This window comes from Macaca nemestrina, chromosome 3 (assembly GCF_043159975.1).
Source record: "Macaca nemestrina isolate mMacNem1 chromosome 3, mMacNem.hap1, whole genome shotgun sequence".
In the NCBI taxonomy this organism is placed as follows: domain Eukaryota; kingdom Metazoa; phylum Chordata; class Mammalia; order Primates; family Cercopithecidae; genus Macaca; species Macaca nemestrina.
The window spans coordinates 144,087,807-145,102,988 of NC_092127.1; the positions used below are offsets into that span (position 1 = coordinate 144,087,807).

Genomic DNA, 1,015,182 nt, shown 5'->3' on the forward strand with positions numbered 1-1,015,182 from the left:
AGGCAGAGGTTGCGGTGAGCTAAGATGGTGCCATTGCACTCCAGCCTGGGCAACAAGAGTGAAACTCCATCTCAAAAACAAAAACAAACAAAAAAACCCTCTTGAGTCCAGTGTGGACCCAAACTGAATCTATTTTGCTTCTCTTCTTGGTCTTGGTCTTTGCTAATGAGTGGTGTACTTCTTTCTGTTGACTACTCTGACCTTTATGCCGTGCTGACCGGTTTCCTGGTGCCCCACCTTTTTTCTGTCTAGAGTTGAATCCCCTTCTTCCCAGCATGTTTCATAGCCAGTGTGGAGAAGTGTATGCTATCTCACTGTTGTCTTTAAGCCTTGAGAGAGTGAATAAATAAAAATAAAAGTACACGTTATCTCTGCTGTTCAAATATCTGTCACCTGTTAGAACTACACCTTGCTGATGGATGGGGTGTTTACAGCTATGAACTTTGTCCTCACTTCCTTCATTCGTCAATCCTCCATCATCCGAGGGGAGTAATGTCACCCCCCAGTCTTGGAGTGAAGCCAGGGTACACAGGAATGTCGTTCTGCTGGACTGCTCACGTGCATTGGAGGGTGACAGCTGGATCCCAGACAGCTGTTGTGTGACTAGCTGAAGTGGGATAATCATGAGCTGGGAGGAAAGAGGAAATGCTTTCAGGATTCACTGAAGCGCAACTTTAAGAAACACAGAAAAACTGGAGCCAATTAGGAAACTCAGGCTGACAAGCAGCTATCAGGAACCAACTTTTTAAACAAAAGCATCAGGCTAACTAAGAAACAGTCACAAACAGCAAAATATCTTTCAGATGGACGTGGCCAGTGGTAATTAAAGCACATTTCCTGCATGCTCAGTTTAGCAAGGACTGCCGAACCATTGAGGATATTTTTGGTTACATGCTCATCCAGATTTCAATGCCTTCTATTTGAAGAGGGATGATCAGATGTCTTTCCCCTAATCTATCTGTTTTGCAGGGCATACAGAAGTAGGGCCTTCCAGCCATTCTTCATGCAGATAAAAAGACTTTAGCAGCTAGAAGAGAAAGAAACACAGCACATGAGGTTAGTAAGCCAGATAGTTGGGTCAAATAGTGAATGATCTGACAGACTGACACTGAGAGGTTCAGTATGTTGTGGCAATGAGTCAGAGTTGGATTCAAATCCCAACTCTGCAACAATGTGAGGATTTGCCTCCTGGTAAAATGGAGGGAAAGTACCTCTCATGGCTATCTAAACATTACAAGAAATAATACATAGTGTGCTTATAATAGATACTTTAAAAACCAATTAGTTCCCTACTTTCTTTTTCCTGTGCTAAGGGACAACAGTCACATACAGAAGTGAGACTTCAGTTTTGCCCTTAGCTATGCCATCTATGACTTTCTCATGTTCAGTTTCCTTTCTGATTAAAGAAATGAACATGATGTTTTCATAACCTAATTTTGGTATTTCATTTGTAAGTTAACTAGTAAATAAGGCAATTACTTTACCATCTATTTCCCTCTGTAAGGACATAAACTTGCATAATGCTCTCACTTATGGTATACAGTTTTCTTTTTAAAGTAAGCGCCAAGTCTAATTTTCCAGCTTGATGTCAGAAAGGGGGAAGGACAATGAACAGGTAAGGTGCTGAGGGTTTCCCCAACCAGAGCAGCCTTACTTTGAAATATTTCATGTATTGGCCTTCCCATAAGGATTTTCTACACATAAAGGATCCCATAGCTGAATAATTAAGTTCGAAGTCATTCTTCTATAATATTTATGTTCAGGAGAAAACTTGGATAAAAAATCATTAATTTTACACCTTGGGTCAATTAACATGGCCACCCCTCTCATTTAGTCTATGCAGGGCCAGAAATTGATACATAGTGTGGAAACAGTTCTCTGTCCCTACCAGAAACATTTATGCAGTGAACTAGCCCCTGAAATGACTCAGGAGATAGGGAACATTTCAAGGATACTGAGTTGGGGGTTCCCAAGACAACGCTCAGGTTTGATGATTCCCTACAAGGACTCACAGGACTCAACCTATAGTGATCCTCGTAGTCATGACTTACTACAGCTAAAAGATACTAAGCATAATCGACACAGGAAAAAGATTCAAGTGGCAAAGTCTGCAGGAAACCAGGAGCAGGCTTTCAAGAGTCTTCTTCCAGAGGAGTCACATAGGATGGGCTTAATTCTCCCAGTTGCGACAGCACGTGGGAAATGTTAGCCCAGAACAAATACCTGTTCCCAACTCTGTGTTAATTGGATTTGTGCTATCACAGGGTATGTTCTCAGGGAATTTTCCCCACACATATTCAAGTAAGCTTTGACTTTATGTGTTCGATATTCATATAACTTGTACTTTTACAGATTCTATACTGATTTTCACAAATTTCCTTTCCTTGGTGGATTTCAGTGTTTCATCCATGATTGGACTGAATTAAGCCATCATGTGATGTCTCTAACCTTCTTCTAGAAGAGAAGACTCAGGTTCTAAAGAGGCAGAGGGGTGTGTGAAGAAGGAACTGGCTGGCATTAGGGTCTGAGCTGAGGAAGATCTTCCTTCAGCTCTTCCTGTGTTCTCTCTCGACCCCCTTGTTTTAGCAAATGGGGCTGCCTTTCAGGGTGAGTATGATGGGCTATTGCCCAAACTCACCCTCCACGCTACCTCTCAGAAGTCCTCACTCCCCCCCTAAGGGGGAGGGGTTGGAATGGCATGGCAGGCAGAGCAGTGCCTCCCTAGACACCTTTATATAAGATGTTAAGAGCTATTAAAATGTCATTTAAACTCTGAAGAAGAAACAAGAACAAGAAAAGCATATACTTAGTTTTGGGGAATGGATAATATAAAGAATAAACTACCAAATGTCCATTCCACTCAAGTTTCTCTATCAATGCCAGTGGTATTAACGGTGCAAAGTTCAATTTTGAGAGGAAAACAACTGAAGTTCAGAAATAGAGAAGGGAATTGTAAATTGTATGCAACTCTCCTTGGTCCTCATGAATTATATTCTCCTGCTTGCAAACAGCATGGAGTACCCACAGGAGAGCTGGGTTTTTGTTTTCTGGTTTTTAGAGACAGACAAAGAGGACAGATATGAAAAGTCTTTACAGACGGGCAAATGTTGTTTTCATTTTCAAAAAGGAGAGAATGTAGTTATAGCAGACAAAAGACTTCTTGAAATTCATTCTGAGCAAGATCCTATAGAAGACAACAATAGAAAATTGCGATATTCTACTGCACGCCAAGCATTGTTCCCCGTGCTTTACAGATCTTAGCATTTCACACCCACAATGGCCTTCTGAGGTAGATATGTCTGAGGTTCTCACTGTGCAATTTCCTTACTTAGGGTCTCACCTTCTCCAAATGGGCTAAAGATTTCCCCTCAAAAATCACATCCCTCTGCTAGAAAATAATTCTGATTATTACAACTCTTTTCCACCACATATCATAAAGGATAGGGGTGGGGTGGAGGGAAATGTACTTCTTCTCTATTAAAAATTATTATTAAAATCCTATTCTGTGTTCTGAATGTGCTTCCTTTCTCTGGTCCAGACAGCGTGAAATTTGTAGGAGAATCACCAAAGGACCAAATCAAGGTTCCCTGAGTGCAGTTATTGAGTCAGCTGGTCTCTCTGCTGCCCCTATCATCCGTGAGACTGGAAAAGTGAGCCTGGCCTCTTCCATTCCCAAAAATTGATAGACAGCCTTTCTCCAAACTTCATCCAGGGTTGAGAAGGGTGTCCTCATCTTTGAAAATGTTGAGTGTGTAAGGTGCTTGAGCTGGGATTAGGGAGAGACTGTATAAACCTTTGTTTATTCTGAATATCAGCCTATTTCATACCATTCGTCCAAGTCCATGTAATTCCTGGTTCAAGTATTTATTCTTTCACGTAATTTGCCTGTTCTTACGTAAACCAAGATTGATGGAGAGAGCTACATCTGTTTCTCAGATACAGTCCTCTTATTCCCATGGTCATTTGCAGTTCTGAGATCCTAATTCTATTCTCTTAGCTTTATGCTATTTCCTGGAACTCTGGGGTTACATCTGACTAGGGACAATACAGTCCTGTCCTGCTTTACTACGAACTTCTTCCTTGCTGATCAAATTTTCTCTAGAACAGTAATTCTCTCTATGGTTTCCTTCACCATCCGGAACTTGATACAGACAACAGACTAGGTTAAAACATTTTTTCTTTCTTTTGTTTTTCCAGCTGAATGGGATTTTCAAAAACTATACATATGCTCAAATTTTAACTTTATTGTAATCAGTTTGAGTGCGTTGTTTGTTGTTTGTTTTATGGTTTTTATGTATAAATATGAAAGAGCAAGAGAATAGGGGAAAGGAAGTGAGAAAGGTATTTCATTGCTTTTGTTTGGTTGAAAATGATGCTAATTTTAGTGGTTATTATATATGAGTATTACAAAAAAGACTGCCTAAAAAGGCATGCTGAAAAATCTGAACTCAGTTTTTTAGCTCCTTTAAGGACAGAATAAGGTAATGGTTGAGAGCATAAGCTCCAGAGTTTGATAAGCCTGGTTTTCAGTGCTGGCTTCTATACTCACCCACGCTATGACTTAGTGACTTTAGTCTTTCTCACACACAACTTATTAAAATATCTCATTGTGAGGTGGAAATTATATAATTCATAAAACATAGTAAACACCTTAAAAATGGTAGTTGTTATTTTAGTAGGAACTAGATAAATCCTTGCATTATTTTGGGGCTAGCCTCATGAATAACAAGAGTAGGCTTTGTGGTCTAATTTGAGTTACGCCCTCATGATCCGCTTGCTCATCCTCCCACTGGCCTTCAGGAAGTAAGGCTCTTGAATCTAGTCTATTAAATAAGCTGGATTCAATAGGGTGCAAGCAAAAAATCAACTTTTTTCCTCTTGCCACTGTCTCTTCAAACCTACACCCTCAACTTGTTCTTTCTCTACCTCTCAGTGAATATTGGACAGAACTCATAGTTCACATGATTACTACTAAGTAATAAGGCACTAATAAATAAGTAAAAACCTAACGCTATCCAAAACTCACAGAAGTCTAAACTTATTCAGTTTAAATCTCCCTCACACCAGCTCAGGTCTCCTTTAGGTTTCAAAGCTGTGGAGGTGGAGAATGGCTGCTGGCTGCTGCTTTATTTCCTTTCTTTGTTCTTCATTAAAGCCTGTCTGCAAGAAGGAAAGATTGAACCAGTGTTAGCTCCCAACATCTCAATTCAAATGTTATTAAATTAGCTCTCAACTCCTGACTTCCCCATGGCAGCCTCAGTGGGCATCACTGATTCCCTCTAGCTACGAGTACAGTTGTGCCCATTTTGGCAAGGAGAGAAAGAGTAGGGACCTCAGCCTCATCAGTCTGACTCACCTCTGCCCAGGGCCTCAGCCAGGCTGGTATTTGGGGGTAGCCATGGCAATGGGCTAAGTTGGCTTGTTGTGGCTAGGTGTCACAGACAGGACAGGTTACATAAATTGTGGAGTCATTTGCAAAATGAAAATGCAGGATCCTTTTTCAAATATTATTGGGAATATTAAGACAGCAACAGGAGAGCATTAAGCCAAGCTCCAGACAGGTCACCTGCCTCTGAACTGTACCCATAGTTAGAGAGAATCATCTCTAATCATTAAACAAATCCAGGAGAACATGTGACAGGAAATCAAGTGAAGAATTAGGGTTCTGTTTCCAGGGAGGAGTGGAGACTAAGAACAAAGTCCAGAGCTGGAACAATAAAAGGAGGTGATTCAAGAAGAGGCTGAAGGATTCCCAGAAAGAGACCTGAGGGCGTTGGCTGGTTCATAAAGCCACTAACTTGTGATGTTATCTACACCAGTGTGCAGGATGCCTGGGCGAGGCACCTGCACAAAGCTCTGAAAGCTCCCAGTGCACAGAGTGAGGGACAGCCTTCCTCTAGACCTGGCCCAGGGGCCCTGCCTCTATTTCCCTGTGAGCACAGGGTCTCCGATCAGGGTCCCTCATCAAAGCCCCAGCAAATTTTCTTGTGGGAGAAGACAGTGTTCAATGGTGAAAGCCTGATGAAGCAGTACAGAAAGAAAGGTTCCAGATGTACCTACTCCTTAAGAATAGTCAGCAGATCATAATGCATTGAACTTCAGACTTTCAAAGCAAGTCAGCATCCATTGTTTCACAGACATAATATCTGTGCCCATAGAATCACAAGGCTGAGTTTCATTGAAAACACATCTGGTAGATGAGCACATCAGAGCCCTCTTTCTGAGAGACAAAATGTGAGAAGACTGGCCATTGGCCACCACAACCTCCTTGAGCCTTGAATCAGCTCTGGACCCCACTCTGCCCTGCGGGCACCTGGCAGTTGTCTCACCACTGACATTCAGCTTCACCACAGCTTGGTTTTCCTCTCCTTGATGTTATTTCTCAGCGAGGAAAAGAAAGTGCAAGGAAGGCGATGGACATTAATCTGCAAGATTAGTGAGAATCTTCTCTCAAAAGTGGATGTTAGCTATTTCATAGAAGTGAAAATGCCTTCTTAAATACTAACACATACTTCCTAAATACATACACATAATGCTGTGTGTGAGTTGCTTTGATCTGCAATGTCCTGCCATGTCACTGTGGCTCCGATTACTTCAAAAGGGTCAACTGATGTGAAAAAAAATCAGTGGCTTCTCTACAATGTAATCCAAATACTTGTCACTTATCATAATTTTTTTTTTTTTTTTTTTAAGACAGAGCCTCACTCTGTCACCTAGACTGGAGGGCAGTGGTACAATCTCAGCTCACTGCAACCTCCATCTCCTGGGTTTTCAAGCAATTCTCTCACCTTAGCCTCCTGAGTAGCTGGAATTACAGGTGTGCACCACCACATCCTGCTAATTTTTGTATTTTTTGTAGAGACAGGGTTTCACCATATTGGCCAGGCTGGTCTCGAACTCCTGACGTCAAGTGATTCACCCACCTCAGCCTCCCAAAGTGCTGGGATTACAGACATAAGCCACTGTACCTGGCCTGTAACTCCTTTTTCTGTTTTTTGTTTTGTTTTGTTTTTTAATTTCTCCTAGGGAACAGCCAAGATGGCCAAACAGAAATAGCTCCATTCTGTGGCTCCCACCAAGAAGGATGAAAAGGGTGAGTGAATTTTGCATCTTCAGTTGAGGTACCAAGGTTCTCTCATGGGGACTGATTGGGCAGATGGCATGATTCACAGAGAGTGAGGAAAAGTAGGGTGGAGCAATGGCCCACCCAGGAGCTGCATGGGGCAAAGGGAGCTCCCTCCCTCAGCCAAGGGAGGTGGTGAGGGATTATGCCACCCCTCCCTGAAAACCATGATTTCCCATGGATCCTTGCAACCCACAGAGTAGGATGTCTCCTCATGAGCCCACACCACCAGGGCCTTGATTCCCAAGCACAGAGCTATGCAGACTCACAGCAGCTGCTCAGGTGGGCAGAAGCTCAGTAGGCACTGAGACAGGAGTTTTTGCATACTCAGACTCTGGGATTTCTGGTGACACAGGAGGTCCGTCCACTCCTGTGGGAAGGGGACTGAAGCCAGGGAGCCAAGTTGCCTCGCTGAGCGGGCCCCACTGCCAAAGAATCCCATAAGCTAAACCCACTGGCTTGGAATCTCCTCTGGCCAGCGCAGCAGGCTGGAGACTGTCTAATAAGACCGAATTCGAGGGGAGGGCCCGCTGCCATCATTGAACTCTGCACCCAAAAACAACAGAATATACATTCTTTTCAGTGTCACATGGTACTTGCTCTATAATTGATCACATAATTGGAAATAAATCGCTCCTCACCAAATGCAGAAGAACTGAAATCATAACAAACAATCTCTCAGACCACAGCACAATCAAATTAGAACTCAAGATTAAGAAACGCACTCAAAGCCACACAGCTACATGGAAATTGAACAATCTGCTCCTGAATGACTCATGGGTAAATAAAAAAAAATGTTGGCAGAAACCAAGTTCCTTGAAACCAATGAGAACAAAAAGACCATGTACCAGAATCTCTGGGGCACAGCTACAGCAGTGTTAAGAGGGAAATTTATAGCGCTAAATGCCCACATCAAAAAGCTAGAAAAATCTCAAGCTAACAACCTAACATCTCAATTAAAAGAACTGGAGAACCAAGAGCAAACAAACCACAAACCTAGCAGAAGACAAGAAATAACCAAGCTCAGGGCAGAACTGAAGGAGACAGAGACATGAAAAACCCTTCAAAAACAATCAATGAATCCAGGAGTGGGGTTTTTGAAAACATTAATAAAATAGACTACAAGCTAGACTAATAAAAAGGAAAAGAAAAAGGAATCAAATAGACACAATAAAAAATGATAAAAAGGATATCACCACTGACCCCATAAAAATACAGACACCCAGCAGAGAATACTATAAACAGCTCTATACAAATAAAGTAGAAAGTCTAGAAGAAATTGATCAATTCCTGGACACATATACCCTCCCAAGACAGAACCTCAAAGAAGCTGAATCCCTGAAGAGACAAATAACACGTTCTAAAATTGAGGCAGTAATAAATAGTCTACCAACCAATAAAAGCCCAGGACCAGATGAATTTATAGCTGAATTCTACCAGAAGTACAAAGAGGAGCTGATATCCTTTCTTCTGAAACTATTCTAAACAATTGAAAAGAAGGGACTCTTCCCTAACTCATTATATGAGGCCAGCATCATCCTGATACCAAAACCTGGCAGAGCTACAACAAAAAAAGAAAACTTCAAGCCAATATCCCTGATCAACATCAATGCAAAAATTCCCCCCAAAATACTGGCAAACTGAATATAGCAGCATGTCAAAAAGCTTATCTGCCACAATCAAGTTGGCTTCATCCCTGGGATGCAAGGCTACTTCAACATATGCAAATCAATAAACATAATTCATCACATAAACAAATCTAAAGACAAAAACCACATGATTATCTCAACAGATGCAAAAAAAAGATCTTCAATAAAATTCAACAACCCTTCATGTTAAAAACTCTCAACAAACCAGGCATTGAAGGAACATACCTCAAAATAATAAGAGTCATTTATAACAAACCCACAGCCAATATTATACTGAATGGGCAAAAGCTGAAAACATTCTCACTGGAAACCTGTAAATGACAAGGATGCCCTCTCTTACCACTCCTATTCAACACAGTATTGGAAGTTCTGGCCAGGGCAATCAGGCAAGAGAAAGAAATAAAGCGTATTTGAATAGGAAGAGAGGAAATCAAATTATCTTTGTTTGCAGATGACATGATCCTATACTAGAAAACCCCATTGTCTCAGCCCAAAAGCTTCTTATGCTGATAAGCAACTTCACCAAAGTCTCAGGATACAAAATCAATGTGCAAAAGTCACAAGCATTCCTATACACCAACAACAGGCAAGCAGAGAGCCAAATCATGAATAAACTCGCATTCACAATTGCTACAAATAGAATAAAATACCTAGGATACAGCTAACAAGTGAAGTGAAGTTACTCTTCAAGAAAAACTAAAAACCACCGCTCAAATAAATCAGAGAGGACACAAACAAATGGAAATACATTCCATGCTCATGGATAGGAAGAATCAATATCATGGAAATGGCCATACTGCTCAAATTAATTTATAGATCCAATGATATTCCTATTAAACTAGCATTGGCATTCTTCACAGAATTAGAAGAAATTATTTAAAATTCATATGGAAACAATAAAGAACTTGTGTAGCCAAGACCTTCCTAAGCATAAAGAACATAAGCATAAAGAACAAAGCTGGAGGCATCATGATACTGGACTTCAAACTATGCTACAAGGCTTCAGTAACCAAAACAGCATGGTACTGGTACAAATACAGACACATAGACCAACGGAACAGAATAGAGAACTCATAAATAAGACTACACATCTACAACCATCTGATCTTTGACAAACCTGACAAAAGCAAGCAATGGGGAAAGGATTCCCTATTTAATAAATGGTGCTGGGAAAACTGGCTAGCCATATGCAGAAAATTAAAACTGGACCCCTTCCTTACACCTTACACAAAAATTAGCTCAAAATGAATTAAGACTTAAATTTAAAACCCAAAATGATTAAAAAAAAAATCCTAGAAGAAAATCTAGACAATACCCTTCAGGACATAGGCACTGGCAAAGATTTCATGACGAAATCCCCAAAAGCAATTGCAACAAAAGCAAAAATTGACAAATGGGATCCAATTAAACTAAAGAGTTTCTGCACAGTAAAAGAAACTATCATCAGAGCAAACAGGTAACCTACAGAAAGGGAGAAAATTTTTGCAATATATCCATCTGACGAAGGTCTAATATCCAGAATCTACAAGGAACTTAAACAAATTTACAAGAAAAAAACAAATGACCCCATTAAAAAGTGGGCAAAGGACACGAACAGACACTTCTCAAAAGAAGACATTCATGTGGTCAACAAACATTTGAAAAAAAAAGCTCAACATCACTGATAATTAGAGAAATGCAAATCAAAACCACAATGAGATACCATCTCACATCTGTCAGAATGGTGTTTATTAAAAAGTCAAGAAATGACAGATGCTGGCAAAGTTGTGGAGAAATAGGAATGCTTTTACACTGTTGGTGGGAATATAAACTAGTTCAACCATTGTGGAAGACAGCATGGTGGGTACTGAAAGATTTAGAACCAGAAATACCATTTGACTCAGCAATTCTATTACTGGGTATATACCCAAAGGAATATAAATCATTCTATTACAAAGATACGTATGTTCATTGCAGCACTATTCACAATAGCAAGGACATGGAATCAACTAAAATGCTCATCAGTGATAGACTGAATGAAGAAAATGTGATACATATATACCATGGAATACTATGCAGCCATCAAAAGGAACAAGATCATGTTTTTTGCAGGGACATGGATGGTGCTGGAAGCCATTATTCTCAGCAAACTAATGCAGAAACAGAAAACCAAACATCACATGTTCTCACTTACAAGTGGAAGCTGAACAATGAGAACATATGGACATAGACAGGGGAACAATACACACTGGGGCCTGTCAGGGGGTGGGGTAGGGGGAGGAAGAGCATGAGGAAAGATAGTTAATGCATGCTGGGCTTAGGTAATGGGTTGATAGGTGCAGCAAACCACCATGGCACATATTTACGTATGTAACAAAGCTGCACATCCTGTACGTGTACCCGAAACTTAAAATTAAAATTAAAACTAAAAAGAAATTTCTCCTGGGCTGACACCTTTAAGTCTAATATTGTTTATTTATGTAATTGTTCTCAATATAGATATTTAATAATTTAAAAATTGTGCTTAAATGCTATGTTGTCATTAATACGTTTTAAAATCTATTAAAGGGAGACAAAATTATGCCAATATTGTAAAAAGAAAATGCTTTGTGCATGAGTACTTATAATGTGTATTATATAATTTTAGTGTTAAATAATATAATACAATGAAAATGATATAATTTATATAGCATGTTACACACACATGCACACACACACACACACACACACACACAAACACATAATGTTTAAAGAACAAGAAAAAGAAGATTGAGAGAAAATCCACCAAAAAAAATATAGTAATTCTCTGGGTAATCGAATTGGATATGGTTTTTATTTTCTTCTTTACATTTTTCTCCGTTTTTCAAACGTTTTATATTGATAAAACATTGCATATCATCAGAGGAGACAAATCATTATTTTTAAATGTCCCTTGGGAGCCAATAACACATGTTTGTTTAAACATTTCCAGGCTTTAAAAAACCCTCCTTTAATATAGCCATGACATTTTCTTGCAATATTCATGTTCACACAACTTCTTTCCCCTCTAGACTTTATTATCTTAACATCTGTGATTTACTTGTTTTTATATTCCTACCTACTCAGCTATTTATTATACATAGTAAATGCTCAGTAAACGTTTGTAGGATAAGATAATACACATTTATGAGTAAATGCAACTAGGCCATTTTTAAATTCAGACTTAGTTAAATAACTCTACTTTTGTTGTCTTTTCCCAAACTTATTGGTTCATTTTCCTTACTAATTTTAAGTAAAATTTAAACTCTTTCCAAAACGTTTAATTTTATTTTCATAAAAACAAAACCCTTTTCTTTTTGTAATCATTTCTTCTTTGGTTTCCCCACTATTCTATTAAATTACATAGTTATAATAATGAGTTCAAATGGCACGAACAGGCTAAGTTTCAAAACAGCAGACTATTGGGGAGCATACGCCTCAATGGTGGAAGAAGTGAGGGAGTGAACTAGAAAGTGGCACAAGGGCAGTAATTGTCCAACATCCAAGGGACATTTCTGTGGGTTTTTTTGTTTGTTTGTTTTTGTTTTTTTTTTTTAATTGGATCAAGTAAGCAAAGCGGAGTTCAGTTAAGAGAGCTCTGACTTGCTTGCATCAGGCCACCTGCTTTGCCTACAGGATTCTTTTGAGAGCATGAGCACCCTGTGCATTATGAGCATTTGCTCCTGATTTTCGGAAGCAAAATGAAATGGCTGAAAAACAAGAAACAGAAGAAACTAAACTAAACAGAAGAAATAAGAGCTCAAATTGTGTGTGTATGTGTGTGTGTGTGTGTGTGTGTGTGTGTGTGTGTGTGTGTGTGTTTCTGGCAACTGAAAGAGTTAAATTTTAGAAAAACAAATCAATTAGATGTAAGAGGGAAAAAAACTTCTAGTCACTTTGTTACAAAAATATCCCACATTCTGGGAAACTGGCCCAAAACCTAGGAAGATTTGGATTTCATATTAGACAAGCAGCATCAGCCACAGAAGAACTTTCTAGTAAAAAAGTGTGCATAGAAAAAAGGTTGGAATTAGTTGAAAGAGAAAAATTGAAAATAAACAGGGAAGGCCGGGCATGGTGGCTCAATGCCTGTAATCCCAGTACTTTCGGAGGCCAAAGCAGGTGGATCACCTGAGGTCAGGGGTTCGAGATCAGCTTGACCAACATGATGAAACCCCATCTCTACTAAAAATACAAAAATTGGCTGAACATGGTGATGTGTGTCTGTAATCCCAGTTACTCAGGAGGCTAAGGCAGGAGAATCACTTGAACCCAGGAGGCGGAGCTTGCAGTGACCCGAGATCGCGCCATTGAACTCCAGCCTAGGTGACAGAGCGAGACTCTGTCTCAAAAAAGAAAAGAAACAGGGAGGTCAGAAATCATAACTCCAGTTTGGTTTATGCCTATATTGCCATCTTAAATATAGTGTTTGCATGCTTAGGTTTAAATGGTTTGATAGATATTTCCCCCAAAAAGTAACAGTTTAGTTACAACTTTGATTAAGAGCTTAAGCCTTGTCGTTTGAATTCTGTAACCATCCTAGTACTCCTAGAATATGTGCCCCATCAACACTTCAGAATTTAATTTTGATGAGTAAATAAAACTAAACCTAGGTATAAACCTAGGTACAGAGCAACCATAAACATCGCAATTACACACACATATACATACAAAAATTCATAGATTAAAATTGTTGATCCATTCCTTCACTTGAGTTGAGGATAATCTCAGGGAAAGTGTCTTCTTCATTTAACATTGAGCTGAATTTGTTTATTTTTCCTTTGCTGTACCTCGCATTTTCCTTGATTATATATTATTAAGTTATATTATTAGAAATTGTTTAGAGTATTGAAGAAGTGTTTTGAAAGACAAATTATTTTCTAATGAAATCAGCACTATTTCTTGCAGCAAATTACTGGATATTACAGATGTGACTCATGAAATACCTGTCAACAGATGAGGAAAGAAATCTAATTGTGTAAAGGGTGGAAGGTACATATATCTTGTTTTGTAAAAAGAGACTACAGAATGTTCAGAAGAAGTTTTAAGACCTCTACATAAACCAAGGTGCTATTTTAGTAATGATACATACATAAAATAATTTCAAATCAATCACTAAATCATATACAAACATATTTGGACAACTCATCTGACCTATACTTGTTTTAAAGAAAAATGTACAATATAGTCATAGTTGTTTCCATGCCTAGAAAAATGTGGAAAAATTCAAATGTAAATATTTGATAGATTTACTTTGCTGATACGATGTTTGTTCTACAAAGAAATGGGACAATAATAAACATTGCTAGGAGTAAGGTATGGTTGAAATTTGTTTTAATATTTACTCTTAACCCTTTTTCTGTCCTTTCCTTATTGTGTTCTATCTTTTTTTCTTTCTTTACTTTTTCTTTCATCACAATGCAAACTCTATAAAAGCAGACACTTATCCTCAGAAACTGTGCTTTCTTTTATACTTTACCTGGAAGTAATAATGCCATTTAAACATGTAATCAACTTTTTTCCTTATCCAAAAATATCCATCCTTACACCAAAAGCACAATAATAAAAGAAAAATATAGATACATTGGTGGTTATCATCAAAATTAAAAACTATTGTAAAACAAAGGACACAGTCAAGAGAGTGAAAGACAACCTATAAAATGAGACTAAGGTTTTTTCAAATTATGTATTTGATAAGGGACTCATATCCAGAATATACAAAGAACTGGTACAACTCAATAACAAAAAGACAAACAACCCCATTTGAAAATGGACGAAGGATTTGGATACACATTTCCCCAAAGAAGATACACAAAGGACCAGTAAGCATATAAAAAGATGTTCAGCATCATTAGCCATCAGGGAAATATAAATCAAAATCATAATGAGACACCACTTCATACCCACTAGGATAGCTATAATCAAAAAGTCAGATAACAACATGTATTGGTAAGCCTATGGAAAATTGGAGCTCTCATATACTGTTGGTAGGAATATAATATGAATAGCCACTTTGGAAAACAATATGGCAGTTCTCAAATGGTTAAACATATAGAGTTATACAATCCAGCAATTCCACTCTATATAACTAATATACAGCAATAACTATATATTAGTTATATACCCCAAATAAATGAAAACACAGGTTCACAAGACAACTTGTACATGAAGGTTTATAGCAGCACTATTCACAATAGTCAAAAAGTGGAAACAACCAAAATGCCCACCAGTTGATGACTGGATAACCAACTGTGGTAGATCCACACAATGGAATATTATTTGACAATAAAAAAGGATTAAAACACTGATAACATGCTGCAACTTGGATGAACCTTGAAAACATTATACTAAGTGAAAGAAGCCAGACACAAAGGACCACGCATTGTACGATTCCATTTATGTGGAATGTCAAAAATAGGCAAATCTATAGAGTCAGAAAGTAGGTTTCTGGTTAGTGGGTTTCCTATGGCTAGATGGAGAATGGAGAAATTGGAGGTGACAGTTAAATAAGCTTAAAAAAATACCTCCTTTTTCTAGAAACAGATAAAGGATATTGCTACAATATCTCTTGTAGCAAGATATTGGTAAGCCTGCAATTTGTTGCAAACTCAATGTCATGAGTTCTTACACATTTGTGTACTGACCTGTCCCTGGTAGTGCAGAAGCTCTGAATGTAGCCTCAGAAGCACTAGGTTTTGTGTCTTGTATTCCTCTTACTAGATGACCTTGAGAAATTCACTTAACTTTTTCAAGTCTTATTAGACAGAGATCATAATAACTAACTCACAGACACATTGTGACTAAATGATATGACATCGGTCAGAAGGCTTATCAACTATAAACTACTATACAAATGTAAGTGGTTGCTATTGTCAGTTCTATAGACTCAAGGCCTTGAGAAGTCAGGCCCAAAGGGACCCGACTCAAATCACTCAATTATACCAAATACAGGAGCCAAAATATTTTTTTCCATAAGTTATTGGGGTACAGGTGATATTTGCTTGCATGATTAAATTCTTTTTTTTTTTTTTTGAGACGGAGTCTCACTCTGTCACCCAGCCTGGAGTGCAGTGGCCAGATCTCAGCTCACTGCAAGCTCCGCTTCCCGGGTTTACGCCATTCTCCTGCCTCAGCCTCCCGAGCAGCTGGGACTACAGGTGCCCGCCACCATGCCCAGCTAGTTTTTTGTATTTTTTTAGTAGAGACGGGGTTTCACCGGGTTAGCCAGGATGGACTCAATCTCCTGACTTCGTGATCCGCCCGTCTTGGCCTCCCAAAGCATGATTAAATTCTTTAGTGGTGATTTGTGAGATTTTGGTGCACCCATCACCCGAGCCAAAATCTTAATCTACAGTGAGAGATCACACTGCCAAGCAGATCGAATCATGCCAGTCTGTCTACTCATTTCCTTCCAAGGAAAGAAATCTATTTGAGAAACCCAGTCGCCATCAGAAGGTTGCTTAGAGAGTGTAAAAACAGGGCCAAGGAGTTGGATTATCCTGGGAGCATTATGAAGATAAAGCAAACTAATTGACCACTTTCCTCCCCTGTGGCGATAGATCTGTCAAACAGACCAAACGCCCTTCTTTCTTTAATGCAGTAGGCTGCTCACAAATCCACCCTTATACCTCTATTTCTCCAGGTAATACTCCTCCCACTCTGATTATTTTTAACTACCTCCACTTCAGCACTCTTCATTTCACACATTGTTATAACAAGCCAATTCCCAATTTCCAACTCCTTTTGTATTTATTGCATTTTGCGGTAGACTGCTTTCCTGGTGACAATTGGTAACATAGAATTCCTCACAGTCTCTATAGAAACTTTGATCTAAGCATTTCCCAGAGAAAGCTAATCTCACTATATGGTGTGGCTTCTTTTCTGATCCAGTTGTCTTGTCTTCTTCCAAACAACTTATCTCCAACCTGAAAAGTACTCTATAAGTGTGCATTATTATGATCACTGTTAGTTATGCAGGTCAGTACCTTAATGTTTGGTTACCATGGCATGATTAGAACCTTCTGGTAAAACACAGTCCTCAATGTCTCTAGCTTTTCTGCCTTCCTGGCAAACACGCACTACCATTTTCAAAAATCAGCTTTGCTTAGAAAAAAAAAATGTCTATGGTTATAAAAAACATTCAAGTCATTGGATCATTCTTAGTCTCACTGAAAGTTCTCTACTATTCTAAAATTAAAATGTAGTTATTAACAGATTTACTGAGTGTGTCCAGAAATATAGATATTATTATGCATCTCACATGGCATAGTGGAGAGAAGGTGGATTTCAGAGTCAGAGAGTTAGTTTTATATTCTGACACAGCCTCTTAATGAGTAATGTGTCTTGGTCCAGTTACTTAACCACTCTGAACTTCACTTTATTTATCCATTACAAATATCTCATTGAGGGTATCCTGCAACAGTGAAAAATAAAGTAAGATAGTAAGTAAAGTAATTGGTATGTTGTAAGTACAACATAAAAGATAGCTGTTATTATTGGGGACTTTGCATTCTTTAAAGAGGCCTCTATCTTTGTGACTTTAAAATCAGTGTTGGTCTTGGCTTGCTAGGTAACCTTCAGAAAGCCTGGGTCTTTCTGTTCATTATTTGAAAAGTAAAGGGAAAATGACATTTTTCATGTTTAAAAGTAATAACAGTGTGGTTACATAAGTTTTCCTCAGCCCACTGAATTTTTTTCTTATATATTTCAAAAAAGTGTCTCAGTGCATTATAGAACCCAAGTAAGGTTTATAGGGCAGACGCTTAAGAAATGACCTTCTATGTCGAGAAACACAAACAGTATCTGTATGAATTTTCTCATCTGATCTCACCTACTATTTCAGGAGAGAGAGCAGGAGAAAGAGAGTAGCTCACAGCGTTACAGGCCTCTGACTTCAAAGCTTCTTAGTTTTAAAACTGCTGTTTGACTTGGAAAAACCATGGTCGGATGCTTAGGCTTTTAAAAAATCAAACACCATTTAAAAGTCCTGCTAACTACATTCCCTGGGTTTTATAACCTGATTCTTTTCCAGAAAGGAAAGAATGGTCTGTGAAAGGAATACTATGTAATGAAGCATTTTTAGTGAGTCAAATTTTTTACTTTCTAAAAGTGCTCTGAGTGTTGATGACACTAGTGCAACTCTTCCACTGAATAAAACAGATGCAGAAAACAGAAAAATCTAAGAGGAGAGGCCTGGTGCAGAATACCAAATATAAGACAGTCCTAAATGAAGCAAAGGGAATTTTTCAAATTTCTTCTTTTTAAGATGATGTTCTCTGGGTTCTTTATGTTCCTGGGCTGGCCTTTTAGGTCTCTTGAGCCTGTCCTACCCCTGCCATAGCATCTCAGTCACTCAAAGGAAAATTGCCTCCTTATTTTCCATTGACCCCTTGGATTAGTCTGCTAAGGCTGCCATAACAAAATATTATAGCCTGGGTGGCTTAAACCACAGAAATTTATTTTCTCACAGTTGTTGAAGCTAGAAACCCATGATCAGGGTGTCAGTATGGTCAAGTTCTAGTGAGGGCATTATAGATGTCCTTGCTTATCTATGTCAACCGTCTCACTGTGTGGTTTCGTGACCTCTTTGTGCACACAGAGAGAATGGAAGCAAGCTCTCTCTGACGTCTCTTCTTATAAGGGCACAAATCTCATCAAGAGGACCCCACCCTCATGATTTCCTCATAACCTATTACCTCCCAAAAGGTTCCACCTCCAAATATCATCATGTTGGAGGTTAGAGCTTTTTGTTGTTGTTGTTGTTGTTGTTGTTGTTGTTTGTTTTTTTGAGACGGAGTCTCGCTCTGTCGCCCAGGCTGGAGTGCAGTGACACCATCTCGGCTCACTGCAAGCTCCGCCTCCCAGGTTCACGCCATTCTCCTTCCTCAGCTTCCCCAGTAGCTGGGACTACAGGCGCCTGCCACCATGCCTGGCTAATTTTTTGTATTTTTAGTAGAGATGGGGTTTCACTGTGTTAGCCAGGATGATCTCAATCTCCTGACCTCGTGATCCGCCCAACTCTGCCTCCCAAAGTGCTGGGATTACAGGCGTGAGCCACCGCGCCCAGCAGAGGTTAGAGCTTTAACATGGGAATTTGGGGTGGAAAATAATTCAGTCTACAGCACTCCTCTGAACCTCTCCCTACCATATCACTTTACTGAAATTTAATGACTTCATGGTTTATTCTGCCTTATAGTGTGACAGTCACCAGATAAAGTGAACTGATACACTTACGGGAGTTAAGTAGAAAAGCTAAACCCCACACCAGGTTTAAATTCTGAATACAAAAGGGTCAGTGGCTTATTGTTCAAAAGGTTTTACATAATAACTTTACTTTAATGAATTTGCCAATGTTCAGAGACCGGTCTTCAGTCTTCTAGACTCAGAAATCAGATTTTTGTAGATCCAGCTTTCAAAATCCAACCTCTAATGAGAAAATTCACATTTCCATAGCTCACAAAACTTTTGTACAAATAATGCCAATATATTTGTAGACAATGATAAATAAAAGCTCTCACACACACCAGAATATTCACATTGACACAGACTCCAAATTCTAATGTGTTTTTCTTGGAAAGTCAACTTATAACCAGAAAGCTGCTTGCTAAACAAGAATTCAGAGGACAAGAGATTATCTGCATAATTAAAATGTCTAGTATCATGAGGCTAAGCAAGCCTGATCTATCCACGCTCCCTGTAGAAATATCCTTAACCCTAAAGGATCATGAGAAACAGTCGATTGGCAGGACCTTCTCTTCCTGAAATATGCCCAGATTGGGCCTCCCAAGTCACTCTGATTGGCCACACTTCTGTTGCTAAATTATATCATAGATGATGAAATTCTCCAGTCTTGCTCAGGCCTGGGAGCCACTGCACCTTCTTTGTAAGGATATTATAATGTGAGAGTTCAGGACAAGGGCTTGAGAGCTAGACGATCTCAGTTCTGCCACTTTCTGGCCATGTGACCCTGAGGACTTCATTGAAAATGTCCAAAAATCAGTTTCCTCCATTGCAATATTAAGAAAATAACCTCATTTAATTTGCAAAATTGTTGTAAGGATTATGTATGTAATAATTTTCACAAATTAGCCTTAGCAAATACTAAAAGAATCTTACCTATTATTTAGCGGGAATTTACAACTCTGTTTAAATTCATTATCTGATTTTGTAGTGTGACTCCCAGGGCACAATCTCATTTGTCTTATTTCCAGCTTCCTTGCAGCTATGGTTTATCTCATATTTGCTCCTGGAACCTATCTATCATACTGATTATAGAGACATGTGAATAACTCTTTCTAGAGTACACACTGACTTTTCTGTCCAGTGACAGAGGGCTGCAGGAGAAACCATTACTTACTACTTGTCTAGGACAGGAGTGGAGAGTTCAGGCCACAAAGAGAGAGCATCACTGTGGAAAGTTTGTGATAGTGTTGAAAGGAGGCAGCAGAAGATACTATAGAGGTAAAAGGCAGAAGTAAACTGCTTATGTTCTCATGGGTTTGCCAAAACCCGTGATTACCTCTTTCCTTTATTGTATGCTTTCTTTATTGCAAAATATACTATATCTATCCAAAAGTATGTATCCTGGCTTTGTTCATAATTGTTTCCTTGCTTTTGTTTATATTTTTGCTACCTTAATATAGGTCCCTAGCTATTTTAGTCTGTTTCTGAACTTTACATAAATGTAATCACACATTATTTTGTGATTCCACTTCACTCACTTGGAGCCCGAAGAAGGCAGCATGATACAGAGTAGAAACAGCTGCAAAGTGTGACCACCGGGCCTTGGGAAGCCCATGGACTGCCCTGCACCAGCATGTTGTCCTGTTGTTCTGACCAGGAACCGAAGCAGCTCAGAATGCTGGACTTCAAAGAGCCTTGTTCCTGCAGTCAGGGATTAGAAATCCTAAGCAATGACCCGTTAGGGGACATAGGACCAAGAAAATGTCAGTAGTTTTCACAGGGTGAATAACTTGCCTGCTTTGTCTTAAGTTTTTAACTTTCATCCATGATATTGGATGTAGTTATAGTTCATTCATTTTCATTACAACGTGGTATCTCATTCTATGAATATAACAGATAATTTATCTATTCTACTTTTTATAGAAATTATTTTGATTCTCCAGTTTCTTTACAGATCATATAAATGTTTCTCCTTTTACTAATGATTTTCATGGAGAGGAACAATTCTAAGTCTTAAATCAATTTTTGAGGCCTTATTTTGGCAAGGGTCTCTATATATTATTTTATATATATAAGAATAATTAAGATTATTAACATAATTTTTAAAAAGTATTGAGGTTCTAGTTTTATCTATTTTGAAGAATGCTTCTTTAAACATGCTTGTACATGTCTGGGGTGAATCTATAACAAAAGAATCAAATGGACATTCTAAAATTTTAAAATGTAATATATGAAAGTAAGAATGCAACAGATTGATTTAAACAGTCGATAGGACACAATTTCCATTAACTGAAAGACAGATCAATGCAAAGGACTCAAACTAAAGTATAAAGAGAAAAAGAACTGGTGGGATTTTAAAAAAAAAATGCAGAAAATCTCCAATGTTGAATTATTCGGCCTGACCTAGTCCCAGCCAGTCAAAGTGCTAATATTCCCTTAGTCACAGGATTGAATCAAGTGTTGGCATGCAGTTTGTTTTGGTGCAAGCAGAGTTAATTTTGGAGCTTAGTTTTGAACCACTGGGATGTGATGCTCTCTTTTCCATTGAACTTGAACCTGAAATTTCAGTGTTAACCTGGAACTTCTGGGCAAGTGTCTAGTTAGGGTCAAGAGAGAAGAGTAACTAAGTCCTGATAAGATCATTTGAGACCCTGGAGAGAGCTACAACAATCCTATCCTTGACTGTTCTATTATGTGAGCAAATGTTTCTACTCTTGTTTTAGATCTGTTAGAGTTGGTTTTGGACTTTGTTTTGTTTTTCTCGCCTTCAACAAGAGCTTTAACTATAAATACTTCTTTACTCTTGTGCATTCCCCAAATGCCCTCTTGCATGCCATCCAAAAGGAAAGGTAGATCTCATAGTATGGAGAACTTTAGACCAACTCCCTGGCCTATCTCCTAAATATGATCTTGAATCTGGCCCTTTCCCAGTAAAGCTACAGCATTGCTCTAGAAGGCTGACTGACAGCACAAGGGACAGCTGTGTAGAAATCTTCTTCCTCATTGGCTCCCCAGTGACCTATATTCATCTAGCAAGCCTTGCATTCCTCTGTCCCTTGCTCATTTTTTAGACCCTAAGTTTAACATATTGTTTTAATTAACATTTTAGGAGCTAAACTCAGAGAACGGTGATTATGTCTGAGTGGGAGGGTTCGTGATTACTCTCTGAATGGTATCATATTCAAAGTAAGTAAAGAAATGCTTGTGAATTTCAATTGCTTTTCCTTTTCAGTCGGAAGATAAACCTAACATTCAAAATTGTCATCAGACAGAGAAGAAAGCCTGCTTGCTTACATCTCTGTAAACTGACTTCTTGGAGTCTCACAGCCCTCTCCTATTGAGTTCTCTTTCCATTCCTATCTCCTTTTCAGTTGTAATACCCTAGGTCGTCCCAGACTCTGGGCTCTGAACTCTAGGCAAGGCACTATTTATTGACTGGATGATTATTTGACACATAGAAACTGCCCTCATTTGAAACCAGATTGAAAAATGTCGTTTTCTTTAAGTTTTATATTATCCTTTATTCCCTCTTTTTCATGGGGATAATATTTTTTAAAAACTCCTGGATCAAGCTTTGGTTCCAATATTTCTTTTTATTCTTTGTTCTGCTTTGCTCTTTATATCCCCTCCCCCTCAACCCACACACACATAAAATTAACTAAGTCAGAGCTTACAAACTGGCAGGCTGTAAAGCTGGCCGACAGATATGTTTCATTTCACCTTAATATACTTTAAAATTTTGTCTTTGTTATATGCAGTTAATACCAGGAGATACCACATAACAATGATCACTTCAGGATTTTCTTTAAATATCAGACTATCTGGCACCCTGAGCCCAAATTCCTTTATGGCAACAATTAGATGGAGCTAAATAGTGACAGCACCTTTTATCTTTCAACTGGTACACTTCACTCATTTACCCACTTCACTCTTCCATTTGGGGCACGAAGAAGGCAGCATGATGCAGAGTAGAAACAGCTGCAAAGTGTGACCACTGGGCCTTGGGCAACCCACGGACTGCCCTGCACCAGCATGTTGTCCTGTTGTGCTGACCAGGGACAGAAGCAGCTCAGAAAGCTGGACTTCAAAGAGCCTTGTTCTTGCAGTCAGGGATTAGAAACCCTAAGCAGTGATCATAGTGGACATAGGACCAGGGAAATGTCTGTAGTTACCACAGGGTGAATAAATGGTAGCCAAGATCAGAAACTCCCAGTGCCTCAGCATTGCAGAAAAATGGAATAAGGGAAAAAAAATTATGTTACCTTACCAAAATTTAAAAAGTTATTTCTTCTATATATCTGAATGTGCAGACTGAGGTTCATGCTCTCCATATTACTGATTGAGACCTCATATTAAAACACTTTCTTCCCTGCATATAACTATTGATCACATCATTTTCTCTTTTTCTTATTTTTTTTTAAATTATAGGTTCATGCGCATGTTGGTTACACGAGTATATTGCATAATGATGGGGTTTGGACTTCGAGTGAACCTATCACCCAAGTAGTGAACATAGCACCCAAAAGGTAGACTTTTAACCTCGCCCCCTTCTTACCCTCCCACTTTTGGAGTCCTCAGTGTCTATTGTTGCCATCTTAATGTCCAAGAGTACCCATTGTTTAGCTCCCACTTTTAAGGCAGAACGCGTGATATTTTATTTTCTGTTTCTGAGTTATTTCACTTAAGATAATGGTCTCCACCTACATCCATGTTACTGTAAAAGACATGATTTCATTCTTTTTTATGGTTGTGTGGTAGTCCATGGTATATATTAATACCACATTTTCTTTTAAACATTAAACATCACGTTTTTTAAAAAACTAAACACCACATTTTCTTTACCCAGTCTACTCTTGATTGACGCTTAGGTTGATTCCATGACTTTGCTATTGTGAATAGGGCTGCAATAAACATAAAAGTGCAAGCTGTCTTTTTGATTAAATGGTTTCTTTTCCTTTGGGTAGATATCCAATAGAGGGATTGCTGGGCTGAATGGTAGTTCTGCTTTTAGTTCTTTGAGAAATCTCCAGACTGTTTACCACACGGAACTAATTTGCATTCCTACCAACAGTGTATAAGCTTTCCCTTTTCTCTGCAACCTTGCCATCATCTGTTGTTTTTTTTTTTACTTTTTAATAATAGCCATTCTGATTGGTGTGAGATAATATCTCACTGTGGTTTTAATTTGCATTTCTCTGATGATTAGTGACATTGAGTATTTTTTCATATGTTTGTTGGCTGCATGTATCTCCTCTTTGTTTTTAATTTAACCTTTAAGTTCCAGGGTACATGTGCAGGTTTGTTGTATAGGTAAACTTGTGTCATGGAGGTTTGTTGTACAGATTATTTTGTCACCAAGTATTAAGCCTAGTCCAGTTAGTTAGTTTTTCTGATACTCTTACTACTCCAACCCTCCACCCTCCTATAGGCCCCAGTGTGTGTTGTTCCCCTTTATGTGTCCACATGTTCTCATCATTTAGCTCCCACTTATAAGTGAAAACATACGTGATATGGTTTGGCTCTGTGTCCCAACCCAAATCTCACTTTGAATTGTAATAATCCCTACATGCCAAGGGCATGTAATTGGATCACGGGGGCAGTTTCCCCCCTTAGGCTGTTCTCATGATAATCAATGAGTCTCATGAGATCTGATGGTTTTATAAGCATCTGGCATTCCCGCTGCTTGCACTCATTCTCTCTCTTGCTGCCCTTTGAAGAGGTGCCTTCTGCCATGATTGTAAGTTTCCTGAGCCCTCCCAAACCACGCAGAACTATGAGTCAATTAAACGTCTTTTCTTTATAAATTACCCAGTCTCGGGTATTTCTTTATAGCAGCATGAGAATGGACTAATACAATGCGATATTTGGTTTTCTGTTCCCGCATTAGTTTGCTAAGGATAATGGCCTCCAGCTCCATCCCTGTTCCTACAAAGGACATGATCTTAATCTTGTTCTTTTTTATGGTACCATATTATTCCATTTTGTATACGTACCACATTTTCCTTTTCTAGTCTACCATCGATGGGCAGTAAGATTGATACCATATCTTTGCTATTGTGAATAGTGCTGCAGTGAACATATATGTGCATGCGTCTTTATAACAGAACAATTTATATTCCTTTGGGTACATTCCCAGTGATGGGATTGCTGGGTCAAATGGCAGTTCTGTTTTAGGTCTTTGAGGAATTGCCATTGTCTTCCACAATGGTTGAATGGATTTACACTCCCAACAACAATGTATAAGCAAGCATTCCTTTTTCTCTGCAACCTCGCCAGCATGTTTGTTGTTGTTGTTGTTGTTTGCTTTTACATAGTAACCATTCTGACTGGTGTGAGATGGTACCTCATTGTGATTTTGATTTGCATTTCTCTAACAATCAGCAATGTTGAGCATTTTTTCATATGCTTGTGGCCATCTGTATGTCTTCTTTTGAAAAGTATCTGTTCATGTCCTTTGCCCACTTTCTAATTGGGTTGTGTTTTTCTCATAAATTGAAGTTCTTTAAATGCTTAAATTTAAATGCTGGATAGTAGACCTTTGTCAGATGGGTAGATCGCAAAAATTTTCTGCAGTTCTATAGATTGTTTATTGATAGTTCTTTGGCTGTGTGGAAGCTTTATAATTAATTAAGTCATATTTGTCTGTTTTTGTTTTTGTTGCATTTGCTTTTAAGATCTTAAGTCATAAATTCTTTGTGGAGGCCAATGTCCAGAGGAGTTTTTCCTCTGCTTTTTCTAGGGTTTTTATAGTTTCAGTCTTCCATTTAAGTCTTAAGCTATCTTGAGCTAATTCTTGTACATGCTAAGAGATAGGGTCCAGTCTCATTCTTCTGCATATGGTTAGCCAGTATTCCCAGCACCATTTACTGAATAGGATGTCCTTTACCCATAGTTTATTTTTGTTGACTTTGTCAAATATCAGTTGTTTGTAGATGTGTGGCTTTATTTCTGAGTTCTCCATTCTGTTTCATTGATCTATATGTCTGTTTTTATACCAGCACCATGCTGTTTTGGTTACTATAGACTTGTAGTATAGTTTGAAGTTGGATAATGTAATGCCTTTGGCTTTGTGCTTTTTGCTTAAGATTTCATTGACTAGTTGGGCTCCTTTTAGGTTCATATGAATTTTAAATGTTTTTTCTTATTCTGTAAAACATTATGTTGGTAATTTGATAGGAATAGCATTGAATCTATAGATGGCTTTGCAGAGTATGGTCATTTTAATGATATTGATTCTTTCGATCCATGACCACAGAATGTTTCTCCATTAGTTTGTTCATCTATTATTTCTTTCATCAGTGTTTTGTAGATCTCCTTACAGAGATCTTTCACCTTCTTGGTTAAATGTATTGCTTGGCATTTTGTGTGTGTGTGTGTGTGGCTATTGTAAATAGGATTAGTTCCTGATTTGTTTCTCAGCTTGACCATTATTGGTATATAGAAATGTTACTGATTTTTGTGTGTTGACTTTGTATCCTGAAACTTTCCTGAAGTCATTTATCAGGTCTGGGAGTCTTTTGGAGGAATATTTATAGTTTTCTAGGTATAGGATTATATCATCAGTGAAGACAGATAATTTGATTTCGTCTTTTCCTATTTGGATGTCTTTTATTTCTTTCTTGTGCCTGATTGCTCTGGCTAGCATTTTCAGTACTATGTTGAATAGAAGTGGTAACAGTGCACATCACTATCTTTTTCCAGTTCTTAGGGGGATGCTCTCAACTTTTGCTCATTCAGGATGACGTTGCCTATGAGTCTGTCATACATAGCTCTTATTATTTTGAGGTTTGTTCCTTCAAGGCCTGGTTTGCTGAAGCTTTTTATCAACTTTTATTGTAAATTCAGGGAGTACATATGCAGGTTTGTTACCTGGGTGTATTGTATGATGCTGAGGTTTGGGATACGAATGATCCTGTCACCCAGGTACTGAGCATAGTACAACAACAGTTAGTTTTTCAACTGTTGCCCCCTCCCCATTTTCCCCCCCACCAAGTAGTCCCCAGTGTCTATGGCTGCCATCTTTATGTCCATGAGTACCCAATATTTAGGTCTTACTTATAAGTGAGAACAAGTGGTATTTGGTTTTCTGTTTCTGCATTAATTTGCTTAGGATAATGGCCTCCAGCTGCATTCATGTTGCTGCAGAGGATATGATTTCATTTTGTTGAAAATTTTTATCATGAAGGGATGTTGGATTTTAACAAGTGCTTTTTCTGCCTCTATTGAGATGATCATACGGTTTTTGTTTTTAATTCTGTTTATATGGTGAATCACATTTATTGATTTGCATTTGTTCAACCATCCTTGCATCTCAGGAATAAAACCCACTTGATCGTGATGAATTATCCCTTTGATGTGCTGCCGAATTTGTTTTGCTAGTATTTTGTTGAGGATTTTTGCATCTATATTCATCAGGAATATTGGCCTGTAGTTTTCTTTTGTTGTTGTGTCCTTGCCAGATTTTGGTATCAGTATGATACTGGTTTTGTAGAATGAGTTAGAAAGGAAGCCCTCCTCTTTGATTTTTTTGGAATGGCTTCTGTAAGACTGGTACCAGCTCTTTTTTGTACATCTGGTGGAATGTGGCTGCAAATCCATCTGATGCAGGGCTTTTTGTAGTTTTTTTGGTGGGCAGATTTTTTCATTACTGATTCAATTCCATAACTTGTTATTGATCTGCTCTAGGTTTCAATTTCTTTCTACTTCAATCTTGGGAGGTTGTGTATTTCCAGGAACTTATCCATTTTCTCTAGATTTTCTCATTTGTATGCATAGAGATGTTCATAACAGTCTCTGAGGATTTTTTGTATTTCTGTGGTATCAGTCCTAATGTCACCTCATTATACTTTGTCATTTCTGATTATGCTTATTTGAATCTTCTCTCTTTTTTCTGATTAATCTAGCTGGTGATCTACTCATTTTGTTTATTCTTTCAAAAACCAACTTTTCATTTTGTGTGGGTTTTTCGGTCTCGATTTCATTTGGTTCTGCTCTGGCCTTTTTTATTTCTTTTCTTCTGCTAGCTTTGGGTTTGGATTGTTCTTATTTTTCTAGTTCCTTTAGGTGTGACATTAGGTTGTTAATTTGAGATTTTTCTATCTTTTTTAGATAGGCTTTAGCATTATAAACTTCCTTTTTAGTATGGCTTTTGCTGTATCCCAGAGGTTTTGGTATATTGTGTCTCTATTCACATTAGTTTCATTTTTGTTGACTTCTGCCTTAATTTTGTTGTTTATCCAAAAGTCATTCAGGAGCAATTCCAAGTACTTGTGTAGTTTTGAGAGTTCTCTTTCTATTGATTTCTAATTGTATTCTACTGTGGTCTGAGAAAATGCCTGATATGATTTTGATTTTTTAAATTTATTAAGACTTGCTTTATGACTGAGCATGTAGTTAATTTTAGAGAATGTCCCATGCACAGATGAGAAAAAAAATGTATAAGCTGTGGTTGTTGGGTGGTGTATTCTGTATATGTCTATTAGGACTACTCGTTCAAAAGTTCAATTTAAGTACAGAGTTTCTTTGTTAGTTTTCTGCCTTGATGATCTATCTAGTGCTATCAGTGGGGTGTTGACATCTCCCACTATTATTGTGTGTCTGTCTATCTCTTTTCTGAAGTCTAGCAGTATTTGTTTTATGAATCTGGGTGCTCCAATGTTGGGTGCATATATATTGAGGATAGTAAAATCCCATTGAATTGAACCCTTTGTCATTATATAATGGCCTTCTTCTTTTTACCGTTGTTGCTTTAGAGTATGTTTTATCTGATACAAGAATAGCAACCTCTGCTCTTTTTTGTCTTTGTTTGCATGATAGATATTTCTCCATCCCTTTATTTTGAGACCATGGGTGTTATTACACATGCAGATGTGTCTCTTGAAGGCAGCAAAAGGTTGGACCTTGTTGTTGTTGTTGTTGTTGTTTTATCCCACTTGCCACTCTATGTCTTTTCAGCATTTAGCCCACTTATGTTCAAGGTTAATATTGATATGTGAGGTTTTGTTCCTGTCATATTTTTGTTACCTAGTTTCTTCATAGTCTGAATTGTATAATTGCTTTATAGGATCTGTAAGCTTTGTACTTATGTGTGCTTTTATGATACCAAGTATAGTTCTTTTGTTTCCATGTTTTGAACTTCTTTGAGCATCTCTTGTAGGCCCATTCTGGTGGTGATTGATTCCCTTAGCATTTGTTTGCCTGAGAAGGACTTTATTTCTCCTTCATTTATAAAGCTTAGTGTGGCAGGATATGAAATTCTTGGCTGGCATTTTTTTTTCTTTAAAAAGGCTAAAATTAGGCCCCCAATCTCTTCTGGTTTGTAAAGTTTCTGCTGAGAATTCTATTGTCAGTCTGATGGAATTTCCTTTACAAGTAATATGATCCTTTTCTTTATCAGCCTTTAAGATTTTTTCTTTTGCATTGATCTTGGACAGTCAGATGACTATAACTTGGAAATGGTTGTCTTTTATAGTATCTTGCAAGTATTTTCTGAATTTCTCATATCTGAATGTTGATCAATCTAGCAAGATCAGGGATGTTTTCCTGAAGTATTCCTTTGATTATGTAATCTAAGTTTCTTACATTTTCATCTTCTCTCTCAAAAATGCCGATAATGTGTAGGTTTGGTCACTTTACATAATCCCCTATTTCTTGAGAGCTTTGTTCATTTTTTCAATCTTTTTGTTTTTGTTTTTGTCTGATGGGGTTAATACAAAAGACTGGTCTTCAAGCTCTTAAATTCTTTCTTCTAGTCTTTATCTAGTCTATTGTTTAAAGCCTCCAATTGTATTTTGAAATTCCTGTAGTGAATTTTTCAATTCCAGATGGTCTATTTCATTTTTTCTTAATACAGCTATCTCATCTTTCATATCCTGAGTCATTTTTCTGTTTCTTTTGTGTATGTTGAATTTCAACTTTCTCTTGGATCTCATTCCGTTACTTTGAAATCCATATTTTGAATTCTTTGTCATTCTAGACTTTTCAATTTAATTAACATCCATTGCTAGAGAGATAGTGCAATCCTAGGTGTCGAAATACTCTGGCTTCTTGTATTGTCAGAGTTCTTGCACTGATTCTTTCTCATCTGAGGGAGCTGCTCCTTCTTATTTTTGAATTTGCAATCATTTGGATGAGACTTCTAAATATTTTTATTCTTTTTTTCCTTGAGGGTATGACTGTGGAGTATGTTGTGTATGATTATTTGACTTTGTTTCCGGGTGCTTTCAGAGGCCTAAGGTTCTGTTTGGGTTCCTTGGTTGTGGATAGCTTCTGTGTGCTTTCTCAGATGCTGTTTGTTGAAGTTACATATTGTATGAGCTTACACACTATCTCCCGCACGGCTGAGGGTGTAGAGGACTCAAGAAGCTTATCTCTGGACTAGCACTAAGCCCTGCTGACAGCAGGATCTTTGGTAGTGCAGTTCAGGCTTACTGAACTGAAGCAATATCCATGGCCCGCAGCCACACTGGTGGTGCTTAAGAGTAAAAGCCAGCTTATCCTCAGGGGGGCTGATGAAGATTGAAAACAGCTTCGCTGATCCATCTTGAATTAATTTTTGTATAAGGTGTAAGGAAAGGATCGAGTTTCAGCTTTCTACATATGGCTATCCAGTTTTCCCAGCACCATTTATTAAATAGGAAATCCTTTCCCCATTTCTTGTTTTTGTCAGGTTTGTCAAAGATCAGATGGTTGTAGATGTGTGGTATTATTTCTGAGGGCTCTGTTCTGTTCCATTGGTCTATATCTCTGTTTTGGTACCAGTACCATGCTGTTTTGGTTACTGTAGCCTTGTAGTATAGTTTGAAATCAGGTAGCATGAACACTTAAATGTTAGACCGAACACCACAAAAACTCTAGAAGAAAACCTAGGCAATACCATTCAGGACATAGACATGGGCAAGGACTTCATGACTAAAACACCAAAAGCAATGGCAACAAAAGCCAAAATTGACAAATGGGATCTATTAAACTAAAGAGCTTCTGCACAGTAAAAGAAACTACCATCAGAGTGAACAGGCAACCTACAGAATGGGAGAAAATTTTTACAATCTACCCATCTGACAAAGGGCTAATATCCAGAATCTACAAAGAACTTAAACAAATTTACAAGAAAAAAATCAAACAGCCCATCAAAAAGTGGGCAAAGGGTATGAACACACACTTCTCAAAAGAAGACATTTCTGCAGCCAACAGACACATGAAAAAATGCTCATCATCACCGGCCATCAGAGAAATGCAAATCAAAACCACAATGAGATACTATCTCACACCAGTTAGAATGGCGATCATTAAAGAGTCAGGAAACAACAGGTGTTGCAGAGGATGTGAAGAAATAGGAACACTTTTACACTGTTGGTGGGGCTGTAAACTAGTTCAACCATTGTGGAAAACAGTGTGATAATTCCTCAAGGATCTAGAACTAGAAATACCATTTGACCCGGCCATCCCATTACTGGGTAGATACCCAAAGGATTATAAATCATGCTGCTGTAAAGACACATGAACACGTATGTTTACTGAGGCAGTATTCATAATAGCGAAGACTTGGAATCAACCCAAATGTCCATTAATGATAGACTGGATTAAGAAAATGTGGCACATATACACTATGGAATACTATGCAGCCGTAAAAAAAGATGAGTTCATGTCCTTTGTAGGGACATGGATGTAGCTGGAAACCATCATTCTGAGCAAACTATTGCAAGAACAGAAAACCAAACACTGCATGTTCTCACTCATAGGTGGGAACTGAACAATGAGAACACTTGGACACAGGGTGGGGAACACCACACACTGGGGTCTGTCGTGGGATGGGGGGAAGGGGGAGGAATAGGATTAGGAGAAATACCTAACGTAAATGATGAGTTAATGGGTGCAGCACACCAACATGGCACATGTATACATATGTAACAAACCTGCACGTTGTGCACGTGTACCCTAGAACTTAAAGTGTAATAAAAAGTAAATTAATAAATAAAAAAGAAAACACCTTGTCTGATGCAGGGTAGTGGGGTAGGAAAAGATTGTGTTGAGGTGTGCTAAGGTCTTGGAGAAAGGAGCAGGAGGGATTCACCAACTCCTCATCCAGAGCAGGCAGGAGTGCAACCCACTTCCCTATCATACCCCTGTTGCAGGACTTATGAACTTGAATTCATAAAGACTGTGACCTTTGATTCCTGACTACAGTGTGGCTGCAGGAAACAGATATGCCCCTCTGATGGCTACCACCAAAATGAATTGAAGAGGCTTTGCCCCTTCCACCAGTCCAGAGTAGGCAGCTTTGTAATTTTTCTGTCCTTCTTTGCCAAGACATTGCCACTCTGCATAGGGAGGAGTAGCTGGGTCCAGTCCTTTGGCATCCAAGTGGCATAGGGTCAATTTCAGTGAGGTGTGGAGCTGGCATGAAAAGCACAAAAAATACTTTCTCCACATGTCCACACACTCACCCCCAGTGAGAAGAGCCACTGCTGTGTCTGCAACAGAGGATGGGACTGGGGCGGTGGATAGGAGATGACCCTCTCTCCACTTCCATTTCCGGACATCAGTGCTGTGCCCTTCAGTGATTGCCATCACACCCCTGTCTCCTTTCTCCCAAGGGAGGTCCTGGTGGGCTGCACTCCCTCCTCCCTTAGGGGGGCCCATGCGGACCATTAGATTTCCAGGAATTCTGCAGCTTCCTGGGGACCCACTGTCCCCTGTGCTTGCCGAAGTCCAAGCAGGTTGTTAGGTATGGTGGTGTGGTGACTCAATGGCAGAGAATCCCTGGCCAGGGCAGTGGCCCACTATGGGTGCACAACCAGTATGGCACCTGCTGTCTCAGTTCAGGTATGAGAGAGTGTGGGCACACCTGCACAAACTGGCCACCCAGGTCTCTGTCCCTGGAAAGTTCCCAAATTGCCACTAACAGCATTGCTCAGGGTCACCAGGGGAGAGGGGCTCCCCAACAGTTGGTGGTCAGCAGATGGTCAGAGGAGTGAGGGGAGCAGAGAAGCACTCCCACCTACTCTTTCCGCAGGACTCCACGTTCCACAGGGGCTGATCTCTGCCATATTCTTGCTGCTTTCCTTTTCTGCAGTCCAGCTTCCTCCTTTGCGCTCTCTGACAGGTTCTGGCTTTCTTCCCTCAGTTTTCCACCTGAAACTTGTCCATTCACCAGTAACTTTGATCTTCTTTCCGAGTAGAACTGGCATCTGATGTCGCTAAGTCAGCCATCTTGAAAAAAACATTATTTTCTTTGATAGTTTTTACCCCATACATTTTGTATAATCTCCTGACATTTGATTATCAGAAAGAGTATTTTTCAAAGTACATGGTCCATAAACTTAAGAGTTACCTGAATAAATTGTTATTCTGGTTATCATTACTGTTTAACAAACCAGACCAAAACTCAGTGGCTTAAAACAAGAGTCATTCATTCATCAATTTGGGAAGGGATTGGGAAGCTTGGCTTATCTCTGCTCCACAGATTCAGCAGGTGCTGCTTGAAGGTGATTAATATCCAGGGGCTGGAATCCTCAGAAGGCCCACTCTCTCACTCATGTGTCTTGGGCTTGTTGCTGGGTTTGAGCTGGCTGGTTGGCTGGAACCTACATAGGGCCTCACCATATGGCTGCTTGGCTTCCTTATAGCACTGTGGCTTGGTTCCAACAATAAGTATCCCAAGAGGCAAGAGGTGGAAGCTACTGTTGAAATTCTAGGCCCAGAAACCTGCACAGCATCCCTTCTACTGTATGCTCTTGGTTAAGCAGTGACTTTATCCAGAGTCAAGGAGAGGAGACAGAATCCAGCTCTCCATACAAGGAGCATCAACAAATTTGGGGACCAGGTTTTAAAACTGATACACTTATTTAAAATGCAAATACTTGAGTTTTACGTTAGACCTATTAATCTCTTTTTCTGAGGCTTGAGGCTGGAAATGTAGTTTTCATAAATAATCTCAAATTTTTCTTAGACCAAAATTTGATTTACATATCATCTTAGAACCTCCTATTTAACATAAAAGTTTCATCTTCCCTACATTACTTTAGCAAAGAGTGTTTTGTGATATCCCACAATCACCATGTTCTGTTTGAGGGGAGGAGATAGTGCCAAGTAGTTCATTCTGAACTTGAATTCCTCCCACACTACATACAGAGCAGAGCACAGGAGAATGTGGAAGGCACTCAGCAAGTGAAGGGTTAATAATTCTGAAGTCATCATGATATGCATCCAGTAAGCAGCTGCATTCTGATTTAAAAGAAAAAGCTTCAGCTGATGTTAATCTGCAGTACCCCTCACTTTTGAGATGCGTTTCCTTTCCATATAAATGTTACAGAGGGGGAATTATTTCAGTAGGGGTGTATGTTAGTGGGGTTCCCTTGAGAAGCAGATCCTGAAATAAGAACTGAATACACATAGTTTATTTGGGAGATCAAGGGATAGATGAGATGGAGAAAATAAGGCAGTCAATACAGGCACGTTATTAAGCCAGCTATCTTCAGTGGGCAACTGGAGTTTAATCCAACTGGGAAGTTCTAGGAAAAGGAATAAAACACACATATCTAAGTTATCCTGCTAAGGGGAAGCAGAGCTGGGATATTCACATTCCTACCCTCTTAAGTAATCTGTAATGATGCTCCTAGGGGGTAGGTAATTCCTAGGTATTTCAATAGGCAAAGTGGATTCCAGCAGCCCAAGAGCAGTATGGGCCATAGGAAACCCAGCTGGTGTGCATGGAAATGGTTAGAGATCTAAGAGGATATAAGCAGAACACACCCATAAAATGTCAGAGGATCTCACATCAGCGTTCTGGCTTCACTGAAACAAGTCAGACCAAGGACTCTGACGTATCAGATGTTCTAACTGGTTCTTTAACCTGCTCAACATCACAAAGCTGAGTAAATGCTAGAACTGGCATATAAACCTAGGCCAGTCTGCTTCTAAATGCTTTTAACTGTCATTACCCTCAAAAGAGTAAAGCTCTGCTTTGATTGCTCTCTGTTGTGTTATTTTAGATTATACATGGAACTCCTTACTTTTCTTGGAGGTAAATAATCTGCCTAACTGAGAAACTTGTGCTATTTCATTTTTCCTAAAGAAGCAACTACTTATCAATGAAAGAATTAGCTTTTGGAGCATTTGTGACACTGTTTCCTGATGTGTACTTTCCGACATGAGCTGGCCAGATCCAGAGGAGCTCATGCCATGGTACAGCAGAAAATGCACAAAAGCTGTACGGATATCTTTCACTCCGTTAAGACCCTGGACTACTTTAATGTCATCTCTCCCAATTTATTGTGTGGTATTTTCTTTTACAAGCAGAGGAAAACATCTGGGCTATTTCTCTCAGCTGCTTTTGCTCTTTTAGGCAGTGTTTGGGATTATTGTTTGGAAGGCTATGTTCTAAATTGCCAGTGATAACACATGTGCTGGCTTTGTGTTTCCTAATGTTCTTTCCCGTTGTTCCACCACGTATCTAAGCCAGCCCCTGTGCTGCCCAGATGAGCCTTCAGGTACTATTTTCACATGAATTCTCTTCAGAAGGCAAGCAAATTGCAAGACAACTAATGAGTTTTAATGACAATGCTTCTGCCTAGAGTGAAAAACAATTATGTAATCATTATTCACTCAGGAGGTGGCATGGGAGGAGGTCCCAATTATTTCAGTTACATTTCTTTGGTTCATAAATTTATCCAGCTTACTAAGTATGTATCATTTTCTTCCCCAACAAGAACCTGTTTTCTTTCTAGACCATTTCTGTTTAAGGAAGGTAAAGCCGTGGTATTAAGATTCATATTTGTGAAGAGCCCACGAACAAAATGACACCTAACGAGGTGGAATTGTATTTCTCCTTATGGCATTTTTTACACTAGAGACACTTCACACAGGCTTCTTATGAATGTGTCTGTTTATCTGTTCTTCCCTTGCTCTGCCACAGTTTGCCTTGGCCTTTGGATTTCAGCCCGTTAAGTTGATACAAGCTGTCAATAAGTCAAAGATAGACTATGTTTTCACGAAAGTAGATAATGATATTAAATTTTATTACTCTCAATAGAGAATGCTAGCTAGAAGCTTACTGGCCAAATTTACTGTATAGATATAGATATCTGGATATAGACAGATTTAAAGATACATAAAATCAAAATTTCTAGAAATCTTTATACCTGTCCATATGTATATGTGTACACCATAATCAGAGTGCAATATATAGATATGTTTGGTGTTATTCTAACAAAAATCTGAGTTATCTATATAAATATATATAATAAATCTATATTATGTAATATATTGTTAATATAGGCATTTAATTAAAATAATTGCACTTTGTCCCTCACAAAAATTTAAATGAGTACATTTTTTAAATAGTATATTTTATATAACAGTGTAGATTTCCTATTTCTTTCAAAAGCTAAAGATTAAGCAACACTGGGCCCTCATTCCTACATAGCAATGATATGCTAGAGTTACTAACATTGGCTCCTTTAGATTGGGAGAGTACTCTCTAGATTGCCATTGACCTCATTACTCTCTGTTGTCTACCCTAACACTAAGGCCCAATGTTAGTTACCACTGGGCTTGCAATAGTACTCAACTACATTCATGTGTTTGCATGAGTGGCCTAGCCTCTGAATGATTGGAAATTCTGGTTCTATATATACTGAAAGTTACAGGACAGAGTATATGTTTGTCTATCCTTGTTCATCCAGTACCAATCATATAGTAAGTGCTTAATGAATAAGAGTTAAATGAATGAAGGGAAGGATAAATTGAGTCTTTAGCTAGAACAGATACTTGGTTATAAAAATTATATTTCTTCCACCATGGTAGAATTTTATGTACCAATTGCCAGTAATTTTGCTTACTCTTCAACCACTGCCTTGGCTCTGGACCAAAGTTACCAGCAGCAGGCTGAGGGGTTACAGGATGGAGTGAACAAAGTGGCAGCGGGCTGAGTTTATTGAGAGAGACTCCCAGAACTGTCCCCCCTTCCACATCACACATTACATTAGTAATGAGGGAAAAGTGACCTTCTGTACCTTGTTTAAAAACTGCAACCACTTGAGATTTGAGCAAGTGATTGGTGAGGCTCCAGATGCCAGGAAGCCCAGATTTCTCCCCCAGTCTCTCTCATGAAACCCTTATGCTATTAGCACTGCTCAACTAATAAAGAATATTGGATTTAATTTAATGTTTGGAAAGAAATCTCACTAAAAGAGATTCGTTCACTTGTTTACTGTCTGTTTTCTGCACTAGAAAATGTTTCCTTACAGCAGAACCCTTGTCTCAGTTTGTCAGTGTGTTCCCAGTATGCGGCATCCAGGAAGTTCTCAATAAATACCTGTTGGAAGGGATGAATAAAGAAAAACTGTTTGAAAGCAGAAAAGAACAAAGAGTTTGATCATTTTAGAAGCAAGACTAAAAGAAGCAAGAAAGGAAGGAGCTAAGAAGAAGAGTCCAAAATAGTAGAAAGAACAAAGACAGGAGTCAGGGGCTGTCCTTCTCCACCAGTCCTGCTCAACCACCCCCACTCTGTTATCTCTCCGCCCATGCAGCAGAGCATTTTAAAGGTAAAAGGATGAGGGGCAGGGATCAACCGCTATTGTTCACTTCAGCCCACCTTTATGCTGGGTTCCCAGCCTGCTTATTCTCTGTGAGAAGCCTGGAGGATGCAGCTACCTGGCCAGCCACAGTGTCCTGCCTGGAACATGTCAGGTTGCGTAAGCCCCTGAGAGGACCAGCATGTTAGCCACAATGTTTGCACTGGCACCTCTTCCTCCTCCTGCCAGGGCCACATATTCCTGGCCTTTGTCTCCCACTCAGGAGCCTGAGTCTCAGGCTTAAAAGGCTATGGAAGGGCAACATGTATTCCCAACAATGAACTGTGAGGTCACCTTACCCATAGTCCTGGCCTGTATTTACTGAGGGCTAACAAGCTGAGTTCTTCACATGCCTTACTCGACTTAAGCCTCACCACCCCTCCAGGAGGTAGCGACTATGGTTATCCACGTTTCTCAGATTACCAAACTGAAGCTGAGAGAATTAAATACTCTGCTCAACATCACAAAGTCGAGTAAATGCTAGAATTGGCATATAAACCTAGGCCAGTCGGCTTCTAAATGCTTTTAAGTGCCATTACCTTCAAAAGAGTAAAACTCCACTTTGACCTTTCTTCTTGTCTTTGGTACCTTGCTCTCAGGTTAGCCGAGTAGCTGATTTCCTTTTCTTCCATTATTGGTGTGGTGGATAGATATCTAAGTACTGTATATTCATCTAATTTTCTCTGCTTAGTCATCATGATTTCTAAAGAAATGTAGCGATCTTTGCAGATCTGTTTAACTTTTTCCATGGGGGTAATTGTAAGGGTTATTTTTTAGTTGTCTGCTTTTTCAGGGCTCCCTCCTCACCTGCTTTAGCCCCAGAAACCATTCACATACCCTTTAAAGCAGAGAAGTGGCATCTACCTGCCCACACTTTCTGGGCCGTGCTGCCCTCTAGTGGCTAAAGTAAATACGGCTTCAGCTCAAGCCTCGTTTACATCTTCTTCAGGGCCCGGAAGCTACACGTTCTTAAAAGGCTCCCCGATATCCACATTTAAGGCCAGGCCAAATCAACATTCAGTCACAGTGGATTCTTTAAAATATTTTGCTTGCCTTTATTGAATGGCACAGGAACAACCATGGTCTATCAGTCCCTAGTAATCCAGGACCGGGATATGGATTCAAAATGACTGTACAAGACATTTCCAAATGAAACATGCTTCATTTCCTGGGCCTCAGGTTCCAAATCATTTATTATTGTTTCTTTTTCCTTTGATCAGAAACTAAGAGAAAGCCCTAATGTGCATAGAGAAGACAGCAGTGGTAATTAATGTGTGCTCTACGAGCAGTGCCTTCCTTTTACATGTCACAGAGGGAGCATAAATCAGATGGCACTGCTGTTTTTACAATGAAATGGAATGTGGAATGCAGTCTCCTTCTTAGGAATTCTGACATTTTCTTCTAAATTTAAGGAAGAAGTAGGGATTTTGCAGGAAGACTGGAGAAGCTGGTAATAACTCTCTAAATTGCCAAATGTTATAAGTAGGTACAGGTGAAAGTTGTAAGTCTAGCTAAGATCTGTTTGTTTGTTTGTTGTGGCTGGTTTTAGAGCTTGTGGATCAGAAAACAAAAACTTGGAAGCTCTGTCTACATAAATCTACAAGATTGACCATACTGACTAAATTAACCAATGATTCCGTTGTTCTTCATTGAGTCCACCAGTTGTTTTGATGATTTGTAGACATGGCACAACTAGCCCAATGAATCAGGCCAGACCACAAAGTTTGCAGAATCTAAGCTTGCAAGAATTCGGACTTGGACTCAGTTCTAGGTTGCTTTCACTTCAGTTTTATTACCAAAGCAGCAAACAACAGTGCACAAGTTACAGAGGACATGAAGGATACAAACGCTAGATGTTGTTTGCTGATGCCTCACATATTCATCCCCAAGTCACATCCAAATCAGCCCACGTGGGTGATCTATCTCCCAGGAGAATGGAGCCACCCTCAGGTCTCATGGGGAGATCTGCATGTCAGCCAGAAATCCTGGACTTCAAGTAGAAAGCAGTAGCTGGGAATTTGGGGTTGTTTCTCTCGAAGAGGGTATAAATGCATTCCATATAAAGAATATTTATGCAAAGGAAGATGTGAATGGATGGGGGATGGTCCAAGAAGTACAAGGTTTCTGATATCTTCTCTACTAAAAGATCCCTGAACCTATAGATGGATGCAGTTTTTGTTTTTTTGTTTGTTAGTTTGTTTGCAGCTCAAATTGGTCGTATGACATAGTTCTAGCCAATGAGAGACAGAAATCTCTAGTGAAGGCAACCTTTCCCAAGTAAGAAGACAAGGTCTCTTTGGTAAAACTGGACAGACTTCAACTTCTTGCACACACTTGGAACACAGACGGGAGGTGTGGAAGTGCTGCCGCCATTCTGTGACTATAAAGCAAGAGGCATGGAAATAATGGCCTGAGTGTTAAAGATGGCGGAGTGGGTCACAATGGCACTGCTGAGCCACCACACATGTTTTACACTGGCCACTCAGCCCTGAATATTTTTGTGAGACAAGCGACAGGGTTTGGTTCTGTGTCCCCACCCAAATCTCATCTCGAATTGTAACCCCTGTGACATGGGAGGGGCTTGAATCATGGGGACGGACTTCCCCCTTGATATTCTTGTGATAGTGAATTCCCATGAGATCTCGCTGTTTGAAAGTGTGTGGTACTTCCCCCCTTCGCTCGCTCTCTCTTGCTCTGCCATGGCAAGATGTACTTGCTTCCCCTTTGCCTTCTGCTGCGAATGTAAGTTTCCTGAGGCCTCCTAGCCATGCTTCCTGTACAGCTCGCAGAACTGTTCAGTCAATTAAACCTCTTTTCTTCATAAATTACCCAGTCTTGGGCAGTTCTTTATAACAGTGTGAGAACGAACTAATACAACAAGTAAATCCTAATGTTGAATCTACTGTTGTAGAGTCTTCTGTTATTTATAACTGAATATATTCCTAACAGATTGTCTGAGCTTAGGCTGCTATAACAAAATACCAGATTGGATGGCTTAAACAACAGAAATGTATTTCTCACATTTCTGCAGGCTGGAAGTCCAAGATCAAGGTACGAGCATATTCTGTTCCTGGTGAGGGCTCTCTTCCTGGCTTGAAGACAGCTGCTTCCTCACTGTGTGCTCATATGGCCTTTCCTCAGTGTGGGCTTGTGGAGAAGGAGCTCTCCCCCTTTCCTCTTCTTCTTAGGTCACTAATCCCATCATGAAGATCCCACCCTAATGACATCATCTAAACCTAATTCCCTCCAAAAAGCCCCATCTCGTAATAACATCACGGTGGGAGCAACATAAGGATTTGGGGGAATACAAACTTTCAGCTGATGATGCAGATACATCTACGAATTAACATGTAAGTTTTATATGTTTACCAATATTCTCCTAACTTCCCTGTGTTTCTACTTAACATATGCAAAGCTACCTAATCCTTCCCAATATGCAGAGCAAACACATTGGTAAAGCTATTCTTGGGGCCAAGAATCAAAGGTTAGCATTTGACGCATTTGAAAATTTTGTAAAATTTCTCTTCCTAGTCTAGGCCCACTTAAAGAGATAGAAAACAGTTTGATAAAAAGCTTCATTTCATTATTGGATTTATAAAATTTAACTTTGTATACGTGTTGGATTCAGATTGTGAATAATCAAAAACTATATTTAGCAATTTTAGAGATGTTATCAGTTTTAAAAGGATACACATGACATAGACATTTAAATGCACTACATTCATTTTAGTGTCCAGACTATTTCTAGCTCCACTTGTTCCTAAAGACATAGACTCATCTGAGGAATCATGAGGAGGAACAGCGCAGGTTGTGAATAGTCATAAAATCATGAGTCTGCGGCTGGCCTTTAGGAACCCACCTACAACTGTGAATTAATATACATTTTTAAAAGAATGCATTGGCCGGGCGCGGTGGCTCAAGCCTGTAATCCCAGCACTTTGGGAGGCCGAGACGGGCGGATCACAAGGTCAGGAGATCGAGACCATCCTGGCTAACCCGGTGAAACCCCGTCTCTACTAAAAAAAATACAAAAAAACTATCCGGGCGAGGTGGCGGGCGCCTGTAGTCCCAGCTACTCCGGAGGCTGAGGCAGGAGAATGGCGTGAACCCGGGAGGCGGAGCTTGCAGTGAGCTGAAATCCGGCCACTGCACTCCAGCCTGGGTGACAGAGCGAGACTCCGTCTCAAAAAAAAAAAAAAAAAAAAAAAAAGAATGCATTGGGTTAGTACACTTTAAAAAGAAATTTGGCAACAAAAATACAACATGTCTTTGTGTTAATTCAGCAGAAAAGTATCTGGATATCATTGAAAGAGAGCCATTAGCTGCATATGGGACACATAAATGTATACATAATAGTGATTCATAATTGCAATTATAAGTCATAACTATGACTTACATTATTATGTGTTTTTATTCTGTTGCATGAGTACTTCCATTAAGAAATCAAAGCAAAGAAACCAGTGAGAACATTTTAAAACATTTCACTGGGCGCCTGAATTTTTTTCATTCGTAACACTTACGAGGAGCACTAACGATGGAATACATTTTAAAATTTCCCCTTCGTATCCACAAATCACTCAGCATTATATAAGAATCCTCTAGGTTTGAAACCTATGGCTTTATGTCCCACAGAAGGTTATTTTTTTTCCCTTAGTCAGTAAGCTAATCCCTTTCTGTTGCGCCAGCTGGGGTCCTGGTGGGGATTAGAACAGAGTGTAAGGTAATGATTGGTTGGTGAAGGGGGAATAGGTCTAGCTTCAGTGTCAGAAATTATGTCCAGGCAGGGAGATGGCTGTTTTGAGATGAACAACACTTAGACATCTTTTCTCTTTTTTTTTTTTTTTCAAAAAAAAAAGAGAGAGAAAACAATTTTTATCATAACATGTTTGGGAAGTAGTTAAATCGAAATATGCCACATATAGGTGTCCCAAGTCCCACCCCCTTACAGCCAATAAACAATGCAAAGTTTTGGACAATAACAGTGAGCCACTGGGGTTTATAGTCAGAGTTAAGCGACCTGAGAATTCATGTCCTCTCCTATGTAGATTCCTACACCTGTCTTTTGCCCCAGCACCAACTCTGAAGCATTACAGAGATTGTGTGGATTTCCTGTTGATGTCTGAAGGCTATCCTTGCAATCTAGATCACATCAGGTCCTCTAAGATTACTCTGGATATATGTAGAGCTCAGTGCCGAAAGGAATAAAAACTTTGGGAACCCTTAGGACAGGTAAATAAGCTAGCTCTGAGTAGACATCATAAGATGATTAAAAATGCCTGGCCTCATCCTTTTCCCAAGTTCCCTCTCTCCTGTAACCCCTCTCACTCTCACACGTATCCCTGAGGGGCCAGAAATAATGTAGGCTCTAAAAAGACTTCTCTGATAGGATTTCAGGATTAAATAGTGGCTTACTTTGCTTATCCAGACTATAGTGTCTCTCTTGTAAGTGGTTTAAGGTTGTTCACATAGAAATTAATAATCGGAGCTGGAAAAAAAAGGGAAGGAAGGGGTGGAGGAGAGAGGAAAGAAGAGGGGAGAGAAAAACAAGAAAGGAAAGAAAGATGGAAAGAAGGGCGAAGGGAATGGGAGGAAAGGAAAGGAGGGGGCACAGCCAACTATTTAACTCCAAGTGACTTGCTGCATTTCATGATGGAAGGTTTCAATTTTGCTGACTTATTTCTTGTTGAGAAGACATGTTTGTTAATCCCACAGTTTACATATGCCATGAGTCTTTGAGTCTCTACTTTTATTTAAGAAAACTTTGGCATGGGTCACCCTGGATTTCTGTCTTAGAGTCACAGATCTCATTCTAAGGCTTGGCTTTGAGATAGAGGAGCTGTTGCAGGCCTATTCATCACTTGTAAGTTTGAAAGCTGTGGGCTCTTCCTGACTTTTGCTCTGAGAAGTTTATCACTTCAAACCCTCGAAATTGTGACCTCCTTCATTGGCACTTTGCCTGATTGTTCTCTGAGCTTTATCAGATAGTAAAATGCCAAATAACGTGTTCTACCTTTCTAGAAAATATCAGTAAATGGCATGACTAGTGGCCAATAGACATGAAAAAATGCTCAACATCACTAATCATCAGAGAAATGCAAATCAAAACCACAATGAGATACCATGTCATACCAGTCATGATGGCTATTATTAAAAAGTCAAAAATAACAGGTGTTAATAAGGTTGTGGAGAAAAGGGAATGCTTATACCCTGCTGGGGGATTGCAAATTAGATCAGCCTCTGGGAAAAACAGTCTGAAGATTTCTCAAAGAACTAAAAATAGAATTACTCTTTGACTCAGCAATCCCATTACTGCATATACGCCCAAGGAAAATAAATCATTCTACCAAAAAGATACCTGCTCTCACATTTTATTGCAGCACTATCACAGTAGCAAAGACGTGGAATCCACCCAGGTGCCCATCCGTAGTGGATTGGATAAAGAAAATGTGGTACATATACACGACGGAATACTATGCAGCTGTAAAAATAGAATGAAATTCTGTCCCCTGTTTCCCTGTTTTTGCAGCAACATGGATGTAGCAGGAGGCCATTATCCTAAGCAAATTAATGCAGAAACAGAAAACCAAATACCACATGTTCTTCATTGTAAGTGGAAGTTAAACACTGGGCACACACAGACATAAAGATGGGAACAGTAGACACTGTGGACCCCACAACAGGAGAAGCAGGGAGGGAGGCACGGGGTGGAAAAATATAACACCTATTGGGTACTGTATTCACTATTTGGATGATGAGTTCAACTGAAGCTCAAACCTCAGCATCATGCAATACATCCATATAACAAACCTGTACATGTACCCCCTGAATCTAAAATTTAAAAAAAAGAAAATGGCATGATCTACAAAATACAACCTGATCTGGTAAGATCAGCCTCTATAACTGTTTATTACATGGTTATATTGAAACTTCATTACAAATAAGAAATATATTTTAAAGTATTCTATGTTTCTAAAAGAACTTCAGTTATACAACTGAGAGTAAACATAAATATGTGAAATGCATTTTTCTATGTATATGTTTATTTCAATTAAAAGATTTTAAAGAAATATATGAAATAAAGTTGTGTCTATTTGAGTTCATTTCTGTTAAAAATATTATCCTTGTCTATTCAAATCTTTACTAATTAAATCAAGTTCTATGGGTTCACATACTCCTGGTGTATAGTTTAAAAGTATTTTCTTCACTTGCAATGGGGATGACCATTATGGGGAAGTATTGGGATTACAATTTGTATTCTGTGCTTGTAAAACACATTGTACTGAAAACTCTAGAGAATCAAATCCATAATTTATTCTCACAACAGGTAGCACCTGCTAAATGGAAGCACCACAGTTCCCATTCATGGCTCCTTCCTGGGTTTTGCCACAGACAATGACCTAGGAAACTAAGGAATCTTGATTTGTAGCATATAAACATATGATTTAATCATAATAAAGAAAGGAACTTTTACCTACATGTAAAAGTCAGAAATAGTTATAGGGTTTCCCAAAGACATTTTCCATGAAGCTATATATTCATGAGTCCCAAAGCATTGATTCAACTATGAATCCTGTGCCTTATTTCCTCTTCACTCTTACCTAAATGGCATGTGTGTGTTTGTACCTGAGTAAGTCTGTTGATATTTATTTATATGCAGGCGAAACAGAACTGCTGAAAAAATGCATTTGAAATGTGTATTTAAGCAATCATTAACCAGCAGTTACTCAATCATACCAAGTTAATCTGTCCATGGACTAGGTAATATTTCTCAAAGCATATTCCACCCCTCCCCAGATCTACTAACTGAGAATATCTGTCATTGAAGTCTGGGCAACTGTATTTAAAAACAAGTTTCCCAAGTGATTCTTATCCATGCTACAGTTTAAAGAATGAATACGCTAGATCATTCATTCGTTTGTTCATTCAACAAATATTCACTGAGCTCCTGTTAAGAACTGAAGGAAACAAAAATTAACAAGACAATTACAGTTCCTGTTTTCATGAAACTTCCAATCCAGCATTTGCTGAACGGGCTTGCACAGAAATCCGCGCCCTGCAAGACCTTAACAGTTGTTACAACATGTTGAGCAGAATTTTCTGCTAACTAGATCCAAACCAGGAACAATCTGCATTCTGAAGAGTAAAGAGAATTGTTGCAACTGGAGACCAGATGCTCACTATCTCTCAGGCTTAGTAAGTGGCAGCTAAACTACCTCCAATAACTGCCATCATCACACAAGCCTAACCCCATCTTTTATGCATAAAGAATAAGGACGGAGATGGGGGAAGACAAAAAAAAAAAAAAAACATAAATTCAAGAGTTTGGGGCCTGAAGTGGATAGGACCATGGCTCTACCTTCTGCCTGTGAAGAGAGAAGTTGCTTCCCCACTCCGAATATCAAGTAAAAAAAGTGCTAGTAGAAATTTCCTTAGAAATTGGCAGCGACTTTAAGAAAGGGCAGTGGATATCTAATTCCCTAGTTAAATGCTTACTCATGCAGTGGACTTGCTATTCTACCATCTGTGGCTATCTAGGTTGAGTTGAGAAGAATCAGAAAGACAAGGCAAGGTGGCAAGGCTTGGCAGTGGAACAACATAGGCTCCCATGGAAGACTGCTGGATTTGAGCCATGGTACCAGTACTGCAACTAAGAGGGCAGCCAGCTAGTGAGGGGTCCTCAGAAGCAAGAGGACCATGCCAGTGGGAACTGAGAAGCGTTGGAAGAGGCCAATCCAGGAGATCATCAGGACATTATGTAGTGAAGATCCACCTCCCACGGAATGTAAGCAAGGGTCCTCTGAGAGAGTTGGCATTTCCATGTCGGTCATGTCAAATCACACATAGGGCTCCACAGCTAACTAGTTTTCCAAAAACAGTCATGACGTAGAATAGTATATTAACATGCATGCCCATCTATTTTTTAAAAAGGACATCTACTCTTTCTAACCGTTAATTCTTTCCTATCCCAACACGAATAAAAGAGAACCCAGAAGAAGGAGGAGAGAAAAGGTGAAGGATCAGACCAAGACCAAGTTCCCTCCCGACTGTGGATGCCTGTGCTGGGGAAGAGAACGGCCTACAGTACTACATAGGAATGGAGACTGATGCTGTTAACTGGACTATTTCACTACAATGACCAGAAAGCTATGAGATCCAGTCATATCATTATGACACCAAGTGTGCAGTTGAAGGCAATAACGGAAAAAAAAAAATAAGTATTTCATGTTTATACCACATCAAGTCCAGACCATTAAATAAACCACATATATGGGTGTTCTGGGTGGTGCAGTGGAGTGTTCTCTCATAAAATAAGATTAGGAGGCCCGGCGTTGTGGCTCACACCTGTAATCCCAGCACTTTGGGAGGCTGAGGTGGGCAGATCACGAGGTCAGGAGACCGAGAGTATCCTGGCTAACATGGTGAAACCCCGTCACTACTAAAAATACAAAAAATTAGCCGGGCGTGGTGGCGGGCGCCTGTAGTCCCAGCTACTCAGGAGGCTGAGGCAGGAGAATGGCGTGAACCCGGGAGGCGGAGCTTGCAGTGAGCCGAGATCGTGCCACTGTACTCCAGCCTGGGCGACAGAGTGAGACTCCTCCGTCTCTAAATAAATAAATAAATAAACAAACAAACAAATAATAAGATTAAGAAACAATGTAACCTATAGTCCCTGCCACCACTACCACCATCATGTTGAATGGCAATGACAATCAGTATACTAAACACTCTGGGAAGTTCTGCAGGAAAGACTAACTGTATTCAACCCAGGATTCTTCTATCTTCTTTATCCACTCTGTGTGTGTGTGTGTGTGTGTGTGTGTGTGTGTGTGTGTGTGTGTCCTATTATATCTTTTGGAATGCTAATGTTCTGTGAAGGACAGGTTGGTAAACAAACGCAGGGATAAACACAAACAATAGTTTGTGTTGTGTAGTATAGGATGCAATATTTTGAGATGATAGATCAAAGAGACTACTTGTTGTATTCTAATCTTAATATCTTGTTATGATTAATATTTATCATCATGGTTAATAAAAGTAACTTTGAATGTATTATTTATTTTTAAAAATAATCTTTATTGGTGCTACATTCCTTCTGGAGATCTTCCTAAGCATTTTACGTGCATTATTATATTTAATCTTCCCAAGAATCCTATGCAGTAGATACTATTTATATTCCTAGGTTACAGCTGAGAAAAATGGAAGCCAAGGCATAGCTGGTAGAAAGCCTTAAACTTATATCTGTCAGATCCAAGCCTTCTATGGACCACTAGGATATACTGCTCTATATGCATATCTTTCTCTGCACTCTTATGGGAAATTATTCACACTATGATTCTAATATAACTCACAACCACAGTGAATAACCAGTCATAGCTGTGAACCTTATGGCAATTAAAATGATCCTGACTCTTCTAACCAGCATTTTCAGATTAAACAACAATGTAAGGATCTAGGTAGTAAGCGTAACAATGATTTGAAATCGATATGAACTACAAGAGAAAGGCCAAAAGAAGGTTGAGCAGCTGTATGCTTTGGAAATGTTAAGGTTCCTCTGGGTGGCATAGTATATGAGTCTCTAAGTGTACTGAGCGGGTGGGTGGGTACAGGGAGAATATTTATCTTCAGTATACCCTGAGTATGAGAAAATTGGTTGCAGATGGCTCACAGCTGTAAGGAATACCTTTGTTTCATTTGAAACCTGTTATAAATCTGTTCCTTAAACTACCTGCTCCAATGACTTTTAATTTAGAGGATGTTGGGTAAGTCCCTGTATATGACCCTCATATATCATCATAAAAGTGGTGGGGTGGTTTGGGCTGGAAACCCCTGCGAGAGTCCCTAGATTTATCGAAGGGCTGGGTTACCACAGGCACTTTGGGGAGTTTGAGTAAAGGCTTTTATTGATTATCAACATTATAAAGAAGAAATCAATTTTTACAAAGAGTGTGTTTGAAGAAGAAAATCCCCTTTGGCTAGAAATTTTTATGTTAGAATTATTCTTTTCCTTTCTGAGAGCATTTTGAAAAGTGGCAATATTATTCCATAAGTTAAAGAAGTTTGGGCTGCAATGGAAAAGATACAGGTTTTGTGAGTAAGCAGTGAAACTTGCTTTCCTCCAGAAAGGCAACTAAGGTTGAATCAATGTCCAGTGGTACATTTTTATTGGCTCATAGTCAAATGAGTTATTTGGTTTCATAGAGTCCAAATTAATGAGTCTTATCTTTGGAAACTAAAAACATTTTCTGTTTCATACAGCAAGTTTTCATTAAATTCTGTAAAGTAGCTTTTAAAAAAATAACTTTTTTTGAATGTTAGGAGTTACTATAATTTTCATATTACTAGTGTTTCCTTTTTTCTTCCTGAAATTTCAAGGGTCTTTTTATGCTAACTCTTTGAAAGGCTAGAGTTTTGTATGTAGCATATTTTTCTGATTCCTTGAAAGTCATGAAAAGACCTCAGTCCATGGATGTGTACTCTCTACAGCAGCTCCCACTCCCCCCATCACAGCCAACAGATCAGTTTTCTCAGAGAACTTTCTTTGAAGTCAACGGGCATTGTACCTCCCTGAGAGGTGGGTCAAAATATAGATCTGGATCTATAAAAACCCCACGAACCATTTACAACTTTTCCTATCACACGTAATCCTTTCAAAGGAAAGGCAAAACTCAGCTGTAGTCACCAAGGAGTAGAATGAAGGAGGCTACACAAGTAAACCAAGAATACCACGACTTCCCTAAATCTTCGCATACACCCTGTGAAGATTTTATCCAACATTCATATGCATCAAATTGGTAACAACATTTTAAGGAGAGAGGATAGAGTTTGGAATAAAATGTAGAAGTTGGGAGCAACAACAAACACCTTCATTTGCAATACAAAGCTTTGCCAGAAGAAAAAATCTATATTTATTCCTGACTCCACTGGATGTGTGTTTTATGAAGGATCCTTCGATTTAGTCCCTACAGAAATATCCTCTAAAGACAATAAAAAATGCTGATTTTGCCAAATAATTGTTTTTCCTAATAGTTTAAATTTTATTTCCATTTTATAGCATGATCTTTCAATTTATGATCATAATTGGCTATTTTTGTGATAAAAATGGGTTTCCAGGCATAAAATCTTTTATTACTGTGCCATAAGAAATAAGAGTCTTACTTATGATGGCCTAACTTGTAATTGATATATAGAAACTATTTAGTCATATTTTGGGGAAACGTATTATCATTCATCAATTCAAGGTATTAATGTATGTCTTTATTTTTTCTATTACCATTACTTGTTTTTTTAATTGGCTACCATGTTGCAGGAAAGACGACCCACCAAAATGTATTAGAACTATACTTTTCAAATTGTAATGTGTCTATAAATCACCTAGGGATCATATTAAAATGCAGATTCTGACTCAGTAGGTTTGAATAGAGCTGAGATTCTGCATTTCTAACACACACACACAAAACATGATGCTGATGTTGCCAGGTATTAGAATTCCTGGTACTTGAATTGGGAAGAAAAAAAACAAAGAAAGGTCCTAAATAAATGAGAAGGTACAGCATAAAACTAAACACTCTGGCATCTATGTAGCCATCTAGAAATGTCTTAAAAGAAAATGGATTTTAAAGTATAGTTAGAGCCATAATGATAATACACATAGTTAAGGAGTGTGCAAGAAATTATAACAAAAGAGCACCAGATTGGAAGTCAAGATAGCCTGGTTCTAACTTTAGCTCTGTCACTAATTATGTGGACATAGGCAATTCAACTACCTGGTCTGAATTTTGGTTTCCTTATCTCTCTAATGATGTAGACATGTCCCCAGCTAATTATAACACCAGAAACAACATGATTAGTGTGTTCATGAAAGTATAAAGTGCTACAATCAAGAAAGACAAATTGCCATTCTCATATGCCACTATGGGGGATATTTTCTGGAAGGCAGATTAACAATCCCTATCATTCAACAATAATTCACCTTTAAACATTAATCCTAAAATATAATCAGAAATGCACACAAAGAGAGGGCATCATAGCTTCATTTGTCATAATAAAAATTCAGAAAGAAATCTAAATTTCCAAAAGTATAATGAAACTATTACATTCATTATGGTTCATCCACATGATGAAATGCTATACTGCCATTAAAAAGTTTTAAGTTTTTTTGTGATAAAACTTTATGTAATAGATATGTGGGAAAATTCTGGAAAAAATAGAACAGATCGAAATGAGATTTTGTCTATCTTCATCAAATTTTTTAATGAATAATAAGTTTTATCATCATAAATAAGTTTTTTAAAAAATTAATTCTAACTGGAGAATTTGAAAAAGCTTTGTAGATGATTTGTCATTTGCTCTAGTCCTTGCAAAGTTGGATGAAATAATTTCTAAGGTCTTTCTAGCTCCAGAATGCAATTACTCTATACACTTTTCACTAACAAAGCAAACCAAAGAATTGAAACTACTATCCTGATAATTATTTAAAAATTGAATAGAGTTTTTCTTTGTATTAAGTCTTCAGTGAGTGAACAATGTCCTTATGAGGCTTATGTAATACTCACTGTTTTCACTCACTGAACATTCTATATATTGATCCTTTGGGATTTAAATTTTACAATCTTGTGTGTTTTCCAGAAGTGTGTCAGTTTTTATCGTTTCTCGATCCTGTAATCATATAAGTGATTAGTAAAACTAATATGAATTTAAATATTGTCAAAAAGCAGAACAAATCTCTACTGTTAAAATTTCTGTCTCACCACAAAATGCTGGCAGTGGGGTACAGGATAAAAACTAGCCTTACAGACTGACAGTGATATGCGTATCAGGCTTTATTTATGTAGTAATCTATGAAGGCATGTTTTGGTGAAATGTTTGACTGACAATGTAGCTGGAACTGCAATTAATGGAATTGTTATAAACCAATAAATATTTTCTCAAAAATCAATTTCTCAAATATTTTCTCAAAAATAAATCAAATTCCTTATATTTAGAACAAAATCCTAAGACGACTTCTGACTTAAAATATATATGAATCTATGTTAACTCTCTTTCTTTGACCTGAAACTGTCAGTGAACAGTATAAGGTCTTCAGTAACCATTAGTTTTGGGATGAATGAAATTACAGTTGTCCACTACCCCCAAAGTTAGGCATGCACTCAACATCTGCTTGGACCACACTGGTAAGGCTTCCAGGACCTCTAGAATGTGGGTGAGTAAATGGAGAAATCCCAAATAAAGTGATGTGGCTAAAAAGTGTTTTAAATGTGCTTGTTTAATGTTTGGCTATTTCTTATTTTTTCTCTTTGATAGAAAAAGGTTAGCTAAGTGGAAAGTTGTTGGGTGTGTAAACCCAGGACCTGTTTTTAAAAAGTTAGAAAATTCATATAACAATTGACACCTGCTTGACTTCCATGATGTTAAAAAATTAGACTTCAGTTTTCACTTTTCAGCCATTTCGGTCCTTACAAAGAATTCAATGGGAAGACTTTTTTCTACTCTCACCACATCACTGTGGGTAATGAAAGGGTGCACCGCCTGTCTGTGACCTGCCCTCTATGTGGCAATATGACTTAGAACATCATTTTGCAACTTCCTTCCAAATGACCTCATATTTATGATTTTTTTACAGTGATGACTTCACTGTTTTCATAAAAATGGTACACATTCAATATTTTAAAAAGTTAAGCAATAGGCCGGGTGTGGTGGTTCACGTCTGTAATGCCAACATTTTGGAGGCCAAGGTGGGAGGATCACCTGAGGTCAGGAGTTCGAGATCAGCCTGGCCAACATGGTGAAATCCCATCTCTATTAAAAAAAAAAAAAAAATTAGCCGGGCATGGTGGCACATGCCTGTAATCCCACCTACTTGGGAGGCTGAGGCAGGAGAATTACTTGAACCTGGAAGGTGGAGGTTGCTGTGAGCTGAGACCACACCATCGCACTCCAGCCTGGGAAACAAAAATGAAACTCCATCTCAAAAAAAAAAGTTAAGCAATAAAGAAAAATACAAAAAGAAAACCACACATGATCCCAAATGTTACCACCTAAAAATAGTTGATTAGATATGTCTATTTTGATATATCTATTTTGTTATATCTATATTTGATATATCTATATATAGCTAATATTTGATGAGATACATATCTAATATTTGATTAGAAATATATTAGAAAATATTTCAATATTAAATATTAAGGTAAATATTATAAAGAAATTTCTAATATTTTCCAGATCTCATTCTCTAGATGTATAAAATAAGTGGAGAGAGAAGGAGAATGAAAGGTCATACTGTAAATTTGAATGAATTTAAACTTAGGGTTGCCTTTAGGATAAATCTTGATTTTATTCTTTTAATCTAAGTCCTATTTCCAAATTGCCCTGAATACTGGTGTAGCCTTACCTCCCACTAGCCTCTCCCAAATCCTTCCGTCTTAGACAAAGCATTTAGCATGTTGTATTAAACAACGCCCAAGATTTTCTTATCTTTACTCTTACTGATTCTTTCCCCGGCTGGCTGGCACAGCCCATCCAAAGCAGACACGCTCTCCTCCTCTGGGCTCAAAAAGCGCCTCATGACCCACACTTTCTTTTGGAATTTGCTCTGTCTTCTCTTAGTGTTTGTTGTCTTCTTGTGACATAGTGCCGTTATTAGATTATAATTTTTTTCCAGAACAAGAATTGTGTTTTCTTCTCTTATGGGGGTTGAGGGACATTTGGGACTGTCCACACAGTGCTGAGGACAGTGTAGATAAGTGCTTAATCAATAATTCCCAGATAAGGACTCATTGGTAATTCCCAGATCCCACAGATAAAAAAAAAAAAAAAAGAAAAATCTGCATTTTGCAATAATTGGGTAGTTTTGATTTGCTGCCTACTTGCTTTGCAAAAGACAGATGAGGTGTCTGGAAGTGTCACAGAAATGGTGGGGCTTCATTGGAGGATTTATTAATGTCAACTTGGGGACATACGTTAAAAAAGCACCTCAGGAGAAAGGCTAGGAGCTTAGTGGGAGGAACAGCAGAAATGTGCCTGACAACAGCGCCACCAAAGCACATCCCGGAATCGTTTCGTACAAACTCAGATTAAATGAGGGTAAATAAATATGTGTGACATTTACAGGGAAGCTAATGCATTTGTACCCCTTGAATTAAGAAAGGATGAAGAACAAAACATTGAAAAGATGAGAAACAGACTGAGGAGAAAACTGCCTGTTGAGAGAAAAAAATAATTAGAAGTTCCTCAGGGGGAAATGCAGGAAAGGTAGGAGAACTGAGTGCGAGCTACAGTCAGGCAAGGCAGTGTAGTTCTTTGTCTAATTGAGTGTCATAAACCCACTAAAAAATCCTGCTTATGTGAAAAAGAGCAAAACCTTGGAATGAGTAAAATCCATAATTGAGACCATATGCTTCCCTGTTTTTCAGGCTTTTCAGGGACTGAATAGTGAATATACCACACAGAGAATCTTAGGATCTCGTTTGCATTGGTCAATAATATAAAGCAGTTCTACTTTCTCTATATATGAAGAAATTTCTGTTAAAAGTGGAAAAGAAAAAAATCAGGATGATTTCTGAACCTTGACTTCTAGCTAATGCCTTTTTAAATTTACACACACACACACACACACGATTAAGCTGATCTCTCAGAGGTGCAAGTAGATTCTGAAATGAGAAGATGTGTGGATACCTCAGAAGTATTACCCAAGTCCATGCCACTTTGAACCAAGGGCTCTGCCACCTCCCTTTAAGACAACTCCCACGAAAATGTTTTCCTCCGGTTCTACTTTGGGTAGAGAATGGCGATCATACTATCACAACTCCTACAATCTCAGGGATCTACTTTGTCCACATATGTGGTCATCTCCCCTCTGCAGCAAATCCGTTTCCTAGCCAGAAACTGAGAAGAAATAGGTAAGAAGAACAAGTCACAGGCTTTGGAGTTAGACAGTCTCAATTTGGGGTCTTAACTTTATGATCTACAGGAATTATTTCCCTCTGAACCTCAGTTGCCTGGTGAAAAAAACGGAAACACTAATTCCTGCCTGCAAAAATTGCTGTTACACTAAATGGCACAAACATAAGAGTTAAGTTTTGTGCTTCTCTGACAATTCCATTGACACAGAGGAGCAAAGAAAATCAAAGTAGCGATGTCTATACTGTGTGATGTTCTCCCATATCCATTAATGAATAGAAAGCAAGTGATTCAAACAAATCTTTCCACAATCTTGACCTAGAACTAAGAAACACCAGGCAAGCTAGGTTGGCAACTTGATGAGATAGAAATGTGGGTGGTGGTATTTAGTCATGTGATTGCCAAAGCCAGAAATGCTGCCTGAAAAAGAAAAGAGGGAAAGACTGAAGAAGAAAGTTATTTAGTCCATTTTTGCACTGCTATAAACAACTGCCCAAGACAGGATAATTTACAAAGGAAAGAGGTTTAATTGACTCATGGTGCTGCATAGCTGGGGAGGCTTACAATCATGGTGGAAGGTGAAGCAGGCACATCTTACATGGCAGCAGGTGGGAGCGAGAGGGAGCAAGAGGGAGCAAGAGAGAGAGTGCGGGCAAGAGAGCGAGAGAGAACAAGAGAGCGCGAGTATGTGAAGGAGGAACTGTTAAACACTTAAAAAACCATCAGATCTCATGAGAACTCACTATCACGAGAACAGCATGGGGGAAACTGCCTCCATGATCCAATCGCCTCCCTCCCTCGACACATGGGGACTACAGGACCCCCCCACCGCGCCCCCCGCTTGATATGTGAGCATTACAATTCAAGATGAGATTTGGCTGGAGACACAGTCAACCAATATCAAAGAAAGAAGGAGAGAATTCCTTACCTGGGTTGCTGATAGCTGGCCAGTATCTAGGTCCTGTTCATGATATTTACCTAACTTCTTGGGTTTGTATCCATGAGTTAATTCAATGGACTTACACTGAATTTCTTTGATGCATGAAATGGTTGGAAATGGATTTTTGTCACTTGACAATCATAAGAGATTTAACTAAAATCGTATCTTAATGCCTGTAGGCCAGCAGCTAACACAGTAATATACTCTTTTGGTAGCCACTTTATATGCTTCAAGTATGAAGTCCTTGGACACCTTGAAGGAGATTCTTAGGAAGTCCTAAAAAAGAACTAAAACCTCCATTTTACTACATCTAATAATCTGATTTTAAAATGGGTATTTTTAAATGCCTAATTTTTACTGGTATAAGCTGGGTCTCCCAAAGCAATTGATGGAGATATATTTTTCAAGTGGTAAATAAATACAATAAAATCAGGCCAGGCATAGTGGCTCATGTATGTAATCCCAGAACTTTGGGAGGCCAATGTAGGCAGATCGCTTGAGCCCAGAAGCTCAAGACCACTCTGGGCAACATGGTGAAACCCCATTTCTACAAAAAGAAAAAAAACACACAAAAATTAACGGGGCATGGTGGTGCAAGCCTGTACTTACAGCTACTCAGGAGGCTAACATGGGTGGATTGAATGAGCCTGGGAGGTTGAGGCTGCAGTGAACCATGACGGCACCACTACACTCCAGCCTGGATGACAGAGCAAGATGCTGTGTCTAAATAAATAAATAAATCCTTTTTTTCTTTTAATTTTTCATGGGTACACAGTAGATATACATATTTATGGAGTACATGAGATGTTTCGATACAAGCATGCGATGCACAATAATCACATGAGGGTACATGGAGTATCCATCACCTCAAGCACTTATCCTTTGTGTTACAAACAATCCAATTATACTCTTTCCATAATGTTTAAATTTACAATTAAATTATTATTGACTATAGTCACCCTGTTGTGCTATCAAATATTAGTTTTTATTTATTCTTTCTAATTATTTTTTGTACTCATTAACCATCTCCACTTCCTCCCAACCTCCCAATTAACATTCCTAGCCTCTGGTAACCATCCTTTTACTCTCTATCTCCATGCATTCAATTGTTTAAAATTTTTGCACCCACAAATAAGTGAAAACATGCAAAGTTTGTCTTTCTGTGCCTGGCTTATTTCACTGAACACAATGATCTCCAGTTCCATACATGTTGTTGCACGTGACAAGATCTCATCGTTTTTATGGTTGAATGGTATTCCATTGTGTGTATGTACTACATTATGTTTATCTGTTTGTCTGTTGGTGAACACTTGAGTTGGTTCCAAATCTTGGATATTGTGAATAGTGCTGCAATAAATATGGGAGTGCAGATACCACTTTGGTACACTGATTTCCTTTATTTGGGGTATCTACCTGGAAGTGGGATTGCTGAATAGTATGATAGCTCTATTTTTCATTTTTTGAGGAACCTCCAAACTGATCTCCATAGTGGTTGTACTAATTTACATTCCCACCAACAGTGTGCAAGGGTTCCCTTTTCTCCACATCCTCGCCAGCATTTTTTATTGACTGTCTTTTAGATAAAAGCCCTTCTAACTGGAGTGAGATAATATCTCATGGTAGTTTTGAATTTGCATTTCTCTGATGATCAGTAATGTTGAGCTCCTTTTCATATACCTGTTGGCCATTTGTATGTCTTCTTTTGGAAAATATCTATTCATATCTTTTGCCCGTTTTAAAATCAGATTATTAAATATCTGTCTATATAGTTGTTCGAGCTCTTTATATATTCTGGTTATTAATCCCTTGTGAGATGGGTAGTTTGCAAATGTTTTCTCCCATTCGGTGGGTCATCTCTTCCTTTTGTTGATTGTCTCCTTTGCTGTGCAGAAGCTTTTTAATTTGATGTGATACCACTTGTCTATTTTTGCTTTGGTCACCCGTGCTTGTGAAGTATTCAAGAAATCTTTGCCCAGTCCAATGTTCTGTAGTTTCCTCAGTGTTTCCTTAATATAGTTTCATAGTCTGAGGTCTTCAATTTAAGCCCTTAATCCATTTTGATCTGATTTTTCTACATGGCAAAAGATAGGGGTCTAGTTTCATTCTTCTGCATATGGATATCTAGTTTTCCCAGCACCATTTGTTGAAGAGACTATGTTTTCTCCAACGTATGTTCTTGGAACCTTCGTCAAAAATGAGTTCACTCTAGATGTATGGATTTATCTCTGGGATCTCCATTCTGTTCCACTGATCTATGTGTCTGTCTTTATGCTGGTACCATGCTGTTTTGGTTACAATAGCTCTGTATTGTAATTTAAAGTCAGGTAATGTGGGCTGGGCATGGTGGCTCATGCCTGTAATACCAGCACTTTGGGAGGCTGAAGTGGGTGGATCACGAGATCAGGAGTTCGAGACTAGCCTGGCCAACATGGTGAAACCCCATCTCTACTAAAATTACAAAAATTAGCCAGGCATGGTAGTGGGCACCTGTAATCCCAGCTACTTGGGAGGCTGAGGCAGGAGAATTGCTTGAACCTGGGAGGCAGAGGTTGCAGTGAGCTGAGACCATGTCATTGCACTTCAGCCTGGGTGACAAAGAGAGACTCTGTCTCAAAAAAAAAAGAAAAGAAAAAAAAAGAAAAAGAAAAAGAAAAAGTCAAGTAGTGTGATTTCTCCATTTCTCCTGTTTGTTCTTTATGCTCAGGATAGCTCTGACTATTCTAGGTCTTTTGTGGTTCCATATAAATTTTAGGTTTTTTTTTTTTTTTTTTTTCTATTTCTGTGAAGAATGTCATTAGCATTTTGACAGGGATTCCATTGAATCTGTACATTGCTTTGGGTAGTATGAACATTTTCACAATATTGATTTTCCATTCTATAAACACAAAATATCTTTCCATATTTTTGGTGTCCTTTTCATTTCTTTCACCAATGTTTCACAGTTTTCATTGCAGAAATCTTTCACTTCTTTGGTTAATTCCTAGGTATTTAATTTTATTTGTAGTTACTGTAAATGGAATTACTTTCTTGATTTCTTTTTCAAATGGTTTGCTGTTACCACACAAGAATGCTACTGATTTTAGTATGTTGATTTTGTATCCCAGAACTTTACTGAATTTATCAGTTCTAATAGTTTTATTGGTAGAGTCTTTAGGTTTTTCCAAATATAAAATCATGTCATCTGCAAACAAGGATAATTTGACTTCTTCCTTCCAGTTTGGATGCCCTTTGTTTCTTTCTTCTGTATGATTTCTCTAGCTAGGATTTCCAGTATTGTGTTAAAAAAACACAGTACTGATGAAAGCAAGCATCCTTGTTATGTTCCAGATTTTAGAGGAAAGCTTTCAGATTTCCCCCATTCAGTATGATACTAGCTATGGGTCTATCATATATGGTTTTTATTATGTTGAGATATATTCCTTCTATATGCAATTTTTTTGAGAATTTTTATCATGAAAGAATGTTGAATTTTATCAAATGCCTTTTCAGCATCAACTAAAATGATCATATGGTTTATGTCATTCATTCTGTTGACATGCTGTATCACATTAATTGATTAGCATATGTTGAACCATCCTTGCACCCCTGGGATTAATCCCACTTCATTATGATGAATGATCTTTTTAATGTGTTACCAAATTTGGTTTGCTAGTACTTCGTTGAGTATTTTTGCGTCAATATTCTTCAGGGATATTGGCCTGTAGTTTTCTTTTTCTGAAGTTTCTTTCTTTTTTTTTTTTTTTGTATCAGGGTAATACTACCCTCATAGTATGAGTTTTGAAGTATTACCCCCTCCTCTATTTTTTTAATAGTTTCAGTATAATTGGTATTAATTCTTCTTTAAATGTGTGGCAGAATTCAGCAGTGATGCCGTCAGATCCTTGGCCTTCCTTAGCTGCTAGACTTTTTAATACAGCTTCCATTTCATTATCTGTTATTGGTCTGTTCAGGTATTGGATTGCATCATGGTTCAACATTGGTCGGTTATATGTATCTAGGAATTCATCTATTTCTTCTAGATTTTCCAATTTATTGGCATATAGTTGCTTATAGTAGCCACTAATGATCCTTTGAATTTCTGTGGTATCAGTTGTAATGTCTCCTTTTTCATCTCTAATTTTATTTGTTTGGGTTTTCTCTCTTTTTCTCTTTGTTAGTCTGGCTAAAGGCTTGTCAATTTTGTTTACCTTTTTAAGAAACCTTTTCATTTTGTTGATTTTTGTACTGTTTTCTTCATTTCAAATTCATTTAATTCTACTCTAATCTTTATTATTTCTTTTACTCTACTAATTTTTGTTTTGGTTTGCACTTGCTTTTCCAGTTCTTTAAGACACATTGATAAGCTATTTATTCAAAGTTTTTCTTCTTTTTTGATGTAGGTGCTTATAGCTATAAACTTCTTAGTATTGCCTTCATTGTTTGGGTATGTTATGTTTCCATTATTATTTGTTTCAAGAAATTTTTCAATTTCCTTTATAGTTTGTTCATTGACCTACTGATCATTCAGGTGCACATTGTTTAATTTCCATGTGTTTGTATAATTTCCAAAATTCCTCTGTTATTGACTTCTAGTTTTGTTCCACTGTGGTCAGAGAAGATGTTTGATATTATTTTAATTTTTTTGAATGTTTTAAAATTGTTTTGTGACCTAAAATATGGTGTATCCTTGAGAATGCTTCACGTGCTGAGAAAAAGAATGCATTTTCTGCAGCCATTGGATGAAATGTTCTGTAACATTTATGAGGTCAACAGTACAGATTAAGTCTGATTTTTTTTGTTGATTTTCTATCTGAAAGATATTTCCAGTGCTAAAAGTGGGGTCTTGAAGTCTTCAGCTATTATTGTATTGGGACTTATCTGTTTAGCTCTAAATATATTTCCCTTTTATATCCCAGCGTGCCAGTATTGGGTGCATATATATTTACAATTGTTCTGTCATCTTTCCAAATTGACCCCTTTATCATGATACGATAACCTCTTTGTCTCTTCTCGTAGTTGTTATCTCGAAATCTCTTTTATCTAATGTGAGTATAGTGACTCCTATTCTTTTTTGGTTTCCATTGACATAGAGTATCCTTTTACATCCCTTTATTTTCATTCTATGCATGTCTTTGTAGGTGAAGTGTGTTTCTTATAGGCAACAGATCACTGGGTCTTGTTTATTTATCCATTTAATCACTTTATTGTAATTTTATTGAAGAATTTAGTCAATTTACATTCAATGTTATTATTGATAAGTACAGACTTACTCCTGCCATTTTGTTTTTAGTTTTCTGGTTATTCTGTGGTATTCTTTTCCTTCCCTCCTATCTTTCTTTTAGTGAAGGTGATTTTCTCTGGTGGTATGATTTAATTTCTTGCTTTTTACTTTTTGTGTATTTGTTGTATGTTTTCTGATTTGAGGTTACTATGAGGCTTGCAAATATTATCTTATAGCTCATTATCTGAAATCGAAGAAAACACCAAATAAACAAGCAAAGAGTAAACTAATAAAAACTGTACATGTTAACCTCATCCCCCTACTTTTGTACTTGTTGTTTCTATTTATTTCTTAATATATTGACTATGTCTTGAAAAGTTGTACTTATTATTTCTGATTGGTTCATTGTTTAGTTGTTTAGCCTATTTACGATAAAGGGTAGTTTATACAGCACAGTTACAGTGTTACAATATTCTGTGTTTTTGTGGGCACATACTACTACCAGTGAGTTTTGCACTTCCAGATGCTTTCTTGTTGTTCATTAACATCCTTTTCTTTTTGATTGAAGTACTCACTTTAGAGCGTATTGCAAGATAGGCCTGGCATTGATTAAATCCCTCAACTTTTGTTTGTTTGGAAAGTCTTTATTTCTCCTTCAGGTTTGAAGGATATTTTTCACTAGATTTTTCACTAGATACACTGTTCTAGGGTAAGTTTTTTTTCTTCAGCACTTTAAATATGTCATGCCACCCTCTTCTGGCCTGTAGGGTTTCCAGTGAAAAGTCTCCTGCCTTTTGTATTGGAGCTCCATTGTATGTTATTTATTTTCTCTTGCTACTTTTAGGTTCCTTTCTTTACCTTTGACCTTTGGGAGTTTGATTATTAAATGACTTGAAATAGTCTTCTTTGGGTTAAATCTGCTTGGTGTTCTATAACCTTCTTGTACTTCAATATTGATATCTTTCTCTAGGTTTGGGAAGTTCTCTGTTATTATCAATTGAATAAACTTTCTACCCCTATATCTTTCTCTACCTCCTCTTTAAGGCTAGTAACTCTTAGACTTGCCCTTTTGAGGCTGTTTTCTAGATCTTGTAGGCATGCTACATTCTTTTCTATTCTTTTTTTTTTTATTGTCTCCTCTGACCATGTATTTTCAAATAGTTTATCTTCAATCTCACTAATCCTTTCTTGTGCTTTTCAATCCTACTATTAGGAGACTCTGATGCATTCTTCAGTATGTTCACTCCATTTTTCAAATCCAGAATTTCTGCTTGATTCTTTTTAATTATTTCAATCTCCTTGTTAAATTTACCTGATAGAATTCTGAATTCCTTCTCTATGTTATCTTGAATTTCTTTGAGTTTCCTCAAAGCAGGTGTTTTGAATTCTCTGTCTGAAATCTCATATATCTCTGTTTCTCCTGTATTGATCTCTTGTGCCTTATTTAGTTCATTTGGTGAGGTCATGTTTTCCTGGATGTTATTAAATGCTTGTAGATGTTCCTCAGTGTCTGCACATTGCAAAGTTAGGAATTTATTGCAGTCTTCACAGTCTGGGCTTGTTTGTACCCATCTTTCTTGGGAAGGCTTTCCAGGTATTCAAAGAGTTGTGGGTGTTGTGATATAACCTGTATCTGCATTAGAGGAACTCCAAGACTAGTAATGCTGTGGTTCCTGCAGACTTATATAGGTGACATCTTGGTGGTCTTGGATAAGATAAAAGAGAATTCTTTGGTTTACCAGGAGAGACTCTTGTTCTCTTCCCTTAATTTCTTGCAAACAAGCAGAGTCTCTCTGTGCTGAGTCACCTGGAGCTGGGACTAGGGGGACACAAGCACTCCTGTGTCCACCACCACTGGGACTGCACTGAGTCAGACCCGAAGCCAGCACAGCACCAGGTCTCACCCAAGGCCCAGTGTAACCACTAATTGGCTACCACCTACGTTCGCTTAAACCCTTGGGTTCTATAATCAGTGGATGGCTAAGCCAGCCAGGCCGTGTTCTTCCCTTCAGAATGGCAAGATTCCCCAAGCCCGGGGCAGGTCCAAAGATGCCATGTAGGAGCCAGAGACTGGAGTTAAAAACCCTAGGAATCTACCTGGTGCTCTATTCTATTGCAGTGAAACTGATACTGAAGCCATGAGACAAGGTCCTTCCCACTCGTCCCTCCCTTTTTCATAGGCAGAGGAGTCCCCCATCATGGCCATAACCACCACCGCAGACCCAGAGCGGGTACTGCCAGGCTACTGCTGATGTTCCCTTATGCCCCAGGGGCTCTTTAGGCAGCTTGTGGCGAATGCTGCCAGGCCTGGGACTCATCCTTCAGGATAGCGGGCATTCTTTGGGCCCAGGGAAGGTCCAGAAATGCTGTCCAATATCCAAGGCCTGGAATGAGGGACCCCAAGAGCCCATTTGGTGCCCTACCCCATTGTGGCTGAGCTGGTACCTGGAGCCAGCACATCTCAGAGTGCCAACCAAGGCCCATTGCATATTACCTTGGGATTGGTGATGTTTTTTTCAGGGCCCGGGGGCTCTTCAGTCAGCAGGTGATGAACACCACCAGGACTGGAGCCCTTCTTTCAAGGCAGCAGGTTCTTTTCTGGCCCAGGGTGTTCTAGATATGTTACTTCAGAGCTAGGACGTGGGGTGGGGTCCTCAAAACTCTTCCTAGTGCCCTATCCTGCTGCGGCTGATCTTGTATCCAAGAAGCAAGACAAAGTCCTCTTTCCTCTTCCCTCTCCGCTCCTCTCCTCAAACAGAAGGAAGGAATTACTTTTGTTACTGTGAGCTGCACTGCCCATGGTTGAGGGAAGGTGACACAAGCACTTCCTTAGCCACCCCAGTTGCTGTCCACATCCACTGTCTTTGAGCCCAGTACAGCACTAGGACTTGCCTAGGAATTGCAGTCCTTGTAGCCATTTAGGACTGGGTTTATTTAGGACCCCAGAGCATGTTAGCCCACTCTGGAAAGGCTTGCTGGAACTCAAGTTCTGACCACTGGGATGGGCAACTTCCCTCTGGCTAGGGCTGGTCTAAGTGCTCCCTCTGTGGATGGGTGTTGGTTGAGTTTACTGCAGTTTTGTTTTCCACTGTGACAGGGTAGCACTGAGTTCAATGCAGGGTCCTACAGTCACTGTGCCCTCGCTTCCTCAAGCACACAGATTCACCATGACATGCAGCCACTGCCAGGGGATGGGAAAGGAACGGCACTGGTGATTAAAGACTGCTTTTCCCACCCCCTTCACTGCCTCTTTCAGTGATAAGAAGTTAAAATTGGGTACTGTGATTGCTCACCTGGTTTTTTGGTTCTTATGAAGGTGTGTCTTTTTGTGCTGGTAGTTATTCAATTAGTATTCCAGTTGTGAGGGACTAGCGATGATGGCTTCTATTCAGCCATCTGCCTATTCTGTTTCTCTGGAGAACCTAAATAATACAAATGTGCACTTTTCCCAACTTAATTTTACAAATTCATTTTACGCTTATGTAGTGGACAAGGTGAATGTATAAAAAGATGATCAAGACTCTTCCCTCGACAAAGTCATAGTGTCTCTAATAGAAGAGGTAAGACAAGTATGCAAACATAATAATCTGAGCTGAGTTCTGAGATAGGAATTTAAGAGGAAAAAACATGAGAAGCAAAGCTGAAGTCAGAATACCCTGTTCCCTCTATCAGAAACTCTCTCTTCCATTCCCCTTCCTAGCCTAACAAGCTCATACTTTCAGAGTTGGCTCACGTGTCTCCTCCTCCAAAAAATATTTCATGGTTAATTTGCCCTGCCCAAGTACAGTTGAAGTGCTCAGCCCTGTGCTTCTCCCCATCACAGCATTTATCCATCAAATTACCATGACGATTTATTTGAGTCCCCCATTAGACCAACACTTCTTAACATATTAATATGGATCAAATAATTCTCAAATGCATCACAAATTTGTTACTAATAGTCATTGAAATACCAACCTTTTCTCTTTTTTATTGCCTTTCAGAGACTACTCAAGGTATACCTGATATCTTCACTAGTCACTTGCATTAAGCTATATTTACTCAGCTGGGAGAGATAAGGTGCTGATGTGAGAATTTAGGCCATAGCTCTAAACTTCTAATTCCCCATTTGCACTTGTACAATAGTCCTGATGTTTCTAAACTTGTGTCACATAATCTGTTTGGCTTCAGTGATGCTGTGGCATCTATATCATTACAGGCAAGACACTTACAGTGGGCTAGAAAATAGATGCACTCATCCTAGAATTTGGAGAGTTTTATCCAAAATATTTAAAAACCTGTAGGGTATGAGCAGTGACCAGACAGGACACATGCTCTGGTAGTGCTGGAGCATAGTCCTGAACCTCTTCCTTACATCTCCACACCCCTGCCAAGTGATAACCTTTATTAGAATGTGCAGAGGTCTGGAAGATCTCAGCAGAGAAACCAGGCTAGCCAGGGATATAGGGTGCATTTAAGGGTTCAGAGAAGTTATTGTTTGCCAACTGGTACAGAAGTATTTCAAGACATTTAACAACTGGACAGGCTGTACTGTTGTGTACCCAGCAAATATCAACATTATCAGCTGGAAAGAGAACTGGAGCAATTAATGTTGAAAAAAGGAAACAGATTTCAGGTGTGCTGAGACCCTGGCGAGGATTTCCAGATAGTATTCCATGACAAGATGTATCCCATAAGATATTTCTAGATGATCCAAAAGAATATGTTTCTATGGTTAAGTAAGATTGAGAAATACTGTAACATGAACATTATACTCCTCTTATGTTCCACATTAGTAATTATAATTATACATCAGTGGATAATTATAATTATACATTAGTGAATAATAAGACTTAGAGTGAAGAACTCTCCAACTTTGCTTAGCCCAAGCATATAATAAATGTATTTCCCCTAGGTAATCACTTTCATGAAATTATTAATCTTTTATATGGCACTAATGTTCTTTGCAATGATGTTTAGAAAATTTCACCAAAATTATCCTCTCCACATTTAGATACAGTTGAACCTTGGAAATCTCTGGGGTTAGGGACACTGACCACACGCACAATAAAAAATCTGTGTATATCACTTGAACCCGGGAGGCAGAGGCTGCAGTGAGCTGAGATCGCGCCACTGCACTCCAGCCTGGGTGACAGACCGAGACTCCGTCTCAAAAAAAAGAAAAACAATACTGTATCTTTTGGCTCTCCAAAAACTTAACTACTAATAGCCTACTGCTGACAAAAAGCCTTACATAACATACACAACCAATTTACATATATTTCACATGTTATATTTTATAACACCATATTATGCATTGTATTCTTAAAGTAAGCTAGGGAAAATAAAGTGTTATTTAAAAAGTCATACAGAGGAGAAAATACCCTTACGATACTGTACTGTGTCTATTGATATGGGAAGTTTAAGTCATGTCTGAAAGTTTAATCATGTCTGAAATGGCAGGCAACTGCAGCTGCAGTCCTCAATCTACAGTACATATCAAGCAATTCAACTTTCTCTTGCAATGCTATGACTTTTCTCTGCTTCTTGGGAGCACTTCCAGCATCACTAGCGGCAGTTCATATGGGTCTCATGGTGTTATTCAATGTTTATGATATTGCATTAAACACAGTGAAAAATACGCAAGAACCTTCAGAAATCATTTTTTACTGTGATATGCAATTTACTGAAGAGATGTGCTGCTCACTCAGAGATAATTAGCATCACATGATGTTGTAAGCAGATACTCATAACACTTAAGCTCACTGCAATAGCAACAGGAGGTGGCTAGGAAATTATTACAGCGGTACAGTGTATACTACAGTAACTTTTATGCAGTTATTATTTCATAGTGCATTTTAACTTTTGTTTGCATTTCTCTCAACTGAAAATGGTTCCATGTATGGTTCATGTTTGTGTGCATACGTTTTGATAAATTTTAACTTTTTATAAGAGATTCATGTGTATTTTATGGTAGTAAATCACAAAAGAAGACTATAGCTATATATATATTTCATGCATTCATAACATATCTTTTTCTTAATGTTTTCAATATTTCCATATTACGTGGTTTGCAAGTTTTTTCAAATTCTCACAAATCTCCAAAAATTTTCTCAATATATTTCTTGAAAAAATTCATATATAGATAGACCTGTGCAGTTCAAACCTGTGTCGTTCAAGGGTCAGCTGTACATCCAGGTTTGTGAGTTCTGACAGACAGCTCACCACTGATGCGTGCAAAGGCCAAATTTGTCCTGCTGTCATCATTTCCAGGAGTTTTGTTTAATGCTTCATTCCACAGGCTCGGGGTCTTGGCCACTTACTTGCTTGATAGCAAAACCCAGGAAAGTCCTTAAACACTAACCTCTAGTGGTCAGGGGTTGGCACTTTGTATTGTGGCCCAGAAGGCAAATATCTTTGGTTTCGTGAACTGCGTTAGCTCTGTCGCGATTTCTCAACTCTGCTCTTATAGTGTTGTAGTGTGAAACCAGCTATAGGCACTATGTTACTAAATGAGCACAGATGTCTTCCAATAAGACTTTATTTAGAAAAATAGGCAAAGGATAGGATTTATCCTGTGGCTGTAGTCCACCAAGCCCTCCCTGATCTAAGCTAAAAAAAATCAGCAGCCTCTTCCCTTTCTTTTCTTTTTTTTTTTTTTTTTTTTTTTTTTTTTGTCACTCACTCTGTTGCAGTGGCATGATCTCAGCTCACTGCAACCTCAGCCTCCCGGGTTCAAGTGATTCTCCTGCCTCAGCCTCCCAAGTAGTTGGGATTACAGGTGCCCACCACCAAATCCAGCTAATTATTTTTATGTGTGTATTTTTAGTAGAGACGGGGTTTCACCATGTTGGCCAGGCTGGTCTCAAACCCCTGACCTCAGGTGATCTGCCCACCTCAGCTTCCCAAAGTGCTAGCATTACAGGCATGAGCCACCATGCCAGGCCCCTCAGTCTCCTTTCTTTTAGCCTCAGAATGATCTTTGCTCTCCTTATTTGTGTCCTGTGAAAGAAACTTGACCTCAGAGGTAAATTAACTGAGACTGATAAATTAACAGTGATACATTAACCAAACAGGGCTTTGTCACTGTTGAATCTATTTTAACAAACGGAGGTGGGGTCTAGAGGGCAAGAAAATGTCAAATGGCCACATAAAGCATGCACCAGGGAGTACAAGTAGGAAAGACCTTTCACTGAGCTCCCTGAGATATTTAAAATTAGCCTCACTTCAGCTATTTCCACGAATCATTTGGGGACTAAAAGCCTAATGACAATTCTTTGGCTGAGAATCAAGTAGCTGTCACTTCAGGGATTCTGCTGTTTGCTACTATTTTTGTTTCATAAGCAGAACCTTATACTTGGGCCTAGATTTGAGGCAAGACCATCAGTGATTCATGGTTTGGAGACCGGAAGGCCGCCATCTCCAGGTTGGCCTGCATTTGGGGTTCTTTGGCAGGAGTATTGTAGATGTTTTCAATTAGGTGAAAAACAAAACCTCTAGAGAGTATGGCTTTAACCCAAATAAAACCACCCCTTGAATATAATTTCTCTCTTCCTCCCTTTCTCTTTCTTTGTGTGTATGTGTGTGTGGGTGTGTATGTGTGCACAAAATGGTTGAGACAGCTGCATTACACAGGTGGTATCCTAGGCAGTAAATAATACAACTTTTATAGATGGCTTGAGACACACAGTCTCAAAACAATTAATTTTACCACTACACATTTGACCTAAGAGCACTTTTTATCACAGCAGGAATTCCTTATCAAATTCTCAGGTGCAGGTGCCCCATAAACACTTTGGAGGCATATGGACCTTGTGGCTGAGATGGCTATTAACTACAGAAAACAGTAAGAGGTGGCCTGGGAAGAAAGAAAAATATAAAATACCAACCCCGGCTCAAAAAAGTAAACCCAAATATTCAACTTTGCCCTTTCTGTGAAGTTTGGGTATTTCTCACCCACCGTAGTGCCAGGAAACCTTGGGAATTTAAAAGTCAGCCAGCATGTGGAAGGTTTTGCTTCACTGTCATAAAGCATGCATATTCATATAGTTGCAAATAACTTATTTAAATTTAGGGGAAAAATGGCAAAAAATAGCAAATGGAGAACAAGGAAGTCATACTGTTTGTAAATCGAGGCTATGGAATGCTTGCTAAAAACTAATCAATGAGAATATTTCTTAGAAAAATACTCATAGGACTGGAAATATACATGTGTACAAATATATTTAAATTTATCCTTAGAGGATATATTTAGAGAAAGATATCCATCTGTCTCTGATACTATCAGTGTTATTTATTTATAAACTATCTTCAGTTATAATTCTAGTCCAATTTTCTGCACTTGATTAGCTAAGCAAAGATTTGCTCTACTAAGATATGCAACCTGCAAATTAGAAACGCTTCCAGAATTTATATTTCAGGTACCAAATCTGGGATTTGTTTGCTTTTGTTTGTTTATTTTTCCTTTAAATAGCTGTAGGGGCATGAGATTTTTGTTTAAAAAACAAAAAACAAGGGGGTAGGGGAAACTATTACAATTATTTTTGAGACCCATCGAAAATCTTGACATTGTTCCAAGTTCAACAAAGATTTTATAGGCTACAATCCCCAAATGAGAGTTCCATAAACAGATCCATAGAGTTAAAGCAAAAGTTCAGAAGAGCATTCATTTACTGGCCATCCATGAGCCTCTCCTGAGACGGAGGTCCTTATGGTCTGGGAAAGAGGAGGAGAGTAAGTAAGATGGGGAAAAGTATTAAGTGAGAAAAACCTGACAATTACTCTTCTGAATCTGAGCCCATATGTGAGTTTCCTGTAGAATAATAAATTTTTAGATTGAAAAATTCCTTTTTTGCTTAAAAATGGTAAGGAGATTATATTATACTTCTCTACATCTCCTACTTAAGATTTCTATTTCATTACATCTTTTATATCCACCATATCATTATAAACAAAATTGTTTGAATTTCTTCCTGAGCAAAGCATCCTGATTTTTGATGACTGAGGTCTTGATCTCAGGGGAAAAGTTAAGTAATTAACGTGAGACACATAACATCAACACATAACTAATTAGAAGGGAAAAAATTCCCAAAGGAAGCCTTTAACCTACGTCTCTTTCTAGGAAAAGTTTATTCTTTCTTTAAAGTCTAAAATGCATATTTCAAGTACTAGTTCATTATTTTTCTCAAAACTGTGAAATGTTTAGAACCACACAATGCTCCCAATGATTCCTTTTCAGAGAGCATAGCATGATAGATTTTCTCTTTTAAAGAATAACCAATAATAAAATTAAAATGACAAAATATTTTTCTTTGCATGTAATTTTAATCGGGCTTCTTCCTTTTATCCACAAATAATGGGGAATATATATGTGTGTGTGTGTGTGTGTGTGTGTGTACACACATATCCAAGAAGACCATAAATATGAGAATCTTCTAATTTATTAAATCAAAAGCCAAAAATGTGTATGTCTTCCATGTGCGTAGAGTTAGCTGAACATCCAAGATACACAGATTTCAGCTTGATTCTACAGATGTTAGTGGGAGAAATAAACCACTCTTGATTGAACTATAAAGTCATAAAATCACCCCATAAATTTTTAATTAAAAAAAATTAAAAAGAATGTAACTACAATTCTGTTTCATTATACTTGAAAAACTGGGAAATAGGAGTAGATTAAGGATCCATCCTGAATCAGGAGGTACATCCTTTTAACATTGCTTCCCTCCATATACCTGAGGAAGCCACAGAGTCTTTTCTTCTCTCATCTGCCCCCTACTATCTTTATTTGTTCAAAGAATTTACCCAGGTTTTCCTTTGTTTCTGCTCTCAACTTCTCAACTTCACATTCAGTAACAGGAGGTTGGTAGTTAGAAATTAGTAATGGTGGAGATATTTACACCATGGAAATTGGCAAGTGCTACACATCAGGGCTTTTTCCTTCCTGGAGTCTAGCCCATTGTTAATCACATACCAACACACCACTGCCTTGGACATATCTCTCTACTCTGTCTTCATTTTCCTTCTGTATCAAATACTATCCTCATATAACCACACACTTAAAATGCTGTGATAAACTAATTTGCTAAATTATTAGCGGGGAAAGAGGTGTTTAATGTACTACCTCTATCAGGCATGTATTGAACATTATCCAATGATAATAACCCAAAACAAAAAAATTTCTATCAATTAAAGTCTAGGCATTGATGAAAGATAGTGTGTTTGTCCAGGAAGAGCTTCTTAGCACCCTTCATGTCATACCATAAAGGCAGCTAATGACTCTGCTTAAAATCAGTATTGACAATGGATGTTAAAAGCAGGACTGGAAAAAACAACTACCTGACTAGATAGCTCACTATTGATTGGAGTGCATTGATAACTTTGTCATGAGAGAAGGAAGAAGCTAATTTTCAAAAAACTAAGTATCTAGTTATCAAAGGGAGAAAGGTGAGGAAAAGTAAGGATGTGTTGTCATTGTTGCCCATTTATAATCAATAGTGGTTTCTTTCTTTTAAAAATGCATTTATTGTAACACTAGATGATTATTACCATATTTCATCAAATCTAAGATACCACTGAATACACTGTATGCCACAAAGAAGGGAGGCAAAATTGTTACCAATTAAACTATCACTCAAAGTTTTCTTCTCACTAAGAATTATTTATATTTTTTGAAGATTCTTCTAGATTTATTTAGACAGATTTTCTCATATGTTACTCCTGTGCATACCTATGTATGGTAAGTGAGAGTGACGCTGCATTTCTTAAAGGAGAAAATCACTAGCCCCAGCAATTTCCTCCAACCTGCTGTCACTCTGGCTGCAGGTGATGATGCACCTGCTCAGGCTGTCTGAGAGTCTGCCTCAGCTGACCATGTCCCAGTTTCAGAGACACATTTGGCAGAGGTGAGCAGAAGCTATGGAACACATCTTAGAATCACGAAATATGATAATTAGTCTCAGATTTAGACTGGAGCTCTGGGGTCCAGGCCTAGAGTGGATGATCCCTCGGTAGGGCTTTTGGCCTGTCTTTAGATTCAACTAAAGCTAACTGTACACTAGAATCACTTGGGGAGTTTTTTAAAAATTACCCCCACCCCAATTAAAATAGAATTTCTGAATTTAACAAAAACTTTCCAGGTAGTTATAATAGACAGTTGTATTTCAGAAGTACTGAACTACATCTTCCAAACATCCATCCTTTACATTTTCTCCTTCCAAACTTTATAACACACAGTGTACAAAAAAGGTAATGCTCTTGGCATTATCTAAATTATCTAAAGTTAACCTGTCAAGAAGTTGTTAGCACAGAAATAAATTACAGTTGTTTTTTAAACAGTTTTTTCCTTACATTAAAAATCCCATGCTATAGTTCATGTAGTTTTGGTTCTTACTGATTGTTTTTTCCTTCATGATTGCAGATCTACTTCTGTAATTTTCTGAAACAAATTAATGTCATTATCATTTAAGTGCTATTCTCTTCAAGTTTATTTTAAATCTTTGAAAAATATGTAAATATCACATATTGATGGAAATTTGTAATTTTTCTATGAAGATAACCTTGGATTTAAAAGTTAATGGAATATAAATATCATACAAATGTTCCATCCTGAGACCAAATTTCATCCTAGTGTACAAAAATTCGACACAGTTAATTAGAGACAGCAGCTTTAGTCAGAATTTCTTTTTCCCTAGCAGGGACATAGGTCTTATTAGCCCCATAAAGAACACGGTGTCTAACAGACTGGCAAGTTGGATAAAGAGTCAAGACTCATCAGTGTCCTGTATTCAGGAGACCCATCTCACATGCAGAGACACACATAGGCTCAAAATAAAGGGATGGAAGAAGATCTACCAAGCAAATGGAAAGGAAAAAAAAAAAAAAAAACAAACCAGGGTTGCAATCCTAATCTCTGACAAAACAGACTTTAAACCAACAAAGATCAAAAGAGACAAAGAAGGCCATTACATAATGGTAAAGGGACCAATTCAACAAGAAGAGCTAACTATCCTAAATATGTATGCACCCAATACAGGAGCACCCAAATTCATAAAGCAAGTTCTTAGAGACCTACAAAGAGACTTAGACTCCCACACAATAATAATGGAAGACTTTAACACCCAACTGTCAATATTAGACAGATCAACGAGACAGAGGTTAACAAGGATATTCAGGACTTGAACTCAGCTCTGCACCAAGCAGACCTAATAGACATCTACAGAACTCTCCACCCCAAATCAACAGAATATACATTCTTCTCAGCACCACATCACACTTATTCCAAAACTGACCACATAGTTGGAAGTAAAGCACTCCTCACCAAATGTGAAAGAACAGAAATCACAACAAACTGTCTCTCAGACCACAGTGCAATCAAATTAGAACTCAGGATTAAGAAACTCACTCAAAACCATACAACCACATGGAAACTGAACAACCTGCTCCTGAATGATTACTGGGTAAATAACGAAATGAAGGCCGAAATAAAGATGTTCTTTGAAACCAGTGAGAACAAAGAAACAACATACCAGAATCTCTGGGACACATTTAAAGCAGTGTGTAGAGGGAAATTTATAGCACTAAATGCCTACAATAGAAAGCATGAAAGATCTAAAATTGACACCCTAATATCACAATTAAAAGAATTAGAGAAGCAAGAGCAAACAAATTCAAAAGCTAGCAGAAGGCAAGAAATAACTAAGATCAGAGCAGAACTGGAGAAGATAGAGACATAAAAACCCTTCAAAAAATCAATGAATCCAGGAGGTGGTTTTTTGAAAAGATCAACAAAATTGATAGACCGCTAGCAAGACTAATAAAGAAGATAGAATAATCAAATAGATGCAATAAATTGATAAAGGGGATAATACCACCGATCCCACAGAAATACAGACTACCATCAGAGAATACTATAAACACCTATAAGCAAATAAACTAGAAAATCTAGAAGAAATGGATAAATTCCTAGACACCTACATCCTCCGAAGAGTAAACCAGGAAGAAGTTGAATCGCTGAATAGACCAATAACAGGCTCTGAAATTGAGGCAATAATTAATAGCCTACCAAGGAAAAAAAGTCTCGGACTGGATGGATTCACAGGTGAATTCTACCGGAGGTACAAAGAGGAGCTGATATCATTCCTTCTGAAACTATTCCAATCAATAGAAAAAGTGGGAATCCTCCCTAACTCATTTTATGAGGCCAGCATCATCCTGACACCAAAGCCTGGCAGAGACACAAAAAAAGAGAATTTTAGACCAATATCCCTGATGAACATCGATGCAAAAATCCTCAATAAAATACTGGCCAAACGGATCCAGCAGCACATCAAAAAGCTTATCCACCATGATCAATTGGGCTTCATCCCTGGGATGAACATACACATACACAAATCATATACAAATACACAAATCAATAAACGTAATCCATCACATAAACACAACCAAAGACAAAAACCACATGATTATCTCAATATATGCAGAAAAGGCCTTCGACAAAATTCAACAGCCCTTCATGCTAAAAACTCTCAATAAACTAGCTATTGATGGAACATATCTCAAAATAATAAGAGCTATTTATGACAAATCCACAGCCAATATCATACTGAATGGGCAAAAACTGGAACTATTTCCTTTGAAAATTGGCATAAGACAGGGATGCTCTCTCTCACCACTCTTATTAAACATAGTGTTGGAAGTTGGCCAGGGCAATCAGGCAAGAGAAAGAAATAAAGGGTATTCAATTAGGAAAAGAGGAAGTCAAATTGTCCCTGTTTGCAGATTACAATGATTGTATATTTAGAAAACTCCATTGTCTCAGCCCAAAAACTCCTTAAGCTGATAAGCAACTTCAGCAAAGTCTCAGAATACAAAATCAATGTGCAAAAATCACAAGCATTCCTATACACCAATAACAGACAAACAGAGAGCCAAATCATAGGTGAACTCCCATTCACAGTTGCTACAAAGAGAATAAAATACCCTAGGAATCCAACTTACAAGGGAAGTGAAGGACCTCTTCAAAGAGAACTACAAAACACTGCTCAATGAAATAAAAGAGGACACAAACAAATGGAAGAACATTCCATGCTCATGGATAGGAAGAATCAGTATTGTGAAAATGGCCATACTGCCCAAGGTAATTTATAGATTCAATGCCATCCCAATCAAGCTACCAGAATTGGAGAAAACTACTTTAAAGTTCATATGGAACCAAAAAAGGACCCACATTGCCAAAACAATCCTAAGCAAAAAGAACAAAGCTGGAGGCATTATGCTACCTGACTTCAAACTATACTACAAGGTGGCAGTAACCAAAACAGCATGGTACTGGTACCAAAACAGAGACACAGACCAATGGAACAGAACAGGGGCCTCAGAAATAACACCACACATCTACAACCATCTGATCTTTGACAAACCTGACAAAAACAAGAAATGGGGAAAGGATTCCCTGTTTAATAAATGGTGCTGGGAAAACTGACTAGCCATATGTAGAAAGCTGAAACTGGATCCCTTCCTTACACCTTGCACAAAAATTAAATCAAGATGGATTAAAGACTTAAATGTTAGACCTAAAACCATAAATACCCTAGAAGAAAACCTAGGCAATACCATTCAGGACATAAGCATGGGCAAGGACTTCATGACTAAAACACCAAAAGCAATGGCAACAAAAGCCAAAATTGACAAATGGGATCGAATTAAACTAAAGAGCTTCTGCACAGCAAAAGAAACTACCATCAGAGTGAACAGGCAACCTACAGAATGGGAGAAAATTTTCTGCAATCTAGTCATCTGACAAAGCACTAATATCCAGAACCTACAAAGAACTGAAACAAATTTACAAGAAAAAAACAAACAACCCCATCAAAAAGTGGGCAAAGGATAACATCAGACATTTCGCAAAAGAAGACATTCATACAGCCAACAGACACATGAAAAACTGCTCATCCTCACTGGTCATCAGAGAAATGCAAATCAAAACCACAATGAGATACCATCTCATGCCAGTTAGAATGGTGATCACTAAAAAGTTAGGAAACAACAGATGCTGGAGAGGATGTGGAGAAATAGGAATGCTTTTACACTGTTGGTGGGAGTGTATACTAGTTCAACCATTGTGGAAGACAGTGTGGCAATTCCTCAAGGATCTAGAGCTAGAAATACCATTTGACCCAGTGATCCCATTACTGGGTATATACCCAAAGGGTTATAAATCATGCTACTATAAAGACACATATAGCACACATATGTTTATTGTGGCACTATTCACAATAGCAAAGACTGGGAACCAACCCAAATGTCCATCCAACCCAAATGGCAGACTGGATTAAGAAAATGTGGCATATATACACCATGGAATACTATGCAGCCATAAAAAGGATGAGTTCATGTCCTTTGCAGGGACATGGATGAAGCTGGAAACCGTCATTCTGAGCAAACTATTGCAAGGACAGAAAACCAAACGCTGCATGTTCTCACTCAGGTGGGAACTGAACAATGAGATCACTTGGACACAGGGCAGGGAACACCACACATGGGGACCTGTCGTGGGGTCGGGGGCAAGGGGAGGGATAGCATTAGGAGAAATATGAGTTAGTGGGTGCAGCAAACCAACATGGCACATGTATACCTATGTAACAAATCTGCACATTGTGTACATGTACCCTAGACCTTAAAGTATAATAAAAATAAAATTAAAAAGAAAAAAGATATGGTATCTAAATTAGCCCCCGTAAAGACCGTGAACCAGTTTTCCCAAAAATTGATTTTCCTCTTCATTTCCCTGCTCCTTTCTAACAAAATCCCAATTGATGTTCAAGTATCCTCCCCACTTCTAGTCCCGGAAGGAGACTCTGATTATTCCCAGCCAATTAATGTATGTGGTTCTCCTGGCTACAATTAGTATTCTAGAGATGGAGGTGGGGGCCTAAATAGACTAAAGGAAAAAACACTTATATGCCATCTGGTGTTTGTTTGTTTGTTTGTTGTTTTTGAGACAAGGTGTTGTTCTGTCGCCCAGGTTGGAGTGCAGTGGTGCAATCACGGCTCACTGCAGCCTCAGTCTCCTGGGCTCAAGCAATCCTCCCACCTCAGCCTCCGAGTAGCTAGGAGACCACAGAAGCACGTCACCATGCCTGACTAATTTTGTTTTTGTTTGTTTTGTAGAGATGGGGTTTTGCCATGTTGCCCAGGCTGTTCTTGAGCTCCTGGGCTCAAGCGATCCATCTGCCTCGGTCTCCCAAAGTGCTGGAATTTCAAGTGTGAGCCACTGCACCTGAATAATATGCCATTTTTGAAAGTATGGTTTCTCTTCCTTCTCTCCCGCTGGGTGTGACAAGAATGCATGTAGCCCTTTGGCCACCATCTGAGATCAGGAGGGGAACTAATATAAAAAAGTGAAATCAACACTAAGCAGACACAACAAAGAGACAGAATGAACATGGGACCTTGACAGCATGGTTGGCTTCAGGTTAAGACAGTTAATAAATTCCTGTTCAAGCTAGTTTGAGTCTGATTTGCTGTCACTTACAGCTGAAGTATCAGATTACACCTCCTTCTCTGTGCATCATTCAAGTATCTGAGTTCTAGCTTTGTTGGAATGCTGGTGGGCGAGGGTAGGGATAGAATAAAACTTTTGCTGACAACTGCCTACCTGATATTTAGGAAGCTGAATGGCTTAGTGGGAGGGCAACAAGATTGGGGAAGGAGCAGAGACAGTATCTACAGAAGGAAGGCTTGGTGGGCCCTGCTTCCTCCACTTACTGACTGTGTGATCTTAGGCAAATCAATTTAGCAGTCAGAGCCCTTGGTTCCTCATTTGGAGTATAAGGCTGTCATGACATGTATACACAAAACCAGGAATTAACAAATAGTTTTTGTAAAGGACCAGATAAATATTTTAGGCTTGGCAGACTATACCATCTCTGTAGCAACTACTCATCTTTGCCATTATCATAGACTTCATGCGTGTGGCTGTGTTCCCCTAACACCTTATTTACAAAAACAAGCAGCAGGCTGGACTTGGCGTGTGAGCTATAGTTTGTATGACCTTGTCTTAAACCACCAGGTAGGTGGAACAACCAGATATCACATACTTCCTGATGTGATGCAATAGAAACCACACAGTACCACCTATGAAGTATTTGTGCACCCATCCACCCTCCAAGAAAGTTGAACTTAATGTAATTAAAACTGAGGTCCAGTTTATAGGAGATAGAAAAACACACATCACATGATGCAATGAGAAAATACACAAATCCAGAATGTGGGACATTCAAGATGGTCTAGGAACTGCTCTAGATTTAAAGTGAGTTTTTGTTTTTTCAAGAGATTCTCACTTTGTCACGCATGCTGGAGTGCACTGGCATGATCATAGCTCACTGCAGCCTTGATTCTGGGCTCAGAATCTCTCTCCTATCTCATCATCCATAGTAGCTGGGAGTATAGACTCACCACCACACCCAGCTAATTTTTCTTTGTTTTCTTTAATAGGTATGGGGTCTCCCTGTGTTGCCCAGGCTGGTCTTGAGCTCCTGGCCTCAAGCAATCCACTGGCTTCAGCCTCCCTTCAGAGCAGCTAGGATTACAGGTGTGAGCTACTGCATCCAGCTGAAGTGATTCAAATACATTCAAACATAATGTGTGGACTTTGAATGCTAAGTCAACTAATTATTAAAAAAAAAAATTCTTTAGATAATGAGAAAAATTTAAAAATGCTCTTGGTATTAGATTGATACCAAGGTATTATTAACTGTGTTAGGTATAATTCACTGGAATGATGTAAGAAAATATCTAAATTTTTTAGGGCACATCCCTAATTATGTATGAGTGAAATGACATGAGGTTTAATTTTTTTAAAACACTTCACCAAAAAAAAAAAATTAAGACAATGAAGCATGTATGGCATAGTATTATTTTCCACATCTGAGAAAATCTATCTCTGCAGTTCCTTTCCTTGAGTCAGCTTTTTCTTAAGAGAGAGCTAAAGTTATTTTGACACACAGTTAAAATACAGTACAGTTAAAATGCAAATAACCACAGTTGATTGGGGAAATTAGAACGAGGTTTTGATCGGATGATTTCTTGGAAACTGGCCTTAAAATGTTACCTGTTTTTATTTTAAGGAGTTGTTTTTACTTTGCATCCATGTAGATATTCATAACTAAACAGAAGATCACCCAAGTAGAAATAAGCCCATCAATGGTTTCATGATGGCCAAGTAGGCTGTAACAAAATAATTTGACGAGTAATTTATTTCTTAATTCAAGGAATCATATGTGTTTGACCTGGACACATTAGACTTTTCCCAAATCTACTCAACACGAAACCAAAGTCAGAGACTCATGGAAACAGAAAGGTGTCAATTAGAGGATAGATATGTTAGTGAGGCAAAAAAAAAAAAAGGTCCTCAATAGAAATATATTAGCATGAATGTGCTCTTCTTCCCTTAGCCCTCCTCCTTTTCTTCTGTCTGGTGAGCTTTCTTTGTGTCTTAACTCCCATATGATAAGTCTGGCAAGATGAAACCTAAGGACATCTTATGATCAGGGTTTCCCCAAACACGGAAGGCAAGAAGAATACTAACACAGATCCCAAAAGAAAGCAGGCATGAGGAAGATAGTGCAAATTTCTCTCATGCCCCTTTCATAAGAATAGCAGCATCTGGTGGACATAGCAAATATAAGCAAAAGAAATCAGGGAGTCCCCAACTTACAACTACCTTGGCTGACACCTAAGGACAGACAGGAAAAACACGTCCTTATGAGTCTCAAACAAGTCAACACACTTCTCTATACCAAATTGCCAGATTTTAGTAAAGAGAGTGCATCAGTCTTGAGTATTCTAAATCTATGCTATGGCCAAGTATTCAGTGACTGGCAGTTCCAAGCCACTCCCCATCCATGAAACAATTGATGCAAACTTGAGGGAGCATTGAGATCCAGTTTCTCTTCTCCATAGTTCCCCTTACACAGGGTAGTATTTAGAAGGTTAGATAGCTCTCACATTCCTCAGTAAGAAGTCTGCTCCTCCTTGAAATATTTGCTATATGTTATCATCCACATTTGACTTTGTATACAACTATCTCATTGGTAAAACTCTCCCAATCCAAGCAGCCACTCTCCTCACTGCAAAATATACTCACATACCTTTGGTTCCAGCCTCTTACAGGCTGTAGTGCAAAACTGATCATTCTGGAGGAATTGCCTTATGAATCTTATCAAATTGTGAATTAATAGGTAAATCTTCAGACTTCATACTAGTTCAGTAGACATTTATAAATGACATATGTTTATAAAATTTCAGGCATTGTAGAAGCTCTCACTACTCAAGTCACTCACAGAAAAAAGTCCCAATCACACAGTGCCATCATGGGAGAGGAACGCTGATATTGGGGCAGCAGAGGAGAAAATGACTGATTCCACCTCCAAACCAGAGGAAGTGAGGCTAGAGGAAAGCTTCACAGATGCTAGCCAGAAAAGAAAAAAGGCATTTCCTATCAAAGAACATTATAATAGGTCAGTGCAAACATAATTGTGGTTTTTGCCATTGAAAGTAATGGCAGAAACAGCAATTATGTATGCACCAATCTAAGAAGTAAGCGGGGTCATAATAGTACCCAAGACCTGTCTGGGGAATGTTAATCTCAAGTGTCAGAGGAGAAACAGGCAAAGCAAGATTAAGCCAAAAATGTGAAAGACTCTTAATTCTCTATTAAGAAATTTGGACTTTATTCTCTAGACAATGAGTAGTCTTCAAAGGTTTTAGAGCAAGAATGAGAGAAGCAGATGCCCATATTTCAAGGACCTTCCCTATATTTATTGTTAATTCCCTTAACAATAAAACTCATTCATGCAGTGTTCTGGGAAGGTATCTTTTATTGCCCCACTTTTCCAATTTTGGATACTTTCATCATTTCCCCTAGGTAGAATAACTCTCCCCACCTTCCCACTTTTCCAAAATCCACCCATCCATCAAAACCCATGTCAGGTCTTCTTTATCCAAAGAGCCTGTGCAAACCTTCTCCATCTCACCCCAGAGGGACAGAGGAGACATCCAGGACTACAAGCTCTGAACTAGGAGTCAGCAGTTCTTTCACTCACTGGCTGTGACTTGGAGGTATCCCCTAGCCATCCTGGCCCTCTGGGCCAAAGTTTGTGAATTGATTGGGGTGTAGAAGGAGGCAGGGATGCAGGAAAACTTAGGTAATTCTGTAAGTTCACATCATGTGCTACCAATCTTCCCTTCCTCTAAATTCATAGAACATGTTGCCTACTTCAGCCATTTTTCTCTTAACCTTGGGTCCTATGATTTACATATTCATCATTTTCAGCACACAGAAGACAATAACTGTCACTGATTGGGTGACTGATCTGTCTCTGTCTCCTAGGACAACCCCTTTCAAGTGATTTCTTGTATTAATTCTTCTTTTTATTAGCAGCTTATTGTGTCATTTCAAATTGTGGAGCTTTCCTCAGAAGAAATCGTTTCACTAAACAGCTTATTTGACTATTTTAAAGTCAAAGGAAGGAATATTTTTAAGAGAACAGAGAATTGCAGGGTTGGGGAACTGAGCCACGTGTGGACCTAGCCTGGCTATGGTCTTTAGCCTTTGGTAACTAAGCCTGGAGCTGCAGTCCACTTTTTAGTGAACTATAGGGACGTGCATAAAAATGGGAGCACAAGCAGCAACTGATCCTGGCCAGAGTGCCCTGGGGCTACTTTTGCTTTCAGTTCAGAGGTCCATGTATCTGTGTAAAAACAAACATATTAAAACCTAAAGACTTGGCTGGGTGCAGTGGCTCACGCTTGTAATCCCAGCACTTCGGGAGGCTGAGGTAGGCGGATCACGAGGTCAGGAGTTCAAGACCAGCCTGGCCAACGTGGTGAAACACTGGATACAAAAAATTAGCCAGACGTGGTGGCACACACCTGTAATCCCAGCTACTCGGGAGGCTGAGACAGGAGAATCATTTGAACCCAGGAGGCAGAGGTTGCAGTGAGCCGAGCCAAGTGTACTCCAGCCTGGGCAACAGGGCAAGACTCTATCTCAAAGAAAAAAAAAAAAAAAACACCCAAAGACTCATGGGTCATTAGTGAGCTTGTTTAACAGATCAAGTGACAGCTCCTCATGACTCTTGATTCATCCTGAAAATGTCTAGAACTTTGTGTTAAATTCCTACCACATCACTATGCTTACTGAATATGTCCACAAAAAAAAAATTCAATTTTATCCAATGAATGATTATTATATGACTCCAATATGCCAAAGACTATTAGGTACAAGATACATTTAAAATATTTTCATTTATGAGCTTTTATTGTACTATGCACTAGGGTTTATACTAAGCATTTTACCTATACTATATAATTGTTATAATGTTTCTCTAGTGACTGATTATCTTCATTTGTCAGGGAAAAAAACAACGCAAGGGGAAGGGACTTTTTCAGGGCCACATAGATATTAAAGAGCAGGATTCTTACCTAGATCTGACTCTAAGTGTGTACTCCTAACTTCTTTGTCATCCTCTCTCCACTCCTCAGGATACTCGTGTCTAGTAAACTGTTAAGGAATCTGAAATTTGGATTCAGGGTCCTGAAGGCTGAGTTTAGATGTAGGCAACTACAACAGTGGAAGAACAACCAAAGAAAAGAAAGAAGAACACAAAAGCAGGGACATGGATGAGTTCATAGAGCATGGGTTCTATGCTAATGAAGCCCGAAGTGGTGAGCTCACCAGATTCTAGTTCCTTCTTATGAGCCTCGTCAGAACCAGGGATGGGTCCCACTGCTCAGCCACAGTGGTTTGCATTTGGCACCAGTGTCAAACAGGGTCTAGGCAGGTTCTCAGACTATTTGCAAAGCTGCTTTTTCTGGGTTGGCTCCAGGCATCAGAATTGAGGCCGAGTTTGGGGATACGGGGTAGCACATTGTCCAAAGTGAGGCCCTTCTCCACACGTCTTTTTGAGGAAATGTATTGACATGTTATATTCTTAAGTCAACAATGAAAAGGCATTACAGAAGGAAAAGTAAGACCTGTGAGCAAAGGGACTCAAAGGGTGGTACCGTTTTACCTACATTCTCTCTCTAACCAACAGGCTCACTCTTCCTCACAATAGCCCTCAAGGCATCTGGGGCTGTGGGCTCTGCCAAGCTTGGCTCCCACATGTTCTGCCTGCCAGCTTCCTGGCATGTTCCCCCTTTATCTCCTGACTGAGAAAAATACGTTTGGATCTAGCCTACAGCCACAGTCCTGACTTGCCTTTGAAACTGCCTTCTTCGCTGTTCGTAACGCAGCTGACTCTGGCCCGCTATCTCTGCCCATGAATGAATCCTTCTCTCTCAGTCCTGCTCATTTGCCTGAAAGTGTCTGCAATAGCTTTTCCAGGAAAGCTCAGGTTCTTCACCTATTCTAAGTAAGCATTTACTTCTAATTTAGCTAAGAACTGGGTTGACCTCAGGAAAAGCAAGGTGGCTGCAGCATATACAGTGAAGGCAAGATGACCCATTGGATGACACCACAGAGCTCCAGGAGAGAAATGGTGAGGGCTGAACTAGCATAGGGCCCAGGGCATGGAAGACAATAAGAAATATCACGGAGAACAAATTAACCTTAGCCACTCTACTACTCCATACGATTGAATGTGGATTAATTGAGCTAATACAGGCAACACAACTAGAATAGTGCCTGTTACATAAAAGGGAGATAATAAATGTTAGGTATTATTTTCATTCATCATATGTACTGGAGTTTGCCTTTGTGGCTGAATAATGCTCTCTATTATTGGCATTCATTATTCAGGCAGGGAATTATGTCTTCATCTCCGTAAGAAGCATAAAGCAATTTGCTGTAAAATGTTACCACCGCAGTTACTGCCCCTACTTAATATTGTACCTACCGTGGACCACAAAATTAATTTATATTCAGGTACCGATTAGAGAGACAATTTGCTATATTGCAGTAGAATTTGTAAAACCAAATTTGTTCAGAGTGAGCACAGGGTGGTTCATTTTGGAACTAACTTCCCACATTCTTGGCTTAAAGAAGTTACTCTAACCCGTATCTCTAGTCACCTGTGGCCAATTATTCAGCACTAGTTCCATGTTGTAACACGTCACTTAATCACTGCAGCCCACTCCAGATTGATCTCTCTCTCCATCTTCAGGAGTTTTTGTCATTTCCTCAGGCAGGTGACAGGATTTTCTACACTTCCTAAAGAGGTAAAAAGGAGCTCTATGTGGCTCTGCCATGCAATGCCTGACTTCCAATAACCTTTTGTTATCATTAAGAAAAACGAAAACTGTGGCCTTGGTCCAGGAATAGGGCAAGGATTTTTTCCTGCATGTCTTGAGGCCCTCAGGTCTGTTTCAGTCAATATTTACTTGTCAGCTCAAAACATGATGATATTGAGCTCAGAGGAATTAAATCGATCTATTTTTCTTCTACCTTGTTGGACCTTTTGTTAGCTATAGCTTTTTGTGAGCTGAATACTTTTAAATGACATGCACAGCAGAAACCCTTTATACTACAGGACAAAGGGACTGGATTCACACTTACCTTAGGAGCTCAACAATTGTGATTCATTAGGCTATTATAATGCAACTATAGATTATAATATATAGTTGCAGAGACTCTGGAAACATTATTAGACTTACAGGGTATTGAACCTAAATAATCAATAGCTGTTATGAGAAGATTCTTCAGTATCTGAGAAAATAATGTTTTAAAAGGCATTTAGCCAACCGTAATACTATGTAACCAAACAATTTTTATTGATTTTGCTCCTGGGATTTCTTCTCCTTTCTTTATTGGCATGCCATATGTTTGACAGCAGTTTGTTCCCTCAGTAGTGTATTATATCTTATAGGCATGAATAGGATTCTTTTTTGAATGTATATGGTAACTTCAGTTGTGTTGGGGCTTTATCTTCACTTGTCCTCTCTTCCTTGGGGTTCTGCATGAATTTTCCAGCTCACACTTGTTTTCTACCCATTTTCCCTTGGCTTCTTACTACACTCACATAGTGGATAGTGGAGGAACAGAACAAAACAAAATTCACTCCTTCCAGATTCTCCCCACTTAATGTTCTAATGAGAAGAAGATCCCATCCTACCAGTAAACAAAGCTACATGAAACCAGAAACAGACTTTCCTGTAAAATCTCAGCAGAAATATTCAGGGAAATTAGTATAGTGAAAAATCATTTCTAATAAGTACATATGTAACAAAAACAACACAGACCTTTCTGGGGTGGGGGGGTGGAGACTATCAACTACATCAATGGTAGTAGCCCTTTCTAATTGTAAAAGTGGTCTACTTTTATAAAACAGAATCATACACATAAAACATATTCCACTTTCATCTTCTTAAGACAATCAGCAAAAATAATTCACAGTAGGGTTCTCAAAATGGTTTTCCCTTGGTATATTTTAAATGATTATTTTACAAGAATGTAAGTTATACACAATTTGAGAAACACATACCATTTGCTAAGATAAGACTCACTCTATTGCAGTATAAGATAAGATATGAACCCAATCTGGAACAAAGAAACCTGTACAACTACTAAAGCAGTAGAGACAAGTCAGGCAGTCAGCAGGTAAGTGCTGAGTGCCTGCTCTGTGCCGGACACCTCTGTGTTATGGATACAGAATAAATACAAGAAGGAGAAGACAATGTTACCGACCTTGAGTTTAGCTCGGTGGCTACTTTACCAACAGAACATTTAATTTCTCAGTTTTGGGTTGTTTTACAGTGTTTAATTTTTCTTCCAAGAACCAATGGTAGATATTTTTGTTTAATTAAATGGGTCTACCATTAAAATTTTGTTTTGTCTTAGTTTTGAATAAAACCAGAATAAAAAGAATAGCCAGGCATGGTGGCATGGACCTGTAATCCCAGCTACTTGAGAGGCTGAGGTGGGAAGATTGCTTGAGCCCAGTGTTTGAGACTAGCCTGGACAACATAGTGAGACCCTACCTCATAAAAATTTTTCAAAAATTAATAAGATAATATATCCTAAACGTAAACTCAACCCTCCATTTCCATTAAGGCGGGAAATACTTATAATTTTTTAAATGACATTCTTCTTGGTTTCTCTTCAGAGTTTTATTTAAAAAAAACAAAAAAACAAAAAAAAAACCTCTCAGCTCCAAGTCTTTTCCAGAATATGCTATTATTTTATCTCTGAAGAAAGAAACAGGACATAAGACATTAAAGTGAGGCAAGTTAAGTGGCAAGAAGGCCCTTGTTAGAAATAATATTATGGTGTTAGTGTCAGGAAACTACTAAACAAACACTAGATGAAAAGTCCTCCGCCAGGGGTTTGGCTGAGACAGACAAGAAAGTATAAGTATCTTAGACCACAATCAGGGCTCCAGCTCTCCCGGAACCAATTGGAGCGCTAACTCTGCCATGCTTTGTGAAGTCAGCTCCAAGTTGCCTTTCTCGGTTCCTGCTCCCAGGAATAATGGCATGGAGGGATACATTAAAAAGGCTATGTGTGTGCCTATGCATTCGGGCCACACTTAGACAAGGTATAGTCTCCTAAATAGAAGTCCCAGAACCACTTGTTCTGTATTATTGCACCACATACAGAACTTACCTGTTCAGCTAAATAAAGGAAACAATTTAAAAATACATGTTAACTAAACTGTCATTGCCATTTAAAACTTCATCTTTTTTCTAAGTGTACATTAGATTATTCTTTTTCCTATTGAAAAACTCTTGTTCCAAACATCATGCTCTCAGGGAAGCACTACATAGCTCTCTAGGGGAACACGGTGTAGAGTCATTATTGTTAAGGCTGCCATAGAGCAACGTTAGATTATGTTGTATACTCAGTTGGCTAAGAGGGGCTAGAAGGCTGTTTCCACTTTGGTTGTTGAGTAGATTAAACCTAGAAGAATGTGATACAAGCTGGGGGCCCCCTGCACTCCATGCAGGCCAGATCTCATTTCTGTGGTGCGGAGACATTTGGCAAGGCTTACAGCTGGAACAAGTGCTTCTTAATCCCCAGTGTGGGGGCTACAGGTGTTCCAACCTGAGCAGCCTTCTGGGTAGCCAGAGCTTGGTGGGTCTGATCCCAAGAAGGTCATATCTGAAAATCAAATGAATCTTTGCTTTGGGTCTGGCAGCTACAATGGTCATGGGGCTGCACATCTAGCATGTAATGCCTCTTAATGGAGTTACAAGTGGAATGTGTCTGTAACACAGTTATAAATTGGTGTGTTTTTATTGAGCCAGATCCATAGTCTCTGAAGGCAGTAACAGTTCTCTCATAGACCTTCGGAGGATAAGAATCTGGAATCTGGCCTGGGATTTAACCTTTGCAGAGCATAAGTGTTTGGTTCCTTACAGAATGTTGCAGTGGGACTTCTAAAATCCTTCATTCCCACATTTGGGGAATGGTGTTAACTTGCCCTTAGGTAGCAGCAGCAGGACAAGCTCAGATCACACTGATTCCTTGAGGAGCTAACTATGTCAATGAACCATGGAGAAGGCTCAGTTGCAAACGATAGATGGAGAAGATGGTGTAGAGTCAGGGAATTGCACTAATGCCTGTTGCTCACAGCGACTGGAAAGTTTAAAGTTCCCTGAATATCTCTAACACAGGCATTTGCTGGCATCTGTGGCATGACTGTGTCCCTGAATGTCAGCGTATCTGCATATATATCTGTGCAGCTTTTAATTCAGAACTATAAAAGAGGCTCAAGCTGTAGCCATAGAAACAACATACCCAACAACAAAGAACCACACATAACTTTAAATAATTTTCACATTTATCATTCTCCCATCACCCTGTGTTTTTGTCTATTATGCAGAATTTACAGAATACTCTTTGAATTATAGTTATTGTATATGTACCCTCATATGTTCTGGGCTTAAAGTCCCTTGGAGAAAGAAGCCATATTCCAATCATCTTTGTAGCAAACATGGAACAATGAGAAGGACACGGCCTTTGGAATCAAACTGACTGGGATTTGAATGCCAGCTCTTCCTAGGTTGGTTACCTTGTGCAATGTAATTAGCTTCACTAAGCCTCAGTTTACTTATGTATAAAATAGGAATAACATCATCATCATAATGTTCTTAGTTTTTTCTTTACATTCTGCCCCAAAGTGTCTACTATAGTGCTTCACATGCATGTGGGAGACATTGGGAATATTTTAATTGAATTCTTGAAAAATAAGTAATAACATTTTCAAAGAAATGGAAAATGTCTTACTTAATAATCCTATACATGAATGAGTGAGAGGGAGAGAGAACTAAAGGAACTCAATGAACGGAAGAGCACACCGGTGTCAGATTCCAGGATAAAATCAAGCCTCCTGAATCTTAGTGAGCTCTTCAAGGTCATCTGAGGCCTTCTGCAAATGTTTAATTTCACAGTGAGCAGTGGTCCATCAGGAAAACAGAACAGAACTAGCAGGCGGCAGGTCTTCTGGGAATCCTATCAGAGAGAATGCACTTCCTGGATGCTCCACACATCAGCTTTGCAGCCTCAGTCAAAGGCATTAGGAGAACAGAGACAGACCCAGGAATGCCTAAAAGGAACATTTTATTAGCTAAGGGGACAATATCCACATACTCGCTTTGCCACTGCAGGCAAAGGGAAGTGGGTTAAGATGAGCAAGAAGAAATTATAGTACAGATAATTTTCCATCTGTACCTAGTCCTCCACTCATTGGTCTTCCATTTCCATACCACACTGGAAAACCAATAGAACAACAAATGCTTTCAGACTAGTACCACAAATGATATTACTACAGAACTACTGAGGGGGCTACAGCCAAAGGGTTCACCAACAGGGACTTCTGGTTCGGGCAACAGATTATAACAGGAGGAGCTCCAGCCCGGGAGCAATGAGCCCCACTGCTCCCTTGCTGTCTTCCTGTCCAGCTAGATTAACCCATCTGGGAGCTCCCACATGTGACGAAGAGTCTATCCCAGTGGTTCTCAGCCCGTTTGAAATCTAATATATAATACTTTCAGTAGCCAGTGTTCAGGCAGGAGAGTTCGTGGACACACTGATTCAGACAGTGCTAGCATTCTGGCCTTGTGTATTACCTTCACTGCCCTCGGTGGCCTCTGGTCCTAAAGTTTCAAATTATTGGACTAGCTGATTTCTTTTTCTTTTTTTTTTTTGAGACGGAGTCTTGCTCTGTCACCCAGGCCGGATCTCAGCTCACTGCAAGCTCCTCCTCTCAGGTTCACGCCATTCTCCTGCCTCAGCCTCCCGAGTAGCTGGGACTATAGGCACCCGCCACCTCGCCCGGCTAGTTTTTTGTATTTTTTAGTGGAGACGGGTTTTCACCGTGTTAGCCAGGATGGTCTCGATCTCCTGACCTCGTGATCCACCCGTCTCGGCCTCCCAAAGTGCTGGGATTACAGGCTTGAGCCACTGCGCCCGGCCTGATTTCTTTACATGTATTAAAATATATCCATTATGGAAAAGGTAATGAAGAAATTTGTCTAGATAAATAAACATACAGATGAGAGTCACTATCAACTAAAGATCAAACAGATAGTCTGATTAAACATCTCTGAAGTGAGACATTGGTTTTCAATGAGAAAATATGTTTTCATTCACCAAATTCACTGGCATGACATACAATTTAGGACACATCTGTTAAACAAAGAGTGGGACTGTGGAGACCACATGTGTGTAAAGTTGAACATGCAGGGTTGGTGGCCACTTCCAGGGTTTTGCAGGTTTCTTTTCGGATATGTGCCACCTTCTCCCTTGCTAAGCTTGACCTTCTTCTTTTAACACCACTGCAATGAGTGGGCATATTAATCCTGGAGAACCTGGTAAATGCACTTTTGGAGTCAAGTACAGGAACCCTTAATATCGCTGTATCTCTCTAAGGACATCTTGTCCTCTCATTGCCTGCTTCTCCAGATTGGTAAAAGAGAAAAGACGACATGTTGGAAGTTTACCATAATTTATGTTAAATAAATTACTTGTAAAACAAACGGAACATCCAATCAATTTAGGCTCAAAAAACTTAACTCAGAGAGCGAGACATTGGAAATCAAAGAATCAGATGCCCCGTGTCACAGAAAAAGCCTGCTACAGCAGAAGCACCACAATGTCCATGTGTCGTATAGTGTCGAGAAGATGGGGCAAGCACAGATAAACTACGGTCCCAGGGCTGTGTTTTCACTTCCTCCATCTTGACTGTTTTGCTATTTATTTATTTATTTATTTATTTATAGATGCAATACAGTTGGGATAAAACTAGCAACACACTTATGTGTGTCAGGTTGTTCTTTTTCTTTTTAAGGGAAGCACAAGGAAGGAAATACTAACAGACAAGTGAGGCCCAGGCTGGGTTTGCCCTACTTAGTACCTTTGCCTCACAGCTTTCAGACACATAAGAGACAGCACAGTCTCCAATTGTCTGTCTTTGTCTTTAGTTCTACACAGGAGAGAGGAGGAAGACAGCAGAAATTAGCCTGAGAGAGAAGGCAAATAAATGAAGGAGAAATAAAAGGTGTTTATTCTAGGGAGGAAGAGCCCACAGTTGAGTGAATATGCAAAGCAGAAGGAGGGGAGAGAGGACACAAAGAGAAAGGAGATGCCAGGAGTTAAAATTCAGATGCCAAAGGCCCCCAGCAGATGACACAGGATAGCGATGCAGGGGTCAGAGAGGAAGTGGTAAGGACTGCAGGAAACTGGAGAACACATGCCCAACGTCCATTTATCAAGAGAGATTGTGGGCTTGGGGTTGCTAGATCTTCTGATTTTTCTTAAAATTAGTTTGAAATCCAAACTTTTATGTGAATCTTTCCAGTTTGTAAATATTAGCAAAACATTGTTCATCATCATTAAAAAAAAAAAAAATCTGCAGAGCAGAGTTGGCCCAGGGGCCACCAGTGTGTAACTCTGTGGTAAGCCAAGAAAGGGTGAAGGAAGGGGAAGACACCTGTCAGATGGCAATGGATTGATTTGAATTTCACAAAGCAGAAAGGTGGCTTAAGAACAAGAATAAAGAGAGACAGTTGATTAAAGAAAAAGAAAGAAAAAAAAAGAAGAAAGAGAGGCCAAGCAGGACAAAAGATACTCAGAGTGCTGCGGTGGTGGCTGGGACGTGAGTGTTGGAGTCTGGCAATGCTATTTTGAATGCCAGTTTTTGCTGCATGCTACTTGACCTCTGTGGGCTTCCACTTTCTGGTCTGAGAGCAGGGGAATGATGCTTCCTTGCATGGCTGGTTAGATGATTAGACGAGATATGCTATATGGGCATGTCTGGCACATACTCGATGCTGCATAGATGTTGGGCTATGTTTCATTTTTTCCCTTGGTAGATGGGATAGCTGGGTCCCAAGAGGACCAAATTCTTACACTCTGGAAAGCCATTTAGTAGACCTCAAGCATTTTGAGGGATTACAAATCTCTTTACGATCTCTAGGAAACATGTGGACTTTCTCCTCAGAAGTATAGACATAGCAAAACACATGCACAGGCACACACACATACACACAGAGTTTACATACCATTTCAGAAGGCCACAGGTCCTCTGAAACCCAGCCGTGAACTCCAGGTCAGGATCGGTGGTTTACAGGAATTCCGCTCCAGCACACTAGAAAAGAGTAAGCACGCGGCAATCAATCTCTCGTGTTCATGTCAACAGATCCTGACCCAGATTATGGGATTAAAATCTGAGGCATGTGTGAGCATATGTGTTCTATGTGCCTTGCTCTTGCAGGCTGACTTGTCCCAGCCCCCGCATCCTAGGAAGGAAATTGTGCGTACCTCCTGCTTAAATGATCCCCATCTGATTGAAATGTTTCCGGAAGACAGAAGACCATAGGCTGCAGAGATGGAATTGAGTAGGAGGCAAACTGCATTTGTCACTAAGTGACAGCGATCTGAGGAATGCTTCCCTACGTGACTTGTGAGTGATGGAGACAAGAGGGGTTACTGGGTCCATGGGTGGGCACGCTATGATATTTGGAATATCGTGCAGGAATAAACCAGGAAACTGAGGCATTAATGGAGACCAGGTTTCCCTGAGGAGGAGACCACCTCTCCCTGAAGGCCATGCCCTCTATGTACTAACAAAACACTACCAGGTAACAGGTAAGAAAGCAGGACCACGACATCCACTCGCCTTGCCCAGAGAATGATTTAACCTTTGTGAAGTAATTTTCTGAGACTTCAGATATCCCACCTAAACACATTCCTTACCTCACAGAAATTGCTATACTTAATACAGAAATGGTTTTAACATATAATTGCTTTTTCTTCTGTATTTACCTAAAACTCAAGACTAAGGCTTTCTACTTTCTACACGTTCCATATACATATGAAAAGTCTACGATTGTATAGTTCTTAGATGTTGTCAGTTGAAGAGAAGCAAGGCCATGAATCACAAGGAGGAAAGATACTGTGAAAATGGAAGTGGGGTGGGTCTAGGGAGATCCCAGGCTGACGGAAGGACTGGCCTTCTCTGCTGGATGTTTGGGTGAGGTGGAGAGGGGACATCTCCCCAGAACCTCCAGAGCCCTTCAGTACCCTCCAGACAGGGCTGATGTGGGGAACGGTGTTTCTACTTCACTGCCTAACGATGAAAGAAGGCAGCACTTGAGACCTGTGGGAAATGAGGGCAACCTTTTGGGAAAGTTCAGTCCTGGAGGGATTTCTAGGTTTTCAGTTCAGGGGTTATCATCTTTAGAGGTGTTAACTTTAGAAAATTGAAATCAATGGCCCTGTTTCTTATTCATTGTCAAAAACTAAAATTTCATGTGAGATATTTTTCCGGTTTGACAATCTATTGCTCCCTTTACCACTGTAAAGAAAGAGGAGGAAAAGTAATATGTGTAAGCAGGGGTTCCATATTCTTCTTAAGTAGATCAGATTTGGACTGCGTCTTTGGCCTCTTTATGGGAAACCTGTGTTTTGTGGATCTCGTGGCCTCACCTGCATTCAGGATCTGCCTTGTGTGTATGAGGAACACCAAAGGAAGTGGCGACCTACAAAACACAGCCAGCAGGGAGGAAGTAGAAGTGGACGCTTTAAACGGGAGCTGAGTTAGACGAATCTTCAATTTGACCAGACTTCTTAATTGGGCTCAAAAAACTAGAAATTGTCAGTGAGAGGGATGAGGAGGATTCAAGGTCTAAAAAACTATGTTCCTTTACAAAAATAAAAATATAAAATTTTTGCTGCTCTGCATTTTATGGACTGCCATGACTATGAAACAGCACAAGTCCAGGTACGGTGGGTCACACCTATAATCCTAGCACTTGGGAGGCCAAGGTGGGCAGTTTGTCTGAGCCCAGGAGTTTGAGACCAACCTGGATAACATGGCAAAAACCTGTCTTTACGAAAAATACAAAAAAATTAGCTGTACATGGTGGCATACACCTGTAGTCCCAGCTGCTCTGGAGGCTGAGGTGGGAGGATCGCTTGTGCCTGAGGAGGTTGAGGCTGCAGTGAGCTGAGATCACACCACTGCACTCCAGCCTGGGTGATAGAGTGAGACCCCTCCTTAAAAAAAAAAAAAAAGAAAAGAAAAGAAAGAGAGAAAGAAAAGAAAGGGAAAAAGAAAGAAAGAAGGAAACAAAGGAAAGAAAGAGAAAAAGAAAAACAGCACAGCAGTCACACACACTTTAGTGTAAGAAAAGAGGCAAATAATAAAGGAAAATAATACTTCTTTTGTTCTATACGTGTTATTATGCCAATTTGCACATTTTCCAGATAAGGAAACTGAGACTAACAAATTACCCAAAGTCACACAGAAGTGAACAAAGAACAATTGAAAAGTAATGTATGCCCTTTGCCTACAAAAAAAGAGGACAGAAATAATAAACAGTAATTCTGCTGGCTTGGCAATTTTGCTCAGGGATAAATTCCTACTTTACAGAGTCCAAGTTTCTCTTCACGAAGTTAATACATGATTTCTCACGTGCTCTCGGGACTTCCTTTCACATCTCCCACAAGGTGGCAGCATTTCTCCAATGATATAGATGATCAACTAAGGCTACAGGGATTGGACAATAGAGCCAGGAGCAGAAATCAGGAGAGTAATTAATATAGAACTTATAAATACAGAAAAGGTTACAAAATTGTGATAAACTTATTAAATAAAGACTTTTAAACCTAGTAATTACTTTGAAGTTTAGTATCTTCCAGCCTCCCTACCATTTAGAAAAAAATTTATATTAAATTCTTTTAGAGCTATCCTTGTTTCCACCACTTGATGGCAATAAAGACCCCTTAAATAGCGAATGTTCATTTTCTTTTTGGAAAGTTGGAAGGTCTGTTTGAAAAATTCAGCAGTCTAGTCCTTTATCCATACTTTCCAGTTTCATCCTGTTCAAGATGCTGTGTGTTCTTCTGGAAGCAGAATGCCCCAACCATTCCCTGGGTCCATTGCCTTCGCAGGAATTCACAGAATGATACTTTCTCCTTGGTTGTTCTAATACATTTAGTAATTTTCTACCTCCAATCCCCACCCTTCCACAATAAACTAAACCTTCTTGGATTTTTTCTTAAAATAACTCTGAACTACCAATTCATTGCTTTTTGGCTCTATCCCATCCACACAGGTAACTCCTATGATCTTTCTCTATAGTCCACCGCAGGGCTTGAGACACTGATACTTTGTAAACTACAGCGCCAGCTGGGCGCGATGGCTCATGCCTGTAATCCCAGCACTTCAGGAGGCCGAGGCAGGCAGATCACCTAAGGCCAGGAGGTCGAGACCTGACCTACATGGCAAAACCCCGTATCTACTAAAAATACAAAAATTAGCTGGGCATGGTGGTGGGCACCTGTAATCCCAACTACCTGGGAGGCTGAGGCAGGAGAATCACTTGAATCCAGGAGGCGAAGGTTGCAGTGAGCTGAGATCATGCCATTGCTCTCCAGCCTGGGCAACAGAGCAAGACTCTGTCTCAAAAATAAATAAATAAAATACAACTCCAAATTGATTGTCTCTAGGGGTGCAAGCAGCACCCAAACGATTCCTTGAAGATGAGACTGTGTCTTGGCACTCTGCATGACACCAGCTTTTAGACTGCAGCTAAGAACCTAGCACGAAGCCATAACTAGATGTGAGTTTATTGAATAAATGCGTCATTGTGAAATTATTATTTAATCCTTAGCATCAGTGATGTTGATGGTAAATTTCCTGAGAAAAGGGACACTTTCAGTACCTCTGCTTAGAAATGGGCTTACCACTGCCCTGGTGATCTGTGAAGATGATGATAGGAGGGGTGAGTCAGCATCATATTGGAGAAAGGGAGAATTTGTAAGGGATGGGGAGTCAATGACACAACCCTTGGTGTGCTTTTAGAGTAGTGGTGATGGACTGCACCAAACCACGCTTACTCTCTAGGCTGGTATACCTCCTCCAGGATCAATAGTAGCCTTGAATGCAATGTCAAGGCTGCTGTGGATTTTTTTTTCCTGAGTTAACTTATACATCAAGATGCTATTGTTTTGGCCTTTTTAGCAATAATTTTTTGGTTATTGTTGGAAAGTAACAATAAAGATGCTTCAGGAAGGCCACTCAGGCAGTGAAGGAAAGGAAAGGATAGAGGCTGGGGCCCCTGAGGTGTGAATGGGGAAAGCCGAAGAGCTGGTTCCTTTATAGCTGCTTAAGTACTTAAAGTTTACTGAAGAAAGGGATGGAGGATGGATGGATGGATGGATGGATGGATGGATGGATGGATGGATTGGAGTTGTCCTAAAAATTGAAGTAGTCTTCATTAAATCATTTCGATATCTACTTATTTGGGGGGATTTTCTGTGACAGTAATTCAGGATGCTCTATTTATTTTGTCTGCTGTGTTACTGTGCAGATTGTATCTTTGTGCCGAGTGAAGCAATTTGACTTTTTGGCATTCACATCATACGCGCTTGGTGTTTGTAGACAGTTATCATATCATTAGTCATTGCCTAGTTAATTCTGCTTTCCTGTTTCCACATAAATGAATCCCTCCCACTCCCTCAGTCATGTCTGTCCTTACTCTCTGATCTTCTTCCAGTATTTCTATCTCCTACAGGCCCCTAAGCATCTCACTGACAACTTAGTGTTTCAGGTAAAATACCAGAGTTACCCAGAAGAAAAAAAATATGTGCTGTGTGGATTCAGGGAAGAGTTAACACTTTTCATATAGTTCCAAAATCAGAATCAGAAACAAAGAAATTTCATAACTGGCTCCCGTATTTGTATAAGATGTTCAAACTGTTTTCTAAGTATTTGACTATTTGCTAGTTACATCCATAACAGAAATTTTGGAAGTATGCCTCTACAATATATTACAGTTCATTTAATGCCTTTGTCCCCTGTAATACTGAAACAGGGACCATAACTTTTTGTAAAAGGAGTTGGAGCAAGATCCAAGGAGACAGGAGGAAATGAGATGGCGATCACAGGAAGAGGCCTTAAGCTTGGACAGGAAGAGACTGCCCTCTGAGAGCCCTGGAAAATAGTCACAGTGGGGGCGGACAGAGACAAGGTGGAAAGAAGGGCAGGGAGTAAATGGAGGCAGATGGAAGATGAGTTGATTTACCATTGTTGACGTCAATTTTCTTCATGAATAAGGAAGCGAGATTGTTGGCTGAGAGTGAGTAGCAATGAGGTTGGGAAGAGTTGAAGAAAGTGAATGCTGGAACAGCCATGGGCAGAGGGAAGAATTTAAGACCTAACTGAAACTGGAAGCCCTCCCTTTGGAGTGGATTAAATCTGAAATTCTAGTGTTTTTTGGGTTTTTTTTTCCAGCATGCCGACTATATTATCAATATGTATTCATTCTGTTAAATATTCTTGGTCATCCTCTCTTCTCCATCCTACTACTCTCTTGTTATAGATTTCATTATTTTTTGTCTGCACCTGATTTGTCATTACCTCCAGTCTCACCTTGCCAGTCTTTCTTCCTCTAGCTACTGGAGTGACAATTTTCACGAACAAATATTGCAGCCAACGCCATCATCCACCAGTTAAACCCAGCTGAGCACAGACACATGAACAAGCCTAGTATAGACCAGGAGATGAGGCTGGAGAAGCCGCAGAGTTAGTTTACAGGGCCTTAGATTTCACTGGGAGTGAGAAGAACTGACCAGGTGAGTTCATCCCAAAGTACTAACTCACAGGTCCATGAGCTAAACTATTAAGTTTTGAGGCTGAGACTATATTGAGGGAGGTGAAGCACCTAGGGTGCAAAATTCAAGGAGGCCTCATTTGCACTTCCATGGCATAAGAGTAAATGTCTCTTTAAATTGTATGCCCCTGTTGCCACACTCACCTCACTGGCCTCACCCTACTCACTTACCACTTGCATGGCCCTGTGAAGTTGGTTCCACAACCATGGATGACTGATACAAGGATTTTTTTGACCTGGCTCCAGAAAAGCTTATTCTGGTCAATCATGGCATATGGACTATGGCCACTACTCCCTTTCTCCCTTTAATGTCCCTGTTATATCCAATAACATATTAATCTGTATTCCCAGTAAGAGCTGATGGCCCACAACCCCATAGTTTTCCAGCAAATTAAGAAATGTGCTGATACAAAATGTTCTGCTCAGACTAGGTCAGTGATGGTTTGCTAGGTCAACCTCAGATTTTGAATCAGAAAAGGTGGGAAAAAAATCTTCCAGAGAACTAAAGTGATAACCCATTGGTCCTCTCATGAGATACCTATAGCACCTAGACCCTGAATCACCATCCAGAAAAGCCTCCATGAAGTATCAGTGTACCATAGATTTTTTCCATAAGATTTCCATGGGATTCCTGTCTCTCTTGAGACAGCCTGTTGAAGGAGTTTTTCCTGGGTACCACAAAAGTCGATCACTTTAGCTCTTTAGCCTTTTTCTTCCTATTCACCGTATTATTCCAGTAAAATTGCACCTATCCCTCTAAGCACACATCATATTCCACACCCTTGCTTGGCTCGTTCTTTTGCTAGAAAACCTGTCTCTTTCTTTCTCCTCTTTCTCTTCCTTTCTTTTTCTTTCTCTTTCTCTTCTTTCTCTTTCTTTCTCTCTTCCTTCATTCCTTTTTCTTTCCTTCCTTTTCTTTCTTCTTTTCTTTTCTCTTTTTTCTTTTCTTTTCCTTTCTTTTCTTTTTCTTTCAAGACAGGGTTTTGCTTTGCCACCCAGGCTGGAGTACAGTGGTGTAATAATAGCTAACTGCCTCCTGGGCTGAAGAGATTCCCCTGCTCCCTCAGATTCCCGAGTAGCTGGGACCACAGTTGCATGCCCCTACACCTGCCTAATTTTTGTATTTTTTTTTAAGAGACAGAGTCTTGTCATATTGCCCAGGCTAGTCTTCAGCTCCTGGCTCAATCAATCTTTCCACCTTAGCCTCTCAAAGTGCTGAGATTACAGGCATGCACCACGACACCCAGCTAAGGCTCTCTTTTTCATGTCCCCAGTAAAGGACACTGATATGGTGCTTTCACCAGATCTCTTTAAGCATATCATGTATTCATCCTCCACCTTCTTCATGCCTTGCTGCTAATGCCTCCTCACATCCTATACCTAAGACCTTCAGAGCATTGCTCTGGAGATGCTCTGCCCCTCATATGCCTGGGCGTTTTGTATTCCAGTCCTCCTCCATCAGGGTAGCTCATAACCATGAACAGACTGGTGTGGGAGTACAAAAGTTCAGCTCCTTTGCTTCAAAGGGAACAAACTCTGAGGTGTAAATTATGCTACAGATTTCCCCAGGGGATCAGGCTGAGTCTGGGACTTCATCTGAAATTGTACCCTGATAGAGTTTGGGTCTGTGTCCCCACTGAAATCTCATGTCAAATTGTAATCCCCAGTGTTGGAGGTGGGGCCTGGTGAGAAGCGATTGGCTCATGGGGGTGGATTTCCCTTGGGTGATGTTCTTGTGATAGTGAGTGAGTTATCATGAGATCAGTTGTTTAAAAGTGTCTAGCAATTCCGTGCGCTCTCTCTCTCTTCCTCCTGCTCTAGCCATGTAAGACGTGCCTGCTTCCCCTTTGCATTCTGCCACAATTGAAAGTTTCCTGAGGCCTCCCTAGCCATGCTTCCTGTGCAGCCTGCAGAACTGTCAGTGAATTAAACCTTTTTTCTTTATAAATTACCCAATTCCAGGTATTTCTTTATAGCAGTGTGAAAACAGACTAACACACCCTTACTTGGCTTCTTCACATCCTTATAAGATATCCTTAACTATTTTACTAGTTTCTCCAGGGAGCATTTTTCTACCACTTATCCCCCTTAAAAACTCTTACTATGCTTCTAAGTTATGCTTAATTATCACTTTTGTGAAATATCCCTGACCACCTAGGGAGAGAGAATTAATCACTCCTTCCTCTGTGCAACTACAGACTCTTACAGCTACTTCAATGATTGCATTTAAACAGATCGACATTTATAATTGAGCTGTCTCTCTCACTGGTCAGAGAGTACTTTGAAAGTAGGGGCATGGTTATGCAACTATTCACTGGAATATCTTCTGTAATCATTAGGGATGCAGGACATAATTGCTGATTAGAAAATATTTACATTGACTTGAAATCTGCTTCCTTGTAATTTTCACATATTGGCCTCAATTGTTCCATTTTACACAGTAGAGTAAGCCTAAATAAGAAAATGATTAATTTTCCAACATCCTTCCTTCAGACTTAACAACTCTGGAGCCAGGAAGAGGCTTTCATATGGCTTTAGTTCCTCCAATTCACCACCCTTATCACTGTCTTCTTTGTGCTCTTGAGTTTGTCAATGTTCCCTTTAAAGCTTGTTATTCATAACTGAAAACAATAGGATGACAAAACAATGGGATTACATAAAAGAGATACGGTTTAGCAGCCCAGTTCACCTCTATTCTTCCTCAATCTGGATAAGGAGTTTTTCTTAATGAGACTAAGATCGTTCCTAAAAACACCTGTGTGGTATCACACTCTGGGTCCACATGAAGAGAAGGGTCAGTTAAAATCACTAGGTTTCTTTACGTGAACTTTTGTAAGAAATGTTTTTTCCTGGCCAGGTACAGTGGCTCATGCCTGTAATCCCAGCACTTTGGGAAGCCAAGACTGACCAATCACCTGACATCAGGAGTTCGAGACCAGCCTGGACAACATAGCAAAACCCCATCTCTACAAAAAAATGCAAAAATTAGCCAGGGATGGTGGTGCACACCTGTAGTCCCAGCTACTCCAGAGGTTGAGGTGGGAGGATCACTTGAACCTGGAAGGCAGAGGCTACAGTGAGCTGAGATCGCGCCACTGCACTCCAGCCTGGGTGACAGAGCGAGACTCTGTCTCAAAAAAAAAAAAAAAAAAGAAATGTTTTCTCCCCACTGAATTTACAAGATTGAGTTTTGAACCTAAGTGCAAAGTTTTAACTTCAGTCTGCCAAGCTTTATCTGGTTTGATTTAATTCATTATTGCATCAGAATATTTTTTGAATATTGATGCCACATCAGTTTTTTGGCCTCGCCAGTCTTCATCCTGGTCAATAACAGGAGTGAGAGCAAGACCAGGCCAGAGCCAGAACACTGCCACACCATTACAGACCTGTATGGAACTGGGTACTGACTCTGTGGGAGCTGTTGCTCAGCAAGCTCTGAATTCTCCTAACTGTGCTCTCATACCGTCCGAATTTGTTTGTCAATAGGATGATACAAATAATTATTATTAAAAATTGTGAAAATCAAGTTTTACTATGTCTTTGGAATCTTCCTAATCTATGGAGCAGACTTACATAGCAATTAAGAGGATAGCTTAAGAGTCTGGCAGACGGATTCATCTGAGTTCTGCCGCTTACCAGCTTTGTGAACTTAAGCTCATTTTAATATCCCTAAGCTACAGTTACTGTACTCTTTAAATAATAATAGTTCCCATTTCACGGGATAGTTGTAAGTAAATGAGGTTATTTATTATATATCAAGAGTTCAACAGAGAACCTAACATGTAATAGTAACATTTTCTCTTATTATTCCAAACTAATGGGAATGTTGGAAAGAGAGTAGCTGATTTAGAGGAGACCAGAGGCCTCATGAAGAAGGAAACATACGAGCAGAGAGATGAAGAAGAGGGAATGAGCCACAGAGCTGCCTTGGACAGATGTTCTAGGCCAAGGGAATGGCAAGGGCAAGGTCGAGCATGTGCACGATATAGCAAGGGGAGTGTGGCTACACCTGAATTATCACAAAGCAGGATCACAGGGGATGAGGCTGGAGAGGCAGCAGGGTTGGATCTTACAGAGCCTTGGGCTTTACTTGGAGAAACCATTATAGAAATATGAGTAATGGGATGAGTGACACAAGTGGACTTGTGTTCTGAACAGCTGTCCTAGCTGACATGTGACAACTAGACCATAAGGAAGGCAAGGCTTTAGAAGACTGTTGCGATAATCCAGCAGAAGATGACAGTGTCTTTACATGGAAGTGGCGAGAAGCGTCAGTTTCTAGATACATTTGAAGGTCTCTAGGACTATTGATATGCAGTGAAAGAAAGAGAAACCAAGGATGAGACCATGTAATTTGTCCTAAGCAACCAGAAGACTGAATTTGTGTTTACTGAGATAGAAAGCCAGGAAGAGGCACAGCTTTGGGAGGTGTATCAATCAGGATAAGAGGATACACTAGGTTATGCTGTGGTAACAAACAACTCCTAAGTCTCAATGGCTTAACCCCCAAAAATCTCCTTCTCGCTCATAGGACATTTCCATTGCCAGTTGGCTGGGGCCTCCACTCAGAGGATTCACTTAGGAACCTATGAGGTCTGAGGCTTCACTTTGACACTGGTTGCTTCACCACCACAGCAGCGAGAAGAAGCATAGAGAATTGCACTCTGGTTCCCAAAGTGCCTGATGGGGAGTGAAGTTCCTTCCACTCACATTTCATCAAACAAAGCAATCACAGAGCACTGCCTAACTTCAAAGGGGATGAAAGGAAGCACAACCTACTGCATATCTGGACATAAGAAAGTTGGAACTATTTGATGAATAGCACCGGTGACTGCCACCGATTAGAAAACCAGGAGTTTTCTTTCTGTGTTTTGGATGTGGCCATTCCTGTGGGGGTGTAGTGTACTAGTCTGAAGTTCAGGGGAGGACAAGAAGTGCATCCAGGCTTGTGGAAACTGGAGTGTATATATTCTGGGGGGAAATTCCTTTAAGATAAGGAATGCCAGACCCTATAAAAACTAAATACAGAGTCTTAGGAGAGCACATGCAAATGAAAAATAAAATACTTAGAAACATACCTAACCAAGGAGGTAAAAGACCTACACAAAGAAAACTACAAAACACTGCTGAAGGAAATCATAGATGACACAAATGAATGGAAAACATCCCACGCTCATTGATGGCTAGAATCAATATTGTGAAAATGACCATATTGCCAAAAGCAATCTACAAATCAATGCAATTCCCATCAAAATACCATCATCATTCTCCACAGAACTAGAAAAAAAAATCCTAAAATTCATCTGGAACCAAAAAAGAGGCCTCATAGCCAAAGCAAGACAAAACAAAAAGAAGAAATCTGGAGGCATCACATTACTGAACTTCAAACTATACTATAAGGCCATAGTCACAAAAACAGCATAGTACTGGCATAAAAACAGGCACATAGACCAATGGGTTCCATTGGCCAAATACCTACAAATACTTATAGCCAACTGGTCTTTGACAAAACAAACAAAAACATAAAGTGGGGAAAAGACACCCTATTCAACAAATAGTGCTGGGATAATTGGCAAGTCACAAGTAGAAGAATAAAACTGGATCCTCATCTCTCACCTTATAAAAAAATCAACTCAAGGTGGATCAAAGACTTAAATCTAAGACCTGAAACCATAAAAATTCTAGAAGACAACTTCAAAAAAACCCTTCTAGACATTGGCTTAGGCAAAGACTTCATGACCAAGAACTCAAAAGCAAGTGCAACAAAAACAAAGATAAGTAGATGGGACTTAATTAAACTAAAAAGCTTCACACAGAAAAAGAAATAACCAGCGAACTCAACCAAATCAACAAGGAAAAAAAAAAACAAAACAAATAATCCCATCATGCAGTGGACACAGGGCATGATAGATTCTCAAAGAATCTTTTGATAAATTCTCAAAAGAAGATATACAAATGGCCAACAAACATATGAAAAAATGCTCAACATCACTAATGATCAGGGAAACAAAAAACAAAACCACAATATGATACCACCTTACTCCTGCAAGAATAGCATAATTAAAAAATAAAAAATAATTTATGTTGGTGAGGATGTGGTGAAAAGAGAACAGTTTTACGCTGCTGGTGGGAATGTAAACTAGTACAACCACTATGGAAAATAGTGTGGAGATTTCTTAAGGAATTAAAAGTAGATCTACCATCTGATCCAGTAATCCATTCCTGGGTATCTACTCAGAGGAAAAGAAATCATTATATGAAAAAGACACTTGCATACACATTTGTAGCAGCACAATTTACGATTGCAAAAATATGGAACAAGCCCAAATGCCCATCAATCAATGAGTGGATAAAGAAAATATGGTATAAATATACCATAGAATACTACTCAGCCATAAAAATGAATTAAATAATGGCATTCACAGCAACCTGGATGGAATTGGAGACCATTATTCTAAGAGAAGTAACTCAGGAATGGAAAATCAACATCATAGGTTCTCACTTACAAGTGGGAGCTAAGCTATGAGGACGCAAAGGCATAAGAATGATATAACCGACTTTGGAGACTCAGCGAGGGGGAAGGATGGCTGGGAGGCGAAAGATAAAACACTACACATTGGATACAGTGTACACTGCTTAGGTAATGGGTGCACCAAAATATCAGAAATCACCACTAAAGAACTTACCCATATAATTAAACACCACCTGTTGCCCCAAAACCGACTGAAATTATAAAAAAGAAGAGGTTGTGCAAATAAGAGGCCCTAAAGTTTAAGCTCCATACATTTAAAGGTGAATTCACCTCTTGGTGAGAAGGCCTAGTGCTGTAAATGGAAGTCACCAGGAAGTGGAGGATTTTAAAGCCATAGGAATGAAAGAAGTCATCTATAAAGTGGATATAAATAAAAGAGTCCCTGAATCCTGGGAGAATCCTATGTTTCAAGATTTAGGTGTAATCAGAAATGGAGATTGAGAAATGACCGGTGAGATATACTTGATAAAATAATTTCACTTTCTCTTTACATTTACCTCATGCTTGCTGTCCCATAGGCTGCTATTTATTTTTATTCCACCTTTTAATCTACTGCAGGATGGAGAGTCTCTGATCATTTGACTTTCAACATCTGTGTTTAAAAACTGGGAGTAGCATCAAACTAATTCAGTTCATAGTGAAATTCAGCATTAAATCAGCAGTATAAGGAGAAAAAACTGTCTCCAGGTCAAGAGATTAAATCTTCACTTCTAGCCCTGTCACCAGTTTTTTAAATCACTTGTTCAAGGTCACATAAATTCTCAAGACCTTTTTGTATGCATCAACAAAATGAAGAAATATATTATTTTCTCTAGAGTCCTTTCTGACTCTGCCATTTGGCCTAGGCATTCCATCTTGAGATGGGCTGGGCCTCAGGACTAGATCACATCAGTTTCCAGGATATGTGTTTAATTGCATTCATTGATTTAAGTATACATTTCAAATTCCCTATTTGCTTTACATTGATTAAGATGTGATACAATTGAAGGTAATGAAAAAATGAAATATGAAACCTTCAAAGGATATTTGGCAATAAAATGGAATGACTGTAGTTGAGGAGCTCAAGGTCAAGTGTGGGAAGTATTGTTTAATCCCCTTACACATCTCCCCTTTATTAAAGGGATTTAATTAATCCAAGATTTTAGGTAATGAATAATTTAATCATAAAGAAACAAACTGTATTAGTTTTTTAGGGCTGCTGTAACAAAGTACCACAAAGGAAGTGGCTTAAACAACAGAAATGGCCCGTCTCCCAGTTCCGGTGCCAGCCGTCCCAGAAGGTGTCTGCAGGGCCGTGCTCCCTCTGAAGGGGCTGGGGAATTATCTGTTCGAGCCCCTCTTCTAATTTTTGGTAGTTCCTTGGCTTGTGGCAGCATAGGACCAGTCTTCACACGGCTTCTCCCTGTGTCCATGTTTATGTCTAAATATTCCCCTTTGTTAAGGTCACCAGTTACATGGTTTTAATACCCACACTAAAAATCCTCATTTTAATTTCATTACCTCTGTAAAGACCCCACCTCCAAGTGAGGTCACATTCAGAGGTGCGGGGGTTAGGACTCCCACATACCTCTTTTGTGAGGACGCAATTGGACCCACAGCACTGCAGGCTGAGAAAACGACATTCCAAGCTGAAGGCCTCAGAAGCAAAGTTTCCCTCTGACCTCCCGACCTCTTATCTCTCAACTTCCAGCCTCCCACCAAGGCAAGCATAGAAACCAGAACCCTTTTCCCCAAAGCTAGCCATAAAACCTAAACATACTACTCTAACCTTCCCCTTGCCTTTCTGTGCAAGAGCTGACCATAAAGACATCCAGACCCTCATTTCAGAGACCCCACACCTGAGAGGAAGAAACGCTGCACAGAAAGGCGAGAAGAACCTAAACAGACGGGCTTTGCTGGCTTCCCGGCCAGTCTATTAGATCGTTCCCTTTCGTCCAATCGCATTTCTACACCACTCTCCCTGCTTCATCAAGCTGAAGCGTAAAATCAGAAGCTTCCCCTGTACCTTTGGGTCTTCATTCTGAAGGCTCCTGTGTCATGTGAAACTATAATCAGGTAAATTTGCTATGCTTTTCCCTTGTTAACCTGTCTTTGTTATGGGGGTGACAGTTGTGGCCCTTGTGGTGAGGAGGGAAGAGATCACCTGCTTTCTGCCCTACAACACAAACCTACCTATGATGGCTGCTGCCCAGCCTCAATTCCTCTTCGTCCACAAGAGTGCCCACATGGTCCTTCACCTGGGGCTTTTATCTCTACTGTCTTAACATTTTGCAAATCCATTTCCTCCTCTTCATCCTCCCTGCTTTAGCTCAGAGCCTCCTAGTTCATTGTCTGGTCTAAGACAAGACTCTCCTATCCAGTCCCTCTAATTTATTCAATGACCCTCCTTCCCCAACTACCATTCAACCTCCACTGGGCAGCCAGTGCTATCTTGCTAAAATGGACCTCTGACTTTGCCACTTCACTGCAAAAAACCCTTGGGTGGTTTTACATTGATCTTTAAAATAAAGTGCAGTTCCTCAGCATCGAGTCAAAATCTGGCTCCTAAACACCTCTTAAGCCTCAACTTTACCCTGTTTTCAGCCATCAAAAACACGAGGTAATTCTTTAAATAGAGCATTTCGGTAGTGTCCTTTTGCAGGGCTGCTGCTAGCATATCAAAAGCCTTTGTGCCAATTAGGAAAAGGAGCCTCCTCAGGGAGGATGAATTACAATCAAGTACCCTTCCCTCTGGTGGAGGCTGCCTCAGGGCAGGCTCAGTACACAGCTGGAGGACTGGAGGACTGGTTGGATTTCAGTCCCTAGTCAGCCTCCTCCACCTTGTGCAGGATAAACCAACATGCCAACATGTGGCTGCCTGGCCCTGTACTCACATGCAGAAGGAGTTCCCCAGGAAAACATTTGCGAAGTCTCAGGTTTGCATCCACCATGAGAAATCCCTGACCTTCTAAGCCGAGGAAGCTAAGATTAGAGGATTCAACAACAGCATGAAGGAGAGATTGATTCTGAACACCTGCTGCACCGCAAGGGCAATTTCCTCAGGAGAAGGTGAGCTCCTTCAACACAGGAGCTGGGTGTTCATCACATCTCAATAGCTCTGACGCGATGCGTCGTATGTATATATAGGTACTCAGGAAATCTCAAATGCATTCCATTTTTCCTTGACAATTAGAGAATCTGTGAATTCAAAGGTGCTAGAGTAGCTGAAAACACTAAGAATTGCTTAGGAGAGTGAAACTGAGCAGAATCCCAGGCAGGCTGGCCTACTTTGTAGGGAATCTGCTTAGTACAGGAGAGTAGTTCCAGATTGTGGTTCTAGTCCCGGGCCAGTCACCAACCAGCTCAACGGCTAAGTGAGTCAATCACTTGGTAATACCTTTAAACCTCTCAGAGTTTAGGGCTTTACAAGGTCCTTCCATATACACTTCTCCCCTTGCTGCCTGAATTTTTAATTTCACTCTATCATATGCTCTGAAACTCTAGCAGCTAGAAAGCTGACAGGAAAGGATTCTCAATCACATTACAGTATGAATTAGATGAACAATTTTAAACCACCAACTTTTTCAAATTCCTTGCTAAGATGGGTAGACCATGAGGAAACAGACGTCTTGATTTGAAGAGAAGACTGACAGGAAGTTTCAAAACAGAGCATGTTAGGAAGTAGGATGAGAACTGGGAACTTACCAGCCTCATTGGAAATGGTGTCGTCAGTTATTGGCAGGGCTGAGTTTTCTCTCTTTATCCCCCAATCCTCTGCAGATGTGGATAGGTACATGCCCACTGACCTCCCGGGGCCCAGACCCAGGAAGCAAGGATAATAGATAGGACTCTTCGTTAAGGCAAAGAAAAGAGAGGCTCTCTAGATATCGTATCACTTGGTAGTCATGCTGTAAAGGGTAGCCAATCAGCATTAGAACTCTCCTCCTTCATTCCTTTCACCTCTTGTAGAACCATAGTACTGCTAGTTCCATTGAGTAGAAAAAGAACCTGGAAATTGAAGGTCCACAGCCTACACCTGGGCCTGCAGGAAAGCAGAGTAAAGACCTCTTCAGGCTCATTCAAGATTGACAGTAAACCTTTAGAGAAAAACCAAAGAATTGCCTTCACCGTACTGTGAACTCTCTGAACACAAGTTCTACTAGTAAGAATATTTTGGTAATAGACCTGCACTCTCACCTTCCTATAAAATTTAGTAATAGACCTGCACTCTCATCTGCTCTTATAAAATGTAAGAGCAGAGCTAAGGGATCACATTTATTCCACTATAAACCTGGGCCATTGTAGGCTGGATTAATCTTTAAGCCAAATTTTGTAAAAATATCCTAAAGGAAAGAGCATTTTACAATTCTGGAGCCTTTTGGGGGAGGTACTAAGAACCTCCTAGGTTATTCTTTGTTCTAAGTCTGAACTGGTTGAGAAAGCAAGCACTCCATCTAGTTCCTCTTTGCCCTTCACAAAGGCCTTGCTAATTTTTGAATAGATAGAAAGGGGTTGGTGATACCTAGTTTCCAGAATTTTATGAAATTGATTTTATTGAGTCAGTTCAGTGAGTTACTGTAATTGAAAATAATCCCCCTAATTATCTAGTTCAGTTCATTTACCTAATATATATTTTATTAGCAAATAATTTGTGATCTCCCAAGAGAACATATTTCCTAGCTTCATTGTTTTCTTATTAGATTTTACATGAGTTCAAATGTTTCAGATGCTTGAATACTGCTGTCATACCTCCTCTTAAACTCTCCCTTGTCAAAAGCCATTTAATTTGTTATTTATATCTCCTCAACATTTTTCCTCCTCTTACTAGTTTTTGTCTTTTTCCTTTGATCATTCCTCTTTTGCAGAAGAGGCCTACCTGGAGTAGGATTCAGAGAGTATTTATAGCCCAAGGAAAGAAGGTACTCGCCCACTTGGGACTGATATATGCCCTGGTTTCTTTCATTGCAGGACTTTCCCTAACATGTATGTCAAATTATTCAGCTTACCCTGGCTGGACAGCCTTCAAGGAGGTCCCCCCTCTGGCCTAAGAAGTGAAAGTTGACAAAATGCAGAAGTTGGCTCTGACCATCACTTCTCTAAGTCTTGGTCCTTCGAGCCAAGTAGTGACTCATTTGCAAATGACTAGGTGTGACCAGGCAAGTTATGTGTTATTTTATCTGTGTCAACAAGCACAATTACAACAGCTGCTATGACAAAGATATAGTCTACACAACAAAGCTATTTTTGCAGTCTTTACAGACTATGCTTTCTTAATCTAGCACCTTTGAAATCATACAACGGACCTTTCACAAAGGTTATTTTCTAATTCCTGGCCTGGGTAACAATCACTCTTTACCATGAAGAACTACATAGAGTTGTGTGACTGCCTGCAACTGGAGGGGTAGGGGTGAGTGAAGCCTTTATCACTCCATTGTGTCCTACCGAGTAGCAATTAGCCTCTTATCCCTTCCCTCTTCAAGTACAATTAAAGCACAAAAGAGTCAGACAGGAAGAGGTTGGAGGCACACATGTAGGATGCTGCATTTACTTGCTAATTTACCTTTTAATCCAGCAAACTGAGAAAGTGCTTTCCCAAACCACAGACCCCTGAAGCCCATTCCATCTCAATTAGTCCGGACCCATTACTCACAGATGAGGACCCAGAAGTTCAGAAAGGTGGGAAGGCTTCCACAAAATTCTAGAAACCTGGGGAGAGTGAGGTTTAGCACTTCGTTCTCACATTCTTAGACAAGAGTTCTCACAGGGAGGGACTTCGGATTTATCCCATGACTCTAAACCATGTTGGTTCTAGTTTTTTTTTTTTTAATGATGGCTTTTTATATTATTGTTAGAGATGGATTTATTGTCTTGATTATTGGTACTAAATATAAACACAGAAGAGTGTAACAATCTAGTTAATACTCATAATTTTTTAAAAACCCTCAGTGGCTTGGATTTCCTTTGTTGATTTCTGGGAATAGTGCCACCCATGGCAATGGATTGGAATCACTTAAATTTATACTCATTTTCAAAATCTAGATGTTTCAGGGGCACATTTGAGATTTGTTACAACATATAAAGTGAAATTTGTGAATCTCCAATGATAACCAGATTAATAACTGCCTTGCTTATGCATTGAACACATATTTACTGAGCATACATTAACTCCTCACCACAGCTCACCTGCACTTAGGACTCCTAATTACACTGCAGAAAATTTAATAATGTCAGTCCTCCAACTGCCTTATCTCAACCAAGTTGACAGCACATTCTGCTAAACTTATTTTCCCACAATGATTCATCTGGAGAAAGGTGATTTTTGCTCACTTTCATTTTCTCCAAGCAGTGTGGGTGGAGAGAAAGCAAGCAAACTTTGTTTCATTGTAGAAAACCCACTGGTTTGACACCCATCAAGGAGTAGATAATTTTCCTTTTTATTCTCAGAATTATCAGTTTCTTTCTTTTCTTTTCTTTTTTTTTTTTGAGACAAGGTCACACTCTGTCACCCTAGCTGGAGGGCAGTGGTGCAATCTTGGCTCACTGCAACCTCCTCTTCCCAGGTCAAGCACTTCCCTGCCTCAGCCTCCCAAGTAGCTGGGATTACAGGCACACGCCACCACACCTGGCTAATTTTTTTTTTTTTTTTTTGTATGTTTAGTAGAGACGGTGTTTCTCCATGTTGGCCAAACTGATCTCAAACTCCTGACCTCAAGTGATCTGCCCACCTTGGCCTCCCAAAGTGCTGGGATTATAGGCATGAACCACTGTGCCCAGCCCCTTCTTCCTCTTTAATTTTCTAAAGTATAAGCTACTATAACCTAGAAATCCTAAATTGGGTGATGTGCACATTTTAAGTATTCTAATAGTTAAGATTATTCCAAAACAGCTTCTTCATACTGTCCAGAATGTGATTATACATATTTGGATGTTTAATCTCCTGTTAGTAGAATCTTAGAGAAGTAAAGCAGGGTTTCAGGTTTGCAGGGCAGAGTTTAAGCTTGCTGAAGGCTGCTAGCACTATAAAGAAAATTGGCTACTTGGGAATTTCCTCATTGCATGAAGTTTAAAAATGCATCCTTTAAGAGGAATTGATTCTTAGTACAACAAAGGCAGTAGTCTATTTTGCATGGGATCAGCCTTGTTTGCAATTTTGAATGACAGGTCCACAAACTGAAAGGTTTGGTTAATAAACCGTGAACCCCAACATCTCTTTATTAGCACTGAGTAGAGTCAAGTGATCTCAATTACATGGAACAGAGAATTGAGGCAATTATCCAATCATTCAAACCCAGGAAAAAAAAAAAGTCTTTGGCTTGAATTATACAGAAAGTGCCCCAATTTCCTATTAAAACTTTAGAAGCCCAACTCTGACAAAAGTCTTTCCTTTTAAAATGTCTTAGGGGTAAAGCTAACAGAGTCGCCATCAGAGTATTGAGTTTTATATGTTGTTAGTAGTTTCCAGGTCACTAACCACATTTTTTTTTCCCCCAGGAAATGAATTCAGGAATTTCTTTGAACACTTAGCTCCATTGGAACATTAGTCTAAGCTTCTTTTTTATTCCCAGACAAGCATTCTTTATCGGAATAGTAAGACACCTTTGGAACAGGGGCAGGTATTGTTTTTTGTTCGGACTAAGGGGTAAATAAATGGCACCAAAGGAAGGTAGAGGATGTTAACAATCTACGGCTCAAAATTCTTACATAGTTTAGCAACTAAAATTCTAATGGTGGGTTATGTTTTCTTGGGATTCTACACACAGGTGGCATGTGGACAGCAGTTGGAAAGTACAAAAAGAAGTTAAAAGTATGCTAGGAAGAAAAGTAAATGAGGAAATGATAGAGGTGCCAGAGCCAGGTGAAGTGAAGAGGTAAAGCAAAAACCCTTCAAAGATAAAGATCATCAGATTTCAATTCTCTTGTCTTTGTTAGATGAAGGGTAGGCCACTCCTGTGTCCTCAAAATGAAGGGACATTTCATAGAAGGTGCACTCTCCTGGTACCTTCCTAAGCCCAACCAGTTCTGAACCTTGCCCCCCACCTTCCCGGCAGTCCCAGCTCCAAGCCTGCAGCTTTGAAATGCAGGCCTTTGGAATGTACGGCAGGCCTGGACAGAACACATCCTGAATCGTAGTCTACCGACTGGCATTGCCTGATGCTGTTTATGCTTGTATTTACCCAGGCTTCCATCCAGCCACATAAATTATAAACTCATCTATACACCCACTGGGGAATCCAATGCACGCACGGCACAAAAGAGAGAATATGAAATATTTCCACAGGTAAATAAATACAAGATTTAAAGCTCTGGCTTACGTAGATATTAAAATGAGTATGAGGATGTAACTCTTTCTGTAAAAACTTCTTGTTTAAATAGCCCTAGAATCACTTTTTTTAGGCCTAATACCACTTTAGGAAATTTATTTCAGCTGCTACATTTAGCTATCTAATACCATAACAGAGCTCTCATAGCATTTTTCCAAACTATCTTTGCAATGCTTAAAAGAAACACTTAGATCAGGGGTCAGTAAAGTTTCCATCAAGTCCCATAAAGTAAATATTTGAGGCTTTATGGGTCATACAGTCTGTTACAAGTATAAGACGCTGCAGCTGTAGCAGAGAACAGCCACAAGAAAATATATAAATAAACATGTGGCCATGTTCCAATAGAACTTTACTTAAGGACACTGAAATTTGAATTTCAGATAATTTTCACATCATGAAATCTTCTTTTGATTTTTTTTTCTACCATTGTTACCCTGTGGGCCATACAAAACAAGCAGCTGGCTAGATCTGGCCATCAGCCCATAGTTTGCTGACCCCTGGTGTAGATGGTTGAAAGATCAACCTTGTTGCTGTCACAGTAAGCAAAGTGGTAGAGGGATCAGGGAAAGGCAGTGCAAGGAGAAAGGAGGCAATATTGTGAAGTTGCATTCATCATGGTTTTTCTGTATCTTATGATGTTCTGGTATCTTATAAATTTTACTGACAGGGAAGAGACTCCCAGGACTAGCTAATTCTTAGAGACAGCAAAGGACTTGGCCCTGAGCATACCCAACTATTGTCAAGAACATAGCCCCAACCTTCCCCTTTATCTAACTCTCACACACCAAGCCAATACAGAAATTGCTCTAACTCACCCGAGGGTCCAGGTACCAGGCAAATGGAGACCACCCCTCCAGCCCAGAGGCTGCTGGAATTATTCAGACTTGCCAATCTGAAACTGTTGACCTTGCTCTGCCTTGCCTCCCTGCAGAAACCTCAAAGCCTATGCTTTCTTCTTGCTCCTGCTTCTGCCCCCAGCCGACACCAGTGCTTCCCCTGTGGCCCTGCATGGCATGGCATGTGCCCTTTTCTCTCGGGAAATTGAGTAATATAAAGATTTCATTGTCACTGGCCTCTCTGTATCATCACTTAGCTACTCCCATAAATTAAAATCTCAACAGGTATCAAGAGGCAGAAGTGCCTTCCTACTCTCAGCGGGACCCCAGGACCAGCAGCATCAGCATCCCAAAGCCACAGAATCTGCATCTGCATGGGAAAAAGATCCCCGGGTTATTTGCAAGGATATTGAAGTTTGAGATGCTGTGGTGGTGTGGTTTAAAGCTTCGGGTCTGCAATTAGAAGGCCCATTTCATGTATTTGTGCCTCCCATTAGCTATGTGGCCTTGTACAGTTATTATTATTTCCACCCCTAATAAGTAGAGATGAATCTATGCTAAACACTTAGAAAATGCCTGGCAAATACTACTATCATTCTTTTTTAAAAAATAAATGCCCATGCACAAACTGTTGAGGCAACTTCCTCCGATACATTCTTAGCCAGTCTCTTGAACTGATCCACTGCGATTATAGCCCATGCCCACCCCCAACAATTCCACCCATAAAAGAAAAGAAAGACGCCACAACTCCTGGCCGCAGAGTGTAAAATATATTGATGGTTGTAAAGGGACAACTTGGGGATATTTTAGGTCTGCTGAGATGATGCACAGCATACATACATGCTCTAGTTTTTGGAACCATGTCATTAAGTTTTCAAATACATCTGTTTTGAACATGGTATTTTTTTCTTCATTAGCATGAATTACTACTCTACAGTTTCTTCTAGAGTAAATAAATATAATGGCTGTTTGCAGAGCAACTACAGACTTACTTAGATGTTTAACAAGGTGAACAATTTCACAATTAGATCAACCATTAACAGCAAGGTGTTTTTCATCTGTTTTGTTTACTGCTACAGCAGGGGGGATGGTAACTTTTCCAATTTATTCTTTGTTGACATCTTTAGTTACCAACAGACTCCCAAAAATAATGAAAAGTCGGTTAAAAAAATTAAATTGTAATTATGCCATGGGCTTTCCCAAGATCCTTAAAGTCAGCTCATTTAAATTTACAAGAGAAAAAAAAAGGCATCATGGAAAACTAAGTAACAAAAAACTACTGAAAAATACATCTGTAGAACACAGTGGTCAGTTGTAAACAGCTCAGAAGGGAAAAAAAAAAAAAAAAAAAAAAAAAAAGTCCTTCTAGTATGTTAAGCAGTCCAATGACAAACTCTGCTTTTTTTTTTCTTTCTTTCTAGTGGCTATTTTCCTACCACAGTGTTGAGCTTCATTATTATATTAAATAACTTATATGGGTAAAAAGGAGTTTGCTAACCAGCAGCCAACTCAAAACCTTGTAGGAGGAGGGAGGAGAAAAATTTACAACACAGCACACACTAAGGGGAAACCAAGTCCGCAGTCAGCTTCCAACCAGTCTTACCCCTCTCTGGCAATACTGATTGAGCTGAGGTTTGGGATCTAAACGGCGGGGGGGGGGGGGGGATGGGCGCGGGTTTAGATCCCCTCCCTCCACTCCCTTCTTCATTTAAGTTAACAAAAGAAACACGGGCTTCCTCAGAGCCAGCACTCAGCTGGGCAAGTCCCATTAGCAGCAAATGTTCAACCAAATAAAAAAGAACACACACACACACAAAAGAAAACTCCATCCAGGTGCAGAGCTGTGATTCACATGGAAATTCCAGGAGATGAATCATGTGCAGAGCTGGGATTTTTAGAGGATTCTTTCTCAAGTGTCTTCAGTGAACATTTCAGTCTCACAAAATCGGAGTCTGTCAGCTGCAGGAAATAAGTTCTCCATCTGGTCTTGAGTGAGCTTGCATGCTTTGCTGACCGGGGTGCTCCAATGACTGCAGGGTCTTCATGAGTGTTCTGAGTACGAGATGCCAGAAAACAAAGGCCAGCCCCTCCATGATCTGCAGGAAGCAGCAGCAGCAGCAGCAGCAGCAGCAGGCAGGCAGCTCCCACGTGTTAAACTCTGCCTAAGAGGCTCGACCTGAGTAGTAAAAACAACACAACCTAAGACAGAATGTAACAGACTACTTGAACTAAGATGAAAATGCCTTGTGTAATACTAATTTATTTATCCTGTGTTTTAAGTTTGATTTTACAAAGTTAAACCAGGAAAAAAAAAATTCAAGCTTTTAAGTTATATTGGCTCTCTGGGAAAACTGCTAGTCACTTAAAAAAAACAAACATTTATTAATGGAGATGGCAAAAGCTTAAACAGATAAGTCTGTATCTTGAGTAGGTTTATATTATAACAAAAACAAAAAAAAAACCAAAGATCATTAATAATAAAGAGCTTTTAGGTATAGGTTATCATAGGTGGGTTTACTTGGTAGATATAAGCATCTTCACAACACATTCCATGAACATTGGGAGAGTTTAAACAATAGTTGACAATAAGGGTGTCTGCCATCAGAGGTGTATTTGTCATTGCCACTGATGAATCTACATGTCTGCAATGAATGGGTCTACGACCGCCAAGAAAAGCATCTACGTAAAAATATCTTACTGCCTTCAAAGCTAATGTACAAAAGTTTTCAGGTAGGTACAATGATTCCAGAATATAGTCAGCCCACTCTATCTGTGGGTTTTGCACCTGTGGATTCAATCAACAGCAGATCAAAAATATTTGAAACAAAAAATATGTCTGTAAGGAATATATACAGACTCTTTTTCTTGCCATCATTCCCTAGGTAATATGGTATAACAACTATGTATATAGCATTTACATTATATTAGACACTGAAATTAATCTAGAGATGATTTATGGTATGACTACACAGCATTTACATTATATTAGGTATTATAAGTAATCTAGAGATGACTTAAAGTATAAGAGAGGATGTATGTGGTTATATTCAAGTATTATCTATTGATTATTTTGAGTTTACCCTAAGAGGTTATGTTTTCTTGAATCAGTAAGATTGATGGCCACAAGAAAAGAATATTTCTTCAAACAACAGCAACAGAAAGTTCCATTTCATTATACCAGGGACTGGAGCATCCTCAGATTTTGGTATCTGCAGGAGGTCCTGGAACCAATCCCCCATAAATACCAAGGGATGATTATGCTTAATCTTAGTATCCACTTAATGTATGTATTTTGTAAGTTATAATAGCCTGTTTTATTTTGTTTTAACTTCTTCGTGGTTGCTATGCTTTGGCCAACACCTGTGATAACCCAGTACCATTCAATGACACTACAGGAGCATGGGCTGAGGAATAATAGAGAGCAAGACTCCGTGTCCAGAGCTGGGGGAGACATTAGGGGAAGACCTTGTGCCTGCCCTCAAGGGGCTTACACAGCAATAGGGAAAAGAACCACAAACACTACACAAAACTGCATGGCTGGTAATGAGAGAGAAAGACTACCTCCTGACTGTATGAGTTCTGGAGAAAGTCTTTCTAGGGAAAAACCGGCCAGGGACGGGGGAGGCATTGGAGCTGGGCCATGAGAACAGACAGGACATGGAAAAGGCAGAGTGCATGGCTTGAACACCAACACAGATGGGAGTTGTTCTTCAAAGCTCCTTAAAAAACAATTTTAATGTAGAAACTGTCTTTTATACCAACTTTCATTTCAACCAATTGATATGGGAGTGCTGGGAGGGGAAGGGCACAGTCCCTTTAAATAATACAGAATGGGAGAAGGGAAGTGCTGGGTAGAGAAAGGCGGGTCCCTGGCTAGGGCTCCACCCCCAAGGACCTAGGTGAGAACAGACATTTCCTGCCCAAATGTTGCATTTCCCAAGACCACCCTGGCCCACCATGCCCCCATCCTGGGCCTATAAAAACCTGAGACCCCACCAGGCAGACACACAAGTAGCTGGACGTGGTGAGGAACACATCTGCTACAGAAGACACAATTGGCTCGTCATCGAGAGGACACTGAGGGAAGCACACTGGTAGAAGGGCACACCGACGGACGCCAGCACACCGGACTGACTGGCGGGATGAGGCGGAGTTTGGCAGGGGCCGTCTGAGGAGAGGTTGGTCATCGAGAGGACACTGAGGGAAGCACGCTGGCAGATGGGCACACCGACAGACGCCAGCACACCGGAAGGCCACTGACTGGCGGGAAGAGGCGGAGTTTGGCAGGGGCAGTTGGAGAAGAGCCCGGGCCACTGAGTGGCCCCACTCCAGTGTAAAAACATCTCCCTTTGGGCTCGCCCATCGGCGGAGAGCTACTTCCACTCAATAACACTTTGCACTCATTTTCCAAGCCTATGCTTCCAGTACACCGAGGCAAGAGCCCTGGGATACAGAAAGCCCTCTGTCCTTGCCAAAAGGTAGAGGGTCTAATTGAGCTGGTTAACGCAAGCCACCTATAGATGGCAAAATAAGGGAGCACCCTCTAGAGGTCTGAGCAGCAGGGCACTGAAGAATCGAGCCACACCATATCCCCATTGCATGCCCTGGGAGAGGCACAAGGGAACCTTTCCCGTTTCACAATCAAATGTTAGATGTCATATGTTACGTGAACAGTACAGACGTGGGAAGACATTATACAATTCAATCTTTAGCTTTTAATGTCCAACCTCTGACTTATGAACCTTTCCAATCTAACCACTAGTTAATAGGAATATGTCATAAAATAATAAGAACTAGAAAATAATTTTGTAGGTAGGTCTGGATTAATTTAAAATGTCTGGAGACCATAGGTAATGCAGATACCAGATATCAGTCATGTGTAGCCAATCTGCTTACAAATTTTTTTTAAAATCTACAAGAAAAGTAACAAAAGCTAAGCTTTACCCAGGGATCCCACCAAACTTACTGTTTTTAAAAATACAGAAAGGAGGGATTAAAAAGGAGACATATGGAAGGCAAAATGTATCAAAAAAGGATAACTAAAAGGAGTGATTCTCAAATCTTTTATCCAGCAAGATATGCACTCTGAGGCCCATGTTTTGCACATGAATAATATTAAATAGCACAGTGAAATATTTTAATACAAACACAGATTAATACAAAATTTTAATTGAAATATGCCACTGCCAGGCACAAAATTATATATATATATATATATATATATATATATATATATATATATATATATATGTATAATTAGTCAATGCATTTTAGTTCTATACATATATATATAGGCATCAGCCCAACAAGCCTGTTATATCCCATAGCTTTAGGCATTGGCCAAACCTTTATGTTTGAGTCTGGGGATACAAGAATCATCTCCAATCCTTCACCAATTACTATGATATCCTAAGGATAAGAATTCCAATGCCCATACCTTATCCCTCATTCCTCATCACTGGGAAGTACAAAGAAGGCCTAAGTTTTCGTTTGAAACAAACACAACCACCCAAAACCAAGTATATCTTAGATATCCTGGTTCATAAAATCTAGCCTAATATCAAGTATAATGAAGGCTCTCAAATGATTCTGGGACCACAAAAAGAAGAGAAAATGTGCTTGTAAACCCTAGTACAAAAAGGTATACATTCTGAGTTTCTCAGTAGGACTATAATGATAACAATTTTGATTATATTACACCCTGGGCTGCTTGTGCCTATTAAAGTATCTCAAATGCTTAAAATACAAATTTAACCCTAGTTTTGTTCAAGAATACTCATAGAATAGCAAAAGTTGTAAATCTGAAAAATCTCCAGATTATGTTTAAAGTCCCAACTCTCTCAAACAAAGAGAGGACTGAGATCCACTTGGAAAGTGGCAAACGCAACTTTATAAAGCCTACTGGTACTTCTTTTTTTATCTCAGGTTAAATAAAATTTTACTGTTATAAGAACTATTCAGAAATGAAGTCTGAACTGATATTTTAGACAAAGTCAATGCATTTTTTTTTTAACCATACTTTGGTTCAGCTCCTCATTCTATTAAATAATGGGAGAGAAAAAGAACAGTCTCTGTGTATCTGCCAGTATAAAAAAAAATGAAAGGCAATAAAGCAGAATGATGGTAGTGAGAATTCTGAGCCACAAAGATTTGGTGTACAAGAGATAAGGTGCAGAGGACTTGGAACAGATAGACAGCAGCTCCCTACAAAACGCATGTGGGTTTCTTCAAGTAAAGCCAATTTCCTTCAGACTTGTGCAGCAATGAGAAGAATGAGACCCACCTTAAAGACTTCCACCTGTCTTTCTCTATATGATTTTCAGGTCCTTCACTCTCATAAGAAGCCAAGTAGAGAGCTACAATCAAACAAAAGAAAGTGCATTAACATCAAAGCCTTCTCCTGATATATTATCTACTACCATCCATCCCTTGTTCAACCTGAGCCAAACTCCATAGCAAGATACTCTTCAAAATATCAAGTCATGACCAAGAAGCTTCACTGTTTCATGAAGAAAACAGATTATCACTTTGCCTCTGACTGACCATCTCAATGAAAACCCAAGGGCTTCTAAGCCAAAAATGCACCTAATTACCTAAGTATATATAAGGCAAAAAAAGCTAATAAAATGTAAGCCATATGACGCTGTCATACACTTAAGACTTACTGTTCTTTACAAAGAAAGGGCTGAGGGTTCTTTCCTGGTAGACTGAGTTGTTTTTTCCTTTTCTCTTTTTTTTAAAACCCTTTACTAGGTAAAAAGCCAGGTTTTCTAGGCCAATTTTCCATCCTCCTAATATTTTTCTTTCTTTTCAAATCAGAAAGACTCTTCATTTAAAAATTCAACTTTGTTATTAATCCTCTTTATAGAGATTAAAAACAATCAAATCTCCCCTGGCATAGGTGATATTAATTCAAAATGTTCTCCTGGTTGGGCGTGGTGGCATAATCTCAGCACTTTGAGAGGCTGTGGGCAGATTGCGTGAGCCCAGTAGTTGGAGACCAGCCTGGGCAACACGATGAAACTCTGTCTCTACAAGAAAAAAAAAAAAGAAAAGAAAAAAAAATTAATCGGGCACAGTGGTGCACACCTATACTCCCAGCTATCTGGAAGGCTAAGGTGGGAGGATTGCTTGAGCCCAGGAGGTTGAGGCTGCAGTGAGCTGTGATTGTGCCACTGCGCTCCAGCCTAGGTGACAGAGTGAGTCGCTGTCTCAAAAAAAAAAAAAAGTCATTATTGTAAATACTATCAATCTACTATGAGAAATTGTTAATAGGTGCTATTAATTCCTGTAATATTAGGATATATCAAATCAATAAAATAAATCTCTAAATATTTTATGAGCTCACTTCTGATGATTTTGTTCTGTGTCTAATCACTTGTTCTGCTTCAAATTCCCTAGTGTTTTAACAGGTTAAAATGTTCCAGTACTTTTTTAAACAGCAGGGGGTAGCAATTTACTGTTTTTGTTTTTATTCTCCAAATTACATGGACTATCAACATGCCACAAAACACCTTTTGTCTATTCAAATAAGTTCAAACAAGAAAAAAAAATTCTTCAGTAACCCCATTTGTGCCCATAGCTTTGCAAATCTGGTATTATAAAGAATACTTAAACACAGAAACATACTGTTTGTAGGTGAATATTAAGTGCAAATATTTTAGGGACAAATCATACATTTTCTGTGAAACAGAAAACTCTTAACATGGAACAGATCAGAGGACAGGCCTCACTACTATATGAGTAACCAAGCATTTCTATACCAATATCCTAAACAAAGGATTTGGGGATGCTGGTGGTAGCTCCCACTGAATGGCCTTACCATCTTCACTGAAGACTGGTACTGTGATCAGATACTGCAAGATCTTCCGGTCCCTCTCAAATGGACACTCCACTTGTTTCCATGTCATAAATTCACTCACTTGTTTGGCCAGTTCCCAAAATTTCTGGAAGATAAGTTAAAAAAGGATATAAAGGTGATCATAAAAAAATAATTAAGAGGTTGGGAGAGGCAATTCCATTCGAAATGATTCCTTCTTATTTTATTAAAGAGACAGGGTTTCACTCTGTCACCAAAGCTGGAGTGCTGTGGTACAATCATATAGCTCACTGCAACCTCAAACTTCTGGGATCAAGCAATCCTTCAGCCTCAGCCTCCCAAGTAGCAGGGACTACAGGTGCGAACCACCATGACTAGCTAATATTTTAATTTTTTGTAGAGACAGGGTCTCACTGCTGCCCAGGCTGGTTTCAAACTCCTAGCCTCAAGCATTCCTCCCACCTTGGCCTCATAATGGACTGGTATTACAGGCATGAGCTACTGCAGCTACTTTCTGGTCTTTGCTCTTCTGAATTATATAGTTTTCTTAATTTAATAAAACTCTATTTGTGAGGTATAAACATTTTCTCAAGCTTCCTCAAATAGTAATAATCATCATCATAATGGCTCAGTTACTCTCTTCTACTTGGTATTGTTAATTTCTTAAACAAAATAATCTGGAAAGAGATAATTTGTTCTGAAACTGCAGAATTGGCTTTGGCTGCGTGGCCTGGAATGCAGCGCTGGAGAAGCTGCCCCTCTCCTTGTGCTCGGATTTTTGTATCCTACTTTATCACACTCACCTCAAAATTGACATGGCCGTTGGGAAGGCGGTTGGCACAACCCTCATTGAGGAAATAAATATCTTTGATTAAGAGACTGAAGAATGGTATCACAATCTAGAGGAAACAAAAGATTCTGATTTGTCTGGGCAAACAAATATTTAGTCTCTCATAAAAATACACGAGATTAATGAACAACATTAACTTTTGATTATATGAAAGGCCACAAAGAATTAAGGTACAGTGTTTTGTTTCTTACACAACAGTAATTTCTTCCTTTACATAATTTTGCTTACAATACAACTGCTATTTATAACCAAAGCACAGCAAGGACAAGTAGCATTGGGAAGTGAATAGGTTAGTACTTTTATTACAATTTTTCCTATTTTTCTCATTACAGTAGTATGCAATAAAATCTGAAAACTCTAGCTATTAAGAAAGAAAAAATACCTAAAAGAACTCTTGCCTTTCATTTAGCAACCCCTTAGCAAAATGTTAATAGAATACCTATCACTGCAGGCACCATTTTTTTTTTAGAGACAGGTCTTGCTCTGTCACCCTGGCTAGAGTATGGTGGTGCAATCATGGCTTACTGCAGCCTTGAACTCCTAGGCTCAAGCAATCCTCTAGCCTTAGCCTCCTACGTACCTGGGACTACAGGCGCGTGCCACCACATCCAGCTAATTTTTTAAAAATTTTGTGTAGAGACGGAGTCTCACTATGTTGCCCAGGTTAGTCTTGAACTCATGGGGGTCAAGCAATCCTCTTATCTCAGCCTCCCAAAGTGCCCACATTACAGTCATGAGCCACCAAGCCCAGCCATGTACTAAGAGTTTAAGATGCATGACCCATCTCCCTGCTAGAAGCTGTACTGCTTATTATTTAGATGTCTACATTTAAGACAGATGTCTACATTTAACTTTTTCTTTTAGATAAACATTTCTTCTTGAAGACATTCCTCAAGATAATGTGAGAGCTCAAGGTTTTAGAATAGTTGCTACAAACTTTCTATTGTAAACCTGGCCTGTGTATGACGAACAAGTTAGCACCTGCTCATGGGAAATCACCTAAGAAGTACCTTGCACAATATGTTTTGAGACAAATGTGCCCCAGGTGAAGGAGGAAATATGAATGTATAAATTAAAATTAATAGTTGTTTAAAAACAATAAACCTTTAAAAATACTTTCCCATCTGAATCCTTTGGCTTGATGAGGTGGTATTTAATTAATTAGCCTAAAGCAATAATCTCTCAGTAAGTACCCCAAATCATACTAAACCCACAAGAAACAGAGAAAAAGGCTCACATACAGCAATTTCCATTTTCTCTCAAATGTCAACATATTTTTAAAGATTCTAAATTTCCTACAATGTAAAAAAATCCATTAAACACCGATTGTGGGTCTATCTTATTTGCCCAAGATCAGATCTTTGAAGTTTCCTAAGCTTATGACTCAGGTGGTACTTCTATATTGAGTGAACAGGAAAACATACTTTTGGGCTCCCACACAAAAATATTAAGTATCAATTCCCTTCTAAGGAAAAATTCAGATTTTCACCAAAGTCATTTAAAAAACAAGTTTTGATTATTTTTGTTTCATTGATTTCTGAAAATAACCAAAATGAATCTTCCATTTTCACATCTTTGGACATCTCACCTAAGTATACTTTTAATCATTTGTTATTATCTCTGAAAGTCTCTAAAGCCAAATTAGTAAAGATCTCATTACCTTTCCTTCTAATATGATTGGCTATTTTCCATTATGTTAGAACTAAACAACATAGTAACAATACTAAAAGTACAACTGAACCTTGCTTCTTTGAAAGACTATTTGTGAATGGGAATGCTGGACTTCGGATGCTGCCAGACAACAGTAAAAAATTTGGCTTCAGAATTTACTGGTGGTATAAGCTAGGAGTTGGCAAACTGTGGCCCTCAGGCCTCTTTTTTATGGCCTAGGAGCCACACATTTTACATTTGTAAGTAGCTAAAAAAATCAAAATAATAATATTTCAAGATGCATGAAAATTATATGAAATTCAAATGACAGTGGCCATAGAGCTTTAATGGAAGAGAACCATATTCATTCATCTTCATATTGTCTATGTCTGCTTCTGTGCTACTGTGTCCAAGGTGAATATGCGCTTAGAGGATAATAAGGATACATCATCATAAGACAGCCCCAGGGAAATAAGAACAAAATTATAATCAAGATGTAATATTTGTATACTGTAGCAGCTTTTAAACAAGAACTGTATTTTTATGCTCTATTCTTTGGTGCTGAGCTGTGAGATTCATGAGGTGTTGATCATTGACTGTTTCTTATTGATATTTAAACTTCTCGTAAATTCACACCAAGTGCCTATAGCTGGAATAGAAATTCTAGGTGGCAGAGGCTATACCTTACATGATTTTTGCATTCAGGGGTGCCTGCAAGATGCTCCACTACTGACTATCCCAATCACTCTTTCATAAAAATAAAAATATAACTAATCTTACTTACGACACTTTACTGCTCTGTTCCTTATGCCTGTAAGAAAGAATTCTCGCAGGCTTCAACTTTTCATTTATTCATGGATAATTCCCTTCAGATCTGTAGCCCCTATACAAATCTAATACAGTGAAAATCAGATTATAAGGACTTCCATGAGCTAAGTGAATGTACACATTATTAATAGGACAAAGCAAAAGTTTATTTTCCTCAAGGTCTTGTCAATGATGTTTTAGCAGGAGAACTTCTCAAGTAATAGTATTTTTGAATTTCCTTTCAAAATATTCTTAGTTCAGAAACCCAGCAACTACACCATAAGGGTTTTGCCAGTTCCACACCTAGAAATGAATGCTGATAAATAGGACCAAGTAAGTTCACAGGAGCAGAATTGGAATGGCAAGAGGATTTAAAGCCACGTAATCACATGAGGAATGGTTAAAAACCTGGAGACACAGGTACCTACAGAAAAAAAAAAAAAACAGCTATTTAAAGAATACTTAAGGGCTGCTGTGTGGAAAACACATTTGGTTTGTTCTATATTAGGTACCTAGAGATGTGCCACTCTGCCCACACAAACTTGAGATTTAAAAGGACATAAAAGATTCACCATATTGGTCAGGCTGATCTCGAACTCCTGACCTCAGGTGATCCACCTGCCTCAGCCTCCCAAAGTGCTGGGATTATAGGCGTGGGCCACCACGCCTGGCCAAAAATACCAATTTTCTTGAATAAAAGGTGGATTTAACTAGAAATGCTTTCACTCTCAGCCTTTGAGACCAACTGTAAAAAGAGACGGCAGTTTTTAAAATGGCTGTGAGTTTTTTTTAATTTTACTTTAAGTTCTGGGATACATGTGCACAATGTGCAGGTTTGTTACATAGGTACACATGTGTCATGGTGGTTTGCTGCACCCATCAACCTGTCATCTAGGTTTTAAGTCCCGCATTTATTAGGTATTTGTCCTAATGCTCTCCTTCCCCTTGCCCCCCAGCCCCCTTCGGGCCCCAGTTATGTGTTGTCCCCTCCCTGTGTCCATGTGTTCTCATTGTTCAACTCCCGCTTATGAGTGAGAACATGCAGTGTTTGGTTTTCCGTTCCTGTGTTGGTTTGCTGAGGATGATGGCCTCCAGCTTCATCTGTGTCCCCACAAAGGACATGATCTCATTCATTTTTATGGCTGCATAGTATTCCATGGTGTATATGTACCACATTTTCTTTATCCAGTCTATCATTGATGGGCATTTGGGTTGGTTCCATGTCTTTGTTATTGTAAATACTGCTGCAATTAACATACGTGAACATGTGTCTTTATAGCAGAATGATTTATATTCCTTTGGGTATATACCCAGTAATGGGGTTGCTGGGTCAAATGGTATCTCTGTATCCTTGAGGAACTGCCACACTGTCTTCCACAATTATGTAAATTATGTTGAACTAATTTACATTCCCACCAACAGTGTAAAAGTGTTCGTATTTCTCCACAGCTTCAGCAGCATCTATTGTTTCTTGACTTTTTAATAATTGAATGGCTGTGCTTTCATTTGTTTAATGAACTACAGAGTACAATTTATATGTTCACATAGAACCTGTTTAAAACAAAACAAAACTAAAGCAGACAAAATGTATTAAATGATGTAAAGGGTAAGTACTTGGGACTTTTTGTAGAAAAAAACTTAGAATTCCACAACTGAGAAATTTTGGAGGGATTGCACTTCAGAATTTCTTTGGCCAACGCTGTAGCTCCCTACTCACAGATATGATTCCACAGACTTCTGGGGCAGAGCCCACCAAGCCCTCACTGAAGCCCATGCAGAGAGAACCTTGCCTGCCCTGCAACACAGAGAAGGTGAATGAGGCCACGTACAGCCCCTTCAGTGGGCTTACTCTTCAGTGTGCTGCAATTCTCCCACATGTGCTCATTGTTTGAAGCTTAAAAGACTTCATATTAGATTCTTTTCTCAATCTAATCACAAGTGTACTGGGATGGAGCAAGTAAAACTTAAAAAACCCTGTCAGGTTGCAGTAAGACTGTCATCTCTGCTTCATACCCCCTCCGATGTTATAAGTTTCTTTATTTAAAGAAAAAATTTGAAGGATTTACAATATCCCTCAAACATTGTTAGAACTGATATTTCAGATCTGATTGAGAACCAACTTAGCATTTACTAAAGGTGGGGTTGTGTGTTTATTTTTATTTTAGATCATTGAGGCTGAAGCTTTTTCAAGGGACGTGATTGGGAAGCTGTGAAAGGTTTTTTACCTCATTTTCTTTTATTTGTGGAAGATATAGTTTAAGTTAAAAGATGGATGGAATTGAAACCGAAAATAACCTCTATCAGGCAACCTTCATTAACCCAGTTACCATAACTAAGCATTCACTTCTCAAATAACATGACTGCCAAATGTTGAAACAGCTTACCCTTCCTCTGTAAAGAAATATGACACCAAAACGTGCCAAGGAAGGACCCTCAGAATCAAGAATATGGTAGAAGAAGGATGGTACTAATTTGTTTAAGAGTAGGGTAGAGTGAGAAAGGACCATTAATTTCTCAGACATTACCCCTGTACTTTTTCTGCTACCCCCATAATCCAATTAGTAACAGCACGCCTAATGCTACAGCAACTAACCTACTTTCTGAAAATAAATGACTTAACCATGGGAGGTAAGCTAATTCTTCTAAGAGAAAAGGTTACATTAAGTCAGCTACCTTGTGCAGAGCTTAAATGTCTATTTTCCATTAAACTAAATTACTCTTTAATGCTATTAGTCATCTTAACATATGACTTAATGTATTGCTTGAAACACAATTAAGAGGCACTACAGAGTAATTACGTAAGTAATGTAATAATAACACAGCAATATCCAGTCTAACAAACTTTCTGGTAGCACTCACCGTCTCTGTGTGGCAAGTGGTATCATTTCTAGAGTACATGTCTCTCTTAAATCTCAACAAGTAAAAAAGCTTCAGTGTAGTAGTTCACATAGCATTTCAGTATAAAACACAGCAAGTCTGCCGTAAGAAAGACTTTAAGCACATACCTTTTCTCTACTACTATGAGCAGTTAAAGACCTTTGTGCTGCTCCACGAAGAGCTGTTCGATAATTATAGAAATTGCTTGAAGGGTCCATCTGATGCTATAGATAAAAGACAGAAGAATATTAACTCTTTATTTATTGTAAACTTCTGTAGGAAGTTTATGAGATCACACATTTAGTTACATATGAAATTCAAAATTAGTTAGGAAACTCAGCAGGAATATGATTTATCCTTCTCATACACACAAATGCACATGACACACATTGCACAAGTGTTTTCTTTCCTGAAGTTTGGTGTAATTATGTGAGCTGATGTCAGCTTCAATAATGTTAAACCTAAACTACATTCTTTCTAGGCTAATTGTTGAGCTTAGACGTAAAACTAATAAGAGTCAAACACCAGCATTAGAAAAATTTCCTGTTTGCTTCTGAAGGTCAATGGGCCCACTGATGCTTAGCCATGTATAGTGATCCAACACACTTTGTAGTGACAAATCATGCACAAATAATTGAAGCATATCATTTGCAAGAAGGAAAAGAGATGTATTGGGTTGTATGAATAGATCATAAAATAATAGGTATAATGATAATTTCCAATTTGGGAGAAAACTTGGGAAAGAATGCTTTCTTCTTATCTCCAAAGATGGTAATTCAAAGCACTGGCACACCAAGGTAGTGCTCAGATGAATATGATTCAAATACACATACTCTGGCACACGATTTTTTTTTCTTTCTTTTTTTTTTTTTTTTTTTGAGATAGGGTCTCACTTTGCCACCCAGGCTGTAATGTAGTGGTGTGATCTTGGCTCACGACAGCTCCCACCTTCCAGGCTCAATCAATCCTCCTGCCTCAGCCCTGCAAGTAGCTGGGACTATAGGCACGTGCCACCACACCCGGCTAATTTTTTGTATTTTTCATAGAGGTGGGGTTTCGCCACGTTGCCCAGGCTGGTCTTGAACTCCTGGGCTCAGTTGATCCTCCTGCCTCAGCCTCCCAAAGTGCTAGGATTACAGACATGAGCCACTGCGCCTGGCCACAATTCTTACTATCCTCAGAATTGTATGGGAAGGGCTTTTTCACAGATCAGCTAAATTGCTGAAAGGATGAATAAATGTTACTCTGGGGATGGGGAACACTTCCCCTGAGACACTGAAGATAAATGAAGCTAATAGGCTCACAGTGAAGTAAAACTCTCAACTGCTCAGGACCGAAATTCCATTCTGGCATATAAGGTGATATGACTGACAGCTCACTATTTCCCCAGTCAATTAACCCCAGAATGGACATCTCTACCTATAAAACAACCAGTACATAACCTGATTTATTTTCCTCTCCAATTCTACCCACTTTCCTTTCCCGGGGTCTGTAAAGATGGATGGGCTTTTTCCTCTGTCATAGTCTGAAGGAGAGGCAAGACCACATAAAGGAATTCCACTTTCCAGGTGTCAAGTGTTACTTAACAGCAAAACATCGGCTTCACATACCTCAAGAATGTCAAATTTTGCAGTCTTCACTTTGGCCCAAGTTTTTTTTAGTCGAGAGACTGGGCTCATATTCATACCAGCTTCCCATTTGAAATGGAGGGGAAGAAAAAAGGAAAATTGAAAGAAATAAGAAAAACCATAAACATATACTTCTAAAAAGCATTCATTACTAAGTGAGAATTCTAAAATTAGTAAGTAACAAACTTCAATTGTACTTTTTTTTTTTTTTTTTTTTGCAAATTCTGAGTCGAGAAACAGCATAAATGCTACCATTGACTCTGTGCAGAGGTGAACACATTTTCTCTATAAAGGGAAAGAGAGTAAGCATTTTAGGCCATATAGTCTGTGTCATCACTACAAGACACTATCACTGTCGTGCAAAAATAGCCATCATCCAGTTATGTAGATAACTACATATACAAATGGTTATGGTTGTATTCCAGTAAAACTTTGTTTATGTGCACTGAAATCTGAATTTATATTACAGTCACATGTCAGAAATGTTAATATTATTATTTTCATTTTTTTCAATCATTTAAAAAGATAAAAACCATTCTTAGCTCGCTGGTCATAAAGAAACCAGTGGTGGGCCATATTTGACCCACGGGTCATAGTTTGCTGACCCTTGACCTAGAAACTAATGTGTCAACCATGCTTTGTGTGTATTATCTCATATATCCCCTCAACATTCTTAAAAAATATGCTACAGTTCCAAGGAGTAAGACATTTTCCCAAGGATATCCAGTTAACAAGTAACAGAGATGGAAGCTTACACGGAGCTAACACCATAACCCACACTCACTCCAACAAGCCAGGCTGCCTCTCCTGAAGGATACTTTACGTACTATAACTATTCAGAAAAATATTACAGTGGCTGTTATACAGAAAAGGAACCCATGCTAGCCTAAATGAGTACATGTATTAACTCCATGCCACCAACATTCATATTTTAAGGACAAGAAGTGGGAGATGGCTTCTTAATTGAGGTACAATTTACATACAAAAACTACACAGACCTTAAACACATAATTAGATGAATTTTGACTAATGTGTAAGTGCATGTATTACCACTCCAATCAAGATAAAGTAGCACATTTCATGATCCCAGCAAGCTCTTGGGCCTCTTCTGGTCACCTTTGGACCCTCTTCTGGTCACCTCCCCACCACCACAGAAATCACAACACTGGCTACCTAAAACCACAGATTCGTTTTGTCTGTCCTAGAACTTCGTATCAATGAAATCATATGGTATCTACTCTTGTCTCTGGCTTATTTTGTACAACATAATGACTCTAAAATTAATCCATGTTACTTATACGTATCAACTGTTCATTTTTATTGCCGAACAGTATTTCATTGTATTAATATGCCACAATTTATTTAGCCATTCATTTGTAAACGGGCATTTGGATTGTTTCCAGTCTTGGGCAATTATGAATAAAGCTGCGTTCTTTTACAAATCTTCCTGTGGACATGTGTTTGCATTTCCATGGAGTAAATACATAGGTGTGTGCAATCTCTGCATTGCAGGGTATAAATATGTTTAACCTTATAAGAAACTGCTGAACAGTTTTCCAAAGTAGTAGTACCATTTTATACTCCTGCCAATAATGTATAATAAGAGCACCACTTGTTCCACATCTTCAACACTATTTGGTGTAACCAGTTTTTAAAATTCCAGTCATCCTAGTGCATGCAATGGTATTAATATTTTGCTGCAATTTAATTTGTATTTCTCTGATGACTAATGATGTGGAACACCATTCCAGATACTCGTTAGCCATTAATATACAGTATCTTCTTGCATGACATATCTGTTTCAGTCTTTTGGCCTTTTTTTCACTGGGTTATTTGTCTTTTTATTGATTTGCAGGGTTCTTTATAGATTCTGGATACAAGTTATTTGTCAGCTCTATGTATTACAAACATTTTCTCTGATGCTATGGCTTGCCTTGACATTTTCTTACTAGTAGAAGAGGGAAATTAAGTAATCTATTATCTAGACTGTGAGCCTTTCAGTCCCTGATTCAGATAATCTTTCTGTTTGCTATTTTCATGGAGTTAGTCAGATAAATAATAAGCTGAGACTTGGCCAGTATTTTTCTGGGGGGAGAGAAAGAAGAAATGGTATGTAAACAAAATGGAAAAATAAATTGGTGGAAGGGAGAATTTATTAGATTAAGATTCTTGAATTAAATTTGGTAGATTCTCTAGCTTTATTTATTTATTTATTTATTTATTTATTTTTATTTATTTTTTTTGAGACGGAGTCTGGCTCTGTCGCCCGGGCTGGAGTGCAGTGGCCAGATCTCAGCTCACTGCAAGCTCCGCCCCCCGGGTTTACGCCATTCTCCTGCCTCAGCCTCCCAAGTAGCTGGGACTACAGGCGCCCGCCGCCTCGCCCGGCTAGTTTTTTTTTTTTGTATTTTTTAGTAGAGACGGGGTTTCACCGTGTTCGCCAGGATGGTCTCGATCTCCTGACCTAGTGATCCGCCCGTCTCGGCCTCCCAAAGTGCTGGGATTACAGGCTTGAGCCACCGCGCCCGGCCGATTCTCTAGCTTTAAACTGATCCTTCAAAAAGACCTCAACTCTCTTTTTTTTTTTTTTTTTTTTTAAGACGGAGTCTTGCTCTGGCGCCAGGCTAGAATGCAGTGGCATGATTTCAGCTCACTGCAACCTCCGACTCCCTGGTTCAAGCGATTCTCCTGCCTCAGCCTCCTGAGTAGCCGGAACTACAGGCATGCACCACCATGGCCAGCTAATTTTTGTATTTTTAGTAGATAACAGGGTTTCACCATGTTGGCCAGGGTGGTCTCGATCTCCTGACTTCATGATCCGCCCGCCTTGGCCTCCCAAAGTATTGGGATTATAGCCATGAGCCACTGTGCCCGGCCTATTCTTTTATTGAAATGTTTATTGAGCACCTACAATTTGAAAGATGGCCATATAATTGATCATACAAACTAGGACACTTTTTAATGAAAGAATTATTATCAAAAGCTATTATCAATAATTAAGGCAAGACAACAGGTATAAATTGGAACAACTAAGACATATTGTTACCACACATATTTATAGAATGAAAGGAAAGAAACACGGTCTCTGATGTTAAAACCTCCATAATATAGAGGGGTGAGTTTGTATACTAGAGTAATAAGGTCTGCGGGTGATAAGTACTAGAAACCTGAACGGTTAGAAAATGTGCCAGTTTCTTAGGCCACCCTCTTGTCCAAGGAATCAGATAATTGAGTCTTGGATCATTATTTCTACAATACTTGATATGCAAGCTGCCAAAATGCTTTTTAAAACTCTTTATTTAGACAAGTATCTTAACTACAAGTCTTTGTAGATGAATATTTAGCTAAGGTTAACTTAAAACATTCCAAGAATTCTTGCATACTTAAGAAAGATTACACACCTACTCGCACCCATTTGCCTATTTAAAGCATCTTGGACATTCTCAAGTAACTCAGGATTTAAAAATACAGTCTATACTAACAAACCATACTATTTGCAAATTTTCTGTGGGTCACTTTATAGGATTCGTAAAGATAAAGGACATGTATCCTCCACAAAATACTCACAGATTATCGCCATCAAGGAGTTGAAGTTGCCAATGTTAAAACACTCCCGAGCTACGTCAATGAAATACTCAATCATTCTTGCTCGGTGTTTTTTCTTAACAGGCTATATAGTAAAAGACAATGGAGGGCAGTTATCCAGTATAAAGGCCCAACAGTTCTAAAATAAGTAGGAAAAAATAATATTGAGAGCTAGGAGACAGAAAATTCATTTCCTCACCATACAGATTTCTGTAGCAACCAAGTAGCTGAGGCGATTAAACCATTCCACGTAAGCTTCTAAGTTTCGTGTTTTCTTCCGTTCACTGTAGCAACTCTTTAGAGAAAACAAAGTAAGTGGATGAGTTAGAGGAAAAAAAGAACGTATTGGACTCTCATTTTGTGAAATACGAGCCTTTATTCTCAGTTTATGGATTAGGCAAGCTTTTTAGAACAACAGAAAGAGAGAGAAAGACAATCACTGGCATTCTTGATTATCCTTACAGAAATATCGAAGTCCTTTAGGATAGTCCAGTGAAACACCTGAGGTCTAGAAATGTACTCTGATGCATTTATAAAAGTGTCCTTAGGTCGGGCGCAGTGGCTCTCGCCTGTAATCCCAACACTTTGGGAGGCTGAGGCGGGTGGATCACCAGAGGTCAGGAGTTCGAGATCAGCCTGGTTAATATGGTGAAACCCCATCTCTCCTAAAATACAAAAAATTAGCTGGGCATGGTGGCGCATGCCTGTAATCCCAGCTACTTGGGAGGCTGAAGCAGGAGAATCGCTTGAACCCGGGAGGTGGAGGTTGTAGTGAACTGGGATCACGCCATTGCACTCCAGCCTGGGTGGCAGAGTGAGATTCAGCCTCCAAAAAAGGGTCCCTAACCCCTCTTCCCGAGAAACTAAGTTAGTCTGGATTGTATCTTCAGAAACACGATTCAGAGGAAGAGTTCTGGCTGCATTCCAAAACAATCCTGACTCAGTTAATGGAGTGCAAATACCAACTGCTATAATCGATACAGCAAAAAGTGGCTGCCAGTACAGAGGAGTAGAAATTTTTCTCTTAAAATGAAGCATAGGACAACATTTTACAACATAATGTTGCAACAAACTAAATGTCTTTCAAGTAGATAAACAGAAGTCTACACCATCATGGTCTTCAGTAGGGTGAGTAACACATTGTTCAAAGGCAAAAAAGTTCATCTCATCTTGAAGTTCAAGGCCAGCTTGAAGAGGCTAATTACACCCCTCTTTCCTTCCTTCCAAAAGAAACAAACAAACAAAAAGTCCACTAGCCTTCTATGGCAAAACAAATTCTTCACTTCCTGTATTAGGAGACACTATTCTAAGTCCGGAAAACAGCTGTTGCCCCTACTCCCAGAAGGGGGGCTTTCATCAGCGGGTGTTGTAGTCTTTGCCTAACAATTCAAAATGCTTCCACGTCACTGGAAGAAAAAAATTTCTTATATGTGTACACTGATTTGACAGTCCACGCCCAGCATTCATTTCTTTAATAGTGGGCTGCACCTAGGCAATAAACCTCTCATGAGAGATTCACCTTAAAACAAGAGGCAAAGCGGTCAAGCCCTTTACTCAGCAAGCTGGATGTGCATCCTGTCTTTCCTGCCCCTGCTATTGTTGAATTATGGGCAGAACCTTCTCAGCAGATTCTTAATCTGCTAAAACCATTATGCTTTCCTCTCCTATTTTCATCACCACAAATGCCTGCATCTACTTGCTGTAAAGGTCCTACTAAATTTCCCAATAAGGAGGAAGAAGAGGCTACAAGTTAGTGATGGGGCAAAATTGTAAAGGAGCTTGGAGACCTCGCTCAAGAAAACTGCAATGAATCAGACATGGCTGATGGAAAAAAAAAAAATTCTGATTTTAAAATCTAAAACCGAATATAGGTCTAACTTCTGTCCCTTATACCCACTATCACAGACTGAGAAATCCCATTTCTGGTTTCAGCGTTGACCTTTGGGTAGACTGATTACCTTGTCATTATCCAAAGGGCCCTTCTGCACGAACGCCTGAACAAATTCTTCCGGCCCAATATAATTGAGCCTCTCCTGAAACACAAACCCAGAAGGTCAACAGTATTAAAGAAAGTGAAAAGAAATGGACTGTCAACTCCCTCTATGACTTTTGGCACCACCTCCCATTTCTTAATGAAGATTATAAAATAAGCCTTTAACCCGAAATACTTTCATCATCAAGGTCTGTGCAGAGGCAATTTTCTGCTTGCGTCAATATTCCACAAGATAGCGAAAGGCTGAGCAGGTTTTGGAAAAACTGATTAGAGGCAGAAGGTGAAGAAGGTCAATAAACTCTTTGCTCTTCAGCCTTGTTTAGTATTTATTTACAAGCGAATCCCCAGAATATCAGAAGCATTCATACTCAAATCCATAAACACGGTATGTTTCAGCTGTCTCAGATGATTTCCCACTTGGATTATTCTAACCTCTCCTGTGACATTACTGTTGACAAACATATTGTCTGGTTGCCAAAGCAAAGCAAATCCGTGGTTGTAAAGGGCAAAGATGATAACAGCCTTACCAGCTCTATATGAGTCAGCTGCTGGGCCAACGTGTAAGGGTCATTGCAGACAGTAATGATATCCCTTTGTATGGACTGTGGCTTGGTCTTGAGAACTGTGAGTCGATCTGTGGATGTGGAGCTGATTTTTGCCAGGACTTCTTCGTACTGGCTGAGTGCAGCAAGTTTGCGGATCAGACACTGCATCATCTGCTGGACATTCTTTCTGTATGTCTGCTAGGGAATAAGCGAAGAATTACATCCGTGCTCTGCATGTCTGGTTTTGCCACTGTGCAAACTCAGAGACTATGTCCTCAAATGATTTTACCTGGACACTGGAGAATCAACTTGGTTAAGGGAAGTTACAGGAAGATTTGGCTAGCTCTAACAGTTTGAGACACATGCATGAGGCATTTTCAAACCTGTAAGATTTAGTTCTTCTTTGGGGTTGCAACTGAGAGTACAATTCAGGTTGGGCCATGAAAACACTACAGTGACAATCTAGATTACCTTTTGAGGGAATCCAGTATAATGAGTACTAAGTATAACTGACTGTCCTCTGTTCCAGCAAAGAAATATACAGTTTACTGCTGGTGGGTTGAAATACATTGATCGCAAGTCAATGCATCCTTTTCCTAACACTTTTTCTTTAGGGCCACCCTCTTGATTTCTCTAGTCCTATCATTCTCAATCGCATCAGTCTGGCTACCTAGCAGAAATATACCATTACTTCCCACTCACCCCCTCGAACCACCTTCTTTTTGTTTTTGTTTTGTTTTGTTTTGTTTGAGACGAGTCTTGCTCTGTTGCCTGGGCTGGAGTGCAGTGACAGGATCTTGGCTCACTCACTACAACCTCCGCCTCCCAGGTTCAAGTGATTCACCTGCCTTAGCCTCCCGAGTAGTTGGGATTACAGGCATGCACCACCACGCCTGGCTAATTTTTGTATTTTTGTAGAGACAGGGTTTCACTATATTAGCCAGGCTGGTCTTGAACTCCTGACCTTGTGATCTGCCTGCCTCGGCCTCCCAAAGTGTGGGGATTACAGGTGTAAGCCACCACGTCCAGCCTACCACCTTCTTGACTTACACATAAAATGTGGATGACCATGAGGAAGCAGCAGATATTCATTTCTGGCATCTGACCTCCACTGGGCTCATATTCATTTCTTTTGTACTCATGACTCACTATTAATGTTCACAACCGAACTCTTCCACGTGGCAATTATCCCTGCAACACTACTCCCAGGTGCCACTTTGTTTGCTACTTCATTATGCTGCAGCCTCATGCATAAGATAAACTGGTTTAAAAAAGCACTGCATGTAGTTTAGATAACTGTCAACCTCCTGATTTTAAAACATTTGTTAAATCAAGAAATGACTTCACAATCCATCAATCCCAGGGCACAGCTATGATACAAGTTGCAGAGTCCATTTAGTCTTCCTTTTCTAGCCAAAAATTTCCAAAACAATATTCTTCCAGGTAAATTATGATGCCTGTATCAGAGAAAGGCACACAGGCTGATTCAATGCTAACACGGTCCTTAGGTTAAATCTCGAAAAGAGGATGGCCCCAGTAAACCTACAGATATAGAAAGGCCTAGGTTTATGGCTCCATTGCCTTTTAAAAAAATACCACAATATCATTTGCTGAGATTAATTATCTGAAAATTAAATGGCATTTACCTACAAGTATAAGAGCCACAGTTTTTTTTTTAATAGAAGCAATTTTGTTTATTACAGTATATTACAAAAACCCAAACGAAGAGATACTTGCTTATGAGGAGAATAACAACATATTTGGAAATGGTTAATTCTTGCATAGTCAAGGTGTAAAAAGCATACACAGCCTTCTTTTCCTTTTCTTCTCTATTTGTTAGTGTATATTCTGCTGAGTAATTTAAACTGGTCCATTAGATGACCTCTATTTTTCTCTACAGTCATGGATCACCCTGAAATCACTAATGAAACACCTATGTACTTAACAATTGAACCGTCAAAAATCCCACCTTCCATACAGCATTTAGGTTATCAGTTTAGCAAATGCTATTTGGTAGTATGTTTGTCACTCAAGAGAAATGTCTCTTTTTTGGAATTCAAAGCTGTTCAAGGATGAGTTGAGGGTTATTTCAAATCTCTCATTCCTATTTCCCCCTTCTCTTTTACTTTTATAAACTTGAGTTACATTAAAAATCTATGTCCAGGCATGGTGGCTCACATCTGTAATCCCAGAACTTTGGGAGGATGAGGCAGGAGGATCCCTTGAGCCCAGGAGATCGAGACAACATAGTGAGACCCTGTCTCCACAAAAACTTATTTATATGTTGACTGAGACAGAATCTCACTCTGTTGCCCAGGCTGGAGTGCAGTGGTGCAATCTCAACTCACTGCAACCTCCACCTCCCAGGTTCAAGCAATTCTCGTGCCTCAGCCTCCTGAGTAGCTGAGATTACAAGTGTGTGCCACCACACCCAGCTAATTTTTTGTTGTTGTTTTGTTTTGTTTTTGTTGTTGTATCAGTAGAGATGCGGTTTCGCCATGTTAGCAAGGATGGTCCCGAACTCCTGACCTCAAGTGATCTGCCCACCTCGGCTTCCCAAGATGCTGGTATTATTAAGCATGAGCCACCATGCTTGGCCTCTACAAAAATTTAAAAATTAGCTGGGCACCTGCAGTCCCAGTAACTTGGGGGAAACTGAGGTGGGAGGATTGCTTGAGCCACGGAGGTTGATGCTATGGTGAGCTCCGATGGTGCCATAGCACTCCAGACTGGGTAAGAAAGCGAGAACCTGTCTCAACAAACAAAGCAAGCAAACAAACAAAATCTATCAACTTCAACTGTTTTATTCAGTCCTTTGTCCCAAATGTCATAACAAATGACTACATGAGAGTTAGATACTACTTCTAATAATTATGCAAATATTTCCCAGTGTATTACTCAAACTGGTTTCTGAACACCTTCTTGGAGATACCTTAGTTATAGCATATACTATCTGGGGTAGAATCCCTTCTCAGCCTTTTGGCTAGAACAAGTGCAGAGTAGAAAATACGTGTTACAAAGTTGAAGTTTCACAGTAAAGCCTGTTTACAAGAGCAACTCACAACTATATGTTACTACTTTACTAAACAGAGCTTGATATGAAGAAGGGACTTAATCTTCTTTGCTAAGTCTTTCTCAGAAAATGCTGAGTTTTCGGTATAAACAAATTTAACTTGTTTGTGTCCAATAGAATAGTTATTAAAAAGAAAAAGAAACATGGCCCAATCACATACCGGACTACTGTGTAGCAGCTGAAAGAAGATACAGCTACCTGCACTGACATGGAAAGGTTTCCAAGACATAAGAGAGAAAACAAGCAGGGTGAAAAATACTAGGTAAACACACATGGGAACAAAAGCCATACACACTACTTTCTATGAAGACCTGTATACGTAGGAGCAGCTCTGGAAGGATACACACAAAATTGACAACAGCTGTTACCTTTAAGAGAGAAGTTGGATTGATGGAAGTTTTTTGGCCTCTTTTGCTTTGTATGAATTTTCGAACAAAATCCAAGTGAATATATTCCTATATTACTTGACATGTTAAAAATAAAATGTTTTAAAGCTTTCCCACAGAATGGGATTTCTTGGATAACACAGGCATGAGACATGCACAAGAAAGTTATTTTCACTTAAAAAAACCCAACAACTCTAGGCCAGGCGCGGTGGCTCAAGCCTGTAATCCCAGCACTGGGAGGCCGAGACGGGCGGATCACGAGGTCAAGAGATCGAGACCATCCTGGCTAACACGGTGAAACCCCGTCTCTACTAAAAAATACAAAAAACTAGCTGGGCGAGGTGGCGGGGGACTGTAGTCTCAGCTACACGGGAGGCTGAGGCAGGAGAATGGCGAGAACCTGGGAGGCGGAACTTGCAGTGAGCTGAGATCCGGCCACTGCACTCCAGCCCGGGCGACAGAGCAAGACTCCGTCTCAAAAAAAAAAAAAAAAAAAGCCAACAACTCACTTTAAAATATTCATTATTCTGTGCCTCAGCTGCTATTCCATGCATGCTATCATTCCTACATCATGCACCTTTTCCTCACCCCTTCCCGGGATCCACACAGAAAACACTTTAGCTAGAAATTATTACTTCTCTTCAGGGTACCACACAATTGTACCAGCTGGGAAGCAATGAGCAGAACAAACTGCTGAATGGGGGCAGCCTGGGTTCCACCCCAGAGATTACGATCGACTTGGTCTGCAGTGCATTTGGGTCACAAGATCTAGATGCGTCTCAGCTGATCCTTGTATAAGCCAAGTGTGAGAAGCAATACTTTACTGGCATATCTGCTGAAAGATTTTCATTCCGCAATTTTTTTTTTTTTTTTTTGAGGTGGGGAGTTTCACTCTTGTTGCCCAGGCTGGAGTGCAACGGTGCGATCTTGGCTCACTGCAATCTCTGCCTCCCGGGTTCAAGAGATTCTCCTGCCTCAGCTTCCCGAGTAGCTGGAATTATAGGCATGCGCCACCCCGCCTGGCTAATTTTGTATTTTTAGTAGAAATGGGGGTTCCTCCATGGTGGTCAGGCTGGTCTCAAACTCCCAACCTCAGTAATCTGCCTTCTTCAGCCTCCCAAAGTGCTGGGATTACAGGCGTGAGCCACCGCACCCAGCCTATTCTGCAATTTTAAAAAAATTTATTGGGGGAAGAGGCAGAGGAATGTACAGTCAGGTTGTTAGCAAAAAACTGCCTCAAAATATCATGGAAAAATGTACGTAATAGAGTATGGGAGAAAGCTATTCAACAACTAGTGTGTGAGCATGGGAGACAGTGTATGCACGCCACCTCTTTTAAAAGTTTCCTGCTGCCATTTGATTCCATTTGAGAAATCAAGCTTTGTGTTGTTAAGCACGGTTCCTCACTGAGTCATGAATTACTAAATATGTACTTATTCTTTTTTATAACTTCAAATGCCAGTGACAGTAATTACCTGGCAAATAAAGATAGAAGTTCTTATTATAAAGACCAGCCCCTTAAGGAAGAGAAAATTGCATTCTATCCACCACAGTCATTTGTCATGTAATTCAATCATTAGTTTCATTTCATGTTTCTTGCAGGCAAGTCCTAATAAACCACTTCATTTTGGGCAAATCCCCAGGGGAGAAACATATTAAGCCAAATTATGTAGAACTGTCCTGGCAGATTCAGAAGAACCTGACTAAATTATATATAGGGCACACCTGGATTCACTGACTGCCAAAAGGAAAAAAAAAAAAGTCCCAGGCAAGAAGCAACAAATCCCAACCCAGGCTCATATTCCTTCCAGTAGAGGGAAATAATTTTTCCCTATTCCAGTAATTCATTTGTTCATTCATTCATTCATTGACTCATTCATTCAAACACTACTGAGAGAATACTAAGTGCCAGGTACTGAGCTAGGAGTTAAGGAGGCCAAGGTGAACAAAGAGGGCACAGCATGGGGTCTAGAGAGGAAATCAAGCAACAAAAATGCAAGCACAGTCATCCCTCAGTATCCTCGGGAGATTGGTTCCAGGACTTCCCTGCAGATGCTCTCACATCTCTGCTATAAGATGGTATAGTATTTTCATACATCTGCACATCCTCCTGTATACTTTAAATCATCTCTACATTACTTATAATACCTAATGCAACATAAATGCTATGTACATCACTGTGATACTGTATTGTTTAGGGAATAATGACAGGGAAAAAAGGGCTATGTATGTTCGGTACACACTTAATACTTTTTGAATATTTTCAATCTGAGGTTGGTTGAACCCATGGATGCAGATCCCACAAATACAGAGAGGGGGCCAGCTATACTGACTCATCACAGAGTGCTAGGAACCACTATGAAGGGAAGAGCAGTGAAAGCCAATAATGGGAGAGGGAATGATCATAGTTGGGGTGCTGAAGGAAGGTCTCTCTGAGGGGAGACACCTAAGCACATGACTGATAAGGAGCCTGATAGCCAAAGAACTGGAGGAAGGACATCGGTCATACAGTTTCAGACCTGAAAGGGCATTAACACAAGGCAGTTACTTCTATGATTTATAGAGACGAGGAAGGAGCAAGGATTTAGAGGACTAGCCAAAACACACTCAGATAAACCAGCTGGCAAGTGTGGATTTGAATTCTGAATACTGAATAGAATACGGAATACTGAATAGAAGCAACTAAAGAAACAGGTTCCCTGTGAAACCCAACCTGATCAAGGCAGGTGACATCTCTCCACTCAACCCTTAGTTTAACCAGTTCCTCAGTTAGAACTGGCTTGTCTTCTTATCTCCTCTTTTCATGCTCAAAACCATCTGAACTTCACAAGGTTTCTATCAAGATTGTTATTAACACAGGAGTGTTGAAAAGAAGCCAGGGTCACAAGGCTGTTTGGCCCTTCTCTCTGTTCTACCCAGCTCTCGAATAGCTTGATTCTGTTAAACAAAAAGACCAATTTTCATCTGGTAAACACAGATAGAAATGATTTCCCCTTTGACTCCCGCAATAAGAAGGACCATCCATTTGGTATTTTCAAAACACCAACATTTTATCTTAAAATAAAAAGATTTTTAAGGTGTTTCTTTTGGAAAGAACTAAGTTATAAAGGCAATAGAGGGAAGATAAGATGATTGACATATAATGTTAAGTAGCTAAAGACAACCTAACTGAAATGAAAACTGTCTGACTTAGGTCTCAGCCTTCACACAAGAAAAAGCCCTTATGATGTCACTAATCTTTTGAGCAGCTTCAGATACATAAACCAAGGTCACTGAGCCAGCACTGACCCTGCCGAGGAACTCCCAGGCTAACCCTTCTAATATAAGATTTGCTACAAAACTGCACCATGATGCTTAATTTTTGCCTTTGTAAGCAAGGGACCTATCAATTCATACCTGGCTGGAACCTGTAATAGGCAAACTGGCAAAATGATTATAACCATCATAACTTGCACAATGACTCAGGAAATGACTCATTCAGCCCGGCAGAAATAATGGCTGTCTCGAGCACTTGGGTTCATAACAACATAATGTCAAAAAGTAACAGTAAAATGGTTAATTCCATTTTCATGAGAACATAATACAGGAAAGCCCATACACATTTTTCAAGAGCTAGCCTTATATAATTTTAGTCTGATTTTGTAAAATGGGGAGAAATTGTATTAAAATGTTTATATCTATTAAGATGCCATTTATTATTATCTAACTAGCTGTGTCAAACCTTTTTGGAAGGAAAAAAGGTATAAGTAAAATTAAAACACACTTGCAACATAAATCCTGTGCATGAGTTGACATGAACATAGCCCCAAAGTTATTCAGATGAAAGTTTTTAAGTTTTTCACTTAATTTCCTCAAGAATACACTTCCCCTTTTCTCACAAAAATTACAGCTGGGCACAGTGGCTCACACCTTTAATTCCAGCACTTTGGGAGGCCAAGGCCAGTGGATTGCTTGAGACCACAGGTTCAAGACCAGCCTGAGCAACACAGTGAGGCTTTGTCTCTACAAAAATTAGAAAAAACTAGCCAGGCACAGTCGTATGCACCTGTAGTCCCAGCTACTAGGGAAGCTGAGGTGGGAGGATTGATTAAGCCGGAGAAGTCAGGGCTGCAGTGAGTCATGATGGTGACACTATACTCTAGCCGCCTGTAATTCCAGCACTTTGGGGAGGCCAAGGCCAGTGGATTGCTTGAGCCTGAAAGTTCGAGACCAGCCTGGGCAACATAGTGAGGCTTTGTCTCTACAAAAAAATAGAAAAAATTAGCCAGGCACAGTTGTATGCACCTGTAGTCCCAGCTACTAGGGAAGCTGAGGTGGGAGGACTGATTAAGCCGGAGAAGTCAAGGCTGCAGTGAGCCATGATCACAACACTATACTCTAGCGTGAGGAACAGAGCAAGACTCTGTCTCAGAAAAAAAGGATAGGGTATCAAGTTATACGCTGCAGCATACTACTGAAAGAGTTCTCAAGGAAGGTTATTCATAATGGAAAATGCATTTTAAGATGAATGAAATGCACCATCATTGCCAAATGCTTCACCTACTTTTTCCAGGTGAAAGTGTATCTGTGCCTAAACGACTTGTTCCCAGAAGTTGACCTGCAACATGGAAACTACAAGGACATCCTTGCCCAGCAAGTCTCAACACAGAATACCAGCCCTCCAGACGTGCTTCCAAAAGGATAACCTTGAATTTGCACAGCTAGTAGTTAGTGCTTATCAAAGGCTCAACTGAGGGAAGTGATATTTAGGAAAGACTATCTAAGAGACTTCCTTTTAATCTCCACCTATACTAGATTCTATCCTTAAATCAACTTCTGAGCGCTGGAAGACTTGCCTCATTTCCTCAGTCTTCTCCTCCCCCAAGAATTACCTTTGCTCATTCACACATGAATCTATGAATTCAGTTTCTGTCCAGGAAGGTGTTGTAAACACCATAAAGAACAGTTTCTAGGATCTCATTCTATGACCCTATACAAAGTTCTTCAGAAGAAAGTTTTTAAATTTTTCATTTAATTCCCTCAATAATCACTATACTTCCCCTTTTCTGACAGTGAGTATCACATGACCAGCTGTATTTCCCTTTTACCTGGAACTTAAACTCGTACCACAGCAGTCCTGTCCTCCTCTACTCATTCTCAACAGAAGCATATTTGTTTGCTTCCTGCCACAGCCCAGAATGTCTATTTCTATTTATGATTTATTAATCTACCATTTATCATTGGTTAATAATTAATGTTATTTACTATGTATCCACCAGTGTTTATATCTATTAACATGCCATTTATTATCTAACTAGCTGTGTTAAACCTTTTTGGAAGGAAAAAAGGTAAAAGTAAAGTAAAATTAAAACACACTTGCAACATAAATCCTGTGCACGAGTTGACATGGACATAGCCCCAAATTAATCACATAACACTCTAGATCATATCCCTTTGAAGTGGGATGTTATAATCATTCTCACTTGACATACTAAACAGACCAATATGTGATATGGAGGGCTTGCCCAAAGGCAAAACAGAGAGGAAGCAGTGGAGATTAGGATGCATAATTCAGCACCATTTCCCACCCAGGCTCTGCCTGGGAATTCCAGTGGCCGTGCTAAATTCAGGTTACCAACCTCTTCGCCACTGGCTATCCGGTGAGCCAGATCTTTTAAGTTTCTCATCATTCTTTCATCCCGAAAATCATAGGGAAATGTTTCCGTCCATTCCGTGAGGAGTTGAAGGATTTTGGGTGCAATTTTTCTCATCTGGTTCTAGGGAAAAAAAGCAAATCTAATTCAGTGATATTTATTACTATGGACTACATCAAATAAATAGTTACAAACAGTGTCATTGAGAAACTTCTAGTGCAAAGTCTTTAGGGATGAAGAAGAAGCTCCAGCCCCTCTCCCTCCATGTCAATGCCAAGTGCCACCAACTTAAGGCAGGACCTAGGGATCCTCAATTGCATTTAATTAATTTACTTTTTTCAATTTTTACATTTTTAATGTCTTTGATTTTTGAGACAAGAGTCTCACTCTGTCCCCCAGGCTGGAGTGCAGTGGTGCGATCTCAGCTCCCTGCAACCTGCCTCCCAGGTTCAAGCGATTATCCTGCCTCAGTCTCCGGAGTAGCCGGGATTACAGGCGTGTGCCACCACAGCCAGCTAATTTTTGTATTTTTAGTACAGACGGGGTTTCACATGTTGGCCAGGCTGGTCTCAAAACTCCTGACATCAGGTGATCTGCCCACCCTGGCCTCCCAAAGTGCTGGGATTACAGGTGTGACCCACCTGCACCCAGGCTGCATTTGATTTATTCTGTATTCTTTATTCTTTATACCATTCACAATTCCCCTTGCATAGCCGCAATGCCATTTATGCACTTCAGCCTGGGGATAAGCCCCGGTTACTTAACGAACCAACTTCACAAAAATCTAAGCCATAGAGTCAGCATTCCTAATAAAACAAACTGTAATATTATAATATTAAAAATGTACCATTACCTTATCACTATCAGGATCACTTAGTCTCTGGTGCTCAACACATAAGTGGCAAACTTTGGCCATTAGCTCATAAGGATGCATAAATAACCGAGAACTGAGTAGGAAGGTAAATATGTATGTTCTCTGCAGCAAAAGAAAAAAGTCATCATTGTTACATTCTCTCTAAAATTAATATCTTGCCTTTATACTATACATCTTATTTCATTAAGTTCTCCTGATCAAGTTAATATGCTGCAGTTTCAAAAGTAATGCCTACTAGTAGTAAAACGGTGTAAGATTAATTTCTCCTTTACCTTCTGATGTATGTTTTCCCTTAAACCATACTAAAAATAACAGAAGTACAGGATAAGTTTGGCTCCTGGAATTATTCAGAGCACATTTTCACATCCATCCTCAGGGAGCCAGGATACCAAGACACATAACTCACTTTAGTAAAGAAGAATGAAATGCAGCCCAGAGAGATAAATCTTACTCGAATATACTACCCATACAAAACATGGTTGTGTGTCCAAATACTCTGTAACTCAACGGAAACCAAACAATAAATAACAACAAAAAAACCTACCTACCCAATGCACATAACACTCAAGAATTCTCCAGGGTGTCTAGCACGTCACACTAAAGTGTCTGTGTCAGAACATTCAAAGGCAGGCTTTCAAGTAACCTATTTATTTGCTTAAAGGCAAAGCAATTTAATAAAGCACAATATAACACTATATACTTTTCTTTAACCACATTGTCTCCCAAGAAGCCAGTAATGAAGTAGTGCTTATTTGTTATAACAATTTCAGACTCCCATTGAAAAGACAAATTCCATGGGATTTTTCTTTTTTCCTTAGGCGCCTTTACTAGCTCATAAACACTTACAGGGCTGAACAAGGGATTCCTTTTACTTCTGATTACAAGTTTTCCCTGTGTGGCAACATATCTGAAAATGCCATGTAACAAAATACACAGAGAGATAACTCAGTAAGAAACACTATGGTGAATTACTGTGGCAAGCACGAACTATCCTTTGCACCCCAACGTTATCATTAAATTTATAAAGACAAATGAATGCAGTCTCTAGATATTTTCATGAGATCTTTATCAATAACCAGCTGCTCAGCAAATCTCCTACTACTAAGCTCAATTCCATAGAGGTAGCTGTAGCACAGGGAAGGGGAAAAAGTCATTTGTCCCAGAAAGAAAACCTGTGTTTGACTGCTGATGCTGGGAGTGAGACCATGAGCAAATACTCAACACTCTGAATTAGTTTTCTCCTCTCTTCCCTCTTGGAATTACTGTAAAGACTAAGAAAACATATAACAAATTCCCAAGATTAGAAAGTGCTAGCTATATAAGTGTAGGTTACCAAGGTAAAACAAAGCAACCATGTCATCTGATGTTGAATCTATAAAGAATTACATCTTGAGCATAAATCTTGTTTTCTCTTCCATATACCTTCCTTGGTTACATTCACTTTTCTTAGCATAGTGCTGGTCTTGGAAACAAAAAAGGCATTACATATTCTGGGAGCATCCAAAGTTCTCTGACATTTCTATTTAAGGACTAAGCTATATGCATGAATCAACTCTACAGATACTTCATTTAGATGGTATCAGACTGTCTACAATGTAGTAACTAACCTGAAAAGAAATTGATATGCACAGTACACCAAAATCTGATCCTTATCCAGGCTCAACTTGATTTCAATGCACTTGATAATCAATATGCAATTTCTTATTAGAAAAATTCTCAGCAACCTAGAGATAATTATGTATTATCTATGGTCCCTGCCTACTGTACTGTAATTTCTACTCGTTGCCAAGGATGTGTTTCAGAGAAACATGAATACCTACATCTGGATAGTAATCCACATTAGGTACTAAGTGCTGGATGAGTGCTTCCAGGGATCCGGAGAGGAGGTTGTTGTCATGGTAATACAACCCTCCACAGCTGTCCTCTGCAGACTGATAGAGGTTTCGATTGTAACCACTGCTGTCAAACATTGCTGAAAAGGGAGGAGTCTGAGGCATACTTTCCTAAAAGGAATAAAAAAGAAGAAAACATAATGTCAGCAATATGCAGTATGAAAATAAAGGTAAGCTTTAATAGGCACCAAGATTTAACAGTAATGAGAGAATAGGCAATTAAAATAGTAGTTCAGCTTCTGACACAATATCAGAGCCCATCAAGAATCAAATTGCTCTCTGAGTACCACATGTAAGCATACTTTTGAGTACCACTCCCATTCAATCAAATATCACACAACGCTTAGACCAAGGGGCCCACTCTGGACTTAAACTCAAGTCTCTGGCTGTCATATTTAGATGTCACTCCTTCAGATCAGATTGTGAAAGGGGCAAGGGAACTGAACTTCGATTGCTTTATCGCATGGAGTCAACAATTTTCCTAAGGTGGAAATGTGTACACCTTAAAATTTGGTTGGGAAAAGTTACCTAACACTGAAGATCTATCTGAAGGACCTGAAGACAACCAAAATCGAAGCTGAAAACACGAAATTGCAAAGTAGGCCTAGAATTAAAGTACACTGTGTGCGTGTTTATATATGCATACGTGTACACACAAGATTTCATGTAGACTCCTCAGTTTTCACTGAAAGATCAGATGCTGTTGACTTTCTCCCCTTTGTGTTAAATTCTCCTGGGGCTGTGGGGTGGTATCTTGTAAAGCCTCAGTTCTCAATAAACATGCAGGCTGAGAAGGCACCTGATTTGGGAACAAGGAGCACTGTGACAGTCCTGAGATAAGTTGCTCCTCTCCATCTGTGTACTTTGCAATTCACAAAGGCCTTGTCAGAGGGTGCTCTGCAGACGGCAGAGGCTATTAAGTTATTACTTGAATTCCTAGGGATGGCCCCCGGCCCTGAGAACAGACTCCCAGTCTCTGGCACCACGTCTGCACAATGGAGGCATTGAAGAGCTGCAGAGACTGGGGGATTCAGAAGGCAAACAATGAGGGGGAGCCATACTCCAAGTCATGGACTGACGGGGACAGGGCGTGTGGAGGCAGCAGGAGGACACAACCTGGACTAATCTTTCTTTTCAAGATGCCAAAAGATATTTGCATCTCAATGTGGGAGGGGCGTGGAGCCCTGTCTGAGAAGTCACATCCATCACTCCTTGAGCATCTGTTCCAGCTACAGCTGATGGGTATACAGAGCATCACAACCTGTGCACGTGCCTCAGCAGGGGGCGGCCAGGGGTGGGGCATTAAGAGAAAACATCCATCATCAAAGCCAACCTGGCCGGTGAAAACAGAATTAGAGAAAAGAAACATCAAGAGAAATAAACAGGAAATAAAAACCAACTTCATTTCTGGGTACTTTGTCCCCTCCACAAACCAGTGCTGAGGGACAATTTAAAGGGATCCATGAAAAAGCCACAAATGGGAAGAAGGTGTTGACTGAGAACCACTCTATCCACAGGGATTTGTGACTACCGGGGTCATTGGCTCCATGGCTCTCCTTTAGGTAGCACATAGTCATAACAGCCAAAGGGTCAGGCACTATGGGATACAACATTAACACAAATAGTCTGCACACACCCTTAGTTGGCAAGACCTCACCTGTAGGAACTGCAGTTAAATAAATAAATCATTCAATGTTAACATTTTATAAGGCAATAGACAAGGTACATTTCTTTCCTCTTCAAATTGCCAGGTTTCTATGAGTACAACTCCTGTGCAATATGATCATTGCAAACTGGCCATCCTTGGTGGGAAGAAAAAGAGCCAGTCTGTCCTTGCCCTGAGAAACTCATAATGTCCTCAAACTAGGAGGCAGGGACCTGAGATTAGAGGCACCTAAAAGCTCCCTCAGATAACTGAGAGAGAACTCTTTGTCTGGATTTGGTTGCCTCTGGCTTAAAAAAGCTTTAAATGGTTATAACCACAGTGTCCTTCACATACAGCATGAGGAACGTCATGCCCTTGGAATCGGGATTTTTTTCTTTCAGGAACCACACAGTTTCCTTCATTGGAGCACTTACTCATTGCTAGTACACCCATTCTAACAAAGCACTTTTGGGAGATGGTTGGCCAGGATTTGGAAATTCCAAAAAATCAGAAAATCATATTCAAAGGAACCACAGAAATCACCTGGCCCAGGATCTGGAAAACATTTCATTTCACTTTCCAACTGCTATCAATTCAAGTGGTTGTCTAAAGGCCTGAGGATGAGCAAGGAGGATATGCAAGCTGTAACTCAGTGGGAGAATGCAGGTTCTAAGTGATTAGCAATGACTGTCAGACAGTCATGGAAGGAGACGCAGCCCATGTGCCATCACAATCTAGTCCAATCTCCTCTTCTTATAAATGTGCACACTGAGACCCAAGGGGGTAAGGTGACCAGGCTAAAATGACCCAGTAATGAGGCCACAGCACATTGCTGCACTCCTGCTGGATGGAACTCCCCCGCATCAAGTACTCTCTGGCCATGGGCTAATTAGCAGTAAGCAAAATGGTCATGGGCCACTCAGATTTTGTTTTCAAGGAATCAGCACCAAAAGCCACCAAGTATTTGCACTTCTTAATTATTTACTCCTGCAGAGTAGACAAGAGCTCGGATCTGGACAAAGATTCAGATTTAATGAAGCCCTAATTCTGGCACTTAATGGCTGTGAAATCTTCAAACCCTCAACACCACCAGGTATGTTTTCCATCTGTTATTTCCAATTTTGCTTATCCCTTCCAAAATCCTAAATAATAACAAAACTACTTATCTTCTTTAGCGCAAGGTTCTTCTTAGAGCATTATGATTAGAGCAATGACAAAAGACTGTGTATTGTTTTTTGGAACTATATCACTCGTAGTATTTCTTTGAAGAGGTGCAAAGTATCAATACTTAGAAAACTCCCTCCAACAAGGGACCAAAAGAAAATAATGCAAATAGCGATAGAAACCAAACTGAGGTAAATGAATAAGGGTTATGGCTTACTGTACTTAAAAATCAACTGTAAGAAGAGAGTTATGTCACAGGCTATTTTCTGCCTTCTAACAAGCCCAAAGTTATGCTGCTAATTAGGTGATTTCATTTTCCCATGAAACCACCTTGATTGCTGACCTTGCACATAGCAATAACCAACTCCTGAGATTCAAGTCACTTCAGTCCCTTATTTATTATGCACAATAGTCTTATTTTTCTACCTCCCCATATACTCCAGACAGAACCTTTTCAATTCCTTAATCCCTTCTTCCTTCGTTAGTCATAATTCTTCTCACTATGGGATACTGTGTGCTGGAGAATGTCTTCACATGTCACAGCCCTTTACTCTCTGAAGCCCCCCTCCAGGTCTCTCTCACGACATCCGTGATGCAGAAGGCTCTGAGAATTTCAATGGCTCCATTTGCGTAATTGTTTACTGACTACAAATGCCTTCCTGGATTCTACAACCACCTCATCTGGCAGGCATCCTCATCTTTTTTTGACTACATAAGCAGCTGAGGTTCAGAAAAACTGTAATAACTAGCTTGGGGTTAGACATGGAGTAAGGGACAAGTAGGGTTTCAGAGTTAGGTCTTCAGATTCCAGGTTCAAAATTTATTACACTACATCACGATATGCTGCAAATGGTCTTCTTTGAACTTCTGATGTTTAATCATTAAACGAAAATCCTGTCAGTCTGTCTCAAATAGTAGGCTATTAGGATAATTCACACGTTTTACATGTTCTACATAAATCCGTGCTCCAAAGAAGTATTAGTACCATTAATTACTCTTACTAAAAAGTTCAACTGTCAACAGCAGTATTTAAGCTACTGGCTTTTGCCATCAAAGCATGGTCTCATCAAGACACAGAGATTCCAGAGATTCTAGTGTGGACTTTAAAAAACATTAAAATATCCTCAAAACTGGGATGTATGTAAACAGTTGAATGGTAAGAAAACATGTTTACTTAACAGTCTTTTTAAGTGATATATGCAATGACAGAGCATCTAACAATGGATAGCCTCTTAGACTCAATGAAATATAGTAATATTTGCTCATGTGTATTTTATAGATTTCCAGCAAAAAAAAATTTAATGAAAGAAATGACCAAGAGAAAAATTATGGCTCACAGTATTCATCACACATTGCTGGACAATGTCTAACAAGTGGCCAGTCTAGCTGTTTTTGGAAGGATCAACTGCCTGTGTAATAGACACGCTTGATAATCACAAGGAAAAATCAGCAGAATGGTACAGAAAGCACTGTTTGTGGAACAGAATTCTAAATAGCTAAGAAGACAAACATAGTAGTCTGTTTTCTCTAAAGTATCTTCCCTCTTGTTAACCACACACCAGGAGCCACTGTTTGTTCTGTATTCCTCGGGTCTTTTGTTTTAACTGCTTCGGTTCTGGAATTGAAAAGTGAGGACCAAAAGACTAAATATTGGTTTAGCTCTTGTTAAGGAAATAAATCCAATATTCAAAGCACTGGGCATGAGAATCCAGACAAGTATTTATCCCTGGGCACTATTAACTCTAAGAATCACTTCCTAACGATTTCTCCAGGGGAAGAAAGGCTCAGGGTAAGGTTGCTCATAACCCGTAACTTCTATTTATTTCATTCAGTCAGTGCAGTTCTCATGCCTTCCTTACTGGCAGCAAATCTTTTCCTTTCAGCTTCCACAACTAAAATTTTCTGTCTCTGAGATCCTATAAACTCTCAACTTACTCCTCTCTCCACTTTGCAACACAGCCTCAAAACTAGCCTCTCCACTGTCTGCCATCTGTCGTTAGTACAAATTTTGCCTAACTCAATATACCTATCAATGGGGACCAGCTAACGAAAAATTTTGTTTAGGAAAAACTGACTCTTCTCCAAAATTAGAATATGTGGATGGAACAGCAAGTTAAATACTGGCATTAATTTACCATAAAGTCGAACTTCAAAGTAGCTAATTCCTTCAGAAAAAAGAGATTTGTATGAGACATAAGAAAAAGCTGCTGACTTTGTTCAAATCCTACCAATAATACATAAAGCAGAGAGCAGGTTCATCTCAAAAGCTATTCTCACCTTATGAAGTTGCATTTGTAAGTCAGTTCTTTACAGCTCAGAATATATTCAATTCAGTCAGTGGCTCTTAACTTTTTAGGGAGATCACAAATCTCTCCCCATCACCACCCCCAGAGATATTTACACACCAGTTTTCATATACTTTCAGGGAATTTACAGACCCCAGATTTAGAAGTCCATGTACAGAACCTAGATATTACTTCTCTACGCCAAGGAAGGAGAACATGGTGGCTCTGACAGTAACCTTGGTCTAACACTTTCAAGACTGGCTCCTTAGAAATCAAGAAATTCTTAGGCCAGGCGTGGTGACTCACACCTGTAATCTCAGCACTTTGGGAGGCTGAGGTGGGCGGATTACCTGAGATCAGGAGTTTGAGACCAGCCATGGAGAAACCCCATCTGACCAACATGGAGAAACCCCATCTCTACTAAAAATACAAAATTAGCTGGGCATGGTGGTGCATGCCTGTAATCCCAGCTACTCGGAAGGCTGAGGCAGGAGAATCGCTTGAACCTGGGAGACAGAGGTTGTCGTGAGCCAAGATAGTGCCATTGCACTCTAGCCTGGGCAAAAAAAGCAAAACTCTGTCTCAAAAAAAAAAAAAAAAAGAAAAGAAAAGAAAAGAAAAAAGAAAAAGAAATCAAGGAATTCTTGTATTTTCAGGTAGTACCAATCAAACTGAGTTAAAAGAATAAAATAATCATAATTATTTTGGCTTGGGTACAGCTATTGAAATGGGCTTTTTCTTTTCTGCATAAATTGAGGCAGTACTTTAGGATGTGAGGAGATGCAGGGAGATAATGGGAAATAGATTCTGGTTTTAAAACAATGAACCAGGGGAAAAGAAAGTGTAGAGCCATCAAAATTAGCATATAGATTACAGGTTATGCTGGAAAATCTTCCAACAGGAAGTCAAGATATACCCAGCCCAGGTATACAAGATGAATGTTCTTTCTTAAAATTAATTTGGGAAGTTGAAAAGTTAGTTGACAGACAAGACATCTTACAGAGGCAGCTAATTTGGTCACAAAGATAGATCATGTTCTTCCAAGGACCCTGAAAAAGTTCAGCCTGACATTGATCCAGCAGCAAGGAAGCAAGCTCTGGGTGATTTACGATATGAATGGATTTGAAAGGCATGCCTAATGGTTTCAAACCCACTAAAGCGCCAGATGAAAAGCTGCCTTTTTCTAAACAGCAGACTGTGTTTGAATTAGTGACTGCTTTCGCACAATGTTATTTATGATGAAGCAGGTGCACCAGGATAGGGTGGTTTCAGGTGACAATTCAAATTGGAAAAGAGGTTGAGGAAAAGATGGGTATGGGAACTAAATCAAAAGCTATCCCTCAATGTCTGCAATAGGTGCTTTGTAAATCTCTACCAGAATGTCGAGTCAGCATTTCCTCTACACTTGAAATGAGACAGAAAATGTAAGAGTCAGAGAAAAAAAGGTTTATTTTTTTGATCCCTATTTCATCATACATAGAGTGCTTCAGTGAAATACCTAATAAATCCAATGCCTTGATGTTGACCATAATATTTTAGCTTCTGTTCAAATATTGGGCATGTGTTCCAATTAAAGAAAAAGAAAAAACACTTAAGTAGACGAAGGCCTCCGTATCACAGCTGAACTTTGAAAGCATATTTGTTTAGTGGGGAGAGGTTTAATTTAATATCCTGGAATTACTGGTTCCTGAATTCCCATCTAGATGCCAGAAAAACTTTGCCCTTTGGTGAGATTCATCTTCAACAATTTGTTTCTTCCTTTTCTCCCTTGAAGTTGCATAGATCTGAATTAAGAGTTCACATATTTCAGCTTTACTCCAGCTGTTATCTCAAGTACTTGCAGCCTGCCTCCTTTTGCCCTGCTAGAATACCAAGATTGACTGCACCTTCATAGGGTGTATCTAACTATGGATTTGAGCCAGGGTGAAAGGTAAAAGTCAAGTTTCTGACACTATCTAAAACATGACTTAAGTTTGAAAATGTCTAGATTGCCAGGTGCGGTGGCTCACACCTGTAATCCCAGCACTTTGGGAGGCCGAGGCGGGCAGATCACAAGGTCAGCAGATCGAGACCATCCTGGCTAACCCGGTGAAACCTCATCTCTACTAAAAATACAAAAAATTAGTTGGGCATGGTGGCGGGCGCCTGTAGTCCCAGCTACTGGGGAGGCTGAGGCAGGAGAATGGCGTGAACCCAGGAGGCAGAGGTTGTAGTGAGGCAAGAACGTGCCACTGCACTCCAGCCTGGGCAACAGAGCGAGACTCTATGTTAAAAAAAAAAAAAGAAAAAAAAGAAAGAAAATTTCTAGATTATCTTCTCATTTCTGTCCTCATTCAGAGGAAGTCCTAAATCAGAGATTTCTAACAGCATCTCTGGAAACTGCAGAAATGCTACACCTCTGCTTACCTCCTTTACAAAAAAAAAAAAAAAAAAAAGGTATCATATTGAGAGGGTAAACAACACAGAGAAGACAACTCAGAGTCAACTCACATCTTTGGTATGTGAACAGACAGAAACTCCAAGACTCCAAGATAAGTACCTTCTTTGAAAGTAAGTCCCACAGGCTTAGTAGATTTCACAGTTAAGGGAGAAAAAGAAAAAAAAATCAGTATTTTTGAGGAAGGAAGATCCTATTTCTCTCTGCAATGAAACAGTGATATTATTTCCTGATTTATCGGCATCCATACAAAAAGTGAATTTGCATTCTGTTTGATTTGTCTTAGATGCTACTTAAAGATTTCCTTACTAATTCCTAATTGATGGAGGAAGGGGATTCTGACTCAAATAGTTTACTATCTTTGGTTTCCTCGGAAGAAAAACAAAGCTAAGATTTGTCATCTTTTGTCTTGGGGATATGTTGTTAGCAGTTTATTAAAACACAAATGACATTTCAGCACATAACCTGGAGAGTCAATTAAAGCTCTTCTATGAAGTAAATCTTTACTACGTGGGAACTGAACCCAGGACATATTGAATGTAAAGAATGTAATGCATACACTCTTTATGCATTAACTTTTTATCATCTACATCTTCCATGCAGTTCCTAAACTGGACAGTAGATGGCTCCTCGTTCCTTGTCTTTCAAAGGGTTGGCACTTTGTAGCAGTAACAGTGCTGATTTAGAAAAGCAAAAGGATAACTAGAGTTATGGGGAAAATATATTGAGAAACTGGTATTTGTGATCTTGGCATATTATTGAACTATACAGCTCATACTGTACAGGTGAAGACATACTGGCTAATGTTATTTGGTCATAATGCCTTACATTGTAGGTGCTCAACTACAATGAGAATTAAATATTTCCTTTTCCTAGAAGAATAAAAATGATCTTCTGGATAATCAAAATCACCATTACCTAATTGAGTGCTGTCAAAAAGAACTTTCTGGGATACTGAAAATGTTTTTCTTTTGCACAATGCAATAGAGTAGCCACTAGCCACAAGTGACTACTTAGCACTTAAAACGTGGCTTATTGCGACTGAAAAACTAAATTTTAAATTTTGTTTAATTTTAATAAACTTAAGTTTAAATATTCCCATATGACTAGTGGCTACCATACTGAACAGCACAGATATGAGTAGCTGAATCATCATTTATACATGGTAGATCTCAACACAAATAAAGTAATATCATATGGAGAACATTCTTTAATAAAAGGTTTTATTTTTCTATACCTAATTCATCTCAAGAAAATGATCTGATACCTAATGGGGATGTTTATTAAAAAGTAGAGTTTTCTATTTATATTTTAGTATGTAATAGGTTACTGGGATAATTTTCCAGCTGTGAATTTTTGAAAAACTGTATTCATCCCTCCCCATTTTTCTCTTTTAGAGCAATAGAAAGATGTTGGTACTCCAGGCGAATTTGTACTTTCTCTGGGTTAAACTAATTTTCTAAGCAGGGTTTCCTAATAAAATTTGAATCAACTGAATTATTTCCAGACACAGGCATACCCTGAAATGAAATAATAAATATAAACCTAAGAAAAAATGGTTGTTCAAAACAAATTTAAAAATTTAATGGATAGTAATATTGATTTAATAGGCCAAAAAAAATCTGACACCAACCTTTTTAATAATCATTTTTAATATTCATACCTAGAGAAGAACAGAAGCAAAAAGCAGTTTAATATTAAACTTCTACATAAATTAATCAATAAAAAGAAATTTCACTCTCCTCTCTTCATTTCCACATACCTAGAAAGTAGGTGAACATCTAACTGCAAATCACTTCACCCTTCATTAGTCCACCCCTAAGACAGGGTGTAAATGCATGAAGCAGTAGTACAACAAAATAAAGCAGTTATGACAGACCTAAAGAAACTCATAAATCACTCCATTCAACTCCGCACAGTCGTTTTACAGAAACTGCAGGCATAGAGAAAAAATAAATCACTGATTAGGGCTCCAGATCCGCCAGAACCCAAGTCTCCTTATTTCCAAAGCAGAAATATGTCCGCAGCACTAGGCTACAACATCTGTCACTTTAGGATAAGCAAAGGTTGCATGGGTCTTTTTTGTAGTTTTAACTGGAGAACCAAAAAGGACAACTATAGGTCTGAAAAAGTGAGGGGAGTGGGCTGGCAATACCCAAATTCAACTACTACTAATACAAATCCCATAAATCTTAAACAGCATTTTCAGTGCAATTGGCCTCTTTAAGAAGTCACAAAATGTTTTCACAGCTTTTTCATTTATTATGTGTGGCGTCAGAATCAAGATTCCTAATCCCTGCTTCAAGGATTCTAGATTCTTCTCCCAAGCAAAGGAAAAGACACTCCTTTCACCCATCTCCTTTCCAAGGAGGTGCTCTCCTGGGGCCATCCCAATGTTCCTCCCAAGTCCAATTCTTCCAGGTACTCTGTGGATATTGACAAAGCTGATCCCAACACTCTTGAGTCATACTAGGGATCCCAGTTTCTCCCCTTCAATTTTCTTACCATGTCTTTTTCCCTCAGAAAGGTGTATTGAATTGTTTTTATTTGGTCTACTGTACTCTATTAACTAGTAGTTAATTTTAGGGTCTAAGAATAAAATGTTATATAAGAAGTGTTATTAAAATATTTTGATTAATACATATAAATACATATGTGTCTATATATACATTATGTGTATACACACACGTATAAAAAATCCATTAATGCTAAGCTGTAGCGGGTTAGCGGGAGACAATATATGTGAATGTTTTCTGGTGATTCCCAGGTATTAGATGTGGTAGTATCAGATAAAATATCCAATGGAGCACATAAAATGAAGCAAGACTGAAAATGCACCATAGGAGAAATAAATTCTAAGAATGTAACACTTTCTTAGACAACTGGAAAGTGCAAAGCCAGTATACTTAGTAGTCAGAAATGTTGCCACCTCCAAGAAAACAAAGGATTGACCCGACATGCAGTGGAAGAATGCCAAGAAACTTGTTAATCAGTGGCTGATCTCATCTTCACCAGAAAATCTGCTTGAAAGGCATAATATAACGTTGTTTGTAAACCCTGATGTCTGTCAAAAGTGCCCTAAGGTCCTCCTCTCTAGCTCCACCACTGCCCCTCACTTAAAAAAATAAAATTACCTTTAATGATAGGGTTTAACAAGCTGCCATTCTTCTTTTTTCTGTTATGAAAAACTCAACAGCAAAGAATTTTTATTTTTATTTCTTTTTATAAAAGAAATCAACTCTACTTTTGTTCTAAATCTCATGGGACCAGTTATTTTCACCCAAATCGCCAACCAGGTACACACGCTGCTTAACTGTTAACCTCCTTGTTTCTTAGAAGAGGCTTATTGCCATGGTCCAACTATGTTTTAAATTAAGGCACAGCCGTCACATGCCAAGCTCTAGCTACTGTTTTCAGGAGGAAAGGGCAATTATTCACCCCATCTGAGTGTGACTGTGCCAGACATCATTCAAAAGTGCACCACCCTGATCCCTAGACTCTTCCCCTTTATGCACCCAGTTCAGAGACCCTCCCCTCGGCCATTAGACCATCTGAGCTAAATATAGATCTACACACACCAGCAGTTCCTGATCGTCGTCACATGGTGCTGCTGACGAAGGACTCCTTGGAGACGCGTTCGGTCCAAACACATACACAAATTTGTGTGCATATTCATCGATATACACCATATCCACCGAATTCATCAGGGAGGATGGACACATACATCTACATTCCGAAGAGAAAATCGCAGTCTAGACAATCTCCTTGTGTTATGTGCCACACTTGTGCCACCCTCGGCAGTGTCAGAGGACTAAGCTACGTTGCTTTTTCCTGAACTGCGCCGATTTGGTTGGGGCAAGACAGCAAGCCGTATTGAAATGGTACGTCCATACACACACACAATGGCGCGCGCACCCCAGCCCCCGTCTCGCCCTTCTCCCTGGTGCAGCACTGAAGTTGTTTTTCACAGCTCCCTTAGAAAGAGCCTCCCTCAAGCTGATCGCCCGCGAGGCTCCCAGATACCTCTAGCTCACCTTAGATTCCCCAGGCAGGTGACCCGAGGCTATTCAACTGAGCTCTGGCAAAAGCAATACGACTCAGTGTCTCCCAAGTTTGCCAGGTGAACACCGAAGGATGACAGAACATCACCTTGTCGGTGAGGAGTATGTGACTTCTGTTCCCTTGTCCCTTCCTACGAGTCAGACTTTAGATTACATGGCACTGACAACAAAAATCAACAGCTCCCCCTACACACACACACACACACACACACACACACACACACACACACACACACAAAACTAGTTAAGAAGTGGAAGAATCAACCTAGGTATGCACACGAAGGAAAGAAGGGATGAAAAAAATGATGGACGCGACTACAACTCAAGACAAATCCTCAAAAACCACCGATCTCGAGACAGAAGGCCTGGCTGCAGGATCAGGGAGAAAGAGGGAAGGCACAACCCAACCCAAGCCCGTCCCTACCCGGGTTCCAGTGGCTCGGCCACGCACCTGTTGGGGCCGCGGCAGTCCCAGGTGCTCGCAGCAGCCGGGCAGGGGCCCTCCCCCGGTCCCGGGCTGTAACCCGGCTCTTGGTGCCCGCGTTCGCGCTCACTCGCCTCGGGATCTCCCACCGCCTCAGAGCGCACCCAGCCGGTGCAGTCTCTGAGCCCTGCTCGCTCCCCGCGCGGCCCCGGGATCTCCAGGGAGAGCGCAGCGCTCAGCAGGGTCCCGAGTTCCCGCTACCGGGCTGTGGTCCCCCCGCCGGGAGAAAAACCCAGCCAGGGAACAACCTACCTGCAGGTGGACTCTTGAGTCCTCCGCCTCCCGGCTGCGTGCCGCGCGCCCACAAATGCGACCAAAGGACAGGGAGCGAAAGCGCGCGGGAAGAAGAAAAACAAAATCTGCCTAACCAGTCGGGTTCCTTGTTTATACTGAAACTACGGCAGCGGCCGCCGCGCACGCCCCCTTTGCTCGAGCTCCGGTCTCCTGCTGCCAGCCCCGCCCCCCCCCGCCAGCCCCGCCCCACCCCGGCAGGCGCGGGCCAATCACCGCACAACTCACCGCCCACGCCGCCGCAGCCGCCGACCCGGCAGGCGAGTCCCAGTGAGCCTTAGACTCCCGCAGCGCGTGGACCTGGGTGCCCTCCCACTCGGCAGAGGGCCGCGGAGCCCAGCGCAGCGGTGTTTAACAGAGCTGGTCGGGCTGGCTCCGACTGTGAGCGTTTCCTCTTGAGTGCACCCGCCCCGGGCTGTTGTGCAGTTGTGAGTGTGTGTGTGTTCATTCACCTGTATACTATCTGTAAATACCGGCCCGACTCGTTACACAGTATCTATTAACATAATCGTGAGCTAAAGGTTACTGTCCATGTAACTTTCAGAAGAGAGCGGAGAGGAACCACAGAACATTTGCTCAGCAAATATCACGTAGATCCTGGTGCTAAGCACTGTGCAAAACGCTGGGGGCACACTGTTGGCAAAGTAGGCTGGTCCCTGCCATTGTGAAGCTTACATGGTCTAGTGGAGGACATACATTCAGCAAATAACCACCCAAACAAAATGTAGAATTACAGCTCCTAGAAGTTCCACGGAGAGGAACCTGTTCCGTGAAACATGATTCCGGAGGCAAAGCAGGGAGGCTAGTCCTCAGTGAGGGCTGTGTCGTCATGGTAACCACATACTCCATCACGGGATATTTGATAACTATTTCAGAAAAAAAGTAAAAACCTCAGTACTTCACTTTGTACACATAAAAGGAGGCCAGAGGGAAGTAATGATGGAAACAAGGGAAGAGAGAGACCTATGGAAAGAAAAAAAATTACAGAATTAGGAGACTTACCAACTGTATGTCTTGAGTAAGTGATACAGCTTTACCGAGTTCCGGTTTTCTCATATATAAAACAACACTATTCATACCTGTCCTATACTACTATAATTAAGATTACTGAGGGGGAGGAATCCTTTTCCCTCCTGCTCCATGGGCCCCTCCCCCTCTCCTTCCTGGGGTGGAGTCTCACTTTGACACTCACTTTGTCCGTTCTTAGGAGATTCCTCCTTCATTTTCTTCACTTATGCCTCCGTTTACTTTTCTTCCTCTTTATCATACTCCTTCCCTCCTTTCTGTAAATAGGACTCCCCTGATTCAGTAATTCACTCTAACCTAGCTAAGCCTTTGACTTAACCATAGCTTCTCTGCAGTTTAAATGAGAAGCCATAAGGCCAACGGAGTTTGGTGGGCCAGCCATGCAGAGTGAAACACAGAGGCTGGGTGGCCCTGCCTTGCTGTTGTGGTTGTGCTGGTTGGTTGATTTTTCAAGCTCAGTTTTGCCATCTGGTTCTGTAGCAAATGAGCCATATGACATTGGGCCAGTCACTTACACTCTTGACATCACTGGTCCTGTAGCAAGAAATTAAGAGTTCCGGGGGATTGCTGGCAAGATGGCTGAATAGGAACAGCTGTGGTCTGCAGCTCCCAGCGAGATCGAGGCAGAAGACAGGTGATTTCTGCATTTCCAACTGAGGTACCCAGTTCATCTCATTGGGACTGGTTGGACAGTGGCTGCAGCCCACGGAGGGTGAGCCGAAGCACAGAGGGGCATCACCTCACCTAGGAAACGCAAGGAGTCAGGGAGTTTTCTCCTCTACCCAAGGGAAACCATGAGAGACTGAGCCTGAGGAACTCCGGCACAGATACTGTGCTTGTCCCCCAATTTTCGCAACCCACAAACCAGGAGATTCCCTCCAGTGCCTACCCCACCAGGGCCCTGGGTTTCAAGCACAAAACTGGGCAGTTATTTGGGCAGACACTGAACTAGCTACAGGAGTTCTTTTTTTTCCATACCCCAGTGGCCCCTGGAATGCCAGTGAGACAGAACCGTTCACTCCCCCTGGAAAGGGGTGCTGAAGCCAGGTAGCCAGGTGGTCTGGCTCGGTGGGTCCCACCCCCATGGAGGCCAGCAAACTAAAATTCACTGGCTTGAAATTCTCACTGCCAGCACAGCAGCAGTCTGAGATCAACCCGGGACACTCGAGCTTGGTGTGGGGAGAGGCGTCTGCCATTGCTAAGGCTAGAGTAGGCAGTTTTATGCTCGTAGTGTAAACAAAGCTGCTGGGAAGTTCGAACTGGGCAGAACCCACTGCAGCTCAGTAAGGCTGCTGTGGCCAGACTGCCGGGTTTCCCTTCTCTGGGCAGGGCATCTCTGAAAAAAAGGCAGCAGCCCCAGTCATGGACGTATAGAGAAAACGCCCATCTCCCTGGGACAGAACACCTGGGGAAAGGGGCGGTTGGGGGCGCAGCGTCAGTAGACTTAAACGTCTGCCTGACAGCTCTGAAGAGCAGCGGACCTCCCAGCACAGTGTTCCAGCTCTGCTAAGGGTCAGACTGCTTCCTCAAGTGGGTCCCTGACCCCCATGTATCCTGACTGGGAGATACCTCCCAGTAGGGGCTGACAGACACCTCCTACAGGAGAGCTCTGGCTGGCATCTGGCAGGTGCCCCTCTGGGACAAAGCTTCCAGAGGAAAGATCAGGCAGCAATCTTTGCTGTTCTGCAGCCTCTGCTGGTGATACCCAAGCAAACAGGGTCGGGAGTGGACCTCCAGCAAACTCCAGCAGACCGACAGCAGAGGGGCATGTCAGAAGGAAAACTAAAAAACAGAAATAGCATGTCCACTGAAAGACCCCATCCGAACGTCACCAACATCAAGGACCAAAGGTAGGTATATCCACAAAGATTGGGAGAAACCAGCGCAAAAAGGCTGAAAATTCCAAAAACCAGAACACCTCTTTTCCTCCAAAGGATCACAACTCATCACCAGCAAGGGAACAAAACTGGACGGAGAATGAGTTTGACGAATTGACAGAAGTAAGCTTCAGAAGGTGGGTAATAACAAACTCCTCCAAGCTAAAGGAGCATCGTCTGACCCAATGCAAGGAAGCCAAGAACCTTGAGAAAAGGTTAGATGAATTGCTAACTAGAATAACCCGTGTAGAGAAAAACATAAACGATGTGACGGAGCTGAAAAACATAGCATGAGAACTTTGTGAAGCATACACAAGTATCAATAGCCAAATCCATCAAGTGGAAGAAAGGATATCAGAGACTGAAGGTCAACTTAATTAAATAGAGGGAAGACACAATTAGAGAAAAAAGAATAAAAAGGAATGAACAAAGCCTCCAAGAAACGTGGGACTATGTGAGAAGACCAAATCTACGTTTGACTGGTGTACCTGTAAGTGACAAGGAGAATGGAACCAAGTTGGAAAACACTATTCAGGATATTATCTAGGAGACTTGCCCAACCTAGCAAGATAGGCCAACACTCAAATTCAGGAAATACAGAGAACACCACAAAGATACTCCTCGAGAAGAGCAACCCCAAGACACATAATCAACAGATTCACCAAGGTTGAAATGAAAGAAAAAAATGTTAAGGGCAGCCAGAGAGAAAGTTGGGTTACCCACAAAGGGAAGCCCATCAGACTAACAGCAGATCTCTGTGCAGAAACGCTACAAGCCAGAAGAGAGTGGGGACCAATATTCAACATTCATAAAGAAAAGAATTTTCAACCCAGAATTTCACATCCAGCCAAACTAAGCTTCACAAGCGAAGGAGAAATAAAATCCGCTACAGACAAGCAAATGCTGAGAGATTTTGTCACTACCAGGCCTGCCTCACAAGAGCTCCTGAAGGAAGCACTAAATATGGAAAGGAACAACCAGTACCAGCCACTGCAAAAACATACCAAATTGTAAAGACCATCAACACTATGAAGAAACTGCATCAACTAACGGGCAAAACAACCAGCTAGCATCATAACGATAGGATCAAATTCACAAATAACAATATTAACCTTAAATGGTAAACAGGCTAAATTCCCTTATTAAAAGACACAGACTGGCAAATTGGAAAAAGAGTCAAGACCCATCAGGGTACTGTATTCAGGAGACCCATCTCACGTGCAAAGATACACATAGGCTCAAAATAAAGGGATGGAGGAATATTTACCAAGCAAATGGAAAACAAAACAAAAAGAAACAGTAGAAGTTGCAATCCTAGTCTCTCATAAAGCAGACTTCATACCAACAAAGATCAAAAGAGACAAAGAAGGACATAGCATAATGGTAAACGGATCAATGCAGGGAGATGAGCTAACTATCCTAAACATATATGCACCCAATATAGGAGCACCCAGATTCATAAAACAAGTTCTTTAGACTCCCGCACAATAATAGTGGGAGACTTTAACACCCCACTGTCAATATTAGACAGATCAACGAAGGGTTTTTCATGTCTCTATCTTCTTCAGTTTTGCTCTGATCTTAGTTATTTCTTGTTTTCTGCTAGCTTTTGAATTTGTTTGCTCTTGCTTCTCTAGTTCTTTTAATAGTGATGTTAGGGTGTCAATTTTAGCTCTTTCCCACTTTCTCCTGTGGGCATTTAGTGCTATAAATTTCCCTCTAAACACTGCATTAGCTGTGTCCCAGAAATTCTGGTATGTTGTGTCTTTATTCTCCTTGGTTTCAAATAGCTTATTTATTTCTGCCGTAATTTTATTATTTACCCAGTAGTCATTCAGGAACAGGTTGTTCAGTTTCCATGTAGTTGTGTGGTTTTGAGTGAGTTTCTTAATCCTGAATTTTAATTTGATTGCACTGTGGTCTGAGAGACTATTATGATTTCCATTCTTTTGCATTTGCTGAGGAGTGTTTTACTTCCAATTATGTGGTCAATTTGAGAATAAGTGTGATGAGGTGCTGAGAAGAATGCATATTCTGTTGCTTTCGGGTGGAGAGTTCTGTAGAATCTATTAGGTCTGCTTGGTCCAAGCTGAGTTCAAGTCCTGAACGTCCTTGTTAATTTTCTGTCTTGTTGATCTTTCTAATATTGACAGTGGGGAAAATCCTCAATAAAATACTGGCAAACCAAATCCAGCAGCACATCAAAAAGCTTATCCACCACGATCAAGTTGGCTTCATACCTGGGATGCAAGGCTGGTTCAACATATGCAAATTAATAAACATAATCCAGCATATAAATAGAACCAATGACAAAAACCAAATTATTATCTCAATAGATGCAGAAAAGGCCTTTGACAAAATTCAATACCCCTTCACGCTAAAAACTCTCAATAAACTAGGTATTGATGGAAGGTATCTCATAATAAAAGAGCTGTTTATGACAAACCCACACCCAGTATCATACTGAATGGGCAAAAACTGGAACATTCCCTTGGAAAACCGGCACAAGACAAGGATGCCCTCTCTCACCACTCTTATTCAACATAGTATTGACAGTTCTGGCCAGGGCAATCAGGCAAGAGAAAGAAATAAAGGGTATTCAGATAGGAAGAGAGGAATCAAATTGTCTCTGTTCACAGATGACATGATTGTATATCTAGAAAACCCCATCATCTCAGCCCAAAATCTCCTTAAGCTGATAAGCAACTTCAGCAAAGTCTCAGGATACAAAATCAATGTGCAAAAATCACAAGCATTCCTATACACTAATAACAGATAAACAAAGAGCCAAATCATGAGTGAACTCCCATTCACAATTGCTACTAAGAGGATAAAATACCTAGGAATACAACTTACAAGGGATGTAAAGGACCTCTTCAAGGAGAACTACAAACCACTGCTCAAGGAAATAAGAGAGGACACAAACAAATGGAAAAATATTCCATGCTTATGGACAGGAAGAATCAGTATTGTGAAAATGGCCACACTGCCCAAATCAATTTATGGATTCAATACTATTCCCATCAAACTACCATTGACTTTCTTCACAGAATTGGAAAAACCTACTTTAATCTTCATATGGAACCAAAAAGAGCCCACATAGCCAAGACAATCCTGGGCAAGAAGAACAAAGCTGGAGGCATTACGCTACCTAACTTCAAACTATACTACAAGGCTACAGTAACCAAAACAGCATGGTACTGGTACCAAAACAGATATATAGACCAATGGAACAGAACGGAGGCCTCAGAAATAACCCTACACCTCTAACACCATCTGATCTTTGACAAATGTGACACAAACAAGCAATGGGGAAAAGATTTCCTATTTAATAAATGGTGTTGAGAAAACTGCCTAGTCATATGCAGAAAACTGAAACTGGACCCCTTCCTTACACCTTATACAAAAATCAACTCAAGATGCATCAAAGACTTAAACATAAGACCTACGACCATAAAAATCCTGGAAGAAAACCTGGGCAATACTGTTCGGGACATAGGCATGGACAAAGACTTCATGTCTAAAACACCAAAAGCAATGGCAACAAAAGCCAAATTGACAAATGGGATCTAATTAAACTAAAGAGCTTCTGCACAGCAAAAGAAACTGTCATCAGAGTGAACAGGAAACCTACAGAATGGGAGAAAAATTTTGCAATCTATCCATCTGACAAAGGGCTAATATCCAGAATCTACAAAGAACTTAAACAAATTTACAAGAAAAAAAAACAAACAACCTCATCAAAAAGTGGGCAAAGAATATGAACAGACATGTCTCAAAAGAAGACATTTATGCAGCCAACAGACATATGAAAAAATGCTCCTCATCACTGGTCATTAGAGAAATGCAAATCAAAACCACAATGAGATACCATCTCATGCCAGTTAGGAGGGCGATTATTAAAACGTCAGGAAACAACAGATGCTGGAGAGGATGTGGAGAAATAGGAACACTTTTACACTGTTAGTGGGAGCATAAATTAGCTCCACCATTGTGGAAGACAGTATGGCAATTCCTCAAGGATCTAATACTATTTGGCCCAGCAATCCCATTACTGGGTATATATCCAACAGATTATAAATCATTCTACTATAAAGACACATACATATATATGTGTATTGTGGCACCATTCACAATAGCAAAGACTTGGAGCCAACCCAAATGCCCGTCAATGTTAGACTGGATAAAGAAAATGTGGCACATATACACCATGGAATACTATGCAGCCATAAAGAAGGATGAGTTCTTGTCCTTTGCAAGGACATGGATAAAGCTGGAAACCATCATTCTCAGCAAACTAACACAGGAACAGAAAACCAAACACTGCATTTTCTCACTCATAAGTAGGAGTGAGAAACAATGAGAACTCATGGACATAGGGAGGGGAACATCACACACTGGGGCCTGTTGTGGGGTGGGGGGCTGGGGAGGGATACCATTAGGAGAAATACCTAATGTAGATGACCGGTTAATGTGTGCAGCAAACCACCATGGCACGTGTATACCTATGTAAGAAAACTGCACGTTCTGTACATGTAACCCAGAACTTGAAGTAAAATAATAAAGAAAAAGAAATTAAGAGTTAGAAAAAATTAGGATTTCTTAATGAGAATATCTGACATATCCTTTGTAACCTCTGGATATGCACACCAGACCAGAAGATTTGGCCAGTTTTACTTTCTAAAGTATCCCCCAACCAAGAAGTTTGTTTATTTTAGATTCTTAAGATGTAAAATGGATACCATGATAATATTAATGCAATGCTTTCTAAACAGCATTCCCACCCCCTATTCTGGCAGATCTCTCTGGGTTCCTTCTAGCTTTCTACATGCCAAGTATTAAATAAGGAGACGGTTCTGGAGCCAGGTATCCTGAACCGTAATCCTATCTCTCTCACAGAGCCACCTATAAAGCCTTAGAAAAGGCACTGATGGACTCTGGAGCAGCTTACTCATCTGAAAAATAGCATTATAGTTAATTAAAGTAACTTTTTCATAGGATGTTGAGAAGACTAAAAGAGATCATACAGGAAATGAGTTTGAAATAATGTCCCTCAGAGAAGCCTTCCCTGACCTCCCTATTTAAAATTGCAGTCACCTCCGACTCCATGTAACCCTTCCCTGCTTTCTTGTTGTTGTTTCTTCCATAGGACGTATTGCCACTTAACATACTATATATTTTACTCATTATTGCTTCTCCCCTCTCACTAGAATATAAATTCCATAACAGCAGGGAATGTTGCTGTTGTCATTGTAGTTGTTGTTTTCCTGCTGTATTTCCAATGTCTAGAACAATGTCTGACATATAAGAAGCAGTTAGTAAATATATCTTGGTTGAATAAATGAATGAATGCTTAGCATGTAAGTACTCAATAACTAATTGCTGTTATTATCATGTCTGAATTGTTTTCTATCATGAAAAAAATTTCCTTTCTCTACTCCTCAGTTTCTTTCTGATCTTTTTACTCTATTGGCTCAACTCCTATCTGTAAATGTCAGTAAGCTCAATAATGCCAATCAAACTGATGCAAATCTGCTAAGTAGTATCTCACTCCAGTATTAAAAAACAGCCACCTGTATTTAAAGTTTCTGCTATATGGCAGGCTCTGTGCTAAGCATTACTTTTTTAGTTTCCAGTCCTCTTGCAGCTCAAATGCATAAAATTAGAGCAATCATCATGACGATCCATGTCCAGCCCTCTTTCTTTTATTTTAGTTCCTTTCATTCCCCATCTAAAATTCCAGTTTTTACCACACAGCATTTAGTGTGAACTTTTCAATCCACCTCTCATGAACAATGATGGTATTATCTTATGTGAGTACACATGAGTGTATTTACATAAATGTTATTGTGCAATCAGTCTCATTCTGTTTCTCATTTTCCCCGCAACTTAGACTTTTGATCATCTATCTGTGTTGATATATGTTTGTGTTGCTCACTCTGTTTATCCACTGTTGAGTGTTTCACCATATCTGCATAACTCTGTTAATAGCTCCCTGCTAGCAGGGAGCTATTTTTTATTCGTATTATCATCAATCCTCACCCAAACTCTGAGAGATAAGTACTATTATTTCCATTTCTGAGATGAAGAAATGAGGCTTGGGAAGGTAACTCACCGGCCAAGGACACTCAGCTGGAGAAGCCATGAATTAAACCTGTATATCTCTGTTTAATCCTCCTGCCTTCCCAGTTCATAAAATTCACTCAATGACTGTGGGACTTATGAAATAATGTTTAAAACTACTAGATATGTATATTTAAATTAAACTAGAAGCCAGTTTTTTTGAAAAGCAATGTTATTTGTCTCAAAGATACAAGTTTAGTTTTCTTCATAGACACGAGTTTAATACTATTATTTGTGGTTTATAGTTTCTTTAAAACACATGAAGCTTCCATGAAAATCTCACAATGCGTGTTTGTCTTCAGATGTTTAAAATGTATCATTTTAAAGAAGAATGAGGCACCAGAACACTAGATAGGATTAAAAAGGAAATGATATAAGGGAATGGATTATGGCTTCAATGTACGAAAAACATTAAACATGTCTAAAGCAGAATGGTATCCTTTTTCAGCATTAAATTCCCATTCTGTGCATCTTAAAGGGCCTTGTGAAATGGCCATGTAACTCCCCAAAACACTCCCACATTTTCTCTTTCATTTATATTCTCTATGTCACTCTGGACTATGGAGATGAGCAGTTCAAGGATATGTAATCTTAACCTCAGATTGTAAATGGAAGGAAAAAACGGGATTGATAACACCGCCTATCAACAGTCAATCTGGACCCCAGCCTAGGCCTTCTCGCTTTTGAAGCTAAAAACACAAACCTTTTTTTGATAAGTCTGATGTACATGGCCTCTCTTGTATGATGACAAAAGATTATGGGGTCTTAGGCCAATTAGACCAACCCAATTAGACCAACCCAGCTCCACACTTTAGAGCAAATCCCTTATTTTCCCCTTGCTATTTAAGTATGCTTTTCCTTGACTTCCCTTTCCTCATCCTCTGAGGGCCTACAGCAAAAAGAGAAGGAGTCTGCTTGGTGTGCTTTGGTTTCATGCTCTCTTCCTGCCATTAGCCTGAGTGAAAGGAAGGCTGTCCATGAGTCAGACTTTTTGTTTCTTTCTGAATAAGTTGGTTTTACAATGAAGTAAGAACAGGTTTTTCTAAGTCAGATTCTGGTAGCCTTTAATGTTAAGTCTGATTATTTTACTAGAAGATCTTTTTGGTTTTGACTAATTGCCAATCTATGGCTAGCACATTGAGTAGGAAGGGACAAAGGAGAAAATGAGTAATGGAATAATAAAATTAATAGGAGACCATATTGGAACTTCAGAGTAATTTTATAAAGTGTGTGTATATGTTTAGCATCAACCTCTGTACATACATAGCCCTGAAATCTGATGGGATGAATGACCACAGTAGGACACAAAGACTTCAGTATTCAAGATCCTGAGTCCCTGTCTAGTGCCATCAATCCCTACATAACTATAAAATGAATTCTGACACTTAGAAGGAATTTGTGTGATGAAACAAATGACTGGGTCAGCCTTCGAATGGTAATTTCAATAATAATTTCCAACACTTGTTATAGTTTACAGTGTTCTTTCACATCCATTATCTCATTTAGGGAGAACATGGGGTCTGTGAGGGTCATTCAATTCTGACAGTGGTCATTATAGAAGACATATACTTTCCTCTTCTGGGATCACTAAAAATACTATAGATAACCGTCCATTTAAACTTGCTAAGAAGATACTCCTAAACAGAAGAGAACTGGCTAAAAAAGATAACTTCAGGAGGTCTAGTGAACATATCCGAGTGATTCTTCATCACTGTCACGTTTTATCTCCCAGATCCTAAAGTTGTAGGAAAGAATGTGACAACCGCATGGGAAATCCCACAACAGATAGTAGGTTTTCAAGTCTCCTAAGAAGATGTAAAAAAATACTCTATCTCCATTTATAGACAAGAACTATTGAAAGGCAACTTTACTGTTTTTTCTTAGATAAGCATTATTATTTTACTCATTTGCCAGTACTTACTTACTCTTACAAAGTAATTATTTGCAACACCCTCAGAAAGAATATTGGTAATGAGAATTAATATAACTTGGCCTGATCACAAGGTCATGAGACAGTCATCCTCTTCACTGATTATATAATACATTAGTAACTTACCTTCCCTGTACTGACAAAGAAACATTTAATAATCTTTTTTTAATTTTTTTTTATTTTTGAGACGGAATCTCACTCTGTAGCCCAGGCTGGAGTGCAGTGGCGCCATCTCCGCTCACTGCAAGCTCCACCTCCCGGGTTCACGCCATTCTCCTGCCTCAGCCTCCTGAGTAGCTGGGACTACAGGCGCCCGCCACCACGCCCAGCTAATTTTTTTTTTTTTTTTTGTATTTTTAGTAGAGACGGGGTTTCACCATGTTAGCCAGGATGGTCTCGATCTCCTGACCTCGTGATCCACCCGCCTTGGCCTCCCAAAGTGCCGGGATTACAAACGTGAGCCACCATGCCCGGCCAAGATTTCATAATCTTAAACATGCATCATTTTGATTAGACATTTTACTGTTTTGGGTAGAAATTCAAATATGTTTAACATAAATATATTTAGATAAATATTATTCATCAAAAAAGTCTTTATAGTAAATATACATATATTTCTCTATGTGTAATTTCTCTCTCTAGCAGTTTTTGGTTTCTTCTGAATGAGTTGGTCTTATAATGAATTAAGAACAGGTTTTCCTAAGTCAGATTCTTATAGCCTTTAATGTTAACTATGGTTATTTTGCTAGAAGATCCCCTTGGTTTTTTTTTTTTTTTTTTTTTTTTTTTTTTTTTTGAGACGGAGTCTTGCTCTGTCGCCCAGGCTGGGGTGCAGTGGCCGGATCTCAGCTCACTGCAAGCTCCACCTCCCGGGTTTACGCCATTCTCCTGCCTCAGCCTCCTGAGTAGCTGGGACTACAGGCGCCCGCCACCTCGCCCGGCTAGTTTTTTGTATTTTTTAGTAGAGATGGGGTTTCACCGTGTTAGCCAGGATGGTCTCGATCTCCTGACCTCGTGATCCACCCGTCTCGGCCTCCCAAAGTGCTGGGATTACAGGCTTGAGCCACCGCGCCCGGCCGATCCCCTTGGTTTAGACTAATCTTCTAGCACATTGAGTAGGAAGGGACAAGGGAGAAAATGAGTAATACAATAATAAAATTTTAGAGCTGGGGAAAGTATTAATGATCATCTCTTTTAATCTTTACCTATCCCTGTGCCACCAACCAAGTCATTTTTGAACAAGGAAACTGAGTCTCAGAGAGATTAAATGATCTCTCCTAGGCCAACAAGATAATAGCAAAGTTATGCTAGTCAAAGAGCACAGATAATCCCAGGACTTCAAATCCTACATGATTTTACTTCCTAATAATTCCTGCAGGGTAGAGTTATAGAGCTACTTTGACATTATAGAAGTTTAATTTGTTTTCAAATATTGATGACAAATATTCTCTATTAAATATATCTTGATAAAATAAGTTCTCTAGATATTACATTTTATTATTTTTCTAAATGATGCTAATGCCATTTATTATCTTATTTAATATTCAAGGTAGTAAAATAGTAAGCTCTTCAGTGGCTTTATCATTAAAGTAACCACATTAAAGTAACTATTAATTACACTTCATAAAGTAAATTCAAGAAATTATGTCAATCAAAAAAGCTTGTCTAATTAGCATTTACTATTGTCACCAGGAAAACATGTACCTAAGATATTTTCTATTTTGTATAATAAAATAATTTTCACAAGACTATTAGAGCATTTCCCTGAAGTCTTCAGATGATCTCTAAATGATTCTGTGAAGTTTAAATTTGTAAAATATCTAAACATTCATTTTGACACACAGATGATTTCAGTAATAAAGCCAGAATTTCTGTGCAATATATTTAGATATTGTTGTGGAAAAGCATAATGGTGAATCTATTTTCTACACAAAAATAAAAGGAAGCATCATGTAATTTAATTGTATTTAACTAGACAGAGAGGGTGGCTATCTCTGGGAATAGGAATGGAACTTCAATTTACTTGTAGTAGTTGATTTTTTTCCTAAAGAACAACTTAAAGCTGATATGACAAAATGTTCATTATTATCATTTGTGCATCACAGGTAGATGGGTGTTTATACTTTTTTATTGTGTATGTTTCTTCAAAAAAAATTAAAGAATTTTATAATTAAAATTGGATATTTTCATGTACCTATACTACATAACCTTAAACTTCTATATTTAAAGCTTACATTTTAAGGCAATACATACTAATAATGTTATTGCTTTGCCTTTTTCCGCTCATTGATTAATCACATTTATAAAGTATAACTGTCAATCAATAGTCCAGAGAATTTTATTTGGCTTCACTGTACAAAATTATACCCTATGTGATATAAAGTGTGTTAAAGAATGTTATGCATCTCACACAGCCTATCAAATTAGCCCCCTTTTGTTTTTTGATGTGATTGTGGGTGTCTCTTCTGAAACAGTGATGTACATTGTGACACATAGTTAACACACAAATGAGCTTTGATTCGTGACTGAAGCCTGCTTTAAAGTCAAATCTCCCACAGGCTAACACCATTAGCCTGTGATTAATGTTTCCAGGGCCTGGAATTAACCAGTGATAATTTTAGAATCTACAATTATCCACGTAATTGTCTCCAATTAGCTGTCTCTGAAGAGTGGTCAAGAACTAAAGTGAAATGGAGGTTGAATGTAAGGATATGTCTTCTTATTAGAGGGATGATCCATTTACTTCAGGTCTGTCATGACAGTCAAGGAGTGTGTTTGGAGATGTATTTGGGAGAGGAGATGGGGTGGAAGAATATGACTGTGGCTTGAAGTGGAGTTTGGAAAGTATTGAAGAGATGAGGCATTTTCTGACCTAGACTATTGCTCAATAATTTAAAATAGATTATCTCCTAAGTATGTAAGGAAAGAAGTCTAAGAAAGACTAAGGCATGAATTTAACACCTCTCACAGCAAGAAATTCATAGCCAAGGGCAAAATAAAATCTCTTAGTCTGGATAAAATTCCATAGATAAACACAACATGTGTCTTTAGTCTGTTTGTTGTTTTTTTAAGAACTCACAACAAACTCTTGAATGCCCTGACTTCTTAAGTTAAAAAGTAAAACACCAGCTGTTTACAAAAGGCAGTCATGAACCCAAATTTCTAAATTAAAAAATACTGAGGAGTTTTATTTTTCTCCAAAATAATTGAACTAAGACATACTTTTGAAAGCATCATTAAATAGATACAATTTTGGTTAGTCCTGTTCTTGCTCTTGCATTAAGGCTAATGGCAGATATATTGCCATCTTTTGATTCAGAACACAGCAACAACAACAAAATGAACATGAGTTTTGTCCTGTGTTTTTCCACTGGTGAGAAAAAAATAAGCACATATCCTGCCAGAACAAACCCTTCAAAGCTTATCACAATGACAAACCTGAGGCACATCTCACTTGACAAGGTACCTAGTAGACTTCATACATGAATACAGGAGTTTTGGGATCCTTTTTCAATTCCTTTTTCCTTCCTTCCTTCCATCCTTGGTCTTTTAAGAACTGCAAACTACATAGTGGTAGAAATTTTTCACTTCAAATTTAACAGTAACAACCCATGCTTCAAGGAGGGAATGTTTGAACCTGTTAAACAACTCTTTTAGGAAGAAACAACCAGTATACTGAAATGAGTCATTTGCACAAAGGCTAGCAGAACTCATTCCAGAGCAAACAGAAGGAGGGAGGAAATGCAAAACAGGACAACCTGTTGAGAGCAAACAGTGGAAGGGACTCATTGTCTCACCTGGGGAGCAAGAGCCCTTGGCGGATATTTCAAAGAGAAATTTCAGTGTAGGAACAAATACAGGAACCTGTCATACTGGCTTTGCTGTGGGAGAAGCTAACATTTCAGATTCTTGGTGTTCTCAACTGTAAAATGAAGGGATTAGGCTGGCTCCATGTGGATACCTTAGCAGCCAAGAGGCTTGCAGAGGTCCAGAAGTGACAGACTTGACTTAACCACACTGATATTAGGGATTACGGTCATATCTTTTCTCTGAAGCTCAATTTCTGCATTATGCTAATCTTTATGATGCCCAAAAGATCCCGTGGGGATCTGCTTTGACTTTTCCCTAAGGCTCCAGCCTGTACTAAAGGCAGTGGCTGCAGTTAAATGGATCATGGCATAGTAATACCTCCACTCTGGGGTCTGATTTAAACAGACTTGAGATTCATCTTCAATGATGGAATTCTACTTCTGGAGTAATAATTTATCGGCAGGGGCATTGGTGGTTTGCTGCACCTATCAACCCATCATCTACATTAGGTACTTCTCCTAATGCTATCCCTTCCCTAGCCCCCCACCCCACGACAGGCCCTGGTGTGTGATGTTCCCTTCCCTGGGTCCATGTGTTCTCATTGTTCAACTCCCATTTATGAGCGAGAACATGCGATGTTTGGTTTTCTGTTCTTGTGTTAGTTTGCTGAGAATGATGGTTAACAGCTTCATCCATGTCCCTGCAAAGGACATGAACTCATCCTTTTTTATGGCTGCATAGTATTCCATGGTGTATATGTGCCACATTTTCTTTATCCAGTCTAACATTGACGGGCATTTGGGTTGGTTCCAAGTCTTTGCTATTGTGAACAGTGCTGCAATAAATATACATATGCATGTGTCTTTATAGTAGAATGATTTATAATCCTTTGGGTATATACCCAGTAATGGGATTGCTGGGTTAAATGTTATTTCTGGTGCTAGATCCTTGAGGAATTGCCACACTGTCTTCCACAATGGTTGAACTAATTTACACTCCCACCAACAGTGTAAAAACGTTCCTATTTCTCCACATCCTCTCCAGCATCCGTGGTTTCCTGACTTTTTAATGATCATCCTTCTAACTGGCGTGAAATGGAATCTCACTGTGGTTTTGATTTGCATTTCTCTAAATGGTATTGGGAAAACTGGCTGGCCATATGCAGAAAACTGAAACTGGACCCCCTTCCTTACACCTTATATAAAAATTAACTCAAGATGGATTAAAGACTTAAGCATAAGACCTAAAACCATAAAAACCCTACAAGAAAACCTAGGCAATACAATTCAGGACATAGGCATGGGCAAAGGCTTCATGACTAAAACACCAAAAGCAATGGCAACAAAAGCCAAAATTGACAAATGGGATCTAATTAAACTAAAGAGCTTCTGCACAGCAAAAGAAATTATCATCAGAGTGAACAGAGAACCATAGAATAGGAGAAGAATTTTGCAATCTATGCATCTGACAAAGGGCTAATATCCAGAATCTACAAAGAACTTAAAACAAATTTACAAGAAAAAAACAAAAAACCCCATCAAAAAGTGGGTGAAAGATATGAACAGACACTTCTCAAAAGAAGGCATTTATGCAGCCAACAAACAAGAAAAAAAGCTCCTCGTCACTGGTCATTAGAGAAATGCAAATCAAAGCCACAAAGTCATAGAATATAAATTATAATAGGATAATTAGAATAAAAAGTACATGCTAACAAAAATTTTGTCTAAACCCTAATGCCCACAACAATACATGATATCTAGTAGGTGCTCAATATCTATTGAATAAATAAATGAGACAAAATATGTTGCATTTTTAAATCTTCTACCTATCTCCCCCAAACTCCCTTTCCAGAATTATTCCCTTTCTTTCTTCCTTTCTCTCTTCCTTTCCTTTTCTCTCTCCTTCCTTCCTTCCTTTGTCCTTCCTCTCTCCTTCCTTCCTTCCTTCCTTCCTTCCTTCCTTCCTTCCTTCCTTCCTTCCTCCCTCCCTCCCTCTCTTCCTTCCTTCCTTCCTTCCTTCCTTCCTTCCTTCCTTCCTTCCTTCCTTCCTTCCTTCCTTCCTTGTTGAGACAGGGTTTCACTCTGTTCACAAGACTGACCTCCCTGGGCTCAGGGGATCCTCTCACCTCAGCCTCCTGAGTATCTGGGACTACAGGCATGTGCCACCACACCCAGCTAATTTTTGTATTTTTTGGTATAGACAGGATTTGGCCATGTTACCCAGGCTGGTCTCAAGCTCCTGTGCTCACAGGATCTGCCTGCCTCGGCCTACAAAAGTGCTGGGACTACGGCCATGAGTCACCACACGTGACTTTATTTCCCTGTTTTTCAACTAACCTATCCATAAAGAAAATTGAGTTATAGACCCCATGGGCCATGGAACACCCATAAGTTTCAGGCTAGGGGTATTCTGGGCTAGTCTGTGCTTACTGGCTCAAAGAGAAATTTTGAAAGCCCTTTGCCTTGTTCTGTGCCCATTTATTGGCTTCTAAAGATGTTATGTGCCCTTCTCTGCTACCTAAGAAGAGATATATCTCACTGTTTTAAGCCTTCAGCCTCATGATGACCTGCCTCTAAAAGTGGGTTTTAGAGTGACTCATTTTAAAAAGACACAGAGGTGAGGTCTAACAAACTCATAATTTATATTAGGAAATATCTCACCACCCCCAAGCCAGGTCCCCCTTATGGTTTTCTCATTTTTGATCATGTTATTTTTATTCTCCTGGCCACACAGGCTTGAAACTTCAGAGTCAGCTTGACCTCCTCTGTCAAGCTTCTTACCTACATCCAGCCAGTGGCTATATCCTCTTATTTCGTACCCTGAAAAGTCTCCCTACTTTCTTTTGCGATTTCTGGTCCCATTGCATTTGGAGATTAGAGAAACGACCACCTACTTGATTACCACATCCCACCACACACACAGACTCACATATAATATACTGCTCTACTAGACTACCACTGATATGGGCTATGTCAAGAACATGAATTGCTCATTTGCTCCCAAACTGACAGGGGTTTGCTATATTTAAGAAATCAAGATTCTTAACCAAACTTTCCAATCTTATCACTTATTTACACTTTCTTTTCTTTCTTTTTCTTTCTTTTTTTTTTTTTTGAGATGGTGTTTCGCTCCTGTTGCCCAGGCTGGAGTGCAATGGCGCAATCTCAGCTCGTTGTAACCTCCACCTCCTGGGTTCAAGTGATTCTCCTGCCTCAGCCTCCCAAGTAGCTGGGATTACAGGCATGTGCCACCATGCCTAGCTAATTGTTTTGTATTTAGTAGAGATGGGGTTTCACCATGTCGGCCAGGCTGGTCTTGAACTCCTGACCTCAGGTGATCTACCCGCCTTGACCTCCCAAAGTGCTGGGATTACAGGTGTGAGCCACCATGCCTGGCCTCTCTTATTTACACTTCTATATACACAGCAACTCAATTGAGTGGGCTGAGTGTCTTTAGGGGAATAATAATCCTAAGTTTTCCCATGTCTATGACTTTCTTCATACTATTCCACTTACCTGGAATGAACTTGCATAGTCCCAAAATAGATTAGTAATAACTATTTCTGCCTACATTTTAGAAACCCTTTGAAAAATCCTAATTTTAAGTTCCTAGAGGGAAAATTTAATACCTGGCACAGCCTTAATAAAAAAATCATAATGACCATGATACTGATGGTTTAACACTAATAAACACGTAGTTTTGAACACTAGTTAAGTTCCGTTGTAGCTTTTAGGATTCAAAGCCACAGCGCCCGATGCCAAGTTGATACTTAATGATTGCTTCAAGTGACTGGGGGATCCAGCATTGGCAATCACTTTGAACATCAGGGGTTTTTCCTGTGTAAGCAGGAATTATTTATAGCCATACAAATTAAATTTCAGGGAAGGTAGGGTGGGTAGGGAATGACTAACATTTACTGAGCACTGTATATACACACACACACACTATATATATACATACACATATACATATGTATATACATATACATATGTATATACATATACATATATACATACATATACATATATACATACATATACACATACACATATACATATACATATACACATATACACATACATATACATATACACATATACATATGTATATACATATACATATACACATATACATATGCATATACATATGCATATACATATGCATATACATATGCATACACATATGCATACACATATGTATATGCATATGTATATGCATATACATGTGTACAACATACATATGTGTATATACATATACATATGTACACATACATGTGTGTATGCACATATGTACACATACATATACACACACACACACATATATATATATATGCACCAGGGATTGTGGTAAGTACTTTCCACATATATTTATGTCATCTGCATAACAATCCCTATTCAGCACGTAGTATTATCTCTATCTTCACGGAAGAGAAACCTGAAGCTCAGAAAAAGTGTTTATAAATTGCTTAAGAACAAATACCTAATAAATTACAAAGCCAAGATTTGGACCCAGCTGGGCCTGATTCCAAAGATTATGTTCTTTGTATGACAAGGAGGACACAGTCTGTGGAGCAGACACATAAATAATTAGGTGAATTTGCATTGTAATAAGTGCTGTAACTGAAGTAAATCCAAAGCAAATGGGCTTTCCATTACCTCAGTGCTTATCTTACAGTTTAGGGTGGAGGCAAAGCTGCATAATGATCAAGATCACCCACAATGGAAACAGGAAGAACTTGGTTCAAATCCTAGCTCAGTGTGAACTTGAACAAGTGGTTCAATCATTCCGAGCTTCAGTTTTCTCATTCATAAGATCAAAATAATCAAGCTTATTTTAAAAATAAAATTAAATCATGCATATAATGTCATTAGCACATTATCTGGAATGTAGAACTCACTCAAGAAACTGTAGTTAATTAAATATAATTATCATCACTATTTAGTAGCCTCTTTCATCTTTAATACCTCGGCCTTTTCCAAACTCCTTTAAAAAGTGTGACTATATTTGCTTATCTATATGTGTGATTTCATTTTGTGTTGTTGAAGAACCATTTGAAAATTGCAGACACCCATAAAATACTTTAGTGTGAATCTTTTAAAAATAAGGACATTCTTGGCTGGGCACGGTGGCTCACGCCTATAATCCCAGCACTTTGGGAGGCTGAGGCGGGTGGATCATGAGGTCAGGAATTTGAGACCAGACTGGCCAACATGGTGAAACCCCATGTCTACTAAAAATACAAAAGTTAGCTGGGTGTGGTGGCGGGCACCTGTAATCCCAGCTATTCGGACGGCTGGGGCAGGAGAATTGCTTGAACCCAGGAGGCGGAGGTTGCAGTGAGCCAAGATTGTGCCACTGCACTCCAGCCTGGTTGACAGAGTAAGACTCCATCTTGAAAAAAATAAATAAATAAGGACATTATTGTGCATAGATAATGATATAATTGTCACCTAAAGAAAAGCAACAATATCCCCTAATATCCCTAATATGATCTAATTTCTAGCACATATTTAAATTTCCTAAATTGTCCCCAAGGACATTTTGAACCAGGATATACTCAAGGTTCATGTGTTATATTTGGTTGGTGTTTCTTCATTCTCTTTTAATTTTTTATCAGTTCTTACCTCACTTCCAACCTTTTCTTGCTTTTCTTGACATTGTCTTTTTTGAAGAAGCCAGGCCATGTGGCTTAGTACCAGTTTCTGAACTTGTTTGATATTTTTCCTCAAAGTGTCATTTAACTTGTTCTTCTATCCTCTATGTTATTTATAGGATGGAATGCAGGTCTTTTGCCTCTATTGCTTTTAAGTGAAACATGTGGCAAGAATGTTTCCAAGTCAATGCTACGTAGTTCATATTACTTCACATCAAAATTTCCATGACCACTTCCTCTTCAAAATATTGTGTGGTTTCCTAGCTATGTCTGAGGTCTAGCTAGACTAGTGGTTTCAACTCTGGCTTCACTTAGAAATCATTGGGGAGTTTTAAAAAAAAATTTAGTCCTGAGTTATACCCCTAGAAATTCTTGACTTGGACAAAGGGATTGGTAATTTTGTAAAGCTCCCCAGGTGATTTTCATGTGTGAACTGGGGTAAAAAGAAACTGGTTTAGAATATAAGTGCTGAATGGCAAGGGGTACACCTTTCTTATTTACTACTACATATTCTCAGAGCTGAGCAGATGGCCTGGCTCATAATCACTACTCAATATTACATGCTGAATTAATTATTAATTAATTAACATTCAGCATACAGGCAACCTCATCTTCTTCCTTTCATACTCTGACTTTTCTTTTTTTTTACTACATGGCATACTATGAAGCCAACAGGTTAATTTTATAGCATCTTTAGAGAAATCACAACAGGCCACTACTTTGCAAATTTCTGAAAACTACATATCAATGGGAAAAGAATCATTTTCAAACTTCTGAGAAAGGAAAAATGAGCAAACAATCATTTAGCTATAGTGTTACATTAGTTATGCTGCAGACAATTCACTCTCTGTTTTTCTTTTCACATTACCAGTTCTTCCAGTTCTTATTTTAATGACTGGTAGAATGATTCCAAAATTACTTAAGGTGAAAGAAAGATCAGGAATTTGTCTTAGTTGTAACTGTTGTTTTAAAGATACTGAGCACATTTTAACCATGTGGAGGAATGCTATTGAAAGAGAAGGATTTGGGGTATAGTTATGCTTCTATTTGTTTGAATTCGACTTTGGCCAAATCCTAAGAACAGAATGAAAAACGGTGTATGATTCATACGTGATTGCTACAATTCTACACCTGTAGCTTCAAATAAAAAGGAGTCAAGAATGACTACCTTCAAAAAAAAAAAAAAAAAAAGAGAACCATAGCAAATTTAGGAAATGATGAATATACACTTATTTACTGTAATGTTACTATGTGAAAATCGTTAATAATCCAATAGAAAATCAGAAAAAGACACAAACATACAGTTTGTATCTGAAAAGGCTTTTATACTGATAAAAAAATGGTCACTCTCACTCATAATAGCAAAATTGTAAATTAAAACTAATTCTGAGATCTTTTCCTCTAACTCGTAAGAAAATCTACCGTAGTGGAGGAATACAAATGCATATGTTTTCATCAAATAATACCAACTAAAGAAAATTATCGTATAGATACCTTCCACTCATTATGTGAAATAACACATAAAGAACATTACTCATTCCATTGTGAGAAAAGATTAGAAGCAACTAAATATCCATCATTAGTGAATTGGATGAATAAATTGTATTTATTTAATAAATAAAATGTAATAACAGAATCAAACACTCTGCAGTATAATAGGAAACCACAGGGACACTACGTATTGCTATGGAATGCTGATATATTGTTTAGTGAAAAAATATATAGAATCATCATGTAGAGTATCTTACAATATATCTAAAAGGAGGAGACCAGGTATGATGATTCACATCTGTAATCCCAACATTTTGGGAGGCTGAAGCAGGAGGATCACTTGAGACCAGGAGTTAGAGAACAGCCTGGGCAACATAGTGAGAAAAAAATGCTTTAAAAAATTAACTAGATGTGGTGGTGCATGCTTGTAGTCCCAGCTACTCAGGAGGCTAAGGTGGGAGAATCACTTGAGCCCAGGTCTTACTCTGGGAGGCAGAACAAGACACTGTTTTTGTTTTTTTGTTTGTTTGTTTCTTTGTTTTTTAAAAGGAAACAAGAAGGAATATATATTTGTACTGTAATATTTTATACATGAAAAATTGGGCGTCAGATAAATAAGGAACTGGTAAGTAGTTAGCTATTTAGGGGAGGGGATGGGAACTTGGTGGGTGTAAGACAGTGGGTGGGAGAAAGAGGAAGGAAACTTTTCACAAGACACTTTGTCATATTTTATTGTGTTTGAACTGCATAAATATAGCACATATTCAAAAATCTAAAGATTTTGGAAAATCCCTATCAAAACTCCTGAGAAATGTACGTTTTTGAGTAGAAAGTATCCCAGACAGTCTTATATCCCTTATTCTTGTTGTGGAGTTTCAGAATCAATTCTATTACTTACCAGTTTCGCTAAAAATGAAACTGAAACTCTCCTTACTTCTCATACACTCAGTTCTAAAAATGGACTCAGGGAAAAACTCAGAAAAAAAACCTTCTCATGATAATTTCCAATGTTGATTTTTGTTGCTCTACAGAATTCCAAAGTTTTAGATTACACTTAAACATGCACTATTTAAAGTTCAAACAGACCACTGTTGAAAGATATCCAAACCAAGGCATGTGCTTATGTAACACTGAAGTAATGGTATCAAAGTAAAATTAATCTTTTTCTCCCATCAAGCTCTCCACGGAATCCAAGAGAGGGGAATGCTGTCTCACACAATAATAGAGAAAATTTCATCTAAGAAAAGAAGGAATTATTTTTCCACAGGCAAATCAATAAGAGAAAAAGTAACTGTGGTTTACTCATTTACCTCTTAGCATCTACTGCTTTGGGTTTTTGTTTATCTTTGTGCACGTATTCTATTACAAAAAAGTATGGGACTGTTATCATTAGCACTTTGTCCAATGCAATGCATACAATAGATGCACCATAAAAGCCTGACCTAGCACGGTAAAATATATGGGTTCTAGGGTCTCTGTGACCTTGCCAAATCAAACATTCTTTCTGTGGCTTAGCTCTCAATTTCTTTATCTGGAGGTGTAGTGCCTAACTTGGAGTACCTCACAATGTTGATATAGTGGCCAAATAACACATAAATATAAAAGACTTTGGAAAGTATAAATGAAAGTAGTACTACTGTTACTGCAATTATGACACAGATATAAACAGATAGGGCAGAGGGGGAAAAAAGTTGATTCCAGAACACGCTTCATGGAGTCTCACTCCTATAGAAGAGCAAAAGGAAACCTAGGTAGGTTAAGTAACTTGCTGAAAATCAAGTAGCCAGTCAGAAGTAGAAGTGAAGACAAATTCTCATTCACATGTTTTGACTGAATGACTCATTTTTCTACTACTTTACTTCTATTACTTGGCCTTGAGAGCTCATGGAAAATGTGAAGGAGAGGCATCACCTGGTTACTCCAGTCATAGGAAGGCTGGAGAAACATTAAAGAAGTGTTCAGAGAAAGCACAAAAGGATAGGAGAGAGGTGATCAAGTCCTGGTTGCGATGGTTATAAGTAGAAGTATAAGGGTGGAGGGATGTTACGGAAAACTTTTACTAAGCATTTCTGACCTACCAAGGTCTTTATGGCTTTATCTCATGTAACCATCAAAACAATCTAGTCAATGTAATCTCCATTTTCTGATTGTGGAAGTGAGACAAGAAGCAGCTACTAGGTAGCTGAGCTGTGATGGATCTGGCACTGCGTAACTCTGTTCAGGCCTTCCAATTGCTATTCCTCATTCCACAATTACTGATAAAGATTGTAGAGGATGTCGGCCCAGTGGGAGAGTATTAGAGACTTTTTTAAGGGAATATATGCTCAAAACTTACACATCATTTATCGTCACTAAATATTTCCTTTCTAAATTTGTAGAGTAAAATATTAGTAAAAATCTCAAGATGGATTCACGTTGGGTGTTTTCTTCTTGAAAGATAAAAGACCTTTTTTAAGATTAACATTTTTAGGATCCTCCAACCAGAAGGACCAGAACAGGTGGTTTGAGTCAGTGAATAAGTGCTATCACCTAGGGTTCTTTAAATGAAATTAGCCTGGGATATTTTATTTCTCTATATCAAGTAAGTAACTGAGTAATAATAATATCCAACTCATACACAGAGCATTCTAAGTACCACGTGCTATTCTGAGAAGTTGCACATTCATTTAACCCTCATAACTGCACGAGGTGAGTTCTCTTATTTTTATTATTCTGCAAATGAAGAAACTGAGACACAGGGAGGTTAAGGAACATGTCCAAGATCAAACAGCTAAAAAGTAGTGGAGCTCGGATTCAAACGCAGGTAGCTTGTTTAGCACTACTCAGTGTTGCACATTGTGTATCACTTTGTATATTTCCTCACCTAGGATTTAATTTAAAAAGCGATTTTTCTGTCTAAAGTAAAGCTTTCAAATTCTGAAGTTAGACAGACAAGGGTTCACTTATTAATTAAGTCATTCTAATATTGATTCATTCAGTATATATTATAATCCTACTACATAACAGGCTAAGTAATAGCAAAAGTAGACATAGTTTCTGCTGTCTTAAAATTTAAAGTCTAACAAGGAAATACACTTAAATCAAATAATTGCAAATAAAATAAAATTACAAACATAAGAAAAATGAAGGAAAGATTCAAAATGTTATGATAAGATTAAAAAAAAACACGTAAGAGGTATATGTCCTAGTTAAGGGTGGTGGTTCTGAGGAAATGACCTTTGAACTAGAAGTACTAATTTAGGGTTCTTTGTTTTGTTTTTGTTTTATATTTTTGTTTTGAGACAGGGTCTTGCTCAGTAGCCCAGGCTGAAGTGCAGTGGTACAATCGTGGCTCACTGCAACCTCTGCCTCCTGGGTTCAAGCGATTCTTATGCCTCAGCCTCCTGAGTAGCTGGGATTACAGGCACTTACCATCACACCCAGCTAATTTTTGTAGTTTTTAGTAGAGATGGGGTTTCACAATGTTGGCCAGGCTGGTCTTGAACTCCTGGCCTCAGGTGATCTGCCCACCTCAGCCTCCCAAAGTGCTGGGATTACAGGTGTGGGCCACCACTCCCGGCCTTAAGGTTCTTGAGTTAACATTACTAAACTTTAATATCCACCTAGGAAATAAGGGTAATGGATTGTCCTAAAGTCTTAGTAACATAATAAATGCAAAGAGGTTATCCCAGCACTTTGTAAGTACTTAATAAATGACAGTCATTGGCTTTGTGATATTATTTTTCTCTTTGCCTCTTGACAGGTATCCCATTAGAGAACAGGAAACAAGAAATATGAAAATTGAGCATGATAGCCATCATAACATTAGAAAGGATGGGGGCAGGAAGAAAATATTTTTAAAATACTATGGATTTTAATTTGTAAAAAATAGAGTGATTCCAATGAATTTTAAATTTTTAATAGAGTTAGTAAAATAAGCAGTAACCGAGTGGGAAAATAAATGCACATGGGAAATTTAATTATTCGTTAATGTTTTTCTGGCATTTCCAGAATTTTGCCATGATATTGATTGTGTCTACAGAGTGCATGTTTTTCTGTGTTTTTAAGTATATCATTCAGTGTTATTCCTGGATTGACTGATTAATATGCTCTGACTTTTACTCACAGCTTAATATTCCAGCACATAGGAGAAAAGGTTAGGTCGTCTGTAGTTGGTGTAAAGGCCAGTGGAGGTGGGCATTGAGAAGCTATAGCTCTAAGTAAGAAAGATATTTCAGAGCTAATATGTGGATGGTAGAGAGTTTCCAACCTGATTGTTTTCTGCTTCAGCTTAGCGAGAACAAGATGGAAAGCCTTTTATGTCTTCATAAAAGCTTATTGACTCTTTCCTGAAATGTGAGGTATCTCTGGAAGAATTTCCCTGGGGATAGGTTAAGTCCTGCTACACTTTTTTCCCAGAAATTTGCTTATGCTCCCTTGGGGAGAGCACTTCAAAGGTACAGAGGACACTTCAAAAGGCCCGGAGCCTCATCCATGACTGGTGTAAACTGATTGAGGTATGTGCCCTGCAAATTCCATGAGTACACAAGCAGGCCAGCAGGTAGGCAGGATGCTCCTGGGGAGAGGGCTGTGCTGATGTGGACCTGAGCACATTCTTATCCAGAATCCCAACTCCACCCCTCTTGATCTGGGGGAGGAGAGAGGAACTGTGGACAGGAAGGGCAGTAGAGAGTGGGGGCATAGGAATCTGTCCAGGCCACATCTGGACTTTAGCTATTACCCGCTATTTCACCCAGCTAATTTTGTCCCCACGGAGACAATCACTGCAGCAGCATCTTTCAGGAGTCTGGTTGACTCTGTCCTTGATTCTTGTACTCTCGAGCACCATCAGCTCTGGAGTTTCCATCAGGAAAATATTTGCTTTTCTTTGGTCAGTCTAAAGCTAACTAACAAATATGACTCACATCCTCTCTGTTATTCCTTCTGGGTTAAATTCTGAAATATGGAAGGGAGCTATGTTACAATGAAAATGTGACATTAAGTAATGACAGCCTTAAAAAATCACCATTAACTATGAATGGAATTGCCATGTTCTCTCTAAATGCAAGGGTGTTTTTCTCATCATCAAGGATGAGCACTAAAGATGTCTCACGTTTCCAGAGTGATTCTGAGGGGCTGACTTTTCATTTAAAATGTAAGTTTCGTAACTATGATCACATTTTTCCCCATGTAATTAGACAATTGCATCTGACTACTGACTAATGACAACAGTATTTTTACTCCCTCCTCTTCCAAGCACACCCACAGACCCACAGATTCCAACTTAAGGATAGTTCAACTTCAAAGTTTTCAAATTTACAATGGGTTAGTCAGAAAGTACCAATGTATTTTCTATTTATGACATTTTTTACTTATGATGGGTTAATCGAGATGTAACTCCATCATAAGCTCCTGAGGAGGTTCTCCCTGGAGGGTTAAGGTGGAGAGTATAAAGATCAGTAAAATAAAAAAGACAGGAATAGAACTTTCCAGGCAAAAGGAGGTAATAAATAGAATCACCATGGCAAATCCGGAACAACTAAGAGATGCTTTTAAAGGCAAGAGTGCCTTCTCCAAAAGCTCATTCTTCAAGTCCCCTCCCCATGCAAGCAAAGACAGGCAGGCGCTGTGAAAGTTACACGGGTGAGATACTACTTCATTCAAATTCTTCATCTTCAAACTGCACAGCAAAGAGGATGTCTTTCCCCGCTTAGAATTTCAAAAATGTATTTTAAAAATGTATTTCCTGTGTACAGTTAGTCACTGCATTATTGACCACACCTAGCACATAGTAGGTAGGTAAAGGGTTGTTGGATGACATATATAACTCATGGAACACCCTATGCGTTGCTAATTCCTGCTGCCATCTCAGAAAAGAGCTTGAATTTTTTGTGGGTGTCAAGCAACAAAAGCCCCCTTGTCCCCCAGCTCTTATGTTTAAGGTCTCCACAAATAGGAAATACCTTCTTGTTTATTCCTTGACCTGTGTGTGACTGCTGTGTCTGAAGTTTAGCTCCAGAAATAAAAGAAAAAAAAAATCCCCAAACAGTTCTTTTAAAAGACCCTCCCTCAATGCTGTTTGCTGCCACCGTTTTTTTTTTCCTTGGCTTCCTTCTTTCAGCATGACATCCTCTCAAACGCTACCTGACAGACTGCTGCAATCACCCTGTGAATGTAAGTAATTTCCTTATTGACAGCCTCCCATTCTCTCTGACATCTGCCAGCACTCCCTGACACTTGAATAAGCATTAAGACATTAACAGTCTGGCACAGGTTTAAGGGCTGGAATAGTAATGCTTGGCAGGCCTGCCGCACAAAGCCACATGCAAAGACCCCCACTCATTCAACTCTGCCGTCCTTCTGGTTGGAAAATGTGGCAGAGCCCACAGTAAATGCCGATTATTCGCTTGACTGCTCTGGCATTTCGGTGTCTCCTTAGACAGGCCAGATCGTACATTAAAGGAAAAGAAAGGGAAAACACGAAAACGCCTGCCTGTGAGGCAGTGTGAGAAGTGAATGCTAATAAAAAGGCAGGTCTTTGCTCCGTGAGATGAGTTAATATTTTATTTATCTTATTTTAGTTATGGATTTATTTTGTGAGATGGAGTCTTGCTCTGTCATCCAGGCTGGGGTGCAGTGATGCATCTTGACTCACTGCAACCTCCACCTCCAGGGTTCAAGCGATTTTCCTGCCTCAGCCTCCTGAGTAGCTGGGATTACAGGCGCCTGCCACCGCATCTGGCTAATTTTTATATTATTAGTAGAGATGGGGTTTCACCATGTTGGTCAGGCTGGCCTTGAACTCCTGACCTCAAGCACTCTGCCTGCCTTGGCCTCCCAAAGTGCTAGGATTACAGGCATGGGCCACTGTGCTCGGCCAATATGTTAAAGGGATTGACTTCGAATAGAAGCAATGTTAAACTCCCCTAACATTACAGAACAATTTACATCATACTTTCTTCTGAGAATATCAGATTCTTTCCAGATACTGGCTGGCAAATGCCATCTTTGTGCCATGAATTTCTGAAAGCCAATTTGTGGATCCATACCCAGAAAATTATTAGGAAAGAACACCATAGTAGTCTTTGTTGCTAGAATCTGTTCACTGAGCAATGGCAAAGCTATTAACATGCTTGATATTAACCTGCAAAGTGAGTCAGAGAGCTGCTTCCATTCTGTTTTAAGTAGAGCTTGTTTTGGATCAGAAACCTGTAATCTACACAGGTAATGCTGAAGTTAACATCGAAACAAGAGGGACAGAACTGTTCCTGTGAATGCTACACTTTTTCTTGAGTGAAAAATGAGTCAATATGACTGCACTTGGGAAACAAAAGAAGAATTAAAATAGGTCTAACAGAAGGTCAAGGTAGTCTGATGAAAGGGGTCAGGAAGATGTTTCCCTTGGGCATATTCTATGGCTCATGAATCTCCTGACATCTTCTGGGGCTAAAAGTCCCCATCTTTCTCATTCTTCCATTTGGGCACTGTTAGGACTGGGGGGTGTCACAGAGAATGGTTGCTAGTTGCACAGTGATTCCTTCTGCAGATTGTCTTCATTTCCTTATTGATTGGTTTGAACCTGGGGTCATTATCGCTGCTTTGCAAATGAAGAAGAGAAAGAAGCTCAAAAAGGAAAAGAAACTTTCCCCAAATCGAACAGGTAGTAAGTGGCAAAGGCCTAAAATGAACCTGGGTCTTGACTCCTGGGTTGGTATGTTTCAATCACGTTAACTCCCAGCCCTTAATATTCCTTAATATTCACCAAGGCAGCTTGGTGAATATTACCAGAGATAGGACATAGCAAATCTGGAAGGACAGTGACTACCAGTCCAGGGCCAAAAGAGCTGTCTATGACCGTGATTATGCTGACTGATAAGTGTCTGAGCAGAAACAGCAAAATCTGTTCTAATCCACCCAAAGAGGCTGCTGAGATGGGCAGGGCAGCCGCCTTCAGACTGACCTCATTCCTTCATAAGCACGCAGGAGAATCAGGGCCAGCCAAGTGGTGGGTATGGGAGGTGTTTGAGGATGGGTGGCCAGGGAGAGTTAGAGTTTTTAAACTAAATTAAGTGCCTCTTCTGGGTTTGCTCCGAACCTTGAATGTTTTAAGAGTATGGGCTTTGGAGGCAGGGGGATCTGAGTTCTGCACCTCACTAGCTGCTTAGACTGGGCTAAGTTTAGTTAACTAAATCTCATTTTCTTCATTTGTAAAATAGTAATGACAACCATATCTTCCTCATAGGCTTGTTGTGAGGACAAACTGAGATGAGGTTTGTGAAGCGTAAAGCACAGAAAATGCTCAACGTCTCTCTCTGGATGTCCAGCAGTTACTTCAAATGCATCCCCCAAGGCAGTTCATCTTCCATGTAACCATAATAATCACAATAAAAAGCCACTGGGAGCTGTCTGTGTTCTGTGCTTTACACCTATTATCTTATTTAATCCTGCCGTGGAATTATTTTTCACTTTTACAGATGGGGTAACTGAAGCTCAGAGAGATTAACCAACCTGCCCAAAGTTTCACAGCTGTTAAATGTCAGACCAGACTTGGAAGCTAGGGTCATCTGATGCCAAAGCCCACTCTGGGCTAAACCACCTTGCCCTTACCAGAGATGAGGCTGCAACCCACAGGAACTTTGATTTTCTTTTTTCCCTTGGTTTCACATTCACACAATGAGGAATTCATCCCCTGCTGTTTTATCTCATGGGGATCTTTTACATCTTGTCCAACCTTTGCATTCACTCTGTTTACCCCACTTTAGGACCAGTTTTGCATCTGCTGGACACCATGAACTGCTTCTGCATGGCATGAACTGCTTTCTGAATGCCTCTTCTTCCACCCAAGTCCCTTTCTAGTTCACCCCCACCTACCATAGTACTGCTCGATTAATCCCCTAAAGCCTAGCTTTCATCATGTCCCTGCAGAAAACCTTCGATGACTTCCCACTGTCTGCAGGAAAAAAAAAAAAAATGATACTAGTTAGCCTGGCAATCAAAGTCTGGTTCCTCCATAAATGCACAATTTAGCTATTCATTACTTCTCCTATATACTCAGTAGAATGCAGATGCCATGACTACAGAAATGTGTACCCTTTCTTCACTGCGACATCCCCAACACCTAGAATAAGACCCTGTTTATACTAAGCGCTCATTAAATATTTGCTGAAGTATGAACTGAACGATTTTTCGCAGCCAAAATGATTGTATTTTCTTCCCACCGTGTTTTACTGTAAAGACACTGAAAGACATGAAACCTGCTTTCTTTTTTTTTGAAGCTGCTGATATATTTTTTTTAGAAATGAAGAAAAGCCAAAACAAGATTTTAAAAATTTGATATATTTTCAAAGATAACATTTATCAAATTAATGCTTTTAGTGTCTACAAAACACAATGTCACATAATTGCGCTGTTCAAAGATAATTACAGGGTCTATAAAAATATTCATTCCTAGTCAGCACGGGCAGCGTGATCCAGTACTGGAACAGTTTAAAATAGGGTGACAGAGGGCGCCTTTAGTATTGCCAGTGTATGCATTCCTGAATCAGGGTATAAACTCTTCTGCGGGCCCTCCTGAATGTGGCCTGGAACTAATGGCTCTGTGGCCCCACCACTTGTCCTCACGCCCTATCTTCATGCAGTCCTCTCCTTCCTTTCCATCTGCCCACCTTCATACTCCATCTATCCTTCAAAGACAACTAAATATCTCTTTCCCATCTTTTTCTAGGGCTCCTTCACCAGCAAAATTCACTTATTCTTCTGACTTTCCCATAGCAATTCAATTGTAGGTTCATATGTGTTTATGATTTATTCTTCTAGTTAAATATATTTTCACTAGGTTCATGGGAACAGAGCCCATCATCTATTTCTGGTGTGTCTTTGTGCCCACTCTCTGCCCACTGCTTTGTATCACGCCATGTCCACAGATGCTCAATATATATTTTTGAATAAATAAATGAATGTGGCAATGTAGGTAAAAATAACAGATGGCTGAAGTCTCGGCATTAGGCATTTGGCTGACTTTACCAGTTGGTGGAGGGAGTAGGGGAGAAGGGAACTGTGTCTGACAGAGAGTTAGCAAATGAAAGGCAGCAAATCGTGAAAAGCGGCATGGCCTATTGATTAAGGATCAGTCTTGAGGCCGACTGCTTGGGTTCAGATACTAGCTCTGTCTCTCATTTGTTGTATAAGCTTTAGATAACGGATGATATTTTTATCTACCTAATAGGTTTTGTTGTGAAGATCGGATGAGCTTATAAATGTTAAGTGGTGATTCTCATTGTGGTAGATTGCAATATTGTTTCAAATATTTTGCTACCTTTCATGTTACACACACACACACACACACACACACAGACACACATCTGTCTTAGCTGCTGTTCTGGCTGCTATTTCCAGAACAGCAAATTTCCATAGACTGGATGGCTTAAAAAACAAACATTTATTTTGTAAACTTCTGGAAGCTGGAAGTCTGAGATCATGATGCCAGCATACTTGGGTTCTGGCAAGGGCCCTCTTCTGTCCCTTGGGTCTCTTGGGTCTCTTTAATAAGAACACTAATCCCATTCATGAAGCCCCCACCCCCATGACCTGATCAACTCCCAAAGGTCCCACCTTCTAATACTATCACATTAGGGATTAGGATTTTAACACATGAATTCTGGGGGAACAGAAATACTTAGTCTGCTAGTCTGCTACATTATTCCTGGTTACTGTCATGTGACTTGCTGTGTTCCTTTCATTGACATCGGGCTTGGCCATGTGACTTGCCGTGATCAGTGGCATTTCAGTGGAAATGACATATGTCCTGACCGAGCAAAGGCTTTCTGGGCCATTGCGCCCTTTTCTCTCTGCCACAAGAATGACATATCTCAAATAGGATCTTCTCATTCACCCTGATCCTGCATTGAAGAAGCCATTTGGAGGAGTCTTACCCATCACGACCACCTACAACCTCTGTTACTGTAAACCACTAAGATTTGGGGGTTACTGCTGTAACACAGCCTGGCGAAAGCTGACTAATAGCCCAGTGTAAAGAAGTACTCAATCCCTATAAAGCCCTTAGAACAGCGCCTGGAACATAATAAGGGCTCAACAATGATTATCATAGTCAATGCACTGACTTTTGACACACTTCCCAATTTGCACTTGCTGGTCTAAAATTAAAAGCCTCATCCTTGGAGTCTTCCAAATATTCTGTCACAGACAATCATCTGACTAAGAGTTGGAAGGCGTGGGTTCCGGTTCTGACTCTGCCCTGTGACGGTGCTCACGGGACATGTTCTTTCTGTTTCCTCACAGATAATTGTCAAAGTTCCTTCTAGTTCAGAGAAGTTTCTGAGTCTGCAGACAAGCAGCTGTTGGAACCATCTACATCAGTAAACAAGTGTTAGCTCTACCAGTCGCAAAGCTGGGCGATTTGTGCACCTTGGCTTCTCCGTCCTTTTCTCCCTTCAGAGGTTTATGTTAGGCGTTAGCCATTGCCAGTTTTCAAAGAAATGGCATTTTTACAGGCTCCTGCGGCAAGCCAATGTTTTTTTTTTTTTTCCATTAAGTTGGGGCACAAAACTCTTAGCCAGAGGAAAAAGTGGTTCCCTAAAAAAGGGAAATACATGCTTTACAGAGGTTATGAAAAAATCTTTGGCTAACCAAGTATTCTCTAGCATAAAAGTACCAAAAAAAAAAAAAAAAAAAAAAAAACCAGGGTACAATCAGAGAAGAAAACAAGGCTGCCATAATGAGCAGAGCTCCAGCCTGAGAACCAAAGCCTTGGTTCCCAGCCTGTTTCTGCAGTTAGTCGGCCAGGTGACCTTGGGTAATCACTCATTTCTTTCTATATGTAATAATAAAGGATCTCCAGATTCCTGTCTAGCACTAGCTAATATTTCATCACTATGACTCCATCAGAGTTAATTGACAGGGTTGTTTTTTACAGGCTTTAAGTGGCAGTTCTCTTAATTTGCAGAGTAGGGGAAATATAATAAAGAGGGAAATGTTTACAGAGGAAGCCCAGCCCACACTAATCTTCTGAATTGGTAATAAATTTTGATCCTAAAGGAGGAATAAAAGAAAGAACTAGATTTATAATCATTTAACAAACAAGCATTATATATGATTTATCAGAAGAACAGGTAGTCTAGTATCTTTTCCTGCCTATCCTCGGGGGATTTTCTGTTTCAACTAAGGAGAGCTGATCTCTGCCATATTTCTCCCAGTTCTGTTGCAAAGTATCCAAGAGATCAGCCAGAGGTCTGTAAAATAGAGTGTGGGTACCAAAGTTTGCCCATGGATTGATGTATTATTGGTTTCAAAAACCAGGTCCTCCTCCCATCCCAGCACCTTGGGATGGGAGGTGCCTGCTGTTCCCAAGTCTCTGGCTTCAGCAGAATAGAAAAGGAATCCAGCTTCCAGGCCCCTCCTTTTCCTAGATTCCCACCATCATCCTTCCTCAGCCTGGCCCACTCTTGCATACGAGCAGAGATGGCTCCAAGATTAGCTTTGGTAAATATATGATCTAAATAAGAACATAAGCTTCAAGACAAGTTCCTAGGGAGCGCCTACTCCACTTTAAGAACATATTATCTTTACCACATAGAGATTTTATGATGGTCAGAACTTGTGAAAGCCCACCCCCAGCCTCAGAAGGGCATGCCAGAAGAATGGGTCATGAAGGGGCCCTGTTCGAATCTCTCTGTGGGAGGGTCTATTGTGTGGGGCACAGTTGATTCATAGTCTTCAGCTGTTGTACCTTGGATTGACTGCAGCGTTCACTTCCAGGTCACACTTCCCCAGGCTGCCCCAGTCATGACTGACTACAGTGGTGGGTGCTAGAGCTGGGCCATTCCTGCCTAAAGGGGGATTCCTCAAATGGGCACCTTTGGTTCAGGGACTCTCCATCAGGCTGGCCACAGCTCTCAGAACTGCACTGTGGTCTGAAGCACTTCCTACTCAACCCTTTCTTCTGTTTCTTCGTTCATAGGTCTCAGAGCTGCATCATGGGCTGCAGGCTTCCTCCACTTCCTCCAGCTCCCTCCACTTTGTCCTTTATCTTTCAGAGGCTCTTCTCTTAGTAAAACACTTGCACATCTAATTCCAGTTGGCATCTGTCTCTTAGAGAAGCAGGGTATGATGCTTTTAAGTCTGTATGCCTGGCCCATTGTATTAGCCAGGGTTCAGAGAAACAGAAGCAGTATGATCTATCTATATACCTAGATGTAACCTATAGATATATAGATATATCTATTTGTATAGATATGTAGATATATCCTATCGGTCTACAGGATATACACATAGACATACATATAGACACACACACTCACAGAGTAAGGAACAATAAGGAATTGGTTCATGCAATTATGGAAGCTGAAAACTCCCTAGATCTGCATTCAGTAAGCTGGAGACCCAGGAGGGCCAATGTGTAGTTCCAGTCCAAAAGTCACCAGGCTCAAGACCCAAAAGGAGCTTGTGTTTCAGTCCAGTTCTGAAAGTCAGAAGAGACTAATGTTCCAGCTCAAGGCAGTCAGGCGAGAGGAGTTCCCTCCCACTCCTGAGAGGGTCAGCCTTTTTGTCCTAGTTAGGCCTTCAACTGATTAAATGAGGCCCACCCACATCACGGAGGGCAATCTGATTCCCTCAGTCTATCAATCAGATCAAATGGTAATCTCATCCCCAAACCCTCACAGACACATCCAGAATAATGTTTGGCCAGATATCTGGGAAACCCATGCCCCATTTAAGGTAATGCAGAAAATTAATCATCACACTCACATAGTGCAACCGTTAATCAGTTAAATCACTTTTGCTGAAGTCATGCGTACCCATCAAGTTCTCATACTGCAAGATGCATTTATGTTTATCTCTCTCTCTAAAATGTCTATGAATGCCTCGAAGGTGGGAATCATGTCTTACTCATTTTTAGATCCTAAATTCATAGAAGTTCAATAACTTATATTTACTGAGATCCTACTATGTGCCATGCACAAGGTGCTAGGGATATAGCAATAAATGAAACAGGCTAGGTCCTTGTCCTCAGAGACCTTACGTTTAGGTAACAGAGATAAACAAAAATAAAACAATCAGACATACAATATAATGGACTGGTGATAAGTGTGACAAGAGGAGAATAAAGCCTCACAGGGGGATAGAGAAGAATAGAGAAGTATCATTTTACATAGGTATTCAGAGAAGGCTTGAATGAATAACTGAATAGATGACAGAAATTATGAACGAAGGTATCAGCAAAGTTGTTCAAGTGTGTTGGGGTAAGTGGAATTCGGAGGCGCACAGAACAGAAGAAAGGCCTTCTCCCCACACCAGAGAATCAGCTCCACTAAATTGTTACTTCTCCCAGCTGTGGCTTTACAGTGTTCTTTTTTTGCCTTTCTTACTTCTATTTTCACAACTTTTTTTTTTCTTTTTAATGGAGTGGGCAGAGTGGCTTTTTAAAGGGACTTCCTTACTGAAGTAAGTTTTAAGTCAATGTTATTGCTACACTGACCTTCTTCAACATGAGGGCTTAGGGCCAGTTTCCACTTCTGAAGATATTCCTCTAAAAGTAGTACTCTGGAGACACTTCAGTAAATGAAGATAGACTTGGCAAAGAAATTCCAAGCCTACAGGCAGATAATTAAGAGAGATTTTCAAAGCCGAGGGGGAAATCAAAGACCATTATGTATGTATGGTTTGCACTAAACCACTTTTATTACAAATTGAGCTCCATACAGCTGTGCAGCAATTGAAGAGGAGACTATATAGCCAGTGAAGGAATGACAGCCATGTGGATGGTGACTTTCTAGTAGCCTACAGAAGCCACACATAAGTTAGGTTTCATGGCTTGTCATGAGTAATTTCAAAAACCAAAGTAGGTGATGTTATTACAGGTCTAAGAAGAAAATGATGATGTAGCAAATGAGGGGGAAAAAAATCAAAATGTCCCATTCCCTTTTAGACCTCCCTACTCAATTCCTTACTCTCAACAGGGATGTGGTAAAACGAATAAGATTTTGTGTAGAGCCATCTGAAGTGTTTGAGAGGTTTAGTGGAAGAGTCTGGGCTTTGGAACCAGGCGATAGAAATACAATTTATTTCATCCACTTATGAGCCGTGTAGTCCCAGGCCAGTTATTGCGTCTCTCAAGCTCCACTTCTCTTGTCTGTAAACTACCTGCTGGAGTTGTTGTGATGATCACATGAGACAGGGCCAGAAAAGTGCCTGGCACATGATAGGTGCTCAATGAACAATTTGTTTCCTTGGGAAGCAAGTTACTTAAGAAACTCAAATGGGCATTTGTCACAGTTTCTCATCAAGAACAGGGGTTACAAAATCAACTGTCTCTGGTAAGTCTACAGTAGAATTTGGGGTTTGCATTGGGAGGAAACAACTGTGGTAAACCTCTACCCAAAGAGGGCAGCTAAGGATTTATGCCTGATAAAAGGGGGTCCCATCTCTCCTTTGAAAGGTGGCTACTAGAAGCCTTGCCTCATATAGAGGGGACAGTTGTTGCTAGCTCCTCTCTGGGGATAGTACAGACCCCATACTGGGAGATTTTTTTTAAAAAAGAATCTCCAAAGCCATATTTCTATGTGAAATTTCCAGGTCACATACAATGGTTCCTAATTCAATTAATAAAAAACATGTAACTGGGCATGGTGGCTCTCTCCTGTAATTCCAGTGCTTTGGGAGGCTAAAGTGGGATAATCAATTGAGGCCAGGAGTTCAAGACCACCCTGGGCAACATAGCAAGACCCTATCTGTAAAAAGAAAAAAAAATAGCTGGGTGTGGTTGTGCATGCCCGTGGTCCCAGCTGCTGGCGAGGCTGAGATAGGAGGATCACTTGTGCCCAGGAAGTTGAGCTGTGATCACACCACTACACTCCAGCCCGGGTGACAGAATGAAACCCTGTCTCAAAAAAAAGAAAAAAAGAAAAAAACCAAAAACAGGTAGACCATGAAAAGTATCCCTGCAGGCATGATGTGGCCTGTGGGCTGCCAGTTTGCAACTTCTGGAAAAGGAACATTTCATGATTACATTTCCATTCCTTGTATAATAAAATATTTTAGTTTAAAAATAATTCTTCAAATAATTCCACCAAGTGCAAAGAAGCCAACATACGAATAAATTTCTTCTTGTATATTTCTATTTCTAGGACATCAAGGACCCAAAATAAACTTTCAAACCTTCGAAGGAGTTTGTTGGTATTTATTCCTCAGGGGTCAGCTGATTGCTGACGGGCAGACAGTTCAATAGTAATGCATAGGAAAAGACAAATTGATCCCCACTGATAAAGCTGTTTTCTAGGTATGTGTTCATAAAACATGACATTCCCCCTGCTACCCCGTATTCTATTGGTAGCACAGAGGGGTCAAAGAATTAATGAATAGTCCACGAGATTGTTTCCTTCAGATTTTAAGAGAGAAGGCAGAAAGACCTTAGAAGAAATTATTTCATGTTTAGAAAAATCTTCCTGTTGGCTCCAGATTAGCTTCACAATGACAAAGAGTGCTCCAGAGAAGAGCTGATTGGAAACTATCAGTGGCTGAAAAGTATTAAGCCACCAGTATTTTAATTAACTTGTTCCACTCCATTTCTGAACTTACCACAGAGGAAGAAAAGAAATTGTATTTCAACACAAAAAGTCACAGTAAATGTTAAGCTCCATGTTTGATTGACAGTCACCCACACACCCGCATACACTAAAACTAGCAGCTATAAATTTGGAGCATTTGTAAGACCCAGGGGATTTCTAGAGTGTGTGACAATCCAGATATATGTGCCTCGTTTACCCACAGAAGCGGTCTCCTGCGGGGGAAATGTACTGTGACATCCATTTTGATAGGTAACAGGCACATTAAGATGGAATTAGCTCAGCTGGAATATGACTGTGATAGCAGGAATAGAGAAACACTGGACCAGAAAAACTACAGGGCATCCTTAGGGAACATGCTCAGTTCCCTTAACAACATGTACAGTCATTTGTTCAGAATTGACTGGGGGGAGTTGAAATGATCAATACCTCTTCCCAAGGTATCCGTGTATTCTGCAGACGTATCTTCAGCAAATGATTGCTCAAAATATAACTGTGCGAACAGTATTGGGCAAGTATTGGATCTGAAGTCTGATTCACTTCATAAATTTGGAAACTTAGTGACATGCAACGCAAGCTAATTCAGTATTCTTCTGCTTATTTTTCCATATATCCAATACTGAAGAGTAAAGTCTGTAAAGAGGGGCCTAAAGATGATGTTTATACCTATTCTAGGCATGATAGGATTTCTTCCCCTCTTAAAATATTAGGCTAGGAACCAACAATAAGGATATATGGAAAAGAACAAAAACTTTTTCTACCCAAATGATGTTTCAGGAATATGCTGGAATTTTTCAAATTCTCACTTATTACTGGCAAAAGGCATAGTTTGGAAGTTACAAAAGTCAGAACCTGAGACACATAAACGATCAAAAGGTGTTATTGGTAAAGTATATTGAGACCACTGAGAGGCAGGCACTAAAATAAAATAGCACTCCTGTGAAGCGGCGTACAAATAGAATTTCTATTTAAAAAACAAATCCTCAGTAACTTCCCTTGTTTGCCAGACTTTTTCTTTCTCACGACTCCCTGTCTCTCATGTTATAATGTCCTCAATAATTAAAGCATTTGACCTCAGGAATCTACCCATTTGGAGGGTGAGTATATTTCCATTATTGTATTGAATAAACTTTAGTTTGAGAAAGGCTTTCTGGGAAAGATGAGTCAAATTTAAGTAAGTATAAATTGGCCACCATGTTTCTTGGGATTTTAATGTTCCCAAGATATTGAATAATCTCAGTTGGGTCAACACTGCAATTGACTTGAATGGCAGAACTCCAGGGGAAGTTGCTATGCTGGATTTGGCACTTAATGATGCTGCAGTTGTGTTTTCCCTTGAGAGGGTGCCCCATTATGGAAATGGAATCTCCAGAGTGGGATTTAAGTAGGGGTAGTCAAGACATCACTTTGCAATGTCAGTGAAGATCTGATTGGCCATTTGGGTGGAAGACAGGACACAAACTCTAGCTGGGATAGTGGTAACATTGATTTCAGTGCAGATTACTGCATTCTGCTCAAATTCCTGCTGTCATTCCAATTAAAATCAATAGTCTTCTTTCTTACCAATTCCCTCAAATGTGTAGGTTGCTGCAACCTGCCAAGAATGTATTAGATTTCCTTAATAAAGATAGATACATCACAGCAGTGGGTTAAGTGATACGGCTAACAGTTAATCCTTGCTTCATTAAGCCAAACCAAATAATTCTCATTTAAATGAAGAAACCCATCCTGCTTCCCAGTAACTATTTGGTATTGAAGCAGCAATGAGAGCTCAGGCCATGTAAACTTCACTTCTCTTTAGGGACTCCTAGGGCATTTCCACTAGTACCCCATGGAGAATGATAAACATTCAAAACAAAATGATACTTGTCCAAGGAAATGCATAAAATAGGCTTTGTGAAACCTCTTCCTAGAGTTTGTGTTTTTTAAAAAAATGTGTGTGTTCACTCTCTTGTTCAGTCATGAAAATATGAGAATCCTCCATGGGCCTCTCAGACATTAGTATGAATTAGAAAATCCTACCAAATAATCTCCACAAATCATCTCACGCAAAGTGCCTGGGCTTTACAGACTAAGTGCACGTTATACATATAAATCATTATCACTTTGGGGTTGATTAGAAAAGGGCAGGTATTTTGCAATCCTGGCAGTGCGTGTATGCCTGTAGCAGCTGATTAGCTATTTCAAATTAATAGCTTGAAATTAAAACAAGCCTGGGGTTAGAATAAAGGGAAATGGTTTTTCTATGTAAGGAAAGCTTCAGTCTCTTCAGAAAGCCCCCCTTCCCCCTCCCCCTTTCCCTTCCTCTTATTATGCAGCCTCCGAATGAGGTCTGTCAGCTGGAGGAATTATATGTGTATGACTTAGCATGTGAGTTTCCAGATCTCACAGGCAGGAGAAATGATGGGAATAACTGGAAACGACCAAGATGTCAATAAAATGTATTTTTCTCTAGTCATCTCACAAAAAGGCCTTCAAAGTTTCTCAGGGGGAGTTTTCCTGCTGTGAGACAGGCTGAACCCTCCCTCTGCCATAGCTCAGGAGATGCAGTTGGCCTCCCCCCAGCATGCCCGCTACACAACACAGGTGTCCCCCATTCAGGGAGAAACCAAAGAGAAAGAAAAAGCTGAACAGAGAAAAAGAGATAAAACAAATACTGTGTTTCCAGGGCAGCTGGGGGCACAGGAACAGGGAGATTGGGTAATGCGATTGAGGTTTATAGGTAGAAAAAGGAACTGGATTTTAATGAAAAAATTTTTTTAAATTTGCTCTTTTGCCATTTTGCCTTCTTAGTATACTTGGCCTGGATTTTGTTTTGGAAAGTATTAGAAATCAAACTTGCACTATCTTACTTTGTCTTCTAAAGTTAAGCAAGAGAGAAAAGAAGAAAAACAATGTGGATCTTTGAAAGACCCTTTTCTAGGCAATAGAAAATATACTTTGATATTCTTGCTGCCTCTCCAAAAAGTCTGGGAGCCTGAAGTTTGTCTAAACTTGGGATTTCTTAACTAAGCTGGGCAAGGCTTTTATTTCCCCAACTATTGACTTCATTTCCCTGATGATTCCCCTTATGTTTCCATATTTTATTTGATAATGATAAGCTGTCTTCTACGCAATTTTAATTTTATTTTAAAAGAAAGATGATAATGCCATTTTGTAGGCAAAACTAATTTTTTTCATGAAATTACCCACTAAGAATGCATAGTAACATACTCCTCAGTCTTAAAGATTGCTACCATTGCAACATATTGAGTAAAAAGAGGGAAAAAAGGAAATGCTTTGACATCAAACATCTGTTTTCAAACTCCAGCTCTGCCACACACTAGCCATGTGGCATTGGGCAAGTAACTTAGCTTTTGTGAACATCTGCTTTTTCCTCTCTAAAAGGTAAGGTTAATAAAAAAATACTTGGCAGCATTTTGTGAGGATTACTTTAGATAACAAACACCCATCATGGCAGATATTATGTATCCATTTCCTCCATTCTCTGCCTCCCAATTTGAAAATGCTTTCTGGCGATTCAGTTTGATTGGTATCCTTAAAACACCTCCTCAGTCCAGTCAGCTCTGTGGTAGGCATTAGGAGAAATGACAAGAAAGCAAAAAACAAAAAAAACAAAAAAAAAAAACCCTAGGTCTCAAAAGAACAGTCCTTTGTTCGAGCAGATGAGATGTATGAATAAAATGCAACTGGGAAGCAAGCAGAGCACATATAGACAAGTTATTAGATGTTATGGTATAAACAGCAGATGCCAAGAAAGATTATGGGAATGAGATGGGTTTTATTTAGGCTTTTTTGATACACAGAATTTTAATTGGCATAAGCAAAACAGATCACTTTAAAAACAAATAAACTCAGGAGACTTCTTTAATGGAAAGAATATAGGTTAAGATTTGAAGGTAGAAATGAACAGAGCATATACCTTCAAGAAACTGACCAACTTGGAACAGAGAGCTTCACTGGGGGAAATGGCTCAAAAAGAGTATATTGGCACCAATCAACAAAGAGCCTTGAATATTATCCTAACTAATAACACCTGATCTATGAGCCCTCCAGAAAAAGAATGAAAGCAGAATTTTGGAAAGGTTATTGCTATCTAGGATGGACTGGAGACAAAGTTTGGGGCCAGAAACTGCTAGGGTCATGTGCGTGGAGGTGAGTTAAGCTGTTTTGTGCTACTTGGATGCTTCCTTCTAGAGTGTGTGTTCCAATTCCTAGGCTCATTGTTTCACCAACTTTTCTAGATAGATGGTTCCATCCACGTTCACTCAACTCAGGAGAGACTGGCTTATAAAAGCTTATTTAATAATATAGAAAATTATACATAGTTATTAAGGGGAATGGGGGGTATATACGTTAGGCAATTTAGCCTATCTAGTTTCTGTAACAAGAACCCCTTCTGGAAAATTAAACCAGTATCAGAAAGTTCATTAGTCAATCAAGTTTATTGGCCATTCATCAATTTATCAAATATTAACTAAGCATCTACTAAGCGACAAACAGCATGGGGGCACTGGGACCTGCAAGTGGCTTAGTGAGGCTGAAGGGGGAAGGAGTGGCATTAGGGAGTGAGCAGATGGGAGGGCAGGAGCCAGGACACAGACGGCCATGTATTTGCTGGTGAGGGAACTTGGACATGTTTCTCTTACTGGCAAACCAGTGAAACGTCTTGGTACATTTAGAAAAATAAAAATTATTTTAACTTTTTTTTTTTTTTTTTGAGACAAGGTCTCACTCTGTCATTCAAGCAACTTTCCCACCTCAGCCCCCTGAGTAGCTGGAACTACAGGCGTCCGCCACAACACATGGCTAATTTTTGTATTTTTTGGTAGAGACGGGGTTTCACCATGTTGGCCAGGCTGGTCGTGAATTCCTGACCTCAAGTGATCCGCCCATCTTGGCCTCCCAAAATGCTGGGATTACAGGCTTGAGCCACCGTGCCTGGCCTATTTTTTTTTTTTTTTTTTTTTTTGAGACAGAGTCTCGCTCTGTCGCCCAGGCTGGAGTGCAGTGGCGCGATCTCGGCTCACTGCAAGCTCCGCCTCCCGGGTTCACGCCATTCTCCTGCCTCAGCCTCCCGAGTAGCTGGGACTACAGGCGCCCACAACCGCGCCCGGCTAGTTTTTTGTATTTTTAGTAGAGACGGGGTTTCACCGTGGTCTCGATCTCCTGACCTTGTGATCCGCCCGCCTCGGCCTCCCAAGCCTGGCCTATTTTAACTTCTAAATACGTTACTATTTAATTTGATACAGCATTGACTAACACAGAATACATGTGTTTGCCCCAATAAAGCTACCAGTCTGAAATAAAAATATATAGAAAACACATGAAAGTCAGATGTAACAACCTCTAGGAAGCTAAGTTTTGGTTACAAAAAATGAACTAAAGGCTGATATCACTAATATCCATAAGAGTCATCTATATACATTTAAAAAACTGGATTGTTATGTTTTCAAGTTAGGAAATAAATTAATTTCAAAATAGTGGGAAAAAAAGAATGAAATCAAATAAAATCATTATTGGGAAAACCATCATAAAATTGAGCAAGCATATCTACTAGAGAGGCTCTAAAATATATACATTCCAAATTAAGCCTCATTACAAATGTGCAATTTAATTTTTTGATAGCTAATGCATTTACATGGCTCAAAATCAAAACAACATGAAAAGTGTAAAGAGTGAAGCAAAGCTCCTACTCCTGTCCCCAGCCCTTTTGATACCATTTTGTTAATTATTGCTGTACTATTCTGATCTTTGTGTATACCCCAAATATGTCTTTGGTAAATATGAAATTTAATTTGGAATTTAAAAAAGAGAAGGAAGCAAATCAACATTCACTGGGCAACCACTACTTGCCAGACACTGTAGGTGTTTTCCCATAAGTTAGGTTACTGATTCCTCACAGCAGCTCTGTAAAGTTGGTCTACCACAAGATGAAATGTCATGGCAGATGGGCGAAAAACCCACCTCTTTGCATCCTGTGTTAGCAGTAGAGCAGTAGTACTTTCTCTAAATTTTCCTGCCTCTAGAGTCACATTGGACATACCTTTTGATTTCTGTATTTTAACTAATTGCACCACTTTCACAGGAGCTTTAAAATACCCACCTTTCAGGGCTGTTTTGAGGATTGAGTTGCTAAGTACATGGCATATAGTAAGAGTTCTATAAATGGAAGCTGTCATTATTATAATGCCTCTGGGAGAACTTTGTATGTCAGGCTAAGCTCATTCGATATGTATTGATTTCTGTTTAACTCATGGGGATGACCCCCTTTTTTTGATTTAGTCTATACTGACGCCAACTTTATTCTTGGGTGAGTAACAACCATATAGATATAAATAAATCTAGGTATTAGGTGACTAGATCCTCTCTTAGACAGCCAAGTTCAAGGCCTAGGAATAAAAATGACCACATTCGCCCTATCTCAAGGGTCAGCTTCTATAAAGGGCCATATAGAAATATTTGAGGCTTTGTGGGTCTTTGTCAAAACTACCGAACCCTGTATTGTAGTGCCAAGCAGCCATATAAATGAATGAGTGTGGCCATGTTTCAACACAATTTTATTATGGACACTGACATTTGAATTTCATATAACTTACATGTGTCTGATATGGTTTGGATGTCTGTCCTTTCCAAATCTCATGCTAACATGTGATCCTTAGTGTTGAAGGTGGGGCCCAATAGGAGGTGTTTGGGTCATGGGGTGGATCCCTCATGAATGGCTTGCTGCTGACCTCATGATAGCGAGTTCTTGTGAGATCTGACTGTTTAAAAATGTGTGGCACCTCCCTCCGTTCTCTCTTGCTCCCATCCTCACCATGTGACATGCTGGCTCCCCTTCACCTTCTGCACTGATTGGAAGCCTCCTGAGGCCTCACCAGAAGCAGATGCCAGCACTATGCTTCATATACATACAGCCTGTAGAACTGTGAGTGAATGAAACCTCTTTTCTTTATAATTACTCAGTCTCAGGTATTATTTTACAGCAAATACAAAATGGACTAATACAGTGCCACAAAATATTATTATTCTTTTGATTTTTTCCCCAATCATATATAAATATAAAAATCATTCTTAGCTCATGGGCCATGCAAAAGAAGGTGGTGGGCTGGATTTGACCTCTGGGGCATAGTTTGCCAATTCCTACTCTAAATGATAATTTGATAATCTGGTAAATCAACTCACTCCTTCCCCCCACACCCCAACCCCCCAATTATCATGAGCAAGCAGAGAGGGAAAACTAAAGGTCCATTTGGAAGGAATATTCCTGCTTAACCAGGGAGCTACAATGTTCTTTCTCTTAAATGCAGCTTAGAGTTTTGTAAATATGAGTTAATGATTCATACAAATTTGAGTTGCATTGATATCAACTAAATGATCTTGGTGCTGAAAAGAATAGTGGGAAATATTTCTAGCTGCTACGAAATCAAGCAACGTTGGAATCTGAAAGCATGTAATAATTTCATTTGAAAACCAAACTTCAGAATAAGTTAAAGTATTCTTGCTATTGGTGTCCCTTACAGGCAGGGAGTTTCGTGCCGTTGAACACACAGGGGAATCCTCGATGCTGCAGGGAGCTCAGGAACACCTTGGTTTGGCCTCCTTGGGGGCTCTGCATTGGCTGAGAGCCTAGAGGTCAGACTTGTTGGGGACACAGACAGCCACTGCCACCTCAATGGAATGCTGGGCCGCATGCAGCCCCTGTCTGCTCCTAAATCTTCAGCAGTGTCATCTTCATGCCCTGCCTCCAACCTTCATCTCTCCTGTCCCCACTACCAGGATTTCCTTAAAAGCACAGGCCTCAAGAAACAAAGGTCAGTAAGGCAAATTGCCTGTGGAAAACTTTTGCTTTCTTTAAACATCCCTCTCCCGAGACAAAGGAGCCCCCAAACCTTGCTAATTGTTTGGAAATGGTTAGGGAAAAATACCTTAATAATTCCATAGATTATCCTGCAACACAAGCGTCTCTTTATCATCTGGGAAGCCAGCCATTCTAAAGGGGCAAATGGCTCCAGTTCACTCAGGAAAATTCCATCTGTTTCTGTGGGGTTTTCAGAGTTATGGAGTCTTTGACACAAGACCTGGAATGCTAGATTGATAAGGGAATATTTTTAGAATTTATTTTAGAATCTTTAATGTTAGTACAGAAACTAGCCTTTTACAGTGCTCAAAAAATGTCTAAATGTTGGAATTTTGCTGAATAAGTATTTGGGGTTAAAGAATTACAATTGGCAAGCCATGAGTGGGAAGTAGGGAATGAACAAAAGCACAAAGAAGTGAAGGCATGAGATATTTTAAGCTCCAGAAGAGCAAAAACCCATCTATCTTATTCCCCATGATATTCTTCACCACCAGCCCTTGGAAGAGTACCTGGTTCAGAGAATGTTTGTTTAGTGAATGCATGTAGAGAGGAATAAGAATAGAAAACAAGGCCTCCCAGTCAGGTCTCAGCAGAAAACGGAATTTCCTCCCCGATAATTCAAAAGAAGGGACTTTAATGAAAGGATGACTTAAAGAGGTAGGATAGGGTTAAGGGAAGAAATAAGACATGTTGAAGCACCCAGACATCAGCGACAGGCGGCTAATATCACCGCTAAGGCTGAAAGGGCAGGAGCAGCTCCTTGGCAAAAAAAGACGCAGCTAGTGCTAGAGAAGTGCTCTGAAATACAGCATGAGGAAGAGAGACCCTGGCATCTCTTCTCTTGCACTTCACTCTCCTGCCAGTGCCTCCCAGTGACCAAATCCACCTAGAACCCAGAGAGCCCAGGAGCAGGGCAGAGAAGATTGGAGGATGGATCTGAGAAGGGGAGCAAAGAAAATCACTAGCACATGGGGTGAACTGGAATAGAAAGCTGGTTTTAAAAATCGCTATGCCAACACGAGGTTGAATAGCAGTGGTGAGAGAGGGCATCCCTATCTTGTGCCAGTTTTCAAAGGGAATGCTTCCAGTTTTTGCCCATTCAGTATGATATTGGCTGTGGGTTTGTCATAAATAGCTCTTATTTTGAGATACGTCCCATCAATACCTAATTTATTGAGAGTTTTTAGCACGAAGGGTTGTTGAATTTTGTCAAAGGCCTTTTCTGCATCTATTGAGATAATCATGTGGTTTTTGTCTTTGGTTCTGTGTATATGCTGGATTACATTTATTGATTTGCATATGTTGAACCAGCCTTGCATCCCAGGGATGAGGCCCACTTGGTCATGGTGGATAAGCTTTTTGACATGCTGCTGGATTCGGTTTGCCAGTATTTTATTGAGGATTTTTGCATCAATGTTCATCAGGGATATTGGTCTAAAATTCTTTTTGTGTTGTATCTCTGCCAGGCTTTGGTATCAGGAGGATACTGGCCTCATAAAATGAGGATTCTCTCTTTTTCTATTGATTGGGATAGTTTCAGAAGGAATGATGCCAGCTCCTCCTTGTACTTCTGGTAGAATTCGGCTGTGAATCCATCTGGTCCTGGACTTTTTTTGGTTGGTAGGCTATTAATTATTGCCTCAATTTCAGAGCCTGTTATTGGTCTATTCAGGGATTCAACCTCTTCCAGGAGGGTGCATGTGTCCAGGAATTTATCCATTTCTTCTAGATTTTCTAGTTTATTTGCATAGAGGTGTTTATAGGAAGTTCTTGCCAGGGCAATCAGGCAGGAGAAAGAAATAAAGGGTATTCAATTAGGAAAAGAGGAAGTCAAATTGTCCCTGTTTGCAGATGACATGATTGTATATTTAGAAAACCCCATCATCTCAGCCTAAAATCTCCTTAAGGTGACAAGCAACTTCAGCAAAGTCTCAGGATACAAAATCAATGTGCAAAATTCACAAGCATTCTTATACACCAATAACAGACAAACAGAGAGCCAAATCATGAGTGAACTCTCATTCACAATTGCTTCAAAGAAAATAAAATACCTAGGAATCCAACTTACAAGGGATATGAAGGACCTCTTCAAGGAGAACTACAAACCACTACTCAACGAAATAAAAGAGGACACAAACAAATGGAAGAACATACGATGCTCATGGATAGGAAGAATCAATATCATGAAAATGGCCATACTGCCTAAGGTAATTTATAGATTCAACGCCATCCCCATTAAGCTACCAATGACTTTCTTCACAGAATTGGAAAAAACTACTTTAAAGTTCATATGGAACCAAAAAGGAGCCTGCATTGCCAAGATTATCCTAAGCCAAAAGAACAAAGCTAGAGGCATCACGCTACCTGGCTTCAAACTATACTTCAAGGCTACAGTAACCAAAACAGCATGGTACTGGTACCAAAACAGAGATATAGACCAATGGAACAGAACAGAACCCTCAGAAATAATACCACACATCTACAACCATCTAATCTTTGACAAACCTGACAAAAACAAGAAATGAGGAAAGGATTCCCTATAATAAATGGTGCTGGGAAAACTGACTAGCTGTATGTAGAAAGCTGAAACTGGATCCCTTCCTTACACCTTACATAAAAATTAATTCAAGATGGATTAGAGACTTAAATGTTAGACCTGAAACCATAAAACCCTAGAAGAAAATCTAGGCAATACCATTCAGGACATAGGGATGGGCAAGGACTTCATGTCTAAAACACCAAAAGCAACGGCAACAAAAGCCAAAATTGACAAATGGGATCTAACTAAACTAAAGACTTCTGCACAGCAAAAGAAACTACCATCAGAGTAAACAGGCACCCTATAGAATGGGAGAACATTTTTGCAATCTACTCATCTGACAAAGGGCTAATATCCGGAATCTACAAAGAACTCAATCAAATTTACAAGAAGAAAACAAACAACCCCATCAAAAAGTGGGCAAAGAATATGAACAGACACTTCTCAAAAGAAGACATTTATGCAGCCAACAGACACATGAAAAACAGCTCATCATTACTGGCTATCAGAGAAATGCAAATCAAAACCACAATGAGATACCATCTCACACCAGTTAGAATGGTGATCATTAAAAAGTCAGGAAACAACAGGTGCTGGAGAGGATGTGGAGAAATAGGAATGCTTTTACACTGTTGGTGGGACTGTAAATTACTTCAACCAATGTGGAAGACAGTGTGGTGATTCCTCAAGGATCTAGAACTAGAAATACCATTTGACCCAGCCATCCCATTACTGGGTATATACCCAAAGGATTATAAATCATGCTGCTATAAAGACACATGCACACATATGTTTATTGTGGCACTATTCACAATAGCAAAGACTGGGAATCAACCCAAATGTCCATCAATGATAGACTGGATTAAGAAAATATGGCACAGAAAAAATACACCATGGAATACTATGCAGTCATAAAAAATGATGAGTTCATGTCCTTCATAGGGACATGGATGAAGCTGGAAACCATCATTCTCAGTAAACTATCACAAGGACAAAAAAAAAACAAACACTGCATGTTCTCATTCACAGGTGGGAATTGAACAATGAGAACACTTGGACACAGGAAGAGGAACATCACACTGGGGTGGAGGGATAGCATTAGGAGATATACCTAATGTAAATGATGAGTAAATGGGTGCAGCACACCAACGTGGCACATGTATACATATGTAACAAACCTGCACGTTGTGCACATGTACCCTAGAACTTAAAGTATAATAATAAAAATAAAATAAAATAAAACAAAATTTATCATATAAAAAAATCCCTATGCTTTCGTTCATTGCCTACTCCCGAAAGATATGCTCTGGCCCACTCATCTCTTTTTAATTGCATTGATAAGCTATTAGGTCTCAGTAGCTATTAGCTATTGGAAGTTTTAGATGAGGAAGTGGCAAAATATAAAGCTTTGGAAAGCTTTGCCTATGTTCACATTCCAGCTCTGCCACTCCTTAACTGTAAACACAGGCTAGTGATAGAGAGTTTCACTGACTATTTCAGCAGTAATGATCTAATGGTGGCTGCCTGTCCCTAGTCTCAATTTTCTTTTCTGTAAAATGAGGGAAGTTATGGTAGCTACCTCATAGCATTGTTATACCAATCAAATAAGATAATCTAAGTAAAGTGCTTAGGTCTGATAGTGTTTCTGTTTTTAAAGCTTGTCTTAAATAAAGATTTAAGTAAATTTGTCTTATATTACATAATTTACTATCAAATCAATGTTACAGTAAGGTTTTAGTGAATCTGGCAATCATAAAGGCTACAGTCTTCTCATGAGAACACGGCCATACAATTTCACTCTGTTTTGGTCTACCTAGGCTAAGTAGTTCCCTTTCTTAGGCATTGATTTCTTTCTCCTTTAAGTAATACTAGAATATCATAGAAGCTTTAGGTAACACTGATGAAGTCCACCTACATGCGATCTCAACATACAGCTGTGATTTAGTTACCAGCGCATTTCTGAAAATTGCTTCTTTAGCATTTCAGCATGTTATTTGAAAGAACAACTGAAGTAGAAAGAAAATCAAGCAACAACAGGAGGGCCTCGTTTTTAAATTCATTACTTTGCAAGCTGAAAAACTTGCTTAGATCAGTTGGGGTTTCAAATGTAAAAATTGGCTTCTGATACAAAAGCCAGTAGCTACAGTTTAAAAGTCTGAAGCACATTTTCCCCACTCACTTCCTTATTTTTCCAACAAGAGTTTCACATGCCTTTTTAATAGGTGAGATGTGCAGCCCATGGAATGCAGATTATTCCTGTTTACATCATTATTAAAATTTAAACAGACATACACTTTATGGAAAAACTGGCCCTAATCATGATTTTATGCCCCTCCCCCATTTCTAATTTTTAAACAAAATTAGTATATGAGACACATTATTCTGACTGAGTTCTTGTTAAGTATTTGTTGAAAATTTCTACAATTTTAAATGCATTTACAACTCTGACAAGCCAATTTAACTTGAGAGGCTAAGTAACAAGAAGATATCAAAGTTTAAAATATTCTTTTGATACCTGAGCTTTGTGGCTATTTCAATATGTAAGTGAGCCTTCAGGATGGTTCTTAAAGGTAAGTTATTATCATAATGTATGCTTTATCTAGTAAATACTTCTCTAGCGACTTAGTTTTTTTTTTAATGTAACTAAAAAATAGCATCTTTTGGGTTATGAAAGTCCTTAAACAGTGATTTTCAAGAACTTCTGTCATTGCTTAATAATATTCAAAACCTATAGACAAACTTCAGAATTACATGTTAAAAATTGTACAGGTTGAGTATCCCTTATCTGAAACGCTTCAGAAAAGAAACGTTTCAGATTTTTGAATTTTTTCAGGTTTTGGAATATTTGCATATACATAATGAGGTATCTCAAGGATGGGACCCCATTCTATAACAAACACAAAATTTACTGATGTCTTATATATGCCTCATACACATAGTCTGAAGGTAATTTTATACAACTTTTTAAACAATTTTGTGCATGAAACTGTTTTGACGTTGTTTGCACTGGGACTCATCATATGAGATCAGGCATAGAATTTTCCACTTGTAGCATTATGTTGGCACTCAAAAAGTTCTGGATTTGGGAGCATTTTGGATTTGAATTTTCAGATTAGGATGTTCGACCTGTATATGCAACCTGTATATAATCACAACTATGCTTTTTCTAAAAAGCAGCAAAACCCATTGCAAAGAAAGATGAAAGGAAATTCACCAAACTCTGAATAATAGTTATATATGATAGACAGGAATAAAACAAAGGTTTTAAAACAATGCTAATCTCTCTTAAGAAATTCCTGATCCATTTTTTTTATACCTCTCTTTCAGAATATGGTGTCAGAGGTTGTAAGGAAGAGCAGGTTGTAATACTGGCTCTATCACTTACTGTGTGACCCTGAACTAGTACAAAAGTCTCCTTGTGCTCTGGTTCCATTATCTGTAGAAAAGACATAATAATAATACTTTGCAGAGTTGTTGTGAGATTAAATGAACTAATGCACGCAAATTACTTAGAACAGTGGCAGGAACTCACTTGAAATAAGTGAGAGCTATTATTTTGTTATTTGTAATGAATCTGCTTACAATTCCAACTCTACCAGTGGAATGTGACCTCTTGAGGGTAGTGATCACCTGTTTACGTATCTTCTGTAGCCCTGGACCCTAAGACCATGTCTAGCAAATAATAAATGCTCAATAAAGAGTTATGACTACATCAATGAATGAATTCCCCTTGGCAAAGTGATAGAGCGTTTCACTGACTATTTCATCAGTAAAGATCTAATGGTGGCTGCCTGCCCCTAGTCTCTGACCCTTCTTTCTCTTAGCGTTCACCATACTTAGCTTCTGCTCCGAAAGTGTTCCAAGCCTATCTGCACTGCTCCAGGCCACTAGCAAATGGTTCAACTGATGACGACACATCTATAGACGAACAAAGAGCACTTAAGAGGAAGAGTGTTATGCTAAAATATATCAACCTATAGTGTTAGAAACTTGAATCACCTTCCAGATTCTCGTATGGATAATGAACACTAAATCACATCAGTTCGATAGAGTCAAAAGGTACTTCATCCATGTGTAAAAATCAAGGTTTATAAGGCAGTCAGTATTTTTCTTTGGTACCACTCTCCCCTTCAACAGCTGCAGCCCAAAGCTATTGGGCAAAGCTGAACTTGCCTCAAAAAATCTTCTAGGAAGCCTAGAAGTCTACATAAATGGCTGGACTACACCTTCATAGAGAATGAGTTTGCTCTTCTGAATTTTCTTCAAACTTCATTTTTCCTTGCTTTTTAAAACAGATAGCATTTTGTAAAACTGTAATATGCTGAAGATCTATTCAGAATTTCTTGTGATGAAACAAAAATTGTCATATTCAATTAATATAAGGTAATAGCTAATACTTGTCTCTCCTTACAAGGTTAGTCAATAATAGAAAACTATCTCTTCAGTTTCCTCTGTGCGTGTTTCCACTCCAATTCTTCCTCTCTTGCTTATGCAGAGGCTGTCCTTAAAATATACTAAACACACACACCTACACCCACACACGCACAAGCCACACCTATATTTTTACTAGTTTGAGTAAAGAAAATGTGTATTATCATATCCCTTTTCTAAGATTTGGCACCCAGAGGAGTGAATAAATCACCTTGGCAAAGTACCTTACAAATCTTCAAAGGGCTGTACCCTAGCATCCCTAACTGCCCTTTATTAACCCATTATGGGTTATTACTTCATTAAATGAAACTATTAAAATACCCAGGGGATGAGGTGGAAGAAATGGGTTGGATGGAATTAGTAAGTACCAAGTAAATATGGTGTAATGGAGGGAATTCAGTACAGCAGAAAAGGGTGAGTGACTAGCTCACACTGACTAGTATTTATATAATGTCCAATAATTTACAAAGTGCTCTTACATAAAGGAGGAGAACCAAAAGACACAGTGGAGGAGAGGGTAGTCAATTAGACTAGGTACGGAGGCTTCACTACACGTATTTTCTTCAGACCTTAAAATTACCTTATTTTAAGTTCCATGGAGATAATGGAATCCATGGGGACTACAGGGATATGTACATATGCTTTTAATTATTTTGAAATGCAAAATAGGTGGGTCAAAATCTGGCTTAAAGTTTTGTAAGCTTTTACACCATAACTCCTGTTATTTGAATGGACAAAAAAGTTCATTCTGAAAATTTTACCTTTTATTTTTTTATTTTTTTATTTTTTAAGAGATGGAGATAGGGTCTCACTCTGTCATCCAAGCTGGAGTGCAGTGAAATAACCACAGCTCATTACAGCCTCAAACTCCTGGATTCAAGTGATCCTCCCACCTCAGCCTCCCAAGTAGCTGAGACTACAGGTACAAACACCATGTTCCGCTCTGATAATTCTAAACCTTGATATATAAAGTAGAGTCAGGAAATGGGTTTCTAAGAGCTTTCATTCATCTGATTTCCCAGTACCATGAACATGGCAAATTCAGATTATCACAGCAGAATTGTAGCACAAGAGCAAGAATGACCAGAGGCCCTCCAAAGCCTGGGGTTGCCCAAGAAGAAATTCCTATTTCTGAGCAGTTATTCTGAGGCAGGCTCTAATTCAATCAACTGGATGAAGAAGCAGAGCAGTAGTTCCACCCAGAAGACCCAAGAATCTTTAACTTCATGACAGCTTCTCTTTCAAACCACAAACCAGAACACGGCCCAAATCCCATAAGGTGCAGTCTCCCTGCTCTGAGGTACGGCATTATTCTGTATGAAACTTTAGAAGAAGGAAAGTGTGAAAGTCTGAGTCTAGCCTACCCCCATCCCAGGAGGCCATTATGGGTCATTTTACTGCAGTTTCTCTTTGCTTTGTTTTTTCCAACGATGCATTTAGCTACAGCATGTAGAGAGAAACCCTATTCAAGAGAGTGGGGTCATTATCCACACACAAAAGGCCATTTAGAGAAAGAACAGTGCAGTCAGTTCAAGCTATGGCTGCCAGAGTCCAGACCTATTGGAAAAAAAGGTTAGCTGTTTAAGTGGGAATGTGAAACAAAATGTAATAATTAGGGCTAACTAGGCACCCTCCCCTCTGCCGAGAAAGCTGTCTGGGATCATAAACTAATTCCCTGAAAGTTCTAAGCTTAGGCGAAAGCAAGTCATCAACACTAAGTGACAGTTCAGTTGTTAACCTTTACCCTAGAGGCTAGGTTTTTTTTCTTTCTTTTTTTTCTTTTTGGTATGTTTTTAATAGACGTCACTTTTATAAGCTTGAGCTATTCTGTTTCTAGTTACCACTATTGACAGTTTCAGATCACTGTTGTGTGTGTGTGATTGTGTGTTAAAAAAAACATGAAAAAATATAAATTCTAAAATTAACAGCGGTTATCTTTAGTGATGAAATATACAAAATAATTGGGAATTAATTTTTCTCCCTTCAACCTTGTACTTCCTAATGGCTCTTTAATTAACATGTAATGTAAACGGGAGGAAAAAAGACACATATATCTCAGGCAAAATATTCTACCATGTTTCACTTAAATGAGAAAAAAACAATTAGAGTTTTGACAAGAATAATCATGCACAGAAAGGAGGTATAAGCCTCTGAGAAGAGGCAGTGTCATGAAGGTATGAGAACTGATATGAATTTTAACCAGCCTTCGCCCTCTTTTCTTCAGCCATTTAGTGGCATCTGCATAAAAGTAATTTCAGACTAACAGATATTTCATAGTTGTCAGTAAGACAGCAAGTTCTCAGCATTTAGGATGCTCAGAAGTGCAGTGTTCTGGTTAATAAAGCAATGCTAGGATGAGCACATGCTAGTCATTTAATAGACATTTCCTGTTGGATTGATTGGTTGGAATATTATGGTTATAAGAGAGTAACCATGTATACGGGGCATAGATAACCAATATTCAATAAATAAAATGTGAACTAAAATGCTTTTGAAAATTTAATGTGTCATGATTCAGAAGGTTCTTTCAGTTTTGCACAGCCTTGACTAATCATGTTGAATATCAAAGTACAAATTCACAAGGAGTTCCCTTTGCTAGATTACATGACAAATCTGCTTTTTATATGATATTTCTAAAGTGACCTGTAGATAAAATGGAGATAGAAATTAATTGCTTGGGAAATAGAGATTAAGCATTTCACTTACACCTTTATCGACTTTCATTACCATTTGCCTTCATTTTATTGCTCTCATAACAAAGTATTTACTGAGTGCAGGACATTTAATCCAAAAAGCATGATGACTGTGTTCACATCGCTTCATTACAAATGTAAGAATTATGTGTGGTAGGGGTATTTCCTTTAAATCTCATGAGACTTTTAAAATTTTTGTGTCATAAAGTTTTGCCTAGGTGGTAGAAGGAACAAGGGAGACTCTTTACAGATATAATTGCCTTTTGCCTTGTGGGAGAAGAGTAAATGTGAATGAACAGGCATGGGCAGATCGAGAGTTGAGAAAAGGATAACTATATAATTCATTCAACAAATATGTCTGAATGCCCACTATATGCCAGGCACTCTTGTAGGTGTTTGCAATACATAGATTTTACTAGGGGAGAAAGACAATAAACAATAAGCATTGTCAATATACAAATAATTTTACAGGATGATAACAGTTATCAAAAAACACAGCAAGGTCCAGGGGATTAGGAGAGAGGGTTGCTTCTAAAATTTTAAGTAGCATGATTAGTAGACTTAATTGAGGAAAGTATTGAGCAAAACCTTGAAGGAGATGAAAGGTTCAGCCCAATGGATAGGGGAAGGGAGGGAGTCATTCCAGGCTACAAATAAGAGATAATAGAAAGGGGGAAACTATTGGCTGAGGTAAATAAAAACAGCAGAGTATGGGAAGAAGACAGGGAGAGTCATTTACAGCCAGAAGGTAGCCAGGAAATTCTTAATATAATGGAACTTTAAAATGCTTGGCTTTAGAAATTGTGATTGGCTAGAATAGTAAAAAATAATCTCTTTGCCCAAAATGTGATTAGCATATGGGACATGGGCCCTACAAAATAAAGAGATAAATGTGGACAACTTTTATACACCTGTACCTCTAGTTAGGGACTAACAAATTGAATGTATTCATTCTTTTATCATGTGTGTTCTGAGCACCACATATACCGGACACTGTGTTAAGGACTGTGATGTGGTGCTGAGCAAAAGAGACATGATTCTCCCATTCATAGCAGAGACCTACTTCAATTAAGTGATGTATTTATCTTATTACAACGGCTGTGGAAAATTACGTAGAAGTAGGAAAGCATATTACTAAGTTACCTGACCTACTTTGGGAGTCAGGAAAAGCTTCCATTAGAAAGTGATATTTGAGCAGAGATTTGTGGGATGAGTTAGCATTAACTAGGAAAAGAGAAAGATACATCTAGATCGAGATGGAAGGAAGCATGGAATATTTGAAGAATTGAAAGGTCAGTGGCTCTGGGAGAGAAGAATGGCTCAATCCATCAGGAGCTAGTGGAAAACAGAGGGCACACTCAAATGGGGCAACTGAGGACAGTTTAATAAAGGGGCTCTGTATAATGATGTCTGAATGGTTAAGGGAAAGGAACAAGGAATGAACAGTACTCTAGGATGAGCAAGAATGGAAAGCTACTTCTATGCCTAGGCATCAAAATGGAAGGCGGGAGCATTTATCAGAGAAAATGGTAATAGGAAAGAGACATCACATGGTAGCTGTGACCTTCCATAAACAGGTGCAGCCAAAATATAAGGAGGCTTTTTCCAAAATGTAAATTGTCTCTTACATAAACATTATTTCTTAAGTAAATACTGTCAAGCTGCCAGTCATTTACAAACAAAAATAAAGGGAAATGTGAATACTAATCAAAAGTACTTAATGAAATTATATAAAAAGGAAGAAAGATAATGAAAAATTAAAAATCAATTTAAAGAATTAGAAATTTGAATATTTCCAGCTTTTTGACTAGAAACAAACTTGGTTTTGGGCATAGTGAGTATTTGAGAAAATCAGCTATAACACTGTCACAGGATCTTTGGGGTGTCACTTTTCTGGCTGGAAACCTCTGTGGCTCGTGGTGCCTTTGCCCAAGTTTTGCTTGGGCCTGCTGAGCTCATTCCGCCCACTCAGCCTACAGGAACTGTGCTTGGCTAGCACTACTGGCCTGGATCCCATGCCTGTCAAGGGCAAGCCAGGCACAGGGCAGCAAGGGTTGTGTGAGTGAGTGAGCATGTGGTCCAGCTACTGCGCACATTCAGGGTTGCTGACTGCGGTGAGGTGGGCAGCTCCAGATGCTGGCAGGGGTGCTGGCTCCCTGTGAGGCTGTGGCTGGACCAGGCATACGGCAAGCATCTTCCATGGCTGGCACTGGAGAATGCAGTGTCCTCCAGAAGCTTGGAGATGCCAGGAACCACAGAGCCCCAAAGAAGGTGCCACAGCTCTGGCTCAGGGAGCTTTTAGATCTGGGCTCTCTGAAGGGCCACAACAATTCTCTCCTTCTCTCTTCTCTCCTCTAATCACCTGCAACATGGTGAGCAAGGGAATAGTTTCAGCCTTGTTTGTGTTACAGCTTTCAGCCCCACCATTCCGTAGTTCCTGAGTTCCTGTTCTCTGTCCAGGAAGAATGAGGAACACAGACAACTGGAGGGTGGGCAAGGTGCAGAGGTGTTTTCTTGAGAGACAGAACAGCTCAGAGGAGACCCACAGTGGGTAGCTCCTCTCTGCAGGCAGGGCCTCCTGACCAGTGTTCAGCTCTCAGCAGAGAGGAGATCAGCAATGGGTAGCTCCTCTCTGCAGGCAGGTTGTCCCATCATCTGCCTAAGTCTGGCTGAGTCCGGGGTTTTTATGGGCTTCATAAGGGAAGAAGTATGTGCTGATCGGGTAGCCATGAGAGGGTCAGGGAAAAAGCACTGTAATTTCTCACTCTGGTCCATGGAACTGGCAGCCTGGCCCCCAGGCCTCAAGCCATCCCTGGCCCGAAGGTGGGGTTTCACCAGGGATCTGCCCCTTTCCACCCAAGAGCCTGTCTGCCTCCTGCTGCCATTAACCTGCCATCCATAGTGCCCATAGCATCCAGGCTGTTTGTGTGCAGAGGTGCCTTCAGTTCTGTGCAAAATCACCCCCTCAGCTTCCCTCCTGTACTCATCAGCATCCAATGTCCAGAGGGGACCAAGGCAGCAGGGGGCTGGCATGTCAGCGCTGCCTCAAGTGTGTGCACACCCAGCCAGATTGTGACAATACCTGGGCTTGGCCACAACTTTGCTCTGAAATCAGAGCTGGTGCCAGGAGCAGGGAGAGGTGAGACAGCAGGAGCAGGCACTTCTAAGCTTATAGTGGAAGGGGGCCCTGGGCTTCTGAGAGCGCAGAGATGCCTGAGACTGAAGCCTGGCTGGGTGGCTGCAGCTGTATCCAGGAGGGCAGGGCTCCCACCCCTCCAACTTGGAAGGGGTTGGGGCTTCTGCCTATTCAGGCTCCTGCTAGCTCTATGGAGCCTGCAGCCCCAGCCATGCCTGTCTTACTGCAGCTGGCATCATGGCAGTGGCTGCTCCAGACAGGCCACCACTGCCATCAACACCACACAGTAGCTGTGACCTTCTGTAAAGAGATGCAGTCAAGCTGAGGCTAGACAGCAGGGGGAGATGCAGGGGAATAAACACCATACTGCGATCTTCAGCCACCTTCCCATCTCCCACTGTTCTTTAATCAAACTAGCTGGAAGTCAGAGAGTGAGGGAGCTCTTTGATGCAGCCTAGAAGGATCAGCTCCCAGGGCACAGAGCAAGGTGAAGAAGTATAAAGTGGACCTAGAGGGGTAAATGGAAAATATCCTGCAGAGTATGAAGCAGATCATACCATCTTATTGGGCAATTGAAGGATTCAGGTATTCATTTTTCTGAAAGTGATAGGCAGTGAGGGAATAATGTGATCAGATTTGCCATTCATGAAGGAAGGCCATTCTTGCATATGAGCAGACTGGAGCCACTCATGAAGGATACAGGAAGCTCAGATAGAAGTATAGTGATTGGACCCAGTGAGAGAAGGTGATAGAATCAACTAATCTGGTGGTTGTGGAAGGTGAGGAGACAAAGAGTTTGCACTGGTTTGCAAATTGGAAGTGTGAAAGAGGGTATGAGAAGTGTCAGAGAATTATAGATTTACATTTGTGTAAGTAGATGGATGATGGTGCCATTCCCTGAAGAAAGACCAGGTTTGGGAGTTGGAAGAAGAGATCATAAACTTGGTTTTGGTCATAGTGAGTCCTTAAGAAAACCAGCTATAAATCAAATTGGCCACCTACACTTAAGTAGGTATTTAATAGCCTACCTTTTATTGCACCCCAACAAGGCTCTGTATTAGGCATCTTATCTTCAATCTTCAAAATACAGAGGCAGGCATTATTTTTCCCATTTTATGGATGAGAAAACTGAATCTCAGGGATATTAAATTCCTTGCTTAAGTTAATTACTGAAATCCAGATATTTTAACTCCTGCTGGAGTTCTTTCTCCTTCATCCTGCTATTTCTGCAAGTAATGGATGTATTCGAGAATCCTGTAGAAGGGGTTGAGAAAAAGTTAAAGGATTTCTGTTATGAGGTTTTGTTTCATATTGGGGAGAATACAGGCTTTATGTCATTGAATTCTAAAGTAGGCTCATGTGAATTTCAATTAATCAATCAATCAAATCAGTACTCACTGAGCATTTATTATATGCTTATCACTTTGTTGGCTGTTATAAAGAGATTATGAGTAAGATAAGATGATTCTTGATTCAATGGCTTAAAATTTAGTTGGGGAAGCAAACATACACAGGAAATACTCTTAGATGTGATAACATTATGTGTTGATATAACAAAAAGACATACAGTAGGACTGACAGCTTGAGAAAGGATAGTATATATTATGATCAAGTCTTATTTAGGGGAGACTTCCATTGTATATACAAAAGGAAACTGATAAAGGAGAGAATACTACGTGTTGATGGTCTAAGAAACAACATCCAGCAATTGAATGTTGGTGTGCATATTCAATGTCTCTTTCCCAGGAAATTCCTTAAAATGCGCAATTAGTTACAGTTAGCTAAATGAAGTGTGCATCAAATGATCTGAGAGTTGAGGTTTCTGGGAACCTATTTAATTTAACATTAGTTTTGAAATTCCTGCAACCAAGAATGCTTTGCTTTTTTGATCAACAAAAGACAACAACCTGTTCATATCTTTGTTGAAGGAAAAGCTGAAACTGCAAATGTGTTTAAATCTCATACGATCTAAATCTTTATCCTAATAACGAAAAATGTCATCAACAAAGCTTGGTCTAAGATCTTTGAGGCTCCATAAAGATTATTCTATATTAGAAACCCACCTCAAATTTATTTCCAAAAGGAAAGGTAAGATGTCTCTTGAATAATAGCATCCATAAAGTAAGAAATTTTCTTAGTAGTACATATTATAATATGTGACATTTGTTTAGTACCTTATGGTTTGCAAAGTACTTAATATGCTTCATCTTATTTGACAACTAAGCAAAGCTGAATTTTCACCAGAATGTTATAGTGGATAATATACTTCCCCAGAGAGGAAAAATAACGTGTTGATTTTAAACATATTTATAAACAAATAATCAGTCTTAGGTACTTAGGCAGTAAGAGGGAGGCCATGGTTGTCCTATTGAATAAATGTGTAGTTATGTAGAAATGATGACAGTGATAAGAATAACACAGATTGAGCCTTTCCTATTCATCTGGTACTAGTTCGTGTACTTACATGCATCAACCTGCTTAATACTACAAAAATCCCATGAAGAAGATAAAATTATTTCCATGTTATTGATAAGGAAACTTAGGCACAAATGTCTAAATTGCCCAAGGTCACACAACTAGTAAATGACAGACCCGGGCTTTGAACCCAAGAAGTTTGGCTTCAGAGCTCTCACAGTTAATTGCTACTCTTTCCAAAATGTAAATTGTTTCTTATATAAACATTGTTTCTTAAGTAAAAATTGTAAGGGTCCTAATACTTTACAAACAAAAATAAAGAGAAATGTAAACACTGATCAAAACTACTTAATACAAATCACATAGAAGGAAGAAAGAATAAAATATTAAAAATCAGTTTAAAGATTGAGCAATTGAAATATTTCTAGCTTTTTGACTAGTCTCCCAAAAAAGAAAGATTAAAAAGGTAGAGACTAATTTATTGTGTAAGCCTAACTCAATGTTATCATAATTATAAAAATTTTTAAATAAATCCTAAAAATATTTCCTGCTTTACTTAGAGAGGAAACTAGTTCTTCTAATATAGAATAATTCAATTTCCTAAGCAAGAAAGAGAGGGTCTAGAGACAAATAGAATATTCTAAATTCTCAGGCACCTCACTGAGGATCCTAAACTTATTTACCCATTCCTCACACTAGGTGTGAGAGGAGCAAGGGGAGAGCAGCGGCAGAATAGGTTCTTTGAACTCTGCTCTCTTTGAAATGAGGATACCTCATACCCAGATGTCCCCAGCTTTGGAGAATTCTTTCATAACAAGAAGGAACATTGTCCCTTGAGGCTTGAAGGTACCAGTATTTTGGAGTGGAAAATGGTCAACCTCCATCAGCTCTGATAAAATCTAAAAAGGAGCTCTTAGGACTTCTTTGCTTTTGAGGTTAGATGGAAGAGACTTTTCTCCAACGTTCCCCTCAAGAAGTTAGACTATGGAATTTTTTCCTAAAGTCTCTTTATGCAGTCAAAGAGAGGTGGGTGTAGATCTGTTATCAGTACCTCTTGTCTGCTGCTCAGAGTTAGAAAGTCACAGGGGAGGTGATGCTCAGGTGTTAGGACTGTGGGTGTTTAGCTTTCTTATTCCTAACCTAGAAAGTCACCTACCATTTCCTATCACAAAGAAAACAAAAATGTATGTTTCTCATCGTGATGACAAAATTTAACTTTCCAAACTCATTTGAAGAATTATTTTATCTTGCGCTGGACTTATTCAAAATTCAGTTTAGATAAAAAGACTCCTAAATACGTGGAACTTTTTTTTCTCATTGAGGAACTTCACTAATATGGGGGACAAGATCTTATAATCATAGTGATCATAATAAATAAAAACCATTGTGCATAAATATTTTATGGATTTTACTACAGTCTTTTCCTAGTCCCAATAAAATAAAGAATATTAAAAATAAGCACGTTTTGCTTTTTTTTTTTTTTTTTTTTTTTTTTTTTGATCACCTGCCTGGAGTGCAGTGGTGCAATCTCAACTCACTGCACCCTCTGCCTCCCAGGCTCAAGTGATCCTCCCACCACCTCAGCCTCCTCCATAGCTGGGACTACAGGCACACGCCACCATGCCTAGCTAATTTTTGTATTTTTTTGGTAAAGATGGGGTTTTAACATGTTGCCCAGGCTGGTGGCCTGTCAAGTGATCTGCCCACCTTGGCCTCCTAAAGTGCTGGGGTTACAGGTGTGAGCCTGGCCAGCATGCTAAATTTTCTGACCTTGTAATTCATTCCTGACTGTAAGACTTAAAGTAGTGTTTTTCAAATTGTGATTTGCAATACAGAGGGTAAAGAAATCAATAGGTGGGCCTCACCAAATGCCAGTTAAACACAACAAAGTAAAAATGAAATAGAATGGACAAGAATAGAAATATTAGAGTATTTCATACACAGTAAAAATATTATGATTTTATTAAACTTTGTTAAAATTATTCATGTATGTATGTGTACTGGGATACAACTATAATTCTTCTTTTTGAGATGGAGTTTCACTCTTGTCATCCAGGCTGGTGTGCAAAGGTGCAATCTCAGCTCACTGCAACCTCTGCCTCCTGGGTTCAAGCAATTCTCTTGCCTCAGCCTCCTGAGTAGCTGGGATTACAGGCGCCCACCACCATGCCCAGGTAATTTTTGTATTTTTAATAGAGACAGGGTTTCACCATGTTGGCCAGGCTGGTCTCGAACTCCTAACCTCAGGTGATTTGCTGGCCTCGGTCTCCCAAAGTGCTGGGATTACAGGCATGAGCCACCATGCCCAGCCAAAATGTATTCATTTTTTATAACAGTAAAAACAAATTGAAATCCACTGACCTAGAAAAATTCCTGGACAAGTGCATCAGCCTATTCGTGATTATTTTTCCTTCACATATCCAAAATGTTACTGTCAAGCATCACTAATAAATTTTGATGTAGTCACCTAATGGAATATTATATAGCAGTGAATATAAATAAATTACAGCTGATGCAACAATATAGGCGAATAGTAGGCACATAATATTGGAATGAAAAACCAACATACAGAAAAATGCATACAACAAGATACCATTTCTATGCCACTCAAAAAACAAGCAAAACTTAGTTTTTTTTTTCCATTTTTTAGAGATAGGGTCTCATTCTGTTGCCCAGGCTGAAGGGCACTTGCATGATCATAGCTCACTATAATGTCAAACTCCTGGGCTCAAGGGATCTTCCCACCTCAACCTCCCAAGTAGCTAGGACTACACATGTGTGCCACTAGGCCCAGCTAATTTTCAATTTTTTTTTTTTTTTTTTTTGTAGAGACTGGATCTAGCTGGTCTCAAATTCCTTGCCTCAAGTGATTCTACTGCCTCAACCTCCTAAAGTGCCAGGATTACAAGTGTGAGCCACTACCCTAGCCAAAATTTAAAATTACGTTGACTAGTAATACATGCTTATATGATAAACTATTAAAATTTAGTTATTTTAAGGGTAGTTACCTCTGTGTGGAGACTGGGGAGAAAGTGGAGGAGATTAGGGAAGAACACGCAAGAAGTTTCTATAGCGTTGTTAGTATTCTAGTTCTTAAGCTAGGGGTTGGATTTTATTATGTTTCAAAGCCTAAATATATTCTTAATTTTGTGTTATATTGTTTTGCTTGTGTCCAACAATAAGAACTGAACTTGTTGACATTTATAAGGAAATAAATCTAATTTTTTTCTTAAAATCTTGTCTTTGATAGAAGGCTGGTAACTCACCTTGTCCCTAAAACACACCACATTTCCCTATGGTGGAGCAGTCCATAATAAATATTCCAGACAACTAAGCTCATCTAAAAATAGGAATGGCTTTCAACTAACTTCCTGGAAATGACAGAATAAATAAAGAGCATGTTCTCAAAATTGCAGACCCCCCCACTGTATCTTTGCATAATGTTCTTCTTTTCCTTGCCTCAGTTTCTCCAGCTGCAAGGAAAAATTATATGTAACTCTGGATTCTTGCTCTCTCTCTATCCTGTTCAAATCTTCAAAAAACAAGATTAAGCACTTCTATAGCAGTGCTTCACAAACTTGCTATTTGATGGACATACCACTAAAAAGACTCTTGAATGGCTGCTAAAATACCTAGTTCCAATCCAAACCCCCAGTTCATTTAATAGTTCAGCTCTTTTGCTATAAAGGAGCAAAGTGATTCTTGAATGGGAAGAAAAGCAGCTGCCCGCAGTTTCCTGCCCTCAGAGAATTATTTTTTTTTTAATGTTAAGTGCTCACTCAGCAGTCAGAGAGTCTTATGTACATGAAACCTCACTTCCTCAATGTAAATACACACAGTCCTCAAATCAAACACTCTGTGTTCCAAATTTATTGGAGAGTTATTTGTTTGGGATGCAAATTATCTTTTCAAAAGAAGATGACATTAGAAATGATGGAACAGGTCTCTAAAGGAGAAAGCACTGATAGTTGCCCTGGTCCTTCTTGCCTCCAAGGCCTCAGCAGCGTGAAAGGATTTGGTAGGGGAAGACCAAGGGGCAGGAATCTACAGTCAGCAGAAATGTCCCACAAAGGGAAGCGATTAAATGCAAGGTTGGGGAGTGTCCCTCCGGGGATACTGCTCAGTGGCACTCAGTCCTGGGCAGCCGATGGTGAGAGTGGGGAGGATATGAAAAGGAGGGACTTCCACTGCAGGATGCCAGTGTCAAGGGAGACTTTCAAAGGCAGGCAGACCAGATGGGACTTCAGTAGGTATCTGCAGGACCCGTTTATAAGTACTGAAGAAAAAGCAACCTCCAGAGGTGATGGAAATTAAAAAGTACGTTCAATGCTTTGTCTACTAAACTGCTCAAGGCTCCCAGAGAGGGAAAACTACTATGTCTGGCTGACATGAGATTATTATTATTATTATTATTATTATTATTATTATTATTTTGCTCCTCTTTAATAAGGGGGTAAAAATCTCTGGTGCCTACAGCTACAACATCTCCAATTCTAGTGGTCAGACAGCCCAAGGCCACAGCCCTAACCTAAAGGCAATGCACGCATGGTCGTAGTAGAGAAACAAGAGTGATCCTGACACGGGAGTACCATGGAGAGGACCTGCAGGTCATGGGAAGATTCTGTATAAATGTTAAATACTATTATTCATTGTCACCAACATGGAATTCTCTCTAGCATAAAAAAAGGTCCATTCAGTTGACAGGGCTGACGAAGCATATTTAAGATGATGAGCACCAGTCCTGTGACTGAGTAAGGATGCCAGGAGATCCTGGGCATTTGTGGAAGCAGCTATATCCCTAAGAGCTTGCCAATTCCACTTTTGGTGAAAAGGTCCAGGTAAATTTACAAGGACAACTGAATAAATGTTAACATGCTTTTTATATTTTCTTGTAACAATTCAGTGTAAAAATGTGCATACTCTACAATTTTCAAAGTTGTCATCTGAAAATTCTAAGATTTTGATGATAAAGCAAGAATGGGAAGAACTAAGATAAAATTTAGGTCTACCTCAACACAATCATGCAAATTAGTAAAGACACTAAGACGAGGGCCTGAAAAGTATTAGACTACATCATTAAAAATATGTTATTGTAAAAATATGTGTTTACAAATTCATTCTTGTCTTCAGCCTTGGGACAATTCTCTAGGCTCTTATTTTGAACTACTAGCCAAGTCATTCTCTTCTCTCTTCTCGCCTTGCCTCACTTCGCCTCTTTTCTCTTCTATTTCATATAATAATTATTGAGAATTCAGGTAGTGTTTGGGATTATGTAAAGTAATGAACAGCAACAGCAAGAGCTATAATCATTTTCTTAAATAAAAAAAAAGGTAGGCCAGAATTTTGCTGATGCATCCTCAACATGATCTGAAAGCCAAAGGTAAGAGTGAAAATTGGCTGGGCACGGTGGCTCACGCCTGTAATCCCACCACTTTGGGAGGCCAAGGCGGGTGGATCACCTGAGGTCAGCAGTTCAAGACCAGCCTGGGCAACATGGCAAAACTCCATCTTTACTAAAAATACAAAAATTAGCCGGGCATGGTAGTGTGCACGTGTAATCCCAACTAGTCAGGGGGCTGAGGCAGGAGAATTGCTTGAACCTGGGAGGTGGACGCTGCAGTGAGCTTAGATTGTGCCACTGTACTCCAGCAAAGTGAGACTCTACAAAGTGAGACTCTGTCTCAAAAAAAAAAAAAAAAAAAAAAGAAAAAGAAAAAAGACTGAAAATTGTCACTGGATCATAAGTTCCAAACAACAAATCTAGGTGATTCTTTACAAGGTTGACATTGAGTTGGTGATTAATAGAAGGAAAGTTTTAGAGGGAAAAAGAAATAGTGTACGAATTAGTATGTCTAAGAGTAAAGACATTATTAGCCTACACTCCAGAAAGTCAATCCTTTAATTAAATGAAGACTATACTATCCTTTGAAACGTACTAACATCCTCAGATGAAGGCATTGCAAAATACTTTACAAAAGATTCGAGGTCAGGAGATGGAGACCATCCTGGCTAACACGGTGAAACCCCATCTCTACTAAAAAAGTACAAAAAAATTAGCTGGGCTTGGTGGCGGGTGCCTGTGGTCCCAGCTACTTGGGAGGCTGAGGCAGGAGAATGGTATGAACCTGGGAGGCGGAGCTTGCAGTGAGCCAAGATCGCACCACTGCACTCCAGCCTGGGCGACAGAGAGAGACTCCGTCTCAAAAAAAAAAAAAAAAAAAAAAAAAAAAAAAAAAAAAAAAAAAAAATTCACCAACTGTAATCCACTCATACAATTATACAAGAATTTTATAGGCACTGGATATTTTTTAGCCTCAAACTCCTCAGTTACTCATGAAATCAGCACACTGAAAGTCTTCATTCAATCAGAAGTATAGATGAGTTGATTGATTCATTCCAGAAATACTTACCGAATGGCCCTGTATGAGGTTCTGTGAAAGAGGCAATGATAAATCAGGTGCAGGCCTCATTTTTCTAGGGGGTTTTGTGTCTAACAGGAGAAATCGGAAATCCCCATAAATAACTAGACCACAGGTCAAAAGAGCGGAGCATCACAAGAGAAGTGTGGGTGACATATCAGGGGCAAGCATATGTGGTAAACTTTAGAGAGGAAAGAAATGGACTGGCTATGAACAAGACATACAGGATGGACAGGAAATGCAAACCAGACAGAGGAAAAAGTGTAATCAAAGGCACGGTTTCGGCAATTTCAAGCAGCTCAGATTCGTTGGCATGAAAGGGAATGCCAGGAAATATGATAGGAAAGGACTGAATGAATCTTTCATGGAAAGAAGGATTAAGAACATCAGGTTGAGGAGATACATTGAACAGCTTAGATCTCAGCTCACAGGTGGCACACTTCTCTCCCTATGCTTGCATCATCCTGGCCATTGTTTAACATCTACCTTTGAAATAACTCTTCTTTACAGATTGAGACTGTAGTGCATAAGGAAGTATATTAGGACATTAACCTGTGAGTTTAAGGTAGGTTGTAGAGTAAAACGCATAATATGGTAATTTTTCTTTTGCTGTTTGTTTACAAAGAAACAACATCATGTAAATACTGTTGAACAAAATAATATATAAAGGAATGACCGTGTGGATGGATGGGTAGGTGGATGTGTGATCGACATGTGACTGAATGGGTGGGTGGAGAGTTGGACATGTGAGGGACTGAGCCTATAGGTGAACAGGTGAATGGACAGGGGAATGGGTAGTAAGTGGATGAACAGGTGAATGATTTCTGAGTTGCTGGCTTGCTGGATACTTAAAGCAGCTGGGTGATTTCTCTATGATCCCATAATTAGGTCAACAGCAGACCAAAAAATGTCAATAATATATAATTATTTGCTAGTAAATTTTAGTCTGGCTATAGGAGTCTAGGACATTTTAAAGTATGCTTATGAAGTGAGCACATCCTTCATTGCACATTATAACAGAACTTAAAAGACACATGTTCCTTCAATTCCCAAGCCATTCATCCCTTTCTGAAATAGTATAGGAATTAAAGTTTTCCTAAAAACAACCTAAGTGAAAGAAGGCCAAACCACTATAAAGGTAAAAGTAAATTTTACCTTTTAGATTTAGTGATTTTTAAAATTGACATTCACCATCCTATAGAATGAGGAGATTCAGCTATAATAACAGTTTCAAAAATTGTAGAACAATGAAGTTTCTTTTCTTTTCTTTTTTTTATTATACTTTAAGTTCTGGGATACATATACAGAATGTGCAGATTTGTTACATAGGTATACACGTGCCATGGTGGTTTTCTGCACCCATCAACCCATTACCTACATTAGGTATTTCTCCTAATGCTATCCCTCCCCGTACCTCCCACCCCCCGACAGGCCCTGGTGTGTGATATTCCCCTTCCTGTGCCCATGTGTTCTCATTGTTCAACTCCCACTTATGAATGAGAACAGGTGGTGTTTTGTTTTCTGTTCCTGTAAATTAATTTGCTGAAAATGATAGTTTCCAACTTCGTCCATGTCCCTCCAAAGGACATGAACTCATTCTTTTTTATGGCTGCATGGTATTCCATGGTGCATATGTGCCACATTTTCTTTACCCAGTCTAACATTGATGGGCATTTGGGTTGGTTCCAAGTCTTTGCTATTGTGAATAATGCTGCAGTAAATTTATTAGCCCTTTGTCAGATGGATAGATTGCAAAAATTTTCTCCCATTCTGTAGGTCGCCTGTTCACTCCCCACCACAAATCAACAGATTATACATTCTTCTCAGCACCACATAGCACTTATTCTAAAATCGACCACATAATTGAAAGTAAAACACTCTTCAGTAAATGCAAAAGAATGGAAATCACACCAAACAGTCTCTCAGATCACCGTGCAATCAAATTAGAACTCAGGATTAAGAAACTCACTCAAAATTGCACAACTACATGAAAACTGAACAACCTGCTGAAATGAAGGCAGAAATATAAATAAGTTCTTTGAAACCAATGAGAACAAAGACATAATGTACCAGAATCTCTGGGAACAGCTAAAGCCGTGTTTAGAGAGAAATTTATAGCACTAAATGCCCACAGAAGAAAGCAGGAAAGATGTAAAATCGACACCCTAATACCACAATTTAAAAAATTAGAGAAGCAAGACAAATTCAAAAACTAGCAGAAGACAAGAAATAACTAAGATAAGACCAAAACTGAAGGAGACAGAGACATGAAAAACCCTTCAAAAAAATCTGTGAATCCAGGAGCCGGTTTTTTAACAAAATAGATAGGCGCCACCCGCCAGACTAATAAAGAAGAAAAGAAAGAAGAATAGCTGCAATAAAAAAATGATACAGGGGATATCACCACTGATCCCACAGAAATAAAAACTACCATCAGAGAATACTATAAACATCTCTATGCAAATTAACTAGAAAATCTAGAAGAAATGGATAAATTCCTGGACACATACACACTCGCAAGACTAAACCAGGAAGAAGTTGAATCCCTGAATAGACCAATAACAAGTTCTGAAATTGAGGCAGTAACTAATAGCCTACCAACTAAAAAAAAAGCCCAGAACCACATGGATTCACAACCGAATTCTATCAGTTGTACAAAGAAGAGCTGGTTATCACTCCTTCTGAAACTCTTTCAAACAATAGAAAAAGAGGGAATCCTCCCTAACTCATTTGATGAGGCCAGTATCACCCCGATACAAAAACCTGGCAGAGACACAACAAGAAAAAGAAAATTTCAGGCCAATATCCCTGATGAACATCAATGCAAAAATCCTCAATAAAACACTGGCAAACCAAATCCAGCAGCACAGCAAAAAGCTTATCCACCATGATTAAGTCAGCGTCATCCCTGTGATGCAAGGCTGGTTCAACATAGGCAAATCAATAACCGTAATCCGTCACGTAAACAGAACTAAAGACCACATGATTATCTCAATAGATGCAGAAAAAGCTTCAATAAAATTCAATACTCCTTCATGCTAAAAACACTTAATAAACTAGGTATTGATGGAACATATCTCAAAATAATAAGAGCTGTCTATGACAAAACCACAGCCAATGTCATACTGAATGGACAAAAGCTGGAAACATTCTCTTTGAAAACCAGCACAAGACAAGGATGCCCTCTCTCACCACTCCTGTTCAACATAGTATTGGAAGTTCAGGCCAGGGAACTCAGGCAAGAGAAAGAAATAAAGAGTATTCAAATGGGAAGAGAGGAAGTCAAATTATCTCTGTTTGCAGATGACATGATTGTATATTTACAAAACCCCATCATGTCAGTCCAAAAACTCCTTAAGCTGATAAGCAACTTCAGCAAACTCTCAGGATACAAAATCAACGTGCAAAAATCACAAACATTCCTATACACCAATAATAGACAGAGAGCCAAATCATCAGCAAACTCCCATTCACAATTGCTACAAAGAGAATAAAATACCTAGGAAGCCAACTTATAAGGGATGTAAAGAACCTCTTCAAGGAGAACTACAAACCACTGCTCAGGGAAATAAGAGAGGACACAAACTAATGGAAAAATATTCCATGCTCATGGATAGGAAGAATCAATGTTATGAAAATGGCCATACTGCCCAAAGTAATTCATAGATTCAATGCTATTCCCATCAAGTTACCATTGACTTTCTTCATAGAATTAAAAAAAATTACTTTAAATTTCATATGGAACCAAAAAAGAGCCCATATAGCCAAGACAATCCTAAGCAAAAAGAGCAAAGCTGTAGGCATCCTGCTACCCAACTTAAAACTATACTATAAGGCTACAGTAACCAAAACAGCATGGTACTGGTACCAACATATAGACAAATGGAACAGAACAGAGGCCTCAGAAATAACACCACACATCTACAACAATCTGATCTTTAACAAACCTGACAAAAACAAGCAATGGGGAAAGGATTCCCTATTTAATAAATGATGTTGGGAAAACTGGCTAGCCATATGCAGAAAACTGAAAGTGAACCCCTTCCTTACACCTTATACAAAAATTAACTCAAGATGAATTAAAGATTTAAATGTAAGACCTAAAACCATAAAAAACCCTATAAGAAAACCTAGGCAATACCATTCAGGACATAGGCATGGGCAAGGACTTCATGACTAAAACAACAAAAGCAATTGCAACAAAAGCCAAAATTGACAAATGAGATCTAATTAAACTAAAGAGCTTCTGCTCAGCAAAGGAAGTTTATTTTCAAAACCAACAAATACCAACCAATTCACCAATTGGTTTGGTTAAACAGTTAACCAAAAACCTTAAAAAACGACTGTATGTAAGGGGGCACAGTTCACTGCTGAAATAAGGTTTTAAGAAAGATGCCCCTACTATTCAAAATGTGGACTTTGGACTAACTGGATCAGCATTACTCGGGAGCTTGTTGGAAATGCACAACTTCAGGTCCCATCCCAGACCCATCAAAATGCATTTTTATATGCACATTTTAGTTTGAGAGTACTACTAGTTGCTCTTCTTGAAAATTCAAAATGTATGTAGTGTTATATATTGTTTAATTTTGTTTAATCCAGTGTTAACCAAAGTTATTTAATCATGGATCTTTTTTTAATAGAATACTCATTTAACATTGCATGGAAATTGTGGAGAGTTTGAGTGACGTTGAGATAATAACTAAAGTCCTTCCAAACAAAGCATGTTATGTCTGTGTTAACTATAGAGACATAGATACATACACACACACACGTATATATCTATTAATTAAACTATTATCTATTGATCTATCTAGTAAAAGTAGCCATAATTCTGTGTATATGTTTAATAAAAACAAAAAAGGGAAATGGATTTGTTAGATTTGAAGAAAATGGTGGAAGGTAATGTTAAGTTCCTGGTTAAGAGAAGAAATTTTGTGAAAAGTCAATCAAGACAACAGTGTCTACTGGGAAACATTGCTGTGGGACTGGGATTTCCTTTTGCTTTCCAAGATCTTTTCCAAAATATTCATTCTTCATTAATAAGGGCTAATTTTTATGTACTTTCTTCCACTTGTTCCTATTCAAATACTTTATTTTTAGAAGGAAATTTTTGGGGGCCGTTAATATTTCCAAAGGCTTGTAAGAATGTTAGTTTTTTGGCTGGGTGTGGTGGTTCATGCCTGTAATCCCAGCACTTTGGGAGGCTGAGGCAGGTGGATCACGAGGTCAGGAGTTCAAAACCAACCTAGCCAAGATGGTGAAACCCCATCTCTACTAAAAATACAAAAAAATTAGCCAGGTGTGGTGGCAGGCGCCTGTAGTCCCAGCTACTCAGGAGGCTGAGGCAGAGAACTGCTTGAACCCAGGAGGTAGAGGTTGCAGTGAGCCGAGATCGCTCCACTGCACTCCAGCCTGGGCGACAGAGCAAGACTCTGTCTCAAAAAAAAAAAAAAGAATGTTAGTTTTTATGTGACGCTTCCTTGGATAAGTTCAAATTGATAATAAAGATTTGAACTTAATTTGATGTTATTGGAAGTAATCTGAAAATAACAATACTTTCTAGTGTTGGTGGTTCAATCATTTAAACCAATATTTCAAAGAAGAAGTTATGCTTTGCCTTTATATTCTCTTAGTGTCTATCGAAAAGCACATGGATTCCACCCCTTTCATTCAAAAAAGCACATGGATCTAGGGTGGTAGCTCTTTTTTATCCCAGAGACTAAAAGCTTGAGAATAGAAAGGGCTTTGTCATTGCAGATCTCACTTTGTTTTGCCCAACCTTAGGAACGAGCAGGAATAAGAGTGAAACTATGCTAAGGTTGTAAAAAGGTCAGAGGTACATGAGATAATTTCAGGTGCCACAGGCAGATATTTTATTTTAATAGTCATGAATTTATCTTCATATGAGAAAAGATGTAATCAGTATAGCAAATGTGCCACTTCCTAGATATTATCATTTAGGATGAGGTTAAGTTTAAAAAGTGAGGCCATTTTAAAAAGCAAATAGTGTTACAGGTATGTATACAATAAGAATTGAGACTGTAGCAATGTAAAGATTGCAATGTGGGAAATACTCCTCTAAGTCAATCCTTTCGTTCTGCAGATGAAAATGAAGCCCTCTATATATGGAAGTTAATGGGATTAGGGCCCAGGAATTTTTACTTCTCAAAATCAAATTTAAATCTCTGTAATAGACTCAGATAAAAATACCTTAAGTGTATCTAAAATATCTTTAAGATATAAAGTCATCAATCACAACGAATGACTACTTCCCCAGATATTGGACAATTGATGATATGCATGCAGCTCATAATTTTCAAGACTCTCCAAAGCATTCAGATGCATTCTAATAATAAAGTAAAAGAACTTCTCCCTCCTTTTGAATAGGTTGGATTTACCTTACTTTAAGTATGAACCATACACTGTCATTGGAATTTGCCTTAGACCTGCTACCACTTCTCTGAAGGTTGGCTTTTCCTACCATTTTAAGATGGAAATGAACAAGTAAGATTCTGCCTCCCATTTATTATACAAAAATACAGGCAAAGACCCTACACCATTTAAGTTTCCAGTGCCTTGGTTTCCCCCTCTGTGAAATACCACTTAATTGATCTCTAAAGTAACTTCTAGTTTCAAAGTTCTATGACTTTACAACTATAAAAAAATGCATTAAACCCATAAATAGCTAAACTTCCAGAGAAATACATTATTAGATATTAAATGTGTCATTTTTTAGTGCCTACCATGATACAGGTACTCAACAAACCTTGACTCATTTAACCTGCCCAGCACACATACACAATTCCTATTTCACATATGCAGAAACCGGAGTTCAGAAGGTTGCAGTGACTTAGTCAACATGACACAGCCAGTAAGTAGTGAAGCTGAAATTTGAGGCCACATCCCCTTTTCTTAAAAGTCTACTCCTTAACCTCATCATGCCAAACTACCTTACTATGGTCAAAACATTATCATTACCTTTTCGGAAAAGCTACTGGGGCAAAATTACAGAAAAAAAATATCTATTTGTCAGTTTGTCAACACAGCTAGAGAAACACCCTGAGGACTGCCTAACTGATGAAAATATTGAGAACACATGTCATTTTGAAATGATTTTCTTAAATATATGGAATAGATTAATGATGTGAAAGCCGATCAAACTAAATTTAGATGTGAATTTTCCATTTGAAAAACCCCAAGCTCTAATACTGATCCAGGCTACAGAGAGTAAGTGATTACATCTTATTTTTTGAGAAAGGGTCTTACTCCATCACCCAGGCTGGAGTGCAGTAGCATGATCAAGGCTCACTGCAGCCTCGACCTCCTAGGCTAAAGCGATCCTCTCACCTCAGGTAGCTAGGACTATAGGCATGCACCAGCACACCTGGCTAATTAAAAAAAAATTTTTTTAGAGGTGGGATCTCACTATACTTCCCAGGCAGTTGGTCTTGAACTTCTGGGATCAAGCAATTCTCCCAAAGTGCTGAGATTACACGCATAAACCATTGTTCCCAGTCCTAAATTTCTGATTCTTGAGAGGTAAAAGAATAGAAACCATATAAATATTCTAATGCACAGAAAAGTATTTCCATAGTTTCAGGATTACATTACATTTTATTTCATTGAAAATATGAAACATCACGCCTGTAACGGCACTTTGGGAGGCCAAGGTGGGCAGATCACGACCATCCTGACTAACACAGTGAAACCCCATCGCTACTAAAAATACAAAAAAATTAGCGGGGCATGAAGTCCCAGCTACTCGGGAGGCTGAGGCAGGAGAGTCGCTTGAACCTGGGAGGCAGAGGTTGCAGTGGGCTGAGATCACGCCACTGCACTCCAGCCTGGGTGAGAGCGAGACTTTGTCTCAAAAGAAAAGAAAAGAAAATAGGAAATAAATATTACTACCGTATAAAAGAGAATAACTGTTTATGACAGAAAATTTGAAATGAATCATAAAATTTGGGAAATGTCTAAAAGTATAACCATAATATTTGTAAGTGAAAAGCTACATTTTATAGCAAAATAAAAATTTGTGTAGATATGTTTATATAAGCATATATTATATTTAGGTGCTGAGTCAAAACTCAAATATGTAAAAAAAGTATTAAGTAGCATCTATTTGTTGGAACAGCCTTCAAATATAAACTGTACACAGATTTTGTATTATCTTTTGAAATAACAATTTAGCAGAAATAAATTATCTTTGAGACCAAACAGTTCTGATCTTCAAGGTGGTTTTGAGGTAGGAAGAAAGGGAATTTCTTTGGGACATACAGAATCAGCTTGAGATAATGACATTGGCTTTGAAAAATAATTTCAGGAGTAAGTCTTTATTTCTAGTGTGCAGGCTTACTCTTAACCACATTCCTAGCTCAGGGCTCACAGAAATGATTAAAAAATAATTCTAAATGCTTGAACTAGCACATGAATACCTCACGGCAACACTGGCTTGCTTATTTTAACTGATATTCATTTAAACAGCAACATGCGAAATGTCAGCATTTCAAGTGAATTAATCAGTTGATATCCCTGATATAATCACCCATTTTGGACGAGGTGCTGATGAACACATGCTCAGATTGAAAGTAAAATGAGGGTAACTATAATTTTCCCAAAGGCCATAAGCTTGAGCATATGAATGAGATCACTTAATAATCTAATTTTCACTGGCTTCACCTACAGGATGCAGTTTCTCAATAGCCATGCAAAGCTTCCCCAGTGTCAAACGTTTCTGGGAATCCCCAGCCGCTATCTCCTGTTCTCATATGTAATCATGAGTAGATGCCTCCTGGGCACTGTGGCTCCTCCAACAATATTCAGCACAGAGCCACAGCCTTTCCTGCTGCTCCTCGAGGCCCAGCTGTGGCTAGTGTGCTTCACCAATATTATATCAGGCCACTGTGCCAGCTTTTCCAGGGTGCATGACACTCCTCTGCCACCACCCTGTTAGGCACACTCGACTGATTCCCTGGGCCTCAACAGTATCTGAGCAGTATGTGGGTTGTATGGGAAATGGGATTATGATCCACCCTGACTCCCCACCTGGTTCCAATGGATAAGGTACAGACTCTAGGAACTGAAAGCTAGTTGATGATCACCTGTGGGTTTATTAGTAAACCAAATTTATTAGCAATCTGGGCAAGTGCCCAAGAGGCTCTGAGAACCACAGTAAACTTGGATTGGATAATGCAATTTGGATCCAGAGCCAAAGTGTGTCATTGCATCCCCACCCACATTCAGACCTTGGGGTCATCTGGAGCCTGAGGTGGACTGGGAGAGTAAGGGAGAAACAGATCTTCAGAGCAAACTTGCCATCAAGCCAGTTGCGTGGAAGATCACAGGCCCATCCTATTTGACCTTATTACTCGCTGAGCAGAGTGTAAAGAGGAAAGAGTGAGAGGTTGACTCTCCCCCTGTGCTTTATCCCATGGAAGCAGAGGGCTGGAGAATGTGAGTGCCCCTGCTCGCACACGGGTCATAAAGAGCAAGAGACTTGTGCAGGAGTAGTCACTTTTAACACGGGGACATTCTTCCTAACAGGAGGCTGTCACCAGTGAAAGGAGCTACCCTTCTCCTTTGTAGGGAAGCAGGGATGGGGTTGGCAGAGAAGCTAGAAGCTTTCTTTCAAAGCCACAGCCCTGATGGGAAGAAGTTCCCTCTTCTGTGAAAACATGAAGATGGGAGATTAAATTTCTTCCTTTGAGACTATGCAGTTGTCGAAGTGCTGGTGAGGAAAGGGCAGAGGGAAAATGGCTGCGCTTACTTTGTGTTACATTCTCTTTGAGGGATCCCAAAACACTCTAGTCTATACCCTCCAAGTGTGAGAAAGTTTATTAAGAGAGTTCTTCCAGCTTTGGCTTGTCATCTTCCTGCCTTTGCTGGGTCTAATGGGCTGGCAGTGAAGACAATCCAAGTGGCAGCCTTGCTAGTGCAGAGAGCCCCCTTTGCTTCCTTCCAAAGAAAGAATGCTGCATTCACTGGCCTGTCACACTTGGCTACTTTCCCTTAGAATTAATTCTCTTCCAGAAGATGTCACAGTCCCCTTCCTCCCTGAAAATCTATGGAACAGACCAAGAATTTACCAAACATACCCATATATATCTATAATGTCAGCAATAATTATCATTAGTGTTTTTTCAGCAGGAGTCTCTTCCTCACTCAACACAGAGACAACTGGTGGGTCTGTTCTGCGAGTTAACCAGACTCTGCCAGCTATGTCCACACTTAGGCAGTGAATATGACCCAGGCCCAGGCTGTCATTCCCCACTCTGCATAAGTCATAATCTAATTTTGTAAGCAGGCATATCCATGAGGGCTGCTTAACTTAAGGAGAAGTGAGCTTTAAGATACTTAAAACGTGAAACCAAAATAACAAAGAAGATAAATAGAGGAGTTCAAGAAGTCATTTAAATGGAAGAGTCTATTAATTCATCTATTCACTCTTTATTTTACTCAGCATTTATTTAGAACTTTTGTAGGTGCTAAATACAGTGTGTGAAGGTTTAAAAAAAAATATTTAGTTCCTGTCCTTAAGGATCTCACAGTCTAAGTATAAAGGCAGACATGTAAACAGGCAAATAATACCTGCCATAAATCCTTTTCCATGAAATGTGGGCATAATGAATTTTATAAAAATGAAACATGATAAATGCTATAACAGAACATAAAGTGCTATGAAGTACAGGGAGGAACTAATTTTTACTATAATTTTTATTATTGTTACTAGAATCATTAGGTAGTCCCTAAATTGGAAAGATCTGTGAACATATAAAAAATGACAAGTACTTAAGCTTAATTTTTTTCACACATGACTATTCTAGGCCTGGATTTCTATTACAGTATTTCTTGAATATACTTATTTTTAAAGTTTATTTATGGAATAATTATGGTAGCAATGACCAGTGAGGACCTTTGAGTTATAAAAATAGATCTTTTATAAAGTAAACTCATTTACTGAGAAGTCATTGGAACATCTTGGTCTTGTGGAAAAACACAGTTATTATTTACTGATAAATTATTTCCTGCTTATGTAACTGACATGCCATGTTAAAGCATTAAATTAACATTTTGGAAAATGAAACAAATATCTTTCTACAAATAGAAAGGATCATTTTAAGGTTTTTAATTTGTTTCTTGCTTTTATTCAGTTTTCTGAGATAAAAATTAAAGAGTTAAAAATATTTCTTTTAGTTAATAATTTTTAAGTTACTTGGAAGTCACTGAAGCTCATTTGATCTATATTATTTTTCTGAACTGGTGGGACAAATCTCTACAAGCATCCATAGAGACAGCTCCCAAGTATCAGTGAATTGAAGGATTTGGGGATATGCTTTACTGATTGTTCCATATTTCTTTACTTTTTACACTGCTTTTCTTTATTCAATCTTACTTTTCATTGCTGTTGCTTTTTTCTAGCAATGAAAAAAGCTCATGCCTCAGGCTCTTCACTGGTACACTGGAATATTGCTCAACTCTTTGGTGGACATCAGTTTCAGTAAGTGATTGTGTGTGTCCCTCTTGGGAAACCTGCTATAGACCTCTCCTTACAGACAATATTCAAGTATAGAATAGACACAGTATAAAGTAGAAATTGATATAAACAAAAAAGTCAATGAATGTAGTGTTTATGGAAATTCATATTCCATATAACTGGTGATTATGTATGGTGAAACATCTGTTGTTTCTCCTGCTAGTAGCACCCTGATTTTCCTTGTAGACTTATCCATCCCTAACTCAATCCATATAACCAGACAGCCAATGACAATGGTGTATCACAGGAACCACAGTGTCTGTATCAGAAGTGGTCACATGAGTCAAGAAAGGTTAATTAGAGCCAGCCCTGAGACTTCTGCATGAACTAATGAGTTGGGGTTTCTGTTTTGGTGAGAGTAAGCTCGGAGCTGTTGGAACCAATCTGCTGCCTAAGAATGGCACCAGCACAAAGAAAGCCAAGTGAAGAGCTGGAAAAACAGAAAGACATCCTGGTCCTGATAATATTGTTTGAGCCCCTAGATATAGCTGGCCCTGAGGCTAGTGTAATCTTATACATTTCAGAAAAATGAGCCAATAAATTGCTAAGTTTATTGCAGCATATTTTCTTTATTCTTAAAGTTCACCTTTATCACATTGATTTGTTATCATCTCTTATTTGTTTCCTTTACTAGATTTGAAATGCCTTGAGATCAGAATTCCCGCTAGCTAGCAAATAACAGATGCTCATTAAATATTTATTTGACAAACAATTCAGAATCTATCCTTCAAACAAAAATCACACAGCTAGATATTTAGCAACATTGATAACATATATTAACATTTTTCAATAAGGGTTAGATTTTATAGTTATCAAATTACCGTTTTTGTGGGGAAAAAAATGGAATACTACCTGGCTTAAAAAAATCTGGGAAAGACTTTGCACCAATAAACATTCTGCTAATAGAATTTCAAAAATAAAAGATACGTGGAGAAAAATGACATCTTCCATTATAATTAAAGTTACTGGTATTATAAATACTGACGAACAGGATACCTACATGAAGTCCCACAATCTAGTTTCTACTTTGCTCACTTGTATTAGTCCATTCTCAAACTGCTATAAAGAACTACCTGAGACTGGATAATTTATGAAGAAAAGAGGTACAATTGATTCACTGTGTCATGGGCTTAACAGGAAGCATGACTGGGAGGCCTCAGGAAACTTACAATCATGGTGGAAGGTGAAAGCGAAGCAAGCTCATCTTACCATGCGGAGCAGCAGAGAGCGTTGGGGAGGGAGAGAAGTTGTGGGGGTGGGGAGAAGTGCCACACACTTTTAAACCTGCAGATCTCGTGAGAACTGAGTCACTAGCATGAGAACAACATGGGAGAAATCTGCCCCCATGATCTAATCACCTCCCACCAGGTCCCTTCCCCAACACTGGGAATTGCAATTCAACATGAGATTTGGGTGGGGACACAGAGTCAAACCATATTACTACTCTACAAATGAATTGCAAAGTTATATAATATCTAACAATTCCAATATACAACTTCACTTTACTCTCTCTATCTCTGTTGGGATGATGTTGCTATAATTGTAGAAATCAATCTTTATTCAACCAAATGTGTAGTTAGCCATTTGGAGAGTTTCCTTTTGTGTCCCACCCTGAAAGTCTTTAAAGAGAAGACTAGAAATATTACTACCTGTCACTGCTTGAACCACCTGCTGGTGGTGTCTATTTATCCATGGATTTCTGGGTAAATAATGATTAATAACTAAGAAAGATCAGTGATTCACAAAACATAATTTGCCATTCAAGACAAGCAGTGTTTAGAATGGCAGGTAGAGGTAGGGACTAATCATAAAACTTTATTCGAGTGAGGAGTTCTTCATTTGAATATTACAGGTTTTTCTGTTTTGTTTTGTTTTAAAATCAGTAAAAGAAACTGGGTCCTAGAAGCTGCAGTGATCTAAGTAACAGGGAGTTTGTGCATTCTTTTTTTTTGTTTGTTTTCGTTTACATACATTTAAATTAGTACACTGCTGGCACACCTCATTTGCATGAAATTCTGCACCATACTTACTCATTGTAGTAAAGTTACCTCCTTCCTGGGGTGGGGGAAACTACTTTGGAAGATAATTTTCACTGAAATCTAACCAAACTTCATTAAGTAAATTGTGACAAGATTATAAATGATATGAAAACTAACATTCTAACATTTGGCCATCAAGTTTAAGAAAATGGTTTGCCTATATAAATTTTAGTAATTTTTCAAAGATAACATATTCTACCCTCATATGGTCCTCAGAATTAAAGCCTAATGAACAGGAAAGAAAAGGAAAAGACTGCAACTGAGTGCTAAGGCAGAACATCTTGTCAGATGCAACTAATGAATGTAGAGTATATACTAAATACCAAGTACAGAATTTCATAGGGGCAACAAGGTAACAGTCCATATTTTTCACTTACACAGCTGAAGTAGATTTTGCAATGACCAGTTGCATTAAATGCACCAAACACAATTTCAAAAATAGACCTAAAACCTATAATAAATCTACACTCTACTTCCTCTCTTATGAAGGACTCATACCTGAAAGGAATGACCATACAAAAATGAACAAGCACACACTTCCCTGGCATACCCAGCAGATTCCCTTGCCACAATCAACACAAACTTTTACTCAACAAAGGGTGAGGCTCAGCCATCAGCAGGTGTGGAATTATTCCAGTCTCTCTCAATGTAGTTGACTCTGGATTTTCTTTCTTCACTTGGAGTTTTTGTTTAACTGAGGTCTAACTGAAAGTTAATGTTGAATGGCTTCTAGCCCACAGAATTTACCTACAAGATCGCTTGGCTTCATTTTGGGAAAGAGACTTTTTATTTTGCCACCAGAAAGTGAAACCAAAATTTAAAACACAAAGCATTCTTAGTTATATGATTTCCTTCATCTTTCCTGGTTTAGGAAGAAGCTGAGTTTTATGTGGTTCTGCGAGCTGACATTTGGCATGCTTTGTTCTTTGGTGGTAAGAATTATTCAGTAAGTCTTTCTATTGTTTGTTTTCTGAATTCGAATTACTAACTTTTTAACTTTGGAAAGCAAGACAAGCTTACTCATTTTTTAAAGTGTCTGCTTCATATGGTGTATCTTAATTTTTATAAATATGTTTGTTTGCTTGTATGTTTGTTTTTGTAAAATTCTATTTGTCCAGTTCTCCTTAGTCCTCTGGGATAAGTCAGTTATTTACTAAGAGGCTTCTGTGCCACTTCCTTGCAATAACAAGCAGACACCTCTTTTTTTCTTAATGATAGGATCACAGTTTTAATGAATAAACATCACAGTTTCTAACCACTGTTTTAACTGAAGTATTAAAGGATGCATGTGGGTCTCAGTGATCCAGGCAAAAGTACCTTTGAAAGTATTCTGTGGAAGATGCTGTTATCCACATGAATAGGAAAAAAAAATGTCCTAGACATCTATCTTGTCCTCCCAGGTGTTTATGAGGATTGCTGCAAACATTGTAATTTCTAGGGACATTTCAGCCTGGGTACATTAAATATAATCTAATTCCCATTTCACAGTTATATCAGTAGCTAAGGTGACTTGGTATCTGGTGATAGGAACTGATATAAAGGTCTGTGAACTTCATTCTGATAAATTTTTAACTGCATTCACTTTCTTTTTCATGTGACTTTTATCTTATTACAAAAGTTAGAAGGAATCATAAATTTAAAAAATCTACCTGCAATCCTACCAACCCCTCTTCACATTTTAATATTGGTTTATCTAGATTTTCTTTATTTAGTAATCTATCTTTACCCTTAAATTATAAAGAACTTTCCAAAACATTGTGCTCTTTTAAATAGATGTCCTGCTTACAGAATCTGCCTCCAGAACCTTGAATCTATAAGCAGAATCTTGAGGTACTCTCTCATGGCCTAAGTAAGCGTGGTTATATTTTTTGGAATAAATCCCTCTTGTTTCCTGTTGACTTTATAAGACCTCTCTTCCTACATATCATGGACAAAATAATTTGGAAGCTGCTTCTTGGATTTATGTATCATTTAATAAAGTCATCTCCCCAGCTCAGGTTTTTCCTGGATCAATAAAGTTTTCAAAAGTAATTGATTCAGCCAAAAGAAGCCACCAGAGAGCTTTACAAAGGACTCCACATACAAGGAACTCTATTGAATATCAATAACAGTATTCTAGATTCATGTGTGATTCAACCTTGTAACAATACTAATGTTTGGCATGGGGTAAGCCAGCAGTCACTCCTGAATAAAAATCAAAACAAAACGAAATAAGTAACATAAAAAAATCCTAAATCTACAATATCACCATTGGTGTTGAAGCCCAATAGGCTACTGACTGTTTTTTAAATTTAAGTCTTTGAATAATGTGAGATGCTACCGAAAAATTATTTAATATTGTAGCAATTTTATAAAATAACCTAGAAATGATATTAGCAATAACCAACATTTTAAAGCACTTAATATGTACCTTACATTAAATATCTATGAGACTTTATATGTACTCTTTTGCATACACATTTTATAACAACCTCATGAGGTATAGAGGTAAACTGCCCAACACTATCCAGGTGGCAAACTGCAGAAGAGGATAAATCAAGCTTTGTGTGACTCAGATGCCCTTTGCATCATCCTCACGATGCATGTGGCATTCTGCAGATATTTATATGACTCCAGAGTCCATTTCATTTCTGCTAGGTTAAACTTCCTGACCTCTAACAAAGCAGGACACTTAGATACTCTAAAATGATTCATATTTGGGTCCTACCAAAGATCTGTCCAAAGATGTGCTTATTTTGTGGTTCAAGGCACAGGGAAACCTCTAGATTATGAATCCCAGAATGCAATTTGACTGATATTCAGGTTTTTCATTGAGTACATGAAAATAAATTTGAACTGCCTTCTCCTTCCTTAAGAAGAACCCTTCCCTGGCTCTGAAAACATTGTCAATGGGGTATGTGCAATAGTAGAGGATAAAGGGAACTGAAACGAATTAATAGAACTTTATTAAAACTAATATGCATATAACTAGTTTTAAAAGGTAAAGAAACAAGGGGAAATGAGCTCATCAATGTATGAGGAGTTACCCAACCTGGAAAATATTATGGCAGGGATAAAACTACTGCAGTATTAAAGACACACACACACAGACACACACACACACACACACACACACACACAGCATTTCTAAGGCTACCTGATGAGTCTTTGAAACAGAAATCCAGCTGGCTCTAGCCTTTTAGATGATGGGTTTTTTTTTTTTTTCTAAAATATGGCTAACAAGCTTATATGACTTATTCTCTATCAAAAATGAACTCTGAAGAGCAACCTGACTCTAAGAATAACTTCTAATATCTAGGATGAGCACCTGTGGTTCTGTTTGCTCACTAACCTCACAAAGTGTCATTCCCTTTAAGGGTAGGGATGGCATTTTGATCAAATTTATTTTCTCTTCATTTTTCTGGACTAATCGTAATTGACTACAGATTATAGTTGCCAGCACCATTCTAGGTGCCAAAGGATCCTTGGCACCTTACCACAAGTACCTGTCAGGTTGGTTGAGAAGGGAAATGTCAGCAGACAATTAGGATATGGTGACAAGTGCTGTGATGGGCCATAGGCACTCAAACTTCATGGCCACATGGTGAAGGGTAGCGTGGGCAGAGCGGTGGTGAGAAAGAACCTTTCTTGCGAGATTTTGTAAAGGACACGTGTGGTCCAGGTGAAGAAGGGGGTGAGAGGTGCTCTAGGCTAATAAGCTTATGAATGAAGGCACAGAGGTGTGACAAAGCATCCTTGAGGAACTGTGTTGCGGGAAGTCAGGGACTCCCAACAGAGGGACCGGCTAAAGCCATGGCAGAAGAACATAAATTGTGAAGATTTCATGGACATTTATTAGTTCCCCAAATTCATACTTTTATAATTTCTTATGCCTGTCTTTACTGTAATCTCTGAACATAAATTGTGAAGATTTCATGGACACTTATCACTTCCCCAGTCAATACCCTTGTGATTTCCTATGCTTGTCTTTAATCTCTTAATCCAGTCATCTTCGTAAGCTGAGGAGGATGTGTGTTGCCTCAGGACCCTGTGATGATTGCATTAACTGCACGGATTGTTTGTAGAGCATGTGTGCTTGAACAATATGAAATCTAGGCACCTTGAAAAAAGAACAGGATAACAGCAATGTTCAGGGAACAAGAGAGATAACCTTAAAATCTGACTGTCAGTGAGCTGGGCGGAACAGAACCATATTTCTCTTCTTTCAAAAGCAAATAGGAGAAATATCACTGAATTCTTTTTCTCAGCAAGGAATATCCCTGAGAAAGAGAATGCGCTCCTGAGGTTACACCTATGAACAGCCCCCTCGGGGGTGGCTGTCTTTTATGGTTGAAGCCGAAGGGATGAAATAAGCACCAGTCTCCTGTAGCACTCCCAGGCTTATTAGGACAAGGAAATTCCCGCCTAATAAATTTTAGTCAGACAGGTTTTCTGCTCTCAAACCCTGTCTCCTGATAAGATGTTATCAATGACAATGTGTGCCTGAAACTTCATTAGCAATTTAAATTTTGCGCCATCCTGTGGTCCTGTGATCTCTCCCTCCCTCCATTTGCTTTGTGATATTTTATTACCTTGTGAAGTATGTGATCTCTGTGACCCACACCCTATTCGTGCACTCCCTCCCCTTTTGAAAATCACTAATAAAAACTTGCTGGTTTTACGGCTTGGGGAGCATCACAGAACCTGCTGACATGTGATGTCTCCCCCGGACACCCAGCTTTAAAATTTCTCTCTTTTGTGCTCTTTCCCTTTATTTCTCAGATCAGCTGACGTGTAGGGAAATAGAAAAGAACCCATGTTAACTATCAGGGGCAGCTTCCCCGATATCTGGCACCCAACGTGGTCTTTCTTTTTTCCTAAGTGCATGTGGGAACCTGATTCCCTTTGGTAGATGGGGAGAAATTGCATCGGCTTGGTCCACAGATATGCGTGTTCGACTCCCTGATGACTAGTGAGTAGTCTGTGTATGGTCTGGGTTAACTATGGGTGACACGAGTATAAAAATTATACTTATCTCTTCTATATTAAACTCCAGTTAAAACAGTGAATGGTTTGAGTGCCCATGGAAAATATGGTCACTCTATTCAGGGCACTGGTAACATTGTGTCCTTGGATGCCCGAAAAAGGAACTTTAGATGTAAACCTGTTACTGGTCTCGACAGGGAATTATGTTTCCTTCACTGGGGTGATTGGGCCTTGGTGCATGCCATCCTAATACCTCCTCAACCTTCCTCTCCCCCACAGCCTTTGTTATCTGATCAGCCTCTCCCTTCAGCTACTCCTCCCCTACTATGATGCTGAAAATTCAATGTCTAACTCTGGTGACTTTGGCTTAATCGTATCCCGTATTTATCTTACTTCTTTTCACGAAGATCTGGTACTTGAAGCTCCTGTGACTCACATAGCCCAGAACCATAGATATGCTAATTCCTCCCTCTTCAAACCTTTGCAGCATTTGCTTCTGGGCATCACCTAATGGCTCTGGGACCAAACTACAGTTTACCTGTAATTCTACAGGCCCTCCCCATCCACTTCAGCCCCTCACCCTCCTGTCATCTCAGTTCCTCAACTGGCACTTTGCCATCCACTCAGCCTGCTTCTCTGTACCCTTCTTCACACATGGACACCTGTAATCACCAGTATACTTCTGCTTCTTCTACTCCTTCAATTCCCCTTTCTCACACTCTCATTCTGGTCTGCGTCGATATGCGCCACTCAGTCTTACTTTTTTAAAAGAATTTAAGGATGCTTGTACTCAGTATGGTCCTACTTCTCCTTATGTTAAAATGGTATTGCAAACTTTTTGTACAGAGGTCACTTTACTTCCTTTAGACTGGGACCTTTTGGCAAAAGCTGTTGTTACCCCATCTCAGTATTTATAGTTTCGTACTTGGTGGTCAAAAGAGACCTGTCTCCAGGCTCAACTAAATCAGACTAATGGCATTCTAATTACTCAGGCTCAGCTCACAGGTTCCAATAGTTTCTCTAATACTTATGCCCAGTTAGGCTTTGATACTTTCACCACAAAACAATTAACAAATATCTGTATGAGAGCTTGGGATAAATTACTTCCCCAGGCCAAGCTCCTGTTTCTTTTACTACTGTTAAACAAGCTCAATTGCTTTTGCTACCTAATATCATTTTAAACAAAGGAGATAAGACACGTGGCCTTGAGATGGGCTCCAGCGGTGAAGAGGCCAGTTATTGGATTAATGTAATTTCTAAACAATGGCCCACCTGCACCATACACATTCAAAGAAAAAAGTTTGAAGGCCTAGTAGATACTGATGCTGATGTTTCTGTTATTTCCTCTAGTTTATGGCCTTCCTCCTGGCTTAAACATCCCGCCAAGATGGGACTAGTAAGTGTTGGAAAAGCCGAGGAAGTTTATTAGGGCACATTTATCTTGCCTTGCACTGGTCCTAATGGTCAAAAGGGTACAGTTCAGCCCTGTATCACACCAATCCCCATTAATCTTTGGGGTAGAGATTCACTGGCACAATGGGGGGCTGGAATTAATATTCCACATAACTCTTATAGTGCTCCCAGTCAGCATATGATGGAAAACATGGGATTTGTTCCTGGACTCGGTCTCCATCCAAAGCATGAAGGGATTACTAAACCTCTCCCAGTTACTATGAAAGAAAACAGGGCTGGTTTAGGTTATCCTTTTTAGTGGCAGCCACTGCCACGCCTCTTGATCCTATCCCTTTACAATGGAAATCTGACAGACCCGTTTGGATTCAGCAGTGGCTGCTTTCTTAAAAAAACAAACAAACAAACAAAAAAACTGGAGACTTTAACTCAATTGGTTTCTGAACAGTTACAACTTGGAAATGTGGAACCTTCTCTTTCCCCCTGAAATTATCCTGTGTTTCTAGTAAAAAAACGAAATCAGACAAGTGGCAATTGGTAACCGATTTAAGGGCCATTAACGCTGTAATTAAACCTATGGGAGTTGTCCAACCTGGCATGCCTGCCCCTGCTTTAATACCTAAAACTTGGCCTCTCATCATTATTGACCTTAAAGATTGTTTTTTTCATATTGCTTTACATAAATCGTATTGTGAAAAATTTGTTTTCACTGTACTATCTATCAATAATCAGGAGCCTGCAGCTTGTTATCAATGGAAAGTACTTCCTCAGGGAATGCTGAATAGCCCTACCATCTGCCAGGTTTATGTTGCACAAGTGCTGTCACTAGTTCGAGCCCAATTTCCCCAGGCCTATAGTCTTCATTATATTGATGATATTTTAATTGCTGCTCCCACTGATAAAGAATTAATTGACTGTTATCAAATTTTGAGCTGCCGTGTTACAGAGGCTGGATTACACATTGCTCAGGATAAAATTCAACAGACAACTCCTGTTCAATATTTAGGAATGGCGGTCGATAAACAACGCATTGAACCTCAAAAAGTTCAAATTAGGAGAGATTCCTTGAAAACTTTAAATGACTTCCAAAAACTTTAGGGTAATATTAATTATTTAAGACCCACTTTAGATATTCCGACCTATGCACTGTCTAACTTGTTTTCTGCGCTGCAGGGAGATTCCAATCTCCACAGTCCCAGGATTTTGACCCCTGAGGCTTCACTAGAACTGGAAGTCATAGAGGAAAGAATCCAGACTGCCCAGTTATCTAGAGTACAGCCATTTCAGTCTTTTCAGCTTCTGGTTTTCGCTTCATTGCACTCCCCTACTGGACTAATAGTTCAACATAATGATTTAGTAGAGTGGTGTTTTCTTCCTCATTCTGTGTCAAAAACTTTGCCTGTTTATCTGGACCAAATAGCCATTCTAATTAGACAGGCACGGTGTACAATACTTAAAATTTCCGGATTTCATCTGAATTTAATTGTAGTTCCTTTAAATCGGCTCGAAGTTCAAGCTGCCTTTCAACATTCCGTACTGTGGCAAATTCACTTGGCTAATTTCATTGGCGTTATTGACAATCATTATCCAAAGAACAAACTGTTTGATTTGATAAAAATGACATCTTGGGTGGTCCCTCGATTAACCAAAGATCAGCCCATTTCTGAGGCCGTTACAGTGTTCACTGATGACTCCAGTAATGGCAATGCTGGTTATGTACATCCTACAGACAAGCTTATTTCTACCCCTCATGCCTCTGCTAAAAGGCAGAGTTAATTGCTGTGATTACTGCCTTACAGGATTTCCCCAAAACTTTAAATATCGTCTCAAATTCTACTTAACGTGGGAAAGAGGATATGCTTGTGTTTCACCAGGACATCATCAAACGAAAACCACAGGGAAAAGACGTCTGTGTCAGAGACCGCCCTCAGACGTGGTGAGATCTGTGCCAACTCCTTAGAAGCTGTCATGCCAAATCACAATGGGTCTGATTCAATCCTCTCTGATGGCAATGGAGACCCATCTAACTAATCCCACTTCTAATTACCTTTCTTTTTCTCATTACAAACCTAAAAATCTCACCATTTCTATTAGCCTGAAAATAACATCCCTCTGTTCTTCTCTTCCTTCTTCAGCACTCAATCTCACTTACAATAGGTTTTATTTAATGATTCTCCTCATACTTTCTGTCTCACCAGTTTCTTCTCACACTGATTTACCTACTACACATAATTATTCTTATTAGGCTTACGTGCCTTTTCCTCCACTTATTCGACCTCTCACCTGGATGGACGCTCCTGCAGAAATCTACACTAACAATAGTGTGTGGATGCCTGGAGCTACAGATGACCATTGCCCTGCTCAACCAGGAGAAGAAGGCACTGCATTTAATGTTACCATGGGTTATAAATACCCCTCTCTGTGCCTTGGACAAGCACCTGGTTGTATTCATTTAGAAACTCAAGTCTGGGCTGCTTATCTTCTGGATAAATCAGCTACAGAGGAACCGGGACATTTGGTCTCTGGCCTCTCCCTTTCACCTTTATAACAAATGAAACGGGGAGTAATGGGAGATACCCCATACTTTCAATATAAACCTGGAGGAAAACCATGCCCTAAAAATTTTGAGGGCCCATCTAAAACTTTAATTTGGGAAGACTGTGTTAACTCACATGCAGTAATATTAAAAAATGACTCATATGGTTTAGTAATAGACTGGACACCAAAGGGCTGTTTAAAAAACAATTGCTCCTCTGGTGGAAGGGAATGCCTGGAGGCTGCTTATTTTATTTCTTATCAGGAGAACGAGAATCATCATTCTACTTTGCATAGGAGGTTCAGCTCATTCTTTCCTTTAAAATAAGAAGATAAAGGCATTACCCACCCCTCACCGAGGCCTCGTATGACACTCCTCATTCTGAGCCCAGAACACCCAGAACTTTGGAAATTGGCTATTGCCATGTCTGGACTGTGAGTATGGGAAGGGGAAACTATTCTCTCTGTTGTCCCCACTACTGTCCCCCTCTCTCACTATCAGCGTAGATCCAGATATTCTGCTTTACTTACCTCCAACCTGACTGTTCCCATACAGAGTTGTGTTAAGCCTCCTTACATGCTGTTAGTGGGAAATATCAAAATTTGGATGAACAATCAAACTGTCCAATGCATAAATTGTCATTTATATACTTGTGTTAACTCCCATTTTGACTCCAGGAAAAGTGTAATGTTGGTTCGAGCTTGAGAAGGAATCTGGATTCCGGTAACTTTGCCCAAACCTTGGGAATCCTCCCCCTCAATACATTTAATTAATGAAGTGTCACAGCAAATTCTAAAAAGATCTAAGAGATTTGTTTTCACTTTAATCACTGTGATCATGGACCTAATTATGGTCACTGCACTGGTCACCACTGCTGAAATGGTGTTACATCAATCTATTCAAACGGCTCATTTTGTTAATGATTGGCAAGCCAATTCCACCCAAATGTGGAATTCTCAACGAGGCATTGATCAAAAATTGGCTAATCAAATTAATGATTTAAGGCAGTCTGTTATTTGGTTTGGAGATCGGGTAATGAGCCTCGAACATTGCATGCAAATGCAGTGTGACTGGAATACCTCTGATTTCTGTATCACCCTGTATTCCTATAATGAGACTGATCATTCATGGGGAACGGTCAAAGGACACCTTCTGGGTAGGGAAGATAATTATCAATGGACATAACCAAATTAAAGAAACAAATTTTTGAAGCCTCTCAAGCTCATTTATCCATTGTGCCTGGAGCTGAGGCATTAGATCAGGTGGCAGAAAATATTTATGGATTAAACCCCACAACCTGGATTAAGTCTATTGGGGGCTCCATTGTAGTAAATTTTGGAATTATGTTTCCCTGTTAAATCGGCTTGTTTTTAGCGTGTTGGACCAGTGAAAGAATCCTGTGTCAAAATCGAGAGAACGAACAAGCCTTCATCGCCATGGCACATTTATATAAAAAGAAAGGGAGAGATGTTGCCAAAAGTCAGGGACCCCAAACAGAGGGACAGACTGAAGTCATGGCAGAAGAATATAAATTGTGAAGATTTCATGGACATTTATTAGTTCCCCAAATTCATACTTTTATAATTTCTTATGCCTGTCTTTACTGCAATCTCTGAACATAAATTGTGAAGATTTCATGGACACTTATCACTTCCCCAATCAATACCCTTGTGATTTCCTATGCCTGTCTTTATTTTAATCTCTTAATTCCATCATCTTCATAAGCTGAGGAGGATGTATGTCGCCTCAGGACCCTGTGATGATTGCGCTAACTGCACAGATTGTAGAGCATGTGTGCTTGAACAATATGAAATCTAGGCACCTTGAAAAAAGAACAGGATAACAGCAATCTTCAGGGAACAAGAGAGATAACCTTAAAATCTGACTGTCAGTGAGCTGGGGGGAACAGAGCAATATTTCTGTTCTTTCAAAAGCAAAGGAGAAATATCACTGAATTCTTTTTCTCAGCAAGGAATATCCCTGAGAAGGAGAATGCGGCCCCTGAGGGTAGGCCTATGAATGGCCCCGTTGGGGGCAGCTGTCTTTTACGGTCAAAGCCGAAGGGATAAAATAAGCACTAGTCTCCTGTAGCACTCCCAGGCTTATTAGGACGAGGAAATTTCCACCTAATAAATTTTAGTCAGACAGGTTTTCTGCTCTCAAACCCTGTCTCCTGATAAGATGTTATCAATGACAATGCGTGCCGGAAACTTCATTAGCAATTTTAATTTTGCCCCGTCCTGTGGTCCTGTGATCTCACCCTGCCTCCATTTGCTTTGTGATATTTTATTACCTTGTGAAGCATGTGATCTCTGTGACCCACACCCTATTCATGCATTCCCTCCCCTTTTGAAAATCACTAAAAATACTTGCTGGTTTTATGGCTTGGGGAGCATCACAGAACCTGCCAACATGTGAGGTCTCCCCCTGGACACCCAGCTTTAAAATTTCTCTCTTTTGTACTCTTTCCCTTTATTTCTCAGACCAGCTGATGCTTAGGGAAATAAAAAAGACCCCACGTTAACTATTGGGGGCGGCTTCCCCCAATAGAACTGGAGACAATTAAGTATGGGATAAATGTTAAGATGCAGATAGTGAGTGTTGGGAGAGGAGGTCAGAGTCTCTCATTAGCCAAATATTCTGTGCCTTCTGCTATTCATGAGGTGATGAACCAACCATTTATGAATAAGCATGAACACAGCTTTGCTGTTTTGTGCATGTGTCTTCCTGTAGCTCAGTGGGGAGTGTGTGTGCATGTGTGTGTGTGTGTGTCTGTGAATACTCCTGCCTACTAAATTGTTAGCTCCTTGAGGACAGGGACCACATGAGTCAGGAAACGTTTTAGACGGAGCATCATCCTTGAAGTCAGGGCAGTGCAAAAGTGGTACCATTAAGGGAACACAATATATAAAAGCTGAGATCAGTTAGAAAGCATCTTTCAAGTTAATTGTTGAGTGAAAATGAAAGGAATGTAGAATATGTTTTAAACATGTATGGACCACAAAATAATGTTAATTAAAGATTATTTTCCAAAGAAGATAAATGTTGGATTTACAAGAAAACAGAAGTTAACAATGAAGAGCATTTGTAAAGTTCCAGAACTGGAAAGTTTCACACCACATGTAGATGATGACAGGGGATTTACTGAAACAGTAGATAGGGTAGTGTGACTGGATTAAGATAAATAGGTGGAAAGTCTGATCGAGCTAATTCTTATAGAAAGTGTGTAGGGTATAAATCATAAATAAACAAATGAAGATAATAGTAGAAGATCCTGATCACCTGACAGAAAGTAAATAATTGATTTGAAACCAAAGTAGCTCCTGAGTTCTTAGGAAGGAAAAATAAATACTAGTATCATAATTTAAATGATGTTTGAGAAAGAGTTTCCAGCAATAATTTATATCTCTTCACAGAATGTAAACATTAAATTAAAAGGATGGAAGGAGCCTATGGTTATTTTTTTAAAAAGTGACCTTGTTTTTAATATGACCAATTCCATATGAAAAGCTGAGGAGATATAACAAATGGACCAGAAGCTTTGGGTTCTATCCCCGATTTTCCCTGCGCTACCACTTCTGCTTTCCAGTCTGACAACTAGATGTTTTTTTTTCTTTTCTCTTTTCTTTCTTCTTTCTTTCTTTTTTTTTTTTTTTTTTTTTTTTTTTTTTTGAGACCGCATTTCACTCTTGTTACCCAGGTTGGAGGGCAGTGCCACTATCTCAGCTCACCATGAACTCTGCCTCTTGGGTTCAAGCGATTCTCTTGCCTCAGTCTCCTGAGTAGCTGGGATTACAGGCATGCACCAACACGCCTGGCTACAAAATGTATTTTTAGTAGAGACAGGGTTTTTCCATGTTGGTTAGGCTGGTCTCAAACTCCCGACCTCAGATGATCCACCCACCTTGGCCTCCCAAAGTGCTGGGATTACAGGCGTGAGCCACCGCACCTGGCCTCTTTTCTCTTTTAAACTTACTTTTGTCTCTACTTTGTTATGTTATCTGGGGCAAGTCACATCAGCTCTCTGGGTATCAGATTCTTCAACTGTAACATGAGGAGGTAGGATCAAGATTGTCACTAAGGATGGCTTTCAAATTTACAATTCTAAAAAATTCCATAAAATTAATAGAATACAATCCTAGCTAATATTCCCCACAGATAAGCAAATTCCCATTTCTCCTATAAAGGGAAGAACACAGGACTCAGAAAACCTGAGGAGATCCCCCAAGTGAGTCTTAGTTCAGTGTTCATTTTAAAAGCAACACTTTCAAAAAAATTATGTTTTTTCATAATGTCATAGAACTCATGGGATTTTATGGTCATAATTAGCAGCATTTTTTTTCTTTCTTAGCAGCTCAAAAAATTATGTGTGTTATACATTTAAATTATCTTTTAATTCTCAAGTCCGGTTAAGATCAGAGTATATATAGAAGCAGATCTTTCAAACATCCGATGCAACAGTATTTAGATGAATCAGGAACACAAGTGGAATGAGACAGAGTCACCAAAGTGGTTGTCACAATTTTATTAATTTTCAGAAAATCCTCGTACACTATAAGATAGTCCCTCTATATCTCCTGCTCAAGGTCATTCTTAAATAACTAATTCTTCTAAAGAAGACCCAGGGTTCTGTTGGTTGAAACTTTTTATTGTATTGTTATTCACTGTTGTTATATTTATTATCATAATAATTATTAATTTAGATCAATGTTTTTCAAACTGTAGACTGAAACCTATTTGTGGATTGTATCGTCAGTATAGTGCGTCATCACAGCATTTTAACAAATAAAGCAACATATGCTAAAACAGGAAATCTCATCCTATCTGGTAAGAGTATCATTTCCTGAGACTCTTTCTGGATATGCTTTCTTTTTTTATCTTTTAATTTGTATTTTTAGTTCTGGAGTACATGTGCAGGATGTGCAGGTTTGTTACATAGGTAAACGTGTGCCATGGTGGTCTGGTGCACCTATCAACCCGTCGTCTAGGTTTTAAGCCCAGCATGCATTAGATATTTTTCCTAACGCTCTCTCTCCCCCAACCCCACCCCAATAGGCCCCAGTGTGTGTTGTTTCCTTCCCTGTGTCCATGTGTTCTCATTGTTCAGCTCCCACTTATGAGTGAGAACATGCCGTGTCTGATTCTCTGTTTCTGTGTTAGTTTGCTGAGGATAATGGCTTCCAGCTTCATCCATGTCCCTCCTTGCAAAGGACATGATCTCATTCTATTTTATGGCTGCATAGTATTCCATGGTGTACATGTACCACATTTTCTTTATCCAGTCTATCAATAGGCATTTCTATTGATTCCATGTCTTTGCTATTGTGAATAGTGCCGCAATGAACATACACATGCATGTATCTTCTTAATAGAATGATTTATATTTCTTTGGGTATATACCCAATGATGGAACTGTTGGTTCAAATGATATTCCTGGTTCCAGATCTTTGAGGAATAGCCACACTGTCTACCACAATGGTTGAACTAATTTACATTCCCACCAACAGTGTAAAAGTGTTCATACTTCCCCACAACCTTGCCAGCATCTGTTGTTTCTTGACTTTTTAATAATCACCATTCTGACTGGTATGGATATACGTACAAGCATACATTCACATATGGGAGTCCTGGGTCATGGTTTAGGATGCATTTTTTTTTGCGGGTTGTGATCAAAAAAGATTTAAAAATGCTAATCTAGGCCCAGACTTGGAGGGCGCTGTGGCTGGCTATTAAACAGCTTGAAGCATAAGCAACCATGCAGAAAGATGCTGAATTTAGGGCAATGTCTTTGCAGAAGCACCATGTCCATAACCATACCAAAAACATGCTTGGCAAAATAGAGGTGCTTTGGATTGCTTTGAACTAGCTACTCATTTAGAAGTATTTGGTGAATCTGTTCTCTTTACAAGCCATCTGTATCGCCAGTCTCATTTGACAGTCTTTCTACTCAAAGGCCCCTAACTATTTAATTACTAATAGTAAACTGATAGGAATTTATAACAAAAAAATTCAATTGATCTCTGATAGTTGGTGACAATCTTTATTTCTAATATAAGAAAATTCCTTGGGAAATTCTACTTTGAAATTTGGACTCAGATGTTTAATATCTTTTAGGCAGTACATTCACCTAAGGAAGGTATTATTTGAGGAAGTAGACATTGTTAAATACCTTTCCTTCCAAATTACTCAGAATGATAAAGAGTTAGGTCCCCTTGCAGGCATATCATTCACTTGGTGTTTCCTATATTGCCCTGGAGTTTCTGCTTTCACTTCTATTTCAAGCATCCTTCCTGTACGTCAAAACAGGGGGTTCCTACAAAGGAGGAAATGAAACCAGCAGCTGTAATCATGAAAATGAGAAAGTATTGTTTCCCTCCAACCTGTATAAGTGGTGGAGTCTATGTCATAACTGAAGAATATTCTTCCTATCCCTTAGCTTTTTCAGAGCAACATTCTAATGTTGACTCTCTTTGAGATTCTAACCAGGAGTAGCACCTATGCTTATCTACAATCTCCTCATGGAACCAAATCATTTAATTTTACAAATGAAGAAACTGAGGCCTAGGTAAGCTTGTCACTAGCCCACGTTTGGAAAGCCTGTTACTGGGAGATCTGACATGGTGAAGATGTCCCACAGCAGACTGGTTATATTACACTGACTTACTGCATTTAGACTCTTTTTCAAGGACGCCTTAAATCTTTGAGAGAAGTGTAATACCTGACTCAGGTATTTTAAATCTATTATTGAGTTTCCACATGGAAGTTTCTCCTCTTACTGAAAATCATGCTAGGTGGGTACAACTAATAAAATAAATCCTAATAAATTTAATAAGTGATATAATCTGATTTTAAATCCCTTGCTATAGTTTCCATGTACTTCAGAAACAGAGGAATAAAGGCTATATATTCTTTCTCAAGATATCTGTGAGGAAGATCAATGGTGAGTAGATTTGCCTCTAGCATGGACATTCTGTAACCAAAATTCTCTTTATCCATTTGGATGCTATGAAGTAATATATTACCAATAAATATAAAAATAATACACCTGGTTTAAGTATAAGGCTTGAATCACTGCTACTTCAAAAGGAGTCAAAGGATTTTATTTATAGGTTGGAGAATACAGGAGATTCAGAAAAGGAGTAGCTTTTTAAAGATCATTATTTTGAATGAGAAAAGGAAGACCAAGTTTAAAATAAGTAAGATGAGAAAGAGAGAAAAAACTTTTTGACATCTGAGTAAACAAAACAACCTCAGATATCTTTGATTAGTGTTTTCACAGAGGTTGCTGTCAAAAAAGTTTCCATCCAAATGAATTCTATTTTTTAGTTCATATCTTTGTAAAATACATCTTGCTAGAAAAATGAATTTATCTTGTATAATCTATACAGTATGGTTAAAACTGACAAAAGAAAAAAATATTAAGGCAAAATTAAAACAATCTGCTAAAAAATATGTTCAGATATCAAATACATAAATTCATAAAATAAGTGGAAAAATCTAAATACAATGGTATGTACAATGACCAATAAATATACACATTGAAGTATGTCCATTCAATATACTATGCAATAATTCAGCTGTTAATGGAGATTATGTTGCAAAGCAAAAATATTTATGATATGTAGAGACGTTACAAACTTGTACTATATATACAAAATGATGAGCTCTGTAATTCCATCTTATTACTTCCATTTAAAAGAAAACCAGCAGTCATTTAAATGGCAGTTTCTGAAAGACCATAATATTAATAGTAGGTATCTTTGGTAAAAGTTTTGAAATCTAAAAAAATTTTATTTTAAAATTTTGTAAAATAGCCACAAATTAGGGTTTTTAGAGTAATAAATGTGTTTCGATTGTGGAGAAAATAATCTGCCCTTCCTTTCTGCAAATATTATTTCCACTGTCAAGTTTGTGGTCAATAAAGCTCAACAATTGGCTAGGATTTCCTCAATTTATGTTAAAAGTACTTCATTTTTCCTGAATTCACCTGGAAGTCTCTGTTAATGAGATCATAGATGAGAATATAAAACAAAAGAAAAATAACTATAGGCATCCAAATAATGCCACAAAGTTCACACACTGAAACCGACAGACTGACACATTTGACACACTAAAGTTCAGGTATTTTGCTCACGTACTGATTCAGAGCCTATTTCCTGTTACCTTAGCCATAATTTTGTACACATAGCTATTTGACTTCCAAGCCTGTAGTAGATTAGAGCCAACAAGTTGAATGGGGGTTGAGAAGGGGTGGAGTAGCTATTGATAGTGCAGCAACAAGGAAAGGAACAGAAAATTATAAAAAGAAAACCTGGAAGCATCCAGTTGATATACAGATTGTGTATAGGGGCAAACAAGTCTACATCCTTCAGTGGGTCCCAGATCATCAATATATAATTGTAGAGGAAAATAACTTAAATTTAACAATAGTTAACACTGACTAATAAAGAAAGGCAAAAATATAACCAGAATCTACTTTTTAAGAAGCTGAAAACTGAATTACATTGCTTAATATAATCCCACATAAAAAGCTTACAATAAAATTAATCTAGTGTTTCAAGGGACAAATGATCAACTGTGTTGAATGATTCATCCCCAGCTGTTTTAGGATCACTTTTTTTTTTTTTTTTGAGACAGAGTCTTGCACTGTCACCTGGGCTGGAGGGCTGGAGTATGATGGCGTAATCTTGGCTCACTGCAACTTCCACCTCCTGGGTTCAAGCAATTCCCCTGCCTCAGCCTCCCGAGTAGCTGGGATTACAGGTGCCCGCCACCATGCACGGCTAATTTTTGTATTTTTAGTAGAGACAAGGTTTCACTATGTAGGCCAGGCTGGTCTCGAACTCCTGACCTCATGATCCGCCCACCTCGGCCTTCCAAAGTGCTGGAACTACAGGCGTGAGCCACCACACCCAGCAGGATCACTTATATTTAGGGTAATTTTAAAAAAACTTTTGCTTACTTTTTGCATCACTTGAGAACACATGCTTCTTTCTTAGTGCTAGCCCAATATTAGGGCTATTATGTTAATATTTCTGCCTGACTGAAATGGTATAGACAGGTCATAATGGTACCAAAAGACAAGAATGTGACTAGCTTGTCCCATCCTTGCTTTCTGTGGATGTTCATCCTAGCATCCACTGTGGACTAATACATGTCTTACGCTGGCACATCAGTACATTGTTCCTGTGCAGCTAGTTCTGTTGTTGCCTGGTAGAGCTTGCTGGTGTCCTTTCTATGGCACAGCCAGCTGCTTGCAAAGAGCAGATCAGGGTTAGACACAGTTCTAACCCTGGAGAACTGGGTTCCAGTTGCCAGAGCTCAGCCCTAAAATCGGGCGATCTAGCATCCGGGTGATGATAACAACAGTGACAAACTGCTGACACAGAACTCCCAAATTCTTTATCATCACAGAATAAATAATACTCCTTAAAATGAATCATAGGCAAACCCTTAGGTCAAAACCCAGTTGGGTGTATTTTTGACTTGTTCCTTCGAGTGAAGGCTCCTCTTCCTATCCTTGTTCTTCCATTTAGGTACTAAAGTTTTTCTATGCTGTAAAATGTCACTTTTGTGATTGTCAGTCCCCTCTTTGCCTTTCTCTCTCAACATTTCCATTCCCTTGTCTTCTAGTGTGGAGGTTGCTCTGCTAAGTCCCCGCCTCCCACAGCTCCTTGGCCACAGTCCGAGGCTGGTGGGTGGAACGCTGTTTGTCAGGGACTGTCTGGGTCAGAAGTGGCTGGGCTGCTGCTCAGCTGGAGGGACAGACACGGTCTCCAGCTGCATGGCTAGTGCAGAAAGGATGCTTTCAGCGCCCTCCCTTCTCCTCACAGGATAAGGGATCACAGGGGTTTCTTTTTCCTCTCCCGCTCTTTACCCAGCTGGCCCAGCATCCCCTTCCCTAGCATTCTGCCTCCCAGATGGAACATGGGGACAGAAAGTTAGAGAGACCCATAACTGGCACCTGGAAACTATCTACCCAGAATTTATATCTAAAAGGAAAGCGCCTCATCTAAATCAAAATATTTGCCCTCTTGTCAAGTGTCATGTCCCCTTCAATTCCTCAGTTTCCACTGAATTTCTGTCTGGAGATTTTTATTCCCATTTCTCTTGGAGCCAAGGTCAGCAATCCCTCAGTCACTTGTTGAGGGGGCTACTTTTCTTCAATGTACTGTTTTGTTTTGTTTTCAACTCAGTTTCTTGTTTCAGTTTCTGCTTTTCTTTCCCCTTTTCACTCCTCCCTAGCCAGTTGTTCTCTGACCCTGCACTAATTCTGCCTCCTCCTCTCCTGATTTCTTTCTAGATTGTTCTTCACTCGGTCCCATTTCACTCTCTGGCCTCATGCCCCTCCCAATGTCACCCATCCCTTTCTCATTCTCATTTGTTCCCCGTATTCTTTTGGTAATTTCTGCCCCCGCGATTCTTATCTTTTCTGTCCTAAATGTTCTGTTTGTCTTTCTTTCCCTCTTCTGATAAACAGAATCCAGTGAGAAGGAAAGACACTTCCTGCCTATGAAATTGTGCCATTCCATTTTAACAAAAATAAGCACTGCCAGTAAAATTGCTTAACACGAATGAAAAATAAATGTTTGTAGAAAGATAGGAAGCAGGACAAAAAGTATTTATTTGCTATGATTGAAGTTAAAATTTGAAACTGTGAACTAAAAAGGAGACATTCTTTTAATAGTTAATGAGCCAAAGTTGGGAAACTCCGTGTTAATATTTCTAAGATTTATGACCAATTCTGTCCTATTAAGCAGTTTAATCAAATATTGGACAATTTATTACTTCTTTGTATAATTCTTATTTTTAAAAATTATTAATTTTAATAGCATAAATCCATTGTAAAAAAAATTAAAAATAGAAAAGGATATACCATGAAGTTTTTTTCCCCTGTACCCAAATCCTAGGCCACTTTTGCAAATGTAAACACAGTTCATTCATAATAATAATGGTGTATATGTATGTTTATATAACACGCACATAAATAATATGTATATATAACTATGTTTATATGTTCATTCTCCCCTTTTTATACAAACGGAAGCATACTATACATATTATAATGCAACTTGCTTCATTCCATTCATATAGGATGGAATAAATTTCACAGAAACACATATAAATCTACTTCACTCTTTTCCATGATTGCATAGCACCCCCACTTTTTTGTAGATTCAGGGGGTTCACGGGCAGGTTTTATACATGGATATAATACATAATGGTGAGGTTTGGGTTTCTAGTGTACCCATCACCCAAATAGTGAACACTGCACCTAATAGGTAAGTTTTTAACCCTTATGCCACTTCCACCCTTCCCCCTTTTGAGAATTCCATATTATCAATATACCATAACTCAGCAATTCTAAACATTTTTGGTCTCTGAAAACTTTATATTCTCAAAAATTACTAAAGATCTCAAAGAGTTCTATCTATCTCTATATATCAGAAAATAATCATGATACATTTAAAAATATATTAATTATAAGTTAATTGAGTTATAAGACCATCGCATATTAATATGAATAATATACTTTTTGGTGAAAATTAAAATTAATATATTTTTCAAAATAAAAAGATTTAGAGAGAGAAAATAGCATTACTTTATAATATTTGTAACTCTCCTTAATGTTTGGCCTAACTGAAGACAATTGAATCCTCATATTTGCTTGTGCATTAAATCTGTTGCAAGATGATGTTTTCGTTGCAAATCTGGCCTAACACAGATATGGAAGTAGAAAAGGGAGGAGTTTTTTTTTTTTTTTTTTTTCCCACTACACCCGGCTAATTTTTGTATTTTCAGTAGAGAAGGGGTTTTGCCATGTTGGCCAGGCTGGTTTCAAATTCCTGACCTCAAGTGATCCACTTGCCTCGGCCTCCCAAAGTGCTAGGATTTACAGGGGTGAGCCACCATGCCCCACTGGGAGGAGTATTTTAATAGGCTTTTTAGATAATTGCAAATGTTCTTCTCCAACTACACTGAAACTCAAACTGGTAGTTCGTTTTTGTTTGTTTGTTTGTTTGTTTAGAGACAGGTCTCATTCTGTCTCCTAGGCTGGAGTACAGTAGTGTTATCATAGCTCACTGCAGCCTGGAACTCCTGGGCTCAAGCAATCCTCCTGTCTGAAGCTTCTCAAGTAGCTGGGATTACAGGTGCATGCTACCATGCCTGGATAATTTTTTAAAACTTTTGTAGAGACAGGGTCTCAATATGTTAACCAGATTAGTCTTGAGCTCCTGTGCTCAAGTGATCCTCCCATCTCAGCCTCCCAAAGTGCTAGGATAACAGACATGAACCACTGAGCCCAGCCAAAGTGGTAGTTTCTTTTTTCTTCTTCTTTTTCCTTTCTTTTCTTTCTTTTTTTTTTTTTTTTTTTTTTTTGAGACAGAGTCTTGCTCTGTCGCCTAGGCTGGAGTGCAGTGGCACAATCTTGGCTAACTGCAACCTCCACCTTCCAAGTTCAAGCAATTCTCCTGCCTCAGCCTCCTGAGTAACTAGGACTACAGGAGTATGCTGCCATGCCCAGCTAATTTTTATATTTTTAGTAGAGATAGGGTTTCACCATATTGGCCAGGCTGGTCACGAACTCCTGACCTCGTGATCCACCGACCTTGGCCTCCCAAAGTGCTGGGATTACAGGTGTGAGCCACTGTGCCCAGCTTGTAGTTTCTTAAAGGTTAGTTGCATTATAGAATTTGAAGCTACCTCAATAAACTTTTCCTACTTGGTTATATTAAATTCTATTGAGCTATCTTACACTTTGAATGAATCATTTACCCATACATGATTTTGCAGCATCATGCATTACCCATTTATTTCAAATGTGCCCAGCTTGTAGTTTCTTAAAGGTTAGTTGCATTATAGAATTTGAAGCTACCTCAATAAACTTTTCCTACTTGGTTATATTAAATTCTATTGACCTATCTTACACTTTGAATGAATCATTTACCCATACATGATTTTGCAGCATCATGCATTACCCATTTATTTCAAATGTTGACATATTTTATATCATATTACAAAATTATATTAATTAATATCAACACCAATCTTCCCAAAAAGTTATTAAATATTGAGATTTTGTCAAGTTCATAGGGGCAGATATATACTTTTCCAAAAAAAATCTTTTTTTGAGACGTCTGGCTCTGTCACCCAGGCTGGAGTGCAATGACAAAATCTCAGCTCACTGTAACATTTGCCTCCTGGGTTCAAGTGATTCTGCTGCCTCAGCCTCCTGAGTAGCTGAGACTACAAATGCATGCCACCACACCCAGCTAATTTTTGTATTTTTAGTAGAGACAGCGTTTCGCCATGTTGGCCAGGCTGATCTGGAACTCCTGACCTCAAGTGATCTGCCTACCTCAGCTTCCCAAAGTGCTGGGATTACAGTGAGTCACTGTGCCAGCCCGCTTTTTGAACTTCTAATTTTCCTTTGACAACTCAAATTGTACCATTGTCAAGAAATATGTACCACTGTCAAGAAACATGGACCAGTGCTTTTCTTGAATTGGCAAGTTCACTTCATTTATTTTTGAGACAGTCTCTTTCAAATACTCAATTCTGTCATTTTATCTGTCAGTCATTTTTCTTCAAGAAAAATATTACTCTGCTATAGTTCAACTTCCAACTGAAACAACTGCAGAGTGCTTTTTCTTGAGACAACCCCTGCACTTTGATACGCAGCAAAAATGCTTTTTGCGTGCTTCCCATTTTGTCACATAGAATATTAAAACACAAGTACTCCACAGTCAAGATTTAATGTAATTGGTCATCACCTATACTGCCTCATTAAGGATATTCTTAAGTAAAATTGGCCTTTTATTCTTTTCAAATGAAACTATGTGGTGGTGAAGAATATAATCACTACTAAGATAGTGGGAGCCGCTATCTTGATTCATGCTAAGCACCGTAAGTTTTACCTACCATTGCTTTTGCATTTGCAGTGGAAATGTCAAAACAACGAAAAAGGTGAGGAATGTTTTTGTATTACTAAGAAAATAGCTTTGTTCTTATAGTCAACCACAGAAGTCCATGGGCCACATTTTAAGAACTGCTACCATTATTTATTTCACCTGTCCCACCTTGTTGAACACAAACTGTTTCTGGTCCTTTGCTGATACAAACATGTCTACAATGCATATCTTTAAATCAACATTTCTTGATATTCCATTTTCTTTATATTTTAAATTATTTCAGCTTCAAAGGTATTAAAAGAGCTAAAAAATTCTTTTATTTTCTGTCATTCTTCTCATGACTACCAAAGTATCTATTGATAGCAAGTATGATACCCTGTTAAAAGGAAAGACCAACCAGCTTCTGTTATTAAAATAGCATCCTTTGGCATATGAAGATGTCGATCTGCATTTAGAGATTCATGGGAGGAGTGGGTTTTATTCTATATAATTCTTTATAGAAAAAAATAGAGAAATTTGAACAGAATTGTGCTATGATCCTCATCATTCTGGTGCTTTTGGAAATTTTCAGATAAAACAGAAAATGGAAGTTATTGATTTAGAATATCTGTTATTTGAAAATAATTGGATTGATGCAGAAACTAAAGTGCTGATAATAATCCATTTAGTCATTCAAAAAATCTTTTCTCAAGAATCTACTATGTTTAGTACATTGTACCAATACCAGCCATTGCAGAGACAGTATAAATGCATTAGGGACAGGCCCTGGCAGCAAGGAGCTTACCAAGAGTAGTTGAAAAGCTTTTGCAAAGTCAACTGAAAAGATCACATGCACTTCTTTCAGTTTAAGAATCATGGAGAGTAATGTGTTAGTCCATTTTGTGTTTCTATAAAGGAATATCCGAAGCTGCATAATTTATCAAGAAAAGACGTTTATTTGGTTCAGAGCTCTGCAGAATGTACAAGAAGCATGGCACCAGAATATGCTTCTGGTGAGGCCTCAGGAAGCTTTTACTCATGGCAGAAAGAAAAGGCAGAACAAGAGAGATGCCAGGCTCTTTTAAATAATCGGATCTCATGTGAACTAACAAGGTGAGAACTCACTTATTACCACAAAGGTGGCACAAAGTCATTCATGAGAGATCCACCCCCATGACCCAAAACCCTCATACCAGGCCCCACCTCCAACACCAGAGATCACATTTCAACATGAGATTTGGAGAGGGGGAATCATCCGAACTATATCAAGTAGATTGAGCTTAGTCAATGCAAATATATGATCTTTTATCTTACCGATAATTAAGGTGACTATACAGTCCTGGGTTTATACTGGCTGCCTTAGCATAATTATTGACGGCAGACTGGGCATGGTAGTATGCTCCAGCAGTCCCAGATACTTGGGATGCTGAGGCAAGAGGGTCACTTGAGCCAACATGTTCAAGCCTGCAGTGAGCTATGATCATGCCACTGTGTTCCAGCCTGGGCAACAGAAGGAGACTCCATCTCTAAAAACAAAAAGTATTATTAGAACCTCCCTTTAATTTTCAAAAGTGTCCCAGTTTGGACAATAAACTACACAGTCATGTACTAATAATAGACTTACAGTTCCTCTCCAAGTCTCATTTTATCATTCTACTTTTTATAAACCCTGGCAGAACTTTTTGGTAGAAGGCTAACATTTACTAAATACCTACTACATGCTGCATGTGCTTTCTATACAAACTTTATTCTATATTTACAACAACCCTATGGGAGTATTATATCCTCATTTTACAGATAAGGACACTGAGACTCAGAAAGTGCAGGAACTTGCCTAAGACTACAAACAAATAAGTGGCTAAATTAGGATTTGTCTACTTCTGTCCACTATCAAAATCCATGCTCTTTCCTCATTTTTTCAGAAGTGTTTCATGGAGCTGGCATCAAAATCACCTGGGTACTTATTTTGCAGACAGACTATAGGGCCTCACTCCAAATCTACTGAACCAGAATGTCTCACGGTAGGGCCTGATATCTGCATTTGCAAGAAGCCCATTAGGTGATTCTCATGCACTGGAACACTTGAGGACCACTGCTTTACATTATACTACCTCCAGAGCTCAGCCACCAATCATTTCTTCAAACAAAATATATTTTTTTCCAATATTCAAACATTGGTGGGTTCCAAAAGTAATAGCATAGATCCTACTTGGAAACTCCAGTTTTCTTAAATAATAACCAGGTAGTGTATCTGTTGGTAACTTTGTACAGTTGGTCTCTTCAGGTGATTTAACTAAACATTCATTCTCCCTGTGAACTGTTTCCCTTTCCAAGAGATTTTCATAGGCCCCTCACATGGTTAAGTGGAAGCTTTTCTCTGAAAAAGCCAATTCTATGTGTTCACACCGACATTTCAGCAATGAAAATTGTGGCTATATAGCCCCCCAACTTTAGCAAAGGACCCCGGGATACAGTATTTTTTGTATGGTTGAAAAAGTATAACAAGAATCAACTTTTCCTGACACTCATTACAGCAGAATCATTTAACAGCTATTAGTGAATTTTTTTGAGACCTATGGCTCTATGCCCACTGAATAGATCCAATTCATATATTTTACATTACAGAATAATAAAGATTAACTAAGTCCATGTGATGTGACTTTTACAACATACTCCTGGCTTACAATTTAATAAATTTTGCAAGGCATATTTGTTCAAGCTTGACATGCCCTTGAATCGACAAACAGAATGTTAATGGCTACCTTCTGCAGTCTCTTATCTGTAAGAAAATCTAAAATGCTCCAGATCACTGATGCTCTTGGAAAGTACCCTCTACCTGTGTGTTATAAAATGCATTTCTAGATTTCATATATAGTTTAGCCTAGGTCACGCTCTGATAGAAACTTTTGCCTAGGAGGAAAGACTGAAGCAGCACCAAGTCAGGGCCCTTGGAAAAGTCTACTACACAGCAGGGTAGCATTATTAGATCAAAACAAGTATTGAAAGAGGGTGAGTAACTCCAATAAAATCTGGGCCAGACTCAGTGGTCAGAGGAAAAAAAAATGGATCTTAGAGGTCATCTTGTTCAGATTTTGAGGTATCTGCCCTCAGTAGCCATGGTAGGATTATCCAGTAAGCCTGAAAGCCCAAGGTGAGACCAGTGAGGAGGTCCTAATTCAATGAAAAATGGTCCCATAGAAACTAGCTGAGAAAGTTATGTAGGGCTGAAGAGTTAAAAGGAAGTAGGCCTAGTAGGAGGGCCAAGGAGGCAGAGTCACCATGGTCATAAAGGTTAGGGGAGGCTGTAGCTCAGGGCTTACATGGGCACTAGGCTTCTGTTCACCCAGCAGGGTAGAGGAAACACTGCTTCGAGACTCCACTTGCAAGTGGGAGGAGATGGGGACCAGCCCTAATGCAAAACCTGTTTGGTTCTCACTGGCGTGTGAATTTGGCTGGTCTAAATTTGGAGATAACACCATTATTAATATCTGCAAATTCATTTGCATGTTTTAATACAGTCTCACTGGCTAGTGCCTTTGGGTTTTCAATGTCCTATTTAGATTCATCATCAAGTATGTTAAGTTTTGGAGTCTTTTGTTGAATGCTTTATTGAGGTTGGAAGGGATATTATACCTAAAGTTGATGTCCAGAACCATCTGGAAAGGTGAACCTTAGTTTATTGTATGCCAGCTCCAACAGATATTTTGATGTTTGAAAGCCTCTGGTTCATCTTGTTATGATAATAAGAATGTACATTTAATTGGTAGGAGCTCAGAATGATTCATGCCAAACTACAAGAGGACAACAATCAGAGTCCCTTGAAACAATAGCATGATTTCCTCCCTAGAATTCATCATTTATAAGCAAGACATTTATACTCATGGCCTATGAACAGTTTTAATTCCTTAGACATGCATATTTTATCTTGACCATGCTATATGAAAGACTTCTGAAAACTATTTAAAAGAAGAAAATGTTTTAGCCAGAATCTACACCTAATAGTCTGGAGTAAAATCTGAGAGAAATATAAAGGTGCAGCACTATAGTAAAGCCACAGAAAGTGATTAAGAATCTTTAGACCAGAACCTACCTGGCTCTCTCAGGACTTTAGAACTTCCTTAATAAGTACACAAAATAGCATCAGTGCTTCTTGCTCCATCCCTCACGTTAACAATCACAGCGCCATACATATAGGAGTGGTACCTGGGAATTTCCAGCAATAAATTTTGTAGTTCCCTCAGCTGACTTTCAGAAATTGTGGCCTTGAAACTTATCTGTGTTGATAGTATCATGCTGGATGATATGAGCAAGGGCTCAGCTGAAAGGATGGGACAATCTGGTAGGGAGAGCAGTACTGAAGATGTTCCATTACACACCAAAAAAGTAGAGTCATTCTTGGAGAGTTATTTACATGCACCCTCCCTATTCTGCTTTAGATGAAAACTTTTAAAAACAAATAAAAGTCATATGGATCTTTTTGAGTGTGCTCTTACTCTGCTCATTTTGACATAACTGTTAAATACTGCAAGGAACTGTGAGTAGACTGATGTGACTTCTGCTGCAGTGAACGAAGTCACAAGCCTGTCTTATACAAGAGCCAGGGTCCAGACATAACAGCAGGGAGGACTATGAAGGTGCTCTTTCCAGCATAACCAGGCAAGAGTAGTATCACTAGAAGGAACTCCTCTAACACCACTTGGCATGGGTATTTCAACCAACCTCTGCCTGGGGATCACCAGGACTGGAAAGATATAAACCAGTGATTCTTCTTGGATCCCAGCCACTGCTGAAGAAATCTAATATTTCTCTTTTTATTAATGTAAACAGACAGCTTTGAAAAGGGATCCTTCCCACATTTTATAAGATTGCATTAGGTAAGTAGGAAAGTGTCATATAATCTAGGGACACTCTATTTCACCATTATTACTGCACTCTATCTGATTTTCCATAGATGTGCCATTGGTGATAGAGTGTGAGTTTAACCAGTGGTGGCTTCTGTTCAAGTGCTGATACATGTTGTTCAAACAAAAAGAGTATTTCATTATAATGATTATTTTAAAATAGTCATTGGATATTCTCAAATAAAGCAACTGACCCTCAACTGTGCTGTCTTGTGGAATTAAGAGGAAGGGTATTCAGAAAAGTGGTTATGAATGTTTCTAAGAACATAGCTCTCATACTTGAGTCCTCAGAACACAGATTCATTAGACAGCCAACCCTAAGCAACAAGGAATGGTGAAGACGTGTCCAGCTTGCTAAGCAGCCTGGCTCTTCTCCATATGGGGAATTAGTCTGTCTTGTCTTTTGCTGAAAAGGATCACATTTCAGCTCAAGAGTAGCAACATAGATTTGGTCAAGGACTTCTCCCCTAGCTCCACCCCCTGAACCTACACACCCAGATGGGAATGTGGTGATTTAGCAAATTGAATGCAAGTTCAGAGATTGCTTTAAACAACAAAAGCAAGAACTTGATGTAATTTGCAAAAAAAAAAAAAAAAAAAAAAGAGAGAGATACACATACATACATACATACATAGAAAGAAAGCAGCTAGTTGCAAAGTAATCAAAGAGCAAATAACACTGGAACCTAATTTGCCAATTGCCTCATGTCTAAGTGGACATTCAGAACCAGCTGGATACCACTGAAGCCTGCAAAGTTAACCTCCCATTTAACTCTTTTTTGATCTTAGTGCTTAATGCAGGCCAACATCTGCTCACACATTAACTGTGGAGTACTCCAGATCAAAGAGCCTCTAATTATATGAGATTTCTTCAGAACTTAAATTTCACTAGCTCAACTAGTAAGATAAAAAGATAACTTAGGTATAAGCACCTGAATAAACCTGCTAGATATTGGAAGACAGCAGGGTAGAGGAAGATGCCTGTAACAAATACTGTTCACACACATTTGTTTTCTACTTCACTTTAAAAGAATGTAGGAAAACCATTTTTCTTAACTGGCAGACATTAAAGGGTTTCAGCTGAAAGTTACTAAAATGTTACAAATGGTTCACTAAAGTACGTAAGAACAACTTTCACCTAAGGATGTCAAAGCATCTAACAAGATGGGGTAACATTAAATCAAGAAAAGTTTAAAACAGAAGTTCATTTTAGTATTAAGAATATACCATCCTGCATGTTATTTGGGTAATAGCCCCAAATACACCTGAATTGTAGGAAATCCATGTTTGTGTCTTGGACTCTGCCATAGTGCCGGCCTGGTATGTGGTAGATGTTCAATAAATGTTTGTTGAGAGAATTGTAAAAAAATAGTTCACAAGTCTCATTGCATTTCCACAAGTATAAGCAAACTTGTTACTTATGGAATGCATGGGGTCAAGCTTGACTGCTGGTTTGTTGGCTGTTATTAAGTCATTTTATTATCCAAATTTAGCCAATGTCTACCTTTAAGTAAAGGCAGTGATATATCTTGCCAAATAAATGATGGAAAAGAATAAAAAACAATTTAAATGACTGTTAAGTCATACACATGTCATATCATAGTCTTATAAGAAACCCCACCATTATCTGACACATTCTTTAACCTCTGCTTAAACTCTTCTAATAATAGAGAAGACACTATGTCACACGGTAACTCATTCTGGTTAGGGCATAGATTTGATCATTATATAAATGATCCTCCTCATTTGGAAGTGAATTCTGCCTCCCGTAAATTCAATGCTTTGTATCTATATAAAAGCCCTCTAACTTTATGAAGATCCTTCAAATATCTGAAAAATATTATTGTGTTCCTTCCCTCTCATTCCCCCAAACTGAATATCCTCATCCAAAATAAACATTCATATTCTCTAAGACATGGTTTACAGGCCCTCCTCCCTATTTTGGGCATCTTCCAGTCTGCTTATGCCATTTTTCTAATATGAAATACTAAAACCGGAAAAAAAATTATTTTAGACTTTTTTTCTATGATCATTGTCTTGTACATGCTTGACTTATATTAAGCTTGATATTAACTGACACTTCGAAGATGTTTTTATGTCAATTACTGTTACACAACATCAGCCTATCCTTTATTTGTGTGACTAGTTTTTGTTTCTGAGTTTAGGACTTTACATTTATTTACATTTAAAAATTTTCATCTCAATTTGTTTTGCATAATATTTCAAGCTATCATTATAGACTACTGAGACTTCTTCAGTCTTGAGTCTGTCATTCATGTGACATACATTGTATTAGCTTATCCTCTCCTAAACCAACGGTGAAGTAAATACTAAATAAACTCAAAATCAAGTCCAGGAACTTCTATCTGAATCCTATTTTCAGCTTCTCTAAGGCTCCATGCAGGGGAAATTTACGTGTTCTAAGTGCCTTTGAGCCAGAATTATCTTTCAGCATTTTGATGCCCAGAAATGACTAAACGCCTCAGGGCTTTTGTTTGCTTTAGGTTAAAAGCTGGAGAAGTTTCAAACTGTGTAGGAATCTTTTCTTTAAGCGATGGTATTTCATTTCAGTTTGAAGTCCTGTTTTCAAATGGAACCTTAAGAGACTTCTACCTTTCCTTTCCTTTTCTTCCACAATGTCGATCTCATTTTATGTTCCTCCCAATCTCTACTTCACCCTTACCTCAAAAAACTTTATTCTTTTCTTAAGAGATCATGTTAATCCATCAAGAGGAAACACACTGGAGAGCAGGAACCCAAAACCACCCGAGTGGAGAGACAGACACAAGCACAGAGTGAGACTGTACTTCACATCTGGAAATTCCCTTATTCCTCTTTTGCTTCTCTCCTGTTGGTATTATTTTAACATGGAACGGAGCTGAATTTGAACTGTATAAATAGAAGCCCTTAACAAAATGTACCTCATAGCAAAATGATGGTTTAATGAAACCTAGAGATTAGAGTTCTGCTTTAAGTCAACAAGGTGTTATTTTAACAAACTTCCAAGCTCTAAAGATGTAGAGCACAGTTTACAGGTATATGGCACGCTCAGAGATCTGCTACCTACAGGCTCTGACTTGCAATCAGAGGCATTTATCTCATTTGGTTCAGGCAAGGCAGTATCATGTGCAGCTGAGATCCTTTCAGAATAAGAGCTGGAAAACTCATAGCTTGGCCACTCCCTTGCTCTGTGACTTTGGACAAGTCATTTAATCTATGTGGGCTTGTTTCAACTTTTATAAATTGAGGTGGTGCTGAATTAAATCATCCTGAAGTCTCTTTTAGTTTTAACATTATCATTCTTCTAAACATGTTTTTATGCATGAAGTTTACAATGTTTGTGATTATAAAATGATTCATTAAAGAAAAATTAGACAAAATAAAGAAAAATCTTTGTAAAATCACTACCTAAAAACAACTGCTGTTATTTTTCTAATTCTATTTTCTATACATAGTTCTACATAATATTTAAATACTAGACATTTTTGTTCACCTGGGGCTCCTCCAGCCTGGGCGTACATACCTTACACCAACGTGACCTGACCTCTCTGGACACTGGATACAACCACAGTCCATTCTAACTAACAAAGGACCTAGAAGTTGTGGTTTGACTGAAACAAACAAAAAAATGAGCTAGACCACTCAATTTAGGAATTTGGAATTGGGAGATTGAGAAATGAAATCAATTAGTAATGAGGTTGAGATGAGCAGATGCATGATATAATAGAAGCTAAGGAAAACATTTTGAACAATGTGCACACTGAAGTTATGATGACAGCAAAATTACGTTTAAGGGGAGGAGGTTGAAGTGGTAGAGCGAGAAATATGGAGTAGGCATGCAGGGAGAAGGCTCGAGAGGAAAATCTAGTAGCCTGAGAGAAGACCTTTGTGCTTAGTAATTTTCCAGATTCAGTTTCCAAGAGGTCTATCTGTTGTTGACTCCTATGCATTGATTCTCATGAGGCTCCTGAAACATACTTAAAATAAAAGTCCTTTTATCTGAGCTAGGTCAATGTTACTGGCAACCAAAAGAGATCTGACTCAATTTAAATTTGAATTAAGATATTTTATTGATGATTATAAACTATTTCCCCAAGTTACTGCATATGGTTTAGATGCATAGTTTTCAATGGCTAAATAATAATGTATAGTAGGATACATTATATAAAGAACCTGAATGACAGTGAAGCTGATTTCTGTTAGAATTATTCCCTAGGTATTAAAAAATCTAAGACCAGAAGTTACCCAAAGGATTCTGGAAAATCTCCAGCATTCTTTCAAGGATCGTTTTACCTGCCAGAAGAGGACACACACACACACACACACACACACACACACACACACACACACAAACACACACACACAGAACTACACAGCTTAATCAGTAGAATTTAACATGGAGAAATTCAGCCTGACTTCAAAAAAGTCTCTTGAGTGCTGTTTTCCTAACTTAACCCATTACAAATGTTTTTATGAGGGCACAGTGGGTATTCTCCAGCTTCCCCATGCCATCATAATTCAGACATAGCCCCACCCTAACCTGATCTTAGTCATGGAACAAGAAAATCCGGGACAAAGGCCACTGTGAAGTTCAGATGAGCAGGTTAGGCATACAGGAACAACACGTGCACCTTAACTCTAAATCTACATTTTCTAATAGAAAGATTAAAAGAATATAAAATGCCATTATTATCTTTATAAGAAAGGTCAAAGTGGTATCAGTTCATAGACGAAATGGTATCAGCTCAAGCAATGGTATCACCAATGCTTGGTAAAGCCTCCAGCAAGCTATGAGGAATCTAGACTCCATTCAAAATATGATATCAAATGTTGCCCTTTGCAAATTTGGATTGCTTAAGAAAAAAAAATTCTATCCCCTTCCCTCACACAAATTTTATCCACATGGTAACTTGAAAATTCTCCACTAGCTCCTTTTTCTCAACATGATAGGACAATTAGTCTTTCTAATCTGGGTTTCTCCCAAACCCCTGAACTCACACCAATTCTCTCATAAAATTACCCCAATTCAGTATTATTGAATACAGCAGAGACACACTCACTGTTTTAATTAAAGAGGCAAAGGCATCTCTGAATAGGAAGTAGTCTTTGAGTGCTTTGCCTTGTCTTTTTCAGGGAGTTGGTGACAGACACTGTGATGTCGCTAAACCACCTATAAGGTAAGTGACATAAAGTTTTTGTGTTTATTCATATGATTTAAAATGTATTGTGGACCTACTTAAGCATTAATTCTGAGAGAATAGAAAATGAAGTATGTAAAAGCATTTTATAAAATTTAAATATACTTACACTCCAAATGGAGTGCTTTACTTTTGCTGGAAGGACAAATAGGCAACGAGGTCTATTGAACAGATCAGAACATCACAGAACATCACAGACTTGGGTTCAAATCCCACTGCCTGTTTAACCCTTGGCAAGGTCCTCACCATTTCATGTTTTGATTTCCTCATCTATAATATAGCATCATTGATGAATTATGTATTTAATCAAGGTTAAATGTATTTTGTATTAGTGATGCCTCCCTTACTAAGTTAATGAGAATATTAAATGATATCTGTAATGTGTCTGCCATAAAAAGTGGTCTTAATGACATCAGAGTTAGAATAGGAATGTCTCTGGTGTTCCATAATTAGCTATGAGCTGGCTATTATTTTCCAATATTATAAAAACTTTCCTGGAAAATCTTCCAATCAAAATATAAAACGTGAAATTGATTTTATCTCTTTTCTAGATATTTTATTTCTAGCTATACAGATATACATCTCTTTAGAAAGCCCAGGAGAGGGAATAAAACATTACAATTAATGTTTTAAAGGTTCAGTATGGTGACCAGATTCAAAATACATATTTAAAATTCACAAGTTGTTTTGTGTACTGTCAACCATAAATAACGAGATTTAGAAAATGTGTGTGTGTGTGTGTGTGTGTGTGTGTGTGTGTGTGTGTGTTAGGTAAAGTTTCACTTTCACCCATGCAGGAGTACAGTGGTGCAATCTTGACTCACTGCAACCTCCACCTCCTGGGCTCAAATGATCCTCCTACCTCAGCCTCCTGAGTAGCTGGGACCACAGATGCATATCACCACACTGGACTGATTTTTTTTATTTTTATTTTTTTTATTTTTGGTAAAGACCAGGTTTCACCCTGTTCCCCAGCTGGGCTCAAACTCCTGAGCTCAAGTGATCCCCACCCGCCTAGGCCTCTCAAAGTGCTGGGATTACATGCATGAGCCACTGTGCCTGGCCTAGAAAACATGATTAAATATAGAGTCTATGACAAACTCCATATTTAGTGGTCTTAATGGGCATACCTGTCTTGTTTCCCTATATAGTTTATAAAAAACTAAATACTTAATCATCATCTAAAGCTTGAGAATGGTCACCTGATGGATAAATTTAAGTTGTCTTGAATATACACTCTGATTTGTGGTAGTTATAGGAGGGTTTTTATGGAAAATAGAAGTAGTAGTTCTTAAGGTATTTAACGAGAATTTATATTAAGTTAATATAAACTATTAATTGACTATATATTGGTTTTTGTATCACAATTTCCAGGAACATGAAGATAATGAGTGAGGCAGTTAGGAGGAAAAATGGCTTTAAATAATTATCCCCAGGCATGAATACCGGGCTGAAGTCCCATACTCATGTCTCTGGGCCTGATAAATTTTGTATATCTCAGTTCAGACTGCTCTGAGCTATTTTTCTTTTCTTGGTATCATAAACTAACAGGGAATGAATTAACTTTCCAATGATGACATAAAAAAAAATCTGGATCCCAGCACTTTGGGAGGCCGAGATGGGCGGATCACGAGGTCAGGAGATCGAGAGCATCCTGGCTAACACGGTGAAACCCCGTCTCTACTAAAAAAAATACAAAAAACTAGCCGGGCGATGTGGCGGGCGCCTGTATTCCCAGCTACTCAGGAGGCTGAGGCAGGTGAATGGCGTAAACCCGGGAGGCGGAGTTTGCAGTGAGCTGAGATCCGGCCACTGCACTCCAGCCTGGGCGACAGAGCGAGACTCCGTCTCAAAAAAAAAAAAAAAAAAAAAAAAAAAATCTGGAGGAAAACATCAACCTCAATCCTCACCTCATCCTATACATCAAAGTCATTTATTCCATAATTGTTTCAGTGTTAAATGTAAATACTGACATCACAGGAAAATTAGAAGTAAAGAAAGGTGATGATATTGGGTCACTTCAGTAAACACACACATCCACCTATAGATTTAACCATATAGAGACAGAGATATATAGATATAGATACTTATTTAGATGTCAAAAAGTGTAATACAGTAGAAGCATGATACAGTTGGCCTACCCACCATTTAATGAAAGGAGCAGTGGCATCTCTGAATATGAAGTCTTCTTTTATTGAGTGTTTTGCCTTATCTTTTTTCAGAGATAGGAAGGTCGACTGTACTACACCATTTTGTACCAGGGACTTTAGCATACAGCAGGGACCTCAGCTTTTACTATCTGCAGGGGTCCTGTTACCAATCCCTGCAGATACTGAAGCATGACTGTGACAGAATTAACCCAAGTTACCTGTGTCACTGGAAGAGGTCCAGGGGAAGGTTCCTCAAACCTCACTGTATTATATGTGTGTCTAATGCTATATATTTGATTAAAAAAATTATTTCCTAGATAGAAGAGACCTTTTTTTCAGTCTAAGTTTTATAAGTTTCTATATCCACCTCCTAGAGTGTCTATGACAAGTTTCTATATCTACCTCCTAGACTCTAAAGCCGTATTAAAAAACCCTATTTTTTAAATCTCAACCAATTCATCTTTTACGCCCAGTGAGAAACATTTGCATGTATATCATCTTCATAAAGTTTTATGAAAGCCTTAAAAGATAAAACAGACAATAGGGGAAATATTTGTTTTAAAATATGACAGGATTATTTATATTTATTATGTGAGTTTAACCTAAATAATAAACCTGGGCTTTTCAAACTCCTGGTAAGGCCCATCCTACCCCAAGGACACATCCAAACAAAACACAGATGAAATCCCGTGACCTTGAAGAGCATTGCAGACACTTTATTAAAGACTGTTTTGTTTTGTTTGGAGGAGCAGAGGTATTAATAGCAGGAAACAAGAGATTTCACTGCATGAAACACAGTAAAATTTATTAAAAATCCTCTTTGCCCATCCCTTTCATCAAAGCCTCATTAATCAGAGCAGCTGCTCATACTCCTTATTATCTTGTACCCAAACTGTAGCCCATCCTGGCTTTTTTCTTATCTTCCTCTTATCCCTCCTGCTAAGTAGCTCCAACCTATTGCTGTTTTCATAAATATTCCCCCAGCCCCCAATCAGGTATCTCTATATTTCCACATCTAATTTTTAAAAAATATATGTCCATGCTTTTTCTTATGTTTATCAATTTAGCCTATACTCTCCCAACCCCACCTCCCTCTAATCAGCAGAGTTCAACATTCCCCCTTATGAGCAGAGAAATGAGGAACAGAAAAGAGAGAAGGGGAAAGGTGGAGAGATTACAAAACAATTCCACAATTAAACAAATATATGATTTAATATATTTCTTTTTTATCCCTGTCACATATATTTTTTTAAAGTCAGTATTAAAATACTAAAGTTCGAATAGAAGAATGGATCAAGGAAATGAACATGTATTATACAGATGCAGACATATAAAAAACAGTCATAGGAAAAAATAAACCCCACTACTAAATAAATAATAGCAAATGAAAACAATGAGATTTAATTTATTGAACTAGCAAAGGTTAAAAATTACAATATTCAGGCTGGGCACAGTGGCTCATGGCTGTAATCCCAGCACTTTGGGAGGCCAAGGCATGTAGCTTACTGAAGGTCAGGAGCTCAAGACCAGCCTGACAAACACGGCAAAACCCCATCTCTACCAAAAATACAAAAACTAGCTGGACGTGGTGGCCCGTGCCTGTAATCCCAGCTACTAGGGAGGCTGAGGCAGGAGAATCACTTGAACCTGGGAGATGGAGGTTGCAGTGATCCAAGATTGGGCCACTGCACTCCAGCCTGAGCAAGACAGTGAGACTTCTCTGTCTCAAAAAAAAAAAAAAGAAAGAAATTATAATATTCAGTGCTGATGGAGGTATAATGAGATTGGCATTCTTAAATATTGCTAGTAAAAACATAGACTGAACATACTTTCAAAAACTAATTAGGTAATACATATTATAAAATTTTATTTCTAACCTTTGTTATTCATTTCTAGGAATAATTGTAAGGAAGTAATCAGAGAAACATACACAGATCTACATATAAGTATGTTCATCATTTATTTTAACATTATTTATAATGACAAAAATTAGAAACTACCAAAATGTCCAGAATTGGTTGTTGGTAAAAATAAGTTAAGCTATAGTAATACACTCAAATATTAGTTATTAAAATTGAGATATTTGAAATCTATTTAGTGACATTGTAAAATGCTCATGAAAATATGAAGCTAAAATCAATAAGGTGCATGAACTAGCAAAGACGAACTACATACGCTGAATTATCTAAGTTATATAACACAAATGTGTGCACACATGGAAAGAAAATACAACAAAATATTAACTATGGTTGTCTTTGGATTGTGGAAATTTTCGTTTCCTTTTTGACATTCCCTGATTTTTCCAAATTACCCATAATGAGGAAAAATAAAGTATTACTTCCATAATCAGAAAAAGAGTTTAAAAAAAAAAAAAAACAAGAAAAGACATCCAAATTCTATTGTAAATAATCAAATGACATTTCTATTTGTCATTAATTAACATTCCAAACTCATGGATGAAACTTAAAGATTAAATCTCTTGTCCCTGGAAGAGACTTTCTCGAAGATAAAATATACCACCCTGGTCCCAGGTAATTTGATAAAGTTGGTGGAGATTAGGAAAAGATGTGGGAAGAGAAAATTATAGAACATAATGAGAGCTGTACGGTTTCATGAAAAGCCTTAGTTACTTATTCTAAATGATAAAGGAAGTACTTAATTATTAGAAGCCATTAAAGATGAATTATTATTATATTTATATTTTCCTATTTGTCTGAGACATTTATTAGGTTTTCTAAAAACAACTTTAAAATAGATTATCTCCACAATTTTATCAACAAATGGTAACATCTTTCCTTGGTATTCTTGGGTTGTTTTTATCTTTTTTTTTTTTGCATGACAATAGTCAACAAATTATTGTTGAGCACTTGATACTAAGAATAGGATTTGATCTTGACCAGATATGATTGCTTAGCACGCAAGCCTTCTGGACATATCAATTACAAATTGCACACAGAATCATAGAGCCGAAAGTTAATGTTAGAGAAGGAACTTGGTTGATTTTTGAATATCATAGCTTAATCTAATCATCCACTGTTTTATTCAAGCCTCCCATCTTCCCCTGGAAGAGCTAGGTAGGAAGATTAAAACAGTTAAGAATAAATCCATCTTCACCATTAGAAAGCCATCTCAGAGTGTGTCCATTCGTAGAAATTCTGAGGACAGTATCTTAATTTATCATACATATGGAGTTCTTCTGGTCCTTAAAAACATCCCATATGGATGTGATTTTTTGAAAAATAAAAAAAAATACCTTCTCAGAGAATTCTTGCAGTACTATCTACTAGTACTAGTATTCCCGGAGTACTATATTTTAGGGTAGTTCCAGAACTGGACACCCCTGCAACAGCCAGTAATGCCTCTGGGGAAACCAAATAGCCAAACATGAGTTAAGAGTTCCTCTCGGGAAATAGCTTCTACCATTATTGAGCTCCCACCCTACTGTTATGCTGGACTCTATTCTAAAGCAGTTATATCCACTTTGGTCACTTGAGGTGATTTGGAGCCAATCACCACATAAAGCAACTCAACTCAAGGGTGACCACACTTGTCGAAGTTTACTCTAAAAAAAAAAAAGTTGTATTATAAAATAAAATGCATTTACCAAAAAGGGCATAAAATCTGTATGTATAGTTTAATAAGTAGTTATAAAGGAACACCCATATGGCTATCAACCAAATTAAGAAGAACATTGTCATCACCCCTAGAAACACCCTGTGAAGCCCTTCCTTGTCATAACCCACTCCCTGAGTTCATCTGAAACACTATCTCTCCAGCCCCAGCAGAAATTCTTGGCTGGGATTTTATCAGCACTGAAGAAGTGTTAGAAAGACTTTCCCAAAATAGTCCTTACTGTACAGCACACGGCACTTTTTGGGCATTTAATAAGAAGGCTACTATTTTCAAAAATTTCTCATTGATCATAGGAAATAACTGTTTTCCAGGAAAAAATAGGCATAGATGTTCTGCAGGACAGCTTGCTTTAGCAGTGCTAAATAATTCAGCTTGCTTTTTAATGATTATTTCTAAAAGGACATTTTAAAAAATTGACATTTTAAGCAATTTACATTTCCTCTTCTGAATTCTATGTTTATATCACTTAGCTATTGGACGCTGAGTATTTTTCCTATCAACCTGCATGTATATGCATATGCATGTATGTGTAGAAAAACAGATGTTAATTCCTTGTCTGCCATATTTGTAACTAATATTTGCCTCAGCTTGCTGTTTAAGAAGGCATAGAAGTTCTTAATTTCATTTAAATAGAACATATTGACCTTTTCCTTTGTGATTTTTTCCAATGACTTTGAAATAATTTGAATGGGCATTTCCAAACATACACAAAAGAAGCAGGAATATTATAATAAACCCACATGTCTTACTACTTGGCACGATAACTATCAACACTCTGCAATTCTTCTTTCATCAATTCTCTCCCCTTTCCCCAGGGTTCTTTTGCTGAAGCATTTCAAAGTAAATCTCAGATATAATGTTATGCCATATATAAATACGTCAGAGTATGTCTCTAGTGGATAAGAGCTTCTAAAATACAATAAACACACTCATCAACATTAACAGTAATTCCTTCATGTCTGATATCCAATCACGCTCAGTTTTTCCTGATTTTTAAAAAATGTCATTTCAGAATTGGATTTTTGAATCCGTATTAAAACAGGATCCATGTGCTATATTTGGTTGGTATGTTATTTTAAGTTCTCCCTCTTTTTTCTATTCCAGGCCATTTATTCGTTGAGGAAACTAGGTCACTAATCCTAAAGAATATTATGCTTTCTGGGTTTGGATGATTTATCCTTGTGATGTCATTTACTATATTCCTTTATCACTAAATTTTCAATCAAGTCGTAGTCAGATTTACGGATTTGATAAGCTTCAGGTTTAATATCTTTACGCAGAATACTTCATAGGTGGTGCCATAAACTTCCTATTGCATAATGTCATGAGACACATAATTTCTGAGTGTCCCACGTTTAGCAATGTTAAAATTAATTAGTGATTTCGGCATCGTCAGCCTGATGTATCCTTTACAAAATTCCCAAAGAGCTAATGGTTTTAATAGGCATTAATTGTTGCCTAGATCCATTAGCACCCTAGGGCTCCAACATTTTTAAGCGAAGAAAGTCGTACTCTAATAAAATATCATTAAAGAATCACCAGGATGTTTTCCAAAATTTTATTTATTTATTTATTTATTTATTTATTTATTTACATTCAATTCTTGGAATTCATTTTGGTGTACAAAGTTAAATGAAGATTTAGATTGATTTCTTCCAGAAAGGATGTGTCCCAAGAAGGTCTGAAGATAAGCAGTCAAAATGGTCTTTATCACATCATCCATCTAGTGATGGAATTCTGACAAATTCGTGTTTTTCTAGGGGGAATCCTAAACTGTTTTCTAAACATTTAATAATTTTCCCAATGCTCTCAGTGTCCTGGCATTAGAACATTGATGAGAGAGCGGTTTCATTATCTACAGAGATCCTACAGTAAGACTCAGTCTGAGTGAATAGCTGAGAAAATTAGGTGTCTGTTGCGTCCTCTTACAGTGAGTAGGACTTCTATACCAGAATGGAAAACTAACACTCTTGTGATTACTCAAGGTTTTGCTGAATCACTAAGTTTTTGAATCTTGAAACTGTCAGCTTTTTATTTCTGCAAACCATCATTTTGCCACTGAAGGAAATAACCTTTAAAAATCTGTACACATGACATACAACTCAAATTTAAGCAGAAGTAGTCACATTTCCTTTTCCCCTTCTTTAAGAAAAAGAACACACTTGCCTGTTTCCAAATGTTGGCACTTTGTGCCTGCTCCTTAAGTTAGTAGAAATGAAACTTATTGTGAAAGTAATTATTTGGGCCATTTCTTTTCTACCTTAGGAAAAATAGTATCAGATGTTTGGCTTCAATCAGGAAAAAAAGAAGAGAAGAGAAGAGAAGAGAAGAGAAAAGAAAAGAAGAGCAAAGCCGTAAGGCTTATTATGAATGGTTTCCCTGACTCCAAAAATTTCCATTCAAATTAATGCTAGGTTAGTCTTCAAAAATTTTAATCACATTATGTTTTTGCTCAAGAACTATCTATAGTCCCCTACTGCTTACCAAATCAAATTCAAATTCATATTCTCTTACTATAGATCCCTCACCACTTAGCCATGCTTTCTTCTCCCACTCTTTTTCAGAGTTAACTCTCCAGTCTTGTAACTCTTGTCCATTCTCTGATCCTGTGTGCTTTTACACTTGCCAATCCCTAACCTAAATGCCTTTCTTCCAATTCAGATTTTAGCTTTTTTTTTTTAAAAAAAAAAAAAAAAAAAAAAAACTAAACCAAGTTTAATCTCATCTAGAAGCATTTTCCTGATGGTGGCCCTTACAGATCCTTCTGTCCTTGAAATTATACCTCTTAGAAACAGAATGTTATCATTTAGCATTTATTTTTTTCTTTTACTGTTTACCGTGTATTGGTAATGGTTGTCTAACTAGATTGTATAAGCAAAAGTGATATGACATAGGACTTTACTTTTAGACATTATTAAATTGAAATTCCCATGAACATTTAAAGGGGGTAATTTTGGTGGTGTGCTTATCAAATCCACAAATGACATGATTCTAAGAGGGTGGCAGATTTCAAAAATGACAATTTTCGTGTCTTCCTACATGTAGGACCTTGGAAAGTGATTTTGAATGTTCTTTCATCAAGAGATAGAGTTTATTTTTCCAACCTTCAATGTTGCTGGCCTTGGGATTTATTTTGGCCAATAGAGTGTGGGGCAGGTGATGATGTGCCTGTCCTGAGCTGAGGACTCAGGGGGCCTTCTTATTTCATTTGCTGTCATGGGATTCCCTCCCTTTCCCAGGCTAGCCTGTTGGAGAATGAAAGGTCATGTAGAGCTGAGACTAGCCATCACAGCTGAGGTTGTTCTAGACCAACCAGCTCCCAACTGACCACAGATGCATGAGTGAGCCCAGTTAACTCTAAAAGGACATTGAGCTGAGTCCAAACTAACTACTGACACATGGAATTAGAAGCAAAGTTGCTATTTGAAAATTCACTAAGTCTGGGGTGGTTTACTATATAGCAAAAGTTAATGGATACAAAGGGAATATAAAAAATGTCAGATGGCAGAATCTCAATCCTAAAAGACTTCAGCATTCTAGAATAATAAACCACACAATTAAGACAAAAATAACTGTGATAAGTGCAAAGCTCTAAATTCAAGTTAAAAAAAATCAACTTGTGAATATAGGAAAGCAGAGATAGAGCTTGCCAACATACATGCAAAACATTTAGTCACTTTGATTGACCACAAGCATCTGACTCAACCTTGTGTTTCCATTCTTCCAACAAAACTAATTCTACATAAAAAGTAATTTTATACTGTGTGAATTGTGTAGAGGCTAAAATAGATCAGTCTAGAGGGCAGTTACCATGATGCTGAAGGGCCCAGAAACCATCTCACATAAGGAAAATTGGAAGGCAATGAACTGTAAATCCAGTAGAAAGACTGAAAGGGTCGAGTGGGTTAGATAGCTACCTTCAACTAATTTAAGAGTTACCATGTGGAAAACGGATTGGACAAGTTTAGTGTCAGCCCACTAAAAATCAAGACCCATGAATGGAAGCTATAAGAAGGTAAATTTAAGGTCAACATAGGAAGGAAGTTGAGTTAGACAGGCTGCATTTGTATACTGTTTATGAACGTAGACCATGGTGTCAAAACCAGGTCCTCTACTTACCAGCTATGTGTTCTTGGGTAAGCTGCCCAACCTTGCTAAGCATCAGTTTTCTCATCATTAATTCCACTAAAATGGAATTAATAACTGTACCATTTTATAAGGTTGTGATGAAGATTAAACAGGATTTTTGAAGATGCACTTAACTTGGGATCTGACACATAGTAAGCACTCAATAAATTTTATTTATTATTATTCATAATAAGATCTGTATAAATGTGAAATGAGCTGCCTCACAAGGCAGAAAGTTCCCTATCACTGGAGGTATTTACAAGAGGATTGGCTGATGTTTGTAGAACAGATTTAAGAAACAGATGGGAAGTTAGAGTAGGTGACATTTAAATGACCTTCCAGCACTGAATAAGTCTGTCTGTATTCCTTAAGACTGGAATAACTTCTTTAGTATGTTTCAGAATACCTAGCACTATTGATCAAATGATATGCATGTAATACATTGGATAAAACTTTGTTGGTTATATCATTATACATATGGTTTCCCCATAGTAAGAGGTGTTCCGTGCCGAAATGAAAGTTTGTGAGGATTTTGATTTTTTTGTATCTCATATCCTCAAGAAGTGTATCATTGAAGTTTGTTTTTGTAATGATCAGTTTTGACTAAAACCCAAAACTACAATTTTAATGCAATAAGCTCTTCTTTGTGTGGTATTTAAATTCCTAGGTGCAAAGCTCTTATCTTTTCACACTTGGCATTCCCCTACCAGAATGCCTAACTTTAAACAGGTCAGATATTTTCAAGGCATAGGAAGCTGGGGTTTCTTCCGTGATTGGTCTCATATCAAAAGTCAAGCTGGAGTCAATAACCATTTTTCCTTCTCCTTATACATACAGCAACTGGAAGTGCTAATCACGTTTATCACTCTTGCCTACTAAAGGCACAGCAGGCAGTTCTAACTCCCATTGCAATTCTCTTTAATAAAATAGATTGGGTAGAATCACCTAAATTGTTTAATATGCCTATCTTCCTCAATAATCTCATTGTTATCAGTTAATAGAGAGGAATTCACACTGGCCAAGGCTTGAGTCTTTATGGTCTCAACTGATAAAAATCTTTCCTTTCCTTAAGATGAGTTTCAGCATAGTAAGAGGCATTAATCATCTGTAAGAAAAAGAAGTGCTTTATTTTCCTCATTAATGAAGTTAAGAGTCTGGTGCTCTGGCTGGAGAATGAAAAAATACACAAGTGAGAAGAAGAGTTCTGAATTCTAGGTTTGAATGAGCTCTGCATTCTGAGTACGTGGTGACATGAATAGACAAGGTATTCACAGGCACAAGCAGGATTTCTGGACCATGCCATGCCTAGTATGTGCCACATATTCAAGGCAAAGATTAGAGACACACTCATTACTCAGAGGAGACAATTACGTGCTATTTCAACTGAGTGAGAGCAATGCTGCAATAAAAGAAAGCGCAAGGTACAGTTTTAACCCAGAACAGAGGTTCTAGCAGTGGAGGAAAAGGAGCGGAAGTGAATTGTAAGATAGATTTTTTAAAAGCAAAAGGAACTAGGCAAGAACAAGCAGAAGGAGCAGTGTGAACAACAGTACCGAGTTGTGAAGTTGAGACTGGGGTACAGCATTGGAGGGAATGGGCAGTGGGCACTGAGGCCAGAGGGGTAGATACATCCCACATGTCTCCCTCTGCCATCCAGAGGTGTGGACCAACTCAGAAGCCAATGGATGCCATTCCACATCTTAGTGGAGAAAGTAAGTTGATCGTATTTACAACTTGTATGCAGTGTCCAGATGAGAGATGATGAGGGCCATAAACAGAGAATTCATAATGAGGAAGGAAACCGTGAGATTGAAGGACCATGCACCATCTCAGTTTGGTGGCTAACTGAATTCATGAGAGAGAAAGGAATTGTGGATGACACCCAGACATATGGCCTGAATTGCTGGGTAGAAGACAGGACCATCCACTGAGGGAGAAACAGAACTTTCGTAGAGCACGAGAAGCAGAAGGGAAAGAGAAGCTAACTAGTTTGGTTCTGAACAGGCTGAGTAAATGAACCAACAGAATAAAGACAACTGCTCAAAGAGAGAGAGTTGATTTACCAAAAAAAAAAAAAAAAAAAAAAAACACGAAAAACAAAAACAAAACCACAACCAGCACTTTGGGAGGCCGAGGCAGGTGGATCACCTGAGGTCAGGAGTTTGAGACCAGCCTGACCAGCATGGGGAAACCCCATCTCTACTAAAAACACAAAATTGGCCAGGTGTGGTGGTGCATGCCTGCAATCACAGCTACTCGGGAGGCTGAGGCAGGAGAATTGCTTGAACCCGGGAGGCAGAGGTCGTGGTGTGCGAAGAGTGCCATTGCACTCCGCCTGGGCAATAAAAGCAAAACTCTGTCTCAAAAACAAACAAACAAACAAAAAAACAAAACAAAAAAAACACAAAGTGCACCAGGGACGGAACACTGGGTAACAGAAAATTGCAGGTATTGTTGTAAGAGAGACCAAGAAGGTCAGATGAGAATTAGAATGGTCTGCTCTCACAAAACCCAAGAGAGGAACAACTTTCCAGAAGAGGGCAATTGAGTCAAATGCTGTGAAGATCAAGTCAGAGAAGAATTGGAATGTATTCTTTGGGTTTGGCAGTTAGGGGTTTCCTACTGATCCTGGCAAGATCACCTTCAGTGGTGCTGAGAATGAAGGAAACAACTTCCTTTCACAAAGCATGAGAACATTTTCATTTTCTCTTTTCTCTCTCTCCCTGTTTTTTTTTTTTGTTTTTTTTGTTTTTTTTTGTTTTTTTGTTTTTTTTTTTAAGATGGGGTCTCACCATGTTGCCCAGACTGGAGTGCAGTGGCTGCTTTCAAACAATCCTCCCACCTCAGCCTCCTGAATAGCAGGGATTACAGGCGCACATCATAGGGCTCAGCTTCTATTTTGTTTTAATCTCAACATAACATCTCTTATGGCTGATTCTTTTTGAAACTCCTTAGTGTAAAAATTGTAGTTTCTGACTTTTCCAAATGAATAGAGCCTTTTAAGAGTTATCATTCTGTAAGCAACTGTCTTTTAAGGTAAAGTTAAATTTTTCAGTAAGGAATTCATTAGAGAGGTTTTAGAAGGCATGTAATAAAAAGCAACCTGAACCCAGGTAATCAGAAAACATGGATCTCGGATTCATCAGTGTGAGAATTTCTTTCCTTTCGTTTTTCTGCCACTCCCTCTCCTTAACAAGCAGCTAAGATGTAAAAAGAATTGCGCTTGGTGCTTTGGGGACACTAATGAATAGAGCACGATCCTGCCCCACTTCAGCCCCTAGCCAAGGAGATTACAAGCCAGTGCAAAAGACAGATGTGCAATCAACCAACCTTAAACTAAGGTGGGCTGATATAAATGTTCACAGTGGTGCAAGTAAAGTTCTATGAGGGCCTAGAAGTAATCCTCCGTCTTTTATGAAATACAGGAAGTGACCTTTAAAAACACAGACACAACTGGGGAGTTCATCACTCCACTAATTACCTCCCTACTGTTCAGACCATAAACTTTTATGCAATCTGCTCTCTGTTCACCTCATTTGTACTCATTTATTTTAACAGGCATCCAAGCTGCCTATATGCAAAAACTTTACAGGTATTAGTGGTGAGTGGAGATTTTAACTCCACCCTTGACTTGACTGTAATTCTTTCATTAAACTGAACTTTAATGATATTTAATAATATCACTTTGAATCTTTTCATTGAAAGTGTTAAAGTTCTGAAAATTAAATGCATAACCTCATGGATTAGGTGGACACTAAGCCTCCTTCTCCCAGGGGAGATAAACTGGGACACCTCAATATATGGAATGGCTTTTGAAGAATACTATTTTGATCTGAGTAACCTCATGGTAACATCTTTGCAGCTCATACCCCCTTTAAATTTCTTTGTAAAGCAACTGCTTTTAAAGGATCAGCCTAAGGCTGCATGCTCACACATTATTTCCCATTTGTGCACGGTTGCTATTTATAACTGGGGCCTTTTAGAAAATGAAAATCTAAGGTGGGTTAGCTGTAGCCAGAGTGACCCATAATATAAGCCAGGTCATACTTTTTTTGGCATCCTTCTGTGTCCTCTCAGGAAACTTTGATTATATTTCAACTAGAAATAGGAAAGAGATTGTCCAAATAAAAAAGCACTTCTGTAGCAGGTGGTTAAGACACAGGTTCTTGAGTCAGCATGCCGGGGTCTGAATGCCACCATACCATTTATTAGCTTTGTGACTCTGAACAAGTTGTTTATCACCTAGGCTTCATCTGTAAGATGATTAAATGAGATAATGCTTATAAAGAATTTATGTTAGTGTTTGGCACAGAGTTCTCAAACAATAGTAATTGTTGTGATAATTATTATCGCTGTTATCATTTATACCAAATTGCCCTGGATTACAGTTTATAGTACACTGCCTCACACATGGTAGGTATTCAATGTCTGTTTATTTCTTAGCGGATGCTTGGCTAGCTTTTAGCTGAGAATGCAATATTTCCAAGGAGTGCTTCCTTCAGCTTTCTTGAGAGTACTGGGAAGATAACAAAAGGAACTCAAGGGCAAGGAGATTGGGCAGGTAGCAAAACTGCCTTAATTCTGTATTAATTCTGCTGATAATTCAGTGGTGCAGCTTCACAGAGCTCAGTGATTTTTTTTTTTTTCCTATCTATGTGAAAAGAGGGTATATGCATCCTATGGCAGCCTTAGGTCATGTGTTTTGACTGCTCTCAGGTGGTACAAATTAAAGTTTCTTTCTCCCTCAGTAATATACCAGGCCGTCTACTTAGCATTTTTCCATCAGAATTTCCACTTGATATTTTTCAGCTGGGTTCTGGAAGCGACATTAGGGTGGTGTTAATGGAAAAGTATCAGCACATTGCGACAAGGAAAGAATAAACAATATCTCTGTAATACAAATATGACTCTGTGCCCTTTGATAGCAGCACATTCCACAGCAGCAAGGATCTGAGGATAGTGTGTGTTGTGTTCGTGTGCGTACGCTGTTAACAAAACATTTATTTATATTTAAACATTAGTATATGGTGATGTGTGTGTGCATTTAGTCCATACATGTTGTACCATATGTTTTAACCTGTAAAGATAAGCTATAAAGCAGGATCAGAAGAACAAGAATGATATCTGTTTCGCATGTTTACTGTTTCTCAGTTTTATAGTGGGGAGGCATCTACATACTTCTAAAATTAATCAATTTATAAGCCTAATAAATATTCTACAGATATTAATTGTTCACATTTCATTTTTTTTCTGTGGCTTTTGAGAGCTAACATTAAATATTTTTATCTCTACAGGAGGACAAAAAATGAATTGCTATTGGCTTAAGCTCACTTGGTAAATTTCATTACAACCCTTCTAAGTTTATCGAGTCTATTTATAGAGCCATCTTGCCTGTTAGGAATGTTAAGGTGGATAAACTTCTCACCTTTATGCACCAGACTCTATTTTTTCACCCAGTTGAACTCCTACAGATGGAACTAATGTAGTAAACTTCAGCCTAGGTTATGCCTGTGTGGTAGTGAGAACCCAGGACTCTAAATTTAAGAGATCTATAGTCTCCCTCTGATTATTTAACATTTATAAGACAGTACAGATGATACTGATTTTAAAAATTATTTGTCTTTAGTCAAATATAGTAAGCCACTAACATAGAATACTACTTCAAGAACCATTATGAACAAGGATAAGAAGATGAAAATACCTAACTGAATAACAAACTAAAATGTTGCATTTATTTCACCATCAATAGACAGGCACTACCTGCCTACTACGTACATATCATGGTTTCAGACATTTAGGGGAAAGGCAGGATGAAAAAAATCTGCCATGGACTCTAATGTATGATAGTCGAAACAGTTGCCTTTTTAGAGGGTTAATCTATTAAGCCAAAACAATAAGTATTATTTCATGTTAAATAAAAAAAGAATGGATCTAGAATGAGGTATGAGGTAATGATTCACTGTTCCCATAGAAAGCCTGTGTGATAGAGTTATAGCAAAAGCTGGAGCCCAAGATGGTTGCCCTAGGGAATCCAAACCTGCCTCAGAAAATGAAATAGAATATTACGTGAAATACAGATATGAAAATATTTGTGAATATCCCCAAACTAATGACACCTCCTACCTACAGTAAGTATCCCTAGAAGAATTACTTGATTGGCAATGGACTTCACTATGGCAGACAAACAGCTAGTATCAATAGAAACATTATTTGATAGACAATGGACTCTTGAGTTTGAGTAGTTTCAGTAGAATCTGTTTGCCTCAGTCTAAGGACAGGTTCTTTGAGATTAGATACCTAGGTTTACTACCTTCAGAACTGAAAGACAGAGCTCTCTGCTAAGCAGAGTCCTGCTCACCACCATGTTCTTCGAGCCAGAAGTTAGCTTCTCTGTCTCTTCTTTCTCAACCAGGCTGGATTTGGGAAATGGGTGCTAATAAGTTAGCATCTCCATTCCTTTAGCTGCTATTTATTGTACCAGGTTCTCTCAGTAACTTCCCACAGAGCAGGCAGCCTACTCTCTGCTCTGTGTAATTGTGCAGTAAGATATTATTGCTGCCACAGCAATAATGACCAAAATAGTAGTGGCGTAAACCAAATGAAAGTGTATTTCTGTCTTAGGCAATTACAGTCAGAGCACAAGCAGCCAAGGGTTCTATGGAATCAGAAACCTCAACTTTTCAATGTTGTTTCTCTGCCCTTCTCTCTTGGTCTCAGGTGGCTGGTCTAGCTTCTATTACCACATCTGTATTCCAGCTGACGTGAGGGGTAGGGCCTTCTTACAAAGGGCATGACCTGTAAGTTACATACATCATGTCCACTCACATCCCATTGGCCATAATCTAGCCATACAGCCACATCTAGCTGTAAGGGAGGTGGATAAATGTGCTTTTTATCTGGGTGGACATATGCCCAACTGAGACTTCCATTATTTTAGGGAAAAAATCGAACTCTTGAACTGGAAGGTTTTCTCCACCTCATCACAAAAAGCTCCAGAAGAAAATTACTTGGCTAAATACATTTTGCCTCAGTGACCAGAAGCTAAATGTATATAGAGAAAGAGTTCCAGCCGAATCAGGGGTACTTACACAGAAAAACTAAGATCATGTTCTTATACAACTATAGTAGTTGTCATGGCTTAGTTTGCTAAAAATCATTATCTTCCAATTATTCCACACACAATTTTCAGTACTTTTTGGAAGCAGCAGTAGTCTATACACTAGTTTTTGAGTTAACTTCTCCATCTTCTTGGGTCACTGACAGTCCTAAATAATGAATATTATGTCCCAAGGCACCTGTGGAATTAGTGCTGTATGGCTAGATCCATCCAGATCTAGCCATAACATAATAATATAATGTTTAGTAATTTTGAACAGCCTATGACTTACATGACTACTCTTAAAATGGTCCCCATTAGCTTAGCTAAGCATTCCTTTGCTAGGGAAAATTGTGTGGTGGTAAAAGAAGCTAAAGATTAATCTATGAAAAGGACACCTGTAATTTTTTCTTCCCACGGATGCTTCCCAACTTTGAAATAAAGCAGATCTATGTTTTGTTGATTCAAAGTTCACCAGTTCCTTTCTTTTTAATCTGTTGTTTATCCAGTTACTTCCACCTGGCTCCTTCAGTTTCCCTTTCCCTCACTCAGAAATACAGAACGCCTAGGGAGTCTTGTTTACTTTCTTAGACACCCTTTCATTTAACAACACTGCTATCCTTCAAAGCAGTCGATCTCTCCATTTCCTTCTGGTCAAATAAAATAATTTTATTTATTACTTTTTTTTGCATTGAGGACAAGTCAATCAGATTAAGCTGTCTCCTAAATTCTTTTGAGAAAGGCAAGTTGGCAGTCATGGTCATGGGCATCCCCTCATTCAAAACAGTTGTCTGCTTGTGTATCTGGAGAAACCTGCACAGTTTGCTGAGCTCATGGCATTTTACTGGGTTGTTTTAACTTAGCATGATATGTACAATATCTTGCCAGTAGCACCAATGAGAATTTTGTGGAGAGCCTGGTAGTTTTTTACGTTAACCTCTAATGTTACCTATCTCCCTCAAGCCCTGCTTTTATTTTCATCATCATTGTCCAATTCCCTTTCAGGAGTCTACTTTGAATCTCCCATTAATTTATTAAAATCCTGCAATTCTTTTTGCATTTATTGTTGGCCTGTGCAACCTCTAGGGAGTAACATGTTTACTGTCAAATATGTTAAAGTTTACTCTGTTTTAGTTCATCCTCCAGAGTATCTCCTATAAATTACAAAGAAAAGTCTTCTAGCTGTAACATTGAGGGATTTGATGGAATAAGTTCAGCTGGAGATTTCACAACACAATATTTAGCAGCTGCAAAGGAAAGGAAGACAAAGCTGCCAGGTTATCCCCAGGAAATCCCAAGACACATATTTTTAACATTTGCATTCTTATTTACATAAATTTGTATGTTTCATTCAAAAGGCACTGACTCCAATTATGTAAAATAAAACACTCGATTTCTCTTTATCTGACGGGTAGATAACCACATATTCTAGGCTTGCTGGCCTGTTGCCCAGAGTGATTTCTCTGGCTTCTTCCTCTCTGCTCCAAGAGTTTCTCCCCATTATGCCTACCCTCTCATCACAACCATTAGGGAAAAGAGTTATCATTTGGTTGTAGGATTTGAGTTGGCTCCAAAATATTGTTCTCTATTATGTGCTCTCATTGAAATCCTGTTTTCCAATTGTGGGTTTTCACAAGACACTCCCTTCCCCCTTCCCCCACAACAACAACAACAAATGCTGGTCCCTGATTCAGCTTGGAGAATCATTGTTTGGGTGGTGAAAATCCCATCTTGAGCCAGCTTTCAGTCTTACACTCAAAATTTCCCGGTAGTGAGGAAGATAGTTTGGATTCTGGGCAGATTAACCATAGGTTTCAACTATCCACCCCAAATGCTGCCTTCCATGGGCCCCTATAATTATAGGTTGACTCTGCTTACATTTTTTAGTGTCATTTCTCCCCTCCAGGTAGATGAATATCAGAGCTGACTGCAAAATAAATTCATTAGAGTAATTTATAGCAAGTATATTAAGCCCAGAAGCTAGAGCAATGAGAAAAGAGATCCAGAGCGTCCTTTGGGAGCGATCTCACTCAACCCAGAACAGTCCTGGTGACACCGTACAGAAAGCCCATCTGCTAACTCTGCCCCAGTGGGGAAGGAGCGCCTGAGAATCACACGGAGAGACAATATCACGGAACCATGGATGGTTATACTGTACTAAATTCACTTCCACTCTCTGAAAAGCATTTCAAAAAGCCACTCCCTAACATCCATATACTGCTGCTTCTGTTCCTCATCATGCCCAGGAAACCACGGAGTAAACTCAGGACCACATATTGAATTGAAATGAAATTTAGTCAAGCGACCCCTCAGGGATTCATTGACTTTTGACCTTTGCCTTTGAAAAGGCTTCTCTCCGTCTCCACAGACAAGCTGGTGATCTGTTTATGTTTAGAGGCTATATAAACAATGTCAAGATACAGGGGCTAGAGGGGACAGTCATGGAGGCAAGGCCGTGAATATTGGAACAGTTAGCAACACATTCGGTGACATCCAGGGTGTGTTTTGTTGTTGGTCGGTTGCTTTAATCTTTGGGAGAAAGGATATTCCTCTTACTGAAGTCAGCAGAGGGGAAGTGCAGACCTCACCAAACACAAAGTAGAGAAACACAGTCCTAAGAAACTTGGGTTGCTCCCCTGCTATGCCTGCAAAATGTCAGCCTCGCTGACAGCAGACAGGCGGCTTCTGCTTCACCCGGGATTTCACACCCCGCATACAGCTGCCTCGGCAGGACTTGTGGCCAAGGCAAAATTACCAGGAATTAGCTAGGAAAACAGATTCACTTCCTGTAAAAACTGCAAACCCCGCCCCCCTTCCCCCTACGCCCTGCCTCTGGTTCCACCCATGTATATCTATAGGAACACTATGTAAAGAATTTTTATTTGTTTGTTTTCGGCTTTTCCTGGCAGTGACTATGTTTCATACTAGATATTGGATTGTATGTGGTCCGGAGATGTACTGCAATAGCAAAGGACAGGAAGGTGGTGAGAATCCCAGGGACACTGTGGTCCTTCTGTTAAGGTATACCTGGAAGGTACGCTTGATCTACTCATCAGAGTTTGGTTTCTCTTTCTGAAATACAACACCTCCTTCTTCTATTTCTTGAGATAAGCAAATTGGGGATCTAGTTTCTCTAAGCTTACTAGTTAGCTTTTCATTTATTCATGTATTCAATTCATTTGCATAACTCCTTGAGTGCTTGAATACATAGTGGACAAAATAGGTAAAAAATTTTTTAAAACATTCCTGGCTCTTGTAGATTTATATTAAATTATTTAGGCAGGACGCGGTGGCTCACGTCTGTAATCCTAGCACTTTGGAAGGCTGAGGTGGGTGGATGGCCTGAGCTCAGGAGTTTGAGACCAGCCTGAACAACATGGCGAAACCCCATCTTTACTAAAAATACAAAAAATTAGCCAGGTGTGATGGCACATGCCTGTAGTTCCAGCTACTTGGGAAGCTGAGGCATGAGAATTGCTTAAACCCAGGAGGCGGAGGTTGCAGTGAACCAAGATCACACCACTGCACTCCAGCCTAGGCGACAGAGTGAGACTCTGACTCCAAAAATATATATATAAACAAACAAATTATTTTATCTTTGTAACAGCCCCATGAGGCAGATACCATTATGATGAGTTTTTGTTTGATTGGATCTTTTTTTTTTTTTTTTTAAACAGGGAACTTGCTCAAGTCACACAGCCCATGAATGGCAGACCTGTGACTTGAAGTCAGGTAGGTTGGCTTCAGAGAGCCCCACACTCTTCCTTTAGGGTGCTATGCTCCCCGATGGGACTGATGGCTGTGATTGCAGGTCCAGAACAGGAGCAGTTCAAGCATATACCTGTAGTTTCTAGAGGCAAAGTCTTTAAGTCAGCAAGATAGTTTAAAAGATAAATATTGTATAGTTAGTATTGTGGCTGATTTCCACATGAAGATGTCAGTGACTAAAAGCACCCTCTTTCTTATAAGTTTCCATAGGCAGAGGAAGGTGAATCAGAGTGGAGAGATCAGAAGAGTGAAGGAAGATGGGGAGGATGTCATTGGAATTGATGTGGAGGCAGACACTGAGGACAGGGACTCTCAGACCAAAGTTTTCTCAGGCTCAACATTTTGCCTGAGAAAGTCCTACTAAGGCCAACTAAATAGTACAAACTTTGAATTATATCAGTTACAATTTTATTGTTTCACTGAAATAGCTCAAGGCAAAAAAAATAACGGTCAATTGACTCGAATCATACTGTCTGATAAAAGTAGGTTCATTCTTACTTTGCCTATTGGCTTCTCAATCAGAGGGCTTGGAAAGCAAACTGGAGTTATACTGCCGTACATGGAAGGTTTCCATTGCTGTTCCTGCAAGAAAGGAAACACAGAAAGGGAAATTTCAGGGATGTGGCTGGCTTTCCTGCTGCATGGATCCATTTTCCTGTTACAACAGTGCCTCAAGCATTTCAACTTGATAGTTGTCACTTGAAATATTTGAGTCAGCATTTTTGCATGATCTCTTTAGTTTGCGGTCTGTGCAAACTCATTTAACCTTGTTCAGGGACACCATTTATGACATTTTTAAGGCATTAATACATGCATGTTGACATACATTCAGAATATGTTCACCTCTTAAGATATCTTCCTAGAACATGGATCAGACTACGTGAATCTTTTTAAAAATAACTTTACTAATATATCATTGCATAAAAACAATGACCTGGCCAGGCACGGTGGCCCATGCATTTAATCCTAGCACTTTGGGAAGCCAAGGTGGGCAGATCACTTGAGGTCAGGAGTTCAAAACCAACCTGGCCAACACAACGAAACCCTGTCTCTACTAAAAATACAAAAATTAGCCAGGTGTGTAATTCCAGCTACTCGGGAGGCCGAGGCAAGAAAATTGCTTGAACCAGGAGGCAGAGGTTGCAGTGTGCCGGGACTGTGCCACTGCACTCCAGCCTGGGCAACAGAGTAAGACTCCGTCTCAAAGCAAACAAACAAACAAACAAACAAACAAGTGACCTCATGTAACCCTCTGGTTTCCAAATCTTTGATGCCATATGGGATAATTTCCAAAGTACTCTACCTGCTATTTAGAGCCTTCCCAAAGAGTCTCTGCTTTTTCAGTTTTGATTCTGCCCTATGGTTTACCCTAAATCTCAAGTCACATTGGTCCATGTTATTTTCACGAATGTCTCCAATTTATGCTGTTCTGCTCATGATTCCTAAAATAACCTTTCTGCAATATCTGCCTGTGAATTCCTTCTTGTTCTATAAAGCCCAGCTCAAATTCCCTAGGAAACATTTCACTATTGTTCTCTACTTCTTACTAGAGTCAGAATAAATTTCTCCCTACCAAGTTCCGTGGTACTATTATTGGAGTGTGCCATGGTTTGAATGTGCACCCCATAAGTTCCTATGTCAGAAACATAATTACCATTGTAAAAATATTAAGAGATGAAGCCTTTAAGAAGTAACTAGTCTATCTGGGTTCTCCCCTCCTAAATAGATTAATGCTGTATTCAGGGGGATGTGTTAAGTTATCTTTGGAGTAGGCTCTTGATAAAAGAATAAGTTCAACTCCCGTTTTCTCTCTGTCTCATGTGCTCATTTCCTCTCACCTTCCACTATGGGAGGGCCCTCACCAGATACTGGTGCTATGGTCTTGGACTTTCCAGCCTCCAGAACCATGAGCCAAATAAATAGCTTCTCTGTATAAATTACCCAGTCTGTGGTATTCTGTTATAGCAGCAGAAAATTGATTAAGACAGAGTACTTGTCACTATCTGCTGTGAATGTGAGCTACAGAGGACAGAACTCATGCTTTAGTTACAATTTGTATACTTCACAATCTAAAACAGGTCTTATACAACATGCATGCTCTTCTTTTTCAGTTAATTTTTTCTTTTGTCAGCCAGATCTTTTTCTTTATATCTTTACTAATTTCTAAAATACCCCGCTAGATCCAGCTCTCTCCAACCTCCAGTCCCAATTCTCACTACACACATTCACCCACTTTTTTCAGTCTTAGTAGAGAAGACATCAAGAGACTTGCAACTGGGGGGGGAAAAACTTAATAGTAGGTACCAATAAACCCCATTAATTAAAAATGAACTTCAAAAATTAATCAACAAATATTGACCCATCCCCACCCACACTGTCCATTAATTGGCTTGTTTCTTGAGTAAAAGGAAGACTTTTTTTTTTTCCTGTGGACTTAGCAAGGAATGGAGTATGACCCTCTGGAATCTCTACTCCTGCTGTTACTAATTATCTTCCCCTCTTCCCCTAAGGCAAATTACTTGTACTCTCAACGAGGGTGGCCCTGTCTACAAATGTGGTTTGTGTTATTTACACACATCTCGCAGGGTATTTTGAGACTAATTGCAATGATATCTGTGGTCTAGAAAGGCAAAGTATAATTCCTGGGGAACAGGCCCTATAGTTTACCCTCAGGAGAAGCCATTCAAATCACTAACTTCTTCCCAGGGTCTGAAAACAAGGGTTATAGTTGGGTCCTGAGGGATGTGGATTTCTGTCCATTAGGAGTTAAAGTGAGACTAGCAACTCATTTCACAGGTCATGTTCCAGCCATCAAAGAGTGATTACCATCAAACCCCACTGGCACAGGTCCCAACAATATTAGGGAATGCACGAATGAAAGTTTCAAAGGATACCATTACCAACTCCCGCCTTCCAAAGATAAAAAGATACTGAATGGCACCAGAGAAAAAGCCAAAATATATCAACTTAAGGTTGTAACTTTTAAAAAATGAAAATAACTGTTCAGTATTGATGATTGTGAAACATGATTCTGTTTCAAGGAAGTCAATCTGCAGAGGCAGTAGATGAATCTGAAGAACTCTGCCCTTTACTCTGAGGCTCCTCCAGTTGCTATGGCAACATGTAACTAGTTTTCTTAGGGTGTTATGCAGCCTGATTTTCTTTAGACCAAACATTCCCCTGATACATTTACACTGGGTATACCTAAGACCAAAACAACCCAGCAGTTGCAAAGCATAGATTTCTTACTTATACATTATTTACTTGGTGGGAAAACATAAGTCGGGGCCACACATAAAAGGGAACTTCTGAAACAGTGGGTTCATAGGCAAAACACAGAGCAATGAGGGACATATAGTTATTATTAAATAGCATTTCCCTTTTCCCATCCCCCATCCTCATTTCAGGCTTTTCCCACCTACAGAGTTTTGTATGTACTATGTGTGTGTGTATATATATGTATTAGAGATGTGGTGCATATGTATGTACACACACACACAGTCTGGGTGACTGATACTTAACAGTGTTTCACACTAACTCACCATTTGCTGAATGTGGGGGTGTGGGTGCTGAGGATGAACTTGGAATAAGGAGACTAGCAGGGAATTAGAGAAAAGTTGTTGAAGCCTCAGGCAAACCAGGCATCCTCTCCAGATCTCTGGAAAATGAGGGTAATTGTCCCCTTATCATCTTCCCATAATAACTTCAGAGCTACAGAACTCCAAAAAGTGACAGAACTTCTCAGAAATCTCTACATGAAAGGTATCTGGTGTTACCTTTCCAGATTGGACCCTTAAAAGGAGACCAAAGAAGTTGTTATGGCCTGACCTGTAATTACTACCTTCAATGTTTATCCTGATGCCTGAAACATAAGCGCAACTTCTGGTGCAAAAGGAAAGCGATAATCAAGGTTTTTAAGGAATAAAGATGTGAGGATCATCTGGCAAGCTCAGCTAGTTGATTGAGCAGTGGGATCAGAACAAGTGGCATCTGCTTAAGGCTGAGTCACCAGGCAGCCCAAATTATCCTAATAATTCTGAAAGAAAGAATGCCTCCTCTTGCAGAAGTCTTGATTTCATATTCCATATAAAGCAAGGATGTTCACATCCATCCAATGCCTGCCCCTCCTCCCCACACCTCAAAGCTAGTAACAGTGTGTTCTGTTTTGAGATGGAAGCAGATTCTACCTTAAAGATTGCCATTCCCCTCTGCAACCTCACCCTGTCACTCATTATTTAAGGAGCAAAAATAACTGCACCCTGTATCGGTAGAGGGCTTTCCACAAACTGATGACAAAGCACTTTGGTTGCTCCTCACACTGCTCAAAGGCTACAAGCTCTTTCTGGGGCCTAGGATATGGAGGGAGCTGTGACCTTTCAAATACTCAGAGGAAATAGAGGAGAAAGAAAATTCCTAAAAGGGGATGTGATGTAGATAATCACCACTGTCCTGGCCCCTGCTCTCTCTGGCCCCTCAACCTGGTTGTTGAGACAAACCAACAGGGATTTGCGCTGGTCCCTCCCATCACAGCTGGAGTTCCTTCCTTGGAAGGGTCAAGCACACAGACAGACATAAAGCTGAGGCGGCCTTGGGAAGGGAGGAGAACTGGGTGGAGGGCGATTAAATGTTGACTCACTGAGGCTTGACCAGACTTCCTCCCTTTTCTACGCTCGAGTACAGTTTTTGATGAACTTAAGTAAACTGTGCATACTGCTACACTTTCTTCCTTCCTTTTGGGCTATTATCACAGGCTTGCCAGCAGAAAGAAGGTCACAGGGGAGAATAAACTCACAAGCATTCTGGGTTTTCCGTTTATTTTGGCAGGATCTTGTTAGAGCCTGACCTGCTAATGTGTTCTTCAGCACCTCCCTCAGTACCCATTTCCCTTGAATGTTCTGCTAAATTTTTGCCTTTAAATTTCTGTTGCCTGGTGGTTTTACATGCTGATTTTTAAAATGTCCCTTGTGCGGTTACCTTCCTTCCCCATGTTTCATGCATCTTCAGCACCACCTGTACTTACCACAAGGCTACAATTACAAAGAACATTAAAACAAGAAACACTGCACATTAATGGGACTTCTGAAAGAAGACGGCACATTCCCTTCACCATACTCACATATCTTGGAGTTTTCTGCCAGGCTTTATCCAAATGCATGTGTTTTAAGCTGTAACACCACTTTGTATTAACCTCTTGTATCCACTTAGCATCACATATTACATATTTTTGTCTTGTTGCATAGTCTCTAGAGTTGTAATATTTAGTAACTATAAAATGTTCCATCAACATAGACTATAATGTATTTTATATCTTGATATATATTTTTATCATTTCCATTTTCTCCCTGTAATTACATATGCTTTTATTTTTGTCTTTTGAGTCATTTCTTTAGAATATATTTCTAGAATATATTCTTTAGAACATATTTCTTTAGAATATAATTCTAGAATATAGAACATATTTCTATATTTCTAGAATAAGATTTCTAGGCCAAAAATATAGACATTTTTATGGCTCTTTTTATTTACTATCCAATTATTGCTTTTCCAAAGGATGGAACTGGTTTATACAGCTATCTCTAATATATACACATATGTACTATATATGTGTATATATACATATGTACATGTGTACTATATATGTATATATATTAAAGGTATAGTACATAAGTATGTACTATATATATGTATTTAGAGATATAGTACATATGTATGTACACACACACATCCAACTCTTTTTCTTAACAGCAAATCCCTGAGGAACTGCCATCATCAACCTTGTATTTATAAGTAAGAACACTAAACACCACAGAGGTGAAGTAACTCAGTGTCAGATGACCAATGTCCCTTTTATAGGCTTCACTGGCTTCAAGTGCCTAGACCCAATATGTTCCTGGTTTCAATGAGTAATCACTGACTATGTCTCTATCCTGTAATTTCTTAAGCTTGTGTCACAGTGAGACAGTGAGCATGGAGTAGGAAATATGTCAACTCCATAGCTTACTACCTTTGAGACCATGAGTAAGTTAATGAGCCTTGCTAAGCCTCAGTTTCCCCAAATGTAAAATGGGATAATATCTATATCATAGGCTTGTTTGGAGGACTTTAAAATTCAGACCAGCAAATAAACTTACATAATAAGTGCTACTATTATTTTTCATGTTAATAAAAAACATTCTCTTGTTAGTCTTCCCTGGTGCCTTCTTCAGAGTAGAATACAAGGTATCAGTGAATCTCTATTATAATGTAATAAATAGATTTCCTCCCCTACTGTCAATCAGCAAATATTTTCTAAGTACTGTAACTTAGCTCTTTGCTAATTTTATAAGAATTTTATATAAAAATATTTTTTATAATTAATATAACAATTTATAGAAACGTAAATAAGCTAGAAGTATTCCCTTCAGGAACAGGAACAGGACAAGGATGCCCACTCTCACCACTCTTTTTCAACATAGTACTGGAAATCCTAATCAGAGAAATCAGACAATATAAAGAAATAAAAGGTATACAAATAGGAAAAGAACAAGTCAAATTCTCTCTCTTTGCTGACAATATGGTTCTATGCCTAGAAAAACCTGAAGACTCTACCAAAAGGCTTCTACAACTGATAAGTGACTTCAGTAAAATTTTAGGCTACAAAATGGATGTACAAAAATCAGTAGCATTTCTATACACCAATAATGTTCAAGCTGAGAGCCAGATCAAGAACACAATCCCATTTACAATAGCCATAAAAAATAATAAAATACCTAGGAATACATCTAACCAAGGTGGTGAAAGATCTCTACAAGGAGAACTACAAAACACTGCTGAAATAAATCATGGATGGCACAAATAAATGGAAAAACATTCCATGCTTATGGGTTTCAAGAATCAATACTATTAAAATGGCCATACTGCCCAAAGCAATCTACAGATTTAACACTATTCCTATCAAACTAACAATGTCATTTTTTGCAGGAATAGAAAAAAATTATTCTAAAATTCATATGGAACCAAACAAGAGCCTGATTAGCCAAGAAAATTCTAAGCAAAAAGAATAAAGCTGGAGGCATCACCTTACCCAACTTCAAACTACGATGTACAGCTACAGTAACCAAAAGAGCATGGTATTAGTACAAAAACAGAAACATAAACAGACCAGTGGAACAGAACAGAGAACTCAGAAATAAAGCTGCACACCTATGAACATCTGATCTTGGATAAAATTGAGAAAAATAAGCAATAGGGAAAGGATTCCCTATTCAATAAATGGTACTGGGATAACTGGCTAGCTATATGCAGAAGAATGAAACTGGACCCTACCTTTCACCATATACAAAACTCAAAATGGGTTAAATATTTAAATGTAAGACCCCAAACTATAAGAATCCTAGAAGAAAACCTAGTAAACACCATTCTGGACATTGACCTTGGCAAAGACTTCATGACTAAGTCATTAAAAGCAATTGCAACAAAAGCAAAACTTGACAAGTGGGGTCTAATTAAACTAAAGAGCTTCTGCACAACAAATGAAACTATCAACAGAGTAAAGAGACAACCTACAGAATGACAGAAAAGACTCACAAACTATCTGACAGAAGTCTAATACCCAGAATCTTTAAAAAACTTAATTCAATAATCAAAAACTGAATAACCCCATTAAAAAGTAGACAAAAGACAGGAACAGACACTTCTCAAAAGAAGACATACAAGTGACCCACAAACATATGACAAAATGTTCAGCATCACTAATCATCAGAGAAATGTAAATCAAAACCACAAAGAGATACCATCTCACACCAGTCAGATGGCTATTATTAAAAGTCAATAAACAAGTGCTGACAGGGCTGTGGGGAAAAGGGAACGCTTATATACTGTTGTTGGGAATGCAAATTAGTTCAGCCACTGTGGAAAGCAGATTGGAGACTTCTCAAAGATCTTAAAACAGAACTAACTACCATTCGACCCAGTAATCCCTTACTGAGTCTATATCCAAAGGAAAATAAATGATTCTACTAAAAAGACACATGAACACATATGTTCATTGCAGCATTATTCACAATAGCAAAGACATGCGATCAGCTTGGGTGCCGGTCAACAGCTGCCTGGATAAAGAAAATATGGTACCTATACAACATGGAATACTACACAGTCATAAAAAGAATGAAATCATGTCCTTTGCAGCAACATGGATGTAGCTGGAGGCCATTATCCTAAACAAATTAACACAGGAACAGAAAACCAAATACCACATGTTCTCACTTACAAGTGGGAGCTAAACATTAGGTACTCATGGAAATAAAGATAGAAACAACCGACATCGGGGACCACTAGAGTGGGGAGAGTGGAAGGAGGGCAGAGGCTGGAAAACTACATATGGGATACTATGCTTATTACCTGGATGATAAGGTCATTTTTACCCCCAAACTTCAGCATCATGCAATACACCCATGTATCAAACCTGCACATGTACCCCTGAATCTAAAAGTTGAAATTATTTTTTAAATGCTTAAATAAAAATCATAACAATTAAAAAAATTACAAAAGGTACAAAATAGATTATTTAGAAGTTTATTAAATAGTTTAAATGAGTATGTTTACTTTTAAATTGTAAACATATCCAATACTTTTCTATTATAAATCATAATTATAAATATACTTTTAAAACTCATTTAAAATAAAACATACAATGAAAGCTTCAACAATGAACAAATATTTTAAATGTTTTTTTAAAGTAACCGATGGAGTTAATAAAATAAGCATAGGCTTATAAAAGTAAGTGCTTATGAAATACATTTATGTCTGCTTCTAAGGACCTTATAAATAAGATAATGATATAGTGAAAAGCACATTGTTGGCCTTGTAGTCTGAAGATCTGAATTTGAAAACTGGCTTTGACACTTACTTGATATGTAACCTCTTTGTGGCTCATTTTTTCAGCAATAAAAAGTATAGTATATAATTTGTTTTTATTTTATTTTATTTTTTATAAAAAGGAAGATCCAATCTTCTTTGTTTGTCTGAAAACAATCAACAGTCTTTTATACATCTCTTTGGAATGTCAAACCATGACATGTGATATTACAGCACAAGATAGTCCATTCACTTGTATGACATAAACTCTAGTATTCTATAGGCGCTTGGAAAAGTAAGAAGGGAAATGAAAATAGGAAGTCATCTATTCAGACATGTGAAAGCATCACATAGAAGAAGAAATAATTTTCCATAGTTCCAATATATCACTGGAGGTCAACTTCATACACAAAATCCCAGAACTATGAGGTCCAAACAGCTCACAACAGTGCTTTCAACAACAGGGGAAGAGGGAGGCAGGGATGCTGTGACCTGCATCTCTGCAAGTGGGAACTGCTTGAGACTGGCAGCAAATTTGGGAAAAGGTATTAATGGATAAGAGGCATTTTATGGGTTAAATTATTTTCCCTCCAAGTTCATATGTCTTTACTCTCAGTACCTCAGAATATGACAAATATTAATATGACTGTATTTGGATGTAGGATCATTGAAGAGGTAATTAATTAAAATGAGGTCATTAGGGTGGGCCCTAATCCAATTTGACTGGTGTCCTCATAAGAAGGGGAGATTAGTGTACAGATATGTACAGAAGAAAGACTGTGTGAAGACTTGGGGAAAGAACAGACATCCGCAAGGCTTCAGGAGGAACCAATACAGCCCACGCCTTGATCTCAGACTTTTAGCCTTCAGAAATGTGAGGGGAAATAATTCTATTGCTTGAGATCCCCAGTCTGTGGTACTATGTTATGGTAGCCCTAACCAACAAATGCAAGGCATCCTAGAAAAAAAAAAAAAAAAGGAGCTTCAATATTGGTGAAAAGGTTTCAGGGCAGAAGGTAGTCAGTGTAGGAAAGGTTTTCCAGTGAACTGGGGAGAGGGTGTTGCAGTGACCAGTGACAAAGCAGATGCAGACATCTGAAGGGGTGGGGTTCTGCATGGCCGTGCTGAGCAGGCACTGGGGATATCTTATGCCTTTACCCTCAAGGAGCTCCCCAAAGTGTAGTTGGGGAAAGTTGTGAAAAAATTATATTTAAAAGAAGTGGTACATATTAAGGCTAGAGGTATGCAGAAGATGCAGGGGGACCAAAAGGAGGAGCATCTAACACACCTGGGAGAGGAACCCCCTGTTGCTGGGAGGTTTCCAGGAGGAGGTGGTCCTGGAGCTGAGTATAAGGGGACAGAATAAAAGCTAGGTGACAATGAAGTGGTGTGGGATGGGAGAGGATGGCAGATCTGAGGATATGAAAAGAGATGTATGCTGTTTGAGGAGGAGGAAATCTCACGAGTGCAAAAAAAGATGTATGGAATAAAAATAACTGCTGAGTTTTTTGTGAACCACAAATAACCTGGTGCTGTTAGATCTTCCCAAGTGAGACTAGGATGGTGAGAGATGGTGCAGGAAAGAACCACAAGGCAAGAACCACAAAATTCTTTTAACAATGTTTCAGTGGATTTCCTTAGTGAAGAGGAGGATACGTTTGAGGGGATGAAAGACTGGAAACCAGGCAACTATTTAGGATGCTGGTACCACAACCAGGAAAGGTAGGCTAATGTCTGGATATTGGCACTAGCAAAGTAGCAGAAAGACTAGAAAGGAGGGGATAGACTGAAGAAATCATCAGAACTTATCCATTGGTTGGAAATAGAGGTGGCGCTAGAAAGGATTACTGGCAGGTTTCTAGGAAGTGGAGGAGTGAGGAAGTGCACCTAAGAGTACAGAATCTTCCTAGGATTACAAGAAAAGGGAAGGACATGGTAAGAGTGCAGATGACAGGCAAAGAGAGACAGTTAATTTAGGTTAGGGTATCGCTCAGAACCAAAAGTCACAAAGAGCATTCACCACTTTTGAGCTCTGCTTTTAAATGTATTATTCTTTGGTGTACCTTTTGCAGTACATTTTGACCTTAACCTGTCTTCCTATCTCAACTTTAACTTTTTGTTACAGCTAAAATTTTCTACCGTCTCCCATGCATACATTATACTGATTTATCCCTCTGTTCCTTCTCATGCCTTCATCTCCCCTTCTCATTGGTCCTGGCTCCACCATCTACTACTCGCAGAGACTTGGGCACGTTGCTACACCTTTCCAAACCTTAAACCTCCTCATACACCAAGTGGAGATACTACTAATGACCACTGGGAGAGGTTGTTGTGTAGATTAAATGAAATAAACACAGGGTTCCACTGGAACACAGGAACAAAGCTCTAACCCAGACTTGAAGGTAGAGGGAGTGAGGGTTAGGGAAATCAATAAATCTTTATAGAAGTGGTAACTCCCACTTTCTACTTTCCCTCATAAACATCTCTTCCTTGGAAATGTGGAAGATTTTCAATTCTTGCTCCTCTCAGATCTGTTCTCGATATGACGACTGAGAGAGTTCTTTAAAAATGTTTGACGTGTGATCCTTCCATTCTGTACTCCTCTTTAAACCAAACACTTCAGAGGTTTCCCACTGCTCTTAGATGCAGACTAAAATTTCACTTTGGTCTAGAAGGCCCTTCTTGGCCAGGCCTCTTCCTACCTCTCTATTCGTATTGCACCATTTTCCTCCTCCTTTTAGTACCTTGAATATCAAGTTCTCTCTTGCCCCAGAACCTTTCCTTATGCTCTTCTCTCTTCCAATACAAAAACAAACAAACAAACAACAGCAACACACATCCACCTCCTGGCATCCAACTCTTCACTTTCCTTTCTAAATTAATCCAATCTTCCCTTCACTATTTAGCTCAACTGTAATTTCCACTGGGTTATATTGACTTGCTTCTATGCTGTAATTCCAGAAAACATTTCTCCTTTGTGACCCTTACATAATTTTAATTAATTTGAACTTTTTTTTTTTTTTTTTTTTTGGTACAAGTATTTGTGTGACTTCTCATGAGAAAGCACATATGATCTGTCTCCACCCCCGATGACCCTCAGCTTCCCCAGGGTCAGGGGCTTTTCTGTTCTTTTCCATCACTATATCCCAAAACTCTTGCTCAGCACCTGGCTTATCACAGGCTCTCAACAAATACTTCTTGAGTAAAAAAGCGAATAGTTAAATAAAGAAATTGATGAATTCCTAAGATAATTCTTAAAAGACAAGTAAGAGAGGGGCAGGCAAAGAGAAGAGGGTAAAGATTTTTAGGCAGCGGGTAAATACACATATTCAAAGGAAAGAGAGAGCAAACATATTTGAGTAATTGCACATTGAAAGATCATAGGGTATGCAGGAAGTCGGAGAGTTGGGCAGGGCCAAACTATCAAGGACCTTAATTACGAAGATATGGGAGAGCAAGAAAAATACTTTAGGCAAGGAATGTCTGGAAGACTATGTGCCCTATAAGGATCACATTGGTGTCATGCTGAGGAATGTATTAGAAGAGTCTGAGGCTGGGTGCAGTGGCTCACACCTGTAATCCCAGAACTTTTGAGATGCCAAGGTGGGCAGATCACTGGAAGTCAGGAGTTTGAGACCATCCTGACCAACATGGTGAAACTCCGTCTCTACCAAAAATACAAAAATTAACTGGCGTGGTGGGACAGGCCTGTAATCCCAGCTACTTGGGAAGCTGAGGCAGGAGAATTGCTTGAACCTGGGAGGTGGAGTTTGTAGTGAGCCGAAATCACACCACTGCATTCCAGCCTGGGCAAAAAGAGCAAAACTCAAATATATATATATATATATAAAACAAAACAAAAACAGTCTGAGGCTGGAAGTCCAGAGATCAGGCAGGATCCTGGGAGCTAAAATAAGATGATGGAATCTGAGTTTACAAAGAGGTCAGATTCAGGAGAATCAGTTTCCCACAGCTAACTATAGAATAAAATTAAAGTTTTCTTTCATATGACGTGGCTCTGTGCCTGTGCTTAGTGAATGCCTTCACTTCATCTTTTACATGTATTCAGATCCATGTTAGTCTTGTGTCTTTGTGGTCCAAAAAAAAAAAAAAAAATACAAGAAGAACAGCATGAAGGTGCCTTCTTCATTCAATCAAAGGCACAAAATCAAAGGCACAAAAACTGCATATTGATTGGTGATGCAGGGTTTCATCTTTTAGAATAAGGTGTGCTGCTTTTGTTCCATGCCAAAAGAATAAAATGTACACAGGTGGTGTGAATAAATAATCCAGATATAAATAAATTATAGTACGATGCCCTTCTGGATGACATTTTGGCAACAAGTTACCTTTGCAATAGTTCATTCAAGGCCAGCTCTATGAATGTTTGATCTGCACAGTAGCACTGAACTTGGTCCTCAGATGGGCCCCCACTTGGTATAATGTTATGCTGTTGCCATTTAAAAATTCTAGTAACTGTATTCTTAAACTTGGTTTTATAAGCGAAGGTGGATGGAACAATGGAGGATGCGCATGAGCAGAGGGAACGAGCACCACGTGCACGTCTGTTGCTCCTTGCCACCACGTTTGCATACAGTGTGCGCAGTGTCCGTAAGCATAGAATTCCAGTGCGCAGTGCCTGTAAGCATAGAATTCCAGGGAAACCACAATGTGTGGGAGTTCAGGGAGACTCAAAGCAAGTACAAGGTTGTACCTTCAACTGAGTAAACAAGGATGCTGACAGCTCCAAGAGATCATGCTTTCCACTTGACCAGAACTTGCTTCATGTGCAACAGGAAAGCTGTGGTGTTATAAGAAACACAACCAAGGAACCTTATCATATACTTTTTAATTTATGTTATTTTCTTGTATTAGTCACTTATGCTGAAAACAATGACATAGAAGGTAAAAAACAATAAGGAAATATATAGTCCTTTTCCTTTTAGTCATTCTTTATTCATCGATATTAGCCAAAAGTAGGAAGTGTTGGTAGAATATATGTGTATCAAGAAGTGGAATAAACACTGTTGAGTCAGTTGTACAGCATGTCCACTGTTCCAGAAAGAATGAAATACATATGCATGTACAAGCCACAAAATATAAATTGTATAATTTCAGTGATTCTGGATATGAATTAAATGTTCTTACATTTCCATTCAAAGCTGACATTGTATAATATAAAGATGAATGATAAAATTCATATTAACAAATTTTAATTTTTATTAGAATGACAACAAACAGCAAATTAAAAAAACACCATGACAACTTGAGAGAGAGAGACTACAGAAGAATAAAAAACACTTTACGTTTCAGTATGTTGAATGACATTTTTTTCCCTTCTTTTTGGACAAAGGGCTCTGCATTTACATTTTGCAAGGGGCCCTGCGACTAATGAAGCCAGCCCTGTTGAAAGGGAAAGCATTGCTAGATACCAAAGCACAGGCAAGACAATCACCAATCCCGTTGGTGAGCAATGAAAACAGTGGGCCAGGTACGGTGGCTCACGCCGGTAATCCCAGCACTTTGGGAAGCCAAGGTAGGTATATCACTTGACGTCAGGAGTTCAGGACCAACCTGGCCAACATGGCAAAACCCTGTCTCTACTAATAATACAAAAATTAGCCGGGTGTGGTAGCACACGCTTGTAGTCTCAGCTACTCACGAGGCTGAGGCAGGAAAATCACTTGAACCTAGGAGGTGGAGGTTGTGCTGAGCCAAGATCCTGTCACTGCATTCCAGCCTGGGTAACAGAGTGAGACTCTGTCTCAGAAAAAGGAACTGGCTAACTGGCAAAATTCAGTTTTAAAAACTGGTTTGTCTATATAAATTGCCTTGGCATTCATGACCTTCTAGGTGAAATGTATCTTAATGTTACCATACTTGATACATTGCAGCACTTTTCCTAAATCAGGAGCTCAGGTAAAATACAAGTGACAGAGATAATCAAATCGGATTCCAAAATCACCAAAAACAATCTGTCTAAAAACTCGGGTGCTTCATGTGGTCCATGCACCTGTGAATAACTACAGGCTGAAGTTAAGCTTTGGATTCTGATACTATACGGACAAACAGAATTTCTGTTCTCAAAGATTAAATCAATCAATATTCGCATAAATTTTATGAAATGCTAAAATAATAAAAAAGAAGAAATATCCATGCATCGTTATAGTTACATGCAACTTTTAAGGAAAAGAGAATAAGCCTTTGTTCTCCCATTTTCAGGGTTTTCTCTGTTTCACAAGCATGTGAATTTTGGCTGATAATCTTACATCTTTCTTATAGTGACTCTTGGATTCATTTTTTTACTAATTCTTGTAAGATAAACAGCTCAGAACACAGTAGTGTGGAAGATATCTTAATCTCTTTGAAACTAAAAGATTGCTCAGAATTACGCTAATATTTCTAAGAAGCGTATATAGTAGAAACATTTCCAAAAACTATAGACCTTAACTAGTCTTCCTAAAATTTTCTGTTACTAGAAATTAAGTGGGGCAAGTTGGTAGATGACGTCCCAAATGGAGTGATAATCCATTAGCATAATTCACCCAGGAAGTAGACAGGTGGGGCAATTATAAGTGCAAAGGTTAAAGATACCCCACCCATTGATTACCTGCACCTGAACTTTCTTGATGGTGAGGTGTGGGGAGACACTCATTCTGGGATGAATAATTAGCAAAAGGCTTAATGTGCAAAATTCCCTGGGAGAGAGGGCACATTGGTTTTTATTCACAATAAGGAGAAAGTGGCGGAGGGAGAATAAACTCTTAAAATCAGGTTTTGGTAGGAAATAGAGCAGACAGGAGTAACCAGTGACTGCAATTGAGCGGGCAGGTGCAGTGGGGCACCCAAGATTGCATCTGCTGTATGACTGGATCTTGGTTTTCCCTGATTACATGTCCTGTAAGACAGTGATTTATAAGCCAAAAGCAGGCCTTTCCATTTTGATCACCAGTCTAATGGGGCAAACAAGTAAATAGTCCTAAAAATATTGTCCATGTAATTGACATTATTTTAGGTATTTAATTATGATTATGATTATAATTCTTAGGAATGAAAATAGTGTTATACAAAAGCAGTTATTGACCTATCAATAGATGTGCTTCTCTTGATAACATGAGAGCCCTCCCTGGGCTGACTTTAGAATAAGACTAGAGACGACTCCTATGTGGAGGTCCCCAGGGCAGCACCTGCCGTAGGGTTCATCCCACAGCATTATGTGCTCACGTTGAGACAGAATCTTACTCTGTTGCTCTCACTGGAGTACACTGGCACAAACAAGACTCACTACAACCTCAACATCCTGAGCTCAAGCGATCCTCCCGCCACAGCCTCCCAAGTAGTTGGGACCACAGGTGTGTGCCACCACAAGTAGCTATTAATTTTTTTTTTTTCTTTTTGTAGAGACAGAGTCTCATTATGTTGGTCAGGCTGGTCTCAAACTCCTAGGCTCAAGCAATCCTCCCACCTTGGCCTTCCAAAGTGCTGGTATTTCAGGCATGAGCCACTGTGCCTGGCCTCATTTACTTTTTAATTGTTAAACTAGCTGTTTTATTTATTAGAAAGTGTGATCCATTATCCAAACTTCATTTGGATTGAAAAGCACAAAACTCAGCACCAGATCTGGGTTTGAGACTTTTTTTCCTTTCTGATTTTTTAAAAAGGAAATAAAAACCCTACTACCATTTCTCTTAACTACCCTAATCAACTCATAGTTTTGTTGGGAAAGGCCACTCTGGTAAGACACACTGGTAGAGGCATTCTTGACTTTAGTTTCATTCTCAAAGCAATACTCCTTGAGATAAAGCATATGAGCATGACTTTCAAACTAGAATGTAAAGTACCACACAAATGCTAGCTTCTCCCTCTCAGAAACAAAAAGAAATGTAGGGAAAGATCTATTTTAGAAGAGAGGATGAATGCCAGTGACATTTTTATTTGAAATTGTATTATGAGAGGTAAAAATTTAAAAAGCACACATAGGGCATGTTTCAGGACAAGCAATCATGTCCCTTAGCGGGACTGACTTTCCTCTCATATCTCCAAGCAAGGTAGTCTATGCCTTCCCAGACCTCTTGGGCCAAGGAGGACAGAGATACTATCTCTACCTTCCCTGGGGCAAGTGGCTTCCTGCTTAGCAACCTGAAGGCCAACCAAGACCCATCTTGGTGGAAACTCTTCCACATCTCCTATGAGTCATTACGCCAAAGGAAGGCACTATCCTGATTTCTAAAACCATCATTTTTCTCCCCCTGTTCTTGAACTTTACATAAATGAAATTATACAGGATTTATTCTTCAGATCTGCAATCTTTTCCTTGATATTATGTTTCCGAGATTCATCATGCCATTGTGTATGGCTCTCATTCATTCACTTTCATTGTTGGGTAGCATTGCATTCTGTGAATATATCACAATTTATCCATTTCATAATTGATGGACATTGTACTGTTTTCAGTTTGAAGCTGTTACAAGTAATGCAGCTATAAGCATCCTTATCTATGCCTTTTGGTACACATATGTACATTTTTCTATGGTGTGTGTAAATGCGAATAGACTTGCTAGATCATAGACTCTGCATCTATTCAATATAGACAATGCCAAAAGTTTTCTAAAGTGGTTTTACCAACTTTCTGAAATACCAAATTTACACTACCTCCAGCAGTATCTTTCTGGAGTACCAAATTTACACTACCTCCTTCATGAATGACACCAGGTGAGCCTGAATATCTGCGTTTACTTGTCTGTTAACATTACCCAGAGTTGGATTCTGTCGCTTGCAAATAAGAACTTTACAAGACAGCTGAAAAATCTGGAGAGAAGAATTACAGATTGAGAATAGCAAGAAGAAAGGCCCTAAGACCATTATGCAATATCTTGTATTGATTTCTTGCCAAGCACATGTTTACACACACATATCCCTAGATCGGTGAAAAAGAGAGAGAGAGAGAGACAGAGAGAGAGAGAAACAGACAGGTAGATAGATAGCCAGAAATCATCTCAGTTAATCATTCTTACTTGCTGATTTTATGCAAGCTACTATGTTAGGCAAAACCCTATGAAACAGGTATGATTCATATTTATTTAGATTAGGAAACTGACATTTAATAAGTTCAAATAACTTAGTTAATATCAACTATAAGTAGTGACAAAGGAAGGATTTAAACTAAACCCAAGATTGTCTGGCTCCAAAGACTCTGCTGTTCACCAATATGCCACACTGATATCTATTATTTTTAAACCCAAGAAAGAGTTGATTCATTTATAAAGGGTATTTAGAGCATATTCTGTTAACTGTAAATAACCTCGAACATCACTAGGTATGTTCCAGCGTTCTTTATTTTTTTCCAGTGTCCGTGTAGAGCATCCTAGGCAAGACAGTAGATGTGTCATAAGAAAGATGGAACATTCCAGGGAGTGGAGTGCATGACAAATTGTTTGTGAATATTCTTCATTCACTGCCAGCTGCTGATACTGCATTCCAGTTTAACTCAAAACAGTCTTAGGTAATAATGTTAACTCATAATCATAAAACATTTTGCATCTCTAACACATTACAGGTTAGAATGCTGTTAAGTCACAAGTAAACTATACATTTCTTCACCATCTACACTCAAGTCTTTTTTTTTTAAAGATGCTGTTTTTCTCAGGGTGAGTGTCGAGTACAGAAGAAATATAATTTTGTTTGCTGTTATGGTTTTATTTCATTCTCATAGTTAAATACAAAATTTGAATCAGCTTATCAAAATACTGTATAAATTTAACCTGTAGGAATTTTACATATTGTAGTATTGATACATTTTGGTTGGTTGGCTAGCATGGAAACGTGTTTGGCTTTGTTGCTGTTGTTATGTTGGTAATGATTTTTGATGTTTGATTGGCATAAAGTTTTACTGGTTCACGACCCCTGATAAGATTTTTCCTTGGATGAGATTTCCCTCAATTCTCTTTTTAAGTTTCTATGATTTTAAAAACATAGATGACATAAAAAAGAAAAATTTAAAAACTGACTAGATTTGGAACACACTAAGGTCATTTTTGCATATCATGTAGCACCTATAAAGTCATGTTACATCAAAAGACAACATTGGCATCCACTTGGAAATCAGTAGTTACAACCCCTAAGAAAGGACTTCCCTCGGCCAGATAGGAAAGGGTAAAGTAGGGCATAAGAAGAGTTTAAATATTTTCTTTTTGAAGCCTATTTAATTACACTGTTTGATAAACCAATTCTATTTTGAAAGCCTCTCTCTAAAAATTACTATTGAGCAGACAATTACAGTATCATCTGTTGCCTGCTGCTTATAATTTACAAGTGATTGCTACATGTAAATTGTATAATTAATCAGCCTTAAAGAGAAGTGATAACTGTGCCCTCCATCCAAATGCGAAGCTAATGTTTGGTGTTGGTACTTTCTATTTTTGCAGTTTAGGCTGATGTCAGTGTTTAGCAGCCACATGCATACCAGCTGCTACTTCCAGGAGTGCCACTTTAAGTCTTCAGAATGTGGGCAGCTGACTCCTTCATAAATGACACCAGGTGAGCCTGAACATCTTAATATACTTCATCCTCAGTCATATTCACAGGCAAGGAAACGCCTTCCCACTGTCAGAGAAAGGCAGCCTCTTCTGGGGAAGGGCAGACACTCAGCGGATGCAAAGCCCAGTTGCGCAACGCCAGGAAAATGTACATCCCAGTAATTCAAGTAACACTCCTTCCAATCCTCAATATTCTGAATAGACAGTCCACTCTTTTTGAGCATCCCTAGCATTTAATTTATAATCATAATTTTTAAAAGATGATTTCTGAGCCATGAAAATTCACTCGATAGCTAAAGACAGATTGAGGTAGAATTCAGCTCTTGATGGAGAACAATCCATTTAGGCTCTGGGAAAAAAAAAAAAAAAAAAAAACTCAGCTAAGAAACTCAGAGAATGAGTCAGCACTGTGGATCTGGAACCTGGTATTTAGGTGTCCTCATTGCCAAAGGTGTCTCCAACCTGATATTTAGTTTCCCTGAATCACCTACCTTCTAATTCCCATTCCCCAATGTATTTAATGATTCTCTTGACTTAAAGTCTTAGAGAAAAGCTAAAAATACAAAGAAGACATGACAACACAGCCATTCTTTTCTTCTTAGCATTCTCTTTCTAACGTTACAATTTATCTGTTAATATTAGTATATGCATATAAATAGTTCAAAAAATAAAAACAAAAGTTGATCCACGTTAATTTATTATTACATTTGGTCTATATCTGGACTCTACTTGACCTGATAAGAATTGAGAAGTTCTAGTACCAACCACCAAATAAATGAGAGTGTAACAGAAAGCATTATGACAGAATTCATAGAGTAAGGAAGAGTTATGTTACCAACTTTTATACAGGAGATTCCCCTGCTTTCGGCTGAGCTTGAACTCTGATCTCTGTGAAACCTATTTGTTTTGTCTGAAAGTTGGAATCTAGCTAATGTCAATGTTAGTTTTACCATTAGTCAAGAATTCAGCTTAATATTAAACTTTATAATAAACTGAGAGGATTCACTTGCCTGCTTATTTTCTATGGGTGGCATCCACACATTTGAAATATAGCTACGAATTATGTTAATTTAGTAAAAATCATGTTGCGGATACAGCTGTTTATTTGCTTTTTATAACCTATGATATCAGTCCAATGGATGTGTCTTGATTTGGAAGGTCTGATGCACTCTGAGAGTGACTTTGATTTGGGAATAGGCTACACCCAAAGCAGCTGTAAGCTATGGCTGTGCCCATTTGCCTCAATGTCCTAAAGTTAAATGTGTGTGTGCAAATAAAAGAAGGTCCCTGTTCTTTACAATCAGGAGTCAAGTCAAAAGACACTGATTTCAATTTCATGTTTAACTGTTTAACAGTTATGATCTCTGAATAGTACTCCATGGGGGCAAGAAGTCTATGTTTTTCTCGCTGCTGTATCCCTAGCACCTACCATTCTGCCTTGCGAAAAACAAGTGAGTGAAAATATTTTTGAGTCCTTGTTGCTGAATTGTGTTCCGTATGCATTTCTGTATTTTCTTTTAAAAATGTATAATGGGCATATATTTATAATAATGAAAAAGAATGTTATTTTATAATGCTTAATATTCTTTCTTAATATTCTCATATAAATAAACTCCTTTTCCTTATATGAGCCAATTTGTCAATTAGTCTACCCAGAAATTATAATTTTACAAATTTGAGAAAAACAGGAAATGTCTTGTTTCCTGGCACTGCCTACTTTTACAACCACTGCCTGCAAACATTTTATAAATTCACCCTGCTCCATGAGGAATTTATAAATTCACCATGAGGAACAGGGTGAATTTATAAAAACTGGGCCTGTTGACACTGTGCACAGCTCCTCCTGCAAGGCCTGAGTGTTCAAGGTCAGTGGCTGGGCTGATATGATGGAATTTCCTTCATAATAAGACTTTTTTTTTTTTAAGCCAGAATCTGTTGTCTTTAGAAGATAGGGGCACTTGCTTATCTTGCTTAATGGGCCTCAGGGGATCAGGTCCACATGGACATCTCTATTCAGAAAGATGGACTCTGCTGGAGCAGCTTCACAAGAACAGGACCTCCGGCAACCTCCTGCAACCCAGCATTGCATATGTTGTATTGAGTTAAGCCACTGAGATTTTAGGGGCTAAAAACAAATTCCCTTTCAGTGAGGGAAAAGGAAGTGAATATTGAAAGGCACTGGTTCATGTCCAAATTTTCATGGCAGGCCAGCAAGTCTTGACTGAATCACTTAAGTGGGCCAGTGACTACATCTTTACCTTTGAGTGTAGTTGTTTTCCTTTAATTTACTGAAAAAAATTTGTCTTAAGTGCTGCTCCTACATGTGCAATAACATTCATGTAATTATCATTTAGTTTTCAGACACCTTTTGACATAAATGTGATCTCTCTTCATTTCTGTGCAAGTAACTCAGAAAAATAATGCAAGTCATTCATTTGTTCAACAAGTAATGACTGAACAAGGCATTTTCTAGATGCTGCAAACACGACACTGAACAAAACAGAAAACGTCTCGTCCCCATGGAGCTTAGAGTCCATGGAACTTAGATTTGATGGGTGACATAAAACGTTAATAAGTGTAATCAGTAGTATTTCAGAAAGCTAAATGGGTGAGCAACAAAGATAAATCAGGGAAGGGGGACAGGGAGTGTCAAAGGCAGGGAAGGATTGCCCTACTCCTGATATCTATGACAGTGCCTGGCACCAAGTAAGTCTTCAGTGAATGAGGAACAGAACATACTAACTGTCATTGTACTAACACTCGGCTTTCCTGCAGTTTTTCTCTTGGATTAGTCTAACACATCTCTTTATATGTATATGGCCTTGAGAATTTGCCCTATTTCCTTCATTGCCCAATAAAGTATTGGCAGATACTAGCCTCTGAAAAGAAACAGATCAGCCTCCATTGGTGATATTTCTTAGACTTCTTCCCCAACTTCTCACTGCCTTCTCCTGTTCCAAACTTGTCTTTGCTGCACTCTTGAATATTGGTTCCATTTTTTTTTCACAAGCTACTCTTGATTCTTTGTTCTTAGTGCTGATAAAGTTAAGCTCCCCAGTAAACCTTCAATCTTCCTCAAGAATGTGTCTCATTTCCTGAATTAGAGAAGTCATTTGGTGTCTGCTCACCAAACTGTCTTTTGAGGGAACTTTTGTCCACTCTAAACCCTGATAGCTAAGCAGTCACATTTTAAACACACAATTCCTTTTATTTTCTTCCCTCCTCTCACCCTCATCCAAGCTTCAGGTAATTACACTAATGTCACCATCTGAGCCAAGTTAATTCTTTGGCTTGCTGGCATTAAAAGAAAGATGAGGGCCAGGCACGGTGGCTTATACCTGTAATCCCAGCACTTTGGGAGGCCAAGGTAGGCAGATCATCTGAGGTCAGGGGTTTGAGACCAGCCTTACCAACATGGTGAAACCCTGTCTCTACTAAAAATACAAAATTAGCCAGGTGTGGTAGCGCATTTCTATAATCCCAGCTACTCGGGAGGCTGAGGCAGGAGAATCACTTGAACCCAGGAGGTGGAGGTTGCAATGAGCTGAAATGGCACCATTGCACTCCAGCCTGGGCAAGAAGAGTGAAACTCCATCTCAAAAAAAAAAAAAAAAAAAAAAAAAAAAGATGAGCTGGGACAACTAAGTTCTTTGTCTCCTAAATTTGAATTAAATTATGCAGGCAGACTATACCAGTTGGTAGTATAAATTAAAGCTGAAGAAAAAGCACCATGAAGCAGAGTTGGGTTCATGGCAAGGCATATGAAATTCAAAATCATGAAGCAATAGATGCTGTAAGTAAGCAGAAAAAGCCTCAGAGCAAAGAAAGAAAACAAATCTGATACTGGCTGGTGGAACCAGAAAGAGAGGAAAAGAGAGAAAGAAGGTGGACGAGTGTACTTTATTATTCCCTAGAGTTGTACCATGAGAGCTTTCTAGTGTTAGCTCTAATGACAGTACTAAATCAATATATATCCCTAATGTTCATTAGCTGAGCACTGAAGGACTTCCTACCTCAGAGCCTTTACCCTTCCTGTTCCTTCTGCCTAGAATACTCCCTGCACCCCCTTTCCCATTCATCCATTCAGCAAATAATGGAGAAAAAATGAAACAGCAATGGCAAAGCCCCCGAGGCTCTGCCTTATATTTCTACATTGTTTACTCTCTGCCTTCCTTCAGGTCTCTGCTTAAATGTCACCTATGACAGAAGCATTACAGGTCGATAGTTTATAAAATGACAACTTGCCCATCACTTTCTGCCTCTTTCTTCATTTTGTTTTATTCTTTTTCATAGCACTATCACCATTTGACAAATTGCATAGTTATTTTTGTGTTTTGCTTGTTTTCCCAACTAAAAGGTGAACTCTGCAAGACAGAGTAACATCGTCCGATTAACTACTGCATGTCCAGTGCCTAGGACAGTACACAGTAGGTGCTCAATAAATATTTGCTTAGTGAATGAATAAATCCAGAGAAAGGTCCCTAGAGGAGTTGAAGCTGTGCCGGGTCATAAACACTTTTTCATATGACTACAGATAGGAAAGGCATTCTAAGCACAGGAAATAGCATTAGCTAAAGCTCAAAATAAAGAAACAAAATAGTATACAAAGTCACAAAAATATGAACAAATTGGTGCACATATAGTGTAGTGAAATAAGTAACTAGAGACAAGTGTGGTTACAGAGGCCAGGTTATGCAGTATTAGATGCCGTGCTAAGGAACGTGGGCTTTATTCAGTTGGCGAAGTGCATCCACTGAAAAGTTTTAAGCATATATTAGCACTATATGGTAGGCAAAATTCTAAGATAGTTCCCCAAATTCCCAGCCGAAGTGTACCTATATCTTCTCTCAGTTAATGAAAGTAAACACTAATATATAACATAACATATATTATATGATAGATATATATTAGATATATTAGTACATATATCAAATTATATATTATATATATAAGGATATTAGTACATATTATTACTGTATATTATACATAGTACATATTAGTATATTAGTATGTATTATATAATTGAGATATATGTGAGTATAGATAGGTGCATATATATCTCTCTATATAGTGAAGAGATTTTGCAGATGTAATTAAGGTCACAAATCAGTCGACTTTAAGATAGGGAGATTATCCTTGGTGAGCCTGACCTAATCAGGTGAGCCCTTAAGAGGGACTGAGCTTTCTTCAAGGATCTAGAACTCGATGTACCATATGACCCAGCCATCCCATTACTGGGTATATACCCAAAGGATTATAAATCATGTTGCTATAAAGACACATGCACACGTATGTTTATTGCGGCACTATTCACAATAGCAAAGACTTGGAATCAACCCAAATGTCCATCAGTGACAGACTGGATTAAGAAAATGTGGCACATATACACCATGGAATACTATGCAGCCATAAAAAAGGATGAGTTTGTGTCCTTTGTAGGGACATGGATGCAGCTGGAAACCATCATTCTTAGCAAACTATCACAAGAACAGAAAACCAAACACCGCATGTTCTCACTCATAGGTGGGAACTGAACAATGAGATCACTTGGATTCGGGAAGGGGAACATCACACACCGGGGCCTATCATGGGGAGGGGGGAGGGGGGAGGGATTGCACTGGGAGTTATACCTGATGTAAATGACGAGTTGATGGGTGCTGACGAGTTGATGGGTGCAGCACACCAACATGGCACAAGTATACATATGTAACAAACCTGCACATTATGCACATGTACCCTAGAACTTAAAGTATAATAATAATAATAAATAAAAAAAATAAAAAAAAATAAAAAAAAAAAAAGGGACTGAGCTTTCTTTCTTTTTTGTTTTTTTTAAGACAGGTTCTCACTCTGTCATCTGGGCTGGAGTGCAGTGGTACAACCTCAGCTCACTGCAACCTCCACCTCACCTCCTGGGTTCAAGCGAGTGTCCTGCCTCAGCCTCCTAAGTGGCAGGGATTACAGGCATGTGCCACCACACCCATCTAATTTTTGTATTTTTAGTAGAGATGGGGTCTCACCATGTTCATCAGGCTCGTCTTGAACTCCTGACCTCAACTGATCCACTAGCCTTGGCCTCTCAAAGTGCTAGAATTATAGGTGTGAGCCACCACGCCCAGCCTGAGCTCTTTTGATAAATTGAATATAGACATGATTCTCCATTGCTGGCTGGGGCCATGTGACAAGCAATGGGAATGGCCTATAGGAAATGAGAGGGCCCCTGGGTAACAGCCAACAAGGGAATGGTACCTCAGTCCTACAATGGAAAGGAATTGAAATCTGCCAGCAGCCTGAATGAGCCTGGAAGTGAATCCGAAGTTCCAGCTGAGACCACAGTCAAGCAACACCATGATTTCAACCTAGTGAGACCCGGAGCAGAGACCCAGCTACTCCTTGCCTACAGAAATGTGAGCTAATAAATGGGTGTTTCTTTATGCCACTGTGCTTGTGGTAATTTGTTATACTAGAATAGAAAAACTGTTAGGCTGTGTGGAAAACAGCTTGGAGAGGGTTAAGACTAGAGCCAGGGAGCCAGGGAGGGGGGTGCTGCAGTCATCCAGACATGGGAGGAATGTCCAGAATTGCAATGATCCTATACCTCTGAAATTCATAGGGGCCTTCCTTCCCTGCTGAGCTAAGCACACCACTGCCTTTGAACTCTACGCTTTAAAGCACCTGTAACTTTGGAGGAAGCTACTTTCCATCGATAGGTTGGCTCCACCTGCTCTGATCAGTTCATTCCCAGCTTTTCCACCTTCCTGCCAACATGTGGTACTAGCTATCAACAAGTTTCCTGTCCAAGCCCCCTGAGTTGTGAAAATCAGCCATGCTTCTCACCAATAGCTTCCTTTGGAGGCATGGGCACATAGCAGTTCTCAACCTTGGCAGCCCATGAAAATGGTCTTGAGAGCTTTTAAAAACATGATATCCAGCCCAACCCCTCAGAGATTCTCATTCAACTGGGTCTCGGGCATTGTGTTTGTTTGTTTTAACTCTTTCAGTGACTGTGGTGTATAGCCCTGGTTGAAAACAACTGAAATACAGCCTCAATTTGAAGGTACAGGATTTGAGAGTTAATATTTAGTAATAAAATATCATTTTCTCATCTATCTTCAGAATAGCATTATACAATATTCTCTTTTCTCCTCCCTCTTCTCTTCTTCCTTCTGCTTCCAACTTTCCCAGTAAGAAAACCATCATTATTATGTAAAATTTGTTATTATGTAAAATTTGTTACATTAACATTTCATTATAGAAATGAATTCAAGTAGTTGATGAGAAAACTAAGGCTCAAAAAAAGTTAAATGAATTGCTTCATAATCACATCATTTGTGGGCTAAACACAATCTCAAACCATCTTCATGTCCCAAACCTTATGTTTTCCCCACCAACACCATTCCATAAGGAACTGTAAATAATATATCTACCTCTCTTTATATCAGCCACCACCTACTGACTATTCTAGATACTGTCAAGTATGTTTCAGATTTAATTTGATTCTCACATTGATGTTATGTGGTGAGAACAGATACTTCCACGGTGATAAAACTGAGGTTTGAAGTGGTTAAAGAATTCACCCAGGGTCAGACAACAAGTAAATGATTAACTCAGAATATATGTAGCAATCTTCTGATTCTAAGATCAGTGTTCCTACTGCAAAGGCAGAGTATCCTTGGAAAGAACATTCTTCAGCCCAAATAAAATAAAAATAATCCCTACTATTTCTTCAAGTTTCTCCTTATCGCTTGGGGTACTCACACAAATTCTCCACTTGATTCTAAGGCTGCGCTTTATGAAAAAGCTTGCTGATAACTACAGTGATCCTAATAAGACACTGTATTCCAAAAACTCATGCGACTATACAGGCACACGTTTACATACATGTGAATACAAGTGAGAAACACAAGGCATCTATACCACAGAAAGTGAATCATGATTATTCTGGGAAATGAGTGATTTTTTTCCTTCTTGTTCTCCTTCACTTTCTCTTTCTTCTCCCTCTCCCTGTCCCTCCTCCTCCTCTTGTTCTTTTTCTTCTTCTTCCTTTTCTCTTTCTAAATTTTCCACAATGAAAATGTAATATTTTGTAATTAGGAAAAAGTTAAATGATGAGAAGAGAAAAATTACAGTCTCTAAAATTCTTTTTTTCCTGCCTCATCCATCCTACTGCTATGTATTAATACTCAATCCCCCTCCTCCAAAGTTTATTTGGTATTAGGCTCAAATAAACCCTCTCCTTATATATTGCTACATTCATTCATTTACAACTGCAGCTACACATTTCTGCTGAGTGCCTATAAATTGCCCATGACAATAGAAAGATAAGTAATATTTTCCCTTTGTCCTCAAGAACCTCACATCTAGGGTGACAAACTAATTAATGGGTTATTATTACATAACTTTGGTATTACACAATAAGAAAGAAGGAATGCCTTCATTCTCTACTTTTCATCTTGAGAAAAATGCCTTCATGTCTCCACTTATCTTTAGTTTGAAAGGGTCTATACCTGGCAGCTGGAATAGCTGCCATTGTTGGAAATCCATACAAATCTGTTTTGAAACAGCATGTGTATTTACAGAAAGACATAGAAAGAGAAAATATCAGTGGTGGAAGAATAGACTGCAATGTTGGACTATAAGTAGGACGGCCTTAGCATTTGTCATTCAAACCTTTGAGATGCTTGTGAGAATGGAAAATGGTGGCATTAAAAGTTATCCTGGGGGCCAGGCGTGGTGGCTCATGCCTGTAATCCCAGCACTTTGGGAGGCCACGGCGGGCAGATCACTTGAGGTCAGGAGCTGGAGACAAGCCTGGCCAACATGCTAAAACCTAATCTCTACTAAAAAATACAAAAAAATCGGCCAGACGTGGTGGAATGTACCTGTAATCCCAGCTACTCAGGAGGCTGAGGCAGAAGAATCGCTGGAACCCCAGAGGCGGAGGCTGCAGTGTACGGAGATCTCACCACTGCCCTCTAGCCTGGATGACAGAGGGAGACTCCGTTTCAAAAAAAAAAAAAAAGCTGGGCATCCCGGTGCACTCCTGTAATGCCAGCTACTCAGGAGGCTGAGACAGGAGAATCGCATGAACCCTGGAAGTGGAGGTTGCAGTGAGCCGCGATTGCACCACTGCACTCTAGCCTGGGTGACAGAGCAGGACTCCATCTCAAAAAACAAAAAAGTTATCCTGGGCAACAGGCATGAAACTCTCATTTTTTTTTTTCCCAAGAAAACTGAGACATATATTCATGCTTACATGGGATTAAGAAAGTCAAGACTTTTTTTTTCCCATTTAGACGACTTCTCATGGAAAATCAAGGATATTTGCTAAACCCTTTCACATTCAATTTTGCAACAATCCTGAAATAATTCCCATTCATGTTATTTGCATCATTCCACACATGGACCACCTGCTTTATGAGTGTGCCATGTATGTAAAGGACATTTCCACCATCTCGGTATTCTCATGGGACTCCCAGTTCCTCACCTGTATCGTAGGACAGTTCTGCCCAGGAATTTATTCTTCTGGGTCCTTCATCTCTGCAGCCATGCTTCTGAAACTACAGCTGCTGGGCCTCTCTGAGCCTTCTTCGTGTGATAGCAGAGGCAGGCCTAGTCACAACTGCAGACACAAAGGTGAAGGACTCCCTGAAGCTGACTGGTGGGTAAAGAGCAACAGCTCGGGCTTTGTTGCTGGTATGAATTTCTCCTGTTTGCTGTGGAATACAATTTAGGGAAGTAATGAGGGAGCCCTGTCGTGTTCACCACACACAGGCTCCATCAGTGCAAAATTTCACTCGGCAGATGAACACAGACAGATGCACATTTTCTTCACCAATGAAATATTAAACATGACAGGTGTGTTACTCATCGGGAAAGGCTGCATGCAAAATGCATGTGTAACCCACAAGGTCTTCCACATTTCATCCCTACAGCTCAGCTAGGGTTCTAGGAGATGATATTCCTCCTGCAACTACGTTCAGGTATTCAATTTCGAAAGTTACGGTCAATGGTATCTTTGGGAAGATAATTTAAAGGCTTTTGGCTTTAAATTAAGAATCCATTAAGATAATAAAATGTTGTCTTCGACTTTATTGTTATTCTGCCTAAGGGATCTGTGGGAGAACACAGGATAAAAACTATGGAGAGAAAGATTCCTGTCACTATGGAAACAGATTCATTTATTTTTATAGGCTGATTTCTAATTCCTCTCCCTGGGCAAAGCTCCCACTAACTTCTGATGCTAGGAGATGATGCTCATTCAAAAGATATTTTGTTGCTTCGGGTTGTATTTCCTGTTTATTTGGAGAGAAGGGTGGTAGGAGAGGAGGGCTCAGTAAAGAGGCAAGATGTATAAGATGTATAAGAATATCTTTCCAATGGTTTGACTTACATCAGAGTAGCCAACTGATTGGAGTGAGAAGGCCATATTCAGAACTCACTACCAATATAGGAAAAGGAAGCCCCTTAAGAGTTACTAGCTTGACATCAACTCTTAAAAAATGCAAAATACACAGAGAGCAGGTTCAAGAAGCATAACTCCTGCACAAAAATTCTCTCTGTTGACTATGTTCAGCCTAGAACCTCATAACTATGTATAGAGATCATCACAAAGGGTAGCATTCTTTAGGAACCACCATAGGTTTCCAGTCAATTATTTTTAACTACTCATTTCTTACTGTTTGTGAAGTTTATATTACCTAATGGGATGCCAAATTCTCTCTCTTACAAACAGGGATCTTGTAGATAAGGAATAACATCTTACTTCCGCTATTAGTAACTCCCAAGAACAAATGAGGATTGTGATTGACACCTGCTGCTATGCTGTTGCACTCTCAGCCTGAGAAGTGTTAGGGATATAAATAGCAGCTTGATGATTTAACTCAATCTGGTTTAAGAGATCATGTGTTGCTGTTACTTTGCATGAAAATGACATCATGCCTGGTTATTCAATGTGCTGTGCAATCCAACAAACTGAGGATGGCCAATCACAGACCTCTGTATCAGAATTTGGTCAAAGCTCTGGAATGCAGGATGAAACAGTGCATGCAGAACTGGTAGAAAGATCAGTGGAGCAATTCATCCATCAAATCTGACCAAACAGCTGCCACTCCCCTTTCAGGCAACTCAGACATTAGCCATCAGTCCTGGAAAGCCATAGGAGCAAAGCCAGTTAAATCGTGATTCAGCAAATTGAAGTTCAAGTAAAGTGCAATGCAGCAGAGTGTTTGTGCACGTGTATGGGTATACGTATATGAAGAAGGCCACAGGTGTGGTGAAAGATTCCCTAGATGGAGTTCTCTATTTAATCTTTTTTTTTTTTTTTTTTTTTTTTTTGAGACGGAGTCTTGCTCTGTAGCCCGGGCTGGAGTGCAGTGACCGGATCTCAGCTCACTGCAAGCTCCGCCTCCCGGGTTCGCGCCATTCTCCTGCCTCAGCCTCCTGAGTAGCTGGGACTACAGGCGCCCGCCACCTCGCCTGGCTAGTTTTTTGTATTTTTAGTAGAGACGGGGTTTCACGGTGTTAGCCAGGATGGTCTCGATCTCCTGACCTCGTGATCCACCCGTCTCGGCCTCCCAAAGTGCTGGGATTACAGGCTTGAGCCACCGCGCCCGGCCTATTTAATCTTTAATATAGAGGAAACAAAATTTAGAAATTGGTTTTAAAATGTCTGTTTCATATTGCCAAATATTTGACATCAGGAAATATCTGGATGTTTGGCCAACTTCTTCATCATATATTTGACACAGGTACTGTTCTATGATTACTTCACTGTGCATATGCACACAGGCCTTCAGAGACGGTTACCCCATTTACCCCATTTGGCTACCTCTTATCCAAAGGACTCTAAGTGATGCTGAAAGCAGGATACAGAGGTGGCTAAAAATATGTGTGGGAGAAGACTACATAACTCAACCTGGGATGGAAGAGTACACGATGTAATATTGCATATCCCAAGGCCACATTTTCCACAGCAGGTGGGGGAGGGTGGTATATGATTTAAGGATTTTGGCAAAAGCATTGGCATCCCTCTGTATTAGAAATAAAAACAAAGAAATATCTGTATAATAGAAAACTGGATAAATCACACAATAAAATCTTCATTTCAAGTCAATAACCACATGTTTAAAGCAATGTGCAAGGTACTAGGCAGGAGACAACATTACCATATGCAGGCCTCGCCCTCAATGCCTTTACAGTCCAGTGGAGGATTGAGACACAGAAACAATGAATCATTGGCAAAATGAAGGGGGAAGGAGGAGTCTAACATGATGCTAAGATTCCTACTTGAGTGACTAGCAAAAAATACGGAAGGATGAGCAATTAAATATTTTTTTCAAATATTACAAAGGCAACATGTGCTCATTCTTCCCCACCACACCCTATCCCAGGAAACAACACTAGGTCAGCTGACTATCCCTCCATTCCCATGTCCATTCAAACACGCAAACACATATACCCAGGTAGAATTTTTTGTTATTTTTGTTTTTATAATAATGGGATGATGTACATATTAATTTCCAAGCTGCTTTATTCATTTCAGATTATATCATGGATGTGTTTTCACATTGAAGAGCTGCAAAATGGCCATAATTAATTGTCATCTATTTCGCTTAGATGGGAATTCAGGTTGTTCCCAGTTTTCTATTACTAACAATAAACATCCTAACAAATATATCTTTATATAGAGAGGTGCTTTGAATTTAATAAGATGGAGACTAAAAGTGGGATTGCTGGGTTAAAAGGTATATGTACTTTTTTTTTTTTTTTTTTTTTTGAGACAGAGTCTCACTCCATCACCCAAGTTGGAGTGCAGTGGTATGATCTTAGCTCACTGCAACCTCTGCCTCCTGGGTTCAAATGGTTCTCCTGCCTCAGCCTCATGAGTAGCTGGGATTACAGGTGCCTGCCACCATGTCCAGATAATTTTTGTATTTTTAGTAGAGACAGGGTTTCACCATGTTGGCCAGGCTGGTCTCGAACTCCTGACCTCAAATGATCCACCCACTTCGGCCTCCCAAAGTGCTGGGATTACAGGCGTGAGTCACTGTGTCTGGCCAGTATATGTACTTTTAATTATAACTAAGTCTTCCAGATTTCTTTTCAAAGAAGGTGAAGCAATTTATGTGATACATGGAAATTCTTACTGATGATGAGCAGCTCTGAGAACTGGAGGCCTGGGTACAGCAAAAAAGGAAGGGAACAGTATTTAGTTTGATTTTCAACTAGTTAAGTCTAAGATGTCTGCTGGGTGTTTATAGGTTGATACCTAGTAGGTAGTGAGCTATTCAGCTCTGGCACCAACAGATTTACATGTGAGTGAGGACAAAGGAGTGGATGGAATAGCTCTGAGGAAAAGAATGGAGCCGAGAAGTGGGGTAACTATAGATCTTAAGGTAGCTCCTCCATCATGAAGCTGAGTGGAAAAATTCGGAATTAGCAAAGGAGGCTGTGGGTGTGTCTGAGAGGTAGGTGGAAGCAGAAAGAGTACAAACTCAGGGAAACAAGAGGAAGAGCCAGTCTCAAAAAGCAGAGCATGGACTGTGGCATCAAACGTGGGGTGAGATCTTTAATCACGGTGACCTGGATATTGCTATTATATCTCATATTTAGGGCACAGAAATGTAAATCCCAATCTCATATTTTAAAAAAAAAATTCATCTGTGCCAACTGTAAGGAATAGGGTGATACTGACATGTTAAATACACGTTTATCCAAAAATCATCCCAGGGTGTCCCAGCTATTGGGGATTATACTCCACACCCCACAAGAAGTTCTTCAGTAACACTGAAAATGAGTCAGAAAATGGTCATTTCCCCTCCCCATGCCCGCCTTGTGAAAGAAGCACTGTCAATCACAGAATAAAAGGCCCTAACTCATACACTGAGCAGAAAAACAGCCTGTAAATTATCAACAGCTTATTACATCCATGTTGACAGCACATAGGCTGTGATGCTGAAATTTCACTCTCATCAGCTCTTTCTGGACAATGGAAATGGAGTCTTCACCTGCCTATTTCAAAAGTCCTCTTGATGATAAGCTCTAAATATGTTGCTGCAACACACCATGTGATTATCTACATCATACACCTCGTGACATTGTCCTATGTTTGCGGAGGGGATTCAGAAAGTGACTCTGTCGTAACTGGGCGCACTTACATACACACTTAAAATGTTTAACCTGCAGGGAACACTGACAATCCCCTCCCTCTGCCTGCTCATTTCTTTTGTTTAGTGATGATCCACTCCTGTTGATAAGCAGCATGTGTAGGAAACGCTCCAGAGGAAAAGAACTGCCATTTTACACTATGACGAGGCCATATTTGAACTGGCCTGATGAGAAGCACAGCAAGCTTTTCAACACTGGCCTCATGGAGTCAGGTGATGCACAGGTATCGAATGCTATCCCTCAGACAGTGGGATAAGAGGACAGTGTTTGCACAACAGTGATAAAGGCTACCATGGGAATTGCAAATTCGATTTGACTTACAGCAGTCATGCTTTCCTCTGGAGACAGAGAGGATCTGAGCTGCAGGGAAAACACAAACACATGCACACACACACACACACACACACACACAACTCCTTGCACTGCCTGAAAACTAGTATGGATTGACAAAATGAAATAGCATAGTAGACTGGCAGAGAGATGATAATTGCAGTGGGGCAACCAGGGCTGGTCGAGCTCAGAGGAGGAAATTATCATTTTGATTATGTTCAGGAGAACCTGTTTATGAGTACAGGTTTCCTAGTTGAGTCAGATTAAATATTTTTCTGGATCTAAAACACAAAATTTCTATAAAAATAAACTTAGGTAAATTCTTTGACCCAGAATCTTTTCAATCATTTCTGCTTGATGAAAAGCAGTCGTACAGGGGAAGGCTTTTCATTTATCTCACGGATCATTTACACCCGCAACTTGGGAGCGGTCTTACCAAGTGTCCTCCTCTCCACACAGCCACCTGCCATACCTGAGTCTCCTTTTCCTCATGCTTCTTCAGCCCATTGGCTCATCCCACATGACAGAGAACACAGCCTCTGAAAGAATGAGGAAGTGAAAGCACTGTGCAAAAGAAAAGCTGGCATACAAGGCTGGTAATACATCTACAAAAGGCAAACCGCAACGCGTTAAACTTGAACTTCAGACAAATCTGAGTTCAAATTCCATCTCAGCCACTTACAAGGTGGATGACCTTGGGCAAGTTGCACAACCTTTGTTTCCTTATGTGTAAGATAGGGAAATCAATATTCACTTCTTAGGACTCTGGTAAGGATTGGAGGGGAAAATTAATAATCAGTGGATCCAGACATGTTTAGTGTCCCTGGCATATTGTAGGCACCATTACAATGTAATGATTATGTGGAGAATCTATAAAATCCTATAAAAACTTGCCTGAGTTGTTGACTTCAAAGTAATAAACTAGTTTTCTTTAATGTTAAATGCCAAAAGCATTACTCAAGAAATATTCTTTCCTGATTGTTTTTTCTCATAAAACCCACAACATTCTTTCTTATTAAGTCAGCTAGAGTATTTTGAGGGTTGGGGACCCCATTGGACCTAGATTTTGTTCTAATTTAATTGCATTAAGGTTAGAAAAGAATGAATGATTTAGGAAGCTGTTTCTATTCCTTATGTGGCCCCAGGGAGTCCACACCACCACAGCTCATCTTACCTGTCCTATAGATCCTGCTGTAGGACCACAAATTCCCTGCCTGCTTTCTCATGAAAACCCTGCCTCCCTTCTCCACGAGTGCTGTTCTCTCCTTCAGGCTGTGCTCAAGTTCCCCGCTGTGAGCTGGCCTGGCAGAGTCCCAATCAAAAAGGCTGGTTGTAGCCAAAGAGCTGGGGCTAGAGGAAGGTACCCACAGGAACCACTTTTGGAATGAGGAGAGCCAGAGGGATGAGACCAGATGCCTTCTCCACATCCAGAAGCACGATCATAGCTCACTGCAGCCTCAAACTCCTGGGCTCAAGCGATCCCCCCACCTCAGCCTCCCAAAGCACTGGCTAAGCCCATATTTTAATTGGGTTATCTTTATATGAGATATATATTATATCTAATATATTGTATTAGATTTATATCTAATATATTATATCTAATATATTATATTAGATATATATTATATCTAATATAACATATTATATTAGATATATATTATATCTAATATATTATATTATATTAGATATATATTATAATATATAATATATATTAGATATACATGTGTGAAATATATATATTTTACATATATATGTAAAATGGGCTTAGAATTTAGATTTGAAAGATTTACAAATGGTTAGTAAGGACATGAAAAGATGTCCCATGTTATTAGCTATTAGAAAAATGCAAATCAAAACCACAACAAGGTACCACATTACCCCCATCACACCATCGTAGGATGGCTATAATCAAAAACAGGGATAACAATAAATGTTAGCAATGTTAGCAATTAAGAAATGTATGTCTTCCTGGCTGGGCATGGTAGTTCACACCTGTAACCCCAGCACTTTGGGAGGCAGAGGTGGATGGATCACTTGAGGTCAGGAGTTCAACACCAACTTGGCCAACATGGTAAAACATCGTCTCTATTAAAAATATAAAAATTAGCCGGGCATGGTGGCACAAGCCTGTAATCCCATCTACTCAGGAGGCTGAGGCAGGAGAATCACCAGAACCCAGGAGGTTCTGGTCCATGGGAAGGGAAGATTGATCCCTCTCACCCTTCAACCCCCAGTTTTCTGCCAGGACACAGCCTGTTGGCGGGTCTGGCATCCGGAGAGAGAGGAAACCTGGTAGCTGGTGAGCTGAGTTGCAGGGTGGGATCCCTGGGCACCTGTGAGGGTCTGTACTGCCCTTCATTCCCATGCCCAAGGGATTACAACATTAAATAATAGTAATAATAAAACATTACGATGAGAGAGTGAATGTGGAAGAAAGGAAAAAGTTTTAAACATTTAAAATATGTGTGCCTTTACTGGCACTTTTCCCCTGCACTTTGAACATGGAGTTCTTGCATTTTCGTTTTGCACAAGGCTCAGCAAATTACATAGTTGGCCCTGCCCAGGAAGAGTATTATCTTGCAAGTTGTGCACAGCAAAACTCCAGGGGTTGCCATAGATCATGGTGTGGATGGTGCGTGCAGTTGCACAGTGAAAGATATGAACAGTCACACACAACAGCCCTGTCTCAGTGACTCTATGTCCTACTGAGGTTAGGTTAACACAGGTTCTCAAGGGGAACTCTAGCTTAGAAAATCAGGTGTCTGAGGAATTCTTTCACTTAGAAGTCTAGTTTTAGAATGGGCTTAAGGGAAGTAAGAATGCTCTTGAGCAAGGCCTAATATGGGAGAGTTTCCTGAAGAATTATGATTTTCTGTCCTCTCATCTCTTTCTCCTATTTCTATAGATGGCACCACCATGCTTCTGCTTCTCCTTTGTTCTGTAAATACCAATAATAGTAATTCTGTATATGAAATGTGTTAATAACAAATTTAGTGCTTACTATAAGCTAGACACTATGTGTGAAGCAGTAGTTAACAGTAAGACCTGAAGCCAAACAGTCTTGGCCTACTATAAACCAGTGGTGTGACCTTGAGCAAGTTACTGAACTCAGTTTCAGTATCTATAAAACGGGGATAGTTGGAGTACCATGTTAATGGGTTTGCGACGATTAAAGGAGTTAATATATAGAGAGCACTGAGAATATTGGCTGGCACATAATAAGCATTGTGTGTTTTCTATTATTCTCAAAACTCTTGATTCATTAAATATTTTATTTGACAAACATTTAAGGAGTGTGTATTATGTACCAAGCACGATCCTAGGAGCCCTATGAGGTAGGGAATATTATTCCCATTTTACAGATGGGAAAATTTATGTTTAGAGAAATTGTGCCCTTTATGCAAAGTCTACAATTATCAAGGGGCTGAGCTAGGCTTAGATCACTAGTCTGTCTGCAAAGCAGATGTTCTTAACCAGTCAGCTTTTTTATTCTCTATAGAAATGAACACATAGATTGCTTTTACTGAATACTTGCTCCATGCCAGCCAGGTACTTTTATACATGATCTCATTTATTCTTCACCACACCTCTGCAAGGTCAGTATTATTATCTCTATTTCCAGCATGGAGATCCCATTTAAAGGAGGAGTTAGAGTGCTTGCCCAGGTCATCATGCTGGAAGTTGCACAGAGCTGAAATTCAAACCCAGTTCCATCCACCTCCAGAATCCCCATTCTTTCTGCTAAATCATGCTGTCTGTTTTATCAGGTTCTTGGGATGATTCTTTAAGGCATCTTTGGGGCCTGCCCTCCTCTTTCCTTTCCTATGGGAACAATGCTATCCTGTTGCTCCGAAAACTCATGCCAAGATTTCTCTATGGATTTCTAGTCCCACTCATTTCCAGGAGCTCTACCCTCTCTCCAATCCACTTTCCATTACCAGCTTGCTCTCTCTTTCTTACAGATCACTTCCATTCTACGTCTCCATCACTTAAGATTAGGCAATGCCTATGGAACCAAATCTAAATTCCTTGGCTTTGCATATGTGGGTCTCCCTAATATACCCTCAAAATCTGTCTGTACACTAGAGCTTTAAAAAGTCTCGTTGCCAAGCCACACTCTAGACCAGTTAATTTAGAATCCTTAGGGGTGGGACTCAGGCATCAGTATTTTTTAAACCTCCCTAAATGATTCCAATGTACAGTCAAGATTGGGAAGCACTGATATAAACCAATTGACTACAACTTAAACCTACCTCATAATTACTGGGCTAATCTCTATTGTCCTTCATATCTACCTCTCTTCCCACAATGCTAATCCTTCTGTTAAGATTTTGCTCAGGGAGAATGCCTTCTCCTTTCCTCTAATGGTTCAAGTCTCCTGTCAGACCTTGCCCCATCTCTACCCACTCCAGGAAGACTTCTTTTAAACACACCAACCTCAGAACAAACTCTGCATCTAAGTATGCATTTATAGTCCAGACAGTTGAGCTGGGCACATGATATTACAAAACTTGTGCTTGTTCTCTAACTACTTTACAAGTATTGTTCTACAGTCCCTCAAACCATGTAAAATATTAGCGCCAAGATCTTTTCCTCTATACTTTGTTATGCCATCTATGTTCCCTTTACTGACTTCTCAGTACCTTGCATCCTTTAAAACCTAACTTGTGAATGTGTTTCCTCTTTCTGAAATCTTGTCTACTCACCTTTGTCCTGGTGCCTCTAACTTGTTGCCACTAGAAAAGTCATTCCTTCAACAGACCCATCATTTTCACCCCTCCGTGTTGTTGCCTTTGCCCAGATTTCCCTGTCCTTCAATCTAAGAAGATTCTGCTCTATTCATCTTTCAAGGCTTCCTCCTTTCTTACCTCATCTATGATTCTTCCGTTATCAGGCAGAACTGATGGTGTCTCGCTTCATGTTCCTATTGTCCATTATTTGTGCCAATCATTTAGAGCTTATCACAATGGTTTAGAGTGGATAGGCCTCTGTTGATTTTAAATTTAAAAAGCATGATAAGTGTGCATGTTATAAAATTTAAAAAGCATGATAAGTGTGCATGTTATAAAATAGTGGATCATCCAAACATTAAAAAACAACAACTTCTGGCACTTTGTTTTCCTTATGAGCCTGAAAACAAAGTGCTGTTGATGTGAAAGGCAATTTTCACAAATCAGAACATCACTGGGTTAAGGGCTAGCCTTTGGAAGGCCCTGGCCCTAGAAACCTGTTATTTTGTGTACATATCGTGTGCGTAGGTGTGTGCTGGCTTCCTTTCAATAAAAGCTGCATAGAAAGGAACTGGCAGAAAGGGAAGATGTGCAAAATTGTCCCTTTCTTTGAAGTCCACCACTGATCAGAGATAAAAAGACCTTTGCACAGGCAGAGGGGACTTGAAAGCATGATGCCTTAATAAGCAGGCTCACATAGTCACAGTCTCTTATTTTCTTTAAAAAATTCCAGATTCAAAATAACCTTGCAATAGTCAATTTTAAAAAGTTACCAAGAGAAGCTGTGACAAATAAGAATTCCATACTCAAGAGGATTGTATCAGTAAGGGACTCCAGATCTTGCCTCTGAGAAATATACTCTTTTTATAGAAGACTAAGAAGTTAAACACATAGTTGAAAATCAAATTCAGGCATGCTTGCCACTATAAAAGTAGAAGAGCTTTTTTAAATCTTGAATTTGCCACTCTCCCATCTTCATACTAGCACAGTATAAAGAGGATAGGTAGAAAGGAGGAAGCCTATAGCATGTGACCATAATTCTGTTGAAAGTCTTTTTTTTTTTTTTTTTTTTTTTTTTTTTTTTTTTTTTAGGTAAGGTCTTGCTCTGTTACCCAGGCTGGAGTGCAGTGGTGCGAACATGGCAGCCTCAACCTCCTGGATTCAGATGATCCCCCCCTACCTCAGCCTCCCAAGTAGCTGGGACTACAGGTGAGTGCCACCATGCCCAGCTAATTTTTTGTTTTTTGTAGAGATGGTGTTTCGCCATGTTGCCCAGGCTGGTGTCAAATTCCTGAGCTCAAGTGATCCATGACCCTCAGCCTCTCAAAATGCTGGGATTACAGGCATGAGCCACCACGCCCGGCCTGTTGAGAATCTTCTGATCAGGAATCCAACATTATACAAAAAAGTATCCAATCAATTCTCCCTTTGAACTAAAGACTCCTTTTCCAGCTTCATATTCTAAAGTCCCTTTAGGAGATCCCATACTGAACTCCAAGTTCTCCTCAAGTTCCCACTTCAGCATGTAACATTGATGAATTAACATGCAGGTTTTAGTAGACTTCAGATCACATTCCCATCTCAGCATGAGGAGGCTTTCCCCAACTTCAGCCAAAGATCATTGAAATTAAAACCTAGGTTTTGTCTAAACAAGCATTCATACTGTGTGATTTGTCATGATTTGTCTATAAATTTGTTCAGCTCTAATCAAATTTTCCTAGGCTAACAAATCTTCAATGATAAAGATACATGCATATCATCTTCAATGATAAAGATATACAATACATGCATATCAATCTTCAATGATAAACATACATGCATATGAATGGAGGCAGAGTTCAATCGAAGTAGTTGGGGAAGATGAGGAAAGGTAAAGGCGGGGACTCCTGTAGTCCCATTTGGATCCATTTTGGATAATGAGTGTATTTTAAATACCTAGAGAGGAGAAGGTGATTCTCTATAGGAAGGAAGGCACACACAAAGGTTCAAGGGTGGGCAGAAGGAAACCTGTCTCTGTATGACAAGCAAAGCTGTTTGCCTATTGTTATGGACTGAATTGGGTCTCCTCTCAAAATTCATACATTGAAGCTCTAATGCTTCGTGCCTCAGAATGTGACTGTGTGTGAAGATATTGCCTTTAAATGGGTGACTAAGTTAAAATGAGGCCATGAGCCCTAATTCAATCTGACTGGTGTCCGTATACAAAGGAAAGACCATATGGGGTGAGAAGAGGAACATCCACAAGCCAAGGAGAGAAGTCTCAGAAGAAACCAACCCTGCTGGCATCTTAATCTTGGACTTTCAGCCTCCAGAACTGTGAGAAAATACATTTCTGCTGTTTAAGCCATTTAGTCTGCGATATTTTGCTAGGGTAACCCTAGTAAGCTAACATACCTGCCGAACAACCATTCCTCCCTCCCTTTTGCCTACCTGGCACAGCCCATCTCCCACCACGGAGTCTCCCAGTTGTCTTTGAAACCAGGGCATGGACAACTGCACCCATCCTGGCACAAAAGGGTAAGGCTACTGATGGACTCTGAGAAAGGTTTTCCTCTATCATGAATAAGGAATAATATACAAGGGTCTGTTCTCCCTAGGACTAGGTCTCTATTCTGAAAGGACATATCCTTGGAGTTACGGTAGCCACTTTGTACCATGAAGGAGATACAAGAAAATTAAAGAGAAGCTGCCCCAGCACCATTAATGATATTGAGCCACTGAATCAACTCTATAAGTGCTCTCTTGGGGTTCCTGTCATGTGACACAATAGCTCCTATCATCTAAGCCCAGTTTGGATGAAATTATTACCCACTGGGTCCAGCAAGGAGAATGACCTGACTAATGGAGGAGATTAAGTTAGTGAAACCAAGCAGACTCAGGTCTAGGAAATAATCTTTGAACATTCTGTAGAAAGTAATGCAGGAACGTGGGCAAGAGAAAGAAGAGTTAAAGATAAATTCTGGGTTTCTAAACTGGGAGCCCATGAGAATGGAAATACCTATGAGGAGTATGGTGACTTTCTCCTTTGGAGAGAATTTATTAGTTTTTTAAGCCCATTGTATTAGTCTGTTCTCACGCTGCTAATAAAGACATACCCAAGCCTGGGTAATTTATAAAGAAAAGATGTTAAATTGACTAACAGTTACACATGGCTGGGAAGGACTCACAATCATGGCAGAAAGTGAATGAAGAGTAAAGTCATGTCTTACATGGTGGCAGGCAAGAGAGCCTGTGCAAGGGAACTCCCATTTATACAACCATCAGATCTCATGAGACTTATTCACTATCACGAGAACAGCATGGGAAGAAACCACCCCCATGATTCAATTAACCTCCACTGGGTCCCTCCCATGACACGTGGGAATTATGGGAGCTACAGTTCAAGATGAGATTTGGGTGGGGACATGGCCAAATCATATCACCCACTTCTCAAAATGTGTTTAGTGGATTAGCAAGAGTTCAGTCTGTTAGGAGGAGGGATTGTTCTCTAGGATGATGATAGTGAAACTGAGAATGGGGTAGTAATTGAAAAGAGACTTGGATGGGTATCCTATTGGTGGGCCTGTTAATATGTAGACATATTAATGTCTACCCATAATTAATATAATAATATTAATTATTATATAATTATCTAGATAGTAGGTATATCTACTGTTTACATCAGACCTCAAAGCATAGAAACCAGTGTTTGAAATATATTTTTATGGGCTGTTGCTATCTGGTGCTAGTTTATAATAATTCAAGTGAAAATTGTTTTGAGCAGTGAAGCCTTGTGAACTGTGAGTTTATACAAGCTTTGCAGTGATAGTCTGGGATCTGATGTTTGAACCTAAATCTACCACTAACCAAAAGACCTTGGACAAGTCATTTCACATCTTTAACCTCAATGGCTTCAGCAATAGAAGGAAATTTGACTACAACCATAGCCTTTTATTTTTTTCCCCTGCAGTGGAACTCTTTGTTGTTGAGATAAATCATATTCAAACCTCCAATATCTAATAATCAAAATGGTACTATTAATAATTCAAAGCTGTTACATAAATAGAATCTGCCAGGCTTTGTGCTAAGTACTCTAGGTGAATTACCTCATTTAATTGCCATTCTTAATAATACTATAAAATAGGAAATGTTATTGTCATTCCTGTTTTACAGAAAAATATACTGAGGCACAAAGAAGTTCAGAAACTTGCCTGAGTCCACACAGCTAGAAGACGACAGATAATCTGACTCTCTTGCCTTGGCTAAATAAAAGTCCTGTTTGGTGTTTGTGTGTGTGTGTGTGTGTGTGTGTGTGTGTGTGTGTGTGTGTATGTACTGCAGGAGGAGGTGTGTAACGTTGTTTAGACATCAAATTACAGAAAATTGGGCCTTCCCTTCAGTAGCCTTTATGGCACCCTCCAGGGACCTGGAAAATCACAGAATAAAAAAACTGCTAATTCATCTGATCTCCAAAGCAATAATTTATTTACAGAGTAGGCAGAAGGGAGGGTATCTGAATGGGCTTTTTGAAGTGAGGGAAGCTGTGTTACAGGTTGAAAACAAAACAGATTTTCCCATTGTTTTGACTTGTTTTAGTTACAGTCTTGGTTTTATTTTAAATTTCAATTAGCATTAATACATTAACAATCATATGAGGATCACACACATATATATAAAGGAACATACACTATAAAAGTGTTGAGAAGCACTGATTCGGTGGCTCTTTAGATCTATGGATTTTAGTTCCCCTGGTTCTGCCATCTGATTATTTTCTACTCATTTTCACCACTCCTTGTCCAACTTCCTAACCTTGTGAAAGGTAACACTGGTTGTACCCCCTACTTTAGATCAGCCAATAAAAGATGAACACCCACGTGACACATCAACCACCAGCTTCCATAAGGATACTAATCATTACAAGAGCTAACATCCATTGCTCCTTACTATGTGCCAGAAACTACATATAAGGCGATCTCATTCTCACAGAATCCCAGGCATCTACTGTAGGCTAGGTAGCATTTCTTCAAGGGATCTTTCCTAAACTCCTGGCTTGAGGAAAGCACTCTCTGGAGTTTCCATTACACAGGGAACTTATTTCTAACATAGCATGTATCTAGCAATATCAATTCATTTGACTCATTTCTGCCTCCCTGAGTAGAATTATAAGCTCCTGGAAGATAAGAACTTTGCATTACACATCTCTGTCTCTCTAACACTAAGCACAGGGGTTGGCCTATAGTAGGCACTTAATAGATGCTGGGTCAACACTGGAAGACAACACTTGGTTAACTTCAATCTAGAGACTGGGAAAACTAGATATTGTTTCCAGTTCACTGGAAAGACTCTTAGAAATAAACTGTTCTTTCTGACTATATTATAAAGTTGTTTGACAAGAAAGTTCTGTGAGAATCTGAGCCGTAGAGCCACTGCAGCCATTTTGTAACAATGAAAGAAAGACCAAGAGGATCGCAGGAACCCAGAACAAGATCCTTGATGTCTTTGAGCCACTGAATCCTTCCTAGAATCACCTCCCTGCGAGACTACCTGCTGTGTAAGACAAAGAAATTCTATTTGTTAAAACCACTGTGAGATTTCCTGTTACTGGTTGTTTAAGACATTCATTCTTATACATAAGTATTTTGAAATCAATAAAACCTGGGCCATAACCTTAACAAAAGACCTCAGTAATACAGTTTCCAGATTAAATATAGGACTTGTCAGAAACAACAAGTCATTTTTTTAGGACAATGATGTCCATTCAATATTTGGGACATGTATGTTTCAACAAATACTTGTGGTATATCTGAAATATAAATGTAATTGTATGTCCTTTATTTGTATTTACAAAAGCTGGCAACTCTTCCTGGATGGTAAAAAGACACCTTCTAAGAGAAGCAGGAAAGAGGCTTCAACTGGAGCAGATGATTTTAGCAAACAAAACTGCTCCCCAGATGAGATAACAACAATAATAACTAAAATTGTATAAGACTTAATGGTTTTTGGAGAACTTTCATTGGCATTACTTATTCACTAAACAGTTGCTGGGCTTATGCTAAATAAAAACCACTTAATCCTAACAAGTTATTTGCCCAAGGTGGCACAGATGCTAAGTATAGGAGTTGAGACCTGAATTTTTTCTCTTCTGGTTTCTGGCTTAGTGCTGGTTCTTGATAACAGAGGTTCTTAAACTTTAATAGGCATCAGAATCACCCACAGGGCTTGTCAAAAACACAGACTGTTGTACCTTCAACCAGTAGTAATGTGAGACAGGGCCCAAGAATATGTGTTTCTTACAAGTTCACAGGTGATACTGATGATGCTGGTCCTAGAACCACACTTTTTGGAAACCACGGCTTTATACTATACCAAGGCATCTCTTTCCTAGCAGGACAGAATCTAGAAACACCTACCTTCTTTGGAAGAAGCGAAAAACCTATGTGGTATATCAATGCCAAAGGTCTTTTGACTACACATTAATGGTCAAGACAAATAGCTAAACCCTTTCTTTTCTTTGAGTTGTGTCATTTGGAGGTTGGAAGTTAAATGCGTGTATGAGGAAGCACTTTAAAATGAATGTGGTGCCTCTACTTTACTCTTTTGAACACACTGGTTTCCATTCACAGATGTGGATGCTGTCCAAACAAGCAGGGGGTTTTACTGAAGTGTAGGAGGCAGGAGTGGAATGTGTGTGTGTGTGTGTGTGTGTGTGTGTGTGTGTGTGTGTGTGTGTGTGTGTGTATGAACAGTATTTCTGGAGGACGGGCTGCAAAGAACTTAAGGGTCACTACAAAACTGCTCAGGCACCTGGAAGTTAGAATTCCCAGTACCTTCATCTCTAAAATCATGTTTTCTTCCGATCATAAAACTTGATCTTTTGAACGAAAAGCCAAGAAATGGCTCTTCTTTATCTAGAGTCAATTACATTCTCTCTCTCTTCTTTTTCTTCTTTGCTTGCCTCCTTCATACTCCCACGGCAACCACCTACCAGACAGGAAGATAAAATAGAAACCAAGAGGAGCAGCCAACTGTAAAGCAGTCAACTGTGACTGCCAAACCACAGGCAGACGCAGGGTGAGAATGGGGGGTGTGGACGAGAAGAAAAAGAGCTATTTATTCCCTGGGTCTCTGACTGGTAATTTCACTGTCTACATAAACAGTAGCTGAGAGCATTAGAAACAAATACAATTATACTACCAACATGGTTCATACTCTTGGGGTCTCCTCTCCATGGGTGGGTCCTGAAAGTCTTTTGGGGACCTCCAATACTCCCCAGCCAACCCCAGAACCCCCAGTCAGTAGATACACCAGTACCAGTCATTGCAGTCCAGGTTAGCAACCACCATCTCATCTACCCAAATGGAGTTTCTTCAGCTACGCAACAATGAAGCGTCATTGATTTCCTTTTAAAAATTTCAAAAGCACGAATGTTGCAGAAAACTACAAAGAACAATCTAACAACAAACAGTTGCAGCTCTATGGTCCAGATGTAACAACTGTTAACATTTGACTGTATTTCTTTCAGGTTTTGGTATTTTCTTAATGGAATTAAATGCCAGACATAGTCAAACATCTTTTTTAGCCCATCCCTTTTCCATTATCCTTCTCCGACAAGAAATATCATAAATTTTGTATGATTCTTTCTCAATTTTAAAAATTATACACATATAACATGCATCAGAAAACAATATATATATAATTTTGTTCTTTTTTGTTTACATAAATGATTCATACCGAGTGTTCTCTTTCTCCTTATTTTCACTCAACATAATGTTCTTAAAATATAACCAGTTGATGTAGGTCATTGCTTTCAACCACTCATTTTATTTAAATATTCCTCTAAAAATGGACATTTATATTGTTTCCAATTCTGTACTCTTACAAACAATGCTGCAATACCCACTGTATTATATGACTCTGTGCACGTATACCAAAGTTTCTGTTGGGTATATCCATAGAAGTAGAATTATGGAGACTTTAGTATTAAATCTTGAATTTTACTAGATGATATCAGTATATCTTGAAAGCGGGTCTATCAAATTACATTCCCAAGAGTAACACAGGACAGTACCATTGCACCTGCATCCTGACAACTCTCAATATTGTCAGATGTCTTAATTTTTGCCAGTCTGACATATTACAATAAAAGGTGTCTTGTGTTGTTTTAATTTTCATCTTCTTGTAAATTATTGAGTTTGTTCTGGTTCAGGTTGCCTTCTTTATGACTTGCCTGTTCACGTCCTTTGCACATTCTTCTAGGTGGTTATTTGTCTTGGCTTACTGATTTGTAGAAATTCTTTTAAAATATATTGTGAGCAATAGTACTTTATCTATTATTGACAAATAATACAAATTTCTTCTCCCTGTCAATAGCTTCTGTTTTAACATTGTTTATGAGTAACTAGTTACTAATTAAATACAGAAGCCAAAAGAAGTAAGCACAGACTCTGGACTTGGCACTAATACATGAACCCTCCAATAAGCTAAAAGGTGAAAAAATTAAGACTCAAAAACAAAGCTGTAACTAGAGGAACCAACATTTAAAGTTGTGTCTGAAAACCACAAATCTGGTGTTCCCCACAAATCAACATGCTTTCTCATGTGTTCCCACTTGCAGAAACATTGTAAAGCCTTATCATCATCAAAATGTGCAAAGATAGAATTTATGGCATCAGAAATATTTAGGAAAGCCTGCTAAAAAGCCAGAGATGTTTATTTTTTAAAACTGGGATTAGTCATAGAAATATGCATTGTAAACAAGCTTCCTAGAAGATAATGATATGGCCAGCCGGTGGGCCAGACTTTGAAGACACTCTTGACAGGCAGTTGAGAAACCAGAGCTCTTACTGAAGCTGCTGGGGGCCCACAGAAAGTCTAGGTGTTCCAGCTGCCAGGGAAAATATTTGATGTGCCTCCCTCCGCTGATCTATAGACTTCATGGGGTCAGGGATATGCCTCTTCTGTTTACCCCCAGCATCTAGCACAGTGCCCAACTCTGTAAATACTTGTTGAATGAGGAAATGCTCTACTTACCACATTCTGTAAGCAACTGCCCGTGGCTAGGAAGAGTCTTAGGAAATTCTGCACTTAGCCTCAAATTCTCAACTTATCTCTCCTGTTAAAAGGGAGATAGGCACCAATGATTCATTCCACATGCCAAGTGCTCTTGGCCTCAGTTACTGACCCTCTGGACAGACAACTGTCATCTAAAAGTACATATCATGAAAACAAATGATCCTAATTATGGTTGTATCTATAAAATGACAGCCAATTCAGTAGAGAAGCAAATTTATCTACACTCTTTACTACGTGAAACCAAATAGTTTCTTTGGAAGCTAATGCTCAAAAGGTACTTATTAGTTCCCCTTTCCATACCTCTCTTTTCACCTTATCCTGGTGCCATAAAGTAGAACAAGTTCCTAAGGGCCCCATACCTCATGATTTCTCTTTGAGGAAAGCATGATTCATTGAGCCTAAGCTTTTAGCCCTGACAATTACCTGCATCCAGTTTAAATCACCCCTATCTTTGTTCACAACTGTCAACATTTTCCTTCCTCTATGCTTTAGTCATACACTATTGAGAAGATCAGTGGATCTTCTCTCCAAGGCAGGCCAGCAATGATGCCTTTAAGCTAGGTAAGAATGTACCATGGCAGATCTGGCTGTGATGCAATGTTCAGAGATGTTTAGCAGGGAAGAAAAAAAAGTAAGCATTTCTGAGAGCTTTGTCACCTCCACCCAGTTCCAGTTCCTTAAAGGGATAGATATCTCTGAATATTCTCAAAAGGTATAATGAGGAGAGGCCTAGACAAGGATATCTGAGTGAAAAGTAGGATACAGCCATGAGGGGATGCTGTTCAGGGAGGTTCTCACTTATCTTCGTTATTTTTATTTTTAGAAATAACATTAAAAATTTTTTAAGTATAAAGATCTCAAAACTCCTTATAGGCTTAATCAAGAAACTCATGGAGATGTTACTGAAAGATAGAATGAATGAAGTCATCTTCTCCATAGCTAGAGGAGGTGATGCTGGGATGCTTATCTTCTCATTCCTAAAGTGTGGTGAGATCAGTGGCATGAGCTGCAGGTGGCAGCTGAACAGAGGTGGGCGGAATATCTTCTCTGGAGGAGGGTATGGAATTCATTCTCTCTTCCACAGGCCAGCAGCCAAGCACAACCCCCTTCTGATCTTCAGAACAATTGGCCTCTCTTCAATTTTTCCCTGGAAGAGGCAGACTGAAGGGGGATGCACATAGAACTGTTGTTTGGGCCTCCTGTACTGTGGGTGTGTGTGGGAGACACTTACAAACAATGCACACAGAGTATAGGAATTTGCTGGCTGGTTTCATCAACTGACAGTAGTTTCTACAGCTCAGATGAACCAAATCCATTTTTTTTTTTTTGGCCTGAAAAGTTATATATAGCCTCTGAAAATATTTTAAGACATATAATTCTGATTAATTTGCACTTGACTCATAAAACCATTTTTCCGATGAGCTTAGTATTATGTGATAATTATTTTCTGATCTTTTTAAAGCTCTTGGCCATGGAAACAGGAAGTGGGAAACAAACTGGAAAACAGAAAAGTTCAAAGTTAGGGCAAAATCCAAGAGTCACGAAAATTCTTGGCATTATGTATTTTCTGATCTTGACATCACAAATAATCAGGTTTGCAGCAGTTGTTTTGAGAAGAAACAAAGACTAGAGTTAACATAAAGTGTCTGTGGGAGAAAAAAAAATCATATCCCAATTGTTTCCTTAACTTTTTTACACATAAACTAGTGTAGAGTTTGATGGGAAAAAACAAGATGGAAAGGTGACTCTTGGTCTTCTCATGACAGATTGATTCATACTCCTCACGTCTCAAAAGCTTCAAGCTTCTCAAGCCTCTCTCCCGTGATCCAGTCTTTCCCACCTGTTATTTGCTTCTCCCCTCTTCCCACAAATGCAGGTATGTGAATGTGTGTGTATGTGTGTATACATGCATGCATGTGTATTTATGCGTGTGTGCATATGTGTCCTTCACTCTTACATCTTATTTCAATGTTACAGAAGCCAAGACATTGGGGCAACCCTTCTTGGACCAATAACTTTCTCTTTTCCTGGCCACACCCCATGCCCCTGCCCTCTGCCTGCCATCTGACAAATAAGTAATTATGATTTATGTGATCATAATCAACTTCCTGTCTCCAATGCTGCCTATGCCCCCGATACCACACTTGGTACTTCACATGACTCCTATTTAATCATTAACATACCCTATGGTGTACACAATCACATCTCCATTACACAGCTAAAAAACCTGAGGATCACAGTATGGAAGTCCCACATCCAGAAAGTTTTGGTCTTAAGTTTCAAACTCAAGTCTCAGTGATTCCAAACCCCAAGATGTTTCCTCTACATGACACCTTTAGGAACAGAAAAGTCCAGAGAGTGTAATAAAGGTTAAGGCACATTTTATCTCATTGTTTTCATCAAGTTACCTTTATAGGCAGAGAAGAGTGAATGTATTGGGAGAGTGGGTGAATGAGCATGTTGGAAATGAAAAGGATGTAGTATGCTTTTGAGGATGTTAGTCTGAAGCACTTGGTTGCAAGCACGTGATTTCTTTGAAGACTTCTATTTATCTTAACAATTTTATTCTAATTTTGCATGCTACTCTATAAATATTGATGTTTGCTATAATGTTAAAGAAAGAGGTTAAAAACACTTGCCATTGACTAAATTAATGCTCTAGGAAGATGTGTCATGTTTCTCCTGCTAGCCTATGGGTCCTAGGCACCTTGTCACTGCCCTTGGGATTGCTGTACCCCAGGGTGAAAAACAGAAAAAATATGTCAATTTCCACTATGGAAAATATAACTAAAAAGTACATTTCTTACAAAGGGTGTGCCAACAGGGTATTATTTTCACTTAAAAAGGAGTACATTTCGGCCGGGCACGGTGGCTCAAGCCTGTAATCCCAGCACTTTGGGAGGCCGAGACGGGCGGATCACGAGGTCAGGAGATTGAGACCATCCTGGCTAACACGGTGAAACCCCGTCTCTACTAAAAATTACAAAAAACTAGCCGGGCGTGGTGGCGGGCACCTGGAGTCCCAGCTACTCAGGAGGCTGAGGCAGGAGAATGGCGTGAACCCGGGAGGCGGAGCTTGCAGTGAGCCGAGATCAAGCCACTGCACTCCAGCCTGGGCGACAGAGCGAGACTCCGTCTCAACAACAACAACAACAACAACAACAACAAAGGAGTACATTTCTATTAAGGTTCATAAGGTAGATTTTGAACACTTAGAAGGTGACTACAGAGACAACGGTAAATAAGAGCAGTAGAGCAAAAATGTTGATGACAGGGAATTATTTCTGCAGCTTAAACCAGTTTTCAAAGCCTAGCACAGAGACTCAATTAAATGTTCAATTCCCAGCAGGATACAAATAATTATGATATACAGAGGCAACAAGGTAGCAGGGCAAGAGCTTTGGATTGGAACTCAAGACCTGAGTTCTAGACCCAGATGTGCTACCAGCTAGTTTGGATATGAATTTTGGTAGGTGCTTAGCCCTTGTGTTTTTTCCCTCATTATACATTAACACTATTTGTATTTTTTTATTTTTGTGGGTAAATAGTAGATATATATATTTATGGGGTACATGAGATGTTTTCATACAGGCATGCAATGTGAAATAAGCACATCCTGGAGAACGTATTTTTCCTTTGAGTTACAAATAATCCAATTACACTCTTTATTATTAAATATACAATTAAGTTATTATTGACTATAGTTACCCTATTGTGCTATCAAATACTACGTCTTATTCATTCTTTCTATTTATTTTGTACTCATTAACCATCGCCATCTCCCTCCCTGAAACCCCCACTCTCCCTCCCAGCCTCTGGTACCATCCTTCTACTCTATATGTCCATGAATTCAATCGACTTGATTTTCAGATCCCACAAATAAGTAAGAACATGTGATATTTGTCTCTCTGTGCCTGGCTTATTTCACTTAATGATCTCCAGTTCCATCCCTGTTGTTGAAAATGACTGGATCTCATTCTTTTTAGTGGCTGAATGTACTCCATTGTGTATTTGTACCACATTTTTCTTTATCCATTCATCTGTTGGACACTTAGGTTGCTTCTGAATCTTGGCTACTGTAAACAGTGCTGCAACAAACATAGGAGTACAGTTATTTCTTCAATATACTGATTTCCTTTCTTTGAGGTATATACCCAGCAGTAAAACTGCTAGATCATATTGTAGCTTTATTTTTAGTTTTTTGAGGAACCTCCATACCGTTCTCTATAGTGGTTGTATTAATTTACATTCCCACTAACAGGGGTCTAGTATCATCTACTACAAAGGTTCCCTTTTTTCCACATCCTCACCAGCATTCACTATTGCCTATCTTTTGGATATAAGCCATTTTAACTCAGGTGAGATGATATCTCATTGTAGTTTTGATCTGCATTTCTCTGATGATTAATGATGTTAAGCACCTTTTCACATGCCTGTTTGCCTTTTGTATGTGTGTTTTTTTTGTTTTTTGTTTTTTTTGAGAGGGAGTCTCGCTCTGTCACCCAGGCTGGAGTGCAATGGTGCAATCTCAGCTCACTACAATGTCTGCCTCCCACGTTCAAGCAATTCTCCTGCCTCAGCCTCCCAAGTAGCTGGGTTCCAGGCATGCACCACCACACCCAGCTGATTTTTGTATTTTTAGTAGAGATGGGGTTTCACCATGTTGCCCAGGCTGGTCTTGAACTCCCGACCTCAGGTGATCCACTCACCTCAACCTTCCGAAGTGCTGGGATTACAGGCGTGAGCCACTGTGCCCAGCTATGTCTTCTTTTGTATTCAAATATTTTGCCAATTGTTTGATGAGATTATTAGATTTTTTTCCTACAGAGTTGAGTTCCTTATATACACTGGTTATTAATCCCTTATCAGAGGGATAGTTTGCAAATGTTTTCTTCCATTCTGTGGGTTGTCTCTTAACTCTGTTGATTGTTTCCTTTGCTTTGCAGAAGCTTTTTAACTTGACGTGATTTCTTTTGTCCATGTTTGCCTTGGTTGCCTGTGCTTGTGGGGTATTGCTCATGAAATCTTTGCCCAGACCAGTGTCCTAGAGATTTTCCCCAATGTTTTTTTAGTAGTAGTTTCATGGTTTGAGCTCTTAAATTTAAGTTTTTAATCCATTTTGATTTGATTTTTGTTTTAGTATATGATGAGACATAGGGGTCTAGTTTCATTCTTCTGTATATGGATGTCATTTTCCCAGTAACATTTATTGAAGAGATTGTCTTTTGTCAGTGTATGTTCTTGGCACTTTTGTCAAAAATGATTTCACTGTAGATGTGTAGATTTGTTTCTGGGTTCTATATTCTGTTCCATTGGTCTCTGTGTCTGTCTCTGCCAGTACCCTGCTGTTTTGGTTACTATAGCTCTACAGTATAATCTGAAGGCAGGTAATGTGACTCCTCCAGTTTTGTTCTTTTAGTGTAGAATAGCTTTGGTTATTCTGGCTGTTTGGTGGTTCCATATAAATTTTAGAATTGTTTTCTCTATTTCAGTGAAGAGTGTCATTGGTATTTTGATAGAGATTGCATTGAATCTGTAGATTGGAAATATGTTTCCATTTTTTGGTGTCCTCTTCAATTTCCTTCATTAGTGTTGTATAGTTTTCATTATAGAGATCCTTCACTTCTTTCATTAATTCCTAGGTATTTAATTTTACGTGTGGCTATTGTAAATGGGATTACTTTTTAAATTTCTTTTTTACGTTGTTCACCACTGGCATATAAAAATGCTACTGATTTTTGTATGTTTATTTTGTAGCCTGCAACTTTACTGAGTTTGGTTTTCAGTTCTAGTACTTTTCTTGTGGAGTCTTCAGATTTTTTCAAATATAAGGTCATATCAGCAAACAAGGATAATTTGGTTTTGTCCTTTCCAAGATGTTCCTTTATATATTTTTCTTGTCTGATTGCTTTAGCTAGGTCATTCAGTCCTATGTTGGATAACTGTGGTGACAATGGACATCCTTGTCATGTACCAGATCTCAGAGGAAAGGCTTTCAGTTTTTACCCATTCAGTATGATACTAGCTGTGGATCTGTCATATATAGCTTTTATTATGTTGACGTATGTTCCTTCTATATCCAGTTTTTTTTTTAGATAAACTCTTGTTCTGTCACCCAGGCTGGAGTGCAGTGGCATGATCTCAGCTCACTGCAACCTTTGTCTCCTGGGTTCAAGTGATTCTCTGGCCTCAGCCTCCCAAACAGGTGGGATTACAGGCATGCATCACCATGCCCAGCTAATTTTTGTATATTTACTAGAGGCAAGTAGGGTTTCACCATATTGGCCATGCTGGTCTCTAACTCTTGACCTCAAGTGATCTGCCCACCTTGGCCTCCCAAAGCTCTGAGGTTTACAGGCATGAGCCACTGCACTCAACCTATGCCCAGTTTTTTCGAGGGTATTTTTTTTTATCATGAAGGGATGTTGAAGATTATTTTTCAGCATCATTTGAAATGATCATAGCGTTTTTATCCTTCATTCTGTTGATATAATGTATCATGTTGATTGATTTGCACATGTTGAACCATTCTTGCATTCCAGGGATAAATCCTACTTGGTCATGATGAATGATCTTTCTAGCACATTGTTGAATTTGGTTTGCTCTATTTTGTTGAGGATTTTTGCATCAATATTCATCAGAGATACTGGCCTATAGTTTTCTTTTTCTTTTTTTTTTCTTTTTTTGAAACAGAATCTCTTTCTGTCACCCAGGCTAGAGTGCAGGGGCATGATCTCAGCTCACTGTAACCTCTGCCTTCTGGGTTTAAGCAATTCTCATGCCTCAGCCACCTGAGTAGCTGGGATTACAGACATGTGCCACCGCATCTGGCTAATTTTTGTGTTTTTAGTAGAGATGGGGTTTCAATATGTTGGCCAGGCTGGTCTTTGAACTCCTGACCTCAAGTGGTCCACCCGCCTCAGCCTCCCAAAGTGCTGGAATTACAGGTGTGATCCACCATGCCTGGCTTAGTTTTCTTTTTTGATGAGTCTTTGGTCTGGTCTTATTGTCAGGGTAATATTGGCCTCATAGAATGAGTTTGGAAGGATTCCCTCCTTCTCTATTTTTCAGAATAGTTTGAGTGGGATTGGTATTTGTTCTTCTTTAAATGTTTTCCAGGATTTAGCAGTGAAGCCATCAGGTCCTGGGCTTTTCTTTATTGGAAGGCTTTTTATTATGGCTTCAACCTCATTACTTATGATTGGTCTGTTCAGGTTTTGGAGTGCTTCCTGGTTCAATTCTGGAAGGTTTTATGTGTCATTTATTGGCATATAGTTGCTCATACTAGCCACTAATGGTCCTGTGAATTTCTGCAGTTCTCAGTTGTAATGTCTCCGTTTTCATATCTGGTTTTAATTGGATCTTCTCTCTTTTTTCCCTAGTCTAGCTAAAGGTTTGTCAATTTTGTTTAACTTTTCAAAAAACCAACTTTCTGTTTCATTGATCTGCTGTATTTTCTTTTTCGTTTCAATTTAATTTATTTCTGTTCTGATCTTTATTATTTTTCTTCTACTATCTTGGGTTCAGTTTACTTTTGCTTTTCTAGTTCTTTAAGATGCATCACTAGATTGTTTATTTGAAGTTTTTCCACTTTTTTGATATAGGCACTGATATATAAGCTTCTCTCTTAGTACTGCTTTTGCTGTATCCCATGGGTTTTAGTATGTTATGTTTCCATTATCATTTGTTTCAAGAAATTTTTCAGTTTCCTTCTTAATTTCTTCATTGACCCACTGGTCATTCAGAAGCATATTGTTTAATTTGCATGTATGTGTATAGTTTCCTCTTGATATTAATTTCTAGCTTTATTCCCTTGTGGTCAGAGAAGATGCTTATTCTTAATTCTAAATTATTTCAGTTTTTTGAATGTTTTATCTTGTTTTATGACCTCATGTGTGGTCTATCCTTGAGAATGATCCATGTGTCAAGGAAAATAATGTGTATTCTGCAGCTCTTGGAATGAAATGTTCTGTAAATATCTATTAGATCCATATAGTGCAAATGAAGTCTGATGTTTCTTTGTTGATTTTCTGTCTGGAAGGTCTGTCCAATGCTTAAAGTGGGATGTTGAAGTCTCCAGCTATTATTTTATTAGGGCCCATCTCTCTTTTTAGCTCTAGTAATATTTCCTTTATATATCTGGGTACTCCAGTACTGGGTGCATATGTATTTAAATGGTTATATCGTCTTGCTGAATCGACCCCTTTATCATTATATAGTGACCTTGTCTCTTCTTGTAGTTTTTATCTTGAAATCTATTTTTTCTGATATAAGTATAATGACTCCTGATCTTTTTTGGCTTCCATTGGCATGGAATATCTTTTTCCATCCCTTTATTTTCATTCTATGTGTGTCTTTACAGGTAAATTGTGTTTCTTTTTTTTTTTTTTTTTTTTTTTGAGAAGGAGTCTCACTTTGTTGCCCAGGCTGGAGTGCAGTGGTGCGATCTCGGCTTACTGCAAGCTCCGCCTCCCGGGTTCACGCCATTCTCCTGCCTCAGCCTCCCAGTAGCTGGGACTACAGGCGCCCCCTACCACGCCTGGCTAACTTTTTGTATTTTTAGTAGAGATGGGGTTTCACCGTGTTAGCCAGGATGGTCTCGATCTCCTGACCTCGTGATCCACCCGCCTCGGCCTCCCAAAGTGCTGGGATTACAGGCGTGAGCCATCGCGCCCAGCAAATTGTGTTTCTTGTAGGCAAAAGATCAATGGGTTTTGTTTTTTTCATCCATTCAGAGAGTCTATGTCTTTTGATTGGGGAGTTCAGTCCATTTACATAATAATTGTTTTGGTTTCTATAAAATGAAGAGTTGAATTCTGGGCCAGACGATTTCTGATGTGCTATCCAGTGTGAACACTCTATGAATCTATGATATTTGTCTAATGTACTGCAGTGAATAGAATATAGGCACTGAGATCAGAGAGACTGGATGTGAATCCCAGTTGAAGCATTTAATAGCTTTAGAAGCCTTATAAAGTCATTGTGAAGGATAACTGAGAAAACATTTGTAAAATTTTCCATGGTACCATGACAGATAGTTGGCACTCAATAAAGGTAGCTATTATTTTGATGATATTTGTTATATATAAAAAGGAGATGTGGGAGAACCATCCAAGTTACTCTGCTGAGTTTTCAGTTGCACTATAAATTTACATGTTATATCTTGGCTTGTATTAGATCCTGTTGTCATAAGCTCTTAGCACCATGTACTTTTCCTTCAAAGCATTTACCACAAGTTGTCACTATGTACTTATTCTAAGATTATCTGTTTAATAGATAGATTGTCTATTAGGGTTCTGATATTAGCTATTTAATATCTTCCTCCCCATGCTTCTATAAGCCCCATAAAGGCAAAGAACATACATATTTTGTTCACATGTATATTACCAAATTCTAGCATAGCACCTGAAACAAAGTAAGTGCCCAATAAACTATCTGTCAATGAATGAATGCATGCATGGGTCTAAGAAATTCTGGTCCTTATATCACCTACTCAATACACATCATGAGAAGAAATGCACACATTACTTGGGGCCGAGGAAACTTATTTGTTCTGTCCCATCTCTATCATTGAGTCTGACTGTTCTACAATAGGCCATTTCCTGTACAATATAAATGTTCAATTGTAGGCCATTCTGCTATTGATTCATAAGTCTACCAATGTTTAGAGATTGTCCCAAACTGCTATACCACATCCCAGGTTCTGCCACACATACCTACCTACATGGCTGCCCAATAATACACTTTTCTCAGCTCATAGCAGCAATGGGGGAAAGCTCTGTTTCTTGCATTTTACTTTTTTTAATATTCTAAATTTATGGTCCTTCTTCTACAAAGTATATCAGTGTCATCTAGGAACCTGTTAAATATGTAGATTCCCAGATCCTACCTCTAGATATTTGATTCAGAATATCTAGTGTGAGGCCCAAGGATCTGCATTTTAAGCAAGTTCTCCAGGTAAGATGCAAAAAGACTGGCCCATGCTCTAAGAAACAATGTTTTAAAGGCTGCATTGAAAATAATTACCACAGATTTTATTAATGACTTTATGCAAATAAAATATTTTGAACCAACACTCCTGAGATTTAAGTGGACACAATGTGTGTAAACTGTTTTAAACTTCTCAGTGGAGTCCTAAAGGATTGACGGAGATAAAATTCTACATGAAGCAAAATAGGAGAGAGAGTTAAGATTTTTGATCTTTTTAAGAGGTTGAATATAAACTTATTTTGGAATCTCAAGGTATTAAATTATTGACTATTATAAAAGTTGCTGTTTAATTCAACAAAGAGAGAAGAGACCATTAACAAATACCCAGGCCTCCAAAATGTCCATTTCCAATGACTAAGGAGATAACACATAACACAATACTGAAGGCTTGCTCATGTTGTTCTGAAAGTCTTTGAACAAGTAATGAGGGCACCTGAGACTCTCATACTTGGTAGAGGTAATAAGATAAAGCAGAAAAAGTGCAGATCAAGACTGATCATCTCATCCACGCCAACGGGGCATTCCATATGGAATGTGGAGTCACAAAAGAAGCAAAAGTTCTCACTCTTGACAGATTGTCATCAGTTGTGCCTACATTGCTTCAAGAGGGCAATGACAAACACCCATGTTTAGTTTAATAGACTGCAGGGAGTAAATCTCTGAAAACTCAAAGCACAAGGCATACTGTTCATTTAAAATCATACATGTGACATATCTTCCAACTTAAATAGCTCCACTCTACAGGTGCTAAAGCGATTTTACTTCCATACACCTCCCACACACCTGAGAATAAATTATCAAGCTACATAATGGAATTCTGCCTCTAATTTAGAACCTGAATTTCACGTCTTTGGAAATGTATAATAGGGCTATGTCAACATTTTGCTTTCTGCACAGATAATAATTTAGCCTATCACCAGACACCTGTCTAACCTGTAATTTTTTCTTACTCCATTTTATTTTGTCTCCATGAATATGCAGATAACAGTGGTTGCCAGAGTGCTAAAGTGCAGGAGAAAGGAGCATGCATTTAATTATTTAGGTGGAAGTGAAGGGAGGTGCTCAAAGATGGTGAGTGCTAGCATTGGGATCAACTGTCCTTCTTCATTTCACCCAGATAATTAAAGACTATCTATTATACTTGGTATGGTTAGCAAGGATCCCCAAAAGGCAATTAGAGAAAGGAGGAAAAAAAGGATTATTAATGGAGCTGATGAAAGAATAACAGGGACTGACATAAAGAAGGCCAAACAGAAGGTATGTTCATCAAAAGAAGGTCCTTAATTGACTGTCCCTCTCATTTATTCAGAAAGAGCAGCAAAGACAGTCTTATCATCTAGTAATGTAAATGTTACCACGTATATTAAACAATGGAAAGACTCTCAGGTTCCTTGAGTTCTGTTTCAAAGAGATATAGCAGAAGCACCCAAGTTGTTCTGCCAAGTTATCAGGTGCACTATAAATTTAAATGTTATATCTTGGCTTGTGTTAGATCCGGTTGTCAATGTGGGCATTGATTCGTTATTTTACTAATTTAGAAAAAGCACTTATTGAGCACCTATTACATAATCAGGATTTTCCTAGGCACATAGAATAAAATAGAACAAGACACTTCCATCTACAATGAGTTTAAGTCTACTGAGACAAACTAGGGAGCAATTTCAACTCAGTATGTCTTCCACCTAGGACTTGGGGATTAAGGAAGGTTCCTGGAACTGATACTCAAGTTGTAATCCCAAGGACAGCAGAAGTTGAGATGACACAGTGAGGGGGATTGTGCAAGAAATGGATAAGGACATTTCCAGGTAAACACTTGGTTATAATAGAGAAAGCAGAATCAACAAAGATGTGGGGAGTAAGGAAGTATGCTGATTGGAGGCAATTACTGCAGAAAGAGAATAGAAAAGGTTTTTACTTTTTTATCCCACTGTTGCTAGACACAGTAAAATTCATCTTCCCTCCTAGCACCTCGAGCTATTCTCACCAATCAGTCAGGCTTTGAAGACTGACTTATGGTGGTCTCAGACCCATTCACTTGTAGCCAAGGTAAATACAAATTATATTTTCTTAATCTACCTACATACATCAAACCCTAAGGCTCTGTTTCCATTTGGCCTTTCTACTTTACTTCTTTCATTTCACACACAATGAACAATGATACCTACAGTATTGCCTTCCCAGACAGACTTAATACTATCTCTCTGTGTTTATATTGTCTAGATTAACTTTGTAAAAATGTATCTCTCCAAATTCTTCTGGTTTCATATTCAGTTGTGTTTATTTTCTTTTGAAAAGTTTTGAGTCTATTTGATGTTTTCAGGAGTGGCCTATCTGGCAAGCCTGGTCTTCTCACTCTTTGCTGTTGATATGATCTATGCATTAAGTGCTCAAATGCTAGGACTTTCACCTGGCACCAAATAAAGCACATTAAATGGACACATCCCTGCTCTTTAATTTATTTTGTACAGGGTAAGAGTTTACAATCACTTACATTTCCCTGTCCAGTTTTTCAAGAATTCCCAGGGGATTAATGAACTTTAGTCCTGAAAATCTTGTGCAATGGTGTGCTGGAACCAGTCCATACCAGCTCATAAGAGCCAACTGTTAAATTTTCAGGAACTTTGTGACCCAGTTGCTAAACATAACTGTTACTAAAAATTAAACTATAAGAACAAACAAATGAATTATGTGTAAACAGGTAACATATACTCAAAACTCATCACTTCCTAATTATTTTGCTACATTTTACTATTACCTATTTTCTTAAGTTTACTTCCATATACTGCTTCTGTGTGATGGTAAGGCTATAAAAGAGTGTGCTGCTGGACTTCTCATCTCAACCTGGTGTTTCATGCTGTCGTGTTGGCAGCTTGAAAACAGCCAAAGAGAGAGTATTCACCCCATAAAAACTGGAAAACCCCACAAATCAGGGCTCCTTTTTTTCTTTGGAAATCTAGTTGTTAAATCTGCGCCCTTACCCCATTGCTTGTATGGAATAAAGAATGGGAAAATTGGTTGAGAAGGAGAAAGAAGAGACATTGACAGAAAAACAGTAAACCAGTTCTAGTTATATGAAGAAAGTCCACTAAATTCATAGTTTAGGAGAGGATCAGTTACAATAAAATCATATTCTTTCTGAAGATGTGCAGATCTGGCCTCTGGAAGTTAACAGGTTTTAAGGAAAGTGCAACCATGACACATGACTCCTGTTTTTGTTTGTTTGTTTTCGCATTTTACAAAACAAGTGAATGTCAGAGAAGACAGTACAGAAGGCTTGAAGGGTATAAAGTCTGCTTTGGTCACCTGCCAACACACACTTATGCCCTGGCAGCGGTTTTTGTTGCTTAAGTTATTCCAGATATTTGAGAAATCCCAAAGTGGATGAACTTGTTTTGTGGATTTAGGTAAAAAATCACATAGTATTTCACATCCAAAATGACTTCTTCAGAGTCTCTGCAGATTTTGGGGACTATAACTGGTATCTCTGTGCTTCAGAGAATACCTAAGTCTCTTTAACATAAAAGCACAGGGTAGGTAACAACCTAGCTAACATCAACAATGCTAATAACATGAGTGAGTTTCACCAGATGGCCTTGAAGGATCTCCTGGAGTGTCTATGATTCCTAGAATATTCTTGCGGTACAGTCAAAGGGCAGAACTAAATATCCCATTGTTTGGGAAGGAAAATAGATATATTATGCTTTAGCAACTTGTCTAAATTTAGGAATAGATCCAGTTAAAAAAATAGGTCCAGAACCCCCAAATTCCAACTCCTACTCAAATATAAAGTACACTGTCAGATGGTAATGAACAGTGATTCCAAAGCCCCAGCTTTAATTCAAGCAAATTAGCCTCATGGATAAGTAAACAATGGTTCAAATCTTCAAATTTCTGAGGTTCTTAGGACCTTAGAATTCTCTATTAAATGAGCAAACAAAAGACAGATTTGTGTATCTGAAACTCTTTAGGGTACTTATCATAAATCCCAAAGGATAGAAGTCAACATTATAATTATATGGCAAACTTTCTCCTTAAGATTGTATAGCCTTGAATAATTGTATGACTTCTGCCTGATTTAAAGACCTCTCAGAGTCGATCCCATCAAATGAAAATTATAAAGTTTCCAGTTTAAAACTAGCTCTAAGCACTTCATACCAATGTATTATGAGTTGATTGACTGATAAACAAAGTAAACCTTCCAAGTCCTGTCTCATGAGAGTAAGGAAGTAATGCATGGGTACTTCCATTCATTCCCCAGACAGGGTGTCTCATCTGGCCATTTGTTCCAACTGGTTTTAGATAATCAAAAGCAGATTATGAGAGGCTAGACCAAAGCATTAAAAAAAATCAAGTTTCTAAAAACCTATCTTGGTCAAGATAACTTCTATTTCTGCTTCTGAAAATTACAGAATACTCTTGCAGCTTATTCAAGGAGATGTACTACAATTCTCTAAAATAGACATGAAATGTACCATAGAGTATATTTCTTGCTAAGGTTAATAAAAGGCATTCCTGTCATTGCCTGTCCAGGACAGACATAGCTAATCAATTAGGATAAGCCTGGATCTGAATCAATCCATGAGGCTCTTCATTCCCACTGTGCCTGGATTCAGTCTTATAATCTTTCTCCACACTCTCCAGCATACCACCATCAATTAATCTGAATTGGCACTTGAGACAAGTCCAGATCTTATCTGATTTTATTTCATTGAAAATGAGGGCAAGAGAGATTAAATAGCTTGCTTCATGTCACAATGGCAAACCAAGATTTGAAAATAAGTTTTCCAGTGCTCTTTCTATTGTGATGCACTACCGTACTTAGGGCACAGAAGGTTGGGTCTGTGAGCTGATGCAAGCTGAATTCCCAGCCATAGGTCTAAGGATCTGGTTGATGGATAACAGCAGGGCAGACTCTTTCTGAAAGGCAATGTCAGACATCTGGGAGATGGAACTGGCAATGTGTTGTTGCTCAGCAAAAAGCTTTAGTCAAACAACATCCTTTTCTTTCCATGCATGAATTATCAGTGTTTATGGTATAAAAGTCAAGTGAAGAAATTAAATGGGCTAAAGACAGAGCTCTAGGATTAAGGAACTCTGCAATTATTTATTAGTCTATTTACTTATTAAATTCACAGAGCTATGAATTTAATTATGAATAAACAAATCATTTTAATCTTAAAGGCTTATCCTTGTCCTACAAGTTGTGAAGACACAAGGTAGATATGTAGAGAATTGGAAGAAATAGCATAGGATATAGAAATGCAGAGTGGTAAAGAGGGAAATTTGGCCTTGCTTTTGTTGGAAGTATTATCTATGTTCTTTTTTTGAGTAGGTTTCATCAGCAAAGTCCAAGCCTCTGTTATTCTGTTATTCTTAATCTAAAGGTCAGATTCAGCAATGTTAGCAAACACTTTCAATATTTCTAGCAATACTAAAACAACCATTAGAAACACATGGCGTGACATTACTATTTCTACTTGTCCTGTAACATGCTTTTTTTTTTTTTTTTTTTTTGGCCATTTTAGGTTTCAAGACATTCATATGTGATAAGGAGGAACTAGTACCATGCATCCAGCAAACCCAAGAGCAATAATTTTTAGGTATCATTGTAAAAGGTCTGCAACTACCAGATGCATGCAACTATGTGGTTGGGACAGAGAAAAGGAGTCAGTATTGCAGGCACAGCAATACTCTGAGAAGAGTTTCAACGTAACAGCTGCCCACACAATGTGAATAGAATAATACCCTGTTCTGGCCTCAGAGACACTGACCTGGTTTCTACCTCCACCCTTGGCAATAAGCTTATTTTGGATGCGCCATTTTGACACTTGTTTATGTGGGTAAATACGACCCCAGAATTTCATATTTCGAAAACCTAGCTGAAATTCAGACATTCTAGAGGAAGAAGAATTCAAAAACATTGAGGTCTCTGCATATTCTTCCATTTTAATGCTTCAGCAGATGGTGTGACTCTTCTTCACTCAACAGGTGACTTGAAGAATTGGATGACTGCAAATAAGACTCTTGGTTAAAACTATGCATGTAGACAGTACAGCCTCATGGCCCCAGATTAATACCATTTATTAGAAACATAACATTCAGTTGACATTTTTATCAATGGAATTATTGTGAATTTTATAAACCAACTACAGTGGTAATATAACTTACTAGTGCTATTTTACAAATTTTGTCCCTAAAATAATCCACATTTCATTCAGAGAATATCTTGGTAAAGGGTGGACCAGCCTCTCTGGCCTTCTCATTGTCCTTTTATATTTTAGATATTTTTATTTTGTGCTAGATTATGTATATTATAATTTTAAACTAAAAAAAAAAAAAAAGAGGCCAAGTGCAGTGGCTCACGCCTATAATTCCAGCACTTTCTGAGGCTGAGGAGGGCGAATTACCCGAGGTCAGGAGTTTGACACTAGCCTGGCCAACATGTTGAAACCCCATCTCTACCAAAAGTACAAAATTAGCTGGGTGAGTGGCACACGCCCGTAGTCCCACCTACTCAGAAGGCTGAGGCAGGAGAATCACTTGAACCTGGGAGGCAGAGGTTGCAGTGAGCCAGGATCGTACCATTGCACTATAGCCTGGGCGACAAGTATGAAACTCCATTTCAAAAAAAAAGAAAAGAGAGAGAGAAAACACAGTTCAGTGCAGAGTACTAAACCAGGAGGCAGGAGATTGAGTTTTAGACTAGTAAATTTCCTCAGTGGTTTTGAACTTGTATTTATCCAGCCCTAAAACTGTCCATGGTCTCTGGGGATGCACGTGAAGAATAGTGAAATCATGTTTAAGAATATTTGGAGATCATTACTTTCTTACAACATTAAACACCATTTTGGCTCAGGAGATAATGAGAGGACCAGTGAGGGTGGTCCACATTTTTCACATTTAAGATATAAAATGTGTATGAGGGATATAGGCAGACACAGTGTTTTGTTTTAAGCTTCTCAGAAATTCTCTTCTTACAAGATTTGCTTTTTAACTGATAATAGCCCCATTTCCGGTCACAAAAAAAATCCTTCCAGATGAGGTTCTTCCCAGAGCTATTTCAGCCCTTTTGTACTAATTTACTGTTACTAGTTTTATAATAATAAAAATTAGGAAAGGCCCAGAGTCGAAAGGAAACCAATGCAAAAGAAATCTCTACATGAAGGCATCATCAGTCTGAGGTTGACAACCCCAGACCACAGTCACTGATGAAGCAGAAATAGTAATTAACTATGGAGGTCAAGAAGGCAAAAGACAGAGAAGCCCTAACTTTCAGGCATATATGATTAGAATGGAGAAGTTGAGAGCAGACATAAAGGGAAGGAGGGTTTGAATGTCTGGGCACATCTACAGGTATTTCTACCAACTTTGGCTTTGCAACTTATCCTCCACATTCCTAATACCACATTAGAAACGTGGCCAAGGCTGGGCACAGTGGCTCACGCCTGTAATCCCAGAACTTTGGGAGGCCGAGGCGGGCAGATCAACTGAGGTCAGGAGTTGGAGACAAGCCCGGCCAACATGGTGAAACCCCGTCTCTACAAAATATACAAAAATTAGCTGGGCAAAGCTACTTGGGAGGCAGAGGCACGAGAATTGCTTGAACCCAGGAGGCGGAAGTTGCAGTCAGCCGAAATCATGCCATTGCACTCCAGCCTGGGCAACAGAGTGAGACTCTGTCTCAAAAAAAAAAAAAAGAAAAAAGAAATGTGGCCAGGATTCCTGATTGCAACTTCAACAGCAGGACAATCCAGTTCAATGTTTCCCAAAGTTCACTATGCTTATCACTCGTGTTACACAAGATGATTTTAAGTAATACACACATTTTAAATTTTCATTTTAGTTGTCATGGGTTTCTTTTTTATGTGTTAGGAAACGAGAACATAAAACCCGTAATTTCTTAGATGTTCTTTCTTGAGACAAAACTATAATATGTTTTTTTAAGGTCCATTCATTTAAAGAAGAAATTCTGGAAGTAATACAAGAGGTAATATATAGACACGGAAAAAAATCATAAATGGTCTTTGAGTAAGTTAGGTTTGGGAAAAGCCGATGTCATGTGGCTGATATTAACAAATGTTTGTTTTCTTGTTCCTCTTTGTCTCCATATGTTCTATTCTGAGCAAGGGTCCTGAGGTATGACACATTTGCAGTAAAGATGCTCAAGTGAACATGGGAGTCAGGACTTGGTCCTTTTCTGTTCCTGGCAAGATGTCATCTGCTGCCTGATGGGAAGCCCACCACTGCTTGGCCCCTCTACAGAAAATGCTTGCCACTTTTTCACCCCAAACCTTTTATAGTACAAAGAGTCAGAGTTTATAGTACAATTTGCAAAGAGTCAGAGTTTTAACTGTTTCTTTATATTCTCATATTTGGAAGGAGTCTCCCCTTAAATGCTGCTTTCATTGAAAAGAAAAAGAAGCAGGCACCAGGTTACAAGAGGTTAAGAAAAGGAAAAGGCAGCCAGTCACAGTGTCTCACGCCTGTAATCCAAGCATTTTGGGAGGCTGAGGCGGGCGGATCACAATGTCAGGAGATCGAGACCAGCCTGGCTAACATAGTGAAACTCTGTCTCTACTAAAAATACACACACACACACACACACAAAATTAGCCAGGTGTGGTGGAGGGCGCCTGTAATTCCAGCTACTCGGGAGGCTGAGGCAGGAGAATCGCTTGAACCCAGGAGGTGGAGATTGCAGTGAGCCGAGATCAAGCCATTGTGCTCCAGCCTGGGTGACAAGAGTGAAACTCTGTCTCAAAAACAAATAAATAAATAAATAAATGAAAAGGTACAGGAAGAGGGCTGAAGTAAGGAATGCTGTATCCTTATATATTAGAACATCATATAAAGGCAGAGGTTTTTAAACATATTTAAAACTATTTTAGCTATTTATTCTATAATCACTCATTCCTTTATTCCCTCAATTCCAGCAGGGCAAATGAAACTTTATCTCACTCCAAAACGGTTCTTAAAATTGCATTACTTTTTTTTTCCTTAAGAACCTGGAACTTATTTAACTTAGGGAATGTATCAGTTTAAGGCCAAAAATATGTCTCACAAGTTTTCCCCATGTATGCCAGGATTTGTGGTAAAGTCTAATAGGGAAGTCCACCTTGGCCTCACGAACAGATAATGTGAGAATCACATAAAGGAAGAATTAGAGGTTGGAGTTCTCAGGGAAGAGAGAAACTTCAAACACATTCTTCTTAAAATATGGCATGTTTTTAAAAGATCATGTGGGCCCATGAGCCTCCCAACTTTAACAAGTTATCGCAGACTGTCCCAATCCACTGTCCTTCCTGATAAACTCTCTTGTGATCAGAGAAGTCTATCAGGAAGTAATTTTGGCTAAAGCAAAGGAATGGCCAACAGATCTAGTTAATCTTGGTCACAACCAGTATCAGGCTCTCCTCTCTCTCATAGAGTAACTGAGAATGCAGGTGAGAGGCAATGAGGTAACGATGGGTACAGAGCTGTAAGAAATACCTATTAATTGTTACTATGTAAAAAGTACAGAGGCAGGGCTGTGTGAAATACACATTTGTAAAAGGAGTAGATAAAGCTTTTATTGTGCAAACTATGAGTCAAGCACAATATTAAGTAATTTTCATATTACAGCTTATTTGAGACTAACAATAAACGTGTGAGGTAGGTATTATACAGATGAGGAAAATCAGATGCAAAGATGCTAACTACCTTGCCTAAAGTCATATAATGAAATCAAAAAGGAGGGGATGGTGATAGAAGTGGGTGGATCTTAAGCCTGTCCAACTCCCCAATTCTCAAGTGTTTTATTTGCTTCTCTTTATCTGCTTGTTGTTTTTGCTATTATTTTTCGAGTCCTTACTACATATCAGGTATTATACTAAATGCTTACGTGGATTATATTAGTAAACCTTCACAGCAACCCTATTACATAGGTACTGTTAATTTCAGAATGTGATAGATGATAGAACTGAGGCACAGAAAAGGTACATTACTTACTAGAGGTCACACAGCTAGCCAGTGGTGGATCTAGGACTTGAATCCAGGCAGTTTGATTGCAGGGTCCAGACTCTATCACAACAGTATTCTTTGCATTGTTGTGTCTGACTCCAAAATATTTTTGAGAAGATACAAGAACCTGAGGCTACACTGAGCACTGGTGCTAACAACACACACACACACACGAGTGTGAACTGTTATCCTGATGACAGGTGTAACAGGAAACCAGGAGATGGTAACTGGCTGTAGCATGAAGTAGCTAGGGAATTCTATTGCCCTCATTAAAATGATTCAATTGTGAAAATCATCTGATTCAGAAGATCTTAATATTCACTATGATTAAGATGTCTTAATTCAATGAGTGATGATTTTGGATTCATAGATCAGACAAATTAGACAAGCAAAATGTGGGTAGCTGTCTTAAAACTACCTCTTTTTTTTGCTAAATAAGTTAAAAACAATAATTGCTACTCTCAATAGCAATATGTAAAAAGAAACATGATACAAATTTAAATTTGTGAAAAACTACATACCCTGCAAATATTTTACACTATTGGAATGGTGAAAATGATGTCAAAGATCACACTGGCTCACAAACTCGCCCTTGAGAACCATGGTTCTAGTTGCAAACAACAGCGGACATTTATTGAGCATCTACATGACAGGAGCATTGTATACATTATGCTGAATCCTTATCATAACTCTACAAAGTAGGTATCATTACCCCTACTTAAGAGACTGGGAATTTGAGTTTCAGAGAATTTAATTGTCATGACCAGAGCTGCCCACCTAGTAAGGGGCTTTATCTAAACACACATCCCTCTAACTTCAAAGCTTATGTTCTTTCTCTTGCTTGTGTTGCCAATCAAAAATTTGGTACGGCAGAGAGTTATGCTCCTATACCATCAATGGGTTTATAAGTTTCAAATAATTAGAACATACTGTATCCTGAATATATGGTAAACATTCTAAAAACAAAAATACATGTTGAATGTGCCACCTATTAATTGACTATAGACACACAAATCTATGTATGAAGCCATGGTGTCATCAGGAAAACAAGATTCTTTGTTCAGTGATCACCCATGAGTACCTCACCACTAGGAGGCTGTTTTGCTCCTGTCCGGTAGCTAAGCTGATGTCTAACACAGGCCAAGCCTCTAAGAGGAGGGGTGTTTTAGGAAATGAAGACTCTGGGTGCATGGAAGTGCTGGAAGCATGTGGGAAGACCCAGCCGAATCCATTTAAATCTCTGACATATTCTATTTTATAATATCCTGTTCGTGTACTCCAGAATATATGTATGAGATGAAAGGGGACATAGAGCCAGTCAAACCCACCACTTTAACATTTCACAGAGGGCAAAATTGAGACCCAAAGGGATTCAGTGACATCCCCAAATCACCCAGCCAGTCAGAGCAGTAAAAGGATTAGAATATGAAAATTACTCAATCCCATGCTAGGAATACTGGTTCTTGCTGAGGGTAAGTACTGGGAAACTTGTTATGTAAGAAAGAAATACTGTAAAAGACAGGCTTCCCAGAGATTGGTAAAGGAACAACTGTTTAAATTACAGTACTCAGAGCACTGTCGCCAACTCCAGAAAACCACTCTTGGGAAAGAGGGTCCCTTTCAAGCCACTAACGCTGGGGTTAAATGTATAATGTTTAGGCTAGAATATTTTTTGCATTTGAAGTTGCTTGGAAACTGACTTTTAAGATGATATTACAAACATGAATGTTCTAATTAATATAATTTAATTACTTTTTTATGACTTAGATTTTTAGGATCTCATCATTTAATTTAATCATTTGATGAGGTTATCATTAAAAATACCAGTTAAAGATCTATTAAATATGCAGAGGTTCTGCTTAATGAAGTTTGGCTAGTAATTGAGTGCATGCTCACAATAACCTTATATTTTCTCTCTAGTTTTATAGTGAAAGCACCTACTGCTATGCTTGGCATGTAGCAGATACATAATGGATTTTGATTTCTCTCTTCCTTTTCCCTTAGGAGCACACATGCTATTTTTGACGTGGGCAGGAGCATGTATATGTGATACATGTATATGTGCATGTGTATGTGTGTGTATCTATTGATGGAGAATTGAGCACATGACTGCTACAAAAGCCCAGGCTCCAAAGGACCTGCTTTATAGAAATCCTATCAGTGGTGGTAGTGAAATGGTAACCAGAATCCCCATCAGACGCTTTACCTGTGCACTGTCAGTCCTGTTCTATAACCTGCAGTAACACATGTCTCTCCAGCCCCAGTCCTAACCATAGCTAACTACAGAAGGATCTGAAACCAATGTCATTAGACAAATCCCTTCTCCCTTTAAAGTAGTGATTCTTCTCTAGAGGGAAAGACCCCATTAGTCTCAGCTAGGGTGGTGCTTCTCAAACTTAATATGCATGTACATTCCTTCAGGGTCTTGTGAAAAGGCAAGTTCTGATTTTTTAGGTCTAAGATGAGGTCTGAGATTCTGCATTTTTAACTGGCTTCCAGGTAATGACAAATGCTGCTGGTTCATAGACCACACTGTGGGGATCGCAGGAAGGATCTAGGAAGCAACTACAAACTCTGTATTCCTGCCCAAGGCCACCTCCTTTTACTGCAGTCATGAGTTCTCATACTGGTGGAGTGTGTTAAATCCTTCTGGTGAGTTAGAAAAGAAAATTATTTATAATGAGAAAGCTATAGAGATGGAGTGAGAATAAGAAGCATGGGAGAGAGGGAGAAAAGGGGAGAGACCGTGTGGGGAAGACAGAAAAGGCAAAGTGCGAGTTTTTAGGTCTTTAGAGACATTCATAGTCCATTCTTCTATGACAGCATCCATTTTGCAGTTTTCTTCCCCCTAGAGTATTTTTCAAATCCTCATATTACAATTTTTATAACTAAATGCATTTGTGAAATTCCGTTTCTGAAATTGCCATACAATAGACAATTATGTAAGGTTCTCTCCCACACCCTAGCCACTGAGAAAATCAACAACTACTAACCTATATCAAGACAAAATTTCAACAGAGATTACAGATCTAATTGGTTTGTATTAATGATTAATGAATTGAGCAACACTTCATCCATAAAAAAGTCAGTGCTCCAATAAGCATGGCAGAACAGTTGGTTTTTATAAGGCAGCTTAAGCAGGGACAAGGAAATAGAATAATACTAAAGGCGGATTGGTTAATAGCAGGTTAGTTTCTTGTAAAGGTTAAAGCAGAGAGGACATCCATACTCTGCCGGCTCAGGTTAACTGCCCTTTCCAATTGTTTGCTGTGAATCTCCTGTTTTTACAAAAAAACTAGTCTGTTAAAGGATTTTCCTGCTTCCTTGAAATTTCAGTTTAGTCATATGCCACTTAGCATGAGTGACTCCATTTTGGTTTGGTCTGTTGGGGTATGGTACAGGAGCTCAGTCCAAAAAAAAAAAAGGCATCCTATAATTTTATTTAACACTTGTTCTCTAGAACAGTGGTCCCCAGCATTTTTTGGCACCAGAGACCCGTTTCATGGAAGACAATTTTTCCCTGGGGTTGGGGATGGGGAGTTGGTTTCAGGATAATTCAAATGCACTACAATTACTGTGCACTTTATTTCTACTATTATTATATTGCGATACATAATGAAATAATTATACAACTCACCATAATGTAGAATCAGTAAGAGTCCTGAGGTTGTTTTCCTGCAACTAGGTGGTCCCATCTGGAGGTGATGGGAGACAGTGACAGATCAACAGGCATTAGATTCTCATAAGGAGCGCACAACCTAGATCCCTCGCATGTGCAGTTCCCAATAGGGTTCACAGTCCTGTGAGAATCTAATGCTGCCACTGATCTGACAGGAGACGGAGCTCAGGTGGGAATGCTGGCTTGCCTGCTCCTCACCTCCTACTGTAACAGGTCAAGGACTGGTCCATGGCTCGGGGTTGGGGATCCCCACTCTAGAACATGGTGTGAACATATCTGCGTATGGGAAGGGAAAGTGAAGCATCACCTATTTCCCTTTGGATTCTAGCAGTAAATGAGCAACTGGTGTAAGAAAGCTTCTTACACCATTTCATTCGCTCCATATGAACATAGTCTATGGAGGTTTTTTAATCTGGTAAACTATGCAACAAAGTGGAAAGAGCCAGGATTTGGAGTCCAACTTTTCTGGGTTTTCATCCTCACAATTTGTGTAGCTTTAGGAAAATTACTGAAACTCTCTCAGGCTCTATTTCTGCATCTATAGAATATGGATAATTATGTTCCATCTTATAGGTTCTAAAAAGAACTAAATGAAATAATACATGAAAGTGTCTATCATAGTGCTTAGCACTGGGTAGACACTGAATCGATAAAGGCTAACATTGATATTTTCATTTTAAAAATGAAAATCATTATTTTCTTTTAAAAGTATAAGTGATGATGACAAACAAAAATCATATTATCGTTATAAGTTATTATTAATTAGCCATTTTAAGGTTACATTTAAAAGGAAAGAGAATAAACCTTAAACACCATAATTGACAACATGACCCACTTCAAGCCCTCAGAATCCACCTGTCGTAGGCTTCCTACAGAATGTCTTCAAACCCATCAAAACAATATTTTAATTCCAGAAGATTTACGGGAAATAGGAAGAAATGTTAACATCAGCTATTTTGGCTTTTACAAGTATCTTATAATTTAAGAAGAAAGATATAGTTTCCATTTAAGAGTTAAGAACATTAATGATAAAGTCTAACTCCAAGGTGAATATATAGTCACTGTAATTTTTTAAATATCAATTACTATTAATTGAATACAGACAACCCTTATGTCATTCCACTTAATTCCCATCCACACCATCTGAACATGACGGCTACTCACTTTCAACTTCACAGAGAATTTCTCTCTCACAGAAAAGATTGACTTTTAGACCATCTGGATATCATCAGAAATGAAGATCAGAAAGAATAATGTACTGACTGAACAGACATTGAAACAGCTAGTGTGGTGGGTGACAAGAAGCCCATGTTTTTGTTTTTTAAAAAAACATTTTTGTCATTTGGCTCGTATGTATTTCACATTTCGAAATATTTTGGAACAAGCATTTAAACTGTGAGATTAAATTTCATCATTATGGAGAAAGAAGCAGTCCTAATGAAAGGCACTGCCAAGTCACCCAGACAGCTGACCCCTCTTCCAACCTTGTTGTCTGTTTCAGGAGGGAGCTCGGGTCAGAAGATTCATGTGGAGTGAGAACGCCTGTAAGGCAAATGGGGAGGTAATCATGCCTGATAGATTGGAACTGCTGAGAGTTGAGTTCTGTCTAGCTCTGTGGGCATCTCCATGCTGCTTTGGGTGATTCCTTCACCTCCCAAATCTTGCTCAATCTTTTCTGCTACCAAATGTAAAGAAAAACTATTCTAGGTCCCTGATTCTTTACCAGGCAGAACTGGTTAGAAGGAGAAGGATATAATTCATGAACATTTGTAAACTACACATATAACGTGGGGCACACATTACTTCCACCCAATCTATGATACTGGTAGAGAAGGAAGTGGCATTGAAACTTGGAGCTGCCATGAAGACGGGTAGTATGCAGAGACTGCAGGGCCCAGGCACCAGTTCCTCTCTTAGCAGTTAGCAAGGTAGAACCAACAAATGCAGTCCCAGGCTGCAAGAAAGGAAAGGCTGAAGCCTAACGCAGAACTGCTCCAGTAGGGTCACATTACATTACACACATTCTGTTATGGAAACCACGCCTTTTGGAGCAAGGTCAAAAGCAAATTATGGCATGTCTGGGAAATGTCAGGCCTTGGAGTTTTCCAAGATTTTCCCTCCCTTCTTCCTCGTTTATATTGCAGTCTGTGGCTGCCTCAAAACCCCAGCTTTCTTGAAGAGGGGAAAGAAGAAAACCTATACCCAATCATTAGTAAGTAAAACAAATATTCAAGTGCATCTGTACTTAATTAGTTTTCTTCATCAAGGTCTTTCACATGGGGACCTCACTCTCTGAGGCAATTTGAAGATGCTGTATGAAGAGTTTGATGGGTGAAAATAGACCAAGAACAATTGATGGTCATCATGTGTACAGTAGTGTACACTACTGTCTTGCTATTCGTGGGGGACTGGTTCCAAGACCCCTGTCAGATACCAAAACCCATGGATGCTCAAGTCCATTCTATAAAATGGCATAGCATTTGCATATAACCTATGCACATCTTTCCATATACTTTATTTATTTATTTATTGAAACAGAACCTTGCTCTGTCACTGAGGCTGGAGTGCAGTGGTACAATCTTGGCTCACTGCAACCTCTGCCTCTCAGGTTCAAGCGATTCTCATGCCTCAGCTCCCTGAGCAGCTGGGATTACAGACATGCACCACCTACACCAGGCTAATTTTTGTATTTTTAGTAGAGAGAGGGTTTTGCCATGTTGGCCAGGCTGGTCTGAAACTTTGGACCTCACATGATCCACCCACCTCAGCCTCCCAAAGTGCTAGGATTACAGAAGTGAGCCACCGTGTCTGGCCCTTCCACACACTTTAAATCATCTCTAGATGACTGATAACGCCTTATACAATGTCTACACATCACCTCATTTTTGTGGATTCAATATAGTAGATGGCACGTAGCAAATTCAAGTTTTGCTCTTTGGAACTTTGTGGAATCTTTTTTTCAAATATTTTCAATCTGCAATTAGTTGGCTTGATGGGTAAAGAACATATGAATGTGGAGGGCTGACTGTATCTTTTTAATAAGTAGACCACAGTAAGGGCACACAGAGACAGGAAGCTAATGGTTATGACAGTTGTTTTCAACCCTGCTTGTCTTTCATGTTTTTAGCTCAGAAAGTCTGGGATCAGGCCTTGGCACAAACATACTTATTTTAAATCTCCACAGAATTGAGTTACAGATTTGAGCACTTGGCTGCAGAATCAAACCAACATCTGTTCAATCACTAATTATGACAATCCCTGCCACTCCACTGTTCCCCACAAGATGCACAAGTTGCTTTATCTCTCTGAAATATGTTTAATATTATACTTGCATTGAACAGTTATTGCAGAGATTAAGTAAATAAGCTTAGAGCTGGCCATCATACACATTAAATAAACTATTACCTACCTCTCATTATTTATCATTACTACTTTTCTTCTTATGACTAAATTCGATGCAGTTAAATTCCTCTAGAGGTTGTCAAAGGACAATATCACTGTTCTACAGTATATGGGTTATATCAAGACTTTACTTTCTGTTCTTCCTTGAGTAAATACGTTCTGTCCCATGTGTAACTAATAGTGAGCTACTCTATAGGAGGGTTCTGAACTTTGCATATGGAACCTAGTTTACAATAAGTGAAATTGCCAAGTCACAGGGAATGCATATCTTACATTTTGATATATGTTGCCAAACTGCCTTCCAAAAAATTGTACCAATAACAAACACATGCATTTTTCAACTGAGCACCTATTATGTTCTGGGAACTGTGCTAGATCTCATTTTATTCTCAATACAATTGTACCCAGTAGGTTTTATCTTCTTTATCTGCCATATGACAAAATGAAGCTCAGGTGTGTCCAATCATGTGCTGAACTCATACTGGCAGTAAGTGATAAAGAAGAATTTGAACCAGATGCTTTCCAACTGCACCATGGAAAAAATATAACCCAGGATAAAAATTAATTTGGGGTGTTGAAATATGCCTACAAACCTATCAGATTTATAACTGAATGATGCTAATCTGTGCATTTGTTTAGTTGTCTGTAAAATGAGAAAGTTCAACTTAAGTAGCGTCTAAGGTTTCCTCCAATTCAACGAGTCTGAGATAGGAAGTACCATTTGGCATCGGTCCTGAGGGGGGAAAAGATGTCTATGTATAAGTATTTTTAGATCATGATTATGTTAGTTGTTCTCCATATTTACTAAGTACCAACCAAAAAAAGAAAAAGAAAAGAAAAGAAAAGAAATCCAACATAAAGCCCAAAGGTTTTAGTTGACTTGAAAGAAGATCACCTAGGGATTATCTGACTGTCTCAGTGATAAAACCCAGATATATTAATGGGTTCTCTGTCCTTAAACATCTCCAGTAAGGAAACAGACCATTAACAATCATTTGTGGTTTGGGTGTAAATATGTCTGAAGCTCAAAGCTTAACCAAATGATCTTCTGAGGTCCTTTCAGCATTATTTCTATGACTCCTACCATGCTAGAGATTCAGGCTTATTTCAAGGTTATGGCTGACACGGTGACCTTACTGATGAAGGCATGAAAAAATTCTAATTCTGTATTCACCAAAGTTAAAATCATTTTGCCTGTTGTCAGTTCCTATAGCTGTAATGATTAAGCACTAAGTCGACAATTTTAAAATGTTGGGTTCTTCTTAAAAACGTGGTTCACTAGTCCTCATCCCTGGGAGATTTTAATTCACTAAATGCTTGATGGGAGCAGGAATCTGCACTGGTACTCAAAACCCCAGGAGATACTAAATGAAGTGATTCCTGTGCACTACTATAAGGAACAAATATTGCACACAGCTGATGCAGCCGAGGGGCAAAAGAGGCATCATCTCTCATCTTGCAGATGCTCAATATATAAAGAAGAAAAGCCACTCCAAGGTTAGAATAGGTAGTCTGGAAAAGGAGTTCCTTTGGGTATATTTTTCTGCTGCATGTCATTACTGAGTTACCAAAGACCATATACATTGTATTTTGTTGTAGCTTTTGCTTAAATTATATTGTTAAGTTAAGCTCTATTTATTGATAAAATAAATCAAGAAAAATGGTATAAATAAGTATCAATATGAAACTTTTATAGTCTCTTTTGAGTGGCTTGCCATCCTTAGTTTCACAAACAACATATAATTTCCTTCACTGAATTCACTATTTTAAAATCCCATTATAGCATTTCTCAAGAGAGAAAATTTGTCCACTGTTTCTTTTGGAGATACGTTAACAATTTAATCCTATCCTATAGAAATACATGATTCAGTCAATAATATTTATTGATCACTTAGCAATAGACATATATAAATAAACAAAATAGACAAAACCACTGCTCCCATAAAGCTTACAGACTACTAGGGAAAGTAATCATTAAATGTAAAATGTGAAGTATGAACAATATTATAAATGCAAGTAGACGATGCTGTGAGAGGATACAGTAGAGAAACCCTATTCAACGCATGAGCTCACGAGATCATGTTTTCCTGAAGCAATATGTTAAACTTGAGACTTGAAGAATTAGAAGGAGTTTGCTAGGGAAGAGAAGGTAAAGAGAAAAGCATGTGAAAAAAGACATATATATTCAAGGACCAGAAAGGAGGTCTGGGTGGCTAAAGCATGAAATCATTAAGGCAGAGAAGCAAAAGAGAAAAGGGTCATTTTAAAGGCTCAGTTAAGGATTACAGACTTCACCTCAAATTCAATGTGAAACCATTAAAGGGTTTTAAGCAGAAACAAAATAGATCTGATTTGTTGTTTTAGAAGATTACTTCTCGCTGCAACACACTAGTAGAATGGTAAAAGGGCAGAAACGGATGCTAGGAGATCTGATCAAAGGCTCCTGAAGTGATCCAGGTGGATGATATTGGTAGACCCAAGTATGATAGTGGCAATGGGATGGAGAGAAGCAGGTGGATTCACAAAACATTTAGGAGACAGCATTGGCAGGAATTTTTTGATAGATTGGGTGTGAGGAAAATAAAGAGTCAAGAACACTCAGGCTTGAGTGTTGCTCACTAGCCTGAGCAATTGTGTACCATTTCCTGAGATAGGCAAAGACAGAATAGGAAAAGGTGGTGACAAAGGGATAATGGATTTAGACAAATGACTTTCTAATGTCAATTCAGGAATATGAGAAATGTAGTTAATTGGTAAGTAGCCCTATGAGAATCAAGCAAAAGAATATCCATCTCTCCTATTCAGTTCACTCCAATCATTATCATCTCTAAAATACCATTTAAGATGAAGCTCTTGATATAGCATCCAATAAATGCATGGTCTCACAGCAATTTCCTGCCCAAGCTTCGACTTCCACAGAATTCTGAGCCTTAAAAACCAACAATTTTCTAAGCTGAACCATACATTAAGTCAAGCGGTTTAAGGAGCATGTCTGTAATGATATTTGATCTGCTTTTTTATTCCATCTATTATAAAATCTTTCAGAGATGCCAAGATTGAATTAATTGACCACTGTATACTCATCATTAACATATCTCAAAAAGAAATAAGGAAACAATATTGGAGGTCCCTTTACTATTGGGGGTCTCTTAGAATATAAATATGTCTGCACTTACTGTACAAATATTCATTGAAATTTTCAAATAAATATTCTTAATAATCCAAACTACAATCCAGTAGGATTTAAACTGGGTCAGAAAATATCTCATAATATATGCTATGTACTGAGTTCCTATTTAGTGCTATGTATTTAATTTTATGTCTTTCAACAACCCTAGAGACCATCTGATATCAGGTTGTGAAAAGTGGAGTTGGGTAAGACTGAGTTGGCCAAAGTCACGTGGTTAGCAGGTGTTGGAGCTGGAATTCATACCCAGGCCTACCTGGCACCTGTGCTCTTCCCACTTCTCAGAGCTGCCTCTTGTGAATTCAACCAACCAATAAAGTCAGATGATATTTTCAGGTTTTGAGAAAAATGTTAGGATTCTTCCCAAAGCTGCAATTGGGAAACAGCTTCTTATAAGACTCTCAATCCTCTTTATTAGAAGCATAGTTGACATCTAGCAACCCCTTATTACACATCATTCATTTTTCTCAATGACCAGTTGAGACATTCGTTTTAATGATAATGCATGTGAAAAGAATACCCTTGATTTATTTCAACCTAATTGATGAAGAGTGTGTGCAAAAATACACCATTAAAAATGATACTTAAATTGCCCCAAATTGGAAACAACCCAGTTGTTCATCAACAGCAGAAGAAAGAAGTTGTGGAGTATTTAAGCAACTGACTACTCTATAGCAATGTGAATGAACTTAGTATAACTGCAGACAACAACATGGATGAATCTCACAAATATAATGCTCAATGAAAGAAAAGAGAAAAAAACCATCATATATAGTGGAATTCCACGTACCTAAAGTAAAAAAACGGGCAAAACTAATCTATGCTGCTAGAATGCAGGCTAGTGGTTACCTTTGAGAGGGCGGTGACTGGAAGTGAGGACACAGGATGAAAGGGTTCTGGGTGCTTGTAATGCTCTGTGCTGGGACATAGGAGTGTTCACTTTGTGAGTATGTATCACGCTTTATATTTATGATTTGTGTACTTTTTCTGTGTTACTTTAATATAGTTTAATAAAAAATTTAATAAAAGATAACATTGAGATCTTAGATATTTAGAGCAGTGTAATGAATAAAAATACCAAAAAGTTCCCTATGTTTAATCTCTGACTTAAAATTTATAATAAATATATAATGAAAAGTATTCACAAAAGCACAGATAAAAAATTTTAAAAACTCAAAATGCTGAAAACAACAAGTTGTTGAAAATACCTTTCATAAAAGGTTATCATGGCATTTAAAAGACTCCAAGTGAAGGATAAGACCACAGAAAGACTTCAGCCCTATGGAATACTGAATGACACCTCCCATGGCGATCATAGATAAATTACTAAATTCTTCAGTTTCAATGAAACCATATCTAAGAGCAGGATAATTCCTACCTTCCTCATAGGGTGTTGTGCTGCTTAATTAATGTTTGTAAAATACTTTCTGTTCCCTGGGTGAAAGGCACCCCTAAAGAGCAAAGTATAATTATGTTTTAATTGCAGGTCTAATTTTGAAGACGCTAATAAAATGTGCCTATGAGTAGTAATTTAATCTGATCACTCCATTAGAACTACAGCCATGATTTCTGTCTTCTGCCTGAAAATATCACCTGCTATACTTGAAAAATGGCTTTTTGTTCATTTGCTTTTTAAGTCTTTCTTTCTTGGCTTCTCTATCTGTAAAATGGGATAACATGCTTTCTGTTATCTACAAGTATTTCTTCATTCTTTGCAAAACCCTTCAGGGATCCTTAAATGAAAAGAAGGCACGTACTGGTACAAGAAGAAATGAAGGCTCCTGCCACCTGGGGAGAATGGAATTGCTTTTCTCTGGGGGAAAATAAAGTGCCAGTTGTCCTGCATAAAGGCCACTGAAGGGATGGCCCTACAGAAGGCAAGGCTCAGAGCAGCCAAGCTCCTGGAATAAGGACGTTTGGAAGACAGTTTGTTGGCACTCAGGGGTTATATTTTATTTTCTCAAAGAGACAGTTGATTCTACTCTTTTTTGTTGAGGCCACCTTTATTTCTGCTCTCAATCCAGACAGTTTACACTTACACAAAACCAGTCATTAGAAATCCACCAGTAAGTACAATTCAGAGTATGACCCTTTATGTATTATGAGATGACCAACCAAATGAGCTGGGAGTTTGCTTTTCTAAGCCCTGAGCCTGGGTCTTTCAGGGATCCTAACTTGGAGAGAGCAAATAATTATGCCACTATGGATTCCATATTCAAGAAGAGAAGACATTTGTAAGGAAGAAATTACAACAATATTTTTCATTTCTCCTATTTAACAGGCTAAGTAAAACATGAAGTGACCCACAAAAAGGTTTTGCATTCCTTGATGAAAATTTTTAAAAACTGCAAATCACACATTAACTAACAATATAGAGCTTTTCTCGAATTTATTTCCCCCAACATGTGGACTTTAGTAATGTGGTTTTTTCTTTTTTTCTTTCTTTTTTTTTTTGAGACAGTCTTACTGTGTCATGCAGAAGTGCAGGGGTATCATCTCGGCTCACTGCAACCTCTGCCTCCTGGGTTCAAGTGATTCTTGTGCCTCAGCCCCTCTACTAGCTACAATTACAGGCATGCACCACCGCACCCGGCTAATTTTTGTATTTCTAGTAGAGATGGGGTTTTTCCATGTTGGCCAGACTAGTTTCAAACTTCTGGCCTCAAGTGACCCGCCCAACTAGGCTTCCCACAGTGCTGGGATTATAGGCATGAGCCACCACGCCCGGCCTGTCTTCTATTTAATTAATATACAGAAATATTTCTTATCACCCCTCTTTGATAAAAGGAAATAAATGTCCAGTCAGACCAGACAACTCCCAGCTGCAGGTCACATTTTGGGGCAATACAAACATGGAAATATCTGTATAAAAATGTTTAATAAATAACCTCCCTTTCTCCACAAAGACAAATCATATGGAGGTACTTTAAAAATAAAAAGCAGTGTATACCTTGTTGACAAGAGATGTGACTTTTCAGTGGCTAAAATTCCCCTGAAAGACTAGAATGTCTGTTTGAATACCTTTGAGCAACCATTAAAATCTTTCAGGGAACAATACTGATGCATTCCCTTAGGAAAATGCAAACCAGTCAAGTGTGCTGGGTTAGTGATGTCTATAGAATATATATAAAAATAGATGTATTATGTCATATATATTATACACACACATACACATTCTCTCTCTCTCTCTCTCTCTCTCTCTCTCTCTTCTGTTGACTCTGTTCTCTGGAGAACCCTAATACAGCTAACATAAACAGTCAAGTCAGCATGAGCCTAGTTCAAGGTAGACTGATTCAAATACCTTTCTATAGGACCAATAAATTAAGAGAGATTCTAGAAGTTTATATTGTAGTCCTTAGAGCCATCTACCAAACATTTCCAATTATGACATTTGGGCATGATTTAATTATAAGAAGTGTAATCTTTGTAGTTAGGCATGGTCATGTGGCTTGCTTTGTCCAACAAAATGTGAGCAGAAATAATGTGTGCTATTTCCGAGCACAAGTTTGAAGAGCCAGTGAGCAGTGTGCCACGGCTTTCTTTCCCTATACTACAGCTACTGGCAATGTTCCAGGTGGCGTCTACTTTGTCGGCTGAAGTGCTGGAGTGATAATGCCATGAAGCAGAGCTCCTGGCTCACATACAATGGATGTGCATATAGTGTAAGGAAGAAATAAAACCCACTGCCTCAAGACACTGAGATTTGGAGTCTGTTACGGAAGCCATCGCATCACCTAGCCTCGCTGACTGATTCAGATTTTTACCAGGGTAAAGACCTCCTTAAAACTTCTGGGAGGATGACAGAGGGTACATGTTATCCTTATAATTTCACCCTCCCCTCAGTCTCACACAGCCTGGTCCTGGCCTGTGAAATCCATTTCCTTTGTACTCTGTGACGCCCGGAGAGACTCTCAACATTACTCTTCTAAGTCCCCAGCAAGGTCACCACTTCAAAGGACTACCAGCCCAGGCAGGTGACCTAAATGAATAAGCAGACCATTGCTTGCATATCAAACATTTCTTAACTTCTCACCTCTTCCTCAAGAAAACACTTTTCTTGAAACACTAGGTCCTTGTGACCTGGCGTTCTCTTCTATTCAAAGAAGCAGTAGAGGTGTGATGATGAATTGTAACCACAATGCTATACTAGTGTTGGGGAAATAACAGGGACCAAGGGCAGCTACAACCCCCTTCTGGTATCTGGTGTCCATACTGGAATGAACACCAAATGTTTTCACGTTTTTTAGAAGTCAAAATTCTAGATTTTTATTCCAAGTCTCCCAGTTTTCTTAAAACATTATTCATGCCAAAGAAAACACAAGTAGTCTGAATTCATTGCTCAGGCCCACTGTCTGCATTCCACAGGCCTCTGTTGGTGAATCTTGCCTTATGCCTTTGTGGGGACAATGACTGTCATCCACTTTCAAGAAGCTCTAGATGGTTCAGCCAAAATCCAGGCCAGAACAAAGCTCAAAGCTGAAGAAAAAATGTCAATGTCCCTCTTCTTTTGGAAGAAATGTCCTTACATTACCAGCAAAAATTATGCTGCCCAAGCCCAAGTCCAAGTCAATACCCTGATTTGACCTATTAGTCTCACTGGCTCACCAGCTCTTGAACTCACCCTCTCTCTCTTTTTTCAGATTATTAAAGTAATTTATACCCACGACTAAAAATACAGAAAAGTGTTAATAAGAGAAAAAGAGGCACTCCTATAAGTCCATGACCCAAAGACAATTAATGTTGCCATATTACCAGAATCCTTCTAGTAATAAATAACATTTGAAATACATTTATGTTTAGAACTCTGAATTTTTACCAGTTCTGTATTCTGATATTTTTATTGCTGTTGACAAAAAGAGTCAAACTCTATAAAATATTTGAAGAGATTTATTCTAAGCCAAATATGATGACCAATGGCCCATGACACAGCCCTCAGGAGATCCTGAGAACATGTGCCCAAGGTGGTTTGTGCATAGCCTAGTTTTATACATTTTAGGGAGACATGAGACATCAATCAAATTCAAGTAAGATTTACATTAGTTTGATGTGGAAGGGCAGGATAACTTAAAGGAGCAGAGCTCTGGTTCACAGGTAGGTTTAAACATTTTCTGATTGGCAGTTGGTTGAAAGAGTTATTATCAATAGAAAGAACTGTATGGGTTACAATAAAAGGTTGTAGAGACCTAGGTTTTATCATGCAGATGAAGCCTCCATGTAACAGAATTCAGAGAGAATAGCTTGTAAATGTTTCTGATCAGACTCAAGATCTGTGTTGATGTTAATGCTGGTTAGATGTTCCTGAGTTCCAAACGGGAGGAAGGTATAATGAGGAATGTTCGCCCCTCCTTCTATTAACCTAAACAAGTTGTTCAGGTTAATTTTGGAATGCCCTTGGCTGAGAGGAGGGGTCCATTCAGATTATTGGAGGGGCCTTAAAATTTTATTTTTGGTTTATATTACCATCTTTTTTCACTTCTTCAAGGACTGGTCAAGTTTTAGATTTGACTTTTTTTTTAGTTTCTAGAAAGAGAAATTTGTTCTTAGAATGTTTCTTCTCAAAGTGCTTTACTAAATCTTGTAGTAATCCTATAGCAGGGCTTATTCCAAAAGAGATATTAGGAAGTGTCCACTGTTCTGTTATGAATCATAATACGATAGATAATTTAATATTTTTTTTAATTTTAGTAAGCCCAGTTTTTTCTTTAAAGGGTAATTCATATTAATTACAATTCGATAAATACTAAAACATAGAGAAAAGAAAAAGGTAATCCCACAACCAAAAGATAAGTAATGCTTATTTTGGCATATTTTCTTTCAGTCTCTTTTTTTCTATATGTAAAGTTTAAGTGTATGCGTGCTATATGTGTATACAGTTAAATCCCATATTTTTGTAACATGCTTTTTCACCTATTACATAAACATTAGTTTAGGAACACACTCACACCACTCATACTTCACTTAAGAGGGAAGTTCTTCCTGACAGGGGAGAACGTAGGAGAAACATTTCCAGTATCACTCTATCTCTGAGGCAGAAAGGGTAATGTATGTGATTGTGGAGATTGTGAATCTGCCATCCATTGTTCCACTCACTGGTCCACATATCCATTCGGGTGAAATCAACAGTTTAAAAACCTCATCACACAGTGGCCTTTCTCTGGGATCTGTTTGCCTGCATAAGCATGTAGGCTGGCTCCACTGTGAAGAAAGACTGCTGGAAGAGGATGGCCTATAATTCTGAGTGGAAGAGTTTAATTTAGGAAGGGAATTAATAGGAAGCCTGATTGTGGCCATATATCAAGCTGCTTCCTCTAATTTAGCTTAACCAGTAATGTAACTGACATTTCCATGTTATTACACATCATTGTAGAGAAAATAACTTTTCAATGGCTGGATAAGATCAAGGAGATGGTTTATTTAACCATTTCTCTATTGACATCACACGGATAATAGTATTCATCCTCAAGCCTCTTTGACACTTCATGACCAAAAGTAATTCTGTATAATATCTGTTGATTGGGTTGATTTTTGTTAATGGCAGCTCTTATTCTCCAAAGACAACCACAACAATAACTCCCATCCTATACTTTTTTTATAACATGTATGAGTACTACTTCCTCAATAAGTGAAGGAATCTAATTCTTTTCTTCTTGGATTTGGGCAGTCCTGTGAAACCTTGGTCAGTACAATATGCTGTAATAGCCTATGCAATAGGTTATTAGGCTGTGTTATGTCTGAGGCTGGGTAATAAAATGTTACGCAGCTTCTGCCCTGTTCATTGCAATAGTCATGGTTGGAGTCATAAGCCAGCAGCAAAAAAGTCTAATGGGGACTGTCGCATAGAAAGCCTGCACATAGGTGGTCCAGTTGGTATTGCTGAGGCAGCCTTGACCAGGTGCAAGGTATGTGAGTGAAAAAATTTCAGCCATCAAGTCATTCCAAGCTTTCAACTCTTTCCAGCCATGGCTCTGGATACGTACGGCAAATATAAACCATCTTGATTGTGCCTTGCTGGAATTTCTGACCCACAGAACCAGTGAATAAGAAAATAGTTACTGCTTTGAATGACTACATTTTGAGATCATTTATTATGAAAATTATTAACTGAAACAGCACCAGCTTTATGTATTTGCATCTCCCTTTCATTTCCATAAACATTTACTGAGTATCTGATCTTCACCAGGCAATGAGCTAGGCTCCTAAGGTTTATAGGTAAATCCAACACAATCCCTTCCCTTAAAATGCCCACAGTAGTGGAAGAGACATGATGAGCTGTCCTTTAGAAAGATGAATTCAGCAGCACTGATGTGAGGAGATTGGAGATCTCCCTCTGCTGGAGGTCAGCTGGATAGAGGATGGTGGTAAACAGATGGAAGCCCTAGCTTGATATATATGTGAACTGCTTGCTGTCTGTTCCACAGCCACAGTGTCACAATTTTTTGCTCATAAATGGGACAAAGATAAGTGTGGTTCTTAAAATGTGAGAGGTTCTCATAAAGATATATCATTTAAATTAAATTCAAATATAAAAATAAAACACATGTTCTACAAATTATTTATTGTTATGGGCTAAATTCTATTACCCATGCCAAATTCATATGTCTAAGTCCTAACACCCTAGTACTTCAGAATATGCCTGTATTCGGAGATAGGACATTTAAAGAGGTACTTAAGGTACAAATCAGTCATATGGGTGTGTCCTAATCCAATCTGATTGGTGTCCTTGTGAAAAGAGCTGACTCAAAACAGATGCACAGGGGAAAGACCATGTGAAGATGCATGGAGAAGATGGCCATTTACAAGCCAAGGAATGAAGCCTCAGAAGAAACCAGCCCTGCCCACACACTGATATCAGACCACCAGCCTCCAAAACTGCGAGAAAATAAATTTCTATGTTTACGTCCCAGTCTGTGGTATTTGTTTTGGCAGCCCTAAAACAAACTAATACAGTCACCATAGGAATACTTTCATCCTCCACAGCTGAACAGCACAAGAACGGGAGCAGGGGTAGAGGTGATGGTGGGGGTACGGCTGTGGGAAAACCTGCCCACACTCTTCCCTGCTGTTGCCATCTTTCCATAGGAAACGTAAGGCAAGCAGTTATTGATAAAGAGGCCAAGTTAACTTTTATGTATACAGTATAATTGACCTCTCTGTCTTTAATTGACAATATAGGAACTTCTCCTTGTACCTGAGTCATTGATATAAACATTACTTTATATAGGAACTTTAGCCCTGATACGATTAGCCAAGAGTGTTAGAAAAAGGAACATTTCCCATAGCATTTGAAGAAGCTGCATGTCAAATAATGAATTACACAAAATGCAAATTCTCTGAATGATTCTAAAGGATAACTTGAATAAAGACACAACTTTAAATAACAGGGAAAAGAATACCAAAGCATATCCCTAGCACTTTGTAAATGCTGAATGCTTGTTAAATTAATCACAAAGAAATGAATAAATCGTTCTATGAATGAATGATGTTTATATCAGGGGACCGCAAATATTGTTTGTAAAAGGTCAGAGAGTAAATAATTAAGGCTTTGCAGGCCACATGGACAGTGTTTCTGTCACAACTACTCAACTGTCCCATGTAGTCCAAAAGCAGCCATAGATACTACATACATGAATAGGCCACGCTGCGCTCTGATACAACTTTATGGCAGTTCAGATTTGGGCCACCTGCCATAGTTTGCCAACCCCTGGTTTAAAATATTCACTCCCTTAATAAAAATCCTTTCCTAGCACCCTAATGCCTACAAATTTCAGGACAAGCCATACATTTGGAATCCAATATCCTCCACGGCCTGAGCCCTCTTATTTCTCATGACTACACAGGTAATCTCCACTCTGAATAAACTGGACTCTTAAAGTTATGCTCCAGGATTTCCCATTTCTTCACCTTTGCTCATATAGTTCCTCTATCTACCAAAATCTTGTTTATCCTTCAATGCCATTCTTAAATTCTACATTATCCAATAAGCTTTTTGTGAACTTTTTCTGTCAGATGGGAGCTTTCTCTTCTCTGAATCCCACGCCGGCATTGTCTCACTTGCTAATGGCACTTATTAAACTCAGCCTCACATTAGAGTCATGCGAGTGATTTCTTAGAACCTATAAAACCCCAAGCTTCTTCACCGCAGAGGCTGTGTTCTCTTCAGCTTAGTACGTCCTGTCCTGCCATGAACATCCTACGAGTTCAATAAACACTTGATGAATACACTGAATGGCACCATTTTGAATTTCCTGCCCCAACAGGGCAGAAAAAGAGCACAGCTTGGTCTCTGCTCTCAACAGATCCTGAGACTTGCTATCTCTAGAATATTAGTACAGGCTGCTTCTCTGTAGGGTCATTAATCTGGCAGGAATTGAAATAACCTTATTTGCTATAGAACTTTAAAAATGCATTAGGGAACTAGAATTCTTGGAGCCAGCTGTCCTTTTAATTAACTTTGGGCTGGGAGAAGAAACGAACTACCTCCTCAATTGCTAAGCATCTAAAGAGGTTAATGGGAATTGAGATTCTACCTGTTGTATTCCTAAGGACTTCATTACAGATTGTTTCTTTATGACTACAAGTGAGGAGTTCTGTACTACTCAGACACTTCCTGAGTGCCTGCCTGCAATGCAGAAAGCACTAAGAGAAATGAAAAGATAAATAAGACATGAGCAGCCCTGATACCCTGGAGTTAACAGTCTAGTCAGGGAGACAGACACAGATCCAAGGCCTAAAATACAAAGCAGGCTGTGGTAAGGGTTACCACAGGACACACCATGAGACAATATCACAAAGAAATTAAATTTGATGGATGCAGGATAGTCTGACCACAGAGGTCTCTTGCAGTGGATAGGATTTAAGCAAGAACCTGATAGGAAAACAGTAATAAAATGTGGATATTGTGATGTCTTGGTGTGTCGGAGTAAACAATGACCTCAGACAACTTTCTCATTTATCAGATAAGGAAGGTGAGACCAGGGAGGAACTGCAACCCGCTTAGTAGCAGGCAACTCACTTGTTCTTCTTTATACCAGCTATGAGAAACTTCAAATTCACAAGAGAGGCAGAAAAAGAATGTTAGACTAGAATATCTTCATTCCTGGGCATTTGTGACAAATATCAGATGCAGTCATTAGCAGTCTGACCACACAGCAGGCCCAAGGCCAATACAGCCCCTGTTGGAAGCCACTGCCTTTGGTAGTTATCAAGGGACCAGATTTAGCTGCTAGCAAAATTGCACCTGCATCCTGTAACTGAAGGCTACAGAACCCAGGCAATGGAACAAAAGATTGCAGTGAATTGGGGATAGATCAGAGTGAGCTTTAAACTCTGGGTAGGGAATCTTACGGAACAGTCCAACTTTGGTTCAAAAGCACAGGTCTCAAAAGCAACCAAAGGAGTTGTGATTTTGCCTTAGAATTACAGGGTACAATACATTACAGGGGAAGGCAGGGGTCTGCCCTCTCACAAGGCATGTGCTTCCCTGATGGAGTCTGGGAGGATACACACAGGTGTCTCAAGGCTCCCTCCATCCCTCGCCACCCGGCACTCACTGGCTACACCTAAAGTACACTACTACCATCAAGGACGATGTGATCCTTAGGACTGGGCTGATGGCAATTCAGAGAGTAAACTTTCCAGGGCAAGACGAAGTAGCCGAGACCCCCAAAAATGCAGGGTGACAATGTAACTTAAATAGATTATTCAGTTCCCTTCACTCTCATCATTTACAGGGGAGAATGTAGCTGAATAATTAAACAATTCTTTATTTTCTAATTTTAGATTCGTAGGAGCAACTGTGTCTTTCTTTCCCCTAAAAGAAATATGGACTTGATTAGTATCCTTTTTGCTTCTACCTGGTTCTCTCTGCACTGTATTCCTTCAACTCTACTGCCCAACATAACCACCCTATTCCCACCATGGACATATTTGGTGCCCATATTAACCTACTGAATAAAAGGCATCACTTTTCCATTAAAAAAAAAAATTCTTTTGCCTCCAGATAGCAGATGTAATAAAACAGTGAGTTTAAACTCTGGAGCTTTATTTCTTTTCAAAAAAGTTACCCTTCTTTTCCAAACATGAAACTCCCAAGTTAAAAGAGTTGTGAAGGGAATATTACACAAATCATCTATTCAAGTTTATTTATTTTGCAATGATGGGCAATGTGTTTCTGAGTGGCTAGCAAACTACCTTTTGCTAATGTTATCAATGTAATATAGTTACATCAATTTATTAGGCACACTGAAGGTATAGGAGTTATACCACTTTTCCCTAGCAAATGTTAAATAGAATGTAACAATAGAATGCTGGAACTGGGAGGAAGGGCACAGATTATAAAAAGCCTCTAGCCCAGCTGTTAATTCATAGATGGGAACACAGGTATAGAGAAACCAAAGGATTTGCCCAAAGTCAGACAACCAAGACAAAGCCTCACAGTAGGTTGGGAAAATCCCAGTGAAAATCCTAAGTTGAGGTTTCTTCACTACATCCTGTCTCTGTCTCTTTAACAGTAGATCTGATACAAACACAAAACACACACACACACAGACCTGACTTGGTCAAACCTCGCATTTCTACAATAGCAGTAATAGGTTTGAAAGGTACCTTCAGAAATTGTGCTAGTCAGGCTAAGATGGGGCAGTACAAATTGTCATAATAGTGATAACTACTTTTCTGTAAGGTGATTGAAAACTTTACACATCCTCATAATGGAAATCTTCATTACTAAAGAACTCTAGTCCCTACCTGTCCCATGGTACAGTTGGAAAAAACACTGTCACCAAACAAGGCAGAAAACTAGATCCAGTGGTTTGGTGCTGCTGTTCTTGTAGCAGAGAAACACACTGATCAACACAGGAAACATCGCTTTGATAAAAGCCACTCTTCAGGTGTGTAGTCTCCCTATCTCTTATTTGATAGCTCACCTCATCAAATTAACTTGATAATTATACACAAGTCAGAAAACTTCTGCTATGTAACTACCCTCTAGCTCTGTGTTCCTCCAGCACTGCAAATGCTTTCAGAGAATTGTCTGGTTGTCTGAGAATTCAAGGAGTCAAGTCTGTGTCAACTAAACTGCCATCCAGTCTCAAAACCGATCACTTTGTATTATCCCCTTGTTTATTATCAACCATGTCCACTTAATTACTAAGACCTCCGTGGGGGTTTTTTTGTTTTTGTTTTTGTTTTTGTTTTTGTTTTGTTAGAGATGGGGTCTCACTCTGTCTCCTAGGCTGGAGTGCAATGGCATGGTCATAGCTCACTGCAGCCTCAAATTCCTGAGCTGAAGTGATTCTCCCGCCTTAGCTTCTTGAGTAGCTAGGACTACAGGCATGCACCACCATGCTCAGCTACATTTTTAAAGATTATTCTGTAGGAATGGGGTTTTGTCATCTTGCCCAGGCTGGTCTTCAATTCCTGGGTCAAGCGATCCTCCTGCCTCAGCCCCCCAACTTGCTGGGATTATTGATATGTCCTTCATTTGGACCTTTTCCTCTCCATTTTACATGGTCCTCTTATCCAACATTTAAATTCACACACTGGCTATTACAACACAATTTAGTCAGCCTCTCTAAACTTCTCCCCATCCCAGTTTAACCTCCATCCTAGGCCAGGCATCATTTTTAATATATCACATTCCTGCTCACAATTTTAAAAAAATCAATTTATCTAATTTAGTTCCAAAGGCTCTACCCTACCTCTGAAATCTTATTCCTTGCAAATTACTTTGTAGAATCTTCGGATCCAAGCAGGCGAATCTCCTCACTCAATCGTGAACTTGTGATGTCTATCACTGTTTATGTTTGGACTCATGGGGTTCTGCTTAAGTTATTTATTTAACATTTAGGAACCTCAATTTCCATAGCTGTAAAATGAAGACTCTGGTCCTAAATGGGGCTTTGGTGAGGCTCAAGGAAGAATAATTCATTTGCAAGTTCTTTCTAAATTGTTAGACTCTATAGAAGTTCAGTTATTTTTTAACCTTGGTCTTGCATTTACCCCAATCACTACCTACTGAAACCATTCTACTACTGAAAGACATGTATCTCCACCAAACTTGACTGCGATACATTTGAAAACAGATCTTCATTTCATCACTCATCACCTAAAGTCTTTTTTTTCTAAACAGAAATATTTGGTGGGATGAGATTTAACTAGCTTTCTTTGTCTTTTTCAAAGCTCTATATGAAGTAGATGACAAATATATATTTGTCAGTTTCTTTAGTTGAGCATTGAGAATGAATAAGGATGAGTGGCAGAAGCTCATATCACCAGTCCCATTTCTCTATTAAGGAACAACAACAATAAAAATATATGATGACTAGTGAGAAAATATCTGTGAAGTTCTAAAATACTTTGAGGAGCATTTGCTACAAATAGCACTTCCTACTCTGGGGACTTTGAAGTTATGATTTCCAAACAGTGATTTGAAATCCAAGTCTTGCCTTTTGCAGCTTATAAGTTCAAGAAAGGCAGATGGCGGCCGGGCGCGGTGGCTCACACCTGTAATCCCAGCACTTTGGGAGGCCAAGGCGGGCGGATCACAAGGTCAGGAGATCAAGACCACGGTGAAACCCCGTCTCTACTAAAAATACAAAAAATTAGCCGGGCGCGGTTGTGGGCGCCTGTAGTCCCAGCTACTCGGGAGGCTGAGGCAGGAGAATGGCGTGAACCCGGGAGGCGGAGCTTGCAGTGAGCCGAGATCGCGCCACTGCACTCCAGCCTGGGCGACAGAGCGAGACTCCGTCTCAAAAAAAAAAAAAAAAAAAAAAAAAAAAGAAAGGCAGATGGCTATACAAAGGCAACCAAATGTCATGAAAGACAGGAACTCTCAATAAGCAGAATGTTCTGATTTAAAGGTAGCTGAGACTCCTAAAGTTTTTGTTGTGCCTTTCCATCTGTTTCCCATCTTCTGCCTTAACCTAGATGAGTATGCACGTGTGTGTGTGTGTACGTGTGTGTTTTAACTGAAAAAGAGAGTAAGCTCCATGTAACATTCTCTAACAGTCCTTTGCTCATAAAACTATAATGCATAGTTAGCAAATTTTAGTGAGCTCCTCCCTCTCCAGACCACCCATTCTACTTCTTAATTAAATCTTTCCTTTCCTTTCTCCCAGGGGCCCCCAACTGCTATATCTCTTGTAAGATGTCTGTCATTCCTCCTACATAAAGATGACACAGCACGTATTATTTATAACTGTCTATTTTTGAAACACAATCTTGCACCTTGTAGACGGGAATAATACACAGAGTAGCCTAGAATTACAGAACTATCAGAACACTTAAAGTCATCCATAACAGACTTTAGTACAGTTAAAACCTTTCCAGACAGATGAATAGTCTCTGTCAATCTTGATTTCCTGAAGATGTGAGGAAACAATTTGTAAAAATTCTATAACTGCCTATCACCTAGCAAATTGTGGGGACTTATTTTTTGTTAATCTTCACTGTTGGAAATGGTGTAACAAAATGGTCACTTTCATATATAAGAGGAAAGAGTGTAAATTTGAAAAACTCTTGGCAAAATGTTTGAAGAGCTTCCAATTATTACTATACTTTGATTCAGTAATTCTACATCTAGAAATGGTTTAAGGACATAGGACTAAAATACAGGGAAAATGTTGGCTTTTTTTTCTTTTTTTCACACTTTGTCCAAAAGGACGAGGAAAGATGCTTAATGCTGCAAGTATTTATTAATTACAACAATTATAATAGTTAAACATTTTAAAAACTTAAATGTTCAATACATAAACTCAATATAGGATTGAGTATGTAAATTATGCCATTATAAATAACAAATAAAAATTGTAACCACATCTCATCATAGAAGAGAGAAGAAGAGTCAGTATGCAAAACAGATTTACTGTCCTAGTTGATGAAGCAGGCACACATCTGAAATCCCAAAGGAAGTTTGTGATATAAATGATCTAATGATATAAAGATTCACTGGGATAAGATTTATCCCACCTCATCTTTTTCAAGCTCTAACGCAAAGTAGACCAGAATACTGGTTTGTTGATTGCTTTAGGGGTCAGTGAAAATGAGTAAGGTAGAGAAGCAGAATCTCACGAGAGAAACTTTACTATTAAGACAAAAAATATATGCTGATGAGAGAGTAACAAATCACACACATCAAGTGGTGGGATTCAAGATGGGTGCTCACAGTCTATTCAATTCACCCCCAAATTCAATTCACCCCCAAATTCAACTCCCACAAGGACTTAACTCTAGACCCCTGGGGCCCCATACTGGCTTCAGTGTGAAAAAATATTACATCTATCAAAACACAGTGAAGGACAACCTTCTGTTAAGATATTTTTATGTTTTCTTATATTAACGGATTACCCTTCTCTTTCCCACTATTAATTGACATTACAGCGGGCTCCTTTCTTTTTAGTTTAGTACAGGGTTCCCAAATTATAGGAATGGGGACTTGTAGAAGAGGGCAATAAACTCATCCCACTACAGGTTATTATGTGTTCATTAAACTAAGAAGGAAAAATCAAGATAAAATTATAAATGGGAACATGGATGAGTTTTTATCATTTTTTTGGTTTCTACTTTTCAATTTTTTCCCAAATTTTTTATAAATAGGAGCCAGCGCTACTTTACAATTTTTAAAATTTAAAAGAAAATACCTTTTTAATTAATTTAATTCTTAGCAGCAAAAATTTAAACCAGTCTGGTTTTCTTGTTTCAACAAACTGTTAAATATTACCTTTCAGCAGGTACTGTGCTGGATAAAAAGACGAGGGATTTTGAATGTTCCCAACATCCCAAAAAAGTGATAAATGTTTGAGGTAATAGATATGTTAATTACTTTGATTTGATCATGTGTACATTGTATATATTAAATATCAATATATCAAAATATCATGCTGTACTCTATAAATATGTACAATTATTATGTGCCAATTAAAATATTTGTAAATATGAAAAAAGGGGCCATGTTCACAAGGAAGTCACAGATATTCAAAGGAAAAAGAAGTGCTATGATTCAAATTATGATAATATGCAATATGTTTTGAAACCTAAGAATGTACAAAATGCAACAGGAGCAGGAGAGAAGGAAGTGTTAGCTCTGCCTGGAGCAAGAATGTGAATAACAAGAGACTTCCCCGAAAAAGGAACACTCAAGCTGAGCTTAGGAGAAAGTTTCATTTCACTATCAGGGGCAAAAGAGGGAAGAAAATTTCAAGAGAGAGAATAGAATAAAGGAACAGGATCAGGCTAGAACCCACAAAGCTACTACAATAATCTAGAAAAAGATGAGGCTGTGATCAATAGCAACAAAAGAAAGAATGACAGGCAGGGGGGACTTGAATGACAAGCAGTAAAATCACAGGATTTAGGGATTGATTGGTTGTGGGAGGCAAAGGATAAGGACTGAACAGTAACCCCAAGTTTTGTAGTGTAGGCAAGATAAACTAAACACCCCTATATTTAGTGAAAGGGATAGTGAGGTCATTAGATAAATCCAGTAAATAAGAGAAAGGGTAGATTTGGGAGAGACAGGACATAAAAAATAGGAATGTGTTCAGGGTATGTGGAGTTTGAGAGGCCTCCACAACTAGCATTCCATTTCTGAGACAGAAAAAGAAACATGATGCTGAAATCCAGAACAAAGATCAAGGGTTAGAGGTTGACATTTGGGAATAGAGGTTATTGTCAAAATAGTGGTAAAGGTAGAAGAACAGAAACAGCCTCCTAACGATCCTCCCTAGTCCAGATCAACCTTTCCCACTCCCACCCTTCTTAGTTTTCCATATTATAACCCTACCAATCTTTTGAACTGGAAATTTTACTATTTAATGCCCCCACTTAGAACCTTTCAATGTACCCAACCTCGCTGGCAGTCAGAGAAATGTCAATTGAAAGGACAATGAGATTCTATTTTTTGCCTGCTGGACTGGAAAAAAATTAAAGATTAAAAATATCCACTGCTGGTAAGCACATGGGGAAATGAGCACTCATATATTTCTGGTATGAGTGCAAATTGCTATGATATTTTGGGATATCTATTACCATTTTAAAATCTCATGACTTTTGATCCAGCAATCCCACTTTAAAGAATTTATCACTTAGAAACAAAGCAACATAAAAAGTATATATGTACAATAGTCTATTGCTGTATTATTTGTAAGAGTAAAAGCCTAGAAAAAACTGAATGCCTACTAAAAATGTAGTGTTCAAACAACTGGTGATCCCTATTAAGCAGCATTAGGCAGCTGTTAAAAATTAATAATATCTATATATGCTTGGATTTGAATCTAGAAGGATGCCTATTGATGGATTCAGTGAAAAAAAAAATGAGTTGCCAAGTTCTATATAATGATATAAGACAAAACAAAGAAAAAAAATAGCATCTCACTATAGCTATGTTAGTAAGAGCTAATATGAGAATGGTACTTACTTTGTACCAGGTATTATTTTAAGTGCATTATGTACTATGCATTCACTATAACAACTGCATAAGACGAGTAAAAGAATGTTCCATTTTACAGTCTCATTTTACAGATAAGGAAATTGAGAACAAAATTGGTGAAAGAACTCGTGCAAGATCACACAGCTAGCAAGTGGAAAGCAGGATTTATACCCGGCAGCCTGGCATAGAGCTTACACTCTTGGCCTCTGCCATATATGTTACTAGAAAAGAACAGGGTTGGAGATTGTTAATTTTTTTTAAACCATTGCCTTGTTGGACTTGTTTTAAAAATGTGTTATTTCTATAATTAAAAAGAAGTTCAGTAGAAATATGTGGGGAAAGAGACTCCCAAAACTCCCCATTACCCTTACAGCAAAACTTCATACTTCCTTACTAGCAGTGTCATAAAAGACCATTTTTCTAAAATACTTGGTAACTACAGTCTAGGGTCTAGCCAGCTGGTGATTTAACTGCTTGCATGGTTTAGAAACTCATTTTGTACAAGACAATGGCAATCTATGTTCATAAATGGCTGCAAGAGCTTCTGAGGATGCAGTCTTCTACAGGGAGAAGTAGGAAAAAAGGAGCCCAGCTTACCAACCCAGTTACTGTTTTCAGAGCCTGATGGTGCCTCAGAAAGGATATCCATTATTAGCAAACACAAAGGGTGCTGCCTTGTCAGGCCTGACAGGGAGCAGACTGGCTGTAACAAAGCCCTGGGCCTTATTTATGTGGCAGCTCACAGCTGCCGAGGATGGGCCCTCCTGTTCCCCAGGAGCCAGCCAGCCCTTCAGGAGGTCATTCTCGGGCCTGCTGAGCTTGAGTCACCTATAACCAAGGATGCAAGGATGAGACCCAAAATAAATACCCAGAATGCTCTTCCTCCAATACTCACAGGACTAGCTGCCTCCCAGCATCAGGTCAAGCCCCAAATCCCCCTTCTCAGATTTCCCCCTGGGAAAGATCAGCCTCTCTCATACTCCACCCCTTCACCCTGCATGTTCTTCCTCATTGCATTTACCTCTATCTGACACAGCATACGTTCGCTGGTTTCCCTCATCAACACGTCCCCTCACAGGGTAGCCACGAAGTCTATGTAAATGCACCCTCTTGAGTCATGTAATGGGGCAGCTGGACTCTCTCAGAAGAACACAGGCTTGTTAGGGCAGGGGCCTGTCTTGTTCAAAGGCACAAAATAGGCCTTCAGCGGATATTTGCTGAACAAACATCCTTTGATAATCCCTTCCCTGCTAGGTTCTAGCAGAATTCTCTTCAATCTTTTTCTCTTTCTAACTCAGGCTTTCTTCGGCTTGGATATTGAGACACATGTGGGCCTATTGTAGGATAAGGAATTTTTCTTTTTACCAATAATTACTAATAACCAATAACTGAAATAATGCTATTTTCAAGCAAGTGCATTCCAGTATGCTTAAATTGCATGGCAAGGGATAGAATTTTATAATGTTCATGTTATAAGTAGAGTATTACACACATGTGCACACACATAATTTAAGAATACATACATTTATTAAGAGTCTTTACTGACGTTTCCAGTATTGGTAGGGGAAGACAATTGTGAAAGTTTAAAGACTAGTGGTTTAACAAGAGAGCGTGAGAATCATGCTAACTCCTTTCAAGAAACACTTATTTCTCACATAGGGGGACTCACTTAGCAACCCCGTCCTGGCTACACAGAGAAGGAATGGTCCTTTAGTCAACTGCTATTAAAGACAGAAAATTAGAGGCACCAATCATCCTGTTTATTCAGAAAACCGCAGGCCCAGCTTTTCTTCAGAGTGACTGTGCATTGGTTGCTATTTTCTTTCTCCTTTTCAAGTTTCTGTCCATTTTCTGACTAGTGAGAACGCAGCGTGCTCCGAGTTCTCCCGTTCAGCAGCGCCAGCGTCCTTCCCTACTCCCATCCCCAGAAGGGAAGGACAGAGAAAAGAAGCTTTGTGAATTTACGTGAATAACTTCTGCCCCAGGAAGCCATCACTACACTAAAGCTGAAGATCTTTGGTTTTAAACCACTCATCACCTAAGATCTCCATATAATGGATTCCATGATAGGCATTCCGCAAAGGGCAAAAAACGGGGGCATATTCTGATTTGGGGTTGGAGAGGGTGTACTTGTTGCACTTGAAGAACATGCTTCATTAAAGATTGAAAAGCAATTTCCTGTTTTCGAACAGCTGCACGTGGGCAGCCCCATTTTGGTGAACAAGGAACAAAGAACTGCACAGGCATAATTTGTCTTCCCCATCAGTTCTGCAAGTAGATTTATTGAATACATAAGCCCTGAAACATTTTCTGTAGACTCATAAAAATGTCAGCAGCATCTCCCCTCTTTCTTGATGTTGCTATCAGTCAGCTCCTTTGATTGGTACATGGTGCCAATGGGACCAATGTCGTGCATCCAATGTCCATATATGTCAATTAGTTTCACACAGAAATTGTTCCATGGACACAAACTAAACCAACAATGCCAGTCAGTGATGTCACAAATGCTGGGTGAAAGACTGCAAATGAATAGTTGTAAATCCATCACTGCTGCCACTGAGAGTTTGGCCTCCCAATGAGAAAGGCCAGAGAAATCAACTTTATGTATAAAAGCTTATTTTGTATAAATGCTAGGGAAGAGGATATCTGGTGACTCTGGAGATCAGCTTCTCAAAGTACAAGATCAGATTTTCAAATGTTATGTAAACTGTTTAGTTCTCTGCTACATGTGGATTGACTGGTTTTGATATAGTTCAATTTCCTTTAGGCTCAAATTTCTCTCCTGAATTCCAGAACCATATACCATCAGTTAACTGAGCATCTCTACCTACAGTTCCCAGATTGTCCCAAACCACACTCTTCCTGGCATCCCAAATCTTTTTTCCCTCTGGTGTTCCCCATCATAGTGAGGACATCATAAGGAGTGGTTTATGCCCTCCCTTCAACGCACTTCTCACTTCCAATCTATCAAGTCCAATGCATGACGGAGTGGTGGTTAAGAATTCAAAACCTGTCTCTGCCACTTACTAACTGTGTGTCCTTGGGCAAGTAGCTTAATTACTCTATGCCACAGTTTCTTCATCTGAAAAACACAGTAATAATAATTAATGATATCAACCACATATGATTGTGAAGGTTCAATGAAATCGGCACATGCAGAGTGCTGAGAACGGTGCCTAACAAATTGTGAGCACTCAATAAACATTGGTTACTATGAATTGCATCATTCACACACAGACTTTCCTCCCCAGCCTCACTACCACTACTCCATTGCCTCCAAGCCCATCTTTTAAAATTCAAACTTCAGCTGCACCCTCCTTCTTGTTGTTCTCAGATTGCTGCCACTGTGATCTGTCTAGGAGCATCCCTATGTAGGGAAATTGGGTGCTGCCCAGGGCCTACGCTTGGGGAACAGGGGTGGGGGTATCCCCAAGCATAGGCCCTGGGGTGGGGTATCCCAAAAGGCCCACAAAATATGCCAACAGCACAGCCTTCTCTCAAGTACAAATACCTTGGGCAACTTCTATACTAGTGAATTTGCCCTCTTCTCACAACCCCAATCTTCTAGGGGCTGCCATCTACTAAATAATGAACTAATTAAGGGTACAGTCTATATCATTTATCTTTGTACCTCTCCAATATCGCTCAGGGCATGGCATGTAAGGAGGCTTTCAAAAAATGCTTCTTGAACGGCTACTTGGATGGCCACTACGCATTCTGTAGGTCCAGGGCAATTCCCTATATTTTGACAACTGAGCAAATCAGGCCAGAGGGCAAAAACTAAACCTGAGATATATGGTTCCTAAAGCCTCTATGTACTGTTTATTCATGCACTCTCTGTAAAAGGAGGATAATAATTGCACCAATCATGTTACACATGTCACACATCTCCACCCCTGTTTCAATGTCACAACCAGGACAACTAGAGGAAGGTTTGCTAGAGTCTAGTAGGAAAATGATTATGGAAGCTGAAGGGAGCTGACAGCACATTTACCCATCCAGAAAATATTTATTTAACATCTACTATGCACCTGGCACTGCCCTCACAGAGGATCAGGACTTCTGTACTGTACAGATCAAGAGGTGCCATTCATACCCCTGTGAAAGATGTGGGTTAAGGCTCAGTCTCGTTTACACACAGCACAGCACTGTATTTGGAAACTCTGGTTCTTTTCGGTAAAGAATTAGTTTTCTTTGAATGGAATTTTTCCTCGTTATTTCTTCTAACAGTTTGTTGATCATAATGTATCCCTTTCAGTTTATGCAATGCTTCATATTTGAACAGTCTGACTTTTCTGTTTCAGTCCCACAAAGACACTCATATCTTCCTGAGCACCACAACTATGTAATTAAGAAAAATGGAGTGTCAGATGCCACAGAGAAATATCCATCTCTGAGGGAAAACCAGCTGGCTTTCTGTCCTGGAAAACTGGGTTTTCAAGTGAATAAAGCTTCAGTTAATGTTCTAGGTCCTAAGCTGTCATGGACTCCTGTGACCTTTGGTGGATCCAGTGTCTCCTTTGGGCCTTGAGTTCCTTCTCCCTAATAAGTAATTGATATTCCCACCCCAGGGCTACAAACAAGAGGCCACCTGCCCTTTACACTGATCACCTGCATCAGGAAGAAGATTCAAGGGCTTGGTTTAGAAATGCCCAGACTTTGACAGGATCTAAAGATTATGAGAGAAAAAATGGCTTTTCTTTAAAGACCTCTTGGTTTTCTGTGGGGAAAGAAGGATCCTCCACTTCTTACATATGTCTTTCTTGAACTGAGTTCTCTATATTTTGTTTAAAATACTCAGACTGCCCTCCTCCTTCCCCAACACACATACTCACACAATTACTATCCATCAATTGTCTAAAGCATTGTTTCTCAGCCATTTTAACTCCACAAATACATGGTGGTACTGTTATGTACTATATGTCTGTGTTTTATGCATACATATGTGTGTATATATATGTGTATATACACATATGTGTGTGTGTGTGTGTGTGTGTGTTTTACCCCCAAGAAACAATTTTCAGCCTCTAGAAGGTGATGTGGCCCTTGGTGAGATTTTGTGGCCTAGAGAGGGCAATTAATCAATGTAATATTTTAAAACTAAATTTTACTTTCTGCATATCTTAATTCAATGTTTATTTGATTTATAAGAATGCTATTCAGTTCCCTCAGACTCAAGAGTCTTTGTGGTAGCAATGAACGTTTGCTGCAGGAAGGCCTGTGCTAGAGAAGTAGCTCTAGCTCACTGTCCTACCAACAGGGAAGGGTGTTCATTGATGTCCTTGGCTCTGGACGCCTTCAGCTCCCAACACTCACAGGGAACTGCTGCCTCACCCAAGGCCACATTCTTTCCAAGCCAGTCTGTATCCAATGACTAGTCAATGTGGGCTCTAAAAGCTCACCCCCTGCCACCCGAACATGAAACAACTCACAAAAGCTATCCCATTTTCAAAGTAACCCGTGTAGTTTGCTGAGGCCAATCAACCACCCAACTTCTCCCTCTGTCCAAGGTTTTGACTTCCAGAGCACTCCCTAATAAACTTGCTGCATACCAATCTCTATCTCAGTCTATTTTGGGGGAAACCTTACCAGGACATTTGCACAACTACTTCTATTTTCCCATGTTGGTTCTTATCCCTTTCTGTCACCCATTCTCCTGAGCCTTTCCCATTTTTGTCTCAGGTCCTTCTTTTCTGTACCATCTTGACAAATCCCATTCTGTTCTCTATAATCTATACAGCAAACTCTTCTCATTTTGAAGCTATAGACTTCAAAGTCGTCAGCATCCCAGAAAGTCTGAAAAGTATTCATCACTTCATGACAGAAAAAATATTGGAATTTCTATTTGTTTTTTTATCCAAACACTAAAAAAGAAATTAAGCTTGACTAATATCGTATATACAGAATGACAGTGGCACATTCTCACAATTGGCTGTATATCCAAAAGTTAAATATGGGACATGGTGAATGAAGGACCCCGAGAATCATGGAAGTCTCAGGCTCAGAGGAGCTGGCAGTGCCATCCTTAACCACTGATTTGCTTTCAACATAGTGCAAGTATCTATCTCATTAAGTAGATTTATAAATTATTTTATCTTAAGTAGTAGAATACTTACAGTATTTTGCAATGGAATGGTTGTATGAAATATGAAATATGAAACTCATGTACTCCAAAGAGTTTTATCAGCTATCTCTTGACAGTATTGAAGAGTTGTTAAACTTAAAGATGAGTTTCATATTCTTTTAGAAAAATACAAACATTCAAATTTTATAAAGCTTTATATAATACAAGAGATTACCAACCCTGGAAGATATCTAGAAGATATTTTTTGAAAAAATAAATCCACCAATTAACTTTCTAAAGATTTAATTCTTTTTTCCCCCTTTTTAGTATTTCCTTCCATGAGAGAGGAGTGTTTTTACAATGAATCAAAAAAATCACTTAAAAAAGAGAACACTCTGAAAACAGATGTCTGGAAATATTTCCATGATTACGTGATCTTGTTGCCAGAAAACACTATGTCTCACTTAAAATATTCTCTTATCTGCTTCCTTTAGAAACTTGGAGCTATTTTTAAATATTTCAAATAAAGACATTCAATGGGGTTTGAATCTATTTGTTAAAAACATATGGACTTAGCCTGGGCAACATGGTGAGACTATCTCAACAAAAGATTAAAAATTAGCTAGGCATGGTGACATGCACCCGTCATCCCAGCTACTCAGCCAGGGCTGAGGTAGGAGGATCACCTGAGCCTGGGAGGTGGAGGCTGCAGTGAGTCATGACCATGCCACTGCACTCCAGCCTGGGCAACAGAGTGAGACCCTGTCTCAAAAAAAAAAAGTATATTGACTTTGTATCATCTGATTAGTTCATAAAAGCAACTGATTGACAAGATGGTTAAGGTAGAAATGTATTCACTGATTGTGATTTAAAAAATTATTTGTATAATTTGCAAATGGAATTGGAAAATAAAATAACTTCCTGATTTAGTAAGGATAGTCAAGGATGTACTACTTATTTTGAATCTGCATGGCCTCATAATGTATCTTTTTAAGCCATATAATCATTAGAATGAAATATCTAGATAAGCCAAACTTTGAAGCCATCTTTAAGAAAGTGTTAAACTAAGATTTTTCAAACGAATGTAGCACATTCTATCACATTGCTTTCACTGTAAAACAATAATTTTTAGGAGTAAAAGATTTTTAATATCATTAGTAATATAAAATTACTTTTAGATATTAACTTCCCTTCTTAGTGCCTCATTTACAATTTTTATTCTGTGTGTCTTATAATGTATAAATTGGTACATTTATACATTGTATAAATTGGTACATTTATACATTATAAGAATATGAGAATACATGAAACCTAGGCTGGAAGAGCAACAAGGAAGTTTTCTGAAGGAAAGCTAAGCGGGTTCACATAATTAAAATATATGTATATATTTGTATATATTTATATATAGCTTTATTTATATATTTATATATTGATATATAATTTATACATTATATATTATATGTTATATATAATGTATGTATTATATAATGTATATATTAATGTATATAATGTATATATTATATATAATGTATAAATTATATATAATAGTGATATATAATTTATACAGTATATATTATATATTATATATCGCTTATATAAGCGTTATATTATATATAATATATAAATAAATATAAAAATATTTATGATTCAACATATTTTGGATCATGTGCTCAAAATATTTTATTTATAGGTGTAAACCGAACAAAGGATGCTGCTTGTATTATTTTCCTGTGGCTGCTGTAACAAATTACCATTATTTAGTGATATTAAACAACAGAAATTTATTCTCTCACAGTTCTAAAGGCCAGAAATGCAAAATCAGTATCACCATTCCAAAATCAAGGTGTTGGCAAGAACTTGCTCCCTCCAGAGGCTTTGGGGAGAACTGCCCTTGCCTCTTCCAGCCGTTGGTGGCATTTCTTGGCTTGTCGCTGCATCCCTCCAATCTTCAAGGCTAGCATCTTTAAATTTCCCTCTGCTGCATCTTCTCTCTCCTTCTCAGCGTGTGTGAAAATCTCCCACCATGGCACACGATTATCAATGTAACAAACATGCACACCTGGCACATGTACCCCGGAACTTAAAATAAAAATAAAAATTAAGAAAAAGGAACATCCCACCCCCCACCTCCTTCTAATAAGAACACAAGTGATCGCATCAGGGCCCATGCAGACCATCGAAGAACATCTCCCCATTTCAAGAATCTTATATTAATTACATCTGCAAAGACCCCTTTCCCTGGCTTTTTTCTTTGCCACATAAGTTAACAGTCACTGGTTTCAAGATTAGGATGTAAATATCTTTGAGGGGGAAGCCATTTTTCAGCCTACCATGCTGTTTATTGTAAAGTTCCTCAAAACTCTACTAGGCATAAGAATCACCTGAGAAGCTTGCTCCACGTGTAGACAAGTGTGGCTCACTGAGAGATTCAAGTTAGTAAGATTGGGAGTGCAGATGGGTCTAAGAAATTGCATTTTTGAAACACCAGCTGATTTCGATGAAAATTTTTGATGTGCAGAGAAACAGTGTTTTAAAAGTATACTGTTCCCCATTCTTACTGTCCCTCAATTCCACCACATTTGGAATAATATGGTATTCATCGTGTGCTTTTAATTTCTTAAAAGATGATTATTTCCTCTAACATACACTTACATAGCTCTTACCATGGCACTATTCTGAGTTACTTACAAATATTAACCCATTTAATTCTCCTAATCACCCTGTGAAGTAGCCACTATTTTTGTCCTCATTTTACAGAGGAGACTGAAGCACCTAGTGTTAAATAATTTGTCCCAGGTCACATAGTTACACATCATCAGAATCTAAATTTGCACCAGTGTCTGGCCCTCCAGCCTATGTCTTAACTGGCCTTAAAACTATTTTACTGTCTTAAAACCACATTACCTAACTTTTGTTACCTGTTTTAAGAATCTTCTAAATGAAGTTTCAGTACAGTATGAAAATGTTTTTTAAAAGTATAAAAATACCTCCCTCCAAATATCTAATTATCTGGAATGTTTAAAAGTGGTTCTTAAACTAAGCTTTGATATTGACAGAGATTTTATGGGACATACAGTGAAACCGAAAAATGTTCCATTATTATGGGTAAATTCCAGAAATACCTGATTCTACAAAAAGTTCCCAATATGCTCTATTTAAACTTGAGTTAAAACCAAAGATTAAACAGATGAGAACGATTAACAACAATGAAGTACAAAACAGTGTTGAGGTCTGCAGAGTTAAGATCTGTCCATTTCAGTTTATTAAAGGAGTGGTTCTTGGACTTCCACACATTTCAGAACCCTAGAGGGATTGTTAAAAACACAGGTTGCTGGGCATTACCCTCAGAGTTTTTAATTCAGTAGGTCTGTGATGTGCCCAAGAGTACATGTTTAACAAGTTTCCATGTAGTGCTAGCTAATGTGGCTGTCCTGAGGCCACACTCTGAGAACCACTGCAGGGAACATATATTGAGGATCTACCATGTCAGAGACAACAAAGTAGGTGCCAGAGGAGCAAAAGGCATAAAACAAGTCCGAGGGCTCCAGGAGCTATTAATAGCCGTGACAGCCTAATGGACAAAGAAGACATGTCATAAGTTCATTTTAATCTGCAGTAGATGTCTGATGATCTAGTGTTTAGTACCCCAGATACCCTAATAGTCCAACTTCAGTCAGAGGTAAAGTAATATAGACTATCTTTATGTCTTACAATCTTGATAGTCACACATGCAGATCGTTAGGGCAAATTTCCTTAACTGGGCAGATGAATCTGTCATTAACTAGAAATCTTCCAAGAAATAGAAAAGTAAGAAGAAAATCGAAAGTAAATTAATCTGTCACTAACTGCCGATGATAAAACAGAGTTACTCAATGTTTTCAGCCATCATTACTCTATGCCAGAAATTAAATATCTATGAGAAACATGATCAAAAAGGCATGAAACACCCTCCTACATCTGTACTGCCTACTACTTCAACTTCAGATGCTCCTGAGTCAACCCGGGATGAAGATGTTGTTGAAGATAATGCTGATGAGTGTGCTCACAAGCTCACAAATGTCAGTCATTAGACAGATACTTACTCTGCACTATCTGACCTGGCAACTAATGTTCTAATGGCACATGCAGCTGACTAGTTTAAAGTCTGCTAGGATATGCCAATATTTGGGTTCTCCTTTTCCTCCTAGCCATGATGTCTGAACTACACTTCCCTCTTACCAGGGTGTGGTTGTATGATCAAATTGTAATCAATAAAGGGAAGTGGAAGTAACTGGGCTCCTCCTGGCCTGACTCATGAACATCTCTGGTGCATACAATTCTCTCCTTTTTGGACACTGATACGCTGCTGGTGGGAATGTAAATTAGTATAATCTTTATGGAATACAGAATGGAAATTTCTTAAAAAACTAGAAGTAGTACTACTATTTGATAAAGGAAATGAAGGAAGGAAACCTGCACACATACATTTATTGAGCACAATTCACAGTTCATAATTGCAAAGACAAGTAACCAACCTGAGTGCCCACCCATCAACCAATGAGTGGATAAAGAAAATGTGGTATATGTATGTGTGGAATACTACTCAGCCATAAAAAAGAATAAAGTAATGTCTTTTGCAGAAACTTGCATGGAGTTGGAGGTCATTATTCTAAGTGAAGCAACTCAGGAATGGAAACACCGCATGTTCTCACTTGTAAGTGGGAGCTAAGATATGGGTATGCAAAGGCATACAGAATGGTATAATGGACTTTGGAGACTCAGAACGGGGAGGGTGGGAAAGGGTAGGAGAGAAAAAAACTACATATTGGGTACAATGTACACTACTTGGGTGACCAGTACACCAAAATGTCAGACTTCATCACTATATAATTCATCCATGTAACCAAAAACCACTTATCCCCAAGAGCTATTGAACTTAAAGAAAAATTCTGTTTTTTCATTCTCCAGCTGAATGGACAAGACACAAAGAATATAAAAGAGGGTAGAACCGTAAGATAGAAAGATGTTGGGTCTCTGAATGGAACATCTCCTTATCCCTCCCATCTGAACAAGAAAATAAATTTTTATCGTATCAAGCTACTGAAATGTAGGGTTTTTTCATATAGTAGTTAGCCTGCCTGGATAATGAGTATTATTATCACCATTCAAAAGCAGAAGTTTTAAGAATGTAAGGAATGGAATTTAAATTATAAATATATGTTTAAGTTTCATTCCAGTGAAAATAAGATACTTGAAAATACCAATAGAACAATGTCTGGAAAATCTGGCATGGTCCTTTCTGTATTGCAGTTTTAATAGAGACAGTCAGTGTTTGCCAGGGCAAGGAAGAAGGGAGATACTTCCCAATCTGAGAACTCAGGGTGACGTCAATTTAAAATATAATTACATGTAATTTTTAGAAGAATTATCAGTATATTGGAAAAGCATCTTAATCTTTTACTCAGCCAAACTTAAAAGAAATCCAGCTGTTCAGGCCATAAAGATCATAATTCAGAGCCTGTTATTCATTTGGTCATTGACAATGATTATGGGAACACAACACAGAGGAGATATAATACAGCTCCTAACCGTCTAGTCTAGAAAGTCTAAACCTATAAAGTTGCAGGAATGTCCCTCTTTCACTTACATTGTCCCACCCTATCTTGCATGGGTGAACAGAGATCTCCATACCACAAAGGTGACAGGTCACTGTGATAAACACAGACCAAAACCGACAGTACTGACACCAGCAAAGAGAACGTCTGTAGGCACGTCTTAGCAGTATCACGAAACATCAGGAGTTGTCAGGACCCTGACACTGCATCATGATCTCCTTACCACTCCTCAGGGTACTGGAGAGGGGAGGAATCAATAGGCAGGTCTTTAAGTCATCATCCAGGATCAAACCCTAGTCCCTTCCTCATCTAAAAGTCACTCGCTGAGGATTCATCAAGAGTCCAATGCCAGTCTGTGCTCCTGGGAATGAAAATCAGTACCCTTGTCAATGAGCTTCCCCTGCTCAAGTTGGTGAACATGGATGTTCCCAATCCTTCTCATGATTTCATTGCTTTCCTACCTCCCCCCCTCACCCTGCAACACACACACAACTGTTTTCCTTTGTCTCTTGTCAAATACAAAGAAACTACTTCTTAAATTTCAGCTTCTATTATGTGAACATCTGTGAGCAAATAAACTGAATATGGTTTCCATCTTTTTCCCTGCTTGGGACCCCTCATTTCACTTCCAACCCATTGAGGCCTGGTGCATCTGGCAGATGAGTTGGTGCTCAGTGGGGTGGCTTTAAATCTATAAATGATTCAAAGGCAATAAACAAAACAAAGACTCCAACTCTTTCGCTGAGAAAGGAGACTGTAGTTAGAAGATTATCACCTTAGGCTACAATTTAGAAAATTATTTTCCAATCTCAAAATGGCTAATGATGTAAAGGTAAAATAAAATTCTCCTGAATATTATTAGAAAATCCCCTGTCACGGAAGAGCCCTGGCAGACACTACCTTACAAAACCAAGTGATCAAGGTTATGATAAACAGGAAAGGACTAAGAAATTGTTACAGACCATAGGAGACGAAGCAGACAATACAGTATTCTGGATTGAATCCTGGAATAGAAAAAGAACATTAATGGAAGAGTGGTGAAAGCCAAATAAAGTTTGGAGTTTGGTTAATAGAAATGACCAACGTTCATGTCTTGTTTTGACAAATGTATAACAGTTGTGTAAGATGTTAACATCAGGGGAAACTGGGTGAAGGATTTATGGGAAGTCTGTACTATCTTTGGAACTCGTGTGTAAATCTAAACTTACTCAAAAATAAAAAGAAAATTAATGAAAGGAAAAAAAAGAAAATCCCCTGTCACTTTCTATTCTGCTTCCATGTTGGTTATTAGTGATATGGTGTTATAGGAACTTAACTAAAGGGCCACATTGGAAATTCTAGCAAGTTTTGTGAATATAAACACACATAAAATTAGAAACAAAATAGCACATTAGCCTAAGAAAATACATTTTAAGTGATCAATAGAACATGAATATTTTTGGAGGGGTTATTTTCCACAGTGTGCTCCCATGGCATTATTGCATAAATCAAGGGGAAATCAAGGTACTGGGGACACTTGATCTGTTGGCATCTTGGTCATCTTTCCTTTGTTTTAAGAGGAGTTGGGGGATTACCAGACTGAGCCAAAATGTAAGTCAACCTAAATGTTTGTAGACTTGGTAAGACTATTTCTTTGCTTCTAAGGTTACTAAGACAAGATCTGGAAATGAGCCCCCAAAAAGGGTTTCAGATACGGCAATATAAACAAGCTGTTTCTAAACATGGTTAGCTCTGTCAGGGAGTGATGCTGTCATTGGGGTGACAGCCTTAAGAGGGGCTACATCCCAGTTACCCACCCAACTCATTCACAAACCTCTTGTAAGAGCAGATAAAAAGAGCTATGAATGAGAATCTCCAAATTCAGAAGTGAGAATCTCCCAAGTTTATTCTCATTATACTTAGAGCATTGAAAATCAGTCTGGCCATCTCTGGCTTGGAAAAGATATAGGACTTGGCAGGAAAAGGGAGGCAGACCGGGCAGAGACAGTAGCATATGTGGAGTAGCATTGGGACCTTTGGATATCACCGCTGCTCTCAGCAGAGCTCTCTTATAAATAAGAGCTGACTTTCTCTTGGGACCTAGTAGCTGGGGTGTTTGCCAGTGTGAGGGGACACACTAACCACCTGGGTAAACATAAAAGTTACAAACCACTGGTAGAATCTTGACACACAGATGCTACTGGGTAATGACGATAAGGAAATCTCTGCAATTGTTCCTTTGTTCATTCATGTATTCATTTACTCAGCACATGTATATGGAGCACAGCTACATGTGAAATGCTAAGCGCCACTCTCTGCTGAGGGTACAGCTGTGAACAGATGAGGACCCTGTCTTCATGGTGCTTACATTTCAATAAGAGAAACTGAGAACCCCCAAAAGTCAATGAACAAAGTACTTGCTGATTGTGATACGTACAGCAGGCCCTTGAATAACATCATTTCATTCAGTGTTGTTTCATTATAGCGTTGAAAAAAAATATTAGTTCTTGGCAGGGCCACTGTCTGTGAGGGGTTTGCACATTCTCTCTATGTCTGCGTATGTTTTCTCCAGGTACTCAGGTTTCCTCCCACATCCCAAAGATGTGCACATTAGGTGAATGGACATGTCTACATGGTCCCAGTCTGAGTGAATGTGGGTGTGCATGAGTGTGTCCTATGATGGGATGACTCCCATCCGGGGCTGGTTCCCACCTTCTGCCCTGAGCTGCAGGATCAGCTCCGGCCACTTGCATGCCAAACGGAATGTGGATAAATAATTATCCTACTCATTTTGATTAATTTTTCTTAAATGTATGTATAGCTCACATTTATTTCAATGTTTAATATTAGAAGTGTTTTGGGTCTTTATTTAGGAGTTTGGTGATGTTTTTGTAACCAGAAATAGTCTTGTTTCCATCAGTTAGGCTACGGTAAAATTGGTTTCATTATACATCGTTTTGCTTAAAGATGTAGTTTTCATGACAATGTTAAGTGAAGACTTTCTTTAAAGGAATTAAGCAGCGTGCAGAGATAGAAGGCAATAGGGTAGACACAGTTTATATAGAGTGTTCAGGGAAAGATATCTCTGACATTAAAGGTGACATTTAAGCATCTAAGACTTGAGGCATGAGAAGAAGCCAACCATGCAAAAGCCAAGAGAGGAGCATTCCAGACAGAGGGAAGAGCAAGCGCAAGGCCCTGGGGCAGCACAGCACTGGGCACTGAGCTGAGGCCAGCAGGCCTGGAGCAAGGCTGAGAGCAGACAGGAGCCAGAGACTACAGGGTGTAATGAGCCCTGGTCAGGCATGCACAGTTTATTTTAAGGCAATGGGAAGACTTTGAAGGATTTTAAGCAAGAAAATGACAAAATCTGATTTACATTTTCAAAAGCTCTCTTTGGCTGCTCTGTGGAAAATGGATTGGACAGGGAAAGAGTGGAAGAATATTGTGCTAAGAGTCAAGATGAGTTAAAATATGGTCCATGCAACAGAGGAGTTCACAGTCTGATGTGAGACAGGCGAGTGAATACACGACTATAGTGGGGTGTGTGCAGCAGAGTGCATGTGCTCCAGGCACCAGGGCAGTACAAAGAAGGGAAAACCTGGTTTCATTTGCTGCCATCTATCAAATGAAACCATGTTAAAATAAAGTCAGATGGATGTAGATGACTTTACCTTGTATCATTAAGATGTTGATTGATCTTCATGCAAAAACTGGTACAACTGGAAAACCACTGAACATTTGATCAGAAACTGAAAACTATATATAGGGAAACAAGAGATTTTGCTAGTGATCCCTAGTTTATAAAAAGAGCCTATTCCAACAGTTCAGTTGGAAGGCTTTGGTTTAGAATACAGTTTTTTCTGATGAATTCTAGCATCTAGTTTCTCTGGGTGTAGTGATGTCTCAACTGTAACCCTGTACTGAGATACTGGAGAAAAAAAAAATACCTCCCTTAGTCATTAGGAAAATTTACCCCTCAGATTTGTCAGGCTATGGAGCTCAATGCAGATTACCAGAGGCATTTTCTATCTTAAGGAGTCAACAGTGGCATAGCTGCTTTCAGGTCCAAGTGAGTAGTAAGGATCTCTGCAGGATGACAAGCACAGGAAGGAGGTAAGAGACAAACTGTGTCGCAGGAGAAGGATCTAGAATGGGGAATTAGGAAACAAGGGTGCCCACCACCTTCACCTGCCCTACCCCCCTCCTATGTCAAGGAAACTGGCACTGGGCATGGCTGAAAAGCAAAGAAGGGAAGGGGGCTTCAGCCAGGTGGAGGGATAAAGCTTTTCCTTCCCTTTCTTAACCATCGTTACCAGCTGGTGCTGGAGACATGGTGAAAAGCATAATGCACTGTGGAAAACACCACTCTGGATGTCACAGCTTGTCTATAAATCCAGTCTTGCCACTTGCTGTGTGCTCTTGAGTTAGCAACTTCTTAGAGCTTTAATTAAAATAAAACTCCTACTTAGGGCTGTTTTGAAATCAAACAGGAAGTGAGTTGATTCTGCATCTATTCTTCCTTCTTTTTCTTAACCCACTTGTAAATAGCTACTGGTGTCTCACACCCGGAGAGACCCATCCTCACAACCGGGAAGAAAACTGGCTAGAAGACGAGGCTGCATGTGTGATTCCTGCTGGGACAGTGGCTATAAAGAAGGGACAAGTCAGCTGCTCCAAAATCGAAGATTGCTCACTGTGTTCAAAGACCATAAAGATATGCCAAAAACTCTCCAGTCATTGTTCTGACATTAGCATCTGTCATTTCAGCCCCTCCCCAAAAGCAATCTCTGTGACCTAGTTCTCTTACCTCTGATAAAGAATGAACTGATATTCATACCTCTGCAGATTTCCTTTCACCTTGCAATGACATTTTTTAAACTCTTTATTATTGAGAGTTTTCATAGCAGGCATCAATAGAAATTCCACCTGCAAGAACTCCCTTCTCATAAGCTTATTTCGTTAACCACCAGTACTTTCACATTTGTTATAATAGTATCTACTAGAATTCACAAAGAAACACAGCACAAGATTGGAATCCCATGAGTTCGAGGACATTCTCCACATTTTCCACAAGGTATGTACAATTAGGCACATAACATTCAGAGGTTCCCAGGGGCCTCCAAGGATTATCGTGGCTCTTTATCCTCACTTCTCTTGGGATGCACTGTCTTCAATTAACTTTTCAATCAAAGCTGAAATCATGTTCTAACCTGGGACCAGCCCAGGCAAAATGCTTATTCTTTTTTCTCTGATAGTGCTGCAGCCTAGTGAAGTGGTTAAGAGGGTAGAGTCACAAACTGAACTGTCTGAGTTTGCATCTTGGTACCACATTTACAAACAACCTTAGGCAGGTCATGTGTTTGTAGTCCTAGCTACTCAGCAGGCTGAGATGGGAAGATCACTGAAGCCCAGGAGTTTGAGGCTGCACACTGAGCTGAGATTGTGCCACTGCACTCTGGCCTGGGTGGCAGAGTGAGACCTTGTCTCCAAAAATAATAATAACAACCACAACTAGCATTTATTGGGAGATTTTTACTAACTCTGTAAAATGGAGATAATATTAACCTACTTTGTGAGTTAAGAATAATTGGTGGCTGGCAAGACGGCCAAATAGGAACAGCTGTTGTCTGCAGCTCCCAGCGAGATCAAAGCAGAAGGCAGGTGATGTCTGCATTTCCAACTGAGGTAACTGGCTCATCTCATTGGGACTGCTTAGACAGTCAGCGCAGCCCAGGGAGGGCAAGCCAAAGCAGGGTGGGGCGTTGGCTCACCCGGAAGCACAAGGGGCCGGGGAACTCCCTCTCCTAGCCAAGAGAAGCCGAGAGGGACTGTGCCGTGAGGGACTGTGCCGTGAGGGGCTGTGCTGTGAGGAACAGTGCATTCTGGCCCAGGCCCAGATACTATGCTTTTCCCATGGTCTTTGCAACCCACTGACCAGGAGATTCCCTCGGATGCCTACACCGCCAGGGCCCTGGGTTTCAAGCACAAAACTTGTCAGCCATTTGGGCAGACACCGAGCTAGCAGCAGGAGTTTTTTTTCCTACTGCAGTGGCACCTGAGGTGCCAGCGAGACAGAATTATAACTTCCCTGGAAAGGGGAATGAAGCCAGAGAGCTGGGTAGCTCAGCAGAACACAAACCCATGGAGCCCAGCAAGCTAAGATACACTGGCTTGAAATTCTCACTGCCAGCATAGCAGTCTGAAGTCTACCTGGGACGCTCGAGCTTGGTGGGGGGAGGGGTGTCCGCCATTACTGAAACTTGAGTAGGCGGTTTTCCCCTCACATTGTAAACAAAGCCGCCAGGAAGTTCAAACGGGGCAGAGCCCACTGCGGCTCCACAAAGCCGCTGTAGCCAGACTGCCTCTCTAGATTCCTCCTCTCCGGTCAGGCCAGGGCATCTCTGAAAGAAGGCAGCAGCCCCAGTCAGGGGATTATAGATAAAACTCCCATCTCCCTGGGACAGTGCATCTGGGGGAAGGGGCAGCTTCAGCAGACTTGAACTTTCCTGCCCGATAGCTCTGAAGAGTGCAGCAGTTCTCCCAGCACAGCATTCAAGCTCTGCTAAGGGTCAGACTGACTCCTCAAGTGGGTGCCAGAGGCAGGGGCAGGTGCCCCTCTGGGACAAAGTTTCCAGAGGAAGGAACAGGCAGCAATCCTTGCTGTTCTACAGCCTCCACTGGTGATACCCAGGCAAACAGGGTCAGGAGTGGACCTCCAGCAAACTCAAGCAGACCTGCAGCAGAGGGGCCTGACTGTTGGATGGAAAACTAACAAACAGAAAGGAATAGCATCAACATCAACAAAAAGGACTTCCACACATAAACCCTTCCCAGAGGTCACCAACATCAAAGACCAAAGGTAGATAAATCCACAAAGATGGAGGAAAAACAGTGTAAAAAGGTTGAAAATTCCAAAAAGCAGAACACCTCTTCTCTTTCAAAGGATCACAACACCTCACCAGCAAGGGAACAAAACTGGACGGAGAATGAGTTTGACAAGTTGACAGAGGTAGGCTTCAGACGGTGGGTAATAACAAAGTCCTCTGAGATAAAAGAGCATGGTCTAACCTACTAAATGCAAGGAAGCTAAGAACCTTGAAAAAAGGTTAGAGGAATTGCTAACCACAAAAACCAGTTTAGAGAAGAACATAAATGACCGAATGGAGCTGAAAAACACAGCATGAGAACGTCGTGAAGCATATACAAGTATCAATAGCCAAATCGATCAAGCAGAAGAAAGGATATCAGAGACTGAAGATCAACTTAATGAAATAAACCATGAAGACAAGGTTAGAGAAAAGGAATGAACAAAGCCTCCAAGAAATATGGGACTATGTGAAAAGACCAAATCCACGTTTGATTGCTGTACCTGAAAGTGACGAGGAGAATGGAACCAAGTTGGAAAACACTCTTCAGGATATTATCCAGGAGAACTTCCCCAGCCTAGAAAGACAGGCCAACATTCAAATTCAGGAAATACAGAGAACGCCACAAAGACACTCCTTGAGAAGAGAAATGTTAAGATACATAATCATCAGATCCACCAAGGTTGAAATGAAGGAACAAATGTTAAAGGCAGCCAGAAAGAAAGGTCAGGTTACCCACAAAGGGAAGCTCACCAAACTAACAGTAGATCTCTCTGCAGAAACCCTACAAGCCAGAAGATAGTGGAGGCCAATATTCAACATTCTTAAAGAAAAGAATTTTCAAACCAGAATTTTATATCCAGCCAAACTAAACTTCATAAGTGAAGGAGAATGCAATCCTTTATAGACAAGCAAATGCTGAGAGATTTTGTCACCACCAGACCTGCCTTACAAGAGCTCCTGAAGGAAGCACTAAATATGGAAAGGAAAAACTGGTACCAGCCACTGCAAAAACATACCAAATTGTAAAGACCATTGACACTATGAAGGAACTGCATCAACTAACGGGCAAAATAACCAGCTAGCATCATAATGACAGGATCAAATCCACACATAACAACGTTAATCTTAAATGTAAATGGGCTAAATGCCCCAAATAAAAGACACAGACTGGCAAATTGGATAAACAGTCAAGACCATCAGTGTGTTGTATTCATGAGACCCATCTCACGTGCAAAGACACACATAGGCTCGAAATAAAGGGATGAAGGAATATTTACCAAGTAAATGGAAAGCAGAAAAAAGCAGGTGTTGCAATCCTAGTCTCTGATAAAACAAACTTTAAACCAACAAAGATAAAAAAATACAAAGATAATGGCAAAGGGATCAATGCAACAAGAAGAGCTAACTATCCTAAATACATATGCACCCAATACAGGAGCACCCAGATTCATAAAGCAAGTTCTCAGAACCTACAAAGAGACTTAGACTCCAACACAATAATAATGGGAGATTTTAACACCCCACTGTCAATATTAGACAGATCAATGAGACACATAATTAACAAGAATATTCAGGACTTGAACTCAGCTCTGGACGAAGCAGACATAATAGATGTCTACAGAACTCTCCACCCCAAATCAACAGAATATACATTCTTCTCAGCACCACATCGCACTTATTCTAAAATTGACCAAATAATTGGAAGTAAAACACTCTTCAGCAAATGCAAAAGACTGGAAATCATAACAGTCTGTCAGACCACAGTGCAATCAAATTAGAATTCCAGATGAAGAAACTCACTCAAAACTGCACAACTACATGAAAATTGAACAACCTGCTCCTAAATGACTACTGAGTAAATAACGAAATTAAGGCAGAAATCAGTATGTTCTTTGAAACCAATAAGAACAAAGACACAATGCATCAAAAACTCTGGGACACAGCTAAAGCAGTGTTTAGAAGGAAATTTATAGCAATAAATGTCCACAGGAGAAAGCAGGAAAGATCTAAAATCAACACTCTAACATCACAATTAAAAGAACTAAAGAAGCAAGAGCAAACAAATTCAAAAACTAGTAGAAGACAAGGATTAAATAAGATCAGAGCAGAACTGAAGGAGATACAGACACAGAAAACCCTTCAAAAAATCAATGAATCCAGATGGTTTTTTGAAAAGATTAACAAAATAGATACACCACTAGCCAGACTAATAAAGAAAAGAGAGAAGAATCAAATAGACACAACAAAAAATGATAAAGAAGAGATCATCACTGATCCCACAGAAATACAAAGTACCATCAGAGAATATTATAAGCATCTCTATGCAAATAAACTAGAAAATCTAGAACAAATGGATTCCTGGACACATACACCCTCCCAAGACTAACCCAGGAAGAAGTGGAATCACTGAAGAGACCAATAACAAGTTCTGAAATTCACGCAGTAATTAATAGCCTACCAACCAAAAAAAAAAAAAAAACAACAAAACAAACAAACAAAAAAAAAACCCCAGGACCAGACAGGTTCACAGCCAAATTCTACCAGAAGTGCAAAGAGGACCTGGTATCATTCCTTCTGAAATGATTCCAAACAATAGCAAAAGAAGGACTCTTCCCTAACTCATTTTATGAGACCAGCATCATCCAATACCAAAACCTAGCAGAGACACAACAAAAAAACAAAATTTCAGGCCAATATCCCTGATGAACATTGACGTGAAAATCTTCAATAAAATACTGGCAAACTGAATCCAGCAGCACATCAAAAAGCTTATCCACCAAGATCAAATTGGCTTCATCCCTGGGATGCAAGGCTGGTTCAACATATGCAAATCAATAAACATAATCGATCACATAAACAGAACCAATGACAAAAACCACATGATTATCTTAATGGATGCAGAAAAGGCCTTTGATAAAATTCAACACCCCTTCATGCTAAAAACTCTCAATAAACTAGGTATTGATGGAACGTATCTCAAAATAGTAAGAGCTATTTATGACAGACCCACAGTCAATATCATACTGAATGGGCAAAAGCTAAAAGCATTCCCTTTGAAAACAAGCACAAGACAAGGATGCCCTCTCTCACCACTCCTATTCAACATAGTATTGGAAGTTCTGGCCAGGGATATCAGGCAAGAGAAAGAAATAAAGGATAAATGGGAAGAGAGGAAGTCAAATTGTCTCTGCTTGCAGATGACATGATTGTATATTTAGAAAACCCCATCGTCTCAGCCCCAAAACTCCTTAAGCTGATAAGCAACTTCAGCAAAGTCTCAGAATACAAAATCAATGTGCAAAAATCACAAGCATTCCTATACACCAATAATAGACAAACAGAGAGCCAAATCATGAGTGAACTCGCACTCACAACTGCTACAGATAGAATAAAATACCTAGGAATCCAACTTACAAGGGATGTGAAGGACCTTTTCAAGGAGAACTACAAACCACTGCTCAAGGAAACAAGAGAGGACACAAACAAAAGGAAAAACATTTCATGCTCATGGATAAGAAGAATCAATATCGTGAAAATGGCCATACTGCCCAAAGTAATTTATAGATTCAATGCTATCCCCATCAAGATACCATTGACTTTTTTCACAGAATTAGAAAACACTACTTTAAATTTCATATGAAACCAAAAAAGAGCCCAAATAGCCAAGACAATCCTAAGCAAAAAGAACAAAGCTGGAGGCATCATGACACCTGACTTCAAACTATACTAGAAGGTTACCGTAACCAAAACACCATGGTACTGGTACCAAAACAGATATATAGACCAATGGTACAGGACAGAGACCTCAGAAATAATGCCACACATCTTCAACCATCTGATCTTTGACAAACCTGACAAAAACAAGCAAGGGGGAAAGGATTCCCTATTTAATAAATGATGTTGGGAATACTGGCTGGCCATATGCAGAAAACGGAAACTGGACCCCTTCCTTACACCTTATACAAAAATTAACTCAAGATGGATTAAATACTTAAATGTAAGACCTAACACCATAAAACCCCTAGAAGAAAACCTAGGACATAGGCATGGACAAAGGGTTCATGTCTAAAACACCAAAAGCAATGGCAACAAAAGCCAAAATTGACAAATGGGATCTAATCAAACCAGGAGCTTCTGGACAGCAAAAGAAACTATCATCAGAGTGAACAGGCAACCTGCAGAATTGGAGAAAAATTTTGCAATTTATCCATCTGACAAAGGGCTAATATCCAGAATCTACAAGGACCTTAAACAAATTTACAAGAAAAAAACAACCAGCCGGGCACAGTGGCTCACACCTATAATTCCAGCACTTTGAGAGGCTGAGGTGGGCAGATCACCTGAGGTCAGGAGTTTGAGACCAGCCTGGTCAACATCGTGAAACCCTGTCTCTACTAAAAAATATAAAAATTAGCTGGGCGTGGTGGCAGTTGCCTTAATGCCAGCTACTTGGAAGGCAGAGACAGAATTGTTTGAACCCAGGAGGCAGAAGTTGGAATGAGCCGAGATGGAGCCATTGCACTCAAGCCTGGGGGACAAGAGCGAGACTTCTCTCAAAAGAAAAACAAAAACAAAAACAAAACCCATCGAAAAGCGGGTGAAGGATATGAACAGACATTTCTCAAAATAGGACATTTATGCGGCCAACAAACATATGAAAAAAAGTTCATCACCACTGGTCATTAGAGAAATACAAATCAAAACCACAATGAGATACCATCTCACACCAGTTAGAATGGCGATCATAAAAAAGTCAGGAAATAAGAGATGCTGGAGAGGTTGTGGAAAAATAGGAATGTTTTTATACTGTTGGTGGGAGTGTAAATTAGTTCAGCCATTGTGGAAGACAGCGTGGCGATTTCTCAAGGATCTAGAACCAGAAATGCCATTTGACCCAGCCATCCCATTACTGGGTATATACCCAAAGGATTATAAATCATTCTACTATAAAAACACACGCACATGTATGTTTATTGCAGCACTATTCACAATAGCAAAGACTTGGAACGAACCCAAATGCCCATCAATTATAGACTGGATAAAGAAAATGTGGCACATTTACACCATGGAATACTATGCAGCCATAAAAAAGAATGAGTTAATGTCCTTTGCAGGGACATGGATGAAGCTGGAAACCATCATTCTAAGCAAAGTAACACAGGAACAGAAAATCAAACACCGCATGTTCTCACTCATAACTGGGAGTTGAACAATGAGAACACATGGACACAGGGAGGGGCCTGTCGAGGGCTGGGGGAGGGGGGTTAGGGGAGGGATAGCATTAGGAGAAATACCTAATGTAAATGACGGGTTGATGGGTGCAGCACACCATCATGGCACAAGTATACCTATGTGACATACCTGCATGTTCTGCACATGTATCCCAGAACTTAAAGTATAATTTACAAAGAAAGAACAATAATTAATACATATAAAATGGTTAGAACACAATAACTCAATAAATGCTAGCTGTTGTTGTTGTTACTACTATTTTTAGAGACAAGGTACTCTGTCACCCAGGCCATAGTGTAGCAGCACAATCTCTGCTCACTGCAGCCTCAAACTCCTGGGCTTAAGTGATCCTCCCACCTTAGAATCCCAAGTAGCTTGGACTATAAGCACATGCCACCACACATGGCTAAGTTTATTTTATTTTTTGTAGAGACAAATTCTCACTATGTTGTCCAGGCTGGTCTTGAACTCCTGGCTTCTAATGAGCCTCCCACGTTGATCTCCCAAAATGCGGGGGTTACAGGCAGAAGCCACAGTACCCTGCCAATTCTAGCTATGATTATTACACAGTAAGGTGAAAAGTTTTGTGTCCCCTCCCAAAATATGGACAGTTGCACACAGCATAAGAAAACAATGTTCATGTTCCCCTGTCTTCATCCTTCCATCAAAAATATAAAATAATAAATGATGTTTAATTTTAATGCCTAACTCAAAATTTAAATGCACTTTTTCTAACTATCCCAGACAAGTATTCAAGTAATATGTGCCTCCCCTGTCAGGATAGCCTGTCTTGGGGCTCTCACCTTCTGCCCTTAGTACAAGAGACAAGAATGGCAGGCCAAGGTGTCCTGGGAGTACTTCATCCCTGAGTGACAGCTGGTGCTGTCAAGAGTCGTTATTGCTGGTGCGCACAGACCTTCTGGCAAAGCCAGGCGAAACAGAGAAACTGCAGTCTCCCTGCCCACCTGTCAGCCTCGTCCAGGAACAGCAGAGAAATTTGCTCTTTTCTTTCTTCAAAGGGTCCAGCAAGCCCCAGCACCCTCATTAATGCATGCCTCTTCAATCCCAGCCTGCCTCCCTACCCTCCCTGAACACAGACTTCCCAACCTATTCTTCCAAGAAGGGGATTAGCTCAATTAATCTCTGAACAAATGTCAAGGAGTCTGGGGGAGGGGGCACCTTTCAAGTGCCGCGCCCCAAACAGCAAATAAAGCCAGACATGCGCTAAGGCCATACTACACAAGGGTGAGCTGAAGCAGCTGCCAACAGGATAGCACCAAGTCCTCTTAATCTCAGGCTTAGCTTCCCAGGGGCTCACTTTCTTGCCAGCCTGTTCTAACAGACCACAAGCACCAGGCGCTCAAGTTCTCCTCTCACCATCTGGGACGGGGGTAGTGGCAGGAAAGCTGCTTCAGGATCAGAATTCATTTTTGAGGCAAACATTGCTCTCCTCTCATCTCCTGTGTTGCTGCCTTCTGTGCTTGCCCTCTCCTCTCTGGGCTCACCTACCTCCCCCACCTTCAAAGGGCAGGCACTCCCCTCCAAAGCATGGTTTAAAAAAAGATAGTTCTTAGGTTCAGAGTAAGGAAACCAAGCAGGCAAAAAAGTCACAGGGAGAGAAGCCAGGAGTGGTTGGGGGTGGAGGAAATTCTCATTATGTAAACACAAAATTATTTTCCCCCAACCATAAGTTTCATAAACCTGACCCACAGAATTTTGGGAAAAGCCCTGAGAGTGCTTTCTCTTTGATCTAATTCCCAGAAAGACTTCATTCAATCCATCTAAGGGAGTGACTGAACTGGTAATAATTCTCTAGAATAGAGATTTCCCAATTGCTCTATGCTCATTCCAATTTTTTAATTTGTAAGGTATTTTCTAGTAGTTTAATCCTTCTCTGTCTCTTTCTCCCTTCCTCTTCCTTTTCCCCTCTCTCCCTCTCCCCCTCTGTCTCCTGAGCCAGCAAAATCTGGCCTAACCAGCAGGCTATTAAACAGCACTTCCACATGCTACAGTCCAATGATTCAGTAATTAATTTTCATAATGATGATCTGGAAGGATTTCTACAGCCTCTTGAAAGATCCAAGAATATATATACCCTACTGGTTATACATATGCTTTGAGTGTGAGAGGTAGCCTGGGTGTCCAGTTCTGGTGGTGTCATTTACTAACCGTGTGGCCTCAGGCAAGTTACTTAACCTCTCTGCCTGTTAACCATTTCCTCATCTGTGATACAGGAATACAAAGTTTATTATGAAAGAAAATGGTTAACACTCTAGTTATGAAATATGTCCTATGAACCAGACACTATGCCAGTTGATTTGCCTGAATTATTTTATTTAACCCTCACAACAATTGCTGAGTCACTATTAAGGGCATTTCATCACAGTCTCATTTGTTCAATATTAGCAATACACATATTATACCTATGGTGACTATAAACCAGAATATCTGATTAATGTAAACACCTCATTTCCTGGCTAGAAGAAGGCACAGGCAGTACTAGTTCAATTATTATCCAAAGTTCTTCTGTTCAGATGCGCTTTTGAATTCAGAAAATGTCTGGACTTTAGAAAGACAATATGGTTCATATAACAAATAGAACACACTGGTCTGGGGCAGCATCCTGTAACTGAACACATTAACATTTCTGCTCTGAAACATGAATCTTCTCCCTAAAGAGAACAACAAAGAGCTTCCTATCATCTCAAAACAGGTTTGGTTACCAAAAGTCATTCAGAACAGGTAGTTTTGTCATCAAATAAGTTAGAAAAGAAAGCAATAAATAAACTTAGGCTATTGTTTATATTTCAAAATTCCAGACAGGACATTGTGAACTTTATTACACAAAAGCACTAAACAAAGAACCGAGATTCTAGTCCCGGCTCTGGTAGTGACCACTGTGTCACTGTGGGCAAATTGCCAAGCTGCTCTGGTTTCAGATTCTTCATCTACAAAATAGGTGACTACAACTTTCTCCTAAGTTATACAGAAGTAGCTGTGAAGATCAAATGAGATAGAATCCATCGGAGTATTTTGAATAAATGAAATGCTTACCAAATTCAAGGGTTTTTTTTTATCTTTTAAAATGATTTTTTCAATGGTTACAGATTTAATTATGCACTACTGCTTCTTGTTTGAATGGCACAGTGTTGCTTACGTGGGAAAAGATTCCCCAATTAAATCTCCTTTTTGCATTCATCAACTATTGTTGTTTCTTATACATCAATAAAGATTAGCAAATACATGATGACTGTACTACTGAAATATTTCTCTGGGTTAAATTACAAGAATCATCTCTAGCAAACAATGATAAGCTGCCGTGTCAAATCACTGCAGTTACTGAATACCTGAAAGACCTTTTTTTTTTGTTTTGAAGAAGCAAGCTGTTCAAGTGTCAGGTTGATTTTAACCTGATTTTACGACTTCTTAAAAAATCTGCTCATGTCTTCCTTTTCTGTGAGATCTATGAAGACAGCATTGGCCTGGGAGTTTGATGATCCAGTTGCTAGTCCCAGCCTGACCTCTAATGTTCTGTGTGATCTAGGACAAGTCACAACACCTCTGAGATGAACTCTCCAAGTCCCTGAGCCTAGTTAGACTTTGGGAGGTAAGAGAGGGCTCACTGCTGCTATTTGGTGTCCCCAACAGAAGATTTTCTTCTCACAGGATTCAAGCCCTGGTTGTTCCTGACACACACTCCTGGCTGGCTGGGAGCTGCCTTTGCACTGATATCAATCACACGTTGCTGATGTCAGCCCAGCTGTGACAGCTGAGGCCACCACCACCCACAGCTGACTGAGTGAGTCACATCTGCCTCCTTTCTCTTTGACATGAACCTCTCGGAAGCCCAGGGACAGAGCCCACAACCTGCTTCTCCCTTTGCAGCTCTTTATACTCTTTCAGCTTACAAAGTCTCCATGGCTGAGTGATTTGTCTCATTAGCCACGCTTTTACAAAATTAACCATGAATGTTCTCCAGCATCCGTGGTAACCTTTCTGCCAAGGAGCAATTATAACTATAAGGTATCTTCTTTTGATGTTGACTTTTACAAACAGAGGATCCCTGGCAATTAAAATGCAATGAGGTGGTTATCTCATTAAAAAAATTATAAATACTCCCTTTCATAGAGAAGAAGGACACATTCAGTAACCTTTACTATATAATCAAGCTGGTAATTATTATCAATAACTGAAGGACATTCTGTGTTTTAAAACCCAAGGTCCATGACACATATGAAATGGTAGTATAAATCTAATATAGAAAAAAAAAAACCAAACTAGACTTAGAACCTGAATTTTCCTTACCCCCAGGGAGGCTGTGATCAAACAGATGAGGCAAAAATATAAAGCAATTATATTATTATATTTATTATATAAAATAATATGTAGGGGTGCGGCAAGATGGCTGAATAATACTCTCTAGCAACTGTCTCCCCACAGGAACACCAAATTGAACAATTATTCATAAAAGAAAGCACTTTAGCAGGAAGACTAAAAGATAAACCTATCAAAAATAATAACTATGACTGCTTTTTAAGGGATAGACAATATAAAAGACATAAAAAGAGACAAGAAAACGTCCAAAAGCAGGATAGGAATTAAAATGTGGAGTGTTTCAGTTTCCTCTTTGCTTGTTTGTAAGCAGAGTGAAGTTGTCATCAGCTTAAAATAATTGGTTGTAAGATGTTATTTGTAAGCCTTGTGGCAACCACAAGACTGAAACCTATGGTAGATACACAAAAAATAAAAAGCAAGAAATTAAAAAAATACTACCAGAGAAAATCACTTTTACACAAAGGAAGACCAGAAGGAAAAAAGAAAGGAAGAGGACCAACAAAACAACCAGAAAAGAAAATGGCAACAGTGAAGTCCTTACCTTCGATGATAACATTGAATGTAAATGAACTACATTTTCCCATCCAAAGACAGAGTGGCTGAATGGATAAAAATAAGACTCAACCATATGTTGCCTACAAGAAACTCACTCCACCTATAAAGACACGTATAGACTGAAAAAGGTGGGAAAAAATATTTCATACAAATGTAAACCAAAAAACAGTAAGAGTAGCTCTACATTTATATCACATAAAATACATTTCCAGACAAAAACTGTAAAAAGAGACAAAGAAGGTCATTATTAAATGATAAAGGGGTCAATTCAGCAAGAGGATATAACAGTTCTAATTATACATAAGCCGAATGCTGGAGCACTCCGATATATAAAGCAAATATTATTAGAGCTAAAGAGAGACATATACCCCAATGCAAAATTAGCTGAGAATTTCAACACCCAACTTTCAGCATTGGATAATCATATATACAGGAAATCAACAAAGAAACACGGAACTTTATCTAAACTATGGACCAAATGAACCTAAGAGCTATTTACAGAATATTTCATCCAATAGCTACAAAATACTCATTCTTCTCATCAGTACATGGAACATTCTCAAGGATAGATCATATGTTAAGCCACAAAACAAGTCTAAAAAATTCAAAACAAATAAACTAGTATCAAGTATCTTTTCTAAACATGATAAAACCAGAAATCAATAACAAGAGGAACTTTGGAAACTGTATAAACACATGGAAATCAAATAATATGATCCTGAACAACAATTAGGTCAATGAAAAAATTAAATAGAAAAGTTAGAAAATTTTTTGAATCAAATGAAAATGAAAACACAATGTACCAAAATCTATGGGATATAGCAAAAGCAGTGGTAAGAGGGAAGCTTATAGCAACAAACATCTACATCAAAAAAGGGAGAAAAGCTTTAAATAAACAACCTAATAATATACCTTAATGAAGAACTAGAAAAGCAAGCACAAAACCAAATTCAAAATCATTAGAAATAAAGATCAGAGCAAAAATAAATAAAACTGAGACTAAAAAAGTACTAAACACCCACAAAATGAAAATTTTTTTTTAAAACATAAGCAAACTTGACAAATCTTTAGCAAGATTAAGTACCAAAAAAAAAAAGAGAGCAAACCCAAGTAAATAAAATCAAAATGAAAAAGAAGACATTACAACTGATACCACAGAAATTTAAAGGATCATTACAGACTATTATGAGTAGCTATATGCCAATGCATGGGAAAGTCTATAAGAAATGGATAAATTCCTAGACACATACAACCTACCAAGATTGAACTGTAAAGAAATCCAAAACTTGAATAGACAAATAACAAATAATGAGATACAAGCAATAATAAAAAGTCTCCCATCAAATTAAAGCCCAGGATTCTATGGCTTCACCACTGAATTCTAACAAACATTTAAAGAATTACTTACATCAATCCTACTCAAACTATTCAAAAAAAAAAAAAATTGAGGAGGAGGGAAATCTATCCAAACTCATTCTACAAGGTTAGTATTACCTTAATACCAAAACCAGACAAAAGCACAACAACAAAACAAAACTGGAGGTCAATATCCCTGATGAACATAGATGCAAACATCCTCAACAAAATACCAGCAAACTAAATTGAACAACACAGTAAAGAAAACATCATTCATCATGATTAAGTGGGATTCATCCCAGGGATGCAAGGATGGTTCAACACAAGCAAATCAATCAATGTGACACATCATATCAACAGAATAAAGGACAAAAACCATATGATCGACTGGGTGCAATGACTCATGCCTATAGTACCAGCACTTTGGGCGATCGAATTGGGCAGATCACTCGAACCCAGGAGTTTGAAACCAGTTTGGTTTCAAACTTTGTGTCTAGAAAAAAAATACAAAAATTAGCCAGGCATGGTGGTGCATGCCTGTAGTCCCAGGTACTTGGAGGCTGAGGTGGGGGCATCACTTGAGTCCAGTAGGTCAAGGTTGTCATGAGCTGTGATAACACTACTACACTCTAGCACAGCTAACAGAGTGAGACCCTGTCCCATAACAAACAAACACCATATGATCATTTCAATAAACGCTGAAAAGGCATCCAATAAAGTTCAACATCCTTCATGATAAAATCTCTCAGACAACTGGGTATAGAAGGAACATACCTCAACATGATAAAAGCCACATACAATAAACCTACAGCTAGTGTCATACGGAATGGGGAAAAACCTGAAAGCCTTTCCTCTGAGATCTGGAATGAGACAAGAATGCCCATTTTAATCACTTTTATTCAACAGGGTACTGTAAGTCCTAGGCAGGGCAATTAGGCAAGAGAAATAAACAAAAGGCATCCACATTGGAAAGGAAGAAGTTAAAATCATTCTTGTTTGAGATGATATGATCTTATATTTAGAAAAACCTAAAGATTCCACCAAAAAAAACTATTAGAACTAATAAATTCAGTAAAGTTTCAGGATGCAAATCAACATACAAAAGTCAGCAGAATTTCTATATGCCAACAGCAAACAATCTGAAAAAGAAACCAAGAAAGTAATCTTATTTACAATTAGCTACAAATAAAAATATATACCTAAGAATAAATGTAACCAAAGAAGTTAAAGTTCTCTACAACAAAAACTATAAACATTGATGAAATAAATTGATGAGGACACAAAAAAGGAAAGATATTCCACGTACATGAATTGGAAGAATGACTATTTTTTAAATGGGCATACTACCCAACACAATCTACAGATTCAATGCAATCTCCATCAAAATACCAATGGCATTCTTCATGGAAATAGAAGGAAAAAATCTTAAAATTTATATAGAACCATAAAGATCCAGAATAGCCAAATCAATCCTGAGCAAAAAAAACAAAACTGGGAGAATCATATCAATTTCCTCACTTCAAATACTACTACAAAGCTATAGTAATCAAAATAGCATGGTATTTTGAACATCAGGAAGAATAGCTAATTTGTGTGGCTTAATGCCTAGCTGATGGGATGATCTGTGCAGCAAACCACCATGGCACATGTTTACATATGTAACAAACCTGCACATCCTGCACACATACCCCTGACCTTAAAATAAAAGTGGAAGATAAAAAAAATATCCTTTTGCCACATTTAAAAGAAAACAAAAAAGAAAAAAATGGGCAAAAGATCTGAATAGACATTTCTCAAAAGAAGACATACACATGGCCAACAGTTATATGAGAAAATATTCAACAGCACTACTTATCAGAGAAATGCAAATTAAAACTATACTGATATATCATCTCACCCAAGTTTAATTGGCTTTTATCCAAAATACAGGCAATAATGAATACTTGTGAGGATGTGGAAAAAGGAGAACCCTCATACACTGTTGGTGGAAACATAAATTAGTGCAGCCACTATGGAGAACAGTATACAGGTTCCTGAAAAAGCTAAAAATATAACTATCATGTGATCCAGCAATCCCACTACTAGGTATATATCCAAAAGAAAGGAAACCAATATATGAAAGAGATATCTGTATTCCCATGTTTACTGCAGCACTATTCACAATAGCCAAGGTACATAATCAATCTAAGTGTACATTGGCAGATGAATGGATAACGAAAATGAGTTATATATACGCAATACTATATTTTAGAGCTACTAGAGAGAATAAAATCTTGTCATCTGTAACAACATGGATGGAACTAGAGACAGTATGTTAGGTGAAATAAGCGAGGCACAAAAAGACAAATATCCCATGTTCTCACTAATATGTGGGAGCTAAAAAAATAAATTAAACTCAAGGAAAGAGAGGGTAGAATGATGCTTACCAGAGTCTGGAAAGGGTAGTTGGCAAGGACGCTGGGTAGAAAGGGGATGGTTAATGAGTACAAAAACACAGTTAGATAGAAAAAATATCTAGTGTTAGGTAGCACAATAGGATGACTACGGTTGATAATTTATTGTATATTTTAAAATAACAAAAACTATATAATTGGAATGTTCCTAACCCAAAGAAATGCCCAATACTTGAGGTGATAATACCCCAATTACTCTGATTTGATCATTATACATTGTATGGTTGTATCAAAATAACACACGTATCTCATAAGTACACACAGCTACTATTTATCTATAATAATTAAAATAATTTTAAAAATAATATGTAGTACAATAAAGATAATCACAAATTACTATGGGAGATATAACAATGCTTAATTTATCCTGAAGTTTAGAGAAGACTTCTTGAAAAAGGTGATTTATTGATGTTGAGTTACTTAAACTCTCTACGTCTCAGTTTTGTCATTTTTGTGGTGTAATTTAAAATACCTACATCTACATTTATGATGAAAAATTCAACATATAGGTAGGAGTTGCCATAACATTCCCAGCTCAATAAACATGCTGGTCTCTTGTACTAATATAGAAGCTAATATTCTTAAATCTGAATTCTGAAAACAGAAAACACCTTTTACCCAAATGTCCCACCAAGAATTTCTTGGCCTATGTCATTTTCTATTGTTCTAAAACATACCAGAGTCTGAAGATAGACTGATCATTGTTCTGAGCACCTTCGCTTTTCGGTAACTTCTAGCAAACAAGTTCACTCAGGTCAAAGAAGAAGTTGTGTTTCTAAATGCATTTTTCTTTCTTTCTCCCCCCTGCTCACTGCTCACTACCATATCTGGAGTTCTCTTTGGTCACAGCATTCTTTTGCCTGGAAGAAATGTCTCAGTATTCAGAACCTGTACTGCATGTCCATATGCTTGGTTGCAATCCAGTAGCTAAAGAAGAAGATAATCAAGTAGATAAAGTGGCTAGGAGAAGATGGGGCAAATTTTTCACACTAAATTAATTATTCAACAAGTACTCACTCCATACTAGGCATCATGGGGGATAATAAAGGGTAAGAAAGAGTTCTTCAAAGAGTTTGTGATCTAGTTTGAAAGATAAGACTAACACAATTGGAGAAATTAAAGTAAAATAAAATGTAATATGTAATAAAGTAAAAAACAAAGTGAAATATGTACACTGTGATTGTTTAAAGGAAAATGAAATATTTAAGAGAGTGTAAGGCAGCAAGCAGGAGGCACTCGGTCTCTGTAGGCTTGGGGAGATTTGACTGGGGGAGGAGCAGCAGGTCCTGCAGGTGAGAGGACTAAGACCCAAAGGGCAGAAAGAGCATGGTCTGCCCTTAGGGTGGTACGCAGACCAGTCTGACTGAAGTGGAGGAATATGCTAGGTATGAGAACCATCCTTCAAGGCTTACCCATCACCTAAGGTGACTCTGAGGTAGATAATTTCCTCATGCCTTGCCTGACCCTGTACAAATTTCTTACCTTATAAGGATGTACCAGAAATCTAAAAATATCTATAAACTCCCATGGATTTGTAGCCATTCACTGTGTGATGAATAGGCAAATAAGGAGTATTATTCTGGCTTAATATGGGGTAGAGTGTTGAGAGGGTTTGCTGGGATGTAGTTGTCTGGGTCTCCTATTAGGAGGAGCAGGACAAGTAGGACTAGGCCTAAAATATCTTTAATCGTGCAGTAAGGGTGAAATGGGATTTTATCAGAGTCTGATGAAATTTCCAAAAGGTTGTTGGATCTTGTTTCACGTAGGAGTAGGGGGTGAACAGCTAGTAGCGCTGTAATAATGAAAGATAGAATAAAATGGAAAACAAAGAATCCTGTAAGGGTGGCTTTGTCAACTGAAAAGCTACCTCAGATCCATTGTACTAGGTCTGTTCCAATGTACAGAATAGCTGATAGCAGGTTTGTAATTACTGTTTCTCAGGAAGATATTTGACCCCATGGAAGGACACAACCTATGAATGCTGCTGCTATTACATAACCTATGACCACTGTTGCTATTAGAATGTTATCAATGTTTCAAGTTTCTAGGAAGGTGTAAGATCTGTAACATAGGCCTCATTCTACATGTAAATATAGGCAGATAAAAGATATTGAAGCCTCATTGGCACGCAGGTACAAATGATTTAGCCATAGTTTACATCTCAGCAGATGTGTGTGACTGAAGCAAAGTCTCAAAGGGCAGAAAGAGCATGGTCTGTGCCCAGGGCAGTGCATAGACCAGCCTGACTGAAGTGGAGGAGTATGCTAAGTAAAGTGCCCCCATTTACTTGCCATGCTGTGGTCTCCATACAGGGTCAGCAGTCCTGATGACTTCAGAAGCTCTTGGGTGCTCTTTGAACAACAGATGGAACTACAGCACTGGGCTCCTTGCACAACAAAGGGAAAACTGAGTACCAACCAGGTTCCCATGGCAATATGAAAATTCCATAACAGTATAAAAAGTTACTTGGGTTGAATATTATATGAAAAAAGAAAAGTCATGAAGACTCCAAGCTTCAGAATAATCAACTTTTTTCTCCTCCCTCATTCCTACCCCAATCAATTATCAAATCTTATCAATCCCACATCTTCATCATCTTGCGCATCCACTAGCAGCTGCTATTCCAAAGTCAGGTACTTCAAGTTTTTGTTATTTTTCTTAACTATATAATAGCATTATTATATATATTATATGCTATATATAAAAATATATAGTATATTATATACATTTGTATAATATATAGCATATTATGTTATATATTATATATTATATATATATAAAACAACCTTCATCCAGATCCTCTTCCTTATCGCTATGTTCAACCAACACATTTTTACCTATTTTCCTTAATGCATGATTAAGTTGTTCACTCTTTGATGGCTTCTCATTGTATCCCTTCCCCCATACATATGCACACACACCCACACACAGACACCCTTTCCCCTAGACTTCAACACTCTCCACTATTATTCTTACTATTTAGCAAAAAGAGAGAAATCGGAGGTTATTCTTCTACTGCTGGTTCAACATTTTATTTGTTCTTCTTCGACTGCCAACTTCTTCACAAGAGTCCCCGCAAGTAAAGTAATGCTATGCTCATTCCTTCAGTTGCTCAGACTAAAAACATTTTAGCCTATGATTTATTCTTATGAAAGGAGTCTAAAAATTAAGCTTAAAATTATGATAAAGTCCAAAGCATTTGATTGTGGGTGGGATTTAATGATAACTTTAAGAGTATCTCTGTCCAGATTTTGAGTAAATTCGAGGTCAGAAACACCTCAATTTTTTTTTTTTTTTTTTTTTTTTTTTTTTTTTTGGAGACAGAGTCTCACTCTATCACCAGGCTGAAATGCAGTGCCATGATCTTGGCTCACTGCAACCTCCGCCTGCCAGGTTCAAGCGATTCTCCTGCCTCAGCCTCCCGAGTAGCTGGGACTCCAGGCACATGCCACCACACACAGCTAATTTTTGTATTTTAAGTAGAGACGGGGTTTCATCATGTTGGCCAGGATGGTCTCACTCTTTTGACCTTGTGATCCTCCTGCCTCGGCCTCCCAAAGTGCTGGGATTACAGGCATGAGCCATAGCACCCGGTCAGAAACATCTCAATTTTCTATTCACATTGGAACAAAGGGAATTGTATCAGGCCATTTTTGTGTTGCTAAAAAGAAATACCTGAGGCTGGGTAATTTATAAAGAGGTTTAATTGGCTCATGGTCCTGCTGGCTGTACACAAAACAAAGTGCTGGCATCTGCTTCTGGTGAGGCCTCAGGAAGCTTACAATCAGCATGGAGGGTGAAGGGGTGCCAGTATGTCACATGGTGAGAGTGGGAGCAAGAGAGGAAGAAGGGAGGTGCCACACACTTTTAAACAACCAGATCTCACAAGAACTCACGAATGGCACCAAGCCATTCACGAGGGATCCACTCCCATGACTAAAACACCTCTCACCAGGCCCCACCTCCAACACTAGGGATGACTTTTCATCATGAGATTTGGAGGGGACAAACATCCAAACTATTTCAGGATTTCATCATGTGTCCTAAATGAGTGGCCAGAACTTGGTGGCTCCATGGATCTGTGGAGGATTTCCTGAAAGACCAAAGTTTAGTGACATACAAAAGAGCATCTTTCTGATCTGCTGCCTGAGGCCTAATAATTCTTTCTCCGGAGACATGTCAGATATTGACGTTCAAACCCATCCTCCGGGTCTTCAATCCAGTTGGACTAACACAGGACTGTAGGAAAACCCATCATGATACTAATGATCCAAGAGGGATTTCCCTTTAATAAGTATTCTCCTTTCTAGACATTTATAAAGACACTAAAGCATAATAGTAGGAAAAGTATGTATGAGCTTAGGAGTATGAGGACTTCGATTTAAATAGTAGATTTGTGATATTGAGCTTAATATTGTGACATTTAGTCAGTATGATCCTCAGTTTCCTCTTCTATTAAAAAAGCAGCTATAATTAAATATATGACACTCTATAAATTGGGATCTGAACAAGAACACAGAAATTACTTCAAATATGCTTAATAGAGGGAATGTAGCACAGGGAACTGGTTATACAGGTGATGGAGATTATAAGCCAAACAGCAGACAATGGGGTAATCCAGCCAGGAGCAAGAGCAGGGAGTTTCACCATCCCTTGACTGCAGAGACTAAGGGAGGAGAGAACCTTAGTTATTTTGGCACCTCCAGTGGAGCCACCAAGTGGAAGTTTGAACCATGGCCTGCCAGTCCTAGGGGAGTTGAAGCCATAGAGAAGATGCAGCCCAAGGCAGAGAGGGAGCAGAGAAACAGACTGACTCCTCTCCTCACCCTCACCTCCACCAGTGCCTGAATGCCCAGACCCGGCCCAGAACCAGTGGCCAGGAGAGGCTGCAGTCTCCCTGCAACACTGACAGAGCAGAGGGAGGGTGAGGGGGGATCCAAGAACAGCAGCCCCAAGGCCTGTCCAAGATTCCATAAAATTAGTGTGAGAGTTAAAGACCACATCATATAAAAGCATCCATCACAAGGCCTCATGCATAGTGAGCTTTCAACAAAATGTTGTTCGTTTGATTATATGGTGCCATCCAAACAGACGGCACGATAACTCACCATGTTACCAAATCTATTGGTACAAAGTAAGGCTGTTATTACTTTTTCAGGAATAGTGAAAAACAAAAACAAAAAGCCCTTCAGCAAAAATACATTACCAGCTTCCAAAGGAGAAGCTGCAGATGGTGTTTGTGATTTTCACAGAAGTGTCTCAGTTAAATTAATTACTTATCTATTAAATGTTTAAGCTGGCAGCTCTTTTTGTCTAATGTGATCACTTCATGCAGAAACCAACAACCAATTAAATCAGAACAAATGACTAGCTAATCTCTAAGGTTGCTTCTGGCTCTACCATTCTGATTGTTCAGTTGCATCAATGATAAAATGATAAAAGGTTTTGGGTTCTGCCATTCCTCAGTCCAGAGTATTACCTGAATCAGTATCAAGAATCCATTGTCTTCCAAATATCTCAAATACACACTAGGCAGAGTAGAATTTATTTTAATTTTCGCACCTTTAAAGAGGACTTTTCCAAGACGATTTACTTGAGAAATGCATTTTTCCATACCATAAATGAACACTGAAGAGACCTATAGTTTGTTTTAGGTTTTCTCTGCTCACAATGCAAATATTTATATATTCTGGATATGATTTGGCATGGATTTCTTATGCATAAACTAATTGGGGAATATCTCCTGAGTATAGTGATGCTCTTTATTATCATCAACATCATCATCATAGATCATATTTATATGGTGCTTATAGTGCCTGGCATTATTCTGGGTATTTTACATATATAAACTCATTTAATTTCAAGTTTATGAGGTGGGTACTATTATATTCCCCATTTTACAGATAAGGCAACTGAGGCACAGAGAGGTTAAGTAACTTGCTTATGGTCACAAAGCTTGTACGTAGGAGAGCTGGTATCTAACCCTGGCAGCCTGACTCCAGAATTCAGGCTCTTAACTAGGGTACTAAGCTGAGGAGGAATAGAAGAGGATATACACATTCTAACAAAGACAGTGATAAGCCAGGATCCTCTCATTTTTATAAGGATGGCTTTCATGACTGACCCCTGCCCACTCCTCCCAAATTAACGTGTCTTCCAATCCCCTCTCCCCACTTGAACAACAAAGGTCTCCATTTCCCCCTCATTATCACCAATATCCTTTCCTCCACAGGGCCTTTGCATGAGCTGCTACCTCTGCCTGGAAGGCTCCTACCCCCTTTCGCCTGGTGGAACTCTCTGTCCCTCAGATCACCGAACTAGCTCTCTCTGGCCATGCTGAACCCTCAGAAATAACTCTTGCAGTCCACGGCACCTCTCTTTCCTAGCCCTTATTACAGTCACAATTTGACATTTGTTTTACATAACTCATGTCTAATTAGCTTCCTGTAGTATCCCCTGTGCCTAGAACACAATTATCATTCAATAAATACTTATTGACTGGCTTATTGATTGAGTAAATAATATGTGTCACCTCATTGGACTATGAACTTCATGAAGGAGGAAACCATGTTTATTCTTCCACTGTATTCTCAGCACCCAGTAAAATGCCTGACACATAAGATAACATCTATTGAGCAAATGTCTAAGCCAGAGCACAGTTTTGCTACCTCTATGACAATTATTTCCCAGGACCCTTAAAAAAATAACCTTCAATTCTTTTCATTTCCAAATAAAAACTCCAATATGAACAGAAGGCAGGGAATTCACCATTGTCTTCAGGTGGTCAAATCTGATAGAACATGCAAAAGCAGATGGGCGCGGTGGCTCACGCCTGTAATCCCAGCACTTTGGGAGGCCAAGACGGGTGGATCATGAGGTCAAGAGACCGAGACCATCCTGGCTAACACAGTGAAAACCCATCTCTACAAAAAATACAAAAAAATTAGCCGGGTGTGGTGGCGGGCGCCTGTAGTCCCAGCTACTCGGGAGGCTGAGGCAGGAGAATGGTGTGAACCCAGGAGGCGGGGCTTGCAGTGAGCCGAGATCACACCACTTCACTCCAGCCTGGGCAACAGAGTGAGACTCCATCTCAAAAAAAAAAAAAAAAGAAAAAAGAAAAAACCATGCAAAAGCTAGATTTCTGCAGGGACCTCCAGGACTCACCCATCTCCTCCACAGGCTGCCTGCCTTCCTGAACAGGAACTCAGGGACGACATCAGTGCAGTTAAGTTTGTATCCTCAGTCATCCTCTGACCCCACTCCCACCACCATCCTCCACCTCTTTGATGTCCATCTTAGACTACACGTGCTTCTAACAAGTGCAATTCTGAAGAAAAGAAAAGCAAACGTCAGTGCCATCTGGCCTCATCGGTTTTCATGACTTTGTGCATGTTAAACCCGATATTTCTATTGATATGGTATTTCTATAGAACAGAAAAGAAAGGAAAAGAAAAGAAATCATCAAAAAAGTAATAACATCTCCCCACAACTTCTGACAAGATACTTTTCTTCAAGCAAAAAGAATGATAAACAAGACTCCCTCTGTTGCTGATGGGCCACAGGATGATTGAATATGACCTCAGGATCTGTCACCATTGTCACAACCCCTTCTGAAAGCCAGAACTATCTGCTGACACTGGGCCAACCTTTGCTACTAAAAGAAATCAAAACTCCCTCTCTCCCCCAATTTGTAGACTATGGCAATCCTTTCCTTGTATGAGCAGAAGGCAGAACTTTATCACTCTGGGTTTGAAAGCACCCCTAACCCCTGACCCAAGGGGAGCTTGGAACTCACATTTCAGCTGGAAAGGGTTGCTGACCTCTGGAGTGGAAAGCATGAAGCCACCTCAACCCACAGCCAGTCAGTCCTTAACATGGATTCTTGTCATCCCTCTTTCTTCTTGGAGCAAAGACTATCTTCAAAATAGCTAAACAGATATAGGAGTTGCCAGCAAAAACTGAAATCCAATCTTTTCTACCAAAAACGGGAAAAAAAAAAAAAAGAGGATTTAAATAAGCCAGACACAAAAGGACAAACATTGTATGATTCTACTTATGTGAGTTATTTAGAGTAGTCAAAATCAAACAGAGTGAACGGAGAATGGCCAGGGGCAGGGGTGGGGTAGAAGGTGGGAAGAGAGAACTGGGCGTGACTGTTTTATGGGCATGAAGTTTCAGTTTGGGATGATGAAAAAGTTGTGGAGATGGGTGGTGATGATGATTACACAACAATGTGAATGTCCTTAACGCGACTGAGTTGTCCACTTAACAATACAATAGTTTAAATAGTAAATGTTATGTCATGTACATTTACCATAATTAAAAACAAAATAAAACAGAGGCTTTGGGGAACTTGTCCTGGCATTTTAACACTTTTTAAAAGCTCTATACATTTACTGGCCCCGATAGTTCTTAAGGTTAAAACAAACATACAAGAAATCTTCAAGGCCTTTCCTCTTGAGGAATCTCCTTTGTCACATTTCTATTACACTTTAATACACAAGCTTTAACATGATTTCCTTATCAATCAGACTATGTTGATAACCTCAAACTTCAATAGCTTCAAATAACAGAAGATTATTCATTGCTCTCTCTCTACAGGTCCATAGTGGGTCACTAAGGAGATTCCATCAGGGACCTGGGCTGATGGAGAAACCCCATTCACCATGCCAGCAAAGGAGAGTGTTGCAAAGCACACACTGGCTCTTCACGCTTCTGCCCAGAAAAGACCTGTTTCTCTCTCTTTTTTTTTTTTTTAATTTTAAATGTATATATCCTTTATTTATTTATTTATTTATTATTATTATTATACTTTAAGCTCTAGGGTACATGTGCACAACATGCAGGTTTGTTACATATGTATACATGTGCCATGTTGGTGTGCTGCACCCATTAACTCGTCATTTACATTAGATGTATCTCCTAATGCTATCCCTCCCCCCTACCCCATCCCACGACAGGCCCCCATGTGTGATGTTCCCCACCCTGTGTCCAAGTGATCTCATTGTTCAATTCCCACCTATGAGTGAGAACATGCGGTGTTTGGTTTTCTGTTCTTGTGATAGTTTGCTGAGAATGATGGTTTCCAGCTGTATCCATGTCCCTACAAAGGACACAAACTCATCCTTTTTTATGGCTGCATAGTATTCCATGGTGTATATGTGCCCCAGTTTCTTAATCCAATCTGTCACTGATGGACATTTGGGTTGATTCCAAGTCTTTGCTATTGTGAATAGTGCTGCAATAAACATATGTCTTTATAGCAGCATGATTTACAATCCTTTGGGTATATACCCAGTAATGGCATGGCTGGGTCAAATGGTATTTCTAGTTCTAGATCCTTGAGGAACTGCCACACTGTTTTCCACAATGGTTGAACTAGTTTACAGTCCCACCAACAGTGTAAAAGTGTTCCTATTTCTCCACATCCTCTCCAGCACCTGTTGTTTCCTGACTTTTTAATGATTGCCATTCTAACTGGTGTGAGATGGTATCTCATTGTGGTTTTGATTTGCATTTCTCTGATGATGAGTGATGATGAGCATTTTTTCATGTGTCTGTTGACTGTATGAATGTCTTCTTTTGAGAATTGTCTGTTCATATCCTTTGCCCACTTTTTGATGGGGTTGTTTGGTTTTTTCTTGTAAATTTGTTTGAGTTCTTTGTAGGTTCTGGATATTAGCCCTTTGTCAGATGAGTAGATTGCAAAAATTTTCTCCCATTCTGTAGAAAGACCTGTTTCTCTTCCATGCTTACTTCATCAGCCCAAACAGTCACAAGGCCACACCTAATTCAAGGGAGTATGGGACGCAGTTCTTTATTGCACTGCACACCTGGAAGGAGAGTGAGCTGTGGAGTGCCCTTGTGAATCCCACAATATCTTTCTGACCACTGTAGCCTCTCTCTAGGTTTTGCACATATCTTTGTACTATTTCTGAAGTTCATTTTAGTTATAGTTTATATTATAGCACACCTATATATAATTATACATATGCAATGATGTAAATTATAATATATATCATAATCACAAAGAAACAAAACCTGGTCCTACCATCAAAGGACATTCCCAGCATTCTGCCATGCGTATCATCCCAAAGTTCAAAGACAGTGAATTCACGGGCTGCTCTGTCAACAAAGGAGAAGGAGTATCTCCTCCTGCCATCACCTCCTCAACTCTGTTCTGTCCTTGAGCCCAGAAGTCAGAGGAACCCAAAGCATTAAAAGATAGGTTGCTAAATGCTTTATTTGGAGAAGTGAAAATGTAGTCTTGGCCTCAGAGGAGAAAAAGCTTTAAAAGAAAATAAACCTACCCTTGACATTGATTCACTCTAGGCTTACTGGTCTCATAAGACTGAGAAGCTGCAACATATTTTAGAGGTGCTAGAGATTCCATAAATCCACATGGATGGCCTTCATCCGCTGACACTGAGTTCAAGTGCAGAGCCCCAAGCAAAAACCCCTGATGGTTCTATAATGGCAAGATAAACATCCCTGTCATAGAAGAGCCTCCCCATCCGGACCCTCAGAAAAGCAGGACAAGCTCAGACAGCAGTGAAGCCCAAGCTATTCACTCAGAGTGCACTAAAATTGCAGAACTTCTCAGAGGTTACAGCATCACACTAAATGTGCAGGACAGAAATTAGCCAAAGACATGTACACAGGGACCTCTCTATATGTATACATATGCACACACACAGTCAAATGCAGATTTATAAAACCTTCATTTGCTGACCTCCTGTCCTCTGTTACTGTTTATTTGCTTTATAGCAGTATAGTCAATGTTAAAAAAGCTCACAACATCATGCCTCATGTCTTCATCCAATATATCCAAATAGTAATAGGCAGAGAAACCCTGGCCCTGTTTTATATTGCTTGCTAATGATAGCTTTGGGAAGATTTTCAAGTATCTCTGGCACATGAGCAAAATGTTATAACAACCACTAGCTAAAGCAGAAAAATAAATTTTATAAAGTATTAAATTTGGTCTTTGATGCTGACCAAATAGCAGCACCAATAATATGAGTCAACACATGAGCATATTCAGCAACTCTTTTATATTTTTCTTAAGGTACAGACAGGATCTCACTGTGTTTTCCAGGATGGTCTCAACTCCTGGCCTCAAGCAATCCTCCTGCCTTAACCTCCCAAAATGCTGGGGTTACTAGCATGTGCCACTTTGCCCAACCCCAGCAACTATTTATTACTTTGGATTTTATTGTTGTTGTTTCCTTCTTGGGATTTATTAAATTGCATAAAGAAACATTTCAGTCCCTAGTCATAAACTCAGCTGTTGTTTGAGGTTCATGTATGCACTGGCCAACTCTTAGAGAAAGACTAAGTTTTAAATAAATCAACAAAAAAATGCATTGAAATTAAATTAATTAAAATTAAATGAATCAAAATTTTAGGGAGGGATAATCTAAGGGTCTGAGAAACAAGCAAAATTGAATTATCTTATACTGGAGGTCTACAAAGCAAGGAGAACAGTAATAAGAGCTTGAATTTTGAAGTCACAGATGTAGGTTGAAATCATTGCCCTGACATTTACCAATAGCAAGAAAATAACCACATCATAGGGCCACACAAAGTCTCAATTTCTTCACCTGTAAAATAGAGAAAACAGCATCCAATTTCCACAATTGATGTGAGGATTAAATAAAATAATCCACACAAAGCCTTTAGTAGAATGCCTAGTACATACCAAGTGTTCGGCAAAGGCTATATGTTACCACTGATAGTATTTGATAGATTTACAAGGAAGGGAATTCTTTAACTAAAATCAAGAGATGTCTTGACAATTATCCAAGTGTCCCAAGATGCTGAAAGACAATGTGAATCTGACATTCTCAGTGGCATAATTTTCTGGCTTCACAGTCTATTCATCTGGAGATTGGAGGTGACAGATCTGAACTCTTGGCTTTGGTGTCTATTTGATGTGCACTGAAAACAGTGAGTTTTTGTTTGTAGAGATTATTCTGTTGCTTGAACTATAGGGAAAACCAGTGGGCACATTGCTAATAAAGCTGTACCTCTGGCCTGCAGGCTTCCTGAATACCAATGGGTATTAAAGTTCAAGAGAAGGGGACCATAGCTTTCATGGATGCAAACAGATTAATGACAAGAAGAAAACTTGGGAGAGATCAAGTGTTTTCTGTGGCCTCCTCTAACAGACTCAGAGCCATGGGTGCTACTGTTTTGTAAACAGAAAGACCTGCATTTAGATATTTGTTTTCAGTGTCTTCTCCTCTTTTTAACTAATGATGTCCCTATAACATGTTCTTTCATCCGGCCCAATAGCCTGAAGAATCTTCCTAAATTTCTCATTAGGAAGTAACTCAACCTTCAGTTCTTAACCCAGGTTCTTAGCCCCGGTTCTTAGCCCCGTCTGCAAATTAGAATCACCTGGGGAGCTTTTGAAAGTCCTGATGCACAGGCCACACCCAGACGAATTGAACCTGACTCTGTAGGAGGAATCCACCCATCCGGAAGTTGTAAAGCTCCCCAGATAATAACAGTGTGCAGTCAATGTTGAGACCCACAGTTGAGCTAAACAATGGAGATGTCATTATGTCTCACAATACATTGAGAAAACAAAGACAAGCCCAAATAGAGGTTGGTAATCAGTTAATCCTGAAGATTCACCCAATAAATTGACAAGATTCACCCAATAAATTGCTGGCAATCAAGTTGATGTGCGCACACACACACACACACACACACTCCCTTCTGCCTGCCCTAGTTTGTTTTGATTACCATCTGGGAGAGGTATTTCTGCCCCTCTTTCTTCTCAGGAAGTTTACTGTCTGTACACATCTCATACCCTCAACATGATGATTTAGAAGACTAACTCCTCACCAAAGAGATGGTAACCCTTGAGATAAAGGAAAATAAGCAGGTAAGGACCTTTTTTCCTTCCTCCAGTAGATGAGGGGCAGTAAGCAGATCCGGGTGGTCTCAAAGTCACATCAGAGCAGGAAGGAAATTAGGAGAGATAACCCCACCTTCTGTATTTGCTGTGTAAAGCACTCAGAAGACAACTACATCAGCCGTCTTGTGAAATGAGAGAAGATACATTTTAATCTAACTTGTATTTTAAGGACTCCAACCTGATAAAGTTGAGAATATTCATGTTTTGTTTTTCAGCTTTCAGAATCAGCAAGGACACAGAAAGCAATGAATCCCCTTCACTTCTACTTCCGAGCCACAGACAATCACAGATAATCCCTGACTTCCCTCCCTCTGCTCTAGCTCAGAAACTAAGGCTGTGGATTTGCTTGGCACCTTCCTTCAAACCAGTTTGTTTGCATATTTTTGCCTGGTTGAAAACCATTTTTGTATTTTCTCCGGCCCAGTTCTTGGCAACAGAGTCTCCTCCGTGACTGGAGTTGAGAATAGTGAAGCCGAGACAGCCTTTTGCCTGGCACATGGACTTCCAGTCCATAGGACTCTGGGTGAAGGCACCTGCTTCAAAGGCAGCAAGAGGAGCCGGGGAGAGAGACAAGCAAATGCAGTGACAGGGAAAGAGACAGGCTAGGAGTGGCCTTGGGCCTCTTGTGGTTGGCTGATTCAGCTTGCATATGCAGAAATGAAAAACAGCTTCCCATGGAAAACAGGGTCTCAATTTAAACATATGTGTAACAATAGACTGCTGTGCCAGGGGATTGTGAGTCTGGTTAATTTTTCTCTGAGGGCCCCACAGAAGATGGTTTGGGAGCCAAAGCCCTGAGGGTTTATGGACCATGACAGATGGCCATCCCCATACAGTCCGCAGCACCATTCTGTGTCCTCCTGGACCATGACAGATGGCCGTCACCATACAGTCCGCAGCACCATGTCCTCCTGTGCTTCCTCATCTGTGGTCTCTTCCCCCTCTCTTTCCTTCCTTTTAATCCCAGGGCTTGTTCAAGGTTTATAATCATCAGGCTGACTATATAGCACCAAGGTACTTTCTTTTCTTTTCAGGATTCAGAGAGTGTCCTCAGTTCTAAAGTCCCTTTAGTAAGCAAAGAATCACCTAATTTTACACACTTTAGATCCAGTTCTTATCTTTCTTCTTTTAAGACTAGTCTTTTTAAATCCCCTTTAATTTGTTCTTCTAGTCTACTTTCTTGCCTGCTTCTTCTGTTTCCCTTTCTACCTTTTGTCTCCAGCTCTTGGTTATTGTAACCATCAGCATTATTTTGACAACAGTGGTGCTATTTCTTTGTTCCCTTATTAGGTGTTAGGTGCTGTGTATTTTATTGTTGTTGTTCTTTTTAATTTATTTTTGGTCATTTCCCTCTCTGTGACTCAGTCTCCTTATCTGTTAAATAGGGATAATAATAAAGAGCTATTGTAAGGACGAACAAGTTAATTTTTGTAAAACACTTAGAACAGTGCCTGTATGTAGTAAGTGCCAAACAATGTATGCTGTTGGCATTGTTATTTACAGTAAGTTGTTGGCTTGGAAATACAAATGGAGTCAGAGGTGAGTGGAAGGAGTGGAAAATAAGTAGAAAGCAGGAATATTTTGAATGTCTACCTGATAAATACAGTCCATAGTGATTCTTACACAATTTTACTGGTTGCAAGAAGTTCAAAATTCAAGACATATATTAATCTCTTTTCACACTGCTATAAATACTACCTGAGACTGCATAATTTATGAAGAAAATAGGTTTAACTGACTCACAGTTATGCAGGCTTAAGAGGAAGCATGACTGGGAGGCCTCAGGATACTTACAATCATGGTAGAAGGTGGAAGGGAAGCAAGCACATCTTACCATGGCAGAGCAGGAGAGAGAGAAGAGACAGAGAAGTGCCACACACTTTCAAACAATCAGGTCTCCTGAGAACTCACTCACTATCACAAGAACAGCAAAGGGGAAAATCTGCCCCCATGATCCGATCACCTCCCACCAGGCCCCTCCTCCAATTCAACATGAGATTTGGGTGGAGACACAAATCCAAACCATATCATATATTTTGGATTAGTTTCCCAAAAGGCCATTACATTGTATTTGTCCAAATTGTAGCAGGTTTCACTCCTTTCACTTAACATGGAGAGACTTGCCTTATAACTCAGACCCCTAAGTTTGGTGTTTCATTTTCTGCAGGTGCTCAATGTTATCAGGTTATGAATTGAAGTAAGTTTCTCCATATCTTTAATGCTGAATGTGTCTTCTGACCTACCAGTGTCTGAAGAGTCAACTGAGTCCCTAGAAGAATGTCTGCCTTTCTGGATTAAAGAGATCTTTTATTAGACCCTGGCAACATCTAAAATGTGCTCCTTTAATTCTTTCTTCATACACACAATTTATGATCTGCGTGCAGCCTCTCACACGGGTGCTTTCCAGTGACCTCCCGTAGGTTAACTCTTCATTTTTTGGAAGATGTTTTTCTCATCTACTCTGATGACCAGCTGGCCTCAGCCAGGTGGCCACAGAGGGCTGTTACCCAAACACCTGGCTGTTTTGAACTGCCACACATTTTTCCAGGCCTTATAATAAGGCTTTTAAAAAAATAGTGGTCAAATGTTCCTTTTCATTTTCTCTTCTCAGTGACTAAGCCCATTACCTCTTTCTGTGTCTTTAGGAAAATCAGACCCACAAAGAACTACCCTCAACCCCAAACAAGAGCAGACTACTGAGCAGATTTGGGACACATGACATTCTAGATTTTATTCCAGCTTAATTTAAGTTGCTACATTATTTCTTTCCTATGATCTCCTATTAAATGAATACCATATTTTTCTCAGCAGCTGAACATGGCAGCAATCCCTCAGGCAATGGAGCTTCCTGCATGTTCCAGGAATGGTGCCTAGGAGCTGGGGATAACCTAGACACAGCCTCTGCTTACCTGTAACTTAGAACACTATCTTTGGCCTCAAGATAACTTTGATAAGAGATAAACATAGAAATTGTTCTCTACTTCTAATGCTCATTAGAAAAGTCCCTTAAAGAAAAAACTCCTTTTTCTGAGCTAGCCTTAAGGTGTGGAGCACAACTGCAGTATTTAGGTAAGGATTGCCTTAGCTGTATGTATACTATGTGTATTTAATTATATTTGTATCTAGCCTTAAAGGCAAATCTGATGCTTCAAATTTGGGAGGTATAATATTACATGCAACAGACCCCTGGTGTAAACTGATTTCAACTCTTTGAGTAACTCCAAATAGTAATTAAGAACTTAGGAGTTGTAGCCAAACAGTGTGGCTTTAAATCCTACTTTTGACACTTACTGACTTTGGCAACCTTATTCCTTATTAACCTCTCTAACCCCCCTTTTCTCCCTTCTCTCTGAAAGGCAATAGTACCACCTATGTTACGGAGTTATTATAAATGTCTGATATTATTTCAGATACAGTGCCCTGGTGCTCACTGGGCAATCACTAGAGGTAGTTAATAGCTGTGACTGTTGTCATCATTACAATGTGTGATAACATGTCATTTTACCCAAGTACACTTTGAATTGCACATGCTCTGAGAGTGGTGTGCAGGAGGAACTCAGTTGGTGAATAAACTTACTTACCAGCTCAAGAAACTTTGCTGAGTTGCTACTCATTGTTAGTAACCCTTGAGTGGCAAAATCTTTGTTTTTTTGTTAAGAAAAAAATGTGCATCACATGAAAAAGATAAATGGATGTATATTTCAGTGAAGATATGATTTAGGAGAACGCCAGTCAACTGTATAGACATTTCTATATTTGTAATTTCAAGGAATATTTGAACATCTTAAACATATTTCTTATAGATACTACTGTTTTAATCATATTTTATTATTTTACAATCCTTATAACAAAGAGGATAGATTTTGCTAAGTGAAAGTGAAACACTGTTTCCTACTAGATGAAGTGATAAGAGCAGGGGTCAGCTGGCAAACAAAAAAAGAGTAGCTGGCACTTCTTCTTCCTCAGAGATTGATGATGAGAGGATCAAGGGCTCCACAAACAACTTGGGAGGGTGAGCCACAATTCTAGGAAAGAGAACTGTCATTCTAATCTTCTAGCTGCTAAGGAACATTCAGTGGCTCTGTGAATGGCCAGCTGTGATAGCACAATCACAATTTATAGCTGATCTTTAGAGGATCCACTAAGACATTTCCAAGGAGTCTTGTGGTTGTCATGGAAATGTACACTCAAATTGTCTTCAAGAGAACCTGTTGTGGGGGCATGATTGGCTTGTAGGTTCCAGCTGCCACTCTTCCCTTTGAATTTACCACTCTAAAGCTATCCTTCCCCCAGACTACTCACAGCTAGCAAGTGAGCATGGTAAGAGGGCAGGTATGAGGGCCAGCCCATTGCTGCCCAGTGAGCATTCTTCTAAGAGACACTTTTGCTCAGGGAACCCATCATCCTGGCTGAAACTTTCTCAGAGCTGTGCTATAGTCTGAGACCTTGCTACCCAATTCTTCCTTCCCTCTCTCCTTTTACAGGTGTCAGACCTGCCTTGTAGTCTGAAGACTCTCCCTGCCTATAATTGCTCCCTTTCTCTTTATCTTCCCAGGCATTTCCTCCAATAAAACTTGTAGGTCTTATCCCATCGTGGCTGCTTCTTGGAGGATTTGAACTGGCATTCCTGTCCACCAGATGTGATTCACAAAGTAATTGGGTATATTAGTCTCTGAGTGGAAAATCAATTAGTAGTGACTGCCCAGAGCACTCTCTTGTGAAAGTCTCTGAGACTAAGTCTAGGACCCCAAGAAAGTGTGCTACAATTGATTATCAATGTCTGCAATGGGCATAGAAGGGAATAGAAAGGCATGCATGCCTTGTATTTATCCATCATAAACACAGTAGCTAGGTAATGCTAGCCTAGGCTTTTAACTTTCCTATCAAGTTATTTAGTGTTGTTAGGTTTTAAAATTGGAAATGTTGTAAAATTGCAGTTAAAATGCAGAAGTCTTAGCTAAATATCAGCGCCTCTAAACTTGACATCTTTTTGAATGACAAGCTAAAAGTAAAGCAAGGTAGATGTTTTTACTCTTTTTTTAATTTTATTTTTCATTTTGTGGGTACATAGTAAGTGTATATATTTATGGGGTTCATGAGATATTGTCACACAGGCATACAATGTATAATAATCACATCAAGGTAAGTGGATATCCATCACCTCAAGCATTTATCATTTCTTTGTGTTATAAACAATCCAATTATATTCTGGTATTTTTAAATGTACAATAGATTATTGTTTACAGTAGTCACTCTGCTGTGCTATCAAATACTAGATCTTATTCATTCTATCTAATTACAGTATATTTTTGTACCTATTAACCATCCCCACTTCCCCCGTCCTCATTCCCACCCCCACCCCCACCACCCTTTCCAGCCTCTAGTAACCATCATCTTACTCTCTATCTCCCTGAGTTCAATTATTTTAATTCTAACTCCCAAAATAAGTAAATAAGTGGTAATCTGTGAAGTTTGTCTTTCTGTAACTTGCTTATTTCACTTAACATAAAGTCTTCCAGTTCTAACAAGGTACACATTTTAAGCCTCAATTTCTTCATCTATAAATAAGATCTAAATATTTACTACTTCCCAGAATTATTGTGAAGTTTAAACAAGATTATATTAGGAAAGCTTGCAGCAAAATATTACGCTATTTTACAAGAACTCAGTGTTAATGTTTAATATTATGGTGTCACTTGACACATAAAACCATAATTTTAAGGTGCATATCTTTATATATTATATTGATTAATAGTTAATTCAAGACAGCACAGCATGGCTTTCTCATACATTTAACTAAGGAATATGACAAACTCAACCAAAGTAATACCATGATTGGGTTTTTCTCCCTTCTTTCTGTAATATGGGCATCTCACATGGATTGCACTGTTATTAGAAGCGCAGGTCATTTACATAGTGTATAAATAGCTAGATGATGAGACAAATAACATTCTTTGAATTCTGGAAGGACCATCCTTTAAAAATAATTTGTCGTCAGTGAGAGGGACTGAAGCATAACACTGTAAATTAATAATAACCTCATTGCACTTCCTATAAACTCAATAAAAAGTTCTCGTCAAAATCAATACATAAGGGATACTAATTTTAAGATGATGGGACTTCCTTTTGAAAAAAATAATAATAATGTATTTTTGGTCAGTTCCATCTGCCGGGTCTTCCAAGTCATGTCATTCCCCTCCAGGCGTATGTTCCCCAGGCCTCTCTCCCTGTCTGAGCCACCTCCTACACACATGGCTTCATTCCAGGTAAACTTGTTTACTATTTCACTGGGAAAATTAAGCCATCAATCTTCAACTCCCTAAGCTTCTTTCTCCCACCCCTATAAACTTGTCTATATCCAACCCATCTCTGCCCCTTCTAGGCTCTCTTCCAGTTCAAGCTTAATCCTTCTTCATGAAGCTTGATCCCTTTCCTCTATGCTGGAAGCTTGTTCAGTTATCATTCCTTCGCCCTCCTTCTTTACATTGGAGTTTTTATTATGCCAGGCCATATTCAACAGCATAGCACATGCATGTTAAGTCATCTCTCACTTCAGAGAGCCCTCACCCGAACTACATCTCCTTCTTCCATCCTTCCTGTCATGGGACAGTTTCTCATAGTTTTAGGTTCCACACTTTTACCTCCAAGCTGTCCTTCCAACTCTACAGTCTGATTTCTACTTTGAGCTCACTCCACTGAAGCCACCCTGATAAAAGGCACTACTGACCTAATGTGCAAATCCTATGAGTATTTTAAGTCTTTATCTTACAGGATTGCTTGGAAGCTCTCAACATTACTGACGGCTTCTTTCTAGAAACTTCCTTTATTGGTTTCCATGCTACCCCTCTCTCTTTACATTCCTTCTACTTCTATCATGCTTTCTTATTCCTCCTTTGGCAACCCTTCTTTCTCTGACCATTCTTTCATAACTCATTGAGCAATTAGTTATTGAGCAACTGCTATGTGTCAAGCACCTTTACAGGACTGAGGTGAAAGGTTGAACCAGACACAGACCTTACCAGCAGGAATTAAGCACAAAGGGAACAGAGAGGCAAACAGTCCATTTTACTTAGTACAATAACTCTAAGAAAGCATCTAGAAGGGTACTTTTCCTGGGGAAGGGATTGCTTTAGAGGTGGGTTTTGAAGGATCAGTAGGAGTCTGCTAGGCTCAGAGAGCAAGGAATGTTCCTGGCAGAGGAACAACTTGTGAAAAAGCCAGAGGTTAAGACAGAATGTGTATCCGGAGAATCTCAAGTGGGTTAGGTTGACTAGTGCATGTACTGCTGAGAGGAAATGGTGTTAAGATAAGATAAAAGGGATAACATGATAATAAAGGCCCACAAAAATATCTGCTGTTACCCACATTTCTATACTCAAATCTCTTTCCAGTTTCATCCATTCCTGTTGTTTTGCCTCTCCACTGGATGTTCATGACTCCTGAATCCATAATACTGGTCAGGACCTCATTGCTGAGTACTGGGTCCCTAGGTCCAGCAGCCAATAATAAGTACCCTTCCATCTGGATGTCTCACAGGCACTTCTAATATGTAGGAAACAAAATTCATAATTTAGCTCTCTCACTGCCTAAAAACAAAACAAAATGCCTTGTACTCTTTCCGTATTCCCTATTTTAATGCATGATACTGCATTTTATTACTAAAGCAAGAAACCTGGGAATCATCCCTGAATCATTCCTTTAGCTAATACAACATCCAGGTGGGGACTAAGGTTCCATAAAGTAAACTTTTTTATATTTGTATTATGTATTATGTCTCCTTCTTTCTTTTCCCTCCACTTTCACTAATTTAGTTCAGATTCTGCCATCGTTCCTCACCTGGACAACGGCTCTTTACTAATTAATCTCCCTGCATGTAACTGGAGAGCATCCAGTCTACCCTCTATAAAATGCATTGAGGATGGATCTAAAATAGTGCTTCCCCAACCTTAATGCTATCCAAAAAGTAACCTGATTTGCCAAAACATGGGCCCCTTTCCTGGAGACTCTTATTCAGTAGCTCTGGGTGGGGTCTGAGAATTTACACTTCTAATAAAGCTCCAAGGTGATGCTAACACAGCAAAAATACAAGCCACATGTGGAGCAGTGCTGATCTAAAACCATCTGATACAGTTACTCTACTGCTTAAATTCCTCAATCATTCTCTATTGCTTAGGGAACTTCAAAGGCTTCACTTTGTGATTTAAGACCCTCCATGATCTAGCCACTGCCAAGCCCTGCCACAGGGTTTCTCATCACGCCCCTGACCTGCATGTGCCATCTGCAGCTCTTCTGAGCTACTTGCAGCTTCCTAAATTTATTCTGCCTTTGCCCACGCTCATAAATCTCTTGCCAGCACCTCTGGCCTCACTGTCCTCTTCCTGGCAAACACCTAACCACCTTTTCAAACTCACCTCAAAAATAGCATCCACAGTGAATCCTCGTGCAAGCCACCTCCTCGCTCCATCCCCCCAAAACTGACAATTCTTTTGCAATTGCACTATTTAATCACTTATATTTATTATGAATCCATAAACACTTCACTTTACATACTTACATAACTGTCCGCTATTTGTCTGCTTGACAACTGCATGCTCTTCAAGGACAGGACTATGACTCATTCATATTTGTGTCTGCATACACTGTAGTACCCTTTGCCTAGCAGGTGCTCAATAAATGCTGAATGAACAAATATCATCATAGTTACCATTCATTAGGTATTTACAATATGAAAATCATTGTGCTAGACACTGTACATACATACACAGATATAATATATACATATAAATTCATTTAATCTTCACAAAAACTCTAGGAGGTACATATATTATAATCCCAATGTTACAGAAAAGGAAACCAAGGTTTATAGAATTGAAGAACCTTTTTTGCAAGGTCACATATCTAGTAAATCACATATCTAGTAAGTAATAGAGTCATAAATTAAAGTCATGTCTGATTTTAGACTCCAATCACTTCACTACTGTGCCCTCCTAAAGTGTAACTATGTCATCAAATTAGCATGTTGCCAAGGATTCCACCTCAACACCACATTGTTCTATAGTTAAGGACCTCAAACATTAAGAAGAAATAACCTAAGTATAGAAGACTCCACTAAATAAATCCATAAAACACCATACCTGGCTTATGAAAATCTTCATTGCTTTTGTTCCTAGTATATTGTCACTTTTGGTTTTAAAAGAAGAAATTAAGCATACCAGCAATAAATATGTAGGTCTTTGCCCTGTATATTTTAAGAGGAAACAGTCCTTTGTAATAATAATTATTATTATTATGGCATTATTCTACCCCACCATTTGTCAAAGAAAACTAGTTCTTGGAGATGCTCCAGGAAAAATAAATGGTCAAATAAATTTGGAAACCCTATACCATAGAGTCTGCTTCCTGGAGATTCATAATGCATGCATGTTAAAATCTTCTAGACATCCTGCAGTTTAGATCTGAAAAAAGCTACATATATTCCTCAAGCGTCCCAAACGTATTTGATCATAGAACCCTTTACAAAGAACTAATGTTCTGTAGAGCACGCTCCAGGGAACACTGATTTTAGCCATGTCTTTTTGGCTTAAAATAAATGGCACAAAGCTGCACAGCTGACATTTTTTGCCAAGTCCATATACTTTGAACTGAGCCAGTTCCACTTAGGGGATCCTCAGTCATGAGCTCATTACTTTCATTGTCTTTGAGCACCAAGAGCTGTATTTTTACTATTTTACTTACCAAGCTTTGAGACTTTGTATCATAATTTTTTTCATGTTAGAGAGAAATTTTATTGGGTTCTTAATATATGGATCACAAAAGGATATACAATCCTTAAAGGGGTTGGTGTAAAAGTTAAAGTGGATGGGAATATAATAAAGGGTAAAATTAGCATTATGGTCTTTACAGCTATGTCCCAAATTTAGCTCTAACTTTCCAATGGCTAAAGCAAAAAGGGAAAAAATTTTACAAAATGCATCATGTCCTTAAAAGGAAGACAAACCAACCACTCAGTAGGAAAATGGGTTTTCCTGGTACTGAGACATCAGAGCAATATCTCTTGTGAGACATTATGGGGTGTGGTGGACAAAGCCATTAAACACATCCTACAGTAAAATCAATTGCAAAGGATGCTCAGCTGCTGTTTAGGAAAACCTGTGCTGTGAACCAAGAGCAGTTCAAACTGAAGTGCAGTTAAGCTAAAGCACTTCCATAAGGAATGAGGTAGACAGTTCTCTGATGGTCTTCTTAATCCAAGAGAAAAACTTTTCTATCTAGAGGAGTGTGTGGACTGTAACATCAGCAAATGCTCCTGCATAATTATTTCTTGCAACAAAGATTTGATAGGGATTGGATGGAAAGAGATCAGGGACTGGAGGTTAGATCATCAGTGTTGTTGGTTAAGAGCAGATCCATATGCTTTGATATTGAACAGTGGTCTGGGGGAGAGGTAAGAATAACAGCCAGCTGTAAGAAATATTGGTTTACCTTTCTTAGTCTGTTTGCACTGCTATAATAAAATATTATAAGCTGAGTAGCTTATAAATAATAGAAATTTCTTTCTTCCAGGTTTGGAGACTGAAAAGTCCAAGATCAAAATGCAGGCAGGTTCAACAACTGGTGAGGACCATACAAGGCACCTTCTCACTATGTCCTTACTTAGTGGAAGGGGCTAGCAGGCTCCCTGGGTTCCCTTTTATAAAGGTACTGATCCCATTCATGGAGGTGGAAACAGTTCCTAAAGGCCCCACCTCCAACTGACCTTAGTGGTTAGTATTTCAACATATGAATTTTGGGGGGATACAAACATTCAGACCACAGCATCAGCCATATGGAATATGAATCTATTTGAGAAGATTCCAGATTCCAAGATACCTGCAGGAGTAGAGGGAGGAGAGTTCCACACAGCTTGCAGGCCAACATGTGCTGAGCCAACTTGTCCCCTTGGCAGCCCGTGAGTCAGCTGCACAATCATGCTTGCTGCTCACCACTCATTTCTGGCTCCATCGAACAACATTTCATTGGCTTTTCAGTGTCTCTTCTGTGCACGCTGTTTGACTAAACTCTTTGATCTAGATCAGCACAATTAAACATTTCTGACAGTGGCATCACTGGCAATGTATAACATGAAACCAGGCAGAAGAAAACAATAGCAGGCTATTTTCCAGCCCTTTAAAGTTAACTCTGAGAAATCCATGTTTCATGGATCTCTGGCAGTCTCATTTCCTCATCAGCCAACCTAAGCCACGCTCAGGTAAAGTTGCTATGGCTTTTTCCATATAACATTTAAGACAAGCTACGAGGAATAAAACTGCACCATAAATAATTTGGAAATTTCTTAATGGACAGTTTCCAGGGCACAATCTAAGACCTAATATGCTTAACAAATCACTTAAAAGTGAAATAATTGAGACTTAGAAACCAAATACATCAGCCTTATAGACTTTTTTAACTCACGTAAATTATTTTTTAAGCTGTCTTACCTCTTTTCTATGTCCCTATCAACTGTGTTCTCAAAGCAAGCAAATAGGAGGCAATACAAAATGTAAAGACTACTATGGTTTGAATGTAAAATTCAAAAACTCATGTGTTAGAAACTTAATCCCCAATGCAATGGTGTTGGTAGATGGGACATAATGAGAAGTGTTAGGTCATGAGGGCTCATGAATGAATTAATGCTGCTATAAAAAGGGCTTGTGGGAGTGGGATCCCCCTCTTCTGTTCATCTTTTTCTGCCATGTAAGGACATGTTGTTCCTACCCTCTGGAAGATCTACCGTTCAAGGCCTATTTTAGAAGCAGACAGACCAGGCCCTAATCTGCCAGTGCCTTGATCTTGGACTTCCCAGCCCCCAGAACTGTAAGAAATAAATTTCTATCCTTTACAGATGACCCCATTTCAGGTATGGTATTCTATTATAGCAGCACAAAACAGACTACAACAAAGACTAAATCTGAGCTAGTTAGGTAACAGCATTTCACTGAGAGAGAACTTTACAGAGATTTTAAAACTTTCCATGACAACTGTCATCCAAGATTTCAATTTGTTCCAGTCATCAATCTTGCTTTTAGTGACTTTGGTGCTTGTAGAACTGAAAGGTGGAGCCTCCTACTCTCTTCCCTCTGTGCTGGAAGGCAAAACTCTCTAAATGTATTATATATACAAATGTCATATTTATATGACATTTATGAGGGATTCAAGCATAAAGCTTTGATGAATGGAAAATTGATCCTATGATATGTATAAAAAGGCTAATAAAAGGCCCAGTACATCAGCAAACAAAAGTTTACTATGTTGCTAAGAATATGTTAATATCACATTTTATTAAAAGAACAATCATAAGTGCAACATGACTCATTTGAAATTTGGTAGCATTGAGGGAGAATTTATTATTCAGAGCAGTAATCACATCTGTGTTGCTTTTTCTTCAGCTCCTACAGATTTGACATTAAAAATGAAAGAAAAACCAGACTCTCCATTCCCTTTATTTAAGTAAGCATGCACAAAAATAAGCAAACAAGAAAATACTTTTTCCTGTGGCAAAAGCTTTTCATAATTAATCATCATTAAGCAGATCTTCTGCAACTTCAGTCCTGGCTGGTCACTCCTCATAGAGATTTCACATTATTTTTCACAGTAAATTGTGATAAAAATGAACCTTTGCCTTTTTTAAAAACCATCAATTTCTTTTACCCACACTTTACCGAAATAGTCACTTCTCATGGCCATGATCTTTTCTTCACCTGGAACTGCTTCATCTCCAAAATCTTAAACTCCAAACTTTTACTTCCTTTTTTTTTTTTTTTTTTTTTTTTTTTTTTTTTTTTTTTTGAGACGGAGTCTCACTCTGTCGCCCAGCCTGGAGTGCAGTGGCTGGATCTCAGCTCACTGCAAGCTCCCCCTCCCGGGTTTACACCATTCTCCTACCTCAGCCTCCCAAGTAGCTGGGACTACAAGCTCCCTCCACCTCGCCCGGCTAGGTTTTTGTATTTTTTAGTAGAGATGGGGTTTCACCGGGTTAGCTGGGATGGTCTTGATCTCCTGACCTCGTGATCCGCCCATCTCGGCCTCCCAAAGTCAAACTTTTACTTTCTAACCACAAAATACTATCTCACCAGCTCTCAAATTCCTAAATCAGAATCCTTTGCTTTTAAATTTCATTCAGATTTCATGTGGCTTGACTTCTCACTTTTCTCTTCTTAGTATCAGCTCGTTCTTCCAGGATAAGACAACAAGTCATTACTTCAACTCCTCACCAGCTGGAATATTTAATTTCTTCACCCACTTAACCTTTTTGCTTATATCTATTTTTCAAATTCTTTAAACCTTTCTCCACCTACTTTCTGTGTTTCTCTCTGCAGACCATGGATCACCTTTGAAAAAGCTGATGCTATCATATCAAGTGCTACCACTAAAACTTTGTGGTTTTGAAGTTCCGCCACACCAACTGTCAATTTCTTGTCCTGAGTTGGTGAATTTCCTCTTGTATTTCACAAAGGGGATATTTTAATATTTCACCCTATCTCAGAGCCCCTTAGCCCACTCCTTATTTGCTGCTCTCAGGAGATGAGTTTGCCTCTGACATCGCAGAACAATGGAGGCAATCCATAATGAATCTTCTCATCTTCCCCCTCCTCGCCATCACCAAATTTATCCGTAGTCATGTTTCTTTTTAACCTTATTCCCTGTCATCACTGAGGACTAGGCATTCTCTTTCCGTGCATCAATTTTTATCTTTTCCCATATTTTGGGGGGCTTCTCCATGCATCTTCTTCCATATTTTAACCTTTTGTTTTCAATAGCTCCTTCCTCTCAACCTCCAAATTTTCTCATTGTTTTCCAATTAAGAAAAACCTTCCTTTAATTTAGTGTCTTCCTCTGGCCAGTTTCCCTAGCTCTCTTCTCTTCTCCTGAGCAACCCCTAGAAAGAATAATCCATAGACACATCTCTATTTCTTTATCACACATTCATTTTTCAATTCACTTAAAACTCTTCTAGCACTTTAACCACTTTCCTGAAACTGTCTTTCTGAGGTCAACCAAGGGCCTCTTTATCGAACAGTCTAATGACATTTCTCAGTCCTGATCTCATGGTGCCTTGCTGCACCCAGTGTCACAGCAGTTTGCATCTCCCTGCTTGTGAAACTCTCCTTTAGATTCTGTTCTTTACTGAGAGTAAGTATTACCTTTTGGCTAGTATTTCTCAGACCTGTTTCTTCACTATTCTTGTTGCATGGGGTTGGAAAGAACTCATTCTAATCATATTTTCTTCTACATACCAGGTGAGGGGAGACTCTTAGGCTTATTTGTAGTTCATTTCCAATCACTCTCACCAAACTGGTAGCTAAATATGTAGTAGAGCTGTGTACTAGTATTTGGTCTATTCCATCCTTCCCCTTTCCTTAAGATGCATCCTCATTTGCATTCCTCACAATAATGCCTGAAGAACACATTTTTCAATGAGCTAGTTAGTAAGCCTGGGGCCTTCATTTAGCATTATACAAAGGTCGAAAATTTTAAAAACACCATAGAGTGTTTTGCACATTTACAGAAAAATAAAAGATAATTATGTGGATGTCATCTTCTTAGCAATCTGAATAAATGTATTTTATTTGAATGCATTAATAGTAGGCGTGTTTTTACAAAACACTTGAAAGTCTATGTCATTAGCTCCTGAGGATCTAGCTCCAGGGAAGAGCTGCCAGAAGGGTTCCATTCAGAAATCAAAGTGTAGCCCTTTTGCTTTGTGTATGGAGCCTTCCTCTTTGTAACCGCCAGGCTCACTGCCAACAGGGTGATGGATTCACAGCTCTTCTCCTTCCCTTCCCAAGCAGCAGCCTCTCTGACAAGAACCCTCTTTGCTCCCAAGCAGCCTATTTGAGGGCAAGCCCTTGCCTGCGGCACTGTAACAACAGTGAGGAGAGCCACATCTTAGAGCTAGGAAGCCCCAAAGCCCTTTTCCTGCTCCAGCCTCCCAAAGGCAGATTTACTCACATAATGAAAACTACCTCGAATGTCAAGGAAAGATGTTAGCAATATTTTCTACATTTTCTCTGAGATTACCAAAGTATGAACGTATTGACTTCAAGGGGATAATGTGAGAAAACAAAGTGGCAGAACAAGCAGACACCCATTCTTCCTGCACAGTAACATTTTGTTTTTCTGAAATGAGTAGGCAAGGTAGAAATGCACTAGTATTCTGGAAACATGGAGTGACCTTAAAGTGAAATGTCTAAAAGCTGTCCTTTTGAATATCTGTGAACTTTATTCTGAGCTGTTGATTTTTATTTTCCATTTTTAATCCACTTGTCCTCAATATGAATTTAAAAATAAAAAAAGGTATTCTTTTCAGTGCTACTACAGATCATCAGACCTGGAACCACAAGCATAGATTTTTTTTTTTTTATACAAGTCCCCTCTCCCCCACCAAGGGGCATGGTACAGGAAATCCATTCTTGCAGCCTGGATGGTGGGGAATCCTTATTTACACCAAGACCGCTGACATAGCAATGCAGAGATGAGCGCTCACAGAAAAATATGACAGAGAAGGACAATAAGACAGAGAAAGACAACCTTTGCCACACATCATTTGCATGAGCGGCTCCTGAGGGGATGGTAGGCGCTGGAAAATGTGCGGAAAGAACAAGCTGTTTGTTTGCCATAAGGAACAGAGGTGCAGAAGCCCAGACACGTGGCAAGGCAGTCTGTTGTAAAAGGGCTCTTTCTGTCCCAAACCCAGCAGTTTTTCCCAAAGGCATTCTTCAACCCCCAACATGCTGGCACATTCCAAGGGCAACAGATCTCCCAGGCCAGCTCAGCCTTACTAAGGGCAGTGGGATCTGACTAGGCCCGGAAAGAACTCTCTCTAGTAAAGAAGATGGCCATAGAGGCAGTGAGAAGGATGTATGTGTGTAAGTGACCACAATCTAGAGGTTATGTGCTATAGGAAGATAAGCCTTTGCAGAACAGAAAGGAGACGTGCTCTCTAGAGTTCTTACTATTTTTAGCGTCACAGAAAAATATTTACTGTGTTCAATCACCACATCTATTGAAGGCAATTTATGTTCATTATAAAACAAGCTCATCATTTAAAATTGTAATGAGAGATATCACAACTATGCATGCAGATGTGATTGCACAGAAGTCTGCCAGATTTGGAACCATCCAAACACTCCCTGCCTTATCCTGGGGATCTCCCAGGATATTTACAGCTGTGTGGAGCCCTTTTTCGGCATCCTTCAGCTCGTGGGACATAAGCCTACCAATCATTTCCAAATACAAAGCTCTAGTGGACAGGACAGCATTGTTACATGCTTTAGTGCTGTGCCATTTGAGTACTCCTCATTTGGAGAGTGGGGAGATGGAAAACAGGGCACATTTCATTACACAGCTTTTCATTCATCTGATCATTGCTTAATGTATACTGTACACTCTCGGTGTTCCAAATTAGGCCCTCGTGGAAAGAATGATGAAGTCTCTATTATTGAAAGAAATGGATATAAGCAGGTAAAGCTCAACTGATTTATAACCAAGGTGTCTCTGTAAATTCTACACAAACACACCACATGGATTCTAGCAGTCCCTCAGCATCCATAGGGGATTGGCTCCAGTACCCCACAGATAACAAAATCTGCAGATAGTCAAGTCCCTCATATAAAATGATGTAGCATTTGCATATAACCTATGCACATCCCCCTGCATACTTTAAATCATCTCTAGATTACTTATAATACCTAATATAATGTAAACACCATGTAAATAGTTGTTATACTGTAATGCTTTTTATTTGGATTTTTCTTGTTCTATTGCATTGATTGATTGATTGATTGACTGACTATCTTCCATCCTCCCTTGGTTGAATCCTCGGATGTGGAACCCACAGACACAGAGGGCTGACTGTATTTTTAAAAGTTCCACATGACCCTGAAATTCAGGATTGGTTCTGCTCCTCTCCTGGCGTCATTACCTGGATGACTATAGGCTCTATTCTAAAAGGAAATGGAAAATAAATGCACAATCATTAAGCAGAAAACCATATCAATGTGTAATTAAGATGTGGTTTCTCAACCTCGGCCCCATTAACACTTTGGGGGCTGGATAATTCTTGATTGTGGGGGATGTCCTATGCATTATAGGATGTTTCGGTAACATCTCTGGCTTCTACGCACTAGATGCCAATAGCACACCCCCATACCCAAGTCGTGACAACCCCAGATGTCTCTAGATGTTGTCAAATGTACCCTGGGAGCAAAATCACCCCTGCTGGAACAACTGGCTCAAGAAGACTACGGGGGCCTTTTAGGAAACTTTTATTTTTTAACATGCGGGACCTCTAGCCAGGTTTCACAACAGAGCTAACAGCTTCAAACAAAAATGCAAAACTGTTCATTTCTTTTATGTAACTACAGTCCTATGTCAACCTATTTCACTCCACCTAATGTTCCTCCCTGCCTTTCCTTCTTATATTTACTTAACATTTTTATAGACATAGCACACCATTTAAGCCCTGAGAATACAAAAGGAAATAAAATACAGTTCCTTCACCAGAGGAGTTCAAAATTTTGAGGAAGAAACAGATTTGTAAACAAATAAATACAAGAAAACCCAAATGCCCTGCCAAACTTGCTGTATTACCATTCCTCCATATCCCCTCCCTTTTGGTCCCTACATAAATTTCTGACTATTCAAAGGTTTTGAAGAGTCGGCATTCCAGCATTCCATCCATCCATCATCCGTGATTTTATTTCTCAGCATATGGAATATGGAATTGGCATTGGCATTTATGCAAATTTCACAAGTATAGTCATAGGTAGATTTTGACCCACCTGTACTCTGCACAGCTGTGCTACTGAGGCATGTGGGTATAGAAAAGGATCCAAGACGTAGACTCCAAGAAGAAGGATAAAAAGATCAGATTTTAATTTTGCTTTATTGGAATGCTTCAGGGCACAGGGCTGGGCTCTTTTTTTATTCTGCATCTCTAACTTTTCCCATATGATTTCATGGGTTTAAATAATGAACATTGAGGTTGACTTCCCAAATTCGCTGTATTCCAGGTACAAAATACATTATCTAAGTCGATAGTGGAAATCCTATGATCATTGTCAGTGACTGGTTCAGGGATGATCAGGCCTAAGCCAATTTGGGTTAATAAGACATGAGCAAAGGTTTGCTGGGGGGTTCTGGAAAATAAGCCTTTTTTGTTCTTAAAGGAGAGCCATAGTTAGCTCTTACTCCCCTTACTCCTCCTCTTCTTCTCCCTCCCTTTTGATATGCATGAGGAAGCCCACAGTTAGCCTTTTTTGTTCTTTAGAGAAAGCCATAGTTAACCAGTCTCTCTCTCTCTCTCTCTCTCTCTCTCTCTCTCTGTTTTTCTTCCTCCTCCTCCTTCTCCTCTCCCTCCCTTCCAATATGAATGAGGAAACCTGTAGCTGTGACTTCAGCTATGAAACAACAAACTTTGGGATACAGAAGACACTACTGCAGTACAATGAAGAGAAGGGAATATTTGGGTCTTTGAAGATCTCATTGAAGTGCAGGATGAGGCTGGGCACAGTGGCTCACACCTGTAATCCTAGCACTATGGGAGGCCGAGGCGAGTGGATCCCTTGAGGTCAAGAGTTTGAGACTAGCCTGGCCAACATGGTGAAACCCCATCTTTACTAAAAATACAAAAATTAGCCTGGTATGGTGGTGGGCGCCTGTAATTCCAGCTACTCAGGAGGCTGAGGCAGGAGAATCGCTTGAACCTGGGTGGCGGAGGTTGCAGTGAGCCAAGATCACACCACTGCACTCTAGCCTGGGTGACAGAGCAAAACTCTGTCTCAAAAAAAAAAAAAAAAAAAAAAGAAGAAGAAGTACTGGATGAACTCATCCAGAAGCTTATGTATGTCCAGGTTTCCTCTTATGCGAAATAATAAATGCCATTATCATTTAACCTAGTTTGATTTGGGTTTCCTGTTATATGTAGCAGGAAATAACATAATTGATACACTTACCTACATGCATATAACCAAAATTTTTACCTTAGCCCTAACTTCTGCCTTATAATCCAGATTTAGATATCTGCCTACTTGACATCTCCACCTGATTATATAATGTTCAGACAAAACTCGCTTGTCCAAAAAAGAGCTCCTGGTTGCCCTTTTCCTCCCAAATCTGCTTCTCTCCTGGGCTTCCCCACCTCTGTAACTGTTACCACATGTTCAAGCCATGCCACAGGGCTTGACCTCAACCTACCCTCTTCCTCTCAGCCATATCCAGGCTACTCACCACTTCTGTCTACCCTACCTACAAAAATAAAAATCCAAAACTTCACATGCTTTTTCTCTCTACTCCTAACTTCTAGGCCAAACTACCATGTTCCCTCACTTGGACACACGCATTGGCCTCCAAACCAGCCTCCTGCTTCCCCTCTAGTCCTCCTGTCATCTCCTCAGAGCAGTTACAGTTATTATGTCAAACCGCAAATCAGATCATTCGCTTTCCTGCATAAAACCCCCCAAGCAACTCTCACCAAACCTAGAACAAGACTTAAATCTTAGGTCTTGGTCTAAAAGGTCCTTGGTGCTCAGCACCCTGGCTAACTGTGCAGCTGCCTGCCTGGCCCTCTCCGTGCTCGGCTGCCTATCCCTCAGGCCAGGCTCATTCCTACCTCAGGGTACCACACTTGTGTTCTCTGCTGGGAACTCCCGTCCTTCCAAAACTGTCTTTGGCTGGTTTCTCCCATTATTTGTGTCTCAAATTGAGCATCACCTCCTCAGGGAGGCCTTCACAGGCCAACCCAGTCATTATTACATGGTCTAGTCTTACCTCCTTCACTTGCTGGGGCGGTCTCTGTTACTTTCTTACTTACCCAGCTGGCTGTGCTTACTAGATGACAAGCCCCAGGAGGGCGGGGTCACGTCAGCCTTGTTCACTGCTGCGTCACTACTTCCTAGAACACTGCTTACCACAGGGGATGCGCTAAGTAAATATTTGTTAACTTGGTTGAATGAATGGATGAATGGATCTAAGGGTGGACAGATGGCTTATGGAGAAGCACTCTTTGGCTTTATTAACTGTTTACTTTTGCTGAAAAGACATTTACGAAAACCACCTTGGAAGCATGCACACAGCAAAGCTGACTCTCTGAGTTGGAAGACTCACTAGGATTCTGCTAGTCGGGGGCTGTGAACAAAACAAATAACCTTCCTGTGTCTATTTCATATCTGTGAACTGAATTACTAATAGTATCTACCTCACAAAATCACTATGAGAACTCAATGAAATATTTCAAAGGGCCTTAGAGCAAGGTCTAGCACACGATGAACACTGTCTAGGTTTTACTATTATTTTATATTCTCTGATAATTATTCCAGAGCCCCCCTCCAGAGCAGGAGTGGGTAAATTATGTCCCAGCAGTCAAATCCGGTCCTCCACCTGTTTTTGTAAATAAAATTTTATTGGATAACAGTCACACTCATTCACTTGTACATTTTTCATGGCTATTTTTGCCTGATAATAGCAAAGTTGATAGGCTGGGTGTGATGGTGCATGCCTAGTCCCAGCTATGTGGGAGGCTGAGGTGGAAGAATCACTTGAGCCCTGGCCAACATAGTGAGACCTTGTCTCAAAAAAAAAAAAAAAAAAAAAAAAAAAAAATCAGAGTGTTTCATTCATATTGCAACAGAAAGGCAATAATAGTACTTAAAATATATAGGCCAGGTGCAGTGGCTCATGCCTGTAATCCCAGCACTTTGGGCCTTTAATCCCAGCACTTTGGGAGGCCGAGGCAGATGGATCACCTGAGGTTGGGAGTTCGAGATCAGCCTGACTAACATGGAGAAACCCTGTCTCTACTGCAAATACAAAATTAGCTGGGCGTGGTGGCATATACCTGTAATCCCAGCTACTCGGGAGGCTGAGGCAGGAGAATCGCTTGAACCCGGGAGGCAGAGGTTGCAGTGAGCCGAGATCGCACCATTGCACTTCAACCTAGGCAACAAGAGCGAAACTCCATCTCAAAAAAAAAACTCTTAAAATATGTACTATGTGTCACTTTACAGAAAAAGTGTGCCAACCATTGTTTTATAGTATATCCCAAAGGTTTATATAGATGTATATATAAAGAGAGCAAGGATGGCTCTTTATGTCTAGCTGAATTTATAAAAGAGAAAAAAAAAAACCCACCTACATATAGCCCTTAGCATCTGGACCCTGGTTTGATCTCTTAGGCCTCAAGTTGTCTGATGTTATGATGTATTTGTTACAGGCAAAGCTGTAAGTGCCAAGGACAAGATAAGCTGCTACACCTACACAATATTAATCAGGAAGTCACCTGAACACAGAGGAACACTGTTGATGGTTGTGTTAACTTTCCTAGCAATCCTTTCTTTAATTGACAGAATCTCAGTAATTACTTATGGTCCACTGGTGGAACAATCCATAGAAAAAGGGTTTACAAAAAATTTCTTAAGCTTAAAAACAAAAAGGTTACACTGATATTAACTAATCAAAGCCCTCAACATCAGCATCTAAGCTAGGTCTCCAGTTTCTTCTGGGGCACACTGTAGGCTGACTTACATAAAACACAGCTTCATTTCAACTTTATTCTCCTTTGCCTGCCTCTGCTATAGAGATTGGAAAACAAACAACACAATATAACATTCCAGCATCTCTTTGAATAAGAGATATCTCTTATATGTCACAATTCTGGACAAAAAGATGCAAAGAAAAGCTATTGGCATCACCTTTCCAATTTTTATCTTTTTGCCCTGAATAGACACAGTATCTCAAGCTGCCACAGCTATTGTGATCACAAGAGAACAAGAGACATCAGTGAGAATCATTTTGAGTCTTTAATCTAAACCAACACCAGCAGTGCCTACCTCTGCCCTGGACTTGATGTGCGAAGAATAAACCACTCTTTATCTGCTGTTGGTGTTTTCTCTTACTTACCTCTAACAAAAATCCTTCCTAAATGATGTATTCCCCAAACAGCAAACTGGGAACTAGGGAAAGGCAACATGTTGTAAGAGAAAGGGTGCAGGACTAGACATGAAAAGATCTGGACTCAAATTCTGACCCTTTCATTTATCAACAAGAGGACTTAACGGCATTAACATCATTTGCCTCCTCTGTAATTCCAAGTGTTTACCTACCTCTGAGGGTTACTTAAGGCTCAAGTTAGGAAACAAATGTGAACATGCTCACAGATAAACTACAAAGCTTATCTAGAACTATGATTAAAGATATGCCACCAAGAAAAATGATTTCAATTTTTAATCACACATTTACAATACTCCATTGTGAGGAAATAGAGTTTATTTTCTCTTTTTTTGGTAGTGTATTGGGTCATCAACAGGCACAGCTAGTCAGAGAAGCTAAACATCCCTATCAGCCAAAAGAAAAGAAACCAATGTCCACCAGTTGTGTGGGCTCACACGTGTAATCCCAGCATTTTGGGAGGCTGAGGCAGGTGGATCATCTGGGGTCAGGAGTTCGAGACCAGCCTGGCCAACATGGTGAAACTCCATCTCTACTAAAAATACAAAAATTAGCTGGGCATGGTGGTGCATGCCCACCATCCCAGCTACTCAGGAGGCTGAGGCAAGAGAATCATTTGAACCCGGGAGGCGGAAGTTGCAGTGAGCCGAGATTGTGCCACTGCACTCCAGCCTGGGTGACAGAGCAAAACTCTGTCACACACACACACACACACACACACACACACACACACAAGAAACAGATGTCTAAATAAGGGTTAATCATGCTCGTCCAGTACTTGAAACTTTGCCTGCTTTGAATTAGACTGCAGTCTGGATTCTGCCTAGTGCTGAATCTGCTTCTCCATTTTTAAGACATAAAATATTAGTTTTTTTAATGTATGAAAAAGTACATTAATAAATATAGCATTAATGTTGCAATAAAGAATTATGTAAAATTTTCCCAATTCTCACAGAAAATATCTGCTTAAATGGAAAAAAACAAAACACAACGCCATGTGGACTTCAGGCTGTGTTTAAAGAAAACACTATTTTCTCACACTGATTTTAGGGGGATATACGTTCCAAATCACTAGATGTAGAAAACAAAAATCTGTTCTTAACCCATCTTCTATGTGCTAATTCCTGTAATTCCTGATTTATATACTTTAGCTATACTAACTTTAACATGCCAAAGATTTTCATATTTGAATATCTAAGTACCTATATAGTAACAAACCAGTTTATGAAATAGAATAAGAATCGCTTTAAGTTTCCCTGTCCACTCTTTCTCAACCCATCTCCCTCCCTCCCTATCAGAGCGAACTCCGCTTTGTATTTTTATTAATCATTCCTTTGCTTTTAAGGGGGCTTTTTACCACAAAGTGGGCTCTGTGTATGTGTGTGTGTGTGTATGCATGTGTCCCTAAATAAAATTGTTTAGCTTTGCTAGCTTTTGAGGTTTACTTACATAGAAGCTCATAGTATAAATGCTTAACATTATGTTTTGATAATCATCCATGTTGATACATGTAAGTATATTTCACTTACCTCTACTGCTATGTAGTAGTTTGTTAATTATCAAATTTATGTATTTATTCTTCTGTTGATTGACATTTGGGTTGTTTTCAATTTTTTGCTACTATGTTGCCATGTTGCCATGAATATTCTTACACTTTTCTCCTGATATTTAGGTACAAGTTTCTTTGTGTGTATACCTGAAAATGTAACTGTTATGTCATCATCTTCAATCTTACTTGGAAATGCCTAAATATTTTCCAAAGCATTTATAGCAATTTATATCCCTCCCACCAACAGTATATGAGTTCCCATTTCTTCACATCCTTGCCAAAAATTGGTATCCTCAAATCTGTTAGTTATTGCTGATATTGTGGATGTGAAATGGTATCTTGTTGCTTTTCAGGAAGACACCAGAAACGCCCTGACCTCTGTAGGGACTGCTGCTTCACCTCCTTGAGGTCTTCGCTTGTGTCACTTTCTCAGTGAGATCTTTCCTAACAATCCAATTTAAAATTGCAGCACCTAGATATTTCTAATCCCCTTTCTCACTTTACTTTTCCTACAGCTCTTATCACCTTTGGACAGTGTTATGGGATGAATTATGTCCCCCCAGCCCCCAAATTCACATACTGAAGTCCTAACCTCTCATCATTCAGAATGTGACTGTACTTGTAGATAAGTTTTTTTTAAAAGGTAATTAGGTAAAAATGAGGTCCTAATTCAATTGACTGATGTTCTTATAAGAAGACATTTGGACACAGAGACACACACAGGAAAATCATGTGAAGACACAGAAAGAAAACGACCATCTCACAAGCAGAAAGGCCTCAGAAGAAACCAACCCTGCCAATACCTTCATCTTACACTTAGCCTCCAGAACCATGGGGAAATAAATGTCTGTTGTTTAAGCCACCAATTCTCTGGTACTTTGCCATGGAGGCCCTAAAAACAAATACAGACATATTGTGTTTTTAATTATTTGTTTATTCGTTAGAAAAATACAAACATAAACCACAGTTGATTCATTCCTGCCCCAGTGGAGAATACAGAGCAATAATAGTGGGCATCTTCATCTTACTGTTGATAGTAAAATGAATACCCTCAACTTTTTAATTATATGTATTTAATATCTGATCATTTCAGTGCTGTAGTTTTTATAGATTTGCTTCTATAGTTCTTCATTACTGTTACTTCTCATAGTGCTTATTTTCTCATGTCTATAAGGACTTTTTAAATTATGAATGAGTTCATCTTACTTGAAACATCATCTGTGGGAATGTTGGAGGTCCTGTTTAAAGTGCATACCTTCAGGCAGAATTCATTTTGCTTCTACCTGCCACCTGGAGGCCATACCAGCCAGGACCATCTCACACTAAATACACAGTTTGGAGTGTTTTGGCACCTCTAAGATAGTGTGTATTCAAGTCCCAATCCTACGTGAATGGAGGCTTGTCCTAAGAAATTATCAGAGGAGGCAATTTTTATTTTTTTCTTCCAACCTCAAGCCAAAACTAAAATAGGTGCACATTCACATCATCTCTGGTGCAGAAAGAGAAATGTGTTCTAGGTCACCCTTCAGCTCCATGAGAAACCAGTCCTCACCCTCTGCTGAGCCACTCTTGTGTAACATGCATGCCCTTGGGAAGTTTGCTGGGGCCCATGGGCATTACAACCAATCTTAACAGAGATGAAAAAAAAAAGTTCATAATGTCTACTGGAGTGTTAAGGGCACAGAAAAACAAGAGCTCTACACTAAAACCCTGTGATGAGACAACTTAGGCCAAGAGAACCAAATAAAGCCCTTCTTAGATCCTAAGAAAACTATTTCTATGTATAGAAAAGAATAGAAAAAGGTCATAGATTGAAGTGGTTTGAGGTAGTTTTTGAAGAGACCAAACACTTTTTTCCACACTTCATGAGGAATTGTAAAATTACAGAACTGTTTGGATTTAAAACGATACACAGACTTTCTCCGACAGTAAGAAGAACTACACAAAGATGTATAGACACAATCAAGTGGTAACAATTTAATTCAAAATGATACCACTCACATTAATTACGGGAAGGACCTGATTAGCTATTTCACCAATTGGTCTGCAGATGCTGCTTAGCTGAAATGTTACAGTGTCCACAACTATGTTTTGCTGCTTTAGAAAAGTGGTTGCAGCCAATGCACTTGCAAACATCTTGACATGGACTAATATACATGCAATCAGATTATGTGACTTCATCTCTTTTATTTTTCAAATTTAAAAATGTGTCTCTCTAGCACCCACCACACACTCTAGAAGTTTACTAAAAATTCATATTCCAAATGCCTTGCATCAAGAAAGTCAAAAACTCCGCTCAGCCCACTCAGCCTACTAGTCATTTTCATTCCTCAGTTGATGTTGCTCTAGTGGTGGCCACACAACATGGCTATTGAAAATTCTCTCAGCCCACAAGGCCCTTCCCCATTGTTTGAGGGCTACACCAGCTAGCTCAGATCCTTGCACAGGCCAAGCTGGTTTTCCCAAGGAATGAGAACCTCTTGAAGCCCAGGGTCTTTGTTCTTTAGCTACAGTAACACAACCAGCCATTGTTCCTAAAGCAACGTCAAGGTAGTAGGTAGAGTAAACCTGTTAGTTAATGTCAGCTCTCCAACCAGACATGTAAGTCCAGCTGTTGAACTCATTTTGCCAACTGAGACTTCTCTTTTCCTCATGAGTTTCCCTTAGGCTGGGGAAAGTAAGTGGCATCCTAGAGCCATCTTAATCCACCAGAGCTTCTGAGAACAGTGAGCCTCAAAAAGTATAAGGTCAAAGCTTAACATCTTCTTGGCCTTTGTCAAGCCACCCAAAGAAAGGTCGTAATTCCTTCCCTCCAGGATAATTATCCTGGAGCAAAGCTATTTCTAGGTGGCTTTTCTCCATCTCATCAGAGAAATGACTTACATAGTTAAATATCATTGCTTCAAGAAAAGAAACTTCAAATCCTCATCTAACCAGGCATTGTGCTACATATTCATTTGAATCCTAACTGCAAACTCATGCATTTTCGCAAATAGCATCACCCTTTTGTTTCCCTCTAAATAGTTAAACAAGGAAGCTATTGAGGCTAAGACATTTCTGTCTTCCTTTAACAGATTCCTTAAAACATTTTTTCTACTTGCTTTGAACAAAAAGTGGCGTTGTTTTTTTTTTTGTTTTTTTTTTTAAATATGGACAATACTCAATGGTGCAGTGCCTACCAGAATGAAAGTAACTTATTCATATTTAGCCTGGAAGAAAATCTATGTATTATCAGAAGTGTGTTAATTGAGGCAAAAGAAAAAAAAATAGTGGATGTAGATTCTTTCTATCAAATTGTGCAGGCTAATTATCCTCTATATTTGAAGAAGTGCAAAGGTCAAAAGACTAATATGTAGATTAATCAGAAAATTATGCAAATTAATGCAAATCAAGCACATCACATAACCCCCATAATCAGTAAAATACGTAGTTCACTAGCAAATTGGGTGAAACTTCTAATTATCCGATCAGTAAAGAAGGACAAAAACCCTAAACATGGATAACTGTTATATCTCAGGTAACCATGATCTTAACATACTAATAGGAAAATACAGCATTGAAAAAAGGACATACACTCAAGAAATAAATGTACATGGCTTGGGAGGAAATCTCTAGAATGTGAGCACCATGAGGGCAGGGTGTTTTTTGTTTACTGATGTATTCCTATCATCTAGAACAATGTGTGGTACATAATAGATCCTGAATAAATATTTTTGAATGAATACTGAATGAATTATAAGAAAAAAATGTCATGAGAAAAATAAGACAATGTAAGTTTCAAAATAAGAAAAAACAGCTACATATCACAATTTCATGTATTTCTTCCTAAAGTTATTTTATAACCACTATCCTAACAATCTTCCATTCTTTACCAAAAATAAATGGAAGAAATATTGAAGTAATAGTAGCCTTATTAAAAATCAACAATCATTATTTGTGCTTACAAAAATGGCTATACTGAAGGAATTCTTTTTTAACTCTAGTAATATTAAACACCTCTCATAAATATTTGGAGACATATCTTATGTCAATATCCACTCCAGAGATCAGAAGGAGACACAAAGAGATGGAAGAATTTTTTCCAAGAGTCATTGTGAATTGAAACTCAAATACAATTGATTACACAGGGTAAGAGTCTATCCATTTCAAGTCATATTTTATTATTACCAAATATTTTTCTTATCATATTTCACATTAACACCACTGTAAAAGTACTCTTTTATATCTCTACATAATAAAACACCATCATTGTTCTTCATTCCTCCAATCTTACCACTACTTTAAAAATGTTTCCCTTATATATTCCCAGGTGGGAACATGATATAAACAAGAAGTAATTTTTTTAATAGGTAATGTATGGGTATTACCATATTCCAGAAAAAACTTAAGAAAGCTTACAAAATTGTACATTAGGACAAAAATAGAATGCTATTAAAAAATTAGTAGGTGAGAAAATGAGGGCAGGGGGAAAATGAGGTGTAGAAGATGAAAGCAAAGATTAAGTTATCACGCAAAATGCAAAATATGAGGTTTGTGAATTTAGTAGTAAGTTATGTTTCCAAGTTTCCTAGCAACCAAGACAAATAGGGCAACACAATCAAGTGATTCTGAGAGATAAAGCAGTTAAACTGGTCAAGAAAACACAGCCATTTTGGGTACTAGAACAAACAGAAATATCTTTTATTGATCTTCATGGTAAGAATAGTGGACAAGGTTATAAATACCCTCAACTTCTTTCCAAATACACTATGAGTGTCACATGGACTTTTTTAGACAACCTTCAATATGAGGGCTGGTTGCCAAAGAGCAATTCAATAAAGCAATGGGAGAGAGAGAAGGAGAGCAGCAAATGATGAGGTTCAGACACTATTGGTACCCAGTCTGGCTTAATCCAGAAATTGATTTTAGCATGTTTAGAAGAGTTTGGAGAGGCCACAAACCCCTCAGACAGTCTCTTCAAATGCTGTTCTATGAGCTTTTGATAAGAACTAAGGGAAATGTTCAAAATTCTATTTCCTGATCAGGACGAAGAATATAACTACTTGATGCTACCAGATTCAGACAACTATAGAATCTTTTTATTATTATTATTATTATACTGTAAGTTCTAGGGTATGTGTGCACAATGTGCAGGTTTGTTACATATGTATACTTGTGCCATGTTGGTGTGCTGCACCCATCAACTCGTCAGCACCCATCAACTCGTCATTTACATCAGGTGTAACTCCCAATGCCATCCCTCCCCCCTCCCCCCTCCCCATAATAGGCCCCAGTGTGTGATGTTCCAAGAGCTTCTCCACGGCCAAAGAAACTACCATCAGAGCGAACAGGCAACCTACAGAATGGGAGAAAATTTTTGCAATCTACTCATCTGACAAAGGGCTAATATCCAGAACCTACAAAGAACTCAAACAAATCTACAAGAAAAAAACTACAGAATCCTATACAGGACCAGCTAGACAATGCATGGGATCTCATGAAAAATGAAACTATGGGACTCCTTGCTCACAATCATTAAGAATTTCAAAATGGCTATAGAAGAATATTTAACCCAGAGAGGTCCATCTGAGAGTGGGGGTGGGTGTAATTGCATAGATCACACATCTGTGAAGCCAGTGCTGACCATGTGCTTTAACAGTCAGTCATATTTTTCAAAGATATGCTCTTGGATGATCTGGAAAAAATATCCTCCTTTAAAGAGAGCTTCCCTCTTCCCTTGGGGAAGTCCAAGATTCTTCCATTCTAACACACAGATGAATCAACAATCTCAATGACACAAACATGAAAACATGGCCCCAATATTTTAAGCCCGGACAGTTATAAAAATAGATATTATCAAATGACTACTTGGCTATTTAAATATATATATATCAGTAAAATACCTGCAAATTATTTACCCTTGATTAATAAACTTTTGTGCATATGCTCTAAGATGAATTGCTTGCTAAATGTATTCTGAGTAACCAGGTAAGTTACATTCCTGAATGGGGTTAATTATAATTCAGTTAACACTAGATGTCTAATCTATCATGATGACTCTATTTTTGAGGTCCTTCCTTCTGGCAGCTAATAGGTAGCAGGGCTCATTGACTATTGGGCCCTCTTTAGATTATTACTAGAGCCAAGATATTTTGTGGGTAAAAGGTCATAGGATCTTTTATTCTCTTTAAGGATGGAGGGAATGTACCCAGCACACTCAAAACAAGCAACAAGTCATTAAGGCAGAGGTTCAAAAGAAGAGCTGTAGTACGTCTCTGGTTTACCCATGTAGAAATTATACCTCTCATTTTCTTTCTTCTCCTGCTTTCCTAACAAATATATTCCATCCAAAGGAGGAGCCCTGCCAACCCACGACCCAGTTGGTGTTTGTTAGGATGCATTACATATTTTAGGATACAGGCTACATTATACATGTCTTGAAATGGCTTAAATAATAAATTTTCTACATTTTTCTAATTACAAGGAATCCAGAGGCGGGGCAGACTGGTTGATTCAGTGGCTCAAAGATGCCATTCAAGACTCAAGATTTTTCTCTCTCTCTGCTCTGCCCTTCTTATGTTGCTTTCATCCTCAGGCTGCAGCACTATTCACAATAGCCAATAGGTGCCATAATTCCAGACAATACAAGTAGATATAGCAGTACCCAAAAGGACATCATGTCTCAGTCCAAGGACTGAGGAACTATTTCCAGAAGTTCTCCAGAAAATCCTCCCTCAGGTCTCATTGGCCAGAATTGGGTCACATTCCCAAACCAACTACAGGCAAAGGGAATGAATTACCATGGTAGCTGGGGTGAGCTAGATGCTGGGCAGTCAATTGCAGTGGTTCCTACTTGGGCTCCCAGCCACTCCTACATGAACCAAATTTGGATAAAAACTTCAGAGGAACCCGTCCACAGGCACGTTTGAGTCAATGAGATTCTTGTTCGCTCAAATCTGAACTAAGGGACATAGAACGTGTGGGAATTTGGAGCTAGCTCATATTAATGGCAGAATACTAGATTAAAATTCCTTGAACTTGAGCTGCGGAGATCCTCAGAATCACCCTGAGTCTCACCTTTCCTAGAGTGTGATTGCTCAGTTTTCTTTGATTTCCATAAGACTTCTTATAATAAACTCTCTTTTCTTAAGCTAATAAGCAGGTATCTATTCTTTGCAAGTAAAATACTGTGCTTAAGATAGCCTCACTAGAAATTAAGATCCAACAGTCTAAAACCACATTATGGTTATTTTATGGCACAGGTTCTGTTTAAGCTTCAAAGTTAGGGTGACTAAATATCCTAATCTGTCCGAGACTGAATGGTTTCCTGGGACTCAGGACTTTCAGTGCTAAAACTGAGATAATTGGTCACCCCAACTTTAATAATCAGGATCAACAGCAAATACTAAAGTCCCTCCATATGTAGTACCTGTTCTTAGACTCAAATTTAAGAGATCAACAAAAATGATATCACTTCCTTAATTATCTTATATTCCTACTTCTAGACTTTACTGAGTTTAAAAGCACGGCATAAGGCGGCTACATTCAGTCCAGGGCCCAACATGGCATAAAACGCACTGTGGTAGTTCAACAGACATTGAGAAAATAAGTCCAAATGAGTACCATTATCCCTAACACAAAAGAACAGCTTTCCTAAATAAAATACACTATTATGTTCAAGTAAAGAAACATTCTCTGAGGTGAAAAGAAACAACCCTAAAGAGGCTCCTGACTTGAAAGCAGGAAGAATCATCCTTAGTGGGGTTCTGGCCCTTCCAAAGCAGTGTTGACTTATAAATAAAATAATCATGATTAATAATACATTGTATTTCCTCATGAAATAGGATAGAAGGCCTCTTGTTGTCTTTTTAAAAAAAGAACCACGGGAAGGAAAACAGGACAACATTGAGCACTGATAGTAAGTTGCCCTGAGAAACATCCCGAAAGTATGGTATAAAATGACAAGAAAATGGGATTCAACAACCAGAGGTTCTTAAGCTATATTTTCTCCCTGTCTTTAAGAGCACAGTCAGGGATGTGACAAAATCAAATCCATTCCCTTTCTTCACAGATATGAAAGGATATCTTATTTGTAGCTATTGTAGAAAAGGCACCAAGATAACGAACAGAAAAACCAATTTCACCTGAGGCTGTGGGCAAGCTAGTGGAATCCCATGAGATTCAGCAATAATGTCAACAACAACAAAAAAAGCCCAGGTCTTTTCCTAGACTATCATTTTTCCATCAAAATTAGCAGCATGGTTATCAAATTTTAAACTTTTTAAATGGAAGCAACTCTGACCTCATTAGGTCTGTACTTCCTTTCAAGAGTCCATATCCCATAGTAGAACATAGGCTCACTGATAATACTTCGATTCCTTTTTATGGAAACCTCGCCCGCCCGAAAGCCAGTCCATCTGTGGTTTTTTTGAGGAACCTCCATACTGTTCTCACAATGGCTGTATTAGTTCACATTCCCACCAACCGTGTATAAGAGCTGCCCTTTCTCCCCATCCTTGCTAGAACTTGTTACTTTTTGTTTTTTTGATAATAGCCATCCTCAGTTGGAGTCAGATAATAACTCACTGTGGTTTTGATTTGCATTTCCCTGATGATTAGTGGATATTGAGAATTATTTTCATACATTTGTTGGCCATTTGTATGTCTTCTTTTGAGAAGTGTCTGTTCAGATCATTTTCCCATTTTTTAATCAAGCTGTTTGGTTTTTTGCTGTTGAGATGTTTGAGTTCCTAGTATATCCTGGATATTAATCCCCTGTTGGATTAGAAATATTTTCTCCCATACCATAGGTTGCCTTTTCACTCCACTGATTATTTACTTTGCTGTACAGAAGCTTTCCCATTACTGAGCATTTCTCTAAAGAAAAGGAAGAAATCGGTACATCAAAGAGACATCTGCACCCCCATGTTTACTGCAATACTATTCACAATAGCCAACATACGGAATCAACCTAGGTGTCCAAGAATAGATGAATGACAAAGAAAATGTGGTATACATATACTGGGAAATATTATCCACCCATTAAAAAGAGTGAAATGCTGTCATTTGTAGCAACACGGATACAAGAGGCAGACATTTTGCTAAGTGAAACAAACCAAGAACAGAAAGCTAAACACCACATGTTCTCACTCATATGTAAAAGCTAAAAAAGATGGATCACGTAGAAGTAAAAAGAACAGAGGATACTAGAGTCTGGGAAGGGTAGGAAGAGGGTGAGGATGGGTACAGATTTGTTAAAGGATACAAAACTACAGTCAGATAGAAGGAATAAGTTCTAGTGTTTTATAGCACTGTACTGTGAGATGACTGTAATTAGCAATAACATATCATATAGTTTCAAAGAGCTGGAAGCAGGATATTGAATGTTCCCAACACAAAGAAATAATACACGCGCCAGGTGATGAAATCCAGGGTAATATGCTAATTACCCTGGTGGATGACTATTCATTATAGGTATTGAAGCATCACTATTTACCCCATAACATTTTTTTGTGTCAATTTAAAAATAAAAATAAAAATCACATCAATTGGACACAAGAAATATTTGTTGGACAAACGTGAAAGAAATGAACAAAGGCAAAAGAGAGCTAATTGGGTTAAGGGGGTTGCTGATATCAAAACTTAAACGTGTGTGTCAAACTTTCAAATAAAAATTAACAAAATAGTTCTATATGAGGATGTATATACATATGCATGCATATTTTTTCTGCCTCACCTCTTTCCCAAAACTATATGAAGCACAGCAAAAGTAAGGCAAAATAAATTACTAAAATAAGATTTTTAATTGGAAAGAAGAGGAAAAAGTAAATATCCAAAGTATAACAATGAGTCAGGTGGTTGTGATTGAGTGAAAAGACTAACTACAATCTTCCTGACAAACAAGACGAAGGAAAATGTGATAAGTTGTATAAGTCATTTTGATATGAGAAGAGGAAACCTACTACTTTCCCAAGGGAGATAAAGTTTTTCCCAGAACCAAGCTCTGATAAAAATTTCCCATGCGAGGAGGGAGCAGGGATCACTCAGTGACATAATGACAACATGTTTACAATTTCAGAGCAAGTAGAGAAACATCTGAAAAGAGATGCCTGATGAGGTTGAAGCAAAACTTAAAGTAGTCACCTTACATACCACAAAAAATTTTCTACAATCAGTGATTCCAGACAGGTTCATGTAGCTTGGTCCATAAATAAGTATATAGACTTCTTTATCAGAAGTCGATAAAGAAGAAAACACAATCTTACATAGATTTTCACAGGTTTTTTTCCTATGACATAAAAAGTGTAATAATAGCCAAAATAAGAATTTAAACAAATGTACATTTATGAGCATGTACTACAAACCTGGTTCTTACATAAATCCTTTACAAATATTACTCATTAGCAATTGCAACAATACTATCTAAGCACTATCATCTATTGTTTACTGAGAAAGAAACAGACTCAGAAAGATAAAGAAACTTTGTCCAAGAAACTTGTCACATAGCAAAGTCAGAATTAAATCATAGGATTCTCTGACTTTTAACTAGTATAATCTTTTTTTAATATTTTTTATTTTAATTCTGGGATACATGTACAGAACATGCAGGTTTGTTACATAAGTATACATGTGCCATGGTGGTTTGCTGCACCTATCAACCCATCATCTAGGTTTTAAGCCCTGTATGTGTTAGCTATTCGTCCTGATGCTCTCCCTCCCCTTCCACTCCACCTCCCCCGGACAGGCCTAGGTATGTGTTGTTCCCCTCCCTGTGTCCATGTGTTCTCATTGTTCAGCTCCCACTTACGAGTGAGAACATGTGATGTTTGGTTTCCTGTTCCTGTGTTAGTTTGCTGAGGATGATGGCTTCCAGCTTCATCCATGTCCCTGCAAAGAACATTAACTCACTCCTTTTTATGGCTGCATAGTATTCCATGGTATATATGCCACATTTTCTTTATTCATTCCATCACTGATGGGCATTTGGGTTGGTTCCATGTCTTTGCTATTGTAAATAGTGCTGCCATAAACATATGTGTGCATTTATCTTTATAGTAGAATGATTTCTACTCCTTTGGGTATATACCCAGTAATGGGAATGCTGGGTCAAATGATATTTCTGGTTCTAGATCCTTGAGGAATTGCCACACTGTCTTCCACAATGGTTGAACTAATTTACATTATCACCAACAATATAAAAGTGTTCCTATTTTTCCACAGCCTCGCCAGTATCTGTTGTTTCTTGACTTTTTAATAATCGCCATTCTAACTGGTGTGAGATGGTATCTCATTGTGGTTTTGATTTGCGTTTCTCTAATGATCAGTAATGTTGAGCTTCTTTTTCATATATTTGTTGGTCGCATAAATGTCTTCTTTTGAGAATGTCTGTTCATATCCTTTGCCCACTTTTTGATGGGGTTGTTTTTTTTTTCTTGTAAATTTGTTTAAGGTCCTTGTAGATTCTAGATATTAGACCTTTGCCGGATGGGTAGATTGCAAACATTTTCTCCCATTCTTTAGGTTGCCTATTCACTCTGATGATAGTTCCTTTTGCTGTGTAGGAGCTCTTTAGCTTAATTTAATCCCATTTGTCAATTTTAGCTTTTGTTGCAATTGCTTTTGCCATTTTTACCACGAGATCTTTGCCCATGCCTATGTCCTGAATAGTATTGCCTAGGTTTTCTTCTAGGGTTTTTATGGTTTTGGGTTTTACATTTAAGTCTTTAATCCATCTTCAGTTAATTTTTGTATAAGGTATAAGGAAGGGGTCCAGTTTCAGTTTTCTGCATATGGCTAGCCAGTTTCCAAACACCATTTATTAAATAGGGAATCCTTTCCCCATTGCTTGTTTTTGTCAGGTTTGTTGAAGATCAGATGGTTGTAGATGTGTGGTGTTATTTCTGAGGTCTCTGTTCTGTTCCATTGGTCTATATGTTTTGGTACCAGTACCATGCTGTTTTGGTTACTGTAGCCTCATAGGTTTGAAGTCAGGTAGCGTGATGCCTCCAGCTTTGTTCTTTTTGCTTGGGGCCGTCCTGGCTATATGGGCTCTTTTTTGGTTCCATGTGAAATTTAAAGTAGTTTTTTTATAATTATGTGAAGAATGTCAATGGTCGTTTGATGGTAATAGCATTGAATCTATAAATTACTTTGGGCAGTATGGCCATTTTTACAATATTGATTCTTTTTATCCATGAGGATGGAAGGTTTTCCATTTGTTTGTGCCATCTCTTATTTCCTTGAGCAGTGGTTTGTAGTTATCCTTGAAGAGGTTCTTCAAGTCCCTTGTTAGCTATCTTCCTAGGTATTTTATTCTCTTTGTAGCAATTGTGAATGAGAGTTTATTCATGATTTGGCTCTCTGCTTGTCTGTTGTTGGTGTATAGGAACGCTTGTGATTTCTGCACATTGATTTTGTATCCCGAGACTTTGCTGAAGTTGCTTATCAGCTTAAGGAATTTTTGGGCTGAGACAATGGGATTTTCTAAAGATAGAATCATGCCATCTGCAAACAGAGACAATTTGAGATATGTTCCACCAATACCTAGTTTATTGAGAGTTTTCAGCATGAAAGGATGTTGAATATTATCAAAGGCCTTTTCTGCATCTATTGAGATAATTATGTCACATAGCAAAGTCAGAATTAAACCTTAGGATTACGAGTATGATCTTAACTACTGCCTCCTGTAGTAACATAACGATGCCTGAAACCCACTTGTTTCTTCTCATAAATATTGGACCAAGAGACTCAAATATGCATTTTTTAGAAGGAAGAGGAAATAAACTGCTGAAAGTATATATTAAAAAGTGATAATTCTATAGCTTTGATATTCTATAATTTATTGTCTAAACTATGCTTTCAGGCCATTTAGATGGCATTGTAACTGAAGAACAACTTGAAGGAATTTGTCCTGCATCAGAGCTTTCCAGTAAGAGTTATCCTTGAAACAATCCTGGAAATAAGAAATATGCACCCAGAGTTCTAGACAAGATTATTAGTTGAATTGCTACCCAAACGGTTGATGACAATACCCCATTCAAAAAAGAACTCAGTGTGTAAAAATTTTTAATAATTTTTCAGATAGAAAAAGACTTTTCAGGCCAGGCGTGATGACTCATGCCTGTAATCCCAGCACACTGGGAGGCCAAGATGGGTGGATCACTTGAGGCCAGGAGTTCAAGACCAGCCTGGTCAACATAGCAAAATCCCATCTCTACTAAAAATACAAAAATTAGCCGGGACTGGTGGCACAGGCCTGTAGTCCCAGCTACTTGGTAGTCTGAGACAGTAGAATTATTGAAACCAGGAGGTGGAGGTTGCAGTGAGCCAAGATTGTACCACTGCATTCCAGCCTGGGGAACAGAGTGAGACTCTGTCAAAACAAAAAAAAAAAAAAAGAAAGAAAGAAAGAAAGAAAGAAAGAAAGAAAGAAAGAAAGAAAGAAAGAAAGAAAGAAAGAAAGAAAGAAAGAAAGAAAGAAAGAAAAGAAAGAAAAGAAAAGAAATAGACTTTTCAGATATCTTCCATTCATCTCTAACCAATGCCATGCCATAAAGTAATGGTGGTCTCTGATTATATAACAATTGGTCCTAAAAGCCATATCTCCCACTGGGGTTTGTTCTCGAGTTTGGGGTTTCCCTTCACCTTCTTAAAATAATAAAAGTACACTTGCAAGATATAAACTCTATGTTCATGATTAAGGTCTGGTTTTTGCTTGATGCGCCACATAAGTAATTTATTAAACCTCTTTTTATTTTAATTACGTTTCTCATCAATCTTTATTAATTTCAGGGTTAGGAGGACAAAGATCTCTTAAAAATAATTACGTTAGAATAGTCACGGCTTTGAAGATTCTCAATACTTCAAAATACGAGAAAGACTTCACGGAGGAGGCAATAGATTTAAGAATGTATTATATTAACAAGAGATACTAGAAAACTGGAGTTCCCAAATTCCCTGTTAATCCTTGCCTCAGTCCACTTGTAGATATAAGTAGGATTGCACAGAGTTACATTTAAGATAAGCATGAAGGGGAAACAATAGCTCCTGACGTCACCAATAGCAGACTATGAAAGCTGTAGTTTTTCATTTCCTAAATGCTGTTTCTTCATAGAGACAGCTATTCTTGTTTCCCTAGGAGAACTTCGTCGGGCTGCCAATCATGATATCACCTCAGTCATCAGTCTCAGCTACAGAAGTGGGCAGCCAAGCCAGGCCAGTCACAGAACCACATGCTCTAAAACCAACGATTGGCTATGGAACTGCCACATGATCCTCAAGAGCCCAAGAGGTCCTCCCTGGACCACTCTAATAATGCCCATTGGAAAAAAAAACTCTCCTTATCTGTTTGACAGAAAAGTATAACTATGATCTGAGGCTTTGCAGGAACCATTGTTTATTACAAGAAAAAAAAGCATGTATGCTATAAGAGAGAATTACACAAACATGCAAAGTGGGAGAGAAATAAGTAGATAAAGACAACATTGCTTGAGCCTCTAGTGTCAGCCATTTGGCATGTCTGCAGTCCACCACTGAATTCCCAGATAGGGGAGTCCTAGAGGCTTGGGGTTAATCTCTCTCACAATATTGATTCTATGGATAAGGTAAAAATGAGCTAACTCCAAAGTTGTCTAAATCACAAGGGCCTAAGTAGGAGGTATTAGTAATATTTCCTTCTGATTTGTCTCAAAACATGACTTCAAATGTTTATATATTGGTTAGTGCTATACTGATATACTTATTGGAGACATACTATCTACATAAAATTTAGAAATCAAACGTTATAGGTGGTCCTACTTGAAACTGGATTTTACACCAATCTTTTCATTCCTTCTCTGCTTCCTTCTGTGTGAGAGCATTCACAGCTCTCTTAATTCTGGGCTCTCTTAATTATGGAATTTGAAGACACTAGAAAATTTAAGCCCTGAACTATAAGTCTTCAATTATCAGACTACTGGGTATTAGATCTGTTCAACTCTGTGCATTGTCAGGATGTGAAATTATAACCAGGGACTGTGGTGGTTAAATACATTTGTCAAATATAACTGCAGAGAGCATTCTCTGCTGGATTTACTCTCTACAGGTAGGCAGCGTGGATAACAGAAATGACTGGAGGGCTCAGGATGGCATTGCATTTCCGTTGACTTCATTATTAACTGTAGAACAAAAAGGGAGGAAAACTAAAATTCTATTCCTATTTCACATAGCTAAAAAGTCTGTCAATTGTCACTATATTTCACAAATGTTGTTTTCAATAACATACATTAGATATTTTCAAATGCTGAGAAGTGTATAGGACAAAACATAAGTTCTACCCCTTAGTTAAACCTGAATGTTTTTAAATGACAAAAGTCTAACACGCACATCATAGAAATCCATGTAATTTAGAAAGACATAATATAAGATGTAGAATTCTCTCTCCCCCAAATTCTACTCCTTCTCCCCACATTTAACTATTAACAAAATTTTTTATGTATCCTCCCAAAACCAAAAAGTTGAAATTGACTAGTAAATGTGTGTCTTTGTATATATCCTTTTATTTACGTCAATGGAATCATTCATACTGTTCGGCACTTTTTTCTTTTTACTTAATTTTATATCTTGTAAAACATTCATATTAACACAGAGATTTATTTCTTTCTTTTAAAAAGCTGTATAGTCTCATCATTTACATAGCCCATTCCTTACTGATAAACATTTGTGTTCATGGTTTTCTGCTATTGCAAATAATTCTGTAGTATGTATGTGTATATGTGTATGTAATATATGCACATATGTAAACATACATATATATCACAAGCACACATACATAGGAATCTCAAAATATATACATACATGTATATCACAACCACACTCACATATAAGTATCTACATATCTCACACACACACACACACACACACACACACACACCCTTTTAGGTATTATAATGACATTTTTCCCCATCTGGTAAAATCTGCTCTGTTATTTAATTCACAGGGCAAGGTATAATTAACAACAAGGCCCCCATGTGTTATGATTGTTATGATCCTTGGAATGAAGGTGCTACATTTTGCAAATGTGAAGAGTCATCATTAATGTTTTATCCTTAAAAATTGAATGGCTTCTTTTTATTTGAGAAGAGTTGCCATTGAGTTTTGTTCTAGAAAATGAAGTACAATGAGACCTTTCTCCTACATCCTAACTCATTCATGCTTTGTCTATATTCTCTGATTTAATCATCAGTTTAGTGAGCTTTCCTATTCTGCAGAAAAATTTAACAGTAAAAATAGAAACAATACCCACTCCATTCCTATACTGAAGCAAATACCATCTTGTGCTGTGTTTGTGTTGTATGTGGGAAAGACAGGCCTTTCTCAAAACTTTTCATTCAGGTACCCAGTCCTGCCAAGACAGTAACACTCCACCACTACTCAGGGACATATTCATCTATAAATCATGTTATACATGCGTGTTTATCTCCATCAGTATATACACAGAATACAGTCTTTTTTAATGAGCCTTGTTCCTGACTCTTGAAGCAAAAGTCACTTTGTAATCACCAAAATTGCCCCCTCTAAATGTGAGAAAACACAGGTTTCTGCATAACACTCACTTCGCATTTTGTATTTAGAAGCCCCCAGAGCTTCTAATACAGTTGTGCAGACTGGAAACTGAACTTTGAAGGTTAAGCAAGTGCCTTCGACTAGTAGCATTTCTTACAGTGCATTCATTATGATACTTGACACAGCACATTCCTAGATAATTATTTTTTAAAAAGAAGTCATTTACATAAGGTTTCCTCACCAAGAAAATATTAAGCACACCTCCAAGTTAGTTTGCCACTCTCATATAGTGCCTGGTTGCTATGGGTTACCACCTTCCCAGATGCATTTATCTCTGGAGGAATAATGTAAGATACCAATGAAGGGATCTATCACTGACTACACTCACTATAGTGTATACTGACTATAAAAGAATAATAAATGCAAATAGATTCCAGTTTAAAGTCATTTTTTAAGCCATAGCAAGGGCTCTTAACTTGTATTCCATTTCTTTTTCTTTTTTAATTTCTTTTTTCCTTTTGAGGGCAAAGTTTTGCTATTGCAATTGTAGCTGTTCTATCAGAAACAATTTTGTTGAATCTTTAAAATAACTCATCCAGCCACCATAATTCTTGTCTACCAAAGAAAAGACTGTTAGTTAAACATCAGGACTTTCAACATGAAATGAATTGCTCCAGAAAAAGAAAAGTTGACAGCACAGATTCAAAAACAAATTGGTACTAATATTGAATTGTCCTTTTGGGTGTATGGAAGGTGTGTTTGTGTGTGTGTGTGTGTGTGTGTGTGTGTAATCAATTACAAGGGAAGCAGAAGCATTTCACTGGAAGAAACACAGAGGAACTTAACACCTAGAATCTGTTCAACTTAAAAGAAAACTAAACAGGCTCTATAGCTGAAAAATAAGTAAATACATTACAGGATGCTCATCCACATACCAAAAGGCTTTACTCTGTAGCTCCCTAAATAACCACCACTAAAACGGCATTGAACTAGGAGCATATTTTCCCACCCACATCATGTAAGTTGACATGTTTGTGTTTTTATCTGGTCTTTATGAAGATTTTTAAATGTCAGCAGAGAATTTTAAAAGTTAGAAAAGCTTTTGTTTGTTTCAAAAGCATTTGAAGTCCATATCTCAGAAGTAAACACTGTTAACATTCATTGTACTTGTATTCAGTGACTAAAAGTGGTTATAAAGATTCCAAATTCTTTTTTTTTTTTTTTTTTTTTTTGAGACGGAGTCTCGCTCTGTCGCCCAGGCTGGAGTGCAGTGGCCGGATCTCAGCTCACTGCAAGCTCCACCTCCCGGGTTTGCGCCGTTCTCCTGCCTCAGCCTCTCGAGTAGCTGGGACTACAGGCGCCCGCCACTTCGCCCGGCTAGTTTTTTGTATTTTTTTTAGTAGAGACGGGGTTTCACCGCGTTAGCCAGGATGGTCACGATCTCTTGACCTCGTGATCCGCCCATCTCGGCCTCCCAAAGTGCTGGGATTACAGGCTTGAGCCACCGCGCCCGGCCAAAGATTCCAAATTCTTGACACATATTTCCACATTGTCCTTTAGAAAGGCTATACCTTTCATATCACTGGTGTATCAAAATGTCCATGTCACTGAACCCTTTTATTTTACCAAAATCCTTTGATCTAATTGAAAGGTCATGATTTTCTATAAAAAGCCAGATAGTGAATATTTTTGGCTTTGTAAGCTATAAGTCTTTTTTGAGACAGGGTCTCCCTCTGTCTCCTGGGCTGAAGTACAGTGGTAAGATCGTGGCTCACTGTAGCCTCAACCTCCCTGGCTCAAGTGATCCTCCCACCTCCCAAGTAGCTGGTACAACAGGCCCAAGCCACCATGCCTAGCTAAGTTTTTATTTTTATTTTTTGTAGAGATGTGGTTTCACCATGTTGCCCAGGCTAGTCTTGAACTCCTGAGCTCAAGCAATCTGCCCACCTTGGCCTCTGAAAGTGCTGGGATTACAGGCATGAGCCACTGCACCCGATCGCCATCCAGTTTTTATTGCAAGTACTCAACTCTTGTCACTGCACATTGAAAGCAGCTATAGACCACAAGTAAACAAGCGGGTACACTTATTCCAATAAACTGTGTTCTAATAAAACTATTTACAAAAACAGGAAGCTGGCCACATTAGGTCCATGGGCTATAGGTTGCCAAAACCTCTCAGAACTATGTGGTTCTACAATTTTAAAAATGAAGATTTCACATTCTTAGAAATCTACAAAGAATCGTGTGTGTGTGTGTGCACGTGTGTGTTTGTGTCTGCGTGTGTGTGTGTGTGTTCTTGTTGTAAAACCTACAAACAAATTCATTCATCATAAGTGAGCAAAAAAGGAAAGGGCAACTTAAAACTGACAGTGCAGAGACTCTCTAACTTCCGAAAATTAATCCCCATTTCCATAGCTAAAACTCATATAGCACTTTACAACTTATAGAGCGCGTTCTCATTTATTATCTCATTTGATCTTCCAACACTATGAGGTGGCTATGATTATCCCAACTTTACAGATGGGGAAACTAAGGCTCAGTGTATTAGCTGTGAGATTGAAGCCCAGACATGACTTTGTTACCACAACTTCTGTTTAAAGTATACACCAAACAGAGAAGTCAGTACCAAAAACTCTCCTGATAGTGCAAACCCAGAGAGGCAAAATTACAGACATATCTTTCCTCTGCTTTTCAGGTAAATTGCTTGTTTTCTCTTTAAGATCTGAAGATTTTGTCAGCAGAAATGGGTGGTAATTAGTAAGATAAGAGATTGATCTTGTATTCTAGTCTGCTAATGTTTGTTTTGTGCCAGAATTGTCCCTGTGGCACCGAGCCAAAAAGAATGAAACAGCTATAAATGTCTAGGCAGAGGCCTGAAAAATAAATTACAAGAAAGAAAATATATAATTAGGAAACCTGTGAACTAAATTTGAAGATATTCACAAGCTCTGTGAGTTTTTGCAGTAGTGACGAGAGATTCAGATACCAAAGAGCAAAGGAGAAAATTGCACTTTTTTTCCTTGAAAGAAAGACACAAGGAAGAGTGCTAAAGCATATTGAAAGGAAGAGGTTGGTAATTTTTCGTTAACTATAGAGGCAACGTCAACCAGTGACCACAAAGAACATTCTGCTGACCTTGACCATTTTTCCTCTCATCTATGTGCTGAGCTCTATGCATAGCCCTCAGGCAAACACAAAGCAGAGTCAGGCATAGCTCTGGAACTCCAGTGCATGTTCTCTGAGACTTACATCAGTCTGCACCTTTGCCAGTAAAGGACTCTTCCATTCACATTAGTTAAGAGCCAGGCTGGTCAATGGCCACATATTGCCCAGTTACTCCCTGTTATTCTTCAGCGCTTGAGGCAGAGCTTTAGCAAGGCCCTCACAAATCCTTCTTCCCACGTTTTCCAGTTTCCAAACACAGCTTTCTATACAACAGCTACAGGGGTATCCTGATGTTGTCTCCTCTTTGAATGCACTAGGCAAGTGAGGTTGCACCGCAAACAGCTGGCTGCTGTGAGGCCTTGGTGCCAGCTCGGATGCATGCAGATGGCTAGGTTTTCCAAGTACTTGCATGTTATGGGCAGTTTGCAAAGTCAGCACTGTGTTTTGGAAAAAGAACAAGCCCAGAGACAGCCAAGCCCATTTACTAGAACACAGTAGTGAGCTGCTAAAATTTTCTTTGGAAACACAGCCCTGAAAATGTTCACAGAATGCTGCTAACCTCCGCGACTTGTGGTCCAGTAATGAGTTGATCCAAAAAAATGGGTATAGCTGAATTGGAAGGAGAAGGGCAGGTCGTCAGAAAGTTGGCAATCAAGTCCAAGGTGGTAAGCAGCAATTCCTGGAGTGGGTTATAGTTCCAGCCTCTGCTATTAAGTTATGTTACCTCAGCAAGTAAGTTCAGCTCTCGGGACTGCATCTTCTCCATTACAAATAAGGGAAAGACAATGTATTCTATGATGTTTGTGCAAAGATGAAAGGAGAATGAGTTTTCTAAACTGTGAAATGCTATCCAAATGTCAGGAACTGTTACATACTTATAGATCTTCCTCTATTATGAATCACTAGGGATGTCATAAATTATTCTTGTGCAAGTTTATCAATACCACCTCAGAGATATACTGAACATCAACTGGCACTTCAATAGCATCAGTGTAAACACCTGGCCCACAGCCAGTCACCATAGCATGGAATTAAGAGGGAAAAGAGAGTATGTCTGTGGTTTTGGAGTGTTTCCTTGTACTCAAAAGAAGAGCCGAAATTTCAAGATTTGATGAAAAATACAAAACAGAATCAATCACCCTGCCCAAGTTTGTATATCCTTCACATAAAGTATTTTATTACCACCATTTTATAGTCACCTTACTGGGCCTAGAATAACTGATGCTAGATTAAGGAAACTATTTGTGTGGGAAGTAATCTAAAAATATAGTATTTTTCCTCTTAACTGTAATTATACCCTGTATTGTACATAGAATATCCTGTCTGAGGTTGGAATGATTAATTTCATGTGTTAATTTGGATACATATATATGTGTGTGTGTGTGTGTGTGTGTGTAGTGTGTTTTGGAAAAAGATATATTTAATATTATATATATATATATAAAAAGAGATATTTCATTTCACATATATATAGACACACACACATATATATATACCTCCTATTGGTCTGTTTCTCTGGAGAACCTTGACAAATAGAGAGGTCGAGTTCCATTACTTAAACAAAAATAAAAAGGAGAAAATGAAAAAAAAAAAAAAGAGGCACCTTCCTTTAAGACAGCTCCCCTTAAATTTTTATTTAAATGGTAGAGGCTGTATTATTTCCTTTAAAATACTGTGTCTTAAGTGTACAAGTTTATAAATAATTTAAAAGGTACTTTATTTAAGCAAGCACTTAATAAATTAAAACAAAAGCTGTGATAAGAAGTAGATTACATGGGACACATTTTGACAAGTATTGGATTGTAAATTTGTGGCAGACAAGGTTCCTTGTACCATATTTAGTTGAATCTCTGATCTGTCAGACTGAACCATATGAAATTGCTGATATTTGAATGTGTCTGACTTATTTAAAAGGAGCATTTTCATTTGGTTCAATCTAATAGGAATATATTACATTTTCTACATAATAGTCAAGAAAGAGCATTTTTAGATTACTTCCCACAAATAGTCTCCTTGACCTAGCATCAGTTATTCTAGGCCCAGTAAGGTAACTATAATATGGTGGTAATAAAATACTTTATGTGAAGGATATACAAACTTGGGCAGGGTGATTGATTCTATTTTGTATTTTTCATCAAATCTTGAAATTTCAGCTCTTTTTTTGAGTACAAGGAATATTATGTATATATGTGTGTCTGTGTGTGTATGTGTGTGTGTATATATATATATATATAGAGAGAGAGAGAGAGAGAGAGAGATTTATTTCATTAATTGGTTAATCTATTATGGAGGCTGGTAAGTCCAGAATCTGCAAGGGAAATCCTGCTGGAGTCCCAGGGAGGAGCTAATATTGCAGTTCAAGCCCAAAGGCCATCTGCTCTAGAATTCCCTCCTGTTTGGGAGAAGTCAGTCTTTTGTTCTACTCTAGTCTTCACTGCTTGGATAAGGCCCACCCACATTATGGAAGGTCAACAGCTTTACTCAAAGTCCCACTAATTTAAATGTTGATCTTACTCAAAGGCACCCTCACAGAAACATCCAGAGTAGTGTTTGACCAAATATATGGGCATGGTGGCCCAGCCAAATTGACACATAAAATTAATCATTCCAACCTCAGACAGGATATTCTATGTACAATACACGGTATAATTACAGTTAAAAGGAAAAATACTATATTTTCTAGTAGCATTAAATTTATATTCTATATGTACTTTATCATAATAAAATTGTGGCTGTTTTTCCAATGAATCTTTAAAACAGAAGTTGCTTCCTTCACACCCTTAAGAAGTATGGCAGGCAGACAGCAGGCAGAATGGTCTCCCTTTTGGGTAATATTTCTGAAGGAGGCACCATTCCACCTCCTCAAAAGCTAGATGTGACATGTTTACCTTCAACATTCAAATTCGGCTTTGAGAACTGTATCAAACATCTTGAGATAATTTGTCTTACATAACCAAGCTTGGAAACCACCAATACACTGAAAAAATCACACAGCCTCTTCCTGTGAAAAACCAATAGAGATTTTGCTCTGTTGAGCTACATATAAAAGAAGGAGAAAATGACCCAGAGCCAGGAAACACGGAATTATTTTTAAGCCTATTGATCAACTTTCCCCACGAACCTCTAAACTCATTCATTTAGATTCCATCTGCTTAACTGATCTTTACAGGGCCTATTGAGAGATGAGTAATAACAGTAACTAGGAAAAAACTCACTTTGAAGTTCACCCGCCCTCACCCAGGAGTTCACAGTGCTTCCGAGGCTCCGGGGTGCAGGCTCTGAGAGCAGCTGCAAAGCCCTCTGGGAGTAGGGAGCAGGGCAGAGATAAAGGCAAAATTAACCTTCCAGCAATTTCCCACTTTGAGGACTTAAGTCAGCGTTTAATCTCGTTGGGATGTGGTTTTTCCTGTTGGCTTTTTAAAATTAAATTTGTCAAATACAATTCACCTAATCTTATATGTAGTATTCTTATTAGGGTATTACCATGTAAAATATATTATCATTACAGGACTATTACAAAGGCTAAAGCTCAGAAAAATAGAGCAATTATCATCACTCATAGATCCATGGGGAGCAGTATGGCATAATGGAGAAAGAAGTATAATAAATTTGATTTCAAAAACCATATCCACCTTCTTCGCAGTCAGGCATTTCCTACGGTTTCTGCCCCAATCTCACTGGCCTTTCACCCATCTCTCTGGGGAAGGAGGAGAGTTACACAGGGTGAACCTTATCCCCTCTCTGCATCCAGAAGACTGACTCAGCAGGTGCACATGAGGCCCAAGAGAGAACAGCATCCCAAGTATTTTACTCATCAATAACTTTGTGATATTATATGTATCATGCTGATATGTTGCATTTAAAAATTAACCTGATATAGTCTTATCCTCAGTCTTGCATTTTATTCTTCCAATAAATAACAAGCCCTTTTTCTCCAGATCTATTTCTTATGCTTCCTTTGTTTCCTTGATAATGATTTCCACAAAGCTGAGCACATAGAAGGACCAAATGAATGTGTAATAATCTACTTTTTTTTTTAATTTCTGGGGTAGGCAGATTGAAGTGAAAGAGGAAAAGGTGGATGTTTAATTCAATGTGTTATTATGGTTTTTGTTTGGTTGACTGGTTTGGGGTTTTTTTGGAATTGTTTTTAGAGGTGGGGGTCTCACTCTGTCACCCAGGCTGGAGTGCAGTAGCACAGTCACAGCTCACTGCAGCTTGACCTCCTGAGCTCAAGCAATCCTTTCACCCCAGCCTCCTAAGCAGCTGGGACTACAGGTACAAGACACCATGCCTAATTTTTTATTTTTTATGTTTAGTAGAGACAAGGTCTTTCTATGCTGCCCAGGCTGGTTTCAAGCTCCTGGGTTCAAGTGATCCTCCTGCCTCAGCCTCCCAAGATGTTGGGTGGTTTTACTGAAGTGGAAAAAACAATGAAGCATACTGCCTGTTTTTTATCGAATATTTCACTGTGGATCTCAGGCATTATAATATTCTAGGGTTGTGAAAATAAGACCCACTCCACAGGTCAGGGAAAAAAGGGTGGCAACTGAGAATTTCACAGGTATGGCTACAGGTTTAAGATATGCTCCACATCCCCTTTCTCTTTCTGTGTGCTTCCCTGGAGCGCTCTAACTAGCCCATGACCCATCTCTCCCACTATGAACCTCAAAGCCTTCTATCCCCAGTCCTGGGCAATAGCCAAGTGAATAGGGAAGATACTTGATTTAAACCTGGCAATCAGACTTGAAACTGGGATGGTCTCTCTGTGTGGCTGCAGCAATAATTAACTCTGGGACCAACATTCCACAGTGCAGTAGATATTCCACCAGGTGTATTGGTGAGCAAAGAAAGCTGGTCCCAAAGAGAATGAAGCTATTAGGCAGAAAGGAGAAAAGGAGAGAGATGGTGAAAATCCCAGTGTCTAGGCTCAGCTCCTTTCTGAGGTCTGCCTACCTTCCTGCCTTTGGGCCTATGATTCATTCGTGCATTCTTACAAATAAGTTATTGTTTGTTCAGCCAGTGTGAATCAATTTCCGTTTATTACAACCAAGAGTTCAAGTTCATACAATGGGGATCTATCTATTCTGGAAGGCAAAGGGGAAAAGAAGAAGAAAACATAACCTGGTGCCTTTTTAGACAGATAAATTTATAATAAAAATTATTTCTTTTCAGTGGAGGCTCTTGAGCCAACTCAGGCATCTGGTATTTCAGTTAACCACATACACAACCCATCATTATCATCCTTCTGGCTTCTTAAAGCTGAAATACAGTAACCCTAAAGTGTGAATAAATTCTATACAGCATGTTCTTTTTCCTTTAGCCTAGTAGATGCACAGTTGCCCTCTGAGACTGTGCTATTTTTTACAGGCCATAAAAGAATATTCATTACTGTTGGTGGGATCACATATATTCTTAGGGGGAGCCACCCATCTCGGATATGTAAGAGGAAACAAGCATAGAAAAGGTCACCCTCCCATGCTTGCCTACTTTTAAACTTTATTTTTATTCTCATTATCTTTGTTACTCTTCTCATACATGCCGACAATTCTTATTAGTCCATCATCTATTTCTATACCTTTAATAAATGGTTCGTTTCCATGTTTCTACCATCATCATGGTTCTTCCTTACTGTTCCCACAGTATATATGCTTCTATGATATTGTATTCTAAAACACACAAGTTAGTATGTATTTTTAATTCTCTTATCTCTCCCACCAGGCTGGAAGCTACTTACTGGAAAAGGCTGTGCCTTAATTACTATAATCTTACTATCTCATACATTGACTAGAAACGAATTTTTGATGAATGGACAAGTGTATGAGTGAGTGAATGAATAAATGGCTTTGCTCCATCTAACATTTCTGAGAGTTCAGTCCTATATTTTAAATGTGTTCTCCATTTCTTTTTATCAGAATAAATGACTAGCATGCTCTCTGACTGAGCTTCTATAATTATATCCTTTTTCATTTAACATCCTATACTTATCAAGTTTTCTTAAGAGAGTATGATGATTTTTTGATGTGTCAATCTGGCCAGGCTATAGTCCCAGTCATTCAATTAAACATTAATCTAGTTGTTGCTGTGAAGGTATTTTGTAGTTGTGATTAAAGGCCATAATCAGTTGACTTTAACAGAGATTTTCCTAGATGATCTGGGTGGGATTGATTCAATCTTCTGAAAGTCATTAAGAGCAGGACTGAGAAAAAGGAGAGATTCCCACTGTGGGTAGCAGCTTCAGCCCAAGCATGAGAGTTCTAGCTTTCCTTCTGGACAGCCTGACCTACGGATTTCAGAATTGACTACCCAGACCCACGACTGTATAATGAATGGAGCACAGCAGCCAATGCAAGGCTTGATTCTATGGATAGCCAACTGTTAATCTGTGTATCAGTCAGGGTTCACCCAAAGAAAGCAGAACCAGTAGGAGACACAGATTAAGAGATTTATTGCAAGAAGGCTAGAACACTCAGTTGTTGCTGTAGCAGAACTTTCAAGGGGTATTTTATTCACTTTACATTTCACATCTATTATCATTTTTGTGGCACATAACTATTGTTAATGCTATTTACCGGCTTTCTCATTTTATATCCATCTTGTAAACTTGATTTGAACGTTGTGCTTCAATCTCATCCTCTGGCTGATTTATTCCAAGTAGCTGGCTTCATATATCAGACATCGGTTGTTGTGGGCTCCATCCTTTTTTCTCAAGATATAAATTCTTCCCTCAAACTGTCATTCTTACAATACAGAAAGATGTATGTCCTTAAATAATTTTTCCATTCCACATACCTTTTGAGGAGGATATGCATTCACAATTTATTTTTATGAACATCTTCCAACTCAGATTCCACACAAGAGAAATCTCACCTATGCACAGCTCTCCTTTCCTCCTTCATCAACAATGGGTTTCCACTTTGTATCTGGCTTCATTGTTGGAACTAAAATTACATCAAGTTTCTCTTCTGTATTAGGCCATTCTTGCATTGCTATAAAGAAATACCTGAGGCTGGCTGGGCGTGGTGGCTCACGCCTGTAATCCCAGCACTTAGGGAGGCTGAGGCGGGTGGATCACGAGGTCAGGAGATCGAGACTATCCTGGCTAACATGGTGAAACCCCATCTCTACTGAAAAAAAAAAAATACAAAAATTAGCCACGCTTGGTGGCATGCGCCTGTAGTCACAGCTACTTGGGAGGCTGAGGCAGGAGAATGGTGTGAACCCAGGAGGCGGAGCTTGCAGTGAGGCGAGATTGCACCACTGCACTCCAGCCTGGGCAACTGAGTGAGACTCCATCTAAAAAAAAAAAAGAAAAGAAAAAGAAATACCTGAGGCTGAGTAATTTAAAATGAAAAGAGGTTTAATTGGCTCATGGTTCTGCAGACAGTTCAAGAAGCAGGGTGCCAGCATCCACTTCTGGTGAGGGCCTCAAGAATCTTACAATCGTGGTAGAAGGTAAAGGGAGAGCAGGCACATCACACAGTGGGGGGAGTGGCAGGAAATTGCCACACACTTATAAACAAGCAGATTTCATGAGAACTCACTATCATGACTTTAGCAGCAAGCCATGAGGGATCTGCTCCCATGACCAACCACCTCCCACCGGGCCCCACCTCCAACACTGGGGATTACAATTCAACATGAGATTTGGGCAGGAACAAATATCCAAACCACGTTATCTTCTTTCCAGCCACATAAACTGCACTGTTAGTCTTCCACACTTTATTCTTGTTTTTTTTTTTTCCCTTACAGTCTAGAAAAGCCACATACTTTATTATTTTTGTGTGATATATGCCTACTGTAACTTGAACATATATATTTTTTCTTAAGAACATGTTTTATCCACTCCCATCTTCCCATGTCCTATGTAAAAGCCTACTTTTCTTATTATATTTCCCCTCTCTCTTCCTTGGTTCCCTTTTGCTGCCTCTTCTAATAGTTCCAATTTGCACTTATTGTGCAGATCCAGCTTGCTTACTTGGCTTAGCTTTAAAAATGTTGATCAAGTAACCATTATATGGCAGATAGAACACAGAGGTAGATAAAAAGTGTCTTGTTATTTAAAGAGCTAAAAGTAAGGAAAGGCCTAGGAACAACTAAATTACAAAGCATGCTTTTAGTTCTGGCTTCAGCTAATACAGTGGCATCTTGCTTTTAGTGCTAACCAGTTCTAAGTATCTCGCACGCTGCATTTATTAGAGAAAAGATCTTTTTAAAATGTCATTCTTCTGCTTAAAATTCTTCAGTGAATCTTCGGTCTGAAGGATGGAATTCAAACTACTTAGGAGGTCATTCATGATCTGGTCTTCGACTACTACTTATGCCTCATCTTGCATCATACTTCCATTGGCCTATATCTCTGTGTATACATGTGCATATCTGTGCATGCATGTTCAGGTACAGGTGGGCAGTGGGGTGGGTGAGCTAGGCCAGAAGGCTTAAAGGAAAATAAAATCTGAAAGCCTAGGGGGAGAGATAGAAAACATGACCAAATTTGGAAATGGGTGCAGGTGGTTGCTGAAATCAAGTATGAGCCAGATTTTGGAGACAGAGTGAAGGCAATGGGTCAGAATCAAAGCGTAGAGTGCTAGTGGAAGCCCTGAACTCTGTCAGCTAGCCTTTGCAGCTTGTGTTCACAGTTGTCTTCATTTAAAAAGGCTAGAATAAGGTGAAGGCTGGTGCATGACCTTCTCTTGTAATCCATCCCTGGACAGTGGGTCTCAAGGCCATTCTGGATTTATCAGATGGTATACAGCAGCATGGCCAAGGAATTGTCCAGGTGAGGGGTAGGCTGAGGCCCATACCTTCCCCTTGAATCAGGTGTTGGAAAGGATTGTTGTCCTCTGGGATGGTGAAATCCACTCCTATACACTCTGTGTCTGCCTAAGGCTCTGAGGACTAGGCTCAGAGTGGATGTGGGGGCAGAATTTCTGAGGGGCAGAAGTGATGCGGAGCAGTGAAAGCCAGGGTGAGTCCACAAGCACAGGATATTAGAAATAGAATGCCATCTTTTTTGTTTGCTTTTTAAAAATAGTTCAAAAGAGTGGTCCCCAGATCCTTTTATGGGAAAGATTCTGTATTTGTACTTGGAAATTAAGGTTTCTTCCATTCAGACTGCTTTCCTGATGACCAGGTCTATAAGAATTAGCATCAAATTGCCTCTTGACATAAAAAGAGTATCTTGCAAATCTTCTTGAGTAACTGACAGTTTTTCCAGGTACCTCCCAGATATTGAAGCTGTAGTATTTGGAGGTACAATAAAAAATACGGAAAGAAGCTGTAGGATTTTCCGTATTGAGGAGGGTTTTAAATCATTATATGTTAGGTTTAACAGTGTTAAGATACATGGAATGGCAGGTTATATGTAGAAGGGGCCAGGATTCCACTAACATGTTACATTGTACCATCAGCATGAAGATGAGGATCCCAGGATGGATGATTCTGGACACACAATATTTTGAACTGTGCCTTCTAGATCCATCATATAAATTGATACCTGGAATCAGAGTTCAAGCATTAATTGTAGAGGGAGGAATTTCCCTAATGAAGAGTACAAAAACTCTGTAACTATTATGTGCTCCTCTGTGTTCTGCCATCTTAGTAAGGGCAGACCCGTTGTAGTTGTGGGATGGAGGCAGGTTCATGGTAAAATCCATCATAATGGCAATCTATCAGTCCTTGTGGATTAAGAGCAAATCTACTCTCCACTTTGGGATTTTGGATGTATCTGGTCCATGCACATTTGTTCCAATGACTGGTGTGTGTGTAGGAATGGGTCTTATCATGAATAGGGCCACCAAAAGTCCCTATAATCATGTTCAGGGTCTTGGATTGGCTATTAAAGGTCAATCAATGGTAATATGGCAATAAGGCAGAGCTGTACTATTTGAGTTACCTGCCCATACAAACAAATAACTAAGTGACAAATAATTCATAGACAAGATCCTCCCATCTCTGTATTTAATATCTTTTGGGGGCCATTCTTGGGTAAGTCTGAATTTCAGCAAGTTCTCAGCATCTTCTGGCTGCTGGGAAATCAACCTGATTTCCTCTAAAAACAAAAATCTGCTATAAAAGCCAATACACACACAAAGGGAACAGAATAGAGATCCCAGAAGTAAATCCATGCATTTATAGTCAACTGATTTCAACAGACACCAAGAAAATACAATGGGGAAAAATGACAGTCTCTTCAATAAACAGTATTGGGAAAACTAGATATCCACAGGTAGGAAAATGAAAGTAGACCCTCATTTCTCATCATATACAAAAATCAGCTTAAAATAGATTAAAGACATAAACACAAGAACTGAAACCATGAAGCTACTAGAAGAAAATACAGGGGAAATAACATTGGTCTGGGCTATAACCCCAAAAGCACAGACAACAAAAGCAAAGTAGACAAATGGGATTACATCAAACTGAAAAGCTTCTGCACAGCAAAGGAAATAATCAACAGAGTGAAGAGACAGCCTGCAGAATTAAAGAAAGTATTTGCAAATCATACATCTGATAAGGGATTAATATGGAAATATATAAGAAGAAAACAACCCAATTTAAAACCCAATTTAAAAATGTGCAAAAGACCCAAACAGATATTTCTCAAAAGAAGACATACAAATAGCCAATAAGTTTGTGAAAAAACTGCTCAACATCACTAATCATCAGGGAAATGCAAATCTAAACCACAATGAGACATTATCTCACTTCTGTTAGAATGGCTATTAAAAGAAAGACAAAGATAACAAGTGTTGGTGAGGATGTGGAGAAAAGGGAACACTTGCACACTGCTGGTGGGAATGTAAATTAGGACAGCCATTACAGAAAACAATATGGAGGTTCCTGAAAATATTAAAAATAGAACTACCATAAGATCCAGCAATCCCACTACTGGGTACACATCCAAAGGAAATGAATGAAATCAGTATGCTGAAAAGACAGCTGCACTCCCATGTTTACTGTAGCACTATCACAATAACCAAAATATGGAATCAACCTAAGTGTCCATCAACAGATGAATGGATAATGAAAATGTGGTATATATATACATATATAGAATACTACTCCACCATAATAAAGAACAAAATCCTGTCATTTTCAACAACATGGATGAAGCTGGAGGACATTATAGTACATGAACTAAGCCAGACACAGAAAGACAAACACTGCATGATCTCACTCATATGTGGAATCTGAAAAAGTTGGTCTCATGGAAGTGGAGAGCAGAATGGTGGTTATCAGAGGCCACGGTACTTAGGGAGAGGGGGAATGGGGAGATGTTGGTGAAGGGATATGTAATTACAGTTAGATAGGAGAAATAAGTTCAAGAGAGGTACTGTAAAGCATGGTGACGATGAATGATGATATATTGGATTCTTGAAAAAAAAAAAGCAGAGGTAGTAGTATGTGAGGTAATGCATTTATTAATTACCTAGATTTAACTATTCCTCAATGTATATGTACTTCAATAAATCATGTTGCACACAATAAATATATGATTTTAAAGTCTGCTTAATGGCAGATTTGGCAGCTGCTAAATGAATTCAAAGACATAAGTTACATCTTTGATCTTTCAGAGTTTGAGACTTCTGACACTCCCTGATATTCTGGTTCATAAGAAAAGGCAGTTGACTATTCAGGTGTCAGCAAGTGGATGTAAAGCTCCATGCTGGAAGACTGAATCCCTTCTGGCCCAGCTTAGTCAAGCCACCTGTCTGCTCCATGCTCTGTTGGTATCCTGGAATAGTCATATTTGATAGACCTCTCCTAGGCAGTGTTTCCAACCTTTGGGAAAGTTAACATAACCTGGAACTACTTGCTTTGGGGACAAAAATGTTGCCACTGCATTGTTGGCAGCATGAATTTCAATCAAAACAATCAAGGTAAGACAAGATCAGGCAAAAATTGTATATGACTTAGGAACAGAAGCTCATTTTTCTCTCATGTACCAGTCTGGGGTGAGTGTTTCAGGTTGGCTGTCAGCTCTGCTTCATTTGTTCTTTCAGAGCTCTGGGCTAACAGTGGTTCTGCCAGCTTCAACATGTGGCTTCCAAAGCCGCCCTGGTCAGCTAGCAGGAAGGGTGCAGAGAGGCCACGGAGAAGCCTGTTCACTATTCTAAGAGCCCCAGCCCAGAAGCAGTGAACATCACTGCTACTTTTTATTAGTGAAAACTCAGTCTCATGAACCACAACTAACTGTAAGAGGAGTGGGAAATTTAACTCTTGTCTAGGTAGACATGTGCCCAGCACGCTCTATTACTAGGGAAAAATGGATGAAAAGGTTTGGTGGGCAGATAGGCTAGCAGTTTCTATCATAGAACAAATACAGGTCAGAAGTCCAAATATTTATTGATGTCTCTCAGGGAAAATCAGATCATTTAGCAGAGGATCTCAATCAGAGTCTGACCTATTAGAATCATCTGGGAAGTTCTTCCTAACCATGTATGCACAAATCCTACCGGATACAATGACAGATCCTATGTTTTTCTTGAGAGTTTAAGTAAGGACGGATATATGTATTATATTTGGACAGTACTCCCCAGGGTATTGTGAACCAAATACATGCCTTCAATTTGTCAGTCTGTGAAGCCCGGATGAACTGGTTTTAGAGAGACAGCTTCATGACTCAAGCTTTCTAAGGAGCAGATCTAAGAGATGTGAGTCTAGTTCAAAGAATCTCAGACAGTGACAACACTGAGGCCACATTAGAGGTGGTGTCAAACAAAGATCAGTGAGGGAGGTGCCAAAGCTTTCCAGATCACCCAGCAGTGGGGACCTGGAAGCAGCACCCATGCCATGGAGGAGATCAGGTTGGTAGCAAGCTGGGTCCACTTAACCAGGGCCATTGCATCAGAAAATACACTTAGACATGGGAAACCACTCACTCCTTTATTTCACTGGTTCTTAACTCTGGCCGCACATGAGAATCCTCCAAAGAGCTCTCAAATTCGCCACTGCCCAAACCGCATGCCAGAACGAATGAATCAGAATCTCAGGGAGAAGATGTAAGCTCAGGAATCTGCAGTTTATTAAATTTCCTCAGGTGTTTCTGAGGCACAATAAGGACTTAATACTGTTGCCTTAGCTTCTAACCTTAGGAGCAGAAACACATACCATTCTGTCTCCTTACTTGACCTCTCCAGTCTCCGTGGCCATCAGCAGAGCTATCTGCTGCTGTGTGCCTAAGTCTGTGTTCTCACCCAGGCCTGTGTTTCCCAGGTGCAGGGCATAAAAGATGGTGGCAGCAGCTCCATCCAAGTGGGTGATGGAAAGCCCAATCTCTTAGGAGGATTGTGATACCACCTGAGGAACCAGGCAAGGGTGGCCACCTGTCATGTTAGTGACTAAAGGGGAATGAGTTCACCTGGAAGAGGCCAGGGCCTGAAGAGAAAGCTAGGTCAGTAGCAGCATAGGAAAGGAGAGTCAGGAAGTGTTGATGATCCAAGGGACGCCCCAGAGGCAGACATCTATCTTAGGGGATACAAAGTCAGGAATTTAAATCTGGAAGATAAGAGCAATCAGTAAACCAAATGGGTCTGGATCAAACAGAAGTGAGTTGGGACAGGGTTGGCCAGGGTTCCACATGATTTTCTTCAATGCCTTCCAACATATATGGTTTATATCAACGGTCCCCAACCTTTTTGGCACCAGGGCCAGTTTCGTGGAAGACGATTTTTTCCATGGACCAGGGCGTGGGGAGGAATGGTTTCAGGGTGATTCAAGTGCATCACAGTTATTGTGCACTTTATTTCTATTATCATTGTATTGTAATATATAATGAAATAGTTATTCAACTCACCATGATGTAGAATCAATGAGAGCCCTGGGTTTGTTTTCCTGCAACTAGACGGTCCCATCTGGAGGTGATGGGGGACAATGACACCCGAAGTGTGTTGCTTATGTCCAGTCTACTCCCTAATCTCGTTCTGGTTGCTGTCAGTGTAGAAAACCCTGCTTCACAAAGGATGTTGGAAATGGAAGCAGGCTTTCCAGTACTTTTGTGGCAGTCTCAGGACATTCCACCTTGACTTGAATTCAGAATGTACAGAGATTTGAAGCTGTCTGAAACATACTTTTAAGGCCACCAGATGCAGCTGTACAACTGAAATACATCAACTCGCTTGCCATTATAAAGCCTGCCACCAGCTCACTTGTGACTCACTGATACAGTTTTGATACCAGTTTGCAAGTACCTGATTTATGATGGTCTCTGTGCAGTCAAACCTCTCTGCTAATGTTAATCTGTATTTGCAGCCACTCCCCAGCGCTAGCATCAACACCTCAGCTCCATCTCAGGTCATCAGGCATTAGATTGTCATAAGGAGCTCACGACCTAGATCCTTCGCATGCACAGTTCACAATAGGGTTTGTGCTCCTATAGGAATCTAATGCTGCCACAGATGTGACAGGAGGTGGAGCTCAGGTGGTCATGTGAGTGAGGATTAGCAGTAAATACAGATGAAAATTCATTCATTCACCCACTGCTCATCTCCTACTGTGTGGCCTGATTCCTAACAGGCCACAGACCAATACCGGTCCATGGCCTGGGGGTTGGGAGACCCCTGGTTTATATTACAGATGAATCAGTTTAATTCCAAGAACTGAAAATGAGGTTGACAGTTATACACTGAACTACTGGTGATGCCAGAAATGCAACCACAGGCATCTCAAGTCTCCCCAGGCTTATCTGAGCTGTTTTCTCCATGTAAAATAGTATTTCCTCTCCCCACCAAATCACCCTCCACAGCACATCTTCCATACCCTTTGAGTAGTTTCTTTGCTGCAAATGTTACTTCCTTTACTGGACTGTGAGCCTTTTGCAGACAGCAATTTTGTCTTACACGTTTTTGTGTTCACAGGGCTTGGCACATGACAGGTGCTCATGAAGTATATGTGAATGAGTGCTGCAGAAACAAAATACATGTCCAATGTTCTGGGAAACAAAGGACAGAAAGCAGTTTGGAGAGTGGTGGAAGTCTCTGCCACCGAGGCAACATGTGATAAGGGCCTGCTGAAGCGCTTCCTGGTAAAGTAGGAGGAAAAGGTAGAAGGAACAGCATGTTGAAAGACACAGAGCAGTAAGAGATCTCAGTTAATTCAAGCGGCGTCGCATTACCAGTATTATTGCTCCTCTTTCCCCTTTACTCTAAGCTCTTAATGCTAGCTAAGTGTTTGGTATTTGTCTACCTTACTTACTGTGGCAAGCATTTTTTGCAAAAAAGTATCCTTCCCCACAGGTGATTCAAGAAATTCAACTATTCTCCTTCTTTACCCCTAAAGCACATTTCATGACTAAATATTCCTGTTCAAATAATTTTCAGGTCATTTTTTATATCCTGCTTATCTTTGGCTGTTTCTTATGCCAGATACAATTATTTGTTCTTAAATGAAAAATATAGGCCTACAGATAACTCATTCTCCCGTGCCAAGTCCTAAACCTATCTGTGAATAAATTTGTTTAAATACCACATTTTCTTCCATCTAGATGACCCACTATTTTTCCAATCTCTCTAGAAGCTAGTGTTTTGGTAAACAAAACAGACGAATAGAAGGTTCTAAAAGTCCTGATCCAATTTCCCTTGATTCGCTCATGCATGCAATAAACATAAACAGAGTGTTGACAGCGTGCAAAGGAGGCCCTAGTAGGTTTACAGTTCTTTAGCATCTAAATTTTCGGCAAATGCTTCAAGGTCAGACTTAAATGCTTTATTAACACAGCTGTGAGCATTTCCACACATTCACCCAATTTTACAGGGGCTGCTCTTCTTTTCCAATGCACATTTTGCATAATATTGTATGGCAGCAACAGGGTTTTTTCCCATTGCCTCATTTTTGGAAGACAAATCTTCAGACTGAAAGTGCAAGAGATACCTTTATTACCTGGAAGTCCCAAAACTGTATTTACATGGTCCTTTCCTTTATCACACGAACAAATTCCTAACCATCCCTTGCAGCTGCAGCAGCAGCAGGAGTTCAAAACCAGTCTGCCTGCTCTTTCACCACTGTTTTGCACTTTGCATTTTGTTCCCTCCTATTTGTGTGCCCTACAGTCTTCAAATTAACCTAAATTGCACAATCATCAGATAGAAACTGTGCATTCACTTATTCATTCAGCAATCATTCATCTAGAGATTGCTTTGTATCTTCACTTTATTATGTTATACCTTGGTTCCATTCATTCGTTTATTCATCATTCAACAGGCATTCATCAAAAACCTGCTCTGTTCCAGGGTCTGGTCTGGGTGTGCTGGGAAGACCAAAATAAGAGTATTGCCACTCCAGCTCTTCAAGAGTTAGCAGTATATAGGGTTCATCACAGTGTAATTCGTGAAGAGGGGCACTGCCCCAACTTCTCTCATTAGAAACAGATGAAACATCACAACAAATTTTCCCCAATTGGCTCTTTCTGGTCTGTTCTTCCCTTCACAAAACTGCAACAACTTTTTAAATCTTCCCCTCCTGTCCTCCCATAGACCTCACAGAAAGGTCTTCTTTCTGCCTCCTCCTTTTTCTCCTCTTCCCCACCCTCAGTAGAGGAAGCCACATTAGTGCCCCTCCAGCAGATGCACAGGTAACCCTCACAGAAAAAAACTGTACATTGGGCCTAAACACTATTACAATCATTTGCCACATAAGAAAATAGATGCTGAAATTAAGATACTTCCTCCAAACCACACAAGTCCAGGATGAAACCAGATCCAAGGTCTTGATCTTGATCTTTTTACTACACCATGGTGACTCAAACATGATTTCCCTTGATCAATCAATATTAGTTTGAGAAAGCATACATAGTTATAAGTAGCTAATTTTCACAGAATCAATCTGATTTCAGTTTTTCTTTTTCTCTGGAGTTGTGCCTATTCTTTCACATAAAGTATAGATATTTTTAAAATTCTGCTACAAATAGCAATAAAACATCAGGCCAAACTGGCAGGTTTTCCTGACCTGCTCATGAATTTACCTGGTATTCGCTGATCCCACTAGAAGGAGTTTGCAGACAAAAGGCAACTTTTTAAATGCTGAGGTAGCAAGTTTCATTTTGAGGATGTTGAATGGCTTGTTCAATAAGTGAACTAGCTTCCTTTTTTATGAACGGAGGTCAAGATAAGAATCTACAGACACTCTAGCTTTCTCAATCCTTTAGATCCAGACATTGTTGAAAGGAACAACATTACAGAGATAAGGAGCATTGAAAACAGAACGAACTTCCTCTGCCAGCTGATTGGTGTCTGGAGGAACAAAAAGACCAAAATTTTACTTAATTCACCCTCACACTTTTCTAGAACTGGAAGTCTTGTGAGCACCGACTTTGGGTAGGTTATCAGAACATCCTAGCTAGTCAAGATTAGGATTCCCAGGCTCCCTGTTTATGAAACTGGACCACTGACCATCTGAGCATATACATTTAAAAACCAAGGTACCTAAAAGCTGTTTTTGGATGAAAGAGAGAGTAGAAATTTTGGTGCAAGGTAGTTCAGGAGAAAAGAACAGAGACGAGGAAGGAGTAGACAAGCATAATGGAGGGGAATGCTACGGCAAATATCTTTCCTCTTAGATTTGAAAATAGGTATTGAGACCCACTGGGGAGGGTGGTAAGAACAGACACTGACAGCACCGTGTTTATGAAGGAGTTTGTGAAACTCTGAGCACAAGCAGTGCTGGTTTGAGGCCTAAAGGCCCAAGTTCTTGATACAGCTGGGGAGCAACGTGTTCTCCCATTTCATCACTGAAGCACAGCAGCACTTTGCAGGATTACAGAGCGCAGCCATGCAGTGGTGGTGCCCACCCACCCACCAGACCAACAGGGGAGCAGTATTTTCACGGAAAGCCAAAGGCCAAGGCAATGACAATCTTCCTTCAGGTAATTTTAGTTGGCAGATTTTCATGAGGAAACCTGAGAAGTAGATGTGAACAACTCTTGGAGACTTCCAGAAATACACAATGTGAGAAACATGGCCAAGAACAGAGTTGGCTACTTCAGCAGGTGGGTGCTAGGAGTTAGCAAATATAGTATTCCTGATATTTTTGTTACAACCCGGTGAGACCTGGGACACTCAGGTAAAACACACTGGATAAAGCCAGAAATTCCATAGTTGATTATTTTACAATTTAACAGGAAGAATTCAACTCAAATAAAAGAAGAGTGAATGAAAGGAGTAAATGTAGTCCTGCTTAATAGCACAGAGATGGGTTCTGACCTTCCTCTCAATCGGGCAGCTTTAAGAAATTAAAGGTCACTCCTCAAAACTTCTTTGGACATATTTGTCCACCCCTTCTGCCTTTAAGTAAGATTAACCCAACTGTACCACACAAAACTGAAGCTACATTTGTAAAAGCTCCAGGTAGACCACAGTCCAGCAGAAATCACTTGATGACCAGCACCATCTGCTTCCTTACCCTTGTTTAGTTCCATCCCTGGGACTCCCAGGCCCTTGGCACAGGCAGTAGACCAGAATCCCAGCCAGGATTCCTCAGATACTTTGACCTTGGAGCTAAATCCAATCAATCCAATGCTTAATGAAAATAAACTTGAGGATAGATGTAGCGCTCTGCTTCCTTCCCCAAGGAAATTCTTGAATGAGGCAAAGAATGAGGTGAAATTCCAGCCACCCTGCCTGAGCACAAGGTCAGTGCTGCTGGCCCCTAGAGCTTATGAAGAAGCCAGCTCCAAAGAAGAGGGAATGCAGTGTCCTGCTTTCTCCCAAGGGGTCTCTGAACAGAGAGGCAGCTTATCTGTAAGGAGTGATCCTGTAGAAGTTCTAGAATCACTGTTCAGTTAGGACAGAGACTCCCAGGCTGTCACTGATAATGTCCAGAGTATGCAAGGGGAGCTGGTGGTCTTTCAAGAGCTGAGGGCAGATCCAGTCCAAGAGGTATTGGTAACCATTGAGGAGGTGCAGTTCAATCAAAACCCCCAAGAAAAAGGACCAGAAAGCCAACACACCCCACAGAACCCTCAGCAGACTTTGCCTTCCCCTTCCCTAAATGGAGAACAGCATTCTAGAAGTGGAAATAGCTCATGCCAACAAGGGGCTCTGATCAAAAACATTCTTTATCTGGGTTCTATGAACCACAGTGGAGAATGGGGCAAAACTTATTATATTTGGTATAGAGCTTGCAACCTCACGGAGCTCTAGATTATAGTACTTATTTCTTACAGGCTATGAAAAGAAGTGATACACTATTTTGGAAAAAATTAGAAAGGCTCTACTAAAGCTAAGCATAAGTATCTATGCCCTATGACCCAGAAATTCCACTCCTGTACAAATGCCCAAGTGAAAGAGTGCTTGTGGCCACCAAAAAACAAAATACAAGAATAATCATAGCAGTGTTATTTACAATAGCCTCATGAGAAGCAACTAAAAAGTATACCAACAGTCAAATGGATTAATAATTGTGGTATGTTCTGGCAAAAGAATACTGAACAACCCTGGAAAGAAAAAGAACCATTGCTACATGCAATACCACAGAGACTCTCGCAGGCATAATGTTGGACAAAAGAAGTCAGAAGCAAAAAAGTAAATATGGTATGATTCCATTTATTTAAAGTTCAAAAACAGGCAAAACTAATCTGTGGTGATAGAGGTCTGAAAAGTGGTTGTCTTACTGGGAGGCATGAAGAAGTCTACCAGGGTACCTGGAAAGTTCTAGATCAGATATGGATGGTGAATACATGGGAATATGCAAAATGTATTGAACTAGTATACTTCAGGCTGCATGTTTTCTATATGTAGGTTATACTTTAAAGAAAAAAGAGATGTAAATTTTTTAAAATAAGATAATTATGAGTACACCTATAGACATATGAAACTGACTGGAAACCAAAGGAGAAAGCCAACTAAGTTTTTGAGAGCATTAGAGAGCCTAAGATGAAACAGACTGTGGCTGCTCAATGAGCAGGCTGGGAAAGTAGCTCCTCCCCTAGGAAGGGCATATTCTCCAATGCCATCTTCACATGTGGCCGAGCAGAAGAACAATAAGAGCAAGCCCTCTCAGAGGAAGAACCAGTGGCCTGGGAAATTATCTCCTGGAAACAGAAGTGAGACCTAATCAAGGGTCATTGGCCTGCACAGATGTCAGGACTGTACAGCCAGCAGCTGCTGCAAATGTCTAAATTTCCCCTTTCTAATGGAAGTAATTCCACCATTTTATGTGGCATGTATGCAGGGTAGATAATTTGCCATGGAGAGGGTAGTTAGATCTGTCTCCATCTCAAGAGAAGTTACATCCAGAAATGATGTAGACACTCTCATAAGGTCCTCATCTTTGGGTTCGATGTCATGACTGGATAGCATGAGGTAGATATTATTATTATCTCCATTTTAAAAATGAAGAGATGGAGGCTCAGAGAGGTTTAGTAATTTCACCCAGCATTACGGAGCTAATGAGCGCTGGAGGCAGCATTTTATACAGGCAATTTGGCTGCAGAGTCGTCTAGTGGTTATAGAAGAACTGGAAATGTATCTGGTGCTTTAAATAATAATATCACCTATTATGTAACAATTAAATATTAAAATTATTTAATAAATATTACATATTATATAACAAATAATATTAATATTAATAAATATTACATAACTTATGTTCACCAGTAAATACATAACTAATAACCCCATTTGATGTGTGACAGTACATCATCATGTTCCTTAGAAGCTTTAAAGATTTTTAAAAATACTTGAGAGATCTAGGAGAATCATTGAGGAAATGATCATAAAAAGAATTTTGCCCACCAAGATGAAGAGTGACCCAGGATTAAGGCCAGAGGAAGAAAGCCAGATGCCCTGGGGTGGATAGGACTAGAAGTTTCACAGTCGATCACCCTCATTGCAGTCCTATGACTTCTTTCCCAGTACAACTATGTAAAGGAAGGTGAGCACGTTCTCTATCCTTCCTGAGTAAACCAAAGCACATCTTCCAAAGGGGGCATCCCTTGCAGCAACATGAGCAGAAGGTGCTGCATGGAAACACAATGAGGGCGTGCAAAACATTTGCAAACCTACAGGATGCTTCCTCTGAGACACCTGGCAACAGTGCTTGTAACAACTGAGTCCCAAATCACTTTAAGAGGTAACAAGAGGAGACCTCCCTCAAAACACCAGATCACCTTGATAACACTAGAGAGCCTCAAGATCTCTTCCTACTTGAACAATCTTGAGATTTCCAGCGTTAATGCACAATGACAAGCTCTGATTTAGCAAGGAGTGCCGCCTCTGTTAGACACCTCTGCTTGCTCTAGGTGCTGACTTTCGTGGCTCTCCAAAAGAAATGTAAAACAGTACTTTCCTTTTCATCCTTGTTCCACTTCTAGATTGCATGGAAGAAAAGACTTTGCCAGGAACATCTTTGCAAAGAACACCGAGTGGAAACAGATTCTGCATCAAAAGGACATGGCACCTGTCTTTCCCATGGAGACAGGCGGATGCTTGCGGCAGGATTTGGGGAATCAGTAGGTCGCTGGCAAGGGCCCTCTGCAGTTCTTTCCACAGGCAACTGTGTTCAGGTGCTTTCATGGCAAGCTGCCAGCCCAAAGGGCTAATTAATTGAAGGGCTCTCTGTGCTAGAGATATTGGCCATTTTGACATCTCAGTTGGACACTTGAGCTCATGAAGGTTCAGCTTCCGAAGAGCAGCTCTGCCTTTATCACGTCTGATCTCCCCAGTGGGAAAAGCTAAGTGCCCAGAGTTGCAATAATCATGTTAAGTACCAGGTTCCTTTGCCAGAAAAACAGTGCACTCTTTTCTTTATCCTTCCCTTGAGGAAAACTCCCACTGAGCCATTTACTGGGTTCTCTGTTTATCTGGCAATTGTACACCAGCAGCACCATTTTTTTTTCAACATATGTAGGCAGTTCTGCAAGTCTGCATGGTCTGTGGTTTTAAAAGACAGCATTAAATTTAGGCTCAACCTCAAACAGAGCAGGACAGAGCTCAAGAACTTTTGTGACAATATTTAAAGCACTAGCAACTTGGTGAATTATTCCACTCATTTCCATGGGACAGGCAAGTCTTTAAGAAGGCCTCCCTTAAGCCCCTGACTCAGAATATAGTCTGCCAAGCAGCCAAAACCTATCCAGTAACCCAGGAATGCATTTAGATGCCCTTGTAAAAGTTTAAAATGAAACAGGTAGAACAAGTTAGTGGCTCTCCCAGGGAGGGTTATTCACAACCTTTTCTCTGCTATCAAAGCATTTTATTTATACATTTATTATAGAGTTTACCCTATTGTGATTCATTGATCCAAGTAGCTTTATCTCCCCCAAATTAACCATGAGCTCATTTATGACAGGGAGTCATTTGTCTTTTATCTTCCAAATAATCCAGGAGAGGCCACGGATTATTAATTAATTAATTAATTAATGGAGTCTAGGTGAATCCAAACCATCCTCTCAGCCAGGGCCTAAAGAAGATTTGAATAAATTTTGTGTATTTGTGAGAGGTCAGGTGGGGACATGAAAACAACTTACACCTTATTACTTCATGTATGAAATCAAAAACAAAGGAAGAAAGGAAGGGGCGAGTAGAAAAAGTTCAATAGAGAAATGAAGAAAAAGTAAAAAAGAAAAAAAGAAAAGAGAAAAAAAGAGATTGAAGTTATTGAGATGCACAACCTAGAAACTGTAATTGCAAAAATACCTTGTAATAGACTGCATCTATTTTTAAAAGCCAAATGCAGGCTCTTTCCCCAACACAATGAACACTTTGTGGTCAAAGCCATGATGATAGTGAAATGATAAAATGCTAAATCTTTTTGTTAATACTTGAAATTAATGTTTTTAAGCAACTAAAACCTTCATGAATATAAGCAGGCTTCTGGCGTCACACTAACTTTGCCTAATCCGACACTTACCTTTGCTTGAGCTACGTAGAAATATAAAACGTAAACTATCAAAAACAGTTTCCATAAGAATTTGGTAATAGGTTCAAAGTTTGTCCAAAATGAGGGTAGAACTTCAGGATCTCTGGAGGCTTCAAACTTCACAAAATGTCACAAAATATACCTCTAGCTGCCCAGACTTTTAAAATAAAATAGTAAAATTAGCAATGCTTTTGTGATTTTAGGGTATGTCTTGAAATCCTCCACCTTTTTGATACTGTTATTGTTACTGACAGAATTAAGAAAAGGCAACATGAAATATAGCCCAAGCAGGAAACATCACATATACAGTTCAGAGTATACTTTTGCCAATGTATTTTACTGAAGTCAGGTAACACTTAAAATATCATTACTTAATCTAACAGGGCCCACCCATTTTCTACACATATTTCAGCAATCCCATATTCTCAAAGCACTTTGCAATTGCCCCTTACCCAACTTATTGTCAATATCTGAAGACCAACAGTATGCAAAATGTGATATATGTCAAATATTTTGCATGCTTTTCCATAACAAAGGCCCTGTCTCTATGGGAGCTTCGTGAGACAAGGTATTGAAATGGCACACATGGAGCTCTATAAAATACTGTACATTTTTCTTCAAAAATGGTTTTCATGCCTGGCGCAGTGGCTTACACCTGTAATCCCAACACTTTGGGAGGTAGTGGGTCATTAGAGACCAGGAGCTGGAGACCAGCCTGGCCAATATGGTGAAATACCGTCTCTACTAAAAACACAAAAGATTAACCAGGTGTGGTGACACACACCTGTAATCCCAGCTAGTCAGGAGGCTGAGGCAGGAGAATCGCTTGAACCCAGGAGTGGAGGTTGCAGAAGCTGAGATCGCGCCACTACACTCCAGCCTGGTGACAGAGCAAGACTCTGTCTCAAAAAAAAAAAAAAAATCCACGCAAAACACATGACCTAACAAAAAAAAATAATGCCATGATAGGCAAAAATCTCAGCCCTCACCACTTTCACCAGATTCAGCCATGAAGTTGGACATTTGGTTTCTAATGAGCAAATCCTGTCTCGCAATACCAGGCACTTCCTTCAATTTGCCTGAGCAAAAGAAAAAAGAGAAGTGACTAACCTGAGCAAACCTCTGCCAGGCAGTGTTTGATTCAATTCCTGCCACACAACATATATTTCAAAATGAATTAATACATAATATTAATATAATTAATGAGTGTTCACTAATGAGTTGATCAATAAATAACAAAGAGCTCTCACATTGACCTGGAATGCTATTAACCTTAAGTGAAAACTACTTTTGTTACCCTCTTGTGTTCTTTACAAGTGGTTAAAAAAATAACGTGAACTCTGGAGTCAGACAGCCTAGATTTGAACCTGGGCAGTCTGCATCTGACTACCGGGTGACCTTTAATAGGTTAATTAACCTCTTTGTGCCTCCACTCCATTATCTGAAAATAAAGATGGGAAGAGAATATGCCTCAAAAGGCTGTTGTGAGTATTAAATATATTAATCCCTAAAAAGCGTTTATTACAGTCACTGGCACACAATAAACCTTCAATAAATGTTAGCCTTTATTATTTTTATCCACCCAGCCACACTGGCCTCCTTACTCTTCTGTATATGCCCCAGGCACATTCTGGTCTTAGTGTTTGGCACTGGTTGTTCCCACTGCCTGGAGTGCTCTTTCTTCAAAGATCTGTGTAACTAACTCTCGCATCCCGCATCCCGTTTGACCAAATGATACCTTCCCAATGACCACCCTATTTAAAACTGTAACATGTGCCTCCCCAAGAGCCTCCAAGTCTTCTATTTTTTTTCGCTTCACATTCTAAGATACTATGTAATTAATTAATTTGTGTTTTGTATATTACGTCTCTCCTGCCAATAGAATATATTCTGAGGTGACAGGATTATTTTCGTATCTCTTTTAGTCACTGATGTGAACTGGTACTTGAACACAGTAGCTCCTCAAAAAATATACACTGAAAGCCAACTCGGTGGCATGCTTGCAGACTCAGCTACTCAGGAGGCTGAGACTAGAGATGACTTGAGCCAAGGAGTTTGAGGCCAGCCTGAGCAACATACTCCATCTCTTAAACAGACACACACACAAACAGACACACACACACACCCTGTTAAAGGAATTACTGGCACTACCGTTACCACCACCATTTTCCATCATAGCAAGTAATGAAACCATAGAGTTTTAGAACTAGACATGACCACAGAGGTCATCTCTAGGACAACTCCTTTTGTAAACACAGAAATAGCCATCTCCCTGAGACACTGCATCCTGTTGACTCTGCCTTGCCTGAGCCTGCAGGAGAATTCACAGGCCCAGGTGCACAGTCCGTGGCAGGTAAGTCTGGGTCACATGGTGCACCCACCACACTGGTTCCTTATTCTAGCAGCTCTGAGGTCACCATTACATAGCTGTTCTATCTAGTGGTTAACATGAGCAGCGATTTAGGAGATTACAGCAATCATCAAAGGCTGGAATTAAAATAATAAAGAAAAACAATAAACAGGAGGAAAGAAGGAGGGATTGCTTTCCCTCCACAGATCATTTATGTAAACAAAAGAAAAATCACAGAGCTAAACCACTAAATCAGAGGTTGCAATTAGCTCAATTGTAGAGTGACTTGGTGCCATTTTGAGGAACAATAGCCAGAGTGATCGCTCTTAATTAGGTAAATTAAGTATTCTGATTACTCCACTTTTATGAAAAACAGTTGCCAGCCATTACAGAGATCCAGTTTACATGAACTCTGCTCCATTTCTCATACTGACTCATTTTTTAAGTTTTTTTCTGCTTCTTTTCACATCTAGCACATTTTGCTGTAGACTAAGAAAATAAGGTTCTGCATCCACAGATCCACCAACAGTGGATTGAAAGCATAGTATCTGAGGGATGTAGAACCCCTGGATTCTAAGGGTCAATTTTTCATAGCCATGGTTTCCTCAGGGTGGACTGTGAAACTTCGGCCTCAGTGAATGTTGGTATCTACAGAGGTCCTGGAACCAATACTGAGGGATGGCTGTATCTCTATGAAAGCTCACCCTCCAGAATACATTATGTAAAATTAAATGCTTGCATGTGTATATGTACACGTAGTTTAATAACTACTCCCCAGTCCTGATTATGTAAGATTCTGGAAAATCTGAAAGGAAAATAGGTAAAAGGAAGGAGAAAAAGTTGCTACAGTGCCCTTGAAGCTCAATAATAGAGCAACCAAGCAGGAAAACTCTAGAATCACAAGGGAACACAAATTACAACCAAAAGCGCACCATAATATCTTTAGCACTTTACAAATAAATGAGCGAAATCAAGTTAGTGATTACGCAGCTGAACTTGGTAGTGTGTGGCATTTGCTCACACACACACACACAAAAAATGCAAGAGAAAGTGCTATTATTAGATGCCCTTTGCACGTACAGTTTGCAAGATTAGCAACACTTCTTTATTTCTGCTCCCCCTTTAAACTATTTGGCTGTCTGGAATTGCTATGAGAAAAACCCGTGTTTTATTTGTAGCTCAAAATAGCTTTTTTAAGGTGTATACGTGGGGAAGGGGGAGTTGTACTGCTAATTATTACCGTTTCCAATATATCCCTGAACCAGAGACTACAAAGGTCATTCTTGAAACTTGTTTTCACGCAGATGCAGCCACAATAATTACAGCTCAAAGAGGATCAGAGCAACATATTCCATGACATTTGCCCTTAACTACCTTTCTTCTTATTAGCAATGATCCTGTTACAGACAATGACTATATTATACATCCATGGATGTAAATGTGCTGTTTATTCTGAAGTGACAGTGACAATTATAGCAGCTGTCAGGAAGGAATAATGGGTATACTCTAACATTGGCAGTGGTATGGTTACCAGTAATGCCAATTCACAAAAAAATCCCACACCCCAAAAGGCAGCAGGTAATGCTACTCATGTGATTCTATTGCTAAAATTTAAAAATTGAAGTCATTAAACTATACACTTAAGATCACTACATTTTACTCAATGTAAATTATACCTTAACAAAAATATGATTATTATTTATTCTTGATTCTGGCTTAGGGTAATTGTTACACATAAAAAGGCAATGCATGTCTTCTGGCCATGAGACTATTTTCCACAACGAATTTTAATCCTATAAACTATGACTACTTGGTTTGACCTTGGGTAAATGTGACTTTCCATACGAAAATTTCATTGCCATAAGCCTAAGAATAAAAAATTCGTAGCCTAGGGATGTAACACTATAACATGGAAGAACTCACCAGTATTCACTCTACTCAATTATTTCCATGGCTACTACACTGCAAGCAAAAAAAAAGTGCACATTTCCATAGCACTTCATATTCATCAGCCCAAATCATCCATGTGTTGAAATGCTTCCTTTCAATACAAAGAAAAGCCCACAAATCCACTCCACCCACAGTTTTGACTCTACCTGGCCCATACCACATTAATAAATGATACCTCCTCTAACATATTATGATGCTAACGGTCAAAAGAGATTAACATTTAGAACAAGCAATGGACATTTATTTGAGGGACAGGAATCTTTTGTATTTTATTCTATACCTCTAAACAGGTAATAAAGTACTTTTTTCCTACCTGTGAATGTTCCAGGTGCTGGCATATGAAGACATACCAAGAGGGGACTCTTCCCCTTCCTTTCTTTTCTACCTCAAGCCTTACTCTGGAGGCCTTTGGAGAAATAATATCATGCCAAAGTTAGGAATTAACAAGCATTATTGAATGTCTACTATGTGTTCATAATTGTGTTAGGTGTTGGAGACACAGCAAAGTACATTCATTGTACGGTACTGTTTGGAAGGTTTTATGCTTCATTTATTAAGAAATGCATTGCTTCTACAGAACTGGAACTTAACACTGAACTTGAGTCTATTTCAATTATTAAGAATTATCTTAAGATTTAAAGAACCATCTGAAGGTATTTCTCCAGTGCAACTACAGTCCAAGTTTTCTCCAAATGCTAATGTTGGCCCAAGTCTACTGATGTACTTTCCTTGATATTGTTGTTCTGTTAGAGCAAAAAGATAAAGTTGGACTCAAAGCTACCAAGGCTCAAATCATTCTCTGCGAGCGCAGGGATGAAATAATAATGACCAACACCTACTGAGACACTGTTCTAAGAGTTCTACAAGGATCCAAAAAGAAATTAAATCCTTACAACAGTTCTATAGGTCAATATCATTCTTTGTCTCATTTTACAGATGAAACAAGTGAGGAACAGAGAAGCTAAGTAACATGGGCAGAGTTGCAGTGCTCGTGGGTAGTGGAGTCTCAGAAATAAAGCCCTCAAGCCTGTGCTCTTAACCCCCACGCCATACTGCCTCTCAGGAGAGCAGGATAGAAAAATGCAATGATAAAAACCAAAGCCAGGCAATAAAGCCTGAAAGGAGAGGACATGGAATCCAGAACCACAGTCCCTTTTCCAAACACTGCTAGGAGCTCCTTCTTTGCAGGGAGAATGACAGGAGAAGAGGGAGGAAAGGAGGGACGTGGCGGGGGTGAAGGTAGGGGAGAAAATTGTAGCAACTCCCTTCTCTTAACAGTGATGCAACTTCCCTTCTCATAAATTAGTGGCCTGTGTTGGCACATATGAAAAAAGATAGGAACTTTGCAATGTGTATATAACATCCTGCATCCAGCAGAGAGCCCTATCGCAAGTCAGCAAAAACAGCACTCTGCCAAAAATGAACCTTCACTGCTTCCAAAAATCTATTTTAGAAGTAAACAGTGTTTAAATTTGCTGGAAATGATATTCTTTGCTGTGACTGCTCCAGAACAAGGCATTCTGTCATTCTAGAGGAGAACTGAGGAATTTCCTCCCGCTGACAGGGCTGACTTTGTCTTCGTGCCTTTTCTCAGGGCATGGGAAGAAGGCTCTGTGACCGACCAGCCTGAAAATTCTGCCAAGAGGCTGAGAGTCACGGGAATCTGCCCAACCAGCTTTGTGGAGGTCACTGAACACCATCTAGGCATTAAAAGAGGAAGCCAGACACAATATAGTTTCAAAGGACTGTGACAGTAAATGTCTTAACCACTGATATGATTACCTTGAGTTGTGATTACCTAGAGACCTATTCATCAACACTGATGAAAAGGTTGAGTCTTCCAATAGCCCATTCCATTCTCTATTCTTAGTTACCTCTTCCTGAAGGAAAATTACTTTGTCTATGTGAACGAAGCATTACTGATGTCTAGTAAAAATGAAAACTTCATCCAGTGGGCCAACGGACCACACGGGCACACTCTCCGCACACTTACACACTCACATCATTAGTAACGCAAAGGGAACCCAAGTCAAAGCCAACAGTGGAAAGGAAGAGACAACACAGCCACCAATAATCCCACAAAATCACAGTGGCCAACAGACAGATTCCCTTTAGGAAATCCCAGATATTCTAAAACCAATACTTTTTTACACGATAGGAATACATTTCCTAAATAGTGTCTTTAAACTATTTTTTTAATCGTCTTTTAAATGAAATTTTTAAGCTATTTTTTAAAAGTTGTCATTTATATGCATTAAGATATCAGAAGTTCAGGGACAGAGAGCAGGGGAAGACATACAGAGAGAGAAACAGAGCCTCCTCCTCCTCAAAACGGTATAATAAACCATCAAAATGGTAGCTGAAGTTTAAAAATAAGCTTCCAACCTCAGGAACCTATTTCTATGACTATATACAGGGACTCCAGATGGAATTCTAGGTTACCATATGCAGACAGAAATTACAGCAGGATGAAGCACGGCATTTGGATGCCAAACTGGAAACACCACTATTTTTTTCATTTCAAGTCATTTGTGAAACGGACATCCCTAAACTTCAATCCATCCCTGGGATTCATCCTTTCCATGACCCTCACCACATCTATCACACTTACCTGTCTATCACTCCTATCCTGCCTCTAAAATATGCCCGAGGGTGGGAGTCACAAGACCTTGAAGAAGGGGTGAGGAAATCCCTTTTGCACCTTCCCTGTACTTTCAAATAATTAAAATGTTGGAGGTTCAACCGTGCTATGTCAGAATGTCCCTGCACAAAAACTGCTGAGTCAAAATAACTGGGTCCAAATGTCCCGCACCAAGAGATGTAAAAATATCAAGATACAAAGATATAAACATCAATAACATAAAACAGGCGTCATGAGACACTATAGAGCAGGCTTGAGGAGCAATCCCTGGTGCTCATCAATGCAACACACATCTTCTAGACGTGAGCTTTAGTTAAACAGCACAGGATGCAGAGGTTGTACAGGGAATAAATGAGAAAAGAGGAATTAGGCCTATCCTCTAAGAGTCTGACTAAAGCTTAATATGTGCCCTGGAATAAGTCATTTCATGTTTCAGCACGTTAGTTTTTTCCTCTGCAACATGTTAACAATAACAACTGTCTTGCAATGGGAGGCACTCAATAAATAAGTATTAATGAATGAGTGAATTCATGTATGTCCCCTAGATGTTCCTAGGTTTTCCAAATTAAGGAATAAACTGGTCTTTGACTGAAAATAACAACAAGGGTTCTTATAACTCAATAAAGTGGTGTTTAGAGGCAGGCCTTGGGGATTTGCTACCTCAGGCCAAACAAAACACTTCAATCTCCCCAGCTATCCATTAACACCTTATTTTAGTGTGGAAATTCCCTTCATGAGTAAATTCTGAGTATAAATATTACTTTCTCAACTTCTATGAAAAGAGAAAAAAAGATTTTTCTAATAACAAACAAAATGACATTAGAATAATCTCATACCAATTCATAATCATGTGTATAGCAAGATTATTTCTAATAACAAACAAAATGACATTAGAATAATCTCACACCAATTGATAATCATGTGTATAGCAAATCCATTCATTAAATAAATGTTTACTGAGTTCTTACTACCTGTGAGGTATTGTTTTAATATACCTAACAGAATCAGTCATTGTTCCTTTCCTCTAAGAGCTGACAGTTTAAGGGGAAGCCAGACCCATAAATATTTAAAATCCAGTGGGGAAAAGAGGTAGCAAAACACTAAAAGCAATGTTTCTGGCATCATACTGCCTGGATTCACATCGTGGCTCCAACACTTACTACCGGAGTGTCCTTAAGCAAGTTCCTTAAGGTTTGGAGGCCCCAATTGCTTTATTTGTAAAATGGTAATAGTAATTGCCTACCTTGGAGGGTTGTTATAAAAATCAAATGAAATAGTCCATGTAAAGCACTTCTCACAGGGCTGGGGACACGGTAAACTTTAGACAAGGTATGTGATTGTTGTTAGATGTTATATTAAGTACAAAATATTATGAAACCAGTGGGTAAAATATCTCATCTTTACTGGAGAAATCGAGATAGTCTTTGAAAAGAAAGAGACAATATAAGGAACCTCTCCAGGAAAGAGTAAAAGTTTTCCAGACAGACCAGAGGGAGAGGAAAGCATTCCAGAAAGAAGAAAAAGTTTGTACACCAAGCACAGTTATCCAAGATTTTCACATTCTGGAGCAGTCTGCTTAAAGCCTTTAGACTCCAGCTTCCGGGGCAGTACCAGGAGATGAGGGTGGAGAGAATGGGAATGACTTCTCAAGGTGAGTTGAGACTGGAGACAACGGGAATGGTAACGACTTCTCAAGAAGAGTTCGGATTTATTTTGAATAAAATTGAAATCCCTCAGATGTTTCTTAAGTACAGGTTTGTGAACCCAGAGCTGAGACAGGTCTCAGTTAACTTAGAAAGTTTATTTTCCCAAGGTTGAGAATGCATGCCTGTGACCCAGCCTCAGGAAGTCCTAAGGACCCGTGCCCAAGGTGGTTGGGATGCAGGCTGGTTTTACACACGTCAGGGAGATGTGAGACATCAATCAAGTACATTTAAGAAACACATTGGTTTGAAAGGCGGGACAGCTCAAGGGGTGGCAGGGCTTCTAGGCTATAGATAAATTTAAACATTTTCTGACTGACAGTTGGTTGAGTTTGTCTAAAGACCTAGGATCAATAGAAAGGAATGTTTGGGTTGCGATAAGAGGTGGGGGAGACCAAAGTTTTATCACACAGATGAAGCTTTTAGCTAACAGGCTTCAGAGGGAACAGGCTGTAAAACGTTTCTTATCAGACTTAAAGTCTGTGTTGATGTTAATGCTGGAGACTTACAATGAGGTGTGTCCCACCCCAGTTCCCTTCATGGCCTGAACCAGTCTTTCAGGTTAAGTTTTTTTGTTTTGTTTTGTTTTTTACTATACTTTAAGTTCTAGGGTACATGAGCACAATGTGCAGGTTTGTTACATATGTATACACGTGCCATGTTGGTGTGCTGCACCCATTAACTCGTCATTTACATTAGGTATATCTCCTAATGCTATCCCTCCCCACTCCTCCCACCCCACCACAGGCCCCAGTGTGTGATGTTCCCCTTCCTGTGTCCAAGTGTTCTCATTGTTCAATTCCCACCTATGAGTGAGGATATGTGGTGTTTGGTTTTCTGTCCTTGAGATAGTTTGCTCAGAATGATGGTTTCCAGCTTCATCCACATCCCTACAAAGGATATGAACTCCTCCTTTTTGTGGTTGTATAGTATTCCATGGTGTATGTGTGCCACATTTTCTTAATCCAGTCTCACTGATGGGCATTTGGGTTGGTTCCAAGTCTTTGCTATCGTGAATAGCGCTGCAATAAACATACGAGCGCACGTGTCTTTATAGCAGCATGATTTATAATCCTTTGGGTATATACCCAGTAATGGGATGGCTGGGTCAAATGGTATTTTTAGTTCTAGATCCTTGAGGAATCGTCACACTGTCTTCCGCAACGGTTGAACTAGTTTACATTCCCACCAACAGTGTAAAAGTGTTCCTATTTCTCCACATCCTCTCCAGCACCTGTTGTTTCCTGACTTTTTGATGATCACCATTCTAACTGGTGTGAGATAGTATCTCATTGTGGTTTTGATTTGCATTTCTCTGATGGCCAGTGATGATGAGCATTTTTTCATGTGTCTGTTGGCTGCATAAATGTCTTCTTTTGAGAAGTGTCTGGTACTGGTACCAAAACAGAGACATAGACCAATAGAACAGAACAGAGCCCTCAGAAATAATACCACACATCTACAACCATCTGATCTTTGACAAACCTGACAAAAACAGGAAATGGGGAAAGGATTCCCTATTTAATAAATGGTGCTGGGAAAACTGGCTAGCCATATGCAGAAAGCTGAAACTGGATCCCTTCCTTACACCTTATGCAAAAATTAATTTAAGATGGATTAAAGACTTAAATGTTAGACCTAAAACCATAAAAAACCTTAGGAGAAAACCTAGGCAAAACCATTCAGGACATAGGCATGGGCAAGGACTTCAGGACTAAAACACCAAAAGCAATGGCAACAGAAGCCAAAATTGACAAATGGGATCTAATTAAACTAAAGAGCTTCTGTACAGCAAAAGAAACTACCATCAGAGTGAACAGGCAACCTACAGAATGGGAGAAAATTTTTGCAGTCTACCCATCTGACAAAAGGGCTAATATCCAGAATCTACAAAGAACTTAAGCAAATTTACAAGAAAAAATCAAACAACCCCATCAAAAAGTGGGCGAAAGATATGAACAGACACTTCTTTCAGGTTAAGTTTTGAGAGTGCTGGCTGAGGAGGAAGTCCCTTTATATGGTTGGGGGACCTTAGGATTTTATTTTTGGTTTACAGGTTTGACATAAACAGATGTGTTTGTTGTTTATTTGTCTTCCAGAAAGTAACTTTCATAGTGTTTTGGAAAATGCAATGGGAAACTTGGTATACGAAAAGAGTGAGAAGGGAGTTGCTGGAACCTTCTAAAGGAGGGATGAGGAGGAAAGGGAAGAGATGACAGGAAGATTCCAGGGACGTTTCAAAATAGAATTTACAGGATTTGACAGTTAGTTGGATGTGAAAAGTAAAGGAAAGGGATAAACCAGGGATGATATTAAAGTATGGTGAATCCATTAACCAAGGTGGTGAATATAAGAGAAGAATGTTCAGAATGTAGAAAAACTTCATGTACATTGGACACAGTCTGTGGGATATCAAGGTGGAAAAGACCTCTAGTTAGTCAGCAGCATGGTTCCTTGCCTCAGAAGAGGCCTGTGCCTCTGTGTCTGTGACACAGATTCTAGAATAATTTTCTTAAGGTAGATCTCATTTGAACAAACTAGATTGCGCAGAGATTACTGATCATGTAAATGGTGCTATCTATGTAAAATATTATGGGGGAGTAGCTGTAGACTAAATAAATACTGTGAAAATAGTATAACTTGACATTAATAATGTATTTAACAAAGTCCCTCTTGATTTTTCTGCCTACAAAATAGAAAAAATAGATTTGTGTAAACAACTTTAAATGTTTCTTTTTTAAATGTTCTACCTAGTGAATGGATAATATAGTTGTGCAGAGTCAAAGAAGTTGAACAATAATCCCACTTCCCTGCAAAAATAAATAAATAAATAAATAAATAAATAAATAAATAAATAAATAAATTGATCAGAGTCATCTGATAGTATGCCCACATTTTGGCTCCCTGCTTCCATAACTCTTTTTTTTTCTTTCTTTCTTTTTTGAGACAGTGTCTCATTCTGTCGCCTAGGCTGGACTGCAACAGCCCAATCTAGGCTCACTGCAACCTCCGCCTCCCGGGTTCAAGCGATTCTCCTGCCTCAGCCTCCCAAGTAGCTGGGACTACAGGCACGTGCCACCACACCCAGCTAATATTTTATATTTTTAGTAGAGACATGGTTTCACCATGTTAGCCAGGATGGGCTCAATCTCCTGACCTCGTGATCTACCCACCTCAGCCTCCCAAAGTGCTGGCATTACAGGCATGAGCCACCGTGCCCGGCCTTCCATATTAACACATGAATTCTATCCCTTCTTCCTTCCTTCCTATTGCAGGGCAAGATATATCCCTCCATCCAAGGGATAATTCCATGCTTTAGGATCCAAAGTCTTCAATCCTCTCAATGATCTCACTCAGAGAATATTCCCCTCCTTCCTTATGGATCCTTACCCCTTTCCTTTCCTATTGTTTTCTTTCTTACAGCATTTAAACACCCTCAAATGTCTCATTATTGTAAGATACCATAACTCAACCCATAACCTACCCAACTACTCAATTCTCTCCTCCCTCTTGCAACAAATTGCTTTTAGAAGACTCTATTTTACCATTTTTTATTTCATTATCCCTACTGAGTCCATCTTGCCCTACCATAGGAAGGAAGGAAGAAGGGATAGAATTCATATGAGTAAGAGTTGTCGAAGCAGGGAGACATTTTTCTTTATCCTGGCTAAGTCCCAGTCCCACTACAATCTGGCTTCTGTGTCCATCACTTCAATCTCAATAAAACCAACAAGCCTATGGTATTAAGAAAGCCAATGGATACTTTTCAGTCTTTATTTTACTTAATCACTTAGCAACAGTTTTGATACTTATGACTACCTCTTTTTTTATAGATAATGTTTTTATTGACTTGATTTCTCAGACATCACATTCTTCTGATGTCTTCCAACCTCTGTGGCTTCCCAGTTTCCTACTTCCCTCCAAAATCCATAGTCTTCTCCCAGCTCTTACATGTTAACTTTCCTCAAGACTCTTGAAAACCCTCCTCCTTTTCACTTTACACACCCTCTCTGGGTAATCTCATTCATTCCCACTCTTTTAATCATTCTCTCTATGCATATTCCTCTCATATCCATATATCCAAGCTCAGAATGCTTTCCTCAATTATAAATCAAAATGTCCAGCTGTCTGCCAGGCATCCTTACTAGATCTCACACATACCACCAAATTGACATATACCATTGTGAACTCATCAACTTCTTCCCTAAATATGGTCCTCTGCTAGTGGTTCCTGTCTCAGAAAATAGAACCAATATTCTGACACTGGCCAATGTCAGAAATCTAAGAATTCCCCTTAGCTACTTCCTCTCCCATATCCAAATTATCATATACTGTTGATTTTGAGAAACATTCAAATGTTTCTTGATTCCCCTCTGCCATTATTCTGGTCGTGGCCACTATCATCTCTTGCCTAGATTATAGCAGTAGCCTTATAATTAGACTTCACATCTAAATCCTGCTTTTTCTGCCCTTCAGTAACCAAGCGATCTTAAAAATCATATCATGGCACATACACCTACTTTCCCAAATTCAAGCCCTTTAAACATTTCTCATTACCCTTAGAATAATTTAAACTCTTAATATAGTTGTATCAGGACCTCAATGCTCATCTTTTCCAATTCAAGTTGTCATTTTTCAGGCACTCTGAATTTTGTATAGCTCTCCCCCTCACCTATAGACATTCACACCTGCTGTTCTGCCACTATTTTGTGCTCATGGAGCTAAATCTCCGTCATTCTTTGGATCTCTGCTTGAACATCATTTCTTCAGGGAAATTTTCCCTGACCCCTTGAGTAGGTTAGGTTCTCCTGGCGTGGGATCCCATGAACTCTCAACTTAAAAAAATTATATCATCCATCACAATTTTGCTAATTACTTTATTAATGAATATCTGTAAGTTCTATGAGGGTAAGGATCATGCATACATGATTTGTTCATCATGATAGTCCGATGCATGTCACATAGCATATGTTCTGTGAACACCCATTAACTGGTTAGATGGAAAAAATTAAAGTCATAGAAACTGACTATGCTATGTTGATTTTTGCATGACATTAAAATGGGAGAAGTAGTGAATAAGCCCAATAACAGAATTGGATGATTCAGAAAATTAATTGATCAAAATTTTAAAAACCAACAGGAATAGCTAAATGTCCTATCTTCATATTCAAGGAATCATTTACCTAAATATAAAAGAAAGTTCTGGTTTAACAGCAGCTCATGTGAAAATGCCTTAAGGCCACATACAAGGACTTCAAACTTCACACAGCCAACAGAAAGATATGGCTCATAAGTAGAAACTGATGCCATCTTATACTGTAGTGGTGCTACACTTAAGAAAACCTATAGTTTGCCTTCACATCATAGCCCACACCTTACAATGTACCTGGCATACACCAGGTGTGTAAACAAAGCTTGTTGAATGTGGAGTGAGAAGTCCCATGATGCTTTATGCCAGACAGACCACATCCGGAGACGACATACAATTCTTGACATCAATAACAATGATTGTGTGAGCCCAAAAAAAAGAGGGGAGCGTAACCTTGTCTAGAAGCAATAACAATAATAGCTAATACAGCATTTGCTATATGTTGGGTAATTTTGTAATCATTTTATATGTATGATTTCAGGTATTATATGAGATAGGCACAATTATTATGCACATTTTACAGATGATAAAAGTAAGGAACCAGTAGGTTAAACAACCAACCCAAAATCACATAAGTAGTGAGGGGCAGAACCAGGTTTCAAAACCAGACAACATGAGCTCACAGTCCATGCTCTTAGAAATCAATCATATCAATGTGCCATTGAAATGAAAAAGGAAAATTGTTAGCCTGGAGATGGGGTAGAAAGGAGATTCAGAAAACCATACTAACTGGCTTCATACTGAAATATATAGGAAGGAATCTAAAGGAGGCAGCTATTGGCTCAGTAGAATAAAGAACTTGCTAACACTTTGGGTTGTCTCACTAGTGCACATTAGTGAGCCTGACACATAGTCAGGCTCATTGGGTTCCCTGTCAATAGAATATTCAGTTAAGGGGTAGAGGTCCATCTGTAAATGATGTCAGTGGCAGTCCCATGCCAGTAAAAAGGTGAGACTAGAGATCCCACAGAATTCCTTCTCATTCTCTAAGATCTATAATTCTTTTTTTTTTTTTTTTTTTTTTTGAGACGGAGTATCACTCACTCTGTCATCCAGGCTGGAGTGCAATGGTACGATCTCAGCTCACTCCAACCTCCACCACCTGGGTTCAAGCAATTCTCCTGCCTCAGCCTCCCGAGTAGCTGGGATTACAGGCATGCACCACCACACCTGGGTAATGTTTTGTATTTTTTTTAGTAGAGACAGGGTTTCACCATGTTGGTCAGGCTGGTCTTGAACTCCTGACCTCGTGATCTGCCCACTTCAGCCTCCCAAAGTGCTAGGATTACAGGCGTGAGCCACCACTCCTGGCCAAGATCTATAATTCTAAAAATAATACATAGTCTTCATTCTCAGGCAGCACACAACTCAATGTAGAGAACAAGACAAATATAGCATAATTCAATGAAGATGCGGATGTAATAAAACATTTTAAAATTATCAAAATAATGAAATGAATGTTACTTAGAGCAGTAGGCCCTCATGCCACCTTTAAAGGTAAGTAACCCTGCTACCTACTTCCATATCAAGCAACATTAGAAACAGAAACAGCATAGCAGACAATGCCATAATATAAAATCCTAAGAAATGCCAAGGAATTATATATTATGCACAGGTCAACTCTACATGCACCTGGTTTTCTGTATCAATAGATAGTGTCAAATAATTTGAGTTGTTTGGACTATGAAGCCACTTCTCTTCCCCCTCAAGGAGAATATCTACCTAAATCTGAGATTAAAGAGGTGGACAAATGTGACCCCTGGCCTGCAAAAGCCAGGAATTAGACACGAGGCTACAGCAGGGAGTCTTCAAACTTGATCTATTACAGGGATGTCTTCCATCAGATGTTAGTGAAGCTAATCCTTTTGCAAAGCATGACAGCTTTCAAGCTTGACTGTGGTGAATCCAAACCAGATTTTTATGCTATATGATCAGCTTTCAAAAAACAAAATTATTTTTATATTATGTTAGGTTTACATTTATTAGATTTAAATTTGCAAACAAAGATATAGAAGCCTGCAATGCAGTTTATACAGCATTCCCCGAACTCCCCTGATGCTCATCTGGCAGGATCAAGTATCAGATAATAGTGAGATGCAAATATATGGAACCAGAGCTTCTCTATAACAAAATGCTGTTAAATAATGGAGTTTCCCACATCCTTAGAGTAAACCATTCACATTTCCATCTCTAAAGAAAGAGAGCCATAATATTCCATCAGAACATCCCCACTGATACCATGGCTTTTCATTCGAATATCACCAACTCTGAAGCCTTTCTTACTCTGACAGCGTGCTAGAATTATCGGATGCTGACTTACCTTTTTGCAGTCAGATAAGGACTTCTCACTGGCCAATGTGCTGAAAATGGTGGTCTACAAAATAGGAAGATGGAAAACACTTTAGAACTGTTAACATATAATGACATTGACCCTTCCCTGTTCATTTCCAATCCAAGGTAGGCACTACCTTCTGTGTCCCCCACTGATTTCTCTGAATTTTAAAATGTGTCTGCCCTTCACTATTCCCAAAGCTACTCTACCCAAGCTAGAACATTCATTATGGGCCAAGAACCATTCAGTGAGGTAAGGACTCTAAGTTATCTTCATTTTACAAACAAGGTAACAAAAGCACAATTGGGTTAATTGCTATATACATTGGACATAGTTAGGTCAGGAAGCAAAGGCATCTGACTCCAGAATCCACCTCCAACCACACATGATCTTCTATCTTGAAGAGATATGTACATAATGATAGAGACAGCTATGCCCAATCTTTCAAATGACAGCTGTTATGAGCCCAAGTGGGAGAGTGGAGCTTCTGCCTATGTAAGAGATTTGTGAGTCTGAACAATACCAGGGCTTGCTATCTGCTTTCTACTTTCTTTAATGCACTCACTCTCCCTGTGGTTGACTTCTCACACATTTGTATGTATACTTGCTTGACCTGATAAACCACTCAAAAGACACTGCAACATTCAAGGCTATATTGGGATTTACATGCAAGCCTGTTCTCTTTGGACAATCCTATGAATAAACACACAACTATGGTCAGCCATACAAACAGTATTGAGATTTTTTTCAGTAAACCTTTTGTATATTTTTTTAATTATAAGACTAATATTTATTCTTAATGAGTTAGTCTCTTTTATACCTTATCCTCCTGAGGTCATCAATAATACAAATTTGTATTCATCCTTCCACACTTTCTCTACTCCCATGCAAATAAGTCTGCACATACTATATAGAAGTCTTGTTCTTATGATCATACCATCTTAATTAAGAATATATAATCAACGTCTTTCCAGGTCAGCCCATGTAGATTAACTTATTCTTCTTAATACCTATATAACATTTCATAATATGAATAAATCATACTTTTATGCTTTCCTTTATTGATCAACAGGTTTTGGCTCTTTCATTGTTGCTGTTTCTTGTTTTGTTTGCCATTACAAAGTATGCTACAATAAACATGCTTGTATAGGGCTGGAAAATCTAGTGTATATAAACTGTCTCCTACTCTCTGCTCATATAACATCATAAAAATATTTAACTCCTTACCTAAGGTTTTGGTTTGCTTTGGTTTTTGTTTGTTTGTTTTGCAATAAGCATGTAAGAAAGCTAAGGATCTAAGTCAGCACATATTCTGGGTCAAAACAACATGCAGTATTAAAGGACAGAACAGACAGAATGTGAATACACATACAAAAACGCATCTTTAATAAAAAAAAATTAGTTCATGGTTGGGGTTAGATGGAATCTCCAAGTTTGGCTTGCTGGCCATTTTTATTTCATTTGAGAGGGAAGGGATAAATGTTACTGGGGAAGTTTGAATTAAAAAAGGAAAACAGAAAGAAGGGATGAATTCCGGTGGCAGAAGAAAAGAGGAAAGGCAAAAGACAAAAAGGACAAAAAGAAAAGTTTGCAAACAACAGGCACAAATAGCAGAATTGTCAAAAAATTAAAAAAGAAGAAAATGGTTTCCACAGAGAAGCAGTCATCTTCGCTCAAAGAGAATGAGGGCATGTGACGCGTTCCTGTTACCATGATCTATCCTGTTGACCTAATTTCAGCCCTGAAACACTGTAGCAGGTGGTGAAAGGACAGGCATAGCCCTGCAAATACCATCTCCTTTTGCTCTTTGTGCTGCCAGGTATATCTTAGTTTCTCTCATTTCTGTATTGCATGGGGATGTAAGAAATAGTGTTCTTGCTGGCTGTTCAAAGATTAGGGCAGGACAGAGAGAAAAGCCAAAGAACCAGGCAGCTCTCCACATGCTATCGTGAACCACCCCACCAACAATCTTCCCATCAGATCTCTTCCTCATGACTTTTCATCATCTTTACTCATTTGTACACATGAGCACTGTGTCCTGAGGGAGGCCTCAGTGTTGATTCCCAGATTTCTGCTCCAAGAAGGTAAAGACACACTGAAACTTGGTCATTGCAGTAGTCCCATTACCTAGCCCAGTGCCTGGCACAAAGAAGATAACCAATAAATATGTACTGAGTAGATGCAACAGAAAATAACATCTGGCAAAACTGCAGTCCTTATCCCAAAACACTTCTTTGAAAGCACCATGCTGGAAAAGCAGCTGCACACGAAACACCATTATAAAGTGAAACTCAGGGACATAGGAAAGAAGAGAGATAAAAGACTTCTAAATTATGGTAAAACACATCTTCTACTTAGCATAAAGCTGTTGTCTATGATCTGCTTGGTTTGCCTAAGCCAGGCTTTTTCAGTGATGGCCCTGTGAATGTTTTTGTACTAGATAACTCTTTGTTTTGAGGGCATGTGGGGACACACGGTTGTGCACTGGAGGGGGTTGTGTAGCATGTGTGACCTCTACCCACCAGATGCTACTGACAATGTCCACTTACCTCAGTCATGACAAACAAAAATGTCCCCAGACATGGCTGAATGTTCTCTAGGGGGAAAATCTGCCCACATTTGAGAAAACTGGACTAAACCCCAAAGGGGCTATAGAAATGACCCTGATTCCCTGGCTAATGCAACTAAAAATTTTTTCCAGGAAATTAAGTCCGGTGGTGAAAATTCCTCTTCTCAACCCTGAATTCAAGCTTCATTCTCTGTCTGAAATGGGACTCAGAACATAGGGAGGACACAATCTCCAGCCACTGAAGAGTCCATGTAGGGGCAACTCAAGAGACCATAACTGCATTTTTAAGTAAGCTTAAGATACACGAGCACTGCCACCCTGGGGACAGTAAATTAAGTAACATCTCTAAGAATATGGACATTAGTGCCATAGCCCCAGGGGAGATGATCTTCAATTAAACAATACCATTCAACCTTTGAGAACAGTCTCAGGTGACCTAAAAAACATGTTTGGAGGAAAATTTAGAGTCAGAGATGGGTGAAATTAGCTTCAGTAAAACATACACACACACACACACACACACACACACACACACACATATATACACACACACATAAGTAATTTTAAATGTTGTATTTGTAGAAAGGAAACACTTTAGCCAAAGGGCAAACGTATGCAAAATCTCAAGACTTGGAATGAGTGTGAAAGGGGTCAATGAGAGTCCATCTCCTTACTTTAGCCATTTTCTAAGGGGAGTTTACATATACGCTTGGTCAGTCTCATTTCATTCTCTGCTTCAAAAGACTTTAACTGGCATTTCAGTTTACTAATTGCAGCTATTGTGACTTTGGGTGGGCTTTCTAAACCTTCTGATAACATGTTCACTTTAATTACTGAAAATGAAAGACTCAAAATACGGTGACTTGACCATGCTGTGACTTTCTTGATGATTGTATCAATATTTTTCTACTGAAGAGGAAATTCCTAATGAGTCACCTCCACCAAAGTTGGCATGATGCTGGGTTTGTCACAGGAGCACAAGCACAATAAAGCACAGTGACTTTTTTAGAGCATCGACTCCTAACCTTGTTAGTGGGGTGACCAGCATGAAATGAACAGTATTATACATGGACAGTTTTAGCAATTTCCCAAAAAGAATTTAGATAGGTAAGGCCTCTCTTTTGACCATTTATATACTAATGCCTGAAATTTCACTTATTAGAGCTCTGTTTTTAGCATAAGGATTTGACTCATAATAGACAAACTCATGAGGGATGTTAGGGTATTGGCGGGGAGGTCACTACAGAAGGGAAAATTGGACACTTCATGTATTATAGTTCATTGGTCTGTTATACCTGATAGGGAATGAGTTTATCAGATGCCTTCCAAAAGTATATTGTTATACCTTGGAGTTTTGGGTGTTTGTTTTTGTTTTTTAATAATTTCTTTTTTTTTTTTTTTTTTTTTTTTGAGACAGAGTCTCACTCTGTCGCCCAGGCTGGAGTGCAGTGCCGTGATCTTGGCTCACTGCAACCTCCGCCTCCCGGGTTCAAGTGATTCTCCTGCCTCAGCCTCCCCAGTAGCTGGGACTACAGGAGTCCACCACCACTCCAGGCTAATTTTTGTATTTTTAGTAGAGATGGGTTTCGCCATGTTGGACAGGCTGGTCTCAAACTCCTAACCTCGGGTGATCTGCCCACCTAGGCCTCCCCAAGTGCTGAGATTACAGGTGTGAGCCACCACACCCGGCCTGTTTTTTAAATAATTTCAAAAGCAGATTTTGATAGGAGAGAAATGAAGACTTAAGTCATGAGGATATTGGACATTCATAGTGATGATAAGCAATCTAAAGACACAGGTCACCGGCTAGGTTCCCTAAAAAGCAGACTGTGAGATGGAAATTAGCAAGCAGAAGCTTTATTAGGAAGTGTTCCTGAGATCACCGCTTATAGGAAGATAGGGAAGGATGTGGCATGGAGAAGATAAAGAGGTTGGACCATGGTGCAGACTCAACAAAGATCTCATCCAACAAAATGGAGAGCTCAGAAGCGGGGTAAACTCATCCCAAGCTGGCGTGAGACAGAGGTCTGCCCTAGGAAGGCAGCATGATCCTGGGCAACATGATTGTTTCCAGCCAAGGGCAATTTCCTGGGAGGACTGATAGCTGAGGGCAGTCAGCTGGCAGGACTCCTGGCAGCAGGGAGCTCTGTGCACAGCATTGCCAAGTCTACTACAATCTACTTTACTTTGACACACTTTTACCAAGGGCAGATCCTGGCTGTGGCTGATTGACTCTAGTTGAACATGAGTCCATATTATAGTTAAAAGTTTGCTGGTCTTTTATGATACAGCCTTTGGACAGAAAAGCAAATTTGCTCAGGAGTCTGGGGCCTAATTCTTGTCCCTTCTTAACAGACCTCCTTGTGAGCTTAAAGTGGATCGCTGGCCTTGGGGTCTTGAATTCTTTGCTATGAAATGAAGAAACCCATATTCATTTCCTTTTAGGTCATGAGAGCCTTGTCCAATTTGAAGAAAATTGACCTGATTTTATCAGACACATTGTTTGGAAATCAGTGAGCAAACTGCTTAGTTCTTTTCTTCATCCTCTGATAAAAGAGCATATCTGACTAAATAACATGGTCAGCTCCTGATTATCTACAGAAGGAAAGAGAATTTCACAGCTGAATTTGGGTTTTCCAGAGAAACAGAACCAATAGGATATATAGAGATATAAAAGAGATTTCTTATGAGAATCAGTTTGTGTGATCATGGCAGCTGAGAAGTCCCACAATGTGCCATCTGCAGGCTGGAGACACAGGGAAGCCAGTGGTGTAACTCAGCCCCGGCCTGGAGGCCTGAGAACCCAGAGGCAGAGGGAGGGAGGCCACCAGCATAAATCTGAAGGCCCAAGAATCAGGAGCTCCAATGTCTGAGGGTTGGAGAAGATGGATGTCCAAGCCCAAACAGAAACCAATTCCGCCTTCCTCTGCATTTGTGTTCTATTGGGGCCTTCAATGGATTGGATGATGCCCACCTACCTTGGTGAGGGCAGATCTTCACTCAATCTTCTGATTAAAATGTTCATCTCTTCCAGAAACAACTTCACAGATATAGCTAGAAATAATGTTTTACCAGCTACCAGGGCATCCCTTAGCCCAGTTAAGTTGACATGTAAAGTTAACCATCACAATGGGTGATTCACAAAAGCATAACTTCTAAAATGCCTTTACATTTGACTTTGACACACATTAGTGGTTAATTTAGAAAACAGGTACTTCAACATATCTTCCGTAAATTAACATTAATAACTGTTTGTAGAAATATTCCAAGTGGGCAGAAAGGGAAAACTGACCTAAAAGGAAAAGTGAACTGGGATTTAAAAAAAAAAAAAAAGTCCCTAATAAGTCCTTGGACAGAAAGCCCACACATAGGAGATCAGTAATTGGTGGCTCATTTAGTCCAGCCTACAAAAAGACGCTTCCAGAAAGTGTGTTGCTTACCCAATTCTCACTGGTGGAAATGTTTTTGCAAAGTGATTGAGCACTGAAAAGAGATCTCAAATATTCTTTCTAAAAATTAATTTATCTTTTATTTTGAGATAGAGTCTCATTCTGTCACCCAGAATGAAGTGCAGTGGCTCAATCATGACTCACCGCAGCCTTGATCTCTCAAGCTCAAGCAGTCCTCCCACCTTAGCCTCCCAAGTAACTGGGACCAGAGGCATGCACCACCATGCCTGGCTAATTTTTTTTTAATTTTTTGTAGAGATGGTGTCTCAATATGTTGCCCAGGCTGGTCTCCAACTCCTGGGCCAAGTGATCCTCTCACCTCAGTCTGCCAAAGTGCTGAGCACTTTTGACTGCAGGTGTGAGCCACCACAACCAGCCAAATCCATATGTCCTATACTCCTTTTTTCAAGGGAGAGTTTACCTCTGAAAGATTTTACAATGCTGTTAATTCCCATTAAATTTAATTTAGAGAAATAGAAATAAATCTATTCTATCTCTACTGTGTCCATTTCTGTTATGTAATGCTTGTAACTAAGATTTACATTTTTAAAACAGCAAATATCTGACACTTCATTAAATTGGAACAGTCATGTGCAAGAGAATTGCTTAAGTACTGAATTATAAAATTAAGAAATTCAGAAATTGAATCTCTAAGATAGCAATATTATGAAATTTTATTTCGGGTACTATTTGTTCCTTTATATATGTATGTATCTGTGTTTGGGTGTGGTTTTCACTCTCAGCCAGATACCCCCAGACAGAGGCCAGGTAGGTTTGATGAATGGTCAAATACAGTTGAAAGCTAAGAGCCATTTAAAGGAATGATGTTTCCATAAAGCATCTCCATTTGATACCTGCGACTTGCACCTCACAGACACAATGGATGATTTCTTACTCATTGGTAGATGTCAAGACTAGACCTATCACATTACTAACAATTTGGAAGTCTCTTACACTTGAATCAATGAGTTCCCAAAGTGCACACTACTTGGATGCTTTCTTAGACAGTTTAGCCAGCCAATTCTAGGATTTCTAGACAAAATATGAATTTCCATTAGGTCTTCATTGCTTTAGTAGACTAGTATTGATAAATATACACTGGATACAGTGGTGTTCCCTCCAGGCAAAGTATGGCATTCACATTCTTTTTTTAAAAACTGCATAATTTTAAAACATCAGCCAAAGGAAAAAACATACCACCAAATAAATGATAAAATTACAGTGTTTTCTTGTAGTCCATGAATACTGAAAATTTCAATTAACCAAGTGAAAAGCCATTGAATGTGCCAGCAGGATTTATATCCCAGACTAATGACCATCATCTGCATCCTATTTAGCTAATGAAGGCTTGGAACACTTGTGGATAATTAAGGGAAAGCTGATGGGAGGAAATTCAGACTACTGAAAGATCAAATCTATTTATGTCTGCATTTAAAACTAAACATATCTAATAGTTCACTCAATCAAGGCATAATGTCTGTTCATCTGGGATAAGATAGATGCTCAGAAGTTAAGTAGCTTGGTTAGCTCCCCAAACTCCAAATTCATTCCTCATTCATTCATCCAATACCCATCTATTGAATACCTACCACATGCCTCTTCCCTTGTGAATCAACATGACAGTACCATGATCCCCCCAGTGTTTTTCCCACGACTTCACCTTTTCCACCTTCATTAAATGTACTGCTCTGGTTTTCACTTTACCCATGTAATTATTGTCCGCCTATCATAACAGACATGGCATGGCTGCAATCCAGGGGCATGATGGGAAATACAGGGTGCGCAGTGAACACCCGCCTTTTTCTCAGACCTGGCAGAGAAGGAGCAGGCCCCAGTCTGATTAATAGATGGGTGTTCATGTGAGGAAGACTAAGGATGTTAGAAAAAGATAAAAACCTGGCATTCAGAAGTAGCCAGAACAGGAACCAAGCTCAGAGCAGCTCTACAGAATTTCACAGAATAGTTTACCAGTCATCTCATCCAACTGGTATTTTCTCACTCAGGGAGCACCTTAAAACCCCCTCTCTGGACCCCTACCAAAATCCCTGATTCATTTGTGTTTAGCAAAGGTGGCGCTTCAAGAACCTGCAATCCTAGGATCTGTTCCTATGCTGAAAAATGGCAAACATCAGTGGCAGGCATGTTGTGACAGCTCAATCTTCGGGGCACACATTTATGCCTACAGAATCCCTTCCATATGCGAAAGGAAGCTCAGGTGGAAAAACATCAGCACATCAGAGCCTACCTATATCCAGCTGGGCACAGCTTAAAGCCAAAGGAGCTCAAACTTCAGAGGCATAAGAATCACCTGGAGAGCTTATTAAACCACAGATTGCTAAGCCCCTCCTCCAGAGGTTCCAACTTAGAAGGGATGCAGTGAAGCCAAAGGATTTGCATTTCTAACACATTTCTAGGTACAGCTGATGCTCCCAGTCCTGGAACCTTACTTTGAGAACCAGTAGTCTAAGCTATACCCAAAGCAAGTTAACACCAATGATAACTATGCCTCACAAAAGAAGAAAATGTCTCTGGAATTTCCAGAGCATAATTTTAATTAGTAACAATCCTAATACCTCCTGACATTTATCATTTATATAATACTTTCCATTTCTAAAGTCCCTTGACACACGGTTTTTTTTGTTTGCTTGTTTCTGGTTTTTTTGTTTTTGTTGTTTTTGTTTGTTTGTTTTGTTTTGTTTTGTTTTTTGAGATGGAGTCTTGCTCTCATCACCCAGGCTGGAGTGCAATGGTGCGATCTTGGTTCACTGCAACCTCCTCCTCCCGGGTTCAAGTGATTATCCTGCCTCAGCATCCTGAGTAGCTGGAATTACAAGCACCCACTACCATGCCAGGCTAATTTTTGTATTTTTAACAGAGAAGGGGTTTCACCATGTTGCCCAAGCTGATCTCAAACTCCTGACCTCAGGTGATCAGCCCACCTCGGCCTCCCAAAATGCTGGGATTATAGACCTAAGCCACCGCGCCCAGCCAGACACATGTTGTTAAACTTGAACTTCCAAACAATCCTATAAAGTAGTTATTAATCTCATTTTAGGACACTAAGAAACAGATTAAGTGACTTGCCCAAATTTTCTTAACTAATATGTGCCTCTGACCCTGGCAAAGAGGTTCCTGAAAGACCAGCAGGACACTAAGCTCTGGGGCTAGGAGACGAGAAGCTGTCAAAACACATTTCACGCACTTCACAACAGTGTTTGAATGTGGCCAATTAGTGCCAGGAGCAGAGAGCAGAGCAACAAAGAGCCTCAAAGAAGACACAACAAAAAGCAACATATTTGGACAAAAAGCACTGAATGGTGACGGGCTCCATCCCACAAAGCTGCAGACCAAGTCTCTCTAAAGCCATCAACATTAACACAACAAACCAGGCACAAGGCCTCTACTCAGGCTTGCTGGGTATCCTAATCTGACATTGTAAATACTATAAGGAAGAAGGGTTGAAAGAACTGAAGCAGAGAAGTGGAACATTTCTATACATTTTGACTTTAAAAGAATAGTAAGGGGCTGGGCAAGGTGGCTCATGCCTGTAATCCCAGCACTTTGGGAGGCCGAGGCAGGCAGATCACGAGGTCTGGAGTTCGAGCCCACCCTGGCCAATATGGTGAAACCCCGTCTCTACTAAAAATATAAAAATTAGCCGGGCATGGTGGTGGGCTCCCGTAGTCCCAGCTACTCGGGAGGCTGAGGCAGGAGAATTGCTTGAACCTAGGAGGCAGAGGTTGCAGTGAGCTGAGATTGTGCCACTGCACTCCAGCCTGAGTGACACGGCGAGACTCCGTCTTAAAAAAAAAAAAAAGAATGGTAAGGCAACTCTATACTGGAACTGGAAGCCATTATCCTAAGTGAAATGACTCAGAAACAGAAAGTCAAAAACTACACGTTCTCACTTATAAGTGGGAGCTAAACAATGTGTACACACGGACATACAGAGTGAAATAATAGACACTGGAGACTCTAAAAGGTGCAAGGGAGTGTGGGGAGGGAGGGAGTGGGCTAAAGGATGAAATACTACCTATTGGTACAATGTACACTATTTGGGTGATGGGTACACAATAAAACCCCATACTTCACCACTGTGCAATATGTCCACTTAAGAAAACTGCACTTGTACTCCCTAAATCTATAAAAATTAAAATTCAATGTATATTAGCATCTATAATTTTTAAGTCACAGCAGTGGTACATTAAATAATAGGAACTGTCAATGATTTCAAAATACTATTTTTCAATATTTAGGAATTTAAATCTTTAAGATCCCTTCAAATTTCCACTGTACTTTATACAAACCCCTTTTACAAAACTCACCACAGGTGATTTATCTTGTGCATTGCACTGTAAGCTCACCAGGACCAGAGACCAACTGTTAGTCATCTTTCTACCCTATACGTGAGCACAGTGTTGGGCATAAAAATGAGAACACAGTGGGGATGTCATGAATATTTGTCAAATATATAGTGAATAGGGCAAGGGAGGCAAGAGGAAGGAGAAAGTGAGAAGGGGAAAGGAGGAACAGAGGGAAGAAGGCAGGAAAAGACAAATGATAAATGATAACAAGGGGACAACGTGCTACTGTGGAAAGAGTCTTATGAGTTGAATTGTATCCCCTAAAAAAGAGATGTTGATGTCCTAACCCCTCGTACCTGTGAAGGTGACCTCATTTAGAAATAGGATCTTGGCAGAGGACCCAGTTAAGATGAACTAATTAGAGTGAGTACTAATCCAATAACACTGGCATCCTTACAAAAAGGGGGAATTTGAAGACAGACACACACAGAGGGCAAATGAGGTAAAGACAGCCACGTGAGGACAGAAGTAGAGATTGGAGAGATGCACCTACAAACAAAGAACGCCAAGGATTGTGGCCACCACCAGGAGCCAGCACAAGGTAAGGAAGAATTCTGCCCAGGGTCGCAGAGAAAGCCCATCCCTGCTGGCACCTTTATTTTGGACATTTAGACCCCAGAACCATGAGATGGTAAGTTTCTGGTATTTTAAGCCACCCAGTTTGCGTACATTTTCCAGCGTTCCAGGCTGGGTACAGTGGCTCATGTCTGTAATCCCAGCACTCTGGGAGGCTGAGGCGGGCCAATTACCTGACGTCAGGAGTTCAAGACCAGCCTGGCCACTATGGTGAAACCCTGTCTCTACTAAAAATACAAAAATTAGCCAGCCATGGTGGTGGGCACTTGTAATCCCAGCTACTCAGGAGGCTGAGGTAGGAGAATTGCTTGAACCCGGGAGACAGAGGTTGCAGTGAGCCAAGATCATGCCACTGTACTCCAGCCTGGGCAACAGGGCAAGAGTCAATCAAAAACAAAACAAAATAGCCAGGCACAGTGGCACACGCCTGCAATTCCAGCACTTTGGGAGGCCAAAACAGGTGGATCACCTGAGATCAAGAGTTCAAGAGCAGCCTGGGCAACATGGTGAAACCCCATCTCTACTAAAAATACAAAAAGTAGCTGGGTGTGGTGGCACAGGTCTGTAATCCCAGCTACTTGGGAGGCTGAGGAAGGAGGATTGCTTGAACCCGGGAGGCAGAGGTTGCAGTGAGCTGAGATCGCACCACTGCACTCCAGCCTGGGCGACAGAGCAAGACTCCATTTCGAAAAACAAACAGAAACAAACAAACCAGAAACATTTTCCAGCCGTCCTAGCAAAGTAATACAGGGAGTATATACTGGGGCCTCTATTGATCTTCTATTTCAGTGGTTGGTAAACTTTCACTGTAAAGGGCCAGATAGCAAATATTTTAGGCTTTGAGGTCCATAAGGTCTCTATGACAACTATTCAACTCTGTCACTGTAGCTTGAAAGAGGGTATAGACAATATGTGAATGAATAAGCTTGGCCATGTCCCGATAAAGCCTTACAGACATTGAAATTTGAATTTCACTTAATCTTCATGTGTCATGAAATATTATGCACTTTTTTGTTTTTGTTTTTTTTTTACAACTATTTAAAAATGAGAAAACCACTCTTAGCTCACAGACCATAAAAAAAACAAAAAAACAAAAAACAAAAAAACAGGCAATCAGCCAGATTTGACCTGCAAATTATAATTTGTCTACCCCTGGATACAGATTTAGGAATCAGAAAAACCTTGCTATAGTCCTGGTTCCACCAATTATTCTCATAAATTTGATTGAATCACCACACTTGGTCTTCAAAGGAGCATAATATTTTTTTCTGCCCACCTGGAAGTTTATTATGAGGATGAGACAAACATCATAAGTTTTAAATACATTGTATAAAGTAATAGTATTGAAAACTTGAAAGATCTAATAAAAATTAACACTAAGGCCAGGGTGATGATCAATCGATTCTGAGTCATGGAGTCTGCGTGGGGGTGGAAACAAACACATAAGCCTGTCAATCACCACATCTTCAGATGGAATCAGTAAAGAGGAGAAGATGCATACCACACACAAAAGTGTGAGCAGCCAGAAGGCCTTCTGAGGTAAACAGCAACTCTAAAGGCAAATGGTCAGTATCTTCGGTCACATTTGACCCTTGGATACTGCTGAACCAAAAATTCCTTCTCTCAGGCAATGTTCTGGACTAGAAGGGGACTACTTCCCAGAGCTACACTGTAACTTGGGTCCTGAGATCATCATTCTAAATAAACATTCATCTTCCACTAAAGTTTCTTTGACCATCTCGAGCTCATGTCTTTGGCGCCAACAGCTGACAAACCCATAAATATTACCCTGCATGCAGAAATATCTTCACACTCACTGCCATAAGGAATTGGAACCCTGCCACTGTGCTCTGGACGGGGCTGGACTTGGGCGGACGGCTCCAGATTTTCAGGTCTGGCACAAGGTAAAGCCAAAGAAAGCAGCAAGGAATAAAGAAAATAGTTCACAGGAAGAAATATCATTTGCTAACACTACACGGGGTTATAGACCCCCTGGAACTAAAGTTAATGCCCTTGAGGAGAGTAGCTCCTTCCAAATTACTGGTGTAACCCACCACAGTCATAAGTTCTTAGACAGTAAGGATTTTTCTCCAAATTAATTATCCCAATTTCCCTTCATCCTTAATACTGCGTGTTTCCTTGATGTACACAGAAGTGTTGCATTGACCTGATTCTCAGTTCCTGACTCTTCATACTCAAGTTTGAAGTGAACAGAGAAAATCCATAGCCTTAGCCAGCTCTTGGCTGCTACTCTCTCCAGAGTCTCATCCTCTGTCACCTCCTTCCCCATTCCCTCCACCCTGGCATATCATCACCACCTACTTTCAAAAGAACTGAGAAGAAAGCCATGGTTACCGAATGTCTCTTAGCAACTTGACATCCTCCTCAAAGATGCTCACATAAAAGTGAGGGCGAGCCAAAGGACTCCCTCTAGGAAACAGGGTAACCTAATGGAAGGGAAATGGATCAACCCCAGCTCTGCCCCTTGTTATATGGAGTGGGGCTTATCATTGAAATTCTCTGAGCCTGAACTCCCTATCTGTAAAACGGGAACAAGAGCATCTACTTTAGAGTATTTTGTAAGAATTTAAGGTGATGTGTATTGTATAAATAATAGTGATTCTTACAATAAGAATTTCTGAGAATTCTGAATATCTTCTACATCTCTGTCTCCAGCCACACTTACCCTACAGAGTTCACAAATGCCTATTTATAGGGATCTATCTGTGCCACTAACGCACACAGTGGTGGCTTGGGAAGCAAGGAAACAGCTACATACTTACTTAAAGCTCAGGCTCAGGCTCTAGAGCAACTGGATGATAGCAGGGAGGAGGGATTGGCCTTCTCTTCCTCAAATGCTCTTTGTGGGGTTTTTTGGGGGTGTTTTTTTTTTTCTGTTTTTGAGACAAGGTCTCACTCTGTCTCCCAGGAAGGAGTGCCGTGGAGCGATCTTGGCTCACTGCAACTTTGACCTGCCAGATTCAAGCAGTTCTCATGCCCCAACCTCTCAAGTAGCTGGGATTACAGGTATTCGCTATCACACCAGGCTAACTTTTGTATTTTTAGTAGAGAAGGGGTTTCACCATGTTGACTAGGCTGGTTTTGAACTCCTGACCTCAAGTGACCTGCCCACCTCAGCCTCCCAAAGTGCTGGGACTACAAGTGTAAACCACCTTGCCTGGCCTGATCTTTGAATTAGTATATACTGGTAAATTCTCATGCTCCTGGTTAAACTACCTGAATAACTTATACAGTGAATACCATGCAGTGCCTGAGAGGAAAGACAAGTGCTGCAGATGATCATTTTCAACACACACCCACACATACACACACATACACATACATGCACACACATGCACATGTGGTTATGCTTGCAAGTTTGAATTATTGAGAAAAACACTCAAGGAGCTCCCAAAAGCTCACCCTCCAGAAACCATTATCTTTTCTGCAACAAGAGATAGAATATAATCAGGAAAAAAACATTTTTTAACTCGAAAAACTAAATGTCAACTAGATAAAACAATGAAAAACATTAGACCATAATTGCAATTATTTGTGGGGATGGGTGTGAGTAGGGTTAAAACATTAGTCTCAAACTTAGCTGTGTGTGCTTGATGATAAGATTCCTTCCTTCAAAATTCTCAGGAAAGTTGAGAATGAAACAGACGACCAGTCAGGCAATGAAGCTGAAAGTGCTGAACCCCAAGAAAGATCCTTCCTGTTGGAGTGGGGGAGTGGGATAGGGGAATATATTTTATCATAAGCATTTTACCACAACGTCTTCTTCCTTTTCCTTTTTCATAGTAATTCTGCATATTAACGTACACCTAAATAGATCCATCTTAAAAAAAAAAAAAAAAACCCACCAAACTATGTTCATTTGTAATCCAAGCTGATGAAATACTAACTTGCAAATTTGGCAGGTGGGGAAGAAAGGAGGGAGAAGGTCAAGGAAGAAAAACATTTTCATAATTACTAGCTATTACAAATCATTTAAACAACAAGAATGGAGGTTGCCAGGCCCAGTATGATGGGTTCCTGTTTAAAAGCTCAGCACTGTCATTAGTAAATGAACAGTGATGTGGCATTATCTCAGACTCTCTAAGTGATGGTTTGACAGAAAATCGATGGCTACGCAATTTTACTGCACACCAGAAATAAAAATAAAAAGGTCTGGTTTGCCATAAACACATTTCATAATTAGAGCACTGACAGATGGAGCCCTTATTCTCGTTCTAAATTGCTGCATCTTCATTTCTTCGGGGTTTATTTTGAGTTCCACCTGCACAAGCTCTCCAAGTTAACGGCTAACAAGAAATGATTCACGTGTTCCCCGGGGCTTGAGGAAATCCCATGTTTTTTTTTTTTTTTTTGTCTTTCATTCTTTACCAACTGCCCTGGGCCCATTTATTAAACAAACGATACTGAGCATTCATGTTCCAGGATTAGGCCGAGTACTGCTGGGAGGATAGAGAAAAATGAGATATATATGTGCCTTCAAGAGATGATGAAGCTGTGAGGCTGATTCTTTGAGAAGTTTGACTAAGTTCTGTTTTGGTTTTCTTCTCTTTTCTCTGCCCTGTCTACCCCATCCTTCCTGTGATCTCCTTTCTCTTTGTGCCAATTCTATACTTGTACACACTTCTATAATAACCTTTTTCATTTTATATTGCATTTATTATGTTCCTTGTCTCAGGAGAACTCTTTGGAAGCAGTGACCATGCCATAAGCCATGCTTCTCCTATTCTACTTTTTGTTTTATTCTTTTTGAGACTAGGTCTCACTCTGTCATTCAGGATGGAGTCCAGTGGCACGATCACAGCTCACTGCAGCCTCGGCCTCCCCGGGCTCAGGTGATCCTCCCACCATAGCCTCCCAAGTAGTTGGACTATAGGCGTATACCGCTGCATCCAGCTAATTTGTTTGTATTTTTTGTAGCAATTGGGTTTTGCCATGTTGCCCAGGCTAGTCTGGAATTCCTGGACTCAAGTGATCTGCCCACCTCAGCCTCCCTAAGTGCCAGGATTACAAGCGTGAGCCACCACACCGGGCCATACTTTGCTACTCTAAATGACACAACAGCTATAGATTTTTTAAAATGTATTGATATTTTTAAAAGATATTTAAATAGTAGATATTTCTAAAGATTTGTTGAACATAAACATAACCCACCACTTTTATGGCTTCAACTACTAACTAAATGATATTCATTTTAAATGTGTTTGTCCATCCCTGGTCCCCCTCCCAAGCTTCAAATTCATTATTTCTAATTGCCTATTACATATCTCCATTCAAATGTCCCATAAGCATCTATAAGTCAACTTGTCCAGAACTGAACATATCATAGTCCTCTACTCCAAATCTGTCTCCAATTGCTCATATCTTGGTTAATGGTGAGACTATGTATTCACTCTTTCAACCACAGGGTCTTTTTTGACTCTTCTCCCTTCCTTACCTTTCTCTCAAATCACATCCTATTGATGCTACTATAGAAGACTCTCAAATCATAAAGCTTCCTTTTCTCATTGCCCTCGCCACTGCCTTAGTTCAGACCCTAGTCACCTCCTATTTCATTTTCTACCAGATTTCCATGCTACCAGTCCATCCTCTACATTCCTACCACAATGTCTACCTAAACCAAATGGGATTCTGCAATTTGCCAGTTTAATGATCTCTGCTGGCTCCACAGTGCCTACTGTACTTGCATCCAAGAATGGTGTCTGTTGACAATCTGACTACATCTTATTTTGTCAGGCTATATTCTTACACTAGATCCTTACAGTGTAAGAATCCTATAAACTAGCCACAAACCCGTAGATTGTTATCTGGACAAGCCAAGGAGACTGCCAAGTCCTTGCACATACTATTGTATTTCCTCTGCCTAAAAATCCCTTCCCCTAATCAACTGGTCAAGGGCCACTTCCCTCCGAAAATATTTCTCTCATTTTCCCCAAGGGTAGGTAGTTAGTGGTTTCCCTCCGTGTTCCTAAAGTCCTTTATTCTCATGTATTTTGTAATATCTTACGCAGTTCTTGCTAGCTAGACTGAAAACTCAGTGAGTGCTAACGAAGGCAACTTTATTCATCTCTGACACTCCAGATGCATTATATATAGCCAATGGCTGTTTGATAAAATAATGAATGAATCACTAGTTTAATAGTGTAAGGCTGATTAGAGATATGGTTAGGCACCATGTATAAGGATAGTCAAAGCCACAGATATGACTGAGAATGCCTAGGAAAGTGCTTAATGATAAGAAATAAGGAACTGAAGGAAGCCCGAGAAAACACTGACATTTATTAAGATGAAGAGAAAGAGCCAGCCAAGGAAATTGAGAAAAGGTAGTCGGAGGAGTAGGAAGAGCCAGACGAGAATGTTATCAAAGAACAAGCCTAGGAGAGTACTTGCGGAAACAATCCCTCCCAGTCTCCCAAATCAGGACTAAAATCTTCCATCTCCTCCCACCACATCATACTTAGCCCTATCATAGTGCTTATCACCATACATTTAACTGTCTACTTACCTGTAACTCTCATAGAATATTAGTTCCTCAAAGACAGGGACTCTGTCATATTGACAGCGTATCCTCTGTACTTGGCATAGTACATGACACATAGCCAGGGTTCAATACATATTTGTAGAACGATTGAAGGGATAAATGATTAAACAAATGAGTGAGATGCAACTAAGAAACCACATAAGAACTGAAAGAGGTCCCTAATTTTAGTATTCAGAAAGATATCGGGTGACTTTGGTCTTACATTTTGCCCCATACACCCATACTCTCATTGGTTTCACATTGGAATGTCCAAGAATTTGAAATAAAATAAAAAGCCTCATGGCTTGTCACTTGGACTTCCTTCCCAGAGTGATCACTTTGACGATGGATGGATGGCTCTGAATAGGTGCAAATAGTTTTCATTCAATGCTTTTCAACCAGATAACACATAATAGAGTCATTATATCCCTTAAGAGATTGAAAGTTAAATATGTCATTTCAAAATTGCTTCAGCATATATAGTATCATCTTTAAGACAAAGAAATTTTAAACAATGGTAATCAACTCACGCCTTAGTGATCTCGAATTTTTAGCTATTATTTCCTGTACATGTTGTAATCATATGCCCACTATTTGAGAAATCGTCGTGAAATGTGACAACAAAATATTTATCATCATAAGATTCTAAGTTGCTGATATAAAAAGTATTTCGATAATAAATCCCTAGACAAATGAATGGAACAGAACCTCTGACAGATTGCTAATGTTTTGTTTTTAGATTTACAAATGAGGGGAACTTGTAAAAGGAGAATTGAAAATGGAAAACATAAGTACATCCTGTAGACAAGAAATGCCCTTCAGGATATGAGGTAGGGAATTAAAAGGCGATGCATTTCAGCAGTTTCTGAGAGTTGCTGGGAATTGAAATTTAGATACCTCTGGCCTGTGCAAACACAGTGATAATCAGCAAGCTATTTTCTTCTCTCTCTGCCCTTCTTGTATTTACCAGTGAGTGCCATTTGCACACAGAGGACTGTCAAAGCAAAGAAGACGTACGAAAGGAAGTTGCTTTCATTTCTCAGCCTTGCCCCTTGGCAAGTAAAGGGACATTGACTAAGTGTTTCCTATCAATTGCATCTCGCCTACAGCCTGGATCTTCAGGACACTTATGGACTCTAATAGAAACCATAACATAGAGCTGATAAACTCGCTTTCTGTAAGAAAGAGACTTGGAGGAAATATTTCTTGGGCTTTTTTTTTTTTTTTTTTTTTTGGTTGGGGGATGGGAGGTGTTTGTTTCAATTCAAGGCATTTTGAAAACTGTCTCTTAAAGTGGTCTAGTAGAAGACTAAGGGGATCCAAATGCTCTACATGAGTTTGACACACCCCATGCTGTCTCTTGCAGAGCACCATTTACTCTCTGGAGAAGCAATTCACCTCTCAGAGACATCGAGTCTGGTTCTAACCTTTTGATCACAAAGATTGAGACTAGAGTTCAGAAAAATCATTCTTAGGTTGTTTAATCAAAGATTTTTAATCAACATTTTTAAAGGGTTGTCAGAAAACTACATTATTCAAAGAGGGCTGAGTTCTATATGTTAGAAAAATGTTCTAGTGTCAAAGGGAAGTGGTATATCCTAAAATATCAATGTAACAGGGTAGGAAAAGTGTAAGATTTATAATCAGAAATACACCATTTCAAACAGTGACCCATACTGGTAGTATGACAAGTTATAAGTTGTACAAGTTACTGACCTTTCTAGGCAGCGGTTTTCTCACCCACACAATAGCAACAAAAAAAGCCCATTTTCCAGTATATGAATATTAAATACATCATATTCCCAAAGTGCATAGGTCAGACATCTACTGGACATTCAATAAATGTTATTATCTCTTCCACTCTTAACTCCCTACAAAATTTTATTAGAGGCCAGGCGTGTTAGCTCATGCCTGTTATCCCAGCACTTTGGGACCCCAAGGCAGGCGGATCACTTGAGGCCAGGAGTTCAAGACCAGCCTGGCCAACATGGCGAAACTCCATTTCTACTAAAAAATACAAAAATTAGCCAGGTGTGATGACACATGGTTGTAATCACAGCTACTCAGGAGGCTGAGGCACAAGAATCACTTGAACCTGGGAGGTGGAGGCTGCAGTGAGCCGAGATCATACCACTGAACTCCAGCCTGGGCAACACAGTGAGACTCTATCTAAAAATACAATAAAATAAAATGAAAAAAAAATTTTTAATTGATTAGAAAATGAAGTTCTTGTGTCAAACAACTCTTTAAGACAGCCCTGAACTCTAATAAATCCAGATGGATACATTATAATATCAGATATAATATTTTATCAAATTAAAAGTTGATTATGAGATATCACTGAGAAAGAGAAGTGCTGCCAATTATAATTGCATGTTGCTACTAATTATGTAAAGCATCATAATTTCAAAAATGTTAACACATGAAAATATGTGCATATTTTCATAAAATCAATAAAATACATTAAAGTGTCTAGGATTTTAGATAAGCTTGGAAATACAATAGACACAAGAAACAGAAAACAAAGAGACCCATATTTCCTCCTATTGCTTAATCTCTTACCTTTGGAGGAAAAAAAATCATTAAGGTGCAGGCCTGAGAGTCAAGCAATTGCTTAGTTAAGAGTTCCTTTAAATACCAGTTTACCTGGTTTGTACCAGTGACTAGATAGGCAGAAACAGCATTTGAGGGAAAAGGCATATGGAAGGAAGAAATCAAGAGCATTTTGTGTTTTACAGCTTTGTTTAAAAATCTTAATTTCAATTTTAAGGCTTTTTAATTCTTGGGTTTAAATACTTAGGTATGTAGTTCTAAATCTGTAAGGAGATTAAATGGTAGTTTTCAAAGCTTGTAGAACAACACTCACACAGAGCACTCCTGACCACTTAGTTATGTAACCTATAGCGACATTTAGTGGTAATGCCTGCAAATTACAACTAGGTGTCCCAAAGGGGTAGGACAATTGTTTGGATAAAATGACTCAGCAAAATTCTCCTTTATCATAGTGTGAGTGATGTCACATAATCCCGCCCAAGAGGTTATTAAGAGGTCTTTTGGAGGTGGTGCTAGATGTGGTAGAAGCTAATGTCATTGCAATCTTACATTTGAGAACTAAACTCTGACCTTTTTCTTCTCTTGCCCAAATTTGTATCTAAGGGGCCTGAGGGGTTACACCCTACAATCCAAAATGTCTCATCAAAGGGGTTTTATTTAACCCTATATAATGTGGCTCACTTTCCAACCTGACTCTGGCATAATATCACGTGACAGATAAAGAAGGAAATCAAAGTAGTTTAAGCCCAAATATGTTTCATTTGCCACGTCCTGAAATAGTCCTGCAAAGTTGACTGTTTTGGGGGAAATCTACATTCTGAAGAGAATTCCCTTCCTTTTCCTTCCTTTTTCCTGGTCTAGGTGAAAGAAATCAACTCCGATAAGAAACATTTACAATCTATTATCTCTAAAGTCAGCTACCTGGAGACCTCCTCTGCATAAGATAAGGGGTTGGTTGGTCTCCACAACCCTTTATCTTAACCCAGACATTCTTTCTATTGAGTCAAGGTCTTTAAACTCTTTAAACCAACTGCCAATCAGAAAATCCTTGACTCTACCTATGACCTGGAAGCCCTTGATTCCAGTTGCCCTGCTTTTCCGGACCAAACCAATGTATCTCTTACATACATTGGCTGACACCTTGTGTCTCCCTAAAATGTATAAAACCAAACTGTATCCTGACCACCTTGGGCACATGTTCTCAGGATCTGCTGAGGACTGTGCATACATCATTGGTCTTTGATATCTGGCTCAGAATAAATTCCTTCAAAATATTTTAGAGTTTGACTCTTTTCGTTGACATATTTTACATAGTTTGGTATTTTCTGCATATGCTTTTCTCCATAATAGAATCATAGTGCTGGAAGAGACCCTGGGGACTATCTAATCCAATTCTCCCATTTGCAGATGATAAAGCTGTGACTCAAATATGCAAGCCCAAGGTCACCCAGCTAGGAAGGGGCAGTTCCAGGCCTTGTCAAGAATTCTAAATGCATTGCTCTTGCAATTAAATGGCTTTGTCATTCATACAGCACAAATTAGAGTATTGGCTATAGTTTTCAACACTTATTCATTAATCACTTAATATAAAATCAAGTATATTAAAAAGATATTTACAGCTCTGTTCGAAAGTTTGAGATGAATTAGGGATTGGTACATAAAAAACAAAGTCCATGAAAACTAATAATTAAACTTATATAGTTTTGACAACTCTACGAGATAGGTACAGTTATTATGACCATTTTACAGTTCAAGAAATTGAGACAAAGAATTATTAAGAACTACTAAGTCCAAAAAAGAAAAAAACTATAAAAGTTACATAGAAAAGTAAATGCAATCATATTGTAATACATGGCTCAGCTGTGATAGTAACACAGGCTCAATGATAGAAGCCACAACCTTCGAACAATCAGAGGGGAAGACAGGAGGGGAAGTATGTGTTGAAGAACAGGGTGAGGGAGACAGAGATAGGGGATGTAAGAAAACTCATCAGTTTCTGTAGAAGGCATGAATAGACATCTAAAACTAGCTGGACATGGTGGCTCATGCCTGTAATGCCGGCACTTTGGGAGGCAAAGGCAGGAGAATCACTTGAGCCCAGGAGTTTGAGACCAGCCTGGGCCACACAGCAAGAACCTAAACTCAACAAAAAACTAAAAAATAAGCCAGGCATGGTGGCACAGGTGTAATCACAACTACTCAGGAGGCTGAGGTAGGAGGATTGCTTGAGCCCAAGAGGTTGAGGCTGCAGTGAGCCATGATCGTGCCACTGCACTCCAGTCTGTGTGACAGAGCAAGACTCTGTCTCAAAAAAAGAAAATATCCAAAATTGAAAAATTGACACAAAAAAATAACATAAGCATAGAGATGTTTATATAGAGGTAAATCCAAACGAAAAACAGAAAAGGGAGTTGAAGTGATTGCCTACAGAGAATAGTAGGTATTAAGAGCAGGGAGAGGTGGAATGGAATACTACTGTTTTTAATTATAAGGTTTGTAGGACTGTTTGATGCTTTAAAATGTGTACTTTTATGACATAAGAAAATATAAAATCAAATTTAAAAGCTAAAACATAATACAGGCAAATCACTAAAAATATTGCTTTCAAATTATGTGTAAAAAAGACAACGATGTTTCACAAGCATCTCTAAATAAGCTGAAAAAGAACATTTTACACAATGATCTATTTATGTTATCTGCACAAGATGTAAAACATCAACCAGTGGCCCATACTCAAAGGCCTTGTTCCTATAAGTAAAAGGCAAATCAACTCACATTCCTATATTTTAAGTTGAAATAGAGTATTTGTGGGTGTATGTATCATTTTTTATGATTCTCCTCTTTGACCGACTTTTTTGAATTCACCTACTAACACCCCAGTGGCATTAGTGTAGCCTTGGCTGCTGCGATGCCCTGCCCACATCTCCTCCTCAGGACTGGAGCACTCACTCCTCCAGCTGCTGGGACTGTTAGCAGCAGATGGCTCTCAGCTGAGTTATTTTCCAGTGATTGCCTTTAGCCAGAGTGCTGCCTAGCCCAAGGTCACCAGGCCTTTCCAATAATAGTCAATGTGGTGGTATAAAGACTCAGTCCTCTTGACCCAAGGCAGAGCAACTCTGAGGTGCTGTCCAGTTTCAGAACACTACCACGGATCAGCTGGGGCCTCTGTTCAGCCTGCTTCCTGCTCAGCCTGCTTCCTGCTCCCTCTTTTCTACAGGTGTTGATCCCATCCTCAGAGCACTCCCCAGCAAACTTCTTGCACACAAATCCCCATGTCAGCGTGTGTTTCCAGGGAATCTGAAGTAAGAGAGTCCAGTAAGAGCCTTTTTACAGTTCTACTAGGTACAATAATATCATTATTTTAGTTTAAGTGATATTAAAGACAAAGTCTCTTGACTCTTCACCTTCCTTTAACTTATTTTTCAGAGTTTTAAATGGTGCATGCCATGTGCATTAATCTTATCTTACATCGCAGAGCGAAATTTATCTTTAAGTTAATGTTGGAGATAAATATTAAACTTATTTAATATTTAATATAATTTACTGTTTGAATGTCTACTATATACAAAGTACAGTGAAAGGTGAGGAGGGGAGGGCAGAAGGGAATCCACAATGAGGAAGCAAATGAATCAAATGAGGTTTTTTCCCTCTTTGATGAGTTTATAATTTGGTAGAAGAGATAAAAATGTACACTAATTACTGTAATCACTGGAATGTAACAAAGAAGTAAAAAGCGCTATAGAAGTTCAGAGAGAAGATAATTTTGTTGGTTTTGTATTTGGTTGGGGTGGAAGAAGTGAAGGGTTGTTACATTTTCCCTTTTTAACCTACTTCACATCAGCTTGCCTTTCAACACTGAATTGGAGTTCGGTGGAGGAAAAAGGTAGAAAAGTGATTTAAGACAGATGTAACAGACAAGAGTAAAGGCTCAGAGGTATAAAGGGTGGTGGTGTTTGGGGAATAACTATTATACTAACAGAGTTTAACTGGAGCACTATAGGTACAAAACAGACAAGCAAAGTGAACATGCTAGAAGGGGGAATCTGTCTAGAAATGCATCCTCTTCTTCTGTTACAACCACCAAATCAGACAAATCTTCTTCTGTCATACCCACCCAATCAGACATTCTAGGACAGGAACAATGGCTTTGACCAAGCCACAGATCATCACCTTTCAATGTGTCATTAGGAAGGCTGGGGACTGCCCCCCTGGGTTCCAGGCCATCTGGGCAGCCGTGAGACTCCTGCCCACTACAGATGCATTTGCTTTTCCATTGAGCCACTGTCAAAGTCCCAGGGGATTCTCATTCAAACATTTTCCAAAGAATTGCTTTTCATGTACTATTACATTATAATTTAAAAGCCATAGCCTCTTGTAGGGTAAATGCACGTGACAGCAATAACTGAAGCATACTCTTAGAATGACCCTGCATGGCAGATGCACCTGAATGTGTGTTCCAAGCTAGGCAGTTAGGGAGTGGCCAACCTGGACATTGGTTCCCTGTCTATGAGAAACACAGGAGCCCCCAAGTCCCATTCCACGGAACACAGACCGTACAGAGAATTGAGGCCCGAGTTTTGGGCTTGATGAAGGTTGCCAGGTGGAGATCGTTAGCGGGAGTGTTCAGTGAAAATGCTATATCAACTGCACGCTGTTTGCAAGTGTTTTCCTACCCAGCCTCCCACCACTGGGTCAAGTGGATATGTTGTCTGGTCCACCACCACTGGACTCTTTCTGTACGTAAGGGGGTTTCTCCTGTCCAGCCCACCACCACTGAACTCTCTCCCCTGTATGTAATCCCCTAAGAAAACCCCATGTCTCATTTGCTGGTTCTAGGTCTCTTCAGCCTCTTGAACCTGGTGCCTTTCCTGTTGAGGTTAATAGTTGTTTAACACAACACCTCTCCAGGAAAAAAAAAAAAAAAAAATTTAAACTTTTTCGTCAGCCAAATTTCAAATTTCTTTTTTTTTTTTTTTTTTTTTGTATTTTTAGTAGAGACGGGGTTTCACCGTGGTCTTGATCTCCTGACCTTGTGATCCGCCCGCCTCGGCCTCCCAAAGTGCTGGGATTACAGGCGTGAGCCACCGCGCCCGGCCCAAATTTCAAATTTCTACAAAATTTCTAGTATTTGCTATCATAAGTTTCTCATAGAATATTTTAATTATTTGTCTAAATGTACTCTTTTGTAAAGATCTTCATAATTTAACTGAACAAAAGCTGTTTAATTCACTGTGAATGAATATTCTTTTTGTTCAGTGCCCTCCTTTTAATTTTACATTTCTACCAACTTCAGCCCAAATCCACTGACTTGGAAAACCATGTTCCACCTTTTATTTACAAGGCAGCAGGGAGGAGAGAGTCAAATTCTCTTCCCTTCCTGATAATTAGTGGTCTAATTAGCAATCAATCAGTGTTCTGTGTTTTTCTTAAATATCTGACCATTTTTTAAGTCACAGTCACATTTATTATACACAGATGTCATGTTTTTATAATTTTAGGCTTTTACACATTCACATTTGCATAAGGATACCCCAAAACAGAACTTTTCCATCCTAAACTTCTGAACATAAACTCCCCAGTGACCATTTCAGACCATCGCATGGTGATGCTACCAACTGGCTAACAGTTCAGTTTCAGCAGTGACACCTTCTTTGCCTGTGCCACAGTATCTTTTGTGGGCAATTTTTTGGATATTTCATTTTCTTTTGTCCTTTTTTTGTAAAACCAAAATGAGACAAAAATAAATTCATATGCTAAAATTAATGATAATAAATGAAGATCTCATCAAAATCATACAAGAGAGACAAAGAAGCAAATTCTTAGCTCTCCCAAAAGTGGAAACTCCTAACTTTCAATCAAGACATGATGGAACTTAAACTTGTCAATCAAGTCTTTAATGGGAAAGAAAAAAAAAAAAAGAATGTACATGAAATGAGACAAATATATCAATGAAGAGGATATCTAAAAGGAGTAATTAAGATTTTAGAATATATTTTTAGCTCTCTGGCACTAGCTATCCATCCTACCCCATGGCACCTCGAATTTTCAAGTCCATTGATCATCTTTTATGCATTCATCTTTCATGCACATTTTCAAGAACGTGTTACGCCTGGAAATTGTCAAACACACTAATTCAGAGCTAATCTTATTTCAACACAGCAGTATAGGCAGGTATTCAAATAAGGACATTATTTATAAGAAAATACCTATGTTATAAAGCTCACGGCTAGTTACCAAAAAACAAAAGCTATCATTACTTGAAATTTAGAGCAGATTCATTAATCTCTGCTAAAGAAAAACAGAATTTTATAACTGGAGGAAAAATAAGACATATGAGTCATGCCTCCATATAATGCAGTTCTATAAAAACCTGAAATAAGACAAAAACGAGGACCTCGAGAAAGAAAGTCAAATGTAAGTGAATGATTAAATACATATGCACTCAAGAGGGACACTAATCTATTCAAAACATGAAGCAGGCAGCAGAAAGATTAGACCAGGTTTGGTTTGATGACAGAGATATTCAGCTTCCAGCATTCCATGCCAACATTACAGAATTTGCTCTCCTGTTGGCAATCTCCCTCATTTTTCATCAAGGAAGAATCAAGGGCTTTTAATTAATTGTGCAAGTGAAGGGAACAACCTGTTGCTGTTCAAGTTCTCTGACTTTACAGAGAGGTTCACCATTGGGACTAAGAAACCTATGAGATGATAAATTGGTCATCAATTTTATATTTTCACACTCAGTTATTCCTACCAGACTCTTTACTCCTAGTACTTAGGAAGAAGTTTCCAAACCCCATCATCAGAAATGTGTGGAACCTTCTAAACTGCCCCCAAAATACAGAGTTTAACTTATTAACCTTAACTGAAAACAGAGAGAGACTCTACCATTTCTCTGGCTCACGCCTGTAATCCCAGCACTTTGGGAGGCTGAAGCAGGTGGATCACTTGAGGTCAGGAGCTCGAGACCAGCTTGACCAACATGGTGAAACATTGTCTCTACTAAAAATACAAAAATTAGCTGAGCGTGGTGGCACACACCTGTAATCCCAGCTACTTGGGAGGCTAAAAGAAGAAAATCACTTGAACCCAGGAGGCGGAGGTTCCGGTGAGCCAAGATCACACCATTACACTCCAGCCTGGGCAACAAGAGTGAAACCCTGTCTCAAAAAAATAATAATAATAAATAAAAATTTAGAAAGAAAGAAAGAACTGATATTTTCACTTGGAAAGTATTATAGAAGAGCACTTTGGCTGAATTCAAATGTAATTAGAGATTTTTTTTTTTTTTTTTTTTTTTTTTTTTTTTTTTTAGACAAAGCCTCGGTCTGTCACCCAGGCTAAAGTGCAGTGGCGTGATCTCAGCTCACTGCAACTTCCACCTCTCGGGTTCAAGCAATTCTCCTGCCTCAGCCTCCTGAGTAGCTGGGATACAGGTGTGCACCACTACGCCCAGCTAATTTTTGCATTTTTAGTAGAGATGGGGTTTCACCATGTTGGTCAGGCTGGTCTCAAACTTCTGACCTTGTGATCTGCCCATCTTGGCCTCCCAAAGTGCTGGGATTACAGGTGTGAGCCACTACACCTGGCCCAATTATAGAAATTCGTAAAGAAAATGTTAACTTCAATTGTATTATCTATAGAGAAATTAATTATGAAAATAAATAAGAACAAGATGGGTAAAAACGGGACTTTATACCTTCCCCAAAAGATGCACCTTAGCCTTGGATTTGGGATTATTTTCAGCTCCCAATGCCAGACTCTGGGCCAGTTTGTTCATAGGGGTTGGCTAGGAAAGCCTTCTTAGGTGCCAACTTTCTCAGGCCAAATATCAGCATGAGGACATCCCTATGTGTTGGTAATCTGTAGCTAATTTACCAGTAGCCAGAGATTCCATATTCAGTGAAAAAGGCTCATGTCTGTTCCCAACGAACAGAGAGCCACAAACTTACTATCTTCTCTATCTACAGGCAGGTCTTCAATGTAAAGTTCTACCTGAGTAACCATGACCCACCTCTGCAGAAAGTTGACTGGTCCCTAGTTCAAAAAAAGGTTTGGGTTTATTCCACACTTCAGCATATGTCTGTCTGACTGCACAGTGGGACAGAAATCTTGCCAAATAACCTGGCACTCTTCACTCTGGCTTTCAGAAGACCAAAAACCATAGAGCCATGGTAAGTAACTTGCCAAGACAATAAATTGGTAAATCTCCCAAGCAATTTCTTAACTCAGGATGGACTTGGATAATTTCTCAATCTTCAGTAATTCAATATCACATTTTTTTTTTACAAATATATAGAAGGAAAGTAGTGAAAAACTTTAAAATCTCACAAGAGATGGTGTAGAAACTACCCACCCATATGCTATATGACAGTTGTTCTTAAGGTAGACTAAATGTATCAGCGTGATAAAGAGTGTTTTTATTTTGTTTAAATCCAGAGCTAACCACCAAAATTTCAGTTTCTTTCTCAATTTCTCCCTCGCACTTTTCATATATTTGTACACAGCACCTAGAACAATACCTGAACAATATTCAATAGATATTAACATACATTACATGAACAAAAAAATGTTAATCTCTAGAAAGAGCTCAAGGCTCTCTCCCCTATTCTCCTACACCCACTCCTAAGGAGAACATATATGGTGGGTATGATGGGGGCAAGGACAATATTGGGTCACATTTTTGGTGTGATAAAGGTGAAAGATCTGGAGCCATACCATTTCCTTTGGATTTGATCATTGGAATCCTGACTTCCTTTTGAATTATCTCTCCTGTACCCCGCTCCCCCAATTCCTACCCTACCCACAGCAGGAGGAAATGCCACTGTCATTCTCCTTCTCCTTTTTCTCCTTTCCCTCATTGCCTCCACATTCCCTTTATAGAAAGGCAAGCAGAAACGAGGTATATTAGTCCATCTTCACGCTGCTGATAAAGACATACCCTAAACTGTACAATTTACAAAAGAAAGAGGTTTAATGGACTTACAGTACCATGTGGCTGGGGAGGCCTCACAATCATGGCAGAAGGTGAAAGGCACATCTCACATGGCAGCAGACAAGAAAAGAGAGAGAGCTTGGGTAGGGGAACTCCTATTTTTAAAACCATCAGATCTTAGCAGACTTATTCGTTATCACGAGAACAGCAAGGGAATGACCTGCCCCCATGATTCAGTTACCTCTCACCAGGTCCCTCCCACAACATATGGGAATTCAAAATGAGATTTGGGTGGGGACACAGCCAAACCACATCATTCTGCCCCTGGCCCTTCCCAAATCTCATGTCCTCACATTTCAAAACCAATCATGCCTTCCAAACACTCCCCCAAAATCTTAACTCTTTTCAGCATTAACTCAAAAGTCCATAGTCCAAAGTCTCATCTGAGACAAGGCAAGTCCCTTCCACCTATGAGCCTGTAAAATCAAAAGCAAATTAGTTACTTCCTGGACACAGTAGGAGTACAAGCATTGGATAAATACAGCCATTCCAAACGGGAGAAATTAGCCAAAACAAAGGGGCTACAGGCCCCATGCAAGTTCAAAATCCAGTGGGGCAGTCAAATCTTAAAGCTCCAAAATGACCTCCTTTGACTCCATGTCCCACATCCAAGTCACACTGATCTAAAAGGTGGGCTCCCACAGCCTTGGGAAGCTCCTCCCCCATGGCTTTACAGGGTATAGCTGCCCTCCTGGCTGCCTTCCCAGGCTGGTGTTGGGTGTCTGCCACTTTTCCAGGAGCATGGTACAAGCACGGTGGATCTACCATTCTGGGGTCTGGAGGATGGTGGCCCTCTTCTCACAGCTCCACTAGGCAGTGCCCTAGTAGGGACTCTCTGTGGGGGCTCCAACCCCACATTTCCCTTCCGCACTGCCCTAGCAGAGATTCTCCATGAGGGCCCAGCCCCTGCAGCAAACTTCTGCCTGGGCATCCATGCGTTTCCATACATCTTCTGAAATCTAGGCAGAGGTTCCCAAACCTCAATTCTTGACTTCTGGGTACCCACAGGCTCAACATCACATGGAAGCTGCCAAGGCTTAGGGCTTCCACCCTTTGAAGCAATAGCCCACCTGTACCTTGGCCCCTTTTAGTCACAGCTGGTATGGCTGGGATGCAGGGCACCAAGTCCCTGGACTGCACACAGCAGAGGGACCCTGGGCCTGGCCCTCAAAACCATTTTTTCCTCTTAAACCTCTGGACCTGTGAAGGGAGGGGTTGCCACTAATGTCTCTGACATGCCCTGGAGACATTTTCTCCACTGTCTTGGTGATCAACATTCAGCTCCTCATTAGTTATGCAAATTTCTGCAGCGGGCTTGAATTTCTCCTCAAAAAATGAGATTTTCTTTTCTGTCACATTGTAAGGTTGCAATTTTTCAAACTTTTATGCTGTCTTTCCCTTTTAAAACTGAATGCCTGTAACAGCACCCAAGTCACCCTTGAATGCTTTGCTGCTTAGAAATGTATTCCACCAGATACCCTAAATCATCTCTCTCAAGTTCAAAGGTCCACAACTCTCTAGGGAAGGGGCAAAGTGCTGCCAGTCTTTTTGTAAAACATAACAAGAGTCACCTTTGCTCCAGTTCCCAAAAAGTTCTTCATCTCTATCTGAGATCACCTCAGCCTGAATTTCATTGTCTACATCATTATCAGCATTTTGGTCAAAGCCATTCAACAAGTCTCTAGGAAGTTCCAAACTGTCCCATATTTTCCTGTCTTCTTCTGAGCCCTCCAAACTGTTCCAACCTCTGCCTGTTACTCAGTTCCAAAGTAGCCTCCACATTGTCGAGTATCTTTTCAGCAGCACTCCCAGTACCAATTTATTGTATTAGTCTATTGTCATGCTGCTGATGAAGACATACCCAAGACTGGCAATTTACAAAATAAGAGGTTTAATGGACTTACAGTTCTATGTGGCTGAGGAGGCCTCACAATCATGGCAGAAGATGAAAGGCACATCTCACATGGGGGCAGACAAGAGAAGAAAGACAGCTTGTGCTCCCATTGGTTTTTGTTGTTGTTGTTATTGTTATGTTGTTTTTTCTTTGTTTTTGTTTTTGTTTTTGAGACAGAGTCTCACTCTGTCACCAGGCTGAAGTGCAGTGGCACAATCCTGGCTCACTGCAACCTCCGCCTCCCAGGTTCAAGCAATTCTCCTGCCTCAGTCTCCCGAGTAGCTGGGACTACAGGCAAATACCACCACGCCCAGCTATTTTTAGTAGAGATGGGGTTTCACCATGTTGGCCAGGATGTTCTCAATCTTTTGACCTCGTGATCCACCTGCCTTGGCCTCCCAAAGTGCTGGGATTACAGGCATGAGCCACGGCGCCTGGCTGAAACTCCCGTTTTTTAAACCATCAGATCATGTGAGACTTACTATCACAAGAACAGCACAGGAAAGACCTGCCCCCATGATTCAATTACCTCCCACCAGGTCCCTCCCACAAAGCATGGGAATTCAGGATGAGATTTAGGTAGGGACATAGCCAAACCACATCACCAGGGATAGCCACAGGATAAATAAGGCCTGTAGAAACAGCTTTAGTCCTTCTGTGTTAGGCTAGAGACATGTCCTCCTTTTCCTTTAGCCATCTTTCCTTGCTTCCTGTGACCACAGGATGAACACAACAGAAGAGAGCGAAATTCAAGGAAAAAGACTAAGGAAGCAGTTGAGGCTCAGACCTACCTTGAGGAACGGTGTCATACATGGGAGCATCCAGGAGACCTAGTCACAAATCACGGAATGGTTTGTGACCAAAAACCCCAAATAGTGATAAAGAGAATAGATTTTTCTGGCCTTGACTTTTGTACATATATATATATCTCTTTAGAAAAAAGCTTAATTTTTGGTAAATGGCTGGTTAAAGGTTTAGAGCTTGATCATGGTAAAAATCATCTTGAAATAACACATAAATAGATCAGCAAGAACTGCCTTCACTAAATGGAATTAATCCATAACCTCCCCCAAAAACTTCAGAGTGGTAAATACAATGCAAATACAAATACAATATAATATCTATAGGGCATTAATGTAAAACTACACAGGGTAAAATGGGGGAGAGGGAAGGATTCAGTCCCTCTCAAAGGCCTGAGAATAAGACAATAACACATACAGCCTCCAAACAAGCAATAGCATAAAGTTCATTCACATCCTCAATAGGATGACAAGGACATATCCAAGTCACCTACAAGTAGGGGCAGAGCCTAGAGGCTGTCCTCAAAAGGCCTCAACCTCATTTACAGCTACACCCCTTCCAGACCTGCCTTGGTCCATTATTACCCTTCTTTCCTGGGGACAAATTAATATTTATTATAATAGCTAATTTCAAATAATTTCATTATATCCCTACTGGCAACAAACGTTGCATGTAAAGAAGCTTTATAATTGTCAAATTATTTATTTCTATTCCATCTTTTAGAGAAGTCTAAGAAAAGTCAAAGCTTAGAGAGCCCAGGAGTGGTTCCTTTCCATTACAGACTAAGTTATTTGTAAAATTAGGGCAGTTGGAAAAGAAGACATTCAAACTCCTAATCCTGTTCTCATGATGCACTTCATTATTATTTTATGGGAAAAGAATTCTGCAAACAGTAAAGTCATTTTCTTTCTTGCTTGCTTTCTTGCTTTTCTTGACAGGGCCTTGCTCTGTCACCCAGGCTGGAGTGCAGTGGTGCAATCACAGCTCACTGCAGCCTCTAACTCCTGGGCTCAAGTGATCCTCCTGCCTCAGCCTACCAAGGAGCTGGAACAGCCACATGCCACCATGCTAGGCTAATTTTTATATTTTTTACAGAGATGGGGTCTCACTATTTTGCCCAGGCTAATATCGAACTCCTGGGCTTAAGCAATCCTCCTACCTTGTCTGGAAGTGCTAGGATTACAGGCATAAGCTACCACACCCAACTCAAAGTCATTTTTAAATGTGATTATAAATGCTACAATGTATACAATTTTGCACCACTTTAATATGAATTTTTTATACTAGACTTTGTTATAACTCAGGACTGCTCTACTTCTAAAACCCTAAACTATAATATAATAGTCTACTAGCACAACCATCTACCCCTCCAGTTAGTATTCCATTTCTCCTGTTCCTGTTATGTGTTCTAAACTCCCAAATCCATATTTCCATTCATAAACTTGCTACTACTCCAAACCTATACACAATCCTCTTAGATCTCTTCACCTGAATGATTTACAGACATACAAACTCTAAATTAACTTTATATTTTTCTACAAACCCTGCCTTCTCCTTGAACCCCATGCTTCACACACACCAAACTATTGTCCACTGAATGCGTTCTTCTGAATCTCTCCTATGCATTTGCTAATATCTTTGCCTAAACTTATATCCCACATTTCTACCCAATTCCTTCCCAGTTCTCCTCCAGAAACATGCCCACTCAACACTTACTCATCTCTCAAGACACGTTTCAAGTATTACCTCTTACTACCTCTTCTTGATTACATTTCAAGCAATCCCTTCCACACCAAGGTAGACTGGTCACTTTTCTTTTGAGTTCCCACTGATTTCTACATGTTCCAAACACTTCTGCAATGAAGCAGAGATTATTATTATACCTATATGGGTTAAAAGACTTTAGAAAATCACAAGCCATTTTCAACTCCAAAAGAAATCTCAGGAACTCTTAGATCTGCCATCAGGTTAACCTCTCAAATCACACTGCCCATCAACAGTAGACTGAGGTATGCATACAGTCTCTAATTTTGGTGAGGCCTAGGAAACATGAGAGCAAAGACAGTGATAACAGGCTCAGATAAATAAGGTAGAGAGCTGAGAACTGGATTGGAAATACATCTCTGCAGCTATCCTTGCACAACAGTGACCCCCAAATTAATGTAATCACAACTTTCCCCCTTTCTCTACTTTGCCAGAGAAATAGGTCTTTGTGACTAGGACAGTCACCAGGCCTGGGTCTTTTGTTGCATTGATTTGAGGTACAGGATGAGTTGAAATACAAGAAGAATCATAACAGCTAACGTAATGTGTACTAGGGGAAGAAAAAAGAACAGGAGGTAGGTGAGGAGAGGAGAGAAGAGATCCAGAGAAGACAGTGTGAGAGACAAGAGCCAATTGGGATGTTTTGTGATGGAGGAGTCCTTTGAGGTGGATGTTTTGTAATTCCTCAGTGCCCTTCTTTGAGCAGGGCATGTGAGAAGTCCTCCTCAGTGTGTCATGTGAGATATCCTATTTCATTGAATCTAGGATGCTATTTCTCATAAGGGACATTATTATTTTATCTATTGATAAAATATTGAATTGAAAGAAAAAGAGATGGGGAAAAGATTTTTATTTCCTGCTTTGTACTGTATAAAAGAGGCTATAGGAATTTTAAAGGAATTTTTAAGAAACTTGTAATTTTTTTATTGTTTTTAGACCTTTTTAATGGGATATTAGACAGGTGTTTTGGGCTTTTGTTTTGTGTTTTTTGCTTGTTTTCAAGTGACTAAGTGCAGAGAGTAACTTAAAGGCAGCTCAGTTTTACATAGTTATATTTAACTATCTAGAGCTTTCCTCAACATTAAAAAATACAGATTTTTCAGATGTCTCTTCCCATTTCCCTTTCTGGTATCAACTTGAAAAAAGCATTAGGGGGGACCCCAAATAATAATAATATCTAATATTTTTAACACTTTGACTTAAGATTTTTAAAATGAATGAACTCATTTAATTTTTACAACAACTCTGTAAGAAGATAGAGTTTATTATCACTATTGAACATAGAAAGCTTAGTATAACCAATAAGTGGCAGAGCTGGGGTTCACATCCAGTCATTCTGGATCTAGCATCCATGTTCTTAACTGCCATATTCTACTGCCTCACACTTTAAAAATACACCATGTTTTCCATAAAAGGAAGCCACTTATTACTCTTCCATGTAAATAAAGTCAATTGGACAATGACTTTATGCCATATACTTCAGTAAGCAGATATACACCCAAAAGCCTAGTATAATAAGAAAAACAACAACTTTTAAGCCAACTAATCATTGAAACATGCAAAGATAAAAAGAATATTATTAGACAAAGTGAAGATTGGATTTTTTACAACTATAGTTGTTTTATAGTCCTAGAAACTAAAGAGCAAGTAAATCAAGAAACACAGTTACATTTATTTGGAGGAAAAAATAAAGACTAAAAGACACTGGTAAGAAAGTTGCAAAGATTGAAGATTCTCTTCATTTGATATTAAATTATGCAAATCATATGCAAACTATGCAAATATACATGAAGATAGGAAGAATCTGTGGTTGTTTTCTTTCATTAAGCCTTATGTAAACACAGCTCTGGGAGCAATTCCTTCTATTGGCTTGATGAGAAGAGAGGGTAAAGTAAAGGGGACTTTGTTTTGCAACTTGGATACCAGCTCAGCCACAGTAGAAAGAATAGGGTAGAGTCCTGTGGCCCCCATTCCAGGCCCCCATTCTTGGACAATATTTCTAGTCACCCTGGCTCAGAAGGGAACCCACTGCCTTGAAGGGAAGGACTCAGTTCTGGCAGAATCTATCACCTGCTGACTAAAAAGTCCTTAAGTTCTGAATAATTGGCAGTGGTAGCCAGACAGTACTCGTTATGGGCCTTGGGTAAGACTCAGAGCTGTGCTGGCTTCAGGTGTGTCCTGGCACACTCCCAGGTGTGACAGCTATGGGAGAGGTCCCTTCATGTTAAGAAAAGGAGAAGGAAGAGTAAAAGGGACTTTGTTTTGCAGCTTGGGAACCAGCTCAGTCACAGAGGAAGAGAGCACCAAGTGGGCTCCTAGTGTCCCTGATTCCAGGCCTTAGCTCCTGGACAGCATTTCTGGACCTGCCCTGGCCTAGAGGGGAACCCAATTCCCTGAAGGGAGAAACTCAGGATTGGTTCTCTGTTGGTTGGGAACAGACACGAGCCATTTTGACTGAATGTGGAATCTCTGGACTATGGGTAAATTAGCTAGAGATTACCAACACATAGGGATGTCCCACGCTGATATTCAGCCCAAGAAGTTAAACTAAGAAGGAAAACTGACAAACCTTTAGCCAGACTAGCAAAAAAAAAAAAAAAGAGAGAGAGAGAGAGAAACAAAACAAAAATATAAAATCAGAGATGAAAACGGAAATATTACAACTGAAACCATAGAAATTCAAAGGATCAGTAGAAGCTACTATGAGCAACTACATGCCAATAAAGTGGAAAACCTACACGAAACATGTGAATTCCTAGACACATACAAGCTACTAAGATTGAACCATGAAGAAATCCAAAACTTGAATAGACCAATAACAAGTAATAGACCAATATCAAAGCTGTAATAAAGAAGTTTCCCAGCAAAAAAAGTCTGGGACCCAGTGACTTCATGGCTGAATGTCAGCAAACATTTAAAGAACTGATGCCAATCCTACTCAAACTATTCCAAAATAAATAGAATAGGAGGGAATACTCCCAAACTCATTCTACAAGGCTAGTATTACCCTGATTTAAAAAAAAAAATCAAAAAAAGGAAAACTACCAGCCAATATCCCTGCTGAACACTGATGCAAAAAATCCTCAACAAAATACTAGCAAACAGAATTCAGCAACACATTAGAAAGATTATTCATTATGACCAAGTGGGATTTATCCCAAGGATGCCAAGATGGTTCAACATATGCAAATCAATGTGATATATCATATTGACAGAATAAAGGACAAAAACATTCATTTCAATTGATGCTGAAAAAGCATTTGATAAAATTCAACACCTCTTCATGATAAAAACCCTCAAAAAACCGAGTATAGAAGGAACGTACCTCAACTCAATAAGAGTCATATATTACAGACCCCCTAACTAGTATCATACTGAATGGGGAAAAACTGAAAGCCCTTCCTCTAAGATCTGGAAGAAGACAAGGATCCTCACTTGTATCACTGTTATTCAACATAGTCGTGGAAGCCCTAGCTGGAGCAGTCAGACAAGAAAAAGAAATAAAGGGCATTTAAATTGAAAAGGAAAAGGTCAAATTATCCTTCTTTGCAGATGAATAATACATTTTGAAAAAAACTAAAGATTCCACCAAAAACTATTACACCAATTAAAAAAAACAGTAAAAGTACAGGATACAAAATCAATGTACAAAAATCAGTAGCATTTCTATATGCCAGCAGCAAATAATCTGAAAAATAAACCAAGAAAGTAATTCCATTTACAATACCTACAAGTAAAATAAAATACCTAGGAATAAACTTAAATAAGTGACAGGTTTCTACAATGAAAACCATAAAACATTGATAAAACAAGTTGAAGAGGACAAACCAAATAAAGGGAAAGATACTCCATTTTCATGGATTGGAAGAAATAGTATTATTAAAATGTCCATAGTACCCAAAGCAATCTACAGATTCAATGCAACTGCTATCAAAATATACCAATGACATTTTTCAAATAAATAGAAGGACGATCTTAAAATTTATATGAAACCACCAAACACTCACAATAATCAAAACTATCCTGAGTAAAAAGAACAAAACTGGAGGAATTGCACTACCTGACTTCAAATTACACTACAGAACTACAGTAACAAAACAGCATGGTACTGGCTGGCATAAAAACAGACATGTAGACCAATGAAACAGAATAGAGAACCCAGAATAAATCCATACATTTACAGTCAACTTATTTTGGACAAAGGTGCCAAGAACATACATTGGAAAAAGGACAGTGTCTTTAATAAATGATGCTGGGAAAACTGGATATCCATATGTAGAATGAAACTAGACCCAATATCTCTCGCCATATACAAAAATCAAATCAAAATGGATTAAAGATTTAAATCTAAGACCTCAAACTATGAAATGATTACAAGACAACATTGGGGAAACTCTCCAGGACATTGGTCTGGGCAAATATTTCTTGAGTAATACCCCATAAGCACAGGCAACCAAAGCACAAATAGACAAATGGGATTATATCAAGTTAAAAAGCTTCTGTACAGCAAAGGAAACAATAAATAAAGAGATAACCCACAGAATGGGAGAGAATATGTGCAAACCATCCATCTGACAACGGATTAATAGCCAGAATATATAAACAGCTCAAACAACTCCATAGAAAAAAAAAATCTAATAATCCATTTTTTTTTTAATGGACAAAAGACCTGAATAGACATTTCTCAAAAGAAGACATATGAATGGCCAACAGGTATCTGAAAAAATGCTCAACATCATGAATCATCAGACAAATGCAAATCAAAACTATAATTAAGTATCATCTCACCCCCGTTAAAATGTCTTTTATCCAAAAGACAGGATATAATGAATGCTGGTGAGAATGTGGAGAAAAGGAAACCCTTGTATGCTGTTGGTGGGGATGTAAATTAGTAAAAGCACTATGGAGAGGAGTTTGGAGGTTAGTCAAAAAACTAAAAATAGAGCTATCATATGATCCAGCAATCCCACTGCTAGGTATATACCCAAAAGAAATCAGTATATGGAAGAGATATCTGCACTCCCATGTTTATTGTAGCACTATTTACAATAGCAAGATTGAGAAGCAACCTAAGTATTCATCAAAAGAAGAATGGATAAAGAAAATGTGATACATATACATACACACACACACACACACACAATGGAGTACTGCTTAGCCATAAAAAAAATAATAATAATAAGATCCTGTCATTTGCAACAACATGGATGGACCTGGAGGACATTATGTTAAGTGAAATAATCCAGGCACAGAAAGACAAACTTCACATATTCTCACTCATCCATGGGAGGCAAAAATGAAAACAACTGAACTCATGGACATAGAAAGTGGAAGGATAGTTATCAGTGGCTGGGAAGGATAATGGGAGCTGGGCAGGGGAAGTAAAGATGGTTAATGGGTATGAAAACAGATAGAATGAATAAGATCCACTATTTGATAGCACAATAGGATGACTACAGTAAATAATGTACATTTTAAGATAACTAAAAGAGTATAATTGGATTGTTTGTAACACAAGGAAAGGAGAAATGCTTGAGGTGGACACCCCATTTAGCCTTACGTGATTATTACACATTGTATACCTGCATCAAAATATCTCATGTACCACATAAATATGTACACCTATGTACCCATAAAAATGAAAAACGAATTTTAAAAAAGAAAATTTTGTAATCCTTTTATCACTATGGTAATTTATAAATGGTTTTTATGTGCCTTCTAGGACTCTCTGCTTCCAGATCTCCACCCCTTATACAATATGCCATTGCTCTTTCGCATTGGTGCTAAAAGCCAAAAGTATTATTTACATCAAAAGTAAAGTATGTTACATCAGAATTGGTATCACTAAATTCAAAAGACTCAATCCGACCATGAATATATCCTAATCCATGTACCAATGAAACTGATTTATAACAAACTCCAATGCTCAGGATAAAAAATTTCCAAGTATTTGATTATCTGAGGTAATTTGCATGAGCTAACTCCTTTACTTAGGAACAACTATTTCAACACGACATTATTCTCACTTCAGATGAAAACCATTATAGAAAAAAGCCCACTCTTCAACCTATTCTGGTAACACAGAAAAGCTATTTCATTGCCACTTCTGTTGAGTCTATAATCCTTGAGATAAATGAAAAAGAATTCCAATTCCTCAAATTAAGTAGAAAAGTACATGCATAGAAAATATGGTAAGCATGGAGAAAGCCAATTAAAAGGGCCTAAAAAGATTTCTGCTAGTTACCTCTTTAGAAAGAAAATCCACTAAGGATAATGGAGCTGCATAGATAAATAAAGTACGATTTCTGCCTTAAATCTTCTCAGACTTTTACACTTTCACTTGGAATCCAAGATATGAAATTTTAGATTTATCAAAGCATATATAGTATCAGTGGGAGGTGGGGAGTGGGGAGGGAGTTCCTTAAAAGAGGCCCAGCAATTCTTTATTAATCAGAGTAAATAAACTATCCTATTCTCAGGGAATATAATATGTCGTATCCTTTATTGACAAGAGAAAATCCTGCTTGCCACTCAAGCTCTCTTAAAAAATATGATGGGGAAGGAAATTGAATCCACTGGGTGACATCTATAAAATATTGGCATTGTAAGAGACTTCAGAGAATTTGTTCAACTGCCTCCTTGGTCAGATAAGGAAACAAGAGGAAGAAGATCCAGAGAACTTATTTTTGTCGCAGTTACTTAGTGACAATGGAATAAGGACCCAACCTGATACCAATTTTTTACTTATTATGCCAAATAATCTTCACTAAGGATTTTAATTATTTATGCTTTCCTAGACCAACTTACAAATTGGCTACTGACCACATATTCCCATTCCCTGAAAATTAGCAAGAATTATCTGATCATAGATTATTTCCAGAGCAGTCTTCCCAAATATATTGATAATCATGTCACTTCTCTGCTTTAAAAATCCTTTTTTTCCCAGTGGATAAATTCCAACACAGGTTCTTTCATGACATAGTCACTCAGCCTAGACTTCCAGATCCTCCACTTTATACCTTATATTCCAGGAACACCAAACTGCTTGTAGTTTCCAAAATAGGAAAGATTGTTTGACACTGCCTTGCTTTGCACAAGTTCCTCCCTCCACCTGACAAACTATTCTCCCACTTGTTTTCAGGAAGAACTTCTATTCATCCTTTAAAAATACACCTCTTTCCCAAAGACTACCCATTCTACCTTTCAGGATGAAATTAATCACAGCTTCCCTTGTATTTCCAACATTGCTCTACTGTTAAAGAAATCACAGCACTCAGCAATTATCTCTATCTCCATCTAGTAGATGTGACTTTTCAAGGGGGTAGTCTACAGCTTTGCATCTCTACATTTCCAGCTTTGACCACATAAGACATACTTCATAAATATTTGTTGAACTAAATGAGTGGGGTGGGGGCTAAAATAAGTGCAATTGTTTCTGTCTCTCTTTGTTTATATGAGAGGGATCTGTTCAAAATACAGTTGACAACAATCAAGGAAATATGGTAAAGCTAAAGATTACCACTTGCAATTATTACTTGTTTTGAATTAGCAGAAACATGTTTGAAACCTGATTTTGGAAAAGGAGCTGCAGCACAGAGAACAATCCATACACAATGTGCATTGATCTCAGCAGGATTTTTGAAAGAAAAGCTTTCTTGGAACAGGTGACCTTTATTACCACTTTGCTTTAATTGCAAATACTTTTACCACCTTATGCTTATTAATTTGTCAGCCCTGCCAGGAGCAAAGCCAAGAAACCACAACAAAAGAAAAATAAACCTTTAAATGCAGGCAATAAAGAATTGGCTCTAAGTAACAACTACTTTGGGTAATGCAGAAACGCTAAGTAGCCAGCACAGTTCACTAAATAAATTTCATTCTTAATTATAGAAAATAAGGATGGCAAAAATAAAAACTTCATCATTCATTGTAATTTGTAGGAATCCAAAGGGAAGTATAGATTGCTTCATTTTATTTTATTGAGTAGAACAGTTCAGCTTCACTGAGGCAATCACACCCGGCAGAAAGGACCTTGCCTGTTTATTCATAGCAATATGTGTGCAACCAAGGGGCAGAGGATCCAGATATAAACTGCCAAGAAATTTCTCTCCAGTCATTCTAGAAGTCATTTCAATGATAGCAAGTCAATGAAACTGAAGAATTATTTGGCTAGTGTCTAATTCTTCCTGAAAATTGACTGGATGCAAACTTGGCATCAATAAAATATTTGGAGTTTCCATAAGGTTTTGATGTTGCAGTATGGCAGAAGATAAATACTCTAAGAATGCAACTATTTCCCTGGAAGTCAAAGTTCACGTGAGTTCCTGACCCTGGTGTTTCAAATCCACTGACTGACCATGAAATCAAGTACTCCCGGAGGCAGAGAAAAGGGAGATGAGAAAAGCAATGTTTAGTCCTATCTGTCTTAGTCTGTTTGTACTGCTATAATAAAAAATACCTGAGACTGGGTATTTTATAAACAACACAAATTAATCTCTCACAGTATGGAGGCTGGGAAGTCTAAAGTCCAAGGCTTTTGTCTGGTGAGGGACCAGTCCTTACTTCCAAGATGGTGCCTTGAACACTTTATCCTCACATAGCTGAAGTGGTGGAAAGACAAAAAAGAGGTTCACCTAGGTCTCTCCAATCCTTTTATCAAGTCCTAATCCCATCCATGAGTTGGAGCCCTCAATGGCCTAACCACCTCCTAAAGGCCTCACCTCATAATACTGTTGCATTGAGGATTAAGCTTCAATGTGAATGTTGGAGTGAATACAAACATTAAAACCACAGCACCAGCCAGTTAAACAGTTCAGGAATGAAAGAAGAGATTCCCTAAAGAAAAATTGGATGCTGTTAAAATAAAAGAGAATGGGGGAATGGGGTGGGCATTGTGGCTCACACCTGTAATCCCAGCACTTTGGGAGGCCGAGGCAAGCAGATTACTTGAGCTCAGGAGTTCAAAAATGGGGGAATGGACACTGGGCAGATAAAAATGCAAGGTGTACATTTCAGATGTAAGAAAGTTAAAAACTGCTAAATGTAGGCCAGAGAATAAAGATACAACAACATACTCAAGTACTTCAACTCTGCCAAAATAATTTGTAGATTCATCCCATGAGTGTCAGGAAAATAGGACTAGGACCAAAGGTAGAATATCAAAGAAACAGCTTCAACTTAAAATAAGGAATAACTTTATCACCAAAGGAGATGTTTAAAAGTAAGTAGGCTGCCCTGGCAAGGAGTAGTCAGTTCCCCATGACTGAAAGAGACAAACAGAGATTCTTCTTCCAACACTTCTGCCTTGGGCCCACCTCTCCTATTTTAGGAGGAAACCTTTTGCTCTGCCTTCTCTTCTTACCCTTAGATGCTCCACCCTATGGGAGAGGGAGAAAGTCCATGTCATGTTTAGGCAAGGTTCTCTCGAGGCTCCTTCCTTTTCAGAGCTGCCTGCACATGGATCACATCCATTCTCCCCCATTTCTGTCTCCTCTTTGTGGGAATGCTCCCCAGAACAGTTCCTGGTCTTACAGGGGTAGAAAGACTTGTCATTATTTAGCTGTATAGTCTACAACTAAGTGAGTGGGCTCAATCCAGGATATAAGAAACCAGAAACCCACTTTGAACATAAGATTCTGAATCAAATTTGCCTGTATTAGTCAATGTTTGACTCTTATCTAACATTTCTATGTATACCTCAAGTGGATCAAAATTTAAAAGGAAGAGAGATAGTTATTAACTGGCTTCCTTAGGCTCTAACATTCCCTAGAAGGGATTCCAACATGGAATCCAAACAGCATGTTTGGAATGGAAATGTTGTTTGGATAGTCCACTAGCATTCTTCCCAACCTATGATATCAGTTAGATAAAGCAACAAAGGTCACTGACAACAGCTGGTAATTATTGGCACATATTTATACTTCAGAAATAATCTGAGACTTTCACCTGGTGTCAGGCCACTAGAAAATCTAGCACCCTGCTTGTATTAAGAACTGACACTGATAGCCTCAGGCAGCATGGTCTAATGGAATTCACTGTCCCTAAAAGCTGAAAACCTGACTTCTGCTTCACCAAATAATCATATGGCATTTACCATTTAGCCCCTCTGATCCAGTTACTCTTTGTATAAAATAAAATAATAATGATAAAATTTTGCCACAATGTTGGAAAATCTCTTAGTATTTATAAAGTATTCATAATATGCTAAATGCTAAAAAGAACTTTTAACTTTCAAAAGTAGACAGGTTCTTATATTTAAAAAATGACCTGCTACATTCTCAGACCAAAATTAGTAGAAAATATGGGAAAACGTAAGCAACGGGCCTAGAATATTCAAAGCATTCTTGGAAAAGAACAAAGCTTGAGGACTTACACTACCTGACTTCAAAAATAACTATTAAGCTATAGTAACTAAGATAATGTATTGCTAGTATAATAATCAACAAACAAATCAATACAACAGAGTAGGGAGACAAAAAATAGAACCACGACTTTAGTTTTTGACAAAGATAATCTAACGGGGGCAGAAAAGTCACAACAAACGTTGTTATAAAAACTGGTCATTCAGATGCCAGAAAATGAACTTTGACCTCTACTTCACACCAAATACAAATATTAATTTGAAATGGATTATACACTAATCATAAAAGTTAAATAACAAGGCTTTTAGAAGAAAGGGTAGGAGAATATCTCCAATACTTTGAGATAGACAAATGTTTCTTAAACTAACCTTCCCAATAAAAAATGGGCAAGATTGCAACAGATCTTTTCACTATAGAAGAGCTATGAATGACCAATAAGCACATGAAAAAGTGCTCAACATAGTAACCATAGAAGTCTAAATTTAAAATTCACTAACATCTACAAAGATAGCTAAAATGAAAAGAACTGACAGAACCAAGTGTTGACAAGAATGTAGAGCAACTGGAACTCTCACATACTGTCAATGGGAATATAAAAATAGTACAAGCAGTGGTGTGCAGAATCCACCTGGCTCTCAAGATAAAATTACATACATCTCTTCCCATCTCAGCCCTCAATGACTCCACATTGGAAGCTTGAAAATGGCTATGGTGGGAATTACATGATGGAATTGGCAATTTAGCATCTGGTATTGGTGGTGGTGATCATCATTGCCACCACTGCCTCCTCCTCCTCCTCCTCCTCCTCCACCATCTTGGTCTTCTTCTTTTGGAGGTAGTCTGTTGATAAGCATTTACCAACACATCACTGGATATAGCCACTTTGGGACAATTTATGATTATTTCTTATAAAACTACTTACTCTCTGATCCAGGATTTCTGCAGAAAGAATTTTGCAAGAATGTTCATAGCAGCTTTATTCATAATAGCCCAAATCTGAAAAAAACCCAGGCGTCCATCAACATGAGAATGGTAAAACATACCATGGGACAGTTATGCATGAAGTAGTTTTCAGCCATAAAATCAAATGTACTGCTGAACACTCACTAATAAGGATGAATCTCAAAAACATGCTGAGTAAAACAAGCTGCACAAAGAGTATATAGTATTTTATTACATTTGTATGAAGTCATAGAGCAAGCAAAACTAACCTAAAAAACAAAAACAAAAACAAAACAAAACAAAACAAAAAAACAAAAAAGAATAGTAGCTGCCTCTGTGGGTGAAGAGTGGAGGTGGGATTGACTGAGAAGGAACATGAGGGTATCTAGGGGTAATGATAAAGTTCTGTAATTGTTAGGAAATGTGTGTTTTTATCTCCTCAGCATTCATATGTTGAAATCTAATCCCGAATGGGATGTATGAATCCTGAAATGGCCAATCCTTCAAGATGAACCCTGAGTGGCTAACTGGGCCTAAATTCAAAATGGAAGCAAGTGGCCAACCGCTGACTAGATGTCACACACACACTCTGCATTCCTGAGAAAACCACACACTTGTGTAACTTAGGGACCTTCATAGCTGTGTGTTCCTGTTTATGCCACCTGAACCAATAGATGGTGGTGATGGCCCATCTGGAGCAGCTGCTGCAGTGATGCCAGCTGCAGTTGGGGAGGTACAGCCAGGGCTGTTCGCTCCCTGGAGCTGGCAGGGGCCAGGAACAGGTGGGAGCCCCACCATCTACTGAGTTGGTGGGGTGGGAGCCCCATGCTCCTGGGCACAGCTGCAGCTGCCCAGCCACAGCTCCAGACCTGGGCATTTCCATTTTGAATTGCTCTCTCGGGGGGCCCAGGAAGCCCCTGGATCCTGCAGGCTCAGAGGTGCCTGCTCCCACTCCCTGGCCTCTCCCTGCTCCCAGTGCCCATTCTGGTGTGGAGCAAGGTTGTGGCCAGGACCAAGCACTTCACACCCAGCCAGGTGTCCATACACTCAGGGCAGCACTGACATGCCAGCTCCCTGCCACCTTAGCCCCCTCCAGACTTTGGGCACCAATGAGCACGGGAGGGAAGCCAGATGAGGGATGCTAAGGGCAGCTCAGTATAGGCCTGCAGGCACCCCTCAGCAAAAACAGCCAGAGCCCTATGGGCAGCATGTTAACATGAGGAGGCAGCATGTTGACGCGAGGTGGCATACAAGTTCGTGGGCAGAAAGGGATGGGTCCCTGCTAAAACTCCACCTTCTAGACAAGGATGGCCTGAAGCCTGGGGGCCAGGCTGCCAGTTTTGAGTGGAGTCCATGGCCTGGAGTGAAAACGTATGGTGCTTTTTCTAGGACCATGGATTAATCAGCATGCATCAGCTCCTTGTGAGCCCATAAAAACCCTGGACTCAGCCAGGCTTGGACAGATGTAGGGACTACCAGCTACAGGAAGGAGCTACCCACTTTGGGTCTCCTCGACTCTTCAGGACAACCTGCCCACGGAAAGGAGCTACCCACCATGGGTCTCCTCTCTGATGAGAACTGAACAATTGTCGGGAAAACCTATCAGCAGAAAGAAGCTATCCACTTTGGGTCTCCTGAGAGCTGTTCTGTTGCTCAGTGAAGCTCCTCTCTCACCCTCCAGTTATCCACATATCTCATTCTTCCTGGACATGGGACATGAACTCAGGACCTGCCAAATGGCAGGACTGAAAGAGCTGTAACATGAACAGGGCTGAAACACACTCCCCGCTAGCCATGTTGCAGGCAACAACAAGAAGAGAAGAGCTGTGGCCCTTCTGGGAACCCAGACCTTGGTGCTCCCCAGACCAGAACTGTGACATTCTGTAACACTCTCTTTGGGGCTCTGCAGTTCCTGGTGTCTCCAAGCTTTCAGATGCCACCACGGTCTCCTTGTCCAGATGTTGGTGCCTGCAGCAGAAACTACTTGCAATACATCTGGTCCAACTGCAGCATTGCACAGAGCCAGCATCTGTGCTGGCACCTGGAGCTGCCATCCTAGATCTAGCTGGTGCACCTGGCTGTGCACAGTGGCTGGACCCCATGCTCACTCAGTTATACACCCCTTGCTACTACATGCCTGGCTCACCCTTGGCAGGCATAGGATCTGGACCAGTAGTGCAAGCCAAGTGCAGCCTATTGGGCCAAGTGGGTGGAATGAACCCAGCAGGCCCAAGCAAAACTCAGGCAAAGGCAGGCTAGGTGTGGTGGGTCATGCCTGTGATCCCAGCACTTTGGGAGGCCAAAGCAAGTGGATCACTTGAGTTCAGGAGTTCCAAGACGAGCCTGGCCAATATGGTGAAACTCCATCTCTACTAAAAATACAAAAATTAGCTGGGTGTGGTGGTGCGCACCTGTAATCCCAGTTACTTGGGAGGCTGAGGCATGAGACTTGCTTGAACCTGGGAAGTAGAGGTTGCAGTGAGCCAAGATTGCACCACTGCACTCCAGCCGGGGCAACAGAGTGAAATCCTGTCTAAAACAAAAACAAAAAAAAAACCTCAGGCAAAGGCACCACCAGCCACAGAGGTTTCCTGGTGGGAAAGTAAACACCCTAAGGATCCTGTGACATTCCCCCCTGGGAAGTCTCATTTGGCCACCTGAACTTAACCAATAGAATGTTACCTGCCTTCATTCTTAATATCAACCAATCAGAAACTGTTACCTGCATTCGATCTTAATGCCAACCAATCAGAACTAAACAAGTTTGCAGCCCTCATTTGCATAGCCAACCGGAGTGAGAAACTGGGTGGGAACAACTCTTCTCTTTGTTCTCACCTGTCTTTGTTTTGTACTAAAGGCTGCCTCTCCCCAGTTTGTAAACTGCTTGCTGGAATAAAGACTCTTTTTAAAAAAAAATCCTTTCAGTGGTTTCATTAACAGATGGTATTTGGAGGTGGTAATTTGGAAGGTAATTAGGTCATGAGGGTGAAGCACTCATGAATAGGATTAGTGACCTTATAAGAAGAAGGGTAGCTAGTTTTCTCTCTTTGTGTCATTTGAAGATGCAACAGCAATCTGCAGTCTGCAACCAGGAAGTGGGCCCTCACCAGAATCTGACCATGCTCGCACCCTGATCTCAGATTACCAGTCTCCACAATTGTGAGAAATAAATTTCTGTCCTTTATAAGCCTCCTAGTCTATGATACTCTGTTATAGCACCCCAGGCTAAGACTGTAACTTAATAGGAATTTGGGTTAAATGAGTACAGGCATTTGTCCAAGCTCAGCAAAAATACACTTAAGATTTGGGGATTTCACTGCATTACCAGGAAAGAAAAAAATGTAACAAATATTGCTGGGCCCAGTGGCTCACACCTGTAATCCCAGCACTTTGGAAGGCCAAGGCAGGCCGATAACCTGAGGTCGAGAGTTCAAGACCAGCCCGACCAACATAGAGAAACTCCGTCTCTACTAAAAATACAAAATTAGCCGGGCATGGTGGCACATACCTGTAATCCCAGCTACTCGGGAGGCTGAGGTAGGAGAATCGCTTGAACCCAGGAGGCAGAGGTTGTGGTGAGCCAAGATTGCACAATTGCACTCCAGCCTGGGCAACGAGAGCGAAACTCCATCTCAAAAAAAAAAAGGAACAAATACTGAACTCTAAAGATTTTCATGCCTAAATGTTTAGGGAAAATGTACTTGTGTCTGCAATTTACTCTGAAATGTATCAAAAAATACGATGGATTGGTGTGTGGACAGGGAGGTGAGTAGATGACTAAGTACACAATAAAGCAAGTATAGTATAATGCTCATGGCAGATGGATATGAGTGTTCACTATAAAATTATTCAATTTTTCTGTATGTTTGAAAATTTTTATATTAAAATGTTATAGATATGTGGATGTCTCCAAATATTGGAGTAAAAGAAAATTTATAGCTCTTATTTACTGAGTGCTTACCATGGTCAGGTACTATGCTAGATGTTTTATAACCATTATCTAATTTACTCCTCACAGCCACTCTGTGTGTTAGATGCTATTATCATTCCCACTTTATTAGTAATTAAACAAAGGCTTCGGGAAATAAAGTCACTTGCTCAAGGTCACACAGCAAGTAAATGAGGAATGAACTCAGCTCAAACTATCTCAACTATACATTATACAAATTATCTCTCTGTATGGAAAGAACAAAAAGAGAAAAACAGAACACGAATGAAAAAGGAAAGCAATCTCAACTGGTAATCAACTAGAGATTGGAACATTTGATCAGAGTCCTCACATCACCCATCTTTTAATTCTAAACTACGAGCGAGACTGTCTACATAATTTGCAGAGCTTAGTGCAAAATAAACATGGAGTATCCCTTGTTCAAAAATGATCAACTATTTTAAGAAGACAACAGCAGAGCATTAAACCAAGTACAACCTTCTGAGAGCCAGCTCTGTGTGACCACACAGGTCGTGAGCCCATGAAGCAGTCAGTCCCTGAGTGCAAGAATATGAAGCACTCCATGTAATTATGATTACTACAAATTTCTCAGACTATCAAACAACGCTTTCCGTGATAAAATCTTTTTTCTTGTCTCCCTCTCCCGTACTTAGTATTTTTGTACCAAGGAACAAAAAGACAAGCCCGAACCTTGGTGGTCATGACATTTGAATACTGAAGCTGTAGTAAGTCTCCATAAAAGACTTTTTTGTTTTCTTCCCCCAAATCAAGACATATTAGTCATAAATGGTACTGATCTTCCCTTCAAATTGGTTGTCACAGACACAGCTGGGAAATGCTGATAGATCATCCGATGAAGGTAAACAGGTTTCAAAAGAGGCAAGCTTTGTCATTAGTGGAATGAATCAGTTATCCATCATTCCCTTCCAACTCCAAAATTGATCAGGCAGTCACAGAATTTCTCCTGCATTTATGTAGCTGCCTTTCACCCTCAGGATTTCTAACCAAAGATCTTATTTATACTTTAGAAAATGGAGACCATGGCACCAATTGAAAGTGTTCTAAAAAAAAAAATAAAGCTCCCATCTATTTTCAGGCCACAACAATTCAGCAGCAGCTTCGTTGCTTCCTGCCTGGACTGTTGCTGTAATCAGTAATTCTCAGACAGACATAAAACACTGTAGTTTTGCTATGGATAATAGGCTGTTCATCCACTGAAAAGACTTCTATATTTTTTCATGTACTGTACAAAATGCTTCATTTCGACTAGAATCAAAATGACAAATCCTTTTACATCAGAGTTTTGCTGGCTGCCTCAGGAAGCTGAAAAATACTGTCACTAGAGAATAACTGGATGGATTTTAAGAAGCCCAGGATAGGGAAAAGGCACAGGAGACATGATTGCCCTCCCTTTTCATTCTTTACCAGACACTGCAAGGGTTATTCAAATTAAAATGATCAGTCTGTACGCTTTGATAACTCCACATTCAAAATTGATGCCCCAAATTACTAGAATGTAAGATCCCTGTATAAGGAAGGCCACATGAAGATGCAGCATAAGAATGAGTCGTCTTGAGGACTTCCAGGAAGTCCTTCATTTTAAACTGGAGAAGCCACTTGAACTGGGAATAGGGGAAAGACATTCAATATGCTGATTCTCTAGCAATTTCTGGGGCTGCTGCCTCGTTAAAGGCTATAAAAGCCACTTTGCAAAAATGCAGAAAGCCAGCCTGCTTCCACGGTGACTGAGAGCCCCAGCTGTCTTCCGTTTGGAATGTGAAAAACAGTATGCATTTTGAAGTGAAAAGAGATTCTCCTCTCCTTTGCGGACTTTCAACACGCCTGGAAATATGTCGAGAAATTCTGCCTCATAGGGACAGCTAGGTTATTTGAATCAAAATGTGTTTTGTCTTTGTAGGAAATCAGAACAAGGACAGGTAAGATCAGTGTGGATTTTTAATTTGGAGAATTCACCAGCATTAGGGCAACTGCATCCAGCAAAGGAAATCACTAGAATGAAGACTTCGGGTAGACTTCCTGCCGCCTGCGTTTACCACACAGATCAACGTACACAAGCCATGGAGTACGATGCTGGGGAAGTAGCTGAAGTCATGTATATATTTATAGTTCCAAACAAAGCTGACTCCTCCTTCAAATAAAGTGAACAAACGGGTAATTTGTTAGACCTGGACATGTAATAGATAGTGTATCTGAATACAGATATATCCATTTTTCACTACTCTTGTATTTTTTAGACAGTCGATATCTTCGGAAACCACTAATCTTTTTTTTCTTTTTTTTAATTTACTTCTATTGCCATTGTTAACTAACCTGAGCTTGGAGAGAAAGAGAACAGCATGATTTTAACTAGGGTGGGGAAATGTTTATTTTAAAAATAAATATGTTGATCTGTTTCTGTTAAAATATTTCCTTGTTTTTCTTCAAAATGCTAAGTTGGGAAACAGATGAGCTTTGAGGTTAGGTAATCCGTATGGAATCCTGCCTCCATCGGTTAGTAGTTAGCTCCAAACCTCGTTCTTTCCTCTTTCGTAAAGCAGAGGAAATAATACTACCTAATTCATGAGTTGTGAAGATTAAATAAGATAACGTATGTAACACACCAGCACAGGCCTCACACATAAAAAGTGTTAAACACACATTGGTTCCTTCTCCCACTCCCCTCCCCTTCCCCTCATCAAGTCACTGGAATTACTATTTTGGGCGGCCTCCTCTTGCATGCATGCTAATGATTGCCTGAAGGTGGTTTGAGAGCAATTTTAACAATCTCAAGTTATTCTACTTGTTAGTGTAGTTACAGTGAAAAATAAATACAACTTGTTAATCATTCTGGACAGTGTCTGCATTGGAAAAATCACACTGGCAGCTTTGCATAACAAAAGGTTAAACTATGAGCCTCAAAGGGAATAAATAATGCTTGATGATTCAGATCAAAATTCAGTATTTTATACTTTTGCCTTTCAAATGAGTCCAATTGAAGTGCCTGCAATTGCCTTCTACCAACATTTAATCCATATTTCTCTCTAACAGGTAGTAGTAAAATTGCAAGATCTTCCCTCAAAAAATAGTGAAGCCTCATGCCCTGGGACCAGACCACTTGGGTTGCAATCCCAGCTTCTTTACTTAGTAACTGTGTGAACTTGACAAATGTCTGATCCCTTTCAAGAGGTGGTTTCCATAACTTTTAAATGAGGATGAAAATAGCATCACTTTCATCTTACCAAGTTATTGTTAGATAAATTTATAAGCACATATGATAGTATCTGACACAAGAGTAAGGGCTTAAATAACTAATTTTTTTTTCCAATCCAACTAATACATCAGTTGGGATTCTTTCTGGGAATGAGGGCATTGGACGACTCTCTTCAAATAGAATGCTACCACCATTTTCCTGAGAAGGTCAATGTCTCCATCTGTGGCTATACAGCATCCTGGAAAACTCTAGTTAGGAAATGGAGAGGGGGAAGTGGGACTGAAGATATCCACAGATCTGCTCTGTCTTGGGTCTGGAAGGCATACCGCACACATATATACACACACAAATACTTTAGACCACTGCTCCTCATAGAGAAAAGGAATTTAAGGAGTGATTAAGTGACGAACTCAAAATCCATTTCGCTTTCAACTTAAAAAGAAAAGAAAAATAAGAATATCAAGTATTTAAGTTAGCCCCTTTACTAATGATGATTTCCAAAACAGTTAAATGAAAAAGAAGATCTCTTCTGATTTCTAGGTCAAAGTCAGGTGATTTAGCACTGTCCTTCTCAAACGTTATGCATAGGAATCACCTACATTAAAGTGCAATTTCAGATTAAGTAGGTTGGGTGGGCCTTGATATCCTGCATTTCTAACAAGCTCCCAGGCAATGGCAGTAAGATGGCTCCCATGGACCACACTTTGAAGAGCAAGGATTCAGAGACCCAGTCCAACATATTCTGTTAGTAAGGATCAACACTTGCAAATTCGTCTTTCCTAAGAAAAATCAGCCCAATATCCAAAGAAAAATGGCCTGTGCAAACACTTGGCTAGAAAGATTACTAATTTTGGGCTTTTGATGGAGCTACTCCATGGAAAGTAGCTCATTTGGTGAAAATATGCTACTAACAGAGGTCTAGAACTTGACCTTGACTTCATCAGCCATTTATCAGCATAATTCTTTTTTGTTTGTTTGTTTGAGATGGAGTCTCGCTCTGTCACCCAGGCTGGAGTGCAATGGTGCAACCTTGGCTCACTGCAACCTCCATTTCCTGGGTTCAAGTGATTCTCCTGCCTCAGCCTCCTGAGTAGATGGGATTACAGGCATGTGCCACCACCCTTGAATAATTTTTGTATTTTTCATAGAGACAGGGTTTCACCATGTTGGCCAGGCTAGTCTCAAACTCCTGATCTCAGGTGATCCACCCACCTTGGCCTCCCAAAGTGCTGGGATTACAGGCATGAGCCACCACACCCGGCCATCATAGTTCATTTTTAAGACTATTGAGTGACTCCTTTGTGAGGAACACTGTTCTAGGAACTAGGGAGACAGCAAATGATCACAACAAAGTTCTTGCTCTCGTGGAGCTCATAGTCCAGTGAGGGAGGCAATAAGCAAGTAACCAAGCAGATAAACAGCACGCTGGGGGTGATAAATGCTACAGAAAAAAGTAATGCAGAATAAAAGAGATCAGTGTCAGGCCTTGCGTTTGAGATAGGTAGAGTATTTAACAAAAGATGGTCAGAAAAGGCTTCAATCATAAGCTAAACTTTGAGCAGAAACCTTTAGGAAGTGAGGGACAGAGCCATGTGGACATGTTGTAAAAGAGTGCTCAGGCAAACAGCAAGTTCAAAAACTGAGACTGGAAACAAGAAAGCCAGGATGCCTGGAGTATTGTGACTAAGGGGCAGAGAAACAGCAGATGAGGTAACGTTCTGAACCGTGCTGCAGTATTACTTGGAGTTAAAAATCACACCAAAGTGAAAACAGGAACAAATCAAAACTATAATAATCTTTCTAACTTAAGATGAAAATGAACATTTGACATGGGAACACTTATCAGTGGGTTTTAGTTAGAAGTTAATGGTGGACCACCTTCTCTACTAGAAAAACAGGTAAATCAGTGTCCTGATAAGGCATTACAAGAGGAAAAGTAATAAAGTCCTTAACATGAGAATGATAATTCCAAACAGTTACATCATTACTGAGATGCTTTGGAGTATGGGAAAGTAAATGCTTTTGCCATTTGGTCAATGGGTTATCACAAATTAGTTTTTCTATCAAAATTACCTTTCTAATGGATGCACCTGAATAAATGCATACCCATCCAAATGTGAACCTGGAGGATTTTGAACAGAATGCTGCCAAGCCAGGACTTCTGCTGTCAGTTCCAATAAATGCAGATGCATCCCTGAGTGAACATTCAGATATTCATATTGCTTAGATCACACATTCATTGTTCCTGGAATCCATGTTCTCCCAGAGGACTCAAATGAGCACCAATGCAAGCACATCACAAATCACAAATGTATGACAAGCCTGCATGCAATGCTTTTGTACTGTGTTACACTCTCTAAGGAATACCCTGCACCAGCAGGAGGGAGTTAGGGGTGGTCAAGGAGAAGGGAAAGAGCCTGGAGGCACTGTCAGGGCAGGAACAGAACAACTGGCCATAGTTATAGTCAAGCTGTGTATGTACCACGTCAATCATATGGGACCTGAACGTGATTTCAGGAATAATCCCACCACTGGCCAGGCATTCTCCATGGCCTGCTCTGCTCCTCAGCATATCATACTTTTTAAATGAACAAACAAACATACTTTATCTGATTTCCCATCAGAGTTAAAGTAAAACCCAGTCATTTTCATGGGCTACATAGCCTACAAATCCTACTTAACTTCCAGCCACACTGGCCTTCAGGATCTTCCAGAAAACACCATGAACATCCTTTCTCAGGGCCCTCGTAAGATCTGTTCCCACAGCCAGGAAAGCATCCAACAAATATCCACATGCCTCATCCCCTTACTTCATTCAGGTCTCTGCTCAAATGTTGCCTTACCTTCCGAGCCCACCTAAGGGAGCACCCATGTGACTCCATCACCTTACCCTGCATCATGGTTCTTCATGGCACTGTCACAGCCTGACATGACACTGCAATATGCTCATTCATTGCCTGTCTCCCAACTAGGATGTGGCTAGATCTTGTTCTCTTTTATTCACTATGGCACTCTTCAGATCTAGAACCATCAGGCACACATTAGGTACTCAACAAGTATCTGCTGAATAAAAGAATGCATAGATACATTTAATTTTTTAATGTAAATTACAGGAGCTATATTGGCTTTCTTTGAATATTTTACCATAATAGTGGCTATTGGTTTATGCTTATTTTCTAGGCATGCACTTCATTACTAAAGGATATATTTTTCAAGCCAAAAGAATGAGAAAAAAGATGATACAGATATTAGTGCACCAAACAACGCACTGGAGAAAAAAGAAGGAAATAGAGCAGAACAAGGTCCCCCAAGAACACGGCAAAGATAGAGAAGCCTAAATGACGGAATAAATAAGCAATTTGGAGGATCACAGGAGGGACCAGACAAATAAATGCCCTGATTACAAAATTTTTTTTCCAAGTTGGTGCTCAGTGAATACTGAATAAAAAGGATAATGGTAATATACTATAGGTTATACCTGGTGAATCTTCAAACTCTGCATAGCTCAGATCATGAATTGAAAAAAAATTTTTTTTCACAAGGAAGATTACATTACAAATAACAGTTTTAATAACCAATAGTTGGATACTCTTAACATCATAATTTTTCAGAGGACCCTATATTCCAGTTATAGGTGACAATTTTTATTTATTCAATCATAAGCCATAACTTGGGTCATAAACTTGAATGCCCATAGGAGTCAGGCAGGCAATGTAAATGAGGGAAATGGGCAGCGCACAGGCTGGGGCCACCTGGAGGGGGCATGCCATGTCCCTTCCAATGGGATCAGGGCTACTCAGCTCCAGCCAGATAAGCACCCAGGTTGCTGGGAAACCTGGGCTTTCTGGTAAGATCTCTCAATTTTTATTGTTGGCAACTAATTCAAGCATCATATAGAAGTCATGCAAACAAAACACATTTTGAGCCACCATCAGTCTTCAATTTGTAATTTCTGATAAACTACTCAAATATAAAATCCAACTGGAAGGACAGAAACACTATGTCTACTTTCTAATTATCTGACCAAATTCTAGAAGAAATATTTGCTATCTACACAAATCCAGAACTTTATTAGCTTTAAATGAGGGAAACTAAGGAAAATCTGAAATATTCGAGGCAAAAGATAGCCACTTTGTAAATGAAACATTAATAATGAAATGACTTCAATTTTATCCATAGACTATTAAGGTTATATGACTAATAATTTAGTTATCAGGTATTTGTTAAATAACAAGCTTCCAACCAACACACGAAGTACTTAAAAAGAAAAGTATTTGTCTGGCAGATTTACTTTCAAATCTATTACTTTAACTAAAAAACAAGCCTACAACTAACATACAAAACACAGACCATTAGTATTTACAAATTTAACATTTGTGGTTTCAAATGCAAGTGAACCTTAAAGGGCCATGTCTTGCAAAGATCAGTCAGCTTGTTGAGGATGGACTTGGTGAGTGAATCTAGCAACTGCCTAGCACACTAGCAAACTAGCATCTCTCTGCAGCTTTGTTGTTTTCTATTCCTCGTCACATACGCAAAACAATTTTTACTCAATGTCTAAAAGAAGGGCCGGGCATTGTGGTTCCTGCCTGTAATCCTAGCACTTCAGACTGGGAGGCCAAGGCAGGTGGATCACTTGAGCTCAGGAGTTGAAGAGCAGCCTGGGCAACATGGCAAAACCCTGCCTCTACAAAAAAAAAAAAAAAATACAAAAAAATTATCCGGGCATGGGGATGTGCACCTGTACTCCCAACTACTTGGGAGGCTAAGGTGGGAGGATCATCTGAGTCTGGGGAGGTCAAGGCTGCAGTGAGCCATGATTGTGTCACTGCACTCCAGCTTCGGTGACAGAGTAAGACCCTGTCTCAAAATAAAATAAACAAAATACGTTCATTTAATTTTTCAATCATGCTTTACTGCCCTCCATGATCAGATTTAAATGTTATCACAGTAATAGCATATTGGGGGGTTCACAAAACTGTTGGCATATTTTCCTTACTAATGCCAAGGTATGCCTCACCTATTGACATCCAGTGAAAGCAAGCCTTATCTTCACAAAGACTCCCAGTGCCAGGAGGCATCCCCACCCTCCCCAGCTCTGTCTCCACCTAGTTTCACTTGTCTTCCTGCCTGCCTATGAGCCATCTCCACTTGCATTTGTGCCCTGGTTCCTACTCCCCACTGAATCTACTCTCCCACTCATCAAGTCTGACAAAACTCAGCTGTCTCTTTCTTAGCTTCCTAGCTCAGCCTGCAGGCCTGGTGGGATGCTATATCAGTTTGGGTCCAGTTGCAGATGACAGACACTATGATAGCTAGTTTAAGCAAAACAATATTTTATTGCCAGGTATTAAGTGCTTAACACAATCTCTAAAGAAAAAGGCATAAACGAAGCTAAGCTTACAGGAACAGCTCCCATCATCATACATCCTTTCCTGTGATCTAAAAAGCTCCTCTCTCCAATGCTGAAAGTAGAACCACACCTTCTATACCAGGACAGGAAGAACCCTGGAGCCTGCAGGAACCCAGTGAATCAGGAAGTTAAGACCTCACACCTCCCTTCTTGCTCCTCACTGGTGGTTCAAGTCCCTCACTGGTGGTTCTTAAAGGTGCAGTCACCTTATTCTATGTAGTATTTGACTATTGCTCACTCTCATTCTCCTGCCTAAAAGCCTCCCAAGGCCCCATGTGCCTGTTGTAAATCCCTCAGGCAATCATGCACAGCTTCTTTACAATCTCTATGTACCTTCTTGGCCACAGAACACTTTTCAAATCCACAAACATCCCCCCGCTGTGTTGTATCTCCTGCCTTTTCATACTTTATCCCTTGTCTGGAGTGGGCTTTGCTATCTTTCTTCATCCTCCAAACTCCTAGTTATTCCTTCAAAAACTACTTCAAATGCCACTCCTACTGGAAAAGTACCTCAAGCTGACATGGTCAATGCTCCCCTTCACTTTCTTCCCTGCTCTTAGAGCACTGAATACATAGCGTTATACTGGGAATTCGAGACTCCAAGTATTTTCTTACATGTATGACTCCTTTATTTTACTGTGAATGGGAATCATGACTTTTAAAAGCATACCTTTTTAAATCCTAAGTCTTTGGACTAACTCCACATAAAGCTACACTAAATAAATGATCAGTGTAGCAGCCAGGTTTGTGGCATTTCCAATCAGGGAAAAAAAAAAAAAATCCAAATTCCTAAATATATCAAGACAAGCTATTTCTCAGGCACACGTTTTTAAAATTCAGTAAACTTTCAGAATATGCAAATGACAATAAAACTTCCCTTCAGCACATTAGAGTGACAGTTACAAGAAAATGACATAAAACTGCTCCCTGAGGAACCATCTCAAGACAGCATTAGATACTCAGGGTTGTCACTATGAAGGGTACCATCTAAGTCATATCTTTTTTCAGCTTTAATAACAAAGATGGGACAGTCACCAATATTTTTCATTATCATCTTTGCCTTCAGAACTTTATTTGGCCTGGCCCTGAGAGCAGTAAAGAATTTGTTATGAATGTTAAGCATATGACAGCAGAGGGCTACTGGGTTTTAAGCAGATTCATACGAGGATATGGATTTGTAGTCCACGGGGCCCCACCTTCCCCGGGATACCAGTGGAGCTGCTCCATCCCTGAATTTTCCTTTGTGAGAACAGCCCTATCCCAGGTCCTCAACACAGGATGAGCTACTTGCTCAAGTTCCATTCAGTCTCAGAGTCTGTCTCAGATGCTGGGGCCCATCAGAGCTTTTAGAGTCCGTGAGAACCCGGAGGCAGGTGGGAGAAGTCAGGGCACTTCCACACAATTAATGTGGTTGGAGTTTCCTCAGGCACATAGTATTGTAGAGAAGTAAGACAGTCATGTTACTCTGCATACTTATAGGAACAACTCTGGGTCCAATTAATGTCCAAGCAAAGTCCGTTGCCAGTTCTGCAGGGCAGAAAATCATTCATCATCGCCAGTAATAAATTTTCCACTTTCTGGCTTCTGCATGTATTCAGCTAGTCAAGTGTCAGCACAGAGCCCAGAAGTCATAAGCTTTGTGGCTTTCATTGTGACAACTGCATTTCTAAGCCTATGGTTGCAGGCAAGACAACATTTGTAATTGTCTTGTTGGTTCAGGGTAAAACAAATACACATTTAGATCACAACAGATAAATGCTTCCTCTGAATTAATCACACAAGGGAGGCCAGAAAACACACATCTATCAGGGAAATTGAATCTCATAGTGGCAAACCCACAAAGAAAACAGAATTTCTTGAAATAGGAGCAAATGGTAGAATATTAACGGTATCCTTCAAGCGGGAGCTCTTGTTAGGAAACAAGTTCATAAATGGCAGCAAATAGATAAAGCTAACTGAGAATGCCTGAAGGTGAATGGTTGTACGCAGACATGTATGAGGATGTGGATTTGTAGTTCATGGGGCCTCACCTTCCCCAGTCTCAGAGTCGTGTTTCCAGTGAATCCCTCCCACCCCAGCTAGTAAGACCACACTGATTACAGGGCCAGTATAATTTATTTTAAAATTTAACTTTTGCAGGCCCACTGTATGCTTCATATGGAAGACCATGAAACCCACTTCCATATCCTACTAGCAGGAGAGAGAAGCATAAAGCCTCTTGGTGAAAGCTCCTCACTATAGAAGCTGTAAGTAGACTTTTTCCCTTTTCTTCTAACAAATACATTTTCTTCTGCACACACAGTGCTGTTCTGTTCGGAGCAGAGCTGGTTAAGTTCAACTATGGTGCAGAGCGGTGAGAGGATGGAGAAAACAGATTTTGTAACAAAGCAGACTCTATATACAGAATTACTACCTAAACCCAGTACTAGCCCTTATAGTGGAAGGTGAGCAGAATCATCCATTATTAAATAATCTCAGTGTTAGCTGAGCAAGCACATCAAGGGAATCCAGAAGAAGGTACAAAGAGTCCTTTACTTCAAGTTGGAGTCATTTGTCTAACTATACTGAGTAACTTTCCTGGAGGTTAACAGGAATGGGTCTTTCAATTTAGATGCCTTCAGGAATGACCACATATGATGGTCCACAGGGAAAAATTCCCTCTCCTTTGGGTTCTCGTCCCTTCCTTTTACTTTCCTTACTTTCCCTTCTCTTCCTTTCCCCTCTCTATTCTCATAGGTCCAGTTCTCCAGGAAATAGACTCTAAGATGGAGATTTGCATTCAGGAACTTTACAGAGAAGTGCTTGAAGAACCACAGCTGTGAAAGGTAAGAGAAACAGGCCTGGGCAGAAGGAGAAGTTGCCCCTGATTGCAACAGAAGCTTCAGCCAACTCCACAACGAACTACCAAGCCAGGATGGCCTTTCAGTAATGCCTACAATGAGTTCTGGCAGTGCCAACTTGATTAGAGAAGGGTTGTAACCTTGGGCTAAGCAGCTCCCTTCAAGCAAGGGCAACATCTGAGAGAGGACTCAGCTGTGAGCCTTCAGCAGCCAATGCACTCTTAGCAGCTGGAGACTGAGTAATTCAATTCTGAAAGGAAAATCTCAGTGGCCCATCACAGCTCCATTTGCTTTCCTTACTTCTCCCTTCCCTTTCCTTCTCTTCTCTTCTTTTCCCATGACTCAGAGCCCTTACATTCCTCTGATCTCCTTTCCCCAGTGTCCTTGTTCTTATTCCCTTTGGTGTATGAGACAAGTTTGTAATAATTCCAATCCATCTAGCTCCACTAGGATTGGGTAAGCCTGCAAGACAATCAACCTTTCCCAGTGATAATATGTAATTTCTCTTAGCAGATCTGCAGTAAATTTTCAAAAGAAAATTATTCTTTTTACAAGAATGTTCACTCTCACAACTCCCATTCGACACAATATTAGAAGTCCTAGCCAGAGCAATCCGGCAAGAGAAGGAAATAAATGGCATCCAAATACGAAAAGGAAGTCAAACTAGGTCTCTTCATTGACAGTATGATTCTATACCTAAAAAACTCTAACAACTCTGCCAAAAAGCTCCTTGAACTGATAATTGACTTCTGTAAAATTTCGGGTTACAAAAACAATGTACAAAAATCAGCAGCATTTCTATACACCCATAATGTTGAAGCTGAGAGCCAAATCAAGAATGTAATCCCATTTACAAGAGCCACACACACACACAAAATAAATTGTCTAAGAATATATCTAACCAAGGAAGTGAAAGACCTCTATAAAAACTACAAATCACTGCTGAAAGAAATCATAGATGACATAACGGAAAACCATTCTATGCTCATGGACTAGAAGAATCAATATTATTAAAATGTCCCTGCTGCCCAAAGCAATCTACAGATTCAACACTATTCTTACCAAATGACCAGTCATTTTTCAAAGAATTAGAAAAGACTATTCTAAAATTCATATGGAACAAAAAAGAGCCTGAATGGCCAAAGATATTCTAAGCAAAAAGAACAAAACTGGAGGAATCACATTATCTGACTTCAAATTACACCATAAGGTTACAGTAACCAAAACAACATGGTACTGGTACAATAACAGACACATAGACCAATGGAATAGAATACCGAACCCAGAATTAAAGCTACATACCCACACCCATCTGATCTTCAACAACATCAACAAAAATAAGCAATGGAGAAAGAACACCCTATTCCATAAATGGTGCTGGGATAGCTGGCTAGCCATATGCAGGAGAATGAACCTGGACCCCTACCTTTTACCATAAACAAAAATTAGCTCAAGAAGAATTAAAGATTTAAATGTGAAATCTCAAACTGTAAGAATTCTACAAGAAAATAGGAAACACCATTCTGGACATTGGCCTTGGGAAAGAACTTATGACTAATTCTTCAAAAGCAATTGCAACAAAAACAAAAACAAACAAGTGGTACCTAATTAAACTAAAGTGCTTCTGCACAGAAAAAAAAAAAAAAATACCAACAGTATAAACAGAAAACCTACAGAATGGGAGAAAATAGTAGCAAACTATGTATCTGACAAAGATCTAATATCCAGAGCCTATAAGGAACTTAAACAATTCAGCAAGCAAAAAACCACCCCATTAAAAAGTGAACAAAAGACAGGAACAAACACATCTCAATAGAAGACATACAAGCAGCCAACAATCATATGACAAAATGGTCCACATCACTAATCATCAAAGAAATATAAAGCAAAAACACAATGAGAGACCATCTCACACCAGTCAGAATTGCAATTATAAAAAAGTCAAAAAATGAGATGCTGGTGAGGCTTCAGAGGAAAGAGAATGCTTACACACTACTGGTGAGAATGTAAATCAGTTTATCTACTGTGGAAAGAAGTTTGGAGATTTTTCAAAGAACTTAAAACACAACTACCATTTGGCCCAGCAATCCCATTACTGGGTATATATCCAAAAGAAATTAATCTTTCTACCTAGAAGACAAATGCTCCTCTATGTTCATCACAGCACTATCCACAATGGCAAAGACATGGAATCAACCTAGGTGCCCATCAATGGTAAATTGGATGAAGAAAATGTGGTACATACACACCATGGAATACTATGTAGCCATAGAAGAGAATGAAATCATGTTCTTTACAGCAACTTGGATGCAGTTGGAGGCCATTATCATAAGCAAATTAATGCAGCAACAGAAAACCAAATACTGTATGTTGTCACTTATAAGTGGAAGCTAAACACTAGGTACTCATTGGCATAAAGATGGGAACAATAGACACTGGGGACTACTACAGAGGGGAGAGAGGGGAAGGAGGTAGAAGGGCTGAAAAACTATCCATTGGATACTAAGCTCACTACCTGGCTGAGGGGATAATTTGTAACCCAAACCTCAACACCATCCAATATACCCATGTAACTAACTTGCACATGTACCTAATGAAACTAAAATAAAATTTTCAATTTATTTTAAATTTTTGTTTAATGAAAGTTGTGATTTTTATCTAAAGTCCACACTACCAAATGGGTACCATACCTTACCTTACCCTTAGTATGTGCCATGGCCCCAGTAGGAGTATTAATCTAAAAGTCTCTGCTTCTTCCACCTTAAGACAAGAAACTACATGTTCTCTTTGGATTGCCCTAACTTTGCATGTGACATGATCATGGTTAAAGAAAAATAAATGTTAACACATTAAAGTGTCTTAAGTATCTTAACTGAATCAAAATATGGAAAGTAACAATATTATAACAGGTCTTACATATTAAGCATATGCTAAGCCCTACTGCTGGATACTTGGAATACACTGTATCATCTAATATTTACAATATCCATACAGGATTATATTATCCCCATTTATAAGTAAGAAAACAGAAACTTAGAGAAGCTATGAACTTGCCTGAGATCACACAGGTAGGAAGTGCTAAAGGTTGGATATGGAAGAAATGATTAGCTGTCACTAAAATCCATATATCTCATCCATATGTTCAGTGGTCTCTTTGAGGAAACTGTCCAGTCAAGGACCACATGTTCCTGTCCTCTTTGTCCCTAGGTAGGTCATGTGGCTAGTTCCAGTTATACGAATGTGAACAGAAGTGATATATGTCACTTGGACATTCTTCATGTTCCCTTCTCTGCCTGCCAACCATATGCAGTGGTCTCAAGACCTAGGGGAAGGCACAGCCATGAGACAGGAGCCCAGATCCATGAATCACCAAGTAGAGGAAAGCCACCATCAACCATGAACACTACATTAGACTATTTATATGTGATAACTATACTTTTGTTGTGCAAAGTAACTTTAATTTAGGGGCTTACTTGTTGTAGCACTAGCATTACTCTAATTAGTACAGGGTGAAGCCTGGACTTCCATTTACATAGTCATTTATTCATTCAACTAAACATTATTTGAGTAACCTCTACCAATTAGGTACATACTCAACACTGGGGATGTAAAGATGCACATAACATAGTCGCTTTCTCCTAGAAGTTCACGGCATAGTAAAGAAAAGAGATTATTCACAACACTGTGGAAACACTGAAAGGGAATCACAGGTTCTTCATGGTCTAATTTCTCCCCTGTGTAGACATTCATAGGCTGACATTCATGTGGTAATCTTACTTGTACTTATTTTTCTACATTTATTGCATTAACACAACTTCTTCTCATGTGGATTTTCTGACAGAGAGACCTGTTTAAGAAAAAAGAAAAATCCCTGAAATCAGTTCTGGAGAGGAGTTGGTTAAAATTGAAAGTCAGACAATGTGTTCAGTAATTACCAGTAACTGTCCTAAAAATAATATTTTGAGAGTTGGTTACTTTCATCCTCTGCCTTCAAAAACTGGTTGGTAAAATAAATAAATTAAAAATACATTAAGGATAGGTGCAAGAAAAAGTGGCATTTTTTTCTTTCTTAATCTCACTTTAAATTATACCTTCGTGTCAAAGGGAAAAGTCAAAAAGAACAAAAGAGATAAAAGAAACATGTATATACGCATACATGCATTCCTCACTCCCTCCACCATTTCACCACTACCCCAGTCTCTGAAGCTGACCCAGAATACTCCCTTTTCCGGTTCTAATTGCTTCCACTGGTGGAAAAAACTTTTTTCATCCTCCTATGTCTCATCCATCTTTCCATCTCTATCCATCTCTCCACAACCACTTGCATACCACCCTGCTTATGCTCCAATTATTCCAGCCTATGCTATCTTTCCTTTTTCTTTTCTTTCTTTCTTTCTTTATTTTTATTTATTTTTTTTTTTTTTGGCAATCCTACATTTACCACATAGCTGTGATTAAAAACTTAATTGTTCTCTAAGCATTTTTTTATCTCTGCGTCTTCCAATGCAACTGCAGACTCCTTAAAGACAGAAAACGTGGCCTGATTTTTTTCCCCCTGTGGCTAGAAATGTACTGAGCACATATATAACCAAAAAAGAAATGCCTAATGAGCAACTAACTGCTTAACTGACCCTTCCTGGGTGATCTCATGGGGCCACGGGACAAAGAAGTGTTTTAATAACATGCTGTCTTTAGCAAACTTTTAGCAAAAGGAAACATGACATGGGCTGAAGAAAGAGCACCATGCTGGGCAAGGACTTCATGACTAAAACACCAAAAGCAATGATAACAAAAGCCAAAATAGACAAATGAGATCTAATTAAACTAAAAAGCTTCTGCACAGCAAAAGAAACTACCATCAGAGTGAACAGGCAACCTACAGAATGGGAGAAAATTTTTGCAATCTACTCATTTGACAAAGGGCTAATATCCAGAATCTACAAGGAACTTAAACAAATTTACAAGAAAAAAATCAAACAACCCCATCAAAAAGTGGGTGAAGGATATGAACAAACACTTCTCAAAAGAAGACATTTACGCAGCCAACAGACACATGAAAAAATGCTCATCATCACTGGCCATTAGAGAAATGCAAATCAAAACCACAGTGAGATGCCATCTCACACCAGTTAGAATGGTGATCATTAAAAAGTCAGGAAACGGCCGGGCGCAGTGACTCAAGCCTGTAATCCCAGCACTTTGGGAGGCCGAGATGGGTGGATCACGAGGTCAGGAGATCGAGACCATCCTGGCTAACACGGTGAAACCCCGTCTCTACTAAAAAAAATACAAAAAACTAGCCGGGCGAGGTGGCGGGCGCCTGTAGTCCCAGCTACTCGGGAGGCTGAGGCAGGAGAATGGCGTGAACCCGGGAGGCGGAGCTTGCAGTGAGCTGAGATCCGGCCACTGCACTCCAGCCTGGGCGACAGAGCGAGACTCCTTCTCAAAAAAAAAAAAGTCAACAACAGGTGCTGGAGAGGATGTGGAGAAATAGGAACACTTTTACACTGTTAGTGGGACTATAAACTAGTTCAACCTTTGTGAAAGACAGTGTGGCGATTCCTCAAGGATCTAGAACTAGAAATACCATTTGACCCAGTGATCCCATTACCAGGTATATACCCAAAGGATTACAAATCATGCTGCTATAAAGACACATGCACACGTATGTTTATTACAGCACTATTCACAATAGCAAAGACTTGGAACCAACTCAATGTCTATCAATGATAGACTGCATTAAGAAAATGTAGCACATATACACCATGGAATACTATGCAGCCATAAAAAAGGATGAGTTCATGTCCTTTGTAGGGACATGGATAAAGCTGGAAACCATCATTCTGAGCAAACTATCTCAAGGATAGAAAACCAAACACCACATGTTCTCACTCATAGGTGGGAATTGAACAATGAGAACACTCGGACAGAGGGTGGGGAACATCACACACTGGGGCCTGTCGTGGAGTGGGGAGAGTGGGGAGGGATAGCATTAGGAGAAATCCCTAATGTAAATGACAAGTTAATGGATGCAGCACGCCAACATGGCACATGTATACATATGTAACAAACCTGCATGTATGCACATGTACCCTAGAACTTAAAGTATAATAAATAAATAAACAAACAAACAAGAAAGAGCACCATGCTGATTAATAGCAAAGCAATCTTAGTTCTGCCTCCATTTCAACACCTGTGTGGCCTTGGGTATAGTATTTACATAAACATCTCTGAGCCTCAGTTTCTTAATCTTTAAAAAGGGAATAATAATGGCTTCCTCTTAGAATCAAAACCAGGTTGGCAGAGGAAAGCCCTTCAAAAATTCTATTTTGTTTAAGGGATTTCCTTCTGTATTGAATTAGTGAGTAACAGAATCCAGTCATTCTTGTCCAAAGTAATTCTAATAAGCATCCTAGTAATAAATGACCAAAGAGGGATTACCTCTCGGAAGAAAACAGCACTCCCTTCTAAATCCATGCTTCTCCCAAAAGCAATTGACTAAATAAATGAAGGATGTGATGCATTTAACTGTGTGCCCTTTGCTTTGGCAACCTGATTCTGCAAACTGCTGAAAAGGCACTTCTCTAAGGGAACCAGGAGGGCAGTGGTGGATTGTCTGGTCACAAGCCCAAGCTACGAACAACATAGAGAAGTGTCTCCTACCATCGCGTTGCTGATTAATTGTCCCATATAAGGCAAGTCACGGGGGAAGAGTGAGCTCTTCCAAGATGCAGCAGGGAGGCTACAGAGGCAGGAGAGCCCAGCAGCAGGGGTCTCCTGCTGCTCTGTCAACAAGCTCCAGGCCTCACTGGGGGCCCCAGGCTCCCTCAGAGAGCTTTATTCTTCTGTCAGCTGTGACTCCTCCTCCTCTCATTAATGTATGTCCTGGGGTCTTCTCTTCAGAAGCTGAGGCAGCATTCTTCAAGACAGTTCTCCTAATTGATGGAGGAGCACTGGGAGGTGCACGTTCAAGTAGAAGCAAATGTTGACACGGTGCCTTTCCTCACTCCTCTTCTCAAAAATACACACAAGACCCCTGGGGCACAGTTTCCTTGGATGTACATTAATACTGGCTGCCTCCCTTTTTTTTCTATTCACTATCTCCATGGTCTCTTCATTCACCACAGAGTGAGTTAGTAGCAGAGGCTCCAGGGCACGCCGGCCAAGGACTGAACCCTGGTCCTGTGTAAATTTGGGCAAGTTACTTCATTTTCTGCCTCCTAATCTGTAAAATCAAAGTAACAGCATCTTTCATACAGGGTTATTATGATAATTAAATAACATAATGTATGTAAGGCACTTCCAAGCACAGACCTTGCCATATAAATTAAGTATTCAGTATCCTCAAGTATCCTCTTTGGCCACCTATAATCTTGTTCCTGTTTGTATCAATCCAATAAAACTTCTCTCTCTCAGGAAATACTTCAGTGTCCTCTTCCCATCATAATCCTGCCGTTTGACTCTTTCTCTTATTCCCTCTGTGGCTTTTAACAACAATGTGCCAGTTTACATGACACCAGAATACCGAGCACTCTTTCCACAGGTCGAGATTGTACTTGGGATTTTTGTGCAAAAATTCAGAGTACTACAGATCACTTGGAAAATTCACTACAACCTTCCATTGTATTCTAACCTTGATGCGATCTGAAAGTATAAATTTGTACGCAAATAAGGGAAGAAATCCCCAGTCTATCAATGATGGGGGAAAATAGGCTGCAATGTGATTTTCAGCCATGATCAGTCGCTTCCATTGTTTCCCACCTGTCCTCACAAATTTAAGAAAAAGGCATATTTTCATCAGATTGGTATAACAGCTATCAGCAGATACAAAATTTAATAGGAAAAAAATGTCTTTCTACACAGCAATTTACTTAGTCACCACCAATTATTTCCCATTATAATTAAAGTGATTTTCAGTTTCAGATACCAGATTTTCAGTTTCAAGACAGTAGATACTTCCACTATCTCTCATTTCATTTCATGTCATTTCAAGACAGAGTCTTGCTCTGTTGCCCAGGTTGCAGTAGAGTGGCACGATCATGGCTCTCCATAGCCTCGATCTTCTAGGTGCAAGCGATCCTCCCACCTCAGCCTCCTGAGTAACCGGGATGACAGGTACATACCATCACACCCAGTTAATTTTTAAATTTTTTGTGGAGAAAGGATCTCGCTATGGTGCCCAAGTTGGCCTCAAACTTCTGGGCTCCAGCGATCCTCCTGCCTGGGTTCCCCAAAGTGCTGGAACTTCAGGCAAGAGCTACTGAACCCAGCCCAACCTCTCTCATCTTAAACATCACCCAAACACTTAAGGAAATAAGAATCAGAAATAGAAAGTCAACCTTCATCCATTTTGGAGACAGTTTTAACTGTGAACTAAATCATAAGATGGCAGAAAGCAATAGGGAAGTAGATGGCTCACCAGAGAGGAGCCAGGACACAGCTAAGTGCTTCCAAAGGGAGGCACTGATGAGAAGTGAATTGGAAATGCCCACAGAATCCAGACAGCAGCGAGCACAAGTGCCTCTGAAGGTGGGAAGAGGCTGGGTCTGGCTACTGCTTCCTTAGCCCAGCTGGAGGAGGTATGGATCCAGAATCAGTCACAAGAGGCAGAAGGTCAAGTGGAGGTGAGACATACGAGTGAAAACAGGGAGATGAAATGAAAGTCGGCAGACTGCACAGAATGAACCCCCAGATGATTGGAGGAACCTTCTCTAGCAAAACTGAACCACCTTCAGCCAAAATACTATAGATTCTGATATTTGAAGGTCCCTGCTGAAAAAGCCATGTCATCCTAATGGCCCTACGGTGAAGCCCACAAGTTGAAAAGTCCAATGAATTGACACAAAACTTCCCCTCAGGTTTCCAAAGATTTTCTCTTGAATATGAATAGACAGCCAAGGATTCCAGGCACACGGGGAAAGTCTGCAATATTAAAGTGAGACAAGCGAATCAGTAATTGAGAAAATGAAAGAAACTCACAAGAAACAGATACAATGCAGGAAGAAAAGAAAACTTCAAAGACACTTTAATCAGCAGTCTCAGGAGTTCTGACACTTTTCTCCCCAACAGGCCTAGGGATAGACACACTCTTGGCACCAGTCCCCTCCTGCCTGGAGGATGTATTAGCACATCTACTGGGAAAGGAAAAAAGTAGGTAGTTCAAAAGTAATTTTTTTAAAACTTACATCCATGAAATTAAAACACGATGCTATAAAAAAATTTTAATAAAGTTATTTTAGATATAGTTTTTAAAATAGCACTAAAATTTAAAAATTAAAACAGTAAAAAGGCAGTAAGATTAGGTCAAGGAATTCACCCAGAAAGTAGAACAAAATGACAAAGAGATAGAAAATAGGGCAGCAAACTTAGGAAAGTTAGAGGTTCAATCTAACCATCAGGAGTTCCAGAAAGAGAGAACAGAGAAATCATCGATGGAGAAATTCTGAAATAAACAAACCAAGGACATTTACAGAACTGAAAGACATGAATTTCTGGCTTAAAAGACACAGCAAATGAATGAAATGTAACCCATACTGAGGATAGCATTGTGAAATTCAAGATTATCAGAGATAAAGGGATCTTAAAGGTTTCCAGCAAGGAAAAACAGGTCATAGGCAAAGGATCTGGAATAAGAAAAACATCCATCTTCTTGAAAGCAACATTACAAGCTAGAAGTCAGTGTAGACATGTCTCCAAAATTCTGAGAGAAAATTATTTGCAACCAAGGATTCTCAATTTAGCCAAACTATTAATCAGGTATAAAGGTAGAATAAATACTCTTTTTCAAACACTGAAGTCTCAGAGCATTTACCTCCCATGACTTCTCAGGAAGCTACAGAAGGATGAATACATAAAATAAAATAAAATAAAATAAAATAAAATAAAATAAAATAAAATAAAATGGCATCCCAGACACAAGAGAGAGAAGCAAAGTGAATTAGACAAAGGCCAGTTCTGTAACAGGCCCCAGGAGAACCCAATCTAGGGTGAAAGAGAATAGCTGAAGGGTACAGATGTCTCAAAAAAATGGATATGATAGATTATTTGACAGGTTTTATTATGAGAAAAAATTTAAGACATTTGACAAAGTTGTTGTAGGGCATGGGAAGAGTTGGGCCAGAAATTTGAAGGCAGTGAAGCAGATTTAAAAAATGAACAAGGCAATTATTAAATCCAGGAAAAACAGAAAGTTATAAAATAAAGCTATGTAATCACAGCCTACTATTTGGCTCAGCAATAAATAACATTTATCTAGTAAAAACAAAAAAAAAACCATGAATATGGATGTAACCAAATATTATAAAAATAACTATATTTAAAGGATATAGGAGGTGAGGGGATAGGGTATGAAACTAAAGATTCCAACTTCACAATAAAGGAAGTCATAGAACAAGAAAAGAGCTGTAAGCAGTTCACTACTGTTGGAGAATGGCCTTGAGTTGGGGCAGGGGAGAAGGTGAGTGCTACTTTTGTATGTATGTCTTTTAGTACTTTTTGACTTTTACAACCATGTGCATGCCTCTATGTGATAAATTTTTAAATTTAAGTTAAAAAAGGGATAAAATTACAATACAGTTAACCTTGTACCATTTCTTATCTGCTACTTAAATATGTCTAAACTGTACTGGAGAAATTTTTTAAAACCCTCTCCATTGGAACTAAGCTATGGATTTGTACTAAGCTTATTTCATTTAAAAGATTTAGTTATAAATTATTAATTCCCCCCCTCACCTATCCTTTTACCTACAAATTACCAAAATGCAAAGCTCTTTGCAGCCATCTTTCTTTTTTATATCATTATTATTCACTCATGACTCTAGGTGTTTAGAAGTGACTCTGAATACAGAATGTCTTTAAGACAGAGGATCACAGAAAACACATATGAGATCTCCTTCCTCTTATTCCATTCCCCATTGCTAAATCAGGAAAGAAATGTTACAATTTGTCCAGAACTATCTACCATATGACTGTAAAACTTTCAGCAGTGATGGTTATCATTTTTGTCATACTATCATTAGGATTAATTATACATGCTAAGGGCTGTAATAAAAAAATACCGAGAGCTAGCAATTTGCTAGGTGTCATGGCTAACATGAAGTTAGAAAGGATTCTCCCAAGAATGTATCAGAAGGACAAAAAAGAAGCAAAGGTTAAATCAGGGGTTCTGAACTACTTTTCTCCCCAACATGGCTAAGGAATAGAGCACTCTCCATTGCTCAGAGGCTCACCAGTCACCTCCCCTTACCCAAGGGGGGTATAATGTCCACTCTTCTAGTGGAAGAAGAGAGGTGAGCAGCTTGGAAAAAAAACCCCACAGGTAATTCTAGCAGGCCCTGTGTCCTGCTGCCCCCCACTCATGGATATGTTTCCTCTGCTCCCCTTCCCTCTGCACTCTGCTCCTCTCATCCAACTGAGATACCTCATTTAGGGATCAAATTAAGAAGATATGTGTCACCATGGGGCAGAAGATAAGAGCTCAGAGCAACTTGGACATAGAACATTTTACAACTTGCCTCCACCACCTCATGCCAAGCCTGATGTTGAGACTGCGGAATGATTACAAAAGGAGAGACTGCAGCCTGCAGGAGACAACTTCGGACAGCTGTCCCATCATCAGTCCAGACACAGGACTCCCATTTCCCTTACCAACCCCGGATCCAAGAAGGGATTCAGCACATTCTCACTCTCTCTCTCTCCCTCACCCTTCCCATACCTGCTTCCTATATATACTTGAGTGCTTTGGTTAATGGGTAAAATAGCAATAATAACAGCCAACATTGACTGGACTCTATTACAACTCAACATTTCGTGAAACAAAATTTCACACGTTATTTGAGATTTTGTCCATAATATTTAGATATATAAAGAACATAAACGTAAGGTGGAAGGTTTTCCAACACTTTCGCAGATTCGTGTTCTAGCCTAAGGTAAATCATACACATCTCATGTGACTTTTTGTTTTTTCACCTGGTAAACAAAAAGAGGAAAGGGACACTCAGATCGGTCTCTGGGCCCCCACCCTACAGGCCCCTTCTTACCCTTTACCCTCAATGATTCCATCAGAACAACTCTGACTTTTAGACCACGTTAACTTGCACTGCAAGACTGCATGTGAAACACATTTGAAAATGGCAGGTAAGGCTCCTTCTAATTCCAGCAAGATATTCACTCCAATACTGCCTTGTCAACAGTCACACCTCGGTTTAATGTTTCCAATATGCTGACTACATGGTCTACACATATACGTCTATGTTAGAGATGTCTGTCTGCTCTGATTCCTTAGAATCTAATACAGGGCATTGCCATCTGGGCTGGTTCAACCTTTCTCCACACATTCTACCCCATCTAATTATCCCCACCTCACCCCACAACACACCCTTTGCATTAGTCACTAAAGCACCTGGCATTAGCTCATCATTCCAGGTGATTTCACGTCTGTGTACCTTTGCTGAAGCTGTTTTTTCTACTGAGCATGCCTTCTGTCTACCAATGTCCACTTTGAAAATTCATATTCATCTTTTAATGGTCAACCCAAATACCACCTCCTATATGAAACCTTTTCCGATTTCTCTTGGCAGGATTAATTACTCTTGTTTTTGTACGCTCTACATTAAAACCATCAATTACAAAATATAGTTCACTGCTTATATATCTATTTCCTATGCTACTTTAGATTCAGTGAGTACGTGGGAAGGTTTGTTACATGGGTATATTGCATGATGCTGAGGTTTGAGGTCACCACCTGGGTTCCCATCACCCAGGCAGTGAGAATAGTACCAATAGGTAGTTTTTAGTCCTTGTCCCCTGTCCTCCTCCTCTTCTCCCTTCTACCAGCCCCCAGTGTCTATTGTTCCCATCTTCATGTCCATGAGTACCCAATGTTTAGTTCCCACTTAAAAGTGAGAATATGAAGTATTTCATCTTGTTTCTACTTTAATTCACTTAGGATAATAGTCTCCAGCTTCAAAGCACATTTGTGAGTGATAGTCAAAGTAGTTCTTATTACCAACTCCCTGACTTTTTTATTTTTTAAACAGATAAGGAACCTGAGGCTTGGAGGGGTTATGTATCTGTCTGGTACCAAAAACTTTGTAAGCGATAGAGACACGACACTATGTTTCTTGGTATCTACAGCAGATGCTGTGACTGTCTCACACATCTCTCCTTTATTAGGTCGGTTTATCCATCTCTCAGCAACTTGTGGGTGTTGCTGCTAACAGCTTATAGCTGCACCTTTCTCCAGAGAATTGCCCTCCATGTTAAAGCTTGGGAGATTATATACATTTACCCTAGGGGCCTCCCACAGTGAATGACTGACTGATACAGGGGTACCAAAGCCCAGCCACTTTGGTGACATTCAAGCCCCAAAGTTTCCTGTGCAATCAGGCTGAGACTAGACTTCAGCTGAAACACATCTTTGCTTATCTTGGTTCCCTCCCCATCATATTCCCTCACTTTCTTACAAGTCCTTTCCTCAATAAATGACTTGCACATCCCTGTCTCCATCAAACCTAACCTAGGATAAGAACTATGTTTTATGATTCCAAGTCCAGTGGCTTTCCCACTGCAGAATGTTGTGTGGCTAAGGAAATGAGGAAGATGCTAGATGCTAGTCCCTTTCTTATCAATGCTGGTAACTGATCCAGGATATACATTTTTCCTCTATCTCAGAAAAATCATGTAAACTTACTTCTCAGCCTATCTTGTAGTTACGTCTGTCTCAAATAAGGACAATGATGTTATGCTGTTATATATAAGCTTTTAAGTATTTCAATTAATATACTGTAGTGGGATCATTTTATTTCACATTAGATCATTTGCTAATTACAAAAATGTTATAAATCCAAAGTGTATATTAAAGAAACTCAAAGGTCTATGAAATTAATATCTCATTTTATAGCAGCATGTAAAATAATTCATCATCTCAGAAATAGCTGCCTACAAAATGATATCATTATTACCTTCTAAGTTTTCCCATATTATTCTCTTCTTTCAGGCCTAAAATGAGGTAAATTTTATAAACTGTAACTTTCCAAAAATTCTCATGAAAACCACAGTTCATTCTGTTAGCAAGTATCCCTGGGAAATGATACCTGTATCAGCCAAGGTCCAAGTGGGAAATCAAAAACCACTTTAAATCTAAAACAGAGACTTTAACAACAGAGAATTGGTAGCACAGGCAATGGGAGAGCTGCTGAGAGCCAAACAGGAAAGTGAGGGAGCCCAGAGATTAGCAGCAGCAGAAAGCCACTACCCACCTCCCCAAGGTACAGCATAAAGGCAGGTGGCAGACATGTGGATCACCTAGAGGAAGCTGGGGGCCCTGGCTTCACCTACCCTCAACCTTCCAGAACCTTCCATTGGTTGATTCCTGCCAGAAATCAACTGACAAGGAGGAGCGTGAGAATCAGTCTAACCTGCAAGGTTTGATCCTACTGTTACAGGGGGCAGAGCAAAGGAAAGGCAAGGCAGGCATGTGCAGGCAAACAGGACCAGGATTAGCACATTGCCATGGTGCAATTGCAAGAAAGAGCATTAGAAACAATAAAAGGCCCCCATCTGAGAAGCAGCACACACGTAGAGCTCATTGCCTGGAATTCCAACACCAGAGAACAAAACAAGGGGGAGTCTCGTCTTTGATTTTGCAGCTAATGAAATTATAAATCAAAACCGCAAGGAAAGCCTTCCTACTCAGGTTTGTAGCAGCACTTACATGTATTTCAGGAAACCTCACTAGCATCATTAGGATCAGTTTGAGGAACAGTCTAGGCGGCTTTTCAAAAAAGTGTATTTCCTATCAGGCGAAAGAAAAACTTATCCAGTTTTTTTTGTCACTATGTTCTTTTTCTTGTCAGTTAACCTCTAAGCCCTTCTTTAAAAATATAAATATTTGCTGTGTATCTGCTATGGTAGGTTTATTTAAGGGATTACTGATTTTAAAAATATGTTTCTACATGTTTGGGTGAAAATCATAGTGTGAACACTACATATTATAATTAATGCTTGCAATGATACTCCTCATTAAAATAAAAGAGAGTTGATTCAAGCATCAATCTTTGAAGCAAAATATTAAATTTAGTAGAGAAAAGTCTATTGTGAAAACTGGAAATGTACTCATTAGCATAATGAATCTAATGCTTTTTCAAATTATTCATTTTTACCTGTTTTTATTTCGTAGGTAATATAATCAGAAACTGAAGTATAATTAGAAACTGTGTTATGAACAATCAGGATATGTGGAAAGCAGAAAACTTGAAAAATACAGAAACTGTCATAATCCCACTAGCACAAATACTGTTAGCATATTCATGTTCTAGTCACAAATCATTTATTGACATTCCCAAATGAGCTAAGTCTGGTGCTAGAAAATGCATAGTCTTAATTTTATTTTAAGTCTAAATTGGCTCCCATGGGCCATGGGGAAGCGAAGCAAGAAAAATAACATATTTGCTGCCCTTCCCACCATACTTCAGTGACACAAGAGTCTGGGTCCAAGGAAACCTACCAATTCTGCGGATGCCATATACTGTAAATCAACTGTCTGGTTTCCAATAGAGATTCCTATCTCCAACCAGAATCATACTTCACAAGCTCCCTAAGTAGCATCCTAAGAGGAAGTGATCCCTACAGGAGTGAGAACTAAAGTTCCATTAAAGAACCTTTCTCACCTTCTTACCTTAGTTCTACTGCCTTGTCCTTCAAAATGTTTGACTCTAACAAAATTAGACTTTTACTTCTAAAAGGTGAAAGACCCAAAGGGGTCCCTCAAAACCTAGAATCTGTGTCATATAATTTAGTGTCAAATAATTCCATAATGTTTTACTATTCTATATTTTTACATGCATATTTTTTCTCAATTCGCATCAAGATTGTAAACAAGGTGGCCAAGGTCATGTCTCATATTTCCCTGTTATCTACCGCATCGCCACCCACCAAGCCCCCAGGACATGCTCAACAGATACCTTCGATATGAGTAACTCTGACTTCAAAATAAAACCCAAATTATTGCATACAAATAACAAACGACACTCTGCAACACAATTCACCAGATGTTTACATGGCTTTCTCACTGACTCCACCCAGGCCCATGCTCACATACCAGACCCCCTGAGAGACCTCCTTCGGCTATGTAGCAGAGAATCCCCCACCATTTTCTAGCCCTTACCTTGCTTTCTTTCTCTTCATAATACTATGGCTACCTGCTAGAGTGTTGAACACATTCCCCACTGGAATATGAGATCCACAGGGGCAAAGCCCTCATCTTTCTTATTCACTATCATACTCCATGCCTAGAACTGAACCTGGTTCATAGTGACACTCAAGTAAGCATGGAGCAAATCAGTATGTGAATGAATGAAATTTGTTACTACACATGAAAAACTATATTTTAAAACATAAAAGCAAAGAATTGGCCTAGAAAATATTTAAAATACCATTAAAACCTTTAATTTTTTCTTTAAATTTTATACTTGAAGGCCAAATAAGGACCCCATCAATTAACCATTTTAAAAAGTTCAAATGACACAAAGGCATAAAATAAACTCAGGCAACCTGAAGAGTTTGGGGCATAGTCTGAAAACTTTTCTCTATGTACATACAAACATAATAAATAATAACTAATGGGTAAAAAATTGTAAACATCTAATCCTTTTAAAGGTAACCCTTTGAAACTTAATCTTTTATAAACATCAAGGATTCTAAGTACAAGAATCCTTTATTTTTTAATCTATAAATTTTAAGTATTTATTCTTTGGGTCTCAGTTTCTTCATTATAAAATGAGGATAAATAATAACTCACAGGATTGATATAGAAGATAAATGACAAAATATATCTAAAGTGCTTAGCATAGTGTTTGCACACAGAAAAAACAAAGTAGGTAAAAGATAAAAGCTATGTAAGTGTAGATATCAATGAAAACCCAAGAGGAGGACCTACCCATGAAGTGGAAGTGAAAGATGCTACTTGGAAGTTACAGCACTTGAGATGAGTTTTGAAGGACCACTGGGCATCAGTCAAACTCAGGAACTGGGAGCTGAAGGTCATTTTAGGCTGAAGGAAGAACAACTTCCTCATACAAGAATTTTAGCAGCTGGCATCCTTGGGGAAGGAACCATGTTTGTGGAAAACATCTTAAAGGGCTGCTCTGCAAAGGCAAGGCAAAGCCACAAGGCCATTGTCTGCAAGAAGACTTCAAAAGAAGATGGAAGCTAAATGGCTTGGCATGAAATATAAACCAAAAACTGCAAGTGGGTGAGAGCAGAGAAGAGAGAGAACATAAGGGTGAGAAAACAGAAGACTTAATAGGCAACAGAAGGAAAACCCTGGTAATAATTATTTGAGTCTAGAATCAAGCTCAGTTTTACATATAATTACGAAGTATTTTTGCATACTTTGAATACATAATGAATTTTCCAGGAAGCAAGCTATCATACAAATTTTATAAAGACTGTACTGTGATAGTTTGGAATTTTCCAAGAGTTGATAGCTGTATTCGCATCCTTTTGTTGCCGTTAAGAAATTACCACAAAGGTAGGGGCTTCAAACAGCACAAATTTATTGTCTTATACTTTTAGAGATCAGAAGTCTAAAGTGACCCATTGGGCTGTGGTCCTTCAGGAAGTTTTAAGGATAACCCCTTCTCTTGCCTTTTCTAGCTTCTAGTGGCTGCCAGCATTCACTGGCTCATGGCCCTGGATCACTCTAGCCTCTGTTTCTGTTGCTGTATTTCCTTCTCTGACTCTTAACACTCTTGCCTCTCTCTTACGAGGACCCTTGTGATTACATTTAGCCCACGAGACAATGCAGTATAACCTCCCTATCTGAAGATCCTTAACTTAATCATATCTGAAAAGTACCTTTTGCCATGTAAGGCAATGTATTCACAGGTTCCAATGTTTGGGACATGGACATTTTTGGAGAAACCATTATTCTGTGTACCACAGTCACCCTTTTGGGCAACCACATCATGGAATATAGCGGTACTCATATATTAACCACTCATATTGCTCTGAGTAGCTAATAATAAAACACCTTATCAGACTGCATTATTCACAGTCCCAGCTAAAAAAAGGTAAGAATCCCTGACAGTCTTTTATTTTTCTGGTAGACTCCTGCCCAATAATTGATATTTACTTATTTAATTTCCTCTTATTTTTTCTTGTACTGTTAAGAGAATTTTAAAAATTATTCATAAAGGATATGAACAGACATTTCTGAAAAGAAGACATGCATACAGCCAACAGACACATGAAACAATGCTCGTCATCACTGGCCATCAGAGAAATGCAAATCAAAACCACAATGAGATATCATCTCACACCAGTTAGAATGGCGATTATTAAAAAGTCAGGAAACAACAGGTGCTGGAGAGGATGTGGAGAAACAGGAACACTTTTACACTGTTGGTGGGATTGTAAACTAGTTCAACCATTATGGAAAACAGTATGGTGATTCCTCAAGGATCTAGAACTAGAAGTACCATATGACCCAGCCATCCCATTACTGGGTATATACCCAAAGGATTATAAATCATGCTGCTATAAAGACACATGCACACGTATGTTCACTGTGGCACTATTCACAATAGCAAAGACTTGGAATCAACCCAAATGTCCATCAGTGACAGACTGGATTAACAAAATGTGGCACATATACACCATGGAATACTATGCGGCCATAAAAAAGGATGAGTTTGGGTCCTTTGTAGGGACATGGATGCAGCTGGAAACCATCATTCTCAGCAAACTATCACAAGAACAGAAAACCAAACACCGCATGTTCTCACTCATAGGTGGGAACTGAACAATGAGATCACTTGGACTCGGGAAGGGGAAAATCACACACCAGGGCCCATTATGGGGAGTGGGGAGGGATTGCATTGGGTGTTACACCTGATGTAAATGACGAGTTGATGGGTGCTGACGAGTTGATGGGTGCAGCACACCAACATGGCACAAGTATACATATGTAACAAACCTGCACATTATGCACATGTACCCTAGAACTTAAAGTATAATAATAATAAATAAATAAATAAAATAAAATAAATTATTCGTAAATAGGTTATATTATCCATACAAGTAATAAAAGAGTCATCATTACAAAATGTTAAATATTTACTGCCAAATGGGTTGTTGAGTGTGACAGGACTGAGAATCACTGAGTTAGAGAGCTAAATATTATTTTTAGTGAGCTAAGTGGTGCTAGAAAATCTAGCAAATATATTTTAAATCTGGTTATGGCAGTAACAGTAAGTCTAAAATTGAAGGGAAGTGTTCTACAGGAAATATGCCTGTAAAGTAGACAGACATGCTTCCTCTGTACAGCAAATGTAACAGAACTTCCTTCTTAGCTCTGCATGCCGTCCCTCTCAGACACTGCCCCCTTCTTGGCCAGCCCTCTCCTCCTCACTCTCTGCTTCAGGCCCTGAAGGCATGGAGAAACTGACAGATAATGAAGTACTCCCAGCTGCGGGAGCACCAGACAACTGGGCTCTTTACCATTTCATGAAGCATCATAAAGGAAAAACATGGCTCCGCTGATAAAGGCTCTTATATTAGTATAATGATGGCTAGCGAGGCAGGGGCCAGGGAAAAGGGGGAGGTCAGTGAAAAGACAGGAGGACAGGACACCTCAGATAGGGAAGAGAGAGTCCTGAAAGCAGGGATGGGGCCCACTGGGCTCTTCTGGGTTGCAGTAAACACCTTAGGCTATTTCTATTAATATATGGACTGTCAATTTAAAATAATATTTTTAAATTCAAAATGGATGATTAGGGAAGGACGAGAGAAGAAACACACAGCAAGGAAGCCAGAAAACAAGTTTGAGTGGCCACAGACATACTCCCAGAGCCTGGAAGGTCATTTCAATACAGCTCTAGGATGAGTTATGTGAATTCTCTTCAGCTGCAGGGTGCCCCCATGCCCTCCATTCGGGGCTCACACTTTATGGTGAAACAGTCCCTTCCCCATTGCTCTTGCCTCCACCAACCACAGGTTGTCTGTTCATTGTTTTGGTCTTTAGACTCCGGTCTCACTCTGTGTCTATGTATTTCCTGATTCTCTCTCGTTCCTTCTCTCCCGTATCCTTCTCCTCTCTCTCCTCCCTAACACTGCACTGAACAGAAGGCATGAAGTACAAGAAAACCAACAGGCCACATCTTCCCACTGAATTAATTCAGCTCCCCAGAGCCAGTTTATGTATGGCTGCGCTGAGGTCATGAACCTCGTAGGGACCATCGGGATAGTGCAGTCATGTTGGCATCCAATGAGCATGACGATCTAACTGTGGGCTGAGTCAGCCAAGCAGTACTAGACTTTACAGTAAATGGACACGGGTAGGTTCTGGAGTCAAGCTGCTTGGATCCTGGTTCTGTCAATTATTAGCTGTTACCTTGGACAACTTACTCAATATCTTTCAACCTCAGTTTTTTTCAGCTGTAAAATGGGGAGGATGGGAAATAATAGAATTTATTAATAAATTATTTGTGGTGATAACTAAGATTGTTGGCACCCTCTTAAATTCTGTGCCTGCCTCACTCACCTTACCTTAGACCTGCACCTGGTCATGGTTCTGGAGGTTCTGAACCCATCAGTACAGGCAGTAGCCCCCCAGCATCCTACCATTTGCATTTTAAAGTTCAGATTTTCCTTGTTCCTTCTTCCTTTTGTGAATATATTAATATTTCTCCCTCCTATTTAATCCCTACATTGGTTGTTTCAGGATTGGGTATTGATGTTTGAGAATATTTTTTGGCCTGAAAGATTCATGTTTCAAATAATATATGAACTTGGACCAATGTAATTATGTAGGAAGCCAGCATATTCATATGTTAACACCTATCCTTAATTTCATTTTAATAGAAAATGATTCTTAGCTTAAATAGGATGTAGAACTGTCATTCTGTAAGTCTAGGGACTCATAGGAAAAAAAGATTGTATGAAACGGAATTATCATTTATTAAAAAGTATAAATGTCATAATGCATTGCAAGAAAAGAAGTTTAAAACAAAGAATATTTGTTCAAATTAATTTTGTTGGAGCCTAACATGTTTCAAAGAAACTCTGAACTGTAATTAATGAATTCGCTAAATACAATGTGTTTGCAAGACAGCCCAGGGTTGAGCTCCGCTAAAATGTAAGGACTTCAAACTCCTCAAGAAAATAGTAGCATAATATCCCACAGATTAGAAGTCAAAGACTTCAGTGCTAGTAGGGGCCAGGAAGGCAGTAAGAGGCATGAGCTGAAGAGTATCAGGAATACAACAGGGAAAGGTGAGGACTGTGATTAACTGCAGGTGCCTTGCCCTGTTTAGAGTGGGCAGAGGCCTTCCCCACGGTTGATCATTGGCATTTGGAAATCCACACTAACTTTCCAGATACTCCAATTTTTCAAAACAAGTCAGAAAGCCAAGTATCTATGTGAAAACACTCACATTTAAAAATATTGGCTCAGTATTTTTTAAAATCACTCAAATGGGCAAAATAAAACATAATTGAATTGTGAATTTTTTTTGAGGTAGGGTCTCAGTCTGTCAGCTAGGCTAGAGTGCAGTGGCATGATCATAGCTTACTGTAACCTCTAACTCTTGGGCTCAAGCAATCCTCCCACTTCGGCCTCTCAAGTAGTTAGGACTATAGGTGGGCCACCATGGCTAACTAATTTTTTAAATTTTGTTGTAGAAATGGGGTCTTGGCCGGGCGCTGTGGCTCAAGCCTGTAATCCCAGCACTTTGGGAGGCCGAGACGGGCGGATCACGAGGTCAGGAGATCGAGACTATCCTGGCGAACACGGTGAAACCCCGTCTCTACTAAAAAAATACAAAAAACTAGCCGGGCGAGGTGGCGGGCGCCTGTAGTCCCAGCTACACAGGAGGCTGAGGCAGGAGAATGGCGTAAACCCGGGAGGCGGAGCTTGCAGTGAGCTGAGATCCGGCCACTGCGCTCCAGCCCCGGCGACAGAGCGAGACTCCGTCTCAAAAAAAAAAAAAAAAAAAAAAAGAAATGGGGTCTTGCTGTGTTGCCCAGGCTAATCTCAAACTCCTGGCCTCAAGCAATCTTACCACCTTGGACACCTAAAGTGCTAGGATTACAAATGTGAGCCATCGCACCTGGCCTGATTTTCTAATCTCTGCACAGAGAATGATATTTGTTATAAGAAGTGGGAGGATTGAGATGGATTTTCATTCTTTATTTCTTAAATCTTACCTTGAGCATTTCTGAAGAATTGAAGATTTTAATTTATTTATGAAAACTTTTGTTTTAGTTAACCTAAAATAAAGGCTACCTAGAGACACAAAACCAAAATGTTGACCTCATAACAGTCTGACCAGCTTTTCTGAGTTGTGCCATGAGTTTTCCAGTTGGTAGTCCCTTCAAGAAGGGAAGAAATTACATCACATCTGGGTGACTTTACAGCTCCTTTCCAACATTTCCCAGCAAAACCTCACCTAGGCCCCACCTCTGAGAGTGATCGTCATTCTGAAACACTGGGTTTAACTCACAGGCTAGAAATGCACTCTAGAGGATGAGCTTGAATAAACCTACTGAAACTTAGGAAACCAAAGGGGAACTGGGAATGGACCAAGTTTAATATTTAACAAGATGAGCTGTACTCTGAGACACTATTATTTTTCCTTTGCTACAGAAATACAAGGTGAATGCTTTGAGCAATCCAGCTTGGGCCTTACTTCCCACACAATTTACAAGAATACACCTGCTCTTTGCTGAAGAGGGCTCCTAAAGTCACTGGCCTACACCATTCCTGAAGCCCAGTCTTCCGAGTTTGAGATGCTTGACTGTAACTTAAGCAAATCTGAACACACAGTCTATCTTTGGGATGTCTCAGGATATTTGAAAATTAAGGGAGAGAAGATGGGAATGAAGGAGACCCTTGACCAGAGCCAGTGGGATATGGGGGGAGTACAGACCTTGGTAAGACTTAGGTTGCTCTCCACCAAGGCAAGGGAAGAGAAAAAGGATAAGATAAAAAGTGAAATGACTTCAATTCCCATTTAACAAATGCCATCACATTAAAAAAAATCTATGGCACATTGGACCCCATAAATATATACAATTATTATCTGTCAATTAAAAACAAATTTTTTATACAATCCATGATATACTCTCAAAGCCTCAGACCCAGGTTCATATTCTCCAAACGCTATTCAATAGAACAGAAGTTCAAGAAGAGTAAAAGCACTGGAGAGCCTGTCCCCTGGAGCTCATAGTGATAGAATTTGACCTACATTGCTAAAATGCCAAGTTTGTCCTTCTGGGTCTTTTTATGGATAAAATTCAGAGAAGAGATGACTATAAAAGTTAGTGTCAGTGTGTCTAACACGTAGCCTTTGATCACTTGAATAATACTTGTCCCAAACAATTCCCTCTATCTAGAAAAGTTAATTAGTACTTTTTAATTAATCAAAATATTAAAATGTTAATTCAGCATTTTTTCTGGAAAAGAAAAATAGAAATAACAGACTCTCCTAAAATCCCTATTGTTGTGAGTCTGTAGAGAGGATCTCTAACTTTTAAATTCAGCTTGCTTGTTTTGTCACTTTTATTAGGGAGCATCTTCCAAAAAGCCACTGGCAACTTTCACAGGCCACAGAAAGATAACATTGGATTAAAGATAATACACGCTCTACTCTTGGGAGCCTGATTCCCTTTCCATCTCCTGTCAGGATCTTCAAGGGTAATTGTCACTACCAGAAAGCAGTGACTTTTATTTTCCCTCAAGGTAGATTCAGTGTTCGGACCCTCATAGTGATATAAAAGGCCCAGTAAGAACTGCATGGCAGGACTGGAATTTGATTCTTGGGTGCTGTAAACTCATCCTCTGGTTTCTTCTTCTTGACTTGTCCAAGTCTAGTTGCTACATTAAAAACTTCCTGCATGGGCCAGGTGCAGTGGCTCACGCCTGTAATCCCAACACTTTAGGAGGCCGAGGTGGGTGGATCACGAGGTCAAGAGATCAAGACCATCCTGGCCAACATTGGTGAAACTCTGTCTCTACTAAAAATAAAAATAAAAATAAATTTAGCTGGGCATGGTGGGGGGCACCTGTAGTCCCAGCTACTCAGGAAGCTGAGGCAGGACAATCACTTGAATCCAGGAGGCGGAGGGTGTAGTGAGCCGAGATCACACCACTGCACTCCAGCCTGGCAACAGAGCAAGACTCTGCCTCAAAAAATTAAAAAAAAAAAAAAAACCTTCCCTGCATTACTGTTAGAGAGCATCTCACTCTTTCTGACATTCCTCCAAGGGGACGTAGATCATTCTTGGGGACTCTGGAGACCTAGTGCAGGAAACACATGGCCAAAACCAAGGAAGCACAAGTGAGGAAACACAAAAATTGGAGCAGATACTTGAGGGAAATGGAGCAAAGGCTCTGAGTCATTTTTGGGAAAAAAAGATAAATAAAAATTGATTCAGTAACTGTGTTCCTTCATTTTACCCAAATGAGTTGAAAACACATCCACACAAAACCCTGCACATAGATGTTTATAGCCAAAACTTGAAAGACACCGAGATGTCCTTCAGCAGGTAAATGAATAAATAAACATGATACATCCAGAAAACAGAACATTATTCAGTGCTAAAAACAAATGAGCCATCAAACCATGAAACTACATGGAGGAAATTTAAATGCATATTACTAAACAAAAGATGCCAACCTGAAAAGGCTACACACCGCATTATTCCAACTATGTGATATTCTGGAACAGACCAAACAATGGAGAGAGCTGGGTGCGCTGGCTCAAACCTGTGATGTCAGCATTTTGGGAGGCCGAGGCAGGCGGATCATTTGAGGTCTGGAATTCGAGACCAGCCTGGCCATCGTGGTGAAACCCTGCCTCTATTAAAAATACACAAATTAGACAGGCATGGTGGCAGGCGCCTATAATGCCAGCTACTCAGGAGGCTGAGCAGGAGAATCGCTTGAACCCGGGACGTGGAGGTTGCGGTGAGCCAGAATCATGCCACCGCACTCCAGCCTGAGTGATAGAGCAAGACTCCATCTCAAAGGAAAAAAAAAATGGAGACACTAGAAAGATCAGTGGTTGTCAGGAATCGGGGGGATTAGTAAGCAGAGCACAAGAGTATTTCAGGCAGTGAAACTATTCTGTTCAATACTACAATATTGAATACATACATGTCATTATACCTTTATCAAAACCCATAGAATAGTCACCAAGGGCGAACCCAAATGTAAACTACTATGGACTCTGGGTGATAAAGAAGCATCAACATAACTACATTGATAATAACAAATGTACCACTCTGGTGCAGGATGCTGAAAGTGAAGGAGGTTTCGAATGAGGGCAAGGGAGGGGAGACTGAGTGGAGAGCTTAGAAGGGCAAAAGAACACTGCTAATGGAGCATCAGAATCGAATGAGAAAACAAGAATAACACAAGAAATGTTCAAGAGCCTTTTTTAGTCTTTAGCGAGAAAAATTAAAAGCTACTTTTCCAGGGGCCTGAGACTAACATTAGGCACCACCACTGTTCATGGCATGGTTTGCTCTCCTGGAAAGGGGGGGCACAGGGTGTTCTTATCAATATTTATGAAACTCTCAGACACTAGATGCAAAAGAGAATGAAGTTGGGAAAATTACAAATATTAACAAAATACAACTTCTGTTTGGAGGAGAGTTTGTGGTTGAGTGGGAATGAGGGACACTACACTCATAAGTGAGGAGGTTCATGGGGAATGGGGGTTGGAGGAAGATCAAGGACTGAATACAAAAGTGCCAGCCTCAGTGCTCCAAACTGGAGTACTGGCTGCCTACCAATGACATGCATTGTGACCCTAGGTCATCTAACCAATTAATGTTTCCTGCTGAATTAATCTTGAAGGTAAACAATGTAATTTTAAGAGCAAAGATGAGGTCTTTCTACCAACCAAAACATGTACCCTACTTGCTAACATGTACCCTTCTGCTACCTATTAAAATGCAAATACCCTTAAGAGATATTAGACTTGAATTCATATAAATCAAGTGTAACTTACTGTGAGTTTATTTATCTGATCTGAGAAGATTGTTTGATAGGAAAAAGGATATAGTAAACTCAAATTCACAGAACACCATGGCATGGTGAAATGTTTGGCTGGGGGACTGAGGATATTTAAAACACTCTATTAACTACAGGCTTTAGTAAATCAATTTTCTTTCTGAAAAAAAAAAATGGAATGAAAACACTGAAGTCATGGTCCATGAAAGAAAAAATTGATAAGCTGGACTTCATTAAAATTAAAATTTTCTCCTCTGTAAAAGACACTGTCAAAAGAATCCAAAGACAAGCCACAGACAGGAAAGAAAATATCTGCAAAAGAAATATTTGATAAAGAACTATTATCCAAAATACGCAAAGAACTCTCAAAGCTCCACAATGAGAAAGAAAACAACCAGATTAAAAAATTGTCCAAAGACTTTAGTTGACACCTCACCAAAAAAGATATACATATGGCAAATAATCATATGAAAAGATATCACGTTATCAGGCAAATGCAAATTAAAACAATTAGATACCACAATATGCCTATCAAAATGACCAAAATCTAGAACACTGATAACACCAAATGCTAGCAAGGATGTGGAATCATAAGAACTTTCATTGCTGATGAGAATACAAAAGACAGTTTGGCAGTTTCTTACAAAACTAAACATACTCTTACCATAGAAGCCAGCAATCACACTCCTTGGTATTTACCAAAAAAGGGTTGAAAACTTATGTCCATCCAATAGGAATGCTTATAGCAGCTTTGTTCATAATTGCCAAAACTTGAAAGCAACCAAGATGTCCTTCAGTGAACGAATGGATAAACTGTGGTACATCCGGACAATGAAATATTATTCAGTGCTGAAAGGTTCAGAGCTATCAAGCCATGAAAAGACATGGAAGAAACTTCAATGCATTATTACTAAGTGAAAGAAGGCAATCTGAGAAAGCTACATACTGTATCATTCCAACTATGTGACATTCTGGGAAAAGCAAACTATGAAGACTGAAAAGATCAGTGGTTGTCAGTCGTGGGGGGAGAAAGGGATGAAAGGCAGAGTACAGAGGATTTTGAGGACAATGAAACTATTCTATATAATACTGTAATGATATACTTCATTCATTATGCACTTGTCAAAACCCATATAGTGTAATGTACCAAGTTATATAGATTGGATGTTGTCCCCTTTAAATCCCATGTTGAATTGTAATCCCCAATGTTGGAGGGGGGCCTGGTGGGAGGCTACTGAATCATGAGGCCAGATTTCTCATGAATGGTTAAGCCCCATCACATTCGTACTGTTCTCGTGATAGTGAGTTCTCACAAGAACTAGCTGTTGAAAAGTGTGTGACACCTTCCCCCTTGCTCTCTCTTGCTCCTGCTGTCACCATGTGACATGCCTGATCCACTTCGCCTTCTGCCAAGCTCCCTAAGACCTCCCCAGAAGTCAAGCAGAAGCCAGCACCATGCTTGTACAGCCTGCAAAACCATGAGCCAATTAAACCCTTTTTCTTTATAAATTATCCAGTCTCAGGTATTTCTTCATAGCAACACAAGAATGACCTAACACATCAAGAATGAATCTTAATGTAAGGTAAGGTCTTTGAGTGATAATGATGTGTCCATGCAGGCCCATCAGTTGTAATAAACGTATCACTCTGGTGGGAGATATTGACAATGCAGGAGGCTATGCATGGTAAGGGGCAGAGGGTATTCAGGAAATATGTGTACCTTCCACTCAATTTTGCTGTGAACCTAAAACTGCTCTTAAAAATGAAGTATAATCTGAAAAAAAAATTTTAATGAAAACAATACAGCCACTGAATGTTTGTAAAGCAACCAGAGCATTGACTGCATACTATTTTACTATTGTTATTACTCTTGAAAAGATACTTAGGGAGCAGTGAGTAGATTTTATGGAATGGAGACAAAAGTCTTCTATTTCTCTCAGCACAGTTCACTGAAGTTCTACATTAGGGAAACAATATTCATGTGCAAGTTTTGGTCCTGTATTCATTTACTATCCTCTGATTCTCTTGAGCCACAGGGATCAAGGACAGGTTTTGGGTATTTCCGTGTCCTACAAAATATATCTCCATGAAACCTAACCTTTTTAATTTTTCCAGAATTTCCAGAAAAAACTACAAGATCTTGACCACATGACTATGGCCTTGGAATTTGCTCATGAGGATCTTGGACATCAACACTAGAACTTGCTGGCCTCTAAGGCCAGCTTCCCCTTAATGTTCTGACTGAAGTACCACACAAAGCTCTTCCCTTAGTTCATTTAGGGCTACTCAGGCAGTTGGCACTTTTAAACAAAAGAAAGTAAACAGAGAGGGGGAATAAACCATTTTTAAGAAGGTTGACTTATATAAAAGAGGTTCCTGATCTTATCACAGTTACCTACTACCAGGACTCTAAGGTCTTGGCTGTCCTAGACCCTGTCTCCCAAGCTATCAACCACGTTAGAGCAAAAAGGCCCATTAAGCATCATGGTATCCAGCCTGGACCCTTTAACTCTCACATCCCTGCATGCAAACTTCTTACCACCTACCACCAGGGGCCCAAGAGCTTTCCAGTGTGCCTGGCCTCTCAGCCTTTCCCATTAATTCCCTGTGTCTAGTTTGACACTTGTCTCTTCCCCAGTTAATGAATGACTGTCCTTCAGGAGAGGCAGCTGCCCTCCCCTCATACCTCCCTACACCCATTAATCTCCCTTGGACACAGGTCAACTCGGTAGTAGGCCTAATAGATATTTTACCCACAAGATAGCATTACATCTATGTAGCAAGACACACACACATAACACACCTGCCAAGATGAAAAAGAGTGAGGGAGAATGTGCAGCTGAGATGTTGCATCATACTCACTACTAAATTGTAAGAAACAGACTTGAAAGCCGGGTCCATCTATCAGTGTTTATATAACCCTTGATGGCCAGCACAGCATTCAGTATAATTAGCCACCAATAAATAATTGTTGCATTAAATAAAGATTGAATAAGTTTAATGATTTCTCCCACTGCTTAAAATCTGAAGTGAAAGATCAGTTCTGTGCTCTGACATAGGCCCTGATAAATTTTCAGTTTTTAAGGACATCCTCAATAAAGCCTCCGCTGATCAAGCTCCAGGATGAACTTTTCTCTGCTGTTTACTTTCCAACACAGAAAACTTTAAAATATGCAAAGTTGGAGAAATAATAATCAATTAAATAAACAACTCACTGGCAATGGAACCACTCCAGGGCAAACGCAATATAGATACTTTTAAAACTACACATAAAGTCACCAAGGCAAAATGAACTTCTCATACTTAAAACAAGAAAAATATATTTAGCAAGAATTAGTATTTACTGAGAACCTACTATGTGCCAAGAAGTATGATCGGCACATATCTTATATTGTTTTGTTTAACCCTTATGACATCCCTACACATTAAGAAGTATTATCTCCATTTTAAAAAGGACTCAGAAAAGTATTTCTGTCCATAGTCACTTGTTTAAGGGGTTAAAAGCATAAACTTTTGGATCCAGACTGACTAGGTTTAAATTCTGCCTCTGCCTCTTCCTAGCTGTGTGTGTCTGGACAAACATAGCTTAATATATTTGTACCTTGGTTTCTTCATCTGAAAAATGGAGCTAATGATTGTGCCAGTTACTAAATTATCATCGCTCATCTCCAAGCCCACCTTTCTATAATCTGCTTTGTGATGCTTGGGGCTGGAACTCTGAGAACCATATTTCTGCTGAGTCAGCTGCTTCTTGTAACATCTGACAGTAGGGGCGCTAGCAAGAGGGGCAGAGCCGGAGGAGGAACATAGAACTTGCTCCTTCCTTTGCACTTCCTATGAAGTTCGCTTCGGCAATACCATCCTCTTTTCCCTGCTACAGAGTCACTGAGTCAGTTTGCAGTTTTTCCAGAATCAGCCTCATTATGTGCCCCTCAGGGACACTGGCACCTGCCCCCTCCTCAGAGGTCTGAATTTCAGCTCTGTGGGGCCCTTCCAAGTGTCTAGGAGGTGTTAGTAATCCCAGCTCTTTACTTTGCTCCCTCAGCCCTGGAGACGGCAGCTGCTCCCTGGAATTGCCTGCTACCTACCTGATACCTTACAGCTCTCTTTCAACCCTTCTTTTTACCCTTTTCATTACCTTGTTAAAACATGACAACCGATTAACCAGTTATATTCCCTTCTCCAATAATTGGTGTGGTATTCTCCTGACAAGCCCTGAGAAACAAGAACACCTGCCTCATTAGGTCACTGAGACTATTAAATGAGTTCATCGTAAAATGCTAGTATTGTACCTGGAGCATAGGGCTTGCCATATCAATGTTAGCTCTTTTTATGTGGTAAGTATTGGAGCTGGGTGGGAACCTGGGTCTGTCCATCTTCCCGACCAACATAATGTTTCTTTAACAAAAACAGCGACTGTTGACACAGGCACGGGCTTAGTGCTTCCACATATGTTGCTTCTTTTAATCCTCTTCAGCACCTCTTAGATGCTCTGAATTTTTGCAGTGTTTTTTTCTCTGACAATTGGCATCAAGAAAGGTGTTCTGAGTTACTGTGTCCATTATTCTGAAAGGCTAGGCAAGTACTGCCATCAGTGTAAACTTCTACACTGGAAGAATATGTAAATATGAACCTCTCTAAAGTTAAACATGAACTTCTCTGAACTTGTCCTATGTATCGCCAGGAATTAACATAATTTAAGTGTGTATGCGTGTATTCATGTGCGTTTGAAAATTAATATTTTGAAATTTCAAGTTTTCAATTGTTTGAATTTCTAAACTATCAATAAAATATAGAACCTCAAAATTATTAAAAGGCTCTTTTACACCAGGTAGTGGGATATAAGTGTTTTCACATATATTATCTCATTTTCTCCTTAACATATACTACCCTAGTGGGTATGATCATCTTCTCTACACAAATATGTTCAAGATCACATAGCAAAGTGGCAGAACCAAGAATTGAAACCAATTCTTTCTGACTCTCAGAGCTTGTGTTTTAACCAATTCATCACAGGTCATGAGTGAGGGTCAGTCTCCACAAGAAATGTTGAGAGAATAAAGTTTAGTAAAAATATGAACTGAGATAGGAACAAATTCCTTCACTGTGAAGTGCTTAGAAAATAAAAGAGCTGAATATAGTATGGTATCTTCTGACCTTGCTTTCAGAATTGCTTGTAAGTCATGGGAAAATTCTCTGGTTCTGTCACTGGGTTTCAAGAATCTCCCTCAAATTACATTTCATTTCAAGGATCCCTTTCCAATTTCAGTTTTGCTATTATGAAGGCAAAGCAAATGAGAATAAGAACTACTTTGTTTCTGGGTATGCCCTGGCTGTCCAAAGACAAGTCATTCTCTTCAGGAGGGGGAAAAAAAAAAAAAAAAAGCACCCACCCAAAATAAGTATTTTTTAAAGCAACAATATAGAAGAAAAAACATACCTTTTGCTTGGTGCTTGATTTCAGGCCAACTCGGGAATGACTTTTAGACTAAAGGAAAAAATGAGAAAGAAATCTATGAAAAACACAGTATAGTAGTACAATGTATTTTGAAGTCATTTCTTCTTATAGAAGGTATAAGTTTTAAGTTAAAATCCTTTCCCCTAAACTTCCTTCATAGCATCTAGAAATCTAAGACTAGAAACACAGCACAGACTCCAGTGTTGAAATTTGAAATTTATATACTACTTAAGTACTAGAGCTGAGAATGCAAAGACGGACCTACACTTTGGCAATGCCTTGTTCATCTTTACCAGGTCAGCATCTTTTCTTAGAGGACGCTGGCAGAAACCAAAAACTGCAGCATATAAAGAAATGCCCGCAGCTCTAATAAAGGAAAGGGAAAAAAGGAAGAAAGTGAGTGAAAGGAGAGGTAAGAAAGAAAAAAGAGAAGGAAAGGAAGGAAACAAATGTCCTATAAATTGGAACACAACAAAACAGGCAGAATGAAGAAAAGAATATGCTTATGGGAAGATTTCCAAGTGCGCTTCTATAGGGCAGATTTTAATCTGTTAAACAAATTTTCATTACATTGAAAAAAGCTCTCAAAAACATTAGTTCTTATACAGGGCTTCTTTTTCTTCCAGTTTGTTCATGATTATCTAAACTGATCTGGGCTTAGCAAAGGTAAACCAGGCATTAAGCCATGCATGAGAATATTTTGATATGGAACATTATTATGATTTTTCTCCCAATGAGAAAAAAGCAAGTAAAGCTTACTATATTTAGTATTCACATGGTGAATATATTTTTCTTTAAACATACTATGAATCAAAGTTAACTCTAAATCATTTGCTGCAACATAGCTAGAAAAATGTCTTCCTAAGTAAGCAGTCCTCAAACTTTTTAGTCTCAAAGTCCATTTATAGTTTTTAAAAGTATTGAAGTTGCCAAAAAGCTTTTGTTTTTATGGGTTATATCTACTAATATTCACCTTATTAGAAATTGGAGTTGAGAAATTTTTAAACATGTATTTATTAATTCATCTTAAAATAGCAAGAATAAGTTCACTACATGTTAAAAAAACATATTTGATGTACACACCAAAACAGAAAAAAATAGTGAGAGGACATTTACATTTTTGCAAATTTATTTAATGTTTAGCTTAAAAAGAAGATAGCTAGATTCGCATAACTGCTTTTGATTTCATCTATCTTGATAGGTTTTTGCTTTCAATAAATGAAGAAAATCCAGCCTCACTCAGATATGAGGTTGGAAAAGGAAAGAGTATTTGTAATGATCCTTTCAGAAAATTGTGGATATTCTTCTCTGATAATATGCCAAAACTTAGCAAGTGGTAATTTCTTAAGGGTTAAGTTGCAATATACAATCTGCATGAACATCATACCATAACATTTTATACTCTGTTACATTAAAATGTGTTGGTCTATCTTACAGTTTGAATAGATCTTTTGTAGCATCTTGTATTGGTCATTTTGAAAACACTGGTTCAGTGAGTTATGTAGAATTCCCATATGTTGACCCATTTCATTATATAATATCCCCAAAATCACATTTCGTTAATAACGAATCTCACTGAAAAAATCTTCAACTGCTTATAAGCTATTAAGCTCATAGTAACAGATACAAGCTTTCTAAAATTCTAATATTCTCTTGAAAGCTTGAATTTTATCACAGGCAACAAATACCATCAGTTGCTTCCTTGAAGTAATACACTTACTTCATTCATTTTTGCAAACATATCTGCCAGCCACCTGAATCTAAATAATCATAGTTCATCTCTTGTTCTTTCAAGATAAAATGGTCTTTTATGAAAAAAGAGACTATTTCAGCTCACAATTCAATTGCACAGTGCTCTTCCTCAAAACAGCCACTGAAACTTTGAATGGAGCAAAAGTGCTATATGCATACTTTTCATTTTATCACACAGAATACTAAAGCGATGTGTACTCGAGGGTTAAGATTTAACAAACTTAATAATTTTTAGTATTTCATCAAGGGCATTCTTAAGTGAAACAGACATTTTTTTCTGCAGTGCAAATGCACAGTGGTGAAATTATAAAGATTACTATACAGTTTGGTCCTACTGCGTTAAGTCATGCTAAAGCTCCAACAGTTTTAGCCACTATTGCTTCTACACAATCAGTGCAAATGTCACCCAATAAAAAAGGCAAAGAATATCTTCTTAATATTATTACAAGAGTTTTTACTTCTGAGATTCCCTTTGAGAACTGCCACCCTTAGTCATTATATAACAGTTGAGCCTAAAGCAAAGAAACAAACCTTATGAGGAACAGGGCCAATGAAAAGCAAGTTGTCATTGTCCCTACTTCCCTTCTGCTGCCTTAGACAAGAGAGACCAATAGAGAGGCCAATCAGTAGTAGATGTCCTTCGAATGAACAGAGCCAGGATGGGGAAAGAAACTTGAGATGAAATCAAGTGTTCATCTTTCACTTATTCGCATCATGTTTTGAGATCTAGACTGTTATGAGATGAATTATTTCCCACTAAAATTTATATGTTGAAATTCTAACCCAGTACCTTCGAATGGGATTGTATTTGGAAATACAGGCTTTTGAGATAAATAAGGTAAGATTAGGTCATACAGACAGGCCCTAATCCAATATGACTGGCATCCTTATAAGAAGAGGAGATTAAGACACAAACAATACCCATACGCAGAGGAAAGACCACATGAAGACAAAGATATCCATCTACAAGCCACGGACAGAGGCCTCCAGATGAAATCAACCCTGCTGACAGCTTAATCTTGGAGTTCTAGTCTCTCTCAGAACTGTGAGAAAATACATTTCTGTTATTTAAGCCACCCAACCTGTGGTATTTTATTATGGAAGCCCTAGAAAACTAATACAAATCTACTCCAAAGAAGAAGTCAAAAATCCAGAAAACGGAGATCCAGCAAAACAAAGCCCTGAATCAAAATGGACCATTATCATCACATTCGTTGTCAACCATGTAAATTCTGAGAAAGACAGTCTGGATCAATTCTTCTCAAACTCTAGAGTTCATAAAGATCAGTTAGGGAGCTGTTAACCATTCCATTTTCCCAACTCCAACTCCAAAAATTCCAAGTAAGAAGATGTAGGTGTAGGATATCTCCCTGGAATGTGCATTTTAACAAGCAGCCCAGAGAACTGAAATAGATATATGGTCTACAAAGAACAATTTGAGAACCACTCACCTACCAAGGATAGTGGTAACTTGGGCTAGGAGAAGTGAAACAGGGTAAATGTTGGCAAATTATTCACACTAGCCCAAAAGCAGATCTACAATAGTTCTTTAACATCTCCAATTAAAAAAAAAAAAAAAAAAGCCCACAAACTGTGTATTTATATTTTTTAGAAAATTGACTGGGTTTCTATACCATATTAAATCCCACAAACATCCATGAATATGGCCTTTGTATACAACTCAAAGTCATGACAGTCAACATGACTTAAAGGAAAAGCCCTCAATTTCTATAGGGAATTAAAAGTCAATTCAATTCTAAAGAAATGTCTTTTTCGTTTGACATTAAATGAGCTCTTGGGTCTTGACAGAATGGAGGGTGGGCTTAATAAAGATCATCTGCATTACACATACTATGCTATGGAGTGGGTCTCCTATTTACAATCCAGTGGCCTTCTAAAAATTTCTTTCACAAGTTAGGTGTTAAAGATTAGAGTTTACTTTCCCTATAGAGATCATTTTATAGGCTATACCACAAAGGCTTATTTAATCACTAATATAACTGAAATGCTATGCAATTGCAATAAAAAGCAGTAAACTACCACACTAATGACAATTAAAGAAAGTAGAAAATAATAAAAATCAATTAAGAACCTGTTTTACTTTTTCCATATATCTTGAATAATAGTGTAAAATAAAATGTATATTTAATTTGAAGAAGATGAAGACCAAGGTAGAAATTCTGGAATTCTGAAGAGGCCTTTACAGAAATTTCAAGACATGCTATTCACAGCTAATGTGACCGATGCCCCTCACCCTTCCCTCCCAAGTGGGTAGTTTTGCTTTTCTCAGTTCAAATGCATCACCAGCATTGCTCTGATCTTTAGCATCTATGAACAGGGTCACTCAGGACTCCTAGTGGTAAGGAGGAGCAAGGTAACTAAAGGCTATTAGATGGCTTCCTGAGGCAGGCACACTGGCCCAGGTCAGCTCCCACCAAAGATGGACTATTGCCTATTTTCACCTGTCTCCTAGCTTGGAAAACGCAGAAATGGGGAGAAAATGAAAAGGAAAAAAACTTGCTTTTCTCAAAAAATTGAGTAAAAATTCAAAAAGAAAGGAAAGATAAGGCAATGAAAGCTATTCTACATGAATAATTATCTCAAAAGAAAGAAGGAAAGTCATGGAGAAGAGGTAAGTAGGTCAGAAATGTGCCTAAGTCAGACTTTAGCTGGCATTAGAGTCCAAGAACCCCAAGATTGCTCTCTGGAGTTAATGAATGGCAAGAAGGAAAGGAGAGCAGAGCAGAATAGCTTGCCAGTGGGGAAGGTAGGGGAGGAGTTGTTATGTTGTAACTGGTACCACATATACAGGAAACATTCGCAGATCAGGTATACAGCCTGATCTGGTATATCAGCCAATACAAGAGCTAGTCTTAGTTGGAAAGAAGAAACTTTACAGCACATTCTGAGTAACTTCGTGCATGGGCTCAGTGGGCCACCTGGTGGGGCAGCAGTTTATAATGGCTTCCACAGCTAGGGCATTGCTGCTAGGTCTTGCCTTTGTGCAGCCAAAATCAGATGACAGCACTGTTGTCCTCTTCACAGATGCAGCCCGCTATACTCTTGTTGGTGATGGAGGAAACTAAATTAGGGTCTTCCTTGGTGCCTGAAACTGCCTTTGGGGGTAATACACTATATAGGTCCAGTCCCTTCCCTGCAACCATCATGACCTGCATCTCCAATCCAGTCGTCAGCTCATCATCAATAGGAACACCACCTCCAGATGCCATGGAGCACGCCACAGCCACCCCTTTGGGACCACAGGCCCTCAGGGCCTGCACAGCCAGTGCTCCAGCTCCATGAAGTAACCTTGAAACCATCACGCCTGCAACTTGGGGAATGTCTATATAATGTTTTATTGTAGACTTCAACACATTTAAATAAAAATAGCCTACCTAACAAGCCTAACCTTGACTCCCACATACACACACATACTCAAAAGAGACAGGAGCAGCAGCAGAAAACCTTATAAAAGAAATCCCTGATTTCCTTCTATAATTGAATAACAAACTGTCTGGAATTTTGACCTTAACTTTTATAAGTAAGTGTTAGTTAAAATAGTGTGTTCTCTAAAGTTACTCTAGAGTTCAAAACAGCAAGGGTTGAATGTGATTGTTTTCCAGGTCTATTTATGAAAATGAGTGTTCTGACATCTAAGCCTGCAGTTGTGACTGAGTACAACGCATGCAGGACTTTAATGGAAACCAAAAGGGAATTTAAGTGGCCTCTCCCAGCAAATACTATGCATTTTCCCCACCCATGATAGTACTCACATCGAGAAAGGGGTCTGCATTTATGATCCCTCTGCTATTTTTAGCTGAATTACGAAATGATTCAGGTTGCTCTACCAACATTAGAGAATTCAATTTAAACCCCAAGATGAAACAGACAAGGGAGCACTCTTAAACATGGGCTTTGGTCTAAGCGCCCTTAAATGAACACTGCAGGGTAATGTAACGAGATCACTCTGTAAATGGGGTGATTAGCAACCCAATAACTCATGGGAGTAATAACCTGTTTGGAAGACAAGGGACACCTCTGAGCTGACATGACATTAAGAAAGTCTCCCACTTCACATCCATGTGTTGCCTGTTTTCTGGAATGACACACAAGAAGAAATGGCTAAAATAGAAAGTTCAGAAACAAGAGTGTTTGTCACTTCACAATTTGCAGGATGCTAACAACGCAGTCAAGACTGACTACACAGTCTTGACAGAAGATACTCCTCTGATTTGGGAGTTGGTTTTCAATCCAATCTTCTTTAAAAGAAATCATGAAGACAGTTTAAATTCAAAAGGCCCATGACACTCTGAACTGCAATTCTTTTAGAATGTAGGACCACCACCTCCTCGTCCACACTAGGGAAACGGCAAGTACCTGACTTCCCAACAGAAATGTAAGGAGTCCTTCCTTTTAGAGGAATATCTGTACAAACACTTAGGACAAAACTCCTCTCTGGGCATTCTGGGCTGCTGTCAGGCCCTTCTAGATTCTCTTTTTCCAATTTTTTTTCTCTTCCCACATCTGGGGTAACTGGAGAGCTGTGGGCCCAATCCCGTCCGTGGGAGATGACTGGAGAGTTACAATCCAGGGGGCCGTAGTGGGTCAGCATCAGTTGCTGCCAGGCATCTGTTGTTATTGTTTGCCCTGCATCCATTCCCTTCTTTCTGGTAATAGCACTGTATCACTGCAACAGTCAGGAACCCAGCAGGAAACACGGGGCTCTCTGGAGAGAGTTTAATCAAGCATAGTTGTACAGAGGTGCAGACAGGCTTAATGAAACCAATAAGAGATGGGGAGGCACCCCAGGTTAACAAAAGTAGGAAGTGATTATCATCACTAACCCCACACAGGCAATCTCTGAGAGAGCTTTAGCCACAGGAGAAAGTACTACAGGGGCACAGTGGCTGCCAGTATGCAGCCCAGCGGGCAAGGAGCTGGAGGATTCTCTCCTGTAACCCTCCTATCACCTGCTGCCAGTGTCCATTGGACAAACCAAAGTGGAAGGCAGAGGACAAGGGAGTTACGGTCTGTAGTTCATCTACTGATGGACACTTGAGTTGCTTCCAAAACCTACTATTCTTAACCACCACACTAACTCATCTCCCAGATGCCTTTCCGCCTACTGTCTACATTTACACCCTCTTCCAGGACTGCCTCAAGACTGCTTGGGTGCTGTGGTCTGCCTACTTGCCTTGTTCTTTCTTCCCACTGCTAGCTAATGCCTCCACCTGGCCCACCCTTAACACCTGCCTAGTCTTGGGGTGGGGACAGGAGGGCTTTAGTTCTAGGCTCCCGTTTCTCCCTGTCTTCCCTGGTTGCCTTCACTCCTGCATGCCAGCCCTATCATGAACCACGTTAGCAACAAAGAGCAGGGTTTCTAAGGAGTGGTACTCCAAGCATACAAATTACTTAGGAGATGAATCCTTCTATCTCTTTTGAACATCCCTCTCAGGCATGTCACTGAAGCTAGGAAGCTCCTATTTCTATTAATAAACTTACAGTACAGAGGGGAAGAAGGAGCTATGCTCAAAATAAAACAATGAACTCAGTACATGAACAAGTCCAAGACAAATGACTATAATGTATTCTGGATTCGTATGTCTCTAAGGCTAATTAATGTAAGAAAGTTTAATAGTGAGCGTTCTCTGAAAACACAATGTCACAAAGTAAGTGTTAATAAAGGTCAGATATTTTCACATGATAAACTCCAAATCAAGGGTTATGTCTTAGAGGTCTTTACTACTCTCTGAAGATACACAATAGGCATTTATTTATTCATTCCACAAATGTTTGCAAGTTTCTACTCTAAAATAGGTAATAGATAAGTGGAGGGGATACAAGGGTAAGCCAGGCAGATACAGCTCTGTCCTCAGAAAGCCAACTAAGCCAGCTATAACTACAGTGTAATGGGCCTATTGATGTCTGTAATGAAGCAGTTATAAAACTAACAAAAATCCAGATGGAGGAGCTTCTTTTCCAGCTTACAAGTGCTTTTTAGCTAGAGAAAAAGACATGAAGCCTGGGAGGCAGACATTTTATTTGCCACCACAGAAATAGAAAGATGATTAAAATTGCTTAAAAACCATTTAGAAATACACTCCCACCACATCCCACTCCCCATCTTACATTCTTAAAAGAGCTGCATTTTTTTCTCTCTCTCTTTCGGTTCTGAGATCTTGTCCTCCTTTGCACCTCCTTCCAATAATACATGAAGAATGACACAGCCCTGAAGTGTCAGAAGTGGTGACACGGAAGTCCCATGAGGCCATTTCCTCTTCTCTCCTCTTTCTAGAGTTCACAGGGAACCAAAACACACATATGCACACAGAGAACTCTCAAAGCCAATCAGTCTGAAGGTCTACACGTTCATTTACACTCCATGCATCCCCACATTCTTACAAGTAACCGTGGAACCCGATATATGCCGGTTGCCGTTGGGGACCCAGTGCTGGACAGGGTCAGCATGAGTACTGTAGATCTTCACGTGCAATGAAGCCATCACTAAGCCCTTTCTGAGCCCCACGTATGTAAAGTATACCCCCTCCAGAGTTTGATAAATCTTCGGTTGGTTTTTTTCACACTGGACTGTGGTTTGATTTTTATACTTAATTACTTAATCTATTTGGTATTTATTTTACTAGATTCTCCCCATCTCCCCACCCCCAAAAGGCTAACTGGACATCCTAACAATATCTATAGAAAAACTCTGCCCTTTGCCTCTGTTTTGTGTTCTCTCTGGAATAATATAATTATTTTTTATGTGAAGGGACCATGATTTAAAAAAAAAAAAAAATACTTCTCAATGCCTTTCCTTTCACTGTAATCCAGTTTCTTGCCCTGTTGTGTTTGGGAAGGAAAGCATATTAAAGCTTTTTTCCACCATTACCTCAAATGAAGACTCAGATCAAAATGAGATTGTTTACAGGCAATTTTTACATTTGCATGATAGTATAATACAAAACATGCACGCATAGATAAAACAACAAAAGAAAAATATTTTTTAATTTGTGAATGAGTACTAAAATATTTTAATAATTGTAGCTTTTTAAAGGCTAAATAAAGTAGCCTCTCACAATATGCTTTTTGAGAATTTCCTTTGTAAATTCTATTTATTTTTTCGGATAAATTATTCCCCATCCCAATCAGATTTTAATTGCTATGGTATTAAGCCTATAAATCACTGCAATTTGGGGAAATGTCTACATGATCTAATCTTTCCATCTGGGAGATATTTACTTTTAATGAACTCGGACAATTATGCTTCCCAAAGTTGCCCTTCAATTCCAGAATCCCTGACCACAGCCATCCTAACCTGTCTCCATGAATAGCATCCTCACAAACACACTGCACAGTGACAGAGCCTCAGCATAAAAATGTGCCCCCCAAGTCCTCTCGATCATTGACCAACATGTATTAAGACTCTACATAAAGTTTGCTGCTGAAAATACAGCTCTGCCCTCAAGAGCCTTATAATTTAGTTGAACAGGTGTGTAATATGCCCAGAATGAAAAATAACCATAAAAGGTAGCATTTATTAAATATCAAATGTGCCATACCTATAGGAAGTAAAGTGATGAGGACTGAGACCATTGATTAGAAGAAGATACAAGTGTGAGTAGAACTTGAGGAGGCCTCAAACAGTAGAGGCCTGTTTAGGAAGGAAAAGATAAGAGCCCAACACAATGTCAGACACAAAGGTAGTCAATAACTGCTAAATAAACAATGAGGGGCTTGCCAGTCAGAGACAATGTCATGGACAAAGACACAGTGGGAAGAATAAATGCATATGTTGTCCCTAGGGAATAACAAGTTGACCAGTCTCTCCAAAGGTTATGGAAAACTGGCAGAAGAGGTGGACGAACTAGTCTAGTTTCAAACTGTTGAGAGCTCATAGGATATACTCTCATCTAAATATTCTATTAGAGACTCACAATTCTCTACATTTGTTGTTAGTGTTCAATTCAATTCCATAAGCACTTACTGAACACTATACACCCCAGACATTGTATACTCAGGATGTCAAAATGGGTAAAACATTCTCTCTGTACTCAAGGATCTTCTAGTTGAACAGTCAAACATGTAAGCAAATAGTCAAACATATAAGCAAACAGTCGTCAATCGGCGTGGCAGGTATAACAGAAATACAACCGCATAGAATATGGGAGCACAAAGGGAGAAGGTGCAGGAAGGCTTCTGGGAGGTGGCAGTACAAGGCTGAATTCTGGAGGATGAACAGGAGTTGTTAAGTACCAGGGAGGTGGACGGGTCTCCCAGGAAGACATAATGAAAAGGCATGAGAGAAGATGAGTCCCAGGACTGCACATGGTTAAGTAGCCCATGAGGGTCAGTGGTTGGGTACATATGACCACAGAAATAGGTAGGGGTCTGGCTACTATTCAGAGGAGCCACTGAAGACTTTAACATGGAAGGAATGATGCAATCAGATTTGTTTTTGGAAAGAAAACTCTAGCAGGATTAAAGAGGTCTGAAGGAGGAATTGGAAGAATCTGTAGTGTTTGAGTCATATTGCTTTTTTTTATTGCCAGCAATAGTAGCAATGTGGGGTTTCACCCTACTGCAAGTACCTTAATTCTTTTCCCAGCACTGACGCTAACAGTAATGCACCTTGGAAAAGGCATTTCTCCTCTGTGGCTCTAAGTTTCCTCACTGCAAAATGAAGACACTGTACTAGATGACCTCTAAGCTCCAGATGGCAATAATTCTTCAGGTCTTCTTATTTATCCTCAAGGAAAAACTGAGTATGTAGAAAGGCAGGTGGAGTTTCAATCTTTACTTGGATTTCCATTGAAGGTAAACAATTTAAATGAGCATGCTACCAAATTTATCAAAGATTTTATTCTTTTAACTTTTATCTAAGTTGTAGAGAGGCTTAAAAGTCCCAGAAAGTTGTGCTTTATGTACCGCATGTGCTTGCATAGACTTTAAATTAAACTGCATTTATGAAAACTCTGTGAGCTTTTTGGATTAAATACTATATTTCAGTCCTAAGAATTACGCCAAGTGCACAGAGAGCACCCAGAGGAACATTCACACTCTCTGATTGCTTATGAAACCTCCCAGCCCTAGCTCAGCCCAGTTTTATTAAAATTTCTATTAGTGCAGCTCAGTTATGATTAAATATTCTTCCTACTTTTTCAAGAAGAAAAGAATGCTGCTAACACTTGATAGCTTGTGTCAACTGGGGACATGCATCACAGGGATAAATTAAATCCATAAATAATCCAGAACCTTAATTTAAGCCAAGAGCTTCAATCTCCGTCCTCAACCAACCTTTTCTAAAAGCTGTTAACAAAGTATTCAAATCGCCTTAAATAAGGCTCCTTTGTACAGGGTCAGCTCTAGGTGAAATTGGGAGATGGCTCCTTGCTACCCTCCATCCCCAGGACCCCCACTGCCTACTTGCTCCGTATCCCACTCATAACTATCTTCTAAGTGTCAACTTGCAGTTTTCTTCTTATTTTACCACTTTGCAGCTTGTGACATCGTTAACCACTCCTAGTTTCCTGAATGTCTACCCTTGGCCTCCATAGCTACTCTCCCCTGGGTCTCTTCCTACCTTGTCAATCACGCTATTTTGGACTATCTCTTATGTCAGTTCCTCCCCTACCCACCCTGCTACAGTTTGTTTTTTCTCTGCATGGTCTTCCTGAGAGATATCATTCACACCCATGGTGATGTCACATAAATATAGCCCTGTATGACCTCTTTTTAAACATATATTAAATGCTCGGCAAATTCCTGTGAAATTGAATTGAACAACAACAACAAAAAACCGTTATGTGCTTCTAATGTGAAATTTAAGTAAGACTGTACAGGGAATGTGTCTCTGCCTAGTTCATCTCCCCCATGTCTCTGTCTCTCACACACCTTTCCTCCATTACTGCATGAATTCCTGTCCACCTTCTGCTGCCCTATGATCAATAAGCAGCTTCCACCCTAACTTTGCAGACCGCATCTCAGCGGAAGCCCGGCTCCCACCTACTTCATGCGCCAGACACAGCAGTTGTCTGATAGGCTGTGGCTTATAGGTCCAACGTAAGCTTTACTAATTTCTTCATCCCCTTCTCAACCCCAATTCACCTTCCAAAACCCACTTCCAATGTCAGGGCTCCTGTGAAGTATTATCCAGCTCTCTCTTTCTAGTCAAGCAGAATTGTTCAACCTCCACTAGACTCTGAAAATGCACTTTAAATAAACCAATCTGTCATAGCATTGAGCAAACTGAAAAATAGTTGATGGTGAAATGGTCCATCTCCTGAACTAGATTGCAAACTCCCTAAAAGTGGGGACCATATTCCATTCCATTTTGTATCTCGTGACTAGCACAGTGCCCGACACATGGGGATCGTATCACTGCATTTATGTAAAGGGTTTTGACTAGACAAAAAGAGTGGGTACTTAAGGATAATGAAGGCAGGCTTTAAGTTGGGGCCCTTATCTTTCTTTTTTGCTTTTATTTCTTTTTTCTTTCACTTAATAACAAACATTGTTCAAAAAGTGTGGAAACTAATCCCATTTCTCATTCCACAAGCAAATATATATTATACCAGTCTAAACAGGGACACTTGCAATTTAAAAAATAAGGTAATGGATAGCCTCTGTATTATTTATAAATGACTAAAATATAAGAAACACAAAGTTCCAAATATAACACTGAACTCACCTATAAAGAAACACACAGAAATTTCATAAAACATATGCTATATAAAGGTAAGGTACCATTATTTTTCTACTTGATAGGTTGTCAATGTTGAACACTGATTTGAAATTATAAAAACAAATGCTTGATGACTATCTTTGGTGCAAGCTCCTTACCCAAGGAGGGGACCCTTATCGTATGAACTGTCACTGAAAGCTGACTTCCCATTACCAACAACAATATCTTGTGGAATCAACTACATAAAAACAACAAGACGAAGAGAAGTGATCAATGACAACATTACACAATACCAGTACAAGCATGCTTGATATTACGTCTGTGAAAATTTTTGTAAAACAAATCTGGTTTTCCAGTTGACTCACATTTTGCCTTAAGAGAAGTTTATCTTAGTTTCTGATTGCTCTCCAATTGACAGCCAATTAAAGTGGCTTCTAACTCTTTATATGTATATTCCTTTTCTCTTCAGTCACTTCAAAATAATTTGTGATATACAAATGTGTACTTTAATAACTATTTAAAAATTCTACAGTGAATCTTTTCCTTAAAATGCAAGATCCTTTGAAATATAAATATTGGCTAGAGAATGCATCTATTTAACAGAACCTGGAGCAGTTATTATCTACTGCTAAGGTTTCCACTACAGATGCAAGAAAAAAGTGTCCTCGAGCTTTCTGATTGTGACGGCCAAAACTGAATGGGGGAATACGGGGAAGAAACAGAATTTTGCAACTCAAAAATAACCTTGTAAACAGTGAAGAGTCTGCTTTCCTCCAAAGAAGAATCTAAAATTTGAGTTTAAAACATTAGTTGGAGAATTTAATATGAGTAGCAAAAAACAGACCCTATGTTTTCTTAAAATGTTAGAAGACATAAAGGCTATGGCCACTATTTCCATGCTTTCACTACCTTAGTCCTTCCTTCCAACTTTCAAGATAATGGAAAGAAACACACAGAAATCCTAGACTTTAAAAGTATCTAGTAAAAGCCACTCTATTCTTTACAAGAGGATCTTTTCCTAAGTCAGAGTAGTCCCTATTACTTCACAAGAAAGTCTTAGAGACCAAGAAGTAAAATAAATTCCTCTTACTGTGAAGTATATCCCTTCCACACTACCTACTCTGTTATAGAACTTCAAATTGGATTTCTCCAATCATAAGTCTCAGTGTCAAGAGACCTCCACTCCTACTCAAAAGGCAATTTCTGAGAGTCTGGTGTATGTCCACCACTCCCTCCAAATTCTGTTTGTTAGTCTGTTCCAAAGGCCTAAAAGATGATTCTACTTTTCCTGGATTAAAAATACTTTGACTTGGTTGTAGGGTCATAACTCTCCCTTATCCACATCTAAGACCTAGGCTCTTAGAGGAATTGTAGTCACTAACCAGAAATTTCCCCACTTGTGTATTTAAATGCTACCTTTTCCCAGATATCCCACTTGGTACTTCTATGACATCACTGTAGACAGGTTATAAGTTTAATGATTCTACTGACTATGTGAAGTGTTGATGTTCACTTCGCTTTTAGGTCTCATAGGGGCTGCTTCCACATACAAACACTTAAATAAGCTTAAATTGGAATTTTACTAACATATGTTGCTGAATCAGAGAGACTCGTCTTCAAATACGAGCTCTACCACATTTATGTTTATATGTCCTTAACTATGCTACATAAGGGGTTTTTTTGTTTGGTTGGTTGGTTGGTTGGTTGGTTGGCTGGTTTTGAGATGGAGTCTCGCTCTCTCACCCAGGCTGGAGCGCAGTGGTGCAATCTCGGTTCAGTACAACCTCCACCTCCCGGGTTCAAGCAGTTCTCTGCCTCAGCCTCCCGAGTAGCTGGGATTACAGGTGCCCACCACCACGTCCAGCTAATTTTTGTATTTTTAGTAGAGACGGGGTTTCACCATCTTGGCCAGGCTGGTCTTGAACTCCTGACCTCATGATCCACCCACCTCGGCCTCCCAAAGTGCTGGGATTACAGGCATGAACCACCATTCCCAGCCACTAAATAAGCTTTCTAAGCCTTGGTTTCTTTGGCTATGAAATGGGAGTACTAATAATAGCTACTTTAGAAGGTTTCCATAAAGTTAAATAAGAAAATGTCATAAACCACTTAGGACAATTTCTGGCATAGTAAAAACAGACAAGAAAGTATAGTGTTACAGTGGTGACAGTAGTGGTGGTGGTGGCAGTAGTGGTTAGCTAAGGTGTAATTTTCATGTGCCCTCATGTTGTTTCTTCAACCAATTCTTGAAGACACAAAGTTCCACAACCATAACTCATCCTACGTTACCTTCATTTAAGAATGCATCAAAATATAGCAAGATGCTCTGATGTGGCTCAGTAGCTTGCTTTATGTGTGCTATGTCCAAAACGACAGAAATGCTGTCCCAAGACATTAGCTTATCTTGTATAATTCAATGTTGCATTGTGAAAACATCTTATACCTTTCTTCGTTCTGTATTTGATTTTTCTGCTCCCTCCCCAACTGTCAATTAAATTTTCTAAATTACTATCAATAGGCATATGAAAATCCACACATCTTCATAGCGCACAGACATATACAAGTATTTTGCAAGATTCTGAAGTACTTGGGCTGCCACTCCTGGGAAAACAAAAAGATTTGGGAGAGGTACATGCATCAGGGGCACAGAAACAAGAGAAGTAACCATCAAGGCCCTGGCATTAGGTACAGGCTTCACTAGATATACAACTTATCTCCAGTAAGACAAAAAAGAGAAAGGTTTGAGACAATTATTTTTGCAGTATATGCAACCCCTTGACACATTAAAAAAAAAAAAACCCTAAATTAATTGGAAGCATAAATAAATTCTCAAGAGAAAAATTATTTCATTTCTAAGAAAGTATTCACTACTTGGACAGGTAGCTGTGGTTTATTAATATGGTGAGTATTTGGAAGCCATCTCCTTTTCACACAGTTTTGATACCTTACTTTGGGGGTTTTTGTTTGTTTGCTTGCTTGCTGTTGTGGGTTTTTTTGGGTTTTGGTTTTTGGTTTTTTGTTTGGTTGTTTTCTTGTTTTTGCTTCATACCTATCTAATGATCTCAATACAAGTTTCATTGTGTGATGCTAAACTCTTCCAATGGCACCAAAATGTTACAATGCTATTTGACAATCATATAGATATATTTTCACCAAAAGTAGAGCTTTGTGTAACCCCTAATACATGTACTGTATTTATGGAAGAAAAGCCTACTGATTACTACCCATAGTTGAACAGAAACTTCTTACTTTGGTAAACTAATACTTACCTTCAGGATTGTTTCTGACTCATGGTTACTACAGTGGAAAACGTGAGATTGAGGTGGTCAAACAGATTCCCCACCATTTTGGCTTCCCTGGCAGGAGACCTGCCCCTGCCTCAACCAATGGAAAACATCATGAGTGCCTGAAAGCAGAAAAACTTCTGAGGACAGCCAGAGAGACCAAGAAAGGGAGGTGGGACTAGCATCGCCAGCCCAGAAAATGCTGCTCTGCGTCTGGACCAAATGAGATATCACATCAGAGTGGCTGTTCAGCAGCACACTATAGGGGGTTCATTCAATGGATTCTCTGGGTATGAACCCCTACCTATCCTTCCCACACTGCAAGGATATCACTTTTGGGACCTCCGCCATCCAGGACAGACAGGGGTCCAAAGTTTGCCAGAGCCAAAGCAAACCTGGGCATAAGGCACCATCAAGTACTTAAAAGGAGGCAGAAATGATATTAAACAGATATGTTGCAACAGATATGTTGCAAAGAAATCTCTAAGCAAACATAAAGAATAAAAACAAAAACAAGCCACATAGAGAAGACTGAAATAATTAATCCTTCAATGTGAAGGCAAAGATGTACATTCACAAGGAACAATAGCAAAGAGGGAAACATGACCTCACCAAAAAGAAAAAGCAAGGAATCAGTAACCAACCCCAATGAGACAATGACAGGTGAGCACTCTGATAAATAACTTCAAAATAGCAGTTTTAAGAAAACTCAGGGTTCTCCAAAATAACACAGAAGGCAACTCAGAAATTTATCAGATAACTTTAACAAAGAGATTAACAGAAATCCGAGAACTAAAAAAAAATTTGCTGAACTGAAAATTTTATTAGAGTCTCTCAAGAGCAGAATGAATCAAGCAGAGGAAAGAATCAATGAGCTTAAAGACAGGCTATCTGAAAATATACATCAAAGGAAAAAAATTAAAAAGAACAAAAAGGAATAAAGAATATCTACAAGATATAGAAAATTACCTCAAAAGACCAAATCTAAGAATCATTGGTGTTCAAGAGGGAGCTGAGCAAGAGCAAGGGATAGAAACTTATTCAAAGAAATGATAACAAAAACTTTCCAAAACATGAGAAAGACATACATATCCAGGTATGGTTAGGTCAGAGATCATTAAATAGATGAAACCCAAATAAAACTATCACAAGGTATATAATAACCAAACTTTCAAGGTCAAGGGCAAAAAGAAAAGCCATAAGAAAAAAGAAACAAATAATACATAAAGGAGCTTCAATTTGTCTGACAATAGACTTCTCAACAGAAACTATACAGGCCAGGAAGACATATCCAAAGTACTGGGGTGGGGGATTGGGGGTAGGGTATTGGGGGCGGGTACCAACCTGTCCACCAAAAGTTCTATATCCAACAAAAACTACCTGATACCAGACCACAACCCCTGCCCAAAAAAAGAAAAAGCTCACGGAATTCATCGCCACCAGACCCATCCTACAAGAAATTATACTAAAGAGAACTGCTCAATCTGAAAGAAAAAACAACACCAATTTGCAAAAAGAAAACATCTAAAAGTATAAAACCCACTGGTAAAAATAAGTGAACAGACAAACTCAGAATACTCTATCACTGGAATTGTGGTACACAATCCACTCATAATTCTACCATGAAGACTGAAAGGCAAAGCTATCAAAAATAATAATAGCCATAGCAGCCTGTTAAGAGATAGGCAATATAAAAATATATTAATTGAGACAACAAAAAAGCTTCAAAATCTGGAAGGGATGGAGTTAAACTGTAGAGTCTTTTTAGTTTTTCCTGTTTGTTTGCTTGTTTCTATTCTTTTCTTTATGATCAAAGATAAGTTATCATCTCTTTAAAATAACTTGTTGTAAGACTTTTTTTCTAAATTTCAACCACAAAGCAAAAACCTGTAATAAATATACTAAAAATAAAAAGAAACACATTAAAACATACTACCAGAGAAAATCACTTAACCACAAAAGAAGACAGGAGAAAAGGAAGAGAGGAGTTACAAAATAACCAGAAGACAAGTAACAAAATGGCAATAGTAAGTCTTTACCTATCAATAGTAGCATTGAATGAAATGAACTAAATTATCCAATTAAAAGAAGAATGTGCCTGAATGGATGAACAACTATATGCTACCTATAAGAAATTCACCTCGTCTATAAAGATACACATAGACTGAAGGTGAAGATATTGAAAAAGATATTCCATGCAAACAGAAACCAAAAAAGAGTAGAAGTAGCTATGCTTATATAAGATAGACTACAAGTCAAAGACTGTAAAAGAACCAGAGAAGGTCACTATAGAATGATAATGCAGTCATTCTGCCAATAGGATAAAACAATTTTAAATATCTGTGCACCCAACACAGGAACACCCAGGTATATAAAGCAAACACTAATGTATCTAATGGGAGAGATAGACTGCAATATAATAACAGTAGGGGACTTCAACACCCCACTCTCAGTAATAGACAGATCACCCACTCAGAAAATCAACAAAGAAACATCAGAGTTAAACTCTACACTACACTACAGATATGAGCGTAACTAGCATTTACAGAACATTTCATCCAGCTGCTGCAGAATATACATTTTTCTCATCAGCACATGGAACATTCTCCAGAATGAACCATATGCTAGGCCACCAAACAAGTCTCAAAAATTTTTTTTTAAAAAGGTGAAATTATATTAAGTACCTTTTCTGACCACAATGGAATAAAACTGGAAATTCATAATAAGAGGCACATTAGAAACTACACAAATATATGGAAATTAAACAACATGTTCCTGAATGGTTAATGGGTCAATAAAGAAATTAAGAAGGGAATTTAAAAATATCTTGAAACAAATATAAATAGAAATACAACATACTAAAATCTATAGGATACAGCAAAAGCAATAATAAGGAAAAAGTTTATAGCAATAAATGCCTACATCAGAAAGATTTCAACTTGCCAACCTAATTATGCACCTCAAAGAACTAGAAAAGCAAGAACAAACTAAACCCAAATTTAGTAGAAGGAAAGCAATAACAAAGATTAGAGCAAACATAAGTGAAATTGAGACTTAAAAATACAAAAGATCAACAAAACAAAAAGTTGGCTTTTTGAAAAGATAAACAAAATGGAAAAACCTTTAGCTAGGCTAAAAGAAAAGTAAGAAAGCCCAAATAAATAAAATCAGAAGCAAAAATGGAGACATAACAACTGATACCACAGAAATACAAAGAATCGTTAGAGACTATTATAAACAGCTATAGGCCAACAAATTGGAAAACCTAGAAGAAATTGATAAATTCCTGGACAAACACAACTTACTAAGATTGAGTCTTGAAGAAATAAAAAACATGAACAAACCAATAATGAGTAATGATAACAAAACCATAATAAAAAAACTCTCTCATCAAAGAAAAGCAGAGGACCTGATGTCTTCACTGCTGAATTCTATTAAACATTTAAAGAACTAATACCAATTCTACTCAAACTCTGAAAAAAAAAATTGCAGAGGTGAGAATACTTCCAAACTCATTCTATGAGTCCAGCATTACCCTGATACCAAAGGCAAAAAAGACACAACAAAAAAAAAAAACTACAGGGCAATATTCCTAAACAACAAAGATACAAAAATCCTCAACAAAATACTAGCAAACCAAATTCAACAACACATTAAAAAGATTACTCACTATGATTCAGTAGGATTCATCCCTAGGATATAAGGATGGTTCAACATGCATAAATCCATAAAAATGATACAAAACATTAACAGAATCAAGAATAGAAACCATATGATCATTTCAATAAATGCTGAAAAGGCATTTAATAAAATTTTATATCCTTTTATAGTAAAAATGCTCATACGTTGGGTAAAGAAAAAAACATACCTCAAAACAACAGAAGCCATATATGATGGACCTAGTGCTAACAACATACTGAATGAGGAAAACTTGAAAGCCTTTTCTCTAAGATCTGGAACAAGAAACTGATGCCCTCTTTCACTTTTATTCACTGTTATGTTGAATGAAAGGGAAAGAGGCATCATTTTCTAACACTGGAAGTTTGTGCCAGAATAATCAGACAAGAGAAAGAAATAAAAGGGATCCAAATTAGAAGGAAGAAGTCAAATCACCCTTGTTAGCAGATGATATGATCTTATATTTAGAAAACCATACAGACTCCACCAAAAAATTCTCAGAACTGACAAATGAATTCAGTAATGTTTCAGGATACAAAATCAACATACAAAAACCAGTAACATTTATATATGCCAACAATGAGCAATTTGAAAAACAAATCAAGAAAGCAATTCCATTTAAAATAGGTACAAGGCATACCAAATATCTGGGAATAAACTTAACCAAATAAGCAAAATATCTTTATAAGAAAAATTATAAAGCTGTGATGAAAGAAACTGGAGAAGACACAAAAAAATTGGAAAAGCCATTCCATGTTCATGAATAGGAAGAATATTTTTAAAATGTAATACCCAAACTGATCCTATAGATTCAATGCACTACCTATCAAAATAATAATGACATTCTTCACAGAAATAGAAAAAACAATCCTAAAATTTATATAGAGTTACAAAAACCCTGAATAGCTAAAGCAATCCTGACCAAAAATAACAAAGCTGGATGCATCACACTACCTGACTTCAAAATATACTACAGAGTTATAGTAACTAAAACAGCACCATACTAGCATAAAAATAGATATATAGACCAATGGAACAGCATAGAAAGCACAGAAATAAATCCATGCATTTATAGTGAACTGATTTTCAACAAAGACACCAAGAATATACATAGGGAAAAGGACAGTCTTTTCAAAAACTGGTGCTGGGAAAACTAGATAACCACATGCAGAGGAATTAAACTAGACCCTACGTATCACCATTTACAAAAATCAAATAAACATGGATTAAAGACTTAATTAAAAGACCTCAAACTATGAAACTACTACAAGGAAACGTTGGGAAAACACTCCAGGGCATTTGTCTGGGCAAAGATTTTTTTTAGTAACACCTGAAAAGCATAGGGAACCAAAGGGAAAATGGACAAATGGCATTACATCAAACTAAAAAGCTCCTGCAGAGCAAAGGAAATAACCAACAAAATGAACAGACAACCTATAGAATGGGAGACAATATTTGCAAATTATCCATTTAACAAGGGATTAATAACCAGAATATACAAGAAGCTCAAACAACTCAATAACAAAAGAAAGAGAGAGAAAGAAATCAATTTAAAAATGGGGGAAAGGTCTGAATGGACATTTCCCAAAAGAAGACATACAAATGACAAAGAAGTAACAAAAAATGCTCAGCATCACTAATCATCAAGGAGATGCATATCAAAACCAAAATGAGGCTGGGTACAGTGCCTCATGCCTATAATCCTAGCACTTTGGGAAGCCAAAGTGGGAGGAATGCTTGAGCCCAGCAGTTCGAGACCAGCCTAGGCAATATAGTGGAACTCCATCTTTACAAAAAATTTTAAAAATAGATGGGTATGGTAACTCATGCCTGTAGTTTTAGCCACTCTGGAGGCTGAGGCAAGAGTATCGCTTGATCCCAGGAGGACAAGGTTGCAGTGAGCTGTGATCGTGCCACTGCACTCCAGCCTGGTGACAGGATGAGACTCTGTCTCAACACACACACACACGTATCATCTCACCCCAGTTAAAATGGCTTTTATAGAAAAGGCAGGGAATAACGGACGGTGGTATGGATGGAGAGAAAGGACACTCATACATTGTTGGTGGCAATGTAAATTAGTACAGCCATTATGAAGAACATTATGGAGGTTCCTTCAAAACTAAAAATACAATTACCCTGTGATTTAGCAATCGTTCTAGTGAGTATTTATCCCCTAAAACGGGAAATTAATATATTGAAGCGATATCTGCACTCCAGTGTTTAGCACTACTCACAATAGCCAAAATATAGACTCAACTTATGTGCCCATCAATAGATGAATGAAAAAAATGTAAAATGTGGTATATACATACACATTTTATATGTAAGTGCCCATCAATAGATAAATGAAAGTACCCATCAATAGATGAATGAAAAATTTTAAAAGGGGGTATATATGAACAATGAATATTATTCAGTCATAAAAAAGAATGAAATCCTGTCATTAGCAGCAGCATGCTGCATGCAACTGGAGGTGATTATGTTAAGTAAAATAAGGCACAGAAAGACAATTTCACATGTTCTAATTCAGATGTGGGAGTTAAGAAAGTGGACCTCATGAAGACAGAGACTATGCTGGTGGTCACCAGAGGCTAGAAGGGTAGGCATGAGGTGGGTATGAAGAGAGGTTGATTAATGGGTACAAAAATACAGTTAGATAGAATAAATAAGACTATTGTTCAATAAGTAAGAAGCAGTGCTAGAGTAAACAATAAGCTACTGTATATTTCAAAATAGCTAGTAGAGAATAATTCAAATGTCCCCAACATAAAGAAAATTGTTTAAGATGATAGATAACCCAACTACCTTGATTTGATTAATATGCATTACATAAATATGTTAAAACATCACATGTACCCCAAAATATGTACATCTATTATGTATAAATAAAATTAATTGATTGATTAATTAATTTTTTTAAGTAGGAAGAATCCTAGATGTCATGGTTTGGAGACTCCCAGTTGAGTCAGACCATGACACCAAGAGTATAGACCAAATCGGACAGAGAGTGGTTCAGAATAGAGCTGCTTAAGATACAATATTGGCCTCTCAAGGGGGATGTGCTGTTTTACAGAAAGAATATTAGAGTTGCATCCATGCTGACCTGTCTTGGATCTTTAAATAGCATGAAAAAGACTCAGAAGCAAATAAAAAAATGGGTAATGTGGCTAATAATCCCATATGTAGTGCTGTGGGCTCTTTTCATTTGGTATGAGATCTCATCTCTTGGTTTAATATGGGCTGTCTCAGCTCCTAGATGAGGAGGTCACTACAAACTCTGATCATAATACTTCTCTTAGTATTTCTGGCACAGTGTTCAGATGAGTGATCTCCACAGTCTAAAATGCTGCTATGCAGTCTCTGTCCCATGATGTGATCTAACAAATTATCATCAAACAGAAAGAGCAAGAAAACTTGAACTTAAAGAGGTAGAAACAACCACACCCAGACACTTATATGCAATTGTGACACTTCAGACACTGATGAAGATCTGGATTGATTGATCACACCCCTGGATATAAATGATCTATCATTCAACTCAGGCTAAAGAATGGCCACATGGGGGGCACTGGGAACCTAGACCGTCTAGCTCCATACATAGCTTAGATAACAAGGATCTACTTTGGAACTACCTACTCTCTCTCTCTCCCTCTTTCTCTTTGTCTCTCTCTCTCTCTCTCTCTCTCTCACACACACACACACACACACACACAGCTAAGTGTCTACATCAACATGACTGTAATCTATTGTCTTCATTAGTATTACTTTGCCACTCCAAGAGACTCTTGCTGAGGCACGTAACTTGATTGTTCATTACAAGAATTTCCCAAAAGACCATTAACTCTTCAATAAGAAGTATCAACACTGTTCTGCGAACAAGACTCATGCACTCACGTGTTCATCACAGCACTATTCACAATAGCAAAGACATGAAATCAACCTAGGTGCCCATCAAAGGTGGGTTTGTTAAAGAAAATGTGGTACATACACACCATGGAATACTATGCAGCCACACAAAAGAAAGGAATCATGTCCTTTGCAGCAACATAGATGCAGTTGGAAGCCAGTGACCTAAGTGAATTAATGCAGGAACAGAGAACCAAATACCACATGTTTTCACTTATAAGTGGGAGCCAAACATTGAGTATTCACGGACATAAAGATGGGAACAATAGAAACTGGGGGTTACTGCAGGGAGGTGGGGATGGGGGCAAGCATAAAAAAACTATCGAGTACTATGCTCACTACGAAATCATTCCTAACCCAAATCTCAGCATCATGCAATATACCCAAGAATAAACCTGCGTATGCATCCCCTGAGTCTAAAATAAAAGTTGGAAGAAAAAAAAAAGAAGCATCAAAACTCTTGGACTCCTCACCTTGCTGTTTCTATCAAATCCTAAATTATTTCACCATGTTGGCCAGGCTGGTCTTGAACTCCTGACCTCAGGTGATATGACTGTCTTGGCCTCCCGAAGTGGTGGGATTGCAGGCATAAGCCACCATGCCTGGCCATTCTTATTCATTCCTGAGCAGTCCCTGCATTGAAAGACCAATTATAAACCAAACTTCTAATTCTCAATAAAATCCAACCTTGCCTCTCCCCCTCTTAATGCTGCCAAGACTTTGTCAAAGCAGTGTTCTCCCTCACTGCATAAGCCATAAACTCAGCCCTGTCCTGTCAATTAGTTGGGTTGATACTTTGTAAGTCAACATTAGACAATCAGAAAGACATCCAAACTTGGGAGTCAGAAAACTTGCTTGTATCTGGCTTTCCCACCCACTAGTTAAGAAATCAAACACTGGATTTTGAACACTGAATTTCCTTGTCTGTACTTTGACGATAGGAATAACTTCCTCCCAGGCTTGAGCCCAGGGGTTTGAGGCTGCAGCAGTGAGCTATGATCGCCCCACTGCACTCAATCTGGGTAACAGAGCAAGCCCTGTCTCAAAAACCAAAAAAAAAAAAAAAGAAAAAAAAGAAAAGAACTTTCCCATAGAGTTGAAGATTAGATAAAATAATGTATGTGTATAAAAGTACTTTGTAAGTTTTAACGTTGTATACAAATGTTAGTTATTATTAATATTAAGCAGAATATTCATCAAACTAGCTGTCCACTGAAGCTATCACCAGCCATGCTACTCTGTAACTATCACACACCACATGACCAGATGTAGACTCCTGAGTAGCCTGGGGATCCCTACTCCCCACAAGGAATAGCTTGGTCTGGTCAAATGTCATCATAATATTCCATTTTAACATATAAAGTCTTCATTACACTTTTTTCAAAAATAAAAATTAAGATTACTATGATCAATAAGCCTTAATATATTTCCAAAATTTATCTTGTAGGAAGTGAATATAAAAATGGAAAGTTGAATCTATTAATCTTTATTTAAGGCACTGCACATCAATAACTTTTGGAAAAAAATTTGAAATATTTGAGTAAGAAGCTACAAGGTTATAATACGCTATACATAATTCAAATAGACTTTGGAAAATATTACCATATCACTCTTCCTTATGAATCAGGTATCTATGGAAATAACTACATTTTACCATAAAAATAGACCATCATTTACTCATTTATCTGCCTGTTCACAAGGAGAGTCCTTTTTCTTCAGGAATTTTAGCTCCTTGACACATACACTAAAAAGCAATTTTCTTGTGTTTTTTTTTCTGGAAACAGTTACTTTCTTGACACTGCAAAATACCCCTAAATCTACCTGGCTTAAGATAAGGACTGATTTCTTCTCAACTATAATAATTATTGGAAAAGCACTCCCAAAAATAAAAGAACATCCCACAGAGGGATGGTGAAGTAACAAAACAAATAGTCAAGGGCCAGAAACAAACCTGTTCTCATGGAACTCAGGGAAGGAAAGACAAGATGTTCTTCCAGCAATACTAGAAATGAAGGTTTGATGAAATTTTAAGTGAGTCATAAAGAATGAAAACCAATGTTTGGGGCTGCTAAGACATTTCATTGAATTTTTGTGAACCCTAGATGAACTCTGAAGGAAAACTGAAGGCATCTGCCATGAGGCCGTTAAGAGCACCAGCACTGCCTGCATTTATTCCTGTGCCCTGCCAATTACTAACTCTTAACACCTAGACAGCTGGCAGTGCGTTGTCACCCTGTTGCTCCTCCACATTCATGTGCCATCCTACTCTGTGTCCTGGAGACTAAACCATCCTGGCTGCATCAGTGGCTCTTTTGTCCTTTAACTTCCAGTAGGATTCTGCCAATGAAGGGCACCAGTAGGATGCCGGAGGGTAGGAGAGTGAGGCTAGGTATTTACTACACCAGCTCCATGAAGAGTCTCTGAGCCCGGCAACATACCTCTCCCCAAATCCACAGACCCCATCAGGCAGTCCTCTTTATAGAGCTTTGGATCCAGGAACGGTTCCCCCTCTCTGTCCCCTTAATTGTAGGGGTAGAACTGACTCCTGATGTTACTAACTGCTCATTGTTCCTCAAACTTTGCTAACACCCTCATAAATCTCTTAAGTAAACTCTCCTCCAAATATCCAATTTGAATGTGTTTCTTTTTTTTTATTGAGACGGAGTCTCGCTCTGTCGCCCAGGCTGGAGTGCAGTGGCCGGATCTCGGCTCACTGCAAGCTGTGCTTCCCGGGTTCACGCCATTCTCCTGCCTCAGCCTCCAGAGTAGCTGGGACTACAGGCGCCCGCCACCACGCCCGGATAATTTTTTATATTTTTTAGTAGAGACGGGGTTTCACCGTGTTAGCCAGGATGGTCTCAATCTCCTGACCTCGTGATCCGCCCGCCTCGGCCTCCCAAAGTGCTGGGATTACAGGCATGAGCCACCGCACCCAGCCTGAATGTGTACCTTGATAGGACCTTGACTGATCAAGTTATCTAACTTGTTTGGGCTTCGGTGTCTGCATCTGTAAAATCAGTCTAGTCAGAGCACTGCTTTAGGCAGTACTCTGGTTGTTGCAGGTGCCTAACACGCAGGAATTACTCAATTACTACTAACTCCAAGTATATTACATCTCTTCTCATTATTCAAACAGTGTGGATTTTTTAATCTAGGCAAAAATGCAATTTATTTTGCCTAATAATACTATTTTGCAAAATGCCCATAAGTCTTCGCACTTTAAAAATGAGATTTTTGTTGCTATTGATTCCTGTAGTTTTGCTATCTTAGTAGCCCCTTAATGTTCATCTTTTATCTCCTGTTTTTACAGTGAATAAACTAGGCTTTTTAATTCAAACACAAGATATAAACAGAAAGCAACATGAAATAAAACAAGGTTCAACATTAAATAACCTATCTCTTCAAGAGGCTTTGGGGACAAGGAAAGGAGAAAACAGATTAACAATGCCTAAACATGTTTCCTGAGGGACACATGTCCACCCATTTGAAAGGTTTTATTGGCAGTGTAAAAGTTCCATCCATGAAAAATAATGATCATTAGCTTTTCCATGACAATTGTGTTTTGCCTACAACATCCATCATGCTCCTAGAGTCCATAGCTTTTTCACAATTCCAGTCCCTTGGTGCATGAAATTAGTGAGTATTGATGCTTTTTAATTGTTTCTCACATAAAGTCCACTGCTACTTGTCACAAAGTTCACATACACTAAAAATCATTATTGAATTTTTGGGAGGTCTGTATGTGTGAAACAATTCTGAACTTGCCCCACAATTTTAACCAGGTCATACAAGTGAAAGCCTTGGCAATTTGGTTTGATTAACAGGGTAAATTTAAATGAGACCCCAGATTAAATAAGATTTTTTAAAATGGCAGATCTGTACTAAAACATCTACCAAAAAAAAAAAAAAAAAAACCAAGATAACAGAAGGACATATCACAGAACACATATTTTGCAAGAAAAACCAAATAGCTTTTACTTAAATTATAATTGTAAACTAAAGATCTTCAATTTCAGAAGTCAAAATAAGTATTATTTTTGAAGACTGAAATAGCTTAAGCCCTAAGAACATTACAGTGGACTTCTGTTTCAATAATTCCCAACATTTTAAATAAGCCTATAGCAGTCTCAGATTCTAGCTGTACAGTACCAGAAAAAAAAAAAAATTTCTGCATTTTCTATACAGAGTATCTACAGCCTTCCAGCAGAGTCTGACTTCTAATATACAGAAACATAGCTTTTAACATTGTCTATATATCTGAATGGGTATGTATAAATGAATATATGTATTAATGTAGTCATATATCTACACACACATACAGATATACATAAACATACAATATGTTTCACCAATTCTAAAGTGCAAAATTTTTTCATGTTATCTCTGAAAATGGGACGCATCATATATATGTAACATATTATATATTATATAATTATAACATTGTATTATAGTGCTGCATTTTTTTCTATTTTGGCAGCAGTAAATACTATTAGACATATGCATTGCAAGATGACACCATCTTACAATCAATGACATCTTGGATTGTATGTGTGTGTAGTCTGTGTATATGTCTTACTCCTATTGACTTCTTCTGTTATTATTTTAGCATTTTCATCTTTTATGTGCTTCCTACATCAATTTTAAGCTTAGACTCACAGGTTTATAAAACTGGTAAATAAACCCTAGTTACTAACAGAAAATGAGTAAGACAAATGATGAAACACCTTATCAATGCTCACCACACAGAAATTAAAACTTTAATTTGTTAAGCTGCTTATAGTGTAACCAAACTTCAGGAACAAAGTTCCAAGAGAAAACACAGCAGGTGAGGTGCACCATTTCCACAGCAGAAAATAATGACCCATGAAACGAACTTAAGGCTATCAGGCTTAAACTTTATGGATACATTATCACACTTACCACTGATTAAAATGACTTTTCAATGCATGAATGTATGGAAACAAATTTTACATAACATTAAGACACACCAGCAGTGTCGAGTTTCAAATCCATGCTATTAAACCCACAAGCACTAAAGCTAATTTCATCTTTTCTATGCTTAACCATGGGTAGATTTCAGTACGTCCCAATCAGTCTCATTAATCTTGCTTTCCATTTGCTGCATTTAGCTCTTACAATCTGTCATTTTCTGATTTAACCTTCTCTTCTCTCCCCTTTATTTAGGTCAAATTTGGACTATATTAAAGGTGAAGTTACGCTTTTTAGAATTACTTATTCTAATAACTATTGCCTTGAGTTTTTTTGTTTTATTTTGTTTTTTATTACTACACCGTAAGCTCTAGGGTACATACGTGTGCCATGTTGGTGTGCTGCACCTATTAACTCATCATTTACATTACATATATCTCCTAATGCTATCCCTCTCCCCTCCTCCCTCCCCACAATATGCCCCAATGTGTGATGATCCCCTTCCTGTGTCCAAGTGATCTCATCGTTCAATTCCCACCTATGAGTGAGAACATGCGGTGTTTGGTTTTCTGTTCTTGCGATAGTTTGCTGAGAATGATGGTTTCCAGCTGCATCCATGTCTCTAAAAAGGACACGAACTCATCCTTTTTTATGGCTACATAGTATTCCATGGTGTATATGTGCCACATTTTCTTAATCCAGTCTGTCACTGATGGACATTTGGGTTGATTCTAAGTCTTTGCTATTGTGAATAGTGCTGCAATAAACATAGGTGTGCATGTGTCTTTATAGCAGCATGATTTATACTCCTTTGGGTATGTAACCAGTAATGGGGTGGCGGGGTCAAATGGTATTTCTAATTCTAGATCTGTGAGGAATCGCCACTGTTTTCCACAATGGTTGAACTAGTTTACAATCCCACCAACAGTGTAAAAGTGTTCCTATTTCTCCACATCCTCTCCAGCACCTGTTGTTTCCTGACGTTTGATGACTGCCATTCTAACTGGTGTGAGATGGTATCTCATTGTGGTTTTCATTTGCATTTCTCTGATGGCAAGTGACGATGAGCATTGCTTCATGTGTCTGTTGGCTGTATGAATGTCTTCTTTTGAGAAGTATCTGTTCATATCCTTTGCCCACATTTTGATGGGGTTGTTTTTTTCTTGTAAATTTGATGGGGTTGTTTTTTTTCTCTGTTTTGAGTTCTTTGTAGGTTCTGGATATTAGCCCTTTGAGAGATGAGTAGACTGCAAAAATTTTCTCCCATTCTGTATGTTGTCTGTTCACTGGTAGTTTCTTTTGCTGTGCAGAAGCTCTTTAGTTTAATTAGATCCCATTTGTCAATGTTGCCTTATGTTGCCATTGCATTTGGTGTTTTAGACATGAAGTCCTTGCCCATGCCTATGTCCTGAATGGTATTACCTAGGTTTTCTTCTAGGGTTTTTATGATTTTAGGTCTAACAATTAAGTCTCTAATCTATCTTGAATTAATTTTCGTATAAGGAGTAAGGAAAGGATCCAGTTTCAGCTTTCTACTTATGGCTAGCCAATTTTCCCAGCACCATTTATTAAATAGGGAATCCTTTCCCCATTTCTGGTTTTTGTCAGGTTTGTCAAAGATCAGATGGCTGTAGATGTGTGGTATTATTTCTGAGGACTCTGTTCTGTTCCATTGGTTTATATCTCTGTTTTGGTACCAGTACCATGATGTTTTAGTTACTGTAGCCTTGTAGAATAGCTTGAAGTCAGTTAGTGTGATGCCTCCAGCTTTGTTCTTTTGGCTTAGGATTGTCTTGGCAATGCGGGCTCTTTTTTGGTTCCATATTAACTTTAAAGCAGTTTTTTCCAATTCTGTGAAGAAAGTCATTGGTAGCTCAATGGGGATGGCACTGAATCTGCAAATTACCTTGGGCAGTATGGCCATTTTCACGATATTGATTCTTCCTATCCATGAGCATGGCATGTTCTTCCATTTGTTTGTGTCCTCTTCTATTTTACTGAGCAGTGATTTGTAGTTCTCCTTGAAGAGGTCCTTCACATCCCTTGCAAGTTGGATTCCTAGGTATTTTATTCTCTTTGAAGCAATTGTGAATGGGAGTTCACTCATGATTTGGCTTCTGTTTGTCTGTTATTGGTGTATAGGAATGCTTGTGATTTTGCACATTGATTTTGAATCCTGAGATTTTGCTGAAGTTGCTTATCAGCTTAAGGAGATTTTGGGCTGAGACAGTGGGGTTTTCTCAATATACAATCATGTCATCTGTAAACAGGGACAATTTGACTTCTTCTTTACCGAACTGAATACCCTTTATTTCTTTCTCTTGCCTGATTGCCCTAGCCAGAACTTCCAATACTATGTTGAATAGGAGTGGTGAAAGAGGGCATCCCTGTCTTGTGCCAGTTTTCAAAGGGAATGCTTCCAGTTTTTGCCCATTCAGTATGATATTGGCTGTGAGTTTGTCATAAATAGGTCTTATTATTTTGAGATACGTTTCATCAATACCGAATTTATTGAGAGGTTTTAGCATGAAGGGCTGTTGAATTTTGTCAAAGGCCTTTTCTGCATCTATTGAGATAATCATGTGGCTTTTGTCTTTGGTTCTGTTTATATGCTGGATTACGTTTATTGATTTGTGTATGTTGAACCAGCCTTGCATTCCAGGGATGAAGCCCACTTGATCATGGTGGATAAGCTTTTTGATGTGCTGCTGGATTCAGTTTGCCAATATTTTATTGAGGATTTTTGCATCAATGTTCATCAGGGATATTGGTCTAAAATTCTCTTTTTTTACTGTGTCTCTGCCAGGCTTTGGTATCAGGATGATGTTGGCCTCTTAAAATGAGTTAGGGAGGATTCCCTCTTTTTCTATTAATTGGAATAGTTTCAGAAGGAATGGTACCAGCTCCTCCTTGTACCTCTGGTAGAATTTGGCTGTGAATCCCTCTGGTCCTGGACTTTTTTTGGTTGGTAGGCTATTAATTATTGCCTCAATTTCAGAGCCTGCTATTGGTCTATTCAGGGATTCAGCTTCTTCCTGGTTTAGTCTTGGGAGAGTGTATGTGTCCAGGAATTTATCCATTCCTTCTAGGTTTTCTAGTTTATTTGCATAGAGGTGTTCATAGTATTCTCTGATGGTAGTTTGTATTTCTGTGGGGTCAGTGGTGATATCCCCCATAAAAATGATATCATTTTTTATTGTGTCTATTTGATTCTTCTCTCTTTTCTTCTTTATTAGTCTTGCTAGCTGTCTAGCAATTTTTTGGTCTCCTCAAAAAACCAGCTCCTGGATTCATTGATTTTTTGAAGGGTTTTTTGTGTCTCTATCTCCTTCAGTTCTGCTCTGATCTTAGTTATTTCTTGCCTCTGCTAGCTTTTGAATGTGTTTGCTCTTGCTTCTCTAGTTCTTTTAATTGTGATGTTAGGGTGTCAGTTTTAGATCTTTCCTGCTTTCTCTTGTGGGCATTTAGTGCTATAAATTTCCCTCTACACAGTGCTTTAAATGTGTCCCAGAGATTCTAGTATGTTGTATCTTTGTTCTCATTGGTTTCAAAGAACATCTTTATTTCTGCCTTCATTTTATTATGTACCCAGTAGTCATTCAGGAGCAGGTTGTTTAGTTTCCACGTAGTTGAGCGGTTTTCATTGAGTTTCTTAGTCCTGAGTTCTAGTTTGATTGCACTGTGGTCTGAGAGACAGTTTGTTATAATTTCTGTTATTTTACATTTGCTGAGGAGCGCTTTACTTTCAACTATGTGGTCAATTTTGGAATAAGTGTGATGTGGTGCTGAGAAGAATGTATATTCTGTTGATTTGGGGTGGAGAGTTCTGTAGATGTCTATTAGGTCCACTTGGTGCAGAGATGAGTTCAATTCCTGGATATCCTTGTTAACTTTCTGTCTCATTGATCTGTCTAATGTTGACAGTGGGGTGTTGAAGTCTCCCATTATTATTGTATGGGAGTCTAAGTCTCTTATGTAAGTCTCCAAGGACTTGCTTTATGAATCTGGGTGCTCCTGTATTGGGTGCATATATATTTAGGATAGTTAGCTCTTCTTGTTGAATTGATCCCTTTACCATTATGTAATGGCCTTCTTTGTCTCTTTTGATCTTTGTTGGTTTAAAGACTGTTTTATCAGAGACTAGGATTGCAACCCCTGCCTTTTTTTGTTTTCCATTTGCTTGGTAGATCTTCCTCCATCCCTTTATTTTGAGCCTATGTGTGTCCTGCATGTGAGATGGGTCTCCTGAATACAGCAGACTGATGGGTCTTGACTCTTTATCCAATTTGCCAGTCTGTGTCTTTTAATTGGACCATTTAGTCCATTTACATTTAAGGTTAATATTGTTATGTGTGAACTTGATCCTGTCATTATGGTATTAGCTGATTATTTTGCTCGTTAGTTGATGCAGTTTCTTCCTAGCATCGATGGTCTTTACATTTTGGCATGTTTTTGCAATGCCAAAAACATGTTCCTTTCCAGTTGTTTCTTTCCATGTTTAGTGAGTCCTTCAGGATCTCTTGGAGGGCAGGCCTGCTGATGACAAAATCTCTAAGCATTTGCTTGTCTGTAAAGGATATTATTTCTCCTTCACTTATGAAACTTAGTTTGGCTGGATATGAAATTCTGGATTGAAAAATCTTTTCTTTAAGAATATTGAATATTGGCCCTCACTCTCTTCTGACTTGTAGAGTTTCTGCTGAGAGATCTGCTGTTAGTCTGATGGGCTTCCCTTTATGGGTGACCTGACCTTCCTCTCTGGCTGCCCTTAACATTTTATCCTTCATTTCAACTTTGGTGAATCTGACAATTATGCGTCTTGGAGTTGCTCTTCTCGAGGAGTATCTTTGTGGCGTTCTCTGTATTTCCTGAATTTGAATGTTGGCCTGCCTTGCTTGGTTGGGGAAGTTCTCCTGGATAATATCCTGCAGAGTGTTTTCCAATTTGGTTCCATTCTCCCCGTCACTTTCAGGCACACCAATCAGACGTAGATTTGGTCTTTTCACATAATCCCATATTTCTTGGAGGCTTTGTTCATTTCTTTTTACTCCTTTTTCTCTAAACTTCTCTTCTCACTTCATTTCATTCATTTGCTCTCAATCACTGATAATCTTTCTTCCAGTTGATCGAGTCGGTTACTGAAGCTTGTGCATTTGTCACGTAGTTCTTGTGTTATGGTTTTCATCTCTATCAGTTCGTTATGGACTTCTCTGCATTGGTTATTCTAGTTATCCATTCTTCCATTCTTTTTTCAAGGTTTTTAGTTTCTTTGCGCTAGGTACATAGTTCCTCTTTTAGCTCTGAGAATTTTGACCGACTGAAGCCTTCTTCTCTGAACTCGTCAAAGTCATTCTCTGACAAGCTTTGTTCCGTTGCTGGCAATGAGCTGCAATCCTTTGGAGGGTGAGATGCGTTCTGATTTTTTGAATTTCCAGCTTTTCTGCACTGCTTTTTCCCCATTTTTTTGGTTTTATCTTCCTTTGGTCTTTGATGATGGTGACGTACTGATGGAATTTTGGTGTGGGTGTCCTTTCTGTTTGTTAGTTTTCCTTCTAACAGTCAGGACCTTCAGCTGCAGGTCTGTTGGAATTTGCTTGAGGTCCACTCCAGACCCTGTTTGCCTGGGTATAAGCAGCGGAGGCTGCAGAAGATAGAATGTTGCTGAACAGCAAGCGTTGCTGTCTGATTCTTGCTCTGGAAGCTTCGTCTCAGAGGTGTACACAGCTGTGCGAGGTGTGAGGTGTCAGTCTGCACCTAGTGGGGGATGTCTCCCAGTTAGGCTACTCGGGGGTCAGGGACCCACTTGAGCAGGCAGTCTGTCCGTTCTCAGATCTCAACCTCCATGCTGGGAGAACCACTGCTCTCTTCAAAGCTGTCAGACAGGGACGTTTACATCTGCAGAGGTTTCTGCTGCTTTTTGTTCAGCAATGCCCTGTCCCCAGAGGTGGAGTCTACAGAGGCAGGCAGGACTCCTTGAGCTGCGGTGGGCTCCACCCAATTAGAGCTTCCTGGCGACATTGTTTACCTACTTAAGCCTCAGCAATGGCGGGTACCCCTCCCCCAGCCTCGCTGCTGCCTTGCAGTTAGATCTCAGACTGCCGTGCTAGCAATGGGGGAGGCTCCGTGGGCATGGGACCCTCCAGGCCAGGTGTGGGATATAATCTCCTGGTGTGCCGTTTGCTAAGACCCTTGGTGAAGCACAGTATTAGGGTGGGAGTTACCTGATTTCCCAAGTGTTGTGTGTCTCCGTTTCCCTTGGCTAGGAAAAGGAATTCCCTTTCCCCTCGTGCTTCTCAGGTGAGGTGATGCCTCGCCCTGCTTCAGCTCGTGCTGCTTGGGCTGCACCCACTGACCAGCACCGACTGTCTGACAAGCCCCAATGAGATGAACCTGGTACCTCAGTTGAAAATGCAGAAATCACCCATTTTCTGTGTCACTCACACTGAGAGCTGGAGGCTGGAGCTGTTCCTATTCGGCCATCTTGGGCGCCCCCCCTTTTTTTCTTTTTTTTTTTTTTTTAAGGAATCTTTCACTGGTTTTTTTTTAAAAAAAAAAAAAAAAAAGAACAAAACAAAACTTTAGGGTGGGTGCAGTGGCTCATGCCTGTAATCCCAGCACTTTGGGAGGCCAAGGCAGGCAGATCATGAGGTCAAGAGATGGAGACCATCCTGACCAACAAGGTGAAACCCTGTCTCTACTAAAAATACAAAATTTAGCTAGGTGTGATGGAGGGTGCCTGTAATCCCAGCTACTTGGGAGGCTGAGGCAGGAGAATCACTTGAACCACGGAGGCAGAGATTGCAGTGAGCCAAGATCACACCACTGCATTCCAGCGTGGCAACAGAGCGAGACTCCATCTCAGAAAACAACAAAAAAACAAAACAAAAAAAAAAAACACTTTATCCGAAACCTTCAATAGAAATTTGCAGGGTATCCACTCTGCTAGAGACCACGGATATGAAGGTGAATGAGACAGTCTCATCCTCACTCCTCACAATGTGGCCCACTGCACAGGAGCATCAGCATAACCTGGAAACTGGTTAAAAAATGTAGAATCTCAGGCCCCACTCCAAACCTACTCGATTAGGGCTATCCAGAGAAATGGAACCAATAGGTGATTAATTTATATATTTCTTTAAAGATAGATAGATAGATAGATAGATAGATAGATAGATAGATAGATAGATAGATAGATATAGGAAGTGGCCCGTAAGATTATGGAGACTGACAAGTCCTATGATCTGCTGGGTGAGTCAGAGAACTAGAGACCCAGGAGAGCCAATGGGCTTGTTCTAGTCAGAAGGCCAGCAGGCTCAAGACCTAGGAAGGGCCAATGTTTCAGTTAAAGTACAAAGCCATGAAGAAATGGATGTGCTGTCTTTAGAAACCCAAACCTCGGCATCACTCAATATACCCATATGACAAACCTATGCATATACCCCCTGCATCTAAAATTTTTAAAAATGAAGAAGCTGATATTCCAGCTGAAAGGCAGTCAGGCAGGAGGAATTCTTGCTTACTCCAGGGGATAGTCAACCTTTTTGTTATATTAAGGCCTTCAACTGATTGGACGAGGCCCACCCACATTTGGAAGGACAATTTGCTTTATTAAGTCTATTACTGATTCAAACAATAATCTCATCCAAAAACATCTAGAATAATGTCTGACCAAATATCTGGGCACCCTGTGGCCCACTCAAGTTAATACATAAAATTAAACATCACACCTACCGAATTGAAATCTGCATTCTAACACGATCTCCAGGCCATTTATAGATATATTGAAGTTTTAAAAACACAAGATAGTCTACGTGCACAAGGAACTCATAGAAATATGAACAAATGACTACAATATAGTGTGGTTGCTGCTACAATTGAACTTGTACAAGATAGAGTGGTAGCTGGCATAGGTAGTGGTAAACAACCCTCCCAAACATATTAGAAAAGACTTCACAGAAGATTTCACAAAAGAGAGGCCCCTTGACTAGGTGCTAAAAATGAACAGGAGTCTCCCATGCACAGCCTCTGCAGCCAGACTGTCTGGACGTGAAGCAATAACTCTGCCACTTTACTAGCTGTGTGACCTGGGGCAATTAAACCTCATTGTGCCTCAATTTTCCCATCTGTAAAATAAGGAAATATTAATGCCTAATATATAGGATTATTATGATGATTACATAAGTTAACATATGTAAAATTAAAACAATGCCTGACACATACTAAGCACTATAAACTATTATTATCACCACTGTCTTCTAATCCACTAGAAGCTAGTGTTTGTGATTTGTTTGTTTATATTAGATTTGCTTCTGTCCCACTAACAATGGCATTCCCTTTCATGGAAAAGCTTCTTACGCTATGTGAAAAGAAGCACAAATGCAAAGGTCTTTAGAAGTCCTAAGCTAAATCACAACAAAGTCCTCGAAAAATTTCAAGAAAGGACATTTATTGTATGGTTACTGCTAGCCAGAAAACATCCTAAGCACTGAGCTTTATTAATTCATTTAAATCTCCTAACATTCCTCTGAGATAGGCAGTGTTACCACCAGTATTTTTGCAAGTGAAGAGACAAAGACATCGAAAGTTTAAGCTACTTGCCCAAGTTCACAAAGGCAGTAAGGAACAGAGGCAAGATTTACACCCATCTGGCTCCACAGCCTACACACAACCACTATGCCATGCTTCCTCTCAATGAGCTAAACATTTGGGAGAATTTGGGACTTATAAATCTAAGGAGTGTTAGTTTCATTCATACATCTGTGCCCACCTACAGATGTTACAAGCACAGGAAATGTAGCCTAGTCTTCTTGTTCTACTATGAGTTCAGATGGACAAAGGATTTTTCAAAGACACAATAAATATAGAGTGACAAGGTTAGAGGTCTACCCAAGGGAATCTATTTCCTTTTCTATGATAGGGTAATGTTAGCTGATTCAACAAACAGACCTACAAATGTGTAACAGTTCAAACACAATAAAAATGTATTTATTGGTCAGATAAGAATAAAAGGTGGATGTTATGAGTTGACAGGTGGCATTCCTCTTCACAATGGCCCCACCATGCCCAGATGGAATCATCAGCATGCAGCCAGTAGAGGAGGAAAGAGAACAGAGCAGCAGCATCCCTGCTTCTTAAATGCTATAGGCAAGATGCAACACACATCATTTCTGCGAGCACTCCATTAGTGAGAAACAGTTACACAGCCAAGCCTAGAGGCAAGAAAGGTTGGGAAGTTTAGCCCCTGCTGGGTAGCTACTTATCAGAGATGACTGTCTACTATAAAAATGGGGCATGAATTTTGGGGTATGTCTGGCCACCTCTGCCACATTCATCCCATGGAGACTGTGTGAACTCTCCATCACTCAGACATACATGACAGTCTATAACTATGGGGGATACTACCAGGGAATCTGATGGGAAAATAATAGGACACTTTTTCTACAGTTCATCCATGTCACCGATGGCTGCAAGAGCAGTGCTCCTTGAGAATGCTAGATACATAGACCACCTTTCCAAAATGTGACCGTAAAACCAAGATTGAGGCTCTTTTTTGCAATCCCCACCCATCTCCTAGTATGAAAACAAAAACCCATGTGAAGTCAATACCTTGTGTTTACTTAACTCTTGCTGATTGAAAATATCTGGCAGCAACGCGCAAATATCCTGAGTAATTTTTAGATGAAGAAAAAGACCTGAAATGGTTAAACTGTTAAGTAAGTGATTAAAATGCACTAAACTAAATGAATAGCATGAATTTCAGCTCCTTAAAACCAGCAATTCTCTAAATGGAGCTCCAAATGACTTTTAGAATAGCAGTAAAAAAGGGCTCTGACGTATTCATTGACAGCGTATTTCCATAAAAATATTTCCCAAGGATGTAATGTTTACAGTAACTATTGCTAAATGTATGGCTGGCACAAAGAAAGGCCTAACCAAGATCATCTATTTCAATGAATAGAAAATAAAAATCAACTTCAAACATACCTTTTGCCCCTCCTAGGGATGCTCCTTATTCTCCTATGACAACATCCCCAGGTATACTTGAGAAAGCACAGCAAATTCTTTTCTAGTCCAGTTTTGCGAAGTTAGATTTAAATGTCAAGTATGTCAAGCTCCAGAACCTTCTCCACCTTATTTATATAATTATATAATAAAATTAAAACTGTATCAAATGTTTCAAGTTTCAGGTTGGCAGTAAGCGTACTATCTATCTTCAAGGAAATCAAAATTGTGCTGAATATATATTCTAGAAGAGAAACTGTATCAGAAGTGAAAAGACTGGAAATGTCCATCACTTTTTTTCCTGTAAACTAAGTATTGGTATTACAAATCTACAGCTGTGAACTAAGAAACCAAACACCAGGGGCTCAGCAAGCAGGATCCCAAATGATTGTGAAGACTCCGCACCAGCCTTGGTTTGTCTATATTTACATAGAACAGAAGTACAACTCTAAGAGCCTAAGATGGTGAGCCCATTCATTAGCGAGGCAAGTGTTCCTGCTTCCAGCTCCTGGATCTGCTCTGCTTCTAGCGCTTTCTCAAGCCTGAGTCTTAAGCCTCCTGCAGATTCTATGGGCAGCGCAGCACTTTCCAAAACATGCTCTTCTATTTAAGGTGGTGAGAGCTAGTTTCTGCTGCTTAGAGATGAACTCTAACAGAAATACCTGCTTTTTCACCTGAGAACACTGAGGCTCAAAACAGTTCTATGAATTGGCAAAGGTTACACAATTGGTTGGTTGGTAGTAAATAATAGAGTTCTATCCAATGTTATTTCTGCTTTTCTGAGTGGAGTCACTTGTAGGAAATCTCAGTTACAGATTTCTTTCTAAATTTGAAAGTACTGGCCCTGATCTGGGATGTTTCCCTGGAGGCACCATTCTCACTTCATTCCTTTCCCCCTCCTGGCTTGCAGCCAGCAGGTGAACCTGGATGCCACACCGTGGAAACCTACTGTGCCTCCACCCCTTAGGGCTCCCTTGATTAGACATGAGCTCTGAAAGCACCATTCCATGCCACCCACAAAGTCAGAGGTTTGTCAATCATTTTGTTTTGGGCTGAATATATACAAAATCTAGATTAATCAGGAGGATACAGCTGAAGATTATTAGAACAACTGTTTCTTTACAAGTGTTCCTCCATGACTGAGGGTTGAAATAAAGAATTACATTTCTGAATTTGTGTACCAGAAATGTCACAAATAAAAGCCACCAGTGGTTTTCCTGAGCTAGAACTTTGCCAACCCCACTTACCCCCCACCCAGCACCCCCCGCACCCTCCCCCTCAACACACACACAACGAGAGAGCTCAGCACTGCAGAGCAGAGGCTTGCAGCAGGGGAGCCATCAGAAATGCAGTTAAGAGAGTGCCACTCCACAAAGGGACATTGTCACTAGAGAAGGAAAAGACTGGCCCCTTTCAAAGGTCTAAGTCCTCCTCTCCAAATAGAAAGGAATGCTGTTTTATCAGTATACCTGATCAAGAATTAAGAGGTAGCCCCAAAAACATTGTAACAAAGCAGAAAAACACAAGTGTGCTCCCTTATATATCAAAAGGCTTATTTTTTCTTCAAGCAAGCGAAGACTTTTCTTAAAATAAGAAGTACTCTATCCAGTATGGGAAGATCTACCTTGAATTTCTGAGAGGTTTCCAAGAATATTATCTTCCCTAAAGTGAAGCTTCTAATAAAGCTTGATTTGACTCCCTGGAAAATTAATTCTCTGCAAAATAATTCACATAGATTGTAAGCCAGTTCTCTGAAAATGCTGCTGCTTGCCGCCTGCATAATTCATTGGTTAGACTATGAAGAAACACATCAACCAGGAACCCCAAGAGAAAACTAGGCATCCTCAAAGGGCTTATTCTTGCCTAAATTTATGCTCCTGAACTTGGGGACACTCCAGGAAAGTGGTATCCAGATACTCAAAATTCTTGTTGGTCCTGAAAACAATCCTCTGTCCATAGAACTACCGGAATTTTTCACCTCCCTTAAAACTCAGCTTAATCAACGTTATCACAGGTGTATGCATGTGTCCAAACTCATCAAATTGTGTATGTTAAACATATGCAGTTTTTTTGTATATCAATTATACCTCAATAAAACTGTTTTAAAAAATCAATTCCTGTTGAAAATCATTCCTATTTAAAGTCAGCTCCACTGTCCCAGCTTATTTTACATCATCCTCCACATTAACCGGCTCTGTGATGTCGAACGCATCACTTTACCTCTCTGGGTCTTAATGCCCTCATTTGCAAAATTCTGAGAGGGTTGTTTTGGTGACCTTGAAACTGTTTCCCAAGTCTCCCATTCAATGAATCTAAGTAAATGGCCTGGGGAATCAAGTGGTATGAAATGTGATACCCTTTCAGTGGGAGAAGTTGTAATTGAAGGAATCCAAAGGGAAAAGAAGATCCCAGGAAGTGTAGTGATTAAAATGGTGGATTTAAAGAATAATAACACCCTCAAAAATACTATCTATACAGCATGTAAAATCATTTTAAAAGTCATTACATTGAATACTGATACCAAGTCCCTGTCTTAGGTGTCTTAGGACTTCATCAAAGCTCAACATTGACACAACCTGGAGGCACACCATAAGACTGTCTGTCATGGTATGCCAGCCAGAGGGAGGTGGCCATGATTGGACTCTCCATTTCAAACATCTCCATTCATTATTTTCCACTGAAACATCTCATCAACACTCCTTCATATCTCCACCTTGTAAGTAGCACTGATGTAATAGTCACCATATAGACTATGCTTTGAATTTTTTCCAATACTAAACTGGTGTCTAGTCCTGGCTTCCTTGTTTACCTTAGCCCCTCTAAGCCTCAGGTCTTGCACCTGTAATATGTAGATGGCAATATCTATTCTTCTCAGGAGGTAGTGTGAAAGACAAATCAGAGCATGCATTGAATAGTACTTGGTAAGCTTCATAAAACAGTATATAATTTAAGACATGACCAGTACTGTTATCAATAATAACATAATAATTTTTCTCCTTCTGGATTACTCAAAGGTGGCTTACCTTGGATAAATACAACATAAATTCACCAAGAATTTATTAGAAAAATAGGCAACAGAGTTACATAAGCACTTCATAAAAGAGGATATCCAAATATCCAATACCTGGATGAACTCAGAGGTGCTCAACTTCCCTGGATATCAGAAAAATTCCAATTAAAACCACAAGCACACAGGCAACAACACTGAAAATGAACAAATGAGATAGCATCAAACTAAAAAACTGCACAGCAAAGAAAACAAAGTAAAAATGCAACTCAAAGAATGAGAGAAAATATGTTAAAACTATACATCTGATAAGTAGTTATATGTCCAAAATATATAAGGAACTCAAACAACTCAATTAAAAAATGGGCAAAGGACCTGAACAGACATTCCTCAAAAGAAGACATACAAATGGCCAATGGGTACATGAAAAAATGCTCAGCATCACTAATCATTACGTAAATACAAATTAAAATTTTCCACTACAAGATATTGCCTCACACTTGTCAAAACGGCTTTTATCAAAAAAGATGACAGATAACAAGTGTTAGGATATGGAGAAAAGGAAATCTTGAACATTGTTGGCGAGATTATAAATTAGTAAGTCTTTATTGAAAATGGTATAGAGGTTCTTTAAAAAACTAAAAATAGAACTACCATATGATCCATAATTCCGCTTCTGGGTAGATACCCATAGGAACTGAAATCTGCATGTTGAAGAGGTATCTGTACTTCCATGTTCATTGCAGCATTATTCACAAAAGCCAAAATATGGAAACAACTTAAGTGCTCTTCAAAAGATGGATAAGAAAGTGTGGTGTACAAAATGGAATATCATTTGGTCTTTTTTTTTCACCCCCGAGATGATGGAGTTTTGCTCCTACGCTGGAGTGAAGTGGTGCGATCTCGGCTCACTGCAACCTCCCCCCACCCAACACACCCGCCTCCGTTCAAGCGATTCTCCTGCCTCAGCCTCCCGAGTAGCTGGAATTACAGGCACGCACCATCACACCCGGCTAATTTTTGTTTTTGTTTTTGTTTAGACAGAGTCTCCTTCTGTCGCCAGGCTGCAGTGCAATGGCACAATCTCGGCTCACTGCAACGTCTGCCTCCCGAGCTCAAGCAATTCTCCTGCTTCAGCCTCCTGAGCAGCTAGGACCACAGGCGCACGCCGCCACACCCAGCTAATTTTTTTTTTTTTTTGTATTTTAGTAGAGAGGGGGTTTCACCATGTTGCCCAGGCTGGTCTCGAACTCCTGAGCTCAGGCAATCCGCCCGCCTTGGCCTCCCAAAGTGCTAGGATTACATGTGTGGGCCACTGTGCCTGGCCTAATTTTTGTACTTTTAGTAGAGAGGGGGGTTCACCATGTTGGCCAAGCTGGTCTGGAACTCCTGACCTCAGGGGATCTACCCACCTCGGCCTCCCAAAGTTATTCGGTCTTAAAAAGTGGGAAATCCTGCATTTACAACGACATGGATGAATCTGGAGGATATTATACTAAGTAAAATGTGCCAGGCACAGAAAGACAAATATCACATGATCTCACTCACATGTGGAACCTAATAAAATTAAACTCATGAAAGTAGAGAGTAGAAGGATAGTTACAGGGGGCTGGGAGGGTAGAGAGGGAGGGAATGGAGGAGTTGTTGATCAAAGGTACAGAGTTTCAGACTGACAAGAAGAACAGGTTTTGAGATCTATTGTATAGCAGGGTAACTATAGCCAACAGTAATGTATTACGTATTTCAAAATAACTAAGTAAATTTCAGATGTCACACCATAAAAAAGATAGGTAAGTGAGGCAATGGATATTAATTAACTTGATCTAATAATCATGCCACATTGTATGCATACATCAAAACTTTGCAATGTACCCCATAAATGTATACAATTATGATTTATCAATCAAAAATAATATTAATACATTTTTAAAAGAAAGCCACAAGGGGCTACTACTACCAGAATGACTAAAATTTAGAAGATAGAAAATGCTATGTGTTGGTGAAGATTTGGAGCAACTGCAACTGGTGAAAGTATAAATCAATACAATCTCTTTGGAAAACTGGCAGTATCTTCTATGGTTGAATATACTCAGACCCTATGACCTTGCAATTCTACTCCCAAGTATATACTCAACAGAAGTATTTCAATATAAAATCATATGCTAGAATATTTATAACAATTATTACCTGTAATAGCCCAAAACTCAAAACAACCCAAATTCCCATTAATACCAGAACAGATAAATTATGGTATATTCATACAATGAGATGTTATACAGCAATGAGAACGATTAACTCACAACTACATGGAACAATGTGGGCAAATCTCATGAACATAATTTGAGAGAAAGAAACCAGACACAACAGAATACACATTGCATTACTCTATTTCTATAAAAACAAAAACAGGCAAAACTTCATTATGTTGTTAGAAATCAGGATACCAGCTACCCTTGGGGGAGATGGGGTACCTACCCTTGCAGGAAGCAGACCTGAGGGAGGCTCCAGGGATGCTGGTAATGATCTGTGTTCTGCTTCCACCAGTGAGTTCAGTTCATGAAAATTCATCAAGCCATAAACTTAGGATATATGCATGCATATATATATATGTATATATATGTGTGTGTATATATATACACACATACACATGCATATATATGTATATATGTGTGTGTATATATGTGTATATATGTATAAATATGTATAAATACGTATAAATATAAATATGTATATACATATTTATATAAAATACTTCAATAACAAGTTTTTTTTTTAAATCACGTTCTCATGAAGTTTACATTCCAGCACAGCCAATGATATTGTACTTAATGGAAGCAGAGGGCTACCACTGAATTGGGCAAATGCATCATTTCTTAGTATGAATTTTCCAGGTCCCTGGGACACACACAGTAAGCATTCTACCACTGTTAAACTGTATTCTGGCTACACTGCTGTCCTTTCATACTCAGACTTACATTACCACTGCCCTACAATTTAACAATCCCTCCACTTATATATAAAGTAAGCATTCTTAATCTGAGGTTCTCAGACCCCTAAGGAGCTCCTGGATAGAATTCAGTGCTCCATGAACCTAGATGGGGGAAACTTATGTCTTTATCTACATCACAAGCTCTAACTGCAATTTAGAATTTTCTTCAACTATGAATGTTGGCAACAAAACGTAATAGTACTAGAAGTACCTAAAACTTTATCCCCAATAGAAACACTGGAGATATATTCATAGACATTTCTGCTGTTGAAGATATCTTGAAATATCACTTACACTTATTTAGAACATTTGGTCATTGTTAGATTTTGTAGTTTCATGTGTTAATAAACAAACATCTATATTACTTAATCCCAGTTTCATATTTTTAGTATTTTCATAACCATATTTCAATATAATCAGTTTCCTTTGTAATTCTGTGTTCTATTTTTGTATTTATTAATATTATTTTGAAAATTGACCTGACAGTTTTCCAGACTGCCCAAAGCGGGCTCGAGGGGGTTCATGGAAAAACAAAATAGATGTTTATATGCTGGCTATTTTCTATGTGCCCTCACCACGGCTGACCCTGCATCCCTGCCCCTCAGGCCATGCACACACTATGCTTCCCTGCCTTGCTCTGTGCCCCAGGAGTGTGACCCTGATGGAATCATCACCTGAGCTTCCTTGCCCCTTGGCTCCAGCTTCTGGTTAGGAGTGGCCCTGGGGAGAATGGCAGTTGGACGGATTTCCCCTCTTATCCCTACCTCACTGGACTTCCAGTAGAAAGCTACGTTTCTACAGCTCTCTTTCTCAGTGACGTCTCTCTCGAGGCATCAACAGCTCTGTTCCTGTGCCTTGCCATTCTTGCTGTCACCAGTGCCTAGGTATTTTACTTCCTGTTGGTTCTTAAATTCACCCACACTGCTGGAAATTGTCCCTTCATTAAACACTTCCCAGTTAAATCTTCGAAAAACAACATCTGGTCTGGACAATCTTCCATTTACACCGGGATCACCTGATTTGTGAACTAAACCAGCAAGGATATGGTCACATTCTGTTCTGGGGCAGAGTAGAATGTGTGTGTGTGTGCGTGTGTGTACACTCACATGTATTTGTGCTGGGATTGGGTGGAAGATATCAGAGTCAGTGCCCAGGGCCCCGTGAACAATACTATCTTGAAAAACTCTAAGATTTTCAACTCACAGCCTAAGAAGGGAAGCCAAGCTGTTGAGAAAAGGTCATCCCTGACCTGCATGTGTAAACAGCCACAGGAAGGAGCTAGGGGAAGTCTGGAGTAAGCAGGAGACAAGATTCTTAAGAGAGGGAGCAGCATTTTCCCAGGCTCAAACACAGGGGAGCTGCTGTCCAAGGTCTTCCTGCACCTGTCACGTGTTAACATCACCTGGAACAAACCCAGGCAGCAGAAGGAAGCATAAAGGAAGCTGTTCTTTGAGAATGTAAAAGATGAGAGATGGTCTGCTTGAAGGAGAACCACCGCTGGAGAGAAGCACGGTCCAACATTCCTTGCACATGCCAGATACGCTCCTAGGTATCTCTGATTTCCTAAGGCTTAACTGACAGGAAAAAAGAAACTAGATAAAGTCCTGCTTACAAAGATCATTTCTCCTAAGATATTTCTAGGCATTTGTCCTCCCCTCTAATTCCCCAGGACAACACTGGCTGACAGCCCTCTGATATGGAAGAATGAGCGGAGGAAACTGGGCAGGCAGGGAAGGAAGAAAGAAAGGAAGCCTGCCAGGAGCACACTTCCATATATCAATGTGAGCTCAAGATAAATAATCCCAGCCAGCCCATGCAGCTATCAAACCAAAGGGCATGTTGCAGGTAGCAAGATAAATTGCTATTGTCAAGGATGTCTTTGTTTGTTCCCGACAACCTCTTACTATATCTCCCTCTCCTGACAAAGCAACCCCAGGAATAGGTTTCTAACTTGCATTGGCCTCTGGAAATGATAGTGCTTTTAGGGAGAGAAAAATGAGCTTGAGCTCCTGGGTCCAGTAGCCAATATACAATTGGCTGTGGGGACTACTCACTAAATACAGGTTAGAAGCAAAATCTATTGTAAACAATAGCTACAAGCTGTTTTCACCAAAGGTCATTCTATCAATCCAGCCTAGCAAATCTGAATTACTGATGTTCCATCAACTGGCTCATACCATGAATCTTACCCACATTGGCCTTTCATGGAATTCCTCCTGACTCCACCATAGGGATCATATTCACTGACAACGGAAGAGCTCCACGTAGAAAAGATTACAAGAAAAATAAGTGGTCAGTTTTTAAATCTAAACATAAATTGTTTTAAAATATTTCCAGAAATTTCAGAAATTAGACAAACTCTTCGTTGGGGGTAATAATTACAACTACATTTGTTAAAACTTTCCAGGTATGTCCATCAAGATTTCATCTAGGTAATTTGGAGAAGGGAGTCTCAAATTATCTCTGCACCAGACTCTCTCTTGTATACCACCATTTCAAGGTTTACTTGGGGTTTCTCATCGTGTCTGAAGCAACAGAAAGCAAAAGTAACACTCCAGACTTCATAATGGGCAGCTTCAGGAACACAGGACCAGGCTTTAGCAGTGATCACCCTCCAGGAATGAACAAAAAGCTGGCTGAATTCCTATAACACTAAGCAAAATTTACCCTGTTTATATGCCCATTTTCCCTCTCTCCCTCCTTCCCTCCCTCCCTCTCTCTGTCTCTCTGTACTTATTTTTCCTTTTCACACACAACAGTAAAGGTCAGAAAAAGTTAAGAATCTTTTTCTCTTTATTTAAATGCAACACGAACTTAAGTTACTGCATTATCACAAAGCAAGATATCTATCTGCTTTTGGTAGAAGCTTCCTTGCCTTTGTATAAAGATAGTCCCCGGGAGTCCAAATGGAGCTGTGCCTTTCCTATCTTGAAAGCCCAAGTCCCTCAACCTCTCTTTTGCACATCAGTAAGAGTTAGCATGGTGAAGGGATTAAGAAAATGCAACTGGTCTGTCTGAGTTTCCAACCTGGCCCTATCTACAACTGACCATGGGACCTTGGGTAAGTTATTTAATTTCTTTGTGCCTCAGTTTCCCATCTGTGAAACGGAAATAACAGTTTTAAGAATGAATGTATAAAGCACATGGAATAGTGCCCTCTACATAGTAAGTGTTAGTATTTTTTAAATAAACAAACATAACAAACAGGTCAAGCCACCTCTCACCCACGTCCAGCTCTATTCTCATGTCGCCAGTAGCTCTTATTCTGGAGTGTCTCCCTGTGCTTGGCTGTGCCCATCCTGGCCACCTTCTGTACTCCTTTGTGATGAGGATTCTAGAGAATACTGTACTGTTAGATTCAGATCCTCACACATCTCTTTACTTCATAACTAATGCATACTCATCCATCGAGTCCCCTCTTACATGTCTCTTCCTCCTGGAGTCTTTGAGCAATCAAGTCTCCCTCTTACATGCTCCCACAGCACAGTGTTTTTCCTCCCCTCGTTCATTAATTCGTCCATTCAACAGAAAATCGTAGAAGGCACTGTGCTAGGTTTTGAGAGCTTATATTATAGAGAGAAACACATAGGAGGCCTTGATAACTTTTTGATGAATGGATGTATATGAATGACTCACCCAGATATCTGATCCTTAGCATTTCCTCCCCACTGGAACAGATAAGAAACTGTGCATATTACTAAAGAATTCTGACTTTAGCCTACAGCAAGAGGATGTGCGGGGGTTACCCCCGTCCCACTCTGGACCCAATTGACATGGAGTTCCTTCTGAACTGCGGCACTTACTCTGCAGCCAAAGATCAAGCAAAAGTTAGTTTTAAAAATAAAGTATATTTTTCATTTCATAAAGAAAAATTACCCCATTGACTCTTTTGCTCCAATCAACTGCATAATTTGGCAAATTTTCATTCACTAATTGAGACACACACATAGACACCATGGTGCTCTAGGTCTTTCTCATAGATTGTATAGCCACCAGTTCTCAATTTATCTTCCTTTGAATATGATCATTTTTCAAGTGACTCAGCATAAGCCTTAAAGAATATTCAATATAGCCATCATTCAGTTCCTTAATGAGATATAGAACATAGGACATTGAATTCACAGATTTGGAAAATTGCAAGACAGAAAATTTTAAATGTGAAAGAAAAACTATTTTTTAAGCATTAAAAATCTTTGTAAAGCAAGGAAGCTGAAAGCAGAGCCTGAAGGCCTCAGGCAAAGGCATTTGGCTTGCCATTGTGTTCAGCCAGAATTCAGGGACAGCAGGGTAATCAGCAGAGATAAACAAAAGCAGGTCAGGGGAGAGCGACAGGGTGGGAATTGGGAAAAAGCATTGGGTTTTAAGTCAGAAAGCCTGGATTTCATTAACAGTCTTGATTTTCCTTCTATTAGCTAAGTGATTTTGAGAATAATTTATCCTCTCCAGCCTCAGTTTCCATATGTATCAAATGGAAATAATATTAGTTTCTGCCCAAGCTATCTCTTAAATTTGACACTAGGATCAAATCAGTCACGGGGTATATAAACTCTCAGCAGAGAGCCTGATATACAGTGAAACTCAGTAAAATGTTTTGGGTATATTTTTAAATTAGAACAAAATAAATCACTGACCCAAGTGATCAGCTTGTGTGTTTCTAATTTGGACTATGATGAAATATACCAGTTCTAAGATTTTACCATCATGTTTTAAATCAATAACAATGATGGCAGCTAACACTTACTGAGCATTTATAAAGGAGATCCCAGGAACTATACTAAGTGCTTTACAGATGCATGTATTCCTCACATTTTTCCTGAGGTAGGTCTATTATTATAGATGAGGAAATGAGAGTGTAGGGGAGTTCGGCCACATTCCCAAAGTCTTATAGCTAACAAGCAATGGAAACATTTCTTATTATTTAAAAAGCAAAGTGGAAAATTTGATCAGGAGGGGAAAGATATGAAAAATATTCAAATTAATTTGAGGACATATATCCTTTCTCCTCTCATCACATCTCCTACCAAAGAGAGAAGCATGCCCCTCCCAGGGCTGTTATTTTCCTTCCATCCCTGCTACTTTAAGGCTTCTCCCACTGTTGCAGGGCCCTGAATTCCAGGCACCAGCCTTGACAGTGCTTGCAGAGTCAGTCGGTGCCCTGAAAAAGGTGCTCAGTTCAGTATATGCTTTTTAGATCTTAAAGAGATTTCTCAAAAAATACTTTATTGATAGATAATATGTATACATATTTATGGGGTACATATGATATTTTGATACATGCATAGAATGTGTAATGATCAAGCTGGGGTATTTAGGATATCCATCACCTTGAACATTTATCATTTCTTTGTGTTGGGATCATTTTAAATCTTCCAGCTACTTTGAAATATACAATATATACAATATGTTAACTACTATGCTATTGAACACTAGAACTTATTCCTTCTATCTGACTGTATGTTTATACTCATTAACCAACCTCACTTCACCACCTCCACACATATAAATGCCCTTCCCAGCCTCTGGTAACTATCACTTTATTCTCTACCTCCATGAGATCAACGTTTTTAGCTCCCCCATAGGAAAACATGTGATATTTGTCTTTCTGTGCCTGACTTATTTCACTTAATATAATGACCTCTAGTTATACCCATGTTGCTGCAAATGACAGGGTTTCATTCTTTTCTATGAATGAATTGTGTATAAGTACCACATTTTCTTTATCCATTCATCTGTCCATGGACACTTAGGTTGATTCCCCATCTTTGAGAATAGTGCTGCAATAAACATGGGGCTACAGGTATCCCTTTAATATGCTGATTTCCTTTCCTTTGGATAAATACCCAGTAGTGGGATTGCTGGATCATATGGTGATCCTATTTTTAGCTTTTTGAGAAATCTCCATACTCTAAAAACATATTTTTATCAAGAAGACAATACACCTGTGATTCTGGCTGACAGATTTTTTATTTTTTCATTTTCAGAAAATGAATGAGTGCTCTGATACTATGCACATGTCATACATTCTACAACTAACCTGCATGCCTCCCAATGCTGGTTCCTCTGCTTCTGAGCTATGTGACACGTTGGTGGGCAGGCCACTTCCTCTCTTAAGGCTTCACTGTCCTCATCTGCATTATGGGTGCAATACAATACCCACCTCATTAGATTGTTGCAAGACATAAATAAATAAATAAATAAATAAATAGTAGAAGAACAGAGTGACCATGGTAAACCAATCAATAAATATTAGCTACTGTTATTATTCATAGAAACCCAAGGGACTTAATATAAAGGTGCTGGAGAAAGGGTACTGAATGTAGAGACAGAGACCTGGGACCTAGGCCTAACTCTGCCACTTACAAGATTTATGACTTTAGAAACATTATAAATAAGAGGCCATGCTGACCCACAGACATGTTTTAATGGGCCAGTTCAGGGTTTTTCACATTTTCAGATCTAAGCACTTTCAGACCAGGCAGTTTCTTTCTGATTATCTCCCACTCCCTATTGTCTCATAACTGATGATAGGGTTTGAGTTTGCAACACTGATCACCCTCCATGGGTTTCACCTCCGACCATGAAAACAGGAAGAACACCTGCTCTTCTACTTAGCAAAATTGTCATTTGGCTAAAATGAGATTATGTATGTAAAAGTACTTCATCATCATAAAGCACTAAAACAAATGGGGCTGCTTATTTAAAATGCAGGACATTTTAAGCCTTACATTTGTATATTGCAGAAAATAGTCTTGAAGGTACATGAAAGCTGGTGGGTGCTGCAGTTGTTTTTAAACAGTTCTTAGTGCCAATTTTGTTCAAGCAATATATCCATCCCAATAAACCTTTCAGGGAGGAGCCCAGGGAACATGTCTTAATCATTCACAATTAGGGAATTAATTCATCTAGATGCCTCAGAGTAGGAAAATCCCATCTATCGCTTAGAGAAATATCCTCTGAGAGCAGGTAAGTAAAGCTCCCCAATGAATTGCAAAGGCATTGAGACCTCTTTACTCACCCCCAGGTTCACCAGAAGCTTTCTCACTCTTTGTTTGACTTTATCCTAGTGTTTTCTTCTCTCAAGTTCATGGATAACATTTTGGGACCTGAAGAGACCATCCAAATACTAAAAAAATCATTTTGTCTCTGATTATAGATTCCATTTCTCCCTGAAATGAGCACCATGTCACAAGATCAGTCACACTAATTACTATTATAGTATTAAAATACTATTATAGTATTAAAAGGCTATGGGTCTAAAATGTAATATGGATGTCTCACAGAGTTTCCTAACAACTACACAACAGTGTCACATAAAATTGGTATTGCCATGGAAAAAACAACAAACTCTAATGATGGGTTTTAGTGCATCATTAACAACCTCAGGCTGAGCAGCTATAGCAAGAATACTGTGGAATGGATGGTTTAAGTAACAGACACTTACTTCTCACAGTTCTAGAGGCTGGGAGGTCTAAGATCAAGGTAATGGCAGATTCTATATCATGTGAGGGTCCTCTCCCCGGTTTGCAGAGAGCTGCCTCTTGCCATACCCTTGTTCTGGCCACTTCCTGTTCTCATAAGGGCACTAATCCCCATCATTGGGTCACAATCTCCTCTAAACCTAATTACTTCCCAAAGGCCCATTTCCAAATATCATCACAGTAGAGATTAGGGCTTTCAATATGAATTTTGGGGGAACTCACACATTTGGTCCATAGCAGACAAGTTGCTTCCCTCTGTGAACCTGTTTCTCAACTACAAATAATAATGATTATAACAACAGCTGTCATTTAGCAACCCTATGATGTGTCAGGCACTATCTATTAACAGGTACCTTTACCTGTATTTTTTCATTAAACCCTCACTCAGAACTGTGCAAGGCAAGTATTAATATCCTCACTTCGGAGGTGAAGAAACAAGCTTTATGAATTTAAGTAACATGCTCAGGGAAACACAGTAGGACCAAAATCATGGGTGTGATACTGTCATGGGGAAGATGCTATCCAATCTGCTTGCCTCCCTAAACTGTTGTGAAGCTAAAATGAGATTGTGTTTGTAAAAACATTTTACTAAAATGGAAAAGCACCATAAATGTGAAATGTATATCCATTTGGAAGTGACAGGTAATGAGCACAACATTTCAGTGCTACAATTAATTAATTCAGTCAGTCCAAATCAAATACCTAGACTCCGACAAAGGAACAGCCCTAGATTTTCAGATTATTACACTGAGTCTATTTCTGCAATGTTAATGAAGCAGCTCTCCATCTTCAGCAAAATTTCCCCTTTTATCATACTTCAATAGGGTAAGCAATAGAAATTCAAGAAGGATATGGAACTCCAAAAGACCCAAAATAACCAAAGCAACTTTGAGCAAATAACAAAGCTGCCAGCATCACACTTTTTGACAATTCCTTACAAAGCTACAGTAATCAAAATGATACAGTGCTGGCATAAAAAACACACATATAGACCAATGCAGCAGAATAGAGAACCCAGAAATAAACAGATGCATTTACAGTCAACTGATCTTCAACATGAATTCCAAGAACACACAATAGGGAAATGATTGTCTTTTCAAAAAAAAAAAGAGAAAGAAAAGAAATCGAACCCCATCTCACACCATACACAAAAATCAACTCAAAATGAATTAAAGACTTAACCATAAAACTTAAAACTATAAGCTGAAAACTTAGAGAAAAACCTTCTTGATGTTGTTCTTAGCAATAATATTTTGAATATGCACCAAAAGCACAGGCAACAAAAGCAAAAATAGACAAATGGGGAAAGCTTCAGCACTGCAAATGAAACAATTAACGAAATGAAAAGGTGACCCATAGGATGGGAAAAATATTTGCAAACCACGTATCTGATAGAAGATTAATATTCAATACATATAAGGAACTCATACAACTCAGTATCAAAAATACAAAAACCTAATTTAAAAATGGGCAAAAGACATAAATAGATCCTTCTCTAAAAAAAAGAAAAATTCAGATGTTCCACAGGCATACGAAGAAAAGGTGCTCAATATCTCTAACCATCAGCGAAATGCGAATCAAAGCCACAAGCTATCACCTCACACCTATCAGGATGTCTATTATCAAAAAGACAAAAGAAAAGTGTTGGTAAAGATGTGGAGAAAAAGAAACCTTTGTGCACTGTTGGTGGGAATGTAAATTAGCACAGCCATTGTGAAAAACAGTATGAAGCTTCCTCAAAAAAATCAAACATAGACTACCAAATGATCCAGCAACCTCACCTCTGGGTATATATCCAAAGGAAATGAAATCGCTGTGTCAAAGAGATATCTGCACTCCCATGCTTACTGCAGCAGTATTCACAACAGCCAAGACACAGAAACAATCTCAATGTCTTTTGATACAGTGGAATATCATTCAGCCTTAAAAAAGAAGAAAATCCTGCCATTTGCGATCACATGAATGGAGCTGGAGGATTTATGCTAAGTGAAATTAAAAAGGCACAGAAAGAGAAGAGAAGAAAGAGGGGCTAGGGGACAAGGGGAAATAGTGTGAAGTTGGTCAAAGAGTACAAAGTTTGAGTCAAACAGGAAGAATAAGTTCTGGAGGTCTAATATACAACACAGGGACAATAGTTAAAAATACCGTAGTGCGTACTTGAAATTTGCTAAAAGGAGAGATCTTAAATTTTCTTGACACACACCCACACAAATGGTAACTACATGGTAACTAGATGTGATATAAATGTTAATTAGCTAGAGTGTGGTGATCATTTTATAATGTATATGTATATCAAAACATCAAGTTGTATATCATATATAAATTATATATATGATATCTAAAAGATACACGATATATATCATGATATAGCATATATAGAAATGATAGGTATACATATATGCCACTCTGGTCTACACTGTGCATTTCATGGCTTATCCCTTCATTCAACACTGTTTTAAAAACAGAAAAAGAAATCCTTGTCATTATGGAGCTTACATTCTAGTTAGAGAGAGCAAGTTAAAAAAAAAGTAAAAAATATCATTTATGTATCATTTATATATCATATATATCATTTACATATGATATATATGATAAACTGATATATATATCATTTTATGTGTCTGTGATAGCTCAATAAAGGTATTAAAAAATAAAAATAAATAATAAATAAACCCAAAAATGATAAGGAAGGTGGATTCTATGGCTACCCAGAAAAAAGGTGGTAGGTATGTAGTAGAGTTCTTCAGCATAGGAACAGGAGCAGCACTCACTGTATCACAAAATTAACCCTGCCACCAACACTCTCCTCTACATATATGTATGTTGGGTGTTTGGGGTATTTTTTTACTTATTGTTTTTTTAACTTGCTGTCTCCAACTAGAATGTAAGCCCCATAAGGACAAGGATTTCTTTTCCTGTTTTTAGAACAGTGTTGAATGAAGGAATAAGCCATGAAATGCACAAGCAGTGGAGACCAGAGTGGCAGAAAGACCAAGAGGAAAGTCCAGAGCACAGACATCACAGTGAGATTGAGAGCCAATACCAGGAGATTTAGAGCAATGTAAAGAAATAGAGTGAAAACTGAAATGCACAGTGTCTAGGCCTCAGTGATGAACCAGTCCTCGCTGAAGCCAGGGTGGAGCCATGGAAGTGGGTTGCACTTCTCACAATCCACAGATGTTTATACTGCTGTACCACAGTACTGTGTAAAACACCTTACTGAGAAGACAAGTCAGTGTAGTGCATTAAAATGGATACGGTATGCTCAAAGATGGCTTCTACTGAGATGTGGCTTAGAAATTAGAGAACATGAATTTGGACACACTGCAGAGACGGCCCCTGGAGGTAGAGTTTTTCCATCTGGGAGTCTGTGAATAATCACTGAACCATGATGGCAGGTGCACATCAAGAACGAACCAGTCTTTGAAACAATGGTACAAACCTCTCCTCTATGACCCAGAGCCATGACACTTTTCCAGGCTCCTGTAGGGAGACCGGAGCCATCAGCATGAGAGGTCTACCAGAAAGGTCCCCTCATTCAATCTGGCCTTTCCACACACCAGACCAAGAAACTCTCTCATCCTCTTCTCCAAACTTCTACCATGTCATCCTCCCTCCCAGTCCCTCTGAATAAGAGATACTGCAGAGGAAATGAGTAATAAAATGAACAGAGCACTTCATCAAGATCAATCACATGGCTCAGTCCTATAAGGTGTCCTATACCTTGTGACAGGACACAAACAAAAAACTAATGAAAATTACCTTTGGCTTATTACACTTGCAATGCAGCACAAAGCACTGCTCTTTGAGCCTTCTCGCTCTGTCTAGAAAGGTAACTTTACATATTTTTTGCCATCCAGGGCATCTGCCATGAAAATACTACAAAATATAGTTTATCACTGGCTTTATAAAAGCTCTGGGATAGGAACAATTAAAGCCATCTATGCTGCTGGGGACATTCCATTTTACATCAACAAATGTTATGTCATCTGTAACCATTCCAATTTCCATTTAAGAACGTCTAATTATTCGTATTGCTAGGGGGTGAATTCTGACTTGCTTGCTGATGGTTCCATTACCTCTTCCCCAACCGCCTTCACAGAAAAAGACAGAATGTAGGCTTTTGCGGAGGTGGGGCAGGGGGGTGGGTAAATAACCATATACAAACTGCAAGGTCAACTTCCCAGTATTGCAAAACTGGGTGCTATTTTCCATAGTTCCAAATAGCCTCTTCAAAACCACATGAAATAAACCTATTTCACTTTTACACACATCACTGTTTCCCTGCAGGTTGTAGAAATGTATTTTCAGTTGGTCAGCAATTTTTCCATGTGATGGCAAAGTTTCTTTATTGTCCTACCACCAGGGCACCTCAGACTTGGATAAGGGGAAGGAGGAAGAAACACTGGAGAGTGTGGAAAGGGACAGGAAAGTTAGGAGATGAAGCCTGGTCTGTGGATCGCATAGGTGGCCTCTGCAGTCAGGGGGGTTGCACCTGCCAAGAACCCAAAGGTTACAGAGAGGCAGCTACATTGGCTGAAGAATCAGACAGATTATAGAATTCGCTTCCCAGGTTCCTGATGCATAAATTAACATCTCATTCCCTGCAATCATGGCAGTGGCTGGAAGACATGATTGATCTAACATTTGGTCTCCCTAGGAGGGATGTGTTAATTCTTTCTTCCAGCACTTTCCACTTCTTTATGAGCTCAGCTTTTTATCACAAAACAAGTATCTGGGATGAAGAGCTGGGACCATCAGGCAGCAGGCAACCTGCTGGGGTGGTTTCTCCACCTTCTGTCTGTACAGCAACACTTAACTGAAAAGGCAGGGTTAGTGATCCGGTAGTCAGTGGACTCAACAGCATCAGGAACCACAGCAGGTCCAGTTTCAAATCACTAACCTTCCTCACCTTTGAGGACTTTGTTAATATTTTTCTATGTAAAATTTTACATGCCTGAGCAAAGTGGCCTTACTTTGCAGGCACGGCTAAACTTAAACAAATTATTTTGGCTTATTCCTCTTGAAGTCACTAATTAGCATTTGGTTTGTTTCTTTTCATAACATCATTCTTTAATCAACAAACATTTCCAAGAGCTTTTCTGTTATCAGATCTGATTTGCTGGCTTGTCCAAGAGCGATTCCACTAAGGTGTTTGATAGAGAAGGGAGGGGCTTCCTGCAGGGCAGAGAAGGCTTTTCTAGGAGCCCACCACAGAGGGTATCTTTTCATGCACAAGGACTTTATATGGATGAGCTGCAGCCTGAGTAATACCATCATGTCACTGCAGTAAAACCTACACCATGGCTTCTCAGAGGTTACAGGAGGGCTTTGTAGTCGGTGCAAAGTAAACCCTCAATACATTTTAGCCAGCAACTGAGAGAGAACTGTATGTGTGAAATGCAAACTGGTTTCCTTTTTCAGAAGAGAGGAGGAGAGGAAGTAATTGAAGAAATTCTTGCTGTGCTTTTGGCTTATCAAAAAAGGTGGATCACTTTGTGAGAGACTAAAGGAGTTAGAAGCAAGAGTGATGTTTTTGCCTCTTCTAATGAGGGCTAAGACTCAGGGAGAAAATGACACGAGAGGTATTGAAGAAATTGTTTTTGTAAACTGAGGTTTACAATACTAGATGCATATTCTACAGGGTTAGCTAGAATATGCTCTTCCATGCAGCAAATATATACCAAGTCCCTGCTATGTTCCAGGCACTGAAGAAATGCATTTCATAAAAACTGTGAAGAATAGGCTTGCCTGGAGCTAACACTTAAGACTCATGTACAAAACAAGCATGCAGAGCAATGGTGTCTGGGAAAAAGCGAATTGGTTTAAGAAACTGGAGGTAGGAGCACTCAGAAGGTGGAGGCAAGGAGCAATGGCAACTGTGTTCAATGGTGTGAAGAGCTGTTCTAAGAGATTCGATTAGTTTTGTATGGCCCTTAAGTATAGGACCCATGGGTGAAAGTGTTGAGGAGGCAGAGTTTGAGTCTCAATGGAAATAAGAACCTTCAAACTACTATTAACTGAAGCTTTGAGTGCTAATCACTTTCTCATCACAGAAGGTGATCAAGCAAGAGTTGAACAGATACTTGTCCTGGATGTTAAAGTGGAAATTCAAGCAACACAACAGAAGGTGAATAAATTTAAGGTCCTTTATGATCCTTATAGTCCATGAGATTCTGAAAGAAGGAATCCTTGTGCTTCTTATGTCAGTTCTAGAGACAACTCTTTCTTCATCTTCTATTAAACTCATTTAATTTTAATAATGAATGTATTATTAATCGTATAATTTGTTTTATCTCCTAACATTTTTGCTGTTATTCATATTTTATGACCTAACATTTATGCTATGCCCTAACATTTTTGAAGTGTTTGATTCACTTCTGTTTATCTTATTTTATAAATGAGAAAACTGAGAACATTTGGGTTAAACAACAATCAAGGCAGTGTTTATACTATACTAATAATGCTTTGTTTCTCAAGCTTTATGGTAACCATAGATGACTATTCTGTCTATCTCTGTATCTGTTTAATTGGAAGGCTGCAACTGAATTAAAAACAAAGAAAAACAGCTAACATTAGAATGCCTAGAGTCTGACTTTCTAGATTCTGACTTTCTACCTTAGAGCCCATAACTTATACAGTATCCATATGTAAGATTAATAATATATAATCTAAGTTAAAGAATTTTTCACTTGACTTCTAGACATTTGACTTCATTAAAAATGTCATAATTACTACTCAAATTGGCATCAGACTCATCCACAGTTTTCAGTGCCCCTCTCTTGGCTTAGTGACTATGCCTACTTCCCCCTTCTCTTCCCCAAACCACCCGGGGTATCACTAAATGAAAGCAAACAACTGTCCAATCTCAAATACAATCGAATATACCATCCTCAAGTTGCCCTCTTTTTGTCTTTCTCTCCCTTTCACCATGATTCACATAAACCCCTTCAATGCATGCAAATACCCACCACACAACCCCCACCGCCCCTACACACACCCCTCTGGAAAATTCATTGCCTGATTCCTAGAGGCTCTGAGCACCAGCAAATTGCACAGCATCAGAAAATCACACACACACATACACAGTAGGCTGTGAAAAAGAATTTCCCCTCCAATTTGATGAGATGACCACCCAGAATCAGAATAACACTTATTTGAGATATTTCAAACACACCAGACAAAGCACTAGAGATTATAATGTACAGATCAATTCTCCCCTAGCAAAGAAATGGACTATGTGATTTAATGTACCTTTCCCATTGTTAATTTCTATGATCTTGAGATTAATTTGAATGCAGATGGAATCCATTTGAATAATGGCTCAAGAAAAGAACTTGGTTGCTAATTCAATAGGTGCCATGGTGTGAAAAATTATTGTCATGATTATAGTAACTGAAACTGAGCTTGTAAAAATATTTTTGCAGAATATTAATCAGTTCCGTAGTGACTAGGGCCACACACACTTACATACAACACAGCAGGCTTTTATCATGAATTCATATTTTTCTTAAGCTAATAGTGCCGAGATACTATTGGATTAGGATTGTCTTTGTACATCTCACTGTGATTTGTCATGGTTGTGTAAGAGATACGAGATAAATAAGAATATTTAAATATCCAAATAAGAATATCAGTTAGGATTGAAAGGTCACTGAGAGCTAGAACAGACACTTAAAACTATCATATTGAAGAACACGGCAGGGATGGGGGTGTGGTAGGGAGACATCTTCAATATTTGCATTCTGGATTTCTTGTGTCTTCAAAGACACAGGTTTGCTTCCTTCAATAGTATCTGTACATCAAAGGCTCATCTTGCCCTTGTCTATCAACTAAATTCCCTGACAGCTTGAGTAAAATGCTGTAACCCCTATGGCATATGCCTCAGTATGTGCACTTGCAGTTACATTATGGTATATGTTACCTTAGTGATAAAATAATAAATGATAAATACCTGCATATTCAATGAATAGAAATACTAAAAATGCAACACATCACAATGATTTTATATTTTGTTTGTTGGTTCATTTGTTTTTTTTTTTTTTTTTTGAATAAAGAAAAAGTCAGAAAAGAATAAAGATGGACAAGAAACAGTTCATCTCCTACTTTCCAAAAACCAATTTAAAAATGTAGTAATAACATTCACACTTCATTGGGCATCTACTACATACTATGTAGTTTATGAGCATTGTCTTAGATCCTTATAAAAACATGTATGCAGGCATTGTTATCTTCGTTTTAGAGATGAAGAAACTGAGAATTAAAGAGGTTTATTACCTTGCCCAAAGAAGTCAGTGACATAGTAAACACACCATTTAACTCCAAAGTCCATGCTATTTCACTTGCACGTCTCAGCATCCAATATGAATATCTGAAGAGAGATGGCCCCTATTGAGAAATGGTGATTGGACTTGTATTTTTAGGGTTAATATTTTTAATTTGGACACAATTTTGCTCTCAAATTATTTTGCAATGCCAAGCTTAACTGGACAGACCTTAGAGAAAGAATATCACTTTTTTTTTTTTTTTTTTTTTTTGAGACAGGGTCTCACTCTGTTACCTGGGCTGGAGTGCAGTGGTGCAATCTTGGCTCACTGCAACCTCCACCCTCCTGAGCTCAAGAGATCCTCCTACTTCAGCCTCCTCAGTAGCTGGGACCATAGGTGCACCACTACACCCAACTAATTTTTGTACTTTCTTGTTGAGATGGGGTTTCAGCATGTTGCCCAGGCTGGTCTTGAACTCCTGGGCTCAAGCAATCTACCCACCTCAGCCTCCCAAAGTGCTGAGATTACAGGCATGAGCCGCCATGACTGGTCAAGAATCATCATTTTGATCTTGCAAAACAGAAGACTGATAATGGTCTAATGTAAATCCTCCAGAGGCTAACTAGATTTTAACATATACCCTTATGGATTTAACTCAAAGGTGCAGGTAAGTACTATAGGAGTTTCAGACAAAACAAAAGGCACATTGAGGTGAGCAGGGGGTTTGCAGGAACATATCTGGGATTCTTGGTTTCTCATCCTAGAGAGGTTTTGAGAATTCACTACTGTGTTTCCTTTCTTTGGCCTCATAGGTGGCAGCCCAGACTCTTCCTCACATAGAGTTTTGTGTGAAACACCTCCCACTGGGTGATTTCTCTCTAATTACTTACAACATATTGAGATCTGCAGTTTACTTCTTACCGGTGTTATCTACTTATACAATGACTATACGAGACTGAAGTGCAAGGACAGTCAGGATTTGGTCTCACAGAGATCTGCTTTGAGACACAATCCTCAGAAGTATTTTTCTTCTAAAGCAGATGCCACATGTACCAGGAAGCAGCAGTCAATTAATTGTTTATCAAGTACCTAAGACACGTAAGACTCTGAGGAGAATACAGAGAAGCAGCAGGCCTGGTGTCTTCCCTTGAGAGCTTAAAATACAGTTGAGGATTTTAAAAGACAAGTAATAAGAGGGTAGGTGGCAGGTGATGGCTCTGGCCTGGTGCTAGGTCTCTGCAGGTTGGCCTGGATCTAGGCCAGGAATAAACGTACTATGAGGCAGAACGGGTTAAAGAAGCTGCCTCTGAAATAAGACCAACTCTGTAAAGTACTAAACAGTCCCTGGCACACAGCAGGTACCGAATGAAGACTGTTCTCCCTCTCTTCCCTCTTTGCCCTAATCACTTTAGGGAATAACATCAAGCTCTCCCTGTAGCTAATTCAGCTTCAACTTTCCTCCCCAGGCCTGATAAGATGACTTTTCTTTCTTTTTGAGTGCCAGTCCCTACTTGATAGCCCAGTTCTGGAACTCTGTCCTGTTCTCCATCTTGGTAACCTTCCCACATCCTGTTACCTTGGCAACTGAATGCTTCATGTCTTGCTTTTGCTTGTCACTCTCCAAAGGACTAGCATTTCAGGCTAGTTAGTGGCTAAGAACCCGCTCCAACAATGCTTATGAACTGTCCGACTGCTCTTCCAGATATTGCCTGCTCTGCAATTTCTTATCACCTAGATCTGCCTGCTATTTAAGTTGCCCAAATAGACCACAAGGATCAATTCATTTAAGTGTACTGGCTGCCTAGAGCACTTTGTTGAAAAGAAGTCCAACGGCATGCTCAGGTTCTAAAAATATATATATCATGATCAATTAATGATGGCTTTCAATGTTGTAGAAGGCTAGGGTTGGTGAGCACAAACGCTATATCCTTTCTATCCCTACATCATGGGCTACTTTAAATTTCCTCCTTACTAGGTACCATGTTTGCCGTGCCACGCTTACCAACTTCCCAGCACTCACAACTGAATATGTCCTTCTGATCCTACCACCAAATCCCAAATGAATCCAGATCCAAATGCAGGTGTCCTCCCTGGCTTCACCATCCTATCGTTGAAGAAATCACAGGCTTAGCAGCTTAGCACAATAAAAGTTATATAGTTCAGATTGGAGAGGTCAGTGAAATAGCAATAAGAGAATAGGACAATGAGGATAAGGGGAATTATGTTCAAAGATGTGGCAGCCAGAAAGTAAAAGTATAAGCAGTCCACCATGACTGACATGAAGCCATTTATTCAAATCTACCTATAAAATATTATACATTAAAATTTGAACTCAATTCTCTAGAATTACAAGTATCAACAAAATTATTAGTTCATTTCTAACTCCTCTAATGGAACTCAATATAAGATTTTTACCACTGAGTTGAGATTCTAATTAGAAATATAAATTTGCCACCTAACTTAAATAATGTAAAAATGCAGACATATTCGCAACCAGTTTTAAAGTGGCCTTGCATAAACTCGTTTTCCCATTGTCCTTGGCTAATTAAGAACCATAGTTTCCATGCATATTTTATTTTGCAGGTTGGTTAGGAAGGTTAATTGCCTACTCCCCTTATTTGTCTTTTTCTCCTTAATGGAACAAGCCATCAGTTTGTCTGAATTGAGATACGAAATTACCAGGAAAAAAAAAAACACTTAATGGTGGGCAGAGTTTCAAATTGCTATGGATTTTATTTGGTCTGCATGTCATAAACAATATTTACCACACTGAATTTAAAAGAAATAAAATACAAAGAAACCACACAGAAGTTTCTAGAGATTTATTTTCTACATTTTTCTAGCATTCTTCTTAGTTCATTTTTTAGGGAAACAAAGTTTATAGGCCAGAAAAGTGAGTATCTATCCCTTTAGAAAGTTCTAAGGTGTACCCCATCACAATGACTCCAAGATGTATTTCTATCAAAGCAGACTGGCTTCATTCATGTTCATTTCCAACAGTGTGTCTATTTCTGCTTGTAATCTTGTGCTGCCAAAAAAGGAGCAGTATCATGCTGTCTCTGTAGTCTTGGAGATACTCTTGGGAGGGGAGGAGTAAAGATGTCCTGTGATTAGAAAGAACATTCAAAATCTTAAATATCTTGGGACAAAGGATATTTCATTTTAAACTCCTATTTTGTTACAACATGGTATTATATAACTGCTAAACTACAATCTATAGTTACCAGAACTGGAAATTTACACTCCAGGGACAGTCAGCCACCATGTAATCATGGGCAACTACTACAAGCCTTCAGCTATCCTTATCTTTAATCAACACCAGAGGCTTTGACAAGTGGCTTAATAAAGGCTAAAATGGGTTTTCACAGGTGCAATTAGCGGCTCGTAATTAGCATAACAGAGGCTAGAAATGGGTTACCATAGATGAAATTAGAGGGATTCAAAACAGGTGGATTGGGACACTCCCCTACATATATTAATACATGAAAACAGTATCAAAATATAATGAGCCTTACAGTTGTAGCTTAATCGCTAAACATCCTGTGCCCAGCCAGTGGGTCAGCAGATTTTTGGTTTCCCAATAGTTCGCTGATTCCTGACACTGAAGTAGGGCTGCATTGCCTCAAGTGAACCTTACCTGCAAGATGTTTTGAGAGACCAAAAAGGACAGAACTGTGGCTTCATCCACCTGCAGAACAAGTGTTATAACTGTGCGTGCCAATAAGCATCTGCATGAGTGGAAAAATGTAATCTAAGACTTGCTTTCATTACAACCTGGTGCCAAAGGGGTGAGGAGTGGGTAGCTAATCATTATACCCTCTAATTATTAGGGGGGCTACTAAGATCTACCCAGAAGCATACCCAAGTTTGTTTGGGCCTGTTTCCAAAAGGCACCCACCCTCTGAAGACACCTGAACACAGGTTCTTGTTGCTAGATAATTCAATAATCTCTAGTCCATAAAATCCATCCTTACATTAATGGGATTAATTTAAATAATAAAATGGATACTGAAATAAAAAGATATAAATGAGATGGAACCCCAGAAGGACAAAACAGACTGCAAGGTTGAACAATCATACTAAGCAACAATTTCACCTGCTATATCATCACTACATCTACAACCACACTGCATTAGAGAAAATCCTAGAATTATATGTGTCCTATGTGAAAAGGAAAAATCAAATCAAATTGTTACCAGAACCAAAAGTGAGCTGATTCTGACCAGTGCATACAGGTGGTGGGGGGGGTGTGCACACGGGCATATCTCATGTCAGTGACGACCAACGCTCTGCATGGCGCTTCCTCCTTTAAAGGCAAGTGGAGGAGGGTGAAAAGGTCAGGATTTTTCAGAACACATTAATGGGACTTTAGTTTGCAGAGACTGATGCCTGGAGCTGACTGAGGCAGCAGTTGAACAGAGAAAACCAGACAATGAAATAAAACTTTCTGGGGTCAGAAAAGAGAAAAATAAAACAAAGAAAATGAAAGAAAACTAGAGTGTAGATTGAAAGAAATTGTAACAAGGCTTTTGTGAATAATACCAACAATTAAATTTCAAGTCACTAATGTTGTTGGAGAATGTAAGCCCCTTTGACTCACTATAAAGTCTGATCCAGACGCAAAGGTCTTGGTGACTGGTTTTGGTGCTTGTTTGACATGAGGTGAAGCAGGGGAGGTGGGTGGCAGTAGAGGTGTGGAGCTATCAAGAAAAGGCTATTTTTTTTCTGTTTGTGTTCACTGTGCAATGCTCGAATAGCACATGTGAAATAGTGAGATGATTTATAAACAGTACTAGATGTGACGGGAAGCAACTTCCTTCAGCGCACATATGAATTACATATATTTAGGTTGGTGCAAAAATGATTGCATTTAATTGTCATTAAAAGTAATGGCAAAAACTGCAATTATTTCTGCACCAACCTAATAGATACCATTATGGATGCATTGAGTTTAAATGTTAGAAAATAGTAATTACAGTTATAATTTCCTTGGTAATGCAATCTTATACCTACATCAGAGTTAAGGCTCCCTTAAAAAAGATCATTCATTACTACATACTTAAGTATCTACCCAAAGAACAAGATTTCAACATCAAGAAGCCTAAGGAGAGATTACTGAGGAGGCATATTACCTTTATTTGGGGTTCATAGCTCAAATCATGGAGACACCTGCATTTAGGAGATGCTGAGCTCAGGCCACTCCTTGGGGCTCACGGGCAGAGGAGTAGACATGTAGAGGCACTCCTAGGAAATCCAGGTGGAAGTGGTCCAAGAAGCTGCTCCAGCTAAGTAATATGCGACTCACAGCCAGGAGCCTGGGCTCCCAGTCCCTGATGGCAGACCCTACCCGTCATCCCTCATCTGTCCACAGGGGCTCCCCACCCTCCATTTTCTACTAGAACACTCACTCTCGAGATGGTTTTTACTTACTCTAAGAGATATTCCCCAAAATGGACACAATCTTAGCCCCCAAATGATGACCACTTATAACCATTATCTTAAGTAATTTACACAGATGAACTTATATATAAAGATACAAAAAATAGATGAATTATGGAGTAATACAATTTTCTACTTTATAATTTTCACACTCAATGACCTCATATTGATAAACAGTGTGTCCACCAAACTTCTGAACTGGAGGCGAAACCACTACCAAGGCTGAACGTGATTGCGAAGTGTTTAACAGCATGGACTCTGAAGCCAGTTTGTTTGTGTGTACATTCCGGCTGTCCCACTTACCAGCTGTGTCACTTGGATAAGTTAACTCTCTCAATGCTTCAGCTTTCTCATCTTTGAAATGTGGTAGCTACAGTATCTAAATCGTAGAACGGCATTGAGAGTTAGCACCTGTAAATGTCTAGCCAGTGTTGTACTGGAGTTGACTCCTATTTGCCCACAAGAGTCTACTGGTAGCATGTCTTCCCAACTCTCCAACTCCCTTCAGTGACAGCACATTCATGGCTTGAAACCAACCGTGGTGGGAGCATTTACACCACAGAAACTGGCAAAAGCTACAAATCGCAACTATTTTTGAGATCCAGTTCCTAAACATTTACCAGTGCACCAATGTATGTAGCACAAGGGCTGGCCAATATTAGCTCTCAAGAAATGTGAGCTATTAATAGAAAAGGCAAAGGAAAGACCCTCTGGCAAGTTAAAGGATTTTTCCCTACCACAAACAATTCTTTGCAATTACACAAAGAAAATTGAGTCAAACTATTCTTTAGTGATAGGGAAACTTAAACATAAGTCAAATTTCCACATTTGTAGCTAGATTTAACAAACTATCTTTCTGGCCAGAATCACCTGCCCATTTTAATCTATGACATGGTACTAAAGTGTCTTATAAAAAATATATCACATATAACATGTGGTTCTTTTTCAATGGTCCTGCCGAATTCAAGGACATATGGATTACATATTCATATTGAAGTCTGTAAATGAGTTCCTGCTTGGGAATCAGTTCAAGGGTAACACTCTTAAGTATTTCATGAACAACACGAATGTCTCAAAGGTACAATTTTAAAGAAAGAACTGATAGATTCCTTCTTCACCCCAACTAATAATAAAACCAGTGGAACAGAATCTTGTCGGAGGCTCCAGTTTTGTTTTAAAGAAGATAGACACAGACTGAGAGAAATCGATGAAACATGGTTTTCTTCTCGTTTTTTACATTTACTGATAGAATTTAAAATCAAGTTAAGTTTCCTGGAGTTCTTACTCCATAGTTTTCTTGGGCAGTGCAGAAACAAAGAGAATGAATTTTTATGGCCTTCATTTTATTTATTTTATTTTTCAGTGTTAATAAGAGAAATGAGTAAATCTACAAAGGCAAACTCAAGTTACCAAGGAACCAGAAACCTGGGAATATTTCCTGTTATGAGAATCCAAAGTGTTTCAGAAACATTGTTAATAATATTCTAAAATCTCCTTTTGCCATCTCTCTTCAATTAAGAATTCGATTGTATGACTCAGGCCCACACTACGTAACACGCCAAGTTGCTTAAACTGTACCCACTCATGTGGTTGCCATTCCCTCTCAGTCACAGTCATTTACACACCAGAGGTGTAGGTTTTTGCCTATAGTTCTGGGTAAGATGTTCATTATTCTTATCAGATATCCAGATGTTTAGGAAAGAAGAAAAGTAGTCATTACCAGCACACTATTCCCGAGCTACAACAATTTCAAGTTTCTCTTAAATCAAAAAGCAACTTGCTGGGCACACAGTAGTCAACGTGGATGACTTTGTCTAGGGCATTGCTGCAGGTAGATAGGATTTGAAGGACAGGTTGCCTTAATATTCTAATTAGAGGTTTGGGGCACAGTGTAGTTGGAGTGGAACATGCAAGGCACTTCCAGAGATGAAAGTAATAGATGTTTACGGCATTATTCACCAGGAAGAAAGTGAAGAAAAGCATTGTGCTCCAGAGACAAAGATAATCGGAAATCATGTATCCTCAGAAACAGATATGCATGTGCACAGCTGCCTACTCCCCTCCACCAAAAATATAGAATACTCACTTTCTTTTCCTTCTCCTCCTCTACTAACGGCAGAGAAGCTCTTGTTGACCATGGAGCTATGAGTTCTTAGCAGTGCAGGTGCAGATCCCTTGGAGCATATGAAACTTACTTAAGCAGTGAATAGACCTTGGTCCATGGCTAGGTCGGAACATCTGATGAAACATATACTCCACGTGAGCCTTTAGGAGTAATAAAGTTGGCATTTTGAACTCTCATCTTCTTTAGTTTCTTGCTTTAATTTTCTTACCTTCCTTAGCACTCAGGTTGGACAGAGGGTTTTATTTGACAGGCCCCCTTTAGGGATCCTGACAATTTGTCTTAATGTGTTTTACGGATGCTAGAAAAGGAACAAAAAGAATGGAGAACTTAAAACTGGTCTGACTATATCAAAGTAATACTAACTAGAATAGCTGGCAGAAAATACCACTATGACTACTGTCACATGTATAATGACCAAAAATGTCATAAATATGGGTCCTCCTGGTTTTCTTTGAAGTTTTCTTCGATTATAATACTAACTGTGTTTTAATACACTTAGGCTTCCTCTGTCCATCTAACACTCAAACATTACAAAATTGAAAGGGAAGGGATACAGTTTAAGCAACTTGGCTTAACCCTAGATTTTGCCCCAGCCTAGACCCTTGTCCTTCAGAATTTCCTAAGGTGACCCGCAGGAAATCACTTCATTGCTTAAGTAAGTTTCATATGCACCTAGGGATCTGCACCTTCTACCCTAGGGAGGTATTTAGAGAGAAAGCAGTTAGAATGTGAAGTTCATCAACAGTAGAAACTCTCAGGATGACCCAGATGGCCAACTTCTACAATAGAAAATAGGATTTTAATTGACAGATTCGATCCCAGGTTCCTCCCTAGGGCTTCCCAATAGAGGTCATGAACTGTGATGCAACTGCATGGTTCCAAACCACTTTCAATTCAGTTCACACAAGACCCCCATGGAATGCATTTCAAGTGGCAACAACATTCTATATCCCAATTTCAATTGCTCTGTCCCATCTCCCAGCTGTCCTATGTTTACAACTTTAATATAAGAAGCTTCAGTTGTGTCAATCTCAGTTACTGATTATGCACGTTTCTTCCAGACTACTTGCATCCTTTCCAAAATGCATCAGTTCTGTCCCCCAACATTGATCCCTCTGATACAAGTGGGTGAGTTCTTTCTGCTCAGGTACAGACACAAAGACTTCACTTTCTTGACCCAATTATAGTCAGACTGAAAATCTGACAAGGACTTACCCTTGAAATCAACCAAGAATCCTAGCAGTTCAGGGGCTCTATTTGGTAGTAAGATCTTTAAACTTGGGGGCTGTTTTGTTATTCAGTTCTGAATCCCCGGCGCTCAGCAGAACAGCTTGCATGAGTAGGTCTTTAATAAATCCTTGCAAATGAATAAATGAAGTACTTGACACTTTAAAAGCAAATCTCTGCATTGAAACCCTTAGGAAATGCTCCATAAATTAAAAAGATGATAAGCCAGAAGGATGATTAAAGGAACCTGCTTACAAAGGTGTAAGAGACTCTGACTCCACTCCGCCAGATTTCATTGCCTAGGAGAGGTTTCCTCTTTTATACCCCCAGATGGGCTGAGCTGTTTACATTTTTGCTGGGTTTGGCGGCTCAGAATAAATCTCCCCCTCATGCAGCTTGAGTATTTTGGCCAGCCTACATTTTCTACATTTTATTTGATAACTTCACTTTAGGGAAAAGCTGAACACACACACACACACACACACAGCCAAAGGCGAACTCTAATTGGCTTAAGTTGATCAGTAACTGCTTTCCCACGGCCACTGTGATTGGTCCAGGGATGACTCAAGGGTCTGAGACTCAATCTAATTGAGTTGTTTCTTGTTTTGTTGTTGTTGTTGTTGATGTTTTGTTTTTTTGAGAGGGAGCCTCACTCTGTCAACCAGGCTGGAGTGCAGTGGCGCAATCTCGGCTCACTGCAACCTCCGCCTCCTGGATTCAAGCAATTCTTCTGCCTCAGCCTCCCAAGTAGCTGGGACTACAGGCGCCCACCATCACACCCAGCTAATTTTTGTATTTTTAGTAAAGACATGGTTTCAGTGTGTTAGCCAGGATGGTCTCAATCTCCTGACCTCATGATCCACTCATCTCGGCCTCCCAAAGTGCTGGGATTACAGGTCTGAGCCACCATGCCTGGCTGCTTCTTGGTTTCTAAGAAAGCTAGTTATTTACTCTTCTGTGACTACCACTGAGAGTTTTTCTCTCTCCCTCTACAGGACAGAAGCAAGGAAGCAAAGAGCCCTAGAAAGTACTAGCAGCCGTCTTGTGATAAGAGAGGCCAGCCTTAGACTAAAGTAAACATAGTGAAAACAGAGAAGAGAAAGGTAGAGACAAAATGATGGCATTGGTGAATTGCTGGCCCCAAGCCTGACCTACCTCCATGACTTCTCAGTTACAAGAGCTGATAAACATCTTATTGCTCTAGCCTGTTTGAGCCCAGTTTTCTGTTACTTGCACATGACTAAAGCCAAATTCACTGAGTTGATCAAGGCAGCTCTAAAATAAGTTGCTATGTCTTTGCTGTGTTGAGAAGATTTGAACACAGCAAAGTTAAGTCACCTGCTAGGGGACTTTTGTTGCAGTAAAAGGAATGCGAGAATGCAAAAGCCTTACCACTTCCCAGTCTCTGCCCTCACCTCTGGCCACTTCAGCCTCCTTGGATTCATTCAGTCATTCACCTGCATTCATTGCATGCTAATAATGTCCAAGTCAGTGCTTACAAAATGAACAAAGACATTGTCCCTACTATCTAGAAGCTTATAAATAACTATAGAATGTTTGTAAGCAGACTTAGAAGTATTCAAAAATCAAATGATTATGTTAAAGTATTAGTATGGTAGATTATTACCCCCGTGAGATTTCCTTTAATTGTAAGCCATATTGTTTTCTACAATTACAATTTTGACTTAAAAGAAGTTTAAAATCAACTAGAGATGCATCACTACTAAGAGCCATACTGTGAATACAAACAACATAATATCTATGAAATCTTATGGAGCATAGAGCCCCATGTTCAATATCTATAGGACATCTACCCTATGTCATGTACTGGCATATGATAAGCACTTTGTACACAGTACCTCAACCTCCACCACAAATTATTATTTCCATATTACAGATATGGATGCCAAGATGCAGAGAATATCATTGACTTGCCCCAAATCATACAGTGAGAAAGCAGAGGGTTAGGACTGGAACTCAGGCAGTCTGACTTTAGTGAGCCTCTTGCCACTGTATCATTCTGCTAAAAGACTTCACAGAGTATGGGAAGTAGAATAATTGTCCCCCAAAGATGTACATGTCCTAGTTGCCTGCACTCGTGAATATGTCAGATTATATGGCAATGGGGAATTAAGGTTGCAGAAAGATCTAAGGGTGTTAATCAGTCAATGTTGAGATGAGAAAATTATTCTGGATTACCAAGTGGGTAAAAAGTGGAAGAGATGGTCAGAGTCAGAGACAAGAGATATGATAGCAGAAGCAGAGGTCAGGGTGATGCAATGTGTGAAAGACTAAACCAGCTATGGCTCGCTTTGAAGATGAAGAAAGGGACCATGAGCCAGGGAACGGGGCAGCTTCTAGAAGCTGGAAATGGCAAGAAAACAGATTCTCTCCTACATCCTCCAAAAAAGAGCTGCTGGCACCTTGATTTTAGCCCAGTGAGACCCATTTTAAACTTCTGACCTCAAGCAGTGAAAAATAATAAATTTGTTTTGGTTTTTGTTGTTGTTGTTTGAGATGGAGTCATGCTCTGTCACCCAGGCTGGAGTGCAGTGGCTGTGATCTCAGCTCACTGCGACCTCTACCTCCCAGGTTCAAGCGATTCTCCTGCCTCAGCCTCCCCAGTAGCTGAGATTACAGGCACCCAGCACCACGCCCAGCTGTTTTTTTGTATTTTTAGTAGAGATGAGGTTTCACCATCTTAGCCAGGCTGGTCTTGAACTCCTGACCTCGTGATCCACCCGCCTCGGCCTCCCAAAGTGCTAGGATTACAGGCGTGAACCACTGCATCTAGCCAAATTTGTTTAGTTTTAAGCTACTAAGTTTGTGGCAGTTTGTTGCAGCAACAATGAGAAACTAATATACAGAGAACGCATACATTTTCATGCCATGTAGTATAGGGGGAGAATAATAATTTTCCTCTACCTATCTTTAGTTTCACCGGTGGGACAGACCTCATAACAAAAGGCAGACTAACAAGAGAACAACGAGCAGTTTATTAACATGCATATTTCGTACAGATACATGGGAGACACTCAGGGAATGAGTAATTCTCTAAGAGGACGTTTTGAATTTCAGCTTATATAGAATCTTCAAAAAAGAACCGTAAATTTTTAGGTAAGTGTCAAGACAAAGGAAAAGAACTTTTCAGTCTCTAGGGGCAGCAAATTGTGGTAAGGCAAATAAATGGTAAAGACTAGTTATAAAGTGTGTTATGTAGATAACTTAGATAACTGGTGTCCTCTCCAGGCTGATAAGGGTCTAGAGTCCTCTTCAGTGGTTAACCTTTGTTCTCCCTGGTAAGAAACAGAGGCCAGACACCTTTGCCTTTGTAAACATATGTCCTGCAGTAAACATATGCATGAGGGCAAAAAAGGGGAAGGGGTGGGGGGAGAGCACAGAGTCTTTTCTATGACTGCATCCTTCCATTTGCCCTCAGGTCAAAATGAGTTTTATGTCCAGGAGACATCTTTTGGAGTAACATATACTGGCTTCCTTCGGCAGATGAAAGATTAACAAAAGGGGTTATCCCCAATACCATCTTAATAAGTGACATCAAAATTTAATTAATCCTGTAGGGAAAAAAAGTATTTGGGCCTTGGAGACACCAGAGTTTGGTTTACACCAGTAAGTTAGCTGAGCTTTCTGCATTTCCTCATGTAAATTGGATACAGAGCTACAGAAGGACTAAAAGAGAGTCTTAGGAAGAAGCAAACACAATGCTGAGTACTCACCTGAGAGTCTCCTGACCCTTTCTTCTCATCGGTTCCCAAGAGAACGCTGAGAAAAACCAAGTTCATCTTTGGAAAAGCCGTAATTTGTGAATATTAAAGATGTCAAATAATTTAAACATCATCAATATAATTTGCTAAACGGAAATGGTATCCCAATTAATAAAGAGATATTCACATACGCAAAACTTTAGGGCATAAAATTTCTCATCCTAGGGGTCATTCTAGAGTTTTGTGTGCTCTCTCTCTCGTTCTGCAGAGATCAAGTTAAACTACAATAGTAATCAAATAAAAAGAAGGCTATAAAGAGATTGATTTATGCTCATTTTGCTGAGCAAATAACTAGCACTGCATTTGTTACATAGAGTACTTGTCAAGAGGAATTATATTTTTAAAACAGCTTTCGCTGGGCGCTTCGATTCAGATCTGCATATCAAGGTTTTACCCTTTCCCCCAGTGACCTATTTGTCTGAGGGAGGCATTCAATTAGACTGCCAGCACAAATTGATTCAGTATTGACCAGGAAAGCCTTCTCACTTGAAAGACATATCACGCAGAGGTGGAGGTGTCACTGCTACAAGTCAATACTCCAAGTGGAAAGGCCCAGATGATTCAGGAATATGAAATGAAGAAGGGTCCTCCCTGGGCATTTGGGACCGAAAAGCCTCCTCTTCCTCTTACAGAACAGAAGCATGAGAAAGACAAGCTCATTACCATGTTTTAGTAAAGGCGGGAAACTGATTCCCATTCTCTGCTAGTAGTAAATGGGAATACGGGAATAAGGCAAAGAGTTCTTTGCCTCAAGAAGCATCACTGGAATCTGAGGTTCCAATCATCTCATCTCTCAAGGTCACAGCTCTTTAGGGAAACACCCTCGCTCTTTCCAAATACCCTTGTCCCACGGGCCCTTTCTTGCTGCCCAGATTCTCCTCCCCTTCTAGATCCCGGCCGTAAAGCCCAGCTCTGAAGAATTTATCAGAACTCTTTCAACACCCTCCACACATTACGTTTCTCTTTATAAACAAAAGATACTCAGTTATTTTTGACAAGAAACTGAATCCTCTGACATCTAGAGCATCAAAAAGCACTGTACACCCAGTGAGATCAAAATAAGTGCTAATCAATGATAAGTATGCTTTATTTAATGTAAAACTGCTACTGGGATTAAAGGGCAGGAAGGACGCAGGCTTGTGGTATCCAGTGCTGGCTTTTAATGTGTTATTTCTCAAGTGATGGCTTTGATTCGTTGAAATGTTTTAGAGCCCTGAACATCTGACAGAATAAATTAAACCCTTCCTAACGGCCTTCCCTTGATTATCCCAAGTACCCACTATAAATAAGACTGTATTTTACATCCAGCTTGAAAAATCATAAAATTGTCTCCATTAAAATAATTAGGACCCCTTACTTTCATTTTAAGATTTGGCCTCTACATATTTACGGCACTCATTTTTATTTACATTTTCACATCGTTAGAACAGGGCAATCATTTTTACTGTGTGGCACACATATTATTTAAGATACGTAGTTTCCAAATGTCACTGATGAAAGCTGAAATCCATTATCATTTACTCGCAGAAATGAAGTCCATCATGCTGTGCACTCGCAGAAAAGAATAAAGAGGTTTAAACCAGAATCTGCATAATCCCAGGTAGAGGCAGCAGCAGCAGTGGGGGTGGGGCAGGGGGGAAGAATCATCTCTGATATGCAAACCATGGAAAAGAATGGCATGTATTACAAATCAGGCGATCTGAATGCAGAGGACCCAAGAATATGCTCAAGTAAGTACATACATTGTAATGAATCAATTAGAAGCATTGATGGTTATTTGCTAAGATGTTTGATAAACGTTCCTCAGACATATATGCACAATTTTGCAGATAACAAAATACAGCTGCAGTTTCTTGTTTTCACTTGGAATGAAATGTCAGATAAAATGAAAAGCTCTGCCTTTGATGCTATCCAGAAAGATCATCTTCAGAGACCACTTCTCTCACTCATTATTTCTTTCCAAATAAGTTAATAATATTATTCATACATACATGAAAAGTATTTCAAGTATTAAGCAAAAGAGGGAAAACAAGGGCAATAAAGAAATAGGTGTGCACATGCCCAGGTGAAGAGGAGAATGACGTATGTATCCCAGAACCCTGCTCAAACAAACAAAACAGAAATGTTTCTCAAAGAATTCATTTCTTCTAACTATAACTCATTTTGCAATCATCATTTTAACCCAGTAAACAGCCACTAAAATGATAAATATGAAGATTATGTAAAAAATAAAACATAAGAGTCTATAAAATGCAAATTAAAAAGTGGAATATATTTATACTATTATTGCAACTATGATAAATTATTTATACCTATAGAAAAAGTTCATTAAAAACCATATTATACACAAATAGATGACAGTAGTTATTTTGGGGACAGAGTGGTAGTTAAGGGCAAATTTTTTTTCTTTTTCTTTCCCTATTATTTCTAATATTTTACAGTAAGCATATATTGCTTCTTAATTTAAATTTATGTTTTTTATTTTAAAGATCCAGCCGGGCGTGGTGGCTCACGCCTGTAATCCCAGCACTTTGGGAGGCCAAGGCAGGCAGATCACAAGGTCAGGACTTTGAGACCAGCCTGACCAACATAGTGAAATACCGTCTCTACTAACAATACAAAATTAGCCAAGCATGGTGGCAGGCACCTGTAATCCCAGCTGCTCAGGAGGCTGAGGCAGGAGAATTGCTTGAACCTGGGAGGCAAAGGTTGCAGTGAGCCAAGATCGCGCCATTGCACTCCAGCCTGGGCAACAAGAGTGAAACTCTGTCTTAAAAAAACAAAACAAAACAAAACAAAAAAACAACGGCCGGGCGCGGTGGCTCAAGCCTGTAATCCCAGCACTTTGGGAGGCCGAGACGGGCGGATCACAAGGTCAGGAGATCGAGACCATCCTGGCTAATACGGTGAAACCCCGTCTCTACTAAAAAATACAAAAAAAAAAACTAGCCAGGCGAGGTGGCGGGCACCTGTAGTCCCAGCTACTCCGGAGGCTGAGCCAGGAGAATGGCGTAAACCCGGGAGGCGGAGCTTGCAGTGAGCTGAGATCCGGCCACTGCACTCCAGCCTAGGCGACAGAGCGAGACTCTGTCTCAAAAAAAAAAAAAAGGTCCAAGAGGCTGAAAACTCTTGATAGGTTTCAAGAAAACACCACCCCAAAATATGACTGTAGACCAGAATATGCCACCCCCAAAATATGCCTCTTTAGCGTAATGATTATTTTGGGCTGGTTATTATCAGAAACTGCAGACATAGGCATATCTCTAAACAGTTGTCTTTTTGTAAAAAAAAAAAAAAAAAAGTTTACGTCTTACAAAAGGAAATCTCCATTTGTACGGCTGTCTCCCTCTCTGATAGATGAGTAATACTATTGTTCAGAAAATAATGGCATTTAAGCCTGAGGTCTATGACAACTCTTTAAGCTCTACTCTAGACATTTACTCATTTCTCTGGGTTATCTCCCATGTAGACAGGAGGCATACATGTTATTAAACTTCTGCTTGTTTTTCTCTTTTTAATCTGTCTTTCATTACAGGGGTCTATTCCGACTAAGAACTACAGAGGGTAGAAAGGAAATTGTTTTTTCTTTTCTACACTCTAAACTGCGCCCCAAACTTTTTTGGTAAAGAAAAGTATTTTCTCAAAACACTGAATTCACAAAGCCAGGAGAAAAGACTGCCAGTAGGGGCTAAGTATAATATAGCTGCAGAACAGTACTTGCTGAATTTTTTAAATTATGAATTTTTAAAATTAAATTCACAAAGGCCATACCTGCTTAGGAGAATTTAGGAAGAAAAAGAAAGTGTCAGGTACAGCTGTGGCCACTGAGCTTTCCTGGATATTTACTCATAGCACCATGATGAAAACCTACAGCAATAGGCCAGGAGTTTGAGACCAGCCTGGCCAACGCAGTGAAACCTTGTCTCTACTAATAATACCAAAAATTAGCCGGGCATGGTGGTATTCACCTGTAATCCCAACTACTCAGGGGGCTGCGGCACTAGAATCACTTGAACTAGGGAGGCGGAGGTTGCAGTGAGTCAAGATGGGGCCATTGCATTCCAGTCTGGGCAACAGAGCAAGACACTGTCTCAAAATAAATAAACAAACAAACAAACAAACTACACTAGTGAACCTTGATAGGTCCAAATCATTTTGGAAAATTTTTAAGTAATCAGAAGAAGGAACTCATCCTTTCATTACTACAGCATCCTTCAGCATTGGTCTATACCAGATTAAGGTAGCTTCTTTCCTCCCAATAAAATGTTCAGACTCAAGTAGATGACACCTGAGAGCCTGAGAGGTGGGAGGTAATAATGGAGGCTTTACCAACATCTGAATAAATTTGAGTGAATGTGCTACTCACAAAACTGAAAAATTAATAGCAATTCGTTTAGACCAGGCACTGCAGAATACTATGTTCAACTTCCGTCAGTGTTCATATCCTTATGCACTATCTCCTTGATAATAAAGACAAGAGGATCTCTCCAACAGAGACGGTCAGTTGTGCCAAAATTAGGAAAGATTTCTCACCTGTCTCTTAGGTAAATAATCATGGTAAAAGACAGTACTTTTGATGTCTAGAAAAAAACTATAGAGCTCTTCTTTGAGTATCTAGACACACATTAACCAAATGGACACAAAGTATAAGAAACACTGAAATGAACAATAATGATATGTAAACAAGATGCCAAAAAGCACAGAAATCTGGAAACCAAACTCAATCCTGTGTGCCTATAGCATAGATTGAACAAAATGTCTGAATATGTAATGCTGACATACATTCTAAGAATGGGCTAAGCAGGGCCTACTGACACTTTTCAATGGCTACTTTGCAGAACTGTAAAAAACTTTTGGAGGGAGATCAAAATATGTAGCTTTTTATTTATTAAAATAAAACCAAAGGACAATCAATATATTAGACAATATTCCTGACTTTTCAATATAGTTGTGGTAGGGACAGTAGGGCTCACCAAACATTCCGACTGCTCCCCAACGTAAGAAAAAAGCCGCCCCATCACTGGGTCACTATTTGAAGAACAGTGTCCCCACTCACAGCAACTTTTGGGTTGTTAAACAACTTCTGTTATGTCAAAACGCTAACATTTAGGGATTATGTGTTCCCACAAAATGACCTAGCATAGCCAAACTGAAACAGTCAACTTTTCTTTGCCTTAAAATGACAAAAAAAAATTGATAATTGAAAAATAAATAATCTTTCATAGGTATGAGAAGCAAAGAGGTATCTTAAATATTTAGAATTTTAGTTAGCATTATATCCATTTATATTAATTGGTGTTCAAGGCGAAACAGGGCTCCACAGTTGAGTAGGTTTGGGAAACAGAGATATTATATCCCTTCCTAAAGATGTAAAATGTAAAGTCATATGTTCAAGGCTCTGAGACATTCTATACCAAAGAAATAAGTATAACTGTTCAATCCAGCATTTTTCAAGCAAATCATCAACATTTCCATGAACAGAGTTTGGGAAATGCTGCATTCCGTTTTCCCCACCCAAAAAGAACTGATTTGCACATTAATAAAATCTGCATCCAGCTATTATGAAAATTTATTTACATTCCCTAAGCAATTATTACCTGGTGAGGGGGGAAGGGTGATATTGACAGGGGTGATAGTCAAGATATTTAACAACAATATATCCTAGACATTGACCAATCAAAATGGACTCTCAGCCCTGCAGACCTCCTGTTGTGTCAGGCCTCCATTCTTTAGTTGCTGGACTGTAGAAGGTGAGGGTGCTGAGGGCAGTGGAATGGGTGGGTTTTCAGAGCAGTGGCTATACACCAACTAATGTAGTTTATGTCTATGTCCAATACTAATTAAATATCACCTCTGCCATGAGTAAGTGATAGGTAACTGTCACCTACTTTAAAATTATTATTTGACTATTTCTTCATTTGTCTAAAAGGCATAAGTCTTGTTTGATATTTTATTTCTTGTTTGATATTTTATCAGTCAACAAATTTAAGCATTATTGAAATCCAAAAAATGTTTATAGTTATCTACTATGTGACTGGCACTATGGTAGGTGCATTCATAAAATTAAACAAGAAAACGTGTTTTTCTATAGTCCAAGGCATATTGAGATATTTAATACATACCTGTAAACTGAAATATTGACAATACAATAGTCTAACTGTACCTTTCCTTGTAGGGAAGACCATTTGACTTTGTTGAAAGAGTATCTGAAAATAAATCTCATTTTACTGGTAAAAGAAGCTTATTGAAAGGATATTGTTAAGGATTACTTATCAAAACAGAAATATGCCAAAGGATTCTTCAGTAATTGATGTGCCTCATCACCTGGTGTCATGTTATTGAACCATAAGAGGCGTTTTTAAATGTGGGAGAATGTTCTATAACATTAGAACATGAGTTTGGAGTGGAATGTAGAAGGAGTCAATTGAACTAATCTTCTACATTCTTTCTTTCATAACCAAAAATTCATATCTGTCTACTGACAAGTATTTTAAACTCTGTGTTGGATCCAAACATCCAAGAAAATATACTGTTCGTGTGACATTTCAGGACACTACTCTAAACAGGGTCCTATGGGTAGCTGAATTGATCAATGACCTAAAACATTTCTCAAAAATCTCAGACACTACCAAATGTAATCTATGCAAATGATAAACATGACCAAGATTGATCGGAGAATCATTCTTGACTTTTAGAAAAAGCTGTTGTCAGTGTTTACTTCTGTATCCTTCAAAAGGAAGGTAGAGATTTGAGGCATTAGTCCAGAGAAAGACAAGCCCTGGATTTTTGCAAACAGGAATTTATTCCGGTTATTTCTTTACCTCATTTACATCTCCTTAAGTTCTAATCAGATTTTCATTTTTCACTCAAATGGCTTTGACAAACAAAAGAAATATCCAATCTTAATGTCTGAATAGTTCCATCACCATTTATTAATTCTGAATTTGTTGGAAGTTTCATTCCACTGGGGTTGGTATTAAAGATTCCAGTTTACAACTCCGTGGTCCGAAATACAAGGCCAGACCATGCTATAATAAAAGATGATGAAAAAGCTCTTAAATCAGTTCATGTGGCATAAGCTAGTCAGATATATTGTTTTGCCGTGATATGTAATTTTTTTCTGTTTAAATTACAACTCACTTAGAGTTTGGAAAGCACTTTCAGACTATGCAGAATTAGATTTAAAAGTCTAACTCAGGGGCACAGCCCTGATGTAATTAGCAGTTAAAATCAATATGGACCCCTATTGTTAGGTGATTACTGAGATAATTCTCAGCTTTAATGCAATATGGTGGGTGAGGTAGTTTTCACTTACGTAATTTATTCTCTATTGTGAATTATTTTCCTTCATTGGATTTATTTAATATAGTACTGCTTTACAACCCTTAAAAAGTGCCAAGGAAACAGTGTATCTATTTACATAATAGATCAATAGTTCCATCATAATTTATTAATTCTAAGTTTGTTGGGAGGGACTGGGATGTTAAGGTGAATTGAATTGCTTATTGACTGAAAGGAAATGAGAAGATAATTGGCTAAGAAAGATCTTGAAAAACTTTCTAAAATGTATGCATTTACTTCCTGTTAAACATGATGCATTGAACACCTTCTAATACTCCACTTTTGGGAAAGACCAAAAAAATTAGGAGAAGACAGAAACAAAATATTGGAGGAGGGAAAGGAGACAGCAGACAGACAGGTGATCCTGATTCAGCCGACCTAAGAAAGTTTAACCCAAAGCCAGCAGTGAAAGAAACCAGTTGATTATGTGTTCAGAATCATGAAAATGGTCAGTAATTAGAGTTACTCTGTACCTCTACCCACCAGAAAATCATAGAGTAGAAAATTGTGCAGGGCCGAAAACAGGAAGAATGACTGGGCATCTACATAAAAAGCTCTTTGACCTCTAAACATCCTTCCCAACCTCCAGGAGACTAGATTCACTAAATCTAGTGAATAGGAGGCATTGTGGGCTGGGGACACCAGGGACACAGAAAGTAAGGAATATCTGAACTAACACAGTAGTCTCCTCTTACCAGAAGTTTCACTTTCTGTGGTTTCAGTTACCTGCCGTCAACCAGGTCCAAAAATAAGTAAGATACAATAAGATATTCTGAGACAAAAAGATAGACCACACTTACATAATTTTTATTATAGTATGTTTTAATTGTTCAATTTTATTATTAGTTCTTATTGGTAATCTCTTACTGTGTATTAAACTTTATCATGGGTATGTATGTAGAGGAAATAGATATTATTTTTGTCAGTGTATCTTACGAACCAGAGAATATTAGTGATTCTTTAAAAAGTTTTCTTTTCTCTGTTTTGTTTCTACAGATTTAGAGAGGCTTTTTTTTTTCCTGGAAATGTTTTTTTTTTTTCTGTTTTCATATTTAAGAATGAGGTTTGGCATGGGGTGTGGCATGATCCACAGTTGCAGGCATCCACTGGGGTCTTAGAATGTATCTCCCATGGATACAGAGAGACTACTATAATAGGGTAATTACATAAAACCACACATTTAAAGTGAGATTCCCAGATTCTTATTCACCCTTGCTTCCAGAACTCACTTAACTAACTGTGCCCTTGTCTACCCCAACAAGCAGAAGCTTGAGAAACTTCTCTCTGGAGAAACAAAACAGTGCCAGAGAAAGGAAGAGCAGGTATTAATGGGGGAATGAAGGAGGAGGTAGAGGCAATGAAATGGCTTAGCCCAATCATCCTAAAGTAAAGGCTACCAATTGGTAAGTATTCACATATAGAAGTTCCAATCCAAATAGTGCTCCATTCTTAATTATGAAAACAGAGGAGGGGGGAAAAAAAAAAACACATTCTCCAGGAAAAAAAAAAAAAAAGCCTTTCTAAATCTGTAGAAACAAAGCAGAGAAAACTTTTTTAAAAGTCACTAATATTCTCTGGTTCATAAGACATTACACTGACAAAAATAAGAAAAAGAATGTATACAAAAGAAACACCATCAAAGAGAAATTGCACCAGACTAATTAAGCAGGCAAGAAAGACTTTATTCAAGACCATTGCAATAGGAGTCAAGACTATTACAGTAGGAGAAAGAGGTTGAACTCAACTCTAAGTACAACAGGGACAGTTGGAGATGTACATCCAATGGGCAGAATGAGGAAGTCACTGGATGGAAAATGACTAAGAGAAACTTTGTTGGGTATCAAGCCTGGGAGAATGAGGAATGTGATTGGATATGAAGAATGGGGGATTCTCAGTAAACTGGCATAGAAGGATTCTTGCTAAAACTGGGCTCAGCAGGCCAAGGCCTAGTCAGGAAGAAAGTTCAACAGAGCCTGAGGAGGAAATCCTTGTCAGCATTCAGAAATCAAAAATTAGTTCTAAGGAATTAAAAATATGATAGCAAACATAAAATGTTTAATATGAGAATTGGGAGAGTACATCAAAATGGCCTCTGGAAATCAGAAATGAAGGTATAGCAGGTAGTTCAAGGATGCTGCTGTCAAAAGTTCAAAGAATTTTTTATTTTCTAAGCCATGTACATACATAATTTTGATTAATGAAAACATCCAATAATAAAAGTTATGAATTCACTTCTCTCCTTAAAAAAGTAAAATGTTCTGAAAATAACTGAAAGCTTACTAAATAATTAAGAACTTTTTATAGATAAAAAATATTTTCTGATTCTTATGAGAGTTTCAGCAAAACTAAACTATGCGCTGTCCAGCCACCTACTCTCTTTCTTAGCTGCTCAAGAGACATAACACAAGAGGACATTCCAGGCAAATGCTCCTAGGCGAGGTTTCCACTCTGAAATCCCATCTGCTTTCTACTCTACTCAGCTGAGGTAGATGAGGTGGAGACCTCAAGGACCCCATCACCTCACTCCCTTAAATCAGTCATTCCTCTACTTTCTCTACACCTCAGGACCCTGCTCTAGCCTCATAAGACCCCAGAGCCTCTCACACAGAGGATATTTCTAGCCACGGCAAATGTTACCTTCCAAAACCCTTCCAAAGAAGGAATAATGGGAAGATTCAAGGAAGAGAAAGCCAGATCCCACCCATAACCAAATTGGTAACAAAAAAAAAGGATAAAAGGCCAACAGTATTGGCATGTTTTCTTCACCTGCATCAAAAATTTGTGTTCAGAAAGGGAACCCAGTTGGGGAACTGAAGATTATTTGTTCATTGGTTCAACATAACAAAGTCTCAAGAGCTGCCCATTAGGCAATACAGTGAAGGGTGGGAACTCTTAAGAGTTCCACGTCCACCCCCAAACAAGAAGGAGACACAAGAGATAGCTGCCTCCCTGGGCTGCTGTTCAGATCCCACTTCAGGAGCATGAACCACCTCCTGGACAGAGATGTTTCTGCTCCTTGACCAGCCTCCTTTACCTGCACAGGAATGAGCTGACAGGCTCCCAGAGACATAAAAGAACAGGATCTCTACGGAGATATCATCTTTTAGGGGGCTGGTCTCCAGAATGAAAGTCAGCGACATTCTAGGCAGCATCAGTCAAGTCCTGTCTTAGAACGGGTCTGGTAGTGCACCACAGGTTCCTAGTTGTCACTCCCTGTGCATAATTTGCTCCCATACCAACCTCATAATTAAAATATCAAAAAGTCATGATGTCACTCACTAAGGCTCGAAAGGAATGAATTAAGTTTTCAAATATTCAAATGTGACAATTATAGCCATTGCATACTCAGAGGCTTAGAGGGTAAATGGCTCCAGTTAAAGTATTGATTTATTATTTGAAACCACCTCCCACCCATTTATTGTAAGTCTTTATATCAGTCTTCTTCTGCAGCTGTAACAAATTACCAATTACCCATAAATTACCAATAACTTTAGTGGCTTAAAACAACATAAATTATCTTACATTTCGGTAGGCTAGAAGTCCAACCTGGGTCTTACTAAACTAAAATCATGGAATCATCAGGGCTGTGTTCCTTTCTGGAGTCTCTAGGGAGAATCTGTTTCCTTGCCTTTTTAAGACTGCCTCTCGCAGAGGCAGCCTTTATTCCTTGGTTTGTAGCCCCTTCCATTTTCAAAGCCAAAATAGGTCTACTCCTTCTCATAACACCTCACTCTGAGGTCTGCTTCCCTTTTCCATTGTAAGGACCCTTGTGATTACATTGGGACTAGTGGGTAATTCAGGATCATCTTAATATCTCAAGGTCATCTGATTAGCAATCTTAACTTCATCTGCAATCCTAATTTCCCTTTGCCATGTGATCTAAGATATTCACAGGTTCCAGGGATTAGGACATGGACATTTGTGGGAGGGAAAATTACTATGCCTGCCATACCCTTATTAAAAGTAATTCCAAAACTCTCCCTTTTAAAAAATGTTCTAGAAAACATTTAGCAATAAAAGTTATTTCAAAAACTATTTATGTAATTGAAGTATTCACAACAATGATATTAGATATATGTACTAGGCCACAATAACTTGAACTGATACTGGTAAGCCATGTCCATAATCTCAAGAAAAATACTTGTTAAAACCACCCCGAGGAGCTATACAGTGGTGGAAAAATAATCAATTTGCTCAAAAGAATTAAGTCAACTTTTGAATATAAGAAAACACAAATGCTACAAGGGTGGTATGAACATGTTGTTTTTTCTATTATTGAATCTTAAAGCACTTTGCCAATTTGAACTCCTTAAGCCTTCCAGGCTGGCATACCCTGTTTAAACTCCTGCCTGTTGGGTCTCACTCAAAACACCAGGATTTCTACTTCCTGGTGGTAAGCTTCTGATATGGTTTGGATTTGTGTCCCCACCCAAATTGTCATCTCCAGTGTTGTAGGAGAGGCCTGTTGGGAGGTGACTGATCTTGGGGGCAGATTTCCCCCTTGCTGTTCTCATGATAATGAGTTCTCATGAGATCTGGTTGTTTAAAAGTATATACCTCCCCTTCACTCTCTTCCTCCTGCTCCAGCTATGTAAGATGTGTCTGCTTCCCCTTTACCTTCTGCCATGACTGACAGTTTCCTGAAGCCTCCATAGTCATGTTTCCTGTGCAGCCTGTGGAACCATGAGCCAATTAAACCTCTTTTCTTTATAAATTACCCAGTCTCAGGTAGTTGTTTATAGCAATGTAAGAACAAACTAATACAGAAAATTGGTACCTAAGAATGGGGCACTGCTATAAAGATCCCTGAAAATGTGGAAGTTACTTTGGAACTGTATAATGGGCAGAGGTTGGAAGAGTGTGGAGGGCTCAGAAGACAGGAAGATAAGGGAAAGTTTGGAACTGCCTAGAGACTTGTTTAATTGTTGTGACCAAAATGCTGATAGTGATATTGACAATAAAGTCTAGTCTGAGGTAATATCAGATGGAAATGAGAAACTTATTGGGAATTGAAGTAAATGTCACTCTTGCTATGCTTTAGCAAAGATACTGGCGGCACTGTGCCCCACTCTGTGGAACTTGGAACTTCAGAACAATGATTTAGGGTATTTGGCAGAAGAAATTTCTAAGCAGCAAAGCATTCAAGATGTAGCCTGGCTGCTTCTAACAGTGTATGCATGAGCAAAGAGATGTTTTGAAACTGGAAGTTCTATTTAAAATGGAAGTAGAACATAAAAGTTTGAAAACTTTGCAACTTAACCATGTGCTAGAAAACAAAAACCCATTTTCTACAGAGGAATTCAAGCGTGCTGTTGAAATTTGCATAAGTAAAGAGTAGCCAAATGTTAATAGCCAAGAAAATGGGAAAAATGCCTCCAAGGTATTTCAGAGACCTTCCTGGCAGCCCTTCCCTTCATAGGCCCAGAGGTCTTGGAGTGAAGAGTGGTTTCATGGCCCAGACCCAGGGCCCTACTGCCCTGCACAACCTCAGGACACTGCTCCCTGTGTCCAAGTCACTCCACCTCCAGACATGGATAAAAGGGCCCCAGATATGTCTCAGGCTGCTCCAGAGAGTGTAAGCCCTAAGCCTTGGTACTTTCACACTATGTTAAGCCTGCAGGTACACAGAGGGTAAGAGTTGATACTTGGGAGTCTCTGTTTGGCTTTCAGAGGTTGTATGAAAACACCTGGATGTCCAGGCAAAAGTGTGCTGCAGGGGCAGAGCCCTCATGGAGAACCTCTACTAGGGCAGTATGGAGGAGAAGTGTGGGGTTGGAGCCCCACACAGATCTACCCCACATGGTAGTCCTCTTCTCACAGCTACCATGAGAGAGCTACTGTGAGAAGAGGGCTACTGTTCTCCAGACCCCAGAATAGTAGATCCACTGACACCTTGCACCATGCACCTGGAAAAGCTGCAGGCACTCAGTGCTAGCCATGAGAGCAGCCATGGGAGCTGAGCCCTATAGAGTCACAGCAGTGGAACTGTACAAGGCCTTGGGAGCCCAACCCTTGCATTAGTGTGGCCTCGATACGAGACATGGAGTCAAAGGAGATTATTTGCAAGCTTTAAGATTTAATGACTGCCCTGCTGAGTTTTGGACTTGCACAGGGCCTGTAGTCCCTCTTTTTTGACTGATTTCTCCTTTTGGAATGGGTATATTTACCCAGTGCCTGTATTCCCACTGTATCTTGAAAGTAACTAACTTGTTTTTCTTTTTATTTTACAGGCCATAAGCAGAAGGGACTTGCTTTCTCTCAGATGAGACTTTGGACTGTGGACTTTGGAGTTAGTGTAGTGATGAAATGAGTGAATATTTGGGGGACTGTTGAGAACAGATGATTTTTTTGTTTTCTTGACACAGAGTCTCATTCTGTCATCCAGGCTGGAGTGCAGTGGGGTGATCTTGGCTCACTGCAACTCCTGCCTCCCAGGTTCAAGCAATTCCCGTCTCAGTCTCCCGAGTAACTGGGACTACAGGCACGTGCCACCACGCCTGACTAATTTTTGTATATTTTTAGTAGAGATGGAGTTTTACCATGTTGGCCAGGCTAGTCTCAAACTCCTGACCTCAAGTGATCCACCTGCCTCAGCCTCCCAAAGTGCTGTGATTACAGGCATAAGCCACTGCGCCCAGCCAATGATTCTACTTTGCAATGTGGGAGGACATAAGATTTGGGAGGGGTCAGGGGTGGAATTATATGGTTTGGATTTGTGTACACACCCAAATCTCATGTCAAATGGTCATCCTCAATGTAGCAGTAGAGGCCTGGTGGTAGGCGACTGGGTCATGGGGCTGGATTTTCCCTTTGCTGTTCTCGTGACAGTGAGTTCTCATGAGATCTGGTTGTTTAAAGGTGTGTAGCACCTCCCGCTTCCCTCTCTTCCTCCTGATCCAGCCATGTAAGCTACGTCTGGTTCCCCTTCACCTTCTGCCATGGTTGAAAGTTTCTTGAGGCCTACCCAGCCATACTTCCTGTGCAGCCTGTGGAACCATGAGCCAATTAAACCTCTTTTCTTTATGAATTACCTAGTCTCGGGTATTTCTTTATAGCAGTGCAAGGACAGATTAATACATCTTCTATTAAATCTGAATCTCTAGTGAGCATTAGTATCATCTGAGATGCTTATTTAAAATGCAGGATCCCAAATCCTACCACCAGACATTGTGATTCGGTAGGTCTGATGGGGATCTAAGGAATCTGTATTTTTAACATGTGTAACAGGATGCTAAAAGGGCAGCATCTCTATGTCAGTGTCAACTGAGGTGTCATATCAAATAGGATCCCACTGGAAAGAGATGTCACACTGAAGAGATAACTGAGGGATGTTTTATAAAGGCAGAATTCACAAAACATGTGAGCAGGGTATAGGGAAACCACAAGGGGGAATGCGGCACCCCAGGACTAGAAACAACAAAGCGCCTATTGACTTCCCTAGACCTGAAAGGGCAAGGAAAGAGACTAGTTACCAGAATCAGAGAGTACAGGCAGTGGGTGGAGAGAAATGTTTGACAAAAGCTGTGGTGTTTGTTGAGGGAAGCAGGCAGCCCAAGGAAACCCAGAGAGAGAACCCAGGGAAACAATACCCTCACCTTACTCTCCTCCCTTCTTCCTGCTTCTTCTGATACTGTCAATTGACAAGTGTCACCAGGAAGCCAGAGGGTACCCTCAGGAGCACATTGATACAGTCCATACAGCTCGGCCTCTTGGGCTGTACAAGAGGACAGAGAGGACTTACTTGACAGAGTCTGGAGGGACAAAATGAAATGTCCTGTACTGGCACCAACATGACAGATACCAAAGTGAGTGTGAATCACACCCCTCACTCACTCACTCCTCCCATGTGCAGAATCCACAAAAGAAATGATTCAAACTAGTTCCATGACATTGGATGCCTCATCTAAATAAGGATATAAAAAAGGGTCAGAGTGTGCAAAGATAGGGGACTCCCATGAGATCATTCACAGAGCCTGAAATGTGTTCCTGGCTATTGAAAGACAGCAGGCTCAACTTACCACTGAAAAAGTGAACATGCATAAGGATATATACATATGAAAACTTGCATATATCCCTTACCCCCATAGATTCTGGGATCACAGGCTGAACTCAGCCCCACCAGCTTAATTTAGTCTGTGCTCCCAAAATTGAAAGGAGTAACAGATATATGCATGTTTCCTCTAAACCAGGTAGGTCGTATAGGACAGTGAACAGATCTCAAATTGTTTTAGATTCTGCTGCATAGAACTGCCTAAAGAAAAAGTCAGTGTGGACTGGACCTCCAAACAAAGCTAGGATAGTGAGAGAAAAAAACTAAGCTGCACTTAGATTACATCCCACATGCTAATGCTTAGTCAATGAATCACTTATACAATATAGTGATTCTGATGCTGGTTATCAAGAAAAAGTTTTTGTGAAGCACTGCTCTGGGCTATTGAAATCTGCCTAGGTATGGTAAAATGAGCAGGGAAAAAAAAGATGATTTATCATGATGTTCTTATTCTTGGAAGTAGGACTGAATGAAGTAGTTAATGTAAGTTCTAGATTCAGACTGCCTGTAAAGAAACCACAGGTCTGCCATTTATTGCCTGAGTAATCTCCCACAAGTTACCCAGCTTCTTTAAATATCAAGGTCACCATTTGCAAAGTAAGTACAATAATAGTATATACTTCCTAAACAGGATGATCCAGATTCCTTGGCAAAATGCCTGGTACACAGTAATATATAATTGTTCCTTTTATAATTCAAAAAACATTTATACAGTTATTACTACATGTTATATTTAAGTGCTGATATACAAATAACCAAGTTCCACTATAAAACTTAATTCACCTAAACTCATTCTCCTCTAGTTGTCACAGAACATTTGTTTTATGCTAAAACACTCAAAACCTGAACGAAAACTTTTGATACATGAGGCTAACCTACTGGTTTTCCTACAAGGAAAGGTGATAGGTTAGTTAGTTAAGAATTATTTATTAAGATCTGAGCTTGCACTGAAAGCAACATTAAATGCAGTGAGAAGCATTAGTATTCAAACTGAATATATACATGCCGGAGGGATGCTGCCCCAGTGGCACACTCGGAGGGAATAGCATTTATAGAAGATTTCCTGCAGGAATTGAGTTTTGATCAAGATAAGAATAGACAGATTAACTCTTACTAATATAGTTGACGTGGGAGGCTTTTCAGATGGAAAATAGCCTGGCAAGGGTGAAGAACTGGGCATTAAGTAGTCATGAACTGGGCACCACAGACAGCAAGACTCCAGAGAGGAGCAGATGGGCTGTGCTGGGACAAGAAGTGAAGCCAAATAAGGAGAAAACCTCTCCTATTGTAAATCATCCAACTCCAAGTACTTCAAAGTCCATTTATGCACCCCCCAAAAAAGTGTGTAATTAGTAGCAATTACTACAGTTCCCAAAATGAGGGATTTCTGCAACTCTCTGAAAATTAGGTAAAAATTGTTATTGTAAGAGAAAGTGTAGGTAATCAATGATTATTGCTGTTGAAAATTCAAACATTTCTATAGCTGAGCACAGAACACAAGGAAGAAGTTTGAGAATTAATTATATCTTCTAGGCCTTTTAGAAATTTCTCAGATTCCTATTTTCTTCTCCTGTGAATTAGATAAAATTGCTAATCTGCTCACCTTTCATAGTAAGGTCTAACAATACACTCATGATAATGATTTTTCAGAAAATGCCCTTGGAGTGTGATAGATTTGGGGGAATAATGAATTCTGCTTCCTTCCTTTCTCACACCCCCGACTACTACCAGCATCACTTCTAATCAATTTTAAACTCAAACAAAAATTCACAAGGTTTCGAATGACCAAATGAATGTTTATTTCTGCAATGATTAATTTCCTCAAAAAAGAAGCAAAATTCCAAAAGAAATTAGACTTGTTTAATTGACACTAGGTTTGAAGCCAATAAAAACCCTAAGAAGGCTTTCACCTCCTTTATTCTCAATCTGAATGGTTTTGTTTGTTTTTGTTTGTTTCTTTGTTTGTTTTGTTTTTGTTTGGTTTGGTTTGGTTTTTTGAGACGAAGTCTCGCTCTAACGCCCAGGCTGGAGTGCAGTGGAGCGATCTTGGCTCACTGCAATCTCCGCCTCCCGGGTTCACGCCATTCTCCTGCCTCAGCCTCTCGATTAGCTGAGACTACAGGCCTGAATGGCTTTTAAGACCAAGAAAGACATGAGGTCAAGGAAAGAAAATAAAGCAACCCTCTTACACAGGAAGACTTAAAAAAAGCACTCAACATGGCAAAAACTAAAACCCCTTTACAATTTCCATGATGGAGAATAGAACCAATATCTGAATCTTAAGCTAATGGTGCTAAATCCATTTTTTAAAGTAATTCTCATGTTTATAGAGCAGGAGAACAGAAATTGACTCATGGCATATCTGAAATGCATAAAAATGATATACACACTGTCACCATATTTGCAAATTGAGTAATAAGGAAGTAATGTATCCCAAGCCCCAGACAGACACATCCAGAAAAATTAAATGCCCGTGTTAAAAGAATTGTACCAGCAAGCCACCTCCAGCGAGGCTAGTTTCTTTTATCACAATCTAGTTTCCATTTAATTAACCTGTGGGTCAGTGCTTCCAGAAAACTGTTGGCAATATCTCAAATAGAGAGATAAATGTGAAAAAGAGACTGATCAGGGAGGAATTCTGGGAAGATGATGGCAACCACAATATAGTTTTTAAATCTCCCCAACCCACCACCCCCACCACATAAAAACAGACAGAGCAAGTAGAATATCAAAACCAAAAACTCATGGCCAATATTTACATCATGGTAACAATGAGGTGCTGAGATTTCCCCAGCAACCTGAAAATATGAACAGACGGGGATTAAACCACTAGCCAGCCACAAGACCTATAGGGTATCAGCTACCATGTAAGAGATAAGAGAAAGAAGCAGAATATCTGAGGGATCTGAGAACAGGAAAACTAAAAAATTATCAACCAGTGGTCACTGGGAAGCACAGCAAGCCAATGTGAGGACAGTGGCTGAGACTCGAAAGAACTCTGCACATTCCAATTTGTAGTGCAAAAGGTTCTCAGTAAGGGAGGGCTGAAGGGACTGGAGAACTGTGGCTCTTACAAAATCTCAAAATTAAGGAACAAAAGCCTCCTTCCAGGACAAAACCCATGGAAAAACTCCTGGGTATGGATGCCAACTTGACCAGGACAGAAGTAACAGGGATAAAAAGAGATTGAGAGAGAAGACTCAGATTAAAAATTGTGAATGGAAGTACACATAAATACAATCAATTTAGTCAAAGTTGTCTGGTCAATTCAGCATGACCATTGAGATGAACACAGTCATCCAAAGCTAATGTTTTTTTTTTCCATTTTTATTAAGATGTTTGTTACTATACGGGCAAAGACTGAGAATACTAAATAAAACTAAAGAAATAAATGAATAGAGGAGTATTATACTCGAATATAGTTTTTTCAGTTATTAGATTCTGTGAGAAAAACAAATAGTTTGATATCAGAAGGCTGAATATTACAATTTTTTTTTTACTTTATTAAAACATTGAGTTTATTTCACATGTACATTTTTATCTCCCCCCCATTTCCATGTCTGGCCACTGTGACTACAATATACTAGCATACATCTCATAGATACTTACCAAGCAAAGGGTGGAGTTCCATCTTTAAAAACCAAATAGGCATTTTGGAAAACACATTCTTAGCAGTGGAACCTGGACATTTATCAAACATGGTAGGAAAAGTCCTCACTCTGTGTTATCAAACAGACATCTAGATATCAACTGTTACAGAAATGAAATAAGATGGGAATTTTTAACAAACTGTTCAAACTATTTTCTTAAGGAGACTTTCTCCACTGCCAGAGATCTTGAATAGCCTCCTGTTTATTCATCCAGAAGCAATTATTTACATAACTGATGAACTGGGCTCCCACTTTGGGAAGAGAACCACCTTTTTCTATACTTGCTTGCATTTGGCTTTGATGTCTCCTATAGAACTAGGTCCTTTTGATGTTTTCAGAGTTTTTTTCCTGGGTTTTTTTTTTTTTTTTTTAACAATTCTTGACCTTTAGATCTTCTTGTTAATGATTTTTAGTCTTTTTCCATTCTGGTTTGATTTTTGGCAGAAGTATCTCATACAGATTTATTCACTAGAACTTTTTCTTCAGTTTCCTCATTATCAAAATTATCATCATCATCTTCATCAGCAGCAAGTTTTACTTTTCTCAGTGGAATCTTTCTATCACCTCCACAGGTGGACTGCCTTCTAGATATACTTAAAAGTTTCATATCCTCCTCCTCTTCATCTTCTGACTCTGCATCTCCCTCCATAGTTACTAAGTGCTGTCCACTAATATGCACTGTCCCTGAACTACACTTCAACCAGAAGACCACAAGTGCTATTTCAAAGCCCTCAAGGGACAAAAGCAAAAATTGACAAAAAGGATCTAATTAAACTAAAGAGCTTTTGCACAGAAAAAGAAACTATCATCAGAGTAAAGAGACAACCTACAGAATGAGAGAAAATTTTTGCAACCTATCCATCTGACAAAGATATAACAACCAGAGTCCACAGGGAACTTAAATGTACAAGAAAAAAAAAAAAAACCTTTAAAAAGTGGGCAAAGGACATGATCAGACACTTCTCAAAAGAAGACATTTATGCAGCCAAAAAACATGAAAAAAAGCTCAACATCACTGATCATTAGAGAAAGGCAAATCAAAAACACAATAAGATACCATCTCACACCAGTCAGAATGGTGATTATTAAAAAGTCAAGAAACAACAGATGCTGGCAAGGCTGCAGAGAGACAGGAATGCTTTTACACTGTTGGTGGGAATGTAAATTAGTTCAACCATTGTGGAAGACAGTGTGACAATTCCTCAAAGACCTAGATCCAGAAATACCATTTGATCCAGCAATCCCATTACTGGGTATATACCCAAAGGAATATAAATCATTCTATTATAAAGATGCACGCATGTTTATGTTCACTGAAACACTATTCACAATAGCAAAGACATGGAATCAACCCAAATGCCCATCAATGATAGACTGGATAAAGAAAATGTGGTAAATATACACCATGGAATATTATGCAGCCATAGAAAGGAATGAGATCATGTCCTTTGGAGGGACATGGAGAAAGCTGGAGCCATCATTCTCAGCAAACTAACATAAGAACAGAAAACCAACACCACGTGTTCTCACTCATAAGTGGGAGCTGAGCAATGGTAACACATGGACACAGGGAGGGGAACAACACACTTGGGGCCTGTCGGGGGTGGAAGTAGCAGGGGGAGGGACAGCATCAGGAAAAATAGCTAAGGCATACTGGGCTCAATACTGAGGTGATGGGTTGATAGGTGCAGCAAATCATCATGGCACACATCTATCTATGTAACAAACCTACACATCCTGCACATGTACCCCAGAACTTAAAATAAAAATTTTTTAAAGCCCTTAAGGAAACCCATTGGCTGTGAAAACATTTTCAAAGTTTCCTGTGTTATTTTAATTAACCTGCCTTCATCATTCGTTGCTTCTGCTTCAACAATGTATAATTCATCCTTTGCACCAGTCCCTAAACTGACTATCCTTTTTTTAAGAATCCAAATATTTGTTTATTGGATTAAATGTGATATTAATTTACAAACAAATTTGTGAACATGTGAAATATCCAGTTTTTAAAGTTTTATTTTATTTGGAATTTTCACGTAATAATTGTACATATTTATAGGATACAGTGTGATGTTTCAATGCATGTATACATTGTATAATGATCAAATCAAAGTAATTAGCATATCTTTTACTTTAAACATTTATTGTTTCTTTGTGGTGATAACATTAAAATCCTTTCTTCTAGCTACTTTGAAATACAAAATACATTACTGCTACCTATAGTCTATGTAACAAACCTCCACCTTCTGCACATGTATCCTAGAACTTAAAGTAAAAAATAAAATAAAATAAAATAAAAATTTTAAAGATGAACAATAAAAAAGTTATCTGATTATTCATGAAAAAAAAAGTAGAAAGTAGTATAATGGTTACCAGAGGCTGGGGAGGGGAAAGCATGGGGGGATAGGGAGAGATTGATCAAAAGGTACAAAGTTACAGTTAGGAACAATAATTTCTGGTATTCTAAAGTGACTATTCTTAAAGATAACTGGTGCTCATTTTCATCATTACCCACTTGAAAGTACTAATCTTTGTTGGCCTTTAGCTGATGACAAAAAAGATAGTTCTAGGGCCTCAGGGGGCTCATGGCCATGTCCATCAATCTTCACTTGGCGGTAGCATACAGTCAGGTGGGAGAGAAGGCAGATGGAGATAAATATCAACTACTGCCCCAGAGAACAGCCACACAGGATGGAATCACACCAGGACTACTACAAGATATTTAATGCAACTACCTTTACAGTATAACATATAATGGTGCTATAGTCTGAATGTTTGTCCTTCAAAACTCATGTTAAAATTCGACTGCCATTGTGGTAATGTTAGGAAATGGGACCTTTGGAAAGTGACAGGGCCAGGAAGGCTCTGCTCTCATCAGTGAGATTAATGCCATTATAAAAGGGCAAAAACAATTTTGGCTCCCTTTTTGCCTCTTTGTTCTTCCACCTTTTGCCATGTGATGATGCAGCAAGAAGGCCCTCTCCAAACACCAGTGTCTTGATCTTGGACTTCCCATCCTCCAGAACTGTGAAAAAATAATTTTCTATTCATTATAAATTAGTCTGTGGTATTCTGTTATTGCAGCACAAACAGACTAAGATAAATGGCAACTAACATTAATTGAGAGTTCAATCTGTATCAGGCTCTGTTCATTACTTCATATGAATGATCTCACTTAACCCTCATACCATCATTATCTGCATTTTAAAGATGGGGAAACTGAAATTAAAAGAAGTAACTAGTCTAAGGCAACACATCTAATAAATGTCAGAACCAGATTCAAATCCAGATCTGTTTGTTTCCAAAACTCATTCATTTATTATTTTCAATAAAAATTCATGTAGTAAAACAACATGATATTGAAAACTAAACCTTGTACTAACAAACAGTATATCCCAAATGGCTAAACTTTACATTTCACTAACTCTCTTAATAGTTTCTATTTGAAAGACATGGTTAAACAAACAAAATTCCTTGAAGTAAATATGTAGACTGGTCCCTTAAGATAGCTGATAACAAAGGTCTTCTTCATACATGTCTCCATAGTTCTTTTGTGGCAGGAGGGGGACTATTTATCATTACAGGGATATGATACCTCTGCTGTATGTATCCAAATTCTACTTAACTTTCAAAACTCTGTTCATTCCCTTCTTTCTTGTATCTTTCTCCTATCATTCTGGAAATTACTTCTACTTAATTCCAACAGCTATGCTTACTGTATCTAACACATGATTTAGCATATAATTACTCCCCAATTATAATAAGAGTGTTTGGAATAACAGGGGCCAAATTTATTTTCATGCTTGAAACAACAAAACAAATAAATATATGAAACAATGATTTTCAAGACAGTGGAGAGCAGGTGATGATCCTTGAGAGACTAGAAACGAGTAAGGGGAGACCTATCATTGTGCCAGTTTACTGCCTTGAGAGTTTCTGGACAGTGACCCAGGGAAAAGGAATCCAGTGGAGCCTGTCCAACTCACTGAACTGAGAAGACAGAGCTAAAGCTGGGGAGATCAAGGCAGCTAGAGTTTCCACAATAGAGTTCCAAAGAGGATAAACTTTCACAGAGAGAAGACTCCAGAGATCTGCAGAGAATCTCTCCAAAAAAATTGAACAAGGTACTGATTTGCACATGAATGTACTTTTGCTGCTGCTTTTATTTTTCTTTTTGAGACAGAGTCTCACTCTGTTGCCCAGGCTGGAGTGCAGTGGCATGATCTCAGCTCACCACAGCCTCCGCCTCCTGGGTTCAGGCAATTCTCCTGCCTCAGCCTCCCAAGTAGCTGGGACTACAGGTGTGTGCCACCATGCCCGGCTAATTTTTATACTTTTAGTAGAGATAGGGTTTCACTATGTTGGCCAGGCTGGTCTCGAACTCCTGACCTCATGATCTGCCCACCTCGGCCTCCCAAAGTGCTTGGATTTCAGGCGTGAGCCACCATGTGCAGCCTTATTTCTTATTTAAAAAATAAACTTTTATTATTTAGAGCAACTTTAAGTTTACAGTAAAACTGAGTAGAACGTACAGAAAGTTCCATAGACAACCAATCTTTTAGAAAGATAGATAATTTAGTGGGGAAAAGATCATCTTTTCAACAAATGGTGCTGTAATTGGATTGCAATACATATAAATAACGAAGAAGCAAGAAGAATGGAGGAGGAGGAGAAGGAGAAAGAAGACAGACGAAGAAAGGGAAGGAGGAGGAGAAGGAGGAGAAAGAAGACAGAAGAAGAACGAGAAGGAGGAGGAGAAGGAAGAAAAGAAGGAAGAAAAGGAGAAGGAGGAGAGAGAAGAAGGAAGGAGATGAATGAAGAGGAGGAAGAAGAACGAGGAGGAGGAGGAGGAGGAGGTGGAGGAGGAGGAAAAGTATTAGTAGTCATCGTTGTCTGGTTCATACCTCAAATAACGTGTAATAATTAACTCAAAATGAATCATTGACCTAAATGTAAAATGTAAAACTGAGAAATTTTCACAAGAAAATGCAGGAGAAAATCTTTGAGATCTTGAGTTAAATAATAATTTCTTAGATATCACATAAACATATGATCCATAAAAGAAAAAAATGATAAATTGAACCTAATCAAAATTTAGAACTTCTAGACTCAGTTAAGAGAATGAATTAAGAAAAACCACAGACTGGGGAAAAAATACTTGCAAATCCTTTATCTGATAAAGTACTTGTATTCAGGTTTTTGTTTTGTTTTGAGACAGAGTCTCGCTCTGTCGCCAGGCTGGAGTGCAGTGGCACGATCCAGCTCACTGCAACCTCTGCCTTCTAGGTTCAAGCAATCCTCCTGCCTCAGCCTCCTGAGTAGTTGGGACTACATGCGTGCACCACCACACTCAGCTAATTTTTTGTATTTTTAGTAGAGATGGGGTTTCACCATGTTGACCAGGATGATCTTGATCTCTTGACCTCGTGATCCACCTGCCTCAGCCTCCCAAAGTGCTGGGATTACAGGTGTGAGCCACCGTGCCCAGCCATGTTTTTAACTCTCTAAATAGTAATCAGGGAAATAATCTGGCAAATGATTTGAATAGGTACTTCACCAAAGAAGTGGTAGATGACAAATAAGCTTATGACAGGATGCTCAACAGCATTAGTCATTAGGGAAATACAAATTAAAGTCACAATGAGATATCTCTCTACACCTATTGGAATGGCTAAAATTTTAAAATCTGACCACCCCAAGTGTGAGTAAGAATGTGAAGGAACGGAATGCTCATACACTGCTAATGGGAATATATAATGAAACTACCACTTTGGAAAACAATTTGATGGTTTCTTAAATAGCAAATATACACCTACCATATGAGCTGGCCATTCCTCTTTTAGGTATTACCCAAGAGAAATGAAAGTATATGTCCATTTGTACATGAATATTCACAGCAACTTTATTTGTAAGAGTCAAAACTACATATAATCCAATGTTCATCAATAGGTAAATGGATAAGCCAATTACATCACAGTCACACAATAAAATACTCTCAGCAAAATAAAGAATGAACTATTTATATACATTACAACATGGGTGAATAATAAATAATGAGGGAAAGAAACCTGATAAAAATGACTGTAAATTGCATGGTTTCATTGATATAAAATTCTGGAAAATATGAACCAACTCCTAGTGACAGAGGACAAATCAGTGACTTCCTGGTGGTAGAGATCAGGTACCCATGGAAAGATTATAACAGAGTCAAGGAAACTTCTGAGGGTGATGGGCAAGGTCATTATCTTGATTGTGGTAACAGATTCACATGTATATGCCTATGTAAAAATCTATCAAGTTGTACACTTTATAGCAATTTTACACTTTCATAGCAATTTATTGTAAGTCAATTACACTCCAATAAAGTTTTTTAAAAATAATGAGTGTTTATGCTTAAACAAACTAAATTACAAACTAAGAAGGATAAGCCAGGACTACGTCATGAATTAATTTTTTCATACCACAGTTATGAGCAAATAGTATGCACTTATATAGTACAGCAAATACATGGTTTAATTTAAGGGATGTTTTTTGCTATTTTTTCCAATAGATATATTGGGAAAACAAAATGTCTTCATTTTTCTAAAATTTTCTTCATATTCTAAATAAGGTACAAGTAATCTTAATAATTTTTAAAAGGCAGTACCAAAATAGATTTGAAATGTTTCCAAAAGACAGTCAAACCAGGACAAAAATAATAGGGAAAATAAAATTAGCAATCTAATTTGCAAGAATAAGCTAAGTAGTATTTCAAATAATCCTGAAGGGAAATAAAGCTTTACCAGATAAAATTTTGCTAAGCATAATTTAGAGGGATGGTTCATATTTTATCTCAAAGTTTTTACCTAGGAGTCTTAAGATTTATTTTTCTAAATTTTATCCTTTCCCAAATATTTTTTTAAAATTCTTAGTGGACAGTGAATCACTTTAAATACTGGTTCCAAGATAATGAAGTGATTGTATTTGAAATGTACCTCAAAGTCAGTCAGAATATTAAGTAGGTCTTCAAAAGACTCAAAGGTGAGAAATAATTCAGAAATAAAAAAAAAAATTCAAACAGGATTTACAGCCCCCAAAAGGAGGGTTTTTACAAACTGGTGACACTTCATTTCTGTATTATGAAGACTCATAATACAGTAACTCATTTTTCAAATTGAACCCTAGAGTTTTACACATTTAACTCTAGTTGGGATCCTCCAGGTTTGAAGGCGAGTTTGCCAGCCTGGGGTAGCGGGGAAAGCACATGGATTCTTGACCTCATCAGTCATTACAAGCTGTAGGTTAAGCACTCCATAATATTCGCTGAAAATGAGGAGCTTGGAATAGAAATTGTCTTATGTCACCATCATTTTGTGAGTATGCCTAAAAAGATGGTATGATTTCAGCACCATGGACAGTCACTATGGGTAGGAAAGGATGCTGAATTCAAGGAGAAAAGCTAATAGGACACATGCACACCTATGTTTATTGCGGCACTATTCACAATAGTAAAGACTTGGAACCAACCCAAATGTCCATCAATGATATACTGGATTAAGAAAATGTGGCACATATACACCATGGAATACTATGCAGCCATAACAAAGGATGAGTTCATGTCCTTTGTAGAGACAAGGACGAAGCTGGAAACCATCATTCTTAGCAAACTATTGCAAGGATAAAAAACCAAACACTGCATGTTCTCACTCATAGGTGGGAAATGAACAATGAGAACACTTGGACACAGTAAGGGGAACATCACACACCGGGGCCTGTCATGGGGTGGGGGGAGGGGGAAGGGATAGCATTAGGAGATATACCTAATGTAAATGACGAGTTAATGGATGCAGCACACCAACATGGCACATGTATTCATATGTAACAAACCTGCACGTTGTGCACATGTACCCTAGAACTTAAAGTATAATAAAAATAAAAAATAAAATAAAATAAATAAAAAGCTAATAGGGTTGTTTTAAAAGTTATTGTAGAAAAGTTCATGGATAGTCTTGTCTTTGGTTTTGTTTTGTGAGAGAGGGTCTAACTCTGTCACTCAGGTAGAATGCAGTGGCACCATCTCGACTCACTGAAACTTCTGCCTCCCAGGCTCCAGTGATCCTCCCACCTAAGCCTCCAGAGTACAGGCACACACCACCACAACCAGCAATTCTTTTGTATTTTTTGTAGAGGTGGGGTTTCGCCATGTTGCCCAGTCTGGTCTCAAACTCCTGGACTCAAGCGATTCACCCGCCTGGGCCTCCCAAAGCGCCAGGATTACAGGCATGAGCCACCAAACCCGGCTGATAGTTTTAATATTTCAAGTTACTGTGATGTTTATGGTAATAAGGAACTTTTTCTATTTTCATTGTTTGTAACATTTTTCAAAATTATCGACATCTTGGAATGAAACAGAAACTATTTGCCTTGAGAAGAAAACCGCCTGTATTTACTATCTAACTGTTCCAATTACTGGTGATTGAAGATGTGTACAGAAAATGCTTCAGGGAATAAAAATGAACATACAAAAAGTTACCCAAAAAGTGGAAAATGCATTAAGATTTATGCTTCTGTATTCTTCAATTGAATACTAGTAACTTGAAAAGCATGAACAGTTTTAACTGTATCAACTTAAAAAGCCAGATATACACAAATACTTTTAATCAATTTAAACAATGTTAAAGTTGCCATCACAATATATCTTAGAATTTACAATCAATGTCCCCTAAAATATTTAAGGGCCCAGTGCTTCCCCAGAGAAGGGAAAATCACATTAGGGATACTAACATTCCTTCCTACCCACCCTCAATATTTAAAGCAAATGTAATCAGGTTAATATGAGAGTCAAATCTGAAAGCCTGCAAAGCCAAAGAGAAAAAGAGCCTATTTAAAAAAAAAAAAAAAAAAAAAAAGCATCTTGGTGGCTAACACCTGTAATCCCAGCACTTTGGGAGGCTGAGGCGAGCAGATCACTTGAGGTCAGGAGTTCAAGACCAGTCTGGTCAACATGGTAAAACCCCATCTCTGCTAAAATTTTCTGGTATAATTTTCTATTCAACTTTCTTTTTAAAGGAAATGTCATGATTACGATATAATTTTTACATTTGGGTAAACATGTATTTGTCCATTATCTTTTCAACAGATCTTTCTCAGAAAGCTTCACTGTTCAAAAGATAATCAAGCCAGTCTTGATATTAAAAAAGCAAGCACCCATATATGATGTTTTAAAGGAAATTGAATATATTTGCGTTACACAGAAGCAAATTTTAGAGTTTAAAATACTAACATATGCATTCAATATAGTAATGTGTACTCTGCATGTTACTATAGTAATTCTGCACTAGAAATCAGAATTAGAGCAAAGATCATCTTATTATAAAAATGCAAGAAAACTAACACAACTAGCTGGCATGAGTGACTACTGTTATGCATCAGTATAAAAGTATAAAAACTAAAGCCAATAAACAGATTATGTTAATTAATTTTCAAGGTTTTATGGCCAAGAAAAGTGATGATGTTTCATAGTAAAATTGATTTAAACCATCATGTTATTGATTTATTTATCTAAACAGTTTCACTTTTTAAATTATTAAAGAGCTAATATTGAATTGATAATCCAGTTGGGTTTTCTAGATGCAAACCCAAATAGAAAAAATTATCATCACACTCTCACACAATGTATAGCAAAATAATACTCCCAATGCATAAGCCATCTAGCCTTGCAACTATGAACTGGATAAAACACAGATTAGACCTAACCTCCTTTCCTTCTTTCTTATTTATTTATTTATTTATTTATTTTGACACAGTGTCTCTCTCACCCTGTTGCCCAGGCTACAGTGCAGTGGTGCAGTGGCTCACTGCAGCCTCCAGCAATCCTATCACCTCAGCCATCTGAGTAGCTGGGACTACAGGCATGCACCACCAGACCCACCTCAATTTTTATTTTTAAATTTTTTTTTTGTAGAGATAGGGTCTCACTACCTTGCCTAGGGTGGTCTCAAACTCCTGGACTCAAGCAATCCTCCTACCTTAGCCTCCTCAAGTGCTAAGATTACAGACATGAGCCACCATACCCAGCCCAAACTCCCTTTCTTGTTCCTGAAATACTAAAAGAACACCTACTGTGGTTTCATTTATTTATTTGTCAAATATTTACTGAACAATTATCATTTTTCCTGCCCACATGTAAGGTATAAGAGACTGTTAAAATGCAAGTTTTCACCCTCGATTTCAGGGCCCTACCCTTTAATTGAAGGTGTTATCTAGTGGGTCCTAACAGTTGGCTTAAGCAGAAAATTTTACCCTGTTTATTTTTCAATTTGGGTATCATCTCCACCCTATCTCCCTTGCATTAGGCTGTTATTACGTTAAGGGCAGTAACACTGACACTTTCTGTGTAACAACCACTCCAATTCTCAGGGTGCACATACCACATACACAACAGAAAATAAAATATTTTTCTGATATGAAACAGTGAAGAGAGACCAGTTCCCTGGAAGCTCCTTTAATAATAAAATATATTTGGGAACTGGGATTCTTTTCTAAATGTTTTTATAATTTATCACTCAGCACCAGTTACATTTTCTAAACCAAAAAGCACTATGCAGCAAAAAAATTCTCTTACGAATAAACAAATTTAAAAACAGTGTTACTATCATCATAACATTGCTTTGTTGGCTGAGCTGACATGACAGGTGATTTATTGTAAACTGAAATTCCTCACTAGCACTTAATTCCCCTTTTAAAAATAAATCAAAACCCAAAACCACCAGCTTTAGAATATGAGATGAGATTTAAGACCCAGCTTTGTTTGCCACACACTAGTTGCTACGGTCTGAATATTTAAGTCCTTCCAAAATTCACGTTAAAATCCTCAACCCCAAGGTGATTGAGTTAGGAAATTGGGTCTTCTGGAGGTGATTAGGTCATGGGCGCAGAGCTCTCAGGAGTGGCATTTGTGCTCTTATAAGAGGCCTAAGAGAGTCTCCTTACCTCTTCCATCAAGTGAGGTTAAACTGAAAGACAGCTTCTGTGAGGACACATAGAATCTGCCTGGCACCTTGATTTTGGACAACCTCCAGAGCTGAGAGAAATAAATTTCTGTTAATTATAATGCCCAGTTTATGGTATTTTGTGGTAGCAGCCCAAATGAACCAATACACTAGTTGTCTGATCTTGGGCAACTGAGATCTAACTTCTTGGGGATTCAAATTCTTCACCTGCAAGTTAAGAAGTAGAGATGCAATGCATTTTGTGTTCCACTACATCTGTAAACACTCTACTGTTTTAAGACTGACATTTGCAGAAGCTCTAATAATATCCTCATTCAACCCAAATCACTTTTCATTTAACTACAAATTGCAACCAAAACAAGTTACATCTTTATATATCATTCTTGTGATTTCATGTTGTGAATTTATCCACTTTTACATGCATATATAATGAAGCACACAGCATTTTAATGAATTGACAGAATTCTTTACAAACCAGTCATTCAGATGGTCACTTTTATCTTTCAAGCAGAAGCTGCTACTGCTCCTCTATCATTCAGGGTTCTAGTAGGAAATAGATATCATATTCAAATTAGGTAACTTAAGGAAAATTCAACAAAACTTTGACTGTTTACAAAGATGTAGGAAAGATGTAGGAAAACCACAAGGCATTGTGCAATATTTTGAGGCAAGTAACACGCCCAATTACCAACCCTAAAGTAGCAAGAAAAGGGAGAATCATGAGAAACGGGAGACAGGCTGTGTGGTGAGGACCACCTTACAGGAGCTGTCATCTTAGGTAGAGGGACACAGTCAGCCCAAGGAGATCTCACATGTACGGAGTAGTGGTAACAGATGTCTTGCCCACCCAATCTTCACTGTCTCCAGTCTCTCTCAGCAATACTCCTCATTGGCCAAACCCAGTTAGAAACTGAGGCCAAGAGAACTCTATTGCTGTATTTCATGCAGGTTGGCTTCCTGGAACTTGTGATGGGGAAGGTCAAGAACTGCAGGGATAAAGGAAAGACCTAACACAGTCCTCTTCCCTCTACTTATAAATGGGCTAGATTCTCAAAGAGCTTCTAATGATGTCATGAGTGCAAACTACTTGTCCAGCAAGCTCATGTAATGTGCTAGATCCCTTCCAAATTCTGACTATTTAGTTAATATTCAAATAATCTTTATTCTAACACCAAGAGCCTATTAGAACCCTCTAATGTAGTCATCTGGGATAATTTTAAATCTCTACAGGTTTGCACAAAGAATGTAAGCAAACCAATTGATTCAGTTGGAAGAAATGTCAATGTTATAGTAAAAATTGCTTTTCTATACACTCTCTCTAATTAGTTGCTTTGGACATCAATGGGTTGCACAAAATGAGCTATAATGATTTCTCTGATTAAGTAGCTCCAGCAACCCAGAAAGATTGGAGCACAGCATTATTAACTCTTTGATGGGCTATGCATGAAGAACCATGCCAAGCTGTAAACAATATCAAAATGCTCTAGGGGATAGCAGAATAAAAGTGAACAACAGGAGATGGGAGTTCAAAAGGAGGTTTCATTTAAACCTCTAGGAAAGACAAGGAGCATATCCATCAATACAGAAAGAAAAATATTGCTAACTGAACATTTGCTACCATGAGCCAGGCACTGAGTGAAAGCTAAGTGTTTTCACATCATATCTCATTTAATTTGCAGCACAGTCCAGTGAGATATTTTCATTTAAAGCATTTCACATACACGGAAAGTAATTTGCCTAAGGCACTACAAAACGAAATCAGAAAATCCAATAAAGATCCATTATTGGAAAAAGGTTTTACAACCAGATACAACCTCAGACATAATCTCAATTTTTACCATTTTTAATCATTATTTGTGTCTTAGAAAGTAGCAAGATACAAATGATAATGTATTTTGCCTATTTATAGCATTAATCTGGAAAAGCATTATTTCTTCTATAATGAACTCCTTTTGAAGAAATATTTTAAGTGCTGTCACAGCACTTCGAAGCATATTGGGAAAAGAGTTAGCTCATGAAATCTTTACCCTAGAACAGACGTAGTGGTTTTTCTACCACACCTCAGCTCAGAATAGGATTCTATTTTTGTGCTTAGAAATCAAGCCTCCTCAAGTAAACTTGGGGCAGAGACCACATCTTGTTCTATTTGTAATCCTTACAGCACCAAGCACACATATGGAACACATAATTGGGACTAAGTAAAAACTTGTTCAATGAACAATCAGTATAGCACAGTATGTGGTGCCTAAGAGACTTCACAAAGAAAAACAAACACTGGTTTATTTATCCAAAAAAAAAAAAAATCAAACCAATTTTCTATCACTGCAAGTGCTCTGGAGTCTAACTTGGTTTCCATGTGGGCTGAGGACAAAGTATATAGTACGTGTCTTCTCCTAAGGCTTTCTCACTCCCATCACATGTCCACTCAATACCTGCCCTCCAAAAAAGTTAATACAGGAGGAACCAGGCTAAAATCTAAATCAAGCCCAATCACGAAGTAGAAAATAAGAAAAATAAGAAGAGAGATAAGATCTAATGTTAATTACATTCCAGGCATGGTGCTTAACACTTTGCATATATTTCTTCATTAAATCTTCATCATAACCACTGACCTCACCTTACAGATGAAGACACTGAAGCTTAGAGATGTTAAGTATCTTCTCTATGATCACACAGATAGTAAGTATCAGGTGAGAACAATGATTCAAACTTAAACTCTAGAAGATAATCACTAAAGGGCAGCCTTAGATACAAGAAGGGGGAAGTGCCACCTCTTTGCTTTGGTGATGTCAAAGTCATCGCTGACATGATTCATATATATGAGTCTTGCTTGCCTCCTTACACTGGTGAGAGCACACAGTTAACACCTAGGTTACCCTAGAAAGAATGGAAGAACTTGGGAACAGAAAACCTAGAGCTAAAGTCCTAGCTCCATCAGTTTCTGCCTGTTATTATGTCAGTACATCCACCTTACCTCTCTGGACCTCAGCTTCTAAATCTGTCAAATGGGAATAACTATGTATCAAAAGCTGTTAAGAGAGATTTGGCCAAAGTACTTCAAAATCTACAAAGCACTGTTCCATGAAATGTGTTGATTATTCTCTACCACTGATAATGCTCTCAGTCAGCAGAACAGAAGATTCCATAACATAAAATCCTGGGTCATCACCCCCACCATCTGCACCTTAGGAATGATTTTTCCAGAGAGAAAAATATAACTATTCTCTACAGTTCATGGCTTGGGTACTCTTTACCCAGTGATACAAAGAAATTGAAGGAAGAGATGAGGATGGTCAGAAATGATAGGTGTGATTCATACTAATGTTGTGAAACAAAAAAAGGCTTGGGAATGATTTTGGAAACATATCATCAAAGCTGCTCCCATTTGTATTCATATGAATGTGCAAGGCCAGAAATGTAAAGGCCCTTTAATAATGATGGAATTTTTTGTTTAAATAACAATAACATTTTATGGCATTTAGGTGCACCCTGCGTTGTCCCAAACTGTATTTGAGATAGATACCTTACATTTTTGCAATACTTTATGATTTTCAAAAATTTCATATTAATGATTTCAATTGATGATGATTTGCTAATGCTACATTTTTATTGTATATATTTAAGGTAAACAACAATGTTTGGATGTACTGCAGTCAATCAAATTTACATATCAATCATCTCATATAGACACCCTTTGTGTGTGTGTGTGTGTGTGTGTGTGTGTGCGCGCGCGCGCGCGCGCGCGCGTTAAGGGCATGTAAAATCTACTCACTTCCCAAAAATGCCATTATTAACTACGACGGCATGTTTTACACTCAATCTCTAGACTTACTTACCCTACATACCAGCAAGTTTGTATCCTTTGTCCTAAATCTCCCCACTTCCTGCTCCCACCCCAATCCCTGATAACCATTACCCTATTAAGAAGGAAAGCTTACATGGAAAAAGGTGGTAAATTAATTATCTGCAAAACTGGTTGGACAATTTTAGATTCAAGCTCTTTTCCAATAGCTAATATTTATTAATTCCTTGTTCTTTAGTTTTCCATGTCTAAATAGTATAAAATAGCTCCCTGACATTTCTCTGTTTCTAGTAAAATAACGTATGTAAGGTGCTTTGGTAAATTCTAAAGAACCATTACTATTGTTTATTGTCCATCAACGCTACAAAGTGAGAGCATTTTTCTTAGTCACTCCAACCCCACAGCAATTACAAATCAAAGATACAACCCAAGGTAAGCCAAGAAAAGTCCTCCCCGCATTTGTCTAGGAAGTATTCATATGTAAGGAAAGTCCACACAACATGCAGAGAGAGGGAGTTGCATTAACCAGGCACCCTAGAGGGCCTGCCCAGCTGCTTGGACATGCAAACCTGGCACCAAGCAAATAGACTCCTAAAATCACAGGAGGCATCAGGAGTGCTCACACAGCCATCTGACATACTCACAGCATCTGGGCACAAGAAAATTGTATTTCCCAAGTCCCTCTTCCCTGCCCCCATCTTCCCCAGCCACACATACAAACAATCTGGACAGTCCATAAGGTAGAGGATAATTTTAGGGAGTTCCCCAGGGCTTGGCTGGATGCTTTCCAGTCATTTCTTTCTGGCCTGTGAAATCAGATGCACTATTTCTTTATACATGAGAAAAAAAATGAAATCAGTTTCTATTTGCAGAGTAAGATGGAAAAAAATGAAGTTGCACATAGCTATGTCACAGATTCTTAGAAAGGAACTCCCTAAGCTGGAGGACAGGAAGGAGGCACAAGAGGAACTCCCTTTCTAAAGGAAAGGAAGTTCAATTTGTTAACCTCTGAGAAGTATTCTATGAGGTTGGCTTCAGGTACACAAGCACGTTTAAGGTTTGGAGCAAAGCTGGGAAATAAAATCAGTGAGATTTCTGGAGTCACTTTACTGGTCATGATGTGGTTTAATCATCATGGCCATTTTAGGCGCAAATAACTGTGTGTTTGTCTGTCTGTCTTTCTGTCCACATGTGGCTCTGTGTGTGACTGACCTCTCCATACCACCCCTCTTTCTCCTAACAGATAAACATTTTTTAACACATACAAAATGTGGTTAAAATGAACATCAGAAGTAAGCTCACTGGGGAAAAAAAAATGGCTTGGTGGATGTATCAGTCTGTTCTCCTGCTGCTATAAGGACATACCTGAGACTGGGTAATTTATGAGGAAAGAGGTTCAATTGGCTCACAGTTCTGAGGGCTAGGGAGGCCTCAGGAAGCTTACAATAATGGTGGAAGGGAAGCAAAAAAGTCCTTCTTCACATGGCAGCAAGAAAGAGAAGAATGAGCAGGGGTGGGGGTGTAGAGTTGGGAGTCCCTTATAAAACTATCAGATCTCATGAGAACTCACTCACAATCATGAGAACAGCATGGAGGTAACTGCTCCCATGATTCAATTACCTCCCACTGGGTCCCTCCCATGACAGACACGTGGGAATTAGGGGAACTACAATTAAAGATGAAACTTAGGTTGGGACACAGCCAAACCATATTAGTGGGGGATTCTGTTTCACAAAAGACCGTCCTGTAGCCTGTGGGAATCACTGATTCAAGAACGGAATAGGAAAGAAGGAATTTGACAGGATTATATGGACCCATTTTATGTACACAAATACGATTACAAAGGAAGTCACCTTATCACTTACACCCAAATATTGCTAGCCACATAAACCCACTCCCACCCTAAGAATATCAAATTCTCTTCCAAGGATCCTTCCTCCCTCTGGTGTCAGGAGGTGTCCTCTGGGGGAATTATGCCATATAAGCACCTGAACCAACCCAGGCAGCCACTGGACCAGGCGGGCTCCAGGTGGCCTGTGCACCCCTACCACCCCTGCAGCAAACTCCCCATGACCGCTCTGCCCAGGCCACCAGTGCTCCCCTTGCATTGAAAAAGCTCTTTCCTCTGATTCTGCCCTCTGAAAGGGCACTGTAGCAGGTTTGCTTGGGTCATGATACGTTAAGCTGTTTTTCCTGGCACAGGGCACTTCGCTCACGGGACAGAGGGCAAGAGGAGGGAGTTCAAACACCAGCCACTACTTGTTTCTGCAATCTATAATCCTAGACCCTCAGACTCTCTTTCTGGGTCTAGCCCAGCAGCCCTTCCTTGCAACTGGTCTTCTGTCACTGATATCTATCCTCCCCTATGTTGATAGAATTTCATTCTTAAACCTAGTTAAAGTTGAGTTCTCAGAAAGTACCTTAATCTCTATGTATCTATCTGGCTACAAATAGACTCCAGAGGTTGTCACACAATGGACATAGCCAAATCTCAGCTCTGACATGGCAAGGAGGGCATCCATTATAAATGCATTGTATACCCCTGGGAAATTTTTTAATACCATCTGAAAACATTGCCTCTGCTACTTCTACTTACTGACCCTTGAGATAGTTCTCATTTACCAGAGAGGGACTCCCTGGAGAATGTCAAGTGTGTTATTATTCCTTCTAGGGATCAGCAGTCACATATAAAAGGGTAACTGTGGAAATATTTTGAACTCTTAGAAAAAAGTTTTAACATGGTTCTAGCAACAAAGTTGGCATTAAACATAGAACAAAGAATGAAATGGAATTTCTGTCCCAACAATTCATCAGATTTTTTTTAATGCTCACTATTCCTTTTCTCTATACTCTCTATTCCCTCCCTTCCCCTTGGCTACAATACAATTCTGCCAATTGCAAGTGAACAGCACAATTTAGATAATTATTAAGAATTTTAAAAATTAAAACCATGGGATGCTGAAGGACTAGTTTAGTAGACAAATCATTATTGCTGTTACAAACAACTATGTCACAGACACTGAGCTAAGTGCATTACATACACTACCTTACCACCTTATAAGGTAGGATCTCTTAAAACATCAACTTTACAGCGAGGAAATTAAATCCCAGACATGTCTGTGCCTAGCCCACTTGACTTGACCTATATTGAGGATACATGTTTGCAACCCAATTGAAAAATAAAAAATTTGTGAACCCAGGTTCACAAAAGCTAAGTATGAGGACTCTTAGGGAAAAAGTAAGAGACATATGAACCTGTCACATGCCTGAGTGGTTACAGCCATTGTGGGGACCTACATATAAAAGGAGGATGAACCCCTCAAGCAGTCACTCTTCCCCGTCTGTCTGTGAGCCCGAGGCTGGGCTAACCTTATCCTACTTTGTACCCTCCACAGGGCTCCCCCAAGGCAGGATGCACTGTGTAAGGTAAAATATACTGGACATGGTGAGAAACTAAAAATAAATCAAGGACTTTCTCTAGAAGAATTAGACTCTGCCCAAGGCAAAATGTAAACTCCAATGACCATTAGGAACCCATTCAAGCCTGCAGCCTTCCTCTGAGTTCTCAATCATGATCAGATCAGTCCCCACCATATCCCTTTACAATCATATTCTAAATGGAATAACATAATTCTGGGAAATAAATCTCCATAAAATAGAACCATAGGATCTTAAGGCTGCCTGAAATTCAGGCTGTCACCAAAGATCCTAAGCACTCCAAGACACCTTTCAAAGAAAGATGAGAGGCCTATTTGGTGATCTAAGCATTGGATTCATAAACCTTGAGCTCTAGTTGAAAATTCTGACTGCTTCGTCTTTCCTTTTCTACCCTTCAAATAGAAGCATTTCTATTCTTCACCATTTATACCACCCCTAACAGTCCATTCCCCAGCAGGCTCCTGCATGTCCAGGATGCCAAGTATACCCCTCATCTTTCTGCTCTCATCATTACAGTATCACTAATGACAATTCACATTTGTGTAATGCTTGAAATTTTACAAAGGACTTTCACATTTATTACCACACTAGAGCCTCACATCATTTCTGTGAGTGAAGCAAATCGAATATTGATACTTTCACTTTCAAGCTATGAAAATTGACACTAGAGAGGTAAGGAGATTTCCTCCAAAAGCTTACAACCAGTGAGGAGATAATCTAGACTCAGAATCCAGGTCTTAGGACTCCCTATGCACGTTCTTTGCAATTGGTAACACTGTCACTCTTTAGTTTTCCGCCCTTTGTGCCTCCCTGTAGGTACACTCACTTGACTTCCAGTCAACTTCAAATAATCTCCATGAAAGTAAATTCCCATGTTTCCAGGCACCCAACAGAGCTTCCAGAGAAGCAGGGCATCATTACTTGCCCACTGGAAATATGATAAGGAAGCCCACTGGGTAAGTGTTCTTTGGAGTAAATTACTTTTGGAGTAATCTAACCTGGAGTAATCCAGCCAGAATGCTCCACCAACGGCATGGAAAATAAAAGTCTGATTAATAAAATCTTGACTTATGGCATGGATTTGCTTCACTTGACCTATATTGAGGATACGTGTTTGCAACCCAATTGAAAAATAAAAAATACTCTGTATTTAATTATATTGCAATCTATGGTTGAATTTCATTTAAGTGGCATTTATAATTGGCACATTTTTCAAGTACTGCTTCTGGCACAGTTGTATATAAAAGTATATTATCATCATTTGCACAACTGCTGCCTAAGTAAGCATTAATACACATCCCATAGATCAGAGATGGGATCACTAAAGGACAGTGGCTGTCACATTTTCATGAAATATAATTAAATATATCCAGAAATAAACTGGTTCCCAGATTCTGCTAAAGCCGCACATGGAATGTTCTCAAAATTAGTAAGCATTGATTTAGCACCTATGTTTTGCTCAGCAGTGCAGAACATTCAGAAAAGTATAAGGTATGCTCTAAGATAGTCAAAGAAGAGGGATAACTCGGAGTTTGGGGTCAAGGGGAAATTTTATAATAATTATTATTATATATATTATTTGTTTATTACTATATTCCAGACACTATGCTAAGTATTTTATTTGAACTACCTTATTTAATTATTATGACAACCCAGTGAAGTAGCCATTATTATTATTATTGTACAGAGAGCAAAACTGAGGCACCAAGAAGTAACTTACTTTATTAAGGTCACATAGCTAAGAAGTAGAGGAGCCAGGACTGGAAGTCAAGTATGTTCCTCAGCCTGCATGTTCTGAGCTTCTTTGCTATATTGGGGAATGCTTCATGGAGGGCTGGCTCTTTGATGTGGCCCTGAAGATTAGGTAGGGTTCAGTTAGGAAGAGCGGAAAGAATGGACATAGGTCATTGTTAGAGGATTGACAAATAGCATAAACAAAGGCAAGAATTTGTTTTTGAACATGTGAGGATCCTTGAAGAAAATCAATGGCAGGAAATAAAGCTGGCTAGGCAGGGTAAGACATTTACTAGAACACATTAGAAATAATCTAGGTAGAATTTAGGGACTTGACCCTTTGGAAATAGAAAGTCATGTAGACTCTTGTGTAGGAAAGTGATGATGAAAAGGCATTGTGGTGTAGTAGCAGTTTATTCAGGAAGAGTGGAGAGAAGTGAGACTTGAGGAAAGAAAAACAATTAGTCGCTTATTGTGAAATCCTCTCTGGGCCCTCCGGCTCCTAGGTCATAGCAGACGTTCGATAAATGTTTGTCAGATCAGTGCATGAAGAGTGATGTGGATAAAAAGAGAGGTATAAATCCAAGAAGGTATCTGCAAGAGTCACTGACAGATTGTCCATAGAGGAAAAGGAAGAAAAAGCAAAGATGGCACCAAAGTGCTACTCAAGGTGAAAAGAAAATGGGCATTTTTGGCCAACAATGGAGTTAGAAAGGAGAAGTCAGATTCAGGTGGATGCCAGGAGGAAAATGAGGCTTCCATTTTGGTTTGAAAATGTAGGGGCTTGAAAGGATCATAGGATACTCTTAATATATTATAGGTATTTGGAGAATAAAGCCTAGACTATATTTAAGGATCTAGAAGGGTAGAAAGCACAGCTTCTACTCATCACAAATTCAGATAAATAAAAGTTGCCATTTTATTTATGGGCTACCTCAATAGGCAACTCTAGGTAGGCAGAACTCTCCTAATGTAAATGTCACTACTGGACCTACTATATTTTATCAAACACGTGCAAAGTAAAGAAATTCATAATATACAAGAACACCATTATAAACTGAAAAGAACTAAGCAAAAGGAAATACATCAAAGAATTAAACTCCTATCCCTGCTCCCTATGACAAGCTGCCAGCTCTGGCCATTTGACAGATTTGAAACACCAGCCTTTCCTTATCAAAATACAAAAAGAAAAAAAAAAAATCATGTAACAGTTTCTCAGCAAGAAACCATTAGACAGATGTAATCATAATGGCAGCAAATATTCTTATAAATGAAATGCGAGCATTTAGGACCACATGTGGCGTTTAAAAGCAGCTAACACAAAAGGTAAGGAGAGTTGCCCCTGAATATACACTGGCTCAGATGTGGTAGAGCAATCCAATTGGCCCTCAAACAAACTGAATTGTGAATTTACAAGACAAACCCAGTATCCATTAGCTTAAAATTCAAATGACCCTCACAGAAAGCCCAGCTGTGGCAATAGGAGCTATTATTCTCGAAGTAAACTTCTCTCTTATGATCACCCACCAGCATCCAATCAGAGAAGCTACAGTCATACTTGTCCAAGTTATTTGCTTTCAAAACAGCCTGATCACATGGTTCATCCTCTAGATGCTTGAAGCCCATCGGAATAACCAAGTGAATGACAGTGTACAAGATTCATGTAAACAGACAAAGGAGCTCAGCTATTCAATTGTAATGGGCAAAATTAAGGTCTTTAACAGGCAAATGAGAAAGAAAAAAAAACTACGTGAAAGTATAACCATTTTAAGGAGAGAAGGGATGGAGTTAACTAAAATATAAAAATGGGACGATTTATAAAACGTAGCCCTGGAAATCAATCCAACCAGTGGAGCACGTTTGTCATTAGTGGGTGCTAAGAAAGAAATCATTGAAATTCAGGAAGCACATTGTTTAAATAAAAAACCATACCATAAAATATGTTCAGGTAACTTTTACCCAAATGCCTCCTAATTTAGAGGCAGGATATTTATCAAATGTTGTTTGGCAAGTTAGTAGTTTGAAACTCTGAATACATTTTCTCCCCCCAAAAATAATGTTATTACATGATAACTGGTTTCCCAAGATAGACCACAAGAATCTCCCAATATATAGTGTAATAATGTATAAATATAATAGTGAGATAATGGGGTAATACAAATTGTTTTGAAAAATAGAATCTTATTATCCTATATAGCAGTGCTTTTCAAACTGTGGGTCGTAACCCATGAAATCAATTTAGTGGGTCTTTATCGGTTCATTTTTTAATAGAATGAGAAGGAAAGAATAAAACTGCAAAGATCAGAGGATATCCCATGTCATAAGGAAAAGTATTATTCTGAAAACTTCATTTTGCTGTTACAGGTGTAAATAGCTATATGCATTCAGGATTGCAATGTAAAATATATTTCTTACCATGAATCACAGTCAAAACAGTTTGAATGTCTCTTAACAAGGTTTCCACAGGGTGCCTAGCACAAAGACAGTATTTAAGGTTTGTTGAATAAATGAATGACTGAATGAATTGGTGAACACGTTAAGCATGAATAAATAGAATGCTAGTTATACACTTCTCAGTCACAGCCCTGACACTGCAATAGGAAGCTTGCTCACTGCCGCATTTCCATACTGGCAGTGGGGACAGACAGTTGACCCAGCTGCAACTACCCTATAGGTGGCTCCCTTGGCTTGGGACAGGATCTCAGGCAGAGTAGGAGCTATAAAGAGAGAAGGATGGGAACAAGGATCACACAGGTAAGTGGGACTGGACTCTAGGAACAGGGTTCTGGAGGAAAGAGGGAGAAGGTAAGACGAGGTCACCAGATTTAGCAAATAAAAATACAAGGTACCCAGTTAAATCTGGATTTCAGATAAACAATAAATAACGAAAAGGCAAAGAAAATCATGTATGCTGAGGGTTAGAAAAATCAATGTGATCCATCAGACATTTATTTGATGCAAAACTGTGTGCAAAATACATGCCAAGTACTAGAGAATTAAGAAATACATGGTTCCTGACACTGAAGAAGACACAGACACAAGCAACAGTCTCAATAATTAACATGTATTGACCACTATTCTAAGTGTTTTACAGGCATTAACTCGTTTAACACTCACCACCCTGAATGAAGCACTACTGTTACCCCTATTGAAGACGTAACTGGAGCATAGAGAAGTTCAAAGAGGAAGTTGTCCAAGGTCTCAGAAAAAAACACACACACACATAATATTCACTGGGCCTCTGTTAGAGCCTGGATATCGTTCAAGATAGGTGGATCTAGAAGTGAGATTTGAGCTGAACCTTGAAGGAAGATACAACTTCAATAGGTGACTATTAGAGGAAGAATATTCTGGGCAGGGTAACAGCTTGGAGGTAAGAGAACATAATCAAGAAATGGGAGTAAAGTTGCTGGAATATTAGAAAAGTAGTGGTAGGAAGGAAAGATTAGACAAGTTAACCAGGCAGTGACCATACTGTGGAGGAAGTTTGCCCTATTCAATCTGCATATATGGTGAACTACTAATGGAACTGGGGAAAATAGCTGGTGTGGTGGTGCATGCCTGTGGTCCCAGCTACTCTAAAGATTGAGGCTTGAGGAACTCTCAAGTCCTAGAGGTTGAGTCCAGCCTGAACAACATAGCTGGATCCCATCAATAAATAAAACTAAAAAAAACTGGGATTTTTAGAGACAGGGTCTCACTATATCACCAGGCTGAAGTGCAGTAGTACAGTGACACTATCATAGCTCACTGCAACCTGGAGAACTCTTGGGCTCAAGCGATCTTCCTGCCTTGGTCTCCCAAGTAGCTAGGACTACAGGCACATGCCACTATGCCTAATTTTTTTTTTTTTTTTTAGAGATAAGGTCTCACTATGTTGCACAGGCTGGCCTCAAACTTCTGGCCTGAAGCACTCTTCCTACCTTGTCCTCCCAAAATACTAGAATTGCAGGCATGAGCCACCATGCCAGAATTTAAAAAAAAAAAAGATTTAAGTATTTGTGGAAAGTAAATAGACTCCATGTTGAGTTCGGCTTTTAGAAAGATGATTTTGGTAATAGTACAAAAGATAGAGGGGATGAGACAAAAAATCAGAGGCTACAAAACTAGGTAAGTCAATACAGACAGCAGGCAAAGCACTGTGGCACCAGAATCCAGGATTTACCTTACAGTTCAGACACTTAGTAGGTGAGTGACCTTGGACAATTCATGTAATCGCTCTGAGCCTTGGTTTCTTCATTTCCAAAACAGGGATGACAATACCACTTACCTCACAGCATTACTGGGGTGATAAAACAAGCCAATACACAGAAATGCTCAATAAATAGAAGCTATCTGTAAATGGTCATGGCAACTGAAATTGAATCTGCCCTTAACAATTCAAGTTCAATCGGCCTTTGATTAAATATCTCTGGGAATAAGACATTTGTGCTATCCCGATATATTTGGCTCTGTGTCCCCACTCAAATCTCATCTCGAATGGTAAGCTCCACATGTCGAGGGAGGTTCCTGGTGGGAGGTAACTGGATCATGGGGGTGGTTTCCCCCATGCTGTTCTCATGATAGTGAGTTCTCACAAGATCTGATGGTTTTATAAGGGGTTCTTCCCCCGTCTCTCTCTTTCCTGTCGCCTTTTGAAGAAGGTGCCTGCTTCCCCTTCACCTTCTGCCATGATTGTAAGTTTCCTGAGGCCTCCCAAGCCATGCAGAACTGTGAGTCAATTAGACCCTTTTTAAAAGTAATTACCCGGTCTTGGATAATTAATTTCTTTATAGCAGTGTGAAAACTGACTAATACACATCCCCATGGTAACATAGTGAGGGCAGTGAGAGAATGGGGGATTGCCTTTCCTTCTTCCAAAAAGAATATATCTAAGAATGCAGCTAAAAAACAACAGGTAGGAAAAAAAAGGTGAAACAAAAAGCAAAACAAAACAAGCTCCAGAATACCAAGTAACTATAGTTGGAGAAGGTAAGTGAACTTTGAGATAAAACAGACTTGTGTTTGCATCCTCTCTCTAGCATACATTACTAGAATGATCTTAAGCAAACTACTTAAGCTCTCTAAACCCTAATCTTCTCATCTGTAACACATGGTTGTTAACACCTATATCATAAGACTATGTGAAGGATAACTGCGATCATGTATAGTATGCCTTCAGAATAATGCCTGGCCCAAAGTAGGCAATAACTGATAATTATTATGTATTGTCACAGTTAGGCAGCAGTACAAGTGGAGATAGAAAACCACACAAAAACACATACAGTATACATGAGGTTGTCAGTTCTGGAGACCACATCCATGAATGGTGGCACAGAATTGAACATCCCTTTTCTACGTGTTCAGCCCAATGAATCTGTCTTCTTAAAGGTGTACCACCAGGTAAGATGATGAAGAATGACAGGGATTTAAAAATGCAGATTTGTGGACTGGGGGAAGAGAGGCATAAAAGATGAAAAAGCAACAGCCTCTGACTGACTATATTATTTTCCCACCACTTCCTGTCCCGAAACTCAAACCCCATCACTGACTGCCATGCCAAAAGCTAATAAGGCACCATGAAAAGAAAGACTGGGGCTGGAGGGAGGGGGCAGGTTCATAATATTTCAGAGCTCCATGAGGGAGGAGTGGATGCCAGGGCCAGACATCTATCCATGCATTCAAGCACACAGGGAACTGCTAGATCTGAAACCACCTGCCTGCATGCTTCTGTCCTACGTTTCTAGACATCAGAATGATTGTGGAAGAATGATTGTGGCCTACTCTTTTTGTAGGTGCTCTGCCTTGGTGTGCCACAATCATTCTTCCAAATATCCAGCCCACTGCTCAGGACACTGCCATGGCCCTGGGGTAAACTTAAGATCCTTTGCTTTTTTCTAGAAATTTAATTGTCCTCAATAACTTGGTGTGCAAACTTAAATACTTTACTAAGAAGAAACAAGGCAAGAGGGTAACAAAATGATCATTAAGACAATTTGTGTTTCCAGTGTGCATGCTCTGTCCCTAGCCTATGAAGATGGTGCAGCAGGGCACACACTGGAGCTGTTTTTCAACTACAGTGACTTTTTTGGCCCTGTTTTCTCTATAACCTGTCACTCACTCCCTCTTGTCAGACAACTGCAAACACACAAGAGGTCCCAGATTCAGTTCTCAGGGAGAATATCCTCTGTGCAAACCAAAGTGGCCCGAGTGGGAAGAAACTACATTATTGTCCACATTCTAACCAAAATGAAACCAAAGGCCATTCATTAGAAAAACATCCATCTCTTCTCCTGATCTCTCCGAAATTAAAGGTAACCACAGTTAGAATTGAAGCATTTGGTGAAAATAAAAAGCTGCCTAAATTTTTCTCAAGTGTCCTAGCACTTTCACTTTTGGAAACGAATATTTAGAAAGGTTTAAGAATATCTTTCTTACACATTTCTCTCTCCCTCCTTCCCAAACGACTGCTTCATCATTTATGAGCAAGAATGTGTTGAGAGGGCTATTGCCTGAGAAGCAAGCATCCTCAAAGCACATTCCTAAATCAGTTCATCTGTGGGCACTGCTTTTCCCCAAAGGTAGGAAAGGGAAGGTTACTTAGTTTGTCCAGCAACACTGATTAAGAATGATACCTAGGTGGGACGTGTTAGGTCGAGTCAGCCAACACTGAATCAATCCTTTGTAGAAAGACAGAGTGGGCAGATGCTACAAGCAGCTCCTACCTCTAGATGGGTGGAAAATAACACAGAGCAAGACATGAGGCATGACCAAGGACTGGGGGAATTCCCTTTCCTGGGAACTCTTCAAACACAAAAGCCACTCTTTTTTTAATTGTCTAAATATGTCTCTGGCTAGTTTTTATAGGCTGCCTCCTCTCTGGAATGACTGGGAGCCAATCCTTCTGAAAAATCAAGGTGGGGCATCTATTGGCTGGAGGATAAAAGGGGCAGGAATATACAACCAAATACATAACAAAAAGGCAGTATACACGACCAAAATCGCTTGGCACATTTGGTAATTTAAACACAAGTGAAGAGAAAGCCAAAGAGAAAAGCAACTTAAGGGAGCATCTCAGGTCTCCAGAGTGATCCCCAAATGCTACATACCACTTCACAGAGCAGCAAATGGGCAGTGATGTTGCACGCCAAAGGTGACAGCTCATTTTCACTGCAGGTCTGGAAAACTGAACTTTTCCAGGCTCTTCATTATTTCGCAGGTTTCAGGCTATCAACTGCCCAGGCCTTTCAGCCTGACTTCTCCCACCCCACTCTTGTTTCCCCAGTTCCTCCTTATCACCTACTATTGGGATCTCCTGCTTAAAGGCCATTTTGTCACACAGCAGAGGTTATGGGTTGGGTCATTTGAGCTTCAAAATCTAAGGTATGTGACCATAAAATCTCAGAAGGTAAGAACAGTTACAGGTGCCAAAGGTGAGAAGAGACTCACTAGCAGCCAGAGAACATATGAAGAGTCTGGAACCAGAAGAGGTGCCTTGCTGAAGGACAAACTCCTGCGTTCACCAGAGAAGAGACCAAGTTGTGTTTCTCTGGCCAGTCAAGAAACTGCAGACAGGGAAGCCTAGGGCAGCTCCTGGAGTGGCTGGCCTGGAAAGTCATCAGGCTACGGTAACTGTGACTGAGAGAGGAGCGCAGTGCAACGCAGACTGCAGCACTGGTTAACCTGGCCAACCCCTGGGCACTCTCGGCCAGGACGGCGTGTCAGGCAGTCTCTAGAGCGAGGGCAGGGTAGAGAGACAAAGGACACTCTCTGTTCTCACTGTAGAGATAAGGAGGGCGGGGAAAGGTTGTACAGTATGAAACTCTCCCTACTGAGTGATCAATATAGGAAAGCCAGCCAGCCAGCCAGCCAGCCAGCCGCCCCCTAAATGACTCCGTGCGGAGATGCCTCACAGCAGCGGCATTGCCACCGCAGGCAGGTGTGAGCAATTAGATGAACCCGCCTTAGGAGTTGCCGTTTGTTCACCTGATTTGGCAAATCTCTTCTTAACCCTCCTCATCCCCAGTGTATCTCACTCACTCACAGAAGAAGACACAAGTTAACTTTAGTGGAGTTTGCCCTGTGCTGGAGATTGGGGGAGGGGAGCAGTTGGAGGAGGTAAGAAGGTGGAAACCTTTTGACTGGAAGATTTTTCTGTTTTTCAGACTAAAAGAAAAAAACAAAGTAGGCAGCAAAGAGGACTGCAGGATAATGCTCATTTTTAGACATCCCTGGCATTTTAGGTAAAGAGCAACTGGTAGAACTCAGCCAGATTGACAGAAAACTTGTTCACCTGTCAACTGGGGTGGGGGAAAAAAAAACAAAAAAGATTCACTGAGGTCCAGGCGCCAGAAACCCGGCTCCAGAGCTCCAGCTCTCCTCCTCGCCCTCCTCCCCTGCCCCGCCCCGCCCCGCCCCGCCCCGCCCGATGGCCAGGTAGGTGAGTCTGCACACGTGTCAACTTGCGGAGACCCCCAGGCCGGCCAGGGGTCTCTGAGGGGACACACCCTCCACCTACCTCAAACATGGGAGAGGCGCCCTTGCGTGGCAACGTGCAGCCCAGGAGCTCGGTGAGAAACTTTGCCATATACAAGCGGTGAGGCAGGGTCCCTCCCGATGCGCCGTTTCTGTCCTTTCCCCGCGCCAGAGCCCGAGCGCTGGGATCCTGCCCGCAGCTCGCCCGCCAGCCGGGGCCGTGGCTCGGGGGGCTGCCCCGCGGCGGCGGCGGAGGGGCCGGGCCGGGCGGGGAGAGCGCTGCGGCCGCCCGCCCCCGGCGTCCAGCGGTACGAGGGCGCACAACCCCTCCGCGGCCCGAGCGTCCGTTCTGCGGGAGCCGGGGCGCCGTCGCCGTGCTAGCCTTTCCCGCTGAATGTCACTATTACCATAGTAAAGGGAAGGGCCCCGCCGAGGGGGTGGCGGGAGGGCCAACCGCGCCGCAGGATGGGTGCCGCGTGTGGGCAAGGGCAGCCGGCGGGCGCAGCGCCTTGGCGCAGGGACCGGCCCGCCCCGCCCCTGGGCAGGGCCACTCGGGCAACACCGCCGGGCGGGAGCAGACTCCTTAAGCTCCGCGGGAGAGCGGGCGGCTGGGGCGGGGGAGGGTCTGTGGATGGGAGCCGCCGGGCTGACCCACTTCCCCAGTTTTCCCCTCGGCAGTACTCACGGAGGTGGAAAGGCAGCCGCCTCGCTCTGCCGATTGACCCAGGAGAGTCGCTGCTGCCAGACGCCAGCGGCCCGCAGGGGCTCCTGCACCGGCCGGCGCCGCCCCACCCTTCCTTTGGGAGAGGGGAAAGGCTCCCTAAGCCTCGGAGGAGGAACTCACCCTCCTGTTCTCACATTATCCCAAGCCAGTGAATGGGGCAGACCCAGGTAAGCCCCAAAAGGGGAAAGGTGACTGTAGGCACTAGGGCCTGGACCGGATACGCTCCATGATCACAGCTCCCTCCCTGTCCTTGGCTCCGGCCGGGAGAGCCAAGGACCGGCATGGAGACTGGAACAGGTATGGCCCTGATGGCCCTGTTTTTCTTCTTTTTTTTTGAGATGGAGTCTCGTACTGTTGCCCGAGCTGGAGTGCAGCGGCGCGATCTCGGCTGACTGCAACCTCCGCCTCCCGGATTCAAGCGATTCTCCTGCCTCAGCCTCCTGAGTAGGTGGGATTACAGGCGCCTGCCACCACACCCAGCTAATGTCTTTTCATTAAAAAAGACTTTGAGAACCAGGCCTATACTGTGTATTTATTCTGCACCCCCATAGCTGTATATCTCAAGCTTTAACGTTCATAAGAATGATACGACCTATAGAGCTTGTTTAAAGTGAGAGGTCTTGGGCCCCCACCCCATGTTTCCGAATCAGCGATTCTGATTCTGATCCTGGACCATCTCAGGAGATTCCGATGTAGATGGTATCCAGGCTCTACTTTGAGAAACATGGCCCTACTATGTAAAAACTGCGGACATAAACTTTCAAGGACTGGGAAAACACTAGATTTGGTGACAGGCATGACCCTAGAGAAAGTTGTGTCAAATCACCTGATTTGATATGCAAGGAAACAGAATTGGAAAAGTTTTCATTACTTCAAGTCATCCTGTATCAGTGACACCCAAGACAGGGAGTAGACACCCTATAAATGCTCGTTGGATGGGATGAATAGAAGATGGATGGTGATGAAGAGCTGAGTCCCAATTTCCTTAATTGCCATTCCAGAATTCTAGCTGGTGCAACAAATTCACTGTGAATTTAAGGGATAAAAGAGGAAGGAAAGATGTTAAACTAAATTAATTTGAATACATCATCTCAGTGCTTCTCAAACTTTTTCTGCTATCTGGTTTTATCTTCTGCATTCTAACCTACAAAATATTCAGGTTTGTTATAAAACAAAAAGACCTGCTCCCATGACTAAAACTAATGTTATTTTTATTCTGTGTTTTCCAGAACCCTACCACACCACCAGCTAACCCCCAGCAGCAAAATCAAGAAATGTGGCAGCGAGGTACCCCTGGGCTATACTAAAAAGGGAAGAGAGCTAATACGTAATCAGTACTATGAATGTCTGAGTCACCGCGTCACTAGGGTGAACATGGGGTCTGGGGACAGACTACCTCCATTTAAATCCCGTTTCTGATACTGCTATGAATTGAACATTTTCATCCCGTCCAAATTTCATGTTGAAATGTAATCCCCAATGCAACAGTATTGGAGGTGTGGCCTTTGGGAAGTGATTGATTTATGGGGGCTCCGCCCTCATGAATGAGATTGGGTGCCCTTATAAAATGGCTTGATGAAGGGAGTTCACCCCTGTTGTCCTGTCTTCTGCCATTTTTCCCCTCCAGAGGATAATGCTATCTCCAGAGGATATAGCATTCAAGGTACCATCATGGAAGAAGACAGCAGCCCTCATTAGATGCCAGCCTTGATCTTGGACTTCCCAGCCTCTAGAAATGTAAGAAATGAATGTCTGTTTTTATGAATTACTCAGTCTGTGGTATTCTGTTATAGCAGCACAAAATTGCCTAAGACATAATAAATGTGAAACTTAGAAAAGTGACTTTGCATCTCTGTACTTCAGTTTTCTCATCTGCAAAATGGGTTTAATAATAAAGGTACCTACCACATAAGGTATATATTAGTTTTCTATTGCTATCATAACAAATTACCACAATTTAGCAGCTTAGAACAATGCCCATTTATTATCTCATAGATGTGTAGATTAGAAGTCTGGTGGGTTCATGTGGGTTCTGTGCCTAGAGTCTCACAAGGCTAAAACCAAGGGTAAAACCAACCAGGGTGGCCTCTCTCCTAGGGTTTCTTGGAAGAAGCCACTTCCAAACTCTTTCAGGTTGTTGGGAGAATCTAGCTCCTTGCAGCTGTAAGTCTGAGGTCCTTGTTTTCTTGCTGACTGTCAGCCAGAAGCCACTCTCTGCTTCTAGAGGCTTCCTGGACTCCTTATATGGCCTCCTTCATCTTCAAGGAGAAACCGCATTGAGTGCTTCTCATGCTTCAAATCTCTCTGACTTCCTCTTTTGCCAACAGTCAGAGAAAACATCTACCATTTAAAGGCCTCGTGATTATATTGGGCCCACCTGGATAATATTTTAATTCTAAGGTCAGCTGATTAGTCACCTTAGTTACATCTTCAAAGTTGTTTTTGCCATGTACTATATAATCACAGAAGTAATTCCAGGGTGAAGATCATAAGAGCTACGTAGACTTCTGCTTACCGCATGATTATTTTGAGGAATAAGTAAAAGTGTGTATTTAAAACATTTAGAACAGTGTTTTATTTTGTGATACAGATAATAAGAACTCAATAAAGATTAGCTATTTTATTTGTCTACACGTGGCATTTCATTTGATTGACACTACAGCTCTATTATTTTAAAGGGGAGAAACTGAGAATCAATCTAAGACCACACAGAGGGTTAATGGCAGAGCCAGGAATCAAACCTAGAACAGCCATCAATCAAGTCTGTGCTGAGCACTAGGAGATAAGACAAAGGACAGATGATGTTCATTTGAGAAGGAGGGACTTGAGAAGGGGGGTGCAATAATGAGGAGCACGGGGAATATTTACAGGTAGTCACTTGCCGTATATGAATAATCTATGGTTTAGGCACAAGGGGGACTGTACTAAATACTAATTAATTTTTTTAAGTCTTTAGACTGACTTTGAGCACACTGCCTAGGAGTTAGCCCTGCTCTGCAAGGAGCAGCTATTATATATATGTGTGTGTGTGTGTGTGTGTATATGTATATAATGTAATATATATATATTTAACTGAACCCGATTTTTACTGAGCAGATGCATTTTCTTGTGGCGACATTCATCTTAAGAGGCTATACATGACTTGCAATCTAGACTCATTCCTTTGATGGCTTCTTTCTCCCCGTGCCCCCTCCTCTGTGATGTCTTGCATCTTGTAGAGGAAATAAACATGTCTGAAAGGCAGCAACCCACTGGCCCTGACTAAACAGCAAGAGCATTGCCCAGACTTTCTCCAGGGCATGCCCAGGCCTGAATCACTACCACGTCTATGTCTTCCTGTCATTGGTAGAGCAAGGACAGAAACCCAGGACAAAAAAGAAAAGAAAGGAAAGCCAACCAAAAAATAATCTTATCATCTGTGGTCTTTCCCCATTTAGGACTGTGACTGCAGTATTATTTACTAGAAGCGTTGTTCATATTCCTTCACCCAGTATTTCCATTTCTAGAATTTATCCTAAGAAAATAACGAGAGAATTACCCAAAGATTTTTGCATTTAAAATTGTTTCATGTCTGTAAGGGCAAGTGAGTGTCTTTTCTACTGACACAGTAACCACCATGGTTAAAAGACTGGGACTGAACTCAAGCTGCCTGGGCTTGAATTCTGGCTCTGCCAATTGCCAGCTGAGTGATCTTGGGCAAGTCACTTCAGTTCTAAGCTTCAATTGCCTCATCTGGAAAACAAGGATAATAATACCTCATAAGAACTTAACTAGGTAATACTATTACACTTATTTATTAGAATGATTATATTCATATAATTATTATACAAATACTAATAAAGGACCGGGTCCATACTACATAATAGTAATATGTTAACTCTTACTAGGGTGATGATTAATGATATATCCTTAGCTCATGGCCCAAAGCCTGGCACACGTTACTCAATAAAAACTGATTAAATAAATACATGGACAAACAGATGGCCAAACAAATGAACAGAGATACTTGTTACAGCATTATAAAGCTAAACTTTGTAAAGCATAAAAACAACAGGAGAGTGACTTAATATACTAAGGTACATATAATCAAAACCTAGTATGTTTTAAAAGAATAATTCATGACCTAGAAAATGCCTGTAGGTAATGTTGGTAGGGAGCAGCATACAGTATATGTAGCATATTCTAAATTTGTAAAATACTTACATGTATATGTATACATTAGGGTCAAAATGGAAGGAAATATACCAAAAGGCAATAATATTTCTGTGTGAGTGATGAAATTATGGATTATTTTTATTTTCTTCTTGATATATTCCTTAATTTACTAGATTCTCTGCAGTGAACTTGAGAGTAATACCAATTTAAATATTTTTTACAATCCCATAATTAAGAACTTAGACTTTTTTTAGTCATCACATTAATCTTAATTGATTAAAGATCTTATCACTTTAATAAAACATTTAGGATGGACCAATTAACACAACTAAATCTACTGCACTGACACCCTCTTGAAGAAATCTCTGGTGTTTGTGAAAAAGTTCCATAAAACATCATCCAAAATTTGATTTTAAAGACACTCACCATTGCTGCTAAGAGCCAATAGTTATCAACAATAGCCTTAATAACTAGAAATGGGAAAGTCTTAAGAGGTGAGTGAAATCTGTGTTTAAAACGTACTTATTTTCTCTTCTCATTTAGTTTACAAGAGAATGTAGAAGTTGAAGAATCAACCTTTGGAAATTGTCATTTGCCCAGAATGATTAATTCTGGGTAATTTATGCCTGTCAAGTCATAAAGAACACTACTTTCATTTACCCGGCTTCCTTTGTGGTTCTTAGAGGGAGATCCCATGTTACAGTTATTGTAAAGTCTGTACTTCAGTATGGTCAGGAAATAGAGCAGTCCGATTAGCCAACTATTCTAATTAATTATCATCTCTGCAACATATGAATTACTATTTTTCAAAAAATTAGGCTGTCATAAATTGCAATTAACATTGAAGGTCTACTGAAGGTTTCATAATTATTTGATGATTCAGAAGGCACCTCAGTGTCTCTCAGGGTGTCAGGTTCACCAGCATAAAAATCATGTATCCCAGTAGGATGGATGAGGAAAGATGCTGGTTAATAGGAATTTTCAGTTGAGAGAAATGCAAGCAAGCCAGGTTTTACTATGTTTACAAGTTTGAATGAATGTCTATTGAGCTCTTTAAGCACCTCCTGAGAAAGGCACTCTTATTTGTGTGAGATGTTATAATTATTGTTCCACAGAAATACAATGGTAACATTCTGTTTTACAACAAAGAAAATTAGATTACAAGTTATCCTACAACTCTCCCTCCTCCCAGCTAAGATCACACACCGTATAGAGTTACAATGGTGCCAATTACAACAGCTTTTCATGCACTGTATGTTGCTCTGGCTTTTGATGATCTGAATGGATTTCATACCAAATAGCAGCTACTGACAGCTATCAAAACAATTTGGGGGAAAACAGTTTTGTCTTCTGTGTTCAAGTAATGCTATTGATTTAAATTTAATGTCTGCTTCATTTCTTTCTTGGTACAGTAAGCAAGCATGTGGTGTCTGTCTGGGCCCCCATTCTGCCTTAAAAGAATGTGGGTGGCAAAGCCTATGTATACCAGGCCTTTTCTATCACTAGCTGCTAGAAGCCAATATCCATTAAAAAGAGAGTGTTTTTAAGATCATTTCCTCCAATCCCCACTACATACACATTCATTCATTCATTCTCTGTCTCTCTGTCTGTCTGTCTTATATCCCAGTTTACAGTTGAAGAATCAGAGGCACAGAGAGGTTAAGTTTTTTGCCCAAGTTTACACAGCTGCTATACTGGTAGAGCAGGGGCCAGATTCTAAATCTCCTGATAGATAACACATGCTCTTTGCATTGAGTCATTGCCCCAGCACCATGCTGGACTGAGACTTTGACTGAAAAATGAACTTTTCTCTGAACAAGGTGGAAAATAAAAGAGAAAAGAAGGAAGGCAAAGACAGATGAAGGAAGGGAAAAGAACTCAGCATCATGGACTCGGGGTACCACTCCTACATCACAGCCAAGCTTACTCCTTTTATATAACAATTTGAGGTCCTGGCACAGTGAGCCACCTAAGTTTCCTTATTTGAAACACTATAATGGGACTCCCTGGAAGAATCTTTGCAGTTATCTTGAAACTGATGACCAGAGATTCTTTAATGAGCAAGCAGATATACCTAACCTTCCCACCCCTGCCCTGGCTGTCCTGGATGGGAAAAAGACATTCTCTAATATGGGAAAGATCCAAGACTCAGATCAGTCTAATCAGCTAATGGTCAGCACCAAAGGAGGTTAGGCTGTTTAAGGAGTTAAGTCATTCAGTGTGATGCCAGTTCCCTCCTAATCCAGCCCTGGAGGAAACTTGTATTATGACTCACAGGAGAGGCACAGCCTGGAGAAAATGAGCCCGGAGAAGCTGGAGAACATTGAAAACTTACAATATTACAGATGTGATAATAGACTAAGAGAATAAGGCACCCCTCTCGTCAGTTTGGGACTTGATGTAAGAGTCACTGTGCTGTGGCAAAGGGTCTGGTTCACCTCGGTGATGGTGGGAATGCCTGGGCCAACACTAATGACAATGAGAAGACTGGTACTATGTGACAACAACAAAACTCACAGTGGCATCAAGGCTATGCTACCCCCTTAGGAAGCACAGCTCAAGAGCGGAGAATGTTCACTTGGGCAGGAAGTAAAGCATCAATTTGGAGCCCTTGGAGCCGAGTGCACCAATGGGCAGCAGTGAGTAGGATCATAGCTAGATAGCAGGTAAGGAAGCATCAGAGCCAGGACTCTGCACTTCCGAGTGAGCAATGGTGGCTGCAGAGATCAAAGAGCTTAAAGGTCACAGGCAATGGAGCAGAGAGAGGGAGCCAGCTGCTGTAAAGCAGAGCTACAGCAGGTATAGTGCTGAACAGTGAGCCAGCCTGGGTCCTCTATGGGAAACACAGCCAGAAACCTAAGGATCAAAAATATCACCCAGAAGGGGCGTGAGGTAAATACCAATTTTATTTGCATTTCATTGCTTCCACCCCTTCTTGGACTGGCCCACCATCCTAACTGGTGTGGCCTGTGTCTGTGGAAGTTCACATGAGAGACAACTGGGACAAGTGAATGCACAGGCTCTTGGCTCTGGCCAGATCAGATCAACCCCATCCCCTAAACATTGGCTCAGTTCTCACTACCCACAGAGGTCCAGATCTGCTCTGTTTGATACTCGGTGAGATTAAAGAGTTCTAGACAAGGTCACCCCTTTGTCACCATTGATAGAGGGTTCTATCAGTCTCACAACAAATACAGGTCAAAAATGACTGGAGTCAGACCAAATCGAAACACCTGAGGGTGTTGGGGAGTGAGCAAGGATAATCCTGCACCAGCCTGAAAAGGAGAGACAGTTCCCACCCAACCACGTACCTCCATGAGTTCTATAGCAGCCACATATTTAAACCAAAGCTTTTTCTTTTATACTGTTTCTATTTTCTCGTTCTTTAGGACCTCTCAATTCTCCATGGGCAGAAGTGTGTTTCAGTCATTTTCCAGAGCCAAACAGAACAAGTCATGATCTGGAATCGACAGGTCCATTTTTCCCCATGCTTCATTTCTGTAGGATTATAATAACAGTAACAATAGCTAGCATGTTTTACTCTGTGGGAGGCACTGTGCTGAGCCCTCTACATATACTATTATGCATTATTACATTTGATCATGTCATCAACTCCTTTTGGTGATACCTTCATAATCCCTACTTTACAACTGAGGAAAATACAGCATGAGCTGCTGATTACCTTCCCAGGGTCACAGAGCTAGGAAGACATGGAGCCTGAATAGGCATCCAGGCAGTCCTCCATACCCACACCCTCACCTGGCATCCCATCATCCTTAGACTAGAAGAGCAGCAAGGGATCGGGCTCTCTCAGCCTCACCATAGAGTGAGAGGGGAATATGGAATGAGTTTAAAGAGGAAGCAATTTTAATTATGCACTGTCTAATGCAAAACAATGCCAATTTTGCTGACAGAATAAAAATGAGCAGACACAAAGAATTTTGATCCCTATGCCCTTAAGCCTGCACAAGAAAGTATTCCAAGTTTATTTTACTGTTGTCACCCCTGCCCACACTTGCTTGCTGAATAATGCTAGGAGAGTAGCAGTCGTATCCCCACCCAACTTTCATGTAAATTAAAGAGTTTTCCAAATTCTGCTACCAAATTTTTCTAACCTAAGTGAGATTTTAAGATAATAACTCAATTCAATTGACTCAGCTTATATTCCTCTCTTTAAGAGCTCAAGATCCCTCATGTCAATTACCTTTTAAGAAATGAGAAAGGGATTTTAGTTCAAAGACCCAATACCCAAATAATTCTAGTCGTACAATGAGCTACAGCTACTAGCATAGGCCCATCAACAGTCAAAAGATTTCTCTCGAAGGAGGAAGAAAAGCCAAAGTTTCATTCCTCAGGAAAACAGCACTCAGATTTAGCCTGGGAAGAATTCTCAGGTATCCATGGTCTAATTTGCAACCACTGGGAAAACCTGTCATTTAATCCCAATCACCTCATAGGCTCCATCACCAGATTTTATAGATGTCTATTTCAGGGATACACTCTGTAGGGACTAGATAGAGATTAAGAAAGGGGAAACCATTTATCTAAATATGCCAGGGGCATCAGAAAACAAAATGAGAGTAAATATAATTGCAGAAAGGGTGACCCTAGTAACCTATTCTGAAAGACAAAGAAAACACAAATGATCTAAATTAAAAGGCTTTGAAAAAAAAATGAAAAGAAAGGGAAAAAAATAAGCTCTTTGTGTTTGATTCTGGAAACATATATTATGCTCACACTGTGAGCTGGCGGGCAGATGGTTGAAGCTCATACAAGGAATATTAAATCTATTTGGAACCCTCTTGCCCTCCTGATACAACATTGCAGATGCCTAGAGGGCAAGACAATGAGCACACAAATGCCTACAAATCACTCAGACCCTGTCACTGACTGGGAAATCCTCCAAGCATCCCAGAGCACAGGGAGCTTGAGTGGTTTGCCCCATCCCTCACAGCAGGTCAAATAGAGGGTCAGAAGGGAAGGCCAAGCCTTACACACACACACACACACACACACACACACAGAGCATCTCTTTATATTCAGGCTGCTTTCTGCCATTATAGCAAGATATGAAATGAAACGGCGCAGGAAAAGCACCCAGTGTAGAGCCTGTTTGTGGGGTTCCATGTGTTTCTGCAATCTCTCCAGAGGAATAAAAATAGATAATTAGATTTCAAAGGCCAGGAGAAATAAAGAATCAACAAACTTTCACCCTGCCCAGTTGCTCTTCACTTTGTGTATTTTCCAGTGAGCAACACAGTGAAGCTTGCACACATGCCACTGATTCTGCCTGGGAAGATCAGGGCATGAGATGAAGAAAATTATTCCAAAATAACAGAAAAGATCATCTCACCCTGTCTAACCTGAGCATCTAAATGTCAGTGGCTTATAAATATTTGGAAAGCAAGACACTTTAAAGCCTGACTACTGCAAGTCCAGTTCACAAACCCCAACTCCCCAGGTGATTTGTCTGCTCATGAAAGCACTGCTCGAGGGCAATAATCTTCAAAGTGTGGTATGTGATCTATTACCATACGGAAAGGTATTGTTCAACTTCTATTTATTTTTATTTTTGTTTATTATTATCTTCAAGAAGAAATTCAGCTTCTCTGCAATTTGACATTTAGCTTGACAGTGGTACTTGTATAAACTTACAAATAAATATACATATGCTGCAAGTACAAATTTTTTTACTCAAATATTTTTTGAGTAAAAAAACTCAAATTTTTTTAGCTAATGGAATTTTCCATTAAACATGGGGATGGGCCAGGCGCGGTTCCTTACACCTGTAATCCCAGCACTTTGAGAGGCCGAGGCGGGCGGATCACGAGGTCAGGAGTTTGAGACAGGCCTGGCCAATATGGTGAAACCTCATCTCTACTAAAAATACAAAAAGTTAACCGGGCATGGTAGTGCACACCTGTAGTCCCAGCTACTCGGGAGGCTGAGACAGTAGAATTGCTTGAAACCGGGAAGCAGCAGTTGCAGTGAGCCAAGATCCATGCCACTGTACTCCAGCCTGGGTGACAGAGTGAGACTCTATCTCACAAAAATAAATAAATAAATAAATAATAATTGGGATGATACATCTCCTGGCTAAGCACTGATCTAATAAGGCCATCAACTCTCTGTCCAGGAAGCTTCTACTATCACATATTGACTAGATGTCCCAGCCTCTTCCAGTTTCCTTATAAATTTGTACAATGGTACACAGCAGGTCCCTCTCCTGGAGTACTTCCCATGATACATCCAGATGTGCCTAGTCCAGCTTGCATCTCAGCTAGTCGGCCAGAGGACAGAGCACAAGAATACACGTACCATGATGACCCTTTTGCCTGTGCTTTTCCAATAAACCTTACTTTATACTCATGCCATGTGATACTAGTGTGTTCGGATCCTTTGCAAGACCCACATATAAACAATCATCCTCATAATTGACTCATGTCATTTGGAGCACGTACCATGAAGGAAAGCAGAGAAGAATCATGGAAAGTCATTCACAGTCTAGAGGGCGAGAAGGAGTCTATGAGGAAGTGACATTCGAGCGGGGACTTAAAGGATGACCATGTCAGGAACATTCAGGTAACAAGTGAAAATGCCTATGTTGAGGAAGGAATGGGGAACTGATTAGCTTCTGAGTCATGGCTGGTGTAGTCGGTGCTGGTGAGAAAGAGAAAGGATAGCAGGAGGGAAGCTCAAGGGGAAAACAGGGTTCATATATTTGGCCTTATGTTAAGGGTTTTGCACTCATTACGTAAGACTCTTGAGGCTAGGGTGATGTCCTAGTTTGAGTTCATCCAAAAATAGACTATGAGACAAGGACTGAGTGCAAATACTTTACTTGGTAAGTAATCCAGGAAGCATGGTGAGTGTTGAAGAAGTAAGACAAGGAAGGAAGATGAGCCAATAAGAGGGTCATTGATGAGTGCTGTGGGCAACTGGGTTTGGTCTGGAAGATTACATGAAACATGCCTTAGAATGTTCCCACTGGGAAGCAGGGGATACATATCCACCAACTCTCACTCTTCATTGTTTGAGAAATGTTTCTGCAGTGTTAACTCCCACCATGTATATCTGAAGAGGAGGGACCTATAGCCAAAGAACATCCTCACCATATGCAGGTAGCCACCCCATGTCCAAGTAGGGTGAACAACCTATCTCCATTTGCCTAGGAATTCCACGATTTTAGTATGTAAAGTGCTCCATCCTGAGAACTCTTAAGTCCCAGGCATTGATTCTTCTGGGATGATTGTTCACTCTATTATAGGAACTAACTACAGGCAACCTCTGATGTAGGTCAAGAGGATATGAATGGGGCATTTTCAGCATCTACAAAATGGCATCAAAAGGTTCCACAATTACACCCTGTCTAGATCCTGAAATATCAATGACGTTTTGTTACCAGAGAGATAAAATCAATAACATAACTTATCAATGTACGAGAAGATTATAAAACTGGACATTAAAATTTCCAGAATGCAATATATGCTACTGCTTGTAATAGCATGTCTGTATTAGTTTCCTATTGCTGCTATTACAAATTTCTACAAACTTAAAACACTACAAATTTGTGATCTGATAGCTCTGGAGGTCAGAAATAAATCTAAAATGGGTCAGCAGGGCTGTGTTCCTCATGTAGATTCTAAGGGAGAGAGAATTCCTTTCCTTGCCATTTCTGGTCTCTAGAGGCCTGAATTCCTTGGCTTGTGGCCCCACATCACTGCAAATTCTGCTTCAATAATCATATCTTCTCTGACTCTGACCTTCCTACCTTCTTCTTATAAAGACCCTTGTGAATACATGGGCCAACTAGAATAATCTAGGATAAGCTCACTATCTTAAGATCCTTAATTTAATCACATCTGCAAAGTCCCTTTTGACACATAAGGTGAAATATTTACAGGTTTCAGGGATTAGGACATTAATATCTTGGGGGAAGGCATCATTTTTCTGTCTACCATGATGTTCTTGATTCTAAGACACATTTAGCTGTGTATCAGTTTAGTAGATTTGAGGGGTGGGAACTACCACATTAAATGTGTGTTTTTAATGTGTACCCTGATTTTAGAAATGTTAAAATGTGGGAAAGTGCACATCGGGGAATAGAGGATCCATGATAATGCAACAAGCAGAGGAGAGCTGCATGCTTTAGAGGCTCAGGTTCTACATTCTGAGCCTAAGGTGGAACAGGTATATACTCATCCAATTTATGGTTTTTGAATCTCTATAAGGTACCAGTACCTGGGGGTATAACAATAAGAGACATGGTGCCTGCCCTCATGGAGCTTCCTTTCTGGTGGGAGAGGCAGACAATGCACAGTTACACAGGACGGATGAGCACCATGAAGGAGAATGGAGCAGAGTCAGGAGGCTGAGGGTGTTATGGGGCAGGGAGGGGAGGAACTGGTGTACACAGAGCAGGTCAAGGAAAGTAGGTAAGGAGGTAATGCCTAAGCAGAGTCCTAAAGGAAAGCCTAGGAACAGGAGTTTAGACCAAGGGAAGCCTGTGCACATCGACTGTAAGGCAGAAAGCAGCTTGATGCTGGGACATTCATCAGCTCCATCCACAGGAAAAAGACTTTCCAACCACCACTGTCCCCATGCTGAAGCAGAATGCTCCTTCAGGAACATTAAACTGTAAAACTTTATAAATAATACATTTTTCTTCTCTTTTTCTTAAGATTGAGTGAGAGATGTGGGGGGACAAGAAGGTGAACAAACTTGGATGTGAGAAAATTATTTACTATAAAAACAATAGTAGAAACTACCATATTGTTCCTAATTTAAACTTAAGTGCCTACCCAAGATTTGCACCAAGGCAGGCCCAAAGGAGACATAATGCTCTCAACTTCCTGCTTCTATTTCCTTTAAATTGACTAGTTATTTTGCAAGTTTAATTGGGCGATTTTTTATTTTTTATTTCTGTTGGAACATAGTATGTATATATATTTATGGGGTACATGAGATGTTCTGATGCAGGAATGCAATGTGTAATCACATCATGGAGAATGGGGTATCCATCCCTTCAAGCATTTATCCTCAGTGTTACAAACCAATTCCACTCTTTTAGTTATTTTTAAATGTACAATTAAATTTTTATTGACTATAGTCACCCTGTTGTGCTATCAAATAGTAGGTCTTATTCTTTCTAAATATATTTTTGTACCCATTGGCCAATTGTTTTTTAAAGCAAAGCTCTGGCAAGCATGTGACTCCTGTTTCTACTGTGAGTCAAGGGCCATCACCAATGTCTGTTGATTAAAACCCCATCAAAGGGAATAAGCACAAGTCTCAGTCCTTCTCAAGAGAAAGGGAAAAGCCATCTGGAAAATCCCCAGCATCATTATGACAGCTACAAATTGCCAATTATTAATATCTCCCAATCTAACAGCCAGACTGCAACAGGGACTCACTTGATTTGCTAGGAAAAGGTTGTAGACGACCAGTTCCCCAAGTGAAAGAGCAAACACACAGGCACAAAGACACCCCCACCCCTGGAGCAGTTCAAAGGTCCAGAATCTTGTAGTTATAGAGGAAAATCTGGAGGCAACTCATTAGTGGTAGGAGGGTGATGCCTCAAGCTGTGGCTCATGACTAAATCATATAACAAAACACCTTCTTATTGACCTTGAATTATACATCCAAACAATGTGTCCTGACATTAAATTTGCAGTCAAGGTAAATACAATTAATATAAGCCCTATTCAGAGTTATGTGAGAAATAGAAACAGGATTTTGGGGGTCTGGTATGTTATTCATTAAAGCATTTTTAAAATTGCTCACCCACATGCCTGTGAATTTGAAGGTTATTTTATAAATCATTAGAAAATCAACTATGTATAGTTTCTCACATATATATAGTTTGGCAACTCAGTTGTCAAGGATGTTTAGCTTAAACCTCTAGCTTTTAGAAGTAAATTTATATGATTCCATTATTGTTAGCACAGACGTTTAAAAGTCATACTATTCCACATATAGAGTATCTTGACCCAAGTACTACAGGAAACAATTAGGACTTGGAAATTTAGTATTGTATTTGACCTGAACATGAAACTATAACCAGGAAACCAGGAAATTTTCAGTAACAGCCTGGACTAAGCTGAATACTTTCCAAACTATAAATCATGGGTTTGTTGGACAACCTTACAGGTTAAATGATGCAAGCAATTTTAGTGCAGGCTGGTGTGATGCCCATTGAAATGAAATGTGAACCAATACCTACAGGGAGATGTTCAGGCTGATCCATGAAGATTTAACCATAAGTCACTCATTAGTGTTAATGGAGCATGACTTTTAAATTCCAAATGACACCTTAGACTTTTACTGCCCATAGAAAAGGTAGATCAGGCAGCAGCACCTGCTGTGATCTGAGAAAATTGAAGGCAAGTAAAATGTGTTCACCTACTGTTAATGGAGGAGACCAAAAGGCTCAGTCTCTACTTTTACCAAACTGTCGATATAGGATATTTTGTACAGAAACTCATCTGGCATTCATCATCAAAAACTACCTTCTCTATGTCTCTTCCATCCCCTGTGTATAACTCAGCTGCCCAAGCAAATACAGAGGGCAGAGATTCTGTCTTACATCTTTGGATATTTCAAAATTTGGCTTAGTGTGTTAGCCATAATAGCTACTCAGTAAATAATTCTTGGTAAGAATGAAAAGGAAAAGGAATAGGGTGTAAAATATGCTCAACTGTAATCTTGAAGAGGAAGAATAATTATAGGCAAAAAACAGGCCCCAAGTGCAGGTTCGATTTTAAACGGTTTTCCTCTTGTGATTTGAAGAAAGAATGCCCAACATCCCCAGTAAAACCCAGGTCTAAGTTTAGAAAGTGCCATTTTGTCATTCAAAATTGGCCGTTCCTCAGCCTAGATGGAGTACTTCTTGTGGCTCATTCAACTTACATTAGTGTAATACATTTAACCTTAATGGTGCTTACCCTACAATTGCTCAGCTAACAGCAAGACGCAACAACTGGATTTTTACTTACGTGTTCTCTTGGATGGCATCCTAGTGGAGATAAGACAGAGCAAAGACATAATGTCTGCAGTCACACGTTACTAATGTGGGATGAAGTTAGCTGGTTTGTGAGCAATGATACTGATTCCTTACAGAACCATTCAGTGCCATTAACAAGGTTCTAAACTCCAAAAGTGTTTTCACAACTTCTTGTCAGGTTAAGAATTATTCTTGGGAAGGACGGACTTTCCTAAATTAGGTAGTCAGGGATATTAACTTACCTGAGGACTTTTCCACCCATAGGCATCTTTCTACTGTTCCAATAATAACTATATGTCCCAAGCTCAAAGGTAAATATTTTATGTATATCACCTATTTACAACAACTTTGAAAGGTAGAAGTTACCTTTCACATTTCACAGATGAGGAACTCAAGACAGGCTAACTAATTTGTCAAAGCTCATACAGCTATCCAGTGGCAGATTTAGGAACTGAAACAAACTTCGGGTCTCCAAAGCCTTTATCTTTATAGGGTCTAAAACACGTGTCCTAAAACCTCACCGCACTCTCGTGAAGCCAGCCTGAACTTTCTGTCATTTCATTTGGAACCATCTACTAAGTTTCTCCTATTCTGGGGATCTGGAGTTAGAGTGGAAATCATACTGGCAGAGGGGAATCTGATTTCCCTCAAAAGTTTTCATGCCTATGATCTAGCACTTTGCAAAGATATTGTTATTAGCAGTAGTAGTATTGATATTACACTAAATCACAGGGCAGCACTATACTTTCAAAGTTGGAATAAATAAAAAGGATCAAGCTAAGTTTTCTCTTGGATCAAACTCACTTAAAAGGACCTAAAGAGCTAGGGTTCTAATGAAATATATGAAACACCAGTCTATAAAACAAAATGAGCGAAAAGATGTCTCCATCTTGAATGTGAATGGATTGTTTAAAGGGAGAGTTGAGACCTGCTTTGAAAGAAAAGTCCTATCTATGGAAGACATCTCAACCCACGAAATTATTTAGCATTTGCTATTGCCGTAGTTTCTAAAACATACTATGTGCTTATTTTTGAAAACTTAGAAATATAGAAAAGATGTAAACAAACAAAAACCTCATGACCCCAGTACCTAGAGGCAACTCTGTTAACATTTTATTATAATTTCTTGCTTCCTATTTTCTATGTAGCTTTTATTTAGTTGATTTCATATCACAAATATAGTTTTTAATTCCCAAGGAGATTTGGAGAATGTAAACCTATAGGAAATCAATTTTAACCTTAGCATGTTAAAATAATAAGTACTGATCAGAACTTTAAAACATAATATATATAAATTTGAAGCATACCATATAAACGTACTATATAAAGTTTGACTTTTAGAATACTTAGCAGTTTAAATTCATTGGTTTAAACGAGCTGACCCAAAGGAACCTATATTTATTCAGATATTACTGTTGTAGAAGTCCTTCTTGTTTCCTGAGCTGCATAATTTCATACATTTCCCTTATGACAGGAAAACCCCAGCGAGAACTATAGAATTCTGCAAAGTCAGGAGTAAGCAAAATAGAAATTAAAAATTGTAAGGAAAAGGGCACTAAATAGACTTTGTTCATTTGTTTTAATTAGTATAGCTGAATTTTAATTATCACAATTCTTCACCAGATACTAGTAAATGTGCTGAAATCATTTTGTAAAATTAGAAAAGCTTTAACACTACAAGGCCTCATTTAATTTTGTACTATTCTTCATTTGCAAAACAGAAAAAAAAATGTGATATAAGTGAGAAGGTAGGGCATTTGGAGCAGATAGGTAAAATAGAAGTTTTGTGTCATTTAAGTAATTCATTTAACTGTAATGTCCATGAAGGCAGAAATGTCTCCAACCTGTTTGTTGTTTTAGATATTGCATCTAGTATAGTTAATAATTGCTGAATGATTGAACATTAAAATGAAGAAATGATTGTTTCTTTTGTCTCCTCAAAAGTATTATAAAATTCACAATGGCAGATTTTAACTTTTATTTCTTCTTCACACATAAAATATCAGCAAAAGTTTGAGCAATCAGGAATTACTCTACAGATACTCCTTAGCAAACACATATTCTGGGGAGGAGCACCCTTCACTAACCCCCATTGCGAAGAACAAAACAGTCTAAACATAACCCAGTCAGATTCATCTGATCCTAGGAGAAGCAGAACTCTGCTGCTTCTCCCCTCACCTCCATAGGAAAGTTGGTTTATGTTGGTTTTTGTTTTGTTTTGAGTCCGAATCTCGCTCTGTCACCCAGGATGGAGTGCAGTGGCATGATCTTGGCTCACTTGCAACCTTCGCCTCCTGGGTTCAAGCGATTCTCCTGCCTTAGCCTCCCCAGTAGCTGGGATTACAGGAGTGCACCACCACATTCGGTTAATTTTTGTATTTTTAGTAGAGACGGGGTTTCACCATGTCGGCCAGGCTGGACTCAAACTCCTGGCCTCAAGTGATCTGCCTGCCTTGGCCTCCCAAAATGCTGAGAGTACAAATGTGAGAGCCACCATGCCTTGCTAAAAGACTTTTTTTTTTTAATGGCAGAATTGTCCACAGACTGTCAGAGGAATGCCTTGTTATTCTCTGTGGTAATATACTCATGAGGTTAACACCAGGGATATAAATGCAATTGGAGTAAAGGTCTACCTGCACTCCCTCATCTGTCACGTGTGTCCTCAGGCCTCTTCTTATACACATTTGTGTACGTATTTCTCTGTCATGGGGATTATTTTACCTAAAGATATGAAAGTTTTGGGGGATGAGGTTAAAAGTTGCCTCATCTAGGAAAGTCTCCTGATCTGACTACTGATTCCTTTTGTTTCCGCTCTCATTGACCACCATCAGACTAGATCTTGGATTATGCTGCCTGCTTGAGTCCTTGATTTTATCACCACTTAAAAGGATTTTATGTTCACTTAATTCAACCCATTGCTTGGCTGAATTTGCTGCTAGGTTTGTTCTGATATGGGTAGTTTCAGACCCCATCCTCACTCTGATGCCTAATGTCTCCCTAACCTACCACTTACAGCCATGGTTGTCCCCTTCCTGCCCATATACCTGCAACCACCTGCCTCCCACAACCACAGACATTAGGTTCTGCTCAGTCTGTTTCTGAAAATGAAAACTTTTGAATTATGCAAGTAACACACACACATTTTAACACAATTTAGAGAATACAGAAAACTACAAAATAGGATATAAAGCTTCCTTATACTGAGACTCTCAAGGAACAGCCACTAGTATCTTACTGTGCATTCTTGCAAAATCCTTCCTATTTCAACATCTTAGTTATGGGAAAAGAATTTTGTTTCATTTGTGTGATCCATCAATATGGATTGAGAGTGACAGAGGAAGAAATCTCAGTGTTATAAGCATACAATGTAGTCAATAAATAGATTTTGGCACTAATTGTAGAGTAAATCAATTGCCAAGAACAAAAGTATGAGGGATCTGCCACAATTCTGCACCTATTTGTTTCTCTGGTTGGATGCTTTGACTTCAGTAACATTTTCATTTAGAGTGTTTACAGGAGATATACGAAGAATAGAGAGAGGCATAAGGATGGCTTGGCATAATGGTTCAAAGCAAGTTCTGCTTCCCTCCGATCAATTTTTTCAACCTACTGCGCTTCCTTCCTAACAATGAAAATTTGATTCTTTCTATAACCTACTTGAATTACAATCCTTGGTTTTTGTAAGTCAAGTGCTCTATGGATTTTAAACTTTATATAAATATGGCTAAGTCTGAAGTCAGATTAGTCTTTACAATACAAGCAGATTTCAGAGAAGCTCTCTACCCAACTGCTTACATTGCACAAGCAAGGTTGAATTTTACATATATGCATGAATACCCATAAGTCTTACAAAGATCAGATACAACCAATAATTTTATTTCATCTGTGTATATACACTTCTACTCAAACTTAAAATCTCGTAAGACTAATAATTAACTCTAAAAAACAGAGAGACAGTCATTAGTAGTAGATATAGATGTCAGTCTTTCTTGCAGGGAATCAGAAAACAGTGTTCAGTCTTTGGTCTATGTATCTAGATGTCTAAGGAGGCAGGTGGGGATGTGTTATATATATTTATACATACTTCATTTGGCATTCAAGGAAAATCAGTATCATCTCCATCTAAAGTCAATGTATATTAGAAGATTTGGAATATAATCAAATCACCGCCCCTGCTTCAAGGAATCACTGCAGGATATAAAATAAGAGCACAGAGCTGCACCATTTTGCCTTTTTCTTTCAGGAACTGAATTTGCATTACCCTTCTGCCATATGTTCAGGTAGTTTTCAATGGTACCTCATACAGCTGTGTCACTGAATTCCCAAACCTTAATGAATAAACTAATTACAGTCTGAAATGAACTCTTGCACACTAGCTATCTCCTGCCATAGATCAAGGAGAGAACTTTATTCCCACAACTATCTGCTGATTGCATTAGCCATAAAAAGTGCATCAGAGCATCCTTCCCTACTCCAACTGGGCAACCAGAGCTGCACTGATAGGGTACTACACCATTGGTATTAATTCCTCACAGTTCAGGTTTGCAGCAATAAATTTGCCACCGCCACAACAATCCTCAAGTACAAATGCAGCTAGGAAGCTATTGATTTACTTGAGTTGGGTGGCAGCACTGATATAATTGTAAGTTTCACTGCATTAAATTTACAGTTGAGCACTATTATTCATTTGGGACTTAGAGTTCTGTTTATTTGCAAAAGGTTTCCAAAGAGGTCAAAATAAAGGTTTTCCCATTTGAAGTATTTTAAAGTAGTAAGAGCAACTTTATCAAATACAAATACAGCCAAATCAATGTCAAAAGTTACCAAGAAAATAAGATGCAAAACAGCATTTATTCTCTGAATTCAGAGTCTATCCTCTGCTACCAAGGTCCTGCTGAACTTGTTAATTACAACAAGTTGCCTTCCAACCACATAGTGTTCAGATGAACATAACCTTACGGTGGCTTTATTGCCAAGTTAACTCTCTCTCTCATCAGCAGCAGGTCACGTAATTTTAAGAGACTGACTAGGCTGTTTGGTTTCATTCTCCCTCAATGTGCTCGCAAATTTCCCATCGAAATTGTAGTATTTCAAAGAGTGGAAGCTGGGACAACCTATCATAAAAGTAAAAGTTAGGAGACCTAGATTATAGTGGCAGTTTTGTACATATTCACTTTGGGACCCAAACTCAAACAGCTTCTACTTCCTTTTCCACAAAGTAGGGGGAAGCTCCATTAAGACCATGCACAGGAGAGGAAACGTATGCCTTTGAGACCTGCATGCATTTAAGACATTAGGGGAATCATTTTCACTTCCCATCTTTACCTAGCTCAGACGTCCTGTTGCTTCTTCTATTCACAGTGCATTCAGATCCTCTTATGGAGAACATTCAATAATTAGCATTATCATCATCATCAAAGTGTGATATGTAGAATATATTTCAGATTTCCTTTTGAGAGCTAAAGCATCCTTTTCCCCACATTATGTCTTACGTCTCACAGAAACCCAAGGTTGTAAAGTAACTCAGGAGATCATAAATTACTTGCAGCAGATGTGACTAAATTAAAGCTATCTTGATTTTAAAAAAAAATGGCCCTCTAGTAGGTCTAGAAAGAATATCCTAATAATGGTAGAATATTGAAAAATAGGATTACTATTATAGTAACTTTTATTTATGTAGCATGGTGTAATTTGCAACGTGTTTACCATATATTTGTTTCCAACTCGATGCCTATGTTATGTAATCCCTCTGCATAATTTAATCTCATGTGATGAAACGAATGGGTGATTAGTTTTCATAAAACATCTTGTCACCCAGACTAGAGTGCAATGGCACAACCTCGGCTCACTGCAACCTCTGCCTCCTGGGTTCAAGCAATTCTCCTGCCTCAGCCTCCCGAGTAGCTGGGACTACAGGCATGAGCCACTACACCAGGCTAATTTTTTTGTCTTTTTAGTAGAGACGGTGCTTCAACATTTTGGCCAGGCTGGTCTCGAACTCCTGGCCTCAGGTGATCCACCTGCCTCCAGGTGCCCTCAGCCTCCAAAAGTGCTGGGATTACAGGCATGAACCACCACACCCAGCCAAATGCCTTTATCTTTTTGATAACATATATCCAGATCTCTTTCTTCCATACTTATGCCTAAGCAATTTGTTTTTCCTTCCTAGATTTGTAATACCCTGAAGTATACATTCCCAAGCAACCTTACATTTGTTCTCAATTTTTCCCTAATTTTACTTTACCTCTAACAAAATAAGATTTACAAGCTAATGTAGTATGACTAAGACAGATGGAACTGGGTTAAGCATTTGGTTAATTTGCCCAATACCATGCTAGGCCACATCCTCTTGCAGACCCTAGGAACAACCAAGGACTTGCACATAGGCACAGAGCTGTTTCCCTCTTTAATATAATATCTAGAAGCCAGCAGAGCTCCTTTGATGATTTAGGAAAATCTTCTCTCTCCTCTCAATAGGAAAAAAGAAGGAAACCAGCAAGGAATAGAAACATACCTGGAGCTAGTAAGATGATGGTGGGTGGGAGGGAAGAGATTACCACCCAAGACCTGAATAGGACATGCGGTATCAGAAGTCAGAGAGAAGGACTTTTTGAAAGGGGCACACCTGAGTCTGAGGCTGTCCTTTCAAGAGAGGGAAGCAGCCAACCTGTGTGGTCCAGCAGAGTGAGGATAGGACTGCATACTCCTGCCTCCCTTGGATGTCCTATTAGTTTCCTGCATTGCCCAAACCCAACCAGAAGCCAGAGGGCAAGGAATCTCTAGTCCTGATAGGCAAGCTTCCCTAGTCACTCATCAGGTTGAAGAAAAACCAAGAACCTGTGTGGAGGGCAAAGAGGAAGACAGCCAACAAAGCGGATTAGCCAACAAAATTTCACCAACACTAGGTAGCATGTTTTCTCTACTGGCACTAAAAAATAGACAAATTCCTTTATACCAATACTCTACATTTAGTACTGGACCATATTATTTTCCCATGTAAATGATTTTCTTGTTTTATATGCAATAATTAAGAATTTTAGAAGTTGGGACATCCTAGAAATAAAATGAATGGATTCTTATAGAATATGTCCTCAAAGTCAACTTTGGAGCATTTGACATAAGTTTTGCCTATAACAAATTGCACATCTGTTTTAGTCTGCTTGACCTGTCAAACCAAAATACCATAGACTGAGTGGGTTAAACACAGAAATTTATTTCTCACAGTTCTGGAGACTAGAAGTCTAAGATCAAGGTGCCAGCTACGTCAGTTCCGTAGAGGGTTCTCTTCCTGGCTTGAAGATGACCATCTTCTTGCTGTGTCCTCACATGGCAGAGAGGAGTTGGGGATAGGACTCTTTGATGTCTTTTCTTACAAAGGCACTGAGGCACTAATTCCATTGTGAGGACCCTGCCTCATTCCCTCATCTAAGACTATCTCCCAAAGGCCCTATCTTCAAATGTCGTTACCTTGAAGGGTAGAGCTTCAACATATGAATTTGTGGGGGACATAATTCAGTCCATAGCAACATCCAAACCAACACAAAGAAGAGATGATCAATAGTGCTTTTAAAATGGCTCAGTTGTCCAGTCTACCCATAGTCTTTTTCCTCTCTATCTGTCACACTGCTACTACAGTTATATTTTTAAAACATATACCTGATCACATCACTTTTCAGTTTAAAAGTCCTTGAAGTCATATACATATCCCATGCTCTAATTCTCATAATCCACTACTAAGCAGAGCACATATACCTTATGTTAAATAAAAATAAAAATAAAAATAAACATGTCTCAGGCTGGGCACACTGGCTCACGCCTGTAATCCCAACACTTTGTAAGTCTGAAGCTGATGGATTGCTTGAGGCCAGGAGTTTGAGACCAGCCTGGCCAATGTGGCAAAACCCCATCTCTACAAAAAATACAAAAATTAGCCAGGCATGAGGGCACACACCTGTAATCCCAGCTACTCAGGTGGCTGGGGTACAATAATCGCTTGACCTCAGGAGAGGGAGGTTGCAGTGAGCTGAGACTGCACCACGGCACTCCAGCCTGGGCAACAGAGCGAGGCTGTCTCAAAAAAACAAACATACAAATAAAAACAAATCAAAAAACATGTCTCCACCATGCACATCCACAGATACTTGCCTTTTTTCACATTGTTTCCTTTCTACCCATAATGTATTTCTATTTCTCTAATGAACTCCTATTCATCCTTCAAGGCTCACTTCAAATATTCCCTAATCTCTGATGCTTTCCCCAAACCTACTAAGGAAAGTTAACAGCTCATAATACAGAAAAGCTACTATTCCATTATAATATAATTAGCTTTTTACATATCCATCTTTTCTTCTATCCATCTTTTCTTCTAGATTATGAGCTCCTTTAGGGGGCAAAACAAATCCTCATTAATCTTTGACACAATGCTGAGCATACAGCAAATTAAAGGCTTTGCTAACTTTCTCACTACCATGGATAGTAAGCTATACCTCTAGTAAGAAGAATCTTTTTGAACAATAAACCTTGGATAGAAAAAAAATTAAAAGCAAACAACAACAACAACAATAACCAAAAACCTTGGGTAGATACAGAAAAAAAACTTACCTAAGATGTGCAAAGTCAACGCCAACCAATTAAGCCTGGGTCTTAGGCAGAATTAGCACAAAGGTTAAGAACGTGGGCTCTGAAGCCAGACAGCTTGGGTTTGAATTTACCAGATAAAATACAGGGCACTCATTTATATTGAAATTGGAATTTCAGATAAACAACGAAGTTTTTTTTTTTAGTGTAAGTATGTCTGAAATATTACAAAAAGAGCGCAAGTATTACATGAGTGTTCTGTTTTTGTGTGTTTTTCCCCAGCATCAAAACCATTACTAGGCTCAAATTTCGGTTCTGCAGTTTCCTGATTGTGTGACTTCAGACGAGTTAGTTCATCTCTCTGTATTTAAGTCTCTCATTCTTAAAGTGAGGACAACAAAAGCACCTACCTCGTAGAATTGTTGTGAAGATTAAATAAATTTATACTCATCTTCGTAGCACAATTTCAGTTGTTTCTAAAGTCTCTAAAATAAGTCAAAACCTGGTGATAAATTTAACCCTAGGTAATGGAGTTGCATAGGGTTAAATTTTTAGTAATAGAAAAGAAAAATAAACGACATAAAAAGATCATGTTCTAATGTCAGATAATGAGAATCTCATTTTTCATAAAAATGAAAAAAGAAATTTTAAGATTAATCACTTCACCCATATGTAAATTTATCAGCTCCATGACAGCAACATATTAGAGTTATTATGCTGGACTTCAAACCCACCCTGATGGGGATTACTAAAAATAATATCACAGGACTGGACCAGGTGTGATATCATACAGATTGTTAGAGCATGTGTATATTTCAACACTGTCATTATTGTTTTGTCATTGCCTAGTCAATCAAACATCATCCAAGTCCCCTTAACTAAAAGCACAGCCAAGTGAAGAGAGAAATGTGTCAAGTAAGAAATGGCTTCAAAAGCTCATATTAATATGCTCTGGTGGGAAATACTGTCTCATGTATCACTATTAAAAACACACACGCACACACACACACACATAACACACATACACACAGAGGCACATCTCAAAGCAATAAAGAGCCCGCAGAGATGGAAGGTGAAATATGCTTGCTAAGCAATCATTACCGAATGGGGGGAAGCCTGAAATCAACAAAGGACTACTCATAGGAAATTTATAAGTTAATATCAGTCACACCTGCAAATTACTACAGTGAGACCCCTAACCAAATCGGGAATACCATCTGAATGGATTTGGTAATTCTTATACATCCCTTGAAGTCATCAAAATGCTCTGAGTCTAAATTTGTCAGTTATCCCAATTAAGTGCAGTGGAAGTAATATCCATCACAGTGCAGATAAAGCAAATTTAACCATACCACTCAAGAGCAGGGTTTTCCTTGGGAGTCTGTGATGCATTTATTCACACATCTTGTGATTCAGGATATAAATTTACTCTTTATATTTAATGACCAATTAGGATTTTTAAAAACCCTTATTGCTTAAAAATAATGAGACTCTCATATGCCTTAGAAACCCCAAACACAAAACACACCTACTGGTACCTTCTGGGAGTTTAGCAAAGCATATATTTTGAACTGTTGGCCAAAATAACCCCGTCTGAGTGACAATTTACACACATGTCACATCTTTTCATCTCCCTTGTTTTCGCGGAAAAGGTCAAAGCCATCAAGACGACATGCTCAGCCAGAGTCAGGGAGAGTCATCATTTCACAACCGGGAAGTGGAACTCACGCAGCAAATGAGGCTAATCATTCAGCAAGTACAAGGAAAAGAGATGATGAGATCATAATTTTCTCACCAATTGAGAATCACTGTGCATAAAAATAGGAATTACTAGGAAAAATTTAGAATACTTACCAAGAAAATAAGAGCACTAAATAAAATGATCTCTCGTCTGGAAAATGACTTTCCAGGCAAAACAGAAAGCTCTCAGATATACAAAAGATAAGATAGCAAGAAAACAACTCCTACTGAAAACAATTGAATTCTGTTGCTTTATTCTCAAAATATGATTTGTCACACAGAATGCCCTGTGTGACCTTGTAGATGCCACTCACCTGGCGTCACGAGAACTCTGTTTGCTGGCAAGTGGGAAATAATTCTGTTTTCCTTTATCTGGCCACAAACATAAATAATATATATTCTTTAATGTGCTAGTAAAAGTGTTGTAAAGACTGATTAGATTAATTAGGAGAATGTGATGTGCACTTGCCTTTTTAAAACCTTACAAAAATCCTGCTTAACTTTTTCTAGACGACAATCTCCCAACAAAAAGATTCTTTGATAATGTAGGAAGGAAAAATTCCTTCTCAGCTTTTATGCATTCAGGAAAGCCCACATAAAATTAATTTTTCCACTGAAGAAATATATAATAGATCTTATTACATAGAAACATATATTCTACATATTATATAGAAATATATAATAGACCTTAGGAATATGATATTTAATCCCGAAATTGTATTTTAAGGAGGATGGAGTCTATTAAAGAAAAGACTAGGTAGGTAGCCCTTTTGTGCAACCAAGCACCTTGGTTGGTATTGGATATGTAAAGGTTGCTCTGGGGAGTTTGGGAGTAGAAGCTCAAGCAAGTTGATGTTTTCTGAATAAAAGAATAAGAACTTGGCAGTCCTGAGAGCAAGCCTGGAGAGGTGACAGGAGTGAAGGAGACCAACGAGCCAGAAAGACAGAGAGAGGCCAGGATATGATATGAAGTGGCTTTGACTGGTGAGCTATACCCTTTGATGAGATGGCCAAAACCCCTGTCAAGGCCAGGAATGTTTAATTCATGACTGTAAGTTGAATTCTATGCTGCTTAATATGGCAGGGTGACTGACTACTTTCCTTTGATTCCTCAATCCTCTGTGAAGATTATGTTTATGGCTGGAAAGATCAAGAAGAAGGGGTCTACCATACTGGGAAAGAGAAGATAAAGGGCCATCCCTAGATGCAGAGCAGGAAAAAAGAGATCTCCCAGAAGTAACCCTGGGAAGGTAAAAGTCTCCCAGGATTTGCAGAAATCTTGCAGTTTCACCTTCCAGCTGAATATTCATTTTGTGCTTTAGTTCTCATAGTAATTCTCAGTGTAGTCCCCAGCGCCATACCTTAGAAATAAACCTTCAATGTTCTGAGCCATAATCTATTCACCAGTTGTCTACTATACACTTTAGAAACGTGTCTGTCATCCAGATCACTGATTTCACACACAGGCAAGACCCGACATACCCACACACAAAATCACAAAGGTATACTTTGAAGCCAGCTGGTTAGAACCAGGAGTACATTTTTTCTGTAGAAGAAATGTTATAAACCAGATACTCAAATGTTAATGTACACAGCACAGGAGACTTGTTAAAAATAGATTCCTGAGGTCTACCAGCAGAGATTCGGATTCTGGGATAAAATCCAACAAACAGTATTTCGACTGAACACCCAGGTAATCTGATGCAACCACACTTCAGAAAATATTGGTATTTATAGTGATGAGACTCCCTTCATAACCCACAAGACTTAACCCAGAATGTAACTAAAATAGTTGAGTCTTACCTGTGCATGAAATTAGTGGTCTAGATGATAGTCACAAATAGTAAAATAGTAGTAATGATAATTGTCAGCCCTGAATACCCCTCTCCACATATCAGATCCTTAGACTTTTTAGCTCAACAGTTCAGAGCACTGAGATGAGTGGTCCAATAGAACCAAGAGGATGCCTCTGCAGGACGGGCTAAGTCAGTGAAGCCAGGCAGCAGCAACTGTCATGCAAAAGGGTTGCCCATAATTGCAGGTTTTGTCCTCTGAACTTGTCACTCCATACACAATTCTAATTAAGAATCTTGCGGTGTAAAAGAATTAAGATATCTCCCCAACTTCAACACTTATGACCAAGCAATAAAATTAGGAAAATCTAGCTTTACTGATTTCTGTATGAAGATAATGTTTACAGAAGAGCACAGCTTATCTTAGGAGTTTTTTCCCATGGAAATTAATTGAAAGTAATGTTCAACTACAGTATCCAAGACTCAAAACAAAGAGTGAATTGAATGTTGATTTGTGAGTCAACACCAAGGAACACATACCTCAAGGCTTAAAGTAGAGAGGCTTTTTCTGGCATAGTGTCCAAAGTGATAAAGAAAAAGTACATAAAGGACTAGAATTGTTCTAAGTGGCTGAAAGATTTCAGATATCCTTTGCATGATAGCCTGCCAGAATCTTAGTCTAGCAAAGGTTACTAAAAGACACTGGACAGGAACAGGACAATGTTTAACTTTAAAAAAATATATCCATCAAGCTTACAGCAGAGTAACTTCTAGACCTTGAATGACACAACATGACAATTTTATTGGCTGACCTTTCAAAAGAGAGAAGATCTAATTAGACACTGTGATGTTCAGGTTCTGAATTATGATGAGCAAGCAGGGGTCTCTAATCCCCCCACCACTGCAGCTAAACATTTGGGAGTAATATTGCTAATTAGAGTGCAGCATTCTAACCTGGAAGCAGAGCTCCCTGCTCAGTCCTATATTGGCCAAGCCTGCTGTTTCTGCTGCCTCTTCCCAACACACTACCTACTATTTTCCACCCCAGAGATTCCCCTTATTGCAATTTTCAATGTATTTTTGTAACAGATGCAATGTGTTTACTTGGGTGCCTGGAGACTGAATCTCTTCAGGTCGGTAATCATTAGAATGAGGAAAGTCAAGAAATCACTGTAATCCCCACCTCACCTCCTGCACAAAATAAATTCCACATGGATTAAAGATTTAAAGCTAAAAAATAAATCCACAGAAGACTACAAGAACAAATGAGTATGTTTGCCACAGAGTTTATAATAATAAAAACTAGGCAAAAAAAAATTGTAAATCCTGACTGTGAAACACACAAACATAAATGATAGTTTATTCATTTAGTGGAATAGTGTATGGATAAAAATAGCTCTTTTAAAGAGGAGGAGGTGGAATTCCATGTACAGATACAGAAATATGCCTATGACATTGATAAGTAAAAAGAGAAAATAAATTATGTACTGAACAACAACAATATATGTGTGAGTGCATGCTAAAAGAAATCCTAGGGGGGAAAATACACAAATCCCTAGCATTTGTTATATGTGGGGCCAAGAATATGGGGGATCATCTCTTTATGGTATACTATATGTCTTTTAGTGTCATTTGAATTTTTGCTACAACAAGAAAGTACAAGAAAGTCTCATCATTAAAAATTTTTAAATTATTACATTCCATCCTCTCTAGAGAGAAAAGGGGAAAGATCATTGAACTAGTGCAATCATGGTGAAAAGAGTAGAGCAAAGCAGTTAAGAACAAGAGCACTGGAGCTAAACTGCCTGAGTTCAAACTCCAGCTCTGCCACCTTCTCACGATGCAAGTCACTTGACTTCTCTACCTCTCTGTGCCTCAATTTTACTTTCTATAAAATGGGTAAAATAATGGCAAACACTTTCTGGTTTTACTATAAGGATGAAGTGAGTGTGTACGTAACGTGCGGAAAAATGTCTGATAAATGTTAATTTTGTTATTTTATTACTTTTACTATTATTTCATGGAAGGAGTGACTACGCCCCATTTTTTCCCTTAGTTGGCTTCAGTTTTTCACCTCTCACAGCATGAACATCTTGCTGGATTCCATAGGATTATAGAATCTAAAGCTATGTTTCTGATACAACAGGGCCCCTAAACACAACTACTTTTAGCAGTCAAAGAAATAGTGATTCGTTTCAATGCTGGTGGAAAAATCAGCTGTGTTAGATTTATTAAAGGACAGTATGTCAGTCTTCATTGTGACGTGTAAATACGACCATGTATATTTATCTATGAGCAACTTAAGAGAATTTTGAGCACTCCTTGCTTATTTTCATTATTTTTCTTTATATGTTGACTTGAGAATTTAGTCACAGCATAGGATACAATACTTTCCCCAAATCAAAAAAGGAAGAAACTCCCTAAGTCTGGCATATTACAGACACAGTGATTATAAAGACTACCAGACTTTACACATTGCCTAAATTGACCTTTTTAAAATTGCATTTCTCCTATATACTCTTATGCTGTAAGGAGTGCTGGATTATAACTTGAATTATTTTCTACTTTGGCTTGGACAAGGAAGGAATGGGTGCCTAAGAAGAAGAAAAACAACAAAATCATAATCCTTGACCCTTTATGAGACAGGACATCACAGGGCATCCCAGCCCTCGTGCTGACAGCTCTGTGGCCTGGAAACCAGTGCTACTAGTACAGATAGCAGGGTCTTGACATCAGACATTGGCATCCTGTGCTTCCTGGGCACAGGACTTGGCTGGCATTAGCAACAGAGGCATCAGCTTCAGCAGCGCCTTCAGTGGGCATCAGCCATGTAGGAAGCACTCTCAGGACAAAGAGCAAATGGAAACATTGCCACAGTGGGCCAGAGTAATTGCCATGAGACAGACAAGTTGCCATCTTGTAGTATCAGAGTAAATGTCACCAGATGAATGAAAGAGACCTAGTACCTGCTGCATAATGAGGAAATCTCAAGGGCATTTCCAATTGAAATCCAGGTTGAGTTTCCAGTGGAATTTTTAACACATTAAAGAGTAGAATGTCAATTTTGGCAACGGACTTGGATCTAGGACTTGAAAGAATCACAGTACACCCTATATGAAGACAGGGTAGAAAATCCTGAAATTTCAGTGACTGCTCTAGCCAGTTCAAAAATATCCTTTTTGAGAGGTAATTATATGCCACAGAGGTGTTTGGTGTGCACAAATCTGGGGACTCTTGAATGTCTCCAGAGACAGTCATCAGAAATGTCAAGGATCCATTGTAGGCTCAGAGAGGCATGGCATTCAGTCGTTTGATCATCCAACAAATATTTATGCCAGGAATTATAAAACTGTACTGAAAATATTCTGGAAGAACCTCCCATGGGGATATCAGAGAGAACCTAGAAAAGTTGACACCCCAACTGAGGAAGGCTGGAACAGTCAAAAGCACCCAATCACACTGTCTGCTCAGCAGGTCTAGACTGGATGTGAACTTCAGTGGACTTGCTCCTCGTCTTCTCCCTCAACCTCAAAAGATGTATTTATCTATGTAGAAAATCCCCTATGAGAATGCACACTAACTTTAATTTGGGGCTTTATTTTTGAGTATTATTTTGAATTTTTTTGAATTACTGAAGCAAGAAAGAACACCACATAGGTTCTGAAATACTGTCTCATTAGGGGAAGTGAGTGTCCATTTTTCACAGCTTACAGATTAGGCTCAGAGTACTTAGATAGGGTATGAAAAGCAGGTGCATCTTTGGAAGGCTGATTTCTTAAGGTCGGTCAATGCAGGCAAGGAAAGGTTCTGAGCAAGGGGCAAGGCAATCTAAGGTTGTAATTACAGAGTTTATAGGACAGTTCCTCTGATTCTCACTATTGAAAATAATAATAATAATAATAAAGATAATAAATTTTTGCATTATAGCTAAGAAGTAGAACAATCAACCCCATCAATTATTCTACACTTTTTAAAAATTTTAGATAATAAGTATCCAGAATACAGGACCGGGGCCCCTTTCTTTGAACACTACCTAGAAAACAACCAAGTGCAGTTTCATATTTATCAAGGCTTTCACATTTGGTTTCCAATGAATGCAGTTAGGATCAGCCCTGCCAAAGTCTTCTTCACTATTCATATGAAGACATTATCTCTGGAAAGATCTTTCAAAGGGCAAGGCAAGAAATTCTAGACTGAGTTACTCAGTTAGGACTCATCTAACTTTAGGGATCTAGAATAAAACATGGTTCAACTTAAAAGTGTGCTATGTGTGCGTAAAATGAAGACTTTCCTCTGCAAATGTACTGGAGAAGGCAATCATGGGAACAAGTAATGGATTTACTGTGGCTCAGGGAAGCAGAGAAAAAAAAAGATAAAGAAGCAAGTGGCAGTAAATGCTAATATGGAGACCCACAGGGCACGTCCATCATCAACACAGACTTCCACACCCACCCAGGCAGGGTCTGCTTTCCATACACACATCTAAACTTACATATTACTTCTTCAGATGTGTTCTCCATTTCTTTTCTCTTTCCAAACAGTATTAATAAACTCATTTCTTCCATATTAAAATATGTGGGGAGTAGCTGGACAACGGTTTGACCTTTGGACACCTAGACCATAGAATTTGCATGCTCTTCTTTTTCTAATGAGATACTATAAGAATCCCAGACACCTCCATCGCATTCTACTGGATCTTAAATCCCAGACAGGAACTTTTCTAAATCAACAAATAGTGATTGCTTATTCAGTGTGTAGCTAAAGAGAAAAATGTAATGATCCATTTCCTTGGGTCTCCACCACAGGAATGGCATGTCTCCAGTGATGAGGTAAGGGACCTGGACAGAAGGCCCAGTGGGAGTAAAGACTTAAACACAGCCAATTCAGAGTCATTTATGAGAAAGCAGGCCATGACTGTAACACTCTTCATGTTCACTTCTCCTCAGGGTTGGAGGGCTTGATCCCCAGGGGTACCACAGACTGACCCTTTAATACTACAGGGTTCTAAGTCCATAAAAATCAGTGGGCTGGATGCCATGCAGGACAGTAAGGAAGATGTTTACTATACTTGAAAGGAGACAAATATGTAAATATGCCAAGGTACCAACAACAAGGATGTCAGCAGTCAAAGGCCCTGTGGCAGATACCATTAATTGCTTTCGTAATCTTTCTTTCTTGCTAAGAACTTCAATGCTCTGCAAAGGACAAAATGCCCAGCCACAGGCAACAGAGCAAGATTGGTCCTAGTCAGTCTCGACAGTCCTGCTCCTCACTTTCTCAGCCTCCTTTGTGACTGGAGGCTAGGGGTGGGGGTGTCATTTGACTCAGGATTGAGCAAGAGGTTTAAGAAGAACTTGTTGGGAAGAGTGTTTCTGAAAAGGATTGAGCTTTCTTTTTGTTTTTCTTTGATTTCTTTTTTTCCAATCATGTTCCTTCTAAGAATTGAGCTTTCTTGATGTGAAGAACAGATGCTGATGGTGCTGGTGCTCCTTCTTCTAAAAACAAAAACTAAACCCAGAGGAACATCAGATCCGACCACACTGTCACTGAAACAACTCCAGCAGTGGTCACCTCCAGATTTTTTGCAATGTGAGAAAAATAAATCATTTCTTGCTTAAGCCAAAGTGTTATGTTATTTGCTGCTAAACATATTCTTCACTAACACAGTTCCTCTTCTCATTAAAATTAAATGGTTCTGGCCGGGTGCAGTGGCTAATGCCTATAATCCCAGCACTTTGGGAGGTGGAGGCGGGTGGATCACCTGAGGTCAGGAGTTTGAGACCAGCCTGGCCAACATGGTGAAACTCTGTCTCTACTAAAAACACAAAAAATTAGCCGGATGTGCTGGTGCACACCTGTAGTCTCACCTACTCGGGAGGCTGAGACATAAGAATGGCTTAAGTCCAGGAAGTGGAGATTGCAGTGAGCCAAGATCGCACCATTGCACTCCAGCCTGGGCAAAAAGAGTGAAACTCCCATCTCAAAAAATAAATAAATAAACGGTTCTAAACCAACGATAATTGGAAAAGGCACACCTCCTCCGAAGGAGAACAGCCAAACCTCAGCTCCTAATTCCCCTCCCACCTTCCACCCCACCCCGGGGTCCCCCATGGTGTTCCCCAGGCCCAGGAGGAGGGTGAAGCAAGCAAGGCACTTGCCCATCATGCAAAAGGTAAGGGCATGCCAAAAAAACTCAGTAACCAAGATAAACACTATTTTAACACAACAGTTTTTAAAAATCAAAAGATAATGGTTTTTCTTTTTGTTTCAGGCCCTTCTGTTTCATGACTCAGCACAACACTACTACTAATCCTGTCTTTATTTAAAATTTTAATAATTTTGCTGGGAGCCATGGCTCACACCTGTAATCCCAGCACTTTGGGAGGCCGAGGCAGGCAGATCACTCACAAGTTCGAGAACAGCTTGGCCAACATGGTGAAACCCTGTCTCTACTAAAAATACAAAATTAGCCAGGCATAGTGGCGCACACCTGTAGTCCCAGCTACTCAGGAGGATGAGGCAGGAGAATCACTTGAACCAGGGGGTGGAGGTTGCAGTGAGCCGAGATCGCACCATTGCACTCCAGCCTGGGCAACAAGAGCAAAACTCCATAATAAATGAAATTTTAATATTTTGTTCATTATAGATATTTTCGTATTAATTGTGCTTCTTAAAATAAATGGATTTTTTTTTTAATCTTGACTACTGAGCTTTGGGGCCTTCCTTACATTTTGTGCCCAAGGGGAGTGCCTTACTCACTCACCCTAGTCCCAGCCTTAGCACCACTTTGTATAAGCAAATAAACGTGTAGTATAATGTCAGGTGGTGCTCGTACTAAGCATGACTTTTTATTTTATTCATTTTTTCTTAATTTCAACTTTTATCTTAGATACAGTGGGTACACATGCAGGTTTTTTACATGGGTATATTGCATAATGCTGATGTTTGAGGCACAGATTCTGTCACCCAGGTAGTGAGCATAGTACTCAATAGGTAGGTTTTCAATCCACAGTCCCCTCTTACCCTCCTGCCTCTAGTATTCTTCAGTGTCTGTTGTTCCCTTGTTTATGCCAATATGTTCTCAATGTTTAGCTTCCACAAAGACATGGAATCAACCTAGGTGCCCATCAGTGGTGGATTAGATAAAGAAAATGTGTGTGGTACATAATACACCATGGAAAACTATGCAGCCATAAACAAAGAACAAAATCATGTCCTTTGCAGCAACATGGATATAGCTGGAGGCCATAATCCTAAATGAATTAATTCAGGAACAGAAAACCAGTCTTTTTATTGTGATGCTTTGACATCTGGGGCTGTACTGATCCTGGAGAGACTGCTTGTCCCGGAGCAGTTCAATTCTTAGAGTGTGTCTTTCATGTGAAAACCAATCAACTGGAAGTCCATACCCCAATCACCTCCTTTATTGGGCTGTCACACTCAGGTCACTATTACCCTGCCCTAATCACCCCAGAACCAGGTACCAAACAGCTAGGGACAAGCCCTGTGCCCCGAAGCAGTGAAATTATTCCAACTAGGCAATCCTAAATCTGCTCATCCTGCTTCTCCTATTCCTTCCCACAAAAACCACAATAAAGGCTCCTGCTCATTTTGTCGCTCACTCCCCTCTTCCTCCCGACTCTCTAGGTCCTTCACTGAGTGACACTCTCCTGCCATCAGCATGCCAGGTACCCTCCTCTTCAGAACTGTGAGTAACCAACTCTCTTTTTGAGGGCAAAGCTCTCCTAATCTGTTGGCCTCATCATATCTGAATAATGCTAAAATCTACATTTTAAAACAGTGCTCAGGGAAGGTGATAGGAAGTGATGAAGCGTGCTCTTTTAGGTAGGTGGTCTGGGAAGACATCTCTGAAGATAGGTCTTTTGAGCAGAAACCTGAAGGCAGAGAGGAAGAGGAACGTCTGGAGAAAAGAAAATAACCTCATTCCTGACTAATTTGCTCATTTCTGAACCACCTCTCCTCCTTTTCTCCCCTGGCTTTTACAGGACCATTTCCTTCTGTTCTTCTCTTGCCTTTGTGACATCCTAGGTGCCCTCCTCCTTCAGTTCTCCCAGGTCTCTGGCATCAGTGATGTTTTAGGTGCTGATTTATCCCCACAAGCAGTTCTGAGGACTTAGTAGCCTTCCTGCAGACAATCTCACCAACACTTTCAATTTGTCCTAAAACCAAATGCATTATATCTTCTTCCCCTACCCAAACAGGAAAACTTTCCATACTTCCCACCTGGATTATAAAAGTGCCACAACTGGTCCTCCTCCCTCAAATCTTTCCCACAACCAAATTATGCTTTTCAGTGTTGCCAGAGTATACTTATTATGGTCCCCCTGCCTAATAATTTCAATGGTTTCCCATCTACAACATAAAGTCCAAAAATATGAGCCACAACCCATCATTCTATCTTCATTTCCAACAATATCCTTGACAGTCAAGCCTCTGCCCCACTGCTGTCCACAAACACCAAAGCTCAAAGTCTGTTGACTTCTTTCACTACAATAACCTTCACCTCCAGTGCAGCCAGGCCCTGACAACCATACCCCAAATATTTTTAAATATTCTAATTATGAAAGAAAGACATGTTTATTGTAAAAAATATAGACAAGCCCAATGAATAAAATTGAATTCACTATGTATAATCCTACCACCCACTACCATTCATTTACAAGTATTAATTGAATATCTACTATGTGCAAAGAATAAGATAGAAGCTGGATATAAAGGAAGTTGAAATTCTTTAAAATATTTTGAATGACACAGAGAGAAATTTTTTCGTATGTTGTTCCCTCTGTCTGGAATGTTCTTCACCCCTTTATCAGGTGGCAAATTTTCCTTATTCCTAAAGATCAACTCAAGTCTTTCCTATTTTATGAATCCTTCTTGATTTCCCCCAAGATTGAGGTAATTACCACTTTTTTTTTTAAATCACTCTGTACCTTGTATATTCATCCATGGTAACCCTATCACACACTGTTAAGGAGTTTTGACTGTTTGTCTATCTGCCTCTTCTACTCCATGGGCCTCTGAGGCTGGGAACTATGGTAACATATCTCCAGCACCTGACACACAATAGGCTCTTAACAAATGAATCAGGCTTCACAGGGCTTCCTTTGAGTCAGAAAAACCCAAGTGGTTTTCGAAGTTGCAACTCTGTTTGACAAAAGCTTTGTATATTTTCCAAATAGCTCTTTTTATCTTAAAACATTTTCCCAGGTCATGTTTTAATGTAATAACCCACATAACTCATTTTAATGGGACACGTTATACAATAAGCAAATTCTATTAGATACCAAAGCAAATTAAGAGAGTCATTTTGTACAGTTTGTACTCCCTTTGAGCCTGCTAAAATTATTGAGCCTGCCTTTCTTACTAACACTCTGCCAGTTTCAAAACATTTAAAATAATCAATTAGCCGATCCTTGCAACACCTCTCAGGGTTTGGCAAGTGGTCTCATAATATTTTAGAGATATATAGTTTTAAAGACAGAGACAAAAAACAGCTATCCTCTAAAGCAGTTGGATTACCCAAAAATGCATAGTACCTGAACAGTCAGCAGCCAATGCTCAGAATTAAGACACCAGCAAAAGACTTCTACTTCACCAGGGACTCCTGCTGCCACCACTCACCATTTGAAGAAGACTCACATGAAAATCCCACAGACTTAAGGTAAGATCACCATAGCAGTTGCCACCACCCATGGGAAATACAGTGCCATTTAGATAAGCAGGAACTTGTGGGGCACAGTGGGTGGAAGGGGTCCACACAATTTGAAACACAACATCAGCAGCACAAAGTGTGGGGGAGCTAAAAAGAAAAAATGACTGCTTGGGCCAGGAGTGGTGGGTCACGCCTGTAATCCCAGCACTTTGGGAAACCGAGGTGGGGGGATCACCTGAGGTCAGGAGTTCAAGACCAGTCTGGCCAACATAGTGAAACCCTGTCTCTACTAACAATACAAAATTAGCCAGGTGTGGTGGTGCACACCTGTAGTCCCAGCTACTTGGGAGCCTGAGACAGGAGAATTGCTTGAATCTGGGAAGCAGAGGCTGCAGTGAGCCAAGATCGCACCACTGCACTCCAGTCTGGGTGAGACAGAGCAAGACTCCATCTCAAAATAAAATAAAATAAGAGGTTGGTAATTGACCAGACTTTACCAGTAGGAAGGTATTCAGTGTATATTGAGGGGGAACTTAACCATTATATTATTACAGTATATTATATTACATCACATTACATTAAATGTATTCAAGCTAATATAATAACATTTTTGAGAACTCATACATATTTTTGTAACAATTCTGTAAAGTTGGTAATATTATCCCCATTCTCATACTGCTAATAAAGACATACCCAAAACTGGGTAATTTATACAGGAAATTGGTTTAATTGACTCACAGTTCCACATGGCTGGAGAGGCAATCTCACAATCATGGCAGAAGGCAAATGAGGAGCAAAGTCACGTCTTACATGGAGACACACAAGAGAGCTTGAACAAGGGAACTCCCATTTATAAAACCATCACATCTCATGAGACTTACTCACTACCACAAGAAGAGTATGGAGGTAACTGCCCCCATGAATCAACTATCTCCACCTGGCCCACCTTTGACACATGGGGATTACTACAATTCAAGGTGAGATTTGGGTGGGGACACAGTCAAACCATATCAGGACCCCTGCAAGAAACTGATGGCAAACTCCAATTGGAAAGTGTAATAAAGGGCCTGTCTACAGAAGGTAGGGAAACCTTTAGAGACAATGCAGAGTTAGCATCAGTGGTCCCTGTTAATACCCATAAGCCTAAAGGGGCAATGAGGCTACTAGAATTTGGAGACAAGGTGTGTGGCAAGGGGCATCTTTCAGAAACTATAAATAACCCAGTCCAGAAATACAGCCAACCCATGGGACACTACAAAGAGGGAGAAGGAGGGTCATCTTCAGGCCTCAGGCTCCTTCCTCTCTCTATGCCTGCCAACGCTCGCATTGGCCAAGCCAACCTAACACTAGAATGTGAGGTAGCCTGTTGAAGTAGTCCAATAGCCAGGGCACAGAACACAGTGGGAAAAGGCAAAGAGTAGGCGTGAGAAAGCAAACAGATGGACCAAACATGAATTTAAGTAAGAACTGTGGCATCATTCTTCAGTCAGCAACAAAAGGCAAAGAAATATTCCTCCAAAAGATAAGAGCAGGAGGTGGGGAGAGATAAAGTTTGGATTAAGACATAATAAAAATTACAATTTAAGCTGGGCATGGTGGCTCACGTCTGCAATCCCAGCGCTTTAGGAGGCCGAGGTGGGCGGATCACTAGGTCAGGAGATTGAGACCAGCCTGACCAACATGGTGAAATTCTGTCTCTACTAAAAATACAAAAATTAGCCAGGCCTGGTGGCGCATGCCTGTAATCCCAGCTACTCGGGAGGCTGAGGCAGGAGAATCGCTTGGACCCGGGAGGCGGAGCTTGCAGTGAGCTGAGATCTCACCATTGCACTCCAGCCAGCCTGGGCAACAGAGTGAGACTCCGTCTCAAAAAAAAAAAAATACAATTTAAGATTATAGAAAAAAAACCTTGATTTTTAAATATCTGATAAATTAAGAATAATCAAAATATGACTATAAGTGTATGCGGTTTGTCTTTGCTTAACCTGATGGCTTGATGACTTAAAGAAAGAGCAGAGAGTTAAACTAAACTCTCCAGGAAAAAAAAAAATGGACTAGAAAGGTAGCCAATTTCTGCCAATCCTCCTCCCTATATTTTCTAGTGACTAGTGGGCTCAGACAGTACCCAACCACATGGTCTAAGCTGCTCTCTTTTTTGAAATGAACAAAATCACAGGAACTGAAGAAGAGACAACACAGAGAAAAGCAACAAAAAAAATACAGAAACAAATGAACAAATAGAGTTCTTTTATCAGAACATAGACAAGGAATCTGCACATTCCTTGAATTTAATCAACAGATATTGTATGTAAAATAAAAATATCTGTAAGTTCTTTCAATTTTCACTATGAATTTATGTATTATGAGGAATAACTCTATCATTAAAGAATAAATGGCCATTAAAGCAAAGGCCTATTATAAAATGATATTTAATTAAGATTAAATTGAGACATCAATGCCAGCCCTATTGTTCCTCTAAGACAACTCTCAATATTCAAAGGCAAAGAGTCTCTGCTGCCTTGAACAAATTATGCAACCTGCTAAGAGAGCAGAACTCAATTTAAAAGCAAAGATGGAGAGATGTACTACACTCATCATGTTTTTTTGATCAGTGACTGCATAAAAACTGAAGGAAGGGAGTTGAATCCCACAGATTCCCCCTTTGATGTACTTCCTTGTCTAAAGGATGCCCTACCTGTAGCAGAGTCTTGGTACTATTTCCATACACATCCATTTGTCACTACCAGAACAGAGCTGACTGGATTATCAAATAGTGATGACAGGAATTCTCTGATTCACCATTATGAGGGAAAAGACCCATACCCAAGTCAGCAGGCCTTTTAAAATGCAGGCCCCGGCCAGGTGTGGTGGCTCCCGTCTGTAATGCCAGCACTTTGGGAGACCGAGGCGGGTGGATCACGAGGTCAGAGGTCAGGAGATCGAGACCATCCTGGCTAACACAGTGAAACCCCATCTCTACTAAAACTACAAAAAATTAGCCGGGCATGGTGGCGGGCACCTGTAGTCCCATCTACTCAGGAGGCTGAGGCAGAATGGCATGAACCCGGGAGGCGGAGCTTGCAGTGAGCACAGATCGCGCCACTGGACTCAAGCCTGGGCGACAGAGCGAGATTCCGTCTAAAAAAATAATAATAATAAAATAAAATGTAGGCCCTATTCTATGGCTTTACCTCTCAGGCAGCTGCCAGCTTAGCCTAAGGAAGCCTCTGCTGGGGCAAGGACAACCACCTCAGATTATCAAAGCTACAGGGAAGAAAGAGCTACTCTGGTCCAAACCCCTAACTTTACAGTGGAAGGAAGCAGAACCCCAAAATATTAAGGTGGAAACATTTTCACACCAAAGGGAAACGTCTAAATATTTTTTCTGTTTCAGCAGAGCTTTACATCTTTCAGGCCAAAACTTACTGCATTTAGCACAATGGCAATAGTAAATAAAGTAACTTAAATTATCACTCAAAAAAATAACCATGAGATTACCGCACTTCATCCACTTAGGTATAAAAAGAGAACTGTTGTCATGAGTGAAGCTGGGGCAGGAGCTGTGCTAGAAATGGAAATGACTATGTGGCCAAAGGCAAAATCTGCACAAATATGGAAAGATAGCAACAACATGAAGAGCAGCTGAGTTTAAGGGCTTGCATAAGACCATCACGGCTCAAGAAGACTTTAAAAGTCTTCAGCACAGATGATGCAACACAAGAATGTGTAAGTGTATTAGTCCATTTTCATACTGCTGTACAGATATTACCTGAGGCTGGGTAATTTATAAAGAAAAGAGGCTTAATTGATTCACAGTTCCGCATGGCTGGGGAGGCCTCAAGAAACTTACAATCATGGCAGAAGATGAAAAGGGAGCAGGCACCTTCTTCACAAGGCGCCAGGAGATACAGAGAACACAAGGGAAATTGCTACTTTTAAAACCACCAGATCTCGTGAGAACTCCCTCACTACCATGAGAACAGCATGGGGGAAACGGCCCCCATGATCCAATCACCTCCCACCAGGTCCCTCCCTTGACATGTGGAGATTACAATTCAAGATGAGATTTGGATAGGGACACAGAGCCAAACCGTATCAGTTAGCTTAATCTCTTTTTTTTTTTTTTTTTTTTTTTTTTTTTTTTTTTTTTTTTGAGACAGAGTCTTGCTCTGTCGCCCAGGCTGGGGTGCAGTGGCCGGATCTCAGCTCACTGCAAGCTCCGCCTCCCGGGTTTAGACCATTCTCCTGCCTCAGCCTCCCGAGTAGCTGGGACTACAGGCGCCCGCCACCTCGCCCGGCTAGTTTTTTGTATTTTTTAGTAGAGACGGGGTTTCACCGTGTTAGCCAGGATGGTCTCGATCTCCTGACCTCGTGATCCGCCCGTCTCGGCCTCCCAAAGTGCTGGGATTACAGGCTTGAGCCACCGCGCCCGGCCAGTTAGCTTAGTCTCTACTCAAAGAAGTCAGTTGTCCCAATCAGGAACCCACGTTAATACGGTAAAAGTCCACACACCAGAGGGACTACTCCTTGTACTATGAGTATTCATATCTTGGTCATCACTTGGCCTTTGCTAATTACAATAAAGAATTTCAGAAAGCGAGTTCTTTTGGTTAAAGTAGGGGTCATCTTAATGAGCACCATGAATGTGGAAACAGGCTTCTGCTAGTGAAAATAGTGGTACTCAAGATAATGTGGACTGGTTAAAATATTTGTCACCTTCCCCACCCTCACATGAACAGAGTAAAACAATTGATTGAGGCCTCCATCCTGAATGCTTTGTGTGAGGCTTCATACCTAAATGGTCCTGTGCCTTTCCCCTACATTAATAGATATGCAAACAGAATGGAAGGGAGTGCTGAGGGAAGAAATGAAAAAACTAGCGTTCCAGGACAGAGATCCTGTGATGCTTTGCTTTTGACAGCAGAATTTCTTAAACATTCTATAATCAATTTTTAAGATCTTGAATGCATTTTTTTTCAAATACATATAGTAGAGACAGACTATTGGTTATCCTAAAGCCTACATCACACTAAAAGAACCAACTTAAAGGAGAACATATGCTTATCTACCCCCAAACCCTATCCAACACAAAAATACACTTCCCAGCCACAAATACAAAATCTCTCAATTTATGCTATGACTTTGTTCTCTGCATTGCACTGAATAATTTATCTAAAAGTAACCAAGTCTGTTTCACTGTCCAATTTTCATACGGTAGCACATTGTAGCAATCCGTTGATAAATACCTACCCTGCAGTGCTTCTAGATTAAATTTTTAAAACATACCTCTAGAGATTTTTAATGATTTCCATTTAAATCATTTTCAGGTTTTTGCAAAACCCCAATTTAAGCATCTTCAAAATGTGGGGTTTTGTCTGACACAAATATGTTAATTATTGTAACATTAAATTATTTGTCCACTTTCAATATGGTATGTCCATTTTTTTAAGTACCCACCTAATTACTTTTCCAAAATCTATACTGAACAACAAGGAAGAAAACATTCAAATCAATGGACAATAATATTGACAACTCCTGGGGCTTCTGTAATATTAAATACTGAAGATGAAGCCGCCAGTTGTACAGACCCAACTGAGGTTTCTTTGCATAATTCCTTAATGAAATGAGACTGCTACACTAGAAGTTGGGCAACCTGACCTAGATTCTTACAGTACGAGTAGCTGCCCTAGATGTCTGTCAAGATTGTGCATTAGAGTGTAATCTTAATCAGCGAACAATCAAAACAAATATTTCACTTCACTTCATAAATTCATGTCGTGTGATTGCATCTGACACATCTAGGAGAAGATAATCCCTTACAGTTCACTTCTTCCTGTTTCTAAATGCAGGCTGCATTGACTTAAACAGGGTTCACCACTCTGCCCTGTACTAGAGAGAGTGTTCAGAGGATCTGGTGAAACAAGAATTCCTAACTGGTTCTTGGGGTAGGAATTACGAGAATCAGGACCCCTTGCCTAACCAGGACTGAGACTGCCAGAGTGGGTAGAATTCTCTCAAATTAGGCACAAGAAGAAATCAATGTGGTCTTCTTCTCAACAGAAATAAGGGTATCAGTATGTATTTTGACATTGTTTATTTCAGTGTGGTTTATTTCAGCATCGACAGTGGCAAAGAAAAAGAAAAAGAGGAAATCACCTCAACCTCCAATTAGTAGGGAAACGATTGAATTATTGCCCCTTCATTCATGGATTATATTGCAATTAGAGAAGCAACATAACTCAGAGATTAAAAGCCAGACTGTCTGTTTCTTGCTCTACCACTTCCTAAGCTCGGTAACTCACAAATTATTCAACTTTCATTCTCAAACTGAAAATGCCAATAATAATAGTATCTACTTCACAGAATTGCTGAAAGGATTCAATATATGTAAAGTCTTTATAAGAGTAATTTGGACATCCTAAACATTCAATAAAGGAAGCTATTAATAATTAAAAGACTTAATTAAGCCTAATTAGATCCAATAACTGAATTGGATGGATGTCCTTGGCAAAGTAATGTTCCAAGTAGAATAATATGAAAAAGTAACCCTATTATCTATATATATTTGCCTTGTACAGAAAAAGGTATGGAAGGATACACAAATTATTAACATTGGTTACCTTAGGGGTGGCTTTGGAAGAAGAAGATGAAGGGAGAATAATTTTTCTATGTATACTTTTGTGTTTGATTTATGATAATAATTACTTATGTAATTTATTAAATCCAGTAAGGTAAGAAAAAAATGTATGTATTAATATCTAAGCATGTATTTGGATAAAGTCGGGGAACATTTGGCCTTGGGCCTACACATGGAAACCAGAACTGGGGTTGGGAAGGAAAACAGGCTGTGTTGCAGGTCAAGCCTGATACGGTATCTCCTTCTTAACCATTCATCTGTGTAGCAAGGCTGCAGACCCCTAGAGGACACTGACTGTTGGTCACCTTAACTGTGTCAGTGCCCACAGATGTTACATGAATGGATGCCTCCATCCCAGAGGGCATATGATTTTGTATGTGTCAGTGAAGATGGTCTAAGTTATACTGTGGAGGCTTAAACAACACAGATTTCTTTCTCATTCCTGCCACATTTCCAGTGCAGATCAGCTAGAGCTCCACGTCAGGCTTCACTGGGGACCCAGAAGGTGGTACTCCCGCCTTCATCTGGAGTATTGCTGAGCTCATGGCAGAGGGAAAAGAGAGAATAGAGAGCTACATATTGGCTCTTAAAACTTTGTCTGAAAGTGGCTCATCTCTTCTGCCACTTATTTATTTGCCGAAGAAAGTGATATGGGTGTATCTGAGTCCAACAGGGTAGAGATGTGTAATTTTCCACCATGGAAGGCACTCATGCGGATGAAAGGTAATGTAGTCTACCGTACTGCACTTCTCCACTGTTCTGTGTTATCCACACATATTCTCCCTTTTCTTCTTCAGAACCAGTCTAGAATCTCTTTCCTGAAAACCCTGGGGCTAGATGCATTTCAGAATTCAGAATTTTTTGATTTTATGGTGCAATCATATTTAGGTAATACCCTAAATGGGATTGGAACAGCACCTTGTACTAGTATTTCTGGAGCAAAACACATAAATATCCACATTAAATGAGATAAATAATAACCAGAAATAGCCTCATTTTAGTTTAGGGCTGGTATTTCCACCAAATAAGTTTGTACCACAGAAAAAATGAGGATTTTCGGTGCTTTCTGGAATTCAGAATTGCGGGTAATGGATTGTGGGCAAATATAACCAAGAATTAGCTATAGAGTAAATCTGCTTTAATGTCTCTTTCTCCAACAGAAAAAAAGCAAAATTCAAATGAGTAAGGAGTTTAAAAGGAAAATGACATATTTTGGCAGTGCCATGAGATTTCCGTTCTACTTCCTGTCAGGAACAGTGTGAATTATGTCACCATTTAAACCCAAGAACACAAAGCATCCAAAGAAAATCAAACCAAATTTAAACATCCTTCAAATTTCTCTTTATTGTAGGTTTAACATAATTTATATCAAAGATAATAGTTTATGTGAATAAACTCCAGGTAAGATAATAGTTTAGTTGAATAAACTCCAGGTAGGTAAAATTCCAATGTTTATTCCAGAATTTGGACCAAATAAGCTATTTTGTTAGGGCAATCATCCTAAATACATGTAAAAAAAAGAAAGTTGGCCGGGTGCGGTGGTTCATGCCTATAACCCCAGCAGTGTGGGAGGCCAAGGCTGGAGGATCACTTGAGGTCAGGAGTTTGAGACCAGCCTGGTAAATATGGTGAAACCCCGTCTCTACTAAAAATACAAAAACATTAGCTGGGTGTGGTGGTGGGCACCTGTAATCCAAGCTACTCGGGAGGCTGAGGCAGGAGAATCACTTGAACCTGGGAGGCGGAGGTTGCAGTGAGCCGAGATCACACCACTGCACTCTGACCTGGATGATACAGCGAGACTCAGTCTCAAAAAAGAAAAAGAAAAAGAAAAAGAAACAAAAGAAACTCCCAAAAAAACTGCATGAAAAGTAAATATCTCATACCAACCCCAGTCTTCAGGTCATCCATAGCTAATGAGATTGGTTGGCCTCCAAAGAAGTATGGCAGTCAATATTTCAGGAAGTGGTATGTGGAAATTAGCAAGATGTATGATTCTCAATTCCATCGCTTACTTACTGCTAAGATTTACAACATCCTGAGCACCCATTTCTTATGTATAAGATGAGGTTAGGAAATGATATTGCTTATCCTACTACATCACAAGATTGCTGAGCTGTTCGGATGAGAAAACATTTGCAAACTTACAGCTTCCTACAAGTACTAATCACTACTTGTAAGATGTAGTGCTCCTTGAGAGTGTCTCAAGATGGTTGCTCCTTGAAACTGTCCTAGGAAAGATAGTAAAATCTCTTTTCTGTCCATCTTTCTCCCACATAAACACATACAGAGACCAACTTAAGGATTCACTGGGCTCCTCTTATCTTAAGGTACATTCTGCTCCTTTAAAATTGATGTAAAAACATATGTTCTTATCCAGGTTTGGCTTTGTCTTAAGAGTCTGTTTGCTTTCTGTAGTTCCTTTTATTTAGGGGGAAAATTTCTAACTTATTTCTTGAAAAACTTTGTTAGTGATATCAGCGTCCATTCATTTGCCATGCTGCAGTGACCACCAACAAGAAGTCAAATTAAATCAGTTAAAAACATAAAATAAAAAAGGATGAATTAGCACCATGCTAGTTCAGCTTGGGCTTTCATTCAGATAAAACACTAACATCCCAATATTAGAAACATAGTGGCAAGAAGTAGATTTAGTTCAGACAGCAGGGTCATAAGCGATTTTCCTTTCACTTTATAATATATAAGAATTGGGATGAAAAAAAATGTATCTATTGGTTCCATTCTTCAGTCTTGTTTACCAAGAAATTTTAGGTGGAAAAGTTGGCTCTTACGACATTTGAGTTGGGGAGAGGGATAAAAGTGTTTATTTTGGAGTTAGAATCATCAATTATAATGGCCTCTTCTAGATTTTAAGCCTCAGTATTATTCAACTTAAGTCTATGATTTAGAGAGGTTTTTTTTACCCTTCTGTGTATAGCTCATATTACAGAAGTTGTGGGAGAGATAATGCTATGAAGTCAGTATTTTGGAACGGCAAAGCTATTTTATTTGTTATTCCTAAGAGCTGAAAAGAGTGTAGGAAATATCTCTTGATAACTACAGGGAACTATAGGAATTACTGTGAACAGAAATGGAATCACAGCTTTCATGTTCTTTTATCCAAATAATTTTCCTTCAAGGTTCCAAACCCTAAAATATAGATCTTCTTTTTAAAATTCCAAAGTCTGTACACAGCTTCATCCACATTTGAACAACAGTAATTGAGTAGCTACTACACAGGAAATATGAGAGTGAGCAAATCAACATAGTGCCTGCCGACATAGAGCTTAAGTCAAGGTCTCAGTAAGATCTAGGTTCTGATGGCAACAGAAGCTGGAGAGCCAGGAGGGGTCAGTACCTGAGGCCTGCTTTCCTAGGTGGGGATCTGATGGATACTGCCAACAAGAGAAGCAAGGGCAGGTGAACAAGGCTGGAAGATTCATCCTTATAAGAAGCGCACCCCATGAGCAAAGGACACAGTCAACTAAGTGAAAAGACAACCCGCAGAATGGGAGAAAATATTTGCAAACTACCCATCTGACAAGGGATTAATAACCAGAATGAAGAAGCAGCTCAGGCCAGCCATGGTGGCTCACGCCTGTAATCCCAGCACTTTGGGAGGCCAAGGCAGGTGGATCACTTGAGGTCAGGAGTTCAAGACCAGCCTGGCCAATATGGTGAAACCCCATCGCTACTTAAACAATAATAATAATAATAATAATAATACAAAAATTACCCGGGCGCAGTGATGCATGCCTGGAATCTCAGCTACTCAGGAGGCTGAGACACAAGAATTGCCTGAACCTGGGAGATGGAGGTTGCAATGAGCCAACACCACACCATTGCACTCCAGCTTGGACAACAGAGCAAGAAAAAAAATAAAGAAGAAGCTCAAACAACTCAATAGGGAAAAATCTAATAATCGGATTAAAAGCAGGCAAAAGACCTGAATAGACGTTTCTCAAAAGAAGACATACAAATGGCAAGCAGGTCTATGAAAGATGCTTAACACCATCGACTGTCAGAGAAGTGTAAATCAAAACTACAATGAGATATAATCTCACCCCACTTAAAATGGCTTTTATCCAAAAGACAGGCAATAACGAATGCTGGTGAGAACGTGAAAAAAAAGGAACCTTCGTACACTGATGGTGGGAATGTAAAGTAATACAACCACTATAGAGAACAGCATGGAGATTCCTCAAAAAACTAAAAATAGAGCTACCATATAATCCAGCAATCCCACTACTGGGTATATACTAAAAAGAAAGGAAATCAATATATCAAAGAGATATCTGCACTCCCATGTTTATTGCAGCACTGTTCACAATAGCCAAGATTTGGAAGCAACCTAAGTGTCCATCAACAGATGAGTGGATAAAGAAAATGTGGTACTTATGCACAATGGAATACTATTCAGCCATAAAAAGAACGTGATTCAGTCATTTGCAACAACAGAGATGGAACTGGAGGTCATTATGCTAAATGAAATAAGCCAGGTACAGACAGCCAAACATCACACTTATTTGTAGGATCTAAAACTCAAAACAACTGAACCCATGGAGACAGAGAGTAGAAGCACAGTTACCAGAGGCTGGGAAGGGGAGTGGGACAGGTGAAGAGAAAGTGGGGATGGCTAATGGGTACAAAAATGTAGTTAGAAAGAATGAATAAGATCTACTACTTAATGGCACAAGGTAACCGTAGCCAATAATAATTTAATTGTACATTTAAACATAACTAAAAGAGTATAATTGGATTGTTGGTAACACAAAGGATAAACACTTGGAGGAATGGATCCTCTGTCTTCCATGATGTGATTAGTACTCACTGCATTCCTGTATCAAAACATTTCATACCTCATAAATACATACACCTACCATGTACCCATAGAATTAAAAATTAAATTAAAAAAGAAGTGCGGCCGGGTGCGGGGGCTCACGCCTGTAATGTTAGCACTTTGGGAGGCCTAGACGGACGGATCATGAGGTCAGGAGATCGAGACCATCCTGGCTAACACAGTGAAACCCTGTCTCTACTAAAAATACAAAAAGTTAGCCAGGCGTGGTGGTGGGCGCCTGTAGTCCCAGCTATTCGGGAGGCTGAGGCAGGACAATGGCGTGAACCTGGGAGACAGAGCTTGCAGTGAGCTGAGATCGCGCCACTGCACTTCAGCCTGAGTGACAGAGCAAGACTCAGTCTCAAAAAAAGAGAAGGGGGAGGGGGAGGGGGGAGGGGGGAGGGGGAGGGGGAGGGGGAAGGGAGGGGGAGGGGGAGGGGGAGGAGGAGAAGGAGAAGAGAAGGAGAAGGAGGAGAAGAGAAGGAGGAGGAGGAGGAGAGGAAGAGGAGGAAGAGGAGGAGGAAGAGGGAGAAGAAGGAGGAGGAGAAGGAGGAGAAGAGGAGGAGGAGGAGAAGAGGAGGAGGAGGAGGAGGAGGAGGAGGAGAAGGAGAAGGAGGAGAAGAAGGAGAAGAAGAAGGAGAAGGAGAAGGAGAAGAAGAAGAAGAGGAGCATCTCAGGGAGGTCAGGTAAGCTGGGAGGCACCAATTGGTGCCATAGCTCTAGACAGACAAGGCCCAGAGTCCAGAATTATCAGAGATTCAGCAAGGCAGGAACCAGTGGGCAACACTGTCAGAGACCCTGAAGTAGAAGCCCTTTGCTCTCTGCCTTATTCTATCCTCCCTCCCACCTCAGTGTGGACAGCCTTGCTGCATCCCCTAGAAGTGTATGTAAGCACCACATCTGGAGGTCTGCAAGAATGTTCTAACTTCGATTGGCACAGAAGCAGAGCTGCTAGGCTTTCTATGAGATCAGGATGGTGGCAGTCCAAGCCCTCAGGGCACCTAAATGTTTTCTCTTGTAGCCAGAAAGAAACATCCAGAGCTTAAACAAGTGAGCCATAACCCTCTCAATCTGCTCATGATGAAGTTGGGCAGCGCAGTGGGGAAGCAACAGCTTCTAAGTTAGTAGTGAGTGTTCACATACTCCCAAGGCTTGAGTAACCTGAAAAATTTTTTGAATAAATCTAATATCTTTTTCTAAGATGTCATGTGAGTATATCATGAACAGCAATGCTTCTATTAAACAAAATAGAGGGTGCCTTTTCGCTGATATACTTTATTAGGAATTATGTTGCTAGAGACAGGAGTTATGTAATAGGTATAGCGCTGTTCAAGTTGTCAGAAAAAGGAATGGATCAGAGCAGGAAAATGTGTTTAAAAGCTTCTGAGATACCACCAAATGGGTTCAAAGCCATGGAGAGGGATCACAATATGACTTTCTGTTTCACGCACCAAGGAAAAGGGGCCGAGTGCATATGCATCTGGCACCGCAGTTTTACTGCAGGCTTGCCTCACCACAGTGGCAGAAGGGCTGGCTAGCTGAAGGCCCGGGAGCTGTACAGAGCAGCACATGAAATTGGCTGTGGCTCAGATGCAATTCACAGCCTACAAAAACAGCCCACTTCCCTGCGCGGTTTTGTTCAAGGTCAGGACTATGCTCAGGAAAAAACCTCCCGTGCATGAGTCAGGCAGCCAAATACAATTATGGTTAAGACCCTCTGGCAGTGGTTAAGACCCATGACCTCCTGGGTCATCACACTGTTTGAGCCATTGCTTTGTCATCTCACCACGTTAAGAGTTTCCCATGGCCACCCGGGAGCCCTTCCCCACCACTAAGTCAGCCTCCTTGAAGCTCGCTAGCTTTGCCATTTGTCTGGCACAAAGAGTACCACATTTATACTTTCTAACTCCAATTCAGCCATTTGTGGCAGCAAACGATATCTTCCATCCAATATCATTTGGAGCTTATGGTATGTTTCATCACTTCAGTCCATGCTACTCTGATACCAGCCATCGCTTTCATAATGCACAATCAGAAGACTCTAAGTAAGCATGCCTCAGAAAATGGGCCCTGATGGCTTTCAAACGAACCACAGAGCCCAGGCCTGCTCCCTGCTATTTCGATCTTGTAGCTCTGAGGTGGGGTCCAGGGATCAAAACAGCATTTCAGATTATTCTCATGCAGGTCAAAAGACTATACTGTGAAAAGAGTCTGAAATGATATCCTGGCCTTTGGACATATTTTAAACTAAAGACAGAAAATGCAAAAAACACCATAAATTCAATTTCATCAGAAATTCTGATGTGGTCCTATCACTGGTGGTTTTATCTGCGATATAAATGCTCTGAAGTCTAGCATACATCTTTAGCATCTCAAGCCATTGACAAAAAGTCATAACTATTTTATGCAAATCGTGATCCACAAATGACCAAAGACACTCAATACCTTATATATGATGGACAGGTGCTAAGGGAAATTAAGCATTGTACCATATCACCTAACTCCACATATTTTCCCATTTGGGTTCACAACCCGTCATCTTGAACTTGCACTTTGTTTTAGCAGCGAGAATAATACTGGATTTATGCATCAAGGCAATGTGCCTTGTGTAATGCAGTGCTTAATTTACAGTTGATTTTAAAGCTGGTGATGCCAAACTTTGAACGAACTACTTTATTTTTCATCATTTTAATTTCAAACTTCTGTTTGAGCCCAAACTTATTTTGCACTTCTACAGATGTTCTCTACGCTTTTTATATACCACTACTATCAAAAGGTTATTTGGAATACAAAATGTAGTATGTCTGCAAAAACTAAAGGAAAAGGGGAAGATGAAGTGAAAAGAATAATAAAAGGGAAAAGGAGGAAAAGAAGAGGAAAAAGATAAAGAAAGGGAGGAACATGTCACCTGACCAGTCCCTTCCATGCAAAATTTGCTACTGCTCTTTTGCACTCCAGCAGTGCTCAATGACATCTACCACCTTCACCCTTCCCTGCCACTTGCCCTATGACATGAAGTCCGTACTACCCAGTAATCTAGCCCATGTGATCCCAAGAGGCTCTCAGAGATTCAGCAAATACTCCAACATCCCTGGAGCCCAGCCCTCCACCTCCTTCTTGGAGAGGAGACCACTGCAGGTAAGGCAAAGGCTTCTGCTCATGCCTGTGTTGGGCACGCCCCCCTTGTCTCACTGATGCTCCATCCAGCAACAGGGAGTTCACATGCTGCTTAGATCTGGCCACACTCCTGATTTCTGAAGAGTAATTCAACCTCTCTCCCAGCCACCATGACCTGGCACTCAATGAACACTTATAAGCATAACTAAGTGTAGGTACTGTTTTTGATGCTGGGATGCAGAGTTTAGTAAGATTTGGAGCTTACATTACAGTGGGAGGGACAGACATAAAAACGGGTAGACAGCCCCACTGAAAGAGATGAGGGAAGATTTCCTTAATCAACAGCATTGAGTCTTGAAGCATGAGCTAGCCAACTAAAGTGATCAAATCCAGGGTTATATTACAAGACAAAAAAAGAGGCCTGATGAAAGGCATGGAGCTGTGAAATATTTGGGGTTGGGGGGGCATACAATCAGTTCAGCATTACAGGAATATAAAGTATGAACCTGGAGACTTGGTGCATGAAGCTGAAGACCAGGCAGAGGCCAGAAGGCAGAGGGCTGGAGCCCTCCCTGGGGGTCTTGGATTTAATTTATGAGCAGTGGAAAACTGCCAAGGAGGTTTTTGTTTAATGTATGCTCTGCCAGATCTGCAATTTGGGAAGCACCTATGGTGGTGGTGTAAATCCTGCATGTAAGGTGGGGTGGGGTAGGTGGCACGGGAGTGAGATCCAAAGTATTAAGGCCATCTGGAAGCTTCTGCAATACAACAATCCAGAACTGATGAGGGTCCAAATAGGGACAGAAGCGAGCATAAAGAGGAAGAAATGGATGTGAACAACTCTTTAGAGGCTTAACCAATCGGGCATGCCAGAGAAGAATTCTAGGAAGAGTCCCAGGTTTCTGGCTCATATGACTCAGCAGTGAGTTTACTGGAAAAGGGAAGGAGGAGAAGAAATTTACTTGGGGATGTGAGGAGTTATTTATGAATTCATTATGAACTCCAAACCCCTTTACACAAGCCAAGCAATCCCTGCAAATTTTGAAGACTTTAAAAATGTTACTGGCAGTGTCATAAAAGAACTATTTTCCCAAAGGGTTTGTTCACTGAAGTTTCATTGTCTGGAATTCAATTTGTACCTTCCTAACTCCATTATTATTGAATGTCCATAAACAGGGAAGGTGTGTTCTGCTTTCAACACTGATTTCATCACTCTGCTCATTTGATGCTGAACAGTAAACCCCCAGCCTTGGCTCCTGTCCACATTTACCCATCGGTGTTCTTGGTGTCAAGGATCTGCTGCTGTGCTGGCCAGTGATTCAGCCAAGCTCTGGAGGCAGACAGGACAAGGCCTCCACGTGGTTGTTAAGAGAAAATCTTAAGTAGTGTGTCTGTAATATCTTACTTCATATGTTTAAAAATCAAATATGACAGTTTAAAAATAAATATTAATTCCAGATAATAGTATCCACAAATATTTATTTTCTGTATATTTTTTAATCCTCAGATTTAATTTTTACAAGACCAGCTCATAAATATCTTCCATCTCCTTATTCCCACCAATCGTCCTGCCCTTCTTCCCAAACACAAAACCCAGGGAGCTTTCTTCTTTCTTTGATAACTATGAATTTGTTGCTAAAGGAAAGGAAAGAATGCAAAAAAAAAAAAACTAGTAAGTGAAGAGAATACATCTTTTCCAAATTGTTACAATTAAAGTTCTTATTGAGATATGACAACATTACTAGAAATATGTGTGCATATAAATTCGTAGGTAATATATGTTGTATATAATATGTTATACGCTGGGTGCAGTGGCCTATATCTGTAATCCCACTGCTTTGGGAGGCCAAGACAAGAGGATCTCTTGAGGCCAGGAGTTTGAGACCACCCTGTGCAATATAGGGAGACCCTGTCTCTATGAAAAAATTAAAATTAGCTGAGTGTGGTGGTGCATACCTGTGACTGCATACCTAGTGACTGGGGAGGCTGAAGCAGGAGGATTGCTTAAGCCCAGGAGTTGGAGGCTGCAGAGAGCTACAATTGAGCCGCTGCAGTCCAGCCTGGGTGGCAGAGCAGGACCCTGTCTCTAAAAAGAAATAATAACAATAATAAAATATAAATATATATAATATGTTATATATAATACATACATATGTATATACATATTTAAATTTGAGTTAACTTACCGCTTTCAATAGATGTTCATTCCCCAAGAAAACTTACAGAGTTTAAGATATCAGTTCAAACTTCTTGGTACAATCTTTTAAAAGAACCATTGATCTAAAATATCCTTCAAAGGTTTGTCTAATGCCCCATTTCAGCTCCCTGAGAAGCATGGAAATTGCATGCAGAACATTTATTAGGCGGTACTTTCAAGATCAGTGACTGGAGGGGAGGGAGGAAACCAGCATTGGGAAGAGGAAGGAGTTGGGTCACAATGCAGGGAGACAATGGCTTCAGCTACTCCTACTGACTCTTCAGAGTTGTTCCTGTTAAGGCTGAAGGGACCAAGCCTTTATACCGCTGCATCAACCAGACACCCTAGTCATTAGACGCAAGCTGCCTTGGGGATAGGAAGGCGACCTTGGTAAAGAGTCAGCAAGTTCAGCAAGAGTCTGCAGCCAAGGGCAAGTCCCAGAAAGGGACTCAGCTGGGTGCTGTCCACAGCCAACACTCCTACAGCTGGGGTAATTTGTCCTTCTGTAATATATAATAACATAATAACAGAGGGCTTCTGATAAGCACACCACACTACACTTAAGTTCTAAGAAAGTCTCCAAACTGGCATTAATTACATCTGAATTAATGTAAGCATGGTGACCTTAAGCAAGTCACTTAATGCTATGGGGTTCATTTCCCTTATATATCACATGAGGCAGGATAGATCTCAGGTTTCTTCAACCCTAGAGGTCTAGATATGGCCAAATTTCTCATACTGTAGAGATGTGCTTTTATCGTCTCTATTTATACTTTCTATGTATATTTGGGGCTCTTTGAATAAACAACACATGCCATACATTTATGCTTACTTTATATGACCTGAATTAGTGGAGCCACTTGGAATGTCTGGGCATTCGAAGGAAAATTTATAGAAAGATATTTCTTTGTTTTAATGACATATTATTTACCATACCTTCAATTTATTTAATTCTAAGACAATTGGTAGGAATATGTAGGTCTTCCATTGTGGTGTTATTCTCATTAGAAAATAGGATTTTAAAAAATCTTTTTGAGGACACAGTCTCCATGAACATGTTGAGGGGAAAAAGCCAGGACTTCTGGTAGTACATCACCAGAATGTACTACCAGAACTGTACTGTGTCTGGTAGACACAGCCAGAATAACAATGAGAATAACAATGATATAATGCTCTTTATCAGTACAGTAAGAACTAAAGGAACATCCAGAGGAAATACAGGCTACTTCAGGAAATAGGCTGCTAAGATCATCTAACATCTCACAAAACAAACAAAGGCTTTGGATTTGTTAGATATTTCCAAGGCTTCCACTAATCAGAACTGTCAACAGCAGAGAAGGAGAAATAGGAGGATTCTGAACGTCTTAGAACTCTGGGTAGCAAATGAAATTGACAAAGCAATAGTGATGTTGAGTTTTCTGGAGTTGGTGTCAGTGCCTAGATTCTGTTCAGCTTAACTCAAAGGGAAGGTCTTCTCTTTTCACTCCCTCTTATCAAAATGTATCTCTACATTGTCATATATTTTTAATGGCCGTATTCAGGGACATACAGGAGATAGGTTGAGAATAAATTGCACTACACACTAAGGTGCTCTGCCTTCTTCCTAGTGACCACTAGCCTTGGAGGAGATGTAGAGGCGAAGGCTTGGAATACAGACAAATACCTCACTGTGGTACTGAGCGTAGGCCATGCTTGGTCCCTAAGTGATTCAAGTCACCTACTCATATCCAAGAAACATTTCCAGAGATGAGAAAAAATGGCTCATTTCAATTGCCTGACTGACGGCATGGATGCAGTAAAAAGAGAACACTTTTGCACTACTGGTGGGAATGTAAACTGGTACGACTGTTATGGAAAACAGTGTGGAGATTCCTTAAAGAGCCAAAAGTAGATCTACTATTTGATGCAGCAATCCCACTATTGGCTATCGACCCAGAGGAAAAGGAATCATTATATGAAAAAGATACTTGCACATGCATGTTTCTAGCAGCACAATTTGCAATTGCAAAAACACAGAACCAGCCCAAATGCCCATTAATCAATGAGTTGATAAAGAAAATGTGGTATATGTATATATGTATATGTATGTGTATATATACATATATATATGTTTGTGTGTGTGTGTGTGTGTACACCATGAAATACTACTCAACCATAAAAAGGAATGAAATAATGGCATTCACAGCAACCTGATGGAATTGGAGACTATTATTCAAAGTGAAGTAACTCAGGAAGGAAAACCAAACGTTGTATGTTCTCACTCATAAGAGGAAGCTAAGCTATGAGGACACGAAGGCATAAGAATGATACAGTAGACTTTGGGGACTCAGGGGAAAGGGTGAGAAGAGGGTGAGGGATAAAAACAACATATTGGGTACAGTGTATACTGTTCAGATGATGGATGCACCAAAATCTCAGAAATCATCACTAAAGAAGTTATTCACATAACCAAACACCAGTTGCTCCCTAAAAACCTGTTGAAATATAAAATAAATTAAAAATAAATAAATAAATGGTCCAACTGAGTCACTGGCCTGGGGAGTCTGCATAACACATGATACACCCTGCAGCATTACAATGCAGGAGAAAAATATTGCCACCTTCTTTCAGGGAGGATTTTTAAAAATGACACTGTGGGCCAGGCATGGTGGCTCACGCCTGTTATCCCAGCACTTTGGGAGGCTAAAGTGGGTGAATCACCTGAGGTCAGGACTTTGAGACCAGCCTGGCCAACATGGTGAGACCCTGTCTCTACTAAAAATACAAAAATTAGCCAGGCGTGGTGGTAGGCACCTGTAATCTCAGCTACTCGGGAGGCTGAGGCAGGAGAATTGCTAGAACCAGGGAGGCGGAGGTTGCAATCAGCCAAGATGGCGCCATTGCACTCCAGCCTGGGTGACAACAGCAAGACTCATCTCAAAAAAAAAAAAAAAAAAGACACTGTGAAGTGCAGTGTGGACATATCTCACAATGACTTGGCTTATTGAATGAAAAATTTAACAAAGCAAGCAATCATCCAGGAAGGATGGAGAATGTGAGTTACCTATGAGATGGAAATGGCTCCTCTGCATTTGGAAGCCCATCCTCTCTTTTTGGCAAAGGTCAGGAAAGCCTTTCTGCTGGGAAATAACAAGCAAAAGATGTAGCAACACTAAGTCACAGTGAGCCCACCAAGGGCCCCAGGTGAGTGGGAGGGGTCTGAGCAGGTGTGCTGGGCTGAGCCGCCAGCCTCATCGGGCCTTGAGCTGGATGTTCCTCCACAGGCCCTTTCCCTGCCTTCAAGAGGGAGCCTGGCCAGGTGCAGTGGCTCACACCTATAATCCCAGGCCTTTGGGAGGCTGAGGCAAGAGGATTGCTATACCCCAGGAGTTTGAGACTAGCCTGGGCAACATGGTGAGCTATCTCTACAAAAAAAAAAAGTAGTGGGGAGGGCCTGAGGTGAAAACAACTCTGAATTCTATGGCAGGTGCGCCCAATACAAGAATTAAGAAATATGTTTAATGGCATGCTATAAAAAATGCCACCTCACACCCATTAAGATGACTGCTATTAAAAATAATAATAACAGTATAAGCAAGGATGTGGAGAAGTTGGAACCCTTAGGCACTGATGGAATGTAACCAGTGTGGGCACTGTGGAAACAGTATGGTAAGTTCCTCCAAAAATTGAAAATGGAATTGTCACCTGATCTAGAAATTCCCCTTCTGGGTATATAACCCAAAAGAATTGAAGGCAGGGACCCGAACAGATATTAGGACACCCATGTTCACAGCAGCATTATTCACAAAAGTCAAAAGGTGGAATCTACCCAAGTGTACATCAATGGGTGAATGGATAAACAAAAAGTGGTATATACACTAGAATCTTACTCAGCTTTTAAAAGGAAAAACCTCATGCATTCTACAACATGGATGAACCCCCGGAGGACATTACACTTAGTGATATAAGCCAGTCACAAAAATACAATACAGTGTTATTCCACTTATAGGAAGCACCTAGTGTAGTCAAATTCTTAGCGACACAGAGTGGAAGGGAGGTGACCAGCAGCTGATGAAGGGGAGAATGGACAGTTGTTTAATGAGTATAGAAATTCAGTGTGACAAAATGAAAAGGGTTCTGGAGATAGGTTTCACAGCAATGGGAATGTACTTAACACTAAACTGCACACTTCAACTTGGTTAAAATGGTAAATTTTATGTGTTATGTGTGTATTTGACTGTAAATGCCATGAAGTAATGATTTAAAAACCATTTAAAAATCATTACTTCATAGGAAAAATTGCCAACTGGTGCAGAGCTGAATGAGTCTTGCCACTCTAACCATTGGCTGGAGTCTGTGGTTAGAATCAATACCACATGGGGTTCCCTGGAGAACTTGTGCAAATCAGGAGGAACCCTGGGGAGCCCGTACCAGTCTGAGCAAGGCAGGATCGCCCAGTGATGAAGATAGTAGCTGATCAAGTTAGACAGCAGGGGTGATCCCAGCTCCAACATCCTGCTATGTTGCCCTGAGCAAATTACTCAGCTAGAGCTGAATTCTAATTGTGAAATGAGGTAATAAGAGCTATTCCATGTAGGACTGCTGTGAGGATTAACTAAACACAAAGCACGAAGTGAAGAACAATGTAGAATGCGTTACTATTTGTGCCATGAAGCAGGGGGAAAAGATATATTCTCTCTAGATGTATGTATGTATATATATTCATATTTTTTGTTTGTGTGTAAAACATCCCTGGTAGGTTATAGAAGAAATGAAAAGCAGTCATTATTTCTCTGGGAGATGGTAACTCAGTAGATGGAAGGAAGGAAAGTTCTACTAAATATCTCTTATAATTTTTAAATTTTAAGCCATACAGATATAGTACGTATTCAAAATTAACTACTGTGTCAAAAGACAAGATATATGGAGTACACATTATTCAATGTATATTAATTATTACAATGATAATTATCATGAGAACCATTATCCTTACACCTAAGTTTCTGAGTCAGATAGCACTCCTAGGTTTGTGTTTTGTTTTAATTTTAGATTCCGGGGGCACATGCGCTTGTTACGTGGGTATTACCTGTGTAATGATGTTGGGTTCCTAGTGTACCCATCACCCAAATATTGAACATTGTACCCAGTAGGTAATTTTTCAACCCTTACCTTCCTCCCACTCTACCTCCCTTGGAGTCCTGAGTCTACTTTCCCCATCTTTATGTTCATGTGCACCCCCTATTTAGTTCCCACTTGTAAGTGAAAACATATGATAAGTGATTTTCTGCTTCTGTATTAGTTCACCAGGATAATGGCCTCCGGCTCCATCCATGTTGCCGCAAAGGACATGATTTCATTCTTTTTTGTGGTTGTGTAGTATTCCATGGTATACACACACACACGTATATATATATACACACACACAACATATATATATATATATATATATATATATATATTTTTTTTTTTTTTTTTTTAATCCAACCAACTGTTGGTGGACACTTAGATTGGTTTCACGGCTTTGCTATTGTAAACATCAGTCCTGTATGGAATACCTGTTATCACCTCATTTTACAACTAGAATTCAGCTCTAGCTGAGTAATTTACTCAGGAAAACAAAACAGGATGGTGGAGCTGGGATCACCCCCATGTCTAACTTGGTCAGCTATGATCTTCATCCCTAGGCTATCCTGCCTACCTTGGGCTGGTAAGAACTCCCTGGGTTCCTGCTGATTTGCATTTGCACAGGTTCTCTAAGTGTATCTAGCAAAAAGTTAAACCCCTGGGAGGAACCCTGGAATCTTTTCAGAATCTCCATGGCTTGTCCAGAACTCCCAAGACATCATCTACATCTACTATTCTATAATGCTACTCCCACTACTCTCAAAGATAAAATCTAAGCAAGACAATACTGATGCCAACCAAACAAGAACACAAACTCAGGACACATAGACAAGGGGAAAGATGGGGATTGGGAAAGCAGGAAGGAGGAAAGAGAAGGGGACAAGGTGAAGGGAACAGACAGGAAATCGTCTGTAAATGTATACATGGGTATAACCCATTTTCCACTTTTGCTCCTTTTGCTCACCTAACTCCACTCACAGTCCCTTCCACCACACTGCTTCTGGTTAAACATTTGTGCTATACAAATTGAGTAGCAAATAGCCTAGATCCCTAAAGATTAATATTAAACAGCTTTATCAAACAAACCGAATCACATGATGCCAGGTCCTGGAGACAGAATATCCCTGCAGAAGCAGGTCTGTCCTGCTTCCCCAGTTGTCTGATCCTACCAAGGCCAAAAAAAAAAAGCAGGCTCCCCATCTAGGTCTACCAGTGGTGACACACTAGTAGACTGTCCTCTGGGGTGAGCCAGCCTGTCTGCAAAACCCCACAAGCTCTTCAGAGAACACGACCACCTGACTAATGGCACCCTTTCCATGGCTTTCATTTCCAGATCTTGCCAGCATCCATTATCTGGTTTCCTTGTCACTGCCAGCACAAAAAGACACAAAAGTTACTGAACAGCATCACAGTCACAGCTCTAAGGGCAACATGAGCCAGACAGCTGCTTACGACGTATTCTCCTATACTACACAGACTGCCCTGTTGGACAGTAAGTTATTTAAGCCAATCTGCATTTTTATATCTTACCCTGTGCAGAACTATTGGTTCCGCTTGGGTGCACAGGAATATCGAGAAAGAAAAAGCATTGTGATGTTAGTATTGGGAGCATTCAGAGCCTCAAAGATTGATCAATAGAGACACTATATTGGATGCAAAATTCTTCCCTCACAGCCAAGTTGTCACTCATGATGTTTTTCAGTCCATATACTGTGCTAACCTAGTATTAATTCTCAAAGATTTATTTAATTATGGAGGATCAAGCCTTTCAAAAAATAATTAATTACAAAAGCTACTTAATATTCAGAGGTGTCACACAAGCAGATAACTGGCATTCTCTGTTGGTAGTTTAATTAGACAAGAAGATGCAAAAAGCTGTCACTTGAGGGTGGGGGCTGCAGGGGAGGGAAGTTCTGGTAAGCACTACCAGTTGGCCATCTGTACCAAACACAAAAGCCCCACTCTTCAGCTGGCCCCCCGAGAGCAAGCCCCACCACGTTTCCCATCTCATCCACTGGTACTCCTTTCCGCAGCGCAGAGCTGGAAGGCAGAAGATATTCATGAACTGTAATTTCAAATTCGATGTTTCGTGGATGTGGAAGGTTGGGAAAAACAATTAATCACTTGGTACCTCAGTTTCTCCATCAGAAAAATACAATTCATAAATGTCATCCATCCATCTGCCTCCCAGAGCAACAGCTGCTGAACATGTTCTTTACAAATGGCCCGGAACATGCCAAGTAACAAAACAGGCCCCATGTTACACACTTTGATATAAATATGCTGGCAAGAAATAGAAAATCTTCTTAATTTTCCCAAGCAATTGATTCTTGATTATTTCAGAGTTGATTTTTCAAGTTGTAGCTTTTCTGTGCCATTCCCCCGCCCCCATTTTTAAAAATCATCCTTGCCAATCTGTTCTCTAGATAATTCTCTTTCCTTTAGTATCTTCACAAGACAATAAGTAATAATAATAGCAACAATCACTACCACAGTTCATTGTATATTCATATTTAGTCCTTACAACTCACTGAGACCGGTATTATTATCACTTTATTTCTATTTTCCAGATGAAGAAACTTAAATTTAGAGAGCATAGGTGAGTTAATCAATGCCCCAACATTAAGTAGCAAAATTGGGATTAAAATTCAGGTCACTTTAAAACAATTCAGATCACTTTGATTCCAAATCCCATAAATCCCAAAAGATGACTTTTACCATTCTGTCGTAGAAGAGGAAAATAGATATCCAAGCGCGCGTACACACACACACACACACACACACACACACACACACACACACAGGTCAGGATTTCTGCTGCTTAGCAATTATTATAAAATATGGGAACAATAGAAATGACTAAAATAAAATGTAAATGCAATGAGGTATCTTGGGTTGGCTCCTGGAACAGATCTGAATAAACCCTAAGTCAGGTTTTTTTTTTTAAATTAATTCTAAGGAACTCTTGCCATCTCTACCCAAAACTATAAATACTATTTCCATTAGTAAGGTTAAAAGTTGATAATTGTTTAGTCTATTAGCATTGTTTTGAGTATTTAATGTAATGTCAAACCCATAAACTTTTTCCTAAGAGTCTTGTTAGGAAAAAAAAAACATTAATTTTGTATTTTCATGAGTTTTTTAACCTAAATAGCACAGACAGGTTGATGAAGTGAGAAAACAACCAGTACATTGAAAAGGGTTTATATTTAAGAAAAAAATTAAAATATTTATATATATATATATATATATATATATTTTTTTTTTTTTTTTTTTTTTTTTGAGACAGAGTCTCGCTCTGTCGCCCAGGCTGGAGTGCAGTGGCCAGATCTCAGCTCACTGCAAGCTCCGCCTCCCGGGTTCACGCCATTCTCCTGCCTCAGCCTCCCGAGTAGTTGGGACTACAGGCGCCCGCCACCGCGCCCGGCTAGTTTTCTGTATTTTTTAGTAGAGACGGGGTTTCACCGTGTTAGCCAGGATGGTCTCGATCTCCTGACCTCGTGATCCGCCCGTCTCGGCCTCCCAAAGTGCTGGGATTACAGGCTTGAGCCACCGCGCCCGGCCTAAAATATTAATATATTGATACTGGTTTCATTTATCAAGTATAGGATCTCTAATTCCCTTCTTTAAATAAATTAGTTTTATGTATTACATAGGTTTAGTTCATACATTATTGAATCAATTTGTTTTGAGTAAAATTAGATTTTGTTAGTAATTTTTAGTGAGCAATTAATTTCTAGAAAAAAACATATTAAAACAACATAGGTTTAAAAATACATAAATTTTCACATGAATAAAAAGACAAAGAAAATAAAATACATTCATATAAAACTACAGAGCCATTGAAAATTTATAATTTAATTTAAAATTTTCCAGTACATCTTTAAGCTTTTTGTTTGTTTGTTTTACTGTATTTCTCACCTATATACAGAATTTTGATGTAGCTATATACTATAGAATTTTATGTGATTTCCAGTTTCACTGTATTCTTGACTAAGCATTTTCAGTTTTAACAATGGACTTAAATCTAAATGAATTATAAGGCAAAAGTTAGAACTACATAAAGTCTCAGAACACTGAAATAATATCAAACCAAATATTAATAACTTTTCCTCACAAACCCTGCCAAAGTGTTGCACTAACAAAACAAAAAGTGAGGAACTGGCCTCAGATGGACACGTTCATATAACATACCAGAAAAAACAAAAAAACAAAAAAAAACAGGGTCATTCAAATATTCTCAGCACCAGGTCCAAACATTAACTCAAGTCCACATATTCTTTAGAAAGCTCTATAGACATGGTACAGGGCTCATCTCAAGCTCACTTCTATAAATGCTGACTTTAATTTTTCCATCTTCTTTATTTACAAATGATAACAAGGTTAAAGATGTCTTAATCCTCCTCATTTTCAGGAACTGATTAGAGGCCCAGCCCCAGGAAATCTGACCCAGTTTCAAGTAATATTAAATTCCTTTTGAGCCTCATGCATTGATGGGTTCTATATGGAAAAGAGCCCCAAGTGGGAGATCCACGCAATTAGCCAACATTTCTCTTATCCACTACTAACCAAAGCTGGACCACACCTCATTGGTGTTCCGGATGTAGCCAAGCATAGCTGCATCTCCCTCTTAGTAGGCTCAAACCCAGGGAACGCCCAAAGCAGAACTGTCATCCCTCACAATTGATCTGTGCTTAAAATCTGGCATCAGGAGACATCTTTAGAAACTGAGAGAACTGTTCCAGTCATTTGGAAGAGCTCCTGACCCGTGCTTAGACTTAGGTTTTACTGGACTGAGGGTGACTTTTGCAGGACTGCTTTCAATTCCTTCAATTATCAATAGTCAGATGAAAGATATAAAACTGCAACTTAGTACTGAAGAGCCTTGATAAGTTGTGTGACTTATGAAGAGCTAGTTGATGGATTTGATCACTGAATTCCCTGACTTCGTGGTTTTAATAGCATTTGTACCAGGGTTCTTAATCCTAGGGGTCCATAGAGAGAAAGAGATTGAGGATGGGGGCAGGTGTCTGCAAATGCCTTGATGTGAAACTTAATATATATGTGCTTTTTTCTGGGTGCCAGACCCCTAATTTTCATTTTCGAAAAAATTCCTAACTCAAAAAAAAGTTAAATACCACTATATAACATCCACTATGTGGTAACAGAACCAAAGGGCTTCCCGACAGAGAGGAAAGTTTTTCAGATGATGTTAGGGGTTGAATTGTGTTCCCCCAGCCCCAAATTCATAGGCTGAGTCCTAACCCCAGTACTTCAGAATGTGACCTTTTATGGGGATAGGGTGTTTACAGAATTCAGCTAAAATGAGATCATTATGGTGGGTCCTAATCCAGTACGACTGATGTTCTTTTAAGAAGAGGAATTTTCTGCACAGACAAGGCAGATGAAAGATTACATGAAGACACAAAGAGCAGATGGCCTTCAATATACAAACAGCCAACAAACACATAAAAAAATGCTGAACATTACTAATCATCAGGGAAATGCAAATTAAAACCACAACGAGATACCACCTTACTCCTGCAAGAATGGTCATAATTTAAAAATCAAAAAACAATAGATGTTGGTGTGGATGTGGTAAAAAGGGAACACTTTTAGACTGCTGATGAGTATGTAAATTAGTACAACCACTGTGGAAAACAGTATGGAGATTCCTTGAAGAACTAAAAGTAGAACTACCATTCAATCCAGCAATCCCACTACCGGGTATCTACCCAAAGGAACAGGAGTCACTCCATGAAAAAGACACCTACACATGCATGTTTACAGCAGCACAATTCACAATTGCAGAGACATGGAGCCAACCTAAGTGCCCACTGACCAACGAGTAGATAGAGAAAACGTCGCATATATACACCATGGAATACTACTCAGCCATAAAAAGAAATGAACTAATGTATTTTGAAGCACCTTGGATAGAGCTGGAGGCCATTACACTAAGTGAAGTAATTCAGGAATGGAAAACCAAACATTGTATGTTCTCACTTATAAGTGGGAGCTAAGCTATGAGAACACAAAGCCATAAGAATGATATAATGGACTTTGGAAACTTGGGGGTGAGAGAAGGTTAAAGAGGGTGAGAGAAGACTACATATTAGGTACAGTGTACACTGCTCGGGTGATGGGTGCGCTAAAATCTCAGAAATCACCACTAAAGAACTCATCCATGTAACCAAAAACTACCTGTACCCCCAAAACTATTAAAATAATAAAAAAGAAGATGGCCTTCAGAACAAATCTGCCAACACCATGATCTTGGACTTCTAGCCTCCAGAGCTGTTAGAAAATAAATTTGTCATTTAATCAACTCAGTTTGTAGTACTTTATTATGGCATCCCTAGCAAATTAATACAGATGCTTAGTATATTCATTTTTGAATGCATAGAATTCTGCTCAGGAAAACCTGAAAAGATTATTTGCAAGTGGAAAGTCTCCAGTGTTCACGTTTTGTTTTGTTTTTTTCATATACAAGGTCATAAAATTTGAAAAATTAAGTATGTTCACCTTCTTAAATAATCCATTTCTAGAAAGAATAAAGGACATAAAAATTATTTTTGCTCAACTCCCTTAAGAATCACTGAAGGAACAGAATCATAAATTGTGAGCCAGCATCTCATACACTCTATATTCTATACTCCTTTCTTTTTCTTTCCATGTATCTTCTCTGAGCTCTGTTGAAAAACACACTGTGTTTAAAATGTTATTTATTTTTCAAATAAAGCCATATGTGGTTATTATTAACACATTTTTAAATATAGGTAAGCAAACAAAATAAAAAGAACTCCCCGCTATCCAGAGGTAAAAGTTGTTAATATTTGTTACCATATTTTTATTGCTGTCAGATCTCAACCTAATATTTTCCACAAAACTATGAATGGTAATTTGAACTTGTCTTATCCAAATAAACAAGCTCATTATACACATTGCTTAATAATATATGAAATGTAAAGCTGTCAGAATTATTTTGAAAAATCATTAGTGAATGCTCATAAAGAATGTAAACAATAATGATACTATATTGTCTACTTACAAATTTGCTAAGATCTTATATTAAGTGTTCTCATCACAAAAAATAATCAAGAGGGTAGGAGGAAACTTTTTGAGATGACGCATATGGGTATGTCATGGGTATGTTTATGGCATGAATTGTGGTGATGGTTTCATAGGTGTATTTTTTGTTGTTGTTTTTGAGACAGTCCTGCTCTGTCACCTAGGCTGGAGTGCAGCGGTGCGATCTCGACTCACTGCAACCTCTACCTCTCAGGTTCAAACATTTCTCATGCCTGAGCCTCCCCAGTAGCTGGGACGACAGGTGTGCACCACCACACCTGGCTAATTTTTGTATTTTTAAGTACAGATGGGGTTTCACCATGTTGCCCAGGCTTGTCTCAAACTCCCAACTTCAAGGGATCTGCCCTCGCCTCCCAAAGTGCCGGGATTACAGGCATGAGCCACCATGCCCAGTCCCACAGGTGTATTCTTATATGTACAGCTTATACCCCAATAAAGTGATTTTTTAAAAAAGAAAAGAATGTGAATATTAATTACTTATAGAGATTATGTTTTATCAAACAAAAGACTTACATAAGAAGATCACATCTGAATTGAGACACATTGTTATTTACATTCATAATGGAAATAACAAAATTAATCATATTAGGTCTTATAAAAAATTATTACTTTGACCACTAATCTTGCACATGCATAAAACTCTACTGATCAAGGAAAATACTGGAACATTTGAAGATAATATCAAGTGGCACTATCATTGAACCGAGGTGGGCGAATCTGAAAGCATGCGGGCATGAAGGCACCCACATCCACACAGCAAGTAATTAGGCAGTCCCTGAGAAATGGAGAAAACAAATAACTCCTAAAGGAAATGAGAGAAGTTATTCATTATGATTAAAAGGGAATTAAATCAGGGCAAACAGAAGTAACTCAAAAGAAGGGAAATGAATAGCCAACAAAATATGTGATTGAAATATTAGAAACAAAGTGAATTCACACAGGAACACAGCAAATCAAATACCGCATGTTCTCACTTACAAGTTATAAACATTGAGTCTACATGGATGTGAATATGGCAACAATAAACACTGGGGACTACTAGAGCAGAGAGGAAGGGAAGCGAGGCGAGGATTGAAAGACTAACTATTGGGTACTATGCTCAGTGCCTGGGTGATGGGATCAAGTGTACCCCAAATCTCAGCATCATGCAATATACACCCAGGTAACAAACCTGCATATGTATGCCCTGAATCTAAAATAAAAGCTGAAATTATTAAAAAGAGAAATATTAGAAACAATCTCCTAAGGAAAACTATGTAAGAGCTATGACTCAAACATGGAAAACAGAGGAACTTAATGTCTACTTAGCCTATTTTCTGAAATAATTCTGATTTTTCAGTAATTTCCATGTTAGTCTCTCATTGACCTCTGCTTCTAGAAGCCTGGTGTAGCACTCTGGTTTAAAACTAGGCAAATCTGATCTATTTTGTGAACAATTTTAAATTGAAATGTACATGTTAAGCTTTCCTCTACATTTGTATACACTGCCAGTAAGGAAATGAATTGGCACCATATTTTGAGGGCTCTTCCAAAGTTTTTCATTCACATACTTTCTATTGCAAGAATTTACTTCAGAGATTTTATCCACAAATTTCTTGACCAAGACACAGTAAATATAAATACAATTGACCCTTGAACAATGCAGTGGTGAGGGTTGCTGACTCCCCCATGCAAAAATTCGTATATAACTTTTGATTTGCCAAAAAACCTACTGTTGACCAGAGCTTTACTGATACTATTAACAATTGATTAAAACATATTTTGTATTTCACATGTATATACACTATGTTTTTACAATAAAGTAAACTAGAGAAAAGAAAATGTTATTAAGAAAATCGGCCGGGTGCAGTGACTCATGCCTGTAATCCCAGCCCTTTGGGAGGCTGAGGTGGGCAGATTATCTGAGGTCAGGAGTTCAAGACCAGCCTGACCAACATTTAGTGAAACCCCCGTCTCTACTAAAAATACAAAATTAGCCAGGCGTGGTGGTGCATGTCTGTAATCCCAGCTACTCAGGAAGCTGAGGCAAGAGGATCACTTGAATCCGGGAGGTGGATGTTACAGTGAGCTGAGATCATGCCATTGCACTCCAGCCTGGGCAAAAAGAGTGAAACTCTCCTTCACAAAACAAAAACAAAGAAAGACAGAAAATCAAGAAGAAAGAAAATATATTTACTGTTTATTAAGTGGAAGTGCATCATCATAATCGTCTTCATCCTCATCATCTTCGTGTTGAGTAGGCTGAGGAAGGCGAGGAGGGGTTGGTCTTACTGTCTCATGGGTCGCAGAAGTGGAAGACAATCTGCCTATAAGTGGATGCACAGAGTTCAAATCTGTGTTGTTCAAGAGTTAACTGTACAATAGGCTGGGCGCAGTGGCTCACACCTATAATCCCAGCAGTTTGGGAAGCCAAGACAGGTATATTTGAGGTGTATTTGGAATTTGAACCAGCCTGGGCAACATGGCAAAACCCCATAAATACAAAAATTAGCAGGGTGTGGTGGCGCACGTTTGTGGTCTCAGCTACTCAAAGGCCAAGGTGAGAGGATCTCTTGAGCCTAGAAGGCAGAGGTTGCAGTGAGTCGAGATCATGTCACTACACTCCAACCTGGGTGACAGAGTGATACCTCATCTCAAAAAAAAAAAAAGAAAAAAAAAGAGTTAACTGTACAGTAATCACATTGCAGCAGTTTGTCTTGGAACAAAAATATAGAACTAGGGCCAGGTGGCTCATGACTGTAATCCTAGCACTTTGGGAGGCTGAGGTGGGAGGATCACTTGAGACCAGGAATTCAAGACCAACCTGACCAACACAGCAAGACCCCATCTCTTTAAAAAATAATAATAATAAAACTTTAAAATCTAGAACCAATCAAATGAGCATCTAGAAATAGCTAGTAAAATAAACAATGATATAGTTATAGAACATACTACTGTATACAGTAAAGACTAGTAGATTTTTATGTAGGGATGTAAAAATAGGTCTAAAATTTGACGCTAATTAACAAAATAATTAATTGCAGAATATTACATTCAGTATTATCTCATGTCTCTATGGAGGAGGTGTTTTAAGGGATATTCTCTATTTTTGTGCATATGTAGAAACTTTCTAAAAGGATACACAAGAAACTGTTTGGAAGAGGTCTTACTGTGTGAGAAGGCCTCTGGTGGCCTTCTTAATGTTTTGCCAAAATTATGTATTACTTTCATAAGTGAGAAACCTACATCTAGTTTATTTTTAACTTCCAAATGACAGGAAGTAATTCTTTTATGACATTTGTTTAGTAATTTTTAAACATTTCACACATGGCCTATTGTAGACTTTGGTTGCTGAGTTTGTATTTGCCTACATCATCCCTAATGCCATAATCATCCCTAATTATGTCATTATCTAGGTAGAACCTTCTTACAGAACTATGGGTTTTATGAAACTGAACGTTCCTATGCAATTCTTGGCAATTCTGTTTAGGTCTTTCTAAAATGTATGAGCCCACTTAACCAGTATCTTGCCTTTTTTTGAGAGAGAGAAAGACCAAGAAGAAAAAGAAAGAGAGAAGGGATGAGAGAGAGGGAGGGAGAGAAGAAAAAGATAAAAATACAGATAGAAAGATGGATGGATGGAAGGAAAGAGGAAGGAAAGGGAGAAGGAAGAAAGAAAGACGAGAAGGAAGGAAGAAAGAAAGACGAGAAGGAAGGAAGGAAGGAGAGAAGGAGGAAGGAATTTTTGATTAACTAAAAACTTTAAATTCTTTCATAAATATAAAATGAAATTAAAAGTCAAACAGCAGTTTGAGAAAAATATTTCCAACATAAATAAGAGATAAGCAATTTTATCCTTAATTAATAAAGAGCTACTACAAATCAATTTTTAAAGAAGTCTAACAACTCAATGGAAAAATAGCCTAAAGGTATAATTTCATTAGGAGAATACATGTAAAAAGATAATAACATATAAACAAATCTTCATCCTCTCTAGTTATCAAAGAAAATCAAGTTAAAACAATTATATACAGTTTAACTATCAGATTAGCAAGGCTTTTTAAATATAAGACCCAATATTGGTAAGAGTTCAGAAAATCAGGAACTTTTATTCACAGCTAGTAGATTAAAAGCATCCTAATCTTCCTGGGAGTCAATTTATAAATATATGTTTTAAAATCCTCTAAAAGTACATCATTTTAGATGCTAAAAATCTACTAGGAATTTATCCAAGGATATTGCTTATCGTAGGATGCATATATCAGAGCATTTATATAAGCATTGGTAATTAAAGTGAAAAATAATAAAGGCAACCAATCAGAATTCCAATAAAGGAGCACAGATTAAGCAAATACATATTAGTTAAATAAATACATAAAATATTATCTTTTTTCCCACTTTTTTATAATGGACATAGTCCATTTTGTGTTGCTATAACAGAATGCCAAGACTGAGTAATTTACAAAGGAATGAAATGTATCTCTTACGTTTCTGGAAGCTGAGAAGTCCAAGATCGAGAGACCCGCATCTGGTGAGGGCCTTCTTGATGCATCATCCCAGGGCAGCAGGTGAAGAGCAAGAGAGCAGGCTCAAGAGCCAGAGAGTGAGAGGGGGTCAAACTTGCCTTTACAATAAAGCCTCTCTCACAATAATTGACCCACTCCTGCAATAATGACATTAATTCACTCATGAGGGCAGAGCCCTCAGGACCTCCTCATTTCTTAAAGGTCCTACTTCTCAACACTGTTGCAGTGGGGATTGTTTCCAACACATGAACTTTGGGGACACATTTAAACCATAGCAGGCTTGTATTAATTGGGTAATTGGATATATTGTTAAATTTTTGCAGTAAAAATTAAAACTTTCCTATTTTCCAGTGATAAAACTTCTTTCCAAAGAAGGCCTATGGGAGAGGGAATCTAATTAATGGAAGCTTCTGCTTTAGCATGATTCCTAAGAATTAAGGTTTTATAATAAATAAAAATACAATCAATAAGTCATTAATATCTGTCAAGCAAAACCAAATATAGAAACTGCAAATGCAGTGAAATTTCGTAGCTCAGAGGTTTGGTAATGAGATGTGAAGACCTCCACTTCCAGCAAAATTCTATGTGTCCACCCCTAGTTGGTAATTTGAAGAAAAAGCCACATCTGTGCAGTGACATAAATTTTACTCCAAATGAATCCTGTAAACTTGAAAGTTCTTAGATTTCATCAATAAAATTGCACTCCTGCAAGATTTGTAAGGTGGAAGAGACGAAGAAGACATTCTTTTTTCTTGCTCTGGAAGCACTGGCAGATGAATATGTGAGTTTCACAGATATTTTTATGCGGTGGCCTCTTTTGTTTCCTTCCCATTGCAGCCCCTCAGCACTGAAGAAAGCTGTGAGGCCACCAGCCGCATTCCTGCAGGTTCTTGATTCTGAGCCACAACAGCTCTCTGCTTTTCTGTGGCAGTAAACCCAAAACTAATGTCAGTCCCCATGATTTTCACTCTTTCAGTCTTTCCCATGGTTTTATAAGCACCTCAATACCTGTATTAAATCTCTCCATATTTAAAATGCCTATAGGGGTTTTGTTTTCCTGACCGAACCCCACCTGATCCAGCCTGGTTACAGCCTGAAAGACTAATGCCACATCTCTGCACTAATGGCAGCTATCACAGTCTTGAAATGAAAGGACATAAGTGATCTTGGAATTTTCTTTAAAATGCCTTTAGAGGTGCTTAAGAGGCTTCTTCATAATTCTGTAATTGATTTGGAAAGGACTTGGGAAATCACTCACAGAAAAGAAAAATGGACACATAAACATGAACATAAGGGATATTTTCTTGAACATCATAGGATGTTTCCATGAACATAATAGGATATTTCCTTAGGCATTCTTGACCTGGAAGCAGAATAGTTGTTTAGTTGGAAAAAACCCTTATAGACTCCCTCTAGAGAAGACCAACATCAAATCAAAGTCAATCATTCTGGGTTAGCAAAATGATCCATGCAGGGAAATACTCCTAAAACACCAGCTTCCCTCTGATCTGCTAACTCTCATGTCTTTCCACTACTTCATGGCTCTTTTCCAAAGGATTTGCACCTGTCCCAGTCACTTCACATCCTACTTCCTCCATGTGTTCCCTTTCCACCCAGTCACCCTAATTTCTTAGCATTTATTTAAATGTTCTAAGTGCTCCAGAAGCTAGACATACCAAGAACCCCATCCAGTATTATCAAAGAAGAATATATGCCACAGACATAAATTTTCAAATAAACTACAATGACAAGGTTTTAATTCCAAGTATTTTGAAGAAAATCTAACATGTGTTAAACTCATTTTTTAGGAAAAACATCTGAGACAATAGCACGTAGTTGAAAAAACGTATGGCTTATTCTTTGAAGACTTAAACTGAAGTCTGAAATCTGCCACCTGGGTGACCTTGGTTATGTAATTCAACTTCTCTGAAACTGCATTTTTCCTATGTAAAATAGTGACAATAATAATACAAGAAGCCACGCATACCCCAGAGGGCAGTGGTTCTCAAAGTGTGGCCCCAGCCAGCAGCAGCAGAGTCATGTGGGGAACTGTCAGGAAGACTGATTTGGGGCCCCACTTCAGACCTACTGAACCAAAAACTCAAGGTGGGAGGAGGTAGGGACAAGCAAGCAGCAACATGTGTTTTAACAACTTTCAGGTGATTCTGACGGATGCCGCCACATGGATTTTGCATTGATTTAATAAGACCATATAGTGTAAAGAATTGTAAATTCTAAAAAGCTATGCAAATAGGAGCTAGTAGCATTTTGACTATTAATTATTGTGCTATTGAATGCAGCACTGCTTAGAACGAAATGGCCTCAGACCATTGTGCTGAAGAGCCAGAGAGAATTCAAAAGAAACGATTCTGCTTTCAAGAGTTCTGTCCCCTCCCTCTGCTGTCAGCTGTCATTTCTCACCGAGGTCAGTGAGTCCTGCTGCTATCATCTGCTGCGTTATACACACAGTGGTTCTGAGCAACGGCCTGAGGGCAATTCTGTCTTTCCTACGGAATAAAGCCTCTAGCTGTCTGCAGCTTCTAGCCTCCCTGATGACCCTTTTCCAACTCCTGTTCTGGATGTTTCAGGCCACCACCAGTCTGACCTCCGCGTAGGAGGAGATTTTATAGGATAATAACAAATACACACATCTTTTATATAGAAATATGTGTACATGTATAGCACCAAGCAGTGTCTGCTACCTTGTGCGTGCACAATAAGAATTTTCAGTTGAAGAAATGAATGTGTGTGTTCATATCTCACAAAAGTGTGAGTATACTGCATCACGACACAACGTGCGCAGGTAAAAAAATCTTCACTTATATCCTCCAAATGTATTTTTTAAAATTTAAAAATTCAAAAAGTGTGAGGCTATGGACAATACATGGTTTCCCTCTGACATTTCCAACTCCTGTGGGTTACCATGAGACCAGAAAGTGTGGTTTAATCAAACAAGTCTATAAACACTTCTGGGAAAACAACACAAAGGGCAAGAGCTGATGGGAAGTCACTGGCATTGTCTCCCCAGGGAAAGTGCAGCATTTTATACATGTGCGGTAAAAGAGGAGAAAGCTCTCTGAAGCATTAAAAGCACTAAATAAATGAAGGTGCTGTTATTACTGATATGATTCCATCCCTGCTGGGTACAGCAGCTTTGCTTATGGAGTGTGGAGCCTGTGAGCTCCAGGCACAGGGCCTCTCCCACCCTGAGGTCAGGGTCCCTTTGAGACTCTGCTCACTGGCTCGACTCCCAGGGCTGTCCTGTGCTGTCCTCTGCAAAGGGTGGCATCTCCCCTCACAGCCTGTCATGGCAACCCACCTCCCAAGAGAAATGCTTGCTACTTGCCTCTGACCTTAGCTTACCTTCTGCCCCACCATCTGCTCGATTTCCATAGCTTTCATCCGAAGCTTTAGGACTACATGACTGCCTCTTCTAGGTCTATTGGCCATAGCCCCAAGCTTTACTCCCTGCCTCTACAACAAAGAATCTTCATTCCTGCCCCTGCCTTGGCCTCCCTATGGTGACCCTTGTGTCAGGTGAACCAGCACACCCAGGCCTGCACCCTCCATGGTGGCTAAGCACTCATCAGGCCACTTTCCTTAAATCAATAAATTGCCCATCGGCCAGGCCCATGTCCCCTGAGTACAGCCAGACCAAACCCCTAAGACAAGCCATCCCTGGCCTTCTGCTTACTATTAACTCTGTTGTGCAGCAGTCAGCAGACAGTGGGTGCTCAATTAATGTTGTTGTCTACATGAACCGGTAAAAGTTTAGAATGCTGATTCTCAACTAAAATCAGAAATCTGCTTGGGGAAAGCAAGTCAACACTCTCCTGAAATAGTGATGCAATCAGCAGAAATTTTTACTACATCAATCAAAAGGGCTCACAGCAAGTAGTCAGTGAACCAAGTAAAGTGACCTTCGCACCCCCTCCCACTCCTGCCCCACTCCATATTCTTGTTAGCTACTGTTGATTGATGGCTTCCAGGAAAAGATGATCCATCACTGTTCAGACTAGTGAAGCTTCTGCCACTACGTTCAGGTTAGTCCAGCATTTTGTGAAAGTGAGATGAAATATAAAGTCTGAAAAATGCCAACTCATGGGAAAAAAGGAAAACCTCAAAATAGCATGGTATTGCCGGAATTAATGAAATTAACATGGGTGGAAGACGGATAGATTTTTTTTTAAATATATGTAACAGTGTATGATATGTTACAAACATATCAGGAGGCCTGTGATAGGGCTTTCAATTTCATACTGGAAATTATTCACTACCAGAATAGTTACTGGGAAAATTCAGTGCCCAGGGCAAGTAACAGCTACCAATTAAATTGGGCTCTTAATCATATCAGGTACTGTGCTAGCTGCTTTACATATGTTATCCTATCCAATCCTTATTTCCATGAAAGGTATGATATGATTTGGCTCTGTCTCCTCACCCAAATCTCATGTTGAATTGTAATTCCCAATATGGGATGTAGGGCGTGGTGGGAGGTGATTTGATCATGGAGGTGGTTTCTAATATTAGCACCACCCCTCTAGTGCTATCTTGTGATAGAGTTCTCACCAGATCTGGTTGTTTGAAAGTGTATAGCACCTCCCCTTCACTCTGTCTTCCTCCTGCTCCAGCATGTAAGGCATGCCTACTTCCCCTTCACCTTCCGCCATAATTCTTAAGTTTCCTGAGGTCTCACCAGAAGCAGAAGCCTGTACAGCCTGCAGAACCATGAGCCAATTCAACCTCTTTTCTTTCTAAATTACCCAGTCATAGGTATGTCTTTATAGCAGCGTGAGAACGAACTAGTACAGCTAAAAATCTCTATTTTTCCAATAAGGACTTGCTGTTGGTCACAGAGCTGATAAATGACAGAGTAAAATTTAACCCAGTGGCAGTCTAACTGCAAAGCCCATACCCTCACCATTCTATGTGCAGTTCTTCTCCCTATCTCCCAGATTTTCAGAAAGGAAGGATCAGGTTTAAATGATCCTGGCTACAAAAATGAGAGGGTGAGCCTGAAAACATATGTACTGGAAGTTGTGCGTGGGATGGGAGGGAGACAGCCTTGTTACTTGGTATGACAGTCAAAATGTGTCTAGACTGTAGAACACTCAGGAAAGACACAGAAATAGGCTTGAACAAATGAAAAGGCACATTGTGCTTCTGTTAGGAAAACTCAACATCATGAAAATGTCAGTTCTCCCTAAATGACTTTATGAATTTAACATAATCCCAATGAAAAAGACAGCCATACCTCATTTTATTACACTTCACCTCATTGCACTTCTCAGATACTGCACTTTTTACATCTTGAAGGTTTGTGGCATTTTTCCAATAGCATGTGCTCACTTCGTGCCTCTGTGTCACATTTTAGTAATTCTTGTAATATTTCAAAGAATTTTTTATTATTATATCCGTTAGGTGATCTGCGACCAGTGATCTTTGATGTTACTAATGTAATTGTTTTGGGGTGCCATGAACCTAGCCCATATAAGACAATGAACTTAATCAATAAATGTTGTGTATGTTTTGACTGCTCCACTGATCAGCCATTTCCCCATCTCTCTCCTTCCTCAGGCCTCCCATTGCCTTGAGACACAACAGTATTGAAATTAGACCAATTAACAACACTACAATGGCCTCTGAATGTTAAAGTAAAAGGGAGAGTTGCACATCTCTCACTTCAAATCAAAAGCTAGAAACGATTAAGCTTAGTGAGGAAGGCATGTTGAAAGCCAAGACAGGCCAAAAGATAGGCCTCTGTTGCCAAACAGTTAGCCAGGTGGCGAACGCAAAGGAAAAGTTCTTGAAGGAAATTAAAAGTGTTACTCCAGTGTACACAGGAATAATAAGAATGTGAAACAGCCTTCTTGCTGATCTAGAGAAAGTTTTAGCTGTCTGTGTAGACAATCAAACCAGCCACAACATTTCCTTAAGCCAAGGCCTAATCCAGGACAAGGCTCTAACTCTCTTCAGTTCTACAAAGGCTGGGCCGGAAGAGGTGAGGAAGCTGGAGAAGAAAAGTTGGAAACTAGCAAAAGAGTAGAGGTTGATTCATGAGGCTTAAGGAAAGACATTGTCTCAATAACATAAAAGCGGAAAGTGAAGCAGCAAGTGCGAATCACAAACTGCAACAACTTATCCAGGAGATCTAGCCAAAATCATCGATGAAGGTAGCGACACTGAATAACACAATGCAAACGAAACAGATTTCCATTGGAAGAAAACACCATCTAGGACTTTTACAGCTAGAGACAGTAGTCAATGCTTGGCTTAAAAGTTTCAAAGGACAGGATGACTCGCTTGTTAGGAGCTAATACAGCAGGTTGAATTAGTAGGTTGAAGTTGAAGCATATTTACCATTCCAAAATCCTAGGGCCCTTACGAATGATGCTAAATATCTCAAAATGGAAGTAAAACCACTGCCAGGTCACCCCCAGCCCAACTCCAGCCATCGCGGTGGCCAGGGGGAGGAGGGCCATGATCCAAATGAACCAGAGCAGTTGAGAAAACTGTTTATTGGTGATCTGAGCTGTGAAACTACAGATGATAGTTTAAGAGAACATTTTGAGAAATGGGGCACACGGATAGATTGTGTGGTAATAAGAGACCCCCAAACCAAATGTTCCAGGGGCTTTGATTTTGTGACTTATTCTTGTGTTGAAGAGGTGGATGCAGCAATGTGTACTCAACCACACAAGGTTGATGGGCGTTCAGTGGAACCAAAGAGAGCTGTTTCTACAGAGGATTCTGTAAAGCCTGGTGTTCTAACAGTAAAGAAAATTTTTGTTGGTGGTATTAAAGAAGATATAGAAGAATATAATTTGAGAGACTACTTTGAAAAGTATGGCAAAATTGAAACCATAAGAAGTTATGGAAGATAGGCAGAGTGGAAAAAAGAGAAGATTTGCTTTTGTAACTTTAATGATCATGATACAGCTGATAAAATTGTTGTTCAGAAATACCATACTAATAATGGGCATAACTGAGAAGTGAAAAAGGCCCTTTCTAAACAAGAGATGCAGTCTGCTGGGTCACAGAGAGGTCATGGAGGTGGATCTGTCAATTTTACGGGTTGTGGAGGAAACTCTGGAGATCTGGAGATAATTTTGGCTGTGGTGGAAACTTTGGTGGAAGAGGAGGCTAGAGGGGTGGAGAAGGTGGCAGCAGAGGTAGTTATGGAGGAGGTGGTGGTGGATATAATGGACTTGGAGGTGAAGGTGGCAACTACCGCGGTGGTCCTGGTTATAGTAGTAGAGGGGGCTAGGGTGGTGGTGGACCAGAATATGGAAACCAAGGTGGTCGATATGGTGGCGGTGGTGGAGGATATGATGGTCACAATGAAGGAGGAAATTTTGGTGGTGGGAACTATAGTGGTGGTGGGAACTATAATGATTTTGGAAATTAGAGTGGACAACAACAATCAAATTATGGACCCATAAAAGAGGGCAGTTTTGGTGGAAGAAGCTTGGGCAGTCCCTATGGTGGTGGTTATGGATCTGGTGTTGGAAGTGGTGGATATGGTAGCAGAAGGTTCTAAAAACAGCAGAAAAGGGCTACAGTTCTCAGCAAGAGAGAGAGTGAGGAGTTGTCAGGAAAGCTGCAGGTTACTTTGAGACAGTCACACCAAAAGCATTAGAGGAACTGTAAAAATCTGCCACAGAAGGAACAATGATCCATAGTCAGAAAAGTTACTGCAGCTTAAACAGGAAACCCTTCATGTTCAGGACTGTCATAGCCACAGTTTGCACAAAGTGGAGCTATTGGTTAATGCAATGTAGTGTCAATTAGATGTACATTCCTGAGGTCTTTTAGCTGTTGTAGCTTTGTCTTTGTCTTTTTCTTTTCATTACATCAGGTATATTGCCCTGTAAATTGTGGTAGTGGTAATGAGAATAAAAAATTAAGGAATTTTTAACTTTTCAATATTTGTGTAGTTCAGTTTTTCTACATTTTAGTATAGAAACTTTAACAAAATGCAGTTTTGAAGGTGTTTCCTTGTGAGTTAACAAGTAAAGATCATTGTTAATTATTATTTTGTATGAATGTTGCTAAAGTTAACTGTAAAGAAAGACTTGCCAACTTGCAGTTTAAAGGGAATCTATTCTCCCCATTTCCAAACCATGATATGAATGGGCGCTCACATGTGGAGAGAATAGATATCTGTGTGTTTGCAATGTATGTTTTAGATAAATAGGATTGGGTATTTAAATTAGCATTTGTGAATTTAGTAGCATTAAGATTACCTTCAAATGAAAAAAAAAATCTCAAAATTTCTATTTGGTTGTTGTGTATTTTCTTTTAAAATGTAATCATATGATTTTAGTGTGTTAGACTTGCTGAGTCCTAGCTGTGTTTAGAACATCTCCATTCTACATTTACCTTGGTCAAATCTGAACTGCTGCCATAGGTTTTGGGTGTAAAGAATGTTTACTGCCCTCCATTTAAATTCTGAAAAGGGATAGTGGATGTTTTCCCTCTCCTATATTAGAAACCATTCTTAAAATCTTTTCAAAATATAGGACCATTAAGTCTGCTATATCTGAGCAAATTAGTAGGTACCTTCTTTTCTTTTATAAAGCACAAGAGGTCCATACATCTTGAGTTATTTTTCTTAGTTTAAATGTTTTTATACTAGTTCTCAGAGCAAGAGAATAAAAATCATGCATTATTAAACCCCTAACTGGCTGGCATTCTTTCCTGTTTGTACACTATACATTTTGCTGGATGAAACCAAGGATAGTTTAGGTGTAATTGTCCAAAATAATCTAACTGCAGCAGAAATGTAGCACAGTTGCTTCGTACAAGCTTCTCACTTCCTACAGACCTGAATTCAAATTTGGATAATCAGAGTTCTTAAATTCCCAAAGAACATACTGTTATTTATTGTGTATATTTCAACATAAATCATGTTGCTACCAATTTGTTTGGAAGGCCCTAGTTGAGAAGAGTTTTAGATAATAAGGTTGTGTGTGTGTATATGTGTGTGTATATATATGTGTGTGTGTATATATGTGTGTGTATATATGTATATACATGTGTATATGTGTGTGTGTGTGTGTGTGTGTGTGTGTGTATATAAATGTCCTCTGTGTTTGGCACCAGCTAGTGCTTACAATTTCAAGCCCTGAGTATGTGCCCTGCTGTTATTCTTTCTTTGGCAGTTGAACGTTGAATTCAAGATTCTTATTTTTGTTTTAAGAAGTACTAAGCAAAATAAGCAATAAACGGGGGAATGGAACATGCTAGTGTTTAAATATGCTCTCTTGTTGCTCTAATTCTGTGCCTCTGTGCATTAATATTTGGATGCATGCAATGCCAGCATGGAAATTGGTCTTCATACATAGTGCAGTTTTCCAGAAACAGTCAGAAACCAATAAATGTAACAGACATTACATTTGTTAAGGGGCATATATGTGAAAAGCAGTGTAGAAAATAGGCTAATACTAGAAAATGGTTAAGTCCTTAGTAACTTCAAGTGTGGTTATATAATGGACACTGTCAATGTTCATAACTTAAACCTGGGTACCTGGTCAAAGTAATGCTTGGGAAACATTTTATTAAAATTGAGCTAAATTGTCTCAAGTTCTTTTATTCACATAAAGTTTATTAATAAAATGTATTAGTAAAATCAGTTTTATTTTAAAATAACATTTATTAATAAAATTATTAATAAATTCATATATAGTTTATTTTAAAAGAATGATGCTAAATCTACTCTTCCTGTGCTCTATAAATGGAAAAACAAAGCCTGGATGACAGCACATCTGTTTACAGCATGGTTTACTGAATATTTTTAAGCCCAATTTTGAGATCTATTACTCAGGAAAAAAAATTCCTTTCAAAATATCCCTGTTTATTGACAATGTGCCTGGTCACCCAAGAGTTCTTATGGAGATGTACAAGAAGATTAATGTTGTTTTTACATCTGCTAACGCAACATCCATTCTGCAGGCCATGGATCAAGGAGTAATTGCAACTTTCAAGTCTTCATATTTAAGAAATACTTTTTGAAAGGCTAGAGCTGCCATACATAGTGATTCCTCTGACGGATCTTAGAAAAGTAAATTGAAAACCTTCTGTAAAGAATTCACCATTCTAAGTACCATTAAGAACATTCCAGATTCCCGAAAGGACAAAATATCAACATTAATAGTAGTTTGGAAGAAGGTGATTCCAACCTTTCTGGATGATTTTTGAGGGTTCAAGACTTTCGTGGAGGAAGTCACTGCAGATATGGTGGAAGTAGCCAGAGAACTATATAGAAGGGGAGCCTGGAGATATGACTGAATTGCTGCACTTTCACGATAAAAACTTGAAGAGATGAGGAGTTGCTTCTTATGGATGAACAAAGAAAGTGGTTCCCTGAGATGGAAACTACTCCTGGTGAAGATTCTGTTAACATTGTTGAAATGACAACAAATGATTTAGAATATTTCGTGCTCGCTTCGGCAGCACATATACTAAAATTGGAATGATTTAGAATATTTCATAAATGTAGTTGATAAAGCAGGGGCAGGGTTTAAGAGGATTGACTCTAATTATGAAAGTTCTATTGTGGGTTAAATGTTATCAAACTGCATCGCATGCTACAGAGAAATCTTTCATCAAAGAAGAGCCAATCAATGCAGCAAACTTTACTGTTGTCTTATTTTCAGAAATTGCACAGCTGCCCCAACCTTCATCAACCACCACCCTGATCAGTCAGCAGCCATCAACAATGAGGCAAGACCCTCCACCGACAAAAAGATTACCACATGCTGAAGGCTCAGATGGTAGTATTTTTTCTCATTAAGAAATATACATTATTTATTCAGATATAATACAATTGCACACTTAATAGACTATACTATAGTGTAAACATAACTTTTATATGCACTGAGAAGCCAAAAAATCATGTGACTGCCTTTATTGTGATATTCTCTTTATTGTAGTGGTCTGGAACTGAACTTGCAATATCTCTAAAGTATGCCTATATATATCACTTTTTTCTCAGAGCTAGACAAGTTAACTATATATCTTATTTGAAATAACAAGCAATAATATCAATGGAAACAATTAAAAATAAATGGGGAAGGGAGGCTAGCCCCACAGATATTAAAACATATCATGAAGCCTTCAGTATAAGCATACAAATTGGTAGATAGATCAATAGAAAAATAAATTAAAATTCAAAAGTATACAACACTGAATATGGAAGTTTAGAATGCTATAAAGGCAGCATCTCAAATCAGTAGGGAACAAATGTACTATCTAATGGACATCTGGTTAGTTACGTATAAAAATATAAAACTGGAGTCATTTCTTACACTAAATGCCAGAATTAATTCCAAATGAATCTAAATGTTAAATAAATGAATAAACTACATAAGTATTAGTAAAAAGTATGGGTTACTCTTTCATTATCTGGAACTGGAGAAAATTTCTTTGACTTAAAATCCAGACGTGATAAAGGAAAAGGGACACATTTGATCACACACAAAAAGGAAACTTTTGCATTGAAAAATAATATAACATAAGTAAAATCAAAAGGCAAACACAAACCTTTGTGGAGGTTTCTGGGGAAAGATCTACAACATAAATCATTTGTCAAGTCTTAATATCTCTAATTGAGAACTGTTAGAAAAGAATATGAAGATACCTGTAGAAAAATGGGTAAATGATACAGTTCACAGAAAAAGAAAAGTGTCTCTTAAACATATGGGCAAAATTCCAAATATTTAACAACATGCTCTGCAGTGAGGCTATGGAAAATCAGACACCCTTATATCTTGCTGTTGGAAATGTAAAGTACAATCAATCCCCAAGGAGGGGAATTCGGACAATATCTAGAAAAATTACATATACTTTTACACACTGACTCAGCAATCCCACTTTTAAGAATCCTACCAAAGATACACTAGCAAAGAAGCAAAATGATATAAGTAAGCATAAGGACATTTATTGCAGCACTTTTGTAATAGCAAAAGACTGGAAACAACTCAATGCCCATCAATAGGCTACTGCTTGAATAAACTATGGCACCTGCACAAAATGGTATGATGCTGCCGTAAAAAGAAACGAGAAAGCTCTCAGTACTGTTATACAGCATTACTCTCAGCTGGGGATCATTTTGCCATAGAGTTTTCTCCAAAACATGTTGTTAAGTGAAAAAAAGCAAGGGCAGGACAGTGTGTATGCACATGCATAAGGCTTGTCCCTTTTATCTGAGAAAGAAAAAAATACAAATCCTTATATTTGTACATATGCCTACTTATATGAACATATTTTGATTAAATGGAAGGATACTTGAATATAACAAGATGATCACCTGTAGAGCAGTGCTTCTAAATCTTCTATCATCTTCCTGAAGGAAAAACTGAAGTGTTTAAATTCTCTCTAATGACAGAAATTAAAAACTAAGAAACAAGATTTCGTTAGGTAATTTTGAGATTTGGAGGGCCACAAACCATTATGACTACTAAAAGTTTTTCACACAACACCCAAACAAACTTTTACCCCCTTGGGAAGAGTATCACCTCCATGGAGGGTGCATGCTTTAAGAAAAGGGAGGGAATAGAGTGGAGGGGGCAGAGATGGAAGCGAGACTTCTGCCATGGTCTGAATGTGTCCCTCCAACTCAGATAAGCTATCTTAGTTTGTTTCTGCTGCTGTAGCAAAATACCTGAGACTGGGTAATTTATAAATAATAGAAATTTATTTCTTACAGTTTGGAAGGCAGGGAAGTTCATGATCAAGGTGCCAACAGGTTCAGTGTCTGGTGAGGGCTCCTCTTCACTTCTAAGATGGCACCCTGTTGCTACATCCTCCTGAGGACATCAACGCTGTGTCTTTACATAGTCCCACCCTTAATATTATCACACTGGTAATCAAGTTTCAACATATGAATTTGAAACACTCTCTCTCTCCCCAAAGGTATATATCCTAAGAATAAAAATGACTGCAAGGAAATCCTAAACTATGTTCAATAATTATATTGTTACTAATAATAATATTATTTTGAAACTTATCTGTTATAATAAAAAACAAGTAATTATTAAGTTGTTAGAAATAAAATGTTTAGTGTAAGAGAGATGAAATGCAAATGGTATATCAAAGGAATTAACTAAAAATCTTTATAATACTACATTTGATTAGAAACATCAATGAGAACTCATTGAATTTTTCCCTTTAAAGAAAAACTTACTTCCAAGCTCTATTCTCCAGAAAAACCTAGAAGCAATAATAACTCAAAATCAACGAGCACCCCTAGCACACAGATCATGATCTCTATATAACAACTCCCAGTGAAACAAACCAAGACTTCTTAGGAAAATAGCTGACTTCACGGCTACAAAAGTTAATTGTGTGAGATGATCCTATAACACCTTGTCATACCAGAAAATTTAATACTTACTAAAGACCACGGTCTTGTCAAAGAGACAAGAGCAAACTTTAAGGGGCTCCTATTTCCCACAGGGCAATTTGAGCATCAAAAAAAAATAATGATCACAGTGGATTAAAATGCATCAAATATATTTTTTAAAGCCATGAGTTCAGAGTTATACTAAAAGAAAGACTCACTGGACACCAATTCATTTTTCAGAAAAATGATAAATAATGAGAATGAACCAAACTTATTCTCCCACTCCTGTAGAAATTATTTTATGGTAATCAGATACTTAAGGAAGAAAAGTTCTTCTATATAGAAGAATTCAGAAAGTAAGTGAAGAAAGAAGATAAAATTAGAAAATCTCTCCTGAAATCCCTAATAAAACAATCGATCTGGGCAATGATCATCAGCAGCTGTTAAATCCTTTGGCATAAATGGGAAATTGGCCAGGCCCAGTGGTTCATGCCTGTAATCCCAGCACTTTGGGAGGCTGAGGCAGGTGGATCACGAGGTCAGGAGTTCAAGACCAGCCTGGCCAAGATGGTGAAATCCCATCTCTACTAAACTACAAAAATTAGTCGGGCATGGTGGCAGGCGCCTGTAATCTCAGCTACTCGGGAGACTAATGCAGGAAAATCGCTTGAACCTGGGCAGCAGAGATTGCAGTGAGCCGAGATCGTGCCACTGCACTCCAGCCTGGGTGACAGAGTGAGACTCTGCCTGGAAAAAAAAAAAAAAAAAAGATAAATGGGAAACTTTGGCATGAATGAATCATGTTGCCAGCACTTGGACCCATGATCAAAAAGAGGTGCTTATAATGTGATGCAACAAGAAATATCAATGGTGAAATATTTTTGACAAAATATTAAACACAAATGATATCAAATCCCATTCAGTTGCTCTCAACTGGGGCAATTTTGCCCCCAGGGCATATTAGGCAATGTCTAAAGGCATTTTTCATTGTCACACTGGAGGCCAGTGCTATTGGCATCTAGTAGACAGAGGCCAGGGTTGCTGCTAAACAACCTAGAATATAGAACAGTCCCCCAACCACAAATAATTATCCAAATAATTGATAAGCGTGCTGAGGTTGAAAAACCCTGCTCTGGATTTACCAATTTGCAGGATGTGTAAGGGCCCAAGATACATATCGACCAAATGCAATCTTGTTTGAGTCCTGAATCAAACTACAGGTGATCCCTGAGTTAACGATTTTTTGGTGTGCATTGAGTAGAAACCATACTTTCAGTACCCATACAACCATCCTGTTTTTCACTCTCAGAACAGTACTCAATAAATTACATGAGATATTAAACACCATTATAAAATAGGCTTTGTGTTAAATGATTTTACCCAACTGCAGGCTTATGTAAGTGTTCTAAGCACATTTAAGCACATAGCTAGGCTAAGCGATGATGTTCAGTAGATTAGGTATATTAAATGCATTTTTGACTTAAAACATTTTCAACGTATGATGGATTTACCAAGACATAACCCTGCTGTAAGTCAAGGAGCATCTGCAATTATGAATACACATTTATAATTCAGAGACATTTGAACACTGACAACGTGGAGGAATTGTTCATTTTTAGGTGTATTAATAGTATTATTCTTAGGCTAATGGGAACTCTTATCCCTTGTTAGAAATATACACTGAAGTACTTAGAGATGAAATGACATTATATCTGGGATTTACTTTTAAATAACATATCTAGTGTAAAGAGCAGGGAGGAAAGTGACAGGGGGTTAGAGATAAAGCATTGTGGTCATATACTGATAGTCACTGAACTGAGTGAAGGGTATAGCTTCTACTTGTGTGTGTGTTTGAAAATAAACAATTAAAATACAAGAAAATTTTTATAAAATGTTTTTAACATTATGGATTTTTCATATGTGCACGAAACTTAGATTTGTTTTGGAAACAGTTCCTTGAGAACTGGGATGCTGCTGTTCTCAGAAGCAATTCATCCATAAGACACAATCTTCAAGGTCATAATTTTCTAGTGAAGCTGGTGAAGGCTCCTCCAATCTGTTCTCGGAAGCAATTCATTCACAAGGCATAATCCTCAAGGTCCTAATTTTCTGGTGAAGTTGGTGAAGGCTTCTCCAATTTTTCCACCAAAGCATCCTTAAAGGCACATATTACGGTATCTATAATTTTTTACCCCAACTTTATTAAGGTATAATTGGCAAATTAAAAATGCATACGCTTATGGTGTACAAAGTGATGTTTTGATATATGTATACATTGTGAAATGATTAAATCAAAGTAATTAATATACGCACTGCCTCACATATTTATCATCCTTGTTATGGGGAGAATATTTAGTATCTAATCTCTTGCTGCAAAATAGATTAGCAGAATTTATTTATCATGTGTAACTATAACTTTGCACCCTTTGACCAACTTATCCCCACTTTATTTTAATATTCTTTAGTATAGATTTTGTGTGTCAGTTACAGTTACACTCTTGTTACAGGATATTGCCCTGATCATAAATCTACTCTCTAGGGATGATTAGCTAATTTTATTAGAAAGGTCATACACTAGAAAAGACTAAAAGGTCTTTAGTCATTATTTTCTTCCATCAAAGCTGGAGCTTTTCTATTCAGCCTAATGTTAGATGTTGGTTTTTATTGGTGGAATTTGTGGCTGGTTAATTGATAAAAATTCGGCTTTCATTTGGGAAATCAGAAATATTTTATGGATGTTCTCCATGCTTACACAAAGAGGTTGTAAGATTCTAGTGAGCTCTGGAACTTACATCCTTAGGAATAGAGCCCTAGGCTAGATCCCTAAATGATGTTTACAGAGTAGTTTAGGATTGTTTTGTGCCTGCTTTCAGACATGCTACTCTATGCGAATGGCAGAATTTGGTCTGGGACTTGCTTTCCTAGTAACCTGATACAAGGTTATGAGAGAGTAATTAACCCTCATTACCTCCAATCATTAACAACTCCCAAGATATACCAAAAAGAAGCTAATAGTTGTGCATACTAAACAGGCTTAGACTGGTTCTCAGCAACAGTAAAAAGGAAATGCACTATCCAGTATAGTTGAGTCCTGGCCCCACCATAAGAGTAAAGTTATCTTGAAATTACATGCTTCATCTTTAAAATTCATGACACATTACTTCATTAGTGACTCCCAGTGAATCATGTCTTCAGTATTCAAGTCCTTTCCACATTGACCTTAGGCTGGGGCATGTGACTTCCTTTGCCCAATGGGGTATTAGCAAGTACCATGCAAACAGAAGTTTAGTAAGTACTTTCACAATGAGTTTTGTCCTCCTGGAACGCTCTCTTTTGGTGCCCTGAGCCATCACGTAAAAAGATTCAGCTACCTAATGGAGAGACTATGTGGAGAGAGAGAGAAATGCCTGGCTAACCACCAGCTTTCGCAGCCCTTGAAGCTGAGGCAACAGACATATTAGAAAGAATCCATCTCAAACACTCCATCTTAAATACTCTCTAGCTCCAATGGTCACCAGGTAGAGCAGCAGAACTACCCCCACTGAGCCCAAGCTAAACTGGAGAGTTTTAGGAAATAATAGCTTGACTTTTGGGAAACTAAACCAACTTACCTTGTGGTTTTATATATCCCTGGGAATGCTATTAAACATCTTCCCACCGCAACATCATAGACAGGAAAGTGCCTGTATTGCTCTAATGCTATGGAAAACTTCAGAAACTGAGGAAAAGTTAAGAGACATGCCCAGGCATGGTGGCTCACACCTGTAATCCTAGAACTTTGGGGGGACAAGGCAGGAGGATCACTTGATCTCAGGAGTTTGAGACCAGCCTGGGCAACATAGTGAGACCCCACCTCTATTTTAAAAAATAGAAAAGAGACAGCAAGTGTAGGGTACAAGTTGCCTCCCAAGTTAGGCTATTCATTATTTAGAAAACATCACAGGTATAAGGAGGAGTATAAGAATTCAGAGAGTGGATATGGGCTAGGCCAAACCAGAAAAAGTCTCCCCACATGCTCTAGAGATGGTCTTTACTACCTTCTGGACAACTGAATTCCTTCTATCTTATTTTTATGTCCAGGCAACTTAGGTCTCTTGGAAGTAGGGATCCAAGTGAGAGCATTTCAAAATGTGGTCCAGAAGAATGCAATATGCCAGTATCAGGATAAATCAGCCTATAAAAGAAATAACCATTTTGGTAAGAATTGTATGTGTATTAAAGCATGCATATCCCCAAAGTCCAACTCCCCCTGACAACTCAAGCATACTCCAACCACACAGGTTACAGAAACTACAGCTGCACCAGTAATTCTTTACCCACCTGCCCAAGAGTCTAAGTCCACCATTAGAAGGTCCACCTTGCTCAGGATCAATTAAAGCTTGACTTAGGGATTGGAGAGACTGAGCCTCTGTGTTGGAGATATCAGTACCAGTACTGATATATGCTGGAGAAGATAAAGAGTCAACTACCCTGAAGCCTAAGTCCTAGCAGATATTTCAGGAGGAAAGCAACAACCGCAAAAACCATGTACCGCAGTAAGATATTTTCATACTTGAAAGCAAAATCCAATTAAGAATAAAATACTCTTCGTAATTCAGTTGGAGAGATTACGAATGGTTATTGACATTTCCATCTGCCACAAGAAAGATCAGCCAAAATTTATAAATTAAGACAGTTATTTCTTCTTTGGTTTTTCGAGAGCAGATTATTATATGGTACGGTCCAAATCAGTTATTTTGCAGATAAACAGGATATCTGGAATATGCTCTCTATCTTTAGAGAATTAATAAATCTTTTACCCACCTGAGGAACAACGGGATGAAGCAAGTAGATTTGACTGTAAAAGTATAGGAATGTAGGACTAAAGAAATAGATGGAATCTGACCCATGAAAACACAAAAACTTCTAGGGCTGGTCATCAATATCTGTAGAAGCAGTAATTATGCAATATATCAGAATAGAATGTGGCCTCTCTAACCTCCAAGAACAATGAGTCAGGTAAAGAGTCTGTTCTAGGTATGCACACCCATAAAGCAAACTTAACAAGCAAACTCTGCATTACTTTCAATCTGTGTTTCTCCAGACTAGAGTATTTTCTAAGTCTCACTGAGGAAACTGAACAGACCTTTTTATTACAATTCTAGTAATCAGATTTTCTCTTAGGAAATTCTTGTTACCACTTACTTTCAAAGTATTATATATCTATTAAAGGATACATTTCTTAGTTGCGTCAGACACAAATGGTGGTTAACGCCATTAAAATGTAATAAAACAGGCTGGGCACAGGAGCTCAAGCCTATAAACCCAGAACTTTGGGAGGCTGAGGAAGGCAGATTGTGTGAGCCCAGGAATTCAAACCCAGCCTGGACAACATGGCAAAACCTCATCTCTACAAAAAAATACAAAAATTAGCCAGGTGTGGTGGCACGTGCCTGTAGTTCCAGCTACTCAGGAGGCTAAGGTGGGAGGATTGCTTAAACCTGGGAGGTTGAGGCTGCAGTGAGACATGATCATGCCACTGCATATCAGCCTGGGTAACACAGCGAGACTCTGTCTTAAAAAAATAAATAAATAAATATAAAATGTAACAAAACAAAGGAATAATACCAGTCTTCATACTGGTAAAATGTACACCAATAAATATACATCACACTAACAGTATATGTACAAGAAAATGCACAGTAATAGAAACATGGGTAACTGATCAAGTAATATTTTATTAAAGTAAATATTAGGTTGGTGCAAAAGTAATTGCAGTTTTTGTTGGTAAATGAGAGTTCAAACGGGCAAAATCAGGCAAAGAACATATTCTGATAACATAACTTTGTATATAACTAATATAACTATCTGTATCTAGAAAAGTAATTTAAACAACTGTGGAACCTGAGAAGTAGCATGTTCTCTTATCCTGAGATATTTGAAAAATGCATATGGTCTAATTGATGGGGAGCTAGTGGTCCCAACACACAAGAATCAGAACATACAAAAATATAATAATGTCCTGTTCTTTTCCAATGTTGACCCTGTGGTGAATAAATCATTCCCTACAGTCAAAGAGAAAAGATAGAGACCTATTTGAGAGAACTCATCAAGCTCTTGTGAATTCCCAGAGGGTTTGCACTAGCAGGAACATAGCATGACTTTCACACAATGGAGGTGTCACATGAACAAATATTTACATATCAGTAAACAAATGAAATGAGAAGGCAAATAAGACAGAGTTACAGTTTACTCCAAGATGGGCATCGATCCGTTTTTTAATTTGTCTTAGAGACTCCTCATATTTCTAGTTATATGCCCAAAGAGAATGTTCTCTACAATTGTTTTCAATTATTCTCTAAAACAAAAATGTAAACCATTATGTGCATTTTTACCATGCAGAAGAGTTATAAAGGGTTTAAATGTTCAACTGAATTAGTTTTGATCTTCCTCCAACGAGCTTAGAAACCAAATGAATAGGTAAACAAGCTGTAAACATATACAAGATGCAAGAAATATGCTGAGGAGAGAGATGACGTGTGAACTGGACAGGTGAAGATAAACTGAGTTGTTTTTATCCATTGTTAAAAAAAAAATAGCAACAAAAGTCTATGAATCACATTCACTTCCACAGACATGACCAGAAACTAGGAATATGAGCAAGTAGACTCTTCTATCTACTATTACTTTCCAAGATCATTAAAATTAGATTGAATTATTGTGGATTTTTTCATGAGGCAGCATTAGACTGCTGCTACTGCTACCATCTAATAAAATCAGTGATTTGCAATACAGGAATACTTCACGCCGAAAAAGGTGTCTGCTAATTTATCACACCAGCAAGCGCATTATTTTACTTGAGAGAAAACCTTTATGGAATACCAAGGGAGCTCATACATTAAAATGTACATTTTGTTGTTCCTAATTTTTAACATAATGTAAAGGCTTTTTCTCTATTTTTCTAATCTATTTTTTAGTGTTTGCAGAACCACATGGTTTGTTCATTTGCATGTTTGTGCCACTGCTGTTGGTTGCTTCTGGGAATGGAAAGAATAAGGTCTCAGGCAAGGCCTTGGTGGATCCCACATGGCCTAATGATTTGGCTGATTGCTGTGGTCTAAATACCATCTTTGGGACAAAAGAGACCCAGTAACACTGGTTATTGTACTCACAGATGCTGTTAGTAAATTTTAACATATTGGGGTACAGATGCTTCCAAACCACATTTAATTCTCCTGCAGGAATTTAGCTATGACCACCTTACTTCATGCAATGCCTAGCTTAATAACACATGATAAATAATATTCGAAAATGTTATTTAAAGATGATAATCTAATTTACCAAAAGTTCCTAAGTTGCCTCTTCTTGAAGTTTTATTACCAAGCCAGATGTGCTTACATAAAACAAACATCTCTAAATTTTTCTCCCTGCTTTAAACTTTAAAATGTTTCAAATTTGCATTTATAAATAAATTTCCTCCCCCACTTCGGGAAACACTCTAGAGGCTCCCATGAATGATTTAAAAACAGTACATATTCTTGTGCTGGATACCGGAAAGTCTCCCATTAGAAACATCACTAAAGAGTGTTAACAAGAATGATTACTAGAACTATGGGCTGTCTATCTATACCTTTGACAGCCTACAGATTTGACCACAGAGAAAAAATTCAAAGGTAGAAATTGTAGAAATGTAACTTGAAAGTGTTTTCAGTCTGGTCAATCCTTGATTAACACCACTAATAGAAGAGAAAAGAGTTATGGCTACATACAAATAATGTGTAATCAAAATTCATTTGCCTATTGATTGAAATTTTAAAATACACTAGGACTCAATAGTTTTTGAGAACAATAATTAATTGTATCTATAATGCGTTCGTAAGGAATATGGGCTCGGGCATGGGTATGGGGTGGAGTAAGTTTTGGATGGATCACAGTCAAAGGATAGAGCAGATAAGTGAGAACTAAACATTGGCTTGTAAATTAAGAAATAATAGGAAGCTAGATGGGATAAAACTGGGACTCAGAAAGAGAACACTGATGAGCTGAAAAGGTGGGCCAAATATTTTTAAATAAATATTCTAAACTTAGATAGGAAAAAAATCAGTAGCAGGAAAAAAGCTCAGGGCAAGTGCAATGTAATTTAACAGTTGTACATCGTTTTTAAAAATGAACTTGAAGAGGTGTTAATTACAACTCAATGACTCATCTGTGCAATTTGCCAAATTTAAGCAAAAGTATTTCCCTTGATTATGATCCTAAGGTTGCAACTTCCTGAGACCTGAATCCAGTCATTGGCCAGTGGTAGGCTTTGGATTTGGGTTTCCATGTGTCCAGACCCTGTCGGCAAGAAGACTGTCTATGCAAATTGGGGTTAGAGTAGGCACTGTAACCTATTGTTTGCATTTTTCCCACACCCTATTGATCTTTCTCTGGCCTAGGAGGTCGTGCTGTCATGGTTATTTATTTAGCTACCAAAGATGTGCATTATGGCAGAGTATTTGTCTAATTATCATTTTACCCTTTTAATTTCTTGACTCAATATAGGCTAAGAATTAGCTGCAAAAACAGCAGAGATCTACCTAGCCTGCTGGAGATCGTAACATCAAAGAGTATGAGAGCAGTACTCTTGCCTGGCTCAGAGTAGGCACTAAATAATAATTATTAAATATTGAATGAATAACCCAGTGGTCATGCTTCTAGTACTACTCAGTGAACAAAACAGAGAAAAGTCTGTCTTCGTGACGCTTATGTGATAGTGGGAGACAGACACAATAGAGATAATCAAGTAAAACACCCAGTCCATTAGGGAATAACAAGCTTTCTAGCAGATACTATCAGTGCCCTTCTCAAATTCCCTTGAGACTCCCCATTCCCATCCACCCTGACCCCCGGGCTCCTACTACAAAGCAAAGCAGGAGGCTTTCTCTGACAGCTGGAGGACACATATCCAAGCACAGAGACTGGAAGAACTGGGCATTTAAAGCTCCTATCCCCCACACAGCAGCCTTTGACCACAGAGTGATGACAGTGGGTAGATAAACACTCCAGCTTCCTTTTGCCTCACATGTAGCAACTCCAAGACATACTGTGCAGGCTTCCAGAGATCCCCAGCAGGACTGAATCCCAGCTGTCCAGTAACCTGCTGACTGACACACCCTGAATTGGCTTCCTTCCTTTCCCTGTCTCACCCTCCCATTCCCCTACTGGGCTTCCTGCAATCACATCCCAAATAAACCACTTGCACTCAAACCCTTGTAAAGAGATCCTTCTTTGTATTTCATTTTATTTTATTTTATTAAGTTCAGGAATACATGTGCAGGATGTGCTGGTTTGTTACATAGGTAAACATGTGCCATGGTGGTTTGCTGCACCTATCAACCCATCACCTAGGTATTAAGCCCAGCAAGCATTAGCTATAATATTTTTCCTGATGCTGCCCTTCCTTATGCCCCTCCCCCACAGGACCCAGTATGTGGAAGACAGGCCACACTGTCTTCCACAATGGCTGAACTAATTTAGATTCCCACCAACAATGTAAAATCATTCCTCTTTCTTCACAACCTCACCAGCATCTGCGTTTTTGTTTTTTGTTTTTTGTTTTTGTTTTTGAGACAGAGTCTCACTCACTCTGTTGCCCAGCCTGGAGTGCGGTGGCATGATCTTAGCTCACTGCAATCCCCGCCTCCTGGGTTCAGGCGATTCTCCTGCCTCAGCCTCCCAAGTAGCTGTGATTACAGGCACCCACAATCACGCCCGGCTAATTTTTTATTTTCATTTTATTTTATTTATTTGTTTGTATTTTCAGTAGAGACGGGGTTTCACCAGGCTGGTCTCGAACTCCTGGCCTCAGATGATCCGCCCACCTTGACCTCCCAAAGTGTTGGGATTACAGGTGTGAGCTACTGTGCCCAGCCCACATCTGTTTTTGTTTTTTTTTTTTTTTACTTTTTAATAATTGCCACTCTGACTGGTGCAACATGGTCTCTCATTGTAGCTTTGATTTTCATTTCTCTAATGATCAGTGATGTTGAGTTTTTTTTTATATGTTTGTTGGCTACATAAATGTCTTCTTTTGAGAAATATCTGTTCATGTCCTTTGCCAACGTTTTAATGGGGTTTTTTCTTGTAAATCTGTTTAAGTTCTTTGTAGATTCTGGATATTAGACCTTTGTCAGACAGACAGATTGCAAAAATTTTCTCCCAAAAAGCTAACGCAGATGACGGGTTGATGGGTGCAGTGAACCACCATGGCACATGTATACCTATATAACACACCTGCACATTCTGCCCATGGATCCCAGAACTTAAAGTATAATTTAGAAAAAAAAAATTCTCTCATTCTGTAGGTTGTCTGTTCACTCTAATGATAGTTTCTTTTGCTGTGCAGAAAAGATCCTTTTTCTGGAGAGGACAAATATTAAGGGCAAACAATTCAGGGAAAGAAGAAATGAAATACTGCATCATGTGAGATTTTACATTGGGTGATCAAGAAGGGTTTCACCAGGGCGATTTAGGAAAAAACACTTGAATGAAATAAGGAATGAGTTCTAGTTCCAAAACAGGGTCATTGCCAAGCCTATCACACCACGTTACAACCAGAGACATAGTGAAGCTCTTGCTAAGGTTAGTGGGGTCTTTTTTCTTCTCTCTAGTGTTTGAAAACAAAATGTTCATCCCTAGTAATTTGGTGAGGTTTGGATTTTCACTGCCAGAAGCAAAACATTGATTTTCCTTCACAGCATTTTGATATAAATGTATGTGAAGCCCTTAGGGCATCTTGCCCTCTTATTCTTATTATAAGATGTCTCGTCAACTGTCTCAGTTCAAGGCCACAAAACTGACTCAATACTGAGACGTTCTCTCTCAGAGGAATTCTCAACAAAATTTCATGAGTGCCCATATGAACGTGGTGAAGATTCATGTCACTTTCACTTAGTCTCCAAAGAAGACAATGTCACTCCTTCTATTCACCCTAAGCTTACTGACTGACACAAACACGGACCCTGTGTGTGTGGTGGCCTGCAATATATGCATTAAATATGTATATATAGAAGGACAACAATTTAACAGAATCACTGACTTCTAAAATGAGAAGCTACCTCAATAGTTAAATCTCTTACTCCCTGCTCCACCATGCCTCATTGGGGGTCACCCAGGTCCTGCCCAACCACTTCCTCTATTAAAGGGTGCTCATTCCAAACAAGTCAACCTATTCCATTTTTTAACAGCTGGTAAAAACTATTATTTATATTGATTGAAATGTGCTTCCTTAATCCCTCATTATTCCTTCTGAAACTAAAAAAAAAAAAAAAGTTAAATCCCTTTCCTGCGTAGCAAATAGGATAAATATCATCTCAATATGAAAGTATTCGCCACTCTGTTTTGACATGGGTTCCAGATTCCCCACCATCCGGTGGCCTTCCTTCTGACACACAGTGGTTATTGCTGCCCTTGTAAAAGCCTGGCACTCAGAAGAAAACACTGTACCTACAGTGGTCTAATTTATTTATTGATCAGACCAAGGACTCTATTTCCCTTGGTCTAAACCAGGAGTTCTGAGTCTGTCCTATTTTTTCCCAGTTTTCCCTCAAGTTTCCTTTGTTCACCTGTTAGACGGTAGTGCTCCCAGGGGTTCTGCTGTCAGCCCTCTAATACCCTCAGTAGTATGTATGCCTTCTCAAGATAGCTCCATCACAATTCATGGGCTCAAAAGCCATCTAAAAGCTGCCTTTGATGACTCCCAAAACCATATCTCTAGCCCTCACCCCTAAACTTACTTAAGTCAAATGCTGAATGAACACTTCAACTAGATATCCCATAGAACTCAGGCTCAACATGCCCCAAACCAATCTCAATATTTTACCCTATAAACTAGCTCTCTGTCTACATTCCCCACTCTGGATAACAGCCCTATTTCCTCCCTAGCCAGAAATTACCAAAATATATCTCAAACCTTTCAATTCATTTCTACCTCCTTTGCTGCCCCCCTAGTACCACCCTGGCCCAAACTATCAACATCTCTTTTCTGCACAGTCCTATGGTTTCTTAATTGATTTCCCTACTCTTCTCCTTCTCCCTACTCCAACAAAACCCCAATTTATTCTTCAAATAGCAGTCAGAGCAATGTTTCTAAAATGCAAGTATGATCATGTCACTCCTTCGCTCAAAAACGCTTTGATGGCAGAAGTGTGCCATGTCAATGGGGCTGTGGCGGGAAGAGATGTTGGAGAGGCAAATGTTGGACACGTCAAAAGTGATGCTAAAAAATAAAAATGAATAAATACAATTTTTAAGTGATGCTAAGGAGAATTACGTCCTCTTATGCACAATTCCTGGGTCTCACTATGCAGATCTTAAAAATGGATGACAGTGAGAAATCAGAAAATCCTGTATTGGCTTGACTGATTTTTATAGGAAAGGGCCAAAATTTACTCTAGGAAAATAGATCCAGAAGGTAAGAGGGTAGGGACAAGAAAATAAAGGCCAGGCCAGGCACGGTAGCTCTCGCCTGTAATCCTAGCACTTTTGGAGGCCGAGGCAGGCAGATTACGAGGTCAAGAGATCGAGACCACCTTGCCCAACGTGGTGAAATCCCCTCTCTACTAAAAATACAAAAAAATTAGCTGGACATGGTGGCACACACCTGTAGTTCCAGCTACTCAGGAGGCTGAGGCAGGAGAATCACTTGAACCCAGGAGGCAGAGGTAGCAGTGAGCTGAGATCGCGTCACTGCACTTCAGCCTGGTGACAGAGCCAGACTCCATCAAGAAAGAAAGAAAAGAAAGAAAGAAAGAAAGAAAGAAAGAAAGAAAGAAAGAAAGAAAGAAAGAAAGAAAGAAAGAAAGAAAGAAAGAAAGAAAGAAAGAAAGAAAGAAAGAAAGAAAGAAAGAAAGAAAGAAAGAAAGAAAGAAAGAAAGAAAGAAAGAAAGAAAGAAAGAAAGAAAGAAAGAAAGAAAGAAAGAAAGAAAGAAAGAAAGAAAGAAAGAAAGAAAGAAAGAAAGAAAGAAAGAAAGAAAGAAAGAAAGAAAGAAAGAAAGAAAGAAAGAAAGAAAGAAAGAAAGAAAGAAAGAAAGAAAGAAAGAAAGAAAGAAAGAAAGAAAGAAAGAAAGAAAGAAAGAAAGAAAGAAAGAAAGAAAGAAAGAAAGAAAGAAAGAAAGAAAGAAAGAAAGAAAGAAAGAAAGAGAAAAGAAAGGCCAGTAAGTTCTGCTTTTGAAGTTCCAAGGAATTTGGGGAGAATAAGAGTCATTAGAGTCATCTACCATACCCTGATACATGAGACATTAGCAAGATAGACAGGTAAAAGGCTTTTAGAAGTTTTGCAATGTGTTATAAATGTCATCTCCATTTGGCATTATCGAAGAGATTATAGTAAAAATTGTAATTGCTTTGCAATTGTTTTTAGATGTTAGACTGGTACTTCTGTGGCTAGAACAATGAACAGAGAAAGGCCCTATGGTTAGAACAAAGAAGTCCAGTGCCACTGGAATTAAATACATAATAGAGTTAGATATTCTACCTGCGAAATCTGTCTAGTATTTAGAATGGTATTAAATACATCCATGCTTTAAGGTGTCATATCTAAATTATTATGACTTCCACATGCTCTGTTCTACTCTACCCCCAACTCCCAAAAAAAGCATGAAAACCACTGATCTTGACTTGATAATACTATTAAAGTACAAAACACATACCTATCTAATTGCAAGCTTATAATACGCTACAACACGAATATCACAGATCTCTCACTGTAAAAGTTTATTTGTAGCATATCAAAACCCCATATAGATATTTTACCTTTGGAGAGCAACCCAGCTATTCTTACTGGGCCTACTTAGAGATCATTTAGGTGCCAGCTTTATTATCACACCTATCCAAGCCTTTCCACTGGCAAATTGCCTCTATCACAATAGCTTCCACTTTCAGATGAGAAGGACTCAACTGGTCTTCCAGAAACTGATGATGTGCCTAGACTAGTATTTTTGTAAAAACAAAAGTGGCATGGGAAATTAGAGAAGGCAGGAAGGAGTCTATCAGTGAGAATGCATCTTCCACCAACAGGTTTTCTTCTTAGACATTGTGATGAAATAAGGAACAACTAGATGGAAGAACCATTTGATTTGTATTCCACAACCTGGAGGTGACCATGGCAGGCATTTCTGGACCCAGGCATGAGGATTTAGATCAGATTGCATACAGAGGATCCATTCTAGCAGGGGTGGCCTATGGAGGTGTACTTTATGCTTATAAACCAGAGAACTTTGAAGAGCATGACCACAAACGGTGAAATTGTAAAATAAATCTGGACCATAGGAGGGCATCTCTATAGCTCTCTTATTAGATCAAATAGGCCAAGGGATCCTTGAAACAGACCCTCTGGGTGGTCCTCTGGATAAGGAACCACTTGGGTTTAAAGTGGACCTCCTTTCTCTATCAAGAGAGATAATCTTTGCTGAGGTAAATAGCCCTTAAGTTGGCATGAACAATTAAAGAAATTTATTAGCTCACAGCTCTAAAAGCATTGGTCAGATATGGTCTGGTCAGGGTTCTGGTTCATTTCTCTTTCTTCTTTTTCCATATGTCTTCTTAAAGTTAGCCGCAGCAGTTTCAGGCCTAATATCATAAACATGTCCAGAGGAAGAGTAGGCATCTCTCCTGGAGGCCCCCTCTTAAAGAAAAAGAAACCACTTTATCCAAGATCCCCAGCAGGCATCTGTTATTGTGACACATGTCTATTCCAGAATCAATCACTGTGGCAGTAGAGAGAATTATGTTGATGCCGTTCAGGGATTTCCAGGAAACAGGGATGTGCTCAGCTTCCCCTAGCGCCCATGGACTGTGTTGACAAACGTTGGATTCTTGTATTAAAAGGAGGGTGCTTTGGGGAAAGGGGAGAGGACTAATGATAGCTTTTGCATTTCCTGGGGCAACTTTGTGCTCCCTGGCTGTGTCCTTTTCTCTGTCCACTCTCTTGGGGTCCAGGAAGGATAACAATGGCCAGATCAACAGTCCAGAGAAGTCTTGGGTTCCGGTGTGAGTTCTAGCCAAGACTGTGGGCTTGCCTTTGCAATTTATATGGAACTGAAAACCACTGACCCATTTCATTTATGTGCCCAATTGTAAGTTCTACATTCTGCACAGGACTTTAACAGCTCTGTGCTCAATCTCTTTGAAATGGAGAATATAGAGTAATACCAATAAGGAAGTCATATCTTTACACCACCTATCTTCATTCTTCATTGTCTTTAAACAGGAATATTCAACTACTTAATATGATGATCATTTCCAGCCTTTGATAAGATTTTTCCATTTTCTCTCTCTTTCAATGCTTTTAAATTGTAATAAAGCTTTAAAGACTGAGCTACCAATAGCTTCATTTGTCTGTCTTTCAACTATAATGAATACAGATGGGCAGAGAGGGAAAGAAATCCAGGATTTGGTCTAATCCTATAATCTTTCTCATTTGTTTGTGAAAGGTTGAATAATTCCAGATGAATACCTTACAATGCCAGTGTTCTCTCGTACCAATGATTTATTTTCCCATTGACACTAAAGAAATATTTAATATAATGTGCATATATAAACTACAAAATGATAATAACCCCCACATGAAAAGTTGTAAGTAACCAGTATAATCAGAAGTAACGTATAGGATTTTACACATATATACACATCACTAAATAAAGGAACATTTTCTAGAAAATAGGCGACAAACCTCACTAAATAAAAAAATACTGTGAGCACATTTTCTGCCCCATAGAATATGAAACATCTTGTTTTTCTTTCTAACCATAGCTGTCCAAATATTATGGGTTATATACCCATATGTGATAAGCTGTGACATTAAAATTCTTCCATTGAAACCCACTTTGAACATTTCACTTTACTTCCTTCCATTTTACTCAGTCATTTTCAGTCTAGTTATGTAACATGAAAAGAAATTGATTTTGGCTCGCTCATATCTCTGGAGAATTGTTGCTTCCTACATAAATTTACACTGTTTTCCCAGTCCAAAAAAAAATGTCAAACCCCAAGTGTTCCAGGTTCAGGGGAGCAGGAAGAATGACTAAATCAGTTCAATTTTCCTTGGTTTGGTGGTACATTGTGGTACAATGCTTAGCTAGGACAATGCAACTAATAAGTGGGGATGATATAACACCATGGCATAGATGATGATAAGTAATGATATAATCCACAGTGAGTTCTGTCTACTAAATGAGAGAAACAGCATGAAGGTGACAAAACCTTTACGATAATGGAGCAGAAATAAGCTCTTGGAGGAAATATTCTTAGTGGTGAGTAGATTTGTAGGAAACTCGTTTATTTCCTGTTGACTTTCATCTATCTCTTTCTGGAAGAGTCTCTTATTCCAATTCCACCTTGTTGTCAACACTCTGACATTCAGGAGAATATTATTTCCTCTTTAATACTGTAGCTCAAATGTGAACAAAACCAAAATCCACTTCATTTGTCCCCAGACCAGAAAAGTTAATTTCTAAGTTGAATTAAAAAACATAAGAAACCTAAAAAGATTTAAAGTTACGAAGTACAGTTTCCTGATCCCAGCTGACTTATGTAGTTCGTTCAGAAGTCCTGTTTTATTTAAAATCCTATCTCAGATGTGCTAAAAGACTAAGGAAAGGACTTGATTTACTCACACTGTGCCAAAAATAAATGTCCCATTTAAAAAAAAAAAAAGACTAAGGAAAGAAATTTAGGGTTATTTTGCCTATAATTGGGGCAAGTTTAAAAGAGAACTTGTGACATAAGGAGATAGTTCAATTGTAAAAAGTAATTATTTTATAAATTGGCATATCTTTTTATTCAATCTCAAGCATATTTAAATAAATATTCTCATCATAATTTAAAGCCGTCACTGTGCTTACTCCAGAAATTCTTGAGTACAAAGAATATAGTCCTTTGAGAAATAAAGGCATAGAAAAGAGAGTTCATTAATGCATACAGTGATTAGACCAAACACGTTGCTGAAAACTACTTGAAAAACTGAATAAGTATTTTTAAAAATCTGTTTGAGGGCACCAGAGAGATAATAAAGCATTGAAGAATTGCATAGCCATCATACAGAAGAATAAGGAAACCCAAGAAGTGGGCCAGGACTTCGGGGCTGCTTTTCTACCGAAGAACTCTGCCAGTGTTCCAGGAGAAACAGCTGAGAGGCTCAGAAGCTCATCAGAGGTTTCAACAGACTCACAGGACTATGATGACAAGAACTGGAATTCAGAGTCCACTGGGAAGTGGGTAGCAGCTGACATTTGGTTGAGATCCTGAGGACCTACCCACTATGAGTAAGAATAAACTAAAAACAAATCAGCAGAGGTTGAAACTCAACTTCTTATCATTTGAAATGTTGATTTGATTAAGAAGAGCTGGGATTGCTAGTGTACCTAGCCTACATAAATGCAAATATAAATTTTCCCTGAGAGGGAGATAACATCTAGAGCTACATATTATCTCTAGTTTTTCATAATCTTTAGCATTCAGTCAAAATTACCAAGAAACATGAGTTGACAAGGCAATGTGACTGAAGACAAAAGTAAACAACTAGAGATAAAGATATGTGTTCTCATCATTTAGCTTCTACTTATAATTGAGAACATGTGGTATTTGGTTTTCTGTTCCTACGTTAGTTTGCTAAGAATAATGGCCTCCTGCTCCATCCACGTCCTTGCAAAGGAGAGGTTCTCATTCTTTTTTATGGCTGTATAGTGTGATCAAAATAACTAATGGGAACTAGGCTTAACACCTGGGTGATGAAATACCCTGTACAACAAACCCGCATGATGCAAGTTTGTCTATGTAACGAACCTGCAAATATACCCCTAAAAGTAAAATGCAAGTTAAAAATAAAGAAATGGAGTTGATAGATTATACTAAACTTTGGTAAGCCAAGGATGCAGATTTAACCTAGAATCAAAGGTAACCATGAAAGTATAGGGACTAACTTGCAACTCCCACTGGAATGAACAGAACAGCATGTGAAGACTCACATCATGAACTTTTGCTCCAAGAACTACTGCAGGAACATACCAAGAAAACTGAAATAATTCACAGACCCTTTGAAAGAAGCAGCTTGCTGCTGCAAACTCTACAAGACAGCCAAAAAACTGTGAGTGTCCAAAGTGTGAGAAGGGAGAAAGTCTACCTCCAAACACACATCCTCACTGGGGAACCTGAAAATCTAGATTGTGGGATAAGAACTTAACCTTACCTAGAGATGAAACAGATTGAGAGAGCTGAGAGAAATATAAAAGTAGAAAAAGCAGCAGGAAGAGCCCCGTAGGCACTCTCAGTCCCCAGGGAAGACTATCTCACAGGGGTCCTTGGAACGGGTGGTGGGAGACGCTGCCAGTGAAATTCTAAAAGGACCACAGGAAGAAGGAAACTTCAAGCTGAACTTTCTAAAAATTTTGACCAAGCATAAATTTTCCTGGGCAGAATCGGGGGTGGGTGAATGGGAAATGCAGATACAAGCACAGAAGCCACAGCATGCAGAGAGGGTTGGGGCCTGAAAGCTCTTCTTGCTTTCTCAGCAGGGAGGCTTGTAGTCTGGGGCAAGTTCTCAGCCCTGCTCACCCGCTGCCTGTATATAAACTTGATGCTGTTGGTGGGGCATGGTGGGAAAGAGAGTGGCGCTGCTGACTGTGTGAGAGCTGAGTGAGGCCTATCACTGCTGGCCTTCCCTCACTTCCCTGGAAACCTGCATGATGCAGCAGAGGTGGCCACAATCCCCCTGGGAACATAACCCCATTGGCCTGAGAACCACAACCCCATCCCCCACAGTGGCTTCAGCAAGCCCCACCAAAAAAGAGTCAGCTCAGACATGTCTAACCCTGCCCCTACTCCAAGGTCTTTCTCTACCTACCCTAGTAGCCAAAGACAAAAGGACATAATCTCTTGGGAGCTCTGTGGTCTTGCCTATCACCTGAGATACCCAAATACTTATCCAGGTGACCTTTGTGGTAAGCTTGTGTCTCTCCTGTACTACTACTGCTGATGCTTTCTTGAAAGTGCCACCTGCTGGCTGGAGGCCAACCAACTCAAATCATTAGAGCAACTCATAAAAGAAAAAGAACAACCCTGCTCCAAGAAAGGAGAAAACAACAGCTAATTCCATCACTTATAACATCCTGGCTAACCAGAGGTCCTGAGTCTGTCCACACGACAACTCCACTGCTAGCACAAGCAGCATTTGAGAGAACCAGAGCATTAAACTAAACTACAACCAAGCACCCTCACAGAGTCCACTTCACTCTCCTGCTACCTCCACTAGAGCAGGTGCTGGTATCAACAGTTGAGAGACTTGAAGACAGATCATATAACAGGACTGTTTATAGACACTCCCCAGTATCAGCCCAGAGCCCAGTAGCTCTGCTGGGTGACTAGACCCGCAAGAGAGGTAACAATCACTGCAGCCCACCTCTCAGGAAGCTCCATCCCTAGGGGAAGGGGGAGAGCAACACATCACAGGATCACTCCATGGGACAAAACAACCCAAACAGGAGCCCTTGAGCTCCAGATCTTTCCTCTGACATAGTCTACCCAAATGAGAAAGAACCAGAAAAACAATTCTGGAAATATGACAAAGCAAGGTTCTTTAACACCCCCAAAAGATCACACTAGCTCACAACAATGGATCCAAACCAAGAAAAAAATCTCTGAATTGCCAGAAAAAGAATTCAGAGGGTCAATTATTAAGCTATTCAAGGAGGCATCATAGAAAGGTGAAAACCAACTTAAAGAAATTTTTAAAAAATAATACAGCATATCTACAAAAAAACCTCCAGAGAAATAGATAGCATAAATAAAAAGCAATCACAACTTCTGGAAGTGAAAGACACACTTAGAGAAACGCAAAATACACTGGAAAGTTTCAACAATATCATCAAAAAAGTAGAAGTAAGAACTTCAGAACTCAAAGGCTTTCAAATTAACAAAATCAAACAAAAACAAAGAAAAAAGAATTTATAAAACAATGAAGACGGGATCTGGCAAGATGGCCGAATAGGAACAGCTCCAGTCCACAGCTCCAAGCAAGAAAACACAGAAGGTGGGTGATTTCTGCATTTCCAACTGAGGCATCCAGTTCATCTCATTGGGACTGGTTAGACAGTGGGTGCAGCACACGGAGGGTGAGCAGAAGCAGCGTGGGGCATCACCTCATCCGGGGAAGTGAAAGGGGCTGGGGAACTCCCTCCCCCAGCCAAGGGAAGCCGTGAGGGGCTGTGCTGTGAGGGACAGAGCTATCCGGCCTAGATACTATGTTTTTCCCACAGTTTTTGCAACCCACACACCAGGAGATTACCTCCTGTACCTGCACCACCAGTGGCCTGGGTTTCAAGCACAAAACTGGGTAGCTGTTTGGGCAGACACCAAGCTAGCTGCAGTTTTTTCATACCTCAGTGGTGCCTGGAAACTCAGCAAGACAGAACCATTTACACCCTTAGAAAGAGGGCTGAAGCCAGGGAGCCAAGTGGTCTTGCTCAGCGGGTCTCACCCCCACAAAGCCCAGCAAGCTAAGACTCACTGGCTTCAAATTCTCGCTGCCAGCACAGAAGTCTGAAGTTGAACTGGGATGCTGGAGCTTGCTAGGGGAGGTGAGGAGGAGCGTCCACCATTACTGTGGCTTGAGTAGGCAGTTTTCCCCTCACAGTGTAAGCAAAGCTGCCTGGAAGTTTGGACAGTGCACAACCCACCATAGCACAACAAAGCCACTGTGGCCAGACTGCTTCTCTAGATTCCCCCACTCTGGGCAAGGCATCTCTGAAAGAAAGGCAGCAGCCTCAGTCCAAGGGCTTATAGATAAAACTCCCATCTCCCTGGACAGAGCACCTGGTGGAAGGTGGGCTGTGGGTGCAGCTTCAGCAGACTTCAATGTTCCTGCCTGCTGGCTCTGAAAAGAGCAGTGGATCTCCCAGCACAGAGCTCAAGCTCTGATAAGGGACAGACTGCCTCCTCAAGTGGGTCCTGGACCTCAAGTGCCTCTCGATTGGGAGAGACCTTCCAGCAGGGGTCGACAGACACCTCATACAGAAGAGCTCTGGCTGGCATCTGGCAGGTGCTACTCTGGGACAAAGCATCCAGAGGAAGGAGCAGGCAGCAATCTTTGCTGTTCTGCAGCCTCCACTGGTAATACCCAGGTAATCAGGGTCTGGAATTGACCTCCAGCAATCATTGGCAGACCTGCAAAAGAGGGTCCTGACTGTTAGAAGGAAAACTAACAAACAGAAAGCAGTAACATCAACATCAACAAAAAGGACACTCACGCAAAAACCCCATCCAAAGGTCATCGGCATCAAAGATCAAAGGTAGATAAATCCACAAAGATGAGGAAAAACCAGCACAAAAATGCTGAAAATTCCAAAAACCAGAATGCCTCTTCTCCTCCAAAGGATCACAACTCCTCGCCAGCAAGGGAACAAAACTGGATGAGGAATGAGATTGATGAACTGAAAGAAGTAGACTTCAGAAGGTGGGTAACAGCAAACTCCTCCAAGCTAAGGGAGCATGTTCTAACAAAAGCAAGGAAGCTAAAAACCCTGAAAAAAGTTTAGACAAACTGCTAACTAGAATAACCACTTTAGAGAAGAACATAAATAACCTGATGGAGCTGAAAAACACAACACAAGAACTTCATGAAGCATATACCAGTATCAATAGCTGAACTGATCAAGTGGAAGAAAGTATATCAGAGATTGAAGATCAACTTAATGAAATAAAGCATGAAGACAAGATTAGAGAAAAAAAAGAAAGAAAAGGAACAATCAAAGCCTCCAAGAAATACAGGACTATATGAAAAGACCAAACTTACGACTGACTGGTACAGCTGAAGGTAACGAGGAGAACGGAATCAAGTTGGAAAACACACTTCAGGATATTATCCAGGAGAACTTCTCCAACCTAGCAAGACAGGGCAACGTTCAAATTCAGGAAATACAGAGAACGCCATTAAGATACTCCTCAAGAAGAGCAACCCCAAGACACATAATCGTCAGATTCACCGAAGTCGAAACTAAGGAAAAAATGTTAAGGGCAGCCACAGAGAAAGGTCAGGTTACCTACAAAGGGAAGCCCATCAGACTAACAGCAGATCTCTCTGCAGAAACTCTACAAGCCAGAAAAGAGTTGGAGCCAATATTCGACATTCTTTAAAAAAAGAATTTTCAACCCAGAATTTCCTATCTAGCCAAAATAAGCTTCATAAGTGAAGGAGAAATAAAATTCTTTACAAGACAAACAAGTGCTGAGGGATTTTGTCACACCAGACTTGCCTTACAAGAGCTCCTGAAGGAAGCATTAAATATGGAAAGGAAAAGCCAGTACCAGCCACTGCAAAAACATGCCACATTGTAAAGAACATCAATGCTACGAAGAAACTGTATCAATTAATGGGCAAAATAACCTGCTACCATCCTGATGACAGGATCAAATTCACATATAACAATATGAACCATAAATGTAAATGGTCTAAATGCCCCCATTAATAGACATAGACTGGCAAACTGCATAGTCAAGACCCATTGGTGTGCTGTATTCAGGAGACCCAACTCAACGTGTGTGTCTTACACACATAGGCTCAAAATAAAGGGATGGGGGAATATTTACCAAGCAAATGGAAAGCAAAAAAAAGCAGGGGTTGCAATCCTAGGCTCTGATAAAAGAGACTTTAAACCAACAAAGATCAAAAGAGACAAGGCCATTACATAATGGTAAAGGGATCAATGCAGCAAGAAGAGCTAACTATACTAAATATATATGCACCCAATATAGGAGCATCCAGATTCATAGGGCAAGTTCTCAGAGACCTACAAAGGGACTTAGACTCCCATACAATAGTAGTGGGAGACTTTAACACCCCACTGTCAATACTAGACAGATTAATGAGACAGAAAATTAAAAAGGTTATTCAGGCCTTGAACTCAGCTCTGGACCAAGAAGACCTAATAGACCTCTACAGAACTCTCCACCACAAACCAACAGAATGTACATTCTTCTCAGCACCACATTGTGCTTATTCTAAAATTGACCACATAATTGGAAGTAAAACACTCCTCAGCAAATGCAAAAGAACAGAAATCATAACAAACAGTCTCTCAGACCACAGTGCAATCAAATTAGAACTCAAGACTAAGAAACTCACTTAGAATTGCACAACTACATGGAAACTGAACAAACTGCTCTTGAGTGACTACTGGGTAAATAAACCAATGAAGGCAGAAATAAAGATGTTCTTTGAAACCCATGAGAACAAACATACAACGTACCAGAATCTCTGGGACACACACAGCTAAAGCAGTGTTTAGAGAGAAATTTATAGCACTAAATGCCCACAGGAAAAAGCGGGAATGATCTAAAATCAACACCCTAACATCACAATTAAAAGAACTAGAGAAACAAGAGCAAACAAATTCAAAAGCTAGCAGAAGGCAAGAAATAACTCAGATCAGAGCAGAACTGAAGGAGATAGAGAAAAGAAAGATCCTTCAATAAATCAATGAATCCAGGAACTGATTTTTTGAGAAGATTAACAAAATAAACCACTAGCCAGACTAATAAAGAAGAAAAGAGAGAAGAATCAAATAGACACAATAAAAAATGATAAAGTGATAAAGGGGCTATCACCACTGATCACACAGAAATACAAACTACCATCAGAGAATACTATAGACACCTCTATGCAAATAAACTAGACAATCTAGAAGAAATGGATAAATTCCTGGACACATACCTCGAAAGACAAAACCAGGAAGAAATCAAATCCCTGAATAGACCAATAACAAGTTCTGGAATTGAGGCAGTAATTAATAGCCTACCAACCAAAAAAAGCCCAGGACCAGATGGATTCACAGCCAAATTCTACCAGAGGTATAAAGAGAAGCTGGTACCACTCCTTCTGAAACTACTCCAAACAATAGAAAAAGAGGGAATCCTCCTTGACTCATTTTATGAAGCCAGCATCATCCTGATACCAAAACCTAGCAGAGACAAAACAAAGAAAGAAAATTTCAGGCCAATATCCCTGATGAACATCAATGCGAAAATCCTCAACAAAATACTGGCAAACTGAATCCAGCAGCACATCAAAAAGCTTAACTACCATGATCAAGTTGGCTTCATCCCTGGGATGCAAGGCTGGTTCAACATATGTAAATCAATAAATGTAATCCATCACATAAAAAGAACCAATGACAAAAAACACATGATTATTTCAATAGATGCAGAAAAGGCCTTTGATAAAATTCAACACCCCTTCATGATAAAAACCCTCAATAAACTAGGTATTAATGGAACATCTCTAAATAATAAGAGCTATTTATGAAACCCATAGCCAATATCATACTGAATGGGCAAAAGCTGGAAGCATTTCCTCTGAAAACCAGCACAAGACAAGGATGCCCTCTATCACCACTCCTATTCAACATTGTATTGGAAGTTCTGGCAAAGGCAATCAGACAAGAGAAAGAAATAAATGGTATTCAAACAGAAAGAAAGGAAGTCAAATTGTCTCTGTTTGCAGATGACATGATTGCATATTTAGAAAACCCCATCATCTCAGCCCAAAATCTCCTTAAACTGATAAGCAACTTCAGCAAAGTCTCAGGATACAAAATCTATGTGCAAAAATCACAAGCATTCTTATACACCAATAATAGAGTATCAGAGAGCCAAATCATGAGTGAACTCCCTTTCACAATTGCTACTAAGAGAATAAAATACCTAGGAATACAACTTACAAGGGATGTGAAGGACCTCTTCAAGGAGAACTACAAAGCACTGCTCAAAGAAATAAGAGAGGACACCAACAAATGGAAAACCATTCCATGCTCATGGATAGGAAGGATCAATATCATGAAAATGGCCATACTGCCCAAAGTAATTTAGAGATTCAAAGCTACCCTCATCAAGCTACCACTGACTTTCTTCACAGAATTAGAAAAACTACTTTAAATTTCATATGGAACCAAAAAAGAGCCTGTATAGCCAAGACAATCCTAAGCAAAAAGAACAAAGCTGGAGCCATCACACTACCTGACTTGAAACTATACTACAAGGCTACAGTAACCTATACAGCATGATACTGGTACCAAAACAGATATATAGACCAATGGAACAGAACAGAGGCCTTAGAAATACCACCACACATCTACAACCATCTGATCTTTGACAAACCACAAGCAATGAAGAAACGCTTCCCTATTTAATAAACAGTGCTGGGAAAACTGGCCAGCCATATGCAGAACACTGAAACTAGACCCCTTCCTTATATTTTATACAAAAATTAACTCAAGATGGATTAAAGACTTAAATGTAAGACCTAAAACTAAAACTATAAAAACCCTAGAAGAAAACCTAGGCAATACCATTCAGGACATAGGCATGGGCAAAGACTTCATGACTAAAACATCAAAAGCAATGGCAACAAAAGCCGAAGTTGACAAATGGGATCTAATTAAACTGAAGGGCTTCTTCACAGCAAAAGAAACTATCATCAGAGTACACAGGCAACCTACAGAATGGGAGAAAAATTTCACAATCTATCCGTCTGACAAAGAGCTAATATCCAAAATCTACAAGGAACTTAAATTTACAAGAAAAAAGCTATCAACCCCATCAAAAAGTGGGTGAAGGATATCAACACACACTTCTCAAAAGAAGACATATATCTGGCCAATAAACATATGAAAAAAAGCTCATCATTAATGGTCATTAGAGAAATGCAAATGAAAACTACAATGAGATACCATCTCACACCAGTTAAAATGGCGATCATTAAAAAGTCAGTGGCGGGCGCCAGTCCCAGCTACTCGGGAGGCTGAGGCAGGAGAATGGTGTCAACCCGGGAGGCGGAGCTTGCAGTGAGCTGAGATCCGGCCACTGCACTCTAGCCTGGGCGGCAGAGCGAGACTCCGTCTCAAAAAAAAAAAAAAAAAAAAAAAAAAAAGTCAGGAAACAACAGATGCTGGGAGGAGGTGGAGAAATAGAAATGTTTTTACACTGTTGGTGGGAGTGTAAGTGGCAATTCCTCAAGGATCTAGAACCAGAAATACCACTTGACCCAGCAATCCCATTATTGGGTATATACCCAAAGGAGTATAAATCATTCTACTATAAAGACACATGTACAAGTATGTTTATTGCAGCACCACTGACAATAGCAAAGACTTGCAATCAACCCAAATGCCCATCAATGATAAACTGGATAAAGAAAATGTGGCACATATACACCATGGAATACTATGCAACCATAAAAAAATGATGAATTTATGTCCTTTGCAAGGACATGGATGAAGCTGGAAACCATGATTCTCAGCAAACAGCAAACCAACCCAGGAACAGAAAGCCAAACATCGCATGTTCTCACTCATAAATTGGAGTTGAACAATGAGAACATACAGACACAGGGATGGGAACATCACACACTGGGGCTAGTCGGGGGGTGGGGGAAAGGGGAGAGATAGCATTAGGAGAAATACCCAATGAATAGGGGGCTTAAAACCTAGATGATGGGTTGGTGGGTGCAGCAAACCATCATGGCACATGTATACCTATGTAACAAGCCTGCATGTTCTGCACATGTATCCCAGAACTTAAAGTATAATAATACAAAAAATTAATGGAAATGAAAACAAAAAAAGAAGAACAGGCTGGGTGTGTTGGTTCATGCCTGTAATTCTAGCACTTTGGGAGGCTAAGGCAGATGGATCACTTGAGACTAGGAATTCAAGACCAGCCTGGCCAACATAGAGAAACCCTGTCTCTACTAAAAATACAAAAAATTAGCTAGGCATAGTGGCACATGCCTATAATACCAGCTACTCAGGAGGCTGAGGTCAAGAATTGCTTGTACCCAAGGGGCAGAGGTTGCAGTGAGCTGAGATCATGCCACTGCACTTCAGCCTCAGTGACAGAGCAAGCCTCTGTCTCAAAAAAAAAAAAAAAAAAGAAAAAGAAAAAAAAATGGTTAGGGGGGAACAAACCCTCCAAGAAGTTTGAGATTATGTTAAATGACCAAACCTAAGAATAATTGCTGTTCCCAAAGAAGAGATCTAAAAATTTGAAAAACTTATTTGAGGATTCCCGGAGCAAGATGGCCAAATAGGAACAGCTCCAGCCTCCAGCTCCCAGCACAAGCGACACAGAGGATGGGTGATTTCCGCATTTTCAACTGAGGTACCGGGTTCATCTCACTGGGGAGTGCTGGACAATCAGTGCTGGTCAGCTGGTGCAGCCCGACCAGCGAGAGCTGAAGCAGGGCGAGGCATCGCCTCACCTGGGAAGCACAAGGGGGAAGGGAATCCTTTTTCCTAGCCAAGGGAAATTGAGACACACAACACCTGGAAAATCGGGTAACTCCCACCCTAATACTACACTTTACCAAGGGTCTTAGCAAACAGCACACCAGGAGATTATATCCCACACCTGGACGGGAGGGTCCCACACCCACAGAGCCTCCCTCCTTGCTAGCACAGCAGTCTGAGCTCTAACTGCAAGCGAGGCTAGGGGAGGGGCGCCCGTCATTGCTGAGGCTTAAGTAGGTAAACAAAGCCTCCTGGAAGCTCAAACTGGGTGCAGTCCACCGCAGCTCAAGGGGGCCTGCCTGTCTCTGTAGACTCCATCTCTGGGGACAGGGCATAGCTAAACCAAAAGCAGCAGAAACCTTGGCAGAGGTAAATGCCCCTGTCTGATAGCTTTGAAGAGAGCGGTGGATCTCCCAGCATGGAGGTTGAGATCTGAGAATGGACAGACTGCCTGCTCAAGTGGGTCCCTGACCCCTATGTAGCCTAACTGGGAGACATCCCCCACTAGGTGCAGACCGACACCTCACACCTCACACGGTGGGGTACACCCCTGAGACGAAGCTTCCAGAGCAAGAATAAGACAGCAACACTCGCTGTTCAGCAATATTCTATCTTCTGCAGCCTCCGCTGCTGATACCCATGCAAACAGCGTCTGGAGTGGACCTCAAGCAAATTCCAACAGACCTACAGCTGAGGGTCCTGACTATTAGAAGGAAAACTAACAAACAGAAAGGACACCCACACCAAAACCCCATCAGTTCATCACCATCATCAAAGACGAAAGGGATGGGAAAAAAGAAGGGAAGAAAAGCTGGAAATTCAAAAAATCAGAGCGCATCTCTCCCTCCAAAGGAATGCAGTTCATTGCCAGCAACGGATCAAAGCTGGACAGAGAATGACTTTGACGAGTTGAGAGAAGAAGGCTTCAGTCGATCAAACTTCTCAGAGCTAAAGGAGGAATTACATAACCAGTGCAAAGAAACTAAAAATCTTGAAAAAAAGAATGGAAGAATGGATAACTAGAATAATCAATGCAGAGAAGGCCATAAATGAACTGACAGAGATACAAACCATGACACGAGAAATACAAGACAAATGCACAAGCTTCAGTAACCGACTCGATCAACTGGAAGAAAGAGTATCAGTGATTGAGGATCAAATGAATGAAATGAAGCGAGAAGAGAAGTCTAAAGAAAAAAGAAGAAAAAGAAATGAACAAAGCCTCCAAGAAATATGGGATTATGTGAAAATACCAAATCTACATCTGATTGGGGTGCCTGAAAGTGACGGGGAAAATGGAACCAAGTTGGAAAACACTCTTCAGGATATCATCCAGGAGAACTTCCCCAACCTAGTAGGGCAGGCCAACATTCAAATTCAGGAAATACAGAGAATGCCACAAAGATACTCCTCAAGAAGAGCAACTCCAAGACACATAATTGTCAGATTCACCAAAGTTGAAATGAAGGAAGAAATGTCAAGGGCAGCCAGAGACAAAGGTCAGGTTACCCACAAAGGGAAGCCCATCAGACTAACAGCAGATCTCTCGGCAGAAACTGTCTAAGCCAGAAGAGAGTGGGGGCCAATATTCAACATTCTTAAAGAATTTTCAACCCAGAATTTCATATCCAGCCAAACTAAGTTTCATAAGCGAAGGAGAAATAAAATCCTTTACAGACAAGCAAATGCTTAGAGATTTTGTCACCACCAGACCTGCCCTATAAGAGACTCTGAAGGAAGCACTAAACATGGAAAGCAACGACCAGTAGAGCCATTGCAAAAACATGCCAAAATGTAAAGACCATCGATGCTAGGAAAAAACTGCATCAACTAAAGAGCAAAATAACCAGCTAATATCATAATGACAGGATCAAGTTCACACATAAGTGACAGACTGGATTAAGAAAATGTGGCACATATACACCATGGAATACTATGCAGCCATAAAAAAGGATGAGTTCGTGTCCTTTGTAGGGACATGGGTGCAGCTGGAAACCATCATACTCAGCAAACTTTCGCAAGAACAGAAAACCAAACACCACATCTTCTCACCCATAGGTGGGAATTGAACAATGAGATCACTTGGACATGGGAAGGGGAACATCACATACTGGGGCCTATTATGGGGAGGGGAGAGTGGGGAGGGATGGCATTGGGAGTTATAACTGATGTAAATGACGAGTTTATGGGTGCTGATGAGTTGATGGGTGCAGCACACCACCATGGCACATGTATACATATGTAACAAACCTGCACGTTGTGCCCGTATACCCTAGAACTTAAAGTATAAAAAATAAAAATAAAAAAAATAATAAGTGCTAATGATCTACTATTTAAATATGCATACTAAATTACCTCTTACCTAATAAACCAGGTCACTCATTTAAAAAAAAAAAAAAAAGAATTCCACCATACTTGCTTACTTTAAACTTCAAAACAGGCAAATAGCTAAGGCCAATAATACTAGATAGAATTAAGTAATTAATAACTTATCAGCACAATTTAAGATTGTGCATCTTAGGATGGGCAGGGATTGGTTAATGGATACAAAATTACAACTAGACCTAGGAGGAATGAGTTCTGGTGTTCTGCAGCACTGTAGGATGAATATGGCTAACTATAATTTATTGTATACTGTCAAAAGTCTAGAAGAAAGGATTTTAAATGTTCACAACACAAATAACAAATGTTTGAGATAATGCATATCTGGTTTGATTGTTATACATTGTATACAGTATTAAAATATCACTTTGTATCCAAAAAAAAAATACTAGATATTGGTGGTTTTCTGGAAAATGTTTAATTTTTTTTTTTTTTTTTTTGAGACGGAGTCTCGCTGTGTCTCCCAGGCTGGAGTGCAGTGGCGTGATCTCGGCTCACTGCAAGCTCCGCCTCCCGGGTTCACGCCATTCTCCCACCTCAGCCTCCCAAGTAGCTGGAACTACAGGCGCCCGCCACCATGCCCGGCTAGCTTTTTGTATTTTTAGTAGAGACGGGGTTTCACCATGTTAGCCAGGATAGTCTCGATCTCCTGACCTCGTGATCCACCCGCCTCGGCCTCCCAAAGTGCTGGGATTACAGGCTTGAGCCACCGTGCCCGGCCAAAATGTTTAATTTTTTAATTTACTTCTCTATATTACTATATTTGTCTACAATAATCATGTATTTTTTAAAAAGTTTTAAAAGTGAAAAATAAATTCGATTGCACCAGGAAAAAAAAGAAAAACTTATTTGAGGAATAATCAAGGAAAACTTCTCCCTGGCCCTGCTAGAGATCTAGATATCCAAATACAAGAAGCTTAAAGAACACCCGGGAAATTCATTGCAAAAAAATTATTACCTGGGCGCATAGTCATCAGGCTATCTAAAGTCAAGATAAAGGAAAGACTTTTAAAACCTGTGAGGCAAAAGCATCAGGTAACCTATAAAGGAAAAACCTCTCCGATTAACAGCACATTTTTCAGCAGAAACCGTACAAGCCAGAAGGAATTGGGATTTTTTCATTAGTTTTTTTAAACAAAAGAATTATCTGCCAAGAATTTTGTATCCAGTGAAACTAAACTTCATAAGTGAAGGAAAGATACAGTCTTTTTCAAACAAACAAATGCTGGGAGCATTTGCCACTACCAAGTCAGTAATATAAGAACTGCTAAAAGGAGTTCTGAATCTTGAAACAAAATCTCAAAATACACCAAAATAGAACCTCCTTAAAGCATAAATCTCACAGGGCCTATAAAACGATAACACAATGAAAAAAAAAACAAGGTATTCAGGCAAAAACTAGCATGATGAATAGAACAGTAAGTCACATCTCAATACTAACATTGAATTTAAATAACCTGAATGCTCCACTTAAAACATACAGAATGGCAGAATGGATAAGAATTAACCAATCAAGAATCTGCTGTCTTCAAGAGACTCACCTAACACATAAGGACTCACAAAAACTCAAGGTAAAGGGGTAGAAAAAGACATTCCATGCAAATGGACACCAAAAGTGACCAGGAGTAGCTATTCTTGTATCCGACAAAACAACAGCTTTAACTGCTGTTTAAAGCAACAGCAGTTAAAAAAGACAAAGAGGGACATTATATAACGATAAAAGGTGTTATCCAACATGAAAATATCACAGTCCTAAATATATATGCACCTAACACTGGAGCTCCCAAATTTATAAAACAATTACTACTAGACCTAATAAATGAGATAGACAGCAACACGATAATAGTGGGGGACTTTGATATTCTACTGACAGCACTAAACAGGTCATCAAGACAGAAAATTAACAAAGAAAAAATGGATTTAAACTGTACCCTGGAACAAATGGACTTAACAGATATTTACAGAACATTCTACCCAACAAATGCAGAAAATACATTCTATTCAACAGCACATGGAACTTTCTCCAAGATAGACCATATGATAGGCCACAAAACAAGTCTCAATAAGTTGAAATTACATCAAGTACTCTCTCAGACCACAGTGGAATAAAACTGCAAATCAACTCTAAAAGGACCTTCAAGAACATGCAAATACATAGAAATTAAATAACCTGCTCCTGAAAAATCACTGGGTGAACAATGAAATCAAGGTGGAAATTTAAAAATTCTTCCAACTGAATAATAACAGTGACACAACATATCAAAACCTCTGGGATATAGCAAAGGCGGTGGTGCTAAGAGGAAAGTTCATAGTCCTAAATGCCTACATCAAAAAGTCTGAAAAAGCACAGACAGACAATCTAAGGTCACACCTCAAAGAACTAGAGAAACAAGAACAAAGCAAACCCAAACCCAGCAGAGATAAGGAAACAACCAAGATCAGGGCAGAAGTAAATGAAATTGAAACAAAAAAATATATACAAAAGATAAATGAAACAAAAAGCTGATTCTTTGAAAAGATACATAAAATGGATAGACAATTAGCAAGATTAACCAAGAAAAGAAGAGAAAATTCAAATAAGCTCAATTAGAATGGGAGCTATTACAACCAACACTACAGAAATGCAAAAGATCATTTGAGGCTACTATGAACACTTTTACATGCATGAACCAGAAAACCTAGAGGAGATAATAAATTTCTGAAAATATACAACCCTCCTAGCTTAGATCAGGAAGAATTATATGCCATAAAGAGACCAGTAACAAGCAGTGAGATTGAAATTGTAATTTAAAAATTACCAACCAAAAAAAAAAAAAAAAATCCAGGCCAGATGGATTCACAGCTGAATTCTACAAAACACTCAAAGAAGAATTGGTACCAATCCTATTGACACTATTCCACAAAATAAAGAAAGAGGGAATCCTCCCTAAATCATTCTATGAAGCCAGTATCACCCTAATACCAAAACCTGGAAAGGACGTAACCAAAAAACAAAACTACAGAGTAATATTCCTGATGATCATAGATGCAAAAATCCTTAACAAAATACTAGCTGACCGAATCCAACAACATATCAAAAAGATAATGCACCATGATCAAGTGGGTTTCATACCAGGGATGCAGGAATGGTTTAATATATGCAAGTCAATAAATGTGAAACACCACATAAACAGAATTAAAAACAAAAATCAAATGATCTCAATAGATGCAGAAAAAGCATTTGACAAAATCCAGCATCCCTTCATGATTAAAACCCTCAGCAAAATCGGCATACAAGGGATATACCTCAGTGTAATAAAAGCCATTTATGACAAACTCACAGCCAACATAATACTGAATGGGGGAAAAGCGGAAAGCATTCCCTCTGAGAACTAGAACAAGACAAGGATGCCCATTCTCACCACTTCTATTCAACATAGTACTAGAAGTCCCAGCCAGAGCAATCAGACGAAAGAAAGAAATAAACGGGATCCAAATTGGCAAAGAGGAAGTCAAACAGTTGCTGTTTGCTGATGATATGATTATATCCCTAGGAAACCCTAAAAGACTCCTCCAAAAAGCTCCTAGAACTGATAAATGAATTTAGCAAAGTTTCAGGATACAAAATTAATGTACACAAATCAGTAGCTCTTCTATATACCAACAGCAACCAAGCTGAGAATCAAATCAAGAATGCAACCTCTTTTATAATAGCTGCAAAAAAAAAAAAAAATACTTGGGAATATATCTAACCAAGGAGATGAAAGACCTCTACAAGGAAAACTACAAAACACTGTTGAAAGAAATCATAGATGACATAAATGGAAACACATCCCATGCTTATGGATGGGTAGAATCACTATTGTGAAAATGACCATACTACCAAAAGCAATCAACAGATTCAATGCAATTTCCATCAAAATACCACAATCATTCCTCACAGAACTAGAAAAAACAATCCTAAAATTTATGTGGAACCTAAAAAGAGCTTACATAGCCAAACCAAGACTAAGCAAAAGGAACAAATCTGGAAGCATCACATTACCTGATTTTAAACTATACTGTAAGGTTATGCTCACCAAAACAGCATGGTACTGGCATAAAACTAGGCACACAGACCAGTGGTGCAAAATAGAGAACCCAGAAATAAAGCCATATACTTACAGCCAACCGATCTTTGACAAAGCAAACAAAAACATAAAGTGAGGAAAGGATAGCCTATTCAACAAAAGGTGCTGGGATAATTGGCAAGCCACATGTAGAAGGAAACTGGATCCTCATCTTCCACCTTATACAAAAATCAACTCAAGATGGATCAATGACTTAAATCTAAGATCTGAAACTATAAAATTTCTAGAAGATATCATTGGAAAAACCCTTCTAGACATTGGCTCAGGCAGAGCTCATGACCAAGAACCCAAAAGCAAATGCAATAAAAACAAAGACAAATAGGTGAGACTATACTAAACTAAAGAGCTTTTGCTTGGCAAAAGGAACAGTCAGCAGAGTAAACAGACAACCTACAGAATGGAAGAAAATTTTCACAATCTAAACACCCGACAAAGAACTAATATCTGGAATCTACAACAAACTCAAATTAGCAAGAAAAAAAAAAATCCTATCAAAAATTGGGCTAAGGACATGAATAGACAATTCTCAAGAGAAGATATACAAATGGCCAACAAACATACAAAAAAATGCTCAACATCACTAATGATCAGGGAAATGCAAATCAAAATCTCAATGTGATACCACCTTACTCTCACAAGAATGGCCATAATTAAAAAATCAAAACTGGTAGGTGTTGGCGTGGATCCAGTAAAGAGGGAACACTTCTACACTGCTGGAGGAGATGTAAACTAGTACAACCACTATGGAAAATAAAGTGGAGATTCCTTAAAGCACTAAAAGTAGACCTACCAACAAACAAATGGAAAAAAAGCTCATCATCACTGGTCATTAGAGAAATGCAAATCAAAACTACAATGAAATACCATCTCATTCCAGTTAAAATGGCGATCATTAAAAAGTCAGGAAACAACAGATGCTGGGAGGAGGTGGAGAAATAAAATGCTTTTACACTGTTGGTGGGAGTGTAAATTAGTTCAACCATTGTGGAAGACAGTGTGGCAATTCCTCAAGGATCTAGAACTAGAAATACCATTTGACCCAGCAATCCCATTACTGGGGATATACCCAAAGGATTATAAATAATTCTACGATAAAGACACATGCACACTTATGTTTACTGCAGCACTATTCACAATAGCAAAGACTTGGAATCAACCCAAATGTCCATCAATGATAGACTGGATAAAGAAAATGTGGCACATATACACCATGGACTATCCAGCCATAAAAAAGGATGAGTTCATATCCTTTGCAGGGACATGGGTGAAGCTGGCAACCATGATTCTCAGCAAAATAACACAGAAATGGAAAACCAAACACTGCATGTTCTCACTCATAAATGGGAGTTGAACAATGAGAACACATGGACACAGGGAAGGGAACATCACACACCAGGGCCTGTCGAGGGGTGGAGGACTCGGGGAGGGAGAGCATTAGGAGGAATATCTAATGTAGATGACAGGTTTTGGGTGCAGCAAACCACAATGGCATGTGGATACCTATGTAACAAACCTGCACGTTCTGCACATGTATCCCAGAACTTAAAGTATGTATAAATAAATAAAGAAAACAGAAGGGACAATAAATACCCTGCACATAGTCTTTTTTTTTTTTTTTTTTTTTTTTTTTTTTTTTTTTTGAGACGGAGTCTCGCTGTGTGGTCCAGGCTGGAGTGCAGTGGCCCGATCTCGGCTCACTGCAAGCTTCACCTCCCCGGTTCACGCCATTCTCCCGCCTCAGCCTCCAAGTAGCTGGGACTACAGGCGCCCGCCACCACACCCAGCTAGTTTTTTGTATTTTTAGTAGAGACAGGGTTTCATCATGTTAGCCAGGATGGTCTTGATCTCCTGACCTCGTGATCCACCCGCCTCGGCCTCCCAAAGTGCTGGGATTACAGGCTTGAGCCACTGCGCCCGGCCAACCTTGCACATAGTCTTAAAAGTTAGTTGTAGAATCATTGATCATCAGACAAATGCAAATGAAAACTACAAGAAGATATCATCTCACCCCAGTTAAAATGTCTTTTATCCAAAAGATAGGGACTAATGAACACAAACAAGGTTGTGGAAAAAAGGGAATCCTTTGACCCTGGTGGGAATGGAAATAAGTTCAGCCCCCTGGAGAATACTATGGACGTTCCTCAAACAACTAAAAATAGAACTACTGTATTTTCCAGTAATTCCACAACTAGGTATATACCAAAAAGAAAGGGCATCAGTATATCAAAGAGGTATCTGTACTCCCATGTTTACTGCAGCACTATTCACAATAGCCAAGATTTGGAAACAACCTAAGTGTCCATCAGCAAACAAATGGGTAAAGAAAACATAATGTAGTGTATATAGACAGGAGCACTATTCAGCCTTAAAAAAGAATGAGATCCTATCATTTGCAACAACATGGATGGAACTGGAGGACATGTGTTAAGTGAAATAAGCCAAACTTCACATGTTCTTATTCCTATGTGTAAGCTAAAAATTAAAACAATTGAATTCATGGAGATAAAGAGTAGAAGAATGGTTTATCAGAGGCTGGGAAGGGTGGCAGGTGGCAGGTGGGGAGAGGAGTGGGGATGATTAATTGAGACAAAAATATAGTTAGATAGCAAGAATAAGATCTAGTATTTGATAGCACAAAAGGGTGACCATAGTCAACAGTAATTTATTGTACATTTTAAAATAACTAAAAGAGTATAATTGGAATGTCTGTAACACAAAGAAATTATAAATACTTGAGGTGATGGATACCCATTTACCCTGATGTGATTATACACCGTATGCCTGTATCAAAATATTTCACTTACCCCATAAATATATATGCCTACTTATACTCATAAAAATTAAAATTTAAAAAAGAAGTGCATCCCAGAGAGGTCAGGTGAGCGGGGAGACACCAGTAGGTGCCATGGCTCTAGACAAACACTCTCATAAAAAGTTCATCTGGCCAGGCGGGATGGCTCACGCCTGTAATCTGAGGACTTCGGGAGGCCAAGGCAGGTGGATCACGAGGTCAAGAGATAGAGACCATCCTTGCCAATATGGTGAAACGCAATCTCTACTAAAAATACAAAAATTAGCCAGGTGTGGTAGCATGCGCCTGTAGTTCCAGCTACTCAAGAGGCTGAGGCAGGAGAACTGCTTGAACCCGGGAGGTGGAGGTTACAGTGAGCCAAGATCACGCCACTGCACTCCAGCCTGGCAACAGAGCGAGATTCCGTCTCAAGAAAAAAAAAAAAAAGGTTCACCTGTGGCAAATGCATTAGGTATCTAGAGTCCTCAGTCCCCAAGACTGGACAGAAGACTATGTAGACATTAAATCTCAAGTATTATTCATAAAGATTGAGACTATGGACTTTGCTATCTTCTTACACTCTGTCTTATGAGAGAGAGGAGTGTCTCCAAAGTACATATTTTATTCAGTAAATACCAGTAAAATATCACTAATTTCTCCACTGAGATCTCATTTCTAACATCCTCTAGGCTATTAATTTTATCAGTGAGACTGTTTTTAACATTCATTATGCTAATTAAAGCTCTGGTGTTGATCAAAGAAAAAGACACAGAAGTACGTCTAATACTACAACTGTATAGTGCTGGAGCTGGGCTTCTTGATTACAGTACTAGCTCACCCCACTTCAGAGGTGGATTTCTGGTTAGGGTAACTGATAATACTTAAGGGGCAACCTAAATTTACTAATGCAGACAGACATTCAACCCTGTCTCAAAGTACAAATATCATAATTCAAATCCAATAGGCAATAGGATATGTGAATCTGGTGCTCAGGGGAAAAAATCTGAATTGAAAATCTTTATAGGAAATCTTTATAGGAGTTTTATGGTTGGCATATTTATTTCCACCCTTTTTCTTTTATAATTTTCCTCTTCATTCTTATTTTGTGAACTATTTCATATGCATCTTTATTCTTCCCTATAAGTCACTTTAAATTCTTTTTGGACAGTGAAAGGTTTAAATAAATACCAGTAAATAAGACTTGCCACTCCATATCATTTGTTTTAAATTTCTACTAAGAACTATTTTTTCTGCAACTAACTTTAAAATTTTTTTAAATTTTTATAAGTACATACCAGATGTCATGGTGACAGCTAATAGGACAGTGTAAGGTTCCATCAACTTTACAAATCAGTTGATGTTCACGATTTTTGTGACTGCTTGCTAATAAGTTCTTATATATAAAACCTGTGTGTGTAGAGAAATTGATCTTAAGACTTGGATTTGCTGTCAAGGTAACCTGATACCAGTATATAGATATGTCCATCTTAAACTTTTTGGTGGTTACCATTATCAACCCCCCAAAAATACCAGTAAAATATCATAAATTTTATGACCTAAGCCAGTTTGTTTTTGCATAACTGGTGTTGATACAGCCAACTGTATCTTTTTCTTTGTATATATAGCTGGCTCACACTTATGCAAAAACAAATTGGCTTAGATCAGATCACAGTTTACAACTGACATTATATAAAATGCAAAAAGCCAGAACTAAACTCCAGCCACCCCGGCCCCAGTATTGTATTCCTTCTGGGGGTTTTCCTTAATTAATTAATTAATTTAATTTAATTTTCTTATTAATTTATCTCGTCATCTCTGAAAGAAAACATTGTTCATGACACTTGGTAAAGAACAGTAAGGCAGATTTCATTCAGGACCATCATGATAGATGTAGGGACCACTGCAATGGGGTTTTGCAGTGGAGGGCAGAGACTGGGCTCAACTCCAAAGACAACAGAGAAAACTGGAAACAGAAAGGAGGGAGGGAGGAAGGGAGGGAAGGGAGAGAAGGAGGGGAGGGGAGGGGAGGGGATGGGAGAAGGAAGGAAGAGTAGAAGGAAGGAAGGGAAGGAGGGAGAGCGGAGAGAAGGAAGGGAGGGAGGGAGGAAGGGGGGAGGGAGGGAGGGAAGAAGGAAGGAAGAGGAGAAGGAAGGGAGGGAGGGAGGAAGAGGGGAGGGAGGGAAGAAGGAAGGAGAAGGGGAAGGGAGGGGAGGGGAGGAAAACGGAGCAGGGAATAGTGGGAGAAAGGAAGAAAAGAAAGAGAAAGAAATACACATTATTATATACATTAAATACACATTATAATAACCTTCCAATGAAAGACTGCTATAAAACACAGATCTATAAATTCTGCTTCTACATTTTCTATATAACTGTTTTTTAGCTGTAGTGAAAGTAAAGAGTGAGAGAGTCAGAGGTCTTCCTTCTTCTCCCCAATCCCCAATTTCCTGGTATTGTCTGACACTAGGCAAACCCAGCCTGAAGCTCATAGACTCAGGAGGCTGGGAGCCATAGCCTGCAACAGGGTTCAAAACAGGGAAAGTACAAGAAATAGATCTGAGGGTAAGCAGTTCCAGATATGCTAGAGGAGAAGACAAATATTAATCAAAACCATGCAAATATATTATTGCAGTTTGTTCTAAGTCCTGGGAAGAAGGAAACGTATTTCCAGAGCCTGTAATAGGAGGCCCCATACAGTCTCCAGAATCAGGGAAGTCTTCCTTAAGGGAGAGATGATTCAATGGCTTCTGAAGTATGAAGCATGTATTGACTAGGTGATGAGGTGGGGGTTTATTAGAGATGGAGAGCAATGCACATGCAAAGACAGCAAGAGGATCACAGAGTTTTCAAATAAATTAGAAAGTCAGTACAGCCAGAATGCTGTACTGTGAATAGTGGTGCAAGATGCAACCAGAGATGTGGACATAGAGAGCCTTGCAGCCCATGGGTTAAGGGTTTATTCTCTACGCAACAGAAAGTCACTTACGAGTTTTAAGCAGGGCAGGAAAGACATCATCAATGTCTTGAGAACACTCCCAATGCTGCAGAACAGCTTAAACTGGGGCACATGTGGGTCTGGAAAGGCAAATGCAGCTGTCCTGGTGAGAAACAGAGCTGGCTTGATCTGGAGTGGGTAATGATGATGGAAAGAAGTTGACTTACTCTGGGTGATGAAGAACTGTGAAACCAGTGTGTTGTTAACTGGATCATTTACATGGAGAAGTTGCCTAGCATGGGAGTAGATCTAAACAGAAGAGGACGATTGTGTGTCAGGGGTCAGGGATGAATGTGAAGATCTGACCAGGAGGTCAGGGAAAAAAAAAAAAAAACAGTGGATGACAGTGACAAGAAAGTTAAAGGTCCACAGAGGGAGTAGCTGTGGAAGAATGAACTAATGGGGACAAAGTGCAGTAAGGTAGGCACGTAGAGGTGGCTTAAATACCAGATGAGCAAGTGAGACAGGAGTGGGAGGTGAGGTTGGAGTCAGTGACCACAAAGGTCACGATGGAACTCTGGCTACAGTGGATACTGTGATGTACCACCCCCGTAAGCCTTCAGGATTGAAGAGTTTATTCCCCCAACTGCTGGGAGTGCTGCTGACATTCTGTCCTCAGCTGCCAGCCCTCTTCCAGAACCACCTTGGATATAGACAGCCTTCTGCTCCCAAGGTCACACTGGCTTCCTTGGGGAAGCCCACAGCCACTGACTGGTTGATGGAGGAATATAAAGGCCTCCACCTCTAGCCCCAACTCAGAACAACTCTTAAGGGCCATACCAGCTTCAGACTCCCATGTGGCTAGCTGAGGCTTTTGTTAACACAACATCACAGCCCAACAACTCCCTCCACCCGATCTGCTTCTTCCCTTCCTCGGGTGATATTCTCAAGAACAGTCCCTAGTGCTAATCTCAGAACAGTTCCTGCATGCTAATCTCAGAGGCTGCTTCCAAGGGAACTCAACCTGTGACACTAACATGTAATTCTTTTGGAATAGACTGAGACCCCAGAAGTCTCCCTGAGACCCAATGTGTTCACCACCTTCGGACTTTGTTCAAGATTCCACATAGAAACTAATAATAATCACAAATATTTACTGAGTAATTACATGTGCCACACAATGTACACAATGTTAACTAATTTAATCTTGACAACTTTATTTCACAGAGGAGTAAACTGAGGCACAGAGAGATTAAGAAACTTGATCAAGATCACATAACTAGTATATACTGGTATCAGCATACAAACCCAGGCAGTTTCTGGTACAGGCAGCCCTTCTCCTAATCTCTTCCCTACACTACCCCCCGTGCAGTTGAGCTTGGTGAATGGTTGCTTTCCCATGTTGATAAGTGTCCAGTCCCAGTTACATACCCATGTTCTCTTTGTGAAACCAGATTACTGGAAGCAAATTATAACATGTTTCCTATGAATAAATCCCTCTTTCTTATTGTGTTCAATTTATGCTACCAACACTACTTTGTACTAATTAGAGACACTGACTAGAAGCTGGTGAAACAGACAGGCCTAGAACAAAACATCTGTTGGCCCTAAAGAAAGAGTAGTATCCAAGCAGATCATCAAGAGGCAAATTTGCAGAAACATTAAAACTATTCTTATGCTCGCTTTGGCAAAACATATACTAAAACTGGAATGACACAAAGAAGATTAGCATGGCGCCTGCGCAAGGATGAGTCTGTTAAAAAAAATTCTTAACCTTTTGATTGTAATAAGTAACAGGTAAAAGTGCATCATTTGTAAAACCCATGGCTAGAAGATACGGGTCACAGATAATACATTCTAAAGGTCAAGCAATCATGCAATTACCATGAGTTGTTTATTTCTTAAATTTCCTTCCTAGAAAAATACATATTTGACAGAGTTCAATAAAAAAGAAACTAGTATGTCAAAAACAAAATAGTAAAGCAAACCTGCTAGGAAACTCTAATTGGCTTCATCTTTCAGGGTCAGCTTCTTTTTGTGGCCAGGACAGGGTCCTAAACACATTCTTGATTGTGTTTCTTACTCATTTAATTAAATGACAAATAAAATAAGTTCTCTTTTACACGTGTTTTCTTTTTCAGCCTCTATAGTGTGAAATAAACATGAAGCTGTCAAACAGAATACTCTGAGACAGGCTAAACTAATTTGCCACTGATGATAGTCATTATAAACAATCCGAATGCTGTTCCACCTCACTGGGATTTAAATAATCTGTCAAAAAGCCCTATATTCTAAAATCTGCATACGAAATCAGGGAACATGAGGAAGAAATGAGAATAGTTAGTTAACTATCAACAGAAATATCCTCATTCCTGACACAAAAATAGAAGAATCACTTTGGGATTAATTGATTCAAGCCCTTCTCTCTCTCATTCAAATGCCACCCCATGCAAACAATTATTGTTAGTCTATTCCTTCCTCAGTATTAGGAATACTGCTCAGTGTTGTTAGAAAATTTGGTCTTTTCAGAGCCAGCTAGAGGCAAAATTATTAAACAAGATGAGCTTATCTTTCAATTAAAAAATTAGAGTACTCAGTGCTAATAAAGACCTGGTTAAATGTACGGTCTCAGAAATTCCTGGGGAGAATTTTTAATTCTCTTGAAAATAAAATTTTAATTATATTCTATTTCTGAGAATATATTCTAGTGTAATCATCCTAAAGATGGAAAAACTTTATACACAAAGATGTTCACTATGGTACTATTATTTATAACAAGAAAATATGGAAATAAAGCAACTATCCAGCAATACAGGAATGGTTAAATAAAATACGATACGGCTTATGCTATTCCCTGCGTGCTGCATCATATTTTATTCAGCTGTCCTAAATGTCAAGAGTCTTAAGAACATTTGAAAATGCATATGTTATCCAGTTAAGTGAAAAGTAGCAGGTTATGAAATTATATATGTAACATGTTCTCAATTATGTTAAAACATGCAAAAATATGGTAAAAGGCAAATAATAGTCAAGATAATTTTAAAGAAGTTAGAGGAGGAGCGGAATTTTACTGTTCTAGATATGGAGGCTTACTGTTGTTAAGTTGTAATTATTAAAATTGTGAGTATTAGGGCAGAAATAGACAGATCAATGGAAGAGAACAGACACTTGATTCGTTTTGTTTGATCTTATCATTATTATTATTATTTTGAGACAGAGTCTCACTCTGTCACCCAGGCTGCAGTGCAGTGACATGATTTCGGCTTGTTGCAGCCTCAAAGTCCCAGACTCAAGTGATCCTCAGCTCCCAAGTAGCTGGGACTACAGGTGCACACCACCACACCAGCTTATTTTTGTATTTTTTATAGAGACAGGGTTTCACCAAGTTGCTCAGGCTGGTCTTGAACTCCTAAGCTCAAGCAGTCTGCCCACCTCAGCCTCCCAAAGTGCTGGGATTAGAGTCGTGAGCCACTGCACCCAGCAACATAAATTATATATGATATAATTTATGCATACACATACAAACACACACATATACATATATACACGTATATATATACACACACATGCATATATGCACACACTCACATATAAATAAAGGTGGCATTATAATCCAAATAAATAACTCTAAAACATGGATTCCAAATGGAAATATATATATGTAATTTATATCCCTATTTTATATTGTATAAAAAAACTAAAATCCACATGGATTAAAATACTTAAGTATAAAAAAACTCTGAAACGTTTACAGGAAAATATAGTTGTATATCATTATGATCTAAGGGTAGGCAAAGATTTATTAAATGAGATACAAAAAGCCAAACCATAAGAAAAAAAGATTAATAATTTAATTACATAAAAATATAAAATCTCACATAACCCCCCCTTAAAAAAATAAATAAAGTGAAAAGACAAGCAACTGACTGGGAGAAGTTATATCAACAACTATTTGTATTATATATTCAGGAATACCTAAAGGATTTCTACAAATTAATAATATGAGAAACCTAAATTACACAAATAGAAAAAGAACAAAAGCTATTAATAGGAAATTTGTAGAAGAAAAAAACCCACATCGTCAATAAACATATGAGAAGATGTTTAATCTCACTAGTAATCAAGGAAATGTGAATTAAAATTAGAGTATTTCACATATATTTCTTACATAAAAGAGTGACTCAAGATTAAAAAGTCTCTAACAATATCAGCAGAGATGTTAAGAGATGGACATTCTCAAACATAGTTAAGATATTCTGGGAGAGAGCTTGAGAAAGACAGCATGACCAAGGCTCCACTTTGCTTTCCAGACAACCAGATTTGTAGCATACTGTGCTCTTGTTAGTGGTGAGAATTTGACTGGTGAAGAGGTTAGGGTATCTTTGGGTGTGAGAGCTCTTAGCCCTCCTTTAAATCTTGCCACACCATCAGCTGGCAACACAACCCCCAAGCAAAGCAGAGCTTCTTCTGCCTGCTTCTATGCTGGAACTAGTTCTTCTCTCCCAGCCCTTCTGACCACAGTCCCATTGTCCCAGTCAACTGAGTAAGCTGGAAAGTAAGTCAGTTCCCTGCCTTCTGCCTTGCAAAATCTAGACTAATATTTTAATGGAATCCTTCTCAAGGCAATACTCTCAATGCTCATCTTTGGGTAACTAAGGGGACAGCCACCAGTAGCCCAATGGTCCAGCACTAGACCCTCTGTTTCCACAAGATTCCAAAGGGAAGCAATTTGGAAGGGAGAAGAAAGGAAAGGAATCCACACTATTTGGCATAATAGTATAGTTGCCTGACTCTGTGGAAAGCATCACACCTTACAAATTACAAGGCAGTTAGGGATAGGTTTCTTTTTCTTTCTCCGTATGAGTTTAGACTGCACTCTCTGAGAATCACGTGTACCCCTAAAACGAGTGTGCGTGTGTGTGTCCACGTGCACACGCATGCATGCATGCATGTAAGATCAGCGAATAAACAGGAGCAACTGCACTCATATTGTTGTGAGAGCTTAAAGAGGACACAAGGGGATCACTTCCAAGATGGCTGAATAGGAACAGCTCCAGTCTACAGCTCCCAGCAAGATCAATGCAGAAGAGAGGTGATTTCTGCATTTCCAAATGAGGTACGTGGTTCATCTCATTGAGACTGGTTGGACAGCGGGTGCAGCCCACAGAGGGTGAATCGAAGCAGGACGGGGCATCGCCTCACCCAGGAAGCACAAGGGTTCAGGGGATTTCCCTTTCCCAGCTAAGGGAAACCATGAGTGACTATACCTGGAGGAGTGGTACACTTCTGCCCAAATACTGCGCTTTTTCCACGGTCTTTACAACCAGCAGACCAGGAGATCCCCTCCCATGCCTGGCTCGGCGCATCCCACACTGACGGAGCCTTGCTTACTGCTAGTGAAGCAGTCTGAGATCAATCAAGTGGGAGCTTGGTAGGGGGAGGGGCGTCTGCCATTACTGAGGCTTGAGTAGGCAGTTCTATGCTCACAGTGTAAACAAAGTGGCAGGGAAGCACAAACTGGGCAGAGCCCACCACAACTCAGCAAGCCCTACTGCCTCTCTAGATTTCAGCTCTGGGGGCAGGGCATATCTGAACAAAAGGCCACAGACAGTTTCTCCAGACGTAAACGTCCCTACCTGACAGCTCTGAAGAGAACAGTGGTTCTCTCAGCATGGCATTCAAGCTCCAATAACGGAAAGACTGCCTCCTCAAGTGGGTCCCTGACCCCCATGTAACCTGACTGGGAGACATCTCCCAGTAGGGGCCGACAGACACCTCATACAGGCAGGTGCCCCTGTGGGATGAAGCTTCCAGAGAAAGGAGCAGGCAGCAATCTTTGTGGTTTTGCAGCCTGCGCTGGTGATACCCAAACAGCATCTGAAGTGGACCTCCAGAAAACTACAACAAATCTACAGCTGAGGGGTCTGTTAGAAGGAAAACCAACAAACAGAAAGGAATAGCATCAACATCAACAAAAAGGACATCCACACCAAAACCCCATCCGTAGGTCACCAACATCAAAGATCAAAGGTAGATAAAACCACAAAGATGGGGAGAAACCAGAGCAGAAAGGCTGAAAATTCCAAAACCCAGAATGCCTCTTTTCCTCCAAAAGAACATCTCCTTACCAGCAAGGGAACAAAACTGGATGGAGAATGAGTTTGACAAATTGACAGAAGTAGGCTTCAGAAGGTTGGTAATAACAAACTTCTCTGAGCTAAAGGAGCATGTTCTAACCCATCAAAAAGAAGCTAAAAGCCGTGAAAAGTGATCAGATGAATGACTAACTAGAATAACCAGTGTAGAGAAGAGCTTAAATGACCTGATAGAGCTGAAAATCACAGTACGAGAAATTCCAGAAGTATTCACAAGCTTCAATAGCTGATTCAATCAAGCAGAAGAAAGGATATCAGTGATTGAAGATCAAATTAATGAAATCAAGTGAGAAGACAAGATTAGAGAAAGAAAAGTGAAAAGAAATTAACAAAGCCTCCAAGAAATATGGGACTATGTGAAAAGACCAACTCTACATTTGATTGGTGTACCTGAAAGTGACAGTGAGAAGGGAACCAAGTTAGAAAACACTCCTCAGGATATTATCCAGGAGAAATTCCCCAACCTAGCAAGACAGGCCAACATTCAAATTCAGGAAATACAGAGAATACCACTAAGATACTCCTTGAGAAGAGCAACCCCAAGACACATAACTGTCAGATTCACCAAGGTTGAAATGAAGGAAAAAATGTTAAGGGCAGCCAGAGAGAAAGGTTGGGTTACACACAAAGGGAAGACCATCAGACTAACAGCAGATCTCTCTGCAGAAACTCTACGAGCAAGAAGAGAGTTTCTTCTTCAACATTCTTTAAAAAAAAAAAAAGAACTTTCAACCCAGAATTTCATATCCAGCCAAACTAAGCTTCATAAGTGAAGGAGAAATAAAATCCTTTATAGACAAGCAAATGCTGAGAGATTTTGTCACCACCATGCCTGCCTTACAGGAGCTCCTGAAGGAAGCACTGAACATGGAAAGAAACAACCGGTACCAGCCACTGCAAAAACATGCCAAATTGTAAAGACCACCAATGCTATGAAGAAACTGCATCAATTAACAGGCAACATAACCAGCTAGCATCATAATGACAGGATCAAATTCACACATGACTTCACACATAACAATATTAATCTTAAATGTAAATGGGCTAAATTTCCCAATTAAAAGACATAGACTGGCAAATTGGATAGAGTCAAGACCCATCAGTGTGCTGTATTCAGGAGAGCCATCTCATGTGCAAAGACACACATAGACTCAAAATAAAGGGTTGGAGGAAGATCTAACAAGCAAATGGAAAGCAAAAAAAAAAAAAAAAAAAATAGCAGGGGTTGCAATCCTGGTCTCTGATAAAACAGACCTTAAACCAACAAATATCAAAAGAGACAAAGAAGGCCATTACATAATGGTAAAGGGACCAATTCAACAAGAAGAGCTAACTATCCTAAATATATACGTACCCAATACAGGAGCACCCAGATTCATAAAGCAAGTTCTTAGAGACCTGCAAAGAGACTTAGACTGCCACACAATAATAATGGGAGAATTTAACACCCCACTGTCAATATTAGACAGATCAACAAGTCAGAAAATTAAAAAGAATATCTAAGACTTGAACTCAGCTCTTAACCAAATAGACCTAATAGACATCTACAGAACTCTCCACCCCAAATCAACAGAATATACATTCTTCTCAGCACATCACTCTTATTCTAAAATTGACCACATAATTGAAAGTAAAACACTCATTGGCAAATGTAATAGAACAGAAATCATAACAAACTATCTCTCAGACCACAGTGCAATCAAATTAGAATTCAGGATCAAGAATCTCACTCAAAACCGTACAACTACGTGGAAACTGAACAACCTGCTCCTGAATGCCTACTGGGTAAATAACAAAATGAAGGCAGAAATAAAGATGTTCTTTGAAACAAATGAGAACAAACACACAATGTACCAGAATCTCTGGGACACATTTAAAATGTGTAGAGGGAAATTTATAGCACTAAATACCCACAAGAGAAAGCAGGAAAGATCTAAAATCGACACCCTAAAATCACAACTAATTAAATTAGAGAAGCAAGAGCAAACAAATTCAAAAGCTAGTAAAAGACAAGAAATAACTAAGATTAGAGCAGAACTGAAGGAGATAGAGACACACAAAAAAACTTCAAAAAATCAATGAATCCAGGAGCTGGTTTTCTGAAATATCAACAAAATAGATAGACTGCTAGCAAGATGAATAAAAAAGAAAAGAGAGAAGAATCAAATAGACACAATAAAAAATGATAAAGTGGATATCACCACCGATTCGACAGACATACAAACTACCATCAGAGAATACTATAAACACGTCTACACAAATAAACTAGAAAATCTAGAAGAAATGGACAAATTCCTGGACATATACACCCTCCAAAGACTAAACCTGGAAGAAGTTGAATCTCTGAATAGACCAATAACAGGTTCTGAAATTGAGGCAATAATTAATAGCCTATCAACCAAAAAAAGTTCAGGACCAGACAGATTCACAGCCAAATTCTACCAGAGGTATAAAGAGGAGCTGGTACCATTCCTTCTGAAACTATTCCAAACAATAGAAAAAGAGGGACTTCTCCCTAACTCATTTTATGAGGCCAGCATCATCCTGATACCAAAGCCTGGCGGAGACACACACACACACACACAAAAAAAAAAAAAAAAAAAAAAAAACAGGATTTTAGGCCAATATCTGTGATGAACATCGATGCAAAAATCCTTAATAAAATACTGGCAAACCGAATCCAGCAGCAAATCAAAAAGCTTATCCACCACGATCAAGTTGGCTTCATCCCTGAGATGCAAGGCTGGTTCAACATAACGCAAACCAATAAACGTAATCCATCATATAAACAGAACCAATGACAAAAAACACATGATTATCTCAATAGATGCAGAAAGGGCCTTTGACAAAATTCAACAGTCTTTCATGCCAAAAACTCTCAATAAACGAGGTATCAATGGAACATATCTCAAAATAATTAGAGCTATTTATGACAAACCCACAGCCAATATCATACTGAATGGGCAAAAACTGGAAGCATTCCCTTTGAAAACAGGCATAAGACAAGGATGTCCTCTCTCACCACTCCTATTCAACATAGTATTGGAAGTTCTGGCAAGGGCAATCAGGCAAGAAAAAGTAATAAAGCGTATTCAAATAGAAAGAGAGGAAGTCAGATTGTCTCTGTTTGCAGATGACATGATTGCATATTTAGAAAACCCCATTGTCTCAGCCCAAAATCTCCTTAAGCTGATAAGCAACTTCAGCAAAGTCTCAGGATAGAAAATCAATGTGCAAAAGTCACAAGCATTCCTATACACCAATAACAGACAAACAAAGAGCCAAATCATGAGTGAACTCCCATTCACAATTGCTATTAAGAGAATAAAATACCTAGGAATCCAGTTTACAAGGGAAGTGAAGGACCTCTTCAAGGAGAACTACAAACCACTGTTCAAGGAAATCAGAGAGGACACAGACAAATGGAAGAACATTCCATGCTCATGGATAGGAAGAATCAATATGGTGAAAATGGCCATACTGCCCAAAGTAATTTATAGATTCAATGCTATCCCCATCAAGCTACCACTGACTCTCCTCACAGAATTGGTAAAAACTGCTTTAAACTTCATAGGAAACCAAAAAAGAGCCCACATAGCCAAAACAGTCCTGGGTAAGAAGAACAAAGCTGGAGGCATCATGCTACCTGACTTCAAACTTTACTACAAGGCTACAGTAACCAAAACAGCATGGTACTGGTACCAAAACAGAGATGTAGATCAATGGAACAGAACAGAGCCCTCAGAAATAATACCACACATCTACAGCCATCTGATCTTTGACAAACCTGAGAGAAACAAGAAATGGGGAAAGGATTCCCTATTTAATAAATGGTGCTGGGAAAATTGGCTAGCCATAAGTAGAAAGCTGAAACTGGATCCTTTCCTTACTCCTTATACGAAAATCAACTCAAGATGGATCAAAGACTTAAACATAAGACCTAGGACCATAAAAATCCTAGAAGAAAATCTACGCAAAACCATTCAGGACATACGCATGGGCAAAGACTTCATGTCTAAAATACCAAAAGCAATGGCAACAAAAGCCAAAATTGACAAATAGGATCTCATTAAACTAAAGAGCTTCTGTACAGCAAAAGAAGCTACCATCAGAGTGAACAGGAAACCTACAGAATGGGAGAAAATTTCTGCAATCTCTCCATCTGACAAAGGGCTAATATCTAGAATCTACAAATAACTTAAACAAATTTACAAGAAAAAAGCAAATAACCCCATCAAAAAATGGGCAAAGGATATGAGCAGATGCTTCTCAAAAGAAGACATTTATACAGCCAACAGACATATGAAAAAATGCTCATCATCACTGGTCATTAGAGAAATGCAAATCAAAACCACAATGAGACACCATCTCAAGCCAGTTAGAATGGCGATCATTAAAAAGTCAGGAAACAACAGATGCTGGAGAGGTTGTGGAAAAATACAAACACTTTTACACTGTTGATGGGAGTGTAAATTAGTTCAACCATTGTGGAAGACAGCATGGTGATTCCTTAAGGGTCTAGAACTAGAAATACCATTTGACCCAGCAATCCCATTACTGGGGATATACCCAAAGGATTATAAATAATTCTACGATAAAGACACATGCACACTTATGTTTATTGCAGCACTATTCACAATAGCAAAGACTTGGAACCAACCCAAATGTCCATCAATGATAGACTGGATAAAGAAAATGTGGCACATATATACCATGGAATACTATGCAGCCATAAAAAAGGATGAGTTCATGTCTTTTGCAGGGACATGGATGAAGCTGGAAACCATCATTCTCAGCAAACTATCACAACATCAGAAAACCAAACACCGCATGTTCTCACTCATATGTGGGAGTTGAACGATGAGAACACAGGGACACAGGGAAGGGAACATCATACACCAGGACCTTTGGGGGGTGGGGGCTAGAGGAGGGATAACATTAGGAGAAATACCTAATGTAGGTGACGGATTGATAGGTGCAGCAAACCACCATTGCACATGTATACCTATGTAACAAAACTGCACGTTCCGCACATGTAACCCAGAACTTAAAGTATAATTTAAAAAAAGAAAAAACAAAGAAATTGATTTAAAAACATGGAAAAAAAAAAAAGAGGACACAAAAGAGAGACCCCTGTTCACCCTGGACCACACTGAATTGCTTGAACCTGGGAGGCACAGGTTGCAGTGAGCTGAGATCACACCACTGCACTCCAGCCTGGGTGACAGAGTGAGACTCCATCTCCATAAAAAATAAAAAAGAAAAAGAAAAAAAAGAACGAAAAGAAAATACAAATGTTTCCTCTCACAGTTCTGGAGCCCAAAAGTCTGGAGTCAAGGCATCAGCAGAATAATGCTGCCTCCAGAGGCTTTCAGGAAGCACCTGGGCCTGGCCTCTTCAAGGCTTTACAGCCATTCGCATCTTTGGCTTGAGGCTACATCACTCCAATCTCTGCCTCCGTCTTCACATCAGCTTCTCCTCTCTGTGCAAAATCTCCTGTCTCTCTTTTAAGGACATATGTGACTGGATTCAGGGCCCACCTGGATAATCCAGCATAATCTCCCCATGTCAAGATCCTTAGCCTAATCATATCTGCAAAAAACACGTTTTCTTTACAAGGTAATATTTATAGGCTCCAAGGATTAAAATCTGACATCTTTGGTTAACTATTAATTGGCTTACTACAGGTGGCCTACTGTGAAGAATTTCATTTCTTGATGTTTTCCTCATAGACCCTCTGAAAGGTCATACTTATCACACAGATTTAAGTTTTCAACTCACACCCTTTAATTTCCTTTAATTGTCCCACAACTTTCCAGCAAAGTAAGCCAGAGACACTCCTATCGCCCCGTGTGCAGTGTTGACAATGCAATGGAGAATAAAGGAAGACGGCAGCAGTGGAGAGGATGCCTCGCCCTGGTCAAACTCCCTGCTTATCCTATGGAGGGGAGCAGCCGTGTATCAGTGAGATGTGCCTAAGGGTTCCAGGCAGTGACCAGCAGCCACAAGGTGAGTGAGGGTCCACGGCAGAACTGAAAGCAACAGAGAAAACACGAGATGCTAAAGATCATTTTCCAGGTTGATATCCCAGCAGTGGTTGCAAATAACAGCTTCCAATTTCCCACCCTAGGTTTGAGCAAATTGGCGCTGGAAGGGGAGTACAGGTAAATTCTTATGTGGCGTAAGTTTCCTAAATGGCTTCTAATAAAGACTTTTCACTTTAAGGCTTAACCACTTTAATAATATTATTGCTTCCATCCTCTTTCCCCTCTCCCAGTTCCCATTTCCCACATCTCTATCTCTTTCTTTCTCCCTCTTTGTCTCTTCCTGTTTCTCTGTTTCTCTCTCTCTCATACACACGCATGCACACACACCCCAGAGCCCCTAGCCTCCTGCCAAAAACAGTTACACAAGGCTATCCAAAATTATCCACTCCTGCCTCTCTTCTCACCACCACCATTACAAGCATCACTCAGAACCAAAAGAAAAAAAAATAGCTTGATTCCACACAATACGTAACCATGGAAAATGACTGATTGAGATATAGTGCATTATGTGTGCTGCCAGTGGTGATATTGCAATAGTAAATTCATCATCCTGACACGTTCATAATGTCTGACACTGCTGTCCCGTGCTACAGGGCTGCAACCTACATTGTGTAACTCAGGGAGACACATCGCACAGAGCAGAGCAGCCTCACCCCTCACCCTCATCTAAATGCTCTATTTATCCACCAGTGCTGGTGCACTGCCGGGTGAGGAAAAGGAAGTACACAAGGACAAGGTCAAAGAGGCACTGGCACCTGATTAAAATGGAAGCTAAATAGCTTTTCTCATCTGGGCTTTTCGAGGAGGCTCTCTGAGCAATGCCATCAACATCAGCTGCACCAGAGCTGATGAATAGGCTGATGGCAAAGGACTCTGTGAAGCAAAGGAGATTTTCCTGAATGATGCAGTTACTTGTAGACAAGAATGATTCTCACCTCCTCAACACCAATGAGTTAATAGCCCACAGTAAGCCAGGGAAGTCAAGTGTCAAGGGAAACCCATACAGCCCACCCCTGACCCTCCATTACCCACCCCCGACACAGCAAAACAAAACAAAACAAAACAAACAAACAAAAAACCACACACACACACACACACACACACACACAGCAGTTTTTAAGTGTCCAAACTTTTGGCTCCCTGGGCCACAATGGAAGAAGAATTGTTTTGGGCCACACATAAAATACACTAACACTAATGACAGCTGATGAGTTAAAAAAAAAAAATGCAAAAAAATCATAATGTTTTAAGAAAGTTTGTGAATTTGTGTTGGGCCACATTCAAAGCTGTCCTGGGCCACAGGCAGCCCGCAGGCGGTGGGTTGGACAAGCTTGTTTTAAATGATGATCACAAAATACTTGTGTTTACTGAGCGAAACCCATTGTCTTCATTTGGGTTCTCTGTCACATTTGCTTCCCCTGCCACTCATTCTCTCAACAGATCCCATGGCAACAATTCAAATGCAAGAAGTTTCTAGAGGAGGCACAAGAAGCACTACCTCCAGTAGGTGAGTGGAAAGTGAGAGGGGGAAGGAAAGGCTACAAGTAAAGACTGTGTTCTCAAGCAGTTACCACTGGAAGTGAATGAAGCTAAATCCTATGGGAAAGGGGAAATGGTATAAAACACCAACCTAGGGTGTCTCCCCAGAGAGGCGGGGGGCTGGGGTATTTGTCCTCAGACTCCCATCACTCATTGGTCGAGGGCTACTCCCTGGAGGGATTAATTTCTGAGCATTTCCAGTCTAGCACTTCCAGTTTGCTGTGGACAGGCCACTCATTCCAGCTTACTAGGTTCAATGCATATTGCCTCACAACAGTCCCCGAGGAACTACAGATTAAGTCAGTGAAGTAGATGGTTGCTAACTCCAAATCCTAAAAACAGGACATAGAAGCTAAAAAGAAAAAACAAAAACAAAAACTCTGCCAACACACAAAACTGAAGTGTTCTGCTAAGACTCATTTTCCAAAAGAGGCTTCATTATTTTTGATACTATTGTAGTTCTAGGCAGCATGCTATGCACTTTGGATACTAGAAAGACTTGTACCCATTGGCTTAATTTTGCACAAGAACAAGTGTAAGAGATTTTTCTCGTTGCTCAAACCACTCCATTTTCAGCTAGCCAACATGAGATTTACTGTAAGGGAAATTGTGAAAGAGACTAAGTTTGCTTTAGTGTTCTCTGTCTCTTCTCTCTGGCTCTTTTCCCTTCTCCTGGAGCTCCTTCCTCACCCATTAGGCACCCAGACTCATTCCTGTCAAAAACAGTTATAAGGGAAAGTTCTGATATCAGTCATTTTTCCGTAAGTGCAAATGTATGCTCTCAGTCATTCAACAAATATTTAATAAGCAAATTATTTTAGGCTTCACAGTGTGCTGGATGTTGCAGACATGGAAGTATAACTTGCAGTCTCTGTCTGCACAGCATGATATGTGCCAGAATTGAGACAGGGAGTGGTATGAGAGTATTGGGGAGTTGCTGCCAAGAAGTGTATCTTCAACTAGTGATTGAAAGTTTTTTCCCTTGTTAAATGCATTTCATGCATCAGTAAATAGGCAAAAAGGATGGGGGAATGGAAGGAAGCCCCATGCCCCAAATCCTTAATCTCACTTGGTAGCTACAAAGAAGTCAAGCATTTGGGCCATTTTCTATCCCACCTACATATAGAGCTGGCCTGTGGCCATGGCCTGCAGAACAAATAGAAAACAAGCAGCAAACAGCAAAGCAAGTATCTGCTCCCGAAATTCCTGCTGGGCATAAAGGATGTTTTTGAATTTGCTTGCATATTCCAGAAAAAAAAATGAGGCTTCCTATTTATATATGAATTACACATTAAAATAATAACGCTCACAGGTTATTATTCAATGTAGAGATTTCCTCTGTGTTTCTGCCTAACACCTGTTTGGTTTCCCTATCCCTGCATCACGTGTTGAAGAATCAGAGCCAACGCTCTAAGAAAAGTCTCTGTGTCCAGTATTTCTGCATCTGTAAAAGGAAGATAATAATATCTCACAGTGAAGTCAAGAGAATTAAATGAGACCATGTAAAGGACCTAGATCAACATCTGATATAAGGAAGGCAATCAGTAATGGGAGGAGTTTAGAAAAACAGGTTTGGAGAGTTTATTTTTCCGAACAAGCTCCAGGCTTGTCTGAGAGATTACAATAAAATCTTATGTTGTGTTTTGTAGGTATAGGTACCCAGTGCTCACTGGTTTCTTGGGAAGAAAATAAGCAGGCCCTTGAACATACAGATGTGCTACAGGGGAGGATGTTCATCTAACTGCCTAACTGCAAGGAAGGCTCAGGTAGGCTGATTGTCAGTCAATAATCAGAGTTCAGGGACTGCCGTATTGGGTTACATGCAAACACGACTAAGAGGAGGATCCCAGGCCTCTGGCTTACACACACATGTGCGTGCACACACACACACACACACCCATCCAACAAACATTTCTTAAGTTTTATAAGAAATATTTATGTTTTTATATTATAAACAAACATGACTGCACCCCTGTTTGTTGGTATAAACTGCAATGTTGGAATTATCTTCTATACCAGAAGAACATTTTAGGTTTTGCAAGCCAAGAGGCAATGTCCTCAGTTCTTAAGCAAGTGTTCTAATAGAAAGGCCAATCATCTTTTTAAATTTTACATTTAACAAGGTAAAAACCATTCATAGCTCAAGGCCTAGATTTACCCCAAGGGCCCATAATTTGCAAACCCTTGTACTAAAAAGATGAAGCTAAGAATTTCAACTGTTGTATTACTTTTCAAATTTCAATGCAAATGAGAATGTAGTTCCTTTCTAACAGACATTCTCACCAAACAGACCAGGAAATATATTGCACTAGCACTCACACACAAAATATGGTCTGTAATTTCTAATATGGCCCTAGCCCCAAAGCATATCCCATTTCCACCTGAAATGGCCCATCTACTATTGCCTAAATCCTCCATTCCAAACTTCACTTTTTAGTGCTAAATAATTCTTTTTTTTGTTTTTAAGAAACCATCTAAAGGGACAGTACCTTAAGTCACTAAAATTTTAACGATAATTTTTATTTTCTCACATGGGAATCTTTTTTTATTTTTATTTTTATTTTTATTTTTATTTTGAGACAGGGTCTTGCACAGTCACCCAGGTTGGAGTGTAGTGATGCGATCTTGGCTCACTGTAACCTCCTCCTCCTGGGTTCAAGTGATTCTCCTGCCACAGCCTCCTGTTTAGCTGGGACTACAGACAAGCACCACCATGCCCAGCTAATTTTTGTACTTTTAGTAGAGACAGGGTTTCACCATGTCAGCCAGGCTGGTCTTGAACTCCTGACCTCAAGTGATCCACCTGAGTTGGCCTCCCAAAGTGCTGAGATTACAGGCGTGAGCCACCGCACCTGGCCTCATATGGGAATCTTGAACAATGTATGCAAAATAAAAGAACACCAAAAGAAGGGAGAGGGAACAAGGGTTGTTCCCAACAGAAATTTGGAATGTTTCCTAATTCCAGATCAATTTAAAAAAAAAAAAAAAAAAAAGGTTAGTGATAGGGCAGTGCTATTCTGATACATCTGCATTTCTTACCTGCTTTCCCTAAGGGAAACAGAATAAGCATGTTAAGCATGCAATCTCTGGAGACTGCATCTAGTTCTCACCAGCAGTATAATCTTAGACAAGTCACTGAACTTCAATGAGCCTCTGTTCAACTTTCTGAAAACTGGCAATAGTTACAGGATTTATCTCAGAGTGTTGTTGTAACAATTAAATAAGATGCATATATAAAGAACACTTGGAATAGGATTGGCACATAGGAGAGTCGCAATGAGTGATAGCAATAATTGTTTTAACAGTTGTTCTCAAATTTTAGTGCAAAAGACTAAATATAGAATTTGTTTAAAATTTCTACTTCCATCCCTACTGGAAATTTCTACTTCCATCCTTTCAGAAGGTCTGAAGTGGGGCCCAGGAATATGTATTTTAATAGGAATGTCAGATGATCTTGATGTCAATGATATAGGACCACACTTTTAAAAAATAATGCCCTTCCAAACAAATCAATAATGTTAAAAGTCAAAATAGTGATCACATGAGAGGATGTGGGAGAGGGTAGTGATTAGGAGAAAGTTCAAGGAGACTGTAAGGTGCAGGTAATGGTCTATACCTTGGCCCAGGTGTTGGCTACATGGATATGTTAACCTTGTAATAATGTATCTAGTTGCACACACAATTTTCTGTATATACGTTTTTTTCTTTAATAAAAATATAAAAATATAAAACCACAACTAAAGTAACAACACAATCAAACCAGTGCCCTCTGTCAGTGGTTCTTATCTCTGACTGAATATTAAATTCACTTGGGGAATATATAACAAACATCCTTGCTCCAATGTTAATAAACCTTAAGTCCACAACTCTCAGAAATTCCAATTTGATCAATCTGGTTTGGGGCCCAGCCATCAGTATATTTTTAAAATTTCTCACGTGATTCTATCGTTTGCAGCCTGAGTTGAGAGCCAACGTGCTATACCAGCATTCTCAAACCTTACTGTATTCAGACTTATCTAAAGGATCTATTAAAATACCAATGATTGGCCCCCCACTTCCGCAGTTTCTGAGTAAATGGGTCTAGGATACAACCTGAGAGTTTGCATTTCTAACATCTCAGGTAATGCTGATGTTACTGATCCATAGAACACAGGCCACACTTTAAGAACCACAGACTTTTGCTTACTTTCCTAATAAGGTTAAACCTGTAGCACCTAACCCTCTCTTTCTCATTCCCCTAACATTCCCTATCAATAAAGAGTTAATACTCCTCAGATGTTTAAAATCTATATCCCAGGAATAACTGCACTGTGTCTACAGTTATCACATGCAGGTAGTTCTGACATCATAAGTTATGGTTAAACTAGCAAACATTCTTTCATTTGAATATTCATACATTCCATAAACAGACATTAGATGTGCCCCTAAAATGTACCACTGAGCTGTGTGCAGACCTCGCTTTCTAGTCCTCACACAAAAGCAAAACCCCTGAGTCTCATACATACAGGAACTATGTTGACTGCTGATTGCTGACTACACCATGCCTTCTGGATTATTCTTGGGATGGCTATCTCTTTCTATAGGTGGACATGGCAAGAGGCACTGGAAGAATCTGGAGGTCCTTGGGAAATGAGTATGGTACTCTCAAAAGAAGGATACACACACTTCTATACAAATGTAAAGGTTGTTCCTTAAATATTTTTAGGTGCTCACAACACATCTTCCCTGAAGGCTCCAGTTGGAACTTTACCCCTTACCAGAACTTTCCTTTTACCTCTCACCAGAGGCAGAGATTTCATTGTGAGAAATCTAGCGGCTGTCTTACAGACCACTCTACATGTATAGCCCCAGATAATACAACGCAGAACAATCCTCAATGGTAACACAAGCATAACCCTTATATCGTCACTCAAACTGATTTACTCCTAAGGACTTTGCTCTGCACATTTTCATTCCCCCAAGCCCTTTTTTTTGTTTACATTACTTAAATTCCGTTGGGAAGAAAGGCCTTGATATTGGATTGCAGAGCCCACGTAAAACATCTAGGCTATTGCATTTGTCAACTCTCAAGGCAGGTAGAGTAATTGAAGTCCATTTATAAAGCTTTTCATAACTCACTAGTAAGAATATAAACTGACAAGTTCAACAAAAAAGGAAGGGAAATTCTTGGGAAATTATATTCACTATGAATGTCCCCATGTTTCTAAAGACATTTCTATAAAACAGAAAGCTTTGGCTTAGTGTCAGTTCATACTATAGCAATAAAACAAATCACCAATTTTCCTCGATTGTTACAGTCTTACTCTTAGTTTTAGAAAAACAACTGCTCTACCTTATATCTTGCATCTCACTATTTCTTTCAACAGAATTAATGTACGTGAAATCCTATGTGATCTGTACCAAATTTTATGAAATAACTGGTATTTTGGCAGAATTAAACCCAGCAATACAGAGTAAAACACCATGTTCAAATGGGGTTTGCCCCAGAAACAAAAGGTTTAACAATAGAAAAGCAATAATCAATGCGGCTGGGTGCAGTGGCTCATGCCTGTAATCCTAGTACTTTGGGAGTCCAAAGCAGGCAGATCACCTGAGGTTGAGAGTTTAAAACCAGTCTGGCTAACATGGTGAAACCCCGTCTCTACTAAAAATACAAAAAATTAGCCAGGCCTGGTGGTGGGCACCTATAATCCCAGCTACTCAGGAAGCTGAGGCAGGAGAATCGCTTGAAATCAGGAGGCAGAGGTTGCAGTGAGCCGGGATCGCGCCACTGCACCCCAGCCTGGGCGACAGAGTGAGACTCCATTTCAAAAAAAAAGAAAAGTAATCAACGCAAATTCACTATATTAACAAAAAAAAAGGAGAAATACAGTATGATCCTCTCAATAAATGCAGAAAAGGCATTTAATTAAAAAATCTAAATTCATTCATGTTAATTACTCTCAGCAAACTAGAGATAGAATGGAACTTCTTCAATTGGTATATGAAAAATCATACTTAATGGTAAAAAACTGAACACTTTCCCCCTAAAATCAGAAATAATGATGCCTTCTCTCACTACTCTTATTCAACATTTTGCTAGTAGTATTAGCCAGTGCAGTAATGTAAGAAAAGGAAATAAAAGGCATACCAATTGGAAAAGGTGAGGAAAATTTGCCTGTATTAGTAGACATGACATGCTCATGAACATAAGCTATCCTAAGGAACCTAGAAAAAAGCTACTAGAAATAACAAGTGATTTAGGAAGGTAGTAGGATACAAAAACAATACCTAAAATCAATTCTACTTCTATATTCTAGAAACAATTAGAAATTCAAATCTTAAAATGCTACCATTTATAATATCATCAAAAAATGTTAAATAGGGACAATTTTTTTAAAGTATGCAAGGCCTTATACTGAAAATAATAGAATATTGCTGAGACAAAATAAAGACCTAAAAAATGAAGATATAACCTATATTCATGTCAGAAGACTCAATATTGATTAGACATCAATTCTCACCAAATTGGTCTATAGATTTTTCATATCAATCAAAATCCCAGCAGGCTTTATTGTAGAAACTGACAAGCTGATTCTAGAATTTATAAGGAAAAGTAAAAGACCTAAAACACCCAAAGCTATTTTGAAAAATAAGAACAAAGTACCCATACTATCTGATTTTAAGACTTAATAATGCTACAGTAGTGAAAACAAAGTGGTATTGCCGTAAAAATAGACACATAGATCAATGAAACAGAATAAAGACTCCAGAAAAACACCCATCTGTATATGGTCAATCTGTGTTTGAGAACAAATGGTTCTGGAACTACTGGATATCCAAATGGGGAAAAGTGAACCTTAAACTTTACTTCACTATTCACAAAAATTAATTTGAAATAGGTTATAAACCTAAACATAAAAACAAAACTATAAAACTTCTAGAAAAAAATACATTTATCTGACCAGGATTTGTAGATACAATACATAAAGAACCCTTATGACTTTATAAAAAGAAGACAAATAATACAATTAAAATGGAAAAAATATTTGAACAGAAATTTCACAAAATGATTACATAGAATGCCAAAAAGCATATGTAAAGATGCTCCCCATCTTTAGTCATAAAGAAAATACAGTGAAAACCACAATAAGATACCCCACTCAAATGGCTAAAATGTAAAAGACTGAGAATATCAAGTGTTAGCAAGGATGTAGAGAAATTAGAACTCTCAGACATTGCTGGTAGAAATGTAAAACAATATAGCCACTTGGATAAACTATTTGACAGTTTCTTAGAAAGGTCAACATACATTTACCATGTGACTCAGGAATTCCTCTCCCAAGTATCCTTTAAAAGAAAACATATGTACATTCTCACTTATTAAAAAATAGAATGAATAAGATCTACACTTTGATAGCACAATAGGGTAACTATAGTCAATAATAACTTAATTGTATATTTTAAATTAACTTAAAGAATGTAACTGGGTTGTTTGAAACTCAAAGGAAAAACACTTGAGGGGCTGGATACTCCCTTCTCTGTGATATGCTTATTTCATACTGCAGGACTGTATCAAAACATCTCACATACCCCATAAATATATAAACCTACTATGTACCCACAAAAATTCAAAAAAATAATTTTAAAAAATTTATAACAACACTGAAAACAAAACTTTTTCTAAAAAGTACACATAGGTTTATAGCAGTGTTAATAATAATAAAAATAGTCAAATGCTGAAAACAGCCCAAATTCAGTGACAAAAAACAAAACAAAACAAAACAAAACAAAACAAAAAAAAACTACTGTTCCATGCCACAACTTAGAGGAATCTCTAAAACACTACATTGAGTGGTGAGCTGATGGGGGGAGGGGGAAACCTAACACAAAAGAGTGCCTACTTCATAATCCCATTCATATGAAACTGTAGGAAAGACAAATATGATATATAGTGATAGAAAGCAGAGCAGTGGTTGCCTAGGACTGGGACTGGGAGATGGTAGTTATGAGAAGGAGAACAGGGGGACCATTTGAGTGGACAGAAATGTTCTATATTTTGATTGTGTATACATTTCTCAAAACTCATGGAACAGAGACAGGCAGGGCCAGATGGTGGAACAGAACCCTCAAGCAATTGTCCCCCAACAGAAACACCAAATTGAACAACTATCCATGCAAGAAATCACCTTCATAAGAACCAAAAATCAAGTGAGCAATCACCATGCCTGATTTTAACACTGTATCAAGGAAAGGGTCATGAATCAAGAAACAGAGGCCAAAAAAAAGGGAAAGGGGCACTGAAAATGGTAAGAAAGACAGTCTTGCATGGCCCCTCACCCCAACAGTAGCCTGCAGAGAGAGAATCTGTGTACCTGGAGAAGGGAGGGAGCATTTAAACTAGCCTCTGCCAGAGGGGAATTCTCTGCCCCTGGGTAGGAACCTGAGTGCCAGCCAGCTCCACCACCAGCTGATTAAACAGCCCTGGAGTCCTGAATAAATATGAAAGGAAGTCAGGCCACAAGGACTGCAGTCCATGGGCAAGTCTGGGTGCTGCACTGGGCTGGGAGCCAGTGGAATTGGAGTACACTCAATCCATCAAGACAGTAGTGGTGGCCAAGGGAGTGCTTGTGTTGCTCTTCCCCCAACTTTAGGCAGTGCAGCTGGGGGACAGACTCCTTCCACTTGAGGAGAGGAGAGGGAAGAGTAAAGAGGACTTCATCTTGCAACCTGGGTACCAGCTCAGCCACAGTTAAAAAAGAGAAAGAAAAAGTAGGAAGAAGAAAGAAGAAGAAGAACCACCACCAGCACCAGAACCACCAAGCAGATTTCTGAATTGGCCCAATTCCAGGCCCTAGCTCCTGGACATCATTTCCAGATCCTCCCTGGGCCAAAGGGAACCTGCTGCCCAAAGAGAAGGGCCCAGTCCTGGAAGGATTCACCACCTGCTAACTAAAGACCCCTGGGGGCTTGAATAAATATCAGTGGTAGCTGGACAGTAGTCACCATGGGCCTTGAGCAAGACCCAGTACTGTGCTGGCTTCAGATGTGACCCAGGATAGTCCTGGCTGTACTGACCTTAGGAGTGTGTGTCACCCCTCCCCCAACTCCAGGCAACCCAGCACAGAGAGAGAGACTCCTGTCTTGGAGAAAGTGAAGAAAAAGAATGAGAAACTGCCTCATAAGGGAATTCTCCCCATCTTACCCAAGCCCACCAAGGCAGTAGAAGTCTGCAAGAATAACAGCATTGCTGGACACGCGGCGCCCTCTGGTGCAGATATGACTGCAGTGACCAAAGACTTAGATCACAACATTTAATTCCCTTTGAATACCTGGAAAGCCTTCTCAAGAAGAATGGGTACAAACAAGCCCAGACTGAGGGATCAGAATAAATACCTAATTCTTCAATGCCCAGACATAGATGAATGAACATCCACAAGCATCAACAACAAGCAAGAAAACATGACCTCCCCAAATGAACTAAGTCACCACTGACTAATCCCCCAGTAACAGAGATACTTGACTTTACAGAGAGAGAATTCAAAATAGTTGTTTTGAGGAAGTTCAACAAATCTCATTAAAACACAGAGAAGAATTCAGAGAATCCTATCCAAGAAATTTAACAAAGAGATTTAAATAACTTTAAAAAATCAAGCAGAAATTCTGGCTGAAAGCTTCAATTGACAAACTGGAAAATACTTCAGAGTCTCTCAACAGCATAATTGATCAAGCAAAAGAAAGAATTAATGAATTTGAAGACAGGCTATTTGAAAATATGCAGTCAGAGGAGAAAAAAAAGATTAAAAAATAAAAAGGAATTAAATACGCTTACAAGATTTAGAAAATAGCCACAAAAGGGCAAATCTATGAGTTATTAACCTTAAAGAAGAGGTAGAGAGATTGGGGTAGAAAGTTTATTGAAAGAAATAACAGAGAACTTTCCTAACTTAGAGCAATATCAGTATTCAGGTACAAGAAGGTCACAGAACATTAAGCAGATTTAACCCAATAAAACTACTTCAAGACATTTAATAAACAAAACTCCCAAAGGTCAAGGATAAAGAAAGAACCCTAAAAACAGCAAAAGAAAAGAAATAAACAACATATAAAGGACCTCCAATACATCTGGCAGCAGACTTCTCAATGGGAATCTTATAGGCCAGGAAAGAATGGCATGACATATTCAAATTGCTGAAAGAAAAAAGAAAATTTTTATCCTAGAATATTATATCCAGCAAAAATATCCTTCAAACATAAAGGAGAAAAAAAATACTTTCCCAGACAAACAAAAGGTGATAGATTTCATTAACACCAGACATGTCCTACAAAAAATGCTAAAGGGTGTTTTCAACCTGAAAAAAATGGACAATACTGAGCAATAAGAAATCATCTGAAAGTATAAAACTCATGAGTAACAGTAAGTACACAAAGAAATACAGACTACCGTAACATTATAATTGTGGTGTTAAACTACTCATCTCTTGAGTAAGACAAACCAATCAAAAATAATAACTATAACAACTTTTTAACAGATAGATAGTATTGAAAGACAGAAACAGAAACAGTGAAAAGTTAAAAAGTTTTGGAGGGTGTTAAAGTGTAGAGTTTTTATTAGTTTTCTTTTTGCTTGTTTATTAGTGGAGTGTTTGTTTGTTTTTGGTCATCAGAGTTAAGTTGTCATCAGTTTAAAATAATGGGTTATAAGATGTTTTTTGCAAGCAAACCTTATGGTCACCTAAAATCAAAAACCTACAACAGATATATTAAAAAACAGGAAATTAAAACATACTACCAGAGAAAATCACTTTTACACAAAGGAAGACAGGAAGAAAAGAAGGCCACAGAACAGCCAGAAAACAAATAACAAAATGGCAGTAGTAAGTCATTAATTATCAATAATGACATTGAATGTAAATGAACTAAACTCCCCAATCAAAAGACATAGAGTGGCTGAATGGATAGAAAAACAAAACCTCAACTATATGTTGTTTACAAGAGACTCACTTCACCTATAAAGACACAGACTGAAAATAAAGGGATGAAAAAAAACATATCCCATGCAAATGGAAACCAAAAAAGAGCAAGAATAGCTACACTTATATTAGATAGTATAGATTTTAAGACAAATAAGGTAATTATATAATGATAGAGGGGTCGATTCAACAAGAGGATATACCAATTGTAAATATATATGCACCCAACAATGGAGCACCCAGATATATAAAGAAAATATTATTAGCGCTAAAGAGAGAGATAGGCCCCAATACAATAATAGCTGAAGATCTCAACAACCCACTTTCAGCATTAGACAGATCATTCAGACAGAAAATAAACAAAGAAACATCAAACTTAATCTGCACTATAGACTAAATGGGCCTAATAGATATTTACAGAACATTTTATCCAACAGCTACAGAATGCACTTTCTTCTTAGCACATGCATCACTCTCAAGGATATGCCATATATTAGGCAACAAAACAAGTCATTAAAAATTCACAAAAATTGAAATCTTTCACCTGATCTTTGCCTGGTATTTACAAAAAAGAAAAGAAAATCGAAATAACATTAAGTATATTCTCTGCCCACCATGGAATAAAACTAGAAAACAATTACAAGAGAAACTTCGGAAACTATACAAACACATGACAATTAAACAGTATGCTCCTGAATGACCATGTATCAATGAAGAAATTAAGAAGAAAATTGAAAAATTTCTTGAAACAAATGAAAATAGGAACACAACATACCAAAATCTATCAGGTACAGCAAAAGCAGTACTAAGAGGAAATTTTACAGCAAATAAGTCCCTACATCCAAAAAATAGAAAAACTTCAAATAAATAACTTAACAATACATCTTAAAGAACTATAAAAGAAAAATCAAATCAAACCTAAAATTTATAAAAGAAATAATAAAGATCATAGAAGAAATAAATGAAATTGCTAGCAAAAGAACAATACAAAAGGTCAATAAAATAAAAAACTGGTGTTTTGAAAAGATAAATGAAATTGAAAAACCTTTAGCCAAACTAACTTAAATAAGAGAGAAGACCCAAATAAATAAAATCAGAAATAAAAAAGAAGACATTACAACTGATAGCACAGAAATTCAAAGAATCATTAGAGGCTATTACGAGCAACTATATGCCAATAAACTGGAAAACCTAAAAGAAATGGATAAATTTCTGGGCACATACAACCTACTGATTGAACCATGAAGAAATCCAAAATCTGAATAGGCCAGTGACAAGTAATGAGATTGAAGCCATAATAAAGTCTCCTAGCAAAGAAAAGCTTAGGACTCAGTGGCTTAACTACTGAATTTTACTAAACATTTAAAGAAGAACTAACACCAATCCTATTCAAACTATACCAAAAAAAAAAAAAAAAAAAATGAAGAGGAGGGACTATTTCCAAACCCATTCTACAAGGCCAGTATTACTGTGATACCAAAATCAGACAAAGACACAAGAAAAAAAGAAAACATCAGGCCACTATCTCTGATGAACATATATAAAAATTTCTCAAGAAAATACTAGCTAACCAAATGCAACAACATATTTAAAAGATCATTATTATGGCCAAGTGGGATTCATCCCAGAAATGCAAAGATGGTCCAAGATATGCAAATCAATTAACATGATACCTCATATAAACAGAATATGATCATTTCAATTGTCATTATCAAAGAATAATATCATTTCAATTGATGCTGAAAAAACAGTAAAACTCAGTATCTGTTCATGATAAACACTCAAAAAATGAGCAGTGACAGAACACATCTCAACACAATAAAAGCCTCATATGACAGACCCACAGCTAGCATCATACTAAACAGGGAAAAACTGAAAGCCTTTCCTCTGAGATCTGGAACAAGACAAGGATGCCCACTCTCACCATTGTTATTCAACATAGTACTGGAAGTCCTAGTTAGAGCAATCAGACAAGAAACAGAAATAAAGGGCATCCAAATTGGAAAGGAAGAAGTGACATTATGCTTACTTGTAGATGATATGATTTTATATTTGGAAAAAGCTTAAAGACTCCACAAAAAAACTATTTAAATTGATAAACAAATTCAGTAAATAAAATCAACATACAAAACTCAGTAGCATTTCTTTATGCCAACAGTGAACAATCTGGAAAAAGAAATCAAGGAAGTAATCCCATTCACAATAGCTACAAATGAAATAAAATATCTAGCAATTAACCAAAGAAGTAGAACATTTCTACAATAAAAACTACAAAACATTAATGCAAGAAACTGAAGAAGACACCAAAAAATAGAAAGATATTTCATGTTCACACATTAGAATAATCAGTAGTGTTCAATTGTCCATACTACCCAAAGCAATCTATAGATTCAGTGCAATCCCTATCAAAATACAAATGACATTGTTCACAGAAAAAAAAAGATAATCCTAAAATTTATAATAACCATTGAAGACCCACAATAGCCAAAGCTATCTTGAGCAAAAAAATAAAACTGGAGGAATAGCATTATCTGACATCAAATTATACTACAAAGCTATAGTAGCCAAAACAGTATGGTACTGGCATAAAAACAGACAAATAGACCAATGAAACAGAAAGCACAGAAATAAATCCACACATCTACAGTGAGCTCTTTTCACAAAGATGCCAAGAACATACATTGGAAAAAGGATAGTCTTCAATAAAAGGTACTGGGATGTCTATATGCAAGAGAATGAAACTTTTGCCATATACAAAAATCAAATCAAATGGATTAAAGACTTAAATCTAAGACTTTATGAAGCTACTAAAAGGAAACATTGGGGAAACTCTATAGGACATTGATCTGGGCAAAGATTTCTTTAGTAATACCTCAAAAGCACAGGCAACCAAAGCAAAAAGGGACAAATGGGATTACATCAAGTAAAAAAGCTTCTGCACAGCAAAGGAAACAATCAACAAGGTGCACAGACAACTCACAGAATGGGAGAAAATATTTTCAAACTACCCATTTGACAGGGGATTAGTAACCAGAATAAATAAGGAATTCAAACAACTCAATAAATAATTTGATTTTAAAATGGGCAAAAGATCTAAACAGACATTTCTCAAAGGAAGACATAAAAATGGCAGACAGGTATATGATAAAATGTTCAACACCATTAATCATTAGGGAAATGCAAATCAGAACCACAATAAAATATTATCTCACCCGTTAGAATGGTTATCAAAAACTAATAACAAATGCTAGTGAGGATGTGGAGAAAGAAGAAGCCTCCATACACTGTTGGTGAAATGTAAATTAGTATAGCCACCATGGAGAACAGTATGGAGGTTCCTCAAAACACTAAAAATAGAGCTACCATGTGATGCAGCAATCCCACTGCTAGATTTATATCCAAAAGAAAGGAAATCAGTATATCAAAGAGACATCTACACTCCCATGTTTATTGCAGCTCTATTCACAATAGCCAAGATTTACAATCAACCTAAGTGTTCATCAATTGATGAACAGATAAAGAAAATGCGGTACATATTACGCAATAGAATATTATTCAGCCATAAAAAATAATGAAATCCTGTCATTTCATGTCAGTTTCATGGACAGAAATGGAGAACTATTGGGGGAACCCACCCCCGATAATTCAACATTAATCCATGTAGGTTATTTTCTATTTCCCTAAGTGTTGGCTGGTCTGAGAAATAAAGGGAAGGAGTACAAAACAGAAATTTTAAAGCTGGGTGTCGGGGGGAGACATCACATGTCAGCAGGTTCCATGATGTCCCCCAAGCCGCAAAACCAGCAAGTTTTTATTAGTGATTTTCAAAAGGGGAGGGAGTGCACGAATAGGGTGTGAGTCACAGAGATCACATCCTTCACAAGGTAATAAAATATCACAAGGCAAATGGAAGCAGGACGAGATCACAGGACTGGACTGAAATTAAAATTGCTAATGAAGTTTTGGGCATGCATTGTCATTGATAACATCTTATCAGGAGACAGGGTTTGGGAGCAGGCAACCGGTCTGACCAAAATTTATTAGGCGGGAATTTCCTCATCCTAATAAGCCTGGGAGCACTACGGGAGACCGGGGCTTATTTCATCCCTTATCTACAACCGTAAAAGACAGACATTCCCAGAGTGGCCATTTCAGAGACCTCCCCCTTGGAACGCATTCTTTTTCTCAGGGCTGTTCCTTGCTGAGAAAAAGAATTCAGCAATACTTCTCCCACTCGCTTTTGAAAGAAGAGAAATATGGCTCTGTTCCGCCCGGCTCTCAGGCAGCCAACCCTAAGGGTTTTCTCACTTGTTCCCTGAACATCGCTATTATCCTGTTCTTTTTTCAAGGTGCCCAGATTTCATACTGCCCAAACACACATGCTTACGACCAATTTGTGCAGTTCACGCAATCATCACAGGGTCCTAAGGCAACACACATCTTCAGTTTATGAAGATTACAGGATTAAGAGATTAAAGACAGGCGTAGGAAATCACAAGAGTATTAATTGGGGAAGTGATAAATGTCCATGAAATCCTCACAGTTTATGTTCAGAGACTGCAGTAAAGACAGGCGTAAGAAATTATAAAAATATTAATTTGTGGAACTAATAAATGTCCATGAACTCTTCACAATTTATGTTCTTCTGCCATGGCTTCAGCCAGTCCCTCCATTCGGGATCCCTGACTTCCCGCAACAGAGAACATTATGTTAAGTGAGACAAGCCTGGCACAGAAAGACATATTTCACATGTTCTCACTCATTTGTGGGAGCAAAAAATTAAAACAATTGAACTCATGAAGCTATAGAGTAGAATGATCATTACCAGAGGCTGGGCAGGGTAGCACGGGGGTGAGGAGAAATGGAGTGGGGATGACTAATGCATGCAAAAATAGACATAGATAGAATGAATAAGATCTATTATTTGACAGTATAACAGGGTGACTACAGTCATCAATAATTTGCTGTGTATTTAAAAATAACCAAAAGAGTAGAATTTGAACATTCCTAACACAAGGAAATGATAAATACTTGAGGTGATGGATAATCCATTTACCCAGATGTGTTTATTACACATTGTACACCTGTATTAGAACATCACATGTACCCCATTAATATATACAGCTATTATATTCCCATAATAATTAAAAATTTAAAATGTACATACACACTCATGGAAACATTTTAGTATATATAAGTTATATCTCAATAAAGTTAATCTTTTACTTAAAAAGCTAACATTTTTTACATTTCTGACTACATTTTGACACTGTTGGTGTAATAAAAAAGCAGCAATGAATATGAAGCATTGAATAAAAAGAGCTACCATCTGTGCTTAGCACTTGAAAAAGATTTTTTCACTTAATTTTTCCATAAAACCAATGGCTTGACTTTATTTCTAGTCTCACTTGAGAGATGAGAAAAGTTGACATTATAATAAGCAGTGTGGTTGGCTTGGAAAGTCAGATCCATCGATCTCCAAAGTAGTCCATGCTCTCAGCACTACATCATGATTTTTCCCAAAGGAGGAAGACATTGTACCCTCAAGATGCCAACAAAGAGGAAAATAATTGGGTTTGTCACCTAGGCAGAGCAGGAACCAAATAAATCATCAAGAAGCTTTTCAGGGACCGCTAATGTCGATAGACCATCAAGTCTGAACTGATGGAGCAGCAAATGTAATTATTGCACTGGGAAAATTCCAGTTTAAGATACTGCTTAATCTCAAAGGTACAAAGGTCCTTGTTATTATTCTCATTTAGAAGGGGAATTAACTTGCAAAGAAGGGTAGACATTTTCAAAGAATAAAAACTATATACTAACTTTCCTCTCCCACTTATCTCGTTTACCAGAATGGTTATGTTCCCAGCTCATCATGTTTTACAGGTGAATTCTCTCAAAATTTGAGGGACAGATAGTATCATATGAAGCAAATGGATCCAGCACCAGAAAAAACATAAGTAAGAAATGGAAAACAACCTCATAAATTCTAGAAAAGCAAATATAGCCTGAATACCAAAACTTCACAAAGGTACAAAAAAATTTTTTTGGAAAGGCTAAGGGACAGGGAACAAACAGGAAGAGGAAGGAAAGAAAAGAGCAGAAGGAGATTTAGAAAAATTTCATTTAAGAGTATAACAGTGAAATTACAAATAAAATGTTAGCAAATATAATTCAACAAAATATCATCTATGGTAACCAAATAAAATTAAGCAGAGAAAACAAGAATGGCCCAGTAGTGAGAAACTTATGAATACAATATGCTGTAATGGAAAAAGCCAAACAAGAAGATCCATAATTCACCATTTAATCATTTGCCCCAACTTGTCATTCATTTTTTTATTTCTATATCAAACAACCAGCTTCATGCTTAATAAATTCTATAGGCATAATATGAAAATTAGGCACAAAATAAGGAAGCTTTTTACTACCATTATTTAGTATTATATATGTGAAACAAAAGACATGAATGCAGTAAAGGAAAAGACAAAATTATCATTATTTGCAGATGAGTGGCTACCTTGAATATCCAAATAGAGAATTCCAATAACTAGCAAAACTAAAAAAAAGTTTTTAAAAATAGCTAGATAGAAAATAAATATTTTTTAATCAGTAACATTCCAATATAGTAGTCTAATTAGATAACATAATTTTAAAATAGATTTTATTTACTATAGAAAGAACAAAAATTTTAAAGGGAAAATTTCGGTGAGAAATACATACATCATGAAAAACCAAAAATATTTATAGAATAATATTTGAATAAGAATAGGAAAATTATTACAAATATATAAAGGCTTCCAAAATGTATATTTGTATTTAAAATTCCAACAGGATTAAGGAGACTTTAAGTGTTCTGAAATTCATCTGAAAGAATAAGCAGGTAAGAATATTTACAAATAAAAATGTGTAAGTTACTGAACTGTATACATGTAAGCTCTCAAAAAATGTGCTGAACCAACTACAAAATTAAGGTAGTTAAAATAATATATATACAAATAATAAAAGGCTCATATTCCTAAATTCAAATAAATAACCAGAATTGGACCCTGTGGCCCTAAAACTTAGACTAAAAATTAAAAGTATGATATTGTAGTCATAAATCAGGAGAGAGGGAAAAAGTTACTTAATAAATGATGTTGAGAAAATGTGTAAAACAGCTGGGCACAGTGCCTCATACCCGTAATCCCAAACCTTTGGGAGGCCAAGATGGGACGATCACTTGAACCCAGAAGTTCGAGACCACCCTGGGCAACATAATGAGACCCTGTCTCTGTAAAAACTAGAAAAAATTTAGATAGGCATGGTGGTGTGCGCCTGCAGTTCCAGCTACTTGGAAGGCCGGGGCAGGGAATCTGTTGAGCCCAGGAGGTCAAGACTGCAATGAGCCATGATTGTGCCACTGCACTCCAGCCTGGGTGACAGAATGAGACCCTGTCCCAAAAAATAAAACAAAATAAAAATGTGAAAAACAAACTGATAGAGAACTTCCTCTTTTGCCATAACTATAATAATCTCCAGATGGATCAAAATGTTGAGTAGTTACAGCTTGTAGCATAGAAAAACTCTCAGTGGGTGAAAGGGGAAGGTGCTGGGTGAGGGAGTGTTGATTCTATCTGTCCCTTCTCTTCTCTGCTGCAGGCAGAGCCTAGTCACAGACCATGTCTTGCTGCACGTGCTTGTCAAGTAGCACCTGCCCCTGGAGTACCAGCTGCTGCTCATCCCTTGCGCATTCAGTGAAAACTGTCTTTCCTGCCCAGTAGTAGCCAGGCCTCAGCACTTGCCCTGTCCCTACTGGGGCCCATTGCCCCCACCTGGGGCCCACTGCCCCCACACACTCCTCCAGGTCTCCTCCTGCCCCCGAGCATCAATTAAGTGTGACAAACAGAAAAAGGAAAAACTATAAAACCTCTGGAAGAGGAAGGAATTCCTAAGCTCAAAAGTAATGAAGAAACAAGATCAATCCCTTACTGCATAAAAATTGGAAATCTCTCCAAATCGGAAAAAAAAAAATTAAAAGGCATGAACTGAGAAAAAATGTAGCTTATGCAGTAGATAAATGATTACTCTTTTTACAACTTACAGGTTCACATATACAATAAGATGAACCTGATAGCCTTATAACAAATAAACAATCCACAAAAGAAACTACAACTGACAAACCAACATTGGGAAATGTTATAATAGAAATTAAAGAAATGCAAGTAAAACTACAGTAAAAGTGCTCTGTTTTTTCGCAAAATTAGCAAGTGCTTTGTTGAATAATAGTTCATACTGGCAACAGTGTTATGAGCCTGATGTTTTTATATACTCCTGTTGAAAATATAAATTGGCATAACCATTCTGAAAGTAATTTAAAATATTTATCAAAGGCCTATCATTCATTCATAGTCTTTTACTCAGTAATTCCATTTTGAGAAATTTGTCTTAGAGAAATAAATATAGGAAATACTTTATGTGCAATGATATTCATTAGAGTATTTATAATAGCAAAAATTTGAAGAAAAATCTTAAATACCCAATAATAATGAAAAAGCTAAGGAAATTATGGTTATACCAACTGAATGGAATAAGAAGTAGGTATTTCAAATGATGAATAAAACAGTTAAACATGTTACCTTTGGGAAGTAAAATTATTAAAAATTTTCATTTAGTACTTAATACATTTCTAAATGTTCGAATCTGTTGTATCTTTCCTGTTATAACAAGAAAAAGGGTATACAGATATTTCAATTTGGAAAATATAGTTGAAATAATAGTTACAAAGATTGTAATAAACGGAAGATGTGCTTGCTATCCTTTCAGAAAAAAAAATCTGAAATGAAACTCCTCTAAACACTAACAGTGGATGTGCTTACTGATGAGAATGTAGATTTTTTTGTGTATTTTCCAAATTACCTTTATTGAATTCAGCAAACATTTAATGAGATCCTAAGCAAAACGCACGGACTACAACAAAGATGGATAAGGTATTGCATGTTGCTTATTAAAGTGCATGAATTATTCTTACAATATTCTGAACAGTCAGTTCCCCCGGCAAAAGAACTCTTAGGAAAAAACTGTATGATCACAAACAATCTGCTAAGACTTTCTTATCATACAAGCACTTGTGGTATAAAATTATAATACCCATTTTTCAAACACGTATGAGAAAATACGATTAAGATTTAATAATTTTAATTTACAATAACAACTTCCAAACATCCACTCACTCTATCAAATCTGAGAAAAGAGAGATAGAAATTTATTTGTTTCTTCAGATCCCTGAGATTTAAACGCCTACCTTGATCGCAGAAATTGAAAGTGAAAATTGTTCAGTGCTGGGTACATAAATATTTTCTACCAGCCTCAAAAGTGAATTTGAACATGTCCAGGAATTTTAATAAAATATTGACCAGTTTAGCATCTGACCAGCTGAACGCCAATTTCTTCTGTTATCTTTCCTAACATTCATTCATCAGTTAAATTAAATGAGCTAGTGTATATAAAGCACTTAAAATAGTGTCCAGCATTTTGTAAGCACTCTGCAAAAGTTAAATATTACTTTTAACAATTTAACAAATATTTCTGAGCAACTACTGTGTACCTGACATGATGCTTTAAATAAAGCACAGTTATGTAGCTGAAAAGCAGCTCTGAAGAATGGGAAATCCTCTTTTCCCTTCAGCATGTTCCTGGGCCCACATCAGATCTCCACAATCAATAACAAAATGTCACTAAGAAATGTAGGCAGAATGTCCACACCATTGAAGAGGAAAGAGAAATAATGTCTTTCCTTTGTGTCTTCTGAAAAGGAGTAGGTCCTTGGTGTGGTTGTTACCTGTCTACACTTGGAGCAATCAAAGAGTAGCCAGGGAACAAATATGTAAAAGCCAATGTAACAGAGAAGGATGGTGAAGTCTCTGGAAATAATGTGGGGGGGTCATTGGCTGAATATGAGGAGGCAATGATGACAGAATTGGTATTGTGCCTGCACAGACCATCCCCAACTTTAAGTTCTTTCTCGACCTCTCCTAGGACTGCCTCCTTACTGACACATGCTAATTGATGGCTGAGTGACAGTTCACAGCAGGGACAAGCCATTCTCTAAGACTCATAGAAGAAAAAGAATATAAAGAAATCATTTGCAAAGGCTACTGGGATTGAACAAAAGGCAGCTTTGCTAAAGAAAACCACATCAAATGTCACCAAAGAGTAACCACAAATCTTAGTTAGAATCTATTTTCTAAGAGAAAGCAGATCCAAAGTTACACATCTTAATAACCAATATTCATAAATAGCTACGACCCTGCTTCCCTCCCCGCCCCACAAAAAAAAAAAATACCTTCTAATAAGGTAAACACAAAAGTGCTTAACTGATAAATAAGAAAAATAAACATTCTGATTGGCACCACAGGAGGGAAATTTATGTTTTGACAGTAATAGAATCCAAAACTCTAAACAGTACTGTTAAAAACGCTTAAACAATTTTGTCAATTTCATGCTTCCCCTGCTTCATTATCACATTGCAAGTTGATTAGAGGAATACTACATATGTTTTTATTATAACACCAATACATTTCTAGGTATTTAATTGCAGCTTAACATCTATCTCTCCAATGAAGGCTGAGGGAGGAGAGGGTGAGCGGCAATGAGGTAATTCCCTCAGCAGCTTGGAAAGTGAGGGAGGCTCGAAGCACGCCAGAGGTGTTTCTTAGCCTCCTTCAGGTACAACAGTGAATAGTGTCTTTCCCAGAAAAGTGAATGATCCTCTCTGATTCCTCGGGCAGGTTTCTGAAGCAACAGCCTTGCAGTTTCTCAAACTAATATTATAAATAAAACATTAATCATTATTAACCCTACCTGAAAAGAAAGAATGCTGTGCTAAGGAACAATCCACATTTTTCTGGGCCAAATTCAGAATTGTTTACCCCTAAAGAAAACTCTTTGTTCCTTTTACTGAGGTTTTCTGACTCAAGTAAAATCCTCAAAGTATCTTCAAAACTGAAAAATGCCTTAACCATCAAGAATACCATAGTCAAATACTTGAGTAAAATGAAACCTTGTCTTAAGCTGCCAAACAAGCAGTGTCTTATATTATGTAGCCTGTAATGTAAAATGATAATGTTTAACAACTTGTTTAACTAAAGAATATTTCAACACGCAAGACCCAATGCTCTGCCAATTCCTATCCAAACCCAGGAATTCACTCTTGGGTTAAATATATATATACACACACACATATATATACACATGCACATACATATATACACACACACGCATATACATACATATATATGTATGTATATATATTTATCATTTAGGAGGCACTCACAAATCACCCGCTTAGCTTTCTGGTCTTCCAGTAAGTGAAATCCTGATAATCATGAAGAAACAACAATGACCACTAGGCACTTGTGCCTAATTTACCTAACAATTTAAACCTTGGCACTGACAAGTTCTATCTATTATTGATTTTAAAATTCCTCATTATTACAGCCCCTCCAGGTGACATTATTCTTTGCACAGCAGAAGTCATTCGGCAGTGTCAGAAAGGGTTGACAGGTCTGAAATTACACTGCACATTTGCTCCTTAAGAGTATGCAGTGGTCATGCATTTCTTGTTAGGAAGGTAAAAAGATAAGCATGCATAAAAAAGTCAGATGAAATGAGTTCATTTATAAGTCAACTTCACCAGCCCCCCAAAGAGGCAAAATAACTTAAACTCACACACCTTTCACACATTATCTTCAGAGCAGCAGAACTCAAATCTCATACCCTACAGCAGGAAGAGTTTCACTAATTTCAATTACTGTTATTTTAACCTCTTCTGAATAGATGACTCAGAAAAAAACAAACACTAAAGTGATAAATTTGACAGAAAAACATAACCACAAACAAAATATCTTCAACTTTCTAGTTCAGCAAACAATTATAATTTATACTAGTATCATGTTTTATAGTTTACTAACAACATTTAAATATATTACTCAATATTTGATTCTCACAACAGCCTACTTAAGATAATATTAGGCCATCCTATAACAATTATGGAATATTATACAGTGAGGCAAAAGAATAACGTAGAACTAATGGGATGGAAACATATCCATAACATGTTGAATGTAAAATGCTGGCTTCCAAACAGAATAGATTGCTTGGTCCTATATTTATAAAAAGATGTACGTAAATATGTGTGTGTATATATATATACACACACACATCCATATATATACATACTTGCATATGCATATATAAAGAAAGGTAATGGCTAAAAAGAAATCAACCAATTGTGGTCTCTGTATTATAATTACTATCTTTTCTCTAGTTTATTTTATCTTTTGACATTTCTGCAATGAATATATATTACATGTATGATCAGGAAAAGATAATCATATATGATGAGGAGGTTATCTTATTTTTCTCAATAAGAATCTTTTTAGTGAACTTCAATAACTACAGCTTAATACCATGGCGAAATGGGACCTTAGTTTGAACTGCTTTTAAAACAAGCATTTCTGGAAATTTCAGAGTTCACTGAATCTTAGAATCATCCATAGTCTTAAGGTCTGCTAGTTAGGATAAATCATTGGAAAATATACACTGAGTGACGTCTTAGCATGAATCCTTCAGGAAGCAGAATTTGAGGTAAGAATTAAAGTGCTAAATTTTTATTAGGAAGTTGCAAGCCCAAAAAGGCTTCAGTGAGAAGAAAGGGAAGGGACAAAAGGAAAGATGTAAAGCAATGCATTGCTGCGTCACCTAGGAAGGCGGAACCAGCCACCAGCCACTTCACAACAATCTGCAGAGACACAACAGCTCACTCAGCAGGAGTTCACTTGGTACAGGGACTTCTCTGTAATCGGCTACAAGAAGTAACCATCCTGGAGCAGTCTGGTAAAGGGAAAAAAGAGGAAGGCTTATTTACCCAGTTCTCTATTGTCTCCAGTGTCTGTTAATCAAGGTCCACTTAGAACTGACCATCTCACCCCTCAGAACCTTTTCAGGAGGCTATATCCCATGGCTTGAGCAGCATTGTAGCCAAATATGAGAGTAAAGAAGCAATTCTTTGCAGGTGGGGCCCAGCATTTGCATTGTGAATGCCAAACAGATCCAGAGCTTCAACTCAGATTCCAAAAAGCAAAGGAACCACCAAAGGCAGCAGCACTGAAACGAAGGTAACTCATTAAAGAGAAGGAGAATCTTCTCAATGAACTTGAGAAGGGTTAAAGGCTTATTGAGAAAGGGTTAAAGGCTTATGTCCAATATAAATGTCTTGCTAGTTCTTGGAAATAGTTGGTCATTTTGTTACACCAAATTCCCTAAATGACATATTTCCCCATATTTGTAAATATTCAATAGACTATAAGGGACTGATATTGTTTGGATGTGTATCCCCACCCAAATCTCATGTCAAGTTGTAATCCTCAGTGTTAGAGATGGGGCCTGGTGGGATGTGATTAGATCATGGTGATGGTTTCTCATGGTTTCTCATTAACACCATCCCCCTTGGTGCTGCCATCACAACACTGAGTTCTCATGAGATCTGGTTGCTTAACAGTGTGTAGCACCTCTCCCCTCTCTCTCCTGGCACTGCTCCAGCTTTACCTTCTGCCATGAGTTAAAGCTCCCTGAGGCCTCCCTAGAAGCTAATGCTACCATGCTTCCTGTACAGCCTGCAGAACCATGAGCCAATTAAACCTATATTATTTATAAATTACCCAATCTCAGGTATTTCTTTATAAAGTACAAAAAGTGTTTCTAATACAGAAAATTGGTAGTGAGGAGTGGGGCATTGCTATAAAGATACCTGAAAATGTGGAGGCAGTTTTGGAACTGGGTAATGGGCATAGGTTGGAACAGTTTGGAGGGCTCAGAAGATAAGAAGATACTGGAAAGTTTGGAACTTCCTAGAGACTTGCTAAATGGTTGTGACCAGAATGCTGATAATGATATGGACAGTAAAGTCCAAGTTGAGGAGGTCTCAGATGGAAATGAGGAACTTACTGGAAAATGGAGTAAAGGTCACTTTCGCTATGCTTTAGCAAAGAGCCTGGCTGCATTGTGCCCCTGCTCTAGGGATCTGTGGAATTTTGAACTTGACAGTGATGATTTAAGGTATCTTGCAGAAGAAATTTCTAAGATACAAAGCATTCAAGATGTGACCCGGCTGCCTATAACAGCCTATGTTCATATGCATGAGCAAATAAATGACCTGAAACTGGAACTTACATTTAAAAGAGAGGCAAAGCATAAAAGTTTGGAAAATTTGCAGCCTGGCCATGTGGTAAAAAAGAAAGCTAATTTTCAGAGAAGGATTTCAAGCAGGCTGCAGAAATTTGCATCGCTAAAAGGAAGGCAAGTGCTGACAGCCAAGACAATGGGAAGAAGGCCTCAAAGGCATTCCAGAGACCTTCTTCTCTTTTCTTTTATCTTTTTTTTTTTTTTTCTTGTAATAGATAGCATCTCGCTAATTTGACCAGGCTGATCTCAAACTCCTGGCCTCAAGTGATCCTCCCAACTCGGCCTCCCAAAGTGCTATGATTACAGGTGTGAGCCACCATGCCAGGACTTCAGAGACCTTTGTGGCAGCCCTTACCATCACAAGTCTAGAGGCCTAGGAGGACTGAATGGTTTCTTGGGCCAGGACCAGAGCCCCACTGCCCTGTGCAGCCTCAGGACACTATTCCTGGCATCCCAGTCACTTCAGCTCCAGCTGTGGCTCAAAGGGCCCCAGGTACAGCTCAGGCCACTGTTTCAGAGGCTGCAAACCATAAGCTTTAGCAGTTTCCATGTGGTGTTAAGCCTGCAGGTGCACAGAGTACAAGAGTTGAGGCTTGGGAGCCTCTGCCCAGATTTCAGAAGCTGTATGAAAAAGTTCCAATGTCTAGGCAGAAGCCTGCTGCTGCAGGGATGGAGCTCTCCTAGATAACCCCTACTAGGGCTGTATAGAAGGGAAATGTAGGATTGGAGCCCCCACACAGAGTCCTCACTGGGCCACTGCCTAATGTAGCTGTGACAAGCAGGCCATCACGCTATAGACCCCAGAATGGTAGAGTCAGTGGCAGCTTGCACCCTGAGCCTGGAAAAGTCACAGGCACTCACCACCACCCTGTGAGAGCGGCCCTGGGGGCTAAACCCTGCAAAGTCACAGGGGCAAAGCTGCCCATGGCTTTGGGAACCCACCTCTTGCATCAGTGTGCCCTGGATATGAGACGTGGAATCAAAAGAGATTATTTTGGAGCTTTGAGATTGACTTGCATGAGGCCTGTAGTCCCTTTCTTTTGGCTAATTTATCCCTTTTGGAATAGAAGTATTTACCCAATGCCTGTACCCCCATTGTATCTTAGGAGTAACTAATTTGCTTTTTAATTTTACAGGCTCATAGGCAGAAGGGACTAGCCTTGTCTCAGATGAGACTTTGGACTTTTTAGTAATGCTGGGATGAATTAAGACTTTGGCAAACTGTTGGGAAGGCATGATTGTATTTTGAACTAAGGCAGAGGTTAGAAAAGTTTGGAGGGCTCAGAAGAAGGCAGAAAGATGTGGGAAAGTTTGGAACTTCCTAGAGACTTGTTGAATAGTTTTGACCAAAATGCTTATAATGATGTGGACAATGAAGTCCAGGCTGAAGTGGTCTCAGATGTATATGAGGAACTTCTTGGGAACTGGAGAAAAAGCCACTCTTGCTACGCTTTAGCAAAGAGACTGACAGCATTTTGCCTCTGCCCTAGAGATCTGTGGACCTTTGAACTGGAGAAAAATTATCTGAAATTGGAACTTATGTTTAAAAAGGAAGTATAGCATAAAAGTTTGAAAAATCTGCAGCCCAACAATGTGATAGAAAAGAAAAACCCAGTCTCAGGTATTTCTTTATAGCAGTGTGAGAACAGATTAATACACTACTGCTCCAACTAACACATCCCTGGGGACAGGGTAGTAAGAAAGAAGTAGCAGCATCTGTATCAGGAAAGCAAAGACTTCCTCCAAAACCCTCAGCAGACCTCTGTTCACTTTTTATTGGCAAAATAGTGTCAGAAGGCCACATCTCTGCAAAGGTATCTGGGAAAATTAGCATTCCAAGCTCCATAACAAAGGAAGCAGATGTTGAAAGATTGCTGAATGTAACAATATAGATAATATCCTTCAAATACCTATTCCTGACCAATGAATTCCTATGGTCAGCCAGACTTGGGTCTTAATTTTTTATCTCAGTGTCAGGGGACAGTAGTGCTCTGTAATCAACTCAAGGACCACATGAAATAGAACTGCCACTCCCAAAAAGACTAATCTTACCAAAGAAAGGGTATAGAAAGGCACCCTGGAGAGAAACCATTAGCATTACCACAATAATTATAAAGATCAATAAAACACACACACACATGCACACCCAAGCTGCAAAAAGTTGACAATTCTTTAAAAATCACACCATTAATTGTGTTTCTCTTGTAGGGCAGAGGTACAGAGAACAGGATCACTTTCATTTCTTTATGCAGCCCCCAAAAATAGTTGAACAGTTGCAGGTGATTTTTTTCTTTTCTTTGGGTTTTTTTTTCAGTATCTTACAACTAACAAAGAAAATTTTATATTATTGATAGTAATATAACAAACCAAATTTTGTTAAAGGAAGAGATAGGATTCATCCAGATCTTTTAAAAATTATGATCCCACAAATTATCATCATGAGGCAATATTTATTAGGAAGGTTATCAAAGATAACAAAAACTGGATAAAGAAATAATCATGAATAATGAAAATTAATCTCTCCCATTTAATTTTCCCTACATCTGTCTGGATGAAATTACACCTACTAAATATTGACTTTGCTTCTAAGGCATGTGACATATTTTATTTGACACAGATCACTACATTTAACCTTCAGGGTAAGGATGGAGCCAGCACATCTCACTCAGTGACACAGAAGAAAGTGATGCATAAAGAGGTGAAGTGATGAATCCGGGCTCAATTTTCACATAGTAATTGCCTTATAGATCCCTCTGCCACCTCTGGGATGCCTGGGTGACTGAATTTGCTGTGGCTGCTTTGCAACCAGTTTATATTCCTACCCAAAGAGAAAGGGTTCTTCACCTAGGGCATTGTGAACCTGGATGAGAAAAAGATTCTTTTTTCACAAACCCCTAACTTAAGTTTCTTTCCATCATAATGCAGGACACAAGCCACAGTACTTTTAGCAGTGCCTATGAATTTGCCACCAATCAAAAGCCCAAATATTTCCATATCATATCACATTGTTTTTGGTTCCTCGCCATATCATTTACAAACATCTCTACTTCGAAATCACAGCGGCTATTAGACTAAGTGTAATATAACCAGATTTCAATAAAATTGGTTTTCTTTGTAATCCTATATATTTCATTTGATACATTCAAAAACATTTTTCTGACTTCCAAAGGAATCCATGGCACCAAAAAAGGAAACAAATATTAAAATCCTCTACATAGAGGTATCTCAAGCACTGGGGCATATGTAGGAGCCTCTGAAGACCTTCCTAACACCTTCCTTAGTTCTTAGGGGAAAAAATACATTTTCGTTCCAGGCCTGCCCTGGTGTATGACCACAAAACATCAGACCTGTGGCTTGGTGTACAGGTTTGTCCCATGTTATAAACATGTCATCATGTTAAAAACGTGATGACTCAATTCTCAAATCTTCATTTGGTGCTTTTCTTCTTCCAGGCATCTCTCAAGAGAAACTTCTACTCTCACTACTATCAAGGAGCATCACATATTGACTGGGTTACACACAAAGCAACTGCCATTTCTCCAATGTAGCCACAGACACTGCAGCAGTACAGTAGCTCACAGTCAACATCCAAGACACAATCAATAAAACTAGAAGCCACGTAAAAATGTTAAAACCTATCAATGTTTCCTCTTTACCTGTTGAAATACTCCCTTCCTAGAGAGAAAATTACAGGTATTTCTCCTTTTTTCCCCCCAGAGATAAGGTCTCTGTCACCCAGGCTGGAGTGCAGTAGCACCATCATAGCTCACTGCAGCCTCAATGGCTCAGGCCATCCACCTCAACCTTTCAAGTAGCTGAGACCACAGGCATGCACAACATGCCTGATTAATTTTTTTGAGTTTTTGTAGATACAGGGTCTGGCTGTGTTGCCCAGGATGATCTTGAACTCCTGGCCTCAAGTAGTCCTCCCAGTTTGGCCTCCCAAGGGTATTTCTTCTACTACACAAATTAATGGTCACTTTTGGTGTTTTCCTATGGGTTTTGATGTCAAACAGAACTGCTTTTGAATACTAGCTCTTCTACTATCTACTATGAATGATCTCAAGCAGCTGTCCTTCCTGAGCTTTGAATTTTTTCATCTGAACAATCTTCAACAGGTTACACATTCATTCATTCATGCACGCATTAGCCAATAAACACTTTTTCACCTTGTGCTATAAGCTGTCTCTATGAAGGTCCTTAACAGATAATACAGAAACAGAAGGAACGCAAATAAACCAGTATCACACTGTGTGAACCTGAACTCTCAAAACCTGAACCTTGAACTCTCAAGACAAAAATCCACAAATCATTCAGAAATAGTGGGCCCATTTCATTATGTCTCAAAACTTGGTATAAGACAAAACAGGGTTTCATAGCAGCACAGAGCAGATAGGGAGGAAGGAGATTAAAGATTCAGCAGATAGGCCAGGCACAGTGGCTCATGCCTGTAATCCCAGCACTTTGGGAGGCTGAGGCAGGCGAATAGGTCAGGAGTTCGAAACCAGTCTGACCAATATGATGAAACCCCATCTCTACTAAAAATACAAAAATAAGCCAGGCACAGTGACTGGTGCCTGTAATCCCAGCTACTCAGGAGGCTGAGGCAGGAGAATCGCTTGAACCCAGGAGGCGGAGGTTGCAGTGAGCCGAGATCATACCACTGCACTTCAGCCTGGGTGACAAAGAAAGACTTCATCTCAAAAAAAAAAAAAAGAAATCAGCATATAGGTCTCAGAACCAGGTTATGACAGCCACTTGAAGAGAGACCCAGCCAACATAGGGGCATGGGCTGAGTACAATAAAAACAATGTCAGTTGTTGAAACAAATGTCCATCAAGGAAGTCCAAGAGAAGAGTGGAGGAGGGCTCTCAGCATGTGGGTAAAAATAGCGCTATAAATGCAGGGGAAAGAAAATAGTGACATTATAACATTTGTCCAGGATAAAAGCAGAGCCTTTGTGACCTAGCTCAGAAGCTGAGGCAGGGTCCTGGCTCTTGGGAAAAGGCTTGAAAAGAATAAGGCAAGTTAAGAGGCACCAGAGCTGACAACCAGAGCAGGTAGGTGACGCACACAGGAGTAGACATCATGAGGCACAGGGAGTAGAACTGGAGCCCAGTAGTCACTGGAGCATAAACCTGGGCTTAGAGTCAGCCAGTCTAACAGAAACCTAGAGGTGTATTCAAATTCCAGGTTTAGGAAAACAACTCATGCTAAGCAGAGAGTAAGGAACCCAAGACTATGACGTCCTGCCTCCATGACAACTGGCTTTGAACCTGGGTCAGGATGAGCTTGGTAGGTAAGAGGCTTCCGTGGTACCAGTTGTGAAGCACCAGAAATGGCAAAGCAGAGGAAGTGATGATGGGAAGGGCTTGAGCCAACCAGTGGTTCAACTTTAAAATGTGGTCAAGAAAAGATGCACATGAGGCTCCCTTATCACTTTCCTAGTCCACTTACTCCCAATCAAGGTCCTTCCTATCTTGGAAATATCTAAGCACCCAAAGGTCTACTGTGCCAGGATTTGCCAAGAAAATGCATTAGCCTGATTACAGTGTGAAAGCTTTTAGAGAAGCTCTGTGTTAGCAACTAATAGACGTTGCCAAAGAATATCCTGTGAAAAATATTAACATATCAGAGATGAATCCATTTCAAAAAGCAGTTTCTCCTCAAAACTAGCACACAAAAATAATGAGAAGTAAAATAATCTGTTATGTCCAGTATTGATATGGTTTGGCTGTCTCCCCACCCAAATCTCATCTTGAATTGTAGCTCCCATAATTCCCACATGTTGTAGGAGGGAACCAGAAAGAGATAACTGAATCATGGGGGCAGTTTCCCCCATATTGTTCTTGGAGTAGTGAATAAGTCTCATGAGATCTGATGGTTTTATAAGGGGCTTCCTCTTTCATGTGCCTCTTTCTCTCTTTGCCTGCCGCCATGTAAGATGTGCCTTTCACCTTCCACCATGACTGTAAGGCCTCCCTACCCACATGGGACTGTGAGTCCATTAAACCTCTTTCCTTTACAGTTACCCAGTCTTGGATATGTCTTTATTAGCAGCGTGAGAACAGATTCATACATCTAGATGTAAACAATTTGGGTAAAATGTCTGCAAACCTGAATCATGAGTTTGTACTTTAAAAACTCCGTCTACCAGCTGGGCACAGTGGCTCATGCCTGTAATCCCAGCACTTTGGGAAACCAAGGCGGGCCGATCACTTGAGGTCAGGAGTTTGAGGCCAGCCTGGCCAACATGGCGAAATCCCGTCTCTACCGAAAATACAAAAAATTAGCCAAGCATGGTGGTGCATGCCTGTAATCCCCACTACTTGGGAGGCTGAGGCAGAAGAATCACTTGAACCCAGGAGGTGGAAGTTGCAGTGAACCATTGCACTCCACCTGGGCAAAAAGAGTGAAATTCTGTCTTAAAAAAAACAAACAAAAAAACTCAGCCTACAATCCTTCCCAAGGCCAACCAACATCCTCTGTTATGACAACCCAACCTTATACATCATGCCAAGCAATTCCTTAATATTTTTATTGTGATCTTTTTATATGACAGGCCAAAGTTGGAGATGCCTTTTAAAGTTGGGTGACCTTCATTTCAAAGAAGGAAACATGTTGAAGTTACAAAAATATGCATTACTTTATCATAAGGAAATTACCAACCTTAAAATGGTATGTCACTGTACTACAAAAAGAGTGGAAGGCAGTATGCAGAAACGAACATATTTGTATAAGGTTTCTGAGATTATGGTAATTTTAAATTTTTTCCAAAAAAATTTTTTCTAATTTTTCTTTAATGCTGTTATGTCATCTTTCCAAGAATATATATATTCAAACACTCTCCTTTCCTTGACTTAGTGTGAATTAGAAAATTGACCTGATCTCACCTATGAGGAACTATACCATGTGATACCAACACCATAACTTAATTTCAAGTTACTTGGCCACATTTGCTCTTCATTTTAGGCTGTTACATATCCACCACTAAGGAGTTCCTCAGACTTTGTTGTCTAAATGCTCCCCTAAAGTACTTTAAAATAAAATTTAAAAAATTTAGAGCAAAAATTCCTGGAAATTGTATAACATCCCCACACACACACTTCTTATGACACTAATACTGGAAGTCACTGAAGGTACTATGAGGGATCCCTCTGGGACTGCAGAGGGCACCTTTTCACCTGACCGTCACATCTGAGAGTCTAACAGCAATACTATTATTTTCCTTTAAAGGAACAATTTACCTTATGTTCGGAGAAATATAAACTTCTGTTTGATTAATACAGCAATCCCCAGAGGTTTCTCCTTCTAGCATGAAGTTTAGGCTGCTGGCCAAACATGTAAGCTTAAATTCTAGAATCCCACATAAAAATGTCTATTTGTTCTTTCAAAAAAGAAAATCTTTCCAATCAAAAACTGATTTTGGGCAGTATCTGCACTTGTAATTGGCAAATAATAAAATGACTACAGTAAAAGTTGCTTTCTAATTTGTAATATATAACCAAGGATATTAAGCAAACATGTCTGTTATAGGTTAAATTATCTCCCCCAAAAAGATATGTTGAAGTCCTTACACCTGGTACCTGTGAATGTGACCTTCTTTGGAAACAGGGTCTTTGCAGATGTATTCAAGTTAAGATGAGGTCATTGGTGTGAGCCCTAACCCAATAGTCCCTAACCCACTGCTGTCCTTATAAAAAGAGGAAATGCCATATGAAAAGAGACACACAGGAAGCTTGCCATGTGACGACAGAGGCAGAGATTAAAGTGCTGTAGCTGCAAAACAAGGAATAGGAAGGATTATTTGCAAGCCACCAAGGGCCAGGAAATGCAAGTAAGGCTTCCCCTCCACGTTTCTGAGGGATCGGGACACTGCTGGCATCTTGATTTCAGACTTCAAGCTTCCAGAACTATGACACAATAAATTTCTGTTATTTTTGAGCCGCCCAATTTGTGCTACTTTGTTTCAGCAGCCTTTGGAAACTGATACAATATTTCTACTTCTTCATGCCATTTTTTTCATCTATGTGAGATTCTTGGTCCATTTTTCCTTCAAAGTATCTTATTCATTCAACTATACTACAGTTGAAGTGCTAAAGAAAGAACCTCATAATACATGCAATGAATGGGTTTAGTATTTAATATGTATAACAAATGGTCCCTGTTGCTGGGATTGCCAGATTAAAAACAGGATGCTTCATTAAATTTTAATTTCACATAAACAATGAACAATTTTATAGTACAAGAATGCCCCAAATCATGCATAGGGCAGACTTATATTAAAAATTATTCATTGTTTATCTGAAATTCAAATTTAACTGGGTGTCCCACATTTTATTTGTGAAATCTGGCAGCCCTACATACTACTTCATGGACGGAAGGCCTGCTTCTGGAACATTCACTTACTTGCCATTTGTTTCCAGTCCTTGAGCCAACAAGACAAGCTACCACATTTTGAATGCTACGCAGCCTATTTTTCCTCTTCAGATTCGAGTTCCTCCAGTTTAATTTGTGGACACTGTTAACAATTATAAATGGATGATGATTGCTACAGCGAGTTTGCTTTGGGTAAGCACCATGACATCCATACAGCTTTTATAAAATGCTACACAATCAATAAAAAGAAATTAGAACCATCAATTCTAGGTGTAAAGATGTAATCAGCTTGCAGGGGCATTTTTAATTCCTTATTTCAATATTGTGACCAGGTTTAGAATATAAAATGAGCATGAAAGGAATTTTTAAGCTTTTAACCATCACTAAATTAATTATTTTTTACAAAAATATAATATATCTCTCCATGGATAATGCTGTTATTATGAGACTTTGTAATCTGCTACTTCAATCTGATTTCTTATTCTCCCCAGACCACTGCTCCTTCATCTGTAAAATGAGAGAGGTAGAAGACACAATTCAGGGCCCTTGTCAGGATTCTGGAGTTTGCCACAGGCTTAGTCCTCCTTCTTCTCTGTCTATTCCCTTTTGTCTTCCCTCAGAGGTGACCCCACCTCCCAGCAAAGTTCTTCTTCCCTAGGGTGGGAGAAGGCCTTTTCAAGCATAACAGAAACCACAGAAGAAACTTATTAAATTTGACTGTGCACATCAAAAGACTCCATGAATAAAATTAGAAGGCAAAGGACAAACTGGAAAAAATATCTGCATTGTAAAATATAGAAAATTTTTAACACGCCAAAACAATATGGACAAAGGACATAATTTACATACTTAAGTGTGCATATACACACACAGAAACAATAAACATGAAAATATGTTTCATCTATTGGTAATTAAAGAAACATGAATTAAAGAAAGGACCATTTGCCTATCAAATTGACAAAATTATTTTAAGAAAACAACTCAACGTTAGAAAAGTGTACTCTTATACACTGCTGCTGTGTAAGATGATACAATCATTTTAGAAACCAATTTGGCAATTCATATCAAAGGTCTTAAAATATACAAATGTTTTGATTCATCAATTACACTTCCAGGAATTATGTTCGAAGATTTGGCTAAGACCTCATTCGCTATATTATTGGCGACAGCAGTAATTTGGAAACAACCTGAATTTATGTTTGATTCAATGAATCAAACATACAACCATATGGTGGAATACTATGCAGCTATTAAAAACTATGTGATACAATGAGATATCATCTAACACCAGTCAGAATGGCTATTATTAAAAAGAAAAAATAACAGATGCTGATGAGGTTGTGGAGAAAAAGGAATGCTTATACACTGCTGGTGGCAGCGTAAATTAGTTCAGCCATTGTGGAAGACAGTGTGGCAATTCCTCACAGACCTAAAGACAGAAATACCATTCGACCCAGCAATCCCATTATTGGGTATATACCCAAAGGAATATAAATCATCCTATTACAAAGATACATGCATGCGTAGGTTCACTGCAGCACTATTACAATAGCAAAGACATGGAATCAACCTAAATGTCCATCAATGATAGACTGGATAAAGAAAATGTGGTATATATACGCCATAAAACACTATGCAGCCATAAAAAATAATGAGATCATGTCTTTTGCAGGGACACAGATGGAGCTGGAGGCCATTATCCTTAGAAAACTAACACAGGAGCAGAAAACCAAATATTGCATATTCCCACTTATAAGTGAGAGCTAAATGATGAGAACACACGGACACACAAGGGGAACAACACAAAGGAGGGTAGGTCAAGGGAGAGGATCAGGCAAAATAACTAATGGGTACTAGGCTTAATACCTGGGTGATGAAATAATCTGTACAACAAACCCCCATGACACAACTTTAACAGAAACGACAAACATGCACTTGTACCCTTGAACTTAAAAAGTTGCATTAAAAAAAATGTGATAGAAGAGTACTTAATGACATGAAATATTTTCATAGTATATTAGAACATTTTTAAACAGCTCACCAACAGTATGATCCCATTGTTCTAAAAGTAAATATGTATACATAACACAAAACTCTAGATAAAAGAATAGAGGAATATACAAAATCATAACAGTTAAGTATTTCTAGGCAGTGGGATTATGAGCTTTTTCCCCCTACTTTCCAAGTTTTCCACAATAAGCTGTACTACCTTTTATGTTAAGAAAAATAAATAACAAATACCGTATTTCCTAATTCATTTATCTTGTCTTAAAACCTGCCCTTTCTTGGGCTGCACTTGGTTAATCTAAAAAAAATGCCTGTTAATACACTGGTTTGTAAAATAATGCATTAACCTAGTGAACTACTTTCTAATGCTTCTTTGCAAAAAGCAGAAATCCCAGTTTGAACTAGATTAAGCCAAAAGAGGAATTATAAAAAGTAAGGTCAAATAAGAATATTGAAGATCTTACAATAAATAATGTGACTGGTGGGGGGGTCACAGGGAATGAAAGTTTCCAAAAGAAGAGTAAGTTCCAGAAAAGAGAAGGCTTGCTAGGAAAAATATAATAGATACTCACCACACCAGTTAAAGCACAGGTTTCATTAGCAGGGCACTGAATAGTTTCTCTGGTGAACTTCTAGTCTTAGACTGGTTCCCAAATAGACTCTGAGGTGGAAAATTCAGTGTTTTCAGCAGCACTCTACTCTCCACCTCACCTGTAAGGAGGTGAAGAAGCTGCTTCACCTGTAAGGAGGTAAATAAGTTCCTTTACCTGTAAGGAGTTGAATAAGGCAGGAGGCAGCAGAGGGAGAAGCTGATAGCAAAGCAGTTGCAGCTGAGATGCCAGCCCATCTACAGGAGGCTCTGGGTTGGGATGGCCCTGCAGAAGTTGCTCCAAATTGAAGCAAGCAGGTAGATGCTTTTGCACAGCCACATTAGCCAACAGGAGGCATAAGCTCGGGTGAGGCAGTTACCTGCAGCCGAGGTAAATCACAGTGAAGGACACAGCTGTGAGCCTGGGTATCCCATCCTCTTAGCAGTCACAGAAGTGCCAGCCCTGAGGAGGGAACTGGTTTGGGGCACCACAGTGTGTCAATATAGTGGAGCAGAAGTGATCTCACTCCCACCTCCTTTCCAAAAGCGTAGTAACGAGAACCTTAAAATATTTCAAAGGTATACAGTGCTCAAAAATAAAACAAGTTCATCTGTGACCTAGGAAAGAAAATCTAGAGACAAGCAACAGCGGAAAACAAAGACCCACTTACTGGGCTTGGGGATCAAAAACAGGCAATGCGGCTGGGCGCGGTGGCTCACGCCTGTAATCCCAGCACTTTGGGAGGCCGGGGCTGGCGGATCATGAGGTCAGGAGATCGAGAGCACCCTGGCTGACACGGTGAAACCTCGTCTCTACTAAAAATACAAAAAATTATCCAGGCGTGGTGGCGGGCGCCTGTGGTCCCAGGTACTTGGGAGGCTGAGGCAGGAGAATGGCGTGAATTCAGGAGGTGGAGGTTGCAGTGAACTGAGATAGCACCACTGCACTCCAGCCTGGGCAACAGAGCGAGACTCCGTCTCAAAAAAAAAAAAAAAAAAACACAGGCAATGCTGGCCACAGCCATGGAGCTAGGGAGGAGTATATGTGGAACCAGGAGATGGTGGCTCCTAGCACCGCTATGCCCATTGGTAAAATATGAATAGAAGACTTAGACACTTAATGCATTCAGGACAACTAAAAGCTCACATGCAATAGAAATGGGAGTTTGGGTCACCCACCAGGTAAAAAAATCACAACCTGCTCGCTGAGAGCAAAGGGAATATAGCATAAATGGTAGAAAAAAAGGGTTATGAATACCAACTACTCTTCCAGCCAGTTGCATAAATGAAGACTGTAGTAGCTATATATTGTATATTTTCTTCCTTACTTCTTAATCCATACATTTTTCCATCCACTTTTTCCCCATTTTATATAAGGTTAGTAGCTATATATTGTATATTTTCTTCCTTACTTCTTAATCCATACATTTTTCCATCCACTTTTTCCCCATTTTATATAAGGTATGTTGATGTGATTAACTTTATAATATAGTCCTTGAGATATAGGATATCTAGCTGGGATTCTAACCAAATTAAAATAGGTATGATCATCACTCGGAACCAATGATGAGAGTGCATCCTGAAGAGGAAGGATGATGAATGCAGTTCTGCCGCTGGATCTAAAGGGGTTGGGGGAAAAGCCAACATCCCGCAGAGGTGGAGACATTGACTGCTAGGATGCTAGGTTTCCCTGTTCTGGGGAGAAAATAGGTTTCCATTGGACCCAGAGTCAACTGTGAAACCTTAGGCAGGGACATGTTATTGTTGTGGAAACTGTAAATATGGGTAGAAGTGTGTAAATAAATGCTAACCACCTAACATTCCATCAGACGGATAAATCACAATTTACAATGTGAAACTGTACAATATGGTCCCCACCTTTTTAGGTTCACATTTAAGTTCTTTCCAGTTCTTGCCATTACAAATTATGTAGTGATAACACTTTCCATGTTCTGTCACTTTTTAATAGATGTATAGAATTGAGATCTGAGGACTACTTTCTAATCTTCTCAGCCTTTCTCTCTGCACATGAGTTCCTTTTTTCTTTCTGGCAGAGCGGCCAGTGAAAAGCCCCAGGGTCAGGAAACCATCTGATAATGGCACTTCAGTGCCTCAGTCTCAACACTTGTTCACTGGAGACTTCCCCGACTCTCCATGCTAAAATCTTCATACTCAAAAGAGGAAAGGAGAGAAGGAAGGAGCTTCTGCCCACAGGGGGTATTACTCTTAATCACTCATTCAACAAACTTTCATGGGAAACTATTGAACATCATTCTAAAGTGTTTCTTTTACCACAAAATAAAATTTTGGCTTTCTCCTAGAAAGTATACAAGATTTCATGATATACCTTTTATGCATTAACATCAGTCCTCACTCCATCTTCCTTTCTGGGTTTTTTTTGTTTTTTTTTTTTTTTTGCCTCTTTTTTCACCTATTTCAAATTTCTTTAACCATACTGCGTTGTGGCATACCTTAAATTCTTTCTAAGACAAAGAGGCAAAAAAGTAAATTAAGAGTGTACCTGTACACTGGGCACAGCGGCTCATGTCTATAATCCCAGCTACTCAGCCTAGGCAACAGAGTGAGACCCTGTCTCTTTAAAAATAAAATAAAATAAGAGAGAATATTTGTATACCTATGACTGCATTAAGGTAATACCAAACTTAGAGTGATTTAAGCAACAAAGACATCTAATTATTTCAAGTATGATGAAATCTGAAGGCACATAGCTCAAGAATTGGTCCAGCAACTTGTGATGTCATCCAGGACCTAGGCTCTTTCCATCTTTTTGCTCTGATATGCTCAGCACATTGGTATTGGGTTTTCATCCTTTGGCTGATTGTCTCACGGAAGTAAGATCACTGCAACAACTCCAAATACCATGTCCTCACACCACAGGGCACAGAACAGTAAGAGAAAAAAATGTCCTCCTCATATAAATCTAACAGGAAGAATGGTCCTCCCCAAAAACACCCTGGAAGAATTCTTTTTACATCTCGTTGGTCAAAACTGAATCATATAAATAAGATTCACTGTTGAGAAAAGGAGAATCTGTCATTTTCAGCTTCACTTAAGAGGTGTGTTTTCCAGAAGGGAAGAGGTAGTAGAAAATGTTTACCGAGTAGACAACCAGGCATCTGTTATGGATACAGGATAGATGGATGGGTTGGGGTGGGTAGACAGGTGAATACATACATACATACATACATACCTATATATAGATAAAGTCTTTTTCTAAAACTCTAAGACCCGAATTTCTACCTTTGAGATTTCTATCAACTATGTATCACATGGCCCATAACATTCACAGGCATTCTGCCTCACCCACTCCCTTCTCTCTCACACACAGGCAGCCTCAAACTTCCTGCAATATATTTCCTAATATTTTTATTTCAACATTGTCATTGATGCAATACGTAATTGTTCTTTGTTAGGTATGGTTGACACTCCCCAGACATATTTACAAAATCTCATTCCTCAGTAATACTCCCTTTGTTAAATAACTACCAAATTGTCTGGAAGTCTAATGAGTCACTGTGAATAAGTTTCTATATGTAATTCAGTAACAAAAAAAAAATCCAGTGAGAACCTTAATATTTAAACAGAATTATAAAATACCTATTTATTAATATATAATACTCTACCATCTGCTAGCCACTTCCATATTCATTTTCCTATTTAATCTCCACAATGACCCTGTTCAGTTAGCATCATTATTAGCATTTTACAGATGGAAAAATAACTGCTTGTTAAAATTAAGTGACCTTGGCCGGTCACAAATAACAAAAGACAGATCAAGACTTTAACCCACTTGTCCAGAGACATTATACCAATTACTTTTTGGTTCTACATTAAGTAGGAAAGAATTCAGTGATTTCTCATATTTTGCTATATGCCTGCATTTTTAAGAACTGTGAGACTTTAGGCAGATCACTTAAAAGTCTCTGTGGTCCTCAGTATTTTGTTCTGTAAAATTAAGGATGTAAACAGGTACCCAGCCACTAGGATAGCAACCAGAAGACAAGGATCTTCAACAAATCTCTGAGCCTTACCCAAACAATGTTGAACAATTACCACTGCCACAATTCCTTTTCTTCCAACCCCTATGCCCAACATGATTTTACTCATTCATACATTCATTCAGAACATATTTATGAAGCACCTGCCATGGGCCAAGAATTTTCAGGGGAAAAGGTAAAGCAACAGGAATAGAGTTCTTCCCTTATGCCAAAGACTTCACTGCCAATAACTTCACCCCTGCCCAGATTATCGCAATTTCATGGAGAGATTTAAAGTGGTAGATTTCTGAGGATTCTTTGTGTCCTAAAAGGCCACGAATCTATGACTTCAGACCTGATAAATCAAATTAAGAGAGTGATCATAGGAAAGACAGACCTGTAGAGAGAGAAATAATGAGGGAAAGGGAGAGACCAAAGCCAAAAGTAAGAGCTCACTCTGTTTCCCATTAACACTTCCTCGGATAACACAGAGCATGTGAACAGGGTCCAGGTAAAGCCAGCACTTTCACAGACCCAAAAGTGGTCCCAGCTTGTCAGTCACAAGTCCCCACTGGCCTATTGTGCCTTGCTCACTAGCTTAATTCCAGAGCCTTATGGTCCGGTCACAGCTTGGATTACAGGATCTGCTTAGGACTTTGGGGACAGCCCTGCACCAAGGCTTTAAAATCCCAGATTTCCCAGTGGCAAAGATGGGTGGTGATGAACGTTTATGACTCCAAAGGACCACCGTGAAGATTAATGACTTGTGTTTTGCAAAGTGTTTTTAAAAACCCCAGATGAGAGCTGCTCATACAGCTGGCTTCTGCATGATTAGTATTTGCTTCCTTTAAATTGGTTACTATTGCCATATTTCAAGACTCAAAAAAGACCCAGATTAAAGGCAATGCCCAGGAGCCCACTGATGGCTTTTAGATTGTACTTCTCCAGAGGCTGATGAGCTGACAGAGATAGAACACTCCTATTCAGCACCACCTTTTGAGAGAGACATTGCATCTTTACTTTCAGACGTGGGATCAAGAGCATAAAAGTCAAATTTGAACTAACATCTGATGTTTCCCTTGATACCATGCTGCAGACTGCCACCACACTGTTAGGTTTTTGGAACATTTCCAGGCTAATAGGAAAATGATTTCTTATGGGACCATCAGAGGGGAAAAGACTGAGTAGAGATTTATCTTCCTATTTAGAAAAATAATTAGTAAATAAATTTGAGTGATAATCACAGAAAATCCAAACTGGTTTAAAATATGTGGCTTCTAACGATCTGTAAATTAATTAGAAACTGTATTTAGAATCGGATTATCCAAAAAAGACAGAAAAAAAAGAAAGGAAGGAAGGAAGGAAGGAAGGAAGGAAGGAAGGAAGGAAGGAAGGAAGGAAGGAAGGAAGGAAAGAAAAGAAAAGAAAAGAAAAGAAAAGAAAAGAAAAGAAAAGAAAAGAAAAGAAAAGAAAAGAAAAGAAAAGAGAAAAGAAAAGAACTGGAGCAAAGCCTACTTTGGGAATTCTGTATTGTTGTCTACTTCAAGACTGACTTTTGTTGATTGGTTGGCAATTTGAGTTACTTACACTTTAAACGACTAAAATAAATTACAGGTTGGATGCAGTGGCTCACACCTGTAAACCCAAAATTTGGGAGGCTGAGGCGAGAGTATCCCTTGAATCTGGAAGTTTGAGACCAGCCTGGGCAACATAGTGAAACTCAACTTCTACAAAAAAATGTAAAAATTAGGCAGGCATGGTTGTGCATACCTGTAGTCCCAGCTACTCAGGAGATTGAGGAGGGCAGCATTAATTGAGCCCAGGAGGTTAAGGCTGCAGTGAGCAATGATCATGCCACTGCACTCCAGTCTGGCCAACAGAGCATGACCCTGTCTCAAAAAAAAAAAAAAAAGACATGTTTTAAAAATGTTTAAATAAAGCAAATAAAGAATAATTAAAATAAATTGACATTGATTCAATGAAGAGAAAATAAAATTACTATATTGCTTTTCCCTGTGAAGTATTTCCTTGCCCTTTCAAGCTTTTTTAAGAATATCAAAATTATCAAAATGAGCAAGAAGTTATAATTTATAATTATATGACCCATGCACAACACTAAAAGGTTTCCATGTTACCACTAGGACAGATTTGAAAGCCAGCATTGAAGTGGTTACAAGTGCACTGAAAATCTGTATTTGAAAAGTTCTAATGGTTTCCAGAATCAGAGTTTTCACAAGTAAACCCTTGCCCTATAGATAAATTAGATTTTAAATGAATAACTAGTAATAATACACGAAGTAGTCACATGAATATTATCAAACACTATTGACTATACACATCAAATGTAGAAGTAAATGAGGAAAAATGGTGACTTCATCAAAGCTTATTGTGAATTTCAATTTTCTTCATATTTGGTTAAGGTGTAAGTGGCTTGAGGAATGACAATAAGTTCTACTTCAAGGTTATTCTCAGGACTTCTCCTTGAGTCTGTATTGAGAAAGAAAAATACAAACCCATGAAGGTCACCCTCTGGCAACATCTCCCTAACTTCTTAAATAAATTTCACCAGTGACTAGAAGTAATATTGAATGGCTTGGTCTTAATAAGAAATTCAAAGAATATTCTTCTTTTGATTAACTAAAAAGGAACAAGGAATTTTCTGCCATAGTGATATTCACCATGCAACATCTAGAAGCAGCCACATTCACCAAGACACAGGAGCCTGGAGAATGAGGGTCAAGGCTGTACCTGTTGCAATGTCTACTTGACTTCCTACTCCCATTTAGGGCGCTGGCCCATAAAATGGTAGTTGCTATGGGACTGACAGATAGGAGCAGAGTAATCCACGAGGTACATGGATAGTCTTAACTAAGAATGTGACTATTAGGAGCTTAGTGGTAGGGCTTGGATACCTAAAAATCAAGTTGCTACTAGGCTAGATGCCCTGGGAAATGGTCAAGTCAACTACAGTAATAATTGGGGTGTCTAACATCTGTAAGACTCTTTGCAAACATTACTAATACAACAACTCCACAAGATCAGAATGATTGTTCCCATCTTGCAAATTAGAAAACTGAAGGCCAAGAAATTAAGTCATTTACCAAATACATGTAGTTAGTACAGTGCAGAAAAAGCATAATCCAAACAGGTCAGTCTGACATCCAAGTCCATGTACCAGACTTCCTCACAAACCCACTTACCTGAAGCATAGAGCTGCAAACGTATCTTTATGCATCCATGCGAACTTTTTATACACTTGGATCTGTTTTACGTGTACAGTCTTTAGAAACAAAAACACAGAAATCATCTAAGATGGTGGTCACATTTTACATAGTACATATCAAGACATTATCTGAGAAATTATTTTGTGTCACTTTCTGGATGTAATATCCAATCTGTATGATATAATGTAGATTACACCACAATGGAATTTTTGATGTTGTTCATAGAACAACAAGAAGGAAATTTTAAATCATTCCAGAAAATAAAGGATAGATAAATAAATAACTATGAGGCAGAGTCCCTACTTACAAGATACTTTCACACAGAGGGGGCAAGGCATTTAAAAAATTAAATTAAAAAAATACTAAATAGCATATAAGTCAGCTAGCTTTCAACTGCACTTAACATAAGAGCCAATTAAATGTAGCAATTAACATAAGAGCCAATTAAACTAAGGTGTTGCATTTACAATTCTAGCAACATGGATGACTAAGTACTATGGCTAACACTACCATGGTAAACAATAGACAATACCGAATAAAATATTTTTAGTCTTCTAAATGACAAGCTGAGAATTCCAGTTAGTAATAAATATTCAGAGCAAAACCACTGGGTGGAAATGGTCCCCAGAGAGGAAGAACACAGAAGCTGCCTTTCACCTTGAGGGATTCACTGAACTGTATGAAGTTGAGCCATGAGAGTTTCACAGGCTGATTTGGCTCGGCTTTGTGTCCCCACGCAAATCTCATGTCGAATTGGAGGAGGGGTCTGGTGGGAAGTGATTGAATCATGGGGGTGGATTTCCCCTTTGCTGTTCTCGTGATAGTGAGTGAGTTCTCACAAGATCCGATGGTTTAAAAGTGTGTGACACTTTCCCCCTTGTTCTCTCTCTCTCTCTCCTGCCACCATGTGAAGAAGGTTCTTGCTTCCCCTTCACCTTCCGCCATGATTGTAAGTCTTCTGAGGCCTCCCAGTCATGCTTTCTGTAAACCTGTGGAACTGCGAGTCAATTAAACCTCTTTTCTTCATAAATTACCCAGTCCCCCATAATTCTTTATAGCAGTGTGAGAATGGACTAACACACAGGACATAGAGGATAGAAGTCAAAGCCATCCCAAGAGGTGAGGCACATAGAAGATGGTCCCACACAGAGCAGGAACTGCCTATCCCCAAAGAAACTACACCCTCGAAATTCATGTGGATTAAAAAACAAAACCAGATATCTGAAAGGGAAATTTCAATCCTGGTGTTAAATATCAACCCTGAGAATTTTTGTATCTACCAGTTGGCCCTCAAAGCAGCCCAAATTCCTACCTAAAAAATTCAACTTCACTCAGAATTTAAAATAGCCCCAGGTTGGTGATACCTGCAGTTACCTGATACAAGGGCAAATCCTCCCTGATGTAAGCTACCTTCGGCCTAAGCTAAAAGGAATGATCACAGATAAGTTCAAATAAAAATATGAGTTCATAATACAAACAAAAGAGACACAGACCACATATGGGAACAACGTATGCTAGAGGCAGAAATAGCAGTTGGCAGACTCAGACCTGCAAGACTTCAGCTATTAGAATACCCTGATGCATCTTGCTATAGGTGTAATACACCACAGTATAATATAACATAAAGAATAAATGAAGGTATCGAAAATATGAGTAAGAGCACCACACTATAAAAATTTCCAAGTAGATTTGAAAAAAAATATATCATAGTTGACAAAAGAATTAGTGAACTAGAAGATGAATCTGAAAAAAAGTATCCAGAATAGAAAACAGAGTCAAAAAGATGAAAAATACGAAATAAAATTGAGTCATGGAAGAAAGAATGAAAGGGACTAAAAATAAACCTCTAATAGGTGGGCTTTTTTAGGGTAGAGAAGAGAGAGTAGAGGCAATATTTGAAGATATAATAGCTAAGAATTTTCCAGAACTGATAAAAAGATACCAATCCATAGATTCAAGAATTCCAATGAATTTCAAACAAGATATATAAAACACAGCTAAACAAATTATATTGAAACTGTAGAACAGAAAAGAAAAAGAAGTTTTTTTAAAAAAACACCCTAATGAAAGGCAGAGAAATGGCAATTAGACTGTGAGCTGACTGCTCAACAGCAATAATGTGGACAAGAAGATAATGGATTGATAACCAAAGTGGCAAATGCATGCTTAAATCTAAACAAATGCAGACTATAAACACAATAATAAAAAGGGCTTGTGTGGTAAAGAAAAACAGCAATGATATCATATAAGTTAAGGGGACAGAAAGCAGTGAAATGTTCTAACATCATTATGTTGTCTAAAGGAAAGTAAAGATACTGGCTAATTTTAGACTTAGGTGACTTAAATATACATATTTATGTTATGGGTTGAATTGTGTCCACCAAAAAGATATGTTCAAGTCCTAACTTCTGATACCCATGAATGTGACCTTATTTGGAAATACGGTCTTTGCAGATGTTGAGATGAGGTCGTACTGAGTTGCAGTGGGCTCTAATCCAGTGACTGGTACCTTTAAAAGAAGAGAGAAATTTGGTGATGGAGGCAGAGATTGGAGTGATACATCTACTCATTTTATCAAATGAGTTGATAAAATGTATCAACTCATTCTATTATGGGTCTAGCAAAACCTTGATTCCAAAACTTGTCGAGGGCAGAAGGACAAAAGAAATTATGGCCCAGTATTTCTCAGGGACACAGATGCAAATATCCTAAGGAAAATATTGGTGAACAATAAAACAATGCCTAAAAAAGAAAATATAGGCCGGGCGCGGTGGCTCACGCCTGTAATCCCAGCACTTTGGGAGGCCGAGGCGGGCGGATCACAAGGTCAGGAGATCGAGACCACGGTGAAACCCCGTCTCTACTAAAAATACAAAAAATTAGCTGGGCGCGGTTGTGGGCGCCTGTAGTCCCAGCTACTCGGGAGGCTGAGGCAGGAGAATGGCGTGAACCCGGGAGGCGGAGCTTGCAGTGAGCCGAGATCGCGCCACTGCACTCCAGCCTGGGCGACAGAGCGAGACTCCGTCTCAAAAAAAAAAAAAAAAAAAAATATATATATATATATATATATATATATATATTACAAACAAGTTGGTTTTACCCCAGGAATGAAAACTTAGTCTAACATCGGGCGCGGTGGCTCAAGCCTGTAATCCCAGCACTTTGGGAGGCCGAGACGGGCGGATCACGAGGTCAGGAGATCGAGACCATCCTGGCTAACACCGTGAAACCCCGTCTCTACTAAAAATACAAAAAACTAGCCGGGCGAGGTGGCGGGCGCCTGTAGTCCCAGCTGCTCCGGGGGCTGAGGCAGGAGAATGGCGTAAACCCGGGAGGCGGAGCTTGCAGTGAGCTGAGATCCGGCCACTGCACTCCAGCCCGGGCTACAGAGCAAGACTCTGTCTCAAAAGAAAAAAAAAAAAAAAAGAAAATCAGAAAATACAGTTTACCACATTAAAAATTAATGGAAAGAATTATACAATTACCTCAACAGATGCAGAAAAAGTATTTGATAAATCTCATAACAACAACTTTTAGCAAACTAGAAATTCTTAACCTAGTAGAGAATATCTATAAAAATTTGACCCCAGCAATACCATTACCCGATATATACCCAAAGGAATATAAATCATTCTATTACAAAGATAATGCACACACATGTTCATTCTGGCACTATTTACGCTAGCAAAGACATGGAATCAACCCAAATGCCCAACAATGACAGACTGGATAAAGAAAATGTGGCACACATACACCATGGAATACTATGCAGCCATAAAAAGGAACAAGATCATGTCCTTTGCAAGGACATGGATGGAGCTGGAAGCCATTATCCTCAGCAAACTAACACAGTAACAGAAAACCAAACACCACGTGTTGTCGCTTATAAGTGGGAGCTGAACAATGAGAACACATGGACACAGGGAGGGGAACAACACACACTGGGACCTGTGGGGGATGAGGTAAAGGGAGAGAGAGCATTAGGAAAAATAGTTAATGTATGCTAGGCTTAATACCTAGGTGACGGGTTGATGGGTGCAGCAAACCACCATGGCACATGTTTACCTATGTAACAAATCTGCACATCCTGCACATGTACCCTGGAACTTAAAAATAAAAATCAAGAATATCTATAAAAACCTATAGCAAACTTTACACTTAATGATAAAACACTGAAAGTGGCCAAGCATAATGGCTCATGCCTGTAATCCCAGCACTTTGGGAGGCTGAGGTGGGTGGATCACTTGAGGTCAGGAGTATGAGACCAGCCTGGCCAACATGGTGAAACCCTGTCTCTACTAAAAATACAAAAATTAGCCAGGCGTGGTGGCATGTGCCTATCAGTCCCAGCTATTCAGGAGGCTGAGACACAAGAATCATTTGAACCCAGGAGACAGCAGTTGCAGTGAACCAAGATTACGCCACTGCATTCCAGCCTAGGCAACAGAGCAAGACTGCCTAAAAAAAAAAAAAAAAAAAAAAAAAAAAAAAAAAAAAACACCAAAAGCATTCACTGTAAGGTTAGGAACAAGACAAGAGCGCCTGTACTTCTACTCTTATTCAACATTGGTTGGGTATCCTAACCAGTGCAGTAATGCAAGAAAAACAAATAAAGAATCAAAAGGAAGAAACAAACAGTCCTGTTTACAGATGATGTAACTGTCTATGTAAAAGACTGAATAACCTGTAAGAGAATTAATAAAAGAGTTAATAATAATTAATAAGAGAGTTTAGCAAAGTTGAACAATACAAAATCAAGGCATAAAAATCTATTGCATTTCCATTCACTATCAACAAAAAGGAAATATTTAATGAATACATACCATATATAATAGCACCAAAACATATAAAGTCCCTAATAATAAACCTATTAGAAGATGAGCAATACCTTTCTGATAAAACTATAAAACTTCATTTTAAAAAAAGAAGGCTAAATATCATAATGACCGATTAGAAAATGTTAATTCTCAGGCTGGGCACAGTGGTTTACACCTGTAATCCCAGCACTTTGGGAAGCCAAGATGGCCAGATCACAAGGTCAGGAGTTCAAGACCAGCCTGACCAACATGGTGAAACCCTATCTCTACTAAAAATACAAAAATTACCCCGACGTGGTGGTGTGCACCTGTAATCCCAGCTACTAGGGAGGCTGAGGCAGAAGAATCGCTTGAACCCAGGAGGCAGAGGTTGCAGTGAGCTGAGATCACACCACTGCATTCCAGCCTGGGTAACAGAGTGAGACTCTGTCTCAGGGGGAAAAAAAAAAAAAAAAAAAGTTAATTCTCATCACACCAATCCACGGTTTGAATGTAATGCTAATCAAATTCCCAAAAGACACTGTTTTTTAGATCTTCACAACATGATTCTAAAAAAATATGGAAGAGCAAAGGGCTAAGAATAGCCAAGAAAGCAATAAAGAAGAACAAGTTGGAGGTGAAGGGGCTTATCTTACCAGATATCAAAAATTATTACATGGCTTTAAGATACTGGTATTGGTGCAGGGATAGACAGTTCTCACACATATGGAAACCTGATATGATGGAGCTGGTACAACAGATCACTGAAGAGGACAGACACCAATAAATACTCCTAGGATAACTGGTTAACGGTATCAAAAAAATAGTAAAAGCTGCACAAGGTGGTGTGCACCTGTAGTCACAGCTACTCAAGAGACTGAGGCAGGAAGATCACTTGAGTCCAGGAGTTCAAAGGCAGCCTGGGCAATGTAACAAGACCTCGCCTCAAATAATAATCACAGTAATAATAATAAATTGGACCTCTTTCCTCATACCAATTCCAGGTAGATTATAGATTTAACTGTGAAAGGCAAAATTATAAAATTGTTAGAAGATAATGTGTATTCAAAGTAAGGATTTATTTAACAAGACACAAAAAGCAGAAGCCATAAAGGAAAATAATAAATTTGAGTAACTTAAAATTAAGAAATTCAATCAACAAAAGGCAAAATAAAATGAGTCAAAAATTAAGTCTTCACTGAAAGATCTGTGTAAGTCATATAATTATTAAAGAATTCACGTCTAAAATACATAAAGAACTTCTAAAAATAAATAAGTAAAATTCACAGAATCCAATAGAAAAAAAATAGGAAAAAAAACAGGCAGAAAAATTGAGTAAGTATTTCAGAGAAGGAAGCCAAATAGCTAATGAACATACAAAAATATAATCATATAAATACAAATTAAAATCTCAGTGAAATAATTCACAACAACATATTGTCAAAAATTTTAAAGTCAGATAGCAAGGATTCTCAAGGATGTAGAACAAGAGAACACTTATTTCCATGGAAAGACGATAAATAAATACAAGCATTTTGGGAATCATCCTTAGCAGGGTTGAAAAGTACCTTCCTGAAGCCCAGCAATTCCATCTTTAGAGAAGGCTTCCTTGCTCTGAACCAGAGTTGACTGGGCCAGGGGGTGACAGGCTCCAGGGCTATCACTGCTCAGGCCCTGCCCAGTCACCCCAAGGGACAGAGGAAATCAGTATCTCCACACCCCTGTAACCCATTTGCAGCGCAGCAATGTGCAAAGCACATCACTTGAGAAATGCTGCCCTAGAAAAACACTCTCACATGTTCAACACAGGAAATAAGAGACTGCCAGTCACAGTGGTGCAAGCCTGTCATCCCAGCACTTTAGGAGATCAAGATAGGAGGATCGCTTCAGCTCAGCAGTTTGAGATCAGTCTAGGCAATGTGGCAAAACCTATCTCTATGAAAAATACAAAAATTAGCTGGGCACAGTGGTGTGTGCCTGTAGTCCCAGCTGCCTGGAAGGCTCAGGTGGGAGGATTGCTTGAGCCCGGCAAGTTGAGGCTGCAGTGAGCCGACATCACATGGGTAACCAGACCCTGGAAAGAAGAGAGGGAGGGAGGGAGACAGAGAGAGAGAGAGAGAGGAGAGAGAGAGAGAGAGAAAGGGAGGAAGGGAGAGAGGGCAAAGGAAGGAAGGGAGGAAGAGAAAAGAGAAAGAAAGAGAGGAAGGAAAGAGGAGAAAAAGAAAGAAAGGAAAGGAAAGGAAGAAAGAGAGAGAGAAAGAAAGAAAGAAAGAGAGAGAGAAAGAAAGAAAGAAAGAAAGAAAGAAAGAAAGAAAGAAAGAAAGAAAGAAAGAAAGAAAGAAAGAAAGAAAGAAAGAAAGAAAAAAAAAAAAAGAAAGAAAGCAAGCAAGCGAACAAACAGTAGTTCATGCGTGTAATCCCAGCACTTTGGGAGGCCAAAGCAGGAGAATCACTTGACCCAGGAGTTTGAGAGCAGCCTGGGCAACATAGCAAGATTCTGTCTCTATTTTTTTTAATTTGAAAAATAAAAATAATAATAATTTAATATTAAAAAAGAATAGTCAGGAGTCGTGGTGCTCTCCTGTAGCTACTTAGGAGGCTGAGATGGGAGGATCGGCTTGAACTCAAGAGTTTGATGCTGCAGTGAGCTATGATCATGCCATTGCACCTTAGTCTGGGCAACAGAGCAAGATCCTGACTCTAAAAAAAAACAGAGAGAAAGAGAGGGAGAAATACAGAAAGAATAGAAAACTCTAGAAACAGTCAAAATATTCATTAACAGTAGAATAGTCACGTAGCAGCATATAGCAGTAAAAGCAAATAAATTGCAATAACAACATGAATGGATCTGAGGAACATAATGTCCTGCATAAACAAGTTTAAAAAGAAATATGCAATATGAAACCATGTGTACAATATTGAAGACCAGGCAAAAGTAAGTAATAAACTTTTAAGAATACAAATACATGTGGTTAAAAAAATTTAAAAACAAACAAACTGAAAACACACACACACACAAAGCCAGAGAATGGTGTATACAAATTTTACAGGGATGGAAATTTTGTTAGGGGAAGCAGGAGCTTCCATCCCCTTATTACCTTCAATACCCATTATTGCCTTTGGGAGACCACAAGGGCAATGGCAATATTATTTTCTTATGCTAGGCTTTGTGTGAATGAGTGTTCATATATTGTTATTATCTGTATTTTATAGATTTAATGTTATTTAATGCTTAATACAAATTATTAATAAAACTCCAAAAGTATTTATGATGGCTCTACTAAAAAGCTCAGGGTTAGGCTGGATCCAGAGCTGGTTCTTCAGTGGCACAATTACATCCTCCAGGACCAAGATCCTCTCCACTCTTCTCACTTTGCAATCCTCAATTTATGAAAGTCTTTCCTTCTGCTCACAAATTGAACACAGAACTTCCAAATGTTACAAAAACCCAGGAATATACCCAGCAAAGGAGGAGAGTCTCCATCCATGCATTTATTAGTGAGACAACCCTTCTACAGAAGACGTCCCCTCAGTGCCATGGACCAGGATTTGGGGCACGCGTCCATTCCTAAATGAATCCTGGGCAGACAATACTGGATCATCGTGACTGGCTTAGACCACTGATTCTCAAAGTTTCGTCCCTGGGCCATCAGCATCAGCATTCCCTCAAAACTTGATAGAAATGCCCTACCCAAGACCTATGGAATTAGATATTCTGGGGGTGCAGATCAGCAGCCTGTGTTTTAATACATTCCCCAAGTGAATCTCATGCATGCTAGAGTTTGAGAACACTGGCTTAGGCTTAGACTAATTCAAACTTAAACTCTGAAGCTAGAGATATAATCACATTCCTGAGGACACAGGATGGAAAGTGAACACCTAATCAAATGTGGGGCTGTCACGGGAAAGAAAGACGTTTGCCACAGAGTCTCCCTGATGAATCCTTCAGGACATCAGAGAAGGGTTAGAAGCCTCAAGCAAAGGGAAATGTGACTTGGCTCAGCAGGATGAGAGGAGTTCATAGGAATGGGAAGGAAGGGCATATCAAAAAGTAGAAAGAAAATGACAAAGAAAGTCGCTATAGTTCCTTTAGCCCAGAGCCACTTAACTAATTGGGATTCATTTGTTGCAGATAAAGTAAAAATTCATTTCCCCAAATGTCAATCTAATAATATAAAAGCCCCCAACACCTTCTTTTTCAATTATAAATATGCCTGAAGGGGAATTGTAATGTTAAAGTACTACAGTGTGAACAAAGCAACTAATTCCCCTGTGGTTATTTTTCATATTTAGATGAACTTAGTGAGACTCTGCATTACCCACATCAGAATTTATCTGTACACCTAAATCATCACTATTTTCCTCAAATATGTTCTAACAACAATATCTGGGGTCATATTTTTAACTACTTTGAGGGTTTTCTAATGTGAATAAGAAATGAATATCAAAAGGTGGCAAATAAATGAGTTAAAGACAAATAACAGACCAGAGGGAATATCTGCAACATGTAGAATAGGAAAGTTAACATTCATAATATATACAAAGATCCTACAAATAAGAAAGAAAAAGAAACAAAATTCAATTAAAAAATAAGAAAAGATGTAAACAGGTCATCAATTTATTCATTCACTCAACTACTCATTTTTTAAAATTCCATATCATTTGCATCCTGGCTCCACCCTTCCGAGTTGTGTGACCTGGGACAGTCTGTTTAATTTCTCTATGGCTCAGTTTTCCCACCAACCATAAGCAGGTAATAATAGTACCAACTTCATAGGGTCTTTGTAAGTATCAAAACAGTAAATATATGCAAAGCACAAGAAGCCTCAGAAATGCTAGCTATCAAGTTATTATCTTGTATATTATAAGACCAGCACTCTTCTAGGCATGGCAATTCTCAAAAGAAAAAAAATAAACAGTCAGAAAATAGCAAACAATGCCTACTATCAACACTATGCACAGGTTTGTGGGGATATAGCATTCCCATGCTTCATCAGTGTAAACTCAAAGCAAAGATTGTGGAACAAGTAAATAGCATCAACTTTAAATGCACATACAACATGATGCCAGAATGCTACCTATAGGACTTTACTTGAGGGTACTCAAAATATGTGTTTATCACCACATATTTATAACAGAAAAGAATACTGGAAATATCCTAAATGTCCATATATGGGGACTGGTAAAAGAAATATGGTACATTTATTTATTTTTTATTTTTTTTTTTTTTTTTTGAGACTGAGTCTGGCTCTGTCGCCCAGGCTGGAGTGCATTGGCCGGATCTCAGCTCACTGCAAGCTCCGCCTCCCGGGTTTACGCCATTCTCCTGCCTCAGCCTCCCGAGTAGCTGGGACCACAGGCGCCCGCCACTTCGCCCGGCTAGTTTTTTTGTATTTTTTAGTAGAGATGGGGTTTCACTGTGTTAGCCAGGATGGTCTCGATCTCCTGACCTCGTGATCCGCCCGTCTCGGCCTCCCAAAGTGCTGGGATTACAGGCTTGAGCCACCGCGCCCGGCAATATGGTACATTTAAATTATGGGAAATCTATTTTAAAAATAAGATAGATGTATATATACTGATATGAAGACATCTTCAATATATAATATTTTTTCAAGTGAGTGTAACATGACCCTTTTGTGAACATCTTAAAGAGTTTACACATATATTGCATACATATATTGCATATGCATGAACATGTCTTGGGAAAGAAAATGTCACTGTGGGAAAAAGAACTAAAGATCGGGGATGGTGGGGAGTTATTTCCATTTTTATTTTTTATACTACTGGAATTTTTCTATAGCTATTCTTTTTAATGTGGTGAGATTATGAGTTGTCTTTTTTCTTCTTTATTTTTTCAGCATTTTTTAAACCTAATACTTAAAAAAAGCACAGGTGCTTATTATCTCACAATTTTTAAGGGTCAGAAATTCAAGTGGCTTATTAGGATGGCAGGATGCTTCTAGCTCAGGATCTTTCATGAGGCTGCAGTCTCAGCTGAAGGCTTGGTTGGGGCCAGAAGACTTGATTGCAAGGTCACCCATGTGTCCATCAGTCAGAGGCCTCAGTTCTTTACCAAGTGGGCCTTTTCATAGGTCTGCTCACAATATGACAGCTGGCTTTCCCCAGAGCAAGTGATCTAAGAGAGAGAGCAAGAGAACAAGTAGGAAGCCACAGTGGCTTTTAGGAAATGGCCTCTGAGGTTATATTCCATCACTTCTGCTTTATTCTATTCAGTAGAAGTGAACAGTATCCATGAGTTTGCAGACATTTCAAAACCACAAATGACAGAAGAGGAATATTTATTAGTTAAATACAGAAAGAAAGAGAAGTAGGACTTGATGTATTGAAGATTTGTGAAAAGAACACTAGCCTTCAATCAGGAGAGCTGGGGTTTATTTCACCATATACAGCAAGTACTTAATAGATGTTTGGGGCTAGGCACAGTGGCTCATGCCTGTAATCCTAGCACTTTGGGAGGCAGAGGCAGGCAGGTCACTTGAGGTCAGGAGTTCGAGACCAGCCTGGCCAACATGGTGAAACCCTGTCTCCACTAAAAGTACAAAAATTTGTCAGGTGTGGTGGTGCACACCTGTAGTTCCAACTACTTGGGAGGCTGAGGCAGGAGAATCGCTTGAACCTGGGAGGCAGAGGTTGTAGTGAGCCGAGATCATGCCACTGCACTCCAGCCTGGGCAACAGACTGAGACTCTGCCTCAAAAATAAACAAATAAAATAAAAATAAAGAAATAAGTGTTTAGTAACTGTTCATTAAATGAATGAATATAGAAATTACAGCTTTTCTGAGACTGTTTTCAAGTCTTTGGCTATGTGCATAGGAGCAGTTACCACATTACAAAGGCTCTCCAGAGGGTTGGGTGGGATAATGGGTATCAGAGGTCTTTGTAAATTTAACATCTGTAGCCAAATTTTGCAAGGACACAAATTTGGCCTGAGAAAGGAGGAAGAGGCTCTGGCATACTGGAGTCCTTGCCCATGCCAAGTGTCTTTTCTGCCTGGCAGGGTCCCGGGACCTGGGGCAGCACTCTGATTCCAGCTCCCCGTCTGAACTCTATCTCAGCCCAGTCCTGAGTCCTTGCAATGTCTTACTTCCAGTTGTTACTAAAAATCTGATACATTTTATTTTATGACAGCACCAAACTCATTGGTCTTCCCTATCTTGATAAATAGCAACTCGATTTTTCCCATCACTCAGGCCAAAACTTGGAGTCATTCCCAATATCTCTCTCTATATCACTCCTCACATCCAATTGATCAGTTAATCCTTCTAACTATATCCAGCATCCAGCTTGTCACCACTTCTATCACTACCATGCTATCCAAGCAGTTCCCCACCCTCCCCACAACCAAACATGTTACCTGGTACACCAACATGATTTCTCTCTAAAGAGAAATCTCTTTTCAACAAGTCATTTGCCTGGATCTAACATCCAAGTCTGGATATAGTTTCTGACCCTTCCACTAGCATCATTTTGCAACATTTTCCACAGATTATATAATCTAATATCATACGATGAGTAGGTGTGATGTATGCCTGGTGGCACCACACTGCAACCATTTCATGACAACCAGTCTGTGAGCATAGTTGTTTCCTGTGTCACAAGACCCAGGCCTGACTAGGGTCTACCATGGCAAGCAACATCTGGAACTACTGAGCTGTATGTGACAGGAAGGGGAGACTCCATCAAATGCTGAAGTGTATAAAACAGAAAAAGTGAGTATACATGATCCTCTATGATATCACACCATTGAATTAACCTATCCTGGAACGGCCAGACTTCTTGAATCCGATAATAAAACTCTTATTGCTTAAACCATTTATTAGTTTTTTCTGTTGCAGCTAAAAACATCCTTCATCCTTATCAATACATCTGCTATTGGTAAGTGTTCATTAAACGAACAGCTAAAATTAGAAAGGATTATGGCAATTTTTAAAAAATCAAATACAATCGGTCAGTTAAAATACAAAAATAAAACTATTCCAGAAACACAATAGAGAAATAGGATACATGATGCTACTAAAAATCTCAGATTAGATAGTTATTAATATTAAATCTAAAGTTCCTGACTCCAGAGGAAAAGAAAAAGAATACCAACATTTTAGGAGAGAAAAATCTTTTCCTGATACTAATCCTACGCAAAATCTACCATGAGAAGATAAGGGATACAGAATAACATAATAGAGGTAGTGTTTCTGTGGCAAAGATTGTTCATGCTTGCCAAATATCCACGTATTCCATATCCCAGACCCCATGAATCCCAGTGGGATCATGTCACTAATTCTTAACAGTGGAATGTGAGCAAAAGTGATGTATCGTTTGTGATCCAGGAAGGATGCACTTCTCCACACCTTCTGTATCTCCTGTCCATACAGCTGGAAACAAAATGCTCTCAAGATGACAGTTTCCAAATAAAAGCAACTTGGATCCCTGAGTTGTCGCTTGATGGAAAGCCAAGCAGGAGACCAACCCAATCTATATCAGATTGTGATATTAAAAAGAAACAAATCTTGTTGTGTTAAGCCACTAAAATTTTCAGGTTTATCTGTTCCACTGAATAGCTCAGCTTAGCCTGGCTACTACAGTATCCATCAATAACTTTACACTCTACTTAAGATTTTGGAATCAAGAATGCCATTTGAAAGAGACATATGGTTGAGGTTTAATTCTTCTAAGTTGAACACATCCTTCATTTTCATAACAACCCTCAGTTCCTCTTCCAAACACAACACAGAAATGCACACCATGATTTGGTATCTTCTTGAGTCTAGTAAGCATCCTCTCTCTCTAAGAGCTATCCTTTCTCAGGGAACTCTTGTTCACACCCATTCTGTTTCATCCTCTCAATGCAGCATTTAAGAAGCTGAAAACAAAGGAAGACAAAGATAAGTTTAAAACACCAACTTAGTGATGGTAACAAAAAGAACATCACTGAAAGGTTATATATATATTGGGACAGTCGTCTTTTTTCAGCACTAAAAATCCTATCAATTGTGTCATTTCAAATGCTCTGGAATTCAGTAATCCACTACTATAAAAAGTGTGCCAAACCAAAAATATCTGAGATCTCCAAATGAGCGCTTTCTTGACTAGAAAATCCTGGGCACCGACATCATCTCAAATGTATAAAAATAAACTGTGAAAGAGTAAAACACTCAGGGAGGAAGGCAAATACTTGTATTTTATCATTTCAGGTGCCAATCCGTAGATTTTTCTACCTCTGTCTTTCTGAGTATAACGCATGGACTGATCCGAGTTTCCCTGAGCTGCTCCAGCACTCAACCTAGGGATGTTTCACACTGAGTCAGCCTAATAAGGCTGCTTAGGGAGGGAATTACTGAGATTCCCACTGTAATCTGAGCACCCTTTACTGCCACTTATACCAAAGATGCTACATCCCAAAATGATAACTAATTCCCTGTGCGGACCCTGAATCTCTCCCCCTCCCCTAAGTTTTTATCATTAAGTTCCTGCTTTTGACTTTATAGGATCTATTCTTTGGTCCCTATTTCAAGCTATTGTTCCTAAGATTATTCTTACTAGTCCTGCCCCCCTCCAAAATACCCTGGTCCCTAAAGTTGGTGCCTATGACCAAGTATGTTTAATAATACTGAGTATTTGTCATATATCAATAATAAATACATGACGTTTTGTCATTTAAGGTAGTGGTCACCAACCTCCAGGCCACAGACCAGTACCAGTCCGTGGCCTGTTAGGAACCGGGCTGCTCAGCAGGAGGTGAGTGGCAGGTGAGTGAGCAAAGCTTCATCTGTATTTACAGCTGCTCCCCATGGCTCCCATTACTGCCTGAGCTCCGTCTCCTGTCAGAGCAGCAGCAGCATTAGATTCTCATAGGAGCACAAGCCTTATTGTGAACTGCGCATGCGAGGGATCTAGGTTGCACACTCCTTACGAGAATCTAATACCTGATGGTCTGTCACCGTCTCCCATCACCCCTAGATGGGACCGTCTAGTTACAGGAAACAAGCTCAGGGCTCCTAGTGATTCTACATTATGGTGAGTGGTATAATTACATCATTTTATATTACAATGTAATAATAATAGAAATAAAGTGCATGATAAATATAATGCACTTGAATCATCCCAAAACCATCTCCCTGCACCCCACCTCCCCAGTCCATGGAAAAATTGTCTTCCACAAAACCAGTCTCTGGTACCAAAAAATCAGTGATCTTTGGACCACTGATTTAAGGAATCAAAGAAAAAATGATTTCTAAAAGTTAATAAACTTTTTTGTTCAAGACTGAAGCCACAAAGTATAAAGTCAGTTCTTTTAAAGGATATTCTAGACATAGTGATCAGGCCATAAGCTAATTGGTTTTCCTACAGAATCTTTAAATTGTCACAACCACACTTTAAGGTAGGTACTATTAGCCCTACTCTGTAAAAGAGGAAACTGAAAACTAAAGAAGTTAGGTAACTTGTCCAGAGTTTCCAGCCTAGGAAGTGGCAGTCACTGCTGTCTGACACTATTTAATTTAAGGAATCCAATGTTCCAAGTTATAATGGGTTTCAATAAATTATTATATTGTCCAGAGGGAAGCCAATGAAAGTGCTTAATGGGTTGACAGAGCACAGGATGTTCCTTTACTATCTAGAGCCTCCCAGGATTAGGGGGTGGAAAAGCACCTGCTCGAGAGAGAGGTGTGTGTGTGTGTGTGTGTGTATGTGTGTGTGTGTGTCTGTGTGAGTGTGAGAGTGTGTGTGTGACGGTGGAAGCGGGGAAGAAGGTCCAGCCAGGAAGGCATTACCCATGTCAGTCCATAAATGAGCAGCTAGGACATAAAAGCAGAACCTAAAGGTAATTTTTTCCACCAGTAAATCAAGAAGGACAAATCTACACTTCAGAACTTTTGTCGTCAGCCAAAAGTTTAGGGAAGCTAATCTAAGAGCTGAGGGCATGCACAAAGGAATCCTACTTACGTGATGCCTGGACTGCTAGGACTGGGGTTGGGAGAAGAGGGTCAGAAGGGCTTTTTAAAGGAGTTTCCTCAGCTGCTGACCATCCTCAGTGCTGGACAGATCCAGCCTCCCTTCCCGTATTCCCATACTCTCCCTCCAGAATCAGAGTTAAATCAATCTGATCTTTGGAAGGTTCTTTATTGTTTTAAATCCACACTGCGGTGTCTTCAGAATAAGGGGGGAAAGTTGAGATTCCAGTTCTTTGCACAGGTAAGAAAAGGGGGGAAGATCTAAACTAAAATACTCTATTTGGTCCAAGATAAATATACTCACACACTCATTTACTTAAGCAATATGTGATGTTATAAACTAGATTGAACATCAATTCTCAAATCATACATTGAATAAGAGCACCCTCATCAGGCCACAACTAATTTATTGAGTTATAGTAACTGTGCTAAAGTACCATTTGACTTCCAAAATGAGAAAGTGATGCAATAATAAGCAAAAATTGCAGAGGCATATGCCAACTGTCTCAAAATTGTCCCCCAAAGTCATCTTACCCAATTATCATTTAATAAAGGCAATTGCTAGACAATGTTATGTGTATTCACAGGGAAAAGAACATTAAGGTCAAAATGTTTTTGTTGAAGCTCTACCACTAACGGTGGGACCTTCACAAGTTGATGAACCTCTGTTAGCCTCTATTTACTCATCTCTAAAATGGGCATAACCTTATTAAATCTGCCTTACTAGGATCAAATAAGATACATTTCAAAGTCCTATGAAGTAAAATATAAAGCACTTAATAAAACAATTATAAATTCAGGTATTATCAGTATTATTTTTACTGAATATGATATAGCATAAAGAATCACCTCATTTTGTTCACATCACAAAAATAACCCTTGACAAAAAAGACATTTGTTATTTCTTTGTTATAGGTATCCACATTCTTTAAAAAGTGAATAAAGTATTTAATTACCAAAAAAAAAAAAAAGCACTGGCTGTGCAGAGGATCTTACAAAGATGTGCAGTTCAGACTCATGTCTTAAATGATCTACTTTTTAACTCCTTGGCAAGGCTCTGAATCATTTTAATTAGAGGAGAGTATCAACAAAGATTGATTTCAGTACCACGGGTAGGGCACTGTGCTAGGCTTTCAAAGAAATACACTAATTTTATATGTAGATCTTAGATCCTAGGAGACACCTCAAGAAGTCATCTACTATACAGAGTAAGTTTCCCTTACAGCTCCTGTCTCAGAGAAAGATCTCAAAGGATAAAATATGTTAATTACAGTGACCCCTAGAAAGTGTAGTTAAAGGTAGAACCATCATGTCCGTATTGTTAGAAAGTTTTAAATAAATACATGGTGTTTTGAGGAATCAAACAAAAATGACTTGTAATGCTAATAGACATATTTTAAAGAATGAAGCCAGAAAGTATAAAGTCAAAGGCTTAGGTTCCAAGAACATTCTGGAGACAATCATGTGCAGCCTGAAGCAAGCCTTCAGACTCCTGCACGTGCATTTCACCTCTCAGAAATTTGCAAAACTATTTATCTTGCCATTATGACTTTAGTGCTCTTCTGCATAGTTTTAAGTGAAACATCTAAATTTTTATTGTAAATATAATTAGTTTAAAAGGATAATTTTTGGTGTGCTGTAAGTATTGGTGTCTTAACATGTATACACTTGAATCTAAATGTAGCGATTTGAGACTCATTATCACTCATTTAAAAAACAAGCTCTTGGCCAGGCGCAGTGGCTCACACCTATAATCCCAGCACTTTGGGAGGCTGAAGCGGGCAGATCACTTGAGGCTGGGAGTTCAAGACCAGCCTGGCCAATGTGGTGAAACCCAATCTCTACTAAAAATACAAAAATTAGGCTGGGCACGGTGGCTCACGCCTGTAATCCCAGCACTTTGGGAGGCTGAGGTGGGTGGATCACAAGGTCAGGTGTTCGAGACCAGCCTGATCAACACGGTGAAACCCCGTCTTTACTAAAAATACAAAAATTAGCTGGGCTTCATGGCACATGCCTATAATCCCAGCTACTCAGGAAGCTGAGGCAGGAAAATAGCTTGAACCTGGGAGGTGAAGGTTGCAGTGAGCCAAGATCACACCACTGCACTCCAGTCTGGGTGACAGAGGGAGACTCCATCTCAAAAATAAATAAATAAATAAATAAATAAATAAATAAATAAATATTAGCTGGGAGTGGTGGCACATGCCTGTAATCCCAGCTACTCAGGAGGATGAGGCAGGATAATCACTTCAACCCAGGAAGCAGAGGTTGCAGTGAGCCAAGATCATGCCACTGCACTCCAGCCTGGGCAACAGAGCAAGACTCCCTCTCGAAGAAAAAAAACAAAAACATAGCTCTTCTTTAAAAGTTGAAAATTCTTCGTTTTTCTCCTTTAACTCTGAACCAGTTAGGGTTCAGTACAAGAAACAGAAACCGCTCAAGGCATTTTAAGCAAAAACAGATTTAATATAGAGAATTGGGTTTTTACAAAATCACCAGAGTGAGTTCTAAGTAGGTTTCCAAAAGTCCAGCATAGGCAAATCCACAGAGACAGAAAGTAGATAAGTGGTTGCCTAGGGATGGGGGCAGAGGATGGGAGATGGGGGTTATGAGTGTGATGAGGGAGATGAGGAGTGACTGCTAAAAGAGTATGTAGTTTTATTGGAACACAGGCCTGTTCGTTCATTTATGTATTGCCTGTGGCCGCATTCAAACTGCAATGGGAGAGCTGATTAATTACAACAGAGACTGTATGACCCTCAAAGCCTAAAGTGTGTACTATTTTGTCCTTTAAGAAAAAGTTTGCCAGCCGAGTGCAGTGGCTTACACCTGTAATCCCAGCACTTTGTGAGGCAGAGGCAGGCAGATCATCTGAGGTCAGGAGTTTGAGACCAGCCTGGCCAACATGGTGAAACCCCGTCTCTACTAAAAATACAAAAAAATTAGCCGGGTGTGGTGGCAGGCACCTGTAATCCTAGCTACTCGGGAGGCTGAGGCAGGAGAATCGCTTGAACCCGACAGGCGGAGGTTGCAGTAAGCTGAGATCGCGCCATTGCACTCCAGCCTGGGTGACAAAAGCGAGACTCCTCCTCAAAAAAATAGAAGAGTTCGCCAACCCCAGCTTTTATTCAAAGATGCAATGTTGAACTGTCAGGAATAAATATGTAACTTTTCACCTTCTCTTCCTTGAAATAAAGCTATAGGAGCACCCAGGCACAGAATGAGATGCTGGGGAAAGCAAGTCCTCACCAAGCTGTTTCTCACTAAGAACTGTAAAATTTCAGAATGGTCCACCTTGTAGATGAGTACCCAGGGTGCTTCTTACTTTAAATATTCTAATCTATGATAGATAAACAATAGTTTTATTGTCAAATGGTAATATTTATATTATGCCAGAAATCACATCCTTTGCAAAAACTTATGATGACAAATTTTAGATGTCAACTTTAAGATGTATGTGGAATACATAGCTATTTTTGTGTTTGTTTTTTTCAAAATGCTTGAAGAGAGCTTGCAAGCAAAAATGTTGAAAGATCACTGGCTGAACGAAGAAAGTCCAACTTTCATTTTGGCAAGAGTTTCAGGTGGATGTATAACCTCCCTCCACACCAACTAGAATTGCTCTAACGATTAGTTATGCTTTTTTTTTGTAATTTATTAAGGTACCTGGTGTCTTTGTTCATTTGCTGCATCACCTTATAGAAGTTTGCAGAAGTAAAGCTCTACATACAAGCTATTTGGGTATGGACACACAAGTGAAAAGGAAACTAACATCTACTGAGCATCCACCACTTGTGAGACCCTCTACATAAATTCTCTTATTAATTCCTTGCAATTTTACTTGGAAGTACATGTTATTGTTATGTTAATCTCATGTTATAGCCTAAAAAAAGATACTACATGATTTTAGGTAATGTACTCAAAACCATGTAACTAGCAAACAACAGAACTAGCATAGAAACCCAAGACTGACACTAAAGCCTATGTACCTTCCCTTCTCTGCTCTGCCTAATTCAACTTTCTGATACCTCAGTTCTACATAGACATGTATCTGAGTCCAAGACAAGCAAGTACTCTAGAACCTATGATGGTACTACTTAGTCCCTAACAGTCCCTGACACTTAGCTCCGCTATAATTATTTTTTTAATTTAGAAAAAAAGATGTTTTTAGACAGAGCCTCGCTGTCGCCCAGGCTGATGTGCAGTGGCATGATCACAGCTCACTGCAGCCTCGACCTCCCAGGCTTAAGCAATCCCCTCATTTCAGCCTCCCGAGTTGCTGGGTTTCCAGACACATGCCATCACACCTGCCTAATTTTTGTGTTTTTAGTGGAGATGGGATTTCACCATGTTGCCCAGGCTGATCTCAAACTCCTGGGCTCAAGTGATTTGCCCACCTCAGCCTCCCAAAGGGCTGAAATTACAAGTGTGAGCCACTGCACCAAGCCTGAAAAAATTTTTTTGATAGAGACAGAGTCTTGCTATGTTTCCCAGGCTGGTCTCAAACTTCAGGGCTCAAACAATCCTCCCATCTTGGCCTCCCAAAGTGCTAGGCTTACAGGCAGAGCCACTGCACCTGGAAAGTTCCCCTATAATCATTGTTTGGAAAAATATTCAAACCACCTAACTACCAGTAGGTCACCGGCACCAGCCACTCCAAACAAAACCCAATCTAAAGATGGGGACAGGGCCATCTGTGTTTACCCGTTGACTATCAACTCTGCCTAAAAGCATAGCATCTTCCAAAAAGCTGAAAGGGATGAACTTGCCCAACCATCTCATTGCTTCCAGATAAGGATGCTAAAGACTTAGAGATTAATGCCCTATCAAATGTCACACTATCAGTGGCTGGCTAGGCCAAAACAGAATCTCCTGTATTTTGATGATTGATTGGTAAGTTGATGAATTAGTGACACACTCTGCCTTCTTTCTTTTAGAATCTAAAAGAACTACAGGTGGCTTCTTAAACACAATCTCCAGTGCTGGAGCATGGGCGATTGAAAGTTCAGAACAGATCCATGAATACCTGTTAAATGGTTCCAGTCCTGATATCTGTCCCACTTTTCTTCCCTTTGTACCTCATCATCCACTGTTTGCATTCCACCAGTGGAGAACAGTGCATGTAAAACTATACTCGAGTCACCTGGGGATCATCCTTGTTAAATTTCAGTCTGTTTCAGTAGGTGTGGAGTGAAGGCCAAGATTCCCCATGTTTTTAACAAGCTCCCAAGTGATACCAATGTTGCTGACCACACTTTGTTTTTTGTTTTTTGTTTTGGAGGTTTTGTTGAGACAGGGTCTTGTTCTGTCACCCAGGCTGGAGTGCAATGGCATGATCATGGCTCACTACAGCCTCGACCTCCCAGGCTCAATCAATCCTCCTGCCTCAGGTGTGCACCACCATGCCTGGCTAATTTTTATTTTATTTTATTTTATTTTTGGTAGAGACAGGGTTTCGCCATATTGCCCAGGCTGATCTTGAACTCCCAGCATACTTTGAGTGCGAAGGACTTATATAACGTTGTAAGAGTAGTGTTATTTCATACAAGAACTTTTCTAATTTTAAAAGGAGAAAAAAAAGATTAAATAGTGCTAAGGAATACCCAAATTAAGATAATCTCTAAAATCTATATTTCTGAGCACTGAACTCTAACCAGTAAGCAAGTAGCTTCATTTGATGTGTTGGGAAATAGAATTATCGCTACTCCTTAAAAAAAAATTAAACACATTTAAAACTTATTACATAAACTCACCTACCCTGGATTACACTATCTTTTGTACTTTAGTAAAAGTAATAATGCTGATTAGAATACCTATTTAAAACACATGCTGCATTTTTCTCCTGGCTTAGAATTCATAAAATTCTATTTCTCTTTTACTTGGCTCATTACTCTTCACACTATCTGAAAACAATTCTACCACCAAGTGGACAATACAAAAATTAGCTTATATGATGTTCAACTTTCTCCATTTCTATTCTCCAGCTTCACAGGTTAGCGAAGGGTTCTTGATTTGGCCTAGTTAATAGACCCCAGCAAGACTCACTATTTGAAGACTGAGAGCCTCAAAAGATAAGCCAGATTAAAAAACCATTTTCCAGTACCATTTAAACCATGGTATCTAACACTGCTGATAAAGATGTGTAACAGTAGATAAATATTTCCTCCATGGACACTAATGACTAGAACACAACACTAAAGCAGTTTTCTGACATATGAACTCATGGCATGTGTTAATTCACAGCCACAGACCTCGTAAAATGAAAGCAACATGATATTCACCGCTTTTATCTTGGGTTTTTTTAATTCTATACCTAATTCAAAAACAGAAACAAGCAACATTACAGAGAAGAATAACACAGTGAGAACACCAGTGCCCTCCCACTATGGAGAGTGTGTTTGCCCACCCCTTAACTCTAGCCCAGTCATGTAATTTACTTTGGCCAATAGGATGTTAGCAGATGTGACATCAGCACACACTTGGAAAGAGCTTGCTGATTGAGCTTATTTGGTCTTGCATCTCTGTTATCACCATGAGAACATGCCCTGCATAGTCTTCTGGAGGATGACAGGCACATGGAACAAAACTATGCTGCCCCAGTAGCCCCAGCCAACAGCCAACTGACCCCCAAATATATAGGCAAACTCAGGCAAGATCAGATGAGCTGCTTAACTGACCCTCCACTGAACTCAAGCACTTGAGCAATAAACTTTATTTTTTATGCACTAAGGCTTTCTGGTTGTTTGTTATACAGTATCATTGTGGCAACAGATAGCTGACACAAGGTTAGATATAACGTTTCATTGGTGAAATGAGTGATATTCTTGATGTGTAGTTAGCTTAACAAATTGTGCAGACACTTCTGCCCTTTGATGAATGGGATATAAGAATCAGCCAAGACTAGCAGCTTAACATCTTTAGAGTTGACTCTAGAAATAGAAGTGCATTCAATGCTATGATTCCCCCTACCTACATCAAAACAAAGAATTTGATTGCCTTACCCAACTGGAAGCCTAGCTGATCCTGCTGCTTTCACAATATTTTTGCATTGGCATTAGATTGAATCTTTCATGCAAGCATCTTGCTCAGAAACCTAAAAGGAGAGAGAATGAGGACTTCACTGTGTTTATATGTACTGGCTATATAATTGTTTTTGTGCTTGCGGAACAATAGATATTGTATCTGAGGCAAAATTTGATTCAAAGCTAGGTTTTATCAAAAAATAGCTCTGGGTAGCAAGGTTGTAGCAAAGGAGATACAGCTTCCATCCACCCCTAATGATCACAGGTACCAACATTTACTGAGAGAATCTGTCTGTTGACAATAGCCAAATTGGCTTAGGTCAGTTTGCAAAACAGAATAATTTCACATCTGACACAACAGGAATTATATCTTCTTAATGGTAGGAACTTGCAAATGCTAAATTTGTTGAAATAGATTTTATTGAATCCATATGAATCACTTTAATTTTAAAGATAAGGAAGTGAAACCTAAGAAGGTTAAGGGAAATTCTCAAACTCACATCAGAAATGTAGTAGCAGATTTAGGTCTCAAATCCAGTTTCCCAAATACACAAATAATTATTTGGTCAGGTACAGTGGCTCACACCTATAATACCAGCACTTTGGGAGGCTGAAGCATGAGGACTGCTGAAGATCTGGAGTTCGAGACTAGCCTGGACAACATAGCAAGACCCAATCTCTACCAAAAATTTAAAAATTAGCCAAGTGTGGTGATACACACCTATAGTCCCAGGTATTCAGGAAGCTGAGGTGGGAGGATCATTTGAGCCCAGGAGTTCAAGGCTGCAGTGAACTATGATTGCACAATTGCACTCCAGTCTAAGCAATAAAATAAGACCATGTCTCTAAAGAATAATAATTCTTATTATTCTTATTTGACTTCCTATCAGTTACTTTTTCATTCAATTTTGTTGGTATTTTCTAAGAACCAGCATCTAGTTTTGTTGATTTTTTTTTTTTTTTTTTTTGAGATGGAGTCTTGCTCTGTTGCCAGGCTGGAGTGCAGTGCCACGATCTCGGCTCACTGCAACCTCTGTCTCCCAGGTCCAAATTATTCCCACCTCAGCCTCTCGAGTAGCTGGGACTACAGGCGTGCACCACCATGCCCAGCTAATTTTTTTTTTTTTTTTTTTTTTTTTGGTATTTTAGTAGAGATGGGGTTTTACCGTGTTGTTCAGGATGGTCTCAATCTCCTGACCTTGTGATCCATCCGCCTCAGCCTCCCAAAGTGCTGGGATTACAGGTGCGAGCCACTGTGCCTGAGCTTTGTTGATTTTCTTTACGGTTTTTCTATTCTCTATTTCATTATCGCCACTCTAGTTTTTTTCTTTCTGTTTATGTTGGGTTTCATTTGTTGTTCTTTTTCTTTTTTTTTTTCTTTTTTCTTTTTTTTTTTTTTGGAAATGGAGTCTCACACTGTCACCCAGGCTGGAGTGCAGTGGAGATCTTGGCTTTCTGCAACTTCTGCCTCCCTCCTGGGTTCAAGCAATTCTCCTGCCTCAGCCTCCCAAGCAGCTGGGATTACAGGAGTGCACCACCACACCTGGCTAATTTTTGTACATTTAGTAGAGAAGGGGTTTCACCATGTTGGCCAGGCTGGTCTCAAACTCCTGACCTCAAGTAATCCACCCACCTCAGCCTCCCAAAGTGCTGGGATTACAAGCGTGAGCCATCGCACCCGGCCTTGTTCTTCTTTTTCTACTTTAAGATGGAAGATGAGATTGTAGATTTGATATCTTAAAAAAAAAAAACAAAAACAGCTTTACTGAGCTATAACTTAATATCATACAATTCACCTATTTAGAGTATACAACAGATTTAATTCACAGATATGTGCAACCATCACCAATTTTAGAACAGTTTCATCACTTCAAAAAAGGTGACATGTCTTTTAGTTATAACCCTCCCTTGGGGCTGCTATCTCTCCTGCAGCCCAAAGCAATCACTATTCTGCATTCTGTCTTCATATATTTCCCTATTCTGGACTTTCTTATAAATAAAATCCTGTAATATGTAGACTTTTGTGACTGGATTCTTTCACTTAGCATATTTTCAAGGTTTACGCAAGTTGTAGCATTTATCTGTACTTTATTTCTTTTTATGATTTAATAATGTTCCATTATAGTATGTAGTACATTTTATTTATCCATTTGTCAGCTGATAGACATTTGAGTTGTTTCTATCTTTCAGCTATTATTAATAATGCTGCTATAAAAATTCACATACAAGAAGATACAATCTTAAAATTTATATGGAACCACCAAGGACCCTGAATAGCTAAACCACTCCTGAGCAAAAAGAACAAAGCTGGAGGCATCATACTACCTGACTTCAAGATATGGTACAAAACTATAATAATCAAAATGGCATGGTACTGACATAAAAACAGACACACAGACCAATGGAACAGAATAGAGAGCCCAGAAATAAATCCAAATATTTACAGCCAACTGATTTTCAACAAAAGCAACAAAAACATACTTTGGGGAAAGAACAGTCTCTTTAACAAATAGTGCTGAGAAAACTAGATATCCAGATGCAGAGAAATGAAACTAGACCCCTATCTCTCACTATATACAAAAAGCAACTAAAAATGGATTAAAGACTTTAATGTAAGATCAAAACTAAGAAACTACCAGAAGATAACGGAAAATGTTTCAGGACCTTCATCTGGGCAAAGATTTTATGGATAAGACCTCAAAAGTACAGACAACAAAAGTAAAAATAGATAAATGAAATTCTGTCAAACTAAAAAGCTTCTGCACAGCAAAGGAAACCATCAACAGAATGAATAGTCCACCTACAGAATGGGAGAAATTATCTGCAAACTATTCATCCAACAAAGAATTAATATGCAGAATACACAAGGAATTCAAACAACTCAACAAAAAAATAATAGTAATCTGATTTTTTAAAGGATCTGAACATTTCTCAAAAAAGATATACAAATGGTCAAGAAGCATATGAAAAAATGCTCAACATCACTTATCAGGGAAATGCAAATCAAAACCGCAATGAGATATCATCTCACCCTAGTTAGAATGGCAATTATCAAAAAGACAAAAAATAGTAAATGCCAGAAAGGATGTGGAGAAAAGGGAGTTCTTATATACTGTTGGTGGGAACATAAATTAGTATAGCCACGATTATGTTAGTAAGTGAAATAAACCAGGCAAAAAAGATAAGTCACACATATTGTCACTCATATGGAATCTTAATTTTTTTTGTTTGTTTGTTTTTCCTCATTTCCAATGGGGTTGGATGGAATCTTTAAAAAGTTCATATAGAAATAAGGAGTACAATAGTGATTACTCAGGCTAAAAATGTGGGAAGAGAGGGGAATAAGGAGAGATTGGTTAATGGATACGAAAGTACGGCAACATAGGAGGAATAGGTTTTAGTGTCCTATAGCACTGTAGGGTGACTATAGTTCACAATACTTTGTTGCTTATTTTCAAATAGCTAGAAGAGAGGATTTTGAATGTTTCCAACACAAAGAAATAATAAATGTTTGAGGTGATGGACACGCTAATTACCCTGATTTGATCATTGCACATATATTGTATACATGTATTGAAATCTCGCACTACCCCATAAATATGTACAATTATTATGTGTCAACTAAAAATAATGTAAAATTTTATGTACAAGTTTTTATGTGGATATGTGTTTTCATTTCTCTTGGGTGGAGCTCCTGGGTCACCTGGTAACTCTATGTTTAATCATCTGAGGAACTGCCAGCAGTTGTACCATTTTACATTCCCAACAGCAGTATATAAAGGTTCTGATTTCTCCACAACCTCAAAGATACTTGTTATTATCTGGCTTTTTGATTCAAGCCATCCTACTGGGTTTAAAGTGATATCTTAAAAAGATTTTGGTTTGCATTTCTCTGATAACTAATAATGCTGAGCATCTTTTCATGTGTTTATTGGACATTTGTAGATCTTCTTTGGAGAGATGCCTATTTAGGTCCGATTTCTTAATTGAGTTACTTGTCTTTTATTACTGAGTTGTAAGAGTTCTTTATATATTCTAGGTACATGTCCCTTATCAGATATACGACTTGCAAATATTTCCCCCATTCTGTGGGTTGCCTTTCACTTCCTAGTTGGTGTCCTTTGAGGAACAAAAGTTTTTAATTTTGATTAAGTCCAATTTATCTATCTTTCCTTTTGTTACTTATGCTTTTGGTATCGTGTCTAAGAATGCTTTGCCAAATCCAAGGTCATGAAGATTTACCTATCAGCTGTGTTTTCTTCTAAGAGTCTTATAGTTGTAACTATTACATTTAGGTCTTTCATCTATTTTAAGTTAGTTTTTTACACAGTGTAAACTTCATTCTTTTGTTTATAACTATCCGGGTGTCCCAGCAACATTTGTTGGAGGGACTCTTCTTTCCCCAATGGATAATCATGGCACTCTTGTCAAAACTCAGTGGACCATAAATGTAGGACCGATGTCTGTACTCTCGGTTCTACTCCATTGATCTACATGTCTATTCTTATGCCAGTACTATGCTGTCTTGATAACCATTGCTTTGTAGTAGGTTTTGAAATTGGGAAGTGTGAGCTATTGTACTTTGTTCTTCCTTTTCATGATTGTTTTGGCTATTAATATCTCTCGACATATTTTAGAATCAACTTGACAGTTTCTATAAAGAAGTCAACTGGGATTCTAATAGGAATTGTATCATATCTGTAGATTAATTGGGGGCGTACTGTCATCTTAACAACGTTCAGTCTTCCAATCCATATACATAGGATTTCTTCTATTTAGATCTTCTTTAATTCCTTTCAAATATATTTTCTAGTTTTCAGACCATAAGGTTTGTACTTCTTTTGTTAAATTTATTCCTATTCTTTTAATTATTTTTGATAACATCATAAATGGAATTGTTTTTTAATTTTATTTTTGGATTGCTCATTGCAAGTGTCTAAAACTATAATCTTTGTATATTGACCTTTGTATGTTGATCTTGTATCCTGCAATCTTGCTGAAATAGTTTGCTAGTTCTAACAGATTTTTAGTGGATTCTTTAGGATTTTCTACTAAATCTAAAGAGTTATTGATTGTTTAATTGATAGAATTTGAATTTCAAATTTATATTTCTATAAATTCCCTCTAAGTACTATTTTAGCTGCATTCTATATTTTGGCATGTTGTGTTTTCATTTTTATTCGCTTCCAAGTGTGACTGAATTTCTCTTGTGATTTCTTCTTTGACTTCTCAGTTATTTAGGAGTATGTTTTTTAATTTTCACATATGTTGAATTTCCCGAAATTCCTTCTGCTACTGATTTCAAATGTCATTGAATTGTGGTTGGATAACACATTTTGTAATAATTTCAATCCCTTTAAATTTACTGAGGCTTCTTTTGTGGCCTAATATATGGTCTACCTCATAGGATATTCTATGGGTACATGAAAGTATTGTGCATTCTGCTGTTGGAATGTCCTATGGTTATTTATTAGGCATCATTGCTTTATAGTCTTCTATTTCTTTTGTTTATTTTTTGCCTGGTTGTTCTCTCTCCTTCTGAAAGTGGAGTCCCAACTACTGTTTTTTAATTTTTAATTTTTTTTATTCAACTCTGAGTTTTCACTTCTCATAATGGGGGACTCTGTTGTTAGGTGCATATATGTTTATAAATTTGTCTTCCTGACAGATTGACCTTTTAAGCACAACAAAATGTCTTGTTTGTCTCTAGTGACTTTTTTTGTCTTAAAATCTATTTGTCTCATATTGGTATAGCTACTCCATCTCTTTGGTTACTATTTGCATGGCACATCTTTTTCCGTCCTTTACTTTCAATTTACTTGTGTCTTGGAATCTAAAGTGAGTCTTTTGTAGATGGCATACAGTTGGATCATTTTTTTATTCATTCTGCCAGTCTCTGCTTTTAAACAGAGAGCATAAACCATTTATATTTAATTTAATTACTGATAAGGTGAGATATATGTCAGCCATTTTGCTGTTTTCTACCTGTCTTTTTTGTTCCTCAAGTCCCCTAATATTGCCTTCTTTTGTGTTAAATATTTTCTCATGTACCATTTTAATTCCTTGTCAATTCTTTTATTATATATTTTTGAGTTATTTTCTTACTGGCTGCCCTGGGAGTTGCCATTAACATCTTAGTTTATAATGATCTAGTTCTGATTAATACCAACTTAATTTCAATGGTATACATATATATATAATTTTTTTTGAGATGGACTCTAACTCTGTCACCCAGGCTGGAGTGCAGTGGTGCAGTCTCGGCTCACTACAACCTCTGCCTCCTGGGCTCAAGTGATTCTCCTGCCTCAGCCTCCCAAGTAGCTGGGACTACAGGTGCCTACCACCACACTCGGCTACTTTTTGTATTTTTAGTAGAGGTGGGTTTCACCATGTTGGCCAGGCAGGTCTCAGACTCCTGACCTCAAATGACCCACCCACCTTGGCCTACCAAAGTGCTGGAATTACAGGCACAAGCCACCGCACCTGGCCCAGTGGTTTAACTTTTAAATGCTCTAAATAGTTCAACTCCTCTATGCTATTACTATTATGTGCTCATCAATACAGATTTATAGTTATTGCCCCATGTAATTGTCTTCTAAGTCAGATATAAGAAAAAAAGATCAATAATAAACAACAAATACATTTATATGCCTTTAATATTTGCCTACATGATTACTTTACTGGTGTTATTTCTTCATATAGATTTGAGTTACTGTATAGGGTTCTTTCAATTCAACCTAAAGGACTCTTTTTTAGTTCCAGCTGCTATAACAAAAATACTATAGCCTAGGTGGCTTAAACAACAAACGTGTATTTCTTACAGTTCTGGGAGCTGGGAAGTCCAAGATTAAAGTACCAGCAGATCCAGTGTCTGGAAAGGGGCTCTTCCTGGTTTGTAGACCACCGTCTACTCATTGTATCCTAATACAGTAGAGGGGGAAGAAGTAAATTCCCTTATGTCTCTTCTTATAAGAGCATTTTGGTCAGGCGCGGTGGCTCACGCCTGTAATCCCAGCACTTTGGGAGGCCGAGGCAGGTGGATCACGAGGTCAGGAGATCGAGACAATCCTGGTTAACACGGTAAAGCCCCATCTCTACTAAAAAATACAAAAAATTAGCCAGGCGTGGTGGCGGGCACCTGTAGTCCCAGGTACTCGGGACGCTGAGGCAGGAGAATGGTGTGAACCCAGGAGGCGGAGTTTGCAGTGAGCCGAGATTATGCACTGTACTCCAGCCTGGGTGACAGAGCAAGACTCCATCTCAAAAAAAAAAGAGCATTTTAATCTCAGCATGAGGGCACCAACCTCATGACCTGCTCACCTCCCAAAGGCTTATCTCCAAATACCATAATATTGGGGAATAGGGTTTCAACATATGAAATTTTGTGGGGATACATATATTCAATCCACAGCATTTTACTCCAGGCCCCCCAAAATTCATGTCCTTCTCACATGCCAAATACATTCATTCTATTTCAACAGTCCCCAAAATCATAACTCATTTCAGCATCAACTCTAAAGTCTAAGGTCCAACGTCTCACTTAAATATTTAAATCAGGCCAGGTGCAGTGGCTTATGCCTGTAATCTCAGCACTTTGGGAGACTGAGGCAGGAGGATTCCTTGAGCACAGGAGTTTGAGACCAGCCTGGGCAACATGGCAAAACCCCATCTCTACAAAAACTACAAAAATTAGCCATGTGTGGTGGCACATGCCTGTACTCCCAGCTATTCAGGAGGCTGAGACAGGAGGATCGATTGAGCCCAGGAAGTCGAGGCTGCAGTAAGCTGTGATCATGCAACTGTACTCCAGCCTGGGTGACAGAGTGAGACTGTCTCAAAAAAAAAAAAAAAAATTTAAAGCAGATAACGGTGAGACAAGTGACAAGTCTTCCTGATGCAAAATTCCTCTCCAGCTATGAACCTGTAAAACTAAAAAAGTTATGCGCTTCCAAAATACAATGATAGGACAGGCATAGGACAGACATTCCCATACCAAAAGGGAAAAACAGGAAATAAGAAAGAGTAATGGACCCCAAATAAGTTCAAAACTTAGTAAAGCACACTCATCACACTCATTTTTTGTTGAAAACTGGACATTTAAAATAATAGATACTGTTGGCCAGGCACAGTGGCTCATGCCTGTAATCCCAGCACTTTGGGAGGCCAAGCAGGGCAGATCACCTGAGGTCAGGAGTTCAAGACCAGCCTGGCCAACATGGTGAAACCCCATCTCTACAAAAATACAAAAATTAGCTGGGCATAATGGCGAGTGCCTGTAATCCCAGCTACTCAGGAGGATGAGGCAGGAGAATCACTTGAATCCAGGAGATGGAGGTTGCAGTGAGCCAAGATCACGTCATTGCACTCCAGCCTGGGCAACAGAGACTCCATCTCAAAAAAAAAAAAATTAAATTAAAAATAAAAAAACAATAATATAATGTGACAACTCTTACAATCAGATCCTTCCCTCATCATCTGCAGAATTTCTTGTTGTTTGTTTCAGTGACTATTCTGAACTAATTATGTAAAGTCTGTAATCATTGCCATGTTCCCGTCTCTACTTGGTTAACTTTTGACAAATTAATGATTAAACAGAGATTTCCTTACATCTGGAACCAATACATCTCCCAGAGTTTTCTGAGTGACTTTGTGTGGGTACTGGGGCATACCTTTAAAACTAGAGTATTTTATAACTCCACCTTAGCCTTCACTTCCTGCTTGTACAGAATCTCAAGATAAAACAGAGGTAAGAGCTTAGCTTAGAGCCTTCTCAGTTCTTTTCTAAGCATGCTTACAGCCCTTCCATGTAAATGACCTTCCAGATTACCAGGAATATATTAAAGCTTTGCAAAGCCCCTATGCATATTTCATTCTCCAGTTAGTCCTTTTAAGCTTTTCATGAATCTGTTTTGCCCCAACTATTGTCCATCACCTCAGGCAACTTTGTAGGCAAAGTTAAAACACTTGCCTACAATTGTTTTTCACAATGCTCCCCAGGGCAGAAAGGGACTTAACACTGAGTGAGTTCTGGGTCAGCCTTATAGGTGGAGTCTTCTAGGGAACCATCAGACAAGGTGTATGACAATTCTTGGAGAACAAGGCTTTGAAAGAGTTATAGATCCACTCTGGTGGCTGCCCCCAAAAATATGGATTGCTACTTTTTAAGGCTATTGCATAGCTGGAAAGTGGAAGGTGCGACTAGGGTTAGTTAAAAATGCCACAGACTTCACTGCTCTTACTGAGATGCAGCCAGTTTTCTTAAATAAATGATCCCTGGTTTGCTACAAGCTGTTGGTTAATTTCTGGAGTTCTGAAAATGTTAATTCTGAATAATTTTACCAGTTTTTTCATTGCTCTTATGGAAGGGAAATTTTTGAGAGGCCCTTACTCTGCTATTTTTGCTGACATTCTCCCACAATCTTTTTTAAGCCAAAAATAATCCAAATTGTGGCTAAGTACAAAAGCACTAGTAGCTAGATATCGGCATCATGGAAATGGAGGGCTATAGGTTGCAAAATAATGAAGACATAACAAAGAGCCCATGTCTTCTGTGAAATTGCCCCATAAGGCCCATTCAGAATATCCATGAATTTCCAATACCTCTTCATCCTCTTTTAATTAAACCTACTCTTCCTTAAAAACCAGCACCCCAAGATAAATGAGAATGAGCTAATTCAGTCTTATTGATTCCCTGTTTTGTTTAATTACTAGAGTTCTGATTTGTTTAATTGCTAGAGATTGCTTTCTACTATTTTTATTGCGAATGTGCCTTGATTTAGCTACAATATTGCTGCAGAGAAATGTGCTCTACATTTCAATCAACTTTATAAACTTTTGAAACCAAATAAATTTGATAACAAAGAATCAGCTGTATGCAATTAATGAAAGAAACCAATAATGTAAAAATTAGGTAATGTAGGCTAGTAGATTACCAGAGACCTCAGAAGGAAGTAAGACTTAAGCTAGATGTTGAAAGATGGGAAAAGAATTAGGAGAACATGGGAAAGATTGCATAACCAGAAGCTTCCAGTCTGTAACTGGCATAATATAATCTCACGTAAGTGAGTAAACTAAATTGGCTATGGTAGTGGTTAATGTGGCGAGGAGAAGAAGGTTAAAGTAAGGAAGACACTGGAGTTGGAGAATACAATAGAAAACCTTAAACGACATATAGAGAATTTGGGTTTGTTGTTTTGTTTTGTATTGTTTTTTGAGATGGGATCTCATTATGTTGCCCAGGCTGATCTTGAACTCCTGGGCTCAAGCGATCCTCCCAACTCAGCCTCCCGAAGTGCTGGGATTATAGGCATGAGCCACCATGCCCAGCCATGTAGAGAATTTTTGACTCAACTTGCAGAACAATGGTTTGTACCTGCTTTCTCTCCTCCAACACACCTGAGAGATGCAAGCATTTCCAATAATAGCAGTGGCTCACTATTCAAAAGGTCCTCAAATGTAGGGAAGAGATAGTAAGAATGTTATTGAAATAACTGAGGGGGAGAGATTTCAAAAAGCCCCACTCAGGATTCTGATATGCCTCTCTTCACCACCCTACCCTTCCACACCTCCCGGGGAATGAAAAGCCACAGGAGACATTAGAAAACAGTGCCGTTTTGAAAGTGTTATGGCTGTATTTCACGGTTTAATTACCTAATTTCCTAAACATCAGGCAAATCTGTTTCAACACTTTCCAAAATGTAATTCATAGAATACTTATCTCATAAAAATTAAGCCAGACATGATGGGATGCACCTACAGTCCAAACTACTCAAAAACTAAGGTGGGAGAATTGCTTGAGCACTGGAGTTCAAGTGTGGGCAAGACAGTGAGACCTTGTCTCTAAAATAAAATAAATTCAGTCCACATAAGTTGGGAAGGCCCACATAGCATAGCCCCTTCTATCAGAAATTCACAAACTATATTAATGTGCCCAATAAAGGATCTAAGAACTCCCACAGTAGAGAAAACTGTTTAATTTTTTTAATCCACACACATATTTGATTATAAATCTTATTCTTACACAATACCTATTAACACTCTAATATTGCACAGGAAAAGCTGAGAAACTCCAGCCTACATTGGCTTCTTTGTGGCTGGGGATATGTCACATGTGGTTCTGTGCCCTGCCATAGATCTGCTTATGCGAGACAGTATAACAGGAAGTGGTATTCCTTCCTCTCTCCAGAAACCCCACTCCCTACAACACTCCCCTGGCCAGCCTTCGTTTGCCTCTTTAAATCCTAGTGCAGAGATGAGCTAAGCCCAGTCCTCTCTCCCATCCTTCAGGTCCCCACATGGCTTTATTCAGTACAGATGTGTAATCAAGGCTCCTCGGTTCCTCAGTGTTTTTCTGAGATTTCACCAATACTCACCTGCTGCATCTGAGCTAAGTAACTGAGATGGCCCAAAGAGAAACTGGCATGGAAAACATGATGGCACTTGTGGGTCTTCTTGTGTAATTAACTAAAGGACAGGGATGTGCTGTGGAAAGCTGCAGTGCAGGGGACAAAAGATAAGGACAGGCCTGTCTGAGCCTGAATGAGATACAAAAGAGAGCAAGGCAGACAAGAATGAAGATGAGAAATGACCTTCTTCCCAGCTCTCATTTCCTTCCCCTGTAAAAGCCCTGAGTGGCCTTTTCAATTCTTCCCTAGCACAACTGTAGGCTGCTTTCTCCCTCAAAGCTGTGCTCTGTGCTCCCTCTGCTGGCTCTCATGTGCCAACTACATTAAGCACCAACTACAGGATAGTACAATGCCCACATTTGGGTGGCCTTCAGTGGTGTTTGCCACTTGTACGTGCTGTCTTAAATACGGCTATACTTCTTAGCAAAAAATGAGAATTCAACCTCTTTTGTATTATTTTTTAAAAGTGGCGATAGGAGGGGAATGATTAAATAAATTATTGTATTTCATACTATGAAATGCAGCCACTTAATTTGTTTCCACAACTGTGTGGTACTGAGGATTAAAAAGATTTGGTAATATATGGTCCCCACTTTCTGCAAATGTACAAGCTAGCGAGGGGAGACTGACATATAACACATTTTTCAAAAGCAAGAATTTTAGAAAATTTCTGTAACATACACCTTAAATGATGACTCAAACATGTCCTCTAAATGTATAAAGAGGCACCTCACATAGTCCAGGCTGTACTTCCTTAAACATTCGTCTTGGGCTCGGCGCAGTGGCTCACACCTATAATCCCAGCACTGGAGGCTGAGACAGGAGGATAGCTTGAGCTGAGGAGTTTGAGACCAGTCTGGGCAACATGGTGAAACCCCATCTCTACAAAAATAATAATAATAGTAATACCCCCAAAATTAGCCAGGTATGGTGGCGCATGCCTGTAGTCCCAGCTACTCAGGAGGCTGAGGCAGGAGAATCGCTTGAACCAGGGAGGCAGAGGTTGCAGTGAGCTGAGATCGCACCACTGCACTTCAGCCTGGGTGACAGAGACCTCATCGAAAGAAACAGAGACAGAGAGGACTAATGGCTTTATGTGAATGTTTTCACCATGAGTTTGGCAAAGAACAGAAGTCCATTATATTGTTTCACAATTGGTAGCTGGTGCAGAAAGTTCAGGTAGCAAATGACTGTTTTCGGATCTGGGATATATGGTGTTTCTGAAGATCAAAGGAAATATTGGACACATCCACTCTGTAATCACAGGTTTGTAGTGTTCCTGACCAGCCCATCTCACACGCGCCCTTCCCCACACACACACCCAACACTTTAAATAACTCTCTTTATAGATTTTTTTATTATTTACATTAATATGCCTTCTATAAAGTTTTGTAAATATAGACCCACGTGTGGGTCGGGCGCCATGGCTCATGCTTGTAATCCCAGCACTCTGAGAGGCTGAGGCAGGAGGACTGCTTGAGCCCAGGAGATCGAGGCCAGCCTAGGCACCATGATGAAATCCTATCTCTAGAAAAAGAATTCAAAAATTAGCCAGGCATGGTGGTGCACGCCTGTAATCCCAGCAATTTGGGAGGCCGAGGCAGGCACATTACTTGAGGTCAGGAGTTTGAGACAAGCCTGGCCAACATGGCAAAACCCCATCTCTACTAAAAATACAAAAAATTATCCTGGTGTGATGGTGCATACCTGTAATCCCAGCTACTTGGGAGAGAGACTGAGGTGAGAGGATCACTTGAGCCCAAGAGGAGAAGTTGCAGTGAGCCAAGATCATGCCACTGCACTTCAGCCCGGGTGATAGAGTGAGATTTACAGCCCCCCTTTGCCAAAAAAAAGGAAGAAATTTAAAAAAAAATGAATGTGCATCTTAATGGATAGATTTGGTTACAGGACAATATGAAATCATCATGATCATAACTGCCATCTGTTATGGCTACCCCCATTATGGACACCTACTAGGGGCCAGTCACTATACGCTTTATGCTTTATATGCCTTAGCTCATTTTATGAATTAGGCACAGAGATGAGTCTAAGGAACAAACTGTAATTCAGAGACACAAAGCAAGGATTCAAATCCAGGTCTGCCTGATGCCAAAGTCCCTTCAGTGTCTTCTTACTACGCTACCTTGAATCATTATCCAGTTTCCACAAATGTTGTTACCTGAGGTTTCTTCCACTGGTTGCTAAGCATAGCGAAAAAGTCTAATAAGACAGTCAGCAATAGTATCCTATGTCATGTTCATGCTGAGCAAAGCTCTTTGTGCTCTGTGGGAAGCCCCTGGCCTTAAGGAAATTAAAATATAATAGAGCAGGGACTATATGCAAATAATTAAATATAGCTAATAGATTTTCTACATGCCAAAATTAGCCAGTTTGAAAACATTATGGAGAACAAATTCCATTAACAAGAACAGCCAAAATATCCCAGAATAAACGTAACAAAAATTTGTCAAGCCTTTATGAAAAAGTTCATAGGAAGTCGGTAGAATAAACAGAAAAACTCATGTTTCTAGATGGGGAGACTCAATGACTGAATATTGTAAATGTATTAATTCTCTCCAAATTGTTAAATGTAAAGTCATTTAAGCTACAATTACTGAATCATTGTGATATTAGCACAGAAATCAGCATAGAAATCAACCCTAAAGTCCAATGAACAATATATATATATTGAACAATACACAAAATATATAAAGTCCCATATGTGTGTGTATATATATATATGGGACTTTAACCTATAGTAAAAGTGGCATTTCAAATTACTGTGGAAGCCAGGTGCAGTGGTTCATGCCTATAATTTCAGTTACTCGGGAGGCTGAGATGGAAGGATGGAGCCAGGAGTTCGAGGCTGCAGTGAGTGATGATAACCCCACTGCACTCCAGCCTGGGCGACAGAGTGAGATCCCATCCCTCAAAAAAAAAAAAAAAAAAAAAAATGAGTAGGGAAGGAATATTCTTGTGTTATAAAATATTTTATTTATAAAAATATATATAAAATCCTATATAAAATATAGGATTCTGTGGCAAGATGGCCAAATAGGAACAGCTCTGGTCTACAGCTCCCAGCGAGATCGACACAGAAGGCGGGTGATTTCTGCGTCTCCAACTGAGGGACCTGGTTCATCTCACTGGGACTGGTTGGACAGTGGGTGCAGCCCACAGAGGGCAAGCCGAAGCAGGGCAGGGCATCACTTCACCCAGGAAGTGCAAGGGTTCAGGGAATTTTCTCCCCCACCTAACGGAAGCCGTGAGAGACTGAGCCTGAGGAACTCCGGCACAGATACTGTGCTTGTCCCACAGTTTTCACAACCCACAAACCAGGAGATTCCCTCTGGCACCTACCCCACGAGGGCCCTGGGTTTCAAGCATAAAACTGGGTGGCCATTCAGGCAAACACCGAACTAGCTACAGGAATTCTTTTTTTCCATACCCCAGTGTCACCTGGAATGCCAGCAAGACAGAACCGTTCACTCCACTGGAAAGGGGTGCTGAAGCCAGGGAGCCAAGTGGTCTGGCTCGGCGGGCCCCACCTCCACGGAGCCCAGCAAACTAAGATCCAGTGGCTTGAAAGTCTCACTGCTAACACCGCAGCAGTCCGTGATCAACCTGGGATGCTCCAGCTTGGTGAGGGGAGGAGTGCCTGCCATGACTGAGGCTTGAGTAGGCAGTTTTATGCTCACAGTGTAAACAAAGCTACTGGGAAGTTCAAACTGGGTAGAGCCCACGGCAGCTCAGCAAGGCTGCTGTGGCCAGACTGCCAGATTTCCCTTCTCTGGGCAGGGCATCTCTGAAAAAAGGGCAGCAGCCCCAGTCAGGGACTTACAGATAAAACCCCTATCTCCCTGGGACAGAGCACCTGGGGAAAGGGGCAGCTGTGAGCAAAGCTTCAGCAGACTTAAACATCCCTGTCTGATGGCTCTGAAGAGAGAAGCGGACCTCCCAGCACAGCGTTCCAGCTCTGCTAAGGGTCAGACTGTCTCCTCAAGTGGGTCCCTGACCCCCGTGTATCCTGACTGGGAGACATCTCCCAGTAGGGGCCAATAGACACCTCATACAGGAGAGCTCTGGCTGGCATCTGACAGGTGCCCCCCTCTGGAACAAAGCTTCCAGAGGAAAGATCATGCAGCAATCTTTGCTGCTCTGCAACCTTCGCTGTTGATACCCAGGCAAACAGGGTTGGGAGTGGACCTCCAGCAAAGTCCAGCAGATGGGCAGCAGGGGGCACTGTCAGAAGGAAAACTAACAAATAGAAATACCAGGTCCACTCAAAGACCCCACCCAAAGGTCACCAACATCAAAGATCAAATCCACAAAGATGGGGAGAAGCCAATGCAAAAAGGCTGAAAATTCCAAAAACCAGAATGCCTCCTCTCCTCCAAAGGATCACATCTCCTTGCCAGCAAGGGAACAAAACTGGATGGAGAATGAGTTTGACAGAAGTAGGCTTCAGAAGGTGGGTAATAACAAACTCCTCTGAGCTAAAGGAGAATGTTCTAACCCAATGCAAGGATGCTAAGAACCTTGAATAAAGGTTAGATGAATGGCTAACTAGAATAATCAGTGTAGAGAAGAACACAAATGACCTGAAGGAGCTAAAAAACACAGCACAAGAACTTCATGAAGCATACATAAGTTTCAATAGCTGAATCAACCAAATGGAAGAAAGGATATCAGAGACTGAAGATCAACTTAATGAAATAAAGAGAGAAGACAAGATTAGAGAAAAAAGAATAAAAAGGAACGAACACAGCCTCCAAGAAATATGGGACTATGTGAAAAAGATCACATCTACATTTGATTGGTGTACCTGAAAGTGACGAGGAGAATGGAACCAAGCTGGAAAACACTCTTCAGGATATTATCCAGGAGAACCTCCCCAACCTAGCAAGACAGACCAACATTCAAATTCAGGAAATACAGAGAACACCACAAAGATACTCCCCAAGAAGAGCAACCCCAAGACACCTAATCATCAGATTCACCAAGGTTGAAATGAAGGAAAAAATGTTAAGGGCAGCCAGAGAGAAAGGTAGAGTTATCTACATAGGGAAGCCCGTCAGATCTCTCTGGAGAAACTCTACAGGCCAGAAGAGAGTAGGGGCCAATATTCAACATTCTTAAAGAAAAGAATTTTCAACCCAGAATTTCATATTCAGCCAAACTAAGCTTCATAAGCGAAGTAGAAATAAAATCCTTTACAGACAAGCAAATGCTGAGAGATTTTGTCACCTCCAGGCCTGCTTTACAAGAGCTCCTAAAGGAAGCACTAAACACGGAAAGGAACAACCGATACCAGCCACTGCAAAAACATATCAAATTGTAAAGAACATTGACACTGCATCAATTAATGGGCAAAACAACCAGCTAGCATCATAATGACAGGATCAAATTCACATATAACAATATTAACCTTAAATGTAAACAGGCTAAATGCCCCAATTAAAAGACACGGACTGGCAAATTGGATAAACAGTCAAGACCCATCAGTGTGCTGTATTCAGGAGACCCAGCTCACATGCAAAGACACATATAGGCTCAAAATAAAGGGATGGAGGCATATTTACCAAGCAAATGGAAAGCAAAAAAAAAGCAGGAGTTGCAATCCTAATCTCTGATAAAACAGACTTTAAACCAACAAAGATCAAAAGAGACAAAGAAGGCCACTACATAATGGTAAAGGAATCAATGCAGCAAGAATAGCTAACTATCCTCAATATATATACACCCAATACAGGAGCACGCAGATTCATAAAGCAAGTTCTTAGACACCTACAAAGAGACTTAGACTCCCACACAATAATAGTGGGAGACGTTAACATCCCACTGTCAATATCAGACAGATCAACGAGACAAAATTAACAAGGTTATTCAGGACTTGAACTCAGCTTCGTCCCTCTAAGGTGGCATGGGCAAAAACTTCCTGTCTAAAAACATCAAAAGCAATGGCAACAAAAGCCAAAACTGACAAATGGGATCTAATTAAACTAAAGAGCTTCTGCACAGCAAAAGAAACTACCATCAGAGTGAAAAGAAAACCTACAGAATGGGAGAAAATTTTTGCAATCTATCCAACTGACCAAGGGCTAATATCCAGAATCTACAAAGAACTTAAACAAATTTACAAGAAAAAAACAAACAACCCCATCAAAAAGTGGGCAAAGGATATGAACCGACACTTCTCAAAAGAAGACATTTATGCAGCCAACAGACATATAAAAAATGTTCATCATCACGGTCAACAGAGAAATGCAAATCAAAACCCCAATGAGATACCATCTCACGCCAGTTAGAATGGTGATCATTAAAAAGTCAGGAAACAACAGATGGAGAGGTTGTGGAAAAATAAGAATGCTTTTACACTGTTGGTGGGAGTGTAAATTAGTTCAACCATTGCGGAAGACAGTGTGGCGATTCCTCAAGGATCTAGAACTAGAAATACTATTTGACCTAGCAATCCCATTACTGGGTATATACACAAAGGATTATAAATCATTCTACTATAAAGACACATGCAGACGTATGTTTATTGCAGCACTATTCACAATAGCAAAGACTTGGAACCAACCCAAATGTCCATCAATAATAGACTGGATAAAGAAAATGTGGCACATGTATACCATGGAATACTATGCAGCCATAAAAAAGGATCAGTTCATGTCCTTTACAAGAATGTGGATGAAGCTGGAAACCATCATTCTCAGCAAACTAACACAAGAACAGAAAACCAAACACCACATGTTCTCACTCATAAGTGGGAGTTGAACAATGAGAACACATGGACACAGGAAGGGGAACATCACACACCAGGGCCTGTTGGGGTGTGGGTGGCTAGGGGAGGGATGACATTAGGAGAAATACCTAATGTAGGTGATGGGTTGATGGGTGCAGCAAACCACCATGGCACGTGTATACCTGTGTTACAAAACTGCACATTCTGCACATGTACCCCAGAACTTAAAGTGTAATTTAAAACAAAAATAGCTGGCTGTCCATTTGGGAAGATGCAAATTCCTACCTCACAAAGGGCACAAAAACAAATTCCAGGTGGATTAAAGATTTAAACATTAAAACAAACATATAAAAGTAACAGAAAAAAATAAAATATTTACATTTAGGGATGGGGATAGAAAAAGAGGCCTTGCCTAGCATGACACTAAAGTCCAACAAAAATGTCTAAAAAAAAAAAAAAAGACACCAAAAAGAAAAAAAAAATCAAATGACAAACCTCAGAAGAAACACCTGAAATATATATCATAGTCAAAGAAAACACTGTTAATTTAAAAAACAGGCCAGGCACGGTGGCTGACGCCTGTAATCCTAGCACTTTGGGAGGCCAAGGCAGACAGATCACCTGAGATCAGGAATTGGAGACCAGCCTGGCAAACATGGTGAAACCCCGTCTCACCAAAAATACAAAAATTAGCCAGGCATGGTGGCACACACCTGTAATCCCAGCTGCTTCGGTGGCTGAGGCAGGAGAATCGTTTGAACCCAGGAGGTGGAGGTTGCAGTGTGCAGAGACCGCACCACTGCACTCCAGCCTGGGCAACAAGAGGGAGGGAAGAGAAAGAAGAAAGAAAGAAAGGAGGAAAGGAAGGAAAGGAAGGAAAAGAAGGAAAAGAAGGAAAGAAGGAAAGAAAGAGAGAGAGAAAGAAAAGAAAGAACAAGCTGGGCATGGTGACTCACGCCTGTAATCCCAGCACTTTGGGAGGCCAAGGCCTACGGATCTTTTGAGTCCAGGAGTTCAAGACCAGCCTGGGCCACATGGTGAAACCTAGTCTCTACAAAAAATACAAAAATTAGCCAGGCATGGTGGCATGTGCCTGTATTCTCAGCTGCTCAGGAGACTGAGGTAGCAGGATAGCTTGATTCTGAGAAGTCAAGGCTGCAGTGAGCCGAGGTTGCGCTACTGCACTCCAGCCAAAAAGAACAAAATTAGCAGAGCATGGCAGCACATGTCTGTACTCCCATCTACTCAGAAGGTGAAGGCAGGAAGATCACTTTGGCCTCCCAAAGGAAGACCAAGAGTTGGAGGCTGCAGTCAGCTATGATCCCACCACTGCACTCTAGCCTGGAAAACAGAGTAAGACTCAGTCTCCAAAAAAAAAAAAAAAAAAGATTTCAGGCCGGGCGCGGTGGCTCAAGCCTGTAATCCCAGCACTTTGGGAGGCCGAGACGGGCAGATCATGAGGTCAGGAGATCGAGACCATCCTGGCTAACATGGTGAAACCCCGTCTCTACTAAAAAATACAAAAAACTAGCCGGGCGAGGTGGCGGGCGCCTGTAGTCCCAGCTACTCCTCAGGAGGCTGAGGCAGGAGAATGGCGTGAACCCGGGAGGTGGAGCTTGCAGTGAGCTGAGATCCGGCCACTACACTCCAGCCCAGGCGACAGAGCGAGACTCCGTCTCAAAAAAAAAAAAAAATTTTTCAGAAAAATGTATATAAAATGCACAAAAATGCAAAGACAAATGTAAATTAGATTATTCCAGTGGTTCTTTTATCGGATGGTAAAAATAAGACAGGCTTTTACTCTAGTATTGTTTAATTTTTTTTTTTTTTTTTTCTGAGACAGGGTCTCACTCTATTGCCTACACTGGAGTGCAGTGGTGCGATCGGGACTCACTGCAGCCTTGACTTCTCAGACTCAAACAATTCTCCCAATTCAGCCTCCCAAGTAGCTGGGACCACAGGTGTGTACCACCATGTCCAGCTAATTTTTGTATTTTTTTTTTTTTTTTTTTTTTTTTTTGAGATGGAGTCTCGGTCTGTCGCCCAGGCTGGAGTGCAGTGGCCGGATCTCAGCTCACTGCAAGCTCCGCCTCCCGGGTTCACGCCATTCTCCTGCCTCAGCCTCCCGAGTAGCTGGGACTACAGGCGCCCGCTGCCTCGCCCGGCTAGTTTTTTGTATTTTTTAGTAGAGACGGGGTTTCACTGGGTTAGCCAGGATGGAATTTTTGTATTTTTTGTAGCGATGGGGTTTCACCATGTTGCCCAGGCTGGTCTTGAACTCCTGGGCTAAGATGGTTCTCCCACCTGGGCCTCCCAAAGTGCTGGGATTACAGGCTTCAGCCACTGTGCCCGGCCTGAATTTTTACAGTGATCATGTACTTAAAGAAAAAAATTATAAAAATGTTCCATTTTTAAGAACAATAAGTTAAAAAAAAAACAGTCCTTTATGACAGAACTTCAATACTTAATAAGACACATCTTGAATTAGTAAGTGCTTTAAAGTCTCCAACTGACAAAATACTTACAAACTCTCTAGTGACCTAAGAAGTCAGATGACTAAAAAATGAGTGGCTCTTCCTTCTGGGAAGCTAACCTCTAAAAACCAATGATAATCCAGGCACAGTGGTTCCTGCAGGTAATCCCAGCACTTTCGGAGGCTGAGGAGGTCGGATCACTTAAGGTCAGGGGTTCGAGACCAGCCTGACCAACATGGTGAAATCCTGTCTCTACTAAAAATACAAAATTAGCCAGGTGTGGTGGTACACACTTGTAATCCCAGCTACTCAGGAGGCTGATGCAGGAGAATCACTTTAACCCAGGAGGCAGAGGTTGCAGTGAGCCAAGATCATGATACTGCACTCCAGCCTGGGCAACAGAGTAAGACTCTGTCTCATAAATAAATAAATAAATAAATAAGCAATGACAGTAGTATTCACCAAAGTAGTGATGAGTCTAAAAGCATGTTGTGAAAGAAATTAACAACGGTGAAATGTCCCATTTCACCTTCCCAGGATCCTAGCTTCTCACCACTCTTTCTGGTGCATCCTCAAGATTTTATCAAACTATCAAGGGAAAGGTAGAAATGTCTGTGATATTTTATATCACGTGCCGTGGTTTTCATTCTCAGTTATTCTCTTTGGCACAAAAATGGAGAACGAAGAAAATGGAGGAGGAGGAAGGAGAGATGGAGGAAGAAGAGGGTAAGACAGAAAAACTTCTCATTCTAAAAAGTTTCAAAATGATTTTGGGAACTCTCTGAAAACAGAGTATATGGGGAAAAAATGTTTCAGACAACCAATGTTCATGGCATAAATTGGGAGGGTGCCTAGGGTGGTCAGAGATTCCCTACCTAGACTTGCTGGAATGTCCACTGTCAAAGAAGGACAGAATGAGAATGAAGCACTCCAACTAGGTAGAATCCTCTCTAGGAAGTGAGGGGTGATGGAGTGTGGTGATGAGAAGACTCCTGGTAAATTGGGGATCCCAGGGCTTGCTTTCCAAATGAGGTAAGATCTAAAAGCCGCTCCCCACATGACAGCAGTGACACAGCACCACAGGAGAGCGCGACAGGAGGGCATGTTGTGACACAACCTCTGGAGCCTCCTGCAGCCTCAGAATGGCCTGTGGGAGCAGTGAGAATTTTTCTTCACCCCCAAGAGGACCATAAAAGTGGCTAAAAGAGAACCAGAGCACCTAAAGGGACCTTGAGATTCCAAGTGGAGTGTGTGACTGGTGATCAGAGACAGAGAGAAAAAAACCATTAGCTGCAGATGCCACCTTAGAGGGACGAAGGTCACTCATCGGAAGACCTTCCCCTCCACCAAGTTTCCCACCCTCAGAGATGCCACCCCCTGAGGAAAGAAGGAAAGGGAGAAATCCTGAGTTAAGTGAGGAAACCTGGCATTGACTAGAGTAAGCCTTGGCTACCAGGTAGAATACAGCATACAGGAAACATACAGGAAGAAAAGAAAGCACAAGAGACAGTATGCAATTGGAGGGGAGGATTAAAGGCTTAAAATGACTGCTGTGCTGAAAGCTCACCAGGGAGAAGGGGCTCAAAAAAGATTTGTGGTGAGGTTTATTCGGCTTGTTATTACTGTAAGCAAGACTCTGGGATAAGCAAAAGCATTACCCCAGAGTTAACAAATTTCCTCTCCCCGGGTATAAGTAATGTGACCAGGCTTTTAATCAGTTACCCTGCCTGTAACACAGACACACTTACCAAGCTGATAAGACACACTGATTGGAGAATTCCATATATAGGATACATGATTCAACAAGGCATTTTTCTCAGGAGCTATAGTGCAGAGCAGTTTTGCTCCTTCCTTGTCAAATCCAATTTGATTACACTGTGTTAAAGGAAACGGAATTGACTACCTGCCTTCACTGCCTGCCAGGCACTCAGAAGGATATTGATTGTCATTCTTTAAGGTTACACCATTGGGTTCAGGTGCAGTGACACACCTGTAATCCCAGCACTTTGGGAGACCAAGGAGAGTAGATCACTTGAGGTGGAAAGTCCAAGACCAATCTGGCCAACATGGTGAAACCCCATCTCTACTAAAAGTACAAAAATTAGTCAGGTGTGGTGGCACACACCTGTGGTCCCAGCTACTCAGGAGGCTGAAGTGGCAGGATCGCTTGAACCCAGGAGGTGGAGCTTGCAGTGAGCCGTGATCATGCCACTGCACTCTAGCCTGAGCCACAGAGTGAGACCCTGTCTCAAAAAAAAAAAAAAAAAAAAAGGTTACGCCATTGGGAGCAAGAAAGTAATATGTACTCGTCACAAACTATTGCAATTGCGTAACTACTGTATGCTAATATTTTTGCATAATTACTTCATTTAAACTTGACAATTACCCCCATTTTATGAACTAGGAAACGGACTCTCAGAAAGATTAAGTTACATAAACGCATAGAGTACATGGGCAATGCCCAAATATGAATCTAAGTTTGTCTGACTTCAAAGGCAAACTCTTTTTCCACTCTATCATAATACCTTGGTGATGAAAATATATAAGGTCACACTTTTAAAAAATTCTTGTCAAGGCACCCAAGGTCTAAGACAACAAAAGTCATGCTACCACTCCTTCCACTCTACCCTCCTACCCATTCTCTTATACACCTTTTCTCTGCCACACTCATTCCCCAAACCCACCTGCCTTCTTTCAAGCCTTTACAGAAGCTATTCCCTCTGCCTAGACTCTCCTGTCTTTCTTTCCTCCGCACTCAGAGAATGCCAATCCATCCTCTAAGTCAGGGACTTTGAAAGCTTTGCTAGCTCTCCACCCAGCTTCTGCAGCTTTGTTCATCTTTCCCTGATAGCACACACGTATCACTTGAGACTGGCGTTTGTCCTCATGTGTCTCTGTAACCACTACTAGAATATGAACTCCTCAACTTCAATATCGGAGCCGACCTATTTGCATACATAGGAATCTAAGGCAGTTAGCGCACAGCCGGAGTTCAATAAACGCTTGGATTAATGAATGAACTTTATTTAAAATCAAGGTCTATATTTCACATGCTCTAGATTGTGAATGAATTATAAGGAGGTAAACACTATGAAGTACACTGGCGCTCGACAAATGATTTTTGTTTTGTTTTTTTTTTTGTTTTTTTTGAGACGGAGTCTCTCTCTGTCGCCCAGGCTGGAATGCAGTGATGCGATCTCGGCTCACTGCAAGCTCCGCCTCCCAGATTCATGCCATTCTCCTGCCTCAGCCTCCCGAGTAGCTGGGACTACAGGTGCCCGCTACCACGCCCGGCTAATTTTTTGTATTTTTAGTAGAGACAGGGTTTCACCGTGTTAGCCAGGATGGTCTCGATCTGCTGACCTTGTGATCCGCCCGTCTCGGCCTCCTAAAGTGCTGGGATTTCAGGCGTGAGCCACCGCGCCCGGCCGACAAATGATTTTAAGGAGAAAGGCTACCACCTAAAGCTGGTTTCTCCAGAGATCCGGTCCGTGTCGGGTCAAACGCGCCACTCGGGCTCGAGACGGCCCCGCCTCTCTCCCTGCCAATCAGTCCCTCTTCGCGCCTGCGCACGCACCGCCCACTCCCGAAGCCCCGCCCCTCTCACCGCCCAGAGCCGAACGTTTAGGTCCAGGGGAGCCTTTCAGTCACTACCCGCCCGCTATGACAATCATCTACAGCTGCATTGCTAATGGCCGAGCGGTCCTAGCAGAGCTGACCTGACTGGAGGTTCTTACCAGGTACTTCCGGATCGACGCCTCCGCCCCCGCGGGTTCCGCCCCTCGAGGGTGGTGCCCCCTGAGCCCGCCCCTAAGGACGCGGCGCCGCGAGATGGTGCGGAACCGGCTCGGAGGACGCAAGCTCCCGCCCCCGCGAGAGACCCCGCCCCCGCGAGAGACCCCGCCCCCGCGAGAGACCCCGCCCCCGCGAGAGACCCCGCCCCCGCGAGAGACCCCGCCCCCGCGAGAGGCTGGCGTCCCCGCGGCGGCCGCACGTGCGCCACCTAGGGTCAGAGCTAGCGCTGCACGTGCTGGGTTTGGCGGCTATTTGAACCCAGGTTCAACGTTGATAGACCTTAAAATTTTTATTTCTCCTGCGGAGAAATGACCTGCAGTTCAGCACACATTTATTGAACATATTTCTGTTGCAAATTCCCAGAGTAAAGAATATCAGGGATTCAGCAGTGAACATGAGCCTGGCGTTGTCCCTTTATGTCCAAGGGCTATAGACAATTGTCCTAGAGTGTGGAAAGTATTTCAACGGAGGTAGGTTGCGATTGTTCCTGTAGCACTAAGATGGGTGTTTGGCTTATAAACTTCGTAAGAATTAGTTCTAGCCTGGCACAGGAAAGAGGAATGAGAACTCCGTGCAAAGGAAAGAACGTGGTGTGTTTGGGGATTCCCATGAACCTCAGTGTGGCTGGAGATAAGGCCAGGAAAGTGAGCGGAAGACAGCAAATGAAGGGTCCTACATACAGCTCTTTTCTCATCCCAGAGAACCTGGGGAGCAACTGAGATTTATAAACAGAGGAATAGCAAGATCTGATTTACCTTCTGGTAAGTTTGGTCTGGTTACAATATGGAAGGTAGGTTGGGAGGGTGACATCCATTTAGAATGGTATTGTTGTAGTTTATAGCAAGAGATGTATGGGCCTTCGCTAAGACAATGATGGCGCAAATGGAAAGGAGGGGCAGATCCTAAGGAGACTTTCTTTTTTTTTTTTTTTTTTGAGACGGAGTTTCACTCTTGTTGCTCAGGCTGGAGTGCAATGGCGCAATCTCAGCTCACTGCAACCTCCGCCTCCCGGACTCAAGCAATTCACTTGTCTCCGCCTCCCAAGTAGCTAGGATTACAGGCATGAGCCACCACACCCGGCTAATTTTGTATTTTTAGTAGAGGCGGGGTTTCTCCATGTTGGTCAGGCTGGTCTAGAACTCCTGACCTCAGCTGATCTGCCTGCCTTGGCCTTCCAAAGTGCTGGGATTACAGGCATGAGCCACCGAGCCCGGTCCCTAAGGAGACTTTCTAAACTTCATTCTCAGGAGTTGATAACAGGTTGAATATGTCATATGCTGTACAAGGTAATGCATAGGATGAGTCTCAGAATTTTTTCGTAGATGGCATTGAACTACAAAGAGAATGTAGAAAGAGGAGCGAAATGGTGGGAGGGAATGTATGGGGAAAAGAATAGAGTTTGGAAAATGTTGAATTTTGTTGCCTGTTGAAAATGGCCAATCTATTTGTGTATTTTTCCACCTGTTTCCCAAAGGTTTTAAGTCAGAAAAATGTCTAGTAGGTAATGAATATATTGCTCTAGCACTCAGAGAATCAAGACTGACCATTAAAAGGAGTAGAAATAAGTAAGACTGCCCAAGAAATGTATAGAAAGTGAGAAAAGAGGAGGACCAGAAGGCAGAACATAGTTTAAGAAGAGAATAGAGAGATGGGTCACCAGATGTGAGCTGTGGTGTCCTACAAGCTAAAAGAAGAAATTTACAAGAATTTCCCCTATCCCCAGTAAGTTGAGCATGTCCCTAATAAGTTCATGTCTAGTCCAGTCAACACCTTGAGCAAGAACTAAAAGGTGTTCATTGGACTCTACAATGGGAAGATGATTGGTGATTGTACTGTAAGCAGTTTGGGAGAAGAGCAGAGGCAGAAGCCCAGTAGCTTTAGGCTAATTGAGTGAGAGATAGGAAAGTAGGGAGAATTAGGTTAGACTGTTCCTTCAAAAATTACAAAAGGAATAAGATGGAGTGAAAGCTAGATGCAGCATGATCCAGGAAGGCACCTCATTTTTTTTAATATAAGGAAAACTTTCACATGTATGTTAAGCTAATGGAAAGAAAAGGTTGAAGATATAAGAGACGAGGGGGCTATTGGTGGAGTAAGGCTTGAAGGGGCACAAAAGGATGGAATCCAATTTGGCAGTAGAGATGTGAGCCTTGGATTCGGGGAATACCCTCTTTCTCTTCAGGAAAGGAGAATGTGGATATAGACATATGACTCAGTCTCCTCCTGGGTCTCTCTTCTTTACCAATCCCTTACATGCCATGTTCCTTAAGGTTCTCATTGTAGTCCTCTTTTAACTTGACACACTCATTCACATCCATAGACACCTTTCTTCTGATTACAGCCAAACCCACTTCCAAAGTTCTCTCTCTCCTGAGTTAGATTGCCTAATAGAACATGTCATGTCCAGAACTAAATTAATTGTCTTTCCTAACACATTCCTCCTCGCATACAGTCATGTACTGCCTAATGATGATTTGGTCAATGACAGGCCATATATATGAGAGTGGTCCCATAAGATTGTAATACCACATTTTTACTGTACCTGTTCTATGTTTATGACACTTATATACACAAATACCACTGTGTCTGAATTGCCTACAATATTCAGTGCAGTAACATACTGTATAGGTTTGTAGCCTAGGAGCAATAGGCAATACCATATAGCTTAGCTGTGTAGTAGGCTAGACCATCTAGGTTTGTGTAAGTGAACTCTATGATGTTTGCACACAAGCAAATCGGCTAATGACTCGTTTCTCAGAACGTATCTCCATAGTTAAGTGACACATGACTGGATTTCTGATCTTGCTTAGTAGCTCTACTGAGCTATTCAAGCTGGAAACTGGGAGTCACCTCCACTTGTTTCCCTTCTTCCCCTTCATATCTGTTCATTCATCACCCAGTTCTATCCGTTTTGTATCTCCTGAGTATATCTCAAATCTATCTCCTTGTTTCTGAACTATGTCTTCATCCCAGCCCTTCTTACCAGGCTTATTGAAAACACCTCCTAACTAATCTCCCAGACTTCAGCCTTGTCCTACTAAAAAACAACTTCCACACTGCTGCTCCAGTGATAGTTCCTAAAAGCAAATAGGATCATATCACTCCCCTGCTTAAAATAATTTGGTGGCTACTGATTACATTACCCACGCTCCTTAGCCTGGCACTCAAGACCCTCTCTGATTATCTCCCTCCTTTCCCCACATAGCCATGTGCTCCAACTATCCCGAACTTCATGCCATTCTCCAATCTCACCATGGTCTCCCTTTACATCTCCTGTTCCCTCTACCTGGAAATTACTTTTCTCCACTTTGGGGCAGTATAACATCTATACTTTGAGACTCTTAGGTTTTTCTCCTTGAAGCCTCCTCTACACACAGGTTAATTTACATTCCTCTACCAAACTACTTACCGCGCTGATTTAGAATCTTCTTTTACTTGTCTGTCTCTGCCATCGAACTCAAGGACAGGGACAGTCTTCATCTCTGTCTTTCCAGTGTACAATGCCTAATACATAATAGGCAGTAAGTTCTCAGTAAATGTTTGTTTAATTTGTTAATTAAGAAAGGAAAGAGAAAACTAAAATCTTTCGTAAGTCCCAAGTGGCCTCCCTTGGTGAAGCATACAGGAAGGGAAGAAAGTAGAGGGATAGGGCAGTATATAATTGGAGGAGCAAAGGCCTGGAATGACTGCTGTGCAGAAAGCTGACAAGGGAGGGGAAAAAGAATAGCAAGGAGCTTCAAGGAATAGTTCAGGTTAAAAGGAAAGAAAAAAGTATCACGTCTTCCCTCAATGCCAAGGATATAAAAATTTTTATATGCATTTGAAAAATATGAGTACCAAAGTTTTTATATCCTTGGCATTGAGGGAAGATGTGATACCTTTTTTCCTTTTAACCTGAACTATTCCTTGAAGCTCCTTGCTATTATAGAATCCTGGCACTGAACAGGATCCTGGGGATCATCTGTCCAGTCTCTTCATTCTTCCCACGGGTAAACAGACCCAGACAAGTCACTAAGTCACGCAACACATTAATTCTAGAAACACAACTAGAACCCACTTTGCCATTCATTTTACCGCCTCATATTGCCATTTGTTTTGTTTCAAATTTTGCTAAGATACCAATGTTTACACTATACACTAAAAGAGGCACTTGGGGGAAAACATGGGGATATGTTGCATTGCTAATAACTGAGAGTTTGTGTGTCCCTTTAATTTTTCAAGTTTTTTAGGAAGTCCTTTCCTAGAAAATATCACCAGGACTTTTCAGGCAATATCAAGAGTTTCAGGTTTTACTTTCTACCATTAATAATAACTTTTACCCTTCCATAAAAGTTTTTATTTCATGTTATTTTGTGAAAATGGAAAAGTTAATCAGGATTATGGCTATTTAAGGCTTCTTGGATAACTTTCAGATTTCTTTCACATTTCTAAAGTAAATTAATGGGACTTCATATAATTGACTATATTTAAGGTATTCTGCATAGTCATAGTATCTTGCAAATTTTTCCCCAAAGAATGAGCCTTATAAGAAACAGGTATGAGAGTTCTTAGCAATTGTTTGTTTTTTAGAAAGAGATCAGTGAACAATAGTGAATAAAAATTTTTATCTTAAAAAATAAGGTAAAAGGACTGCTTAGGGTATTCAGAAAATAAAAGCTGAATATCCTTAACTATTAACATTTTATTTATAGTTTCAGTAGCTAGTGGTTACTGAAAAGATGTTTGATTAGATAGTGCTTCCCAGTCTTGAAACCATGTATAAGGTATGATTGTAAAAATAAGATTATGGATCCAGATGGCCTGAAGCAACTGCAGTATCACAAAAGAAGTGAAAATGGGGCTGGGCGCGGTGGCCTGTAATCCCAGCACTTTGGGAGGCCAAGGTGGGCGGATCACAAGGTCAGGAGATCAAGACCATCCTGGCTAACACGGTGAAACCCCATCTCTACTAAAAATACAAAAAATTAGCCGGGTGTGGGGCGGGCGCCTGTAGTCCCAGCTACTCGGGAGGCTGAGGCAGGAGAATGGCGTGAACCCGGGAGGCGGAGCTTGCAGTGAGCTGAGATCGCGCCACTGCATTCCAGCCTGGGCGACAGAGCAAGACTCCATCTCAAAAAAAATAAAATAAAATAAGATTATGTAGTGCAACCTATATTTGCACACATATATGTATATATTATGTGTATATTTATATGGTTTTAATATTTTTCTTCATTCATATGAATATTTCAGGATCACTTGACTGTTGCCATGCATTATGAATCCCCACTCATTAGTTCTCCTAGTGAACTGGTTTTCCTTAATAAACTAATTAGAACATTGGTAAATTTAGGAGAAGAATAACGAAAGACTCTACAATCTTCTGCAAAGTAAATGCTGACAATTTATTTTTAGGAAGCAGTGGCAAAAGTGCTTAGATTAGCGCTTCTTAGAGCTGAACCAAAGACCATAATTTAAATGGGAAGGTAAGGTAATTTCTAATACAAATCTGTTTTTGAACAATTACCAGAAAATAATTCCGATGATGACGTAAATACTAGTTACACATACTCTTGACTGAACCCTCAGAAAGGAGAACTTCTGTATGTAAAAGTATAAAATCATGAATGGGGATGATAAACACCAAATTCAGATAGTGTTTACCTCTTCAAATGGAAAAGAGAAAATAAATTTGAGGAAGGGTATAAAGGGGATATATTAACTGTATCTGTAACTGGTCTAGCACTTTTAGACATGTCTAAAAGTGTTCTTGTTATCTTATTCTCCATTCTTTTGGGTATACCCAAAACATCTCATTAATAAAAAAGGAAACATCTACCTTAAAATATCTTTAATAAGAACAAGAACAGTGGCGGCTGGGCATGGTGGCTCACACCTGTAATCCCAAAACTTTGGGAGGCTGAGGCGGGCAGATCCCTTAAGCCCAGGAGTTTCAGACAAACCTAGGCACCGTGGTGAAACCCCGTCTCTACAAAAAAATTAGCTGTGTGTGGTGGCAAGCACCTGTATAGTCCCAGCTACTCAGAAAGCTGAGGTGGGAGGATCGACTGTGCTAGGGAGGTCGAGGCTACAGTGAGCTGTGATCGCACCACTGCACTCCAGCCTGGGCAATTGAGCAAGACCTTGTCTCAAAACAAAACAAAACAACAACAACAAAACAGTGGACATCACTCTTAAGCTTCATTTAGGACATTACATGGTATGGCCTAAATCAGTCTTGAAAACAGTTGCTAGTAAAGGAAGAAGTGAGGGAAAAGAAAGCTTCTATTATTTTAAGACACTTCATTTTTATAGAGTAGGTTTGTTTTAACCTTTCTATCGTAAGTAAAACAGAGATACAAAGAAATCACATCTAATGAATGTGAAGCTTTGTGAAGTGTTGCAAGGGACTCTCCCCAGCAGCAGTTATCACCTAGGCCAAAGAAAACAGAATACTGCCAGCCACCCCCACCGTATGTCCTGTCCCATTCACTGCTTCCTCTGTGCCCGCAAAATGAAACACCATCCTTGCAAAATCAAGCAGCATCCCTGCCAAATCAAACAGCATCCCTGCCAAATCAAACAGCATCCCTGCAAAATCAAACAGCATCCCTGCAAAATCAAACAGCATCCCAGCTTGCATAGTAGTCATTTCCGTTTTTTCATTGCGTCAGCACCCAAATACACATCCTCAGATGAGAGCCCAATCCTGCCCATTTTTTAATTTGATATCCTTAAATCTCTTTAAATCCACTTATTCCCCCTCCATTTCTTTTTTTTTCCCCCTTGCAGTTTATTGTCGAAGAACTGACAGAGTTTCCCACAGTGTAGGTTTGCTGATTGCATATGCAAAATTCAGTTCACCGTTTACCAAGTAGCCAACCCAGAGGCTCAACCCCTTCAGCAGGACTATAATACAAGTATTTTTCCATCAGATGGTATATGGTATCTGATTATAACTCCTTTTGAGATGTTAGCAGCTATTGATACTCATTGCTAGGCCCAAGATCCACTAATTTATAAGGGATTGCAAAATGGTAATAATCTAGTTTTGTCTTCATAGACAAAATTAGCTGAAATGATTTTAAAAAGATACTTTCCTCATTTGCTGTTTGCTTATCTATGCTCTACATTCTAATTTGAATCTTTGGAAGACCTTTTTTTCTGAACTCCAGACTTGTATACCCACTTGTTCCACTCTGCTTAAATGTCTAATTAAAGTACCTCAAACATGTCCAAAGTTAAGCCCCTTCCAGAAGTCTTCCACATACCACTTTTCCAGTTCCTCAGGCTTAAAACCTATATTATTCTTGACTCTTGTCTCTTTTACATTGAAATCCAATCCACGGGCAAATCCCATTGCCTTTCCTCTTCAAATAGTAACCAAGCCGCCATCATCTCCTGCCTTGATCACTGAAAACAAAGACATCTTTCTCGTTTTGTTTTTGATTTCTAATGGTTACTTTTTTCCTTTTTTTGAGATGGAGTCTTGCTCTATCACCAGGTTGGAGTGCAGTGGCGCAATCTTGGCTCACCACAACCTCTGCCCCCCGGGTTCAAGTGATTCTCTTGCCTCAGCCTCCCGAGTAGCTGGGATTACAGGCGTGTGCCACCATGCCCAGCCAATTTTTGTATTTTTGGTAGAGACAGGGTTTCACCATGTTGGCCAGGATGGTCTTCATCTCTTGACCCCATGTTCCACCCGTCTCGGCCTCCCAAAGTGCTGGGATTACAGGCATAACCCACCGCGCCCAGCCCTCATGGTTACCTTTTTTTAAAGTTTGATTAATAACATTTTAATTACGCAAAACATGTATACAATTCCAAAGTCAAATCTACAAAACAGTTCCTTCGAGAAGTCTAATTTTCATTCTGTTCCTCTCCTTACTACTCTTTCCCCCTAAGTAGGTAACCATTTTGAACAAGTTTTTGGTTTATCTTTTTTTCTTTTCTTTTTTCCTATAAGAAATACATTCTACAAGAATACATTAGCTGGGTATTGTGGTGCACACCTGTAGTCCCAGCTACTTGGCAGGCCGAGGTGAGAGGATGGCTTAAGCCAAGGAGCCGGAGGTTGCAGTGAGCAGAGATTACACCATTGCACTCCAGGCTGGGTGACAGAGCCAGACCCTGTCTCAAAAAAAAAAAAAAAAAAAAAAAGAACACAATATAGAGTACATACAGTAGCCCTCCCTTATCTGAGGGGGATACATTCCAAGACCCACAGTCTTGTGGACACCTGAAACCACAGATGGTACCAAACCCTATAATAGATACTGTGTTTTTATACATATAAATCTGTGATAACATTTAATTTATAAATTAGGTGTAAGAAATTAACAATAACTAATAATAAAATAGAGCAATTATAACAATATTCTATAACAAAAGTTATGTAAATGTCGTCTTTCTTTCTCTCTCTCACAGAATATCTCATTGCATTTTACTCACCTATTTTTGGACTGCGGTTGACCATGAGTAACAGAAACCTCAGAAAGTGAAGCCACAAATAAGAAAGACTACTTTATGTACATTTGAACTTCCCTTATGGTAGCATAGGATGTAGTAGATAAATGATAGCACATCGTGCACACTTTTCTCCACTTGGCTTTTGTCAATTAATGATATATCCTGAACATCAGATATTCAATTGTTTTTAACTTATAGACGCTTTCTGACTATTACTCATAGTATTAATAACATACTAAGCATAAGTTTAAAATATCTCTTTTTCACATGCAGTATCAACTTACTTCAAATTACATATGTAACTTTCAGATAGATGGTACAATTGGCAACTCTTTTTCAGCGGACTCCACCAAATTTTTAAACAAAAATGCTTTCTAGGTGGAGATTATGTGTATCAATCAATATCATCATTAAAAACATTTGTAGCATATTGTATTCATGATATGATGTGAAGGATTTATACTGAAAGGGCTCATATGTTAAATCTTCTGCCTCTAAAATTATCTTTTCTGCCTGTTTCTGAGTTTCCTCATTCTCATATATATTCAATTTAGCATTTGACCATGTCTGTTGCCTGTTAACTGTTTAGAGATAGTATTCAAAAAGACTAAAGTCTAGGCACCAAGCAACTATTTTTGTTGCATATTCCTGCATTTTCTGGATTGTTGGACAGTAAAGGATGGAGGCACTTTCCAAGGGGATTCTGGCCCCTGCTGTGGGATTCCGAGAAGGTAGAAAGGTCTAGATGGTTGAGTGGTCATGCTAAGGTTCATTTTAACATACTGTGGTTCACTTTAACATTCATTCCTCCCTCCCCAACTCATCCTGTTCTCCAGAATATTTGGTATTTGCAGTTTACAAATTTTTAATTCTAATCTATAGAAAACCAAGATGTACCAAAATTAAATATGTCTACCTAAAATATAGGCATAGTAAAAATCAATGAACATAGCATTTTCTGTGTTTGTTTTTGTTTTATGAAATGGAGTCCCACACTTTCGCCTGGGCTAGAGTGCAATGGCATGATCTTGGCTCACTGCAACCTCCGCTTCCTGGGTTCAAGCGATTCTTCTGCCTCAGCCTCCCAAGTAGCTGGGATTACAGGTGCCCGCCACCACGCCCAGCTAATTTTTTGTATTTTTAGTAGAGACAGGGTTTCACTATGTTGCCCAGGCTGGTCTCGAACTCCTGACCTCGTGATCCACCCACCTCGGCCTCCCAAAGTGCTGGGATTACAGGTATGAGCCACCGCACGTGGCCGAACATAGCATTTTCTGTTTAGTTAGAATATTGATTCCGTCTTAGAATGTGAGTGACTTCAAATATAGATATATATAGGCCAGGCGTGGTGGCTCACACCTGTAATCCCAGCACTTTGGGAGGCCATGGGAGGCAGATCACTTGAGGCCAGGAGTTTGAGCCAGCCTGGCCAACATAGTGAAACCCCGTCTCTACTAAAAATACAAAAATTAACTAGGCATGGTGACGCGTGCCTGTAATCCCAACTACTTAGGAGGCTGAGTAGGAGAATAGCTTGAACCCGGGAGGCAGGGGTTGCAGTGAGCTGAGATCACATCACTGCACTCCAGCCTGGGCAACAGGGTGAGACTCCATCTCAAAAAATAAAAAATATATATATATAAAAATATATACCAAATTGTTAGCTTTCTCTTTATTTTTATTGATGCAATTTTAAATACATATTTAAATTCTATAGACTTCACAACATACTTTACTTCAATTTTTCAAAAATATGAGAGTTCTTCTAATGATTATGTTTCTTTGTTTTTAGTTTTTGTTGTTGTTGTTTGAGACAGGGTCTCACTCTGTCACCCAGGCTGGAGTACAGGGGCGTGATCATGGCTCACTGCAGTCTCAACCTCCTGGCTCAGTCAATCCTCCCACCTTACCCCCCCCCGCCCCCCACCAAAAAGCTGGAAATACAGTGTGGCATGCACCACCAGGCCCGGCTAATTTTTTTGTATTTTTTTGTAGAAATGGGGTCTCGCTATGTCGCCCAGGCCAATGTTCAACTCCTGGGCTCAAGCAATCCTCCCACCTCAGCCTCCCAAAGTGCTGAGATTATAGGCATGAGCCACTGCACCCAACCAATTATTCTGATTATAAAAAGTTATCTATATAGATCTTAATACCAGTAATGAAAGCTTGAAAAATGAAGTTAAATTCCCTGTGTGGGTACTTAACTTTTTTAAGAGTATCATGTTTTCTTTTCAAAGCTATGTTTACCATACTGTCTTTATTGATGGAATCACTTATGTATGTGCTACAGGCAATGCTTTGGATACTGTGACACCATCTGCATTTCTTAAAAACGTAAGTAATTTTATTGTACTGTAAGGACTTTTTGAGTTACTGAAATTGTGAGGTCTCTGCTTTACAGTTTATCAGTAGTAGTGTGCTAACCAAAAGCAGCTCACTCACCTGCTGTCGCCTGCTGTATGTAAAGCAGAGCCATTCATGACCTTCAGAGATTTCTTACCTGCATCCCTCATCTGGCTCGTGTTTCCATACTTTGCCTGACCCTAAAGTAAGGCCTGCAAAGATCATCCACTCAGATTTATTAGAACCTCTCCTTATATTTATTTTGTTCTAAAATTAAGAAAGAAATTAAGCTACTCTAGTATTTAATATACTTTTTCAATGGCACATGTACTTAATTTACAAAGTATATACAAGAGGAGGTAAGTGATCAAAAATCTTTAAGATCAGTAGTCTAAAGACACTTATGTTAAAGTATATATGTATCAATTAGAAGAGTTAATCAAAAAAATGTTTTTTAAATCAAGACATACCATCTCTAGGGAAAGTTTTAACTGACAATAGCCAGCATGTCTAAACTATGATAAACACAGTACTTTTGTGTATGTATTTATGTAGATACATAAGGTTTTATAAATATCTTAAAAGGTGATTAACCTCACTAGATATCACCTGCTGCTCACAGCATCCTGAGTTTGATCTCTGAGCAGAAAGAGAGTTCATGAAAGGCAGTCTTTCAGACAGACTAGAGCCAAACCATTATTCTGGTAATTTTGTGGTCCAGATAGTGTGATTGTTTCTTCTTTTAAAAAGTAAATGATACTAATCTTCAATTTTACTTATAAATATATAATTCAGGATAAATATTTTAGTAAAAAATATTAATGGAAAAATTAGTCAGCTGTACTATAGTTACCAATATAGTAGTTATTTGCCAGTCACACTCATGAATCATGCATATATTTTCTGTTTAATATATCTGCTTGCTTTAACCCAATTCAAACTAATATAGAGTTAAGGGCTATAAGGCCTAAATATTATAATTCACTCCACAATTATGCCTAGAAAATTACCAGTCTAGATGCTAAACACTGTTAGTCATTTAGCTTAATGTACTGTAATTTTTTTTCTTTTCTGTGCATTATGACAAAACATCCCAATTCTGTCACCTTTCCAAAACTAGGTGATACAACATTACTAACCATGTCATTTTTACCACTGCTTCTGAGAAATTCATTAAGTACTTCTATTAAGGCATTTATTTAGCATTGTTTCATTATTGTTGAATGGATTTTGGGGGTATGGGTGAGAGGGGAAATGAAAGCACTATTTTAAAAATATCATAAAATCCCATCTTTACTTGTCTGCCAGAGGTAAACATCTGTTCTTCCCCTCAAGTCCTCAGATATATCAGGGAATAGCATCTTGCAATCATACTGTATGAGATTCTAATCCGTACAACAGCAGCACATAAGACTGGGACAAACACAGTGTTTATGAATATACCATCTTTAAATGGAAAGGATGCCCTGCCACCAAAAAGCCAAAACTGATGTGGTTTCTTTTATTTTTCAGGTTTCTACTAGACTTTGCTTCAAATGAATGTTTGTTCTATAATTCTCCAGTTAAAATGATCTATATAGGTTAAATATTCCCACTAATTTCCCCAGGTTAGTGATACTTTTACAAGAAATCCTTTGATGTCACAAGAATATTTTTCTCCTTCAAATGCATTTGCTGCAGATTTTCAGCAAATGTTAGGAAAGTATATGGTATGTAACCTCAAACTGTACTCCTAAGTATTACCAGTTTTACACCTGACAAATCAGTTAGCAATTATGAGTTAAGAGCTATAAAAATGAATAAGAAACTATAAAATGATAAGGAATGATATCCATGATATATTGATAAGCTAATAAAGCAACATAAAGGAAGAATTTTTGGCCAGGCGTGGTAGCTCACACCTGTAATCTCAGCACTTTGGGAGGCCAAGGCAGGCAGATCACTCGATATCAAGTTCAAGACCAGCCTGGCCAACATGGCAAAACCCCATCTCTACTAAAAATACAAAAAAAAAAAAAAAAAAGTAGCCAGGCGTCATGGTGCATACCTGTAATCCCAGCTACTTGGGAGGCTGAGGCAGGAGAATCTCTTGAACCCAGGAAGCAGAGGTTGCAGTGAGCCAAGATTGTGCCACTGTACTCCAGCCTGGGCAACAGAGTGAGACTCCATCTCAAAAAAAAAAAAAAAGGAAAGAATTTATGATATACTATTATTATTATTTTTTTTTTTTTTTTTTTTTTTTTGAGACGGAGTCTGGCTCTGTCGCCCAGGCTGGAGTACAGTGGCCGGATCTCAGCTCACTGCAAGCTCCGCCTCCCGGGTTCACGCCATTCTCCTGCCTCAGCCTCCCGAGTAGCTGGGACTACAGGCGCCCGCCACCTCGCCCGGCTAATTTTTTTTTGTATTTTTTAGTAGAGACGGGGTTTCACTGGGTTATCCAGGATGGTCTCGATCTCCTGACCTCATGATCCGCCCGTCTCGGCCTCCCAAAGTGCTGGGATTACAGGCTTGAGCCACCGCGCCCGGCCTATTTAATATTCTTATATGCAACTATTTAAGAAAGAAGGAATAAGTACAAATACATATTTTGTTTACTTACAGTTTTTTTTAAGGGTAGGGAAAGGCAAGCCAAAAACATTAAGTGGTTACCTATGTGAGGATGAGGGGGAAAAGAAATGACAAGAGTAGAAACTGGACCTCTCTTTCTTGCTGATGTTTTCTTATGGAAAAGAGAAAAAAGGAGCTAGGTCCTTCTGTATGAAACTCATTTGGCAAATTTGACTGCAAAACCATGTAGATGTTTTACACAATTATAAAATATCACTTAATTATAAAACTTTAAAGTAATCCCTACTAAGTGAAATAAGACAGCCACAAAAGAACAAATAGTGCCTATTTCCACCTATATGTGATATGAAGAGTAGCCAAATTCACAGAGACAGAAAATAGAAGGGTGGTTGCCAGGGGATCCGGGGAGGGGAAAACAAGCAGTTCATGTTTAATGTGTACAGAGTTTCAGTTTGGGAAGAAGAAAAAAGTTCTTCAGACGGATGATGGTGATAGTTACACAAAATGTGAATGTACTTAATGCCACTGAACTGTATACTTAAAAATTGTCAATTGGAAGGATTTCCAGGATCATTGAAAAAAGAAAAAAATAGGAAAAATGGTTAAAATGGTAAAATTTTTGTTATGTATATTTTGTCATTATAGGATTTTATTCTAATGTTTAGGATAATCTCTAAAACGACGTGGAAAAAACAAAAAACCTGTGTATTGAGTTAATGGCTTAAAAGACAGTGAAAATGTATTTCAAGTGGCTCTAAAACACAGTAATTTGATTATATATTCCTAGTGGGATTATACCCTAATAAAAAAAGAACTAAAAGTAAGTCTGAAGGCATTTATTTTTAAGAGTCACTTTATTATTATTAATATTGGTATTGCTATTCTAAAATTGGTTTTTATAGATATATTACTTTATATAATTGTTAATGTTGTTAAGACTTAAGATTTTCAGAAAAAAAGAGTTGCAAATATAAAATCAAAGAAGTCAAGTAAACTTCTAATCCCAAATTTTAATTGAAAATTAGGACTGGGCACAGTGGCTCATGCCTGCAATCCCAACACTTTGGGAGGCCAAAGTGGGCACAGATGGCTTGAGCTCAGGAGTTCCAGACCAGCCTGGGCAACATGGTGAAACCCCGTCTCTACAAAAAAAAAAAAAATTATCTGGACATGGTGGTATGTACTTGTTGTTCCACCTACTCAGGAGGCTGAGGTAGGAAGATGGCTTGAGCCCAGGAGGCGGAGGTTGCAGTGAGTTGAGATCAATCACACCATTACATTCAAACCTGTGAGACAGAGCCAGATCCTGTCTCCAAAAGAAAAAAAAAAGAAAGTAAATATTTTAAAATATTTAATTGAAAATATATCACATGATATATTTTCTCTTAAACAAAATTTCCTAGCCTGTCCACTGAAAAAGCCTAGAAACAATGACCAACCTCAACAGTAGTGAGCCACTTTAGTTTCTAGATTATAGTCTCTGAATACTTTTTTCCTTTAGCAATTTCCTTTCTTTCAGCACTTTCCTTCAGCACCCTCCCCTCAAAGAAATCAAGCCTGGTTCCAAATATGGGACAGGTAACATATAAGCCAGAAACATTTTGTCCTATCAAAAACAAAGTTGCATCAAAATCTGTGCTCATGTCAAAAGACTATAGGAGACAACTTGAAGAGGTTGCCTGTGGCCAGTGATAGAATTGTTTGAGCATCGAAAAGGACCCTAACTGCAGTGGATTTTAACACATCAAATATGTTAAACTCCATGAGTTCCTAGATACCACCAAAGAGGGAAAAATTTTTCATCAGTCAACTTTGATAAGTACTACTGATCCACCTCATTACTCTGAAAACTGATAAATAAAAGGAAGGAATCAAGCATTTATTCTAACATTCCTCTATGAATGATACCTCAAAGGAACCAGCAAGTTGATAGGGAAAAGTCATTTTTCTTTATGGAAGTATTCTAGCTAATAAATGATGAAAAGGTGACAAAATATCACCATTGTGGAATCCCTAATGAAATAATGGACCTAGACAATCATCAATAACTGACAAAAAAAATTAGGTAAAAACCTGATGAGGAACTTCATAACGGATGAAACAGGCTCAAAACACCTAAACCCACTAATTTTTCTTAAGCTCAAAATAGGAGAGACAGTAATGTGCTTCTTGATGCCACACAATGAATCTTACAAAGCACACATCTGAAATACATTTACCCAAAAATATCAAACCTGGATCTGACCAAGCCTTTAGCTCTAACTGCCAGGTTATAGGAAATAGAGAGATCCGCATTCACATTAAATGATACTGAAGTGATATAATCAGCAAAATTCAGAATATGAAAAACTCTACAAGACAAGTGACCTAGCTTCTTCAGTAAATAAATTGCCAAGTGGAGAAAGTTAAGGAGAACCCATAGATTAAAAGAGACTTCCACCTGGGCAACATAGCGCTAATAATATTTTCTTTATATACCTGGATGCTCCTGTGTTGGGTGCATATATATTTTAAATTGTTATATCCTCTTGCCAAATTGACCCTTTTATCATTATATAGTAACCTTATTGTATCTTTTTATAGTTTTTGTCTTGAAATTTATTTTGTCAGGCCAGGCACAGCGGCTCATGCCTGTCATCCCAGCACTTTGGGAGGCTGAAGCAGGCAGATCACAAGATCGAGAGATCGACACCATCCTGGCCAATACAGTAAAACCCTATCTCTACTAAAAATACAAAAATTAACTGGGCATGGTGGCACGTGCCTGTAGTCCCAGCTACTCAGGAGGCTGAGGCAGGAGAATCGCTTGAACCCGGGAGGCAGAGATTGCGGTGAACCAGTGAACCGAGATCGCACCACTGCGCTCCAGCCTGGTGACAGAGCAAGACTCCATCTCAAAAAAAATAAATAAATAAATGCCAGGCACAGTGGCTCATGTCTGTAATCCCAGCACTTTGGGAGGCTGAGGGGGGTGGATCACTAGGTCAGGAGATCGAGACCATCCAGGCTAACATAGTGAAACCCTGTCTCTACTAAAAATACAAAAAACTAGCCGGGCGTGGTGGCAGATGCCTGTAGTCCCAGCTACTCGGGAGGGTGAGGCAGGAGGATGGCATGAACCAGGAGGCAGAGCTTGCAGTGAGCCAGGATCACACCACTGTACTCTAGCCTGGGCGACAGAGCAAGACTCCATCTAAAAATAATAAATAAAATCTATTCTGTCTGATATAAATATAGCTACTCCTGTCTTTTTGTTTGTTTGTTTGTTTCCGGTGGCATGAAATATCTTTTTCCATTCCTTTATTTTCAATCTGTGTGTGTCTTTATAGGTGAAGTGTGTTTCTAGCAGGCAACATATTAGTGGGTCTTGTTTTTTAATTGATTCAGCCAGTCTATGCCTTTATGTGCGTTTTTTGGGGTGTTTTTTTTTTTTCAGTTTTTTGAGACAGACTCACTCTGTTTCCCAGGCTGGAGTGCAGTGGCACTATCTCAGCTCACTGTAACCTCCGCCTCCTGGGTTCTAGCAATTCTCATGCCTCAACCTCCCAAGTAGCTGGGAGTACAGGCGCACATCACCATGCCCAGCTAAGTTTTTGTATTTTTTTTTTAGTAGAGATGGGGTTTCACCATGTTGCCCAGGTTGGTCTCAAAATTCTGAGTCAGGCAATGCACCTGCCTCAGCCTCCCAAAGTGCTAGGATTACAGGCATGAGCCAATGCGCCTGACCAACCATTCTATGTCTTTTGATTGGAGAGTTTAGTTCATTTACATTCAGTGTTATTTTTTTGATAGGTAAGGACTTACTCTTCATTTTGTTTTTTGTTTTCTGGTTGTTTTGTGGTCTTCTCTTCCTTCTTTCCCTCCCATCTTCCTTTAGTGAAGTTGATTTTCTCTGGTGATATAATTTAGTTTCTTGTGTTTTATTTTTTATGTATCCACTGTATTTTTTTTTGGTTTGAGGTTACCATGAGGCTTGCAAATAATATCTTATAACCCATTATTTTAACCTGATAATGAATTAATACTGTTTGCATAAACAGACAAGCAGAAAGAAAACTAATAAAAACTCTATGCCTTAACTTCATCCCCCCTGCTTTTTAACTTTTCGTTGTTTCTATTTTTATCTTATTGTACTGTCTATGTCTTGAAAAGTTGTTGCTGCTATCATTTTTTGTTGGTTCATCATTTAGTCTTTCTACTCAGGGTAAGAGTAGTTTACACACCACAGTTACAGTGTTCTCATATCCTGTGCTTTTCTGTGTACATGCTATTACCAGTGAGTTTTGTACCTTCAGGTGATTACTTAATGCAAATTAACATTGTTTTCTTTCTGATTGAAGTACTTCCTTTAGCATTTCTTATAGGAAAGGTCTGGTGTTAATGAAAGCCCTCAGCTTAAGTTTGTCTGGGAAAGTCTTTATTTCCCTTTTATGTTTGAAAGACATTTTTGCCAGATACACTATTGTAGGGTTTTTTTCTTCAGCACTTTAAATGTGTCATGGCACTCTCTCCTTGTTTATAAGGTTTCCACTGAAAGTCGGCTGCCAGATGTATTGGAGATCCATTGAATGTTGTTTCTTTTCTCTTGCTGCTTTTAGGATCCTTTCTTTATCCTAGACCTTTGGGAGACTGAATGTTAAATGCCTTGAGGTAGTCTTATTTGGGTTAAATCCTCTTTGGGTGTTCTATAATCTTCTTATATTTGAATACTGATATTTTTCTTTATGTTTGGGAAGATATCTGTTATTATCCCTTTGAATAAACTTTTTACTCCTATCTCTTTCTCTCTACCTCCACTTTAAGGCCAATAACTCTTAGATTTGCTTTTTTTTTTTTTTTTGAGACAGTCTCACTCTGTCACCCAGGCTAGAGTGCAGTGGCATGATCTCAGCTCACTGCAACCTCCACTGCCCGGGTTCAAGAGATTCTCATGCCTCAGCCTCCCAGATAGCTGGGATTACAGGCACGCACCACCATGCCTGGCTAATTTTTGTATTTTTAGTAGAGACAGGGTTCCACCATGTTGGCCAGGCTGGTCTCAAACTCCCAACCTTAGGTGATCCGCCCACCTCAGCCTCCCAAAGTGCTGGGATTAGAGGCATGAGCCAGTGCACCTGGCCAGATTTGCCCTTCTGAGGCTATTTTTTAGATCTTATAGGCATGCTTCTTTCTTTTTTATTCTTTTTTCTCCTCTGTGTGTTTTCAAATAGCCTGTCTTCAAGCTCACTAATTCTTTTTCTACTTGATCTGTTCTGCTGTTAAGAGACTCTGATGTGGGCTGGGCACAGTGGTTCACGCCTGTAATGCCAGCACTATGGGAGGCCAAGACGGGTGGATCACAAAGTCAGGAGATAAGACCATCCTGGCTAACATGGTGAAACCCCATCTCTACTAAAAATACAAAAAAATTAGCCGAGCATGGTGGCGGGCGCCTGTAGTCCCAGCTACTTGGGAGGCTGAGGCAGGAGAATGGCATGAACCCAGGAGGTGGAGCTTGCAGTGAGCCGAGATCACGCCACTGCACTCCAGCCTGGGAGACTGAGCAAGACTCCGTCTCGAAAAAAAAAAGAGAGACTCTGATGCATTCTTCAGTATGTCAATTGCATTTTTCAGCTCCAGAATTTTTACTTCTTTTTAATATTTCAGTCTCTTTATTAAATTTATCTGATAGAATTCTGAATTTCATTGAGTTTCCTCAAAACAGCCATGTTGCACTCTTCTGTCTGAAAGGTCATATATATCTCTCTCTCCAGGATTGGTTCCTAATGCCTTCTTTAGTTCATTTGGTGAGGTCATGTTTTCCTGTATGGTCTTGATGCTGGATGTTTGTTGTTGTCTGGGCATTGAAGAGTTAAATATTTACTGTAGTCTTCTCAGTCTGAACTTAGTTGTACCCATTCATCTTGGGAAGGCTTTCTAAATACTCGAAGGGACTTTGGTATTGTGATCTAAGTTTTTGGTCGCTGCAGCCATATCTGCATTCAGGGGTACCCCAAAGCCAGTAACGCTGTGGCTTTTGCAGACTCAGATAGGTACCCCCTTGATGGTCTTGTGTAAGATCCAGAAGAATTCTCTGGATTAACAGGCAGAGACTCTTGTTGTCTTTCTTTATTTTCTCCCAAATAGAGTCTCTCTGTGCTGAACTGCCTGGAACTTGGGAGGAATGGTGATATAAGCACCCTGTGGCTACCACCACTAGGACTGCTCTGATTCAGACCTGAAGCCAGCACAGCACTAGGTCTCACCCAAGGCCCACTGCCTATGTTTGCTCAAGGCCCTAGAGCTCTACAATCAGCAGGTGGCAAAGTCAGATAGGCTTTTGTCCTTCCCTTCAGAGCTGCTAGTTCCCCCAGTGCCCTAGGCAGGTCTAGGGATGCCATCTAAGAGCCAGAGCCTGGAGTCAGAAACCTTAGGGATCTACCTGATGTTCTATTTCACTGTGGCTAAGCTGGCACCCAAGTCACAAGGCAGAGTCCTTCCCACTGTTCCCTCTCCTTTCCATAAGGAAAGGGGTCTCTCCCCATGGCCAGCACTTCCGCAAGCCCGTAGCGAGTTCTGCCTGGCTACTGCTGATACTCACACAAGGCCCAGAGGCTTTTCAGTCAGCTTATAGTCAATGTTGCCAGGCCACAGACTCTACTTTCAGGGCATTGGGCTCCCCTCTGGCCCAGGATAGGTCCAGAAATGCCATCCAAGAGTAAAGGCCTGGATTTAGGGATCCCAAGAACCCACTTGGTGCCAAGCTGGTATCTAAGCTGCAAGATGAAGTCCCCTTTACTCTTTCATCACCTTTTTTCAAGCAGGAGGAGTCTCTCCCTGTAGCCACCACAGCTGGGAATGTGCTAGGTCATAACTGAAGCCAGCACATCTCAAAGTCTCTCCAAGGCCCACAGCGTATAACACCTGGCTACTGCTGCTGCTTATTCAGGGCCCAAGGGCTCTTTAGTCAGTGGATGATGAATCCTACCAGGACTGGTTCTTTCCTTCAAGGCAGCAGGTTCCTTTGGTTCCTTTCTGGCACCAAATATGTCTAGAAATATTGTCCAGAAGCTAGGGCCTGGAATGGGGGTGTCAAAACTCTGCCTGTTGCCCTTTCCTACTGTGGCTGAGCTAGTATCCAAGTTGCAAGACAAAGTCTTCTTTACCCTTCCCTCTCCTCTCCTCAAGCAGAAGGAAAGAATTTCTCCCAGAGCTGCAAGCTGCACTCCCTGGGGTTGGGGAGAGTTGGCACAAGCACTCCCTTGCCTCCCTGGCTAGTGTCTCACTAGCTCACCTGCCCCACCAAGTCCACTGGTTCTAAACTCAGCACAGCATCAGGACTTGTCCAGGAATTGCATTCCTTGTGGCCGAGACTGCCTTTCAAGTTTATTTAGCTCCCCAGGGCACTGCCCAAAGCAATCTACAGATTCAATGAAATTCCCATCAAAATATCAACATCATTTTTCACAGAATTAGAAAATAACTATAAAATTCATATGGAACCTAAAAAGAGCCCGCATAGCCAAAGCAATCCTAAGCAAGAAGAACAAATCTGGAGGCATCATATTACTGGACTTCAAATTATATTGCAAGGCTATAGTTACCAAAACAACATGGTACTGTTATAAAAGTAGGCACAGAGACCAATGGAATAGAATAGAGAACCCAGAAATAAAGCCAAAAACGTAGAACCAATTGATCTTTGACAAAGCATACAAAAACATAAATTGGGGAAAGGACACCCTATTTAATAAATGGTACTGGGAAAACTGGCTAGCCACATGTAAAAGAATGGAGCTGGATCCCTATCTCTCACCTTATACAAAAGCAACTCAAGATGGATCAAAGACTTAAAAATACAACCTAAAACTATAAAAATTTTAGAAGATAACCTTGGGGAAACTCTTCTGGACATTGGCCTAGGCAAAGAATGCATGACTAAGACCACAAAAGCAAATGCAACAAACACAAAAATAAATGAATGAGACCTGATTAAACTAAAAAACTTCTGCACAGGAAAAGAAATAATTATCAGAGTAACCAGACAACCTACAAAGTGGAAAAAAAATTTTGCAAACTATGTATTTAACAAAGGACTAGTATCTAGAATCTACAAGAAACTTAAACAAAGCAGCAGGAAAAAAAAATCTCATCAAAAAGTGGATAAATAACATGAGTAAACATTACTCAAAAGAAGATATACAAATGGCCAACAACATATGAAAAAATGCTCACCATCACTAATCATCAGGGAAATGCAAATTTAAACCACAATGAGATACCACCTTACTCCTGGAAGAATGGTCATAGTAAATAAATTTAATTAATTAATTAATTAAAATTTTTAAAAATAGATGTTGGCATGAATGTGATGAAAATGGAATGCTTATACACTGCTGGTGGGAATGTAAATTAGTACAACCTCTGTGGAAAACATCATGGAAATTCCTTAAAGAACTAAAGGCAAGTCTACCATTCGATCCAGCAATCCCGCTACTGGGTGTCTACCCAGAAGAAAATATATCATTATATGAAAAAGACACATACACACATATGTTTACTATAGCACAATTCACAACTGCAAAGATATGGAACCAGCCTAAGTGCCCATCAACTGATGTGTGAATAAAGAAAATGTGGTGTATATATTTCATGGAATACACTTCTCAGCCCTAAAAAGGAATGAAATAATATATTTTGCAGCAACTTAAGTGGGTAACTCAGTAATGGAAAACCAGACACCACATGTTCTCACTTATAAGTGAGAGCTAAGCTATGAGTACAGAAAGGCAGAAAGAGTGATACAATGGACTTCGGAGAGTCAGAAGGGAAAGGGTGGCTGGGCGTGGTGGCTCATGCCTGTAATCCCAGCACTTTGGGAGTCCGAGGTGGTGGATCCCCCCTGAGGTCAGGAGTTCGATACCAGCCTGGCCAACATGGTGAAACCCTGTCTCTACTAAAAATACAAAAATTAGCTGGTGTGGTAACATGCACCTGTAATCCCAGCTACTCAGGAGGCTGAGGCAGTAGAATGGATTCAACCCAGGAGGCAGTTTACAGTGAACCGAGATTGCACCACTGCACCCCAGCCTGGGTGACAGAATGAGACTCTGTCTCAAAAAAAAAGAAAAAGAAAAAAAAGAAGAAGAAAGGGAAGGGTAGGAGGGGAGTATGGGATTAAAAACTACATATTAGGTATAATGTACACTACTCAGGTGACAGGTACACTCAAATCTCAGAATTCACCACTATGTAATTCATTCATGTAACCAAAAAACACTTGTTCCCCCAAATCCATTGTAATTTTTAAAAAAATTTTTTAGAGGCTGGGCGCGGTGGCTCAAGCCTGTAATCCCAGCACTTTGGGAGGCCGAGACGGGCGGATCACGAGGTCACGAGATCGAGACCATCCTGGTTAACACGGTGAAACCCCGTCTCTACTAAAAAATACAAAAAACTAGCCGGGCGAGGTGGCGGACGCCTGCAGTCCCAGCTACTCGGGAGGCTGAGGCAGGAGAATGGCGTGAACTCGGGAGGCGGAGCTTGCAGTGAGCTGAGATCCAGCCACTGCACTCCAGCCTGGGTGACAGAGCAAGACTCCGTCTCAAAAAAAAAAAAAAAAAAAAAAAAATTTTTTTTAGAAAAAATAATAAAAAATATGTATATGACCCTCCAGTTTCGGGTCCACCATGTAAGGACCTTGAAGGTTACCACTCCATCCTAACAACAAGTAATAAACTGACCAAACTGTAAAATCAACAATTCTTTGTATATCCATCAGAGAAGTGAGGTCATAGGGCAAACTGCTGCCACTTGAAGATCCAGACAGACAAATACAGAGATTCACAATTTACCAGAACAGAAACCCGTAAGCAGAAACCTTCACAGGAACCAGTAATAGGGTAGGAAAACCTAAACAGTAACTGACAAATTGCTTCAGTGGGGGCCCAGTAATAGGAGGCTCTCCCATACTTTTGTGAGGATCTATACACATAATGGGATTATCAGAAGTAGAAGAAAGAAAGGAAAAAAAGCAATATTAGATGCACTAATGACTGATAATTTCCCCAAATTAATGTCAGACATCAAACCACAGATCCAGGATGTTCGGAGAACAACAAGTAGAATAAACGGAAAAAAAAAACAAAAAACAAAACAAACAAACGAAAAAACACTACACCTAGGTATATCATGTTAAAGACAAAATAAAAGATTTTTTTTAAAAAAAGACAATTATATAGAATCTAAGATAAAGAAAAACATATAGGTCAGAAACTTGGATCTGTGTTGTCTTCAACCATTTTGTGCTGCTAAAACAGAATACTACAGAATGGGTAATTTATAATGAATAGAAATTTATTGGATTATTGGATATTATAATGAACACATCTATTGGGTTATTCTATTAACTTTCTAATACATGAACTTTGTGGGACACATTAAAGCCACAATATATACAGAGAAGAAGAAAGAAGAAAGAAGAAGAAGAAGAAGAGGAGGAGGAAGAGGAGGAGGAGGAGGGAGGAAAAGGGGGAAAGAGGTGGAAAGAGGAGGAAAGAGGAGGAAAGAGGAGGAGGGAGGAGGAGATGACATAAGGAATAAATGAAGGTAAAATTTAAAGTTTAGTTTTTTTGTTTTGTTTTTTTGGAGACAGAGTCTTGCTCTGTCACCCAGGCTGGAGTGCAGTGGTGGGATCTCCCCTTACTGCAAGTTCCGCCTCCTGGGTTCACGCCATTCTCCTGCCTCAGCTGGGACTGCAGGTGCCTGCCACCACACCCGGCTAATTTTTTGTGTTTTTAGTAGAGATGGGGTTTCACCGTGTTAGCCAGGATGGTCTCGATCTCCTGACCTCGTGATCCACCCACCTCGGCCTCCCAAAGTGCTGCGATTACAGGCGTGAGCCACCACGTCTGGCCTAAACTTTAGTTCTTAATTGATCTAATAGATAACAGTTGGTTCAAAATAGTAACAACAATATGCAAACAGTCCCTAACTTATGGTGGTTCAACTTATGATTTTTTTTAACTTTATGATGGTGCAAAAGCAATATGCATTCTGTAGAAACTGTATTTCAAGTACCCATATAGCCATTCAGTTTTTTTAATCTCAGCTTAGTATTCAACAAATTACATGAGATTTTCAACACTTTATTATAAAATAGGCTTTGTGTTGATGATTTTGTCCGTTGTAGGCTAATGTAAGTGTTTTGACCACATTTAAGGTAGGGCAGGCTAAGCTATAATATTCAGTAGGTTAGGTGTTATTCAATACATTTTGACACATAATATGTTCAACTTGCAGTGGGTTTATCTTGACATAATCCCATCATAAGTCAAGGAGCATCTGTATTAGATGATTATAGCTTATATATAAGTAAAATGAATGGTAGAAATGATACAAGGGACAGGAGGGAGGAGTTAGGATTATTTTGTTATTATAAAGTACTTACATTACCCATAAAGTAGCATAGTATTATTTGAAAGTGAACTTGAATTAGTGGTAAATGTATATGGCAAACTGTAGGGAAACTTTTTTTTTTTTTTTTTTTTGAGATAGAGTCTCGCTCTGCCACCCAGGATGAAGTGCAGTGGCACAATCTCAACTCACTGCAAGCTCCACCTTCCAGGTTCAAGCGATTCTCCTGCCTGCCTCAGTCACCCGAGTAGCTGGGATGAAGGTGACTGCCACAATGCCAGATAATTTTTATATTTTTAGTAGAGACAGAGTTTCACCATGTTGGCCAGGCTGATCAAGAACTGACCTCAGGGGATCCGCCTGCCTCGGCCTCCCATAGTGCTGGGATTACAGGTGTGAGCCACTGGACCAGCCTGGAAACCATTTTTTAAAGTAAGTAGTATAACTGATACTTTTAAAAACAGGAGAGAAAATAAAATAATATAGTCATATAAAATGGTGAATTAAAAGCAAAAAAGGCAGAAGAGAGTGGAAGACAAAAATAGGAACAAAGAAAAAAGGCAACAAAGAGAAAACAGTAACAAATATGGTAGGTATTAATACAACTATACTAATAATCACTGTAAACATTAATGATGTAAACACACTAAATAAAAGATGGAAATTGTCCTAGTGGAGCAAAAAACAAAACTGAACTATATGTTGGCTAAAAGAAACCCACCTTAAATATGAAGACACATAGAGAGTAAAAATAAAGGTAGGGAGAGTGACATACTAACACTAATCAAAAGAGGGCTAGAGTAGCTATTTTAATTTCGAACAGTAGACTTCAGAGCAAGGAATATTGTTAGGGATAAAAAGAGGCATTACATAATGATAAAAGGGTCAGTTATCCAAGAAGACATAACAATCGTTCATGTATATTCACCTAACAAAAGAATGGCAAAATACACGAGGCAAAGACTGATAGAATCCCAAGGAAAAATAGAAGAAGCCACTACTACATTTGACTGTCCCACTGGCTTTTGTACTTGCAAGGGCCCTGTAACCCCTTTGTTTTGGCCAATTTCTTCCATTTGGAATGACCATATTTACCCAATACCTGTACCCCCATTTGTACCTAGGAAGTAACTAGCTTGTTTTTGATTTTACAGGCTCATAGGTGGAAAGGACTTGCCTTGTCTCAGATGAGACTTTGGACTGTTGACTTTTGGGTTAATGCTGAAATGAAAATGAGTTAAGACTTTGGGGGACTGTTAGGAAGGAATAATTGGTTTTGAAATGTGAGGACATGAGATTTGGAGGAGCCAGGGGCAGAATGATATGGTTTGGCTGTGTCCCCACCCAAATCTCAACTTGAATTGTATCTCCGAGAATTCCCACGTTGTGTACTCCCCAGCCTGGGCAACAGAGTGAGACCCTGTATCAAAAAAAAAAAAAAAAAAGATGAAGAAGAAGGACAAACCTGACAAGACTTTTATCCCAAATATACGAAGAATCTTAAAACTCAACAACAATAATTTTTTAGAACCTGACTTTAAAATACACATCAGGCGGATCATTGAGAATGATGGTTAAAAAAAAAAAGCAAAAAAAAAGCAAAAAAAAAACAAAAACAAAAACAAAAAAACCTGTATAGACACCTCACCAAAAAAGATATACAAATGGTAAATAAACATATAAAAAGAGCTCAATATTATATGTCATTAGGGAATTGCAAAGTATAACAATGAAATACCATCATAACTATTAGAATGGCCAAAATCCAAAAGACTGGCAACATTAAGTGCTGACAAGGATGTGGCACAGTAGGAACTCCATTCATTGATGGTGGGAATGCAAAATGGTACAGCCAACTCAGAAGACAGTTTGGCAGATTCTTACAAAACTAAACGTACTCTTACCATACAATCCAACAATCACACTCCTTGGTATTTGCCTTAATGAGTTGAAAACATGTCCACACAAAAACTAAAATGTGAATGTTTATAGCCACCTTACTTGTAATTGTCAAAATTTGGAAGCAACCAAGATGTCCTTCAGTAAGTGAATGGATGTAACTGTGATAATTGCAGACAATGGAATGGTATTCAGAGCTAAAAATAAATGAGCCAACAAGCCATGAAAAGACATAGAGGAACCTTAAATACATATTACTAAGTGAAGGAAGCCAATCTAAAAAGGCTACACATTGGCCGGGCGCAGTGGCTCAAGCCTGTAATCCCAGCACTTTGGGAGGCCGAGACAGGTGGATCACGAGGTCAGGAAATCGAGACCATCCTGGCTAACATGGTGAAACCCCATCTCTACTAAAAAAAAATACAAAAAAACTAGCCAGGCGTGGTGGCAGGCGCCTGTAGTCCCAGCTACTCGGGAGGCTGAGGCAGAAGAATGGCGTAAACCCGGGAGGCGGAGCTTGCAGTGAGCTGAGATCCGGCCACTACACTCCAGCCTGGGCGACAGAGCAAGACTCTGTCTCAAACAAACAAACAAACAAACAAAAAAGGCTACACATTATATGATTCCAATTATTATGACATTCTGGAAAAAGCAAACTATGGATGCTGTAAAAAAAAAAGTCAGTGGTTGCCAGTGCCTGGTGGGAGGAAGAGCTGAATGGGCAGAGCATAGAATTTTAAGGGCAATGAAACTATTCTGTATAATACTGTAATGGTGAATACATGTCATTTTACATTTGTCCAAACACTTAAAAGGTACACCACCAAGAATGAGCCCTAATCATGGACTGTGGGGTCATCAGTTGTAACAAATATACCATTGTAGTGCAGGATGTTGATAGAGAGGCTGTGCGTTTGTGGTAGCAAGGGAATATATTTGGGAAATTTGCCTACTTTCTGCTCAATTTGACTGTGAACCTAAACCTGCTCTAAAAAATAAAGTCTATTTTGTAAAATAAACAAATTTAAATTTTTTAAACTTTCCACTGCGGATTGAATAAATTGATTTATCCCTTCCCTCTGCCTTTTGTTTTGTTTTGTTTTGTTTTGCAAGATGAAGGGGGGACAATATGAGATTTAGTTGATTCCCTATACTGAAATACAAATGAAATATGCCTTTCACATTATTGTTCCAGTTTGTACAGTGTATTATAATGGATTTCATTTATAAAAATAAAATTTCTGTATTTCATTTCTACATAGATGAAATACAATAAAAATCAAGGTGACCGCACCATTTCCACAATGAACCATCAAGTGACTGATGTAAAAAATGTTATGACACAAAATATTGATAAAATTTTGGAGAAAGAAGAAGATTGAATACCTTCCTTGATAGAACAGATGATCTCCAAACAACTGTAAGTGATTCACACCTGTGTTGATGCCCAAACAGTGCTGTAAGTCATAACGATTGCTGCCCTTGAGACAAGTTGCCAAAAGCAAAAACATACTAGGCATACTGTGAGATAATCCTATGTCACCAATCTATGACTTCATCAAAAAATTCTAGGACTGCAACTAAAATATTAAAAGAATAATTATAAAACAATCCAAATAAAGAAACCCATGGCAAGACACAGTGGCTCATGCCTGTAATCTCACTACTTTGGGAGGCCAAAGCCAGAGAATAGCTTGAGTTCAGGAGTTTCAGACTAGCCTGGCTAACATAGTGAGACCTTGTCTCTACAAAAAATTAAAACTTAGCCAGTTGCAGTGGTGAGCCATCTGAAGTCCCAGTTACCCAGCTACTTGGAATGTTGAGACAGGAGGATCACCTAAACTTGGGAGGTTGAGGCTACAGTGAGCCATGATCATGCCATTGCACTCCAGCCTGGGTGACAGAACAAGACAATCTCGGCCGGGCGCAGTGGCTCAGGCATGTAATCCTAGCACTTTGGCCGAGGCGGGTGGATCACGAGCTCAGGAGATCGAGACTATCCTGGCTAACATGGTGAAACCCCGTCTCTACTAAAAATACAAAAAATTAGTTGGGCATGGTGGCACGCGGCTGTAGTGCCAGCTACTCAGGAGGCTGAAGCAGGAGAATCTCTTGAACATGGGAGGCAGAGGTTGCGGTGAGCTGAGATTGCACCACTGCGCTCCAGCCTGGGCAACAGAGCAATACTCTGTCTCCGAAAAAAACAAAAAAAAATAGAAAAGAAACTCACTTAATTAAAGGGTACTTATTTGCATAATAGGAGTCCTTACATTAAGAAAATACAGATTAGTCAACAAATAAATTGCAAAGGTAAAAAGAAGAGAAAGAGAAATTATCTTAAAAATGAAGTTAAAGCCAGAAGCAGTGGCATTAGCCTGTAGTCCCAACTACTCAAGAGGCTGAGGCAGGAGGGTTTTTTGCGCTCAGGTTGCAATGACCTGTGATTGTGCCTGTGAATATTCACTGCACTCCACCCTGAGCAACACAGTGAGACCTCCGTCTCTGTAAAATGATAGTTTTTTGTTTGTTTGCTTGTTTGTTTGTTTTTGAGAGAGAGAGAGAGTGTGTGTGTGTCTCGCTCAGTCACCCAACCTGGAGTGCAGTGGTGCAGTCATAACTCACTGCAGCCTTTATCTTCCGTGTTCAAGCGATCCTCCCACTTTAGACTCCTGAGTAGCTGGGACTACAGGAGCTTGCCACCACACCCAGCTAATTTATCTGTTTTTTGTAGAGGTGGGGTTTTACTATGTTGGCTCAAGAAATCCACCCAAAGTGCTGGGATTACAGGCATGAGTCACTATGCCCAGCCATAATAATAATTTTTTAAATGGAATTAAAAGGTATATCAAATGGTCCTTATTTGGATTTTAATTCAAACAAACTGTAAAAATGAAAATGTATAACTTTGTGAGAAAGTTAGATATTTGAACTATGGCTGGATATTAGGTGACATTCAAGAATTACTATTAATTTTTTAGGTGTAATAATGGTATTGTGGTTATTTTTTTTAAACTCTACTTATTACAGATTTATACTAAAATTTTTATGGTTAAAATTATATAATGTCTAGCATTTGCTTCAGAATAACTGAGTAGCAGGGTAAAAGTAGAATGGGATATAAATGAAACAAAATTGGCCATAAATTGACAATTGTTAAAGCTGAATATTGAGTATATTGGGTTTCATTATGTCATTCTGTCAACTTTTGTGTGTTCTTTTTTTATTTTTTATGTTATTTTTTATATTTGTGTATTCTTTTTTATTTTTGAAACTCTCTATTAGAAATCAGTCTGAATACTAGTTTGGATAGTTCCCTTAGAGCACTTTCAATTTTATTTTTATACATCTCCTCTAGAAAAACAGCCACTATGTAAAGCAAAATATGCACATACCGAGTTCTATTGATTCTACCTCCTAAATCTTTTTTCTTAGTCCCATTTTTTCACTTAAAAAAATTAAGGTATTATTTATATATAATAATATTCATTCATTTTAAGGGTAGCATTTGATGAATTTGGTAATTGTATACCGTCTGTAACCACAATCAAAATATAAAAGAGTTCCTTCATCCTAAAATCTTCATGCCCTTTGACACTGAGTCTCACCAACCACTGATCTGCTTTCTTTCACTATAGTTTTGCCTTTTCTAGAATTTTATATAAATAGAATCATACAGTACAGCTGAATCATGTTTAAAATTCCTCTCCTGCTCATCCCCAGACCACTCATGGTGTCACTCCAAGCTCTGTATCTCTTGTCTGACCATGGTAATCCCCAGATTTAAATGTTCTTCCTGCCATTTGTTCTATTCCATTCCAGTCATCCTCCACACTGGTACCAGAGTGATCTTTTAAAATGCAAGTATGATCATTATCCGTGGACTTCTTCAAACCCTTCAGTGGTGCCCCTATACCCACATAGGGTAGAGAGTCCAACCTTGTTTTCCTACTCTCAAATGTAGATCATCTTATGCAATCTCCTGGGTTGCTTGCACTCCACTGGGTTGCTTGCACCACACTTTGGAGACCTTTGTGATATAAACATAGAAATAGATTGCTGAATCTTAAAATATGTGCATCTTTAATTTTACCAGATATTTCAAAATTACTCTCTAAAGTGTTATGCCAATTTATACTTGAGAGTTCCTAGTTCCTGTTGCTCTGCATTTTGTTTGTTTGTTTGTTTGTTTTTTTAGACAGCATCTTACTCTGTCACCCAGGCTGGAGTACAGTAATGCAATTTCCACTCACTGAAACCTCCGCCTCCCAGGTTCAAGAGATTCTCGTGTCTCAGCTTCCCGAGTAATTCGGACTACAGGTACATGCCACCATGCCTGGCTAATTGTTTGTATTTTTATTAGAGACAAGGTTTAGCCATGTTGCCCAGGCTGGTCTCAAACTCCTGAGCTCAGGCAATCCACCCGCCTCGGCCTCCCAAAGTGCTAGAATTACAGGTGTGAGCCACCACACCTAGCCTATTCTTTCTAATACTTGGGATTAGGAGATTATAATTTTTAACAGTGTGGTAGGAAAAAAATAATTTTTAATAAATAATTTCAACTTTGTGCATAGTAACGTTGTATGACAAAACCGTCTAACTTTCACGTAGTCAAATTTGTCAGTCTTGTCCTTGAGAGTTTATGCTTTCTGTGTCTTTTTTAAGGACTCTTTCCCTACCCCAGGTTATAAAGATACTCTTATATTGTCCCTGAAAGCTCTCAATTTTGTTTCTCAAACAGATCCTTGAAACACTTGGAATTTGTTTCTGCATATAGCATGAGATAGGAATCATTTATTATTTTCTGTATAACCAGTTGACCAAACATCATTTTTTGGCTATATTATCCTTTCCTACTTGATTTATACTGCCAACTCTGTCATATATAAAGTTTTCATAGACAAAGTTGGTTTTTTTCGGGGGTTGGGAATAGAGTTTCACTCTTGTCACCCAGGTTAGAGTGCAACGGCGTGATCTTGGCTCACTACAACCTCCTCCTCCTGGGTTCAAGCAATCTGGTGCCTCAGCCTCCTGAGTAGCTGGGATTACAGGCGCACACCAACACGCCTGGCTAATTTTGTATTTTTAGTAGAGACAGAGACTCACCATGTTGGCCAGGCTGGTCTCAAACTCCTGAGCTCAGGTGATTCACCCACCTTGGCCTTCCAAAGTTCTGGGATTACAAAGTTTTTATCCTTTTGATTTATATAGCCTATTCTACTGGTCTATGTATATATCCTTGGGCCAGTACGATATCATTTTAGTTACTGTGGCTTTAGAAGGAGTCTCAATATCTTGTAGGACAAGCTTGCCTACTTTATACTTATTAAAATTTGCATTGCTAAGGCTTCTCTTTCAATGAATTTTAGAATCTACATCTCAAGTCACACACACACAAATATTGCTGTGTTAATTGGAATTATGTTAATATAGGGACATCTTTAAATATTGTTTCCCATCTCTGAACATGCTACTCCTCTTTTCCTAGGCCTCTTCAAAATCTTTCAATAGATTTTTATCATTTTTCCCATAAAGGTCTTGTACGCCTTTGGTGAGGTTTATTTCTTTATATTTTACAGTTTCTGTTGCTATTGTAAATTTATATTTTTTATCCATAGGACTTTGCTTGATAGTAAATATTTTTTTAAATGCATCTTAATTTTCTTTAACAGGAACACATCAGTTTTTGGTTTGTTTTTTTTTCAGAGGGAGTCTCACTCTGTCACCTAGGCTGGAGTGCAATGGCGCAATCTTGGCTCACTGCAACCTCTGCCTCCCGGGTTCAAGTGATTCTCTTACCTCAGCCTCTCAAGTAGCTGGGATTACAAGAACCTGCCACCACGCCCAGCAAATTTTTTTTCTTTTTTTATATTTTTAGTAGAGATGGGGTTTCACCATGTTGGCCAGGCTGGTCTCGAACTCCTGACCTCAAGTGATCCACCCGCCTCAGCCTCCCAAAATGTTGGGACTACAAGCATGAGTCACTGCATTCAGCTGAACACATCAGTTTTTACACACGTTTTTTATAACCCAAATCTTGCTAAACTCTATTATTGTAATATTGTTGTCTGTAAGTGTCTTTGCATTTTTTACATAGAAGTCAGAGCATACATAAATAATGACAGAGGCCAGGCACAGTGGCTTATGCCTGTAATCCCAGCACTTTGGGAGGCCAAGGTAGAAGGATTGCTTGAGCTCAGGAGTTTGAGACCAGACTGAAAAACACAGCGTGACCTTTTCTCTACTAAAAAAAAAATTAGCCAGGTGTGGCAGCGTGTATCTGTGGTCCAAGTTACTCAACAAGCTGAGGCTGGAGAATCACTTGAGCCTGGGAGGTCAAGGCTACAGTGAACCATGATCGCACCACTGCACCCCAACCTGGGCAACAGACCAAGAACCTGTCCCTGTTTGCAGATGACATGATTGTATATTTAGAAAACCCCATTGTCTCAGCCCAAAATCTCCTTAAGCTGATAAGCAACTTCAGCAAAGTCTCAGGATACAAAATCAATGTGCAAAAATCACAAGCATTCTTATACACCAGTAACAGACAGAGAGCCAAATCATGAATGAACTCCCATTCACAAGAGCTTCAAAGAGAATAAAATACCTAGTAATCCAACTTACAAGGGATGTAAAGGACCTCTTCAAGGAGAACTACAAACCACTGCTCAGTGAAATCAAAGAGGACACAAACAAATGGAAGAACATACCATGCTTATGGATAGGAAGAATCAATATTGTGAAAATGGCCATACTGCCCAAGGTAATTTATAGATTCAATGCCATCCCCATTAAGCTACCAGTTACTTTCTTCACAGAATTGGAAAAACCGGCTTTAAAGTTCATAGGGAACTAAAAAAGACCCCGCATTGCCAAGACAATCCTAAGCCAAAAGAACAAAGCTGGAGGCATCACACTACCTGACTTCAAACTATATGACAAGGCTACAGTCACCAAAACAGCATGATACTGGTACCAAAACAGAGATACAGACCAATGGAACAGAACAGAGCCCTCAGAAATAATACCACACATCTACAGCCATCTGATCTTTGACAAACCTGACAAAAACAAGAAATGGGGAAAGGATTCCCTATTTAATAAATGGTGCTGGGAAAATTGGCTAGCCATAAGTAGAAAGCTGAAACTGAATCCTTTCCTTACTCCTTATACAAAAATTAATTCAAGATGGATTAGCGACTTAAATGTTAGACTTAAAACCATAAAAACCCTAGAAGAAAACCTAGGTAATACCATTCAGGACATAGGCATGGACAAGGACTTCATGTCTAAAACACCAAAAGCAACGGCAACAAAAGCCAAAATTGACAAATGGGATCTAATTAAACTAAAGAGCTTCTGCACAGCAAAAGAAACTACCACCAGAGTGAACAGGCAACCTACAGAATGGGAGAAAAATTTTGCAATCTACTCATCTGACAAAGGGCTAATATCCAGAACCTATAAAGAACTCAATCAAATTTACAAGAAAAAAACAAAGAACCCCATCAAAAAGTGGGCAAAGTATATGAACAGACATTTCTCAAAAGAAGACATTCATACAGGCAACAGACACATGAAAAAATGCTCATCATCACTGGCCATCAGAGAAATGCAAATCAAAACCACAATGAGATATCACCTCACACCAGTTAGAATGGCGATCATTAAAAAATCAGGAAACAACAGGTGCTGGAGAGGATGTGGAGAAATGCGAACACTTTTACACTGTTGGTGGGACTGTAAACTAGTTCAACCATTGTGGAAAACAGTGTGGCGATTCCTCAAGGATCTAGAACTAGAAATACCATTTGACCCAGCCATCCCATTACTGGGGATATACCCAAAGGATTATAAGTCATGCTGCTATAAAGACACATGCACACGTATGTTTATTGAGGCACTATTCACAATAGCAAAGACTTGGAATCAACCCAATGTCCATCAGTGACATATTGGATTAAGAAAATGTGGCACATATACACCATGGAATACTATGCAGCCATACAAAAGGATGAGTTTGTGTCCTTTGTAGGGACATGGATGCAGCTGGAAACCATCATTCTCAGCAAACTATCGCAAGAACAGAAAACCAAATACCGCATGTTCTCACTCATAGGTGGGAACTGAACAATGAGATCACTTGGACACAGGAAGGGGAACATCACACACCAGGTCCTATTGTGGGGGCGGGGGAGAGAGAGCATTAGGAGATATACCTAATGTAAATGATGAGTTAATGGGTGCAGCACACCAACATGGCACGTGTATACATATGTAACAAACCTGCACGTTGTATACATATACCCTAGAACTTAAAGTATAATATAAATTAATTTATATTATATATATTATATATATAATTAATATAATTTAATTTAATTATTAAATAAAAATTAGGCTGGGCGCGGTGGCTCACACCTGTAATCCCAGCACTTTGGGAGGCCGAGGCAGGCGGATCATGAGGTCAGCAGATCAAGACCATCCTGGTTAACGTGGTGAAACCCCATCTCTACTAAAAATACAAAAAATTAGCCGGGCGTGGTGGCGGGCGCCTGTAGCCCCAGCTACTTGGGAGGCTGAGGCAGGAGAATCACTTGAACCCAGCAGGCGGAGCTTGCAGTGAGCTGAGATCGCGCCACTGCACTCCAGTCTGAGTGACAGAGTGAGACTCCATCTCAAACAATAATAATTAATTAATTAATGAAAATTAAAAATAAATAAAAATTTAAAATAACAGGCCGGATGCGGTGGCTCACACCTGTAATCCCAGCACTTGGGGAGGCTGAGGAGGGCCGATCACGAGGTCAGGAGATCGAGACCATCCTGGCTAACATGGTGAAACCTCGTCTCTACTAAACATACAAAAAAATTAGCCGTGCATGGTGGCGGGTGCCTGTAGTCCCAGCTACTCAGGAGGCTGAGGCAGGAGAATCGCTTGAACCCAGGAGGCAGAGGTTGCAGTGAGCCAAGATCGCACCATTGCACTCCAGCCTAGGCGACAGAGTGAGACTCTGTCTCAAAAACAAACAAACAAACAAAATACAACATTAAAAGATACAAACAAGATGTGGAGAAATAGGAACACTTTTACACTGTTGGTGGGACTGTAAACTAGTTCAACCATTGTGGAAGACAGTGTGGCAATTCCTCAAGGATCTAGAACTAGACCCAGCCATCCCCTTACTGGGTATATACCCAAAGGATTATAAATCATGCTGCTAAAAAGACACGTGCACACGTATGCTTATTGTGGCATTATAGCATTATAGCAAAGACTTGGAACCAACCCAAATGTCCATCAATGATAGACTGGATTAAGAATATCTGGCACATATACACCATGGGATACGATGCAGCCATAAAAAAGGATGAGTTCATGTCCTTTGTAGGGACATGGATGAAGCTGGAAACCATCATTCTGAGCAAACTATTGCAAGGACAGAAAACCAAACACTACATGTTCTCATTCATAGGTGGGAATTGAACAATGAGAATACTTGGACACAGGAAGGGGAATATCACACACCGGGGCCTGTCATGGGGTGGGGGGAGGGGGAGGGATAGCATTAGGAGATATACCTAATGTAAATGACGAGTTAATGGGTGCAGAACACCAATATGGCACATGTATACATATGTAACAAACCTGCACGTTGTGAACATGTACCATAGAACTTAAAGTATAATTTTAAAAATAACTAAATACAAATAATACAACATAACATAAGATTTACATTGTATTAGGTATTCTAAGTAATCTAGAAATGATTGAATGTATACAGGAGGATATACATAGGTTTTGCAAATACTATGCCATTTTATAGAAAAGACTTGAGCATCCTTGGATTTTGATATTCTCAGGGGTTCTGGAACCAAGCCCTCCTCCTTCCATGGATACTGAAAGATGACTGTAATTCATTTAGTGCATCCTGTGCGGATGGTCAGTTCTATTTTCTCATTCCTAACCTTTCTTTATCTGCAATTACCTTGAGGCCATTAGGTTTGAGTAGGAAGCCTACATACACAGTCTGTTCTCTACTGCAGGGCAGAATATTTTTTTTAACCGAGGTAAAATTCACATAACATCAAATTAACACTTTGTAATATACAATTCAGTGGTAATTAGTGTATTTACAATGTTGTACACCCATCTCCTCTTTCTAGTTACATTTTTATCACCCCCAAAAGGAAACCCCATACTCATTAAGCAGCCCCTGACAACCACTAATCTGCTTTCTCTTTCTATGGATTTACCAACTGTGGATATTTCATATAAATTGACTTATATGTGATCTTTTGTATTGGACTTCTTTCACTTAGTATGATGTTTTCGAACTTCATCCATGTTGTAGCACATATCAATACTTCATTCCTTCTTAAGAGTAAAAAAAATTCATTATCCCAATATTCCATATACCACAATTTGCTTATCTCTTCATCAGTTAATAGACATTTGGGTTGTTTCTACCTTTTGGCTATTGTGAATGATGCTGTTATGAATGCTTGTGTACACATTTTTGTTTTTGAATAGAACTTTGTTCATAATTGGAAACACCAGTTTTAAATTCTCTTTTGTATATACAACAGAGTGGAATTGCTAGATCATATGGTAATTCTCTGTTTAACTTTTTGAGGAACTGCCAAACTGTTTTCCATAGTGACTGAACCATTTTACTTCCCACTAGCAATGTAAGAGGGTTCCAGTTTCTCCACAGTATCTCCAAAACTTGCTATTTTCTTGGTTTTTTGTTTGTTTTTCTATTTAGCCAGGAAGGATGGAACCTCAGTGTAGTTCCATTGTACTCCTCATGTGAGCCCATGTTTAGCCTCTTGTCCCTGTGAGCCCCAAAATCCTAAGCCATGGATGACAGAGGCTAACATCTTCATCAGTCTCTCAAATTCAGAGAAGCAGCAGCATCAGTGTGAATTTTCACTGCTTTCCTAGTTTCCTGTGCCTGACCTTACCCTTACTTTCTTCCTTTTTTTTTTTTTTTTTGAGACGGAGTCTCGCTCTGTCGCCCAGGCTGGAGTGCAGTGGCCGGATCTCGGCTCACTGCAAGCTCCGCCTCCCGGGTTCACGCCATTCTCCTGCCTCAGCCTCCGGAGTAGCTGGGACTACAGGCGCCCGCCACCTCGCCCGGCTAAGTTTTTTTTTTTGTATTTTTAGTAGAGACGGGGTTTCACTGTGTTAGCCAGGATGGAATTTTTTGTATTTTTTAGTAGAGATGGGGTTTCACCCTGTTAGCCAGGATGGTCTCGATCTCCTGACCTCGTGATCCACCCGTCTCGGCCTCCCAAAGTGCTGGGATTACAGGCGTGAGCCACCACGCCCGGCCCCTTACTTTCTTTCAAGTTCAGTTTTGCATTTAAAAGTTTGCTTCTTGGCCGGGCGCGGTGGCTCAAGCCTGTAATCCCAGCACTTTGGGAGGCCGAGGCGGGCGGATCACGAGGTCGGGAGATCGAGACCATCCTGGCTAACATGGTGAAACCCCGTCTCTACTAAAAAATACAAAAAACTAGCTGGGCGATGTGGCGGGCACCTGTAGTCCCAGCTACTCGGGAGGCTGAGGCAGGAGAATGGCGTAAACCCGGGAGGCGGAGCTTGCAGTGAGCTGAGATCCGGCCACTGCACTCCAGCCTGGGCGGCAGAGCCAGACTCCGTCTCAAAAAAAAAAAAAAAAAGTTTGCTTCTTGTCATTTATCTAGTATTTCTGGGTAGTAATAGTGGCAGGATTATAGAGATACATAATCCACAATATCAATGGATCTATTACTTTTTTTCATTATATGTACAGTCATACATCACTTAACAACTGGGATGCATTCTGAGACACACATCAGTAGGTGATTTCATCATTGGGTGGACATCATAGAGTGTACTTGCACAAACCTAGATGGTATAGCCTACTACACACCTGGGCTATATAGTATAGCCTGTTACTCCTAGGCTGCAAACCTGTACAGCATGTTACTGTACTGAATACTCTAGGCAATTGAAACAAGATGATATTTGTGTATCTAAACATATGTAAACATAGAAAAGGTACAGGAGAAATGTAGTATTATAACTTTATGGAACCACCATTGTATATGTCCATCATTGACCAAAACGTCATTATGCAGCACATGACTGTATGAAGTGTCTCTTACAGGAAAAGAGGCAACACCAAAATTTGAGAAAACTATGGCAAAAAAAAAAAATTAAGATATTTTATTTCACCCTGAAACTGGATGTGTGTTATTAGCCTCAGTAGAGCAAAGCGTAAGTTTATTGCAGGAAAAGGCATTAAAATGCAAACTGATCCAAGCCATAGAACCTTGGAAAGAAATTGGATAAGAAATTGGAGATGCAATGGTACTTCTAAAAGTAGACATGCAGTATGAGTCCAGAAATAAAAAACTACGTGTAAAGTCTTTAAAAGCAACATGTTACCCATAGATCCCCTTCCCTATTGTATACAGCCATGCTGCCTCCTCACCTTATCCCTGACAAGGGAGAAGAAATTTTATTCTATTGGCCAGGGGCAGTGGCTCACACCTGTAATCCCAGCACTTTGGGAGGCCAAGGCGGGTGGATCACGAGGTGAGGAGTTCAAGACCAACCTGACCAACATGGTGAAACCCCATCTCTACTAAAAACACAAAAATTAGCCGGGTATGGTGGTGCATGCCTGTAATCTCAGCTACTCAAGAGGCTGAGACAGGACAATCACTTGAACCTGGGAGGCAGAGGTTGCAGTGAGCTGAGATCACGCCACTGCACTCCAGCCTTGGCTTGGCGACAGAGTAAGACTCCGTCTCAAAAAAAAAAAGAAAAAGAAATAGAAAAAAAGAAAATAAAATAAATTTTATTGTCTAAAGACAACAGAGCAGAGAGAGTCTAAACTCAGATACTAGGTCCAGTTGAGGCCAGAGTGATGAGCATATTAACATCAGATGGCCGAAGTGGAAGTCTGCATCCTGAATATGGTCATCACTCCCCAACCTCTCTCCTACCCAGCTTCACCCCAGCAAGAGATTAGAAAATTCCTCTCTAGCAAAGTCAACTAGTCCAAGGAAAAAAACTTACAGATACTCTCAATGAAATGGCCAGATCCACACCAAATTATTCTACAATGAAGCCCACCCAATCACAAGCTTCACTCACTCATAGTGTTTCCAGTCATAATTTTAGTAAATCAACAATAAAGATCATGAGATATTTGAGAAAATTCTTTATAATAAAAAACTAAATGGGGGAAAGGAGCTCAGACAAGACATAAAGCAGGAAAAAAAGAAAGCTTCATTTTTCAAAAAAAAGTCTTTAATATCTTGAGAGAATAGAAGAAAATATATTCCTAAAATAAGAACAGAAAGCTCTATGAAAACTTATTCACAGAAAAAAGAGCTTTTGGAAACTAAAACAAGAGTAAAAAAAATCAAAGTTCAGTATAGAATTATTGTAATATAAAGTTGAGATATACACTCAGAGAGAAAGACAATAAATCAATCTAAGAGATCCAACATATAAATAACAGGAGTTCTAGAAAAAGAAAATGAAGAAATCAGAGCAATACAAGAAAAATTCCTAGAACTAAATAGCATGAGTTTCTAGAATCAGTGAACAGAAATCAGGGCCACAGGAAAGCCTGTAATCTTGAAATTATAGAACATGAAACAAGAAGAGAGGATTGTGAAGTCTTTCAGAGAGAGACAAAAGAAAACTGGCAGTTAGAATGCTATCGAATTTCTTAATAACAATACTGGAAGCTAAAGAAAAATGGAGGAATGCTTTCAAAATTCTGAGGGAAAATGATTTCCAAACTAGATTTATATACCCAACCAAATTACCAACTCAATGTAAGGGTAGAATAAAGACAATTCTAGGCATTTATGTTCTCAGAAATATACCTCCCATTTATCCTTTCTAAGAAAGTTTTTAGCAGGTATTTTCCACCAATAAGACTGAATAAATCAAGAAAGACATGAGAAAAAAATAGAAAACTCAACACGAGAAGAGGACATTACCAGGATATTAGTAATGATCCCAAGATTAAAACTCTATCACAAACCTGTACAGAGCCCAACCAAACCAGACTGCAGCAGGTCAAAAGGCTCTGTTAAGGACTTCTTCAAGATAAAGGAGAAAGATCCGGCGCAGGAATGAACAATAGGAGGATATTTTTTCAGCTCCTTTGGAGAGTTTGAGAATTAAATAATTGTTGATGGATTAAAAACAAATGAAAACATGTTGTTTAATTATAGGTATATTATTACCTATTATTAGCTCTAGAGAAGCAACATAATGACCAAATTAATAATAGATATATGGCTATTTTGGGCACACTGCCTATGGGGTAGCCCTGCTCTGCAAGGAGAAGTTAAAAAAAATAAAAATAAATATATATATACACACACACATATATATGTATATATATAATTTTCTAGAGCTAATTATATAATATATATAAAATATAATTAACTATAGAAAAACCAAAGAGGTATACATTAAAGTCAACTTAATCCATGACTCAGTTAATATTTACAAAGTTTTGATTAAACAAAAAGAAAGGACAGAAAAGAAGGAAAAGATGTATGTTTGAGGAAGGGGAATATGGGAGTATGATGGTTGAGGAAGGGGAATATGGGAGTATGATAAGAGTTAAATCCTCTTTTCCATAGATGAAAACAGAAAAATCAAGAAAAATATATACTTTCTAGAAATGCAGAGGAAAACAAACTCCAGGGGAAAAAAATAAATATCTAAATGAGGTACATTTAACAAATATTTATTGAGTGCCCACTATATATCAAACACTGTTCTAGGTCAAGATTTCTTGACTTTAGCACATTTTGGACTCGCTGTTGTGGGGGGCCTGTCCTGTGCATTGTAGGATATTTAGCACATCCTTGACTTCTATCCACTAGTTGCTAGTAGCACTCTCTCTAGTTCTGAGAATCAAAAGTATCTACAGGCATTGCCAAATGTCTCCTGGAGGGCAAAATCACCCCCAACTGAGGGCCGTTGATCTAAATAATAGGGATACAGCAACAAACAAAACAGACAAAAAAAACTAAAAGTAGTTAGTCTGAGAAATAGATTCGGGCGTTGTAAGGAGTAGGACAAGAGACTTCTGTGTTTACTCATAAACTTTACAGAACTCTGCCTTTTCAAACTATATATGCTTATTTCATTAATAAAAAAGAAAGCAAATCATCTAAGAGAATATAAACTCCATTTATACCTTAGTTAAAAATTTCTACCCAAGGCAGTGTAGAGTCATGCAATTCTGGATTTGAATTCCAACTCCACCACTTACTAGCTATATAACCTTAGATAATTAACTTAAACCTTTTTAAGCCTCATTTTCCTCAACACTGTAAAATAGGAATATTCACAAGATTATTATGAGTATTGAATATTATGATGCAAAAATACGTATGTGTGTCATATAGTACTTGCATCTAAAGCACTCAGTAAATTAAAACGTCCCGAAAAGTACACCAATTCGCTTTGCTTCCATATGCTAGATCCTTGCAAACAACCAACAGTATCTTGGATATAGAAACCTGGGGATCCCATAACTTATACATTAGTATTGTGAGGCCATGTGGCATACCAGGACCAAGGCCACCTATAGCATACACTGTAACCGTGTACATTTGACTTTGCTTGTGGAAAGTCACCATACATATTGAGTAAAGAAACTTATCTGATACGTAAAGAACGTTAATTGAAATACGTTACAATTTTACTCCTTATCCAGGTGCAGATAGCAGAAGTCCATGTAAACAGTAAGCAATGTGGTTGTATAATAGTTATATAAGCAGAAACAGCCATATATATATATTATTTATTTATTTATTTATTTATTTATTTATTTATTTATTTTGAGATGGAGTCTCACTCTGTTGCCCAGGCTGGAGTGCAATGGCTCAATCTCAACTCACTGCAACCTCCACCTCCTGGGTTCAAGTGGTTCTCCTGCCTCAGCCTCCCAAGTAGCTGGGATTACAGGCATGCACCACCACGCCCAGCTAATTTGTGTATTTTTAGTAGAGACCGGGTTTCACCATGTTGGTCAGGCTGGTCTCGAACTCCTTACCCCAAGTGATCCGCCCACCTCAGCCTCCCAAAGTGCTGGAATTACAGGCGTGAGCCACCATGCTTGGCTGCCTTTTTGTTTGTTTGTTTTTGAGACAGTGTCTCACTGTGTCACCCAGGCTGGAGTGCAGTGGCACAGTCTCAACTCACTGCAACCTCTGCCTCCTGGGTTCCAGTGATTCTCATGCCTCAACCTCTTGAGTAGCTGGGATTACAGGCACGCACCATCACGTCCAGCTAGTTTTTGTATTTTTAGTAGAGACGGGGTTTTGCCATGTTGGCTAGGCTGGTCTCAAACTCCTGACCTTAAGTGATCCACCCACCTCGGCCTCCCAAAGTGTTGGGATTACAGGTGTGAGCCACTGTGCTCAGCACTCCTTGAATTCTTTTAATAATGTTTTGCATGTTAATGAAAGTAAGCTTATTTAGGTTTAACTGGGTTAAAATATGACACTTTTTTCTATCACAAAATACTTAACAAGATCTGTATTTCATTATTCATCAAAAAATTGTCACAATTGACTGGGCACAGTGGCTCACACCTGTAATCCCAGCACTTTGGGAGGCTGAGGCAGCTGGACCACTTGAGCCCAGGAGTTGGAGACCAGCATGGTCAACATTGTGAACCATCTCCAGAAAAAATACAAAACTTAGCCAGGTGTGGTAGCTAATTTTTGACAGTTATAGTCCCAGTGGGGATCCATATTGGGGATGGCTTGCTGACCGATAGGGAATTTGTCCTTTTGTTCAGCTGTCATTCTATCATTTACTTGACTAAGATACCAGGTGTCTCCAAACTCTTGGGTTGCAGCTAAAGCCACATTTTTTTCATTAAAGGCCAGGGTTTGATTTAATAGTATGACATCTCTCCAACTGAGGTCAAAGGTTTGCCCTAGGCCCTGTAGGACATCTATGTACTTATCAGGATCATCTGAAAGCTTCCCCAGGTCTACCTTGATCTGCTTTAAATGAGAGAGGGAGAAGGGGACCTGTACCCAGGTTGGGCCAAATTCCCCTCCCCCTACAGCTTGAAGGGGATATAACCGATAGCCTGGGGGGTTTTGTGGTCCTTTGGAGATTTCTTTGCTTGTTTCCTTCTGGGTGGGAGAGATTTTTTTTTTTTTTTTGAGATGGAGTCTCGCTCTGTCGCCCAGGCTGGAGTGCAGTGGCCGGATCTCAGCTCACTGCAAGCTCCGCCTCCCGGGTTTACGCCATTCTCCTGCCTCAGCCTCCCGAGTAGCTGGGACTACAGGCACCTGCCACCGCGCCCAGCTAGTTTTTTGTATTTTTTTAGTAGAGACGGGGTTTCACCATGTTAGCCAGATGGTCTCGATCTCCTGACCTCGTGATCCGCCCGCCTCGGCCTCCCAAAGTGCTGGGATTACAGGCTTGAGCCACCGCCCCCAGCCGGTGGGAGAGATTAAAGGAGGCTTATCATTAATAGGAAGGGGAGCTATAGGGAGGCTAGGATATGGGGGTAAGCTGAGAGGTCCTCCTGTGGGATGTAAATTGCAAGCTTTGCATAGTTGTGGAGTCTCCTTCAATGAAAAGAAAGCTTGGACATAAGGTATTTTACGCCACTTGCCTTCCTTCTTACAGAAAAGGTCAAGCTGCAGGATAGTATTGTAATTTATACTTCCCTCAAGTAGCCATTTTTCCCCATCAGAGAGAGAAAATATTGGGGTCAAGCCGTAGTGCAGAAAAAATGAGCCGCCTCTTTTTCAGGATTTGTGGGTCAAATTGGTCCCAATGGCTTAGGATGCATTTCAAGGGTTAGCCTGTTGGTGCCTGAGTGTTTCCCATCTGAAAGACAAAACCGCCCATGGTTTTGGTTTGTTTCTACCCCCACCCAAGAACCTGCAACAGTCCCTGGACCCTGCTGATTGGAATAGTTGTGCTCACCAATGCAGCGGCAGAAACACTAGTTTTCCTCCAAGACCACAAGGAGGACCAAGGAAAGTAGGATTTAGTGGCCTTACTGACACATTCTCAAAAACCTGCACCCTTGCCTGTCCTCCTAGACCACAAAGAGGACTGAGAAAAATCGGATTTAGTGGCCCTTACAAACGCATTCTCAAAAGCCTGTTAGAGTCCTAAGCATTCTCCTGTTAGTATTGGGACTTTACCCCTGTCCTATAAAGATGTTATGCCCCAAAAATGAACTGGAAGGCCATACCCTGAGGGAGGGAAGGGATCTCCAGGGTTAGAAGAGTGACACCTTTTGTCCTCACTTGAATAGGAAGGATATCATTTCTGAAGCTCCCCATATCGTAGCCTCAGGAAGATACGTTTTTAGGCCTACTAGTCTGAGGAGGGATCCTAAAATTCCAGATAGTCCTGCCCCCCAGAAGGGGCTCTGGGCAAAAATTATGTCTTTCTGAATGGTGAGCCCAGGTTCCTAAAGAAGGGAACAGAGTCCTGAGGTTTATGCTAGAAATCATCATTATAGGAGAAACTAGAAAAGCACCAGAGACAGGGAGTGGTTTTTAGAAGCAGGACTAGCCTCAGAGAAGAGAGGTGAGAGGAAGTTTGTCTGACAGGCATTAGGACCCAGGAGGCAAGGGGCAGGATAGATAGGATAGATGGGCGAGTCTCGCTTGGCAACAGGACTTTGAGGGTTCTGCTCATGGCCGCAGGGTCAACCAACTTGTTGTTGGGACCCTGGAGCTGAATGGCTTTCCTCTCTGTCAACCCTCAGCTCAGCCCAGAAGTACAGGAAAAGCGGAATCTGGTTCCAGGCAAACCAACACTCCCAACTCTGAAGAGTCAAGGGTTGTTAAAGAGCCCTTTCCCAGAAAGCCTGAGACCCATGTCTTTAGTCTGGCGGCTGCACTAGTCGCTTTTAACTGACTGACAGTTGCCCCGTATTTAGCCTCTAAATTCTAAGGAAAAATAGGACAGAATAGCAAGCAAAAGGGGTCCAATGGTACTCACCGCTTGGTGATAGTCCCATCTGGGTCACCAAAATGTGTCCAGTATTCCTTCCTTCCAATGGGTTCTTGGTCTTGCTGACTTCAAGAATGAAGCTGCAGACCCTCGCAGTAAGTGTTACAGCTCTTAAAGATGGTGTGTCCAGAGTTTATTCCTTCAGATGTTAAGATGTGTCTGGAGTTTCTTCCTTCCAGTGGGTTCATGGTCTCGCTGACTTCAGGAGTGAAGCTGCAGACCTTCACAGTGAGTGTTACAGCTCCTAAAGGTGGCCTCTTAAAGGTGGTGTGTCCAGAGTTGTTTGTTCCTCCCAGTGGGTTCTTGGTCTTGCTGACTTCAGGAATGAAGCTGCAGACCCTCGAGGTGAGTATTACAGCTCATAAAGGTAGTGCCGACCCACAGAGTGCGCAGCAGCAAGAAGCAGTGAAGAGCAAAAGAACAAAATTTCTACAGCATGGGAGGGTACCCCAGCGGGTTGCTGCTGCTGGCTGGAGTGACCAGCTTTTATCACCTTATTTGTCCCCGCCCACATCCTGCTGATTGGTCCATTTTACAGAGTGCTGATTGGTGCATTTACAAACCTTTAACTAGACACAAAGCGCTGATTGGTGCATTTTTACAGAGTGCTGATTGGTGCATTTACAATCCTTTAGCTAGACACGGAGTGCTGATTGGTACATTTACAATCCTTTAGCTAGACAGAAAAGTTCTCCAAATCCCCACTCGACCCAGGAAATCCAGCTGGCTTCACCTTTCATTATTATCCCAATTTTATAGATTTATGTATTCATTCATTCAGGAAATACTTATTGAACATCTGCTGTCTGTCAGGCACTGTTCCATGCTGGGACTACAGCAGTAAATGAAACACAAAAATCCTTGCCTCTATGGAGCTTATATTCTAGACAAACAATAAATAAAATTTACATAATGTTATATAAGAGATAAGTACTGTGGAGAAAAACTAAGTATTGAAGGAGAATAGGGTTTTCAGAATAGAAATGGAGGTAGCAATGATTGTAAGAGATGATAGCATTTAAGTAAAATCATACAGGAAGATGAGGAAATTGAGGCTAAAAGAATTATAACTTGTTTTGTGCAAGGTCACAGAGCTAATAAAGCTAATAAAATTACAGCTGAACAAGGCAGCCACCTGGAACCTTGATGCATCATTTTATAAAAATCTGTTGAATACTATTAAGAGGTTTTAGGATTGGTCAAAATCAAGCTACATCTGTTCTTTCAGATAGCTCTGAGAAGTATTAGAGTGTGCACATTAATCCAGAAATGGAAGTAAAACATGACATTTGTATTTATTTTTATTTCAGGCCAAAGAATTCCAAAAAACAAAAAAGATTCCTAGGAGTGTTTGGTGGAAATACTTCAAAAAGATCATAATTATCGCCGTTGCAATGTTCCTTTCAATTATTATCATTCTTTTAAGTACAAATGTAATACCAACATGACTCTTTTTCTCCCCATCCTCAACAGGCACCAATAAATGGCTATATGTAACTATAGATTTCTACAACCAACAGTTATGAGATCATTCTGTAGTGGTAATAAGATTGGAGGAAAAGGAGGTTGGAAGTATTTCCTTGTCTCTTAACTCTTGTCACTGTACCTCTCCCATTTCTGTAATGTCAACAGGCTACTTAACCTGTGCACCTTTTCCTCATCTATAAAATGGGGCTGTAAAAAAATCTGTAAAATATTAAAATAGTAATATTTAATGAATAGAGTTATGTCTCCCACATACTAAATGCTATTTACATGTTAAGGGTTAATAGGAAAAGATAATTGCATTTGTGGCATTGATTAAATTATTGTAATCTTTCTGCTTACCCAGAAGTGAAATGACCTTGACCTTAAAATCAGATTTTAGAAATGAGAATTTTAACATCAGTACAGTTCAGAGGTACACATTCACCTCTTCTACAGTTTTTTCATTTGAAATGAAAATTCAAACTCTTGTGTCTTATACTATGTATTTCCTTGTGTAAGGATCAAAAAACTAGTAAGTCATATCATTTTCTCTAACAAATCATAGGTCCTCTCCTCCTATCTTACCATCATAACAGCCTTTAAAAAAATACGCTTACTCCGGTAACCTCATCTTATTAAGATTTCAAATAACTAAAGCATCCAACTTTATTTTGCAGTTAGTAACAAGGCGTCATGAGTTCTGTTTCGAGGTCTGAAGTCTGTTTTATAAGTCCCTTAGTGATTCCTGGAGAATAGAAATCCTGACTTCAGGATAACTCATTTTAATTCTGGTAATGATCAAATATCAGCATTTTAAATAGTCACCAAGCTCATTATTCCTCCAATGCAATACCACCTTTCCATTCACAAAACATTTTTTAAAGCATCTTAAATGTTAGAAACTTTGGAGTTTCTGTAGTTTAGACTCAGGAAAAAATAGGCGATATGTTGAATGCTTACTCTGATACAATGTACTAAGTATCTTGGAAGAGGGGTGTCTCATTTAATTTTATAATAATACTATTAAGCGAGTTAGTATCATGTAAAGCACACAGAACAGTGGATGGCATAAAAGTGCTATGTAAGTTAGTTCATATCAGCTTTATTTTGCAGATGAGAAAATAGCAAAGTTAAATGGCATGTTCAAGGTCACAAAGCTAGAAAGCTAAGATTTTACTGACTGCTAAGATAAGCACTACTGTGGCATATAGCCATGGAACCCATAGAGTAATAATTAAGATCCCTTAATTATGGGTCAGACAAGATACATCGTATTATTTCACTTGTCACTTTAGTAGGCTGTTTTGGCAAGGTAGAGACTAGAGTAGTGGGAAGAGGAATAGTCATGTATTTTGCTGCCATTATTTTTGAAGTCCTATAAAACTTGCCTCTTAACATCTCTGTAATTTAAAATTATGTATAAAATATTTGTATCCTGATCACCAGTGAGTAGTAGCATAATTATTGCTACAGAACTGTGAACTTACAGATCACCTAAACTAACCCCTGCACTTTACATATTAGGATACCAAGACCAAAAGTCTAAGTGAATTATGTGTCTTTGCAATTTCCACTTCACTGATTGCATGCTTAAAGCACAGGCTATCACCCTGGTTCCAAGCAAGAAGTCCTATGTAATACTTGTTTTCTAAGGCAGTCTTTGGAGTTTAAAGAGTTTTCAAGATAATTTATATTTTTATGAGCTGCTGAAAGCTGCCTAGTAAGGATTGTTTCCCTGGTATTTTTGCTAGAACTGTCAGAACATAGCTTGGCAGAAACAAATATTAGGCGATCTTAGATTTTTCATCTATATATGCTTTCAAATATTATTTAGCTCCTACTCTGCACCAAAACAATTCTAAAACATTATGGTTTATCCTAAGCTACTACATAGATAGAAATAACTGATGTTTGAAAAACAGAATGATGTTTGTATACAGACGTGTAAGACCTGGCCGGGCTCAGTGGCTCACGCCTGTAATCCCAGTACTTTGGGAGGCCAAGGCAGGCGGATCACCTGAGGTCAGGAGGTAAAGATCAGCCGGGCCAACATGGCAAAACCCTGTCTATACTGAAAATACAAAATAAAAATGAGCTGGGCATGGTGGCAGGCACCTGTAATTCCAGCTACTCGGGAGGCTGAGGCAGGGAGAATTACTTGAACCTGGGAGGCGGAGGTTGCAGTAAGCCAAGATTGCGCCACTACACTCCAGCCAGAGCAACACAGTGTTCGTCTCAAAAAAAAAAAAAAAAAAAAAAAAAAGGCGTAAGGCCTATGTCTAATCATTTAGGAAAGCTCACGTTCCAGTTGAGGGAGGAAGTCCAACGAATATCATAAACACGTTAAAGCAACAAGTCAATGTTTAAGTGGTACATTGCATGGCAGAGAATAAGTTAAGAGATGGTGATCAACATAGGCTCAAATCACTAAGGAAGATTCCACTGGTTATAAATGGGATGGGAATTGGATCTTATTAGAAATCTAACTTATTTCTACCATGAAGTGTCATAAATCGAATTTATATCAACAGGTAAAGGCAGTGCAGTTAATTAACAGTAACAATTAACTTATTGAGCACTTGTGTTCCAGTAACTGTTGTAAGTACTTTACAAATTCTTTAATCCTCACAACCCTGATATAGGCACTACTGTTATCTCCATTTTACATGAGAAAACAGAAGCCCAAGTGTCACATGCCCAAGTCTACTGTACTAGTAAGAGGAACAGCTTGCTGTGGGGGTGCACAAGGTGGACTATGCATTGGTGGCATTCAATTATGCAATCTTTCAGTCATTGAAGTGGCCTGCAGCAGGGCTGTCTTTGGTTCTCTTCATTTCCCACTCTCCAACGTGCTCTTATTCACTCCCATGCCGTTGCCCTCTCCAGATCTAACTCCCAAATCATTTTCCAATTCTCTGCTAGATATACCCACTTGGATACCATGCACACACTTCAGTTTAGATCACCAAACTGTACATTCTTCCATTCCCCCACAAAACCTGCTTATTTGACTTGATTTCCAATCTCAATAAATGGGATCACAGCTATCCTGTAATCTACAAACTATGTTAGCCTACCTTGACTCCTCCCTTCTGCTCATCTTCTCTTTCCTAATTAGTCACCAAAATCACAGGGCTTCTATGTCAAATCTCCTGAAGTCAGGGAAGTCCAGAAGAGCTGCAGAAGCAAAAGTAGGGAGTCCCCTCAGGGTGCCAAGGCAAACTTCGAGAAAGGGCACTCCTATCATGGTTGATGGCTGTCTCTACTCCCCACAAGCCTGGCCACATCACACTCCTCTTTGTATTCAGTCTGCCCAGCACATGTAAGTATTAACATTTGGTATTTTTATATGCATGATTTCCACAGCTCTTAAACATGGTAATATCAACAAATGTGAAACTTTGGTTTTCAATCCTCAGCATAAGAGTCACCTAATGATCTTAATAATACATGTTCCTCGGCTCCACCCCCTGAAGATTCTGTATAAGCCTGAGATGGGCCTTCAAAGTGTGTGTTTAACCTCACAATGAGGCCGAGAACCGCTAACCGCAAGCACTTTTACATGACTATCATTTAATGTCCATACCTGAGAAAGGTAATACAACTTTACACTTGGAAAAACTGAGGCTTAGAGACAGTTAATTTACCCACTATCACTGGGCAAATGACAGAGCTGGGCCACAAAAGCATTCATTTCAAATAATCTATTCCACTGAATGTATTAAACTAGAAACTTTGGAAAATCTGCTAAATAGAATGCCCCACACATTTTAGTAAGTCTGAAAAGGATTATTTTAAATTGTTTTGAAAGTTTATATTATCCTACTATAGGATCAAGGCCTCTCAGAGAATCTTATTATAGAATCATGGCAGAACCTAAAATAACAAAAACCATTATTTAATTCTGGCTTCTGCTTTTGTTTTTGTTTTAAAACGAAGTCTCGCTCTTGTCCCCCAGGCTGAGTGTGATGGCGCGATCTCGGCTCACTGCAACCTCCGCCTCCCGGGTTCAAGTGATTCTCCTGCCTCGGCCCGAGTAGCTGGAATTACAGGCGCCTGCCACCACACCTGGCTAACCTCTTTTTTTAGTTGAGATGGGGTTTCACCATATTGGCCAGGCTGGTCTAGAACTACTGACCTCAGGTGATCCACCCACCTCAGCCTCCCTAAGTGCTGGGATTATGGGCCTGAGCCATCGCGCCCGGCCGGCCTCTGATTTTTTAGAACAAAAAGGCAAATCACAAGCTGGTTACAGACAAAGAGGCCATTTGTTGAGGAGCAGACCTGCTTAGCACCACACCATGACCCAACATAATGGTGACTTCTCTCTTCATAGACCAGCACTAAGTGACCTGCATTCCTTTAAAAGTTCTCGAGACACAAAAGTAAAAAATGGAACAGTTAAACAATAGTGCATTTATAATAAGTATGAGTAATTTTGTTAACATTATTGCTCTTAGCCATCAAATTCAATTTAGCATTTTTCAAAAACATTGTAACATAAAATGGTAAATGCCTACCAGCACTTGTAGTGGTCTCACATTTGATAGCAAGCCCAGCAGGTTACTAAGATTGAACATCCCCACAAAATCTTCCTGCCCTCAATATCCTGTCTCATAAACATTCTGGAGAAAACTGGAAATGGCCACTTTTCTTCCATCAAATTCAGTGATCCACTTGTAATACTATTTGTGCATAAGCTAACTTTTCAAACAATCCCATCATTTAAAAATTTTATGTGATGTGTTAACATTCCAGTAGTTGCCTTACCTTTTCAACTAATAAGTCCTGTTAAAGGTATTCATTCAAGAGAAAAAAACTTAAGTCAAAAAAAAAAGACAGTGCAAAAAATGCATGAGTGCTGTAAGAGTTTAATTGTAAGACAAAAGCACTGCTACATTAATACTTTAAACATAAGTAATCTTTCAGAAAAAAAGGTTCAGTGCAAATTAAAACCCTATGAAAGCCCACTGTAAATTTCATATGAAGACTCTAGAAGTAAACTTCTAGAACTGGAAACACCTGGTTCCAACAGAATTTGCTTGGGGAGAGTATGTCTTGAAAATGTTAAATGGTACAGAGAACATCATGTTAAAGTCAACCAGATACTAAAAAAAGACATGCTGATAGGTCTTAATACATAAAACTAATTGATTAGTAGTAGCATGCTTTATATATCAATGATTGTAAAAGCAATTTACAACAAATTTGAGCATTTCTAAGCTTTATTTACTGCCTTAGCCAATCTCTTAACTATACTGTAATAAAATGCCATTCTTCCAATTTTTATAATAAAAAGGGTTTCACTTCATCAGTCTCAGACTGGTGTTTTATATAAATGTTAAGCTCTGTATAATCCAAGGCCATCCATACAACAAAAAAGTAATTCCTCTTCTCAAGTGTTTATTCAAAGCATAGGTTCCATGCCATGTTAAATGCCACTTTTAGGTACTGGCGTTAACAGACCTCTTAAGTTTCTTCCAATTCTTTTTTTTTCCTGAGAAATACAAAAGCCAGGAAAGTAACCTTCCTATTCCTAGAGTGCAAACAGAGTATAGCCTCTTATAACAAAATTAAATGTATACAAATTAACCTTGAAGTACTCTCTCCCAATACCAAATGACTTAAAAGTTTCCCAAAATAGATTCCAATAACCTCTACTATCACTATTTAATAATTTAGTGCCTATCTCTACTTTCTTTGAAGACTTTTAAAGAATTTCTCCCTTAACTAAAATAATGGATTTGGATTGCCATTACAAGAACACCATGCTCTTACTTAGGCTCTAAATCCTATAAAGTATTTCAGATTTTAATAGAATAATTTTGTAAGGTCCTTTTTCCTTGCCCTTAGGAGAACACCTGCCTGCCCTCCACCCCCACCCCCGACTACAATTCCCTGCCTTTACAGGGCTTACTGGGGGAAATTTATTAACATTTAGGAATTACCCTACTGCTTCAACTTCCTACATTATATAGTCAGTCCTCTGGATACTATTGCCATTTATAATGGAAGGCTGCTGGAATTATGCAACCTTCTTGAGAATCGAAAAAGCGCTAAGGACAATAGGGCAATATATAACCAGCCCAATTTGAGAAAATGGCAAGTCAATTTCTATCAGAGTTGTTGATTACCAATTCATAATAATGCAATGGATGGCTAAGATCAGGGCAGAGGCAAGATACAGACAATAAGGGGAGTGTATTGGCTGTAGAGAATTTTAAAATACCAACCAACTCACCATGTTCCCAGCCTGCAGCCACCCCCACCACCTATTTTCCCTGACTTGATACATTACTGTTGCTCACTGTCATCTTGTACTCATCAGAATGTTAAAAATCATATCTTTTTTTTTTTTTTCCAGCTAGACTTAGGATCCACAATTAAAATGCTGAGTGGTTTAGTAAAACATATGCCTTTGTTTTTACAGAAGATGTAAAAACAAACCCTTAGGAAACAGCATGTTTAACTCTATCTTATCTTAAAGAGTTAACACATTAAAGTCCTTAACACATTAGTGTGTAACTAAGATCACTTGGAGGCCAGGGGTGGTGACTCACGCCTATAATCCCAGCACATAAGGAGACCAAGGCGGGAGGATCACCTGAGGTCAGGAGTTCAAGACCAGCCTGGCCAACATGGTGAAACTCTTTGTCTCAACTAAAAATACAAAAATTAGCCAGGCGTGGTGGTGGGCACCTGTAATCCCAACTACTCGAGAGGCTAAGGCAGGAGAATCGCTTTAACCCGGGAGGCAGAGATTGCAGTGAGCTGAGACTGTGCCACTGCACTCCAGTCTGGGCGACAGAGTGAGACTCCGTCTCAAAAAAAAAAAAAAAAAAATCATGTGGGATATATGAAATACAGAATCCCAGGCAACACTCCCAAACAATTCTAAGTGATTCTGATGTAGATGCCTACAAGCCTCTTTGAAATGCCAACCAGCTTATAATCAACCCTTAACCCAAATTACCAGATTAAAAGCAACTGTTAGCAACTAATAGAACAAGTGGACTCCATTTGCACAACTGAATATTTATCTTGTTAGAATCATTTTACCCATGGAAATGTTCAGGCGACTCCTAAACTATGCTTAATAAGTTTGAATATGGCCAGTATTAAAGAAAAGATATACCCTTCTCAACACTGTCAAAAGTAGGTATCTTAGGCTGGGCACAGTGGCTCATGCCTGTAATCCCAGCACTTCGGGAGGCCGAGGCAGGCAGATCACTTGAGCCCAGGAGTTGGAGACCAGCCGGAGCAATATAGTGAGACCCCATCTCTACAAAAAAATTAGGCCGGGTGCAATGGCTCACACCTGTAATCCCAGCACTTTGGGAGGCCGAGGTGGACGAATCACCCAAGCTCAGGATTTTGAGACCAGTGTAGCCATGTGGTGAAACCCCATCTCTACTAAAAATACAAAAGTTAGCCAGGTGTGGTGGCATGCACATGTAATCCCAGCTACTCGGGAGGCTGCGGCAGGAGAATTGCTAGAACCTGGGAGGCAAATATTGCAGTGAGCCAAAACTGCGCCACTGTACTCCAGCCTGAGAGACGCAGTGAGATTCTGTCTCAAAAAATAAAAATAAATAAGCTGGGCCAGGTGTGATGGCTCACGCCTGTAATTCCAGAACTTTGGGAGACTGAGGCGGGCAGATCACGAGGTCAGGAGTTTGAGACCAGCCTGGCCAACATAGTGAAACCCCATCTCTACTAAAAATACAAAAATTAGCCAGATGTGGTAGCACACACCTGTAGTCTCAGATATTCGGGAGGCTGAGGCAGGAAAATCGCTTGAACCCAGGAGGTGGAGACTGTGGTGAGCCAAGATCGCACCACTGCACTCCAGCCTGGACAACAGCATGAGATACATATACATATACAAATACAAATACAAATACAAGCTAGATGTGGTGGTGCCTGCCTGCAGTCCCAGCAACTCAGGAGCCTGAGGTGAAAGGCTCACTTGAGCCCAGGTCAAGGCTGAGGTGAGCTGTGATCACATCACTACATTCCAGCTTGGGTGACAGAGCAAGACCCTTTCTCCAAAAAACAAGGAAAAAAAAGGAAAGGTAACTTTAAAAAATATATATTTTATGAATAGTTTAGGGTCATCCTTAAATGTTAGTTCATTGATAAACTGCACTATTAAGAAACTGCTTCCAAACAAATTTATTGAGATGTGATGCTATATTACGGATCTAGGTTTTGACATTTCAGGTTAAACTCACTCCAAACAAAATAATAAACTCAGACATTTCAGGATCAACACAAATACCATGGTAGAAAGATTGTATCCTTCCAGTTTCCAAAATTCCTAATATGTCAAAAGGCCCTAAACATACCTTTAAAGTACTAGTCTTAACTACAAAAAGAAACTTTCCCAAGCACTAAAATAGTAAAAGCAGAGACTAGTTTCTCAAGTATATGACAGACAAGCTTAATAATTGGATCCTAATGAGACTACTTTTCAAAACTGTCAGCATGAACTGGCACCTGGACTGGTGTTCCACACCCATACTGTATTCTCAACTGTGCACAACCAAGTGCAATGAAGCAAATACCATCCCAGGATATAAAGAATAATATGCTTACATGACTTGCAACCCTATACACACTGAAGGTTAGGAAAGAAACAGAAAAAAAAAGGAAACCCAGGACCCAAGGAAGAGAAATTAACTCACCTGGTAGCAGACACCTACTAAACCAAAAGGCATCAAAATCTGATTCAGAACAACAGACCTAGAAAGCTCATTACTTGAGAAAAAGTGGGATTCTAACCAGTCTACAAAACTGTTATGAGAATTGAGATCAAAACTACATAACACTACCCATTAGTAAACACAGGTTGATTTGATAATAAACCAGCAAACTACTTGTACATTTCACTTTGTTGGTCAAATTCTAGAAGCAGGGGTACTGAACTCCTCTGTTAAAATTTACCTTTTTTGTTCCCCAAACCTTACACCAATCACCCACCTACACAAAAAGGCTGCAAAAAATAATCTGTGTCATGCCCAGTCTCTTCTGAAGTCACACTAAAAACGAGTAATCTAAAAAATCTGGGGAATGGGGGATAAGACAATATTTCACGAGTTGGAGACCAGCCTGGCCAACATGGTGAAACCCCATCTCTACTAAAAATACAAAAATTAGCCAGGCTTGGTGGCACATGCCTATAGTCCCAGCTACGTGGGAGGCTGAGGCAGGAGAATTACTTGAACCCAAGGGGTGGAGGCTGCAGAGAGCCAAGATCGTGCCACTGCTCTCTAGCCTGGGCAAAAGAGTGAGGCTCTGTCAAAAAAAAAAAAAGAAAGAAAAGAAAAAGAAAAAAATAAAGAAAAAGAAGAAACAGAAAAGAGAAATAACACTATTCTGCCAGCTGTCAGCAGTGTGGATATCACAGATTACATCACAGAACACCCTGATGCCCCGCAAAGATTTAGGAATTGGCAGCCCAAGTACCTGTAGAAACATAGACAAAACAGGTCAAAAGATCGATTCCAAGTTGCTTAACAATTAGTTCAAACCTCCAGATCCTCTGTACTGCTGGCAATTGACTCCCGAACCCTGGCAGAAAACTGGAGATGTACTGTCTTAAGCAAGTTAGAAAGAGCTGTTGGACTGAATAGGCACAGTGATGAAAACAGTTTACTTTTTGAGAGCCCTCAACCTCTTTTTCCACTGGGATCAGAAACTGACCACCGTTTTTTATCCTTTAGGGAGGAGAGTGTAAGACTTCTCTGGTGAGCCTGACCAGCTTGACAAAACAAAAGGAATATATCAAGTGATTTCTCAATAAAATGACAGCCATATCACCCAACAGAGAAGTCAGTGATCGAAAAGCGCCCCTGCCAGCCCCACACACATAACATTCAATTAGCATTTAAAATGTTCCACCAATTAGCATTTAAAATATTCCACTCCTAAACATGACCCAAGGATCACCAAACATCTGAGGAAATTTTCTAACATGAAAACCAGAAGCCAAAGCAACAGGAAAACAAAGCATCTTGGAAACCAACTTTTAAACAGGTTATCATTAATAACCTTAGAGATGAGAAAAAGGTATGTTGACATGTTATTTATAACAGATGGGGGGGTGGTCTTAGAAATTGACACAATTGGCCAGGCGCGGTAGCTTCCGCCTGTAATCCCAGCACTTTGGGAGGCTGAGGTGGGAGGACCACCTGAGATCAGGAGTTGGAGACCAGCCTGGCCAACATGGCGAAACCCCATCTCTACTAAAAATACAAAAATTAGCCAGGCATGGTAGTGCGTCCCTGTAGTCCCAGCTACTTGGGAGGCTGAGGCAGAAGAATTGCTTGAACCTGGAAGGCGGAGGTTGCAGTGAGTGGAGATCTTGCCACTGCACTCCAGCCTGGACGACAAGGAACTCCGCCCCACACGCCCCCCTACACCCAAAAAAGAAAACTGACACAATTGAAATTTTGGGATGTTTTTTAAAGCTGACAAGCTTTTAAAAGGTGCAGTGGCACATGCCTGTAACTCTAGCACTTTGGGAAGCCGAGTTCAAGAGCAGCCTGGGAAACATAGCAAGACCTGGTCTCTACAAAAATTGAAAGATTAAATTAACAGAAACACATGTCCAGGGATTACACCCAAATAAGAATTCCAGAGAACCAAGATTGAGGTGGTAGATGGGGAAAGGAGAATCAGTTCAGTAGTTATTTCCCGTATCTGAAGAGCAAGTTTACACAATGACAAGGTTCAGTGAGTGCCCAGTACAATGTATGAAATAAACTCAAGATGCAGTTGTGAAACATAAGAACGGTAAAATTCCAAGTGATTTCAGAGTTAAGAAAGATTCCATATACAAGATCAAGATTGAAAATAAATTTCTGGGGCAAAGAACGGTGGCACACGCACGCCTGTAATCCCAGCACTTTGGGAGGCCAAGTCGGGTGGATCACCTGAGGTCAGGAGTTTGAGACCAGCCTAACATGGTGAAACCCCATCTCTACTAAAAAAATAAAATAAAATAAATTTTTAAAAATTAGATGAGCCTGGTGGCACATGTCTGTAATCCCAGCTACTCAGGAGGCTGGGGCAGGAGAATCGCTTGAATCCAGGAGGCAGAGGTTGCCATGAGCCGAGATCATGCCATTGCACTCCAGCCTGGGCAGCAAGAGCGCAACTCTGTCTCAAAAATAATTTAAAAAATAAATTTCTGGCCAGGCATGGTGGCTCACACCTGTAATCCCAGCACTTTGGGAGGCCGAGGTGGGCGGATCACAAGGTCAAGAGATCAAGACCATCCTGGTCAACATGCTGAAACCCCATCTCTACTAAAAATACAAAAAAATTAGCCGCGCGTGGTGGCACAGGCCTGTAGTCCCAGCTGCTCGGGAGGCTGAGGCAGGAGAATCGCTTGAACTGGAGGCAGAATCGCTTGAACCCAGGAGGCGGAGGTTGCAGTGAGCTGAGATCACACCACTGCACTCCAGTCTGGCAACAGAGCGAGACACCGTCTCAAAAATAAATTTCTTCACCAAACCTGAATTCTCTACGTAGCTAAACTTACTAATCCAGTGCAAAATACAAC

General features: G+C 39.3%; 2 protein-coding genes, 6 long non-coding RNA genes, 2 other non-coding genes and 1 pseudogene across 26 annotated transcripts in view; 8 read left to right on the top strand and 3 right to left on the bottom strand.

Moving 5' to 3' along the window:
• Positions 1-15,480, bottom strand: part of LOC105463321 (uncharacterized) — an 18,090-nt gene extending 2,610 nt beyond the window's left edge. The window contains exons 1-3 of the long non-coding RNA XR_976260.2: positions 15,414-15,480; positions 5,027-5,160; positions 394-1,027 (exon numbers count right to left, since the gene is read on the bottom strand). This is a non-coding gene — a long non-coding RNA (uncharacterized lncRNA). The remainder of the gene's footprint in view (positions 1-393; positions 1,028-5,026; positions 5,161-15,413) is intronic.
• Positions 15,481-20,885: 5,405 nt separating this feature from the next.
• Positions 20,886-21,001, top strand: LOC112423411 (U5 spliceosomal RNA). The gene has a single exon (XR_003013884.1). It is a non-coding gene; the product is annotated as a U5 spliceosomal RNA (small nuclear RNA).
• A 92,079-nt stretch (positions 21,002-113,080) lies between these two features.
• Positions 113,081-902,142, bottom strand: LOC105463327 (RasGEF domain family member 1B). Of its 11 annotated transcripts, none has more exons than XM_071093572.1 (17): positions 902,012-902,142; positions 608,101-608,148; positions 516,410-516,463; positions 294,025-294,108; positions 145,873-146,055; positions 144,032-144,154; positions 143,164-143,301; positions 134,069-134,284; positions 133,507-133,581; positions 131,748-131,843; positions 131,531-131,633; positions 127,946-128,025; positions 126,464-126,559; positions 120,955-121,050; positions 120,155-120,278; positions 118,616-118,688; positions 113,081-114,508 (listed from the first exon to the last, which is right to left on the bottom strand). In XM_071093572.1, the coding sequence occupies exons 4-17, from the start codon at positions 294,085-294,087 to the stop codon at positions 114,484-114,486; spliced, it is 1,491 nt and encodes a 496-aa protein (XP_070949673.1). In that variant the 5' UTR covers positions 294,088-294,108; positions 516,410-516,463; positions 608,101-608,148; positions 902,012-902,142; the 3' UTR covers positions 113,081-114,483. The 11 variants fall into 11 exon arrangements, with proteins under 11 accessions (XP_070949673.1, XP_070949669.1, XP_070949670.1 ...); XM_071093568.1 differs by lacking the exon at positions 902,012-902,142 and adding an exon at positions 728,171-728,365; XM_071093569.1 differs by lacking the exon at positions 902,012-902,142 and adding an exon at positions 728,171-728,362 and having other exon boundaries at positions 134,069-134,281.
• On the top strand, positions 159,175-188,595 carry LOC105463325 (uncharacterized). 2 transcript variants are annotated; one of them, XR_011621283.1, is made up of 3 exons: positions 159,175-159,329; positions 186,322-186,374; positions 188,443-188,595. It is a non-coding gene; the product is annotated as an uncharacterized lncRNA (long non-coding RNA). The 2 variants fall into 2 exon arrangements; XR_976265.2 differs by lacking the exon at positions 159,175-159,329 and adding an exon at positions 185,752-185,843.
• On the top strand, positions 240,613-333,335 carry LOC139362413 (uncharacterized). 2 transcript variants are annotated; one of them, XR_011621282.1, is made up of 7 exons: positions 240,613-240,795; positions 272,687-272,730; positions 276,798-276,847; positions 280,800-280,948; positions 312,786-312,897; positions 314,252-314,347; positions 333,218-333,335. It is a non-coding gene; the product is annotated as an uncharacterized lncRNA (long non-coding RNA). The 2 variants fall into 2 exon arrangements; XR_011621281.1 differs by lacking the exon at positions 276,798-276,847 and having other exon boundaries at positions 240,616-240,795.
• LOC139362414 (uncharacterized) lies at positions 292,576-302,444 on the top strand. Its single transcript, XR_011621284.1, has 3 exons — positions 292,576-292,792; positions 293,436-293,490; positions 300,487-302,444. It is a non-coding gene; the product is annotated as an uncharacterized lncRNA (long non-coding RNA).
• LOC105496842 (putative uncharacterized protein encoded by LINC00269) lies at positions 728,725-730,693 on the top strand. Of its 3 annotated transcripts, none has more exons than XR_011621277.1 (4): positions 728,725-729,018; positions 729,190-729,299; positions 730,081-730,138; positions 730,479-730,693. XR_011621277.1 is itself a non-coding variant. In XM_071093573.1 (3 exons), exons 1-2 carry the CDS (start codon positions 728,759-728,761, stop codon positions 729,293-729,295), a joined length of 366 nt encoding a protein of 121 aa, XP_070949674.1. In that variant the 5' UTR covers positions 728,725-728,758; the 3' UTR covers positions 730,081-730,693. The 3 variants fall into 3 exon arrangements, 1 of the variants encoding a protein (XP_070949674.1); XR_011621276.1 differs by having other exon boundaries at positions 729,190-729,295; XM_071093573.1 differs by having other exon boundaries at positions 729,190-729,295; positions 730,081-730,693.
• Positions 805,690-806,887, top strand: LOC105496841 (heterogeneous nuclear ribonucleoprotein A3-like; annotated as a pseudogene).
• LOC112429371 (U6 spliceosomal RNA) lies at positions 853,815-853,919 on the top strand. The gene has a single exon (XR_003021563.2). It is a non-coding gene; the product is annotated as a U6 spliceosomal RNA (small nuclear RNA).
• A 5,455-nt stretch (positions 902,143-907,597) lies between the features above and the next one.
• LOC139362412 (uncharacterized) lies at positions 907,598-956,519 on the bottom strand. 3 transcript variants are annotated; one of them, XR_011621279.1, is made up of 5 exons: positions 956,404-956,519; positions 932,019-932,110; positions 919,955-920,182; positions 909,227-909,306; positions 907,598-907,915 (listed from the first exon to the last, which is right to left on the bottom strand). It is a non-coding gene; the product is annotated as an uncharacterized lncRNA (long non-coding RNA). The 3 variants fall into 3 exon arrangements; XR_011621278.1 differs by having other exon boundaries at positions 907,598-907,919; XR_011621280.1 differs by lacking the exon at positions 907,598-907,915 and adding an exon at positions 908,044-908,513.
• On the top strand, positions 956,295-962,176 carry LOC105496844 (uncharacterized). Its single transcript, XR_011621285.1, has 3 exons — positions 956,295-956,406; positions 957,161-957,222; positions 961,856-962,176. It is a non-coding gene; the product is annotated as an uncharacterized lncRNA (long non-coding RNA).
• The last annotated feature ends 53,006 nt before the right edge of the window (positions 962,177-1,015,182 follow it).

Excerpts from the sequence above, each read along its gene's own strand:
- LOC105463327 (XM_071093568.1), bottom strand. The coding sequence starts at position 728,239 with ATGGCAAAGTTTCTCACCGAGCTCCTGGGCTGCACGTTGCCACGCAAG. Across the intron at positions 608,149-728,170 it reads GCGCCTCTCCCATGTTTGAG|TCTAAAAGTCATTCCCGAGT; the intron begins GTAGGTGGAGGG and ends TTTTTCCTTTAG. Across the intron at positions 516,464-608,100 it reads AATCAAGCACCAAGCAAAAG|ACCACCATTTTCAGCACATT; the intron begins GTATGTTTTTTC and ends CCTATTTTGTAG.
- LOC105496842 (XM_071093573.1), top strand. The coding sequence starts at position 728,759 with ATGGGAGCCGCCGGGCTGACCCACTTCCCCAGTTTTCCCCTCGGCAGT. Across the intron at positions 729,019-729,189 it reads AGTGAATGGGGCAGACCCAG|ATGGAGTCTCGTACTGTTGC; the intron begins GTAAGCCCCAAA and ends TTTTTTTTTGAG.